This window comes from Alternaria hordeiaustralica (assembly GCF_023758085.1).
Source record: "Alternaria hordeiaustralica strain BMP 2776 chromosome Unknown scaffold_1, whole genome shotgun sequence".
NCBI classification, from domain to species: domain Eukaryota; kingdom Fungi; phylum Ascomycota; class Dothideomycetes; order Pleosporales; family Pleosporaceae; genus Alternaria; species Alternaria hordeiaustralica.
This window is the reverse complement of record NW_026056773.1, coordinates 3793272-4604908: the sequence shown is the minus strand read 5'-3', so window position 1 is coordinate 4604908 and position 811637 is coordinate 3793272. Positions and strand designations below refer to the sequence as shown.

The 811637-nt window shown below is 51.2% G+C and overlaps 260 protein-coding genes and 2 non-coding genes across 262 annotated transcripts; 124 read left to right on the top strand and 138 right to left on the bottom strand.

Annotated features, from left to right (window-relative positions):
* Positions 1–30457: 30457 nt before the first annotated feature.
* Positions 30458–31834, bottom strand: J4E84_001488 (uncharacterized protein; the record flags this gene model as incomplete). Its single annotated transcript, XM_049384120.1, has 1 exon — positions 30458–31834. One exon carries the CDS (start codon positions 31832–31834, stop codon positions 30458–30460), a length of 1377 nt encoding a protein of 458 aa, XP_049249638.1.
* Positions 31835–41784: 9950 nt separating this feature from the next.
* Positions 41785–43296, bottom strand: J4E84_001487 (uncharacterized protein; the record flags this gene model as incomplete). Its single annotated transcript, XM_049384119.1, has 1 exon — positions 41785–43296. The coding sequence occupies one exon, from the start codon at positions 43294–43296 to the stop codon at positions 41785–41787; it is 1512 nt and encodes a 503-aa protein (XP_049249637.1).
* Positions 43297–44336: 1040 nt separating this feature from the next.
* Positions 44337–46018, top strand: J4E84_001486 (uncharacterized protein; the record flags this gene model as incomplete). The annotated part of the gene is made up of 2 exons (XM_049384118.1): positions 44337–45430; positions 45481–46018. 2 exons carry the CDS (start codon positions 44337–44339, stop codon positions 46016–46018), a joined length of 1632 nt encoding a protein of 543 aa, XP_049249636.1.
* A 621-nt stretch (positions 46019–46639) lies between these two features.
* Positions 46640–47305, bottom strand: J4E84_001485 (uncharacterized protein; the record flags this gene model as incomplete). Its single annotated transcript, XM_049384117.1, has 2 exons — positions 46640–46880; positions 46968–47305. 2 exons carry the CDS (start codon positions 47303–47305, stop codon positions 46640–46642), a joined length of 579 nt encoding a protein of 192 aa, XP_049249635.1.
* Positions 47306–48527: 1222 nt separating this feature from the next.
* Positions 48528–49003, top strand: J4E84_001484 (uncharacterized protein; the record flags this gene model as incomplete). Its single annotated transcript, XM_049384116.1, has 2 exons — positions 48528–48535; positions 48568–49003. The coding sequence occupies 2 exons, from the start codon at positions 48528–48530 to the stop codon at positions 49001–49003; spliced, it is 444 nt and encodes a 147-aa protein (XP_049249634.1).
* Positions 49004–49161: 158 nt separating this feature from the next.
* On the bottom strand, positions 49162–50103 carry J4E84_001483 (uncharacterized protein; the record flags this gene model as incomplete). The annotated part of the gene is made up of 1 exon (XM_049384115.1): positions 49162–50103. The coding sequence occupies one exon, from the start codon at positions 50101–50103 to the stop codon at positions 49162–49164; it is 942 nt and encodes a 313-aa protein (XP_049249633.1).
* Positions 50104–51119: 1016 nt separating this feature from the next.
* On the top strand, positions 51120–52723 carry J4E84_001482 (uncharacterized protein; the record flags this gene model as incomplete). The annotated part of the gene is made up of 2 exons (XM_049384114.1): positions 51120–51128; positions 51215–52723. The coding sequence occupies 2 exons, from the start codon at positions 51120–51122 to the stop codon at positions 52721–52723; spliced, it is 1518 nt and encodes a 505-aa protein (XP_049249632.1).
* A 2141-nt stretch (positions 52724–54864) lies between these two features.
* Positions 54865–55723, top strand: J4E84_001481 (uncharacterized protein; the record flags this gene model as incomplete). The annotated part of the gene is made up of 2 exons (XM_049384113.1): positions 54865–54873; positions 54998–55723. The coding sequence occupies 2 exons, from the start codon at positions 54865–54867 to the stop codon at positions 55721–55723; spliced, it is 735 nt and encodes a 244-aa protein (XP_049249631.1).
* A 2146-nt stretch (positions 55724–57869) lies between these two features.
* On the bottom strand, positions 57870–58669 carry J4E84_001480 (uncharacterized protein; the record flags this gene model as incomplete). The annotated part of the gene is made up of 2 exons (XM_049384112.1): positions 57870–58588; positions 58663–58669. 2 exons carry the CDS (start codon positions 58667–58669, stop codon positions 57870–57872), a joined length of 726 nt encoding a protein of 241 aa, XP_049249630.1.
* Positions 58670–64062: 5393 nt separating this feature from the next.
* On the top strand, positions 64063–64371 carry J4E84_001479 (uncharacterized protein; the record flags this gene model as incomplete). The annotated part of the gene is given in 2 exon segments (XM_049384111.1): positions 64063–64071; positions 64090–64371. The coding sequence occupies 2 exon segments, from the start codon at positions 64063–64065 to the stop codon at positions 64369–64371; spliced, it is 291 nt and encodes a 96-aa protein (XP_049249629.1).
* A 2827-nt stretch (positions 64372–67198) lies between these two features.
* J4E84_001478 (uncharacterized protein) lies at positions 67199–69522 on the bottom strand (the record flags this gene model as incomplete). Its single annotated transcript, XM_049384110.1, has 3 exons — positions 67199–68741; positions 68789–69431; positions 69486–69522. 3 exons carry the CDS (start codon positions 69520–69522, stop codon positions 67199–67201), a joined length of 2223 nt encoding a protein of 740 aa, XP_049249628.1.
* A 1007-nt stretch (positions 69523–70529) lies between these two features.
* J4E84_001477 (uncharacterized protein) lies at positions 70530–72029 on the bottom strand (the record flags this gene model as incomplete). Its single annotated transcript, XM_049384109.1, has 5 exons — positions 70530–71234; positions 71281–71389; positions 71475–71711; positions 71762–71844; positions 71964–72029. The coding sequence occupies 5 exons, from the start codon at positions 72027–72029 to the stop codon at positions 70530–70532; spliced, it is 1200 nt and encodes a 399-aa protein (XP_049249627.1).
* A 371-nt stretch (positions 72030–72400) lies between these two features.
* On the bottom strand, positions 72401–74194 carry J4E84_001476 (uncharacterized protein; the record flags this gene model as incomplete). The annotated part of the gene is made up of 3 exons (XM_049384108.1): positions 72401–73710; positions 73757–74058; positions 74142–74194. 3 exons carry the CDS (start codon positions 74192–74194, stop codon positions 72401–72403), a joined length of 1665 nt encoding a protein of 554 aa, XP_049249626.1.
* Positions 74195–75294: 1100 nt separating this feature from the next.
* On the top strand, positions 75295–76526 carry J4E84_001475 (uncharacterized protein; the record flags this gene model as incomplete). Its single annotated transcript, XM_049384107.1, has 2 exons — positions 75295–75301; positions 75415–76526. 2 exons carry the CDS (start codon positions 75295–75297, stop codon positions 76524–76526), a joined length of 1119 nt encoding a protein of 372 aa, XP_049249625.1.
* Positions 76527–77150: 624 nt separating this feature from the next.
* On the top strand, positions 77151–78821 carry J4E84_001474 (uncharacterized protein; the record flags this gene model as incomplete). Its single annotated transcript, XM_049384106.1, has 1 exon — positions 77151–78821. One exon carries the CDS (start codon positions 77151–77153, stop codon positions 78819–78821), a length of 1671 nt encoding a protein of 556 aa, XP_049249624.1.
* A 197-nt stretch (positions 78822–79018) lies between these two features.
* J4E84_001473 (uncharacterized protein) lies at positions 79019–82121 on the bottom strand (the record flags this gene model as incomplete). The annotated part of the gene is made up of 4 exons (XM_049384105.1): positions 79019–79724; positions 79781–80098; positions 80148–81979; positions 82026–82121. 4 exons carry the CDS (start codon positions 82119–82121, stop codon positions 79019–79021), a joined length of 2952 nt encoding a protein of 983 aa, XP_049249623.1.
* A 1944-nt stretch (positions 82122–84065) lies between these two features.
* On the bottom strand, positions 84066–85998 carry J4E84_001472 (uncharacterized protein; the record flags this gene model as incomplete). The annotated part of the gene is made up of 5 exons (XM_049384104.1): positions 84066–84926; positions 84976–85500; positions 85551–85695; positions 85846–85859; positions 85921–85998. 5 exons carry the CDS (start codon positions 85996–85998, stop codon positions 84066–84068), a joined length of 1623 nt encoding a protein of 540 aa, XP_049249622.1.
* Positions 85999–87486: 1488 nt separating this feature from the next.
* J4E84_001471 (uncharacterized protein) lies at positions 87487–90997 on the bottom strand (the record flags this gene model as incomplete). The annotated part of the gene is made up of 3 exons (XM_049384103.1): positions 87487–89628; positions 89676–89935; positions 89986–90997. The coding sequence occupies 3 exons, from the start codon at positions 90995–90997 to the stop codon at positions 87487–87489; spliced, it is 3414 nt and encodes a 1137-aa protein (XP_049249621.1).
* A 1011-nt stretch (positions 90998–92008) lies between these two features.
* On the top strand, positions 92009–93138 carry RHO2 (Rho GTPase; the record flags this gene model as incomplete). Its single annotated transcript, XM_049384102.1, has 3 exons — positions 92009–92049; positions 92511–92589; positions 92647–93138. The coding sequence occupies 3 exons, from the start codon at positions 92009–92011 to the stop codon at positions 93136–93138; spliced, it is 612 nt and encodes a 203-aa protein (XP_049249620.1).
* Positions 93139–94288: 1150 nt separating this feature from the next.
* On the bottom strand, positions 94289–94484 carry J4E84_001469 (uncharacterized protein; the record flags this gene model as incomplete). The annotated part of the gene is made up of 1 exon (XM_049384101.1): positions 94289–94484. A coding segment is annotated over one exon (196 nt), but the record flags the coding sequence as incomplete, so codon positions are not given.
* Positions 94485–96965: 2481 nt separating this feature from the next.
* Positions 96966–101432, top strand: J4E84_001468 (uncharacterized protein; the record flags this gene model as incomplete). The annotated part of the gene is made up of 2 exons (XM_049384100.1): positions 96966–97173; positions 98902–101432. The coding sequence occupies 2 exons, from the start codon at positions 96966–96968 to the stop codon at positions 101430–101432; spliced, it is 2739 nt and encodes a 912-aa protein (XP_049249618.1).
* A 294-nt stretch (positions 101433–101726) lies between these two features.
* Positions 101727–102829, top strand: J4E84_001467 (uncharacterized protein; the record flags this gene model as incomplete). Its single annotated transcript, XM_049384099.1, has 2 exons — positions 101727–101758; positions 101845–102829. The coding sequence occupies 2 exons, from the start codon at positions 101727–101729 to the stop codon at positions 102827–102829; spliced, it is 1017 nt and encodes a 338-aa protein (XP_049249617.1).
* Positions 102830–103316: 487 nt separating this feature from the next.
* On the top strand, positions 103317–106256 carry J4E84_001466 (uncharacterized protein; the record flags this gene model as incomplete). The annotated part of the gene is made up of 4 exons (XM_049384098.1): positions 103317–103999; positions 104049–104756; positions 104816–105574; positions 105989–106256. The coding sequence occupies 4 exons, from the start codon at positions 103317–103319 to the stop codon at positions 106254–106256; spliced, it is 2418 nt and encodes an 805-aa protein (XP_049249616.1).
* Positions 106257–107086: 830 nt separating this feature from the next.
* Positions 107087–108235, bottom strand: J4E84_001465 (uncharacterized protein; the record flags this gene model as incomplete). The annotated part of the gene is made up of 1 exon (XM_049384097.1): positions 107087–108235. One exon carries the CDS (start codon positions 108233–108235, stop codon positions 107087–107089), a length of 1149 nt encoding a protein of 382 aa, XP_049249615.1.
* Positions 108236–109919: 1684 nt separating this feature from the next.
* On the top strand, positions 109920–110912 carry J4E84_001464 (uncharacterized protein; the record flags this gene model as incomplete). The annotated part of the gene is made up of 1 exon (XM_049384096.1): positions 109920–110912. The coding sequence occupies one exon, from the start codon at positions 109920–109922 to the stop codon at positions 110910–110912; it is 993 nt and encodes a 330-aa protein (XP_049249614.1).
* Positions 110913–111435: 523 nt separating this feature from the next.
* Positions 111436–112716, bottom strand: J4E84_001463 (uncharacterized protein; the record flags this gene model as incomplete). Its single annotated transcript, XM_049384095.1, has 1 exon — positions 111436–112716. One exon carries the CDS (start codon positions 112714–112716, stop codon positions 111436–111438), a length of 1281 nt encoding a protein of 426 aa, XP_049249613.1.
* A 700-nt stretch (positions 112717–113416) lies between these two features.
* Positions 113417–114157, top strand: J4E84_001462 (uncharacterized protein; the record flags this gene model as incomplete). Its single annotated transcript, XM_049384094.1, has 1 exon — positions 113417–114157. The coding sequence occupies one exon, from the start codon at positions 113417–113419 to the stop codon at positions 114155–114157; it is 741 nt and encodes a 246-aa protein (XP_049249612.1).
* Positions 114158–115167: 1010 nt separating this feature from the next.
* On the top strand, positions 115168–116688 carry J4E84_001461 (uncharacterized protein; the record flags this gene model as incomplete). Its single annotated transcript, XM_049384093.1, has 3 exons — positions 115168–115597; positions 115740–116587; positions 116638–116688. The coding sequence occupies 3 exons, from the start codon at positions 115168–115170 to the stop codon at positions 116686–116688; spliced, it is 1329 nt and encodes a 442-aa protein (XP_049249611.1).
* A 119-nt stretch (positions 116689–116807) lies between these two features.
* On the bottom strand, positions 116808–118020 carry J4E84_001460 (uncharacterized protein; the record flags this gene model as incomplete). The annotated part of the gene is made up of 2 exons (XM_049384092.1): positions 116808–117920; positions 118012–118020. The coding sequence occupies 2 exons, from the start codon at positions 118018–118020 to the stop codon at positions 116808–116810; spliced, it is 1122 nt and encodes a 373-aa protein (XP_049249610.1).
* Positions 118021–118674: 654 nt separating this feature from the next.
* J4E84_001459 (uncharacterized protein) lies at positions 118675–119579 on the bottom strand (the record flags this gene model as incomplete). The annotated part of the gene is made up of 2 exons (XM_049384091.1): positions 118675–119030; positions 119084–119579. 2 exons carry the CDS (start codon positions 119577–119579, stop codon positions 118675–118677), a joined length of 852 nt encoding a protein of 283 aa, XP_049249609.1.
* Positions 119580–119902: 323 nt separating this feature from the next.
* Positions 119903–121045, bottom strand: J4E84_001458 (uncharacterized protein; the record flags this gene model as incomplete). Its single annotated transcript, XM_049384090.1, has 3 exons — positions 119903–120400; positions 120458–120522; positions 121042–121045. 3 exons carry the CDS (start codon positions 121043–121045, stop codon positions 119903–119905), a joined length of 567 nt encoding a protein of 188 aa, XP_049249608.1.
* A 335-nt stretch (positions 121046–121380) lies between these two features.
* J4E84_001457 (uncharacterized protein) lies at positions 121381–122097 on the top strand (the record flags this gene model as incomplete). Its single annotated transcript, XM_049384089.1, has 1 exon — positions 121381–122097. The coding sequence occupies one exon, from the start codon at positions 121381–121383 to the stop codon at positions 122095–122097; it is 717 nt and encodes a 238-aa protein (XP_049249607.1).
* A 470-nt stretch (positions 122098–122567) lies between these two features.
* J4E84_001456 (uncharacterized protein) lies at positions 122568–123842 on the top strand (the record flags this gene model as incomplete). Its single annotated transcript, XM_049384088.1, has 3 exons — positions 122568–122718; positions 122764–123155; positions 123204–123842. 3 exons carry the CDS (start codon positions 122568–122570, stop codon positions 123840–123842), a joined length of 1182 nt encoding a protein of 393 aa, XP_049249606.1.
* A 1115-nt stretch (positions 123843–124957) lies between these two features.
* On the bottom strand, positions 124958–126251 carry J4E84_001455 (uncharacterized protein; the record flags this gene model as incomplete). Its single annotated transcript, XM_049384087.1, has 2 exons — positions 124958–125967; positions 126140–126251. The coding sequence occupies 2 exons, from the start codon at positions 126249–126251 to the stop codon at positions 124958–124960; spliced, it is 1122 nt and encodes a 373-aa protein (XP_049249605.1).
* Positions 126252–127125: 874 nt separating this feature from the next.
* On the top strand, positions 127126–129612 carry J4E84_001454 (uncharacterized protein; the record flags this gene model as incomplete). The annotated part of the gene is made up of 1 exon (XM_049384086.1): positions 127126–129612. The coding sequence occupies one exon, from the start codon at positions 127126–127128 to the stop codon at positions 129610–129612; it is 2487 nt and encodes an 828-aa protein (XP_049249604.1).
* Positions 129613–130045: 433 nt separating this feature from the next.
* On the bottom strand, positions 130046–130384 carry J4E84_001453 (uncharacterized protein; the record flags this gene model as incomplete). The annotated part of the gene is made up of 1 exon (XM_049384085.1): positions 130046–130384. One exon carries the CDS (start codon positions 130382–130384, stop codon positions 130046–130048), a length of 339 nt encoding a protein of 112 aa, XP_049249603.1.
* Positions 130385–133742: 3358 nt separating this feature from the next.
* On the top strand, positions 133743–134737 carry J4E84_001452 (uncharacterized protein; the record flags this gene model as incomplete). Its single annotated transcript, XM_049384084.1, has 2 exons — positions 133743–133881; positions 133938–134737. The coding sequence occupies 2 exons, from the start codon at positions 133743–133745 to the stop codon at positions 134735–134737; spliced, it is 939 nt and encodes a 312-aa protein (XP_049249602.1).
* Positions 134738–135534: 797 nt separating this feature from the next.
* J4E84_001451 (uncharacterized protein) lies at positions 135535–136260 on the bottom strand (the record flags this gene model as incomplete). The annotated part of the gene is made up of 1 exon (XM_049384083.1): positions 135535–136260. One exon carries the CDS (start codon positions 136258–136260, stop codon positions 135535–135537), a length of 726 nt encoding a protein of 241 aa, XP_049249601.1.
* A 1457-nt stretch (positions 136261–137717) lies between these two features.
* Positions 137718–138911, bottom strand: J4E84_001450 (uncharacterized protein; the record flags this gene model as incomplete). The annotated part of the gene is made up of 2 exons (XM_049384082.1): positions 137718–138763; positions 138818–138911. 2 exons carry the CDS (start codon positions 138909–138911, stop codon positions 137718–137720), a joined length of 1140 nt encoding a protein of 379 aa, XP_049249600.1.
* Positions 138912–143113: 4202 nt separating this feature from the next.
* Positions 143114–145314, bottom strand: ILV2_1 (Acetolactate synthase, mitochondrial; the record flags this gene model as incomplete). Its single annotated transcript, XM_049384081.1, has 3 exons — positions 143114–143163; positions 143216–144898; positions 144972–145314. The coding sequence occupies 3 exons, from the start codon at positions 145312–145314 to the stop codon at positions 143114–143116; spliced, it is 2076 nt and encodes a 691-aa protein (XP_049249599.1).
* Positions 145315–145622: 308 nt separating this feature from the next.
* Positions 145623–147037, top strand: J4E84_001448 (uncharacterized protein; the record flags this gene model as incomplete). The annotated part of the gene is made up of 3 exons (XM_049384080.1): positions 145623–145683; positions 145736–145796; positions 145864–147037. 3 exons carry the CDS (start codon positions 145623–145625, stop codon positions 147035–147037), a joined length of 1296 nt encoding a protein of 431 aa, XP_049249598.1.
* Positions 147038–147116: 79 nt separating this feature from the next.
* On the bottom strand, positions 147117–148351 carry J4E84_001447 (uncharacterized protein; the record flags this gene model as incomplete). Its single annotated transcript, XM_049384079.1, has 2 exons — positions 147117–148143; positions 148197–148351. 2 exons carry the CDS (start codon positions 148349–148351, stop codon positions 147117–147119), a joined length of 1182 nt encoding a protein of 393 aa, XP_049249597.1.
* Positions 148352–148525: 174 nt separating this feature from the next.
* On the top strand, positions 148526–150679 carry J4E84_001446 (uncharacterized protein; the record flags this gene model as incomplete). The annotated part of the gene is made up of 1 exon (XM_049384078.1): positions 148526–150679. The coding sequence occupies one exon, from the start codon at positions 148526–148528 to the stop codon at positions 150677–150679; it is 2154 nt and encodes a 717-aa protein (XP_049249596.1).
* Positions 150680–151457: 778 nt separating this feature from the next.
* J4E84_001445 (uncharacterized protein) lies at positions 151458–153248 on the top strand (the record flags this gene model as incomplete). The annotated part of the gene is made up of 3 exons (XM_049384077.1): positions 151458–152490; positions 152537–152865; positions 152913–153248. The coding sequence occupies 3 exons, from the start codon at positions 151458–151460 to the stop codon at positions 153246–153248; spliced, it is 1698 nt and encodes a 565-aa protein (XP_049249595.1).
* Positions 153249–153870: 622 nt separating this feature from the next.
* Positions 153871–154932, bottom strand: J4E84_001444 (uncharacterized protein; the record flags this gene model as incomplete). Its single annotated transcript, XM_049384076.1, has 2 exons — positions 153871–153905; positions 154119–154932. 2 exons carry the CDS (start codon positions 154930–154932, stop codon positions 153871–153873), a joined length of 849 nt encoding a protein of 282 aa, XP_049249594.1.
* A 311-nt stretch (positions 154933–155243) lies between these two features.
* Positions 155244–156025, top strand: DPM1 (dolichol-P-mannose synthesis; the record flags this gene model as incomplete). The annotated part of the gene is made up of 2 exons (XM_049384075.1): positions 155244–155344; positions 155404–156025. The coding sequence occupies 2 exons, from the start codon at positions 155244–155246 to the stop codon at positions 156023–156025; spliced, it is 723 nt and encodes a 240-aa protein (XP_049249593.1).
* Positions 156026–156559: 534 nt separating this feature from the next.
* J4E84_001442 (uncharacterized protein) lies at positions 156560–157418 on the top strand (the record flags this gene model as incomplete). The annotated part of the gene is made up of 2 exons (XM_049384074.1): positions 156560–156883; positions 156939–157418. 2 exons carry the CDS (start codon positions 156560–156562, stop codon positions 157416–157418), a joined length of 804 nt encoding a protein of 267 aa, XP_049249592.1.
* A 721-nt stretch (positions 157419–158139) lies between these two features.
* Positions 158140–158979, top strand: J4E84_001441 (uncharacterized protein; the record flags this gene model as incomplete). Its single annotated transcript, XM_049384073.1, has 1 exon — positions 158140–158979. One exon carries the CDS (start codon positions 158140–158142, stop codon positions 158977–158979), a length of 840 nt encoding a protein of 279 aa, XP_049249591.1.
* Positions 158980–159188: 209 nt separating this feature from the next.
* J4E84_001440 (uncharacterized protein) lies at positions 159189–159608 on the bottom strand (the record flags this gene model as incomplete). The annotated part of the gene is made up of 1 exon (XM_049384072.1): positions 159189–159608. The coding sequence occupies one exon, from the start codon at positions 159606–159608 to the stop codon at positions 159189–159191; it is 420 nt and encodes a 139-aa protein (XP_049249590.1).
* Positions 159609–160721: 1113 nt separating this feature from the next.
* J4E84_001439 (uncharacterized protein) lies at positions 160722–162146 on the bottom strand (the record flags this gene model as incomplete). The annotated part of the gene is made up of 3 exons (XM_049384071.1): positions 160722–160888; positions 160958–161488; positions 161546–162146. 3 exons carry the CDS (start codon positions 162144–162146, stop codon positions 160722–160724), a joined length of 1299 nt encoding a protein of 432 aa, XP_049249589.1.
* A 692-nt stretch (positions 162147–162838) lies between these two features.
* On the bottom strand, positions 162839–163465 carry J4E84_001438 (uncharacterized protein; the record flags this gene model as incomplete). The annotated part of the gene is made up of 1 exon (XM_049384070.1): positions 162839–163465. The coding sequence occupies one exon, from the start codon at positions 163463–163465 to the stop codon at positions 162839–162841; it is 627 nt and encodes a 208-aa protein (XP_049249588.1).
* A 351-nt stretch (positions 163466–163816) lies between these two features.
* J4E84_001437 (uncharacterized protein) lies at positions 163817–164701 on the top strand (the record flags this gene model as incomplete). The annotated part of the gene is made up of 2 exons (XM_049384069.1): positions 163817–163884; positions 163936–164701. The coding sequence occupies 2 exons, from the start codon at positions 163817–163819 to the stop codon at positions 164699–164701; spliced, it is 834 nt and encodes a 277-aa protein (XP_049249587.1).
* Positions 164702–165740: 1039 nt separating this feature from the next.
* J4E84_001436 (uncharacterized protein) lies at positions 165741–166459 on the top strand (the record flags this gene model as incomplete). The annotated part of the gene is made up of 2 exons (XM_049384068.1): positions 165741–165773; positions 165824–166459. The coding sequence occupies 2 exons, from the start codon at positions 165741–165743 to the stop codon at positions 166457–166459; spliced, it is 669 nt and encodes a 222-aa protein (XP_049249586.1).
* A 1276-nt stretch (positions 166460–167735) lies between these two features.
* On the top strand, positions 167736–169424 carry J4E84_001435 (uncharacterized protein; the record flags this gene model as incomplete). The annotated part of the gene is made up of 3 exons (XM_049384067.1): positions 167736–168358; positions 168411–168939; positions 168984–169424. The coding sequence occupies 3 exons, from the start codon at positions 167736–167738 to the stop codon at positions 169422–169424; spliced, it is 1593 nt and encodes a 530-aa protein (XP_049249585.1).
* A 5894-nt stretch (positions 169425–175318) lies between these two features.
* Positions 175319–176268, top strand: J4E84_001434 (uncharacterized protein; the record flags this gene model as incomplete). The annotated part of the gene is made up of 3 exons (XM_049384066.1): positions 175319–175467; positions 175526–175725; positions 175772–176268. The coding sequence occupies 3 exons, from the start codon at positions 175319–175321 to the stop codon at positions 176266–176268; spliced, it is 846 nt and encodes a 281-aa protein (XP_049249584.1).
* A 433-nt stretch (positions 176269–176701) lies between these two features.
* On the top strand, positions 176702–177760 carry J4E84_001433 (uncharacterized protein; the record flags this gene model as incomplete). Its single annotated transcript, XM_049384065.1, has 1 exon — positions 176702–177760. The coding sequence occupies one exon, from the start codon at positions 176702–176704 to the stop codon at positions 177758–177760; it is 1059 nt and encodes a 352-aa protein (XP_049249583.1).
* A 237-nt stretch (positions 177761–177997) lies between these two features.
* On the bottom strand, positions 177998–179704 carry J4E84_001432 (uncharacterized protein; the record flags this gene model as incomplete). Its single annotated transcript, XM_049384064.1, has 1 exon — positions 177998–179704. The coding sequence occupies one exon, from the start codon at positions 179702–179704 to the stop codon at positions 177998–178000; it is 1707 nt and encodes a 568-aa protein (XP_049249582.1).
* A 462-nt stretch (positions 179705–180166) lies between these two features.
* On the bottom strand, positions 180167–181132 carry J4E84_001431 (uncharacterized protein; the record flags this gene model as incomplete). The annotated part of the gene is made up of 2 exons (XM_049384063.1): positions 180167–180172; positions 180221–181132. The coding sequence occupies 2 exons, from the start codon at positions 181130–181132 to the stop codon at positions 180167–180169; spliced, it is 918 nt and encodes a 305-aa protein (XP_049249581.1).
* A 392-nt stretch (positions 181133–181524) lies between these two features.
* On the bottom strand, positions 181525–182534 carry J4E84_001430 (uncharacterized protein; the record flags this gene model as incomplete). Its single annotated transcript, XM_049384062.1, has 2 exons — positions 181525–182418; positions 182469–182534. 2 exons carry the CDS (start codon positions 182532–182534, stop codon positions 181525–181527), a joined length of 960 nt encoding a protein of 319 aa, XP_049249580.1.
* Positions 182535–183172: 638 nt separating this feature from the next.
* On the top strand, positions 183173–183822 carry J4E84_001429 (uncharacterized protein; the record flags this gene model as incomplete). The annotated part of the gene is made up of 2 exons (XM_049384061.1): positions 183173–183698; positions 183752–183822. 2 exons carry the CDS (start codon positions 183173–183175, stop codon positions 183820–183822), a joined length of 597 nt encoding a protein of 198 aa, XP_049249579.1.
* Positions 183823–187507: 3685 nt separating this feature from the next.
* Positions 187508–188269, top strand: J4E84_001428 (uncharacterized protein; the record flags this gene model as incomplete). Its single annotated transcript, XM_049384060.1, has 1 exon — positions 187508–188269. The coding sequence occupies one exon, from the start codon at positions 187508–187510 to the stop codon at positions 188267–188269; it is 762 nt and encodes a 253-aa protein (XP_049249578.1).
* Positions 188270–193597: 5328 nt separating this feature from the next.
* On the top strand, positions 193598–196168 carry J4E84_001427 (uncharacterized protein; the record flags this gene model as incomplete). The annotated part of the gene is made up of 1 exon (XM_049384059.1): positions 193598–196168. The coding sequence occupies one exon, from the start codon at positions 193598–193600 to the stop codon at positions 196166–196168; it is 2571 nt and encodes an 856-aa protein (XP_049249577.1).
* Positions 196169–196301: 133 nt separating this feature from the next.
* Positions 196302–197528, bottom strand: J4E84_001426 (uncharacterized protein; the record flags this gene model as incomplete). Its single annotated transcript, XM_049384058.1, has 2 exons — positions 196302–197038; positions 197117–197528. The coding sequence occupies 2 exons, from the start codon at positions 197526–197528 to the stop codon at positions 196302–196304; spliced, it is 1149 nt and encodes a 382-aa protein (XP_049249576.1).
* A 1653-nt stretch (positions 197529–199181) lies between these two features.
* On the bottom strand, positions 199182–201309 carry J4E84_001425 (uncharacterized protein; the record flags this gene model as incomplete). Its single annotated transcript, XM_049384057.1, has 4 exons — positions 199182–199622; positions 199668–199920; positions 199967–200968; positions 201128–201309. The coding sequence occupies 4 exons, from the start codon at positions 201307–201309 to the stop codon at positions 199182–199184; spliced, it is 1878 nt and encodes a 625-aa protein (XP_049249575.1).
* A 1100-nt stretch (positions 201310–202409) lies between these two features.
* On the bottom strand, positions 202410–206056 carry J4E84_001424 (uncharacterized protein; the record flags this gene model as incomplete). Its single annotated transcript, XM_049384056.1, has 4 exons — positions 202410–202706; positions 202756–205508; positions 205556–205997; positions 206048–206056. The coding sequence occupies 4 exons, from the start codon at positions 206054–206056 to the stop codon at positions 202410–202412; spliced, it is 3501 nt and encodes a 1166-aa protein (XP_049249574.1).
* Positions 206057–206319: 263 nt separating this feature from the next.
* J4E84_001423 (uncharacterized protein) lies at positions 206320–207752 on the top strand (the record flags this gene model as incomplete). Its single annotated transcript, XM_049384055.1, has 3 exons — positions 206320–206469; positions 206520–206660; positions 206709–207752. The coding sequence occupies 3 exons, from the start codon at positions 206320–206322 to the stop codon at positions 207750–207752; spliced, it is 1335 nt and encodes a 444-aa protein (XP_049249573.1).
* A 596-nt stretch (positions 207753–208348) lies between these two features.
* J4E84_001422 (uncharacterized protein) lies at positions 208349–209915 on the top strand (the record flags this gene model as incomplete). The annotated part of the gene is made up of 3 exons (XM_049384054.1): positions 208349–208578; positions 208778–209171; positions 209220–209915. 3 exons carry the CDS (start codon positions 208349–208351, stop codon positions 209913–209915), a joined length of 1320 nt encoding a protein of 439 aa, XP_049249572.1.
* Positions 209916–210480: 565 nt separating this feature from the next.
* Positions 210481–212146, top strand: J4E84_001421 (uncharacterized protein; the record flags this gene model as incomplete). Its single annotated transcript, XM_049384053.1, has 2 exons — positions 210481–211203; positions 211262–212146. 2 exons carry the CDS (start codon positions 210481–210483, stop codon positions 212144–212146), a joined length of 1608 nt encoding a protein of 535 aa, XP_049249571.1.
* Positions 212147–213468: 1322 nt separating this feature from the next.
* Positions 213469–213681, top strand: J4E84_001420 (uncharacterized protein; the record flags this gene model as incomplete). The annotated part of the gene is made up of 1 exon (XM_049384052.1): positions 213469–213681. The coding sequence occupies one exon, from the start codon at positions 213469–213471 to the stop codon at positions 213679–213681; it is 213 nt and encodes a 70-aa protein (XP_049249570.1).
* Positions 213682–217983: 4302 nt separating this feature from the next.
* J4E84_001419 (uncharacterized protein) lies at positions 217984–219275 on the bottom strand (the record flags this gene model as incomplete). The annotated part of the gene is made up of 3 exons (XM_049384051.1): positions 217984–218868; positions 218917–219098; positions 219155–219275. The coding sequence occupies 3 exons, from the start codon at positions 219273–219275 to the stop codon at positions 217984–217986; spliced, it is 1188 nt and encodes a 395-aa protein (XP_049249569.1).
* Positions 219276–220609: 1334 nt separating this feature from the next.
* Positions 220610–221725, bottom strand: J4E84_001418 (uncharacterized protein; the record flags this gene model as incomplete). The annotated part of the gene is made up of 2 exons (XM_049384050.1): positions 220610–221384; positions 221433–221725. 2 exons carry the CDS (start codon positions 221723–221725, stop codon positions 220610–220612), a joined length of 1068 nt encoding a protein of 355 aa, XP_049249568.1.
* A 386-nt stretch (positions 221726–222111) lies between these two features.
* Positions 222112–222678, top strand: J4E84_001417 (uncharacterized protein; the record flags this gene model as incomplete). The annotated part of the gene is made up of 1 exon (XM_049384049.1): positions 222112–222678. The coding sequence occupies one exon, from the start codon at positions 222112–222114 to the stop codon at positions 222676–222678; it is 567 nt and encodes a 188-aa protein (XP_049249567.1).
* A 3234-nt stretch (positions 222679–225912) lies between these two features.
* Positions 225913–227591, top strand: J4E84_001416 (uncharacterized protein; the record flags this gene model as incomplete). Its single annotated transcript, XM_049384048.1, has 3 exons — positions 225913–226030; positions 226084–226313; positions 226368–227591. 3 exons carry the CDS (start codon positions 225913–225915, stop codon positions 227589–227591), a joined length of 1572 nt encoding a protein of 523 aa, XP_049249566.1.
* Positions 227592–227759: 168 nt separating this feature from the next.
* On the bottom strand, positions 227760–228468 carry J4E84_001415 (uncharacterized protein; the record flags this gene model as incomplete). Its single annotated transcript, XM_049384047.1, has 2 exons — positions 227760–228004; positions 228069–228468. The coding sequence occupies 2 exons, from the start codon at positions 228466–228468 to the stop codon at positions 227760–227762; spliced, it is 645 nt and encodes a 214-aa protein (XP_049249565.1).
* A 613-nt stretch (positions 228469–229081) lies between these two features.
* On the top strand, positions 229082–230011 carry J4E84_001414 (uncharacterized protein; the record flags this gene model as incomplete). The annotated part of the gene is made up of 2 exons (XM_049384046.1): positions 229082–229461; positions 229513–230011. 2 exons carry the CDS (start codon positions 229082–229084, stop codon positions 230009–230011), a joined length of 879 nt encoding a protein of 292 aa, XP_049249564.1.
* Positions 230012–230867: 856 nt separating this feature from the next.
* On the top strand, positions 230868–231915 carry J4E84_001413 (uncharacterized protein; the record flags this gene model as incomplete). The annotated part of the gene is made up of 2 exons (XM_049384045.1): positions 230868–231036; positions 231098–231915. 2 exons carry the CDS (start codon positions 230868–230870, stop codon positions 231913–231915), a joined length of 987 nt encoding a protein of 328 aa, XP_049249563.1.
* A 662-nt stretch (positions 231916–232577) lies between these two features.
* J4E84_001412 (uncharacterized protein) lies at positions 232578–235822 on the bottom strand (the record flags this gene model as incomplete). The annotated part of the gene is made up of 4 exons (XM_049384044.1): positions 232578–234080; positions 234127–234374; positions 234423–235552; positions 235602–235822. The coding sequence occupies 4 exons, from the start codon at positions 235820–235822 to the stop codon at positions 232578–232580; spliced, it is 3102 nt and encodes a 1033-aa protein (XP_049249562.1).
* Positions 235823–238780: 2958 nt separating this feature from the next.
* Positions 238781–240381, bottom strand: J4E84_001411 (uncharacterized protein; the record flags this gene model as incomplete). Its single annotated transcript, XM_049384043.1, has 8 exons — positions 238781–239238; positions 239292–239359; positions 239410–239613; positions 239668–239770; positions 239826–239901; positions 239950–239996; positions 240046–240118; positions 240175–240381. The coding sequence occupies 8 exons, from the start codon at positions 240379–240381 to the stop codon at positions 238781–238783; spliced, it is 1236 nt and encodes a 411-aa protein (XP_049249561.1).
* A 3750-nt stretch (positions 240382–244131) lies between these two features.
* Positions 244132–245939, bottom strand: J4E84_001410 (uncharacterized protein; the record flags this gene model as incomplete). The annotated part of the gene is made up of 4 exons (XM_049384042.1): positions 244132–244686; positions 244739–245332; positions 245509–245647; positions 245695–245939. 4 exons carry the CDS (start codon positions 245937–245939, stop codon positions 244132–244134), a joined length of 1533 nt encoding a protein of 510 aa, XP_049249560.1.
* Positions 245940–246472: 533 nt separating this feature from the next.
* Positions 246473–247528, bottom strand: J4E84_001409 (uncharacterized protein; the record flags this gene model as incomplete). Its single annotated transcript, XM_049384041.1, has 2 exons — positions 246473–247270; positions 247523–247528. 2 exons carry the CDS (start codon positions 247526–247528, stop codon positions 246473–246475), a joined length of 804 nt encoding a protein of 267 aa, XP_049249559.1.
* A 1216-nt stretch (positions 247529–248744) lies between these two features.
* J4E84_001408 (uncharacterized protein) lies at positions 248745–249988 on the top strand (the record flags this gene model as incomplete). Its single annotated transcript, XM_049384040.1, has 3 exons — positions 248745–249200; positions 249250–249395; positions 249442–249988. 3 exons carry the CDS (start codon positions 248745–248747, stop codon positions 249986–249988), a joined length of 1149 nt encoding a protein of 382 aa, XP_049249558.1.
* A 3979-nt stretch (positions 249989–253967) lies between these two features.
* On the bottom strand, positions 253968–254818 carry J4E84_001407 (uncharacterized protein; the record flags this gene model as incomplete). Its single annotated transcript, XM_049384039.1, has 2 exons — positions 253968–254542; positions 254602–254818. 2 exons carry the CDS (start codon positions 254816–254818, stop codon positions 253968–253970), a joined length of 792 nt encoding a protein of 263 aa, XP_049249557.1.
* Positions 254819–255824: 1006 nt separating this feature from the next.
* J4E84_001406 (uncharacterized protein) lies at positions 255825–257435 on the bottom strand (the record flags this gene model as incomplete). The annotated part of the gene is made up of 2 exons (XM_049384038.1): positions 255825–256089; positions 256138–257435. 2 exons carry the CDS (start codon positions 257433–257435, stop codon positions 255825–255827), a joined length of 1563 nt encoding a protein of 520 aa, XP_049249556.1.
* Positions 257436–258520: 1085 nt separating this feature from the next.
* J4E84_001405 (uncharacterized protein) lies at positions 258521–259369 on the top strand (the record flags this gene model as incomplete). Its single annotated transcript, XM_049384037.1, has 1 exon — positions 258521–259369. One exon carries the CDS (start codon positions 258521–258523, stop codon positions 259367–259369), a length of 849 nt encoding a protein of 282 aa, XP_049249555.1.
* Positions 259370–263978: 4609 nt separating this feature from the next.
* On the bottom strand, positions 263979–265623 carry J4E84_001404 (uncharacterized protein; the record flags this gene model as incomplete). The annotated part of the gene is made up of 3 exons (XM_049384036.1): positions 263979–264918; positions 264964–265412; positions 265459–265623. The coding sequence occupies 3 exons, from the start codon at positions 265621–265623 to the stop codon at positions 263979–263981; spliced, it is 1554 nt and encodes a 517-aa protein (XP_049249554.1).
* Positions 265624–266087: 464 nt separating this feature from the next.
* On the bottom strand, positions 266088–266842 carry J4E84_001403 (uncharacterized protein; the record flags this gene model as incomplete). Its single annotated transcript, XM_049384035.1, has 2 exons — positions 266088–266528; positions 266579–266842. The coding sequence occupies 2 exons, from the start codon at positions 266840–266842 to the stop codon at positions 266088–266090; spliced, it is 705 nt and encodes a 234-aa protein (XP_049249553.1).
* Positions 266843–267299: 457 nt separating this feature from the next.
* Positions 267300–268743, top strand: J4E84_001402 (uncharacterized protein; the record flags this gene model as incomplete). The annotated part of the gene is made up of 3 exons (XM_049384034.1): positions 267300–267686; positions 267797–268529; positions 268580–268743. The coding sequence occupies 3 exons, from the start codon at positions 267300–267302 to the stop codon at positions 268741–268743; spliced, it is 1284 nt and encodes a 427-aa protein (XP_049249552.1).
* Positions 268744–269327: 584 nt separating this feature from the next.
* Positions 269328–270767, bottom strand: J4E84_001401 (uncharacterized protein; the record flags this gene model as incomplete). The annotated part of the gene is made up of 1 exon (XM_049384033.1): positions 269328–270767. One exon carries the CDS (start codon positions 270765–270767, stop codon positions 269328–269330), a length of 1440 nt encoding a protein of 479 aa, XP_049249551.1.
* Positions 270768–271142: 375 nt separating this feature from the next.
* Positions 271143–273526, bottom strand: J4E84_001400 (uncharacterized protein; the record flags this gene model as incomplete). Its single annotated transcript, XM_049384032.1, has 2 exons — positions 271143–273442; positions 273496–273526. The coding sequence occupies 2 exons, from the start codon at positions 273524–273526 to the stop codon at positions 271143–271145; spliced, it is 2331 nt and encodes a 776-aa protein (XP_049249550.1).
* Positions 273527–273842: 316 nt separating this feature from the next.
* J4E84_001399 (uncharacterized protein) lies at positions 273843–275102 on the top strand (the record flags this gene model as incomplete). Its single annotated transcript, XM_049384031.1, has 1 exon — positions 273843–275102. One exon carries the CDS (start codon positions 273843–273845, stop codon positions 275100–275102), a length of 1260 nt encoding a protein of 419 aa, XP_049249549.1.
* Positions 275103–283798: 8696 nt separating this feature from the next.
* J4E84_001398 (uncharacterized protein) lies at positions 283799–285057 on the bottom strand (the record flags this gene model as incomplete). Its single annotated transcript, XM_049384030.1, has 3 exons — positions 283799–284708; positions 284754–284986; positions 285034–285057. The coding sequence occupies 3 exons, from the start codon at positions 285055–285057 to the stop codon at positions 283799–283801; spliced, it is 1167 nt and encodes a 388-aa protein (XP_049249548.1).
* A 243-nt stretch (positions 285058–285300) lies between these two features.
* Positions 285301–285733, top strand: MZM1 (Mitochondrial zinc maintenance protein 1, mitochondrial; the record flags this gene model as incomplete). Its single annotated transcript, XM_049384029.1, has 3 exons — positions 285301–285355; positions 285402–285584; positions 285633–285733. The coding sequence occupies 3 exons, from the start codon at positions 285301–285303 to the stop codon at positions 285731–285733; spliced, it is 339 nt and encodes a 112-aa protein (XP_049249547.1).
* A 73-nt stretch (positions 285734–285806) lies between these two features.
* On the bottom strand, positions 285807–286980 carry SLT11 (Pre-mRNA-splicing factor slt11; the record flags this gene model as incomplete). Its single annotated transcript, XM_049384028.1, has 2 exons — positions 285807–286900; positions 286950–286980. The coding sequence occupies 2 exons, from the start codon at positions 286978–286980 to the stop codon at positions 285807–285809; spliced, it is 1125 nt and encodes a 374-aa protein (XP_049249546.1).
* Positions 286981–287417: 437 nt separating this feature from the next.
* Positions 287418–288652, top strand: ERG6_1 (Delta(24)-sterol C-methyltransferase; the record flags this gene model as incomplete). The annotated part of the gene is made up of 3 exons (XM_049384027.1): positions 287418–287621; positions 287670–288026; positions 288074–288652. The coding sequence occupies 3 exons, from the start codon at positions 287418–287420 to the stop codon at positions 288650–288652; spliced, it is 1140 nt and encodes a 379-aa protein (XP_049249545.1).
* Positions 288653–289195: 543 nt separating this feature from the next.
* PDB1 (pyruvate dehydrogenase E1, beta subunit) lies at positions 289196–290601 on the top strand (the record flags this gene model as incomplete). The annotated part of the gene is made up of 5 exons (XM_049384026.1): positions 289196–289437; positions 289566–289689; positions 289742–290028; positions 290078–290141; positions 290194–290601. 5 exons carry the CDS (start codon positions 289196–289198, stop codon positions 290599–290601), a joined length of 1125 nt encoding a protein of 374 aa, XP_049249544.1.
* Positions 290602–291521: 920 nt separating this feature from the next.
* J4E84_001393 (uncharacterized protein) lies at positions 291522–292275 on the top strand (the record flags this gene model as incomplete). Its single annotated transcript, XM_049384025.1, has 2 exons — positions 291522–291716; positions 291778–292275. The coding sequence occupies 2 exons, from the start codon at positions 291522–291524 to the stop codon at positions 292273–292275; spliced, it is 693 nt and encodes a 230-aa protein (XP_049249543.1).
* Positions 292276–293046: 771 nt separating this feature from the next.
* On the top strand, positions 293047–293788 carry J4E84_001392 (uncharacterized protein; the record flags this gene model as incomplete). Its single annotated transcript, XM_049384024.1, has 2 exons — positions 293047–293211; positions 293267–293788. 2 exons carry the CDS (start codon positions 293047–293049, stop codon positions 293786–293788), a joined length of 687 nt encoding a protein of 228 aa, XP_049249542.1.
* A 581-nt stretch (positions 293789–294369) lies between these two features.
* J4E84_001391 (uncharacterized protein) lies at positions 294370–295393 on the top strand (the record flags this gene model as incomplete). The annotated part of the gene is made up of 2 exons (XM_049384023.1): positions 294370–294396; positions 294518–295393. The coding sequence occupies 2 exons, from the start codon at positions 294370–294372 to the stop codon at positions 295391–295393; spliced, it is 903 nt and encodes a 300-aa protein (XP_049249541.1).
* Positions 295394–295620: 227 nt separating this feature from the next.
* J4E84_001390 (uncharacterized protein) lies at positions 295621–296558 on the top strand (the record flags this gene model as incomplete). The annotated part of the gene is made up of 2 exons (XM_049384022.1): positions 295621–295624; positions 295804–296558. 2 exons carry the CDS (start codon positions 295621–295623, stop codon positions 296556–296558), a joined length of 759 nt encoding a protein of 252 aa, XP_049249540.1.
* Positions 296559–298871: 2313 nt separating this feature from the next.
* Positions 298872–300635, bottom strand: J4E84_001389 (uncharacterized protein; the record flags this gene model as incomplete). The annotated part of the gene is made up of 4 exons (XM_049384021.1): positions 298872–299511; positions 299562–299969; positions 300021–300293; positions 300346–300635. The coding sequence occupies 4 exons, from the start codon at positions 300633–300635 to the stop codon at positions 298872–298874; spliced, it is 1611 nt and encodes a 536-aa protein (XP_049249539.1).
* Positions 300636–301349: 714 nt separating this feature from the next.
* On the top strand, positions 301350–303173 carry J4E84_001388 (uncharacterized protein; the record flags this gene model as incomplete). Its single annotated transcript, XM_049384020.1, has 2 exons — positions 301350–301559; positions 301620–303173. 2 exons carry the CDS (start codon positions 301350–301352, stop codon positions 303171–303173), a joined length of 1764 nt encoding a protein of 587 aa, XP_049249538.1.
* Positions 303174–303270: 97 nt separating this feature from the next.
* Positions 303271–304299, bottom strand: J4E84_001387 (uncharacterized protein; the record flags this gene model as incomplete). The annotated part of the gene is made up of 2 exons (XM_049384019.1): positions 303271–304013; positions 304071–304299. The coding sequence occupies 2 exons, from the start codon at positions 304297–304299 to the stop codon at positions 303271–303273; spliced, it is 972 nt and encodes a 323-aa protein (XP_049249537.1).
* A 302-nt stretch (positions 304300–304601) lies between these two features.
* On the top strand, positions 304602–305267 carry J4E84_001386 (uncharacterized protein; the record flags this gene model as incomplete). Its single annotated transcript, XM_049384018.1, has 2 exons — positions 304602–304610; positions 304665–305267. 2 exons carry the CDS (start codon positions 304602–304604, stop codon positions 305265–305267), a joined length of 612 nt encoding a protein of 203 aa, XP_049249536.1.
* Positions 305268–306005: 738 nt separating this feature from the next.
* On the bottom strand, positions 306006–306774 carry J4E84_001385 (uncharacterized protein; the record flags this gene model as incomplete). Its single annotated transcript, XM_049384017.1, has 2 exons — positions 306006–306577; positions 306627–306774. 2 exons carry the CDS (start codon positions 306772–306774, stop codon positions 306006–306008), a joined length of 720 nt encoding a protein of 239 aa, XP_049249535.1.
* A 606-nt stretch (positions 306775–307380) lies between these two features.
* On the bottom strand, positions 307381–308776 carry J4E84_001384 (uncharacterized protein; the record flags this gene model as incomplete). The annotated part of the gene is made up of 2 exons (XM_049384016.1): positions 307381–308212; positions 308259–308776. 2 exons carry the CDS (start codon positions 308774–308776, stop codon positions 307381–307383), a joined length of 1350 nt encoding a protein of 449 aa, XP_049249534.1.
* Positions 308777–309226: 450 nt separating this feature from the next.
* On the bottom strand, positions 309227–310423 carry J4E84_001383 (uncharacterized protein; the record flags this gene model as incomplete). The annotated part of the gene is made up of 1 exon (XM_049384015.1): positions 309227–310423. The coding sequence occupies one exon, from the start codon at positions 310421–310423 to the stop codon at positions 309227–309229; it is 1197 nt and encodes a 398-aa protein (XP_049249533.1).
* A 779-nt stretch (positions 310424–311202) lies between these two features.
* On the bottom strand, positions 311203–312018 carry J4E84_001382 (uncharacterized protein; the record flags this gene model as incomplete). The annotated part of the gene is made up of 4 exons (XM_049384014.1): positions 311203–311606; positions 311653–311812; positions 311878–311908; positions 311966–312018. 4 exons carry the CDS (start codon positions 312016–312018, stop codon positions 311203–311205), a joined length of 648 nt encoding a protein of 215 aa, XP_049249532.1.
* Positions 312019–312725: 707 nt separating this feature from the next.
* Positions 312726–316057, bottom strand: J4E84_001381 (uncharacterized protein; the record flags this gene model as incomplete). Its single annotated transcript, XM_049384013.1, has 2 exons — positions 312726–314186; positions 314240–316057. 2 exons carry the CDS (start codon positions 316055–316057, stop codon positions 312726–312728), a joined length of 3279 nt encoding a protein of 1092 aa, XP_049249531.1.
* Positions 316058–316710: 653 nt separating this feature from the next.
* On the top strand, positions 316711–318246 carry J4E84_001380 (uncharacterized protein; the record flags this gene model as incomplete). Its single annotated transcript, XM_049384012.1, has 1 exon — positions 316711–318246. One exon carries the CDS (start codon positions 316711–316713, stop codon positions 318244–318246), a length of 1536 nt encoding a protein of 511 aa, XP_049249530.1.
* Positions 318247–318706: 460 nt separating this feature from the next.
* Positions 318707–319911, bottom strand: J4E84_001379 (uncharacterized protein; the record flags this gene model as incomplete). Its single annotated transcript, XM_049384011.1, has 2 exons — positions 318707–319772; positions 319829–319911. The coding sequence occupies 2 exons, from the start codon at positions 319909–319911 to the stop codon at positions 318707–318709; spliced, it is 1149 nt and encodes a 382-aa protein (XP_049249529.1).
* A 921-nt stretch (positions 319912–320832) lies between these two features.
* J4E84_001378 (uncharacterized protein) lies at positions 320833–321930 on the top strand (the record flags this gene model as incomplete). The annotated part of the gene is made up of 1 exon (XM_049384010.1): positions 320833–321930. One exon carries the CDS (start codon positions 320833–320835, stop codon positions 321928–321930), a length of 1098 nt encoding a protein of 365 aa, XP_049249528.1.
* Positions 321931–328347: 6417 nt separating this feature from the next.
* Positions 328348–329586, bottom strand: J4E84_001377 (uncharacterized protein; the record flags this gene model as incomplete). The annotated part of the gene is made up of 1 exon (XM_049384009.1): positions 328348–329586. The coding sequence occupies one exon, from the start codon at positions 329584–329586 to the stop codon at positions 328348–328350; it is 1239 nt and encodes a 412-aa protein (XP_049249527.1).
* Positions 329587–330197: 611 nt separating this feature from the next.
* J4E84_001376 (uncharacterized protein) lies at positions 330198–332273 on the top strand (the record flags this gene model as incomplete). The annotated part of the gene is made up of 1 exon (XM_049384008.1): positions 330198–332273. One exon carries the CDS (start codon positions 330198–330200, stop codon positions 332271–332273), a length of 2076 nt encoding a protein of 691 aa, XP_049249526.1.
* Positions 332274–333396: 1123 nt separating this feature from the next.
* Positions 333397–334923, top strand: J4E84_001375 (uncharacterized protein; the record flags this gene model as incomplete). Its single annotated transcript, XM_049384007.1, has 1 exon — positions 333397–334923. The coding sequence occupies one exon, from the start codon at positions 333397–333399 to the stop codon at positions 334921–334923; it is 1527 nt and encodes a 508-aa protein (XP_049249525.1).
* Positions 334924–341341: 6418 nt separating this feature from the next.
* Positions 341342–343667, bottom strand: J4E84_001374 (uncharacterized protein; the record flags this gene model as incomplete). The annotated part of the gene is made up of 5 exons (XM_049384006.1): positions 341342–341650; positions 341704–341833; positions 341883–342088; positions 342140–342492; positions 342545–343667. 5 exons carry the CDS (start codon positions 343665–343667, stop codon positions 341342–341344), a joined length of 2121 nt encoding a protein of 706 aa, XP_049249524.1.
* A 1465-nt stretch (positions 343668–345132) lies between these two features.
* Positions 345133–345741, top strand: J4E84_001373 (uncharacterized protein; the record flags this gene model as incomplete). Its single annotated transcript, XM_049384005.1, has 2 exons — positions 345133–345360; positions 345409–345741. 2 exons carry the CDS (start codon positions 345133–345135, stop codon positions 345739–345741), a joined length of 561 nt encoding a protein of 186 aa, XP_049249523.1.
* Positions 345742–348801: 3060 nt separating this feature from the next.
* On the bottom strand, positions 348802–350447 carry RRP3 (ribosomal RNA processing protein; the record flags this gene model as incomplete). Its single annotated transcript, XM_049384004.1, has 2 exons — positions 348802–349703; positions 349760–350447. 2 exons carry the CDS (start codon positions 350445–350447, stop codon positions 348802–348804), a joined length of 1590 nt encoding a protein of 529 aa, XP_049249522.1.
* Positions 350448–350730: 283 nt separating this feature from the next.
* On the top strand, positions 350731–352252 carry J4E84_001371 (uncharacterized protein; the record flags this gene model as incomplete). Its single annotated transcript, XM_049384003.1, has 4 exons — positions 350731–350846; positions 350899–350998; positions 351047–351601; positions 351656–352252. 4 exons carry the CDS (start codon positions 350731–350733, stop codon positions 352250–352252), a joined length of 1368 nt encoding a protein of 455 aa, XP_049249521.1.
* Positions 352253–352389: 137 nt separating this feature from the next.
* J4E84_001370 (uncharacterized protein) lies at positions 352390–353476 on the bottom strand (the record flags this gene model as incomplete). Its single annotated transcript, XM_049384002.1, has 2 exons — positions 352390–353302; positions 353352–353476. The coding sequence occupies 2 exons, from the start codon at positions 353474–353476 to the stop codon at positions 352390–352392; spliced, it is 1038 nt and encodes a 345-aa protein (XP_049249520.1).
* Positions 353477–353950: 474 nt separating this feature from the next.
* Positions 353951–354895, top strand: J4E84_001369 (uncharacterized protein; the record flags this gene model as incomplete). Its single annotated transcript, XM_049384001.1, has 1 exon — positions 353951–354895. One exon carries the CDS (start codon positions 353951–353953, stop codon positions 354893–354895), a length of 945 nt encoding a protein of 314 aa, XP_049249519.1.
* Positions 354896–355397: 502 nt separating this feature from the next.
* J4E84_001368 (uncharacterized protein) lies at positions 355398–356401 on the top strand (the record flags this gene model as incomplete). The annotated part of the gene is made up of 2 exons (XM_049384000.1): positions 355398–355431; positions 355614–356401. The coding sequence occupies 2 exons, from the start codon at positions 355398–355400 to the stop codon at positions 356399–356401; spliced, it is 822 nt and encodes a 273-aa protein (XP_049249518.1).
* Positions 356402–359832: 3431 nt separating this feature from the next.
* On the bottom strand, positions 359833–360993 carry J4E84_001367 (uncharacterized protein; the record flags this gene model as incomplete). The annotated part of the gene is made up of 2 exons (XM_049383999.1): positions 359833–359880; positions 359929–360993. The coding sequence occupies 2 exons, from the start codon at positions 360991–360993 to the stop codon at positions 359833–359835; spliced, it is 1113 nt and encodes a 370-aa protein (XP_049249517.1).
* Positions 360994–362100: 1107 nt separating this feature from the next.
* J4E84_001366 (uncharacterized protein) lies at positions 362101–363594 on the bottom strand (the record flags this gene model as incomplete). Its single annotated transcript, XM_049383998.1, has 1 exon — positions 362101–363594. The coding sequence occupies one exon, from the start codon at positions 363592–363594 to the stop codon at positions 362101–362103; it is 1494 nt and encodes a 497-aa protein (XP_049249516.1).
* Positions 363595–364236: 642 nt separating this feature from the next.
* Positions 364237–365435, bottom strand: J4E84_001365 (uncharacterized protein; the record flags this gene model as incomplete). The annotated part of the gene is made up of 2 exons (XM_049383997.1): positions 364237–365241; positions 365295–365435. 2 exons carry the CDS (start codon positions 365433–365435, stop codon positions 364237–364239), a joined length of 1146 nt encoding a protein of 381 aa, XP_049249515.1.
* Positions 365436–366986: 1551 nt separating this feature from the next.
* On the top strand, positions 366987–368706 carry J4E84_001364 (uncharacterized protein; the record flags this gene model as incomplete). Its single annotated transcript, XM_049383996.1, has 4 exons — positions 366987–367062; positions 367112–367912; positions 367963–368410; positions 368469–368706. The coding sequence occupies 4 exons, from the start codon at positions 366987–366989 to the stop codon at positions 368704–368706; spliced, it is 1563 nt and encodes a 520-aa protein (XP_049249514.1).
* Positions 368707–369709: 1003 nt separating this feature from the next.
* J4E84_001363 (uncharacterized protein) lies at positions 369710–371742 on the top strand (the record flags this gene model as incomplete). The annotated part of the gene is made up of 4 exons (XM_049383995.1): positions 369710–370047; positions 370100–370297; positions 370342–370733; positions 370787–371742. 4 exons carry the CDS (start codon positions 369710–369712, stop codon positions 371740–371742), a joined length of 1884 nt encoding a protein of 627 aa, XP_049249513.1.
* Positions 371743–372039: 297 nt separating this feature from the next.
* Positions 372040–373077, bottom strand: J4E84_001362 (uncharacterized protein; the record flags this gene model as incomplete). The annotated part of the gene is made up of 1 exon (XM_049383994.1): positions 372040–373077. One exon carries the CDS (start codon positions 373075–373077, stop codon positions 372040–372042), a length of 1038 nt encoding a protein of 345 aa, XP_049249512.1.
* A 1848-nt stretch (positions 373078–374925) lies between these two features.
* Positions 374926–375927, bottom strand: J4E84_001361 (uncharacterized protein; the record flags this gene model as incomplete). The annotated part of the gene is made up of 2 exons (XM_049383993.1): positions 374926–375317; positions 375444–375927. 2 exons carry the CDS (start codon positions 375925–375927, stop codon positions 374926–374928), a joined length of 876 nt encoding a protein of 291 aa, XP_049249511.1.
* Positions 375928–376355: 428 nt separating this feature from the next.
* J4E84_001360 (uncharacterized protein) lies at positions 376356–378252 on the bottom strand (the record flags this gene model as incomplete). Its single annotated transcript, XM_049383992.1, has 2 exons — positions 376356–377277; positions 377726–378252. 2 exons carry the CDS (start codon positions 378250–378252, stop codon positions 376356–376358), a joined length of 1449 nt encoding a protein of 482 aa, XP_049249510.1.
* Positions 378253–379286: 1034 nt separating this feature from the next.
* J4E84_001359 (uncharacterized protein) lies at positions 379287–382397 on the bottom strand (the record flags this gene model as incomplete). Its single annotated transcript, XM_049383991.1, has 7 exons — positions 379287–380626; positions 380679–381281; positions 381334–381423; positions 381479–381667; positions 381722–382048; positions 382102–382239; positions 382292–382397. The coding sequence occupies 7 exons, from the start codon at positions 382395–382397 to the stop codon at positions 379287–379289; spliced, it is 2793 nt and encodes a 930-aa protein (XP_049249509.1).
* Positions 382398–384184: 1787 nt separating this feature from the next.
* Positions 384185–386148, top strand: J4E84_001358 (uncharacterized protein; the record flags this gene model as incomplete). Its single annotated transcript, XM_049383990.1, has 2 exons — positions 384185–385062; positions 385302–386148. 2 exons carry the CDS (start codon positions 384185–384187, stop codon positions 386146–386148), a joined length of 1725 nt encoding a protein of 574 aa, XP_049249508.1.
* A 309-nt stretch (positions 386149–386457) lies between these two features.
* Positions 386458–387206, bottom strand: J4E84_001357 (uncharacterized protein; the record flags this gene model as incomplete). The annotated part of the gene is made up of 3 exons (XM_049383989.1): positions 386458–386744; positions 386795–386806; positions 386894–387206. 3 exons carry the CDS (start codon positions 387204–387206, stop codon positions 386458–386460), a joined length of 612 nt encoding a protein of 203 aa, XP_049249507.1.
* A 362-nt stretch (positions 387207–387568) lies between these two features.
* ARL1 (Arf GTPase arl1) lies at positions 387569–388356 on the top strand (the record flags this gene model as incomplete). The annotated part of the gene is made up of 4 exons (XM_049383988.1): positions 387569–387643; positions 387698–387736; positions 387840–387923; positions 388009–388356. The coding sequence occupies 4 exons, from the start codon at positions 387569–387571 to the stop codon at positions 388354–388356; spliced, it is 546 nt and encodes a 181-aa protein (XP_049249506.1).
* A 234-nt stretch (positions 388357–388590) lies between these two features.
* Positions 388591–391351, bottom strand: J4E84_001355 (uncharacterized protein; the record flags this gene model as incomplete). Its single annotated transcript, XM_049383987.1, has 2 exons — positions 388591–390287; positions 390337–391351. 2 exons carry the CDS (start codon positions 391349–391351, stop codon positions 388591–388593), a joined length of 2712 nt encoding a protein of 903 aa, XP_049249505.1.
* A 1149-nt stretch (positions 391352–392500) lies between these two features.
* On the bottom strand, positions 392501–394064 carry J4E84_001354 (uncharacterized protein; the record flags this gene model as incomplete). Its single annotated transcript, XM_049383986.1, has 3 exons — positions 392501–393445; positions 393495–393941; positions 394062–394064. 3 exons carry the CDS (start codon positions 394062–394064, stop codon positions 392501–392503), a joined length of 1395 nt encoding a protein of 464 aa, XP_049249504.1.
* A 2144-nt stretch (positions 394065–396208) lies between these two features.
* J4E84_001353 (uncharacterized protein) lies at positions 396209–397671 on the top strand (the record flags this gene model as incomplete). Its single annotated transcript, XM_049383985.1, has 4 exons — positions 396209–396240; positions 396393–396577; positions 396633–396853; positions 396919–397671. The coding sequence occupies 4 exons, from the start codon at positions 396209–396211 to the stop codon at positions 397669–397671; spliced, it is 1191 nt and encodes a 396-aa protein (XP_049249503.1).
* A 2165-nt stretch (positions 397672–399836) lies between these two features.
* On the top strand, positions 399837–401455 carry J4E84_001352 (uncharacterized protein; the record flags this gene model as incomplete). Its single annotated transcript, XM_049383984.1, has 3 exons — positions 399837–400208; positions 400266–400379; positions 400442–401455. 3 exons carry the CDS (start codon positions 399837–399839, stop codon positions 401453–401455), a joined length of 1500 nt encoding a protein of 499 aa, XP_049249502.1.
* Positions 401456–402453: 998 nt separating this feature from the next.
* Positions 402454–404229, top strand: J4E84_001351 (uncharacterized protein; the record flags this gene model as incomplete). Its single annotated transcript, XM_049383983.1, has 3 exons — positions 402454–402863; positions 402947–403839; positions 403895–404229. The coding sequence occupies 3 exons, from the start codon at positions 402454–402456 to the stop codon at positions 404227–404229; spliced, it is 1638 nt and encodes a 545-aa protein (XP_049249501.1).
* Positions 404230–405881: 1652 nt separating this feature from the next.
* On the top strand, positions 405882–406542 carry J4E84_001350 (uncharacterized protein; the record flags this gene model as incomplete). Its single annotated transcript, XM_049383982.1, has 2 exons — positions 405882–406312; positions 406368–406542. 2 exons carry the CDS (start codon positions 405882–405884, stop codon positions 406540–406542), a joined length of 606 nt encoding a protein of 201 aa, XP_049249500.1.
* Positions 406543–406659: 117 nt separating this feature from the next.
* J4E84_001349 (uncharacterized protein) lies at positions 406660–408378 on the top strand (the record flags this gene model as incomplete). The annotated part of the gene is made up of 1 exon (XM_049383981.1): positions 406660–408378. One exon carries the CDS (start codon positions 406660–406662, stop codon positions 408376–408378), a length of 1719 nt encoding a protein of 572 aa, XP_049249499.1.
* Positions 408379–409440: 1062 nt separating this feature from the next.
* J4E84_001348 (uncharacterized protein) lies at positions 409441–411128 on the top strand (the record flags this gene model as incomplete). The annotated part of the gene is made up of 2 exons (XM_049383980.1): positions 409441–409468; positions 409522–411128. 2 exons carry the CDS (start codon positions 409441–409443, stop codon positions 411126–411128), a joined length of 1635 nt encoding a protein of 544 aa, XP_049249498.1.
* A 3269-nt stretch (positions 411129–414397) lies between these two features.
* J4E84_001347 (uncharacterized protein) lies at positions 414398–415070 on the bottom strand (the record flags this gene model as incomplete). The annotated part of the gene is made up of 2 exons (XM_049383979.1): positions 414398–414713; positions 414766–415070. The coding sequence occupies 2 exons, from the start codon at positions 415068–415070 to the stop codon at positions 414398–414400; spliced, it is 621 nt and encodes a 206-aa protein (XP_049249497.1).
* A 3415-nt stretch (positions 415071–418485) lies between these two features.
* Positions 418486–419904, bottom strand: J4E84_001346 (uncharacterized protein; the record flags this gene model as incomplete). The annotated part of the gene is made up of 3 exons (XM_049383978.1): positions 418486–419383; positions 419432–419744; positions 419826–419904. The coding sequence occupies 3 exons, from the start codon at positions 419902–419904 to the stop codon at positions 418486–418488; spliced, it is 1290 nt and encodes a 429-aa protein (XP_049249496.1).
* A 713-nt stretch (positions 419905–420617) lies between these two features.
* J4E84_001345 (uncharacterized protein) lies at positions 420618–421289 on the bottom strand (the record flags this gene model as incomplete). The annotated part of the gene is made up of 2 exons (XM_049383977.1): positions 420618–420658; positions 420710–421289. The coding sequence occupies 2 exons, from the start codon at positions 421287–421289 to the stop codon at positions 420618–420620; spliced, it is 621 nt and encodes a 206-aa protein (XP_049249495.1).
* Positions 421290–421765: 476 nt separating this feature from the next.
* On the bottom strand, positions 421766–425361 carry J4E84_001344 (uncharacterized protein; the record flags this gene model as incomplete). Its single annotated transcript, XM_049383976.1, has 3 exons — positions 421766–423288; positions 423753–424382; positions 425334–425361. 3 exons carry the CDS (start codon positions 425359–425361, stop codon positions 421766–421768), a joined length of 2181 nt encoding a protein of 726 aa, XP_049249494.1.
* Positions 425362–425796: 435 nt separating this feature from the next.
* J4E84_001343 (uncharacterized protein) lies at positions 425797–426725 on the top strand (the record flags this gene model as incomplete). The annotated part of the gene is made up of 2 exons (XM_049383975.1): positions 425797–426122; positions 426173–426725. The coding sequence occupies 2 exons, from the start codon at positions 425797–425799 to the stop codon at positions 426723–426725; spliced, it is 879 nt and encodes a 292-aa protein (XP_049249493.1).
* A 1277-nt stretch (positions 426726–428002) lies between these two features.
* On the bottom strand, positions 428003–428566 carry J4E84_001342 (uncharacterized protein; the record flags this gene model as incomplete). Its single annotated transcript, XM_049383974.1, has 1 exon — positions 428003–428566. One exon carries the CDS (start codon positions 428564–428566, stop codon positions 428003–428005), a length of 564 nt encoding a protein of 187 aa, XP_049249492.1.
* Positions 428567–429114: 548 nt separating this feature from the next.
* On the bottom strand, positions 429115–430002 carry J4E84_001341 (uncharacterized protein; the record flags this gene model as incomplete). The annotated part of the gene is made up of 1 exon (XM_049383973.1): positions 429115–430002. The coding sequence occupies one exon, from the start codon at positions 430000–430002 to the stop codon at positions 429115–429117; it is 888 nt and encodes a 295-aa protein (XP_049249491.1).
* Positions 430003–430288: 286 nt separating this feature from the next.
* Positions 430289–430375, top strand: J4E84_001340. The gene has a single exon. It is a non-coding gene; the product is annotated as a tRNA-Phe (tRNA).
* Positions 430376–431555: 1180 nt separating this feature from the next.
* On the bottom strand, positions 431556–433753 carry J4E84_001339 (uncharacterized protein; the record flags this gene model as incomplete). The annotated part of the gene is made up of 5 exons (XM_049383972.1): positions 431556–432288; positions 432338–432478; positions 432530–432856; positions 432903–433133; positions 433182–433753. The coding sequence occupies 5 exons, from the start codon at positions 433751–433753 to the stop codon at positions 431556–431558; spliced, it is 2004 nt and encodes a 667-aa protein (XP_049249490.1).
* Positions 433754–434314: 561 nt separating this feature from the next.
* J4E84_001338 (uncharacterized protein) lies at positions 434315–435809 on the bottom strand (the record flags this gene model as incomplete). The annotated part of the gene is made up of 2 exons (XM_049383971.1): positions 434315–435385; positions 435432–435809. The coding sequence occupies 2 exons, from the start codon at positions 435807–435809 to the stop codon at positions 434315–434317; spliced, it is 1449 nt and encodes a 482-aa protein (XP_049249489.1).
* Positions 435810–436126: 317 nt separating this feature from the next.
* Positions 436127–437161, top strand: J4E84_001337 (uncharacterized protein; the record flags this gene model as incomplete). The annotated part of the gene is made up of 1 exon (XM_049383970.1): positions 436127–437161. The coding sequence occupies one exon, from the start codon at positions 436127–436129 to the stop codon at positions 437159–437161; it is 1035 nt and encodes a 344-aa protein (XP_049249488.1).
* Positions 437162–437813: 652 nt separating this feature from the next.
* Positions 437814–438803, top strand: J4E84_001336 (uncharacterized protein; the record flags this gene model as incomplete). The annotated part of the gene is made up of 1 exon (XM_049383969.1): positions 437814–438803. One exon carries the CDS (start codon positions 437814–437816, stop codon positions 438801–438803), a length of 990 nt encoding a protein of 329 aa, XP_049249487.1.
* A 1610-nt stretch (positions 438804–440413) lies between these two features.
* Positions 440414–441578, bottom strand: J4E84_001335 (uncharacterized protein; the record flags this gene model as incomplete). Its single annotated transcript, XM_049383968.1, has 2 exons — positions 440414–440427; positions 440486–441578. The coding sequence occupies 2 exons, from the start codon at positions 441576–441578 to the stop codon at positions 440414–440416; spliced, it is 1107 nt and encodes a 368-aa protein (XP_049249486.1).
* A 4790-nt stretch (positions 441579–446368) lies between these two features.
* On the top strand, positions 446369–448105 carry J4E84_001334 (uncharacterized protein; the record flags this gene model as incomplete). The annotated part of the gene is made up of 3 exons (XM_049383967.1): positions 446369–446822; positions 447349–447762; positions 447813–448105. The coding sequence occupies 3 exons, from the start codon at positions 446369–446371 to the stop codon at positions 448103–448105; spliced, it is 1161 nt and encodes a 386-aa protein (XP_049249485.1).
* A 4465-nt stretch (positions 448106–452570) lies between these two features.
* Positions 452571–455360, bottom strand: J4E84_001333 (uncharacterized protein; the record flags this gene model as incomplete). The annotated part of the gene is made up of 2 exons (XM_049383966.1): positions 452571–454757; positions 454806–455360. The coding sequence occupies 2 exons, from the start codon at positions 455358–455360 to the stop codon at positions 452571–452573; spliced, it is 2742 nt and encodes a 913-aa protein (XP_049249484.1).
* Positions 455361–456975: 1615 nt separating this feature from the next.
* J4E84_001332 (uncharacterized protein) lies at positions 456976–458226 on the bottom strand (the record flags this gene model as incomplete). Its single annotated transcript, XM_049383965.1, has 2 exons — positions 456976–457945; positions 458219–458226. 2 exons carry the CDS (start codon positions 458224–458226, stop codon positions 456976–456978), a joined length of 978 nt encoding a protein of 325 aa, XP_049249483.1.
* A 3752-nt stretch (positions 458227–461978) lies between these two features.
* On the bottom strand, positions 461979–464624 carry SIP5 (SNF1-interacting protein; the record flags this gene model as incomplete). Its single annotated transcript, XM_049383964.1, has 2 exons — positions 461979–464156; positions 464214–464624. The coding sequence occupies 2 exons, from the start codon at positions 464622–464624 to the stop codon at positions 461979–461981; spliced, it is 2589 nt and encodes an 862-aa protein (XP_049249482.1).
* Positions 464625–465620: 996 nt separating this feature from the next.
* Positions 465621–466961, bottom strand: J4E84_001330 (uncharacterized protein; the record flags this gene model as incomplete). Its single annotated transcript, XM_049383963.1, has 5 exons — positions 465621–465708; positions 465759–466089; positions 466140–466643; positions 466692–466748; positions 466796–466961. The coding sequence occupies 5 exons, from the start codon at positions 466959–466961 to the stop codon at positions 465621–465623; spliced, it is 1146 nt and encodes a 381-aa protein (XP_049249481.1).
* An 886-nt stretch (positions 466962–467847) lies between these two features.
* Positions 467848–469055, top strand: J4E84_001329 (uncharacterized protein; the record flags this gene model as incomplete). The annotated part of the gene is made up of 2 exons (XM_049383962.1): positions 467848–468139; positions 468187–469055. The coding sequence occupies 2 exons, from the start codon at positions 467848–467850 to the stop codon at positions 469053–469055; spliced, it is 1161 nt and encodes a 386-aa protein (XP_049249480.1).
* Positions 469056–469252: 197 nt separating this feature from the next.
* On the top strand, positions 469253–470150 carry J4E84_001328 (uncharacterized protein; the record flags this gene model as incomplete). Its single annotated transcript, XM_049383961.1, has 2 exons — positions 469253–469357; positions 469419–470150. 2 exons carry the CDS (start codon positions 469253–469255, stop codon positions 470148–470150), a joined length of 837 nt encoding a protein of 278 aa, XP_049249479.1.
* Positions 470151–473373: 3223 nt separating this feature from the next.
* Positions 473374–474315, top strand: J4E84_001327 (uncharacterized protein; the record flags this gene model as incomplete). The annotated part of the gene is made up of 2 exons (XM_049383960.1): positions 473374–473839; positions 473900–474315. The coding sequence occupies 2 exons, from the start codon at positions 473374–473376 to the stop codon at positions 474313–474315; spliced, it is 882 nt and encodes a 293-aa protein (XP_049249478.1).
* Positions 474316–474511: 196 nt separating this feature from the next.
* Positions 474512–476809, bottom strand: J4E84_001326 (uncharacterized protein; the record flags this gene model as incomplete). Its single annotated transcript, XM_049383959.1, has 4 exons — positions 474512–475350; positions 475398–476610; positions 476661–476698; positions 476755–476809. 4 exons carry the CDS (start codon positions 476807–476809, stop codon positions 474512–474514), a joined length of 2145 nt encoding a protein of 714 aa, XP_049249477.1.
* A 1198-nt stretch (positions 476810–478007) lies between these two features.
* On the top strand, positions 478008–479042 carry J4E84_001325 (uncharacterized protein; the record flags this gene model as incomplete). Its single annotated transcript, XM_049383958.1, has 1 exon — positions 478008–479042. One exon carries the CDS (start codon positions 478008–478010, stop codon positions 479040–479042), a length of 1035 nt encoding a protein of 344 aa, XP_049249476.1.
* Positions 479043–479114: 72 nt separating this feature from the next.
* J4E84_001324 (uncharacterized protein) lies at positions 479115–479726 on the bottom strand (the record flags this gene model as incomplete). Its single annotated transcript, XM_049383957.1, has 1 exon — positions 479115–479726. The coding sequence occupies one exon, from the start codon at positions 479724–479726 to the stop codon at positions 479115–479117; it is 612 nt and encodes a 203-aa protein (XP_049249475.1).
* Positions 479727–480192: 466 nt separating this feature from the next.
* On the bottom strand, positions 480193–481771 carry J4E84_001323 (uncharacterized protein; the record flags this gene model as incomplete). The annotated part of the gene is made up of 2 exons (XM_049383956.1): positions 480193–481072; positions 481125–481771. 2 exons carry the CDS (start codon positions 481769–481771, stop codon positions 480193–480195), a joined length of 1527 nt encoding a protein of 508 aa, XP_049249474.1.
* A 334-nt stretch (positions 481772–482105) lies between these two features.
* Positions 482106–482920, top strand: J4E84_001322 (uncharacterized protein; the record flags this gene model as incomplete). Its single annotated transcript, XM_049383955.1, has 2 exons — positions 482106–482307; positions 482358–482920. 2 exons carry the CDS (start codon positions 482106–482108, stop codon positions 482918–482920), a joined length of 765 nt encoding a protein of 254 aa, XP_049249473.1.
* Positions 482921–483049: 129 nt separating this feature from the next.
* On the bottom strand, positions 483050–483476 carry J4E84_001321 (uncharacterized protein; the record flags this gene model as incomplete). The annotated part of the gene is made up of 3 exons (XM_049383954.1): positions 483050–483217; positions 483307–483375; positions 483429–483476. The coding sequence occupies 3 exons, from the start codon at positions 483474–483476 to the stop codon at positions 483050–483052; spliced, it is 285 nt and encodes a 94-aa protein (XP_049249472.1).
* A 437-nt stretch (positions 483477–483913) lies between these two features.
* J4E84_001320 (uncharacterized protein) lies at positions 483914–486293 on the top strand (the record flags this gene model as incomplete). The annotated part of the gene is made up of 4 exons (XM_049383953.1): positions 483914–484103; positions 484150–484281; positions 484337–484450; positions 484498–486293. The coding sequence occupies 4 exons, from the start codon at positions 483914–483916 to the stop codon at positions 486291–486293; spliced, it is 2232 nt and encodes a 743-aa protein (XP_049249471.1).
* A 566-nt stretch (positions 486294–486859) lies between these two features.
* On the top strand, positions 486860–487221 carry J4E84_001319 (uncharacterized protein; the record flags this gene model as incomplete). Its single annotated transcript, XM_049383952.1, has 2 exons — positions 486860–486947; positions 487073–487221. The coding sequence occupies 2 exons, from the start codon at positions 486860–486862 to the stop codon at positions 487219–487221; spliced, it is 237 nt and encodes a 78-aa protein (XP_049249470.1).
* Positions 487222–488170: 949 nt separating this feature from the next.
* On the top strand, positions 488171–491429 carry J4E84_001318 (uncharacterized protein; the record flags this gene model as incomplete). Its single annotated transcript, XM_049383951.1, has 8 exons — positions 488171–488261; positions 488313–488400; positions 488455–488468; positions 488513–488568; positions 488618–488907; positions 488954–489288; positions 489335–491277; positions 491328–491429. The coding sequence occupies 8 exons, from the start codon at positions 488171–488173 to the stop codon at positions 491427–491429; spliced, it is 2919 nt and encodes a 972-aa protein (XP_049249469.1).
* A 760-nt stretch (positions 491430–492189) lies between these two features.
* On the top strand, positions 492190–492933 carry J4E84_001317 (uncharacterized protein; the record flags this gene model as incomplete). The annotated part of the gene is made up of 1 exon (XM_049383950.1): positions 492190–492933. The coding sequence occupies one exon, from the start codon at positions 492190–492192 to the stop codon at positions 492931–492933; it is 744 nt and encodes a 247-aa protein (XP_049249468.1).
* Positions 492934–500278: 7345 nt separating this feature from the next.
* J4E84_001316 (uncharacterized protein) lies at positions 500279–501641 on the bottom strand (the record flags this gene model as incomplete). The annotated part of the gene is made up of 2 exons (XM_049383949.1): positions 500279–501000; positions 501053–501641. The coding sequence occupies 2 exons, from the start codon at positions 501639–501641 to the stop codon at positions 500279–500281; spliced, it is 1311 nt and encodes a 436-aa protein (XP_049249467.1).
* A 7621-nt stretch (positions 501642–509262) lies between these two features.
* Positions 509263–510702, bottom strand: J4E84_001315 (uncharacterized protein; the record flags this gene model as incomplete). The annotated part of the gene is made up of 1 exon (XM_049383948.1): positions 509263–510702. The coding sequence occupies one exon, from the start codon at positions 510700–510702 to the stop codon at positions 509263–509265; it is 1440 nt and encodes a 479-aa protein (XP_049249466.1).
* Positions 510703–511707: 1005 nt separating this feature from the next.
* Positions 511708–512745, bottom strand: J4E84_001314 (uncharacterized protein; the record flags this gene model as incomplete). The annotated part of the gene is made up of 1 exon (XM_049383947.1): positions 511708–512745. The coding sequence occupies one exon, from the start codon at positions 512743–512745 to the stop codon at positions 511708–511710; it is 1038 nt and encodes a 345-aa protein (XP_049249465.1).
* Positions 512746–513545: 800 nt separating this feature from the next.
* J4E84_001313 (uncharacterized protein) lies at positions 513546–514757 on the bottom strand (the record flags this gene model as incomplete). The annotated part of the gene is made up of 1 exon (XM_049383946.1): positions 513546–514757. The coding sequence occupies one exon, from the start codon at positions 514755–514757 to the stop codon at positions 513546–513548; it is 1212 nt and encodes a 403-aa protein (XP_049249464.1).
* Positions 514758–515367: 610 nt separating this feature from the next.
* Positions 515368–516374, top strand: J4E84_001312 (uncharacterized protein; the record flags this gene model as incomplete). The annotated part of the gene is made up of 3 exons (XM_049383945.1): positions 515368–515377; positions 515429–515517; positions 515550–516374. 3 exons carry the CDS (start codon positions 515368–515370, stop codon positions 516372–516374), a joined length of 924 nt encoding a protein of 307 aa, XP_049249463.1.
* Positions 516375–516647: 273 nt separating this feature from the next.
* On the bottom strand, positions 516648–517118 carry J4E84_001311 (uncharacterized protein; the record flags this gene model as incomplete). The annotated part of the gene is made up of 1 exon (XM_049383944.1): positions 516648–517118. The coding sequence occupies one exon, from the start codon at positions 517116–517118 to the stop codon at positions 516648–516650; it is 471 nt and encodes a 156-aa protein (XP_049249462.1).
* Positions 517119–521127: 4009 nt separating this feature from the next.
* J4E84_001310 (uncharacterized protein) lies at positions 521128–522140 on the bottom strand (the record flags this gene model as incomplete). The annotated part of the gene is given in 2 exon segments (XM_049383943.1): positions 521128–522123; positions 522135–522140. 2 exon segments carry the CDS (start codon positions 522138–522140, stop codon positions 521128–521130), a joined length of 1002 nt encoding a protein of 333 aa, XP_049249461.1.
* Positions 522141–524258: 2118 nt separating this feature from the next.
* On the bottom strand, positions 524259–525475 carry J4E84_001309 (uncharacterized protein; the record flags this gene model as incomplete). The annotated part of the gene is made up of 2 exons (XM_049383942.1): positions 524259–525101; positions 525173–525475. 2 exons carry the CDS (start codon positions 525473–525475, stop codon positions 524259–524261), a joined length of 1146 nt encoding a protein of 381 aa, XP_049249460.1.
* A 1181-nt stretch (positions 525476–526656) lies between these two features.
* On the bottom strand, positions 526657–533690 carry J4E84_001308 (uncharacterized protein; the record flags this gene model as incomplete). Its single annotated transcript, XM_049383941.1, has 4 exons — positions 526657–526719; positions 526778–532680; positions 532728–533043; positions 533097–533690. The coding sequence occupies 4 exons, from the start codon at positions 533688–533690 to the stop codon at positions 526657–526659; spliced, it is 6876 nt and encodes a 2291-aa protein (XP_049249459.1).
* A 1049-nt stretch (positions 533691–534739) lies between these two features.
* On the top strand, positions 534740–538647 carry J4E84_001307 (uncharacterized protein; the record flags this gene model as incomplete). Its single annotated transcript, XM_049383940.1, has 3 exons — positions 534740–534782; positions 534832–538422; positions 538478–538647. The coding sequence occupies 3 exons, from the start codon at positions 534740–534742 to the stop codon at positions 538645–538647; spliced, it is 3804 nt and encodes a 1267-aa protein (XP_049249458.1).
* Positions 538648–539504: 857 nt separating this feature from the next.
* Positions 539505–540594, bottom strand: J4E84_001306 (uncharacterized protein; the record flags this gene model as incomplete). The annotated part of the gene is made up of 3 exons (XM_049383939.1): positions 539505–539890; positions 539946–540210; positions 540439–540594. The coding sequence occupies 3 exons, from the start codon at positions 540592–540594 to the stop codon at positions 539505–539507; spliced, it is 807 nt and encodes a 268-aa protein (XP_049249457.1).
* A 512-nt stretch (positions 540595–541106) lies between these two features.
* J4E84_001305 (uncharacterized protein) lies at positions 541107–542969 on the top strand (the record flags this gene model as incomplete). Its single annotated transcript, XM_049383938.1, has 1 exon — positions 541107–542969. The coding sequence occupies one exon, from the start codon at positions 541107–541109 to the stop codon at positions 542967–542969; it is 1863 nt and encodes a 620-aa protein (XP_049249456.1).
* A 2984-nt stretch (positions 542970–545953) lies between these two features.
* Positions 545954–546992, bottom strand: J4E84_001304 (uncharacterized protein; the record flags this gene model as incomplete). Its single annotated transcript, XM_049383937.1, has 3 exons — positions 545954–546223; positions 546279–546538; positions 546590–546992. 3 exons carry the CDS (start codon positions 546990–546992, stop codon positions 545954–545956), a joined length of 933 nt encoding a protein of 310 aa, XP_049249455.1.
* An 830-nt stretch (positions 546993–547822) lies between these two features.
* Positions 547823–548959, bottom strand: J4E84_001303 (uncharacterized protein; the record flags this gene model as incomplete). Its single annotated transcript, XM_049383936.1, has 3 exons — positions 547823–548251; positions 548302–548651; positions 548716–548959. 3 exons carry the CDS (start codon positions 548957–548959, stop codon positions 547823–547825), a joined length of 1023 nt encoding a protein of 340 aa, XP_049249454.1.
* A 2350-nt stretch (positions 548960–551309) lies between these two features.
* Positions 551310–552572, top strand: J4E84_001302 (uncharacterized protein; the record flags this gene model as incomplete). Its single annotated transcript, XM_049383935.1, has 1 exon — positions 551310–552572. One exon carries the CDS (start codon positions 551310–551312, stop codon positions 552570–552572), a length of 1263 nt encoding a protein of 420 aa, XP_049249453.1.
* Positions 552573–555540: 2968 nt separating this feature from the next.
* Positions 555541–556488, bottom strand: J4E84_001301 (uncharacterized protein; the record flags this gene model as incomplete). The annotated part of the gene is made up of 2 exons (XM_049383934.1): positions 555541–556298; positions 556353–556488. The coding sequence occupies 2 exons, from the start codon at positions 556486–556488 to the stop codon at positions 555541–555543; spliced, it is 894 nt and encodes a 297-aa protein (XP_049249452.1).
* A 1453-nt stretch (positions 556489–557941) lies between these two features.
* J4E84_001300 (uncharacterized protein) lies at positions 557942–559733 on the bottom strand (the record flags this gene model as incomplete). The annotated part of the gene is made up of 2 exons (XM_049383933.1): positions 557942–558616; positions 558669–559733. 2 exons carry the CDS (start codon positions 559731–559733, stop codon positions 557942–557944), a joined length of 1740 nt encoding a protein of 579 aa, XP_049249451.1.
* Positions 559734–561455: 1722 nt separating this feature from the next.
* J4E84_001299 (uncharacterized protein) lies at positions 561456–562724 on the bottom strand (the record flags this gene model as incomplete). Its single annotated transcript, XM_049383932.1, has 2 exons — positions 561456–562254; positions 562318–562724. 2 exons carry the CDS (start codon positions 562722–562724, stop codon positions 561456–561458), a joined length of 1206 nt encoding a protein of 401 aa, XP_049249450.1.
* A 2406-nt stretch (positions 562725–565130) lies between these two features.
* On the bottom strand, positions 565131–566234 carry J4E84_001298 (uncharacterized protein; the record flags this gene model as incomplete). The annotated part of the gene is made up of 1 exon (XM_049383931.1): positions 565131–566234. One exon carries the CDS (start codon positions 566232–566234, stop codon positions 565131–565133), a length of 1104 nt encoding a protein of 367 aa, XP_049249449.1.
* Positions 566235–566555: 321 nt separating this feature from the next.
* On the top strand, positions 566556–568006 carry J4E84_001297 (uncharacterized protein; the record flags this gene model as incomplete). Its single annotated transcript, XM_049383930.1, has 2 exons — positions 566556–566720; positions 566837–568006. 2 exons carry the CDS (start codon positions 566556–566558, stop codon positions 568004–568006), a joined length of 1335 nt encoding a protein of 444 aa, XP_049249448.1.
* Positions 568007–570292: 2286 nt separating this feature from the next.
* On the bottom strand, positions 570293–574015 carry J4E84_001296 (uncharacterized protein; the record flags this gene model as incomplete). Its single annotated transcript, XM_049383929.1, has 1 exon — positions 570293–574015. The coding sequence occupies one exon, from the start codon at positions 574013–574015 to the stop codon at positions 570293–570295; it is 3723 nt and encodes a 1240-aa protein (XP_049249447.1).
* Positions 574016–577647: 3632 nt separating this feature from the next.
* On the top strand, positions 577648–580783 carry J4E84_001295 (uncharacterized protein; the record flags this gene model as incomplete). Its single annotated transcript, XM_049383928.1, has 4 exons — positions 577648–577782; positions 578178–578989; positions 579819–580074; positions 580127–580783. 4 exons carry the CDS (start codon positions 577648–577650, stop codon positions 580781–580783), a joined length of 1860 nt encoding a protein of 619 aa, XP_049249446.1.
* Positions 580784–581351: 568 nt separating this feature from the next.
* On the top strand, positions 581352–582754 carry J4E84_001294 (uncharacterized protein; the record flags this gene model as incomplete). The annotated part of the gene is made up of 2 exons (XM_049383927.1): positions 581352–581607; positions 581661–582754. 2 exons carry the CDS (start codon positions 581352–581354, stop codon positions 582752–582754), a joined length of 1350 nt encoding a protein of 449 aa, XP_049249445.1.
* Positions 582755–591872: 9118 nt separating this feature from the next.
* J4E84_001293 (uncharacterized protein) lies at positions 591873–592942 on the bottom strand (the record flags this gene model as incomplete). Its single annotated transcript, XM_049383926.1, has 2 exons — positions 591873–592561; positions 592657–592942. The coding sequence occupies 2 exons, from the start codon at positions 592940–592942 to the stop codon at positions 591873–591875; spliced, it is 975 nt and encodes a 324-aa protein (XP_049249444.1).
* A 21204-nt stretch (positions 592943–614146) lies between these two features.
* Positions 614147–617142, bottom strand: J4E84_001292 (uncharacterized protein; the record flags this gene model as incomplete). Its single annotated transcript, XM_049383925.1, has 3 exons — positions 614147–614983; positions 615173–616803; positions 616860–617142. The coding sequence occupies 3 exons, from the start codon at positions 617140–617142 to the stop codon at positions 614147–614149; spliced, it is 2751 nt and encodes a 916-aa protein (XP_049249443.1).
* Positions 617143–617544: 402 nt separating this feature from the next.
* J4E84_001291 (uncharacterized protein) lies at positions 617545–618828 on the top strand (the record flags this gene model as incomplete). The annotated part of the gene is made up of 1 exon (XM_049383924.1): positions 617545–618828. One exon carries the CDS (start codon positions 617545–617547, stop codon positions 618826–618828), a length of 1284 nt encoding a protein of 427 aa, XP_049249442.1.
* Positions 618829–619166: 338 nt separating this feature from the next.
* On the bottom strand, positions 619167–620156 carry GLD2 (Glycerol 2-dehydrogenase (NADP(+)); the record flags this gene model as incomplete). The annotated part of the gene is made up of 1 exon (XM_049383923.1): positions 619167–620156. One exon carries the CDS (start codon positions 620154–620156, stop codon positions 619167–619169), a length of 990 nt encoding a protein of 329 aa, XP_049249441.1.
* A 1303-nt stretch (positions 620157–621459) lies between these two features.
* J4E84_001289 (uncharacterized protein) lies at positions 621460–622905 on the top strand (the record flags this gene model as incomplete). The annotated part of the gene is made up of 1 exon (XM_049383922.1): positions 621460–622905. The coding sequence occupies one exon, from the start codon at positions 621460–621462 to the stop codon at positions 622903–622905; it is 1446 nt and encodes a 481-aa protein (XP_049249440.1).
* Positions 622906–623249: 344 nt separating this feature from the next.
* Positions 623250–624718, bottom strand: J4E84_001288 (uncharacterized protein; the record flags this gene model as incomplete). The annotated part of the gene is made up of 2 exons (XM_049383921.1): positions 623250–623735; positions 623819–624718. 2 exons carry the CDS (start codon positions 624716–624718, stop codon positions 623250–623252), a joined length of 1386 nt encoding a protein of 461 aa, XP_049249439.1.
* Positions 624719–626222: 1504 nt separating this feature from the next.
* On the bottom strand, positions 626223–626594 carry RPS28 (40S ribosomal protein S28; the record flags this gene model as incomplete). Its single annotated transcript, XM_049383920.1, has 3 exons — positions 626223–626284; positions 626345–626428; positions 626534–626594. 3 exons carry the CDS (start codon positions 626592–626594, stop codon positions 626223–626225), a joined length of 207 nt encoding a protein of 68 aa, XP_049249438.1.
* Positions 626595–627211: 617 nt separating this feature from the next.
* On the bottom strand, positions 627212–628498 carry J4E84_001286 (uncharacterized protein; the record flags this gene model as incomplete). Its single annotated transcript, XM_049383919.1, has 4 exons — positions 627212–627630; positions 627688–627828; positions 627884–628057; positions 628111–628498. 4 exons carry the CDS (start codon positions 628496–628498, stop codon positions 627212–627214), a joined length of 1122 nt encoding a protein of 373 aa, XP_049249437.1.
* A 1044-nt stretch (positions 628499–629542) lies between these two features.
* On the bottom strand, positions 629543–630709 carry J4E84_001285 (uncharacterized protein; the record flags this gene model as incomplete). The annotated part of the gene is made up of 2 exons (XM_049383918.1): positions 629543–630393; positions 630460–630709. 2 exons carry the CDS (start codon positions 630707–630709, stop codon positions 629543–629545), a joined length of 1101 nt encoding a protein of 366 aa, XP_049249436.1.
* Positions 630710–631027: 318 nt separating this feature from the next.
* J4E84_001284 (uncharacterized protein) lies at positions 631028–631519 on the top strand (the record flags this gene model as incomplete). Its single annotated transcript, XM_049383917.1, has 3 exons — positions 631028–631054; positions 631104–631188; positions 631245–631519. 3 exons carry the CDS (start codon positions 631028–631030, stop codon positions 631517–631519), a joined length of 387 nt encoding a protein of 128 aa, XP_049249435.1.
* Positions 631520–638064: 6545 nt separating this feature from the next.
* J4E84_001283 (uncharacterized protein) lies at positions 638065–638922 on the top strand (the record flags this gene model as incomplete). The annotated part of the gene is made up of 2 exons (XM_049383916.1): positions 638065–638206; positions 638264–638922. 2 exons carry the CDS (start codon positions 638065–638067, stop codon positions 638920–638922), a joined length of 801 nt encoding a protein of 266 aa, XP_049249434.1.
* Positions 638923–639036: 114 nt separating this feature from the next.
* On the bottom strand, positions 639037–639843 carry J4E84_001282 (uncharacterized protein; the record flags this gene model as incomplete). Its single annotated transcript, XM_049383915.1, has 1 exon — positions 639037–639843. One exon carries the CDS (start codon positions 639841–639843, stop codon positions 639037–639039), a length of 807 nt encoding a protein of 268 aa, XP_049249433.1.
* A 6465-nt stretch (positions 639844–646308) lies between these two features.
* On the bottom strand, positions 646309–647878 carry J4E84_001281 (uncharacterized protein; the record flags this gene model as incomplete). Its single annotated transcript, XM_049383914.1, has 3 exons — positions 646309–647132; positions 647193–647475; positions 647588–647878. 3 exons carry the CDS (start codon positions 647876–647878, stop codon positions 646309–646311), a joined length of 1398 nt encoding a protein of 465 aa, XP_049249432.1.
* An 880-nt stretch (positions 647879–648758) lies between these two features.
* On the top strand, positions 648759–649808 carry J4E84_001280 (uncharacterized protein; the record flags this gene model as incomplete). The annotated part of the gene is made up of 1 exon (XM_049383913.1): positions 648759–649808. The coding sequence occupies one exon, from the start codon at positions 648759–648761 to the stop codon at positions 649806–649808; it is 1050 nt and encodes a 349-aa protein (XP_049249431.1).
* Positions 649809–650207: 399 nt separating this feature from the next.
* Positions 650208–652930, bottom strand: J4E84_001279 (uncharacterized protein; the record flags this gene model as incomplete). Its single annotated transcript, XM_049383912.1, has 2 exons — positions 650208–652561; positions 652660–652930. The coding sequence occupies 2 exons, from the start codon at positions 652928–652930 to the stop codon at positions 650208–650210; spliced, it is 2625 nt and encodes an 874-aa protein (XP_049249430.1).
* A 635-nt stretch (positions 652931–653565) lies between these two features.
* Positions 653566–655224, top strand: J4E84_001278 (uncharacterized protein; the record flags this gene model as incomplete). The annotated part of the gene is made up of 3 exons (XM_049383911.1): positions 653566–654168; positions 654219–655101; positions 655151–655224. 3 exons carry the CDS (start codon positions 653566–653568, stop codon positions 655222–655224), a joined length of 1560 nt encoding a protein of 519 aa, XP_049249429.1.
* Positions 655225–655942: 718 nt separating this feature from the next.
* On the top strand, positions 655943–656971 carry J4E84_001277 (uncharacterized protein; the record flags this gene model as incomplete). The annotated part of the gene is made up of 2 exons (XM_049383910.1): positions 655943–656233; positions 656285–656971. The coding sequence occupies 2 exons, from the start codon at positions 655943–655945 to the stop codon at positions 656969–656971; spliced, it is 978 nt and encodes a 325-aa protein (XP_049249428.1).
* An 873-nt stretch (positions 656972–657844) lies between these two features.
* On the top strand, positions 657845–659314 carry J4E84_001276 (uncharacterized protein; the record flags this gene model as incomplete). Its single annotated transcript, XM_049383909.1, has 1 exon — positions 657845–659314. One exon carries the CDS (start codon positions 657845–657847, stop codon positions 659312–659314), a length of 1470 nt encoding a protein of 489 aa, XP_049249427.1.
* A 1500-nt stretch (positions 659315–660814) lies between these two features.
* Positions 660815–662298, bottom strand: J4E84_001275 (uncharacterized protein; the record flags this gene model as incomplete). The annotated part of the gene is made up of 2 exons (XM_049383908.1): positions 660815–662152; positions 662242–662298. 2 exons carry the CDS (start codon positions 662296–662298, stop codon positions 660815–660817), a joined length of 1395 nt encoding a protein of 464 aa, XP_049249426.1.
* A 934-nt stretch (positions 662299–663232) lies between these two features.
* Positions 663233–665604, bottom strand: J4E84_001274 (uncharacterized protein; the record flags this gene model as incomplete). The annotated part of the gene is made up of 2 exons (XM_049383907.1): positions 663233–664332; positions 664386–665604. 2 exons carry the CDS (start codon positions 665602–665604, stop codon positions 663233–663235), a joined length of 2319 nt encoding a protein of 772 aa, XP_049249425.1.
* Positions 665605–668091: 2487 nt separating this feature from the next.
* Positions 668092–671085, bottom strand: J4E84_001273 (uncharacterized protein; the record flags this gene model as incomplete). The annotated part of the gene is made up of 1 exon (XM_049383906.1): positions 668092–671085. One exon carries the CDS (start codon positions 671083–671085, stop codon positions 668092–668094), a length of 2994 nt encoding a protein of 997 aa, XP_049249424.1.
* A 352-nt stretch (positions 671086–671437) lies between these two features.
* On the top strand, positions 671438–672639 carry J4E84_001272 (uncharacterized protein; the record flags this gene model as incomplete). Its single annotated transcript, XM_049383905.1, has 5 exons — positions 671438–671456; positions 671560–671695; positions 671745–671901; positions 671965–672554; positions 672606–672639. The coding sequence occupies 5 exons, from the start codon at positions 671438–671440 to the stop codon at positions 672637–672639; spliced, it is 936 nt and encodes a 311-aa protein (XP_049249423.1).
* A 418-nt stretch (positions 672640–673057) lies between these two features.
* J4E84_001271 (uncharacterized protein) lies at positions 673058–675131 on the bottom strand (the record flags this gene model as incomplete). The annotated part of the gene is made up of 2 exons (XM_049383904.1): positions 673058–674976; positions 675095–675131. 2 exons carry the CDS (start codon positions 675129–675131, stop codon positions 673058–673060), a joined length of 1956 nt encoding a protein of 651 aa, XP_049249422.1.
* A 674-nt stretch (positions 675132–675805) lies between these two features.
* On the bottom strand, positions 675806–676155 carry J4E84_001270 (uncharacterized protein; the record flags this gene model as incomplete). The annotated part of the gene is made up of 2 exons (XM_049383903.1): positions 675806–675960; positions 676008–676155. 2 exons carry the CDS (start codon positions 676153–676155, stop codon positions 675806–675808), a joined length of 303 nt encoding a protein of 100 aa, XP_049249421.1.
* Positions 676156–677442: 1287 nt separating this feature from the next.
* J4E84_001269 (uncharacterized protein) lies at positions 677443–678655 on the bottom strand (the record flags this gene model as incomplete). Its single annotated transcript, XM_049383902.1, has 3 exons — positions 677443–678274; positions 678323–678569; positions 678619–678655. 3 exons carry the CDS (start codon positions 678653–678655, stop codon positions 677443–677445), a joined length of 1116 nt encoding a protein of 371 aa, XP_049249420.1.
* Positions 678656–679836: 1181 nt separating this feature from the next.
* On the top strand, positions 679837–681436 carry J4E84_001268 (uncharacterized protein; the record flags this gene model as incomplete). The annotated part of the gene is made up of 3 exons (XM_049383901.1): positions 679837–680302; positions 680356–680895; positions 681066–681436. The coding sequence occupies 3 exons, from the start codon at positions 679837–679839 to the stop codon at positions 681434–681436; spliced, it is 1377 nt and encodes a 458-aa protein (XP_049249419.1).
* Positions 681437–681633: 197 nt separating this feature from the next.
* J4E84_001267 (uncharacterized protein) lies at positions 681634–682372 on the top strand (the record flags this gene model as incomplete). Its single annotated transcript, XM_049383900.1, has 2 exons — positions 681634–681658; positions 681870–682372. The coding sequence occupies 2 exons, from the start codon at positions 681634–681636 to the stop codon at positions 682370–682372; spliced, it is 528 nt and encodes a 175-aa protein (XP_049249418.1).
* Positions 682373–683078: 706 nt separating this feature from the next.
* Positions 683079–683891, top strand: J4E84_001266 (uncharacterized protein; the record flags this gene model as incomplete). The annotated part of the gene is made up of 1 exon (XM_049383899.1): positions 683079–683891. One exon carries the CDS (start codon positions 683079–683081, stop codon positions 683889–683891), a length of 813 nt encoding a protein of 270 aa, XP_049249417.1.
* Positions 683892–684025: 134 nt separating this feature from the next.
* Positions 684026–685036, bottom strand: J4E84_001265 (uncharacterized protein; the record flags this gene model as incomplete). The annotated part of the gene is made up of 2 exons (XM_049383898.1): positions 684026–684856; positions 684905–685036. The coding sequence occupies 2 exons, from the start codon at positions 685034–685036 to the stop codon at positions 684026–684028; spliced, it is 963 nt and encodes a 320-aa protein (XP_049249416.1).
* Positions 685037–685295: 259 nt separating this feature from the next.
* On the top strand, positions 685296–688964 carry TOF1 (Topoisomerase 1-associated factor 1; the record flags this gene model as incomplete). Its single annotated transcript, XM_049383897.1, has 4 exons — positions 685296–685379; positions 685427–685658; positions 685705–687876; positions 687922–688964. The coding sequence occupies 4 exons, from the start codon at positions 685296–685298 to the stop codon at positions 688962–688964; spliced, it is 3531 nt and encodes a 1176-aa protein (XP_049249415.1).
* A 2342-nt stretch (positions 688965–691306) lies between these two features.
* Positions 691307–691761, top strand: J4E84_001263 (uncharacterized protein; the record flags this gene model as incomplete). Its single annotated transcript, XM_049383896.1, has 3 exons — positions 691307–691311; positions 691460–691466; positions 691519–691761. 3 exons carry the CDS (start codon positions 691307–691309, stop codon positions 691759–691761), a joined length of 255 nt encoding a protein of 84 aa, XP_049249414.1.
* A 656-nt stretch (positions 691762–692417) lies between these two features.
* On the bottom strand, positions 692418–692834 carry J4E84_001262 (uncharacterized protein; the record flags this gene model as incomplete). The annotated part of the gene is made up of 3 exons (XM_049383895.1): positions 692418–692572; positions 692635–692721; positions 692831–692834. 3 exons carry the CDS (start codon positions 692832–692834, stop codon positions 692418–692420), a joined length of 246 nt encoding a protein of 81 aa, XP_049249413.1.
* A 682-nt stretch (positions 692835–693516) lies between these two features.
* J4E84_001261 (uncharacterized protein) lies at positions 693517–695106 on the top strand (the record flags this gene model as incomplete). Its single annotated transcript, XM_049383894.1, has 3 exons — positions 693517–693643; positions 693692–694239; positions 694330–695106. The coding sequence occupies 3 exons, from the start codon at positions 693517–693519 to the stop codon at positions 695104–695106; spliced, it is 1452 nt and encodes a 483-aa protein (XP_049249412.1).
* A 1098-nt stretch (positions 695107–696204) lies between these two features.
* On the bottom strand, positions 696205–698172 carry J4E84_001260 (uncharacterized protein; the record flags this gene model as incomplete). The annotated part of the gene is made up of 1 exon (XM_049383893.1): positions 696205–698172. The coding sequence occupies one exon, from the start codon at positions 698170–698172 to the stop codon at positions 696205–696207; it is 1968 nt and encodes a 655-aa protein (XP_049249411.1).
* A 530-nt stretch (positions 698173–698702) lies between these two features.
* ECHS1 (putative enoyl-CoA hydratase, mitochondrial) lies at positions 698703–699644 on the bottom strand (the record flags this gene model as incomplete). Its single annotated transcript, XM_049383892.1, has 2 exons — positions 698703–699433; positions 699506–699644. 2 exons carry the CDS (start codon positions 699642–699644, stop codon positions 698703–698705), a joined length of 870 nt encoding a protein of 289 aa, XP_049249410.1.
* A 378-nt stretch (positions 699645–700022) lies between these two features.
* On the top strand, positions 700023–700637 carry J4E84_001258 (uncharacterized protein; the record flags this gene model as incomplete). Its single annotated transcript, XM_049383891.1, has 2 exons — positions 700023–700503; positions 700555–700637. 2 exons carry the CDS (start codon positions 700023–700025, stop codon positions 700635–700637), a joined length of 564 nt encoding a protein of 187 aa, XP_049249409.1.
* Positions 700638–701054: 417 nt separating this feature from the next.
* Positions 701055–703260, bottom strand: J4E84_001257 (uncharacterized protein; the record flags this gene model as incomplete). Its single annotated transcript, XM_049383890.1, has 3 exons — positions 701055–701187; positions 701241–702790; positions 702838–703260. 3 exons carry the CDS (start codon positions 703258–703260, stop codon positions 701055–701057), a joined length of 2106 nt encoding a protein of 701 aa, XP_049249408.1.
* Positions 703261–705546: 2286 nt separating this feature from the next.
* Positions 705547–707056, bottom strand: RPT5 (26S proteasome regulatory subunit 6A; the record flags this gene model as incomplete). Its single annotated transcript, XM_049383889.1, has 3 exons — positions 705547–706202; positions 706250–706665; positions 706746–707056. 3 exons carry the CDS (start codon positions 707054–707056, stop codon positions 705547–705549), a joined length of 1383 nt encoding a protein of 460 aa, XP_049249407.1.
* A 777-nt stretch (positions 707057–707833) lies between these two features.
* On the top strand, positions 707834–707905 carry J4E84_001255. Its single transcript has one exon. It is a non-coding gene; the product is annotated as a tRNA-Arg (tRNA).
* Positions 707906–708313: 408 nt separating this feature from the next.
* On the top strand, positions 708314–709866 carry J4E84_001254 (uncharacterized protein; the record flags this gene model as incomplete). Its single annotated transcript, XM_049383888.1, has 2 exons — positions 708314–708334; positions 708412–709866. The coding sequence occupies 2 exons, from the start codon at positions 708314–708316 to the stop codon at positions 709864–709866; spliced, it is 1476 nt and encodes a 491-aa protein (XP_049249406.1).
* Positions 709867–710062: 196 nt separating this feature from the next.
* Positions 710063–710801, bottom strand: J4E84_001253 (uncharacterized protein; the record flags this gene model as incomplete). The annotated part of the gene is made up of 4 exons (XM_049383887.1): positions 710063–710337; positions 710397–710602; positions 710654–710670; positions 710730–710801. 4 exons carry the CDS (start codon positions 710799–710801, stop codon positions 710063–710065), a joined length of 570 nt encoding a protein of 189 aa, XP_049249405.1.
* Positions 710802–711038: 237 nt separating this feature from the next.
* J4E84_001252 (uncharacterized protein) lies at positions 711039–715531 on the top strand (the record flags this gene model as incomplete). Its single annotated transcript, XM_049383886.1, has 3 exons — positions 711039–711444; positions 711495–714983; positions 715038–715531. 3 exons carry the CDS (start codon positions 711039–711041, stop codon positions 715529–715531), a joined length of 4389 nt encoding a protein of 1462 aa, XP_049249404.1.
* Positions 715532–719914: 4383 nt separating this feature from the next.
* Positions 719915–724086, bottom strand: J4E84_001251 (uncharacterized protein; the record flags this gene model as incomplete). Its single annotated transcript, XM_049383885.1, has 5 exons — positions 719915–720547; positions 720598–720777; positions 720827–721023; positions 721063–721339; positions 721390–724086. The coding sequence occupies 5 exons, from the start codon at positions 724084–724086 to the stop codon at positions 719915–719917; spliced, it is 3984 nt and encodes a 1327-aa protein (XP_049249403.1).
* A 447-nt stretch (positions 724087–724533) lies between these two features.
* Positions 724534–725366, bottom strand: CSM3 (chromosome segregation in meiosis- protein; the record flags this gene model as incomplete). Its single annotated transcript, XM_049383884.1, has 2 exons — positions 724534–725034; positions 725082–725366. The coding sequence occupies 2 exons, from the start codon at positions 725364–725366 to the stop codon at positions 724534–724536; spliced, it is 786 nt and encodes a 261-aa protein (XP_049249402.1).
* A 373-nt stretch (positions 725367–725739) lies between these two features.
* Positions 725740–727946, top strand: J4E84_001249 (uncharacterized protein; the record flags this gene model as incomplete). The annotated part of the gene is made up of 7 exons (XM_049383883.1): positions 725740–725964; positions 726015–726093; positions 726140–726258; positions 726306–726917; positions 726968–727120; positions 727222–727535; positions 727592–727946. The coding sequence occupies 7 exons, from the start codon at positions 725740–725742 to the stop codon at positions 727944–727946; spliced, it is 1857 nt and encodes a 618-aa protein (XP_049249401.1).
* A 3313-nt stretch (positions 727947–731259) lies between these two features.
* On the top strand, positions 731260–732988 carry J4E84_001248 (uncharacterized protein; the record flags this gene model as incomplete). The annotated part of the gene is made up of 3 exons (XM_049383882.1): positions 731260–731930; positions 731982–732595; positions 732645–732988. The coding sequence occupies 3 exons, from the start codon at positions 731260–731262 to the stop codon at positions 732986–732988; spliced, it is 1629 nt and encodes a 542-aa protein (XP_049249400.1).
* A 7362-nt stretch (positions 732989–740350) lies between these two features.
* On the top strand, positions 740351–744984 carry J4E84_001247 (uncharacterized protein; the record flags this gene model as incomplete). Its single annotated transcript, XM_049383881.1, has 4 exons — positions 740351–740962; positions 741026–742037; positions 742089–744831; positions 744882–744984. 4 exons carry the CDS (start codon positions 740351–740353, stop codon positions 744982–744984), a joined length of 4470 nt encoding a protein of 1489 aa, XP_049249399.1.
* A 1059-nt stretch (positions 744985–746043) lies between these two features.
* On the top strand, positions 746044–746472 carry J4E84_001246 (uncharacterized protein; the record flags this gene model as incomplete). The annotated part of the gene is made up of 3 exons (XM_049383880.1): positions 746044–746101; positions 746179–746325; positions 746384–746472. The coding sequence occupies 3 exons, from the start codon at positions 746044–746046 to the stop codon at positions 746470–746472; spliced, it is 294 nt and encodes a 97-aa protein (XP_049249398.1).
* Positions 746473–748833: 2361 nt separating this feature from the next.
* On the bottom strand, positions 748834–750185 carry J4E84_001245 (uncharacterized protein; the record flags this gene model as incomplete). The annotated part of the gene is made up of 7 exons (XM_049383879.1): positions 748834–749222; positions 749273–749340; positions 749391–749471; positions 749520–749642; positions 749697–749887; positions 749940–750056; positions 750111–750185. The coding sequence occupies 7 exons, from the start codon at positions 750183–750185 to the stop codon at positions 748834–748836; spliced, it is 1044 nt and encodes a 347-aa protein (XP_049249397.1).
* A 1086-nt stretch (positions 750186–751271) lies between these two features.
* J4E84_001244 (uncharacterized protein) lies at positions 751272–752337 on the top strand (the record flags this gene model as incomplete). Its single annotated transcript, XM_049383878.1, has 3 exons — positions 751272–751439; positions 751525–751812; positions 751888–752337. 3 exons carry the CDS (start codon positions 751272–751274, stop codon positions 752335–752337), a joined length of 906 nt encoding a protein of 301 aa, XP_049249396.1.
* A 3237-nt stretch (positions 752338–755574) lies between these two features.
* TCA9 (Succinate--CoA ligase [ADP-forming] subunit beta, mitochondrial) lies at positions 755575–757220 on the bottom strand (the record flags this gene model as incomplete). Its single annotated transcript, XM_049383877.1, has 6 exons — positions 755575–755709; positions 755769–756654; positions 756711–756810; positions 756859–756931; positions 756995–757078; positions 757167–757220. 6 exons carry the CDS (start codon positions 757218–757220, stop codon positions 755575–755577), a joined length of 1332 nt encoding a protein of 443 aa, XP_049249395.1.
* A 221-nt stretch (positions 757221–757441) lies between these two features.
* On the top strand, positions 757442–758205 carry J4E84_001242 (uncharacterized protein; the record flags this gene model as incomplete). The annotated part of the gene is made up of 2 exons (XM_049383876.1): positions 757442–757626; positions 757677–758205. 2 exons carry the CDS (start codon positions 757442–757444, stop codon positions 758203–758205), a joined length of 714 nt encoding a protein of 237 aa, XP_049249394.1.
* A 152-nt stretch (positions 758206–758357) lies between these two features.
* On the bottom strand, positions 758358–759654 carry J4E84_001241 (uncharacterized protein; the record flags this gene model as incomplete). The annotated part of the gene is made up of 2 exons (XM_049383875.1): positions 758358–759455; positions 759511–759654. 2 exons carry the CDS (start codon positions 759652–759654, stop codon positions 758358–758360), a joined length of 1242 nt encoding a protein of 413 aa, XP_049249393.1.
* Positions 759655–760235: 581 nt separating this feature from the next.
* J4E84_001240 (uncharacterized protein) lies at positions 760236–761029 on the bottom strand (the record flags this gene model as incomplete). Its single annotated transcript, XM_049383874.1, has 5 exons — positions 760236–760499; positions 760549–760620; positions 760676–760740; positions 760832–760852; positions 761026–761029. The coding sequence occupies 5 exons, from the start codon at positions 761027–761029 to the stop codon at positions 760236–760238; spliced, it is 426 nt and encodes a 141-aa protein (XP_049249392.1).
* Positions 761030–761645: 616 nt separating this feature from the next.
* J4E84_001239 (uncharacterized protein) lies at positions 761646–762836 on the bottom strand (the record flags this gene model as incomplete). The annotated part of the gene is made up of 4 exons (XM_049383873.1): positions 761646–762071; positions 762120–762374; positions 762432–762494; positions 762546–762836. The coding sequence occupies 4 exons, from the start codon at positions 762834–762836 to the stop codon at positions 761646–761648; spliced, it is 1035 nt and encodes a 344-aa protein (XP_049249391.1).
* Positions 762837–763743: 907 nt separating this feature from the next.
* On the top strand, positions 763744–765062 carry J4E84_001238 (uncharacterized protein; the record flags this gene model as incomplete). The annotated part of the gene is made up of 3 exons (XM_049383872.1): positions 763744–763955; positions 764007–764664; positions 764712–765062. The coding sequence occupies 3 exons, from the start codon at positions 763744–763746 to the stop codon at positions 765060–765062; spliced, it is 1221 nt and encodes a 406-aa protein (XP_049249390.1).
* A 1099-nt stretch (positions 765063–766161) lies between these two features.
* J4E84_001237 (uncharacterized protein) lies at positions 766162–768148 on the top strand (the record flags this gene model as incomplete). Its single annotated transcript, XM_049383871.1, has 2 exons — positions 766162–766275; positions 766328–768148. The coding sequence occupies 2 exons, from the start codon at positions 766162–766164 to the stop codon at positions 768146–768148; spliced, it is 1935 nt and encodes a 644-aa protein (XP_049249389.1).
* A 1428-nt stretch (positions 768149–769576) lies between these two features.
* J4E84_001236 (uncharacterized protein) lies at positions 769577–770373 on the top strand (the record flags this gene model as incomplete). The annotated part of the gene is made up of 2 exons (XM_049383870.1): positions 769577–769615; positions 769897–770373. The coding sequence occupies 2 exons, from the start codon at positions 769577–769579 to the stop codon at positions 770371–770373; spliced, it is 516 nt and encodes a 171-aa protein (XP_049249388.1).
* A 1955-nt stretch (positions 770374–772328) lies between these two features.
* J4E84_001235 (uncharacterized protein) lies at positions 772329–773162 on the top strand (the record flags this gene model as incomplete). Its single annotated transcript, XM_049383869.1, has 1 exon — positions 772329–773162. One exon carries the CDS (start codon positions 772329–772331, stop codon positions 773160–773162), a length of 834 nt encoding a protein of 277 aa, XP_049249387.1.
* A 666-nt stretch (positions 773163–773828) lies between these two features.
* On the top strand, positions 773829–775341 carry J4E84_001234 (uncharacterized protein; the record flags this gene model as incomplete). Its single annotated transcript, XM_049383868.1, has 3 exons — positions 773829–773961; positions 774023–774403; positions 774449–775341. 3 exons carry the CDS (start codon positions 773829–773831, stop codon positions 775339–775341), a joined length of 1407 nt encoding a protein of 468 aa, XP_049249386.1.
* A 134-nt stretch (positions 775342–775475) lies between these two features.
* Positions 775476–776228, bottom strand: J4E84_001233 (uncharacterized protein; the record flags this gene model as incomplete). The annotated part of the gene is made up of 2 exons (XM_049383867.1): positions 775476–775771; positions 775823–776228. 2 exons carry the CDS (start codon positions 776226–776228, stop codon positions 775476–775478), a joined length of 702 nt encoding a protein of 233 aa, XP_049249385.1.
* Positions 776229–783571: 7343 nt separating this feature from the next.
* On the top strand, positions 783572–784418 carry J4E84_001232 (uncharacterized protein; the record flags this gene model as incomplete). The annotated part of the gene is made up of 3 exons (XM_049383866.1): positions 783572–783626; positions 783685–784282; positions 784334–784418. 3 exons carry the CDS (start codon positions 783572–783574, stop codon positions 784416–784418), a joined length of 738 nt encoding a protein of 245 aa, XP_049249384.1.
* A 544-nt stretch (positions 784419–784962) lies between these two features.
* Positions 784963–786303, top strand: J4E84_001231 (uncharacterized protein; the record flags this gene model as incomplete). Its single annotated transcript, XM_049383865.1, has 6 exons — positions 784963–785217; positions 785270–785446; positions 785497–785624; positions 785673–785741; positions 785791–785938; positions 785995–786303. 6 exons carry the CDS (start codon positions 784963–784965, stop codon positions 786301–786303), a joined length of 1086 nt encoding a protein of 361 aa, XP_049249383.1.
* A 2350-nt stretch (positions 786304–788653) lies between these two features.
* J4E84_001230 (uncharacterized protein) lies at positions 788654–790503 on the bottom strand (the record flags this gene model as incomplete). The annotated part of the gene is made up of 2 exons (XM_049383864.1): positions 788654–789584; positions 789635–790503. 2 exons carry the CDS (start codon positions 790501–790503, stop codon positions 788654–788656), a joined length of 1800 nt encoding a protein of 599 aa, XP_049249382.1.
* A 2050-nt stretch (positions 790504–792553) lies between these two features.
* Positions 792554–799961, bottom strand: J4E84_001229 (uncharacterized protein; the record flags this gene model as incomplete). Its single annotated transcript, XM_049383863.1, has 4 exons — positions 792554–792943; positions 793000–799730; positions 799786–799850; positions 799900–799961. 4 exons carry the CDS (start codon positions 799959–799961, stop codon positions 792554–792556), a joined length of 7248 nt encoding a protein of 2415 aa, XP_049249381.1.
* Positions 799962–800525: 564 nt separating this feature from the next.
* Positions 800526–802558, bottom strand: J4E84_001228 (uncharacterized protein; the record flags this gene model as incomplete). Its single annotated transcript, XM_049383862.1, has 4 exons — positions 800526–801287; positions 801336–802343; positions 802405–802415; positions 802465–802558. The coding sequence occupies 4 exons, from the start codon at positions 802556–802558 to the stop codon at positions 800526–800528; spliced, it is 1875 nt and encodes a 624-aa protein (XP_049249380.1).
* Positions 802559–804173: 1615 nt separating this feature from the next.
* Positions 804174–807770, bottom strand: J4E84_001227 (uncharacterized protein; the record flags this gene model as incomplete). Its single annotated transcript, XM_049383861.1, has 10 exons — positions 804174–804343; positions 804394–804511; positions 804559–804722; positions 804774–805319; positions 805370–805501; positions 805554–806743; positions 806796–806980; positions 807030–807490; positions 807546–807624; positions 807681–807770. The coding sequence occupies 10 exons, from the start codon at positions 807768–807770 to the stop codon at positions 804174–804176; spliced, it is 3135 nt and encodes a 1044-aa protein (XP_049249379.1).
* Positions 807771–811637: the final 3867 nt, after the last annotated feature.

The following is an 811637-nucleotide window of genomic DNA, read 5'->3' as shown; positions in this document are numbered from 1 at the left end:
AACTTTAGTTAACTCTAGAGTATCTAGAATATCTTAGCTATACGTAGGCTGTTTAGGTGTCTTATTATTATTATTACTACTTACTTTTTAATCTATATTATTAGTTTTATTAGTAGAGAATATAGTTGCAGCGTAGTCTAGCCTATTAATCTTAGCAAGATCTACTACTATACGCTAGTAAAAGGCCTTTAGATAGTTTTCTAGCGTATAACTTTAGAAAGAGGTACTATTAAGCTCTTCTAACTAATACTAACCTTTCTTATTAACGCTGCTAATACAAAATAGCCTCTTCTACTTAGGTAGAAACTTAGTAAGCGTAGATTAGTTATTTTTATAGAAAGAGTCTCTTAATAGAATAAGATTACCTAGAGAAAGCTTACTTAGCTAAAGAACTCTTAACTAGTTAAAATAGTTCTTATTCTTATACCTAAGACGCACAGTGTAGTTAATAGACTTCTTAAATTATTTATCTCTATAGTTAAACTAGTAGACTTATATTATAAGAAGAGTAGGTATATTCTAAATATTATTCTATAGAAGCGTCTACTAAGTTAGAATAGATAGCTTAATAGGCAAGATATGCTACTAGCCTAAGACTAAGTACACTAGTGTTTTATTTATAGATTACTTAATAGTAGTGTAGTTAGTCTATAGAATATTAGGTAAGTTATCTACCTAGTTGCTAGAAAGCTTCTTTAGAGTAGCTATAATAGGCGCGTACTCTTACTTAATAAGTTCTTACCTCTAAGAGTAGTAAGTACTTAAAATAACTCTATTAATTCTCTATTACTTCTAAAGTTTCTTAATAAGGCTCTTATTCTTAGAGCCTCTATTAGCTAATATCTTAAGTAGAATACTCTATTAATAAAAGATATTATGTAGTAGAAACTTCTAAACGCTCTTTAAGTTGTTCTTAGCTAAAGCCTTAGCTTCTACCTATTAAGAAAGGTAGTCTTAGGTAATAATAAGAAACTTCTTACTATTGCGGCTAGGCAGTATATAAATAACGTTAATAGTAATCTATACAAATAGTATTATTAGTAGCTTTATAGGCTAAAGCTCTTCTTAAACTATTACTAATGTATATAATTAGTACTTAGAGTAAGACTATACATAGCGTTTAACTTAATTGTACTATTCTTTCTAATAGTAGCGCGCCTACACCTTACGCTAGATACCTTTCTTACCTTAGTAGCTAGACTTATTATAGAGAGATCTAATAATCTTATACTACTTATCTATTAAGTTAACTACTCTTTATAGAAGCTAGCCTTCTAAGAGAATTATAAAGAGATATTGTTCTCTAATAGTTATTTAGAGCGCCTTCTTCTTAAACTTACAAAACTTAGTAGTAGATATATACTTAGGTCTTCTACAGAATAGAAGCTAGCCTACAATTACTTATAACTTATTACTATAGCTGTCTACTAGTAGTTAATTATTAAAAGAAAAATCTACCTAGTATATTCTATACGCGTACGCTAGAGCTTCGCTAAAGATAAGCTAAACTACATTTAGGTGCGCATTAATAAAGTCTTCTATATCTTTCTTAGGTTTGTTAGATAGCTTCTAGCTATCTAGCTTAGGTATTCTTAAAAGAGTATTAGCTATAACGTTTCTCTTACTAGCTATATAAACAATATTAAATTTCTATATATTAAGAAGTATAAGCTACTAAGTAATTAGAGCTCTAGAGAGATCTATTACACTTTATTAGAGTTGCGCAATAAGCGTCTTTATATCTATCTTAACTTAGAAGTTTACTCTATAAATATAAAACTAAAACTTCTTTAGAGTAAGTAGAAGAGCTTTATATTTATACTTACTTAAATTCTAATTTCTCTTAGTAGTAGACTAAACTCTACTCTTAAAGCGTACTAGGTAATAATAGCTATTTAGGTTAAGCTATATAATAACTATACCTTAACTCTTCTTACTACTATTAACTATAAGAATAATCTTTTAGATAGGCTTAGTATAATTAATAGAAACTAGCGCTAGAGCGGTTATTAGAGTTGCCTTAAGATGTTCTATTACCTACTTCTACTCTAGGCTCTATTTAAATAGTATATTCTTATAGAGAAGCTTTAATAAAGAGGCTATAATAATAGTAAAACCTAGTATCTATACTCTATAGTAAACGTAGATTCTAAGAAATATTTAAACTTTCTTAGCGTTGCAACAATCTAGCTAACGCGTAATCTTATTAACTTTTTTCTTATTAGAGTAGTAGCTATACTTATTAATTTAATAGCTAATAATAATTATAGAGAGATAGTAGAAGTTAGACTTATAGTCTAATATTATTGCGCCTGCGCGCTTAATATCTATAAGCACTTTATTAATATTTAAAAGGTGTTTAGTAATAAACTACCTTACACCTAGTTCTATCTTATAGTTACTATAGCGCTTCTTTAGCCTCTTAATATATACATTATTAAGATATAGTATACACCTATTAAGAATATAGTCTCTATAAATCTTTATTATAACACGTATAAACTCTACTAGAGAGTTTATTATATCTATTAGAAGTGTATACTATTATATAAGTTCTAATAGTATTAAAAAGGCTATTATATCTCTTAAGTTCTTATATAGTTCTACTTAGTTATACTCTAAGAAGAAGTCTAATAGGCTTATAATAACGCATTCTATAAATTTCTCTAAAAACTTATTAAGATTAGGTAGTAGGTTAGCGTTGTAAATTATAACTCTGTTAAGTTTTTAAGCGTTATTAATTAGGTAATACCTCTTATCTTTCTTAGTAACTAAGAACTATAGGTTATAATACTAGCTCTTGCATAACTCTAAGGTACCTCTATTAATATAGTTCTAAATTATATTAATTATAACCTGCTAAAGCTTTCTTAGAATAGAGAACTAGTTAGCTCTCTAGGCTTAATATAGTACTATATTAATAATAACTAGAGAGATAACGTCTTTACTAACTCTTCTAGATTCTCTAAAGTTCTAGGCTAGTGCTACTTCTTATTAGTAGAGAACCTCTAAGAGTATGTCTTTCTCTACTAGTAATAACTCTAATAAGATTTTTATCTCTAAAATGCGTTTAGGTATTATTTAAGTACCTTAGAGAAATGTAGTATATTATAGCTTAAAATACTTAGTAAATAGAGCTAATTAGCTATTAGTATTAGGTACTTGCTTTGCTGCTGCTCTCTTCTTCTAGTCTAACTACCTCTTAATAGGTTACGTTAGTTAGCTAGAGTTATTAATAGGTTTAATCTTAACGCCTTTGCGCTTATAAGCTCTATTAATCTAAGTGTTATTTAGCTAACTTACTATATACTTAGTAGGTAGGCGCGTAGGTTTGCGTAATACTATAACTACATTAACCTTTAGTGTAAGGCCTTTATCTACCTTAGCTAGGTTCTTTGCCTAGAAGAACGCCTTACTTTATTTTGTAGTGTCTTTGTTACTAATACTCTCTATAATATTACTTAGAAGTTAAACTAATAACTCTTTAATGTCTTCTATCTTAAAAATATATAGGCCTTTATTATCTCTTATTAGTAGGCTTCTATTAGGTCTAAGGCCTATTAACTTGCTATTTAATCTTAATAAGTATGCTATTAGATCTTTTCTAGAAGCTCTACGCTTCTTCTATAGAACCTATTTACTAATAAGTTATATAGGTATCTAACTACTATTTAGTTTACTGTCTCTAACCTTCTCTATTATTATATCTACTACCTCTATATGCGCGCACGCTATACTGCCTACTAGCTCTTTAGTTGCGTGCTAGAGTGTAGCGCTAGCTACTACACTTCTATATCTTTTTCTAACGTAGGTCTAGTATAAAGACTAGAAGCTATAAGCTTATTACTTCTAGTATATATAAATCTTATATTAGCTTAGCTATCTACTCTAAAGATGTAATAGTACATTAATCTATTAGTTATATACTTAATACGCGCCTAAGCGTTTATTAGAAAAGAGTTACCTAGAATAATTAGATTAGTGTAGAATTCTATAATAAAGAAGTTTATTTAGACTTTAATCTACTCTATAATAATAGAGATACTCTAAATAATACCTATAAAGCTTACTGTGCTTCTATTCGTAGTAACTATCTAAGCAGCCTTTATACTATCTAGTAGTAATATAATTAGTAATATAGCTCTCTTAGCTACTTCTCTCTTAATAGTGTTTAGCTTAGCGCCTAAGTCTAAGAGGTAGAGAAAAGAGTTCCCTCTAATATTAATAGAGACCTTTAGGCAGTCTTAATATAAGTACTTAATATCTATTAGTTAGTTATACACTTAATTATCTCTTAAGTAGTTATAATCTACGTCTTTAGAGTTATACTCTTAGCCTTAATCTATAATAATGTGCTATTACACATAGCTAATCTTCTAGTTAGTCTAGTGTTCTACCTTTAGGCTATAGTAGTTAACTACTCTACTAGCTTCTACTTTTACTAGTACGTAGTTAGAGAGAGTGCTAAAAGTAATTATATTAACTGCAGCGCCTAAGAGCTTATTAAACTTCTATTCTTCTTTCTCTTCTTAAAGCCTCTCTTATCTAGCCTATTATCTTAACGTCTTAATAATATTAACTTTAAACTTATCTAGCTTCTTATTTATATAGTTAGAGTTAAACAGCGTCTTGCAGACTTTAGGCATATTACTAAGAAGAGTACTAATCTAAAGAGGGATTAAAGTGCCTAGAATACTATAGATTATAGCCTATGCATTAGGCTTAAGCTTATTAACAATCTTACGCTTTCTTAGTTACTTATTAGTTATCTTAGAATTTAGTTCTAATTATTCTTATAGTGTTCTAGATACTTTATTATCTAGTTGTATAAGATTATCTTCTTTACTAAATTAGATAACTTTCTTCTTATTTAGCGCCTAATAGCTTAAAGAGTATTCTATTCTATTCTTATAACCTTAGAGATAAGAGATATAATTATTACTAGGTCTTTATAGTATTATCTTCTTCTAAACCTTAGAAGAATTATAAGATACTACCTTCTTAAGTTCTAAGAATACTCTAGAAATAGTTATAGCTATAATAGTGTTATTGTATTAATTTAGGTTCGCTAGACGTAGGTAGTAGTCTAATTTATCTTTAGTAAAGATACTTAAAAGCTTCTAGAATTATTCTACGTTATCTACTTAGAGGCTTCTAGTAGAGTCTAGTATAAGCTAAACTAAAATAGCGTTATTCTCTACACTAATTAGAGCCTTTAGGTTACTAAACTAGGCGTTAACTATAAGAAGGTTAATATTCTTCTTTAGAAATTGTTGCTTAATCTTAGCTAAAATGCTCTTAGCCTATAGTCTCTAGCCTAGGTTATTAATACAACTCTAGAGGTTCTCTAGCGTACTCTACTAAAGTATATTCTATTTATCTATATAAAGCTAGCTCTTATCTATATACGCTTAAAGAGTTAGGTAGTTCTACTTATAATAATTACTTTTATTATATACCTAATAATTTATAGTTACTCTAAGAGCCTATCTATTTATAGTGCCTTAATTATATTTAGTTTCTAGATTCTAAAAGCTTTAGAAGTTATTATAGAAAGTCTAACTAGTATTCTATTAGTAACTACTATATTACTGCTGCTGCTAAGGTTAATACTAGTTATTTAGCTAGAATTACCTCTAGCCTTAGAGTAGGTACGCTCTTAGGTAGTTTGTACGTTTATTAGCTTAATAGTCTACTTTGCTGCGTATATTAGAGTTATTTATAAGTTTAGTTTTGTAGTAGGTCTACTAGATCTTCTATAGTTCTATCTCTAGGCTAGTATAATTAATCTTTAGGTTAAGTATTTTATTAACTAAGTTATCTACCTCTATATTAGTAGGTGCTTTTTCTAGAGAAGACTAGAAGGTATAGAGCCTAAGCAGCTTATCTTAGAGCAGAACATTAAGCTTAGGTAGCTAGAAAGCCTGCGTGTAGTTATCTTAGAGGGTTAGTGCTAGTTACTAAGATTACTAATAGGCTATTAGCTGCGCTAGGTTAAATTTAACTTCTAGAACAATCTCTTTAACTACTTTAGAGGAGTTAAGCATATAAGCTTCTTTCTCTACCTCTAGATAGGTAGTAAGATAGTTACTAATCTTAGTGTAGTTAAATGCCTTTAGGTTGTTAGTCTTTAAACTAAACTTGTTAAGTATCTTTATAGTATGCCTAAAGAGTAGTCTCTTAACTAGGTAGAAACCTTAGCAATCTTTATTAATAGTTAATACTTTAACACAGCGCTTGCTGCAAATCTAAAACTCTTATAAGTACTTCTTAATATTTAGATTAGACCTTGCTTAGTACTAGAGAAGCTAGTGCTTAAAGTACTTAGCCTAAGCTTTCTGTTAGTCTTTGTTATTAGTATAAAAGAGCTTTCTAAGAGCCTCTCTAAACTTCTTCTAGAATTTAGTAACTAGAGCATTAGAATATTTGTTTAAGGCTTAGATAATTACTCTCTACTTAGGTTTATAGTGCGCTAAAAGGTAATTAATCTTTATCTTATCTATAAACTTATAGTACTTTAACATATTCTTAAAACGCTTAAGAAACGTAGTAACGTTAGTTCTATTAAACACTAGAACTATCTCTAATAGGTATAGAGAAAGCTAAGTAAAATAGACTAGAAGGTAATTACCTAGCTACTAGAGAGACTAAGCTATTATCTAAAGGAGCTTTGCTATATTATTATTCTAGAGTTATACTAGAGGTTGTACCTAAGAATACTAGCTAGTAGTGCCTAAGAACTCTAGAATATCTAGCATCTTAATATTCTTCTAGAATAATATAGGTATTACTTTAGGTTTTATAGGCTTAGTTTAGAGAGGTAAAAATAGTTATTTAGCGAACTAGGCTTTTAAAGAGGCTTTAGTAACTAACTTAAATTATTTATTAACCTTAGCCTTATTAGATTAACTCTTACTTATTTATACAAGGTAGTATATAAGTATTATAAATAGTATAATAGCTAGTGTAAATGTTAAACGTATAAGTGCTGTTAATTAGGTTTAACTATTTACTTACTAACAAAGTTAGGTGTTCTTTACTAGAAGAGCTATTACTGCCTTTTTTATATACTATAATAGCTTTCTACTACTATCTTATTATTTAGCCTCTTTCTTTCTAGCTATGCTAGAATTAAGATCTACTACGTTAGCTCTTCTAACCTTTCTTAGGTCTTATTATTTGTTCTTAGTAGAATAATATAGCTATATACTTTCTATTGTATTATTTTCTATCTGTGCAGCTATTTAAGAGGTAATTAGCCTAGTCTAAACCTTTTGTCTAGCTCTTTATGTTGCTTAGCGTAGCGCTACTATAGCTATATTATCTATTAGCCTAAGTAGTAGTTATTATTGTCTAATTATTTATATTATTAGAGGTCTCTTAGTGCGTCTACTTCTTAGGTGTCTGTACTATTAGGTTTCTGTAGCTTATAGTTTACTTCTACGCGTCTCTTAGGTATACTATTCTACGTATTATCTTATTCTCTGTTTTATGTACTTACCTATTACTTATTCTATTATATTACGCAATAATTATGTCTCTTCTAAAGCCTAGTTAAACTATTATTCTAATAAGCCTTTAGTAGGTAAAATACGCACTTAAAGGTAGCGCGTAGCCTTTCTAAAGTAGAAGACTAAATAGATTAAGTTTTAGTTAGTCGCTATATATAGTAGAGAGATTAGAAGTATCTCTATTAGAATAAGTGCTTAATACAGTTAATTATATTATATATATCTATCTAGTTGTTGTTCTTGTCTAAACGCTGTTTAGACCTAGCTTTCTCTAGCGCACTAACTCTTAAGCCTAATAGCTATTTAGCTTATTATTACGTTACTAGTTTTACTACTACAATACTAGTAATATTACACTATAAGATTACTACGTACGTACTATATTTTATATAATAATAGTCTATTATTATTAATTCTAATAAAGTTAGGTTAATACTAAAATTACGTTTAATCTCTTTTTTATTATTACTACACTATAGTATATTTATATAAGTTTAGTAGAGAACACTATATAAAGAGAAGAACTTAATAAGTTTAAGTATATAGATAGCTTATAAATTCTTAGATAGTATAGACTTAGCTTATAAATAAATCTTATATATAGTTATAAGCTACTTCTTCTAGTGCGTAGACGTATTATTAAAATAGCGTTAAGTAGATAGATAGAAAAGTTACTTAACTATATAGTAGATAGTAGATAGAAGACTAGCTCTAATATAATTCTTAGTATTATTAAAAGAGATAGATATCTAGAACTTATACTAGATTATAAAATAGGCTAAGATTAGTTATACTATAAAGCCTTTATATATATAAGCGTTATTATCTTTCTACTACTTATTATTATTATCTTTATAAAGAATATACTTTTTAAATAAAGCTAAGTATAGTTATATAAAAAAACTATACTAGTTAGTATTCTACTATTAGTTAGGTATAAAAAAAAAGCTATAGTTATAATCTAAACTCTAGAAGCTAGTAGTACGTACTTTAGATTATTATCTTAGAGATAGTATAAGTCTATTTTACCTACTACCTATAAAAGAAAAACCTTTATATTAACTACTTTATTAATACCTTCTATATATATATTACTAGTACTATTAGTTATAGAATTTAGTTATAAAAGTAAAATACTACTAGATAACTATTTATTAAACTTTAGTTACTTAAGAAGTTCTATATATAAATAGAAGTCTTTTATACTATAAGAAGTAGAGAATCTAGATATAAGAATATACTATTATAGTAGTAACTATTTTAGGCTAACCTAAGTTAGGTTTTTATTTCTTAAGCTATTTTAGTATTTATCTATAAAGATAAATATAAAGTAGCTATAGTAGTTCTTTCTCTAGAACGTAAAAGCTATATTAGATAGCTTAAAAATAGAAATATTATTTTTAAACTTAGTACTACTATTATTAGAGTACTTTTTAAAAAGTAACTCTATTTTACGCCTAACTTCTCTTACGTATATATTCTCTAGATTCTAGTAGATCTAAGTAAAAGTACTTAAGCTATATATAGTAATAAAGTAGTTCTAGCTATAGATATAGATAGTGTATATAGCTTATAGATTAGAGTTAGAAGTATTCTATATACTATTATTAAGATTAGATAAATACTTTTATATACTATATTTTTCTTCTACTATAAAAATAGTTAATAGACTTATAATAAAAGTAATAATATTTATATCTAGCTAGTATATTTTAAACTCTATAGTAGTCTAGCTAATAAGTCTAGGTAGTATAAAGTATAGTAAGAGATAGTCTTTATTACTAGAAGAGTAAAGATTAAAGTTAGAGTTTAGAAAGTTAGTAATATTATACTTATAATAGCTTTTATATATAAGATTTATTTAGTAGAAGTTAGTAAATATATAGATAAGATATAGAGGTACTTATTATAACTATAGTTAATAGACTAGGTATATAAAGTATTAGCTATAACTATAAAATATAGTTAATATAAAGTATACTAATCTTCTAGAATATAGCTACTACTTTAATAGTTTTACTAAGTTCTATACTATTTTTAATTAAAAATTCTACTAACGCAAGAGCAATAGAGTATACTAGTAGTTTCTTTAACTTTAATTTCTATATTACGTCTATTAGTTTATTACCTTTCTTATTATAATAATGCGCATAGCTTCTATTTCTAAAGCGCTTAGTACTAAATATAGTGTATATAATCTGCTACTAAAATAGATCTATAGTTATTCTCTTAATATAGTAGTTTCTAGTTGTCTTAAGTAGGCCTAACTACTATAACGCTTTTAGTAGATATTCTAGAGAGAAGTTACTGTCTTCTATTTATTTTGCCTAGTTAATATTAGTAGAATAAGTAGCTTTAGAGTACGTAATAGAATTAGTCTAGATAACATAGTCTTGTTTCTTAGTAGATAGCAATACGTAGATGTCTCTGTCTACAGGTTATAGTTTGCTGTAGTTATTAATATTAAAACCTATTCTAATACCTAGATTAAAGCTATCTTAGTATACTTTTATAATCTTATATTTAATAGCTATATACTACTTTCGCATTATCTGCGGTAAGTACTTCTTATAATAGAAAAACTCTACTAAGGTCTTAGTAAAGATATCTGTAATAATAGAGCTAATAGAGCTATACTACTTATAATATAGGCTCTCTAGTGTTGTAAGCAATACCTTAAACATATCTATAGTACTTATTATATTCTTCTATCTACGCTTAATGTTAGCACGCGTATTCTAATCTTTTAGTTTATCTATACTAATAGCGTAGAAGTACTACTAAAAAAGACTTTTAAAGTTTTTTTCTCTATACTATTAGTTTATTAACGTAAACTTACGTAACTTTTCTTTTATAAACTTATAGTTATCTTTAGATAACTCTAGTACTATAAGCTTACTTTTCTTTAGTTTCTTTCTATACTTTTTAATCTTAGGTTTAGTAGATATAGTAATAAGACTTTACGTTAGATAAGCTATATATACTATAAGTATTATAATATTATTAAAGTTATTAACTATAATATTAGAAAGATTTATAGTAGTCTTAATAGCTTTCTTAAATATAGCTAGACACTTACGTATATATTAAAAATACTTTATAATATAGTATAAAATAAAGGCTATATTCTCTTTAGATAAGTAGTATTAGTTAAGTATACTAGAGCTAAGAATCTAAATTATTATATATATATACTATATTAGTTCTATCTACTTATTAGTCTTAGTATTAGTAAAGTATAAAATAATAGGTATACTTATATTATACGCCTACTAGATATTAATATAGCTATAGCTATAGCTCTAGACTAAACCTTTACTTTTCTACTAGAACTTATTATACTTTAGTTTAGTAAGTTTACTAATAAAGAACTTAAATCTATTATAGATATTACTTTTATAAAGATATTTAAAGAACTTTACTTTATTAATACTATAAACGTAGTATATAAAATTAGCTATAGTATTCTTATTTTTAAACTATTTAGTAGTAGTTTTTAATATACTACTAGTGTATAGTATATAACTTTATTTATAATTATTATTAATAATTATTATAAAAAGAATATTATTAAATTAACTAAGATTCTACTTATTATAAATTATTATACTTATAGATAGATTAAATATATTAGAGTATACTTTAGTAATATTAGTGTAGATAGTATTAAGAGATAAAGTTATTAATATAGATTTATACTTATTTTCTTTCTTAAGTAGATATTTATAAGTATAAGAATTAGATTTAATAGGTAGATGTAGCTTTTATAGTAGTTAAGGTAGCTACTAGAATAGTAACTTTCTATTTATAGTAGTATATAAAAATAGTAATAGAAGTTAGTTATAGAGAGATTAGTTATAGTTATAATAGATAGTCTAATAGAAAAGTGCTACGTAGATACTAGATATAAGCTAGTAGAAAAGAAAGGTTATAGTTATAGTTAATTATTCTAATAGTCTTAACGTAGAAAATATAAGTAGTATTAAATAGTAATATTAGATATCTAGTATAGAAAGTAGACACTAGAAGAAAGTTATAATAGCACTAATATAATAAAGGCTAAGAGAAAGTATATTATAGTTATAATTAACTCTCTAATAAAGAATACTAAATAGATTCTAGATATTTAGTCTAAAATCTTATAGTTTAGAAAGTATAAGTAGAATACTTTTAATATTATATATAAGCTATATATAAGTTAGTGTATATATAATTTAATTTAATTATATAACTTATATTAGTGTATACGTCTATTAGTAGCGTTTTATAAAAATAATAAATAAAATTTTAAACTAGCTAAAAGGCTCTAAAAATCTATTTATATAACTTATAATTCTAGAATTAGATAATAGATAGTAGTAGGTATTTAAAAAAAGTGTTATAGTTAGACTAGGTATTACTAGTATATAATATAGAGTAGGTAGTAGTAGATAGAAAGAAGGTAGTTAGGTTTAAAATTAAAAAAAATATTTACTAATATTACTAGTGTTACTAGCGTTACTAGCGTTATAAAATACTTAGTTAGACTTAGTATAATTAGGCTTAGCGCTATATAGTCTTAAATACCTTTAATAACTAATTTATAACTATTACTAAAGCTTTAATAGATACTATATAATATAGATTATTTTATAAGCTATAATCTAAAGCTTTTAGAGAGATTTAGTAATTTAATTATATACTATATTATAGCTAATATTAGTAGAAAGCTTTTACTTATTACTTAATTACTAGTAAAGGTAATAGAAATAAGTTATATAATAATCTTACTAGTATAGTAGAGATAAGATATTAGTTTCTATTTACTTTTAATTTTACTTTTATTTATATTTATACTATAATAAAATATAGGTAAGTTAAATATATAGAAGAATATAATATTATATATATAGCTTATAGTAAAGGTAATAAGATTAAATAAAAGTAGATACTATACTAAAGTATAATATAATAAAGACTATAACTAAAATAGCTATAGAATATAGTAGTCTTATTATTCTAGTAGTAGTAAGTATACTTATTAAAAGTAATAGTTAATTTAAATATAAAACTAACTATATAATACTAGAAAAATACTTTTAAATCTTTAGTTTAAGTAGCTAAAATAGTAAAGTTTCTAAAAGTATAAAAGGTATAGATAAGCGTAGTAATATTAGCGTATTTTAGAATAATACTTAGCTAGTAAAATAGATACGCTTTAAAAGAGAACGTTATTACTAATAGCGTTTAGTATACTTAGATAGTATTTTTAATATAATAATAAAAAATACTTAATAAAAGTACTATAGCTAGAATAATATAAATCTATATCTAAGAGCTATACTTAAGCTATATAAAGCTAAAGAACGCTTTAGTAAAGATAAGTAAGTAATATTCTTTTCTATAAGTAATCTTTTATAGAAGTCTAAATTTAGTAGTAATAAGATTTAGGCGCGTATAAAAGCTTAGTTAATCTTAGTAGAAAAGTTTTATAATCTTAGATATATAGTATATAAGTTAAGAATTAGATATACTATAAACTTAGTTATATCTCTACTAATAGAGTTACGTAACGTAGTCTATAATATAATTTATAAAAAGTTAAGTAAGAAAAAGAATACTAGTACTATTCTTAGAAAGAGTTAATACCTAGATTAAGATTTAGATAATAGTTACTAGTTCTTTAAAAACTATAGCGTAAGAGAATAGTTTATAAAATAGAGTATTAGTAAAAAAGTTTTACTTAGTAGAATACTTAAGAAGTATAAATATTATTATTATTAGATATATTTTAATTTTTAGTAAATAGCTAAATAAAGCTAATTATAAAGATAGTATAGTAGAATAAACTATAGAGTAGAGTCTTACACTAAGACTAAATAGAATAGAGTAGAAGTAAGTATACTAAAGACTAGGTATAGTTATAATCTAGAGTTAAATTATATATAACTTAGGTTATAGTAGTCTAGAGAAAAGCTACTTATAGTTATAGTCTAATAGCTAATATAAATAAGTAATTTTATTTTACTCTTTTAAAGCTACTACTACTTTAGTTAGTTTATATCTACTATCTTTTATATATAAAAGTAAAAGATATTATAATTATAAAACTTTACTAAATACTCTTTTTAGTATTATAACTATACGCGCGTACTATAATCTTACCTAGCCTATCTACTTTTATAAATCTAGTTATCTTTCTACTAACTACTATAATTATACTAATATTTTATAATCTATTACCTAGTCTCTATCTATATCTATTATTTTAGCGTATATATATATAATAATTACTTTCTTTTTATATTAAATAGACTTATTATAATAGTATAGTTTAGTAGAAAATAAACTTTAGCTAAACTAAGGCTATAAAGAAGTTATAGTCTTAGTTAAACCTAAAGTAGACTAGTTAGCCTCTTTTTTTAGAAGAGGCTCTAAGTTTAAATTATATTATAAATAGGTTTTCTTTTTTACCTTTTATAAAGCTTCTATACTAGTATCTATACTATATAGAATAGTAAATTATAGTAAAAGATAATAATAGTAACTCTTTAAACTATAGTAGTAATATAAAGCTTTTTACTATTTATATCTTTTCTATCTATAATACACTTTTACACTAATATCTTAGATAGTAGTAGATATCTATATATATACTACTATCTAACTAAAATAAATATTATATATTTATAATATTAACTTAGATATAAAGAAGCTAATTTATAATTACTATATAAGGTATTAAATATATATATATATACATTATTTATATAGTATATTTATCTTTAGAATATCTAGATATAGTTATAGTATAGAGTACTATATATTATTTACGTAGTATATTAGTAATAGAATCTCTAGATATAGTTATAGTATAAATTACTATATATTATTTACACTATATATTTATAATTAGATATCTAGTTATAGTTATAGTTAAGAGCTATTATAGATTAAACTTATAATCTCTACTTACTAAAGCGCTAGTAGATAGCCTATACGCTAAATATTAAAGTTTAGCTTATATAGCTCTCTCTAATCTATACGTAATATCTTACTTAGTACTTAACTTAATATAATTATCTTATCTATTAATATCTCTTACACTATATTACGTTTATCTTATAGTATCTAGAATACGCGTAGTAAGTAACTACACTAAAGAACTTAGAGCGCGTACGTAAATATTTATATAACTTTATAAAGCTACTAATTATAACTCTATACTTAAGATAATAATCTTATACTCTTATAATATATTCTTTATTTTTAGTTATATTTCTAGATTAGCTACTAACGTTACGCTGCTATAAGACTCTATTATATAACTATAGAGTAGAACTTATTATATAGATAGCGTATATACACTAACTATAGATAGTATATTATACTAGAAGCTTATTATTAAAGAATATTACTAAGTATATTATAACTCTAAGAGAGTATTATATTACTATATAGAAATGTTTATAGTTAATAATATTACTATTTATAGTATTACTATACTATCTTTTAGTAAATAATAGAAAGTCTAGCTTACTACTTTATAATAAGTTAGTAGAACTATAGGTAGTAAATAATTACTCTACTTCTATCTATTTAACGCACTACTCTCTTACCTCTATACTTTTTTTCTCTTTCTCTACTACCTATCTTAACTACTAATATTATTATACTTAACTATTAACTATTATAATATCTAATAGTAATAACTTTATTAATACTAATATTATACTTAGCTACTACTAATTAACTATAGATTCTTCTATAGCTAAGGCTATAGCTCTATCTAATAGTTTAATTACTTATACTAAGCGTAGCTCTAAAACTACTACTAGTAAAGCTTCTACTTTTTTATATAGCTAAGAATCTAGCTATAAGCGCTAGGCTCTAACACTATTATAAGCGCTATTCTATAGTTAAGATTTAAGTTATAAGTAATAGTAATAGCGTAATTATATTATTACTAACTCTCTAACTTAGACTAATATCTAATAAACTATTAGCTAAGATAACTTTAATAATATTTCTACTATCTACTATACTAAGCCTAGCTAATAGAGTACTTTTAGCTACTCTACTCTTCTAAATCTAAAAGAAGATCTATAGAATAACTATATTATCTCTATTAAGCCTATAATAGTTTCTATACCTACTAAAGATTTATATAACGTCTTCTTTAGTAGCTATTATCTTTAGTCTATTTATAATAAGTTCTAAGTTTATATAAAACTTAGTTACTTTAACTTTACTTTTATAAAGATTATTAAACTTAAAGATAATAATAATACTAATAATAAGAAGAAATAGTATAGTCTAAACCTAGACTAAGAATCTTTCTTAGAAGATATCTACTATACTATCTATAATAATAAGAACTTTCTTAAAGTAGTATAATACTTTATAAATCTACTATAAACTTTTTTTATTAAAATTATAAGAAGCCTATCTAAAGCTATACTAGATCTATATAATCTCTAGCCTAGTAATATTACTAAGAAGAACTTTAACTAAGCTATTTTTATTATTCTAGAAATAGAAAAGTAACTTAGTAAGCTTTAGGTCTTAGTTTACTTCTATAAGAATAAGACTACTAGTCTTTAAGACTATCTTATTACTACTTAAAACTATCTTACTATAACTACTAAGTTATATAATAATCTAGAGTACTAACGTAATAAGCTCTAAGATAAAGTTAATATATTATATACACCTTTCTTCTCTAACTCTCTATACACTAATTCTATATATACTAATACTACTTTTAATAAGAAAGAAGCTAATAAGTTCTATAAGTTATATATAGAATTTTATAATAAGTACTAAGCTATCTTTAAGTAGCTTACTAAGAAGAAAGCTTACTTACTATATTAGTTCTAAGATTATACTAAGAAGAATTAAAACTATAAAGATATTCTTATCTAGAATAAGAGCTTTAAGAAATAAGTACTCTTAGCTAATAATAATATAGATAGATTAAAAGAAGACTTTAACTAGTAGTTATAATAATATAATAAGATTATCTAATATCTTTAAGCCTTTAAGTCTAACTATTAGCTACTTACTATACTATAATATAGCTCTAAGTAATGCACTAAGCGTACTAAGCGTACTAAGCGTACTAATTATAGTAACTACTACACTAATAATTAATAAACTACTAACTATTATACTATTAACTATTATACTACCTTTTTAAATCTATACTTAAGTTAATATATATAAGAGTCTAAGCGCTGCTCTTAATAAGACTCTTATAACTATTAGTAATATTTTTTTTTTTTATTATACTTCTACTTCTACTTATAATACTATATAAATCTAATAAATACTAAGCCTTATAGTTACTATCTACTACTCTATAATAGATATTAGGTTATATACTAGGTATACACTTAACTAGTAGAGTCTATAGTTAGTAGAATAGATTATACCTCTTTTAAGCTTTCTAATATAGAAATCTAGAAAGATAATAAAAATAGTAAGAACTACTCTAAGTAGTGTTATATAGCCTTTTAGAAGTATAAATTACTTCTAGAAAATAAGTATATAGCTTACTTAGAAACTAGAATTAATAGTAATGCTTAGATATATATTAAAGATAGCGTTAGCTTCTTCTATAAGTATCTTAATATTCTAAAAGCTTTAGATAAATACTTTAGTTAATCTATCTTTAAACGCTAGTAAGAAGCGTAAATAAAGATTAGTAATAGCTTTTTAGTAATAGGCTAATTAGAGAAGTTTATTAACTAGCGTAGCTATATTATAGCTATACACTAACTAACTAAGCTCTTTAACTACGTTATAGTTCTATATTATTACTAGTAGCTTTATCTATAACTTACTTTCTCTACGTTATCTAATTTTAATAACTAATAAGATAGAGCTTTTATAAAGTTCTTAGACACTATTTATAAAGCTAACTTAATATAGAAGTAAATTAATAATAGTAAAGCTATTACTATAAGCGCTAACACTAATAAGGCCTATACACTAAAGAGTTATAACTAGTTATCTAATAATTATAACTTAGAGCGTAAAGCTAAGTCTAGACGTAGCTAGTAGTATAAAGCTATATTATAACGTATATAAGCTTAGAAGAATATAATAGCTAAAACTTAGGTTTACTTCTACTATAGTAATAAAAGTTATTAAGCTTATAATAAAAAGAGCTACTCTATTCTAGACTAGAATAAGATTAAGGCTAAAATTAGTAGTATACGTCTTAATATAGTAGACACTAAATATACTATTAAAGATAATAATAATACTAATACTAATAATTCTAATATTATAATAGATAAGAAGAGTAATATAAATAATATAGATAAGCTTAGGTTAGAAAACTAGATACTTCTAATACTAGTTATATTTAGAAGCTAAACTAGCGTAAGAATATCTAGTAGAATTAAGAAATATATAAATATTATAATTATCTTAAAGTTACTACTACTAGACTACTCTTCTAGAATTATTCTACTAATATCTTAGATTATTATATTTCTACTATTACTATTAAAGGCAATCTCTACTCTACTAACTAACTCTACTATAACTTCTATACTATATTACTATCTAAATAATAGCGTAAGACTATAACTTTTATTAATATAAAAGTAAGTGCTAGCTTTATAAATTAGTAATAGGTTAAGAACTATAGTCTAACTACTATAACTATAACGTTTTCTATTTATCTTTCTCTTATAGATAGTAAAGTTATAGATATATTAGATTAAGTAGTAGAACTACTTATTAAATATAGTAGTTACTAAGCTATAGTAACATACTTTATTATAGATATTAGTAAGTTTAATCTTATCTTAGGTATAATCTAGTTAGAGAACTATAATCTAATACTTACTTTCTTACTATAGAGTATAATATTTAAGTTACTTTATTATACTTCTATCTATCTTAAGTATAGTCTCTCTAAGACTATCTATAGTAATAGTATACTTATAAAGTCTAAATTATAGTACTCTAGTTCTTTAGATAAGATCTATATTATTATAGTAAAGGCTGTCTATTTTATAGCTACGCGTAATCTAGATAAAGCTATCTAGATTTAACTAAAGAACTAGAAAAAGCTTACTAATCTACTAGATAAGAATTATAATTTAGATATATTTAAGCGTAAGATTACTAGCCTTACTATAGTTAGCTAAGAGAACTATAACTATTATATAAATAAGATAGAAAGCTCTTATATAACTAAAGCTAAGATTTATAAGCTTATCTCTAACTAGCTATATAATAAAATACTAGACTTATTTAATTCTATAAACGCTAGTAAGCTAGCTCTCTATTATAAAGAAGTTAACTATAAAATTAATACTAATAGTTACGTCTATAAGCCTAAAATATATAGATTAATACGTACTAAGACTTATATAATTAAAGCTTATATTAATAATATACTTAGCTATAGTTTTATCTACTCTTTTATATTACTCTATATCTTACCTATATTAGTAGTTAAGAAGTCTAGTAGTAGCCTACGTATTTATATAGATTATTACTAGCTTAACACTATTACTAAAAAGAACTATAATACTCTACTATCTATTAAGAAAACTCTTTTATAGATAGCTAAGGTTAAGTAGATAACTATTATTAATATAGTTATAGCCTTTAACACTATTTGTATTAAAGAAGATAATAAGAAAAAAACTACTTTTTTTATAAAGTATAGACTATATAAGTATATTATTATACTATTTAGCTTATATAATATATCTAGTACTTTCTAAACGTTTATTAATAAGACTTTTTATAAATACTTAGATAATATATATATAGTATACCTTAATAATATTCTTATATATATATATAATAATAATAAAGTAGCTTATAAAGCTAATATTATTAAAGTTCTTAGTAAGATCTATAATGCTAGCCTTTACTTAGATTCTACTAAGTATAAGTTTAAAGTTAAGAAAGTTAAATACCTTAGTTTAATTCTTACTACTAATAGTATTAAAATAGACTCTAAGAAAGTAGCTACTATATTAGAATAGTAAGTACCTTATTTAGTTAAAGACGTATAGTTATTTCTTAGTTTTACTAATTTCTACTATTACTTTATTAAGAGCTTCTTATATATTACTAAGGCTTTAACTAAACTTACGTAAAAGAATAAAGATAGTAAAAATTAAAGATATTAATTCTCTTTAGCTCTAGATAGTAAAGTAGTTACTACTTTCTACTATCTTAAGAATATATTTAAAATAGTAGGCGTACTTATATACTTTAACTCTAATCTTAAAACTTAGCTAGAAATAAATACCTCTAACTTTATTACTACTACTATTCTTTTATAAAAGAATTTAGAAAGTATTTTATAATCTATTATATTTCTCTCTTATAAGATAATACTAGTAGAGTATAACTATAAGATTTATAATAAGAAACTACTTATAATTATTAATACGTTTAAGAAATAGAGGTTTAAGCTCTCTAGAATAGATAATACTATTAAAGTTCTTTTAGATTATTAAGTACTATAAACCTTTATAACTACTAAGTAACTTAACTATAGATAAGTATACTAGACTAAGTTTCTAGCTAAGTTTAACTTTCTTATTAAATATAAACCTAGAAAGTAAAAAACTAAGTCTAATACTTTAATAAGACGTTTTAGTAATCTACTAGAGTCTCTAGATAACGCTTATTAGTAGCACTAAGTATAGATTATTATTAAGTCTAACTAAGTTAATTCTAAAGTACGTATATATACTATTAGTATTATAAAGAATAGAGGCTCTTACTATATACTCTACCTTACGCGCCTTAGTAGTAATTATTATAATTTTTCTAAGTTAATTTCTACTATTATATAGATACTTTATTAACTTAGTAAAGAATATAATATTTCTAAACACTACGTATTTCTTACTACACTACCTAGTGTTAAGCTTTAGAGAGAAAAAAATACTAATTATAGTAATATTATTACGCATAATTACGTTATAAACTTACTTACTATAACTCTATATATTATAATTACACCTAACTCTATAATACTATCTACTATAATACTACTAAACTATATTATACCTAGCGTTATATTACCTAGTGTAATACTAGATATACTATAAATTATATTACCTACTACTTCTTATAATAATCTATCTACTACTTTAATACTATCTATATCTATACTCTTGTCTATGTCTTTATCTACTAAAATACTAATTAAAATCTTACTTAATAATATTAAAGCTATATATAAGAATAATATAGTACTATAAGTAATTATCTAAGCTAAAAAGAATAAGTTATAATAGTTACTATTTAAACTTATATATAGTAAGAAATACCTAAGACTTAAGCTTAGTAACTATAAGATTACTAATAGCTTATTATATATATAAAATAAAGTTTATATTTCTACTAGCGTTATATAAACCTAGGTTATTAAATAAGCTTATTATAGTGTATATAGTAGTTATAGTAGTAAATATAAACTCTACTCTAAGCTATTATAATAGTACTACTAGCTATATATAACTATAGACATTATATAGTATATATATACTTATCTAACGTATAAAAGAAGTAAAGTCTATAAAGAAGGTAAATATAGATTACTATACCTACTACTAGTTTTTAATAAGTACTAGTTATATATTTCTATAGATTTTATTATCTATTTACTACTATATAAATATAATAGCTAGACCTTTATAGATATTCTTATTATTATTAATTAACTTACTAAAAAGAAAAAGTTTATTCTAATAGTAAGTATAACTACTAATGCTCTTATTATTACTTTTATTAAGTATATCTAGTATAAGAAAGATTTCTCTAAGAAGATTATCTTAGACTAAAGCTTATAGTTTATTTCTTATTTTTAGAGACGCCTCTACTAGTAACTAGATATCTAACTAAAGTTCTTTACTACCTACTACTTATAAATAGATAGTTAGATAGAGAACGTAAACTTTTATCTTAAATAGTACTTTAGGTCTTATATTAACTATAAGTAAGATAACTAGGCACTATTTCTACTAATAGCTAAGTTTAAAGTAAATTCTAGCGTTAGCTCTACTATAGATAAGTTATCTTTCTTTATAACTAAAGACTACTACTTTTATAAAAGTATTAAGCCTATAGCTCTAGCTCTAGTAATAATATTAATAGTGTCTACTTAATAAGAGTATCTTAATACTAATATCTTTACTAATTAAATAAAAGTACTCTAGAATAAGTTGCGTCTCTCTATAAGATAGGCTTAGACTAAGTAGACTAAATACGCTAATAAAGAATAGCTTTCTACTTCTATATTTAAAGTTAGTAACTAAGTAATACTTAATATATATAATCTAAGAATATATTACTTTTCTACTTTACTAGATTTAAAGAACTATAGCCTCTTTACTATTATATAAGCTATTAATAATACTATATATAAACTTAATCTACTAGCTTATATAAAGCGTATCTATAATATCTTCTATCTATAGTTATTATACTTAGTTAAAGATAATCTACTTTCTAGTTAGACTTAGAACTCTAAAGTTTTTACTAAGTTTAATCTAGACGTTAAAGATAATATAGAGTATATAGTAGAAGTAATTAAAGACTATTATATTAATATAAAGCTTAAGAACTCTACTATCTACTTTTATAAAGAAAAGAAGTACTTTAGACTTTTTTAGTATTTAGTCTAGTAGTTAAACTACTCTAAGAGTTCTAATAACTCTTTTTAGAAACTATATATAAATCTAGTTAACTCTACTAATACTATAATCTAATATTACTATAATTACTCTAATAAGCCTACTATATATAAGAAGTTTAACTTTCTTACTAGTAAATAAAACATGCTAGTTATATAACTTTACGCCTTTAACTATACTTAGTTAATAGTTACCTATTAACTAGTAGTTATAATAATATTATCTAAGTTATTCTACTTATAATACTTTTAGTTAACTTAGTAACTCTATTATAGGTTAAAGTATAAATAATTACTAGAAGTTTTATAGTAATAGTAGCTAATAGAAATAATAGTAAGACTAGAATAATTAGTTATACTTATAATAATTAGAAGTATTAACTAAGTTATATCTTTATAAGAGACTTACTAACGCTATACTTATAGTAAGAACTATTTATTAAGTTACTACTATTATAACTAGATACTAACATTACTATACTACTAGTAACTTAAGCTTACTATATAGAAATAGATCTACGTCTATACGCGCGCGCGCTTACGCATATATAATACTCTAATATAATAATATATCTAGCTAGCTAATATAAGCGTATACGTATAATAATAGATATATAATATATATAATTAAGGCTATAATTAGTATATAAATATATTAATAGAATATAGTAATAGAATAGAATAATATAGTAAGTAATATATTTAGCTTATAGTAGCTTTTATAAAGTAGATAAGTTTTTATATATAAAGTTTTATTATTTTCTTTATTCTTTAGATAAAAATAGTTTAAGTGTTAGAACTTACTTTCTTTTTAGAGAGAGGTAGTGTTATAGATTAAACTTATAATCTCTACTTACTAAGGCGCTAGTAGATAGCCTATACGCTAAATATTAAAGTTTAGCTTATATAGCTCTCTCTAACCTATATATAATATCTTACTTAGTACTTAACTTAATATAATTATTTTATCTATTAACGTTTCTTATAAGAGCTTTATTATAGCTACACTACTATAGTAGTATTAAATCTCTTTCTATTTTATATTTTTTTATTATTTAGAATTAGAGTAGTATCTTAACTTAGAGAATATAGATTTAGTAGATATATAATTTTATTATAGATTCTTTATATACTTTTACTTTTTTATATATTTCTATATAGACAGTTTAACTATATTTCTCTTTTCTAGTAACTAGAAAGCTTAATCTACTATATATATACTAACTCTACGTAAGCTATAAGTAGTCTAGATAGTAGTTATATTACCTAATAGTATAATTACCTTAACCTAGATTAGAAATATTACTACTACGTAGTTTAACTAGATAATAGTATTAATAAACTACTAAAGCGTAGTTAGATTTTAGTTAAATCTAATATATATTCTAATAATTAGATAATACTTCTATTATAGTTAGATAAGAAGTTAGGTAAAGTAAGTATAGAGTAACGCTTAGTTATAATAAATACACTAGATATAGTAACTAGCTATACTAACGCTAGCTATAAATAAGATAGATATAGTAGTAATAGTATAGTTTACTACTATAATAATAGTAAAGATATATAGTTACGTAGATAATAGTCTTAGAATTTAATTTAAGAAAGCTTTATTAATTATATTAGCTACGCTTAAGCTTTTAATAATTATAATAATAGTGTTTTTATATAAACTATATATTATACTATTAAAATAAATAATAAGTATAGATAATTAGTTAGCTATATATAAAAGTAAGGTTTTTATATTAATAATTTTAAGGTACTCTATAATATTAAAAACACTTTCTTTTATACTATATATAATAATATATATAGTTACTAGAAGAAGAGCTAGTAGCTTTTTATAATACTAGATATAGTTAGTAAATATAGTAGCTAAGGTTTTATTTAGTTAGACTTATAGATTTACTATAGTTAATTATATAGAATTTATATTATTAGTGTAAAAGATAGAGATTAGTAGTAGATAGAATATAAAAAGTAACATAATTATATATAACTATTAGAGTAAGAACGTAATAATAAAGATAGTAAAGATATAGTAAAAGTAAGTAGAAATAGTAAGCTATAGTAGTAAGAATAATAAGATATTACTAAGCTTATTAATTATAAGTAAAGATAACTTTACGTATATTAAAATAGCAAAATAACTTATAAAGCTACTAGGCGTAGATATTATTATAACTTTAGTACTAAGAATTATCTTAAGTATTATAGTTATAATAGTTTATATCTACTTAGAGTAAAAGATATTAAATTAATAGTAAGAAGAATTTACTATATAAACGTTTAGGTATAGTTATAGCTTAGAATTTAGAAAGATATAAAAGTCTATACTAAATATAAAGTTAGTAAAAAGTAGAAGTTATTAAATATTACCTAATTAGTTTCTAAAAAATCTAGAGTAAATAGTTAGTGTTAAGACGCGTTTATAATAGAGTTATATTAAATAATAGTATAGTATATAACTTTATATTATACCTATTATAGTTAGTAAAATTACTCTTATTTATTAATTTTAAATATTTATTTTCTTACTTTTTTATATTATTTTATAATTATTAACGTATATATAATATTAATAGTATCTATACTAATTTTATTTAAGAAAGAAGTATATATAAATAAAGAAATTAAAAGTATAGAAGGCCTCTACTTCTACTAGTATATAGAACTTTTAAATATAAGTTTAGTAGTGTCTATATATAAAAGATTACTAAGTTTAATAAGCTTATTAGATTTCTATAATTAAGGTTAACCTTATAGCTAAACTAGTAGTAACTTTTAATAAATATATATAAATTATATTAGATTTAGTTATAATTATTATCTAAAACTACTATTTCTAGCTTTAGTTAAATATACTACGCTCTTAGTTATAGTAAAATGTATATAACTAAGCTAAACGTATAGATATTATTCTACTAGACTATCTCTATTTAGCTAGTAAGTACTTTAGTTTTTCTTTTAATATTAATCTCTATAACCTTATAAGCTATACTTTTCTAGATATTAAGTTTCTCTAATATAGTATAACTCTAATAGATATTATAAAAATTATTATAGTATAGTCTAGTAATATTAAGCTTCTATACTTTATATTAGTTATCTACTTATACTTAAATCTAGGTAACGTTAACTTTGCGCTAATAGACACTACTAATCTACTACGTAGAATTCTTACTATATTATATACGTCTTTTAATATATTATAAAAGTTATTTAGTATAGCTATAGTACTCTATATTACGTAGAATAGTAGAGTCTAGTTATAATAGATTCTTATACTAGCTTATACTAATAATAGTATCTATAAAACTAAGTTTATTAAAGTTAGAGAATAGAAGTTAATTACTAACTCTAATAGCTTATTTAACTATAACTACTATAGTATTAAAGCTAACACTAGTAAGAGATATAGATTTATAGTAAATAGTTACTTTCTAGTCTAATAAGATTTCTAGAGTTACTCTATTATAATAATAGCTACTAGAAATAGTAAAATTATATAAATATAGTTATAGTAGATAGTATATAAAATACTAGCTTACTTCTATTAAACTTATTATATATTTATAATTTTACTTAACTATTATAGTACGCGTAGTAATATAAAGGTTATTATCTATATAAATATAGCTATATAATAATAGATATATAATTAAACTATAAACTATTTTTATAAAATCTATATTAAGATATAAGTACTTATAGAGAAATTAGTTATAGTTATATATAAACCTATATATAATATTTTAGAAGATATATATATATATATATACTTTATAAGAAGTACTAGCTATAGCTATAAGAAAACCTTTATATAAACGTATAGTATATATATATCTTTTAGTAAAAAGTAAAGTTAGTTATAGTTATAGTTAATTCTACTTATTAGTTCTTATTATACTATATTCTATATTATACGTATACTCTATATAGTACGCTAGTAAATTTAGATTAAATAGCTAATATAATAGATTTATAATAATAGAATAAAATAGATATTTATATTAATTATTCTACTTTATCTTATATTTAGTTCTATCTAACTTATATTAACCTTTACTCTACCTATATTAGATATATTAGAATTTTAGTATAGATAGGTATTATAAAATACACTAGTCTTTACTTATAATACACTATTATATTTACTTAAAACTTTCTTTATATTAGATATCTTAATAGGCTTACTTTTAGTATTACTTTTATAGATATAAGGTTTTTAAGTTTAGCTTAAAAAGAGTAGATAAATATTAGTATAGCTACTATTATAGTTTTTAATATTTTCTAGTTTTAGATTAGTAGTATAGAAAAGTTTAAAGTTAAACTCTACTTTAAATTTAGAAATAGAACTAGTGTTATAGTTAAGTTTAGCTTATAAAATTAATAAAAACTAGTAATAATATTAGTTTACTTACCTTTAAGAGCGCGCTAAAATACTATTACTATAATCTTATTAAGTATAAACGCTATTTATTATATAAAAAAAATATTAATAAAATAGTAAAATTCTTTATTAGAGCTTTTATTATAACTCTTATATACTAGAAGTATTAAGTATATATTTAGCTTATATCTTAATAGATATATAAATAACTATAAGATTAGTAGTAACTTTTATAAAGTCTATAGTATATTATAGTTATAAGAATAGTACTTATTAATAAAAGGTAGTTTAGGCGTATAATTTATAGTTTAACTAGGTCTAGTATTTATTATAAAGATAAATATAAATAATAGCGCTATTATAGATCTTAGCGTAAATTTCTAGTTATTATAGTAATAGTATTAATATTAGAAAGTAATAATATTATATTTAATATAAAAATAATAATAGTATTACTAGCGTAGTATACCTTTAAATCTTAATCTAGTAATAGTATTAATAAGCGTAATTATAATAGTATATAGCTAAGTATTATTAAAATTAAGTTAAGCGCGTATAAAGGTAGATTTATTAGATATATAGTAAGGTTATAATAGTAGAGTATCTAGTTAGTTACTATAGAAAATTACTAGTAACTTATACTTAGAAGATTAAGTTACTATTATAGGTTAGTTACTATAGTTATAGCTATAGTTATAACTATAATATATAAATACATTAGTTTATAATACTATTATATCTTTAGTTTAGGTAGCTATATAAAGAAATTTATAGCTAGATTCTAATTATATTACTTTTATAATATTACTTTTCTATTATATATAGATAGTAGAGTATATATAAATAATATAAAGTATTAAGAGTAGTATACTCTATTAGTAAGTTATATATATACTTAATAATATTTATATAATATCTACGCTTTAAAGTATATTATATTATAAAGTATAATATAGCTATAGAATAGTAGTAATAGGCTATTATATATAATAAGTTATATAAGTAGACTATAATAGATAGTATATTATAGTTATAAGAAATAGTCTATATAGAGTTTATAGTATATATAGTATATAATAAGTAGAAATATAGTAATATAGTAAATATATTAAGACTATTATATGTAATAGATAGATAAAAAAAAAAAGTATAGAAAAAAGATAAATAGTAGAGAATTATAGGCTAGCCTAAATGCTTTAGAATAATTTATTTACACTAAGCTTCTTTTACACTATAGATAGAAATAATAGTTAGTCTTAGCGCTATAGATAATAATTATAGTTAGTTAGAAAGCTATAAATAAAAACTTTAGTAAGAAATACGTACGTAAAGGCTTATAGTTATAATATATAATAAAGAATTAAAAATAGAGACTACGCGTAGTAATATTTTAATTCTATATTCTTTTCTACTTTAATTAATAGTAGTTTTATAAAGTATATCTAGAGATTTCTAGAAAAAAGAAGTTATAGATAAATAAAACTTTGCTTTAATTTTCTCTATATCGCATAGTAAACTTAATCTAAACCTAGTAAGTTTTATTCTTTACTTTAATAGAAGTATATATCTAATAATTATAGTATATAGATATTTTTATATTAGTATTAGATTTAAGCTACTATTTATATCTTTAATAAGTTTTTAAATCTTTAATTTATTATAAGTAGTAGAATAAGAATAAAAAGTATATATATTATAGAAGTATAATTTTACTTACTAAAAGTTTTAGTATTTTATTACTTTATAATCTATAGCTCTATTAGTTATAAACTATTAAGAATATATAATTATATTATAATTCTCTTTACTATAGATAGATATTAGTATTTATAGAATAGTTACTTTACTAGTCTAAATTTTAGAAGCTTTAACTATACTAGAGATAGTAGCGCTAAGAATCTAAGTCTTAGTCTACCTAATATCTATATCTTTATAGAATTTTAACTTTTTTAGAAATCTACTTTTTTATATACTAGTAATAGATCTTACTTTTTTTAAACTAGCTTACTAGAGAATTATTAGTTTACTAATAAATATTATAATTATTATTATTATTATTAGCTTAATTACTATACTTATAGAGCTTTAGAGATTAAATATAATCTAAAGAGTAGAATATCTAATTAGCTAATTAAAGCTTCTATTCTATTAGCTATAAACTAATTACTATAAGTATAGAGTATTAGTGTTTAGACACTATAGTAGTAAGCTAATATAATACTTATATTAGGTTACTACGCTAGAGCCTTAGTAAGAAATATTAAAACTTTAGATAATTATATATATATACTATAAGGTATAATATATTAATTATTTAGATAGAAGTAAAAAACTTTAGATAGAAGTAGTATTTATATAAGTAAGCCTTATACTTTAAAAAAATCTAATTACTACTTCTAGTGTTAGCTAGAAGTAGAGTAGCTAAATCTATTTAATAGATTTACTATAGATTTTATAGAGTTATATATAGTTCTAAAGATTTAAAGTTCTTTACGTAATTACTTTAATTACCTTATCTTAAATAGCTAATTAGTACTTACGCTTCTATATTTGCAGAGAATTAGAGATCTAATTTATACAAGAACACCTTGTGCACTAGTATAGTATCTTCTCGCGGTATCTTTTTACGACATCGCTCTATAGTGTCTCTTCTTGCGTACTCGCTCTTTGCGCGACGGCAAAACCGCGGGATACAGCCCGGCGTAACTACACCGCCGGCCACATAGTACAGCCGAATACCAAGACATTCCCTTTACCAAGCCCTAAACACGAGTGCTTATACCAAGCCTGCGCTACGAGCGCGAGTGCGATGCTACTCTGAATGCTCTCGTACCTTGCGATGTCGCACGCTCGTCCTTGATCGTGACACTGCGCCACGGGTACGAGCGCGATACTTGCTCTCTCTTGCTTGGGCGTCGCGAAGCACCAACCGCATCCTTGATGGTACTACTCGAGAAATGAGACGGAGCGTAAGGCGAGCCGTTGCGCTTGAGCTGAGCTCCGTATAAAGAGTAGACGATGTCACGATAAAGAGGCTTCACAAAACCCGACACCGCGCCGTCCCAAGCCCAAACTGAAGTCGCACTCAAAATCACGACGCCTTCCCACAATTCCAAACCCTCTCACGCCCAACATGGCACTAACCTGGCTAGAGAAGTTTATCGTGCGCAGCGACTTACTCTCGACACCCGACATGCGCTGCGGAACCGAGACCCCCGTGCTAAAGCTCAAGTACACAAGTCTCGCGGAACACCGTCGCATCCTAACTGTGGACGGTGAGAAGACACCGCTATACGAGCTGAAGCGGCAGTCCATCCTCGGCGCATGGGGAAGCAAGATACACGTCACATCACCGTTGAATTCAGACGAAGAAGTCGCGCTCATCGATTACTACATGTTCTCCGCGAGTATCGACTTTCCTCTTCGCGAGGGCCATCGCATCGAGATTAGCACGTCGAAGCAGAAGGTAGCTGTGAGCGGTAGGTTGGGTGAGCTGCATTGGAAGGGAACGGGGATGGAGGTTGCGGGCGCGGCGTCGTGGGAGTTGAGGGATGAGACGAGTCTTGTTATGGTTGCTCAGGTGGATCATCAGCAGGTGGGTGGGTGGATTACGCTTTGGAAAGAGGGGCTGGATGCGCAGACGGTGGAGGAGCTTGTTGTTGTGGGGGTTGCGCAGATTGAGGGGTATAAGAGGATGATTAGGCAGAGCAAGACGTCTGCGGTTGGGGTTCTGGCGAACAAGTAGGCGGGTGGCTTGTCGTTGTTGGGGGGAAGGACATGGTGTGCTGTGTTGTCGCGATGACGAGCCGAAGAGGACGACGACGAAAAACCTGAACATTAGGAAATGTGCGATTCAATTCACTATATACATGTGCACCATCTCCTTCGTTATCGTAGCGGCAGGGACTTGTCCTCCGCGACCTCGCCTGCATCCTTTACCGGCACCGCCTCCGGGCTCGCAGCGGGCGTCAACCACGCTGCAGGCGCATCACTTTGGGTTGCCTTTTTCGCGTCCTTCACCCTCTTGTTGACGAACCCCGGTTCAGGGCTCGACCACTCGTAGCCAAAGCCGTCACCAAGAACCTCTTGGACCCCCTCGGCGAGGATCTGCACTGCCTTCCTGCGGTTCCTGCTCCACTCCCACGCACGGTACCAGCGGCCAGCTTGTACGGCAGTCTCCTTGCCACCCTCCAATCCATCAAGGATGGATCGCCAAACGAGCATTGTCTTCTCCAACTCGGGTGCGCGCGAGACACCGATGACGCTGACACCCAGCTTGGAGCCGCCGACATCGTCAATGGACTCGTGTGTCCAGGGCACGCCTGATGCGGGGTCTCCACGGGATCCACACAACGCGCCAGCAGATATCCATGTCTCGAGCGCGAAGCGGATGGCGATAACCTCGATGCGCTCGCCGTAGTCGTCGCAGAAGCGGCTCGCTTTGCGGACTGTCTCACGGAGAGAGGATGGGGCGGGGTGCCAGTCTCCGAGGCCACCAACGGGTATGCCGTCATGTCGGAGGAGTCCCATACCAAGGATGGAGGCGTTTGGGACGACGTCGACGCCTGCATTCTTCAGGCGCAAGATGCCGCGCGGGCCGGCGAGCGACTGGTTCTGGAGTGTGAAGTTGGCGTAGGACTGCACCGCATCGAGTGGCTCGCCGGTCTCGCGGAGGATGAGCTCAGCCATGTCGCCCAGCACATCCAGTGGGTATCCACAGATACCAATGAACCGAATTGTGCCCTCTTCGTCTCTAAGGCGGCGGAGTTCCTTGACCGCTTCCAAGACCTCCGCCGGGCTCACGAACTCGACGTCGTGACAGTATACCATGTCCAGGTATTCAGTATGTAGCCTCTCCAAACTCCTGTTGACGCTCTGGCGCACCCACTCCTTGCTGTAGTCGAACTCTTCGCTCCCTGTCCGCCCGACCTTGGTCAGGATCATGTATGAGTTGCGCGGGAACGTCTCCCGGACGAATGGTGTCGCGAGCGCATCGCCGAGCAGTTGTTCGGAGGGGCCGTAGTAGGGCGACGTGTCGAAGGCGCGAATGCCGTGTGTGAGCGCCGAGGTCACGAGACCAGTTGTGTCGAGCGCGAAGGGATCGGTGTTGTATTGCGAGTTGAAAGTCGCCGTACCGAAGACGAGGGGAGGGAGGATGGACGACAGCGGGGTGCGCCGGCCATTGGCGCAGGAGTATGGGATAGGCCTCTGGCGCGTGGGCAGACTGCTGATGGTCGAGGGGTGTTCGATGGGCGTTGTCGCCATGGTCGCGACTGTGCGGGCTGCTGAGCAGGCTATTGGCGGGTCGAGTGCCGTCGCGTCGCTGCTACGATGTCTATAGCGGGGTGTTCGCTTCGCGGGAGGATGCAAGCGATGCGCGCAAAGCAGGATAAGGAGTTGCGGTAGGTATCTCGTATGTAGTCTCTTCAAATCGTAGAGTTGAGTATATAGAGGTGGAAGAAGAGAAATAGTCGGCAGCCTTGGGTTCCGGCTCGCGCATGCCACGCTCCGAAAGCGTGAAATCTATGCCTCACCATCCACCGTTTCGGTTGTGGTAAGGCGCCGCACCGCGATGGCAGGAACAGATGGACTAACGGTCGACCCGCATGACGCCATCTGCGTCTGGAACGCGTTTCCTGGCGCTGGGGCGACGGTAATTGGTCGAGATGGAAAAGTCGAAAGGATGATTCATGGATGTTGTGTGATCAAAGAAGGGTCCACCGCTCAAAAAAGACCCTGCCTCGGCCGCCAATCTTGATTAGTGCCGAAGCATCGGGCGCGCATCTCAACATGCGAACGCCGACACACTACTCCCGCCGGGCTTGGAGAGCTGACATGTCCGCCAGGTGGCTGCCTGGGCCGTTGCAGCGCCGTCATAAGTTTTGATGCGAGCTGCGTGCTGACTGCAGATAATGATACGGAGACGCTAGCGCAAGACATTCCGCAGCTAATCGGGCCGCCATACCTCCACAAAATAGTGCAAGCATGCGGCAGGGATGAACATCGCGGACTTCCTTTCCTGTCTTCGTTGTCTGCTTCTTGGTTTCCTTGAATTCGGGCTCGTCTCGCGATGATCTGATCGCGATTACTTTGATTCGCGTTTGGGCTCAATGTGTGACGCCGTCGCTTTGCCGGTGGCTGCTTTGGCTGTCTGAGCTGCCAGGCCTCGAGTGTCGTCCACCGGCTCACCAGACTCCGTTCCATCGTGTGTCAAATTATTGTCTAGATGTTGCGCATCGGTATACTGTCAGGATACGCCTTTGCTCCAGTACGAGCAGAACGCTGCAAACCTCATCATGCACAAGCTGAACGTGTCCCGCTATCCCCTTCGAGCCTGATTACGTAGGCAGGGCAGTGGCCGTCGCAAGGCAACGGCCATCCTCGCACCCTCATCATCCCCACCATCGCGTTCTCATTTCAACCCGACAGCGCGACAATGCGACAGCGAATGGCCGCCCAGCGAGTGTTCAGCCTGGAGAGGCGCGCAGATCTTCGACGTCGCTGAACGGTACATGAACGAGGAGCTGAATGACTGAGTTGCATGCAGCTTCCCAATGCAGCCCGCTGCTGCTCCCAACAGTCACACTCCTCCTATGAGATGCCCAGCTTGCGTCGGGAGTATATTACTCAGGCGCTCCGTCTCTCCATAGATGATGCCTAGTTTCGACCCCCCGCCACCAGCGCATGCAGTGTGAGGCAGCAGTACGTGTGTCCTGGGTCGGATTGGCGGTAGTGGTCGCTGCCTAGCCCAAGGTCGTTCCTTACTATAACCTTGATGGCTACCATGCATCGTAACAATGTATCCTACATGACATTAGCCACCCGTGCTCATAGTGTCAACACGATTCACATGCGACAGAGATAGCGGCCAAACAAATTCGCAGCCCTCACCTAGAGTCACCACAACCAGAACGAATCTGCCCATCAAGCTCGAGGCTGCACCCGGTCTAGCATCATGAAGAAGCGTCGTGAACCCAAGGACGATAAAACCACGCCTGCGCGAAGTGTGTCCCTGCCAGCGAGTTTTCGGCCTCGCTCCAAGCCCTCTCCCCCCGTTAACATCATCAAGCGTGTTGGTGATCCAGAAGACGACGAATTTATCCCTACACGAAGCATATCCCTGCCAGCGAGAGGTCGGTATCGGTTCAAGCACTCACCTCTTGATCTGGACGAACCTTCTATTCGCCTAGTGCGCATCCTTCCAGGCCCCTCCTTTGACGGACAAATTCATTTAGACATCCGTCATGCCTCGACCAACAGTACCTACAGCTGTCTTTCATACGTATGGGGCGAACAACAGGACCTTTGCTCGATCACATTGGGCGGACAACTTTTCCAGGTCGGTCAAAACTTGCATGCCTTCCTAGGATCAGCGAGAAAGAAGCCGCATCTGTGCAGTGGATGGCTCTGGATTGACGCGCTGTGTATCGATCAGTCAAACAAGCTCGAGCGAAATCATCAAGTGCAGCAGATGGGGTACATATTCAGTCATGCGGTCAAAGTGATATCCTGGCTTGGTACCGACGAGTTGATCGCACAATTCCTCCGCGAATGCCCGCACCCTCTCAACTTGCTCGATCTGATTGGTGAAACTGCCGCTCGCACGTACAAGCGACGCTCTCCCAACGATAATGACGACCATGACGATCATGACGATATCGACGACGCCGACCTGGTGTATGACCTCTACCCCCGCCCGGGTATGTGGCATTTTTTCAAAAGCAACTACTGGACCCGCGCGTGGATAACCCAAGAAGTCAGTCTAGCGCGCTTCGTTACGTTCATGGCAGGTGATGAGACTGTCGACCGTTGGCAGCCGCCAGAGGAAAAGGCAGGCAAGGAAACGATGCTTGGAAATCACGAATCAGTATACTACGAAAACTACTTTCACCAATGGAAGGGTAGAAGCCTTATTTCCCTGTTACGAATTTTCAAGAACAAGCAAAGCCACAATCGCCTTGATCGCGTCTTTGCCTTACTGGGCTTGTGCGGCGAAGGTTCAGAAATCAGAGTTAACTACGACATCTCGTGTGCTGACCTGGCCAAGCAAGTCTTGCAAGCGTGCAACAACTCCTTATGCCTCTGCACGATCAGCCTGCTCAATGAGGTGCTGAACCTGGATGGGCCGAACGCAGGGCTCAACGCTACAGTGGTAGAAATGGAGTTGACCGTAATTTATTCCTTGTCGGCACACAACTCCGAAGGAATTATCTGGCACGGTGATACAATAACAGTTGGGCTGGACATGTCCGATCTCTGCCAGTCGTATAGCGGTCGCTTCCACTTAACCATATCGCTGGGGAATTGTTATCGCGTCCAGGGCGCAGACACTAAGACTACACTGTACTACAACAAATGCGGCATCGTGATCACAGGCAAGGTCTTCTGGGGGGTACTCAGAACAGAGTCGCAAAGCGCATACGGTTGCTCAGTAAGCTATGATCGCAACGCACAGATGTGGCAAATTGCTCTACCCTTTGCCACTGTTGTCCACCTATCACGTATAGAGGGGCCCAGTATTCTCTGCAGACAAGCAGAAATGCATACCTGTGGCAGAAGCTATTGCTACGTGCCTCCACCGCGTTGGGGCAGCGATCCTTGCATCCATGCTTCTAATCTCAGTCACTCGACTCCAGAGAGTCTACTCCCACCATCGCTTCGAAATTTGAGGAGTATCGAAGTAAAGCCGTATCTTGATAGCTCTGGTCGACTTCAGCACAGCGGAATCATCGTGTACGATACGGAAACCGACAACAAGGATACATCATATAAGTCGTCTCCTATGGAACTATTAAGTCTTGAGCCTTCTAGCCTACTCGATCGGTCTATTAGTCGTCAAGTCTGCACCCTCCATGACCATGCTGTAGCTTCGTACCCAGTCGACTTGCGCTCCCGTGAGCCTCGTACACGACGCAGACGACGTAGTTCTCTGGTGCGAGAACGTCGATAGTTCCATGGTCGCGACTGTAGGTATGATTGCCGTGTGAAACGATTAAAGCATTGGAGATGCACTTTATGACTGTTGAGAGCTGGGCATCAGTTCGTGACTTGTCATCTGCTGATCCGGTCTTAAGGATGACCTGAATCTTCGAGAGCAGATGCACCGGGAAGAGAGCGCATTCGTATGTGGAGCCGTCCCGCCATTCCGCGTATTTTATCTGTTTGAACTGTGTCGTGGTGTTCCAAGTCCAGAAGTCCAGGCAATTGTCGGCTTGCGCGTCGAGGCGATGTGGTAATGGTACGAAAGGCTTGGGGTGGAATGTATGTTTCCCAAGTATATCGCTTGGTAGATTTTCGACGTAAGTCCAGTCAAAGAAGACAAGAATATTGACTCCAATGGCTATGCCAATGAATGCGAACAGTAGCCGAAGCGTGCGCCCGGTGGCGAAAGAATTGAAAGTTGGTAAGAAGCGGCGTGAGCCTGTAAGCATACTGGAGATTGTGTGTAGGCGTCGCGTCACAACACTCTACGTCATATCGAGTTCGTCGAAAGCAAAGATACGCCAGGAGTCTGGCACTGGATGTGCGAACGTCGAAAGATCCCAGCGCATATGGGTGCACATGCTTGTCGCACTGCTGGCCCGGGAGATCGATGGCGACACCATGACATCTTAGGCGCCCTCTTTGGGGGATCGCCTTACCTGACACTCCTTCCAGCAGGATTGCGCCGCGAGACAGGATGCCGCGAGACAGGGTGGTGTCAGTTAGCGAGGTCTGCCCGCTGTGATAACAACGATGCCGCTACCCGCGCCTAGCTCATCGGGCCCAGGCCAGCAGCCCTCCGTGCCTCCGTCGCGGCTTACCAGCTCCTCACCTGGGCACAAATGCGCTCGTACATCCGCACAATCGCCATTGTTATCGAACAGTCAATCTGGCATAATGCGCAACGGTAGTTCTTATCGCGAGGCGCGTATCAAGATCACCGCGCAACCACTTCGGGCGCGGGGCGCAGGGCGCGAATGCAGACGCTTGGCGGCTGAGCAGATGCCGGTGTTGGAGCAGTGAACGAGCCGAGCCAGTGGAAGACCAGTACAGGACTCGCGAGAGTGATATTGGGGGCCATTGTGCGCTCTCGGGGCCATTTTTTTGATGCAGATCGCACGTGCAGCGTGCGTGGCATTCTTCATTTGTGAGGCTCAGCCCGTGCCGCACCAAGCCAAGGTCAGATGGACCGCGGGGCAATTATCGCTTCGCTATGAGATCCAAGGACGACTCTCAACACACCACTCCTTAAGAAGCCTGCTAGAACAAAAAGCGCTCGGCCATCACAGCTTCGAATCTTCACAATCCGTGTTCAACTGGGCATGCAGTGGGGGACAGGTCCGACCGACTGACATTCGATTCGCCATGGAATTTCTGGAAGGAGAGAAGTGCGAACGTTGCTCCGCCATACCCTGGGTACGGTGGTATGTATCGCTTTGTGAGACTTTGCATTTCACAGAAACCCCAGAGCAACTTCAAAGCGCTTCTTGTCCAATCTGCCGGGTTATCGGACGCGGGATTGCGAAATACGATGAACCTGTAACGTGTCTGCAAAGGGACATCTTCCCTCCGGAAAGGGATGAAGGCTTTCTTGTCTGGCTTCCGCGCGTGCATGTGCTCGCAGACTTCATGCTTTACGATAAAGACGACAAAGATTTCATCAAAGCCTGCAAAGTCCATCCAAAGCGGGTCGACTTTACGCACGCGAGGCAGTGGATACGCAACTGCATATCGTCACACGTCGAATGCAAGTCCCCGCCGGGCTCAACTCTCCAAGATCTGAAGGTGCTCGACTGTCACAATAGAATCGTCGTTTCGGCACCGGAACACTGCGAATACGTTGCGCTTTCATATGTCTGGGGAAAAGCAGGATTGGACAACGCTCCGGATCTTCCGCGAATACCGGACATACTTCCCCGCACCGTTGAGGATAGCATCATAGCTACTAGAATGCTTGGGTACCGTTACCTTTGGATCGACAGATATGTACGCCAGCCGATGAAGTCTTTTAAGGCGTTAACTAATGTCGCAGTGCATCGACCAAAACGATGATATAGCGCGACAGCATCAAATCAACCAAATGGGCACGATCTACTCCTCGTCACAGGTAACTATAATCGCAGCCGCGGGTTTAGAGAAACTGAATGCAGATGCTACATACGGGCTTCCGGGTATCACCAAAGACTTCGAAACGCCTAGTTGTTGCGCGGTTTCTGATCGACTACGCTTCGTACATACCAGGTGGACCATCTGGCGTTGTATACAATTGTCTAACTGGTATAGTCGAGGATGGACATTCCAAGAGGGCTTTCTGTCGAGAAGACGGATGTACTTCACCGACGTTGGCGTGGAATACATCTGTGACAAAGACCGCGGGAGCGAAGCCGCTAAAAACCTCGCTGCAACGCTACGCGACCCAACTCTAGAGCCGGGACTAGCCTACATGGAGCGAATGATGCACGAATACACAGGGCGCCGCCTTACGTATGATCATGATGCACTCAACGCTATTGTTGGTGCGCTCGACACGCAAGCAGAAGACGACCACATATGGGGCGTTCATCTTGTTAGAGATGACATAGCCACGTACGTCTTTCTGAATTGGCGACACCGGTACCCTCTCCCTCGGCGTGAGCAATTTCCCAGCTGGTCTCCTGTCGGTTGGCGTGGTCGAGTCGATTACTATTCGGAGCATCCTTGCATCTCAGACGAATGTTCGCTCCAAGTCTGGTACGAGGACGATTACAAGCCATTAGGCCATGTTACTGGGAAGCTATCACAACAACATAATCTATCAGGAGCGGAGAGCTCGAGGTTCCTCAGAGTGACGACTAAAATAATACCCATCGAATTCGTACATGTGAAAGGCATAGTGTCGGACGACTCGGACTATCGATCGGGACTTTATGCTAAAATCCAATACAGTGAATCTCTGGATCTATTCGTCTACGCTTTCTGGGATGCTAAGGACAAACCTGTTCTTCGGCGCAAACAAGGAAGTGTTAAACTACCTTGCGCCGTAATCATTCGAAGAGCGGAGAGGCATTATAGACTGCGACACCCTACTCCATTCGAAGAAGAGATTCAGATACTCATCCTGCGTCAGCACGATACACATTACGAACGCATCGGATACTTTGCCTGGAACAGTTTCCTGCTAGACACCTATTCGTCGGACGAGGAACCATGGGATAGTGACCAGTCGAGTGCCGGTTCGTCGTCTTTTGACCCATATTACGAGCCAGAGGAGACCACGTTTGCTCTTGATAAGCAAGGCAACGAAGTCTATGTTTCTATGGGCGAGGACGACGATGAGGGCTTCCGTCGATATGGAGACGGTAGATACTGGTTAAAGGATGGTGTTGAGACCACGTTCCTTTTGGGCTAGTCGGGCAAAAGGTTACAAAGGAACACGTATACATACCACGCACATCGATTCAAAAATGCATACGCCGATTATGCATCTTGTTCTCACTTAGCGGCTATAAGAGGCGTTCTTAAAAACACGACACTCGAACTGCGCAGCAGGCTCTACGTGATTTGCCATCGTCACGCAAACTCTACGCATAATAGTCCGATTATACTTTCTGCCAGTGCATCTTCATCACCCCAGCTAGTAACGTCAGCTCCAGAACTGTCGCAACGATGTTCGCAACGTCTCGTACGTACCTAATAAAGAATGTAGAAGCTGAATATGCATCCAATCCTCGGTATCGGTCGGCAAAGCCAGCACCAGGCCATCTGGAAGAAGTTAGCTAAGGATGCGGTTGAAGCGAGCGATACAGCTACGTGCGAGTGCCGCAGTATAATACGTCCTGATGCTTCTCGCGCGCATATTCAAACCTTGGGGTCTGTCCGTACTCGTCATGGCCATCAATCCACCACAGGCCCTTGGGTGAATAGTCATCGCCGTATCCGCCCTCAACAACGGCCATAATCCACTCTCCACTAACCAGGCGACCACCTACCAACTTAAACACCGTGGCGTTCTTCAGCTCACCCATGTGCGCTGGGGTTGCACTCTTGACATTACCGTCGGTCTCTTCACGGTCGAGCTCAGGACATTCGGCTATGAAGCGGCCGTTGACTTCAATAATGAATGCGTTAGGAAGGTCGGACTTGCGCATATTGTAACAATGTGTATGAGGCTGTAATAGATCCGCAGTGGAGAGGTTCGACAGGGACTGAAAGCTGGACTTCGGCACGTTACAAGAGCAGTCTTATGTCTTTCATTTACTTACACTTTGGCCACCCGAACTGTTGCTCGATGTTAAATTTGTTGCTCTATCTAATGCGCCCTGTGCTGCGGAAGATCCGCCAGTCTCAAAAGTCTCGCACATCGCTTGACCGCTTTTAGGCGTTCTACTCCGCTAACAGGTAGATAAGTCTTGGTGTAGTAACAGTGCAAACCAAGACTTATTGCAGATTTAGATATGGTACTACCTTTCCACATATCCACAAAGCAGTGTGGTATCTAGAGAAGCCCAGTGCCTGCGGTACGCAGGTACAAAGGCGCCGTGTGCGTCGTCGACTTGGTATATGTTGGAGTCATCGAGATGGTCAGCTCGGAACGGACCAAAGCCAAGACAAGCACATCTGCGCACATGCTCAGGTTGGGCCGATGAACTGGTGGCTGGTGCTGGATGTCATGAACGGGGTCGTGACCAAGCCGCCATGCTTGAAGCTCACGAAGATAATGGGCTCGTCCGGACAAGCGATGGCATTTGGTAACACAAGATCGGCAGAAGTAGCACAATCGCTGACGCGCTTTGGGACTCAAGAACTGTGAAGTTGCGCGATGCAGGTGGGCTGTCGATAAAACCCGCTCTCTCGCTTCGCGAACTGCGAGTCCTTTCCTTTGTTCTCACGCCGCTTCCCAAATCGACACATGTCGCACAAAGCTATCCATAACGATTCGCTGCCAAGACACAACTTGACGCGCCAACTTTCCTCACTGAAGGTTCGTGCAAAGGAAAGGCGCAACCTGCATGACCTATCAGCGCGAATGGCTCTACACACGACGAAACAAGGATGCGACATCTGATCCAGCATTTCGGAAGAGTATCACTTTATAGCGGGAAGACTACCCTGACAGCTGGAGCAGCATCTGGGTAGCATCTGACCAAACCGCTCTTGACTCAGTACCTATAACTCCGCCGATGGGGGATGAGCGGCATCCTTTCTGCATCGCTAACAACACTGGTGATGCCACACTTTTCTGACAAAAGACCATCGTAACAATATCCTCTCGCAGCCGCTACTCCTTCGTCTCCTGCCAATGCAACTTCGTCCCAGGTCCTAACAGCATTAGTCTCCATCCACAAACCACCATACCCGAAGCAAGCTCCACTTACCGATTATCATCGTAGGAGGACACGCATACAACCTTGTCTGCCCATCCTCATCCAGCAGCGCCCCAAGAGGGAACTCTACACCAAAGTCAACCATCTCCCCATCTCGCCACACACTCACCACCACCAACATACCAAAAGACTCAAGCTGCACATCATCCCCCTCCCCCGTATACTGCACCGACTTCACTCGATCAAACTGCTCAGCCCAGTACATAGGCATAGGCTCAAACTTATCTTCATCGAGCATCCAACGGCCTAGAGCGAGGAGAGTCACGCCGGAGCTACAGAGCAGCAGTCCGTTCTGCAAAGTAAAGGTCGCAGCTTGCTCGCGGTCACCCATGGTAGCTGGGTGCTTCTCCTCGGTCTTGACGGCCTCGTTGTCGGTCATTTTACTAACGAACTGACCGTTAATTTCGATGAGGAAGCGGCGGTTTAGGTTTGTGCTTTTGTCTGTGTTTTCCATGATTGTGGGGCTGAGGGAAAGATGAATAGGGATCGGGATGGAAGAGAAGAGTTGATATCTTGCCCTTGGTAGCCATGAAGGCTTTTAGTATGTGTCCTTGGTAGTACAAGTCGCAGAGCTGAAGTAACTCGCGCATACCTAGTCTGTGATAGTGCGGCACTTGGCAATCCATTGGGCTTGACGAGCTGACGCGAACCAAATACATGAAAGGCACGCCTTTGTTCTATACGCGGCACACACCATGCAAGCCAAGGTATATACACCTCAGCGGCTTATCTTACGAAAGCCATCATCACTAGTCCAGCCAACTAGACGGTTCACACTAGCAACAAAGCTTCAACCCGAGCTTCTCCGCATTGTGGCATTGAATTGGATTGGTATCAACTATATACATACATCCCCTTACACTGTCTTCTCTACAACTTCGCAAAAACAGTCGGCACAGCCCCGCCCATCTCAACAAGCGTACTCTTATTCCTCACCCAAGCCTCAAGCCCCTTCTTACCGTTCTCCACACCAACACCACTCTGCTTCCAGCCACCGACGCTCATCTCAGCCGGGCTCTCACCCCAGGTGTTGACCCATGTGATACCCGCTTCGAGCTGAGCAATGACCTTGTGCGCGAGGTTGAGGTCCTTGGTGAAGACACCCGCCGCAAGACCGACATCGGTGTTGTTGGCGCGTTGGACGACTTCCTCGACGGTCTTGTATGTGAGAATGGACATGACGGGGCCGAAGATTTCTTCGCGGACGATCTTCATGTCGTCGGTGCAGTTTGTGAAGACGGTGGGTTGGACCCAGTAACCGTTTTGGTAGGCTTTGTCGCTGTGCGATGAGACCCATGATGGGGTTTCAGGGCCTCCGCATAGCATCTTCGCCTTGTCGTTGTCGCGGCCGTGCTTGATGTATTGTATGACCTTCTCGTAGTGCGGCTTCGATACCAGCGGGCCGAAGTTGGTGGCCATGTCGTGGAGGTTGCCCGGACGAATGTATTGCATCTTCTCCAGTAATCGCTTCTCGAATTCCGACTTCATTGCTTCGGGGATGAAGACTCGTGTGCCGTTGGTGCAGACCTGTCCTGTTGAGAAGAAGTTGGCCAGCATTGCGCCGTCGACTGCCTGATCTACGTCCGCGTCTGGCAGGATGACGCATGCCGACTTGCCGCCTAGCTCCATTGTCACGTACTTCATCTCGCCGGATGCGCTGCCTGCGACCTTCTTGCCTGTCGAGACTTGTCCGGTGAAGCTGACCTTGGCGATGCCGGAGTGCTTGGTGAGGTACGCGCCGACCTCGCCGCCACCCTGGACGACGTTGAAGACACCTGGCGGTACTCCAGCTTCAGCGTAGATGTCCGCTAGCACTGTGGAGTGTAGTGGAGTAAACTCTGACGGTTTGTAGACCATGCAGTTGCCGGCTGCCAGGCAAGGCGCAGACTTCCACAGCGCGATCTGAATGGGGTAGTTCCACGCGCCAATGCCCGCACACACGCCCAGTGAGTTCTTAGTCGTGTACACCCACGCGTCTGGTCGCAGTTGTGCCGTCTCGCCGTTCATGCCGCCTCCGCCTACGAGGTTCGCAAAGTATTCGAGGACATCGGCGCCGGTGACTACATCTACGGTCGAGGTCTCGGAGAAGGGCTTGCCGGTGTCGCTGGTCTCGATGCGGGCGAGTTCGTCATTGCGTGCGCGGAGCAGGGCAGCCGCTCGCTGGAGGATACGCGCGCGCTCGATGGGTGGTGTCGCGGACCATGCAGGGAACGCTCGTTGCGCCGAGGCTATCGCAGCATCTATGCCAGCGTTGGAGGTTGTGTGGATGTTCGCGACTGGCTGAGCGGTCGCGGGGTCAATGGTTTGGAAGGTGGAAGTGGAAGAGCCTGACTGAAGCTTGCCGTCGTAGTAGGCTGATCGGGGCGCATATGGGAGAGACATGGTAAGTGGCTTGTTGGCGCAATGGAAAAGCCTGAGGTTGCTTCTGGTGTTGACGCGGAGTCGCAAAAGTTTGGTCGCCACGATGGTCACGATGAGCGAGATGTACCGGGAGAATTCTTATGCACAGTTTGATCTGCGCGTGTCAGCCAAGCAGTCAAGATTGGCGCGGTGATGTAACGTGAACGAACATTTGTATGGGCGATAGCGGCGGGGAGCTTGTCTGCAGCTGTTGCGCCTCTACTTCCTTTCACGATCAGTAATCCTTCGCCTTCGGAACGTCGCCGAGGGGTACGTCAGCTGAGGGATATGCAAGGGATGCGAGCGAGATGGAGAAAGCAGCGGCGCGCGCTTTTCAGCGGGATGGCGTCGTTTCCTGTCGCTGCTACTGTCTGGCACAAAAACGTCGCTCCGATGGCTGCCGCCCTCACCGCCTAGCGATCGGGGAAGGTGCGGCATCGACGGACAGGGATGGCCAGCTCGGAAGCTGCAGCCCAGCGGGGTCGCGCTAGGCCCAACGCGCCCATCACATCATCGGACGCTTTTACGACGTCTTTTTTTCCTTCACTGGCAACCACGGGTGCCATAACCACGTCGTCACCAACACCATTATAGTCGTTGTTGGACGCAATTGATCAATCACACTTACTACCTGCTCACAGTTTACTATCCGCTGTATTTCGGCCCATCGCCTTTCCTTCATCGCACCCGTCGCAACATCGCCATCCTGAGGCGTTGGTACGCACGTGCACGCGTCCGGTCCAACCGTAAACGGCCCTATTTAGCACAGTCTTATCTGGAAGGCGAACGACACATCTTGCAGCGGCGCACGACTCTCCATTCCCCAGCCTCATCGCCAGCTCACTTTTGCTGCTCCGACCTTCTGCCGACCGCCCGATCGCGACGCCCGGCCCATCTAGACAACATCGTCTCCTTCGAGCGATAGTCCGCCTGGATATATAAGCTTGCTCCTGACGTGAAAAGCTCTCTTTAGCAGAAGTATATTCTCGCCATCACCCCAAGCCCACCACCCACACGCAACAATGGCTTTCGAGACCGTGACCTCCATCCCCAAGGATGCCGAGTATGACTTTGTCATTGTCGGAGGAGGCACAGCGGGCTGTGTCATCGCCTCGCGACTCACCGAATATCTCCCCAACAAGAAGGTCCTCTTGATTGAGGCCGGCCCAAGCGACTTCATGGACGACCGTGTGCTGCTGCTCAAGGACTGGCTCAACCTTCTCGGAGGAGAGCTCGACTACGACTACGGAACCACCGAACAGCCCAACGGCAACTCTCACATCCGACACTCACGTGCAAAGGTCCTCGGTGGCTGCTCATCACACAACACCCTCATCTCCTTCAGGCCGTTTGAGTACGACTGCAAGCGATGGGAGGCCCAGGGCTGCAAGGGCTGGAGCTTCAAGACCTTCATGCGCGTGCTTGACAACCTGCGCAACACCGTCCAGCCTGTCCACGAGAAGCACCGCAACCAGCTGTGCCTCGACTGGATCGACTCGTGCTCAACCGCCATGGACATTCCCGTAATCCACGACTTTAACCACGAAATCAAGACCAAGGGCGCCCTCAAGCCCTCCGTCGGTTTCTTCTCCGTATCATACAACCCCGACGATGGCCGCCGGAGCAGCGCTAGTGTCGCCTACATCCACCCCATCCTCCGCGGTGAGGAGAAGCGCGACAACCTGACTGTTCTCACCAACGCGTGGGTCAGCAAGGTCAATGTCAAGGGCGACAAGGTCACCGGCATTGACCTAGCGCTCCAAAGCGGCGAGAAATTCACTCTCAACCCCAAGTGCGAGACCATCCTCTGCGCAGGCGCCGTCGACACCCCACGACTGATGCTCCTCTCTGGTCTCGGCCCCAAGCAGCAACTCTCGGACCTCGGCATCCCTGTCGTAAAAGACATTCCTGGTGTTGGTGAGAACTTGCTAGACCACCCCGAGAGCATCATCCTCTGGGAGCTCAACAAGCCCGTACCCGCAAACCAGACCACCATGGACTCAGACGCTGGTATCTTCCTGCGCCGCGAGATCCCCAACGCAGCGGGTGGTGACGGCGACATTGCCGACATCATGGCCCACTGCTACCAAATCCCGTTCTGCCTGAACACTGCTCGGTAAGCCCAACAACCCCACATTTCCGCGCTGCAACTAACATGATCACCAGCATGGGTTACGACTCCCCCATCGACGCATTCTGCATGACGCCCAACATCCCCCGTCCCCGCTCCCGCGGCCGCATCTACCTCACCTCCGCCGACCCCACCGTCAAACCCGCGCTCGACTTCCGCTACTTCACCGACCCCGAAGGCTACGACGCAGCCACCATCGTCGCTGGTCTCAAGGCTGCCCGCGAAATCGCCAAGCAAGCACCTTTCTCCAACTGGATCAAGCGCGAAGTCGCGCCTGGCCCGAAGGTCGTCACCGACGAAGAGCTCTCCGAGTACGGTCGCCGCGTCGCACACACTGTATACCACCCCGCTGGCACAACCAAGATGGGTGATGTAACAAAGGACGAGATGGCCGTTGTGGACCCCGAGTTGAAGATTCGCGGTCTCAAGAGCGTCAGGATTGCGGATGCGGGTTGTTTCCCCGAGATGCCCACCATCAACCCCATGTTGACTGTGCTGGGTATCGGTGAGCGCGCCGCGGAGTTGATTGCGCAAGAGTGGGGCTGGAAGGGTCTCCAGAAGGAGAGGTTGTAGACGCGCATCGCATTTCAAGAGAAGTGTGGCGGTGGGTAGATATGTGTTGGTAAGATAGATGTGAGTTGATAAGATAATGAGTGACGACTTTGAACGGTCACCCCAATGCGACAATACCCTTTGCAGCAAGATATCACGTATGATTCGTAAGTGAGTCAAGTACATGTGAGTAGATTGGTGAGGAGACGTTTTGTGATCGTCTGACTTGACCGTCATGTGTCTAAAGAGCTAGACGTTTTTCCTGTTTGCGCATTATCGCTCGGCCCGCCACATTGACGGAAGGGTAAGCTATGTGGATGCATGAGCTAGGAGGCACATCTGCTAGTGGCTTCATCTTCCCCTTACTTGTACCAATGTTAGGCCTGGCTGCGCACACTGTTGTTCATGAGAAGTAAGATCGTTGCGATGTTTCGCGAGCCTACTCGAACAGTGGATATATCATCATCCTCAGCATCACATCAAAAGGACGAGAACATCAGAAGGTAAACGGTGGGGAAGTAGGTCTCACGATCAACAAACAACGCACTGAAAAGTTGCAAGTCCCATCAAATCCATTCCTCTACACATCCATCCTACCCTATCCCCTCTCTAATCCTCTATCCCCCCCTATTCTATTCCCCACTACACAGTCAACGTATAAGTAACACTATCACACTTGCCATTAACAATCTGCCTATCCCCACTCGCCAACTGCAACAAACCCCTCCACGTCCCACCATGCTGCATGTTAAAGCACGCTTGGTTGATGTTGTTGTTCGTCATGAATTCTAGGCCGCGCGTCACGGCGTCTTTCATCGTCTTGACTTCGGCGGTTGTGTCGCAGTTTTTTCCGGTGGTTGCCGCGTGGTATTGGTAGTTTACTCTGAAGAGGGGGAGGGGTTAGTGGGCGGTAGGAAGGGTGTGGATGGGGATGGGAGACGGGGGAGAAGGGGGGTGGAGGGAGACGTACCCGTCAACAGCGCCAGAGATAACACCACAAGTGTTGGCCTCGCTTTGCGCCTTCATGAGGTTCGAAACGTAAGTCGCAATCGCGTTCACGTTGAGTGCGACCATGGAGCCTGCGCCCAGAATGGCGATTTGCTCTTCGATGGTGAGGCGTTTGGCGAGGTCGTCGCTGGTTTGAACAGTTAGTAGGGGATGGAGGATGGTTTTAGGAAGGACTTCGTCATCATACCTAGACTGTGTCTTCTCGCTCAATGATGGCAGCGCATCTCGCTCAGGAAGGGAGATGGCCATGGCGTTGTAGCCGAGGCAGAGAGCGGTAGCGGCGATGGCTGAGAAACGCATGACGGGCAGTGGAATGAGGATGTGTGGAATGTGTTGTGAGAGATGAAAGCACGGTAGAGTAGTGATGCTTGAGTGGTGAGGATGATGCGGTAGAACTGTGTGTCTTGCCCGATATATATACACTCTCACGATGAACCGTTCCGACTGGTAAGTTGTCAAGATTCGAGCACGGATTGACTTGCTGCACGCCTTGAGCCATGGTGATCAAGTGCTTGCACGCCTGATGACAACGATGCTGGAGAAAACAGCCTCACGATACGACCGAAGTGTGCTGGATAGAGGCAAGATGCTTGATTGGCAAGCAGGTAGACCGATGCTGTCTTCATCGCATCCCGTGGAAACCGCCGTACAGCCCTGTATGTGTAAGGCGCCCCTCTTGGATCAGCGTCTATACAATATCAATCATGGTGTTGAACTTCGCCGTCTCCAAGGCGTTCCTCTGTCGGTCTGTGCAGCGGGCCGAATCAAGAAGCCGGACCCCATCTTGCCTTGTCGTTTCAGTAATCACAGCCCCCCAAAAAGTTAAACTTCTCAAAAATGGCCGTTTTAGATCGAACATCTACGTCAGCACTGTTCAGGCGTTCCATCCTCCGTCGCTGTTTATAGCCGCACGAGGCAGTGCACCTAAGGCGTACCGGATCGGTCCGTAAAAGAACCCTACGTTTGCGCCGACCGACATCTCCGGATCTTGAAACCAAGACAGATCAAGATCGGCATAAGCTTTCGTGGGGCGGGCTTGTTTGGACTGCGATACTTCGATAATGTTCTTGTACAGTGCATCAGGCACCCCGCGATCATCTATGTCGGTCCTTTGGTACAGCGCTGTAGCATGGATTCACGTCGCCGTCTAGACAACCTCCTCTCTCATTTTGTGATCAAGGCGAGCAGTCTGTTAGGGGGCCTCATCGGGCTCGGGTCGACGAGGCAGAAACGGTCGTCAAGAGCTTGGTTATTGACGAAGAGGGGAGGTAGAGCGCAGGCCTCATGTAGTTTGTGTTCATTTGAAGATGTATATAAGTAATCGATGCGTCGAGATAGAGGTCATCATCCCACCACAACGATTTCTCTCAAGTCACAATACACACCCAAAATACCCCTTTTGCTACACCTCACTTCTTCACGATGCGTTTCCAGCTCGCCCACATCTTCTGCCTCCTCGGCGCTGCCGAGTCTCTCGCCATCGGTGCCCCCGAGAAAGAGTAAGTCGTCGACCCCCTTCGACATGTCTCTGTCATTACAATCCACTGACACAAACCCTCTAGCTACGACCTTCTCGACACCAGAGACATCGCCTCCCCCCTCTCCCCCCGCACCGACATCGAAGTCGCCGCCGGTTTCGTCAGTCAAGGCGCAACCGCCACCCTCGCCATCGTCTCCATCGCCAACTACCTCGCCGTCTACATCAAAGGCCAATCCGACGTCAACAGTTGCTCCGTGATCTCTGGAAACGTCGACGGCGCTGTGTGGCAGTACTACGCGACTACCTCTGGCCCCAAGTGCGACACGACATCTGAGTCGAAGACGATTAGGAATGCGGTTGAGAGGGAACTCAAGTGGATGCAGGAGAATGGGTATGATGCTGCTTGCTTTAAGATGGATCATGGGGGCACTTGGGAGGGTCATCTTAAGATTGCGCTCAATGGGAAGCCGATTGCTAGTGACACGCAGTGTAATGCGGCGAAGTTTGTTAATCTGTAGATGCGTGGCATTGTGGGGATGGGGAACTGAATGGGTGGCATGGGCTCTTGTACGAGCCATCTCGTTCTAGGAGCGTGACGCAGTGTCAGCAGACTTCATTATATATCGTCATGGATACATTTATATCGCATGCTTCTTCGTCTATCTACCACTGTCTCTCATAAGTCCTCATCATCGTCGAACTCAAACACTCGCATGAGGCCATCTTCTCCATGATCGTCCTCCTGCTCCTTGATCTCCTCCTGCCCTGTCGCATGTTCTTGCACTTCCTCCTGTTCACTTGTTTCTTCGCGCATGTCCAAAGGCCCCCTGCCCTCGAAGTTCAGCGTGCCATCCATCTCATGCGTAGCCAGCACATACCCCCCTTCCTCATCCACTCCTCCGGTGATTACTACTCCATCCCGTTCCCTTCTCCTTCTCTCTCTCCTTCTCTGCTCAGCCTGTCTCCTCCTTCGGTCCCGCTCTTCCTTCCCTTGAATCCATCTTCTCATTGGTCTGGGAAGCTCATTCGGCATGACGCCGGTCTTCTCCATGCCCCAAGTGGTGAAAGAGAGTGCCGCGCGGTTGGTGGAGGAAAGAGTTGCTGCGCCGATACTCCATGATGCGCGACCGAGGCCGGACGATGCGAGGGCGCTGGCGAAGGAGATGGTCGCGGTAGAGACCTCTGACAGCGCGGCGCTGGTGTCGTGGAGGGCGGCGGGCCAAGTGCCGGGGAAGGGTGTGGCGGTTGGAAGGGAAGTGGATTGGGGTGATGGGAGGTCTTCCCAGCTTGATGAAGAAGACGAGGAAGGAGATGCGGGCTGAGAAGGGGTTTCGTCTTCCTCGGCATCGATTTGCGACTCAGCGGCGGTGCTGGTGCGGATGTTGGCCGGACGAGCTCGTGGCTCTGGCTCCGCTTGCGCCTCTTCAAAATCGCGATGTTGTGAAGCGCTTAGTGCTGATAGCATGGGCGCATCTTCAAACCCGTCGTGAGCGCTGTAGTATTGTGATTTATGTGAGGAGGCCTCGCGTTGTTGGCGGCCTCTCGGAGCGCTATCGCCCTTTCCGGAAGGGTCGTTGCTGCCTACAGCCTTGCGTGGGCGCCCGATCTTGTCAACCATCTTGGATGTTGAGGTATACAAGGAGTGCTGTGACTACTCTAAGTGGTGTAATATTATAGTAGGTTGCTGACTACAGTTGCGCGATAATGTACCAACGGAACGCGAAGATGGTGCGCGGAGTGTACAGAGGAGGTGGGTGACTGCACTTCGTATCGTGGGGACGAGGTGGTGGTTGCCGTATGTGGTGAATGCGAGAACTTCAACGCGCGATTCAATCGGAAAAGGGAAGTGCGAACGCCTGCGCCAACGTCACTGCTTCACCGCGATCGCAACTTTTTGAGAAGACGCAGGAGGAGAGCTGGTGAGCGAACGGCCACCATGCGCATCGCCAAATCGACTTCACATTTTTTCGTTCTGATCGCAGAACCATGGATACGTGACCAAAAAGCTGGTACAGGCTTTGAATATACGAGACTATGGTAGGTCAGTATACTAAAGCTGCGCGCATAGCACGAGGTTCTGCGCTGATCCATCCATAGGTGTGCTTAGTAAATACAAAGGTATCGCGGCAGGTTTGCTACCTAAGGCGGTTGCGGGTTTGAGCACCAAACGCAGAGCACTCGAAGTGAATGTCACAACACGTGACTGCGCGCGTTGTCACCTCGTCGACCCACCCAGCGATACAAAGAGGGGTAGTTTCTCAATGAAGTGTATGAATGCGCAATTAAGAGAAAAGTCGCGACACATTCACTGCTTCCAGCGTCGCTTGCGCCGACATCGCGCTTTGCATTGTGCCTGCGACCCAGGACCACACAGTGAATACTTGCGACTAGGCAATCACAACACCGTTTCGATAAAAGACCGCGATACCCCGCCCCATACAAAACAACGCGACAGCTCAGACCCTCAGTCTTTATATACCACCCGCTTCCTGCATTCTGCGCATTATCACAGCTGCTCGCATTACACAGCACACTTCCACTACTCGTCGTCAATACTCACCTACTTCACACTCTTTCACATCCACTACAACGATGTCTTCCACCACTCCCAACAACCAGCAGGCCGCACCCAAGATGCGCTCCGTCACCGGTAAGCACCCCCGCGCTCGCGTCTTTGTGCGTCTTTCCGTATACTGACTTGTCGCACAGGAGCTTTCTTGCTCAAGCAGAGTCCTCATCATCTCTCGCATGACATCAAAGACATTCTCGAGAAGCATGGCGTCAAGCTCTCACCCGGTTGTTCCCAAGAGCTCACCCGATACCTCAACGACAAGCTCGAGGCGCACTCCATCCCTTTCGACCCCAAACGTCCCAACCTCCAGGCGGATCTCGACAACAGTGCTCGGCTTCGCGATAGGAGGGCTCAGCTCAAAGACCAGGGCGCGACTTCGAACTCACCCGCGAAGACGCTTCATCGATCGAACCCCGACACCTTCTCGCGGTTCGGCAAGCCTCGCAACATCAACGAGTCTTTCATGGACATTCCGTGGAACGATCCAGTCTCGCCATCCATGTTGCAACCGCCGATGCCCGTCAGCGTGAACTCGCTGCTTCAGGGCTGGCCTCTGAAAGAGAAGTCGGTCGCAGCTGTGAAGACGCCGACCAAGGTCAAGAAAGAGCAGTCTGCACAGGCCGAGATCCAGAACTCCGTTAAGTTCGCGAAAGAGCCTGCCGTCAAGGTCGAGATCGATCGACCCATTGAGACTAAGATTGGATCGGCCAACATCATGAAGCCGACCTCAGTGGAACGAGAGCGCGACGACGACTACCTCGATGTCGGTGAAGAAGAGATTATCGAGCGCGCACCCGTCACTATCACTAAGGACAGCCTCGTCAAGGTAGAAGATAGCGTTGGCAGCGACGTCCAGCGCCACAACCAGATTCGTCGCACCGCCGACTCCAAGTCTCCGCCTGCGCCTGCCATCAAGGCCGAAAAGGCCACGACCACGAGCGCCAAGCGCACCCTCATCGCTTTCGAAGAGATGGACCCCGACGCCGTCTCCTTCACTTCTGGCAACCTCGGCACTATCAAGAAGACCCGCCCTGCTGCCAACCAGGTACCTTCCTCCACACCCGCTATCAAGGCCGAGGACGCCACCTCCGGCTTTCAGAGCTCCATCGGCTCGTCCAAGTCGTCGGGCTTTCACTCTTCCGTTTCGGGTATCAAAAGTGAGTTGCAGGAAACGCCCGACACCACGTACTTTGGCGAGTCGCAGCAGACTCTGGGCCGGTCGCAGAGCCCTTCCAGCCAGACACAGGGTTTCTCGAACTCTTTCTCCCGCAGCCGCTTCGGCAGCCAATCTTTCCTGAGCCCTCCCGGCTCAGCGAATTCACAGACGTCCGGACGCGTCGAGATCAACCCGCGTCGCTCTGCTCGACTATCCCAGGCCAGGACGACCACTGCCGACTCGTCAGCCCCCTCAGCTTCCGCGCCCTCTGCTCCTCCAGCTCCGTCTCCTACCCCATCTTCTGCCTCCTCTGTTGGTGTCAAGCGCCGTCGCTCCGCCAGCCTTACAGACGAAGTAGAGCAAGTAGAGCGCCAGGGTCGCAACAAGAAGTTCGTGACCAAGGAAGTAGTGGCAAAGCAGCGCGAGGCTCGCCACAATGAGGATGCAAAGTACAACAAACGCAGTAGCGCCCAACGTCGTGCCTCGGTGCTTCGTCGCCGCCCGATTTGAAGAGCGCAATTATCCAGGCTATCTTCATCAGTCGCCGGGCGGGTCTCCCAACAAACATACCAGACCACCAGTGGTCGGCATACCTACAGCGCCACTTCAACAACCAGTAACTCACATTCATCGTAGCCCAAGAGGCTTCCATCGCTCGCCGCATCTTGGCTGAGTCAGAACAACCTGCTTTCCGAACGAAAGCCAAAAGAGCTTTCCTTGTCGACCTCTGCACCCGAAGCACGCTTCAATCCAAGGTATCCCGACATCCATTCCGGCCGATCATGTCAGAGAACATCGACAGCCGCCGGTCGAGCTGGTGTAAAGTCCAGAGAGACGTCACCACCCCGTCGACCAGGTGCAAGCTCAAAGAGCGCACCTCCTCCACTACCCCGTCGCCGCGTCCAGAGAGGCGCGCCTATCGAAGTCATTACTACTGAGTTAGCCCAGCTGAATCCGTCCAGAGAGACTTGACAGCTGACGACCGAGATGAGTGAAAGGCCCAAAGAGGCTCGAACCACCGGTCGGGATGAGCGCAAGTCCAAAGGTCTTGACGACTCATCGGCCATCCACCGCTAAGATAATTGGTGGATACTAGCTGGGGATATTTGGAACACAAAAGTGCTTTCATCACCCAGCTGCGATGAGACCGAGTCCACAAAAGTGGCTTGGCTCATCTGCCACCCCCAATTGACCGATCGACCCTTATCGTCGAGCGATCTTGAGTCGACTGGAAGTTCACAGGACTCGTATCGCTGTCGCACTGAGCGCAAGTCAAGAAAGCTTGCCCTACAGTGCGTCCATCTCTTTTCTGCATCTGGCTTCATGTTTAGTTGTTATGTTGTTCGCGGTTGCTGGCTAGCTGCACGGCCATTTCTTGTTCTTCCTTTTGCCGTTACCTGTGTCATTGCCATTGGCACAAAGACGTCTCATTAGCATTTTTGCATGTATTATCAGAAGTTATAGTAGAACAAAAGTTCAGAGATATAAAGACAGTCAACGTGCATCGATGCGAATGTGATGTGGTGACTTCGGCTCTCCGCCCGCGTATCCCCACCTCCGCATGCAGGTCAGATTAAAGTTTAGCGCACCAATACGCGGTCAGCATCGCGACCGACTGCACGCACAACGGCTTTCCTCATTTATGGTGTTACGCCCTGGTTGAAGTCGCACAGCATCGACCCGTCTTACATTGCTTAAAGCGCATACCCCGCCGCTTTTGCCTCAGCACAATGCAACTCCACTCCCGCCTCCTCACGGCCTTCGTCGCCCTCTTCAGCCTTGCTTCTTCCTTCACAATGTCCACTTCAACGCCCAACTCCACCGATACATCCCCCGTAACGCGCATAGCAACATTCCGCTTCCACCCCAATGTCACCGCGGAGCAGAAAGGCGATCGCGCATCTGCCTTTCTTGCGCTTTACGCTGAGCACCCTGAGTTACTGGTCGAAGGGCCAAAAGGAGGAAGACCGCTGAATACGCCACTAAACCTGACGAATGTGAAGAGGGAGAGTGTGTGGGACTTGGGTTTCGTTGTAGTCTTCAAGGTATGGAATGGATGGTGACGCGACCGCATCACGAGTGCTGACATTGAGTAGGATGAAGCCTCGAGACAGGTGTTCGATAAAGATCCGACGCACGATAAGCTGAAGGTATGTGACATCTCCATCGTTGTAGAAGGATTAAGCTGATATGGCGGAAGAATGAGACGGACCCGTTGCTTGAGCAGGTGTTTGTGTATGACTTTGTTGCGCAGCCGAATCTGGGCTGGTGATGGCAGTAGGGGAAAAAGAATCCCGGTCACGTGGCGGGATCGCAATTTGCAGCACACATACTATAGGGTCTTAACAGGGAGTCAGCTCTCACTTCGCGCATACTCCTGGCGGTGCTCTCGTTTGCTGTGACGTGACTCCGTCGGCGCTAGCGCTTCGCGCCTGCCTATCTAGATGTCAACAAACCAAGACTTCTCTCGCTCTCTCTCACTACGCGGAACCTCACCCATAATGGCAAAACCATATCTAGAGCATCTGCTCGCCTTCTCCGATCACATCTTCGCGGATGGTCGCTTGCAGCTAATTCAACGCCTTAGCGATGAGGAGCTCCTTACCTTGATTCGGGATGGACTCGGTCGTACTAGCCGCAAAGCACGCGAGATGTTGAGTGTCAACCTGCTTGATCTCATCAATACAGAACCGAGAACCTCCGAGTTGCTCGTCGGGAACAGTAAGAACTCAAAGGCTGGGTGAGGACTAGTTACTAACCAGCGGTATTACAGACTTCAGGCAGCCTATACAGTCCGCACCCGCACCCACACCCAACGCGCACGACCTCGCAACGTCTGGCATGGCATCGCGGAGGGGCCAGCCCAAAAGGAAGGCCACGGAAAACGCAGATCACTTCGGCGTCCGACTCCATACAGCGGCCGCGCTCAACACGACCAATGAAGGTATCAGCAACTCCATCAGCGGAGAACAAGAGGACAATGGAGACTGGGCGGGTATGACCGCGGAACATGACCACGATCTACAAGATGAGACCCCTGCAGACGCCAACACTGATATTAATGTCGTCAACGTATGGTCCACAGCCTGTGCTATACCCAAGCTCAAGATAGGTGCATGGGTTATGAACATTTCCGAAATGGAAGAATGGCAACCGCTCGGCGATGTTGCGTCGGGTAACAGTATCGCTGCAAGATTCTTGACAGACTTCACTTCCGACCAAGCCAAGCATGCGGCATATGCAGGGGTGGCTAGGAACGCAGCACTTTATATCGCCGGGGGCAAATGCATCAACATTCTCGTCTTGCAGAATGGCTGTGGTCGAATGGCTTTTGAGAACGCTCGTGCAAACACGCATAGGGCTTGCGACACTTGCATTCGCACCCGGCGCCTTTGCGTACGAGTCGTACATTGTCGCTTGGGTACAAAGCTCTGCGTCTATCCGCTACCTGAAGCCTGTCGTGAGAGCAAGGCGCTGGGTTCCATCGCTGCCTGGGTCATTGGAGGATGATGGCGAAGGAGGCAGGCGGCGAGAAAGAAACCGAGCAGGTATGCTGGAGTCTACGTCAGTCCCATGACGAACCCTGCGAAGATCCTCATGCGATGTAGACTTTTAGTCGTTTCCTTCGATCGCGCGGTCAAGTAGGGTATTCGGGTTCTTGTCCTCTTGAGGACGAGACGGAAGAGAGATGGAATAGACGAGTAATAAACGATAAAATGATCACGTCGGCTGCTTGATGCGGTGAGCCTTGACAGCTATTGACCCTACTGAATATTACCCAAGCTCTCTAGTAATGCGCGAGCTTGCCCTTGACAACGTTGTGAAGAGGCGTGAGATCCAAAGCTGTGTGTGAGGGATTGGGTATGATGCGGATTCGCAAACCTTTGGTGTTCGTCGGTCCGAGCTTCAGACGATGCGCTAGTCGCTAGCTCGGCCGGGGATTGCCGCCCGGTGCCATCAACAAACATCCGGTGCCGGCTATCCACCTCGCACCACAGCATCTCTCACGTGTGCGCGTCTACACGATGACGAGCTCGTATCTGGAGGCGCTGCTTGCGCTGACCGGTAATGAAAAGTTCGCCGATGCGCGCATGAGGCTCATTGATGGCCTGAACTGGGAAGAGCTGGAAATCGTTGCCGTCGAAGGAATAACCGGATGTACCAACCGAAGGGTACGAGAGCGATTGGTCTGCGCAATGCTCAATATCCTGAAAGAGAATCCCAATGTCGAGCCAATGACAGTTCCAAAGACTGGTAAAGATGCAATTATGGACATATGAGGCGCCGGCTGATATGTATCACCACAGAATCTCTGGGGTTTGTCCCCATCGCACCTCGGATAGACGCGACACAAGTAAAAGCAGCAACCCCTTCGGTGGGCAAGCGAAAGCGCGCTATTAAAGATACAAATAGCGAGCGACAGGAACCTGCTAGTAAGGCATACAAAAATGAACCGATTGGTGGCTCATCGTTGGACACCATCGACCTACGTGATGACGAGAACGAGGACAAGAACGAGGACGATTACGAGAGTGACATGTGGGAAGCGGATAACGTCATACATCCATACGACTATCGCCTCGCGATAACTCCGACAGTCATCGATCTAGAAGATTCCGTCAAAGATGAGGAAGAAAGCAATACAGTAGCGCCACAAGCGGTGCTGTACGCGGACCAAAATCCTGCGACGGACGTAAACTTCATTACATTTCCCGCAGCCTCCGCAACCGATCCAAATCCCAGACTCAGGATAGGCGTATGGGCTCCAAACAGCTTCGGAGGTGGCGCCTGGCTACCTCTTCATGACCTATCACCTGGGGACGGTAGGGTTATCCACGCAATATTCAATCGAGTCTACATGTCGCATCCTAAAATATCGACAATGTATCGGTCAATAGTGAGGGATGCAGAACGCTTCATGCAGAGGGGAATGTGCGTCTGCCACTGGCTGTACAGCGGCACAGGCGCATCAAAGTACACTTCAGCCGAAGGAGACAAGGACAGGGCTTGTGACCATTGCAATGGCCGGATGCGTCTATGTGTCAGAGTCATTCTGGACACCATGGGGCCCAAGCTGTGCATATTTCCATTGCACGATAAGTTTCGCGCAGGCCAGACTTCGATCTCGCTCGGCGCATATGTCAGACTTAACGGAGTCCTCTTCAGATTTGGGGAGAAGTATGCACGTGGAACATGGGGTATCTCGAGCTTCCCTATCTCCCAATGAGTAGTCACATGCGGCACATCAAGCGTCTCACAATGCATATCGAGGAGCGGGAGAGAGAGCAGCGAGTTGGAAATGAGTCACATCGGGAAGATTTACAGGCAGCTTCGAAATGTCTATCCAGCGTTCATACCGGAGCAACCACCCTTCATGGAGGTCCGAACACACCATTTAATTCTCATCGACAGACCAACCTTCACCTTCTCTATCGTCTCGACACTGCCCCCCACGAAGTCTCAAAATCCGAATGGCGGAAGACTAAGGCTCACCAACAAGATCGAGAGTATCGTTCAAGCTTTTTCCAGAGAAGATACCAAAGTCTTGCTCGCACACCATCCCTTCTTCCGGCATAGTCCCATTCACGAAATACGCAGCGGTTGCGGTAATGGCGCAGATTCCGGGGCTGTACATAACCGTGTGCTACGAACCTCGTTAGCCATTGTCTTTCTCAAGTAAACTACACCCATTCATGGAGCCACGAGATGGTCTTCCACTTACTCCGAGACCATTGTGTTGAAGCACAACACTACCATCCAGCGTCTTTTTCGCCGCATAAGCCCCAGAGATTGGAGTGCGGACGTCATACGGCGAACCGATGAGCAATACAGGGTACCTAGTCTTCGCCTTGAAGTCGCCCTCGTACCGCTCTTTTGCCTGAACCTTCCACAGCGAGCACATTATGTATGCGCCGATGACGTAATCGCTGTTCCAGTCACTCAACTTCGTTATGTGCCGGACGCGTTCCTCGATATCGGCGAGCTCATCAGCACGGAACATGGCGTCGGAGCAACGGATGAGCTGCGTGTTGTCTGCATTGATCGCTGCATCTTGGACGATGAAAGAGCGATTGATCAGGTACTGGCTGTGGTTGTACTCTGAAGTATCGCGGATCATGATGCTGTTGAGATAGCCTGCCAAGTAAGACCCGGATGCCAGACCCATGCGCAGAGCGGTGTCACTAGCCTCAGCGATCTTCTCGTAGGTGACGATATCGGTGGTGACGTTGGGGCCCATAACGATTGGCTCGCGTTTGGCTTCTTCGCTCAGGTGTAGGATTTGGTCGTACAACGAGTCGGAAGAAATGTTGGGGCGAAAGAGGGGACAGGAGGGGCCAGCATCGATGCACTGTTTGGTAAACTGTCCCAAGGCAACTGGCGCGGATTCAGCTGGACCGGTCTCCCTGATGCTCAGTCAGCTTGTGCCGCATTCATCTGGAAGAAGCTACGTACCATCCTTGCTGATACTCGAGCGGGTTGAGAACACCATCAAGCATCATTCGCTCGATTTTGTCGGGAAACATGGCAGCTAGGACCTGACCCAGATACGTGCCATAGGATATGCCTGACGCCGATTAGCCAACAGCCTCAAATTCTAGCCATCGTCTCCAACTCACCCCAGTACCGGAGAAGACCATCCTCGCCTTCCGCAGTCAGAGCATCGACAACCTTCATGAAGTCTCTGGCAACGAACGCCGTACTCATCAAGGATCCATTCACTGCCTCGTTCTGGAAGCAGCGTGCGGCGTATTGCTTGGTGTACGACCAAACAGCACCCAATGCAATATCGAATGAGTTGGTCCTCGTGGGTGTTCGTAAGGTCGCGACCATCCGTTCCATTTCGTCGTTGTAGCAATCTACGGGCATTGTCGTGCCAGTGCCTCTGGGGTCGGGACCGATAATATCGTACTGCCCGCCTGTCATGCTACACGAGAAGAGTTGTTAGCACCTGATCGCAGCATGTACCCGACAAGCAGCAACTTACGCAATAACATAACGACCTTGTTGCAAAAGCCAGTCAGTTGCGGGCAGACCCGGACCTCCCCAGTTCGTCAACACACTCCCCAGCTTAGGCTCTTTGGTCGCTTTGACTTTCAGGATGTTGAGGGTGAGTGTGTTGTTGTTCGAATGGGGCAGCGTATAGTCAAGAGGTACAACCAGCTTTCCGAGATAGGTGTCGGGTCTGCCCAGAACGGTGGACGCATCTGTCCAGTTGATCGCGATGTTCTCGGAATCCTCAGAGCATTCGGTGTATTCAAAAGATGATTGTGACGCCGTCGCAGCGATGTTGAGGCCTGCGATTAACGCGAGGCAAAGGGTCGTCCTTGGAAACATATCGGTACAGTAGTTGTGACGGCCTGTCGATGGTATCGAGATGCGTCCCTAGAGTCTGGTACACTATATATATTTTTACTAAATCCTGCTTTCCCACCTGGTCAGCCTTGCAGATGCAACAGGAGAGGACGAGGCGTCCTTCGCGCAGTGCTAGTTGTGGGGGCCGCATCAGAATCAAGCGCTCGTCATTGCCGGACGTGATCAACGGAGCCACAATGACATCGAATTCGTGAGCACTGTCGTTAGTAAGAACTGCTAGGCGAAAATAGCCAGCCAGAACCGAAGTAGAGCGCAGTCGTGGCTAATTGGATTCGCGCATACACTATGAGGTATATGCTGCGCACCTATACCGAAACGGACTGCGATATGGCCAAGCTTTCTTCCTAGTTAATGCTCGCTGTTGAAAGTCTCGCTGTTTTGGGGTAGCCTCAAACACCGCCCGCTATCAGCGCTAACCCTGTTAGGAAGTCAGAAAGGCCAAGACGAACAGCAACGAATGAGGAGGAGCAATGGCAGCGATGGCATTGTGGGATTGTTATTGGCCAGCACCAGATCGCGCTTCCTTCCCTTGAATGCAGTCAGCTCAGCTCGCTACTTTAATGCCGAACCGAGACAAGTGCGCATGCACTTCGGCATCTCGGTGACCCATCGAATGTGGCAATTTCGGTTCTGGGAAGCACTGAAGTATGCAATAGTCGATGGTTCATTCAAACTAGATTCAGGGCTGGCCTAAGCAGTCAACGACACCATGCCTCAATTGGCCGTTGCATAAACTTTGAGATCGCATCGATTCGTCAGGCCGATCAGCAGACACCCGCTGGTACAAGAGTTGTAAACCTGCAAATCGATCTCATTAGCCATCTCTCTGGAAACGTTCGACACGAAATACTTACGGCTCATCAAAACACTCATTCCAACCAGGTTTATTCCGACGCCAGTATCGTCGGAGTACTCCTCGCGCCTTCAAAGAACTGTTGCTGCCAAGAAGGCGAGCATGATCCTCCAAGTGCCGTTCAATCCAGATCTGGGTCATTTGCTGAACGTGATAGCCCGCTTCCACGCCAAGTACACACAGTGGAAATGTCGATATCTTCTTTAACTGTTTTAATGGTGTAGCAGCCTTCAAATCTTTGAGTAGACGATCACGATGCCGCATTCGCATGAGATCCATCTCTGTGTCGCTGGGAAGGATGTCAACAGCTTGCAAGGACATTATGCAGTAGAGTGCGATTGCAGACTGCCAGATCGATGCGATTAGCTGCCAGTCATCTTTCTGATCCTTGGACTGCGCCCATTCTCTTGGGCCGAAGGATTCGATACGAGAGAGAATGCTGCGTGCATCTTGAGCGTACTGATGCGGGTCCACAACGGGTGTGAGGCTGAGCTGTTGACGCAGGCGGTTGATGCGGATTATCTCAATGAAGAGTGTCGACGGACACAGTGTGTAAGGGAGGATAAGGCTATACACCTTCTCTACTTCCTCGATATGCTGTTCGAGTGGCTCAGTGATACTGATCTGATGCGATGCTGGACCAAGACTATTCGAAAAGGTTACGATGCTGCATGATGTCAGCCAAATTTGTCGCGATCATCGTGGAATACTAACAGTACGAAGATCACTAGCGCTGATGTCATGTGAGGTACTGTGCGTCGCAGTGATCCAAAGCCACCACGCATATCTATCAGTCGCTTCATTCCATCTGCATGCGACCTCCAGTCGACATCTGTAGAGCTATGTACCTAAGATAGCAATCAGCCTTTTGGGCCCGTACGTGGCAGATTTGTCAGAGTGTACCTCCATTGCCAGAAACATGAGGATGCTGGCGATTGTCTGATCACTACTGCGGGTTTCCTTCCTCGCGACATTCTCGTTGAGAGCGCGTATAGCAAGGCCTCGATAATGGTATATCTTGAGGCGATTGTTTGCGATGGTCGCACGGTCCTTGCCTGGAGGCAACGAGGTCAAATGGTAGTTGAGACTCAAGCAGACAGTAGTGTAGTGCATTGGAGGAGCAAGTATATGCAGAGCCCACACTGGGAAGTGCACTACTGCTGGATTGGGTGCTAGGCAGTCCGTCTCTTGGATATCCGGGTAAATCTTAGTGTTAACTATCGGACTTAGTACATGTATGCCTTTCGTCGGAGCATGCGTACATACAGTAATTGACGGCTTGTACCACATCGTGTGTCTCATCCGACAAGAAATCGTACGATGGAAGTCTGTTCATCTCCATGATCTGCAACAGTCTCCGTATCTTTGCGAGAGGCCTCTGGTTTGACTGGAGAAGTAGTGCGGCTTCCCAGTGCCGGCCCCTTTCTACTACTTCCTTGATCTGGTCTTTGTTGCCGATGCACATGATGCGTTCGCCCACCCCACAGCCCGCCCCGGCCTCTACAGCTAGTGGCTCAATGGGGTCGACCTGCTGCTTGATCACAGAGTCGCGCCACCATGCTGGCTTGTCTTCTTGCACTAATAGGCCGGCAAATTGGCTCTTGGATAGTTCGCTCTCTTCCGGGTCGAGCTGAAGCTCTTCGGAGACCGGCCACGAGCACCCTCCTTCTCCGAGGATCTCTGGTAGACATGCGTCTCTAGATACCTCAGGAGCAGCAAAGGGTTCATTTGAAATGATGGGCGCGAGTTTCTCTAGCTTCCTTTCTCTGATAGCGGATATTGGTAGCCGGCATTCCTTCTTCTTCTTCTTCGGACGGATTGTCACGTGTCCCGGTTCCACCCACTGCAAAGGCTTCTGGTCGCTGTATCCTGGGCATTCCTTACCCGTCTTGGTACATTTTCTGCAAAGTGGCAGGGTGCGATCGCATACCAGGCGTCGTTTGAAGCACTCCCAACATTGACGGGCCGCTATGCTGTCACTGGTCCTAGCGTCCTGCATGACGTCATCCACGTGTATCGACTTTGAATATTGCGCGATGTGATCTCGAATCGGCTCGACTGTGATCTAGTAGAGGTCTCGACGGTCGATGCAAACTCTTCGACATCTTGTTAGTCGTATGTAAGCGCTTGATGCGGGCGGGGCATGGGCACTGTCAGCAGGCAAATGCTTGGCCAAATTCCTGCCCAAATACGGACAAACGAGCAACAGTCGCCACAGCCAACTGTACCACAGTATACCCTTCGAGTGACGCTCGCGACAGTTGTCGCTTTGCTTTCGAGACCGGATTTCAGATATCTTAACCCGGCAGTTTGACAGCATCTTCTAGCACGTAATACCATGCCGCTGGTGAAGTGTCACGTGCTCACGTGTCCGCTTAGTCGCGGTGCAGTTGCATGGCGTTACACAGCATTCGCACAAACATTTCGCAAAACAACGACCAACATTAACAGCTTCTCCTGTCCCACATCGTCGCAGCTAAGGTGGCTTTGAAAGCTGGCGACGCCAATTATCATCCACTAACACCTTCGCTGGGTCATCACCTGTCCTGTCTACCCACAAGACATACGCAGGTACCACGTTAGCGTCACTCTGCGTAGCAAACAACAATACAACCGGACTCTTTCTTCCATCTCCGCCAACCATGTCATACTACGACAGCGATCTCAAAGCCATACTCGCGCGGTTTCACAGCCAACCAGACACTGACATGCGCAAGGACATACTCAAGAATCTCAGCGATAACCAGCTATCGCGTGTAGTCATCCAAGGTGTGAAATGCGAGTTCGAAAGAGAAGGACTGGAGAACATTGCGCTAGTTATGCTGGCTGTCATCTCAAGGACTCCAGGCTTGAACGCGCATGATGTACATGAAGAGAACGGAGTCGCGGTGAAGCATGAAGAAACCAATGGGGAGTGTGAGGTCGTCATCAAGATGGAAGAGCTATACGACGTCAACGGATTCCCCATGAAGGAATCTGAGCGTAAGACCATGTAGTTATCCCTAGGCTACCGTAATCTATGCTAACGTTAACCTTACAGCAGATCGAAGCGAGCTTGCTTCAGATCCGGGCCCCTCAACGATAGCATCACTGTCCACTAGGTCAGATCTCAGACGAGGCCAAGAAGCATCTGAAGTGTCTAGGACTAAACACAAAGCTGGCCGTCGCGTGGAGGCCCACTACAGCAAGTGGAAGCGTGATAGAGACGCTGCTCAGGCCCACTATACCTTCCCAAAAAGGCCTCGCTGGCGTGTATGAAGCTGCGATCCGGCCGTTGACATGGAATTCTGGCAACCAGACCGCAAGATGGAAGTCAAATTCGAGTGTCTCGACCCCATGAGGCTTGATTCAAGGGCTGAGGTACCTAGTAGAGGAAGGACGCATATGATGCTTATGATGAGTTCGTCGGCGAAGATCGGTCTTAAACCGTGTTCTGATTCTTTCAACCCGACTTAATAGTTTTCATCTTTCTTCGATGCGTGCGCGTCACCTCGTCCGTTTGCACTTTCCCAATCCACGCGTTTTCACCGCTAGCGCCGTTGCGCCGCGCCGCGTAGTCAACAACAATACTGCTCTTCCTTCACCTTCCACCCTACATATCTTCCCGTCAGCGTAACTCGCCATGTCGACCGTCGATTCCTACCTCAAGGCCTTGCTCGCGCTTTCTGGAAACGACCAGCTCGCCACACCCCGCCAACATCTTCTCCAAGGCATCAATGACGACGACCTTTCGGAACTTCTGAAGAAGGTCGTGGGGAGGGAATTCGCGCGTGGTGGCCTGGAAGACATCATTTCGGTCATTCTGGACGTCATCGCTAAGGACCCGGCCTCGGCCTCGGCCAACGGTGATGGTAGCAGTGTCGCTCGCGCGACAGCTAGCGTCAAGATCGAGCAAGGGCATGGAAACAGCATCCAGCAGCATTGTGAGTAGCCTGCAACAGGTTTTGTAGGATCCAACTAATCATGAACAAGCCCTGAGCGAGATCATGGTGATCAAAGATCGTTCAGCATCAGGCGAATCGGCAACACCAGCAACATCAGCGACATCAGCAACACCAGCAGCATCAGCAACGCCAGCCACGTCGGTAACAAGCAAGCGAAGACTCTCACCGTCTCCTGGCAGTGCGATTCGCAAACGTTCCAGACCCGATACACCTTCTGTAGTCGCCACGCAGGCTGCTGCCTTCGCCTCAAAGGTGAGCCTTCGAGACTGTGAGATAGAGCAGGTGATCGACAACAAGATCGTTCCGCGCATGGAAATCCTCCACTGGGGTGTCTTCTGCGATGGTTGGATACGGAGCGGGAGCGCCTTGGTTGCCCTACTCGCCCCAAAGTTTGATGAAGATTACCTCTCTACAGACCTCCATGTATCAGAATGGGGTAAGCTACTAAGACTACGCGAAAAGGGAGTCGCCACCGGATGCTGCGTCAATGACACCATTATTATGAGAGCAAAGGTGCCTGGTGGGCGAACAGGAAAAGACAACGAGGCCTGCGATCGCTGTATTAGGGCGAAGCGCTTGTGCGCTCGGCTTGTGCGAGACAGGGAATTGATCAGCCTTGCCTTTGTCCCCTTACCTCAGAAATATCGCCGTGGGGCAATGATAGACTCGCTGGACTATTGGGTGCGTTCTTGAGTAATCTTGACGCGTGAGTTTGTCACACGGGCACGAAGGAATTGATCGATGGGAATTCGTACACGAAGAAGATCATGGTTTCCAAATGTCGACTAGACGAATACAAAGACTTCTCTATTGTAGTTCGAAGAAGGAAAAGTCGACGTAGTCTTCTGAGATACGTTCTGGTCGATGGCTGTGGAAATACAATCCTTGATCAACACGTTCCTTCGTACATCGAGCAGTTGAGGAGAATGAGTGAACAATGCAGAAGCCTCTCATATCTTTCCGTCCCCGTGAATAATGTGATTCTACGGAAATCCTCACACCAGAATCAACGAACAAGTAAAGGTACCCTCATCGCCGAGTCTCTCACCTGCTGTCTCCGCGCACATCCCCACCCCATCTTTATATGTCGCCTTCCATCCACTTTGTCTTCTCCGTCCTCTCCTCCACCTCTCTTCCTTCACGCTCCTATCTAAGAACACAGTCTCGCTACCCATACCGCTATGTCAACAGCACAAACCTACCACGACGCGCTCTTTGCACTCTCCGGCAACCCCATCGTGGCTGGTGCAAGGACAGCTCTTCTCGCGAGCATCAGCGACAACGAAGTCATCGATGTCATCACCCACGGCCTCAAAGCTGGTATTCGTAGGGAAGACCTCAATGCCATCGCGACAGTGGTTCTTGATGACCTTGCGAGGACTCGAAAGGCCAACGACGTGCCAGCACCCGTAGAGGTCAAACGTGACGGTGACAATAGTGGTGTTGATGGTAACAGCGGCGGTAGTGGTAGCAAGAGTGTTAGAGATCCTAGCGGACCTGAAGTGCAGAAAGGCGAACGTAAGTGAAGCCCCAATGTGAAGACGCCCGACCACTAACATCCAAGCAGGACCAGGCTTATCAAAGGCCGCACAACATCAACCAGCTCAAACCCCAAAGTCGCGAGGAACTCTATCATCAACCGCGGGCGGAAAGAGAAAAGGAAGTGACATTGCGCAGGCGGCGAAAAAGACGAGGAAAGCAAGCCCGGAGCCGATGGATGACGAAGAGGATCTTGTCAAGCAAGAGGACTCCGATGAGAACAAATCAGCCAACGTCATTGCGAAAGACACCAAGGAAGCATCTAGTTACCCCTGGCCGCCGACTTCCAGCTACGCCTCTGAAACAGATAGCGACGCCGATACGAGTCTCGAGAAAGCCGCGCCTCGATGGTTCACACAAAAGAGCACCGTCATGACGAAGTCCAGCCTGTTCCACAGCGGCGACAATGAAGAAGGATACTACAGCGCGGCCCTGAAATTTGACCGGTTCCGAAAATTGCTTGGCAAGGAAGTTGTCCAGATATCGGACACAGACCTAGGGTTCTGGGCACCCGTTAGGGAAGACTACGGCATGTATACCTCGTGCGAATTTCCGGTCTTGTTCGTCAAAGAGGCTGCCAGGAAATTCAACGAAGACTACTTGAAAACAGCAGTCAACAGGAAAGAGTTTGAGAAGATGATGGACGCTAGCAAAAGGACGACCAAGTGCGTGAGACTTCTGCTGGACCGAGGGAAAACCCCAGGATCCTCGAGCGAGCCGCGTTACATGCGAGCGTGCACCTACTGTGCTGCCACGGGAAAGTTGTGTGTGACAATTGATCGATTCCCCGGCCATAAACCCCGCTTGTTGGTCCATCCGCTTGCATCAAAGAAATGTAAAGACTGGCGGTCCATGGACTTCTGGGTACACAAGTGAGTGCGCTCGGCGCGGGACTTCGATCAAACAAGGAGATCGTGTGGTTCACGAAAACGATTCGGCGGGACACCGGAGTCTGAGCGATTATACACGGAAGGATCATTCTTACGAAGGACTCGCGGATAAGAATATAGTTGACGGGATTCGCAAGAATGAGCTGAGGAGTTCAGTCAATTGTTCCAGGAAGTCATGACGGGAGAAGTTCAGATCTTTTGCAGCATATCTCATCACATACCATCCTTCCCAATGTACTAGAGGTTCGTTTTCAACCACATGGTCTCATCGCCACATGCTCATCAAGTACTATCCACCACAAAGTATCCAGGTTTCATTCTCATCACATGCCCTCATCACACCTCCCCCGCCTCTTCGACCTAGTCTCCCCTCTCAGCCCCAAACCTAAACCTTCCGTCTCACCAACCCCCTAAAAAAATCAAAGCTATTCCCATCACTCTGCACCTGCACCACCCTCCCCGTCCCGCGCCCATCCACCTCCCTAACCTCCTCCGCCAGCAACAATCCCCAATCCCTTGTAATCCCCTTGATCCTTGCCTTCACCGGACCACCATTATACCCTCCACCCGCACCTCCATTATACCCACCGCCCACCCCACCACCACCACCACCCTCCACACTCTCCAGCGTAACCAACTGATCCGTATGCAACCAATTCCCATAATAAAACTCCTCCATCTCCCTCGTAAACCCACTCTGCGTAAACGTACTATACAGCGTCTCAAAATGCGCCAGTATACTCGCCAGCAACTTCTCTGGCGTAAAGTCTTTCAACGGCGGCGTGCACCCCTTGGCCAATTGATTTAGACTCGTAGTCGGTAACGCGTTACTCAGATTCAAACCAATCCCCGTAACAACATCGTAGGTAGAACCGGAGTAACTGCTATTAACCAGTATCCCACCGATTTTGACAACAGGGTTGTTGGACGAGCCGGGGAGTTGCGCGTAGATATCGTTTGGCCATTTTAGTTTTACGGGGATTTTTTCGTAGCCGGGGGCGTAGTTTTGGATGCCTTGGACGATGGCGAGGGCGGCGAGGTACTGCACAAATACCACCGGAGCGGACTGGCTGAGTGTGAAGGAATGGTGCAGCACAGTACTAAACATCAACGCACCCGGCGGCGCGATCCAAACGTTATTCCCTCTTCCGCGGCCCGCGATTTGTGTGGTTGCTGTTATGGTGAAGCCTTGGGGGAGGCTGCGTAGTAAGGACGGGTTCTTCTCGAGGAGCGTATTGGTGGAGGTTACGACGTCGGCGTAGATGAGGTGTTTGCCGAAGGAAGCGTTGGGGTTGCGGAGCTTGGTGTGGTAGTGGTGGAGGTTTGCGTAGAAGGATTCGTGGTGGAAGGGGGTTTCTTCGGGGGATGGTAGGGCTTTCGAGTGGGGGGTTATGACTTTGATGATCTTCTCGTAGGAGACGATTTGGTCGGGGGAGGTGGTGGATGTGTAGGTGATGCAGTCTTGGATCTCTTCTTCTGGGGTTTTGGGCTTTTTCTTCTTGGGATCTTCCTCTTTAGTCTGTTCTTCAACACCTTCCTTGGTACTGTTCGTAGCAGAAGCAAGGGTAGGCAGCTTCTCCGACACAGCGCTAACGGCCCTTTTCAACTCCTTGACGCTCCACGCGCTCCCCTCTTTCTCAACGCGAAACACATCGTTCTCGCCCTTGATGTACTCATCGCCATCGACTACAGTGATGATTTCACGCCAGGTAGCGACGAGGTCAGCGACGTCTGATAGGTTATGAGCGGTGAGATGCAGACGGGAAAGGGACGGTACCGCTTGTTCCTGCTCGTTGACCTGCAGCCCAAGTTTGCGGAGGATCAAGCGCATAAAGTCAAGTCGAGTAGCATCTGTAGCTGCGATGTCGCCGATGACGGTAGCATACGAAGGTAAGCTGGGGATCTTGCTCAAGTTCTGGGGCGCAAATCTGAGGTATGTTAGCAACGACGCTTCAGACGATTGAGAGAGACTTACTCAGGATGCGGCCCAGTAAGAACAGCATGCCCCTCGCCCACCTTCCGATACACAACGGCCGCCTTCCCCTCTCCACTCTCCACATGCAAATCCTCCGTATAACTCGCCAAGACCTGCACCCCCCTACTCTCCATCTTCCCCGCATCAACAAAAACGCCCCCACCATTATAATAGCTCTTAAACACATCTCCCACCCCCTCATCCACCCCCTCGAAAGCACCCTTTTCAATCTTAATCTCCGCCGCCCTCGCCCCAGCTTCACTCGCATACTTGAACCCCTCAAACGCCAATCCCCTACAAGTTCCAGGGAAGAAACCTAACTCCCTCTCTCCTTCAACAGCCATTTTGGGGTCGTTGACTTCGAATTCACACCTACTGCTACCGTAATACCCTCCAGCGCAGAAACCAAGGTAGGAACCACCGGCGTTTACATACCGACTAATCCGGCGGTTGCCTTCGCCGTTGAGCGTGCGGCAGTAGCCTAGATCGGCGCCGCCGGGGAAGACGAGTAGGGCGCATGTGCTGAACCAGGGTTCTTTGATGAGGGTATCGCCTGTTATGGGGATGACGGCGTATGATGGTGATAGGAGGCGCCGTAGAGTGTAGAGGCAGTGGCGGACGGATTCTGTGGTGCTGCCGTTGCCTGGGCTGGCTTAGTAATCTTGGTAGGGATGTGAGGAAGTTTGAAAAGGCGTACCGGAATATACCAGCACATTCATCTTTTTGCTCGCCATGATGTTGGCGATATGAAAATGCGATGTGCGATTCGTATGCTGACTGACTGATGGTGACGTTGAGGGTACTGTAGTGCGGACCGAGTTTGGCCGGCCGTGCTCAAATCAACTCTCTCAATGACAAGACCCTGCGCAAGTTTCCGCGACTCGATATCTTCACACCACACGTCTCAATTCCTCTATTCAACTCTTTGAAGTATGTCAAACGAAGACAAATCCCGCGCAGCAGCAGCGCAGTTGTTGATTGATGATGAGCCCGATGACTGGTGCGTATGAATTTCCAGCTTTTGGGTAGATGCGGAGATCCGGGGAGAACAAAATAGAGGAACTTTAGAAGCGAAAGAAGCTAACTAAGGTTTCGCAGGGATAAGCGCATCTACAGCACCGGCTGCGCAGACGAAAATGCAAAATTGACGGATTGCTATTACGAGAAGAAGGACTGGCGGGCGTGTAAGCAAGAGGTAAGTTTGGCTGCTACTGGACTCCGAACCTTGGATGAGCCGAGGATTCGCCGAAAGAAGTAAGGCGGCGTTGTGAAAGACATCCAAACTAACACAATACCTAGATGGAAGTTTTCCGACAATGCTGGCAGCGACATGGCAATGACAAAAGAACGGATTCAAAAGACATTTCAAAATAGAAGATTTGGTAGCCAAGCTCCGAGAGCGCATGTGTAAAAGTAACTGTATCATCACCAAAGCAGTGGGACGTGTAAATTAGAAATCAAACTCTAGCAATGCGAAAAATAATCTTTTTTCGTTCTTCAGTATACTGAGACTACAAATAGCAATGAAAAGAGATGCTCATCAGGCCATTATACTGCAGCTGTCATCGCTTGACCAGCATGATTGCACATGAGGCCGTAGTGCCTCTGTACCGCAACTACGTCTCAACCTCAACTGGTTTCCGTAGAACTCCAATGTCCGGCATAGCATCGTTGCAATCATTCTCCGTGACTGAATGAGCCTCATGTGTTGTGTGCGACATGCAAACTTAGTCGCATCCGCTCACTTCCTCTCATAAATCGGCGGCACAACATCCGGGTGAAACGGGCTCTTCGCCGCATCCGCCTTCTGCTTGTCAAAGTTCCACACACCATTCGTCTGCCCATCGTTGATACCCTCGCCAATCTTCTTGGCCAGCTGCTCGAACAACGGGTACTTTGGTGCTTTTGAGAAGAACTTGCGCTCCCACTCCTTCCCAGCCTCCTTCTCCTGTTGTCGCATCTCGCGCTGGCGGGTCTCGATGATGGTCTTCTCCGCACTCGTCAGGTCCATGTTGCCACTGTTAATCGCATCCGACACCTTCTTCCACGCGCGCCGTGTCTCGAAGTCGTCTTGTTGCTCGATGGCGGCGACGGTGAGGGGCGTTGTCTTTGTGGACTTGTGGTCGAATGTGTCGACGACGGCCTTGGTCTTGGCATCCTTGATCTGGAACGAGTCGGTCCACTGGCCGTCGGCCTTGTAGATGGCTTCCTTCTCCTTGCCCTCGGGGTATAGCACGGCGGTGAACGAGTTCTTCTTTCCGGAGACCCAGCCCTTGCCGCTGTAGTCGATGCGCGCGGTGTAGCCGGTGGAGGATTGGATGTAGGTACTGCTGTTGAGCTCGACGTAGGGGGAGCCTGTGATGAGGCCTTCGATGTGGAGGGCGGGGAGGGTGATGAGGTAGCTTTCGTTGTAGTTGTCGAGGTGGAGCATGGCATGTCCGATTTGCTGTGGAAAGTTAGCGGTGTACATGGGAGATACTAAGGATAATTACCTTGACATTGATCGTGGTCTTGAAGGACGCCTTCTGCGCGTTGTAACCTTCCAGCCGGACGCCGTGTTGGTCGTTCCAGATGGAGTAAGCCGTGACGGGTGGATGATGACTGCGCGCATTGCATTAGCTCTCCCGTACTATACGCGTGGCATGCTTACGACAGGCTGAGCCATCGCAAACGCGTGTGCGCGTACCTGACTTGCTCGCTGACGAGCTGTGTTGTGCCTGCCTGGTCCTCCCACTTGCCCAGGAAGAGCTCGCCCAAGAAGGGATTCAGAGGCTTCTTCTCGCTACCCAGCTTTTCCGACCGACTGGCGTACTGCTGCTTCAGTGTGCTCAGAAACCACTTCAGCACCAGCATGGCTCGCTTGGCAGGGTCCTTCTCGGCGGCCGGTGCGACGAAGACGGAGGGGTGTTCGGTCCAGTATGAGCTGTTGTGGGTCAGTGTTGCTTCCTGGGTGGCGGATATCACTAGACGTACGAGAACTCGGTGAGCGACTTTGTGGAGAGGATAAAGGCAGGCGCCGTCATCGTGGACAGGTCGCCATTGAAGGACGCGATGGACTATCGTGTGTTAGCCAAATGCCATGTCCGAGTCGAACACCACGATTTCCTGAAGCTACGAGCATTTCGCTATGCGCGAATATCTCTAGACACGTGAGGATGCTGGGATAATTCCATACCTTGAGGAAGCTCGTCCATGAGCCTCTGGCCTGGGGTGGCACTGCCGATCCTTCCTTCTCAGCCATGATTGCGGTGCACGTATGTTGGGGATTATTTGAAAGAGGTGGGAGAGGTAAGAAGAAGCGTCGACAGGTGTAGACGCGCGTGTAGGGATGTGTGAAAGGCGGGGGTTGTCGAAGACTAGGGACCTCGCAGTGGGGACGGAGGGCTGTTATGGAGACGCTGCGGACGGAGCATGTTTAGATTGGGCAATGACGTCGGAGCTAAGCCACACACCCGCCCAAACACAACCAGGTCATGACGAACAACATTCTCTCCACGGGGCAGTCAGCCATGCTATTCCATTTGTTGGTGCTATGTTACTATTGTGATATCTCGTGTACATTTCGTCTAATCATGCTATTACATCTACGCGTTCCCCTTTCCAACGACGCGCTTAGGTCTTGACATCGGGCTCGGTGCGGCCAACGTACTCCTGGAGCTTGAGGAGGTCCGTCGCGAGCTTGACGTTGTCCTTGAGGTAGTCTTGCGCGTCCATGTCGTATGTCGACTCGTCGCTGGTGTGCTTCTCGATGTAGAGACGGATGGTGGCGCCGCTGCTGCCTGTGCCGGACAGACGAACAACGATGCGGCTACCGTCGTCGAACTTGACGAAGATACCCTGGTTCTTGCTGACGCTGCCGTCGAGGTCGGTGTAGGAGAAGTCGTCGGCCTCGAGAACCTTGCGACCAGCGACGGTTGAGCCGATGAACTCGTCCTTCTTGGTGGTAATGAGCTCCTTCATGTGGGCGGTGACCTTGTTGGCGCCCTCGGTCTCGCAGCCCTCGTAGTCGTAGCGGGTGAAGAATGTGCGACCGTAGGTTGTCCAGAAGTCCTTTTGGATCGACGCAATGCTGGGTGTGGTTCCAGTCTGCTGTCCGACACCAGCCAAGATATTCAACCAGGCGACAACAGCCCACAGACCGTCCTTCTCACGGATGTGGTTGCTGCCAGTTCCAAAACTCTCCTCACCGCAGATGTTCATCTTGTCAGAGTCGAAGAGACCGCAGAAGAACTTCCAGCCGGTGGGCACCTCGTAGCACTCGACGCCCTTCTTCTTGGCGACAAGGTCAATGGCGCCAGAGGTAGGCATACTACGGGCGAGACCGTAGATGCCCTGCTTCTTGAAGTATGGGATGAGCTCGGCGTGGTGTGCGATGATGGCTAAGCTGTCACCAGGCGAGACGAAAGAGTTTGCGCCGTAGATCATGTTTCGGTCACCGTCGCCGTCGCTGGCAGCACCGAATTGGATTCCGTTTTTGTCAACGGCGTCGACCAGCGACTTGGCGTAGACAAGGTTAGGGTCGGGGTGGTGGCCGCCAAAGTCGGGCTTGGGGACGCAGTTTTGTGTGCTGTTGGGGATGCCAAGCTCCTTCTCGAAGATGTCGACACCGTACGAGCCAGTGACACCGCTCAGGCCATCGAAGAGGACCTTGAAGTCGGAGTGCTCCTTGAGGAACGACTTGATGAGGTCAAAATCGAAGATGTCCTTGAGCATCTTGAGGTAGTCCTCGGTGGAGTGGACGATCTCAACCTCGAGGCTTCCATACTTTTGTGTACCGATGGTGCTGAGGTCGATGTCGGGGATGTCGGCGATCTTGTACGAGCTGAGGGTCTTGGAAGTTTCGTAGATCTTGTTGGTGACGCTCTCGGGAGCCGGGGCACCGTTGGCCAGGTTGTACTTCATACCAAAGTCCTCGTCGGGGCCTGGATGTGTTAGATGGGAGGAGTGTATGGGTTGTGGAGAACTTACCACCGGGGTTGTGGCTGGCAGTGAGGAGGATACCACCCGTCGCCTTGCGTATCCGGATGATGTGACTGGCGGCGGGTGTGCTCATGATGCCGTTCTGGCCGATGAGAAGCTTCTTGACGCCATAGGCAGCGCTCATCTTGGCGATGGTCTGGGTGACCTCGGGGTTCCAGTAGCGGCCATCACCACCAACGACGAGGAATGCGCCCTCAACGCCTTCTGGGATGGATTGCAGGATGCTAGCAACGAACGACTCTGAGTAGTGCTCCTGCTGGAAGACCTTGACCTTCTTGCGGAGACCAGAACTGTAGTGTCGAATGTCAGCTATCATCCATCGACACCATAGCTTCATCAGACCTCTCAGCTCTTTCGGGTATAGTCGACTTACGTTCCGGGCTTCTGGTCCTGGAAAGGCTTCAATTCAACGGTTCGGACGCTCATATTGACTGTCTATGTTCTTGGAGCTTTGTGAGAGAAAGATGAAGCAATTGGAGAGTCGGGCGATGTGGCAGCTGGCAACTTTTGAGCTGGTGAGGGGCCCAGCTTCCCCCACCACGCGGGATGACGCCGGCGCTAGCTCATCAGCGGAAAGACCAACGCCACGCTGGCTATCACCGACGACTTTTTCTCGTCAACGTCCCAACACTCGCCGCGCCCATGCACTAGCCCTGCATCTGAGGCCGAGACACTGCACAACACTCCTGACTGACCACTCCCCGCCTCGCTTCGCCCCAGACCCTTTGCGGGGGTCCCCTGGCCGTGTGCATACCGTCGTTCCTTCCGTCTCGACTAGAACACAACTTCCTTCCCAACACCCTCAACCACCTGGTCAAAATGGGTATCCAAGGCCTTGCTAGGCGTCTCGAACCCTATGCGACGCGGCTTTCCTCCGATCAGCTAGACGGCTACTCCGCCGTGATAGACGGCCCTGCCCTCGCCTACCACGCTCACAAATTGGCCCTCGCTTCAGCCGCTAGCGCCACTCGAATCCCGTCTTATGCAGACATCGTCGCTGAAGCACTCCGCTGGCTGTACTCGTTGGAGAAGAGCAACATCAAGGTGTGAGTAAACTACAGTTGCTTTTCAGCGCCCGGACACGGAACCACCACGGCAAGCCAATAAGGTGCGCACATATGTTCTTCACTTCACCGCCATTGCTGCAGGGGTTGCAAAAACTTCACTTATCGTGGAGTCGAGATGGGAAAGTTGCTTGATTGCACTTGACCGTGACCGTTCTATGCACGTTATGCGAGTGCTGATGTGAGCTTATGTCGTCCACTGCTGATCGCACGTTCTCAGGTCTGCCATCTACTTCGATGGAGCCTTACCTACTTCAAAACGAGCCGAGAGACTGTCCAGGATGGAGGCGAACAACAAACGAGTGCAGCAATTCCGCAACAACTACGCTACCGTTTCTTGTCCTGTTCCCACATACCTAGGTTCCATCTCATACGCGTTCCTTGCGCCTGCACTGCAAGAAGCGCTAGTAGAGATAGATTCACCTTTTGCTACATATACCCATACAGTACCGGGAGAAGCAGATGACTGGTGCGCGTCGCACGCGAAAAAACATTTACGATCCATCATCTTTACGAGCGACACCGACCTCATTCTATACGACTATTCGGTATATACGCTCGTCGTGTTTCTACACGATGCAGACATCTCTACTGGTATCAAGGCGTACTTACCAGCCGAGATCCGAAAGCAGTTACAAGTGAAGAGTCTGGTGACGTTTGCATACACTCTTATCGAGAATCCACAAGATAGTACGAAGCTGCTAGCTCACCAAGCTCAGGATGTATACCAGAAGTCTCGCCGGTACATTGACTTCGCCAGCCGCTACATCGTGAAGAGTCCAATGCCTGTTTACCTCGATGAACCAGACTTGGTACGTCCGCCCCAGATCGACGTCCGGCTATCTGAATATGTGCACCAAACCTTCACCAACGACGAAAACCCGCACGTGTACTTGCCTTTACTTATTGAAGAGCCATCCCAGGCATCAGCATGGAACATAGGGTGCGATATCCGTAGACTGGTTTACAAGCTACGTGCGACAATAGAGCATACGGTAGTACAAGAGTACAGAAGAAAAGCGCAAGGGATATCAGTCCAGGAAGTTCCCATATACCCTCGGTGTTTTGACCAGAGCCCAGTCGATGACCTGGAGTCGCAGATGCGCAGCCTGAGATCCTGGGGTGAGGAGAAGTCCGTCAGCTCACAGCTCCTATGGTCGCTCTTTGGTCTCAGTCTAGTGCTTACCGAACTCAACACGCCGCCTCCCATACCCTTGGTCCAGCGCGTACTGAATTGCGAGTTCGATAACAGTTGGGCTTTTGTGCACCTCACGGCTAGACTGCATGCTGCTCTCTACTCTCTTCGCATGTTACTCCAAATGGTCAAAGTCGCGAGGGCAATGATGGATCCTGACCAAACAATAGACCCCAGGGACCCACAAGAAAACGAAAACTCCAGGCTGCGCAGGACAGTGCACATCATCGCCGGTCACATGTCCGACTTCCCCTCGATACCGGACGTGATGGGTGTACCGGGGCAGGCAAAGCGCATCCTAGCCGAACACGACGTGCTGAAGGAATTGATTGAAGAGATCTATACGTCTGCTGGTGTGGGAATACCAAGCGAACAGATATCGAATAAGCAGAGGAAGAAGCAAATGAGGGAAGCAGAGAGGAAGAAGAAGAAGTTTGTCCAGAGGATGCAGGCGAAGCCGCAGGAGGGAAATGCTTACGCATTACTGGGTGATGGTTGATCGTATATTGTGAGGAACGGCAGGAATAATAACAACCGGTTCGAGACTGTCCACATTTCTTTCATTAACGCCATCATGCAATCATCGAGCTGTCAGCTGTCCTTGCTTCGTGGGGCGCGCACGCACAAACTGCGGAGAAACGATGTGCGATGTCTGAAGTTGGGTTCGCACGGTTTCGTTTGCGCTTCGTACAACCTTCGTCGTACTGACTTCACAGCCATAGAGTTTGACATCAACATTTAGCCGTAGTATCGTGCCGCGCGTTCTAAGCCCGAACGCCGCTTTCGGCCTACTGAGCACGCGACCACCGACCTCTAGCTAGGACATCCACGCCGACCACCCATTGCCACAAACTTGTTCACGATGTCGGTCCAGCCACAACTTGGAGTCGCGGCGCTATACGAACACGCTGTCACGCGTCTGCATAAAGTCATGGATATGCTGTAACGAATGTCGAGGGGCATTAACATCCGCGACGGACGTTCGGCCGAACGATTGAGTACAAGTAGAACGAGCAAGTGCTTGAAAGCCTTGCACTACTACATGATCAAAGTAACTACTTCTCTACTATAAGTTCAAATCATCATCACCACTTCTAGAACAGCACAGTGCATTTCGCCCGTCATGGCTTCATCGACCTCCCACCCCCAAGCAGACACCCTAATCCGCGCCGGCACAATCGAAACACTCCAACCCGGCATGCCACCACAGCGCTCCATAGCCCTCCTCTCCGGACGTATAATTGCCCTCAGCGAGGACTCAGCCGGCTTAGACGACTTCATCGGCAGCCAAACCCAGATCATCGACGTACCAGACTCCACAGTCCTCCCCGCATTCACAGACACACATACCCATCTGATTCTCGCCGGATTGACCTACTTCGACGTGCCAGTCAATGACGTCAAGAGCCTAGATGAGCTGTTTGCAAGATTGAAGAAGCGGGCGAGCGAGACGAAAGAGGGGGAGTGGATTTGTACGGCGACGGATTGGCTGGAATATAATATCAAGGAGCAGAGACTGCCAACGTTGAAAGAACTCGATGCTGTTTCGACCAAACATCCCATCATGGTGATGAGAGGTGGTCACAACGTTGTCGTCAACTCGGTCGTTGCGAATCTGCTGAACGTAACATCCGACACACCCTCACCACCAGGCGGCCTCATCGGCAAAGAAGCAGACGGAAGTCTATCCGGTCTCTTCCAAGACTCCGCCACCGTCCCCATTCTCAAACTAAAACCCTCCACAACCCTCGCAGAAAGAGTCGCAGGACTAGAAGCCGCAAGCCGTGCGTACGCCGCCACGGGAACAGCCTGCGTCCGCGACTGCTACGTCCCGCTCGCCGATCTAGACGCCCTCATCGCTACTCACGCAGCCGGGAAACTTCACGTGCGCGTACATGCCCTCGTACCCGCCGTGGGCATGACATGCGCAGAGCAAGTCGAAGGTTTACTCAACAAAATGGAGTCATACCGGCACATGCAAACCGATCCCTACCTCTCCGTCTGGGGCGTGAAATTCATGGTCGACGGCGGCATGGAAGCAGGCGCCGTATCCACGCCCTACCTCTCCATCCCGCCCGGCCGCGAAAAAGACGCGGATTGCAATTGTTGCGGCCTCCCTTCCTACCACGGGATGCTCACGTGGGAGAAACCGGCGCTCGTCGAAGCCATGACCGCCGTTGTTCGCCGTGGATGGAAAATAGGAACACACGCGTATGGCGACCGTGCTGTCAAGTTGGTACTGGATGTATACGAAGAACTCTTGCACCGGTTTCCGTACCTCCAGTCTGGAACTCTGGTAATGGAACACGGAGGCCTAGTCTCACCTTCTGAACAAATCCGAGCAGTGAACCTCGGTATCGCGACGACGATCCAACACCCGCTTTTGCATAACGCAGCGGGGGTCCAGGAAGTATACTGGGGCACGGAGCGCGTATCCCGCACTTTCCCCGCGCGGACGTGGCTGGATGCTGGTGCGCTGATAGCGGGCGGGAGCGACTATCCTGTTGGTAGTTTTGCGGCTATGCGGTCGGTTTGGGGGATGGCGTCAAGAGAGACGGTGATTGGGGTGAGGGGGGTTGAACATGCGATTAGTGTGGAGGAAGCGGTTGCGTTGCATACGACTAAAGCTGCGGAGCTGCTGAGGGAGGAGGGGGAGAGGGGACGGCTTTTACCGGGGTTTGTGGCGGATTTGGCGGTTTGGGGGGTTAATCCGCTGGAGGTGGGGGATTTGGAGGTGCTGAAAGACATGATGCCTAGTCATATCTCGGTGGGGAAGAAGTTCGTTATACTCTAGCTTGCGTATCTGATGAAGAAGCGAATAGCATAGTGGTCGAAAACAGGGACATCTTTCAAACATAATAAAGTTCTGGTATCTAGACCTTTGATAACGCCCATCTAAATGCCGCTCTTAGACAGCAATTATATGATATAAAACACAAGGAAATTCGTCATCCACACACATCCATCCATCCCCCATCCTTTCCTATTCTACTACCTAGCAAAGTAATCCCTCGCCCCATCCCTACTAGGACTATACGGCGTATACTGCTGTTGTTGCTGCCCATATCCCCCTCCCCCACCCAACCCACTCCCCACGCCCATAGGCGCAGCCCCACTAACCAACCTCCCCTGATCCCCTCCTCCAATCTCATAAGGACTTTCCCCCCTACTATCCACGCCCCTCAAATCCAAGCTGGGACTAGGACTGTATTCGCGCAACGCACTGGGTGTTTGATGGTAGCCAGCAGGGTACAACACGCCCGGATCGTCGCGCATAGTACGTTCCGAGTCGCGACTTGTACTCCTCCCACGATCGCTGTTGTTGGTGGAGTTATCGCGGCCCCAATGACTGCCCGGTGTATCAGGCCTCCCCACCGTACTCCCGCCATACAAACTGCCCTCCCCGCCGTGTTCATCGCTGAACTCAGGTCTATTCTTGTAGTTCTCGTAATCCATATTCGATTCCGACACGAATTCAAAGGGGCCGGTACCTCCTCCTCCTCCACTCGAGATGTTGGCTGAGGCGGCGGTTTTACCAGGATGTTCTTTGGACATGCGTTTCATGGTGTAGACGTCAGAGAAGGCGGCGGTGTCGCCGATGTCGCCGTCGAGGCGGCCGCGGTAGACTTCGGCGAGGAGGTGTTTGGATTTTTCGTGCACCATGGGGACGGTAAGTTTTTGGTAGAGGGCTGGGTGGCTGTGATATCATATCAGTAACTTATTTTTTGTGCTTGCAAAGTGTAGATGACTTACCCGAAGCGCACTGCAACACGATCCCTACGACGCGATTCCTTGTCTATTGGGGTTGGGGCTTCGGTGCCCTTGGCGCGTGTGCCTTGCGTGTAGTATTTGAGCGAGTGGTCGAAGGCGTTCTTGCAGTAGAACTTGAAGGCGATTAAGCCGAGAGGAAGAGGGGCCATGGCGGCCAGCATGGTCCATTTGTGTTCGTAACCACGGGCCACGACCAGCAGTGCAACGATGCAGTTGGAGAAGAAAGTGCCAACGAGCATGCGGTTAAAGAGCACACGCCAGAAAGCACCGCCTGACTCGTTCTTGGTGCAGAAGACGTACCTAAACATATGTTAGTGGGGTATTTGAGGGTTTTGGAGTCAAGACTTACATCAGAAGATACTTCTTCATCCAGCTATCGAGCGTAAAGTAAATCGCCACAATAACCAGCGTAATCGGCTGCAACGGCGCAAAACACAGCGCAACCGTCGAGTAAAACAAAAAGTAATTGTAGTAACTCGCATAGTCAAACGGCGGCGGCGCAGTCCGACTGATCAGCTCCCTAGGCGTCGGGTTCAAGAACTTGCGAGAGAAACTGCCCCACGCGAGGTTGACAGCCTGGGCCAGATCAATAGCGGCGCCCAAGTTACGCTGGACAAGCCATGTAACCCAAAAAGGCGAGACTTCGCACAGGGTACGCATGGTCGTGTCGAAGAATTTGATTTGTCGTAGGATATCCATGAATGGAACGTGTTCCTGGGTCGCGAGATTGACAATCATGACAATCATACCGAAGACGGCGCTGAAGAGCGAGAAGACGAACAGGTTGTTGAAGACAAAGAAGGCGTATAATTGTGCTGTGACATGGCGCTCTCGGGATGTCTTGGTTGTGTCTCCGGCCTTGATGGACAAGCGACGGAAGATGATGGGGAGGAAGTAGTAGAAGAGCGAGGTAAGTGCCGGAGCTGCGAGACCTTGAACGACGGCCCAGAAATCGGCGTGTGCGGCTAGTTCGGTCTGGAAGGTAGGCCACACAAAACCCAGGTTGGAGAGCTTGGACAGAAAGACGGCGATCAGGGCGTTGGGGATGAAGTACAGGAGTGTGAGCAGGGTGATCCAGAAGTTGTTCACAGTCCTCCTCCATCGTCGCGTCTTGGGATCGAGGGTAAGGTTTTTCCAGATGATATCCTTTGGCTTGGGCGCGAGTCGGACGGTGGTGCCTTTGACATGCTTGCTGCGCGCTGCGAAGGCGACCATGTGCGCAGAGTCGATACTCTCGTAGCTAGCGAATCCGTACGATAGAGCATCGCGCTTGTCGATTGTCTCCCGCACCTCCTTAATCTTGCTTTCCAATCGCTGAATGCGTGCTGTGAGGTAGTCGATTGCATCCACCTTTTGCGCCTTGTCGGTGAACTCTGGGTCTTTCTTCGAAGGAGTACATAGCGGTCGCTCGGCGGGTAGCTTGTTCGGGTTCTTCAGGTATTTCGCCAAGATCTTCTCCAGCTCAATGACCGCCTCTTCGTGTGCCTCGATGAGATCTGGGATATCCTTTACGTTGCGTCCGATGGACGCGCGGGGCACCTCTGGCGTAGTCTTCAAGCTATCCGTAACCTCGACGATGCCCTGATCACTGCGAAAGCTGCGGTCGATATCCGTAACCATCAACGTCCGCGCGTGCAGACTGTTCTGGTAGTCTGGGTGCTCGAGGTATTGACGTCTCATCCGGTGTACAGCGCGGTACATCCACCACAAGAAGCCGCAAACGATGATGTCGATAAGGTATGCCAGCACGACGAAAGCCCAGAAAACCTGACCGAATAGATCTCGAGGTGTCATCAGGAAGATGATCTTGCCGCTCATATCTCCGTCGAAATTCTTCTGGAATTCCACCGACTTGATGACGTTGACGGGAACGATAACCGCACAGCCAACGATGGCGAGTACGACAAACATGTTCCTGCACATGCGCGCAAAACGCAGGAAGATGGTCGCGTCCAATCCGATCTTCTCAACATATTCGGGTTCGTTGGTCTTAAACACGGGCTTGTACCACGCGAACAGCGATTTGTCGAGAGGCGGCGGTCGGTGTTTCTCGTCAGTGTGGCGGAGACGGGGCGCGTAAACGATAGTATTAAAAGGACGTAGTAGGAGGAAAAGTATGAAAATGGCGGCGGTGATGCCGAAGGATGTGCCGATAGCGACGAGGACGGAGTCTTGGGATACCTGGGCGTGTTAGAGTCGCATGCGACAGATGGGGGGCTGCATGTACCGAAGCGCCCAGGGCATTTTCTGTCATCAACTGCTCGAACTTCTGCTCTATGCTCAGGTCCCGCCGGAGCAGCACGTTCGGTACTGTGGATGCCATAGCGAGTGACGGGTGTAACGTGTAGCGAAGGTGTGGTAGCGATTGTGATAGCACGTGTGATGGGTACACGTGGTATTGGGGGTCGATCTCGGGTCCGAGAGCTCAGCGCATGTCTTCCTCGTGTTCCCCTCTCTCTCACTGAGATCTGAGTAAGATCTGCTGTATCGTAAAGATCGCCGTTGGTCGTATTCGGGGTTATTCGGCTGCGCGCTCTTCACAAGGAAAAATGACAAGTGGGTATACGCGCAAAGCAGAATGAGTGTACAAAGCAGAGTGTAAGGAAAGCCAAGAGTGAAGCAAGCAACGGCAGCAGTAAGCAGTAACGGCAGTGAGAGAGAGTTCAGAGCTACGAGCAGTGCCTCGCGTCCCTTGCCCGTGAAAGCGGATGGAAAAGGGCCGTCGATCCCTGTCGTGCCCTGTCAAGATGTCGGCGCTAGAGGGAGCTGTGACGCCTCGCTAGAGCCAGACCCTAGCCGCCTTCCACCAGGCACGCCCAGCCATTGGCTGTCCCAACGCGCCGTTTTAACGCCGGGTACGCGGCTCTGCCATGGCATCTCTGGCGGGTGGTTTTTATTTTTGGCCTCCAGGGCCTGGCCAGCTGCCCTAAGATTTTCCAGAGAGATCGCCCCTTAGTGAGCTCGGAGTAGTTTGCGGAGAGCGGAAGAATGAAGCTGCGCTACTGTTGTTCTTTTGCACCGCCACGCGTTCTCACAACAAGTATCATCGTGATCGGATCGTGCATAACTCGACGAATAACAAGTGGAAATGTGGCGGTGCGTTGCGCAGGCGGCTCTTCGGATTTGATGAGGCTTGTCCAGTCCACTTTCGTTTCAAATATGCATGTTTCGGACGATTTGAAATGGGCCACGTTTATGCTTGGAGACGGATCGTGGGTTGTGACGAGTTTTATTGGGTGCCGATGATCCGTGAATTCGGTGCTGCCGAGATCCTAGCCAGCGGTGAAATGCGATGTGTGTCGGAAGTGGGGAAGAGGGAAGGCACACCGAGCCATCTTGGAGATATATCCAACAACTCTGACTATCGTGTACTCAGTGTTGTCCCTTCCGCATGCATTTCCAGGTAGGCCAGCGCCATCTTTTACTTCCACCTCCGCCCCTCCGCCTCCCCTCCGCCTCCCCGCCACCTCCCCCACCCACCCGGAGGGAGAAAGAATACCGAGCCATCTTGGGGATATTCATGATCTCAAGACTCATGGCAGAGTCGCACAGAAGAGATTGAATCAACATTGAAGGTACTGATGAAGTGAGAACGCGGAAGTTGCATAGGCCTCAATCAGACGTGCAAATACCAAGGTAAATCCAAGAGCTATGAATTGTTTTTAGCATTTCCTCAGTCTTGCGAATACAAGTCAAACAGGACCGTCTACGCTATGTCATGGTTTGTTTCCGGGTAGTGATACTCGCTGGTGTCGATTTGTGAGGACTTTCTAATGCCATGTGGCCCCGTGGTAACAAACCAGGCACCTGCGACTGCAATCGACGGACTATCCACAAGTTACTCGATTCGGACGTGCCCGCGAAAACCCAAACACAGCACAACAACCAACACCGCTCAAATTGAAGTGAACAGATGCTTCAAAAATCACACTCGTTACATGCTGAGCTTTAAGTTGATCCTGCCGTATTGTCTAAACGGAAAGTCTGTATGCATCTTTCTCTGGGAAAATGTGGATGCAGGGTATGAGATTTCCATCACGCGGCACGCATCAAATCAGCCAAAATATTAATCAACAACCACCCTCACACAATCATACCCCAAAGTAGAACAAAACAACGAATTTTGCTTTTACCCATCTAATCTACCCTACTAGTATCATCCCGTTCATCCATTCCTTCATTCGAGGAATAAAAGCCTAAGCAATAGCATGAGAATCTGTGTGCCCAGGATTATTATCATCAACAGCTCTATTCCGACAAACAACTCCTAGTTGCTCCCCGCAGCCTTCACAAGCTCACTAACCTTCCTCGCCAGGTCATCAGCCTCAGCCCTCGTCTCAGCTTCAGCGTAGACGCGAACAGCGTCTTCCGTACCAGAAGCCCTCGCAAACGAGCGGCCCTGGCGAACTTTCTGTACTTCCTTGTCGATCTGCGCCTGGAGACCCTCAGGGCTGGTGAGTTTGCGCTCGGCATCTGTAGTCTTGAAGATGGTGCGGTCGTTAACAAGCACTTTAAGCAAGCGGTTAGGCAGATCGCTGTATGTTGAGAGCCATTCCTGGCAGCCCCAGTGCTTGTGTGCGAGGACGACTTCGACGAGGAGGAAGTCGGAGAGGGCGTCGCCGACGGACTGGTTGATGAGGTTGATGCACGCGCGCAGGACGTCGAGGGCTTCCTTTTCGCCGGGGTTGCGGGGCTCGTGCTTTTCAATCGTGTCGAGGGTGTCGTGCGAGAAGATGACGGTGCCGTGGCCGTTGGCTTCGAAGTAGACGCCAATGTCGAGCTTTTCGGCTGCGTGGTGCAGGTACTTGACGCCGGTGGGTGTGCAGTCGACCTTGAGCTTGAGGTTGTCTTCGACGTACTTCGTGGCGGCGCCGTTGGCGTAGGCGGTCTGCACAACTCCGATCTTGAGCTTGTCTGCCAATCCGCTTTGACGGACGGTGTCGCCGAGGAACGAAGCTACCAGAGTCGCGATGCGGTCACCGTCGAGTAGTCGGAACACGTTCTTCTCATCTTTGAAGTAGTATACTACACGATCAGCGTCACCGTCGAGCGAGCAGCATCGGTCGCCGGGTCCAGCCTTGGACGAAGGGGGCGCGCGCTGGTTGGTCTTGACGTAGTCTGCACCGCACTGTTTGCGAATTAGCAAACTTCCGGTACTTGTAGATATGTTCGCTTACGTCGACGTTCAGGCTCTCGGGCTTGATGACGTTGTCGTTGATGACGGAAATCTCAAGGCCGCCGTCTTCCTTGGTGGGAAGATACTTGATGAGCTCGTTCAGCTTCGGTCCACCAACGCCGTTGGCACCGTCGACTGTCAGGCTACCAGAAGGCTTCTTTCCACGGAGCGCAGTCTTGAATGCCGCACCGAACTTCTCGTAGTAGCCCTTCTCGGTAGGTGTACCGTAGGCCTCCTTAGTACCTTCGGTGTTCAAGCATCTGACCATGTAGTGTAGTTGTGGCGTGGTAAGGAAGCCATAGTCCTTGACTTCAGCACCGGCGCCGTTCAAGCCATCGACGAGGCAACCGAGAAGCCTTGAACCCGAAGCTCTTGTGTCGCGGGCTACGACAACGCGTGCGGGTATGCTGAGGTCGATCTTATTCTGGGCGGCGATTTCGCGGTAGTATTTCGAGACGTCTTCGGGGGTAGCCTTGTTCGCCATCTCGGTGCTGATGACCTCCCAGTCCTCTTGCAGCATGTTGCCCTAGAAAGTTGTTAGCCCAATCTTGCCTCATATTGGAAAAATAAATGTACCATTGGTTCGACGAGCTTCACACCGTTGTCCTGAGGAGGATTATGCGAAGCGGTGATCATGACACCAATCCATTTGCCCTTGAGCGCCCGCGACCGCAGCGCCGCAATGAGACCAACGCGAGTGAGGACAGAATCGAGGACATCACTGATATGGTAAGCGTAGTTCAGGAGTTTTGTGCGTAACGAGTGTCGGTGGGAGGGTCGGTGGTGTGAGGGTCGCCAGCTGCGGCGCGCGGAGGTGCTCGATAGCTCGCACCGTAGCCATCTATCGTATGAGATGCAGGGGATAGCTTACGCTTTTGTTCGGAACTAGAACCTATGTTAGCATCTGAGCACCTCAATCTCTCGAATTAACCTCTCCTCAACTTACACCAGCAGTTCCGTACGTGTACTTTAGGCCCTCGGGCGCAGGGTGCTTTTGCGCAGCGTCGGCGATGGGGTCGGACATGATGGATAGTGTGTGCAAACGAAGGGTACGGAGATATGAATGGTACAAAGAAAACGGGTGGTGTAAAGTAGATGGTTCAATTGAAGTAAGAAAAGACGTAGAATGTTCGGCGTTGTAGCAAGCTCAGCTATGAGGCTCTCACGACCCCGCCGACCGACACGCGCTAGCAGGGATACTAAATGCAGGGATGACGATGCAGGACCGACGATGATGATGCGTGCCTGGCTAACCACGTTTTTACCAGCTTCATCCTATTAATAGAGTGAGAAAATACCGTCATTCGCCATCGCTTCGACCAGATTTCAAGGCTGCTTGAACTTAATCATTTCGTGCCTTGTTGGATGTAACGTCATTGAGGTGGTCTGGCCAGCGGCGTACACTGAGGTGGTGAGATGTCGCAATTGCGGGGTTTTGCGACAATGGTACGAGGCGGCGTGCTTGACCGCTCCTCTTACAACGTTGCCACAACGTGCTGTGTTCCGGTGTACTGGGTGGGGATCGTCCGACACCAGCCGGCACTACAGGAGTTATACAGGCCATACTTCATGAACGAATTCAAACCTTATTGTAATCTTGTCGTAAGACAACGAATATTCGTTCACACGGAGAACAGCATCCATATCTAGGTACCTCAAAAAAACCTTCAACTTCGGTTAGATGAGAAAAAAGACTGGCGTCTTAGAAGAGGAACCACCGACATCATCGTCCTCGTTAGTTACAGTTGCAGTGTCGGATCGCAGGAGTCGAAGCAAATATAGTCAAGGCATAGCACTCACGAAGCTACCAGACCTCCACCACCACCCCTCCGCCACCCCTCCGCCTCCCCCACCGACCCAGGGGATATTCCGACACTACCCGTCAACGTCGAACCACGTCGAACCTTATGTGAGTGATGTTTGACGTCTGTCTTCATGTGGTTATTCTTCATGCTAGATATCAGCCCTTCAGTGTAACATTGCAGTCACTGTTGAGTCTATGTCGATGTGAATGCAGGTCTAACCTTTTGATACCTGCTTGCTCTAAGTGTTGAGGGAACTTTTCATGTAGATAACTACTCGCAATCGTCTTCTGTGATACCTGTGGAGGAAAAGTACGAGATTTGACCGCTCGCGTTAACCATATCTAATTTCCAGATCAAAACTATTCTCAATGTAGCTTCTTTTCCACGGCAGTCACTCGTGTAGCTCCATTGTTATGTACGCTGTGGTATTAGTGTAGTAGGCATCCTGGAGGGAGTATCACTCTGACATCACGATATCAAAGCACACACAAGTCCCATCATGGCACATCTCTCAGCGACTAGATTACCTCCACTTGCATCCATCAACTACAAGAGGAAGAAACTAGACTAGACTAGACCGACAGCTCGTCACTCATCTACCAAAGGAACAGATTAGAGAGAACAGAGACTCAGCACGAGTGGGCCGACAACTGATTGCCAAAAGAAAAATGTGATGACAGTCCAAGAGAACAGAAGAGACCAAGATCTCAGAAACCTTGTGGCCCCAATCCGGGGAACCTGCCTCCAAACCCCCCAGCCAGAACGCTATGACCAGGAACCGGGCTACCAATCTCGCCCAAGCTCGAAGGAGGAGCCTGTATCGCACCATCACTAAATTTGATATGCGACAACCTGCCATTGGCATCTTCTTTGTACTCCAGGCTCCCACCGCCATTAGTATGCGTAACATCCAGGATATCGCACGCCTCCTTGATCTCATCCACGCTCACAGCAGGGTCCATGGCACCGCGCGAAGCCTCGACTTGGCGATGTACTTCCGACGCGTCGACGTAGCCGTCTGCGTCGGAGGCGCGGGGAGCGAGGGTCTTGCATGCAGCGCAGATGGTACGGCGGAGCCAGACTATGCGCTGCTCGTTTGCGTTGCGTTCGAGGGTGCGCGTGGTGTTCATGGAAAAGGGGCTGTTGAAGATGTTGGAGGTGGGCGAGTTGCCCCAAGTGGCTCCGGAGTGGAAGCCCTGTAGGGGTGGTGTGCCCCAGATGCTGCCGCCGCCTGGTGCTCCGAACGAGCCATATTGCGACCCGGGTATGTCTGCGAAGCCGAATGATGGCGCTCTCACTGAGCCGTGTTGCTGCATGCTTGGGCGTCGATCGGGTAGTTCGGGGATGTCGTCATCGTCGTCCAGCAGCGCTTTACTGCCTAGGTGATTTGCCAGTTCGTCTACATCGGACCCCTGCTGTCCATTCTCGTCGCCCGCCTTCACGCTTGAAGGGCGCTTGATAGGCGTTGGCCGTTGAATGGGCTGTGCTTGAGGACCAGTGATGGGGCTCTCGTTTGACAGTCGTTCAAAAGACCCCGAGCCCTGCCGCGAGTGCGTCGGCATGCCCATCGGAAAGGCGGATGGCATTGGCGCAGTGAAGCCTGGAGGTGCTGGGAAGCCTGGTGGTCCTTCCATCGGGAATCCACGGCCAATTGGAAGTGCACCTGGTGTGTGCATGCCGGGAGGTGGGAATCCACGGAAGCTCTGGGGCGCTGGCTGAGGGAAGAAGGGTATGTTCGGACGTGGTCCCATCATTCCAGGCATCATCGATCCATGACCAGGGAAGCCGTTCAGCCCTGGAGGCATATTCATACCCAGTCCTGGCGGCCCTTGCATACCTGGCGGTGGTCCCATTGGAGGCATCGGAGACGATGGCTGCCCATGCGGGGTCCCCAGACCTTGCTGTTGAATTGGCGGTTTCGTAAGAATCGACCTTGGTATCGACTGGTTTGGCAGCTGGGAGGTTGGGGATGTCGACTTGCTTGTTCCTAGAGTAGCATGGGGAGTCTTTGGCGATGAGCCGTGGGAGGTCTGGTGCGATGTTTGGCGCGGTCGGTTCGGGGTTGGAGCTTTCGGTACAGCTGGCGTTACCTGTGGCGATGGCATTCCCGTGGACGAATTTTGCTTTAGCAATTGAGGAGGTAGCGCAACAGCCACTGGCTGTGAGGCCTTTTTCGCACCAGCAATAGCGTTGTGGGCAGCTGCAGCGGCGGCTTGATCCTCCTTGCGCGTTTGGCCCTTGGTCTTCGAGTCCCGTTCCTTGCGGTCCTTGTCCTCCTGTGCCTTCTTCTCTTTCGCTTCTCTCTCCCTCGCTTCCCGCTCTTCACGTTCCTTCCGTTTTGCCTCGTCTTTAGCCTTCTTCTCAAGGGCTTTCTGTTCGCGTGCTTTTCTCTCTGCCTCCTGTTGTCGCTCGCGCTCTTCCTGCTGTCGTTTCAGACGCTCGGCCTCCTTGCGCTGCTTCTCCTCCTCTTGGGCTTTGCGTTCGGCCTCTTTCTTCTTGCGCTGCTCTTCTCGCTTCTTCCGCTGTTCCTCTAGTCGCTTCTCCTCCGCAGCCTTGGCCTCGGCTTCCTTGGCTGCTCGTTCGGCTTCCTTGCGAGCCTCCTGTTCCGCCTTCAGCTGCCGTTGCTTGTCCTTCTTCTCCTTGCGCTTCTGGGCTTCCTTTGCTTTCTTTGCCTCTTTCGCATCTTTCCGCACATCCTCCTCTGCCAATTCTTCGAGTAGCTTTTGCTGTCGTTCCGCGGCCACCTTTTCTCGATACGCCTGGAGCACTCTCTGCTCAAACATTCGCGCTGCGAAGATCTGGAACATTCGCCGGCCTTCCTCCATCCGTTGCTCCTCGGTCATGGCGCCCTGGGCGGGGTTAGTTGCAGATAGATAGTCCAGCCTAGAATACGCACTTCCTCATCCTCCTCGTCCTCCTCGTAGTCGTCGTCGTCGTACTCTTCCTCGTCTTCGCCCTCTTCGTCGTAGTCGTCTTCGTCGGGCGGAGGCGCGCTGTGGCTGTGGCCGCTGTAGGATCGGTGCTGGGCGCCGGGGTGAGCCTGGACTTGAGCATCTTCTTCCCGTTGCATCCTACGCTCAGCGAGCTGCTCCATCATCTCGATGAACTTCTTCCCATCGTTCTTGAGCAAATCGTCAGCAACCGTAAGTATGCCACCTAAAAGGATGAATCAGCATGCTCCCAGCACGGGTCGGGGGCGGGCATACCTTTGACCTGCAGACTGCTGCCAAACTGGAGGAAGTCTGAGGGCTCGGGCGGCGGCAGACTGCGCTCGCCTGAGCTGTAGCCGCCTTCTGACGAGATCTCGCTGTCGTACTCGGAGTCTTCCTCCTCTTCCTCGCCCGAGTCGTACTCTTCTTCGTCGTCGTCGTAGGGGCCGGGCGGGGGGTGGGGGTTCAGCATGGGGCGCGGGTGGTGAGGAGCACTGGACGCATAACCATAATTAGCCTCGGGAATGAAACTACCGACGTCTTGCTGGTGGTGCGCGTACTGCTCGAGTTCTTCGTAATATGCATCATAGAGAACCTCCAGCTCCTCCTCGATGGCGGTGCGCTTCCGCCCGCAGACGGTGCAGCTGCACGAGTGCTTCTGCTGCTCCTTCATCTTGCGCAGGACCGCCTCCTTTTCGATCTTGACGAGCGACTTGCGCTCGTCCTCGCCGAGGGACAGCCAGAACTCGCGGATGCGGTCCCGCTCGTCCTGCATCGTCGTGTTCCATATGCGGTCGCCGCGGGCGCCGGAGCGCGCGACCGAGTGGGCGGGCGACATTTGGTGGGCGGGTGCGGGGCTGAGGCGTGATGCGACGTGCTGGGTGTAGGCCAGCGGAGGGGGTGCGGAGGGCGCCTTCTTCTTCCGCCGCGTCTTCTTGCCCGCTTGGCTGCGCATTGGGGCGTGGCCGTAGCCCTGCGGGTAGTCGCCGTTTGTGCCGTACGCGTGCTCGTACTCCTCGTCCGAGTAGTACTCCCCCTCGTCGTACGCCGCCTCGTCCAGCTCCGCGTCGGCGTACTGCTGCTGGCCGGGCGGCCCTCGGGCAGGCGACACGCCATTCCGCGCGGGCGCAGGCGCAGGCGGCTCCTGTGCGGCTCGCTTGGCGGCCTCCTTCTCGCGTCGCTTCTGCTTCTTGCGGTTGACGGCGGTCGGGGTGGCATCGTGGGCGTGCGTCGCCGTGCCGTTGGGCGGCAGTTGAGCCGGGGCGGGCCCGCGTGTTCCCTGGGCCATGGGGGGAGTGTGTGTGTGTCGCGGTGTCCTGCTGCACGGCTGTTAGAGCGCGGGTCTGGGGAGTCGAGTGGGTGACAGCTCGGGCGATGGCGCGGGAGGGCTAGCGTACGGCCACCGGGGAGCAAAAGTGCGAGGTGGAGGTGGAGGAGAGGAATTGGAGGGGCGTCACGCACACCAGGGCAGATGGGGGGCTTCGTGCTGTGTCGCGGCAGACAGGCGTTCAGGCTTTGGGGTATGACGGTCGTGTGCTCGGGCTCGGGCTGCTAGCACATGCCGCGCTGTCGTAGCCTCTTGTTGATGGTCGTCGGCCCATTGTGGTACCGCGTTGCGATTCGCACCTGCCGCAGGTGCCACGTCTTGGCGTCTTCTGGAACGGAAGGAACTGGGCGAGAGGCTGTGCAGTGCAAGTGCTCCGCGACGGCCATTCATTCGTATCTCAACACACTCGCTCTCGCACACCGCACCCTGACCACGCCAGTGCCAGCGTCCCCCGACCCCAGCCCAGCCGTCTGTAGCTCTAGCTCGTGCCTGTCTCCGCTGTGATCGTCCCCAAGCTTCATTCTTAAACACCGGCCCGTCCACTTCATTACTGCACCACCGCTTTTTGCTCCCCATCACCCATTGCTGTCGCTGGACTCACGCATTGCTTTCACCTTCACCTCGACACCCATCCACCGACACTCACCACCCCTCCGGTAGTCTGTCGCTTCTATCCGCCCCGGCGCGCCATTGACACTCGCTCGTCGCGAGCCATAACATCGCCAATCACCATTGTTGGGCCCGAGATCACCTCGCTCGCGCCATTACACTCGCATTACCCCGACAACACCCTCGACAACACTCTCGCGCAAACAAGGCTACTTCACTGTATCCTTCCACCCGCGCACCACTCCCCTCGACTTCCACGACACCACGGCCGCAACTGCGAACGCGCTCCAGCCAATAACACCACCCAGCATCTCCGGACAAGACTCCCGCTGAGTGCGGCATTTCCCCAAACACACCCCCACAATGGCCCAGCAGCAGCAGAATGGCGAGCCTGTAATGCGCAGGTACGTTTGATCTTCACTTTCTGGACCCTGGTCAAAACCTATCTCATGTCGATCTCTCACGACCGTTTTCTTACGCGCGCAATTGCTTTTCCCAACGTTATTTCCTTCCGTCCGACTCTCTTTTGACGACACGAGATGTTCATTTCGTCGGCAATTCCTCTGTCAATTTCTGCTTCACTTCTCCCTCCGCAATGGTGCGATGCATACCCAAAGCTGAGGCACCCCGGTTTGCGCCATAGCTTGCATTGGCGCACCCGGTCCGACGACACGACCAACTAAAAATAGGCCACCCTACATGTCCCCCATGTCCACTTTTTATCGACTCGCGCTCAATTCTTGCTCTTTTTGGTCATGCACTGCACTTCATCCTCTTGTTTGCGCCGACATCCACTCTCGGTCACGCCGACGCTGTCACACCATGCACCCTTCACCCACACAACATGCTGATCTTGTGCCTTTAGGAAGTTGGTCATTATTGGCGACGGTGCTTGCGGCAAGACTAGTCTTCTGAGCGTCTTCACTCTCGGATATTTTCCAACAGTACGTCCAATACATCGACCGATAAGCCGTCTCCCCAATATCCTAACCCGTCATTAGCGCTACGTCCCTACCGTCTTTGAAAACTACGTCACCGACTGTAGAGTAGACGGCAAGTCCGTGCAACTCGCCCTATGGGATACAGCCGGCCAAGAAGACTACGAGCGCCTCCGTCCCCTCGCCTACAGCAAAGCGCACGTCATCCTCATCGGCTTCAGCGTCGACTCCCCCGACTCCCTCGATAACGTTAAGCACAAGTGGGCAGAGGAGGCCCGCGAACGCTGTCCCACCGTCCCCATCATCCTCGTCGGCCTGAAAAAAGATCTCCGCGACGACCCCCTCGCACAGGAAGAAATGCGCAAGAAGAGCCTGCGGTTTACGACACCGAAACAAGGCGCCGATATGAAGGATATGATTGGCGCGAGGAAATACCTAGAATGCAGTTCCCTGACAGGGGATGGCGTGGACGATGTTTTTGAAGCGGCGACCAGGGCGGCGCTGCTGAGTGTGGATAAGAAGGAGAATCCCGGGTGCGGATGCGTTGTCCTGTGAGACTTTGAGAAACCGTTTCTCTTGCATCTTATATCTTCTTCTTATCTTCATATCACACACACTGCATTGGGCGGAGTCACGACACACTGGAGTTGGTACGATATATTTGGGGCCTTCAATTTTCCAATCTTCTTCCTTTTCTTCTTCTTTACGGGCGATTTACTGTTTGAGCGCTTACAATTGCATTACACAGAATCTTTTTTTTTTCCTGTTTTTGTTTGATTGAGCTGGAAAGAGAAAAAGACTGGCTGTTCAGATGCTGCGTTGGAAAGCGAGAGGCGGAAACATACGTTGGTCGGGCGAGCTCTAGCTTTATCTACTCGAAAGATGTTGGCTTAATGATTGACGAGAGAAAGCGCCATCATCATCCACTCATTTTCGGCTCCTTTTGGCAATTCAGTTGTATATTCTTGAGAGAGGAATGATGGGCACGCTCGGTAAACTAGAATACAAGTAATCTACCAATGAGATATTGCACGCATCCTTGTTATTCGTCTTCGGAGAAACGTGACGGCAATGAATGTATGCGTGATGCTAATAACGACATCGACCGCCTCATTGATATATACATATACTACAATCCCATCATTTCATCCACGTCCGTCCAAAACAACGCATTCTCGCAGGTCTCTAATCCCTCGTCCACCCATGATTCCACCCCTCCCTCGCCGGAAAATCCGTCTGCACCCTCCCATACTCCACCGGCACACTCCCCCAAATCCCCCTCTTCAACATCGCACTGCGATACAGTCTCCCCACCTCCCTGCCCTTGCTTCCCAATCGACTCGGATCCGCGCCCCGACCTCCAGCCTCCTCTTCTTTAACTAAATTGCCGTTGTTGTCCATGAGGCGGAGATGCTCGCATGCAGATCGCATGGCCATGTATTGCCGTTCTAAGGTGCGTTCTTCGGCCCAGCGACGTTTGCGTAGGAATAAGAGCCAGGCGCGGTGGATGGTCCAGTGCCGGAGGGAGCGGTTGCGGGAGAAGTGGAGGGGGCGCGGGGTTAGGGGGTGGGAGAGGTGGTAGCGGATGTTTGCTGTGGGGGGTGTTAGCTGGGGTTTTGTTGTGGTGGGAGGGCTGGTGGAATGGATTGGATGAGATGGGATGGGATGGGGAAGGTTTGATGCGTGTGGAGGGGGAGAGACGTACTTATCCTAGGATCATTCCCCGGCCCCTTTTTACTCCTCTTCTGCATATTTGGTGTCGATGAGAAAGCTGCTCGTTGCGACTTCTGCTGCTGCTGCGGACATGTCCTTTGTGCGGTTCTCTGCCAGATGTTTGTGGATTGCGTGAGTTGGGTGGGCTTGTAGGGTCGGAAGACCGGTCGGAATGCGGAGAGGTTCATTGTGGGTGGCTTTTGAGGCGCAATGGTGGGGGCAAGGCGGACGTGGGTTGTTGGTGTTGGTGATGATGGTCGGTCTGGAAATTCGCGATGCGCGGAGACACCCTTGTTCGCCAAGAGGAGCTAGTGGGTTGGGGAGGGACGACTCGAACTTATGATGGACATTGCTGCGCAATAACAACAACAACAACGATAACTCGACGAGCCCTGCCATGCACAGAGAACTAGGGACTCGAAATCTTAGCTTTGAGTGACGGGATCGCTGTGATATGATGCCAACCTCACTAATGACAATTGCCTACACATGCGTCCAGACCTTCTACAACACGCCCAAGACTCGATGAGATTTGAACGAGGCCGGTAATTGAAAGTCCTTCCGGAGCCCAGCGCGTAAAGTACCGTCTTGAAACCCGCTCTAGGTGTCTCCAGCGTTGGAAAGACCACATCTGCTCTCACTTCGAGGGTCGGCTCGACCGCACCTGCCTCATGTGCAACAGCCGAGTAAACGTGCATCGCGTCGTCATGCCACTGACGAAACAAGACTCATCACCAGTTCTCTTACCTAGGTAGCTTCACGCACGCACAAACAGTACTCACTTTTGTGCAAGTTCTACTTCATCAGACCTTCAGCTCTCTTTCTTCATTCCGCTACTTGCAGCTGCACTTTCCTCTCACCGTCTACAACTGAATCTTCCGTCGTACCTACCCCAGGAACCTATACGCCACCACTATGAAGTCATTCACATACACTATCTCCGCCATCCTGGCCCTCCTCACAGTCACCGTACCCGTCATCGCCACCTCAGGATCAAAGCCCGACAGATGCCCTCATCGCGCTGCAACCCGGTGCTCCCCCGGTGGCCACGCGGTCCAGATCTGCGTCAACGGTGTTTGGCAGAGGAACTACAGGTGCCCTTACCCTCAGTGGTGTGAGACCGCCTCTGCGCACTGCATTGGACGATAGATGGCTGCTGGCATAGGTATGGTAAGTGTCGAGACTTCCTCTATGAGGCATTCGCTGACCAGAAGACGATAGTCTGAGCATGCAGTGGCAGAGCGGTGGCTAATACGATGGGGATGCTTCGATAAAGGAAGGCGATCGAAAGTGAGAGCTGTGGAGTCGATGCTATCATCTAGCACCCATCGTCAGGCGTGATCTGTTATGTTCACAGAGATTTTACGAACGAGCTACCCTCCGTTGTTCCGATGGAACAAATCATGCTCACAGAATCAACGGATGGGTTCGCTGTACTTCTTAACAAACACATCAATATTTCCATGATCTGTCGTTCACGTAAAGCATTAATTGAACATCCCCAAGACCTATATAGCAGCCCGCTTGCTCATATCCACAGTACCTTCGTCATCTACCACCACAACATCTCCATCACTACACAACAAATTCCAACCCACCAGCAGTAACAACAACTCTCCACCAAGACCACCAACAACATGAAGTCATCCACACCCCTCATCCCCATCTTCCTCACCCTCCTCACCCTCACACTCCCCACTCTCGCCAACGACGCCCGCGGCCCCAAGTGCACGCCCGGTGCACCAGACCGCTGCAGCAGAGAAGACGACTACACCCTTTCACATTGCACCAATGAAGGTAGGTTCTGACTGTACGAAGTGCATGTGAGACATATACTGACTTCGTACCTTTATCTCTTCAGGCTTTTGGGAATCATACATTGTGTGTCCTTGCGGCAAGTGTAAAGATGGGGAATGCATCTATCCTCCCGAGATGAATCCGAACTGGCCGGGAGCGTGTGGTGGCGGGGATTGAAGTGGTGGGGATGCGTTGGGAGGTGGCTTTGTGGGGAGGGGGGGTGGAGTGAGATGACTGATGCGAGGTTTAGGAGGGCGGGGGTAGTCAAGGGCGTTGGGGCGGGAGAATATGGGTGGATTGTGCTTGAATGGTCTTTGGAGATGGATTTTTGGATGGTCAGATGGCTGGGTACATGCAATGCTGGGGTGTGTATCAAAGCTTTTGAATCGATGCAGCATTGGAAGCTTTCTTGAGGAGGGGGTTTGTCGAGGATACTCGGAGTAGATGTGCTTTTTTACGACACTATTGGCCTTTAGTGACAATCGAACGATAAGAAAAGTCAACATACTTGGAGATCTAGCGCACTGACTCTGATATCGAGGGTCAAGACGAAGGTTGCCGTCTCCTCCACCGCTCTTGCTGGCTTTCGAGAAGATCAATGTAGCTTCAATCAAACGCTCAAGTAAAGGTGATGGCAAAACATGCCGTCTTCTCCACCGCTTTGCCTCATCTCCTGACGTCTCCGTGACCACACCGACCTGAAAACTACGTCTCTTACTTTCCCAAACCTCCGGTAGCATATATACTCCCCTCCCTGCAGCTCTCCTCATCCCCTTCCTTCTCCTCCATCACTCACACATTCATCCTCAAACCCAGTCCCTCAAAACACCAACACACATACCAACCAACTGTTACCCACCCTCAACACCAAAATGAAGTCACCTCTGCACCTCATCTCCCTCCTGCTCAGCGTCCTGCTCCTCATCCTCCCCGTCTTCGCCATCGACAAATGCGACAAATGCTCCAACAACGGCGCCGAGTACTGCAACCGCGGCAACGGCGACCTCCTCGAATGCAAGGACCACTGCTGGCAGAAGAAGTGGTCGTGCCCCAAGGGTCAGCAGTGCGTCATGAAGCCGGGTCCTACTTGCATGGCTAGCGGGGATGTGTGTAAGATGTGTCATGATCAGTACAATAACTGCCGCGCGGTAAGTTGACTTCGAAAGCTTGGTGATTAGGATGAAGAGACTGTGCTAATGGTTTTTTTTTTACAGGGCAACTGTGACAAGAACTGCTACGCCAAGTGCCACAACGATGTCTGCAATGCCTATGATGGCAGGTGCAAGGCTTGCAATCTTCAGTGTTAAGCGGCTGCTTGCACTACCTCTTTACTTCTTGACGAGAGAGAGAATTACCGGGATTCCTTGGCTAAGGATCTGATGACTTGGGTATGGTTCGGTATGGGATATACGGATACATGACTCTGAGAGACCAGAGTTTAGAGGAATAAGAAATACTTACACTGGAAATCTAAATGGGAAATATGGCTCATGAACCTTGACGAAATCACATGGCGTATACATCAGTGCATATGACTCTAACGTTTAGAGCTTGTATAGCGCTATCGCATTAGATGCGTAAAGTTGGTAGTGAGCAAAGTGTCTCTCACGATTGATGACAACAAATTTTGATGGCCTGGACACTTGAGAGGATGACGGCACAAGAAGGCTTGATTCGCTGGACGACTTCGTGCCCTAAGATCACCAACCAAGTGTGGATAGCAACGACATAAACGAAGAAGAATCCTTCTTGACATTGACAATGACAATGAAAGTAGGAGAAAGTTGGTTGTTGAGGCTGGCAATTGGGATAGAGACCGAGGTGGTCCAGGGGTCCTCGTGGCGGGGTAACGCGCTAATTGAATTAGCGCAGGAGCCTCAAACTTCATCTGGGGCACATGCAATCCCTTCTCTTCAATCACCAACGACTATTGAACTATTGCCGCGCCTCCATTGGGCCCTTGCGCTGCAGCTTCTGTCATTATCGTCACTTATCGGTCGAGTCGGGCTCGATGCGTCCACCATTCCTTGCCAAATCGTTTTCTGGCATACATTGTATCGTCCCCTTCTTGGACTGAGTAGCTGGCTTCCCCCCAATGCTTCGGTAATTGATGGCACAGTCGCAGGCTCTATTAACGCGCGATCTACGTTCTCTGATTTTGCTGGACCGGGCAGACCCCGAAAGCGACGACGATACGTCAAGCTAGCAGAGAGGATTACCGGAGCGTGTCTCATGCTGTTTGTCTCATTCAAAACTTTGAAGTAGACGCTTCATTATTGTATACACGTTGTCTTACAGGCTGAGCGAACACGTCTTTAATCTTCTTTTGGATGGAAAGCTGCGGCGAAAGTCTACCACTGCCAGCGCAATCGCGATACGTACAAGTTTCTTTCGTCTCAAGTCATTTATCGATAGACCATTTGCGAACGTCGAACTGAGACTCCGCAGTTCAAAAGAAGACATCTCGTGGAAATAATCGTTGAGACTGTATCTGTTTCAGGGTATCGAATAGGTTAAGCGCGCACAGACTCCGCGTCAGTAGCTCTCTTTTCTCCATACTCTGTCATTTCGTCCAATACTTGCGTCTACTATCTCTTCTTATTTCTGAAAGGACGCGCGTTTGAGCGCCGGCGCTTATCATGGATCATCTACCATCTCTTCTAGTGGATACCTACAAACGGTATGAGTTCGCTATCTAGATCGTCTACCCTGGTTGGCTAACCCCTTCCTTTCATCTCAGATACAAAAGTGGTACGCAAATTGTAGCTACTTGGCTGGCAACATCAGCCGCCAAAATCCAGTCTATAGACCACTTGTTGATCAAGAACGCACGTCTCAAGGGACAAGCTCGCGCTGCAGCCCGACAAAACGGAGTGAGCGAAGTACCTCTAAACGCATTCAAGACCTTGGTCGACATCCTTGCGAAGGCTAAGATCACTTTGCCGACCGATATCGAAGCTATCTTGTGGAGTGTCATCACCGCTCGTAAAGAATGTGCAGGGTTCTACCGAGCGAAACCAGAGCGAGAAGCTGGTGATGACATTGATGATGAAGGCCACCAGTTCTTCATCGACATCCTCGATTACTATTACCACACGCTTAAAGCGCCGACAGCAGGCAAGACCAAGGAAGAACGCGAGAAAGGAGCATCTACGAATAGTCGCACGACCAACTTCTTCGAACACCTCAGTCTGGTCCAAGAGCATGCTGAGCCATCGGAGTACGTGCCTTCGGTGTCGACAGACACGCAGAGCCGAAGCTACCGTATCAAGGAGTCCGCCAACCGAAAGAGTGAAAAGGCCTTTGCGCTTTTCTGTTTCCTCAAAGATATGACAGCAATTCGTTTATTCGTCCACAAAACCTGGCGCGGTTACAAGGAACGTAGCCTGGCGCTCACCACAGCAGCGACGACCGCCAATGTCGCAGTTGACATCTTGCGACGGGTGAACGAGGCCTTCCTCAAAGACTTTCCAGAATTCGAAAGCCACCACAAAGTGATCAAGTTCCTTGAGAGCTTCGAAGAGCAGGGTACCAGCGGCATCACACGGAAAGACGAGATGGGCTGGTACGATCTCGATGACTTCAAATTGTCACCGCAAACGTTTGTCTGCAAAGACACTTACAACGTATATTTCCGAGACCATCTCTTCGATCACGACGGCAAGAAGGAAGTGATGGTAGATTATCACTCTGGCAGGAAAACTGCCAGAACCGAGCAGACTCACATGAGAAGGTGCCTTAGCGTCTTCTTGAGCCTCTCTAGGTCAGCCGACGTGGGCGCTTTCACACGAGACCATGATATCCTAGCTCGCGCAATTCACACAATCGATGAGGAGCAAAAAGCAAGCACTTGGATCATATTCGCACTCCAGATGTTCGTCGACATGCACCGTGAGCTTGGTGCGGAAGTGCCTCGTGCGCACAGGGATCTCCTGGATGGTAACGCAAGAATGAGTCGCGCATTGAGACGGTACATCAACTTTGCAGAAAACCACGACGGCGAATGGGGCCGATATTTGTACACACAACTAGCCGACTCATGGCATCGCCTTCTTGAGACTCTTGAAAGGGTTGACCATGTCAGCGACACCTTCAAGATGCACAATTCGTGGCTCGGGGGAGGAACCTTGGTGGATGGCCCGTTCTACCTCGAGAACCAACCAACCTATGCTGGATGCACACTAGAGCGTCATAAGGAAGGTGTGCACCTGTTCGGTGTTGAGGCTGCGAGACATTCCGAGCAACTCCTGTTTGCCTGCCACATCTACAATGCCGGACTCAAGAACGGACTGCTGCGACGGTGGCCTGACATGGAATATCTCATCGCCAAGCAAACCGAGACGCATCTCTTCCTAGGAACCCGTCCGGTCGGTTACGAAGAGTGCGATAAGCGGCTACTTTTGATGCGAGGCTTCAGTCCCAGTGTGCTTGCCAAGCACAAGCGCGCCGGCAGGCCAATGTATGAGTTGTTCGAGACGATGGACACGAAGAAAAATTTAGGCGGCCGCAAACTGGAAATCTTCTCCGCTTTCGTTAGACAGGCTTCCGCTTTTGACGGCCTAAAGCGGGTGATGCTGAAGACGGACGAGAATGGCAAGAATAAGAACGAGCCGATCTGGCTTCTGGAGCGCGTAGTCCGACATCGGCTGGAGAGTGGATCGAAGAAGTCAAAGCATGGCAAACGTCGCAAACAAGAGCTCAGTCCTCTCCAGACGCTTGAGACTTATCGAGACGCCATGAAGGAGGATGAGTTCCTTCTCAACTTCGACATCATGACGCTAGATCTCATCGCCAACAAAATGATCCATGTCATCAAAGCCTGGTTGCGAGACTTTGGAGACTTGAAAGCTAGCTCGGTTCCTGGATCCAAAGTCAGCCTGAAATGTATCCGAGACATCGCAATGGCATCTGCGATGTTGTCATCAGCAAACAAGAAGCCGGAGATATGGGACGTCCTCGATCATATCATCAGTCGCGTCGGCAACATGTGTTACCTGCGCGCAGAAGCTCATCGCGGTACTGTGAACCTTCAACCCCGCAACCCGGCATACGAAGGCCAGTTTCTTCCTACTGCTGCTGTCTTTGGTGGTCCGAACTCGCCCGAGGTTCCGGAGGACTGGGAGAACAAGTGGGATATCGTCGCTGGGAAGGGAGCGTATGACTACCACGTCTCTACTACGGCGCTTTTGTCATCGGAGCAGAGGGCTAGGGACAAGGAGTGTAATGAGTTCTTGGAGAAGCTGATTCCGATTAACTATCCAGACTACAGCCAGGAACAAATTTGTCGGGAACTCGGAATGGAGTACAGGGATGTCAAGCGATCGTTTCTTGTGCATTAACGGGAGTCTTTTTGTCTACATGTCGTCTGTCATTTGGTAGTGCGTAGACATGACGGATGCAATCGTTTCGTTATCGCAGTCACGACCCATGTGGAAATTGAAGATAACATGAAGTAAAAGGTGACTGGAATTAGACAAACGTATCTTGTACTGCGATGAGCGTAAAGATTGCAGGAGAAGAGGCGTTTTTGTATTGCCCACCCGAAGAGGGATAAGACAAAATGAGATGACGTAATCGCCGCCGATCACACGCGCGAGGCTGGACGCGACCCCACGCTTCCAACACGCGTCAAGATGCCCACAGATCGTGATGCCGCCGAAGAGAGGTGCGTATACCATCAAGAGCCTTGAGACGGGCTGGATTGACGTGATCAGCTCCCAAACGCAAGGCTACCGATGACGCAGCAGTCAGTCGCAATGTCAACACCGCCAAACGAGTCGCGCAAGAGAATGCGAACTTCGGTACTCCAAGAGAGTGGCCAATCGAGGCCAGGAAAGGAATAAAGAATGCGGTAGAATCCTCTCTTCTACCTGGTGCTGACCAAACTGTCTCAGATGAGTCAGATTCCGATGACTCAGAGCTCGCCGATTTCGAGGTTGACGGCGATGGCTACGACGCAGCCATGAAGGTGGAAGAAGAGCATGAAAAGCGCGTCGAAAGAGCGCACGGACATCTGGCGATAAGACTACATCGAGAAGAGGAAGTGCAAGTCGGCGACGTACGAGGAGAATGGGATCTCTACTCTCCCAACTATCTTGACCTACACGAAGTCGACAACCGAGCGCTGATATACACTGGACATTTCAACTTCCATCAGTGGAAGACAGGGAAGCTTGTTATTGGAGACCACAGGAACGACACAGCGCTCTCTTCGATGGAAGTCACTGCAAAGCTTTCCCTCACCGGTCTCAAGAACGAATGGCACTTCCCTCTCAACCTCCCTAGACTCGCATCTGTGGAGTTGCAACCACTCCAAGGCATCCGCCAAAACTATGAAGGTGCCGGAAACCCAGAGGTTCGAATCGGTATATCTTTCCTCGGAAACGGCTACCTGAAGATGCGGATACCAGGCATATACATTGCCGGGAAGAAGGAATGGAGAAGACATCTTACGTTCTACGGCATCAATCGCACATGTCCGCCACGAGAGATGGAGAGCCCTGAGCCCTTGCCACGACCTGCGACACCACCGCCACCAGAGGGGTTCAAGTACGGCAAGAGAGGCAATCTGGTTCGTATATCGAAGTCGCGACCGAAGCCAGCGCCGCAGCCAGCGCCCGCCGAGCCGATAGATGATCCTGATGACGAACTGGTGTCTTCGGATGAGGAACTGAGACGGAGGTTGCTTGAAGAACTGGATGATAGCTTGTTCATCAGCTGGCCGGACGACAACTAGGGACTGGAGTACGATCGATATACTTACCTGTTCTTACGAACAATGTGTGCAATGCAGTATTTGCACATACCATGGTCTAATCGGATGATTCTGTCAAAACTACTCCTAGGCTTGCCGGGCCGAGCGTGCATCTTGCATAGCGGGACGATGCTTCCGGTTGGTGTTACCCACAGCCTCGTTTGTCCCCGCGCATGAGTGGCGTGGTACAGACTTACGTGTTACGCTCTTAGCCAATGGAATCTCCTGCAAGTAGGCGCGCGCTGATACGCCATAGAACATGCAAGGAGGGCGCGTTCAAGAGTATACCTTGGCCGCCATCCTCCTGAACTCTGGATCGTCTAACAACGTACCACGGTCGAGCTACCTACGACTGCCCCACTGTGTATAAGAGCGCACCCTCCTAGAGCTTTTTGGTCACACAAACCTTCACGCATTGCGAACATTTCACACCCCCCGGACCTTCTCCTCAACTCCGCCATCCGTAGCAATGGATGTTTGCAAAGACCTCGATAAGTATGCGCAGTTCATGCAAAAACAAAGGCGCGTGCTCCAAGACGCCAAGAGCAAGCAAGGCCAGCGTCCCCACGATCGTAAAGACAGAGACAAGATGCTGTTCGAGTTCATGATGGCATCAATGTCGACCGTACAAATGAGTGGGAGGGCTAGTAACAATGGCGAACAACACGTACAGTCGTCGTTCGTTCCACCAGCTTATCCACCTTGCACCACACCTCTTGACGATTTGACGCCTATCATGATCGAAGACCTTCGGCTCGAGACGCATCATCGCGGTCGCTATCTGACGTTAAGAGCCATCACGCCGCCTAATCGTATGACAGCGATTCTCGTTATTGCGGAGGACGAAGGCGGGGATGTCACATTGTTGCAAATGTACCAGCAGGAGGATGAGACTAGCCATCCAGCCGTTGATGTTGTCGACAAGGGCTCGATTCTTATCGTGAAGGAGCCCTTCTTCAAGGTTACGGCTTCCGGAGACTACAGCCTGCGGGTGGATCATCTTTCTGATATCATCTTCCTCACCGACGAGGAAACCATGACACCTACGTCGTGGAAGCCCAGACTGCTAGAGATGAGCAGAACAGCGGAGTCGTTAAAGCTGGAGGGAAACACTCTCATAGGGAAAGAGAGGTACTGGCGAGCTATCGAGAAGTGAGTAAAATTTACATTGAGCAACTGGCTGTGCTAATATACATGCCAGGTATTCGGACGCCCTGGCGCAAACAGCGACGTCTAGCGAAGTCGAAGTCATTAGACGAAACAGATCACTGGCCTACCTCAAAACCAAACAATATGATGCTGCGCTTGCCGACACCGGCTACCCGTCCTTCAGCGGAGAGCCCTCGGAGAAGGGAATGTTCCGTGCAGCTGAGGCACTTTACCACCTCACTCGTTATGACGAAAGCCGTCAAACTCTCGAAAAGCTTTGCGAACACTTCCCGGCCAATAAAGAAGCAGCCGCTACACTTACTCGTGCTCAACGTCGATGTGCTGAGAGTAGCACCGGCGAATACGACTTCAAGCTTCTCCAAGCCGAAGCAAAGAAGCATCACCCTCCCCACTTGGATCATGCTACATACGTGGGTCCGCTGGAGGTCCGGAAAGTCAAAGGAAAAGGCCGCGGCTTGTTTCTGACCAAGCCCGCGAAAGTCGGAGACCTGCTGCTGTGTGAGAAAGCATTCAGCCATGCTCATGTTGACGAAGAACGCAAAGGCAACGCAAACATCTCTCTTTTGATGAACGTCGAGACGGACAAGGGCTTTCTTGGCGGCCAGGCTGATCTCATTCAGCTGATCACGCAAAAGATGTTCAAAAACTCCTCGACGGCCCCTACATTTACCGACCTCTACCACGGCGACTACGAAGCAGTTGACGCGAAATCTGTCGATGGGCAGCCGATCGTAGACACGTAAGTCCATCCTGAACCTGAAGTCAAGCAATGTGACCTCTTGATACTAAATCGTCCAGCTTCCTATTTGAGCGAACAATGACCCTCAACGTCTTCGGTAGTCCTATCACAAGCCTCAACAGCTACAAAAGGCTCAAAGATAACAAGGAATCGAAAGAGAAAGCCTTTCATTCCTGTGGCATATGGATCAAAGCCTCGTACATCAACCACAGCTGCCTCGGCAACGTCCGTCGCTCATTCATCGGCGACATGATGATCGTACGCGCGAAGCAAGATATGGAAGCTGGTACGGAGTTGTCGTTCCCATACGAGGCCCCGGATGGCCACTACACTTCCAAGGTCGACCAAAAGTTTAAGAACTGGGGCTTCGTTTGCAATTGCCCGCTCTGTGAAGACATCAAGAGTACCAAGGCCTCCGAAATCACGAAGAGGCGAACCTTGCTCGAGCAGCTGGATCGGCTTTGCAAGTCATCGTCGAGGGGAAATGCTTTCAACGCGAAGTTTGAACGCTTGCTCAAGGCGCTCAATGAGACGTATTCGCGTCCCGTTGAAGAGGTACCTCGACTCCTGCTCTGGGATCCGCAGCTGTTGTTGACCCGAATATATATGAGACAACCTGATCTCACTAAGGGACTGGAATCAGTGGCTAGGATTCTCCAAAGCTTGGGGTTCACCGTCACTGGGCTCGATCGCACGCCTTCAGTTTTCTTGGTTACAAGGTGGGGTCACATAGTGGACCATCTTGTAGAAGTCTTCCTACATGCACGATCGGCATTCGAGCAGTTGAAGTTGGGGGAAAAGGCGAAACAGGCGGACCAGTATGCACGAGTGGTGTATCGAGTCGTGGTTGGGGAAGATGCGTCTTTTGACAAGACGCACCCTAGGTCTTCTTAGATGGTTGAAGAAGCGGATTGCATAGGCCATCGGCTACGAGATATGAGATCATTAAACACACCACACACTTCACCATCACGGGTTGCATCAATCTTACGTATAACCACCCTTCTAAGGAACGGCAGCTTGCAGCAAACGCCTAAGCATAGTCATTATGTCGCAGCGCTTGTTCAACCATTGCACGTTGTTATATGAACATGACCATGACCACGTGCGTGCTGGACCATTTGATCGGTCGTGACCTTTACCTGCAGTCGTATCAGACCATATCTACCGCTTCAAGCAATCAGAATGGGTAACTGTCTGTCCCGCCTGAGGAATTACAAGACAACATCAAGACTCCTAGCCCTCTCACGCGAACTCCGAAACAACATCTACGCCCACATCCCCCGTGATCTTCACATCGAATGGCTCTGGAACACCCAGGGAACCACCAGCACCAACGATCCCATCTACGACGTCATCCAGCTAACCTTCCACAACGCGCCTGAGCCCGGAGTACTAGCAACCTGTACCTGTCTACGCGAAGAGATGCTAGAGCAAGACCAAATGCACAACAAAGAACTACATGTCTCCATCACAATGCTGACCCGTGTGACACAGTGAAAGCCTACAAAAGAGGTAGAAGAAGCGCAGCAGAAACAACAAGACGCCACACGCGCACGTATCAAAACCGCTTTCCGGCGCGTCCTCCACGCCACAATTTGCCTACGCGACATGACGCCCATCCCGCCCTGGGGCCCAAGCAGTACGACTAGACTACTCCGGTGGTCTATAGGTAACATGCACAGGATACAAACACTTCGTCTTGCGCTTTGCCATTCCTCTGTTGTGAGAGACAAAAAGCTTACACGTGAGATTTTGCCGCGCAACCCACGAATTCAAGAGTCCCCGATTATCTTTGTGGATCCGGTGGCGTTGTTGCAACGGGCTTGCGGGCTGCGCATTGGGTGTCATTCTATGAGGCAAGCGCCTGAATGGTCACAGAACCCTTTCAGGAGGGTTTTACGGCATGATGTTGATCAGGTGTATGTGTACATGTATGCTCGGTCGGAGATTGGGAGCGAACGTCTTCCGTACTGGACAACGGAGGAACTTGTCAAATACTTCCCTGTTGCAGACTATGATGAAGAGCTGCTGCGAGATGTGAGCGTAGAAACGGCTGACCGTGTACGAGGATATCCATCGCAGATGGTCAATTGGTTCGAGCAGCGCAGATCAACGTCAAGTGGAGACTGGGTAGCACATTCGCATCAAAATGAATAGTTTGATTGCATTACTCAACGGAATGGGATATCTGAAAAGCATTTCGCAAAAAGTCGTAAATCGTCATAAAAGGTAGACAAACAGCCACCCTGCCTTTCGGGCACCAAACTCTCAAAAACATTACTGTGCGTGTACGTCCAAAGAAACACCAAAGTGTGACATTACTTCAATTACCGTGGTCCATACACCGGGTAGGGCGGGTTGGCATACTGCTGTTGCCCAGGCGCCCGCGCATAATCCTGTGGGTTGTATGCGTATGCCTGTTGGCCCTGCTGGCCACTTGGCCGCCTCTGATGAGCGCTGTGCTCTTCCTTTGTCTCCTCCATGGTTGGCAGCTCGGCCGCGAATGTCTTTTGTTCTAGCCCTGGCGATTTCATGCCCTCTGACGGCGCATACGAGCTAGGGCGTGAGCTGGCGGTGCTGTGTGATGCAGTCGACCAGCGCGCATCTTGCGGATTTGGCGAGTATTGCGATGGCTCGGAGGCGGAAGAGGCGCGGTTGTCGTGAGGCGAGAGGTGAGACGGGGACGGCTGAGGGTGGTAGAAGTCGCCTGGTAGTTCCATGACAATGTCGTTCGTGCCCAGGAGCTGCTTTGGTGGGACAGGTGGGCCGGGCTGCTGTGCGGGCTGCGCCCATTGTTGACTTTGTCTATGCGGCGACATGGGCATCTGGTAGGGTTGAGTTGGCGATGGCTGTGGAGGCGTGTGACCGTAGGTTGAGCGATCAGCTGGGTTGACCGTCTTCATGCGCCCGTTCTCCATCATCGCTTGGAGTGCGCCCGAGTCGAGCAGCTCCGCCTTCTTGACCAACCGCTCGATCATGATCGTGCAAGCTGCCTTCATTTCCTTCTTGACAAAGTTCATCATGGCGACGTTGCATTTGATCTCTACATCCTGGCGAATGTAGAGTCCCTCCGGTGGCGCAGCAGAGCCCAGCTCTTTCGGCTCAGGTGGCTCGCCAATCTGGTTGCCGCCAATATGCCACTTCTGGCGCAGGTCGACGTTCGCAGGCGCGTAGGTGTGTGTCTGAAGACCGAACGGCAGGTCGTGGAAGACGCCGCGGAACTTGATTGCGCCGCTCCCCATCTTGCCAATGCCGGGTATGTACTGTATGCGCTGCGATATTTCGTACCATGTTGAGTAGTATTCATCTGCGGGAGCGTCGCGCGGTGCTTTGATGGGCTCGTGGCCGGTGACGAGGGGGTTCAGCTCGATGATCTCGCCATGGCTGTGGAGGAAGTCGATTGCGAGCTGGCGTGGTATGAAAGACGGTATTGGTGTGATTTGCACATACTGCGTCTTCTTGCGCATCATATTCATGGCGGGCGATCAGTGTCGAGTAGGGCCGATGTAAGTGTGAGGTTTCTGCGTCAATTGCTCGAGGATGCGATTTGAGAGAAGAGGCTGCGCCACGACGGCAAAGGTGGGTAGTAATAAGGACGTTGCTGACGGTACCCCTGCTTGTGTAAGTAGGTTTGCAGGCGCTGAGCCGTGGCCGGGTCGTCAGCCCAAGATCGCCGTGACGAAACGCGTCATGCACGTGCATGTGATGTCAGAAACACCAAGATGCACGAGTAATCTTCTTTTTCTACTACCCTGCTGCTATTGATGCGATCAACGACTCGCGAACGCGATTTGCTTGACAATGCGGTCTGCTTTCGATCGCTTTCATCATTGCGGCCCTGTAGGGCGGTTGGCGCCCGCTGTGGATCAGCCTAATTATAGGCTTGCAGCTTGGTCGCCGGCAACTGTCAGCTCCATGCAGGTGCTGCTGGTGGGGGCAGGAAATCCTGAACTTCATCAGCTTCTCGCCGTCGCAAGCCGTACATGGCTTCGAATCACCAAGCCAGAGCTCGACACATGCCGCGACGCCAGTGCTGATGTCCTTGGTGCCTTTCTTTGCTTTTGCCTAACGCCGGAATCGTGGCCATCCGAAGGCGTAGCGTGACTGCGCCAAGTTGTGCTCCTGGGCGGACGCGACGACTGGCATCCAAGTGGCTGAGCCTAGGACAAATGACCCTACTATCGTTCCTCTAGTCCGATGCCACGTTCGCGGCGGCGACGGACCCTTCGAAGTTGCGATGGGTGAGATTGAGATCCTCGACGTGACGGCATAATCATGTTTCGGAAACAACAAGACCTGAGGCATCAAATCTCCTCGACCCCGCGGAGCCCCTGGATGCCGGCAAGTATGGGAGTGTAGCCAAGGGTTCAACAGTCGCGGGTTGTCGTTCTCGTGAAAGCGCAGGTGCTCGCATTGATAAAGAGTCAAGAGTGTACTTCCTTTTGACGATCGTAGTAGCTCGTTCGGTGCTACATGTAGCAGCTAAGAACAGATCCCTTATCGACATGCGACCGAAGATCGATGAAAGCAGGACGGTGCATGAATGCGACTGGTACCATTCTGCCAGTAAACCAAGGGGGCGTGTTCTAGTGCCATTCGAGACGTTCTGAGGTGTCCACTCGAACGATCTGGCTACAAAAAAGAAGATGGAAACAATGCGAGTGGGTGAGAACGAAGATGGTGAGCGTAGGAGGCGAAACATCTCGGAGCGAGTCGCAGAGTTTTGTTCCTGCCTTTGTCGAGACCCTGATGACCCTGACGCTTGTTTGGCTCCAAGGCAGGAGCTACCGCAACCTCGACCGTGGTTCATGCCATGCTCCTCAAGCACGACAACACGACAATACAACCTTGGAACGCTTCATCGACGCCATACTCGCCTATGCGCAAAGACTGTCACGCTGCACTTATCTCACCGGAAACGGCTTCCTGTGGACAAGACGTAGCAATCGGACCAGCTTAAATCTCGTCTAAGGATTGGTGTCACGTGGCTCGTAATTGGTCTACAACCCATCGTGAACCATGGAATGGCTACCCGACTCCAACATTACGGGTACGCCCACACAGAGTCTGTGTGAGTCAAAAGCGAGTATATATCCCACCATCCACGCACCTTCACAGTTTAGCCACACACCTTCACAATTCGACCACACACCCACAAACATGAACACAAGGCCCAACCCCAGAGGCACCTTCCGCGAAATAGGCCGAGGATGCTGCGGCAGCATCTGGACCCGCGGAGTCAACCCCTGGGTCATCAAACGCGAACTCATGCATACAAACCGCTCCGTCTTAAACGACTACAACATGCATCGACGAGTTATCGCAGCGGACACTACACACACCCTTCCTGTGCGAATACCGCAGTCCTACGAGGTCTTGGAGGCTGATAGCTTCTGGTGGGATAACAATTTCACTTGTTTTCCTGCGGGTGAAGAGGTGAGTAGGAGCTACACGCAGGAGAGGATACCTGCTGTAGGACTGCCTATTCGCGAGATGCTTATCGACAGATATTGTCGCGAGACGCTGAAGGAGGCTACGAGGACGAGCAAGAAGAATGAAGATTGCCTTATTCGAGTGTACACGGGTAAACGGAGACCAGAAGGACGCCCGCCGGGGATGTTCTTCAATCTGCGCAACTATGGCCTTTGCGTCGATCAAATGGAAGAGCTGGGTATGAATGCTGTTGTCATCGCAAAGACTCTAGCTGAGGCGCTCGCGCATTGTTACTGGAAGGCCGAAGTCGATGCAAATGATGTTGAGTTTGTTCTTGCCCCGGCTACATCATCTATCAGCGGCGACACGCCAACACAAATGTTCAAGCTGCTGGATGAAGACCTCGTCATCTGGATGCTAGACTACGACTGCGTACGTCCTATGGCTCAAGATGCAACTGGTATCGCCCAAGCAGTCCATGCGTTCTGGCGCAACGATCCGTACTTCCCTCGACCTTTTGCATATGGCCATACGGATGCTGATACCGAATTATGGCACGCGTTTAAGGCGCACTTCCTCTATGTCAGCAGGCGCATGTTGACAGAAAAAGAGCAAGAAAGTTTCGTCAAGAGCACACTGAATCTCCCACAAGAGTGGATAACACAAGTAGAAGCCGAAGGCCATCGACGCGCAGCGAGGCAAGGAGAAAGACATGAGTGAACGGGCGGGGTAAGGTGTAGCGACACATTATTCCTTCACCTGCGGACCAAGTCCAAAAATCCAAAAAAAAAAAACCGGCAAAAAAAATGGGGAACGACCAGAGTTTCGAACTCGGCTGTTTTCTTAACGGGGGGCCCATTGAAGGGGAGATAACGGCGGGGGGCCCAATGAAGGGGAGACGGCGGGGGGACCAAACTGCTCTGCGGCCGCGGTCGCGTTTGATGGGTAGTTGCAGAAATTAGAAAATGTATATACATGAGCAAGGACTGATGGATGGATGTAAGTGGATCTAGAGGTGAGGGTGCGGGTGTGGGGTGGCGCTGTTGCCGACAAAGTAAAGTGGGCGCAGTTGGGAGGGCGGATAAGTGAAGGGGGATGAGGCGGGTTTGTGTGAGCTGTATTCACTGAGATGATGTCTTGCAACGCACACCCCAAGGCGACGGACTCAACTGCGCGATCTTCAAACGATTCATCCGTAGTCTATAGGCCATACACATCTCCTCTCAATCACAACAACACCACCCTAAACAACAACAACATCCAACACCCCCTTCGCACCCCCCTCCATCACCCTCCTAACCTCCACCCACCCATCCTTCTCCAACCTTACAATCTTCCCATCAACACATATCCGCCTCCACCTCCCGTCCTCCTCCTTGCCCTCAAACTCAATCCTCAACCCATCAATACACGCATACCTCACATCCCCATCCTCCACATGCTTACCCCCATCATACGCTTTATTCATGATACCCATGACCTCATCGCCACTCCTCGGTGTAAAATGTACAAGATGCATACTCCCGTCTAGCGGTTTAGTAGCGGGGGAGATGCAGAATGGTTTCTCGAGGTGCGAGACCATGGTTGCGAGGATGTACATGTGCTCTTCTTCCGGGAGAGCGGTCCAACGATCTTTTCCTTTTTCTTGGAGGATAGAGACTCTGCCTTTGTACGGATGTGGCGGCGATCCATCGGCTGGGTACAAAGCTTCTTTCGCAGCCATCTTGAAGCGCTCGACGCCGTGCTTGCGGTACTCGGTTGTGTCGCTGTCGCCGACGAGCGTGGCGTGCATGCCCCAGGAGGCTACGACGGCGCCGTGGAGAATGCCGTTGCCTTGTGGGTCTTTGGGTAGTTCTTGCTCTTGTCGGCCTTCATCGATGAGGAGGCGGGCGCCGGGGGAGAAGGTCGCTGTGAATGTGGGTAGGGGCTTTGTTTTCCATGATGTCAGGGCGGGGAGACCCCATGCGTCGTATGCTCCGGCATTGATGGAGTGGTAGAGCGCGTTTGCTGTGCCGAGAGGGAGGATGACGACTTGCGGGGAGATGTAGGCTTGGGGGTTCGGTGTTTTGGATGAGAGACCATTTACGAGGTCTACGATACCGCCGTCTCCAGAGAGGAGGATGATGCGGATTGGTTTTCCTTGATTGGCGGCTGGAAACAGGACGGCGTCGGTGAGTTCCAAGATGCTGGTTGGCGATTCCGTGGTGTGTACTTCCAACTCTTCCATGCCTCTGTGTCCATGTATGCTTTCGAGGATCGGGCCGACGGCGCTGGAGTAGAACTCATCCGCGAGTCCATGGCCGGAGCCACTCGAGATGATAACATGAGTCTCGCGCTTTTCGGGTGGGGAGAACGGTGGTTGTTTATCGCCAGGTTGAGGTCTTTTTGATAAACTGATCAAGAAAGGTGGCCTCGTGGGATCTTTGTGCTCTTGTAACGTAACAACAGCCTCTGACTCGCCGTCAACGCTTTGAGTCGTGAACACGATCTTGCGATGCTGATCGTCCCCGCCAGATCTGTTCATGATGACAGCTTAGTGTAAACAATGACTCGGCCGGACTTTTTACTTTAGTGCGATCGCAAATGAGTGAGATGTTGATCAGTTCACAGACGGCCAGAAGTCGAACCGAGCGATGAACGTCCGGTTCCTGCCACATGCAATGTCACCCAGTCCATAGTGTGGAGATAGGCGTGATAGGCTAGCAGCCCAATCGCGCAATCCCACCTGCCCCATTTTTCGTTACGGTAGACGCTAGTCCGCGTGCGTCATGTTCAATAACGGCCTCGTCGTGAGACGAAAAGCACGCATCAATCTGAAACTTTTCCGTCGGAACAGATTTTAACGATAGGGGTTCGACACTGCTTCCTGTCATTGTTAACATCGCAAAGGATTTCTCCGTCTTATTGCCAGTTGTTAGATTCGGGCAGCGGCGTCAGCAAGGGTTACGTCATCACTTGGCGATACTACGCAGCCGCCTGGGCTGGAGGAACTCAGCCGCGCCTGTCAGCTACACCAACAAATTGACATTGCGGCGCAGCCAGCCGACGTCGCATTCCACGCCTGTCGGGACACCAACAGGCCCATCGCCCCCTGCCCACAGAGACAAGCCCGTCCGCATCAGCGACAGCAAACCCATCGGATCCGCGCAATCGCGCCCACGACCAGCAAACCGCACATGCGACCCTAAGCCCTCCCCCCAACAACCCACACGACCACCGCCACCATGAACGGCTGGCTAGTCTTCATCATCATCCTGCTCCTCCTGCTCTCCTTCTCCTACTTCGGATGGTACTTCTACGCCCGGTGGAACGCCTCCCGCAATGGCCTACCTCCACCCTCCATGAACCCAATGGTAGCCTTCAGCCGCTCCTCTGACGCTGGCGCAACCTCAAACTACCCGGGTCCCGCGCCCACGGGCATCAAAGGCTGGTTCGACACCCAGGTGCGCAAGTTCAAGAACAGAAACAACCGGTACACAACGGGTAGCGGCTACGAAGACGCCGGCTACAGCGGCGGGCGCGGCGTCGGCGGGGGCCGCGGCGCGGGAAGTCGTCTCGACCCTGATGAGGCGTGGAGTTCGCGCGTGGGCGACGAGGCGTACTATGAAGAGCAGGAACTGGGGCTTCATGAACCGGCGTCTACCCATGGTGGGCAGACTGCGAATCCGTATGCCAACCCCACGCCGTATAATAATGTCGAGCCAAGTCGCGGACGTAGCCGCACACGCGATTCCTACGACGAACATCTCGATGCGCAGAGTGGGAGGAATCCGTTTGGTGACGATAATGCGGCGAGTTTGAGGGGCGTGAGTCCTAGGCCGGTGCTCGATGCGGATACGAGTTATCGGGGTGGTGCTACGGCGACTATGCCGAGCGTGAGCAAGCACAAGAAAGCGGGTAGTGTGGATAGTGTAGAGAACAGCCCGACGGAGAGTCGGAGGAGTGTGTTCAGAGAGGGGTTGTAGGCTGAGGTAGATTGGCTAGCTTTGTTTTGATACTCTACTATATTTGTGTTGGCTTGGGAAGGTTTCTTCGTTGAGGTGTCTAGCCTCACGATTGAGATCTGAAATTATATTTCGTTATAGTTCAAAATCGACAGACAGTGCGTGGTGCCATGTTGCCAAGATGAGTGCTAACATGAACCAAGAAACAAGTTTCCGTGTTGCTCTGATATCTCTTCCCGGGCGTCCACCCACTTAGAGATACCCTTAGGATGACCAAGAATCTGAGTTCGTCCTTGATATCCGCCGACTTTCTTATGTTGACTTACACTCCGCACTACTTCAATTGCAGCTGTTTCAACGCAGATACCGTTCGATATAAATGACACTAGAATCCGACTTTACGTCAAGTACCTCCCAACGACATCGCTATCAACAGTGCAGATCCTTCGTAACGATTACCTGCTATTATCAAAGGAGTGACCAGTGACCGAGAAGGTCCTGCGACAAGCAACGGTGACTAATATCTAAAGACGGAATATATCGTAGACTCCCGTTAGTGGGTTAAGAATGCAGTAAACGACTGAAATATCAGCGTAGACTGCAGGATACGGTTCAACGTCTCTCTTTCTGTCTAGTATGTTTCAATAGAAAGCTTGCGTAAAGCTTTGTGTTCTACAATACATGTGACTGCCTCATCCCATGCGGACGTTCATGTCAGCTCCTTCAAGCGCCTCGCAGTACATATCCACATCAACTGGCCTCAACAGCACCAAGGGATAGCTTGTATGTATGTGACACAAAAGCCATAATGTAATGAGCCTGACGTCACAACATAACAACAAACCCTCGCTACTACGCTGCGTTACTACGCTGCGTGACTGCGTGACTGGCCCGTGCGTCAATACACGGTCACGTAGACTTGCTACTCCCACCTGACAGAAGCTCCACTTCATCCCCAATAAACCCAGCTTGATACCTCTGAATTGATCTTGGCTAACCTGGCGTAACCATCTACACTGACTCTCGCAGACATGTCACGGCAACCCAACATGCGAGACCGCGGCGCAGCACAACCAGGTCCGTACGGTCCCAACAACCCTCCACCGCCTCCGTCTGAGCCCCCACCGAGGGGACCCAGAGAACAGGGAGACCGGGGTAGAGGTAGCGACGATGTCGATGGCGAGAGGATGCAAGGTCGACGCCGTCCGCAGCTCGCTGTACGAAAACGAGATTACGCACGGGCGGAAGAAGAACTGCGAGTGAGACAGCGGGATCGTGACCGTAGTCGTTCGCCTGCCCGGCGTCAAGATCCCCGGGATGAGCAAGATTGGCGTGGTGAGCGAGCCCGGTATCGAGAGCGGTCGCCGCTGCGTCGTGAGACCGTCGACGTGGAGCCGCAGCGAGAGGACCGGAAGCCAGAGAAGGCAGAGTACCAGCGGTGCTTTGCTTGTAACAAGAAAGGTTCGTGGTGTCTGCAGATTTCCAACTCTTCCTTGCTAAGACTATCAAGGGCATAGGGTTGCTGATTGCCCAGCTGCCTTCACTGATAAGAAGGGTTGTTTTCGATGTGGAGAGCAGGGACATATTGCTCGTGCTTGCAAAGTTCGGGTTGGTCAGATCAAGACTGATGCTGAGGTTGCTGCGGACGAGGCGAAGGCTATGGCTGGTCGATACGGTGACCGCGATGACGATAGGCATTGGTCGCCCAGGCAGGATGCTGCCTTCCGAATCAGTCGCACGAGAGAGACCAGCCGACTGGAAGCTCACATCCAGCAAGCGTACGGCCAAGATCAAGATGCGCAACAACACCATCAGGAGCACTTCAGTGAGGCGGCTTCGCGTCCAGAGTACTTCGTCGAGGATGAAGTGGACTGGGACGACGACGCTCTAGAGACGGCCCACGTTGCTCCCGCGGTGAGAATGAGTACCGGTCGGAAGATGTCACAGCCTGAGTATCCGAGGCATGAGGAGCCGTACCGCCATCAGGAAGTCCCGGAATCCACTTCTACAATCACTCAGCATACGCCAGTTCAGTCCACGCACCGCAGACCCAGCCAAACGCCCAGCATAGCAAAGTCAGCCAACGAGCCTAAGCTAGGCCTGCCGCACCTCCAGAACGCCGAAACAGCAGAGTTTCCACCGACAGTGCACGACCTCCGCGGCTACGACTATCGCATCTTCGCCACATACGCCGCCAAACCGAAAGCCCAGCGCTTCGTCAACGGTGCCAACGGCAAGATCGCCCCCGGAATGTACGGTTCGGAGCAGCGCCACGATCTGGGACTTTGCTTCACCACGTACCTTACGAAGAAACGTTGTGAGATGGGTGTCAAGTGTCCCTGGCGCCATCACCCGCTTTCGAATTCAGAGAAAGCTTGGATCATAAAGTATGGCAAACAGAAGGGAGAGGAGTTCATCGAAAACGTGGATCGGTGGTGGAATTTCCCCGAGGTAAGTCGTTGTATATTGTGCTTCTCTTGGGCTTCGCTGACTGTCAAAAGACACCGGTGCCGGGTACTTCGATGCAGGGCCTGGGTGACGGCGAGAATTAGGAAGATTTGCTCATTTGGGGTTGTCAAATACCGGGAGCCTGGCTTGTGCGGGCCCTTGGTTGATGTTGGACGACATTGAGATGAGTCAGTCCAGGCGCGCTGACACTGATTGGAAAAGGCTATGTGAGAGCCCCGCCTCGTGTATGATACCAGCCCCGTATATCATCAATGCCTTGAAGACCAATGAGCATCATGTTAGCAAAGGCATCAAGGTCATCCGGCTGCGCACCCCTCAAGACATCCGGGAAGTCAAGTTCCTTGATAACAAAGTGATTCTTGCTATTCCACGCCATGGCAAAGTCAAAAGCGCTCGGTGCTTTCCACAAGTGCGCAGAAAGCGTGACGCGGTTCTTCAAAGAGAGCTCTTTAGCGCAAGACCTCATCTGCCCGCTCAGCAGGGTGTATATGACGGTTATGTGGAAAGCTACCAAGGCCGTACGTCTGGCTGACTCGCGAAAGATGTATGATTTCCACGCTGAGCGAGCGGCTGTACTGGGATAGAGTGGAAGCGTGGCGGGAAGCTCGGGATCCTCTGCTGCGATGGGTAAAAGGACAACACCCACATCTTCCAGATGCGGTATCAGGGCGTCAGCTCGGGCGTAGAGACGTATGTCGCCGCCGAAGATCAGCATGATCTCATACAACATCAGAGCCTGTGTGCGAGCTAGGATCTCGATGGGTGTAATTGGTATAGCAGTGGCTATGAGCTCTTCTGCGCGACTTGTGATGAACCGTGCGACGTGCTCAGCATTGCTGTCATTCATGGTAACATAGAGAGCACATGCAGCGTGTGCGTCTTGTAATGATCGTGGCATGTGGTCTTCGTAAAGTAAAGAGTGGGCCCATGGTGTGCAACATTGCTCTACCATCATCTTTGGCGCGAGCTTGACGAGCTCGATTGAGTACTCCACTCTGGACTTGGCGAAGGGTGACAGGTGTCTCGCTGAGAAGGGCTGGCTCACTGGGGTATAAGACTTTTGTAACGTTAATTGATCTTCCTGATGAGCTGGTGTGATGAGCATGTCCGTAAGCGCGTCGAGAGAGTCTGTCGCGGTGCAGAAGTCGAAGTCTAAGATGTCTGCGGTGGGGTTGGCTGGCATGCTAGGCAGGTCGAAGTCGAAGGCGAAACCGCCATCATTAATCTCTGGCATCTCCATTGGCGCATTGGATGGGCTCAAGTCGGCGGGAGTCGCAGATGTGCTGGTCTGTGGAACCGTGGCCTGTGACCGAGGCTGTGGAGGGTAGATGCATGATAAATGCTGCCTGGTGCAGCGTGCGCAATGAGGCTGCTCGAGACCGCATTTCCGCTTTGCCTTTGCGCACTCTGAGCATGACTTCTGCCTGCCTTGAGAGTTGGTGGTGCGTAATCGATCTGGTGGCATGATAGACGCGTCTGTCACTGGCGAGGAAGGAGGTGAGGCTTGCCGCGCCGCCGCCGCCGATCTTGGCCTGCATCATCGTTAGTCAGCGCTAGTGGGTCGCCCCATCCCATGTCTGACGACTCCTGAACTCCTCACAACTGCACTCTGTTCCACGTCATGAGCTCATCTACATCTTCCGAGTCAATACACAGCGTTTCACTGCGATCAATTGACTGACATCTTCTACTTCTCAACAAGCCAACTAACGGTCGCTCTCGTATTCCGCCGTGCCCGCTGCCATGGCCATGTACTGTTCGCACAATCCGGTCAAAGAATGTCAGATAGGAGCTTGCCTACGGGAGCACAACTATTCTTTGCCAACAAGATCACGGTCACTTAGGTTCTTCACGGTACTGATGCGATGGTGTGTTGCACCGGGAAGCTTGTTCAAGTCGTATCATCGTTCTGCACGAGAACCTCCAAAGCCGCAGGATCTTCTTAACGGCGACCCCTCCCGTTACAAGTGACAATCCGACCTGAAAAAAACAGCTCTGCACATCGACGTCCAATTTTTCGCGCCCATAGAAGCGAATGCCTGCCACCTTGTTCGGATTGCCTCTGTAGGCTAGTCTTTCTTCAGCTTCTCGGTCCCGCGTCCCTGCTGCCAACTTTTGAAACGGTATACCACGTATGCCGCCGCACACATCGAATAGAAGACCGCAGCATACGCGGCTTGCTTTCCGACCTTAAAGGCGCTCGTTGGTACGGCGACGTATAGAGGTACCAGAGCTTGCTGTGACCGGTCTGACCAGCGCTTCCAAACTCGCTCGACTACGATCACCAACGCTGTTATTATGCCCCAAAGGCCCCCGAAGATGATCGGCGCACCGTAACCGCCCATCATAGCGCTTGTGCATGTGGCGAAGACAGAACCTGCAACCACATTGCCGATACCCGCTTGCATGGCGGCTGCTGCACTACCTATGACAAAGTCAGTATCCTCACTCCACGGCGAACCCGTGGATCTGACCTACCAGCGACTATGCCACCCGCTCCAAAGCCTATGCCCGATAATATTATGGCTGCGAGCGCAAGCAGTACGAGCGGAACGACGACTAGGGCGAAGTCCCAAGGATGCCGCTTAATCCACTCGCCGGCTGCTTTCGCCACACCCTTGACCCCGAGTTGCTTGACCCTTTCGATTGCACTGGCCACAGCATCTTTTGCCTGCATGGCGCACAGGGTGACCTTGTCCACGACGTGTTTGTACATGGCCTTGATGAACGTGTTCGCGCGTCCGAGAGTGGCGTTGGTACTCGCGTTGTTGTCTGGCGTGTCATTTGTAGAAGTTCTGTCTTCCTCATTATCGTTGGACTTGTCTTCTGGGCTGTCGTCTGCGTCACTGCCGACGTCTTGTTCTTGCTCGGGAGTTGTTTCAGTTGTCTCAGGCTGCTGATCTGCAGTAGTATTTCCAGCGGGTGGAGGAAAGGTAGCGCGCAACCATCTAGGCATCCAAGAGTGATCTGCCATGTAGTATGAGTGGGTTGTGGTGTTGGTGTTGAGGGGGCGTGCGGGGTCAGGTCTTCGAAATTTCCCTTTGCACCCCGGAGGAACTTGGCGGTGGAAGCGCGAGACATCTCACCGCGATACCAGATGGGGAAACATCCAGAAGATTCTTGCATCACTTTGCATGCCATAAAGGAGAAACAAGCCCTTTTACGCCAAATATCGTGCAAGCACGTTGGTTACTACTGTGAGATATCTGCAGTCACTTCGACTACAATAACATAACTCATAGGTACTTCGCGGATGCCTACCACAATACATCAACTTCGAGCACGATCACGATCCCCTTACTGATCCATAGAAAGACGGCCTGTCTCTTCGGCGATGAGCTTGTCGACCTCATCCTGGATGAAAGCACGATGTATCGCTCTGGCCTCCTCCAACTCGCGCATCAACCTGTCTCGCTCCCACAAAGTCCAAGCCGCCAGATCGGAACACGTCTTTTCAGCCTTTGCGCGAGCTTTGTTTGCCGATTCCAGCTCCTGTCTCAATCTCGCATTCTGCTCCAAAACAAGCACAAACGCCTCCTTGGTGATGCGTTCGCAACCGGGTGCGGGAGTTGAAGAATCTGGTTGGAACATGGAGGGTGTAGCGGGGCATCGTGGAACGGGGAAAGTCTCGGCTGTTAAGTATGGATCGTTGCTGGCGCTGCTGATCGAATTCAACCAGTCATTCACCTGATTCACGCCATCCTCGTGATATGCGGGACGAAATGCGAGACTGATGGTGCGCTCGGGATGCTGGAGGCTCGCATGACCAGAGAAGGTGGTTTGGATATGTTGCTGCTATGTTTTGGTCAGTGTTGTTGTTATGGTACGACGAGGTGTCAGCGAAAGACTTACATATGCAGCAGTCTCTTCCCCATCGTCTTCCATCCTATCGGTATCAACACGATCTGGCTCCATGCCTACGCATTGGGGTCCTCCAAGATGGTTGCGGTATTCGTAGGGGCGCTGAATTCGCGACTACGACAGGAAAAGCGCGGTGAAGGCGGAGACGCGTCGGTGACTGTGGACTATACTCACGTGCTTGCTGAGTGAGCGCCTGAGCTAGCGTCTACTAGCGCAATTCTCTGTATATTTTAGCCCCGCCTCCCTCTCCTACCTTTCCTCTCGCTACCTGTGTTGACTTGATCTGACTCTACGCGCAAAGCACCAGCTTACCGCACGAGCTGACAAGGACTGCACGGCCGACTGGGATAAGGGCAGATTCGAAACCAAGCTCTTCACGATCGGGAGCCTAGACGTCGCAAGCCTCCGACAGGTGAGCTGTGGCTATAGGTGTCTCTTCTACGAGTGCGAGGGGATCCCGCCGCGAACCAAATAAACAAGCCTTTGCGTGAACAACTTCGCGTTCCGTGTTGTGACTCAAGGCATCCACGGCCCACCGACATCCTCCCAACAGTACGTTATGCCTCCCCACTTACCCATGTCGTGAATTGCATGTGTTAATGTTACCTCGTAGCTATTCTCGCTGTCATGTCACTCAGCAGTCTTAGAGGCCGCCCGCCCACGCAGTTCCTACCCCCGGCTGGTGTCTACTACGACCAATTCGACATCATCGCAATATTCGGCGCGGACGTACCGAGAGAGGGTCTTTGTAGTCACTGTCTACAGCCTGGGTGCGGGTCTTCTGGAGATCCTTCCGGATGCGCGAACGCGTGTGGCATGTGCGGTTGTAGGGACCAGCACGCGAAGGCGGTAAGTTGTTCCCACCTAGGTACTGTCTCAGTGATCCCACCACTAACTTATCCCAGCTCTGCGCTATGGCGTACTGCTCGTACAGGTGGCGCAAAGACCACGGATGTACTCCAAACCCAGATGACATGATCGCGCTACGTCCCGGGATGAACCAGGTTACAGATCTTCATGCCCTCGGAATCATACAGACTATGTCGCATGTCTCTATGGACGTGTTGCCGAACATGGACAATGCTGATGTCAAGGATTACTACGCCGGCCATACCATACAACACAGTCATCGCCTCCGCATCCGCACGCCCATCACATGGATCAACGAGAACGGGAAGAGGAGCGCCGCTGTTCAAGCCAACATCACCTCCAACGAGACGGTAGCAGCTCCCGCCAACGGCGCCGAAGCCCGGGTTCCAGATCTTCAAGCACCCAATCTGCCCTTCATCGATCCTCAACTCGCGACCGCCATTCGCCAAGTCACCGAAGAGCCTTCTTCCCATCCGCCAATGGCAATCCCGGGTCTTGGGCTCCAGCCACAAGCTCCGCCAGGCAACAACAACATGCAGCTCCAGATCATCCCTCCCGCCAACATCATCACCATACCTTCTTCATCCTCATCGGAGGATCCCCGCTATCCTGCTCTATCCCCCACGGCTAGCCTACAGCTGCACTACGAGAAGCTGTTGCATGAGCGCGACCAGCGAGAGCTTCAATACATTGCTGAGAGCAAGGACAAGGACAGGATGATCAGGACGCTCAAGGCTAAGCTTGGATGGTCTTTGGAATAGACATAACGGTCGGACATGATGGACACGTTGCCGCATTGATGGAATGGTTGATCTAGATACTGGTAGACTAGTCAGGCGTCGAGCGACACGACACTTGATGGTGTACTGGGCTTCATATAAGAGCATGATGAGCAACAGCAGAGCTTTGGTATTTTCGGATTCACGGGCTAAACACCCTAGAGTCCACGTTAACGTGAGGTTACCTACTTTGCAAGTTCTTGTCTTGATGTAGTCTATAGACGTGTTTAAATTCTTCTTGTATGAGCTGATCCATTAGTGCCCATCATGAAGAAGTGACTTTGCATGCCCAGGCTATGTCACGGCCACGTGCTTCCGGGTCCCAGTCGTGCCTACTCGTTTAGGTACGTAGGTGAGAGCGACACGCCAAGCTGAGGCGCGTCGCTGTCAAAAAACAGTCAAACACTCGAGATTTCCATGCCCACAGACATCAACCACCCCGACACATCGCGATGGCCAATCTATATCTGATGCAAGCCTTGTACGCCCCGAAGCCGCCGCAGTCTACCCCTAGTCCTGGTGTTTCTGCGCTCGACGACGGTGTGCAGCGACAACAAAGGCAGTCTACAACGCCCGAGCGCCTCAGCATGATGGACGTCGAAGGTAAGCACCCGAAACGGCCTCTTCAACCCTACTGACCCAAAGCAGAACCACCTGAACCCGACTCGGGGGCCGCTGGGCGCTGGAAACCGACTGGTGCCAATGTTCAGCCAGTCGGCATTAAGAGCGAGTTCCCGACCTACGACGCTGCGGATAGATTCTTGGAGTCGCTCCCGTCGTTTCCTGGCAACATTGCTGTTACGCCTTCTTCGCCCTCGTCGATGACACTCCCTGCTGGCCTTACGTACCCGATCGAGCGATACCTACCACCTGCGGGAGCATACTACGACCAGAACGCGCTCCTCCCCGTCTTTGGCCCTATATTCTTCAAGTACAAACCCTGTATGATCTGTTGGACCTGCCACCCCACCGCAGGTTATTCGACCACGTCTTGCGGGAAGGTATGCAAGGTCTGCGGAACCCGCCGCCACCCGGACGAGGTAAGAACTATCGCGAATGCGCAATAGCACTGCTGACATAGATGCTAGAGCTGTTCCCTATTCTACTGTAATAGAGACTGGTATCGCCAGCAGGAGATTCCATGGGGTCCAAACACCGTTCGAGATCGACAGATCCGTCCCGACAAACAAGAGCTCGCTGTCCTCTCTTATATCGGTGTCATGTATCTTGCACGCGGTCCAAATAACACTATTCTTGTGAACCCAATGCATCCGATCGTTCAGGACTTCTACAAAGACAAGCCAAGGTCGAAGGCACTGATGCGGAAGATATTCGAGGCGGACCCGAGGCATCGCTCGGCGTCCATTCCATCGCGCCGTGGGCCAACGCTCGTGGCGAACGCCCCTCAGCAGCAACCCCTCCCGCCGCCGATGGGCTCATACACCATACCGATAAGATCCGTGGACAACAGCCTCGACCCGCGTCTCCAGGGTCGCACGTCATATGGCGCGCCCGGCCAACTGGCGCTTCCGCAGCCCGATACCGCCAGCAACAGCAGCGAAACCCCGACTGACCCAGAAGACATCGAAAAGAAGCTTCAGGATCAGGAGGTCGAGAATCTGAACTTGAGAATGCAGGCAGTTGTGAAGGATCGTGAGATTCGGAAGCTCAGGGCGGAGCTCGAGCAGCTGCGCGCTCAAGCTGCTGACACTGGTGGCGCATACTAGAGCATTAGCAAGTAGCCTGGCTCGCAGGCTACTATGTGCGGCTGGGTCGGCGATGATCGTGGAAGGATGTGCGTGTATGTATAGGAAGGCAAATGTGCCCAGTCATTTGAGACTACATGAGTATCAAAATGAGAGTTTGTAACATTCTAAAGCGATGTAGACTTCTGGATGATATCTATGGACATGGGACGTGATGTCGTGAGGCGCGCCGGTGCGGCGAATTGCGAAAGTGGAGCTGGGATGACTAATCTAGCGGCAAACTTACATCCCCGATCTTCCGACGACGCGTCTTCATCACTCTTTCCACACGCTCGTCCAGCCGTACATCGCAATGCATCGCAGCAGCCACGCACCATCACAACCACGCACGTCAATGACATTCCACCATACCGTCGCAGCACCAGACTTTACATCGACGAGAATGATTACATGAACTACGAATGTGCAGGTGGCCGGTAGCCCGTTTCGACTGTCCCAATCACGGATTGTGCGCAGGCAGCCTCAAGTTGCGCGCAGATTTCGATCGTCGCCTAAACTTCCAAAGGCCCACAATCTCCGCAATTTGCGGTACACCCACATTATATTGCTTACAATTCCAGAGTTTCCCATCGTGTGACACAGGACATGTACACCCTTCTGGAACTGGCCCCTCGGGGCTTTACCAGCTTGCTCCAACGGATTCGTAGCCGGGTGAGTGACCATTAACGAGGTCGCTCACGTGGGCGAGCATCTATCAGCGCACGATTTCTTCTTTTTGCCCTTTCTTTTTTGCTTCTTTTTGCCGGCGTCGTTTTCATTGCAGACGTCTGCACGCCGGCTTCACGCGCGCGCGATTACACCTTTTTGACGTCTTTCGACGCTGCCGAGCAGTCTTGCATCTTCATCAAGTCCTACTAGTCAGTTCCTTCTTTGCTGTGTCGATTGCTGCAATATGCAGATAGTCGTTCCAAAGTGTAGAGGTTCGAGCAGAGGTATTATGCTTGTCCACCTCAATCACGGTGCATGTATCGTCAATTTCTGGTAGTGGTACAGGAGATGTTCAATTCTGCTCTAAAGGTATCATTACGAAAGTCCATCTGCAGCTATCCTACTCGCGAAAGCGGGAGCATATCGCCTCAGGTCCTGGGGCGCTTTGTGCCCGTTGGAACGCCGTCACCCGTCAACTCAGCAATGCGAGCGTCTTTTGCAACCAACTCAATGCGAGCTTGCCGAAGTTCTTCAACTAGGCGCCTGTTCTCGGCCTCCAGGAAGCGGTTCCGCTCAGACTGGTGCGATGTGTCTTGTTCAGAGGCGCTCGCTGCTATATCACCACCGCCAGACTTATGTGTCACTGGCTGATCGACAATCGGTGCAATTTCACCACTAAGTACCCCATCCTCTTCATCTACCACGCGTCGAGTCATAAGCCTGGGATCACGACTGGAATCCACGCTGTGGTTGGAGCCTCTGTTGCTGGGCTCGGAGCCGTGTACCGGCTTTTGCGCTTCCTGCACTTCTTCCGGCACATGCGAAACAATGCCCTCAGGATTTGAAGGCCCTTCAACGCTTGGCCTTGACTGCTTTTGACTCTTCCCTGACTTGGGCCAGACAGTCCTTCCCGGTGTATACAGTGGCATCGAGGTCGTGCGGAAGAGCTCGCGTACGAGCGGATGGCCTTCGTTTACGTTGACAACGTCCGTAAACTTTCGGAAGCTGTGCACGAGTCCGGCTTTCACTAGGTAGACGAATTCGCCAACACCGGGGCGGATGTGCTGTGTCTTGACCACCTTGTGGCCGCGAGCCTTCCACCACGACATCCTCGCATATATCTGACCACATGTCTGCCCCGGATGGTCACAAGTTCCGCAAACTCGACACTTCCTCTTGCACCTCTTGTGGCTGGCTTCATGCTTGGGCCCCCAGCAAACAATACACACGCGGATCTCGCCGTTGGCGTACACGTCGAACATGGCTTCGCCGAAGGTGCTTTCGAGAATGAACTCGTCGTAGTACGGTCCGGATGGCGGCAGGCAATTCGCTATCGGGCACTTCAGACCCTTCACCGGGCCAATTGGCATGAAGACACCGGGCTTCGTCTCTACTCGCACACTGAACGTCTCCAGTTCACGCTCGGTAGGAAGGTCGTCTGCGAATACAATGTCAGCTAACCTGATCAAGAGAGGGAAGGCGTGTGACCCTGGCGCATACGAGGTCGTCGCGCCCCATCATGCAGCCACCGCAGGATGCTTGAAGGGTATCGCGCTTGCTCATGATGTCGGCGTCGGTTATACGAAAGTACGACGTATCCTTATACTTACACTCAACTCCACCATCTGTCCGCCTTGCTGTCTCCGAGGGTGCGTTCCGTTGTGGGTCAGGATCACTATCGCGGCGGCCATACACGGAAGTGATGTCGCGCTGTTCCGACATCGCGTCGATACTGGACGAAAGAGGTCGCGACTTGATCGTGGAATGTTGGAGTGTGGGCGGTGTTCGACGCGAAAGGTGCGGTAGAAGATGGGTGGGAGGTGTTGGGCCATGTGCGAATATGGCGCGTTATTTTCATATCACGACTTAGCGTCACGCGCAGAAACTTTCGACTTGTCGCTTTCACTGTCTGATCAAATTTCAGACGATGCAGGTCAGGATGTCGGTGGCATGCTCCAACGAAGGCGCCGCACTTCTGCCACCAAGATTGGGTCGCGGCGAAAGCCTGACAAAGGCCACATCAAGGAGATCATATTGCGACGGGTGGCCTGGCAGCCACATCAAAACGAGGTTGTGCAAGTCATTGCAACAATCTATATCTAACAGCTTTGTGATCACTGTCGGTGGATACAGCAATACCGAGGAGTGATCCTTCGAATGGTTCTCGGTATTGCGACAACGAGGACGCGCATAATGACAGCTCGCCAGTCACCATCATACAGACTTCCAATCATGGCCCCGACATCACATGGACACATACGTTCCTCTCGAGACATGGCCCATATGCTACGCCCATCGAGAGTCTCGACCACACGATATCTCTCTCAGCATTGTTCTAGCCAACTTCCGCATCCATACTGCGTTTTGGCTCCGTCCGCGCTCTGGGTACGTATCCGAAGTCACTGGCAAATGACGCACTAAGGTCGTCTGTATTGGGCTAGACTTGCCGCGCCTCTTTTACCTTTACCTTGATTGTCTAAGCAGAGCCTCCTTCGTCTGTCTCTCTCAGTCCACACCAGCCTCAGCAAAACATCAAGCCGCCTTTTGGACGTTGGAGATGGCGCCGCCCATCCAGCCAAATTGGTCTCACGTGAGAATGGTAGTCGTCAAACTTAAGCGATCAGTTGACGAGATCCTCCTCGACAAATTCGCGGACAGCCCTCTCGGTGGCACAAATCTAGTCCAGTTCTTCCAATTTTACCCCGCGATAAGATTCTTCCCTTCTCATAAAGAAGTAGAGCGTCTAGCTCGCCTCTATGTGAAGGGTATATTCACGTCTTTCGAAGACGTGCGCTATATTGTTGAGCGACACGAGCATACGATCCGCAAGAGATGGAGCAAGAAGAGTACTGCAAAGAAGAAAAAGCTGCTTCTTACGGCAAGGCCAGATATGGCAAGCGGCCATCGCCCGGACATTGAGACCGATCTTGCTGAACCGGCAAGATACAAAGATGACCAAAGGATTCTCACTCCTCAAGTATGTAGGGCGCGGAACAGTGCAGCCTGCTTGGTGCCCTTTCTTAACCTAGAGGACCTTCTACAGCCCGGGACCCTTCTTACGTTCCTCAACTCGCGCGGTCGCGCCACAATCGAATCCTTCAGTCAAACAGAACTACTCAATTGCCCAATCGCCCGGTGGCCCGACTCCTGCCTCTGTCAGTATCTTCCGGACTACACAATGGTCTTCGTTGGAAGGAATACGCGAAACAACTACGGTCAACTGAAGCACTGGACAGACCAGGGAGATGCTCGATTGGCGATCTACAGCGGGCGAGGAGTGCATCCAGGACATGGACTCCAGATACTTCGCATACAGGAGATCATCTATACATTCTTGCAGCGATGCTGTCACCTCTTAGTCGGCGATATCCTGGCCGACGAGAAAGATCAACCTGAACGACATCCCATTACTCCACCGATAACCTGCCTAGATGACAAGTCTACTAACTATATCAATCGGGTAGAGGTCTCTCTGATGGCTCCGTACGGCAATCACCGACAGCTGGATTTCGACCGCCTGCGTAGCTTGGTCAGCTCCAAGGTTTGCGAACTGGAGGATCATGTCTGGGCGCTTCGAGAAGACCCAGGTTACTTCACAGAGATTTCCAATGACTACAAGGCACATCGATCCGAGTATGTTCAATCTACGGACAGCAACGCGGCTGCAATACTGAAACAGCCACCCCACGTGATGACCGGCGCTATCCTTCGCGAGCTCGTCCTTGGGGCCTACCTACCTCTCTTCTACTGGCAAGAGTGCTTGCGTCTTGTGACAGCGTTGCGGTCCACGGCCATCGAGGAGAACTTCAACTTTCCTCACGACCAAGATCTTCCTGAAGGATATCACGTGAACTTTCTGCTCTTGTGGACAATGCTTCATGTGCTGCACACAGATAAGCACGAAACCTTCCGGCACACCCTCCTTGGATGTCCGAATATGAGACCCTACTTTGTCAAGGCCTATACTGATCAGGGCAGTGTCAGATATCATTGCGAGATTGATGCTGCACGAGCCAATGGCGACTCGACAATACTTCGCTTCCTCGAAGTCTTACTCAGAATCTGGGAACCGTTTTCACCCCCCACCGTTGGCTTTATCGCCGAGCTGGATGACCTAGAAAGGATGGCCACTAAAGTACCGGATGTCAAAGGGCTGGTGTCGTCTTTGGCATGGTCAGAGTTTTCTCAGCTGTCCATCTCCTCGGAGTGCATCCAGCAGATTCGATCGTATCAACCTTGGGCAACGAAAATCCAGAATGATGTGGAACAGCTTAGACCACTGCTGATGTCGTGGTTCAGACGTCTTGGACTCAAGTGGGAGCCTATAGCACATCTGCGACGTTTCGAGGATGTCGCCTTAGCGCTCAAGGCAGATCCTTCAGACGGCAAGTTCTATTATCCATCTACCGAGAAACAGACCAAGAAGACGACGGAGGCGATGCGCCTTGCAGAGAAAAACCTAGACGCCTTTTGGTTGGCTGCAGACACTTTCTGTGAGAATTTGACTGGAACGAGCTTACCTGATCTGCTGTTGCGGCATAGAGATGCTGGACGCGCTGTTCGCCGCACTGCACCCTGGACCGAAGCCCTTCCACAGCGCCATGAAGAGAGAGTTGACGAAAACATCAGCAACCCGGTCACTACCAGTGGTGAGCACAACAAATCCCAGGCCTTGATCAGGGAGAAGATCAAGACTCGTGGCACCGACGTGTCAGCCAGTCTTACTGGTACTGATCAGCGTCTGGCCAACGAGATCGTAAAGTCTCCAACGCCGAAATTGAACGTCGACAAGCGATCTTATCTCCTGTTCAAGACCTTATTTTTCTCCCCTTCAGCGCGAGATGTACCAGGTGAAGTATCTTGGAAGGACTTCGTTCACGCTATGGTGCAGCGCGGCTTCGAAGCAGAGAAGCTCCACGGGTCTGCTTGGAGATTCACACCAGCCTTGGACACAGAGCGTGCGATCCAATTCCATGCTCCACACGGCGCGCTCAGCAAACTTCCTCTCACGTGGGCGAGGCGGTATGGCAGAAGGCTGGAGAGAGAGTATGGGTGGACGGGTGAGATGTTTACTCTTGCCTAGGCGTGAGAGCGCGCATTGGATCGACGTTTGGCTGTCGGAATGACACGCATGACTAAGTGCTGAAGCTGCGTTTGGAATTTGATTGACTAGATGGCTCAGTGAAAGGTACGCGTTGGAGGACATGAGATACGATATCACGATGAGGAACGGATGCGCGATTGAGACGACTTCATATGCAAGAGTGGCAAGAGATGTACCAGCATACAGGCTCCACACCAAGTAGTCAAACTCGATGGCCGTCAATACCACATGCCAGATCCGTCCTGTTCCTCCCACTTCCTGTCATCCCAGGAGCAACATGTCTGCTTCAGCTTGACGCTATGTCTCCACAGTCCCACAACGTCCTTTCTTCAAGCTCCGCTCAGCACGCAAAGAGCAGGTCTCGTTTCAAATCAACGCTTTGGCAAAGACCTTGCTCTCTCGTCTTTCCCCTTCACATGCCCGGCTCATAATGATCACCACCAGTCGACACCTTCCCACGGCGCTTCCCTTGGCGAATCCTGGTAAGTACACGTCTTCTGTACCGCGGTTTCATCCGATTGTAGATAGCCAAAGCCGCGATGTCATCGTCTTCATACGCCGCCAGGACCCTCCTATCGTACTTCTTGAGAGTCCCGTTTTTCCAATTGCGCTTGGCGCGCGGGTAGTCAATCTCGATGAAGCTTAAGTCATGGCGTGGCCAGACCGCAACGGCTTTGGCAATCGCCGCAAGGGCCTTCTGCTCGTCCCATCCGGTGTAGTCGATGCCTGTAGCTTCTGCGGCTTTGGACATGGCTATGGGGAGGAAATGTTCGAAGCGCGCAAGGAGTGCTTTGGCTCGAGTATGATGCGTTGGAAGGCTTCGTTCGCGTGAATCGGGGTAGTCGTCACTGTACTCGTATTAGTGAGCCTGATCGGCCTGAGGAGCGATGGTCGCTTTCATGTCAGTGTCTGCGGTCTCGGTCTTGATGAAAGGCGTAAGCTCGGCATTTGAAACATCAAGTGCGGCTTCGATGTCAGTATCTTCGGTCTCCGCCTTGATGAAAGGCAAAAGCTCGGCATCCGACGCATCAAGTGCAGCTTCGAGAGGACCGTATAGCGCATCCAACCCGGACACGAAGTCATTGAATGCCAAGCTTTGCTCCTTGAGAGGAGATCGCGGGAAAGCCATCATGTCTAGCGCAAAGCGAGAGCTTGATGGCGACGTTGAGAGATATCTCGTCGTTCTCATTCAACAAGGTAACATTGAATAGCGTGCTTGGCGCTCAAACAGAGCCGTTCAAGTTTTCCCATGCGTTGCCATGAACACGGTGACCACGTGATTGCGTGCGACGCTAAGCGCACAGTCCGCGCCTTCCTACTCTTCTGCCCCGCGATGACAGTTCTGCTCGGCTTCTTCCCCAGTCATCGAAAACGTGAGTGAAAACCGCAATTGTCGCGGCTCTTTACTGACACATAGCAGATGTACCCGCAAATACATCCCGATCCTCAATTTCGGCAACCGTATCCCAGCGGACTGCTACCACCTCAGTTTCCACTCGTGAGCAACTCAGTTCTACAAGCTCAACAAGACGTACCGCTTCCGCCATACGCACCATCTGAGCCGCAGTATCCGCTCCAGCAACCGCGATACCTTCCACCACAACAGTTTCTTGCAGCACCTCAACAACATGCTCCACCACTACAACAGTATCCTATATCGCAGACACAGTACCTCAGCCCACCACCGCAGAGCTTTGCACCACCAATAGACTGTTATGTGCCATCAACGCAGTACTATTCACATCAACCGCAAATCCTTCCGCAGCAGCAGGTTTATCAACCACATGAACAACATGCGCTGCAAACGTACCATCTTCCTGTCCCACAAGTGCAATATGCTGCGCCTCCACCTCAATGCAATCCGTCGCAACCACATAACCCTGGCCCGCAACGGCAGCAATATGCACTCCAGCAACCATACTATCACTCGCAACAGCAATATCATCTACCGCCACAACCGGCCCACCCGCCACCACCGCAGTTCCGTCACGATCTACCGCATGCTGTACCAACATACATGCCACATCAGGCCCCGCCAATGTATGACATCGCAGAGCCATCACCTGCACAATACACGCCAATCTGTCAAACAACATGCGGCTTGCAATACCAAGGAGGCCCGTCGACATTGTTTCCACAGCCGCAGCTCTCTCAACAAAGCTCTGGGACACCGGCAGTCTCAGATGAATACGCACATCATCCACCACAGCCGCGAACTCCCAATGCTCTAGTAGTACCATCGTCTTCGGCAGCAAAATACGAATCGATCGTACCGCAGATCTTCAATCTGGATATGAGCTCGCACGACCAAATCGCGATTGAGGTCCCACAGGGTGAGATAGGCAGCAGCTCACCAGTACTGCCAACTTATGTCGCACCCGCTCAAATTCGTACCGGTAATGAACCTATGACACCATTCGAAGCATCGAGGAGATCTACGCCAAAGACATGTTCCGAACATCTCTCGCTAAGCGAGACTGACATTGGCTGTCCATCCATTTCAGATGTATCTCTAGGAAGCCTTCTATACAAAGACAAAACTCCTCTAAAGGTTCTACACTGGGAGGGGTGGATGAGTGCTCGAGCGCGCGCGAAAATAGTCGCCCATGCCAAACTTGGCCTAACTGGTAAAGTTGTCACGCTGCCACATCCTTGTGACGAATACTTTGATGCGGTTCCCTGGGAAGCGTCCCATCGGCCAGAGATGCCACATCACGTCTACCCCAACAACAAAGATGGATCGCGTAATTCCGGATTGCTTTGGGTCGTGCGCTACCTTTGTAGCAAGTCCAATCAGCTGGGCCTCTGTTGGTACACATTTGGCACCCCGGGCAGCTGCCCCCTTGGTGCCTCCTGCCGATGGGATCACAATTTATCATGGACAACTCTCTGCTTTCTCATCACCAGCGGGCGAGTCTCTGTGCAGCTTGCTCGCCAACTCATGGCAAACTGGAACACAAATGAACATTCAGATCAACTACCAGAAGTCATAGCCCGCATGGAAGCGATCACATTAGGTCTTGGTGAACGCCTTGAACCGAAGGTACTACCCAGCCGGCGTGCAAGCTCACGCTCATGGGACGATATCTGCTGAACATCAGCTCTCATCTAACGAGCTCCCCCTTTTCTCTGTATGCTAACCTGATCTCGCCGTCCCGCAAGATTGTGAAATCCCCGTCTCGTGAAGCTTGTTTTATCGCTTCTTCAGTTTGCGCTCTTCCATGCACTTGCATTATCTAATGGCCGTACTGTCCCAGTACGGTTTTTCATATTCTCATCTGTGGTCAGATTCGGTCAGATGATGTTCTTGGGCTATACGCAATTGCATATAGCTGTTTAGGTCTCTGGTGAGCACCACTACTTACCGTGTTTTGCCATTCGGCTGTACCTTGGGTATAGTATTGCTCGTGCTTTTACTCTTCTTTGACCATAGCTATACGTCAAGGTATACTATTGCTTGATCTTTCATTCTTCTGGCTATGCAATAGCGCATAGTGTTTCTTTCACATCCTGACGGCGTGCGACATCTCCGCGCTCTTGCCATCGACTGCCATGCAAACGGGTGGTTGAAGTTTAACCACACTTTTTGTGACAGCAAGAGGCTTGGAAGGATGGCTCGTGATCTGTTTGACGCTGGGTTGAGTTCGTTACGTGGTCGCATTGCCGCTAGGCAGGCGTGTATTCGCCGGAGCACATGTTCACTTCATTGCAGTTCCCCGCAGTTCAATCAAGGTCTCATTAGCTCTTACTACACGATCTCATCCTGGATTCAGTCTGAAAGCACTATTAAGACTTCTGAAACTATTGTTCACAGCTCTTTCATCGTGTAATTCCTCGCGTGTGGAATCAATCGTCGCGCTGACAGCACTTGACGCTACGTATGTCGATGGAGAAAACGGCGCTATCACGGTACGCACAATATGCGATGCAGTATAAACTGACGAAGAGTTTACTTAGCTAGCTTCTGGGTAACTGGCTCATGAGATGGTCCAAACGGGTATGGTGACGCGCCACGCTAAGCGCACGGTTCTCGCACACCTGAGCAGTCAGTAAACGCTCGTCGAGCTTGCTCTTTTACTCTTTACTCACACAAGAATACGAAATACACAATGACCCATAAGAGAAGACACGAATTCAATTTCAACAAAAAGAATCTCAAGCGCTCCAACAGCATCAAAGACGCAGATTGCGATGTCAAAATTAACCACAACAAACCAGAACAATACCCCGATCACCTCAAAAAGCGAGGTCAGAAACTTGCACCACCAGCTTCAAGAGACACGCTAATATTTTACTGGATGCAGGGACATCAACAGACCATGACGACGATTCCTACGATGACCAAAACCTGCCAGAAGACATCGATTCTATCTATCCCGATGACGACGATACCCTCTTGTACGATAGCAACGGCTACTACTATCATTACGAGGCTGTTATGCCAAGCTCCAATACAGCAGATCTCGATACCCACCCAGTACCTATCGAGACTCAGCATGTCCTCTCCGCCGAAATCGCAGCAGAGGTGATTGAAGTAAAGCTAGAGGAAGAGATCGAGACGCTTGAGATCCGTCACTCAGCGTCATGGATCGAAGGAAAAGAACAAGCAAAAGGCACTTGCAACATAGTATCGCTCCAGTCACCACCATGGACTACAAACCTCCCTGGGAAGAGACCGTATCATGTCTACGGTCTCACACCCGGAGGCTTCCCACGGCACGGCCGACTCTCGCCTTGGCTCTACCTTTGCGATCGCACCTGCGATCTGGGCTTATGCGACATCACCTTCAGGTTACCCTATACTTGTCCGCTCGGTTCGGGCTGTCGCTGGAGACACGAGATTCTCTGGGACGAGCTGAGCTTCCTTATAACCAGCGGTCGACTCACCCTCCGACGCGCTCGTGTCATGCTCGCAAACTGGCAGTCATCTGCGTCGTTGGATGATGACGTTGACGCTTGGCACCGCATGAACGCCATAATCGACCGTCTACAGTATCTCGAGGCGCCAGCTATACTTAGATACACATATCCGTATCTATTCCCCGTTCGCGACTCTCACGCTCTCTTCGAGAGGCTGAGTGACGGAGAGCGCGTCGGAGGGTAGGTAACAACAAACCCATCAAGACCGCAGCGCAAAGCTCTTTCTCTCACAACGCATAATGTCTGGCTGGCGAGCAGCGCACCCAAGCATTGTCTGCTTGCTGTACGCCGAAATCGCCAACACACGATATGGACCCTCATCGCATCGCCATGACGGTCTTCAAAGCCCTTCTGACCATGCGCAAAGCCCTGTCCATCCTGACAACCTTTGGTAGCAGCTGCGGCCCCTGCCATGCTACCAGCTTCTTGCGCAGTTGTTGCTCTGAAGTTCCACTTCCGCAACAGGCGCAGCTTACTCCATACCCGTTAGATCTTTGCATACCGCTATGATCTTTGGGTGTGTGAAAGTAAACATTGTGTGATCTGGTGCTGTCTTAATCGCTTTAGGGATCTGATAGTTGCCGTGATCATGCGATGCACCAACTGTAGAGCCATTGCCTGGTACGCATCGGTCTTGCGCTTTGTCACTTGTGGATAAAGCCGTTGCCTGATGCCAATTGGCCTAGCGCTCTACTTCAGTGTCAAATCAATCTGCTGTGCTTGCATGGCTTGATTGTAGACACCGTGGACGATGGGGAGGAAGAGATGGGGGTGTACGAACAAAACGATATCAAGATCATCGCCGTGCGACATCTGCGGAGATCATCGCAGCATGCAACCCATCGTAAAGTACATCACTAGCAATACCACGCCCTAGTACATTCCGCTCTCTCTGTATATGTCCTTGTTCACATCGTGCTATCTATCCCGCAAGTCGTACACAATGCCAGCCAGCGCCACACAATGATACCAGTCCGATCTTCACACGCGTTCGGCATCGTCACTGCCAACATCTGTGATGTGGAACAGCAACATGACATCCCACTTCTCCTTGAAGACAGTAACCTTATCGACAGTCTTGTGACCCAGTCCCTTCCTGTGCTGTATGAGGAGGTAAGCGACCCCGGAACCATTCGGTGAGCCTAATAATGCATTGAACTCCACTGAGCCTGCGCCGTATGTTGTCCCCGGCCATTCTTTTACATTAAGTCTGCCCTGTAACGTTAGAAAGGTAACGGCAAAGCGCGTGACATCGTTGAGGACGTTGTGTCGAAGTACGTAACGTAGGTTTGACTTCTCGTTGGCTTTTGACAGCCATTGGAGATACGCTACATCCGACCAGTGTTTCAATTTCGGGATAACTGAGTAGCATCGTCCGCACTCTTCAACCATGGCTCGGGCTGTGTAGTTGTCATACGCCACTATAATTCCATCCGAGGGGTTGATGACTTGGCAAAACAACGCTTCCGTTGCTGCACAGCCTTGACCACCCACCGCTTTCGGGTCCTCGCGTTGGTGGCCGACGCAAAAATTGGGTCCTTCGTTCTCATCAAACTCCCCATTCAGTCCAATGAGCCACAGAATGTCGCAGAACCATTCCTTTGCGGTATCTGGGTACGTAAATTCGTCCTCTTCGTACCCCCATTTTTGGAGATCTTGCACAGCTGTGAATACACTTTCAGTCGATTCTGATGGTTCTGCGATCATCAGTTTAGATAGCCGGGCGCCTTTTACAACAAGCCTCTCGAACTTTTGGCTGACGCGCCACCAATCAACTTGCTTCGCATCGTTCGAGCTACCCGTGCCTACTTTTAGCGACACCGCAAGCTCCTCAAACGGTGATAAGTTTGGATGCGCGGCTGGAGCTGGGCTCAAATCTTCCACCGGACGGGTTTGAGGATTTGACGTCATCTTTTGAAGGAGTCTGTGAAACATGTCGGGATGAAACTGAGGTGGCGCTCGGGTGTAGTGAGTAGAACTGGCATACTGGAGCGATTGTATACCAAGTGGACGCTGTGATGAGCGACATTGTTCACAAACAGCTGTGAAATACGTGTTGTCAACATAGTCAGTACATGAGACTCACCGTAAACCACCGACTTTGTACTCTGAGCATTTCACGGGCGCGAATGGATTGGAAAACGATGTGCGTTTGCATCTTTCCCCATTTCTTCCCGCTGGCTGCATAGCGCGTGTTCAATTCGGTCTGGATGAATGGTATTGACATTTAAGCGACGCACGTTGCTGTCTCGAAGCTCTTCCGGTTTTGACTAAAGATTCCAGTGATGGAAGTGCTGTCGTGGAGAGGTCTGATCGCGAACGTCGTTCCGGGACTCTTCCTACACGCAAAGTGGTGTTAAGGATCAACTGAGCCACTGCGCAGTGTCGCATTCGGCTGATGGTAATGATCTTTGTTAGGAAGTAGTCGTTCCAGCTTGCTTGACGGATGATCTGAAATCTGCGTGTCATCGAAGTTTCGGGGTCGGAAGTGCCGACGCCATGCCCTGGAAAGGACTAGGCGCACTCAGACCAAGGTTGCCATCTTCCCGATGTTCCGACGACACGTCTTCATCACCCTTCTCCCTCCTCAAATCTTGCGCATCGACACCTTTCACCCCCACATTTGGGCGCACCCAATCCATACATCAGGGCGCTTACTGAACTGTCACGGTGAGTTGCGTAGTCATAGTATCTTCTTTGAGGTGGGGCAACGGCAGCGGTGCGGTTATAATGGTACAGATTCTACTAATTGTCATCGAGAAAACAAGAAGAGGCGCTGCCGGGAAGCCCGTAGAACGGCATCGCAGCAGCGACCTCGTGGGCTATTAGCTGGGTGGGTGACCACTAGCGAACGTTCAATTGTGAGTACTTCGATTTTTGCCCTTTTTTGCTCTTTTTTGCCCTTCCTTGGTCTTTTTGCTCCTTCATTTCTCTCTTGCCAATCACAGCGAGCTGTACTTCAATGTGTTTTCACTGTTCTTGCTCACTTTTTCGCGTACCTCTGGAGCTATACGTCTGCGTAGAGGATGCATCTCGCGCTATCATACGATGTCTTTCCTACTACATGTCTCTAGTACTATCAAGGCCAACTCCGGGTTCTACCACTGTATACCTCAAACGTCCATTAGACCTCAATCTCGTCCTCGCGGTTCTCGATGTATGCATTAACGCCTCGCGCGCTTGTTCGGTGCCAGCGCCGATCGCGCGATGTCTGCCGCGTTCTCCAATTCACGAATCCGATCATCTTTCTCGTCCATCCACCTCCTGTGGTCTTTGTCCTTCATTCCGATCATAGCTTTCACCTCTTCAAGCTCTTTGCCCTGATCTGCTAGCCTTTGTTCTAGCTCTGCCACCTTCGCATCCCTCTCCGCGATCACTCCACGCAGCTGCTCAACCGTCGTAGGCGGCAACGCCTGGTTCTCCGCCACGATGCCCTCGTCCACAACCTCTTGTATACCCCTCGGTAGCTCTTCCTGCTCCTGTTCGATGCTGACTACGGCCGCTGTATGCGGCTTCGCGATGTTCGGAAGTGAGGAATCGACGGATGCAGTACCTGTAGTCGGCAAGGCAGTCGCCAGAACAGGCGCTGCTTCCATCTCGTTGACGGTCTCTGTGCGTGTTGTAATCAGCTTTGCTTGGGTCTTACTCGTCTTGTCCGCCCTCGCCGGAATGGTGGCCTTCCTGAAGAGTGGTTCCGGATCATCTCGACCCTCGTAGAACTCTCGCACCAGCGGATGATCCATGTTCGGACGAATGGGCCAGGCCTTGTTCTCCTGGAGATAGATGATGCCGGCGAGAACGAGATAAGCCTGCTCAGCAGCCTCGGGACGGAGTTGATAGCCATGCGGAGGCATGTGTCCAAGTAACTCCCAAAGTGTCATCGGCATGTACGGAGCATGACATCCACTTCCAACATGATCACCAGTCCGACATAGCGCGCACTCCTGATCGCAATCGCGGAGGCTGTTGACGTGCTTTTGTTTCCAACAAGACATGCACTTGTTTGATTTATTCATGAGATTCTTGCCGAACACCTTGTCGAACTGCATCATGTCGTAGTAGGGACCGGCCGGGGGTAGGTAATCCTGGATCGATCGAGACAAGACCGAGACAGGCTGGATGCGCGACTTCTCCACTCGTCCAGATCCGTCGCGGTTGATCTCCATGACGATGTTCGAGCTCGCCAACTCGTCGGCGGTAGGTAACCGATCTATCAAACGTTGTCAGCTAGGTACGACTTGCTAATGACTGCTGCGTCACGTACAGTTGTACTTCTCGTACGAGCCGTACCCGGTCACGGATCGTGCGGCGGGCGCCTTTTTCGCATACATCGCCTGGCTCAACAGATGGAACGACATCCTGGTAGCGGGTTATGTGGACTGTTCAAAGAATGGGTCGGAAGCAAGGCGCTGTGCAGCGTGTAGAGGTTGCGCGAAAGACTGGCGGCGAGAGGACACAGGTGCGCTATCGTGTAGAGTCAAAAACCTTCGAACCGTGCGGAAAGGCCTGCGTTAGCGAGCGCGCCCTTTCACCGCGTCATGGCTTTTGATAGAGCGCTCTTTCACTCTTTTTGAACGTCGAGAAAAGTGACCGCTGGCGTCAGGTCATAATCAGCCAAACAACGCGGCAGACAGACATCAATACGATACAGTACCCATACGAGCTACGCGAAATTAGCCCCTGTCCAGACAGTCTGGTTCGTCAGTTCAACACCGCTCGACATCGAGACCAGTCGACGATATATCAATATAGGACATTGATACATTGAGGCAATCACGCGCGAGTGTAGTCATCTCACACGACTCCCCTTCACCATTCGACTATACTTCGAAGATGTCAGGGAGAAGCAAGTCATGATCACAGTTGACCAGGAGATTGATATGGGGGATGAATACCGTTTGTACATAGCTTCAGACGCTGGATGCTATTACCACGCTCTCGACGTCCTTTCCTACCGAACCGCTTGAATCCGTTCCACATACCTTCTGGTATCAACTGTTTAGACGCTGAACGGAAGAGGTCGCTCCGAACAAAACATATGGATGGAATCAGCAATAACGTTGAGCTATGAATGCGTAACTTAAAAACATGGTTGCAAGCACTTGTCTGTATGGCCATCTCCCAACTTCCTTACTCCATCCTGTATAAGCTTGCAAAAGCTAATGCTTACACAAGATACTGGCGTGTCCGCGCAGTGCGTGATAGAGGTGGCTATGCAGTTTTTTAACTTGCGACGAGAACCAGCGACCAGAAGTAAAAGTCGGACAATGGTTGAGACATGAGGTGGCCCGAGATGCTCGTCCTCACAGTACCGACCTTTGCCGCCGCTAGCCTTTCGCGTCCTGAGGGCGAATGAAATGGGTATTGTACTAGGGCTGAGCTGGCAATGTACGCAATCGCGTTTTGGCGCTGACCGAAACCGTTAGGCTGATCCTGGGACGTCCGATTCACTGCCCTGACAAACTTTCGGATCTCGTCATCGCGTCTCCGATATACCAATCGACTAAACCTGAATTGATGCGCACGATGATCGAATAGTGGTACTTGTCTCCCCTATGGCGAAAGGAGGAAACGGGACATGGGAAGACTGTAAAATTAGCTGCGATGGCAGAAAGGCAGATGCGCAGTATCCTCGGGTTTACATTCTTCCCTGCTGGCTCCGTACCCGCATGTCATCATTGAGGGAATTACCGAACAAACGACTCACGTGCTGTCAAATGGCCGATTATTCGATTGGATATCTAGCGAGTTCGCTTGCAGGACGCATCGAGGAGTCGTCAGCCTGAGGCTATTGGTGTACATTGCAAGCCACCAGCGCCTCGGAGGAACATCATGCATGAATGCAGTCGTGCGACAGTCCTCATCACGCTTCAGTGGTACTTCTCGACGTCTGGAAAACTATCTGCCCGAGTCGTTAGATCTGACCATTCAACTGCGCGTGTTGGAGTCCTTGCCCAATCACAACGTGGGCCGACCATGGCATGCAGCCACAGCCGCACATGCGCCCTCTCCGCATCGAGAATGCTTCGCGAATGCAGGGCAGCATCCTTGTCCAGCCATCAACTTTGGTACACCTCAAGTCGGTTTGTCACAAAGATGTCACTGCCTGGAACGATGTACTGGTCGTCAATGATACACGTCTGTTGTTGTCTTCACCTGCAGGAAGGCTTAGTAACCTTGGAAGGGTCAGAATGCTCTCTCCGACCAGAATCTTGACAATTACGGCTACTGGTCAATCCAGAACGAAAGCAGGTATCCATTTCTGCGGATTGCTGTCGTGTGCCGCCTCGATAGCAATGCCACCCGTCGAGGTGGATAAATAGCAGCATCTTGTCCGCCTCTCTCGCTTACCCCTCACACCCGCTACGAGACACAAGTCTGATATACGGTTACTCGTTGGATAGATCAACCAGAATGCCGGCACCCTCGGATGAAGCCATCATTGCTATCGTTACCCTCGTCATCGCCTGTCCCCCCTCAATCGCCATCATCTGTCATCTGATCTGGCGTCGCCGCCGTACCAGTCGCAATGATGATGCCGAAGATCAAGGTACATCCGTCATATTGCTTTCATGCCACAGAAGCCTCACTGACCCTCTGCAAGATATCGAGCTCGCTTCTCACTCTAATATTGACCTTCATCACGGAGGGCAAGGTAGCCCCGCTTTACCTGTCCTTACAGCTTGATCATTCGACTAACGCCTGAATAGACATCGATCTCACTACTCGCTCTAATTTCACCCTCCAGGTCATTCAGCATGTGAAGAACACTGTACTCCGATCTCTTACCACATACTGGTCTACCTGATAAGCGCCTTCTGGTCTTATAACCTTCGATCAACAGGATTAATCTGAGATGAATACTCACATGCGTATTCGTTCCATAGATTTTGCAACATAAGACATTCCTGGCTCACGCCTACGTCCATCCACGTCACAGCTACACTCCCTCACAAATGTAAAATAGACTTATGTAGAAGACGTTGAATTTACTTCCTACCCCTGCTCTGGTACATCTACGCCAAGACACCACACCCCAACATCCTAAAAACATTCTTCCACCTCACACTCCACCACTTCCTCCTCTCACCATCTCTATCCCCTCCCAACACGCTACCCTCACTATCTCCACTCCCCCCACTCCCCTCACCATCCCCCTTCACATCCTCACCCACAACAACCAACTCATCAACAATACCAAACTCATCACCTCCAACACACATCCACCTCTCCTGCACCCTATCCTCAACCCCCACCTTCCGCCCATTCCCATGCCAAAACGGCTTCTCCTTCTTCCCTTCACCTTTCCCTTCCTCTCCAGTCCCGTTGATACCATCCACGTCTCCAGTGCCGCAGCTCGGACGGATCCAAGGCCCAGTCACACCGAACATCGCCGCGGCTTGACGAATCCCTTCGTCTCTGTAGCCGTACCATTCTCTGCCTTCTTCTATGATCGTGCACGTGGGGGGTTGCGGCTCTGTTGATGATGTCTCTGAGTCTTTGGAGATACGCCGTTGCCGTTGTTCTAGGACGAACTCAGGCAGGGTTGTGGCGAAGATGGAAATGTCGTTTTGGGGTTTGCCGACTACATTGCCGTTTTCCGCTCCGCACACCTCCTTACGCGGTAGCCTGTCGACCACCGCCATACTCTCCGCTTCAGATATTTCCGATACAAATCCCGGTTTGCAGACTACATCCCCCCTCCCCCCTCCACACACCTCCTTACGCGGTACTCTGGAGACCACCGCCATACTCTCCGGTGAAGATATATTCGATGGATATTTTTGGTCGCCAAATACAAAGTCGAACATATCTTCAGATGACTCCGCACATGGCAGGTTTGAGATGATGGAGGTGCTGCGGCCGCGCCAGCAGTGGGATGTTGCTGTGGAGCCCATGGCTACTTTGTAGCGGGTTGTGGTGGGATATGTGGTGTGGTGTAGTGGCTTTGTATACTCCAGGGGTTCTGGATGCGTATCTGGCTTGTTGAACGGAAATGTGAAAGGTATTTTTGATGTGAAAGTAGATGTGTTTTGGGATGGATGGTGTGAACTTGTGCATTCTTCCCTCTAGTTTTATATGAATCTGAAATTGATGGGAATCGTTGCTCACAGGATACCATGGTCCTGCGACGAAAGAGGGTGGAGACAAAGTAATACCAAGACCACTCACATTTCACCCAAACATCACCTACACAAGAAGAAACTCGCCGTAACATCAACTCCGCGTCCTTGCATTCCTCGTTGTCAAGCAGGTACCTCACTTCAACATACCCGCACCCCACATCACCGACCATTAATACCAAGATGCAGTCAAAAAATAGTATTCACTTTCTCGTCCCACTCTTCTTCCCCATCCACCTCTTTCCATGAAACATAAAACGCGACTGATATCTCGCTTTTGTTTTGCCAGACCTTTTCCACGCATGCGCGCGCAATCAAGCAAGTGCGCGGGGAAAGTATGCTAAGTTAAAAAACGCCGGTACCGACCCGACCCAAGAATATACACAACGAATGAAGTTACACGGGAATCAAACACAATTGACAAAAGGGACCAAGTCTTAACGACCCGATCGCTCCTTAGTTTGCTTTCTGCGGTCCTTGATAGTTTCTGCGATTACGTTAGCACTAGTCACCACGCCACGAAATCCGGTATCACTTACTCTCGTCGTAAATCATAAACTCGTGCAGCGCACTTCCGGCCGGCACCATAGGCAGTACAGGCACCTTCTGATCAGTAACAACCTCCAGCAGAGCTGGGCCATCGCTCTCCAACAGCCACTTGAGGCTGTCCTCGAGCTCCTCAGGCTTGATGCAGCGCTTAGCCTGAACACCCATGGCATCACCGAGCTTGACGAAATCAGCGTTGCGCTGATGGGTATGTGCGAAGCGGTCGGTGTAGAAGAGGGTTTGCCATTGTGTGACCATGCCCTGCTCCTCATTGTTGAGAATGATGATCTTGACGCCAATGTTGAACTCGGCGGCAGTTGAGAGTTCTGTCAGGGTCATGCTGAAGGAGGAGTCGCCGTCAATGTCGATGACGGTGCATTCTGGGCGCGCGACCTTGGCGCCGATGGCGGCGGGGAGACCGTAGCCCATGGTTCCTAGACCACCGGATGTGATCATGGTGCGTGGGTATCGCCAGCGGTAGTGCTGGGCGCACCACATTTGATGTTGGCCGACACCGGTGGTGAGAATGGTCTCCTCCTTGCGATGGGCTGTGAGATCAGAGAGCTTCTCCATGACGGTCTGTGGCTTGATGAGGCCGTTCTCGCCCTCCTTCTCGTAGGCCCATGGGAAACGCTCTTTCCAGGCGGCGATCTGTCCGAGCCACTCCGGTCTCTCGGGAACCTCGTTGACGAGGGGTAGGAGCTGCTTCAGGTTCGTGCCGAGATCACCCTCGACAGCCTCGGTCGCTTGCACGACCTTGTTGATGTTCTTGGGCATGATCTCGAAGTGGATAATACCACCACGACCCTCAGCCGCTGCTGCCTTTGCCGCTGGCGCGAACTTGGAGATGGCCCCAGTGATACGGTCATCGAAGCGAGCACCAAGAGCGAGAATCAAATCGGCTTCCTGCATGGCCATGTTGGCGTAGGCCGAGCCGTGCATACCGAGCATGTGGAGGGACTTGGGCTCAAGCTCGTCGTATCCTCCCAGACCTTGCAGAGTGGTGGTTACGGGAATGTTGACCTTGTCGGAGAGCTCCTTCAAGAGCTGGGGTCCGTTCTCTGTCTGGAGGATACCCTGTCCAGCGTAGATGACGGGCTTCTTCGCCATGTTGATCAAGTCGGCAGAGCGGCGGATAGAGTGGTCCAGCTGCTGCTTGCTAAGCTCGCGCGCGGCGATGGTCGCAGCGCTGACAGTGGTGGGGAGGGTGCTGCTCATGGGAATAGCTCTTTGGAGAACACTGGCAGTAACATCCTTGGGCAAGTCAACGAGAACAGGTCCCGGTCGTCCACTTGTCGCAATCTCGAAAGCCTCGTTGATTCTCCGCGGGAGTTCCGCAACGTTCTTGACGAGGACATTCCACTTTGTGCACGGCCTTGTAATGCCGACCATGTCAGCTTCCTGGAAAGCATCGGAGCCAATTGCGCTGGTAACGACCTGACCGCAGAAGACAACCAGGGGTGTTCCGTCCATCAGCGCATCCTGCATGGGTGTGACGACGTTGGTGGCACCGGGTCCAGAGGTAACGAGCACAACACCGGGCTTTCCACTCGCGCGGGCGTAACCCTCTGCCATGTGGCCGGCGCCCTGTTCATGGCGCGGCAGAATGAAGTCGAAGTGTTTTGACTGGTAGATCGCATCGAAGACGGGAAGAATCGCACCACCAGGGTAGCCGACTGAGAGGTGTTAGTATTCAGTACTTGAAGTTTGGTGCACGCAATCCATGTAAGCATGTAAGATGTGTCATACAGATGTGCTTGACGCCCTGGCGGAGCATCATCTCGTGGAAGATCTCTCCACCGGTCATGCCAACAAACGAGTGGTCCATTGCAGGCGAGCGGTACGGCTTCAGCGGCTGGACATCCTTGTGGTCCTCACGGTTGAAGGCAGGCGACGGTCTTGAGCGCGGTTGTGTTTGTGAGGCCGCCGCCGCCTGGGTGCTTTGAGGTCGCTTCGCATCTTCCTGGGTGATTTTACTCGAGACGGCCTGCGCGGGTCTGCGGAAGGGTGAGACGGCGAGTCGCTGTGTGGAGGTGGAAAAGTTGCGGTTGCCCTTGAGAGCATTTACAGCTCGTGTGCGTGACTGCTGCATGGCGATTATGACGTCCACTCAGGACGAAGTATTAATAACGCACAGAGGGGAGATTCAGCAAAAGCAAGCGCGACGTGGGAGAGAGTGTGGGAGGGAAGTGGAAGCTGACGGACGGTTTTGAGTCAATTGGCCGTTCGCCTTTGAGTCTTCGTCGGGCCCAGGTTCGTGGCGCATATGAAAAGTTAGTGGAGTCGTTTGGCCCCGGTGGCAGGGGTCTTGATTGGGCGATCCCCGCAATTCGAGAGAGTGCTGCCGAACATCGGAGCGCTGTGACAGCCGTCTTAGTCGGTGGGAACACCATAGACACGATGCAAGTTCCCCCTGGACGAGGCCATGGCCGCGCTGCCTCGGGCGACGAGCGACGGCGAAGTGTGTTAACGTCTCTTCACGTGTGCTCTGGCATGACTAATCGAGAGAACAGCCGCCCTGACGCGCCGTACAACCAAGGGTCCACTCGACGCCGACGACATCGTTATAGACGAGTATGCGCCCAGTTATTCAGCCGGCAGATAATACGGATACAAGACACCCGCTTACACTATGATGCAGCCCTCTTGCTGAGAGTACCGCCACCCTGCCTGCGCGCGTTCGCTCGCCAGCACGGCCTCAACCTTCTCCGCAGCCGTCGTATGAGGGCCCAACACGCGGCATCGACGACATCCCCCATAAGGACTTCAGCTTCCTCCAGGACCCGCAGGCATATCACGTTTTGCCAGTCACCAATGTCCCGCCTCCGTTCCTCAATGCGCCGCATGCCCCGCCAATATCCTCACCGATAGACACACTTCTCCTATCAGGCCACTACCGTCTCGCCGCCATCGCCGCAGCGCGCAACCTCATCTCTGCTGCTGCAGGCGACCACGACACACTTCTACACCTCATCCACGTACGCCTAGCATGTCTATGTCTGCTGCAAGAACACGCGCTCGCCGCGCAGGAATCCAAAGTGCTGGGTGACCTAAACAGCGCCTTCTACCGCCACCCCCTCACGAACGCACACCTCGTACCCTGGGATCTACGCCTGCTTGTCGTTCGACTGGCAGCGCTAGGATACGGTGAATGGCGGAAGGGCATAATGGGGTATTACGAACTCGCACGCGAATGCAGAGAAAGTATCCTTAAGGCAGGCTCAGACGAGGATAAAGCGATTTGGCGATCGCGGCTACGAGACTGCGGTATTCGTGTTGCGAACGTGTTGGTGGAAATGGGCGATTTCGAGGGCGCAGGGAGACATCTGGCAACCCTCGCTGCGGACGGTGATCAGACCAGGGAGATATCTCTGATGGAGACACTCGTCTGGCTCAGAGTCGGAGACATGGCATCAGCACGTCGTTGTCTCGCCCGTGCATCCTCCGCCTCAGCCGACGCCCTCGTAGACGGCACACTGAACGCGCTCATCCAGCTCGCCGACTCAGATTACGCCGCTGCTGCTGAATCTTTCCAAGCCCTCCACGAAGAGTTCCCGGAAGATGCGATGGTAGCACATAATCTGGCTGTGTGTCTGCTATACACCGGCCGGATTTCAGACGCTAGGGATATACTCAGTCAGCTTGTCGACGATAGCTCACCGTTCCATTCGCTGGTGTTGAATCTGAGTACGGTGTATGAGTTGTGTACGGAGAGGAATAGGGAGAAGAAACTTGGCTTGGCGGAGAGGTTGGCTGGGCGGAGGGATGGTGGTGGTGTGGGTTGGGAGCGGAGTAATGCTGAGTTCAAGCTGTAGAAGAGGAAATCCAAGAGGATGGCAGAGAAGTTGTAAACAAAGCGGGGTATCTTGAATTCCATGTGTCTGTGTCTTCTCATCAACTAGCCGGTCTTCTCAAAGCCAGTATATCAGCTAATTTGACATTCCCTTTACCACCCCAACCCGCAGCTCCTTGAGCTACTTCTGGTCGAACGCGAACATACCAGCCCCAAGCCCGCTTATCCAGGTCTTCTTTACTCAAGACTTTCGCCCATGAGCCATACAGGAGTTCCAGTGCGCCCAGCAAAAGACCAAGATTACGTTCTTTCTCCGCTGCAATGGTGGCAGCTGTTCTCTTTCCCTTCGCTTTTGATGCTGGCGCTCCCTCGACCTTGACGCCAACATCTCCGTCTTCCTTCTTGACTAACTGGGCAGCGGGTGTTTCAAACGCTCTCAAAAGGTACGCCCTCGCGTTCTGCGCAGTGTAGATAGGAAGGTTACTCGAGCCAACCTGCGAGTTCTGCGCCTTCTTTAAAGCTTCGAGATCGACGCCCCAGAGTGCAGGTTCCCTCGCCTCCTCCGCCTTCTCCTCACCTCCCTCAGACTTCACGGTTATCTGCGCCGCCTCATCTTCCCACTCGTAACCCCACCTCTTCATCACCCTGATCTCCCTCGTCATGATCCGCACGAGTGGCTGGCCCTCGCCCCAGCCTTCTTCTTCCGCCGGCTTCCCCTTCTCTAGACCGATGTTCACGGCCTTAGTCTTACTGTTCATAGAGGTTACGGCTTGGGCTAGACTGAGACGACTGGATATGGGTTGGCTTGGCATCGTGAACTTGAGTAGCGTCACTGCGAAGGCGAGGACGAGTGGTGCGCGATTCGTATAGACAACAGATGAGCTAAGTATGTCCTCATCTGATTCTGATTCTGGTAGCGCGAGAGACGCTTCGAGATCCGCGCCATTCAGAGGTTGGCCATAGGTTGCCTTGGCTTTCTTTGACGCAGGCGCAGGTTTAGCAGAGGCAGCATCTGCGGTTCGCTTTTTGAACTGTCGTTTTGCGGCATTGAGGACTGAACGCGCGACTTTCTCGTCGACGAAGATGGTTTTGAGGGTATCGTGGGAGGACTTGGATATATCGGATGGACTGCGCGGTTGTCAGTAGGGAAATGACGCGGTGGTACGCTGTCACGTGCTTACGTGATGAGGTTCGCTGCTTGAAGGTCTTTGATTTTGGATAGGGCTTGGGCGAGAGGGACCTTGGCGTCTTGCGACAGGAAACGCAGGAGCGATTGAACGTCTTGTGCCGAGGTCATGGTGATAGTCTGGTTTTTGTGGTACTGTGGCCGTGGCATGACGTTGTTGGAGATTCCCGGGGCCGTGGGGAAGCCCTGGGCGTGACGCTAGTCTGGACCCTCACGCGCAAGCTTAACTTTCTGGTTGGCACTGCGCGCAACCTCACCACCACCTCATGCCGCAATCACCTCATGAAATCTTCCCACACGGCGATTAATTGATCACACGCCACCATGGCCTTCAAATTCTCCCTAGGCGCTGCGAAAGCCAACAAGGCGCAATTGAACGCCAAAGCGAAGGAGGAAGAGGAAGCGAAGGCGCGCGAGGAGAAGAATGCGCTCGACAAGGTCATGGCCGATTTCGAGGCGGAGCATGGAGCCGAGAAGAGTATACTGGGGGAAGTTGAGCAGCAGGAAGAGGAAGATGTCTTTGTTCCAACGGGAAGCAAGAGACATTTCACAGGCAGACAGCGCACGATGAAGAGCGGCCCCGGCACCCTCGAAACCGAACCTCTCGATGGCTATAGCAGACCAGGCGCACCCCCAGGACGCCTCGCACCACAGATACAGTCACGATTCGGAGGAGCAGTACCTACAGGCCCAGCCGCACTCGATGGCCCGAAGCAGACGGAGAACTTCTACACCACCGTCGTAGCGAAAGCGTCGAACCTCCCGCCTGAAATAGACTCGCGACGCGTCGAAGAGCTGTTCGCCGATTTTCCCTCACTCAAGATCGCGCGAGTTGACAGGATACCACAAGGTTCGAGGGTGGAGGGCCGGCCTTCAGCGACGATGAACATCACCTTTGACAAGGATGCGAACGCGCGAGACCTCGACGCTGCGATGAACAAACTCAACGACAAGAAGTATCTGGGCAAAGGCTACTATCTACATCTGGACAGATATCTGGGTAGTCGCACAGCAGACACAACACAACAGACAAAGGCATTTGGCGCACGGTGGCAGGCACCCGAGCTACCCAAGGGTTTTGCGCCGCCGCCAGATCTTGGTGGAGGGGGAGGGGGTAGAGGGCCGCGCGAGAACACGGAAGATCTCATCATCACTGCGAACCAGCCTCCCGATCTCGCGACACTCAAATTGGTACATCAGACTATTGAGGGCGTCATTCTGGGTGGTGTGGAGTTCGAAGCGGCTTTGATGAACGAGCCGCAAGTACAAGAAGAGGAGCGCTTTGCATGGCTATACGATCAGAAGCATCCCGTCAACCGGTATTACCGTTGGCGTCTCCATCAGATCGTCACCAACAGCACCGATTCCGAAATCTTTGCGGGGCAAGGCGCCTGGAAAGGCCCCGTCGATCCACTCCGCCACGAGTTCGTCGACCACGTTGGCGCTTTCGAATCAGACGACGAGAGTCTGGATAGCGATGACGAGGAGGAGAAGGAGAAGCCGATATTCAAGCCCCTACCCGTGGGCGACAACTATCCCGGCCGCGTGGACAACGGACACGGCATCATGAACCCCAGATCACGAGCGATGCTCCTGTGGATGATCAACGCAATCCCACCCGGCAGCATCGTCTACGACGACCTCGCCGCCATCTCAACCTTTGCCGTCGAACACGCCGCCCAGGGCATGGACGAAGTAACCAGCATCCTCGTCTCCAACATCATCAACCCCTTCCAACTCACCGACGCCAACACACGAAACCGCGCAGGCGACGCAGCCGCTAAAGACGACATCCGGCGCCCGGACCTCCGCCAAGTCACCCTAAACGCGCTCCGCATCGTCTCCGACGTTCTGCTCGTCACCGCAAAAGAATCAGGCGTCTCCTACAAATACCGTCTAGCCATCGGAACGGAGCTGGTCGAACGCAAAGTTTTCGAACATCTTGAGCAGTTGCCGCAGAAATTGGAGATGGGGCGTATGACCGAAAGGACGTATAGGGAGGATGTCAATGCGATTTTGGCGGTGTGGACGGGGGATCATTTGTTTGATGAGAAGACGCTGAAGGAGTTGGATGATAAGTTTAATCGGAGGGAGAGGGAGAGGGAGGAGGGGGAGGTGCAGAGACGGGCGGCGGAGAAGAGGAGGAGGAAGGGGGTGGTTGTTAGGAAGCCTTCTAACCCTGAGGCGAAGGAGGAGGGTGAGCAAGATGAGCAGGGCATGGATATTGATGAGGATGCGAAGGATGGGGCGAGATCGCCTTCTCCTACTGCGAGTCAGATGGGGGAACCGGAGCCTGAGCAACTTGTTGCTGAAGCGGATGCTGAGGCTGTTGTCAAGGAGGAAGTGGTCGTGCCTGACCCTGTCGTCCCTGTGGATCCGCCAAAGGTCGTTGAGATCCCTGGAGAAACCGCTGTTGCGAGGGCGAGGCGGTTAAGACCAAAGGCTGAGGATATGTTTGCTTTGGATGAGGAGGATTAGGAATCTGATTGTTCTGCATTGTGTCTAGAGAAGATCAGATCTCCAACTTGGTCGAAAAGAACTAAAGTATGTATGATACCCTAGATAGAGAGAAGTGGAGACATCGGCGAGTAAAGAGCGGTGATGAGGAATTCGAATTCCGACCGCTGTCTTTGAAAATCTCAGATAGCATCTAGGTTGGCCCCACATAATGATGGCTCATGGCTTCAGGATGTTATGGGCAACGCGTGTTGATGAAAGTTGAGTCGTTCGTACACATTGACTCTGAACGTATATCTGCCAGGGCTCCTTTCAACTGGGAAGGCACGAACAGGCAGGCGCCATGCCGCTAGTCATGACCCCATGTTCGATCGACGACAGGCACGCCCCTTGATTCGATCCCCTGCCCAAACGCATGGTCGCAGCATATCTTTGACGTGATATTGACAGATACATCCGTGAAAGACGGCGGCTCGTTGAAGTTCGCAGAAAACATCAGGTGCACGCGTGATTGGCTCGTGACTTGGGTCGTCGACTTGTGGACCCCAACATCGTGGAGCGCCCGCTACGGCACCTGGGAAGCTCTCCGCCTAAACCAACAACACAGACCTTCAGAGTCGCTACCTCACACCGCCTCCTAGCCCATCTTCGCCTACTTACTCGCGCAGCTGCCCCTCCGGCGGCCGCTCTATTCGCAGGGATATTTTCTTCCTCCCAACTCTGCCAAGACTACTGTGTTAGGGCTCTTCCGCTGCCATCTCCGCAGCTTCGCAGCCGTCCTCACCACGCCTAATCCAAAATGCCGACCTTTCTAGGCCTCGCCGTCAGCATCCATGCCGACAGCAACCCGCTCCCAGAATATTCGATACAGAAGCAATCTAAACATCACCGTATCACCTCGTACATCCCTGTCCCTCCCGCAAAGATACCGCCGGGCGCTACCAAGCCTGAGCAGTCTTCTTTCGCGATATCGATCACTCTGCTCACCCCAGGTCTTCACGTGCCCTACTCGACGCCCAAGCCAACTGACGATGACCCCAACCCGAAAGCGAAGATTGTCGGGGGCCTCCCAGGTCAAACCGGAGAGCGGGGCAAGTACGGTCCCACGATAGCCCCGTACAAGCCCTTGACCACCTCGCCGAACGAGACAATCGCTGCATACATATACTTTGACGGCCGGGCAAAGGAGGAAGTAGCGACACTGCTGCGGCGCGGCGAAGAGACGTGGGTCAACTCACGGTGGGTCAGCGTGCCAGAGTCAGAAGGCGGGGGTCTTGCAGAGCGCGAGTTCCTCTTCCGCGAGGTCGGTCTCGAGAGATGGCTCAACGGTCTGGATCTCGAGGGCAAGGACAAGGACGTGGCCGCCAAGATTGAGCGGAGAAAGCAGCGCCTGGAAAAGAAGCGGGCAAAGCGGAGAGAGGCCATGGACAGCAGCGACGAGGACAAGAAGACCTCCGGCAACGGTGTACTGCGCTACAGCGAAAGCAAGGACGCGCCTGTCGAGACGCTTTCCGGCAACGACGAGTTCTTCACCACCGACTCCGATTCGGACGACGAGCCCCCCATGCCCGAGGCAGCCGGACAAATCAAGGTTGCCCTGTTCCGCGTCCTGGCGTCTGGAGAGATCAAGCGCGGCGAGTACTCACCCCAGTTCGACGCACACGATGACGACGAGCAAAACGGAGGAGGAGAGGGCGAAGACGTTGACCACACAACGAGTTTCGCAAAGCCTAAGACGCTGGACCCCAAATCTATCAGCACCCAGACTGTGACTGGCATAGATCCACCGGACAAGCCCTACGCCGTCTTTACCTTTTTGTACCGCGGAGAGCGTAAGTTTACAGCAAGGGATACAAGATTTTCGCTAACCAATGACAGGTCAACTGCGGAAGATGGGTATTCTGAACACGAAGGAGACGCCCAAGATCACCTCGCCACAGACCAAGCGGAAATCCGGCGCACTCGACTTTGGCAGCCTGAAGCCTTTGAACGCGGCCGCTGGAACAAAGAACTTTGGAGGTTACCGAGAGACCTCGCCCAAGTCCAAGAAGAAGACAGAGGACGCCATGGACAGCGACGCCGACGACGAGGACGATGTCAAGGTGGAGGATGCGGATGATGATAAGGAGGTTCTCGACAAGGGCTTGCTGTCGCCTGAGGATGCTCACAGGCAAGGCGAACTTGCAGAGGGCGTGCGCAAGATCAAGGTATGTGTATTGTTGTCGCTCGAAATCCGTCTACTAACACATCGCAGCTGAAGCGTCAACATTCCGCAGAACCTCTCGGCCGCCCCGCAGGACCCTCCCACTCCGACTCGACAGGATCTCCTCTTTCTGGTACACCAGCACCAGAAAACGCGTCGACAGGAGAGGCGTCATCCTCAGCCGCCGCGAACACCTCCGGAGAGCCCAGCACAAACTCAATCGCTTCACCCTACAAGAAGCAGCGCGCTTCATTACCCGGCTTCGACGACAACGTGCGCAAGAGCCTAGGCCAAGCCCTGATGGACGCCCACAACCAAGGCCGAGCCAACTCTGATGGAAACATCCCCACCATCGAAACCAAGATGGAAGAGGATGAGGAGTTGTGACACAAGAACATCCGTTTCCAACGCGCATTCGAATGAGTTAGCTTCTCATCGTGTAGCAAATCACACATTTTGTTTGCATTATAACGGTCAATCAAGAGTCGAGTTCCAATACCACGATGTCACCCAAAACCTTAATACCACGCGGAAAACCACAGTCGGGCATTACCTTTCAGGCGCAAAAATTGGCAAACGGAATCCTGCGAAAACTTAAGGCTATGGATGGGGCTTTGGATAACTACTTGGCTCGATGGCTTCTTTTGAGCTCTGGTTGGTTTGGTGGATTCTGTACATGATCATGTTTCGTATGTTTCTTTTTGCGGTGGGGCTTCGGCACGAATGGCAAGATGGGTCGGTGGTATGGATGTGGATGGGGTATGACGGTTTGGACGACAAGATGCGGACTTTAGTGTCTTCCGTCTCTGGCGAGTTGGTGGGTGGAGGTTGGATTGTCGACTGACATGGAATGAACTGCAATGAGACGTATGATACAATAGATGGTATTTGCTGATGTGATGGGTGTGTGGATTCAGAGTGAGGAAACGTGATGTTGCGTGATGTAAAGGATTGATGGACTTGTAATCGGCTGTTCACTATCAGAAATTACGAAGCAGCGCCATCCAAATTACTTCGGGCTCCGTGATCGACCCTTCTTCTGCCCTGGCGATCCATGTTCAGGGACCTCCTTTATATAGACATATCGCACGGGCGATATTCCACGCCGTTCAGATAGCTGTCCTGGCCACGCACACAAATCCAGCAAGGAGCCCACTTGTTGCACCAACCTGTCCTGACTGATTACCTCTCCTGCCTCCCCTATCTCTTCTCCCTTTTCTCCCGTCTTCAATCCATACCCCTGACCACCTTGGGTACCTGCATCTCTCTCTAGCAATACGCTCGACCAGCCTGCGTCTTGAGCGCCGAACACATCTTTGTGGAGGTCGTCGCCTACGTAGATCTTCTCAAAATCCTCTGCTCTGATATCTTTGCCACTGTCCATCGAAGCGGCCTTTAACTTGTGCTCAAGCATCTCCTCCGCCGCAGCAAAGATCTGTCGATCCGGTTTCTCGGCTCCGACGTCGTAAGACAGGACCGTGAAATCGATGTCATACTCTCTATCCTTGGGGCGGGAGGCTCTTATAACAGGGTAATGCCAGGGACCAATATTGACACCGAGGGACGACAATATCCTCGGGACGCGGTCATCTGAATTCGTTATAACGCCTACTATAGTTTTGTCCCAGGGCCAGAGTCCATGGGCAGCGCCCCGAAGTCTCCGGTGTGCTTTCATATGCCGTATCATGCGGAAGAAGGGGAGGACGTCGGGGTACAGTGTGTACCCCTTCCGTGACGAGTAGGTGTGAAGCAGTTCTGGGACGAGGTGCTTTGGGAAAGTTTGGTTTGCAGCCAGGAATGGCGTGAAGGTTTCTTTTATTACTTTGGCCCACCATTTTTCCGCACCCATGCCTGTTGCCCGGCCATAGTTTGGGTGTTTTGATGATAGGTGTTTGAATGCGGATTTGAAGGATGAGGATACTTGGGTGGCGGGCTCGGGCGTGTTTATGGCGATGCCGTGCTTGAGGGCGGCTTCGGCGTAAGTTATTGGGATGGGTTTCGTGGGTGTGAAGAGGGTGCCGAAGGCGTCGAGACAGAGGAAGAGGTTTTTCCTCTGGGGTGTGGGTGACATGGTGAGAGGGTATCCGGCGTATTGACCGGCACTACCCTACAGATCCGATAGCATCGACCCAATATTCTTCTAATTCGCGCGGGAATATCGATGAATATTACATCGACGTGTAAGGCCACCCAAACTCAGCCATGTGGTTGCGGAAGGAGATGGACCAAAGAGGCTAGTCCAGGGTCCGCCGACAGCCCCGAGCTACTTGCGGACACGATCACCTCCGCGAATCCTCAACTCCCCCAACGTCAACCCTCACCTGCAGTCGCTCATTCACCCAATTCCGCAGACACACACAACTCACACACGCAATTGCAAATATGGCGAACACCAACAAGTACTCGGTGCTCCTTCCCACCTACAACGAGCGCCGCAACCTGCCCATAATAACATGGCTGCTGGCCAAGACGTTCGAGGAGAAGTACGTCGCAACACCCACCCCCTCATAACGCAATGCCACGACTAACAATTGTTCAACAGCAAACTCGACTGGGAACTCATCATCATCGACGACGGCTCCCCCGACGGCACCCAAGAAATCGCCGCCCAGCTCCAAAAAGCCTACACCCCATCACGCATCCAAATCCGCGCGCGCGCCGGTAAACTCGGTCTCGGCACCGCCTACGTCCACGGCCTGCAATTCGCGACCGGAAACTTCGTCATCATCATGGACGCGGATTTCAGCCACCACCCCAAGTTCATCGCGCCCATGATCGCTTTGCAAAAGACCAAGAACTACGACATCGTTACCGGAACGCGGTATGCGGGCGACGGCGGCGTGTTTGGCTGGGATCTCAAGCGCAAGTTTGTGTCGAGGGGGGCGAATCTTTTTGCGGATACGGTGTTAAGGCCCGGTGTGAGTGATCTTACGGGCAGCTTTAGGTTGTATAAGAAGGAGGTGCTGCAGAAGGTTATTAGGCAGACGGAGAGTAAGGGGTATACGTTTCAGATGGAGATGATGGTGCGCGCGAAGGCCATGGGGTGTACGGTTGCGGAGGTGCCGATTTCGTTTGTGGATCGGTTGTATGGGGAGAGTAAGCTTGGTGGTGATGAGATTGTGGAGTACGCGAAGGGTGTGCTGGCGCTGTGGATGAAGGTTTAGATGGCTTGGGTGGGAGAGTGGTGGGATGTTGGTGGCCGGACTGGATGACTGGCCTTGATGATATCTCGGGCAGGTAAGGAGATGGTATATTTGATCTTTCTCCGCCTTTGTCTGATTAGTATGTTTAACTCTTAATCTTCTCACCAGAGTCTTCGTGTACCTGTTGCTGCTAGCCGCGACTGCCACTACCTATCTCGTACGCCAAGCGGCGCTAGCGTCCATTGCTCCTGCCAGAGCTGCCTTCACTTTCGTCCTCTTCCTCACTTCGACCTTAACAGTCTCTCGATCGCTGCATCGCTACAGCGCTCGAGATTGCGCACCTCACACGAAAGCGCAACAATCTCTCACTACAGCTCTGAAGCACACTATCACCTTGTGCAAGGAAAACACCAAACGGGTTTGCAGCCTACATTGAGCTGAAGTGTGCAAAGTACGAGAACTAACATTAACGCAGGCTCTACGGTGTTCGGCGTCTGACCCGTGTAAAGTGTTATCACGATGTCGACGCAGGATGACTCCAAGCCCTTTCGCTTCATGGACCTCCCGTCGGAGTTGCGCCTTATGGTTTACAAGCGCCTACCCCGTCAGATCAAGCACACTGAGGTTCGCTATATGGGCTATTCGTGGCCCGACACGAAAGTGAAACTCGATTCCACATTCGTCTTGATCACACGTCACCTCCCAGTCGCTATCCTAAGGACAAGCCGCCAGGTCTATGCCGAGGCGCACAGTATCGTCACAGCTCTGATCAAAAGCTTTGTGACAGAGTCGGAGCCGCGGGCCATAGGCCGTGAGGACAATGGGAATGCGTTTCTTGTACTCGCCACATTGATAGCGACTGAGCGTAAAGCGCTTTTGGTGAGTCGAATCTCACATTAACATTCTTCAAAGCTCGAATCTGACGCAACCGTAGACTGGTCAGCCTTACCATGTGAGCGACGTCATTCAGCGACACCCGTACCTTGCCTCTCATCCATGGGAAACCAGACGACCGCGCGACATTGCAATCTTTTTCGGTCAAACTGCACTGGCGAAAACGTCAGACACCGGGATCTGGGTCGCCAAAATCGCTACTGTATACTTCCAGAAGCAGGAGAACGTGATGGACAGGCTGCGTGCGCGGCATTCCTTGATCATCGCCCCTGGCCCCCAAAGAACTCCTCCGAGCGTATTAGAGTTTTTTCGACGGGAATATGAGTCTGGTCTCGGCGTTCTCGTTCATACAAGCTTCAAGGGTATCCTCGCATACGCTCCCAACGAAGAGTACAAAGTCACAGCAAAGAACGTCCCTGTCAAACTCAACGTAGACAAGTTCAATTCGGATGGGACCTGGACCCTGGAGACTAGTATGAGCCAGGATGATTGGATTGGCAATTGGGTGCCTTCTTCGTGAGGAGTACCCATATGTCATCCAAGGAGGGCATCGTACGCCCGCCCTTAGAGGATGATGGAAGTAAAAAACCCAGGAGTCTACATTGCGTTGAAAGTTCGTCATCTTTTGTGTGCGAAACCACGTAGACTGCAGGGTGTCTAGCTCTTTTCTTTGATAGGGTGCTCACATCCTAGTCGAAGTACCGTCCAAAAGGGCCGATCAATACTGTTATCCGAATCCTGCTCTCACGTATCTCGCAATCGTTACATGAATGTGGTAATTGTCACGTGATCATCTCGCCTTTCACGTCCATTCGACGGGCATTAGTATCCGCCTGTGCAGCTTGGGCTGATTAGCTGCATCTCGCTATACAACTGCTTCCGGCGATCCGACGTGAATTGACCGTCTGTTGGTCCAGAATTCGCCAGCCATCTTACAAACTCTCCGGCGTCGCTCTTTCCGGCTTACCCGTGGTCTTGTTGACGGCACGGTAATGATTTGTGAACACTCCGATAGGGTGTCTCTCATCGCCATACCTATCCAGGCCTTATCACTCTTCCATTGACACCGGCATATATGATCTTGATGCTAATCCACTATTGTTCTCACCCATTCTAGGGCAATGAAGCTTGCAGCCGCTGGCGTAGTGAGTACATTCAGTACCTTGATCTCTTTTAACATCAATCATTGCATACGAGCACTTATTTCTAAGAGCAAGTCATACATCACTCCAGCCACCGACATGTCGATCCACCAACACAATCCTTTCCCGTTCATGAATCTGCCAGTCGAACTGCGCCTAATGATCTACGAGTGGCTGCCACGCCAGATCAAACACACCGTGGTCTCCATAGACGGAGAAGTGGCTGTCCTGGTCACAAAACATCTGCCGACTGCCTTACTACGTACGAGCAAGCAAATCTACCTCGAAGCCCACGCCATCGTAAACAACCTAGTCCGTCAGTTCGTCGAAGAGTCACCAACAAAGCTCATCGAGCTCGGCAAAGCCGGAACAAAGATGAGACAGAGGAAGATACTCGACTATCTCATGTCACAAATCCCGTGCGAACGCATAGCCGTCGAAGACGATGAGAAGTCCGACATCCAAGCCATTTCCCAGAGAATACCCAAGTCCAGTGGACTTCGACCTGCCGATCCCGCCAAGGCATCCAACATCGCTCGCTTCTTACATCAAGCTGCTAGAGCTAGATACCGTCCCGGTGACGACCGTTTCCACGACGCAGCCGGCAGGCTGTGGAACAACACTGTCGTAACCGTGTTCGTTACCCGCACACTTTACAAGAACGAAGAGGAGTTCCAATGCTTCGCCGAGATTAACCACAGACACATTCGACATATGTATCATCATGGGGAGATGCCGCACTTTCCGCACGATATATGGATCCGAGATGGTGGTAGCATACAGGTCGAAGGAGATGTTTTTCTGGAGAGGGCGATTGACAAGGTTCCGATGTTATGTCAGGATGGCTATGATGACTGGAGTGAGAGGATAGAGGGTGTGGAGGATTCGTGGGGGCCGGCTATGAGGAGGGAGGACTGGGATGGGGAATGGCTTCCTTAGTAGGCACGTCGTGGGAGAGGGATGTATGTTTGTACTGCACTCTGGATGCCGTTTGTACGGACTACCCTCCTCCATATCATAAGTCAAATATCCCTGATAACCCAACATAAACATCCTGTTCCGACCAAATTGCATTCTCAAAGACCATGTTCCAGCCTTGCTTCCCATTGCACTTTTCCTTCCCAAACTCCCAAACCCCCACCATTCTTCTAACCCTCCCTCACACTAACCCCCTTCTTCATAACCAACAACTTCGTCTTCGTCGGCTCCGCAAACTTCTCCTCCTCCTCCAGCACCGGAATCGCCGCATCGCTATGCATAAACGCAATAAACTGCTGCAAATGCAACTCATCCTCAAACGCCATGGTACCCATGCAATCCCAGTCCATCCCGTCATCAACCCCAATCAACACCCGCGGAATGCCGATTGGGCATTCCTCGTCGTCAACATGGTAGTGCCGCGTCCACGACAACGGATGCACTTTCCCCGCGATCTTTTTGAGAAGTGGTGCGTACTTTTCCTCGTTGTGCTGGTGGAATTGCGCGCGGGAGACGCCTTCTTTTCGTGTTGCGACTGTGGTGAGGATGTAGGGGTAAGCACTCGTTTTCGTCATTGTAGTTCCCGGCATTTTGGTTCTGTGGATTCTCCGGTGTTCAGGGTATGCGATGGGGGGCGGGCGGAGCTATGTCGGCGGTGTAGAGATATGCGGCCGATGATTGGCATGGAATAGTAATCGCAGGATGCGGAAGGATCGTGAAGGGTTCGCAGGAAGAAGCAAAACAAAAAGCGCCTCTCGAGACGAAAGGATTTGGGGATATTAATGACGACGGGAAGAAGGAAACGCCAAACCGAAATTTCAGGCCAGGAAAACAGGAGAACGGATGGCTTCCGTATGCAGGCTGGTCCCGTCAGTCCAATGCAACCGTGTGTGCCGGTGTCAGCTAAGGGCAGCTGGACCCCTGTATTTTATTGGTCCCACTTCCCGCTCGGTTACCACGAGGGCCGATCGCTGGAGACAGTGCGCTAGCTGGGTCTGGACTACTGACGAAGCTTGCGAAGCGAAGTGTCGAATCCTTTCCTTTAACTTTCCTACCTGCTGCCTTCTTTGGTGATGCCGCCGATTCAGTTGCGACATGTCAATGCCGTTGTGGTGTTTGGACTTGGGCCTGTTATCTCGTTTGTACCGGGGAGGACCCACGAGCGTCATCGGATACCCAGGTATGACGTTAGGCCTCCAGACACCGCTAGTTTCATGTGCCGATGGCTGCTTTGGGAGTCGAATGTCATTGTCGGAGCTGAATGTGTTGATCAAGCGGAAGTTCGCGGAAGTGGTGAGAGGGACTTCCTTAGGTCCGCGGAGTCTTTCGGTATGTTGTGTTGATCGTCGCTGCCATCATTGACAATGTTGTGCAACAGCTGTCATCTAGTACTAAAGCGTCACAGCGCCGTCAGCGAACTCATCTCTGAAAGTCAAACTATTGCATCGCGCGTTGTCCGTCAGCTCTTGGCCCGCTGTAGCGTCCATATAGGTACTCGTTCTGTTTCCTTGCGCTTGTGCATCGGCGCGGACCGTCACTACTTCACCCCGCATGTGCGTGGTCAAGTTCGTGGCCGTCATGACTCCACCGAGGCTTCACATCTATGTCGATGTTTGGGAAGTCTTTGGGAAAGTGTTTCATTCAAGCGCATTAATAATAACATGACTAGAGCAAAGGTTAAGGCCAATCCGCTACACCATATCTTACTTGCGTGTTCTGATCTCGAGAGCCCTCCTCTCGCCCGTGGGAGTATTCTCTCCCAATCCCCTACTGAGATCCCACCTTTTATCGTCCCAGAGATACCGGAAGACCCCCAGTGTATGTGTCTTGATGACAGTCATAAACTCTTCAATGAGCACAGCTTCACCATCTGCACCCATCCCGCTTGGCGAAGGCCCAAACACAAACGCCGGTACACCGCGATAGCGATAAAACTTACAGTCCGTACCACCCAGACCGACGATCTGTACCGGCTCCCTCCCAGTAACGTCTCGCGCAACATCGGCCATGTACCCAGAAAGCGGATGATTGTACTCCGATAAGCTTGCTGGGTTGCTGGCTGCTTCTTGCACGGAGTATGACACGCCAGGGGACGATAGCAGTAGGCTGTCAATCTCATTGAGTACAGCCTCAGCCTCGAGCCCGATCGGCAGGCGGATGTCGGCTTCAAAGACGCACTTTGAAGGGATGACGTTAACTTTGACGCCGCCGTCGATGGTGCCGATGTTTAACGTGGGTGAGAACATATTTGCTGCTGCCCCAGCGCCCATGATCTCATCGGTAACGGCGTGCGCTTGTTTGGAGCGAAGATAAGCCTTGAGTTGGTGCGGGATATTTGAGGGTATCGACTCGACCACGCGCTTCAGGGTTGTTATTAAGGAGCAAGCGTGTACGATGGCTCCACAGCCGTTGTGTGTGTACGCTCCGTTACCTCCTTGAGTGTTGACTGTGAAGGTCAATCGCAGGGTGCCTACGATTCAAGGTTAGTATAGGTCTTCAAAGCTGTTCGTGGATAGATGTCACTTACCCTTCTCGCCGAACCTAATGGATTGTAGACCACCAGGCTCGCCGTTGACAACACAATCGCCTAGCCAAGGTGAATTTTCACCACGGTGATCAAGCAGATACTTGGTCCCCCATTCGCCTCCCGTCTCTTCGTCCGAGACCACGGTCAAAGCGACGCTTCCGATGAGATGCGAAGCTCGCTTCTTCAGCAACGTGAACGCGATGATGGAAGCTGCGGTCCCTGCTTTCATGTCGACAGACCCAAGACCATGTATCGAAGTGCCATCGTTATGTCCCGAGTATGGCGGGTAGCGCCAACCCTCAAGGTTATTGACCGGAAAAGTATCCATATGGCCGTTGAAGACAACGCGAGGACCGTCCTGCAAGCGGCCTTCGAAATCCGAAACTACGTTGGGCATATGGGCCATCGGGGCAACGACATCTGCATAGATGTTGTTGGCTGCAAGGAATTTCGTGACGACATCTGCAGCCGCTCGGGTGTCGCCTGGTGGGTTAGGGCTTGCTGCTCGGACAAGCCTTTGCAGAAAGTGTATGTACTTGTCCTTGTTTGCTTCGATTTCGCAGAGTATGAGGCTCTCGTGGTATTGTCTAGCTGGGGCCATGTTGACTAGAGAAGGAGGTTTGCTATGTGTAGATGAATGAAGATGATGTTGAGCTGGTGAAGAAATGGAGAGTTTATGTTAAGAGGGAGTGCAGGCTTTTCTTCACGGAACTGGTCGATTACGCAGATGAAGAGATTTCAAGTTCAATTGTTGAAGGCGCCCGTGGTAGTATATTGGTGCATGCCATAGATGAGCATACGAAACATATGCGCGTCGCATCACTGGCTGCTCAGTGTTCGGTACCGTACATCAGCGAGCGCTTCATCCATGTTCAGTACGATTCGCTTACAATTCGGAGTACGCCGACAGATATTTCTGCGGAACAATCGTACATGATGACTGTGTGGGCTGACTACCTGAAGAGATTGGTTGCGCGTTCGACGCTTTTGTGTGGTTCGTAGTCCGCTACCTAGTCCGAACTTCAGAATCACCAGCATCACCCACAAGACTTTCCTTTGCAAGCTCAGTAGTCTGATTTTATTGCGGGTATCCATGGATGCTTCTCATGAGTTCATGATGCCGTCGATGAAGGTCATCAGCCTATTACTCAGCCTCAGGAGATCCGCTCACACTGTCTCTTGATCGCTACTCTTCATTTCAGTCCGCGACGGTATTACAGACCAGGTGAACTCGCTGAGCACTAGACTTAACCTACACATGGCTTATGTGGCCATCTTGCGATCATGTCCCGACTAGCGACCGGGTGAACCGTTTCCATCACCCCCATCCGCGCCGGTCATGTCCTGCTCATCCGAAAACGTCATACTCTCAACCGCCCCCTCAAAGCTTTCCAACTCCACAAGCTTGGCCTCGGACGCCGTTATCTTCAACTCCATCTCCTGCTTTAGCACCTCGACCGTCGCACTGAAGCCAACGAGGGCCTCAAGCAAGGCCCACGCAGTTGCTAGTGTATCGAGATGATCCTTTGTCGCTGAGATCGCTTCATCGATGGCGGCGTAGAGGAGGTCGCGCGATGTGAGCGTCGTGGGATTGATGAGAGGCGCGTGCGCGGCGAGAACAGTGACTATGGATGCAAGGTCGGATACCGTACTTCCTGTGCTTGAAGATGCGGAAAGGGAATCGGCGGCTGGAGAGCTAGATCCCTCCTCGGCGATCTCGGGAAGGACTTGTACGGTATGTGGCTCGGGGGTTCGTGGCGGTGACGGATCTTGCGATAGCGGCTTGGGCTCGTTTGCGGGTGACTTTGCGATGAGAGGCGACCTATCGTTTTCATTGATCTTGGATGGAACTGCGTCGCGCTTGAGTTTGGAGTTCGGACCGTGCCTGAAGATGTGTCGCAATAGACTTCCTCGCGTCATCGTGGCGGTCGTGGTTGAACTGGCGAAGTCGGCGGGGGTCCGGTCGCCGCGGCTATACCGACGGGAGCGAGATATGACTCTCAGCGTAAGGTGTCGGCGTAGAAGCGGGAGATCGGTTGGGTGACGGCGTTGCCGCAGTCGCAGTAAATACTTGCTCACCTACGAGAGAGTCGCGCTAGCCAAGGCCACATCGACAAACGCACGATTTTATATGTACTCCCAGAACACCACGGTTCTTCTCTTCTTCTCGTAGATCTCCATCGGTTATTCCAAAATCTTCTGATGGCCTTCAACAACACCTACGACAGTGCCCGTGACCCTCGACTCAGTCGTCAGCCTAGCAATGTCGACATGCCTGATGTAGTGTCTGCTGTCCCAACATCAAATCGCCAGGCCGTTCCAAAGTCGCCTACAGAGCTGTGAGTACCCTGAAATGATCTTCCAAAGAGCTCTTGCTAAATTCATCACAGTGCGGCGCCGCCTTCGATCGATGGCAGCCTGGCACCCATGAGGCGGGTTTCCGAGCTTCTTGTACGCATCGCGGACCAGGAAGCTGACAACGCAAGGCTCCAACAAGAGAAGACGGCTGCCAAAAAGATGTCCAGCGACTATCATATCCGTCTCACGCAGGCAACCAAGTCCCTGGGCGATCTGACAGTCTCATATTCGAAGCGCCTGGAAGAGAAGGACGCCTTACTCAACGAGAACGTCGCAATTGAACAGCGCGACACGTTGATGAGGAAAGATACCGCTAAGTCCGCCCGCGAGATTAGCGATATGACGAGCAAGATACAAGAGATGGAGGCCCAGATCCAAGCATACGAGGTCGAGAACAAGGATTTACAAAATCGCGTCACTACGTTGGAGACAGAAGCGCATAGCCTACAGTGTCACGTTCAAGACCTAGAGTTTGAGAGAGAGCAGGGTCGGGCTTCGGAGAGTATCGATGGATATGGAGCAAACGGTAGGAGGGACTCCACGCAACGCCCCATGTCGAACGTTGACGCCACTCCTCCGCGCCAAGGTTCAGATCGAGACCGAGAATCGAGGTACAGCGAGGCGGTATACACAGAGCATCGGAGGACGTCGGGTGGATTCTACGAGCGCGGTGGCCATCAACGAGGAGCTCGCCGGGAGCGCGATCGTGGCCGAAACGTACGGAACAGGTCATCTACCAACGATCGCTTCGTCCCTGACCTGTACCCTCCCACCGGACCTCGCGCCGACAGGCGCTGATGCAGAGAGCAGGGAGAAATGTGAAGGATCGTGATGAAGATGGCGACAAGCGTCACAACATGGCGCCGTTGGTAAGACTGAAAAGATTGAAGGAGGAAAGTCCGTACGGCAAGCCTGCTCTACATGGCGGGAAAACGAACCTGTGGGCATTGTCAGATGTACGCAGCGGATTCTGACTGGGTGGGTCCCAATATTTGGCATACATTGCCGTACATACAATACCTGGTGATAGCAGACGCCTTATCATGATGAGAGCTAATGCCGGTTGCTTGAGTCATGTTCATCATCCCCAGTCTGATTCATCGCTAGTGAAACACGCTTAGACACTCATCAGTTTGCATACTGAAGATAGTATTGTTACCGTCGCGGTACACAAACCCATAGTATGTGTTGAAAGAACGACGAGGTTGGTCTGAAGTCACAGTGAAGTTCGAACAACAGGGTTCTCGTCACCGACAAGGAGAGTCTCCGCGGACGACCATATATGTGAAGAGACTAGTGGAAAGCAGGGTACGCGGAGTCTTAATATCATGCCGTGATAAATGTGGAGAGGTGACTTGAAGGGAATCTCGCGTAACAGAAACCGACAAGGGGGCAAGAACATCGGACATACAGGCCGCCTCACGTGACGTGCCCGGGACTCGTGAACGGGCCGCTAGTTCATCTCAGTCAATGACCCCGAATATGAGGTTCGCTAAATCGGAGAGGATCTAGAGGATTGCGCAAGACATGTGTCTGACTGGTTGATCGGGTCTGGACACGAAGATAGGCGAAGCCACGATGCGACTGCGCCGCATGCCGGTACGCGAGCCAACCACTCATGTAGAGCCAGGCGTTGCTCGCTACCCGTTTACCCAATGGCGGTGCTTTGATCAATAATCGCGCAACGGGCGACGTTTCTTACTGCGTTGGTGGCAGCGGAGTAGTCGACAGAACCCATGTTCGTACTGCAACGCGATAAAAGGGCCGTTTCCGCGTCAGAAGGCGTCCTCGGAGCATCATCCGTCTTTCTCCATTCGTGCGTACCATCTTAAGAACCATGGCAGAACCAATGAACAAACGCGTCGTTGTGGTAAGTCGCCTTATATGCCATGGCTAATATGAGGCTGATCATTCCAATAGGTTGGTGGCTCGATAGCTGGGCTCATGCATGCTGTGGCGCTCAAGTCTCATGGCCACAGCGTTGTGGTTCTTGAGATGCGAACTGAACAGCAGCTACAAGCCCGAGCTGCAGGCTTGAGTCTATGGTCAAACGCACAGAAAGTGTTCACAACATACCTACCTGATGTTGAGCTCGACGATATCGTTTTCCGCAACCCCGCATTTCCAATCCTTGACAAGGATGGTAAGGTCTTGGTAGAAGTACCGTTCACGGAAGACGTGCGCACCTCGTGCTGGGCTGGTCTTCACGGTCTGCTGTGGATGGCCTGCGAGAAAGACGTCGAGGGACATGGGCCTGTCAACATGCGCTGTGGATACCAGGTATGCGGGCTGACTGAGCAAGCTGACCACCTCGTGGTGTCATACAAAGGCGAAGATGGCATCGAGGAACAGATGACGGCTGACATGGTCGTGGCGGCCGACGGCGCACGTTCCCGTCTTCGAAGCCTTGTCCTTCCTGACGTGAAGACCGACTACGTTGGCTATGTGGCGTGGAGATCACAATTCCCAGAAAAGGATGCGCCTGAGGAGCTACGTTGTGCCATAGAGGGGAAGATGCCTCTTTGCATGCTGGACGGGAGCTACATAGTGGTGTAAGTTGGGTATGACGTCGCCGACCATTGACTGACATATGGTAGCTATCTGTCGCCTAGCACGATCGGAGACATGCGTCCTGGGAACCGTGTCATCGAATGGTGTTGGTACGATGCTTGTGACGCTTCGACACCAGTATTCGCGGATTACATGACCGACGTTAATGGTGTCCGACACAACGTCACCGTACCCGGGAACCTGTTGCGTCCAGATGTTTGGGAGGCTCAGCTTAAGCGAAGGGACAACGTGTTGTCTCCAATGTGGAGGAAGATCTTCCACGAGTCGAACCCGCCGCTTCTCACAGCCGTTCGCTGTATGTGCCGTCCATGTAGATACTCGGTTGATGATTTGTGCTGACTTACGCAACCATTTAGCGTTTGACAATACAAAAGCTTCGTTCTTCGGAGGCAAGTTATTGCTGGCAGGCGAGGCATTCATTCAGCTTCGCCCACACCTTGGCGCAAGCTGCGATATCGCAGGGTTATCGGCGATTACATTGCCGCAAGTGCTAGGTGGTGAGATGAGCCTCGAAGAATGGGAAAAGAAAGTGGGTAAGCACGCCATGGAGAAGGCGGTCGGAAGCAGGGCCACTGGAATTTTTGGTATGACGGGACAATGGCCAGAAGGCTATACAGCAGAGTCTGCGGCAAATTTCTCTGAAGAGGTGATGGTGTGAAGGAGTGAAGCTTGCCGTGTGAAGGGAAGGAGACAAGGGGGTGATGACGTAGGAGATGCTCAGCAGTTGGCCCCAGCGCTAGCGAACGGCCTGATCGAATTTCGTCGGATGCCTCCTGCTGACTTGCGCATCATGTCTTTTCCATCACAATCGCTCATCGCAGCAGAAAACGGGTGCTCATCATCCCAGCGGCAGAGGGCCGTTTAGAGATCAACATGGTCCTGCTCTCGTCGGCTTTCATCTTGCCGCGAGCGGACGGTCGGCCGAACGTTGACGCGAACCCCGCGCAACGCCTGAGCCTGGCACCTCTTCAGCGCAGCATGCATCCAAATATCCAACTTTTCGGATTCCGCGGACACGCTCAACGTGTTCTTGCCCAGTCGGGGACCTAATAGTGTGTTTATAAAAGGTCCGAATGCTTGGCTTGCCGACGCTGGACCGGCTATACTCGAGTTGCCAAGTCTACATCGAGCGAACAGACATGAGGGACATCTTCGCGTACTACCCGATGTACGAAACGATGTCGAGGATGATGTACAAAATGATGGATCATATAAGTGTAGCTGAGTGTCTTCATCCATCACGCTACTACAGCTCAAGATCATGTCCGCAAATATTTTCGCTCAGCTCAAGGAGGCTTGGGACCTGTCTTTCTTGGAGACGCGCTCCTACTCCGAGCTTGCAGCCAGCATATCTCTCTTTGCTCTCGTTCTGGGCTCCCTGCGGGTGATCTACCTACTATACTTCCATCCACTAGCATCCTTTCCGGGCCCATACCAGGCGGCACTATCCAATTGGTGGCAATACAAGCTAAGCAAGACTGGCCGACAAGAAGAGACACTTGAGCAATTGCACAAAGCATATGGTAAGTCTCACGGCGAATCATACGCCCAGACACTGACGATCTCAACAGGCACACGAACACTCAGGATTGGTCCAAACGAGCTTCACATTACTGATCCCGCGCTCTACCGTACAATTTACTCACAGAACTACGCCTTTCCCAAACAAAAGTACTTCTATGATGCTTTCGCCGCACACCACTCTGTGTTCGTCGAGGGCGACAAAGAGTTGCACCGTGTACGACGTAAGCTTCTTAGCAACTTCTTCTCGAAGACGCACATAAGGTCCATGGAGAAGACTTTGCTTTCCAAAGCCACCCTTTTATGTGATAGGATATCGAAGACTAAAGGCAAGGGTGCAATTAACTTTTATTATGCTTTCAGGTAGCGCTCCCCGATTCTACCGGATGCAACATGAACGCTAAGATCATCACAGGTGCCTGACGGTCGATCTCATCACGCAAATGGCTTTCGGAGAGTCTTTCAACTTGCTTACTAAATCCGACGACAACACTTTCGACGCTCCCTTCCACAGGTGCTTTGATCAAGCCGCCGAGTCACTGTGGACCATGCTATACTTCCCTCCTCTCCGGACTATCGCCTTCAATTGCCCACCCAGTATAGCCGCCAAACTCAGCACATCGGCCGCAAAGTTCCAGGCTCTCATCACTGCCACCGCGGATACCGTAGCCAATTTCCGACGCCTGAAGACTTCCGGAAAGTCCTTCGACCATGAACTCGTGTTCGATTCTTTGGAACACCTGGACGATGAACTTGTCTTAGCTGAAGCGATCAGTACTTTGGTCGCAGGCTCTGACACCACGGCCTTCACACTCGCGACTGCTGTCCAACAGATGAGCGAGGATCCTTCAATCTTCGCAAAGCTAAGGAAAGAATTTCGCGACAGCGGTATCATGTCAAACCAAGATCTCAGCCTCTTGAGACTAGAGCAGCTTCCATATCTGGTATGCAACCCGATGAGATCGCGATGCGAAGCTAACGCTATCAGACTGCCTGCGTCAAAGAATCGCTACGTTATGCTATGCCCGTGCCAGGACGACTCCCACGTGTCGTACCGTACTCAGCAACGCCTCTCATCGTCGACGGGAAGATCATTCCAGCTGGAACCACCGTCGGCATGTCTGCGTACAGCATGCACTTCGACGAAAGCATTTGGGGCGAAGACGCCAGAAGCTTCAACCCCGCTCGTTGGTTGACTGGAGACGCAAAAGAGTTGGAGAGATATCTCGTAGCCTTCTCCAAGGGTGCAAGGCAATGTCTTGGGATCAATCTTGCATATGCAGAGATTACCCTCACTCTTGCCATGCTGGTCAACAGGTTTCGCTTCGAACCCGACATCACGATGACGGCATCTGATACCCGACATCTGGACCACTTTACATATGAGTTTGAAGGAACTGGGGTTCGTGCCATCGTCCATGAGGATTAGAAACGACCTTTTGCGACTTGCGCGATGAAGAATCGCTATGGGGCTGGATTCATCTTTCCGGTCCGACGCACGGCTGGTTTGCCTCTGCCCGTCATTACGAAACAGTGAGGGGAGGAAGCGTTGGGGTGTGAGCTGATGATTTGAGGAGTGCTGTGTTAGCATGATATCACCAGTGGGCAAGAGTGGGCGATGGGGTATCTTTGGTACAATCTATAGCATTATACAAGAAAAGCAAGACGATAACAGCGCTCATGGGTATCGGTACGGATTGGTGGTACGTTATGTGTACTGAGAAGTTGGTTAGACCATGGACTCGAAATAAGACTCAAGATGTGCTCTCACCTTTGTGTTGAAGCTTGATACTGGAAGGAGTGGGAGGGGTTCAGCTTCTGGAGCAATGTGCTTTGACAGGCCGAAGCATGTTGTCCGTGACGTGCTTGATGACTTCGATGTTAATCTTGGAACGTGATATCCTCTCAACATCTGACGTCGTCTTAATAGTGGGCTCTCATCGATGGCATATGCTTCGAACATACCCTGTCCTTCGCCACGAACGTTGAGGTGTTTGCGTTTAAGAAGATGCCAGATAAGGAGGATTGAGGGCGGGCACGTTACGACAAGAGTGACGATTGCGATGATCGATTCGTTGGATATCATTGCGTCGGGATTAATAGCGGCGACTGTCGGAGAAATGCTGATTGACCTATGGGTTGCTCAAACCTGCAGATTAAAAACAAGATCGGTGCTAATGTTGTGTATGTTTAGTTGCTAGATGTTCTGAAATTTGCACCGGGACTCGAGCTATTATACAACGAGATCAACGCCCCCACTGATGAATATTGAGGTATGTGATTCTCAGACATCCTAATGAGGTTGACTGATTAGGTTAACTGCAACATTCCGGTCAATCCTGCAGGTCTGCAGCCAATAAGCTTGCAGAAGGCTACTTCGATGCAGCCAATAGTACCGCAGAACATCAAATCTTCGCCTCTGAAGAGGAAGAGGCCGTGATGCTTGATTGGCTCAGCGTCGCTGACCATAGCCACGCATCGGAGTCGGCGAATCTGACGTTGAAGCACCCTCAGTTTTGCTTAACTGCCTACTCAACGCACCAGCTGTGACGTTCACCCCTCGCTGGTTTGTGGCATTGCGAGCAAAAAGGGAAACGCACCAATGAACTCGGTCGTTCGGGGTTTGCTGTACAAGGGCTGAGCAATCATATCGAAGAGATGATTCTATTCCTTATGGTACTCAAAGTCGGCAGTACTGGTTATGGCCTCGTACGCGCCATTATGTCTCGCTGCATGGGTGGTGATTTGCAAACAATTGTCTCACATCCATGTGTTATCGCACAGAGGATCCGGACTGTGAGTTGCCTTCGTTGCGGTAGATTACAATATGATGGTGATTGAACGGAAGCATACATGTGTGCAGTAATGCACGAGGCGCGGTGATCAAGGCCCCGGGTCAGGTACGTACGCGTATAGTTGGGGAGCAGCCATCGCCCTGCGCTGAAGCGAGCCGCCACCGCCACGTCAGCGAGCCGCCCACGGCGTCACAGCCACCTTCCAAGGCGCCCTCACGACCCTGAGAATTCATCGAAGTGACTTTGAATGACTCATGAATGTGGAATGTCTTTCGCTTTTTGGCTGGCCTTGAATACCCATAATATGGTTACGTAGGTAGAGTTATACGCAATGCGACGTGCACTGTCTTCTTTAATCTCGAGTGAAACAACTGTTCCTTCGCGAAAGCTTGAGAGATAGGATAGTATGGCTCGTTTCGATGCAGTCGTTAATCCGCGATGAAGAATGTCCCCTCATCCAGCGATCTCAAGTTGCATCGACTCCTGCGTCCGGTACGCCATCATATATCAGCCAACCCCGATGTACATGTTTTCTTCTGAGCGAATTTGGAATGCGTACAACCCTTCCGATTATCTCCTGGCGCGTTCATCCCTAGATATGGTGGTATGGCCTTCCGCCTTTTCTATTCGGGTGCACCTCTTGCGCCGCAACATCACTTGGCTCGCAATGACCCAATGACTGAAAGCCAGCAGCCGCAATGAATAAACCACAGAGATTTAGCTTTTTCTCGTAAACGATCGGTCCGTCGTGTTATGTTGCGTCGCGAGTAAGGGTAGCCGACGAGGTCAGCGTATGACGCTCATGAACATGAGCAAGATCAGGTCGAGGTACAAGAAGGTCGACCTGGCCCTCGACGACATCACCGATGCTTGGCCGAGCTGGGCTATTGGCGAGCTCGGCATCTAGAGTGGTTCAGCTGGAATTATATACTGCAGGGCTACAGTCAGATGTACATACCAATCCGACAGACTCCATTGTTAGGACGAGATCGTTTGATCCAATGGCATAGCAGTGCAACCGAAGGGGGACACGTTGTAACGAGGGTAACGAGAGCGATTATGTCTCCGTTGGATAGGTACAACATGTTCTTTTATGCGTGAGATAATGTGAGGAATTGAATACAGGTTGTGGTAGGAAGACTTGAATACACGATTAATGCACGAGATCGACGCCGTTGTATATTCCGCTTGAGATACGTCCTGCCAGTTGGAGAGAACCACTGAAGACGGCGGGCTGGGATGTTATAAACGTGTGCTGAGCAGTCTAACACGTGTATAAGCTCCCAGCCCATCTTGCCTGAAGTATTGGGATGCGTGCTCAGCTCCGTAGTCGTCTACGTTCTTGCGAAGCGTGAAATGATCTCAACCTTGGAAGCTAGCAAGATGCGAGCCTATGAGGAACCGGCGGCCTCCTGGCCGTTCCCTACTCTCCATTTGAACCTACGTTTCAGAAGCAGCGGGCTTAGCCCGATATCTGTTCCAGCGACCATGGGCATCTGCACGGCGTTGATACACCTAATAAGACTCAGCGTTGACAGGAACGCATCGCAGAGATCTGCACCGCGGCCTAGATTGGTGGAGGTAGCGTGGAGGCTCGTGCTGGGACGGGGCGAGCGCGCGAACCCGCATCCGCCAGAAGTCCGCTGGGCGTTCTTCCGTGCTCGTCCTTCGGCGGTTTATTAGGATGCATGGCGGTGCAGTGGTCGGCTCGATGATTGCGCATTGCTTCCTCACTATATTGTGGTTTTTGATGGCGGGGCGGTGCAGTGGCGCGTCTGCGTCCAGCGTTCTTTCATGACGCAGGGCGGTGCAACCCATGTCTCACATATGCGATCGTTGTGTCCCGATGCCTGGAGCCCAAAGCGATTGTGGCTAGAAAACCTCTACAATCTTCGCCTGTATGTAGCGTCATGGTGGTTCGTCAACTTGGGTCAACGTTGCCAGGTACGAATGCATTATTCGGTAGTAACCTTAGGTAGCGATAGGTATGCTATCCAAGCTGGTGTCCTTCTCACTTCAGCATTTGAGCCTTCGCAACGCAGATCGTGGACTGACATGCATTACCTTGCGGAATTCTCATCGTGCATGCGATCGTAGGGTAGTAAATCATTGGTAGGGGCAGATAGGCAAAGGAGGGCTCGTGAATTATCAGCTTGAACTCGCGACGGACGCTGCCAGGTGTCAGGAAGGTAGGAAGTGGAGCCGACCTCGGGAGGCTGCGCAAGTGAGATGACCCCGGGGCCGAAGCGGCCCGCGCAGCGCCAGTTGTCAACAGGCCCACATCGCAACTGCTTTTCGTCCCGACCCTAACATCACGACGACGCTGAACGGCTTTCAAATCACAGCCATGTTCTGGAAAATCATCCGCCATTAGCATGTGCACTTCTGTCACGGACTGATGGACAGCACGCGGCATGCACTGCCGCCACCGGCGCATGTGACGCGATCGCACTGTCCTAAGCAGTTTCAATGTGGGAATCGATCAGGCTTTATCGCAAGCCTGGTCCAAATCAATGAACACTATACTCTGTATGGAAAGGCTCAGGGAGACGGGACTGTATTATGAGTGGCCTGGTGGCATCATCATGATGTCTCTCTATTGTACGTCGCTTTTCCTGAATCTCATCGTCAACAACGTCTGTTTCTACGCCAAAACCCTTCGGACTACTCCCAATTCTTCGATATACTCGGCCCATTGCCACTCGGGCCTTCGATAGTTTCTAGTGCGCTGGGGAGAGAAGCAAGCTTTGCCTCTAGGTCGTGGAAGAGCCTTGTGGGATCGTTCTTGAGTCCATATCGGCGAGGTGAGTGATGGTTATCGTCCGGAGAGGTAGGTAGGAGTGGGTTTAAGTAGGGTATCGTCAACGTGCTTGATGATCTTTCGGTCGATGACTGAACAAAATAACTCGTCATCTAGGAAGATGTCAGCAATGAATAGTGATCGTTGACACATATCAACAAACCATTGAAGTCTCTCTGAACACGACTTTTGCGCCTGAGCAGATGCCATACGAGAACCAAGGAGGGTGGACATGTTGCGACTAGACTAACGATGGCGATGATAGATTCGTTGGATATGGTCGACATGTCGGTCTCTGATTGCGCTGCACAATGGACACCGGCGAGTACCTCTCGTCCAGTGTTGCAGATAGTGGAGTAATCGTGTATGGATTTTCGAATTCTCGAGAGATACTGATCAATTGTGATAGAAGAGGTTCAGAGATGAAAGTTCCATGTTTTACGTTCCTACCTAGGTACCATATATCGATTTCTGGCGCGTCGGCGTGTACAGCCCTACGCTTATTTCTTGGGTAACTCTACACGACTTCACACGAGTAAGGGCTTACCATTGGCCACCATGCGAAGGGTTGGCCGGCTCGAAAGAGCGTTGATGGCTACCGTTCATGTGGGGGTGGGGGAATTGTGGCAGGCGGTCGGAGGAGGATCGTTTAGCGAACCAGTAGCGAGAGAGCAGTGTTGTGACAAGTGAAACGAAGGAGAAAAGGAGCGGGAAAGGACCAGTCAAAAGGCTTGAGAGTTGGGGCCATGAAGGCTAGGGTCGTATATTGTGCATATGCATCCGCTCTGGCACAGCCGCTGATGCGTGAAGACGACGGTCGGTGAGGATATCTCTATCTACTGGCTCCAGCGAGCATGTAACTCCCAATCATGCCGTCGGAAGAGTTCATGGAGGCTTGGCCCCTGCAGACTACCCAGGCCCCTGCAGACTACCCAGGCCCCGCATCGCGCTAGCGAATGTTGACATCCCTACCCTAGTAGGATAGCCACATATCGTGGGTTCTGGGAAATCAGTCCTTCCTTAGGATGGGACTACACGTGACCGTCTATACTTGCATCTTTACCGACCCCGTACCTATCAATGCGCACTGCATCTTTCCCGTGCGCGCTGATTCTCCTACCATGTGTACATGCGCCACATAATCACGTGACCGTGTAATACACGTGTCCGGATGAGAAGGCTTTCCATGAGTCCACGTGATCATGCACGAGGCGGGCAGCCTTGCCAGGTGACTTCTCGTCTCGGCTTCTACGTCTTTACCCCACGTGAACGCTTTCAAACAGCTTGGAACGATCGCGCATGCAAAGCCAACTCACAATTTGGCTTCGCATACTGACGCCACAGCATGATACGTCCGTTGGTCGTCTGATGAAAGGGCCTCCTCACTGTGCCTACATTCAGGTTCTGCCTTATTGGTGGTTGAGCCGCGGGTTGTTTGCACCGCCCCTCCAAACCCTCACCGGCAGAGTATCGAATGACCCCATGAATCGTGCATCTCGGCTATGGATTCAAGGTTCTGCTGATTGGATGATGACATGGATACTCTCAAACCGGTATCGCTCGCGTCGTGATGCATTCCAGGTTTTGTTCAATTGGTTCATGGGCAGGTACGTTGAAGTGCATCATATGCTTGCTGACCATACCTCCTCTTGCTGATGTTTGATGTTTGAATCGGCCTCTTCCTCACACCCTTCCTCAAACAATCATCTTACAATTCTTGTCGTCCTCATGCCCAAGCAAGCCAAGTCATATGCACCCCGAATCCCGCTCAGTACGTGGGAGCAGCACCGATGCAGGATCAAAGCGTTATTCGTGGACAAGAATGAAACTCTGAGCAGGGTGGCTGAGATCATGAAAGAGTATGGGCTGTACGCGAGGTTAGCAGTCAGATTCATACAGAGGTTGCCATGCAGACTTAAGCTAATTCCGCTTCAGTGAATCGCAATACGAACGCCAGTTGAAGATATGGGGCATACGGAAGAACCGCACAAGAGACGAATGGCGCCTTATTAACCGCGCAGTAGAAGAGAGGCGTCGTCAAGGAAAGAGCAGTATTGTCTCCATCAATGGCATTGAACAGTCGAATGAGAAGATTGATCGCGAGTTCGGGAGGAGCGAGTATCGCAGATACGGGGGTATGACTGTCCATCAACGCATTGATCCTAAGCTGACTTTTCCGAGGCCTCCAGCCCGGTTTACCTGACCACATACAAGTGGGCTCGCCGCCAGCGGCCGCTCCCTCGGATGAGATGTCTACTAGGTGTGCCGTTGATCTAGAAGATGAACTCATTCCGCCCGCACTGCAAGACTTGTACCGCAACATGGGTACTGTTGAACGTCACCTGCATCTCAATCTCCTTCCTCCTGCAACTTGGGCTGCTTCCATAAGATGGATTACCAAGGAGTATAAGAAAGCTCGCAAAACCTGGACAACATGGACGTTCAAACTGGTCGATCTAGGGCTGAGCGGCTTCCTCGCCACCGAGGAGCCGCAGTTGGAAAATCCGTGCGACAATGCTCCGAATCCTGAACCTGATTACGGTTCAGATCTCTTCGATCATTCACCATCGCCGTCGGGAAGTTTGGGTATCCCCAGCTGGGAGTCTGTAGATGTTACTTCCGAAGAGTGGGCGACTCGCGGGTGGGATGTCTTCTTCGGGGAGTGGGGAATGGTATGAGATGACTTTCCAAGGTTGTCTACCATGTCGGCATAGCGAACAGCATCAAAGCTATCGCAATAATACCGTATACCAAAGTACCATCTCAACGAGCTGCCCGAAGGACGAGACCGCAGTCTGAGTTAAAAGCGCACTCTATCCATTACCATGTCGGCATGAGAGAATGAAGCAATGGAATGGATTTGATCGAGCGAAGAGCGAACCGGGGTCGCGAGAGTGCATCCACTACATACAAGAAACAGACTGAACAGGCCTAGATCCTACATCAGACCAACAATGAGCAAATTTGGAGGCGTAACGTCGATGTAGATTCTAGGGTGTTCAGCTTTTCCCTTGCATGGGGTGCATCCACGGCGCGGAAGCGGCCCGCTATGACATATGAACTTCTGCGCTTCATCTCCACATTAACTTTCAACAACACCAAACATCCACCATGCCGCGCCGCAGCCAGACACCCGAAGCCTCCACCGCGCAATTCCCACCACAGTCACACTCTCATCCCGACCCCGACGCTCGCTCACCGCGCGCCCACAAGAAACACCACCGTTCGCATCGCTCGCACCGCTCGCGCTCCCCCCGTCGCGACGACGACACCCACCGCCACAAGCGGCACCGCTCTCGCTCACCCGCCGCACCCCGACCCATAGACCTACCCTACAAAGCGCAGCCACTATCAAAACGCCACTACGAAGACTACAAACCGCTCTTCCAATCCTACCTCGACATCCAGAAGAACATCCAACTCGACAGCCTCGATGAGCGGGAAATAAAAGGGCGATGGAAGAGCTTTGTTAGTCGTTGGAATCGGGGGGAGCTAGCGAGGAGTTGGTATGATCCTTCGATGTTGAAGACGGCGACGGAGACGGTGCAGATGTATCGTGGGATTTCTCCTGGGGTGGCTGGGAGGAGGGCGTCGCCTAGCTATGCGCGGAAGCAGGGAGAGGAGGAGGTCTCAGATGCAAGCGACGATGACTTCGGTCCCGCACCGCCTACAAACCTCCCCCGGCACAGCGGCCACGGACCCACGATACCCAACATGGACGACCTAACCCTCCGCAACGAACTCGTCTCCTCAGACCTCACAACCTCCCAATCGCACTACCTAGACTCCCTCCGCCACGCCCGCAAAACCGACCGCCAATCCCAAAAAGCCGCCCTCGACGACCTGATCCCCCGCGCCGACCCCAACACCCGCGACCGCCAACTCGAAAAGAAGCGCGAAGTAACCTCGACCCTAAACTCCTTCCGCGACGCCAAAGAAGCCGGGGAAGTCGACGTACCAGAGTCAGACCTCATGGGCGACGACGGGATAGACGTGTATAAGAAGAAGAAGAAGGAGCAGGAGAGGCAGAAGAATGAGAGGGAGATACGTAGGGAGGAGATTGCGAGGGCGAGGGAGGCGGAGAGGAATGAGAGGTTGAGTGAGAGGAGGGAGAAGGAGGCGGGGACTATGGAGTTTTTGAGGAGGATTGCTAAGGAGAGGTTTGGGTAGTGTCGGGATAGGAGGAAGAATGGGTTGGGATAGGTGCTTCATATTTGATTGAGAAGATTTGAGAGCTTATGGTTCAGCGTGACTGGAATATCAGTCTAGTGTGATTGAGTGTAATATACAAATGGTAGACCCTACGAATAGGTCAACTCCACAACATGCTCAAACACATTCGTCCCATCATCATGTACCCGTACTCCTGAGCTCACTCTAAATCTCAAACACCTAAGCCCAAGCACCTCAAGCCGACGCCCTAGCACCACCCCGTGGCTTCTTCCTATCATGATCCACAATGCCCCTCTTCCGATGATTCTGCGCCGTCTTCCACCGGACATATAGCATAATCATATCCTTCAGCCCAACAAACATACATCCACCGACCACACTCCTGCCCCAGCGCGTCTGCAAAAAGCCAGTTGGCTTGCCCACGCCACCTGCCTTTCCTCCTGTGTTGATCCAGCCACCGAGCCAGGATGTCGCGGGTGCGCCTGTAGGAGGTGTAACCCAGGAGCTGGGTAAGCTGAGTCGGAGTATTTCGCCCATAGCGGCGGCGATGGTGGGGAAGATGAGGGCGCCGAGGATGGTATCTGCGAGGGAGGTGGTGGAGAAAGTTACGCCACGTTCGCGTCGAACACGTCGGGGTCGGGGTGCGGCGGGTTGCATGGGGATGTTGGGTGGAGGTGCTGCGTGTTGCTGGGGTTCGACGTCGACCAAATCAGGCATCTCGGCGTCCTCTTGATCGTCTTGTGGGGGAGCGTCGATTGGTCCCGCTGGGCCTCGCGCGACGGGTACGGGGGGATGTTCGTGCGCGTCGTCGTCATCGTCATCGTTGTCGGCTTCGCCATTGTTGTTCCAGTCTGCGAATATGTCGAAGTCGAGTTCTATCTCTACTTCTTCTATCACATCCTCGTCGCCCCCATGGTCATGGTTATGGTCGTGATCATGTTGTACCTGGGCATCTGCGGTTACATCCTCGCCAGCTCGGGGCTGAATCTCCTTCAGCCACTGCTGCTCTCTTGGTAACCATACACGCTCGTAGTATGCGTTGTAGAACCCTCGAAGATATGGTAGTGCGGCAAAGGTGAAAGCGGCGCTCGGAGGCCATTGTAGTTGTAGCATATCATCGCCTGGTTGTCCGGAACTAACGAAGAAGATGAGCGGAAGGAAGGGTAAGAAGGAGTCGGCGAATGACGTTCGGCTTGCAACCAAAACTGTCGGAATCAACGGTAACCCAAGGTCTAGCCTCCAGTGCTGTCTCAGATGTTCCAGCCACTGCAATGTCACCGAGTTCACCGACCGACTCGGGGTCTCGTAGAGCGGGCCAAGGATTTGTAGCGCATCTTGCGTGCCAAATATCTGGTATATCGTCGCCGTCCCGGATAGCGTCAGTGTCGAGTAGAGCGCTGTGCCTGTGACGAGTGCGAAGCCCGGAAGCAGGAGATTACCCGTAAGCTTCTCAACGCCCCGAACCATGTCCACCACGTAGCTCCTCGGCCGCTCTATCCTGATCTCGCTCTTGCACTGGGGACATAATATCTGCCCTGCCGCTTTGCCAGCCCGTCGCCGCGAACTGGGCGCCTCCATATCCGCTATCCAGTCCAGCAAACACCTCTCGTGCGCCACTAGTGAGCAGGCGCAAGGCGACTTCCACTCCGATGTTGTTTCGTCGTCTTCCGTCTCGTCGTTGAAGCAGATCCAACATCTTCGCGGTTCGTCGTCTTCTTCTAATTGTGGCGCGGCGGTCTGTGTGGGTACCTCGGTCTGTTCCTGCGGCGTAGAAGAGGCTGACTGTGTAGATGGCGTATTGAGTAGCAGCGTCTGTGGATCTACCGACTGTCCAGAGAAGCTATTCGTCCGTTCTGTTCGTTCCTGCTGTGAGGACGATGATTCGGCAGGAGGTGATGGCCTATGTTGCGACGCGGGGCGCTGAGGCGGAAGAGACGCCATGGCGGCTGGATGTGCGCGAAGAGGATCGGGAAGGCGCGTGATCGGTCGAACAGGAAGGGTATAGATTATGGCTCTGCTCTCTGGAACATATGACACGGGACAGCAAGTGCGGTCAGATTGTCGCGAGAACGGGTGTGAGGGTTGAACTGCGGCTCGGTGTTTGTTGATTAGAGTTGCCGAAAGATCTACAAGACGTCACTAACTCCCTGTCACCTGTAGCGTGCCAAGACAAAGCACGTGCATACCAACTTCATCTTCCCTCCATCGTGCGGTAAGAAGCCTACATCAGTATGAAAAGCGACATTCAACCACATACCAAGGCAATGTAGACTTCTTGGGGTAAACGTTTCATTCTTACAAAACAGAAGTGCAATACAAAATCTACCACCATCTCATCCCATCTCCCTCCGGAGCGTTCTCGGTTCCCTACACAGCCACATATCCTCCATCATCTCATAACCCCTAGAACTATACATGTCAGCAAGTATCGCTAGATCGACATATAACATAACTTACAGGCGGATATATCCCCCTCAGATGAGGCGGCGGAACCGGTCCCCAGACCCACGTCGGCGCCTGGCCCGGTTGAGGCACTCCCAAGTACTGCGGCACATGACCTCCTGGCAGGCCCTGCGGCACCACGTCCCCGCCCATCGCAAACCCATAAGGATGCGGAGCGGCTACATTACCAGCTAGCTGGCTGTTCTGACGTCCGTGACGCTGTTGTGGGCGCCCGGGTCCACTGTTCTGGCGCCGATGGCGAGACATGCGCTTGGTAAGCCTTTTCAGCTCTTTCAGCTGGCCGTTGACGAGATGGCGGTGCTTGAGTGTGTTGGATGAGTCGGTGAAGGATGGATCCGCAACATCTGGGATGTTCGGGTCTTGGTTGGAGCCATTTTCGTGGAATGGCGAGCCTACTTCTTGCATTTCGTGTGGGTCGTGGGCGGAGCGGGTTTCGTATGGCTCTGCGGCTGCTGGGGAAGCGTGGGGAGCTGGTACTGGCGATATCTCCTGGGGAGCTTCAGCGTTCCTTCGGGCGCGCCTTGGTGGATCCAGACGCCAGTGTGATGTGATGCTGTCGACGTCCGAGAGGCTTCGGAAGCTGTGGTATGAGCCGGCCTCGTCATCCTCCTCCTCTTGGTTCTGTCCTCCAGCCGTAACATTCTCTTCCTGAGCGCCCTTGACCCAACCCGTTCCTTCTACGTACGCCAACTCGCAATGCGGAATAGCAGAATACGCACATACCTCTTGATCCACCTGATCACCGTCTGCCTTCAAACACTCTCCACAGTCGGCGCGGGGTTCTACGAGCACGCACTTGTTGTGAAACTCCAGCGTTCCAGGGCAGTCGAGATGGCCGCAGTGGAGGTAGTCGATAAGGTGCTCGCGGGGGCCGTCGTTGTGCACTACGAACCACATGATACACATGGTAGCGGTTATGGTAGGATGAGTTCGTGGGAGTAGGAGAAGCGATTGCCGATACGGGCTGGAAGCGGCCAAAAGTGGTTGTTGCGAGATGATTGCGTTCAAGGTCAACTGAGGAGACAAGCTGTTGTTGTTGACGGGGTGGTCAGGCGTAGCAACGGAGGGAATGGCTGCACGGACCAATCGCGTAGTGCAAACGGAGCGACCAAGGTGGGCGCGTCTCGCACACGCGTTTGTAATAGGAAATACGACTTCGGAGATCGAAAAGGCAGCTACTAGGAACCAATGGCCTCGTAGGAAGAAAGGTGACGATTGACGGAATATCGATAGAGCATATGGATGTTTCAAGTCGAGCTGGAAGTGAATACGATGAAGACTCTACTACCGCTATCGTCTTACCACCCGTCAATCATGAATTCAAATACTCTGTCGCCCTTGCCTTTCTCGATCGGCTTCGCGTCGCCGTCATACAGCGTCCTCTCGAAATACGTCACATTACCCTCCTTATCGCAGAGCACTACAACGTTCTTCTGTGTACCATAGCACCCACTCGTAGCATCCACCGCCTTCGCCTTGACCAAGTCGCCAATCTCATGCGCAGGCATCTTGTGCTCCTCAAGATGGTCTCTTCCGATGGCCGGTATGAAGATGCTGTGACGGAGCTGGTTGAGATACATGTCCCACTCCTCATTCTCTTTCTGCCGGGGCATGGTGTCCGTGGTCAGGATGTCAAGAAGACGATTGATGAGCTGATCGCGGGACTCATTGGCGGCGACGGACTCAGCGATAGCGGTGCGCGTCCAAGCTTCTCCGTTTGTTACTTTGGGCCAGCTGCGGTCACTGTAGGCGGCGTTGCTGAGAGCTCGAGTCTCGTTTGGCGTTTGCAGGAGATGGACCACACCGTGAACGTCTGGAGTGCGGTTGCTGACGATTGCTAGGCCTTTTCCTTCTTCTTTGATGACATCCTGGATAAATCCATAGCAGAGCGAGAAACCTCCTACACCTTCAACACCATCCTCTTCAATCATTCGTTTCGCGAAACCCTCTGTGCTCTCCCCTTTCTTTGGGTCAATCTTCAGCCAAGCGTTTGGAATCAGTCCTCTGCTTCGCGCTCCCTCAACGATGGTTTGGTCCTCTTCACGGTAGTTGGTTAATACTGCAATTCGGCCTTGGCGAGTTACACCTAGCCAGGTGCCGTGAGCAGGGCGGTGTAGATCGTAGCCTCCTAGGACTTGCGTATCTGGAGATGGCCACCATGTTGCTTTTGCCGTTGGACGGTGAAGATACTCCTGATCTGCGTTAGTCGTGAGAGAGAAACACTGAAGCCTAACAAACGTACGTCTCGATTATTGAGTAGAATGAATGGGTAGTCTGGGTGCGCGGTCGTAAGTATAGCGATACACATATTGACGGATGTATTCAGGTTGTAAGAGGGTTTGTGAGTTGAAGTGTGACAACGCGGTGTTCTGTGGCGTTGAAGTTTCGGGGAACGACGGGACAAGCGCAAAGTTTACCGAAGTGCAGTGTGAGCGGTGTGAATGAATGCCAACAAGTGCTTCAACGTTCAATTTTATACGTGGTTCCAACCGTACAGGATGTGGAGTGAGGTAGGACGACACATGGCGAGATAAAGGTTGACCCAAGGCGGAATCTGATGTCCCTGTGACATAAGGAGAGTACGACCTCGGGCCAGCGACAGGGAAACCGGCCCCCTTTACTCACGGTTTGACTCGTCGCACTTGTGTTAGCATGCTGTTGACTGCAGAGCACTCGAGAGCTGTGTGAGCCGTCGTTCTCTAGAGACGTCGCACAGCATGACTGTTCCTGCAGCGAAGTGACACTGCGGAGATGGCCGAAAGCGATCATTCACGTGCCAACGGCAGAACCCCGGCCCATCTCGAGCTCGGATCCCTGCCAAACGTCACAGCCCCGGTTACACCTGCCTCTGCGTCAGCCCTATCTCTTGCACCAAACTTCGCAATACCCAGGAATTGAGCGACAAGCTCCTCATATACTGCATACGTCTTCCAAGTAAGCGAAACTATGATGGCAGCCAACTTCGCCCCATACCAAGACATTCCCGAATCGTCACGCGCGCTCTCTCCACCGCCCGTCCACTCGCCGAGGACGTCTATCGACCGCACACGTAACATCACATCGCCCACCACACGCGCATACGAACAGCATGACTACTTCCAAGGTCAATCGCCCATATCGCCGCCCGCAGAACCCGATACAGAGCGCATAGCATGGGACCAGCCTTCGCGGAGCACAGGCTTCGGCCGTTCCCGCGAGGATGTAGACATGTTCACAACGTCTTTGGGCTGGCGACTAGACTATGAAGCGTGCCTGGCATACCTTCTACTACCACCAGCGGGTGGTGTGTTACTTTTGGTTCTAGAGCACCAAAGCGACTATGTACGGTTCCATGCATGGCAAAGCAGCTTGCTGTTCGCCTTCGTCTTTGTGGTGCACATCATATTCAGCTGGTCGAGCTTTATTTCCTGGGTGCTATTCATCGGAGATGTGGCGGGGATAGGGTGGTTGACTTGGAGGGCATATCTGGATGGTGGGTCCAAGGTGTGCATGCTAGAATGGAGCCAGGCGCTAACATGTGGACAGCTGCGACTCTCGATCGATACGAAGTACCCTTCTTTGGTCCGCTGGCCAGCTCGATACTCGACGACGAATAGGGTGGCATGCGGAGACGGAGGATAATGTCGATATGAGCAAGCATGGCGTTTACGGAGTTTCTGACAGCGACGATCTTCAGTCGGCTTGGAGTGACATAGACTTTGACAATGCGATATTGTGTTCCTGGCAGTCTGGCGATTGTCACCCTTGAAGGTTATTGTCAATGCTCATCCGACGAACCAAGAGGTCTCTGAAGGATTGAGGCACTCGTTAAGCTTGCTACGCCGAATGCGAGAGCAGTGAACAATAAACGTCAACAACGGCGCCGCATGGACCGCAGGTTATCCCTCTACCATGTCTTTTTTGCTCTATATTTATCGCCCTGTGAGCGGTATTCCAAGGTCCGCTGCTTTCTCATCATCGCAGCTTGGACGCCAACGAGTCTCCGGTCGTCACAACCACACCACAAGCGCTTCAAACAATGGATGCGAGCATTTCTACCGCTTTTACAGCGGCCGCTGGCTCTGGGACGAAGATAAACGCTTATGAGAGCGATACAATAAGTTGAACGTCCCCGAATCAAAGCAGATTGCCGCCAACAAGACGGGTGGCAGGCATTGGAATGAGATCAACGATGCTATGCTGTGCCCTATATCCTTCACACGTGAGGAAATACGAGAGCATCTCCGCGACAGGAGAAATTGGGACGAAGGCGCCGACTAGTGGAGGTCGAAGCAAGGTCTTGTCAGTCGGGATGGGTGGACGATAAATGAGTCGTACGAGTTGCTTCTGAAGCATTATGAGGAATACACTGCACATGAGTCTATCCGGAAGGGATGAGAACACCAAGAAAAGATGTATTGATAGATGAATGGTGATAGGTACATGTTGACGCTGAGCCTAGAGTACATCCACCCTATGAGTAGGCGTTGATCCAAAAGAGAAAATGTATTAATGTATGATAACAAACATCTCTCAGCCGCACAAACTCAATGCAGGCCGACTAGATGGCCACGACGACGTTGTTCCTTCGTTAGTCACTCGCTCACAACACAGCGGGAGTGGTCGATGAAACTTCATGATTCTATACAGAAGCGGCAGAGAGAAGATTGCAGTACAAGACGAGTCGTTGTGTGAAATTCGACATTCTCCAGGCGAGATATTGAGCCAACACTCCAGGTTCTCATACTGATATGAAATTGAATATGGCGTCCCGAGGGGGTCGATATATATTTGAAGGTCTCCATAGTATGATTGGCAAAGAAGATTGGCCCACAGCTTGAAGGACGAGGGTTTTGGATATTGCTCATATCGCACATATGGTGCGCACCTGGAGTCATGAGACAGTGGTGCCTGCCTTTTTTTCGGTAGAGTTATCGATGCATACTCTGAATGCGAATTTGAGGCATTTGCTGAGAACGGCAGCTGTGCTTGAACTCCCAGAACCGATGTGACTATGCCTATCGAGCAGAGGCAGAACGAGCGTTTGCAAGAACCCAGAACACTGATAGCCACTTCGGCGTCCGTAACCTTATAGTCCACGAGCATATCTGAGCCGTCGCCACACAATGAGAGTAGCGAAAAGATACGGTCGCGTGCCACGCCCGATCTTTTGTTATTGAACCGTTGTATGAGGTAGATTAAGCTCCTGCCTCGAAGCTCTGGTGTGGTTCTTGGATCTAGTGCAGCAACACGCTCATTGCAGGTATCGTCAAGGTCGAAAGAAATTGATGTTGCTGCTAAGGTTGTCTCTCCGGCCATGAAAGTAATGTGGCGGGCAAGGGCGATCTCCTGAGTGATCCAGGCACGATCCCAGTATTCAGCGTAACAGAATTGGCGGAATGTAACAGTGTTTCTACGCGCAACGCCTCGATTGTTCCACTTGTTTATAATTCCTGCTCTTTGCCTCCATGTTCTCGACGACCTTTGTCGAGCTTCGGCTGTTTCCTTCAGGACTTTTGATGTCTTTAAGAAGGTGACGATTCCCTCATGCATACCGAGCCACCCTACGATCTGCACTGCCCCTGCAAAGATATCTCCCATCTGCTTAACCTGATGGTTTCTCTCGATAGCATGACTCTGGTCTATACAAATGGCGTCTATCCAGAACCATTGAGATTGCCACTGCGCCTTCTGCCTTGTCTGTTCCAGGAAGTCGTACAGGTTCTGTCGAATGCGAAACCGCTGATCATCTACGAGAATCCATTTGCAGCTTTCCTCAGGGCCCCAAACATAGGACAGGCAGAGGTAAGTGCTCGCGGTCGAAGCATGTCGTAGTTGGCATTGTATGAAGCCGTCTGACGACTTTGAGGGTCTTAGGTAGACCAAACGGATAGAAGGCGCGTGATGGTTGAGACGTGTGTGCTTAAAATATGTTGGCAATGAAGTGGGAGATGTATAACTCTGATTGGCCGACGGCGGCAGGCTTGTCTCCATTTCAGTGCGGAGGTATTGAGCTCAAATTTAGTAGAAGTGCAGGTAAATGGTAAATTATGGAAGAAGAAAGCGCAACTCAAAATAGACGTGTCCTTTTAAACAGGTTGCCAGTAAGTGGCTGCTCGTTGTAGCCTGAGGCATCGCATCGAGCGGGGCAGTGCAGGCTGCTGGAAGCCCATAGCAACAGCCTGTCTGCGCATTTCCCAATCAGCATCAACTATCATTACTGCGTCCGAACCTTTTCCTACGACTCGAAAAGATCTCGAACAAAGGTAAATGCCCGTATGGTAGCTTTACAGGTGGTCCGTGGTGCGATGCATGCCTGTTGGTGGCAGGGGGTCATGAAGCCTAATCAAGGTAGCAGCGAGTACTGAACAGTCCCCGCAATGCATCGATAAGCGGCGAGAGCAGTCAACCCGTGTGTTCATACGTAGTTAAGGAGGTGAAGCGATGGAAGGAAATCGCTTCTAAAGCCACCTGGGCACCGTGGACGGCTTCGACTCGGCCAAGGTTCGGCAACCTCGGCAGCCGCTCCTGCTAACGCCGCCTACCTCCATGCCGAAATGCATGGGTAATCACTCGTCTCGACCTTAGTCCTTAGGAAGTAACATAGTTGCAGAGAAACCCCGCCTTGAAACATTAACATTGCCTGCGCGATAGCTGGTGCCGTATATTGTAGCAGGTCAACGTACCCCCGAATACCGCCGAACAACAGGTGCGACGCCTAGTTCACGGAGGATAGTCCGCAATGTTCCCGAGGTCGCCTTTGCCTTACTACATGCGCTATCATGTACTGCTCACCCTTTGCCATCTCTCATTCCTCACGCCGAAAAAGATGTCAAAACTTATAATCAAGAGGCAGAAGTGGCTACAATCAGACAGCGTAACTCATGAAGATGTTGCGTGGTAGACTGACTAGTCTAGGATGGCCGGGCTCACTAAGCATCGGTCCGGCTACCAGAAATCTCCACGTTCACTAATCACCCACCGGGCCATGCTTAGATCCCGAGGTCGACTGATCAGTCTAGGTGTTTCACCAGATTGCGCCCGTATCTCTCAGCACCGGACGAACAAACTCTCCTTCTGGCCAAATTGCATCATTCGTATGGAACTTTTCCTCACCAGCACGAGCACGCCAGAAAGAACCAAGAGATTGTTAAGCATGCTCGGCCTCGGGGTTTATCATCTCTTCTATTCCAGGTCGGAGCCTACATAAGGAAGAGGTGTATCGTGTGGATCATAACCTTACAGCTCTCTACCAATTGCTACACATTCGACATCATCACAGCAGCCACCACAAACCAAGCCATGTCTTCACCCATTACCTATCTGATCACCGGAGCCAACCGCGGCATCGGCAAAGGCTTCACCCAAAGCCTGCTTCAACGCCAAAACACAACTGTGATTGCCGCAGTTCGAGACGTCGCCAAGTCCACCCCAACACTGGAGTCTTTGTCCAAGGCCTCTGGTTCTAAACTCATCGTCGTCAAGCTCGACTCATCCGCCGAAGCAGACCCCAAGAATGCTGTCGCTCAGCTCAAATCCGAGCATGGCATCACCTCTCTCGACATCGTGATTGCCAACGCCGGAATCGCGCACTCGGGAACCACTATCGTCAACACCTCGGCCGACGCACTCCGCGACCACTTCGCTGTCAACACCATCGGCCCCATCCTCCTCTTCCAGGCCGTCAAACCGCTTCTCCAAGCCAGCAAGTCTGGCAACCCCATCTTCCTCGCCATCTCCACGGTCATCGGCAGCATGGGTGCCCAAGCAGGTCTCGCTGGCTTCCCAGAGGTCTTCAGCCCGTATGGATCTAGCAAGGCTGCACTGAACTGGGCTGTGAACAGGATGCATTTCGAGGAGCCTTGGCTCACATCGTACGTGACGCATCCTGGTTTGGTGGTGACGGATATGGGGAACACTATGGGTCCGCCTGAGGCGTTGAAGGCCGCGGGTGCTATTACTGTTGAGCAGAGTGTGGGTGGGGTTTTGAGCACGCTGGATAAGGCGGAGAGGTCGATCTCGGGAACGTTCCAGAATTGGGATGGAACTACGCTGCCCTGGTGATGGCAATGTGGCTACATTGTCATCAATCTAACGTTACTTGTAGTAGGTAAGTAAACGCGTTATATAATAGATACTTTACTATAGCTAGACTTTCTTATATATAGGCTTAGCGCTTATATAAAGAAGAGGTAGTGCGTAAATAGCCTAAGTAACTCTATATATCCTGAAGCTATAGTTTTTTTTAGCGTCGCTAACGTGCTAACGGATTATTTTCCCTAACATGGCAGGAACAAATTGGTGCAACAAGACCATAATCTGCAACAGATCATTAGGCAATTTTCATCAAGTGATTCATTGGTATGCTCACAAGTTGAACGATACGACCACGGTGGAAAAGTGCCAGGAAACAGTGTCAGCACTTGTGTATTAAGACTCGCAGCTGACTCTGTCCCCTGAAAGTTGCTACGATCGCAAGGGTATATTGCCTCGCTCGTCATGGAACAGTAATTAAACGCGATCCTGCGTAGACCGTTCAGCGTGAAATATACTGTGCAGGTGTCTTCGGAAACTATCAGAAGGCAATCATCGAGCTCCACTAATGGTTGGCAGCACCATGCGGACCTGATCATACGTTTGCTGAACATAAGCTCAAAGTCAGGACCGTTCATGGACTTGCAGATTTGGCTGGAAGCGATAAACACGGATATGAAGTCATACCCCGGGAGCTGTTGAGCGAAACCCAACGCGTCTGGTTCGTGATTTCCGTCCGATGAATTGGTATCACGAAAGAAAGGTAGCCTCAGGTATGCGAGAGGCGTCGAAACTGTCTCACAGCATCGATAGATGTCAATGCAGCCTACCAGTCCTGGAACGTACACTGCCAAGGTAGGGGGAGAACGTGACGATGACGCTGATGCTTCTTCCGGTGGTGCGTCCTCAACTATGAGGTGCGGGGCTTTACACTTGACCGATGTCGGGACAGACCACATTGGAGACGTCATGTCAGATTCCCAGGAGTCAAAGGCCGTGTACGAATCAGCCTCAAGTACGCTGACAACAACGTGAACAGAACACAAACAGAAAGATCGCTTGCATGATCTGAGAACGTCGGACTCAAGCGTACTCAAAGTAGTGTTGTAATTGACCTGAAGGTCTGATCCGTCTCCGCTAACAGCGAGCAACGAGTAAAGGATGTCCCGACGGAGTTGACATCGCTTGAATGCAAATTGCCGGATCAGAAAAATGATACTTCGACCATGTAGTTGCCCTGGTGTAGAAGATAGCAATCTGGTAATCGTTACAGGGTAACTTTCATGTTGAGGTAGTGACGCAAAATTCCATTCTGCATCTCTAGAACATAGCATGACTCGTTTCGCGAGTGCTACTTCTTGGGTGATCCAAGCACGAGTCCAGTATTCCAAGTAGCGAAATTGAGACCGGCCTTTCCGCTCCACCATACCAAAATGAGGGCAATCGTCTGCAACTGAGGTGACGTTCTTCTCTTTGTGCTTGCTCCCGATCCATTGAAGATAGGCAGCGATCTCGTCACTATCCCCAAGCCAGGACATGACTTCCTTAGCGCTGGAGAATATCAGGCCCATCTGCTGTACTTGGTGATTCCTCTCCCCAACGTTGGTTTGATCAATGCACAGAGCATCAATCCACAACCATTGTCCTCGAAGTCGATCTTTTTGTGTAGCAGCCTCGAGGAAGCTGTGAAGATTGCATCGTACGCTCATGATCCCGCCGTTGACTAAGATAGAGTGTTCGTCCCCTGGTTTTCCCCAGACATATGAGAGACAGACGTAGGAGTCGTCGATGGATGCATGACGGATCTCGCACTTGATATGACCTTCGAGAGTTCTTGTCGGAAGAACGCGAATGAGACGGATTGATGCTTTGCGATGGTCGAGGGGAGCGTACGCGAATCTTCCGGCTGAGGGTTGCGGCTGCGATTCGTTGTGGAAGCTTGGTTGGACATGGTTTGTCATCGTCGAACTGTTCAGCGCTGAATATATGTAGATACACCGAGCGAATAAGTTTGCGCGATCATGGATTGTGGAGTGTGCGTGAACGAGAACTATGGGATGTTGGAGCCTAGGCAGGTAAATGGCATAGCCCGCGAGCGGGGCAGTGCAGAGGTACGTAGCTGCACGTAAGCATGCTCTTGTCCAATGATTCGTAGACAAAATTATTTCCTTACCTCACAAACATGACCTTAAGAGCTCCAGGTTCCCCAATCGCAAGTGTGATATGATGACAAGAGTGTGCACTGATGATGTTGTTAGGATGGTCGACGGACCACAATTGATTTTCATCGCTGGAAGAGTAGCTAACAACCAACCCATCATATTGTCATTAGCTTAGTTTACCCGTGCGTGACGCGAACGACGCGAGGAGAGCAGCCGCATCGCAGGGCCGTCATGAGATGACGCCGATTTTGTCCCTACATTCGCTACACGGGCGCATAGCCCGCTGCGATAGTCTCGATCAAGTTGGGCGAGTTTTACAAGGAAATCGAAAGAAAACCTCACTTTATAGCTCTCTTTGTCGTTCGTCAATCGCAAGGAGCAGTCGTAGGGTCGCACGGTGAGCTCCGTGGATTCCAGCTCCCGGGAGCGTACTCTTCTACTCCATCGGCCAGCGAAACCCGGAACGTGAGCTACCTCGTCAAGCTTGACGAAAGTATACTCGTAGGACTCGCATATTCTGCCCAGATAGAGACGTATCGATAGTAGCTTACTAGAAGGCGATACTACCACGAAGCCTGGTAAATGGGATTGCTGTGTACCGTCGCAACTTGGATAGCAACTATGATATGATTCGCTTGAGCACGAGGCGCGGAGAAAGTCTTCCGAGACGATAGGTAGCGTCATCGTTGCAAACGATGAGAGCCTGTCGTTCCAAGCCACATCGCTCGGATCCGGGGACTTCAGCTGTAGAATGAATGCAACCAGGTTGGTGGCGCACAAGCAGAACGACTTCTTGCAACATCTTACGATATGTTTTGCTACCGTAAGATCCGTAGCTTTGTAGTCGACCTGTAGATCTTTCCCTTCGCCGCAAAGCGCAAGTAGTGAATAGACACGATCTCGGCTGATGTGTGCCTCCTTGAGCTTGAATCGGTTCATCAGATAGATGAGGCTTCTACCCTTCCAGTCCATAGTAATAGATTGGTGGAGAAGTTCGAGTCGTCTAGGGTAGCTTTCCAAATTGGAAAGTCCTGGGAATAATGAACCGTCCAGTTCGATATCAGCGGCCATGAGCGTTATCTCTCGTGCAAGCCCGAGCTCTTGCGTAATCCATGCCCGATCCCAGTACTCAGCAACGCAAAGATGGTGAAAACCCAGCCCAGATTCAGGATGTCCCAAAGTCGGTCTCTTCTTATCTTTTGCGCACTTTTCGCTCATGGTACGTGGCCGCAGGTACTCCAAGTACTCGGCGATGCTGACGTCATCTCCCAGCCATGAAACCACATTCTTCGCCCGGCTGAAAATCACACCCATTTGCTGGACTTGATGATTTCGTTCGGAAGAGTCGTTCTGGTTGATGCAGAGGGCGTCGATCCAGATCCACGCACGTGATAAATGCTTGATTCGTCTCGCCTGTGTCAGAAATCCATGTAGGTTGTGACGCACTTTGAAGGGTTTGCCGTCTATGAGAATGGTATAGCGTTCGTCATCACCGCCCCATACATATGAGAGACAGATATATGAGGCTTCTGTAGTAGCGCTTTTGATGTTGCATTGAACGTGACCGCCGGCGGACTTTTCGCTTAGGAGTCGTATGAGTCTGATTGAGGAAGTCTGTCGGTCCAAAGGCCGGTACTGGAATGAACGAGACATACGTATGCCAACGCTCGGAACTTCAATTTTGCGGGTGGCTGCTGGTTTGTATGAAGTTCCGCGCGAAGAGAGAAGGTAAGGGAAACGTAGATCTGGCATTGTTGAGGATTGGCAGGATCGGGGCGGTGCCAGAACACGGGTGACGACGAATATGAGCAGGTAGCTCATAGAGGCGGTGCGTGTGCAAGCCGAGCGGGGCAGTTTAAGGCAGAAGGGCTACAAGCCATCCTCGATTCGAGCATAATGCTTACGCCGGAATTCCACAAGATTGCCTCACAAGAAGATGCACCTTTGATTCAGACTGGGGCCCGGAACTGGGTCGCGTTGGTTTGTTACACACTTCTACAGTGTCAATGAAAATCATAAGTATCCTGTATGCTTCGTGATTATCATCATCTAGCTAGACAGTGCTATGAGATAGCATGCTAAGCGGGCTTTCAAGATGTCTCTAGACCTACTAATTTTACGGCGCAATGTACTAGCAGATTGTCCGCAGCATGCGGAGGTGACGTTGATATCCAAGGCGAGCAGCTGAAATTATTCCGTCGGTTGCAAAGATAGCGAGAGACTGCGACGGCCATGTTCATGGTTCTTGCAGAAATTGTGGTCGCAATGAACGAAGGCAGGCTGCGAACGAGCCGGAGCCCCACCTCGACAGGACCGTGCGTTGACACGTTCGCCACCGGAAGACCTCGGGATAGACCACCGTCCCTTGGCCTCGATGACCGCACTTCTCACAAACAACGCTTTGCACGCTTCATTTCACGCAAAATGCAGACCCGGTACCGGCACCACAACGGCAGCTTTTAGCCATCGCATGCCAACTTGTAGGCTGATGGCTAACGCGAACGATGCAGCTCTCATCAAAATTCACCACTCAATGACTTCACACTTATGGAGTGCAGCAAAAGGTCGCATACCTGGATGTGAACAGTTCCGTCACGATGCAAGGAGCCGCTTCAGAAGACACACACGCATCAGAGCAGCCCCTGATCAACATGGCGAAGCTCCCATTCCCGTCAGTCTTTAGCAGTCGTAAAAAAAAACTCTGTTCACCTCATGTCGTCCCATACCATCACATTGCCTAGAGCAACCTCGCCCCTACAAAATCTTTGTGTTACTACCTTCTGCACCGGGTATCGACATCACAGGAACTGTGCTACTCTTCGCTTTGGACTCATCGAGTTTACTTTATTTGGTCCTCCTGCCATGGATGGAGCGAGGACGTCGAAAGCGCACCGTGGCACTATATGGTCATCTCAATGTATTTGTCGATGTGTTGGTCTGGTTTCACATGCCGGTATGCAGCGTCCCTCCGTCGCCGTGTCTTGTACAGTACCCCCTTGGCTATGTTTGATCACCGTTGCCCACGCAACAGCAGTTTCTCTGTTTTAAAGCCCTCCTTCATTGCGAGCGCGCACGGACGACTTCGGTTTAGTATATCAGTCTAGCTATACCCCACCTCCAGGTACTTGGCTACATCCGACTTGCGACGCGACCAACACACGTTGCCATATTCCTCACACAATCCCCTTTGCCAATAATGGCGCTCACGCCCTTGCTATTCGATGCTTATCAGAAGTACAAGAGAGGAACCGAAGATCTTGTTCAATGGCTAGCTGAGACAGCCCGCGCCACTGGTACCGTCAACGAGGTGTTCAACGATAGTCAACAACATGGGAAACCGCCTACGGGAGGTAGATTGAAGGGATCCGCCAGGAAAGCCGCAAAGAATGCCCCGGCTACGTACCATATCACCGCTAGATCATTTGTCGCTCTTGCGACAGCCATCGCCAACGATGCGCGTGCATCTGTTCCAACCTCGGTCTTCGGAACCTTGCAGGCTGTCATTCGAGGTCGCAAAGATTGCGCAGTCTGGTACGCAAGCACTTCTGACTGTGCAGACAACGCCGTCAAGGAGAACAACGCGAGCCACCAATACTTCATCAAGACTTTGGAAGACGTCCTCGAAATCTTCAAGGCCGCCAAGAGGCCACAAGTCGAACGTCGGCAGCCCAAGACCACAAAGGCAGAGGCTATACGCACGAGTAACAAGTACGAGCTGCTGGAGAACGAGGCTCTCCCCGAGTCCGACCATATGCCCGAGATTATCGAGGTCCACGCCACACCCGCCAAGTCGAAGGTGACCTACAAGCTCGAAGAGTCTGAAACTGACGTTACCTTCGCCATCTACTGCTTTCTCATGGACGTTACAGATCTCAGGATTGCAGTCAGACGCACTTGGCGTGAGTTCGCGAACGGCGACATTGGTCTCCAGGCCGCCGCGCTAACCATGAACGTCGCTTTGACAATGATAGAGAAGTTGAGCAACGATTTTGAGGAAGCCAACCCTCGATTCAAGGACTCGAAAGGTCATAGTATGCACGGCGAACTCATCGGCTTCTTACAGCGCAGCCGCTCCAAGGTTGAACCAGGTTCGCCATTCGTCAATGCAACCAATGATTGTGGGGAGCCTTTCGCTTACAAACAAGAAAAGCAATCATTGAGCTTCAACACTGTCATATGCAAGCATGTCACAGAGTTGCTCCTCTTCACATTCAGTGACATAACGAAGAACGAAGAATTTCGATACTCCAACGATGAAAAGAGATTCCTCAAGTGTGTTTCACAGTTTGCAGCATCACCTTCGATAGAACCCCGTTTCATGGAAGAGTACATGGTGCGAAAGGCTGCATTCGCCATGCTTCGCGAGGGCCGCCTGCAAAGCTGGATCTTTTTCTCGCTGCAAATATTCTGGGATATGCAAAGAGAGCTGGAGCGTCATTTATCTGTCGGTGAGGAGCTTCTCTACAAGATCGGACAGCAGATCATCACAGGATACCAAGCTTACCTCGACGTCAAGGGGTTCGAGGGGTTGGACGACGCCTATACACTCTCTCGTGAAAGCGTTATCGATCGCAAAGAGTTCGTCGAAGCCGTCATTGTCAATAAGAAGGCACAGATGGGGTTCGATATTGATGAAGAACAACTACCGCTAAAATTCCGGAAGATGCCTGGGTTCTCACTATTGAGGTGCGATCCGGCGTTCTGCGGCGTACTCCTGGCCACCATGTGCAAAGAGTATCACGAAGTAGCTATCGAGTGTACGTCAAACGATGGTCAAATCATTGTGATGGCCCATCTGTACAACGCTGCTCAGTGTGCCGGATATTTACCTGAAGACCTGCGATGGGCAGATATGGAATGGTTGATCGAGCAGCAAGGTAGCGATTGGATCTTTATGGGCAAGAAACCACAACAAGACCCTGAATTCGGAAAACGCGTCCTGCTGATCATGGGAAATGTGGTCCACGATTTCACCAAAGGTTACAGGCCTAGTACCGTAGGCAGCAGCTCAACCTATGTTTCCCGCGTCAGTGGAACACGTCGCCTCAGTTATCATTCCCAGTATCTCGAGTCGTCCGTTGACAGAATGCCACGCGATAAGACGCATCAGAAAGTCAAGACACTGGAGAAATGGCGTCAACAAAGACAGAAGGGGCCTGTGCATGACGACGAACCAAGGAAAGACACGCTTGTCAAATTAGATTCGCTGATTGGAGACGCTCAGAAAAAGTCTCACAATCCGCACAAGCCCCTGTCTTCTCTGGAAAAGCTACGTATGTTCAAGGACGTGGTTAGCAAAGATGAGACGGCTCTCACATTCGACGTATTGCAGCTGCATATGCGATGCACCCAGGTACTGCTGCAGATCCATAAGTACGCTCGGAAGGTCGCACCGGTCGACTATCCAGCATTCATTTTCCAAGGAGATTCATGGTTGACCATCGCTATCCCCTGTATGCTGTACAACTGGAAGAAGAATCAACCACACCACCCGTGTATCTTTCCGGTGGTAGGTATAATGCTCCGCAAGATGATTGAGAAAGAGGGAGATTCGGCTCTCAAGGGTGCTGCAGCGTTGCAGAAGAGTATGAAGGTCAAGTTTCCAGGATACCGGAGTGTGGATGAACCTAGCTTCGAAACCCCGTTGGAAGACTTGATTCCCGTTCAGCTGCGTACCGAGTTTCCATACTCGATGTATTGGCAAGTGGTGCAGGAGCGTTCGGGCAACTCTGGATATGGCTCTAGATACGAGTCGGAGGTGGATTAGGTTGCATCTTGGAAGAGATCATCGATACTTCTAGCTTTGCGCGAAGGGTAGATACTCGGCTCAGCGTCTAGGCTTCCAATACAGAATGATCTTTGTCCCAAGGATTGATGAATCAAGTAATTATAGCTAACATCTAAATCCAGAGCATCGCAGTAATGGCGCTGAGCACCAAGAGCCCTCCACCTAGACTCTTACCCATCACAGCACCAGACTCACCCGTCTGCTCAGCCACACCCGCACTACCCGTCGCACTTCCCGTCGGCGTCACACTAGCCATACTCGCACTCCCCGTAACATTCCCCGTCTCCATCGCATGCTCACCACCCACACCCCCATCCACATTAACATTAACCGTCGCACTCGCGCTCGCACTAGCACTAGCCTCCGTCTTCACCCCCTCACTACTCGCACTAGAACTCTTCTCCCCATCACCATCCTCACTCCCACTCTTCTTAACTTTCCCATCCCCGCCATCAACAACAATACTCTCAAAAGACCCACTCAAATCGCCATACTGATAGCTGGAACCGGGATTCTGATTCCTAACCTCCACCTTCTCCACCACCATCGTAAAAGGCGCAGCGCTGTAATCTGTTTCGCCGCCCGCCCACTCGATGGTTCCCTCGGCGTTGTTGGGGTCGCCGCCGGCCCAGATGCCGATGCGGACGTTCATGGGGGTTTGCGGGTAGTCTGAGCCGCCGTTTGCGTCGGAGTAGGAGAGTGTGCGTTTGGGGGTGCCGTCGACGAGCCAGGTTGTGGAGGTGGAGGTCCAGGCGATGGTGTAGTTGTGCGAGGTGGATTGGGTGTCGGGGATGGGCGCGTCTACTTCGCGGTCGTGGGTTGTGGTGTTGCCTTTGCCGAAGTAGTTTGCTAGGGAGGTGTGTTAGTTGGGGGTTCGTATGGGTGGATACGAAGAGGTATGGATGGGAAGAATGGTGGAACACTTACTCTGAACATTCCCGGGTTGTCCACCCAGCCACTCCCAGTCTACCTCATCTAGATCGTCGCTCTCGAGAATGGCACTGCTCACTACGCCCTTGCCGGGCGCAGCTTTCATAACGAAGCTCACGCTACCGAAGAAGATGTACCAGTTCGACTGGATAGTGGGTGCATCGCCGGCTTTGTTGATGGTGAACTCTGCTCCTTTCGACGTGTACTTCACATCGCCAGCAGTGACCTTCCAGTTCTCATCGTCGGCGCCGGTGGTGAAGTCGTGGGTGTAGACTGACTCGGAGAGTGCGGTGTCTGCCGGACAGGATTTCTTGGTTGGGTCGCAGTCTGTGGATGTTTGGGCGAGAGTTTGGGTGGCTGATAGGAGGACGAGGGAGAGGGGGAGTAAGGAGACGTTGGGGAGATGCATTATGGAAGATGTAGAATTAAGTCAATCTTCTGTCGATATCGTGAACGAATGACTTGAAAAAGGATAGAGAAGGGACAGAGACAGCGACAGTGACCTCAGCAAAGAGGAGAAAACAAGTCTTGAAGCAAGAGGCTGAAGATAAGCACCACAAGGAACCCGCGTACCCACCTACTTTAATCACAATCTACAAAGCTTGCCATGCTCAACCCTCCGCGTGGCACGCACCTCCCTCGTCGCCGCATCAAGGGGGAGAACCGCACCACACCACTCCCCACAGCCCCAATCAAATTATCAAAGTGGATCCCTTGAATTACCATCGTCAGCTCCCAGATCACTCCCTGTACCCAAAGATACGGGTGCCAGGACCAAGCATCCACCATTGATAGCGAGGACAGCAGCAGCGGGAACGAGAGGGTCAGGAGTGGTTACGCGAATTACAGGTACCAACTCTCGGCCCGTGGTTAAAGCCGCGTGGGTTAATGACGACGCTCGACCCACTTGGCGATCCCGAAACTCAATATATGCGAGCTGGGAGTGTGGCTGGTGTCTACGGGTCTTGCTAAGTATAGGTACGCGAACACGATGATGCGGGATTTGAGTTTTTGTACGACTTCGGCTTCACTTGATAGGGCAGGCGTTGCTTGTGCCGATTATACGAAATGCGTGGGTTGTGAGTGGGTGGCGCGCTGGGGCATCCTCCGTGCTTGTACGGACGGCGTGTGGGTCTCATCGCGGTACCGAGGTTCTTTGTACGACAGACACGATGTACATAACAAGTGCGGGAGATGTACGGTGTTGCTGATTGTTGGGGTGACACGATGATGTCGCATGCGCTTCTCCCGCTGAGACATCCAACGACTAACCTTGAAGTCCAACGACCAGCGCGCAAGGAATGTGGGCAGCAGACACATTCATAGGCGTTGAGCCTCTTGTGAGGAAACACAGCTTGTGGCACAGCTACGCATATCGGGTTCCTCCTATGCTGATGCACCACTATACGGCAGGGCATCGACATCACGCGGGAGCGATTCTTGCGGCCTCTCCCTCATCGCATCACAGACCCCTTTCCTTTCACAACTACCACGCTCGGGTCAATTCACGCATCAGCATCGCACCGCATCTCGCCTTTCCTTTCGTTCCCATGAAACGGCGTCGGCGACACCCAAAAGAACCGGAATCATAAGAGAGCGAGCCGAACACGAGATATAAACAGTCGCAGTCGAGTCCAGGCCGGTCGACTTCACGTCTCGATCCGATATGACCATGTTCGAGAACAATCCTTATGTTTATACCCATTCGAAGCGATGCACCGGCATATCTCAGACATGTTTAATCCACATCACAAGTTCGCACGACCGTGTCTACAGCATCCATCCTCAGGCAAAAGCGCACATCAACGTCTCGAACAGCCAGCTTGCGAACATTGCACTTAAAAGCGCACTATACAATTGAGTCATAATCGTAATGCTTCTATCGCGGTGTCCCATTTCCAACAACAACACAATCACCCGCCAACCGTAACGAGCGCAGAGTACTGTTCCATTGCTCAGCAAAAACAGGCTAACCAGTGCAGTTTCCATTTCCTCCCGTTCCACCCATTCCACGCACACACCTCTATAGATACGCAGCACTCAGCACCTTCCTCACCGCGTTCTACCGCGTCTTCTTGATTTCCGTCGCCCACCCCTCGATGCCCTCGCCCTTGCTACCAACGGGGATATTCAAATCCACACCCTCCATGCCTTTTGTGTCTTTCAAGAATTCGTGTCCTGCCATTCCGCCCGCGTTTGCGCGGTCGACGGGTAGTAGTTCCAACATGGGCAACAGGAAATCGGCAATCTTCTTACTCTCCTCTGAGCTGAAATGATATTTCTCGTGGAGGACGTCGGGAAGGGCCCAGTGTCGTAATCGGTGAATGTTACGCAGCTCGCCTTTGCGGTTGAATATTTCCTGTGACCATTTTCCCGACATGCAGAGGCCCTTCGGGAAGGTGCCTAGTAGCTCGATGATTTGTGCGATGTGGTCGTCGTCTTTGCCGTACTTGGTGCCAGATTGTGGGTCGAAGAGGTAGTCGCCGGTGATCAATTCGAATGTCTAGTATTGTTAGTTCGTGCTCTTCAGATTTGATCGTGCTCTTACCATCGCGGCCATACTCCAGACATCGGTACTGGCACCCCATTTGCTGCCCAAAATGACTTCTGGTGACCTATATTGCCTGGTCTGAATGTCGTTGGTAAAGTGGTGTCCAACCCAGCAGGCGTTTCCAAGATCTGCAATCTTGACTGATATCGTTTCGAAGGCGTTTTCGACTTGCTGCTCGAGCTCGGTTTTGCCGGACGAGCTGCTGGGTTTATCGAGGCTGATGCCCGATACCTCCTTAGTAAGGAGATCACTAACAAGGTTAGTGTACACTCGGACATGGACATGAGATAACTTACGCGGACTTTTCTCGTTGCTTTTGCGCGTCGTCGTCGCTCGACTTTATTCCGAGCCGTTCTGCCATTGACAGGCTGGGGCCGGCAGATGGAGTTGCTAGAGCACCACTCATTACGACACCGTCTGACGAAGAAGGAGGACTCGGGATAGTCGTGGGGGAGTCTTTACCTGTACCCTCGCTCATAACCTTGTTGAGACTTTGTGTGTTGCCGGGGAAGCTAGAGAGCTCGGCGTGGTTGAAGCTCGCGTTGAGCGGGCTGGGGAGCGGCTGGCTGCCTGTGATGAGGGTCCTCCGTCTCCGCCTGCCGTTTCTAACGCTGTCTTCGCTGTCCTTCTTCTTCGGCTCGTCTTTTACGTATGTTTTTACGATCTGCTCGACGTCGCCGATTTCGATGAGAACATTCTCAGGCTTCAGGTCGGTGTGGATGATGCCGCATTCGCGATGGAGGTAGTCGAGGCCCAGCAAGACCTGCTTTGTGATCTGCTTGACCAGCGGCATCGGTATACCGCGGTGGTTCCACCTCTTGATCAGGCCCAGTAAATTCTCTCCCAGCACCTCAAACACCATGCAGACGTGGACGCCGTTCGGGCCCTTGTGGTTGAAGGAATCGAGGAGGCTGACGACATGTTTCCGGCCGGGGTGGTTCTCGTTCGCGTCGACCACCTTCTTGAGGAGCTTAATCTCGTCGAGGGCGGTCTCTGTGTAGTGCGCGGCGGAGCGCACGACCTTGAGGGCGACGTGCTTGCCGCTGGTGTTATCCCTCGACAGCCAGACGGTCGAGAAATGGCCCCACCCGAGCTTGCGCACAATCGTGTACTTGCCGTCCTTGTACTCCTCCCCGACCTGCACCGGGTGGTAGCCGCCCTTGCAGTAGTCCTCCGAGTCTTCCTCGTCGGCTGTGTTCTCGGCCTCATCGACCGACGACGACGACGAGTCGGGCGAGTGGCTTAATTGGTTTCCGTACATCTTGTGCTGGGCGAGCGGCGAGTTGGCGTTCTGCACACTGCGGGGTTGAGGTCAGTATAAGGTTGCGGCAGTCAGGGCATGTCGGGCGCATTAAAACAAGTGAAAGAGGGGGGCGCAGGCTGGGCGGGCGGGAAGGGTGAGTCTGCAAGCGGTGGTGGAGGGTAGTGGTTGCGGGTGGTGGTGGTGGTGAACGTACTTGTACTGAAAGGAGCCCGTCGAGCCAGCGGGCGAGGCGTTCTGGTTGCCCTGGTTCTCCGTGGTGATGATGGGCTTGAGGTCCTGGCCCTTCCGTCGCTTCTTGCCGCCGTTGCTGTTGGCAGCCTGCGCGACCTGCTTGGCCTTGTTGATGGCCGCCTTCTTCATGTCGGTGCCATTCATGGTGGCTTTCCCCGCCACGCGCTGGGCTGTGGGCGGGACTGAGGCTCGAGGGCTGCTGGGATGTGCGTGTGCGGTTAGGCGCTCCGGACGCGTTGGGCAGCGCTCATGGGCAGACGCAGACTACTTGGTATGGGCTTGCAGGTGTATAGCGAGGGCAGTGTGGCTCTTCTGTCGCACTGCCTCGCGATTTCTTCAATTGCTGGACACGGGCTTAGCGCTCCCCTCGCCAGCCTATCGATGTCGGGGCTCTGATTGGTGCTCTGGTGGGGGTTTGCACGGGTGCGCGATGCTGCGACAACCACGGGAGATGACTCGCTGGGAGAGATGCGTGATTAATCAAGTCGGGATCGCTTCTCGGAGAATTCGATGCGACTTGGGATGATGATAGAGATGGTGACGGATGGCTGGAGCGCGTCAAAGCCGGAGGAAGCGGTAAGGAAGCAGGCCAGACGAATTATGACATCAGTCGACGCCTACAAATAGTCGCCTGCTACCACATTAGTTCCACGCAAGCCAGTTTTGCCCAAAGCCTTGCGTCTTGTTGACTTAGCGCAGCGAGCACCTTGCCTAGACATACCGGGCCGGTAGCAATTTAGCAATGTGGTAGGCTTGAGCCAGCAATGCTTGTTGTTGCGACCCGATCTGCAGCACACGTGGGATGTCAACATCAGCATACCGACTGCACCTGAGGACCCTGGACCACATCATGCTACATCTGAACCTTCCAATTCATCATTAATACCGCATCTGAGGATCTTGAGGTAGCGTCATGCATCATGTGTGCCTTCCTATCTAGCTCTCGCTACCAATGTCTGCAATGGAAACGCCTATTCAAGAAAGAGCTATGCGCTGAGCCCAACCTCTGCGGCAGGAAAGCGCAGCTCACTAACACTATGTAATACATGAGTCTTGAAACCTGACCTTCAAAGAAGAAACCGCTATGCAAAACTATAAATGACCCGTATCCTACATTCGCGCGCCATCCATTAGCAGCCCTGTAACACCTGACCAGCGGGTCACGCTCAAAGCATGCATCCCGCATATCCCTCACTGCGGAGAGCCGCATCTCACCACCACCACCACCACTTTCACTACCACATCTACTTCGCACTCACAGCCGCCATCCACTTCTGCTCATCCTGCTTATCGAAATGCAGCAACATACCCAGCACAGGAATAAGCTGTTGCTGATACTTCTTGTCTCGCTGCTCCAAAAACTGCAGGAGCACGTTCTTGAGGTACACGTAGTCGATTGCTTCTTGGATCGCTCCACCGCCCCTGGCACGCGGTGAAGCTAGTTGCGACCGCGAGGACTCGACTGAGGAGCGTGAGGACTGCGGGACGGGGGTGGAGCTGGAGCCGCGGGCTTTGAGGGTGCGTAGCTCGTCGGACATTGTCTGTGGGGTGATTAGTATATTGTATGTTAGGTATTGTGGAAGTACGTACCTTGCTGGACTTTTGGAGCTTCTCGAGACGGCTCTGGGTCTCGTCGAATGCTCGTCGCAGATCGCTCTTTTCTTTTTCCAGCTCGTGGGCTTGTTTCTCGCTTTCGTCCAGTGCGTCTCGGAGTTGGCTCATCGCAAGCTTGACTTCGGAAGCCTCTTCACTGGCTTGTGCGGCCCGTTTCTCGAGATCCTCCGTCTGCTTGCGGAGCGCCCCTTCGGAAGCAACCAGGTCCTCTTTGTCTTCCACAGCGCGTGCTTGTGCGCGTTCGGCGTCGCGCACCTTTTGTTTCAGTTCTTCGAGCTCCCGAGCGCGTCGGCGGCTGAATGTGCTAGCTTGCTCTTCTGCACGTTCGCGTTCCTCAACGGCAAGGTCGAGGCGCTCTTGCATCTCGCGAACCCGCGTATCAGCCCGTCCTTGCGCATCGTTCAAGAGTCTCCTCATCGTCTCAGCCTCGCGTCCACGTTCGCTGAGTAAGCGATGCGCATCGGCAAGCTCTTCTTCTAGGCTTTCGCTTCGGGCGCGAACCTCTTTCATTTGAGTGCTCATCTCTTGTACCTGGTCCTGCATGCTGCTGACAAAGTCCTGCGCGCTCGCAGATTGCGCCGACTTCATCTGCATCTCTTCACGTAGGCTGCCCACCTCCCGCATGAGCTTTGCAACTTCCTCTTCCAGATCGTGAACCTTCTGACGCGAAGCCTTGAGCTCGTCTTGTGCCTTTTTGGCATCTTTCGTCAACTTATCCCGGTTTTCGATGACATCCTTACGCTCCGTCTCCGAGTTTTGGAGGTCTCGCTGAATCTTCTTGTTAGTCTCTTCCAGCGCAAGCCTCTGGCTGGTTTCTTGTTTGATTTTGTCGTTGAGTGTCTTAATATCGCTCTCCTTGCTCGACAACTGAGACTTATATTCAGTAATATCCGATCTCAGGTCTTTCTCGCGGTTTTCCAGTCGGCGGACTTCTGTAGTCTTAGTGGAAAGCTCGTCCTTGGTGCTACGCAGCTCCGCCACCTCCTTGCGCAATGATGTCAGCTCCGGTTGCGCCTTCTGCAGCACCTCTCGCATTTCGGTGAGGTCTTTGAAGCGGGATGCCGCGAGCTTTTCTGCAACTGAAAGATCCGTCTGCAATGTCTCCGCCTTTGTCTTGAGCTCCGTGAACTCGGCGGTCAACGCCTCTCTTTCTTGTTGCGACGACTCGTTCGATGCTTTGCTGGTCTTCAACTCAGCGATTTCAGCCTCAAGCTTGGTGAGGTTCTCTTGCAGCGCCGCCTTCTCGGCTTGCAGTTCCTTGACCTTATCCTTGGCCTCAGTGTGTTCGAGGCCGTAGTCAAGGAGGTCTTGACGCAGGGTATCGATCTCTTCTTGCATGTCTTCTTGGTCTTTTGCCCTCTTACTGAGACGGTCGATCGTCGACGCCTTCTCCGCGACCTCGGTCTGCAATGTTTCGATAGCTGCGACCTTCTCTTCAAGGTCAGATTTGAGCTGCGCGACATCCTTCAACGCGTCTTCAAGTTGGGACGGCGAGAATTCGGCATCGCGGGGGCTGAGAAGGCCTTCGGTATCTCCAGCTTCACTGGGTGTTGCTTCAGGTGTCAACGTTCCACTGGCCTCAGGTCCCTTTCCTCCCTTCTTATTCTTCTTGTTCTCCTTGGCGCGGGCTCTCTTCTTTGCTGCTGCGCTCTGGGGAGCTTGTGCTGGGGTCGCTTGCGGCTGCTGGACTGGTTCTGGTTTGGTCGATTCCTTGTCATCGTTCGCTTTCTGCAAGTCCTTCTTCGCTTGCTCGAGCTCGACTAACGCGCTATCGCGTTTTGCTTCTGTAGTCTTTAGCTGCTCGCGAACTTTGCCGAGCAATCCGTCCATGGTCTCGTTCCGCTTCTCGGCCTTGGCTTGTGATTCGCGCAATTGCGAAAGTTCACCTTGGAGTTCCTCGATGCGCTGCTTGAGCTCTTGCACCTGATCATCTTCGACAATCTTCTCTCCCTTGTCCGCATGTAGCTCTTCCAGTTCCTTGGATGTTGCGTCAAGCTTCGTCTTGAGTTCGGCGATGGTCCTCTCATTCTGGTCATGAGTATCCTTGTGCTTGTGTAGCTCTTCCTCGGCGCTTTCAACCTTCGACTTGAGATCCACAATGTTGTTGTTGAGCTCCTTCTCGCGATCATCAGCATCCCTTTGTAGTCGTTGGTGGGTGTCCTTGAATGTGTTCAGATCGTTCGTCGTAGTCTCCAGGTTCTGCATGAATGACTGTGCCGATTCCTGAGCCGTAGAAAGCTCTTCCTTGAGCGACTTGTTCTCCTCCTCGAGCTTTCCGACCTTCTCCTCGCTTTCCTGCAATTGTGTCTGCAGGCGGGGCAGCTCGCTGTCGTACGAGAAGAAGTCTTCCGTGTCTTCGGTGCTCTCAGTTTGCTTGGACGCTTTGGAGGGTGAGGATGGCGCGACGGAGTCGGTCTGTGTTGTGGAATCGTCCGGTACAGCGTCGCTGGCAGCCGGCGCCTGGGACTTCAGCGTCTCGACCTCAGCCGTAGCCTCCTTCACGCGCTTCTCGGCGTCCTCCAGCTTCTTGTTGAGCTCATCGCGCTCCTTGGATACCCGCTTTAGCTCCTCCATGAGCATGTCACTCTTGACGTTCAGTTGGCCTAGGTATTCGACGAACGCGCCCGTGTCGCTGATGGAAGTGAGAGGGGTGTATTCACGTAGGGAGCTCTCGAAGGCCTCGATTGCGCCCACTCTGGCGTGTGCGATGCGGTACGACCGAAGGAGTTCTGGAGGGGGATTAGCTTGGCGCATGCATAGGGAAGGCGTCACTCACCCGTATACTTGGGGTCCAGCTTGTCCAGCCTGCGCAATCGCAATTGGATCTCGCGCGGCAGCTCTGGTGGCTGTTCTGGCTTCACTTCGACTTCCGCAGTCGGCCCCTCTTCCTCCTCCTTCTTACCATCGCCATTCTCCGCATTCACTTCGGCGGGTTGCGCCTTCTCCTTTGGTCGCGGTGTGCCGGCTCGACTCGGCGGGTCATCTTCTTCTCCTACGACAAATTCCGGGTCAAACTCTGAGGGGTCAGGGCCCTTCCCTGCCGGCGCAGCCTTGCTGCTGTCGCCATCTTTCGATCTCGCTGTGCGCTTCGAGGGCGAGAGGTTGCGTGAGTTGGATCTCCGTGTTGTGGAGCTGGATCGTGGAGTGCCCGATGGTGAGGTGGCTTTCTGGCGCGCTTGCTCTTCTGCTATTCTGGCGTCGATGGCCCCCCGAATGCGCTGTGTCTTGTCAGCATGCCCATGATGCAACGTGGATGGGAATCGGGTACCTGGAACATGATGCTGCTGAATTATGAAGGAGCATAGAAAAACATGCAAAGTAGACAAGTAATACACTTTCCTAATGGAATATCAAACGCGGAACCATGGGGACAAACCACTATTCTGACACGTTCTGGGGTCCGTCGCGGCTAGGTGACATGGATCGGGGACGCTGGACAGGCGCTAAGATCAGCCTTCGGTAAAGCTAGTGCGGCGGGAATCCTCACTTTTTCTCTCGCTGCCCGTTCCCCCACCAGAACGACAACGACAATCCAGCACAATGGCAAACGTGGAGATTTCACTGCCGCTGCCGGTCCTGCCTGAGGGCTGGGCTGGCGAGAAGGACTTCAAGGCCATCGGCCAGCTGAGCGACGCCAACGACCGCAAGATCGAGCCTGTTGGCCCGCACTTCCTCGCCTACGCCCGCAGAGTATGTGCTTCGACGATGATTGGCATATGCAGTACTGACGAGTTCTACAGAAGCGCAACAAGCGCACTTTCTCCGAGGATGACCGCATCCAGGCGCAGGCCAACGTCAAGAGCGTCGAGGAGGAGGACCCCGATGATGTTGACGAGCCCGAGGACCCCGTCATGCTGCAGCGTGAAGCCAAGGACTGGAAGGTAGGGCGATTGCACAGGCTATCGTAGGCTTCTACTAACACCCCCCAGTCACAAGACCACTACGCTGTGCTCGGCATAACCCGCTACCGATGGAGGGCCACCGACGAACAGATCAAGCGCGCCCACCGCAGGAAGGTGCTCAAGCACCACCCCGATAAGAAGGCGGCCAAGGGCGGAACCGAGGACGACCAATTCTTCAAGTGCATCCAAAAGGCCCACGAGGTGCTCTCCGACCCCGTCAAGAGGAGACAGTTCGACTCCGTCGACGAGGGCGCTGAGGTAGAGCCACCATCCAAGAAGGACACACAGAAGGGCAACTTCTACAAGCTCTGGGGCAAGGTCTTCGAGGCCGAGGGACGCTTCTCAAACAAGCAGCCCGTACCCAAGCTGGGTAACGCCAACAGCACCAAGGAGGAGGTCGAACACTTCTACAACTTCTGGTACAACTTCGACAGCTGGAGGACCTTTGAGTACCTTGACGAGGACGTGCCCGATGACAACGAGAACCGTGACCAGAAGCGTCACGTCGAACGCAAGAACCAGAATGCGCGCCGCAAGAAGAAGACTGAGGACACCACTCGTCTGAGGCACATGGTTGACGATTGTCTGGCGCTTGACGAGCGTATCAAGAAGTTCCGCCAAGCTGAGAACGCACAGAAGAACAAGCGCCGTCTCGAAAAGGAGGCTGCCGAGAAGGCCGCAAAGGAAGAGGCCGAGAAGAAGAAGGCCGAGGAGGCTGCAGCTGCAGCTGAGAAGGAGGCTGCCGAAAAGGCCGCAAAGGCCGACAACAAGAAGGCCAAGGAGGCAGCAAAGAACGCGGCAAAGAAGAACAAGCGTGTTGTACGTGGTGCCGTCAAGGACGCCAACTACTTCCACGGTGCCGGCGATGCGCCCGCTTCCGAGGTCGATGCCGCTCTCAACGACGTCGATCTCATCATCGTAAAGCAGGACAACGAGGAGTTGGCTGCATTGACCAGCAAGCTCAACGGTGTCAAGGATGCCGGTAAGATCAAGGAGATCTTCCAGGAGGAGGCCCAGCGTCTCATTGGTGCTGCAAAGCTCACGCAGGGCGAGCTCAAGGCTCTGGCTTGAAAAGCGGCTCACGCTGCACCCACTTCTTGATAGACGTTGTTTAGACTTGGACGTAACGGGAATAATGATATGCATGATTCCATTTGTGACAAACCCTCTTATCTTTCATCTCAAACTCGACTCGAATTCTCAGCCAGCATTACAGCAACTCCCAGGTTATTCACCCTTCTGATGTCATGTCTTCACATGTGTCAAATGCATCCAGCGGGCGTTTCCGCGGCGGGCGGTACCAGGGTCTAAAGATGATGGCGTGGATGCGGATCGCGCGACACACCACCAAGAAGCCAAGCGCTGCCGTCACCCGGAACAGGCAGTGCATTAACGACACCCAAAGTTTGGCTTGAGCCGACATTCCTCTCCCACGACCACTGCGACAACTACCACTGCAATTCCCTTCGCCATCGTTAATCGCCCATTTACCCCGCGAGCACTATTTCCCCGCGCCAAGGACCCCTACACGACGCACAGCAGCACCGATCGCCTGCGCAAGCCCACGCAGCCAGCAGGTTTCTCGCGGTCGGACCTCACTGGCACTGCGCTCGCCTGATTGGATTTGGCCGACGACCTCGTGCCCGCAATCTCACTCCGACATCACTATGAGCGCGTCCCCCACGTCCAGAGACGGCCGGCATGCGTCTCCAGCGCCGCGAAAGTCCTCAGGCCCTTACAAGGTCAGCCCGCTGCAGCTCCCCACTGGCGGACACCTCGCGCAGGACGAGGTACGGCGGCCGTCGATACAGTTCCTGGCGCACAGAAATCAGTCGCTACCCAGAGGCCAACCCAGGCCCCGTGAACGACGCCGGTTGTCGTCACCGCCGCCTCCACCGTAAGTACTGATTTGCTCCTGCCTCATGCACCCCGGGTATATCTACGCTTTGCGCTGCTTTGCGCCCGTCTTCCTCTTTCCATGTATTCATGGCGCACAAATGGCGAAGTATGCTTCCAGCGTGCCGGAGCTCAGATGGGCACTTAACTCCATATCTTGCGAATACCTTGCAAGGCCCTTGGACTGACACTTCACTCAGCGTATTCCAACCTCGGGTGTCTTTTGACACCTTCGACAAGCCCGCAGACTTCATCGAAGAGAGCTCATTCACACTCATCGCCAAGCACAAGGACTACGAATACACAAAGCGTTCGCGGACGTTCCTCTGCGGTTTCGACGAGAACGAGTACTCAGTGTACGCCCTACAATGGCTCATCAACGAGCTAGTCGACGATGGAGATGAAATAGTATGTCTCAGAGTCGTCGAGAAGGAGGATGCAATAGCAGGAGACCGCAGCGTAGAGACTGGTCGGTATCGCGTGGAGGCGGACAACACCATGGCCGACATACAAAGTCGAAATCACGATAACAAGGCGATCAACCTGATATTGGAGTTTTCCATCGGTAAGGTTAACAAAGTTATCGACGACATGGTTAGTCTTCCTCGGTTGCTTAGCTGTAATATGTCTAACAGCAGACAGATCAATCTCTACGAACCAGCAATCTTGGTAGTCGGGACACGAGGCAAGAGCTTGGGCGGATTCCAGGGACTGCTCCCTGGCAGCGTATCGAAATACTGTCTACAACATTCGCCAGTACCTGTCATTGTCGTACGCCCCACATCGAAACGCGACAAGGCGAAGAGCAAGCGCACCAACGACCCAGACCGCCAGGGTTACAGAGAGATTCTAGCGAAGAGCGAAAGCCTTCCTGAATTTAACAGCCCTCGTAACAGCTTCTTCGCAAATGAAGACGAGGCAGCAATAGTCGGAGGAGCGGCGATCGCACCGAAACCAGCCGTAGAGGCGCATCCTCTAGCACAGGTCGAACAAGCGCCAGACAGCAGCGAGGACGAGGAAGATACTCGCACCACCACTGTGGTCAATGACTTGGTCAATGACGATCCACGAAGCCCGGGCCCGATGATGAAGAGCCCACATCTACAGAATCTGAGCAGCCCAGAGCTTAGCAGCCAGTCTGGTAGCGACGACGAAGATGGAGACGGCGGAGTCTCGACTTCGGGAACTTCGGCAGTAGAGAAAGCATCGATTGCGACGGGGCAGTCCAGCGTTGGCGAGGGAGACGCAGGCGGTGGGAATGCGTCAATGTCGTACATGGACAGTCTCACAAGTGGAGCGAAGGAGTCGAAGGAATCGAATGAATCACAGGGCGCATAGTGGAAGCATCAATCAAGGATGGGTGCGCGAAGGGAGGTAGTGTGACTCTCAAGGAAGATATGTCGTTTGGCCAGACTAATTCTGGACCGCGTCACGAGGGTTGGCGAAGGAGACATGGGCGGTGGAAACCGTCGGTGTCGTATATGAATAGACTACGGGTGCAACTCAGAAAAGCCCCAAAGACACACCCGCACATTTTGGCGCACAGGGAATTGGGGGCGCATACTTTTAGCATCAATACCCAAGATATCTCGTCTCTCACATCAGCCTCAAAGATAGCAGACTGTGGTGTTTCATGTGCTCCTGCCAGACCCCGGTATGATCGACGCGATGACGTTTCGTGTGGCTTGACGCCGCGACATGCATGCGCGTTCCCGGCCCCAGTCCCTCATTGACTGATTGCCTCACTTGCGTAACCTTCCACATTCCCCCAGACCCCAATGTGTCAACGTATCCATACCGCGCCGCGTAATCAATGGGTATCCGCACCTCGCCCATAACCAGGACAAACTGGCAATAGCCACCAGCCACACATTAGCTGCCGAATAACAAGACCGCCTATCCGATGATCCCGACTCTCCAAGACGACTGCGATGAGTGCATGCCCGACTATGCCCTGCACCGCAGCCCGATGACGGTCGCCGTATCGGCGCTTCCCTTTATTGTCACTTTCCTCGTTGCTTCTGTGGCGGCCCAGAAGCTGTTCCCCATCTTGTCAGGCAATGCGGATCGCAAAGCGCACCATCACGGCGCGCGACTGCCTGGGGCACCACAGCGCGAACGCCCCTCCATACTGAGCAGTCTACGCCCAACTGCGCGATCGCTCGCCAGCATCCTCTTCTCGACCAACTTCGCCCTTTCCGCCGTACTCGCCGAGCTCATCCTCTGCGAAATCTCCAATACCGTCAACCGCGCCACGCGAACTTTAGCGCTCAAGATCACGCTACCTTCGCTACTCTTCCTGCTTGTCGTCGCGACACCGGCGATTGAGATTCACTCGATCATTTCGGGTACTGGGCTGAATATTGGTGGGGAGCAGAAGAGTCGGCGACGAGCAGCGTGGGTGTTGGAGCTGTGTGGGCTGGCGACATGGCTGGCGGGGTTTTGGTATCTTGGTAGGGGGCTGCTGGGCTCGTATCTGCATGAGGAGTCGTATGAGCATGATCATACTTTCAGCGAAGGCTGTTTGGAGAGGATAGGTATTATTGGTATTAGCTTGATGGCTTCGCTAGCTGGGTTTGCTGCTATATCCGCGCTTTGGCATACATTTGGTGTCAAGTATCGTCCGGTAAGCTCATCGTCTCCCAGGGATATAGGTATCCGCCAGGTATACTAATTCTTCCTAGGTCACCGAGTCGGACATCGGTCGCAAGCAGGCTGGCATACAAGCTACGAACGACATGCTCCTAACGAAGGAGAGTCGACTCCGTGCGGTCGAACGAAAACTTGCGGACAACCCTCAACAAGGCTTCATGGGCCGCGTAGTAGGATCGATTCGTGGAAACCCAGACATCCAGGAGCGGAACACTTTGCAGCTCGAAATACAAGGCCTCGAGACTATGCGCCATACACTCCAGAACTCCCTGACAGTTCTCCAAAACCGTCGGCAGAACCAGCTGCGATCGCATACGGCCAACGGAAGACTGTTCAACATCGTCTCATACGTCTTCGCCGTATATTGCGCATACCGCATCATCGCCACCACAGTAACAACTCTCCGCCGCTTCTCGTCACCAAACGCGAGCTTCGCAAGCAGCGACCCCATTAACAATGTCCTCGCCCTACTAGCCAAACACTGGGACCCAACCATCGACCGCGTCGCCTGGAGTCGCACAATCTCCTTCCTCCTCTCCGGCGTCATGCTCCTCCTCTCCTTCAACAGCGTCCTGCAAACCTTCTACCTCTTCGCCCGCGTCGTCCCCGGTCTCCTCCACCACGCACGCACCAACTTCGCTCTCATCATCTCGCAGATCGCCGCGACTTATGTTATCAGCTCTGCACTGCTTCTTCGGAGTAATTTGCCGCCTGAGATGAAGAGCAAGATAGGGGATGCGTTGGGTGCGCCGCTTGAACCTGGGTTTACGGAAAGATGGTTTGAGGGATGGTTTTTGGCGGCGAGTGCGGCGACGGTGTTGGGGCTTTGGGCGGGGAAGAGGTTGAAGGGTGGGGAGTGGGATGATGATTGTGAGGGGGGTGAGGGGGATGTTGAGATGGGGAAGAGGAGTACGTAGATGGATGTAGGGTTATGGTGTGTATGCATTGATTGTTGTCACCATATATCCCTCGTGAAAGTGCATCACCGTATACAGCCCATACATCATATCGCTCAGAGATCTTAAGTTGATAAACCCAACCATGATACAAAGCGTTACACAAGCTGGGTTTGAACGTCTTATATACACTGCAACTCATGACATACCCATTTGCTTATATATTCATCTTAATGCAACTCATGACCGCAGAGAAGCAAGGGCCTGCAGAATTCTGGATTCTATTTGTGTAGAGATGTGTATAGAATGCTTTAAATATCGTGTGGTTCAATCAATCATACACTACAACGTTACAAACTGTAAGAAAAAAAACAAGAAGTGTATGATACAATACTGCGAGTGCTTCGATTATTGTGTAGTTGGCTCGGAGGTCTTGCTGTAGAGGTGTAAAGGTTAGCTACTATAAGCTGGTGTTCAGCTTTCGCGTTGACGCGAAACACAAGAGAGTGCGCCTTTAACTCAGAGTGCGGTCTGGTCCTGGTTTGGGCTGGTCATCGAGGTTGTATCTTAGTATACGACATCGCTATAGCTCTGAGGTTGTTCACTGGGGCGTTTGCTTAGGCATCGACTCCATTCTCCCATCCGCAATAAAAGGACCGATAACAATTCCCATACAAAACCAGCATCTATAACCCACATCTTCGGCGCATCCACCGATATCTGCGGACCAGCTCGGCGAATGCCATCACCACTCAGCATCATGAAGAGGCAGCGCCCAACGCGTTGAGTGATAGCCACCGGGTATCGCTGCATGAACGCCAAATTGAACCCATTTAGCAATCCTGAGCCGCCCGTCCACCCGCGCTTGCTAAGCATGCATCACCATATGGACCCGCAATAACGCGCCATGCGCGACGAGCCGTTTGATTGAAGGTTGACGTCGATGTTGCCCGATGCAGGCGCGTTCGCGTTGTGACGTCAGGTTTGGTGGGGCAAGGTGGTTCGCCCATGAAAACACATAGAGGGGGCCTTTCTCGAGACATCTCCATACACACCACTTCTCACAAGCTCTATTCTACAGGTATGCTCGATTGGTGAGAGATGGTTTGATGGGGTGTTGGCTAATTGAGAGGCAGACTACTAAGAAACCTACAAACCTGTACGTTGTACCTTTGCTGATCATGGCAGAGGGAGTTGGCGATGCGAGCTTCACGGCAGCGAGCAAGCACTCACCCAGCCATCGCACCACCTCCCTCCCTACCCACTCACTCCCCCAACATCCTCCCGCTCCTCACTAACCCACCCTCCAGACTCCCAAGCAACCCCACACACAACCCACAACCATGTCCGCCCCCAACGCCGGCCGTCAGTCCCCCGAGCCCGAGCGCCAATCCGGAGCGCAAGCCGGCCAGACCTCCGACAACGTCAACAGCCAAGGCGCAGGACCCAAGGAGGGCGCTGAGAAGGCGAGCGACAACACCAAGGACAGCTTGAGCAGCAACCCTCAGCACACTCTTGAGAAGCATGCTGAGGAGACTACGAGCAAGAAGGTTTAGATCGGAGGGGGATGATGATGGGATAGGAGGATGGATGATTGATGGGGATGAACGGATGTAAGACCTATGAGATACTGAGGCAGTCTGAGGATGAAATGAAATGAAATGGATACACCAATGATTATTGTCATGATATGATATGTTTCGATGTATCTGTGCCTGTGTTTCTGTTCCGATTGTGTGAGCAACATCCGCTGATTGACGTTTCGTATTAAACATGTAGAATGTTTGCATTTCGTCAAACCCGCCTTGTTCTCCGACGCGCTGTCCCTTGCTTCCGGTTTCGAACAAGATGCATAACCACGGAGTCGACATCTATCTCATATTGTTCATACAACGTATTCATCTTTGGAGTTGATGACTTCACGTAGTACTCTTCTAAAGAACACTTGCGTTGGTTATTGTGAGTGAAGCCTCCACGTTCCGCAGCCATTCGCAGCCAATTGCCCCGCCAAACTAGCCTCACCAACCGCCGTTCTCGTGATGCGACCCCGCCAACTAACCACAACATCTTCTATCCTAAGCATCACGATACCTCGCCGCTCCCCGCTCACAACGCCGCATCGCCCAAGTACTATTACTGTAGAATCCACCAATTCGCCATCAAACACACAAACTCGGGCGCTTGGGTAAGCTTCACCGCACAACCAACTCCGCCTCTACAGTTAAACTAACAACCCTCAGTCTAGGGGTATGATTTGTAAGACAACACCAACAAACATCTTCGTTGTGGGGATATGAGACTAACATCATCAAAGTCGCTTCGCATTATCAAATGTGCGTACTTGTGAAAGGTCGTGGGTTCAATTCCCACAGCGTCCAGTACCTTCTTTTTTGCTGTTTTTTTGGTCACATCTTTTTGCTCACATCACGGAGGGAAGGAAGTCAAGAGGTATGTATATGATGGTGGGGGTAGGGAGAGAGGGGTAACTGTGCATTATCCCCCTCTTTCTATCCCCCTTCTTTGCCTTCTCTACCTACTACATCCATCCTCTACAAACAAGCATTCTTCTTGATTATCTTCACAACTTTCTTCATTCTACTCTCTTTCTTCTGTTCTTCCTTCTTCTCTACTTTCTCTTCCTCTATCTTGTCTCTACTATCATATATAATAGTTAGCATTTTTGTTTCACTTATCTTACTTTCTTCAGGTTTTCCTTTCCCTGTCTTCAGATATTCTGGTATCTGTTTATCATACTTAGCATTCTATTTTTTCTTCTTACTACTCTTGTTACTTACTTCTACCATATCTGTATTTCTTCCTTTCCAATTCTTCTCTTCTGCTGTTTTACCCATTTTGATTCTGTTTCTATTTAATAGTCAGCTTTCTTTTCTTCTTCTTGGGAATTCTGAGGAACAAGAAGAAGAGAGGGGGACGGCATGTTTATATATGTTTTGGCTTTGACTCATAGATGTTGTGCGCTAGGTTGGAGTTTAGTTGCTTATCTTCGATTTTGAAGTTGCGGGAATGGGTATTGGGTGTACCGAACTAATACTTGCGCAAACCAACGACTCCCCACAACCCCCCAAGTCGCCACAAGCCTCTAGTAACCCTAATGAAAAACATTGCTCTAAACTTTTCGTCTCGACTGTACAGCGGTTATATCCAAAGCCTCTCCTTCGTCGAGACCATAAAACTCGTCTCCCCCTTGTTAGAGCGCAAGAAATAACGCCGGACCTCCCAGACAACGAGCCAACCACACCTTCCGCATTTCGAACGACTCATGCGCAAGGAGTTACTCACGTACGAGAAGTGTCGCAACCCCAAGAACCTCGAGTCCTCTGTCGCACAACCTCTGGAGTCACTTGTCTCTACAGGTCTCGTGCCGCTATACATTGGCATCCAGCCCCCCGGATTTAGATGCTACCAGGAAAACTGCCCGTTGGCAATCTGATCGGGCGACATGCGCGGAGCAAGAGGAGTCTTCTCACAGCCCCATAGTAGCAGTATGAGTCTAGTCTTCCCAACCAAAGAATGTGCGCCATCCTTCTCTTGTCGCTTCTTCAGCAGTGATGCCCAAATCTGCTCGTTCGGCTGCGGACCACTCCAGTGCCGGAGGATTAGATACCTGACTGTCCATGTCTATGTCCATGTCGTCGACAGGAGGGCTTCGATGTGTTGTCGCCCTTTGGAGTCTGCTCTTGAACGGGCGGATGGGATGTTGTATCGACTGAAATATACGATGGAGCTTCTGCGTTTCCTCTTCTCGAGATGGCAATGCCGACAACGAAGTTCGTTGAAGTTTGTACAATATCTCTTCCAGAACGGCCTTAATGACGGGCCAGTCCCCTGATCGAAGCCCGTCCACGACTTTCGCAAGACCATCTCGACCAAGACCGACTATGCCGCCCCGCTTCTTGAGTAACACCACCAGGCCGCGTCTATATCCCTTTTCACATGAGGCAAAAGCTCTCGTCCCGAGCCGACTTATGGGCCCTTTGCGTACGCTTTCCGTTAGGCCGGTCCACCAATCCAGAATTGTTGGTGGAGCACGGATTTGGATGTCCCCAGGAACACCGGGACTTAGCCCTGTGAGATTCGTCAATACTACACGCGAGGAATTTCGACACTATCGGTAGCGTACCTCTGTAATCGCGATTGCAAGCCCTCGCGTACTCCCGGATCGTCTTTTCCGCCGGTTGCGGCCTACCGCGAACGATCACTTCGCATTCCTCAACTTTCAGCTCCGCCTCTTCGATTTGGCGATTGATCTTCTTTCGTTCTCTCAAAGTCAGGTTTTTCTTATCCGTCCACTTTGTTACTTTCGCGCGAAGCTGATTTTCGCTATTCTGTGATTAGATATGTGCAATGCGATTGGGCAGCTAAGACTGACCTCGGGCTGAAATCGAAGCCAGTTATCATTCTGCAGACATCACAAAGAGTATGGTCTTTGTATAAATCTAGAATCTCGGGTTTGCGATCCTCCCAAACGTTAGGTGGAATTCGAACTGAGTACGCGCGGCCTTTATTCGGCATGATCTCCAGATGTTGTGTGAGGCGACAAGTATAACAGAGTGAATGCACCGCGATGTGTAGTCTGGGACTGTTGTTCATACGTAGGTACCGCCCGCGGGCGGCGGTGTCCTGGCCAGCTCAGCTCGGAAGCTTGCCCAATCAGCAAAATGAGGAATTGGACCCCCTGTCGAAACACAGTACTAGGTGGCGCGCAGCTCCCCAATCGGTAGGACGAGGCAATTGCACATGAAGACACTAGTTCCAAAGGCTTAGCATACGACGAAGAGCGATGGCTGCAGGGGACTTTGCCAACCGAGCCAGTCAAGCAAAATGGGAATTCGGTAGCTTCCTCAGACTCCCGTGCCGACTGGTTTGCGCATGCTCCGGGGGATCATGATGGCCTATGAAGCAAAATGTGAATAGCAAATGGGCGTCTCTGACGGTCGCAGCCCAGTCCCAGTCCCGACGACCTGGATGCGAAAAAGCGCCACTTTCATCGCCGTGCATGGGCACCTCGGATTCAGCCTCCATCGGCACATAGTTCGTCCTTGATCTATACATAAACATGCGCAATCCACTCCGGGAGGTATGAAGAATACACATCGAACCGAACAGCTTCGGACGGTAACAATAATTTTCAAGCCTACAAAAGATAGCCTCCTTCATCGGCAGCAACCCATCTGCCATTAATTTCCACAACGTTTCCATAGCACGACAGACCTCGTCTAATATACGTCAATCTCCCCATTTCCCACGAAACAGCAATAGACTATACTATGGCCTCGTTTTCAAAGGAAGCAATCATTGCGATCGTGACTCTCCTCGTGGGATGTCCTGTTACCGTCCTTGCCGTCTGGTCTGCGATCAGGCGTAGAAGTCGCGACGGGGCGAACACAAATGAAGGTGGTAGGTGTTTCATCACTGCTATGTAGTCTACGCACATTGTTGACGTGACGAAAGCAGGTCAGGTCGAAGTCGGATATACGCCACCCCCGGTCATCATCAAGCATGTAGACCTACTCGTGTCACAGCCCGGTCTCTCCTACTTGCCTGATCGAGCCAGAAATCTTGATGTATAGTGCGCGGGATGTGGTGGAAGAGCTTCTCGTGTACTGATGGATATGGGTCGCTGACCTTACGTTTGGAGACTACGTGGGTGTATCGCAACACCAGCGCGGTTAGATGGTTAGGCCAGGAGACGACATGGTGGATGTATCGTTCCGCAAGCGGCGCGATACTCACTCATGCCAGCTACAGACGAAGGTGGAACTGTTGATAGAAACTCAGGATGTCATCGTATTCTCATACCGCAATCTCATGCCACCGTCTCACACTGCTACCTCGCTCTATACAACACCAGGAATAGCCACCGGTCCAACCGGCCCACTACTAGCCCCAATATTCGCTTGATGCATCGTCCTCGCACCCCATTGATCCGGGTAATCCACGGCAGTATGAAACATCTGGTAGTTGGCCCACATGATGATATCTCCTTCCTCTACTTTGGGCAACATGATGTATTCCGGTTTGAGTACGCGTTCCTGGATGGGCTTAAGCCACGCTCTTATCTCCGCAACATCATCGATGATAGTGGGTTCCTCGTCTTCGTTCGACCGAAAGAATGCGCGCCGAACGCAGATGCCGTGGACCATGAAAGCGCGCTCGCCTGTAACGGGGTTCACCCATACCATGGGGTAGCGCTTGATGTCTTTTTCGTCGTAGGGTCCAAGGTCTTCCACTGACTTCTCTTTACCTTGACTTACTAGGCCTAGACCGTGAGACTGGCCTTTGCAGTCACCCATCCATTGGTAAGGGTGGGGTGCGTACTCGACCCATGAGTGGTCGGCAATCCTCTTCTCTTGCTCTGTCATCATGTCGTATGTCTGTACGTTGCTGAAGAAGGCGGTCAGACCTGGTTCAGTCTTCATGGTCATGCCACTGCCGTCGTCCCAATGTATGGTCATTTCTGGAGATGTGGGTCGCTTGATGCAGCGGAGGGTGGTGAACCAGGCTGGGTCGCGGGCGTATAGCGGTGCGTCAATATGCCAGCGCTGAAAGCGCGTGTGGCCTTGCGCGTACTCCTCTTCTGGAAGCGGTTTGTCGTGCCATGCGTGTGCGAGTTCTTTCTTGATTGTTGCGTCTTTAAGACCGTAGTGGTCTGATCCCTGGTAACCTTTGCCGATCAGACGTACGTTCTCTGCACCGGGTATACCGACAACATCGCGTCCTCTCTGTAACCGGATTAGCGGGGCGTCCACTTGGTCAGAGGTGACTCTTACCGATAGTAGGCCACCCTGTTTGTGGAAGGTCTTGACATCGCCATGAGAATGCACATGTGGTGCTTTGGGATCGAAGCGTGTGACAAGCTCCCATTGCTTAATGGGCGCGAGGTTCTTCTGACCCTTGACAACAACAAGCTTGTGGGTCCAGATCGCGTCTGAGAGCGCTTTGACGTCGGAGTCTGTAACGCGACGTCAGCTAATCACAATACCATTGTCATGCCGCCAGCATACTTACCACTGATGTTGTCAAGATTGAGGTCATCGATCACCGCTCCAAAATTATGCTTCTCTTTGACAGTCTTCTCTATCTCCTTCACTGTGAAGGTGGGCTCAGGGGCCAGGATACCTGGTGCCATGATTCTTGGCCGATGTCGAGGAAAATGATGACCGGCGATCTTCCTTCTAGGCGGTGGCTTCTTGCGATGAGTTTTGAACAGAAGAAGCGAAAGTTCGAGTGGTGAGAACGCAAAGCCCGATGTCATAAGTGTCTACACTATCAGCCAGCCTCGATCTATAATCCCCACGCCACATATATGCTCAAAGTCGAGACCTTGCTCATCCACTCACTCTTACTCAACGGCCATCCCCGCATTCCCATCTAAGCACTCGGTCGTTATCAACGACCCTATCTCAGGCGCTCTATACTGTAGTAATGCATCTACCGAACGTGCGGGGAATGTTTCCCTGGGAGGCGCCCTTCGCTAAGATCCATGGACGTTATCTTATCAGCAGCCAAGGCCCGGCCGAGAGTCAGCTCATGGAAGCTGCTGCGCTCGGCCGACCTCGTAATCTGTGATCTGTGTGAGCGCGGTGGCTGAATAGGCGGGTCAGTCGAAAGCAGTGGGCGTAGGTTCGCATCCGACTACGATGTCGCGAGATAGCAATCGCTGACCGGGCGGCGCACTTTCAGTGCATGGCTGATAAGTGCAGTCATCGAAACGCGAGATGCGAGATGCGCGATGCGAGATGCAGTCAGCTGCTCTCGCGATCATTGCATGTGGTGTTCGCGTCATGTGAGATAGAGCCGAGCGCATTTGCGACGCGTCGAGCTCATTGCCGAGATCTCTGGTGTGAGAACGCGCTACAGCGGTTTCGCGTTGATTTGGTGGAACCGGCGGGACATGGTCGCAGAATCATAATGGCGCATGTTGTGCAGTAGAAGAAGCTGTGATGAGGTATGGAGGAGCGCTGTAGAAGCAAACCTCATTCGGAGGGCGCGGGTGTAATCACGTGATCGTAGCATGACTCGCCACGCGTCATCGATACCTGTCGCAAGCACACGCACACGACTGACATGCACAACCTTTCACGCGTCTTGTTTGATAATGCATTGCAGATACCTCATCACGGAGCTATACTCCGCGCACAAGCTGTGTCCCAACTCTACACACACTCCCCATGGCCCCTCACCCTGAAGGATGATCGCTCGCCGCAATGTTGCACTGATGCATCACACGCGGCCCATACGACTTTGGAAACTCGGTCTGCAGGCAAGACAGTGTTAGCCTATAGTGCATCACTGGATCTTCTCGCAGGAAGAGACTTACGATGCTGTGCCATAACGCGCGGTTGTACCACAGGATGACATCCTGCTCTTGATGCGGATGCGCATATATGTTCTCGGGTTGCAACGCCGGTCGCATGAGCCTGCTTGTAGTCAGCTTCCGAATAAGATACGATAACACGCTACTTACTTATCAAGAAACTTTCTGACCTCTCCCAAGTCTTCAACGACCGTCTCTGGCCCATCCGGGCTGCTCTTGAGATGCAGCTTCAACGCGCCTTGGCCATGCACCTGCAGCGACTTCTCACCAGTCTTCGGGTTCGTCCATACCATCGGGTACACACAAACTTTGCTCTTCTCCCATTTCGGCAGCTCGTCCAGCGGCTTCTCAAGCCCTTCGGTTTCGAGAGAGTGGCCGAGACGGGTACTGTGCGCTTTGGACATCCAGACGAAAGCATGTGGTGCGTACTCGATCTTGCTGTTCAGGACGATGTTGCGTGTCTCTTCATCAAGCAATGCCAGCGCACGACTACCAGCGACCATCGCCGTAGCTCCCGGCGCCATCTTCATCTGAGTCCCTGCTTCATCCTCCCATCGCACAGTCACATCTGGGCCCTTCGGGGTCCTGACGGCTAGCAGGCAGCCTACACGTGGTGGAGGAATGTCGTACAACGAGCCGTCGAAATGCCATTGGTAGAACCGCGAGGCACCGGCTTCGCGCTCTTCCGCTGGAATGTGCGGTGGAAGATGGAACTCTTCGTGATCGATGCCTTGGACTTCGAAGCCTGGCGGGAAGCCAAAGTGACCTTCCGGAACAGGCCCGCGTCCAAGGATATGGACCTGTGGCTGCACCGGGATTGCTGGACGCTTTGGAATGCCGTAGAAGTCGACGCCATTGTGGTGGGTGAGAAAAGGGTCGCGACCGTGAGCGAAACCACCGGTTGTTTCTTCGCGGTCGAAGCTGGTACTGAGTTAGATTAGGTGCGTATGTCGACGTCTAGCAACTTACTTGGCAGTGAGAAGATACTGCTGCTGCGGCTTCAGCATCTGCGGCTGCTCCTTGAACACCAACAGTTTCCACTTATGCAATGCATCAGAAACAAACCCAAAGTCCGCATCCGTAAAGTTGTTCAAATCGATGCCGTAGATCTCGGCGCCAAAGTCTACCTGGCTACCTTCCGCGTGCTTGATGGGCACGACGCGTCCGGTAGTCGTATCGGCATGTGGGAGATCGAGAATGGGCTTCTCTGCTTTGAGACGCAGACAGTTGGTCTCTTCGGTTATGACTGCTGTGACGACCATGGTGTTGAGTAGCTGAGTAGAACTCGAGTTTGATGGGCCTTTACAATTTACGTGTAAGGAGGCATGGGAATAGTCTGGAGATTATTGTTTACTATATGACCTATCAAGCCTAGCTCGAGTCCACATGCCTCACCTACCAGTCCGACAATGCTTCTATGGCGACATCCCGAGCTGTACATCTTGGTGTGGATGCGTTGATACCACCTCGGGTTCCTATCATCTCGGCCGAGTATCCACCTCCGCCACTTTCGGGTATAGCCGTACCCTCACGAGGCTGGCTATACCGGGTGCAGATATCATGCACACGTTAACATACACGCCAGGTTCGTCACAGGAGTAAAGACTTCGTTGCTCACGATCAAAGGCTCGAATCTCACGGTCTCACAATGATTGCTCGCACCCTCACATCCTCGTACTTCAAGACGACTTCGGGTACAAACACTCATTACCTACAAGCTGGCGATCCTTCAGGTCCGCTTCTGATATGTCTCCATGGGCTCGGAGGCTCTACCGAGACATTCTCGCCGCTGGTGCCATCTCTACCTTCCACGTACAACATCGTTCTTGTTGACTTTCCGGGCTTCGGAAAAACGCCACTAGCAGGCGTCAGGAAACCACTTTCCGTCGAGGGGCTCGTTGTCGACTTGGCCGACCTCATCGCATCTTTACGAGGAAGCTTGAATGGCTCGGCCTCGTCCAAGGTTGTCATCTTTGGACATTCCCTCGGCGCTATTGTCGCTTTGCACTATGCTGCGAAACATCCGCACTCTGTTGGAGGTCTCATGCTACTCGGTCCCGGTCGAGCGGCTGGTCACATCCCCGCTGTACGACAGCGCATGCTCGATCTTGCGGCCGCGGTGAGGAAGGAAGGCATCAAGTATGCAGCGGATATTGCAGCCAAGTCCAATTTCTATGACGATAGGTACGCATATGAGAAGCTCAGAAAGAAGTAGAGATCATGCTGACAAGATCTCTGCAGCCAAAACCGAACAGTGGATCCAGCAGCTCGAGAAGCCGTAAGGCTCGATGTGAGCTCTGCGGACCCAGAAGCCTATGCGCAAACATGTGAAGCTATCGTAGATAGTAGCCACAAAGACCCGCATTACCAAGCCATCACATGTTCTGTAGTCTTCGTGGCAGGAGATAAGGATATGATCAGCCCAGTGCAGCGGTCGCAAGATCTCAGTACATTGGTTGGGGGGAAAAGCTGGGTGCATGTTGTGGAAAGTGGTCATCAACCGATATTGGAGGATCTTTCTGGCGTTGAAAAAGCTGTGCAGCAACTAATGAAAGCCGTCATCGAATGAAACGTATAATTGCGCAACCCGACCACTCAAGTGATGCGCAACGTGGTTTTTATAATGTCTTGAGTGACGTTGCGCTAGGTACCGGCAGGTGGAAGGAATAACTGCGAGAAGTTACGCCAATGAGAAATCGTAATTTGCTAGATACAAAAGATCATCGAAGCTATTGGTACCTGCGAAGCCCGAGGCTGAGAAAGGAAATGCAGATTGCGGCTGTTCAAACGTGGTGGCGAGGCAATTGCTCTCTTCCGAGTAATGTGGAGGAGGTTGGTCAGTAGTAGATCCTGATGTGGCTGTAGGACGTGGCGAAGGGTAGCTGTCGCCATGGTTGGCCTGGTAGAAGTTCCTAACCAGGGCCGAGATGTCAATTTTGGAAGCGGGTGTACCGTCACGATTACGCTTTCTTCTTCTTTGAGACAAAGTCTCGTGCGACGCCTGAGCAAGCAAAGCTTTGAGAAGTCTGACGCCTCTAACCGCAATCATACTCTCTGGGCGCCGCTGCAGAATCTCTACGACCTCTTCAACAAGTGTTCGGTGCTCGAAACTTTCGTTCGCGTTGATCTCACGATGTAGTACGTCTAGCAACAGGGTGATGGATGCAGCAACCGCAAATGCTTGGTGAATCCACAAGGTGGGGCCATCTTCCCCGACCAAGGCCTTGTACTCCTTGACGATCGTTTTGGAGGCTGCGAGACATGTTCGGCGGGTGAACGCGAAAGCAGGATTGACGAAACTGTCCAGTAGAAAAGAACGATGAATCATGATGATCTTGTGACTCGACGTAATGGCTAGAGCGCGCCGCGCCCATGGTACCCACGTGGGCCAGCTCGGATCCAACGGTGCGTTCGTCATGAAAACTGGCCTTCCACGAGTGGCCAGTTCTCGAAGTCGCGCATCACAATGCAAGACCGTTTCGTAACATGTGTAAGGTGTATTGCATGATACGAGGCCGTCCTGAAGCTGGGGCATGATTATCGCGATGTTGCGCAAAAATAAAGAATAGCTTGTAGTAGTAGGAATGTCCGCGTCAACGGCGGTCAAATCGTTGTCGTGGCTGTTCAGCGGTGGGGTTGATGTCGAGTATCTTGGAACGACCAGGTAGCTTTCCGAGAACGGTATGCTGAACCAGTCCTGACTGCAAAGTTGACACCAAACTCTACGGCCAGTCTCATTTGCTACGACACCTCCACTGGCGTCTGGCCCTAAGCGATGGATGCCCAAAGATTGAGCAATGCGTACAGCCGTTGCGAGATGGATGCTTTGCTTTGTACTGAACCCTAGGAGATGGGCTGAAACGGTTGCCGTGGCTATAGCTTGGCAAGAAAGAATGCTCAAGTTACTCGTATAGTCCGCCCGGTTAAGGCAAGTGAAAATAGCTTGATACCATCGTCGCGAGAGCTTCTGTCGCTCGGCCATGTCAAATCCCCATGATTGCGCTCGCAGATCGGGTGCGCATACAAGACTAGCGGCCAGAATAGCCAACAATAGAGCTACCCATTGGAGATCCGTAGTTGGTTGTTCGATGAGCCCATTATCTCTATCGTAGAAATCTCGGAGTTGCGCCTGGAAAGTAGGAACGAAGTAGCTGCCATGGTACCACAACAGGCTTTCGTGGTGGTATTCTACCAACTGTCGAACTTGGTGAGGGCTTGGAAGAAGTAGTTGAAGCACCGAAAGCTGGGACAAGTCATCAAATATGGATGAACCAACTTCAATCGGAACATCATCTGCGGGTTCGAGGGACGCGACTGTGTGACAGTGAGGCTCTTTCCTTCTTCCCCAAGCGAGGAACTCCAGTACCGTCGCGGTATCTCGAGAAACAGCAGCGTCGTCGGGCTCATCTGCGGACTCATCGGGAAGCCTATCGTTTGGTGTTTCAGGTTGCAGAGTTCCGGGCGGAGTCGCAATGTTCGTCGGGCTTCGCTGGCATGTTTCGCTTTCGAGCTGTGCGACCCGCTGTCGCAAATAGTCGAGCTCACATGATCTTTGGTCGGAAGGACGCGTTGGAGAGCTTACATCGCCATGCAAATCGTCGATACCGCACGTATCTTTTTGACCTCGTCTGATGCAGTTGTCGCAGGGTACCGTCTTACTGCACTTGACTTTCCGCTTCGCACAAGCTGCGCACGTCAACCTGCTTCGCGGATGAGATGCCATGCCAAGTCGAGATTAAGCGGACAATCCGGCGCCATAGTCGAGAAGGATGAAGTTTCCAGTGATAAACACGGAGGTTGCGGAATGGTCGCTTGGAGATAGCCCTGGAGCGAACTGATAAGCGTCGGCACTAGCGCCGGCCGACCTTCGGCTCTCAACCTCCCTTTCCAGGTGGCGCACGCTTGCATATCATCCCAACACGTCTCATTGCAGCATGAACACCTCCCATCAACTGCAGCAACACGATAGCGACATGGGCAAGGAATACATACTTATCTATGATAGCGATGAGGTACGGTCCAATCACATCAAGATGAATGATAAGATCAGCCCAGACTACCCCATCTTTTACTCAGCGCGGTGCGACGTAAGCGTAGCTGTCCGTCTTTGACACTTGCCACGAGAAGCAGCACAGATATCCTGATTTCATAAGACGAGGACAGCTTGCTGCGTTTGTGCAAGATCGGACTCAGACGCAACTCCGCTGTACATTGTCGATCTCTCCGTTATCGCTATACGACTCTTAATGGGCCCAGAAGAAGATTGCTCGAAGCACATGGGCGCATAACAGAACAGAAGACCCTCACAATGCACCTTACGGGCAGTATCCGCAGTCGCAGCCATGCTGCAAAAGAGAAGATAAAGCTTCGGATGACGCAGCCATCGAGCTGGCAACTTCCCAAGCAAAATAGCAGCATCGCACCGCCCGATGTATGGACCAATGCCGATATGGAGCCAGTACCACCGGAAAAGCGGACTTGGGGTAAGAGCGCATTCGTAACGTACTGGTTCAGTGACCTTGTCACCATATCGACTTGGAGTTCAGGGTCTGCCATCTTCACACTTGGTAAGTGTTCGATCGTCGAAGTCATCTTGAGGACATGGTATTGATTGGAACAGGTCTGACGGCAACCGATGCCGTGCTCATAACGCTCGTGGCGGGTATATGCAACGCTTTACCCACGGTACTCAACGGCGCTATCGGCTCGAACCTACATATTCCGTTCCCCATCGCGTCTCGCGCCAGTTTTGGATACTGGTTTAGCTACTTTGCCATTGTGAGCAGAGGTGTCTTGGCTATGTTTTGGTTCGGAGTTCAAACAGCCAATGGAGGTACATGTGTGACCGCGGTATGTTATACTAAGAATGGCCTGATGGATGCGTCTCCTGACATTGGTCCCTAGATTTTGAACGCTATCTGGCCAAGTTTTCGCAATATTCCCAACCATCTACCTGCGTCGGTCGGTCTTACGACGGCCGGGATGATCTCATACTTCCTGTATTGGCTCATCCAATTCCCATTCCTTCTCATCCCGACGCACAGACTACAGTACATGTTCTGGGTGAAGACAGTACTGCTGCCACCCGTAGCCATCGGAATGACAGTTTGGGTTGCTGTCAAAGCAGGCGGTAATGGCTCTTTCTTTACACGTCCGGCCTCGGTGCATGGCGCTGAAAGGGCCTGGCTCTGGTTATCGAGCATGACTAGCATCACTGGTGGATACAGCACCCTCGCTGTCAACATTCCCGACTTCTCCCGCTTCAGCAAGGATCCTACAGCGCAATACTGGCAGATGCCGGTAATTCCTTTCTTCAAGACTATGGTCGCTCTTATGGGAATCGTTTCTGCATCCGCAGCCCAAGAGATCTGGGGCACAGCCTATTGGACGCCACTACAAATCATCGATACCTGGGATACGCCTGGTGGCCGGGCAGCAGCTTTCTTCTGCGCTTCCATCTGGTTGCTTGGGCAGCTTAGCGTCAACATTAGTGCGAATGCCGTCTCTTTTGCCAATGACGTCACGACGCTAGCGCCAAAGTACGTCAACGTACGTCGCGGCTCCATTCTCGTCGCATTTGTCGGCGGCTGGGCGCTATGTCCTTGGATCATCGTGGCGTCTGGCAAGGCGTTCCTCAACTTCATGAGCGCATATGCCATCTTCATGGCGCCCATGGCAGGCATCCTCTTCACGGACTACTGGCTGGTGAAGCACAGGAAGTACGACGTCCCCGCTTTGTACGACCCAAGAGGCATCTACCGATACGGTCGCTACGGTACAAACTGGCGAGCTGTTGTCGCAACGTTCGTTACCATCATCCCTCTGTTGCCAGGCCTGGCCAACAAAGTCAATCCGGAGTTGAAGCTCTCGGCCGGTCTCCAGAACCTCTTCACGTTTAACTGGCTGTATGGGTTTTTCCTGTCCATCTTCTTGTACTACTTCTGCAATCTGTTCTTTCCTGCTCAAGAAACCCTCATTCCGCGCATCGTTACGGGGTTTGGGTATCTGGATGGAATCGAGGTTGACAGTGAGGCTGAGAGCTTGTCGCACGGTGGCGAGGCTAAAGCTATGCCTGAGGCTAGAGTGTCTCCTCGGTCTTCCAGCCAGGCTCATGACATCAGTAACTAGAGTACTCGAGCGGAATTACATGTTGAGATACAGAGGGAAATAGGTAGCATTATCTAGATATCATAGCCCATTACATGCAAACGCAGGATAAACGCCCAGTCAGTGACACCACCTACACACTAGAACATACTTGAAAGCCTGAACAAGGTGAACAGCAGCCGCGTAGGATCAAAACCCGAAGTCTTCCAGTTTCTTCCCATCCTCTAGTCCCAAGGTCCAGAGATCCACGTCGATTACTTCACCACCCCACCGAATACCACGTACCTTCCTGACCCCATGGTTTTGGAATCCAAGTCTGCGGAAGAGCCTCTTCGCCTCTTCATTCGTATCGTCGGTCAAGCCCGCAATCTCCTTCGCACCTTTCTCCTCGCGAAAGTACTTGATCAAGCCCTGGGCAGCTTCCGTCGCATATCCTGCAGAGATAGAGGTACGAAGTCAGTATATGTCTCACATGCATTTCGTACAGCTAGGACTTACCCTTCCCATGATACCGCTCCATCATGTTGAAGCCGACATCCGGCATGGTGGGTGCTTGCTCGTCTGCAACACGTCCTAGTTGCATGCTCACAATCCCAATGCGCTCTAATTTCCTCTGTGAAAATGGAACTCCGGTCTCCTCGTCACCTGCAGGCGATTCTGGTTTCAAGCTGATGATGTACCGCCCATATCCACTCGCACGAAGCTTCTCATCTCCAGAAGCGGCGATCTTTCGTACTGCTTCCAGATCTGGTACGTCTTTGATCACGCCAGGGTACCGTCGAACAGATGGAGCGCCGTGATAGAGTGCAAGGGTAAAGTCGCACTGTTCGTCAGAGGAGGGATCGAGATAAGAGAGGTAGAGACGTGGAGTCGAGATGTGGAAGTCGTAGGGTGACATCTTGAGGCTAAGAGCTGGCAAATCGACGTTTGGTAGTTGTATTCAAGCATCTACGCTCCCAAGCTTTATTATAAGCATTTCTTCGATGCGTCGACGGAATGCTAACACCGGCCTGGACTCGGATGAGTCACCTAGGCTGACCATCCAGGCAACCAGAATGCTGAGCGCTAGGTAGTATAAGGCAGCTCGTATGTCGTGTTGCTCGCATTCTGCGTCTTCTCTTCCAGATGGAGCGGTCTTCTACATGAACCCCGGGCGACTCTACTCCGGGCTCGCTGTCATTCGATCTCAAGTCCGGGAACTTTGTTCCGAGTATGCGCGCTCCTGGTCTTTCGACATTGCGACAGAGTCGGACATGTCTGAGGAGTCAGATTCTTATCGCAGGCATGAGTCAAGATATTGATGCCAGCGCGATAGCCTTTCATCGTGTCCCAGACGAGACTCAAAGAGACGCAAGAGTGACGTTACGAGAGGGTAGCAAAGCCACTAGGCTTAAAGCGGCAAGGTGTGAGATGATAGTGGGGAACCCCCGCCTTCCGATGAACTCTTCTTTTGATGGCTCGACACCTGGCTTCTTCAGATCTCCCAACGTCAAAAACCTAGAAACGACATCATGGCGCCACTTTCAGGATCCGCCAAGAAGAAGAAGCAGAAGGAGAAGGAGAGAGAAGTCCAAAGGCTCAAGGTCATTGAGGAGCGCCAAGCGGGGTCGGACACCAGCCCGGACGATGAGATTCCCGCTACCCAAGCCTACGGACCCTGGGACGAGCCAAAGGAGAAGTGGGATGCGCGTCTGATGGCTCAGCCCCCGAGCGACGCTTCGTGGGATGCTTTTGAGAAGCGTGCAAAGGCGAGGAAGGGGAAGGCTATCGAGTACCAGCCCGCTGCCGTCCCAGATGAGCAGACTATGCACGTAGATGCATCAACCAAGTTTGATAGCACTGCGAAACCCGTTCAAAAGATCGTCTTTGCTTCTGGCATCAATGTGGACGAGTATGTTCAACTTTGTCCAGATTCGTGTTAATTTATGCTGATAGTATTCAGCACCATCGTCGACGTCATTGCCAATGCAGATGCTACTTTCCGAAGCGCAGTCCGCGTCTTCATCGCCGGAGACGTCGAGAGGAAGGAGGCCATTGAACTTACCAGCGCCGGTGTAGAGAAGTTGACCAAAGCTTTGCCTCAACTAGAGATTATCGCTCTTCACGGTACATCGAAGCTCACGCGTACCGCATTCCCAACTATCCTCAAGAACTGCGCAAATATCGAATCCGTCACTCTCACCGTCGTCCAAGGCCAAAAGTCAAAGCGCATCCGTCTCAATAGCACACTCGACTGGTTGACAGATAAGACTTTCGTCCCGAAGTTGCGGTACCTCGAGTTCCGTGGCGTCTACCATGAAGCGTTCCGTCGCGAGTTCCTTGAGTTCCTCACAAAGTGCAGGCCTGCGCTGGAGATCGTGTTCGAATATGACAGGCCCGCTGTCCTGATCCGGGATATGGAGACTATCCCACTGGACCGCGTTCCTGCTGCCGGTAAATGAAGCACGATCAATTGAGCGAGATCTGTGCGGCTCTGAGCGGAATAGCCACCGCAGACCCAATAGGAAGACCATGGGATAAGCCCGGAGACATCGGTTCGCAAAAGATGCGGTACTCACTACAGCTTATGAAGCGATCAAAAAGCCACGTGCAGTCGATCGAAGATCATTACTGATCTGTCGATGACGAAGCAATAAATACAATGAATGAGAAAAGCGGCTAGTCTTAGCTGAAACAATTCAACGCTACAAGAGCTGCGGATCCGATGCACGATACTACGTATGATGTTAACTCCGCCACGAAGCGTGCGCAATACCTTTGTCATCCCGCTTGGGAAGCGGGAGTGACGAGAAGATCACGATTCTCAGTGGCAGTAGCCAGAGCGTTTTGCAAGCCGAGGTCTCACCAGTCCCAATGAACGATCTGTGAAGTCATCGCGAAGTCCACATGCTTGCACCCAAAATTTCATCAACAACTTCGTACGCCTGGTGTATTCTCATTATGCTTTACAACTAAGACATGGCACCTTTCTTACGTCCGATCTATCAAACTCCGACCGCGAGAGCGAGTGCGACGGGGAAGTGGACCCGGCCGCTGTCTTGATGGCACTTGTGCATCAGCCCAGGCGCTAAAGGGAGCTAACGCGGACTTTATGCACGCTGCTGACACTCTCAAAACAGAATCGCGCCAGAGTGAGCCTCACTACTTCCTTAACACCTTCAACAGTGTTGGGGCTATGCTGCTTCTCGAAGCGGGGCTCGAATACATAGGTCCGATTCGCGAGCTGTCATCGATCTGCATATATGCTCGCACCCGCTCGGAGGATGACATTCCCATACACAATTTCCCCCTGCCGACATGTCAGCAACTCCGATGCCATCTGGGTTTGACTGTGCAGATGCTCCCATTGAGTTAGCCTGGTCGTCTCAGCGACCCGAGCTCCGCGATGAGACGGAAGATTGGATGGGTGTGACCAATCCAGTGGAGAGGCGAAAACTACAGAACCGCTTGAACCAGAGAGCACGGAGTAAGTTGTCCTGCAGATCGACCGGCCAAAAGGAATAAAGTCGGTTCTGACATGTTATTAGGAAACCGTGCACAAAAGAAAAGTGCCCCAGCCAAACAGCCCCGCCGTGTTGTCATACCAGACGAGGCCAACGAGAGCGACGCGTCGGGTCGTGAAGGCAGTTGCAGCACATCCGACCTATCTCTGAACGACCTTAGCGAACCCGATGCCGCAATAGCGCAAAGGTCATGCATGGCCGCCCACCCCAAGGTGCAGGAGCTCATGCGCCGCTTTTCCGAACACGCATACGCCAGCTACATGCAAGGCACACCCGCATTGTCCCACTTACCGCTGCTACTCAAATACAACGTCGCCAGCGGTCTCGCACGGAATGCCGATATCCTGGGAGTTACTGCGCAGTACTACGATTGGTATGGCATCTCACCACTCAATAAACAAGGCCCGCTCCTAGGTTCCGACGCAGGGGCTGAATGGCCAGCATGTCTCCAACCCACCGAACTACAAAGCTCAATAGAGCATCATCCGTGGCTCGATCTGTTCCCGTGGCCAAAAGTACGAGACAACATGCTGCAAGCTTTCCAACGAACAGAACCTATCGACTACGAAGACGCGCTATGCCATGATATCTGCGAGTACAACCATCTAGACCGTAATCTCATACTGATAGTTTGGGGTCCGCCAGAAGACCATCGCAGTTGGGAGATCGATCCGGCGTTCCTCGAGAAGTGGGGCTGGCTGTTGAGTGGATGTCCGGAGGTGTACGAAACGACAAATTATTGGCGTGCGACACGAGGCGAGAAGCTGTTTACGCCACAGCAGTGGCACAACACCATACAAAGCAGTTTGCCAAAGGAGCTGCACTACAGCGTTCATGACTGAGGCATCAGCAGAACGCGCTGGTGAATCTGGATCCGGCATACACCATAGTTGCGGATCGAAGAAGCGAGAAGGGTACAAGACATGATTGCGCAGCATAGAATAATCCGTGATTGCACGTACATGGCTAATGGCAACTATCATGAACATTGTTCGCACGACCGCGCAAGTCAAAGACCACGTCGGACGGCATCGCGAGAACGAGTCGTTGCAAAGCAACACCACGAGAACGAGTGCCAGAATCATACCTTCCTCCATGTGGGCTACTCTCAGCAAGCTCGGAACAGACGTTATGAAGTCGGCGAACATACACTGGCGGGATGCCAGCGGAGATGGGTTAGCAGCATAGCATGAGGTTGAGAGCGCCGGATCAGACGATGTATCAGACGGCGGCTTGGAACTATGCGCCATTTAGGCGAGTGGGGAATGCGCTGAAGTCATGAGTGGGAGACGCATAGTGCTTGCGAAAAGATTGGGGTTGGGGCTGATAAACGAGTGTATTTGGCTGTTATGCAGCTTTCTATCTAGCAATAATGAACAATATGATCTTGGACCGTTGATATGGCGACATATCAATGGTTGTTGTAGCGATGAATTGCCATCCAACGCTGGGTGTATTCCTCACCTATATACCCTCTTTCAGTGACTGGTCATGACGCCATTGCCTAGATGTAGAACATGGTGTCCTTGAGCTTGGGATGGATCTGTACATCCGACGCGCTCGGGTCCAGCGACGCACCCCCAGCTGCCGAAGAGTCAGCGACGGAATTCCCGGCGCTCGGCGTCGGTGTGTCGAACAGGTTCGCCAAGTAGCAACGAGCCCGCTCACAGGCCAGATCGGCGTAGTATGCTGGTGGGCACAGACTGACAGCCTTCGTCGCACGACCGAACAGATAACACATGTTGTGGGTGAGGTCTTCCACGATGTCAGCAATGTTGCCAAACTGTGGCGGGACCACTTTCGCGTAGATCTGGCGGAAGATCTCGTCGTGAACGATATAGTAATGGCAAGGACGCGCTGTTCCTTGGAGTGCGGCGTGTGCTTGAAGGAAGAAGTCCCAGTTGCGGGCCTCCGTCACGCCCCGATCGACGACGGTGCCAGGCTTCGTGTTGCCGGAGCTCTTTTCCCCAACACCATCGCAGTCTTTGTCCGATGTTGGGTAGAAGCGTGTCTTGTGTCGCTTACCACAGATGACAACCGTGAAGCGTGGAAGACCCTTCTTGGTATCAGGCGCGGGGTACAGTGCCTCGCATGCCTTTCGCAGCTGGGGAAGCTCCTGTGACAGCACCATGTCGTACTGTCCTTCTGATACTCCGTCGCGGTAGATGAGGATATTCTCGGGAAATGTGGGGTGCTTGCCCTTGGTCTTCCAGAGGTTGAGACGCGACTTCAACATTTCAGAGAGATCATCGACGTTTTCCTGCCTTCCGCGCTGAATGCGTAGCGTCGCAGGCCATTGTCCAAGGTATTTGTCGATAGAAGCGACCATCGCCGATACAGAAGGAGCGTTAGAAGCCGAGCCTGGAGAAGGGTGGGTCACATCAATACCGACCACCATCGTCTTGTTCTGATCGATGATGCCAAGGCTCTTGTTTTCGACGATCTGATTGATGCCACCGAGCTTCAAATTAAACTTCAGTGCGATGTTCGCAATGTACTGATCTCGGCCGCGCTCCTTCCAGAGCTTGGAGCCAACAGAACAGATCGTGTGAAGGCCATAGTCTCTATCGGCGAGTGTCTTGATGCGCTTGTATAGGGGGATGTTTGCCTCTGGTAGCACAATGAATAGGAGGTTCAAAGCACCAGCCGCTCTCTGTAGATACGGGCCGAGGGTGGGATCGTCTGGATGCTGTAGTTGAAGACGTTGTGGGGGAAGGGGTGGCTGGGCGTTGACACCAATCTTGAGCAAGCCTTGGTAGAACTCCTGCATCACAGCACCGAGAGCTTGGCCATCGAAAGAGTCGCGTTTACCTGGCATAGATATCATGACTGTGGACCATTTCGGTAGGGACGCGCCAGTATTGAACTTGATGTTCATCATATTCCAACGGCCAAATTTCTGGTCGACAGGAGCAGTCTTGTCACCTTTGTAGATGACCCTTGGGCAGGTGAGAACTCGACCAGGTACTTTAATCAGACCCGGTGTGATGGTAAGACCAAAAGAGCGCTTGTAATTGTCAGCGAAAGGACTTCAAGCGCAAGTGGGAACTTACCAGTAAAACATTGGTGTCCTCGTCCAGACCGACGGTCGATACACCCTCATTGAGGATGGACCTCGCGTTCTCCCACGGCTTGCGTACAGCATACTGAATCATAGTCTGTGTTTGGCCACCATCAAGCTTGGCTTTGGATGGCTGGCCCGGAACAACGACGCAGACCTCCGCAGGAAGGTACATGGGGTTTTCTCGGTTGCCGCAGTTGACGACGGGCAGCTCGGGGTGCTGGAGGACACGATTGTATGCTACATGACGTTAGTACCGGGATGCCATGGAGGGAGAGGGTGACATACTCGTCTTGAAGAAATCGAATACAGTAATGTATTTTCCCGATCCAGCAGGCGCTGGGCCCTTGGGCTGGGGCTTTCCTTTGCCCTTGCCCTTTGCAGCACCCGCCTCCGCCTTGGGTGCGCCGGAGGAGCCTGCGTCAGCATCGAGCCAGAACTCAACATCCTTGGCGCCTGCACCGTGGCCTTTGATGCGTGGCCTGTTCGCCAGCTTATGCCCGTCGTCCTTCCTGGCAAGCCCAAAAATAGTCTTGATGCGAGGAATGACCTGCTTGGCTTTGTTCCGCTTCTCAGCCAAATGCGTGGTCTGGACGCGGACCAGCTTGAGGAATTTCTCCAAGGCGATGGTGTTCCGTGTACCGTAGCTGTGCATAAGGCCCGGGAGAGGACCAGAGTGGTAGAAGGCTCCATGACTGACGTTGATATTGACCAAGATGCGGCAAGTTGCAATGCGCACGCTGGAGAAGAAGCCGCGGATGACTTCGAGGCCTGAGCCAAGATCACCCCTTGTCGCATTCTGATTCAGGGAGAAGCTCTTCGATGAGCCTATCGTGGCGAGGTTATTCGCGGATTTGACGTAGTGGTTCAGGAAGATATTGAGCGCCTGCGTCAATTCTTGCTTGTCGCCCAACGACTGGCTGAGGTTGGTGGAATTCATCCAGTCGACCAGCTCACCGATGCTATACGTTCGGATATACTTGACCTTGATCTTGTATACCGTGCCGTTGTCTGCTGGTTCGTCTTCACCTTCGCTGCGGTACTGAATCTCAATGATGTCTTCGTCATGCTTGAACTTCGTCTTGGAGACAAGTGTTTGACGGAAATCAGTCGCGACGTCGCCTTTGAGAGGAGCCATCTCCGATGACTGAAGCAAGAGCTCCATTACCCGGTGACGTTTCCTTCCAGCGGCTTCTGGTTGGACGTCAACATCGTAGCGATACAACACCATATTGGAAGGTGGAAGCAGCTCAACATAGTTCGCTGTGAGCTCTACCTTGACACCTTTGGTGCCGTATCCGGGTCTCGTTGGATTTCCTTCTGATAGCGTCAGGGCGCTGAGATCGAGGCCTTTCTTTCCGGCCGGATGCAAAGTATCTTCAACTTTTGCGACCTTTGGGTCTAGCGGATGAGAGTTGCTGTACCAATGTTAATTCTGGACGAACAAAATGTCGGTAAACATCTTACGGGAAGATCTGGATGCCTTGCTGGCCACCGCGGGGCGGTCCACCATACCCTCCTCTGCCGCCACCACGGCCTCCGCCTCTATCACCCCGAAACCCACCGCCTCGATCCCCTCGGAAGCCGCCACCTCCATAGTCGCCTCTCCCTCCTCCTCCACGTCCGCCTCCGCGGTCTCCACGAAATCCTCCTCTTCCTCTGTCACCGCCTCGAGGTGCGCCTGACATAGTTGAATGGCTGAGTGAGGCTTTCGGACTGAAGAATTGGCGCGACGTGCGACGAGCTCAGCGATCTGTCTGACACGCTGCCCTTGTGGACTAGATGCTCTGGGATAAGGTTTTGTAGAGCAACCTTCGTATGAAACAGCAACACTGTTCCGATGGGAATGCTCGCAAGACCCCAAAGGCTGAGAGATGACGAGAAAGCGAGGAGGCGAGGCATTGGCAGCAAACACGCTACTTAAGTGGGGCAAGCTACGCGCCGACCCACACCCCGCCCCGCGTCGTCTCATTCCACGTCGAACGCCAGCGCCCGACTTTCATTCCTTTCACTTCGCCAGCTGCCTGACTGCATACTCACCGGTTTGTTACGCTGCAGAGACCTTGCAGATGCCTATCAAGTATGCTGGTGCCTGTTCTTCCCCACGCCTGTAAGGTGTGCCAATCCAAGCTGCTCCTCTACCTCCACGGCTACAACCGCTGTCCAGAAAAGGGCTCATGGGAGCGCATTACCGAACACGAATCTTCGACCGGCAACGAGTATGGATACTGGTTCAATCTTTATTATAATGAAGCCGTCGCATTGGCAAAGGGTGGCTGCGAATTGATGATGTGGCTTCTCACCCTTAGCCGGCGTGGAACCACAGCGAACAGTCAATTGCGCGCATACTTCACGCATAACTCCGAGGAACAGCTTGTGCTAGACTGGGTCAATGATATCAATCAATATACGGACGGTAAAGACTTTGCTCGCAAGCTAGTGCTGTGCGTCGAGGATGAGTACGTCCTCCGTAGAACACGGCTTCTTTGCTAGATCAGTGCACTAATGATGCATGTGGCTCAGTAACGTAGCCGCTGCGGACATCAAACCCAGGCTGCCAAATCTGAATCCCGCATCCGCCGAAACCATGTCGACGGCTCGCACGTGGCTGCAGACGTGCACCGCCACGCATCACGCGTGTGGCAGTAAATCCCGGCGCACAACGACAGGCTCTGGTATCTTGAAACCTCGCCGTCTCATCAAGATCTTTAAAAGGCCTAAGGGCTCAGCCACGGATCCAGAGCTATGCCTGGTGGAGACAACAAACATCGAACGGCCGAAGTATGCTACCTTGAGCTACTGCTGGGGAGGAGATCAGCCAACGAAACTGAAAAGAGGCAACATAATCTCATGGCGGTCCAAGATCTCCTTCAGCGATCTTCCACGTACGCTCAAGGATGCCATACTAGTGACGGCTGAGCTAGGACTTGAGTACATCTGGATAGACGCTCTTTGCATAGTCCAGGACGACGATGGCGATAAGATTGTGGAGCTCGCTCGGATGGGCGACATATACTCCCATGCGCATGTTACCCTACTAGCTTCACGAAGTCCCAGAGTGCAGGACGGGTTTCTACAATCCAGATACATCCCCCGGGAAAGAGGATTTCGGTTACCCTACCTTTGCAAAAACGGCAAGATAGGTTCCGTAATCCTCTGGACAGGCAGAGACATGGGAAATCCCGAGCCAATCCACCAACGTGGCTGGTGCTTCCAAGAACAAATCCTTTCACCCCGCATCCTGGAGTTCGGTACCCATCAGCTGAGGTATCTATGCACCGCCAATCGCACTGACGAAGTCGTCCCGGAGACAGACGGGTGGATCACGAATTCCGAAACGTTCGGGGCATACGGAAGTGGTCATTCGCTTGACTTACCAGCTCACTGGTACACTTTACCAGCGACTGGAACCGAGTTTCTGGATCTTTGGGAACGCATCGTTGTGCATTACAGTCACCTAAGCCTGAGCCATAACACTGATAAGCTGCGTGCCATCTCGGCTGTTGCAAGAAGGTTTGGACAGTCCTCATCTGTGCGATACTACGCTGGGCTCTGGGCAGAACACCTGCCGAGCCAATTACTTTGGGAAGTGGACCGTGTCGATCGGAGCTCAAGTAAACCCACCCGAGCCGCTAAATGGGTGGCTCCATCATGGTCTTGGGCATCGATAGAGGGACCTATCAGCTACTCACTGATCGATAGCAATTCGATCGTGTGTCAACGTCTGAACGTCATCGTCGAGAATGCCACGTCTAAAGACGACTTCAGCGACGTGCTCGACGCTGAAATGAGACTTCGAACATTAACCCTCCATGCTAAAATAGGGAAAGACGAAAGACCTTCTCAATCATGGGGACACGAAGCAGCTTCTCGGTCATGGGGGTTCAGTAGCAAAGCTACGCGTCATCGAACCGACGAGGACGCGACTACCGGTGCACAAGAGGATAATTGGTCGTCCTTGCGTCCTACTTTCGTGGATCCGAAGTCTGGCAAAGCCTGGACCGACATACACGGCCAGTGTGACGAATACACTGCGGGATGCGATACTGTGTTGCTAGCTCGTATTACTATAGGTCGGGGGCTCATTCTGGCAATGCAGCCGCGAACCAAGAAGTACACGCGCGTTGGTATTTTCCAGTTGGGCGCATACGTGGAGGGTGACCGTCGCTGGGAGCAGAGAGATATTGCCATTGCTTAATGCAGCACCGGTTAGTCCTTTATCATGAATACTGTATCGTTCTCTTTCCGATCCATCGTAATAAGAGACATCCCGTGTTGTGCCTGTAATGCCTTGTTTGTTGTTCGCAAGGCAGATGCGGCCAGGCTGAGCGAAGAGAAATGACGAGACGACGAGACGCGGTGAGGCGAGGCAGCAAACGCGCCAAGTGGGGTAACCGCAAGCTCCGCCTTCCCCGCGGACACTTTTGACACGCGACGCGACGTTATTTGTGCACTCAGGGGTGGGGTCGAACGGGCTTCTAGTGCCCGCAGTGGTACAAAGAACCATCTGGCGAACAGAAGAGCGGTCGATGATGTCGGCGGCATAATGAACTTCTGGAGTCATTGAGGCGGTGCGAAACTGAAAAGCACGGACATTCTTTTGTCTATCTCAATCCTTTCTGTCCCCCATGAAGAGTGCACATGTTTTAATTACGCTGCAAAAGGAATATCTCTATACTGGAGTCGCTCCCATTGCCCTGTAGCTCTCTGTACGCGTCTCCTTGTCTCCTTCCGGTGAAAGCAGCTCGGCTGGGTGGCCGCAGCCCTTGGTGTGACGGTTGCGGGGGCGGAGGAAGCTGTTTCTCAACGTCTGGCTGGGGTCGCTTCTCCATAGTCGCACCGCGCCGTATCTCGGAGCGCGACTGGAAGGCTTGCATGCGGTATGACCCCTGCTCAGATTTCCCTGCCGATGAAGATGACGTTGGTGCGAATTTGCCTCCGAGGAAGTTGTTTGATGGGCGGCGGCGGGACGATGCTTGCGAGGTGTTGCCGAAGACGCGTGGGAATAGTTTGTTCATGAGGGGCTTGCAGCCTGGGAGGCAGCCGCAGATAACACCTACACCGCTCTCTACCGACATGATGACGAAGGTGGTAGCTCCGTACCCTGTGTATTGTTAGTCGGTGATTGCGTGCAGCTGTGATTCGATGGTGACCCACAAAAGACATCGTAGGAGACGAGGTATAGGTGTGTGTAGTAAAGTCGCACGACGCCGGCGATGCATACACTGATCGCATGTCAGCCTGATCCAAAGTAGATCGCGAGATGTCGACTTACATAACACCAAGCGAAAACATGCTCGTCAAGGTAACACGCTGACGGAGCGATACTTGGACGTTCAAAAGGTTTCTCGCGGGCCATAGGAAGATGACGAAGTCGCTGAATGTGTTTTGTGCCGAGTGGAAGTAGTAGATCGCCTTGATATTGAGGCACTTCGCGGTGTTGATGTTCTTGAAGATCTCCCAGTACGTGCTGGCGGGCCTACAGTGGTTGTTAGCATAGTGTGCAAAAGTTGAGATGATCGCGTTTGCTTACGAGCATTGGAACAGGGTAATGAAGAAGCAGGCCGTGTTCAAAGTCACCGTATAGAAGATCATCAAGCGGCAAAACCACTTGTCGAGCTTCGACGGAAATATGCCTAGAAAGCGGTTAGTGATTGCGCTGCCACAACTTCGCATATACTGCACACATACGTATGTAGGTAAGAAGAATTGCGACCTTCATGAACGTAATGATTGCGGTGAAGAGCAATTGAGTCGACATGCCCATCTATACTGTTGTGAGCATGAGAAAACCACCCCGTGACGCGCCACGTACTTGAGCAGCTTTCATCGTCCCGAAAAGTCGCTCAGGTCGAACGTCCCCTAATCGGTATCAGCTATGTTGCTTGTAACAGAGTCACGATCTACTCACATAAGTGGTAGCCCATTTGGTAATCCGGCAGCATCGATATAATGAGCATGACGTTGCTACCAACCGACATCACCTACACAGGTCAGCGCTCTACTTCCAGCTCGCCAAACGAATCCTTCTATCACTTACAGCTGCCATCAGCATCGTCCAGTCGTCCCATCCCAATGTATTGACAAGCACTGTCCGACAGTAGAACCGACATGATATGAACCCAATGACGAGGACAGTCAGTGGGACCAGTATCGCCAATGCCAATGTGAGGTGGTTCGCCGGGTCGACATAGTTAGGCGGCGGAAACGATGCGAACTCCTCCGCGGTAGGAAATCTCGAAGTCATGATGAGTAAACGCCAGCAAAGACAGCCGCAAAAACAACATAAGTCCTCCGCGGGTACCAGAAAAGCATTCCTAAATCACTCGGGAGCGCCCGCGGCCATTATAACCGGCATGCTCGTGATAGGAGCCGGCATGCACACCAACTACCCCGCGACCTGTAGGAGCAGGAGTTGAAACTTACTTGAAGTGAGCTACGCACGTCCCGCGCATAGTGTGAGTGGCGCTGCGCCTGCCACCTGCTTGAAACGACACCATCGCCCGAAGGTCGCGACTGGTCCAGACACTTGCTCACATTTGTGCGGCTGAAGGCACCCGAGGCCGGGTCTTCCATGTTTTCCATGTGGCTTTCGACTTGTTAGCCCGCCATATGATTACTTGGGATGGCCTGTGTTGAAGCCTCTAACGGAAACATCCATCTTTGGGGAAGCAAAGTCAATTGCGCCCTGAATCCCAGTGACGTTTGAAGTCGAACATCATGAGCGCATTGCTTTTTGTTACGATCGTCAGTAGCCGTGGAAGTACACTCCACTCATGGAGCGTGCCGCAGTGATCGTACTGATCTTCCCATAGTTCCCATGGTAGCGCACGTGGCCGCAAAACCGTTGGCAGACCAAAGCGCACTTACCACATTCACACATGACGTCCGAAGGAGCATCAACATCGGTATCAGCAGGACAATCCTGACCCTTTGCAGCACGGTGAAGGTCGGCGAGGAGAGAACTCCTCCAGCACCTCTTGACCTGTCAACCAATGAAAATAATACAATAATCTGGCAAGTCCCAACGTGCTTGAGCGTGGTGGTGAGGGTTCGCAAAAGGGCAGGTGGTTTCGCTTAGTCTGACCAGCCCGCATTAGCTAGCACAGGGGCGCAATAGATAAGGCTGGACATTTGCTGAAACTTCGTATAAAATGCCCTATAGCAAGCTCCCGTAATGACATGGATGATAGAATGTGGGCGTGTCCCGTACCCAGGCACCGGCGTTTGAACGACGCACGTGCGACATGGGATGAAGGAAGCGGGTCAGTATACCGCGGACTTGGCTCATGGATCGACTGAGGCCGGCATTGGGGGCGGAAGCGTGGCTGGGTCAGGTTTCCAGATGGCATCCGTCGCGTTCACCAAATTTGCGGATCGCAATGACGAGAGATGTGGTGATTGAAGTAGAAAGGAGTATTATGGTCCGGCAATTGACCGAAATGTGTCATGGCAGTGGTAGGTGACAGCGGCAGATAATTGAGCTACGGTTGAACTTGCGGTTGATGGCGTTGCTTGGCGCACCGCTCAGCTCCCCACGAGGGCGACCACGAAATTCATACGTTAGCGTCGGTGTCCACATGTCAGTACCATTTGCGGCACATTGCCGAGGTCTTATCGTAGTGCCACTTCCCAACCTCCTACAAGACGCACCTCTGCTTCCCACCTACCCTCCCAGGACACCGCATGCAAACCTCGTCACGAACGCGGTGTACGTCATCGGCGTTGCCCGGATTTCTCACGTATCTGAGTATCGACACGACCCCCTCATTCCTGCGACGGGTGACTTGTCAGCCTGGCGCGGCTGGTCTGCCGTCCTCGATCACCGGCGTCTATCAGCCACTTTATTGTAATTTGGGTACACGCAGCGCACGTACCGAATTGCGATACATACGCATCGGACGTATGCGAGCGAGCGTAGCACGCTTCAAAATACTCTAAGAGTGTTCGTCAGGGTTCATGCTCGTAAACATACCGTCGCTTTCAAATTTGTCACAGATACCAGATGTCGGCCACTCTCAGCCACCCGGAAAGGATATTGAATGGTCGGACATTCAGGCTACTCACAATTCTCCCTGCCCTCAATGAAGATGAACCGTTGCGATGCGAATGCCGCTCTTTCGACATTGACGAGGCTCCTCCGTACGAAGCGTTGTCTTACGTATGGGGCGATTCGACACCATCTGCCAACATATGGTGCAATGGTCAGTGTATAGCGATTGGCCCATCGCTTTCGCAGGCATTAAAAAGGCTCCGTTATCGAGAAGCCAAGCGCATAATTTGGGCGGATGCGATTTGTATCGACCAAGCCGATGAGGGCGAGAAAAGTCATCAAGTTCCGATGATGGGTAGCATCTATTCTTTGGCAAGAAGAGTCGTTGTCTGGTTAGGCCAGGGAGATGCGCAGCAGATACGACTAGCCTTCGAGGCCAGTAGAACCATTGCCGACGCTTGTCACGATTACGACCAAAGACACGGCATCAGCCCAGATAGTCTCGCAGACCATGACGAAGTCAATCTCCCGGAAATCGCGGCCTCTACGACCGTACTAAGTAGCCTCAAGGAACTTTACAACCGACCTTGGTTCTCTAGGATATGGTGCATCCAAGAAATTCGCTTAGCTGCAGACGCGATAGTCATCTGGGGAGATGACGAGATCCCTTGGTCAGCTCAGGCTATGGGTGCCAGATGGATCTTTGAGAGAGACTTTCCTGCTGGATCGCGCAATTATGGAATCGCAGATAAGTTGGCGCTTTATGAGCTAGACAGCGTACATGCGGTCATGATGAGCGACGAAAGCATGTATCCACTACTAGTAGCGCTGCAATTATCTTCCCGTTCTGAGTCTTCTGACCCAAGGGATAGAGTGTACGGTCTACTTAACATCGTGTCGCCAAGGTCAGAGGTAGAAGCTTTAGGTGTTGACTATACGAAAGACCCTGATGAGGTATACGCCGACACGGTGTTGGTTTCCATTCAGCTTTACGCACGACTGACGGCGTTCGGCTACATTGATCACCATATCAACTATGATGGGCCTGGTCCTGAAGAGTGGAGATTCATTGATCACGGTGTCATCTATGATGGGCCTAATCCTGAGGAATATGACGACATTGAATACAGATCATGGGCCCCGCGATGGGATAGTCCGAGGTTTCTTTCGCCAATGGGAGTACCCGAGAGATCATGTCCATGGAGTGCATGTGGAGAACATAAGCGGACTATCACTATCGGCAGCTTGTCAGCTCTAGGAAATCTCTGTCTCAAAGGTGTGACGTACAGCAGGGTGTCTGGGGTTGAAGAGGTCATGAATTGTCACAATCTGTCAGATCCTACGTACATCGGCGGCCCAAAGCCTACCGAGGATGCCAAAGAATGTATACCTGATGCCAACGCTATCGGGAATCCACCAAAAAGTCATCCATTCCTCAAATGTTACGAGCGTATGGATGTCAAATCGTCCCCAGAAAAGCTCGCTCGAACATTGACGGGAGGCAGGTGGGCGATTGGTTCGGACAAGTACCTACAGCTTTCAGATTCGAGAGCGCGTCACAGCAACGCTTGCTCACGTTTTCTGCGCCGACTGATCAATCTTCAAGAGTCTGGTGATCAGGGCGAGTATGCTCACGATGGCGATTCAGCTTTGTTTGAAAGCAGGGCCTATCATGTTTGTAATCACCGACGCCTGTTTTGGACGGAGGAAGGTTCGTATGGTCTCGGCCCACAATGCATGCGAGCCGGTGATATCGTGGTGGTGTTGTACGGTGGTAACACCCCCTATGTGTTGCGCCCGAGAGGAAGCGAATATGTTTTCATGGGTCAGGCTTACGTCGACGAGATCATGAACGGAGAAATTTTCCAGGGTCCAGCAGTGGACATACCAGAGGAGCAGACCTTTTGTCTTATTTAGGTAATGTAATAGTCAACCATCATGACTATGGAAGTGTATCATGGTTCTGTAGGAGACCCAACGTTGAAGTGGTTTCGATTGCAGTCCTCAAGGCGCTTTGATCTGACCAACATCTCCATCGCCCCCCAGCCCCGTTGTTTCCTCATCAGAACTCATTCGTTCCTCACTTTCAGAAGCCTGACCACCACCCCTCTTAACCAACTCTCTCGCGTACAGCAGCCGAATCGTAAGCGCAGTCGCAATCAGCGCCGCACTCAAGAACGACACCGTAATAAACCCCTTCCGATACTGCGGCGCCTCAACCTGCCTCCAAACAAGAAGCGGCAGCCATGCCTGTATCACATAGGCCATCTCATTCATCGCTGCGACAACAATAGCTCTCTCTTCGTTATCGTGCGTGCATATCTCGTGAGCCCATGCGAAGCACAAGCCGGAAAGACCGCCGCCGAAACCGGAGAGGATGTAGCAAGCCCACTTCCATTTGATGGGTATGTCCCAGATTGCGAGACTGGTGGAGCAGATGATGTTCATGCAGCCGCCGAAGACGATTGGTTGCCATCTGGAGCCTTTGAGGATACTGTCGCTTGTCCATGCGTATAGAAGGGTTGTGACGACTTGGACGGCGTTGGTAGTGGTGGGATACTATGAATAGGATTAGCGCTACTCGGTGGTGTGAAGAGATAGCGAAACTTACGGTGTTGATCTCGCTGACGGTATACTTCGGATCCTTGCTCGCCTTGAGAAACTGCTGAAATATTGGCTGCGATCCCATACTCGCGTTGTTGAAGAACACATAAAGCGGGACGAGAGCCCAGATATGCCACGAAGTAAAGATCTTCCGTATCTTGGCCCTGGTATACGGCTTTCGCTTCTGTCGTCCTTCAAGTCGCATGCGCTCCTGTGCAAATGCAACCTCTTCCTTGGTCAGGTAGAAGGGCTTAGAGATCTCCGGAAGATCAGGCAAGCAGAAGAAGCCAAGGACCGCAATGGGAAGAGAGATTATCCCGTCCACGATGAAGAGCCATTGCCAGCCCCTAAAGCCGCCTTTGCCGTCGAGCTTATACACGCCGGCCATCAGGTAGCCGGAGAACATGGTCGCGATGGCACCGCTGGTGTGGAAGATACAAGATCTCTTAGCGAGCTCTTCCTTTCGATACCACGATCCGATGATGTATTGCATGCCTGGGTAGAAAGTGCTCTCGGCGAGGCCGATGAGGAAGCGTAGAGCGTAGATTGTTTCGGCGTTGTTGGCACGGCAAAGGCAAAACGTCAAGACAGCCCAAGTAAGCTACCGGTGTCAGTACTCATTTCTCAACGGCGCGGTCACCTCATACAAGAGAAAAACTGAACACCCAGGAGCCTACGTTGCCGTTAGGCCACCAACTTCGCAAGCTTTTATCTTGATGTAGGCTCTTGGGTGTTCGGTTTTTCCCTTGAATGGGGTGCGGTGGTGCGGAATCATACCTCCATTGCGGGTATCCAAATCGACGGTCGAATGCGAGTCAGAATGATGTTGCTGGGTATTTCGCCGATGACATAGCCCACAGTCCAACAAGTTTGCATGTAGTTGAGCTGGTTGCCGTAAAGCCCGAGATCTTCCTTCCTACTCCGATGTCAGCCAGTCATCGCTCATGGGAGAGGCGAACATACATCCCAGAGACAAAAGCGCTGTTGATGTTCATCTGATCAAGGTACTTGATGAAGTACCCCAACGACGCGAAGGTGAGTAGAGCGGCATCGAGCTTGAACATGAACCATCGCTCTTCTTTCGGCTTGTCCAAGGTGTCCCAGAGGTAGTAGTACCACTTGTGCGGCTTCGCTTTCAGCTCTTCATTGGTCTGAATGACGTTTTTAGCGGCGACTGCTTCCGTCGAGATATCCTGAGGTCGACCCATGTTCGTGAGGCTTCAGTGTGAAGCGTGTGTCTGGTGTCTGAAGCGGTACTGGCACAAGCCTTAGCTTTATTGAGCAAGCAACACAAGGCCTTCTTTGCCATCGCTAAGCATCGTTTACGAGGTTGCCATTCAGCATGGCGCTCGGCGCGTCAGTGGCGAGTCGATAATGCGCGGTAGGATTCGTAGCGCGATTCGACATACTGGGGCTGGTATGGCGTTATGACAGGGTTCGCGTGGGGTTCGTGCGACATGCAGACAGTCTAAATCGGATAAGCATGAACGTGGATTGCGTTCCCGGTGTTTGTAAGTTCAAGATCGTCGTGATGCATGGGAGTGATGTGGCGTCATGTGTCGTGATCAGGCATGCAGATTGCGTGCCTGAGTCGCGCAATAACCATGCCGAAAAACGCGGAGAATCTCAACACATTTCATTTGATCATGTGACTGTAGAAAGCTCCCGAGGTCGTCTATGCTGCTGACTGTCTGCGCGGATTGATCTTTGCGATTGAGACATGTTGTATTCATCCAGTAAATCATACACACGTCGCTTCAAACCGCTTCTCAGTTCCAGGGTTAGCAAAGAACGCTTTCATCCTCTCGAGCTGCTCTGCCCTTGCGCTATGCCACTTCTCGGTATGACCACGCAACTTATCCTTGCCGGCTTCTTCTAGATGAGCATTGACCCAGTCCATAAGCTCGTCGACATAGCTCGCTTCTTGATCTCGCAGACTATGGAATGACTTGCCATAACCTTTACTCTGCACGCGTGCGTTGTATTCCGATCGCATAGCATCATTGCTGGGAAGCTTGGCTTGGCCTGAGAGCACCTTTGCCACGACCATAGCTTGAAACTCGAATAGCGTGAAGGTGGCCGTGAAGAAAGGCACTCCAACAAAGGCCAGGGTCGGATCGTTGATGTAGAAGATATCTTTGTGTAGATTGTGAAACTGTGTACCATCCGTCACCAACACTGCGTCGTCGGCATGCTCGACTGACGTCACATCCGAGGTGAGCTGTGGTAGGAAAGGCAGGGTGAGATAGTAACCAGTGCAAAGTATTACATGATGGATATCACAGATCTTTGCGCCTGACTTCAATGTGACGGTTGCCGGAATCGCTTCGTCGGGGTTCAGTGATGCTGATGCATATGCATTCGCGCGTGGTTCGTCGTACGATGCCACCTCTTCGATGCGGAATGCATTGTCGGGAAGCATACTAGGAGGTAGATCAAAGTTGCCATTTCTTTGGCTCTGTAAAATCTTGTTTGCGTACGGGCTCAGTTCGCGAGCAATATCCGTCGCGGATACACTTGCACCGACAAGTAGATAGTTCTGGAGTATTATCAGATCACGACGACGTCGTTTCGCTCAGTCTGGCGCGCACGTACCTTATCTTGGGCATTATCGGGCCTCCGGTAACTTTTTGAATGCTGCACTCTACCAGGGAATCGTCGCTTCCACTCTGCCAGCCCATGCGTGTCAGGAACTCTTGGTGTGTGGTAATGACCAGACGCAATCACTACGGCGTCAAAGTCCTAGCCCAAGATTAGCAACCCACATGTGCAGCCCACATAAGGAAAATACTGACATGAGAGGATACATGTCGCTTTAGCGTACCGTTCAGATCAGTTTGTAAAGTCGCAGTCTCGACCGTCCACGATTTGCCGTTCTTCGTGACGCGTCTCACATCTGTGTCGTACTGTGTCAACCCATGCACTCCCGTGGAGTCAGCAGTAGCTTGTATATAGTCGCACAGGACTTGATGCGTCACATAATCCTCAGTCCCAGGCGGAAACGGATTCAAGGTGGTTTCCAGCAAGCGCGTGCTCACGTTGTTCTTGAGGCCCACATAACATGGACTGTATGTGGCCAGTCAGTCCAAAGTAGCGCTTCAAGACTATGTCTGTGGAACTTACCCAGGTGGCGCATGAAGCAGTCTCTCTGTCTCCTCCGTCTCTTCTGTCGCATGAGCACTATCAGCTCTGCAAACTCCGGTTCTCGGATACGGCGGTTCCAGAGGCTGTCGCTCATCGTAGAGCCTTTCATGCCGTCAGTCATGTTTGAGGGGCATGAACGATGGGTCGAATACCATATGCCCCCTGCGGCACTCGAGCGCTCAAAAACGGTGACTTTGATACCCTCTCTTTGAAGATGAGCTGCAGCTACCACGCCACTAATGCCTGCACCGATCACAGCGACACTTTTGCAGCGGGACGACATGCTCAGAATACTGCTTGTATGCTGGAGGAAGTTTTTCACAGCTTCGCGCGTGCAAATGGGACGCGACCTTTCAGCCGACAGCAACACACGCAAGCCTCCCAACACACAATCATGAATGCCATCTACCCACTGTCAGCATTCCTTGCTTGTGCCTCGGCTATAGCGCTTGTCAGCACTGGAAGCATCTCAACCGGGGTGTAGCTAGAAACAAAGCGCGATGGTGGATACGGATGGCATCATGAGCGGCCATAAACGCGTGGGATGCAAGCAACCAACACCGACGCACCTATTTGCGACTAAGGTGTGATCTCAGTTCTCGATACATTTGAAATGAAGCGAAGTTTGTCCGAGCGATAACAGGAGAAGCGTTGAATGGGTATTCGTCATCTGCAAGATTATGATGTGATCGCAACCCCGCAACATGTGTCGCAAACAACACGCGATGTAGCCACATCAGTCGACCACGCATGGGAGTCGGATTTGTGAGCGAACGTTTTGAGAAGTGGGGTAATAGAGTTCCGGATATAAAATTGGTCGGACCGCGAGCGATGAGGTCTGCGCAACTGCATCACAAACGACTTTGACAATGGCTCCAATCGCAATCCCCGTTCACGAACACATTCAGGAGAAGGATACTGTTCAGCCGCGGAAAGACTCGCTGGGATTGCCAGAGCCAGCCAGGAAGAGACTCGAGAAGGCGGGAATCGATCTGTCGGCCGGCTATCCGTACAGACCAGCAAAACCACTCTACCTAGATGATGTGTACAAGATCAGGGACTACGATCGTGAGCACATCGATCCGGGTGCCCGAGCCGATCCAGAGAAGCAAGCGCTGTTTGGTGCTGCGAAGGAAGTCATCCATTTGACCTCACACATCGGAACCGAGATCGTTGGACTTCAGCTGAAGGACCTTACAGACCAACAAAAGGACGAGCTTGGTCTTCTGATCGCTGAAAGAAGCGTGGTGTTCTTCCGTGATCAGGATCTCTCGCCTCAAGAGCAGAAGAAGCTGGGCGAGTATTATGGCGAAATTGAAGTCCACGTGAGTAGTTCTTCCCCAAAGACGCTTCACGCGCTAACATCGAGTGAAGCCGCAAGTTCCATTCGTACCCGGTGTGCCAGGGGTGACGGTTCTATGGCCCGCTCTGCAGGCGACGGAAGTGCCAGCCAGCTTCCGGAAGACGGGTGGTGCATCTAGATGGCACACTGATCTGGTACACGAACGCCAACCTGCCGGGTAAGTGATAGTATCTTGGAAGGATGTTCATACCTGACCCTTTTAGCGTAACCCACCTTCACAACGATACCATCCCAAAGATCGGAGGTGACACCCTCTGGGCTTCAGGCTATGCTGCGTACGAGAAGCTTTCTCCGGCTTTCCGAAAGATCATCGATGGCAGAGAAGCAGTGTACCGCAGTGCGCACCCGTACCTTGATCGTGATGATCCTAGTGCTGGCCCTAAGCACATCGAACGCGTTCATCCGATCGTTCGTGTCCACCCGGCAACCGGTTGGAAGGCTCTGTGGGTCAACCGCGCCTTCACAGATCGCATTGTCGGATTAGACAAAGCTGAAAGCGACGTCATTCTCAACTACCTCTTCGATGTGTACGAAAAAAACGTCGATATCCAGGTCCGGTTCCGCTGGACGCCAGGAACTTCGGCATTGTGGGATAACAGAATTACAATCCACAACGCGAGTTGGGATTATGGGGGAATTGAGCCGAGGCACGGAACAAGGGTTACATCGTTGGCGGAGAAGCCGTACTTCAAGGCTGATGCGCCGACTCGCAGACAAGCATTAGGCCTCGCAGGACCTGAAGATGTTTAGGGAATAGACAGTGGATGTGTGAAGCTGGACTGTAGCAGAGACGCGTTCCAGGGCGACGGCGCGCGAGCTGGCTGCGCTAGTTACCACGCTATCCCTATCATGAGCAAGCGTCATAGGTCTTGGCATGGCATCATCGACCCCTTGATGCTCCTCCATGCAAGCGGCCAACGAGTATCCATAGGCAAATATTATCATTGTTCGATTACCTGTACTTGTCCTTTATCAATATCAGCTACTCACAGCTTTTGCAACTTCTCAGCATTCCGGCACGCGAACATATCCATCCCGAGGTCTCAACTGGGCAGCGTCGCTCAGAACCTGTGTTTGCGCCGACTTCTCCACGACTTCTCCACGAAAACCCCTCCGTCCGTATCCGTGCTGAAGGAATAATTCACTGAACAGATGATCCTCGCGACTGGGCTCACCTGCCTACGCTCTCAAACGGCCTTACAGTGAAGAACGCACTCGTCGTGCTCCAGATGGTCGTCTTCCATACCCGATCGAACGTTGTATCGTTACGTAGTCCCGTCGAACCGATTCGGTCAATGAACCTGGGCAGCCCTTCGCCATTGTGTTCGATTATGAGCTTCAGCTTGGGGAAGCGATCGAACAGTCCCGCGCTGTAGAGACGCAAGACGCGCGCTCCCACATCGACATGCCAACCCCACGATTTTACCCCAATTCTCCCGCCACGGCGGCTGGGTAGTTACCCACGAACAATTTGGATGCGATATCTGCGGCTGGAGCAGCAGGGTGCAGATGCAGCGGTACATGGAACTTCTGCGCCATGGCGAAGAGTAGGTCGAAGCGTGCAGTGTAGTAGTACGTCTCGCCTTCGAGATGGTCCCACATCATCGCGCCTTTGAGCCGAGGGTTGTAATGCCGCGGTTTAATCCTGCTGCAGCTTCTTCTGGTAGGGTCATAGGCAGTACAGCAAATCCAGCGAATCGTTGAGGATACCTTCAGCTACTCCCACCGCACCAACACATGAATCTACGCCATGGCGATGATGTCTGCTGTTCCGAAGTCATCACCAGGACTGCGCCTATGATCAGCAGAATAGGGCACACCACAGCGAAGAACACCCAGAACTTGCTCTCTCCTGGCAGGAAATCACCCCCCATAGACATGATACCCGCAACCACGGACAAAGGCACAAAAAGCGTACCCAATACGGTGAGCCAACGCACAGAGCTGGCTTGCGCATTACTTGCCTGTGCCTCTCTTAGCGCGATGATCTGGGTGTATGAATCGGTCAAATGCTGGAACATCTCCTGTAAATCGATACAACTGGTACGCAAGAGTCGCCATATCTGCGCCTCTCGTTTGCCAACAAAACCATAACTTTGCGCATCTTCGACGTCGATCCCCAGAGCGCGCATGTTGGTCTCGACTTCGAAACGGTAGAGGTACAGGTCCGTTGTGAATTTGGCCATCGTCTCGAAGAGCCACTCTTTCCAATCCGCTCCCCAGCGCACTGTGCGCGGCGCTGAAGTACGCGTATCTCCAGAATAATGCGACGAAGAGACTGAGAAGAGCGCCGCTCGTGTATGGCCGTAGCTTCTGCGAATGTGATTCAATTCGGCGGTCCATTTGCTGATCACAAAACCACGCAGAAAGGGCGTTACAGATAGTGGGTTCCCTCCTGGACCGGTATTGGCCACCAAGAAATGAATTAATATGTCATCGTGCAGGACGTATTTTGTGAAGGCCGCACTAGGGTGCCATTGCAGCGGATGAGGGGCCAAGTCAGATTTCTCGTGATCTTCCAGTTCTGGATATCGAATTATACGACTGAGGTTCGGATATGGACTGCCTTTGATAACAGCGAGATGGGCTGGGTCTTTGATGCATGGGTCAACAAGCGTCAGGCCTGCAGGTGTACCATGAGTGTCTAGACTGGATTTAGCAAGGTAGGAATTCTGACTGACCTTCCCAGCCGCCTCCTGGCAGCATATGGTACCAGTATGTGACTTGGCTCTCCAGCTCAGAAATCTCGCCTCTTGCGTCCCACTGATCATATTTAGTCGGTGTTTCCAGGTTCCTCGAAACGACGAATCGTGGATTTGCGCTCTGGTCCCTCAGTCTCGCGTTCGGCTTGAGCCACGTCGGACATTTGGACGGGTCAGAGTTTTGTTTGGCAGATACATGCGGCATGAGTACTGGATACCGAAGCGTAAAACTTCTTCTTTTACCAGGCGTGTGGAGTTCTTCATCATCACTTTCGTAGTCGAGGCCGTCGGAGGTGCTGGTTTGGATTATCGAAGGGAGACTATTAATGTTGTCCGATATCGTGCTGTTGCCCCCGGTTGTATAATGGCGCGCGAAGACTGTAGGATGGATACGTAGCCTTGATCCTAACAGGCAGATGTATCGCACAGGCATATCTTCCAACAAGAACAAACGTCTGAATGGTGAGTCGCTTGTTGCCGACGCTTCATCAATGTAGTTCTCAAATTCTTCGAACGCCGCAAAGGTCCTCGAGCGTAGACCATCAGTTAGGAATTCGATAATCGATATACGTGATGAGACTTCTTCGACAGTAGTCTGAGATACCATGGCCTGATACAATCCACTGTATTCTGCTGCTTTTCCTTGAAGAGCACGAGTGGCGTATTCGCGTATCAAGCATAGGTATGCGAAAGATCGATCATCCATGGAGTTGATAAAAGCATCAAAGTCTACCCTTGTTTTCGATAAGTCATCTGTGAACGCTGGTTGTCGTTCTTGGCTGCCGTCCCAAGGCACGGTAGAGGTAGCATCAGGTGGGAACTGCCGATGTCGCCAGGTCGACTTCGGTGCGTAACCTCTGTGCTGCATCTGTGCTGTCTGAATCGACTAGTTGTACCCTGCAAAAGGTCGCTTCGCTTCTGGGTGGTCCAGGTAGTATTGATCCGCCAGATCCGCTCCTCCTGGCGCGGTGTGAAGCAAATGCGATGCAGATACCCACTTGATCTGTGTCGTGCTCTTGCGTTCAGGCTTGTCTCTTCTTCCGAAAGCCGCGAGTATTCTCTCTACAAGGCCTTTCCTTGAAGGCTGCGTGCTTGTTGCGATCGAATCCACCCTGAGAAGATATCCAAACTCTCTTTGTACCGCGCCGTGCTCGTTCTTCAACGAAAATCCAGCCCCTACGATCCGCGAGCGTTGAATGAGATCAGCATCTAAACTCCGGTCCGCCGTGAAAATATAAACGTCGTCGACGTTTGGCCCGTCCACAGCTGCGCTACCGCCGTTGTAACCACCGCGGCCCATTGCCCGGAGCAATTGTGTGAGATTGATAAGTCTGCGGAGGAAGTTGAGGAGAGATGTGTTCTGTCTCCAATAAGGCAGAATTGCGCCTCTAGACCAAGACACAGCAACGTGCAGGGCGCTTGGACGTCGAGAGACGTCGAGAGCCAATGGATCACATCTCGGCTGCCTGATGATCACATAATCTCACCTCGGCAAGCATGATTTTCAGCTGGGTAGCACAAGTTATAAGACTCAACATGAAATGCAGGTTCACTTATCGCTACCTAGGTATGCAGAGAGAGACCCAAAGGATACCATTCGTAACGCCACCAAGCTGTGCTTGACCTGCGACATGGAGAAAGGCCAGCCCTGGTAGCATTCTTACCTAGGTAGTTTTGTTCCCCGGCTGAATGCCAGCGTTGCGGTACAATAAGCGCAGCCCGAATTCACATATAAGTGGGTGCCCATCGATATCGCACATGTACGCACTCGGGTAATGTAACACTAGCAGCGCATTCCAATATTGTGCTGTCTAGAATGGGCTCGCAACTCCAGCGTGAGTGGCACAGTCGCGGTGCACGGTGAGTGGCATTGAAAAAGCCGCAGACAATTTTCTGTATGACAAAACATATGTCGTGCTCGACGAAGAAACGGTCAGATCAAAAGTCGTTCGTCAGGCTGTCGTACGATTGTGTAAGCAATTGAGTGTTTGTTCTTGTACTATCCGGCCTCAATTCACTTCAAGTCGTTACGATGCCATAGTAGAGTTACTTGCAGCTGCCACGGTGCCTCCATCACCAGAATTCGTCCCCACGAACACCACCAGAACCGCGGCATACGTCGCTGTTGAGACAAGCGCTTCGACGTTAGAACTTCGGACTCCGAATGAGAGTGCAAGCGCGAACAAGAACACCGCCAGCGAGACTGTGATAAGACTCTTCTTTGGCGATGCTTCAATAGCCATGATCAGCATCGGGACGATGAGGAACAGGCCACCTGTTATCGCTATCAGGAAGCGAGCGAGGTGATCGACAAATGACGAGACATCTTTAGGTTCCTTGCCCTCTTCATATTCCAGGCCACGAGCTGATCGCTCGTCTTCGGAATACGTGAAGTAAACAGGCAATTTCCTCATCAAGAAAGCGCGGAAAGGGTCGATTTTGGGAGTTCCTTCGTCATAATAGGCGTAGTGAGACCAGAAAACGTCGCCACTCCCAAACCTAGGCTGGAAGAATGCTTGCAGCAAGAATCTTCTCTGATTCATGTGTTCCGTCGCCACGCTCTTTCGACTGCGAAAGAACTCATAGTCTCGGATCGCGGTGACTGGTGTTCTGTCAGCTACACAAATCTGGGGGGTTTCTCGCGCTCCTACTAGCTCGTACCATAGTCTTTCAGGGTGTGTTTGAGATCATCAAGGTCATCAGCTGAGACGTCTTGTGCATTCTCGAACTTCAGCTTGAGTTCGAATAACTCCAGCTGCTGTGCAACGATATTGGTCCGCTGGAGCCTCTCGAATCGTAAGAAGTGAAATTCCTCCTCTTCTTCTAGTGAACGCGCAACATATTTTAACAAGTCGGTGTTGATTCCTGGGTTCCCCATCAGCGCGCATCAGGATGTAAGCTGACAGTCCTTGTTTGACGGGCGGCGGCCTGTATTTTAAAGCCCGGCATCCAATGCATTTTCGAGTTCATGCATCTCAGCCGCAGCCCCCGCTTCTGCGCACCCCCTCACTTATCAGACATCGCTCCTACAATATATGGAGTCTCACTGTCAATAACAAGCATTATGGGTGCCTTTCTTGCAACTCCCGCACCTGGGCGTGAAGGTCTGCCTGCGCTTCCGAATACTACTGCAGAACACAGCGCAGCGGGTCGCTCGGTTCGCAGAGTATCAAATCCCGCATCGATTACTGGCAGAGAGATAGATCGTCTGCTTTCATCTCATACGCGCGTTCTCCGATCTGCGATGAAGACCCCACTCTTCCGTCCAGGCAGTAAGAGATATGAAAGGGGCCTGAACGATTACAGTGCTGCCTTGGGACGGTTGGAGGCGAGACTGTCAAATCTGTTCGAAGCACTATTGGAGCCAGGCCGTGTTATGGAGTTAGAAGATTGGCAGAGTAAGTGAAAGGAACCTGCGAGTGCAAGGAGTCGCACGTAGCTGACGAACAGTCAGAGCTTGACGGGAAACTTGTCGTCATATATGCGGACATGAAGACAGCCTTTAAAAAGGCTGAGCAGAGGATCAAGTCCAAGATACATAACACCAAGATTGATGATAGTACCGCTGAAGTCAAAAAGTTGAGCAGCAAAGTTAAAAGACTCCTCAGTCTGGTTCCGGGGAGAAACGTACGTAGGGCGAAACGCGGACCTAGCGACCGACGCCGCCGATAGACTCACCTGTAGCCACACGACTGAGCGGACCACCTTTCTCTAGCAGCTTCCCTTGTTTTTCGGTCCTGCTTGCAGATCAGAGAGAAAAAGCTGCGTTGATTGACGACATCTTTTCGTCATAGAGAACTTCGAGTATCACGCTTAATTCTGCATATGATAATCTGTTCTTGCACTACACAGAATGCGCACTTTGTCACTTTACATAGTAGTCCTCAACTCGTCACCGCAATGCATCCTGTAACTCCACCCATCGCGCAAGCACTATGCCGCGCCTCGAGCGTCGACACTAAACATTTGCAAAAGTTTCTTTTCGCTTCCAAGTCCGGGTTATCGCCTGCAAGAACCATAGTATCGAGGTCAGCGAGTAGCTGCTTATAGATGCGCATCTCGGCGGCTGATGGAACCATCTCAGCCGCATTCTGTATATGATGTGCAAGCACGGTGACGAGCGCTGCGATAAGATAGGGATATACCATCCTGTGAAGAGATCAGTATATGTTAGAACGAGATGACGACGCTACTGACCAGTATAAGGCAACATTGCCCCTAGGTGCTACTGGCAGTAGACTCAGCAGCCGTTGCGCCTCCAGATATGCTTTGTGTTGCTTCATCTTCGACATCCTGATCAAGCCGTCCAGCTCGAAGGGGTTGGTCTCCGAACTCATGTCCATCGCCGTGAACGCATGTAGTCGATATACAGTTCCGAAGTAGTAAGCCTCCAGTGCAACACAATGACAGATATCTGCTCGATACAATATTTGTTCCAACTGGCTAGCAGAGAGATGAAAGATGTGATGTTGCTCGTGAAAGGCCTGCAAGCGTGCGAGCACGATGGCTGTGGCGGCGCTTAGGTCTAGCGGAGTCGTGTTACTTGTCTTGCGAGAGAGCACCTGGTCGATGGCTTCGGTCTGGAGTAAGGCTATCCTTGTGAAGAGCCAGAAGATATGCGCTCGCCAAGTACCCTCGGTCGCAGTGAGGGCACCGAGCTCGTCGGCCACAAAGTCGGAGCAGTTGGCTACGTCTTGGAGCTGATGTGTTGGTTGTGTGTTGCTTAGGATGCTCAGGCTAATGTCGTTGGTGAAGCAGATCCAGAAAACGCGACGCTGGTGTGCGCCGTTACTGAGTTCCTGCGCCGTTGCATTGCTTTTCTTGCCTTCGTTGGCCAGACTTCTGATAACACGGAGGGCGGTGGAGACGAATTGACCCGCTGGCTTCTTATTACTGCATGGGCTGGCGACGATGAGTAACGCAATACCGACAAGGCATTGTACCTGTCCTAGGGATGGCAGCGCTGTGAGAAGAGTGTCAAGTGTGGAGTAAGCGCGGGCAAGGTAGTACTGAGCCATGTCCATGTTATGGCTGTCACCAGTCGAACTCATGCCACGCATATGATGTGCCATGCCAAAGACGATGTACGCACTCGTCCAAGCGATTGCTGAATCATCAGGCAGCCCCGCATAGCATGTCCGAAGGTGGTCGGCAATGACATGTGGTTGGTAGAGTGGATAGGCAGTATTTAGGTCAGTCAGGAACTCCGCAAGCAGTGTTGTTCCGAGCTCCGGGGGTGGCAGATACCAGTCACTCGTTGGACTGGTTACTATTGGCAGCGGTGATAGACTGACATCCTCCGTCGGCCCCGTCCCGAATTGTGCAGCTTGCAGGAAAGCAACATCCTCTTGGAAGTTGGCGGAGGAATAGATGCCTTCTAATGGAGCCTGCAAAGAGGGATCTAACGTCGAAGAGTCGTGACTAGAACCGCCGGTAGACAACGCGCCCAGGTCGTCTGCAAACAAACCGTCATTATCTGGTAGGAAGCTTTCCATGTCAAAAGGGTCGAAGTCTGGAAGCAGGGGATGTGGGCCAGCCTCCACCTCATGACGCAGCGAATCTACCCACGTTGAGATTGGGGGTGAATGTTCTGTTGTTTGCATGACCGGTTGTTGGCGCACGTTTGGTTGTGCCACGTTCCGCTCGTGTAGCAGCGACTCTAGCCTCTTGATCCGATCCTCATACTCAGATATGCGGTTGCTGAATCATCGTCAATGACATTTCCATCTGTTTAATGCTGCCAGATCATACCCTCTTTGCGGTTTCGACCTTTGTTTGCGCGTGTACGTGGTCATGCACGTCTCTTTCAGATTGGTGCACGGCGAGCAGCCCTGAGGACCGTGGTTCCACACGCATCTTCGCTTCCGTTTGCGACACAGATCACAAGCCTAGAAGACGCGTTAGTCTGCTGGTAGACGCGTGTTGACCGCTCGAGATGCGATGTTCGATGCTCTATAGTTGCTGGCGGTTGTCGTGGCAGAGTCGCGTCTCGAGCGGATGCAAGGACCCGCAGGCGGCTAAGCCGGATAAATGCTAGCAAACCTACTTACTCGCACCGTGGACGCAGACCCGCGTTTCTCGACGCCACTACTCGACATCGTGAGTTGCCTGATGGTATAATGAGACCAAGGTCTGCTGACATGCTGTTCGGTCTCATGTCTCTTGTCGCTAGCAGAATGGCCGATCCCCGCCGCCCAGTCCGCTGACAAATCTAAACTAGTCACCACTGCCGCCATACAAAGGTTCACTTTCTCCAAACGAACACTACCACACGCCGGTAAAGGCTATGATGAACATTGCAATCAATGTTACAATATCCTCATTGACTAATGATTGATTCCAGCTTTAGTACTCAATGATAGATGCGTTTGCTCAAATCCACAGGCCAAACGCTCCTTCCATGTTTCGCTAGTACGCGAGACCGAGACCGAAAACGACCCATTACATTGGTGCAGCAACCAGCTTGCGCACATCGTATTTCTCGTGCTTCTTCACAGTATCACAACTCCATGTACCAATCCTGAGACTAGTAATTTCTCCTCACGCAGGCAACGCTCTTCGTACATCGGCGAGCGAAGAGATGGAGGTCATTGGGGGTGCGGAGAACTTCTGGCTATACTCCGAGAAGGAAGGCTACGACATAACGCATCCCGCCGCGCCCAATAGCCCCAAGGTCTACCCTCGCATGACACTACGCACACAGGACTCGCATGCTATCATTGATCCCACCAAAACTGCGCTAGTAATCGTCGATATGCAGAACTACTTCCTGTCCCCAGCATTTGGCCGGCCGTCGAACAGCCTGGGCCTGCAAGTCGTGGAAAAGCTCACCAAGCAAGCGATACCAGCTTGCAGGAAAGCAGGTATTCCAATTCTTTGGCTCGGTTGGGGTCTCACAGAAGAGGATATCGAGACTATGCCCCCTGCGATTGTCCGCGGCTTCTCAATGGACACAAACTTCGAGGGCGATCGTGAGGTACCTGGTCTTGGGACGAACATCGGGCCCGTAACGCTAGATGACGGATCTACAGTCGAAGGCGGCGCCGTTCTCATGCGCGATCAATGGATTTCTAATCTCTACAGTACATTGGAGAGTTTGGCCCACCCTGATGATCTAACAGTTTGGAAGAATCGACTGTCTGGATTCTGGGGAGGGACCAATGTCGAGAGTGTGTTGAAGGCTCGCGGTATCCGGACGTTGATCTTCGCGGGCTGCAACACAGACCAATGTGTTGCTGCCAGTTTGACCGATGCGGTCTGGAAAGGTTGGGATTGCCTCTTGCTGAGCGACGGAACTGCTACAACCAGCCCAAAATTTGCACGAGAGATGGTTGAGTTCAACATGGGAGGATGGGGATTTCTGCTGAGCTGCAAAGATCTCATTGACGGTGTGGACACATTGGAAAACAGCCCGAGTGATGGGGCTTGAATGCCTCGATGTGCGCAGATACAGTGTAATGAGTGCTAGGAGATAATGCGTCCGGTAGCCATCAGCAAATAGAAGAATTGATCGAGTTCGGACCTGCTTCGCTGCTCCACCAGCACTCATGATTGCATGCTGGCGTCATGTACAATCCGAACATTCGACGATATCGAATGAACTTCACCCAAAACCCTGGACACGAATTCGCCGTAGAGATGGGACTGGCAAATCGCAGGTGATTTGATAGTGATTAATTTGATGTGCGGCAGCCTTCCCAGAGTCGAGATGAGTTTGCTCATCTCCGCTTCGTATAATCCCCAGCTGAGCAGTCGTGGCTGTATTGACGATGATGGTGTGAATGCGTGTGGGCATAGAACAGGTCGAAGGTCTATATCTCGAATCGCAACTGATATATCGGTGACATGCGAGAGGAGATCGTCAGGTGTTGCGTCTACCCAAGTATATAGTGAGAGTTGATTCGAGAAGCTGATAGGTCTCTGGTAGAGGAACTTGCGTGCTTCCCGCTCGATCTGACGACAGGTCTGAAGTAATTCTGGGCCTTGTTCGAGCGAGGAGAGGATGTTGCGGTAGATCTGCTCCCGCAATTCCGCTGGTAGACTCAGTAATCGATTGCTTTCTGCGGGATCAACTGCCGTAGATAGTCTTGTGTCATTGCTGTACACATGGCGTAATGTTTGAGCCATTCTCAACATCCAGCTACTCGTGTACGATTCGCTGGTATCTGCGATTTCGTTCGAGTGGTATTGCTAGTACGAAGGCAATATTGGGTATGCGTGGAAAGACCCTCAGATAAAGTACCGCGTGATCAAGGTCAAATGCGTGATGAAGCTCGTCGACAGTCCGGTGTGGGAGGGGCTGTACTGGGACCTGTAAAGTAGTTTGAAATGGCTAGTGTAGTTTCGATACCAGACTAGAATCTGACAAGGTCGATGAACCCCGATCTTGATAACTGGACGTACCTTGGACCTTATAGAATTCCAGCATACAAGTAGCGAGCTATGTAGCGAGACCTCGATTTGGCGTATCATCAAATATGTTGCATAGCCGATACTCCATTTTCACAATGCAGAACATCGCGACGAGTGGCCAGATCAGTTCAAATCTGAACGTGAGTGTGTTCGATTTCAGCAGTCTCGGTAACGAACCGAACATGTGGCGTTATGTTTCGACTGAATGCAGCAAAAGTGCCGCTGATCGATGGCTTGCGACCGTTTTCAGAGCTCAATACAAGCTCGATGTGGATGCTACACCACCACGTGGATCTTGTAGCGTTCGAGGCGTAGGGCATTGACATTCCCAGCATATACCAAGAGTGTGCCGTGCAGATATGCCATGGATCAAGTCGTCACCTTACTTGAACATCACCTTCCGGAGTCTTTGCCGAATTCCACTCAGATTTAAATTGGATGATTGGCCATGACTGACTGAGGTGATAGCCTTATCGGACATGGCTAGAGCCCTGCAGTGATCCAAGTCAAGGTTTGGGCACGCTGAAGATTGATAGTCCATTAAAGCTGCAGACCGTTTGCGCAGATCGTACGATATGTGGCATCATGTTCTGCGGATCGGTATTGTCTTGTAATGTAGCTTGGCCATCACTCGCTTGGTGTTCATGTGCAGATTGGATGCATACTTGCCATGAACGTCTGTCGAGCATGCTGTGATGAAGTTGGTGGACCATGATTCCCAAGGTAACGTTCCAATACAATAGTTGAGGGCCTGTTTGGAAAACTCGTACCCGTGGTTCTGGTGCATGCAGAGATTCTGACGGAAGCGGAAAAGACACATTTAAACTTCTGTCGATTAGCCAATAGTTTGCGGTCTGTGGTCAGGAACTCTCAGCTATGTGATATGAATGCTGGGCAGCTTGTTTTCCTTCAGAGAGCCGGTCCGCTGACATTGCGATATGCCGGCAGATGGTTCAAACACACGTGGCAGCCTTCGCGATCCGGGGTGCAGCAACGGCGGGCACAGCGATCTGCGGAAACATGCGTCAGGGTGGCTCGGTCTGGACAAAGCACTGTGACAGTGAGATGTGTATTGCCATTCGATCTTTGATGACACTCCAGTATTGATGGCGTTTCTATTATTCGATGTGAGTGGTGCAGGAGGCGTGCAGTCGACGGGAAGGAGGCGCGACTAGCGGATGACGCTAGCGCAGTGATGGCCCCACTTCAGCCCTGAGGGCACCTGCTCGATATCACATCGCTCCATCCCGACCGCCTGCAAGCCGACACAGCAAAACCTGATCGCATCGATGATTATTGTCTCTTATTCGCCGCTTCGAGTGGCCTCATCTGCCTCTCTCCTCGCAGCTGCCTCCTGACGTACGCTGTTCGGCTCAATCTCGCTGGAAAGGGGAACATCAGCCACATTGTCCATCAGGCTGTCTTGAACCGGATTTGGATCCAGATCCATGAAGACTTCAGTGCAGTTCAGAACGCCACCACGGTTCGCTTCATCAGATCGACTGAACGCGGAAAGAAGTCTGCTTATGCGGTCCATTTGAATTCCCACCTCGAACAGGCTTCCATGTCACAATCACTGCAGCAGCTCGGTCGCAAAGTGCGACGCTCATAGCAAAAGAGAAACGAAAGCGTGCCGTCTGGCGGAAAATTGCGCAAAGAAAATTTACGATTTTAAACGTTGGCTGGAACCGCGTCCAAGCCTCCCTATGATGCCTATCGTCAGACCACACCCCGACCACACCCCACGCCTGTCACACCACCAAACTACATCCGCTTTCCAAATCGCGATGAATTCATCAAAAAAATAGATTACTTCAGCAAGTCCAGAGCCATGCATGCCGCGAGTACAACCACGTGGAATAGCCATCCCGCGTAAGACCGCACGCGAGACATCCGCCTCACAGTCGTACGAGTGGCTTCGCCCAAGCGACACAACACCATCACACGCACGCCTCTGCCTTCATTCCGCCCAAAAGCCAGCTGCGGTCGTCGAAAGGTATGAACGGAATTTCGTAACGACGTCTATGCTAGCTCACGTCGGTAGGCTACCAAAGAAGTCATGCCTTTGTCCTCGGCAAAGCAGTAAACTAGCTCCTGCCTGTCGTTGTTCCCATACTCAGGCATGTTTCTTGATATAGCCTCATCATAGGCGACTGAATGTCATCAGCAGGTCTCTTCCCTGCCTTGACAGTCCAGCAAAAGCACTCCGGGCCGCAGAAGTCACACTCCCAGTCATCTCTTCCCCTGCACTCTCGCTTAGAGCCCTCAATAGGCTTCTTTGTCGTACTCCTATCCGCAGAATTCTCCCTATCCTCTCTCTCGTCTTTTCCTTTTGCCTCCTCTTCACCACACGCTCTCTCAGGCCCGCGACATGCCTCGATGTCAGACGCACGATACGGCCCAAAATACGCTGCCGCATCCCACTCCCCATCTTCCTCCTCCACTTTCTTCGGCTCAGAACCTACATCTGGTCCCTCCACTGTCGTTGGTGAAAGAATGAACTGTTTCGGCACATCATGACCAAACAGCCTCCACCAATCCGGCGCTAGACCCTTCAAGATCGGATCATGATAGCCCTCCACATACTGATACAACGGTGGCGAAACAGTGTCCCCTGAAGAAATACCGTCACCACGGTGAACGTGGCAGGCCCCTTCGTGGTAAAGCCGTTCACACCCGTTGTCGTGCTTGCGGCCGTACAAATGGTCTTCCTCACCATACTGATACAGCGGTGGCGGAGACCAATCGGTGTCAGGGCGAACATAGCAGTCCCCTTCGTGGTAGAACCGTTCACATCCGTCTTCGTGCTTGCGAGCGTATTGGTCATCATACCACTCCGCGACTTCCTCTCCCGTAGCAGGATGCGTATACGGGTACCAACACCCCGGCTGCCACATGTTCGCTTGGACGGGTGCAAACGTCGGTGGCAGTACCATGTACCCCCCTAGCTGTCGTTGAATGCTGTCTTCGCTGAAAGCTGGCATATTGTATGGTTGGTATCCTGCTTGACTATTTGCTGCGTCTTGATAGTGCGTATCAGGTATGGTGTTCTGGGCGCTTGCTTTGCGAGGAGACTTTCTGCGGCGGCTTGGATTGCGCTTTGCCATTTTTGGTATGTGTGTGTGTGTTGATTAGGGCGGTTGAGCTGGGATATTGTGATACGCTGTGGATGTGAAAGTGGGCGTGAAGATGGTGCCTGCGCGGTCTACAATGGACTATCGTGGGCAGAGGTGATCTCGAGAGAAGTAGAAGCTGTGATATCGCCGATGATGAAGAGAAGACAGTTGTAGAAATATAGTCGTGTGTGTTGCAGATTTTATTATACCATTGACGTTGACGAACATGGTCCTGCGTCGCATGCAACCATGGGGATCTGTGAAGAGAACCAGAGTTGCGGATGTGACATGAACCAAAGTTTGACAGGAAAAGCATCATCGAATTGACTGCGTGATATATTTCACATCTACGGAACTGTGATGATGGAGTGGTGCATGACAAACCAATGGCATTGTCACATATTCAAAGCCGTGACTATGACCTACCAAACAGCCTACTCTGGTCGACGTCGCCGCGCCAAACCTCCATGAGCGCATGCAGACCCCACACTTTCATCCGTACATCTCCATCTAAGCAAGTTTCCAATCCTTGACCTTATACAACACACTCCCACTCCCCGGCTCACTAACCACAATCGCCCCCTTCAACTTCTCCTCACTGATATCCGGAAACCTCTTCTTATAATACTTCTCCACCCACGCCTTCTTAACCGCCTCAACCTTATCTTTCGGCACAAGATGCACACTGCATCCACCCCAGCCCGCACCCGTAAGCCTACTTCCGCAACTTCCAGCCGCGCGGGCTAAATCGCACAATTCGTCCAGCTCGGGACAACTGCAGTCGTAGATTTCGCGGCAGGAATCTTGCGTCGTGTTCATGAGGTCGCCGAGGGACTGGAGGTATGCGCGGTCGTTTGATGGGGGAGATGCAAGTAGCGATCGGAATTTGATCACGCGGAGGGCTTCTGTGAAGACGTGTAGAGCGCGCTGGCGGAGCATGAACTTTTCGGCGCGCACGGGGAACTTGGACATGTAGCGTTGGTTCAATTCGTCTTCTGAGATACCCAGCAGCCCGCTGATTTGTGCGCGCGTGTAGCCGTCTTCTTGGGGCAGGTAGTCTTCGGTGTGTTGGATTAGCTTCGTGAGTTGCGTTTCGAAGTCTGAAACGGAGATCTTGGTGTTGTCGGAGACGCTCTCTTTGTCTTCGAAGTAGGTGTCGTGGAAGCCGCGGAGGCTGACGCCGAGGGGAGAGGAGTCTGTTGGAAGCTCTTTCTTTAAGCCGAAGGCTTTGGCTAGGAAGACAGCTGCTAATGTGCATTCTACGACGCGCAGGTTGTAGCATACGGGTGCTGTGACGTGCTTGTCGGCAGCAACGAAACTTTGGGCGGTAACGAAAACCAGTTCGGGGTCGGACTTGGGGAACTCGATGTTTGTGTAGTTTAGGCTGGGCTTGAACGATACGTATAGGGCTGAGCCGCGGAGGGAGAATACGGAGGCTGCTTGATCCATACTACGACTTGTTAGCTTTGGGATGCAAAAGGTAGGCAAGACTCACCCTCCAGAGTTAACACCGACTGCGCGCTCAGATACAATCGCAAGCTCGCATAGTTCGGTCTTGTCAATCTTCTCCTCACCATTCGCAGCCAGCACAGCCAAAGAGCTTGTGCAGACGACGGACGCGGAACTCGATAGACCGCCACCACTGGGTACTGTGCCATCGCATACAATGTCCATGCCGACGGATGTGAACTCTCCTCGCTTCTTTTGCAGTAGTTGTGAAACACCCTTCAGTCCAGACTTGAAGTAGTTGGTCCACTCATGCTCGGTAGCGTCGATTGGGATCTCTCCCTCGGGAATCTCGAATTCGCGAGTGGGGAATTTCTCAGAGTTGAGGTTGGCTATCCGTACGCGCGGCTTCTCTTCAGATGGTCGCACAGCTACGGCCATGATGAAGTCGGCGGTAATGGCCATGGGCAGAACCTCGTACAGGGAGTAGTCGATGTGCTACAATCATTAGCGACAGGTGATAGACTGCTTGCAGATAATTTACCTCGCCAATAATATTGACGCGTCCAGGACTTCTGGCGACGAAGTCTGCTTGCTTGCCATAGAGGTCCTTGAACTTGGCTAGTAGGCTCTCCCATCGCTTTGTCTCGACTGGGAGCGCGTCTTCGGGGTAAACGTCGCGTAGCGACGTTGCTGTCGGGACCTCCATTGCGCGATCTAGAAGTTCAGAATCATAAAAAGCAAGAGAAGGAGAAATAGAAAGCAGGTCGAAGAGCAGGAAAAGCAGAGTCTATTAAATCCCCGGATCGTCGCAAGATCTCAAGAAACGTACGGCGGGGTCCAACTGACGACAAGTGGGGTTCTCAGACCTTGCCGTTTTGAGAAGCGCATCCGCATCACCAACGGCCCGTGAGCTGCATCGAGCTGCAGGTACGGATTTGAGGTCTCGTGTCGCGGTTGCTCGGGGGGAAAGGCCGTGGTAAGATAAGCTATGGATGCCCGGGATGGTAAGATGAGAGAAACTGAGTGAGGCGTTCCGAAATTGCGCGATAAATTATGCTGACCTCAGCACTCGACACCACCAGATTGCAAAGTATACGACGCAGGTGTGAATGTCGATTGGGTATTTCATGTATGCGTTCGAGGTGAGGCGAAGGCGTGTGTGCAATCCCATCAACCCAAGCCTCTACCCCGTCCCCGCGGGAGCCCTCGTCCAATGCCACTGCCTGCTCGACCTCGTGAGTCGCTGCGACTGATACCACGTCCGGTCTGTCCGCCTACGCCGGTATAGTTCCCTGTAGACGATGTCGAAGCACCGCGTGGTCGGACGCCCCTGCCTCTGCCTCGAGTACCTGCCCTGGGAGCCGCCTCAGCCTTTCTGCGATCCTCTTCTATCTTCCTAGCCGCAGCTTCTCTCCGCGCCTGCTCGTCTGCCGCCCGACGTTGTGCAGCCTGCTGGCGGTGTACCTCTTCCTCCTCAATGTCAACCAAATCTTGCGACGCACCCTGCCATTGCGGGTTCAAGATCAGACGCTGATTATGTTCTGTTTGGGAAAGTATGCGCGTCCATGTTTGGAGCAAGGTAGACGCGTTCTGGACGGTGCGTGATACAGTCTATTCATCGTCAGTCTAGAGACTGCGGTAGTTCTACTATTGTCCCTTACAGCCATGTTGTCCTTGGCCTTTTGCAGGCTCTCAACTACGCCCTCGATGACCTTGTTGACGTTTCGTATGCTCTCCAACTCCCTGCGCAATGCTGCCTCGCGCGCCTCTTCTGTCGTGTAATGCGACTCCTTTGAACGTGTCTTTGCTGCGTCATTGTCCGCATCTTTTGTCTGCTTCTTGGTCTTGCGTGCCGCGGGCGTGTCGAACAACGCGTCCGTGTCCGAGTCGGAGAGGTCAAGCGCGCCCAGGTTCGGCGGGTCCATGCTGTGTTCAAGGTGCTGTGTATTGTGTCGGACTCTTCTAGACGAATTGATTTGGTGAGTTTCAACGACTGACAGCGTTGGCGTGTTTGACGTATTTGGTTTGGCGGGGCCAGCGGTTAGCAGGGGTTTGTTGATGTTCCGCGTTGCGCCAAGGAAGGAGCACCAGCCATCTGCGCCTGCCGTCCCAACCTCGCGACTTCCTTCATTCCCCGTCGTGACATAGCCCATTGTCTCCACCCGGCTTTGTCCTTCACCTTCACCATCACCAGCCCTACCGCCATCTCCACTTGCGCGCATATCGATACTGCATCCATTGTCATCCCAACGTTGAGGCCCTGCGACATCGAGCTTGCTGTGGCATTGTTTTGATTTTGGATACCCACAATTCGCCCTGTATTGCTACAACAACACCACAACTGCCCTATCCCAAACAAACACCCGCATCATCCCACCCAACATGGAGCGCACGCCGTCCCCGCCCCGTCGCGTCCACACGCCGCCCGCGCCGCTGTATGGAGACAACTACGAGCCGTTTTCACCGCGCCGATCGCGCAGAGTGGCCGCCCAGCACGACGCTCACACTCACCAACAGGAGCGGTCAAGCCCACGGACCAGGCGCGACATCACGCCAACGGCCTCTTCTCACGCCAAGCGTTCTGCAGCCCGCGCAAACGCTTCCTTTGCACTCTCACCACCGTCGTCGCCTGCATCCCCACAACACCAACACCTCCGCTCCCCACGCTCGACCCGTCGCGCGCCCTTGGACCTCAACCCGCTCGACTCTGACTCCGACACGGCTGCACCAAGCTCGTCCCGGCGCACCTTGTTTGCGAACATGGCTCCTGTATGTTACCTGAGGTGACCGCCTGGGCCCGATGCGGTTGACAAACAACCGCGTCGAGTGCCGGACGGCCTCCGCACCTAATACAACCCAACATGCTAACTTCTCCACAGGGTATGCTCCCCACTCCCGCAAAGACGCCGCGCAAGCGTCGCATCGAAGACGTCAGCTCGACCGCGCGCGTGTTGTTCCCCGCCAACCGGCCTTCAACCATCGACGAAGCCATGCCGACCCCGCGCAAGGGCCGCAAGACCAAGAACCTCTACACTCTAGAGAGCTTCGCCCAGCAGATGGACGAGAACACCGAAAAGATCCCCATCTACACCGACTCCAAGGAGCGCGTACCCACTCCCGGTGCCCAGACTGAAGACAACCCATTCATCACCGTCAAGGGCAAGGGCAAGGCAAAGGCTGCTCCTCAAAAGTCAAAGAAGGTGGTCGACCGAAAGACAGCCAAGATGGAGGCGGCTGTCGATCGTGACGAAGGCATGGTGTACATCTTCCGGGGCCGCAAGGTCTTCCGCAAGTTCCATGACGACGCACCCTCCGGCGCCTCAGCGGCAGAGGAAGACGACGACCTCTCCGCCGATGACAAGCAAGTCCGCCGCCAGATTGGTTATGAAGCCCGTCGCCCGCTTACCCGTTCGTCTATCAAACCCCGTCTTCTGTTCCAAGCAGAGATCAAAGAGCGCGACCGCGCCAACGGTGTTGAGACCGACGACGAGGAGGCGACCACCGACATCGATGCGTCCGTCGCGACTCCGAGCCGCAAGAAGGGCAAGAACGCCGTCCCAACACCATCGCTGCTCACATCGCCGCCGCCTACGACCCGCAAGCTCAAGAAGGGTAAGTCTCTTCAACCTTCGCCAGTGAAACCCCCGCTTATACAGTAACAGAGATCTCGTTTGATTCATGGTCGCGTGTCAAGTCAGCGCACAGCTCCAGCAGCTCCACCAAGACATCCAAGAAGCGCAGCGGTGAGCCGCTCGAGCGCGAGGCAGCAGACAAGCGGGCTCGCAGTGAGCACTCTACCTCATCCATGTCAATTGACAACATCTAACGGCCTTCAGCCCGTTCGTCTTGAACAAGTCTTCATCGTAGCTTGTGTTGAGATACTATCACCAAGCGTTCCCAACTCCCCTTTTGCATCAGGTCCTTTGTGACTGATTGTTTGCATAGCGAGCGTTTGCTTTTTGTGTTCTTCGACCTATGCGAGTCGAGGAACAGGATCAGGATACCCACGATTACATTACGAAAAGGTTCGCATTACTGACGGCCTTTAATGTTTGTTTGGTACTGAAGGGTAGTGGACACCTTTCTTTGCTAAGAGGGCATTGTAATCGGTGTTTTCTCTGGGGCATTTACTGGACAGCACGCATATGTGCGTTGGCCAGAGTAACTTAGTTAGTAAGTAGGGAATACGGATTTGACTGCGGGATCACGGTATGCAGTTGCTTGGTATCTGGGCGTCTCGATGAACAGACACCGAGCTGGTGTACGGTGCTCAGCGGTTGAATCGATGGTAAATGGAGGACATGGAAGGGAACGTAGTATAGATCAAGGAAAATACGAGTGATAACTCTGACCAAACTTATTCGTCGTGAACATGCTATGCTGTCCCGTCTCTCCACAAGATGTCCTCTCTCAACGCCGTCCCAGATCAATGTCCAACACCTTGACCATCCCATCCTCCCGCTCCCCTCCCTCTCCCTCCACCCCAAAGAATGGCACAACCGCCCTATTCACCACCCCCTCAAAAAGCCCCTCAATCATGCCACTCAACTCGCTCCCCGTCTGCCTGAAATCCGGAAACGCATTCACCTCCAACAGATACGTGTTCAGTCCCCCATCCTCCTCAATGCCCACCATGAAATCCAAGCCAAAGATTTCGAAACTGTTGGGTAGAGGCTGGAAATGTATCGACATGCCCCTCGCCGCAGCTTCAAACGTCGCACCCGTCGTTTCCTTGATCTGCGAGAAGACTTTGTCCTTCCAGTCCGGTTTACTCTCAAGTTTGACGGACCCGAGGTCGGGCTGGGAGGGCAGGGAGGAGGGGAGATCCCAGAATAACCCCACACTGCCCTCCCTATCCCCTGACTCTTGTAAACACGTATTCGTCAGGTGCGCGCGCATAGCTTCGTCGCGGTCGGTTTGTAACACGTCGTCCCACGGAGGGACGTAGGGTCGTGCGGCGAAGAGGGCGAGCATGGGGCGGTAGACGTAGACTTGGAGGGCGGATGTGGCGAGGACGTAGGTGCGGATGTGGAATTTGCGGAGCGGAGAGGGTGAGGAAGGGGAGGGGGTGGATGTGGAAGGAGGGGTGAGGAGTAAAGGGGGGTGGATATAGGGTTGTGCGATGAAGTGGCGGAGTTGGGATGTTATGATGCCGTTTCCCTCTTCTTTCTCTTTCTCGTCTTTGCGCTGCTCGCCGATGCTGAGGCTGCTGTTGGCGCCGGCATCACTTCTCGCATCCTCCTCATCCTCATCATCACTCTCAGGATCCCACTCCTCAAAAATCCCCACCAGTTCCTCCTCACTACTAAACAGCCTAATCCCCTGCCCCCTCTCACTCATCCCCGGTTTCAGAATCCACCATTCCCTCTTCTCCTTCCCATCCCCCTCCCCATCCCCCTCCCTTAAACTTTCATTCCTCCCCCAACTCTCCTTCAACTCCCACGCCTCAACCAATGCATCATCCAGAAACTCCGCATAATCGACTTCAAACTCCACACTCGGCTTGACATGTTTCTTGAGTACGCTATCCGGGTATTTGGTTATCCAATTCGCGATGGTGGTGCTGAGGTAGTGTTTCCGGATTAGGGCTTTGCGGATTATGTAGGCGTTGGCGAGACTACTAGAGGACTGTTCCATGAGGTGGTCGAAGTCGATAGATTCGTATTGCACCCATTGTAGGAGGCGGGAGGAGGGGGAGGGGAGTCGGGAGATGGAGGATATTAGCGAGTAAGATGAGTTTGGTAAGCGCTTTTCGAGGGCGGATAGGATGAGGGGTTGGACGTAGGGGTCTTCGTAGTTTATGAGGGCGTAGATTTTGTTGTCTGTGGAATCAGAGTCTGGGGCCGCCATGTTGGCGTGTTCTGAGTTTGGAAGTTGGTGGTCCTGCTCTTTCCCTCGGTGATGTGGTCGCACGTGCGTCGTTGGTATAGTTAGGAATCCTTCACTTCTCTCCGTTCATCCAGTCTCAGAATCTTAGTAAAGTGAACGCAGTACTCAATTCAGCGTAACAAAGCGGGTATAATATTGTACAAGATAAAAACAAAAGGAAAGTCGTTAATGCGGCTTCGCTCCACGCTAAAGCCTTGCGGTATCCATCAGCCCAGAAAAGTCGAAATGCACCCCGTTGCTCGCTTAGCTCTAGCCAATCAGCGAGCTTTGTGACCCAAACGCCCTCCCCTTCGTGTTTTTTTGTGTATACCTCCCCTAGTGTTTTCCAAATAAGAATTAAACAACTTCCAAATCGTCGTCGTCGTCGTCGTCCATAGCAGCAATAAGACCAGCGTCGAGACCGCCTAGACTCTCGCGTCCGGGCTCGCGGATGCCTTTTCCAGCTAATAAGAGACGCGCCTTCTTCTTCGCTGGACTGGCTTCGCGTGTACCGCGGAATGCAGAAGGGAAAGAAGTGTCCTTCTTCGGTGATGGGATACGACCGTACTTGAAGCCCCAGCCGACTGGGTCGCTTGAATTGGATGATTTCGCCGATGCTGTGCGTTTACGTTTAACAGGCGCCAAAGAAACATCGGCTGACGTACGGTTGAGTAGACTGGTAAAGTCCACGTCGGCGGGTTTGTCGGGCTTTGCGCCTGAGGAACCTTGCGACGATGTGTAGCCTCTTGCGGGGAGGTTCTGGGTACCAGCGCCCTTGAGCTTCATGTAGTCGCCTCCGGTGCTGCCATCTCCCATCGTGCCCAGCTTCTTTGCTAGTTCCCTTTCCTTCTCCTTTTCGGCGAGTTGCTTGCGGAAGCGATCTTCTCGGCCTGCTCCGCCTTCCCAGTTTTGGTGGTCGCGATCGATGAGCTTGGCTGCGCCGCCGGGTCGTGGAGCGATGTAGACGGTTTCGTGGAGTTCGCGGTCGTGATACTTGCCTTCTCTCTTGAGTTCATCACCCTTCGGGCCACCGCGTCGGCCAAACATGCCGCCGCCTGGTCCTCCACCAAACCCGGTCATGGTGTTGACTTGCATGCGGCCCTTCCTAGCCTTGTCAACCTGGAGTTGGATGTGAAATTCGCAGAACTCAGTCTTGCGACCGTCGATCCACTGACCACACTCTTTGCCGTCTTTCCGTTGTGCATGGCAGAAATCTAGATCTCGCGCGGTGCCAAGTTCTAGTATGGTGTCGTCTGAACTTGATAACTTCAGTGAGAACTTGCCGGTGTCGCGATTCCGTGGTGGCATGATGTCCGGGTTTAGGATAGCAACAAGTGTGCCGAGAGGCAGTTTCCAGAACTGCGAGAAGCCAGTGTCGAACAGGAAGAGATCGAGCTCCCATTTGAGATCTGTCAGACGGATAACCATGAACTTGCCGTTCTGGTCAAGGTTCTTATCCTGGTTGCCTTTGGTCTGGTCCTTCGCGGCGTTCTTGGAGTTTTGTGGTGTCGACTTTGAGCAGATGACCCCAAGAACAACGTAGTCGTTCTCCCAATCCGGTGGATCATACTCTGGCGCCTTGACGGTCTTCAAGAGTTGAGGTATAGTGAGGACCGTCTTGCCTTCTAGTGTACGGGTGACCACATTGTGTTGCATTTCTCTCGACTTGAGGTGGAGACCAGAGAACGATTCGAAACTAGGAGCATCGGCGCTTTCGTCGCGTGAGGAGATGTCGGCGTACTTTGTGGCGGTCGGTGTTGAGCCAAAGCTGCTAGACGTGGCCTTGGAAGAGGAAGAGGTCGGGCGTGAACTCTCAGGCCTGAAGGATAATGTGGAGCCTGGTCTTGGAGTTGGCGGACCACCAAATGTACGGTTCTGTAAGCTTTGCGTTCGGCTGTGATTCCTGAGGGCCGGCGGAGGCATGTCGCGCGACGTCTTGGTGTCGGTACTCTGAGACGAGCTGGTTCGTGATAGCGACGGCCGGTCTTTCAGCGCTTCGATGTTCTGCAGCCCAAACCCCCTACTCCGTCTCTGCTCAGCCTTGTCTTCCTTCTCTTCGCGCTCCTTCTCCTTGTTCCTGCTCTCCGCGATGCGCTCACTGAAGGACTTGATCTTGGGCGGCTCGACATCCTTTGATGAGCCCAGCCGCGACGTGCGCCCACTAACAGCACTTCCTGGCCGCTTGAGACTAACATCGCGGGCTGTGAGTCCCTTGTCTATGCCCAGCATAACGCGCGCAGGACTCTTCGGCTCGGTTGGCGCCTGTCGCATCCGGACTGGTGATCGCGGTACCTCGACATCGGTGTCTTGTCTGGTCTCGGGCCGCGGCAGGTCGATTCTGCGCATGCTGGTGGCCATGCTCGCTCGTGATGATGCTCCATTGCGATCCAGATCCTGGGACTCATTCTTCTTCTTCTGCAGCGCCTTCAGCTTCAGCTTGGCCTCGATGGCCTGGAGTTGCAGCTGGAGCGTCTCCTCATCCTCCTCTCCGTCACTGCCCGCTGGCACACCTCCGCGCGACATTGGACGGCGTTTCGAGGGGGATGGCGATGCGGAGTCGCGCTGGCGGCGGCTCTCGTACCTCTTACGGCCGGACGGCGAGCTGAGAAGGGCTTCGACGGGCGACTGCGGGGGCCAGTTGGGCTGGTTGTTCTTGACTGTCACTAGAGTCAGCGCATGCCGGCACCTTCGCATACTGTAGGCGACTTACCTTTTGACTTGGGGCTCTCCCGCACGATCATTGTTGTGATGGTGCAATATCGAATGCGCTATCTCGCAGTGGCCCATAGCAACGCCAATACTGGAAAGCGGGAAAAGCAAGATGGGAAACAGTCGATCGTCAGGCAGGACTCACAAGCGCATAGCCCGGCCCCGTAGCGTTTGTTGACACCGGACTGTGGTTCACCCCAGACTAATCTAATCCGAAACCGTGACGTGACAGGGATTGCGCGTGTAAGGTTGCGCCCACGCGACGCGCCTGAACTCCGATTCCACCACGAATTCGAGACACCACATTCGATACTGTATATGCCCAATTACACCAGCAGACACCTCGCAATGGCACGCACACGTTCAAAACCCGCAAAGGCCGCGCCCAAAGAAGCCACGCCCGAACCCACCACCACAGCCAAACCGCTGCCCGCAAGCACGTCGAACCCCCCGAAGCTGTTCGTTCTGCCAAAAGACACATCCAAAGACGCGCGCATAGTCAGCCTCGACAACCCCGCAAACGATACACCATCACGATACTTCTTCTGCCCCCAGAAAGGCTTCTACGAGTTCACGCGCATCGCTGCGCCGAAGAGAGACTTCAAGAGTTGGTTGATAACAGGAGAGAAGAGCGAGGATGACGCTACAGAAGAGACAGACACCTCACGGATAGGCAGCGGCTACATCACCAAATCTGCCGACCTCTTCATCGCAACACCGATCGACATCCTGTTCCTCATCCTCCCCGCCCTCACACCAAAGTCAGCAAAAGACACGAAGCAACATTTCCTCGCCTTCGATGACTACCTTGACGCACTCTCCTCTTCGTCGCCACACTGGAAAGCGCTGTTATCGCAATATACCACCCTCAAGACTATGATAGAAACTAAGATGCGAAGGATATGCGACACAGTCGACGCAGGCGAAGAGTCCATGTACCGCCTTTCGCACCCCAAGCTCCTAGAAGTCCTCCTTTCAAAAGCCGAACGCATGGTGAAGAAGGGGCTTCCGCCGTCGATGGAGGATAGGTTCATCAAGACAGCCCTGGAGATACCTGTCATGAGCATAAAACGCGAGGAAAGCACACTGACCACCGTGTCACCAACGCCAGACGCGGACGTAGACGCGGAGAAAGAGAACAGCACAATAGTCGACTCGCAAACAAGCGTCACAACAACCATCACAACCCCCGACGACGCCCCCTCAAAACCCACCCTCACAACCCCAACAGAAATCCCCCACCTCCTCCGCCTCCGCACATCCCTAACCTACCTCCTCTCTTCCTACACGCCCCCATCCCTCCGCAACCCCTTACTCGCCCTCCTTTCCGCACGCTTCACACCCCTCGACACCCACCTCTCCGCCATCTCCGCTCTAAAATCCGAAGCGCTGTCTCTACGCAGCATATCAGACAACATATCCCGGAAGAGGGCGATTGAAGAAGACGAAGAGAAGATTGCGGAAAGGGAGGAGAAGAAGCGGAAGAAGGAGGATGAGGAGCGCAAGAAGAAGAGTGAGGGGAGGGGGGTTAAGGCGCTGAAGAAGGTGGATACGAGTGGGATGAAGAAGATGAGTAGTTTTTTTCAGGTTAAGCCGAAGGGGAAATGAAGAAGTTGAGATGGGAGGGGTGGTGTGTCGTGGGGTCGTGGGGTGGTTTGCATGTGTACGATAGTAGGGAAGTTTTGATGGCGTGTGGTTGGGGCATTTGAGAGCTGACGATGGTGATGATGATCATCATCATCACTTAAGAAATCTCAATCAGCATTGCCGCGAACGAGCAGCGCACGCCATATGGTCGTCATCCACGCTTTTTGGAGAATAACAAGGAAGAAAGAGCAGACCCGAAGTCATGGGTCTTTCCCAGCCCTGTCTTTTGGACTCCAAGACTGGAGGTGTTGGAAAGAAGAATAGAACAAGAACCCCAAGGGGTATTTATACAAGTCCCAGTCCTACGCCAAGAACATACGTTTCTTTTTGCATTGTTTCGAAAACAAGACTGGCGCACTCCATGAAATTGTTGATCCAGAGTTTTGAATAACAATCTAGGGAAAAAGAGCGGAGCCGAAGTCATTGAATTTTATCTTCTTCTTTTTGGACCCCAGGACTGGAAGTGTTGTAGAGAAGGGAAAGACAGAAATTCGAGGAGTATTTGTACACGTCCTCAGCCCTGTGTCAGGAACATGATTTTCTGTTTGTGTAGTTTGAACAGCGCGAGCAGCGCACTTCATAGATTGTTAATGATAACTTTTAGAGAATGATCGAGGGAACAAAGAGCAGAGCCGAAGCCATTTGTCCTTTTTATCTCGATTTTTGGAGTCCATAGTTGGAGGTGTTGTAGAGAAGAGAATGGCAGACCCGAGAGCGGTACTTTATACATGGCCTTAGCCCTGTGTCAGGACTATAGGCTTCTAGTCGTGAATTATGAACAGCGCAAACAGCGCACTCCATCATGAACTCAAGAATCTGTTTTGGAGAACGCCCCAGAAAGACGGACAAACACATAGCAAGGTATCCACGCCTTTTCAGACTTCAAGGTCGGAGGTGTTGCAGAGAAGAGAAAGACAGACCCAAGAGCGGTATTTATACACGTTCCAATGCTTCGCCAGGAGCATGTCTTTTGTTTCGGTATGTTTATGCAGCTCGAGCATTGCTCTCTCATGCGTGGGTGAAGAAACTTGTTTGATGCTTCCAGGAAGTTCGTCTTTCCAACATGATTATATTCTGATTCTCTTTCAATTCCTCTCTTTCTCCGACCTCTCTCATAGCATCGCTTGATACGATTTTGAATCGTCTCAGCACCATGGGAAAAGGCGACAAGAGGTTTGATGAAGTAGATGCAGTCCAACAGACAGTCATATATCTCTTCCAACCAGATTTTGTCCGTAACAGAGTCATTTCGGTGTAGAAGGCCGGAGAACCCCAGAAACAGACATTTGTGTGCTGCTGTAGTGTTTCTGGGTATGTTCGACATTGGGAGAACCGTTGTTGTTCTGGGAGTCGAAGGGAAGAGCAGCCATGAGGTGGTCGAACAAGAGTTTTGGACCGAGAGACATGTGACCATTTGGTGCCCGTTTTGGTATGTGGGAGGAATGTTTCAGAAGGGAGAAAGCTTGCAGCTTGCACGGCGTTTTATATCCCCAGAACGAGACTATCTCCTGGTGTCAAAAAATGGAAGACTGTCCGAAGCAAACATGGCGCGTTCAGATGCCTATTTTGGATACTGCAACCCGTAAATGGAGGCTACTGTGGTTTCGGAAGTCGAACGGAGAAGCAGCCATGAATGTTAGAGCTTGTGTTTTGAACCGAACGACATGGCGCCGTCGTCTTCGTAATTTTTGTAAAAAAGAGGAGGCTTTAGGAGAGAAGAAGCTCGCAGGTTCTACCGCACTTTGTGACCTCTGTCCCACGCTGTCACGTGGTATAGCAGAGAGGAGGACTGTCTGGAAGGAGGCATTTATTTGCCGATATAAATCTTTGGACACATTTACAAAAGGTATCATGTTTTTTAGTAGATGGTAGAAACCGGCATGTCCTCTGCAGTCGTGCTTTTTGAACCGAACGACATGAGAGGTTAGGATGCCCATTTTAATCAATTGGAGTAGGATTTCAATAGAGACAAGCTCGAACGTTCCACTGCTTTCATGTCTCGAGCCAAAGACTGCTTTCTCGCATGCAAGATTGGCATTCAGCCGGAACAGACCATGCGTCTAGCTGTCCAAAGCTTTTGAACACAGGCCGCAAACATGTGGGTCTTTTTGGGGGGTGATCGCAGGAGCAGACATCGCTTTGTAGAAGCGAACGTTTTTGGACCGGACGACATAGACCACGGCTCCGGCGGTTTTGGTAAGATGAAGTATGCTTTGAGTATAGAGAAAGTTCGCAGCTTCCTCAGCATTTTATACCCTCGGGACTAGTGACATCTTGGCGGTCGCTGGTACTTGGGTAACACGTGACTGTAGACGTTGACACTGGGCAAGGTATTACGACCAGCTCATCACTGTTCAATCCATATCAGTGGTGATGGAAATAAAGTGGCTTTTCAACCTGGACGGCAAACATAGGTGTAGGTATCGTGTATTTTCATGGAAGTCCCTGTTGCGAATTTGAGTCGGAAGAAGAGCAGCACGCTCATGTCAAAGCCAAATGACCCTTTTGATGGGCTAAAAATGTGGACGATCTACGAGAGAAGCAGCATGCTCTGCTTGCCGTTTATTTTTGGAGTCAAACAACATGGAGATGACATTGCTCAAATTCGATAGATGGAATGCGGACTGGAAGCCCAGGAGGACATGAGGCGGTCATGTTGTGATTTTCGGTCTACCCGGAGAGACCCGGGGGAAAAGTCATGGAAGTAAAGCTCGCGGACTGCTGGACATCCTATTGTTGTCCGTGCATTTTCTGTGTGGCTTCGGACAGACTCAGACAGCATGTCACGTGTCTCTCGCGGGTTTGTATCATTTATGCCGAGAAGGATAGGGGAAGAAGAACAGGAGGAGAAGACATATTAATTGAATGAAATAGTTTTGGTGCTCGCTCTCGCAGAGATCAGACATACGTATGACGCACAAAACTTTTGATTTTAGAAATGAGCGGATTGAATGGTTAAGGAAGAAGAGCAGAAGGAGTAGCTTTTATATCTGCTCAGCACCGACGCCAGTTCATTTGGAGCTTGCGTCTAGCTTTCCAGTTGTTCAAACATATCCAAGGGTTTACACAAGCATGTGCACAGCGACTTCGTGATAGCCAATTCATGACATCCACGAACGTTGAATTCGGTGTCAATGCCAGTTGAAGTATGGATAGTGAGAGAAAACCTCGGAGGTCGCTCATCTGCCGGTTGTTTTGTGCTTTCGATATAGCTTCTCTCTCCACCGATTTCGCCGCTCGAGAGGAGATCAGTCCATTCGATATTCGTGACGACTTTTCATTCTCAGAGCATGCCACTCTTTCTCATTTGCTCAGTAATTGTAGAATTCCAAAAGCTTTCAACACATATGGAACTTTTGGACGTGTTTTTTGAGGTTTGCGTGTTTCTAATGCTTTAGAAGAGGAGGACGAAGCAGATGTCTTATAGCAGAGGCGGCAGAGCCGACGGGCCCATCCAAACCCAAAGATAAACATTTTGGAAACTAGCGGAGTGAGGCTCTCTCGTCGGTCTGCTACATGGTTGTCTTATATGCAGTTTTGATATCAGTGGAATGCATGTCGAATGCAAAGCTCAACATCCCATGCTGCCAGGCGATGCTCGACACATCAAAAAGGTCTGTAAGTGTTTTGAAATATGTTAAAAGCTGCTCAGAAGACGCCAGACATTGGTTTGTAACCACGTTCTTTGGTAAGATAGAAGAGCAGTGTGATGATGAAGAAGGTCACCCAGATCGCGGGGTTTATATAGTGCTTAGACGCTAGCGACCCCGCCTTCCCACCGCGTCATGGCCAATGCCAACATCTCCACGACTCTTTTCATGATGATGCTGGGCTGTTCATTTTTGGAGTAGCCTCTACTTTTGACGCAATGATTGTCGAGAGACTGATGCGCCGGAACTCCGACATGTTTAAAGGCCTTGGGAGGGTTGAACATGGCCATTGCGAACTCATTGCGCTCATGAAGCAAGGTGCAGACAACGGCTTCGAAGCCCATGGGAGGTTGTATCTTATTGTTTTGGTGTTTCAACACAGAAGCAGCATGGAAGAGGTACTGACCGCTTTCATATCTTGTCCACCACAGGGACACAGCCATGGGATTTCGCCATTTTGATTTAAGTATTGTTGAAGAAACTGCAGATCCTCAAAACATTGGGTCTCATGTTGAGGCTTTTGGGAAACCATTCACGAGGAGTGTGTGAGCGAGAAAGCGAACAGCAGTGCCAGGGGAAGGCTTTATACACAGTCTGCCGACACTTCGCAGTAACGCGGCATGACTTAGTGTTTGCGTGGGTTGGTTCATGTAGCGGTGTATTGATGTTTTTTGGGACCGCAGCAAGTCCATGCATGTTGAAATGTGATATTTTCGGGAAGGCTGTCAGAACCAGAGAAGGCGGAGCCATAGCAATGTATCATAATCGTTTTAGTAAAGCAGGGAGAAAGATGTGTAATGAAGAAATCAGAAGGTCGGCAGCCGGAAGGAGGTATTTACACATCAGCCAAGCCCCATTTGCACGTGACAGTCATAAGAGAAAACGAGAAAGACAACACCGGCGGCTGGTATATTCGCCGCGGTGGTGCATATTTGAGGTGTCACGATGCCGGGCTGTATTTGTTGCACTTCGATAGCACCGCCGAGCACACACACATGCAACACCTATACACCGTTTTTGACGTGCCATAAACAAATTCTACCGATATTCAGCGCGAAAAGAACGAAAGTCTCGCCCATGGCCCTTGTCCAGTATGATTTTGAAGGATACCGCATTTTGAAGAATTGGCATTCGAGGAGAGGAGACACAAGGTCGATGGAACTTGAGTATCCTTTGCGAAGTCCACTGAGCCATGCCTTAGAAGATGAGATATTTTTGGATTATCGTCTCATACGCCGGAGCGTGCAACTTTTCGAGGGGACGCGACATATCGCTGGGTAGTTCCGATTTCAGCGACATTCCTATTCTCATAACGTCTTTGTTGAATGGTTTAAGCAGTTCAGACGGGCTTGCAGACCGCAACGAACATGGAAATCTTGATGTTGGATTTGGAAAAGACAACGAGGTCATAGTACTGTACAAGTGTCGTTTTGTAAGTGTCCAAAAAGAACGGGGAAGAGCGAGCCATGGCATGTGCCGACCACGCTTTGGGAAGTCACTGGAAAGCCAGTGTGTTGTAGAAAGGAGAAGAGAGAAGCTGGCGGAGAGAGGTATTTATACACAACACGCTCCTCCACACCATCCAAGTGGTCCATGGGTGTTTTTTGCAGAAGCAACGCAGACATCGAGAGACATCTTCGCGTTTCCAGACATGAGCCTTTTCTGGGAGATATCCCAAGTATTGCTCCACATCTTCCGAAGAACAGCATGTGCCCATAGTCATCGTTTTTAAGAGTGCGCAGCCATGGCAGCAGGAATTATGATTTTGAAGATTTTGGGATTAAGAGGAGAGAGGGCGCCGCACATGGCCCACTCTGACACGGATTTTTTGATCAACAGTGTTTTGGTATTTGGTATGAAAGGTGGGAGGTACTGCCGCGGAGGAGCTTTTATATGCAACTCCGAAGTCTAGATACTGTAGAAGTGCTTATAACAGTAGCAAATCTTTCTTGCTTCCATCAAGCTTTCGACATTCACTTTCGCAGAGATCTAGAGGAGCGGAGAACATGTCCACGATTTCCTACTCTTTTGAACAGTCCTTCTCGTCTTCCATATACCAGTATGACCAGATTTGTGGTAATACAAAGGCAGAAGCGGAGGGACGAGCTCATGGCTGATGTATGTGCCACATTTTGATGAAGCGAGGCCAGGCGCAGAAAGCAGATCATCAAGGTGATCTAGTCGCTCTTTGGTAGGGTGATGGAAGAGACCGAGAGCTTTGTCATGACAATTCTCTAATTGGGCTTATTGGCAATGCAACAACAGAACTGCAGAGGGCAGAGCCATGGAGGCGTTCACTTCGGCTTTTGGTGTAAAGCACAGGACGGTGAAGGTATAAAGAAGTAAGACACCCCAGTCCAGGAGGTATTTATATACACGATCCCCAGCTCAGAAAGCCGGGAGACCATGTTGGACGATCATATTTCTTTTGTAAGGGAGAAGACGAAGCGGAAGCCTCATGACGTTCTTGTTCTTGTTGTTGAGAAGCCGACTGCTCAATCATTCTCTTGAGCCCTGTTTCATTTTGATGGCCTTCGGGGCTGGCAGGAGACAGAAAACATAACAACTCTACGGTGAGCTTTAGAGTGGAGGCGCGCACTCATCGAAAAGTATGTTCATTAGTTTTGGGTGAAAAGAGGAGGAGGCAGACATCCCAAAGCTCCATCAGTATCTTGGAGTACGAAATGAATATGGTGTGATGAAGGAGTAAGAAGAGCAGCAGCTGAGCGGGCTTTTATACGCCTTCATCCACTAGCGCAGTCATTCGCTTTGCTTTCTTGGGTTTCGCAACGCCGAAGCATGACATAGATGTATTCGCGTTTTGGGAACATAGCCGCGTGCGTCTCCGATTTACAGTGTTTCCAAGCGTCCAGACAGCCATATGTCCACATTGATGCATTTTTGAAGGCCAGCAGGCAGGACAACATTCTTGAAGTCTGAAAGCGCTTTGGTAGACCACACCCACACATGGCTAAATGGCCGCGGTATTTTGAGACCGAGGAGGCAGACGAACACCATGGTAGGAAACCATAGTGTGTTGGAAAAACACCAGAGGTGTGTGGGATAATTAAGACAGGAAGGCTCAGCAAAGATGAGGTTTTTATATTCCAACTACCGACAAGGCCCCGTTTATAAACGGTGCGGTGGCTGTTTGGTGGGCCACACCCACACATGGCGAAATGGCCTAGGCATTTTGAGACCGACGAGGCAGGAGAACACCATCGACTCGTTCTCAGGGACTTTTGGAAAGAATTGAGGGAAACTGTAGGATAGTGAAGACAGGAACAGCCGGCAAAGACCGGGTTTTAATACTCCAGCTACCGACAAAGGACCGCTCATGGCGAATAAGGTGGCAGATTTGGTGGACCAGAGCCACACATGGTGCTTTTGGGTGGGGATTTTGAGGAAGAAGGAGGCAGGCGGACACCATAGGTAAATAAGAAACGCATTTTGGTAAAAAGCACCGGAAGTGTGGGATAAAGAAGACAAGAAGAGCTGGCGCAGATTGGGCTTTTATACACCACCCACGCGCCAAGACCCGCCCATCGGGATGATTGCGAGCAATTTCTGGATTGTTCCTTTGTTATAGAACCGGGGTCAAAGTCGGCACATCGATAGTTTGTAGAAGTATTTGTGGAAGCACAGGTTCTCACATGTGTACATTGTTCTCAGTTTTTGGAAGGCGAAGAAGAGAAGGACGAGCACATGAACTTGTTGCGCAGGTTTTGTGTTTCCGGAGCGACACACGCGCACATTGTTTGTTTTGTAGTACATTTTTGAAGTCCACGGAAGGAGGAACGCACACCATCAGATATTTATCCATGATGTTTTGGTCAAATTGAGGAAGGAGGAGGAGGAGCGCACACCATCCGCACGTTGTACATCCATTTTGGTAAGAACACAGAAAGTTGTGGAGTGTAGAAGACAAGAAACCAGAGGATGCAGTGAGGTTTTTATATCCGCCCGACCGACACATGGACGTGTCGAAAAGATCTTTTCTCACAGCATCCTGAGATGGCTTTGCTTTTTTGGACAGAGAGAGAGCTCATGATGCATTCGTATGCTATTTTTGAATGTTTCTCAGTCATGCCAGTAATATCCAGAAGTTTCTTGCATCACATGCCTCTTCATACGGTTTTGGAGAGCAGCGACCGGCCATGTAATATTCAAGAGGAATTTTCCTCGACCGGCCATGCACAACTTCAATTGAGGGTTCTCGACTCTTCCCACTGCCATGGCGTCCATAGTAATTTTGTTGGTGATTCCAGAAACGGAGACATTCGATAGTCATGACTGCCTTTTTTGAAAAGACAAAGACAGTCGTCAGGACATTCAAATGCCTGCATGGAATTTTTGAGCAGACGGCAGTGTTTTGAGAAGACGCAGGAGGAAGTGCACACCATTTGGGTGAACCGCGTATGTTTTGGAGAAGATGCTGAAGCAGCGCAGGAAGGACACCTCATTAGTTGGTGGCATGTGTCTTTTGGAGAGTATAATGAAGAAGCGAAAGAAGGCGCGCACGCCATAGGTCATATCTGAGGCTGTTTTTTGGAGAAAATGATGGAGAGGCGGAGGAAGAAGCGCACACCATGGCATGGTCTCCTAGACCTTTTGGAGAAATCCGGAGGACGAAGCGGAGGCAGAAGCACAGCCCATCGTAGCGGACGAGAAGTATTTTGGGAGAAGATTATGGAGAGGCGCGGGAGGAAGCGCACACCATGGGATTACCGGACGGCGATTTTTGGTAAAACCCAAATGAAGGGTGAGTGATAAGAAACAGGAAGAGAGGGAGTGAAGAGAGGTATTTATACATGGCCAGCGGTGCACGTGCTACAAATTGGAGTGAAGTTGGGACGATTCGAAATCTTCAGGTTCTCCTCTGTCTTCTAGGAAGGCTTACGAGAATATAGTAAGCCATAGCAATATCTAGTGTACATAACCCCCCTTATCCGCGCCCTTTTGATGCCATCCCGACATACCTAGACGCCCGTGCCCACCATAACCTCCCTATTTCTTCCCCCTACCCTTGGATTTACTCCTCGTATTCCGACTGGGCGGGGGCGTATCCTCACCACTGCTGTCCGCCTCAGCCTCGGCCTCCACAACCACACCCTCATCCTCCACCTCTTCCATCTCCTTCACACCCCCATCCATTCCCTGCCCCTGTCTATCCTTCGCCTTCCGCTCAGCCTCCCAATCCCTAACAAGCCTCGTAACATCATCTTCCCGCGGCTTCTCCTTTCCATTCCACGCACTGCACCCACCACATCTCCACCTCCCAACATCTTCGAGCGTACGGGCGCCAGGTGGAGCCTGCCCGTTTACAAGTCGGCACTCCGAACAGATCAAAACGAAGCGGTTCTTAGCCTGTGTTTCGTCTTCGCCGAGGAGAGCGTCGAGGATGCGGTCGTACCAGTGGGTTTGTGTGAAGGCGGCGGGGGAGTCGGCGGTGTATTGCTTGGTCAGGTCGACGGCACCGGTGTTGAATGCGTTGGGCGCGAATTCGGCGCCTGGGGCTTCGGGTGGGGGCAGTTGCTGTGGCGGGGATGGGCCTTGAGGGGATGAGACGTTCGACGGAGGTTTCTGTGGGGTATGCGGGAGTTGCTGTGGCTGGGGTCGCTGGATGTTTGCCGTTGGGGGAGGAGGCATGCCAGTGCGGGGGCCTGGCGGCGGCGCTGGCTTCTGAGGGCCTTGGGACTTTCTGCGGCCGGGGGAGTCGCCTTGTTGTGGCTGCTCGGGTTGTTTGGGCGAGGCGCCATATTTCTCTAGCAATTGTTGGGTCGAGTTGTACTTGGTGGCTTCCTTGAGGCGCTCAATGGTAGCGTCACGTTCTTTGTTCAGTTTCTTGAGGTAGGCTTCAGTGTTGCGGATGCGGTAGTCGAAGTAGCTCATGAGCGCGTAGCGGAGGCCGTAAATCCTGGAGGGTTAGCTATATTCGTCGCTGCGATGACGATGGACATACAAGACAGGCCCGCCAGCCACCACACTTCCCTCAATGGGACCCCAATTCTGCCAGCCCGTCACGAAGGTGAGCACGACCGCGACCAGAATATACGCGAAGCCGGTATAAAGCGTCCACATGACGCGCGCGCGTCGCGAGAGCTGCTTCTGTTTGTCATTGCGCGCGGCAGCTCTGTTAATCTTGCCAGTAAGAGTGTTGAGCGTCCTCTCGAACGAGGCGGCATCTTCGCTACCCTGCCACAGTCAGCAAGCGTATTAGCGCGTAGTTAGATTCGACGTACCTTCCAAGGCCAGAAGGACACCATGTTGGCTCTGGTAGATCGCAGCCCGGTGTGGGAGCTAGATTTCTACCGTTGAGGCCACCGAAGCGTTGCTCGTGTGTGGACCACTTTCAGCTGCGCGACGTCAGCGGGTGTCGGATCGCCAGCCGGGGGGACCCTGGCGGGAACGATGTCACGTGTGCCAACTTTCCTCGCGGAAGTTCCGAGCGGAACTGGTTGTTCTTTACAACGCTCTATTCACTGCATACCGCCCCGACTCTACACACAATGGCGCTAGTTGCATACCGGAACCTGCTGCGATCCGCGCGCATCGCCTTCCAAGGTACGAAATGCGACATTGACCTACTTCCCGCGCTCACACAGTACAGGCGACATGAACACGCTCTTCGCCGCCCGCACCGAAGCCCGTAACAAGTTTGAGGCGAACCGCAACCTACGAATCGGAAGCGAAGAGTTGCAATCGTCATTAGTACATGCCGAGGAGGTGGCCAAGTTCCTCAGAGAAAACGTCGTCCAAGGGCAAGCAGCGGACCCAGAGGGCGAAAGTTACAGTATGCTTTCTATGGATGGTATCGGGATCAATAGGCTAACACAGGCAGAACTGCGGATACACGAGCATACCGAGCGAGGCGACAACGAGGATATCAAAAAGGGCAAGGGAAAGAGTACATTGGGAGGCACAAAATGCTGTTCCTCCTAGGCTTTTATGCACATCGAATGAATCATGATACCCATACAGTCCAAAACGCCGACCCAATGCAAGAAATAAAGACCTAGTTTCCGGCCAAGCTGGCGTACTGGACGTCGTCGTCTGCGCCTGGTGGAGGTGCAACAACCATGCTGTCCAGGCTGTTCTGTGGTGCAGCCTCAATGGCGGCTTGGGAAGCAGCTGCCCGTCGTGATGAGCCCGCTACTTGTCTTCCCTCCTTTGCGTATTGCATCCTGACGTTCTGATCTAAGCTGTCCAGCTGCTTCGGCTTGCCCCAAGTGACGCGCATAGGGCAGCCCTTAATCACCACCTTGCCCTTGAGTGTTCCCGCTGCTGTCTCGGCGTCTTCCCGCTTGACGAAGTTGACGTACGCGCAATGCGCTCGATGTGAGCAGACCAGTGACCGAAGTTGACCGTATTGTGAAAAGTGTTTGCGGAGCTCGTGCTCGGGAAGGTCGTCTTCCACACCCGTGACGAAAAGTGATGCGACATTAGGGTCCGAAGGTGGCAGCCAGTCTTGCGGGTTTGGCTCCGCGGATGCGCCGCCCATGCGACCTCCTCTTCCGGGCCTCATGCCTCCTCGCGCAGGTGTACCTCGCGAATCCCGCGTTCTGATCGGTCCGGGGACGTGACTGCTCTCGCCTGCTGTACCACCACCGCCAGGCGCGGGCAACGCCTTTTGTCCACTCTCGCCCTCCTCAGCCTCTATCCGTCTCTGCTTCTTGTAGTAGGGCTCACTCTGCGCGAGACGCTTAAGCAGGTCGCGCGCCTTCTCATCCGTCTTCTCGTATGCCTCCATCGCTCCACGTCCCTCCTCGATCTCTCTCTCGTGCTCCTGCGCATAGTACTGTCGGTTGATATCGCTCTGTGGGCCGGGCGCCACCATCTTCAGCGCAGCATCACGGACTACGATGGGCAGACCGAAGGACAGATCGAGCATGCAGTGCTGGCAGCAGTTTTTGAGGCGGGCGCATGTGAGGCAGATGTTGGTTCGCTTTTGTCGCGCGGTACGGTCGGCCTTCCAGCGGAAGATGGTGAAGGGTCGCGTGCAGATCTTGCACTCTGCGCCGTAGTCCTCCTTCAGCATCTGCACATATGTGCTATCCGGCAGGCACTTCTCGCAGACGGACGGAAAGTCAGTAGTTTCCCACCCCGATCCTACAAAAGTTAGTGCATGCTACGCGCAGTGGAAAAAGACATGACGTACGGTTCAGGTCGCTCTTGATTTGCGGCGGCATGGTGAGGCCTGCTGTGTAGGGTGTGCGACAGTGGCTGAGTTTTGAATGTAATCTCGCGACTTCGCCGAGCGAATCTGGGGACGTCGAGTACGCGTAGTGGGGCGCGGTGGTTGTTGCGACAGATGGTATGGGAGTGACGGTAGAAATCTAGGCACTACGCTATACGCCTCTTACGGTCTTGGCTTTCACGCGCTCGGGTGGCGAGGACCGACCGCTAGCGCTGTTGACCAGGGCCGCGTACAGAGTCGGTCGTGATTGGGCGACGCCAGTTACCCCCTAAGAAATTCAAGTCCCAATCTCCTACCCATACCGCTCTTTCCTCTCCGGGGTCGTCTTTATAAAGTTTCAGGGTCCTGTCCTCTTCGAATTGTTTATTCTACTATCCGTTTCATTCACTTCACTCCCCGCATAACCCCATATCACTCTTAATATCCATCATGTCTCCCATTGCGCTCGAAAAGGAAGACCATTCTCGCGATGCCGAGTTCAACAAGGCCATGCACGGCAAGTCTGCAAAGGCTCGCGGTGGTATGACTGCCATGTTGCAAAAGGACAAGGCTGCCCAGCAAGCCGCTGTCGACGAGTACTTCAAGCATTGGGACAACAAGGCCGCTGGCGACGAGACTGAGGAGACCCGCAAGGTATGCATATGTGGCATTGTTGCATACCGTGTTTACTAACAGACCCAGGAACGACGAGATGAATACGCTACCCTCACAAGACACTACTACAACCTCGCAACCGACCTTTACGAGTACGGCTGGGGACAATCTTTCCACTTCGCCCGCTACGCCTATGGCGAGTCTTTCTACAAGGCCATTGCCCGCCACGAGCACTACCTTGCCCACAAGATGAACCTCCAGGACAACATGCGCGTCTTGGATGTTGGCTGCGGTGTCGGTGGTCCCGCCCGTGAGATTGTCAAGTTCGCTGGTGTCAACGTCGTTGGATTGAACAACAACGACTACCAGATCGAGCGTGCCACTGCCTACGCCGAGAAGGAGGGTCTATCAGACAAGCTCAAGTTCACCAAGGGTGACTTCATGGTACGATATACTTCCACACCCTGAGTACCCTCACTAACCCGTGGTAGCAAATGTCTTTCCCCGACAACTCTTTCGATGCCGTCTACGCCATCGAGGCCACTGTCCACGCACCATCGCTCGAGGGCATCTACAGCGAGATCTTCCGTGTTCTCAAGCCCGGCGGTGTCTTCGGTGTCTACGAGTGGCTTATGACCGACAAGTACGACAATGACAACCCCCACCACCGCGAGATCCGTCTTGGAATTGAGATTGGTGACGGTATCTCCAACATGGAGAAGATTGAGGTTGCGCTCGATGCTATGAAGAAGGCTGGCTTCGTGATGGAGCACAACGAGGATCTGGCAGACAGGGACGACCCTTACCCATGGTACTGGCCGCTTTCTGGCCAGCTGAAGTACATCAGCACCATTGGCGACATCCCCACCATTCTTCGCATGACCAAGGTCGGACGTGGCCTCATCCACAAGTTCGTCGGTGGTCTTGAGGTGATCGGTCTCGCCCCCAAGGGTACCCAGAAGACTGCCGACAGTCTTGCCCTCGCAGCCGACTGCCTTGTTGCCGGTGGCAGGGAGAAGCTCTTCACACCCATGTACCTCATGGTCGGAAGGAAACCCGCCGACGCATAAGTTTTCAATTCTCGCCCTTTGCATTAGACTTCTCTTCGCATCTAGGACCTTGTTGGTCTGCGAGCTATTCCTTCGATATAGGAGCATCATCTCCTGGCATTTGCATCACGCGCATTGGAGACGCGCATATATACTGTAATATTTGGAAGTAGGGCACGGTCTAGGGACGGTCATGGTAACGCGAAATGTGGTGCTATAGAGAATAGAAGAAGTAATCCTCATCTGAATGTTTTGATCAACATCGTCCAATATGCAAGCGACTGTTGCATGACTATTCAGTAGATGCTCCGTGTAAGGGCTGACTGTGGTGAAAGCGACGTTGTTGAGGCGGACCATCCAGGGACCATCCAGACGCATGTCGGGTGTTCTCGCTATAGTGTGGTCCCTGCTCGAGAGCTTTGATCGCTAGCGCCGGCCCCAACGACTCGGATCTTCGCATCAAGAAATTGTCCAGCAAGCCCCAGCAACCACCACAAGCCTCAGCGGCCATCACTCGCCCACGGCACTTCCTCACCACACCTTCACCCTCACACACACCCCACAATGGCTGCTTCAAGGCTCCTCCGACCCACCTCCCGCCTCGTCTCGGCGTCGCGGCCAGCGCCCGCCTTCCGACCAGCTTTCCGCGCCGCAGCCATTACACCGTCAATTGCGAGGAGAGGATATGCGTCGGGCCAGAAGGAGATGACGGTGCGAGAGGCGCTCAACGAGGCCATGGCCGAGGAGATGGAGCGCAACGACAAGGTTTTCGTGCTCGGAGAGGAAGTCGCGCAATACAACGGAGCGTACGTCCCACCATGAAGCAGAGAGATGTCATATCTGCGATAAGAAAGAGGAGGCTCCAATTGGGCAGAGAATACATCGCAGGCTATGCACAACGGAATATCAATGGACGGTGCTGACTGAGCCACAGCTACAAGGTCACAAAGGGCCTGCTCGACCGCTTCGGTGAGAAGAGGGTCATCGACTCTCCCATCACAGAGTCAGGTTTCGCCGGTCTGACCGTCGGTGCTGCGCTCGCTGGTCTCCACCCCATTGTGAGTTCCTCAGCCATCATGGCCCAAAAAGCAAATCTGACAGCGACGACAGTGCGAGTTCATGACCTTCAACTTCGCCATGCAGGCCATTGACCAGATTATCAACTCCGCCGCAAAGACCCACTACATGTCCGGTGGTATCCAGCCCTGCAACATCACCTTCCGTGGTCCCAACGGTTTCGCGTCCGGTGTCGCTGCTCAGCATTCCCAAGATTACACTGCGTGGTACGGAAGCATTCCTGGATTGAAGGTCGTCTCGCCATACAGCGCCGAGGATGCCAAGGGTCTGTTGAAGGCTGCTATCCGCGACCCCAACCCGGTCGTGGTTCTCGAGAACGAGTAGGTCACAATAGACGCAAGACGAGAGACCGTGTACTAACATCCACAGACTTCTGTACGGTCTTTCCTTCCCTATGAGCGAGGAGGCCCAGAGAGACGACTTCGTCATTCCCGTAAGATACCCCACCATCATCCCACTCTATCTTCATACTAACACACCCCCAGTTCGGAAAGGCCAAGATCGAGCGCCCCGGCAAGGACCTCACCATCGTCACCCTCTCCCGCTGCGTCGGCCAATCCCTCGTCGCCGCCGAACAACTCAAGTCCAAGTACGGCGTCGAAGCCGAAGTCATCAACCTGCGCTCCATCAAGCCCCTCGACGTCGAGGCCATTGTCAAGTCCGTCAAGAAGACCGGCCACATGCTCTGCGTAGAGTCTGGCTTCCCATCCTTCGGTGTCGCGTCTGAGATTATGGCGCTTACTTGCGAATACGCCTTCGACTACTTGGAGGCGCCCCCTGCCCGCGTCACTGGTGCTGAGGTGCCCACGCCATATGCCCAGAAGCTTGAGGAGATGAGCTTCCCCAGTGAGAGCTTGATTGTCGACTATGCTGCTAAACTCCTCAGGGTATAGATTGGAGTATGAACGGAAGCGGGTAGTGCGGTAGCCATTCTAGCGTTCTTGTGGATTCAGGTTTGGCGAAGGAACCGGGGTTTTGTATGATCAGACTATGACCATTTTCGGCTGAAGGTAGACACACGTAGGTGCTGGGTTAGAGCATTTTCGATTGCATGTACGAGTATTCCTATTGCAACTCCATCTAACGACTTTGATAACACGAAGTCCTGCGTGGCTTTTCTTGTGGCGTGGGTGAGGTGAGTGGATGATAGGTCTTCGACTGATGTGGACAGGTCGCTCTTATCTCGATGTCGGCTTGATCGCTCAGCTTTCTCTTTGTCACATGCTATCTTTGTGGGTTGCGGTGTTGCTAAGTCACCGCTTTTCTTTGTAGGTGAGCATCTCAGGTTCTCTCACCTCGAAGCTGGGAGTGCAGTATGCCTGCTTCAGTTTTTTCATGTTTACTTCATTACCAAAGTCTCACTCTAGTTCTTTCTTTCCTTTCTATGGTCTACTCGCTTGTTCAACGATCTACTTCAGCGAGATGCACTGCTGCAGCTTGAGATTTCTAACAGAAAGAGGTGACAATGCCTGCGCAGTTGCGCAACTGCGCTAAAGCTGGTATGCCGCTCAGATTGAGCTGCGCATGTGCTCTCTACGAGCAAGATTCACGATGATTTACTCAGATGGGCACGCGCCGGCACGGAGTCTACCACGAGAAAGAGCATGGCAAAGGTACGAGCGGCTGCGCACTGGCTATGCCGCAAACGATGAGGGTGCTAGTTATCGTCTTCACTTTCATCGATGAATCCGCATCTCACGATAACGGGTGCCGCGCGGCCTAGGAGCTTCTGCTGGCACTGCGCTCTCCGCACCTTATACCACGGCCTGGCACGACAACACGACATTGTGCACTCGCGCAACGAGAACCCAAAATGTCGTACCGCTCGACTGACGCCGGCACTCGAAACTGGAGCGACAGCGATGGCGGTGAGCTGAGCGACTATGACCATCAGAGCTGGTCAGACTACGAGGCTGGCTATGACTACGAAGGATCTGAAGATGCTGGTCCAGCTGCTGAGAGCGAGTACGGCAAGGACGACGAGAAACAGAGCGAGCTCGAAGAGGAGGTACAACTTCTATGCTATCTCTCAACTCAGCATAAGCTCGAGACTGACATTTGCATTCTAGGATGACCCGGAACCGATCGAAACGGTAGCGGCAGAACCGGAGTCAAAACTCGCAACAGCCATGAAAGCCAACAGACGCGTCATCAAAGATCTCATGAAGATCAGCCGTATCAAATGGGAAGAAAACATCGAAGAAGCCGACGAATCCCACGCAGCAGAAATCAAGTCACTAGGCGAACGGCGCGAACAAATCAAGGGACACGAGCACATCCTACGCAAACGTACCAGAGTTCACAAGCGCTTCCGTCGAGCTGTCGCTCCGATCCACAACGCACTTCGCAAGGAAGACCATCAAGAGTGCATTCTCATCTCAGAGTTCTTCGACGCGGTTAAAACTGAGAGGACGGCTATCGAACTTAGGCGGGCTGACAAGATCAAGAAGGCTGAAGAGGTACATGTGCAGGAGTATGAGGCGCTGGTTGAGCTGCTGCGAGGCCTTCAGGTCATGGCTAGGCTTTCTGGTGTTGAGCTTGATGTGGAGGAGGATGGAGATGATTGATGGGGGTTGTCCGGCTTCCCTAGGGCTACTGCTTAATTAAGCTACTTCAGCCCTCAAACCTTCCTCCGCGTGAGCGCCGATACTTCAGGGTGCAGAATTAAGGTGATACAATGCGCTTGCAGCAGACGAGGTTCAAGCACCAAGAAAATGCACTGTGACAGGGTATCATGGAACTCAGATGACTCTCGGTTTAGCCAGCACAGATATGGCTTACCGGGTACAAGAACTCGTCATGGCTGGCGGGCAAACTCGCGCCGATATCAGGAAAGAAGGTGGCGAAAGAGCTCAAGCAACTTCCAGGGATGTCAAAAGCGCAACACGATACGCAAACACCGCAGTGGAAGCAAGTACGATACACGGCAAAAGAACAACACAATGTTATCAAGAAAGCAATAGAGAGCCGCTAGATGCTACGCAGAAGTTTTTAGAGCCCGAGAAGTCCAGATACTCAGGTAACATGTCAGTGCTACTGCTGCGTGTCGCAGACTCACTCTAGTCCTTGAGGATCTGGAAGCCTGAGCTGCGCATATCCTGGCAGTATCGCATTGCGGAAACTGACAACTGGAGACTGCAATAACCGGCTCATGTGGAGTGAATCAGAAATTGCGAGTGTTTGTTTCCACGCTCACCTTCACCGCTGGCCTGGTGGTTTCGCGCTAGTCGCTCCTGCTATTTCTGGAAGGCTCTCTGACTCCGACCAACACAACACGACCACAACACCAACCGAGATCAATATTGCGGTGACACCTGCGACAATTGCGCCACCTCACCATGTCGTCGGACGCCATCATCGAGGGCCTGAAACAAGGTAACACTGTCGAGCTGGACGTGCTTCAGAACATGAAGGAAGGGCTCAACAGTGTTGTCGACAAAATGATCAGCGAGTGTTTGAGCCGCAACGATGGCCTTAGTGAGCTGACGGAGAAGCTGTCACTGGTGAGTGCCATTGTCTTGAGTTTCTCTGCGACCCTCGAACTGACGTTAGACTTAGGAAGGTTCGAGCGAAGCAGCAACAGATTTCACGACAGAAGACGAAACCAAGCTCGCGAAAACCATCGAAGACGCCATCCAGACCTGCGAGAGACATATCGACCACGAAACCACAAGGAAGCGTCTGACACTCCACCGAACGGCCCAAGCATTCAAAGCTCAGCAGGGAGTTCTGGACTTCCTGCTTACCCATGCTAGGGTTCACGATGACGCGTGTGACCAGAGGGCAACTCTTCACAACAATCTGACAGACATGGTGGACGGCTCACCACACGAGGCTCTCATCGCGAGAGAGTGTGGTTTCCTCGACAAGGTTTTCACTTTCCACAGACACGCAGCGAGAGAACTCAGAGAGAGGAAAGCACGTACTTATGAACAGATCGAGCGTGATCATGAGTGGATACTGTCTAATTTGCAGTTGGAAATGGCGGCTCTTTCCCGCATTGCTGATGCTGCGAAAATCGATCTTGCAACCGTACGCGACGACGATGAGGTCGACGGACAATCACTTCACGAAGCCTAGGCCGCTTAAAAAAGTCGCATATACTTCGCCGTTCGTTCTGGTTGGATAGTGGTACGCAAGCTCCATCCTCACCCGCTGTCCGTCCTAGCTCTTGCATCCGTTCCTGACTGTCAGAGAATGTCCGTGGAAGCCCTTCCCTGCTTGGGTGGTATATAGATGACAATAGCCGCATAGAATAAAGAGTGCACACCTGACAGCGAGTTTGCATTCGAGTTTGATGAATTTTGAAAGTGCACTATGGGCGAAAGACGTACTAAGACGCTTTGATGTGAAGACTCTGCAAATAGTCACACGATCACCATCAAACTAGATCTTGATACCACGAGTAATGATAACGTCGAAAATACTTCTGCACCGTGCTCATGATGTGTTGAGGCGGCCACCATGACATGTTCATGGACCCTCGAACAACCACATCCTCTGGTTGACGGCATCCCCACTCACGGTACCAAACTTCACAAGCCATTGGTGGACATATTGACGTTGCACTTGACAGCTGTACTCAGTAACGTCCGTCGTTCTCATTTGCAACCTCATCTTTGATCTTCAACGACAAGGACTTCGTGAGGCGTTTGCCCAGTATGCCTAAGATGGGTTTGATCACTACGGTGAGTAATGCATTCGAATAGCCGCCATTAATAAGATACCTGTCGCATATATGTGCCGTACACTGTCGAATCACGCGCTCGCACCGCTGTCCAAGAAAGCCACATACTAACACCACCATAGATTCGAAAGCGCCACCAAGAACGCAAAGACAAGAAAAAGGCGATCCGTCAGACCGCACAACGGAACGAAGACCTCCAAGCCGACACCAACCAGTCACAAGTTGAGCCCACGACACCTACGCCGGCCCAGCACCTCCCCTTCACAGGACCTACTCGATTCTTCTCACTCCGCCGCAAACGCGGCGTAAGCATCGGCATGTCCACCTACGAACAGCTCCCCAACGGCGTAGAACCCGCACTCATCGACCACACCTGCCACTTAATGCAACGTCCCAGCGACGAAGAACTACCCCATAAATCCCCCTTCGCCACACCCCCACCCGCCGACGCAGCCTCGACCCAAAACCAAGACACCAGCCCAAAAACCTGGCTCAGCCGCGTAGGCGGCTCCCTCCGCCGCAAGCCAAGCGGCATACGCTCAGCCTTCTCCTACACGCTGCCTCGGAACTGGAAGACCAACAACAACAACAACAACAACAACAGCACCGGTGTCAGTGCCAAGACCCTCGCAGAAACAGCGCACGAATACAAAAAGTCCCAAATCCAACGTCTCGATCCCAGCGCCATCGACGCCGCCAACGACGACGGACGTGGCCGAAGCCCCCTCCCGCACCACTGGCGCAGCGAGCAATCCAGTTCCTCGGTCTCACACTCTCGCGATGGAGCCGTGAACAGGATGAGCGATACTACTACTACTACTATGGAAGGAAGTGAGATGGGTGACTGGATTGATCCGGATGAGGAGAGAAGGGAGCAGGAGTTTGAGGACTGGATAGTGCATAATCGGTTGTTTGTTGAGGGGGAGGGGCTTGATGGGGCGAGTAGAAGGGTGTCGAGGGTGAGTGCGGTGTCGAAGAGGAGGTATAGTGATTATTAGGGGAGGGGGTGGGGTATACGGTGAGGTTTGAAGGATGGTGGGGGAGATAGTGAGGGCTGAGGTATACGTGGGTGCGCGTCTTGATGTGGGCAGCGTACACGTGTGTTACTGGGGTCTACGTGACGCTGAGGTGGAGGTGAAGGCGAGTTACATCTGGATCTCTGTCTTTTGTCAGCTTATTGTTATTGAAATCTTTGTTGGCGTTCCGGGGTGAAGGCGATGTTTTCATGAGTTCGCTATTGTTCAGTCGGTATTGTAGAAAATAGAAGTGAAGACGGCAACGTACCTATTGTAACAATAGTAGCTATTGTCAACCGTCTCATCTTCGCGCAGAAGCCAGTACTATATAAACAGCCCATCCGCCTCCGACTTTTGCTCTTTAGCAAATACCACACCTGCTCATTTTCAAGACGTTTCCAAGTTCCCTCTTCCCACCATCACCATCATCATCATCACCACCACAACAGCAACAATGCTGTCCCCGCAGAACAAGCTGCGCATCTTCCTGAGCCTGGTGCTCATCACCGTCTTCGCCGCGAGCTCAAATGAGCTACGCATCGCCATCGGCACCCTCTTCTCTTGGGCCCTAGGCCACGTCCTCATCCACCGACTCTCTTTGTCGATCTCCTTCCGACAAGCCCACAACACCTACATGATGGTGTCGTTTGGCCTGCTGGCGGGCCTAAACGACCCATTTTGGGAAAACACCTTCGGCCGCCTCCTCGACCTCTTCTTCGACCGATGCCGCTTCGACCCAGACGTGCCTGGGTCTGGCTTCACAGACTGGCACGAAACCCTCCGCCGCCGAAAGGCATACGAGATCGATCTCGTTTGGCAATACCTCCGCACCGCGCTCTTCTGGTCCTTCGTCGCCGTTTTCCTCGCCGTTGCCGTTCCGCTTGTCCGCTGGTTCACTCGTGAGAGTCAGACGACGAAACTGGAGCGGGCCTTCGCATACATGAGGGATCACCCTGGCGAGCGACCTCCCTGGATGTGCAAGCAGCCAGAGGCCACAGTGGTGTCCAAGAGGGACACAAGATACAATCGCCTGAGCAGCGAGCTCATCTTCGTGTGTGGCCCTGGTGGTGGGCTGGAGACGGTGATCGATGGCGACATCGAGGGCGCGATCTCTCGCCGGCGGGCACTGAGGCCGAGGTTCGCATGAGCGCTGGTCGCCATGCTGGTGGGGTTTTGGTTGGCGGTGGGCCATCTTGACGCTGGTCGTTGGGATGGTCAGGATTTCTTGTTTTGTTTCGTTTGGGGTCGAGTGTTGTCGACGGTGGGCTGTCCTGGCGCTGGTCGCTGGGTAGTCCAGACCGGTCGGTACTCGTTATGTAGATTGGTGGATGGACTAGTACTTCGGGGTCGTTCCGAAGTCCTATGTTTAGATATGTTTGTGAGATCGCATCTGGCTCGTCCTGATTGCAGTCTTCGAATGCATCTTTCTTCCTTCCCGCTACAGTGTTCTCCTCAAATCTGCGTGAAGGCCTCTTCCAACTTCTTCCTCATATATGAATCGTGTATCTGGGCTCATGGGGTTGCGATTGGTGGGGATTGGCAGTTGGATCGCTTCGCACACGTGCTCCAACAGATCGGGAAGTAGTTCATTGACTTTGGCTAGCAGCAAAGGTATGAACTTAGACGAGCCGCCCGGTAGCTTTGCTATCAACAGCATCAACTGGGTCAAGTAATCTGGGGGGATGAGTTCGGCATGTGATGCAGACTGAGGCACGAAATGAAGAACATCCGCTAAAGCGCAGGCTATGTCGAATACCTTCTCCGTCTAAGGTTGTTAGCAATGAGACAAGCTTGCGGCTGAATGACGTACCATGCCGACGCCATGTATCTGCAGACTCTGAACGGGTAGCTTCATCGAGAGGATGGTCAAGTCTTTGCCGACCAGAATGGGGTATCTGAATGTTAAGCAATCGTAAACAGACTCTGTGGAAAGAAACCCGAAGCGGGGAAACAGCTCCCACAGTTTGATCTGTAGCCAGAACTGCGATATGCGAACATTTGCAATCTCTTCGTTCGAAAGTTCGAGATCAGTGGGCAGTGCGGTGCGAACATCGTTCTCGAGCTGGATTAACCACTTTTTACTGCAGTTTTGCGCAGCACCGTTCCACACTGCGAAAAAGACTTCATCGAGCGGTCGGAAGACTGATGCGAGGTGGAGCAAGCCAAGATCATCATGCCCATCGAGTGGGTAGCTTGAGGAAGTGACAGATAGTGTGATGGGCCGATTCCTACGAACGCCATGCGCTCTAACAACTAGTAAGCAATACACTCATCACGATGCCCATGGGTACTGAGAATCGTCGCTGTCTTCGCTCGCAGGTGGAATTGGATAGACGAGAAAGAGACAAATGATATCATACAGTCGGAAGTGCATATGGTGGACCATGATGCATCGAAGTGGGGGGACAGACGTAAGAAAGACGGGAAGTATTCAGCGTACCTTTCTGACACTACCAGAATCCGAAACAGCCGTGTCCTTGTCTTCATGTCGAACCAATCCCTGTCCTCGTCTTTAAGCATCATAAACAAGGTTGTTGCTTCTCTCAAGTAGAACCATGCTTGACGATAGTCGCCTCGGCCAGCGTAAGCTCCGTATAGAAAGAAGGAGGTATAAACTGATCGATGATCAAGCTGCGTAATCCTATCTCGCTGCAGCGAGAGCAAGGTATGGTCTAAGTAGTAGATTTGTGAGTCCGTTTGTGAAGACTGTGTAGATCCGCAATTGGCATGAGTGGAGGCTTCCGCAAAGTTTGCCATGTATGCGCAAAAGGCATATATGAACTGTCGAGATGTCGGCGAAGTCTGCATTTGCATGAACTCTTCTCGCAGTCTTTCGGCTGGTATGAGAGCTACTATCCTGTATATGCGCTCCTCGTAGACGTCGACCAACGTTTTGAAGACTTCCTTTGTCAATTCCACAGCGGTGGTAATGACCGCGGTCGGGGCAGCATCCTGTGGGTCGCAGACGTCGGCATCGTTATGGGGTATCGCTTTCAATTCGTTGAGTACGTTAGCCCTCGAACCTGTGCGACCTCCTTGACCCCGTGGTGCGTTGAAGGTGCAAGCTAGTTTTGCCGATAAACATCCTGCGCAAGGTTGCGCGCCATTGCACTTAGTTTTGCGGCGGCGACACGGGTCACATGCCTTTGCAACTTGTTTCCGGTAGACTGTTCTAGACACGGCGTTCTGCATCAAGTTCGAGTGTCTACGTGGGGTTCATGATGTTGACTAAAGGTGAGAGGAGGCGTGGTGAGGAATGGCAGCAGGTAGCCGCGGGCTGGTCAGACGCGTCGCGTGATGCCGAGGCTGCTTACGTCATATCAACACACTAATCTCCAAACAGATGCGCGTCACCGAAGAGGAAAGACATAGCCAACACGAACCGAACATCTGCGAACATAACCTATCAGCGTTTGAGACGCGTGGAACTATCACTTCAGCACCGCATGTGTGGCTAGACTCACTCCTTCCATTCCGAACCCACAGCGGCCTTCTCATCCGCGACACGCCCATGCCCGTACGGGTCGACCTGCGTGCTAGCAAACTTCCTCGCGCTGACCCTCTGCTCGAATAACATGTCGAGCTCTCCATACGTCCGGCCCTTCGGTTCTGGGAGCCTGAAGTACACCCATACCACAACGCAGCCGCAAGTACCTGCCCAGAAAAACGCCGTCTTCGCTCCCCAGGCCCAGTTGGCATCTCCAAGCTGGTAGTTCGTCAATACGTTGACCACAATATTCGAGATATTGTACAGCGCTCGCGCGAGTACGATCGTCTTGGCCTTCAGTCTAGTTGATGACATCTCCGACACGATTGAGTAGGTGACGGGACCGATCGTGAAGTCATACACGAAGACGAAGAGAATCAACACCGCGCCAATAGCCCAGTTCGAGGCTTGGGTACCGGCAAAAGAGCATGATCCAACGATTATCAGGATGATGAAGAGGGTGCAGCCGCCGGAGAAATGGATCGTTCGTCGACCGAACTTCTGCATGAGGTACCACGATCCAGCAGTACCGACTAGGCCAAGGGCGAGTGAGATCATCGACATGTTGAAAGATTGTACGGTGGGGAGGCCTGCCTTCTGCATGAAGTATGCGCTGCTTGATGTCAGCCCAGAGTTCGTACCGACTTCACGCCTAATACTTACAAGTAACCCATGATGTTGGTCCCGCAGATTGTCTGAGCAATCCAGGTGAAGCATACGATCTCGGTTCGTCGGAGATCTGTTCCCTTGAACAGGTCCGTCCATCGCGTGCCTTCTGACATGTTCTTTTCCATCTCGTTGGTATGCTCAATCATGGCGATTGTTTCGTCGGCGTTGAAGTTCGGGTCCTTTTCCGGTGAGGTCAGACGAAGCAATGCAGCTTTAGCGCCTACTTTGTCGCCTCTGCGAACATGCCACCACGGACTTTCAGGCGCAAGAAAGACACCGACCATGATCGGTACGGGCCAGACCCATTGTACGGCAAAAGGGATACGATACGCCCATTGGTCTGAACGTTGGACGCAGCCGCGGTTTACACCTGAAGCTATAAATTGTCCCATCACCCAGCACCTGGAAGTTCGTTAGCATTCGGTCTCGGAAAAGGCGAATGCAAATGCTTACATGTTGACGAACGTGGTCAGAATCGGCCTCAGGCGCACAGGTGCAACTTCCGATGCATACTGCGTTGTGAGGGTCTGAAACATGCCCCACGGGATCCCGCAGAAGACTTCGCCAATGACCAGAGTCTGAACATTGGGCGCAAAAAACAGGATAAAGATGAAAGCAGTCATCGATATCAGGGCACCTATCATGGTCTTCCGATACCCATACCGCTCGCTAACGAAGCCGTTAATGACAAGACCGATGACCTCGCCAGCTCGTGCTCCATTGGATCTGACGCTATCAGTCACAAAAAAACCTCGGGTAACGTGTCTTTGATACTCACAGTGCGCTCTGCCAACTGGCTTGAACACTGTACTTGCCAGTAGCAGCGTTCAGAACTCCGTATTTGCGATTGAACTGAGGGCTGCCGTACAAACTCCCCAGCAATGCGAGGTCGTAGCCTTCCATGATCAGAGCACTCGACAGAACGACAGACCAGCCAACGGCTTTTGGGTAGAGTCTGATCGCCTGAACGAGGCTCATAGATTTCTCATCGTCAGCTGCATGCTGCGCCTCCTCATTTGGCGCTGCGAGCTGTGTCGCCGTAGGTTGCTCAAAGTCCTTGTCTGTCATTGTCGCAATGAGTGGCAGCTCGGGTGAAAGAGACTGGAATCGATGCCATATTATTGAGGAGGCGTGACAGGCTTATAACCATCTCCGAGCACAGATGATCATGGTCAGAACAGGGTTGCCTTTGATGCGGGTTAGCGAGGGCCCAGCACCTCGGACCTCCCCATGGTGCCCCAGCTTAGGTGTGGAAATCGCTCATACTACGCCCAAAATTACTCCAACGGCATCAGAGAACGCCAAGTTTCTCGCAATTATGAGTTCCTTCGTTGCCGAATGATCGGAAGCAACGCGGATGGCCTATGGTGGTTCGTCGTACCGAGAGATTTTCACGGAGCCAAGGCGGAGGCGATGCGGAAGCAACCCGGAAGGAACACGGGCGCCACATTGCGGGGCTGACACGACTCGCACCAGGGTGCCAACCGTTTACAAGCAGTCACCAAAACGACGAATGAGAGAGACTGTCACAATGGACTGCATGACGATGATCATTGGGACGGAGTACAGACCAAAGCGTAGTTCTCTGGAGCCTGCAACGACTTCTCTCCTTCATCTCCCACTCCGTACACCAAGCGGTCCTCATCTTGCTACTCCCCGGCTTCCACCAGAAACTTCGCATCAATCCATGGACGATATCTGCTTGCGAATAGCCTGCACCCACTAAGTCTTGCATTCACAGATACCCGAATCTCAGTACGCATAATTTGTCCGTCAACTATCATGTCACCACATGTAGATCTCTCTTACCACAAACGCGTGTGGTGGAAGGAAGCAACATTCTATCAAATCTACCCGGCATCTTTCAAGGATAGTGATGGCGATGGATGGGGGGATATCCCGGGTATACTTGAGAAGATCAGCTACATCGCGTCCCTTGGTGTGGATGTGGTTTGGCTATCGCCCATGTTCGACTCACCGCAGATTGATATGGTAAGAACACGACGTATGAGATATATAGACCGTCACTGATCTCGCGCCTCAATATGTCAGGGCTACGATGTCTCCGACTATGAAGGTGTATATGCACCGTACGGCACCGTCAAGGATGTGGAGAAACTCATTAAAGCCTGCCACGATAACGACATGAAGATCATCCTCGACCTAGTTGTAAACCATACAAGCGATCAGCACGCTTGGTTCAAGGAAAGCCGGAGTTCCAGAGATAATCCGAAACGAGACTGGTATTTCTGGCAACCAGCACGTTACGACGAGCAGGGCAACCGTATGCCGCCCACTAACTACCGCTCATATTTCGCTGGTGGAACTTGGACGTGGGATGAGCACACGGAAGAGTACTACCTTCATCTCTACGACAAATCCCAACCAGACCTAAACTGGGAGAACGAAGACTGCCGACAAGCGATCTACGACTCAGCCATGCGCTTCTGGCTCAACAAAGGCATCGATGGCTTCCGCGTAGACACCGTAAACAAGTATTCCAAAGTCCTCCCTTTCGCAGACGCGCCCATCACCGACCCAACCAGCTCCATCCAACCTGCCGCCCAGATGTGGTGCAACGGGCCCCGGATCCACGAGTTCATCAAAGAGATGAACCGTACCGTCCTCTCCCACTACCGCACCTACGACGACCAATCCGTCGTAACAGTCGGCGAACTCTCCTTATGTCCAGACCCCTCCTCTGTCCTCCCCTACATCAGCGCCGCACAAAAGGAACTAGACATGGTTTTCCAATTCGACATCACGCACCTCGGCCAAGGCCCACCAGGCTCTGACAACAAGTACGATTACGCTAATTGGACATTACCAGACATGAAGCGCATAGTAGAGAAATGGCAATGTTTCATCGAAGGCACAGACGCATGGACAACCGTTTTCAACGAAAACCACGACAACGGCCGCAGCATCTCCCGCTTCGCCAACGACGCACCCGAATGGCGAGTTGCCAGCGGCAAACTACTCGCTTTGTGGCTGATTGGTCAATCGGGCAGTTTGTTCCTCTACCAAGGCCAGGAAATCGGTATGATCAACGCGCCGCCATCCTGGGACATAGAAGGCGAATACAAAGACGTCGAAAGCCAGAACTACTGGGCCGAAGCCGTGAGGCTAGCGGAGGACGGGACGGATCCTACGCGTAAGGAACGGATTAAGAGGGGCTTACAGCGCATGGCTAGGGACCATGCGCGGTTGCCGTTCCAATGGGATGATAGTACCAACAGTGGGTTTTCGACGGGAAAGCCGTGGATGAGAGTGCATGATGAGTATGGTAGTATCAATGCGGCGGCGCAGGAGAAGGATGGGGGGAGTGTGCTTTCGTTTTATAAGCACGTTCTGAAGCTCAGGAAGGGGCATAAGGATGTTCTCGTGTATGGGTCGTTTGAGCTGGTAGATCTGGGGGGGAAGGATCTGTTTATCTATCGGAAGAGGTGTGAGGGGAAGACGGCGCTTGTGGTGTTGAATTTTACGACCGAGGAACGGGGAATGGAGTGCGATGTTGAGGGGTTGAACTTGCTTGTGAGTTCGTATGGGAAGGCAACGGGATCAATGCTGCAACCGCTGGAAGGAAGGATTTACATCAACTATTGAGAAGGTGGAGGCGAGTGTTCTGGCGAGAAAGTGTAGACTATTGTCGATGCGCTATCAAGGGTATACTACAATGCAAAACTCGCACCACACATTCCTCTTATTGTCCCACCCATCGTCCAACGATCGGAAGGTACTTGTACAGCTCGTCGTACTCTTTGCCTACCCAGCCCACCATCTTGCCGTCTCGTCCAACAATACCCAAGCCGCCCGCTAGCCATAGTGCTGTCAGAGCCGCGCTAATGCCGTTGATAGTGTACCACCTCCTCTTCCGGATCAATGCCCTGTTCTCTTCCGTGTGCTTGACCTGACTTGGTGCAAAACCCAACCATTTTGCTGCACCCCAGACGAAATGCCACACGCCAACTCCCACCAGTGCTGTGAAACCGGTGAAGGAAACTGCAGGATGTAGTGCAAAGCCATGGGAGATATATTGCAGATTAATCAGCGACGAGTCGCCATGCGCATACAACGGAAGGATCCTCGTAGTCCAGATATGGAAACTAGCAAAAGGCACCAACGCATAACCCAAGGCACTCGTTCCACTCAGTGCTGGCCAAGGAATCGTGCGCTTATCCGTTCGTGTCTCTGCACCGTATCGTTTCAGCGCCTGTCTCCTTCTCCACAGCCGTAGTGCGATTCCAGATGTAACGTGTGCGACGAGGGGGAGGCCAACGAGGAGGGGTTCCGTGAGCGCGGATTGGTAGTATGGTCGTGTGAGCAGGAGGTAGCGGTTTGATTCGAGGACGGAGCGGGTGGCGAGCGGTATTATGGACACGTTTGTTATGTGGAGGGCGGCGAAGGCGGTGAAGGTGTAGGAGGAGTACTTTTGTATGCGGAGGACTGGGGAGTGGTGGTCAGCATTGTAGCTCTGTATTTGACGATTGAAGGAAGACATACGCCACCAAGCAGGCCCATGATCACCTAACCGCAATCCCAAAGTGTTCATCCTCCTTATCCCTCTCATCTCCTCCGTCTCTTTCTCAGGCCGTTCCTCATCCGGAACCGGGAAATATTGATTTACTTTCAACTCTTCTGGTGTGTCGACGGGCGAAGGGTCGACTTCGGTGAGGCCCATGACGCCCATCTCTTCATCCTCTACCGGTGGGAGACCCGGACTCTTCTCCATCTTGTGGGTCGTGTCGTGGTGTTGCGAGGTAAGGGAAATGCTACGTTGCTGAGACATGGAATGACGTTGATTCGGTGAAGATATAAGTGGGGCGCTGCATGCCACGCTGAGCCGAGGCGCGTGCTGTTGAGCCGCAACACCAATTGTTCTATCACCACGCGCGACTACGCGACTGCACGGCTTCACGACTTCACGATCCCGCTACCACACGATCCTACGAATCGCTTACGGAGTTACTATCACTGGTGATATACCACGTCGCTCACATCCCTAGAAGCGACACACCACACACAGTCGCGACCATGCCACCAGTACGCCCTCCCCCAGCCCTACCCTCACCCACGCATCACTAACACCCCTCCCAGCGAAACAACCCCCTCCCCGCGGCCGTCCGCCTCTTCAACTGCACAATCTGCGATAAAGGCTACCCGCGGCAACTCGACTACGAAAACCACCTCCGCTCCTACGACCACAACCACCGCCAACGTCTCGCCGACATGAAGAAACTGACTGCCTCTAACGACACCGAGAGCAACAAGCCGAAACAAGGGTTGGAGATGCGGAGTATAGATGTGGAGAACGCGAATAAGAAACCGGGGGTTGGGAGTCGGTTTACGAAGATTGGGGGTGGTGGTGGTGGTGCCGCGGCGGGGGGTAGGTTCAAGAAGGTTGGGGTTGCGGTGGGTGGGAAAGAGGGGGTGGAGGAGAAGGCTGAGGGGGTGGTGGTTAAGACGGAGGATGTGCCTGAGAAGAGTGTTGAAGTACCGGTTGCTGCTGCGATGCCTGTTGCAGAGGCCGAGGTCAAGAAGGAAGAGGATACAGTCATGGCGGACGGGGAAAGGGCAGACGAGATTACATGGGAGGAGTATGACTTCACAAAACCAACCGGATGCGATCATGCGAGTTGTCCTGGATCCAAAACGGATGGCATCTGGAGCGGTGGCTGGGTGGCTGTGGATGCTGTTTGAAAGACACGCGTTCATCGTTCTTATGTTGACATTTACGCTGTACTCATACCCAGGATATCGTCTTAGTTGGAGCTTTTCCACATTGCATAGCATCGGCGTTCGGGGAGTTAGTACTCATTCCACGCTCACGACATACCAAATATCTGTAAGTGTGTTCCAATCACCCCACAATGCCTTCCCTCAAGGCCCTCATCATTCCCTTGAGACTCGCATCACGACGGTTCTCGGGAAGGCCTAATCATTGCTTCGACTGATCAGAAGAGCAGGCTTTATCTACAATTGCTGCTTTTCTCTATCTGATGTTTCATCAGCGTTGTTCATACTGTTCACCATGGTCGAAAAAGACATGCTGTTGTTCGGAGTGAGGCAATGTTGAGGGTGACTGGAGATGTACACGGACGCGCCCGCGCACTCTTATGTGGCGTTCTTGGTGCTGATCACTTCAACGAAACACTCGGGGCGGCGGCTATCAAGGAGTCAAGTCGCGGTCCACACTCATTACAGTCAGGAGATTCGTAAGTGTATTCAATTACCCTACGATCTCCATGTTGGGAACTTTTCTCTTAGTCTCCGTCGCTTTGTATCTTCATATCCTAGTTCTGTGTTTCATCTCAACCTGCAGAAAGAGTGCAGCTCAAAAAGACAAAGGCTTCCAAAGGCAGCTTGTCAAGGTCGGACCACCATACCAATACATGGTATCGGTTGCTTGCGCGGCTGACAGTCCGGAACTCCCAAGTCTCAGTCCTCAAGCACCCAATATCCGAGTTCGTCCCACTTCTTGCCCTTGCGGAGGTCCCGAGGAAGGGGCACGAAGACTTTGATGTACTCGTTGTTGACCTTGTCGATGTGAGCGCAGGCCTCACGCTTGGCGATGCACTTGTCGCAAGCAGACTCCTTGTGCTTGCCGCCCTGAGCCCACATCGTACCCTTCGCACTTGAACTCCGGATCACTAGGTTGCGAAGGCAGACGTCCTTGTTGACTTGGTGCCCCGGCTTCTCCATAAACCTCCTGTAGGTCTTGGTCCTTGACGGTTCACACTCCCACATGGCCTTGAAACGAGCTTCCAGTTCTGCCTGGACTTGTTGTGGAAGATCGTAAATGTCTCTCAGGGTGGGATCACCGCGGCTGTTTGGAACACGAAGGTACACGTGCAAGTCGGGCGGGATGTCTTCTGCTATAGCAGTGTCGCCGACTTCTGATGCTACTGCAGCAATGACCTCGGAACGGTTCTGTTCATGCTCGCCGACAATCCCAACGTTGGATCCCGCTTGAGTTCTAAAGGCCAGCTCGCTTGGCTGAGCCCCAGTTCCTGATCAAATTGATTAGCGATTATCCAGAACTGTCCGTGTGAAACTCACCTCTCAATCTGTCTCGCTCGTGAAGAGAGGCTTGCATAGTCGCGACGGCATCCTCTTTTGACAGCAGCTCGAAGAATTGGGAGCGCTCTGGCTCTGCCAACTTGTCCATGAAGTTCAAGAGATCTTTGCCTCGTACGTTGTCGCTCATCTTGACTCTTGCGTGCGATAGCACAGTGTCGCTCGAAGTTAAGTCTTGGGGTTTTGTTGGTAACTTGAGGTAAGAGAAAGAGACAGCTCGAGGTCAGACAATGTTATTCGTGACCGTTTGGTGGTGACCAGGCAACCTTAGCACCACACCCTTGCGGAAGGGGCGGTGGACTCACGGTCACCTAGCCGACCGAAACGCTAGGCAGCTGGTAGCAAACGGAAAACCCGTAGCGTTAATAAGATAGTGTAGTCTATCTTACACAAAAATTTCGTAACTTAGAAGCGCTGCTACGTTTTGTGCCGCTAGATTCTACAACACTTCCAACGTTTGCATCGCTCACTCTGGTTAACTTTCCAAGTGTTGACAGGTTCATTTCCTTACTTAGAAAGTTATCGTCTCTTTCTTCCCTACAGCTTCACCGCTCACTATGCAGTCAAACATCGAAAACTATGCCATAGTGTCTTCACTAATAGATTTCGCGTAGTGCCAACTACTTCACAGTAACTTATAGTCGCTATTATAGACTCTAAATAGACTAAGACACATCTGAATGCTAATACGCTTCAGCAATCTAGTGCTCCCTATCATTGGAACAGCAGAGCATGCTCATCTCAATCCAAGCCCCGATGTATCAACCGAAGGTGGAAGACCCATCAGTAGCTCGCTCATAACCTTCCCACTGCCAAGCGATAGTGTTACACCATCATCAAAATGGGCCGTGTTCAGGAACAAACCCCCCGGACCGTACCGACCATCCTGATCATCTCTGCCTTGCTTCGAAGGAAGCGGCCTATCCCAGGACTCGTCTTCCATACCAAGCAACTCCCAGTCCACCTTCATGACTATCGGATGCCCGATCGTCGAAAGCGGCCTATAGCACCTCCCCACCGCAAAAACATCCAACTCCCCACCCTCCGGCACCCTCAAATACCCCTTCGCAACCTCTTTCATCCTCTCAATCTCACCCGACTGCGCATGCACATCCTCCGCAAGCTCAGGAAGTTCTTCCGGTGCCGCTCCCCATCCACCGACATACAACTCACCCCCCGAAAAACTAGTGATGTCGAGACCCTGTCTACCCGGAACATCGCTCTGGAAGAAGACTTGCTCACTTCCCTTCACGTCGTCCTCTGGTTTCCAGTTGGGTGTGCGGACGCGGAAATGGTTTCCGGCTGAGGCTGTGGAGTTCATTGGGAGTTGGAGAGAGGCGTGAGGGAAGAGTAGTGAGAAGACGTGTGGGGACCAGGGGCCTGCTGCTATGACCAGGCTTTTGCAGGGGATGTTGAGAGGGTCGTGATATTGTTGCTTGATCTGGATGCTTGTGAAATGTCTCGCTCGTGGTGCCGCCTGGACTGATGTTGCGTTGGCGTTGAAGATGAACTCAACGCCCAAATTCTTGCATTCCTTGAAGAGGAACTGGCAGAATTGAGCTGGATCACTTATCGGTCAGGCTAGAAGTCATTGTGATCAAAAGGCCAACGTACAGATGCGATGCATGAGAGGGTCCAGTCATGCGCTGCACTGACCAATGGCTCTTGGGTCTAATCCAGTCAGGGAGCGCAGACAGAGGCTGATCCATGGGAGGACTTGGACCCCAACTATCAGTTGGCTTAGGTGTACCCGTGAAGTTGTCTGGTATGACGCGATAGATCGTAGACTCGCCAAAGCCAAACTCCTCCATCCCATTCGCGAGAGCAAGTTCCTGGAACAGCCTGTAGGACAGAACACCCAGATCAGCGACACCGCTCGCGAAGCCGAAATCTCCAAGCCCACCTGTCGCTTGACCAGAGGCAGCAGGACTAATATGCGCAGCTCGCTCGACGACGATGATTTTGCCAGGTGGCCTGGATGTCGCATTGACGGTCTTTCGGTGAGCGAGTGCGAGCTGATAGGCCGTCGCGAGGCCAATGACACCTGCACCCAGAATGACAGTATCATCGCCCGTCGATACATCTCTTTGAGGAGCTAGAGGTTGCTGAACGTTGGACCAGGTTGTGTCCATAGTTGAAGAGGCCAGGGTGCGGGGCCGCCACAATGCAAGGAGAAGGAAGCAGCTTGTGAGGTGCATGATGGTGTGCCTTACTTCACCGAGTCGAGGTCAGGGTATCGCATTGAAGGTTCCGAAACCTTGCGATTGTCGATGCTGATTATATTTTCTTTGTTGCGGGGAAGTCTGCAATGGCGGTTGACGTACGCTCTTAAGTCTGAGCTCAAGTGTCACGTTCACCGTTTTGCGTGGGCTTAGCGATCAGGACAGCGTTTGTGCAATCTGCAAGACACCAATCTCCATTGCTATTGGTAGCATTTACGTGTGCCTACTCTTCGTCATTCATATGCCATCTTGTCATACAAAGGCTATCTCAACTTCGTCGACTCGGCTCCATGACCCTTCTCATCTTCATCAAGGATGCACTCAGCATGCACGAGCTATCTCGCCCACGCTCAAACCCATCTACTTCCACTCCCAACACTCCTCCACCATCCACTCAAAGTCCTGGAACTTGACAACCGCACCCACGCTCAAGATCTCAGGCCTAAAGGTAACGCCACAAGGCAAGAAACCATCACCCACCCTCACAGTCCTGTTCCACTTCTCCACCTCTGACTTTGCGCCATTCCCACCAACCTTCTCCTTCGCAGTCTTTCCCTCAGCATCTTCCACCTCCCACCGCTCAACGGTAACCTTATCACCCCACATGAGAATACCCTGGCAGTACTGTCCCAACCTCACGACCACGCCCCTAACCCCCGCGTGATCAGCCTGGCACCGCATTACCACACATACCATACTGCCCTTCTCATTCGTAGATACGGCGTCGACGTCCCTCCACATCTCCTCGTGAGTCTTGACAGCTCCAAGCGCCGGATGATATCCGTGTCCGTGCTCCAGCGTCAATCCGGGAGCGATGGGATACATGTCGCCCTCATCAACAGGGATTTTCTTGTGGCCGACAGGGAAGCGCGAGTCGAGCCAGTGAGTCCAAGTAGAGTGTGTGACGTTGACCCAAGTTTCTTCCTTGAGCTTCTTGGCAGATTTCCCGTGCTGTGGGCCGGTGGGAGGAGGTGTGATGGGTACGCTGGTGGAAGTGCCGGTGAAGGCCCAGTCTAGGTGTGCGGAGTTGCCTGCGTTGGTGCTCTCCTTGATGGGCGCAGGACCAGCGCTGTTGGGATTGATCGCGTCCTTGGAGAACGACTTGTAGATACGAATGTCGACAAAGGTATGGTTAGGGCTTGTCAGTACCAAAGTAGATGTAGGCTCGAACTGGTGAGACGGTAGGTTCAGCGGGTTCTTCTGCGGGAGGTGGATGGAGTAAGGGATCTCGGTGTTTGGCGGCAGAGGGTAAGGGAGGAAGTAGATGTACTCGCGCTTGCTAATGTTGGCGGCACTGGGGTCTTGGAGGACGGGCTTGGGACCGTGAGTTGTAGTGATGGTGAAGGAACCACCGCCATCGTCTGGCTGTGCGGGAGCTTGGAGAGAAGGTGAGACGCCCTTGTTGATTGCTGAGGATGCCATGGCGTCGGTTTCGGTGCCGGAGTCTGGGGGCGTGTAGATGATGGGGCTGGTGTTGGTGCTTGATTGATCGCTGAGATCACGCGGTTCTTCGTTTGCCTGTGCCGCGGCGGGGTGATTTTTGGCCTTGATCACCATTTTGGATTTGAGTCTGGTTTCTTTTCGAGGGGGCAAGATCAGAGAGACTAACAGTTACCGTGATGTTGAGATAGTTAGGCGTGAAAGCGAAAGAGACGTTGAGATCTAGAAAATGAGTCAGCATTTCAGGGCTTTGCATCAATATCTCTCAGATTTCAACGATCTGAGGAGGATACATCGGCTGTTCACGGTGTACGTGGATGCCAGTACAACACTAAGATGTGTACGATGTGGGAGTTGAGCGCGCAGGAATTACCCTTGCAGGAGCGTGCCTCTTACCTGCTTACTGGGAACTGTTGAGGGGACTTACCAAGTGAGTGCTTGAAGACTTCGTAGCTTGTATCTTGCACGTTTTGCGTGGTGTTGTGGTGTTGTGACAGATACGGCGTGAGGTGGGGGAGCTCATAGCAACAAGAACCGCGCTAGCGACGTCCGTTTGCGCAAGGTGATCATCAATACTAGAATTCGAGGTGAATGGAAATTTCATACTGCTCGGTCATATGACACATCACGAATAATCCTATCATACCCTACGGTAAAGAGTGGATATTGCCGGAAGAGACGGTAGAAGAAATGACGAAGAGATGAATGGGAGGCACGGCTTGCATTTGCAAAACTAGGTATCATTCACATGCTGTCATTTATTTGACAGACCTAACCATGACGCCGCCCATGCTGGGAAAGCCCACGCTGGGAATACCCATTGCCGAATCGTAATCCTGACTTTTGTATTGTCGTAAGCCATAGCAAAGAACCAAGCAGCTACTTCAGCGAATAGCTTATTTCTTCTTGGAGTCGGCCTCCTCGGCCTTAGCCTTCGCGCGCTTCTCACGGACACCGACGAGGCGGGCCTCGGAGCGGGCGTCACGAAGCTTGCGGTAGGCGTTCTCGGTAGCCTCGTAGTTGCCAATGGGGCCCTCCTCGAGTTGGACGACGTTCTTGATGGGCAGAGCAGCGGCGGTGGACTGGACGAGGTTGTCGGCGCTCTTGGCGGCCTTGACGTCCTCGGCGGAAGCGTCACCAGACTTGGTCTTGCCGTTGCGGCGAGGGAAGAGGATGAGGCGCTTGCGGTATTCCTGGAGGCGCTCGACGTTGGCCTTAAGGCCCTCCTCGGACAGGTTCTGGCGGCGAGGGTCGACAGAGATACCGATGGTGCGGGCGAACTTGCGGGGGATACCGGCGGCTGCTACATGTTAGGAGCGCTTTACGCGATTGGGTGAGCAACATACCCTTCAGCTCAGCAAGAGAGAAACCACGGCCGGGGCGGACACGGCGGTTGTACTTGATGGTAGGGCAGCGGACGACGGGCCTGAGCTTGTCGACGGGCCTGGGGGCTACCTTCGCAGCCTTGGCAACGCGAGCATTGCGTCTGGACTTCTTCTTGCCAGGCTATCGTACTGTCAGAAATCTGAACACAGGCGCCACTACTCTCAGCGACGTGAGAGGGGAATTACCTGGTCGAAGTGGCAGCGGACGTAGCGTTGCCTGGAGAATATTAGCCCAATGTCATCAACGTGCCTATTGTCCCAATCGCGAACTCACCAGTCCTTGTGGAAATGGTTCTTCTGAATCTGCTGGTTGTGCTTGATCGCCATTGTGTCGGATTGTCTGCCCTAATCAGCCTTCGCCCTTCGCTCGTAGAGTTGTGTGGAAGCGCGCAGTGTCGACGGCGATTTCGATTGATTGCGCTCGTTCGATTGCGCACTCCGAAGATGGTAGACGTACCTCGATGGCTGACCTGTGGGTTAGTTATCGTACGGCTGTCGAGGAAGAAATCTGGAAGTTCGCTCGCCAATTTCGACAGCCTTCCTAGCGCTAGTGGGCCAACCGAGTTTTCGGCGACACGTTTGGCCGACGCCGACACTAGCGTGATGGGCCGGCTTGCGCTGCAACACCTGGGCACCAACGACGACTCGCTACTGGAACTAAGTTTTCTGTCGCGAAAGTCACTGTGGTATACTCGTCGGTTTAGTCTGGTTTCTTTGAGCATTGTCCTCATTCGTGTCGTTGTACGAGATACTTCACCCCTGCAACGATGATGTGAAACTTGATCACGCTCTGATGCTGTTCACCGGGAACGGTTGGTTTCTGAAAGTATCGCTACATCCATTCGAAACAAACTGTAAACAATAATCTAAACATCCCTATAGTACTCCCCTGTAGTGAGCACACAATGTACAAGAAGACATTACAAAACGCTAAAATGTATCCAAAAAGAAGTGAAACCGCACAAGTGCCTTCTAGACCAACCCCGGCACCACAAGAACCTTCAAACTACCACCCTGACAAGAAGTATCAAGAATCAAAAACCACCATCATCCGCATCGAAGAACTCGGTGTTGGAGCTCTGTGCACTCGTCCAACTCTCCCTGGGAATCTTGTCTCTGAGCCAGGTAAGAACAGCGTCAGTGCCCTTCTGCAGCACCTGTCGATTGGGTACCCTGAACTTGTTGCCTTCCACTTCGAAGCCTGTCAGGGTGCCTTGCAGCAATCCGATTCGCGGTTCCAGACGCTCGATGTCGTTGTTGCCCAGGTTCACAATCCTAAGGTTGTGCAAGCTTTCGGGCGAGACCTCGGAGATCCTGTTGTCGGATGCGAGGAGGGTGGTGAGCGCAGGGAAGGCGACGTGAAGCGTCGGAAGAGCACCGGCGAGACGGTTGATCGATACGTCCAGCGTTACGAGGAGAGGCGCCGTGAGGTATGTTGTCAGATGCGTGAGAGAGTTGATCTTGTTACTGGCGAGACGGAGATCGCGCAGTTGGGGAAGTTCGATGGGTGCTGACAGAGGAACTTCGATGCTGTTCCTAGACAGATCGAGTAATGTCAAGTGTTCGAACTGCGCCGCTATAGAGGGAATGATCTCGAACTTGTTGCGCTGCAGATGCAATTGACGCAGGCCGTTGACCATGACATCCATGGTGACTTCATCCATCTCTAGTTTAGACATACTCTTGTCCGCGAGGTCCAACGTTCCTGACGGTGTGAGTTGCCACTTCGGCTGAGCCTCTTCTGTGACACCATTCTCGAGTTCGTCATCCACGTCGGCCGACACCTCAGCTGGCAGTCGCGATGCCAGATCGCGCTTGATATCATCGGTGCCCATAGTGAGGAATTTACGATCGCGTAACGGGTTCGCTGCGACTGTGAGATGTTCTAGATGTTCCATCAAAGCAATCTTCTCATCAAGCAGAGTGATATCGTTGCCCGTAAAGTCTGCAGTACGTAGTTGTTGAAGCGTCACGAAACCCTCTGGTAAGGTTGAGAGTTTGTTCTCGCCGACTAGCAGCGTCGTCATACTGATCCAGGTCGATACTTCAGGGAACGACGTAAGTCTGTTCGTGGAGACATTGAGTGTCTTGAGAGCAGGCAATTCAATCACGTCGCCATCGCACAGAGACGTGAGAGAGTTTTGTGCGACGTTGAGTTCCTGTAGATGAGGTACTGAGCTCAGGCTGAGAAGCGTACCCTCCAGACGGTTCTTCGACGCTTGAAGCTCGACAAGGGTTGCAGAAAAGACTTCGCTAGGAAGGGATCGGAGTTGGTTGTCCGACACATTAAGTGTCCGCAACTGCGTCAAACGCTGCATGTCTGCCGGTATACTTGTCAACTTGTTCGATTGCAGCTCGAGGACCTCTAATGCTGTGAGATCGCATATCGCTGATGAGAGGTCTCCGTTGAGATCATTTTCTGCCAGCTTCAACTCCCTCAAGGTGGGGATCTGAGCGATGACGTCCAACATTTCCATAGGCAACTTATTCCGTGACTAGGCAATGTTAGCTACAGGGTATCGTCGGTTTTACTGACAATGGCACTTACAAGGTTCAGCTTCGAGAGCTGCGTAAGTCGTCTCAGGCCTACGGGCAACTCTCGCAGCATGTTGCCGTGGAAGTCGATGCTCTGCACACCTCCAAATTGAGGTCCAGCCTCATCCGAATCAATCATGTCTTCAACTGATACATCAGGGAACATGCTGTCGGGAAGAATCTCAAGCTCGTTGTCTGCAGCCAGGATAGCAGACAGGTCTACTACCTCGCCCCAGGCCACCTTGGTATCGTTGGGGTCGTAAATATACATGGAAAGTACGTCGTCAGGAATCTCCTTCAGTCCCATCGCAGCGATGTTGAGGCGGCCATCTGATCGGGCGGTATCGATCCGTCTGCGCAGCACAGACTTGCCACCCTTGGGGCGCTGGTTAAAGGGATCGTCATCGAGACCAAAGTCAAAGGTCGCAATCTCGGCAGGATCGGGCACGATAACATCGGTGGGTGGAGTGCTGTTCCTCACCGGCTCAGCCTTTGCCTGCTTCGCAGCTGCCCTAGCCTTTGCAATCTGTTCTCTCAGGGCGTTGGACGAGCTGGCGGGTTTCGGCGGTGCCTCAACTGGTGCTTCTTCGACGTCTGCCTTCTTCGCAGCTCTTGCTTTCGCAATTTGATCGCGCAGGGTAGTTGAAGAGCTTGGAACCTTTCGGACGGTATCAGGTGTCTTCTTGACCGGAGTATCTCGGGCTGGTGAGGATGTAGCAGTGCCGGGCGGTGATATCGCCTGACCAAAGACGTTGTTCAGGGACGGCCGAGATCGGGGTGTTCGCATGCCCGTGAGACTCTTGCTATTCGTCAGCGGACGCGGTTTAGGTGTGTTCTGTAGGTTTTGTGTCGGAGCCAATGGTTGCTTCTTGACAGTCGACATAGGCTGTAGCATCGAAGTACGCCTACTCGGTGTTGCAGCTGGTGTGCTAACATTTGCACTAACGCTTCTCTTGCCAGGTGCAGTCATAGACAGCCTGTTGGAAGGAGCACCGAATCGCTTGGGTGTAGCTGGTATTGGGTGCGGGGCACCATCACTCGTGGATGGCCTGCTGCCGTTGCTGTTCGACATGGCGGATCCGGGTCGCACCGGAGGGGCCATGCTGTTGTCGGCATTGAAGAAGCTCGATCTACGTCTTCCCTTGCCGGGTGCTGGCGAGGATGGCAGGTTGGACAGAGTCTCTGCCGTGCGTTCTGAGAGCGATGGGCGGCCCTTCCTCTTCTCCGGCTTCACAGGACTGATTGGACTGGACAAGTCGTCGATAGCTGAATCCGCATGTTCCGGTTCGGGGTCGTTGTCACGGAATCCGGCTCTCGAGCTTGCCCGCGAGGATGCCCTCGAGGCTGACCTAAAGCCCTCTAGGCTTCCCAGTGTATCATCTTCCTTGGCGGGAGCGATCGAGGATGACCGCGATGCGTTCGTCTGACGCGACGGTGGACGGGCAAATGGCCGCTTGAAGACGGGCGCATCGCTGGTACTTGAAGCGGCGGTCGAGGTCCGTCTTGAGCCGAAGTTGGGAATGCCGCTCGCCCTGCGGTTCGACGAGGGCGCGATGGATGATCGTTTGGAGGCTGTATTGTCAGGTACAGGGCTCGAGGCCGTCAGGGGGTTGCTGGAGTAAGCAAGGGATGCTCTCGACGTCTTCTTCTGCAGCGTCGACGTGGTCGGGCGCGAGATGGACGACAGCGACGGCTTCTTGCGCAATTGTTCCGTCGAGGCGGGCGCGCGCAGCTGGGAATGGCTGTTGGACGGCCTGAGCACAGGGAGTCGCGAAGCCGGCGCCGGCCGTGGGATCCCAGACGGGCGCGGAATGGACGAGGACTGGTCCATGGTGATGCTGTCAGACAGCGCGCTATACGATGCAACGCCTAAGGGTTGGGAAGTCGTTCATGCAAGACGGCACAGGCGAAACACACGTCCAACCAGATTAAGGGTCCTCCACTTGTCGCCAGGTTGCTTTTCGAGAACCAATTCTCCGCGCCGGGTGCAGAGGGGCGTCTGAGCGAGCGGGAGGCGACCGTTGCCCCGTGAAACCAAAGGGAGAGCCATGTTTCTGTTGCGCTGACAGGTCGGGCCTAGCGCCGGTTGGTATTGAGCAGGGACGACCGGCGGGTCCTTCCTCAACCTCGCTCCACGCGCCTTCCGCACCGACGACATCGTCACCCACACACCCAACACACCCGTTACGAGCGCCCTGTCGTCTGCAAACACCTGTTCGCTGCCGTTTGCACGCTATCACGGTCGCATAACCCCCGCGACTTCTTTTTGGCAAACGCGCATCGACGCGCACCCCTGCACCCGCCGTATCGTATTCGTCACCTCTACCGCGTCGCCCACCACGCCAGCTCCCCCAGCTCTTTGACACCTCTCCCCCCGCGTGTCACAGTTGGACTGGACAAAGCGCAATTCTTCTCGACCAAACACCGCCTCCATATCTTCTTGACGTGTGTCGCACTGCTTGGGCCAATTGCGCCTGAGGCAGAATGGAGTCCCACGGAACGCAGTACCAGGACTCGTTGATGCCTACGACTGAGAACGCACAACCCGAAACACCACCCAAGCTTTGTTCGCCATCGCCCGCTGAGTCGGCAGCGCTCGCAATGTCAAAACTTGCATCCCCAGACCACAAGTTTACCTCCCCCGCACCCCGGACTACCTCTTCCATGACCCCTCCACCCTCTTCGCAGATCCCAAACATGCGTGCAGTCATGAGGACGCCTACTCCCCCGACTCCACAGCTCACGTCTCCCCCACCAACCAGCAAACTGCCCAATCAGCCGTCTGCTTTGACAGACATGGGTGCAGGTCTCTACCCGCAGGACCAAGTCAACAGTGCTTCTGCTGAGGAGCTGAGAACCATGGTCAACACCATCTCCAATGCATTACGCGACATGCGACTCTCCGCAGCCCACTACAAGCTTCAGTATAACATGGCTGTAATGGAGAGTCAGGAGTCTGCCAGCCGCATGGCTGTCGAGCTAGCCATGGCTCAGAGAGAGCTTGACGTTCTGCAGCAAGCTGAAGAGAAGCGCCGCAACAACATGGTTACCCCAGAGCAGACGTACCAAGAGTCTGCAAATGCAGCCAACGCAGTCTTGCTATCAGAGATGGGTCGCCAGAACCAGATGCTGCAGAGTGAGAACGAGGAGCTTCGCGACATGCTTGAGCAGCAAAAACGTCTCACTGAGCACCGCGAAGGCGAGCTTGCTAGCCTGCTGGATGAGAATGACCGCCTGAAGACGCGAATCCGCAAGAATCGCGACCACATCGCACCTCTTCTTGAGCAGATCGAACAGTCTTCACCGCGGTCGAATTACGGCACACCTCATCAGCCAACTCCCAGAAACCGCGTCAACCGTGTGCCGCCTGCTTTGTCCGAGGAAAGCAGAAGTCAGAACAACTTCGAAGCTCTTCTCCTAGCCGACAAGATGCTGAGTCAGGAGGTCGCTACTGCGCCCACCACCCCCATCAGGCAACACGCCCCCAGATCACGCTTCAGTCACCAGCGCGGCGCGCAGTCAATGTCATCGCTGCCACAGACCCCGAACCGCAGAGCTGCCTACCCCCAGGTACCCCGCACACCGCCACTTTTTGTGCCAACCAACATCCCTCAATCTGCACCACCCGCGCACTACCAAGCCAAGCCCTCAAACACCCGTCGCCAAAGCAGCAACTCCACCATCACCGCCTCCAGCGTCGACGAAGAGGAAGCCTTCACCGACCGCGAGGAAGACGAAGTCCCCGAATCCCAGGCCAGCCAAATGGCACGCAACCTCCTGCACAGAGCACCACCCACCAAAGGCATGATGTCTGCCCCACCATCAGCCCAGCCAACCAACCTCGTCCAAAGCAAAATCTTCGGCCAAGTCAAGAAAGGCTCCGGTCTAACCCGTGCCGGCGAGCTAAAGCGCGGCCGCATGCCCTCGACAGCGGATCTCCGCACTCAGACAAGTCCGCCGAAGCGCGGACGCGTCGATCAAGGTGTAGGTCTCGGCATTGGCGGCTTGCTGCGAGAGTAGAAGAACATTGTTCCTGACCATATGCGGCAGGGAGTTTATCAAGCTTATTGAAAGTTTGGTGGTTTTTACGATTCTGATGATTCTGGGCGGCCCAACTTTCTGAGGGAGGGGTCGTGCTTTTGCTTTTTGCTTTTTGCGCTTTTTCTGATTTTGGATAGCAAGGTTTGGATACCCTTCATGCAAATGAATGCTGTTTGAGCATGGCGCTAGCTAGCGCGGCTGACTTTGAGGTTGGCTGATAACCTTTATGATTGTTTATGGATTATGGCGGTTGACATGTGGGCTTTTTTTGGATATCATGTGGAGGGAAGTGGGGAGAGGGAGGTTTAGTCTAGACAGGAATTGAAGTCAATGTATATGCGCATCATCCGCTCGCACGAAACACTATAGATCGTGAATGAATGTGCCCTGTTTCTACCTATCTCAATCCTCTAAATCTGTGCTCACCGTCTCATACCCCTCAACCCATAATCTTCACCCACTTCCTCCCCTCACTCCCCTTCTCCATCAGATCAAGAGCCTCATGCCACTCCACCGCCTCTTTAAACCCCACAAACCCCTCCTCCACACTCTTCCCCTCAACAAACCCCTCATACAACATCCCCACATTCTTCGCCATCGGCACCAACTCCCTAACCACCTCCTCATACTCCACCTCCACCGTCTCCACAACATCCCTCTCATGATCATACACCTCGATCTTCTCTCCGCCCATAGCCAGATTCAGCATCGTAGCAGAGGTAAATCGTATCTCACCCCTCGTGCCGAAAACGCGCCATACGAGACCGGGTGTGTCTTTGAAGGTTTTGCCGTGGCGGAGTGCCATGGAGATGGGCGCGGAGTTGTTACGGAGAATACCTTGCAGCATGACGTGGTCGGGTGTTTCCCTCTTGGCAATGCGGTCGAAACTCATATCTGCTTTGAGCAGTTTGGTTTCTGGCCAGCGTGTGATTAATAGCGCGGAACATTCTTCGAGGCCACCCAGAGCGTGGAATACAGCATCCGCGGTGTGTCCGACGATGATGCTGAGGAAACTCCCGCCGCTCTCTTTCTTGGTCATGAAGTCGTTGGCGGGGGGTTCAACGTCCCCCGGCCATCCCATCTCGAAAGTCAACGTGGAGCTGAGGACATCACCGATGGTCTTGTTCGCGACGAGTTGCTTCATCTTGCGGATGAAGGGGCTGGAGCGAGATTGCAGACCGACGATTGTCTTGGATCCGCTCTTCTGGGCTGCGGCGTGCATTTCCTGGGCTTGGGTTAGGTTGGATGCGAGGGGCCATTCGACGAAGACGTCTTTGCCTGCTTTGATGGATGGCATCAGGAGTGCGTAGTGTCTGTCTACTCGGACGGAACAGACAACGAGGTCGATATCTGGGTCCTGAGCAAGATCATCGGGGCTGCCGTAGGATTTGGTGGTTGGGGGCAGGTTGTAGCGTTTGATAGCGGCTTGGGCGGATGAAACGCTGGAGTTGCAGAGGGCGGTGATCCCATAGTGAGGTGAGGCCAAGAGGTAGGGCAGATGAGCGCTGCATGCGTGGATTAGTTGGGATCGGGGTTGGGAGTTCGAAAGTAGTGTATATACCTGGCTGCCCAGCTGTCTCCTGGACTGGCGGAGATTTCGCCAGTGACGGAACTGAGGCCGATGAGTCCTACTTTGATAGGCATGTTGATGAATTGAGGCTTTTGCTGTTGAGGGATATACTGTTGTAAGGTGGTGATGGTGGGTAGTAAGATCTATCCTACCAATGATGGATATATAAATCAACAGAGCGATGCCGTTTGTTCGTCCGGTTTCAACTGGACTAGACTCCAGATACATGGCCAGGACCGTTGCAAAGCACAAAATACGGTCTATACGGTGGAACTAACTGATAGTCGCATGGGGTACGTAGTGCGGAGTTAGGATATTGTTGCTACATGTCAGGCTAGCCAGGGTGCGATTATGTACTTTCTGACTATCTGACATCTCTGACATGTCAACGCAACAACAGCGCACGACTTTTCTCCACTGGATGTCTCAAGAAACCACCGCGGAGGGTTTCTTTTCATATGTGCTGAACCTAATAAGTAGGACTAGTATGTCTGTCGGTGCCAGATCTCGGACGAGTAAACCGGAAGATCCGGTGGGTACTTAGCGGAGTGGATTTACTCCGCCGATGAAGGAAAAGCGCATCTAGTATAGCCGCTCAAGAGGTGATAGACACTCAGATACTCGGCACTACTACGGCCCTTCCACTCATAGAGGTTGCTGTGCGAAAGCGCCACGCAGGTTGTAGGGACTTCGAGGGCAGGTGTGTTCGGCTGGAATGAGTAGTCGGCCCGACACCTTCCCCTCATTAGTCATCTGAACGCGCCCGCGTCTGGGGCGCGTCCTTTTCGTGCTTTTCCGTGTGCTCTGACGTAACTCGAGCACCACGAAGGAGCCTTCTCCGTGGAAACGTACCATCGTTTTCCAGCATGGCTAGGTAATGTAAAGCTGCATGCCACGATGGTGGACGCTGGTGCTGGACCAATGCCATCGGCTCTCTTCGTCACGTACCCACGAACCTTCCAATACCTCGTCTTAGATCACAACAGGTTGTCTAGATGAACGCAGTACGCAACGCGATGAGTTCTGGTGCAGCGCGTAAACATCTCAGCAATGTATTCCCTTGGATCACATCACCCTTCATCGTCGGAGCGCCAATGCGCGTCATGTCTGGTCCGCGCCTAGCTCTTGCAGTGTCCAAGGCAGGTGGCCTAGGATTCATTGGGCCTGGCGCGAAACCCGAAGATACCGCTACGGATCTGAAGAAATTGCGCAAACTGCTCAAGGACGTACCAGGCTCTACTTTCCCAGACGCACATCTCGCTGGAAAGCGATTACCGGTGGGTGTTGGATTCCAGCTCTGGAATGGGGATCTCAATTCAGCAACCAAGGCAGTGAAAGAACACCATCCTTGCGCTGCGTGGCTGTTCGCGCCTCGACATGGGCAGCAAGAGTTGGATGAATGGACGGCGCGCCTCCGCGAGGTATCACCTGATATGCATATCTGGATTCAGGTCGGGACCCTGAAGGAGAGCATAGAAGCTGCGAAAAGCGACCATCCGCCAGATGTGCTAGTCATCCAAGGCGCGGAAGCAGGCGGACACGGTAGAGCAACAGATGGCATGGGCATCATGACGCTCTTCCCCGAAGTCGTAGATGGCATCCGCGATTCCGGTATCTCAATGATAGCTGCTGGAGGCATCGCCGACGGTCGCGGTGTAGCTGCTGCACTTGCTCTTGGGGCACAAGGTGTGGCTATGGGTACGCGCTTCCTTGCATCTACCGAAGCGCGGATCAGCAAAGGGTATCAGAACGAAGTTGTACGCGCTACGGATGGTGCTCAGAGTACTACCAAGACTATGCTGTACAATCATCTGCGAGGTACGGTGGGCTGGCCAGAGCAATATAGCCCGCGCGGTATTACGAATAAGAGCTGGCATGATCACCAAGCAGGTGTTTCGTTCGAGGAACTGAAGAAGCTTCATGAAGAGGCTGAGAAGTCGGGGGATGCAGGGTGGGGCCCAAAGGGAAGACTGGCTACGTATGCCGGGGCTGCGGTAGGGCTTGTGCATAGTGTTGAGGATGCTGGAACTTTGGTCAAGAGGTTGCGGGACGAGGCGAGGGCGATTATACAAGGGCTACACGCCGATGTATAGATCCTCACAACAATACTGCTGGTGTGCTTTTCAAATATGTGGCTATTGCTACGTGCCGATTGCTCTCTATATGAAGAAAGTATCCGATCTCTTCAGTTGGATCGAGCGTCCTCATCAGCTCCTGTGGGCTGAAATTCGTAGCCTGCTTGGTTGTCCGTCTGCACAACCCCAGAAGAGTGCGTTTGCTCCGAAGCAGAATCCCGCGTCTGCTCGGATGCAGAACTACTAGCCTGCCCGGACGCATGGGTGTGTGTCTGCTCGGATGAAGTATTGCGCTTTTGCCGAAGTGCATAACTGGCAATCAGCTCACCCCATCGATCCTGCGTCGGGTTTGACAACGCTCTGTCTCTTTCTCTGTTCATGAATACTGCCGCATGTATCTCAACCACAGTTGCTCGTCCTCGTGGTCCTCTATACACTGCTAATCATCAGCTCGTAACCCATGTTATCTTCCGCGGGAGACTTACTACGCGTCGTATCGAGTATGTTGCATGCAACACAGTCTCCGAGTAGACCAGTAAGTACATCAGTCCTCACATACCTCTTCCAAGTCCGATCTCTGCCATCAGCCTGGTCGATCGCCTCCCAATAGAGACAAAACCTGTGCATAAGGTCCCCGGTGCTTACTATAACCATTTATTTTAGTACAAAATTGGCAATGTTTACCTTACTGAACTGTCACTCACAATATTCCAAGGCAACGCCTTCGTCATATTCAAGATACTTTCCAATGCACTCCATATGATTGTACCTATCTTGCATAGTGATATCAAGCTGCAAGACTCTACCGACAACATGATCGAGCTGGTCGTCTGTTAGCTGCTCTTTAAAGGCGTTGCAAGCAGTCGTAAAGCAGGGCAGACTACTGATGCTTATGGCTTTCGTCAAGCTAAGAAGTGTATTCACAAATGCCGTGATGCGATCAACACTTAGGAGTAATTCCTCTTATGTCTTACCTACAGCTATTATTACTTATATAGTTATATATTTTATAATATATTTTATTTACTTTAGTATAAAGTTCTATACTTATTCTTACTATTTAAAAAAAAATAGCTTAAATACTAATTTATATTTTAACTTATATATTATAAAAAGTAAAAAGTATATTAGTATACTTTTACTATTTTATATTACTACTAATATTACTTTAAGTAAAAAAAAGTAGTTTTTTACTTAAAAGAGCTAGTAACTTAGCTAACTTAAATAAATAAGTAGTATATTTACTATAGCTATTTTAGTATAAAAAAAGTATTTATTTACTTAGTATAAACTTATATACTATTAGTATATACTTATTATAAGTTATATTATATTATATACTAAGTAAGTACTTAAAGTAAAACTTATATAACTTAATACTTTTCTCTCTAAGCCTAAGAGACAGAGTCTATAGTGTACTATTTCTAAGATTACGTAATTACGTAATTACGCAATAACGCGTTACTACGTTAGACTCTAAATTTAAACTTAAAAAATCTCTAACGCAAGCCTAGATTTATAACTTATAATACTTATAACTATACTACTAATATAATAATTACTACGCGCGTAATTGTAACGCGCTAACTACTTTACATTTATAATATAATACTAATAGCTATCTAGATTATTAACTAGTAGTATTAAAGCGTGTCTTACGTAACTACTAACGCTAAAAAGTAACTTAGTAAGCCTAACGCTAGCACAAAGCCTCTAAACTAACCTAAGATACCTATATAATACTTATATAATTACTTACATAATTACTAGTAACTTATATTCTATACGTAATTATACCTAAGCCTAGCTATATTAGCTATATTTACTATTACCTACCTACTTACCTGCCTATTCTCTATCTATACTAATAAGTCTTTAGCTCTTTTATAGTAGGTATCTAAACTTTATAATAACGCTTAAGTTATTTTTAAAGTTATTTCTCTACTATCTTACTAGTTAGGCTATAGTAGTAACCTATCTTACCTTTAAGTCTATATCTAATACCTTGCTTATATATAGTAGTACTGCCTACTTCTAGCTAAAAGTCTTAGTGTCTTTTACTTTTTTTAGAAAGTTTCTCTTATAGAAGCTTAGTATGTAGTCTTACTATTATAAATTAGTAAGTAGTATTCTAAGCTTTCTAAACTAATTAGTTATAATTACGTAAACTTTAGATAGATAGTTACTATAGTACGTCTAGCTATAAACACTTACTATAGTTAAGACTATAAGCTTACTATTAATTAAGTTAATTATAGCTATTATAGTAAAATTCTTAGAATTAAAGCTTTACGCTAAGCTTATATTTTTTACTATATCTAATACTATCTAGGTATTCTATAGATTAACTAGTATAAGAAGAAAGCTATTTTAGAAGATCTTCTAATTCTTTATAGAGGCCTATAGCTATACCTACCTTTACTTAAGAGCTAGACACTATATACCTATATTATTAGACGTAATAATAAAGATAAGAGTAACTAATATATTAATAAACTATTATAATATTATTATTATTTTTATTATTATAGTTATAGTTATAGTTGTTAAGCTTTTAAGAAGAGTTTTAAGAAGTAGATAAAGATATAGAATAGAAAAGAAAATAAGTTTATAGAAAGTAGATGTAGACCTTTTATATAAATGCTATATATAGTAGCCTAAAGATAAACTATAGTATTAACCTCTATAATAGTATTATAACTATAGTTATCTACTATACTCTATAGCTAATAGAGAGGCTCTTATTTAAGACTATACTATCTTCTAACTTCTAGCTCTTCTACTAATAAGAGCTACCTATTATTACTATTAGCATCTACCTAGCTTTAAAAGCTTATCTAGACATATATTTCTAAAATATTAATATTTTAATAGCTCTATAGCTCTATAGCTTGCTTATTACTACTTCTAAGTTTACTCTTAAGTTCTCTAGAGAAGCTTCTTTTACTATTACCTCTTATAAGCACGTTATTATTATTATTAAGGTACTATATCTATAGTAAACGTTATAGAGAGAGTTTTATTAATAATATCTACTACTATATTATAGTAAATATAAGGTGTTTAGAAAATACACTTATATTAAGATTACTATATAGAGTTACTAGACTACGTTTTGTTGCTCTACTCTGCATTAACATTCTACTATAATAACTTAATACTTTATTAAGTATATAAGTTTATATTTATATTTATAAGTATTTATTAATAATACTTAGCTTATATAGCTACTTAGTAGTAAGTTACTTTACTATATTAGTAAGTAAAAGCTAGTAGTATTTAATATTAATAAAGATATATAGTTAAATTAAAATTCTAAAAGTAATAAAAGTAAAAAAAAGTACTATAGTATATATATTAGTGCCTTAAGCCTAATTTAGTATTATCTTTATAGTAAAATAATATTAAAAGATATTAAAAGATGTTAAAAAACTTTAAGCTAGTCTCTTTTAGAACTACTAAATAATTTTAATATTAATTTAGTATATATTACTATAGTAATGTAGTTGTTTTAGCCTATAGCTAGACTTATACGTTTTCTTTCTCTATATAGACTTATTCTACACTTACCTATATAACTTTCTAGTTTATATTATAACTAGAAATAACTAGAAATAATTAATATAATATATAGTAATAAGTATACTACTAACTAGACTTACTATATTTATTCTTAGCTATTAATAATAACTTTATCTTAATTCTATAGCTAATAAAAATAACGTAAAGACTACTAATTATAATATAAACTTTAAAGGTAACTATAGTATAACTTTATAGTATCTATCTAAGTAATAGTATTAAAGAGTATAGTATAAGCTAAAAACGCTATATTCTTAGTATTCTAATTCTTAATATCTATATAATAAATTCTAGCTAAGGCACTACACTACTACTAAATAGTAGTCTCTATACCTAGAGATAGCTTTATCTTAAACTTTAGAGCGTATATAAAGTTATAAATATTAATAGCGTAGGTAATTAGTAAGTCTAACTTCTTTATACTAGTAATAAAGTAATCTTTAATCTAATCTATATCTTTAATAAGAGAATATTTATAAAAGAGCTTATATATTTTACTAATAAGCTCTTTAAAAGTAAGACTAGAAGAGAAGATAATAGAAGGCTTTAACCTAAATAAATACGTTTATAAAATAGTAATAACTAGAGCTTTAATAGAAGCTTTAATAAAAGCTAAAATAGAATTTTTAATAGAAGTGTAGGTAAAGTAGCTCTTTAGACGTTTAGAGACACTTCTTAGAGCGCTTAAAATATTAAGTATTATATTATAGATAATATTCTACGTAATAGCTACTAGAATAGCCTTTAAAATAGCTACTATAATAGCTTTTTTTTTAATATAATTAGAGTAACTTATAAAGACTTTAGTAATAGTAACGTAGTAATAAAAGTAATTAATTAATAATAAAGTAGCTTATAAGCTTTAGTAAAGTAGTAAAGTAATATAACTAGTAATAAGATTAGTTTAATATTAACTTATAATTATTTATAAGACTTATAAGATAGTAATTTAGTATACGTATTAGCGTAGCTTTTAGCGTTAGATTTAAATTACTATTAGCTTTTTAATATATATTTAGAGTTTTAAAAGTTATAGAAATATAAAAAATAAAAAAAGCACGCTTTTACTAAACTATTAGTATACGCGTTCTAACTATAAAGCTTTAAAATATATTACTTTATTAGTTATAAGCTAATAAGCGTATATAATTAGATTATAATTCTCTTATAAAGTTCTCTTATAAAGTATTTAGTATTATAATTCTTTTATAGAGTATTTAGTATTAGAATAGCTACTTTATAAGCTTAAAAGATTTAGAAGCTTTAACTACTTTAAAGGTAGTAGCGCTAAAGCTCTAAGCCTTAGCTTACTTAACGCTATACTTCTAAGAGTAAGTAAAAGATTTAGTTATACGTTCTTTAGAGTACTAGTAATAGTTCTTACCTCTTTAGAATTAGTAGCTCTTTAAGCTATAAGTATTACTACTTAAGATTTAGATTTCTACTTAATAATAGTATATATATATTATATAAGTAATAATAATACTAAAGTAGTTACTTTATATACTTTACTTTTAACTTATATAGTTACTATATATATAAAGTTATACTTTAAAATTATTACTTTTATTTTATAGTATACTTAATAACTTATTATAATAAGTAACTTATAACTTTTAAAATTTATATATACTTATATAATTAAGTTCTTTTAAAAAAAGAAGTATTATTAATATAAGAGCTTAGAGGTAATTCTAAGTAATAACTTATTACTATCTTATACTATGTAATATAATTAAGTAAGAGTAAAATAATAATTATATTTAGTTACTTTAAATCTTTTTCTAATTATTTAGAATTGCTAAAATTATCTAATTATAAAGTTAAATTAACTATAAACTGTAAGCATGTAAGTTACCTTAATTAAAGAATGTAGGCAGTTGGCTCTTTAAACGACCTTAGCATGCCACTGTTATGTTCACGTTGAAAGGCAAAATCTCCCATACACGAACCGCGTGAGGCATAGACTAACTACATAAATCGATATTCTAGGTGTGGTATCAGAAAATCAACGAATTAAAGTAGCGAGACACGCCGCTACGAGAGACAATCAGGGATGTGAACCTTGGAACATAACCCAACCGCCATTCTAGAATCTGAGCCAACATCCCCGTGATGTTCAAGCATGTGGCCATTGCTACGTACTAATAACTCCCCATTTCAAGAAACCCCCCGTTCTGTTCTGTCCGATTGAGAATCCTCCTCGTCTTCTACGGAAGGCTGTTCGTAGCGTGCTTGATGCGCAGTCGTTGAAGTATTCCCCTGCTCTGATATCAAGTTGCGCACTTGCTCTGATATCAAATTCTTCAATTGCTCCAACGTAGGGTATCCAGGCCGTTCGGATCGGCTGAGATCCGAGATTCTCCTAATGACCTCGTCGGACTGTGCGGGTGTTAGATGCCATATGAAAGTGGCGCGAGCGTGATTGAAACATGGCCAATCGCTTGCTAATGTGGCTTCTGTCAGGCTTGTGAGTATGTTTAGAGCTAGTGTGATGTCAGAGTTTCTGAGAGATGGGTCTGGTTGGCGATGGGTTGTCATTGTACGCTCTGCAATGGGGTGGACGGGTGTGAGAGTGATCATGTTAGTCGCTTTTTGAACTCTCAGGGATAGGATAGGTTTGCTGTAGCCATCGTGTCACATGCTCGATTCGATGGAAACATGGAGAATCTAAGTCGTCCCCAATCAAAGGGTGTAGACGCCTGACTGTTGTATGAGAGCACTGTGGTAGCAGTTGTATGATGATATGAAATATTCAACGGATTTCCATGCCTCTATGTGACCAACAGCAATTAAAATCTGAATATTGTAGATTACCCAAACGCCATCCTACCATCTGAGCCAACACACTCATCAATAATCATACCCCCACCCACTCTGCCCTACAATCCCCACTCCCTCCCCGTTGCTCAACGCCCTCGCAACCTGGAAGCCCTGCGTGAGGACATCCACGGCATTATCCACACCAACATGTCCACTCCTAAACGTGCCAGGCACAGGCGGATCCTCACTCCTCTGCATAACTGCCCGCATCATCTCCTCGCTCGCCTCGCCTTCATATCTCTCCAACACCAGTCTCCTAATCGCCACATGCCACTCACCCATCCACTCCTCCTCACTCACAGTCGTATACTCCTTCCTGCCCATAGTATTCGTTCGCGAAAACGGCCATTCAGCTCTAACAACGCTCCAGCGCCGTGTCGCAAAGAACAAGATCGGCCAACTGAATATCCACAGGAAGGTCAAGTAGAAGATCCATCGCACCCATGTCTTCAGCCTCCAAGCATTCACACGGTGGCTCGTGTAGAAATCGACGTTTGCGTCTTCGACGGGGAAGGTTATGGAGATGTTGCCGCGGTAGTTTGTGGATCGGATTATGCCTTCGATGCGGCTGCGCAGGTATGCTTCATCCAGACCCGTGACGTCGCGTCGCACACGGAAGATACGAAGTGCGCGTGGGGAGGCACAGTATCTATGGCACCATTCCGTCAAGCCTGGTTTCTGAGTCCCGCCCACTTCAATATCTTGTTTCGCGCCTGGTGCCCTGCACTTGAGAATCGTGCCGCGGTGCGTTTTCTCGCTGTTCTCAGCTGTCGTGAGGGACATGGTGCCGAAGTTGTTGGCAATGTAGTGCGCGTGGATGTATTTGGACAGGTTTATGACGAGACGGAAGTCGGTTATGGTGCGCGACTTGGTCTCGTTATTCTTCTTGGTGGTTTCGCGGTGCGTGCCCATTATGTAGATGAGGGGTGTTGGGGCGGCTTCGGCAAGGAGGCGGATGGAGTTTTCGAGGGCGGCGGGGTCGTTGTCGTAGAGCGGGTCTTGGACGTTTATCGTGGTATTTACGACGGGGTTTCCGTTCTTGAAAGAGGGTTTGGCGTGGTTTGTTGATGTGGTTGGGGGCGCGATGTGATGGATGGGGATCGAGGATGCGGGTACATTGCTGGTACCTGCTTCACTGTCGGTGTAGGAAGGCGGGAGGCCGGAGATCTCGGGCGCATCGTCGTAGGTGTAGTCACCGGGGGTGGTGTGTAGGGAGACGGCGTCTGGGTCGTCGCGATAGCTGGGTGGGGGGTCGGAAGGTCTGCCCATCGTGTATGTTCTCGAGCGTGCGAAGAAATGTCAAGAGAAAATAAGTAGAGAGTAACGAGATAGAGATCGCGATTAAGATGGAGAAGGAAAGACGATACTTGGGTGTGGATGAGGCGTTCAAGGGGCCGGTGAGGCGGAGCAGGAGTCTCAGCCCTCTCCAGGCAGCCACTCACCCATTGGTCTATGCGGAACACTATGCACGCTTTGGATGTTGTCTGCTGCATGTTAATGTTGGTATATCGATAGCACCATTCCATGCGCCGATTCATTAGTTTCACGACAATGTGCATCTAGTATACTCGCTGTATACATTGAGTAGTGATAGTCGTGACAGGCGACGCGGGGAAGTCGCGCGGTGACGCTAAATTTAAGCTTAACTCCGAAGCCAAAAATTTGGAGCTCGACGCGACAGAACCGTGGATGCGCCGTGACTCTTTACTCAAGCCACAACTATCGCCGGATTTAGATCGACCTCCACACTCACCTCCAATCTGGCCTCCATTCTAATCTGGACACGCTGCTCACGCGCCTTCCGAGTCCCTCCACGCCTTTCCCGCAGAGCATGGGCAACCAGTAGCTCTTTCCCACGCGCATTCCACACCTCCCTCGTCATGGCTTCCTCCGACGTCCCCATGACCGACACAACTGTGCAGACTATTGATGCGACGCCGCAAGCCGACCAACATATCAGCCACGACGGCAAAGAATACACCACCATCAAGGAGGGCCTCGCGCATATTCTCGTCCCCCATGACATCCCCACGTCCACCGATCCAAGGCTATCCAAAGAGGAACATGCAAAGCAACAAGTCTTCTACAATCCCATCCAGCAGTTTAATCGCGATTTGACTGTACTTGCGATCAAGACGTTCGGCCTGGACTCAATACAACGGAAACTGAAGAAGCACGAGCAATTCAAACAGAAGAGGGAACGCACGCGACAGCGGATACAAGCGGAACGGGCGGCGGGAGATACTACGAATCGTGGGAATGGTGAGACTGAGGCTCCTACCACAGATGAAAGTCTGTCTAAAAAGAGGAAGCTTGTAGAGGCTAATGGTGAAGAAGGTGCGGTCCACCCAAAGAGGCAGAAGACATTAGATAAATACGGTGCCGCCGAGCAAGAAGAAGAGGGTGGAGATGATCAGGACGATGCTACTGGTGCGAATGGAGGACGGACACCCTGGAGACCATCCTTCAAGATCCTCGATGCCCTATCCGCGACCGGTCTCCGTGCCCTACGATTCGCGAAAGAGGTCCCATTTGCAACCGCCGTTACAGCGAACGACATGTCACAGAATGCTGTCGACTCCATAAAGCTCAACGTGAAGCACAACAAACTCGAGGAGACCGTAACAGCAAAGACTGGTAATGCCATAGCCTACATGTACAGCTATTGCGACAAGAAAGGTTACGATGTCATTGACCTTGACCCATACGGCACTGCCGCTCCCTTCATCGACGCGGCCATACAAGCCATCAACGACGACGGATTACTCTGTGTAACGTGCACCGACTCCGCCATCTTCGCGTCACACGGCTACCTCGAGAAGACCTACTCGCAGTACGGTGGACTGCCATTCAAGGGCGAGCCCTGCCACGAAGGCGGGTTACGCCTAGTTCTACACGCCATCGCGACTTCGGCCGGTCGGTATGGCATGGCTATCGAGCCCCTACTTTCCCTCTCTATCGACTACTATATACGAGTATTCGTACGAGTGCGCAAAGCGCCTACCGACGTCAAGCTCCTCGCCGGCAAAACCATGCTTGTCTACCACTGCGAAAGCGGCTGCGGTGCATGGACTACCCAGTTTCTTGCTCGCAATAAGGTGTTAAAGAACAAGAACGGCGACCCAATGTACAAGCACGGCTTTGCACAAGGGCCCTCCGCGGACCAACACTGCGAGCACTGCGGTCACAAGACCCACCTGTCAGGACCAATGTACGGCGGGCCGCTGCATAATGTCGGTTTTATCGAAAGAGTACTAGCGCAGCTAAACGAAGTTGACAAGCAGACGTACGCGACAACGGACCGTATCGAAGGAATGCTGCACACAGCATTGGAGGAGATCACATTTGGCACCAAGCTGGACAAGTCAAATGGAGGAAAGACTCAAGTGCTAGATCCCCTCATTCCGAAGTCCGATCCTGCAGAGGTAGACCACCATCCCTTCTTTATCATCCCAAGTTCGGTAGCGAAGATAGTTCACTGTTCAGCGCCGCCGTTGGCGGCGATGCGTGGTGCGCTACGACATGCGGGGTTTAGGGTGACGATGAGCCATTGCAAACCTGGCTCCATCAAGACCGACGCATCGTGGAAGGACATCTGGCACATCATGCTCGAATGGGTGCGGCAAAGAGCGCCGCTGAAGAATCTGCCCAAAGCAGGAAGCCCAGGCGCCGCCATTCTTGCAAAGTCCAACGCAACAGGGTACACAAAAACGTCAACTGCCGACATAGCACCTGCCCAAGTACCGGCCGATCCGGCGCCTGAAGCGCAAAGCAATGGAGAAAGCAGCGGCGATGGTTCGGCGACGACCTCCGCAAAAGATCTGCCAGCTTACCTCAACACCAAGTTCGAGGTCAACTTTGACGAGAAGCTCGGCAAGGATCACGACAGGGGCAAATACGTCCGCTACCAGCTTGCGCCCAGGGAGAATTGGGGTCCGATGTCGCGCGCGAAATAATTCTATCATCACAGCGAAATAATACCAGTTCCACTATTGCATCCATCCATCCCAGCTCGCACGTTTAATCGCTCCACAAAACTGCATCGTTCCACAAACTGCATGCGCGCTGTTTGGTGCGTTGTTTTCCCGCAGCCTCTCCAATAATCATCTCGCGTGGCACCCATGATGTTCGCCGTTCGTCAAACATCGGCGCGCGTTGCGCAGATCCAACGTCATCGTCCGATGTGCTTAGGTAAGGGGTAGACATGCAAGCTGCATCGGTAATGCGCCCATCTTCCTTGTCCATATTATCGCAGATGCACGTTTTTTTTTTTGTCGGCCAGAGCTTTTTCCAGCATCTACGATCCACACGCTGCAGCATGCATGGAGCGCGCTCACATGGCCGCTATCGGTAAGCGGCCAAGCGGAGATGGGCCTGCTTCTGTACCTGCAGAATTCTGAAGTTTACCCGAGCCTGGGGTCACCGTGCGAGTGCGATTTGAATTGCTGGGTTGGCCGCTCCGCGGGGGCGAGTATCTGGATGTACCGGTCGAGATTTCTCAGCAACAAATGTAGACCAGGTGTATGCTTAAGCGTTGAGCTACTCCCAAAGAGCACTGGCGACATCGCCGAAGCCTTGGAAGGAACCCGGTTTTGTTAATTATCGTTGTTGATCTCTTGCGGGGCGGGAGCACTAGCGGCTCAAAACTTAAACGCTCCACCATGTCATCACGTCGTCACGTTGTCTGCACGCGGCAAATCGTGGAAAACACGCCCCCTGCACGCACGCGTTCGCGCAGCGCCCAGGTTTCCCAGCAGGCATTGAGGAGCACAGAGCAGGCAAGATGCAGCAGTGCATCTTCTGATTTGTCCGAAATGTCTTCCCGATGCCAATCCCGAGATTCCCATGTCATGGCCGACTTTTCGATATTCGCGGCTTGCACTACCGCATCCGTTCAGTCATGAAATCATAGGTGTTAAACCTTTTTCGGCGGCGACGCTTGTGGTCATCGATGTGAAATCAGTAGGAAGTAGCGTTGACGCGATGCGGTCACTGATGCGCGATGCGTGTATATAATCATTACAGACGCCGTCCATTGTCCCAGCCGCACAACACCTCGACCCGACAATCGACTTCAAGATGTTGACCAAGAGTTTCTTCACCACTTCGGTACTCGCAGCTTTTGCTGCTGCCGCTCCTGCGCCCCAGGACGGCTACAGCGCTGCTAAGCCGACTGAAGACGTCCCAGGCTACACCAACGCGGATGCCAGCTTCTCCGTTACCTTCACGCCAGCTGCCACCCCCGCTTCGGTTTTCGGTCCTGACTCTCAGGTTGCTGCCATCCCCACCGCACCTGGCTCAGCTCCTCCCCGAAGGAGTTCAGATGTCACTGGCGCAACCAGCCATGGCCCATACGATGGCACTCCCACCACCACTGGAGCTGCCAAGGCGCCTACTACTATCGGCACCGCCATCGCACCCATGCCCCCAAACCCCACCGCTACCTACTACAACACCAATGGCAAGCCCCAGAACCCCATGCCCATTCCCTATACGCCCGCTGGTGGTCTCGGTACCAACGGCAGTGAGCCCCGCTACATGGTGAACAGCGACTTCGACTACGAGTCTATCACCCTGGGTCTTTACCAGGAATGGATCGAACTCGACCTGTTCAACAACGGTCTCGCCATCTTCTCCGCAGAGGATTTCCTCGACGCTGGTCTGACTGCTGAGGACCGCGCCTACATTGCCTTCATGGCCCAGCAAGAGAGTGGCCACGCCACCCTCTTGACCAACATGCTCGGCGAGACTGCTCCTCCCCAGTGCACCTATAACTACCCTTACCGCACCGTCCGAGAGTTCATCGACTTCAACCAGAAGCTCACCCGCTGGGGCGAGTCTGGCGTCTGGGGCTTCCTCGCTCACCTGGACTCCCGCGAGGTTGCCTCCCTCCTCTCCCAGTCCATTGCCACCGAGGCCCGCCAGCAAATGTCTTTCCGCCAAATGCTCGGCCTTGCGCCCCAGCCCGTATGGTTCGAGACCGGTATCCCGCAGTCTTGGGCATGGACCTACCTGGCACCCTACATCAGCTCGTGCCCTGAGAACACAACCCGTCTCGCATGGCAAAACTTCCCCACGTTGCTTATCGACAACCAGGCCAACCCCAACCGCTTCTCGCCCAACGACACCAAGCCCCACGAGGTAGTTGGCGACCGCATCGCTGACCCCTCTGACTCTACCATCCCCGCCGATGAGTCCTGCGTCAACATCAACGGCACCGAGCACCCAGGTTACTCCTGCGGCCCTGCCATCGCGCGCAACCACAGCGAACCCCTGTCCTTCCCCGGCAAGAAGATCAACTTCACCTGGGAGAAGCCCGGTCAGGCTGTCGGCCCCAACAACTCTTACGTCACGGATACCAGTGCCGGCGCCCCCGCGTACGTTGCCTGGGTCAGCCAGCTGAACTTGACATACACGCCCCTTGAGGTCACCGGCGAGAACACTGGTTTCACATACCAGCCCGCTGCTGAAGTCTACGAGGGTGACCCATCCGTCAACGGTACCATGTTCGTTGCGCTGACTGATGCCAACCCGTTCTTGACTCCCTTCAACTTGAGCATGATCAACCCCCACGTTGTTGCTCTTGGTCTGTACCAGGCTGGTTAAGTCTGTGCGACGAGAGATGAGAAGGTGGATGTCATGACGCTACTGTAGCATTGTGGACATGTAAAGTTAGCGGATGAGGCCTATGAGCCATGTAATTAGTTAAGAGGATGAGGATGTTGTATGATAGCTTGTTGATCAATGATTGAGAAAGAAAGTAATGCGTAATGATACCAATTTGTCAGCATCGAAAGATCTTTGAAGATTGCTCATGTGATGTGCGACACTTTACTACATCGATCTCCGCTGACTTCGTTTTTGCGCGCTTGGCAGTGCATATAAAAGCTGAATTGCTCCCCATGTTTCATATCTTTTCATCCTTCAGCCAACCCATAATTGTGTTTTCCAAAATCTCGCGCCCCTCGTCCATGGCCGTCTCTGCCTCCGCTTTCTCCAAAAATCACGGCTGCAACTTTGTATGTGTCAAGATTTTGGCGTCGATCACTGCATGTTTGTCCAAAACATCGAAAAATATCGCCATCAAATCCATGTTTGTCCGAATCCCAAAATCACCGGTATACCTATCCATGAGCGGTGGGCTCGCCTCTCCAAAATCACTATCAAATCGTTCTATGTCTCGGATTTTCCGTATAAAACTTCCACGACGGCGCGCTTCCACTTCTCCTCTTTACTTCTCGCATTCCAACAATGTGAGCCCCCGTTACCAAAAAAAATCCAGATTCCATCAATGTATGGCCGTCGCCGCCGGTTTCTCCTCCGAAAATTTGACGACTAGCCACGCATGTCCAAAACAACAACGTTTCACGCGATGTCTGTCCGAGAAACCAAATCTAACAGCATGTTCGGCGACGAGCTGTGTGCTTGCCTCCCTGAAAAAGCCACCCAAGCGGATTATGTCTCAGAATTCCTAAATAAATCTTCTACGGAAGTGCGCTTCGATTTCTCCTCCTTACTTCTCTCACTCCAACAATGTGAGCCCAAAATTCCAAAACATACACGGCCAAGAGCAATGTCTGTCCCTACCTTCTCCACTATTCCTCAAACTGCAGTAACTGTCGCGTTGCTGTATCACCAAAAGATGTAGCTAACTTGCGCATGTCTGTCCCAAACCCAAAATCGATATATCGGACGTTGATGAGAGCTGTGCGTTCGCCCTTTCTAAACTTCTAAACGTATTCTCTAGTGTCACATGGTCTCTTGGCCTATTGTATAAAATACCTACTACGCTGCACCTTTCCACGTATTCTCCAACACCCCAAAACAACCAGTCGGTTTTCTCGAAAAAGCGAGCTGAAACCTTGATGTTAGCGTCTGGCTTTTCGCCTTCTCTTCCATCAAAAGTTCTTGCGCATTACGATATGTGCAAATTAAAATCCCCAGAGACCTTCAAATGTGTGTCCGACAGAAAACAGTTCATACACTTCCTGATGGGAGTCGTGCGCTCGTCTTCCTCGAAAAAGCCACCATTATCTCACATGGTGCTTCTCTTTCTGTGTATCTTAAACAATTACCGCATTTCTTCCTTCTGCTCCAAAATTCGAGATGCTCCCAAACATAACTCCTAGTTCTCCAAAGTCAAAAGAGGCTGAAGCGATGTGCGGTTTGCTCCCCTCTCGTGTCAACGAGATCGTACTCGTTCATTAGGCCGCCATGTCTCACAAAAAATGATCACTACGCTCCTCTATTCCACTCTAAAATATCTTTGCTACCAGCAATGATTCCTGGGGTTCCTAAAAAGTCAAAAATCGAAGCAATGGCCGTTTTGCTCTCTCCCTGTGTTGTTAAAGCTATACCTGGTTCTCCGTGGCGTTTCACACAACGTTTTTGCTATTTCCCTCTTTTCTACTCCAAAATAAACAGGGATCTCGTTTATGGGTCCTGGGATTTTAGAAGAGCACTAAAATGAGAATGTGTGTGCTCTTCTCTCCTCTTGTGTTGACGGAAGTCCTATAAAAGCGATTGCGCGATGTCACCAAACTGCGCTTCGGTCATACAAATGTCCTGGCGTCCAGAACCAAAGCATTACCTATCAATACGCATGAGATCTGTGTGTTTCGCAATCCAAGAAGCTTCTTAAGGCACTGCTCTGCATCTGACATTGCATATAAAGTGTCCACGGAGTCGTCCTTCTTTCTTCCCTCTTACCTACACGTACTTCAAAACTCGGGAGGTGACCTCCAAAAGAAAACAAGCAGCCTTCGAATGGCCGTTCCTGCTCCTCTCTCCTGTTGCATCGACTCTGCACAGAGGCGACATTACCATGCTGCCGAAATCGGCATAGATCCAAGCCATGTTCTGCAGACTCCAGAACACCCCCAAGACCTTGATTATGAGAGCTTTGCGGTTCGCCTGTTTCCAATCTTCTCAGAAACTAACTCTTGGCGCATGGCGTTCCATATAAAATGCCAGCGAAACTGTCTTTCTTTCTCTTTCCATACATTCACGTACTTCAAAACGTGCGTGGTAAATTGAAAAGATGAAGGCCAGAGCAGCATGTTCGCTTTTCTCTCTCTTCTGCTACTACTACTGCGTCTATTCCAGCCCGTTCTGACCTCAATATTTGAGTATGTAGGCTTTCAACACACCAAGAATGATAAAGAACTGGACCATGTTCTGCAAAGTCCAAAAAGAGAAATCAAGCTGTGTATGAGAGTCGCGCTTCGCCTTGCTCAAAGGTCTTTAGCAAGTGTTCCTCGGTTTGCGGAGTTGCTTATAAAACATCTACTATACTTCTCTCAAACTTCTACTTCTATACCTCACACTTCGAAACATAGATGGTAAAGTCTAAGCTGATTGAAAATGGGCTGATGGCTGTTTCGGCTCCTCTCGTTTGTTGATTAAGAAGACACGATCTTGCGCTGCATTACTAAATTCACGTCCGCCATCATACATGTTCTTCTGAGTCCAAAAGACCTCTACAATCTACTCATGAGAGCTGCGCGTTTGCCATTCTCGAATATTCTCAGAAGTTATTGCACTGCTTCTGGCGTTTCTTGGAATATACCCGCGACACCATCTCTTTACCTCTACTTCTATTTTGAAGCTCGCATACTTCAAAAGTTGCGAACTGGATTCCAAAGAAGCTGGTGGCAAATGCATGACCATTTGCGCTCCTCTCGCTCCATTATTCCGACTATACAGTAATGCGCTGTGTCATCGAAAGATCTCGCCATCGCATGCATGGTTCTGCAGAGTCTGAAAAGAAACCAAGGTTATGCACGATGAGAACTGCGTGTTCGCCTTCCCGAATCCCTTCCAAATGTCCGAGCTCAAGATATCATGTCTCCCGCTGAAGTCGACCACGCATTTAAGACCATGTCTGACACCTAAATCGGCAGCGTCGCATTAGCAGGCAAACAGCTTCCCCTCTCCATTTCAATCCTCGCTGTAGCATTGACCACTAGCCCCGCCAACGGACTAGTTCCGCACCTCAAACCCAGTACAAAAGCCTGGCTATGCTGTTCTCCTTATTAGCCAAGTACTCTCTCAAACACAAAACAAAAAGCAGTCGAAAGAGACAAATGCTCGAAAAAACGGAGAAGACAGTAGCGATGGGCGAGAGGAGTTGCAAGAACGTACCACATCCGCCAAAAACGGCGCGGTATGCGTGTGATCCATCGGATACTCCTTATCCACCACCTCCTTTCCCAATAGCTTCTGCGCTTGCGCTGCGTAACTCCCATGCTGAACGAAGTACACATGTGATGCTGGGCCACCTAGTTCGATGGCCGATAGCCTGTGTCGAATGTTAGTCAGACTCGTTCTTTGTTCCTCAAAATCTCAGATGGCGGACATTGATGTGGTCGGCCGGGTGATGTTACATACATATTGTAGTAGGCAAATCTTCCGGGCGTGAAGCTGTAACTACCCGATTCCCACACGTTGGTGGGCAGTTGCGATGCTATGACGATGCCGGAGGCGCCGAGGGAGAGGAAAGTGGATGCTGCGGTTTTGATGTAGGAGGGGAATGTGTGGACGACTTCCGTGGCGTTACTATCGCGCGGGTGAATATGTTAGTCAATGTTGATGGGTGTGGCTGTCGGGTGGCGTACTTGAAAGTCACATCACACGTCTCATCGCCCACACCAGGGCATGACGGACGGCCTTTATCTCCTGTTGAGCTGGTCGAGCCATTCTGAAGCGTGCCGGCGTCATTGATGCCAAACTCGATTATGACCCAGTCGCCGGGTTGGAGGGCTTTGGCTATTCTGTCGAAGCGGCCTTCGCGTGTGAACTATTTTCGCTACGTGTTAGCCAGTTCTGTCCATGATTCCGTGTTGTGAAAGAAGTAGAGAGAGTGGACGTACCGAGCGCGCGGATCGTCCGGCATAAGCGGAGTTGTTCACTTTGGCGTTGGTGCCGAATGAGTACCGGAGATATTGTCCCCAGCCTTCTGTACCGTTGTGCCCTCCATCTGGTGCGGTGGTAGAGTCGCCTGCAATCCAGATGGTTGGTACGGTCGCTCTTGTAGCTGCGCCTGCGTGTCTTTCGGAGATGCTTTGGGGTAGCGCCGAGGCCGCGGTGATGAAGCCCAGAAGATACGGTAACGATGTGTGGAACTTCATACTGGGACGAGATACTCAAAATCACCAAGCGGCTGATTCGATAAGTCTGAGATACTGACTGGCGTCTACTCCACACGATCGCGAGTGTTGCGCCAAGCGCTCAGTACTTATACCGAAGCCATCTCCAACGCCACCGGAAGATATCATCTCCCCAATTTGTCGCAAGGGGTTTAGCAACGCCATCAACAGGCTAGCCTCATCTCCGCAATTCAGACACGTTAGAAGTTGCGGAAATAGATTCAAGGAATGACGCCGACGCGGAGTCCCCGCATCGTCCAGGGTTAACCCGCACTCGGTTATCGGGGTAGCAATTACCGAACAGCCCGAATCTTCCGTCGCTCGAAAGGATAGAATAAGAACGCGATGCGCGAAATGAAGACGCGTGGTGTTGATGCATCTGCGATGCAAAAGATGCGCAAGGCGTGACGCGAAGACGAGGTATCTGACGTCACCAGTATATGCCGGCAAACGAGGGTGCGGAAAGTACGGGCGCTGGTGCTGGTATAAGAGCAGATCTTCTCACGCCGAGTGTCCTATCTACTAACTTCACTTTGCGCTATCCTGCATACCAAAAACGTCGATTGAGCAGGACGGTGAGTGGTGGTCTCCCTTCGCCGTTTATGCCACCGAAAGCCACACTCAAACTGGCCATGTCTTCCTGTCTCTTCATCTTTTCGAGTTCCGCTTGCAAGATCTGACATGCCAGCTGCATTTATACAAAAAGCGATTGGACATCGACAAATGTTTCTGCAAGACTGTCGCCTTTCGACTACAAAAGCTTCTGCTGTCTGATCAACATCTTCCTTAAGACACCTACAGATCTTTATTGTTTCCTAAATACAGCGAATTAAAAGCCATGTGGCTTCCTGCCTGTCAGCATCTCTAGACATACCAATTATCGAAAAGGGCCGCGAAACAGGTCATGGTCTTGGATTTGGCAATTGAAAAGGTCCGAGCTGCTTCTTCATGGCGACAGGCTCGTTCGACTTGCCGTGGTACCTTCTAGCGTTCGTGGGCTGACGTTCGATATAAAACGCTACCTTTTCTCTCCTCTATCTTCTTCCATCAAAATTGCGCTTTTGCTGTTCTTCAAAATACAAAGCCAGGCACCCATGTCTTTCCGCCACTTGTGGCTTGCACTACACAGTTCGAAAAAGACCGCACCACACCCAAATGACTTTGCAGCAGTCAAGAAACAACTACCCTAACTTTACATGCGGAATAAACTTTCAGATGTTTCAAAAGGATATACTCATTAGTGCATGATACAGATGCGCAGTGTAAAAACTTCTAGTCGTTCGGCTTTTGCTTCTTCTTCACAACTTCAGTCGACCAGTTCCATAAAATTTCCAAAGCTTAAACACCATCATCGCATGTTCGGGTCCATACTATCCTCGGGCACTTCAAATTCTATCATCGCAAGTCTATGCCCGCCCGACATCCTGAAAGATGCATGCTCTGTCGCCATGTGAGAAGTGCGCTTAGCCTCTTTTGCTGTAATAATACTTGCCGCTTCCCTTCTCACTCCTTCAGGTCATGGATCACGGAGCTTTGAGGCGATTATACCAAAATATTCTTCAGAAAAACGGATGTCTCTGAGAGGTGCGTCGATGCCTTTTCTAGTACTCAATGCCAAAAAGTCAGTTCGAAGATCTGATGTGTTTCTTCTTTGCAAAAGTTGGTATTCACACAACCATGTCACCAAGTTACGAATCAGAACCAGTATATGAGAGAAGAGCCCGTGTGTACCCGATAGAGCTGCGGGCAGTGATAGCATATCCTGATGAAGCATCGTTTCTAAGTATGCATGCAGAAGCGCAGCCCAATTCCAAAACGCCTCGTTCGCCATCCGAACCAACCCCTCGTGTGCGCCATCCTCTAGTCTCCATCATCACCTAAGTACAAGTAACATCGCCAAGCCCTGACATCTCCCTCACAGCCTTCTCAACCTCACCCGGCTCCATGGCAGTCATAAACGTAGCCGTGAAAGAATCGCCACCAGTATAGCCGAACGCCCAATCACCGAACTTCTCCTTGAGCGACGCTTCGTCACCCCATCCAGATCCTGTGATCTTGAACTCCCCAGCTCCTATGCCCTTTCCGCGAATTTCGCATCCCGCTGTGTTTGGGGTTGGGGCCGGTGCTTCTGGTGTTTGTTCGGGTTCGGTTTCTGGGGCGGGACGGTTGTGGAAGTTGCAGATCTCCTGGAGTGTTGTTAGTTCATGGTCTTCGTCGCAATTTGGAGAAGGTGACGAACATTCTTCAGATCTTCATTGACGACTTCGCCACCCTCGATGATCGGGCGGCCTGGGACCGACTTCTCGGGTGTTGGGGCTCGCTTTGTGAAGAGAGAACGCTTGGCTGCCGCATCGGGAAGATCGCACAGTCTGTGGCCGAGTTAGTTCATGATGATTTGAGGCAAGGAAGATATCGTACGTATTCTGCGCCAGATTGTATGGTACTTTGAGGCTCTCCTTGTCGGGCTTTGGCGATGTAGGATATTCATCGCCTTCTTTAAACGGATTGTCGTTCCTGACTTCAGAGTTCTTCAACATGAACTTCTTCATGTCTGCCGGTGCAGTGTCGTCGCCCCAGTTGCTGCTTAGTCCCGGGATACTGAAGAGATATGCAGCGAGTCCGGCCTTCCTTCATTAGCGTCTTGTGCTAGGTTGAAGATATTGCCGAATACTTACTATGGCTGGTGCCGCAGCGGAAGTTCCATCAACTGGCGCAGTGGAGTCATCCTTGTCGTCATGCTTCGCACCAACAACTTGAACTGCGTCGGCGTATACATCGACTTGGCCGCCTTGGCCCTCCATGCCTTGGACTGTGTGTGCGTAATACTTCCCGGTCTGGTCCACGCCACCCACAGTGATCATTTCAAACCTATCGTCGGTGCCATAGGTTTGCGGTATGAGAGAATCCAGAGTGCGATGTTCTCCATCATTACCCGCGGCGATAACAAGCGTGACACCGTCTTTCTTGCATTCCGCGAGTGCATACTCCAATACCGCAATCTTACCAGGATGCTCTTCTTTGTCCCAGCCTGAACTGTTGTTAGTGTGGTCTAGGACCAGGTCGTGGAAGGCAACACTTACCATAAGATAGGTTGATAATGTACCTTGCATTAGGGTCGGGATTCTCAAGCCGTTGTTTCCTAATGTCCTTTCTTGTCCACGCGAAGGCATACTCTAGCGCTGAGTCCGTAACGCCACGTGGTTTAAGATCAGGTCGTTCAGGGTTCAAAGGGTTCTTGGCCCAATTCCTCATCTTCACGACAACAAGGTTTGCTTTCGAAGCCACACCACTGACGTATCCGGCTGCGATGCTCGCAACCATAGTGCCGTGACCAGTGACATCCGTCATATCCTCTGGACCTTGTTGATCTGGCGTGAGCCCAATACCAGCGAATGTGTATCGGTTAGCAACAGTAAAGTCTCGAACCTCGCGCTCCGAAGCATCGAATTCTTGGTGACTCTTACGATAACCACTATCGAGGACGTAGATCGTTTGACCTTTTCCGAGTGAAGGCTCGAACACATAATTCGGTAGCTTTGTGGGGTCGTTTCTCTGGTTCCTGGCTGATAGCAACTGGAGATGAGCTGCACTCTCATCCCTCTGGTTGAGTGCCTGAGCTTTGACATGAAGTGAACTTGGAAGTAGTGAACTCGGATCTTCCTGCGGAGGGATGACGCGCAGCTCGCCATCGTCTTCAGTAATTCGCTCGATGAATCTTATGATAGGATCCTGGCGCACAATAGCGGCCTCAGCGTCAGTAAGATTGAGATATTGACAAGAAACATATTCGAGCTCATCGAAAGCGATTATGTCACCTTCCTTGTCACCAAGCGGCGGCTTCTTGGCCCACTCTTCGTATTGGGCTCTGTTGATGCCGTCAATGGTGCTGAGGAGATAGGCTCTGGGAATATCTTCCTCTCTCTTGACGCGCTTCGTAGTCTCCATGGTCCCTGCTGGAGAGGCGTCATTTGAATCCTGCTGGCATGTATCTCCCTCGTTTCCCTTGTTGTCTGAGGGGGCGCATGATGATTTCACCACGGGGTTGGCCGAATCGATGGGGCTGGTTGATCCAGTTCCCACTTCGTCATTGGTAGCCATCCTGTGACGGAGGGAGACAGCAGGCCCAGTTGTAGCGGCTCCAATAGTGATGTGTGTAAGGAAGACTGCGATTGCTCCCAGAACAACGCGCGAGATGTGAACCATGTCGGAAGCCTTGGCGAAGCGGGGAAGTTCACAGCGAATCGGATAAAGAGGTGCTCAATTGCCGCGAACAACCAATCGAAGAAGCAGTAGTCTGATGGATGCGAAAATCGTAATGTGTACAAAGTGGTATGAGAGTAGTCGTTGCTGAATGTGCATGTATGGTCTCGCTTTTGGAGTCATGCCTTCTTCATATATTCAGACACATGAACAGAAATAGAGCACTCACTTTGACCAGCCCACAATGACAAACGGAATGGATCCATGCCGACGAGAAAACAGTACTGTTCGGATGCCTGACGCCTCCCTCAGGTTTAAAATGGCCAGCTTGTTCTGACGTCGAGGGGCATAAGGCATATTCGAGGTACTTTATCTTTGGATCAGAACAACATACCGGTCCTGCGGCACGGAGGTTTGAATAGACGCTGCATAGGACGACTGAAAGATATCTTTGTGTTGGAAAAAGGTCCGTCTCGATCAACGTGAGTTCTGCTCAAAGGGTCAAAGAGGAGTCCAGCTGTCCGCTAGACGCGCTTCTTTTAGCCAGATTACCCATATTCTCTGAGTTCAATGAGCTGGAGAAGTGACCGCGACAGAATGGCTGCGCAGAGCCTCCAAAGATCTGCGTAGCAACATTGTTGAAACGTACATTCGCCTTGCCGTCGAGTATCAGGTATTTGCGTTCGCTGATGTCAGCGAGGTACGTCGGATCGCGGACCTGAATAGCATCAGCGTCTCGCGAAGGCAGATTATGTCTTCATCGACGTGTCGTTTCAAGGGCCTGTGTGGGGGCTGCAATGATGACGTGAGTGTTTGCGATGGTCTCGGTGGTCGCAACGTCCTGTCCTTCTCTTTCTCATACTGCGTGCCGCGTAGCGGCTACCCATTACACGCGCCGCACCTGATAATGGACCTAGCCCAACCCAGGACCAGACCGCAGTCTGAGTCAAAGGCGCACTCTATTCTTCCTTCGCACCTGGTAATGTAAAGCTGGGGGTCGTCGTGAGCCCCGATCGAAGTTGCCGTAGGGAAGGCAGGGCCAGCGTCACAACCTCTAAACGAAGTAAACACGTGTACTTTTCGCGCCACATCACCCTGTGGCCCTTCAAAGACATGCTAAGGTCGCTGCGACAAATATCACGCGTGAAAACGCGTCGGTAGCTGAGCGTGTCGAGAGAGTAGGAGCGCGACCCGACGCGGCTCTGCGGAAGATCGATGATGGCGGGGAATTAGCGCAACAATGCGGAGCCTCCGCCTGCCGGCAGAGCCACATTTATGAAAAGCTCTGCCAACGGATGACATCGGCGATCTAGATTTCGGCCATGGCATCTCAACATGTTATCGGAGATATATCCTTCTGCATCAGCCACTATTTCGCGGGCAGACCAACAATTACTTGACGCCTGCTACCACATACATTGATCGCCTATCTACGCCACTTTAACCACCGCAACGAACAACATTCAGAATGGCGACAGACGACATCCAGATCCCGCAACACGTGGGCCTGTCAGAAGCACCCCGCGATGTCGAAACCATCAAGAAGCAAGAAAAGGCCGCTCTGCTGCCACACTGGGACTCCGGCATTGCGTTCAAGCTGGGCTACAACCTCCGCACACGCCTGCTTACCTTTGAGCGACCGGCTGTTGTAGATATTTCTACCATCAGCACGCCAGGTCATGTGCTCTTCCACGCCGTGAGTACCATGATCAACACGTATATTTGCTTTGCTGATATGAAGTAGGTAACCCACTCCGGCACAGCCCTAGACAACGACTTTTGGGTCAGCCGCAAACGCGCAGCCGTCATCCGCTTCAACGCAAGCACGTGGCGTCTGCAGAACCAATTTGAGGGCGATGAGGAGAAGTTCAAGGCCAAGATGGGGCTCGGCGAGACGGCGAAAGATTACGCGATTCATGGTGGTGGCGTGCCGATTTACATCAAGAACTGTGATGGGCCGGTTGCAGTGGTTGTTGTGAGTGGTCTGAAGCAGTGGGATGACCATCAGGTTGTGATTGAGGAGTTGGGTAAGATTTGTGAGGAGATGGAGAAGGGTACTGCGGGTACGCCGATCTAGGCAGGAGAGGGGTATATAAGTAGAGCTGATTTGGGCCGAGTCTTTCTTCTATCATCTACTCATTTCCACCATCTTCCAAAACCGCATGCCAAGGACAGATGGGTGCAGAAAAGCTGAATCCGAAAGCTAATGGCTATTGTGTCCTGCCGAGGACTCATTCTTTCCCAAACTCGGTTTACGTCCTCTTCATGTGCGGCGTCAGCCTTTTACTCCTTCAAAAAGTCTTGAGTTTTTAGACATGTAGTATTCCCAGTTTCCAAAGTCTCGAAGATCCCACGCTAGTTGTGGCATGGCTTTGCGGCTTTGCCTCTACCAAATGCTATTTTCTCCTCCTTCAGAGCGAGCGCCAACAGATCCTTCTTCCTTCCAACTTTCTAAACCCCAATGGAAGCTCACTCATGTGAGTGTCGGGGCTTCTCGAAAACAGCAGATCGCCTACACCATGTCTTTTGGCATCAAAACAATTCACTCACTCAGAAAGACGCAACAAACTGTTGCATGTGTCTCGGCGCCTGCACTGAATTTCTCGAACTATAACGCCTAATCAGATATAAAAGCCCGCTCAGACACTCTGCTTCCTTCCTTTTATCATCCACCCCTTTGCACAAAGATACCAAACCTTAATTTCCACCTCAACATGGGCTTCCTGTGCTTTCCTCTCAAAAACACATCCAACATGTGCATGTGCAGTCTTCCAATCCCGTTTTGGTGTACTTCAAAACCTCATCGGGATCAATACTTCTCGTCATCATCCACCCAAAACCTCCGATTACCAAACCCAACTATATGCCAAGCTATGGATAGCAAAATATGAGAAGCGACGCTCCATGTGTCTCCTGTTCTCCGCGGCGGTCTCACTCAATAAAAACGACAATGGGCCGGTAGATGTGCTGTGCCGGCGGCTGAGGAAACAACGAAATCAGTCAGGTATGTGGCGTGCCATAACGGTATGAAGCTATCTACCATCTCAAAGATTCTCATCAAATTTCTCAAACTTCCAAAACGCACCCTGGCAACTACATGTTTCCTGCCAGCAGACTTCCAAACCTCGTGGTTGCTCTTGCATGACCGTCCGTTCCTGACCTTCTTCTTCTACTTCCGTTTTCCTCGCCGTGAGCGTTGAAATAATCATCGCTCTTCTATATGTTCAAAACCCGAAAACAGCTGAACTATACGAATACGTGGTCTTTCAAAAACCATCATGCTACCAGACATGGATTCTGTCGTCTGCAACTTGCTCAATTCCAAAAACGTTTATCATTAAGTAACATCTCTCGCCGCTTTCATTGGAACTATAAATGTCACTTCAACAAGTGATACAGGAACGTATAGATACCTCTCAGTCCTTTCTTCCTCTTCCCCTTCATTATCCACTCGCTCAAGCTTGAGTGTTCAAAACAGGCCAACCAAGTCACATGGACTGTTCCTGTTCTCTTCCAAAAGTCCGTTCGTCACCTCGCATGGCTGCTTTCCCGCACTCCGCGCGTTTATCCAAAAATGTCGTTCAGTCTATCGCACTTCCAAAAAGAAGCCAGTATTATGACTGATGATCGGGAAACGCCGCCGAACAGAACGATGTGGCCTCCAAAAATTGCTCTATGGGCGGTGAATGATCCAGAGTTTGTTTTAAAATCTTGAACTATGTAAAACCTTGGCTCAACAGCCGTATGTGATTAGCGTTGGTGTCGGGATAAAAGGACTATGCAGCACTTCACTCTTACTCTCAACCTCATGCGTGTTGTTCAAAACACTACTCAAGATTCATATGAAGTGTTCATGACTCTGCCGCTCTTGTGAGATTTGCCATGTTACACGACATTCTTCTCGTGCGAGTGAACTCGTGAACAGTGTATTTGAACTGTTGATAGGCGATATTCTTGATGTAATATTATGATATATGCCCCACAACACATTGACGCTGGATCTGATGCTTTTGGAGTATAGAAGACTGTTCTTTTGTGTTATAGCCACAAACGTATCATCGAGATCGATAGCTAAACCGCACCGAGAGGCAGCGCCATGCGCGAAAGATCGTCGTCTTTCCTGAAGGAGACATGGCTCTCTTCCCGAGCGATTTTGAAAACATGGAGTCATGGTCACCTTGTTTTGGTGATCAAGAATAAAGATCTTGTATATTAGAAGGGAAGAAACATCAAGACGAGAGACGGCTTATATAGTCATCCATAGTCACGAGCTTCCGAATTTGCATGGCCAGATGGCCAGCGCATTCCAGCAAGTCTCAACTCAAACATTCGGATAGCATATACCATGTAGAATATGGAAAGGTATTTTGATGATGAGGTATGAGCAGGATGGTACCGAAAGGCGGAGTCATAGTCGGTGTCTTCCTCAGTTTGTGCGGAGAACATAAGCGGGAGGAACCCAGGCTTTGCAAGTCATGGGGTTTTTGGTTGACGTTTTTGGACAGAGAAGAGAAGATTTTGGTGTATGGAAGGAAGAGAGAAGACGCCGTCGCAGAGTGCATTTTATACTATGCGCAGGAGCGGGGTTTCAAAGTTCCATGAGTGATGGGTCAAGGTACTTATGTGAGTCTCGGTTGAAATGCTCGAATATCGAATTCCATGTGGAGCGTGAGAGATCATTGGAAATGTAAAGTGATGGACTTATGGGACGAACCGGCAGAACCATAAACGTTTGCAGCGTTCTTTTTGGAGAGGACATCGCCAAGGTGGGCAATATTTTTGGAACCATGAGGGATCTCTCTTTTCTTTTTGAATAAAGAGAAGAAAGTTCTGAATGTAAGAAAGCAGGAGAAGTGAGCTCGAAAGACGCCTTTTATAACCTCCACACTACCCGCTAGGTCCATCAAAATGTCCAAAACAAAGCGATGTGTTCATATATCATATTCGATGCTCGCATAATCCATCATAATCTACCCACGCCCACATCCCCATCCAAAACAAAAGCAGCACAAACTTTTCGGTCCTGACCAAGGGTGCCATCTTCTCCAAGACATGGTCGGGGATCAAGCAACTCGTAGGGTATACGCGAAAAGATCAAAACGCCAAAACCGACAGCCGACACCTAGACACACGACATCTAACCCTCTTCCGTGTCCATCGTGTCGCGACCTCTCCCACGACCGCCACCACGTCCTCCTCTCGATCCACCTCTACCACCGCGTCCACCCCTGCTACCCCTTTGCTCATGGTAGTCCTTCATCTCGCGAACAGCTATCCTCTGTGCATCACCAACGCGCTCGGCGTATACCATCGCTTCGTCTTTGTTGATGGCCTCTTCTGGGATCTTCTTGCCAAGCGCATTCTCAATCCTCAGCCAGATTTCCAGATCGTACTGTGTAACGAACGAGACAGCCTTACCCGACTTTCCCGCTCTTGCAGTTCGACCCACACGATGAACGTAAGTCTGAGAGTCACTCGGCAGATCGAAGTTGACGACGAGGTCAACGGCGGGGATATCGAGACCACGGGCCGCAACGTCGGTGGCGACGAGGATGTCGCGGCTCTTTGACTTGAATTTGTTGAGGGCACCAAGACGGGCGGACTGGCCTAGCTGGCCGTGTAGCGGGATGGCGCCGAAGCCGAGGGTGCGGAGGAGGATGGAGATACGTTGTGTTTCGTTGACTGTGCGCGTGAAGATGATTGTGGGGTGGCCGATGTTGTCATTGAGGAGGTGGATGAGGTAGAGATCCTTCCACTTGAAGGGGAGGAAGATGTAGCGCTGTAGTAGGGTCGAGACGACTTGGTGCGATGAGCTGCTGATGCTCACGCGGACGGGGTTTTGTAGGGCGGCGCGTTGAAGACTCTCGACTTTGGAAGACATGGTCGCAGAGAATAGGTATGTGTGTCGTCCTTCACGAGGAAGTACCTTCAGGATCTTGTCTAGTACGGGGCCGAAATCGAGGTCGAGCAGGCGATCGGCTTCATCGAGGACCATGTACTTCAGATGCTTCAGACTGAAGCCTTTCGTGTTTTCCAGATCTACACGGATGTGGTCAGTACGGATGTCACGTATGGTTCGTATATGTGTGACTCACGATCAAGCAGACGTCCAGGTGTCGCCACTACGACGTGAGGCTTCTTGGACAGCGAGATGGCCTGTGGTACCATATCCATTCCTCCCACCAACGTCGCGCACTTGACGTTGATAATGCTACCCAAAGCATCCACCTGTTGTGCGATTTGGTATGCTAACTCTCGTGTCGGGGCCAGAATCAGACCAAATAGTGGTTGCGGCTTCTCGAGTAGCGACTGGAGAATGGGTAGGACGAACGCTGCCGTCTTTCCAGAACCTGTCTCGGCCAATCCGATGACATCCCTGCCTTGGAGGGCTAGAGGTATAGCTTGCTCCTGGATAGGAGTCGGGTGTACGTATTTCAAGTTTTCGACTGCATCGCAGAGTTCTTCGCGCACGCCTAGATCGGCGAAGGTCTTCTTCGGTTCGTTCGCGGCTGGTTGCGCTGCTTCGCTCGTTGCGTCGGCGGTGGTAGAGGGCCCTGCTTCGTCTTTTGAACTGCTGTCGCCTACTACATCTTGGGCTTCTTCGGCATCTGTTGAGTCCCTCTCTTCGGCGTCATCGTCATCGCCGGACTCGGATTCTGGTGGTGGTGCAGGCTTCTTCTGCACTTTCTTCGCAGGTGCATTCGATGGTCGCACTTTCTTCGACGACGCACCGGCGACGGTGGCCGCATCCGTGTGAAGCTTTCTTTTCGTGACTCCAGGCATGGTGTTGTTGTGATTGTCGAGTCTGGAAAAGTTGTGCGATAGAACTATGGTACCGCGGTTGGAACCAAAGAAACCGCGAAATCTTGGCGGACCCACCTAAAAGATCGAAAGCCGCAGCTCTAGTTTGCGACTGCATGCGACGAACTCATTCGCTCTACAACACCACCACGCTTCCCTCCGAGCTATTGGAGGTACTATACGATCGCGACGCAAGAAACACACACTCGAACATCAACGATACTCGCCAATAATCCAATACAACCAAGAGAGCTGAGTTTTCGCAATGGCTCGTGGAAAAGGAACCGCGAGGAAGAAGCAGTCGGTGCGCGACAAGGAGCTTTCCAAGAAGCCGATAGCAGGGACACCGAAATCCATGGTCATTCGTATCGGCGCGCAAGAGTGAGTATGATCGAATCGAGTAACATCCGACTCGTTTGCTAACAAAATCTAGAGTAGGAAGATCTGTCTCAGACCTCGTAAACGATGTGCGCCACTGCCTGGAGCCCGATACCGCCATTCGGCTGAAGGAGCGAAGGGCGAATAAGCTCAAGGTATGTCATACTCAGTCAACAGCATGACCAGAGTTAACAACCTCAAAGGACTTCCTTGTTATGTGCGGACCGCTTGGTGTCAGCCATCTTCTGCTCTTCTCCCGCTCAGAAGTCGGGAACGTCAATCTCAGACTATGCCGCGTCCCCCGCGGACCTACCCTCCATTTCCGAGTCGAAAACTACAGTCTCTGCAAAGACATTCTCAAGTCCATGAGACGCCCACGGGCTGGCGCAAACGACTTCTTAGTTGCGCCTCTGCTTGTCATGAACAACTTCCTTACCAGCGATGCGGAAAGAGAACGACTCGGCGACAAGGCACCTCCTAAGCATCTCGAGAAGCTTGTGACAGACATGTTCCAGGGCCTGTTCCCACCCATCCAACCGCACACTACCCCTCTACACTCGATCAAGCGCGTCCTCCTGCTCAACCGTGAGCCTCCTTCGGAAGAGAATGGCTCCGTTACAATCAGCTTGCGACATTACGCAATCACAACCAAAGTCACAGGCGTACCGAAAGCCATCCGCCGGTTATACGCAGCTGAGAAGCTCATTGGCAGCAAAGAGAAGAAGAAGAGCGCACTTCCCAACCTGGGCAAGCTCGAGGTAAGCAGTCACTCCCCAAAACGCATATAGAACATCCACTAACTCCACCTCCAGGACGTCGCAGACTACATGCTCGACCCCTCAGCCGCCGGCTACACATCCGCCTCCGACACGGAACAAGACACGGACGCCGAAGTCGAAGTCGCGCAACCCGTCCGCCAAAAAGTCCTCTCCCGCAAAGAAAAAGAAAAGCTAAAAGCCGGCGACGAAACCTCGCACGCCCGCGCCCGCGGCTCAAAACCCCGCGTCGAGAAGCGCGCCGTCAAGCTCGTTGAACTGGGCCCCCGCATGAAGCTGCGCCTCACAAAAGTCGAAGAGGACGTCTGCGGCGGCAAGATCATGTGGCATGAGTACATCAAGAAGAGCAAGAAAGAGGAGCAGGAGTTGGAGAAGAAGTGGACGCAGAGGAATAAGGAGAAGGAGGAGAGGAGACGCGTTCAGAAGGAGAATGTGGAGAAGAAGCGTAAGGAGAGGGCTGCTGCTAGGGGGGAGACTGGTGAGGGTGAGGGCGAAGGCGAGGAGGATGAGGATGAGGAGATGGATGATGATCTGTTGGATGCGTATGATATGGATGATGATGTTTGGCAGGATGCTGCTGATGCCGGGGAGGAAGAAGATGAAGATGAGGACGAAGAGATGGAGGACGAGTGATATGGTCTTATAGAAAAGTCTTAATGATACCCTGAATGTTCAACGCTTCATCCTGAAATTCGACCAATCTATGCTTCCGTCCCAAGGCACATACAATACAACCGGGTATCAAAACACCATCCCCCCATAAGCTACTCTCATCCCTTCATCTTCTTAATCAAAACCCTCTCCCCATCCGCACTCAACTCCCACCCCACACCCTCCTGCACCAACTCCTCCCAGCTCCTCTCCGCACACCTCTCCACAAACGCCCTATCCGCACTCAAATACGCCCTTCCCAAACACTTAAGCGCATGCACCCTCACCCCTCCATCCGCCCACTCCATAACCCTCCTCTGATACCCATCCACACTCCTCCTCACCCGCCAAAACCCCACGTAGTCATCCGCAACTAGACACCGCAACACCTTCTCCACCCGCCAGTCTTTATATCCATACCGTAGTTTCGTGGCGCGCGCGCCCGAGTAATCGGATTGCCGACACGCTTGATCGAGGATCAACAAGCCGACCACTTCGTGCAGGGTCGATGGCGAAAGCGGGTTTACGGGATGGATCTTCCCTAGGAGAGAAAGCAGAGAAGGGAGGTAGGAGGACCAGTCGTGGCAGAGGATGCTAACGTGGATGGCGAAGGTGTAGGCGCGGAGGGCGAAGGCGTCGGTGCGTGAGGACGCGGTTATGGCTTCTCGTAGCTTGCGCAGGGAGGCGAGGACGGTGGAGAGTTCTTGGATGGAGGGCGTGAAGGCTTTTTGGGGGATGGGGTTGTGTGGTGTGTTTGTGGAGGTTGAAGCGAGGGGTGGGCGGGTGGTGGGTTGTTGACGGGCTTCTGGGGGTGCGTGTTTGGAAAGGGAGAGCGAGGAGAAGGAGGATGTGAGTTTGGAATTCGCCGTGGGCGCTGTCGTCGTCGTCTTGGTCGTCGTGGTTGTGTCCGGAGGTGGGATGCTGACGGATATGAAGAGGCGGTCGAGTTCGTCGCGATTGAGGGCGCAGAGTTTCATGTAGCGTTCTATAATGCGGTTGAAGTAGATTTCTTGTGTTTTGAAGTCGTTTAGCCTGGGGAGTTAGCCATTGTGAGCGGACGTGTCGTGTGAGAAGGATATACCGTGTCTCTCCTTTGGAAGGCAGTCCGTATGTCTCCAGGACATCTTCGCGGACGGGCTTCAGCCGGTTCCATGCACCTGAGGCGGCGCGACGGCTGCTGGGTCGGCCGGGATCTGAGGACTTCATTGCGCTGGTGGTTGGGTGGAGGGTTCTTGTGGAACGCGCGGGAAGTCAAGTAATGTCAAAGACTGGAATGATCATGGCTGTATATCACCTAGCGTATTTGCGACACATGGTGTGTGGTGGTGAAAGCAACCGCGCTCGAGGGTTGGGAAGGAGGGAAGGTGGGATGGAGGGGCAGCGCACGAGCTCGACGCGTCGGAAATGCCTTGTCTCGTGACAACAGCGAGACCACTGACGATGTTGCCCATAAAGAGCGACTGCGCTGTCAAGGTCATTGCTTTGCTTCAGAAGCGACGTGTTGTCCTCGCAAGCCTGACCGGACGCGGCATAGTTTACCTAGTTCGCGTGTAGTCCCTGAGGGTATTCGCGGATTCTCCGAGGCCGCTTCATGACATGTGAACTTCTAATAAACACTCATATAGTGCAGGCCCTCCCCCTCAATTCTTTATTCGAAGATCCACATCAGATAATCCCATCATGGAAGCAGCCAAGGAAGCAACCTCAAAAGCCGCGCAAACCGGGAAAGAGCTGGAGCAAAAGGTCGAAGAAAGGTTGATACTACTATGGGACGAACTCTCGCCATGGCAGCAAGACAATCACTACATTCAATCGGGGTACCGCGCTCAATCCAACTCATTTGTCAAGTCCTGGAAGAGCCTCGGATATCTACACAACGAAACCGTGAACATCTACACCCATCTCATTGGAGCTGTGATGGCTGCCATCTCCTCCGTCGCACTCTACAACACACTGGCTCCTCGCTATGACACAGCCACACAAGAAGATGCCTGGGCCTTCAGCTGCTACTTCGCAGGAGCTGTAGCATGTCTGGGCATGAGCGCGACATATCATACGATACAGAACCACTCGCATGAAGTCGCTGTCTGGGGCAACAAACTCGACTATCTGGGCATCGTCTTCTTGATTTGGGGCAGCTTCGTACCCATCGTGTACTACGCCTTTGCTAGCGAACCAGAACTGCAAAGGACATACTGGACCATGATCACGACGCTGGCAGCTGGCACGTCAGTCGCAGCAACACATCCCAAATTCCGCACTCCCGCATTGCGACCTTTTCGAGCGCTCATGTTTGTGCTCATGGGCCTTTCCGCCGTCTTCCCTGTACTTCATGGTGTCAGACTGTACGGTGTCGAACATCTGCGCAAGAGCATTGGCTTGGATTGGGTCCTCTTGCAGGGTGCGCTGTACATTGCTGGTGCCGCTATCTATGCTGCGAGGGTGCCCGAGAAGTGGAGCCCTCTGAAGTACGATATCTGGGGCTCCAGCCATCAGATCTTTCACGTCTTGGTTGTCCTTGCCGCAGCTAGTCATCTCGTGGCTTTGGTGACGGCATTTGACTACGCACATACGCACGGGATGGACAAGGTGATAGATGGTATGGGAGGCAAGATTTGGACATGAGTACACGATGGTATGGCAAAGCGCAGTCAATCAAAATGCTGAACACCTTCAATGACCGCGTCAAAGGCGTAGTCCAGCCCTCGTCCAGACCCTATTCAGAATGCCATGCCGTGAAGGAAGCGATCGACAAGGATGTATTTCGAGAACGCGCACAGACCAGCCGATGACGCCGTGGCTCGATCGCCAGCCACCTTCCCCATAGATTGCACAGATTGGCGTTTGTGGGTCAGGGCAGCCAATCACGCCTCAGCACCGCAGCTTCCGATCTTCGAGAGCTCTTTCCCAGCACTCAGGTTCCCGGCTTCCATTCTTCTTTCCTCTTCTACACCGCCTGTCGCGTCTCTTCCCACTACTTGCGCATCATTTCTACGCATCACCGTATCCATTGCACCTCTACGCGCATCAATTGCTGTTCCGCCCCGCTTTCGCGACTTTACACGCGGTTTTGCGCACCACAACGTCATCTCTTACCACCTGCCACGGCTAAGCTACGTTACACACAATGACCGACACTGAGATCCAACAAGGAGATAAGGGTACGTGCCTCTCAATTCTCAATCCGAGACCCCTTCAGCCGTTCAGTGGCTGCGCATCGCGAGGTTCCGCCAGGCGCATTGCGCTCACTGGCGCGTAACGATTGCCCATCCGCGCGCGTCTTCCTTGCAGCGATCGGTATAATCGCAAAAGACTCAGGAACTCACTGCTAACGCGTGAGCAGTCTCATGGAACTGGGGCTCCGGACAGCCCGGTGGCACCGCTGCCGAGGTCAAGGACCAAGGCGAGATTGCCATTGAATCCAAGAAGGGCAACACCATCAAGAAGAATGCCTCGCCCGACAACCCCGCTGTGCACGTCGAGCGCTCTGGCAACGATGTCGTGAAGCGCGCTTCCGAACTTCAGATCGACGAGAAGGCCGATGGCGCTAACGGCGACTCCAAGGAAGAGGACAAGTCGGCAGAGTCAGAGAAGAAGGACGACGATAAGTCGGCTGACTCAGATAAGAAGGAGGACGAGAAGACCTCTGAGGCCGAAAAGAAGGACGAGGAGATGAAGGACGCGCCTGACAGTGAGGAGAAGAAGGAAGAAGCGCAAACCAACGGCGAGTCCAAGGCTGAAGAGGCCAAGGAGGATTCGAAGGAAGAGTCAAAAGAAGAGGCCAAGGACGACGCGACAGAAGACAAGTCCGACGAAAAAGACGAGGAACCCCAGGCCGGCGACAAGCGCAAGGCCGACGAGGTAGCCGCGGATAAGACCAACGGCGCCGACGCTGACGCCGATGAGAAGCCCGCCGAGAAGAAGGCAAAGACCGACGAGGCTGACGACGATGAAGCCGAGGACAAGGAAGAAGCCGAGACAAAGCCTACCCCCAAGAAGGGCGGCCGTGCCAAGAAGGAGAAGAAGGAACCCGCAAAGAAGAAGGCACCCAAGAAGGCTGCCACCGCCGACGGCACACCACGCCGCAGCGGCAGGACCACCAAGAACACTGCATCAATGGCGGAAGACTAGATGCGCAACACGATACGAAAGTCTCCTCACAGGTTCAAAATGCATATAGTCACGGATGGCGACGCAAAGGATCACAAATGAAACGACCATGGAAAAATGGATACTGGGTGGAATGGAAAAAGGATCTGTATTCATCGGTGGCAGGCGCTCATCAGGGATGGATTTCGCACTTTCATTTCCTTTTTTCGAGGTTCTGCTTTTACTTCGGTATCGTTCGTCTGCTTTTCTGGGCTTGTATGTAACTGTAACATGGAATGAATCAACAAAGTTAACATGATATCTTTCATCCGCTTGATCAAATACTCGGCTCGCTTTTCTTGAGCGCAAAGGTGTACAATGTTAAGTGTTGAAAACGGTAGATGACATATCTCGTATTACTATGTGACCTGTCTTGCTGTAGAAGGTTCCATGTCTTCGGGGAACACAATAACGATACCACCCTGCCAGCAACGTGTTAACATATCATGGTTTGAACGATCTCACTCCTTCCATCACGTATCATCACAGACCACACAAAGACAATATCAGTCTTCAAAAAAAGAAGTTTGCATTGAACAGCCTAACTATGAACTACTATTGGCTTCGTACTACCTTCGAGCAGTGCTTGAAATCTGTAATGTACGTCAGCAACTTGTCCCAAATGTAATAAAGCGACGTGACATGTATGTGTAGATCTCTCATTCAGACAGGAAATACTCATTCAATAAAGGCCGTGAAACCTTCTCCGATCCGTCTTGAAACTTGTGATTTGTATTGTGATCATCATTGCGAGATGGGGGTGTGGGAAGTGTGCATAGGGGGTGATGGGTGGTGGACTTACTTGGTTTGGAGGAAGGAGGGCTGAGGGCGGTTGGTTCTGCTGTTAGTTGTGGGATTGTGACTGCGGCCTCTAGCATTCGAGACAGCAAGTGTGCCTTATTTGTCGCGATGAGTTGATCGCGCGTGAGACGCGGTCGTAGCTATGTAGCTGTGATGAGAAGGCTGGGAGGAGCTCTGCAAAGTTCTTGCGCGTTTTCAAGCGAAGGGTCTTGGCGGAGCAGGGCCCATGCGTCCTCCGTGTCTGCCCCACCTTCCTTCATCACGATACTCACTCTCCTTGTCCGTTACTTTTCTTCGCACTCGCCGCCTGATCACTCGATTGCTACCGATCTGACCTGTGCGTCGCACTGCCCTTCACCACTGGTTTGACTCTCATCGGGTGCGCGCCTTTGTGTTCTACAACGCTTTCCAAGGCTGCCTTCTTGCGCCTCGTTGCCTTCGATGTGATGCCCGGTCCGACACAACGACTGCAACTAGTCAGGATATGCTACTATACAACGAAACACATTCATTATGCGGCTTCTGGATGCACGCACTCTGGAGCTGAAGACTTTCGTCGACAAAATCCCACCATACGCCATCCTTTCGCACTGCTGGGAGGATGAAGAAGTTGTCTTCTCTGATATTGCTGATCTAGAGCAAGCGAAGAAGAGGAAGGGCTTCGCGAAAATCGAAAGGACTTGTGGACTTGCAATTTTGGATGGGTTGGATTTTGTCTGGGTCGATACTTGCTGCATTGACAAGAGTAGTAGTGCTGAACTTTCGGAAGCTATCAACAGCATGTTTGCATGGTATAGAGACTCAGATCAGTGTTATGCATACCTCTCCGACGTCGAGTTCAAGGGTGCATTCGCGGAAGGTCAATCGGCAAGGCATCGCATCGCCTTTTCACGCAGCAGATGGTTCGAACGTGCTTGGACGTTGCAAGAGCTACTGGCTTCCAGGAACTTCCATCCTGATAAGGACCATAACTTGTACGACCCTTTCATTCCCATCAAATTTCCATCTGGTAGATACGATGGTATGAAATTCTATTCGCGCGACTGGCAACTTCTTGGACCCAAGGTCAACCTTGGCAGACAAATATCAAAGATCACTGGCATCCCGATGGAGTATCTCGACGGTCAGAGCTTGGAAATTGCGAGTATCAGTATGCGGATGTCGTGGGCTGCAGATAGACAGGCGACAAGATCTGAAGACATCGCTTACAGCCTACTTGGTATTTTCGATGTCAACATGCCTTTGCTATATGGCGAGGGGAGGATAAAGGCGTTTAGAAGGCTGCAGGAAGAAATCATGAAGATCTCAGAGGACGAGACACTATTTGCATGGGAGGCTCCACACCGTTGGAAGGCTTCATATCGTATGAATGAGCTAAACGCAGACGTACTCGCGTCTGCTCCAAACGATTTCCAGGAAACACGAAGCCTGATACCATTCGCTTCGGACGATCCTGTGCCCCCTTCTACGATGACCCACAGGGGCCTACGCATATGGCAAACGCTCTTCCACACTCACCAACTCGACAAGTATGAATGCGGAATGATTCGGCCTCTTCGCTCCCCAGTCATGATTTGGCCGGATCGCGACATCATTTGGGGGATCTTAAGATGCCATGTGGCTCACGACTTTCAGCACTTCGTAATCGTCCCTTTGCTGCATTTATCTGGCGATCTTTATGTAAGAGATATCAGTACTAGCGTGTCATTAATCCCATCCGGATGCGTACCTCCTTCGGCGCTTCCCAGGGAAATCTACATCCGGAACGTTCGTACATCAACCATCGCGAACAACTTTTGGCGGCGATGGGGATTTCTTGTTCGCAAACCTCCAGAAGGCATCGAGATACGACGATGCTTCCCCAAAGAAGCCTGGAATGAAAAAGATAACATCCTGCAGGGTAAGGACAACGACATTGGACCTTCGTCCTGGCACGCATCCATAGAACTGGACTTCACTCTCGCCACTAAAACAGGGCAGACTGCTGAATACATGATGTTCTTATCCATTGGATGCAAACATGATGCCTTGACAGAGAAACCACAACCCTGGTGTTATGTTCATGACGCTATCTGGAGGCAAGGTACCATGAATCTGGAAGCATTCCATGCTATTTCATCGTCGAAGCCTGCACAGCACGAGGTTCGGCGTTTCCGAGCGGGAAATATGACTAGAACAGACCTCAGTCTCAAGGTGTCCATCACACCAGCCAAAGTCCTTTCGCAAGACATGTTTGTCGTAGACCTTCAATACGGAGAGCTCCAGCAGTATTTCGCTACAGCCATACCTGGTGCACATGAGCAGCAGCTGCCTCCCAGTGTATTTCACTCCAGTCCTTCGATGCACGATGTTCCGTTGGTGACAATTCCAAGCATCTCGGAACTCTTGGCTATGGGCTCTGATTCTCCAAGTTTTCATACACAGCCTTGATGTTGACATATACATAGGTGGAAGAGGAGTAAAAATGGGAGGCTTCTGGATGTAGCATAACGAAGATGTTTGTAATTATGACTGGACATCTCTACTCTGGGTCTAAAGCCCACCTGAACGCGCACAGCCCTATCAATCGCAGATGCCTAACATCGAAAGACTCGAATTTGCACAACCCACGCTCACCGAAGACGCCCAGAATGCAGATCGATGGTATTAGCACGAGCGAACTATGTCACGTTAGCGAGTTAAACTTACGGAAAGCGCAGCGTACTTACCTTCGTCTTATGCACCAACTTCCAGATGATGATCGGCACGATGAAAAGTGGGATGCCAATATACGACGCGATGAAGTCGCCCGTACTCCAGTTTCCTTTCAGGAAAACAGGGAAACCAGTGATCAACGTAATGATAGTGGATCCGATGAAACCATACCACGCGGTAAAAGGCTGGAAGGGACTCTTCCACGGCAAGCTATCTCGGCTGAGTCCTTGCGCCTTCATAGCAGCATGGAAGCGGATGAAGCAGAAGCATAGGGTTGCCCATGCGATCAGGCCTGCAACTGTGCTGAGACTCACTAGCCATCCAAATGCTTGCGCTGCTCCTCCCTCGCCCAGGCTGAGGTATGCGAGAGGTCCAAAAAGCCAAGACACAAGGACCGCGTAGTATGGTACTCCGTTTTTCCAGGTGCGACCGAAAATTTGTGGAAGCTGGCGATCTGTGGTCATAGCGACAATGATTCGGGATCCGACCCAGCAGTAAGAGTTGCCCGCCGACCAGGCGGAGATGAGAATGCAAGCGTTGACGATCGAAGGAAGGACGCTGATGCCAGCCTGCTTGATCGCAATGACCCAAGGCGAAGAGTTGGCGTTTCCAGTTCCTGACACGAGACCCGGGTTCCTGGGGTCGACGATGATGCCGATGAGAAGAGCGCCCAGAATGTAAAACAGGGCGATGCGGAATGTAACCCGTTTGGCCGACTTTGGAATGGCCGAATGTGGGTTGATGCTCTCGGCAGCAGTGATGACTACCACCTCGACACCAATGAAGGAGAAAGCTGCGTTGACGAACGAGGCTAGGAATCCGAGGAAGTGACCTGTTGGCCCAGAGATGCCATTGTAGTCCACCCAAGCGCCTGGATTGTTCCAGTAGCGGAAGCCAATTGTTTCACCGTTTGGCGCTCCTCCGGAGGTAATGACGATGGAAACCAGAATGAGTCCAAGGAAGCATGCAATCTTGATTGCACCAGCGACTACTTCAGATTCACCAAACCAACGTACACTCAGCAAGTTGGTAGCCAGGATAAGAACCAAACTGATGGAGATGACAACAGCAGGCGACATATCAGTCCAGTAGCCCACCAGAATCGCGGATGCCGAGCATTCGGCAGCGATGGATATAGTATAGCAGTACCCGTAGCTTATAGCCAGAGAGAATCCAACAGCTGGATCAATGAACCGGCTCGCAAAATGCGGAAACGAACCAGCCGTGGGAATCTGCATTCCAGTAAGCAACTACCCCTTAAAACCCAACACCAAAGAGTTACAAACCACAGTAGCCAGCTCCGCAATACTCTGCATAACACACCAAAGCACACTCCCCACGACCAAATATGCAAGCAACAAGCCCGCAGGCCCAGCACTCGCATACGCAGACCCCGTTCCGATGAACAGTCCCGTTCCAATCCCGGAACAAAATCCTATCATGGTAACATGATAGTTCTTGAGCCGCCGCTGCGTAGCACCATGTCCACCAACATTGAGTTGCGGTTCGAGAATGGGTTTGCCGTCGTCGGAGCCATGGTGGTCGATGTGTGGTGAGCTTTCGATGTCGTGCTGGTGAATTTGGTCCAACATTGTCGACTACGATGTGACCGCGGAGACAAGGCTCTGGGGTATGTTGGAGACGCACAGGCGGTAGTGTGGCGGGGATGTGTACCCAGGTAATGTCAGGGACCGCACTATGAAGTTGTCTTGGTGCTATGTACTATACTTGCCCTTGTGTCCGCCCGTCCCTGAAATTCTTTTCGGCGCTATCAAAGCACGTCATGTAAATCTGTTGTGAGCCTGGACCACCATGTGGTGGCGCGGAATGCAGTTGGGAAGTACTATACGAATACCTGGGTACCCATCATGGTGCGTGGTTTTGGAGGTTTAAACCTCGCCGCAGCGTCTAGGCGGCTAGACATCTATCACGCTTTATCGATATACTTACTCAGTTATAGACCCTTTCGTGACAGGTGTAAAGCGTAGCCATGTGATTTGTTACCTGGGCTAGTTTCCGCTAAATCGTGAATTTTCGGAAGGGGCCGATCTTAGCGCGATGAAGTTTTCTTGATGTTCGTACTACCAAGACTGTTTTACGCTAGTTCGGTCCGCTCAACAACAGAATTGTGGGTAGCATCATAGCGTGCTCGTTTCCCAGCATGACGAATTCATCTATCAAATCGCTCAAACCTTTACTTTCAGCGTCCAACGCCTTCCCAAACATGCCCATCGACTGAACAAGAAGCTGATCAGACTCAAACCGAGGATCGCGCAGAAGAAAGCTACCATCGGCTGGGGTCCAACTGTTTCAACAAGCTCTCCGCTGATTGGAATGCAGACCAGCGTTGCGAGGGACGCAATGAAGTACATGCTTCCATAGTATCGACCAAACTCCTCTGCCCTGCACAGCTGTCCTACGCATGCGGGTGTCAATGCCATCCAAGACCCTGTTCCAAAACCAAAGAGCGCTGCGAAAGCGTATAGTGCTGGAAGAGATGTTGTACCGAGAGGCAACCATAGGGCTAGCATCCAAAGCAAGGTGAATACGATCATGATGAACAGAGTGTTGAATCGACCAATCTTATCCGCGGCATACCCGGGTAGCAATCGGCCGAGGCAGGAGACACCGTTGAGTACCGCGATGAGGTAGAAGCCAGTATCAGGTGGGAAATTCGTACTCAGCGTTGCGTATGTAGGCATGATGCCCAGTCCACCAAAGAGAACGACCTCGAACCCGAAGACACTCAACGTGAATAAGCTCAACCTCAGATCGCCGTAGATGGATAGTGAGATGATGGCTTTCTTTTTCGCAGCGGCAGACGGCGGGATGCGAGCTTTCATCAGAATGTTGGCGATGATGAAGCAGAAGAGGAAAACGAAGCCCAGTATCCGGAGCGACCACGCGTAGCCGTACTTTGGAAGAGTCGTTCGCAAAACCAACGGAATCGTCAGGCCACCAGCAGAGCTACCCATCATAGCGATGCCTTGCGTAAGACCTCGCCTCTCCTTGAACCAATGCGCGACTACCGCGAGACTCGTAGTCGTCAGCATGGCGCCGGAAAATCCTCCCAGTACGCCACAACAGAGGATCATCTGCCAGAACTTGTCGCATTCAGCAAGCAGAAAGATCATCAGGAGGAACATGACACTTCCTGTCAAAGCGATCCATCGCGGCCCATAGCGGTCGAAGAGCGGTCCCACCCAGATGCCCAGCGCAAGTGACAGGTAGACGAAGACCGACGGAATCCATCCGATATCACGTGCCGACATATACGAAAGCTGGTTCTGGCCCCAGTAGTCCTGGAGCGTGCCGATGGACACCATGAAGCCGAAGGAAGGAAACAGCATCAACCACGCCGATGCGACAACGAGCCACGCGCGTAGCCCACCCTCGGGGAAATCATCTTCAGCGTCAACAACAGGTATCCCAGGCTCTTCGTCTAGCTCATCAATAGGCTGCGTCCGATGCGACCGTGTGCGCACATGGGATCTGACTTCCATCTCATGATGCGCGGACTGTTTCGCTTCGCTTCCCGCCTTCGATCGACCCGTCATCTTTGACACCGTCCTCCTCAATCCATCCCAAATCTCATCAGGCTCCTCATAAGCATAGGGTCTTCCGTCGCTCGTAGTCGGGATGTCCTGCATCTGGAAAACAGGATTGGCGATTGGATCCATCTTGAACAAAACCCCCTTCTTGTACCCTTTTATCGTCTTTCGAAAGATAAACAACAGCAGATTGCGTCAAGCGCTCGTAGCGTCAACCAGAAAGATGTCTTATCCGTTCGTTCAGAAGTTTGGTCCTCGACCACACGAGCCTACCGTGCCTTATACAACAGCGGCAACACCCGGATTCGCATGCCTCATCGAGTAGAGTAGCTTGGCGCAAAAAACGCATCTATGACAGCGACCAGACGCATAGGGCGTGTTAACGCTCGATGCGCCCTACCCTATCGGCGGAGCGACGGTTAGTGGAGCGGCGTGTCTGGGCCTGCCCCGCCTTCAACCGTTGATTCGCATCTTCGGAGCTTTTTGGCATACTCCGATTATTCCTAGATGCCACTTGCTCGTACTCCGAGATCGCCATGGTGGAGAAAAGGGCGGAAGGCGTGTGAAGTTTGTCAGGGCGCGGTGTGGGTTGGGTTGGTCGCAATTGCGATTTTCGTGATGGTTGCACTTGCGATGCCGGCCGAAGGCCGCGGAGTCGGTGGCTGGTGCATTACTAAGCCACCTGCAATCTTGCAATGACTGAGTTGAGTGCATCCCATTGTTCTACAATGCTACTACAAAGTTCCGCTTTGCTACTTACAAGCCTGCGCTTTACTTCGGCACAGCCGTAATAACGGAATGATACCTCACCTCGTCATAGCAATGCACATCCGCGATCTTCAGTCCTGCGCTCTCCAATAACTTTACCCAGTCCTCTTTGCTCCGCTCGATACCACCTAGCGACGCCATCATCGCAAGATCCATCATAGCGACCTGCCAAGGCACCCTCGTCTCTGGTAGCACCACCTCATCGATCAAGATGTGCGATTTCGGACCCATGGCAGGGACGATGTTTGAGAGGATGCGGATGCAGTCTTCATCCGTCCAGTCATGCATGATGTGCCTGAGATAGTAGAACTTCGCGTCGCGAATAGGTTGCGGGGTGAAGAAGTCATGGGCTTGCAACTCGATACCGTCCACGTTGGGCGCATGCGCAAGTGTTGAAGGCACATCCTGAACGACGATGCGGCCGCGTAGTTCGGGAAACTTGTTCTTGAATGCGACAGAGTGTTGGCCGAAGCCTCCGCCAATATCGACCAGAAGCGCAGAGTCATCCGCGGGCTTGAAGTTGCCGACAACGTCTTGAGCAGGGTATGAGGAGACCCAGCTATCGACAGAGTCAAGCACCATTATGTGACCGAGTGCTTTCATCTGCTCACCATCCTGTTTCATCCACTCGAATGGCGTAAGTTCCGTCTTCATGGCCGCATGGAAAGGCAGGTCTTTGGAGTCGGTGATGTCCTGGTACTTGTGCTCTTTCAAATAGCCAGGCAGTGCTTGCATGACCGGCAGATGAAGTTTTGACAGATGCGGCGCTGCGCCGTTGACGTGCGGGTTGGCGAAGACGCGCGTCGCACGGTTTGCGGCAAAGTTATTCTTCTTGACTTCTGTGATCAGTCCGAAGGATGCCATGGACCGGAGTAGATGCGCGAGTAGATTTGGCGCTGCGCTAGTTCTTTGCTGGAACTCATCGTGTGTTACTGGTGTTGTCGATGAGGATAGCGTGGTAAAGATGTTGAGATCGATGCCGACGTCGATGAGAGCCCATTGAAGAGGCTGGGGATGGATTAGTTATCATATGGCGTATGTAGTGGATAGGGAGTACTTACTGCCATAGCCAGGCTGAACATCATCTCCCAGTCGCTGTAGAGATCCTTTTGCAGGTCTCGGAGCTGTTCCTGGATTTGTTGTCTTTCTCGGGCATTGCCCTTGGCGTATGTCTGGCGGATCTGGTTTGCTGCTGTTTCCATGATTGTGAAATTGAAGCTGTATACTAGGGTTTATGCTGGAAGGAAGAGGTGTTGCAATTGCTGAGTTGATTCACTTCCTCTATCGCAGGCTTCGATCTTTATACTCCATCTCTACTCGCACGACTGTCTCGGTTTCCTCGGTCGTATACTCCGTCTTTGGCTCAAGAACCTTTTGTTGACCGAGATGTGCGAGGTTCAGGTTGTTAGTGGTGAAGATGTCCGTAGGCAGCAGCGAGATGGCCGAAAAGACCGAGAAGACCAGTACGGGTTCCTCCAATGCACAATCTGCTGCTGGTACCTTCCAGGTAGCCTTCTCTCGGCTTTTAGGTTCCCTTTGGATACATGTTAATCCATCCACGATGGATTGAGGCTAAACGATGATGGTGAGTCCCATTGCCTAAATAGGAAGGTTTTGCTTGGGTGTAGATGACGGCACTCAATGCCCCCAAGGTCGCCAATGTCCGGGTTGGCCCAATGTCCCCCATGACGCCCATGCCTGCCACGCCTAGCATTCATGTTATGCTCACCACGCTCGTCCAACGCCAGCGACCTGTACTTCACCAAAGCCAAGCCTCATAACGCAACATTACACTTCCAGTATGAAGTATCCTGAAGCGCGCGCGCAATATTATGTATCTCACTCGAGCATCCAGCGACGGTCGTTGTTGCGGACACGAACAGAATGAACGTCGCCCTTTAGGCCGGGTCAAACCGACAAGGCCTCAGCATGTGTGCATATCGTGGGAACACCTGAAAGGTGGTATCAGGACAGGCTGGCCATAAGATTATAGTTGAGTATGTCCAGTACTCTTCCTCCAGAACGCTGCCGTGCTGTTGTAGCCCGTCATGTTGACGTTGCAGTCACGTCTGTGGCGGATTGCCAATGCGCAGCGGACCGGATGTGACGGATATTAGCTATACTCCCGCACGACTAAGATGCCTTCGCATCCTGATGTCTTCCAAGTCTTCGAGGGTGTCTTGCTGACATGTCAATGCGTCCATGGAGAAGGGTCTTCGGACGCAGGCGCTATGATCGCTGGCAAGCTTAGCGTTCGAGATTCAAGTGGAGCTCATTATTCCGCCGACGCTTGAGAAATACCGCCATTCAGACGAAAGCGCTAGACTCAACACATGCAGCACCAAGCATTCGGGCGGTCTCGTATACATGGCTTGGGAGGCTTATCTTCACAAATTTTGAGCCGCATGTTGTAGCGTCGCGCAACGAAAACACCATCAAGAATGCTTGCAAAGGTCGCAACGGCTCTGTCCCATGAGTCTGTAGCAACCAGGTCAGACAGTAGGCCTGAACAATCCCAGGGACGAACAAATGACTGGTGGAAGAACAGATAAATGGGTCTGCGGAGGCCAAAGGTGGAGTCTGGGGTCGGACAGGTCCCTCCACATGATAACGACGCAATACTCGGGGACAGCACTGCCGGTGGTACCACCCTCGGCGTCTGGTGTTTTGATCTAGGTATTTATTGAAGACCCTACCTCGCTCTCTTTGTACGCAGACAAGTCAACCCAGGAAGCTGCGACGACACAACCAAGATGCCGTCCAAATTTTTCAAGAACCGCAGGGTCTATCTACTGACCAGTGTTGCCTACATGGGCTCACTGCTGTTCGGTAGGCGCACGCTGTATCCATTCTTGAGCAAAAGCTAACACTATGGAAGGTTATGACACCGGAGTAATGGGCAGCGTGCTCGCGCTCAAAGCTTTCAAACAGGACTTTGGCTTGCCAACAGACTCATCTGGATTCTCCGACTCGAAAAATGCATCGGTATCATCAAACGTCGTATCGCTTCTTACTGCAGGTTGCTTTTTCGGTGCCATCGGGGCCGCTTGGATCAACGAACGGTTCGGTCGACGATTGTCTCTTATGGGCTTCTCCCTCGTCTTCCTTATCGGTGCCGCAATCCAGACTGCCGCTCATCATGAGATTGGCGTCATCTACGCAGGTCGCGTCATCGCAGGGCTCGGCATTGGAGGTATGTCATCCATCACCCCGGTGTTCGTCTCGGAAAACGCCCCTCCAGCTCTTCGAGGACGTATCGCTGGTCTCTTCCAGGAGTTCCTGGTCATTGGTAGCACTTTTGCGTACTGGCTAGATTACGGTGTTGCGCTCCACATGCCCACGTCAACGAAGCAATGGAGAGTGCCCGTATCGATTCAACTCATCCCAGGTGGTTTCATGTTGATCGGACTTTTCTTCCTCAAGGAGTCTCCGCGGTGGCTGATGTCAAAGGGCCGACAAGAGGAAGCTGCGCAATCGCTTGCGTTCATTCGCTGCGAGCAACCCGATAGCGCTGAGCTCCAAAAGGAACTAGCTGAGATTCGCGCTGCAGTCGAGGAGGAGTTGAACCAGACTGAGGGCATAACATGGAAGGAGGTCCTCCTTCCCGGCAACCGATACCGATTTATAACTGGTTTTGTGCTCATGTTCTGGCAGCAGTTCAGCGGAACAAACTCAATCGGTAAGATGAAGATCGTCAGAGCTGAACTTCGCCATCTGACTCTCCTTCAGGCTACTACGCTCCTCAAATCTTCCAGACCATTGGTGTATCAGCAGCTAACGCTTCGCTGTTCGCAACGGGTATTTACGGCACAGTCAAAGTCATTACGACTGGAATCTTCTTGATCGTTGGTATCGACTTCATTGGCCGGAAGTACTCACTCATGGCTGGCGCGGCATGGATGGCGTCCATGATGTTCATCATCGGCGCTGTTCTTGCTACAAACCCACCAAACCCAGATTCTGGATCAGTCTCGTCCGCCTCCATCGCCATGGTCGCCATGATCTACCTTTATGTCATCGGCTACTCGGCTTCTTGGGGTCCCGTCCCATGGGTTTACCTAGGGGAGATCTTCCCGACGCGACTTCGTTCGTACGGTGTGGGAATGGGAGCAGCCACGCAATGGCTCTTCAATTTCGTTATTACGAAGATCACACCTGCGGCAATCAACTCCATCGGGTAAGACAATGACTCTACAAACTACATACAAGACATGCACTGACATCGTCCTTTGCAGGTGGAAAACATTCCTCATGTTTGGAATCTTCTGTCTTTCCATGGGCATCTTTGCTACATTTTTCATCAAAGAGACGAAAGGAAAGACACTTGAGGAGATTGACATCCTATTCGGTGACGTGTCGGCTGAGCAGCGTCGCCAGGATGTCGAGGCGGGCATGAAGGAGGAACAGCGAAAGCACTCGGTGAAGTACATGGAAGACGCTACCGAGCTCGAGAACAGGGCAGGCAAGGACTGAATAGTGCTTTCAGGATGAATAGCGAGTTTGAGGGTGTTCGTAGATCATGTAAAATGCTTCATTAGACAACGAGAGATCTGGTCAATAAGCTGTAGTCAGAGTTCAATAATGACGACAGCCTTTGTGTTGTGGCGAGTTGCGGAGACGCTGTGATGGTGGCTGACGGGAATCTCGGAACCTTCCGAGAAGCGGAACAAAGGCGCTTAGTTAGTGCCCAAGTAGGCTAGCGTCGTTCAAGGGGCAATCGCAAGAAGTCTCTCACGACTCAATGGGCTCTCTCGTCTTCGCATCACAGCCATCACGATTTTCCTAAAATTGTGGGTGCTGCATCGCTGTTCATCATCCTGCCATCTTCCATGCTTCCTTCCCCACACCCATTTACATCATGTGTCCAAGGAGGCTAAGCCACGCGCCGTGTGTGGGGAGACAACCAAGTCAGCTTATGTGCGTTCGAAAGCTCTTATCGCCAGTATGCGGACGCAGTCCAACCTGATTCGCTTGTTACGACCAACGGGAAGACTTAACATGCAGCCTCGCAGCCATCAACATCGACTGTTGACCATGAAGCCGGGACCACTGTATGTTTACGGACGCCACAAACGCCTCACTCATTTCACGATATGCGCGACGTATTGATCACAAGCGCTGTACAGTAGAATCAGACCGGGTAAGCTCCATGGCTGCATGCTGACTGCGCGTCCGATATGGAAACACGCCTGGTCCGGGCCGTATCGGATAGCCAAGAAGAAGACTAGGCCGCATCATACAGGTCAGTACGAGTCAAGATATGGGTGTTACAGTCTTTGTACCACCCCAAGACTCTGGCCATCGACAGCTTGTATGTTTGTGGGGCATATCACGAGCAGTAGAGGAGAGAGGTGTTGCCAGTACAGTTCCCAAAAGCCTGTATAAGGCCTCGTGATGGCAACCTCCAAGAGGGTAGGCTTCGTCCTGTAAACTCTCTAGCACTATCAATCGCGATTCTGCAATTGCGCTTTCCAAAATGGTCTCCGGGCTCTCGCTTCTTTCAATCCTTCTTGTGGCGCAAGCTGCTTTTGCGTACAATTTCGCATACGAAAGTATACAATTGACCGACTTGAATGTTGGGAACAACCCTGATTTAGCTTTTGGCAACGCAAGCACGGGCGATATACCTTCGTGCAAGAGCTACCCAGGCTATGAAGGCTGGCCATCATCGACGCAGTGGAGTGCCTTGAACATGAGTCTTGGAGGAACATTGCTTAAGGGTATTCCACCCGCTGCTGCCTGCTATGAGGGCGAGTACAGGGATACTGCAAAGTGTTCAAACGTCAGGCGACGTCAAAGCGATGCTCTTTTCGCGTATGTACTTGCAAATCTTGCCCTCGGCCGAGAGCTAACTTATTTCATCTAGCAAGGAAGACCCACTGGTCCCGTTTGGGCAGTGGACTTTACACAATCCATGCCCCGTACCTGCAGCTAGCGCCACGCCTCCGCTGTCTGGCTGCAAACTCGTCAGCTTTCCTGCATTTGTCGTCAATGCTACTACAGTCAAAGACGTGCAGCTCGCAGTCAACTTTGCCAGGAACAACAATATCCGGTTGACGATCAAGTACGTGCTCAAGAAAGATACCAGTCGCAAACTGACCATTGTAGAAATACTGGCCATGACTTCCTCGGCCGAAATACCGGCGGCGGCGCACTTCAAGTCTGGGTGCATCGCATGAAAGCATTCGAGTACTTACCGACTTACAAAGTTGGTCAGTATAGTGGTCAAGCAGCCCGAGTTGGAGCAGCGCTCGAACAACAGGAAGTCTACGACGCCATGAGTACATATGGCATAACGCTTCTAGCTCCAGGGTCTTCTACCGTTGGAGCGTACGGCGGTTATATGCAAGGTGGAGGATTCTCGTACATCACTTCAAAGTATGGTCTGATGGCAGATCAGGTACTTGCTTTAGAGCTCGTCACCGCGGACGGCAGGTTCGTGCATGCAGATCCGATGGAGAACGCGGACCTGTTCTTCGCGATCAGAGGTGGTGGGCCGGGTAGGCGTCCATGGTATCATCACAACTATTTTCTATACTGACCAATAGCAAAGGAAACTTCGGTATCGTTACATCTGCCATCGTTAAAGCGTATCCGCCTACGACAGTCGCACGAAGCGACTTCACGTTCCAGACCGGCCCCGTGTCTAGCAACGACAAGACCACCGTTCGCGTATCTAATGAAACCTTCTGGAAAGGTATGAAGGTCTACTTCTCGCACAATCTACGCATCAATGATGCCAAAGGTATCATGTCAAATTACATCACGACGACCGCTCGCACCTTCACTCTCTCCAACCAAATTACCAAGCCGGGCGTCACCGTCGAAGAAATGAGAAGGCTCATGGCGCCGCTCATCAAAGATCTCAACGATGTTGGCATTTCACTCGTCAACCCCGAGCCAAAGTTCTGGAGCACATATGCAAAGTTCGGTACCATGCCCGGCGGTCCAAGCGGTGGTACTAGTAACAGCCGTCTTGTGAGCCGGCTTGTTCCCCGATCCAACTTCGCAGACCCAACCTCGCAGACATTCAACACCACCATGGCAGCGATCCGCTCATTCATGGAAGAAGGCGGTTACAGCTTCCACTCCGTGGACTACGCACCAACACTCGAAACAGCCGGCTATCCCGGCTCAGACTCTGCTGTCTCGCCGCACTTGCGCAACGCAGTCATGCATATGACCGGCTTCGATAGTCGGCAGTACGATGCTAGCCTTTCTGATGAGCTCTGGAAGTCATCGCATGCACGCCTCGATTCGTACGTGCAAAAGCTCAGAGATGCGACGCCGCTCAGCGGTGCTTATATGAACGAGGCGGATGTTGCGGAGCCGAACTTTCAGTATAGCATGTATGGTGATAACTACGATAGGTTGCTGAAGATCAAGAAGGAAAGAGATCCATGGGGTTTGTTCTATGTGGTTACGGGTGTGGGTAGCGAGAGTTGGTTCGTTGAAGGGACAGGAGGATTGCCTACGCAGCAGGGTCGACTATGTAGGGTTGATGCATAGGGTACTTCGGCTGAAGAGCTTGACAGATGTTGTACATGGGCGGTCACGCACGTAGTCACGATACAAGACCGAGGAAAGCGGGAAGGCACCACACGACTATAGTCATACGGACAAGGAGATCGTTGCAACATACAAGGTCTTATTAGGTATACATGCTTTTAGACACTCGACTATCTACAATGAAGTGCATGCTTGTATTAGTCTTGCCCAAATACCACAGGCCATGTAACAGGAAGTCTTTGAGACCTAGACATCGTGACTTTGGAGAACTGACTTAGCAGACGAGAACCATGGCAATCAGGGATACCATCTGCCTTTCTCCAGGTGATCCACCAACTTCTCGATGAGGTCCCTCTCCTTCTTGTATAAGCGCATCGTCCTCTTCCAAGTTGCGCCACCTCGCTTGTGTCGATGGATGTTGCCAAGCCAGTGCTCCACGTCAACTGAATCGTAGCTTTGTAGAGCCATTCGTACCGCTATGATGAACATATGTGCGAAGTCGAGCATGGTGACACCGGAGGAATTGAGAAAGCTTTGAGCCATGTCCGGGCCTCCAGGTAACCAGATAGCAACAGTGAGCTCGGTGACGGCAGGTGAACAGATTTGGACAGTGTTCCAGGTTTGCTTCGACTGGTCGGCGCTCCTAGCATGGACGACAGTCTCGAGGAATGTTCGGATATGTGTGAAGTAGTCGCAGGCCTCAGGGTAGTTGTCGCCAAGAGCGAAGATGAGGTGTTTTCCGTAGCCGGTGAAGACAACTGAGCCTTTTCCTTTCCACGATCGGCGAAGTAGCGGATTCGCACGTGACATGTCGAGTAGGGACTCGTAGGGACGCGAGTCGTAATCGCTGCCATCGTACATGCGCTCTTCACGGCCCATGTTAGTCGTCAAGCGCATCAACTCTCCGTCGTTGTCCAGCCTCTCGAAGTAATCTTGGATAGCCTGTTTGTATTGACCGCGACGAGACATTGGGTTGTCTGCGAAGAAGGCGCGAAGAGTAGCCGGTGTCACCGCTGTCATGTGGCTGATACTCCTAGTATGTCGCGATCGACTCCAGTCTGCAACTAGAGGTTTGCCCAAGTCGGGAAGGCCCGCCCCCAGAAACAGTCGATGGTCTGTCTCCTCTTCGCTCATGTTGTCGGCGACCAAGAAGCACTTCTTCTTAATTGCAGTTGATCCCTGCACACAATCCCGCCAGAACTTGGAGACCGCTTGAGCGCTCTTGAGAATATCTCCCGGGCTTAGGTTGCGGAGCACAGTCTCGAGGAGTTCGGTGACGCCCAAGACGCGGGCGGGATCGCCGTGTGCGAGTAGAGGAGAGTTTATGTCGTCCATATCGATCGTTGCGAGCCTACCGATGGTCGAAAGCGAACGTTCAATAAAGCGCGTAGAGGTTGTATTTTGAGAGGTAAGTCATTTGGCCGTGCGACGCAATCGTTTATGTGGGTTGCCAAGCCTGAGCACGAGCCAGCAAAGTGAAAGACAGCTCGCGAGACAAACCAGGCGTACAGTGAGACTGCTTGTACTAACACAAACTTGGTTCAGGCTTGGCCCAAGTAGAAGTAACCGACTGGGTCCAGTAGTCTCGTGAGCTCGTTAGCCGCGGCAAGATCTTGTTGGGGGACGTAAAGCGCGTTCGAACGCCCAGCAAATTCGAGCCGCTCGACGAAGTACCTGACGAGAAGTAACAGAAGATCGTCAACCAGTACACCAGTAGCGCGACGGAAGCTTTTGAAGCGATGGACAAAGTGTACCCGGGTAGAGCGGTTTGAGATCTCCCGGTGCATAACCAAGCTGACGGTGGTGAAAGCGGGATTCGAGAGCGTAGATTTGATCCAACTAGCGGTAGGGCTTCTCTGTACCTCGAACAATATGTCCTCGATCGCTCGCGAGATATTGGTCGAGGAGAGGCCCAATTTCGAAATGGGTAAGGGGTCCTCCATGAATACTATTGCATGGGAGCCAAATCCAGTCCAAAAGAAACCATCTGAAATCCAAAGATTGCGGGCGATGAAAGGGTGTATGGCTGATGGACGGACTTGGGTGATAGGAGCTTCCCAGTCCCAACCTCGACTTCCGGGTTTCAATCTTGGGAGCCGATCTTTGCCTGATGGAATATAAGCTCTGCTGACCGCAGCTTGATCTATGTAGTAGGACTCCGGAAGAACAAAACATCTGATGGCTGCGAGATTCAGAAAAATAAAAGGTCGGTATTTGTATCCAGGAATAGGGACTCCTCCGCGCCCCTCATGAGATCCATACGCGGGAAAGATATTGCTTAAGGGGAAGTAGAGCTTGCTATCGGCTTCATCTTCTTCGACTCGGTTGGCGTCAAGCAAGAAGATCTGTCTGAGAACGGACGAACTGTTGATGCAATTATAGAAGGTACTGGACACCATCTGTTTGTTCGACAAAGCATCTGTCGAGCTGAGGTGTTGCAAGATATTCTCGAGAAGTTCCGCGATGCCCAGGGCTTGATGAGTAGCGGTAAGCGTTGACGCCATCTTGACGGTGGTAATGTGTAGGTGATGAGCTATACTTTCGACTTCTGTGGATTTTCGGACGACGTGTCGAGAGCAGGTCGGCACAGGAATGAGAAAATGGAGGCCAGGAAGGAAATTTCAGCACGTCGTGACTGTGTCATCAGCGTACGGTGCGGGTGGCTTCCTCTCGCTACCAGGGAATGTCAACAGGTCTTTCAAACCCGCACAGCTCGCAAAGACGAGCATGCCGCGCGAAACATCGGTAGCGCAGCAATTCGCCGTGCGTTGAAAGCGGTACCGATATATTCCACATGGTGAGGCTGGGCAAAAACGCGCTGCACGAACGCGTAACGGTTGCGATCATCGCTCAAATCAATGCAACATCGTAAATGCGCGTTAAATTCGCGATAAAGACGAGGCGATAATGATGGTATCTTATAGAGGAAGAGATGCGAAGGAGTAGTACGTTCGATCGAATTATGGTGACGCGATGCACGCGTCTCAGGAATTAGCGCCGGAGTTTTGCCGATCTCCGAACGAAGCGACCAGCTGCGCGCCATCCCCTCCCACCTTCAACCCCCAGTAGTGAGTCTGCTATCTCCGATAGTCAATACATGTATCATCCGGGTTAAGCACATGGTCTCTCTGCTCTATCATCATCGATTACATGCATGAAAGACCATCACGATGTACCGGAGTCTTACAACACCAGCATCACCGCTGTCATCACACCGGCCGCCCATCCCACCATCCTAGCACTGATATCAGCCCCAGCACTATCCCACGGCGTCTGCTCCTCCGGTACACGGCTTCCCTCCACGGTGTCGTTCGCATTCATACACACGAACTCGACGCTGGTCTGCACCAGATTCGAGTCTGGGTCAACAAATCGTCCCAGTAGCACGACTGGAATCGTCTGGCGCACTAAGAGATCATACGTCTCATTCGCAGGGGCGTAGAAGTTATCGGACGGGCTGACGCCTGCATTTGTCCCGAACGTGTTGTAATTGTCTGGAATTTGCACCTCCTCGGGCATGTTGTTGTAGGCGCACGTGCTGTTGGTCACGTCTTGACGGACTGTGTCTGTGCGAACTTGTCAGCTATATGTACAAAGGCTGCAGCTCCCGAGCCGCAAGTCAATCGTATCTGTTGTGCGCGGGAGAAGAAACAAGAAAGAGAATAAGGGAGGTTTGTACAGATGCAAGGGAAGGAACGTACTGTGTGAACCGCCACTCAACATTGGACACGCCTTCTTGAACTCATCTGATACGGACGAAGTATCTTTACTAGGACAGTAATTCGAGGCACCAGAGGTATCACTAAGTGCCTTGTTTAGGTGGTCCATGCAGTCGGAGCTGATCACACCGCTACAGCTATTCTCCCCTCCGGCTTCTAACGTCGCATTGATGTTGCTGTACTGATACTTGCAGAGCTCGGTACCGTTGGGCACGTTTCCAGGTACGGAGATGTAAACATGTCCTCTGACATCGTCATAGCGAGATCCGACGATGACAGAGACATACCACGGGTCGTCGCCGGCGTAGGAGGAGTTCCAAGTAAATTCGTGCTGGCCGGTTGAGTTCACGGCCGTGAATTCGTCGAAAAAGCCTCGACAGGAGGAGTTTTGCGCATTGACGACCGCTGTGGTGAGGAGTCCTGATATCGTAAGGAGCAGCAACTTTGGGTTGTTAGAGGTCCACATATTGACGTAGAATAAGAGTAAAGCCGTAGACGTTTGGTCGTTTGGACTTGCGAGAATGCATCTATATGTACGTGGCGCGGTTAGGCACCCTATGGGAATGACGTACTAGCCGAGAGTGTGGTTAAAACACACCGATCGACAGAGCTCGGCATGCCTTACCCGTCTAAACGAATATTGTGTGGCTGTAAATCCATGTCGTAATGAAGTTAACAATTTGCAATTATTTGCGCTGCGCCGGCGGAGAGCAGTGCCCGTAAGCGCTGGGGCTGACTCAATCCTGCGCTAACGGATACTCCGACGGCGCAATAGTACTACAACACGAAGGTTTCCCCGAAACAATGCTGTACATAAGGAACTACGATACATCGTTGTCTTATACTAGAAGGAGAACAACAACGACAGCAAGAAAAAGGAAGATATGCCATCCATCAAAACCCAGCAATCAACCTGCTCCTTGCCATGCCGCCTACATCGCTCTTGCGCTTCGGCTTCTGCGGCAGGTCATCAACAATGAAGTCGCCAAGTTCATCTTCATCGTCGTCATCGTCGCGCGCATCCTTCGTATCGTTGGCAACACTCATCTTGACAAACTTCCCATCGCCTGATGATGCCTTGCTGGCGCCAGTCTTTCTTGAGCGCGAAGAAACCGCCGGTGCATGCTTGGATTTGGCCTTCTTGGGGGCAGAAGGGGAACCAGAATCTATGTTGCCGCTTTTCTTTCGCTTCCGCTGCTCTTGCTCTTTGGCTTGCTGCTCTTGCTCTTTGGCTTCAGCAGCCTTGTTCTCAGCCTGCTTCTTCTCCCATACCAGCTTCTCGGCCTTGACGCGCGCATCTCGTTTTGCAATCATATGCATCTCACGGATCGCTTGTTGCTGCTTCGCCTCTGCTTCAGCTCGCGTACGCTTCAGCCCCTCGTTGTAAAGCTTCACTTCGCCCTGTGCAAAGTCGGCGGCTCTGAAGCGGCAACCGAGTACCTCCATTAGCTTGGCGTAGGCCTCGTCGTCGATGATCAAGATGTTTACGAGGTATGTCTTATCCCCGTTGTCGATCTCAAGCCCTCGGATCTGCGCTTCCTCGAGAAGCTCTTGTTGCTTCATTACCTCGTATGAGGATTTCGCTAGGCGCTTTGGCTCCCTCCATGGGTTGTGCGCAACAGCCATGTACCGATCGATGGCTTGACGCTGTTGCGGGTGACGAGCGACTGCGCGCTGTCGAAGTGATGGCGCCGAAGTTGATGTAGTCTCCGCGACGGCACGCTTTCGCGCAGTCGCTGACTTGATCTGGGTTGTAGTCTTCTTAATGGAGGGTTCCACGCCGTTGATCTCTGCGATGAGCGATGTAAACATCTTGCTAGTGTGAAAGATTAGCTGAGAAGGAGAAATGTTTGTTGCTACGGCGACTGGGTCGTTGAAAGTAATCCAAGAGGTTCGGAAGCGGTCAGTTGAGAAGGGGAGGCAAGTGGGCGGCGAAGAAGGACAAGCATGCATTCATTAGGGAGAGCTCTCACTCAGGTTAGTGGATGCAGGTGATGTGATACCAAGTCTCTGGAAGTGAAAGTGAATGTACCACGTTCGGAGAGTGCGGCAGAGCACGGGAGAAGGGAAAGCGGGCAGATCAATTTCACAGCGTTGGCAATATTGTGGTCATTAACGGCATTGTAAGAGGTCTGGTAGTAACATTGGTTGAGTGAAGACGACTTCGTTGGCGAAATTGTGGGACGACTACACCAACACCAATGGGTTTGCTGCGATGACCCACACGAACTCCAAAACAAGCGGTTCACCTTCAAGCCCCTGACCTTTCACCATCTCCGCATACCACCTGACCTCCCTCCTGCGAAGCGGCGACAGCAATATCCATAGCTTCACCTTCATCCTCCTCCTCATACGCCCTACACTGGGCGATCCATGCCCTCCTGTCTTCCTCCTCCTCCACCCTCCTCTGCTCCTTCCCCTCCTTCCACGCCCTCCTCTCCTCAGTCATGAGGCACACCAATCTGATCCTCAGTTTCCATTCGCTCAAGCTCTTTTCCTCTCCCTCGTCGAGGTGTTCTCGTTTGAGGAGTTCATGCTGCATTTGCAGCTTCGTCATTTCGTTCCAGCGCGACAGGCGCGACAGTGTGGCGCCTTGGTGGTAGTATAGTGTGTCTGCTAGATGGTGCAGACTCACTCCGCGGCGCCGTTGTTGCATCAAGATGCGATGTTGAGCGGGGTGAAGCGTCGCGAAGACGGCTTGGAGAGTGCGGTAGGGGAGGAACTTGAAAGCGAGTTTGATGAGCTTTTCGGGTGCCAGTCCGTGGACGGTTGATAGGCGTTGGCAAGACATGTTGTGGTTTTGGGTTGTGCTTGCTTGTATTGTGGATGTGGTTGCGTGTTGCAAGAAGAGTTTGGAATAGTATGTCTTTGGGCTTTGGGACATGTGTGGATGTAATCGAATGGAAGGATAGAGGAGGCAGGAGATGTGAGTTTATATACTATCTGAAGAACATTGTAGAAGAGAAATGGTGTCGCGTGCGTTCCGTGTTTGCGCATCCAAAACATGAGCAGATAGACTCACCCTGACCGTGTGACCTTATACCTCTACCAGTGGCAAGTATTCTTATTCCTCTTAGATAGCCAGTCGCAAGACCAAAGAATAATCCAACATATCCAAGTGGCACTTTAAGCGAGCAAAACATATCAGTGCCAGGAACGCAGTGACTCACAATGCGTAGCATTGAGTCAAGGTGAGGATCGTTATTTGGTTCAGGCTCCTGCTACCGGACAATGACTACGTCTGGCAGTAGACTGGTCTATTTTGCTAAGGCTGACACACGGTTCACCATGCGAGACCATGGTTTCCAAAGGGATGTAGTCTTCGTGTATCGTACTAAGCCTTTCGGAAAGGTAGCTTATAGAACTGCTGCCAATATTGACGTTCAGCGCAAATGTGCTCTCGGTCATTACCTCCGTACGCGCACAGGTGACGCGCTCGAGCTAAGCGAACTGAGATTGCGATCACGAGGTCTACCCAGGAACCTCTTTCCTCGCTCTTTCTGTTATCTGCAGTCTGGTTGAGGGACGCAATCATCGATAGAGGATCATTTTGTTGCGACGTTGTTAAATTACTAAGATATAAGCTTTCTGTCTAACATACTATACCTAGTTAACCATGGTACCGTGGTGACCCGACGCACACGAGCGACTCACACGTTCCGAAGTCCGCATGTACCCAACATGAGAACTGACATATTATAAGAAAGAGAAGCTAACACCGGATACATATGTATTCCTATCGGCGACTTGTGAAGCGCAACTATTCTTCTCCACCATTCTGTCCCACTTAAGTACGCTCTTGCACCCCTTCTAAGAGCTCTCCTACTAGTCCTCCTCATCATAGAACGCATACTCTACCGACTCGGTAATCAACTCGCGCGCCGCAGAAAGAACCTGCGTAACAGCCTGAACAACCGTGCTCGTAGTCGTCGGCGCATACGCAGACGCAGTAGCAGCCACGGTGATTGTTGGCGTAGCCGCCAGCGTAGTACTCGGCTCGTGAGACTTGGGTGGCCAGACAAACGAGTTTGGGATAATGGGCAGAGAGGCGAAACCAAGTTGCTTCATCTCGGGCTCGCAGTCTTCGCCTTGACAGCGCACGAGACCGAATTCGGTGCGCAGCTCTTCTTCGGTGGGTAGGCGAGACGAGTTTCCTTCGTCGACGTAGAGGTCTTCGGGGCTGAAGCCGAGGCCTCGCTTCATCTTGACGGCGGGGGGCCCCGGAGGGTAGCCCAGGCCAGCATAGTCTGGGTTTCCGTAGTTTGCCGTATGTCTCTTGCGGGGACGGTTGGCTGCACGATCGTACCAAGGATCGTTGGTCATGAGAGCGAAACCCGGGTCGTCCACGAGGTCCTTGGGCCAGCACGGATTGGCCGTGATCCCTTGATCGACAATATCTCTCGGCATGTTTGAGAATTCCAGGCTGAAAATCTGGAGCTGTGCGTACTCCGTGTGGTCCCATTTCTCGACGACTTTGCCATTATCACACTTGACTTTTTCAACCAGGCTCTTTACCGTCTTAGTAGCCACTTTGTCGTCGCAGATACGGCTGAACAGGTGCCCGGCGTCGCCGTTTTGCCCAGAGGGAATGAGGCGAATCCACACATTTCTATCGCGAGCTTGCCAAATCACGGCGGGTGGGAATTCGTCCCGCTGGCAGGACAGGTTTGGGTCACCTTGCATGTGACCCTTGATCCACTCGGTCTTGTGTTGGGTGTAATAAGAATCTTTAACCTCGCGAATGTTAATGCCATCTTTACCATCGCACGTCAATCTTCTGAGAGCAGGTCGACGGCTTATAACAGAACTGTAGTGCAGACAAGCCTGGCCCATGGAAATCTCCCCGCTGTCTTCACTGTAGATACAAGTCCTAACCTTGATATCTTCATGAGGATCTCCCTGTATTCTGTTGATCTTTGTTAAGGGTCTTAATGGGCGGGCACGTTCCGCGAGCTTGGGGTCGACCTTGGAGCACCTTGCCGCAGGTTTCGTGAAGGTGGCGGGTGGATCGCGGTCCTTTTTGGAAGTCAACGGTTTGTCGAGCTTCACATCGTAATCCTTTCCGCGGAACTTGAAGACGGATTTGCCTGCTTTTGCAATGCCCTTGGCGCAAACTTTAGCAAGAGCTGGAACGGCGGCTTGGACGGCGAGTCGTATGATCCATCCTGCATCACTCAAGTTAGAAAACAGCTCAGGTCAAAGAATGGAGCAACTCACCAATAAGGGGGATAAAGGTAAGCGGTGTCAAGGCGGCCGTGATGGCAATTCTGCAAAAGGCCGTGGCAGCGACCTCCAAGGCTAACGCTTCGGCTGCTTCCAAAGCGGCCTCTTTGGCCTTGTCCTTGACCTCATCTTCGACCTGCTCTTTAGTAATAGGGGGCTTGAAGCCAGCACAGCAGTAACTCTGTGTTCCTCCAGAGCATGTCTGATCCTCGGTGCTCGAGTGGTGATTGGTGTTCTGCGTGATCTCCGTTTCATCTTTGGCACAGCCACCGGTGCAGCTCAGGCCAAGACCACGGTAGCCGCGCCATCGGCACTTGCCCATATTAGTGCCTTTGGCGCAGCACAGCCGACGGAACTGTCCTTTGCCACAACGGTCCATTGTTGAAAGCGTCCCGGGTTGGCCGTTCGTTTGCGAAGCCTCGTATTCTCCTGACGCGCATTTCTCGCCGCATGGCGTCGTGTAGCAAACGCCCTGGGCGGCTTCGTCTTGGATGAAAATCTCGGCTGCTGCAATGTCGTCTTCGGTCCATTCGTCGGGGTAATTCAGGCTTTTGTCGTTCTGGTCGACTTGATCGATAGCCCAAACCATGAGTCCATCTGCAAACGCATCGTCAGTATGGAAGTTGCACATGTTTTTGTCACTCCTTACGCAAGCACCGCGAGTTCGCGAATTCTGCCTTCTGCCTAAAAGTATCTTGGTCGTCGTACGAAACCCATTGATCATTGTCCCATTGTATCCCTGTCGCGATGATTAGCGAACCGTTTGTGGAGCTTTTTCTGCTCTTTCCTCGTACATTTGACTCCGGCTTTCAGATCATGGACCGGCTTGAGGTTCTTCTCCTTGATGAGCTCTTGGATCTCTTGTAGAGTAAGAATGCCGGAAGCCTTCGAACACCGACCCTCTTTGGCACCTCCAGAGAACGTGCATGAGCCGTCTGGCTTGTTGCAGCTCGGATCGGTGAGGGTAAACGAGCGGCCGTAATCTGCCCAACAAGTCAGATGATGTAGACGCAGAATGTGAGCAAAAGCAAACTTACAGCCTTTTCCCAAGACAACTTTGTTTGGTTTGACCCCCGCGCGCCAGAGGAGGTCCAAGGCCATGTTGATCTCAGTGATGTTGGTGTGAGTTGCGAGTTTGGGCCCAGTGTATTTCGATGCGGCGTCCCAGACACCGTGAAGGTCATATGACATCACGTTGAGCCAATCAACAGACTCTTGATGCTTGGACACGTCGAAGTGTTGCAGGTACCAATAGGATGCCGGCAGCGTTATGGTATAGCCGTACTTTCCACGAAAGGCATCCTTGATGTCTTTCGACAGCAGAACGAAGTTGGCTGAATCGCCGGCCTTGCCTCCGCGATCATCTTCCAAATGTCAGTACTGGGTGAAAGCGACGGAGATGCAAATCTTGGCTCACCAGCGGTAGGGTATTCCCAGTCCAAGTCAGCTCCATCGAATCCGTATGTGTCCATAAACTTGATGAGCTTGTTGATGAAGGTCTTGCGATTTGCTGCTGTACTGGCCATGTTGCTGAAAGCCTGTTGGTATGGGCCGGCTAGATTACTAAAGTCAGTAAATACTAGTGGGTTCGAACAAGTATCACTTACGATCGTTGAAGGACCATCCACCCACGCTGACCCAAGTTTGAAGTCCAGGCTTCTTCTCTTTCAACTTGGTGAAGCGACTCAGCAGCTTGCCCGCGTTCTTGTCCATTGGAACAATGTCGAAAGTGGTGGGATGGAAGAAGACAAAGGCAAAATTGAGGTGCGTAAAACCATCAAGATTGAGGTCTTCGGGAGACACCTTGCTGCATGCCCTAGTGTTGGCCCACGATTCGTAGTAGCCAATGTTTATGCCATCGACGCTACCACCATCTTTGCTGCAAGATGGTCGCTTGACGTCGCCGCAGCCTCCAAAGTCCTTCTGGCATCCCTTGTCGCAAAATAAGGATGTCGAACCGCAAAACCTACGTGCCAACGTCAGCTGCGAGAAAGGAGCGGTCGAGGTAATCACACGTACCCAAACTCGGAGCAACAGACTCCGAGCGGACACTGCTGCTTGCCAGGCTTGCCGTACTGGCCGCACTCTGCTTTGGCATCGCAGTTAGAGGAGCAGTTTCCGGCTCCGCACTCCGAAGGAGAGTATCCGCACAGTCCGGAGACCTATCTCATATCAGTGTTTGGTCTTGGATCAATACCAGCTACTTACACTACTACAGCATGCACCATTCACACATGGCGTTTGATCGTTGCAGGTACCGGTAGGAAGATCCAGAGCCTGAGCTGGGATATTGTTCCTCAAGATACCAAATGCCGAATTGACAAGGAAGTACGATTGTTCCACCTCGCCGTCGAATGTCTCGTTCTGGAAAGCAGAGCCATTTTGACCGCTCACAAGGCTAATTTTGAGCCAAAGGCCGAGGACTAAGCCCTGAAGAAGTGCAGACCGCATATTGAGTGACCGAATGTAAGGGGAACTTGGGGGTGCGTTTTCTCACTGCTCAAGAAGTATGGCGAAAGCCGTTAGGAAATGTGAATGAGAGGAGAATGTGGTCCGTATTGCCAAACGCTTCGGCGTCCCGGGTAGACCCGCCATAATCGCATCGATACTGTTCTCGCCAAAGTAGATCAACACTCGCACATGTCGTTGTAGGTATTGGGCTTGCGCTACCGTCCATGTCGCCTAACGCTAGAGTACGGTCCGGTAGATGAAAATCCAGACGGAGGATCCTTAGATTGAAGCTCCTTCCAAAAGAGAACAACCTCCGGCATGCTAGTGCACAAGTTGATACTCAATGCTAGCGTGAGGCGTGGGTCTTCCGACGATAAGACTGGGCGGAACATGGATTGGACAAAAATCGAGCGGGACATCCGTGCCAGCCTCGCCACGGGCATAACCGCGCAACCGCCTAAATGCGCGACAGCCTAAGACAGGCGGCACATAGACGCCAGGATGCGTGCGAGCGGGTTCCATGCCGCATATCCACTATGTATGCAAGGTACTGAAGGATGCCAAGGATCTAGCTGACCACCTTCCAAGTTCCCGCACGGCTGCTAATTGATTGATTAGCCAAAGTGAAGATCAGAGAAAGTTGTAACTCCGGCGGAGCATTGCATACTAGTGTCCACTCCTATCGCCCTGCAATGACTTATTTCTGGCGTTCTGATGGCTCGGCCGGGGTATCCGCGGAGACCAAACCTCGGAAGGCTGGTTATGCTACCTCGACCAATCCCCAATTCAAGCACTCTCTCATCGCCGCATACTCAGCTCTAAGAAACGGTCGAATTCGTCCTCTACTTAGGTCGAAGTTCTTTGCAGATAGATTCAGCGGCCACAATGTTTTCTCACAACCCTGTTCGCCGCGTGCTGATCAACGTAGGCTTGATGGCTTCCGCCTCAGCCTTTAACCTCTATCCCCTTATCCCGGCAGAAACCATGTCGCAAATTCTAGGGATATCTTCCGGATGTGTATCCGTCTTGTATGTCTTCTCTTCCCAAGCATGCTTCATGAATATCAACTGATTCCTTTCAGAAACACCACGCTGCCATGCGATAACGACTTGATGCAATGGACGCACAAGGTCGACGAAGTGTACTGGCAACCAGCCGATGTTACCACACTTTGCACCGCAAGCTGTATGTCCGATGCAGCAGACTGGCGGCAGAATGTCGCAACAGCTTGCGTTGACGACTATTACCGCTCGGGCGACCGATACGTGCCCGCCGAATCGCTGAGCGGTCGTATCTTGGAGGGACTTGATATGGCTTGTATGCGCTCATCGTCTAATGAGTGGTGCCTAGTCGAGTCCTACGAATGGACTGGCTCAGATGTGATCCAAATGGATTGCGAAGCAAACCCCAATGACCCATGGTGTCTCAATCGCGCCGACTTTGGCGCAAACCAGAGCCGAATGTCAACGTTATACGATGACGACTTGTTGTGCTCCGAGTGCTTTCTCAAGATGTTGCATGCCCGCGTAACATCGGATTACCTGCAAGACACAGAGTTTGGCGACTATCTCGTCGAACAGTTTCAAGATGTTCAAGACGTTTGCAAGACTACTGTTGGCGAGCTCGTTACCAGGATTGGCCCAGCCTATGCGCGCGTGACGGATGAGCCCGAGATGGCACTCCCGTCAACTACCGTATCGACTACTAGTAGCGCGCCCACACCCACGTCGACAGTATGCAGAGGCCGCATGGTGGATCTACGACCCGATCGTGAAGAGGAGCTCAATTGTGATGAGATTGCGGAGAAGTACCAGATCGCCTCGCTGGAAGCGGCTGTTGCAACGAAGAATGAGTTCTGCGATGCGGATGGAGAGGTGTGCATACCTCTTGCTTGCACATTGTACCGAGTCTTGACCAACGACACGTGGTAAGTATCTCTGCTACACACTCTCTCGTATCAGCTGCTCACTACTGTGAATTAGTGAGTCAATTGCTCAAGGTCTTTCGAACACGACAAATGAAGTCACGCTCGCTCAGCTCGCAAGCTGGAACCCCAACATTATGGGTGCTTGTGACCACCTATTGGTTGGTCAGGCAATCTGCTTAACGTATGTCAGCCCTGTAGTCTCCCATCCATTGAATAGAAGCTGACAAGTATACCTTTAGTCCTCCAGGCGGTGCTTGGATCAGTCCACCAGCCTCAGAAATCCCCGACGATGGCGAGGGACCAATTCGCGGCGGTCCAGGAAGTACGGCATCCCTTCCCATAATCGAAGACGGTGGAGAAATACCTGCCGATAGCATACAAGAGGGTATAACATCCGGTTGTACCCGCTGGATCATGGCCAATGACACCCAGGCCGCATGTTGGAAGCTTGCATACGATGCCAAGATCAGCGTACAGAGATTGTGGGAGCTGAATCCGGTGCTCGGTAGTGCTGGCGAGCGATGTGCTTCGCAAGTCTGGCTCGGCTACTACTATTGCGTTGCCACGAGTGGTGATGGCACGTCGCCATCACCTACATCTACGAAGCCTAGCACGAGCCCAAGTTCGACAGCGCCGATTACAAAGCCAACACAAACACAGTCGGGTATCGATCCTAATTGCAACAAGTTTGCGACAGGAGCAAGCTGTTGGGAGATTGCCAACAGTGCCGGAATTGAGCTGTCACAGCTGTATGGATGGAATACTGTGTTGGGCGCTAACGGAGAGAACTGCGGAACTCAGATCTGGGCCGGATATTACTACTGTGTTGGCACTGCCACCCCCACGACAAGCCAGCCGGCAACAAGCACGGTGGTTGCCCCGCTCCCTACGCAGACTCAGGGAGGCTTCCCCGCAAACTGTAAGCGGTGGATGGTTACTAAGAGTGGCGATACCTGCTGGAGTATCGGTAACGACAACGGTATTGCCCTCGAAGTGCTGTATGCCTTGAACCCGGTCCTGGGCTCTGACGGAGAGAACTGTGGAACTCAGATCTGGCCAGAGTATGCTTACTGTCTTGCTATATAACTTCGTACATGAGGCTGTTTGTTCGTCTCGAACGTTCGGAAGCGGTGGTAATGCGTGTGACCGACCCAAATAAGAAGATAGGAGAATGCGTAGTCATCTATCGTGAGATTTGTCACTTTGTGCTGTCAGCGCTTCCATTCTTGGAACGCAAATCATACGTCTTGTCAACTGCTATAAAACGCCTTTGTGCATGTTTCCTCGCGGCTTCTTCTTTCCGTTCCGCTTCTTTGCGTTTAGCGTCGAGACGTTCTTGTTCGAGAGCTTTGAGATACTCTGCCTTTCTGAAAGCTGAGGGCCAACCATACTCTTTCAGCAAGCGCTTGGGTAGCTGTTCATTTGCTTGATGAGTCTTCCGGTCACGTTCGCCGAGAGGATCGCACTCACCTTTGCATTGTTGTCTCGATGATCCACCATCTCGTTGTACCATGCATCGCTACCTCGCGTCAATGGTACAGGAACGGTGACCAAGGTTTCGATCTCGTCGTAGAGCTCATCGAAGTACTGCTGAACCTCTCGAGGCTTTGCGGCCTGCCGCCAAAACTGGTCATCTGGTGCACTACGGTCTACAATGAACGGTCCCATGGGCCAGATTATCCCTAGTGAAACCTGTCAATATCCGGTGATGCACGTTGTATGCGGCTCATACCTTGGTCCGTATCTATCATCCACACTGTCGCTTCGTTGCCCTGACTCAACGGTATCATTCCAGCAGGTATTTCCTGCCCCTCTCCGCATGGCGACATACGCCTGATAGCCTTCTTTTTGTCCGCATCTTTCAGCCAGCCATAATTGCGAAGGTAATTGCATGCTTCCGTTACAATATAGACCTCGTATTTAGAGTCACCCATATTCTTGCTCAGATAAGGCAAGTGACGCAAGAGATCAATGACTCTGTCCGACCGTTTCCACTCTTGTAATGTGTCAACAGCGAGCTGCTCATCAGTCCAACCTTCAGGCGGCGGGCGGAGGATCGTGTCCGGGTCGAGGTAGGCCATGCGCACGAGCAAATCATAGTGCCTCTCGATGCAACTGACGACTACATCGCGATTGTAAGGCATGGTGTGGATGATGGGGTTGTAGTGTAACGCTAGACAACTGGAACGTGGCTAGATCCATTCTACCCGTGGTCCGCCCGAACATCGGCAAAAGTTGCCGCCGACGACCTCGGTCTGTTTGTCCTGTTTGCACGCGACAGCCTAACTTTATGGACAGACAGCAACACTGAAACACTCCAACCCATAAGACAACATACGCCCGACTCTCTCCAAGCTAATCGCATAACAATTCAAACACTTTCACGAAACCGTCACATCGCCGACATCCTCGAAACCGTGCCTTTCGCCGAAACCACCAGACCAGCGGTCAACGCCGCATACAAACGGACCTCACGAGCGGGCGGACAAGACACAGGGAGAACAACATGGGCGGCTACTTATCGACGTTTACAAAGCTGATATGGGCGAAGAAGGAGATACGGATACTGATTCTGGGGCTGGTATGGACACCTCAGCATGCCAGTATGGAGGCATGGTGCTGATTACAAATGCAGGATAACGCTGGAAAGACGACGCTACTATACAGACTAAAGGTATGCGATATCCAAGGAGGAAAGAAAGGAGGCATGCGAATATGGAAACAATATGCATCCTGGGTCTGGACACGAGGTACACGGAGGCTAACAAGCCCTCCAGATTGGCGAGGTAGTCACAACGATACCAACAATAGGCTTCAACGTCGAATCCGTCACATACAAGAACCTCAATTTCAACGTCTGGGTAAGTTCACCTCCCACCTCCCCCTCCTCCAGAACCACCTACCTTCCCCCATCTACAGCCACCATCTAACACACCACCCACCCAGGACCTCGGCGGCCAAACCTCCATCCGCCCCTACTGGCGCTGCTACTACGCCAACACCGCCGCCGTAATCTTCGTAATCGACAGCACAGACATCGAGCGCCTCACGACCGCTAGCGAAGAACTGCGCGCCATGCTCAACGAAGAAGAGCTGCGCGACGCCGCCCTCCTCGTCTTCGCAAACAAACAAGATCAACCGGGCGCAAAGGGCGCGGGCGAGATCAGCGAGGCGCTCAAGTTGGGGGAGCTCAAAGACCGGAATTGGAGTATTGTGGCTTGTAGTGCGGTGGATGGGCGGGGTGTCCAGGAGGGTATGGATTGGCTGGTGGGGAATGTTGGGGAGCAGAGTTAGGAGAGGTGGGATGGAAGGGGATATGAGGATATACGTGCGATGGAGTTGAGGATGAGACGGGAGCGGGGACATATGACGCGGCACGTACGCGTCAGAAACGGATTATTATACCAGCATAATGGCGTCTCGGCGCTAGGGTTGTGAATACGGGGTGGGGAGTCAACGTCAGTAATTGCATGCGCGTTCTTTGATGTCGATGGAAAGGGAGATGCATTATATCGTGTGACGACGCGTCTAATAAACCTCCCACGTCAGATCTCTACCTGGTCTCAGCCGCCCCTCAGTCCAATCCTTGCCAAAGACGTACGCGCTGCTGATCTCTTCTTCGTCGATGCCCAAGTGATCTTCGCCGTCTCTACCCTGGAACCAGCCCAACGCGTACGTCTTCCCACTCTTCTCGAGGTGCTTCGTCATCTCCCTTGAGTTCAGCTTTTCCGTGTCAATGAAGCTGAATAACAACTTGGACTGGTGGATGAAAGCGAGGACGGAGGCCATGGTGCCGATTTCTCTGGGCATGAACTTCTGACTGCGCCTCGCGTAGGTGAGAAGAGCGATGCCGATGAGATAGATCAGGATGAGCATGGTGAGCGTTAAGCTCGACCAGAAACTGCGAAAGGTTTGCTCCGTGTTATAACGATCAGATGCATCGTCGTTGCTGCCGTCGTGGTCGTCGTCAGATTTTTGACCGCCGAATCCGGGCATAAATTTGTTGCCATCGACGCTGATTGAGGTTACGCAGACCGTTAGGATCTCCGCAAAGATGGATCCAAAGGCGACGAGCATGACAAGGTAATGCCCATTGAAGAAAGCTTCGAAGGGCAGCCATAGAGGATTCGTACCGGCGTAGTCAAGTGTAAGAGTCTTGGCTGGGGCGTGTCGCAGAGAAAGGATATAGAAAGGTTGAAGCATGCGAACGTCGCTATTCATGGTGTTCCAGAGTATGCGAATGACAGTTGCTAGGCCCGTCATCATCCAGGGTACCTTCTGTGTGGCTCTACTCATCGCCTTGACGAATGTGAAGACTGGCACCGCAACGGTGAACAGGATGAGAAAGCCGATGAAAGGCACACCCGCCCAAAGACGAAGCATGAGCGGCCTGGGATCGGAGCCGTGCTCAAGAGTCTTTTCCTTGCTCTTCGTTATGTATTCTCCTTGCCAGAGTGAGCTTTTGTGCAAGATGTATCTTCGTTGGCGAAGCTGCTTGTGTATCTGAGGCAAAGAAGCCTGGTCGAGCCCTTTGAAGTCCGTCAGAATATGGCTTTTCGTAGCCATGGCTGCGATACCCGCGATACCCTTGGGGTCCGACTGCAGGCCGCTCTTCCTCTGCATTGCGTACATCAGCGCTCCTCCACAGGCTGCAACTATCAAAAGGCACGCCGAGAGCGCTCGGGACCAGGCCGGTTCGACTCTCACAGCCTTATAGCCTTTAAGCTTACGGTCTTTCTCAGGTGGCCACATAGTCATAGAAGCACTCTGCAAGACAGGTACAAGACTACTAGCGACCAATGTACCCAGCGAGCTGTAAATGACGGCGTACTGTCTGTGACGCAGTGCTCTTAGCGGTACTAAGAAACTCAAGAAGGTGAGATAGTCCATGTTAAGCGATTCTCCCGCAGTTGCGCCTGTCTTCTTGGATAGCTGGTAAAATGGCTCCAGACGTTTTACCTCGAAATCCGACATTTGCCAGAGGACGCCGTAAAAGACTGAAACGATGATTGGCGCGTACTGCCAGGTGAAATATTGCGTTACAGACAAGTCGCCAACTTTCACGAAATGCCACAACCCGCCTGTCTCAGGATGCGCTTCGACACGGCGTAAGGAAATTTGACATAAGTATTCTTGTACACCAGCGAGTACAAGTGCAAGGACTGTGAGCATAAGGATCCACCACGAGCTCATAGTAAGGGGTCGCCATGAAGGCATCTGGGGATCTGCATGCGTGTTAGATCCTATCTGTCGACACATGTAGGGGGAACTTGCCTTCAGGAAAGAAGTAGCTGGTCTGTGCACAACTGCTGATGAGACCGGCCTCGGCGGTCAGATTTCTCATAGAATCGAAGTCGCGAGCAACTCCTGTGAATTCGCTGATATCGACTGGGACATCTGCTGCAACAGCAACGACTTTGCCGGTAGTCTCAGCCTCGTCTTGGGCTTTTTTGGCCTGCTCGTCTACTACATCCGCTCTTGTCAGAATTCGTCGGTGGCCTGGAAAGAAGCCTGGTACTGGTCCCGCTGGGGTATGCTCAAACGGAACATGGAGCACAGAAGTCATGCCAGCTCCGAGTTGCGCTTCAAGACGCTCAAATTCTGCGGCGTGACTAGCTTCATCCATGTCTCTGTCACGCTCTTGCCCTTCGTGTATGTCCGGTGTCCGCGATTGCGCCTCGAATGGTTTCAGCGGCAGACCGCCTAGCGAGCTCAGATCATATCCGACTGCTTCGTCCCCCTCGTCGACTCCTACAAGGCGTCTTCTGCCGGGTTGTGATTCCTCATCATCCAGTCGGTTGTAACGTCCCCCATGAGAGGCTCCCCTGTGCAACGATGCGATTCGGTCGAGGACCCGTTTGGTCCTACTGTTGCTCTTGCCCAACGACGGTGATGCGCGATCTTGAGTAAACACGCTCGCCACAGGGTTGTATGACGTTTCTTGGGCAAACGAGGGCGGCGCTGGAGCGCGTGGTATGCGATACGAGGGTTCTGCGGCCGGTAACAGAGGCGAGGGAAACGACTGACGTCTTGATGCAGGGGTGCTGCTAGGAGATGCAATTGAGGCGACTGAGGACGGTCGGGACGGAAAGAGTTGCGAGAGCCTGTCGGAGGCGCCAGACGTGTTCTTGCGACGCAATGGTGGCCGAGCGTATATGGGTGGGGTGTCGCCAGTTGTTGGAGAGCCGACGCGCAAAGCAGAGGGAACTGTAATATCGGAGGTTCTCCTACTGTTCGGGGAGCCAACCAGGAGGGGGGATGGTACTCCTTCGACGGATGGTGACCGCATTTCGTTTCGTGTATGCGCGGCTTGCGCTCACGTTCTTGTACTGTACAATGATGTTTGCAATGTGTAGCGACCGTAGGACGAAAGCGAACGGAGTGAAAGGAAAGAGAGAAGCCACAAAAAAAGGCGGGAAATCACCAAACCGTACAAGATGTTGCACGAGGCTGGCGGTACCTTGCAGCCTATGCGTTGCACCGGTCAGCCTGGTTCCATCACACCAATATGCGCCCACGGATGCTTTCGCCCTACTCAGGCAGGAAAAGCTGCTCTAGTGCGGCACACCATGTGCAGTCCAGGCGAAGCGAACGGCTGTCGTGGAATCAAGCTCGCCGTGCCTTTGATTTGCGCTGGCGTCGCGGGGCTTGACGAGCCGCTCAGCTCTATACTAATCAACCCGCGTAACTCCAGATTGAAGGCTGACAGCCTGATATTCGATGTCAGAAAGACGGCGTTGCGCAAAGGCGTCAGTAGCGATGAAGGAGCTCAGAATGTTGAGCGTAACAATAGGGAATGCATTGCTTTCCAGGCTGTAGCAATGCCATCACAACAATCGACCGGTCAGGATTTGGGGGCCAGCTGAGCTAAAAATACGGCGCTGTGCCGCTGCGGTCGAATGGCGTTCGAGTCTCGCCTGGCATTGCCGTCTGAGGCATGCCGGTGGCTTGCGATGGGGGCCAAAAACATCGTCATATCGTATTGGGCACAACGACGGTCGCACGACGGAATACAGATTCGACGTTGTTGGTGTTGAGCAGTTGGAGAAAGAAGGACCGGACTCGGAGCTTGAGGAGATTCCTCTGATCGGCCCCGCTAGGAACGTCACGTGGACGTCCTTCTGGGCAGGCGCTGACGGTAGCAGCAAACCCTCTGAGGCGACAACAACATCAGATCACCTAGCGAGGCTGCGCGACGACACTCTCGAATGTGCGCAACACATGTACAACGGCTGTCCGTTCTTTGAGGATCGTCAGGGACCGAATGGTCGCACCACCGTTTACACCACAGACACGCGCACGCACCTGGCGACACGTGGTGTCGTACACGGACAACGTTCTCAAAGGGATCAGAATATGCTCAATTGGCTAGCCAAGATGACTATCGTACTTTTCAGGCTTTACTTCGGTCTGCACAAATGGCTCATCTTACTCGACATTACCTCTTCCGCATCTGCAGCATCGGTCCCTTCCTGCCGGCCACGAAGATGTCGTAGATCTGGTATTGATCCTCCGTTTGTCGCCCAGGCTTTCCATTTCGGTTGCCTCCACCAAGTCTGTTCTCTGGATCAGGCCGAACCTCGTACATCCAGAGTGTCTTGGCAATAACAAGTCGCATCTCCAGCCAGGCAAGGTTCTTTCCAACGCAGCCCCTAGTTCCATATGAGAACGCACAGAAACCGTTCTCCGCCAATGCCACGCTCTCAGCCGAGGATCCTTCCTTTCCAGTCTCGTCTACGATCCAGCGCTCAGGGCGGAACTCGAAGGGTCCCGGGAAGACGTTCTCATTGTAGCTGAGGCAGTAAAGGCCGGTGCTGACGTGGAGGCCAGCGGGGAAGTAGTGATCACCGACAGTTGTTCCGCCAGGGAGTACCTCACGGCTGGGCTCTGCTGCGACTGGTGGTGTCATGCGCATGGCTTCATTAAGAAACGCGGTGAGGTATTTGCAGGACATGATCTTGGTACCAGACTTGATCTCGTCATAGCTTGAGAAGACCGACTTGACCTCTTCAGCAATCTTGGCCTGTACCTCCGGTCGACGAGCCAGGTAGAAGAAGGCGGCAGACATTACGACAGATGTCGTATCGGAACCAGCAATGGTCAGCAACTCGCACTCAGCGAAGAGCTCATGCTCGCTGTAGCCACGCTTGCCAGTTTCGGGATCAACAGCCTTGAAGAGCCAGTGAAAGAAGTCCTTTCGGACCTCACCCTCAGACTTGGGATTCTTCTCCAATTCGTGTTCGACCGCGGACCGTTTCTCAAGGCATCCTTCAACGAAGTCCTGCCACTTCTTGACTACTGGCGGTGAGGCGACCTCCAGAAGCTTGTCGAGCCCACGAGGCTTCATCCATACCCAAGCGTTGGCTAACGGACCGAATGCAATCTTTGGAATGTCAGCATGGTCGATCAATGATCTGATGCAGGGGACTAACTGGATGGAGAATTTCCATGAATTGAACCATGACTTCGGGGATGTGGCGGAGATCGCTTCCAGGCTCCTTCATGTCGAAGTTCTTACCGAAGCACAAGTCACCAAGGATGTCGAAAACAAGCCAGTTCATCCAGTCACACATGTTGATAGAGGCTGTCCACTCGCCAGCCTTTGGCGCTTGTTGACCAATGAGCTCCAGCCATCGATCGATGTTCGCGTGAAGGAAGACCTCAGCATCTCGCAGCGCCGCCTCTGAGAAAGCGTAGTTCAGCACACGACGCTTGCGCGAGTGCACCTCAACACTGGTGGTGCTCCATGTGTTGATAGTGTGGACATTGCGTGGCCACACTTCGTAGTAGAGGCCTTTTTTAACATTGCCCTTTGGTCCAAAGATCTTCTTGAAAGCAGCAGGCGTGTTGAGCACGACACTGTCTGGACGATACCGGAACTCGGGTCCTGCCAATCGTTAACAACTTACTGACTCTGGGGATGAAATCAGGCCACCATACCATACTGCTCCTGCAGACTATACAGCCAAACGTGTCGGTCGCCAGTACGAGTATGCCACCATGACGGGAACACAGTCAAGCGGGCCCAGAACGGCCCCGGGAACGCCGCGAGTGGATGGAAGTAGAGGCGATAGATTCCAGTAACGATTACGTAGGTCGATACTAACAGAGCTGACAACACGAGAAGCCCTGGGTATGACCCATTGCCTTGGATATCTGTAATTGCCATCATGCACCTGGCTTATTCAGAGAAGAAGGAAAGTTTGACAGGAATCCGAAAGCGAAATGCAGAGCGTGGGGCCTCTTTTACGCCTTTCCATATGCTCGCCGACTCTGCAAATCGCACATGGTTGAACCTGTCGTGCTCCGCGGCATCTGAACCCTCACGGCTCCCAAATTAGTGCCCGTTGATTGGTCTCCTAAAACCTTAGGTCGCTAACTAGCAGCCGGGGCACCTGTCAGAAACGACTCTGAAATGTGGAGTTTTGCTTCTCGGCTGGGCTAAGAAAGGACCGATGGCGAGCCGCACCTCCCGCACCAGCTATCCATAACACATAGTTTGACTATCAAACAGCTACTCATGCTTACTGAGCGACGCCACTATCACGATGCATCACTAACTTTTTGTTTTGCTGATTGTAATAAGCCCGCATATCGCGTTCCTCGCATCCACGTGGAAGATGGCGCATGTGCCGGACGCCCTCGAATAGGTGGGTCTCTCGCTAAGCCCCATGGGACTTTCACTGCATTTGCCCTGGTCGGGTTTGAGACAATAACTTGATGGGCCTCGACAGGGTCTATACGGTTTCTCGACTCGTTGTTGCACTACTAAAACTACCAAGACGACGGCGTGAGTCCCTCTCGCTCCCACGGCACAGCATAGCGTGTGAGGGTCCTTCCGCTTCCGCGACCCATGCCGTTGCATGCAAGGCGTATGATTGGCAAACGGTGATTGCCCTCCAACGAGAGCTTAGCACGTTTTGGTTCCTACGCCGCCACAAAGCTTGCACACACGTTGCGCCCCTACCGGATGCCCTGCAAATTCGTCATGGTAGGATTGCGGCAATGCACGACATCCACAGGAATGAACGCCACAAAGCAGACGCAGTGCGTGTTCATCCGAGGAGCCGCAAGGCGTCTGATACCTTCATCGCTTATGTCCGCCATCGATTGGTTCGTAATCCATTGCCGAAGCCTCATTTCTGACTCGCAACGGACGGCCAAGCTAAACCGTTTCCGGCCAAAACGACGGCCAGGCACATGCGCTCAACACCAGGAAGTGGGATGATCTGCTCGAGTCGGCCATTTAGAATAACGCACAGCTCGGAGTTTATCCTGCCACGGCTACCCCGGAGGATTTTGATCGACGAGCGCAGTGATTGTCGTTTTGGGTACACACGCAGACGGCAGACTCGACCCCGCGGCGACAGATAAACAAATACGTTCTTATTACTTTTTTCGCAAGATGCAAAAATCTACCCCTCTCATACTGATCGTTTGTCTCAAGCCGCGACGCGCTTGCTGAACGAGAGGGTGTGCGATGCAGGCGTAGATTGAAGTCTTGCATAATTGAAGTGGAGTTGACTTCCCATTTCGTTCCCGCGGTAGCACGACGCCGTCTCCGTTGGGAGCGAGTGCCGGATCATCCCCCACCCACTCACATGTGAAGACGAGGGACCCTTCAGGCCGACCAGGATCCCCTAACCTGTAACTGACGATCCACTTCCCAGATGCTCCCCGTGTGTCAGTGCCTCGCTTCTTGACTTTATGCTTTGCCCAACAGCTCCAGCATGTCGGATTATTACTTCTCTCTGCCGGATGCTGCAATGGTCATTGGCTGATGCACGGCTAAACAAGCAAGTAAACCGTCATGGGTTTGAAGGGTGGTGATTTACAGACCTAAAGGGGGTCTCCCGCGACCGGGAGCGGCGGTAGCGGTAGGTGGATTGGGAACATCTGGGGAGTTCTGGTCAGGGCGTCTGCATGGGAGGTCAGGAAAGGTTTTTCTTTCCTTCTGGGCATCGCGTGTCTTGTGCCGTGTTCTTCGACCTGATATATCATGGGTGCGTATCTCGCGTTTTCCATGTGAGAGCTTCGTGCATCACCGTCAACGCCACTGCGACGTCTTGTTTCTCGCTGTTTGTGATATACCTGGTGTATACGCCGTCGAGGATAGGAAAGAGAGTGTGTATATGAATTGTGCATCATGGCGCCTATCATCGATCCACAGGAGAGCGTGTAAGTTTGTTCGGGAGTGTCTACTCGCCATCTCTTTGCTCTCTACCCTTTCCATACCCAGTCTCCGTGGTCCTCCGCGGTTCACCCAACCCATGTCTTATCACGACCAGAAAACAGTGTCTTGGGTAACATGCAGCTGACATTCTCTCCAGCCAATCCTACCGCCGTCGTCTCGATGGAGTGGCGATATCGACTTATATCTTGATCATGCTGCTCGTCCCCCTCAAGGTCTACTGTCGGAAACGGCACGGGGGATGGCGCAATGTTCAGATGGACGACTACATGTCCATGGTGGCATTGGCCGTGGCGAACGGTTTCTTCTACGTGTGCATAATAGGTACGTATCTTTCGTCCTTGGACACGAATCGTAGGCTAACGCTCAGTGCTTGCAGGCATGCGAGAGTCACTGGGGCTACACATCAATGAGATCACGAACCCGCTACAAATCATTGCTTTCTTACGGAATATCTACATCGGTCAGATCCTGTATACGCTCAGCATCACGAGCATCAAGCTATCGGTTCTCGCTTTCTACTGGCGGCTCTTCGAGATCAAGTCCCGGATTACCATCTATGTGGTCACCGCCGCCTCTATCGCATGGTGTGTTGCTATCGTAAGTCACTTATCGCACCAACACTGATACTCTCGGCGCAATAGGCTAACAGCATCGCCTCACAGATGCTCTGCGTAATCTTCAACTGCCTCCCCGTACGCGCTGCCTGGGACATAACCATCACGCAAAAGACCTGCATCGAAACACGCGACATCTACCTCGGCGGCTCCGTCCCCAACGTAATCCTCGACTTCTTCATCGTCATCATGCCCATCCCGCACGTCTGGCGGCTGCACGCCCCCCTCGCCCAACGCATCGTGCTAGCCGGCATGTTCGCCCTCGGAACTTTCATCGCCGTCGTCTCGCTCGTGCGCCTGATCATCTTCCTGCAAATCCCCATCTCAGCCCAGGGCGACGTGACCTACAACTTCCGCGAGATCATCGTGTGGTCGATTGTTGAGATCAACATCGGTCTCACGTGTGCTTGTTTGCCTAGCTTGAAACCGGCTTTCCGCTGGATCGGCCTCGATAAATTGTTCTCTTTTGCTTCTTCGCGGCCGAGCGATATGAAGAGTCCGGGTCCGAGCTCGAATGGCGGACTGGATGGGTATATGCATGACTCGAAGAACTCCGGAGGGAGGCACAGGAAGAAGGGTGCTACGGGCGGGTTGTTTTCGACACTCGCGGGTATGAGTCGGTTGGAGGATGAGGAGGAGTTCAAGTTCGTTGGGGAGGATACACAGGGGAAGCATAATGTGGAGATTGAGATGGGGAGGGTCAGCGATGATAGTGCGCAGAGGACTGCGACGGGAGGGATTAGTGTGCAGAAGAATTGGAGTGTGCTGGTTGATGAGAGGAGAGTGGGTCAGCACCGGTAGTCACAGGTGGAATACACAAGGAGGTGTTTTGTACAAAAAGAAAAGGTTGGGTATATGGGTACACTAATTACACGACGAATAACGAGGTCATGTTATATACATCTTGTCATGTCAACAAGCTACATCGATACACTCGTGTGTTGGGGGTTCCAAGCTTAAGCGTTTGACATCTTGCCGTCGCCTGCGCCGGTGTTGAAGAAGAAAGAGATACAGCGAAGGATATGCACGAACGCAGTTCACACAGAAGAACTGGTAGTCGCAGGCGCGAAGTACGGGGTATCTCAAAACACTAATCAACGACTGTCTCGAACCCTATTTCCAGCTCCACCGAACGGTGCGCAGGACCGCATGGAAACCTCCTCGCCCTTTGCAAAATACCCAGGGTACGTCGGTAGGTCATCTCAGATTCCTTGGATCCTCGGTCGATGCGCACCCTTCCGTCCATGGACATATCCTCGGGCAACTGGAAGATGAGGAAGCTGCAGTCGGCTTTGGTCTGATTGCATATGAGACCGAAGAAGTCTTCACATGTTGTTTCCTTTCCAGTAAACATCAAACTGCCGTAAGACCAAGTCGGTCCAGGGCCGATTGGCTGGCCCGGTGGTTTGGTGCGATAGATTCGTAATTCAACTTTAAAGGGCGACGGCTCGGGTGAAAGCGCGCTTGTCCTGCGGGTCGGACATCCTATCTTGGTGCCCATCACCGAATCTTCAGACGTATCGGAGTCAACATCTGTTTGGTCTTCCTCGGAACGTGCGCGTTGAGGAGCGGGTTCGTCTGCTGTAGTAGTCGTACCAGTGCTGCGTCTCTTCCTCACTGGTATTTTCTCGTTTAGGGCTACGAATCTGCAACCTTGAAACCAAGGCTTATTATCGATGTTTAGGTCTCTTTTCTTGTATTTCAGGGCTTTCATGTATGTTCTGTTTATGAAGGTCTCTACGTCGGTGCGAGTCTGCCTGCAGAGAACCATGCCCAGCAGGTGTTTCTTGATGCTGCTTCCATTAGCTCGCACCCAGTACCTGGATGAGCGGACTTACGTGGTACTGTCTCTCGGATAGATCAAATCAGCCGGATATCGGGTACCCTCTTGTGGTTTTCGGAGATGGTCTCTACTTCCTTGACCAGGCTCAGGCCAGATCAGAGGACCATACTCGACTAACAGCTGGTCTAGCTCTTTATCGAGGAGCATGGGATCGTGTCGATCGATGACAGTATTTGCATCGTGTGCATCGCGTAGTAGTAGACCAAGCAGAGCCGGTACCTCGAGTTCGTGGATTGCAGTGGCGGGCTCATACCTGAACACTGGTTTTCTCATAACGAAGCCCGGTTCAATCCTCTCCCTCCCATACGTCTGAAGTCCAAGACATTCTATATGATGAGCAACGCCGATTTCGCCTTTTTGCCGCCCCATTGTCGGGTATAGTGGTGATTTGATGGACAAAAAACCAATTGGCAATCGTGATGTATAGACCGCAGCTGGCGACGTCGGTATGAAGCGGTGAGAGCTTGCGAATAGATTCCGAACGTGGTGGTGATGGAGTGGGCAGCGGTTTAATGCAAGGCGCCTTCCATCTAGACTCCGGTCGAGACAGACGCGTCCTCGCTCCTTCGTTGTTTACTTGACGCGTCCTCAATTGGCAAGGAGGAGCTTTCGTCTTATTCGTGCTCACTGATAAAACTCCCGCATTCCGATGTCGCGTGCTATACGTATCGCGACACGGTTGTTCGCGTTAAAGTGAAGGGAGATGGGATGTACCATGGCGGTGCTGCGACGGAGTTAAAATGCCATGCAGAATTGTGGGCCAATTAAAGCCCTGCACGGACGCTAGCGCGCGCAGCCGCATGGTGCAACAACAGACCGCCATCACCACCTACCAGTCGCTATCCGACATCTCGCCGGCATGCCACCCAAACACTCGGGCATGCCGCCCCAGCCCCAAAGAGCACGGAAGAGTGTGCGCACACCTGTGTCGAGGGCCCCGTCAACAAGCTGCAAGCGCGCCCGCGAGCCCAGTCTCGACAACAACAGCCCTCAGCCTGGTGACGCAATCCGGTTGCAAACACCCTCCAACTCAAATGAAATAAACACCAATTCCAAGGCGGCATCTCCAGAAAGCGATGCGCAGCCGGCACGTCGTAGCGCGTCGAGCGAACTGACTTCGCCAATGATGTCACCTAGGCTGCGTGCACTGCAGGCATCTATGGAAGAATCTCGAAACACCAGTCCTAGGAAAAACTCCATCTCGTATGGTTGCTTCAACTCGCAACCTCATCTGAAAGGTCATTTTTATTCGGCCAATCAGCTCTTTGCGCGGGGCGTCTGGATTGGCTACCTGGCTCCGGACAGGCAAAGCCAATCATTCCGAGGGCTTCCCTCCTTTCACGACTTGAAGGCCAATTACAAGAAGTTCACTCCTCCACACCCTCCTATAGTATCAGGGAGTCCTAGGGAGAATCGCAACGCTGTCTGCCGAGGCTGTGCTAGGGAAGACTCAGCTGTTATTGCCTTCAGCGAAGTGCACTTCGGACCGAAGGTTGTGAGTTGTACCGAGAAACATACAATCTACATCGTTCAGAATACTGACAGCATACAGAAGGTCGTTATTATGCCACTCGACGGCGACGACGACGCTGGGGTTTTTGCCATCATGCTACCTCAGACGAGTGACAGGTCTTTACAAGGTCTTCAAGCCTATCGCCCCTACGAGGTAAGACTCAGATCAACGAATAGTCCATGGAAAACATACTGACCTCACATCTAATTCTGCAGATCAGTGGAGGTGGTCTGGGAGACAAGTTCGCCAACAATTTCATGATGCTCACACTTCGCAATCCTGACAGCGATGCTGGCACATTAGAGACCGTGCTCTCAGTGTTGTCTCCGCAAGAGCGAGCTGACATCGCTTCGAAGCTTAGGGGACTACCGGAACCAAGACATCGTCTCTCTTCTACCCCCAAGCTATCGAAATCTACTGATGAAGATGCTGCACATTCAGCACCGAATGCCGCACCTCCAGCATCGAATGCCATGGCAAAGGTCGATGATGATGAAAGCGATGCTCATACTAAGCAACCCGCAGCGAGGAAGCGGCGAAAGCTTAGCGAAAACAGGACACAGATATCGGACGTGATCGACGTTGTTCCCAAGGATAGCAGTACATGCCCTTCACAGTTGCAACCAGCACAACAACCGACACCACAACAAGAACCGACACCACAACCTGTAGCGGAGCCACAGCCAGAGCCGGAACCCCGAACCCAACCCCAACCCCAACCGCAGCCACAGATACATACACAGACTCAACGAACGTCAGAAACACCTGTCGACGATGTCAAACAGCATGCTCCAACGCCCGCGGATACATTCAAACCTCCGCCTCAAGTCATCAAGCGCACAAACTCGACCAGCATCATCTCTCTTGATTTGACCGACGAACAAGCCGAGCGCGTGTACTTTATCTGGTCGGTCGATGATGAAGGCATGGAAATGGATTTTATTCATACGCTGCGCGAATGCAAGTCTTTTGGAGGCCTGCTCAGCCTGTTGGAGGAAGAATCTGAGGACCTACCGTCTGCTGCGAGCATATTGGAGAAAACAAAAACCTGGAAACTGACATACGATCTTGGTGACGGTATCAGCAAAGCGATCGTAGCCCGCAAAGGCACGGAGACCGCATTCGATCGTCTACAGACTACACTTGCTCAAGCGTCTATCTGGGCAGACAATCCTCAAGCAAAAGTCGATATCGTACTCAAGTCTTTGAGCCGGCCAAACCCTGCTTGAGCGGCATGAACAACGGTCATCCTAGAATTCCACCCTCGGCGTTCTTCGAAGGTGTGCTCTTTCTCACTTTCTCTAGCATCTACATACCATTGAGTACATCGATGGCTTTTTTGCGTTGTCCTACATATACCCCGATCACTTTTGATCTTTCGCGTGCGAGTTGGTCGAAAGCATTGATACCAGGCTGGCGGTTGTATAGCACTGGTGCTCCATGAGGCTGGGCAGGATCCAGGCAACTCATAAAATGTATATACATACGATTACTAATGACGATCTCTATGTGGCCTTTTCTCGCAAAACTTGCAGAGCCTCTGTTTGGGTGTGTGCATATGCTACAGCACATGCGATGATGTAGTAATTCCCCATCGCCTGTACACCAGCGAAATCTGCCCGCCACTGCGCATCTGATGTCAGTCGCGCCAATAAGTGGAAAAGGAAATGCAGTCGTATGCATAGACCTGGGCCACAAGACATTACTGTCAGCAGCGGTGAGCTGCATTTCGCCACCTCGTAGACGAAGAACAATGTGCACAATGCCTTGTGTAAGTGATTTGGGGGGATCGTCGGCTAACGCGATGTTCCAGCCAATCGGCAGCAACTGCCCTCTGGTTCCGCCTGCCATTCCCAGGCGGGTGCCGCTAACCTGTAGACGAAGCTTTCATACGCCGCTATGGTTTCTTCATCTGTACTTTTCTTATCATCTATCGTGTTCTCGATTCATCTTTGAGAATGTCGTTCGTTTCCCTTGCGCGCCCCATCACTGACTCGTACATGCTCTAGACGGCCCTTTGGCGAAATTGCACGATCTGGCTGCCCCAGTCCTGAGAGCATCTGCATGTAATCATACCCGAGAAAATCAGCACTACACATCACACCTCCCTTGCATAGTCGCGACACCACAACGCTCGGAACTCATACGACTGTGTACGGCTGCATCGCTAGCCTACATTTAATTCACCTGGCGAGATTTTGCGATCCATGCATCTAGCCCAGACACCATGGACGGCTCAGCTATCACATACGCAACGTCCAAGGACTGGTTGGACATTATGAAGAATCGGTCAAAAGTGCGTATGCACGAGCTGATCGAGCGTCTTGGGTTGCGCGCAAAGTGGTCATCGAACAAACGCGGTAAAACAAACTTTGAATCCGCCCTCGTACGCGAGCTTGTTGCAGACATGGGCGATGTTGTCTCCACGTTACCGAAAGAGCCGGATGAACTGATGAAGTTTCTGAGCGACGAGGGAAGTTTGAAAGAGCAAGTCGATGGCTTACTTGAGAAACATGGCGCCAAGGTCTGGGGAAGAGTGGGCGATCGCGAGCACCTAATCACTGCGAATGAACCCGGAGTCGAAGAGGGACTTTACCCGCGGGATCTTTATTTGGAGAACGAGGAAGACAGAGCGTTGTAAGTACATAAACTCGAGAGCACATCTGTCTGGGGTTTGGGCCCTCGCAATAGAGCCGAATAGCTACTGACCCACTACGCAGAATTCACAAACTTCTCCATTGGTGGATCGGGCTGAAGGCATGCAACGTCATTCTTGCGCGCGAACGCCTGGATCGCGAGAGACGAAAGAAGGCAGAAAACCGCCAGGCGCGAGCTGATGCAGAGTTTTCTGGCCAGCAAGAGGGCGGCACGCCAGCATCATTTGTTGCGCTTGCACCAAACTCGGTGTTGCACGACGGCGATACAGCGTCACGTGGAAGCCCGATGTCGTCAAGTGCAATGCTCACACCTCCGGAATCTGGGGAAAGTCCCACTATGGGACCGCGGGAAGGAGGCGGGTTCACAGCTGTCAATGGCGGTGGACATGCAACGAATGGCAATGCCGCCTTTACATCGGCGAAAGCCCACGAACAACAGGCTACACAACAATCCAACATCGCCGAGGGTGTCTGGAACAAACTTACTGCTGAAGCGAACAAGTCTCGATATCTCAGTACGATGTCAGGCCCTGCTGCTACCCACGCTGCACATCCTACCGAGACCAAAGCAGCGGCACAACAGCAAATCACCGACGCGACCCAAGCGGCTGCTGATCGACAAGTCAGCGTCCAAATGGCCGCACTGGTAGCAAGCTTTCGGTCAGATGACGGTGTGCCAGAAGAGCTCCCGCAACCAAACAACAGCATACCCTACCGTGGTTTAGACTACGACGGCTTACGGGCGCTGCGGCAGTACATATATGGAGAGGAGCGAGGTGTTTCAATGGACGAGGAAGCGCTCCTCAACCAACTCGAAAGAACATGGCGAGAAGGCGTTCGAGCCGACTACAATAAGATGATCGAAAACATACCCGTTTTCATTGCGAGGGAACGAGCATTTCTGACTTGGGTGGAACTTAAGCGCCACCTGGCAGCTCTATTACGAGCAAACGAACGTACGTTTTACCAACTGCATCTGCATCCATTCTATCTTTACTTACCCTACTGCAGGTTGGTCAGCCGAAGGCCACACAGCTGCCGAGATCGAGAGGCGCATCCAACAGCACCGCACGCTCATGGGCTGCACGCAAACCATCATCGCCAATTTTGAAGATGTGGGCCGAGGATTTGGTCTTGGCCCCAACGTTGCTGTCGACCGCGATGAGCTCCTGCGACAGGCCATTGTGGTGTTGGCCGGAGAAAAGTACGCAGTAGAGATGCAGTGGAAGCCAGTAGACTTTACGCAAGTAATGGGCTGGCTGCACGACCACCTGGAGAGCTTCCGCAAGGAAGAAGAGGAAGATGGAAAGGGTATGCTCTGGTATATTGGCGAGTCACGACGCTAGTCGCAACTACCACGATGGAGACACGCACGTATCGTGCGCGCGGGCAGCTGTAGTCGCAAAAACTGTGTACGAGGATCATACAGGCGTTCAGGTTTTCAGGGCGACGATCGATCGCCAGGGTCGAGGCCCCCACTAGTAGGTGTCCAATTCGGGAAAATAAGCTATTCGGGTAGGTCAGCCGTAGAGTGGTGGTTTCAGCTACTTGATCATGTTACAGGACCGTGTAGGATTACACTAGCTCAGCTGTGCCACACCTCATCACCATGCAGTACGGGACTCTGCGACGCGTGATTTGCTTTAGTTTGCGATCGCCTGGAACGCGCGAGCGCATAGTGAGGGCGCGACTGTACGCAACTTCGATAGTTCGGCAGCTAGTATCCGAATGAATACACGGCTCGGCAGCACTTCGCAGTATACCTTTTCGCTTAGTGTATTCCCTGCAGCCAAGGGGCGTTGTCTTCAGGCTCCGCACTGCGCCGTAAATCTCCCTAATGCCACGTTCCTATTTTAGAGTGCAGGCAGTGACCGCGCCGCACATTCGTCACATTGCCTCACATTTTTTTCTTTCGAGCTGTGGCGTTTATCAGATCTCGCTGTACCTCCCATCAATATTATGCGGCGCGCGGTCTGGACAGGAACCGGTCGCACAGTTGAGTAATCGCAGCTCGGTAGTACAAATCTATGGGTGAGGGACGAGCGCGTCATAGATGCATGTGTAGTTGTAACTCCTGACCATGATACCAACGACATCTATCCCCGGCTATACGAAACCGTGATAGTGCCGCTTATTCGCTGATTGCATGTGGCGGCTAATGGAGGCTTTGAGTAAGAGGATCGGATGTTTTGGCCTATGCGAGTAAGAGTTGTGCTGCTAGCGACATATTCATTTGTACCTCGTGTATGATGAAGACCCCTGCGATAGATATGATTAGCATAATGCAGCAAATGAGCACCACGCTCATAGTGCAAGTGTCGTACAATGAACAGGCAAGGGCAAAGGAGACCCGCTGGGTGTGAACGAATGAGGATGGGGCGGTACTATGATTACACCTGATGGGGATTTATTGGCGTGCGAGTCATTAACTTCGGAGTGCGGACGCGTATTACCTCTGCACATGTTTTGTTGCGGCCCCTGCCGGATCATTGTCTCGCTACTGGACACACCTCTTTTCTGGGTATCTTTTCGACGCAGCGTACCGTCGTTCGCCTTCTACACGTCACCGGCATCAATCATCATCACCAATCCTTCTTTCGCCGCCCAACGCCCCTCTCATCAGCGCCTGTCGGTCCCTACTCCAGAGTACAATTGCTGCGCAGTTTGTTCTTCTTGTGTGTACAGGGGCATTCAATTCTTTGTCTAGTTTGGTAGCACGATCGGCATCTGAGACTGGACAAAGTTTTTCTTGGGGTAGCAGCAGCTGGCAATAAGAAAACTTTGTTCCAAGACGGCCTAGTGGAACGTACTCCTTTTACCTTTGCCGAGCGAGCTACCATCAATCACCCCAACCTTGGAACGTCGAGAGCGGATCCATCACACTTTGGCGCACGCGCCATTGATTGTCATTCCCCATCCCATCCGCTTACTTTTCCATCGTCATTTTCCTACTTCCCATTTCAACTGTTGACGTGCCCGTCGTCACCCATGTGGCGCCATGAGCTCAAAGGATAACTTGGCCCTGGATCTGGAGCACGGCGTGCGACGCTGGGATCGCGCTCGCTGGATATCCGTCTTCAGCTCGCATAACCCGACTATACGCGAGGTGACGGAATGCTTGGGCCTGGGCTTATCGGCGTCTTCGTCCACGACCAACCGCGGCATTCCGAAGTTCGACAACCCAGACTACCGCAAGCTCTCGAGTGAGGTGACGAAGCTGTCCAAGGAATTGCCAAAAGAAAGAGATTTGTTGCTGGATTTCGCGGCGGATCCGAGTTCCCTGAACCAGGAGCTCGAGGACCTGCTAGCGAGTTACGGACCCGCTATTTGGGGCAGGGATGCGGATCGCAGCTGTTTACTCACGCCGGATGCGTCCAAGAAGACGTATAACAAAGATCTGTTTTACGAGGAGCCGGAGCATAAGGATATGTAAGTTGGAGTGGTCAGGTGTCAGGTGTCAGAACGCGCGCTAAACCTATTTTAGTCTCAAGATTCATCTGCATCGGTGGATCATCATCAAAGCTTGCTACTACATTCGCAACATGAAGTTGAAGAGGCCATCGGGTGCGAATGAGTATGATCAGCTTGCCGATATCGATGCCGAAGGCCTTGTAAGTTTCGATGAGATGGTTGGTGTTGTCATGGCTAATAAGCGGTAGTCACCACATGGGACGCCACAGTCACTCACCCCACCAGATCCGGATACTGTTGCAGGCGCTGACCTTGACGTTAAACCTATTAATCTGAAGAAGCGCAAGAGCAATGCTCACCTCACCATGTCCGACGATGAAGATCCTGAGGCTTCGCCAATCAAAAGGCCGTACAGCACTATGCCTGTGAGCCGGAAGGGCAGCCCAAGGAAGTCACTCAAGTCACTGTATCCTGCAGGCCCGGGCAGCATGGAGAACATACCTCCTATGCCGACGCACATGCATCGTTTCTCGCCAGCACCAGGAACCGCATCTGAACCCTCGCGGATACAGCTCAGTCCTCTATCAAACAACGACTTGAACGGCGTGTCAAGGCCTCCTGCTATCACCCAAAGCTCCGCACCTGCAGGCTTCACGGCTGTCAACAACGGAGGTTTCACTGCTGTTAACAACACGCCTCCACCTAGCGAGCCGCCTCGAGAGCCAACACGGGAAGCATCCAGAGAACCGTCGAGAGAAGTGCACCGACCCCCTCCTGGTATTGGACATCGTCACAGCAACAGTTACACGAGCCCATATGAGCCGTCTTCACGCAGTGCTGCCATGGCTCGATCTGCTACGGAAACTCCTCGATCTGCACCGCCTGCCACTCCTACACCAGCTTCGAATCAAGGGTTTCAAGCAGTGAACGCATCTTCAGCAGCTAATGGAGCAGGTGGATATATGAAGAGGGAGTCTCCTGCCGTTCAGCCTCCTCAGCACACAAATATCGCTCCGCAGCCACAGCAGTCGCAACCGCAACCTCAAGCACAACTGCAGCAGCAACAGACACCGTCCCACCCTTCACACCCACACCAGGCATCACCGCATACACATCATCCTCAGCACACGCAGCTACCGTCACATCCGCACATTCAGGCTCAGCAACAGCCTCCACCCCAACCACCAAGTCGATCTAATACCCCGAGCCACCCCTTCGGCCGTTCTCTCGCACCACACCCTCGCAGTAGATCTAGTACACCACATGCGCAGGCCGCACCTAATCAGCCTATCATGGCACCTAATAAGCAGGTTACATCTGCACCCGCGATACAAAGCGCCCCCGCATACGGCATACAACTCGTTCCTACTACACAAGACGCACCGCCCGCGCCCTCGAGCAAACCCCGAGCGCCCTCAAACCACAGCCAACCCGCCACCGCCGTACCCCAACATACCTCACCCCACCAGCCCGTGCTGAAAAGCCACCAACAACCGCCTCAACCGCCCGAAACCGCACACGTCGTCCAGCCCCCACAACCCCAAACCTTCCCCCGCGGCTCCGTCTCGACGGCCGACCTCCGCCTCCTCCAATGCGAAGTCACCGCCGGCCTCTTCACCTTCTTCTACCCACGCTCCACAATGCCGCCCGACGAAGCCAGCCTCCTCGTCCGCATGCACACACTCTGGTACCACGGCGAAGCCCTCTTCCGCACAGAACTATCCACACACTACGATCTCGTTTCCAAGATCCTCACCGCATGGCTACACGAGCGTCAAGCCATCGCTTCACTACGGCACAGCATGGCCGCCAACCCTGGCGTGTCTCACATTGGCCTGGTAGACCGGTTGCTGGCCATGAACGATCTCAGGGCTATGCGGTTGAAGTGGAAGAATATGAGTAGTATTGATGGATTGAGTCCTGAGGATCTACTCTGTATGGCTTTTAGGGTTATGACGAATACGGAGGGGAGCGAGTATATGTTTAAAGACGGGTTGGCGAGGCTGGAGCTGGGCGTGTTTGAGTTTTTGAGGAGTGAGGATGCGAAGATTGTTATGCAGCGGAGGGATACGAGGGCGGGGTGATGGGAAGTCGGTTCAGTAGGGGGTTGAGGTGTTCCCCGATGGCTCTCTCCTTCTGTTCCTTCCTCCATCTTCTCCCCATTCCCGGTTTCTTTGCTTCTGCGATCTGCTTCGGTTCTCGTACCCGCTCGCATGCTATTTCTCTTTCTCGATTCCGATTCCGATCTCTCGCTTACCTTTGTACTAATGCCACTTAGCGTGGGTGGATGGGAGTCCTTGCGCATGTTCCTCTCGTTTTCTGGCGTTGAACTTGCTTTTCAAAACGTATTAGCGATGGCGTTTGGGACATTACCTCTTTCGTTCGAATGTTCTGTTTTCTTTTTCGACTGTGTTCAATACGAAAAGCGGGTTGTGGGTTTCGATATTAGCTTTGTGTTACTAAATTGGTATGAATAGTCGTTGTAATCGGGTGGTGGGATCGAGATTGGGGGCGTGGTAATGATTGTGCGATGCGGAGTAGAATAATTGAACGCAATCGGAGAATGAAGCTTGTATTAATCACAGTATGAATGTACCGAAGTTGTGAAATCGTCTTTTGTTCGATGCTGCATGCGACGAGACTCCATCTCCCACTCGCGCAATGACCAGATGCGATCATCCACTGGCGGTCTGGACCTATGAGGTCGTCTGACCACACGTCCTCACGTGCACCCTCCGACCCCGGCCTCACACATCATCGCCAGTGTCGCCCACCCACCCATCCCGACTAAGACACAACGACACCCTCTTCACGCGGCCTCGCCCCTTGCGCCCCCCTTCAGCCTTCCCATGCGAACATAGCAGGGATTAAACCTGTCCCGCTGCGATGCGCCTTCCCGGCGGCCGCCCGCCGTAGCTGCTTCCGGAACCTTGTTCCTTCACATCTGCCTCATGACACCCTCCAGGCGCGCCCAACTAGGCACTCACCGGTAGTGCCCACGCACCTTCACTGCCATGAGCGGCCTCGTGAATGCCCCACGCGCTCGCTGCAGCCGCACACTATTTTATAGCCGTGGATCGTGGACAGCAAGCATATGATTCCACACTCTATCGCTTATCTTGTACTACGCGCGTAGTTTGGGCACCATGGTGCTGAGACTCTTTGTGCCGCCTGGTATGTCTCGCCGAAGACGATGTGGAGAAGTATTTGCTAACTAGATGGTGTAGGCGAAGGGCAACACCGCCTTACTCCCAAACGGCCTGATCCCATCGGTGCGAACGCGACAACCCAGTACGCCGTCATCTCCTCGACCGTCCTTGCCGCCGCGTATACGTCCTTCGCCTCGAGATATGCACAGAGCGTCACTCCCACGAGGCCGATATCCAGGCCGGCGGTGTTCATACGGGCTTCGGCAAGGCTAGGGGTTTGGGCGGGCGTGGCAGGTGCGGCGCTGAACTGGTATTACTACTCCGCTTTTGCGGATGTCTTGGTGTCGACAAATGTACCGAAAATCAAGCCCTGGAAGCTGTATGAGCGGACAAAGAAGTATACCGTTGACGATGGTGCTCTGGCAGGTGCGGCATTGGGCCTGGCTGTCTCGGTGCCTACGCTGTTTATGCGCCGGCCTGCCATACCCAGGTGGACGCGCTGCTCAGGCATGACGAACATCGGCGCTTGTGCCGGTGTTCTGGGAGCGCATGCATATTTTCAGTACAGCGGAGAGAGGCAGGAGGCATACAAACACTTTGGTCGACATGTCAAGCGACGATCATTCGAGTTCTGGAACATCTTCTGGGATCCGGAGCTCATGGCGAGCCTCGACCCCATCATGCAGCAATACGTCTCACACAACAGCCTCTGGTACACACGGTGGCTGTCAGATGAGGCCTTTGAGCGAGCAGAACAGGACGCGCAACTCGAAAACAGCAGCAGTGAGCCCATGGCAGTTTCTGCAACACCTGTCGAGCAACAGCCACCGTTCTACACTACACCCTTCGACTATGCCGAAGACCTGCGACGTGTCGACGTTGGAAGCACGCTGTCTACTATGGAAACCATGGAAGCGGACAAGAGGGAACTACTCCGGGAGGCTGAATACCTGCTTTACATAAACGCACAGCAAAAATACGACCACTGCCACATGGAGTCTTCGGACGAGGATGAACGTCAAAACCTCCTCCGGCAAATCCAACTCGTCGACATAGCCTACGTCAGTCTTCGCAACGCAGCCCACGACATCGACATCAAGCTCAAACAATGGCGCATTAGCCTCCGACACAAAACAATTTGGGAAGCAGGCCAAACCACCGCGAAAGGGACGGATAGGCCTGCCGACTGGGTACCCGAGCCGCAATGTATATCACCCACTATCGAAGCCATCGTCCCCGCCACACACAAACCGACATACTCAATGGGCGAACTAGAAAGAATACATCACCAGATTTCTGGAGAGGTCAAGACATTTGAGGATGGTTGGAAAGATGACACACAACCGAGGGATAAGAGGGAGAGGTGGAAGAAGGATGCAGAGGACGGGAGAAAGTTTTTGAGAGCGGCGGATGTTGTATTGTTAAAGTTGCAGAAGGCGAGAGAAAGGGTTGAGGAAAGTGGCCGGGTCGTAGAAGCGGGGGTGGATAGCGCGATGGCGATGCAAGAGAAAGAGGAAGACGATAGACGTGGGAGCAGAGATGGTACTGTTCCGGCAACAACGGCTGAAGTCGCGGAGTTACAAGAAGGTCCCTTGCTTACTAGAAACCAGGTTGAGAAGTCGAGCGCGCATGGAGTACAAGGGACGAAAACGTCTGCTGGGGCTTTGGATAGGGATAAGTCGTGAGAGTTGACTTGCTGAGGGTAGATTTGGGGTTACTATTCATCGTTCAAGTTATGGTTGAGATGGTAGCGAGGAAACGGTACCAGAAGCGAGGAATCAACACAGTTGGTACTCGTTCCGTGTGGCTCTGATGTTGATGATTGTATAGTATGGATTTGGCTTGTCCTTCTGATGATGGATTGAGAGGGCGCTGGACGTCTGGTCAGGCGGATGTCTATGTTATGTACTGTAGGTCACTGCCACAACTCGTCTTCCCACTTCATCATGTTACTTGTCTGCCTCAAGGTCACTCTTACGTCTTCAGCATGCCTGAATATCATTATTCCCTTGTTGACCGTATATTCCTTTGGGTGTCCTTATTCACGTTCACTCCTACAACTACATTGCTTACCTCCCTCTCGAACGTCGCGTCATCCGATCTCCTAGAGTCTACATCCCTCCTCGCCATCTTGGCCGCGCTCGCGCAGGTGTTCACGTCGCTGCCCGGCTCGCCGGAGCGTCACGCTTCCGCTCCACCTATCGCCACTGCAGTCGCCAAGCGGATGGCATGAGGAGAGTTGTTCCGGGGGTGACTACTTGGCTGTATTCCTGGGTAGAATCATGATATTCGAGACGATCGAGTTTTAGAGATCAAGATCGCAGCACAGAAAACAACTGCATTGCGCGTTGTGCATTTACTTCAGCATCTATATGTTCACGAAAGCAATGCACCACTTCATTCCAGCCTCGTCTTCGGCCCTTCACCTTAGCCACTGGGAATTTACCAAAAAGTCTACATATTAGTACCGGTTCTAACCACGTTTGAACCTAGTGCTAGCGTAAGCTGCACTGTCCATCTTTGTCTCCCAGCCCTGTACCTACTGCCATCGCGTCGTCGATCGAGATACCAGCCTCAAAGGCTCAAATGAAACCGGCGATTTGGTTCGGAACTTTGGTTCACATCGCAATTTGGCATTCCCGCATCACGTATGTCACGATGACCGACCGGCAGTTACCTTGACTACCGCGCCGTGAGATCAGCGGCGGTATGCCAGCTTGAAACATGGACAGCTCAGCTCGAACCTTCCATGGACGTACCTAATGTACTCGTGTTTCTCCTGTCAAACGTCCTCTAGCTAGCCGCGCAATCTGTACTGCGGTCTACTTTATGAGAGCAGGAATACGGAACCAGCTAGCCTGTGTGAAGTTAGCATCGCGGTTCAATCGCGGCTTTACAACTGAGGGAATGAGGGAGGAACCACTGTTAATACAAAACGGACGCGCACTAGACCTCGGGTTATTACTCATGCGATACGTACGTGCGCAGCAGCAGCCCCCATAGCTTCTGGACCGGAGTGATAGGTGATATATATACACCTGCTTTCCGTTGCGCAAGGCTGGATATCTTCGGATTTTTGAATGACCACTACACGTTCGTTAAAACGACCAACATGAAACTCTTCGCCCCTGTTATCCTTGCTCTCGCCGCCGCATCCGAAGCCGCGTTTTGTAACGGTGGATGGGGTTTACCGGGTGGTTCTACGTGTCCTGGTGCCTACGTAAGTTCACGTCCTAATCCACTTCTAATTCCCGCCTCTCCCTTCCCCCAAAAAGTCATACCCTTTAATGACAATTACTAACGTTTTCCCAGCCAAACTCCTTCTGCGTAAGTCCCCAACCCCAACAACAACACCAACAACAACGCAAAGAAACAAGTTCCAACCTCTAACATGACATATGTGTAGTGCCAGAGTCCTGGAGCGCCGAGCAGGAACTTTCCTACGTTTAGGAATTGCGTTTACCCTGGTAGTGGGGGGAGGCCGAGTCTGAATGGGTGTGGTGCTGGTGGTGTAAGTGGTTCAAATCTGTGTGTGAAGGGGATAATGAGGCTAATGTTTTGGGTGTGGACAGATCATCAGCTGCGTAAGTTGTGGAGGGAGGGTTGAGAGTGATGGTGTGCTAATGATTGTAGTGCGGTTGATTTCGTCGCGAAGTACCGTTGCTCGATGTGGTGGATCACCGGACCGTAATCGCTGTTGCCGGAATGGGAATGGACATGCTTGGGCAGCAATACCTTTAGACGTTAGACCACCTTACTTAATTAATAGATTGCGCTTCGTCAGTTCATTGCGATATGAATGCGTTCACTCCTTCGGTAGAGTGAAGTCGTGCTTGCGAAAACGACGTGAGCTGACGCAGCAGCGAAGTCACTTGGAATAAGCCGACATCTTCTCCCAAACCATTTCGCGAGCGGACCATGTCTCTGCCATCGATAATACGATCTGATCTCGCAGCGGCGAACTCCGACTTCAGTGGGTATAAATACCCTCTATTTCAATACCTCACTCTTCTTTCCTATAATTCCGACTTCCTGTCTCTTCTACCAAAAGGCGACGCCCCAAGCACCGATGTCCTTTCCGCTCTTTTCGAAACGGACAAACGAAGAATGGATGTCGTCTTTTGCAAATTCCTAACACTACATCGATGTATGCTCCAAAAAGATCGAAATTGACCTGATGACAACGTCTGTCTTCTTGTCTTCTGTCATGCCGACTAGCTTGATGTTCAGTGGGTATAAAAACCACTCATCCCGGCTCCTCACTTCTCTTTCCTACACATCAAACTTCCTGTCTTCAAACTCAAAAACCATGAAGAAGAGGCTGTATGTCTGCTCTGTTTTTTCAAAACAAAAGAGTTAAGGACATATGTCGTCTTTTCTAAAATCTGAGCCCGAGTTCAATGTAAAAATCCAAAACCAACCGAATGGCATGCGTGGTTATGTGTGCGTCCAAAAGCACATCGCAAGCAATTAATGCAACAAAACCTACCTTCTCCTTCCAAAGTAGGTCTTTGCTGGTGACCTCACCGCCTTTCCTCCTATTGACTAGCTCGATCATTGGTAGATATAAAACACTCTCATCGGGCTGTTCACTCCTCTTCCCTCTACTTCCAAACTCATAGCCTCGAAACCAAAAACCATGGTGCTGCTTGACATGACTGTGCTTTTCTCTCGAAAGCAACAGTAGTGGTTGACATGTCGTATCATGTCAGCACCGGAGTCGATATCGACCAAGCACGAAAAAGATTGTCAACACATCACATGCCTGGGCGTCCTTCCAAAACAACGAAAACCTGTGACCATGTGCCAAGCTCTGTGTTCTCTCTTAACAGTAATTCCATTACATTTACACTACTTCTAAACCACGAACGCGATCCAAAATCCAATTACCCTTCTACCAATCCTATCATACACATCCCATACCCCCACGTCCAACTCTTCCCTCCCACTCCACCTACTTCGAACAAACCTGTCCCTTAGCCGCAGCAAGGTTCTTCTGATTCTGCATCGTCCCATCCATAACCTCCTGAACCAACATAGCAATAACCGGCGCATCCGCACCCGTCCCCTTCAAGCCCTGCACCTGACCAATCTCCTTGGTCTGGGCCCCAGCAACGATAGCCAGACCATCAGCGGCGGGCGACTTGATCTGCGCGGCGAGCTTCTGGTTGTTGGCGCGGATGTCGACGCCTCGCTTTTGGATGGAGAGGACGGATTGCTGGGTCGTGTTGAAGCCGGCGGTGCCGGCTTGGAGCTTGAGGGCGTAGACGCTGGGTGGGGGTTAGTTGTGGGTATGGAGAAGAGGGGGAGGTGATGGCGTACCCTTTGAGCTCGGCGGCTTGGATGTCGAGGTTGGCTTGGATGCCCTTTGTGAGCTTGGATTGGATGTCGGCGCAGTTGCCGCCAGCGCCCTGGCCAGCTTGGGGAGCTTGACCAGCTTGAGGAGCTTGACCAGCTTGGGGAGCTTGACCGGCTTGAGGAGCTTGGCCAGCTTGAGGCGCTTGAGCAGGACGAGGTGCCTGCGGTGCCTGCGGTGCCTGAGGAGCTTGAGGTGCCTGAGGCGCTTGCTGAGGTGCCGGTGCAGCGAGAGCGGCACCAAGGAGGCAGAGGATGGCGAAGGTCTTCATGTTGACGTATGTATAAACCGAAAGAGGCAATATAAAATATTAGAATAAAGATGAAGGATGTTGAAAGAGTGTAAATAAACTAAAGGCAAGCTCACACCAGGTGAGTAGGAAGCGATCGTAAGAAGTAGGCGAAGTATGAGAGAGATGATTTGGAATGAATACTTTTCATCCTTCGACATCCCATCCCTCTCTTATACCTGCATCTCACCTCTCCCGTTCCTCTCCAACACCACCCGCCCGACGCGTCGGCACGTCAGCAAACTCGGACCGACACAACTCTCACCACCTCGCCACGCAACGCTCTCACAACATGCACCTCAGCACCACCACCCTTCAACCTTATTACCTACCTCTACCTACCGACCGGAAACGGGCCTACAAAACGTCTCTACATCTCCAGGAAGATGTTCATGCGGAGTCTCCAGCTCTGTCGTCGGATTCGCGCGGTCAGAAAAAATTGGAGACGGCCGTGAGACGGGAAACGGGGGAGTCAGCGTCGCAGATCTGGAGTGGAAACAAATCGGGCCGTGGTGGGCCGGTGGATGCGGTGCGCGAGGCTTGTGAAAGCTTGTCAGATGGCTGAGCGAAACGTTCGAGAAGGTGTTCGAGACGTGTTCGTGATGGGTTGACGTGTGCGGGATAGAGTTGGGGATGGTGAGGTGGAGTTTGAGGATGCGGGTGGGCGGCGAGGATGGGGCTAGGCTGCATTGGGTTGGCGCGGGGTTTGGGGGACGCTTACTTCGAGGCTGCTGCGTCTTGTTCTGCATCACTACAACACTTGAGCGCTCTTTAAAAACCATCAAAATTTAGATATGCACGACTCATGGTTGGGCCGGTTGACCTGAAGTTACTGCTACCTTCCACACGCGCATATCCTCTTCTCGCAAAACCATCATCGAACAGCCCATGGCGCTGCTGAGCTGCGTATCCCACACCACTCTGCATCGACCCAACTATCCAAACATCATGAGCGAGTTGTCATATCCAGTTTCTGTCTTCCGGCCAACACTTCCCGCTTGCGCACGGCATGCACTCTAACCATCTCCATGACGCTAGTGCCGCGAGAACTCTATAAAGCCGTCCTTCCATACTGCCCTCTACTTCTTTCTTACACCACATCTTCATGTTTATTCTCAAAATGACGAACCAAAAGCGGCGTGCCTGACTCGCCATGTGGAGACTTCTTCTTCTTCTTCTTCTTCTTTCTTAGAAAGTCAATTGATGACCTCATGAGAAGTCGCGTCCGACCCATTTTGCATTCTGAAATTGGCCAGGAGACAATCGGATGAGCGCGCCCGCGGACTCTGAAGATCATAGAGCAACAAAACACAGCGAAGAGATCTGGGATGACGATTGTGTCTCTTTCTCCAAAAAATACTATCGTTTCCGAACATGAGAAGGCTCGCCTGATGGCATTGCACACTAAAACCATGAGAGCGCATTCGAATGAGCGCGCTTGTGTACTCTGAGAAGCGCATGAAACCCAGAAAGCGACTTAAACTTCAAGCATGGTGACTAGTCTTTTTCTCTTCTCCAAAACTGCAAGGCTTCCTTAGCATGAGAAACCTCACCCGATCGACATTGCACACCAAAACCGAGGCATCAAGGTCGTATGAGTGCGCTCGCGGATTTTGAAAAGCTTAGAGAAATCAGAAAAAGTATCCGCACTCCAGAATGGCGACTCCCTCTTCTCCTTTCTCCAAAACTGTGCAAACCGGTTGGAATGAGAAGGCTCTTGCAACAGACATTGCACACTAAAATCGGACATGAAGGTGATTATGGGTGCGCTTGCGGACTCTGAGACTTCTTGATTATGTCTGTATGTGGTCTCTGCCTCTTTCCTTCCTTCTAGAGTTCATCTCACCAAAACCAACATTTGGCACCGAAATGTCTGTGCAGCAGCCCGTGCCACCAAAAGTCACTCCATAGTATCTAATGTGCAAAGCAGAAACGGTTCGAACTCATGTCTGAAAGACCCCAGGCGACTCTAAAATGTCAAGAAAACCATTCTTTGACGAGACATGTGTCGTTTTCTCCTCTTTGCTTCAACTACAAGAGATGACTTGGCATGGAGAGTGTTGCCACTAGTGTGGGTGGATATATAAACCCCCTCTTGCTTCCTCTTCTTCTTGGTATCTTCTACACAACTGTGTATTCAAAATACCAAAAAGGGTCAACATATACCTCATGGCATCGCTGTCTTCTCCAAAATCGACATTTTCATGGGCAATGTTTCTGCCTCTCTTCCTCCTTCGGTCTCTTTGTACCTCCCAATACTTGAGTATTCAAAATACCAAAAGCAGGCCCAACTCGTTCTATGACTGCGTCGTCTTCTCCAATAAGGGAAACCCGTAGCCTTAAGAAACATGTCTGCCTCTCTTCCCCTCCCACCTTTCAACATCTTCGCCATACTTGAGTATTCAAACTACTAAAGACGCTCAATACCTATCGAATGGCTGCGCCGTCTTCTCCCAAAAATCTAGAGGACTGTGGCTCATGAGTCTGCCTTCTTTCCTCTTCTTCGACGAAACATCAAAAACACCCGCATTACGTTTGCATGAGGAGAACTTCCTTCTCCGGCGATATATCAAATACTCCTGAAACTAGAACATGGGGAGTTCCAGCTCCTCCGAGCTGCAGCATACAACACAAAAAAGCGAATCTCGTCAAATACATGTGTCTGTGCTCAGCATATACCACAAAATACCAAAAATGAACCACCCAACTCTCATGTGTGCTTCCAAAACCAACGCGCCTTTAACAACATGTCGCTTTCTGCGGTCGTCTCCGCCTCTTCATCCTCGAAAGCTCGTCTTCAAGTAGGCACATGGCTCGCGCTGCCGTGACGATAGCAGACTATAAGAGACCCTGCAAGTCCAGTATTGTTATTCCCTCGTTCAAACCACTGGGATCGCAGATGTGATCAAAAAAAATGGATCTCACGTTGATGACCCTGATGGTGGTGTGTAAAATCCTTCTACGAGCTACGAATGTTCTGTACGACCTAGGACAAATTCATAGACTTGATGCGAAGTGAAGTGATGATAACCATCATCATCATTCAGATAGTGACGACACAGCAACTCAGACAGTACGACATAATAGAATCACATCATACATCAATCACAAATCACCATCTGAACAACATTGCAATTATACTTTTTATTATCAAGCGCATACTAAGCTACGTGAGACGCCATCCATCCATCCCAATTCCGAAGGAATAAGAAAAACTACAAGACCCTCCTCAAGCCTACAAGGAGGTCGCAGAGGGGATATCGTCGTGATGCTAATGTTACAGGTTTCCATTTTCCGCCTATCCGTACGCAGATCGTAAGGTCGTGAAGTGATGCGTATGGCAGTCACATCGAGAGAAGATGTGACTGAACGCTACTTGTCGCTTGTTGTGGGGTGCTTACAACTCCTGCTTAGCAGAGCTGGCGCTAGCGGCGGCGGCATCGTATCCACTCTGAGCAGACTTGGAGGCAACCGAAGAGGCGCTGGAGGCGGAGGAGGAGGCAGCGGCGTTAGCGCTGGCAGCGGACTTGGAGATGGAAGATGAGGAGGAGGACGCGGCCTTGCCAGCAGCGCCGCTGAGGGAGCTGGCGCTGGAAGCGGCGCGGACGGAAGCAGAGCTGGCGCTGGATCCAGCAGCGTCGGTAGCGGAGGTAACGCTGGCCTGAGCGAGACCAATCTGCTGCTTGATCAAGTCGGTGTAGTAGGCGAAGCCACCGGTGGCAGCAGCGTACTGTTGGCCGACGTTGGAGGTAGCAGCACCGTAAGCGGAAGCACCAGAGGCAGAGACGGAGCCAGCAGATGCAGAGGCGCTGTCACCGTAAAGGCGGGCACGGTGCTTGCGGGCGAGAGCGATGAGCTCGTTGCGCTTGGAGCCCTGGGGAACCTTGATACCGTTCTTGTCAGCCCACTCCTTGATCTGGCTGTCAGACCAGGAGTCGAGAAGGGCGTCGCTGAGGCTTTGCTGGGCGTTGGCAGCAGCGGAAGAGACGGAAGCGTAGGCGCTCTGGGACTGCTGGCTGGCAAGACGAGACTGGCGGCGGAGAGCAGCGATCATCGAGTCGCGGGTGTTGGGCTGGGGGACGTTGTAGCCGCGCTCATCGAACCAAGACTTGAGGTCAGAGTCAGACCAGGAGGCGTAGAGCCAGTCACCGGGGTAGTTGGCAGTCTCCTTGGCCTTCTCGGCTACGGACTGGTAGTTGTTACGGACGGCAGCGAGGAGAGAGTCACGCTGGCGGGGCTGGGGGACGGGAATGCCGTGCTTATCGGCGAAGGCCTTAAGCTGGGAGTCGGACCAACTGCATATTGTTAGTAGCTGTGCTGAGGGCAGGTTTCTTGTTACTCACGAGTCGAAGATCCAGTCCTTGACACTACCATAGGCCTGGTTCGCGGAGTCCTCGGTCTCGGTCCAGTACACCTTGACCTGCTCAGCGAGGCTCTTGGCGTCCTTCTCGGTGCCCTTCTTCGCCTGCTGGCCCTTGAGGGTGAGGTAGTTCTGAAGGGTCTGCGCATCCCAGCTGGTGTAGGGAGTGACAACCTTGTCGTTCCAGTTGGCCTTGACAGTCGACTGGAGGTTCTTGCGGTCCGAGGGGCTGGGGTGGGGAACGCCGTGGTCGCTGAGCCAGCGCTCAAGCTCGGTCTCGTGCCACTTGTCGTAGACTGCTTCCTGGCGTCAGTATACTGCTGCGTGGCGCTGTGGACAAATCAAAACAAACGGGAGGGGTTATGTACTATACGCACCGGCGCTTCCAAACCAGCTGTTGGCCGTTGCCGTGGCAGCAAGGGACACCACGAAGGTGGATGTAAGGGAGAACCTCATGATGTGTGGCTGCCGATGTGAGGATGTGCTTGATATCGATTAATGAAGCAAAGACGAGGGTTTGAAGGGTAGGCAAACTCGGCAGAGGGGTGAGGGCTAGAGGGTAGTGGTGGGCAGCGAGTTTATGAGGGGAGGGAACAGACAATGGCGGGTAGATTGTGTGCGTGCGAGTGACGTAGTGCTGCACGTATGGAGCTTGGGCAAACAAGATCCCCAACGCGCCTGCCTCGCAGAGCAGCCAATGAGGAGCTATGGCCACATGCAACCGCGTCTTTTGGCTGTGCGCAATTGTGAGATCGCCTTTCAGGAGCACGGTCTAGGCCCTGCATATGCTTGACGTTTTCGCAGTAAGAGAGCTCCGAGGCCTGTCACTCTTGTTTGAAAGGGCAGAGAGCATCATCGTGGCACAAGTCGTGCGAAATAGCGCCCCTCTGCCGGGCGTTGTGTCGCGATGGCATTTCAAAAAAATCCCATCACGTCGACAAATGCGGGGGCGATCCACACGCTAGCCCCCTACGTCATCCCCAAACATGCACAAAACTTATGAAGCCAAGCCTACTTTCAGCGCTCCGACGATGGATAGATAGCACAGGACGCGATATCTCTGGCTGCTTATGCTTGATGAATGTTGTACATTTCATGACACTTTTACGAGTCAATTCAGCTAATTGTACACCATGCTCATCTTGTCCGAACATTCACCCGCCCCTTGCTTATCCTCGTACGCCTTCGGAGCCGCTTCGTCCACCTTCGCCTGTAAATGTGTTAGCAACATGCCAATGCCCTTCGTCAAGCTATGACATACCTTTCCAGAAGCCGCCGGGGACTTTGTCCTTCTCTGCCTCTTCGTTGCTGACCTTCTCATGCGCCTGTTCCGCCCTGTTATCCATGTCCTTGTTGTGTTGCTTGACGTCCTCGCTCTGCTCTTCAGAAGCCGGCGGGTTTTCGTTGAGTATTTTGGGTTTCGCACCTTTGACTTCGTTGGGCGAGGGCTTGTTGTCTTGGCCCTGCTTAACGGCTGGCTCTTTGTTGTCCTTCATCTGGCGGGCCGATGTCGAGAACTCGCGCTTGCCGGAAGAGCTCTTAGGAGCCGGTGACTCGGATGTGGGCTTGGGAGAGTCATTCTGGCTGGCGTTGCTGTCCTTGTTCGGCGACGACGAAGATTTGCCCTGGGCGACCTTGGGAGGTGCGGGGCCGGGGTGCTCGAGGTTCTCGCTGGGGTTTGCGCCCTGCTTCTCGGGCTTCTCTCCAGCTGGGTTGCCCTTACCAGAGCCGTAATCTGAAGTCGCGAAACGAACTTGGACGCGGGCACGGGGAGCCGCCGAGAGGGCTGCGGGCCGTAGTGCTGCCGAGCGCAGCATTGACATGGGTCGTAGGAAGCTCATGATGTGAATTGGTGAGATGCAATTGAAACTGACAAAGATTCCTGTGTTGTGAGGTGTGTAGTTCAAAGTTGAGGTTGCCCGCCAAACGTAGGGTCTGGAGCTGCAATAAGTCCAAGGTCGTTGTTGACGTCATGGTTTCCTCAAGTGCTAAGCTTCCAGCCGCAACGCACGTCACAGGAGGCTCGCATAACCACATCTGCAGTGCCGCAGCGACGATCAGCTAGCCTCTCAAACACCAGCCATTCACATAATACTGCACTTCAGCCGCTGTTTAGTGTAGATAAGACCTTGTTTGTGGGACATTGGAGCCTGTTATGGTGACGGAGAGGCGCATTGCATCTCAAGCTTCTCTTTTGCAGTAGCCGAATACATGCCAATGGCTTGCGACAACACGGAGCGAGCAGCGAGCCATCACTACTGGAGCGACAATCGCCGGCATGTGCACAAAAGACTCGTAGTCCCAAGAATGGGCTATCCTACCACTGACAATAAACAACAATATGAATCTTCCTCTCTAGACCCGGATATTGACAATCTGTGATATCATCAGGGTTGTCTTTCTCATCAGCCTTCTTACATCCCACAGTCTTCCCTAATCCCATACTAGGACAATGGAGCACACCCGGATTAGTTCCGTCGCTCTGGTACTCGCAGTCCTCTTCCCCAAATAGAGGCATTGTGAAAGTGCCGTGCGGCCACGGTGGAGTTGATAGTGCAGAGGGATCCGACCATTGCCGCGAGACGTCGTTGAGTACGGGAACGCTGCAGCCGTCCGCCTGCATGTTCGGTTTGATCTCGAAGAAGGTCCAGTTGTTGTAGTCTTCGTCACTGCCTTTTGTGTTCCTGAAGATCACCGATAATGCCTTCGTTGGAGGCTCGGTTTGAGGTGGTGGCGGAGGTTGCGATGCAGGGGATGGCTTAGGCACTGCTGAAGGTGTTTTCGTCGTGCTAGGTTGGGCCGGTGCCCAAGTAAGAGACGGAGTTGCCGACGTCATGGAAGACTGTGACGATGGTGATGTGGCTATCGACGAGGGCGATGGGCTTGGGCTTGAGCTTCCGCCGGTTGAGTCGCTCAATGACGGCCTGATCGTTGTCTGGAAGGTGGACGGAGTAGGTACGGTCGAAGCTGGTGATGGGATGGGTGATACCGAGGATACCGACAAGCTGTTGCTAGGTCGAGCACAAGTGTCGCCATCTTGACGTTTCATCAAAGCCTCGTACTCTTTCCACTCTGCTTCGTCCGCATCCGTCACCTCTCTTCCTCTGAGTAAGCGCAGGTCTTTACCACTGGATGCGACGGACCGTTTCTTTGCCTGCACAACCTGATCTGGGAATGGCTGCCATGTGTCTCTATAACGGTAGGTGGGAGCATCCTCAAACCAAAGCTCTATCGCCGCAACTTGCTGCTGATTGCAACCGCCTTCTGCTGGTACGCGAGCGGCTGTCACGGGGTCATATTGAATGTAAAGCTTGCCTTTCGGGGTCAGATCATCCCGATTATTTTCCTCAGCCGGAGAGTAGGGTATGATTAGTGCGTCATTCCGTCCAAGGATGTTGTTTAACAGATTTTTGATCTTGTCTACTTCGTATGGATAGTTAATGTCGTCACTGGCCGGGTTGATAGCAAAATCTCTATACGGCGTAATGATGAACGCACGTACTTTGTTTTCTGCAATGTTTTCGAAGCCTTCGCCGGGCACAGTGAAAACTGTAAGGGGGTGGGAAAACTCCGGACTACCATTTCGGAGAACATCCAATACATCACTTTGGAAAAGCTGTGGCTGTTCCATGGAAGGTTTTTCCCAGATGTGGGTAAGAAACATGCGTTTTCGGGAGATGACCACGACGGATGTGCAACCCCATAGGTTGACCAGGTGCCAATCGTCCGCTGTATCTTCCAGTGGGAACGTCAGCCCAGTCGTTCCTCGGCCCTGTTCAAGAGAGCCGTAAGGGTTAAGACTGTTGTTGATCTGATCAAGGAGCCATGCCCCAACATCACCTAATAGAGTTAGTCGACGTCAGTGGAAGCTGAGTATTACATATGGGCGATGCATGGCAGTAGCTTCCGATAGCTTTAAGATGATACAACCAGCTATTAAACAAGCCACATACCGTTTTTTCCAGGCCCATACGGGCTCGAAAGACTTCGCTTCGAGATATGATTAGTAGGGTGACCGGTTTCCACTGGTGCAAGCCCTTCCGCACTCAACTGAGGCTTGCGCAAGTGCGATACAGCGATGGTCGAGGTTGATGAAGTAGCAATGCTTTCCAAAGCTGTGGGAAATTCGGTCGGTGCAGGCACGCTAGTCGCCAGTCTTCGCACCTTCCCACTACAGTTGTCGCAGTCGGGGGCGCATTTCTGTCGAGTAGCCGTTGTTGTGGACGTAACTGTGGATGAAGAAGTGGAACCAGTAACATCGCATTTGGTGATAGGTGCACCGCAGACTGTGGTGCAGACATCACCTTGCGCCCGCTTGTTTGGCCCTCCTTTGGTCGTAGTTGCAGTCGCTGTACATGCAATGTTGCAGTTGCTAACGGTCGTTAGAGTGCATGTAGAGGAGGAAGTCTGCGTAGGTTCTTCAGTCTCAGATGACTCGGAGGCTTCGTCTGGAATCACTTCGTTGAGAGCATCGAGCAACGGCTTGAGGTCATCTTGTAAGCCCTTGACAGTATCCACTGCGGCTGTCGTTCCGCCGATAACTGCATCCTTCACCTTGTTGGTAGTGTTGATGACACAGTTGACGAGCGAGAATGCTGTCTTGAACAACCCGCCGAGTAAATCGCGTTCACTGAGAACATCGTGCAATTCATGATCTCGTTCGCTTCTTCGGCGTTTTCCAGACCCACATGGCTCAACTCCGTCTGTTGGCTTTGGTAGCTTGGCCAGGAAGCCAACTGCGTCGGGTATGATATTGTCCAGCTCGTCTGTCACCTCGGCGACATGAGCGACAGGATCTTCTATCCAGTTTTGGAGAATAGGAAAAACGCCCAAGATGGCTACGGATAGATCCGACGCACTCGACTGGACTTCGGTTCCAGTGGGTACCAAGGTAGTAACTGGCAAAGGAGGAATGGTGATTCCGGGAGGAAGCACTGGACTATCTGATGTTGCGAGTATTGTTGAGGCAGTGTTGGACGCTGAACTGACTACAGTAGGCTGTACGGTTGAATAGAGGCTTGTCCCACCACTGGTTGTAACTCCCGTAGCGGAACTTGGTATAGTCGTTAGATTGCTAGCACTGGACACCGCTGGTGGAAATGTGGCGGTACTCGACGAGACTGGGGATGGAGTGTAAGACGAAGTGATAGACGAGACTGAAGGGGGGCCGGAAGGTTGGGAAGAGGTAGTAAGTCCTCCTGTTGAGGCCTTCGACAAAGATGCAATTGTGCTGGTATCCACGACGGTATCGTTCGTCTGCGTTGCCAAAGAGAGACTAGTGAAGGGAAGGCTCGAGGAAGCCGTCGTATGTGGTCCATTGAGTGGAGTGGAAGGTTTGACGATAGGGGTACTTGTGCTGTTGGCCGGCACCGGGAATGGGGCCTCACTCTGGAAGATCACGCTGCTGCTTCCGGTACCCGTACTGATCTGTGCCTCGATGAATGCCGAATGGGAGAAAAGTAAAGCAAATGCATTACCGCGGTGTAGGGGTTTCATGACGACGTAATGATACAGGAAGAATGGAACGATGGGGAGAGTACTTTGAAAGCTCCTAGAATCATGATCTTTGTTCAGCTTTATGTGTCATCTGGATGGTCAGCGTGCTTGCGCTTTCATCCACCTACAGTCCAATTTAGATAATCTTGCATACCCTCCATGTAGTGATTTTCTACATGTCCGAAGCTCTTGCAGAGGATTTTTGTTGATGTTCTAAACTCGGGACTAAGGACACGTATCCTGCCTTGCGTCTCGCTGTCCATTTCTGCGCCGCGCAGCAGCGGTGTTGCGAAGGAGCGATGTTGTCAGATCGGCTAGCGAATCCAAGCAAAGAAAGAGACGGATGTTTGGTCCCCGAAGAGGTTTTGGCCCGTGGCGTAGCGTCATACTCTGTCGAGACCAGACGCTGATGGCCATGGGGGCTGATTTGACGATGCAATTCACCATGTTTGTGACTTGTCTGACGTTGCTGTGCCAGCGGAATGCCAGGTGTACTTCGAATGCGAATCCACTAGATGGAGTGGTAGAGTTAGGAGAGGGAGATGTCGATGTTGAACAGAAGGAAGCGATTCGAAGGTGACGAGGATGAGTGCGACTACCACTTGCAGGCCGCACGGACGACCACGAGTCCGGCGCTAACCCCATGGCGACCCCAGATGGCCATCCATCGTTTTTAAGTAGTATCTGAAACACTACACCACATACGCCGCATGAAGACGGCAATCCTACGGGGGGCCAGTCAGATGTATTTATATCGCGATCGCGAATGAGCGAGCAATCGAAACTGTCGCTTGATCTCACCCCGCTTCGTTCCTCACCTGGGCACACTGTGCACCACCACCCGATTTCACCATGCCGCCGCATGCCGCACGTGCTATTACCAAGAACTCGGAAACCGACTCATACTACCCAGTCTTTCTGCAGTCGTGCGAGGATAATGACGCGGCCATTGCCTTAGAACTGGCACCGGATCGCGAGCTTGGGATGTTGACATATGGCCTCAACCGAGCTGTTGAGCGCGGACATCTCGCCTTAGCCAGCCAGCTGCTTGGAGTAGGTGCCAAATGGGATACGCGCACAGTGCATCTTGCATCCAGATCCCACGCAACGGTGAAGTGGTTGATAGAGTCTGGTTACGACGTCAATACCAGCGTAGCCCGCGGTGCTACTCTCCTCCTGTAAGTCTGCACGGCAACTGCAACTTCATCAATTAGCTTATTAGGAATAGATTCGTTGTTCAAGAAAACGACGAACCGAGCATTCGACTACTTCTTAAACTAGGAGCGAACCCCAACCTCGGGCCACCGAAGAAGATAACAGCGCCAGCGGTGAATATGCGTCCCATATCCAACTGTGGCCACACACTCAATAGCGCAGCCGTACACTGTAGCCCAGAGATATTCGCTCTATTGCTCGCTCATGGTGCTGTGCTATCCAACTCTACACCGCTCCACCGTGCAGCGGGTAGTATAAGCGACAACAGAATTTCAATGCTTGAGTATCTCGTCGGAGAGCTAGGCCTCGACATCCACGGTATGGACAGTGGACCACCTATACCAGACGAGTGTTGCGGACGTGAAGGCACATCACTACACTGTGCTCTCCGCCGGAAGCGATACGAGACGGCTAAATGGCTATTGGAGCATGGTGCCGACCCCGACAAAGGCGACTCGTTCGGGACGCCAGCAAGAGCATTGATGAGGCGCCTCCCTGATGACAACGAGCTTGTGGTTCTGCTTCGGGAGCATCGAAAGAACACCAAGGCTATCGCGCACTTCTGAGGAACAAGTTGGACTGCTGGAGTCAGATGTATGTGTCATTGAGTCAATGAGACTGTACCATCAGCAATGTAGCTTTTGCAGAACTCTACCAGAAAACTTACTTATACCCAGCTCACCAAAGGTACACTGCTACACACGCTTAACACGTTTCCTACTACCCTCCAACAATTCATGCTTCTCCTTTCCACCATCTCCTTCACCGTACTCCTCAAACTTCCTCTTAACCCCCCTCAAAACCAAACACCTCACCTCAGGCGCCACACCCCCACCCCCACCCACCATCACCCCCCTTCTCCAAGCCCTCTCAAACCTCCACCCCTCTCTAAACACCACCACCCCCTCCCCTTCATTCCCCCTCCCACTAGGCCACCCCTCCTTCTCCCACCTCTCACTCGGCACCTCACACCCCTCCCTCAGCCCCCGTACCACCCTCTCCCACCTTGCAACCGTAGCCGCATAAACCGCCGTACCCCTAGTTGTCATATCGCCAACAATCTCCCTATACTTCGCCTTATCAGCAACCAACCGCCTCACCCACCCCCTATCCGCTTCCACCGCGCCGTAAAACGCACAGCTGGAAGTATAGGGACGGAGAAGGGGGCATGTGGGACCGCAGCGGCCGCGCGTAGAGATGGGTGTGCAGGTAATGCAGTAGGCGCCGAGGGTGCGGTAGAGGTTGTGCATGTGTGTGCGGGTTATGAGGGAGTGTTTTATGATGGTGAGGGAGTGGTGGAGAGCGGAGATGCGGAGCAGCATTTGGGGTGTTGCGCGGGGTTGGCGCTTTGGCTTGGGTGGGGAGGAAGAGGGGAGGAGGAGGTCGAGCCATGATGCTTGGGTTCCTGTTGGTAGGGCGACTAGGGCGCGTGGCATGGCTGTGTCTATGGGTGGTGAGCTATTGCTCTATCTGAAGAGGAGTAGATAGTAGGGTATTAGTGATCTATTAATATGAGGTCTAGATAGTAGTATGCGTTACAACTGGGAGTATGCTGATGCAGAGTGAAGGTATGGGGCAGAGACACAATACATTGTGTTAGTACCACAATGGCTTACTTCGAGAAGAGAACAGTCTCACCCAGCTGTTGCGAGAGTAATGTGGAAAAATGAGGTGAAGATGTACATTGTAGCAAGCGATTGCGTTGTGAAGTTGCGTTTGGATTCAAGCACGTGTCGATGTACAGCGTATTGCTCATCTTGAAGGCATGTGTTCGGCTGTCGGCGAGATGGTGTTTGCCATAGCCAGATGATTGAGCTTTGATGTTCGATCTTCTTCTACACAACTACAACAGTGCGGTAGGAATTCTCTTCTCTCCTAGTATCTGATCGAAGGTCGTCGGAACACGGCGTTGCTCTCTCCCCACCTTCTGATTTTCCATGCTTTCCTCTCGCTCCTCCCCGGTCGCTTCATGGCTTGAGTATGTCTGAACAGGTATCTGCTGTTGAGACGGATCGGTCGGCTCCCGTACGTGCTGGTCTGTCCCTAGGGACGGTGATGTGTGGTGTCCCATCTCTGGACACGCCACCGGGCTGAGCGGAACATCTTCGAAATCAGGCGAGTCGGAGAGCTTGCCGATATTAAACAAGAGCTCACCGGGTGTTTCATCGAAGCTAAAGCGGCGTAAAATGGGAGGCGTACTCGCAGTGATTCGTATAACTGGAACGTTGGAAGAAGTCTTCGCGCGGACATGGGTGCTCTGCATCGTACTGTCGTGTCTCTCAGTCTCGGTCCTTCTCTCTTTCGTGCTGTTGCGCTTCACAGCAGCTTTGCGACTCAGTCTCACGGGGTTACTGCGAGGGCCAAGAACAGCGTCATGGTCGTTAACGCTGTCGAGTGGGGCATCCATAATGATGTACGGGGTTCTCTCGATGCTATAACCCTCATGTGTTCTTTCCAGCCGTGCAGGCGCACTTCGGTGCTTTCCAGTTTCCGTATGTGAAGACCCTTTTTGTTGACTGCCCGAGCTTGACGGTAGACGGGTGATGCGCTGCTCATACCCATTGTCGTTCACGAACCGATCATATCGCACTTCAATATCGCGGTCACTACTCCATTTCAGAAAATCTTCAAACGGCATCACGACCTTCTGAAGTGGTGTTTCTCTCAATGCCATGTCGATTTGATGTGGGTGTTAGTCGACGGTAGTAGCGGGAATATATCGAATTACTCCGTACGGTCGCCTTGCTCTTCAAATCCTCACGTTGTTTGCATACGAGAAACATCGTGAAGATATGGTGTGTTCTCCAGAAGTTTGCGCAACATCGCGAACAGTGTGTGATTTCCGAGATTCGTCGCGCATCTTCGAGAGTCGTGTAAAGGACTTATGCGAGGTCCTTAGTGTTCATGATAGGTATTCCGTGAGGTCCAAGGTGAGAGCAAACGGTATCGCGTCTTTCAAGCTTCTTTCTCCTCTCGCATCCTCCTAACCTCCGCTTCCACCCCCTCAACACTTATCGGCACCTTCCCTCCCTCCCACCTCTCCCTCTCACTCCTCACCCACCCCTCCAAACTCAATAGTCCCACGCACAGGAAACCCAGTACCTCTCTATCCGTATCAAACACCTCCCACCACTCACACTCGGGCATCTTAATCCCCGTCTCCCTCGCCGCAAGATAAATCCCCGCCGTCGCCAACTCATGCGGCTGGTGCGTCAGGTAAAGGCACTGCGGACTCAAGAGCGCGGTATTGAGATGCGCGATTGCGCGTTTCGCGAGTTCGGAGGCGCGTGGGTGGCTGAAGATGTCGAGGGCTTGCATGTATGTAATGCATAGTGTGTAGGGGAGTTGGACGTGCGTGTTGAAGCCGAGGGTACGCAGGATGCGTTGTTCGGTTGTAAACAGCGTTGCGCGGCGGCGCTCGTATGTGCCCTCGCTGACGTAGTATCCCTTTGCGTCTTCGCCCGTTCGCTTCAAATCCTCGCTATCGAAGTACGTCACCGGCAGCGAATCGAGATACGCGTATACGTTCACAAGACTGCGCGCAGACTTTGGGTACGCAGAGAGCTTCGTGGTAAGGTACAGCGACGCGGCTGAGACTTGCTCCGCGCCGAATTCAGCGAGACTGCCGCCTTCGGGGCCGAGCCAGAAACGCATGAAGATTACGATGGCTTGCGCGATTACTTCTTGTGGGAGGCGGAGGAGTATGCCGGCGGCTTGCGTGAGGCGCGCGCCCGCGAAGCGGATGGAGTCTTCGAGCGTGGGTGGGATGCCATCGAGTTGCGAGCCGGAGGTTTCGAGCTGGGCGACGGTTGCCAATGGGTTTGCGAGGGGTGAGGGTTGCATTTTGGAAGAGTTGGAGTGGGGTGGGAACGAGCGCGACGGCGTTGTGGTGGTGTGGGAGCTCTTGCGCGGAAAGATGTTGGGGTGATGCTGTGGAGCTGGTGGACTTGCGATGGGTGCGCCTCGGTACACTAACCGTCATCCTTCTTAGTCAACGACATTAACTCCACACACGGCAGAGAAATGTTACGAAGTTCCATTTTCCAATCCTGTTCGATCGAAGCTCTTGGAGAAGTACAATTCGCCGCGATATATTTGTTGCAGTGTAGCAGACTTCCATCAAGAAACCGTCTCCTTAGCTCAATTGGGAGAGCGCCAGACTGAAGTCATCAGTCACTAAATCTGGAGGTATCGTGTTCGATCCACGAAGGGGACAATCACCGTGCTTGAGCCTGCTCAAGACTATTCGAACCATTCTTTTTGCCATTTCTGTCATTCTTTTGCACTTTCCAACGGGCTTCACCGCTCAGTAGACGATCAGGGTACAGGGTTGAAGGGGGGCTGGGAAGAGTAGGTCCGTTACCCCTCTCTGCTCAGTGCCTCATTTTTTTTTGTACATATCAAGCGAGAGGACAAGCGAATGTGACAGCCATTGCGCTGGTGCCACGTACGATGCATACGCCTCACGATGACGAGGTGGATCTCAGGATCTCCTTTGGCTTACTTGCTCGGGGAGGTGGTTACGATTAGGATGGGGAGTTGAGGGGCGATGGCGTAGGCACTCCAATCGAGGAAGAAGATGGATACTCGCTATGTTTCCTAACCTGCACGTTTGACCCTAGTGTAGGCTGCAGAACTTCTCAGTCACTTCTTGGTGTGAGGCGTAGATTTAGGTAGCCTCATGGTTGTCTTGGCTCCGCACACATAGTTGGGCTGATATTCAAACACGATGTCTAAATTATCAAACATGTTTAGAAAGAATTTGATGGAAGTGTTTCAAATCACTGCGCTACAGTGGGCCTGTTATCACTCAACCGTACAGCCTTTGAAATAAGACTGGTGTAAACACTGTCAGATGATTTGTAGCAAAAGGATGACGTGGATAGCAATACCATTACTGTACTCTACGACAAACAACTTTTTGACCTTTCCCCAACTCCCGCTAAACTACATCACATTACATCGCCCATAGCAAGACAATCTCAAACACTTTTGAAGTTGAACAAAAAGGTGTACAATAGCATTAACACAATAAAATAACTGATTAAACGAGGGCGTAAAGGGTGGGTATCTTGCCGGCTAAATGCTATCCAAAAACCGCTAATCAACACGACTAATACACACAAAAGAAAAAGAACCTTTCGCGGTATTTCGCCCGCGAAAGATAAAAAGGAGGGAGAAGGGTAACTCTAAACATTCCCAAAGCTCAAAATGACCAACCCAATAACCGAGAGAGAGAGAAAAACAATCCGATGTATAAATCCCAAAAACGCAAAGCCCAGAAAATAGATGCTGAGTGAAGAAGAGGAAGCGTGACGACTAAGAAGGAGATGTAAAACCCAGATCGAAAGCAAAAAAACGCCGGTCGTTATGTGTGCAATAGAATGCGATATGATCTAGTCGATACCAATCATGGTACCATCGCACCTCCAGTCATCCACCTCGACATCCCGGGCAGCTGTGTTGGTAGCTTCGGGGTCGATTTGGACGTGAGTGAGCCAGGTGCCCACACGGTTCTGGCCGACCTTGCGGCCGTCACGAGAGAGACCGGCCATAGTGGATGAGGTGACGACAGGTGTGGATGCGGGTCGGACGCGAGGGGCGGCAACGGGGGCAGGGGCGGGCGCAGCACGGCGTGTGCTGCTGCTGGTAAAGAAGGCGCCACGTGGGGTTGACGTGCGTGGAGTGGATGTGCGGGCTGCGGTGCGCGCAACAGAGGCGGGCATGGAGCGGATGGCGTACGAGTCGTTCATGTGGTGGCCACCTGCGTTGCCGACGCCGTACATTTGCACCTCGGGCTCGGTGCGGCGGATGGAAGAGACGGTGGGCGTGGGGTTGAGGTGCAGTGAGTCGCGGAGGTGAGCGGACAGGCGGCGGGATTCGGGTCGGGGGAGGTCGCGTTCGCTGCGGTTGCGTGGGGTGCGGACACTGGGTCGGCGGGCAAGGGGTGGCGAGGGCTCGTCGGGGATTTCGATGACTTCAACATCGGCGTAGCGGGCTTGTTGCGGGTAGGGGACGCGCATGTCGTTGAGCTGGTCGCCGTCGGGGATGTGTTGGTAGTTGAACCAGGGGCAGCTGCAGGTCTTCCATGGGGCGGCGCAGACCATGCAGAATTGTGCTGTGCAGCGGCTGGGATGTTGTTAGATAGTGTTGTGTGAGTGTGATATAATGAACGTACCAGGTCATGTGATTGCAACCTTCCTTCAGCTCGACTACAGCCTTGCAGCTGTAGCATCGCTGCCAGCCCTTCTCCTTGGCCATCTCTACCAGGCGGTTGGTCTCCTCATCCTTGGGGCATTCGCGCTTCGTGTGGAACTTGCTGTTGCAGAGTACGCAGACCTTGGTGTTGCACGTGCTGCAGCGTGCATACTTGCGTCCGTATGTCGGGTCCATCTTGATCTTGGAAGGTTTGATCCACTGGCCGCACCCTTTCGTGGGGCAGTATAGGCGGTTGGCAGTCGTGTACTCTTGGAACTTCCGGTTCCATTGGACCTTGAACTTGTCATCGAAGAGACGGTCGGCATACTTCAATGGGATGTGCTCTGAGGTGCAGCATCGTGGTGGCATGTGAGCAGGGTCCTTTACGGAAAGGGTGAATTGGCGCTTGAGGCACGAGTAGCACATGCGATGGCCACATGCGAGCTTGACGGTCTTGGTGATGGGTAGGTCATCGTTCATGCACACGAGACAGTCGACCCTAATCGAGGTTAGCTTTGTAGGGGTAACGTGACGGGGATACTAACGTTTTCTCTTCAGCCTTGCGCGAAGGCGTTCGCGAAACTGGAGGCGCCGCCTTGGAGAAGAAGCTTGACAAGATGCCCCCGGTGCTGCGACGGGCAGCATCCTTGACCGACTGCGTCCTGGTGAGTGGCGTTGGGGGAGGCGACTTGACAGTGTTGCTGCGTCGTACTGTCGGCCTGGGCTCTCGTTCTCTGGCCGAAGTATGTGCTTTTGGCTCGCGTGTAGATGAATTCCTGGCCCTCATTAGCTGAGCTACGTGTACAAGTGGAGACGGGACTAACCTGGTCAATGGCGGAACTTCGACCCTGCGGACTGACGCAGACCCAGAACCTGAATGCGGAGTGTAGGCAGTCCTGCTAGAAGAGCCGCCTTCCTCGCTTCGCTTGCGCCCAGATGCTCGTCGCACAGGGACTTCCTCAACGTGACCCATAGACTTGGGGCGGCCAAAGACGAAGTCGTCGTGGTCATCAGGTATCACTGCTCTCTTGGGCTTCCGCGTGCTGTCCCGTCGCACTTCCTTCTCACGGCTGCTCCGTGGCTTTTCCTTGGCCGGTGTGCGTTTGCTGTCTGATACCACGCGATCGCGGTCGCGCCTCTTCTCAGCCTCGTTGCGTGAGTAGTACGACTCTCTGCGCGCCCGGATGTCCTCAATGTCGACCTCGGCCTGTCTCCTTGCCTCCTCTGCCCGTCGGCGCTCTCTCCTTTCGCGTGTGGAAGCTGTGGGTTCGTCGTCGTGGTCGCGGGATTTGTGGCGGCGCCGGTGCCTCCGCTCTCGCTCGTCGAGATATTCGCCGTCGTCACGGTGTCGTGTGGCCCGGTCATCGCGTCCTCTCGCCATGCCCAGCCAGGGCATGCGGGCGGTATTTTATCTGCCTTCTGCCAGCCGCGCAGGTCACAGGCTCATTCACGCTCTCGCAAAACTTCAGGACGCTGTGCAGGCGACGCACAAAAGCGAACGGGTGTGTGGAGAGTTGCGGTGGGCGTGACGAGCGAACAGCAAGCACCTGCAGGCAGCCCAAGCCGGATCAGACCAAAGTCGGCCAGTCGCACGGGGCAAGCCGCCAGCGGTGTGCGCGCACTGGGTGCCTGTTGATCGAAAGCGTCGGCAGGGCTCTCGCTAAGGCTTTTAGTCGGCCCAGGGGCCGTCGTCAGGCGTCGATGCCAGCTGTCTCACACGCGCAGATGATGTCGTTTTTCCGCAGCAAACCTGCCATCGGAACCAGCGGGTGCACTGCTATCATGCAGCGTTGCGCTGCCGCAAAAGTATGTTCGTAGTCGACCAACTTCTGGCGTCGCACTGCTTTTTGGGGCAACGTTCGGGCTGCGGTTGAGTCTTAGTGAGATGATCCCGCCACAGGGGTTCGAAGATTTATTGCAGAATCTAATCGCGGATATGCAACGGCGCCCAGCGTCCTCAGTCCTTCTCGAGTGTAATTTGGGTCGAAATTTCCCATCTGTGCCCGCCGCTCCCGTATCCGCCGCCCAAGCGGTTCCGCACCATACTGCCAATGCGATCGCGCAGGCGCCCAATTTCTTCCAAATTCCGCACTCGTAGTTTGAGGTTCGCCTGGCAGAGGCCGTAGTGTACCTGCCAGAACTTTGCCTCTTCGACCGCCCTGATAGCTGGGTCCGTCTCGAGGTCGTACATAATGTCCGAAACGCCGGGCCCCGAGTAGGACATGAGCAGCATCTTCCCCAGCGTCCATCCCTGAATCCACCCCAGCGCTACCATGGAGAACGCTACTGAAAATGAAAGGGTCCGATCAAGCCACACGTACATCTGAATGCTCAGCAATGGCAGTAAAAGGAGCAGTGTCGAGCACGACAATGTCAGAAAATGCGAAGGGTTGCTCAGCACAGAGGGTAGGTTAGCGATGGCGCTCAGCCTCATGACCTTGCCGATGCGCGCATGGTTCTTCAGCAGGATTGCCGAGACGAGTGTCGAGACAATGCCACACAAGGCAGCAAGATCAATGCTGCCAGGCGATACTCGTTCATGCGTGTCTGCATGATGGGCCTCGTGTCCTCCACTGTTCTCGAGCGCGTGCGTCAACCCATGCGATATGAGGTCCAGTCCCATGAACAGTAGCCCAACAGACATGCCTAGTCCTGCAATAACCTCCAGACGCTCAAAGCCAAACGGGTGTCGTATGCTTGATCGCTTCCATACCTCGAAGTTGGATCCAACGTCAACGGCCACACACAGGAATGCGCCGAGCGCATCGTAGAAGATCAGTCGCGACAACACTGTGAGAGCCAGGGATTCGTGCGCGCCCCACTGTACGAGACCAGCGACTACCAAATGGCAGAAACACCATGCCAGCCTCAACTTCTGATCCTTGGACATGGACGAGCGATACTCTTTGAAGGTCGGGATCGGGAGCGAGGCGGGGAGCTGGAGCGGGGCGCGCGGTGCGGGTTCTAGGAAGATCTGATGCGATACACTACTGTGCTTGTACTTGTGTCCTCGTCGTCGGCCGATATCCTGCGAAAGTTAGTATAAGCGCGTCGGGTTATATAGAAGAACGCACATTGGCCTTTGTTTGGGGTCGACCAGGCTGGTAGGCGATAGACTGGAAGTTGAAGGGATTGGGGTTCTCGGACCCGCTCATAGAGGGCGCGTCGAGATCCATGGTTCCACTGGCAGCACTCGCGGGTGTCTGTGGAAAGGTCGCGCTCGCGGGTGTATACAGAGTCGCCGGCGACGCCCGCTGCGAAACTGAGTCACTGGGCCCGAGAGTCGCATACTGCTTCGAGGGAAACGTAGCCGACATGGGCGACAGCAGCGCATTGTTGTTAGGCCCCATATCGCCCATAGCCAGATCGCTTCGGAATCCTAGTCCTACGGGCTGGGGCGCGTTCTCGTCAGGAGGCGGCGTTGGGGTCCGTGGTGGAGCTGGCAGCGGCATTTTCGAGGCCATGACGGTGGTAAATGAGTGACGGTAATGAGTGACGGTTAGCGACAGCGCAATCCAGGCTTAACGAGATAACCAGCGCAGTTGAACCCCGGACGGGAGGTGGAGGGGAAATTGAGGGAGGCCTTCTGTATGCGGCGGCCCATACTCGGTGAATCGACCAATCCGGCCCCGACTAGCCCGCATGCAAGGGAACGCTACCCTTGGTACCCTAGAGCGCAACATGACGCTGACGTTGACGGTCTGGCTCCGAAACATGACACTTGATTCACCACCTCGGTCCTCCATGGCTGTTGACGCACGTGGGAACCATGCCAGACGGAAACGGTGCGCGCAGTGAGGGTCGTGCTGAGGGAGCGGATGTGAAGCACGAGGCAGACGGCGCGTCTAGCCATAGGCGCAGCAAGTCGGGAGGCATACTGGGCGCCTTTCTCAGGTCCTCCATGGATGCCATGGGGAAGGCGCCGTCGACACAACTAGGCAACGACGAGGAGCACGATCAGGATGCGGAAGGTGCGAAGAGGGCGTCCTCCATCGCGACTGCCCTCCGCCAGAGCCAAGGGAGGCAGCGAAAGGGATCCCTTAGGAAAGCCGCCATGGCCAAGATGCGTGAACGGAGCAGCTCTCTGCGCAAGGCCAAAACACCCACAATCACCACCACCACAAGCTTAGACCCCTCGGACGAAGGCTCGGCTCCAGGCCGCTTCAGCTACGAGAACGCGCCCCTCAACTCTTCGTCCGACAGTGGATGGCTACCCGCTGCCCGTTTGTCCCCGTCGTCACCCGCGCTTATTTACACCCCACCCGATGGTCCTGAACGGCCTGCTCCTTCACTACTTGCATCACCCATGACGAGCCCGGTCGCGCCTTACGCCTCGACTACCGACGAAGACGACACCATGTCCTTCTACCGCCCCTCTCCCGCCGGCAATGACTTCTCCTTCAGTGGTGCCAACCAGGGCTCTGCGACATCTCTTGCACACCGCCGTTCAACTCGGAGCAACCGACGCACTTCCATCTCGGCAGTCCTGACACCTGCCGAGGCTGACCCCGATGACGAGTGGGATTACAGCGAGACGGAGTGGTGGGGCTGGGTCGTGCTCATAGCAACGTGGATTGTTTTCGTCGTCGGCATGGGCTCTTGCCTCGGAATCTGGAGCTGGGCTTGGGACGTGGGCGAGACGCCGTATGCTCCACCCGATTTGGAAGACGACGCAACCCTGCCCATTACGGGCTACTATCCCGCATTGATCGTTTGCACGGCAGTCACAAGCTGGGTGTGGGTTGTCGTGGCCTGGGTTGGCATGAAATATTTCCGCCACGCCAAAGTAGGCGTAGACGGCTAGTAGCCTCCAGAAGCAACGCACCAAGATAATCACCCACCACCGATCGCATGAACGTACCAAGGTCCTGGGAATGCCTTCTCTATTCTAGTGCTTTCGCTTAAGCGTTCCGCCATGCGCAATATCTTCTTGGGCTGAAACACTAAGCTATAATACCTCTGTTAAGACACATCATAGCCTCGCTATACCGTACTCTACGGTAATACAATTACTTCTTCTGCTATTGTTTCTTCGATACTCGCCCTAATAACTGCAGCTACCATCTCAAATATTGGAACGGCTGACAGAATAGCTGACAGTTTTGGCAGAATAAAAGCTGACGATGCCGCTTCTTTCCCGCATTGCTTGTCGTGATTCAGCGGCTTGGACCACAATCTCCGCGCCCGGCTCCTCCTCTCCACCACAATCCTGCGACCCCGTCACTCGGTAACCAGGGCCGTACTGAACATGGTGCGAACACCTCGACGACACGGTATCACCCTGCAACCTCCGATCCTGCAGGACCTGCAGCGCGGGAGCCAGGGTCCCACATGTTGGTGCAATTTTGACAGTAGTGTAAGATGAAGGCAATTTCCCTGTCCAGGCGACTTCATAAACAAAATGGTCGCCAACATGTGGCTGATAGGAGCAGATTGTATTATGCAATTGGTCTGTGATGGCCGCACCACAACGTCGTCGGGGAGGTTCCATGCTGGAGGAGCTACTACCAAGTTTACTCATCCTCAAGGGCCTGGAGTCTGGGGATATCTCGAAGAAAGACGCCGAGCTCAGTCGCGCGCTTCACGGGGTACAGCATGAACGGCGCCCGAGAACGATACCGCCCCGGAGGCCTCGTCGCGTATCCAACGCAGTGGTGACGCAACGCATCACCAACGGCAGGCCCTTCCGCTTCTTCGAACTACCGCAGGAAATCAGGGATGAAGTCTACTCACACCTCGTCGTGCGCAAGACATCGCGCTCTCTACCCATCCTCGACGCAACGACCATACTCAATGACCGGAAGAAACGCCTGGCCGCACTCAAGTCACGAGAACGACTGAACCAACGGCGACTCTCGACAGGAAAACGCCCAGTATGTCCCCGAACAGCCGAAACAGAACCACTCTTGCACTTGGAACTCCTCCGTGCGTCTCAAAGACTAGCTGGCGAAGCAACAGACTGCATGTACACCAACAACTGGTTTGCCATCTCCCTCAACAAACTCCCCGTTCCAACCTACGACATCCCACACGGTTGGGACCTATCACGCGTCAAACGACTGCAAGTTGAGCTCCAGCTGAAAGACGCTATACGAATGAACCGCTACGTCGACTGGGCTTCTTTCTTCTCTGCACTTCCCTCTTTACAATTCCTCCGGATCGTCCCCACGCTCCATCCCCGGTACTACGAATGGTCGCATCCAGAATTCCATGAATGGTCCACCACCCCCTTCGTCCATAAGGCCTTCTTTCGGGAACTACTAGCCGCTATACCAGCCTATGTAAATCTGAAGATCGGCCTTGCGATGGAAAATGCGAGCGATGACGTACAGATGCAAGGAGAAGTCTTCCTGCATCGAAAGTATCTTTGGGATATGTATGCGGAGTTGGGTAATAGAGTTGATGGCGCGGGGAGGCGGATCGAAGTGGAGAGGATTGTATCATAGCATGATGATCACGGCGTGTGTTGCATTTACGAAAAGCGTGTATATTATGGGTCTTTATCTATTGTTGTTTGGGAGCCTTGGTTTTGCTTTTTTGGAAAGACGCATGAATTCCTCCGGTGTTTCTTTTGGTGCATCATTGAACCGCTGTTGATAGTTGTGAACTTAGCGCCAGCGCGACGGGTACACACATGGATATGGCTGAGTAAGTTTTATCGAAGAATCAGGGCGTACGAACGGCGCCACAACATACCTGGCTTGCGTGTTGGTTTTTGAACGCGAAGGCCAGTCATCGAACGTCTGGCTAGGATTTTTTGGAGGAAAGAGGGCGAAATGTAGCAAGAGGATGCACCGTAGCAGAGTGTGTGTGACGAAGATTGTATATGTGCACGACGACCGATGCGCTAGCGATCTACATAGAAAGTCCACTCCTAGGATTTGAGATTGTGCCGTGGAGAAAGCTCGAGTCTTCTACTCCATGTACAGTTCATTCGATCGTTTTTGATGTCTCTCATCACAAAATCGGCTATGGTTTTTGAAGTGTTTGTCCCGAGGTATGGGTTTTGAAACGAGACGCGGAAGAGACATTCCAATAGGCTTGATAGTTTTGGAGACCCATGAGCCGCAGTCATGCATGCAGGTTGTTGCAATTCTGGCAAAACGAAGGAAGTAGTGTGGTGTTGAGGAGAAAGAGAGCTGCGAGAAGAGGGGAATTTATATGCCTGGCAACTGAAAGCCGAGCTCGCTGTCCCATGGCTTGGATGGCGCTGCACGACGGACACATCGAAGGTGCACAGTCGAGTTTTGGACGTCCTCCCATAGTCTTCCTTCATCAAGATTTCGTTTGTCCTTCTCCAGTGTGGTCAACCTTAATGTACGTTAAGTGCAAGCTCTCTTGCTCCGCGCGATCATATCCATGACCATCGTGATTTTTGTTTTGGTGGGAGTCGATGCATGCTAGCAATGCGCTTGTTGACGAGTAAATTTTGGACAGAGCACTCAACATACATTCTCCCAAAGGTCTTTTTGGAGAATGCAGTGGTGTGTAATGAAGAAGTAGTGGAGGGAAGGTTTGCGTTGGAGACTTTATAGCCACCTAGTCTGTCATGCGCATGGTGGCGTGGACCTCGGAAGTTGACAATGGCTCGCTGATCGTGCAAAGTAACAGCCAAAAATGACTTCCTATAATACACATTCATCTCTTCCCTTCCTCCTAACCTCAAACTGCATCATCGGATCTACAATCTTGTAGACCCCCATCTCCAATGACTTCGACACATAACCCTCCTTCACTCTGATATCATACTTATCCAGCACATGCGCCATCGCCATCTTCAATTCATTCCCTGCGAAAAACCTCCCTGGACAAATATGTCTCCCACTTCCAAAAACGCTGTAATCAGGACCTGATTGCACGAACTGGCTAAACTTATCGCCCGCTTCGCGCTTTCGGAGGAAGCGGTCTGCAACGAAAGAGTCGGGGTCAGGGTAGTGCGTAGGAGAAAAGAGCGAGGTGGAGTCGACCATTATGTGTGTGCCTTTAGGGAGTGTATGCCCGGTTGGGAGTTTGACGTCTTTCAAAGCGACGCGTTCCAGGGCGACTGATCGACAGATTAGCTCTTCTTTCCTATCATATCATGCAGAGAGTCGTATGGAGATACGAAGAAAAGGAGGGGAATACATACCTGCGGCCGCACTCCTCCTCTGACTCTCTTTCAAGACACTGTCCATCAACACCATTCCATTCGTCGCAGCGACCGAGATGCCGTGCTTCGCAATCTGCTGCTGTGATTCCTCGCGCAACGGCGCGATAACGTCCGGATGCGATGCCACATCGATCAGAACCTGTCTGAACAGCTCGCTCGTAGTGAACATGGCCGCCATCGCAAGCGATAACTGCAAATCGCCCGCCTCCGCTTCTTTGCCTCCTGGAGCAGCCTGTGTCCACGCAAGTGCATCGTTCCAAACGGGTATGTCTCTACCTTCTGCTTTCGCTTCTTCAACCTGGCGTTTCCTATCCGCGAGGACGTCTGTCATGATCTGCCTCGCGCGGGCGACATGTCTCCGGCATGCAGATGCATTGGGTGAGAAGAATCGCTGAATAATGCGTCGTAACCATGCTGGATACGCATGCAACTCGTCCACCGCAGAGAAATATGCCATGACGTATTCCTGCACGAGCTTCAACCACTCCTCGTCCTCACACTTCTCCGGTCCAACGAACACTGACGAAGCAGCGCGCGCGATTATGACCGTTGTGTCAGCATGCCAGTTCAGCATCCGCCACTCCCTCTCTTCACCCCAGTGCACGCGCAATGCACTATCCAACTTCTCGCTCAGAACAGGCATAATACTGTCATTCTGCCCTAGTTTCGCCTTGATGATGTCCAGCAACATATCCCCAGACGCGTGCAACACATCCTGGGCTTCGAAACCGGGATACCCTGCGTAGAAGTCTTGACACACCAACTCCCTGTGATCCAAGTCTCGATTCGATTTGACGAAGTTGGATAGGGAAGCTGGGAGGATAACTTTGTAGGCGTTGGGGAGGGCGAGGGCGAAGGGGTTAGCAGGGTGGGCGGTGAGGCCGGTGGTTATTAGGGCGGAGGCATTGGTGGCGTAGTCTTGGTTGGCTTTTCGGCCGAGGAAATCGTTTGCGTGCGTGTTTATCACGGGGAAGGGTGGGCGGCGCCGGTGGTTTTGGATGTAAATGTAGACGCCGCTGAGGAGGGCAAATAGCGTCCAGATGCGGATGTCGTGGAGGATGTCTACTATCATTCTTTGGAGGCTGCGAGTGTTGGAATAAGTCGAACTTGGAATTGACTATATGCATGTTGGATCCTTTCGATCTTGGACGTTCACCTTTATATCTGGGTAGGACCGATGCTTGGCCGATTAGCGCGAAATGACTCATTGTGTATCATACTGAGTTTATAAACATATAGAGTGCGACTGAAGTCTGATATATGTCAAGGACAGTTGTTGTCGCTGCTCTTGCGGAGTATCAGCCAAGAATGATCTTTGCAGGCTTCGTGCAATTTGCTTCCCAGATAACTTGTGGTACACGCCCAGCTGCCTTCCGATACACGATCTCGCCCTTGCGTTCGATCCAAAGAACATTGTAGAAGTGGTATTCCCAGCCAGATTCGCTTTCTTTGCCGTATTTCTTCACTTCTTTCTGCAGTTCTACGAGGGTTAGCCCCAGATCATGTAGATCAAATTTATGGGGGTTTTGTTAGCGTTGCAAGGCTTGACATGCTACTTACCCAGATATTCAGAAGTACATATCTCATCAGTATCTGATTTCATCATCTGCTTGAACAGAGGTCCGCCATCTCCTCCAACGTTCCGGAGGTGTTCCGACCGTATAGTCCCTGTGGACAAAGCCATCAGCTCAATCACGTCGCCGGGATCGACTCGGTCACGATTCATATGACGTAGTACGCCTGCTTGATTCCCTCGTTCATCCTCCAGGCATATGATATAGCATATCTCTGAAAGACATGGCTCACGGGCAAATTGATCAAGTTTGAATACCGAGGGGCCCATATACAACATATCAGGGGAGTGGGCCTTTTTGAGGATAGTTTTGACACGGAGTGAAGCCGTACTTGTTTCGAATGAGAGGAATGGCCAATCTTTTCGAAGTTGCAATACAGAGCGTGAAGCGCGAGGGGAAGATGCTGCCAAACGGTGCGAGCTCGAAGTCGTGTTTGCATCTACGGATCCAGCATCTTGGCGTTCTCTTGATGATTCAAGTTCGCCCTGATGACAAGATGGTTGTGTGCCAGGGGTTACAGCGTTCTTATCGGGAGTAAGTTCTTCGCGCATAGATAGACAATCAGATTCGTCAATGCGCGACGTGTGCTGCATATCTTCGGACAAAGCATACCACTGCACAAGTCGGTGTGTTTGCCAGGTCGATGGAATAGGGCTGGTGGTTTCCCCGAGATAATCTTTCTCAAAGTAGTCGAACCTCAAACGGAGGTTGTGAGGGTCCACTGGGCATTGCCATCCGCACCATGACCATGATGGTAGACTTCTTCTTGGTGCGACAGTGCCTCCTTCTTTGGCCACTCTACGAATTGCTGTACTATAAGGTTGCCATAGTAGCGCGAGGTCTAGGAATGCACAAGGAAGGCCGCTGACGAAACCAGAAACGAAAGTGTGCCCAAGTGTACTTAACACACCAGATATCGCCGGTAGCGCGTCCTGCGGATAGGTCAGATCGCGACTGTTGTACAAGCTAATCATCTCGATGTACATGTCTAGATCTGGCTGAGACATGGTGGGAATTCGCCGAGCAGTCTCATAGTAGGGTCGGGTAAACGTAGTATTCGGAGCAGATTTTGGGGTGAGGTCTTCCCTATTCCAAACGCATCTCTGGCAATCCCAGAATACCTCTCTGTCAAGGAAGATGATAACTCTCTTAGAGAGCATCTGTTCCTGAAAGGTCCACCCACGAGTGGCCCACTTGGTCTTCAAAAGCTTTTCGTAAAGTCGGGTAGTAGTGTCCAGGCCACGGCCACGACGTCTTGTAGATTTCCAGGTATTCAGATGTCCCGCGGTGGTCGCAGCAATTATAGTCAGGTACGCGCCAGCGTATATTTCACCCATGTTGTCGACCTGATCGCGCGTTCTCTCACTATCCTGTACAATGCACAGGCAATCAACCCACAGGTATCTTTCCCCGTACTTCTTCACAAGAACAATCGCGTCTTTCACGGCATAGGGAAGACGAGCGAGTGTTTGCCCTTGCAGATACCCCGGCTCTTGAAATTGGGTTAGAGTTTCCTGTGTTAGCATCAGTCTCTCCGCTGTGGACGTGTCGGTACTCGCATTCGGGGCGATCCATACATAGCTCAAAGCTATGTATCTTGAGACAGTACAACCGGGTACTATATAACCTTCTGTCGTGTCAATGACCCAATCAGGAATATGGTGGGGCAATCGGTGCTCGATCGGTGATGATTGACAGTCCTTGCCATGCTCTTGGTTGCATACGTTTTGCCAGTACGTGAGATATTGAGCATCAATCTCAAGACCGCTGTGTTCTGTCGAGCGCTCGAGGAGCCTCCGATCGCCGAGAAGCAAGTCCACAATATGGTGAGCCTCGCGCTCGACTGCCCACATGAGCGGCGTGATACCCCAATTGTCTTTCGAGTTCACGTCCACGTTACTTGTACCTAGTAACGCCTTCACAGTTGATCCGTTCCCGACTCTTGCCGCATGGGACAGCGGAGATCGGCCGGTCGACCTTTCCTTTGCCTCTACATCCACTTGCCCTGTTTCAAGTAACAGTGTAACGAGTTCTTCGCATCTACCCCCAATAGCCCACCAGAGAGCTGTGTAGCCGTGCTTGTCTTGAGAGGCAGGATTCACCTTGCCAGTTTCCAGTAAAGCCAGCGGTATCGTGTTATCCTGGGGGCTGTTTCTTGCAGCCCACCCGCTTTGTGCAGCCCGTGATAGTGGGGTACAGCCACTTGTATCCCTTGAGTCTGGATCAACGTTTTTCGAGTCAAGCAACATTCTCACGATCGTATTGCACCTCCCACCCGCAGCATACGACAGAGGCGTTCGACCGCTTTTATCTCGAGAGTCTGGATCTACCCTGTTACTCGAAAGAAGCTTTTCAAAGATAACATCGCCCTTCAAACCCACAGCGTACGACAGAGGCGTTCGACCTTTGTTATCTTGAGAGTCAAGATCCACCCTGTCGCTCTCGAGAAGCATACTTACAATTGCTTCACGTTCTGCGGCGATCGTATTGTACTTCTCTTCCACAGCGTACGACAAGGGCGTTCGACCTTCATCATCTCGAGAGTCTGGATCCACTCTGTCGCTTTCGAGAAGGATTTTCACAATCGCTCCACGCGTCTCGCCTGCGGCATGCGACAAAGGCGTGCGTCCCTTCGCATCACGCGAATCCGGATCTACCTTGTCGCTAGCCAGGAATATCTTCACGATAGCTGCGGATGCACGGCTTGTGGCGATCGATAGCAAGGTTCGGCCTGGATAGTATCTTTCATCTCGTTCGTCCGGTCTCACGTGGTTACTTTCAAGAAGTTCTTGCAACAAAGCCTCGTCCTCAGTCTCTCCAAATGCTATGCGCTCTAAATTCCATTGGTGATCTATTGTTGGCGAGTTGCTTTTGCTGTCCACTATCCCCATCTTTGCGGTCAACGTCCCTCCTCTTACGGTCCTTTCGCACGGCTTGGTCGCGCGATCGCCCAGTAATCTTGTTTCAACTTTTCCGTGTCGTGCGGCTTATCGTAGATCCGGTGGTGGTAGCCTTCAACTCCGGTCAATGGCGTCCGGGGTGAAATGGGAAGAAGGCTGGTGATAGCGCGAGACGAGCAAGGCAGAATCAGGACGGGCCCGCTTAACTCTTATGTTCCTGTCGCGAGCTGTCAGCGGGAAGTGCGTACATGCGTTGACACAGCCGGCGTCTTGTTATTGGCTTGCTCATAAACGTGCCAAGCTATGCGCATCGCAGGCACCTCAGACCTTGAGCCTGCCGTCAGTATACGTTAGTCTCTCTCACTTCGCGTGACCGTTCGCGCCTGGGACCTGCATTTTACGACTACCATTGAGTGGCACTTGCTCCTGCTCCTTCTACAGAATACGGTATCCGGAAGCGGAATGACCGGTCGACTTGCAGACGCTCTTAGATAGAGTAGAAGAATTGTCGCGATCCGGAGCTCGGGGGCTGAGTATCAGCCCCGGCGCTAGATGGTAGCGGCAGCGGGCAGAGCTAACCTCGGGATAGTTCCCGACGCGTCCGATAGGTGAACGCCGATCAGGTGGGCCTGAACGTCGAGGGAAGCAGAAGTACTGCTGAACTACCAGACAAGATGTATCATAGCAATTCTGTGATAGAACGCTGATAGAACCCACTGACCACGTAGTGAAGGAAGCTGACGCTAAGCTCCTAGTAGTAATGTGTCATTGGTCAGATCTGTATCCTGCCCCACGCGTCTGAACACCCACAACACACCTTCGGATCTGTCAACATGCGCATACACGTGTTTGATGTTGCTGCGAGCAAGCGCGCGAGCTTCTTTGCATCGCGTAGGCGCCTGTCGACGTTGTCCAACACCCCGTCGTATCAGCATCCCCGAGATGTACGCATATCGTCGCGCCGGCCCTCGCTACACGCACTCGCGTTGCGAACTGAGCGACCGGCAATCACAATCAGCATTCCTTTTCGCCAATACCACACCAGTTTTCCTCCAAGCGTCATACCTAGTCCATCGCCACCAACATCTTCGTTCGCCGGCCTAAAGTAACATTTCAAGTATTTCACTGACAGCATTGCAGGTACACCACGGCTTTCGCGCTCTTCGAGGCTTTATGGGAGGTGAGGTCATATTACTACCACACGGTCATACGCCACTTAAAAACATCATGGCCACTAACAGTTGCTCCAGGCCGGCATCAGCGTCTGCTTCGTCAATGTGGGCTCAGACCATCCGTCCATCATCGAAGCCATCGTCAAGGGTAAGAGAGAGCGGCCAGATAAATGGCCTCGGTTCATAACCTGTCCATCGGAGATAACAGCTATATCCATGGCAGATGGCTACGCGAGGGTATCCGGTCGGGCGCAAGCTGTCGTAGTCCATGTCGACGTGGGCACGCAAGCGCTTGGCCAGGGCCTACACAATGCAAGCGTCGGGCGGGCGCCTGTGTTCATCTTCGCCGGAATGTGTCCCTATACTGAGGCTGGGGAGATGACGGGGTCACGGACAGAATATATGCACTGGCTGCAGGAAGCGCCTGACCAGAAAGCTATTGTTCGCCAATATTGCAGATATACTGGCGAGATCCGGACAGGTCTCAACGTCAAGCAGACCGTTGCACGTGCGCTGCAGTTTGCAAACAGTGGACCTAAAGGACCAGTCTATGTTGCAAGCGCACGAGAAACACTTGCGGAGGTAATTGAGGAGCCTTACCGGTTGGACCAGGAACAATGGAAAGCCGTCGGTCCCAGTGCTCTGCCAGCTGATGCGGTTGAAGAGGCAAGTTCTACATCTATGCGCTTACATGACATCTTACTTACATGATGTGTTTACTCTTTAGGTAGCACAGGCCTTGGTCGGGAGCAAGCGCCCACTGGTAATCACAGGATACTCAGGAAGAGACAGGCGTTGTCCCGAACAACTGGTCGCTCTCGCAGATCTCATCCCTGGCTTGCGAGTGCATGACACTGGAGGCAGCGACCTCTGCTTCCCTTTCTCACACCCGGCTTCGCAAGGCTTCCGTCTTAGCACCGATGAATGCACACGCGATGCCGACATGATCTTACTCCTCGATTGCGACGTCCCTTGGATTCCGTCAGTAAATCCGCCACCGAGAGGCACGCGCATATACCAGATCGACATCGATCCTCTGAACGAACGCATTCCAGTTTCTTTCTTCCCAGCGCATGGACGATGGAGAGCTGAATGTTATACTGCATTGAAGCAAATTGTTTCTCACATCACGATATCTCCCTTAAGTGGGACGCTTCAACAGTCTTCATTTCTGGAGCGCAAAAAAGTTCTTGCAGATAGCCATGAACAGAAACTCGTTGAAATTGCGGCACGATGTCACTTGGGCGACGAGCAATCTCTTGACGCGAGCAACATTGGCCATCTTCTTAAGCAAACTCTTCCGGACACAACGGTATTCGTGATCGAGGCTGTGACATGCGGGCAGCTTCTCTCTGATCAGATTCAGGCCGATAGACCTGGCAGTTGGATCAATTGCGGTGCAACTGGTATTGGCTGGAGTAATGGCGCAGCACTAGGTGTCAAGATGGCCACAGACGACGCGGCCGTCACTACGGATAGTACGCATAAGCCGACGCTCATTTGCCAGGTTGTTGGAGATGGTAGCTTCATGTGCGCGGCACCTTCGAGCGCGTTGTGGGTCGCCTCCAAGTACAAAATTCCCATCCTCACAATCGTACTCAACAATGGTGGTAGGTCTGCTATCAAACACTTGCTATACGTGCGCTGACATTCTTAATAGGCTTCAAGGCTCCCAAGAACTCAACCGCCTTGGTGTATCCTGATGGATTGAATCAGAGAGCGACCGATGAAGAGATGAATATCTCATTCAGGCCATCTCCAAACTATGCAGCACTCGCAGAAGCAGCTGCTGGAAGCCAGAGTTCGAAGGCCTCGACGCAGGATCCAAATCAGTGGATGGAAGGCGTACGGGTAGATTCAGTAGCATCTTTGAGGAAAGAGCTTGGTAAAGTCTCACAGCGAGTACTACAGGCGAAAAAGGGCATGTTGATAGAGGCTTTGATAGCCCAGTAGGTCGGACTGGATGTGATAGGTGGGATGGGCTATGACTTGTGAAAACCAACACAACTGGCCACCCGAAACGCAGAAGTAAAAACGAGGCCTGGCGTGGGACTTTGACATGTCAATGGTATGTATTGGCCGGCTACCAATAAGCCCGAGCGCATTTCCTCGCCCCTACTCGTTGACATGCTGTTTTCGAGTGCGCACTTCATGCATATCCTCTTACCGCGTCCTGGCGCATACGAGCAAAGATACAGAGCTTTTAGTCAAGAAGAAGTAGTTAATGATAGCTACAATTAGGTATCGGCGGCATAGTTGACACTGATCTCCATAGAAAGCACCTCGATAGGAACTGAAGTCATGACCATCACATTCGGCGGCGCTTTCACTGCTGCTCAAGTGACCTTTGGTATTACAACGTCTCTGGAAAGCTTCCATTACCTGTTCTAAATGCGAGCGGTCTCGGTAAATGATGTTCGCATCGATTAAGCGATTGCCATTGGAGAAGGTGACCGCAGATATCGATTGCACGGCATGCTTGCGCGAGAGCAGCACATAGATGCCTCCGCTTTGTATTTCGAAAGATGAGAGCTGGACTTTGGTACTGAATAATGGATACTGAAGCTCTCATTGCTGCAGCGTCTCGAAATGACAGTATTCCGAGATGCCGCGGCTTTCGGAATCATCAAAGGTTTCCCAACATCTTTGAGTCGATTTCGAAAATCATCTCTCAGGCAAACCCATCGAACGATAAGGGCCATCTTTTCGATCAAGTGCTACGTTGTCGACGTCTCGAGGAAAGCACATGCCCTGGTCGCCAGGAAATTTTCAGCACCGGAAGTCCGCAACATGTAATGTTCGTTGTATAGTTTGGAAGACTGGACTCAGTCATAAGAATGGGGCTTACCCTTTTTGGTGTTTTAGAAACAAGTGAAGAATGTATGAGGAAAGAAGCTGAGAGCCAGAGGAGAGATATTTATACATGTTGCAAAGTAGCCAGCGGCTCTTACATGCCCATGCAGCTACTTTATTTCAAACTGTTGAGTAGCTTAGCGAATAAGTGGTTTTTGTGACATAATCTGAGCCTGAAATCTTTTTTGAAGGTTGCGCCGATACACACATACTCTTTCTAATCGCAGCGCAGAAACAGAGCATCTCACGGTTCCACGATCAGTTCAATTCCAGCATGCGACGCGAACGTCGGCATTTGGAATGCGGAACGGAGTCTGCACACATGTGCAGCCTGTGTGCTTGCATTTGGGGGTATGCAACCATTCGAGGTATACATGGTTGTTTTCAGTGACCAGAGGTCCTTCACTCATACCATCTTTACTCATAAGTTTTGAAAAAGGTACTCTCATCACTATGTTCTCTCAGTTCTTTTGGAGAAGAAAGCCGAAGTGTGAGGAAGATAGAGAGGAAGAATGGAGAGCAGGCGGATGTAGACTTTGTATCGCAAGCCAGGCTTTTTTCTGGGGTCTGGATGATGTACGCTCCGAGCTTTCCACATGTGATCTTTTCTTCGATACTTTTCGTAGCAGATGGCCATGGGCAAGTTGCCCCAATATTTTTGGAGGCCAGACAGTCTCTTGTCATAGGTGTGGAACTTTCGTCATTCAGAAAAGGAACGCGCATAGCCACCAGAGAAACATGTTTTGGAAAAAGAAGGCAAGGCTTTGGTAGAAAGAGAGAGACAGAAAGAGCTGGCGAGTTGGGGTTTATATCTCGGCCTGGGCATTTTTCACGTCCTCTCATCCTTCCAAAGCTCCGTGCTAAGGAGACACACCAGACGTCTCCGCACATAGAAGGATGCTATCTTGTTTTTCAAATGCTAGTACCTATTAAACCTAGCATTTAGTATTTTCTAGCGACCTGAAGATCTTTATATATAGTGTCTCTAGTCGAGTTTTTGGAGAGCAGACTCACATATATAGAACGCCATTTCGTTTTGGAGAGATAGGCGAAAGTTTGTGTAGGAGAAGGAGAGGAAGCAGAGGCAGATTTTATACTTCAACCTCTTCCCCAGAGTTTGGTATGGGAGACGTGTGATGGTGTTTCGGAAGACCAGCAGACGTCTCCACACATGGGTGGCTAGTGCGTGACTTTTTTGAACGCAAAAGGCTCATGAGGAAGCGGACGGGTATCTTTGGAAGCATGGGATCTCTCCAAATGCCAATAAAGGCGGAGTTGTTGAGAGAAAGGAATCTCATGTACTCTTTCTTTGTAAGTTTTAGATAACTAGAGATAGAAAGTAGCATAAGAGAGAAAGAAACCAGGCGAAGAGGGAGTTTATATACCCTGATCGGGGGACCATGCACCCAATCTTTGCTCATCGAGGCCTCGCCAAAGAATTTCCGCAGCCTTGGTAGATCCGTATACACACTTAATCCTCTCCCAACATGGCATTAGAGGGATACCTTTTCAGAAAGGCCAGTGCAACCCGTAAAAGACAGATTAAGCGATATTCGAAGTAGGAAGAGGCCAGTGCATGTGTTTGGGCGACCACCGCTTGTCCCCACACATCAGACTTCAAGACGAGAATTTTCGGGAAAGCCGATCTCCCACATGGAGCGGTCCATAGTTCTTTTTGGAAGCAGCACCAGCCGCAGACATTCGGCGGTGTCTAGACGATTTTGGGTAACACAGCAACTGTGATATTGGTAAGAAGAAATCAGGAAGACCGGCGAGAAGTAAGAGGCTTTATATGCTGCGAGAGCCATCGATGACCCAGCTCTGTTCTTGATTGTGGGAAGAAGGACTCCACACCATGAGAATAATGCTGAAATCTTTGAGCGAAGCACAGGTGCCAGCGCATATGGAAAGTGGCAGTTTGTTTCCAGCTCACAGCCTCTCCATGCCGAAGATGTGGATGAGTTTTGTATATGGCAGAGGGGAGGGCAGAGACAGCCATAACGAGGTTGGGACAACACTTTTTGACATAGGCCACTTGTCTGCGTGTTTTAGGCGAACGCGCCATCATAACTCCCAATCAAGGTTTTGGAGAAGGCACCCAAGACATCGGTGCGTCCAAAAAAGGTTTTGGAAAACACCACAAGAAGGTGTGGAGTAAAGGATAGAAGTCCTCAGGCGTGAATGAGAAGTATTTATATGCTCAGAGAGCCATAACGCATTCCGGCTTTGGATTTTGAGAACGAGGAGGAGGAGACGCGGGACATGGTCGCCAAATTTTACGTTTTGAGAGAAGAGACCAGCTCTCTGCATGTCAGGTGCTTCCTGTTAATTCAGAACCACAGACTCTTCATACGACCGCAGTGTTGATTATTTGGTAAAGAGCGACGAGGAAGCCAGGGAGAGACATCATCGCTTGACACGATGCTTTTGAAGTCCATAAACCCAGGTCTTCTTCTGGACAGCAGATCATGCCATAAGCTCGGTGAATCTTTCGGAAGAGGAGTCTACTCCATGGTCGGACACCCGCATGGTTTTGGTAAATAAAACAGGAAGTTGTGGAATGAAGAGACAACTCCCACAGCGAGAATAGACGACTTTATACTTGCCCTTTCGAACCATATCCAGATCGATCATAGCTTTCTGGAAGAGGCAGAGAGAACGCGGAAACATCAATCTTGCATGATTGGCTTTCAGGATCTGGTTTCTTTGTCGTGAATTGGAACGCCGCTTCTCTCTCTCCATGTCTCGGTTTTACTTTGTTTTTGGTCTTCTCGGCCCCTCTCATGCCATAATGTCAATGTGCTTTTCATTATAAGCATACTCGTACAGCGGAATTGGACATTTGACGAAGTACTCCAAGTTTTGGTTTTGATATCCAGCAAGAATGACAGGCTCTCAGTCCATCACTGATGATATTGAAGTTTTCTGGGTCGCGCAGCCTCTCATGGCAGATCTACAATCTTGTTTTGGATAAAGGCGCAGTGGCAGAGCAGGAGCCGACTTAGGTTGCTTGTGGTAAGATTTTGGATGTTCTTTCCGATCGGTGTTTTGTTTTCGAGTGAGCGGCCTCTCACATATATTGGCGATGCAGTTTTTTTTTTTTGGAAAGAAAGGTCTTCTCCATGTCCCAGGATGATCAGTCTTTTGAGAAAAAAAGAGGAGGAAGTGTAGAATGAAGAAGTCAGGTCCAGAACCCAGGGGACGGGTTTATATACCCGTAGAGCCAGTGTCAACTCACGTGCGCAACTCCGCAGCTCCACAGTCTCGACCAGCGATAGTTGCTCACATGACAAACACACCAATGCGGGACGTGAGATAGGATGAAGTAGTAAAATATAGTAGTTGATATTCAGCCCATCTCATGAACCAACACTACCAAGCAATGTAAAACGCCACAGTGAGGCCAGCGTCTTCAAGACACCATCACCACCACCAATACCATGCTAAGATTTCCATCTAAAATAGATATAAAGAAAAAGACATTACAAGAATGTTAAAGCCATCACCCGATCAATTTTCATGATTGTGATACATCATGCTCACGACCCTAGCTTATACGGGAGTTCTACTCCCTCTTAAACTGCTGCTGAAACCCGCCCTGCTGCGGCGACCCCGAACTCCTATACGGGTTATTATTCGACGGGGCGCGTTGTGGCGCGTTCGCATTGATATCCCATCGCCTCTCGCCCTCATCCTCTTCTACTTGTGGTGCGCGGGGTCGGCTGCGCGAGCGAGGCGGTGGAACCATAGTCTGGTATGAGTACTCCTCTACCTGTCCCGTGGAAATAGAGCTAGGCGATCCGGGCGCAGTGCTGCGAGGCATTGATGGCGGAGGTAGGGGACCGCCCGGCGGGGGCGCATATGTGCTTTGGCCGCCGGAGGGCACTACGTGGAGTGGTAGAGGGGGAGGCGGGTTCTGGCGTGGTGTGTCGACAGAGACGCGGCTGCCGAATGGCGAGAGTGTACTTCCGCCCTTTCGCTTTCCAACGGAACTGGCCTTGCGTAGGAGACCGCGGACTTCATCGAGATCAGGTCTTTGGTCTGTGCTGGGACGGCCAATGGTGCTGGAGTCGTCGCCGCGAGCTTCCCAGGTATCGTCACGGATGGTGTCTAGGCCAGGCTTCCTGTTGTTGAGCGCGCTGATCGCATTGCCTTCCGTACCGACGCCCAAGTAGTCAGTGCCAGAAGTCCTACCGGTGTCCTCTTCCTTGGGGTTGAGTGGGTGGAGACGGCCGGCATCGGCGCTGGCCTTGTATTTCTCGTACGCTGCGACAGCCTCGGCGGGTGGGACTGCGACAGACCATGTAGGCTTATCTTGCGAGCCCAGAGCAGCATCGCCTCCAGCCGGACCGTTAATCGGGACCTTGCGCAAAGCGACGACGAGCGCGCACATGAATTTGGATCGCCGAGACGCGCGGAGAGACTCGTTGGACCAGTTGCTCTTGTGGCGGATCTCGACACGAAGCTCGAGCTTGTTCATCTCGGCGATGCTGACAACCTCGATATCGATATCAGAGTGGAACTCGCGGGCGTTGGCCGGATCGCGAACGAAGCTCATCATTTCCATCTTGAGCAGATTGATGTCCTCGAATGAGGTGCCGAAGTCGCAGAACACCGAAACTTGTTCTCGCATGGCCTTGCTTCGTGTGATGTTCTCCACCCACAGCGAGTTCAGGACAATGTTGGGTATCTGGACAGTCTTTCCGTTGGTGACGCGCTTGAAAACTGTGTAGAGCAGGGCAATGTGTTCTACAGTGAGCTGTTCGGTGGTGATGTCGACACGGTCGCCGATATCGTACGGGTGCTTGACGAAGAGGAAGATGCAGGAACCGAGGACTTCCTGGGCGGTCGTCGCGAATACGAAAGAAAGCGATAGGAGAGCGGTCGCGGATGTAGCGAGAGTGGTGCGGAAAGCCGGGGCGAGAAAAGCGACGAAGACGAAGATGCAGACAATGACAGCGATGGTCATGATAAGACCGTCGAGGGCGTTGATAGCTTGGTCGACATCGTGCATACTGGAGTTGATAGACTTGCGCTGTCTGGCGTAATCAGTCACAGTCAAGATCATCTCTTCCAAACTGATGTCGCCATTTCCGTCGCGGTCGATTGCAGCGAAGCACTCTTCCGCCTCTTCCTGGCGACCAGGGCCCATGACCTCGACAAGATCCTCCAGGTACAGCTCGTTCTTCCCTTCGACGACCATAGACATCCAGATACGCCTAGCCAGAGCTTCGGCACTCTTGTTCCTCTCCAAAGCAGTCAAGACAACGGAGTGAGCAGAGTTGGGGTCGAAGACCTTCTTGCCGGTAATCTCAGAAGCGATGGTACCAAAGACGGATGTGATCTTATCACCAATGCGACCAGCATCGCGGCCAACTTCTTGGATGAGACGCATGGGAGTGCGACTGCCTGAGCGACCATGCTTAGCCGTGCCCTTGCCCTTGCTGCCAAATCCGAGATCCAAAATTGTGTCCTGAATGATGTAATCTTCCTCGGCGAACTCGTTGCAGTAGGCGGGGAAAAGCGCGCGCGAAGTGTCGTAGAGGATACCGAGGAGGTAGATGTTACGCTTCGATTCCTTGATCTTGTCATCAAACTGCTTGCGGTGGTAGCTGATACTGATGAGCTGGATCAGGACACGTTCGGCGAGGATTATGATGGTGCAGACGAGGAGGGCTAGCAGAACCGACTGCATCGTGCCTATCCATCCTGGATAGTTCTCGCCAGTTCTACCAGCAACAGGTCGGATAAGCTAGATGGAATTAGTGGCTGTTCGTTCAATAGAAATGTCTGAACTTACTGCAGGGAACGTAGCCTGGTTAACAATCATCCAGAAGACGAAGGACAGAGGCTTCTCGAGAGCTCTCAAGAGCAGCGCATATTTCTTGACACCAGGGCTAACCACACCGATGAGAAATTCGAAGATGTTGGGGAGGAAGTGTGCCACAATCTTCATGACCCAGAAACTAAGCCAGATGATCTCGATCCAGATCCAGAACTTCTTCTGGCCTGTGCCGCCGATTGAACCTGTGATTGTGCCGGTTTGCGAGAGAATGATGGGAATGGCTAGTAGCAGCGCAACAGGAGCGACGTAGATCATGTAGCGCGTGACGATGCTCCAGTTCAGGATCTTGGTGTAAATCCTGCCCATGCGATTGAGAGCCGTCTTCTCTTCATGGGGCCGGGGAGGCAATGGCGCTCCTGTCCTGGAGTCCACTGGCGCGAGAGCCACCTTCCTGCGTCCCCGCGAGAACATGTGTGACTTCTCCGACTTCTCATTGCCGGACGTAGGCGACGATTGCGTGGGGGTGTGACTGACGACAGTCTGGAGGGGGATATCGCCGCGGTTCTCCATGTTTCCGTTGTCGAGAGGCTGGAAACCGTGGTTGGAGAGTCGAAAGGACCTCTGAGAGGAGGCTCGTTTGCTTGTCATGTAAAGGAAATCTAGTAGTTGGTCGTGGGAGCCGATTCGTCACTGCGAACGCGCAGGCGGGGTATTGTGGGTATGGTGAAAGGGAATGCAGATCCCGGAGTGTTTTGCCAAAACGAAGCTGGCGGAAGAGTGTGCGTCGAGCACTTCCTTTTTGAGAGCCGTTTGAACGAGTAGTACAATAGAGACGTGTAACGACAGCGATTGAACGAAGGCCTGCCGTCGGTTCTCTGTGCAAGGTAAGGAAACAATGAGATAGAGGAACGAGCGAAGAGGCTCTCGGGACACAATAGCAGAAAGGGCAGGGTGGGAGAGCGAGTGAAGAAAAGTAGCAGTGCAAGGAGTTACTTTGACGAACAACGCCGCGCGCCGGTCCCCAGACCATGCTAGCTGTATGCAGGGAGGGGGTAGCGGGAAAAGCCACATGCCACTGAAACCGCTAGCTACTCGCCACAGCGAATCACCGAGGGGAAACATCGTCACCGCTGGCTGCACATAAAACTGCCAGGCCATGCTCTAATTACCGTTGTTCTGCACACATCGGACAGGCCGTTGAGCAGCGACTTGTGTATCGTCGTTGGGGAGGATGTGGTTTTGGTTGAGCCTCATGCAGCGATGAGCATGATTCACCCGATCGGCCATCCCTGACGTTGATCGGTTCTCAGTGGTTCTGGCCAAAATACCCGGTGCAGATGCAGGTACACGCGTATCGATACGCCCAGCAGAGAGGAAAATTGTGTCCAGCTCGTACAATCGCGATCGAGTTCACCATCGCCGGCCGAACATTCGGACCACACCGTCCAGAGTTCAGCCGACGAAAAAGCAACTAATCCCTTTGTTGCAGGGCGGCCAGGCCGCGGAAACCCCAAAGACGATGTCGCATGTCTACCATAGGTCCACAGCTCGCCTATTTCCGAGAATCCTGGTGGAGATACCCCAAATCGAGAAACTGTCCACGTAATCCATTCCCCCCTGTTGAGGCTTGCATCGTGCCTGCCCAGGAATGTTTCAGCCACACGCATCACGCATGTCAGGCACATTTGGCCGTTGAATGGCTGCGAACCCTGTGGCGGTGAAATGAGCCTTTCTTTTCAGGAGTCGACGACGATGATGGAATTCGTACCAGCGCGTCTGCTGCGATAGTGACAGCTGTCCGGCAAACGCGAGACGGAATGGGGCTATTCTTAGCTGTTGCGGATCCGCGGCGAAGCTTCTTATGATCAACCACTAGATGTCCCCACAGCCAGGGTCCAAACAGAACCGTCGCTGATGCTAACATGCTAGGGCTCCAGAGTTTGTGTTTACCTTCACGATCGATACGACGAAGGGGGACCTTCACGATGACGTCGATTTCGCGGGTGCGACATCCACGAGTTTCAGCCATCGATCAACACCGCCATGACGTTGTGCTGATCACCATAACAGCACTGAACACAGCATTGCACAAGCACCCGGATGCTCTTCAAAGATCTCCAAACTATACACGGACCCATTTATGAGTCGCATCAATGATTCAAGTGGTCCCACAACGAGAGTCTATCTAACTATTCCCACATAGTGCAATACCAGCCACAACACAAAAACCCCAATTCCACATCGTCGCACTGACCAGATCATCTACATTCAACATCCCGACACCCAGCCCCATCAACGTCTCCCAAGTTTCATCCCTTTTCCCGATCGGCCAGCTCGGAGTACCCCAGTACCTACTCTTTAACCCTTTCGCCTCCGCTGCCTCGACCTGTTGCTTGACTGTTCCAACCTGTTTTGACGACATACTTGCGAACCACAGCTTGCCTACTGCGTCGCTGAGGGCGGCGGATGCGTAGTAAGAGTTTGTGGTATTGTATTGGTTGTCCGAGACAGAGAGCAGCGGTGCGTCGAAGAAGATGTACCGATTTGCCATGGACTGAATGAGATCGAAGGGGGCGTTTCCAGTGCCCACAATGGTGAGGGGGCCTGTGTGGAGCACCGAGCCGTCGTAGTATGTTAACCAGTCTTTGGAGCGAAGGGGAGCGAGTTGCGAGAGGAGGACTGGCCATGTTGCTGCCGGGTCGGATTTGAAGTCAACGAGTAGGACGGTGGTTGCGCTTGGCTTCATGTCGAAGACGCCGGTCTTTTTGTCTGGCTCTGAGGCTGTTGTTGCGTTTCGCTGTTCGAGGATGTTCACAAGTGGGTCGATGTATAAGCTCTTCAGAGTTCGATCGCTGGTTGTGGACTCCCAAGAATGACTGACTCGCAGTTCGCCATCTTCTGTCAACCAGATGTCTGCTTCAATACTAGTACATCCCGCCGCGAGGGCAGCATAGATAGGAACAGAGCGCCAGTAATCATTGTGGGAGTGGCAGCTCTTGGGTACGATGTCACGGCTGAAGTCATCTCTCCAGTCGAAATGGAATGCCTTAGCTGCTTGCGGCTCTTGCCAGGTATCGACGATGTGCTGAAGGCCACTGTTCTTGGGGGAAGGGGCGAGTCGCTTCACCAGTATGGAGACAAAGGTGATATAAACACTGGTGTATGTTAGCCTCACTTCGCACCTTGATCGGATCTCCTTACCCTCCAGCGATAGCACCGAAGATGGTCAAGATAACAGCAATAATCCCGAACCAAAGAACACAACGTCTTCTCCGTTGCTTTCGGCGGGCTTCGGTTTCACCAGGTCGACGCGATAACAACCCGCACCAGTTCAATCTCTTCCACCAGTGCTGCGATGCAGTGCGTCGATGTACTTGCCGCTGAAGCTCTAGCTCCTCCAGACTCATCGGACTAGACATTCGACTGACCGCGTCATTTTCATCATCGCGATACGTCCGAGTAGTAGTATCTCCGCGAGACATGTCTGTGCGGAAAGGCTGTAGTTCTATTGCAATGTCTGCTGTCGACATAAAATGACTGCGCAGTGGTCAGACACGACACGGAAGAGGAAGATACTTGTGAGACCGTATAACCAAGTTGATGTATAGGCTTGGCTTGGGGGTAGCACCCGTGCGATGCGCAAACAAGTACAGTGTAGAGTTGCACCAGCCAAACCAGCGCTAATCAAACAAGGTAAACCACGATAGGGTCTCACCTCATCTGGAAGTCACTAGTTTGATGATGAGAAGAATTGAGAACCTTGTTTTTTCACTCACCTTTGCTGTCAGTCACTCTTTCGCTCCAATCTCGTTGTCCTACGCTCTGGCATTGTATCTTCACCCCGAACACACACTCTTTCATATACACCTCGCCCTTCACTCCGCCCCGACTCAACACCATCCAAATACATCTGCCTGATCGTGCGTAGACGGAAGAGCATCGCACAGCACGACCCTTGCGTCTAAGGCTTTTCGCAAGGCACTTACTTTCGCATCTACCTCCTCCACCAAACCACATCATCGCGAACCAGATTAGCACTTCCCTATTACCGCTTTGGGACAATGAACCGTCAGTTTGGGACCAAGCGCTATCACCATCACGTACGCCCCGTGAGATCATTCGTAAGCCTTCACATCTACACATCTACTCATACGATGAGATACCGCCTTGACGAAGGGCAGGAGGGCTCACGACGCGCGGCACTCTCTATTGCAGACGCATAGGGCTCTCTATTGCAGGTGCCTCGAACTGAGGTCCCGTTCGGTTACACGACCGCGGATATGCTTCGTCCGGAAGCAGATGCCAGGACTACAATGGATGAAAGGAGGAATATAGACTGCGTGGTCGTCGTCATGGCATGAACTCAGGTTCACTCTGCTAGGTATCCTCGGCGATCAAGCGCGCGGATACGACCAAACGCGGATAGTGGGAACATGCCCAGGTGGTGAAGTTTGTGTCATCCAGCTAAGCCTCGAGCACGGTTCCTTGCAGAAAGCTTCGCATGTAATACCCGTATCGTTTGCTTGTACTGTAAATAGCTACCGCGCGCAGGTGTGATGGGTTGGGTTGTTTACCGAACTCGGTGCTGGTGTGCAATTCGCTCGAGTGGTTAAATCTTGTTGTTCCTCCAGTATGCCTTGTTAAGGCTTGACCTCTTCATCGTCCCTAGATTGTATGTTACGACGCCGACGGTTCGGTAGAATGTTGCCTGGCTATATCACCTCGCGGGCCGATATTGTTGATGGCACGATGCTGATGCAGGTAGGACAGCACTACTTACGCGGCCGGGCAACCACGCCGCCAAGGCAACAACGAAAGTGTTCCACCAGCAAAGATGACATCCAGAAAAAGAATCGAAAGGCGGGAGAGGCGCATTTCTCCAAGTGCGATGCGCGACTACCTAACGCCCTGCACGATCTTCGCATGTGAAAGTCCGCAAGTTCCGCAAAACAATCCGAGGACCCCAGCAAAGAAAAAAAGACACTGCACATACGCGCGCCTACAAACCTCCGCTCCGCCCACAAACCCTCAACACCTACCACCTACCCACCGACCACCAACCCACACCCAACCATCCCTCGCAACTCGGATAAACACCCGCAGCCCGCGCACAACCTTGCGCAAAGGGTCTTAGAGCCCCACGCGTATTGTTGCCAGCGAGGCTGCGGACGGCTCACATGCACCTGTCTCTCGTTGGTCTAAACCGCGACAGGACTAGTTTCTGTGGGGTTCTTGCATGTTGACAGGAGGCCCGATGGGAAGGAAGTGAGCTATCTTCAACCGAGCAGATCACGCACGGCAACACACCGACATTCACGGACGATTTTCACGACACGGTCTCCTGCTGTTGTTGCCATTGACTTGGAAGTTTGGCCATGGAGAGTGGTGCTGTGAACGCGCGACGCGTGACATGTGTAGGGAAGACGTGATGGACAGACCACTTTTATCGCTTCTTCTTCCTCTTTGTTGACATTATCGTCGAGGTCTTTCCACAATTTCATTTTTGTCCTAGACTAAGATTGGGGTTTCTTAACCTAGTGGGTTTGGCATGTATGCAGGCGATATGCCAACTCACCACACCGACTCTTTTTCCACCCGCCGTCAACAGATCAACAATAAACAGCAGTAGGGACCCAGCCTCGTTTATTTTTTTTCCCCGTCGTTCGCTACACTTAAGACAGGCTTCAATATCGCATTGTCAGAAATCACACATTTAGCTCTTCTTCGCATTTGATACCCTTCATTTTCTTCGCTTTGTTGTTTTAGGGCAAAAAGATTAAGCATCCGAGCTTCACGATAATAAACGATCACGAAACGAACGGCCGTCACGAATATACACAACAAAGAAATTGGGAACCCCGCATTCCACTATCTACCCAGCTCCCGCCACTACGGAAGTCACCACAACACCGCACAAAACCTCCAAATAACGAACACACAATGGGCAAAGACTCCTCCTTCCGCCTCTGCATAGCGTCTCTGCTCATCATCCAAATCGCCTGCTGGGCCCTCACCCTGCTCGATCTTTACCACCCTGGCAAGCCCACAGCTATGCTACGCACTACGATGGATTTGGCCTCGCTTTATTTCACAAGGTTGGGAGGCCAGAGTAGCGCCGCGTTGCAGCATTTGAGTGTACGGGATATTACAGCGTTGGTCTACTGAGACGATGAATAAGAGAGGGGAACAATAACGACTTCACGACTTGGGATTACGGGTTATACGAGGACATGGCATGGCATGATACCAACGGCGTTTATTGGATTTGGGAGTACGGCGCATGAGTTCATCTTCTCCCGTTCAAACCAGTCATCGCGCCGTCGAAACACCAACACAACCACACAACTAAACACAGCTCTCCCGTCGACAGCTGGCCACCCATCGCTGCCCCACCCCAACATCAGCCTCACAACCACATATCGCAACGGCACACACAACTGCCCCAAGGACCCAGCCATTAAACTGTTGTTACCCTAGTACGCATTTCGTCACAGCAAAACGACATGATGTCTGAACTCAACAAATGCACAATTTCTAGGGCTTTGGAAGGGAAGGCTCTAGGGATTGTGTATTTGTTAAGCTCAGACAACGTTTCGTGCTTTACGGCTTGCATACTAGGGTAATAACCACTTTAAAGGCTAGGTTTCTCACAGGCCGTGAGTTAGTCAAGGTGTGAAGGAAGCATGACGGATGGACAGCGGGAAAGGATGTTGTGGGCTGGAAGGGGAGGAACAAAGGGAAACTGCACACGCAGGTCGTGGTGCAAGGAGTTAGGTTGAGCTTTGCTTTGTTCTTTATATTTGATATGAATACCCCCCGATCGAACTACATGTTTCACTCCATACAGTACATGCTCAAACATACTCCACTCAAAATGATCTTGTGACAAAATGCATTCTCTTTCCATGACATCTAGCTCAACAGACAGGACTTTCACTTGTCCATCCGCATGATCCCCAGCAATTTCATACTAGAAAAAGTAAAAGACCTTCCCACGCGCCCGATGAACCCACGGAACCCGAGATAACCGAAACACAGAATAGACACTAAGATCCTGTAGCGATTGTTCAACTCCCTTGTCCCCCATTTGCGCCGTTTGTTTGAGTTGATTTGATAAACACCGATTCGAATGCATGTTGATGTGAAGATCGAGACAAAGGAAACTGGTCATGTTGTGATAGAAGGGTTTCACTGCGTGGCTTGGTGGTTCAACTCGTGCATCATGCTCACTTCGCCGAGGTGCTTCTGGTCGAAGTGCGAGGGGGAGTGGTCGTCTGAGACGAGTTGAATGGGCGGCGCGGGGCTAATTTCGTCATCGTCGTTTGAGTGGGTGTCCTGCGTCTTTGGTGTCTCTTCACTCGGCCTGAGCGTCGTTGTGCTCTCAGCTAGCGGGTCTGAGGTCTGGCTCTCTGCGGCTGTTGGAGCTTCAGGCGCTTTGCCGTTCGCAGTTGTAGCTTTCTCTTCGGTATGTGTCTCGCCCACGTCCTCGATGTATTGAGGCTTGTTCTCGTTCTTGTTGTCGTCTTCGGGGGTGATCGCCTTTGTAAGGCTTTGGAAGTTGAACATTGGCTCCGTGCTATTCGAATCCTGTGGAGGAGTATCGGTGTCGCCCTGGGCTAAGCTGATGCCTGATGCGTTTGAACTAGGCACGTAAGAAGAACCAGGTGCGAGGTTTTGGTTCTCTTGCTGTTGTAGTGAGTTTTGGAATGAGTCGGCGAACGACGACGAGGACGAGGAGGCGTTGGATTTATTGCGCTCGAGATGAGAAGGAGCCGGATTGCTGGTGTCGGATTTCTCCCGCTGAATCTGTGCGCGACTGGCTTCAAGATGCTTCTGCGGGTCGTCCTTGGTAGCCGGCGTGTTCAAAGTCGACGTCGGTTCTGACATGGGATTGAAGCCACCGGCGCCACCAGACCGATCGACTCCCTTTCCTTTCCCAGCCGCCGAAGAGCTGCCCGCTTCCGTTTCGTCGATGCCATCAATCTCGATGGGGTGGAAGCCACTGCCGATATTCCGTTGGGCTTTGGCAACTTTCTTGATTTCCTTGGCCTTCTTCTTACCCTCCTTCTTGGCTTCTTTGGCGGCGTCCTTCTCTTCCCTCTTCTTGCGGTCTTCCTCGGCTGCCAGACTCAGGCGTATTGCTTCCATCATCATAAGCTCCTCGAGGTCGTCAATCCTGTTCCCTCTCCTAGAGCTTATTCGGCTGGGGTATAGGTCGCCCGAGCTTCCTGGCTGACCGGACGAGCTTTCACCTTCACGCCTGGGTGTTCCGTGTCCACTGCTACCAGCGCTGTCGGTTGTGAAAATTCGCCTCCGTCTTCCAAGGCCGAAACGGCTCTCGCCCTGTGGAAGGTTTCCCATCATGTATGCGGCATTGTGTAGCGCAGTGGCCGCGGCAGCCCTTCGCAAAGCGTGTGATTTCGCGTCTGCCAGTTTCTTGGCCCAATCGGGTCGCACCATGTCGGTTGTTATCACAGTCTTGTCCGTGACTGCCAGTGACGTCGCCCTTCTTCTACCAGGGCCGGCCGCAGTAGGCGAATTCAAGGATGAGGTGGATGACATTGCCGACGTCGCGCTACCCATGCCGTTATGACCCTGCCCATTGTAGACAAGCCCTCTCCTAAAAGGCGGCGGCTCGTAGGTCACTCCAAACTCGGTTTGTGTGCAGTACGGGCAAGCAGCTGCTTCCGAGACCAGCTGAACCTCTTCCTCCGGCTCAGCAGATTGCGCACCCTCAGCGCCTGGTTCTCCGTGGTGCTCTGGTGGATGCGGATCGGGTCTCTTGATCTGAACGAAGCACTCTGAGCAGATGGGCTGATCGCAGCAACGCGTCTTGTTCAAATGTGGCGGGTAGTACATGAAGCAGATGGGGCACTCGGAGGCATTCTTGTAGAGAAAAGCCTCAACCCGTTGGCCATTAACGTACGGGTCTTTGGGGAGGTGTAGTTCTTGCGGGGCCATGTCAGACTGCGAAGCATTGCGGGAACCGGTCGCGAGAGAGGCAAGTGTTTTGGCGCGGCCACGGAAGAATGGCGAGGACGAGGAGTTGTTCGCGATCGGAGAGCCAGGCGAGGGGAGGGAGAAGGTGGGATTCGACGGGGAGAGGCCACCTCCGCGCTCTGGCTCTTGAGACATGGAGCGAGCGCCCATGGGCACTGTGAGCTTGTTGAGACTGGGCTCCGAGCTGCGCGGGTTCCATGCCGTGCTGAGGTGGTTGTTCGTGGTGACTCGGGGCGGCTCTTCGGGAGGGATGTCATCTGCGGCGGGCAGCGGGCGGCCGTTGACGACCTCGACGAGCTGGTGCTCAGTCCAAGTATCTTCGTGGTCATCGAGACCCCGCCAGAAGGGAGCGAGTCGTCGCTCAATCTATCATGTGTGAGTTCAGTTCTCATATTGACCCTCGTATCACGGATAGAGGCATACCTGTAGCTGCCGCACCGTGGGCTTGCTAAAGTCCTCTGGTCCCGTGTATACCCCGAGCGTGACCAGGTATCCTCCGTCAACGCCTTCCTCCTTCAAACTCCTCTCGCGCTCCTGGGCCCTCAGGATGCGGTCCTTCTCCAGCTTGCGGGCCTCGCGCTCCGCCTTTGTCTCCCGGCGCGGTTCGAGGGCGGGGTCGCGCTCGGCATTGTCGCCGGTGCGGATGCCGAGGAAAGACAGGTCCGGTCTGCTGCCTCTGTCTCTCCGCGAGTTGCCATAGGGACTGTTCCCCGGCCTGTCGTGTGTGGATGCGGCGGGCCCGGCAGTCGAGGGCGAGGTGGGCTGGTGGGCGCTGGAGCGGCGGGCGTGGCCTCTCCGCTCCGGCGTGGCCTCTTTGCCCTGCGAGTTGCCCATGGTGCGGGTGGAAGGATGGATGGAGGAATTGGATTATCGATGGTGAAAGCGGATCGCGCCGGGCTCGCAGCAGGGCGGGCCGTGGATGCCCAAGTGCCAGTGACGCAGTCTGTGCGGGCAGGGATCAGGTCGTTATCGCGACGGCTAGCGAGGGAGAGGTGGTGGGCGTGTCCGGTGCAAGATAGCCGGTGTCACAAGGACATCGATGCTGGGGACTGGCCGTGGGTGGCCCTTTCCGACGCGCCTCACGAGATGCGATTAGATAGACAGAGCAGTCGCGATCGACAAAAGGGGCGCATGGGCGAGGCAGGCAGAGGCAAGTGCAGTGGGGAGTGGGTGTCGACGAGCAACCCTGGAGTGATGGCGCCCTGGAGTCGACGATTCCTGGATGATGTCGTTGCTTGGCAGCTACGCAGCGGACTGTCGATCGCAAATGAATGTTGCGTATGTAGGACGCTTAGGGCCGAATGGGCGGGGCGATGGAAAAGGCAATCAGGCGTCAGGAGCAGTCGTCGATCATGTCAGCTCAGCATGCCTTCACCATCATTCACAGAGTCGAGTAGTGACGAGGGTGCACGATGGAAGAGCAAACAGGCTGCGTGCTGGCGACATCTGGGCCTATATGCAGCCATGGCATGCAGCAGCTAGGTCCTGGAGCTTGTGCCGCTTAGCCCGCGCCGCCACGATACCAATACCAGGAACCAACCTTGGGCCTTGTCCCAGTCTGCTATTCCCGCCCGCAGTCGGCGACCACCAACATCACCACTTCGTTGTCAACAAACACTCGAAATTCGCCCTCAAACACTGTGCTGTTCGCTACCAAGCAGACGTCGGGCGACACGCGAGCACTGCACCCCGCCCAAATGCGGGGCTCCAGACATTGACACTTGGTCAATGGGGTTGCATAACATGTTGCTTACTACCTACCGTCCTACGCCGTGTCCACTGCTAGCCTCACCACCCTCGCGCCCCTTCAGAGGCCGCTACCGCCTCATGTCAGATCGTTCCAAATTCCCACGACGACTCCCAGTGGTATTTGTCTCCAGGGCCCGAGATCTGCTTGTCCAGCCGACCCCACTCCGGACTGTTCAACAATATTAGCTTGTGCCTGAAACGACGTCATCATCGACTTACTGGTTGATGCCATCAACGTAGTCTTGGGCCTCAATAGCGATGCACCCGTCGCGCGGGATAAATTTGTCTTGGCCAACAACACCCTGCGTGCTCTTGAACTCGCTCTTCCCGTCGTTCCAGTTGCATGTGTAGAGGACAACGGCATCTTGGTTCGTCGTCAGCTTGGCCTCGATGCCACTGTATGCGCTCGATAGCGTGAGCACCGCTGCGCTCTTGTTCCTGGCCTCGTTGAATGCCCAGGCGCCGTTGTAGCCGTGGCATCCGTTTCCGCAGTGGTTCTCGAATTCCTCGTTGCCTGATGCAAACCCAAGTTCATGCGGTGCGGACCAGACTAATCAAATCAATATCAACTCATATTAGGTTCACAGAGAGATTACTCACAATCATCAATGGCTCCGGCGGGGATTTGCGCAATCTCGCCGGTGGGAAGAGCGTTCGCATCGGCGACGAGCGCACGCTTGGCCTCTGGCATGTATACAGTGTGGTTCCAGACCGTGCGATTGTCAGGGCGTTTGAAGGCATCGAGCTGGAAGTAAGTATGCTGCGTCAGCATGAGCGGCGTCTTGGCCTCGGGGGATGTGGCATCCATGGAGATGTGCCATTTGTTCTTCGAGACCGAGTACGTGACGCTCGCATCCACACGGCCAATCATACCCAGCGAAGAGTTGGAAGCATCGCTGATGGAGAAGGTGATGGACGAATTGGTCACGGCGCTGACGTTCCACATCCTGAAGGACCAGTTGTTTGTCCCGCTGTGGAGGGTGTTTGGGCCATCGTTCTTCTCAGTGTGGTACGTGACGTTGTCAATGGAGTATTCGCCGTTGCCAATGCGGTTGACATATCGGCCTGGGATGGCATTGTAGACGGGATGTCCCGGGTCGACGGCTGGAGATTGTTAGGTTGTATTGCAATGCATGCGCGACAGCAGCTTACGGTAGTAAGACGTGTTGTCGTAACCTAGGACGATGTCGAGCTCCTGGCCTGCCGGGTCTATATTCTTTTAGTAGATATCATCTAGCATGATAAGTGCAGTCTACCTTTGACGAAAAGGTTGGTGAGAGTAGCAGCATAGGGAATGAATTGTGCCCTGATTCCCTCGGCCTCAATCGTGTACCTTCCTTGCGCATCTGGATGTGGAGAGCCTGGGTGCGCAAGCACAGTTCGTGCAGTAGCAGCGGCGAGAGCGACTGGAAGATACCTCATGGCGAAGTAGGCTAAGAAGTACTGTAGTGGGAAAGAGCAACCGCGCCAGCAAGTGTCCAACCTACAGCACCCACGTCTTTATACATTGCAAACCAAAAGCGCCCCTCCAAACCACATGCACCTTCATTTCTAGAAGTTCGCCCTGATATTAATCATCACTGGCGTCATGGGTGTATCCGGGGTTAAACGGGGGCTTGGCCATATAAAGCAATCTGTCTGAAGTATTACTCCGGCACCTCCTGCAGGTACTAGGTGCCTTAGCCGGGCGTCTCTATGCTCTAAGTAGACACTTGATTGCATTGTGTCTCGTTTACTAGATCAAATCTGGGGTTGGTCTTTGATGGGGTGTGGAGGGCAAGACGCGCAGGCGGTTCTGCGGCACGTTACTTGCCATGTGGGGCGACGAGCCGGATGTGATGAGGCTTGCTCCGGGGATGCCCATCTTCCTACTGCAGCGAGCCTTCGACGTCACCAGATCCATCGCAGCTGAATCTCTGGCATCTGTGGAATATACTCGCATCGCTCTTCGAAATTCTTTTTCCTGGAGAATTGGTGTTGTCGCCTCCTCTTTCCGCATAACGGAGCTTCTGTTCTGTCCCTGAGCGATTGGATTCCTCACTCACTCTCATCAACAATCAAAAGATTATAGGCTATGTCTCAACATGTTACACCAAAAAGCGGCACCTCTGGTGGGCACTGCGATTGCAGGACGTCCGCAAAAGTAGGATTCGTCCCTTGACATCCAATAGCACCCGCAGCCTCCTGCCGCGTGTCTGGTTGCCTAACATACCCATGCTTGGCAGCTGATGGGCTGAAGGTACATTGGAAGGATCGAACGTACTCACCTCAACAACCCCTACCAACAAACTCTTCTTAACCCCTCACCATGGGCGCGCTTGAATTCATTTGCGATCGAAGGTTCCACCGCAGTTTCGTGCTTCCAGCCGACCCTGATGCCGACCGACCCAAACCCTATCATGTATCCTACTCCGACTTTGGCGACGCCGACAGCAACGCAGTCGTCTTGTTCTGTGGAGCTATGTTTGGGCAGCGCCTGTCTTACTCCCCTTTGGATCAATTAGCAAAGAAGTATCATGTCCGAATCATCCATCCGGATCGTCCCGGTGTTGGTGGGAGTGATGCTGTGACGCCTGAAAAGCGGATTCAGACCTGGCTCGGTTGGTAAACATGTTCTTCCATTAAGGCGGCTAACTCATCCACGTAGAAATGGTTCCCCAACTCCTGGCGCATTTGAATGTCGAGCATGTTTCGGTTGCTAGTCACAGTGGAGGCGACATCTACCTCATGAACCTTATCCTCGCGTATCCACATTTGCTGAATCCTGACCATCCATACATCTGTTTCTTCGCTCCGTGGGTACACTACTCGCACACGAAGATGACGCATCTACAGGCTACTGGGCTTCTTCCCGCGTCTCTAATAGGGAAAATGGGTCCCGTCGCCAGATTCATTAATCAGAATGTCGTTCCGCTGGTTGGCTTGAGCGGCACCCTCGTTCAAGGAATATCCACTTCATTGTCGCGCTCAAGCCCTACCGCAGGCCCAGTCGCTCTTGCAGCGCCTGAAACAACTGAGCCTAGAGAGCCAAATGATGGCCCTCGCGACACTCTCTACGACGTCGCACTTGACGATCCAAAAGTCGTGGATGACCTGCGAAATCACATTACCAAGTTCGTTTTCGCAGAGTCCGTGGATGGCGTCTCAGCCGACACACAGATGTTCCTGCGGCGCTCTGTTCCATGGAGCTCTCCCATAGTCGAATGGGAAGATCTCGACGACGCAGTGCAGCTGCTGTCCAAGACCATTGGCGAAGATGATCGACTGGCAGGAAACAGACGGGTCTGGGATATCGACTGCATGCACGCAGAACAAGACCAACTGGTCGGCGACAAAGGCAGGGATTGGTTCAACGCGATATGGGTACCAAGCCAAAGCTATGATTACAAAAATGAAGTGCTCCCAGGTACAGATCACGACCTGTTGGTGGACCCTGCCTTTGGTGGGAGCGAGAAATGGTTGAAGCGGGTCAGCGAGTCCTGGCAGACCTCGCAGCCTGTCGTAGCGGCTCCCTAGTATAAAATATGCCTTAGCATCGTCGCATATAAGTACAGTAATCGAGCCTTTGGTTTACCTATACTTGCATGCAAAAGTGATGACTCGTGCATGCAACGGAGATAGCACAGCGCTTTGCAGTAACGCCGATCTGACGTCTTCATCCAAGCGAGTCGCAGGGCTGAACGCGCGAACACCATCATAGCCCTGCATCAACCATGGCCGAAGACATGCACATAAACCCCCAACGCGCGAAGCAGCTCACCGAGAACATCGCGAGCATAACCTCGCGCATCAACGCCGCCCGCCAAGGCAGCAAAGAAGTAACACACTCCCATCCGTCCAGCCATCCAAGAGCACACCTCCTAACACGCGACACTCCAGGTCCGCCTCATCGCCGTCTCCAAACTCAAACCCGCAAACGACATCCTCGCGCTACACAAACCATCCTCCCCCTCGCAGCCACCCCTCCAAACGCACTTCGGCGAAAACTACGTCCAAGAACTCCTCGAGAAGCACAAAATCCTGCCCCGCTCCATAAAATGGCACATGATCGGCGGATTGCAATCGAACAAGTGCAAGCAGCTGGCTGAGCAAGTGCCGAATCTGTGGTGTGTGAGTAGTGTGGACAGTGAGAAGAAGGCGAATGAGCTGGAGAAAGGGAGGAGGGCGTTGGTTGAGAAGGGTCAGGAGGGAGAAGATAAAGTGGAAGAGAAACTGCGCGTGAAGGTCCAGGTCAACACCTCGGGCGAAGAATCCAAATCCGGCGTCGAGCCCTCCGACACACTAGCCTTATGCCGGCACATCATAGACAAATGCCCCCATCTCCTCCTCCACGGCCTCATGACTATCGGCGCTATTGCGCGCAGTCAGGCCACGACGCCTGAGACTGAAAACGAGGATTTTGTTAAGCTGAAGGAGGTTAGGGATCAGGTGGTTAAGGAGTTGGGGTGGGAAGAGGGACAGTTGGAGTTGAGTATGGGGATGAGTGCGGATTTTGAGGGGGCGATTAGAATGGGGAGTGATGAGGTTAGGGTGGGGAGTCAGATATTTGGGGAGAGGCCGCAGAAGAAGGATGCGGTTGTTGTGGAGAAGGAGACGAGGGGCGAGAACTGAGGGGGTGTATTGGGTAATGGTCTAAACGGCTTGTGCGCGCAGCATATCGAAGTAGAGTCTGACCTCTCGGATTCTGGCTCAGTGAGCATGGCTTCTGACCGCCGTTTTGTGCGTCTAGATAATCTTGAACTCCCCTTCTACTGCCTCTTCTTCCATTACATCTTCAAGGTTTTCTTCTGCTGACTCTTCTTCCATTACACCTTCAATTTGCCTGCGGATTCTCATGCGGGTTCCCTCCGCATAATGCAGATCTAAGACTATACCAATACGCGTGTATTCTCCGGCTACACCCCATACACCTCTTAGAAGTAGCCACTGCCCATCGCAGCCAACGCTCATTCCGTAGGCGTCTAGCGTGTCGATCTCAAGTATTCGCAGGGCAATAATCTCCGTGCCGGTCTTATACCCGGTTTGATCCCAATAAGGTAAGCATTCAAATGATTTTGTTGACATCTGGAGCGGGGACCTGAGCTCAATAAAAGAATAGGGGAATGAGCTTAGCACCCGGCCGACCAAGTACCTGCCTCTTAGAACAATGGCTCCATAAGATATCTGGCCCATTGGGTCATCTCCTTTCGGTTTTGTCATGGCGCTTACAACAGTAGCGTAAGTGGTCGTTTTTGAATCATGCCCCGAATGGTACCAGGTCACTCTTCCTGGGGCCGCAGCCCAAGACCAGGACGGAGCGCGCCATTCACCGAGCTTGCTCTCGTTTGTTTCGTCAGAGCGCCAACAGAGACTTTGCAGCAAAGTACTCTCCCAGTGTCCAGCAAGATACCTACCCATCTTTGACGGAATTAGTTTAGCCAGTGCTTGTATGGCAGGAAAAATGTCGCTTGGATATGTGAGTGACTTAGCCGAGTACGTCTCAGCCAAATTCCCCCAAATGTCTTCGATATCCTTGAGCGACGATAGCTCATTTATTACGAATGCGTTGTCATGTTGCCTCCGGTTAGAGCTGTGAGTAGGAAGACCGCATTCGCAACGAAAACACTTTCGACATTCCCACCATAGCTCCTGGTCCATGAAGTGAACGATCCTCTTAGATAGCATCCGCTCCTGGAAAGCCCAGCCTCTCTCAAAGAGCGGAGTTTTCAAATTGGGTAGCTGCTCGTGACAGTGAAGTTCGTACGTGTTATCGTCCCTGTTCGTGAACGCTTTTGTACGCGATATGTACCGCTCGTCGAGTCTCGCAAAACAGCCCTGATGAGGGCTCGCTGCCCGCGTGGCTGACAACGTGATCGATGCATTGGCGTAAATACGCGACATGAGACTGCCTTCGTGGCGCCAATCTTCAACTGAGTCTTGAATTATACCTGAGTGACAATGAATCAGTTGTACTCAAGGCTTTTGTTTAAAACAATGAAATGACACTGACATAGTGAGTCGATCCACAAGTATTTGAAGCCAATCTTGTTAGCAACCCGAATGGCATCTTGGAACGCCAGAGGTAATTCTTTCCACGGTATATCGACAGTGTACTGCTCGAGAGTCGTCTTAGTGGTCCGAATGAAGGACTGTTGTCCCCAGCAATAGCTCAAACAAGCGTAATCAGCATATTCAGCATCTGTGCTGTACAATCTGACTTTTTTAGGTCCTTGGATGTGTATGACTCTTGTCGGGAGTGGCGTGCGTGCATCCGAATGACATGGGATGTGGCTCAAAAGGCATTCAGAATACCATTCCTGCACTTTTGCAGAAGCAGCTGAAGAGCCCGTGTTGTGAGTAACCATAGATGCTGCGGGTATAAGACGCCATGGAGATGTGAGGCCTGTTTGTATCAGCAAGGTTGCAGTATCGGCTCTGAGACCGCCTTAAAGCCACACTTACTGTTCGTCCAAAGGTGGTTATTCCGCCCAGGTTTAGGAGGGCTCTCTTTAATGGTAACAACTGTATTGGATGTTGCTGGAGAAGGTAGGCGATTACGGTAAATCAGAATGTTCGATGTGGCTTCCCCAATATGGTCAAAACTGACAACTACTTGACCGCTGCCTTGAAGTTGTTTCATGTAAGGTTCGAGCGCCCAAGCTATGATCTCGCAGCCCGGGCAGCCTTGTTGCGCAGCAATAGCGACGTCTTCTACTGGCTTACGATGCGCTCCATATGCCATCCCAAGATTGTGCCTTTCGCGATAGCCGAGATCCCAAACCTCATTACCGAGATTGAGACAAATCCGACATATTGACCCAGAACGAACTTCATCTCGGAATGAGGAGAACACTTCTGAAGCCAGTAGCCGCTTTCTCGTCATTACACCTAGGTAGGGCTCGATGGTCTGGCAAGGCTGAGGGTTTCGACCTCTTGTGCGAGCGCTTCTTATGCCGTGGTGAATATGTGTGAGGATTTGATGCCGCGAAAATCTATTTTCAAGACGGTTGAGAGCAGTGCTGAGAAAAGGGCGAGAGATCTGAAGGTGACGTGGTGAGAAAAGATGACCTTGGAGGGAAGCCACCACCTCCAGGGTTGCACACTCAGCCTGACCACGTGTATATGGGGTGCAGGCGCCAGGCCATCAAAGACGCTGGCAAAATTGCGCGTACACTTGCAAGAGAACCGTAGAATACATTGTCGCATTATTTCACCGCTCATGTCGGGCCCTTAGGTACCCAGTTAGGTAGGGCACGACATCGCGAACGCCTTCATGCGAGAGCAAGTTGCTGCAACGACTCCCACTGCGTCCATCCCAGCCAAAATTAATGTAAACATCTGAGTATTCAAGTTGTTTATTTCCAACATTGGGCAGTCCATATACCCAGGTAATGGTGATTCGTTGCGTCGTGTGGTGGAGGTGCTTGCATGCATACTTACCCCACCAGGCTGAGTGCGTCTTGCCACCTGTGCGACTCCGCTCCTCGAAGCTGTATTGAGCATCCCTCTGCCATTTTCTGCGTTCTAGCTCCTCCCTCGTCCCTCCTCGATATGGGCAACATCTCTTGGCCTTTCTGTTGGTGGCTTTCTAAGTGCAGCCACCCTAGCATATCAATTGATTCAATCAATCCACGGCAGCCATGACGCAGGCGAACATAATCGAGCTGCAATTAGCGAGCTAGGATGTATGCAGCAAGCATTCATATAAGCCAGCTCGCCAGGTGAAAATCGAAGACCATCGATACTGCCCTCCAACATTCTCCTGCCTTTACTTAGTCCCGTCAAAGGACCTTCCCGATATATACGGCTTACCGTCTCTACTCGAAAGATTATCAAACCGTAGCCTGAAGCAAACATGGCCAGCGATCGGGTACAGAATCAAGAAGAGGGTTGGTTAGGCCGCCTCCTTGAGGGGGATTCTGGGGCTATTACAAAGGAATCCACATTGTGGCAGCTCTACCGCATCTTTGAGGAAACAATGACTGGCAAAGCCTCAGCCAAAGACTCGGCGTCCAAAACAGCTTCTCTCGTCTCCTCTGAACCGAAAGCCTGGTATGACGTTATTGGGATATATGTTACCTCGGCAGAAAAGATCGCGAACGAAGATGCGCTGAAAGCACTGGTGGATTACATTGTGGAACTGGCAAGTCTTCCCGACGCTATCAACGAGAGCCATGAAACGGTCGTCATCGATCACATAGGCCACGCCGGGGCGTCGGTGCCCATTGCGCCAGGAGAACCTCTCGTGATGGGGTATGGAGGGAAGAGACTGTGGAGGGACTTGCCAGACTTGAGTATGGAAATAACAGAGCGCTTTCAAGGTAAGAGATGCCCACAGTGTGCGGAAGTTGCTTTGTTAGTTGGCTTACTCCTCAACATAGGGCCCGAGCAGTACCTTTCAGATACACCATCACCAGCGGACCTTGAAACTGCAAAGACGTTATGGAAGAACTTCAACACTTTCCTCGCCCTCAGCGCCACAAGCTCTAGGGCGCAGACAATTCCAGTCCTTGCAGATGGGATTCGCATGGCCCGCATGACCTTGGTGACAGCCCTCGAACACTCGCCAAACACACGCAGGGGCAAGAAGACTGATCTGCACATACCTGCTGCTGAAGCATGGTTCCGGATTGCGGGGGATGAGATTGAAAAGCTTTGTGAAGCTGGGACGGAAACGTTGCCCCCGGGTGATCTTTGGACCAGTGAAGGTGGTGGGAACGCTTGTGACAGTGCTAGATTGGAGTTTTGGAAGAGGAGAATGTCTGAGTTGGGGGCCAAGTATGGCGAAACGGCGTAGGCAAAGTTGTAGCAGAAGGCAGCGTGGCAGATACATCAATCGGAACTGGAAGCTTTGATGCTCACATATCGAAGCACGGCGGAGACATTACACATGCGCGCCATCCACAACACCACGAAAGCTCATCAATATGCCTACATTTCATCATTACATAGCTCCCGGTAACTCGCAAATAACTTGTATAATACAAACACACCTAAGCAGCAGGATCTAAAAATCCCTCCAACGTCTCGTAGTTCAAAGGCTTGAACAACTCATTGCTCAGATCAGCGCCACTACTTCCCAACAAGCCTTCAAAATTCTCAAACGCGGCGTCGAAGTTCAACCAGTCTGGTGACTGTTCAGCGAATCCAAATCCGGCGGGAGGGCCCGTCATAGGCGCCGCGCGATCTGCACGTTCGCTGCTTGTGGGGTGTTGACCGGGTGTCGGAGCGGGTATTGGGTTCAGGAGGCTGGTCATGGGTGAGTTGGCGTGGGGATGATGTTGGTGTTGCTGGAGCCGAGGATCGATAGGCGTCTCACCCATGTTCTGCGACCAGGGCTGTGACTGGTTTTGTGGTGGCAACTGGTTGTTGTGTGTATTTTGCGGTGCTGGCGGCTCCGTCTTCGGCTCTGTCGGTCGGGGTTCGGCTGGAACCGGTACCGGTGTATTGACAGCGTTGGTATTACGTCCTGCCGCATTGCTGAGCACAGCTCGTCCGAGATCAGCTGTCGTGCCCGCAGACCACCAAGAGTTTCGTAATCGGTCGAGAAGGCGGACGCATTGCTTGAGTTCTTCGGTGGCACGGTTGACGTGGACCTTTAGGCGGCGAGAGCGGAAGTGACGATACACCACGCTGAGGGCTACACCGAGTGCGTAGGGTACGATCGGAAGCGGTGGGAGTAGCTCGGGGGATTCAGCATTGAGAAGATGAATCACTCGTGTCGCGGAGAGACTCTGTCGGACGTAAGAGGGTGTTGACTTGACCGGCGCGTTGATGGAGAGGGATTTGTGGGAGGCCATGCACATGGTATGATGGAAAAGCGATAGAAGACCTGAAGATATTAGCAAAAATCGAATTCCAGGATTTGAAGCCACTTGCTCATGATAGGGCCATCGAGCTTGTCTTCACCATCTCCAACCATCTCTTCAAACCCTAAGAAGTCATCACCTTCCCAGCCTGTCTCTTCAGCAGCTCTACCAGGCCTATAGTAGTCGATGACTTTGTCCAACATCTCGGAGATTTGAAGCCAAATTCCAAATGGGCTTGATCTCTTTTCTGGATCTTGAGGGAGCTGTCTCAAACTGTTGTCGCGATCATGCATCAGCAAAGGTCTTCCGTTCATACAGGCGTTGATCTTGTCCAGACTCCAAAGACACCAGAAGACATCCTCCAAATTGCCTTGGGATTCCGAACTTTGGTTTTTCCATTGATGTCCAAATTGGAGGCCGAAGGTATGCGCGTGATGGATGGCTTGTGCAAGATGCATGGAAGCTTGCTCGGCGCCATCTGGACCTTCGCAATGAAGTGATATGAGAGCAAGCACTTGGATGAGCACGACGCGATTCTTCTCCAACTTTGCTTCGATCCCAACAATGACGGCATTGTAGAGCCTTTGAGAGAACTCGCGTGGATTGAGTGGCTGGGTCTCGTTACCCAAATAAAGGTGCTTGGCGGCTGTTGCGTGTTTTGAAGCGACAATACAAATTGCTTGCATCAGAATTCGAGGTTCCCGACCATAGTTGTACTGCTCGTAGAACAACTCCTTGTCCACAAGCGGGAGCAGCGGATGGACGTAGCTGAAGTAGATCTCGAGAAGCGCAGTTTGGTTCATACGAGAAGGGAGTATATCAACTCCGACCGCGTCTAGGTAGGTTAGGAGAGCCCTAGATACCTGAGCCTCCTGGTTGGAATGCGGACCTGTTTCTACTATCCGCGAAGCGCCTGAACCCACTTGCGACGATGCCTGTCTCTGATCTCGTTCTTCGATCCATTGTCCAATGGGAGGATGGCTGGGCGACTGAGCAGTCTTTCCACGTTCGGAGTGAACTTGCTCTCGCAAGACGGCTTCAGGGTTGAGATAGCCCAAAAAGTTGGGTGGTGTTTGGACTGTGTGGTCCGAGGCCGGGCTTTGCGGCGGCGGCATTGTGGATTGAGCATGACCGTAGTCTCCACGCGCCCCCCTGGGATCATGATAATGTCCGTTCGTAGAAGGACTGTCTGAGGATGTCGGATTGCTTCCGCCACCACTTTGGGGAACGCTGCCGCCACCCGTGGCTCCCTCGTCATCATCGAACGTATGCGAGCACCTTTTCTAGTATAGCGTCAAATGATGGCCTTCAGAAGTTTACTGCTAGAACTTACTCTTCTCTTCTTGCATGATTCGCAGGCGCGATGGACTCCTGCGCGACGCTGTTAGCTGCTGCTGCTTGTTGTGTTGCGCACGGTCTATACGCACTTTTGCGCTTTCGGAAAAACTCGTTATTCGCGGCAAATGTTATCATTGTCGACATGTCGGCGGCCTGTGAGCGCGCTTCGTTCAGACAGCGCAGGTTGTGTATCGCAGGTAAGAGTCGCTTGGTCTCCGTAAGACAACACGAGGGTGACGTTGCCAAGGTGGTGTTTCGTACACGTGATACGGTCGCGCGCCTGCCGCCTCCGCATTTGTTGGCGCTTGTGGAGCCGAGGCGATGGATTGGCCGCCAAAACCGTGAAACCGCAGGCATCACGAAACCTGCCCTACCGTTCGCATGTTGCGGAGCAGCCCGGCTCGTCAATGTTGCTTACATCAACCTATACCCTGAAGCATACGGTGGGGTTTATTGTTAAGATACTAACAGACAGAAGCCGATGTATGCGTCAGGCCGTGTTTCTGTCGTAAATATCACAACACGGCAACAGCGACCTTTCGCGGAGCTCATCTCGATACGGTCTCGTACTGCCTCGCTCGCCTTCCGTCCGTCCCGTCTCGCTCTATCACCAATACGGTTGCGCCTCCTATCACCGATAGTGCTGCTAATTAGACTCGCTCTAGTCGTATCCCCGCACCGAGAAACACGAGTACTTCCGTCTCTTACCTTGTTTCACATTCGAGAGTTCCTCTCAATATCACTCGCAAAAGCTACGGAAAGCTCGTTTCGATGCGCCATCGCAGCATCTGTGGATGGCAACTGAAGCTGCCCTGGAGGGCGTCCCGCACCCGTTCTAATCTTACGTACCTTTCTCGGGCCTTCATATGCCATGCGCGGAGCACGTACCTGGAGAAACCATAGTAATAGCATCTGACAGCCCTTACCGCACACTTCATCGATATGACTCGGATGACATGGCAGGCCTCCCATTACCGGTACGCGTTCCATGTCGTGCGGAATGGACAAATGGACAAATGGACCAACAAACCGATCCAAAAACAGGACATCCGGGAGGCACTTACCGACGTTTCATGGCTTGTCGAACTCGCAATATTGGGGCCTGGATGCCTTCAACACACCTGAACGTATCCATATGTTCGGCGTAACCAGCATGTATCTGTCCGACGATGCTTTCATCAGATGGCCAACTCAATTTGGTGTCACGTGTATGTCAAGCCGTTTGTCGCTCAGAGAGATTGCTCTGTCACCCAACGTGACGGTATTAATCACAAACTCATCAGACTCCCAGCTATAAGTACATGGATGTAGAAGCTACTAGTCCATCCGATTAATATCTAGTATGGTCGAGCCAGAAGCCGGTATCATGCGCCTTGCACGCGAGACTCGTCAGATGATTTACGATTACATCGTCAGCGACACCCCAGATCGGACCATCAGAGTGACACTGGTCAAGTCGACACTGAATTCGAAAGACAAGCTTCAGAAAGACAAGCCCCAGAAGGAAGAGCCCCCGAAAGACAAGCTTCATGTCGAGAATTGGGGAACTATCCTGAATCTTATCTGCACGCATTGGACCTTCGAAAACGAAGTACTATCCTACCTGTACCAAAGCTTTACATTCGTATTGACAGATAGCGAACGCACTTGTCGCCCCATTGTTGGAGCTTTCTATCGAGCCCTGGCGCCTAAGAACAGAGTCCGTGTACGAAGGATTGCCATTCCTTTCTTTACCATTCGTAACCTTTTCGACCCCGCCTATTTCGATGATTCGTCTGTGCTTCAACGTTCCCAGGAACACCGTCTTAACATCATCGATAATGCCCATCTCCACCCATACGTACTCAGAATCTTGGTTCTAAGCGATGATACACGGCTTCAGAAAGAACAAGCCAAGTTACTCGAAGAACTCGTTTATGCGCTCCTCCTATTGAATCAGATGCCGGGTTTGGAGTGCCTCACACTCGGTGTCGACGTCCTTGAGTTCCTAACCGAAAGTATCCTCCGGCCCGAAGGAATCTACCGGGGCGAGCCATCGGTGCCAACATCGGATCTTACTGTCCTCATTGATCAAGTCAGGCAAGGCAAACTGCATCGCTGGCATCGTTTGATCGATGTTCTGGGTGGGATCAGAGGCTTAGGTAAACTGCGCTACGTTCGACTGGAACTAGACTGGAGTAACTTCGTGCAGGACAAATATCAGAGAGCTGGTGTGACATTCGGACCACCATGGACGAAGGATGTCAAGGAAGAGATGGAGCTACGATTCAGCAAAATGGTCACTGCATCTATCACGAGCATGGTTGCGAGGACGGAGTATAAACGGCAGGAGGTATTGGATTTCCCCGGTATTAACGTTGTCTCGGGGAATGTCTAATGAGTTCTCGCACATCAGCAATACACTGGTCGACCCGCATCATATGTTTTTGTGAGAACGTCTTCCTCTATCTTATTTCCAATCCTCCTCCCTCAGCCTCTTCCTCACATCCATCAACGCCCTCCCCAAAAGATTCTTCCCCCACCGATACCGATTCTTCTCCGCATCTTTCTCCGCAAAACCCACGCCCCAAATCCTATCATGCGGACTCGCTTCCACCAACTCCCTCTCTCCAGTAGCTAGCAGCATATTCCTCAGATTCTCCGCATCCTCGCTGATCGTAAACTTGTGGTAATTGCCTTGAGTTACAATCTCCAGCTTTCCTGTCACATAGTCAGCATCCCCTCCTTCTAGTATCACATCGAACAACAGGAAGTACGTACGTTCATCCCAAACCTTCTCATGGAACCCGCTAACCATCCGTCCTAGCTCTTTATGCGTCTTTGGATCCGTAGTCTCGAGCATCTGTTTCGCAATCTCTTCGTCGTTGAAACAACGCGCCTTTTGCACCATCATCCACATTTCGGTTGTGACGTAGGTTTCGGCGTCGAGGGTGAACTTGGACCAGTACCATTGGCAGAGGTAGCCGTTGCCGTCGCGGGGTTGCCAGAAGAAGACCGGTTTGGGGGTGGGGGTGATTGAGCTGGAAGAGGCGGATCGGTGGGGGACTGTTGTTACGGGCATGGTTGATGTTAGTTTGTTGTGTAGACGGTGGCCGGTGTGCTGGTATGCTGTATCGCGTGGGTTATGGCGATGTGCGGTAGGGTTGTGACGAGAGTAGGCCTCGTGCAAGGTTTGGAGTCCGGATCTAACATGTGTAGAGTTACGTAGTGATGTGACTCATGCATAGCCGTGCTTTTTCAGGTACCATCGATGCTTGGGCACTAGTGGTGGTGTTGTACCATGGGCAAGCGACGAATTTCTACCCAATGGTAAAACCCGAGTTACATTATCTCGACTTGCTGCCAGCAACAGCAGAGTAACGCTCACACATTGCCCATATTCCGACTACAGTCGATGAATACAAAGGACGGTGTTCTTCGAGTTTTGTCGACCATAACACACCCTGGCGGATACATTACCCTCACATTTCCAGTACATCAACGTAGAATATGGCGAACACCTTCAGGCCTCATCGAAATAATGCAATCTACTGAGAGAACAATAGAGCTACCATGACCTTCGTAGCCTGGAAAGCGCCCCGAGTACGAACAAGAGAAGCAAAAGTTTGGGGTATCTTCTTAAACGCTGCACCACCATCGTCTGTCTCGGACCATATTTGTGGAAATGCAGCCTCGACGCTGACGTCCGATTCCGCTTCGCCTGTCCAATCGAAGCCGATTTGCCAGTTTAGCTTTAGTAGGACATGCTTGTTTTGCAGGATCAGGGTATCGCGACCCAGATTCCTGCTCAAGTCTTTGCGTGTGACAGTCGTCACGTGCTTGCTTTGTTGCCGTGACTGAGCGTTCTCAGTGTCTTCTGAAGTCCGACTTACGAGTAGATGCGCAAACGCAGTCTCGCACTTGTGCCAGTGTTGTGCCCGCTTCTTCGCAATCTCCCAGTACGAGTCCATAGCCCAAGACGCATTACCTAGATCTCTTTCTTGCGCTTTCGCACGAACAAAAGTGCCCAGTTCACGCTCAGCCCACGGCGAGATTCGTAGAAGTTGCATTTCGATTATCTCATTCGCTAACGCGTCGATGGTTATCGAGACTTGGGCTGTCAACAGCTTCTGTGGGCCCGCAATGGCGATGGTATGCTTCTGGTGGACCTGCCGTGAGGTTGGGGATATCTTGCCGCGGGGCAGGCTGAGTTGTGTGGAAAAGTTGAGAGATGTGAACATCTGGAGGTATGGCAAGGGATCCGCGAGTTCGACTGGGCGATGCGACGGGACGGGCTTTTCCTCTTGTTTCGGCCGTGGTGGAGGAACGGAGAGAGCGGCGAATGGTAGGAATGAACAGAGCAGACTCGATACGGGTGCTGGCTTCTCTGGCTCTGTATCGGTGCCGCTGATGTCCGATATGAACTTCCTAGTATTGTGTCAGTCACATTTTGGCTATCATGGGAGGGTTTTAGACTCACTTGAGACTGTCGCGCTCTGGAGACCGCAGAGAATCCTCTGGACTGCGGCGCTGCTCTTTGGCAACCTCTTCGATACATCTTGACACTTGAGACTCCAGCTCTTCTACTTCACGCTGTAGGCGCGCCTTTTCCTGTTTCCTTCTCTCAATCTCTGGATTTGGAGGCTGCCTCTTCTGTAACACGTCTTGAGTTATCTCTTCGGTCATGTCTTCCACTGGGCCATCTTCTACCGTCCCTGTGAAATCGTCCGATTGTACCGCTGGCGCTCTCGAACTCGGTGGAGGTTGTTTGACGGGATCTTTGACACGTGGGGGACGCTTGCTTGGTGATGAGAAGATCATCGTTCGCCGCGGCTGCTTCGAACTTGCGCGGTTGTTCTGTGACGGTGTCCCTGGGAGTTCTGGCAGGTCGCTCTCGCTGGGCAATTCCACTTCGGTCTCTTCCCTTCCTCTGGAGCCAATTCTAGCTGCTACAGGTCGGTTTGGGTTGCGCTTCGGAGATGCAGACAGAAGATTCGGGTAGTTGCGCGCAAGACTGGCTTTTGTAGGCGACGCAAAAGACGGTCGTCGCGGAGGTTTCCTCAGAGGACTGGACGCTTGTTCAGCGGGCGAGCTGGTCCTCCTCCGTTTCGCCGGTGGTTCGTTCATGATGTTCGCATGTGGAGCTTTCGCAAGACTCTCGATTTCGGCGCGTATTTGAGGCGCTCTTGTGGTAGTAATATGTGCGGAGTTGGGATAGATGTGCTGGTGGGGCATGCGACGACAACAGTGAATGCGACGCGTCGGCGCGTGTTGTTTGCCCTGTCGGCGTTCGCTGCAGCTTTTGCCGACGTTCGGAAGGCGGCGCAAAATGACGTCGAACCGTCAATCGTCACTTTCAATCAGCTGCGAATTGGCAATCGACAGCAGTGGCTAACTTCGACATGTCATAACGAAGCGGCTCCTGTGATTGCTTCATCTCTTCACGATTCTTTGTTGGGCAATGGAACGCATCGCATACTCCGGGCAAATGGCCTTGCGCCAGGAGCTCTGCGCTTCGTGCTTGAAGACATGGCGCAGGTCGCGTGCTTCGACAGAGGCAGGGCGAATAGGACTTCAAAATAGCAATCGGATACAACGTCGCTACAAAGGCTATGTTGCACCAGAAGGCGAACAAGCCAGGCCTATCACCGGCTTCTATGCAGGTTGGACCCTCACTCACATCGCCAGCGATACTCGGACTGACAAGATTCAGACATGCTGAAGAAACCGCTGTCGGAAGTACAGCCACTATCCCACACAACGCCCGAGCCGCCAAAAGAGCCACCGAAGACGCAGAAGGAAGAGACATTTGCAAAAGCCCGTATCATCTTTGGGTCTACCACGGCCTTGGAAGAACGTAAACAGGAAATCATGAAATCGTCCCAGAACGTTGCCGGCGTGCTAGTCCCTCCGCGACCCGAAGAACCAGACAACTGCTGCATGTCTGGATGCGTGAACTGTGTATGGGACATGTATCGAGATGAGATGGAAGAGTGGGCAGAGAAGAGCGCCCAAGCCAGAGCGGCAATGCAGGCACAGCGGCAGGAAGGAAAGGGAACAGGCAGCATGGTGGCAGGAGACAAATCACCGAGTCATGTTGCAACGAGTATGGACGACGATGGCGGTGGCAGTGAGACGAATTGGGACACTGGGTTCGATGATGCGGAGAAGGACAAGTTGTTTGACGATATACCCGTGGGCATTCGGGAGTTTATGAGGACGGAGAAGAAGTTGAAGCAGGCGCAGAAGAAGGCGGAAGCCGCTGCGGCAGCGTGAGCTTCGAATGCGGCAATACCCATACAGTTATCTTGCCATTCAAATACCCATCCATTACATATCTTGCGATATTCCATCCTATGCCCCAAAATAACACCAATTATGCTGCACCCCAATCTCCCATCTCGTCTAATCTTCGCCGACATCCACGCCCTTTGCCTGAAGGTCTTTCCGCGCCTCCGCTATTTGCTGCATGAGCTCCTTGTGCGCGTCGGGTACGTCGTTGAAGGTGAAGACTCCCCAGCCGAGCTTGAAGAGAAGGTATGCGCCGAAAGAGATGAGGGCCCAGAAGGGTAGCTATGGTTGGGTTAGTGGCAGCCCAGTACAATAACAATGGAGATGGTGAAGGTAGTGGGGCTGCGCGTTCAGGTAAAGCTAAGACTTACGAAAGGGACAATCTCCTCTTGGATCTTCTGAGGCAGCGGGACGACTTGGAGGAACAGTGAGAGGTAGATCTGTCACATGTTAGCATCCAATCTTGTATATGTAGAGGTAAGGGGCTGCATACAGAGGTGAGGAGCATGCCAATGCTGATGGTCTGCGTGGCGCGCGTCATACTGGCGAATTGGTTGTTGTAAACGGGTTAAACGAGGGTCGGTGGTCGGAAGAAGTGCGGGTGAGGGCGTGGTGCTCGACGTTTGTGGTGGTGAATGTACAGTGCCAGATCGCTCAATTGCCGCCAAGGGATCTGTGTCCAGGGGTCCAACGGAACCGGCCAAAAGGCAAGGCCAACCGCGCGGTGGGTCGACGCTGCCGCAGGAACTCACCCCGTTTCTTTCCGCATCTGCAAAAAACAAGTGGCTGAACTATTGATTGCACTTTTTCTGGAGTTCTCCTGAAACCAATCCGACTAGTAGCCATCACCTGTACGGCGGCTCCGGACGACTGCGAGTAGCCGTTTCATCCTTGCGCAATCTCTACCGCCACTATGCACACTTGAGCTTTGCCACGACTTTGAGCGACTGCGTTTCTTCATCTTCACACTTTTGCGATATGCCATTATCCAATGAGGAGCTTGGCGACTATATAGCGTCTTTAGAGCGCCTACTCCAAGGTAACCCTGCAGGCCAGACCGCTGTCCTCACAGGTTACGTGCATAAGCTCGATGCGTTTGCAGCAAGTGGGGACAATGAGGCCATAGAGAAGACCTTGCAGCTGTTTGGGACGGCTGTTGGCGGTCGTAGTATGTTATGCCTCTGTTCAAAGCCAACCCTGCTGACATTGTATAGAAAGATGGCAGGCCCCGTTCCGCGACAGCGGCATCCTTGCTTATGCTCTTCGTGGCTTGTCTACCGTCCGCCATGAAGATCCCGTAGCAAAGCAATACCTGAGAGTCATCGGCAACTCGGTTGCTGATAATGGTACTGTAACCTGAAGAGGCCCTCGTATGACGCAAACAGTCTGACTGGAGTCAAGATACCAACAGAGAGCTCGCCGTGAGAGAGCTCGGCGCCATCGCTGGCTGCCTTCCCTCGCCAGAACTACGCTTGACCACTTTGGCCGTACTTTTCAATCTTTGTAATGATTTTGGTGAGCAATGCCACAGGATCCTCCAGACATGCAGCTCATGCAGATAGAACCCGGCAAAGCTGCAGCGGCTGCGCTCAGACTTGATGCCACAATATGCACCTTCCTAGTACTGGACAGGATCCCGGAAGCAGCGCTGGATTACGCCACGGACCTGCTGAGCTGGACCACGAGCAACCTGAGCGACGCCCAGTTCAAGGACGAAGTTTCGCTGGAGACATTCAAGAGTCTGCTGAACGTGGCACTGCAATACGATGAAGACCATCATCTGGAGTACGTGGCCATCCTGGTACATTACCTCCAAGACCCAGAGTTCCAGCAAAGGATAGCAACACCGAAACTTCTCGACGACCTTGTCACCCTGATGCTGGAGTTTGAGGCCCGATTGGAGCCAGAGGACATCGAAGCCGTCTTCCAGGAACTCGCAACAAGCAAAAACGCGGACACCACCACATCAGACGAGGCGCAGGTTCTTCTAATGGCTCAACTCATCGGGCTGCTATCTGCCGCTTCAGCAACAGATGTGTTTTCACGAAGCTTCAATGTCAGAAGTCCTGTTATCGAGAGGCTGGAAGCAAAGTTGCGCGCACCTTGGGAGAGCGCATACCCATCTACGATATGCGCTTGCGTCATGGTCGGAAATCTGGCCATGTCTGATGAGGTTTGCATAGACATGGTCAAGATCATGGAACTTCACGTTCGATTGATTGTGATCCTCAAGAAGAGCACTAAACCTGCCCTTCTTTACGCTGCAGCTGGTTTCATGCGGCATCTTACGTTTCCAGAGGCTAACAGGGCTTTGCTTGCAGATGCCGGACTCATGGAAGCGTGTTGTCGCATGCTCGTACTGGACGATCCTTCAGTTCGTGGCGAGGCGGCAGCTATGCTGTGCAAGCTCGTCACTGGCAACTTCTACAACATCGAAAAGGTCATGTACGAGACTGTCGGCCCTGACACCGAAGCCATCGACCCAGACATCTCAGCCGACACCGTCATTTTCTCACATATTGTCGAGCAAGCCCTCGCGCCGTCAGCACCGCTACCGAGCACTACGATGAAAAACCCAATGATCGAGCTCGGTCGCACCATTGTCGCCATGCTGCGATATCTCGGACGGCCCAACGCCGAAAAGGATGTTGAAGCAGTGCAAATACAGATCTTACAAGTACCCCAGATAGCCAAACCGATCGCCCAACTTGTACGGCAGCGCTTCTACCCCGAAGCCCGGTCCGAAGGACTACTCGGTCTAGGCCTACTCGCCCAAACACTTGAGGGCGCTGCAGCCATCGCCGAAGAAATAAAAGAGGACAGCGGCCTCCTCGAAACAATCAAAGAGCACGCCAACGCAACAGAAGCAGGTCTCGCGCAGCAATCCCCATCAACAGCTAGCCGAGACCACCAGAACGCGATTGTGCTGCTCCAGGCGCTGCAGAACAATGCGGTAAGAGAACTCCAAGAAGCCGTCGGGGAAGTACTAAGGACTTCCAGACTGACCAAATGGACGCAATACTCTCGCATTAGACAGTCTCTGTCTAAGCACCAAGGGCGTCGCTCTTCAGGCGACGTCAGCACACTGGGTAGCCCTGGAGGCGCCTCGCCGGGGAGAGTCAGAGAGTTGGCTCGCAGGGCTACTACGGATGCGCCTAGCATGTCGCCGGGGAGGGCTAGGGGCTCTACGCTTGCAAGTGAGACCAATTCAGATGAGCGGCCACGGACGCCTGTGAGGGTCAGGGAGGTCATTGGCGAGATTGAAGAGGTGTCTCCGAAGACAATGATCAAGGAGTCACCGGCGAGGGAACGGTTAAAGGGTAAAGGCATGAAGCGGACCAATACGGCACCGCAATGATTTCGATGATGGTTATGTCTTATGTTTTTAGTATCTACCCTACTTCTTCTTAATAATGCACTCTCCACTTATGACAACTATAACTGGTATTGCTGTTGATGTGATGTGATCGAATGCTATAGTCGCCACTCCATCTGAACTCCATGTTCCGAGTGAGACTCACCTAACACCACCTCACGCCACTTACGAACCACCATACATATCAATCAGATAACCCCCCAAACGATCTCCAACAAATGGAAGAGAAGCAAAAAGCAGTGAATAATCAGCACGGTGGCGCCTGCGAGTCCTGAGCCTCACTCCGCACCATCAGCGTAATCAAGAGCGCTCTGATTGGCCAGACGAGCCACTCACGTGGATTCACGCGCTAGCAATCCAGGGTCCATGACATAGTACATAGAAGAGAGCTGGGTATAAAGAAGGGCTGTCTTTCGACGTATTGAAGGTATCTACAAGCTCAAATCTACTCATCTACACACTACTTCTCAATCTTACCTGAGATCCCGCAAACCAACAACAACAACTACATCCTCAACTCTACCAACCAACCAACTCCAACATCCAAGATGGTCTGCTGCGGACGCAACAACGGCACCTGCGTGTGCGCTCAAGAGGCAAAGTGCTCGTGTGGAAAGCAGCCTGCTCTTCAATGCAGTATGTCGCTCCCTTCTTTCCTTCACCTTATGCCTTCTCTCCCCAGTCCGTATTACCCAATTCACCACATACCGCCTACCACCCACCACATTCTACCTCATGCATGTATACTAACATATCAACAGCCTGCGACAAAGCCGCCACCGAGAACAAGCTCCCCACCGACTCTTCAGCATGCGCATGCGGAAAGCGGACAGAGGATGCGTGCAACTGCGGTCGCGCTGAGAACAACGGATCGAGCAGCTTGGAGACGGACTTTACTACTAGCAAGTAGAGAGATGGATATGGTATAGGGTCTGAGGCGTATGGGGGTTCGAGGTGGTGTGTAGCATGAGAGGGTGTTTTTGGCGTTTACATGGGACGGTCGATGGATCGAGGGTATACCTGATATCAGTAAATGATGATTTGAAAGTTCAAACCTGTCTTACGCCTATGATGTCTTGTGCTGTTTGTAATTGTCTGTGATGGGCGCGTCGACGCGTCTTGCTTTGGACGCGCGTGTTCCTCTCGACTCATGTCTTCGCCCAGAGTAGTGACCGTACGACGTGTCTAGAGAGCGATCTTCAGGGCTTTCGTATTCTTGAGAAGCAGGTTTCGTATAATCGACGTGGCCGCTGCCTCCTTAGTCTCGATGTTCCCAACCGTGTTGCGTGTGGCATCTCATCGATAGCTTGCGGAGCTCGGGGGAGAGCAGCGGTACGTTCGGCGGTGTGTATACAGTAAATTCCAAGGCTATCGCGGCTTTGCTGAAAGGTGCCCTGTTCAATACTGTCCAAAATCGAATGCATGGACCTGCACTTGCCGTAAGGGTCAAGATCGCGATGTGCTCGTCCTACTTTAACTCGCACGGGCAGGAGCTACACGCTAGACCCTGTTTGCTTGGCATCCATGTGTAGAACATCCACTTATTCCCCCCGTCAGTCGTGCATGCAGAGAAACAGCTAGATAGCTTGCCGGGGTGTTGTGCGTCTTCCTTGCTCGTTCCAATTCCATGTCCTGCTCTCGATTGCGCCATAAGCCTGCAGCCAGCGTCTAGAAAGCGCTGACAGGCGCCCCTTTCGCGAACTATCGACCTCCGCTCCGCAGCGCGCACGCCGGCATAAACCCTGCCTCGAGGCCCGTACCGCACCATTCCATAGCGCACCACCACTACCGCCGCCGCATTGTCGGGCTACTTACCAGGTGGGAACCGCCCACCCACCACGTCGTCTACTACCACCAGCATGGCGGCCTCGGTCACTTCCAAGATGGCAGCGAGGGCTGGTGGAGGCCTCTTCAGCCGGGAGCAGTCGGGCAACGTGCCCACGATGCGAGGTACATGACGGCATGCCCACGAACAACGGACCGAAGCTCACACGCGGACAGGACTGGTCTCATTCATCGCTGATCTGAGGAATGCTCGCGCGAGAGAACTCGAAGAGAAGCGCATCAACAAGGAATTGGCCAACATACGGTGGGTACACGCTGCCGAGTTCTAAGCATGTCCGGAAGGCTAACAGTACCGCAGGCAAAAGTTCAGAGGTACTTCTCCTTGAATACGCCTCCCACATGACCTGTTCTGACAGAAAAACCCCCAGATGCCGGCCTGAATGGCTACCAGAAGAAGAAATACGTCTGCAAGGTACACACGCCACTCACCGACTCTCCTGCTCTATTGCTGACTCCCGCAGCTCCTCTACATATACATTCTCGGTTGGAACGTCGATTTCGGACATCTCGAAGCGGTCAACCTCATCTCCGCGACCAAGTACTCGGAAAAGCAGATCGGATACCTCGCCGTTACCCTATTCCTACACGAGGAGCACGAACTGCTACACCTGGTCGTTAACAGCATCAGGAAGGACCTGTTGGACCACAATGAGCTCAACAACTGCCTGGCGCTGCATGCGATTGCGAACGTTGGTGGAAAGGAGCTGGGAGAGGCACTAAGCGCCGAGGTTCACAGGCTTCTGATATCACCGTGAGTGGCATGAGATGGGTTTCGTGGCCAAGCTGACGTCGAATAGGGCCTCCAAGGCATTCGTGAAGAAGAAGGCCGCCCTTACACTCCTGCGATTATACCGAAAACATCCCGCGATCGTACAGCACGAATGGGCGGAACGAATAATATCGCTTATGGACGACCCCGATATGGGCGTGGCGCTTTCCGTAACCTCGCTGGTCACGGCACTCGTTCAGGACAACACCGAGCAATACAAGGGAAGCTACATCAAGGCAGCGAATAGGCTGAAGCGGATAGTAGTGGACAACGAGTGTGCCGAAGGCTACTTCTACTACAAGGTGCCATGTCCGTGGATACTGGTCAAGCTGCTCAAGTTGCTGCAGTACTACCCACCTCCCGGTTTGTGTCTTCTCCAGCTATTATCAACTCGCACTAACAGAAACAGAGGACTCACATATCCGAAAGCTGATTCGCGAAGCGCTCCAAAAGATTATGGACTCAGCCCTCGAAATGCCCAAGAACGTACAGCAGAACAACGCACAAAACGCCGTCCTCTTCGAAGCGATCAACCTCGTAATACACCTCGACACAGAGCAAGACCTGATGGTTCAAATATCACAACGGCTAGGCAAATTCATCGCGTCTCGGGAAACCAACGTGCGGTATCTAGGACTGGAGGCCATGACGCATCTGGCTGCTCGATCTGAGAACCTTGATCCCATCAAGAAGCACCAGGCAATTATCATCGGATCGTTAAGAGACAGGGATATCAGTGTACGAAGACAGGGTCTGGACCTACTATACAGCATGTGTGATCCGACGAATGCGCAAGCGATCGTGAACGAACTCCTCCGATACCTACAATCTGCCGACTACGCGATACGGGAAGAGATGGTACTCAAGATTGCGATTCTTACCGAGAAGTACGCCACTGATGTTCAGTGGTACGTGGACATATCACTACGACTGATCGCCATGGCTGGAGACCACGTTAGCGATGAAGTCTGGCAGCGAGTCATCCAGATCACGACGAACAACGAGGAGCTGCAAGTGTACGCTGCGCAAACGATTCTGCAGTACATCAAATCGGACTGTCACGAGACGCTTGTAAAGATTGGTGGATACCTGCTCGGAGAATTCGGCCATTTGATTGCGGATAGCAAAGGATGTAGCCCGATCGAGCAGTTCATGGCGTTGAGCGCAAAGATGCGAGGTTGCTCGTCAACGACACGGGCGATACTCTTGTCGTGTTACGTCAAGTACGTGAACTTGTTCCCCGAGATCAAGCCTCAGCTTCTTCAGGCTTTCCGCGCCTACAGCCACTCGCTCGACTCCGAACTCCAGCAAAGAGCATGCGAATACCTCACACTCGCCACCATGCCGACGGACGACCTACTGCGTACCGTATGCGACGAGATGCCTCCTTACCCAGAACGGACGTCAGCGCTGCTCTCGCGGTTACACCAGAAGCACGCCACTACTAGCGACAAGCGAACGTGGGTGGTTGGTGGCAAGGATGCAAATGCGGACCTCAAAGAATTTGGTCTTGCAAGGCAGAATACGTCTGCGGGTGTTAAGAGAAGCTTCACCGAACCTGTACCAAAGGACGCCAAGACCGGCGCAGCAAATGGCGCCAACGGTGTCGCAGCGATATCAAGTGATTTGGAGGGTCTAGATCTCAACATGGATCTGAGCAAGGCTTCCAAAGCACCAAATCTCGCAAGCGCAGCGCATCTCAGTCCCGATTGGGAGGTTGGCTACACTCGTCTCCTATTACGGTCGGAAGGCGTGCTCTACGAAGACCAGCAAATACAGATCGGTCTGCGAACAGAGTACCGCGGGCAGTTGGGCGCTCTCATCTTCTACTTCACGAACAAGTCACAGTTCTCCATGGGATCTTTCACCACGACACTCGACAACCGGTCATCGGAAACCTTGAAGACGGACATCAAGGGCCTACCCGACACCTCCATCGCGCCCGAAGGCCAGACGCAGCAAACAATCATGTTCGAATGCAAGAACGTCTTCATCGACCCTCCCACTATTCGTATATCCTACCTCGCCGGAGCCTTACAGGGTCTAACCCTCCAACTGCCCGTCCTCTTACACAAATACATGGAAGGCGCCGAACTCAGCGCCGAAGACTTCTTCAAGCGCTGGAAGCAAATCGGCGGCGCCCCGCGCGAACACCAAAGTATCTTCGGCCTGATCAACAAGAACCGAACGATGGACTCTGATTTCGTGCAAAAGGTGGTCAAGGGCTTCAAGTGGGGTATTGTGACTGGTGTGGATCCTAATGGCAAGAATATTGTCGGTGCGACGGTGTTGCATTCGAGTGAGGGCAAGTTTGGATGCTTGTTGAGGCTGGAGCCGAACTTTGAGACACAGGTATGTTGGTGTGCTTTGACAAGGGGGATGAGGATGCTAACGAGGTGTAGATGTACCGGATCACTATCCGTGCGACTGATGAGTCGGTTCCGCCGGTCTTGGTCAAGGCTATGCAAGACCGCCTCTCGCAGGGTATTGAGGGCATGGCTTAAACCACTGGGTTCCTTGCCTTCCCACCTCTCTACCAACACCAACACTATTCTTACACCATCACCCTCATGATGTGTACACACTTGGAACGTTTTGTTCATATACTAATGTTTTTGTCTGGGAAACTCTGGGCTGTTGAGAGAGAGCGAAAGAAGTATGTTTGATGGCTGGGCTGGACTGCATATGTAGCGTTCATTCTTGAGGAGAAGGAGGAAAACATTGAGATATGGCGCATACCCTTGTTTCTGGCTCATGTAGCATGATTATATATATCTATTGGAGCGTTTTTTTGTTTCGTGGAAATTGGGCTTTGATTTTGATTCTTGTGGGTGATGTTGAGAGGTGACGAGGATGATGCTTGAGTGACGCGAATACCTTCAGGATATGTTTTGCTGTTGCCTTGGAAAATACGAGCTTCTCCATGTTGTCGTGGCGCACATGAATTCCTGAGGACAAGCCATGTGTGCTTCAGTTCTGAAAACCCCAGAATCATAGAATGTGTTGTCCAACTTAGTGGAGTTGATGTAACTTGAGTTCAGTCATTGGTTCGAAAAGCATGGCTCGACCAAACTACACTCCACGGTACTGCTCTCTTTCCCCCATAAAACAGAACTTAAGTTCTGCTTCTGTCCTCAAAGTCATTTATCCCTCTAACAACATAACACATCGCGAGAACCTGCCGGCTCCATCTTCACACAACTTCCGCCACCACAAACACCTACATATCCCTCAACCCCACATTCACCTCTCCGCACCATCAAAATGGCCGAACGCAAGACTATCCAGAAGTACTATCCCGCCGACTTTGACCCAGCAAAGCTAGTGCGCTCAAAGAAATCTCCAACCCCTACCCGCACCGTCGTAAACTTCGCCTGCCCTTTCCGCAGCATGCGATGTCTCTCCTGCGGCCACTACACCACCCGCGGCAAAGTCTTCCGCAATAGCCCCAAATATGTCTCGCCAGAGAATTACCTTGGCGTGAGGATAGTGACGCTGCATTGTAAATGTCCTAACTGCGCCGCACAAATCATCATCGAGACTGATCCTAAGAATATGGATTATAAGATTGTGAGGGGGGCGGTTAGGGGGTTTGAGGCGTGGATGGATAATGAGCGCGCCACAGATACCGAAGAGCAGCGCTTAAACCGTCTTGAAGCTGAGGGCCTTGACGGAGGCGAAGAGAAAGCGACTATGGAGACGCTGGAACGGAAGGCTGAGGATGCGAGGGTTGAGAGTGCTGTCGCTGATGCGTTGGATGAGATTAGAGCGGCGAATGCGCGGAGAGAGGGCGTTGGTAAGGGATGTAGTCTGGCTACTCTTGCGCTATCGAGGGAAGTTGAGGATGCGGAAGATGCGGAGATCGCAAGGGCTGTTTTTAGGGGTACGAAGAGATGTTCGCCAGATTCCGAATCATGTGGAGGGTCGCTGAACGTGGAGTTCTCGGTGTCTAGGCCGGCGAAGAAGGTCAAGAAGGATCTTGCGAAGGCGTTGGGGATTAGGAGGTAGATCGATATCGAAAGTCGGAAATGGTTTATCACAGCTCTCTTCTACCAAATCCATTCTACTCGATGCTATATGATGCTACAAACTAACCGAGGGGCAGGGCTCTCACATACTGCTTAATGCGTGACAAATTCGATATATGGACGAATCTTTTGTAGTCTCCTCGTACAATTCGCCACAACATGTTCTGTTCGTTTGGTATTGTCTTCCATATATGATACTTCATTTGCCGTTCGCTTTTGAATTTTTCAGGGTCATACGACTTCCAGAACAAGACTTGCCACAGCCAGCTTGGCTCTTGTGGTGTTAGCTTCGGATGAAGTCTCGAAGATCCATCGTCCGGATCAAATGGAGGCAAGGGTATAGTCGTGAGTATATAACGGCGAACAGATTTTCTGTCTATTCGAACACCACTTTCCTCGAGTTGCGGGAGCCAATTCGCTGCCGTGAGAATGCAATGTGCTCTGATGTTGTAGTCTTTCCAATATTCGGCGTAGTCAGACTCGGTATATGAGACAGCAACCTGCTTAGTGAGAAGCTCAAGCAGAATCTCTTGCGGATGCATCGAATAATCGGGAAATACCCGAAGTGATGGATGAAGCATGCCCATCATACCGAATACGCGATCTCGCGGATTCTCGCATTCGGTGCCCTTGAGCAAAAGCACAACAGAATCCCAACTCTTGCCTGTACTGTCTCGACTCGAGTTGATCTCGTGTATTCGGTACAATCCTTTACCTTCTTTGGTTTCCAGGTTCTCATGTTTGTCTGTATCGGGTAGACGATTCCATGCCCTCTCCAATCTCAGCCAGCCCGGGTAGAAAGTTTCCCACGAGAGGGTTTTCGCGCCAATGCGTATCTGAACAAGTCTCCCGAGTACGATTTCTTGGGTAACCCACAGTCTTGACCAGTATGGTAGACGTACAAACTGGCGCAAAGATGGGATAAACGTCTGCAGTTCCGGATTACTCATACTGAACATTGGCGGAGGGGTCTGATGGGAGAGATCACCTTCGTAAGTGATCAAATCCATAAGCTCGTCACTTCCTTCGAATCCAGAACCTAACCAAGCCTCGACGACATAGGCTGCGCTATAAATATCTGCCATCTGGTTGACCTGGTGGGACTTTTCGTCATCCTTTCCTTGATTGATGCATATCTGATCGATCCAGAATGAAGCCGGGTCAAGATTTTGTCTCATCTCCAGGAACTCGTCGATATTTTGCCGTCCCGAAAGCCAGTTTCGCTTGGTCTTCAAGAATTCGTAAAGATTCTGCCGAACTGAAAACCAGCCCCGGTATTCAGGGCTTGTAACAAGTATATCCTGCGCTGGTGACACGGGGCCCCAGGTGTACGATAACGCGATGAAGTTGAATGTTCCTTGCATGAACTCGTCATATATAGCCCTATCCCACTCTCTGCTGACCCCTTCAATTGCTTCACCTCCAAGTCTGTCTACTTCCACGCGATAACGAGTAAAAGCATTAATGCGTTCACTAAAGTCGACGTTCTGTATAGTGATCTCAATCGGACTAGACGGGTCGGAACTTGGTTGGATCGTTATGAGGCGTATCTCCTTATTCTTGAAGTTCAGTGGAGTGTGCGTGAATCGCACATGCTTAGGTGGCGACTCCATCGCTGCGATAAGACTGTGCGTAAACGTTCGCTAGGCTGTTGGGGCGATGCGGGCTTTCGTGGGAGCGTCTCGCTCTTTCGTTGAATGAGTTGTGCTACATGCGACATGTGTGGTGCAGACCGACCTGTAACGTCTGCATTATATCGACTTTGGTGCTGTAGCGAAGGTTAAGATTCTCTGACGTTTTGCAGCATCGAGGCGGAGTAAGCGCAGGAGGCTGAGCGCTTTCGGGCTGACCTGAACATGCTCCAGGCAATGGGCTATGCGAGCCTGCAGACCATCACAACTGGCGGGTTAATCTAACGCAGGCATGGGTAACCTGCGTTTGTGGATAAAATGATCATTAGAGCGAACGGGATACTTATATTTCATATTTAACACCGATGTACCGGTGCGCAAACCATTTGCTGTCATGAAGAAAGGTGCAGCTTGCGGCAAGAATCACATTGCCTACAGCCCACGAAAACTAGGCCGAATGAGGCTTAGGGGCTAGTGCTTCGGAAAGAACGGGCGAGTGTTCGCACATATCCAGCTGCGAAGAACAGCACCATCAAGGTCAAGAAACGCAAATTTTTAGCAAAGCATATTGTCATCTATTCAATGCTATTCGCATCGAGTTCAACCGTCATTGCCATTAACCAGAACGTAGTCCATATCTTCACATGCAGACTGTGAGCTCACCATCCTCACAAACATTCGAGGTCTACTAAACCCCCTTCCCTTTCCACATCTATCTCATCATCTCATTTTATACATACGCGAAACATCTTCCATTCATATACTATACCTACCATGCGCTGTAAGCGATTAATCGCCCAAGTGAACCACCTCCACTACCCCCCCCACACACCAGCAACACAACACCATCCCTCACCTCTCAAGCTCCCTAACACAACATAAATTCTCCGACGCAAGCACCGCAGACACCACAAGCACGTTCCCTGGCATCTCTCGCGTCGTGTGACCAAAGACTCGACAGCAAAAGCCCGGTCCGAGCCGGGTACTTACACCGTGAGCTGCATGGCCGGTGGGTGCCTGGTGCTTCTGGGGCGAAGAGAACGCATGGATGTAAGGTGTAAAGTGCAGGGTGCTGATGCAGGAAGGGAACTGAGCTTCGAAGAGCTTGGGCTTTGGGCTTTGCGTTGATGATGTGCTTTTGTGGGGGATGCCCGTGTTCGGGGGTGTTGACGTGGGCACGATGACGGAATGTTAGATGGGCCTTGTCGGCGCGTTCGGACTCACGATGCGATGACGAGGCTGAGCTCATTCTCCTGGGTCCTGGCCCGTACAGCAAAATGACAAGAGTCATACTCTACCGACAAACCTTCAATCTATTGCTGCCCAAGTCGGGATCTCCGCCCAAACCTTTCTTCTTCCTCTCCTTCCTCCGCTACAGACGCAGGAAGCCGACCGTAGAATATACTCGGATAGATGCCTGCGAGCTTCCACAGCCATGAGTCCACCTCGCTAGCCCACCGTAGATCCATGTTTCCTCGCTGCATCCTCGTTTTTCCTTCGTACGAGCTCGCGGGTTCGGTAGCTAGCTCCCTATGCCATGCCATGCGGCCATCCCAGCGTCGGGCATCGCCTACGTGCGTTCTATATGCGTTCTGCCTAGGAGGCGAAGTCGACGATAATAGCGTTCCGAAGTCTGGATATCGCGCTACCTGGTTCATGCATGTTCGCAGCAAGGTTTGGAGAGGGAAAGAACATCGTAGCGTATGACGCGTGAAGAGAACCGTGGAAGGAAAAGAAGACAAGTCGTCGTCTAAAGCACTGGGCACCTACCAACCAGTGGGCTGTCCCGGACGCTCTTCTCGTATGCCCAATGACCTGTGCTCATGGGCTGATCATGCAGCTTCGCGTGGGATGCCGGCGAGATGGCACACTAAGGGCAAACCTTGCTAATTGGGGGTGTGCAAAAGGCAACCATGGTCGATCGTGAACGTTCGCCTTTGTTAGTACGACGCCAACATGGGAAAAGCATAGACAGAGGCTCAGCTGTCACGCCGTTGGAACTGGTACAGCGCACGGAGAGGCTGAGCAGCGAAACGCTCTGGGCGACTGTCGGAGACCGCCTAGTTGCATATGCGCCCTTCGGAACGCCTACCCGCTGTCAGTCTTACGCCTGTCCTTCTTGTGTACACGACCGGGTGTGAGTGTGCTGTTGTAGCTTGCCGTGAGGAGTGTGTGACTGTGAACACCTTTTCTCGGGCCGGTCGTACGTGTACGGGAAGCCGCTTGTGTCTTGGGCGTAAAAGCGGGAGTAGAGGCATGTCCAATTGTTCGTATGGCGGATGCAGCAAACTCAAACGCAGTGATACGCTCGTAGATGGGGATGTCTGCAGGTGGCTAGATGAGGACCATCGCTGTGTTACTTGCGTTGTCCAAGGGGGCTCGTTACAGTAAGGGGCGTTCCGAAGCATTGGACTGGGCGAACACATGTCGAGAAGCGGCGCAATGCTGTACCACTTGTGGGGATATCGTGCTAGCATTGAGCAACGATCTGATCATGTTGTGGAAGGTTTCTCGCAAGTGGCTGATGAGGCAGACTTGGGTGGCTATCGTGCAATCATGCAGCGCCATTGCATGTTCTTTGTGCGACTGACAAAGTTTGGCATCGCCCTAGGAGGAGAAGGAAATATGCGGAGATGCTCGCCGGTACGGAGATACTGGGTATCAGTGACTTGGAGATGCATTTCCGGTGTCAACGAACGAACGCGCACTGGCGATGGAAGGTTTTGGGTTCATGACTTGGAGCGACGCCTTTGCTGGTCTGGCCCGATGAACACCCAAAGTACTGTCGATGTGCACGGCCACGGATAACCGCATCGGCATGGAGGCATGCTTTTGAGATGTCTGCCTGGAAGAAGGGTCGATCACGTCGAGATGGACGTGCATAGCTAAAGGAACGAAGGGATTCCAGGCATCAGGTTCCAGCGACACAGCACAGACTGGTACCCGCAAGGTGGATGTCAATCGACAGACCCGACAGTTTGTTGTGAGACGGAACGGTGACACCGACAAACAACAAGCCACGAAGCTTACTGCGCGCAAGGTCCGCTCCTTACTTTGAGGCCTCAGATCGGCAATCCCTACGCAGAAGTAAGTATCCGGTGTGCAGTTTACCGAACCCGTTCGTCTATCTGTCACGCCGCACCTGGCATGTCACATGCTCACAAAGCGAAAGCGAGATCGCGCCTAAGCAAAAGCCAGTTCGAGGTACTTTCGGGGCGCACGAAAAAGCATGCTTCTGGGGTGCGTACGGGTGTCGGAAGAAAGAAAGAATTGGATGCAAGTACGGTATACGGTAGCAAGGAATGCCTCAGGCAAGTATTGGCGAACAGCCACAATATCCAAGAGCCGAGGGACGATGTCATCCCGTACTGAAGCGAGATTCAGCGTCTGCCAGGCTGGGTTTCGTCGATATAGCCCCCATATGAGCTGATAGCAGATCTTTGATGCCGTTGAGCGACCAGGGCACTTCTCCCTATCGCCTGAGACGGTATCCAAGACCGTTTTTGCTGCTCAATGTCGACTAGCTCTAAACCAAGTTATGGTGGCTATGGAAGCATGCAATTCACCCGACGAATGGGGAAAGACACTTTCATCGCATCAATAAGTCTGGACCAGGTTTTTCGGTAAGACGTTGAGTGCCCAGGTCCTTCATCGCCACACTTGCGCATGCTGGGTCAATAACGAACGGAAAGCTTGTCGCATGCACAAATCTGACAAGAGGCCCGCGGGGTGGGATGCGTATGATGCAAAAGGATGGGGTTGAGGGATTTCTTCTTGGAGTGTGGCTAGCGGCAGAAGGAAACGACGCCCGCGGGCTGGGTGATGATTGTTGCCACACACCAGCCGCTGGCCTTGGCAGGATGTCATCCTTACACCAGACTTGCTTCGTCAGCCATTCTGCACGTCACTCGACGCCATTACCCGCGCGGTGCTTATGCGAAATGAGTGCGTATTTGCTGATTGCTGGAATGGCTTCGGTAGCGACGACATTTTCCTTTTTCGATCGCCTCGTCACGCTCGTCAGATGACGAAGGATTGGCGGCCGCAAAAACAAAGTCTCTGCAACGGTGCCCTTCCATGCTTGCTTGGGTGTCGCGATTGGTTCCGTCAAGAGATTCCGGTGACGCCTCACTGCAAGTGTAAGCGGATGTACACTGTACGCGACGTGCTAATGTGTCTTGGGAGCATCGGTAGCCGATACGACACAAGGGCAACGGAAGCTGGAGGACGTTTGGTGGTTGACTGGAGAGAATCAGCCCTCCTTGGAGGCCAGCTGACCGGCCACGAAGCGAGACAGGGACCTCGAAATGGCGTTCGTATGGCCGAGACATGTTTACTGCTGCCTGCGTGTCATTTCGTGGTATGCCTCTTGTGGCAGTAGGATCCGATCCAGGAGGACAGATGCCGTGCAGGTCCAACAACATGTCAATAACAACACTACACCATCTCAGCCACGAGTAGCTTAGCATAGCCTTCGCCTCGCCTACCTCCATCTAGAGTACATCGCGTGGCCTGAGGAATCCGTTTAGGCGGCCGCCTGTCTCCCAACAAAGATCTGCGCTAAGGGAATGACAGAAAGCGCAGAAATGAGTCTCGATCCTGCATTCAGGTCATCAACCGGCCACGACCTGCATCCGGTATCCGCTCTTCTCCATCCATAATTCCCCTTGGAAGTGCGCCTAGCAATCTTACACATGGGCTTAGCCTTTTAACAGTTAGGTTGTGGAGGCAGGGCGCAATCCCGGCGTGATAGTCCCCGTCGAGTCAAGACAAGCTACTGCACACTTGCACGCTCAGCACGCAGATGGCCATGCACACATCGGTCTTGGTGGAACCTGTGATTTGCTGGTGGCGGTGGGCTTACGGCGACCATCGCGATGGAGACTTTGCGGGTGCATATGGATGATGCCCAGGCCGTGGGGCCTAGGTGGAGTGGCTAAGCAGGTGGTTGGTCGCGAGATGGATTGCTCGCGCAAGTGTATGCATGTTTTGGGCAGGGTGCAGAACTGCGGCAGGGTGGCTGCAGATTGATGCGTTGTGTGAGTGGGTCAACAACGTTGGTGTGGTCGATGCGCACATTCGGTGGGAGCATCGTGGACAGAGGCATGGACTAAGGGCAGTGTCAATAGAGCGTATTCAGTCAAGTGATGAGGTGCGAAGATGTGGCTTGTTTAGTCTGCTGTACGACTCTCGTCGCAGCGACCGTATGATATGTTTTTGCATTTGTTTGAGTTTGCTCATGGCAAAGATTTGTGTCCTTCTTTTTGGGACCTGCTACCGTACATTGTTGAGCTAGTGCTCTGGTATCTCTTGATGATGGGAAATTCGAACGAACGTGATGGCAATGAATCTCTACCGATCCAATGCCCAACAAGAACAACTCCGGGAAAATGCCTATTTGACCCCACTCCTACTATACGTGGCAGAAAACCGTTGATAGCCACGCCAGAATCAAACGCCGTGCCATCAAGGCGCCGAGTTGAACGTAGTAACCAGATAGTTCTAAAGTCCAAGACCGGAGTATCGTCCGGACTGGTCTAGTTTTGAAACGCCAAAGAAAACAACCCGCACCAACACCGAACGAGAAATCAATCGCTGTTCGTGTCATCGTGACTTTTTCGAAAATTGTATAAACACATCGTGAAGAAGCATATCGTAATAGAAAGGGTCCAAAGGTCCAGAAAAAAGGGTGGCTTAGTAGACATGGACCGGAGCCATCATTGATGGCTGGAAGGACACATGCTTGACCAGGTTGGCCGCCTGGATGAATGGCTGGAACCACGTATTGGCAGGTGGCTGGGAAACGTATTGTTGTTGAGGCTGCGGTACTCGGGAAGAAAACTTGGGGACCTGAGAAGAGGAAACGTGTTGGTACGAAGATGTTGAGGATGCGGATGAGGCTGATGAACAAGCGGAGAAGACCGAGTCGTTGTCCGAGTTTGAGCTTCCAGATGAAGTGGAGTGCTGGAAGGGTGATGGTGCATAGGCTGAGCCAGGAAGAGCAGCAAACTGGGGGACTGCGGGAGCCTGGTAGTAGGCGTTGTAGGCAGCATCCCGGCTGTAGTCTACGGGGCTGAAGGGAGGAGAAGACAGAGGCGTCGACACAGCTGACTTGGTTTGGGTGAAGGCTGAGCATCGGAGGATCATCTCACGAATCTCAGGAATGGTCGCCCTGTTGGCGGGGTTGAACTCGAACATGCGCCTGAGGATGGCGTCGAGCTCTGTGGAAACGGGAAGAATGGTCCTCAAAAACTTGGGGTCCTTCATGAACGCACGGAAGGTGCTGTCCTCGAAGGATGCTCGCTTCCATGGGTTGCGTCCACAAGTGAGGTTGACAAGCATGACTCCCAAACTCCAGACATCATTGGGCGCTGAGGCGTAGCATGAGTAGGCCTTGGGTGCTGATGTCTGGCATTCTGCAAAAAGTTAGCACGTGACTTCAGATGAGTCAGATCATTTGGAACGTACCTGGAGACATGTAGAAAGTCGAGCCGCATCCAAAGTCGGAGGTGACAGCGTCGGTAGTGGCAAGTCCGAAGTCGGCCAGTTTGCAAGTCATTCCTTGGTCAGTGACGAGAACGTTTTCTGGCTTCAAGTCCCGGTGGTAGATTCCAATAGAGTGGCAGTATTCTACGGCATCCAAAACCTGGAGGAAAGCGCGCTTGGCCATGGCATCGTTACCAACGTACTTGCCCTGCTCGGTGATGTTGGAGAACAGGTCACCTTCTGGGCAGTATTCAATGACAACGTATGTGCAGTCAGGGGCGTCCATGATCTTGACTAGAGACACAACGTTGGGATGAGCGCTGGCCTGGTGGTGGAGCTGGATTTCTCTTTGTTGGAACTTCCTCTGGCGAGGCTCGAGACCAACCTTGTTGAGTGCCTTTACGGCATATGGGACGTTGGTCTGGATGTCCACGGCTGTGTACACCACGCCGTAAGCTCCTACACCAAGAATGCCGGTCAATTGAAGTCGTCCAGCAAGAAGTTGACCTAGACGGTCTTCCGGCGCGCAGAATCCATTTTGGGTTGGGGAAGCAGGGGGCGTCGGGTACATATTGTGAGTGGGAAGGGTAAGAAGTCCTCGTAGGTCCAATGAAGGCCTCAAGGACGATGTTAGATGATCCGGAAGATGGAGGTTGACCTGGTCCGTGTGGAAACAGCAAACAGTCCCGGATGGAAGAGTCAGAAAGAGAAGGTATTAGAGAGTAACCGGATCCGGCAAGTCAGGTGACTTGGAGGTTGCGACGGTGGATGAGTAGCAAGCAGTCGGGTGAGGAGTGCTTGTCAAAGACTGAAGAGGCTGTTGTAGTTGACGAAGGAATGTGTTGGGAGGAGGGTAGAGTAGTGTGAGGAGGTGGTGGTGGTTGTTGTGGTGGTGGTAGAGGGTGAGGCGGGATATGATGTATGTGTATGAGGACGGCTGGGCAGCAGTGATAAAGAGAGGCTTCCTGGTAGGGCCCAGGTGGCTATTGGCTGGCCTGGAGGCCCCGGTTTTTCGTAAATATAGGGAAGGAGCGGCGCTATGACGAAGAAGGATGGGGCTACAGAGCGAGTGCAGGCCATCAGCGATGTGTGCCATGGCCTCCGGCACGCACATTCAGACGCTAACGTGTGGTTCCACTCGCGCAACCCACCCTGGCTCCATGGCTCGTCTCAACGCGCGCAGGGAGGCGAGAGTGAAAGCGGCCGGGGGCTGCAGTGGTGTGAGCCGTCTTTACCCAGTTGGACGCTAGGCCGTGTCCAACAAAGACAGTCATGCAGCTACCGACCGGCCGGGGCGTGTCCTTGATTCACCTGAATCATGCCGCCTGCGACTCCGCTGCTCACCGGGCGGCTGTGACTTGGGGCGAATCAGACGCCTGTCAGCGCAGCGAGGGTGACACACAGGCCTGCTCTCGCCGCGACAAGTGCAGCAGCCTCGAGGCACCAGAGGGAGCCATGCAGCGCGCGATGTGCACCATGGTGCAAGCGGACCCGCGCGCTGTGTGTGTGGCGCGAAGCCTGCCCGGCCACTCGTGTCCATTCACTGCTGCCCTCGCTGCTCGCTCCACACGCGCTCGTCAGCTCGCAGAGAGGACACTTGTCCAGGGCGCAATACGGGCGCCCCGTCTGATTCGCTGCCTCCCCCAGCCTCTGCTCTCGCGCGGCCCCCTGATCGCAGCATCTTGTCACCGGCCGATTAGACGGCCCACCAAGGCTCCAAAACGCCCGCGCCTCGCCCCAAGCAGATGCAGCTATGCAGTTCCTTGCCTAGTGCTGCTTAGCCTCCTCTGCAAAGCCTGTCCAGGCTTACGACGTCTCGAAAAGCCGCGAGCGCACGGGCGGCGTTCGATAGTCTTCGACTCTTCGCTGGCTCCGAGGCCCATGACGAATGCAGCCCGCCCAAACGACGATCTCGCAACGCTGCGGCACTGCTCTGCATCTCTGACTGTCATGCCGCCAGTCGACCTTTCGTCCCGTCTGCCTGAACCCGGTGCTGTGTCTAGAGGACGGCACAGTGCCTGTCAGCAACCCGCGGTCACGTTTCGGGTTTCGTGTTGGTGGACCTGTTTTTCTTTTCCGGCGCTTCTGATCATCGTTCTTTGTCCTTCAATCTGAAGCCCGTGGCCGTGGCCGTTGCTGCCATGCGCAAGGGCGAGCTGCTTCCAGCTTTGGGGACCGCCAAAGAGCGTTGGCGATGACACATGGCACTTGATGCCCGATCGGGCCCAGTCGATCCCACGACCGCCAACCTTGTTGCGCCGGACTTCGCCCTGTTTGCGCAGCCACCTGCCATTGGCCTGCCCAATATATTGCTTCTTGACGATGACTAACCGAACCGTTCGCCATGAGCAGCGAGTTGGCCTCCCTGTCGCTCGGCTCCGTGGGCAATTTTGTCTGGACGAGCTGGGCCCGCCAGTGGCACGCTATCGTCCACCAGAATTTTCGAGACTGCTCCGCCTGGCCAATTAATGCGGAGATTATTTTGTGTTTTTGTGCCAATCATCATTCGCGCCCTGCTAGACCTACGTGTTGTTGCAATCCAGTCATGGCCTTGTGACCTGGCAGTCACCGCCTAACGATGTCTCGCTGTTCCACCCACACCGGCCATTCGCTCAGCTGTTGCTGTCGTGGCTTATTGCGCAATATGTTGGGGCGAACTTTTGTTCATCTATGGTTTGCCGGTCGTAGCAGCTCCCAACGAGTAGAAACAGTAGACAAAATGATCGTTTAATTATTTATAGGTTTCCGTATAAACAAAAGACTTATAAATTAGTTAGAAAAGAGTTCTTTAAATAGAGTTATTAATGTTCTAAAAAGGTTATAGGCTTAAAAAAGTTGCTGTTCTATAAGTAGTATAGTGTATACTATAGTACTCTAGATATAGAATGTCTTGTAAGTAAAGCTACTACCTATAATAGCGTATTAAAAAGAAACTTTTAGCTCTAAGGAAATAATATATCTAACAATAAAAAACAAAGCTAAGATAACTACTATATTAACAAGATCTCTGCGCTTAGCTCTAACTTACAGCTAACTTACTTAATATAGTACAGCCTAGACTAAAGTTCTAAGCACGTAGAATAAGATATTATTGCGTACTAAGAACATCTACAGATTTAACAAGATATAGAATAAGATATAAAGAGTTGCACTCTATCTTTAGGATACAAGATTACTCTATAAGCAATTTATTAAACAAAGTAAGAGCTCTCTATATATATAGCTTAATAAATAGATACTAATAATATTGTAGATAACACTGCGGCAGAGGCTTAGTTAGAAAGCAAGAAATAAGCTCTAGCCTAGCTCTTAGAAAGAATAATAGGCTAGAAGGTCCTAGATAGGAGTAAACCTAGCTTCTTAGACGCACTTAAACTTTGCGGCAACAACTAGGTTATTAAAGAGATGTTAGCGTTTAAGCAGGCAGTAATAGGTGCCTATATCTTAGTTATTGCAAAGCACAAGTAACAGGTGCTTAATAGAACTAGCGGCGTTAATGTAATCAAATTATTCATCAATAAAAGAAACGGTAGAACGTCTTCCAAGGCTTCCAGATCGAGGAAGCAGAGCATTCTACCGGTTCGTATCTCATCCCGTATCCATGCCCGTTGAAGGGATAACCGACTCGACTTGTCCGCATATGAGTCGTAGGAGCTGGGATGTTTGCCAGATTGCGATGTTGACCCCAGCGCAAGCGAGATAGCCGTGCAAGCACCTGCAGCTTCCAATTCTTTTTCTGCTCTCCGGCGTCATCCGTGCAGGAGCACAGAGTCAAGCCAAGTCCGCTTCCCGTAGGCTAAACTTACGAGCGGGAGTCTGTGAGTGTAAGGGACCGAAGATCATGTCCTGAGCGAAATTGTTCCTTTGCGGGTCAATATCATGGCTGAAAACTTTGTTGGTATTCGAGATGAAGGAGCCGTTCCCAAGAGCATGGCCGCGGGTGAGAGCTGAGCCGTTCGATGCGCATGGTAATTTGTCAAGACGCTAGCAATCTCTTTCATAGAGCGCATATTTTGTGTCTTGGTGAGTTGTGAGCGCGCTGCATAGTAACATGCAGTTTGCAATAGTGCAACCCGCAACAGCCTCCATCCGTCAACATGCCGTCGTTTCCAAGCATCGTGTCGTCTGCTTTGATCCGTCCGACCCGCCGTAGGCTGCTCTATGCGCGTTTTCGATCCTGCTGATTCAGAATCGTGCATGCTTTCCTTGCCGGACAGGCGTTCTCCACAAAGCTCGAGCGTTTCAGTGGAGGTGGTCGAGAGTCGCAGCCTCCAGTGCTTTCACCGCCAAATGCTGACCAGCGCGAATCTCAGGATAAGCCCGTTATCGATAGTCATCGATAAGACACCCGCCAAAACTAAATTGCCCCGCCATCTCAACCTCCTGCGCCCTCAAACTCTAACGGCGGCAGTGTGATCAAGGCAACATCCAATCGACATGTGGTGCCCTCCACAAGTGTCTCGATGGCTTACAGATCCTGCGACGTGGCGTCTGCGGCTGGGGGCAACATCAGGCGACGCCAGTGACGATACTACCAGATCAACCACCCACTATTGCAGGCCCAGTCAGATCCAGACTTTGTGGCCACCTGAAAACTTTCGTGTGGCCAACGAATGACAGCACACCAGCCTTGTTTTCCTCGTGCCTACTCAGATCTTGTTTGGTCCCGCCGAAATTGGTAGGCTGTGGCAATTAAGAATGCTGGCAAAGACATGCTTTGCGGCTGTGTACATTTCCATTGGCCGAGCAAAACGCATGGCAAAATATAGTATACACCGCTCTGAGTCGGTCCGAAGCTTTTCTCGTCGATCTCCAGGCCGGCGCAGGCAGCAAACGTTTCGTGGTTACTAAGGAAGGACCAGACTCCGCAAGTCTCGCAGCGCCATGTCGTTATATCATTATGCATTGCGGGAACCTCACCCTGGCGGCGTTCTGTTCTGACATAACAAGTTTGGCTACGAAGCGGATATCTGTCTATCCTACGTTGTTCTGTAAGGTTTACGGAGGCCGTCTCTGTTAGCTGATGATCTTCTCGGGTTAGCTTGCGCGGCTTCATTCCAAGGTCGCTGATGCCTGCCCAGACGTCATCATCGGCGGTCGGTGATGCAAGACCCTGTTCATCACTTTATTCTGATACAGCACGCTGAGGTCAGATCTCTCATCGTGCTTCCGAAGAAACCGCTTTCCCAGGGTCCGATCAGCGAGTACATGCATACGCAGGTAGCAACGACGTAGGAGCCCACTTCAACGAAGATTCGGGGTCCGGCTCGTCATTCTGGAAACGTTCTTCACATATCGACCAACATTATCACAACTCATCAAAATATTGTTCCCGGCTGGTGCCTCAGCAACCGGAGTTTATTCCACATGTCTCGCGTCTTTAGATCACCCGCCTACACACCCCCTTCACATGTCAGTCCCAACAGTATATGCAGCAATAACGACGCACCGGAAACTTCGTCAAGCGGCTTCATCCAAAGCTTTGAATTCAAGCCACCCGTGTGCTCCACCATGGTTCATTGAAAGGAAACTGGAGTCTCCGTCTGGGGCCGGCTCGTTGGCGAAGCGTGAACTCTAACGCGTCGCTTACACGACCCTATACTGGTCGCACGCGTGCGTTGCGAGTAATCGAGATGGATGATGAAACACTCAGCTCTAGCAGCCCTCTAGTCGGCGGTAACTATCCACCGAACCAAACTCTACACTCTGGCAGCCCAGAGGAGATTGGATCGGCAGGGACGTCGGACCTTCTGCGGTTCTGTTGTGTTGTTCCATGGCTTTTCTGGACGAGTACAGCCGCTCGCGTTGAGCTTAGTCGTGGCTATGGGGTGATTCGATCGAGGGTCCCGCAGATCACAGCGGCCGCGAGTAATCTGCGAAGTTTCTTCCACAGTAAGGTCCGACTACAGGGCAGAACTCCGGCGTCGAGACACCGTACGCCGTATGCATGGTGAAGTGGTCAAAGGCGTTGAGCATGCCCAGATGTTCGTCGCCCGAGAAATCGCGCGCAGTCGGGTTTTGCACTTGGCGTACGCAGCACTTCGTCTGAGTGAGACACCTCCAGTCACGTGTATGTGAACATCGCCATCACGAACATGATGCAGTCGCATGAGAACAATGCGGTCTCTCAGTGACATTGTTTCTGAATGCGATAAGTCATGTGAGCTACTCACACCATTTGCCACATCACGAAGCAACGACAGCCTCGTCAGCACAAATCTTACAACCTTCAATGTTTCGCCTTCCGTATCTCAGTAATCACCTGATGGGCATCTTCACGATGCCACCTGGGCATCTACTCTTGGCTCTTAGCCTTACAAGCTCCATCAAGCCCAATACCCGCGCCTGCCCGCAGTTACTCACATGTTTCGCCATCCACCATGCATTGACAGCCTCATACCCAGCTCACACACAAGGACAACCCTCGCGCCTCAGATCACTGGGCGACTATACCATGTCATGTATACATAGCCACGGGATCCTCGTCTGCCGCCTCGCACAGATGGGTCTGCCAAATGCCGTGTCTCCACCGCCTCACCAACTCACTCGCCTGCTTCCTCGTCGCTGCTCCACCTACCCGTGGGCCAACAGCGCAAAACATAAGATGAAACAAGCCTCACCTTTTTACAAAATGTTCTCGCAGTGTCGGCAGTGCAGAAACAAGCTGCTACATCTTACAGCCGCAACGCATCTCCGACTGCATCGCATCCTATCAGCTGACCACATGGAGTCGGTCCTTGCTTGCATCGTGAGACCTGATAGACTGCCTTGCTTTGCGTTGCGTGTTCAGCGGAGAAACAAAACGAAGATGCACCGCGTTGTGCTGACGAAGTAGATTGCGCCGCCAACAACGCGTGCGCATGCGCGTTACCTACGCCCAGAAGCTGATCAACACATTGACTCATCACCACTAACTTCCATGTCTACAATCCATCGTCAATCCAGCCTTGACCTTTATTTTTGTTCGCAGCTCGTTCGTTCGACAGATCCAGGGAGAGCGGCACGGGTAGCAAAACTACTGCAGGTCATCGATGCGGTTGCGCGGCGCTCGCGGGCGGGGGTTAGGCCTAAGAAAAGGTCCCAGTCGCTCTCGCCTCATCCTTTGGGGGCGACACCAGCGCTTGCGTGATGCGCTTTCGGATGACTTGGGCCACTCGATTGCGAAGACGCCATGAATAGAGGCGCGCGTATGTGGGTTGGGGTAAGTAAAGTAGGAGTAAGGTGGGTGAGCGGGTTTCGTGGTCTGGCCTAGCCTGGCCGCCTTGCTGATGCGGATGCGGAGGGAGGCGGTTTGGGCAGGTGGGTGGTCTGGAAGTAGGCGCTGGTGGCAGATGCGTGGGTGCGGCGAGGTGCCTGGCGACCAGTTTAGCAACCACCATCTTTCTTGTGGTTCTGAGACGGTGGTCTTAGGGGGGTGTTGATGGTGGGTTGACTCAACCTTGACGGAGGGATGGTTTAGAGCGGAGTGATGTCCGTAGACGCTCGTGGCAGATGTGTGTTTACGGCGTGGCTTTTACTATTTACCGCTGCTGGATGCATGTGTTAGGTGTTGATCACATTGACAAAGCTGTAGGGTTCAACTGCAGGATCAGAACGCCCGATCGTAAGGGGAGTCAGGCATCTACAAGGCAAACTGACGCGTTGACGCTGTTGGCAGCCTCGCGAGCGCCGATGTTTCATGGCTGGAAGGTCATGATGCGGATTCACGGCATCACTACCTAATTGCGTTAATATCTTGTAAAGATACAGTCCTCTCCTTGATGAGCCCAAGAAATGAGGGAAACGCAAGTAGAATTGGGTGTTCTATATTTCGTACACAAGCCGTGACAGCAAGTAGTTGCATACAACGACAAGAACGAATCGAACACCCACCTAGATAATATCATGAATGTCATTAACCAAGGGGCATACATGAAGTCAATGATTTGCTAACCTCTATTCGAATACCAATGTACACTGCAGAGTGTTTAATTTTCCCATCTGCATCATGCACACACGAAAGAGTTGGCAACATCCAAGCTACAACATGATATCATTCGCACTACTTGATATCCAGGAAGCCTCTTCGCACAAGCGCCTCAGAAGATAACACCAGAGCTTTCGTGCATGTCGAAAGTAAACGAGTGTGAAGGCAGCTCACACGTCAAAGAGTGCGTCCAAGATCCCGAGCACCACGTTGTTCGCCACCCCCATCACGAACGTTCTAACGACCCACTAAAGCCGGTTAGAAACTCCTCCTCGAACCCGTTGTCCAGACCTCCTATAGTCACATCGGGTTGGGGTGCTTCGTCATTGGCCGCGTCCATGTCCTTCGTGCTCTCCTCGGTTCCGGATGCTTCATCTCTTGCCGCGTCTATGCCCTCTGTGGTCTCATCGGACTGGGTTGATTCATCTCTGGCCGCGTCCACGCCCTCCGTAGTCTCCTGGGTCGCAGTTTCTTCAGCGGCGCCGTTAATGGTGTCCTCTCCATCCGCGCTCTCCCTAAGCCTAGTACGGTCTTGGTGCTCTTCCCAGGGATTCCCCGACACCTCCTCTCCGAACACCCTACTACCCCTCCGCCTCAGACCCCTCAGTTTGAGCGTGAGTTTGGGCCGTGGCTTCTCTTCTTCCCTGATGTCATCAACATCCTCTGTCTGGACCGCCGTGGCACTGCTGCGGCTGCTGTTACCCTCACTTTTGCCTTCATCTTGGGGGTCGGGCTTAACTGGAAGGCCGAGGTATGTGTTGACTTCCCTCAGTATGCTGCCCCGGTAACGACTTTGCATGTCTCCGGTATTGTCCATATGGGTTTTGAAGTCAGGGTACGTCTCACATAGCTCTCCCCACGTGGTACTATCTCCAGGAACGTCGTTCCTGTTGAAACCGCCGCCACGGGGCGAATCCTGTGCGCCGATATAGTGGACATCTCGCTGAGACCAATGAGAGGCTAGGGCGTCGAAAAAGAGTCTTTGGAGTAGTTCCATCCCGGCGGAAGCCTGACTGTGGCGGTCTTGTCTTGGAGGAGGCGGGGAGCCAACAGACGATCTTCTTGCGACAGGACCGATGATCGCGATACGACGAAGGCTCTCGGCGGTGGTGTTGGCGCAGATGTACGCAATATCACTCGCTCGGATGAGAGATTGTTTCGCGTCGGATCTTGTCGACCGGGCGAGTGGCTCGACGAGCTTGTGAATTTGCCGCATAGCGGCTTCCCAGTATACATCCGCTTCGAGCTTAACCCCGAGTAGGCAGGCATCGGTATGTGCACGTAGGCTACGATAACCGGTAACAACTGTGTTCGGACTGTATACGCTTGATTCCATGTATGGAACGAAATCGGCAAAGGCGTTGGGAGTGATGGTTGGGAGATGGACTTCGGAAATCTTTCTGTCTGCGGCGATTATTCCGTCGAACATGCTTGAATGTCGTATTAGACGTGCTTTGGGAATATGCCAGGTTTGTTGATTTGACACTGGTCCGACGATGATCTTCATTGTGCCCGGAACTTCTGGAGCACTTGTGACGGATGGATCGCCGGATCGGTACGCACGGGTGGTTTCGGGCTTCAAGTTGAAGGTCTTCTTATCCGAGCTACGGACGGTGCTTATGTAGCGTCTATTGTACATGTTCGTACTTCTAGCGGGAAGTGCCATATTCGCTGGCTCGGCGTGTGCGCTTCTTCGTTGGCCGATCATTGGCGAGGCGGGAGGTGGGGAGCGGTGTAGTATCTGTGATGTGCCGGGTGATGAACGTTTCTATGATATGTAGGCTTTTCGGGTGCAAGTGACGGTGCGCAAACGGACGCAATATCGCGTGCGTAGTCTGGGTGACTGGCGATAGTGAAAGTGACCCCGATATAAGCCTTGCGGTGCTGATAAAAGTGAACGAGTTCGGATGTGTTGCAGTAAACATGTGATGGTAACGGAATGTGATTAGACGAACTTGTTATGATGATGGATGTGTGAGGGAATGATACATCGAGAAGTTGACTTATGGGGACAGCGCTGGTCCTGGCGATATGGGCAACAACGACCAGGTTCCATAGTACTGCGACCGAGCGAGGGTCACTCGCGATTGCCGCAATAAGTACAATAGCCATTCGAGCGGAGTATGGAGTATGCATCGGGAAATGAAGGAACGAGAGAAATCGCAAGGATGATATGCTCGCAGGAGACTGACAACGACGACTCGGAGTGAAGTGTTGGAAGTGAGAGCATCGCAAGGTAAGGCATCGTTGTGGCTAAGCCGTATCAGGCAACCACGACCTTGTACATCCATGACTGATCACGCAAGCGCCTTCCCATCTACCTCCACCATCACAACCCTTGATCCCACCTGTTCTCGCTCCAGCCCACCCGTATCGCCCCTCCCTCCATAACGCTCACCAGCACGCCACTTCTCACCGAAAGTATAAAACACCCACGGTACCGGCGCGAAAGCAAGAGCGATGAACGCAAGCAACGAAAACGACCACCCCACATCGAGCTTTTGATACATCTTGTGCGAGAAGAGAGGCGCAAGACCGCCGACGAGCGAGCGCATGACTGAACAGGCGGCCATGCCAGATGCGGAGTGGAGTGGGTAGGCGTCTAGGATGTATGTGCCTGTGAAGAACTAGATGAGAGTTAGCGGTCGTATACCAAGTGTTGAGAACCAACTCAAGACGATACATGAGTTGAGGAGGATGAACTTACAATAGTGCTCATAGACCCAGCACCAAACACCGCCGTTCCGATCAATGGCGCAATCCAGTGCACACCATACTGAGCCGTCCAAGCATAGATGAACAACCCGATACTCACAAGCGGCCACCAGAAAATCATGGGTAGCAACCTGTTCTCCGATCTCGCGTCGCCTTTGAGTGCCTTCCGCTTGACGAGGCCGTCGCTAATTGCACCGCCTCCAAGCATACCAATGAGGTTACCGACAGCCGTACCGAGATACGCAAGGCCCAGATTTTTGGGCGCCCATCCGTAAGTCTCGACGAATGTTGTCGGGATGGTCGTATACAAGATATACAGGGATCCGTATCCGATAGCCGTGAGCAGCGAGGTAAAGAAGATCGGTCGAGACAGGAAAAGCATGCGTAGCGGCATGACCATCGCCGTGCGAAAAGCTACCAACTTGCTCTTCCCAGCGTCCAAATCAGACTTGGCCCTTAAATCCTTATTTCCCGTGTGTTTCCGCAACTGTGCAGCTTTTCGACGGAGTAGAACCGGTTCATACGTCTCCGACAAACATACCATGCTGAGCGCCGTACTCACCCCGCCCAAAATAGTAGTAAGATAGAATATCCACCGCCACCCTCTCGCAGCGTTAAGGTAGCTACCCGCTGTAGGACTAATCGCTGGACCGAGATTATACGCCAATCCTATCAAGGCCATGACCCCGCCGCGTTTCTCTTTCACCCAGAGATCACCGATGCTGGATGGCGCGAGGGCGAATACGCTACTACCGCCCACGCCGGCGAGGAAGCGGAAAACAGCCAAGGTGCCGAGAGAGTTGGATCGTCCGCATGCGAAGGTGCTTACCGTGAAGAGCACGTTACATCCGTGGTACAAAGGCAGTCGGCCGTATTGCTCCGAAAGGGGACTTATGAGAAGGGGACCGAACGCATAGCCTAGGACGTAGATACTCAGGACGAAGGCAGAGAGGTAGGCATCGGTTGATGCGAAGTCTCTTATGATGTCTGGCATTGCTGGTGCGACGACGGAGGACGTGAAAGGTCTACTGGAAGTTAGCAAATTGTGGTTACAGTATGAATGAAGCAAGATACTCACGATACAAAACACATGATGAATATGCAACCGATATTGATGTCCTTCTTCCACGAGAGAAAATTCCTGGGGTTTGCCGCATCGTCGTTGCCGTGCCAGTCGACGACACTCAACTGTCTGTCCTTGCTACGTCTGAGGGTGCTGGGTGTGTCTAGCATGTTGGAGCCTGGACTTGCGGTGTAGCTGTTGTAAATGCTCGGTAGCTCTTCACTCCTATAAAGCTCCAGAGCTTCTTTTCGTGTGGAACTGTCACTCATGACGTCCGCCGAAGGGCAGGAGTGGATCCGAGTAACGAAGAGTCTCAGGTTTAGCGATCAGGCGTAATGGGAGCAAGGAGGGGACAGGAAAGCCGAATTGGTCTGCGTTTGAGTAACGTCGTTCACGTGAGGCGTCCACGGGTCTTGACCAGCACTGTGATGGGGTTACGAGATGTGACGAGCACGTCATTTAGTCAAGATGAGTTCACGTTTGAAGAGTTGCCGCTGCCGCGTGGAGGACGCTAACACCCCAGGGCTTTCCATTCCCGTTCTTCGCAGAAGGAGCCATTCGGAGTGTTCCCAATTCACATTGGCAAGTGGAAGGAAAGAGGTGCGGACGGTTGATATAACGAACCGGGAGGACGCGAAAATTGGTGCGATCTCTGCTTTTCTTCTTGCTTCCGACGGCCAGCTACTCACATTAACGTGAGAACGAAAACGTCTGAAGTCGGCCAACAAGTGCTACCTGTCACTCTCAACTTGTACAGGATATTTCTCCAAACTCTCATACCACTGAAGCGTACTTCCAATCATGAACGCCCAACTACCCCAGAAGGTACTGAGTGACGCTTGATATTGCGCCCAGCTCCGAGTATCGTATCCGAAAGCCGGACACAACGTGAAGCCGATGCCGCCTATTAGGTTCCAGGCCCCAACCCACCATCCCAGCGTTTGAGGAGCAGGTTTCCACCATTTGGACTGAGTCTCGATCATGAAGAGGGCTCCGGAAATGATGAAACCTATACCGCCAACGACTTGAGTAGTCCAGTAGAGGATAATAGTAAGGGTTTGTGACATCTGATCGTATATGCCAGGCAGTGCGGTCAGGCCCGCGATCCAGAAGATTGTTGCGCCGAGCAGCTGGGACATGGACGCTATGAACCCGAGATTGTGAATGTAGTGGGTCCGTAGTTCTTCGTTTGACGGCCACCAGACCCAGGAGCGCTCTTGCGGCTCCAAAGCGGGTTTTGCTTCGGCGATTTGTCGAGTCCTGACAGCATGCCGTTTGTTGTGATGGTGCGTGCAATGCGACTTTGACGGCCGCAGCTCTACGCGTACATCTCCCTCCTCTTCATGCGAAAGGATCTGCTCCACGGCCCATCCGAAGCACCCCGATCGGCCCTCATTCACAGCTTCTGCTACGAGGAGGAATGACCCCACCTCGAAGATGCAGACCCCGACAAACGCTGTTATGCCCCCACCATACAATTCCTCGTTTGTGAATTCCGAATCTGGTCGTACCAACGGCAGGAATACGAAAAAGGCATTGAATAACCATACCACGCTGCCCAACGTGAAGACAAAGGCAACGTCGAATGATATATCCCATACGGGGAAGTATGCGAACATACGCCAGACGTTGCGTGCAACGCTACGAAAGGAGGCAGTCGGACGTGGGGTATCGTGCTTCGTTGAGACAGCAGTCTGGCTATGTTCGATGTCTACGGCATGTCGTCCCTTGCGGTCATTGCGCGAAGTCCACTTATAGCGGACATCGGGACGGTCGTCGTGGCGGTAATGGGCTCGCGTAGGATTGAGGAAAGGAATCGGGCCGGTGACGCGATCGTCTTCGAGGCGTAGGCGACCAGTATCGTGTCTCACGGGTTCGCGTGCTGGGTGGAAGGTTTTGTTGCGTTGCGTTCTGCGCGTGGCTGGGCCATCGCGACTTGTCATGTCAGCTAAGTGTCGTCAACTCGGGTGAGTGTTGCCGTGTCGTTAGCATTGATAAAAGCTATTGGCATCCTCGCGAGGCAACTAGCGAGAGAAAAATGTGAACCCATGTTTGGACGCGAAGACGCTGTCCGCCTGCGTCATAGCCCCAGATCGTTGGAGTTGTTAGCGTTCCCCAGTCCTGCTGAGTCAGCACTCTGCCTAATCCTCCGCATCTGCGCGCGTTACCCTCGAACCACGCAGCTCATCCCTAGATACGCGTTGCAAACAACTACATTACCTGTCAAAGTGCTCCTGAACATAGGATACTCATGTACTCGTCGACAACATCTTAGAAAGTTTCTGGTAGGTACCTAGGTACTTACCTCGGTGGGTAGCCTGAGATAGGGCAAGCCCGCGATTCGGTGCTGAAAGAGAATCGGTGTGTCGCGTCTTCATCCAGGAGTTCGTGGTCGTCTCGCCTGTGACTTTTGTCTAACTGTAGTTTTCTTTGCTGTGGTGGTTTCTACTGAAACCTCCGTGGCCCATAGAACTGGACTGATTGGGACTCTCGCTAACTCGCAAGACCAAAACACTGGAACAGTTGCCCAGCGCGAAGCGACTTCAGGACAAGATGTTTGCAGGTAAGTCACTCGTACTGTTAATGACCATATATTTTGCTGAACCCAGATTAGAACGATGCCATCTCATCACGATGGATACTCGCATTCCATCCAAAGCAGACGCGCCCGAGTACACCTTTGCTCTTGCCTACCGGAAGCCCGTACGTACACATCTGGACTGAATACAGTGTAGGTGAGATCTAACAAGAAGCAGGAACCCATTCCCAAAACCTGGGAGGCGATGGCAGGTGACAACGGCGTCAGTTTTCTCGATCTACCGCGAGAGCTAAGAGACATGATCTACAACTACATCTGTACCGACCTGCCCCAAATCGGAGACGGATGGCGCGATAAGCACGACGAAGGAAAATACGGTATCCCCGCCGCCACTGAGGCTCAGGCCGATGTATTGCACGACTGCAATATCATGAGGACATGCCGCCAGGTGCATTGGGAATTCGCCGAAATGCTCTACGCGCAACCCCTCCAAATCTGCAGCCCCATATACGAGTTTCAGACTCAGTTCATCCTGCCCGGCTCGCATATCCTGCCCTTATCGCCAACATACGCACATCTCGTTAAGAAGGTGGCTGTCCTTCACGACACAGAAATCGGGCACACCCGAGACCAGTACCACAAATTCGGGAAAAATACTTCAGTCGAGAAGAATTGGCGGAATCTTGTCACGATCGCGACGCAGTTAGGAAAGCTCTTTCCCAAGATACAGACTGTACGCGTGCTTTATCGCATTTGCCCACGGGATTACAGTCGTGATAAGACATTCCAGACTCTGTGCGGACTACATGGCGACACCAGAGAGAAGCAAGTCGAGAAGTCTGAGAAGTTTATCAAGGGTGTGTGTTGGAGTGATGGGAGACCCGTGAAGCTGCCACCGCAACTAGAGCTGGTGAACTTGGACTTCGACACCATCGTCGAAACCCCTTTGGTTGAAGCTATAAAGAACGTGCGAGCTGCAGAGCTGCAGAAGAAAGAGCTCAAGGGAAAGCAGTGTGCGTAAACTAGCTTCGCTAGAGACCGGTCTGTCGTATGTTTCCAGATCAATACAACAGAAGCTGGGCAAGAAACAAGTTGAAGACTCCAATTTGAACTAGTGGTATCAAAGCCGAAGGCCTTCTGCACACTTCCGGCGCTACAAGGCCATCACTAAACGCCACCGCTGTGCTAATAATACAGAAACCGTGGTAATAATACAAACAAATCCAACACCAGGCGCAGCCCGACCATCATTCCAACAACACATCATACACATCATACATCACAAACCCCACCCTCACCTCGCCTTATTATCCCCCTTCCTCCCCTTCTCCCTCTCATCAATCTTCAACCCCCTAACCAACTGCCGTCCCATCATCCTCGAGATCTCCTTCGCATAATCCGTCATGCGCATGTTATTCCTCTCGTCGTCGCTCTTGCCCTCATACGCCTTCTCGCTGTACGGCGGCGGCGCATCCGTATACCGCGCGTACTCCGCTTCGATACGTTGGAGGTTCGAGTTGGACGACGAGCTCGAGTCGCTGCGGTGGGTTGACGAGTGGTTTGACGAGTGCGAGTGTGTTGATGGACTCGGGAAGGACGTGTATGAGGAGGTGCGCGCTGCGGAGTCGTCTGTAGTGGAGGCTCCAGAGGGTCTTTGACCGGCGGCGGCGGCTTTGGCGATGGAGGAGGCGGAGTCGTGGCGCGAGGAGAGCATCGAGGAGGGGGTTTCGCGTTCGTTGACGCTGACTTCGGGGTAGTGGTCCATTTTTGCGTTTGAGAATGTGAGAATGACTCGATCTCGTAGTAGCGGTAGCAGTAGCAGCAGTAGTAGTAGTAGTAGTGTAGAATCTAGAAAACAAGATCTGAGATCTTTTGTATGACTTGAACGTGGTGTGACTACTAGCGTCCGTTGGAGATGGAAGTGTTATTGGTTGCGCGAGTTCTGCTGCTGCGGTCGATGGCTGGGATATTTAAACAGCTGCCTACTCATACCACGCACATGATGTACATGACACAGACCCATACCAATCCTGTAAGTAATACTACGACGTCATTGCAGCGCCATCGTGCCCAGCCACGCTTTGGCTATCGCAGTCCGGATGAGGAAATGATGTGTGGCTCATCAGAAGACCACGCCTCAAAGGCAGGAGTGCGTATAGTGCTTGGTTTCTATGACAAACTGGCGAAGACATTCCACAGCTGGCAAACTCAGTCCTGGGCTGTTTAATGACACGCGATGATCTGGAAAGATGATGATGTTGGCGATGAACGTTATCGGGGAGGCGGACACGGAGCAAAGCGAGGCGCAAGCGAAGCGAAGGATGTGTGGCGTTGCGAAATGGATGGGTCCAATGATGTCATTCATCACCATCAGCCGTGCCGTGTCGCACAGCAAAGACCGGAAAGCTGAGCATGCAGATCGCAGGACATGATGAAACAATAATTGGCATATACGAAATGATGGGGTATCTTGGGTCCACAAAGTGGACAATGCGTGTAACGTGACAGAATAGGAGATGGGCGGTAGGTAGGACGAAAAGCAGGTACTGAACCCCAACCAACAAACCTCATGCCCTGACTAGACCCCTGACGGCGTTCTTGAGCTTCCCCAACCCCCGCGAACTCCTCTTTTGGGATTTGTGTCGCTCTAGCTCCATGGCCGTTGGCGCGTTGAAGTTGCCGCTTATTCTTGAGATTTCGCTCTGCGGGTTGTGGTGGGCTGGTGATGGCGAATAGTAGGGCTCAGCTGATGAGAACCTCCTCGGACGCCCCGTGTCGTCGTCAGAATACGACGATCTCAGGTATGCTGAAATGACGGCTTGTTGAGACAGTTGCTCCTCATCGGATGACCGAGGTGCGTGGTGTAGAGTTGTCCGCGGTTGATGCGAGTCTGCACGCTTCCGGGATGATGGCATGAACGATGCACTGCGCTGGTTTGGGTCTTCAGGTATATCGCTCATGGAGTATCTCGCTATCATGAAGTTAAGGATAATGTTGGTGTAAAGGGTGTCCATCGCTTACGGTGTTGCTGATGAGACCTCTCCTGCCACTCTTGTTCCTTTTGTTTCTCCATGTTCGCTTTCTCGTGCCAAAAAGTCTGTAATGTACGATAATGCGCCGTTTGTAGATCTTGCGCAAACTCTTTCCGTGGGTGATAAAGTGAAGATGCGCAACGCTTGAACGCAATGAAACAACAAGAATCTCGAAATTCCAAGGAAACACCCACCTTTTCATACTTATCAACACTGCCATCAAGTAACTTCGCCCAATGCACGTGGTACCATGGTAAAATACCATAATCCCACGTCATCGACTGTACCTCCCAATCAAGTCCATCCCACGAGAAGCTACAGAAGTCAAACCGCGGATCGGAAACAAGACGGGTAACCGGTCAATCTAAGCCTCGAGCGCCCCGCATGCTGCCAACTTGGCGGGCGATGATGTCCAGTTAAGGTTGCCTCGCATGGCATAGTACTTGTAGTGTTGGTGTCATCCGGGAGCCCGTATCCGCGGCTGAAGTGAGCGCTGGGTGATGTGAATGGCGGGGTTGGATGCAGGGCAGCCTTAGCCATGTCGCAAGTGATACACGGTGTAGATACGAGGAGATCGGCACAAGGCTGTGAGAGATCGTGAGATGGATATTCTGGCGAGTGAAGTGGTGCGATGGCGGAGCGATGGATTATCATGACGATATTGGGTCAAGAATGCGACTGGTCGACGGACCTTCGTACTCGGTGTATGTAAGGGAGGTGGCGCACGCGGCAGCCAAGACGCAGTTCAAGTGCCATCATGATGCACCCGCAAAGAGTGTACAAGCTGTACAGTACTGTAAGACGCACCTCATGCAGTGCGAAAGTTCTTGACAGAGAGAAACCGTTCGTGAGAGTGGAAACTGATTGACATTGCAGGTGGGCATCTCGACATTAGACTGTGGGGGTAGGACCGAATAGCATCTGCCGAATTCCCATCGAACATTTCGCCCTCATCTCTCCAAAGTGCGATCTTCGAAATTCGCCTTCATCTCGCGAGCAAGAAAGAACGTTTCAAACAAGTTCCGTTGTCCTGATGTACAGGGGGCTCATCTCCCCTCTGCCCTCGCTTCGCACCCTCGCACAGCCCAAAGTGGCAATAATTCCTTCCAAACACCCCCGTCGCTTCTCCTAACGGTGCACAGCCAACGTCCTCCGCCCTGCCCTTACTCACCCACACAGCAAAGATGAACACACCATCGCGCGCCCGACTTTTCCTTCTCGAACAATGGAACAACTCACAGCCTAAACATAGTAACACACGTGCAGCCACCTCACGTTTTTCTTCAAGGCACGCTATGGCGATCTGTTAGGGCCGAGGCGCAGCACAGCAGGCCGGCGGCCGGCCTCGGATGCCTGACCGCAACGCGTCCCACAAGTGGGCCTCCGAGATGATGATGGATGGGCGCTGACGCGGTGTTTTTCGAGCGCTCGACCGTCGGACTCAGCCCATGTGGGTTCTTTTCGATAAATAGGAGGAGGGTTTCACCATGGAATGTGGGTGAGCTGTTGATTTTTTGGTGGGCTTTTGTTATTACTATTATCAAGCTCTATATATCGATTCGGATATTCTTATCACTATACAATATATTTGCGCAACTATCAACGGGTCATTGCATCTTCTCGTTCACACACACATCACGGATTACTAGGGAAAGAGAAGTCGTCCGTAGCACTTGCAGGTTTTCTCGTACGTACCACCTCCACATCCTGTCATCCCGCAGCGGGACGCCGGCCGAGCAACAAAAAGCCCTCAACAAGCATCATCCCTAACGCGCTTCCAGGGGTCTACGCAACATCTTCCCTGATCCACCTTCAAAAGCCATCTAGAACCTGCCCACCTAGCATTACTCCGGCCAGCCACCCCGACAACCAACCTGTTCTTGGCCCTCTACAAACCCGTAAACAAAGCGTTACGGAACGAAAGGCATCTACCACCTGCCACCCGCATCCGAGCACATACGAACATATTCTTAGCCAGGACACGAGCATCAATATTGTTATTGGTGTAGCTTTCCCTTCTCGTATTCAGCACAGAGTCGGTACACTACTACATACTGCCGTCTATTCTTAAACTTTCGGCCCTACCGCATCGTACCGTACCCGCAACCACTACCACCAAAAGCACGATACGATCGACATACCAGACCCTCGAAAAAAAAATCTAAAAATGGATTCGCACGCGCAAACTACGACGATCAATACGCAAACATCGTCTGCATCGTCGTCACGAGACTCGTCGCCTAATACACCCATCACACCTTTGTCGCCTGCGTCATCGGCAGGTAGCGGATACTTCTCCCGTTCGTCGTCAGGGCTCGCATCGCCGCAGGTGCCGTATCACATCATTGTTACGTTCGATGGCAAGGTGCGCGAGATGCTGCGGATAGAGAGGCAGAGTGAGGATATGGGTGAGGAGCGGAGGTCGAGAAGGACGACACCCCGACCGAGGTACTATGCGAGGAACTCAGAGGAATAAACATACGGATATAAATTGTTGATTGGATGCATTGGCGAAAATGGCGTTTACGATTTTAATGACTTAGGCACACTGGAAAAGACGGTTCGCGATATTGCGACTGTCATTGGCGACACGGGAAAGGGAACAGGGACACAGAATCTGCGCAAATAGCTGGAATATTGTCAGTAATTGTAAATATAATCGAGAAGAAGGGTCTTATTGTACCTGCTACTGTCCACAGAGTCCAACAAGAAGGAACTTCGCCACTTGCAACCTCTTCCGCATCATTCCACCTTCACTTTCTTAGGCGCAATATCGCAGTACACCTTCGGCGACGACGATACCTCCCTCTTCCTCAGGCTCGAAAGCGTGCGCGACGCATTCGCGGAACGCTTCTCAATGCGAATGATGCAGCTCTGTTGGCCATGGTCTTCATTCACCACCCACATCCTAATCTTATCCTCGACATCTCCACGACAGATGATATGTATCTTATCATCCAGCCCGTGTGGCTCCACTGCGAGAAGTCGTCCTGACGTGGGACCAAAAGGCGGATCAACTCCGCGTCTACTCCGCGACAACCGGATTCGGAGGTCGCACACCTCATGGGCTAACAGAGCGAAGCCTTCGAGTGTGAGGCGCTCCATCGCGAGTCCCATTAGGTAGAAGAGCAGCGACTCGTCGTAATCGCAGCCTGCTTCGCCGTCTACGGTGATGAAATCTTGCAGGGCGGAACTTTCTGCGAGGTCTGAAGGTGGGACCGCGGATTCGCTTCGTGGCCAGGTGATGAGGTGGAAGGGGATTGCGGAGTAAGGGAGGAGCTGGTAGCGCATGCGACATGGGTTGGTCTTGGAGGAGTTCTGCTTTGTGGACCTCCTGGAGGAAGGCTTTCTCGTCACTTCCTTCGGTCCATTCTTGATAGCGAGTACGCGGGCGTGAGGTCGAATTTGGCTATTCTTGAAGACGAGTGCGTGGGCGGGAGGCTGAACTTGGCTATTCCAAGCATGCTGGTATTGCCCGGGGATGGAGGGCAAACCCGGATGAGCATGGGCTGTCGACTGTGGTAGAGGTTCCACTGTCTGCTGGAGAGCATCTTGGAGGCGAAGTTGCTCCTTCAGCGCGAAGATGAATTCGCTGTCTACCACCGCGTCGAAGAGCTTGTATAGCTTTGAGGGGTCGCGGAGGTCAAACTCTTGCTGGCCATGTTGCCCGATCAATGTCACTGTTGAGACCGGTTTCTTGGCCTGGTTCACCCTGATGAATGCACGTTGGGTGATGTTCTGCTTGGGACATCCATTTGGTGTCTGGTATCTCTGATTAGCTCTCTTTCCGTTGGATGTCATAGACGCAATCATGCCAACCTACATGGAGATACATCCGATTGGGAGCGATAGGAGTCCATGAGCCCGGAGGCCAAGCAGTGTTCACAATAGCTGCCAAAGCAGTCGCGCGATTGACGACAGAGAAAGCGTCCTGTGCTAAGAGCCCGTATGCTCTTTGGAGTGGCTGGGTAACGGGCTGGTTGTTCCGAAGCTCCTGGAAGTAGCACGCGTATGCAATCCGGCGGAGATTCAAGAGCTTTTCTTCAAGAGTGATGTGGTAGGGACCATTGCAGAATGATGCATCTGAATCATTCCACCCGAGAAAAGAAAGGAGCTCATCAGGCAACACCATGATTGTTTGGTGCGCAGGTGATGTGATGAAGCTTTGTTGGCGACGACGAGTGCGTAAGTGAAGACTCAGACTGGAGTTGTCTCCAGTGATGGCCGCCTACACAATTCCTGGAGATCATCTTGTTAGTAAGCCTGAATAGAACGGCTGTGGGTTCGAAGAGCTACTCACCCGTGTCGAGCAGCCACGACGCAAGCGGTGTCAGTGACTGTCAATGTTTTCCGCAAGCGTGATCGAGGCGAACCTCAGATCTAGGCGTGTCTTCAAAGCGGGCCAGTAGCATTGATGTGGTTTGCTCGCAAAATCGATGAGTTGAGAAGATGAACTTGTGATGGGATGAGATGGAAAGTGTGTGATTGCAGCTGTTGTTGCTCAGGAAGAGAGAAGGTATACCCCGTCACTCCGCACCTGCTGAGGTCAGCAGCGAGGCAACGACGACTGCAGATGTACTATGAGTACTGATGTAAGAATCGATATCGATGTTACTCTGCTCCGGGCAATGAGTGTACACTGTGGCCCATAACGCTCCACTTACGGGCCGGGCAGACGACCCCCGATGGGACGGCCCAGCTCTATGGCATGCCATTACGGTATAGCTAGTACATTCTTAGCTTATTCCTTATCGTGTACCAGGATACCTCGATTTTGGAAGACCGGTCCGGTGTTGAGTGCGAAGTTCTCGTTAACTCCAGCGTTTCACGACACTGGCATCGCTCGAGTTTGTCCATAATCGCTGCTCATGATACCCATTCGCACTGGTATACTTGATGTGCCGCTCATCACCCATGCACTATGCTCACAGGCTTTCTCTGACTGCTAAATCTCTCGCAACGATCATGCGACAGCCCCAAGGCAATCAAAGTGATGCAACAACCACGAAGGACGAACGCGCGGCGGCAGATCTCCCCAAGCTCATGAAGCCACAAAGCTTAATCAACTTATGGTGGTAATATAAACGACAACCAAGTTTTTGTTCAGTCTTGTGGAGTGCGCGTTCGTTTTCAGGGTCGCTAAGCTAAACTTGAAGATGCCTTGAATTGCCACCTGCATTTCTGACAGCCCAGAATAATGTCACGTCAAGTAGCACGCAGGAGTACTACGCGCTTCTCGTGCTGGAAGCAAGCAGTCAGAGCATTGCCGCACACTCTTACTGTCTCAGCGGGGACTTCGGTAATACTCCATTGTCGTGTATGGATGGTTCAGTTGGTTGAGGTGGATACCAACCGTTGAGAACAAAGATGCACCAATATGAGCTCGGCATATGCGATCATTCACGAGAAGAAATTGGGAACGTACCAGAGATATCAAAGGGTCCAGAAGGTGGGCCAGGTGGGGCGTTGACCAACTCAACCATCACATGAAGGGTCCAGGAGAAGCAGAGTATGAGAGAAGAGTAAAGTATGAAGCAAGCAAGTACATTGTCCTCCACCACGAGTCATGCTTCAGTATCTCATGAGCCAAAGGCCAACAAGCAACCGTAGAAGCAAGCATATGAGCAAGCATGTAAGCAAGCAATCAAGCAAATGTACACGTGGTACTGCCAGAGAGATACAAGTAAAACCCCGAAACCCTCCTCGCTGAGTAGACACACAAAGTCTCTCGTATACCAATGCTCACACACATCCAGAATCCGTATATAGCCACTCCTTTCCCTCAAAAGAAACTTTTGCTTCAAAGAACGTAGCAGTGCCGATGCGTGCTTCTGTATAATCTTTCTGCACAGTGCGCGAAGTTTTCGCGTCACCTAGGCGCCCTTGTCGGTGTTCTCGGAAGCGTCCTTGGTAGAGCCATCCTTGATAGACCCCTCCTTGGCCGAACCCTCCTTGATAGAGCCATCTTTGAAAGAGCCGTCCTTACCGAACTTGTCCTTGGTAGGCGTGCTCATCGGCGACAAGTTCTCGAAGTGATCGACGAGCGACTTGATGCTGTCGCTGGTCTTGCGTCTCCTGGTCTCAGTGCCGCTGAACTGGCTCGGGGTGCGTACAATCTCGTTGCGGACAGGTGCGAGCGCAGTCCTCTTCTCCCAGGGGATGGTTGGCTGCCAAGGCGAAGAGGGTACTGCACGTGCTGATTCTGCTCCAAGGAACCTCTGGAAGTCCGATGGTCTCAGAGACCTGGTGCTGTTCATAGACTCGGTATCGGTCTTGTCTTCGGCAACCTCGGGTTCCTCCGTCTCTTGAGCGCCTTCAGTTTCCTCGTCATCCTCCTCGGACTCGTCGGACTCGTCGATCTCGGTTTCCTCGACGTCTTGAATCTCCTCAGGCTCCTCGATCCGGTTGACGTTCGTGGCCTCAACTTGTCTTGTGGCCGCCCAATCCGTAGTTTCGATCATCGAGTCCGCTGGGTGCTCATTGATGGCAGAAAGCGGAAGGTCATCGAGAGACCTGTGCGGAACGTCCGCGTCGTTGAGGGTCGAGATAGAAGGTGAGATACGGGGAGTCGGGTGACCCTCGACGGTTGCCTGCGAGCTGGTCTCGGAGAAGTCCTCGTCGCTGAACTCGTCGATGAAGTCCTCGTTGCGATCTCCATGCTGAGCTGTCGTACTGCGATCGCTGCTCTCACTCCCAACAAGAGTATCACCATCGCCCTATGCACATCAGCAAACTTACCCGCCAATCTCCACCACTTCCTCAACGTAAAAAGAAAGAGTCGACGTACCTCAGGAACAAAGATCCTTCCCAACACCGTCTCCATCTTCCCCGCCAGGCCCAGCACACTCGGACAAGCCACCTTCATAACCACCTGCTTCACCTCGCCGGAACCTCCCGCATACTCAATCACACGACGCTCCTCCTCCAAATTGAACGCTTGAAAAACAACGCCTTTAACGACTTCTTCGCCGCTCCACTCACCAAAGTTTACCGCATCGAATGCGAGCGTGTTAGGTCCGTCGCCAGAGCGCACGGAACGTCGGTATCCTGCTATGCGCGCTTTGCGTAGCTTGGGCACGCGGGACAGCATGAGAGAGGTCTGTTGGAGCGGGAGGTTGGAGTTAGCGTGGGGCTTGTATGTGATGAGTATGGTTGGGACTTGCTTTGAGCATCTTCTCAGTGACACCGTCGCAAAGGAAGTACGCGACCGGGTAGCCGGTCGAAGCGGTCGGCTTGGCGTCAGCTGATGTTGCCATCGCGTTGTCGTTATGGTGGTTGCCTGAGGCTGGTTGATCCATTGCGATTGCGGTTGCGATCGCGTGAGTCTCGAGTGATTTTGAAGTAAAGGTAAAAGGTGTGTGGGGTGAGAAAAGGGAAACGAGGTGAAGCAAAGCTGGAGGTGAGAGAGCGCGTGGGGAGCTCGGGCCCTTTGTGCGACGGGGAATGGTGAGTAGTGAGAGTGAAGATATCCGTTTGTTGTTGTCAAGACGTGCGTTTGTCGCGCCGTGTATCGGCGGAGAGATCGATAAGGCGCACTCTAAAACCAACAGAGAAAGATAAGAAGAGCGCGATTACGTTGTAAGGAAGCCATCTCATCTCACCTTCACCTTCACTGAACATCCTTTCAAGGCTGGTGCTCTCATCACCATGACAACACAATCCTGAGATGAACGACAATAAAGACAGAAAACACCATTCATGATATCCTACAATGTATGCACTTCGACGATGACGGAGAAAGTAAAGAGCATTCGCGCCTCGAAACCACACCCAGTTACATCCCTCCCGTCCCCAGTACAAGTTTTCGCCGAGCAATGCTTATTCTACATGAAATGCGCAGCAAAGACATACACGAACGGATATTAGAGATACCCAAAGACGATTTCCGAAGAACTCCCTTGCTTTTTCTGTATCATCATGAACCAAAAGACTGAGAAAACGATACCAAGAAAATCCTTGAGCGTTCGTCACCCTTCCCAGCCCACCATGCTCATCTCGGTTTTCCCCGTTCCACGTACGTTTATCGTTGACCCGTTGTTTTGCCAGCCAGCCCAATGAGTCGTGATACCGCAAGCGGTTGAGAAGTCGCCGAGTGATGCGTATAGAAAAGGTATTACACCGAGAAGGAAAAGAGATGACGGCCGTGTGGTTGATCCTAAGAGAAATACACTAACCGTCGGACTACGCTGGGCGTATGAAGAACGGCGGAAGGTTGTTGGTGCCTTGGAGGTACACTCGTGCTGAAAACGTCGAGATCTTGCCACCAGCTGCCTAAGCTAGCGGTCGTGGGCTCGACTGTGCATGCGTGAAGAGTGCATTGAGAAGTCGCTCAACCTTCAAAAGAAGACGAGTCAGTATGATTGGACAGAAGAGTAATAAGAAGATTACGTACTTCAGGAGCCGCTTTGACAAACGGCAAGTCCCAGAATGTGTATGTTGGATTCTTGAGGATTTCCAACAACGTAATGATGAGTCCCCATGGGTGAGGGCGATGGACCAGCAGGCGCTCCAACAACACTCGGGTGATCGTCTCTTGGATCTCCAACGCCAACGAATCGTCGTTCGGGGGTCCGAAAAGGTGTAGCAGCGTGTAGCTGTAGAAGTGAGTATGCGTGTTCGGGAAGCGGAGCTGGTTCGCGATGGCGCTAATGAAGTGGAACCTGGCTTCGGGGTGGAAGTCCTTGACGAGCCTCTCGATGACCTTGGTGGCTGGGCTCTCCGCGTCAAAGATCGGTACGCTGGCTGGGCCGGTACCTAGAGAGGAGATTCCAATGTACAGGGTGATCGCATGTATCAACGTTGGGTTTGCGGTCGTTGAAACGAGCTCAAAAGCTGGCGACTGAGCCTCTGCGTAGTAAACAGCTTGACACACTTTATCAACATCCTGGTTCTTTAGGTCCGAGCCCTTGAGGAGATTGTCTATAGCACCCTTGATACCTGCATCGGAAAGTACCTGCGCGATGTCGGCACGAATGACCGGGGCTTGAAGGTCGTGCTCCAGTCGGTCGGCCTTGAGCCCAGCCGTAAACGGGTCTGGCATCTCCAGGATTGTGGAAGGGTACGCACTGACGATGAGATTGCGCAGTTGCGTGCAGTGCATAGGAATGCTGTTGCAGAATCGGAAGTGATTCTCGACTAGGAACTCGGGGAAATCATGGTGGATCACCAGTAGAACCCGCAAAACACCGCGGTAGAACTGTTCAGCCATAACAGTTTCTCCAGTTGGTTTGATGAGCTTCCCGGTAAAGATCAGAAGTGTCTCCACAAGCTGAGCGTAGACGTCCCATCGCTTGTCTCCTTGGCCCTCTTCCAGCATGGCAGGTACGAAGATGCGATGAGCAACTAGTGCCAGCCAAGAGAACGTAAATCGTTGGATGTGCGAGGGTTGGATGACCAGTAGAGCCCTAGCGACTGCAAGGAAGACATCGGCCTTCTGGTCTGCTAAGGCCTCTTCCTTTACCGCATCGTTCAGATGGAAAAGGATGGCAGAGAACAGGCGGAAGAAAACCTTCTGGTTGAAGGCATCGCCTCGTGTGCTGTGGTGGTTGCAGAGAACGAGCACTACCACGACGAGTATCTGATCCAGGTACCTAGCCTTGCTTTCTTTGACAGCTCCGTCTTGCTCGCCCTGGTAGACGACGAGATCGACGACTAGCCGGCCAAGCGCATCGATCTTGACTGTCGCAATGTCTTCATTACCGTTACCGTACGGCACTGAGTGTTCCTGCTCGTATGCAGTCACTGAAGAGTCAATGCAGGTGCGGATGAAAGCAACTGAGGACTCTTGAGTCTCCATCACTTTCTGTTGATGGAGCTGGTAGATGAAAGCGCCGACTGTCTTCTTCGGCATAGGTTCCATTTGGAGATGTACCCACTCATCGAACACATACTCAAGCTGATCCTTGTGCCCAGAGGGCGGCGGTGTAAGCATTGACTCGTTGGAGGATGCCTGCAGGTTGGCGATGACGCGTTTTCCAAGCTCAAAGGATGGGTCTTCTGCTAGCCAGGTAGTAAGAGCGTCGATTGACATGGCGAAGTCGGCACGGAACGCACTCGGGTGGTCGTTGAGTAGGAGTTCCTCCATCAAACTGGACAACATCTCTACTGCGGCGACGCGTCGTTCTTGAATGGCTTTGGCGATAGTCGTGTTAAGACGGTGCATGTCCATCAGACTGACCTCCATGAGAGCGATCATGACCGTGGACTTGAAAATCCTGTCATCATCGTGCAGTGTCGCCAACCACATGAGTACCTGCCGCGAGGTCTGGACAGACAATTGGCAGAGATGGCTGAGTAGATGCGCCATAACTTCGACCTCCAAACGACTCAAAGAGTCGGAGAAGAGGTGGTTCGTGACCTGGCCTGCAATGCGGAAAGCCCACGTCTCTTTGTTGGGCCCCGCATACTCAACGCTTGTGATGAGCTGATCAAAGACTTGGTGAACAGTGCTGTTACCAGGCTGAAGTTCGCTGATGCGTTCCTCTGGTGCCTCCTTGATGACGCGAGTGAGCTCAAGGAGTAGATCCTCAACACCTCGCTGGCCGCGCTCTACACCCGGAGCTTCCATATAGCCATTGGGTTGTTGTTGCGCCAAGGGTGCATGGGGTGTCTGAAGACTCTGTAGGCGGGGTTGCTGTGTTGGTTGACGCGGCTCTGCCGGCGCAGCACCCGGAGTTGGGAGGTTCGGTACCGCCGCGAACTGATCTTGGAGAACGTCTGGGAGCTGACGCCCACCGTCTTGCGAGGCGTTGTTGACGTGACTAGCACCACGTGACTGTCTACCGAACTCCTCGTAGATGGCCAATTGTTCGCGGTTTAGACCACCAGGCATCTGCTTGTACGGTTCAGGGATGTAGAATGCCCATGGGCTGATGTTCGCATCCTTGAAAGGCTCATTTGGACGAGAGCTGCGGAACATGCGACGGACGCGGACGGCATCCTCAATCTGCATGTCAATCTCTGCGAGAGACGACATCTCAGCAGCTTGCTCGACCGTATTGCAGACTAGATCGAGGTTGTCGTTGACAAACATGAGGATGTGTCCCTCTGGAAGAGCTTGATCGGGGAGGTCTCGAGCGGTGACGCGGATGTTGTTCTGAATGCTCATGCGCAATGGCTCTTTGCAGGTAACAAGAGCCAAAGCACCGGAGAGAGCCTTTACAACAGTGTGTGCCGCGTTGCGTAGCTTCTCCTCGTCTGGTTCCATGGCAAAGTCTTTGTTGATCAACTGCGATGTCGAGATGGCTGCAATAGTAACGGAGCGCTCTACTACAGGTGCGATAATCTCCTGGATGGCTTGGTTGACAGCAGTGAGGAAGATCTTCTTCAGTGCCGCTGGAGGGACCGCACTGTTTCCAGAAGGTGGGTATTGGAGCTGGTTCGTGAAGTCGGGCAGAGCCGCGGTTATGGCCGCTGACGAGAAGCGCTCGTTGGGACCTCGGGTGCCACGGTTCAGGCTCATAATGGAAAGATCGCCAAACGCTTCCATTCCGTCAGTAACCATGGATCCCAGGAATTCCTCATCCGCGGGTGGTCGACCTCGGATACTGTTTGTAGGATCAATGTTCTTGTGATCAAGTTCCAAGCCTTTGCAGAGAACTTCGATTTCGAATTTCTGGTTAAGTTTCAGATCGGCGAAGTGGTAGAGTTCCATGAGAACTCCCAGCATTTCCATAAGCCAAGGATTGGGGGGCTTGAAGATTGTAGACTTTTGGGCCTGTACAAGTACCTTGCAGGTAAAGGGAATCACAAGCAGAAGACGATCGGTGTCGTAGCCCTCGTGCAACAAATCCTTGAACGAAATGTTGCGGAACTTGATCGGCTGGTCGCGGGCGATTGTCAATGAGCCAAGCCAAGAGCCTAAATTCTTGAGATGGCCACGCTCTGTGGAACCCAGCGTGGAGTCGGTATTGAGCATGCGAATGACGCTTGAGTACGTCTCACGGAGCACCTCGGCCCAGAGGGTCTTATCGTTGAAGAGATCTAGCATATCGAGATACAGCTGCTGGAAGTTGGGTTGCATCTTGGCACGCTCCTCGACGAGATAGTTTGCGAACCATTGGTGATGCCTTTCTTCGACGGCTTCAGTGAGGTCGTTGATCTTATCGCGCAGATTACGCTCGGAAACGTTGTTCAATACGAACAAAACCTTGTCCTGCACGTCCTCATCTGGGTCCTCGTAGAGCTCAGGGCGGAGAGGGGGGTCGACGTAGAGGCAGGAGAACTTGGGTACAGCCGGATCCTGGTGCAGAGCTTCATCGATACCGTTACCGTTCGTCATGCCTATGCCGTTGTGACCGTCACCGTTCACTTCACCGAGCTGCTGACCTACGACTTCTTCAGCTTTAATAAAAATCTCAGTTCCTTGGAGCCCAGGGACAATGAGAAGCTGATCACAGTAATTGGGCCACTCAGAAAGTCGGTTCGAGAAATGAATCAGAGCTTGGAGACCAAACTTGTACATACTGTCTTCGGGTCTGTACTCCTGAACAGCCTCTAGAACCATAGCCAATCCAACCTGAAGTGCAATTCGGGACAAGAGGTTGAAGTTGATGATACCCCCGAAAAGCACAGCAGTCGTGGCTAAGGCCTCTAGAGGATATTCCCCGAAGCAGTTGTACTCGTCGAAAAGGCCATGAATCATGCACGCGAACAGTTCCTGGTCTGCGGGGTCGCGCGATTCTTTGTACTTCTTGAGTGCTGAGATGATGTCTCTGACGTCGCTATCGCCGCTGTACATGTTCTTGAAATGCTCCTGCATCTTCTTGTCGGCATCGTCTGGAAGCGAGTTTCCATTCTGCCCGTTGGCATCGATGATGTCATCCACGCCTTCGCCATAGTTGATTAATCGCGGGTACGCCTGGATGCAGTTCCTTTGGAGGGGCAGCAGCTCGGGCTCGGGTAGACCACAGTCTGAGAGGAATCCAAGCAACGGGTAGACTGTCTTCACTGCGAGTGGCAGATTGAGAGGTAGATGGTCGTCTCGTGCTCGTTGCATCTCTTCCGCAGCCCGCGCACTCAGAAAGTTAGTCAGGATGCGACGGAATAGAGGTCCTGCCTGGTCGAAGGTCTGTTCCAGCCATGGCTGGAGATCAAACTTGCCGCGCGCATGAGCTTGTGCAGCCAGGTCCAAGCTGATGTCAGTATTACTGCGAATCAGTTGCTCTAACCAGTTGTTCGTCTCGGCGTGCTCGAGCACCAGGGTGAGGGTCATCGAATCGGCGTTGTACGCGTCAACAAAGCGATCTGTAAGCCATTGGAAATCCTGCTTCCAAAGACCATAGAGGACAAAGTTGTATATGGGCAGCTTCTTCTGGAAGTAAGGATCAAACAGCTGTTTCAGTGCTTGTTCCTGCAAGGCACCCCAGGGTTTCGGTACTGCCGCTGCCGCTACCAGGAACTCCGCTGTGTGTGGATTAATCACCAAGTCGGGTATGCCCATGAGCTGTGCGGTGTGATATGTCTCGGACGTCTGGAAGATCATGTTGAACAGCGCGGCGGTCGCGTCGAGCGAAACGAAGGGATGCTTGACGGCTTCTTCTGCGAATGACTTGGCGTCGTCGGAGGCGTTTTCGAACGTCTTCATCGAGTACGAAGTGCGCAATCTGGGAATCTGGGTCACGTCCAGCTCTTGCCGTGTAGAAGACAGGAAAGCGACTACAAAATACAGCTGAGTCAAGTCGTGCTGCCATTGTCCTCCCCACAGTGCCTGTATGTCGAACTTTTCGTTATCTTGGGCGACGGGGAGCAGCGCGTTGTAGATGGCCAGAAACTGGTGGCGCTCGATGCGCAGGTGATCGCGGTCGAATGCCAAAACAACGTCCTGCCAGTCTATTCTCTGTCCGGTCCGGTGTTCGCGCAGTGCGGCTACGAAGTTCTTGGCATTGTATCCGGTGGAGAGGGCGAGGTAAAGGAGCACTGCCGCGACTTGTTGGTAGCTGATGTCGCGCGTCTCGGCCGACGCGAGCACCTCTTTGCATGCCTCCACCGTAGCTGTGCCTTGCGGACCTGCCTGCCGTACAAGCTTGACCAGCGGGTTTCGCGAGCCATCCGTAAGCTCGACGAGTATCAGTTTCGATTCGACGATGCCGGGGATCTGTTGGTGGGTCTGCTGGTATCGCATCTGGACGGCGTACGCGAGGCTCATCTTCTTCTCTTCGTCCCACCCCTGTGGCGGGTCTTGTAGGAGACGTTCAACGAGAGCGGCGAGGTATTCGTGGCTCATGTCCTCTGGCTGGGTGGGTTGCGCAATGGCCATTAGCAGGTCGTCGCCGACGGTGGAGAGGACGGCATCGGCTAATGAGAGTTAGCGTGAGAGTCAATTGGGAGGTGAGAGAGCCCACCTTTGCTCCGGAGATCTGTCTTCCTGCAAGCGAGGGCTAGCATCGTCTTTGCGACCGAGTCGAGCTTGAAGTGGGCGATGAAGGCGGACAGGTCAAAGTCGCGGAACAGGTCGCCCTCGCTGGAGCTTATTGACTCTGCAATCTTGTCTGCCTGCTCGGGCTCCTTCCGTATCTTGTGCACCTCGGTGAGGAGGATCTGGTAGCTGCCGTTGGGGTCGGCGCTGCGGGCGCCGGTGCCGAAGATGGTGGCTGCATTGTTCTGCAGCACGCGGCGGAAGTATTTCGAAAAGACCTCCATGCCGTTGGAGTCGACCAGCTGGCGGCGCGTCAGTAAAGTACCAATGGGGCAGGGGCGATGGGACAACGAACCTTCCTGATCTGCTCGGTTTGCGTGTCCCACTTGGCGCGGTCTTTGTCGTCCTTTACGGGGCCAAACTGACTGAGCAGCAGGAATATCTGGGCAATGACAATGCGGGAGAGGTTCTGCGAGGACGCGCCGGACGGGTTGCTGGCGGTGCTGGGGGAGCCCGTGGTGCTCGAGGTGGAGAGCGAGGGCGAGGCGCGGACAAGCTTGGAGGCTCCTCCGCCGCTACTTGACTGTGCACCGGCGCCGTTGGTAGCGGCTGCGGCGGAGGAAGCCAGGTGCTGTGCAGCGTGGGGCGCTATGGTCCTGGGTCCTCTCGAGGACAGCAGCTGGCTGGCGGGGAGCTGCTGTCCTGCGGCGGGCGGGAAGGGCGACGAAGTTATCGAGGCGGCCGACGACTTGCGGCTGCGGACCAGGCGCTGCGAGACGGACGCGGGCGGCAGCGAGGGGAAGTTGGAGGCGGCGGGCGACTGGCTGGGCCGCGAGCTGCTGGGCGAGGGCGTGCTGGAGTTGCGCTGGTCGTGGGCAATTGCGGTCGAGATGGGCGTGGGACGTGTGCTTTGGTTTGGTCTCGGGCCCCAGGGGTGTTGCTGGCTCATCGAAAGCGTCTTTCCATGAGTAGCGCGTGGCAGGCGGGGGAGGGGTGGTGGTGATGGCGTGGGCGTGGTGATAGACTGGATGGGTGTTCACCCTCGCCCGTGTAGGAAAGCGATGTTCTTGGCAGAGTTTAGTAGACCTGACACGTTTGACAGAGCAACAACACCACGAAATCTTGGAAGGGCATGTGTATGCATTGACTAAGATTCCATTCTCCATTCGTGACTGGCATTCATTTGCCGTGATACCACTATGCGCTCATTCCGACGATAAAGCTATTCGTGAGGCTCCAGGGCTACCTGCTGCTGATACCCCACACTCCGCCTAACGACATGACTGTGTCCATCCTGTCCAATTCCCATGCCACATCCATCATCACTCATCAGCGAGGGTACCCTGACTTGACGTATTTTATCACATGACTTGAAGATTGTCAATGGTTCTTCCACAGCTGTCATAGATGCAGTCAAGGGCATCCTCAGCGAACTGCAGCTGCACGACTTCCAGCCCACAACAGTAGGGACGACACAGGCACGATGCATATTATGCATGCAGCACCCAACAGCTTAACACAACTGACCATGCACTCTGCTAAAGTATGTTTCTCGGAGACATTGAGCTGGTGCCCGACACAGCCCTTGCGCCGGCTTGCTTGTTTGCAGTATGACGATGGTTCCGCCATGGCCGCGCGATGCATTGGTCCGCGCGAACACATCAAGAAACGCAGCACAAGAAAAGAATATTCCCAATAACAAGCCGAAGTATCAATAGGGGTGATAGGCTGACCTGTACGCCGTGGTTCGTCATAGTGCTGGGGTTAGCGCTCCTAGGTACCCCTCGGCGCTCGCGTCGCCTAGGTGATGTTGCTGGCCGTCAACACAGCTGTACACCGCCAGCACATCCTGGCTTACCGTCAACACCTGGCTCAGTCGCTCGACTGCATATCCGATATCCCCATATTCTTCCCCCACCCACATGCGAGCATTCGCTTTCTCGCTCAATCTGCCCGCCCCCTCAATTTCCCCTCGCTGAAGCAGTAATCACACGCGCCATGGGTGGTGCAGCGACGGAGCCGCCTTCGGTCTCCCTATCGTGTACGTGAATTGCCTACTCCCTTTACTTCACCTATACTGACGATTGCAGTCGCCAACAATTTCTGGGGCAAAGATGACGCCGGCGTCGGTCCCATGCTCGACCGCATGCATGCGGCCAAGGTCACCAACGACGAACTCAAGAACTTCTACGCAGCCCGCTCAGCAATTGAAGAGGAATACTCGCGGAAACTCCTAAACCTATCGCGCAAGCCCCTGGGATCCTGCGAAACCGGCACCCTACGACTGTCGTGCGATGTCATCCGAGCCGAGGTCGAGTCCATGGGCAAGGCGCACCAGAGCATAGCACAGCAGATGAAGACAGAGCTAGAAGAGCCACTAGCCGCGTTCGCTGGTGGAATGAAGGAGCGCAGGAAGATTGTGCAGAACGGCATCGAGAAGCTGCTCAAGCTGAAGATGCAGCAGACGTCGACCGTCAACAAGGCACGCGACCGGTACGAGCAGGACTGTCTCAAGATCAAGGGTTTCCTAGCGCAGGCGCACATGGTCATGGGACACGAGGAGCGGAAGAACAAGGCAAAGCTGGAGAAGACACAAATCAACCTGGCGACAACCAGCAGCGAATACGAAGCCGCGGTCAAGGTGCTTGAGGAGACCACCGGCAGATGGAACAGGGACTGGAAAGCCGCCTGTGACAAATTCCAGGATCTCGAAGAGGAGCGCATCGACTACACCAAGAGCAGTCTCTGGAACTTCGCCAACATTGCCTCCACAGTATGCGTCAGCGACGATGCCGGATGCGAGAAGATGCGCCTGTCCCTCGAGGATTGCGACGTAGAGAAGGACATCAGCGGCTTCATCAAGGAGTCCGGTACTGGCCAGGAGATCCCCGACCCTCCCAAGTTCATCAACTTCTGCAGAGGAGACGCCGAGACCTCATCGCAGGTTGACGAGGACGAGAACTACTCAGTCGCCCAGTTTGCTAGGACCTTGAACCCATCCTACCGCGCTTCATCACCAGCGCCATCTACATTCTCCTCGCATCACGATCCAAACAACCCACTAGTACGAGAGCTAGGTCTCCCACAAGAAACACGCCCGATCGCTCCTGACGATCTACTACCGCGACAGTCCTTGGACCGTCCACCACAGCGTCAGTCTATAGATATGCCTCGACAATCTGTAGAATCATTCAGACAACCAGTGGAACCACCGCCTCCGCTCATGGATGAACCCCGCAGGCGTGGAGAGTCTCCCCACCAACAGGCAGAATCTCCCCGACAGTATGCACAATCGACCCGGTCGCGTGCCCAATCCCGATCAAATGGGGATTACCAGCATCAGCAGGTTGAGCCGCTGAGGCAGCGCGCAGAACAGCCTCAACCGCACGTGCAGCCTTTGAGACAACATACAGATCCACCAAGACAGCAGCAGCAGCACATCGAGCCTCTGAGACAACATACAGACCCACCAAGACAGCAGCAGCAGCAGCAGCACATCGAGCCTCTGAGACAACAACACCACATTGAACCTCTGCGACAACATGTGGAGCCTCCAAGGCAACCAGAGCCACAGCAAGCCCCTCCATCCCCACAAGTTGCACGCGCAGTACAGCCAGATCCTCGATTGGTTCAGGCGCAGCAACAAGCTCGTCAACAATACCAGCAGAGTCAAGTCCCACACAACGACTATCCTTCGGATGGTATGACACAGTTCTGCCGCATCGATGCGCCGTCTGATCGCAGCTCGATCCCAAGTCCCGCTCGACCTGCCAGTAGGGATTCACAGAGCGATTACTCCAACCCCACGTCTTTCTCTAGCATCGAGCCTCCAAGTGGTTCAGCATCTCCTGGCAAGCCAATGCCACAGTCACCATTGCCTGAACCTAGTCCGATCGAAGAGGGGTCAGTGGCAAAGAAGAGGGGTTTCTTCAACAGCCCCTTCGCACGGAGAAAGAGCAAGCACGAAGTCGAGACTCCAGCAGCTCTTACCCCTGCCAATCGCAACCGCAACACATGGGCACCTCCCGCGCGCAGGAACACGGAGGAGAACACCAGCCCTACCAAGAGCTTTGCTACTAGAGCTACTCCTCGCAATGCTATACAGAGTCGCGCTCCCTCGCCCAGCCCTGAACCAGCGGATCCTCGTGCCAACTTCCAGCTCAACGTGGGTAACAATGTTTTCGACGTGGCCTCGCCGGACAAGAAGAAGCAACAAGAGCAGGAAGAGTCGCAAGACGATCTTGATCCAATTGCGCAGGCTCTTGAGGAGCTCAGAGGCGTCACTAAGCAGACCTCTGTTCGTCAGCAGCCAGATGATCGCAAGCAGGCTTCTTCTCGCCAGACTGCCGATCGTTACCATGGTCTCGCAACGCCTGCTCCGGGCACACCTGCTGTCGGGTCAAAGTTGGCAGGTGGTGCCCCTACTCCCCTTTCTAACGTCGACCTGAGCGCTGCAAAGCGAGGCACACCTCCACCAACATACGAGCAGCCAAAACGCGAGCAGCCGCCTCCCCAGCCTCGCGAGCAGCCGCGCGAACAACCACCCATGTCCCACTTGGGCGCTCCTAAGCCAGCGCATACTTCGCGCGCTATGCAGAAGACGACTCAGATGTATGTCAATCAGAAAGTGAGCATGTTCAACGGAAGTCAGGCGTCTCGATCCTCCAGCCGTAGCCCTACAAAGCAAGAGCCCCCACGTGTTGCATCTCCGGCGCAACCACCTCGAGCTATCAGTCCTCGACCAACCCTCAATACGTCTCAGAACTCATACCGCTCATCTGGAGGGCAATCACAGCCATCATCGCCTTCGACATACCAACCTGCGCAACGACAGCAACCACCAGCATCGCAGCCTGCACCAAGAGCGCAACCCGCTCCACGTCAACAACCTGTAGCTCAGCCTGCACAACGGCCGCAACCTGCGCAACAACCAACGCCACGACCGGCATCGAGGCTACAGCAACAGCAGCAGCAACAACAGCAGCAGCAGCAGCAGCAGCAGCAAAGGGCTCAACAACAAGCCCCTCCCGCAAATTCATTCAGCCGGACCGCATCGCCCAATCCATATGCGGCATCAAATGCTGGGGGCAGGCCTAGAGCACAGACAGCTACTGCCGCTGCACAAGCATACGGTACACCTGTAGGACGTAACTCGTACTCCTCGAACCGTGGCCCATCTCCCAACGTCAACCCCACCCCACGAACTGCCTCGCCCCTTCCCCCTCAACAGCCCCCTCAACCAGCCTACGCGCAATCGCAATCACGCCCAGCATCTCGAGCAGCCCCCGTCTCGCGAGCCGCAAGCCCCAACCCACAATTCCGCCAATCCCAAGAACGACCGAGCAGTTCCCACAGCGGCATGGCCCTCGCACTCTCCACCGCAGGCAGTGAGCGCGGCGACGGCAGCGTCTACGGCGGAAGCCAATACGGAGGCAGCGTACGTGGTAGGCCCGGTACTGCTTCTTCCGCCCGGCCCACCACAGCCAGCTCAGCTCGCCCAGGCACCGCTAGTACCGCCCGCCCGCAAAGCTCCTACATGGGCGGCGGCAGCGCAGGAAGCGAATTCGGCTTCAGCGGCGGATCTGGCGCTGGTTCCGTGAGAGCGGAGTCTCGTGCTAGGAGTAAGAGCTTGGCTGAGCCGAAGAATTATAATAGCCAGGGTAGGGTTATTTTGAACTACTGTAAGTTTTACCATTCATGTTGATGATGAGGGACGTTGGCTAACGATCACAACAGCACGTGCGATGTACTCGTATGCAGCGCAGATCCCAGAGGAGTTGGGCTTCCAGAAGGGCGATATCCTTGCTGTGCTTAGGTTGCAGGATGATGGGTGGTGGGAGGCTGAGCCTGTGGGTAACACGGGTCGACCTGGTCTTGTGCCGTCGAACTACTTGCAGCCTTGCTAAAATATGCGACTATCTGGATTGGTGAGGTTTGAGAAGGATGGAAGGAAGGTTCTTGATGGTTTCGACCAACGTCTGTTTTGGTTTTGATCTAGCGATTTTGCTTGCACATACCCTCGTTCTATCGTTTGGCGTTCGGGTTGTATGTTTTGAACGATCGAACGAAGGGGACGTGCGATGAGTTGGACGAAAATGAGATGGGATGAGATGGAATGGTATAGGCTTAGATAGCCAAACGTAAATAGCACTGGACCGTACAACGAACAGAATGAGAAACTTGTACATGCCACTCTTGACATACACTCTCATTTGCTTGAAGAGAAAATATGAGCTACGGTAAGCGTCCCTTCCCGTCTACACACCCACGCCTTCCCTCAGCCAAGTCACCAAAAAGAGCAAAAAAGAAGCAAAATACATACAACAGCGGGGATTCGCTAGTGGTCACCCACCTAACTACTAATCCGCCGGTATCATGCTTGTATATGGCTGAGCGGACGGGAAGCCTAATTTTCATGATCCTATGGTCGTATGTATCAATCACACGAATCTGCAGCAATATATTCTCAATCGTCGCGATCTGAAGCCTTTGACCTTGTGATCAGTACGCGGCTGTCAAAGATGTAGTTCATGCTTCCCTTTGTCGGAATCATCTCAAGATGATAGCTGGCCGTATAAAACTGAAGTTTGGATGCTTTGCTGTGTAAAAATGGGAGTTTGGGTATCTACTCAGTTCAACGCCTGTCATGCTCTTTCGCTCGTTTGCTCGCTGCAATATGCCATCCACCGAAATGCCGTATCTCATGCCCTCTAAAATGAACGCCCAGAGCCTCAGATGTTTTCCCTTGCTCATGAGACTTCTCCTACTCATAAGTATTCTCATACGGATCCGCATCATCAATATCCTCATCCTCGCCATTATCAAAATACTGCTCCGCATTATAATCATCGTCGCTCTCCTCCGAGTCCGTACTGGCGGCGCTCCAATTATCCTCTTCGTCCACAGCATCAGGCTTCTCCTCGTCGATCTCGTCGTCTTCGGCTTCGGCGTCGTCGTCGTCTTCTTCGGCGCGCGCTTCGGCTTCGTTGGTGCGTTCTTGTTCGGATTTTATGAGGCGCTCGATTTGGGAGACGCTGCTTACTTTTGTTACGGCGAGGGTGCGGCGGGCGGGCTTTTTGGTGTTGGAGGAGGTGGTGCTGGTTGTGCCGGTGAGGGTGGTGCGGAGTTCGGTTGGGAAGAGGTCGATAACTGTGGAGGTGTTAGTTCTAAGTTGGCGGTCTTGTGATGGGCCGTGGAGACTTGCCGTATGGTCGCGCGTCTAGCTTTGGGAGGCGCCGGCGCACTTTTAGGTATTTCGCGGAGTAGGTCTGGTTGCCTGTGAAAGGGTCGAAGAGCGATGCCTCGGTGGGGGCAGGCTCGTTGGCCTTGCGCTTTAGGCCGTTCTTCATGCCGTCGTTGAGGATCGTGTAGAAGGGGCCTTCGTGGATGCGGTCGCGGACTGCGAGGTGGTGCTTCACCATGGCTAGCTCATCGTCGGTTGGTGGAGGCGCTTGGGGAGGTGGTGCTTCCTGTGTGTGGCTTAGTGGGTGGATCAAAGATGCGCTCTTCAGTATCGTGCTGGTGGACTGCTGCAACTGCGACTGCGACTGCGACTGCGATTGGCGAGGCATGGTGGTTGCGACAACATTATATAGACATGCGCAGTGCTAGTAGACATGCGCGATGCCTTAGAAAACATGCGCAGAGCAGTCGCGATACGGCTGATGGGTATGCGACGGAGAAAGGGAGATGCTCACTGGAAAGCGCTCGGCAGGACCCTTCTGAATGTCGAGGCCAGTAAGATCCCAGTTGAGCTCCGTTCCCGCAATCGTCACGGTTCCTCGCGCGGGATTGAAGGCACCTCCACGCGAACCTCCGCGGCCACCACCTCGTCCTCCTCTTGCTGGCGGCATGTCAAGTTTCTTGTGTTATACGAGAGGCGGTGTCTACTATGATTTTCCTTTCACGGTAGGTCGATTAGGCGTCGTCGAGGGAGACTTTGAGGAGAGTTGTGGAGTCAGAAATTATTTCGGTACAGTTGCGACCGGCTTGCTAGGCTGAGCTCGAGGGTGGGGTCCCAATAGCGAACTTGCACCCGCAGCCCCGCCACCTCTACCCTAAACCCCGGTATTGAGGTGCATGACAATAGGAACGTTCGAAGCCATACTAAGTCATCTACAGTCCTTAACCGGATGTATATCGAGTTATTGCGACCCAGATTGAGGTACAGTCGCAGTCAAAGCAGTCAGCACTCGCCGCCATCACCGCGCATCAGGCTACAGGGAACGCGTGCGTCTTTACGCGCAATCACATGAGCGGCCTAGAACCTTCTCTTACACTATAACCGCCACGCTCGAGCCAGGACTACCATCGAGAACGTCGACAGTCCAACTTCCTCAAGAAACACTACATCTGAACATCCAAAATGGCCGCATCGACTGCTACGCTCAACGAGCTGTCAGAGCATCTGCAAAAGGTCGACCAGGATCCTACCACTCCGCTAGACACAGATCTACTTGAGCGATGCGAGCTCTCCACCAACACACCAGAATACCGTAGCCAGATATGGAAAGAGACGAGACCGCTCTTTCTGCAAATGGCGGCGTTACTACCAACGCTTCAACAAGATCCCACGCCACTCACCCACTTCATCATCAAGCTGGCGGAACCATATCGATTTGACGATATTAAAGACATTGATTTCGAGATCGGACTTGATCTAAAGGCTACTCCATTTCACAGTCTCATCCTTACTTTGCTCGAGAAGGCCACCACAAGTAGCACCGATGCTCAAGCACTTGCGAATCGGCCAGCGGTCATATTGGCCATCGTCCGTCTGTGGCTATGCACCCAAGATGCTGGAGTCGCTACTCAAGCTGAAGAGCTTCTTACTTCGTTGTTGGAGGTATCGAAGAACGAGCCTGTCTCGATAGATGGCAAGTCTTCGCTACATACATATGGCACTGGTCCTATGTGGAGGCGCCTATTCAGCGACAGGGACATTAGTTCACTGTACTACCATTACACATCTCTCAAGGACCTCACATCGCCACCTCAGCCACTTCTGAACAAGCGTGACAAGACAATCTCACAGGCTAGACTGTTGTCCTGGCTACCGCGTGTCGCCGCTATGGACTGGAATGCCGTCACTTCCTCGTATGGTCTGGAAGCTGAAAAAGAAGTCGGACTGAAGGAAGGTCAAGGCTTGCTGCACTACGCTACACTCAAGATGGTCGACACAGAAGATGATATGCTCATGCATATGACCCTGCTCCAATTCTACAGCACATTGATCACCACAGTCAAAGCGAAGCCCCACCTCTCACACTACGACTCAAGTCTTGCTCTGGATTTCCTCATAGAAGAAGGTGTACACAAAGGCATCGTCGACTTCCACACCTCCAACAATCCCAGCCTTGACCACTCTTTCTTGAGCAGTCGAACAGCCCAGTATATCAGCGACTACGCATCGCATTACCCAGAGAACTTTGAGAAAAGCAGCGAGATGCCCACTATCCGAAACTACGTCCACCGCAACATCCGTAAATGCGAGGCAAGCGACTTGAACATCATTGCTTCGATGCCTCGATCAACGCTCATACCGCAAAAAGCTTTAGGACCATCCTGGGATGACTGTGTCATTACCGACATGCCAATCACCCGAACGAACCAAGATGCGCTCAAGACACTCGCAACCATCTTCCACGGCCCGCCAAAAGAAGAGATCACATTCCCACAAACCGAAACTATAGGTTCAGACAGCAAACGCACACAGACCGAAGCAGCATACGCCCGCCTGCTCACCGCCCTCTTCTACATGAAAAAGCCGAACATGTTCGCCGACATAACTACACATATGGAAACCATCGCCATGAAAGAGAATGCACTCGCAGCTTTGACCCTCGTCGGCGCCCTCATCACGTCAACCTGGTCCACTGAGCCGCTCCCTAATATCCCCACAAACGATCCAACCTACGCTCGTCTCAACGCCTTCCCCAAATCAGGTGTCGATCTGATCTTAGACCCCACGATCAGCGGTGGCGTCCTCCCTTCACTGCTGAAGCCTGCGACGACCTTTTCCAATCTCGTTGGTGGACGTGGCGATGCGGAGAACGCGGCGTATATCGTTGCGACGGCGAAGTTCGAGGTGCTGAAGACGCTGGGCAGGAAGCTAGAACAGGATGGTGGGAGGCAGGATGTACTCGCTATGGTGAGGAGGAGGGTTGGTGATGGGGTCTGGGGTGATAGCGGGAACGTGGGGAGTCGGATCGGGACGTTGGAGATGTGAGGGTCGAGTGTTTGTAGTTGAGAAGGATATGTTATGTGATGGAAATAAGTCCAAAGTAGCACTTTGTTCAAATATCTAGTCTTCTAAATCCTATGTGCTACTAGACAAGTACTCTCTTCATAATACGAATGCGATTCAACCCAAAAGGCAACAAAAAAGAAGCGCCTATAGCCTTGCCCCAACAAATCGTTTTTCCATTAACAACCCACCGTCTCTGCAAGATAGCTATGCATACTTAGACTGTTTATTAAGGGCTGTAGAGTTCCTGATAGGGATCGTGAATCTATGTGGGTGGGTACTTATAGCGCGGTCACGTGATCCCTTCCCTCACCCAAAAAAATCACCAAAAAAGAACACCTGGGGTATCTGACTATAGCCAGACGAATGCTGAACAGAGTGGGACTCGAACCCACGCCACTTTCGTGACCAGGACGTCTATTTTTCAAGACTTAACGTTAAGAAACCTTAACCTGGCGCCATAACCAGCTCTGTGATGCTTGTTAGATACTTGTGAGGGAGAGAGGGGTGTTATTGAACGTACCGGCCATCTGTCCGTTGGTATTTGATTGGTTGATGGAGGAAATGAGAACTACAAAGGATATGACGTTAGTTAATGGCTGGAGTTAGTGGTGTTGGCGCGGTGAGAATTTTCGTGGTGGGGTGTGGGCCGCGGAGGAACTTGGAAGCTAGGGCGACGGCGACGGCGACGGCGAGATTGTGGGGACGGAATGCATTATGAAAAGGATCCAGTCTTTCTTTGCGTGAATAAGAATTGAAGGGTTGCTTGCGAAATATGATCGTAGTGTTGGTGCACTTCTTCTTGGACTCGGTTTTTGTTAGCGTGAGAAAATGCAACAGCGGCCCTCACGTCTTGAGTAGAAGGCGAGCGATTTCTGTGTAACAAAGCTCTATTGAGACTCTTCATTGGGTACAGCAGAGTGCAAGACATTGAGTTGGAAACTATAAGCCCATACCAAATTGGAGATATTGAGGTCGTCCGTAGCACGGTGGACGGATGGAGGAAGATGAGGACGACACACGAGGAATAAGAGATGTAGATTTGTAAGGAGACTAGCGATTGTGATATGTCCGTAGAAGAGATCCCCGCCTTCGAAAACGTGCTACAAGTCGTGAATGAGGGTAGTTCCAAAGAAAGTAACGGCTCCGAAAAAACGCGACTCATCATGTATGTTTCTTGCTAAAGTGCTTGAGCATGTTGTCCTTCCTTGGGTATGATTTCTTGCAGTCAGGTGCGAGGCATCGAAAGCGGCTCCGGGTTTCTGGCGACTCGTGACTTTGGCGGTGTCGCTCCAGATCTGCGCGTACGCCGAAGGCACCCCAGCATCCAGGATGAGTACAACGGTATCGCTTTTCATGTTTCCGGTAGGTGTGTTTGCTAATGTTGCGATGTTTAGTGTAGCTTTAATGAGAGTTAGGGGTTCTGTGCTTACTTTAGTTCATATGTGTGCTGAAAGGTGTCGTCGCAGAAGCTGCAGTTGAGTGGCTGGACCGTGACATTCCTTCTTCTCTGGATGGTAATTTCTTCTTCATCTTCAAGAGTAACAGAGCGCGAAGAGCAAACTTGGGGGACATGATCAACAATGGTATCAATGTTGTCCGTAGGGTATATTGAGTCGCCCAAATCGCTATCCGCAATACTGCCGTTCGAGGTTGACGACCAGATCCTTGCAACAAGGGTGTTTTCTCTGCTGATGGTGGAGGCTCGAAAAGGTACTGTAGAAAGGTCCGATGATTCCGAAAGCGTAGCAGGGGAGGAAACAAGGCTGTGATTTGTGGGTTTGACTTGTGGTTGAATGTTGGAAAAGGCTTCCGAGACTTGATTCAGTCGCGCCCCAGTCGCTTCCTCTTCCGGGTCTGCTACAGAGAGATGACCAGGCGCCAAGTAGATTGATATGTGTTCGGGCACTTTCGTAGAGTTCGTGTCTGTGATTGGCTCGCTTGGTGGTATGTTTGAACGCACGTATGGAGCATGAATGACGGGGTTGACATCATACTCAACTTCATAAGGCGAAACGAAACGCCAACAGTTATAGATCTCACTGTCGAGATCCCCCCCTCGTTTGTTGTAACCAAGCTTGTTTACGCAGCACGAACAAGGCGTAAGATAACGTGATGTAGTCCGATACTGAGTGGGATAGGGTTCTTGCGAGATAGCGAGTGGTGGCGAAGTCTACGAGGCTCCGCCGACCCAAGGGTTGTTTGGACTCGGAGAAAACACAGGACCGACCTGGGATGAGGCGACAAACACCTGTCGATAAGGGCTAGGCGATGATTGACCAGAGGCCGTGGGTGAAGGGTTGTAGCCTCACTAACGAAGCTCAAAAGTAGAGTGATGGAAAATTCCGCTCCAAAGCTTCGTCGCAATGATCAAAGATCGAAGAACTAGCAGTATTTTATACCTATCGAACTGCCTGGAGGCGTACTATGCCTTGGGCTGAGAATGCTACTAGGTAAGCGGGAAATTGTAGGGTAGTGGTCAGCCACTACCCACCTGCAGCACCTGATAGGTATGCGTTGGCGAGATATTCTGGTCCAATCTTGTGGCCATGCTAATTTCAGCCTTGTTGTATGCCTCCATTCTCGCGGCGTTGTGGCAGTATGGAGAAGGACGCGAGCTGAGCGGGACGGATGTCGGGAGGTCCGTGCATCTGAGGCCCTTGTCCGCTTCGAGCCTGAGTTTCGCTGGCAAGAAACACCTGCTCGCGCGCGCACGCACGCGTCTCCACGCGTATCCTATCTATCGTCAGCCACAAAACCTTTCAATTGCGCCTGTTGGAACAACCTTCCTGCGATGATGGTAGCACCGACGAAAACTTCACCTACCTATCGTGTACCGATATGCCATGCACAAGGCTGGGATGCACAGCAACCGATACGCCCGCACGCGAGTCTTCATTGGCAAAGGTTTTCACGACAAATGCTCTCATTATTAATTATGTGGACTAGATCATTACCATAACGCTCTACTTCCTCGCGGCACCAGTACCCTCTGGCCAGAACTCCTCGAGCCACTCGTACGGGTTCTCCGGAACATACTGGTTCAGAATCTCGCCCTCGAAGTCGGTAAGGTGGTCGCGTGTCAGGTTGTACAGCGCGTACTTCTCATCTGGACCTGTTCCAACAGTGTATGGGACGGTCTGAACGTTGTTTCCGATCTCCTTGTCGACCCAGCGCTCGACGTCTACGACCTGGGCGTTCTTGATGCGGTACTCGTCGCCGTAATTGGGTGAAATCTACCCATGTGTTAATAAGAAGACAATGAAAGAGGAGGACCTTTGGGGGGCTTACTATTCCCATCCTGGTGCCATTGACGGCAATGACGTTCTGGATGGTGACATTGCGCTTCGCCTGGTTCAAGCAGTTGCCGCACGACTGGTAGAAGGTGCCGAAAGTCTCGGCATAGAATCCAGTGATGTTGAACTTTCCGCCTAGAGAGTTGTCCTGGAAGATCTTGTCGGTTGCGGATCGAGCACCGCCTCCGATAACGCGAAGCTGGGTGTTGAGGCCCTTGGACGTAAGGGCATCTTCGCACACGTCCTCCCACCAGACTATGAAAAAGTTAGTATGCTGGTCAGATCACCTCCGGTCTCGAAGCTTACCATTCTCGACCCATGCATCGCCTAGCGCGTGAATGCCCTCGCTTTGGTGCTTTCCAATGACCACGTTCCTAATTGTGGCACCAGGTAGAAGATTGAAGACAGCATCGGCGTCTGTTCCTTCGGCCTGTTCGTTGCACGAGCCCTCCACGCGCTCATAACGCTTCATCTGCCCATCGAAGACCTGGCCGGGCTGAATGTACATGGTCTCGTTGAAGACGACCGTCTCAGTCGGTACCGGGAACTTGGTAACCGGGAAAGGGAATCGTGGAAGAGGCCGTGCACCGAGATCGCCCTGAGTGGAGTCTGCGCCTCCTTGGGGTCCATCGCCATTCTGACGACGGATCACTGCTGCCGATGAGAGCGCGGGAAGAAGAGGGAGGATAACAGAGGTAGAGAGCTTCATCGCGACGACTGGCTGTGAAGTACGAGGGTATTTGAGCTCTTCTGACTGAGATTCTAGGTCAATTGAAGACTGTCGAGATGCAGGAGAGGTACTTTGCATTGCTTGCAGCTGCCCTAGCTTTTATATCACCCACAACACCTTCTTGCCCAGCTCTCCTTCCGTCCAGAAGCCTCATCACGCGCATTGTTCCCACGCGATTCCACTTACAATCCTGGCGCGACCGTTTTCCATATGCTCGTGTAGCTGCACAAGGCCATAGCTTCCACAAAGTTACCCCGGTATCACAGCCTCCAAGCCAGCGGAAGAACTGGCATCCAGGTTGTTTCCGTGAATGACGATGCGAGAACGGTGGTGTAGCAAACTTGGCGCAGATTTAACCGATGTATCCCCAGACTATGAGATGCGTCGCCAAGTGAACGCCTCGTCTTGGTGACATTTTCCCACGAATAACCCCACGACTTGGCACCCTGCTTTCGCCAACTCCAACTTTCCTCCCCGCGTATCGTAGGTTACTTCTGCGGGGGACAAGGGTCTAATTTTCCTGCGCCCTGAGCGGTCGTGGCTTGTAGTGGCTTGACGTACAGGATTGGGTTGCCGCGGCCGCGCTTCGAAATTTTCCATCCTCTGTTGCGCAAAGAATCTCATAGCACGAGCGGTTTTGACTCGAAAACGAGAAGGATTCTACCCACTGGACGACGGAAGGCGATACGACCAGGACGTGTTCGAGGAACGTGGATTGACATGGCTTCATTGCCAACATGGTAAGCTCGCTGAACAACTACACAGCTGACGACAGTCGCATACCCAGCGACTTCAACAACAAGGAGTGTTCAAACCCAGTTTTCAGTCATCTCTCGCAAGCCTTTTTCAAGACTATCCCATCTCGAGCCCAGTCCCTTCAGCCAGCTCATGATTTCCTCTGCCCTGGTGTTTGGCAAACTCATTTTGTCAACGCCCATGCCCTCAATGTTATCCAGAAACTCCCTTTCAGGATACAGTGTACGCCATATATCCAACATCTGGTTGTAGCTCCACGGTTCTGCAAAAGCAAAGAGACGTTCATTCTCAACATCGCTGTGGATCAGCGCGGAGATGTGTACGAGCGCGCAGTCAACGGGATGGACGTACCATTGCGGACCAACGGAAGTTGTCCAAAAGTTGAGCTGTTCGCCTTCCCATGCAGCACGAGCCCAACCGATGGTTGAAGGGAAGCCCTGATACTCGGGGATCTCGACGGGGCCAAAATTGGCGTTTGGCAACTATTTGGGGTTAACGATGACCTTTCTAAAGCGTTGAATTTTCTGCTCACAACGCGGTTGAACACGAAGCCGGGCTGATTATCTTCCATCCATTTCATCATCGCCTTCTCGGTCTCAGTCTTCATGGCGGCGTAGACAAACAGCCCTGGTTTGCCAGGCTCTTTCTCCAGAATCTTCAATGCTTCATCATTGTATGTGTTCTCATCGATTGAGAATTCCACATTTGGATGAGGAAACGTTGCGGCAAGGGATGACGAGGTGAAGACGAAACCTTTGCATGAGGGTACCTTCGCGCAAGCCTTGAGACCGTTTAGACCCGCCTTCACGGTAATGGAGATCGCTTCATTGACGTCAGAGATGCCTCCGATCGGAGAAGCGACATGGATGAAGCCTTCAATATCTGCGAATGAAGTTGTTCAATATTAGAAGTCAAGATATCACTAACGACATAAGGTTCGACGTACCATCAACGACATCGTCGTAGCACCCTTCGACCGTCATATCCGGCACCTCGACCAACTCAAATTTCGCCTTCTTGTACTTATCGTTGAAGTACTCGGTCATGTATTTGTGTTTCTCGGTATCTCTCACAGCACCGCGGACATTGTACTCTCGCTTCAGAAGCTGATCGACGATATGGCTTCCGACGAGCCCGTTGACGCCTGTTACAAACACTGTCGCACCGGGTTTGATAGCGACCGTAGGCATAGCGTCAAGTAAGGTCAATCGACGGTAGCAGCAAACGAGGCTTGCGACATGGGCTTGTTTTTGGGATATCCTGAACCTGCTTTGGGGACCTGCTCGTCGATCCCGTAACCCGCACTGATCTGAGAGCGAAAATGGGGAAGGAAGATAAGAGTCGCAAGGCTAGGAAGCGCATTATATTCGCTGTAATGCGTGTGGATGGCTGCCAAGTTACACAAGCTAACTGTTTTGGGAAAGGCGGGGTCGTCATTCTGGCTGCTGGACCGAACGAACACCAGCGACATACACCTTCAGGCTTGAGAATACTCCATTCAAGGGCTCTAGTCGATGATTGTAGCCGTAGAACTACACAGCCTTGCGGTTTGCACTCTGCAGACCGGCTTTCAATGCCAGGTGATAGGCCAAGCCGCACGGGTGTAGAAGCGGGTGTAAGTAAGCCCGCTTCTCTGTTTAAGCTGCGTTCTTATTAATAGCTGCGCACAGCTAAAAAGAGGCGTCTTACACCCCTTACAGCAGCAGCAACAGGCTATAATAAAGTATAAGAAGGCTATAGAAAGGAGTTTAAGGTACAGGCTGTTGCTTTGCGAAAACTACACCCTGTGCAGGGCCGCTTCGCGGGAGTTAGAGACTCTGTATTGTATTGTTAGATGGCATCCAAGCTGTGAAGGTTTTGCAATGTCCATGCCAGATGAAACCCGATGAAAAGACCTATCGCACATACAAAATGCTGATCAGAATTACAATAGAAGTTTCGAATCTTTCCCGCGCTGTCTATCAATGGAAGAGACCAACGATGACTTTACGGAGTAGGCCGTCGCCTCGAATCATCGACCGCATCGTCTTCGACACGACTGCCGTTGAACTCCTCGCAACCTCGATACTCACATGGAGAACAGCGTTCTTTCTGGAAAGCAGGCTCCAAATGTTGAACTATGGCAGGTATGAAATATTCGAAACAGATGCTAGCGCATTCAATCTACCTCGTCAGCCCTTGTCAGTCCTTGGCGAATGATCCAGTGCCGGCACCAACAAACGAGGCACGAAACGAACGCGATCGTCGATGGACAATCAGCCATCCATTCCCACGGCTGGATGTGAACGGGTAGGAGGACAAGGCGATAACCAGAGGAAACGGCACGTGGTCGATGAGGAGGCAAAGCCTGATGCCTTTAAGGCTGGTTTCTTACCAATACAAAGATATGAGGGAATAGACGACGTCAACGATGAGGAAAAAGAATATAATGGCACACGGGTGGTGATGTTATTTCCGATGGCATAGATGGTCTCGAAGAAAAGTGGCAAGGTCAGCAGATGAAAAGAACGCGCACCTGAGGAGTACAGACTTCACAGAGACGTGTGAAACTGTCCAAATACTTCTTTGCGCATCGGGACGCTCTGAAGCCGAGGATGAAGATCGGTAGAGGATGTCTCAGATTTCCAAGGCGACACCAGAAAGATGAACAGAATGGCAGCCACGAAGCACGCGTAATCTTTCCGTACGGCATGATGACATGAGATCTTCGCTGTCTACCCGTTACGAATGTGCACGTTTGTAAAACAAACTAAGCACTCCACGATGTCGACTTCTTCCACCGGTTGTAACCCGGCGGTACCTGGACCGCGGCTCACCCCACGACTTTGACGACCCAACTCCACGTCACAAAGACGTACGACAGCCTAATCATTGAACCACAAGGACCAGATACCTCTCCCTTGCGCCACTCAGAACAAGCCTTCCAACACGACGATGCGTCTTTGAACAAGCATACCAAGCTTCTATTCTCCGTGAATCCTGAAGCTTGTCACACCCCTCTCATCTTGGCGAAATGAAGAAACATTACGCCGTTCCCCACAAAACCCAGCCTAGTTGTTTCACTCCAACACCACGAACGGGCTCGAAACCGCTCACCGGGTTCGAAAGCAAGCCAAAAAGCGGGTCGACCATCTCGCTTGGACTAGCCGCCGCCCTCCGAAGGCTCCGATGACAGCACTGACAGCTCCAGATGCCAGGAACGTCGCACTTGCGACCCATCTCCCGTGTTTCTTGCTCACAGCCACTCAATACCACCGAGCTTCTCGGTAATGATCATGAAACGGTGGGAACAATGCGGAGACTACGTGCCGCCACGCCGTCTTCTGGAATGTAGGTCTCGAACGGGTTGGAAACGCAAGGACGTGACCCTTGGAGTACCTACTCTTACCATGGGATGATAAAAGCCCTACCTACCCACCTTCTCTATTGTTCTCCATCACATTTGTGAAGTTTCAATCCTTTACTTCTACTTGTGCTAGATCGCTTTGTCACTGCTTCGTTTATTCAAATTCTTCCTTCCTTCATCCAAACTTCGCTTCAATGGCTCGTTACTCCTTCGCATTCGCTGCTCTAGCAGCAAGCGGTGCCTACGCTGCGCAGAGCGCAGCCTACACACAGTGTGGTGGAAAGGGCTTCACCGGTGCCACGGCATGCGTCTCCGGATACCACTGTGAGGTCCAGAACGACTGGTACTCTCAGTGTGTTCCTGGTGCCGGTGCAGCAAGCCCTGTAGCAAGCCCTGTTCCTACAACCATGATGACTGCCACCAAGGCACCCGCTGCTAAGACCTCTTCTCCAGCAGCAGTAGCTGTTGCCGCCCCCAGCAAGGCTGCCGTCGCTGCCAACGCTGCTGCCAGCTCCGGAAAGACCCAGTACGCCGGTATGAACATTGCTGGTTTCGACTTCGGATGCGACACATCCGGATCATGCAGCGGAGCCTATGTCGACCCCGGTGCGAACGGCATCGCTCAAATGCAGCATTTCACCAAGGACGACAAGCTCAACATCTACCGTCTCCCCATCGGCTGGCAGCATCTGACCGGCAACACTCTCGGTGGTAACCTTGACGCCACCGTCAGCGCTGCCTACGACAAGCTCGTCCAAGGCTGCCTGGCCACTGGCGCAGTCTGCCTTCTCGACCTCCACAACTACGCCCGCTGGAACGGCCAGATCGTCGGTCAAGGCGGACCCACCAACGCACAGTTCGCGGATGTCTGGACCAAGATCGCAACGAAGTACGCATCAGAGAAGAACGTTGCCTTTGGCCTCATGAACGAGCCCCACGACCTCACCATGTCCACCTGGGCCGACTCGTGCCAGGCCGCCGTCACCGCCATCCGCAAGGCCGGCGCCAAGTCGCAAATGATCCTCCTCCCAGGTACCGACTACACATCCGCAGGTACCTTCCCCACCGCCAGCGGACCTTCCCTCCTCAAGGTCAAGGATGCCGACGGCACGACCGACAAGCTCATCTTCGACGTCCACCGCTACCTCGACAGCGACAACTCCGGTACCCACGCCGAGTGCACGAGCGACCACGTCGAGGACTCCTTCGTACCGCTCGCTACTTGGCTCCGTGACAACAAGCGTCAGGCTATCTTGTCTGAGGTCGGTGGCGGCAACACTGCTTCGTGCGAGCAGGATGTCTGCGCTGCGCTCGATAGCTTGAACAAGAACAGCGATGTCTACCTTGGTTACATTGGCTGGTCGGCTGGTGCGTTTGATCAGAGCTACGTGCTTGGTCTGACGCCCAATGGCTCCACTGATCGCGAGTTGGTCACTAAGTGCTTCAGCCGCGCTTAGAGGTCGACATGACTCTTTAGGTCTTGCTCTACTGAGGAGTGTGGCCCATCGTTTCTGGTGCGCAATGCTTTGGAAACCGTATTCTCTTCTTCTGTAGATCTTTTACAATCAAACTTTTCTCGATATCTTCCATGGTATCAAAACCAAGGCAACGATTCTCATTCCAATGTGCATTACTCGTTCTGAATAGGGTGACTAATATCGTCCGAGGAGTACATGGATTCTACTTTCGTAAATATCTGCGTAGGCGAGCTGCACCTCGCTTCCAAGTCGACCGATAGGAGCGCTCTCACAACCAACAGCAACACATGATTCCAGGGCCAGGAAGATTTTGCATAGAAGAAAACACCTCTCAGCACAGTTCCGATCATTGAAGTCCAGAAGCCATTTTTTTGATCAAGTTTTAATAGCCTGTTAGGACTTTGGTGACGGCAGGCAAAGAACATATTAGAGTATGCTTTTATTTTGAACGGCGAACTCAGTCAACACATTGAGATCATGTTTGCGACTTTGAATTGAGCTGAAGTCCAGCCGAGAACGAAGACATCAAGTGTGGCGGTGTTCATTTGAGTGGATAGAAGGCGTAAGTAGGATCTTTCACATGGCTCCTCTGTATTTTTTTTTAGGAACACCGAAGGCGCCAGCGACATGGGCCATGCGGGATTCTTTTTTGGAGAAAGAAGGGTAGTTGTTGTACTGAAGAAGAGAAGTAGAAGTCCAAGTTGCAGGTATTCATATGCACAGAGGCAGAGCAAGATCCATGTTTGAGGTGTGGCGTTGGCACGGAGAAGAGACCAGACGCTCCATGCGCGTTTTTCTCAAATGATTTGTAAATTTCTTGGGAACAAAGACATTATAGACGCTCCACGGAGTTTTGGTGATAGAAGGTATGGCTCGAACCTTTTACATGGTGGACGTGAATGTCATTTTTGAGAAACCGAGAAAGCGCGACCAACATCAATGTCGGCCATTTCAATTTTGGAGAATATGAAGAACGACTGTTGGAATGAAGAAGAGAAGAGAGTGCCCAAGTGGCAGATATTTATATGCGCAGGAAGAGATGCACGGGATGTGATCTTAGCGTTCAGGGAGGACGGCCAGCATCGGATGGTCTGTTCCGTCTTTTGAATTGATTTGCATGCCGCTCGAGGACAAAGACATGGAGAGAAAAAACTTACGTTTTTATGATAGTAGTTGTGGCTCGCAGCGCTCGCATCACAGTGGAATGTGCCTTTTTTGAACAAAGAGTCGCGCAACCAACATGATGGGTTACCGCGGTGTTTTTTGGAAAGAATCAGAAGTGTTGGTGTGATAAAGAAGAGTAAGAGGCGTTCAAGTTGCAGGTATTTATACACAAGAAGACCTGTGCGGCATAGCTTTCTTGAAGGTCGCGTTTATTGTTATCAGCGGAAGGCCTCGTGGTTTTGGAAGTCATGTTAGCTTTTAGGTAGGTTTTTCGACGGCAGGCGAAAGACCTTCGTTGTCTTCGTCAGTATTTTGAATTGAGAAGATAATCAAGATATCTCTCGTTTCGAAGAAGTTCGCGGCTCGTCCGAGGAGGCAGACATGGGTACGGGGTTGACGGTTTTTGATAATACCTAGTAACAGGCACGGTCTGGAGCGACGACATAGCGGTGATTTCGATAGCTTTTGAGAGACGCGGAAGAACGACTCAGACATGATCCAGTTGAGTGTCATTTTCGGAAAATCGAGAATGGGGCGGAGTATAAAGAAGAGTGTAAAGGTGTGAGCGAGTAGATGTTTATACCGACACCGAGACGCTATGCGCTATTGCTTGTTGCGGAGGCAGCGTCGCTCATGTCAAATACGTCTTGCTCTTTCTGGCCACCATCAACATGTCGTGCGGTCTATTTTGGTGGGGGAAAAGGGCGAAAGACAAAGCTTATTTGGATCCGCGTTTTTGGACAGAGAGGACCATCCATAAGCGGATCCTCTGGTTTTGGTATAAGTTGTAAATCGCAGTGGGGAGAACATACAACACTACTGCACAACATTTGAAAGGTAGAAACCATGGCATGGAGTCTCCATATTCGATCACAGCCGCTGTTTTGATGGAAGAGAGAACGTCCTCTCCACACATGCGATCTCGATCCATGGGTTTTTGGAAATTGAAGGAATGGTTTTAGTTGTAAGAAAGAGAGTCAGAACTCAAAAAGGAGCTATTTATATGCAGATGAAGACGCACAGGCCGTCATCTCGTCGCACAGATTGTGGAAAAGTGATGATGGCTATGATCACCACCCACCGGAGAAGCTGCACCTTCGCTGCAGGGAAGGAGGGAATCTTCTTCTCCTTCTGAGTTGGAGTCCGAGGGTGCTTGCCTCAAAGCGCATGAGAAAGCTAATGAAGACAGGCGTGTGTAATACAAGTAGATCATACGAGTCCCGCTCGCCTGGTAGTGTTGCATAGGAACGACACTGTCTCTATCCCCCTCTCTAGACCTCGTTAGGTCCAGCCATCTCCAGGAAGAAACTTCTCACGTTGCATATCGTCATACTGAAGTGAAGTGCTTAACATGTTTTATCATTTGTTTTCCCTCTTTTCAATCTAAATGACAAAGATGCAACATGGAACTGCCATCTCTTCCAATCCACCCACCTATCCTTATCCACATATGCTCATCCAGCTTTACTGAAAACGGTCCAAGTATTACATATCTTTATACTCACTTGCCAAATGCAGAACACTGTCTTTCAACCAACAGTAACTCCCAAACACCGGATGCCCATATTGTCCCAAAAGGAGTGTAAAAACACACATGCTCCCATAGATTGCTCCCCTAACCGGAAGCGCCCGATCTTTTTGTATAAATGAGTGCTGCAGAATATGGACAGGTGTGAAGCGGCGTAAAAGGAATGTTTTGTGATATGCCGTTATCGTAAGCGGTGAAGCGTCGAGTCGTGCGTTTTGTGTGTTTGTATGCTGTAGAAACTGTCTTTCGCTTCATCTACCAGACACCAAACTGATACGTGAAGTAAAGCATAGAGCCAATCGTCGTACCGGTAGTAAGCAGCATAGCAGCCAGCGTCTTCTTCTCAGAAAGCGAAAGCGCGCCGTTGCAGTTAGGGCAAGTGTATCCATCCTTGAGCGAAATGTACTCCTGCGGCAAGTACATGCCAAACGTGAAGCCAGTGAAAGCACCCAGATATCCCGGCCTCGGCGCCGCAGTAGCACTAAGATCGGAGTCGTAGATGAGCAACTTGTAGTTCTCGGTCAGAAATGGTGCCTGGCCATCAGGCGTGTGCTTGGTATCCCAGAGAACCTCTGTTTGCTTCGCGGAGATGTTGACGGCGATGGTGTAGGTGGCTTGGTTGGCGGTGCAGGAGGCGAGGACGTCGATGGCCGAGGGGGTCACGGAGAGGGAGGTGTAGTTCCAGGCGAAAGTCACCCAGTCGCCGACTTTGTAGAATTGTGTGCCGGCGAGGGCGTTGGGGGTGACCATTGTGAGGCCGCCGGCGGGGAGGCGGGCGTCGAAGCTGGTGGACTTTGAGCCTTTGCCTGTTGTCTTGGAGCCGCTGGGCTTTTGAGTGCCGCTGGCAGTTTCCTTTGCGGTGCCGGAGGACTTGTTGTCGTCATTGTTGTTATTGTCGTTGTTATCGTTGTTATTGTTGTCGCCGCCCGTCTCGGTGGGTTTGTCCGCTGCGGATGTCTTCGCGGGCTGTGTGCTGGCGGGTGCGTCTGAGGCGTTGTCGTTGTTATTGTTGTCTAACCCATGATATTAGTACCCGACCATACAATCTCAAAGATGCTCGAACGTACTGTTATCCTGACGTCCCATGAGCACGTTCTTGACATCAGTCAACCCATGGATGTTGTCGAATGCATGCTTGACGTTCATGGCATGCGTGACCGACGACATGGCCACCACGGCAGCGAGAAGCTGAGACGGCCTCATCTTGTCCGAATGATGCCTAAAACAAGTCTCCTTTGGTCCTTCGAAGCTCCAAAAACGTGTGTACCGGCTAAAACCTCGTTTCGCAAGCGGGAAGAGGTCCTCGTGGAATCTCAGGTATCGTACAACTCTCAGGCGTGACGGGACGGGACGGGAGAGAAGAAGAGCTCCGGAGGCGACGCGACACAAGTATTACGCGGAGAAACGACGAATGGATATTACAGTTAACACCTCTCCGTCCGTATAAACGAGCGACTGGCGAAGGGTGAAGATAGGCGACAGGTCGAGGTAAGCGATAAAGCGATTGATGGTTTTTGTCTCAACGGCGGAAGTGAAAGGAGAGGTTTGATGGTCTCAGCGTTGACTTGTTAGCCCAGCCCAGCTCAGCAGCACCAGCCCAGCGGCGGGCGGCGGCGAATGGGATACAAGCAGGGGGCAGCCCGAGAGACACTAGCGCTAGAGGGCAATGCAACCCTAAATATAACATGAGGGCTCCGCAACACGATATTGTTCCGAGGAAAGCATCAATGCGCCCATCGTATTCTGGGCTTGGACGTTACGAGGACAAGACTTTTCGAGGAGGTGGATATGTCATGGACCGTCATTGCTATACCTCGTGAGAATATCGTGGAGTCGACGGGCTGCTTACACGGCCTTGTCATGCAGCGTTGCGCGTTCCACGCACGAAAACGATATTCTCGCACGTCCGTTTCCCGAGCGATGGGCGGGCGGCGCAGCCATCATCGACTTGTGGTCTGGCCACTCACATGCCGCCTCCTGCACCTCCGCTGCAAACATCACAATACAGCACACATCATGTCACCTCACCCCATCGTCGTCTTTACCATCGTCGCGATTGCCATAGAAGAAATAACACATAAACAGCAGTCGGTCCGCGCATTACTCACTGAAACCGTTGACTGCGAAGATTTGGCCAGGGTCCCCCTCGTCGATCGAGCCTCACGCACCAGGGTCTAGAAAGGAGATCTGTGGGTATGCCCGATGAGGTCGATCACCCAAATCTTGGTAGGCGGGTTTACCATCTTTCTTTTCTTCGCACTCAATTATCTTGTGATATTCTGATTGTAAGTACTGTGACTGGTTATTAGGTGGGTGCTCGCGGTTTAATCACGATGGTATAAGAAGTGGCAACGTGCCCACGACCCACGTGATTCCAGCACCACGGTACTTCTCGATATACATATTTGTCATGGTAGCTGGCAGTTGAACAAAAGGACGGTTTCGCCAGCTTGTTGAGTCCGAGAATGACTGTGCACAGCAAGCGTCACATCGATGCGAAGTGACTTGTCCAAGACTACACCCACGCTCAAGTATCGAATCGTATTACATCTAAAAGGGTATCCGCATATATCCAACCCTCCATATGAAGTCAACCGAAAGTATAAATCAGAAAGTCTAAAGGAAAATCACGCGACGCTCAAGTCAACTTTTCATGCTACCGCCGTCCCTCCCACCACGCCTTATCCTTCTCCCTCCGATGCGGCATACTCTCCCTGATATCCGTCTCCCGATCACTCGCAAACTCGACACTGCGCGCGCGACTCCTACTGCGCGGTCTCTCAATCTTTGTCGTACTCCTTCGGCTGGGCGGCGCGCGGTCCTCGGCAGGGAACGTCGATCGCGGAGAAAACGTGTCCCTCCTCGCTTTGCGTGTGGAAGTGGGACTCGTCAGTCCGCCGCCTACTTTGCTGTTTGAGAAATCCGCAGAGAGAGGTCGTGCAGTGCGGCGTTTACTGCGGGTAGTAGCGGTGGCAGGCGGCTTTTTGATGTAGTCATAGGTAGCTGGATCACGTTTTGCGAGTTCACGTTCGAGGCGCCAGAGAGGGGCTTCGGGGAGGACTTTGACGGCCATGGTGTCTCTCCATTTGATTTTCCAGTAGACTTCTGCGTCGCCGGCTCGGGAATTGTTAGCGCCGTAGTCGACGACGAGTTTGTAGCTGTCGGTTAGTGCGCGCGCTTCGTAGAGGCCGCGATCTTGGATTCCGGGGCCTTCGAGACGGTAGCGGGTGCGGACTGAGGGGTGGATGTATTCGTTGGTTTGGCGGAGGGGTCGTTCTGTTGAGCGGCCTGAGAAGGGGTCTACGGAGGTGTATTGGCCTGGTTTACGTTGCTATCATTTCAGTCAGTACGCGTGCGGATGTTTATAGAAAACCAAAACTTACAGTACTACCACCGATTGCAAAGGCGCCCTTCAGCTCGCTATAGATCTTGCCAAAGCTCCACGGTCGGATCGCACCTTCCTCTTTCTTGTAGTACTTCTCATTCAGATCATCCTGTTCAAACAGATACTCAGACCGTAGATCCAGGAATGGCTCGAGTTGACTCATCATCCACGCCAGACTGATATTCGCAATCTGCATATCATCGTAGCCACCACCCACATTCGCGTGCGCACCCGGGAACCATACTTGGCGGAGCGTCGTTCGATTACCCTCAGGCTTTTCCCAGACGGCAGGTGAAAACGACGACCGATTCTCATCCAGAGCCAACGCTTGGAATGCATTCTCGATGCAGTTGGACAACTTGGTGTCGTAGAAAGTCGTCGCTTTTGACTGCTTCATCTGTAGACCCAGGCGCTGCAGCTTCCCGATCCGCGGTATGCCGAGACTGCCAACGGTGTCCCACACCGCTATGCACTTGATTGGAATATCCAGTCTAGTCAATCCTCTGCGTTCCAGTTCCTCTGCGTATCGTGGGTCATCTGCGCTTGGTTTCCGCGGGAAAGGTACGTCCTCGTGCTTCGGGCGATAGTCTGGGTTCCGCCGATTTTGGACATCTTCATACACTTCTGGTAGCGTGTTCAAGCCCTTCTTTGTGAGAAGACCAATCTCTCCGATCAAGCCGCCGATGCTACGCGCGGTAAACGCGCCTCTCGAGAAACCGAGCAAGAAGATCTCGTCTCCGGGGTGATAGTTGTTGGCAAGGAATGAGTAGGCCTCGCGAACATCATCGCTCAAGCCCTTGCCCGTAGCACCCCCAACTAATCTCGAGAGCTTTCCGCCTTCCGTCCCAAGTCCTTGATGATAGTTGACGATTTGCTGGATACCATCCTGACTGACTGCCTTGATGGCTCTTGATATGCGAGTGATGTTGCTTGGGATGGAGAGAGTACCGTTCTTGGTTCCATCGTCCGAATTTAGCCAAGTTCCGTCACACGCAACAATCAACCTCTTGAACATGCCCCTTCCACCGCTGAGTCCTGGTGCGTCGACCATGGGTTCGCGCATGCTACGCACGCTTCTGCTCCTTGCGCGGGGTGCTGGTGCTGGCACATCGATGATGAGTGGTGATTTAGCCCCACTTCGCGGAACATCCACAACGATGGGCTGTGATGTTAACGGCGCTCTGGTGCTCGGCGCCCGACTTCTGCTCCGCGCTCGGGATAGTGCTACAGACATTCTTTTCTTGAGGTTCCTGGCTCTTTCTTGATGTGCCTTTGAAAAAGGCAGCTGCTGTCGTTGTGTAGACGCAGCCCAAGTCCAAGGGGAGTTAGAGCGGGCTACGTCGATATGCGTGAGCTTTTTACGCCCGCGGCGAGGTTTGGTGACTGGCAATGCGGCTAACCCGGTTGTTGCGTATCCACGTGTCGACTATCCACTCTGCTGGTGTTGTGTTGCTGGCAGCCTTGGGCTATGTCCGCGAATGGCCTTTCGTATACCACTGCAAAGACGCCGGAAAGACGCGCTTCGTTTCGTAGCGATCGCACGTCTGATGGGCAGTGGATGAGGGTGTCGCGGATCCCCAGCCTCCTCTTTTAACAATTTCCAGCTCTTCCGTTCCAACTCTTCAAACTTGATGGGCGGGAGTAAGCGAGGCAACGGGCGTCCTCATCAGCCTCGGGAACCTGCAGCAAGCACTTTGACGCAGGGCACAGGAATCCGTGAAACCGAGGGGGTCGGATGGTCAATATGGGAAAGGAAATAGGGCGGACGTGTCGCGTAGCGCACAGCGCACTCTTACGTCGAGTGGTTGGGCTTCGGCTTCAAAGCTTTGCTGTACAGGGCTGGGGGTGCCCAAGTCATTGGACTCGCTTACCCAGCCTCTTGTCTGCGAACATGCGATTACCCCTCGGGATTGTTGATTCTACCAGGCGGATGAGCAGAATCTGGAGCAGCATGCAAAGATTTACTCGTCAACCCCGCTGGTGTGCGCGTGTGCGGTCAAAAGTGAGGCTGTTCTCCAGCGCATCTCGCTCGACCGCAACTTCTTCAACAACGCAGCGCCAAGGTCTCTGTCCCTTCCTGTCTGGGGCTAGGATACACCGCATCGTAGGAGCCGCATTGGGCGCAGATGGCCCTGCCGGTGAGGGCCCAATTTTCGCGCTGTTATGCGTTAGACCACTGCCAGGTGTAGTGTTAGGTGCAGGAAGTGCGCAACTCGGGCGGTGAGCGCAGAGTACGTGTTGGTAGGGGACAACCCGGCCCACCAGCTCTGGTCGGCAACAATCGAGATTGCCGACATCACAGACACGTTCATTCGAGAGCTTGTTTAGATGAGCTGTTCTGAAGGATATCAACTGTTTTTCAATTTCATGAACTTTTATCTAGTAGTTCCGTTCCTTTTACTTCATTTCTCGTCGCCATGGGCGACTGCCTCATTCTGGAAAATGTCGGCCAACACCTAGTCGCAGATTCGCGCTTTCAGACGCCGAGTAACAATCCAGCGCCTCAGCCAGGCCTCCTGGCTGGTAATCGCACAGCTACACTCTACAGTTATCTTACAGAATTCCTTCCTAGACACCCAGATCTCAAGAACTCCATGCGATAAATCAACATCCCTAGAGTGTGTAGTGCAGCGCGAGCGGCGAAATGGAATCCATCTAGGACATACGCAATGATGAAACGACATGAGGAGAGAATACAATAGATAGGAGGAATAGATGAGAGACGTGCCCCAGGAGAATCGTAAATGTCGTATACAGAGAGAAATCGCGCAAAGGAAATAGCGGCCTAGTAGCCGCCGAAAAGATCATCAAGCTCGTCAAGGTCAATAAGCTCCGGGCTCTTCATGATCCAGTCGTCGTCAAGCTCGAGTTTTATCGACTTGCGCTTGAGCGACGGCGGGGGCATTTCGATGTGGAGCACGGGTTTCAGCGCGGGGCTGCTGGGTGATAGAGCGCTCTGGAAGGTCATGAGCTGGTCCATCTGGCCGAAGAGGGCGGCTGCGGCTTCCGAGTCCTTTTGAGCAGCGCTTTCTACGGTCTCTTCGACGGAGACGGCGACTTCTTCCATCTTGACATCACTCTGCTGTGTTGGCTCGGCAGATGCGCTGGCAGATCGCTCGCGCTCGGCTTCCTGGCTCATCCGGCGTTGCTGCAGGAACGACGCAGTCTGGGTGAACTCGCGCTCATCCTTTTCTAAAGGCGGCGACTGAGCGCGGCGGTTGTGCGAGATGTTTGCAGTCGTGGGAAGATGGCTCTGCTTGGAGAAGGGGTCGCTGTCGTGGCTGTCGTAGTCGGACAGGTCTAGCTCGGGCGACGGTGACATGCGACCTCTTGACCTCGCATCCGCGTCCTCTTCTTCCGAAGTTGCGGACGACAGCGATGGGGTGACGATGCGTGGTGCCATGGCGGTGCTAGTTCCGTCGGCCGGGATAGGCTGATGCGGGCAAGTGGAGAGGAAGTAGTAGACACGCTTGGGGTGGGTACCAACGAGCTTCTTGTCGAGGGGACATCTCGACAGGGCTGTCCAATTGCGCTTGAGGTAGGTCGCTAAGCGTGACGAAATAATGGCAGCTGGGTTGGCGGAGCTAGAGTACGTCAGCATGAGTAACTGGTGGTCAGGGCGTGGATGGCGGAAGTTTGGTACGTACCTCTCAACAATGGGAATGATGGGCGATAGAACGAGGGCGAGTTCTTTCAGCAGGTGGGGACGGTTGCCTGTCTTCTGGAGCTGTTCGATAACGCCGACCACGATTTCGTCGTCGATGCCCTGGGTATCGATCTTGGTCGTGCCGGACTCGCCGCCTGGCGACGGTGGCGGGGTGTCTGCCACCCGGCCTGAGCTTTTGGGTCGCTGCTCATCGAGGCGCAGTGCGGCGGGGCGTGATGGCGAGGGGAGTGCCGACGAGAGAGAGCCGGAGTGGGAGCGTTTCTGTTTCTTTGCGGCGTGCTGGCCGTCGCTTGTCGAAGGCGGTGAGCGCGCGGATCGCGGTCCTCCTGGCAGCTGTATGCCGAGCGACGGCAGCGACAGCGACTTCCGGCGGGTGTTGTAGGGCATCTTGGGAGCGGCGATGCAGTCGCAAACGTCGCGCAGGGAGAGAGGAAGGAAGAAGGGAGGCTTCGGGGGGACAAGATAATTATTGAGGCTGGCAGAGGGTGTGCAGCCAAAAGTGTTTTGTTACTGCGCGAATGCCAGGGTCGTCGATTGGTCCGGTAGGAATGCAATGCAGCCTATACCACCAACGCTGCCGCCGAGATGCAGGTAGCGTGCGCTTCTGTCTGCACTGCAGGCTTTGGCGTCGAAAAGAGCGCCTGATTATTGCGAGAGATGTCTGGCGGAGTTGAATGCTGAGTGGCACCCGTCCTGTCGCAGCTACGCGGCTCGCCTCCTGAAGAGTGAATACGTAACTCGGCGATGGCGCCCGGTTGCCTTGAGCTCGAACCAACAACTTATGGCAACACAATCAAGTGCTGCGCCAACACCACGGGAATCAGGAAGCAGAAACAGAGAGAGGCAAGGGGAAACGGAATGGGACAGGACAGTTGATGTCGGGCCCTGATGTAGTTCGAGGGGTGGTGAAGGAAGAGGGGATGCGACGAGGGAAAGAACGGAGGCGTAGTGGAGCACACAGTGAAGAAGGAGCGACTAGGCTCCGGTAAGAGACCGTGCGTCTAGTAGGGTGAATGTATCCAGGGATCGCCTCTTTGGTTATGACAGCATACTACTTTTAGAGCCCGTTTTTGCTTTGTTGGCCAGGGGCTAGAGCCTAACGCTCCTATCAACATGCCGTTGCCTGCCTGCATGTACCACACGGTAGAGGCCTCTAACGTAGGTACTTACTCGCCGCACACTTCTAGGCACAACCTTCCGGCAGCCTGTCCAACGTCTTGTATGGGCTTCGTTGTCCTGGCCAATCCCGTTGATCTGGGCCGTCTGTGTTGCACCTCTGCCCGTGTCAAGCTTCGGGCATCAGATGGTCTCAGCTGAGCCCGGAGCAGTGAACACCGCACTTGGATCTCTCTACATCTTGCTCCGAGCGCGCAATAAGTGGCACATGCTAGACGGAGCTGGTAAGGATGCTTCCTTGCCGACAAACCTCCGCCAACGATTACGAACGTCTACTGCCCTGAGACGGCTTTCCCGCAACTGATCTCATGCTCAACACGTCTGGTTCGAGCATCGCGCATCCTTCCCACCTGCAATTGGGCGGGTCATCACAGCTGTCCCGCACGCTGACCGCTATAATATCTTCCGCGTCTCCAAGCACTCAAACGGCCACGATGCGAGTGGACGGGCGCTGGCCATGATCTGATGCAGCGTGCATATCATCTTGTTCCAGAGCGGAGACATCCCTGTTCTGAGGTTTCGCCTAGCCGTCAAAGTGGATTTAGCCTCAACGCTGCAACCGGGATGCCCCAGGGCGGTGAGCACACTTTTCTCGAATTTTTCTTTAACGGAAGTTTTCCTACTGGCATGCGGCCAACCCTCGGCAACGTTAATACGCGAACGACAAAAACCGTTCTCAGCACATGTGGCTTGATTGCTGCTTGTTCATTGATAACTCATTGATAACGAGTGGCATTGATGCCCGGAAAAAGCACAGTGATGATGGATGCCGAGTTGGATCTTCTGGCACATCAGTTTCATCAGCCTCCACTCCGCATTGCGACCACACCCCCGAACATTGCGCACGCGAGTTGCCATCACTTCCGATGGCTGCGCAGGGATTGTGCATATGTCTTTACCCAATGGAGACAGGCGCATGGAACCAGGTCCGGTCTGCATGCGCAGCACAGCGTCACCTTTTGTGGGGAACTGGAAGGTATGGCGCCGCACTTGTCCTGTGGGCAGACAGATTTACGGATGCGCTACGTATCTTCCCCAGACGAAGTGTGGACTGCATGAGGAAGTTGGCAAGTCGTGAAAGACGGTGAAGATGCATTGTTTGTTTGCTTGTTCCCACACGCAACCTCGTCGACACTGATAAAGATGCATGTCAGCCATGGACGTGTCGTTGGGTGTGCCCGGCATGATGATTACGAGGTGCGAGCCCATCGTGCTCAACGGTATGGCATCAGACCCCAGACGCACATGCAAACGCATGGCGTGCCCGGATGATAAGACAGAACAAAGTTCGGGCGAGCCATGTCGCGTTCCAGTCTGCCGTGACGCGATTGTGCTTTGCCCATGATCCCGACCGCAGATCTCGCTTGACCTTCTGTTGGATCCCAGGTTATCGATGGTCGCGATCTGGAAATTGCCGCTTTGGGCCTTCCCCTCCTTCCACAATAACGCGTAAAGTTGACGTCCTTTGAGACAGAACTAAGCTGGCCGGTAGAGCGCAACAGCTTGGGTAGTGGTCTTGGAGTAAGTTTAGGCGCACTGTCTATAATAGCGGCAGCGCTGCAACATTTCGATCATTCTCGATCATGGTGAATGTGGGGAAGGTGACACGGCGACTTATCATCTCCACAGTGACCACCAGGACTTTTGTGTTACCGGGGATCCGGCTTGTGCAGCAAGCGGCTGTTCGACTGCGGTGGTCTCGGCCAATCTTTGCCGCATGCCCTTCCTGGGCCTCAACTGTAACCACCATGTCGTGCCGAAGTTGTAGCGCTTTATGTTGACAACTTCCAGCCCGCTCTCTTCGACAATCTTGCCGATGTCTTTGTTCCACCAGCAACCATGTTCATCTGCATGGGCTGGAGCTGACTTGTCCAGGATGTTGTTGAGCCAGTCGTAATGCGACTTGCCGTGCTCTAGAAGTAAGATCTGTCCATTCTCGTTGGTGCAAGACTCGAGATTCTGGAGCAGCTTCACCGGCTCAGGTGTGGAGCAGAGTCCCATTGTCTGTATCACCGTATCGTAGCCAACTTGGGCATCAAATGGCGGCGTAATCGGATCTAAGGCAGATTGCTGCTTGAAGAAGACACGGCTAAAGTACTCTTTGTGCGTGTCGTTCCACTTCCGCCTTGCAACAGCCAGCATGGGCCCGCTGGAATCGAGCAGCGTCACTGTCGCACATTGCTTGGTCTTGTAGTATGGTATGTTCCTGCCCGTGCCAACGGCCACCTCTAGCACATGTCCCCTGGCCATGGCAGTGAGCTTCTTGCGCTTAGAAGTCAATAAGAGCAGCATCTCAGACGTGTCCACTTTCTCGTCATAGCCCTCGGCCTCTTTGTCGAATCGATCGGACAGGTCTTCAGGTAAGTTTCCCAGGTCCGTTTCCTGCGTCAACGAAGCGTAGAGCATGGTTCCGTATGTCCCCAACCCAAATGCGATCAATCCGATACCGAACATTGGCCATTGTCTCGCTCTCCGCAGTTTTGCCTGGTGTTGCGCCGACTTCAGTTCCTCATCTGAAAGCCGCTGTAGATCTGAGAGCCGCGGACGTGCTGCCAGCACTCTCTTCAGTGCTTGTTCGAGTGTTTGGTTCCTTGGAGCATATAGCGGTACTTCGTTATCGTGTTGCGCTCGTTGTATTCGTATGTGTTGTGGTATCGCGGGCTTCGACGGTATCGTGTGCTTTACGGGGAACGCCTTTGGGGGCTTCGGTAACTTTGCCATTGCGATACAGGCAAACCCAGAATAACTTAGTAGCGGATGACGTTGAGGTGCGATTGGTGAGGCTGTCGATGTCGAATTGAAGCCTCAAATCTTTCCATGCACCGATGACCCAATCTCTCGGTAGCGTCAAAGCTCCCTGCAGCCACGAGGTTCAACCGTGCCCAGCCGCCGCACGCCCTTTCAAATCATCAGTCAGTCAACGATATCGGCCCACCAGCGGCACTTGCACGCCGTTCGGACGCAGGTAGGTGGACTTTTCTCCATCACTTTCCTTTCTTTTGCTCAGTTGCTTAATCCTTGAACGTCTTAATTTCACGCGCAATGGCTACTTCTGCATCTCTTGAGAGACCCTCATCCATCCTAATCGTCGGCAGCGGTGCATTTGGACTTTCCACAGCTTATTCGTTATGTCAAAACCCGCAGTACAAGGATACCTCGATTACTGTTGTAGACCGTCAGCCCTTCCCTACGCCTGATGGCTCGAGTGTAAGTAGAGCAATTCAATCTAAATTTTCTCGACGCCATACCCTAGAGCATTAAACTCCCTAGTGATCGGAACAACCGCTTCATTCAAGACCAAACGCTCAAACCAACGCATACAGATCGACGCCTCACGAATTATCCGTCCCGACTACGCTGCCGCGCGCTATACCCGTCTTGCGACCGTCGCACAAAATCGCTGGCGTACCGACTTCGCGACCGAACACTACCATGAGGTCGGGTTATGTGTAACCGCATGGGGCCCAGAGCAGAACTACGTCTCCAGCTCGCTGGAAAACGTTCGCGCGATAGGGACCGACAAGGTAGAAGTGCTCAACTCGGCGGAAGAAATACAGAAAGCATGTGGTCTGGAAGGCAAAGACCCCTGGGGTAACGGCTGCACCGGATACGTGAACTGGAGTTCAGGTTGGGCAGACGCGGAGGGCGCGATGATGTGGCTCAGGGAAAAGGTGGAGAAGCTGGGAAGGGTGAAGTTTGTCACAAAGGGCGTGAAGAAGCTGTTGATCGATCACAAAACCAACACTGTCTCCGGTGTGCGGCTCGACGATTCGACCGAGCTGAAGGCGGACCTGACAATGCTCGCGGCAGGCGCATGGACGGCATCGCTCATCGATCTTCGAGGCATCTGCAAAGCCACCGGGCAAGCTCTATGCTACATGCCCATCTCCAAAGAGGAGGAAACGAAGATGGCTCCGCGACCGACTATCCTCAATCTCTCCCACGGCCTCTTCATGATACCGCCTCATAAAGGGCTGCTCAAAGTAGCGCGCCACGGCCACGGCTACCTCAACCCAACTACAATCCCACACCCCGAGTCCGAAGACCCGAACGAGACAATCGTAACCTCGCTTCCCTACACACACATCGACGACCCATCACAAGCCGTCCCTATAGAAGGCCAGCGCCAATGCCGAGACTTCCTCACCGCAATCCACCCCTCTCTCGCCATTCCCTCGCGCCCATTTACAAAATCGAAGATCTGCTGGTACACTGATACAAGGGATGGCGATTTCTTGATCTCGTATCATCCGAAATACAAGGGGCTGTTTGTAGCGACGGGTGGTTCAGGACATGGCTTCAAGTTTTTGCCTGTCATTGGTGATAGCATTGTGGAGTGCATAGAGGGGAGAACACCGGAGGACTTCAAGGGCCGCTGGGAGTGGCCGGCGGAGCGTATACCAGAGGAGCAATGGGCTGGTGATGGAAGTCGCGGTGGGCCTGTTGGCATGATTTTACAGGAGGAGATGGCGAAGAGTCGGGGGAAGTTGTAGGTGGTGGTGTAGGTAGGTAGCGACGCAATGTTGGATACCCAACTCCTTGAACTTTCTCTGATTTGGAAGCGCTATGCCTCCAAGCGGAAACGTCCTCTGATTTGATGGACGACGGCGATGCGTAATGGTGGCAGAAAAGCGAAGGACGGCTGAGCTGGTCCCAGTATGGACAAGCGCGCCATGTGCATGCGGTCAGCTTCTTGGTGCGGCTGCATCTGTGGCTTCCACCCACCGCGATATGGAGGCATACATACCTCCAGACACACCATATTGGCTGAAAAGCATGCGCCTAGCGAGATATGAAGGGAAACGGTCATTCGCTGTAGGCCTGCGTGCTGGCGGTGGGCGTTGTGGCTGAGACTCAGCCTTGTGGGTTCTATGCCTCCACGAGCAGCTCCTCCAGGGCTGCATATAAGGTAAGCTTTTGTCGGCGTATACTCCCACTTCTTTCATCTCTACCATTGACACCCACTTCTTTCAAGGATCTTCCCCACAGTACCAATCCTTCAACCAAAACCTACACCACCTCCAACCTCTGCTTCACCAAATCTTTCTTCCACGCTGCAAGGCGCCTGGGCTGCGCACCCCTAGGCTTTCATAGCCTACTACACAATCGCCAGCCTTCGGCGAAGGCCGCTGTAGTCTTCGCCTTTTCTATTTTTTATTTCTCACCCGCCACGTTGTACTTCGTCACTATCGAGATTTGGACTCTCTCGCGACGTTTCAACATCTGTTTTCAGCCCGTTTGCTTTTGAACTGGATGTTAATCCAGTCATACACGCCCCGTATCTTACCAGCAACTCGACCTCGGACAACGAATTGTTAGCCCCGGATCCTATCGACAATAACAACAACAACGACAACGATTCTTCTGTACCAAGCGAACAGTCGCTTTCAAACACCCCCGAAACCTCAGGAAGCAGTCTCAATCATAGTCGACCATCGATCTCGCCACCGCCAAAACAGCCAACACGCCCCGAAGACAACACAACAGACAACAGCACATACCAGGCGCGCGAACCGTCCTGCAGCTTCTATGAAAAGGTCTTCAGTAGGAACTGTGACCTCAAGTACGTACATCCAGGCGCTCGTATGTTACAATGACTAACTCGTGCTGCAGCGACCACGTCAAACGAAAGCACCAACAGCGTCACAAGTGCGACTTTATCGACTGCCCTAGATCTTTCCACCTTCGAGCCGATCTGACCCGCCACGCTAAGACACATCAAGCACCCGCAGCACAAGAACGCTTTCCCTGCCAAGTTCCAGGCTGTCAAAAATCTTACACGCGGTTCGACAATCTACAGAAACACGTCAAGAAGCATTCACGTTGAGCGCAATCTCCAAGACTGCCTACGGCATCACTGAAATAACGAAATAACTAAAAAAAAAACCCCCAGACGAAAACCAAACTACTTTAAAAAAAAAACCAACCAAACACATTATTCCCTTCATCAATCAAATGCAAGAGAGTCCCCTTAAATATGCGACGACCTTGTATGGTTATGCCTCCTTTCGCACACCGTGGCTACCGCCATGAGGGCTGGAAAGTACTGTGTCAGGCGCAGGGAGCGAAGCTATCCATGGCTTAGGAGCGAAAAGAGCGTCGGCATAAGATCATGCGCGGCATCAGAATGGATGGAAATGTCTCAGTGTTGAACCATGGAGGAGTCTCGGTTCAGTCATTTCTTCCTTCCATGTACTAGGATCCGCTTTATGATGTCGACGTGATCTCATTCACGCATGATAACGGCCGATCTCCTCATCTATCAAAGCCCGCCGCACACGCAAGGTTCACTCCTTTTCCCAGACTACTACTGCTTCATCCCAGCCCGGATTGAATACTCTCTCAGTAACGCTAGATAGTATTCAATGACATCCCCACTTACTTCATCCCCTCTGCCAGAGTGCTGCGCGATGATTCGCATGATGACCCATGTAGGACGAGCCGCTCACGGTTCCCGCAATATAATCGCCACGAATGATGCCTCAGATCTCTCATCATATGATGATGATGGGAGTTAAGACTCGAGGCCACCTACTTCATTCAGGCATGATATGCGTACGTGTGCTTCAAAGTGTGTTTTGACATTATACCTATCCAACTCAAGGTACGATCTTCCCCATCTACGATATGCCAGCACTTGGCAAGAAGGCGCTAAAACAGAAAAAGCTACAAATGGTATCTCCCTATATCAAACGCCGTAAAATGCCATGCTAAACTCAGCCTCTCCCACCGTTCAATCATCCACTCTCCTTCTCCTCGTCTGTTACCCCATCTCTGATCTACCTCCCTCTACCTCCCCTACCCGCCGCTCCCGCAGCAGGCGTCCTCCACTCATCTTTAAGCACCCACCTCCCCCTCTGCGCGCTCCCACTCTTCTCAAGCGTAGCAATCAACTTGAGCATCTCTTTAAACTCTTCGTTCCTTCCCGGTTGCGCACGGCAGTAATGATCGAAATGATCAACTAACATACGACTAGGCACCACGCCACCGTGGGTAAGCATAAAGTCGCGAATCATTTCTAGCATGCGGCGGCCGCGGAATGTTTGCGGTGTTGTGGGAGCGGAAGGCGTGGAGCCGCGGGATGAGCTGGCGGATGTGGGTGTGTTGAGGGTTGTGCCGGGGTTGAGGAGCGTAGGACGGCCTTGTCGGGTGGCGAGGTTGTTGAGGATGGATGTTGATGAAGGGGCGCCGCCGCGTCCTCCGCCTCGCCCACCTCTGCCGCCACGACTGGACGACATACCGCGGGGTGCGTCTGGACGGCCTGCCTCGCCGAATTGGCCGGTCCATGTTGGTGTACCAGCGGGCACGTTTCGCGCTTCTTGCATGCTCTTCTTGAGTTGCTCGGCTGCTACGGCGGCTTGTCGCTTGGCTTCGCGTTGGATGTAGGCTGGGTCGGCTTGTACTTTACGTTTTCGGCCACCCGCTGTAGAGTTCATGATTGCGTCGTGTTCAAGGACGGAGTGAACACCTGTTTTGGCGAAAATGGTTGACATCAGACGGGAATCTGTTGGGGGTTTGTCGGTGCCGTCTTCGTTAGTGGTAGCAGCAGCATCCTCGCCGTCGGAGACGGGGGCTTGGAAGGCTTCGGATCGCGAGATGCCTCTCACTGCGGCGAGGTCTTCGGCTCCTGTAGCATCTGCCGATGCCTCTGCAGTCTTACCATCCTCTTCGAACTTGACCTCTGAACCGCGGAATAGGTTGCCTGTCTCGGTTTCACCCTCAACGTTCTCAACACCGAGCGTGAACAAGTCATGCAGATCGCTCATCTGGAATGACTGTCGCTGCTTAGGATCTTTCAACACCTTGTTCGTCAAGAATTGCTTGAAGATCTGACGATGGTAGATCTTCTCTTCGATTGTGCCTGCAGACATCAGCCGGTATATTTCAACCTCTCGCTTCTGTCCCAGACGCCATGAACGCTCTCGCGCCTGTATGTCGGTCGAAGGATTCCAGTCCGGGTCGTAGATGATGACGCGATTGGCACCTGTGAGATTGACGCCAAGACCACCGACCTTTGTTGTGAGGAGGAAGACGTGTAGATTTGGGTCGTTGTTGAATTCGTCAACAAGGTTCTGGCGGTCCTTGATCGGTGTCTCGCCGTCCATGCGACGCCAGTTGATGTCGGGTAACTGACTGACGAACTTCTGCAGGATGTCCAACATGATACGATGCTGAGCGAAGAGAAGGGTCTTGTGTCCGCCCTTCTTCCACAACGACAGTAGCTCCTTGACAACCTGCATCTTGCCAGATTTATTGGGGTTGCCATAGTCGAATCCCAGCTTCTTCGATAGGGTCTTATGTTCCGTCAGATCGGGATGATTGCAAATTTTGCGCAAGAAGTCGACACCGTACAGCATCTGGCGCTTGCCGCTCGCAATTGACTTCATGTCTTCCGACGCCAGGAAACCCTCATATGCTTGTCGCTGCTGGCGCGTGAGCTTACAGAAGAGCACCTGCTCCTTCTTCTGTGGCAAATCGGTTGCAACATCGACCTTGAACCGCTGCAGTAGGTAGGGGCTGATCGCATCCTTGAGGGTCTCAGCACACTGTACCGCTGTCTCAAACTCCAAGTTCGAAGCGTTTGCGTAGCCACCACGCTTGATCGGAAATTCGAACTGGTTGCGGAAGTTCACCAGTGTGCCTAAGCGCATCGGGAATACAAAGTCAAAGAGCGACCAAAGCTCTGTTAGGTTGTTTTGCATCGGCGTGCCAGAGAGAATGATACGATTGGGCGTCCGCAACTCCTTGCAGTGGATCGTGATAGCAGTGTTCGGGTTCCTAATCTTGTGGCCCTCGTCTAGGATGGCGCACTCCCAGTCAGTAGGAATCAAGAACTCAGAGTAGGTCTGTAATCCTGAATACGTGGTGACGAGGACATGGCCGTCTCGCTTGACCTTCTCGAGGATCTTCTTAGCAGCCTTTCCAGCGCCAGTCAAAGTATTGTCGTAGTCGCCATAGTTTCGAAGCTCAAGTTCCCGCTCCATACGATCTTCTCGATGTGTGTCCAACATTCCGCTACCAGAAGTGTGTAGGATGGAAACTCGTAGCGCAGGCCACCAGCGATGAAATTCGTTAACCCATTGCTTCATGACCGTTGCGGGACAGACTACGATGACAGGCTTGGTAAGTTTCTTGGAGTAATGAAGGCCGGCGACGAAGCCGATAGCCTGAATGGTTTTACCCAAACCCATCTCATCGCCGATGATGCCACCAACATTCTGCGAGTACAGCTCCCAAAGCCACTGCACACCGGTCTTTTGATAATCGAACAATGCCGGATAGATGTCTCCAGGGATGCGGAATCCGCCATCGAATTCAGTGTCAGCTTCAGTAGGATGAGGCTGGTAGCACTCTTCTTCATCCTCCTCATCGGCGGTTGCCTCACCACCATTGGCCTTGGCCTTTCTCCTAGCAGCTGCGCGGCTCTTGGACCAAGTCTCTATACGTTTCCGATACAATCGCTCATTGCCATCGTCAACACCTGCTAGATCTTCGACGACAGCTTCTTGCGCGGGAGCAGCCTTTGACTTTTGTGTTTTCTTGCCCTTAGCTTTGCGCTTGCGATCAGTAGTCTCTTCTGCGTATGAATCGTCTTCGTCCAAGTCATCTGGAAGCTCGTCCGACTCATCCAGGGTCGCAAGCTGGCGGTCTGACATACCAGGCTCGAAAGCATCGTCTGAATCAGGATCGGTAAAGCCCGGGGCCGCACTCGATTCGCGCGACCCTACAGTATCGCTAGCAGGAGTGACCTTTCGTCGCTTCTTCGAACGGGCTGTAGGCTTCGGGCTCGGAGCCTCTGAACTGGATTCGACGTCTTGGAAGCCAGGCTTCATAAGGTTGCGATGTGATACTGGCTCTTTCGCAGTTTCGGTCACCATGTCCTCCGCCTCAGCATCTAACATGACCTCACCCAGCGTCCCTGAGTCTGGCTGGTCCTGCGCCAGCTTGGAGAAAGGCGTGATCTTGCCTGTGCGGATGAGCCACTCTCGCCGGCTCTCGTTGGGTAAAGGACCCTTGGAGCCTTCCTCTGCTGCTTCGTCCGCCCCAGGCGCCTTGTGACGATCGTTGATACGCTGTTGTATACCATCCATCTCCTGGTCTAGGCCATCGATTTTGTCCCGATACGCTGCGATCTCGCCGCGGAGCTTGGCCTTCTGCGTGTCCAGAGCTGGTAGAGCCAGACGGTTCTTGAGCTTTTGTATAGCAGCTTCCGCCCGCTTTGCTTCACCCTCGAGCTTCTCTATGCGCTTCTTGTCGCGTGCATCGGCCTGCTCGGTCATCATCTGGTCCGCCTGCCTGCCAATATCGCGTTCCAAGTCATCCTGCGCTCGTGTGCCAGTCGTGAGCATCTTTAGCCGTGCCTCCTCGTCGGCATCTGACGGTATTTCCTCTGCTAATTCCTCTCCACCATCATGCATGGTTGCATCAATGGAGTTGTCTGGATTGGTGACGGTGATCTCAGGCGCGGTGGCGAGCGCAGCGTTCTCGGAGGGCGACGACATGACGGCAGTTTTCGCAGTCTAAGAGGGCTTCGAAAGCGGTTCTATTCCCACCGTGAGTCTCGAGCGGAATTTGAACCGCCGTGCGTGGTGTGCGTCGGATTACTCGTGGGTAGGAGAATTCGTGAGAAGTTGCGCCGAAGGCAACAGCGGCAGGTCGAGAAACGTGAAGCGGAAAAAACCAGCACTAGAGACGTGAGTGAGCCATCACGGGTCAGCAGACAGTTCGCGCTGAGCTGTGACAACCAGCGTCGAGGTGAAAACGTCGTAGGCGACAGGCGCGACTGTGGTTGACACCTGCACTTTCACTCGAGGCGATGATATCACTAAACGCGCTAGTTCGCGGGCAGCTTCCGCGGCATCGCGTCGCTCCTACTCTAGCAACCTCACAACCCATCTGACAACGCACCTCAAGAACACCCTCTCTGAAGCCTGTGGTACTATAACCGACAAACTCATTTCATCGATTCAGGATCGTTCTCTAATATCACTAATGGCGTCGACCTCGTAGTTATCGACGTCACTGGGCCAGTCTTCATCCTTTCGCTTCATACAAGCCGTGTGCATAACACCGTGCCGTCTCACTCAAAATTGTGAACTAATCGCGATCCTTCAATGGTCGTCTATTGCGGTTCTGTCAACGGTGCTCTGGGCGCCCGGTTTTCCGGATTACTATTCCATCACAGCGGGAATGGAAGCCACAGCCCAAGAGACGGCAAGATCGATCCTGTCAATCTCCACCTAACCGCCCACGATCCAGCTGACTCGCTCAACTCATCGTAACGCCTTGCTTCCAGAACGCATTCGCAGCAGATTCAGGTCCTAAACTTTCTCCTTGCGGTATTACTCGCGATCTCCTTCCATATATATCATATTCGGACCTTTCACGATTCACGTTCATGCGGACGGCTTTCAGCCCTATGCAAGTCATGGCACCGGTGTCTTATCGAAGAAAGCCACTCTTATTTCGCCTGCGCACGCTGGATTCTGCGCCCAAACCCCGGGCCTCAACATTCCAAGCTGACTCTGATTGATCCCTGGTGACACGGTGAACGGTTTCCTTGGTATTTTCTCTCCTCCTCACACATGAAAGTCTCTATGGGCTCGGTCTCACATGGCAATCGCTGAAGCCTACGGTAGGTCGCTAAGGCATGCGTTCTCTTCAGACTACCGAAGTAGCCGGTAAATATACAGTGGACACCCGTTTCAACCCCAAGTCACGAACATGGCACGCCTAGCAACATATACAATGTAACGCGCTGAGTGCAAACTCGCCATCTACACATCGGTCGAATTACGTCAATTCAGGGCAGGGGATAAATCGATATAAAAGCGGTAAGAGTGCACAGAACATCAAAAGAGCTGAGATCAATATCTGGGCTGCTATCATGTTGGGGCCAGTTGAGGCAGGATCAATTGAGTTGGCGGGTTGTCTGAGGCGGCGACGGCCCAAGCTTCATTCTGCAGATTTATCCGTACCCTGCCAAACACCTGGCGCGTAAACTGCTGCTGAGATGAGTGTCGCGTGGTACGGTGCGGGGAAGCAGGGACAATTTGACAGCTATGCAGCACTGCTCACATCGGTTGGTGTTGCATAACCCTTGGTCTAACATTGTCTGCCGGCACTTCCCCGCCACACCGTTTGGTCAACCTGGGCGACGCGACTCATCACCCGCCCAAATCTGGACAGTCTGAACCTGACTCGGATCCTGATGTGGGCCTCCCGCCGATGCATGATTGCGTTAGAGAACGCCGTCTTTCGCGCGATTGGCATTGTGGATATTGCCGTTGATGTTTGATAGTCAGTGGCTGCGGCACCCCTACACATCATCATGAGTATCGCCTCCACGGTTTCTTTTTCCTGTCAGCATCCTATTCTGTTCATGTGGACGGATTCATTGTTCAGCTCCAGAAACGTTCTCGATGGCCCCTCATGGCCGACTTTCTATCATCTTGGCTTTTGTGCTTACCTCCATGTCGACCGTGGTTGTAGCCCTCAGGTGCGTCAGCCGTTCGCAACCCTGATCGCAACGTTGGTTAACAGTTCAGATTCTACACCCGATATTTCTATGTTGGAAAGCTCACGTCGTCCGACTGGGTCATGCTTCTGGCCCTTGTGAGTGTATGCTCACCCCCTGTGCTGCTATTGCTAACCAGAAACAGATCGCAACTTGGTATGGACGTCTCCGCGGAACCCAGAGAAGCTGAACTGACTCATTCGTTCCTACATCTAGGCCATCAGTGGTGGTACATTGCTTCATGATCCATTTCCTCGATTATAGCCAGGTTGATGTAAGTAGCTACCAGCTGTTGAATGACTGTGGTCTAACATAGCATAGAAAAACAAGCCAGAAACCGGGAGACCCGTAATCACCGGCTCGCTACTGTCGATATGGCTATACCGAGTCAACTTCATCCTCAATCTTTGTCTCATCAAGACGTCGATATTGCTATGTACGTTCTATGCCACACAATCCCAGGGATGAACGCGGAGAGCTTCGAGTACTACACAAGTGGCGGCCATTGCGCGTCGAACGGCTATCCGTTCGCCCATGTGCTTTCATTCTTCCTCGGAACGCTCATTTTTGAAGGATCTACTCGGCTAACAGGATCGACTTAGTTTACAATTCTATCGCCGCATCGAACAAACGCTTCCAATACGTTGTCCGTGTACTCCTTGCCATCACAGTCTCTGGCGGAGTATCCATGATCATCGCCTCCATTCTCATGTGCATTCCGATCACCGACGCGTTCGCATGGGATGTTTGGTATCGAGCATGGGTCCTACACATCTTCGACGCTCATTGTTACAACCCAAATCCATTCTGGATCTTCAATGCCATCTATAACCTCGTCACGGATGTGATCATCTGGACGTTACCGATATTGTTCTTTTGGAATCTTTCGACAATGCCGCTTAGACGCCGTCTTGAGCTGATAGCTATCTTTTCCGTCGGTATCATGGCCGTAATAGCTTCCGCCCTTCGGCTTTACACTACGATTTTCTGGGTGCACGACTATGTGCAGCAAGGGCTGACTACAGCAGATCTTTTGATGTGGAGTCAAGTGGAACAGCACGTCGGCCTCATCTCAGCCTCCGTACCATTTCTGCGACCACTCTTCCGTAGAGCGATGGTCAAGATAAAGAGCAGAGAGCAGCCCAGCCCAGGTCCCGGAAGGCGCTTGGTCGGAGACGGCACACCAGAGTGGACTCCTGCCATGTTCAGGACGCCGATCATCCCATCGCCTAGTCCAACATTTAGCAGGTGTAGTCGGGAATTTAGGTCACCGCGGGGCGCACTTCCGCCTATTGAGCCTATGAGTACGTCAACATGGGGCTCGACCATTTGGGATGGATCTCAGGTTCGGCAGGTGCTTCCAAGCTGATCTGTCGATCATTGATAGACCCGCAAACCTGTTCAAGAGCGGAAGAGGCGGACCACCGAGTTCTCAAGAGAGAAAAGCGCCACCGCATGTGCGTGGAGCTCTTTAGCCAAGTGAGGGCAACGGTTGTTCATTCACTGTCGGGAATAGCCTTACACCAAGTTCTGAACTAGGCAATTCGCTCTCCCGAGCCACTCCAACACCTCAACGACACCACGATGTGTGCTCTCATGACTTCGGTACCTACAACAATGACTGTAGGCGACGGCGTGGCCGATGCCTGTGCTGCGATGCCATGCGTACTTGCACCTCCGCCTAAACCAGCACTCGATAACCTTCCCATGGAGCTCATCACAAACATCGTGAAGTTCATACCCAGTTCGCCTGTACGCGAGCTACTTGCGTTACGTCGGACCTGTCGCTTCTTTCGCGCAGCCGCCGCCTATTTGCTTTGCCCACGTATGAGGCGCAGGCTCAGACACGTTCGAGTGCTGATGACAAAAGACGGCTTGACAGCGCTTCTTGAGATCACGTCGATAATTCATTGGCGAGACTGCATTCAATGCGTTGAGTTTATCGACCCTGGAGTGGACGCCATAAGGGAGTACAAAAAAGGAGATCGAGACAAACACCACTGGCTCGGCTATACCGTGGAGTCAGCCAAATTTCGGGAAATCCAGAACAAGGTACGTCGTACATCCAGGACGGGCTCGGATCTGGGAGGGTGCGCTCTTCCCGCTAGTCGCCTTGTTCAAATTCACTGTGTGCTAACGAAGTTCAGATTACACCTGTACGGCAGTTGTTCTGGGCTAACTACGCCCCGGTTCTTCTCGAGAAGATCTTCTCCTCATTCAAAACTATGGAAGGACTTGAGGAGATACATTTCGGGTCGAGAAGTAGCGCTCATAAGCCGTTACCGCGTTCAGAACCTTTCATCATGAGTATAGGGTTCGGCTACGCCCATACAAATCTTGCTCGTTGTCTTTTCCAACGCATCTCCAACCGCGAAATTGGCACCTACATTTCCGCTGGACACATGCGATTGCTGCATCGGATATTGTCGGACACTGGCTTCGACAAGGAAATTGTTCACCTGAATATGCGCAACCTCACCGGGACTGAACGATTGTCTCTACCTGGAGTATGGCCATACCTGGATCACCCAAGCTTTCAGAAACTCAACTTTGTAGATGTGGACCATGCGCATCCTGTGGACAACATCAGGGCGCCTTCGACAATGAGACTTGATCCGAAATATGAGCGCCTCAACTCACGCCCAATATGTTGGAACATCACCGACCTCCGGCTCATTGGCTGCAAGACAGATTCCAGCTGCGCAGTTGATTACCAGACCTTCTCTCTCCTCGCCAAGTCTCGCTTTCCTCACCTGATCCGGCTCGAACTCATTGGATACGCGGTCACCAGCGAACAGCTCATACCCTCTCTCCGCAGTGTCAAATCTACGACGCGGGATGTCTTCTTGACTAGCATTCATCTTACGTCTGGTAGTTGGAAAACGGGTTTTCGAGAAATTCGCGCTTTCAAGCGACTGCGTGAGACCAAATACAAGACTCTGTCGGAGATGAAACAACAGTATTGGAATGGACGCTTTGCGAAACTTGTAGTGATCCCATAATGGTAGGGCCGATGATTATTAACGGATTCCTTGTCTGGAGAGAGATGGCTTCGAAAAGGTGTTGGACATGTGTGGACGGCGCTGCGTATAACCAAATAAGTAGCTACACTGAATTACCTCATGACTACAACCACATGCCGATGTCAGACGTCGAGTGACAACGTGGACGGGGCTTAGTACATCGCCGTACTCGTGGTGATGTGATTCGTCGGGCCGACCGCGTCATGCTCTCGCGATTAGCACTGCCGATGCCGTCCAGTCATGCCGCAATTCTAGAAGCCTACCTAGGGCGAGCGACTTTATCAGCCTGCGGTGGGCTCACCGTGACACGATCCACAGTCGCCTTGCAGGGCGGCGCTGGTGTGATGTGGAAGCCGGGGACACTCGAGCCGCTGCCGAACAGAAAGCTCAGCAGGCGGTGAAGGCCAGGGGCGAAGGGTAATTGGCCTGGCGCGTCTTCTGGGCAGGCACTAGTGCATTTGCGCCCACGCGTTGGCCGCTCGGAACTGAGTGAACCTTGGGTGGCAAAAGTGGTACGAACGTCGATCAGGGCCGCCAATCTCCAATTTAATCCGCCTCCTTTGCTGCTGCATCTGCTCTTCTTCACTGCAGCACCTCCGCCAATCGCTCCTTCACCACTCTGCAACCTGCAGTCGTTCCTTCGCTCTACCTCTGCACACTGCACCCGCTCTTTGTTTTTACTGCTGGACATTGAGAGCAGCCACAATGTACGCCCGATCCCGAAGTACCCCGAAGTCGCATACCCTAGATACTAACAGATGACAGGAACAACGCAACCTCCCTCCTGACGCCTATGGCGCAGGACACCTACTGGGGCTCCTTTGAGGAGATCTCCAAGTACAATGTGCAGCTCAACTACCTCGAGAAGATGTGGATGGCCTGGTACCAATGGATGGGCAACGATGTCCTAGCGACAGGAATCATGTCCTTCGTCTTCCACGAGCTCTTTTACTTTGGACGCGCGCTTCCATGGATCATCATCGACTGCATACCCTTCTTCAACCGATACAAGCTCCAACACGTACGTCTCCGCGATTGCAAAGCTCTACGTAACGATAGCTAACTTGCCGCAGCAAAAAATCCCCACTACTTGGGAACAAACACAATGCGCCGCCCTCGTACTCCTGTCCCACTTCACCGTCGAGCTTCCCCAGATCTGGATGTTCCACCCCATGTGCCAATACTTCGGCCTCCAGACCTCCGTCCCCTTCCCCAGCATCTACAAGATGGCGTACCAGATTGCCATCTTCTTCGTCTTCGAGGACGCATGGCACTACTGGATGCACCGCGCCATGCACGCCAGCTCCTTCCTGTACAAGAACATCCACAAGATCCACCACCAATACTCTGCTCCCTTCGGTCTGGCCGCCGAGTACGCCTCGCCCATTGAAGTCATGATCCTCGGCTTCGGTACTGTCGGAGTCCCAATCGTCTTCTGCGCCATCACCAAGGACCTCCACATCTTGACCATGTACGCGTGGATCTGCCTCCGTGTGTTCCAGGCCATCGACGCGCACAGCGGCTACGAGTTCCCATGGAGTCTGCACCACTTCCTGCCTTTCTGGGCCGGCGCTGAGCACCACGACGTTCACCACGAGAAGTTCATTGGCAACTACGCCAGCAGCTTCAGGTGGTGGGACCTGCTCTTCGACACTGAGGCCGGTGCTGAGGCTTCCAAGAAGCGCCGTGAGCGCAAGATGGCCGCTGCTAAGCTTAAGAAGGCCAACTGAGCGATCTTTGCTCGCATGTTTACAATCTTTGACGAGTGTTTGTCGGTTTTAGCCGCACGCTTGATGGTTGGGAGGTGGTAGAACCTCTTCCGGCTGATTACTACCCACACGCTTCGATGCGGAGCTGGTATGAGACATGGCGTTTTGGGTATAGGAAACTGCAGCCATGCATATTGGTCGCGGTAATAGACAATATGACAGTATGGACCCTGGATAATGGGTGGCAGAGAGGTGTTTGTAAATAGGAGCCGGGTCATTATAGATTATTTACCTAATATCATCATCATGGTCGTTACGTTGAACGTTAACCTATTGATCACTTTCGATTTCGTGTCATTCGATGTGTAACCAGTTTCTAGACGCGAAGATGTGTGCATTGGAAATAACAGCAGGCCGAATGTATGTTGTGTGAACGGTGAAGAGGCCCCTGGTGATAGCGCGGAACGCCGTCTTGGCGCGGTGAGGACTGGCGCGTCTACATTCCGAGCTCATCAACTTTCTTTGACCTTACCAAACCGCGCAACCACCTCCACCACTCCAAGACGACGGCGCGCGAAAAGACGGCATTATGAGCTCCGGGCGCCCTGTTGTCCACCAGGACTACATTGCAAAAATCCGATATTCGAATGCGCTGCCTCCTCCACCCTGTCCGCCAAAGCTGCTGGACATCCCCAACACTGGTCTTTCGAGCGGTCAATACACATCAGCTGGCTTTGCGTCAAGACTGGCGCGAGAGCAGTCGCTGAATATCGAAGCTGATGCTGAGCTGGGAATGCCCATCGACCTGGTGGGTATCCCCAAGGTATTCGATGGAGACGAGTCTGGTAAGAGCGAAACCGTGGCGCAAAGCCCTCGCAGCGACTGACGCGTCAAATAGCTATCCAGGCGATGCCTCACCCGCCACCGCTCAGCACAGCAGACAGAGCGCTGATGCGACCGCCGAACCAGCTGGGCAAGACGCAGACCAATGCCTCTGGCGCGACTTTCCTGCGACGAACCGAATATGTCACCTCAAGCACAACCGGTGGCTCCAAGTTCGAGTCCAGTAACTCGTCCAACACGATGCGCCTGCGGAGGAAGCGAAAGCAGGTAGAGACCTCATTAGACGACCCTACCAACATCGCCCGACACATCCTGAAGAGCTTCAACATCGCGTACCCAGCAGATGCCTACAACGGCCAGGACGGCGCCGAGAACATCAGGGCAGCAGAATCGACGCCCGAAGAACGACTAGCATGGAACAAGCCCAAGAACCCCCGGAACCCCAACCTGACCCTCGTAGACTCCTACCCACTCCTCCCAGATTGGGACGCCATGCCCGACACAGGCGGCTACATGGTCTTCAAGTTCACCGCACCCCCGATCAACAACCCACTCGACCCATCCTACGACCCGCGTCTCGACGTCGCGCTCCTCCGTCCCGCCGGCCAAACAATCCAAGACCAAGAAAAGTACATGGAAGACCGCGAAGCGCACCGTCTGGACCCCACCGTCCCACCCCCGATCCCCCGCTGGCAATTCGAATACTTCCTTCCCTCCGACAAGAACAAGGTCCGCGGCATCAAACGCAACTTCACCACGCACGACCCCACCAACGAAGCAGACATCGACTTCGACATCGCCGAAGACGACGAGGGTCAGCCGCGCAAATGCTTCAAATACGACAACGTGCGTACCTACGAGACGAGCCAGCAAGTCGGCGATCCTAGCGATACCTACGGCGACGTTGTTGCGCTTGCGCTGCATGACCCGGAGAAACATGCGAATGAGCCGTTGCGTGACAGCAAGATGCAGCGTGCGGCGTACTTTTATCCGATTACCCAGAGGACTCAGTTGAGGCCGAGGAGGCCGGGTAGGATTGACATGACGGAGGAACAGCCGAAGGTCGATATTATCGAGGCGGCGGGTAAGGAGCCCGAGAGCTTGGAGAGGAGGGAGGGGTATAGGAAGAGGGCTGAGGGTGTGGAGTAGCATGAAGATTTGAGGTTCCGAGGGTGAAGGTTGGGGAGAAGTGGAGTCTGAGTTGAGTCAAGATTGAAGCTATTTGGTATTTATCATCAGCGTCGGCGTTAATGAGGTACAGAGATGTAACAACAGATATCGTGGATCGTTCGGCATTCAATCGGCATATACTCGAAGTCTTTTCCTTTCTCTGATTCTTCGCAAACGTTCCGTTGGGTATTCCTTCCCTGTTTTCTAAGTTCTCATCCATCTCCGCCCTCAATGCCCGTTCTTTCGTCATCCCGACCGCTTTCGCACCCACGGACATGGACGTAACAACAGATATTGCGGGCCATGCTATACAAAAAGAGGTTCCTCCACATCTCGTCTTCTCCAAAATCTTGAAAGGGTTTCTCCCTCATCAGTCACATGCCATCGACGACATTCACCCTCCTCACATCACTTTATTAGGGCGACAATCAATCCAATGAAAGCCAGGACGAGACCAATAACAGTGGCATTCTCTTTGACATAATCGAGCCACCTTCTAACCCAAGGTCTTTCAGTATGTTCTGGTCGAGGTGGTATCGTCTGGGTCTTGTAGGGATTGGGGTCGAATGCGAGTGGGAGGGTGTTGGCGCGTCGGTGTCTAACGTGGGTGGGTAAGACGGTGTCCATGTTGACTCGGTGGACTGTGTTCGTGGTAGAAGAAGGCATATGGCGACGCGGTAGATGCTATGGTTGACTATTGAGGGTTAGCAACCTGATATGGGCCAGCAACTACAGAGGCAATAGCATACTAGACAGTATATGATGATGCGAGTAAACTGCAATGGTGTTTCTTCGCACGTAAACTAGTTGATTGTACCTAGGTAAGATATTCGAGAGCGCGATAATGGCCATATCCCACCAGCTTAGTTCACAACGGTCTGCATGTGTTGATTGGCTACAAAAGGCATCGTGGAACCAATCCCGTCTAGTGATCACACGAGTTAGTCCCTTTTGGTATCAGCGCCATCCAATTACGATGGTTTTTACTAGGGAAGCTGTAAGGCTGCACCGCCACCGTGTAGCGTACGTAGTATTGGTTCCGGTACTGCTTCGAGTACCCCATGCCGCGCGAATGTGGAGGCCATCAGGTATAAAAGAATGGAGTCTGGATTGATATGTGCGCATTCTGCGCCCTGGCGCAGCGGTCCCTCTGTACAATCAGACTTTGGTGTTCTGAGGTCTTCATGGACGCGGTGCGTGAGAGAAAGCGCAGTAAACAGATCTCGGGAGCTAAGTCCTAGGTAAAGACGCTTAGCTTTTTTCGTTATAGCTACAGCTGTTATACGTGCATGTGCCGCAACACAATGTAAGTGCGCTTCATCCCATCACAGGTATCAACCGTCCCAAGGTCGACATGATCTCACACTACGCCTGTCAAGCCCCCCACGACAAGCGCGCGATCGCGCAGCCAAAATCACAGTTATCGCCACACATGCGCACCCAGCTGTGCTAGTATCCTATGAACACGTCTTTTCATGCATCTAAACTTTTGAACGGCTCTCAAGAACAATCAATGGCATGTATGGAAGTACTCAAGGTACTTTTCTCTCGCAAAACTTTCATTAGGTATCTCTCTTCGTCCTCTGTTCTGTCCACACAACAATCCTAGGCATCACGATCGTCAGAAGTCTTCGACCCATTTGCATCACTTGATAACAACTGTAATGATAGCTACAATAACCCCGATGAAAGTAAGAGCAACCCCAATAACTGTAGCATACTCCTTGACATGGATAACCCAAGTCTTCTTCTCGTCGTGTGCAATCACAGCATTATCCGTGGTCGAGGATATCGGTTGGTTTTGGAGATAGTAGGGGCTGATGGTAGAAGGTAGAGTGTGGGCGCGTTGTGGTTGTGGTAGGACGTGAGTAGGTAGTAAAGAGCCCAAGTTAGCCTGCTCGGCTGCAGGAGCGATGGGATGGGACATTGCGATGCGCTGTGGTACTGATTGGCTAATACATGGATTAGCAGTATACATGATTGGAAACGGCAGGGTAATCAAGTACAATTAACACTGAAGTCTTCGACGGAGGGTTTGGCTCTTCTTCTGTCGAGACCTTTGGCACGGCACTCCAAAGTTGATATACTACTACTACGCCCACGCCTTCAGAAACCCTCGGTTATTTGCAAAAATTCATCAGTTGAGGCGCATTACACACAAGCCGATCTGACATGCCCGCAGGCCGGTGAGACGTAGTCGAAGCCAATCAGATCGCTGTGGCGTCAGGAAACCCGCCCGGCTGTCTGGTTCACTTGCACATAGCCCGGTTCGCAGCTGCATCATGGGCCCCCTGCTACTCTTTCAGAGTCCCAATGAAGCTACCGTGACTGCCGCCTACGCGGCTCATGCTTTCTGTTCATGTTGCCCATACTCTATCAGGACGGACAGCAAGGCTGAGAACGCGTAGCCAATGAGGTCAAGGGTCATTTACACAAGCCCAGATTGGCGGACGACAGGTGAGCTCGCCTTTTCTAGATCGGGCAGCCCTAAAGCCACAACTCAGTAGAGCGTGGCACTGACGATTTCACGTCCAGGACTATGTCAAGCCATTGCATGGTTTATGGAAAGTGATCATGGAAGATGCGGAAGCACAATGTTCTACCTGAACCTTTCGTGAACGATAAAACACCTGTCCGACTCACTCACTTGACTAGAACAGTCATGACAGCGGTGACGATGATTCCAACTATCGCAACCATAATCCCAATAATGCCGATAATAAGTGCGATAAGTTTGGCGTTCTCCATAGTGTAATGGTGCCATGTTCTTACAAGTCCCCTGTCGTTCGTGCTTAGAGGTCTTGTTAGGTCGTTCGATGGATGAGGGTTGAGTGGAGGGAAGGTGTAGGCGCGGCGTGATCGGAGATATGTGGGCAACAAGGTGTCCATATTGATCTCCTCGTGTGCGTTGGCATCTGAAGAGATCATGGGCGATGCGGTACTTGAGTTAACTATCATACTTTAGTGTGGTCTCTTGCCAGTCATGGAATGAACGCTAAGCCACATACTGTAGTAGGGGTGAAATGCTCAGCGAACTACGTAGATCAGTACAGTCTTGATATAGAATGTACAGGGCGATCAGGAATAAGGTTGTCGATTATTCTCCATCCAAGAAACGTGAAGTTTGTTTCCTGCGATCAGAATTCATATATCTGGCTGACGAGGCCCCTAGGAGTGCGCTGTAGCGACCATGCGACCATGATGCCGGATTCGCGGCAGCGGAATGGTTGGAGCCTCGAAGGATCTGTATCCTGGTATCGAGCTCAAGCCAAAGGAATTACGGCAGCGATGGGATATGAGTGGATGAGCGCTCTACCTTGCTCGAATATGCATATCTTGCGCCAGTAGAATGCACCGTAGCCTGGTAAGACTGAATCGCTGGACCTAATGTTGCAGAGTAAGCTCAGCCCGGGCGCAATCTTGGAACTGCAAGTGGCTAGAGTGAGGGTAAGTCCAGACGCGATCGGACGTGTACATGGGCTCAACTCGTCTGTACCATGTGATATTGCGTTGAGCAAGGTGCGAGTGAGAATCAGTTGAGGTGCGACCGGGCGCGCGAAAGTGCAAACGCGACACCTATTGATTATGTCTCCAAACCGGGCTGTGAGTCAGGACGGCTAAGCTCTGGATGTGGACCACTTGGGTCATCGGGGGAATCAATGGTCAGTACCGGCCTGCATTCGTCGTACGCATGGATAACGAGCACTGGCTAAAGTGGATCGAAAGCTATATCCTCAGATCTTGTGCTCATATCGGCAATGAGAGGAGACGCGAGGTTGTGGCTGCAGGTGGTGTTGCGCGCTCAAGACCTCGGGACATTCAGAAGTTCTTGACGTCATGCGGGCTTGTTTGGCCCTCACAACCGTGCGTTTCCGCAGCCCCTGTTGTTACACACCCTCGCGTGTCGATGCTTGAGGAGAACAGCCACTTCATACAATTTGTCACTCAAACTGTAAGTACCTACATAAGCTGTCGCGTTATTCTCGAAAACAAGTGTTGATGTTTTGAAGTTACTCAAAGTTCTCCCTTCATCGCAAAACTTTCATTGGGTATCTTCACAACAATTCAATTCATTACACTTCACAAAAACTTTTCATAGGTAGTCTTGACAACTCCCTGTTCTCCGTTACACACAGCCTTCTCTCTAGCATGACTCACTTCACCGTAACAGCACTAATAGTACTAATGATGATTCCAAAGACGGTGACACTGAGTGCCGCTGCGGCAATAACGATTCCAATCACAGGGGCGTACCTCTCGACATGAAGAAACCACGTACGCTCAGTAAGTCTCGTCAGAATGGCAGCTCGCGCCCTCGAGGCTACTGTGTGATTGTCGTTATTAGGCGGTACGCGATGTGTGGGCAGCGTGGCGTCAGTATTGACCGTCTCAGCTAACTCAATGTCGTTATCGAACTGATCCGCCGCGCTGGTGATGGTAGAGGTGGAGGAGGACATGGTGATGTTGGCCAAACTAGGTACGGTGGCTTAGTATTGATGCCGCAGCCAATCAGAATCTAGTAAGCTAAACTACATACCTTGATGCTAGCGAATTGCCATAAAGTTGTGCAGTACGTTGAGCAACGGGACTTAAAGGTAAGGTTGAAAGTGTTATTGTGTGGGCTTTTGTATCTACTTCCTTTGAATCCCGCAGCGAGCTGCTAAGGGGAAAGGCCCGATGTGTTGCAACTCTGCATTATATATCATAGTCTTGAAAGACTGCTCAGAGTTTGGTTGCCCTGTCCGAGCGCCAAGAAAGCCAAGCTGTAAGATGTCTGCTGGCCAAGAAAGCCAAGTTGTAAGATGCATGCCAATGGGAAATCTGATTGGAGAGCCAACTCTGCATCTGGATAGCCAACTTTTCGTCAAGCCAGCCTCTTCATGAGCTCTCTCGCAGTGGCAGTCGTAGTGAGCATCCTGGCGTTTGGTGGGGATACACCATCATGCAGGGACTATGCCATTAGTCTAGCATACGTATCGTGCAAGGAACCTGTGAGCCTGGTGTGTCACAGGCCATAGCCATTCTCGCACACTTGTCGTGGCCTTAAGCATGAAGAGATGCTTCCTCTTATACATGGGACAGCTAGGTATAGCTCAAGAAATTGCAGCTTGTTGCACTGGGTCCTTCACATTTGAGGTCGTAGAAGACAAACTGTCCCGTACGACGCGCCTGCCGATACCGAGGTCCCTTGCGTCATGCTTGCCGGATACTTAGCAACTGCGCGATTCTATAGCTACCTACATCGCTATTACTATTACGCAAAACCGTAATTTGGTAAAATCTGTACCTAGGGTAGGTAAGCATACGATATTAAGCGGTGCATGTTGCGTCCTGTGATGGAATGGACGCGCACTTTCTATCTCTGTGTAACGTCTAATGAGCTGTTGTTCGGCTGGAACTTCCGGTCGAGAGCAGACTCGAAACTAGCCAGGTTTGTCAGTGGAAGCACTTGAAACGCCTGCCTTTTGCGAAACTTTATTGGGTATCTCTATTTAATCCATTTCCGTCTACAGCCTAGCACATCATGTTCTCCACAAACTCCTGGTAAGCAACTACCACCTGTTCTACCCACTCACTTGACCACAATAGCAATGATAGCAACAACAAGCCCAACGATAGTAGCGACTCCGACGATGTAAGCGAACCACCGTCTCGTACCAGACTCCGGTAGGACTACGAGTCTGATTGGTTGATTATGCCTTGGTGGCAGCGTTTGGTCGAGTAGAGGTAAAGTATAGGCGCGTCGTGGTTGCAGATGCGTCGGTAACAGAGAGTCTATGTTGATACTCCTGTTTGCGGTAGTGGTAGAGGTAGACATGGCGGGGCGATCTGGTACTCTGGTTTCCTACGATGCTTTAGCGTGGTTGTCCACGGGTGTGACCAACCAGATACTATACGCTAGACTACATACGGTGACAGCGCACTGTTTTGGCAATGTGTTCTACAAGCGGTAAGGGCGGTTCGGGATCAACAATGTGTTTTCAAGGCGGGATTGTCGTTAAAGTCTGGGAAACTCATGCATTAATCGTTCTTCGCAACAGGAATTTCGTTCTCTGTCTTGCGACCTCCACACATGCGAGCGAGCGTGTCTTAAGCTCTGTTGACGTTCGTGCCTAGCTCATGGCAGCTGCACGGCTACTGTGGGTAAATATTGGTGGCCCAGCAGAAGGCACTAAATGCGACATGCCAAGTCATATAACCTGTAGCCAACCAGGCATTCATCATGTTTTGAGGGTGCGTGCAAACAAATTTAGTCCTGTAGCCGTGTCAATGTTTACAGCGAGCCATGAAGCAATGGAATGTGAACACCCCAAGAGCACTGGGCTTCGCTTCAGTCCTTTTCCAACAAGCGCACCGAGATCACCTGGGCAAGATCAAGAGCGGGTGTTAACGATACCTCAATAGACTACTGATCTCGGGCAGCTCGTCAACAACCATTGCAACTCCTATCTCTTAACACTTGTAATATTGGAGTTTCGAAGTCGCAGTAAACGCGGCGTGTCATTTCGTTGTGGTACAACACTCTCCCAAGTCCCTTACGTCATTCCCGGCCGACCCTGCAATCCTCACAACAACCGCGTGATTCCGCAGCCGACATTGCCATTACCATCGTCAACACACACCATTGTGGATTCTAAGGGAACTAAGTGACCATGCTCATATCTGCGAAAAAGAGTGCGCTGAGTAACCCGAAGAAGATGTCTGTGCCAAACGGACCGTCCACCCAACGCCCTGACTCAAGCGACGCGATGCTACCGCAATGATTGACGGATTTAATTGCCGAACACTCGCATCTCTATCGCCGATTCAATTTCCATACTAATTCATTCCATTTTCGCGCAAACCCCTCTCTTTCCAACGTCTTTTTCCTTATCGCTACAACACCGTTATTCGTTGAGTACTTGCGCCATGGCCACGCGCGGCACCACGGACTCACAACCGCAAGAACCATCGCGACTTGACACCTCAGTAACACTGCAGGATAGCCATGAGGTGCCATCCTGGTACGCGCACAACTCCTTCATCCTTACGGGCTACCGACCAGTCACAAAATCTATCCATCTATGCCTTCGCAGCCTACTCCGACTGCACAACGAAACCGTAAACATCTACACGCACCTCATCCCCGGCATTTTCGTCCTGTTAGCCAGTTACTCATTCGATCGCTACTTCACAACGCGATTTCCTCAAGCGACCTGGACCGATCAACTCGTTTTCCGCATCTTTCTTACCGCGTCAGTGGTCTGCTTTGGTACTTCGGCAGCGTACCATACGCTGATATGCCACTCGGAGGGGCACGCTAGTCTGTGGGTTAAATCAGATTATGTGGCGATTATAGGACAGATTGTAGGATCTTTCATACCTGGTATCTACTTCGGATTCTACTGCGAGCCTGGGTTGCAGAAACTGTATTGGTCTATGGTATGTTTTGGGGGAAACAACGATGGTGATGAGGTGTTGTACGAATGAACTGACTATCCCAGATCATCACACTTGGAACACTGACGGCGACTACGGTTATCAACCCCAGTCTTCACGGCCCCAGATGGAAGACCTTACGCTTATCAACATTCATCGCAACGGGCTTTTCGGCGTTCGCGCCGATCTTGCATGGCGTGTCGATCTTTGGCCATGAACAGCTTGACAAACAGACTGGCTTGCGGTACTATTACCTTGAAGGTATTTTGATACTGATTGGAGTTGGATTCTATGCGGTAAGGCTAGCATGTTCATCGATACGTCCCCTTCCTCAAGACTAGCTTTCGTTGACTTGTGTGACAGACTCACTTCCCAGAATCTTGGAGCCCGAAGCGATGTGATATTTGGGGCGCATCACATCAGCTGTTTCACGTGTTCATTGTTCTGAGCGCTGTCGCTCACTGGTACGGTATTATGAGCGCTATGGAGTGGAACTACGTAAACCAGCGCTGTCAGTGGTCTTGAAGATTTACTCGCTATACTATGCGCATCTTCAAAGCCCTTCTCTTACCTTCAACCCACATACCACCCTGTAATAACCGCGCTATATTAATTAGACTACCCAACTAGAAACCTTACCGTCAGAAATGAAGAGCAAAAAAAGAATAGACACAGCAAGACTCGAACTTGCATTCCCCGCATCACGCCCCCGGCGAACTGGTTCCTTTTTAAGGGACTTTTGTTTCCGTTACACACACACCCAACTGATTCCTTGAAGTCTTTGATTCCTTGAAGCCTCTGGTTCCTTGGAGTCATTGATTCCTTGGAGCCGGGTGGCGCTAGGCTATTGTGTGCGGGCGCCTTACCATTAGGCCATGTGTCCTGTGTAGTTTTGATGAGAGAATGAGGAGATATCGGGCATGTGTAGGGAAGCAGTAGAGAGGGCGAGAGAAAATGATATAGTAAAGTAGTGGAAATGGTGTCCTTTCAAGTCGGTTCTATAGTTATCTGTCCACAGGGTATCTTCATTCTCGAAATGTACATAATACCCTCTTGGTAGCTATCGTCAACCGGTCACCGCCTAGCCCTCGCCATGAAGAACAACAAAAAGAAACCCGGTCTGAACACAGTAAGACTCGAACTTACACATCCCTTACACCAACCGCCCAGCAGGACCAATGAGCCAGCGTTTCCGCCATCTCACCTTACCCACCAAGATGTGCATCACGAAATAGCCCAGCGCGATCAGTACCAACGGTAGCGACCCATTTCCCCAATCTCACCAGGCTTCTCGCACGCCCCAACAACCAGCCTTCTTTGTTATTCATTCAATGGAGACAGAACCTCTAGGTGCCCCCAGTCGGCCCCTTAACTCCGGGACGAGAAAAGTTGGTGCTTGATCAGAGCTAGAAACCAGCCCCGTGCTGGAACTACGTTAGGCGTGCGTTCGCTAGGTTTTTGTGTGTGCGGGTGCTGTACCGATCGGCTATGTGTTCTGTGTGGGTTGTTGATGATGTGACGGGGGAATGGTGGATATATGTGAGGGAAGAGTGGGATAGGGTGAGTGTCGAAGGGTGGTTAAACTATACATTCTGAAATCAATCCAAGAACTCACTCTATCTCACAAACCTAAACATAACCTACACGTCCTCGTCATTCACGTCCCATCTCACTGCATCTACCTGATCATCCTCCCCCTAACCCACGCCCCAAACCCCCCTTCATCAACACTCTTACTAAACGCAATCCAAAACGCCTGCTTCTCACTAACGGGACTCGCACACCTCTCCACCATCGCCTTGACATTAACCTCCTGCAACCCTTTAATCGCCATAACCTGCTCCACCCACTCTAGATCCACGCCGCCGAAATCACCGTTCCCACCGAGCCACTCGTTCTTCATGCGGAGCATGGTGTCGAAATCAGAGGGTGTGATGGGGGTGATGGCGTCCCAGCCGTGGTCAGGTTTTCCGGATATGACGTTGAGGTTTAGGGTGCGGAGGGAGATGGGTGGTACTGCCTCGGAACTATCATCGTCGGAGGGAGAAGATGGTGTAGCGAGGTATTCGCATAGACTTGCCCATTCTGCGCGGTCGAATTCTTTGCTGTATGGCAATGCTTTTTTCGTTACACTGATATGGCGTATAGACGCTCGGCTTCTGGGTGTCAGGTCGGAGAGGAAGGGGACGGCGGCTTCGATGCTGGTGTGGAAGGCGAAGGTGTAGGTTGAGTAGAGGATTTTGCTGGCTTCGGCGTGGATTTGCTGGTTTAGGGATAGGAGGGAGGGGACGGTGTAGCGGAGGTGTGATGTGTAGGGTGAGAGGAGGACGCGGTAGGTTGTTGGCGTTGTGGTGGTTAGGAAGGGACCTTTGAGATTGTCAGTATGTAACCAATGATGCCGTTCTGAGGGACAGTATCCTAGGCTATCCTTCTAGGTTCACTCCGAGAATGTGTAAACGTACCGGTTCTGATATGGTATGTACTCCTTCGTCTCCACGTCTTCGGGCCTTGTGACCCCAGCCATGGATCCATGGTCCGTACGCTTAACGTACAAGCATCATTGTTCGTATCGTCGGAAAGGTATGTGTGGAAGTCGGGGATCAAGTTTGCGACGGACGTTCCGTTTCCGGTCGTTGGGGTCGTCGAGGGTAGAAGTAGGTACTCGTATATCATGAGACGGATCTCGAAAGGAAGGCGAAGTAACGGCGAGGCTGGAAGAGCATCGGCTTGGTAGGTTGTTGACTCCATGGTGGAAGTTTGCCAGTTGTTGGGTTTGGCACGGTACGAACGGAAATTGAAAAGGCGCAGAACGTGTCGGATCGCTTCCAGATACTGTGTGCACTCCCCTTCTTGAAGTACAGTCGTTGGCGTTTCTGAGCTTATGCACTTGATCGGTGTATCGCTGCAGCCAACAACACGTCTTCCCAGTTAAACCCGACAAGACACACCACAATCGACAGTCCTTGACTCAAAAAAGAAAAGACACAGTCAATCAACGCACAACGTAGACGCAACGAGGTTTTGCTTGTGTGCCTCGACAGACCATCAAGGTGTTGCGAATTGGACGCTTGAAAACAAACGCGTGCACTCGCCAAAAGATAAATTCCGGCCAGCACCATGATGACCTTGACGCATTCGCCGAGGCAGCTTTGCCGCAAAGGGTAAGATGCCAGATTGCTATCCTTGCAACGGCTTAGAGATAAAGGGTAAAGTTTTACCGCGCGTAGTAAAATCCTTGTATTTACTAATTATCGCTTATTAGCTTAATTTACGCACTAGTAGAGCTTAAGCTACCTACTTAGAAGAAGCAGTCTTTTAGATAATTATAACTATTATAATAACTACTACTTATAACTATAGCCTTAGCTAAGTTAATTAAATTTGCGCGTAATAAGACTCTCTACTATTTATCTTATTTTTTTTACGTCTACTACTTTACCTTTATAGCTTAAAACTAGTTCTACGTTAACTACGCTAGCTTTATAAGTTATAAGGTTTTATCTAAATAAGCTATATTTATACTAACTTTCTACTCTAAAGCCTACTCTCTAATTCTCTACCTTCTTACTTATACTACTATAATTTAGTAGTTAATAAGCTAGTAATAATTTATAAGTTCTCTCTTACTTTTTCTCTAGTCTTTTATTTTAAAGCTTATTAATTCTAATTATATTCTTGTTTTTTACTTTAGAGTTTAGTATAATATTTTTACTCTTAGCTATAACCTCTAAATTTATAAGCTTTCTTTCTTACTTTTTTAGTAGCTACCTTAAGTAGCGTAGAGTTAGCTTCTAATTTTTAGTTTATATACTATATTCTACTATCTACTTACCTACTTTTTACTTTAAACCTTATACTTTATAAGCTTTACTCTTTCTTTTCTAGCCTCTTTTTTACTTTATACTAACTACTTTACTTTCTAGACTTAGCTTTACTTCTAGTAGAACCTCTACTAGAATCTATAGCTATATTATAAACTACTTTACTATCTAACTAGCTACTACTCTAGCTATTAAGATTTTAAGCACGTTTAGCTTAAGTAGTAATAGTACTAATACTACTATAAATAACTTTAGTAAAAATAATAATACTACGCTTAAAACTAGTAAGAGCGTTCTAGATACTATTAAGACTAGTAATATTAAGATTACGTAAGAAAATAAAGAGGCACTTAAGCGTATTAATAGTAATAATAAAGATAACTACTCTATTTCTAAAGGCCTTATTAATCTAATAGATAACTATAGTAATAAGAGTAATACCTTATCTCTATTCTCTATCTCTTCTAAGATTATTCTATAAACTTCTTATAAGAGAGTAAAGAAGCGTAATAAGCTATATTAGTGTAAGAGAGAGTAGCATAAAATAAAGAGCTATACTAGAGTTAGACTTCTCTATACTCTATTTAAGAATTAATAAACTAAGCTATAACCTAAAGAAAAGAGTAAGAACGTATATTTCTAGACCTCTAATTTAAAATCTTATTTTTTTCTAGCAACTACTAATATCTACTAGGCAAAATATAGTGTAGAGAATAAGATTATATAAGCAGAGCTCTATTCTTCTATTCTCTTTCTTCTACTATTACTTCTCTTCTATTCTATCTTTCTAGCACGCTTAGCTCTACTTCTTCTTCTTTCTAATATCTCTTTAGCTCTCTATTCTAAGATCTTAGTCTTTCTAGTATTTATATCTAGACTTTACTAACTACACTACTATGTAGAATTATATTTTATAACTATAATAAAAAGACTCTATAATGCCTATTCTATAAGAAAATAGGTAGTGTATGTATAGCTTATTTCTTCTAGAGATCTTAGAAATTCTACTACTTCTACTAATAATATTAGTCTATACTTTCTAAGAAGAATATCTCTAATAGCACTAAGCTATATATAGTCTACTCTTATAGCTATCTCTTTACTACTGCCTTTTTTAAAGCTATCTATATAAAGTAAGAGCTCTACGCAGTATACTACTCTAAATACTAGTTATTCTCTAGCTTTACTAATAGAATATCTAGAAGATAGCTAAACTCTACTACTATAATAATAAGCTAATTAAGCTAACCTAGTTCTTTAGTAAGTATGCGCTTATAATTCTTACTATATTTAAGATATACTTTAGCAAATTTATAGTTAAGAAGGTATATTAGACTTTCTAGTAGCAAAACCTTAGAATATATAAGAAATATAGCTAATAGATTCTATTCTATAGGCGCTAAATATTAGTAACGTCTAGGTAAAGGCACTGTAGAGCTAGATTAATGCGCGTAATACTTTAGAAAGTTACTTTAGTATATACTCTTATCTTTTCTAATTTTTAGATAGAACTTCTACTAATTATTTCTAGCTTCTACTATTAATATTAATAACTACCTAATACTGTAAGTAAATAGAAAGGTAGCAAAGGCGTTAAGAGTAAAGTTAGCTTAGGCCTCTAAGAAGCGCTTTGTAGAGCTAGATAGTAATAACACTAATATAGAAAAGACACTAGTAAAGAAGAAAAGTTATTCTATAAAGACCTATAAGACTTAAAAGTTAATAGAGGTTTAGACTAGTATATATGTTATACTTACGCGCTATTATACGCTTCTTAGAAGGTCTAGTTACTATTATACGTATAACACTATAGCAGAAGGTTAGATAATAAGATATACGTATTTAAGGTTAGAATACTAAGTTATATAAAATAGTTAATAGATTACTCTTCTATAACGTAATACACCTTAATTCTTATTAATTATAATCTTTCTTATATAATATCGCAAAATTTCTACTCTTATATAGCTAACTTTATCTCTAGCCTTTTAATATAGGCTAGTTTTATATTACTACTAAAGGCTCTATACTACCTATACGTAATTTAGCTATTTTACACTTAGTAATTTTAATAGTATTAATTAGTTAGGTTAAAACTTTACCTCTTAAAAGCCCTTAATTTCTTAGTATATATAGAAAGTATAGAATAATTAGTATAATTACTAACTTTAGAAAAGAGTAAAGTTTCTTATAGAAAGAAACGCGTGTTTTGTAGAAAGAGCGTAAGTAACTAAGGTCTTATGCTAAAAAGCTTAGAAATACCTATGCTAAAGGTGTAAAAAATTTTTAGTAACTGCGTATAAATGTAAAATAACTATATTAGTAGTATTATAGCTGTTACTACTCTAAAAGTTTAATTATTAGTTTTACTACTCTTTTAACTATATATTTTATAAATTATAGAGGTTTTCTAGTAATTATAGTAACGCTGTAATTTTTTAAAGTAACTTTATATTATAAGTTAATTGCAAAAAACTATACGCCTACTTATAATAATAAGAAAAGAATATAATAGCTAGTTATGCTGTGTGTTCTATAGTATAAGCTTATATTTAATAAGCATTTTATCTATAACTTATATTATTATTCTTATATAAAGCACTAGCTATCTATATATCTTATTTCTTTATACTACTTTAATACTTTAAAGTATAAAAATAATAGTGCATGTAATTAATAGAGTTATTTCTCTAGATACTTATTATTTCTATTACTATTGCTAAAGTCTAGCTAGTTGCAGATACTACGCTATTTTGTAGTAATATCTATATCTCTAGTTATTAGTACTCTTTTATTTCTATTCTCTTTATATAAGAATATATCTATAAACCTATTTTCTAGTAAAGCGTATGCCTCTGCTACTACTAATTTATTAATCTATTATTATTCTTTATAAGCTTTCTCTATAATCTTCTTCTAAGGTAACTACTTTTAGGTCTCTACTTTTTTACTACGCTTAACTATTCTATAGTATTCTAGCTAGAAGCTATTAGAAGAATAATACGTCTTCTATATAATAACTATAGTCTTTTTATATATTAGCGCAATTATATTAGTTTCTCTAGAAGTTATATACGTTTTGCTTACTCTAGTGCTTTAAGTATATTACTTAGAAGTTAGAATTTTCTTTAGTAAAGCTTTTGTAAATCTAAGGCTAATAGCTAATTAGAATATTTATTCTATTAATCTATAGTAGTAAAGCTAAGCTAAAGTTCTAGTTATATATAAGAGTTTTAATATTATTACTATAAATCTTCTATTCTCTTAGATATAGCACTATGCTAGGTACTACTATAATACGCTAACTACTTACTATAATAGCGCAGCACTTAGAGCTATTATAGAGGTGCTTTAAAGGTGTTTAGAGTTCTAGTATTACGCTCTAAGTATCTATAGTAATACACTTAGTGTTACTAATATATTACTAGTTATTTAGCGCAAGACTTATTAGTAGTAGATCTACTCTAGCTCTTTAGTATAACTAGTAGTAGAAAGCTGCAAAGAGCGTAATATGCTAGTGTAGTTCTATATAGAAAGTAAGTAGCTACTAAGGTAAGTCTGCTCTTTATAGTAGTAGTATTAACCTTCTATTATTATTAAGTTTAGGCATAATACTCTTGTAAATACTAGAATATTTATCTATTAACTTCTTACTACTAGCTTACTAAAATTATCTTAATAAATTTACATAATATAAATGTATATAGAGAGAATTAGTAGTTATAAGCTCTTTTAGTGTATAGTAGTATATATTCTATTTAGCTAGGTACCTTACGTAAATATTAGTATTATAATATAATTCTAGCGTTTTTATAAAGAGCTTCTATATATAAACGCGTAGGTTATAAGGTCTTGCCTTATAAAGTAGCTATAGGCTATAAATTCTACTATAGCTCTATATATGTAAGAGATATTAATAGTTAAGATAATTATATTAAGTTAAGTACTAAGTAAGAGATTGCGTGTAGGTTAAGAGACCTACGTAGGTAGAACTTTAGTGTTTCTTACTTAGTGCGACTAGGCCTAATTAGGTAGAGTTGCAGGTTTAATCTACAACACTACCTTTCTCTAAGAAGAGAGTAAGTTCTAACGCTTAAACTACTTTCTAATTAAAAAGATAAAGAAAATATAAAGAAAAAAACTATTGTATAAATTCTGCCTGCTTTGCAAAAGCTTCTATAGACTAAACATTAATGCTTGTATTATTTCTATTTCTATATCTATTTCTATATTACACTAATTACAGCCTTAATTATACGTATTATAAGTATCTATTGTATTACACGTGCGCTTATGTTAGCTGTAATTAGTAGAATAGTTAATAAGGCGTTGTGTGTGCGTAAATAATAGCGTAATATAATAGAGATCTATTATAAGGTAAGTATAAGTTACTAGTAACATAGCGACTTTAGCGTTCTGTCTTAATAGTAGTAACTTAACACGTTAGTTCTTGCTATAAGTATAGCGCTAGTAAGTCTCTTAAAAAGGCATAACTTAGCTAGCGCTCTTAATAGTAGTAAGCATAACCTTTATATCTTAGTCTTACTATTAGTCTTGTTAGCTATTATTGCTACAGAACTTCTAGTAATTATCTAAGCCTTAATTTACTATAACAGAGTTACTAAGTTTAACTAAGAGTATAGCTAGCAGAATAACTCTAATAATATTATTATAACTACTAGGTATTAGATAACTATTATCTAAGCGTAGTTAAGAGCATAAAGTTGCATAACTAGCATATTCTATTTACTAACAAGTAACTTAAACTTTTAGTGTATAGCGGGTTTGTGCGGATAGTTGCGATAATAGCGTATAATAGTGTTAGCAGCATCTACTAAGTTTATATACAGCTTCTAAGAAGAATTATTAGAACTAATAGAATAGTTAGACTATTAAACTAAGTACTAGAGAAGACTAGAGTTCTTCTTACTCTTGTAGATGCAAGTAGCAGAATTCTTAAGCTTAGAATTAAGGCGGTAATTGTTAATAGCTTTAACTATGTACTCTATACTATTCTCTACCTCTAGGTTAAACTTAGCTAGCACCTTAGAGTTCTAGGCTTATCTAGAGAGAGGTGTATTATTAATAAGGTAAAGCAGCTAAGAGTAAAATATGTTGTAAATACGCTTTATCTAGAGTAGAAGATCTAGCTTATAGGCAGTGTTATTAATTACGCGCACAATAGTAAAAGAACTATAGTTCTTTAGGTCTAAGAAAGCTAATAGGCGTTATATCCGCAAATTGCGGGTGTCTAGTATAACCTTATTACCTATCTAAAAGAAGAGAGTAGGCAGTTAGCCTTTATTAGCATACTTAGCCTACTTAGCTTGTGCCTACTACATTAATACGCAAAGTTCTTTCTAAAGGGCCTTTATACAATTAGCGAAGGCATTAGTATTTAGTTGTTTATATTACGCAGATATAGTTAATATTATAGGTATTAGTAGAGGTAGTTTAATACTACTGTGTAGTTTGTATCTCTTTATAGCGAAGAATAGCGACTTACCTATAGTAGAGCTAATACTAGAATTAGCTTTAAACTCCGCTATTAGAAGAAACAAGGCCTAGTTATCTTAGTTATAATTAACGTAGAACTAAAGATACTACTTAAGGTAGAAGTTAGCGTTCTTAGTCTAGCTGTTAGTCTAAGAGTAATAAGTAGTAGAGAACTTTAGCTTAACTCTAAGTTACTAATAGAGTTACTTCTAAAAGTGTAACATAAACTAAGCTTTATAGTCTAAGATAATCTTCTTAGAAAAACCTTTCTTTTTCTAGACGTATTTAATAAAGGTAATAATAAGGGCGTTAGTAGTTATACTTACTATAGTAATAAACTTCTTCTTTTTAGTAAGGTAGTTAATAATAACTAAGATATTAGTAAAGGTTTATCTATTGTGCTCGCATAGTAGAAGATGTATAATAAAGTCTATAGAGATATAAGACTAGTACTTGTCTAGAATTAGAAGAGAATATAGTAGACTATGCTTACTCTTATAATATGCCTTGCTGCGCTTATAAGTTAGATAAGCGCGAATATACTACGCAACGTTAGTTATTATTCTTAGCTAGTAGTACTAACGCGTAAGCTTTAAGTAGAGTTTATACTTACTACTATAACCTCTATAGACGCTCTTGTAGACTTATTTAATAACCTAAGTGTAAATAACGCTAGCAGAGACGTAGACTTTGTTATGTATAAAGAGTAGACTATTAGTAAGTTAGTAGTTGCCTAGCTCTAATTAAAGATGCTTTTCTCTATAAATAAGCTTAAACAAGAGCTGTTATAGACTATTCTTCTTAGCTTTAACAATTACTTATAGCACTACGTTATTATTATATCTCTTTCTAATGTATTCTAATAGTGTGTTCTAGTTAAGCAATTTAATTAGAGGCGTAGTAGGCAGCTTTGTAATAATAGAAGGCGTAGTAAGCAGCTTTGCGATAGTTAGTAATGTTATAGAAGATAGTGTAGTAGACAACAGTGTAATAGGCGATAGTGCGATAGGCAATAGTATAATAGGCAACAGTACAACAGGTAACGTTATAGTGTATAGAGGAGAAGAGTGCAATAGAGGAGTAAGTGTAGGCGCTGTTACGTTAGGCGAGTCTGTAATATTACTAGGCTATAGTAGGGAAATAACGTTATTATAGTTAGCGCAGCACTCTAAAGCTCTAATTTCTTTTCTCTTAGGTTTAACACTAGGTAGTGTAGCGAGAAAAGTATAACGCTTAGTAACGCTGTTCTTCTTGCTAAGCTAGTATAGTATTTACGCAACTATAGAGATAGGTTTAGTAATAGTATAACGTTAACCTATGTTTGCAAGGTACACTATATAGTAAGAACCTCTATCTTTAGCAACGCGAATAGTATAGATGCGCGCGTTAGAATTAACTTAATCTAGTTTAATTATTACCTAGACTTAATGTTGCCTGCAAGAGTTATTAGTAGTATTAGATAAGTTACCTAGCTATTAGGTAAAAGCGTCTAGCTTTGTGCCTTACTTGCTAGAGCAGTACTTAATAATAAAATTAAACTCTAATAAGAACTTAGACTAGTAGGCTTATTACCTATTAAGACGCTTTATAGTTATAAAAGTTTAAAAGGCTTAATAATTAGATAACACCTTAATAGAGTTGTTAGTGCCTAACAGTTTAAATCTCTATTTCTTAAAGGCATTTATAATAGTAAGAAGTTCTTTGTTATAGATTTTGTAATTACACTTAGCTAGGTTTATCTTATAAGAAAGAAATGCGACTAGGTAAAGAACTCTATTAGTGTTCTTCTGCAACAAGACTGCAGTAGTAACAAAGTTAGATACGTTAGTCTCTAGCTATATTTCTAGGTTAGAGTTAAAGTAAGTAAGAACTCTAGTATTATAGAAGGTATTCTTAAGACGTGTAAAAGCAGCTACAGCTTTAGAATCTAGCGACAAGAGAAACTAATATCGCTAGTTCTTACTATTGCTGTCTTTGCGCGTAAGCTTAGTTAATAATTTAGTAATATAGAAGAAACTCTTAATAAACTATTAGTAGAAGTTAGTAAATCTAAGAAAGGCTTATACGTCTTTAATAGAGTAAGAGACTTGCTAGTTAAGTACTATAGAGACCTTCTTTAGATCTATTTTAATTTCTTTAGTAGTAAGAATAAGACTAAGGTACTTAACTTTCTTTACCTTAAACTTACACTTAGAAGAGTTAAGGTAAAGTCTAGCGTCTTAGATCTTAGTAAGCACTTTAATAATATTAGCTTTATAGTCTACTTTGTTATTACTATAGGTATAAATAAGAATATTATTAATGTAAGTAGTATAGATATTGTCTAAATATTTCTGTAACGTTTTATTAATAAACGTCTAGAAGGTCTTAGAGATATTGCAGAGACTAAAGAGTATAATAATATACTTATAGAGACTATATTGTGTAAGAAAAGTAGTCTTCTCTTTATCTTCTTCTTTAATGTAGATAGTATTAAACGCTGTAATAACGTTAATAATTATTATCTACTTAACTTTAGCTATACGCGCTAACGTCTTCTTAATAGATAGTAGTGCGTTGTAATTCTTCTTTATAATAGTATTAAGTTAATAGTAGTCTACACAGATCTAAAGACTACTACTAGGTTTTTTTATAACTAGCACTAGTAAGGTATATAGTAACGTAGATAGTTATATAAATCTACAGCCTAATATATTATTAATATAGGCCTTAATAGCTTTTATTTTAGTGTAGGTAAGTCTATAGATCTTAGGCTTGTAAATGCAACTATCTATGTTAATCTTGTAGTTAACACTAGGTTAACGCAGGCTAAGCTTCTCTACTTACACTAGATTAAACAAGTCTAGTATCTTATTATAGATCTATAGAGAAACTAGCTTATAGATCTTAGCTTTAGTTATATAAGAACTATCTATCTTATTTATATACTTCTTATAGTTCTCTTACATAATAGTAGTAAGGCAAGTAATATTACGCTTAAAAGTATTAAGGTTATAGTTACTATTGTTACTGTTAGAAGAGTTAGCGAGCTTCTTCTAGTTCTGTAGTTATACCTATATAGCTTTATTAGAGTTACGCGTAGCTATAAGAAAAGCGGCCTTAGCTATAATTATATAGATCTTACTAAGAGTAGTAGTCCTATGTAACTTAGAGCGCAGAGGTGTCTTACTATTGCTATATATAGTTTCTAGTTACCTGTATTTAAGATAATAACTAGTATAGTAGAGTAAAGTAAATAATAAGCTCTAAGAGGAGAACGTAATAGTAGAATTGTAGTTCTTAAGCTAAGTTATGCCTAAGATAACGTTGTAGTCGCTAATATCTATAACGTAATATATAACTAAGGTAGAGTAGCTACTGTATTTAATTAGCAATTCTACGGCTTAGTCTAGTGTGTTAACTACTTTGCTATTAGCGAGAGAGAAACAAATTAGAGTAGTAGTACAGCTAGTCTTTAGTCTTATAGAGGCTACCTACTTCTAGTTTATAAAGCACGCGCTAGCACTAGTGTTAATAAGTATAGTAGTTTTCTTCTATTCTTAGGTATTAGAGAATATGTAGAAGTTAAAGCGTAACTAAGAGGTTAAGTAAATGTTACCTTTAACTACAAGAGCAGAGATATAGTAATTGTAAATAGTAGAAGAAGGTAAGGTCTTCTAGAATAGAACTCTAGCGGTAGTAACCTAAAGACAATTATAATAATCTCTTATTCTCTAGATCTACTAAGTGTCTTTGCGCTAGTTAAGCTTCTAAATGCAACTATTGTTAGAAGCCTCTAAAAATTCTTCTTTAGCTTACCTATCTTGTCTAGGTTCTCTACTACTTTATTCTTAGTAGACTTGTTATTAGCAACTTTATCTAGGTCTTTATTACTAATAAACTCTGTATTAACATAGGTAAGCTTTATGCTACTAAGCTTAGGCTTAATCTAGTTCTAGTTAAGAATCTTATAGCTAGTCTTGTTGCGGGCTTAGTAACTAGATTTACTATAATAGAAATAGACTTTAGCCTTTGCTATAGCTTTGCGCTACTAATTCTTGCGCTTCTTTACTACCTTGCGCTGCGCGCTACGTCTAGTTTGTGTCTTGCGTGCGCAGCTGTAGTTGTTTAGAGAACGCGTATGTAAGAACTTAGTAGTAGTAGAACGTAACTTCTTAGTAACCTACTTGCCTAGGTTAATCTACTTCTAAGTTACGTTAGCTTAGTAGATAGTGTTAAGAAACTTAATAAGGGCGTTATGTTAAGCATTGTTAAAACTATAGAATATAGAGAAAGCGAGTAATAGGCGAAGAAACTATTACGTATACAGAAGTATAGTCTAATCTAAATACTTAACTAGCTAGGCAATAGCTATAAAGTAACCTTGCTAGTTAGTAAACTTCTTAGAATTGCTCTGCTTTAAGAATCTATCTATAAGCTTATTCTAAGTAGTAATAACCTTCTTATAGGTAGACATGCTATAGTACTAGTCTAAACCTTCTAGAATGTTTATGTAGTTCTTGAATTTTATGTCTTTAATGTATACTTATGCAGAACTATTAACTTGCGTCTATAGATAAGCGACCTATTATAGTTCTAGTATAGACTTGCACTTCTAGATAGCTGTACAACGCTACTTATTATAGTTCTTGTTGTTATTATCTCTCTTCTAGACTTTAACGTTAGGCAGCTTAAAGAAGATAGTAGTAGCAGCGCTAACTATAGAAGGGGCTAGAGCTTAATGCACTTACTACTAGCTATTGTATAGAGACAGCACGTAGCTGTGTAGATCTGCATTAAGAGGGTTAGACATCCTACAATAGAATTGCGATTGTAATTGTAATAAGAAAGAAGAGCGTTAGCAATAATTGCTACAGGTGTAGTAGTTAGTTAGTTAGTTAGCTAGAGTAGTGTAATAGCTAGAATATAGGTTAGGTAACGCAGTGCGATAGTTAACGTAACGCTCTAGCGACAGGTCTTAGCGAGAGTAGTAAGCGTTGTAATTATAGCGATAACTATAAGTGTTGCGCGTGTCGCGCGTATTGCGACTGTTTTAGTTCTAGGCCTTGCAACGCTAAATAGTATAAGGTTAGAAGTGTAGATTGTAAGACTGCAGACGCGTAACTACGTTGTTGTACTTGCAACGTTATTACTCTGTAGAAGTAGAGAGCTTATTATTTGCTTTAGTTACTTATGTAAGCTGTGTTAAGAGCGACTTATTCTTAGCGCAGACAAACTTGTAGTTATTGTTAGTCTCTGCTTGCTATTAATAATAGCGAAAGAACTGCTTCTTCTTAGCCTTAAGCTAATTGTAGAAGTTGTAATATAGTTGTTTAAACTTCTCGCACTACTTTTCTTTCTTGTCTAAGACTTAGGCTAGCTCTTAGTAGTTAGAGTTAGAGTAGCTGTTGTCTAGAGCAAGCTTAAGACGTTCTACTTCCTTTGTTAACTTGTTGCTCTAGGCAGTTGCAAGTCTAAGGTTAGTAGTAGCGTCTTTAAGCTTAGTTAACACCTTGTCTACGTTCTTGCGAGCCTTTATAAGTGCTTTAATGTACTACTATAGCTAGGTCTTACTCTTCTTAAGGCGCTTGTTAAGAGACTTATTAAAAGATACAAGCTAGGTGTACGCTTTCTAGAGAACAGAGGTGTTAGCTGCTTTAAGAGTAGGTGCAGCGTTAGAAAAGGCGCGTATTATATTAATAACAAGCTTGCGCACTATAGTAGGTTAGTTATTAACTAGATTAATAAGATCTTTGTCTATGTTAATAACAAATAAAGTCTCTTCTTCTAAAGAGCAATCTTAGCCTAGATGCAACGTATACCTATCTACGCATTTAGCGTGTTCTAATACAATAATGTATAAGAATGTTGTTAAATATTCTAGTTATGCGTGTACTATCTGTTTGTCTTTAACAGACTATAGATAGTAGCTACTAATAGTAATGTTGTAGATAAGAGATAGATTAATTATTGTAGGCTTAGTTTAACTTACGTTAGAGTAATTTCTATCTAGATTTAGAAGTGCGGGGTAGCTAAAGGTACTTTGTTAACTAGGCTTAGTTTAGTAAACGATAGAAAGATTGTTAGGATTAAGACCTTAGCTAATAGTGTTTTAAGTGTTAGTAAGAGAGAAGAAGAGAGCGACAGGCAATAATTGCTTAACAAGTTGCTTACAGCTTAACTCTTAGCTACGCAAGGGTGTTGTAGCGTAGCTCTTACCTATCTTAGTCTTTCTAGAGAGGCAGTAACTAATGCGACAGAATAGACTGTTATTATTAGATGCTAATTTAGAAACTAGAGGAGGACCTATTATTGCGCGGCGGCTAGACGTAGGTCTAGAGAGGCTAGCGAGAGCTAATATAGTAAGTGCGGTGTTAGTAGAAATACGACAGCGCGATAAGCGATAACAGTTGTTGTAATGCAAAGATTGCTTAACAGTGTTAGTAGAAGTAGAAGTTGTAGTTAAAGGTAAGAGAGTAAGAGAGTAATAGAGTAAGAGAGTGCGTTGTTATATAGCGGGAGCAGAGCTAATTGTTTACTACTGTCTTTCTACTTACTTATTGTAAAGCAGTAAGTCTAACTATCTACTATTTACTAAGGTGCTGCGAATGTTGCGCTCGTTCTAGTACAGTCGCGACACTCTCTTAGAGTTGCACTGCCTTAGCAACGTTCTTTAGTAATAGGCTTCTAGCGTAACACGCCTGTAGCGTCTGCGATTAGCGCGATAGCGCAGATTCTAGCGATCTGTCTATACGATAAGTTCTGCTCTGCTGTTATATAACAGAGTCTTACGGCTAGTTAGTTGCAGGGCTATTCTAATGCGGGAATGTGTCTAAAGGTAGAGGATGTATTGTAGAGTTGCGATTGCTGTCTTAGCTGCGGGGTCGCAATTAGCGGGGTAGCGTCTTTGCGACGTTGCGATGTTTAACGCTGCGCGCTAAGTTCTTTAGAGCAGTTACTTTCTGCGCGTGTTCTAGGTACTGTTAGTAGACGCAATCTAGTGTAAGAGACGTTAATAGTTAAGATAATTATATTAAGTTAAGTACTAAGTAAGAGATTGCGTGCAGGTTAAGAGACCTGCGTAGGCAGAACTTTAGTGTTTCTTACTTAGTGCGACTAGGCCTAATTAGGTAGAGTCGTAGGTTTAATCTACGATAATATATCTCTCTTATATTAGCACTAATATTAGTATTTTCTATATTTTAGGCTATATCTATTAGCAGCGCTACTACTATATAAGGTAGTAGTTACTATTTTCTATAGGCTTATTATCTACTAGCTATAGTTATAAGTGTAAGTAAATGTGTAGTTAAAATAGAGAGAATATCTTATTTTGTATAAGAATTCTAAACGCAATATCTATTAATAGCACTAGAGTAGCTAAGACTAGCTAAAATCTAGCCTATAGCTAATAGTCTATAGCTACATTTTATATTAGAACGTTAGTACAGACTCTAAGAGCCGCTAAGAGCTTAGTCTAGCTAGGTATACCTAGTGCTTAATATTAATTAGCTAGTAATAATAAGAATTGCTAAATAAAAGACTAGAAATAGCAGCACTATAATAAGAAGGTTAGAGTCTAGAGTTAATAGAAAGTAGGCTCTTAGGTCTACAGCTTCTACCTACGCTACTCTACTAATACTTATAATATATTATACTAGCATTACTTTCTAAAAGCTCTAAGATACTAAGAATTATAACTATAGCCTAATACTTTTATAATCTTATTTAGACTATTACCTATAGCGTTAGCACTAATAGAGGTAATATTTTAGACAGCACTAACCTTAAGGTTACTAAGAAGATAGCTAAATAAGATTAGGTTATTAAGAATATTAGAGCTAAACTTAGTAAAAACCTAGAAATAATAAGTAATTAATAGGCTGCGCTCTTTACTAGTATTTAGAAAAACGTAAAAGAAGCTTATACGCTACGTACTTATAAAGGCTATACTTTGTATATAATACTCTTCTTACCTAGGCTCTTTAGTTTTAATAAGTTTATAGTTAAATTACAAAACTAAAGGCTTTTATAAAGTAGTATTACCTACCTAAGTGTTAAGATATTAGTAGGCTCTATAAGTATACTTTGTAGGTTCTATGTCTTTAGATCTACTTTAGCTATAGAAAGAAACTCTATAGTCTCTTAGTAGATATAGAGGTTTTAGCGCATAATAGTAGTATTAATAAAGTAAATAATATACTCTATAAGAAGAGCTAACCTTTTAGGTAGTCTACTGCCTCTACTATATAAGCTACTGCTACGTACTACTATGTTTACAAGCTTAGCTAGTCTAATACTATATATACCTAAAATATTAACAGCTCTTAGTTAGAAAATCTATATAACTTAAACCTTATCTAGCTATATATATAGTCTCTTAAACGCTAAAAGGTACGTTAAAGCTTTATAATACTAAGGTAGCAATATTCTATATACTAACTACTTTAGGCGCGTAAGAGTATACTATTATCTAGTTAGAAGGCTATTACTAAGAAAGCGCTTAAGCAGTTATACTAATATAACGCAGGCGTAGAGTACAAAGCTAGAATTAACTAAGGTTCTTTTAACAAATCTAAAGAAAGACTTTAGAGTAGATACTACTAGTAACTTATAATAACGCTTGCGTATATAGTTGTGTTTTATTATCTATTACGCCTAGATAAAGTGCTATATATTTAAGTATAATATATCTACTAGTAGAATTATAAATTAAGTTAGGTTAAACTTACGCTAAGCTTCTGCAAAACTATATAAGCTAGAGGTAAGTCTTTATAAATACTAAGGTTTCTATATAATACTTATAGAGGTGTATAGGCGTTAAGCTCTTTATTTTATATTTTAACTAGAAAAGACTATAGGTTAATATACCTACTCTATTAGTAGAGTAGCTTACTACCTCTAAAATTAAGAGAGAATACTTGTTTATGCTATTTACTATATCTAACTAACTAAAGCTTATAGATAGATAATAAAAGAAGCTAGTACTATTTACTAGAAATACTAAGCTTTTATACGCTAATACTCTATAGAGCTATATAACCTTCTTTTAAAACTTCTACTATAACCTATATAATATTAGTAAAGAGGTTTAGCTATATAGTAGCTACTCTTTTTAACAAGAGACTGCATAGTAGTATATAATAAATAAGATATAGAATATTATTATACTTATTTAATAGAGAGGTTAGAGTAAGAAATTTAATATAGAAATAATTATTTAGTATATAATTAGCGTTTTTAATAAGTAGGCGCATAGCTAGGTAGACTACTTCTATCTCTTCTCTAATAAGAATAGCCTATGTTACGTATACAGAAGAAGCTATAGGTATAAGCTCTAGCGTAGTTATTAGATTATAAGTTCTATAATAAAATTCTTATAAATACTAATAAATTTCTCTTTAGGTCTAGTAATATTACGTTGTGTATAGATTAGCGCTCTCTAGGCCTATTACTATAAACTATACAGTTCTACTACGTCTTTCTATCTTATAACTCTAAAATTCTCTACGTACTCTATATTATAACTAACGTATTATAAATATAGATATAACGCTCTATATCTATTATAATCTCTACTCTTCTTTACATAGCCTTTTACTTTTCTCTTTAACGCGTTTTATTACTAGTAATAGCTTTCTAATTAAAGAAGAATAGAAAGCTATCTAAACTGCGCGCGCAAGAAGTTAGTAGAAAGTTCTAGAAGTAATAGAATAAGCCTACTATTTCTAAGGTTACTACTAATAGAATCTAAGATATCTATAATATTCTAGATAATAAGCTAGCTTCTATAAACTCTAAGCTACTATATAAGGTTTCTATTAATTCTGCACTATATAGGCTGCGCAGAAATAATAGAGTCTAGTAGTAATAATCTTAGAGCTTCTATTACTCTCTATTATGCTTACTCTTACTATCTACACTTAATAGAGCTATTAATAGAGATAGAGGTAATAGTGCTATACTAGATAAAGACTAGGTAGCACTAGTTAGTATATAATAGGCTTCTATCTTATTAACCTAGTAAACTTATATAACTATAGCAAAAGCTCTAGAAATTAAAGAGTGTAAAAAGTAGAATAGTTAGCTACCTAAGAGTAGCTTTACTAGCTCTAGAAGCTGCTATAAGACGTGTCTACTAGTAATTATATTAGAGAAAAAGACCTAAAAACTCTAAGATAATAGAAGAAAAGCTTTAGTAATTTTAAAGACTTACAGCTTCTACAATACCTACTTATATTAACTAGGTCTTACTTTTAGAGTAATAGTAATATTTATTTTTACTATTATAGCTATAAGATATTATAGTCTATAAGCTATACCTTATTATCTCTAATATTCTAGCTACTAACTCTTAGTACTATAGTGCCTTGCTATAGGTAATAATAGCTCTAATAGTACTAAAGATAGAGAGCTTTTTCTATGTAGCTGCCTTTATAAGGTATCTATATTAGAGATATAGTATATAAAGAAGAGGTTTTTTGCAGTATACACTAACTAACACTTATTCTTTTTAGTTTTTCTAACGTTAATTCTTATAAAATATAGAGAATAAATAGATAGAGCTTAAAAAGGTAGGTAGCTAAGTAGAGTATATTAGTTCTAAAACTTTTAGAAAATACAAACTACTACTTCTCTAATTCTAGAAGATAATATTTAGGCGCTTTAATTTTAATATAGTAGGTTACATTATATAGCATTTCTAGAGCGCCTTCTTATTATTAATAGGTATAGCTGTTTAATTACTATAGATAATAGAAAACAAGACTTATTACTTTTAATAATAAAGAAGAGCGTACTACTACCTATCTTTATAAGTTTATATTATTATAATAACGCGTCTATAGCTAATACGCAATACTAGAACTAAATTCTAGTTATATATAGTAAGTATAAAAGAAGCGTAAGTAAACGTAAAAGTAGTTATATAGTATATAAATATAGTCTGTACTAGATATTTAAAGTTTATCTAATCTACTACTTTAACTACTCTTATAATATCTAGATTCTACTATTATAGTCTTATTTATTATAAGATTCTGTTCTATAGTGCTATGTACTAACTAGTTATCTACTTCTTTACTTACTATAGAAATTCTGCCTAGTTCTAAAGCACTGCTGCTTTATAGTAACTAGTAGACTAGCTAGAATTTATAAGTTCTCTCTAGCCTTTTCTCTAGTCTTTTATTTTAAAGCTTATTAATTTTAATTATATTCTTCTTCTCTACGTTAGAGTTTATTATAATATCTCTACTCTTAGCTATAACCTCTAAATTTATAAGCTTTCTCTCTTACTTTCTTAGTAGCTACTTTAGGTAGCGTAAGGTTAGCTTCTAATTTTTATTTTATATATTATATTTTACTATCTACTTACTACTTTTTGTTTTAAAACTTTATACTTTATAAGCTTTACTATTTCTTCTCTAGCCTCTTTCTTGCTCTATACTAACTACTTTATCTTCTAGACTTAGCTTTATATCTAGTAGAAGGCTCTACGCCTATAAGCATAATAATTATAATACTTCTTACTCTACTACTATTTTATGTATCTTTTAAGTTATAGAAAGAAAAAGTCTATATAAAAAATAGCTATTTAGAGTAAATACCTTATTAAGACTAAGAATATTATTATAAATAGCTATTAGAACGCGCTTAATATCTTTTAGATAATCTTAGTCTTGTACTAGTAACTTTAGAAAGAAGAATAATAGTTAAAATATATATATAGAGAATAAGTTTTATTCTATATTCTATATAGCAAATATTAATTAGACTATAAATATAGTAACAAGAACATTAAGCTCTAAACCTTTATCTCTACTAAGATTACGCCTCTAAAGAGCTAAAAGAAGCGTAATAAGCTATAGTAGTAGAGACGTACACTAGAAAAGTCTAAGAGCTGTATTTAGGTAGCTACTCTACGTACTAAGTATAACGCTAGATAGACTAAGCTAAACTCTAGAAGTAAGAGTAAGAATATATATTTCTAGACCTCTTAATTAAAATCTTATTTCTTCTAAGTAACTCTTTATATCTACTAAGCTAAATATAATATAAAGAATAAGGTTATATAAGTAGAGCTCTATTCTCTTATCTTCTTTCTTCTACTACTACTTCTCTTCTATTCTATTTCTCTAGCACGCTTAGCTTTTCTTTTTCTTCTTTCTAATATTTACCTAGCTCTCTATTCTAAGCTCTTAGTTCTTTTAGTATCTACGCTTAGATATTTATAACTTTATCTATATAAAATCTAATATTCTCTAACTAAATATATAAAGATTTAAAGTACTACTATAGCTAATCTATAGTAGCCTTATGTGCAGCCTATTCTTTCTTAAGATCTAGTTTTTTCTAATTATTCTAGATAGAATATATAAAAATATATAGCTCTTATAACCTTTTTATTTTCTACTCTATTACTATAATACTTTAGTAGATTTTACACTATAGTTACTATCTAGTATATATACTCTTCTTAGCCTACGCTAAATAGCTATTGTAATTTTAGATACTTTATACCTATTTCTTAGTAATTCTAATCTCTACTACTCTAAATATTAGTAGTGTTGCGCTTTAATACCTTAAAAGCTTTATAGTAGAGTTTACTCTCTTTTATATATATAAGGTTCTCTACACTTTTTTATAGTAGCTTTTAAAAATACTAAGAGAATAGTATTAATATCTATAGTCTATACTACGCTAGATAAAGGTATGCGCGTAGTAACTATACTACAAAGACTAGAGTAGTTATATACCTAGTATAGCGTAAGCCTATAAACCTTCTCTTATATCTTCTAAGGTTATAATAGCCTTTTAACGTTTACTTCTAAGGCGTTATTTTTATAGTTAAGTTAAAACTATAGCTATTAGTATACTTAGAAGATATAATAGCTATAGTATAATAGAAGTTATATAGTTAACGTATAAAGAGAATAAAGACTAATATATTAAGTGTTATTTAAGGCTTAATGCTTAGTATTCCTAAGGTTTATAGTGTAATTTCTAGTAAGTCTACTAACTTTTATTTTATTTATAGCTCTAAAAAATTCTATATATAATAATATACGTTGCGTAGGTATCTACACTTAATAAGAAAAAGCTAAAAAGCGCCTACTCTCTTTAAATATATAAAAAAAAAAGTCTATTAATACTTACTCTTCTCTATGTACTATTACTATAACTCTACCTCTATATATAGTACTTCTAAACTTACCTTAGTACTATATATTATAAAAAGAGGTATACGTTTATAAACTCTATTTTTAATAGGCTTTTTAACTCTAGTACTTATATAGAGACGCTAACCTAAAGTTAAGTTAGCTTCTAGATTTTAGCTACGCAGGTTTGTGTTTGCAACTTTACCTCTTAGCGCCTAATTCTGCTTAGTTGTGGATTATAGCGCCGGTAGCGCGCCCGGGTGTAGATAGATGGATCACGTTCTGAGACCGTTATCGTTGATGCTGGCGGCGGTGAGCAATATCGGCAGCGTTAATTTGGCATTTGACACATATGCCGGTGCCTGTATCGCTGTGTATGATTATTGATCGCGCTCTTCGTCAATTTCTAATCTCAGTCAGGTACCGAGGTAGTCTTTGTCTGGAAAGTTCCAAAGCAAGGGCGTTGATGCAAGCAGCGATGTATGTCTGTACACCGAGACAACGCATAACGACATCCCGCGAAATCTCTCGTCATATCGAATGAGAAAAGCCTGCTATCGTGCAAGACCCTGATAACGTGAACGCACGCCGTTCCAAGGCCGGCCGACCCGCGATCACTTGCATAAACTGCTTTCTATCGGCCCTTTCGGAAACGACTCGGAATACATGCCCTGGCCTGAGCGCAGTGTGTCATAGCGCGCGCGATGGTCAGGAGAAGAGAATTTCCTTGCTAAGGGCCCTGCAAAGTCTCCCAAGTTTGCGTCAATGTTGCATGCGCGAGCAAACCTCGGGAGATGTTGGAAGAAAAATAAGTGGAGGTATGATCGCCGGTTTCTCGGCGGCCAGGAAACGGTACGTACCTGCATTTGCTAGGCCCGACCCTGTGCCAAGCATTCGATTTGAAGTACCAAGCTACGACAAGCACAACATGACTTCACCATTAACCTTAAGAGAAGCGCAATCTTGCGTCATGTTCAACGATATGCATTGCTCAGCTGTAGCAGCCCAACTGTGAACGCCATCGAGCTACCTAGATTTGCTCTTTGCCCCCCAAGTTCCCTAACCCATACTCTAATACAGTAGTTTCCCTTTCTCAAAGTACCGGAGTAAAGGGAAACAAGCCAACTACAAGCAAAATCCAGAACAAAACAAGAATCTTTTTGAGTTTATCCCTCCCTTGCGGATTTACAAAACGCCTCGCGACTGAGCACGTAAGTTGACCCAATTGGATTTGTGACATGAAACCTTGGAAAAAGAGAGGATGCAAGAGGAGAGGAACAAGAGGAGAAGAAAGGAGATTGTCATAATACAAAATCTGAGGCCTATCAAGCGTATCATGGAAACATGCTTTTCGTGCCATCAGCCAACTCAAAGTGGACGTGAGAAAGAAAACAATGACCTCGTGTCGTACCAGCTCATCATGATGATATGACTAGGCCATATTCCTCTTAACAACGCGTCAAGCCTCTCAATCGTCCTGTATTTGCATAAGACGGACCCTAGTGCTGGCCGTAGTTTCCGCCCCAGCCTCCGCGGTTGTAGCTGCCGCCGCCATATCCTCCGCCAAAGCCGCCGTAGTTGCCGTAGCCACTCTGCTGCTGGTGGTTGCCGGAGTTCTGGTGACCTAGACCACCGAGACCGCCGTACTGGCTGTTGCCGAGGTGGCTTGGGTAGTTGCCGTAACCTTGCTGGGAGTGTTGGGGACCGCTCTGTCCGGGAGTGCTCTGGTTGGCAGAGCCGGGGCGACCAGGCTGAGCACCAAGAGCCGCTGGGCTGGGTCCGCCACTCTTGTAGTCGTTGGAGGGCTTCAGGGCGTCATCGTTGAACCCTTGGCTACCCTGCTGTCCGTAGGAGCTCTGGTGGAAGTTTCCTGGTCGGGTAATGGTATCGGGAATGGCGCCGAATGCAGCAGCGCCGGCAGTGGCGCTGGGGTTCTGAGAAGCTCCAGAGGCTGAGCGACCGTAGTCGCCGAAGCCTGCGCCCATACCGCTACCGCGATCATGCAAAGAGGAAGCACCGAAGCCGCCTGCATTGGCGGGAGACGACGAGTGCTGGTCGAATGAAGCCTGAGGAGACATGCCGTAGTGAGGCTGGTTGTACATGCCACCCTTTCCAAACGAACCATAGCCGGCTCCTCCCTGACCATAACCACCGAATTGGTTCACGTAGTTAGCGTAGTAGGGGCTGCCATAGTACGGGTGACTGTATGGGTAGCCGGCGTTGTGCGCGTTGTGCGCGTGCTGGCCTTGAGCAGCATGTCCTTGTTGGCCAGCCATGGCGGCAGGGTTGGGAGTGTTGTGTCCGCTGTTCTGAGCATCGCCGTAACGGCTCTGGGTCTACAATTCTGTCAGTATACAGTGCGAGAAGATGTAGAGTTCTGTCTTAGCTGCTGTCCTTACTCTGCCCGTGTCATGTGCCATCTCTCCCCAGAGTTTCTCATTCACATGAGATGGTTCAGATTGGTCGGCATGATTATCGGTTTTGAGTTTGGCGAGCTGTTTCAGACCTTTAGAGAGACCACTTACCTGTGGGATTTGGCTCTGCGAATAAGCAGAGTCAGCAGGTCCAGAGCCGAAGGCACTGCCAGTGCGCTGCTGAGCAGAACCAGCTTCCTGCTGGCTTTGTGCGATGGGCTGACCGTAGCTTCCATAGTAGTTCTGGTATTGCGCGCGCTGTTCGGCAGTGAGGTAGTTGGAGGGGTAACCGTCTGGGGCAGACGAGAAGGCACCAGGCTGGGACGGGGCCTGGCTTTGTTGGCCGGGGTAGTCGTAGTTTTGCGATTGCGAGTGGTTCGACTGCGGGATCTGCTGGCCGAATGGATCGTATGGCTTCTGCGGTGGGGCGGAGGCCTCTGATTGACCATACCTAGCAAACTGGTTGTATGGCTGGTTCGACTGAGATCCTTGGTTCTGCATAGCCTGTGATGCAAGCGGGTTCGAGGGTGACTGCTGTAGGCCGGGCTGATGTTGGGGCACGGGAGGCAGTCCAGGGGCCTGCTTTGGTGTAGGAGCGGCCTCCTGTTGGGGGGCATCTTGAGATGCTTGGCGGGGAGCGGGAGGTAGAGAAGCCCTGGGCTGCGCGACGGGAGAGTGCTGGGGCGGCTGTGTCCTCGTCTCTGCCTCTTCCCTGTCTTCGTCGACATCTGGATCCGAGCCGTCGCCCAATCCCATGCTACCGAATTGGACTGCTGCCCTGTCCACGGCGCGGTCTCCGGGCATGACCACGGCCTCCTGCTGCTCCATCAACCTCCTCTGGTAGCTTGCGCTTCGGTTCGGGGTTCCAGAAGTCGCCTTTAGTGCGGTCGTTTGGAATCCTCCAATGGCGGGGCGACCGATGGGTGCCTGTGTAGGACCGTTCAAGGGGGTCGCTACAGCACTTCCAACATCCTTCGAGCTTGCGACAGTGCTGAAAGCTGTCTCCGTCTTGGGTGGAATGGACGTGTCAGGCAGGTGCTCAACATTCTCTTGCGTAAGTTGATCTCCGGAGGGTGTGAGGGTGACGTCAGGGGCACCATCCACACTCTTGTCCGGCGTCATCTTGGACGTATCTTCGGCGGTGATGGGCGGCGTCTGGACAGCCTCATCTGCAACTGGGGGTATAGGCAGTTCTTCTGCTTGCACGGCGGGCTCTTGGGCAACTTGGTGCGCGGGCGTCTCGTCGGGTACTTGTGAGGGCACTTCGGGGGCAGCAGCGGCGGCGGGCTTCGGAGCTGCCTTGGGGACTGCGGGGACGGGCTTGGGTGCAGCAAACATGCTCGCCCAAGTCTTCTTCGCGGCTGTCATGGTAGCCTCTACGACAGGCTTTATGGCTTCGGGGGTCGCTTCAGGCGCGTGTACGGTCTCGTCGTCCTGTTTGGTCTCCTTCGACTCTTCGGGCACTGTGGGCGTGTCCCATGCAGCGGACTCGGTAGTCGGGACTGATCCAGCAGCCGTACGAGGTCCACCGGCGGCGCCTCCACGACCGCCACGAATTCCACCGCGACCACGATCAGTGCCTCGTCCGCCACGGCCGCCGCGACCGCTGTCGACTCCACGACGGGCTCCGTCGGGCCGGCCACGCAGGCTGGACGCGCCATCGAGTGGGACGTTCTCCTTGGCCTTGGAGCGGGACCTGTCCTTTGCTTTCTTTGGGACTTCTGAGAATTGTGAGACGGCGCCTGCAGTCGTTAGTAATATGATCACGTGCGTGTGAATCGTGGGTGCAGTCGCTTACCCTCACTGATCTTCTCGATGGTGGTCTGCAGGTCGCCGTCAGATTCTTCGATTGCGAGGACGAGATCGGCGTCGGTCCAGTCGGGGAATAGCTCCTTCAGTGTGGATAGCTGTGACTGGTAGCGCTTCTTAAGCTCGCCCAGTTCGCCCTGGTCTGCCGATGTGTCAATGTTGGAGGACGCGCTGTCGCCGTTGGTCTTTCTGGGGCCCCGGGAGCCGTATGATGCCCTGCCGCCGCGGGCAGAGCTCCTGCCTCGCGCAGGCCGAGTTTGTGCTTCAGACATTGGATGTGTGTGGTGTGTGGGCAAGCCGCGGGGGACTTATTGGGTGTGTGTATGTGTGGGCGGATTGGTGGGCAGGCGAGGTGATGATGTAGAGGGAAGGTAAAGTTGGGGAACAGCTAGAGGAAGCGACCACGTCGGCTTGGCGCTAGAGCTTCCAATGGCTGAGGACGCGGCAGGGTCGCGTTGACTGGGGCTGGAGCTGGCGGGCGGGTGTGCAGATGCGAGGGGAAGGCTGAAGGGCAATTGATCTACGAATAGCAAGAGTGCCTGTCCCAGCCTGCCGTGATGCGCGCGTTAACCTGTCACGTGCGCTCCCGTCGGGCCTGGTCCACTCTCGTCATCGCCTCACTCCACCACCGACCGATCAGACGCCGCCCCCGACTGCGACACCAACACGCAGCCATGCAGTCTTCCGCAAGCAAACGCGTACTGAGCACCCTCGCCTCCAAGATCCACCCGCAGCTGCCCCTCACCCCGCGCGAGAGTCAGCAGCTCCTCTCGCTGCTGACCAACTCCTTCCGTGCCCACCTCGACCACGCCCACCCCCTCGCACCTGCCGAAAGCAACCCGAAGAAATCCACGCGAGAGTTGACCATCAGCTATGGCCAGCGCAACCCCTCCGCGAACCGCGCGACGTCCTCGTATGACTCAGCGACGCAGCACATCGACTCCATCTTGACCAACCCTCTGTTTGCGGTCAAACCCCGTCGGAGAGGCTCAAGGTCTGCTGCCAGCGACATACTGAGAGAGCCCATCGTCTGGTTTGTCGATGAGATAGCTGCAGGCTCTGCCACTCTACCAAAGGCAGCCATGTGCCTCGAGCTCCTCGAGAAGACCACGGGCCAAACCTCGTCACTCAAGGATGGCAGATCATCCGCCACTGTACTCGCCGAATGGCTCCGAACCAGCGGCTCGGACACCTCGAAGCAATTCCTCGACATGTCCATCTTGAAGACTGGACGTGGCAGTAAATTTCTAGACAAGTTGGTGGCTCTGTTCGTGGCTGAAGGCGAGACCACCGCGCTCTGGCGCTGGTTTATCCGGCCAAACGAACAACGCGTCAAGGAGACTGGACTGGACGTGGCACGGATAGCGACCTTCAGACAACAACTACTGGCCAAGATGGTTGTATTCGCGGCAGACAACAGCTTAGCGAGCGGTCTGGCTATGTTTATGCAGGCCTTCCGCCTTGTGGAGAATGCCGGACACGAAGCAGCTTACGATATCCTAAGATCCGGGGGCGGCCACCTGGTGAACCGGATCATCTCCAATACCGACGAAATGCTCGAATCCGAGTTGTATCAGTCGTTCCTGTTGTCAACGCCACGGTGGCTAGGAGAGTGGAGTCCAGCAGTCGAGTCAATGCTCTGGCTACATCATCCTTCGACACCCAGCACGGGTCCTGGACTTCATTTCGTCCAGAATCCTGCCGGTGCCATCAGATTCGTTGAAGCATCCCGGAGTCGACGGAATTTCCTTGTACAGCTCTGCTTGGGGACCGCCCGGCAGCTGATGGAACAAGAGAATTTCGCTGAAGCGCAGATTGTGATGCAGTTCACAAAAGATCACTTCGCTGATGTTGTTCTACCGAAAGAAGCAGTCACTGAGCAGCCAAAGGAAGAGTCGAGGAGAGCACGCAGGGAACAGGAAAACCTGCGGTTGTTGGATCGCCTGGTTCTGACTTGATCGATCTCTTCATTCCATCAATTGTAAATAGCCGCGACTGGTTCGCAGGTATTTTTGGGCGGGCAACCCGAAGATTCCATGATTACTTATGTTTGTGTATAGGCCTTATGGTAGTGCACCGGGGTCTGGTCTGGGCGTGCGGGGGAACGCCTACAACCCGTGTCATCACGCGAACTCACGATCATAATGATCTGCAAACATGCGAAGACATGATGTAATAAATCTCACGATCGGTTCATTTCCATGAGCTGATCTAAATAAGCCTCTGGTTGACTTTTGGTATCGCTAAAAACAAAATATCGAAATATGCCGTATCATCGTGATCTCATCGCCCCGCTCTATGCCTTGAGCTCACCACCGTCGGTCTCCTCTGGCCAGACATCGTAGCCGAAGGTGTCCTTCATGTTGACGAAACGAGTGTGTCGTCCATTGGCGACCTCCTCGACGGCGTCAAAGTCGGCCTTGCTCAACTCGGGAATAAGCCAGTTGCTCTCGATGCGCTTAGGGGTGGAGCTCTTGGGCAGAACAACGTAGCCGCGCTGGAGACCCCAAGCAAGTAAAACTTGCGCAAGGTCGTAACCGCTTCGCTCGGCAACTTCGTTGAGCTTGGGGTTGGTGCGGACCTTCTCGCCGGTGCTGGGGACCTGGTTCTGGGAGCCGAGCGGGGAGTAGGCGGCGACGAGAATGTCGTTTTCCTGGCAGTACTTGACGAGCTCGGTGTTGGGGAGGAAGGGGTGGACTTCGATCTGGTTGATCATGGGCTTGACCTTGGCGATGCTGAGCAGCTTCTTCAGGCCGGGGATAGTCCAGTTGGAAACTCCGATGGCCTTGGCCTTGCCCGAGTTGTAAATCTCCTCCATGGCGCGCCATGTTGGCTCCGGGTTCTCGGTGAGCTCCTTCTTGATGATGTATTTGCCGTCGGCGCCCAGCTTGGGCATGTGGTTGTCGTCACTCTCCGCGGCAATGGGCCAGTGGACGAGGAAGGCGTCGATGTAGTCGACGCCCAGGTTCTTCAGCGAAGACTCAAAACTCCACTTGACCTCCGCAGGCTCGTGCAGGTGGTTCCATACTTTTGTGACGATGAAAAGGTCCTCGCGCTTGACGTTGGTGTTTTCCTTGAGGAAGTCGCGGACGGCTTCGCCAACTTCGCCCTCGTTCTGGTAGAACCATGCGCAGTCGAGATGGCGGTAGCCGGTCTTAAGCGCGGTCATTACGGCGGCGTAGGTCTCGCCCGATGCGCCCTCGCTGGCGAAGGTGCCGAATCCGACGGCTGGCATGATGACGCCATTGGAAAGCTTGAATGTCTTCTCGTTCTGGAGGGGAGCCATGTTTGCGGTGTATGTGGTTCTTGAAGTTTGAAAATGTATCTTGAAAATGTAGAGTCAAGATGAAAGTGGTCAAGTAGGTTTTGAGATGATTTATTCAGCGGCAACAGCGCGTGCTGGGACTGTGAAGCTACATATATCCAGCGTAACCTTGGTTGGTCTGAAATCTCTTCGCTCTTTCATCATCGCCCATCTGCTCGGACAGCTCCCAACCACGCTGCCGGCCGTGACCTCAGACCGAGAGATTCCGATCGCAGAAGCATCTCGCAGGCATCGGTCCCATTGCGAAAAAACTCCATAATAGTCCCATCCAACAGTTTCACGTAGACCCTCAGAGTAGGCCGTCAGCAGCAGCGATGACGTCGACGGTGGACTCAGGGTCCACAGCACGGGCCGAGCGCTGCCATTTTGATTGCTGGCGCGGAAGTTTTGCCGACCTGAGCTTCGTACAGGTGAAAATGTGGAACGATGTAGTCCCAATAGTCGTGCGGCTCTGCCGTTGTCAGCCACTCGTTTAAGCAGATCACTAGCTGCCTTCGCCCTAATTCGGCGAGCCGCGGTTACCTCGCCCCACCCATCCTTCGTCACTCCCACATGCTGCTGCAAGTACCGCCGCGACTGTCTGCACGCTGCCTGCACCATCTACACTCTGCTACACTCGCTTCTACTGATTCCCACATGTCGCATACTTGGTGTATGCACGCCAACCGCAACTGACAGGCGGTGTACCGTGCCTTATCTTCCGGCCGCGCTCTGCCTCCGGTCAAATGAGGCTCTGCGCTAAGCTTCCACGGCTTCGGCCAAGGGTATACAACGCGCATTCCAGGTGTTGTGGCGACTCACAGCACTACGCTGCTATCGGTCCCCAGTTTTCGGCGATAATACGGCGGTGACGGTATCCAGTTCTCATTCTCTGGTTCAGCAAACTTCTCCACTAGTGCTGCTATGCACGGCCACTACAGCAGTGTAATGATGTCGCGCTGTGGGTACAGAGGTACTTGTTGAACGCTCACAGTGCCAGAACGTGGTTGGTGTCACCGGCCTGAATCGGGATAGCGAAAAGCTCCTGCGAAACCTTCCAGAAGAGATTGGCGAATGATGATGGCATCTGGGGTTCATGGACGTCGCTGCCTGTCAGTGTGACGAGTGATGTGATATATAGCCCCTCCCCCAAAAGACCCTGAGACTGCTCTTTCATCATCACAACTCCACATCTTCACCATCACATTCAGCTTCTGAGAAGACTGACATTACTACTTTCTTCACTTGATACCCCATTCTTATCCCAACTTCAACCACCATCATCATGTCTCCCTCCGCTGTTGAGAACGAGGCTCAGACCACCTCCAACAAGGCTCCTGAGCTTCCCATCCCAGCTGACCCTCAACAAGATGGCACCGACAACACTGTCGAGGTCCCAGCAACCCGAAGTGCCATGGCCGACACCACTGGCTACATGCACAACCTCTCCCTCTCGCCTTCCATGAAGGAGAGGAGAGGATCCCGCAACTCCTTCGGTACCTCACTGCCCATCCCCCGTTCCAAGAGGCAGTCGAGGCTCTCGTCCGTTCACTACCCCGATGGCCGTGGTGCCGCTGTCCGCCCTGGCATGCCCCCGATCCAGGCATCTCGCGACATCATCGCTGCCCAGCTTCAAGATCTCGCTGGCGAGAAGGTCCGCGCCGCCAAGGACATGGCTTTCGTCTTCGACATTGACGGTGTCCTCGTCCACGGTGACCGTCTGATCCCCGAGGGACAGCGCGTCCTCGAGATCCTGAACGGAGACAACGAACTCGGCATCAAGATCCCCCACATCTTCCTTACCAACGGTTCCGGTAAGCCCGAGCAGGCTCGTGTCGACCAGCTCTCCAAGATCCTCCACAACCCCATCTCGACCGAGCAGTTCATCCAGTCGCACACTCCCATGCGTGCTTTGGCCGAATACTACAAGACCGTCCTCGTTGTCGGTGGTGAGGGCTACAAGTGCCGTGAGGTTGCCGAGCAATACGGCTTCCAAGACATTGTCGTCCCCAACGACATCATCGCCTGGGACCCTACCATCGCCCCCTACCGTGTCTTCACCGACGAGGAGCGCAAGACTTCCCGTCCCCGCGACTTCAGCAAGGTCAACATTGAGGCCATCATGGTCTTCTCCGACAGCCGTGACTACGCCACCGACATCCAGATCATCATGGATCTCCTCCAGTCCGAGAACGGCAAGTTCGGAACCCGCGCCAAGGACCCCGTTTCCCAGCGCGTCCCCATCTACTTCTCCCAGGGCGACATGCTGTGCCCCACCGAGCACCCCTTCCCCCGCATGTCCCAGGGTGCCTTCCGCATTGGTCTCGAGGCCATGTACAAGTCGCTCACCGGCGTCGAACTCGAGCGTGTCGTCTACGGCAAGCCCGAACTGGCTACCTACAAGTACGCCGACGAGGTCATCGCCTCCTGGATGGAGACCATCCACAACGACGAGAAGCTGCCCGCCAACATCTACATGATTGGTGACAACCCTGCTTCCGACATTGTCGGTGGTAACATGTACGGCTGGAACACCTGCCTTGTCCGCACTGGTGTCTTCCAGGGCGGCGACAATGACGAGCAGAACCCTGCTTCCTTCGGTGTCTTCAAGAACGTCTTCGAGGCTGTCACCACCGCTATGAAGAAGGAGCTCGGTGAGGACTTCAAGTTCAAGTTTGACGATAAGATGAACCCTATTAACCTTGAGGGTGGCCAGTCTGCCATTGCTTAAGTGGTTTGATGGGACAAGAGTTGTTGTACATAAGCATTTTACTGGCGTTTTCCTCTTTTTTTTTCGGGATTATATCCTTGCATAGCGAAGCTTGCAAATCGCCTTTATAGATCAAACGAGTTTACTATACAACTGGGTCTACGGATTCTGGGTTTTCGGTTTTTTATATAGATTACGATGAATTCTAAAAGTCTTCTACCTCCTACACGATGCTTTCTATCATTTGCTCAGAATGTGAGGACTTTGCTTATTTACGGCATGAGATTTTGTCTACTACCTCTTGGTCGCTTGTTCTCAGCACTGAACTCATCGCTCTGCAACATCTGTCATACTCGAAGATAACACTACTCATCATCATCTTCATCCCCAAACCCCACCAACGCCCTCCTCAGCCTAACCTCTCTCCCTACCCCATCAACCTCCCACGTAGCCTTACATTCATACCGCCCCTCAAGCCTAACCCAAATATCCCTCAGTAGATACCTCGCAAGCGTCCTACTCTGATACAACACGAACTTCTCATTCGTAGGACTGATCCCATCATCTTCGTCCTCCACCTCTTTCTTCTGCGGACGAGGACTAGATAGGATAATCTTGCGGGGTGATATGTTGGGTTGGCTGGTTTCGGGTGATAGTTGGAGAAATGGGTCTTCAGTCCCAATAGGTACAAAAGTATCCCAAGCCGGTACGCCATCGACGATCGGTGTCGAGCCTGCTACAGGTGAAGCATAAGTGTCGTACCATAGTCCTGTTGCGCCGATCATGGCTTTGACGTAGAGGGTCCAGGAGAGAGAGAAGCCTAGGTTGCGGTAGGAGCCTGCCTGTTGTTTCTGTTAGTCTTGTACGTATTCTCGTGGTAGTTGGTCGTAGTTGTCACACTGTTTCGATGTGGATGTGTATAGGACAGACTTACGATGACGGTATTCCCCTTCCGCCTGATCACAAAGATACTCCCTGCTTTGTTCCTCTCTACTTCCCGTCTGTACACGAACTCCTCCACCCGCGGATCTAGGAACGCTTCTACACATTCTTTACCCGTGTGACTGAGGATCGTGGCAACGGCGTCGCTGAGACGCGGGTACGCGGTTCCGACCAGCGGGTCTTGAGTGTGGAAATACGCTTCCAGGTCGATGACGTGAGGAGCGCGGACGGATTCTCTGCTCTGATTGTGGTGGAAGTACTGGGAGCCGGGCAAGAAGACAGAGGTCATGACTTTGTCGCAAATGTCGCCGGCAGGGTTGGAGTAGTATGTGTTTTGCAGTTCTTCCAGTCTGTCTCGCAGGGCTTCTTCTTCGCGGAGGAGGGCTTCTGAAGCGCGTTTTGTTGGGGAGGAGGGGATGAAGGATGTCAGTGTGGCACTGAAGCGGGATAGAGTGCTGGTGTTTGTCGACTTTTCCGGACTGTGTTGGCTGGGTTCTTTGAAGGTCGCTTTGAAAGTGGAGGAGATGTGGCTGGCGTCCAACTCGGCCCATTCATCGTCGTCGGGTTCCCAGAGGGGTTTACCCTTGAATGGCGAGAGGTCGCGCATACTGGTAGGCATGGCGTTAGCGGTGTCGGGTTGGTGTGTGGGAGGTTGTGTGGGGAGGTGTGGGCTAGAAGAGAAATGCGAGTTGAGGGAGAGTGTCGAGCTACTTGGGGAGCTGTCGAAGTCTTCTTGAGCAAACAGTGGTGCGATTTCGGAGCCGTGCTTCGTTTGCGCCTCTCCGACGTCGAGATAAGATGATGGAGGCGGTGACTTTGCGGCTTGCTTTGGAATCTGATCCGCCCAACTGATTGTTCGAATGCGTCTTGAGGTAGGTCGTGGCGATGACATTTTCGGTGAACTCGGAGCGGTCTTGCTCATCTTGGAAGCCTTGTATTTCCGACGCTCAAACTCATGGCCTTTTGCACTGATGCTGTCTTCACTACGAGCGCGTAACAGCGCATTTCCTCCAGCGATTTTGGAAGGTGAGCCAGAGTGAAAGATTGATGTTAGCCCCGGAAGCATGTTCATAGAACTCCCCACCACACAGTACGAGGAGCCTGACGATGATAGATCGGTCGAGTCTACAGCTACTGACTGGTGGTCTTTAGCTCCATCTTCTTTACGGTCTGCCGTGTTACGACGTAACAAATAGCTGAAGAAGCCTCCACTTTGACTATTGCTCAGCGAACGCGGTAGAGTTGTCCTTGAAGATGATCTCGAAAAACCGAAGAGGCCTGATCCGAAGATGGACTTAGGTGAGCTTGGAGGAGGTGTCACCGATACTGACGATTGCGAACTTCCCGGTACCCTAACGCGTGGGTAATCTAGGTCTAAAGGCTTGGGTGGTATCATGCAAGCCTGTGCTGTTACGGGTGGGGATGGTACAGGTGTAATGGTCTTCGTGTGCTGTAACGTGGGTCGTACAGGAGCCTCCGGGCCTGACCTTGCGAGTAGATCACGTAGCCTTCCTGCTGCGTCGCTATCCTGCATGATGGCGATCAAAGAGTACGGAGATAGCCAGAAGCTGAGCAAGTTGGTTGTGTTGAGGGTGGAGCGTTTGCTGTATTCGTAGGGACAAGGGGAATGAGAAAGAGCAACAGTAAGAGTCAATGCTCGATTGGACCTCCGTCACAAGAGCGGCGGTAGGATGTAGAGGATTCACACTCGCTTCAACCATGTCTCTTGCGACTTCAGTGAATGGCCTCACATAAATGACAGTCAAGGCAGTAGGGCATCACAGCAAGCTAGTGCCGTTGCAGTGACGAGAGTATGCGAGACGGGAAGTGCTCTGGCGTTAACAATGAACATTACACAGCCGTGCGGATAGAGTTGCTCAACCTAATACCATGTAAGTATATGTTCGTAAAGCTGACAGATGATTCCATTAACGTCGTTCCGTGATGTCGCGTATCATCCAAAGTGGTTATCAGTTGAATCATAGCGAAAGCATGCGAATGGCTCGAGCGTCAGCAGGAACATAACCCGGCGAAACGCTCACAGGACGTGCCTAGAGCCAAGTCAGTCCTGATTCAACAACCCAAGCGTCCCTATGAAGTCCTAAAAACCGCCGTCACATATGTCACATCCATCCACGCGATGCTCGTTGGAAGTTGGTAGATTTTCGATTCATTCAGGGAGAGAACCCAGACTCTTGATATGTCGTCGTAATCGTAGGTCTCCACAGATCCATCATCTCCATCCCCCTCCTTCGCAGCGCTGCAAGAGCAACTACCACGCCATCATATTGTCCATACTCGTGAAGTCCGTATAGATGCCCATAGCTTTCGCAAAGAACTCCGGTAACCGAATAGAAAATGCCGCTTTCCCTTTTCCCCCGAGAGTTTGCTTGCGCTTATCGCAGACGCCTGGCCTCACGCTCGGACTCGAGCAGGCAGAGAATGTCGTTCTCGCGGACTGTGATGTCTCCGTTAGTATGCGGGGGTCTCGTTGAGCAGGCAGGTAGAGCGTGCGTACCTGGGCCCTTGACGTTGCGGATGATGGAACGGGTCTGGTCGTTCATGAACTCGACGCGGCATTGGGTGACACCACCACGGGAGCCTGTTATTATCCGTCAGCCTGCCATTCTCTCACGTTGTGCATCCCCCAACTGTTGTATGCGCTCGTCTCGCAGAAAAGTTCGGAGTCTTCGGAAAGTTCGCGTACCGGTTCGGCCAAGGACACGGGTGACCTTGACGAGGTTGACGGGGGCCTTAGCAGAGTCCATTTTGTGCGGTTGTGAAGTTCGACGGGAGTCGGTCGTTCGGTGTGCGGAAGAGCTGGGTTGGGCGTTCGGAGATGGAGTTGTCGCTGGCGATGCGTGAGAGCTGGTGCGAACCGTGGGCAATTTTGCAAAGTGCGCTAGCTAGGCGAGCAGGGGTGTGGCGCGCTAGTGCCCCGTCCATTCACTTGAGCGTGCCGGCAACACCACCATCAACACCCAGAGCATCACGACTTGAGTAATTCATTTACGATATTGGACAACTACGGAGGCTATGAAAGAGCTATGATTTGTGGTACGGCTCCCAAAGATTCGATCGTCGCAACACCAAGTGCCCACGCAATCATCACACACATCTCACAATGCACCAAGGACAGCAGTACTCAACGACAAATTTCATTCCATCTATCTAGTAAAGAAGCGCCAAATCGCTCAGAGGGGTATAAAGCGCCTTCCAACGCCTTGGGAAGTACCCGACCCTCCGTAGCTCTTCCAGCCATGCCCACCCACGTCCGAACTAGTCATACCGAGGATCGGCTTCCGTGTAAACAAGCTTGCAAAACCTCAAATCCATGAATGAAGGTGTGGAAGGATCTGAAGCAAGCCATCTCATCAGCTGTCACCTACATGGCCGCAAACCTTCTCCTCAGCGGCGGAGGCGTAAACTGCGAACCGGGCTTCCTCGTGGCCTTCACAACCTTCGTGACGGTATGCTTGATCGTGTCACAATCGACTTCGGTCTCGGTTGCAGTGGTAGTCGAAGTGAAGACGTTTGCAACCTTGGTAACAATGGAAGGCTCGGGGGCGACGGTGAAAGGCTGGGAGGTGACGATAGACGACTCATAAGCCGGACCATAGGTGAAAGGCTCAGGGGCCGCAGCACGGCGGCCGATCGGAGGAATCTGCCATATGTCATGGCAGTAGCCGAAGGAAGGGAGACATCCGGGGTTGCAGTGAGCGGCTGTGTCGCCGCAGTAGCCGTAGGGGCTGCAGCAGGGGCCTTTCGGAGAGCCGTTGCAGGTGAAGCCAGTTGTGCCGCCGCCTGTCAGAATGTGGTTAGTGATGTGTTCAGGATGAGGGAGGCGGGTGAAAGACTTACATTGACCATTTGGAGAGACGATCATGCCATTGGGAGCGGTGACAGGAGGCTGGACAACCCGTTCAGGAATGGCTTGGTGAACGGTATCACCAGTCTGTGGCTTCTTGCCGAAGAATGTCTGGACTCCTGGGCCATCGGTACCTGTGATTGATCATCAGCAACTGTCCGAAATGTTCAGATAGGCCAGTAAACTTACAAGTCTCGACAAAGATATCAGCACCAGCCCAGCACATGAGGCTTGGCTCATTCGCGAACCCGCCTGGGCTAAGATAAGTGTTCACACACTTCTCCTCATTGCAGTACGCAGTGGGGCAGGTTTTCTTGTTGGGTACTGGGTTGATGTAGAGTTTCACGCCACCTCGAATGAGTGCTAAGAATGCAGTCAGTCTACATGTCCTCTCTCCATCAAGGGGAAATACATACGACAATACCTCGGGTTTGCCGGCCCAGCGTTCAAGTCACAATCCACAGCACTCAGGTCATACCACATCTTCCCCTTGGATTCCTCAAGATTATACTCGACCTGAATGATACCTGCAGGCCCAGGGGTGTAGTAATCCAGATCCCTGATCTTCAACGAGAGACCGCCGCCGAATCTCTCCGTGTCGACCATGGGGTGAATGACGGAGCCGCCGTTGCCGGGTACCATGCTGCGGAAGGAGTCGCCGCCATCGATGTGCGAGGCTGGGGGGCCGACGGCCCAGAAGTAGATGTTGTACGGGCAGTGGTTGATGAATTTGACGTATTTGGCTGACGTCCCGAGGAAGGTGACGCTCAGGAGCGTCGCGAGGATGAAGAGGGTAAACTTCATGGTTGGGATGTCTCGTGGATGAGATAGGGTGGGATGAAATGAGTCAGGAGACTCTGAGAAGAGCAAATTGGGAGCAAATCCCAATAAGCTTGAGGATGAACGAGATGAGAACTTTACAGGACAGAGGAAAGGGACATGTGTGGTTTTATGGAAGAGCGATTCACCCTTATTTTCTGGCCATCTTCTTCGTTGGGCCCTTCTCAGGGTCTCATGGTAATGAAGGGGCGTTGGGGGAGCATCCATTACGGCTTCACGAAATGCTGGAGGTATGTTGATCGGGTTTCTCCGGAGGGGTAGGAACGAACACCACGTGTGTTCACTCTTGCTTGGGTATCGTATGAGGTCTCAGACACTTCGTGCTCGCAATCGAACAGACAGTTTCGAAGTTGACGACCTCATCTCTTCGCATGCTCTTCTGAGTATGGAATACAGTATATTCAATCTTATTCTCCTCACGCAGGCATAGAGCATGTTGCCGTCTGGGTGGTATTTTAGAAGTCGCAGTCGCGGAACAGACGCCGTTGTCGTTGGGACGATGTACTGGTAATGTGCGTTCAACAGGGCTCGCTGGTAGTCCCTGGTACCAAACTACAAAGGCCGCTTCAGCACAATGGGAAAGCCTCATACAAGGAGGAAAAGGATGAGTTATACTGCAGTCTACGTTAGCCTTAAATCGGGCGTTTGTACAATCCTAAGGGCAATGTAGACTTTTGGGACATTTTCTTCAAACCAACGCCATTTCAATTTTTTCGATGTCTTCCTATCTATTGGGTATCATGTGTTGCTGCCAAAGCAATTTGAGGTGGCATCTCATACAAGGAAGAAACTAGACAGGCCTGAAGCCTACATTAGGACGATAATGAGCAAAAGAGAAGTCCTAAGGTCAATGTAGACCTCGCGATATTTTTTCCCGTGAACGGAATGAGGAAAACGTGCTTGCAACACTGATAATCAAGCCCCAATTTCGTCAACTCCGTCGCAATGCCGTACCGTGTAAATGCATACTAGAACGAAAAGAATAAGACGGTGCAAAAATAATAATAATCAAGCTTGCGGAATCCTGGAGCGGTCGCCGCCCTTGGCGATCCATTCCTCCTTGATGAGCTTGTCCTGCTCCAAGTGCATGAGCTTGTAGGCTGTGCGAATCGTTCCGTCGCTGACCTCGACAGCCAAACCGATCTCCTTTGGCGATTTGGGCTGACCCATGAGGTGGGAGACGAGGTAGAGACAGGCGCCGGCGATAGAGAGAGGGGAGCGGCCGGCTGCGACTCCGTAGTGGGCGACCTGATCCGCGCACTCCTCTGCGACCATCTGGACTTGTGTTCCAAGGGCGAGTTTGGCGCAGGCACGGGGCATAAGACTCGCGGCGCTGGTAGCTGTGGTACCTCCTTTCTGGTTGAGAAGGTTGACAGTGTCGATGACGGCACCGTTTCCTGCAACTGACGGCCCGTTATTCTGGGACTTTTGTATAAAGGCCTCAAGCACCTTGAACGTACGGCCAACTTCCTTCTTGCTCACGTTGGTCATCTTGAAGATCTCGCGGAAACTGCGCTGCTGGTCGTGCTTTCTGCAGGCTATGAAGATGCACCCGGCGATGATAGCGTCTTGCGATTTACCCTTGAAGAGTTTTGCGTCGTCGGTCATCTTGAACAGCATCTTGGCCGTCTCCGCGGTCGGGCGGCTGATGTTCTGCGAATCGCAGAGCGCTGAGATCTGTCCATACGCAGCCTGCAGCGCCTTGTTGACCTTGTCGTGGTTGGTCTTGTTAAGCGCGCGGCTCAAGTCCCTAGACCTCATACCGCCGTCACCGAAACTGATCTCAGTCTGCAGCTGAGAGCCGTGTAGCAGGGGGTTCGCGGCGTCTCCGATACGAGAGGGGTCGTCGTTTCCTTGATCTAGATACAGGACGCAGTGTTAGCATGAGTGTCACTTGCATTTCCTCCAAGCAGGCAAGTACTTGCCGTCGTTGGAAAAGGTGCGCCACTCGGAACGCGTGTCTATAGTCCTCTCCGCAAGTACGCGACCGCAAGAACCGCAAATGGTGTCGCCAGCGCTGAACTCTTCGACCAGATTGGGAGGGTTTTCTTTGCAGTCGGGGCAGATCATGGCAACGTTCAGGTCTTCCTGCCACTCGTCTTCTTTCACGAGTGTGGGCGCGGCTTCATACACCTCGCCAGGCGACAGCAGACGGCCATCGGGGGCGTACGACATCTTCGAGCAGTTGCGGACGGGCTATAGAGTGTATTTCGTTATCTAGCTATTGCGCGCGGTCGACCGACACACTTGTAGACTGCGTCCGGGCTGGAGCAGGATGAGCGAGTGCGGTGGTATGAGACAGGCTGCGAGACTGAAGGAAAGTCTGCGACGACAAACTTGTAGTTCGGCGCGCAGGCAGCCATTGCTGGGCTTGGCACGCCGCTAAGCCGTTTCGGGTGGCGGCTCAAGCTGCGGCGGTCCACGGTTTTTCCCCAACATCGACCTTCACTGTAGCTCCCATTGCCAGCTTCCCCACGTCACGACACCTACACAATGATCGCGCAATCCATCAGGGCCTCGGTACGCTCCTACTGCTGGTGGAAATTGGACACGTACTGACCTGCCACAGCGCCAGGCGCTCGTCCGCGTTGCCCGGCAGCAACCTGCCTTTGTCGCTCGCCGCACTTTCATCACTCCCTCGGCCGTCCGATCAGGTGATTCATCCCGAATGCTTGAAGACGCGACAGTACTGACCCAATTGGTGCCTTAGCCGACCTAGTGCAGGACCTCTACCTCCGCGAGCTCAAGGCCTACAAGGTCCCCGAAGTCAAGGCATCCGACGCTGAGGCCCACGTCCAGAAGTTCACCGTCCCCAAGGCCCCCGCATCCCCCGAGGAGACCGACATTGCGAACGAGTTGAAGTCATACGAGACACAGGCAGTTGACGTTGAGGGCGCTCAGGGCGAGGACGACGCCGTGCTCCCGCAAGAGGACTGGTTCGAGGAGGAGGACGAGAGCATTACCACCGCCGGTGCCACCCATTAGAGGAGCGTTGCTGGGTGAGGGAGATCATGTATCAAAACACTAGCGATTGTGTCAATACCATTGAGCGATGAAGCCAACGGGAGCTCTGTTCGGGCATAGATGAATCACGTGATGTGACTATGACCTCGAGTTCAACGTGGGGGTACACGAGCAGATAAAGTTATGACTATCGATGCTAAGCTTAGTTGAGTGAGTGCTTTGGTTCGAAACCACGGTCTTTGTCTCAACAAGGTGAACTAAGCTGCTCGCGGATATGATTCTTTTTGACTCGTTGCGGACCGTGATCTACAAGTACATGAGACGTGGGAGTTCTACAGCTAGCCTCGTCAGGGTCTGGCATCCGTGCTCGTGCTGATGCTCTGGGAACTAGGAGGGGCTCGCAGCTGTTGAACTGTGTACTTTTTGTGCATGTGCATTGCTGTTTGAGAAGCAAGCATTCTGCCACTTGGCGTACGTTCAGGAGAGGGGTGCCCGAGGGGTTAGGGATTGAGGGATTTGTGGGGTGCCAGGATCGTCATGAGGTTCTGGCAGCAGCCCGATTGCTTTTACGTGCCAGGCTGTAACGAGAGACTGAATGTCGCATCTATGCCTACCTCAGAGGACATTCACATACGACGCGTCGCATTCTGACCGGCTTGATGCACGCTGTTCCGACAGGCATGCGCGGAATGATGATCGCTACACACATGCACACGCGACCGCAGCGACCGTGGCCCCTCAGATAAGCCCGGCTGCGCACTCAGCTATGCACTACACAGTAATCGTCAGGCTGGCATGTCCCGTTCCGACAATGCTCACGGTTCGGAACTTCGGACAAAGCACAGGATACGCGTGGGTCAGAAGGAGCCTCGCAATTGGAGTCTGCCCCAGTAGCTGCAGGCACGGTCGCCTATCGCACCATCTGCATCTGCGGCTTTGCATACCGACGTCCTAGTGCCATGCGTGCCATGGACTTTTTTCGGTTGAGAGGTTTACCCTGAGGCACTAGCACCTGTCCACAGTAGTCAACCGTACCGGTCTTATACTGCAGAGCAACAAGCAGTACGTCAAGATAAGTCATGAGAGTCGAGCCGTTATACGAGGCGGTACCAGGTAAGCTACTGGGGTCTGCGGTATGTCTAGGGACCGGCCAGGAGATTACGGCAGCGAGAGATTGCAGTGTTCACAGTTCACGTCGCGAAAAAACAAGTTGGTTCGCCGGGGGCCCACCGCGCAGCAGACGCATCTTGCCCCGACCGTGTCGCTGCATCAGATGCGCAGCACCGTCACACAGGCAGGCATGCCAGCTGCGACGATCCGAAAGGCGTCATGCTGGCGGTGGGTGGCGGGCTAGAGCTCGTACTGCTCCCAGCGTGGAAATGTAAAGAAACGGCGCGGCGCGGGTCAGTAGACGAAAGGCAAATGATACCAAGAATACGCCCGTTTTTAATATAGAATTATTATCGCTCCGACGCGATCTGCGCAGGCGACAACCCCTGCTAGCCCCAGTTCGTCCGCTTGCGAAAGCGTCAAAGTAATAGCCCTCAACCTGCCCCCAGCGGCGTCAGTGAGCGCGGAATCTCTAACCCAAGGCCTGCCAGTCGCTACTGAACTTACTGCCCGATCCTGTCGCAGCAGATTCCACTCGCTTTGCCCTCCCCCGCGTCCTCTGAGCGGCTGCCGTTGACTTCCGGTACCACAGCCTCGTTTGTGACGTCTTCGCGCGCCCGACTGGAGTATACTGCACCTTTGCCCGTTCACTGCCTGCTGCACAACGGCCCGCCTGACAGCACAACGCCGCAACCGTCCCAATTCACCGCCATGAGCCCGTAAACTTTCTGGAACACGTCGAACTCTACGAATCCCCGGCTGTTTCCTGCTGCCTCGCCCACGTCCAACCCACCCGTCGCCATGCCCATCGCCGTTGCTTCGGCTCCTCGCGGCCACTACTCCCTCGCGAATGCCATTCGAGGCAGGAGCAGAGCCGCCTCAGAGGTTGGCCCTGGTCCGCAGCCCCCCAGCCACACGGAGCGCGCCCAGCTCCCCAAGGCCGCCTCGTACACGTACTTCCCCCAGGTCAAGGATCTGGACCACGAGCCCCCCGTGGTCGAACTGAGGGGAGGCTCTGACGACGATGTCGAAACCGGCAAGAGCGAAGAGCGCACGTCTGAAAGCCACTCGGGTGGCTCGAGTCCTTCCTCAGAAGAGGCTCCCGAACTCCCTGGCGTGGAAATGCCGCAACTCAGGCCCAACAACCTTTCGCGTCGCTCCTCGCGCTTTCTCCCTTTCTCCAGCAGGAGCAGAGAACCATCCGCTGAACGCAAGACCGACCGCAAGGCCGAACGTGGCCGGACCGACGCTGTGAAGCAAACAGACTCGCCCGCTGGCTCCCCTTCACGGTCCCTGACCAACCTGCGGAGGAAGTCGTGGATTGTGAAGGAGCAGCCGCGTGAGTCTCTTTCGCCGGTCAAGGAAAAGAAGCTCAAGAAGAAGAGTCTCGGCGACCAGACCCAGCCTACCACCGAAGCGGCAAAGCGAAAGACGCTCACAACCACAATCACGACAACAGACAGGATCTCCGAGGAGTCTGAAGCCCGGGACACTGTGAAGGAAGAGATTCAACAGCCAGTGCCAGTCGCCAAGAAGAACAAGCGTCTCAGTGGTCTGTTTGCCGCGTCGAGCAGCGCTTCCAACTTGCCGTCCGTCCCGAAATCCTTCTCGACAGAAAAGCTTCCCCACTACCCGCAGAACCACAACCCCGTCAGCCCGACCCACATTGTTCCCCCACTACCACGCAACGTATCTGCAGAGAAGCTCAAGGGCATCAAGACGGAGCCCCGCAAGAAAGACGAGCTATGGACTGCCTTCAGGATCTTGGACGGGGATCTACGCAAGTACGACTCCCTCTTCCCCCAGCGAATCCAGAGCTAACAGAAGACAGGTTCCAATCCAAGTCCAGTTCCCTCAAGGCAAACGTCGTCCGCACCGCCCTACTACCCTTCCTCCGACAGTATTCCTCACATCCCTCGAACCACAAGCTCAGGCCCGAAGACCTTGACCGGCGAGTGAACATCCTGAATGGATGGTGGACCGGCCTCCTGGAGCTCGTCGCAGGACGGAACAACCAGTCCATCTCTGGAACAGATCGACCCGTCATTCTGGAGGGTATTGCCGCAGTCATGGAGAGGCCCGAATGGAGACTGTATCCGTCTCCGTTCTGTGCTCTTGCAGACCGCGTGGAGACACTGTCTGCGTCTACGACCAGCTCCAACGCATCCGCCAACTCCGACTTCCTCGCTGAATCGGTCTATCACAACGTTCGGAACATCTTTACCCAGAACCTGCAATCTCAGATGGCTTTTGTCGTAGAAAAGATGTCATTGCGGAACGCCGCAGCTAGTCTGGTCACCTTTTGCGGAAAGACGTGCGCGTACGCCTTCTGCTTCTGTCCAGGCGTGGCAGACGTTCTGGTACGCCTGTGGGGTCCCTCTCTGGACATGATGAAGCGCGTTATGGAGGAATCTGGCGTTTCCAAGCTTGATCGCTTGGATGCTGTTTCTGATCGAGTTGTGGCTGGTTTCCCTCCCATGCTACACTCGCTGAAGCTGCTTTCGCTCAACCGACTCCTGCGCCAATTACACAAGCCCGTGTTGCCCCCGCTCGCTATGGCGAACCTCGACTGGTACGGCCTTTGGACAAAGCGCTGGTCTGGTGCTGAGAGCGACCTTTTCTACGTTTTCGTCAAGCATTTCCATATCCTCGTCAGCGATTTCCTACCTGTCGAGCCCAGCAAAGCGGAGCGCATCTGCGTGCCGGGACTCATCATGGTGCATGCCCAGATATTGGTCAACCTCGATGCGACCATCAACAGAAACGCCACTCCACAACAGCAGGAAGACCCATCGACCGCGGCAAACATTACTTTTGATGACGTTTTAGAACCCGATGCCTCTGCCTCGAGCATCGCCATCCCACCTGCGAATGCTACGAGAATGATGCAAGAGAATCGACTTATAATGCTAATTCGGGATTTCCTCTCTGAGCGGAACTCGCATCTTCACATTGCCAGGCGCATGTTCGCTGACAGTTTCGCTCGTCTCCTACAAGCGCAGGCACGCAAGATCTCGATATACGACAACAGTGCCTGTTACACACTCTGCGACTTTCTCGAGGAGGCTCTCATCATCATGGTCCGATACGAACAGCACGATAGTGACCAACACGCTGTAATGGACTGGCCGTTCTGGCTTACCGTATTCAAGGCAATGGCCGCCAGCCACAACACAGCCACTGAGATCAAGCTGTACGCCTTCCTTTACAGCAGCTGGTGCACACTGGTTATGGACGAGCGAAGAAAGGCTGGGTTGTGCCTCGATTTTCTTCTGGAACCAGCTTTCTTCGAGAGCCGCTTCAACCATTGGTGTCCTATGGTACGATCTTACTTTATGCGTTTGATCTGCTGGCGGGTTGCGCGCTATGACGGAAACGAGACTGATACTGAGGTGTACGTATCCTTGAGGCTTGACAATGATGACATGTGCTAAAAATGAAACAGAGCCATTAAGAAGGCTTTGAGCGACCGCCTCCGGTCCATTTGGTCTCACTACCTCTGGCTTCAAGAAGAAGCTGAGCGTAAGCAGATCGTATACCCATCGACCCAGGCGTGCAACCCTGCACCAGGCCGACGTTTCCTTATCATCCGTAATGATAATCCTATTGTGGCCAACAACGGTCCTTTCCTTTCGTTTGACGGCGTGGTCCAAAACCCCCATCAGCGAAAACCAACTCCTGCCAGCACCAGCATCCCCGAAGCGGAGATTCGGCCTGCGTCCGCCCTGTCCGCGGATTCAAGCGACTTTCCTGATGAAGACCCCGGCAAGGGCAAGTGGAACATCCTGCGAAGTCTCATCGGTGGAGGCTCCAAGCAGACTGCGAAAGCCAAGAGCCCTGCGGCATCGATCAAAGACAAGGAGAATAGCAGCAAGACATCGTCTGCTAACTCGTCAACCGACGCACTCTCCACCACTGCATCTGCGGTTTCGGAGCCTCCTGTGTCTACGCCAGCACCGCCACCTTCCACTCATCGAACCTACAATTTCCGCTTCTCCCTGGAATGGGTTGACAAACGCTTCGGTACTTACCACAACATGCGCCTCCAACCGCCGAAACTTCCGGCCCCAGCACACAACTTGCTACAATCAAGGGGCATCAACACGGAACCCGTCCTCAGTACCCCTCCAACTGGAGCTGCTGTAACATCAAGTACCTACGCAGGTCGTGCTCTCGCAGAATGGACCTTTGTCAGCCACGAGTGCCAGAACTTCTTCGATAGGAGAAAGAACGAAGGCGTGCCGACGAACCGACAAGTCGAGACACCCACGTTGAACGTCGAAGCGTTCAGACGACCTGGCTAAGCCACAAGGGAAGCAGGCCACAGTGGCATACAACATTCACTTCAGGATCTCGTATATATTTCGACTGGCATTCCCACGTCAGTCATGTTTCAACACCATTCGGCCGGCTCGATACCCATTCAGCATTCCTTCAGCACACACTACCTTGACGATTGCATATGGACACTCAACGCGAGCATCCCCCGACGGCGTTCTTCCACAACATCGAGCACATCATTCTCTTGTTTACACCACATCTGGCATGCATGGCAGTGCGCTTCTTGCATTGCCCCCACTTTGATACTACTTCTTTTTGTCTTTTGGGTGTTCTGATTTCCTTCTCTTGGCGTGGGCGTGTCGAGCAAAGTTTAATGGGATATTATACACTTTAGGTTGCCGGGGCGCGGAGTCTATAGTATGGCATCCACCCCCTCATGGGCCGAATATTAGATACATGAATCATATCGTCTCTTGCATTACTATTCCTGCGCTTTAACGGGTGTTTCTTTGAAAGTCTGAGTGATCAAACACGATGTGCTAGCCTCAAGGCGGACATTTCGGAAAGAGATATCCCGCATAACGCTAGCGCCATGTGTGACATGCATGCCCAGCATGATCTACCCATCCTCACATCGTCATCTACACCGTTAACTCACCACAAACCTTCGCACGAGCGGAAGTATAACGGTGCCTCCACAGCTGTAACCATCACGCCGCCACGCGCACTCCCGTCGTCGGATCTGACCCCTCGGCTCTAATTCATCCGCGCCCAGCCCTGTATTTCCCCGGTGGAACAATCTATACCAAACCGTCCATTACTAACGTCCGCAAGTGCCGGTTCCGGGTACCACGAGTCCTGACATGATTGTTCTATTTGTAGGAAGGGGTCCCGCTTCCGGATGTCTCCCCGCAATTTAGGGCTTCTAGGTAATATAATCTGGGGGAATTAACCTGGACTTGGTATGTTTCAGGGTCGATCGCGGTAGTACTTCGTTGCTTTTGTATAGTAGGTTGAGATGGGGCTTACGGAAGATTAGTTGACAAGAGGACGGATGGGGAAGGTGTGGGTTGGTGGTGGTTGGGGCTTATAGGTAGGTGTTTGGACGTGTGTTTTGGGTTCAGCGCTTTTGAGACTTTTTGTTTTGAGATTGAAAGAGAACCGTGTTCTTCGTCATGCATTCTTTAAATCTACTTTCGGTGGCTGCGCTGGCGGCTACGGTGTTGGCTGCTCCAAGCGGTCATGTCGAGAAGCGTGCGCAGACCGTGTATCTCGCCGGAGACTCGACAATGGCGAGAGCAAGTGGTGCAACTACAGGTACATCTCATCACCCACCCCCACATCAAAACCCCTTACTAACGACCTCCTACGCAGGCTGGGGCGTCTTCCTCCCCAACTCGCTCACCCTCCCCGTCGTCAACAAAGCCATCGGCGGCCGCAGCTCCCGCTCCCACACCGTCGAAGGCCGCTTCGACGAAATCGCCAACCTCGTAAAACCCAACGACATCGTAATCATGGAATTCGGCCACAACGACGGCGGCGGCCTCGGTAGCGGGGATAACGGACGTTCAGTTTGCCCCGGCACCGGATCTGAGACATGCCAGTCTACGTATAACGGTCAAGCTGTTACCGTTCACACGTTCCCTTACTACCTCACCGAGGCGGGCAAGAAACTTATTGCCAAAGGTGCCAAGGTTATTGTAAGCAGTCAGACGCCTAACAACCCTTGGGAGGGCGGCAGTTTCTCGTACACGGATGGAGGGAGATTTGTTGGATATGCGAGGGATGTGGCGAAGGCATTGGGAAGCAATGCCATGTATGTGGACCATGGAGCGTACACGGCGGATATCTTCAAGACGCTGGGCAAGACGAAGGTGGATGCTTTCTTCCCGGTGGATCACACGCATCCCAGTCCGGCTGGCTCGGATGCTGTTGCGAAGGCTTTTGTTAAGGGTATTCAGTGTGGTGGGGGTGGGTTCTTGAATGGCTTTGTTAAGAATGCTACTGCGAGTATTCCGGGGAAGTGCTTGTAGGGTCACCAGTCAGAGACTAGGGTGAACTTCAATGTATATATTAAACTACTGAATGGAAAGAAAATCAAGACTAAGCGCCGTCTAAGTACCATCCAGCCACTATCCCAGTCTCCTTCATAGCCACTTCTCACCCTTGCCAAGATGAGAGTAGAAAGCACCACCATCTCCATCAGCAACACTGGATGCTTCAACAACACTCAGCACAGCCTTGACTGACTCTTCTGGTGTAATCGGGCCCTTGAAATCTGGCGCATATGCTGCGAACTTCTGCGACATGATTCCCAGCTTTTGCTGGTCTTCTTCCGAAAGATCGGCGTATACATCCGTGCCCACAACTCCAGGAGACATGCTCAGGAACAAGACTCCGTCTTTGGCGTACTCGGCACTGAATTTTGCAACCGCCATGTTGACTGCCGCTTTGCTGATGGAGTAGGGTGCGTCCTCGGAGATGTTGTACTTGCGCACTAGCTCCATGTCGCCCATGCCGCTGGAGATGGTGACGACCTTTTTGACAGTTCCCTTAAGGATGAGCGGCATGAATAGGTTGAAAAGATGGATGTTGCCGGTGACATTGACGCTGAACTGGCGGGTGAGGCTGGCTGTGAGTTTCTCGGGGTCTTTACCGAGAACGGAAAAAGAGTCGAAGCCGCCCTCTACCAGACCGGCATTTGCGATCAGATAGTCGAGACTTCCACCGGTGATCTTTGCTGTAGCAGCGGCGGCGCTCTTAAGCGACTCGTAGTTCTCGAGATCGCCCTGAACGAAGTGGATGTTGCTTCTGTTCCAAGAAGCGACCTTGGCTTCGGAGGCGATCACGTTGCGGACAAGGCCGATGACAACATTGTTGGGGTTACTGGAGATGTTGTCGAGGAAGGCGAGGCCAATTCCTCGGGAGGCTCCGGTGATGAGGTAGGAAGGCATGTTGTTTTGGTGGTAAGTTTATGAAGTTTGGAGTGTCTTGATGGTTGAGTGTTTGGAAGGCTGTGAGTATTGATGATTGAGTGTCTCGTAGACTGGAGTGTCTGATACTGAGATGTGAGTTGATGCTGATACTATCGAGGCCGAGCAAGCTCCTTTATACCAACTCTATGAGACGATGCCATTCCTCCGTATTGGAGCGGCAGAAGCGTTCCTACCATCATGGCTTCGTAAGCAATGATATTGAGCTCGCAGATTTTGACTACGTTTCTGTTTGAAGGGTATATGCCGTCGACTAAGCTTGCCGCGATGGATGCGCCAGAGGAATCGTGCCTGTGGCTTGCAGGAGATGGTTTGACGATGCATGCTTGGCAGCTCGCAGATAGTTGCTTCACGTCCATTTTGGGTATGGCGCCGCTGAAGCAGCCTACGTGCGATTCGTCAAGAACTGCGGGGCGGGGCGTTTTAGGGCCTCCACGGGCTGGGCCATCTCCCACCTGTAACTCCCGTCTAGCATTTCCAGCGCCCTGCTGTTCGCTTGCGTGTTTCTCTCGTGAACTCTCGATTTCTAATATGCGGCGTTACGATCTCTTTGCAGCACTTTTCCGAAAAGTGCACGCCTTTTTCTGTCCCGAGCTCCACGCGATACTGATCTAGGATGACTGCGACGAAGGGGTGTTGGACATGCAAAGGTAGTGCTTAATCTCGTGAAGTACTGGTATGCCTTGTTAACACCCTCCGTAGATCGCAAGGTCTCGTGTGACCGCACTGTTCCTACGTGCATAAAGTGTTCCAAGACCAAGCGAGCATGCGGTGGATATGGCATTCGTCTCACATGGCCCCAGAAGGATCAACAACAGAGGTCACTGCCAACGTCTGCATGTTCATGGACGCCGCGCACGATAAGCCGACAGAGGACTAAGCAATGGGTCAATGTGTCGCAGACTGATGTCCTCCTCCATATCCTTGCTAGAGATGCTAAAGGCGGAGGTACGGCGTCTCAAAGCAAGCTGTTGACACGACTTGACGTGTGATTAGTAAAAAGCGAGCATGTTGAGAGATATAGGCTTGCATTGCCCAGGCTTACCCAGACCATGGTCCCGGTACCGAAAACGATCACTGCTAGCGATGCGGATCTAATACAATATTGTATGTCCTCTTAAGGGGGATGACTGTTTCGATATTGACTAGCCGCAGTTGAGGATGTGATGATCGGTATTCTACCGACCCTGGGCCGTGAAAAAGCAGGCGTCGGACGGCTATTATTGCGCATGGCCTTATCCGGACGATCAAAAGCGTCAAAGGCTTTACTGCTATCGGTTGTCGCACTGGCGTCGCGTCATCGCGGACACGATGCGGTGCATGCGGCCTATGCAAAGAACGCAGCTATAGACGCGCTGATAAGTGCCACAAGCTCTGAAATGGATCATGATGCCAGTATTGAGCACATTGCCACTGGGCTGACTTTGTGCTTGGTAGAAGTGAGTACTTGTCCGGAAAAGACAAAGACGAGACTGACGCATTGCGGTCACAATCGTAGACAAATCTCGACTGCGATTGGACAGGTCATTTGTGCGGCGCAAGAAACGTCTTACCTACTGTTGAACAGAAAGCATACCACATTGGGAGCGACGCAGCGATCATACTAGAGTGGCTTTACTACTTCGTCACCTTTACGCGCTTTAGCTTCCGGCATTGGCGCACCTATATGATTCGAGCAACTTCGCAAGAGCTTGGTATCAATGGCGCAAGCCCCCATTGTGTCATGCAATATCGTATCGCTCGAAAGTTGGTTGCCGAAAACATGGCGGCTATCTCAACGTACGTTCATCCGGTGGTTCAACTTCTCGCCGACGTCTTAGACACACGACTGTACGCTTCCGACCCACAGTATCATTCGGTGGATTATCAGCAGTCCCTAGATGATCTCAGGGTTCGACTGAGCGGTATTGATTCCGTTATTGAGAAGGGAATAGAAGACGATGATCAATCTCGTTGCCTTGAGTTAACCCGACTAGCTGGCCTGATATACCTCGAGCGCGTATCTCGAAATTTTTCAGGGCAATCCACCAGGCTAGAAAGCTGGAAGAAAGATGTGATCTCCATACTCGCCAGCCTGAACACATATCCGCCATCGTTCGATGTGTTCATCGTCGGCTGCGAGACGCACACGGACGAAGAGCGGATGGTCATGCTTGACTTCTTTACGAGACTGGAGCAGAACACTCACTTGAATAGCTTACTGGAGGCGAAAGGCTTGGTTCAAACAGCCTGGATTCAACATGACCTTGGGGTAGAGGGCGAGCTCGAGTACATTCACAAGCTCAACTTGGTGTTAAGCTCGCGCAACGTGATACCAAGCTTCATGTAGCCTTTCAGCTCGTTATAGTGCTTATCATGCAATGGATGATTGGACACAATCTTTTCATTTTGCTATTTTGTACCGGCCCTCCAACCATTTGGTGCCGTCGCACATCAAATCCTCAGGATGTCTCTTCCTCATGTGCCTCAGCATATTGTCTTTTCTTGAGAACTGCTCCATGCATCCGTACACTATACACTTGACAACATTCTTCCCTTTCGGACTGTGCTTTGCTTGGATGTGTCGCTGAAGGTCGGCCTCGAAACCAAACGGCTTTTGCATACAGCCCTTGTACGGGCATCTAGCGCGTTTATAGTGTATACGGTTGGTATGCTTACTGTAATGCTGTCAACTAGGATACTGATCATGACAGGACGTGCTACATACTTCAGGTCGCAACGGCGGGAGAATTCGTCTTGACAAAGACAGCAGGTGAAGTACGGTCCTTCCGATTGTGTATTCGAGCCCGGGAGGGAATCATATGGTGATGTGTTTGCGGAAATACTAGTCGCCGGAGTGTCTAGCCAGTCATCCGAGAGGATTTCGGACGATGCTAGTGGCGTTGATGGTACACACAGAATAGTTTCGAAGTGATGAGCGGCAACACTGGCCGGCGTATAGTCCAATGAAACTGTGTGAGTATGGCCTGTAGCTTCCACCGACTGCGATTCCTCGAGATAAGGGCGATGTATGACTGGATTGATGTCATATTCGAAAGCGAATGGTGAGAAGACTTGGCCAGTGGCTGTGTTCGAGCTTTGGCCGGCGACACATTGAGACTGTTGTAAACCCGCTCTTGAGACTAGCGCACCACAGGAAACATTGTGGAAATCTAATATCGAAAAGCCATATGGCAAAGACGTAGCGGCTAGGAATGGGGCAAAGACGGTGAACGCCTTTACCGACACTTGAGCCAGGATAGGAACAAAGTTTGACACAAAGCCAAACACCTCGACGGTGCGGCTGCGGGAAGTATGGGAGCTAGACTGCCCTTGGAGTAAACTTTCCAAGAGAAGACTAAAGGCGGCCGGGAAGGATGTTGTGTAACAGTCCGAGAAGGCTAGCGTATGGACCTTATATGCTGTGTCACTCGAGAAGCACGCTAGGAGTGGGGATGAGGAATTACTGGACGGCAAAAGGCCACGCCTCACTGCCCAACCAGAAGCTCTACCGGTCGTTATGCCTCTCTTCTCATGCAGCTGTATATTGTGGCGGAGGCTATGGCCGCAGTGTTGCAGCGTGCGTTAACCTGAGAGGACTGTTGGGATGCCTCACGAGGTACTGCTCATAGAAGGATGTACTAGGGCTTTTGGCCTTAGCTGAGTAGTTATCGCAATTAGTGGCGAAGCCGAGCTGTCTTTCCATCATGCCTACGGTTCCCCCTCTCAGAACGATGCGCTAATGCCGCAAGAAGTTCAGAGTTGTTCGACGTTACGTCCACATGATCGACGCGGACATGTCTATAGGACGCGGGAGAGTTAGCAGTGTCTTTCTGATGCAAAAGCATCAAGGGTTTGACTCTTACTTGCTGCGCAAGGCTATTGGGTTGAAGATACCCCGCGGGACAAAAAGGGCACACGTATGCCAGACTTTGATGAATAATACCATGGCGTATCATCTCAACCTTCCTTTTGAACCCTTCGCCCCCTTCACTTCTTGAACAGCTAGGGACTGGGCAGTAGTGTAGTCTCCGCAGGTAGTGGGTTTTCATGTGCGAGCTGTATTTGTTAGCACGGGTGACTGGCATTGGTTGATGCACATACTCAAGCAGTTGTTGTGTCCACATGGGTTCTGCGTCGCAGCCTGGATGTTCACACGCCAGTGGATCGGGTCTGGAACTGAAGTAGAGTTCCCGCGCATAAGTATCTTGCTTGCCTACTTCAACTTCTATAGCGGCTTGTCTTGCGTCCCACGGTAGACGCGCGATCTTAGCAACTTCACTTTCTCTGCGATCCTTTTCGCGCTGACCTATGATAGAAGTGTCGCGAGATGTCCTTGTATATCCTGTAGTATTGTCAGTGAGCTCTTTGACGTAATATGCTCGTATGGATGGACGCGTTTACTCACCGTCATCCCAATTCCTAGATCTGGCTGCTTCGATGTCTTGAGTAATACCAGAGATCCTGTGTCTTTTAGCTTCGCGCCGCCGTCTTCGGTTTAACCCTAATGGTCTACAGTCGAGAGTTGCGGGTATAAGAGCATCTTGCCGTCTCTTAAGTATTTCAAGCCCTTCCAACGAATCCCGGCTTACGAGGATGTCGTGACGTAGGTCTTTTGCCAGTGCAAACTTGATTGTAATGCTGCTCTCTGCACGGGAGCCTGGACCTAACGCGCGGATGGATGCAATGGATAGTTTGGCACATACATATCCCGAAGTGACTACCATACTACCATCCGCTAGTTCGATCGTATCCTCACCGGGACGTATCCTGAGACTGCGCTCGGACACGAATGATGGCGAGATTATGTCGACTTCCGACCTGAGCCCAGGTGTCGCTAACGTCTTAACGTGGTTCAGTTCGCAGGTCAGAAGCTGCTTCAATCTGTCCGTAGAGCGCAGGGAGAGAGCCTGGAAAGCTGACGTTGGCACCCGCAAGAGTCTCTCTCTCTGCTCGGTTATTATTCTTGTCTGTACCAGGAAGTTCAATCCTATCATGACAGGTGTTGCACTTCTGGGGACGACGTAAAAGGTGCATGTCGTCATGACCAATGATTTGGTTTCAGTGCCGAATGAACAAGTTAGATCGACGCGGCCGGAAGCTTCCACGATTCCCCCATCAGCCAAAACAAATTTCTTCCTCTCTGGTACTTCATCGGCTCTGGAAAGCCCTAATTTTCTTGCCACTTCGTCTGAGATAATGTTGGCATCCGCACTAGTGTTCGCGCATGATAAAACGGTGGCGGAAATGCCTTCCCTGTGAATGGTAATAGGTAAACCTGAACGACTCTTCTTCGGTCTGTGTGATTTAATCGACAGCGATGGAGGATACTTTTGCAGTCTTGATCGCACTCCAAAGGAAGGCAATGGCGGTAGTGGTATGTCCTGCATTCTCCAGAGATTGGCATCGCTCATGGGAGGAGAACCTGAGTTTGTCGAGTCTCCGCCGTCAGATAATGACCCGTCATCATGAACATCTCCTAGTACATCACGGGTATCAAGCGACAACGTGGATCGTGGATCTGAAGGACCCATTTGGTGAAGCAGCATAGTCTCCATGGACTGCCATTCACTTTGCTGAGCATGAATGTGATACAACTTGTGCAGCTTCCTTCGGGCCTCTAGACCATCGCCAGAGCGTTCAATTTGAACTAAACTCTACTTCAATGTTAGTTCTGGTAAAGTTTAAATGAATACAGCATCTACCGGAGGGGTCTCGCAAATTTCTTGAAATAGCCATGAAGGTGGGAACGACAATGGAAGACAACCTCTCAGATCAGGTTGGAATGGAGTGAGTTCAGGAGAGGCGCATATGTAGTCATTGTCGTCGTAGTATTCCATCTTGTGTAGTCAGTTAATCCAAGGAGATCGGTCTTCTGGATAAAATTCGGCGGTGGCGGTTATGTGGTAGAACTTGGCTCCGTGTACAACAGCACGGTTACAGATAGCCCGATCCGTTGACCGGTCAAGTACCACCAGCATTCTAGTAGCACCATAACCTGCTCAGTCTGCTGCAATTTTCGGGTGTGGCCACCATAATGAACTGCCTAGGAAGATGTGCTGAAGCACAGAATTGACTTTGGACTGTGCATTCGCGCGTTCTCAAGATATCCTTCTCGTGCGCTCTTCATTGCGAGTGATCATGATCGTGCGACCCTCATGTACAAGCGATAAGACGAGTGCGCGTACCATCTAGGGAAGACTTGAGATATTGGGCCGATGTGGATGCGTACAGATATGCGGCCGTCCTCATAGTCTTCGTAAGCGGTGATCTAGGAAATAGTCAATCAAACACGGCGCCACCAGGCTGAATAGATGAATAATGATATTAACAATGTTACAACAAGAACCTTACGTCTATATGCTAGCTACCACCCAAAACAAAGGTGAAGATCTCAAGTCATCAACTGTATCAGCGTTCCGAGACGAGATCCTTCGTCGCCGGATCTCAAGCGCGCGAAGAAACTGAGGTCGGTCTAACAGACCCCGCACCACTCTCCCTCCTCCCCCAGTTCCTCGGCTGCCTCTTCAAAAACGCACCTACGGCACCTAGGTATCCCTCATGCCTCAAGAAGTACGCTTGCCGCGTATCCTTTGACCAGAAACGAATAGCATAAGAAAGCGTATTCATCGTCTGCGAGTGACCGCCGATGAAAGAACCTCCAAAGTATATCCTAGGCAGTCCGTGCTTTTCAGCGTGTAGATGCGCCAACTGGCCGATGTTGTTTGAGACAGCGTAAAGAAGCGATCGCGCCATATCTTCTGGACGGAAGGAACCGGGGTCGTGGGAGAGTTCTGCAGAGCCTTCGACGTGTTCTGCTTCTTCCCGGCGCTTGAGATCGCCGTTGCATCCATCTTCTGCTTCCCGTTCCGCTGCGCGCTTCATCTTGTAGACCTTGCCGAATGACGAAGCGATATGTGTGCTCTTGAGCCCAATCTTGTTGTATGCCTGTCCGTAGATATCTCCAACGAGTAAATCGACCGTGGAGTTGTCGCCGTTCTCCGCATGTCGCAGCATGTCGTCGAAGCTGCGTGCGCCGGTGAGCAGCGACAAGAGTCCCCAGAGCGTTCCTCCTCCTAGTGATGTTCCGCCTATGCGCTCGTATTGTCGGGGCCCTGAGACTTTGATCATGGATACGCCGGAGCCGATGTTGACGAGGAGGTAGGGGTAGATGTTCGGTGGGTCGGGAGGGTGTGGCATGAAGGTCATGGGGCTGTCTTCGCTGTATGTGAAGACTTCGTTTGGTATCTCGTTGATGAAGAAATCAAGGCCTATAAAACGTTGAAGTTAGCACGCTGGTTCCCTGCCCATAGACAACGCCATGTTCGTACCTATGATCAAGCACTCCATCTCGTCCTCCCGTATGACTTCCACATCCAGCGCCTGCTTTATCTTGTCATGGTACTTGAACGCACCACCTCCAGTCGCCATGATACACAGGTCCGGCGACCTGGATCCATTGTCGTGCTTCTGGTCGGCCTGGAGCTTGCGCATGAACTCTATGCACGCATCTATCCGGTCTGTCTCGAACTTGAAGAAGTTTAGACGTCCGCCGATCGCATCGTCGCCCGGTTCGCGCGAGAAGTATACAAGTTTGGCTAGAGAGCCTCCTATCTGCGATGCGCGCGATGGATTAGCATGCTGCTGTGACTCTGCAAGGGGCTGGTCGCTGTGAATGGTCGCGTGCCACAACCAATCAAGCACACGACCACGCAGGTACACTCACATCGACGGCTACATGGCTGACTACCGAAGTGTGGTTCGGCAGTCTGATGTCGTGCGGGTCGTGTTCGTAGTCCTCGCTCTGCGGCGTCCCCGGCTGCTCCTCGTCTACGATAAAGGCCCCCTGGACGTTGATGCGTACGTTGCCCGGGTGTTGTATCGTGTCCTGGATGTCGCTTTGCGCGGTAGTCCGTCTCGGGCGTCCCGGTTCCGGGGTCGACGATGTCTCTATAGGATGCGCACGCGATCCTTTGGTGCCGGTTTCACCCGTCGCGGGGTCCAACGCAGGCGACATGGATGCGGATGTTCTGGGTCTTGGCTGCAGCTTCGCCCTCTTACAGCGATGGCGCACGCTCAGAGGTCGACGGCGTCTAGCGGAGAGATGGGGTTGCGATGGCGATTGTGCGAAGGGGGAATGGGGCACTGGAGTCGCTGCTGATAGCGATAGACGTTCCATTTGTCCGCTTTGTAACGGACCTTATGCCCTGGGCAAGACGTGACCTGAAGTTCTGCGCAGAATAGAGCCCAAGGTACGCAAATCTCCCGCTGCCCCTATATAACGGCAGAGGGTGGAGCGCCGAAGAAGAACATATATATCCTCCATATTCATCGGCGGAATGGAGACTGTATATCTTGCGATGCGTGCTGATTACCGAGATCGGGGCAATGTTAAGCTCGGCAACTGGCGTGAGGCGTGATGGGGAACATCCGAGGACCGACTGGGGAGGTTTGTGGGGATACCGCTGACCAACGTCGGTGCATTTAGTAGACTTGAGTAATCCAATATTGTATATCGATCGCGGTATTTAGGCGGAGGCTATGATAAGGGCCATTTCTAATAGCTGGAAGCTCACGTGCAGCCACCCCAAGTGCACAGGTAGGAAACTTCAATTCGAGTACGTCATTATAGACTTCAACTCTTAGCTGCAAAATGTACATGATTCGAGCTTCACCCGTTCACGCCTTCCTGCGGCACAGTCCATAGTCTCGTACCTGCATACACCCACGTACCAGGTAGGTAACAGCCGATGACGTCGTGCGCTCGTACCCTCTCTACCAACTTCACAAGCACGACATTCTTCTACCGTACATTCACACGACGGCAACCCCATATTTTACGCTTGAATAAGCTATACCGATCGTTACCACTACAATCTACCATAAACTTCAGCAAGATGTCATGGATGGACTCTTGGTCGCGGCCCAGCAAGCACGCCGTCACCCCACCCCCCCTCTACCTCACCGTCGGCGACACAGTACCCTACTGCCACAGCTGCGGGCGCGTAATCAGCGAGCGCCGCAAGACTCAAAACGCAACGGCAGTCAAGTACTGCTCAGCACGATGCCGAAATAGCAAACCAGGTCCCACCGACCGCAAGATCGAAGCCACATTCGCCGCCCTTCTCAACGGCGCGTCACCAGAATCACTAAAAGAAAACGCCGGAGCAGACCCCGTCAAGAACAATGGAGAATCAGAAGCTGTGAATGACGATGCTAAATTCGGAAAAGGCGAGAAGAAGCATAAGAAAAAGCCATCCAAAACCGTCAAAGGAGAAACTAGAATCATCATCGAATGCGGTACAGTAGAAGAGATAGTGTTCCAGCGGGAAAAAGACCCCGAGAAAGTATACGGCCGACGGAAGAACCGTAAAGCGCGTTTCGTAGTCGAGAAGCCCGAGGATTGGAAGAGCGTGGATATGGTCGATCAACCTGCATCCAGTACACCTGCCACTACAGCCACGACAGACGCATCATCTGCACCACAGCAACCTCCACAAGACTACACCAGCGACGAGGAAAGCGTATCAGATTCCGACGCCGAAGCCGAAGGCGGCATAGTCCTCGAACCCACCAAAACAGCCTCTTCCACAGACGCAGACGCGGATCCCTCCGCTCTTCCCGACACAGTCGAATACGGCTACGGCGGCGGAAAAGTGCGCCCACCCCAAGCGCAAAACGACGTCAACGGCAGCGTGGGCGGAGAAAAAGGCTGGGCCGAACGCATCGAGGAGACCGATGAGATGAAGTTGAAGCGGAGGGAGGGGCAGCGGAAAGCGGATGAGAGGGAGATGGTGCGCAAGGCGGCGAGGAGGGGGTGTGCGTTTGGGTTTAGCGTTGAGGGGGAGAGTGAGAAGAAGAAGTGTGAGGCTGTTATGAAGGGCGTGGTTGTTGAGAGTAGTTTTGCGAAGGGGGAGTGGGGGGTTAGGTGGAGGGAGATGGTTTGATGGTCTCAATCATTCATAGACGAAGGGAGGTGGAAAGAGGTGTGAAGTCAAGGACACTGCCTGGTAACCAAGGCAAATAAATGTCTGAGAACTAACAACTGTACGATTGAGTAAAACGCCCGATATGGCGACGGTGGGTATCAAGAATATTCAACCAAAAAACGCCTTTGTCCCAGATATCCAATCGGACAAACCTTCAAAGATCATCTAGCAGCCCTTTCCCAAGATCCATCTTCATGCATTACCCACCCAGCGGCCATCAAAGCTTTGCCTTCCTTCATACCCGGGTGGATAATCATCTCAAAACCTGGTCTTAGTCCAGCTCCAGATCTAAACAATATGTTAGCATAATCATTCCATGCTTTCAGTCCCTGTCATGAAGGGAGAGAAGAAGGTAACTTACCTGATCATATGCAAAGCCATCGTCCTCGCCTTATCCTTCAAATTAACCTGATTCCTATTGATCAACCTCCTCGGCCCATGATCATCCTGATCATGCTGCAGAATCTTCGAGTATTTCCCCCGGTACATGTTCATATACTGTATCAGCGCGTCTTCCTCGTCGTCCGTCCACTTCTGGCGGCCTTTGCGTTCGGCCGCCCGTTCTTGCGTGGTGACTTCGAGAGCGCGGTTTTCTTTTGCGAGTCGCCGTTGGTCGGGCCAGGTTGACGAGGGCGGTTCTTCGGACATGGAGGGCGCAGAGATTTCGGAGATTGATTCTTCTTGTTCGGATTCTGGGCGGGGAGGGGGCTGGTGGCTAGTTGGTGCTGCGGAGGAAGAGGGTATGGGTTCTGCGGTGCGCTGTTTCTTTGAGACGGGCGCGTTGCGACGCCGTTCTGGGGCACGGAAGCCGCGGTCTGCGGTTTCGAATTCGTCGGATTCTGAGTCGGAGATGTCGATTACGCGCTTACGTTTGCGTGGGGATGGCAATGCGGGTTGCTTTCCTTTGGCTGTATTTGACGGGCCAGGTGTTGGCTGGGTGCTGTCGAAGCCGTCGCCGAATTCGATGCGCTGTGCTGTTGGTTGGCGATCGAATATTGATACTGGGCGGTTCTCTTTCTGCGGCTTTGGAACAGCCTTTAGAGCTTTTAGTAGAGCTGCTGAGCTTTGCGGTGGGCCTGATGCTTGAGGTGCTTCGACCTGCTCTTCGACTGGTTCTTCGGGCTCTTCTATTCCGTTTTCTTCCGCCGTTTGTTGTCGGGGTTGTTGCTGTTCAGACTGCTCCTCATCGGGCTGCTGCGGTCCGTCGCTTTCATCTACCACCTGCATATTATCCTGTTGGTCTTCCGTCCTTGGCTGCTCGTTCTGCACTTTTTCGATCGCTTGAGGAATATCCTCATGCTCCTGCTGAGAAGCCGTGTCGCTTCCGACCATGGTCTGTTGTTCGTCTTGTGGCTGGTCGTCCATTCCCGGTTGCTCATTCTCCATCTCCTCAACTGGTTGCTGAACAAGAGTCTCTTCACGATCAGGCTGAGAAGCCGCGAGTTCCAGATGTACACCCGAATCACGTTCTTTCTCTTTCAAAACATCAATAGCACGCAAATCCACCTTCGCATTTGGGTCAAATTTACGGCTACTGCGCCGCCTGTCTCGTCCAAACGAAGTTCGTTTTTTACGCAATGATTCTCGTGGAGCAGATGGCGCTGTTTGAGTGACGTGCTGAGGTTCCTCTAGGGCTTCTTTGAGGTTACGCATGATAGTGTTTGGTCCTCCAAGATTATCGACGGTCGTTTTGAGTTCCTTGTGCCGAAGACGCACCCAATCTAACAGGCGAAGAACAGTTGCCACCCACGGAAAGTTTGACTTAAGTTGTTGCAAGTCAACAGCTTGGCTATCTTGCCCATCCCAGAAGAAAGAGGCTCGGATCTGGTCTACTCGGGTCACAATCTGGTCCTCGAATTCTTCGGGTAGCGCTGATTCGTCACCGCCCAAAGCTGCTGTGCTCCACCCACGGATCGGCGAGCCAGCTTCTACCGACTGTGACGAGTCAGACCGAAAGAAGACCTCCTCCATTGTTTCTGTGGGATCAAAGCTGGGGTTGTCGGTCGATTTCTGAAGGACGAGTATTGCTAGTTGTGTCCGCAGTTCTAGCGCAAGCTCAAAGGTCTCATTGTATAGCGCACTCTCTCCTGCAGCTGACTGTTGCGCGTCCGAATCGAGCGACTGCAGAAACTGAGTCGGGAACGAAATGTCTAGTTGTCGTAGTACATCCCACATACTCTTATCATCTCGATCTGAATGCATTATCTGCTTCGCTAACACCAGTAGATTGGTGAGGTAGAGGATCAGATCGAGGCCACTCTGTGATGCTGTGACATCCTCACTTGTCCCAAAAAGAGCGCGGTGAATTGCTCTGATGTGTATGTAGCTGTGTTCTTCGCCTTTGTAATGCTTCAACTGCGTGTTCAGTTCGTCTTCGAAGTCCTGGTAATCTTTGCTGTAGACTGAGCCGGGTTTTCGCATCTCTTGTATGTTTTGCAGATCATCGTCTATTGCCGCGTGATTTGGCGCAATGTGCTCCAGAAAATCCTCTGTAGCCTCGCATAGCTTGCGCAGATGCTTGACGATGTATCTGGGCTCCAGGAATTCGGCCTCTATCATGCTGAAGGAGGTGATGGCAGTGGTTCCGGACATCTCGGAGGCGGCGCCCGGTGAGCGGAAGGTTACGTCAGGCTCGGTGCGCGCTGGTGTACCTGGGACTTCGTCTTCCTCAAGGGCAATCTCGGTGTCTATTTCCTCAACCACTGTGAGGTCTGGCGCATGCGTAATTAGCTTGAGCTCTGTCTAGCCAGTAGTGAATATTGCGCTACTTGGAACTGCGCAAGCGAGCAACTGGGCTGTGGCTACTAACCTCCCAACAGCTCTTTCGCGGGTTTGCGCTTTGTGTTGCGCGCCTTTGGTGCCTCATGTTCACTTCCATCGTTCGTAGTCACGCTCGCTTGTCGCGCGCTTCGACGTGTGGGCTTCTGGATGTCGATAAAATCCTCTACTTCGCGACTGGCGCTGCGCAAACTTCTCGCTCGCGATGCGCGTCCGAATTGTTGTGCAGGCGCATTGGCCGGTGGTTGTGGAGTAGGTGTTTTGCGCCGGCTTGCAGACCGCACACTTCTGCGGTCGGCCATGATAGTGTCGTAGGAACGCGTGGACTCGGCTGGTATTACATGCGACGTAGGTTGGGTGAGGTGTGATGTCAGTAGCGTTGATGCGGATGCGGGCTTGTTTACGCCAACGGTCCGCGAAGGTGGCTGACTAAGGCGACTCGACGGGTGCTCACGTGACTAGTGCCGTGGATCGCCGTTTGGGGCCTGGGTGGGCCTCAGCATTCAAGGCGCAGCACGGAGAAGGGGCCAGCTGTGCAGAACGGATGTGAATACGAAGCGTTTGAGTTCGAGACGGAACCACGGCATTTGCACCATGTTTCCGGTCTTCCCCACAGGCTTCCGGACAGAAAGGCCCCTTAACTAGCCCTCGTTGTGGTTTACGTAGGCGTGGATATATTACGTGGGCTGTCTGCACGCACCCCCTGCGCGCATCTCGGTCGTCTTCGACTTGCTTTACACGCCTCAACATCAGAGTGACCCCTACACCGTTCTGTTCAATAAAACTTGGCGAAACATCCACGTTTCCTTCACAACAACCTCTTCTATTCTCGTCACTCTTTGCAGCCCTTGGATTATCTCTGGGCGCTTCCCATTACCGTCGCCGTTTCTTACCTTCGCCGCACCGCACCCCTGCTCCCCTTCGAATCGCATTCATCATGAGGTTACGACAGCCACGACCGCACACTTTGCTTCTCCTCCTACCCGCTTTACGAGTTCTCGCCACATCCATTGCCGTAGACACATCAGACGACAAGCCAGTCGCGCGGGCCGTTGTGCCAGCCTACACCCAAGCCACCTACTCGCCTGATGCCTCACTCGCCCCGACAGCGGTTCCAAAAGGAACGAAAGATGCGCCTGTCGATGGGCTAGACGGCAAGCCTCACGCCGGGCCATACGTGGACGACGATCCAAAATACAAAGGGAAGAAGGCTCCCAACGTTGTCGAAGATCTCGGAGCAGCCAAGAAGCCTGGCGCTTCTGCGGAGACTGTGCTTGTAGAGGACGTCAAGGATGGCGACAAGAGCGTCATGCAGGACCCGGCACGGAAACCGGCCACTGGCAGCACAGGCACCGAGGGTGGAGTGTCGGCAAAGGACAAGGAGCGACTGGCACACGAGGAGAAAACGGGGGAGAAAATGGAACAGGTTCCCGAGTCGCCAAAGGAGGCTCCCGCCCATCCTGCCGACCAGAAGCAATTGAGTGGAGACGCTGTAGAGACTGCAAGCACCACTCGTGTGCTCGGTGCTGGCGGACTTGAGGTGAGCCGCGATATTTTCAAGCTGATAATACTGTATTAATTGCGCTATAGAAACCCACCGACCTTCCCGACTCCCTCCACGACAACCCTCTTCCTGTTCCAGGCTCTGTCTCTACCAAAGATCCCCTAGACACTTCACCACCCAAGACACCCTCTTCGACACTCGACGATGTTGACGCCGGCGCCGTACAACCTTTCCATTCCTTCATACTCGCTTTCACTATGATTATCGTCTCGGAAATTGGGGACAAAACATTCCTCGTTGCGGCGCTCATGGCTATGCGACACCCTCGGCTCCTCGTCTTCTCTGCCGCCTACTCCGCTCTGGTCGTCATGACAATTCTTTCTGCTGTCATGGGCCACGCCGTCCCCGCGCTCCTCTCGGAACGCTTCACACACTTCGCTGCGGCTGCTCTTTTCCTTGTATTCGGTGTCAACCTCATAAGAGAGGGTCTCGCTATGAGCCCAGACGATGGCGTGGGCGAGGAAATGGCTGAAGTCGAGCAGGAGCTTGAAGAGAAGGAACAGCTTGCCCGACACCAAAACCGCCGGAAATCCTCCATCTCTCCGTATGCCCTCGAGTCTGGTCGTGGTGTGCGACGCTCCCGATCCAACTCGCGACTACCTGCCCCAGCCCGCAGCCCTTCCAGCTCCCCCGATCGAATGCCTTCACCGCGCGGAGGCTCCATGAGTGGCACCTTGGGCGCTGTGAACAACCTCTTTTCCCTCCTCCTTAGCCCTGCGTGGGTACAGACATTTGTTATGACTTTCCTCGGAGAGTGGGGTGATCGCAGTCAAATTGCGACTGTTGCCATGGCTGCTGGATCTGACTACTGGTATGTCACTGCCGGCGCTGTAGTTGGCCACGGGCTGTGTACTGCAGGCGCAGTCATCGGTGGCCGCGCCATTGCTGGAAAGATCAGCATGCGCAATGGTAAGCATGTCCAATCCCTCGTTCTTGACGTAATGCTAACTCGTGACAGTCACGCTTGGTGGAGCGATTGCTTTCCTCGTTTTCGGTATCATCTACACATTCGAAGCGTTCTACTCATCTTGAGCAAGATGCACACTTCCAGCATTGCACGGCGCGTATGGCGGGTCGGATATAGACGTCTCGGGTTGCGGTCAAACTATCTCTATCTTATGTTGACTCACCTATGTAATATTAATTGTACCTAAAATCAACATGGCACGATTGGGGACGGTCAGGCGTTCTCACACAGAGAACGAGGTACAATATATCTCTCACAGTTGACATTTGATAGTAGTTTCATGTGCGACTTGACAGTTCGAAACGGCGTTTGAGTCTCTCTTGCTTGAAACATGCTCAATTCGTTTCATGCCCAGACTATCTGACAGCACACAAGCTTTTAGTTACAACACGGGCTCTGGGGCTGCCGAGCGTGGTGCTGCTAGCCTTCGGCGTTCTAAGGTTGGGGTGATGGAGGTTGACGGAAGTGACCCCTGCACTCGCCGCGGAAGAGAGCCGTTGGCCCTTGCAGCTCTCAAGCTTCAATGGGTGCGCCTTGACGGACAATACCGCTGCTATTGTCGCCTTTCACTATTCACCCGACCACACGCAAATTCTCACGCCACTTCAAAACCCCTCACCGTACTCTGCAACTGTCGTCTAACATATCCATCAGCGACGACGGGGACGCCATACCGGATCGGAACATATCCTTTGCGCGCCATCTGTACCACCACAATCGCGCATCGAAACACAACCTCTAGTGCTACAACCCTCGGTGATGGTATCGACCGCCAGCAGCGCGATGGCGCCGCAGCGTGAGCCCCCCAGACCGCCACCGCCGGCCGTCATCGAAGCCGAGATGCAGTGGATTTTCACCGAAGAAGAACTGCTACTGGCGCCGTCGATATGCGATGGCATGCCCGCTGAGGAGGAGCGCACACTACGACGGAAGGGCGTCGGGTTTATATTGCAGGTGGGCATGATGCTCAAGTTACCACAAACCACGCTTAGTACAGCGGCCGTCTTCTTCAATCGCTATCTGATGCGAATGAGTTTGAAGCCACGGCCGGGTTATAAGCCACTCCACCACTATGTAAGTCTCCCTTCCGGATAAATGCGATTGAAACGCGTCTAACTTCACCAGCAAATCGCCGCAACCGCGTTATTCCTCGCGACGAAAGTCGAAGAAAACTGTCGCAAGATGAAAGAACTCGTTGTTTCATGCGTCCGGGTCGCGCTCAAGGATCCCAACAAGCTCGTCGACGAGCAGACCAAAGACTTTTGGAAATGGCGCGACACAATCCTGTACAGCGAAGACGTCCTACTCGAAGCCTTGTGCTTCGATCTTAACGTGGAATCACCATACAAGACCATGTACGACATGATGAAGTACTACGGAGTCGAGCACAACAAGAAGCTGCGCAACTCAGCCTGGGCCTTCCTTTCCGACTCGACGTCCACACAAATGTGCCTGTTGTTCACATCGCGAGCGATCGCCGCAGCATCGCTATACGCCGGCGCGCGTATGGCGGAGGTAGAGCTAGGAGACGACGACGGAAAGCCATGGTGGGAGATACAACATGTCCAGTTGCGCGACATTCGGAGAGCCTGCAACCTCATGGCGGATCTGTACGAGAAGTCGCCAGACAAAGATGGAGAACCCTCCATGTACGCAGGGCTCCGGACACCAGAGGACGGCATCGACTTCGGAGACACGCCCGACGGTATGGAAGGCGTACAGGCGACAAGCCAAAGCCAACCTCCTGCCAACGGCACGGGTGATGGCAACGTGACGGAGAGGGGCAGTGAAGAGGGTGAACTGGATGGGTAGAAGACACTCCAAGGACGGAGAATCATCAGCTTGGCCAAGCGCGCCGGATTCAAGATCCATTATCAGAAACCACCATCGCCAGGCCCAGAAGCTCAACGCTCTCGTCGTGATTCGATGATCGACGACGAGACTGCTGGCTTCTTGGCGAATGGATTGCCATGGACACGAACCCCGCTTTGGGACGAAGAAGAAGGATATGGCTTATAGTATCGTCTGTTTAGGGAATTGAGGTATTAGGCGTTTGGTTGGTACAAGGCGACATGGGAAGATACCACTAACCCGCATAACACATTATTACTACCTAGGTATGCGCATAGTACTTGAATACTATTGATGATTAGACAGTAACGCGACGTGTTTTCTCAATTATGGAGCAAATATTGCAGACTCTGTGTAGATGCTGCGGCATGTGATTGATCATTTGCACTACTGCCAGCGACGGAGTCCGGGTGGGTGGGGGAGAACGAGGAGGGGGCGGTGAAGGTCTCGTCTCCAATACATGCAATAAACATCTCATCGTACCAAAGACATCAAGAAAGATTGATCTTCTGGAAGGACAGCTAGCGTCAATCGCTGCGGCTTGCGGGTCTTCATAGATTCCCCCACGTGGGCGTATAGACCGTATATCGTGCATGAGATCATGACTCGTGCCGAGGCATCGTTATATGCCGCGTTGGTCTAGTAGCGCGACGTCAAGACTGCCTGTTTGCCACTAAAGTCACTTCCTTCTCTCCTTTAACCTTGAGTATAGCCTGGGAACCCTCGAAAATCCAATTTTCTAACCTCCAAAAGAATAAAAGTGTGATTTTCGATCACGTTCACAGTCTTCGAGACCTAAGACTTGAGTCAACGCCTCCGCGGAACATCGCCAACATGGACGCTTCACCTTCAGCCTTGCTCAAGCTTCTGCTTCCCAAAACACCGTTTCTATTGAAGACAGCACTATGGCACTCTCTATCCATGTCGCCGACGAGTTCAAAGTGGGATCTGAAGACGGAAATCACAGTGAACATGCTCCGCGACATGATGGGCCCCAACTCAACACCAACGCCCATCTCAAAGCTGCAGCGTCTAACCTGCAAAGACCCGGGCGTCAAAGGCAAAATTTGGGTCAGCAAAGTCAAACTAGATGTACCACAAGAAGACGACATCCGACAAATAATGTTCAAAGCCATCGACGACATGAGCACCGGGGAAGAGCAATGGACGAAGCCAGAGCAGCGCCCTCTAGAAGCAGAATGGGACGGCTACCGCGCCTCCGCAAAAGACGACGAACCCGAACCCGCCGACATGAGCGAAAAGGATAAATACGAGAACCTCATGAAAGAAACGACGAGCAAGGTCACACTCCTTTATTTCCACGGCGGCGCAATGTACCTTCTCGACCCAGCGACATCACGACCTCTAACGGGTCGCCTGGCGAAAGAAACAGGCGGTCGCGTTTTCTCAGTGCGATACCGCCTCTCACCACAAGGCCCCTTCCCGTCCGCCTTGCTAGACTGTTTCACGGCGTACCTCTCCCTCCTGCACCCACCCCCAGGCTCCTTCCACGACCCCATCCCCGCCAGCGAAATCGTCTTCGGAGGCGACTCAGCAGGCGGGACATGCTGCACGGCACTCCTCCAACTCCTCCTTCAAATCCACCGCAGCACGCCCGCTGGCCAAACCCCTCGTGTCAATTTCCACGGCAAGCAGGTGGAAATCCCCTTACCGGCTGGTGTGGCATTCGCGTCCCCTTGGCTCGACATCACGCGTAGTCTACCTTCTATCGAGGGCGCAGTAACATACGACTACCTGCCCCCACCTAGCTCAACCGACGCAAGAGAATTTCCCAAAGACGAGGGTGTATGGCCGGCGGATCCCCCACGCGCAGATTTCTACGCCGAAGCAAGCGCGCTGATGCATCCCCTCGTTTCCCCGCTCATCGCAAAAGACTGGAGCAAAAGCCCCCCGCTATTCTTCTCCGTCGGCGAAGAAATGCTACGCGATGAAGATGCCGTTATGGCGCAACGGTGCGTCGCTCAGGGTGTGACGGTCGTGTGGCGCGACTTCGAAGCTATGCCACATTGCTTCGCGATGTTGCTCGAGAGTGTTCCGAGTAGTGCTGTGCATTTCAGCGAGTACGCTAAGTTCTGTAAAGAGGTTGTTGAAGGGAAGAAGATGGAAAGTAATGGCGTGTTTATCAAGGCGAAGACGGTGGAGAGGAGTGAGATGGATGTTAAGACGGGGTTGACGCAGATTCGGTTTGAGGAGGTGGAGGGGTTTATGCAGAAGGGGAAGGAGAGGATTGAGAGGAAGTTTGCGAAGGGGCTGGATCCGGCGAGTGAGAGACCTATGCTTTAGGCTGGTGGTTGGGATTGTGGCGGGTTTGGTTTTGAATGTGAGGGTTTTGTATATAGCGTTTCTTTTGGTGATATATTAGATTCTCTAGCCGGACTCCTACATCGAGTTTAACGAAGAAACTGCGTCGCCCGCTGCTAGGATGTAGCTCTCAACCTTTCTAATCTGCAACAGCAACACTTCCCGTGTGTAGTCCACTGCAACAGTCTTGTTCCTAAGTCCATGAACCAAGGGTTCCCGATCTTTCCCTCTCTGCGCGATGGCCCTGTCGTAGTTGTTATTATTCGTCACCATGGTCCAAGTTTGGTTCGGGTGTGTAAACCAGGGTTCCTCAGCACACGCACTTTTCTCCAACCACACAGAACGCGTCTATCATAGAACGCAACCCATAGAACAAACATTCATACAGCTTCTTATAGTGAGTAATGGCAAGACCCAGGACGCTAACTCGCTTAGCCAAAGTTAAGCTGCACAATACCTAGGTATTCCATCCAGTTCATGAGTTTGAAAAAATAGTTCTGAGTTGCTGAGGAACTATATAAACCTACGCATCTCTCTCTTCTTTCCACACCAACCATTCCAAACTCAACCAACTTGACCAACTTCCAAATTTCCCAAAGAGACTTCAACAAACCCTCACCAACCCGCCAACCCACCAACCACACCCCAACCACCAAGATGAAGCTCACAATCTCCACCATCTTCCTCACCCTCCTGACGGTCACCGCCCGCCCACTGGCCTCCCAAGCCGAACAGCATAGCAGTATATCCGGTACCCCGTGTTCGCTTGTAAACTGCAAATCCGCATGTTTCCTTGGTTCAGAAACATGTCAAATGCTCTGCCAGGGAGACAAAGATGTGAGTTTTCATAATCAACTAAGCTTCCTTTACCAAGAAAAAAAGGAAGGATACTAACCCACACCAAAAGCTTCCCCTCTGCGCCATCGGCACCTCACCCCCAAATTTCAGTCACATGCCAAATCAACGCAAGGACGTAGCTCGCGTACTCCCACCACCCAGACTTTCCATGCCAACACCCTACTGCTCCATCTACACATGCAGCAACATCTGCGACCCGTTATGGTACAAGTGGGCACAGGGAGCTCCAATGCCTCAATGGTGTGCGAGTTATTGTAATGATAATATCTATGTAAGTTGTTTTCTTTTCCCCTTCAGTATGGAGAGATGGACTAACGGGTCATGATTATAGATGCCAATGTGTCCCGAGGGAATTGTACCAGTATACAAGGACGTTTGAGAGAGGCTGGGTGTGCCATGAGGAGGACCAAGGGTGTTGATGCAGAATGATGGGTAATAGTGGAAGGTACTCGGGGGACAGAGATAGCATGAATACAGAGGAATGGATATATCGCCTACAACACAGCCTCTACCACAGCACACAAACTTCCCTCACCGCATCATCCTCGCAGCCTTCGCCTCACAAGCCGCACACCGCCTCACCCTCCTAATGTCATTTCCACTACCATTACCCCCCATCGGCAACTAACCCCCATCCTTGTCCTTCCCACCAGCACTCCCCCTCCCACTCCTCCGTCTCGCCAACCCCCTCTCAACACTACTCTCCAAACTAGTCCCAATCCCCGAATCCGTAAACACGCCCTCCCTCTCCACGCCCCTCGGCACCGGCTCCTCCAAAATAAAATCATCGTCCTCTTCATCATCTGCTTCTTGTTCCTCTCTCGTAGGAATATCTTCCAGCCTAAGCTCATCCCGTTCGTCTTTCGGACTGGGCGAGCTATACGAGAGCGGTTGTTGAGAAGGTAGAGTGGGGAAAGTACGACTAGTGTCGCTGTAGGGTGTGCCTGGTTCTGTGTTGTCTCCGTGTTCGAGTTTGGGGAAGGGTTCGCCTTCTTCTTTCTTGATTTTACGTTGGTGCGCATCTTCCTGGGATGGGGGACTGGAACTGGGACTGCTGAAGAGCAGGGTAAAAACGCCCCATGTGAAGAGCAAGACGGCCATTTCCATGCCCCAGAATGTGAGGATGCCGACTATGGCGCTGGTGAGCCAGTATCGGTACATTAGCCAGCGGAACCCTTCCAATCTGGCGCTGATGCGTACGCTGGCGCGGTAGACTTCGAGGGGGAGTTTCGATCGTATTTCCAAGCGAAGCGAAGACGGTATGTTGCGGTATCCCGGTTCGAACATGACGGATTCCATCATGCTGATCTCGATGTGTTCGGATTCTGTGTGCCAGCCGATAAGATACAGTGGCAGCCGCATGAGCCTGTAGATGATCTCGAGTATCCGGCTTCGGTACGTAAGAAGCACTGGTCTCCGACTTCTGGCTAGTACCGTAGGTGTCTCGCTCGTAGCACCTTCCGTGACGACCTTCTCCGCCGTGGCACCGGGTGTACCGCCCTGACTATGGTCTTCGACACTCCACTCTTCATCCCAGCCGAGTAGATGTTTGACACCCTGGCCGATTGTTGTAGGACCCCGGAACTCCAATCCCACCATCCAGTTCCCCGCTTTCAGGTTTGTATCACTGCGCGGTACTTCCATCTCGACAACGACATCGTACTTCTGGCGGTCCACCAAGCCGGGTATGTTGGCGAGGCCATACGGCCATTTTGCTGGCTTGCCAGTCGGTACGCCATTTGACTGCGTGTGTGCGTAGGGTATTATGGGACCGTGGTCGAATTGCAGGTATACGGGTACGGAGATGCCGCGTACGGGTATGTAGTTGTAGTAGAAGGACGAGTATGCGACGACCGCGAAGGCGAAGAGAATGGTCGAAGTGATGAATAGGAGAACCGTGCGGAGATAGGTTCGCAGTAGGGCCGGCGACGTCGCTATGCGGAGGGGGAGAAGGATGGCGTCCTAGGTACTGGTGAGCATGCGTGTGGGATGTGTGCAGGACTCGCTGCAGCAGAACGCGATGGCGCGCGTCGTGGGGTGGGTGGTCTTACTGTTGCGATCTGAAGAAGTGACCTATCCTCGCGAAAGTCATCCTTGAGTTTCTCCATCGCAGTCTTGTGGGAACGGCCGCCTACATGGCTTGGTGTTGGCATGTCGAGCGCGTCGATCTTCACATGCGGGAGGAGCTGGGCCGGGGTGTGACGTAGGGTGCGCACAGACGACGCACCACGCTAAGCATCCCAGCCAGCATCCTGACATCCCGCCATGATTGCGCCATCATATGCAGGAACAGAAGGATGAACCTGTAACGGACCCGGGAGTCGCTTGAAGATCTAGAGGCACATGAAATACTGTTGCAGATCACATGCTTGTCCACGATGAAGTTGATGAACACGTTTCGATTAAGCAAGAAACTACCCTTGCCATGCCAATAATCCTACACGATACATCCGTCCGATTCAAATCCAAATACATAAGAGACCCGAATGCGATGTGACTGTGAGCCATCTATCGACCTCAACGCCATTAGGTCAACAGTCTGCCAAACCGTGAACCCAAACGCCAGAGGAAGCAGAACCCATACAGATCGTACTCGCAAAACACGTGGTATCATCCCAGAAAACCTTCGGCTCATGTGAAGGAAGCAACAAGACGAATAGCGAAAATCGATGTAAAAACACATTGTACTTAACCAAAACGCTCCGACCAAACAAAGGAAATTCGTGAAGACGCAAATAAGGCTGCACTAGCCGGACGATGCCGTCGCGTTGCCGCATGGAAAGTTCCGCTCTAAGGCCAGGCGACTCGCTCGACTTTTATCCGGGACCGTCTAACAAAGATCCAAGGACTTTTGAGAAATATGCAAGTGCATGTAACGTGCGTAATAACAACATAGCTGCTGAAACAGCTAGAAGGCAAAAGGTCGTGGCTATCGTAAAGTCGTCGGTACATCCCCGTGGAAGACTACTGGTGCTTCCATCCAGATACTCGTCGTTCCATCGTCCGATCTTCCGCACGTCGGGTTGTGGAGTGGTGACACACTCAAGAGAATTTACCCATCTTAGGAGGTCCATGGGGTTTGGTGGGAGAGCCCATGACCGACTTTTGTAACCGCGATGTAGCCTTGGTGACACCGGAAAGGGGTGAGCTGCGGTTCATAGTCGTGCCGTTCTTCAAAGGCGATTTGGCTACTCTGTTTGACCGAGTGCGTTTTCGTAGAGGAGTTATCAGGGCCTCAGCGGACTTGCCAGATCGAACTGGGCGGGAAACGGAGGCGCGCGCCGCAGGATCCGATGGCAGAGAAGCAACATCGCGATAACGGTTCTGGTTGCTGCGGAAAGCGGTAACGACGCCACGGTCGAAGTGCTGAAGCATAAGGTCTGATGTAGCCCGTGCGCGTGCGTTGGGCGTGACAGAGGAAGGTGCCGCTGGGGTGGAGCCAGGATGTGGCATGCTAGAGCTTGCCGGTGTAGCCGGCACATCAGTAAAGTCGAACTCATCGTCGAACTCATCTCCATCGGTGTCGTCGGTGTCAATCTCCAAAAAGTCGGCGAGGTTGAGGTCCTCATCGTATTCATCACTCGAAGAACCCTCCTCATCTTCGTCAACGAGGCCCATGTTACCGTTGGAAGAAATGCTTACGAAGGGATAGAATGCCTCCGGGGGACCAATGCTTTCGTTTCCAAAAGCAAAGTCATTGCCCGAAGCAGACCCAAATATGCCAGTAAGCATGATATCGGTGTTGAGATTGTTGTTGAAAACTTCGTTACTGTTCTCGCTGTCGGAGGCGTTGAGTTGAGCAATGGAGTTCCGAGGACTGTTGTTGACAGTACCGCTCGTACTACTCTGGTAATCGGTCATAGGAATCCACGGAATCAGTACCGTGCGTGGACGGTAGAATGCAACAGCCTTAGTCGACCTGTTAGTGACAGCAATGGCTTGGTCAGACTCGTCGTGGATGAAGACGCCGCGAGTTGGCGGAATTTGGCGGCCAATCGGACGAGAGCTTCGTTGAAACGGCTTAGGTGTTGCAGCGCGCGAGCCCGGTGCTGAGGCCGGTCGCTGTAGAACAGAGTGCTTAGGCGTGCGTGGTAGTATGTCGGTACCAAAGTCTTCTTCGTCAGTGGTGTCACCAATGTCAGCTGATGAGAAACGTTAGTCATTGAGTAAAAGCAATTATAGGGCACTACCATACACTCATAGCCACTGGATTCGCCAGTTGACTCGCCATCGGATTCTTCCGAGTTGTCGACTTGAGTGATGCGCGACTCGCCCTGCTCAAAGTCCCAGAAGGAGGCGTCGGACTGCGGAGAAGCCATGTCTCCGTTGTCATCATCGTAGTCCATCTCAAGAAGTTGATGCAAACTGGGAGGGATCTTATCTTGATCCATGAAGAGATCAGGGAAGACACTGCTGTCGAGCTCTGAAGATTCCGAACTGGAACTATCTGATACTTGAACGTCATCGTCAAAGCGGACGCGCTTGGCTGAGCCGTCTGAAAACTTTCTCTTGGCCATAGGAACAGGGGATGCAGGGAGAGCATCTGGCTCGAAGAAGGGAGTGAACCCATAGTCGGGAAGACTTGCCATGAACGTATCGTCTAATGGGACAGTGACATCGAAGATGTTGTCGCTCAAACAACTCTCAAGACTGAGTCGTCGAGCATCACGATACTCATTGAGAAGGGTAGTAGCTTGTTGCTCTTCCTGGAGGATGTAGCTCTCTTCTTGTTGCTCCATCATCTCCATGTCGGACTCGTCATCGTCAGGGACGAGGTTGACGCCGCTGTAGTCTTCATCGTCGCTCTCAATAGCGTTTTCATAGCTTACTTGGGGTTCGTCGTCTTCTTTGTAGGTCAACAGCGGTATGCTAGAGGCGGCGCTTAGTTTCCTAGCCAGCTTTCGGCGGGGAAACGACTCTTGATCTGTGGAATCGTCACCAAACAGCACTGATGTGCTTGAGAGATTGCTAAAGGTGCGCTTCTTGTTACTCATTAGTAGCTGGTTTACCGGGTGCTTGTTGGGCATGAGCACTGTCTCGTTCACGTCGTCTTCGGCGTGAGACTCGTCGTCGTCTGCAGGCTCGACGCGGATAGAAGGGCGCTTTCCCTTGCCCTTGCCTCCCCTACGATAGCTGTAGGGCATGGCCGGTACATCCGCATCCGTCTCGTCGTCGAGCTCGATGTCTTTGGCAGTGCTACTGTCCTCTTCGTCGTCTTCTTCCGCGGCACCTTCGGTAGCCGACTGGTCACCGCCGCGTCCTTGAGTACGGGGTGTGCTGCCTGCGACTGTGTCTGGCGAGGCAGAGCGCTGGTCACTGCCGTTGGTGTTTGTAGTAGTCTCGTGTACGAGTTTGCGGTCTTGGTTGTTATGTCCACCGAGAGTAGGCGACCGAGCGTGTGTATGGTGAGCCATGGTCGGTTATGTCTTTGGAGTTCGTCTTTGTAGTGATGGAGGCGTGGTGAAGGGTCGCGGGTGATGGTTACAAGTCGGGGTGGTGTCGGAGTGAGCGGCCGGTCGGAATATGGAATCGTAAGGGGTGATAGCGTTCGTCGGCTGGATCTTTGGTGTACTGAGGGGGAGGGCTGGCGAACTATGCTGAGCCCTTGGTGTTTCGTCGATCTTCAAGCGTTGAGCAAGTAGTAATGACAATGATGGTGTTTTGCGGCGCAGGCCAGACGATTGCCAATTGGTTGAGACGAGATTGCGCAGGGGATACTGCACGCAGTCGTAGTATTGGTATCGTCGTAGAGGTTGAAATTCCGTGAGCTGTCGGGCTGATGCAGCCCATGGGCGGGCTGCACCAGGAGTTTAGAGCTCAGCGAGTGCCTGCGGCATTGTCTCGACGATGGTAGGGGTATAGATGTGGTTATTGTGTGTTTCTGGTATGTTTCTGTGTGACTTGAACGTCTTTGGGCTGGTGTGGAGAGAGAATGCGGGCGAGTGAGAGAATATGTTGATAAGTTTTAGTTCGGCACTAGCGTAGAATCGCAGTCCGAGCGTCTAGTTCCTTGCGCGCAGCGATGACTCCATAACGAGCACCAATGAACGGCCATAATGCGACATGCAAGTCAGCCAAAGACATGGTGCTCTATACACCTAGCGCAACGTATCTCGTAATTTCTTCTTCAATTGCCTCTCCAGCGCAGTCCTCCAACGCCTGTCGCGTGCCCCTCACCAGGAAATTTTGGTTTCTCGCCGAAATAACCCCACTGAAACTAACTTGGACGTGCGCAGTGCGTGCAGCGATGAGGCAACACGGGGCTAATACACGGTAACGGCTTCAGCCTATTGGTTGGCTGTAAGACGCAGGCCCCGGGTTTGCACATGCTGCGACGAACAGCACGACGCAGAGAGTAGATTACCGCTGCCCGTCTTCTCCTTGCATCGTCATCTTTAATATCCGCCCTAGCAAACCCATCAACTCGAAATTTGCGCCTACGCGACCCCGACCTCGCGATGCGATCGTGATCTGCCAAAACTGGAGTACGCTTGACGTCGCCCGGCATTGTGCCCCTCCAGATGCACCCATATCGATACGCACTGGGCTGGTATTGACGTTGGCGCCCGCTGGCAAAGAAGCGGTGAAGAGGTGCAAACGTAGCCGGCGCCTCAAACAGTAAAGGTACAGCAACTTGCGGGCCGCTCCTGCTTGTCACAATGCAGGTGTCTGTCCCTGAGACGGTCGTCTGTGTATCGCACATGTGAATTAATTGCCTCCAGGGCTTGCTCTGATCTTCATCTTCCGTGCAATGACTATGGAGCCTTCTCCGCTGAACCGCTTTGTTTGTTTTGGACACCTTGCGTTAACTTTTGCGTCAACTTTTTTTTTGTGAGGCTGAGCTTTACCTTGCTCGGGGTGCATTGGTGGGCCGATCCACTGCGTTCCGGTTGGGTCGAGTTTCTTCGAGCCCGGAGCCAGGATTCAATACCCAGATCTTCGACAAGTCACATGTGCATATGCTCTTCATTGGCTATTGAGCGTCCGCGCATGTACCTGAAGAGTAAATATCTTGTTAGCATCCACGTACATCCAAACTTTGTAGGTGTCAAGGCTGCACCGTGTGGTTGCGGACGACGATAATTACGACCATTACATAATATGTCAAACTTCATGTACATGCTTGGGTACGCCCAAGTTCTACTGTGAGCTTACGCCCGAATACAGAAGACATGTAGAGAAGAGACTTCCACCGCCTCCACACCTCCCGGCTGCCTCCCCCACCCACCCTAGACTTTCTTTCTCGAGCTTACTGCACGATCTTCAACATGTCATATGTGCATATACTTCTATTGGCTGTCGGGCGCTCCTCATTGGCCCGCGGACACCTACATACGGAGTACATACATGCAAAGCAGGTTTTTAATTGGTCTAACCACCCAAGTATAACCCAGACGCTAGCTATTGCAGCGGCACACCATCTAGTCGATTTTCGTAGGTGCAGAGAGGCCCGTTATCAAAAGACAACATTTACTTTTGTTGGGTTGTTGATTGCAACGTTGTCGGTCAAACCAGCAGATGCCCAAAGGTCGGTCTGGCCGAGCCGCCGTTGACATGGCTTTGCTTGGTACAGGGTGGAGTACCGGTGGAGCCTAGAAGCGACGAACACACTCAGGGTTTGTGGTCGGAAAATCTGGATCACGCGCAACATATCTTCACTTTCTTCAACGGGGTAAATCGACAAGGGGTCCCCATACTTTTAGATGTCATCGTCTTCGGGCCCTTTCTTCTTCGAGGTAGCATTACGCAAATGTATGTAGTATGTATGTACAAGAGTCCGGTAGGCTATATGCAAGTGGCCGAAATAGCGGACTTCAAACGTCTAGCTGCTCTCTGTCCCTGGAAGGACAAGTGAGCCGGTTACGGTGCAGTTGCGATTGGACAATGCGGCAGTAAGCAGCTCACGTGTTCTCTCCCAGTGCCGGCTCGGCGCCTTCGATGTTGAAGATATCTCTAGGCGAGGCAGGAGCCTCAAGCTTGGCAAGCGGTGCGAGATTGCCTAGACCACGAATGATATCTTCGTGATCGAAGCCCAGATTGTAGAGCATCTGCGCAGCCCACTTGAGCGTATCGTGCAGTTCTGCACGCGTGGCCTCTGATAACCCCTTGCCACGTCTTTCCTCGAGCTCCACCTCGTTTTGGACCTTCCGAATGATGGCCCAGATCGTCTGTCGGTTAGGGTGGATTCGCCCCTGTAGGATGAGCGTGGCGCCACCATCCTGGACAATCTCAATGTCTTCTGGTCGATCTTCGTATTCTTTGCTCTTGGTGACGCGATATTGTGGCATTGTGGGTAATCCACCAGGCGCTCTGTAGGGCGAGAAAACTTCGCGTGACTGGTGACACCATATCTCGACGATCTCTTTGCCCTTGGCACTGCCGTATCCGTCGAGCACACCGCTTAGTATGCGGTTGAAGTCATCTGTGGAAAGATTGACCGCTTGACGGGATGAGAATGAGAGGAACCGGGCGCAGTAATCTTTCCACTCATCATCTACAGTTGATAGTATGGACAGTGTGCAGTACAGTTCCTCGCGGATGTTGCTGAGTATCATCTGTTCCCATGCAAACAGCAGTCCAGTGAAGCAGTCCTGAGCACGTGTCTTTGCTTCGTGGGGACCATTTGAGGTTCGAAGAAGTTCTGCAGCAAAGCTTGAGATGATGATAGATCGCGGCCTGAACGTAGATGCCTCTTCCACATACTTTTGCATGCCTCTGATGGTATCCCAGTTCTGAAGCTTGATCTGAGAACACAGCAAGGCTACCAAGATTTCAGCCGGCATACGCTGCTGCTTGTGCTTCTCGTTCCAAGTTCCAGCGCTTTTGATCACGTCCAAGACGAGATCGTTTTCTCCAGCCATTGTGCCAAAGCGAACAACGGATGCGGACATGTTGCGATGACTGTGCAACTCGCGACCGATAATAGGACCGTCCAGATCATCGGAAAACAGCAACCAACGGCCCACGTCGTACATCTTCGACTCGGTAACTAGATCCAGCAACCGCGCGAGGAGAGGTATAGGAATCTTGTTCTCGAAAGCTGGGAACTCAACCGGCGGAAGATGACTTGTGAACGGCTCGTCTGGTCGTAGCTGCGGACTATTTTGAAGGGTTTCGAAGAACTCGTGTACAGACTTTTGTTTGTTGTCATCTGTATGTTGTTGAAGCATGGACAATGTCGTCAATGCTCCCTGAACGTCACCGTTGTTGATAAAAGCATGCATGGCCCGATGCAACATGCTGAGTGGGATAGTGGTTGGCTCAAAAAAGTAGGGTACTTCAGTACTTGACGAAGCAGACGCGTTGGCAGCGCCTACCTCAGTGCCAAACCCTGGAGCCAGCTCGAAGATGCGCAAGAGCAGCTCGGGTCGCTTCTCTGGTACGAAGCCGCCGGACTCGATAAGCCGGACCATGATGGAATCCCAAGCTGAGGAACCGAGACTTAGGTTGTTCCTATCTAAGAAGTCCTTCAAGGTCTTGATAGAAGCGACTAGGCTCTCTGGAGTAGCACCACGAGCTCCAACTCCCAGTCGCATCTGGTTGACAAGCCCATCGACAAAAGCCGTAACGACTTCGCTGCTTATAGTCCTTCGGGTTCGGGCGCGGTCTTCAGCACGTGGCAAAGCATTCCCGCTCATCGGAACCAAGTTCCACGGACTTGGTGGTGCTGGTGTTTTCTGTTGCTCTGCTTCCATAATCTCCCTCCAGCTGATAAGCGCCCAGCTGTGGTTCCCTTCCTTCGCTGCCATTTGCTCCAGGATGTAAGCACCATCAAGTGTCCAGCCTCCGTGTAAACACGACCACAAACAAAGCTCTAGCCATAGCTCCGGAGCCACCTCTGTGACCTGCACCTTGTAACGGGACCCAGGTATCTCATGACCGAGGAAGTAGTGGGCATTTGCGCGATCCTTGGCAGTCTTGACGGAAGCTTCGTGAGCATTCCAGGTGGCGTCAGACAGGGCTGTCAAGATCTTGGTCGAAAGCATGTGAAGGGTCGGAGGTTGTTGAAGTGCATGCTTGTCCAGGGGATTTCGATATGTGTAGACTGAGTCAGGCATGAAACCCAGATGGTGCAGGTAGGCAATCATCTCCAAGACACGCGGCATGACAGTCTCCTGTCCGCCACGGTCTTGTTCCGCAGCTGACAATATCATGTGCCCTAGGCTCCTCCACAGCTGTCCCAGGGCTCGCTTAATAGAAACATGCGGATACCGGATCGACTCTGGAGCGGATGTTACAGCGTCTAGGGTACGCTGCAGCTTGCGATTCGGAAAGGTTCGTTGGAGGCGCATAGGACCTTCAGTCAGCTCTTTCAGAGGCCGGTGCTCTTCTCCTTGTAACACAGCGTTTGCATACTGCTCGAGATGCTCAGTGAGGTCGTTCGAGCTTTTCCCATCCTCCGTGAGCTTCCTGACCATCCAGATGACCGTTGGCCATTTCCCCGCCTCCAAACCAAGGTGGCTCAGAATATCCACAGAGGCATCCTGAGCCTTGTTGATGAAAAGGGCGAGGTCGAGTGACGTTATCGGCTTCTCTGGGTTCTCATCGGGCTCTTGCCGCAAGTAGTTCGGAAGGAATGGCTCAATGGCAGCAAGCCATGTGTTGACATCATCACGGGCCTCTCGAGGTGGGTAGGGTATGCATGAGTGGATGCGTTCCTTGGGCTTGGGCGGATATACTGGGACAATCACATCTTCCCCATCTTGCGTCGAAAGCTGGGTTTGTGACTGAGCGTCTGCGGGGCGGCGTTTCCCAGATGTGAAGGTGCGCTTGGAGCGTCTACCGAGGGCGGGAACGAGGAAGGCGGCGACGGAACAGGGAGCAGCGATTCCACGAGGGTTCGGACGGAAAGCCTGTGAGAGGGCGCTGCGAAAACATGTATGCGCAGCGCTCATTGAGGGGTGGCGGGCGAGGGGTGAGGGTGAATGCTCGTGCCAGCGGCATGTCTTGACTTTTTCTGACTGGGATCATGACGAACTGCACTCTCCAGATCCGAGACGCGCTAAAGTGACGGACAGGGATCAGCGCCCGAGCTCCCAGGCTGCCTGCCACTAGCGCCCCCCAGTGACCTCACGCGTCGACCCGCGCAAACATTTCGCGACATTTCCAGCAGTTGAACCAAGGCTGGACACATTGACCGTCGCAGCCTAAGACGTTCGCATACATAAGCGACTACCTCCGCGCGTGTTCGCTAATTATTGCAGCTCAACCTCTACCAACCACACAGCACACTGACATACCGCGACTATGGGTGTCTATCGCGTCGGTAAGTACTGAATGAACCCAAGTTCTACGCAGCCAACCGTCTTCCTATGTCATGAAATACATACTGTTTTACGCAACTCCGGACTGAACTAACCATAAATTAGAGGTCTCCCCTAACAACCGCGCTGGCTGTCAAGTCAAGGAATGCAAAGAAGCCGGCTCAAAGATCACAAAGGGCCAGTTCCGCTTTGCGGTTCAGGTCACCATTCATGAGCATGTCAGCTGGCAATACCGCCATTGGTAGGGTCTGCCATGATCTGTCTTCCAGCAAATTTACTGATGTGTCCAGGGGATGCGTTACCCCCAAGCAGATCGAGAACCTGATCGAGGTGTCCGGAGGCGACACTGACATGGTCGACGGCTACGACGAGTTGCCTGCAGACTTCCAGGAGTCGGTCAAGTTCGCGCTAGAGAACGGCCATATCCCAGATGCAGACTGCACGCATGTAAGTATCTTCACACCATCTCTACGAAATACTCAGACTCAGCTTTACTAACATCATCGTCAGCCTGAGGATGTTGAATATAACCGACCAGGCGCTAAGAAGCCTCGAGCGAAGAAAGCCAAGAAGGCCGACGACGAGGACGGCGATGACGCGGAGGAGAAACCTAAGAAGAAGCCCGCAGCCAAGGGCAAGAAGAACGCCGTCAAAGACGAAGACGAGGAGGACGCGCCTGCGCCGGCCCCGAAGAAGCGCGGTCCCAAAGCCAAGAAGGTCAAGGATGAAGAGGAGGAGGATGCGCCAGCTCCCGCCCCGAAGAAGCGTGGTCGGCCGGCCAAGAAAGCGGTCGCTGAGGAAGAAGACGGCGACGAGGAAGAGGCAGCTCCTCCGGCCAAGAAGGCTCGTGCCAGCGGTAGGACCAAGAACGCCCCCAAGTACAACGACAGTGAGGACGAGGCCCCTGCCCCCAAGAAGACCCGCGGCAAGAAGGCTGCGCCCAAGCAAGAGCCGGTAGACGAAGACGAGGATATGGCTGAGGATGCCCCGGCTCCCAAGAAAGCCCGAGGCAAGAAGGCCGCAGCGGCCAAGGTCGAGCCTGAGGCCGATAGTGACGTCGAGGAGGAAGCTCCCGCGCCTAAGAAGGTCCCCCAGAAGAGGTACGTTTCATCGAACGAGACACCAGTATGTTCATGACTAATTGTGTATAGGGGCCGCAAGAAGGCCGTCCCAGCCGACGAGTAAGCTCGCCTCACGCACGAAAAGCAGCACGCGTTACCGAACAATCTAGTCAGTCCGTATCGAGGCGTTAGCGGGGTGTCACCGGGGAGTATTGTTGAAACAGTAGAGATACCCAGGAGAGCGTCGTGTTTATGAGGAAGGAAAAGTTACAGCAGGTCGTTTCTTTGGGTCGGTATCACAACGGTTGTTCTTTGTTTCCTCATGTTGTCGGTGTCTGTTTCGTTGCTGTATTTCTATACTGAATTGAGGTCCGTGCATGACCTGCTACTATCCAGTTCTCATCTCGCTTGTGTGTCTGTGTATGTATTGTACAATGTGTTTTCCCTTGCACATGTGTTCCATTCCATTACCACATCAATCAATCCCTCCTTCCATACTTTGGATATCAGAGCAGTCGGCTAACCCCATTAGCTGACTCCCATCACGCCCTCAACTTCTCCATCTCCTCATCCTTCATCCTCGCCCAATCCACCATCACCCTCCCATCCTCACAGTTGATCGTCGGAAACAAGTCTTTGAACCCAGCACCGTTCCTAGCACGCTCTGTGATGTATGTATGCACTACATCCTGACCGTTGCACGACTCTGAGTGGATCGGACAGCGAACGGTGAAGACTGCGTTCTCGGTATCGGCACCACGGTCGGCATCGACACCGGTGTCGTTGCCTTCCGTCTGCTCGTCAGGCGAGGGGAACGAGAAGATAGGTCGAGGTGTTGAAGATGGGTTCGCGGCGTTGTAAGCTTCGTTTAGAGCTTTTGAAGCGGCGCGCGGTCGACCGGTGTTTAGTGGCTTCTTCTCGGCCTGGACGATGTAGCTGGGAGATGGAACAGGGTCCATGAACGCGGGGAAAGAAGATGTGTCTGGTGCACGGGCTGGCGGAAAGGTGAACGCGGGGGTGGTGTCGCGTTGCTGATCTGAGCCTCCACGTAAACCGACGGGTGCTTGACCGATGGGAGTTTGTGCCCTTGATGACTGAAGACTGCTTGCAGGTTGTCCACCACCCTCATGTCTAGCCGGAGCATTCAGCTCATAGCCTGTATCACCCGTCTCATAATCCCGCTGCGCCAACCCCCTCAAATACACCGCACTCTCCTTCGACCGATAATCCGGTGCACGGAACGGACTATTCTCCCTAGTCTGAGCCCTGGACTCGCGAATCACATCTGGATGACCTAGACCATGGAGGTACAAACCACTTCCACCACCCTCATCAGGCGAAGTGTCCCGTGGACTGCAACTCCGAAACCTACTCGGTGTGTGCGAGCGTGACGAGAGTCGGGATGGCGAAGGAGTAGGCCGACGAGAAACAGTTTCTACGAAAGCGGAAATGTCGGAGGGATCCATCCAGCCTTGTGACACGGAGAGGTTGGCTACCATGTCTTCTTCTTGCCATTGTGAAGCGTGGTGAGGCGCAGTTCCAGTTCCAGCTTCGGCAACATCTGCGAGAGGACTTAGTGATCGCCGGATCCCTTCTGCGGCTAGTAGCTGGTTCAAACGTGAGGTGCTCGCTATGGGTCGGAGTGAGGTAAGGCCTTGACCACTGCGGACGCTGAGACCATGCTGGTGGGTTGGCGATACGGGGCGTGAGACGAAGGGTGTGTTGTCTACCGAGGCGTTGCGGGAGCCGGGCGCGGAGTAGGCGAGGTAGTGGCCGCGGTCGTGCGGTGTGTAGCTTGTTGCTGGGAAGAAGCTTTGTGAAGAGTCGCTAGTGGTGGGAGGAGCTTCGACCGTGCCGATGCGTGGGACGTTGGTTGAAGAGGATGAGGTACGGTGAGGTGGTGCTGGTCGAGAGCGAGAGTTGGGTCGTGAGCCGAGGTTCGAAGATACTTGTGAGGGTACTAGCAGTGTCGTGAAGGATGGGACACGTGAAGGAGCCTGACTGGGTAACGGATCCTGCGCGCTTGCCTTGGGAGTCGCAGCAGCATCAATGTCCTTTGCGCTGCCTTTTACAGTCTCAGTCTCGACCTTGACGTCCTTCTTCTTCTCCTCAGCTTTCTCCTCTTCCAACGCCTTCTTCGTTTCTTGCTTCTTGATCTCCTCCTGCTCCTTCTGCCATTCCCACTCGTGAACACAAGACCTCTGCAAAGCAGCAACAGTGCTTTCAAGAACGAGATCAGGTTTCTTGGAATCGTAGAGCGGTGCTTGATCTGTAACGACCCCTACAATGTTGATGCCCTTTTTGGTCGAGAAGGGCACTGGCTCGATCGTGTTACCGACGGGATAGGCGTAGATGAAATGGCCTCGGTAGTGGTACGCGACGCCTGTTTCGAGCGTGTGGTCGCCCTTCAGACCGGAGATGAAGACCCGCTGTTTGGTAGCTTTAATTCGGGCTGCGCGCTCTGGGATACGATCAGTATAGAGATCTTGTGCTGTAAGCGGATTCGACCAAGCTTGGTGACTACTTCGGGAAGTAGCGATCGCTACACCATACTCGCTCGACGGAACTTAGGGACTTACCATTCGCGATAGTCTTTGCATTTCCTCTCCCCGCCATCGTTGCGCCTACTCAAACGGGTAATCGTGTGCGTTGGCGGTGGGTTGTTACGTGATGTCACAACAGCGTCGCGACAATCGCAGATGCAGATTGAGAAAGCGACAGCACCAAGTCACGGAAGTAGCGCGGGTACATCACACGGTTATTCCTTTATGACCATCAGGCAGTTTGGTGGTGATCGCAAGTCACTTTCGATCCACATATGACCCCACAGCAAACGGCAGCTGAGCTAAGACCATGCGGGAAGACCCTGCGTGTGAGGTGGTGAAAGTGAAAGCGAACATTTCGATTGGGTTGGTCGGGTATAGCAGGAGAAAGCATCTCGAGATATAACAATAACAAAGAAGGCCGCTTGCAAGGTTCAACACGTTGCTGGTCTGACATCCAGGATAGGCAGGCGCGAAAGACGAGGAAAGGTTTAATGCAGCATGCTTAAATATCATCTTGCAGAGCTCGTCATAGTACGCCTATGATGGGAGGTATGCGTACGGTATTCAACGCTCCGTGCAGATCTCAGCTGCTAATGATAGCCATTGAACAGCGTCCGGAAAAGAGGATAATCAATATGAACTACACAAGCATGGAAATGAGAAGATGGTTCAAATAAATGGGATATCAAATTGATGAAAACACGCTATTAACTTCCTCCTCTTTCTCGTACAGGGTATCACATTCTATCGGGTAGCAGAGGTACCGTCAGAGCCATCGGCAGCAGCACCAAGACCCTCCTCGTCACCGGGCTCGGTGTAAGTGCCCGACTTCTTGGTAGCACCACGTGTGCGCTCGTCGAGGATGTTGCTCTTGTCGATAGCATCCTTCTCATCACGTTCTACATTATGTTAGTGTTGTGTCAACTATGACTGTTGATGTACATACCGAGCTGAGCGTCAGAGTCACCACCGTTGGTGTACTCGGTCGCCTCAACGGGCGCCTCGTCATTCTGAACGGGGATCTCGTTCTGGCCGGTACGGGACTTGTAGTCGTTGTCCATGGCGTTGCCGTTGGGGATCTCGCTGGAGCTCATGATGGTGATGTTGATGTCGTTGGTTTGGGTAGTGGATGTGTTGGTGGTGGTGTTGAAGACGAAAGTAGTTGATTGAGATGTGATGATGTGTTGATGTAGAACAAAGCAGATGGGATTACCTCCTTATGTAGACGTTGTGAACAGAGATGCTACGTCATGGTATCGACCATGTCCCCTCAAGCCTCTGATGCAACATGGTGTTCGAAACAATAGGGAGGCAGGGCCGCGATCTAGATCCCATACCGCGATCACAGGTATGACCGCATAGTCCAGAATGCCATACTGACCTCCACAAAGCGCCATACCAGCATGGGATTGATGTGCACTGGAAAGGGGATAGGCATATGGCGATCCGGGAAGCGGGTCCCTTCCTAGAGGCGGGAGCTGATTGCGCTTGTCGGAGGTATGCGATGCAATGACTAGCAGACGTGAGAGTCGCCGCGTCATACTGCGGTGGTGGTGCTGCAGGCCAATGCAACGAATGCAATGCAGCCCTTCACAATTCTTTCTCTTTCTACATGATTGACAGTGCGCCTGTGTTTCTACGATGCGATGGATGCTATGCGAAGCTACGTAGACGTTAATATTGACTGTCAGAACGTACCTTAGACTGCGTCATGCCTCCACAAAGCTACGGGGACTGGACACCCGTCATGCAAGGGACAGCACGACAGCCCATGGACCCAGGGCTAGCATCGCACCTGCAGCCGAAAGAGGGTGACAGTCGACGTCAACACAAGCGTAGCGTCAGGGGAGTGTGGAGCCTCTTGTCTGAGCTACAGATTGGCGAGATCGATCGTGCATGAGATATCGGATTCTGTGCGATGTCGATGACGCTGGAGGCTGGAAGTTTGTTTTGAGATGGCTGGTCGACGTTAGGTGGGAGCATTGACGCGAAACGCGACATCGCGACGTCACGACATCACGTTGGCCCGGAAGCGACTTAGCCTGCGTTAGGGGTAGGGATACGAGCAATTGAGCAACCACATCATCGCATTTGAGATGCACATGCATTCTCTCTTAGCGATAACTGGGGCGCTGATATTACGGACACGCGCAGTCGTCCTCTAGGTATGCCAAGGGTGAATATACGCAGAACCCTAGCCTATTACAGGATAATCCATCGTCGCAACTGAGACGTAGCATTCCCAAGGCGTTACATTGCAATCCACAGAGATTATGATTTTCAAAGCGTAACCATGAGTTTGTCCCTATCCAAATAATACATAGCAGAATAACTACGCCAAAGATGCACACCGTTTCTCAGATAATACAGCGACGATCATTCTACGCACTGGCGCCGGCATCGACCGCAGTTCCGCTCTCGCTCGTGTCCTTCTTCGCCTCCTCGGTCTTCTTCGCGGCAGCCATCTGCCATGCTGGGATAGCAGCGCGTCCCGGCGAGGGCCTACCGTACGCAGGGAGCGGCTTCTCGGTGGCAGGGCTGGGAGTGGGCGCGGGCGTTGCGCTACCATTTGTCTGGGTCTCGGTAGCGCTCGTGCCGTTGGTCTGCTCACTGGGCGCAGGAGTAGACGACGGCTGTGGTGTCGATGCCGAAGCAGCGGGTGTGCCGTTTGTGTTGGATGTCTGAGACTGCGACTGCGCTTGTCCGTAGTAGCCCGAGGTGCTCTGTGGGCGTGGTGGTGCCGGAGAGCTCATCCTGTTGCCAATCAACGTCTTCAGGCTCTTCAGCTCAGTTGACAGCTCCTGCAGCCTCTTGTCGGTGGACTCCTTCTGTGAGTCCAATGCCTTGGGAATCAAGTCCCTCAAGCCGCGGACGTCATCCTCGATACGTCTGTTGTCGTCTCCCTGTCTCTTCGACGACTCCTTGAGGCTCGTCAGAACACTCTCCACCTCACCAAGCGCGTCATCCAGTCTTGTTGTCCGTGCCTCTTCCGATGCCTTGAGAGCGGTTGTGTCGGTGTTGAGTTGCTCGAGGAGATCGAACGCGCGCTTGAAGGATTCGTCGACTGAAGCCTTGTCTTGCTCCAGCTGAGGTTGCGTAGGTGGTTGTATCAGGGGTAGGACGTATCGTTTCGCTGTGAAGTAGAGGCCGTACCCTACACCGCCCATGACCGTCGCCATGATGAAGTAGTCGCGCCAGTCGCGTTTCGGCGGTCTGTATCTGTCAGCATCGGAGCCGGATGTAGATGATCTCTATGCTTACTCCGGAGGCGGCGGAGGCGGTTGCCAGTATTGTTGGGGCGGATAGCTCCCATACGGGGCTGCCGGTGGTGGTCTGTACGCATTGCTGGCTACTGCGGATGTCTGGGGTGGAGGCGATGAAGCATAACTCGGGTCTTCGGCTGCACGCGCGAGCGAGACATCGACTTCTTCTTGTGTGAGGTTCTTGGATTGGAGAAAGGCGATGCGCTTCTCAAGGGGCGCGCTGGCAACGGACGGGTCCTGGAGGACTGGCGGCTGTTAGTGTCGTCGCGTAGAACGTGTCGTGCGTCAACCTACAAGACACCGCCGACTGTATTATATCCTCGCGGACCATATTGACTGCACGATACGCAATGCCAGTAGCACGCGCAGGTTGAAGTTGGTGATGGAACTGGAGAGTCGCGAAATGACGATCCGAAAGCTGGAGGCGGGTATGCCTCGGCTCCTTTAGATCGGCGGTCGGTTCCGCCTCGTCTCACGTGGCACGCCGACCGCAACTCTTTGCCAACTTCGACTCTGCGATGCGAGACGTCCCAACTCCAGATTATGACTTTCCATCGCAACATGCCCTGGTCTATGGTTATGAATACGGGCGATGCTGGTCATCTACACTACATCGGCAGTATGTCCACGGGAGAACGGTCAGCCTCCACCGACAAACACGGTACTGCGATGACGCATCAGACGCTGTGGCCAAATCAGCAGAGTCTGTACACTAACTTATGCCACTGCTCCATATTTCGATCACTGTATTATCCCTTACTTCTTCTCCTTGGAAACTTGAATTACTTCGCCCGCCGCGGAGCATCTGCAATACTTGGACTCAGCAGGTAGGGCAGAACAAACATAGTGTCAGTGAAAAAAGAGCGTGGATACATGGTGCTCATCCCATGTTCTGTCAATACCTCGACGTAATGTGCCCTGAAGGACATGGCAGACAACACGAGAAAAAGAGCAGATTATCACGCAAGCTACCGAGAACCATGGTTGCGATACACTCAAGCCAAGGCTGACATTCGACATGCGACAGCATGCAAGCTGCCCGAGCTTCAGAATATCGTTACACACTTTGGGAGTGTGTACTTCGACTTTCGGTATTTTTAATCGTCGCACTGTGTCAGAGCGATTTCTTTGTAGTTTTGCCAGCTTTCATGATCACCGTTTGGTCACGTCTATCAATCGCTTTGTACTCGGATGGCCCACATAAGGCGACTGCTCTGTGCCCGGCCAGTTAGAATACTGCACGCTTCCTCATATGAACACCCGCTCATTGGTTGTTCAGGGGCACTATGAGCGCGCGGTATTTGGTCGGTTCGAGAGTGAAGGTGTGTACTGTGCGGAGCTCAGACTTTCTTGCGGTGTAATCACGACCTTCACCTCATTGTGAATGCAGTCCAAGACAAACGCAGATTTCCGCCTCTCCACCAATCTCACACTGCTCAATTTCTCGTTCTACCTCCTCGAAACTCTCGCATGTCTATAGCGATTGCAGCCACCGTCTAACTCAGCGATACCATGGACCGAACGAACATTATCGACGACAATGAAGTCGCGCGCGCCATGACTTTGGCTACGCCGAGGAAAGGCAAAGGAAAGGGTAAGAAAAAAGCTCCTGAATCCCACGCGAGCAGTCCTCCAAAGCAGAAGAGTACTGCGAGGGCAAGGGCAAAAAGTGCGACCCCAGCTACACCTTCCACCCCGACGCGGGCTTCTGGGGCTAGGTTCTACGAGGCGAACGGCTTGAAAATCCCGTTGTACAATAAAGACGGCTTAGGCAACAAAAAGAGGCAGTATGCTCGCCTATCCAAGGGTCTGCTCAAGTACAGCGTGGACGACTTACTTGACATTGTAGAGCAGTATGCAGGCGCGGAGAAGAGGCAAGAGCTGAAGGACGAGGGACTAGCGAAATCAAGGCTCGCGAACTGGATCGAAGAGAAGGAGACACTTGCTCTTGGACGCAATCCGAAGTCGACATTATCTAGTAGGTTTCTTTCCCATCGTATTGAATGCGCGCAGGTATACTGACAGTCTAAGTCGCAGATGAAGAAGAAGAAGCCGATGATACTGATGACGCCGTCTCCTTCCTGGCCCCCACCACCCCGACATCTTCCAGTGTGAGAACACCAATACATGCGAATACACCCTCTACACCCGTCAACAAAAAACATGACTCGCCAATTACAATCAAAGACAGTAGTACCTCCCGTCAATCTAGTCACCGGAAGAGGAGCGCACCTGATGAGCCACCGGACGGTCGGCCACACGCAAAGCTTCAGAAGCGTGACGCACTAACAAACATGGCTGCTACAAATACCGGACATTCGGCTGAGGATGAGTTCACAGGCACCCTATTCGACTACACCATACCAACGCTTTCGCAAACGGAAAGGCAAACATCGCTATATAACGCCAAAGGGTCCCGCCAAGATGCTTTCATGCAGGCCACTGGCATGAATCCTTTGGATCCCGACCGCTCTTCGATAATTATTCGCGGACGTAATGAGGATCGCGTGCTCACAGCGACATCTGGCAAAGGTTATCGCAAGGGCGAGACGTACTTCCATGAGACCACAAGTAAGTAACAGCTTTTCTTTGGATACTCCTGATGCAATGTGGGTCGTTCCATTCGCTGCACACTTCCTTACAGTCATCTGAACACCCCCTGGGATGGTCGAAACATACCATTTCCTCGGCTGTTTACTCCGCTTGCTCCATACAGCACACCTGGCTAACACGCTACCTAGTACCACATCGCGCTACCAAGCACCACCAATCTCCTGCCGTCCCATATCTGAAAGAAGGAAACCACGGACGCAAAGGCGACTTTCAAGCCGATAACGACCGGCGCACGGGCCTGGGCCATCAGTTTGAACCAGACGACTATCTCAAGTGGTCGGAGTTCAAGAACTTCCGCAGCACGCTCTACGAGCAGTTTCCACACTATCCAAAGCCGAACCAGGGGATAACAATCGACCTTGAGACTAAGGATACATGGGATGCATGGCAAATCTGGTACGATGAGTTCACGAAGAAATATCCTGGCTATGCCGTCGCTCACTTGTGGCCTTGTGGCTGCGAGAAGGTGAGAGACGAGGATGAGAGTGAGGAGGAGTAGTGGTGAAAGATATCCCCATCGGCATACGAAAATCATGTCCTACGATCGCAATGTAGGAGCCTGCAGCATGCCAGGGATGTATAGGTCGCGGGTGGTCACGATGTAGATTTTCATTATATCTAGGTATGCTTACAAACTTCACCTCGATGCCTGGACACTTCAGTCACCCAACGCTCACATCTTGTAAATGACTCACAATGCAATATTGGTACAAGACTCCTAGTATCCTACTCACAGTGTCTAGGCTCGAGGTTCACTACATCACTTACTTACCTCTCCCGCGGCGCCTCACCAAGCGAGACACCCACCTCACACATAGGGAAACCCGAACAGGTCTGCAGACTACATCAAGTCAAAAGCGTGCAAAGTGGGTGACACAACGTCAACGTAGACTGCAGGGTGTTCAGTTTTTTCCTTACACCATCATCACCAGACAAGTATACAATGGGTCTGAAGCTCGAAATCCCTCAGCGAGACATCTCCAAAGAGGAAGAGCGCAAGCTCAAGATCCAAAAAGCCGCTGCAAAACGCTGGGTACCCAATCTTCAAAGGCCCCCGCCTCAGCTGAAAGAGATCAACGCTGCCTACAACAATAAGCTTATGAGGCATTACACCGACGGAACTGCAGCACCGTCAAGCGAAATCATCAGACCGCCAATCAACAGATCCGCCCGAGTGGACGCTTTACTGGCAACGCTCCCACTTCAACCGGAACAAAAGCTGCCAAAGCCACTCAGTCAAATACAAGCCGAGCACCGCGAAGAAGTCAGAATTGCCACACTTTTGGAGCCAAACAGGAAGATCACCGAAAGTGCGTACGCCAAAAAATTAGCGAAGGAAGCTTTCTCGTCAAATGGAAAACCTCGTGACCGCAAAAATCTCAAGCGCAAGTCGACATTTGTTTCGGATCTCAAGGTCGAGGAGATTCAGAAGTAACGCCAAGGCAAAGACAACAATTCTGCCTGATTGGAGCAAGGCGACAACGGGTCAGTTTGCTGAGTCCACTGGGCAGGGTGGAGTGTGATGAATGAGTCAGGGTGCGGTGATGGGCTCCGAGGCGAGCATATTACGACATTGGGTTGGGGACTGCGGCATTTGTTTTGAGGAGTACGGCGTTTGGGCTCAGTGACTGCGACGATTGCGGCTGGGAAGTATTGCGATTGTTTTAAGGGTTTGGCTTATTGGCGGTGTTAGGGTAGAAAAATGTAGACTAGTCAAGGCAACTATGGTACTTGATTACACATAAGGGTCCACCTTGACATTTGTGACCAGTGATAAAAATCGTGTATGACAGATAGGCGCAGTGTCCGTGCGACGCATCTATAGTACCAGATATTGTTGTACGTGAGTTTCCACTTCGAGGTTCTCGGCCAGTGATGTAGGATGTATATGGCAATAAATGTAATATCTCAGCAATGCAACTATGGTACTGCTATGACTAGATCTGCTTACCATGTGCGCACTTTGGTTTCCATGCGCGCTCACATATTTTATACCGAGCTAGCAGTATAAATAAATCATGTCCATGTCCACTTCCAAAGACCATACCATCACACCAAACCTCCGCAACAAAATTCCGCAAAGAAAGTTGAATCCCAACTAAACCATCTAACACCAACACAAAACCGTAAAATCAAGCATCATGAAGCATTTCCTCTCACCCGACCGCATGGTCGCAAATTCGCCTGCTCAAATGGGCGAGGAAGCATCACCACCCACCACACCATCAGCCGCGAAGCCCAAACCTAAATGCCGGCTAATCATCCACCCCCCCAAAACACCATCGCCAAAGAAGCCCAAGCGTGGATGCCGTCTCACCATCCACCCACCCACGCAAAACCATGCCAAAACCCAATACCTCCCAACACCCCAATCACTCCCACAGCCGCCGCCAAACACCAGCGCCGCGCAGAAGAAGAAGAAGCCCTTCTTCCAACATTTCAGAACGCGAGCACAACTCCGCACCCCCGCCAATAAAACCTACTATTTCCCCAGCGCGCAGAAAGCCAGAAATAACATGCGCAACTCCCACTTTTTGGAGTTGGTGAAACTGGGTGTCACGCCGCTCATCCACAAGTGTGAAGACATGGGTGATTTGGGACTCAGTGGCGTGGAGATGGAGGATGAAGAGAGAGGGGAGAGGGGCGAGCTGGAGTTTGGGACTGGGTTGAAGGCGGAGATGGAAGAGGATGAGGTGAAGAGGGGGAAGATGGCTTGGTTGAAGGAGAAGTTGTGGGGGAAGGGGACTTGGGCTGTTTGTACTGGAAGGGAAGAGGAGGAGGAGATGGAGCGTGAGCTTATGTGTTTGGCGAGAGCGGCGGTGCCGCTGATGGGTGCGCACGATGAGGATGAGATGGAGATTAACGGTGGACCTTCGATGAAGACAGGGATCCCAAATATGGGTGATCATATGGGTGACTTCTCGGAGGATGATGTTCGATGGTTAGTAGGGTAGGGGGTGTGAGCTTATGGGATTTAGTGGAGAGCACCTTCAGGCTATGTCATGGGCGCGACGGGTTGCAGGGCATGACTTAGGAACACGGGTATGCGATAGTGTGCGATAGTGTCTGCGATTTCATATTCTTTCTTCTAGTAATCATAAAATCCTTTACCACTCTTCTTTCCTAGCCAGCCTGCATCGACCATCTTCTTGAGCAGCACTGCGGGCCTGTACTTGGAATCACCCGTGTCGTGGTACAAAACCTGCATGATCGCCAGGCAAGTGTCAATGCCGATGAAGTCTGCTAGTTGCAGTGGGCCCATGGGTACATTCGTTCCGTTCTTCATGATGCTGTCAATGTCCTCCTTGGCACCTACACCCGTCTCAAGGCAAATGACAGCCTCGTTGATGTACGGCATGAGGATACGGTTTGCGAGGAAACCGGGGCTGTCGGCGGACTTGGACGGTATCTTTCCCATCTTCTCGCAAAAGGCGATTGCGGTTTCGACGGTAGCTTGCGAGGTCTGGAGGCCGGTGATGATCTCGACGCCCTTCTGGATGGGTACTGGGTTCATGAAGTGTGTGCTGATGACGCGCGATGAAGCCGAGAGATCTGTTGGGTCGGTGGTAGTGCTCGCCGCGATCTTGGTAATCGATATGGACGAGGTGTTGGTGGCTAGGATGGCGTGCGATGGGCAGATTTGCGCGAGTTGCGAAAAGATCTTGTGCTTTAGGTCTGGGATCTCTGGTACGGCCTCGATAACGAAGTCGACGTCTGACAGATCGTCCATTGATGTGCTGGAAGTCAATCGCTCTCTTGCCGCTGCGGCGTCATCTTTCGAGATTCTGCCCTTTCCGACATCCTTTTCGAGGAGCTTGTCCGCAAACTTCAGACCTTTGTCGATTGATGCTTGGGAGTTGTCAATCAACCGGACCGGTACTGAGGCCCTCTGTGCTGCTACGAGAGCTATTCCGAGGCCCTGAACATGTTAGATTGACAGCTGTAGGGTTGGTGCATTGATCCGTACCATCTGGCCTGCTCCAATAACACCAAGCTTCTTGACCTCAGCAGCAGCACCGACAGAGGGAGTTGAGCTGAAGGCACGGCATTGCTGCCGTACAGCGCAACGAGCGACTTGTTTTGAGGCTACGGAAAACATCGTGTGCGATTACTCGAAGGACTGCAAGCAAATTGTGGAAGATGCACGATCAACATGTGATGCAGAATGACATTTCCCAGGCCGATGAGAACCGCGGCGGGCTAGCCGAGGCATGACGTTGCCTGGCGGCGGGAAGGCGCGAGGATCAGCCCTGGCTTGGCGGGTTTGCGCGGTTTGTCCCGCTTGTGGCACTTTACGCGTCGACGCGTCTTTTGGGCCATCGCGACACGGGCGGGCAATCTGAGCATCAACCACGACAATGGCTCAGACAACGCTGGACGATTGGGCGCAGGACACTGTGAACCCAGAAGTTCGCGCTCACGTCTCTAGTCTAATATCTGCTGTATGTATCCCCTTCCACTGTCACAATGGCTACTGACACACAATCAGCTCGGTGGTATTGGCGATGACGGCACGTATGCACTCGGACACGACGCCCTGCTCTGTCTCAAGGACCTACGGAAATGGCTCAAGTTCGCCGACGGGCAGTACAACCGACGCGATGTAGCACGATGCATGGCCGAAGCAAACCTCGTAAAGGGCGACTTGCTTGAGATACTGGCCAAGATATCACCAACTGTCATGGAAAGCACCTGGAAGCACAAGATTGCGGTTGCGACATGTGAGAGCATGCACTTTGACTTTTGAGACTGTACTGACGACCGCAGTGGAACTTCTCGTGCCCTTGACTTGGCCCAACGAGATCGACCCCACCGAAGCGACCGTAAACCACCACCGACATGGGCCTTATATCGGGCTCGCCCAAATTGGCTACAAACGTGCTATTCTGCAATTCGATCGAGACAGAACGCTGCAGACTGCTGTCAAGATCGCGCTCCCTTCTATGGCCGTACCCCTCCGAGAACGCACACCACGAGACGAGGGTATCATCCGAATCGCGCTATACTTCATACGCAACATCGCCATGCTCGCTCCCCCGAACAATGCACACATGGACACCGACGAAGCTGAAGTCTCCCGATCTGCAACGATTGACACCTTCCACGAGCAGGACATATTTCAGGTGATTCTGAGTATAGCGTCTAGTATCGGGGAGGACTTTGTCACCCAGGATGTTGTTATTCTCGAAATCTTGTTCTTCCTCCTCAAGGGCATCGATGCTGAGAAGCTGTTCATGGAAGACAAGAAGCTCAACATTAAGAACACGGACGAGCTCAAGGGCTTGATCCAGAAGGAAAAGGCCATGCTTGCAGGGTACGCTCGCAATGCACCAACCCGGCATAACCGATTCGGAACGATGATCTGGATGAAGCGGGACGACGAGAAAGTCACAACTATATCTGGGCAAGATGTGCTAGGAAAGGCGCAGGCTAGCATGCAGAAGATGGACGATACAAAGAAGTGGAATAAACCCCGCCGTCCCGGAAAGAAGCAAGCCGGCGATGAAGAGAGAGAGGAGTTCGATCTCCCGGTGCCACTGACCTCTTCTGCGCGGAAACATATCAAAGCGTTCGTCGAGGAGTTCCTGGACTCGTCCTTCAACCCTCTATTCCTGCATTTGCGGAAAGCTATCGAGCGCGAAACGGAGCGTGTGGAAACACGACACTCCAGACAATTCTTCTACCTCGTATCATGGTTCCTACGAGCAGAGTGCGCACGGCGGCGAACGATGAAGGAGAGGGCCGCAGACCCTAAGAGTCCTGAAGTTCCGTCTGCTGAGGATGAGAGCTACGGACTAGTAGCCGAAGTCATGAATCAGGAGACCTTCATTCTACTCAACCGCTTCATGCAGAAGAGTCAAGATGAGAAGGCATGGCGAGACCTTAACGCTGGGCTGAAATGCTTCACGCAAATCTTGCTCACCGTGCATGAGATGTCCGAGTCAGGCCTTGAGGAAGACCAAGAGATTGCCGAGAACATCCAAAACCGTATCTTCTATGAAGAGTCAACACACGACCGAATAGTCATGATCCTGAGGTCATACAAAGATCAAGGCTTTGGCTACCTTGATGCAGTTACAGAGCTTTCTCATGTCTTCCTGCGGATGCTCGAGCGCTATGCGAAGCAGAACGTTGACATGCAAATTCGATCGAAACGTCGAGCCCGAAAGATCAAGAAGAAGAAGGCTGAAAAGCAGGGCGAAGATGGAGAGGAAGAGGGCAACGTCTCTGAGACTGAAGACCTCCAACAAGCCCAAAAGACGGTTTCTGAACGCAAGTTCGATTTCATGAAATTCTCGGCAAAGTTCGTGAACCAAAGTAGCGTTAACACGTTCGTTGCCTTTGCCAAGTACTTCAGCGACCTCGATACCGAGCAGCTCAAGCGTGCGCATCGCTTCTTCCATCGCGTCGCTTTCAAGATGGAGCTTGGTGTCTTGCTGTGCAGGGTGGACATCCTGGCGCTTTTCAACAAGATGATGAAAGGTCCAGGCGGTCTTGATCCAGAGTCGCCAGCTTACAGAGAGTGGGATGATTTTGTCAAACACTTCTTCAGGCAGGTTGTAAAGAGAGTACAAGAGAGGCCAGAGCTGGTAGTCGAGATGCTGTTTGACAAGATCCCTGCAACCATCTTCTTCCTTGAGCACGGATATGATCGCGAGATACACACTCGAGCGCCACGAGCTCCGGCAGAGCTTGAGGTCAAACCTGGAATGGAGCTACCCGATCAGATTGGTGTCGCTGTTGGTGTTCTTGTTAATCAGTCAAAGTCGGATGCTCTCCGCTGGGTACGCGATGTGCTTACATCGGCAGCTGAAGAGCGCAAGGCGTGGGAAGAGGCAGCTGAAGCACAAAAGGCGTTGGTGGGTGACGTAGAGGAGCGTCCAGAAGGCGAGGCACCTGAGAATTCAGACCCTGAAACCTCGAAGCCGCCATCGATCTGTAGGTATCCCTCTCGCTTTGAGGAAGTTTGCTAACCGAGCCTAGTCATCAAGTACGATACTGAAGAACGTCGCGTCGCTATGTTCAAAGACAACAAACTACGACTGCTCATGAACCTGGTCGGCTTCGAGAGGTTAGGAGAACACCACGATCCGGACGCTTCATGGATCATACCTGCATCACTTACTTCAACGCAATTGCAAGAAGCCATCGATCTCATTCGCAAGTATGAGTTCGATCCCCCAACATATGAGGACGGCAAAGCGCCAGAAGACTTGCTTCGTAGCAAGGCTGCAGCAGCTCGACGTTCCACTCGTCGGGCCGAGTTTGACGATGACTCTGACGGCATAGACCGCGACGAGGAAGAGGACCACGGAGAGTACGCCAAGGGTGGTCCCACCGAGAGAGATGCAGACGCCCCTCGCAAGACACTGAAGCGACGACGCCGAAGGAATAGTCCTGTGGAGCTTGACGACGAAGAGAAAGACCGCAGAGCCGAGGCACGTCGCAAGAAGGAAATCGAGAAGCAAGCCAAGGCATTGAGTACCATGTATGTGCATGACTCAGACGACGAGGACTGGGACGCTGAGAAAGATGCCGCCTTCTTCGCGCGAGAACAGGCGATCCGCGAGGAAAACATGAAGGTCTTCAAGAAGTCGCTTGTACTTGGAACCGTGGAGCCAATCGCATCTAAGAAGCGCAAAGCCGATGCACCGGCGAAGAAGAGCAAGAGGAGAAAGAGTCCACCGAAACGGAAAGCGCCATTCGCCGATAGTGACGACGATATGGAAGATGCAGAGAGCAGTCAGGCTCCTTCCGTGGTTGATGGCAATGAGGACGACGATGAGGACGAGGAGGAAACTACAGATACGCCGCTTTCATCCCAGAACGCTGGGGCAACAGCAGCACTTAGTGACGCGGATACGCCCAGAAAACCAGCAAGTGATGCTGCGACAAAGAGCACGGATGCTACAATGCCAGACGCAGATTCAGATGACGATGATGACGACGATGCACCGGTAGCGCGTAGACCGGCAGCGGCCCGTAATATGAGGGCTGGCTTTATTGTTGACAGTGACTCGGAGTAATATGTGTGTGTAACAACATTTTCGGCGTGGTCTGGGGGGAAGGGTTGCATAGCATAGCATGGTGTCTTAGGTTTGTGCTTTTCAATGTTTGAATACCCATTGTCTTGTTGTTTCAATATCGTCATGATTTGTTCATCCCGTGGTATCAGTCAGGTGCGGGACAAATTCAGGTTGGTCGAACAGAGGATGCAAACTCCGATGCAGACGTCTGTTGACTAGAGACGCGCGGAGAGTGTCAAGCATATGGGCGGCTCTACGCCAAGAGCCCACACGATTGCAGTTTGGGGGCGTTTGCAGTTGCTCTTTCCTGTCGTTTGGTCACGACTGCATCTTTCCGTTCCATGACGTTGTTCTTAATCCGAGGTGGCTGCTTCGTGCCTTCCTTGTTTACCTCCTCAAGGACAACATCGTCCACAACAACAACATTCCGCGGGTAAGTCTTTCTTCCCCACAAACGCTGCACACCACGCTACAGCCATGCTAACATATTCAGACCGACACAGATTCGAGCAGATTCGCGCGCGGTGGGAGACAGCTCAGCCAAGTGAAGACGGAGCAGCGGCGATGGTGGGCTGGAGAGAAAAGTCGACAACCCACCTCCCGGTAGGTGGCGAGCCTCAGGAAAACAGTAGCAGCAAATTCCGGAGGAAGCTCAGCTATGGCTTCGCTTTCATATCAAATCCCCTCTCGCAGCGAAGGACGACCCCGGGACGTCATCAAGTGAATGTACCGTCATTGGCTGTTACCCAACCATCTGCAACCGACATTACTACAAAAAACCCTACATGCGAAGCTGAGCTTTCACCAATGCGTGTTTCTGCACCATCCAACCACTCCAACGATGCGACCGAAGAGTCCGCAACAGTCCCGTTTGGCAAGACTTTACCCAAGAGCGCAGATACCGATACCACACCGCAGCCGTTACCCCGATCGCGCACGTTGAGCTTCATCCCGCTTCCAGTCAGGGTTGAGCCTCAGTCGTTCGCCGCAGACGTAGAAGGCGCAGTCAAGTCCCATTCTCTCGCGGTGATGCCTCAATCAGAGCCAGATCCGGTACCTTCGAAAATTCCTACTCCGAGTCCGCCATCCCTAGAGCGCCGTCGCTCTAGTCCACGTCAACACGTGCAACAACACGTCTCGTACCGCGCTTCTCAACAGATCAAACACATCGCGACTGCCCACGCGTTGGCGGCCGCTAACAATGGCTCTCCGGTGAAGCATTCCTATCAGGTGCGCTCACGTACGACACCAAATCTCGTCAAAACAGCCAACGGGCTACAGTCGGCGCGATATATGGCTCCCAGGCGGCCAGGACCTAAGATGTCTGTGGTATCACCAGTAGCTCAAAGGCCGCTTCTGCAAGAGAACATACCGACGGACAGACGTATATCACATAGGCGGTCGCAGAGACAAGAGAGGACGCTGAAGAGGGAATCACTTGCAGTGCCTGGTACTCTGAACAGTAGAAGGTCGTTTGGTCCGGGACTACAATATTCACAGAGCAGGGAGCCTAGCTTCGCGACTCCACCCACAGTAAGAAAGAGGATGAGCTCACAGCTTGCACAGCAGACGCCAGTGACAGTAAAGCGGATACAGTCAGAGGAACAAAAAAATACACCAGCAGCATCACCCTCGATATCGAACTCTGCAGCCGCCCCGCCTCACAACACCGACCTTCCAACACCCGCTCCAGAGACGAGCGACAATGTCAGGCCAGCCCTTCCCCGGCTGCCCACGGACAGAGAAAAGCAAAGGAAAACGCTAGGAACACCAAATGGTTTGGGCGGCGTCTGGCGGTCATCCCATGCTTTGGCGATGACCACACATGAGGTGAGCAGACTTCCACGTTCCCAAACCTTCCATAATTTTGGAAGCCACCTGGAAGTCGCTCCACCAGTGCCTCGCATCCCGGAGCAGTACAGGACAGCGTCTTTGTCGGACCTGGTCCAGTCAGTATGCATGAATCCGAAGAGCACTGTCCTGTCTCAACATGTCAGGGTCAGATCAGACGCGAGCTCGTGCGAATCGATACCCGAGGAGACGGACGAAGAAAGACTGAGTGTCACACCAACATATACAACTTGTCAGCCAGGACAAGAGCTTGTGTCGTCAATGAAACTCACCGGATCTAGTTTCAGTCTGGCGGCGTTCCCCCCAGTACCAACCAGAGTCCCGATCAGAGCACCAAACAACGCTGGAAACCTCTGGGCCTATTCTTCCAGCCGTTCGCGGAGTAGACATGGGAAAGAGAGGTCCGACGTTGCTGACAATGAGATCTTGCAGGTTAAAGACTATATGCCGCCGCTTTACTGGGCTGGAAGATTCCAATCTCGATACGATCAATGGCGTACCGATGCAATGAAAGCTGAACTTGACCCTGCCCATCAAACCTCCGGCCTCTTGGGAGAATGCAAATTGAATCAAGACAAGCTGGCGGCATGCTACATACTCGGACAACTGCGCGACCTGTGCACTTCCGACCAAGCAGCAGATAGCCTTTGGGTACGTTCTATCTGCGTCATGACTCTGAATCCGTTTTACTGACTACGCCCAGGAGTTCGAGTACAAATACAGGAGAGAGCACAAACTGCTCGGCAATCCGGCAGATCTTCCGCCGATGTCATTCCGTAAGCACGACGACAACACGACTTCTGCAGGAGCTGGAGCCTTTGGACGGGCCGTAAGGAAGCTGACCCCACGCAAGGCTAGCCTGATCAACCTAATGAAGGGCAAGGGCTGGAACAAATCCGACGACTCGACTGAGCGGAACCAAGAGACGTCCTCGGACGGTTCATAATCCTACCATGAGGTTGTGGAAGGTGGACGGCTACGTTACGATCTGGACGAGAATACGGAAGTTGAAGATGAGGTTACAATCATGTAAAACCTGCAAAGAGTAAAAGATGTTACGAGACAGAACGATGGCAAAAAGAAAGCGCGAGAGTTTGAGATACTGTGCATGGCATGAGAACGTCGAGACATCAACTTTGTGATCTGCACGGGAAGCATGCATTGTTAGATATCCACAAAGAGGTAGTAATGTAATTGTTAGTCGACATTACCGCTTGAGTAGAACCGCAACAGTCATTGACTGAGGTGCTGAACGCTCAGAGCATGACATTTGTACAATTGATGAAACGACACGAGATTTGAAGCTTTCTATGGCTTTCACATGCAAATAATCACGAGTCAGTAGGCTCTTGTTTGCCCGCGGTCTCTAACGGCTTATCCGATAGGCTTGGGCTTAGCAATCCGAGATCGAGACGCTCTTGGAAATTACTTCGAATTGTTGGAAGATCGAACGATGAGGTCTCCCAACAATTCGAAGTGATTTTCAAGAGCGTTTCGTCCCCGGGCCGCTAAGCCCAAGCCTATCGACTAAGCCCAGGACCAGAGGAATGTATTCCTAGTGCTATGATCAGGCTTCATATCATTTTCGCCGTATTTGTGCCTCTACTCCTTCTTCTCCGGCTTAGGTGAAAGCTCCTCAACGATGTTGTTTGGGTCTTTCCACGCCAACGCCACGTACTTGGTATGACTTCCCCGTGCAAAGACCTCTCCCTTGTTGTTGCTGAAGTTGATGGACGTGAAAGCGAGTGTTTTGCCGACTGGATTCATGTAATCAGCAACCGGGTATCTTGAGGAAAGCATGCCAATACAATGGACTCACACTTATCACACGTTACTTCGGCTTTGATCAAGTCGCCGATTTTGCCGCCGGAGGAGAGGTAGGTCACGTTGAGGTCGGTGGATACGCCTGTTGCGAAGAGGCCACGAGATGCTACTGCTAGGGAGCCGCCGAGGTCGACTGGGTGGGGTTGTGAGATACTGGTGGTTGAGTGGGGGTTTTGGGAAGGACGGCTTACCCATGCTGGCTATTGTGCCGCCGTGGAGGATTTTGAGGCGGTTCTACGTTATGTGAGTTTCGAGAACATGGTAGGAGACGATAGGTGGGATAGCACGAACTGTGTGCTCTTTCTGGATATCAAGCTCGAACTTGACGCGTCCTGGGACTGCTGAGGTCACTCGAAGCTAGAACTGATGTTAGTATGACAACTTACCAGAGCTATAAACTCTCATAACCTACACCGTCTAGTAGTCTTTCGTGTCGCTTTTATTAGCTTCGTGTATACATGCTTAGGTATTGGTGGTACCTTGGCTCCAGGCCCGAGTTCGCTCGGAACGACTCCCAGACCTAGCGACACGTTAGTAAATCTATAAGGTTGGTCAATGACATGGTTGGTTAACCCACAGATCTCACAAACTTCAGCGCCGGCATGGTTGATGATCACCCCGCGATGTGCGAAGAGTGATGTCGATGTTCCGCTCGGCAGTTGCCCACGTACCTCGGAAGCTAGACCGGGGTGGAGCGGAATTTGTGGGGTGAGCTTTCCGCTCGCTCGGCGCGTCATCAACTTTCTTTGGCGATTGGCGACCTGCGACTTCCACTTGCGCGACCCACGCGTCGCTACCGCCCAAACTCGTGGACCCTTTCTCTCCGAACATGATAATACGGCGGTAGACCGACATCCTCCTCTCCACATCCCCCACGATGTCGGCTTCATCTTCATCTCAGGCGCTGGAATACCTCGAGGGTCTGCCTGTCGCGACACACCGGCGGCTGTATGAGCAGCCTTCCACCGTGTTGGCGGTGCTCCGCTGCATGCTTCCGCATCTTGGTGAGTGCATTTATTACGTCCGCAATCCTGTCGCTAACGGAGCCACAGCCAAATCCATAGTCTTTGCGATGCTCTACAGACCCTCATCCTTCCCCGTAGCCGACATGGACGCCTGGTTCAAGCCTTCCGCTAGGAAAGAGAAGGAACAGGCTCTCTTTACGCTCGAACGCCTACACATCATTGCCCCTGCTAAACAGGACGACGGTACCTTCTCGTGGACACTCAGCAAAGACTTTCAAGGCAGCCTGCGAAACGCCCTCGAGGGCTCCGGTACCCACCGCTCGTTCGGTGTGCCGGCGACCAGAGAAGAGAGCGGCGGAAAGCGGTTAAGCATCGACTTCCTCGACGAATACTCGCGATCGCAATGGGAGGGTATACTCTATTACTTGGTGAGCGGCGCGGCTGGACTTAGCAGAGACAGCATCGAGAGAGCAGAAGTCGGTCCTGGAACGAAGAAGCTGCTACATACCGGTGACCTTGTGAGGACCGTACATGGAAGTCCAAGGATTACCAAAGACGGCTTCTCCTTCGTGCTGCAAGAGACGAACGCGCAAGTCTGGAGTCTGCTCATCGTCTACCTGAAAATGACCAACGAAGTAAGTATTGAACCCCACGAACCCTGCGACGACTGTCCTCTTCGAGCTCAGCCGACGCCAACGAACACCGAATCTGACATCGACCCCCAGCTCGGCATGTCCGAAACCGAAGTATTATCCTTCCTCTTCATGCTTGGTTCCCTAGAACTAGGCCAAGACTATTCCACATCCACCCTCTCCCCCACCCAATCCCAGATGCTCGAGGACCTCTCCTCCATGGGCCTTGTCTACCGCTCGGACAAGAACGCGCGAACCTTCTACCCCACGCGCCTCGCCACAACCCTGACCTCAGATTCCGGCAGCGCCATGTCCGCCTCCTCCAACGACATCGCCCAAGCCTCCCAAGGCAACGCCGGCCCCTCGGCATCCGCAAACAAGGGCTTCATCATCATCGAAACAAACTATCGCCTCTACGCCTACACAAACAGCCTCATCCAAATCGCCATCTTATCCCTCTTCACCAAGCTCCAACATCGCTTCCCCAACCTCGTCTCCGGCAAACTCACCAAAGAATCCGTCCACAAAGCCGTTCAATCAGGCATCACGTCGAGCCAAATCATCTCCTATCTGACGACCTATGCGCATCCTCAGATGCAAAAGACAATTCCCTACATTCCGCCTACGGTCATGGACCAGATTCGGCTTTGGGAATACGAAGGCGAGCGTGTGGAGACTACGACGGGGTACTTGATGCGCGAGTTCGGCTCCGAATCAGAGTACAGGGATGTGCTGGGGTATGCGGGTGCGCTGGGTGTGCTGGTGTGGCAGAACGACGCGAATCGCTGTTTCTTTGTCAGTCAGGTGGAGCAGATTAGCGCGTATCTTAAGAAGAAGAAGGAGACTAGGGATATTGCTCGGGGACGGTAGATTTAATCCCGGGTCATGAGCTTCATTGCGGATGGCTGAGGTGTATGCATAGAGGGCTTGGATATGCAAGGCTACTCTTGGCTAGTCGCATTGGCGTGGGCGTTTTAAGGACAAGCATTGGCGTTTAGGGGAAACGTTTTTATAAAGTTAGATGATACGGTTCTGGCTGATGGGTGAGATTGGAGATGCTTGGGTCTTCTAATCCTGATGCCCTGTCTGAGTATACACTAGGTGTTCAGTTCCACTAGATGCCGATGGTGTGCCTTCACCGCTTGATTTGTCAAGTGAGGGATATCCGACGAAGTGCTATATCCCTCACTTGACAAATCAAGCGGTGAAGGCACACCGTCTGCATCTAGTGGAACCGGACACCGATTGGACACTCGGACATGGCTACTTATCGCCACTGTTATCCCCAAATGCTCTCTCTCTCTATCTTTCTCACAAGTGACAGCCAAAGCGAATGTGACAAGACCAGACAACAAGCGCAAAGCAGAACTCCTACCCACCTAGTCTATCACAAACTTAGGGGACAGGCATTAGCATTCAGTAAGGAAACGGTTGTATAAACATAGATGAGATGGTTTTGCCTGATAGGTCTTAAGATGGAAGATAGCTAGGTCTTCTAATTTCAATACTATGCCCGAGTATTCACTACACTGCGAGTAGACTGCGTTGAAGCCGATACCTTCGTACGACCCAATCCACTTAGTTGCTTAGGTAGGCAACTACGTGGATTGACTCGTACGATGGTATAGGGTCAATCACCATGAGCTCCGTCCCAGTCTGCTCGAGGTGGACGCTTGTGGCGGTTCTGATGACACAATGATCATTTGAAACATGTGAATGATCAAATGATCATTTTGTCATCGGAACCGTCACAGGCGTCCACCTAGTCAATACTCGGATATGGCATACCCATGCCACTGCCATCCATCCCCCAAAAACTCTCTCTTACTTACAAGAACACGCTACAGCGAAAATTGAAGAGACCAGCAGAAGCAAAAGCAGAAATCCCACCCACCTCGTCTATCACAAACTCCAGAGAACCAAAAAAAAGCCATCCAACTCCACAGATACTGCTGAAATGAAAGACATTCACCACCCAAACTTCTCAACCTGAACATCGACATCCCTCCCGCTCCATATCAACTCCGCACACGTATTCCGTACATCCCTGACCAACCCATCAGGTCCACTAACCACAACACCAGTCCTCGAATTCCCATGTTCATCCTCCTCTTCAACCCACTCCCTCACAATACCACCCGCATCCGGCCGCCCGGCAAGTGCCGTCGGCGGCGTGATGAGAACATCTAACCCCCAATCTTCTAGTTCTTTCAGTTTATCCTCTGGAATCCAGAGGCGGTGGTCAAGCGAATGCGTTATCCAGAGTAATTTTACTTTTCTCTTGGATCTGAGAGTGGATTCGGGGTCGGTGGGGGAGGGTTGCAAAAGGGCGTAGAGGAGGGGGTAGGCGACTGCTATGCCGGATCCGCCGGCGATGAGGATGGCTGTTGAGGAGGATTCTAGGAGGTCGAGGGCGTGGGATGAGCCGTAGGGGCCGTCGAGACGGATGCGGAGTTGTGTTGTTGGATTTGGCGAGGCGCGGGCGTGGCGGAGGAGGCTGTGTGTGAAACCTGGTTCTGACTGGGCGCGGATGAGGAGGGAGAACCAGGCGTGTTTTCCTTGGCCGTCTTGCGTTGATGTTGTTGGGGCGGCGGAGAAGATGGTGAATGGGTGGGATTGGATGCCGTGTTTGCGGGAGAGAGATGGCACGGAGATAAAGATGTGTTCGTTTGGTTTCCAGCCTTGTGTCATGTTCTTGGCTAGGACCGCAGATTCTTTCGTCTCAACTTCCCAGTTTGCGGAGAGCAAAAGGGTTTCGTCGTCTTCGAGGGTTTCTAGTGTTGCAGGGTGGGTGCTGGATTTCAACCACATACGGTAGACTAGTCGGTCGACGAGGAAGATGGCGAGGGAAATGCCAACGTACGGCCGTGAGGTGTGGTGATGGAACCATAGGAACACCAATCCAGCGACTTGAAGTACGATGTGCAGGGCTAGGAAGATCTCATACCACCTCTTCCGGAAGCTGCCCAGGCTGGTGAAGTAGATCAACTCATACGCGATGAGCGCGGCTAAACCCAACAGCACAACGCGGTTGAATATGAATCTCGCCAGCGTAAACCCCAGATGCCTCAACATGCCATACCACACAGCGACCATGCCGAGGAAATGCAAGAACGCTTCCAGACACACGAGCTCTCCTACCCTCCTATGGAAGATGTTCAGACTCTCATACGAGTATCCCGTCAACAACTTTATCGGTTGGTTCTTCGCAGCGAGGACGTATAGAAGGGGTAGATTCGTGATGAAAATGATTCCGCATCGATCGGCAAAGACGAAGAGGTACATGAACGAGAGCGGCATGCGGTAGAGATTGTAGAAGATGTTCAGGCCAACCCAGGCGAGGACGAGCAGCGAGACGGCGTTGGTAGGCAGTGTTTTGTTGACAAGAGGTATGGGTCGAGGTTGGTATTGCAGCACGGACTTGAGCAAGTAGTAAGGACGCCATACTACAGATCTCGTCACGCGCCGGGGTTGCTGCGAAGGAAGAAGAGGGCTCGTTTCATCGGCATCGTTTATTTTCTTCGCGGCGGTGGTATCGGGGGGCGTCGCATTCCCTTCAATAGTACTACTCGAGCTACTCCACGCCTCTGCCTCTTCTTCATGTGTCGTCTCATCATCCCCCTTCGTTGTACTGACTCTGCGCCTCTTCCGCCGGTGCAGCACGATCTTCTCGCCCCAATGCCACACAGTGAAAACCAGCAGCACGCCCATGAGCACCAAGTTGTATGTGTTTAAAAACCTCCGGCTGAACAGTATGGCTTCGACGAGTTTGCGGAACCGCGGGTCTTTGCCAGGATCGTCCGGATCGACAAGGTCGCCTCCGCCGGCGGCTCTGAAGGCGTCATAGTCGTGCGCCCACCACGGGGCTTCAGTCGATGCTGTCGCTGTTAGAGCGAAGCGGAGGGCATCGCGTAACCATGGCGGTGTCGCTTCCATGGTGAGGGTTGGGCATGTGGAGAGGAGGATGTCTGGGAGAGTAGCGGCATGTCAGATGGAGTAGTGTTCCAGAGTTTCCCCACATGTACTCGCGTCATCTCACGCGCGTGCGTGCGCGGGTTGTCAGGTGCGGCCGATAAGCTTATCGGGTCCTGCCGAGGCACGCGTAGCTTCATTGAGATGCGATGCAGTTCCATGCCGAATGCGATGGAAATGGGATCGCGATTCTCTAGTACGCATGCCAGAATGGTATCGAAGAATTAGTGCGTAGTACAACCCATTTTCGAGTGCTAAACTAAGTTTGGTATTCTGCGTCACACAGCTCCTCGTAGAAACCCGCATGCACTAACAAATGTGTTCAAGGCGATTTCAATCATCTCATCTCATACAAGGAAAAAACTAAACAGGTCTAGAGCCTACATCAACGCCAGGTCACCTATCTTGTAGGTTTTTATGATAATGTAGGCATCGGGCCTGTTCGGGTTTTTTAGTTGACGTGATCTGCTTCCTTTCATCTATCCTACAAACATCTATTTGTTCGTCCACTTGGCCTGCTCCTTCGCCGCAAAAGCAGCCATACCAATCTTCTGATCCTGGCTTCCAAACAGACCATGGAACACTCTCCTCTCATACTCTACACCCTCCCTAATACCAAGTTCCTGGCTCTTGTTCACAACCTCCTTGGCTGCCTTGACAGCGATCTGGCTGTACCCTGCAATCTTCTCTGCCGTCTTGATCGCACCGCTAACACACTCCTCGGGCGTCTCGAACACCTTGGCAACAAGGCCCCAGTCGCTTGCTTGTTGCGCGGTGATGTTGTCGCCTGTGAGGATGACTTCCATGGCTCTTGACTTTCCAATTGCCTTGGTAAGGCGCTGCGAGCCACCTGCACCGGGTATGACGCCTAGCTTGATCTCGGGTTGTCCGAACACGGCCTTGGGCCCCGCGTACATGATGTCTCCCATCATGGCGAGCTCACAGCCTCCGCCTAGCGCATATCCGTTGACGGCGGTGATGAGCGGCTTCTTGAGGAATGTGACTAGGTCGGACCAGGACTCTATGAAGTCCTTGCCGTATGCGTCGCTGAAGGTAAGGTCCTTCATCTCTTTGATGTCGGCACCGGCTGCGAATGCCTTTTCCGATCCGGTGAGGACGATGGCGCCGATAGATTTTGAGGCTTGGAAGTCGCGGAGGGCTTGGTTGATCTCGAGGATGAGCGGGGTGGAGAGGGCGTTGAGGGCTTTGGGACGGTTGATCTGGACTTGAGGTTGTTAGTCCAGACACATCTCGTCAGGGGTATATGATAGTAGTTGAATAGAAGGTGGTAACATACTCAAACCAACACCAGGTCGAGCCACCGACACAAGCAAATGCTCGAATGACCTCTCTGTCGCATATCCCCTCGCAAGTCTAGGTAGACCCGTTGACCGGAATTGAGAGGCGACCCTCGGTGTTGATCGTAATGCCTGCATGTTGAGTGTGTACAATTGAGCTTTGACTACGAGTCCAGCTCAGGCAACATGTGTTTACATCGAAAGAGAGTAGGTAGAGCTCAAGCTTCAAGAAGTGGGTAGCATCGGCACCTCGGTAAAGGCGCGCCCGCCAAAAGCTGCCCGTACCAACATCCCACTTCGACGCGACTAGCGGCCCTCGCTACCTTGGTCCTAGCGCGTCCTGGGCGGGCGCCGGCGATCTAAGCCCCAGCCTTGCGACGCATCTCAACTTTTTGACACGATTCCCTCAACAAGCCGTCGCCTCCGCATTCACCCACCCACGCCTTCCTACGCGGCGCACCCACTCCACCCCTCGGCCATCACCACACACCCTCCCACCCCCGCCGCGACGCAACCATGGACTCGCCCGAGCCGGATACCCCTTTCAGCGCCGTCACAGCACAAACAACAAAGTACGGGCGCCTGTTCCAGACGTACCTCGACAAGTCAACGCCCTACACACCCTACCGATGGGGCGGCACAGCGACGCTCTTCCTGCTCTTCGGCCTGCGCATCTTCTTCGCCCAGGGCTGGTACATCGTCGCATACTCGCTCGGCATCTACCTGCTGAACCTCTTCCTCGCCTTCCTGTCGCCCAAATTCGACCCCGCGCTCGAGCAAGATGAGGGCATGGAGGACGGCAATGCGAGCGGCTTGCCCACCAAGGAGGATCAGGAGTTCAGGCCGTTTGTCCGCAGGCTGCCCGAGTTCAAGTTCTGGTACTCGACTACCAAGGCGATTGCTATTGGCTTCTTCTGCAGCTGGTTTGAGATTTTCAACTTGCCCGTCTTCTGGCCCGTGTTGGTCGTTTACTGGTTGATTCTTTTTGGCTTGACGAGTAAGTTGATTCTGGCATGTGCGTATGGGTTCTAGGCTGACATTGGTGTAGTGCGACGACAGATTCAACACATGATCAAGTACCGCTACGTCCCCTTCACCGTTGGAAAGACTCGGTACCAGAACGCCAACTAAGTCGGTTCGATCGACCGACCGTCTGCTTTCACTTCGTCGGATAACGGTCTGGAACTTTGGGAAGGTTGCCATCAACGGCTGTTTTTGGGCATGGGCGTCTTTTTCCGGTCCGCGATAGACTTCGAGCTTCATACTTCGCAACTCGGGGTTGCTCTAGGGAGGGGGTGCTGCCACGATAACGCGTTGGATGTTATATCATGTGTACACGTAGCAGGAAAAGCCAAGAAGCTTATATCTTTAATATCAGGAAAATGTACTATGCACGCATGCACAGGTGAATAAATGTGCAAAGAGGGGATTCTAGGTATCTGGGAACAACTACTGATGTGGAAAACAACTTTGGGACAAGGAAAAGAACGACAAGCAGCCACCGATGCTACAAGACAAGGCAATCAAAAGAAAGAGAAGAAGAAACCCTTACTCCATACGCAAAGCAGGAGCCTCAAGCTTCAACTCCGCCAAACTTGTCTTCCGCAACCCCACCTTGACATCCTCGCGCTCAATCCCCACCTCCTTTGTGCAAATCCACGTAGAAGCATACATATTAACCCTACAATCATCAGTCAGTAAGTACGTCTTCAGGACATCCAAGGGGTAACATACCGATCAATACAGCTCCCCGGCACCCTAACAGCCACCCTCTTAACCGCGAACCCACACTCGCCAAACACCTTGATATACCACGGTTCCAAGCCCGCAGACCGGAGCATAACCCGTCCTTTTACCTTCAACGCGCGGTTGAGCGCCCGGATCTGTTTGAGTGCTTGTTGGCCGCTCGGTGGGAACCAATCCATGCTATCCATCACCACGACAATGGTCAGTGTACCGGGTCGCATCCTCGTAATGACTTCGGAGATCTCGTCTGTGTGGATGCGGAGACCGTTGAAGGCATTGGGTTTACTGAGTTTGATGTGCGATTTCGGGGAGAGGTATGTGGGGTGGGAGGTTGGCGTGTAGTGGCCCAGGAGGGTGAGGAGGTAGTAGTGGTTTGATGTGGAGAGGAGCGTGGTGTTGATGACGGGTTCAAAGGTGTTGAGCACGTATTCGTAAATCGCATTTCCAGAACTCGATTTCAGCGCGTCGTCGGACGGCTCTTCATGGAACGCCATGTAATCTGCTGCTGCATCTGATTTAGGCACCGACGCTGTCTTTGTCTCGTCAAAGTCGTCGGTTTTCTTGAAATCAGCTTCGATGACGGCGCGTTGGGCGGGGGGCACGCCGAGCGCTTTCCAGAGCCACTTCTCGTTGCCGAGGATGGCCCAGGTGAGGATCTTGGAGTGGAGAACGGTCTTGATGGAGCGTTGCCAGATTTCTCGTTGTTCGTTGAGAGTGGAGGCTGTGCAGAGTTTTTGGACGTCCGAGGTCATGCCTAGGAGGTGGAAGAGCCAGCCTGCGATGGAGAGGGCGTTGCCGGAACCGCCGGAGTAGTAGAGGCCTTTTGACGAGGAAGAGGAGAATACAGAGGGCCCGTTGTGCAGCCAGAACTGGAAGGCTTCGGATGAGAGATGGGGGCTGAGCTTCTGGATTAGGAGGTTGTGGAAGTCGGGGTGCTTGCCTTCGCCGAAGAGCTTCCAGACGTCTTGGTAGGGGAGCGCGGTGAAGGCGGCGACTTTGAGCTCGAGGAGGTGGTTTTGCGATGGGTTGAGGTCGACGGCGTGGACGCGGCGGCAGTTCTCGAGACAGAAGGCGAGGATGTTGTCGCCGGCTGATCCGATTGCTAGGACGACGTCGTTTGAAGTTGGCTTGAGGAGGCGCATGTCTGCTACGTCGTCTTCCCAGGTGAACGCGTAGATGTACGAGTCGTTGAAGCGAGTGTGTTTGGGCAGAGAAGAGTCGTAGTGAATACGCCAGTGGTGGTTTTGGTACCATGTTGCCGGGAGTGGGAGGCTGGATTGTAGGTTCACCACTGCCGACTCGTAGGCCTTTGAGTGGACTTCGACGTCAGTCTGCGTAGCTCCTGTCTGGAGGTCGAGAGCCGTAAGGTAAGGCGATTCGGTAGCAGCGGCATCAATCTCAGCAAGCTTTTGTGTGGACGCGCCATGGTCTTTTGAGCAACCGAGCCAGATGAAGTATGGGAGCTTGATACCAGTGCCGAAGAAGTTGTTGCGAGCGTTGATACTAAGGACTGTGCCAAAGCGGTACTCCAGGTAGTCCTACGAATTGTTAGAAACTGCGCTTGTATCATGGAGGTTTTGCATACTCGTCGCGCAGGCTCAAGGTTGACGCGGTCAATCTCAAACCATGTCCGCCAGAACACACGTGAAATCCACATGCAGTGGCGATCAATAGCACCACCCATGTAGTTTCTGCCCATGAAGTCGACCTGGTTCTGCACGTAGAAGTCGACGACACCGATAACGCCGTTGGGGCTCATCAAGCTATCGATCGAGTCGATGACAGGGTAGAACTCGGGGATCATGCTGAGAGCATAGCTCATAGTGACAAGCTCAGCACCACCAGCATCCGCATTCTCGTCGAGATCGCGAACAGTTTGCTCTTTGGAGATCATTTCCTTGCGTTCGTATGCTTGCGGTTCGTGTTCGTGGAGACGGAAGGCACGCGCATCTTGGCAGATGACCTTGACGTTTGTCCAGCCGAGACGGGCGAACCTTTTTCGCGCCATCTCGCAGAGGGACGGGGAGAGATCGACGACATCTACGTGTGTCAGAGACGCTTTCGTGGGCTGAGTTCTTCTGACTTACAGACTGCACGAAAGAAGCTTGCCACAGGAACGAAGGCATTCATCTGTTCAACACTGACAATTAGTCAGCAAGACAATATTGGTATCGACTACCGGGTACTTACTTATGGCCAGTTCCTCCGCCAATCTGCGATCATTAGCACATCGACCGTAATCCAAGCCTACTATCACGTACATCAACCCAGACTGGTCTTTGCGAGATTAGACCCGATTCGGTACGGTGCTTCAGCTGCGCAGCGACCAGTCCCAGCATATCCTCACGACCTCGAAGAAGCTTCAGCCGGGTAGCGTCGTAGACGTCGGCTTGAGCTTTATAAAAGCTTTCCTGTTCATTTGGTCAGACGTATTCCAAGTTTTGTCCCTTCTTCAAACGTACCAAAGCATCTTGTTGGCTTCCAGATCCGTCTCCAGTATGAGGCTTCAAGAAGCACCCATAGATGAACTTGAGGTATGCTTCGAACGTGCTCGGCGCCTGATCTTTGCTCTTCGGTCTGAACGCCAGAGCAAACACCACCGTAAGGAAAACACCAACGAGACACAGCGTAACCGTAAGTTGGTGAAACGGGTCACTTGGAACAAAATTTGAGAGAGCCTGCATAGTTGCGACTTCACAACAAGACAGTAGAAGCAGTGATCAAGAGAGGAGAGGGGAGAACGACAACAAAACAAAAGCAACCCCACAAACACAATGGAGGGGTTATATGAGCCCTCATATTGAGTGCCCCAAGCATCATTCCGACTTCGGTTCGGTCATCATACATACCCGCATGCCCCAATAGACAAGGTCACCCCGCTGCGCAGCCTGGCGTACGGCTTCGTCCTCGTGTCTCGCGTCACCTAGCAGCCAATGACCCTCACCACATGTTCTGAAGATCGCTCAAACAGCGCCCAGACAGCCTACCAGAGTAACCTACCTCCCTTACTATCAGCATTACGGAACTGCCCTGAGTAGACTACCGCACAACCGCTAGAGGCGGCTATGCAGGGTCCTAATAGAACCGAAAGTATCTCCAGATCTTGAATAGCAAGAGTCTAGAGAGGGAACAAAGACGTCAGTCCGACCTATCGGGTGGTGGTGTTGTTGCGCGTGGGTGAGACGTGCCTGGCATGTTGGTGTTGAGACGGGGATGGTTGAGGTTGCTGTTGGTGGGGTCGGCGGCCAATCAGAGGGGAAGAGGGAGGGCGTGCCAGAATGCAGGGACGTCGAACGCATGGAAGGAGCGCGACTGTGGCTCGGCGTTGTTTCCTACATGCAAGTCACTTTGAGCTGTCGGGTGCGAGTGATGATCCCGGACGATGTCGGCAGCTGCCAGCCTTGCGCGGGCGGGTTGGCTGGGTGTGAGACGTGAGGGCGCACTGGACACTCCGGCGAACCACCTTGAAGGTATTGTAATCATCTTGTATACCAAAGTACATCTTCAATGACCATGTTGAACCAAGACTAGGCCGCAGTCTAAATCAGAGGCTCATTCTCTTCTTCGCCATGCGTGAGACTTGAGGCGCGGCTATACCACCTGGTAAGCTCATAGAATTGTTGTATCAGCGAGGTGCCTCTTCAATACACCTGAAGGTCAGAGCCAACTCGCTGTCGCTGAGCTTGTTCTTCTTCCATGCGCGTTTGCTTTAAAACTCTTGCGTCGCCGGTTGGTGGATGTGCCGGCTGACCTCCATGTGCCACTGGTGTTAGATCAAGCAGAAGTCTTTGACCAGCGCTGTGGCTCACCAGTATAAAGCGTGATTGTAGGATGGAGAGCGAATGTCAGCAACGGAAGAGGTATTTCCGGTACGTTATTCGCTTACGTCGTAACGATGCCATCTTTGTATCGTCCTAAAACTTACATATCGCCACGTTGGTGACGGCTTTAAAGAGTTGTGTTGTGCGAGATGCAAGTGTATCGAAATTCTGTAAGTATTTGCTATCGGTATCGTGGTAGGACTCGAACCCTCAGACTGGTCAATTTCAAGACCCTCAACCATCACCTATATCAGTATTCCAAGGTTGAGGTAAACGTACTGTAGGATGTCTGAATATCTCGACGCCATGTGCTACTATATTCAAGTCAACCCACAACAAATAACTGAAACCCGACCCTTGTTGTTCATAATCGTCATTTCCGCTATGGTACTATGCTGAAGGTCTAAGTATTATTACAAGCCTGGCATGAAAGTGCACGCATGCAAGCGGCCACACCACCACCCAACTACACCTTAGGCGTAGAAGTTGACTGTGTCCTTCTTCTTTGCCTGTACCTCAGCGATAGCATCGACGTAGTGCTCGTGGCTGATCTTCTGGTGACCGGTCCGGAGAGCAATCATACCAGCCTCGACACAAACAGCCTTCAACTGCGCACCACCGAACTCGTCAGTGCTGCGAGCCAACTCTTGCCAGTTGACAGCGTCGTCGACAGTCATCTTCCGCGAGTGGATACGCATAATCTGTGCGCGGGCCTCCTCATTTGGTAGCGGGAACTCGATCTTCCTGTCCAGACGTCCAGAACGAAGCAGAGCGGGGTCCAAGACATCGACTCGGTTCGTCGCGGCAAGAACCTTAACACGGTCATCGGAGGCGAAACCGTCCAGCTGGTTCAGCAGCTCCAACATAGTTCGCTGCACCTCCCTATCTCCGGACTTCTCGGAATCGAAACGCTTTGTACCGACGGCATCCAATTCGTCGATGAAGATGATTGAAGGTGCCTTCTCTTTCGCCAGGGCGAAGCAGTCACGGACCAACTTCGCACCATCTCCAATGAACATTTGTACGAGCTGTGGGCCGGCGAGCTTGAGGAATGTGGCGTCGGTTTGGGCAGCGCAGGCTCGGGCGAGAAGGGTCTTTCCGGTTCCGGGGGGACCGTACATCAGTGCACCTACGATCGTTAGCACATGTCTAGAGATGAGCACATGAGTTGCTTACCCTTCGGCGCCTTGATACCAATCTTCTTAAAACGCTCAGCCTCCTTCATGGGCCATACTACAGCCTCGACCAGCTCTTCAATCTGCTTGTCAAGACCTCCAACATCGGTATACTTCTCAGTTGGCTTTTCGTCGACTTCCATAGCCTTCACCCGACTGTCGTACTCTGCGGGTAGGGTATCGAGGACGAGATATGAGTCCTTATTCACACCAATGAGATCACCGGGCTTCAGCTTCTCATGGTCTACTAGACCGATGAGAGGCAAGAAGATGGTTTGCCGAGTTGAGGTCTTGATGACCGCCGACTTGCCAACGCGGGTGGCGTCCAGGTCAATGTTTGCTCCCTCCTCAGCCGCCTCTTCTGTGACGTCAAGATCAAGAATCTCGACAACGTTTCCGACGAGGTATGGTAGTTGCCTATAAGATATCAGTGTGTTGTCCACGAAGTCGCCTCAGTCCAGCGCTGCGGGGTGACAGCAAGCACGTCAACGACATACCTGTTGTTCTCGATCTTCTCTAGGTTGTCCTTGATCTTCTCGTTCATAGAAGCCTTCTCGTGTGTGAGCCGTTGGAACTCGCTCTTCATGATGCGCATGTCGTTCTCCAGTAACCGTTTGCGCGCGACGATGTCTCGTGTGCTTGAGTTGAGGATCTCTTCGTCGAGCTGCTCCTCCTCTGGTTCCGCATCCTGCATCTCTGCATCGCCATCAGCCTTCTTTCCGTCCTTGCCTCCGTCTTTCTTGTCGTCGTCCTTCTTCTCTTCCTTCTCGTGGCGCTCAAGGTCGTCGAGATCTTCGAGTGTGGACATGGTGGCGGTGTTGTGAGAGCGACGTTACGCGGTGTGGGGTGATAGAGATGACTGGGTCGGTGCAAGAGTGATGGTGGTGAATGACGCCGACAAAGAGGTTGTTGTGGTGCGGCGGTGATGTGGAGCTGTAGAGGCAGCTATGGATTACGAAGGTACGCACCAGTGCACGGTGAGAGACCCTAGCTCCGATTGTCTTGGCGTCTGTGAACGCCGATCCGTCGCGCGCAACAACGCGCGATAGATGGGAAGTGTCATTCTGTCAGTCTGCAGCTTGATCAAGGAAACTGCGATGGTACTAGAGGGTAAATGTAGAGATCATGCGGTTCTATACGAAAGGACCTGTTCGAACACCCGCCCGCAGGTATGGACAAGATTCAACACGTGTGATATTAGTACGATGATGCTGAGTAGGTTCAGTTTGCTAAGCAACAATGATAGTGTTTAATCGAGATGTTTCATGTGAGGATGAAAGTGATCGCACTGGTGAGGGAAACAGGAAGCAACTGCGATGGGCTTTTAGGTACACACCATCTCGTGTGCGTCAACGCCTACACATGGGTTGGAGCATTCGCATGCAAGCGAGGTGTCTGAACGTCGGTTAATAAATATCTTAGATGCCTACATAGGGCTACTTACTATTCGTTATAGTGGCCTAAAGGCCCTGTTCGAGAATACGTACACGGGCAGTATGGTCGTTGCGCTTGTCGTTGAGGGGACCGCAAAAACCCCGCGATATATTTGTTCGAGTTTTCAAAATCTTCATCCACTCCTCAACGAGGCACCTTGGCCTAATGGTAAGGCGTTGCTTTCCGGTGGCAAAGATTGTGGGTTCGAGTCCCACAGGTGTCGTTCCTTTTGCCGGGGTCATGTCGGCTTCTTTTTGCGTCTTTCTGCATCTTTTTGCCTTCCTTTCCCACCTTGACAGAATTCGCTCTTCGGATCGCAAGGTATGCCAGTGTGGTCAAGCACTGTAATCAACGCTAGCCCAGTTCTAGTATAGTCTTGAACACGGGAGGTTCGCCCAGTCATAGGTTTAAGTTGTGATGCAAAGATCCGAGGTCGTGTTCGGTGGTTAGAGAGCGCCCTTGCCATACTAAGTTCCTGACATCCGAATCTCCTTACCACCAACCCACCACATTCTTTTGTTGCACTACATGCTATTGAGTTTGGTATCTCGTGTGCAGGGATTCTGATTGATTCCCTTTCGTGCTTGATAAATCTGTGTTATGTTTACGGCAAGAGCACTCCGGTGCGCTCATGCCACATCTTTCGCCCGACGTGCCGCGCTTCACCCACCATATCTACAGGTTGGTCGAGACACACCACATTTTTTACAGTACTAACCAAAATGCTAGGCGTCAATTCGCCTGAACTCGTCCTCTGCCATTGATACGGCCAATAAGCAAAGTACGCAAGATGAGAAACAAACAGATGCTCCGCAACAGGAGGAGGTTGAACGGCGGGTTCCAGAAACACCTGGTCTCGACGCCTCCCTTGGTGTAGAGAACATGAACAAAGCCAGGCGACTACACTTTGAGGTTAAGAGACTTGCCCGTGAGCTTGATCAGATATATGGTCGACAACGCATCATCCGGAAAGTAAGCCCATATAGAGTGCGAATTGGGGCTACACCTTTTGCGTTCAACAAGCGCGCCGAATCCGAGACGCACCCTGAAGTCCGAGATGGGAAGATGTTCCTTGTCGATAGACTAATACCAAGCATCTGGTTGCGGGACAATTGTCAATGCAAAGTTTGCACGCATGACGCCACCAAGCAACGACTTCTGGATACATTTTCCATCCCCGAGGACATCTCGATCAAGTCGTACTCGGCTGAAACAAGAGGGTCTGAGACGGTTCACAGAATTGAATGGAGTGATGGACATGAAAGCGAATACTCGGGGCCTTTTCTCTCCCAAGCTACAAACAACGCGAGGTTGAAGGCCGTACAGCGTCAAGCTTTGGTCAACATCAAACCCTGGGACTCATCCATCGCTTCGGACCCACCAAAGACTCTGTATGCTAACGCGATGAATCCTAACACCAACGACCTACTTTTCAGGCTGCGCAGATTCGGATTCTGCTACGTCGATGAGACGCCTTTCGAGAACCCAGAGGCCACGAAGAAGATGCTGGAAAAAATTGCCTTTATTAGGGAAACGCACTACGGCGGCTTCTACGACTTCACGGCCGACCTAGCGAGCAAGGATACCGCATACACCAACATCGCACTAGAAGCACATACAGACACTACCTACTTCTCCGACCCAGCCGGCCTACAGGCTTTCCACCTCCTTTCCCACACCGACGGTGAAGGCGGTGCAAGTCTTCTTGTCGACGGCTTCAAAGCTGCGGACGAACTCTGGCACACGGACCGCAAAGCATATGAGATTCTCTCAACGGTGAATGTTCATGGACACGCCTCAGGCAACGAAGGCATTTCAATACAACCCTACCGTGGCTTCCCCGTCCTCGAGCACGACACTGCTACGGGCGACTTGCTCCGCGTCCGGTGGAACACGTCAGATAGAGCATCTATTGAGCTTCCTATCGAAGAAGTTGAGACATGGTACGACGCAGCTCGCAAGTTCGACGCGATACTCAAGAAGAAGGAGAATGAGTATTGGGAACAGCTTGTGCCGGGTAGAGTGCTCATCTTCGACAACTGGAGGGTGCTGCATGGACGGAGTAGCTTCACAGGGAAGCGCAGGATCTGTGGAGCGTACATCAATAGGGATGATTGGATTAGCAAGTTCAAGATGCGGCATTTTGGAAAAGAGAATGTGCTCAAGGGGTTGGCTGTAAACTAAGGATGGGAGTAAGGGGGTATCAAAGAAATATAAAGTATCGAGATGTCGTGTTACTGCGCGGATATCACTAGTCGTGTTTGTGTGGAACATATTCTCAACGGCCAAAAGTAGTGTGCTGAAACTTGATGTCTGGTTCATCAGAACTTATGTACACCCGCACTATAAGGAAACCATTCTCTTCTCTTGTATCAAACGTTTACCGAGCACCCCTCTCCTGTTCCAGCTCCAACTCAGCCTGGCGGTAGTACTTGGCAGTGTCCACGCCGTGGTAAGGGTGGTTGACAAAGTTTGGCCATGCGAGGATGTGCGAAAATGTGGAGGAGTAACGCGAGTTCCTGTGTGCAACTCCCTGCATGTACTCGGTCATCTCGGTGGTTCCGTAGAGCGACTCGCCCTTCTTGACCTTGTCGACCATCTCGCGCATGTCCATCTCGACCTCACGGCGGTTCTCGCGGGCACCGTAGAAGCGCACTGTCGTGGATGTTAGCATCCAATCCAATCTTCTCTATATCCGGACTGGCTCCACATACTGCATGACCTCGAGTAGACGAAAACGAAGGCTCCGGTAAGACCGACAGCACCGCTCAGTCGCATGATGGGTGCGAAACCGCCCTTGCCGACCATGGAGGGCGAGATCTTCTCCCAGTACATCATCAATCCGGGGCTCAAGGCTCCGAGCGCGGCACCTTGCGCCCAGTCGGACGGACGGGCATACCGAATGACTCGCTTAAAGTGTCTTCATCTGCAGTCAGTACTCGCATGCGTTGGGTATCGTAGAGAAGCGTACGGGTCATTGTCGATGAGCTGCCATGCATTAGCTACCACCACCCATTGCGCACCTTTTCGCGCTGTAATTGACTCACAGGGTACTCTCCAGTGGGGATCTTGTCCGGCACAACGGCCTGGTGCCTGACATAGGCGTCCTGAGCAGACATGGTGGTATTGGGGACTCTACTGCGGAGATGTCTGGGCGGGATCGCGAAGTGAGGTTCACACGGGCGGCAAGTGCCGCATGCGGGCTTTGGCCTAGTGGCTCAGAGCTCCCGCGACGCCATTCTCTCTACTTTTATTTCCTTGGCGCGTCACACCCCATCACCCATCGACCAACTTCGTGCGCCAACAATGCGCGCCGGCCCCTTCACGTGCGCCCAACAACGACACCGATTGCGATCATGGCTATGAAAGTGGACGACATGGAGGACGTCAAGCCCACGGGCTTGTCAATGTCAAATGGCCTCGACGGCGCGTCCGCTGCGCATGCGACCGACTCTTCCAACGCACACGCCCGCCCGACTGTCGCCGACTTGCACGGAGAGAACCATTTCGCGCAGGTAGCGAGGAAGAACTGGCTTACTGCCAAGAAGACACCGAAAGTGCGGCCCGAAGTGGTCAAGAAAGAGCTATGGGACGAGCTGGAGAATGTCGACTTCGCATACTCGTCGCTTCTGATTCTGGAGAACCTACAGCTTCTGGAGAGATACCTGTGGCCTGGATTTACCGAGGATGCGTCGAACTACCACCATCTGCTGTTGGCGCTTATGGTTAATGTCAAGAGGAGGGAGAACCTGGCGTCATGGGGTGAGTTGCTGCAACTCTTAGTATGGACGACATATACTGACATTATATAGACCACTTTGCTAGCAAGCCCGCCGAATTCTCCTCCTTCTTCCGCCGCATACTGTCCATGACCGTCGACCCGTCGCAGCCCAGCAAGATCCGCACACAGCTCGTGTCCTTCGTCATCGGCGCCTTCCAATCACTCGATAGCGGTCTTGTGCGGAAGGAGTGCGCGCCTCTGGTCGGCATATCGATATGGCAGAACCTCCACTCGGACGCCGTGCGCGAACAGTACTTCGAGGAGCACAGCATGTTGCGCAAGGCATGGAGGGCCGCATCCAAGCGATTCGATGCTGGCGACGAAGCACTACAGGCTCGGCTACGATTCGAGCGGTCTTGGATCTACACACTTCTCCTGGACTTCATCGACCGGCTATATAACAGCACTAGCAGGGAAGAGATGAGGGACAACATGGCCTACTGTGAGCGCTTCATGGAGCTTCTGGTAGACCTACAGAGCCAGCTGCCAACAAGGAGATACGTCAACACGCTGCTACAGGACTTGAACATGCTTCCGGCTATTCGATTGTCGCCCATGTACACGGACGAGGATAACGGCCTATTCCGGGACCTTTTCGACTTGCTGAGCCACTTCACCAACTTCCCTATCGAGGATCAGACCGGTCGACAACTGTCAAAGCTGGAGTATGACCAACAACATTACGACACTCTGGCGAAGTTGCAACGGACAGGCTATGCCGCCTTTCAGGAGAAGCTTCAGTTGATGGCCCTGGCGAACTACAGCAGCATCGGAAACCGAGAAGAGCTGGATGGCCATTTGCGCACACTGAGCGACACCGAGCTCGTTGAGCTTTGCTCTCTCATGGGCCTACGAACAGAGTACCCCGCCACGACCTACCTGGTGCGCGACCGAGCTTTCTACATGGAGACCCTGATTGCGCTTGTAGAAAAGCGACCGACCTTCAAAGACAATGTTCGCGAGATGCCCGTATTACCAACAGAGAAGGTCCTGTACGAGACTACCTTCCTGCGAAACGAGTCTTACGACGGATCAAGACCACTCGCTATACCGAAACTCAACCTTCAGTACCTGACCATGGGCGACTTCTTGTGGAGATCCTTCATCCTGTACCGCGCCGAGTCCTTCTACGGTATCCGGAAGGACATGGAGGACGTGGTGAAGCGCGTGAAGCCCAAGGGTAAAGGTGTCAACACCAAGTTCGGTGGCGTTTCCAAGATGTCACTCCCTATCATGAAGCCTGCTATCGTCGACGTAGCACCTTCCAAGGTAGGCGAGCAGCACCCAGCATACGTTCGTGCCGAGATCATATTGGACGTCAGTCGCCTGCAACACCCAGTACGAAGGGATTGGGAACAGCTAAGACCGGATGATGTAGTCTTCCTCCTTGCTGTTGAGGGTAAAGACGACGTTTCCATGCGCAATGGTCACCGCGAGGATGTCACAACTGGAGAACAGCTTGGCTTGCACCGAATGAGATGCGCCCAGGTGGTTCAAGTTCTGGACGACAAAGGCCGGCCTCTGCGCGAACAAGGCCGCGACGACGGCTTTGGACCTCGGGTGCGCCAACGACGACTCCTTGTCAATATCGACGCGAAGCAGTACCAGACCGACATGGACCAAACTGCCGAAGGAAGGCCAGACGTTTACGAGCACATCAACATGATTGTCCGTCGGAGAGGACGGGAAAACAACTTCCTGCCCATTTTAGAATCCATCAAGCGCCTGACCCTCTCAGACATCCCAGCACCATCTTGGCTCCAAGAGGTCTTCCTAGGATATGGTGATCCCGCATCGGCAACGTACAAGCGACTTCCTAACAAACTGAACAAGATAGATTTCCGGGATACCTTCTTGGACTGGCAGCACCTGATCGAGGCAATGCCTGGCAAGTCTATCGAACCCCACGAGGACGCACAGACATCCTTTGGGCCTCCATACGTTGTGGAGTACCCTGCTGCAGGTGAACCAAATATCGCACCTCCTCGAGCATCCAAAAAGCGGCGTCGCGACCAGAAAGTGGTTGCACAACCTCTGCATGAATCGCTTCACGTATCCTCGTACAAACCGCCGAACATGGGACCATACCCTGCAGATGCGCCGAGGCTGAATGCGGTCAGATTTACATCTGCCCAAATTGAAGCTATCACCTCGGGCACACAACCTGGTCTCACGGTAGTGCTCGGACCCCCGGGTACCGGCAAGACGGACGTTGCGACCCAAATTATATCCAATCTATACCACAACTTCCCGGACCAGCGGACTTTGCTCGTCGCGCACAGTAATCAGGCGCTTAACCAGCTTTTCCAAAAGATTACTGCGCTTGACATCGATGAGCGTCATCTTCTGCGTCTGGGTCATGGTGAAGAGGACCTCGAGACTGATGTCAGCTACAGCAAGCATGGACGTGTAGAGTCATTCCTCGAGAGAGGGCAATACTACCTGTCTGAAGTCGATCGGTTGGCGAAGAACTTCAACGCGCCCGGTGCTCATGGTAGCTCGTGCGAGACTGCAGACTACTTCAACCTTGTATATGTGAAGCCAGCATGGACGCAATACTGGGATAGTGTTACAACCGAGGACACAAGCGTTGACCAGATAATCACTGAGTTCCCATTCAGAGACTACTTCTCAAACGCACCGCAGCCTCTCTTCCCTCAAGCAGCAGATCGCGAACAGATTCTTGAGATTGCGCAAGGTTGCTATCGCCATGTCGAGAAGATCTTCACCGAGCTTGAGGACATCCGTCCGTTTGAGATCTTGCGGAACCCGCGGGATAAGGCAAACTATCTGCTGATCAAAGAAGCCCGTATCATTGCCATGACATCGACACATGCTGCCATGCGGAGACAAGAGATTGCTTCGTTAGGCTTCCACTACGACAATGTCATCATGGAAGAAGCCGCTCAGATCACCGAGATCGAGAACTTCATTCCTCTCGCGCTGCAAAACCCCAAGGATGGCGAACTCCCGCTCCAGCGGATCGTTCTCTGCGGTGACCATCTCCAGAACTCACCTGTCATTCAAAACCTCGCTTTCCGCCAGTACGCCAACCTGGAGCAATCCCTCTTCCAACGACTCGTCCGCCTCGGTGTGCCGACTATCATGCTCGACCAGCAAGGTCGTGCTCGCCCGTCCATCGCCGAACTCTACAGGTGGCGCTACCCCTCACTGTCGAACCTGCCCTCCGTCCTGTCCAAACCCGAGTTCCAGGTCGCCAACCCAGGCTTCAAGCACGAGTACCAGTTCATCGACGTCCAGGACTACAAGGGCAAGGGTGAAGACCAACCCACACCGCACTGGATGATCAATCTGGGTGAAGCCGAGTACGCAGTCGCGCTATTCATGTACATGCGTCTACTGGGTTATCCAGCGAGCAAGATCTCCATCTTGACGACGTATGCCGGACAGAAGAGTCTGATTAACGACGTGTTGGGCCACAAGTGCAAGAACAACCCCCTCTTCGGTCGCCCAAAGATTGTTGCGACGGTGGACAAGTACCAGGGTGAGCAGAATGACTGTAAGTACTACCCACCCCCTCCCTAACCTCAATTTGTACTAACATACTCTCAAGACATCATCCTCTCCCTAGTCCGCACCCGCGCAATCGGCTACCTCCGCGACATCCGCCGCCTCACCGTCGCCCTCTCCCGCGCGCGTCTAGGTCTCTACATCCTCGGCCGCCGCTCCGTCTTCGAATCCGTCTTCGAGCTCAAACCCGCCTTCGACATCCTCCTCCAACGCCCCGACAAACTCACGCTCGTCACCGACGAAATGTTCGGCGAAACACAGCGACCTGCCGAACAATCCGGAAATGTGGAAGGTGAAGCCGCGATGCAGGATGTAGAGCATTTGGGCAAATATGTGTATGAGATGACTAAGGCGAAGGTCGAGGCTATGAAGGCGAATGGGGGTGTTATGCCCACGAGGGAGGTTACGATGGGGGAGGTGAATGGTGGGGGCAAGGATGAGGATGAGGATGATGATCGTCCTGAGAATGTGCTTATTCCTGAGGAGGCGCCTGAGGAGTTTGATGATGAAGATGAGGATGATGCTGTGGTGGTTTAGCGTGGAGAACGTGGGCCAAAGCAAAAAGATTTGAAGGTGGTTTGCATGATGTGGGGATGGAAGGATGGGGTATTGCATAAATTGGCGTAATGTTTTTGTGTTTAGTTCTTATTTGACGGGATTGAGATGAGTTGAAGGGTAGATGTAGGGAGTCGAAAGATACCAGATCGATCATCGCCTGAGTGGCATGCACATTTCTGTTCGAGACTTGCTTTGGTATGTGGTGGCGTAGGGTTGTGACGATGTCATGATATGATTACGTTGTATTTTGTCGCTCTACAGAGCCAGCGCTCTCCGCAGGGCCATGAGTGTGTACGAACATCTCTTTGGTGATTTAAGAGACCCGGGGGAGGAGACATCCGAATGTCTTGTAAAAGGTTTTCCAGAAAGAGGACAGGAAGAAGACATTTTCTCTTTTGCGGCTTGTTTTGAGAGAAACCACAGGGTGACTCCGATCATTGGCACTTCACGTAAGTCTTTTTATAAAAGAGCAGGAGAACTTCCATCGTGCTTTTTGGTCCAGATTTGGAGTTTGGAGCTTTTGCGCAGGAAGACGGCATAAAGCTTGTAAACCAGAGTTTTGGTATGCTTGAAGGGAGGGCACAGGAGGAAATGCTCAGATCATTCAAAGCTTGTATTGTCATTTTGATGGACAAGAAAATGTTGTAGTAGTTTTCGTCGAGTTTGAGCGCAAGAAGACAACATCCCGTATTCAAGGTGCACTTTTGGAGAAGACAGAAAGGCGGAGGCCGGCTCATGGTGTGGTCGAACTGAGCTTTAGAAGAATGGGAAGTAGTTTTCGGGTATGCGCTTTTTGAGTTCCTGGCGCAGGAAGACGACATCTAAAAATTGCTTTGCTCCTTTTTGAGAAAGAAGGCAGGAAGCCTCAGACCATGGCATAGACTTGGCGCCTCTTTTGGTAAATTAAAAGTAGTTTGCAGATAAGAGAACAATGGTTGACGAAGAGAGGATGTGTTTATATATGCGTTTCCGTCTAGCGCATTCGTGGTATAGATTAGCAAGCTGTGGACAGGGTTTATGTCTCTCTTTTATAGCGATTTGGAAGTAAGCGCGAAGTGTGTGAGAAAACGCAGGACAGCGCACGCCACCATTCAGTAATGATACGGCCTTTTCAGTGTTTTGAAAGGAAGGCTTTGGTTCAGAGAAAAGACATACGGCAGATTGTTAACTCTTTTCGAATATGAATTTGGTAACGGAGGAAGATTCCGGCCCATCGAAGTTGAACAAGGAGTTTTTGGGTAAACTCAGAAGAGTGCGGTAGATGGAAGAAGAGAAGGAGCAAAGCTGGAGACTGTTTATATACCTAGGTATGGTAGTCGCCGTCGTACTGCACACGTCTCTCATAACCCAGCCGATGCTGTATTTTGGAGGTACTTTTCATCTTGTGTGAGTGAGTCGAGAACAGCGCCGGCAACCATCCCAGTGTTGCTTTAGGTTTTTGGTCCTGCGGATTAAGGCTTTGCTGCAGGAAGTCAGACATCCAAGATCTTCTTGTAGTTTTTGACCAAGGCTTTGGGGAAAGAAGAGAGCACTCAGTCTCATGAGCGGCGACTGCATCCGTTTTGGAGAATACGAAGAACTGTGTGGATGGAAGAAGAGCGAGGAGGAGTGCATGTAGTCGTGTATATACCGTAGCCCTGCTACTAGCTAGTACAAAGATGTTACATGTAGGCCTGGAGAAATACTTGGGTGCAGAGAAGCAGCATGGCGCTTGACTTATCGTTTTTTGATATTAGAGGCGGAGACGGGGCAGGAAACTGGTCTCATGACGGAGACACTTGTTGATTTTAGTGTGTAGGAAGAAGGTTCTTGAGCATGAGAGAACAGGAGACAGCGAGGCAAGTGGCTATTTATATATCCATCTCCACACCATCAGTCAGCATAGCGACTCTCACATAATGCGTGTTTGTAGCTTTTTGAGTTTTTGAAGCTGCAGACGCAGAACCTGTCGCGCTGAGAACATGGTACGTCGCTATACTACCTTTTTTGTTCGATACATCATGCGGGAATTTGACAAGCCGTGCGTTCATGTCATATATTCCTGTCGATTTCAGACAGCAGGACAAGCTCTCAAGTCATAATGGTGAGGGGTTGCATTTTGGAGAGGCGAAGCACTGCAGAACATGGCTCGAAACTTGTTTCGTTTTTGAAGTATAAAATGGTATGATGAAGAAGTGAAGAGTAGACTCAATGGAGACGAGGTTTTATACACTACGCCTGGTACGCCAAGTCACATCAAAGAGTCGCCGAAGTTTGAGGCGACCGAACGACTGCTTAGAATAACGAAGATACGCGAAGGCGTTTTGAGAAGACGAGGGACAGCGTGCCATGTAATTGTAGAATTGCATTTTTAAAGGAACAGGCTGGCGTGATGGAGGAGATAATAACATTCCACCAAGTTAAGGTTTTTATGCACGAGAGCTAAGATGCTAAGTCATATCGAACAGTGTCTGAAGTTTGAGACGACCGGAAAATTTGGTGGAAATCATCGGGGAATCAGAATACCAATTTGGAAGAAGAGCGCACAGCAGATCATTCTTTAGCGCTCTTCGTTTTTTGCGTCCTTCAGATAATAGAGTATGGTAGTATAGGAGAGGAGAGGAGAGTTGACCAGCGCAAGGTTTTATATACGGCACCAAGCACTGGAGACAGGAAGTCTATTCGTATCTCTGGCCAGAGAGACAGAAGATATGAGAACTGGTGAAATATTGTTTCAGTCTTCCGACGAACGCAGACATTTTCCTGCTCTGATGTCTTTTGATTGCAGGCTTTTGCAATTAGGGTCTTGTAATAGTGGCAGCAAAACCGCCGCCCCCAACATCAAACTGGATCCCAGTCGTTTTGGGAATGTAAGCAATGTGGTTGTCTAAAGAAGATAATGTTTTCAGACGCAGACGGCGGTGCTTATGTATTCGTTGCTTGCCGATCAGGAACAGCACCATGTGGATCTTGCGAGCTGTCTTTTTCGGAGCCTCGAAGCAACAGGCGGCAACGTGTAGCAGCTGATCCTAATATTTTGGTGGAAACGCGAGGAAGGCAGACTCGCACATGTCGTCGATATTGCAATATTTTTAGTAAAGAAGAGAAGCTCTGGTAGATGAGGAGTCAAAGCGGCCAACTGTCGCAGTTTATATATCCACAGCCGGACCATCTCAACACATGCAGAGCATGCTCGTACTCTTTGTGATGTTCTGAGATGAGAGCGCGAAGGACGAACTCGCACATAGTTTGGTAGGCGATCGATTTTGAGTACGCAAGTGGGAAACTGGTACTTGGGTAATAGAGGAGGCTCGATGCCGGGATTTATGTGACCGCAGTGTGGCGTTCGGAGAACATAAACACAATGTATTGTATTTTGAGCCCAGAAGCATGGATGTTGGTGTAAAGGGCTTTTGGTCTTTTGATATGAACACGCGGAGAGCAGACACGCACATGGCGACCTACACTTTGACTTTTGATAGTTTTCAGAACGATTGTAGATGAAGAGAGAAAGTGACTGGAAGTTGTGCTTTTATACAAGCCGAAGTCTTGCTTGCCTAGAACCTCGATCGGTACATTCTGCTATTGAGGAACAGAAACATCACAGTATCTACACATACTTCTTGATCTTTTGGTACAAAGTTGCGAAGTGCAGACGCAGACAACACATCAACCCAGAATTGTAGGCTTTTTTTTTGGATTTTGGGTCAAAGACTGGTAGATGAAGTGTAGAAGTGCGCACACGTCATTCTTCATGATAGCGCATTTTCGCCTTTTTTCTTCAAAACACACCTAGTATGGTGGAAGAGTCTCAATCGGCTGGGAGAGACATGTACAGGTTTTGTTTGGATTTTGATGTTCTGTCTGGATGGAAGAAGACATCAAAAGCAATTTCGAGCTTTTTGGAGTGCGCTCCACGCTGGAGGACTGCCACATCAGTTGTTCAGCAGTCACTTTTGAAGATGTACCGATATCGTGTGTAATAAAGAAGAACAGCTTTGCTAAGAGAGAAGATGGTTTTTATACTTGAAATTGCAGTCAAAAACACCACAAGGTGAGGGCATGCGCGCGTGTGTGCCCATCGTGAACTGTTTCTCAGCCGTAACCCGAACAAGTCGCAACAAACTTCACGATTCACTTCCCCGCATGCAGCCAACGCGCCCAATTATGCAGACGCCCAATTCACGCGTCATGTTCATGCCACGCCCAAGAGCCAAGCCTAAAAGACGGAGTCTGAAACCGATAAGCGAAAGCCGGTCGATCCCAATGTCCAGACGCGCGAGTCACGCAACAAATGTCCTGAGGCCCCACATCCTCCCGTCAAAACTGCAGGATCGTGAAACACAAATTACCCCACCCTCGCCCGTGGACCGGGGTCGCTCGTCATGTTCTGGAACCTACGATTACAGGTACAAGCTTGCGCAGTTGCAAATGTCGCTGTTTCAAACACTTGTCAGCGCATATCCCAGACGTCCCAAACACCAGGGCGCAAGCACCAGGTACAACCCGCCGGTGCGGAATCGGGAGCAAGAAGAAACAGAGCACGTACCGTTTGATGAGTTCCTGACACGTTCCCATTTTCTGGAACAGCGTCGGGTCGCCGATAATCCGAGCCGCGTTCTTGACTTCGCGGCACGTCTCGTCTAGTCGGGTGATGACGCGGACAATGGTGCCCTCCATGACATCTGTCAGGTCTGTTATGCGATTGAATGACATGCCTCGTGCCCACTCATACACCACTTCGACCATGCCGAAGCGGGGTTTGCTGACAAAGTCATTCGAATCGTCAGCCGAGAGGATAACCTGGTGCAGAGTCTGTATCTTGTTGACCTTTTCGGAGATCTCAACAATCTTTGCGACGCCGCGTTCCAGATTTGCAGTTAGCGTAGGCTCTACGTCGGTCTTCTCTTGGAAGACAAACGCCGAGAGTAGTGCGACGATTTCTTCCGGTTCGTACTCGGCGAGGACGTTTTCTAAAACGAGCTCGGTAAGGACCAGCTCATCGGCCGAGTGGATCTGAAAGCTGTCAGTGGATGGGTGGAGCTTGAAGTCAGTGTCAAGCATACCTCGCAGGCTACCTTGCCCTTCAGCTCTACGCGAGAACCTTCGTCAATAAAGCCGAGATCCTTGAGTACCTGTATGCGCTGTTCATAGTCAGGGAGTAGCTGTAAATTTTGGTCTGACATGAGCTGGCGGAGAGCAAGGATGTTTTCCTTGATCAGCCATTGATCGTGCTCCATGGTGAACTACAGAGATTAGCATGGGTTGAGAACACTGCCGAACGCGAACACGTACATGTTTCAAGAAGTTTGGGCATTTCAAACATTCTTTGCTAACCGCATTCAGTCCTTCTTTCCTGCGGGCTTCCTCCAGTTCACGGAACTTGAGGCTCTTGATCTTGCTGTAATCGTACTCATCCCAGTCTTCGTAATCCCATGATCCACACAATGGCAGAAATTGGGATTCAGCCAGCTTCAATGTGTCTGACGAGGCTGTTAGCGCCGGATCCAGACCGTAGCGCACCCACTTACCTTTTTTGCGATTCAAATTTTGAACAGAATCAGGAACATCGATGATGGTCTTGGTGAAGCACTCGATGTCGTTCAGGGGTACAAAGGCTGCCTTCAGGATCAAGTCCTTGGGACTGTTCGGTAGTTTGCGGAAGTGCTTTGCAAAGGGACCGAGATACGGCAAAAGGTCGTCAGGCTGACGATCGTGGTGCTGCGCCACCTCCAAGACTTTGACTGTAGGCTCGTTGCCCTTGCTAGTGCCATCTTGCATTAACATACCCGCTGTTCGTTTGTTGTCCTGACTGCGTGAGTAATGAGCTAATTTGAAAGCGAAAGTGAAGCGTGTACCTTCTTGTATACGATCAACCTGTTCTTGGACAAAGCTTTCCTGCCGATAGGGTTGATGAGAAGGCTGAGGTGCATCTCATTAGTTAGTCGCTTGTAGTCCTCACAAGACTGGTGGCACGCCTCTAGGTCGATATCGCAGATATCACAAGGTTCTCGCTTGATCTTCTCCAACTCAGCCTCCGAGACCTTGACCTTGCCTTGATGTTCAGGCAGTAATGCTTGAGTGGCATTCTCACTGAAACTTCGCTTGATCATCTCTTCAATCTTCAGGGCTTCTACACGTAGAAGGTTCAGCATCATGTTGTAGGTGAGACGGAACTGTGATCTCAGCTTCGTGGGTTCCCCCAGCATCATCTGACGGAGTCTGGCTGCTGGTGGCGCCTCATCGGCCCCGGGCGCGCAGATGATGACAGTGCCGACTGTGTCAAGTCCTCGCCGACCTGCACGACCGGCCATCTGAGTGTACTCGCCGGGCAGCAAATCACGGAACTCGCGGCCGTCGTGCTTACGGAACCCAGAGAACACAACGGTCCTGGTAGGAAGATTAAGGCCCATGGCGAAGGTTTCCGTGGCAAAGAGAACCTTGACAAGCGTCTTCGCAAAGAGGATCTCAACAACCTCCTTGACGATCGGCAACATGCCACCGTGATGGACGGCAATACCTCGACTAAGCAGTTCTCTCAGCCGCTTGATCTGAGGGAGCTCACGGTCTTCCTTGCTTAGTCGAGCCAGTGACTTCTCAATGGTCATATGTATCGCACTCTTCTCCGCAGCATTGCAGTAGTCGATGTTAGACAGCGCTTCAGCGTTTTCCTCGCAGCGCTTCTTGGAGAAGACGAATATGCAAGCAGGCAGGAGATCCTTGCTTCGGAGATGCTGGATGAGGTGGACCCAGATGTTTCTATCCTGGGCGGCAGTCGTACGACCGCCACCACGGCCCGTCCTTGCGATATTACCTCGGCCTCTAGCAGCGGGCGGGCCTCCACCGCGAGGTCCCCCTCGACCGCCACCTTGTTGACCTCGTCCGCGTTGGTTCTGGCCTCCTCTGGCGGGTGGGCCTCCACGACCACCACCGCCCCTACCGGCTTGTGCATCATTTGCAGGAGGTGCCTTGACCTTGTCTTTACCAGACAGGATATCGTTCGCGTCTTTCCAGCCATTATCGATGAACTTCTTGTCTGCTGTAACGATCTTGTGGATGCCTTTGCCAGCCCATAGATAATGCTCCAGAGGAATTGGGCGTTTCGGAGTAGAGATGACGTAGATGTCTTTCTTCTTTGTTCGACCCACCCAAGACGCGAACTCATATGTGTTGGGTACGGTGGCGGACAGTAGAATGAGTGTTACATGCTCCGGCAGCATTATGATGACCTCTTCCCATACGACACCTCGCTCCAGATCGTTGACATAATGCACTTCATCAAAGATGACAAATTCGACGTCTCTGATAAGATCTGCTCCTCGGTACAGCATACTTCGAAGAATCTCGGTAGTCATGATGAGACAGCTGGCTTCGGGTCTGATCTGCACGTCTCCCGTGAGAATGCCGACATCATCAAATGTTTGGCGGAAGTCGCGGAACTTTTGATTACTGAGAGCTTTGATGGGAGAAGTATATATAGCTTTCGTCATATGCTTTGCAGCAAGTGCGATGGCGTACTCTGCAACCACGGTCTTGCCGGCGGACGTATGTGCGGCTACAAACACAGAATCGCCATGCTCAAGATGATAAACTGCTTCTTTCTGGAATGTATCGAGCTCAAAGGGATACTCGCGCGCCATTTCCGGAACAAGTTCCCGGAAGTTAGTAATGTCGCGGTTGATGTCAACCATGTGAGCCCACTCTCGTCCGCCCTTCCTTCCAGCACTCATGGCAAGTGGACCATGAGGTGCCAGAGCAGGGAACTCTACCGGCAACAAAGCATCGATCTCTTCGTCTCCAGCATCTTGGTCTTCATCAGGTTCCCCATTTGCGCCAGTCTTGTCGTTGGCATCCTCTTCATCCGCATCAGTATCCTTGGGAGCTGCAGATGCTTCACCCAAGGTATCTTCGACCTCCTGAGCAGTCTTGGCATCCGTAGTTGGCTTCTTCTGAAAGTCAAGACCACGCGTGAAGCCAGGCGGCACCTCCAGTAAGCCACCTTCAGCACTGAAGTTGATGACTCTGTCGAGACCGCCACTCTTTTTCCCATTCGCACTCTCTTGCTGCTGGATTGCTTCATCCTCAATGGCAGCTACTGCTTCCACGCCATCAAGGCCGCCGGGCGCGAATGGAAAGAAGCCAGCTGCACCACGCACGAATTCAGCTCTGTTAGCAGGCTTCCTGAGAAGCGAAGTAGAGTTCTTGGCTGTTGCTGAGTTTGCCGGAACGGTGACTTCCTTGTATCCAGTGACGCGGCCTTCTAGTCCCTCGCGTGTGAAGCGGATGATGGTCCGGGTCTGAGTTGGGGCGATCTGGAACAGGCTTCGGTAATTGGTAGGTGCATCCCAGCGCTGCTGAAGCTGATTCAGCCACTGCGTGTTGAAGGATTTGGAGGGTGTTAGAAATTCTTGCTCCAATTCCTTCTTGATGGCCTCTTTGGTTTTCCGCTGTCGCTTGGGTGGCCGCTGTTCGCCAGCTATCGAATCTATCCCATCCTCGTCGAGGTTGCTGCTGCGTAGCCGCAGCTTTTCCAATTCCCCAGACAGGGCCTCCATAATCGCGAGTTGAGTGCGAATCTGGTAGGGTACTGTGCCTGTGGGATTGTGGCGCGACCGAGTGAGAAAATGGATGACGTTGTTCGGCGCGCCAAGCCGTGTCAGGAAGGACCCACCTAAGCACTTTCCCCGCCATACACAGCGTCGGTGCTCCAAGCATGTAAGATTCAACACGCCGTACCTGCATATGCACCACGAGTAAGATAGATCCTAGGAGAGCCCGCGATAAGCCCATGATATAGTAGGGTATGCCCAGGAATAGTAGAGTCCTTATCTCTGAGCTGCACATAGTGTCTAATTGGGTATAGAAGGCTACATGGTAGCCGATTCCAAGTGCTAATCATAGCTCATCGTCACTTCATGACCGAGCGCCGTCGCTCTTATGGTATTATTCCCAAACGCCGCGCTATGATTGATCAAAATCTGTTTGCAACATCACGTAGCTGCTCAATCCCACATGTCGTCCATCTCTGCCATTGCTTCCATATCGTCCGCAAAAGGATCGTCTTGTGTGGGCATTGGTCGCGTTGGGAGTGTCTTGGGTGCTGTGTAGCTGGGCTGTTCGCTCTCAGCTAATAATGCATCTAACTCGTCGTCGTCGGGGTCCCCGCTTTCGGGTGGCTCCGCTGCATCGCCTGCTGGATTGTGTGTAGATGCCTCCCGTTCTGTTTGGTGGCCTGCGTCTTCTTGGCCGCCGTTCTCGACGCCCTCCATGTCTTCGGTGCTCTGTTGTGGGGTCTTCTCTCGGGCCGCATCATCGTCGTCTTCATCCTGTCCTGTGTTGCGGCGCGGTTTGCCTTCGTCGATCCAATCCTTCCGCATCAGCTGCATGCGCTTCGTATGGCCGACCTTTTCGATAATGGCTAGGGCGTCTGCAAACTTGGCGCGGGGGTAAAGATCGTCGAGCCACAGCTGGTACATGTTCAGCATACGGGCAATGTCTCCATACTGGGATTGAGTTAGTCAGTGGGTCGACTTCATCAGGATAACCGTACCTCGTGACCCTTCCCTTTGAAGCGGAGGCGATCCTTTGAGATCTTGCGCAAGCGGGGAATGCCAGGGTCCGACAGCAGCCGTTGGTCATCGAGTTTCGGCGCAGGCTGGCGCTTTTTTGTGATGACAATCTCTTCGTCAACGCCTAGGCCGCCCGCAGTATCGCTGTTCTTGTTGCTTCGGTACTGCGGCTGTGGCGGGTTCTCGGTCGATTGGATGGGTTCTTCGGGATTTGTGACGTCTTTCAGAATATCGTCGAGGTCATCGTCGGAGTCGTGGGTGGCCATTATATCTGATGAGGGCTGTTGCGGGTGCAATGAGGTCGGTATCTTCGTGGATCATCAAGTTCCCATCGCGCGACGCGTCGGACGCGTTCGGTCATGCGCACGGGCCCATCATCACTAGCCGTATGTGGCGCAACTAGATCTTTGTCTAGGCAGGGTCCAACCAAGCTCTCGAATGCAGCTTTGCGATCACACATCGTCTTCACTAACCTGACATTTGCTATAATCACTACCGCCTCTCCCGCTGCTATTATTTTGCGACTATACGTTTGCTGCTCAGACGTTCCGTATCGCAGCTGTACCGTGGTGCTACTGCCTTTGCGACAGCGGGTTTGCGGCTCGTGATCGAGGCCCAACGCGCCCTAGACCTCATACAATGGCAGCATCAAATGTGCTTTCCGCCGACGCGGTAGCTCCAAGACTCGACTTCTTACTACGGCGCGCCCGTGTTGTCAAGCAGAGTACTGCGATCGATCCTCCACTCCAAGTCTCTGAGCTTGTACCGGAAAGCGAGCCTCTGCTCGGCGAGATCGAAGGAGGGAAGGAAGTGCGAACGCTTGCGGTCGAGAGTGCAGCCAAGAGTGTATTCTATGCCAACCTTGTTAGTTATTATGCCACGGAATCAGCTCCGCCAGTTGCTTACATGTTCAGGGATCCACGCAGATTGAGGAGCCGGCCTTCGTAACCGTCTGGAATTTACTCGACATCCTCCAGTACTGTGGAGATCGGGGTAGGTTCTTTTGCCGCACTGTCTGGATCTTGCCTGACCTTCCCAGACCTCTGCCATCCGCAGCTTGTATTGTTGCTCATCGAAGAACTACTTGACAGCCAATCCATCTCGGGATGTCGCACGGTATTCAATTTCCTCGAATCTCGGAGAGAGACCATCATTGCGGTATGTCGTCCCTGATACTATTCTTAACCATTCTCATCGTGCCGCAGATCAACTCCAAGAACAAGGATCTTGTCATCTTACGGCTGTGCAATGAGCTGCTCCGCCGGCTGTCTCGCGCGGAAGATCCGGTATTCTGTGGCCGCGTCTACATCTTCATGTTTCAGAGCTTTCCCTTGGGCGACAAGAGTTCGGTAAATCTGCGGGGCAATTTCCACGTGGAGAATGTGACGACATTCGAGGACTTCCTCAAGGAATCGAATACGGACGAGGACTCTATGCAGATCGATGCTGATGGACCTGTTCCTGCTCCCAAGGAAGAGTCAAAGTCAGAGGAACCAGTCATCCAAACTGAGGATATCGACAAGAGCAGGGACGTGAAACCTACGACACTTGACACTGAGACCCTCTATCCAGTATTCTGGTCATTGCAACACTCCTTCTCGAATCCACCCAGGCTTTTCGAAGAAGATAATTTCAAGCAATTTCAGAAGAGCTTGGAGGCAACGCTAGCCAAATTCAGGGAAGTGCCCAAAGTGATCCAGGCCGGAGATTCAGAGCGAAAGAAGGGACAAAAGTCGCGAGACGATGACGACTACGATGCATTCGCCAACTCCTTTAATCCTAAGTATCTTACAAGCCGTGATCTGTTCAAGCTCGAGGTACGCAAGATTGCCACTATCCATCTTGCGCTAGGACTGACAATCTCCAGCTGAGCGATCTCGCCTTCCAACGCCACATCCTTGTTCAAGCACTGATACTCATCGACTTTTTGTTGACTCTGACCGAAGGGTCCAAGAGCAAGCCATTTTACCAGAATGCGCAGAAGGCGATGCAATACAACTTCACATTGCGCGAGGAAGACGTAAGTGCCCGTCATTTGCCTCTTCTCACACCCTCCGTCACGCTCTCCTGCTCGCTTCGCTGTCCATGATCATCATCTTCTCGGCTGACCACAAAGCACAGACCGAGTGGGCATTGGGCATCAAGACGGCTATTGCAAATTACCTGCAGGAAGGCCCAGATGGCAAATTCTACTACCGGATGGTGGACACCGTGCTTTCCCGCGACAAAAACTGGGTACGATGGAAGATGGAGAACTGCCAACCATTCACTAGAGATCGAGTCCCCACAACGGACTTCCAACAAGCCAAATCTGGGGCGCAGAAAGCTGTTGTTGGTAAGAAGGCGTCCAAGCCCATGGGTGTTCCCAGCAGCTTGAATTTCCTCTACAACAATGAAGCGGATAAGGGTCTCTCTCAACTACGGCAAAGCGACAGGTACGTGCTCCGCTCGTCCGAATGACACTCGATCCCAGCTTCTGACGTCCAGTTAGGTTCAATGTGCCGAATGCAGAGTCATATGCAAAAAAAGTGAAGATGACCGACTTGGATTTGGAAATGACTGATGCAGAGGACGAGAAGCGGCAAGCGGGGGAAAAGAAGTCCAGCTACATCTGGCGAGGTCTTCGCGTGGCTTCGAAGACGCAGCTAAGCTCGTTCGATAGAATCGAGCATGGCAAAGGCCTCGAGGCTCTTCAGCCGGCCACCTCTTCCATTGAGGCGACGGGCGTTGACGCTGCACCCACTGCTTCGGAAGACCAGGGGGCTATTCCGCAAGACGAGCATCAGAGCGTCGAGGAGCAGCGGCCCGACCAGCGTAGTCAAGTGACTGCGGAACCAGCGGCGTAGTGGTAGCAGCGACAGGGGCAGTGTCGCCTGCGCCAGCTCGGTATGAATTATCGACGGCTCTTGAGAAACACATGAGCTTTTCCTCATACGTTACTGTGCAGTATGGGGAGCATTGTGGCGCTTTCCCATCGAATTTATCGCTGCAAGCGAAGAGAACATGGGGTTCATCTCCCCGAGCCACTCTCAGCGTATCGATAGATCGGAGGCCAGTCATAGTGTGAGCGACCGCACAGCCGGTCGCCAACGGCGCCCCTCAACCTGCAACGCCACGACTGGAGGTCGGAAGGCTGTGTGCGGCGCGAGCAGGCTGTGGAGATGAGGAGCCCCATGCTGATGAATAGAAGTCTTCGCAATATAGCCTCATCGCGTGGGAATGTACGCCGTTTCCCGGGACTCGCTCTGATGTAACCACGATGGCAAGATTGTGGCTCTCGTCCCTGGCTAAGGATGACGGAGTGTCCAGGCCCTTGAGGAATGCTCTGATCACAGATGTGCCGTGATGCGCCGGGGTGGGGCCGTCTTCAGGCTCATTGAATGAGTTGTCAGCACAAAATCCACCTACGTGGGAGATGCTGCATGATTCCGAAATGAAGGGACCTGTACGACCTGACACGACCGTTCAGCGCAGTCCGAGGCTTCCAAGGTTCTCTGCGGTGGACTGGCACGCGGTGGGACCACCTCATGATGACATGACAAGTTGCGAACCACACGGCGGCCACGGGCCCAGACTGCTGGCAACGGATCGCAATCATATTCAATGCATTATGTTCGCGAGAGGGACCGAAGCATAAGGACCAGAGGCAGGCATGTTCTGCCGACACTGGACAGGCACCCATGCGCTCATCAAACCCACACAAGTGTTGCGTCCCCCACCAATGGCCCGCCAGCGTATTCGCGGTTTCGCTATCGCTTGCTCCTGTCATTTCCACAGGCCGTCCTCATCCGCCAGCCGGGCGGTCTTGGCGTTGTTTGGGAAATCGACCGCGACGCCCTGCCGGCATCGCGTTTTGGAGATTGCGTGTGCGCAGCCGGCGACGTGCTTTTTGTCGTTGCGAAACGGGCCAAACGCTGGCGGTTACCCGCGTGCTTCACAGGCAGCGTGCAAAAACAATATGCGCCGGTTCAGGCAATGCGACCGCAGACGGCGCGAGGCGGACAGTGTGCATCATTCGTCACGGGCGCTGGCCGCGGTATCGGCTACACGTTCAGGTCTGCTTTGGACACGGGCGATGGCGATCACGACGGAACGGCGCAGCAGGGGTGGCTTGCGCATCGCCCATTTTTCCCTGCAGTGCGGCCGAGCAGACTGTTGCGGTGCGCGCAGCCTCGCTGGCAGGTCATTCGCGCGCTCCAGCACCGTTTCAGCGCGCTTGCTTGGACACGCACTTCCAAACACGTTACGATAACCACCGCTGTCACCCAACTACCGACAGCCCACCAGCGTCGCACACAGTCGCACTACAGCGAGAACAGGCTTCGAGAAACAGCCAACTTCAGCATTTTCCCGGCGCGGGCCGAGCTTTTGGCCGTTAGATCGTTGTTAGCCCAGCCAGATCTGTTGCGCGCTGGTGGCCCCCCGCTGCCCATTGGCGACGGCGTCATTGCTAGCCGCTCGACTACTCACCACACTGGATCAAGCAGGTGTGCAGCAGGAACACACATGTAGCTAGACGCGGTTCCTTGGTTGCCGGCCAGCATCATGGGTCACGGCTGAAGACGACCAAGGTTCAAAGTTCATGCATCTGAGCGGGCGCGATGGGCGGCTCAAACCACTGGCACTGGCAAGGCTGATGCACCGCGTTCCTGACGCATACGCAATTTGCGGTCCGTCGTCAGTAACATTTGACAGGTGCCAGAAGAAGCACTGGGGAGCCACCGGCCCAAGGCGGCCTGGTCCACCACCCAGCGCGACGTCGTCGTGTGAAGGTTGGTGGTTCGACGACAGTAGCAGCGAGTACACGAACCTGGCGGCACCAAGTCCGACCTTCACCACCACACCACCATCTCGTCCGTTCATAAACCACACTAAAGCAGCATTGACAGCAACACCCCGCAACAAGCCGTGCAAGCGTTGCCGAGCCCTGTAACATCCCTGCGCTTTCTCGCTGCGGGTTCCTTGGACTTCCCGCATCGCATCTGGCCAATAATGGCGCCGCCGCCTGCCTCGACGTTCGACTGCGAGACGCCACGGATCAGTCCTTGCTCGTCGGCCATTTTTCTACACGGGCCCTGGTCTATGCATGTAGCCTGCAGCCCACCATGTTCACGCACCGCTCGCTCCCCTTCCCTTTCGAGGGGAGGGCACCCTGGCATGCAGCACACCTGATCCAGAGCCTTTCGATTCGCCCGTTCCCGCTCCGTCTCTCCTTCGTAGTAGGCCCACGTCCCGAGCTACCGTATCCCTGTGCCCTGAGCCTTTGGGGTCTGCTAGCCCTCGACGTTAGTCACGCTTCTCGTCGTGTAACAAGCTGCTTCCAGATCCTCGAAGGATATCATGTTTCCCTAAGAGGCACCGCTGTCCATGCGTAGTCTGACCCTAGTCCCTCGCACTTGTCTTAACCTCGATTTTATCCGGATCGTCGTCAGTAGAGTACCGTCAAGCCTTTTTGTCTGAATGATCTGTTCCCCTCCCCTGCCGCCATCGCTGATATAGCCTCCGACGGTTCCTGGCCCTCTTTACAAAGGCCTACCCATCGCTGACTACCAGACGACGCTTTCACTCTTCCAAGCAAGTCGACTGTCCATCACCTCAACTCTTGTCAAGCATCAAGCGCCCACCGTCAGCGTCTATCTTTATTTGGCTCGCAGTATCACCTCCCCGGTAGCTTCTATTTCAAGCTTGAAGTTGCACCAAAACTCCGCGCCCCAATCCTACTGTCGGTACGACATCAGCTTTCAGCCTGGCTTCGCATACCCGCCATCCTTAGACCCACCAACACGCCAGCCTCGAACTACCTGTTCGTAACAGTCTCGCGTCTCTAACGCGTGCTGGACTCGCCGTCGTAGTACTGCGACTGCCTTCACTCTTTCTCGCTGATCACCCGCATCAAACCCCGCACAGGGTTCGAGCGACGATCAACTGTCCACACCAAGCTTCGTCAGATCTTTACCCCTTGCGGAATCCGCAGTCTGGTACAAGTTCGAACAAGGACGCCAAAATCACCAGTCTTGAGGCCTTCCTGGTGACCACAATAACTAGGTAAGCAGCGGTCCAGCTTGAGGCCCGCTTCCCACTAACAGCGAGTCACAGGAGAGGTATCAGCCACACAGCTAAGCCTACATCTACTCCACTACATCAGTTCCAGAAGCGCCAATGGTCGACGGAAGCTTCCTCGTTCCTTTGTCTCCGCCTAGCTCGCCGCACATGTCTGCGTATAGCACGACTTCTGCAGACAACGAGTGGCATTCATCAGAATACAGAACTCTGGAACACACCCCACCACATTCAGATAGCGACATGGCCATGCTCCAAGCTGAGGTCGCTGGACACAACCTCGACATGAAGCGACCGTCAATGCGAACACACAAGAGCTTTCCTTACCTACTCGACGGCAAGAGCCACCTGAACAGCGGCAGCAACACACCATCCGGACTTGATGAGATCGAGCAGCACGACATCCCAAATGTAACCTTTGGAGGTTCAGCACCCACCAGCCCAATCTCGAGACTGACACCCCCTTCCACCAACGACGGTGTCAACGTGGAGAAGCTCGAGGACCAAGAAGACGACGATCTCATCCTCGACGACAAGGACGACTGCGAGGATGGAGAGGACAAGGGTGAAGATAGGCAACCCATGACCGCCGCGGAGATACGTGCTGCCAAGCGAAAGATGAAGAGGTTCAGACTTACCCACAACCAAACTCGGTTCCTCATGAGCGAATTCGCCCGACAAGCACACCCAGATGCAGCTCACAGAGAGCGACTAGCCCGAGAGATTCCCGGTCTCAGCCCCCGTCAGGTCCAGGTCTGGTTCCAGAACAGGTGAGTCGTGTCATAAACCACCGAACCATGCAGGTGCTGACATATGTAAAGGCGTGCCAAGCTCAAGAGATTAACAAGCGACGACCGTGAGCGTATGATGAGGTCGCGAGCCTTACCAGACGACTTCGATATGGCCTCAGCATTGCATTCACCATTCGGAAACTCCCATGGTCTAGGCACACCGCTGGCATCACCCGCATCTTACGGGTCAAGTTTCCCCGAAGGCAACATGATGCGACCACTAAGCATTGATACCTTCCGGCGAGGGCCGCTCGACTCGCACATGTCACCCACGGGCATTAGCCCAGCGTTCGGTGGATTCACCTTTACTCCACCCCAGTCCGCAACCGATACCATTTCACCGGTATCAGCCCACGAGGGATCCCCCTTTGGCTTCCATTCAGCGCCGCTCGACACTAGTCCCAGAACATCCAACCCTTTCTCCATGCCTGTCAGTAACCCTACCGCTTATGCTGCACAACATAGCATCCCACGCCTCTCGCTCCATGCCGACCGAATCGCAAGAAGTCGTGCCGAGTCTCTGCAGTCGCCTTTGAGGACTAGCATGAGCTACACTGGTAGTCACGACAGCAATGGCTCCGAGAACCATCACGACAGTCGGTCCTATTCGAGCTCTATGATGCCCTATGGCATTGGCTACTCCTGTAAGTTTACATAACCCACGTGGGCTTTCCACCGTTCTAACTTTACCAGACTCCCCAGTACCAGGCTTCGGAACTTCCACGGGCAACAGAATGCGGTCCTTCTCCAACGGCGTTCCCCGGCGCATTGAGTTGAGCACCCACTACACTCCTCAACGCAACGGATCGACACCACAAACAGCCCACTTTCCATCCTTTTCTGGCTCACCGCTCGTAACACCTCAGAGCTATGCCATGCCTCAGATGAGCGCACCTCACCACATGTCGTCGTTCCCAAACTCCTACATGCGGAACGACTCGGCGCACAATGACTCGTATTCTGCCGTCGGCTCTGTCCTGGGAGAAGTCATGGAGAACACCAGCCAACACAGCGACGACCACCACGATCAGTACTAAGCGCTCGAATGTTTTGATTACTTTGAATTTATTTTGCGGTCAAGATTATGAACAGCGTGCTATGTCTTATCAAGAAAAAATGGGTACGGATATATGTTTCGACTGGATTGATGACATGACCACTGTCTTGTATCACCAACCTTCTGCGATACCAGTCTCGCATCTCTATACGAATTCTTCGGTGGTTGTTTCGACATATTTTATCATAGCAGGCAGGCGATTACCCCTTGTTTCCAATCTCTTTTCAACAACAACCCTTCGCAGCTCGATTTTGCAGCGCATATTGGTATTATCATTCTATGTATCATCTTATCCTACAAACACCGCATCTCATTGTGGCAATTCAAACCCTTCAACGCAAACGCTGTACCCACTTCTCATTTCTTGGCCCTGTCGCCACTCTGCCATGTCCAATATACACGGCCACACTTGAGGCGCTTCGGAAAAAGCCATACCTGTACAAACTGCAAAGAGGCGAAAGTAATACCCACCTGACACGGCCGATCACACAACAGAACAAGTTAATGATACCCCACATCTTCCAATACAATCTTGCAGGGCGGCTACCGTCACTGCTGTGGATCTGCTACCTGCATGTGCCTGACTAACTAACCTAACGGTGGACCGATTGACACACAGGTGGTGGCGGCAGCATCGCCAAGCAATCCACCGTCGTCGAACGACATGTACCTCTATATCCAAGCGAAACTAGTCCAAACCACCTGGCCAGCTACCCAGCCGCCTCATACCTGAGGCGATGTCGGAGCCTCTAGCGGACACCGAACCATGTGGATACCCTCTCTGCCCTTGCCTAGAAAGAAGTAGTCGCTCAAGCAACTTGACAAGCACTTCTTGTACACGGCCGGACAACGGGACGATGTCACATCAAGGGCCGTGAGCACCTCTCGCAGCGCAGAGGACTTGTTCCGAAATTCCGGGCGAAGAGAAAAACTGGGCGGATAGATCTAGACAGGAATGTGGATACTACGATTACGAATGAGCTGAGCCTACGAATGAAAAACTTCCCGCGTACAGCGCGAAGGCGAAAACAACTAATTACACTGACGACGTTTGGGCGTTGACAGACGCAGGTCGCTGCCATGGCTCACTCAGAGTCTCACGCACACCCACATGGCAACCACACCCACAGTTTCACATCACCACCTGTATCATGCACTAGAATCTTCTTCAGCTAGAAAAGCTTCCACAAACCACCAAGCCGGCTTCCCCCTCAGCGCCCCAGGCGTCGATCCTTCCCTTCCACCACCGGATGGGTGGGGGAGAGGCAGGCGAGGCAGTGGAAAGCATCACCATGCAGACTCTCTGACCATCCCTAATCAAAGTCTCAAACACGCACATGACCACGAACATGTTTAGATTGCTCGCACAAGCTGCATAGCGTGGTAGGAATGGATGGATGGGGCGGGAAAGGGACGCGAAGCCAGACGGGGGGAAGAAAGGCATGATCTCCACACTTTACCCCAGACTTTACCTGCTTTGTGGGCTGCATGGCCTCAAGGACTGGTCGTCACTACATGCAGGTATTTGTACAGGATGGGCTTGGCAGCAGATTAATTTCGGCTTCTGAGGCTCAGGAACCGATGGGCTGCATGGGTTGTAGTGCGTCGCAGTGTGGTGTTCTAGTGCGTTACTACGCTTTTGGTAGCGCGAGGCAGGGCAAGCTACGTACGGTAGGGGTAGGGTATAGCTGGGCGAAGTGGTGTGAGAGGATCGAAAGATGCGAAGACATGATGTACACATGCTTGATAGCTTGTGCATATCGTGACAGGGAAAGCCATGGCATGTGTGGTTAAATTGGTTGAAGCAAGTGCGACCTACGTATACGGACATCCGATGGACCAGAACCAGATAACTTGCTGGGTTCGGATGATGGGTCCTTACGTGCGGGAGGATTATTGTGGGTTGTGCAAGGTGGTACAGCATGGAAGAAAAAAACGTGGAGAGCAAAACGGTGGAGTGACAGCGAGTAGAGTAGGCTCCTTGCGCCTTCTGTTTTTCGCGTCAGGTGCATGGACGTACGTTCATCGTGTGCTTTGGAAGATCGGGGTTTGTGCATTTTGCGGGGAAGATGGACGGTCGGTTATGCTCTGTTGTCAGGATCGGTATGCGTCGAGCTGCAGTATACACATCAGCAACAGAGTATGGAACTATGGCCAAGGGTTGATGGACAAAGACAGGGTGGGAATACGCCAGCAGCTGCGTGACACACTGGATATGAATTTCTTGCAGCGGCTGGCGTGTTTGAGTGGCTGGTTTGGCAGATTGGAGAGTTTCCGCTAAGAAGCGAATGCTAGGTGTGGATCTTAACTTTGTTAGAGTTATTAAACGGCTGCTGCTGGCATCGTTAGATTGAGGAGCCGCGGGTGCTCTGGTCAAGGCAAGAGAAAGATCTTAGGCTTAATCTAGGCTGGGCACGGCCGGGGTAAGGGCTACGCGGGCGAATTGGGTCATTCACAGAGCGCCTTCTTCCAAGCGGTGGTCTTCGAGAAGGCCATGGTACATGGTTCAGCGGAGACGTCGTGTGAATGGGCAGAGGATGTCCTGCAGCCGGTGCTGGGTACGGAAGCATGAGCGTGTGATCTAGGTTGATCGGCTGCTCTTCGTGTGCGATGAGGCTCGCCGTGCATGGCTCCAGCGGCGGTGTGATAGGCGCCCTCTAGAGACGTTTCTAGCAGCTTGTATTCTCGAGTTAAGCTCGCTAGCTTCGGCCACTTATCGACAAGGGCAGGGCCGGGGCAGGTTACTCCAGACCAAAGCAAGACGCGCGACTCAGGACGGACCACACCGAGCACAAGCGGAAGCAACCATGGCATTGACAACAACGCAGGCCGGCGCTGAAGTCATCGTGGCTCACCCATGGGGTAAGGCCGCCGCAATGCGGTACGCCATTCCGACAGAACCCTCGAGGGCCACCGTTCACCTCCTGCGGAGCGCATCATGTGCAGGACGAGCGTTGGCTAGCGTCCCCTGTCGCTGCTTTTGCACCACGCCCTCCACCTTGTTCCTCCACATTCCTTCCTTTCACAAACGTCCTCGCATCGCAGCCTAGCCGCTGAGCTTACCGGACCGGACCTTGGGCAATGGCGCTACCAGAAATATTGTCCGTCAGCTCGGTGGTGTGGTGCAAGGTACACATGAGTCGCGCCTTTGCGGTCCAAGGAGTCCGGAACGACGTGCCTGAAATGATGAGTAAGGGGACTGCCATCCCGGCTGAATTACGACCTGGAACTGGTTCGACAGGAACTTTTAGCCTTCATGACGTGCGGAGAAGGCTCGAGGCTTATCCCACCACAAACACCCTATTGGCACTTCAAGAGCCGAGAAGGATCGTGGAGTGTGCAGTCTGGCGAGGTGGAGGGCACTGGATTTCTCGGGGTCAGCCCTGCGACGCTGTGTTGTGCTTGTCGTCGGTCCTGAGTTCCGGATGTGCGATTGGCCGGGTCGCATCAGGGTCGCTTTCCTGTTTTGGCGCGGAGTGAATTGCCAGTATCAGAGGCGATTGGTGGAAGACGCATATCACGTGGAGGTTGCGCTGCCAGCGTCTCGCTCCACAGGTCCCGAGGTCAGCAGGGATGCGACGACTTCTGGTAGCGCTGCCATGATGATGTAGAGATACGTACCTAAGGCGGCGCCTCGGTCGAGAAGCGAAATGCAGTAAGGTATTGGAAATGGCTGATACGCATGGCGAATAGATGCAGAATGTGTGAGCCGTTGGGCAGTCATGCTTCTTCGACAAGTTCGCTCGTGGTGGGTCAGGCTCTCGCGCCTCTGGAGAATGACGATGCACGCCAGAAGAAGCAAAGGGCGGGACGGGATGATGCAGACAACAAAGACGGGACGAGCACGACCTTCCAAATTTCTTCTTTCACCTGCATTGCTATCTCCCCACCCACATGCAACTTCCTCATCTGCAGCCACGGCCGGTACTTTGAGCAAAGCAAAGAATCCTACGGCAGCTTGATACGATGTCGATTTTGACTCCAACCCGTCACATGCCATCAACGCCAAAGGATTGTGAGGCGCTTTTAGTGCCCGAGGGTGGTTCCTCAGCCGTTATGCACCTGCGTTGATACGGCGCAGGGCGATCCTCGAAGGATACGAGCAAGGCCATGGCAGCCAGCGATCGGACGACGGCAAGCTTGCGCCATCGACACCAAACCTTCTGACCCGCCTATTCGCGCGTCCGGGCACCGGAGCAAGATACGAGATGCGGAAGGCTGGCGCACGCTTTAAAAGCTGAGCTTGCCCCAAGACGCAGGCTTGGGGGACTACTCGAAGAGGAGCGTCTGCGTCTGCCACAGCCGGCGGCTTTTCTAACAGGAAAGTAAGAGTGGCACTTCGCCGAGGTAATGTGGGTGTGGCTGACGATGAGAGGTGGAACTTTTCGACGCCGCTGACGGTCAAAGTTTCCTCTTCCACGGTGCCCGTATGCGGGACTCTGCGACGTTCGTTTCCTCCTTCATCTCCACACCCCCAGATTTATGGGAATTGCGCTTTCCGCAGACTTGCATCTCTCCGGCATCCCGAGGCGAATACTGCGGGGCGAATGCGATTGATGGAATTGCGATGGCCAACGCATCGTTAGGCATGGCTGTCCTCTTTTGTCGCAACACGACAGAATGCGGACGTCATGCCTCATTTCGTTGGTAGGGCGCGTGAGGTTTAATCCTCAGCGCTGAGGCGACTCGCCCACACGCAAGTATAAGAGGTCGTACCAAACCGCCAGAGACCACAAGCCATCTGGTCTGGCCTCGGTACCTGGCATTACGGACCGCTGCATTACACCCGCAGCAGGGTTTCAGCATCGGTCGTGTTCGTTGCTTTTGCGACCACGACATTGCTTCTGCTGTGCTGCCGGCGCATGCAAAACCGTCGGCTGTGCGCTGCTAATGCCACGCTGCATGACAGGATTCCGGCAGCTGCTGGCTGCACTCGGCTGCTGAAGTTGCCGTCTCGTTGTGTCACCGTTTCGTTTCGTGTGAGTCAAGGATTGCAACGGGCGATGATGGTGGCTGTTGAGTGGGTTGAGACCTCGGGAGCATTGATGGTGGGTAGACTCCCCAAGCGGCATGTCACTGGTGTCAGTAATCTCCAGGTAAGTGATAGATAGTCAATGGGAGAGCCTGCATCTGCCTGGGCATGTCTTGGTGGCGGTATGCGTTCACATTGCCATATTCATTTGCAATGACCCACAGTTGCAGCTCATTGCTTCCACAAGAAAGCAGACCCCGCCTCATGTCAGGGAGGAATTTTACAATCATCCCCTAGAACTCTGCATCATCATGGAAAAGTTTGGGTCTTGAGACTAACGTAGACGGCAGCGCACCTGTTGAGATTTCTTCAAGGTTGTATGAGGTGGCCGCGCACTAGAACGGCCCTACCTAGGTACCCGCTGTAAGAACGTGGGCTGTACGCGTCCGAGCACGCTAGACTTACAGTATTCTCCCCAGGTGTGGCAATCGAGATTTCGATATTGCGACGGAAGGACGACCCATATACCAGTACCAAGATCATTATGCAGTTGTCAAAGATACGGTGGCACAGTAGTCCAGAGTGCACTCTTGCAATCTCACAAGCGTGCGGTCGATGGTTCAGGGTCATTACAACTTGAATACCCTTCTTGAGCTACTGCAGTAATACTGCTAGCAACGGTTGACAGCACAGATCTGCATTACCCCAAGGTCGGGATATCAATATCGAAAGAGCATATTTCACTGCATCCACCTTCATCGACGCCGGTTGCCACCCACTCCAGACATTGGTACTGCGATGGAAGCGACCCGTAGCATGCGCATTCCCCAAGACCCTCTTACCTCACAAACCCTTTGTTGAGAGCAGTCGTAATCATGATGTTATCGCTGTCTCATGATTGTTCATTGTTCATCGCTTGCGCAGCGCAGCGCAGTCATGTCGCCGACAAAATTGTCGATGCATCGTCCGGTCAACAGAACAGAGTCCGTGTGAAGCTCAAGACGCGTACCTGAGTCAGGTCGGGCCTTGTAGTCAGTAGTAACTTTGGAGGTGGTGCACAGAGTGGTCTGATCAACCTTATCGATTGTGGCAACGATACCTGAGGTTCGCACATGACAATGGAGTTAAGGCGGAGATGCCTTTCACGTGAATGGTCGCCTCCGCGAGACACGCCGTCATCGTGCATAGATGCGCAGCAAGACGTCAGTGGGTTTACATTTTTCTTCGATCTGCGCGGGAGGGGAGATGCATCTCGACATTGTATGGCTGACAGAACTTAGGCAGTATCGTGGGACTAGGACCGCCTTGTCTGCTGTTGCTTTGTTATAGCCACATCTGTGCTTCGCTGTGCAACGGGGTGTATCCTGAGAGACACAGGGCTGAACTATAATAGTCAGGTTAAGTCACCATCTACCTGGTTGTATGCTGCGAGCGAGAACAGGGCGTTTGGTACGCGGTAGACGGATGGGTCTGCGCAACGGTGGTGTTTGCTAGAAGATGTATCTCAGCTCGCTGTTGCCGCCTGGCCCAGCGCAAGGCACCCCACGTACTAGAGCCTTGTCTCCATCCTCCGGCAACGATAGTCACGTCCTGCTAGGAGGAGTCACAACGAGGCCATTGGGGCGCAGTGCAGCACTGTGTGTCATGTCCTGCTTACTGCGTATGTGATGACGATATCAACGACTTGGAATTGGTGAGGCAGCGTGGGAGCCCCTCGCGCTTGCCTCATGTATCCGAGGAAGGCACAATCTGCACCATGGTTTATGAGCGCGAACCAATGAATTCATCGTGAAATGACTGTCCCGTGACCCTGAGCAAGCAGTCACCAAGCAAGCAAGCGGCAATTTGTCCGTGTGAATTCGAGGTGTTGGGACTGCCTTCAAGGGCTCGGCTAGGACAAGATCCTTGTTGCGGCTTAGTGTGGCACTCAAACAATTTTCGAAAGAGCCCAACCGCCATCCCTCCACCCACCCGTCTCTCCACTGCGAGAACACTCATCACGACACACGCAGCGGACTCAGTGATCTTCACACGAGCCGCCCCGTCGATTTCACGAATTTATTCGGCGAAATCCCCCTCCCGGACACGGAAACCTGTTCAGAGACCTCTTCATTGAAGCGCTCGGACAGCCCTCAACACCCTTCTCAAAGGAGTTGACCTCTGACCTTCCCTTCCCCACGCGGACGACACTCTTTTCTGCACCCCCCGAGTCGCTGTCCCAGCAACTCATTAATTCCGCAGAGTTCGTCCCCTCGCTCGAATCTGGGATTCCAGCACCAACGTCATCGCCCTCAGCCAGGTAGCGATTGCGCAGCCTACCGACCGCCCTCCACACCCTCACCGCACCTCACCTCACCCACCACCGAGTCCATGAGTAATCCCGCCTCGACTTCGCAAACCCCGCCGATTGCCGCTTCCTCGTCTGCGACCGCGAACAGCTCCTCTACAGGATCGTCCGCCACCGTGGCCGCCGGTTCGGCTCAACCCACTGCCCGCAGCTCGTACGCCAACGCGACCAAACCCACGATCGTGTCTAGCGCAGCGCCGCCCGTGGCAGTGGGAGGACCGCAGAACGCGCAGCATGGCAAGAGCTCTTCTGTCTCCCCGGTGAACGGCAACGGCGCCCTCAAGCCTGCTATTCCCGTCATGCCCACCATCGTCAGCGGTGGTCCCAACGGCAGCGCCCACGAGCGCAAGTCGTCTGTCCAGATCAAGCAGACCCCGCCGGTTGCGACTGCAGGCGGCCCGCCCTCTGGTATCAAGTTCGGGTCGCTTGCCGGCTCACCAGCGCCTGCCCACGCCTCGCCCGTAGTCCAGGGAAACCTGAACCCGGCGCAGGTGCAGAACCCGCGCGTTGCCTCGCCCGCTCATTCACCATCGCCCATTCCTACGCCTATTTCGGGAGGCCCCAAGCCCGACGGACTGCCCACTAGGCCAAACATTGTGTTCGGTGGCCAGGGCGGTGAAAGCACTGAGCCTAACGTGAGTTTGCGCCCTGCCCCCCATATAGTCCTCTCTCCGCTTCACATACTGACCCCACCACAGGCACGCCCTGCTATGCCCCCTCAACCAAACTCTCACACGATGCCCCAACACATGCGTCGCGAATCCTCCCAGTCTGCGCACAGCGACATGAGCAACGCAAACATGGGCCGCGGCGGCTCGTACTCCAACCGAGGAGGCCGTGGTGGATTCCCTCCTCAAGGTCAATACAACCCGCACATGGCCAACCATTCGCCACAGCCGTTCCGCCCGATGCCTCAGATGGGCCGCGGCCAGGCTGCGCCATTCCACCCTCCTGGCCCGCAGCGCTCTCCTTACACACAGAACCGTAGCCCCGCTATGACACCTGCTACTATGCATCAGCAGCAGCACCTCGCTAATCCTCAGAGCATGCCCTACTACCCGCAACAGCAGTACCCTCAACAGGCAAGTACATCCTCCACTATTTCAGCAACTCCCTCAGTTTCTTCATCTCGCAGATCGGTTTTCTCGACTGGATCGCGAGTTTCTCACAATTCTCCCATGTCCAGCCATGTTTCTGTCGGGACCGAGAGGCCTTTCAACCAAGGTCGATCGGACTCGGCAAATGTCCCCACACAAATTGTTCCGCCACCAAATGTTTCAGTCTTTTCAAGTACAAATATCGAATCATTCCTAACACAAATTTCCCCACAGGCTATCTACGGAGGCATGCCCCAGCCCAACTTAGACCCGTACAACAACTTCTACCCGCAGAGCTACGGACTTCAGCAGTCTATCCACTACCCAGGTGTTCCCGCCAGCCCAGGTCGTGGATTCCCTCCTCAAATGCAACCGTCTCCCTACGGTGTCGCCCCCTACGGTCATCAGCCACAGGCTCAGAGCATGTCGCGCACTCCCTCCAACATGTCGGAGCGCCCGTCATCTGCTGTTCCTCAGCCTTCCACACCTGCGATGACCAACGTCAATCACATCTCGCACACGCACACTCCTAGCATGACGGCGGCAAGCCCCGCACCTAGCTCCACCTTTGAGCGTCCGAAGAGGCAAAGCAAGGCCATCCAGATCAAGACTGGTAAGTTGCAATCTCTGCATGCGATGATATGACAATACTAACGGCGTATAGTTGATGGTGAAGTTGTCGACTTCAAGCCCAAGGGCGCCTCGCCTGCCCCGCCTGCTGTAGCATCCGCTGCACCTGCTGCCCCTCGTTCTCCCGCTATTGCTGCCACTCCCACTCCTCCGCGCGCGCCGAGCGCCACCGACTCTACTCGTGCTGAAGATACCGCTTCCAAGAAGGCCGAGTTTGTCAAGCAGTTCCAGGAGAAGCTCCGCCTACAAGAGGAAGCCGAGAAGAAGGCCAAGGAAGCTACAGAGGAAGAGGCCAAGGCCGAAGCCAATGCAAAGCTTGCTGCTAAAGAAGAGGCCGACGCCAAAGCTGCTCTTGAAGCCAAGGAGAAGGAGGATGCTGAAGCTGCCAAGAAGGCCGAAACTGACGAGGCTGAGAAGAAGCGCCTCGAAGACGAAGAGATGGACCGCATGATTGCTGAGATGGAGGCCGAAGAGAAGAAGCGCGAAGAAGATGAGAAGCGCTACGCCGAGGAGAAGGCAAAGAAGGCCGAGGCTGAGAAGGCCAACGCTGCCGAGAAGGTCAAGCAGGAGGAGGAGCGTCTGCGCAAGCTAGAGCGCGAAGCCGAAGAGGCTGAAGCTGCTCGTGCAGCAGAGACTCCTGAGCAAAAGGCCGAGCGCGAAGCCAAGGACAAGGCTCTCTTCGCAAGCTTGAAGAAGAACACCATGTTCGGTCCTGGTGCCTCTCAGACTGAGGAAGAGGCGGCTCCCGCTGAGTCCTCAGCTCCTATTGCCGCACCTGCACCCTCTAAGACCCCCACTGGCTCCAAGCCCAAGCCAGCTGCTCTCAAGCTCGAGACGAACAAGTCTGTCGAGCCCGCACAGCCGACTGCTGGTATGCAGGCACTCAAGACTGCACGTTTCCTCGAAGTCCGTGCTGAGGTCATGTATCCTCAAGGCGTAGCCAGCCCCAACCCAGCTCTTAACAACAGCAACCGGAGCAAGGGCCGCCAGTACGACAAGGACTTCCTCTTGCAATTCCAGGATGTCTTCAAGGAGAAGCCATCTGTTGACTGGGACATGAAGCTCAAGGAGACAGTTGGTGACGAGCCCCAATCTGCTCGCGGTCCTCCATCTGCTCGTCCCGGTTCTATGCATCTGGGCGCCGGTGGACGTCAAGGCTCTCGCCCTGGCGGTGGCGGTGGAATGGGTACATTTGGGCAAGGTGGTGGATTCCAGCCAGGAGGCCGCACACTCCCGCCAGGTACGACATCCGAACAGCGTTTCCAGCAAGCCCAAGGCGGACGCGGTGGCTCTATGACGAACCCTCTTGCTCATGTCGTTCTAGGTGGAGGTCGTGGTGGATTTCCTATGGGCGGGCAGTCGATGTCAGGACGTCAAAGCTCCTACCAGAGCGCCGACCGCAATCAACCCAATTCTCCTCGCGTTGGCAGCTCACGCGGTAGGGGCGGCCAAAACAGCCATAAGGGCGGCCGTGGCGGCCATGCTCAAGATGCCAAGCAAATGCCATTGACAGCCGGCCAGGAAGTCAAGGCACTCCAACGCTCGCAGACTGGTTGGGTGCCTACGTCGCTCACTCAGCCCGCTGCTGTCCAGGCTCAAATGAGCGCAGGCCACTTGGCTCCGGATATGGTACAACGTAAGGTCAAGGCCGCTCTCAACAAGATGACACCCGACAAGTTCGACAAGATTTCCGATCAAATCCTCGAGATCGCTGGACAGTCAAAGGATGAGACTGATGGACGCACTCTTCGCCAGGTCATTCAGCTCACCTTTGAGAAGGCTTGTGACGAGTCTCATTGGTCGTCCATGTACGCCAAGTTCTGTAGCCGCATGTTGCAGACCATGAGCACCGAGATCAAGGATGAGAATGTCCGCGACAAGCACGGTGCGCCAGTTGTCGGTGGTGCTCTCTTCCGTAAGTACCTCCTCAACCGCTGTCAAGAGGAGTTCGAGCGTGGTTGGGAAGTCAACCTGCCCGAAGCGCCTGAAGGCGAAAAGGAGGCGAAGCTCCTGTCAGACGAGTACTACGTTGCCGCTGCAGCCAAGCGTAAGGGTCTCGGTCTGATCCAGTTCATCGGAGAGCTATACAAGCTGGGCATGTTGACTCTGCGCATCATGCACGAGTGTGTGCTCAAGCTTCTCGACTTTGAGGGTCTCCCCGATGAGGCCGCTATTGAGAGCTTGGTCAAGCTGCTACGCACTGTCGGTGCCACGATGGAGTCCGCCGAAGCCGGCCCCAAGATGATCAACATGTACTTCGAGCGCATCGAGAAGGTCATGAACATGGAGGGTCTTCCTTCGCGTATGCACTTCATGTTGCTTGACACCGTCGACATGCGCAAGTCCGGCTGGAAGTCCAAGGACATCCTCAAGGGTCCCAAGACCATCGCCGAGATTCATCAAGAAGCCATGGCAGCCCAACAGGCCGCCGAGATGGAGCGCACGCGATCAAACCAACGCGGTGGTGGTGGCCGTCTTCCCATGGGTCGCGGCGACGCTCGCTCGTTCTCAGGTGGTGGCATGCAGCCTCCTCCAGACACTGGCAGCCGTGTCCAAATGGACGATCTCCGCAAGCTGTCCAAGGGTGCTTCTGGACGCAACCTCAACAACGCTGGATCTCTCGGCCCGTCCATGCTTGGTAACCGCGCCGGTAGCCGCCGTGGTATGGGTATCGGTCCCGGCATGGGTAGTCGTGAAGACTCCAACGCCTCTTCGCGCAATGGCACACCACCAGTGCAGAAGGAGAAGGAGGCCACTGCTCATGCAAACGCTTTCAGGTAAGATCCGTGCTGTTTTTACTCGAGATCTTTACTAACATATGTCACAGTGCACTTGCTGCTCTTAGCAACGAAGACGCCGGCGAGGCTGGCTCTACATCCAACGCTGCTGATGAGTCTGCTGCCGACGCGGAGGCCAAGCCTTCCGAGTGATTACCTTTCCTTTCGAGCGCGTGACGGTTATACCCATAGACCACACCGCACGCGGTAATCTAATCGCCTGTTTCGTTGCATAGAAGGGGGCATCAGCGCGCGCATTGTTCTGCATTTCGCGGGGTTTCATTACTGCGACTTTCAAGAGCGATGGATTCCAAAAGTTTCCTTGTTGTCTGACGGCCGGTCTCACGAAATGGGTTTGGGTGTTCAAACCATTGGTTGGTACAAGCCTCGATGACTCTTTTTATGCGCATGCTTCATGACGGCGTTCCGGATCTGAAGATGGGGATGGTCTACACCACACGCTTTTCACGAGCGCTCTGGGTGGGCATTTTGGCCAAGTTTTCCTCAGTCCTCCATCTTTTCTTTGCGCTGCGATTTCCTTGGGGTAGGGAGGACCAAGAGGTAGAAGGAGTACCGCGTCTTCCTGTGGAGGTCTCTCCAATCCCGCTCCCCCTTTATGCGCATGTTATCCTCCTTTCCTTCTTTTTGCCTCTTACAGAGAGTGGTGGCTTGGTGATGCGGTGTCCGCCGACGATAGCAAACTTGCTTAGGCATGCACTTGCGAAAAAGATCCTGCGTACACGAGAGCAAGATCTACGAGGAGATGACTCTTTGTGCAATAGCTTGATCTAGTTCGAATAAACTGGTAAAAAATTATGACTCTGCTTCTGTCTGTGATACTGTCTGTGATGCGCCTGGGCCAAGGGAAGTCTGCGTCCGGCCCTGGAACCGTTGAACGCACGTTCCCCTCCAATGATGTGATGTGATGTAAACGTCGATCTTACTGCGGGACGTTTGCATACGGCAGGAGCGTTGCGCGTCTTTGCGCAACTTCCAGGTGAGGGGCAGCGCGCAGGGATGCAGGTGAGGATGGCGCAACTGGCTACGTCATAAGGACAGAGTGGTCAACCGCATATCAGAACATAAGGCTGGCCGAAGTAAGCACATTACACCTCACTCTCAACACTTCCTAAATCAAGACTTCGCACATTTTCAGATCGAAACCTTTACTTTGACCCGAATCACAGCACCAGTAAACTACACAAAGCAATCATGTCTGAGCAGAGCAACCAACAAAAGGGCTTCTTCGGCACCGCTGCTAGCGGTCTCGGTACGTTCCATTACACCTGCTTATTGTCCAAGCAATAGGGGCGCAACCTGAGAGCAGAGTCTTTGCTAACAATCCAGGAAACACTCTAGGCGCCGCAACAAACACCGTCGGCAAGGGCGTCCAAGGCGTCACTGACGCGACTGGCAATGTCGTCGCGGCTGGTGGAAAGGGACTTGGCGATGCTGTTACGGGTATTACGCAGGGGGCTGGTGATACGACAAAGGGTACGTGATATGTGGTGTCGAAGTGCATGCATAGGCTGGTGCTAATGTGTTGTACTAGCGGCGGGCAACTTCGTTGGCGACACGACGAAGGCTGGTGGCAGGAGCGTGGGTATGGAACAGAAGGATAATCAGACTGGTGGACAGTAAGGGGAGTGGGGATCATTCCCTGTGATAGCCGGGATGAGCTTTGTGATGAGCAAAGCCAATAGTTACCCTTGAGGTCGGCATGATGCCAATGAATAAGAACAAATGTTACCCATGAAGGCTTTTTAAATACGGGACGGTGGTGCGCGAGTGTATGCAGGCCGTTTGGGTATACCAGCGCTATGAGACTAACTAGGCGCACTAGCTCGAGCGCTTCGTGCGTCGAAGGGTATAAGTACTGCCTTTCGTCTTTCCCAACCCTTCTTTCTATCATCCATTATTTCCCATTTGCCTTCTCCAAAACGCAGAGAACGAGCCCGCATGAGTGGACGTCGAGACCAAACTCAAAACCCTTACATTCCATGGAGTTCCCGCCTGCACCTAAAATCAAGGATGCCCATCCGATGATGTTTCCTACCAACCACATACCTCTTGATTTGTTCCCAAAACACTGCGATGGCGTGCCATGTTTGTCGTGTTCTGCGATCAAAACCACAACCAAGCATTCCATGTGAAAGTCCTTGGTGACAGACTGCCGATGTTGTCCAAAACACTCTTTTCCGGGTTCCATGGTCCTTTCTCTGCGGCTTCCAAAACTGCAAGCTTCTTGATACACGTTGGTATATAAATATCTTCAATTCAGACCAAAGCGAAGTACGACAACCACATGAGGCTCGCGTACTGCCCAACAGATAGCCACTACATCCTGAAGCCGTCCGCTGGCAGTATAAATACTTCTCTCCCTTCTCCTCACTCTTGCCTTCAACATCCACTGCCTCTTGGTTTTTTTCAAAACATCCAACGCAAGATGGCATGAAGTTCTGATCCTTCCGCCTTCCAAAACGAGAACGCAATAGCACCCACGTTCTCGCCTGCCGCCTTCTCTCCCAGAACGGTGGACCTACATTGGCCATGGACTTTGTGGTCTCCCAAAATTCATCCTGTTCCATTCCATGAAAGATTTGAGTTTCTCTTCTCACGGAACTAGAAAGAGCCCTGTATCCGCGATGTGCTCACACTGTCCTTCCAAACGAGCCACCGTCGGGTTCTCGAAAAACGTGCTCCAGTAAACGCATGCGCCCTGAGAGATTCTTTCCCGCTGTCATCGTTTCAAAAGATTTTGAAGTCCCAGAAATGTGCTCTCCTCGCTCGGGCAGAGAAACCTGGCCGCGATATGACAATGTTGCTTTCGCTCGTCTCAGTGCTTTACAAATCCGTTCGATAATACTTGCGCACTCGGCTGCTTGCATACAAAGCTCGTGTTCTCCCAGTTTTACTTTTCAATTCCTGCATTTCCAAAAGTTTAATTACGAAAAATGACACAGTTCCGGAGAATGGCTGTGGTCTCTCGCGTCTTCTCAAAATCATCATTGCGCAAAGCTATGTTCGCATGCTGTTGACCCAAAATCCTCAGCTCGACAAAGTATGTGCTTTTCTGTCCTTGAAATTGGGTAATTACCTTCTCCCGGACGCTGTTGTACCAAAAACTGATTTCGAAAGTTCATGTGTTGGGAAGTCGGTACCCAAAACAAACAGACCAAAAACGTATGTGGGCGTCGACTCGAACGATCATCTATACAAAGTGTTATATTCACGTCTTATGAGACAGCAATTTGCAGTCGCTCGCACGTATGCCGGGCGGCTATGCTGACAATCTTGTCAAAAGCATGATCATGTTGGCTGATCGATCTAGCGGCAAGAGCACTAGTGCCATTCAACCTCCTGCGTATAAAGCCACGCTCTCACGTCGTTGTCTATCTTGTCAAATACAAATTTCAGTTCCGGAATCGAAAGACATTCTGCGCAAAAGACTGTGATGAGAGTGCTGCTCTTTTCTCGGAAACAAAACAATGGGACAAGCGGTTCATGATTCCTCGGTCGTGTGTTTAGCTACCTGCATCGGAAGATAGCCGTGTCGCGATGGATATGGATGCTATAAGCTTCTCCTCCGAAGTTTCAAGCATACGATGATGCTTTACGCAATGCACCTGGCTTCAGTTATATCAACTCGATGATGTGGCAGCTGTGGAGCAAAATCAGCCTCCTCACCTGCAGAGTGTCCCAACTTTGTGAGAACAAGCATCGCTGAACTTCATGGTTGCTGTCTATTGAGCTGCGTCGCACTGCAGCACGTGAACCACGAGATACATATGCTCGTAAATCAGTACGAAAGAACTTTGCAAAACGATATTAATGGCTACGTTCAAGCTGATGTTATGAAGAAAAAAGCGGATAAATACACTCTTACTCCTCGGATGGTAACGAGAGACATGATATATAAACAATATGATACAGTCATGAACCTGTCGTACTTGCTCCCCTCACGCGACCCTCAGACGGTCAAGTAGCCACTCCTACGAGGAACTAATCGCGACTAATCTCCACATGCCGACTAACAACAATGCTATCCTTGTTGTTATTAACAAACCGATCATTCTTCTCCAAAATCTCCTTCTGACTCTCGCTATCGCTCGATACACTAACACGTCCCGCATGAACCTTGATCGCCGGCATGTGTGTCTCCTGGTTGTCTGCGACCGTGCCGAGCTCGAGTTCGGTGTCAAAAGGCTTGTAGCGGTGTGAACGATTGGGGTTGCTGACCCCGTGGGGTGTACCCGAGCGAGGCTGGTGGGAGCCGCTTGAGCCGAGGTGGAGGAGGCGCTGAAAGAGTGGGCGGAGGGTTGCGATGTTGCCGACGAGCATGCCGAGGGCGGGTTCGGCGTAGCCCCAGATGAGGATGTTGGCGAGACCGTCTGGATGTGATGTTAGTGCCGCGCGATAATGAGAGTGCAGTGGTGCTTACAAAGATAGTCGTGGCTGCTCGTCAGGCCAACGGTGTACTTCAAGCGGACGAGGCCCGAGATGGATGTGCTATAGCAATATTAGCAGGGTGCTGACGTCAAGTTCATGAGTAGTCTTACAAGATACCCAAGCTCAAGATGCCACCGACTGAGATCTTGGTGTTCCTGTTCATCTGAACATTCCAGAGCAGAGCGATTGGCCTGGCCGTCGTTAGCGCCGATTCGATAGCCTGATTCAGAGTTACTTACATGAGCGCAGTAGCCCAGTCGGTGAAGATGTTGACCGAAGTGCAGAAGAAGTAGACGTTTTGCAGATACACTGGCGGCTGGCAGTAGGTCCCTTCGGCCATGAGATCAGCCCTCCAAGCAGCCCTGAGAAGTATACGGTTAGCATTACCACGTGATATTGGATTGCTTTGTACTTACTCCACCGGCCAACACTGGAAGATGATGTACAGGATAGCTGCCAGATTGGTCGCCGCGCAGAGGCCCATGATGCCGTAGTTGATGTAGATGTAGACCATTCTCCTGCCGGCTATCCGGTTCAGCATGAAGGCGATGCTCAACTTGACGAAGATGATCGATGTGCAATAAAAGACCTCGTAGAGGAAGAACCACTGCATGCTGTTAGCGACCGACCATTCCTTGTTGCACTGGAAGATGACTCACGAAATATGCTGTCTCGACGTATTTCTGGTTGCCAGGCTTAGCAAAAGTACTGTCTTTGGCGCCGATGCCATAATAGGAGCCGATAGTGGTGACGATGGTCAGTGTCATGAGAGGCAACTGTGGTGAGTGAGCTCGTTGTGTTCTCGACGACCGCGAAGGTTAGATACATACGCATCCTGCTGCCATGACCCAGTCCTCGAGAGCCCAGTTATGCTTGGTGATTCTGACATACGCCCGCATACCCATGGTGGTGAAGGCAAGCAGCCCCGTCACAAGGACGGTCGCCGTGAGGTTGGGGCCTAGATCCTGCATCAAAGTCAGCGCCACTCAAGGCGTCCCATTTGGTTCAGCTTACCTCATGAAGTGTCATTATGAATCAATTTGTGAGTTATGGTTGCCGTTCAGTACGTATGGGTTGTGTTGAGCTACAGCTGGTGCTCTCGAACAACTCGCGGAGTTGAATGGGGCCAGAGTGGGGAGAGGTTTGACATTCTTGGGCTGTTGAAGTATACAAACAATGCTGCAGAGACCAAGGTTCCAAGAGAATGGATGGAACGCTTTGCTTTCACAGCCTGGTATAAGATCGCCAAAGAATTTCCCGCGACCCCTTCACCCGCATGGGTGTGCATTCGGTCGATCAGGGCGCCGAGAAGACAACATGCAGAGTGGGTTCCGCTATCACGACATGTCTTACTGCCCCTGATGCTGCCATCACGATCTATCGTTTTCGGGTACCCGCATTCCTGTTAACGTCGTCACACCTTGGTATTCCGATGTGTGCGTCCTCGCTTCCGACATGTCAGATCCCCAGAGTTTGGACAAACATTGCGTGGGCATGTGAGTATCTCTGGTCAAGCTTGTCGGATCGAAAATACGAGTCGCTAGACGAATGAGTACGTGCCGATAGCGATGTCGATACGATTCGGACCGGATTGAGGAAATTGGGGGTTCTGCATCGATCTCAGGTGAATGTCAAAAACAGGGTCTGCAATCCTACGCTAGTCCCTAAGCGGATACGATCATCGCCTTCGTTCGCTCAAACATTCCCAACGGGCTTCGCTTGGGACGTTCCGCAACCTTAACACCTCACTGCCGACGCCCCGGTGTCAACACGCCAACGCTTTTATTACATGGTTTGCTATGGCCAAGTCGTGCTTCATGGGTGGGGACACAACGAGGCGATTATCGCAGCCCGAATGCGGGGCCTCTGGCCCCAGAGCCTCGCATAAGTTAACACAGTGGACTGTGGTACTTCTAGACTCTGGTTAGTATCTTTGCGTTATCTTGCTACGACGTATTCTTCGTATCACCCGAACCCAAAGCACATTCACGATGGCAGACCTCAGCAAGCTTCCGAAAGACTTCTATGTCACGTCTATGCAGTTCACGAAGAATGCACACCAAGACGCGTACCCTGCCATCGATCCCAGTATCCCAGAACATAGCCTGGCAGGAAAGGTAGCCGTCATCACTGGCGCTTCGCGTGGTATAGGAGCCATGGTATGTTGAAACAATTGACCGAAAACGCTCCCCTTTCGCCATGAATTCGCGTCATTATTGCGTCTGCTAAGACTTGCTCTCGCAGGCAATGGTACCGGCCTTCGTCAAGGCCGGTGTGAAGGGTGTTGCGTTGCTGGCGTCCAATGCCGAAAAGCTCGCAGCTACTGAGAAATCGGTCAAAGAGGCGAACCCCAACATCGAAACACTTTCATACGCTCTCGACATTTCCGACACGAAAGGCGTCGAGGCGGCCTTCGAAGCGATCCGGCAGAAATTCGGCCACGCGGATGTCCTCGTCAACGCAGCCGGCGCCATGACTGGAGACGGACCGAAACTGCACGACACAGACCCCGATCAATGGTGGAGGAACTTCGTAAGATCCGTCCCGTTCGCTGCTCATCCCGCAGTGCCTGAGTCAAAAGCGCATGAACTGATACATCGACTGTAGGAGATCAACGGAAAAGGCAACTATCTGCTCATCCGCTCTTTCCTTCGCCTACTGCCCAGCCCCGACACACCTGCCACGATCGTCAACGTAAGCTCATGGCAGGCGTTCTTTACCGTTCCGCCGCTTGGCGCCTACTTCATGTCTAAGTTCATCCTCGACGCGTTGGCTACGTACGTCGCAGCGGAGTACCCGAATGTTACCGCCGTGTCGATGCATCCGGGTCTTGTCGCGACTGACATGCTGCGTGAGCCCTTCCGCTCGCTCTTCAATCAAGACAGCCCGGAGCTTGTTGGCGGTACTGCCGTTTGGCTGTGTCAAAAGAAGGCGAAGTTCTTGAGCGGTCGCTTCATCGCTGCGAACTGGGATGTGGAGGATCTTCTTAGTCGCAAGGAAGAGATTGTGAAGGACGACTTGCTCAAGCTGACATTGAAAGGAGACTTCGGTGTATGAGTTCTATAAGCAGCAGAATCGTATGATGAACTTCAATGCTATGGCAAAACTATCACATTTCCGCTGATGTGCTGACTCATGTGACAATGGACAGTGGTGTCATACCAAACGTCCGAGCTTAGGGTGGTACTAGCGCACCGGATAAGTCTCCCCCACGTATAAACACCCTTTACTTGAGCTGTATCTCTTCTTTCCGCAACTAGCCACTCAAACTCAAAACAACCTTCAAAACTATATGTGCGGCTTCGAAAACTTTCGCGGTCTTAAAATGCGCGGTTCAGATTTCATGTCTACGGCCAGCTTGATCAACTACCAGAGAACGCGCTTGGAACGACTGATGTCGTTCTCTTTGACTATCAAATGATGCGAAAGCACAACGCATAGGACCACCGACTGACTGATAATCTCAACCTCACTCTAATAATCATACTCATTTTGCTCATGGGTGGTGTTAGTGCGGGGCCGAGTATATAAACGTCTCGCTCGCCGATGGACCACTCTTCCTTAAACAACACCTCACCTGTGTGTTTCTAAAGAAAAAGTACATGGCAATTGCGATGGAGTTCTGTCGTCCTTCCTTCTCTAAAAGACCTATCTGCACAAACCGATGAGCAATTTTGAGCACCAGTCTCGATCTACGAAAAGCCTTTTCGCATGGCCTTATGGTCGTCCATCTGCACTACAAGAACATGTCATGCTGAAGAGATGCGAAACTACCCGCCATTTCATGCGCTGGCACTCAGTGAAGCTAAAATTTGTGATGGCTCAATACATGAGAGTTGGAAGCATAAATACTTCCTCAGTTTTTACCACTCTTCTCCTTCCGCAACCTCAACTTCAAGTTTTCCTCAAACAGTCGCTGAAGAAGCTTATGGAGAGCTGCCTGCGTCTCCGCCCATACATCGATTCCAAAACTACAATAATCTGCCTCATGGCCTTCTCTTTCGTAGCCAGATGGCAACAGCGACACATCAAAATGCGGTGGCTTCGCATGAGCAAGACGAAAAACAATTTGGAGTCTACGTATGCGAAGCGTTCTGATGATTTCAATTCTTATACCTGGTTTCCCGAAAAAGACCACGCGAACCAGTCATGCGTGGTGAGAGCTTCTTCCAGCTCATATAAAACCCGAAGTCGCTTGTCTTTCTACTTCCCTCCACTTTCTGTTCAAAAGCCTCCATGCTCTTCAAAATCAAGATTCTCGAATGCTATGTGTGGCTTTCTCCTCCTCCAAAACAATAACATGTATGCGTATGAGCATCGTCTCTCCGACCTTTACGAACACACTCAGTACCCATAAGAAAAGACGATACCGACCAGACATGTGCGCCAAACGCTCAGTCGCGCAGTACAAAACCTCGTCTCCGGCCCTTTCTGCCTCAAAGCTCCTCTTACTATCGGCAACTTCCGTGCATTCTCCAAAACCCAAGTCGCACAACCACATGCTGTGCGCGACTGCTGCGCGTCTTCCAAAGTGACTGTTACCACTACCCATAAAAAGCGGCTTTCCGATTCGGATCTACACACCGACTATACACAAAACAATCGTCCATCACACTAATGTGCGAGTAGATCGTCTTCAAAATAGCATATAAACCTGCGCTCGCTGGCCTTCTCTCTACACTTATGCCTCTTCCCGGTTTTACAAGAATCGAATCGATGATGTAGAAATGTTGTTTGCGTTGCGGCCTCCCCCTCTGAAATCGCATGGGTATTGGCCTATGAGAGCTTGTCTCCACCCTTTTGCAAAGACATCGAAAACTAAGAATACCTTAAGAATGTGCACATGTGCACCAGCCAAGCATCCTAAACATTATAAAAGCTCGGTTCTTGCCTCCCTCTATCACCTCTCTACACTCGCAATCCTCTTGCATTGTCCAAAAGTGAAGGGACTAGCAGAATGATCCTGTTCTCTCCGAGTCAAAATATGGCGCTATTTCGACATGTGAGGATTGTTCCTCCACCCACCGGAAAACAGATCAAGTACCAGAAGGATCTTGATGGACTGATCATGTGGAGTGGGCAAATGAACTAAAGCTACGTTTCGATGTATTCATGTCTCTTCTCCCACCTTCTCCTGAAACTCCACTTCTACCTTGTTCTGTCCCAAAAGATCGTGCCTCTCGTGGGATGTTGCGCAAAGAGCCATTCCTCTATTCCAAAAAGAATTCGAGACTGCGACATGAAAAGTACCGGTCCAACTATTCAAAAAGCATTTCAAGTATCAAAAGCGTTGGCAGCACAGTACATGTGCAGCGGACAAGTCGCGGCACGGGTATATAAACCTCCTCCCGCCTCTTCTCTAATGTCTTCTGTACACCCGCTTCCACCTTGCATACCCCAAACATGCAGAACGAACCACTATGTCGTTTGGAGTGTCTCATCTCTCTTTTACTCAAAAAGCTAAAAATTACTATCCGATGGGGATCGTCTCTCCAAACCCTCCATCAACATACCAACTACTAAAAGAGCCTAAGAAAGGCCTTATGTGCGGTCGGCACGTGGACGAAGGAGTATAAATACCCTCGCTCTCCTCTCTTCTTCCTTCCTCTTCAATATCCACACTTCCCTGTATTTCTCCAAAAACATTGGAACAAACCAGTATGGAGTGTGCTGCTGCGCCTTCCTCCAAAACTCTCGACAATATGGAATATGAGCTGTGTTCTTCTCTCCAAAACTAGATGATCAGCAGGTCATGAGCAGTGCTCTTCTCTCCAAAACTACCTCACAAACTGGGGATGAGGCGTGCTCTTCTCGAAATCACACACATTCAGAGAAATGTGGTGCGTGCTGTTGTGCTGTTTTCCAAAAGCAGCCGCAAGAGACCTAGATGCGGTGCGTCCGTTGGGCCGTTCTGTGCCCTTCCTAAAAGCCACCATGTCTACGCGATGTTTCATCCGCTTGAACAATGAGAGAACATACGATAATTGGGGTTGTGAACTGTTGTTTCGACCGGATCATAGTGTCGTGAGGATGGTGATGATCATCAACAGCAAGCTGTGTTAGTGGTAACACATCCGCGGGGTAAGCTGTCAGCGCCTCGCACCGCCTCGTTTCACGTGGTCACAACATGGAAAAACACATCCCACGCACACATATCGCACGCAAAGCAAACAACATCAGAGACCAAACAAACTTTCATAAGACACACCGCTTGTTCAAGTTCGGCTTCCATCTATCTACAAACCTATCATGCACAAACGTGGTCAGCCAGCAAAGGGTTCATGCTGAAAGAGTTTAAATACCAAGAGTGAATTCGACGCCAACGTCAATGTCGCGCGCCATCTTGACGACCTTTGAGAACTGGACGGACTTCTCAGCGGCGGCTTGGAGATCGTCGATGGAGAAGATCTTGAGGCCTGAGTCGTTGAGCTAGAACATAATGTGTTAGCATGAATGTACATCAAGTTTATTCCTTTGGCGTGACTTACGAGCTTGTGAGCAGCCTCCATGTTGGTACCCTGCAACCTAGCAATGACAGGAGTTTTGAGGTTCATCTCATTGACAACCTGGATGAGACCCTTGGCGATAGCGTCGCAACGGACGATGCCACCGAAGATGTTGACGAAGATGGCAGTAACCTTGGGGTCGCTGGTGATCAAGTCAAACGCTTGCCTGATAGCCTCGGGCGTAGCACCGCCACCAACGTCGAGGAAGTTAGCGGGCGCGCCGCCGTTCAGCTTGATGATGTCCATGGTGGCCATGGCGAGACCGGCACCGTTGACGAGGCAGCCAATGTCACCGTCGAGCTTGATGAAGTTGAGGCCAACCTTGGCGGCCTTGACCTCCTCTGGGTCCTCCTGGGTGATGTCCCTCCAGTCGAATACCTCCTTCTGGCGGAAGTCGGCGTTGTCGTCGAAGTTGAGCTTAGCATCCATGGCGAGGACCTGGTGGTCGGTGGTCTCAGAGAGGGGGTTGATCTCGATCTGGGTTGCGTCCTTCTCCATGAAGACCTGGTACAGCTTCTGGATGGTGTCCTTGGCGTCCTCGATGCACTGCTCTGAGAAACCGAGCTCGGTCGCGATGTTGCGGGCAATGTCGTCGGTGACACCCTTGTGGATGTCAATGGGGGTGGTGATGATGGCCTCGGGGTGCTCCTTGGCAACAGTCTCAATGTCCATTCCACCTTGCGACGAAGCGACGATTACGGGTCCTTGTGAAGCGCGGTCCATGAGGATGGCAAGGTAGAACTCGCGGCGGGCGAACTTGCGGTCGACGATGAAGACGGAGTTGCAGAGCCGGCCGGCGGCTCCAGTCTGCTTGGTGATGAGCTTGTGGCCGATCATCTGGTCGGCGAGGATGGAGGCTTCGCGGGGACTGCATGTTGTGTTAGAGGGTGGCCGCGGTCGTGTTATGGTTGCGAAGTAGCATACGAGTAGACGACTCTGACACCGCCCTTGAAGCCATTGTCAAAGGTACCCTTTCCACGGCCTCCAGCGAGAACCTGGGCCTTGATAACAGCATCCTCTCCGCCTGCGCGCATTAGCCCACGACTCTGCATTCACTCTTGCTGTCGCATACCAATCTCCTTGGCGATCTTCTCTGCCTCGGCGCCGCTGGTAGCGACACCGCCCTTGGGCACGCCGATGCCGTACTGAATTTCGCATTAGATATCTGGGCCCTCGAAATTGGTGGACGTGTGGTGAAGTAAGCGTACCGACTCGAGCAGGGCAGCGGACCTGTATTCGTGGATGGCGAGACCTCTCCTTTGCTGGACGACGGAGCGCTTCAACGGTGTCTCCTAGGCCGTGTTAGCACATGACCCCCCAATGTGGTGCACGCTGCGTAAGAGGCTTTCGCAGCTTTGCGGAGTAGGCCCGTGTACATACAGCAGCAGCGCGGACAGCGCGAGCCAGCGGCCGGGCGCGGGCAAAGTTGTACATGATGTCTGAGCGGCAGACACACGTGTGGGTATATGGAGGCGAGTTGGGAGGGCGGTAGAGCTGGAGTGCACAGCTCCGTTGGTGTTGCGGCTTCACAGGGCTGTTGCGGACGTCTGCTAGCGCGCCGAGAATGAACCGGGTCCTCTCAAAAATATCGCGGCCGGGAACTTCTGTAACACCAAGCGACTGGACTTGATGCAGATTCACATAATCGCGCAACCATGTCTAAACGGAATAATGAGGGCGATGTCATCGCAAATCGCATAAGTCTGCTCGAGGCAAAGGGCCAAAAACTCTTGGCGTCACTGTATGGGTCGCGGCCGGACTGGAGCACTGCCGATGGTGATGCGAAAACACAAGTTGAAGACGATGATCAAGACCTGAAACAGAACTACGCTCACGACAGGTAAATATGCATCGTTTTGTTGCCGATCGCACTTCTGACAGTATCACCAGGATTGGTGTCGGCGGTATGGTTCCCAAGGATATCGAAGATGGCAGCTTCACCAGCAGAATACGAACGTCAGACGACAAACTTCTGCAACAACTGATCGGCAAGAAAAAGGCGAAAGCTCATATCACTGCGAAACAAGAAGCTGCGAGACCAAATGCAGCCTCCAAAGCTCAACATTACAAGAAGCTTGCTGCGAAGAAAGAAGAGTCGGACGACGATGAAGAGGGGAGAGCTGCGACATTCAAATCCAAAAGGCAGAAGAAGAGGGTGAAGCAGGAAGCTAAGCCTGCGGACAGCGATGACGAAGATGAAGAGACGAGGGCGAAGAGGTTGGGAGGTGGCGCTGTGAAAGAAGAGGAGGTGGTCAAAGAAGCTCAAATAGACGCGAAATCTATCAAGCAGAAAGATGACGATGAGGAAGCGGAGCCCACACAGCCAGCCCCCAAGAAAGCGAGAGCAAAACCCAAGAGTTTCCTCGACGAGATTCTCGCTGAGCGGTCAAAGAAGAAGAGTAAGAAGGGAAAGGCATAGAGGACAGCCATGAGCCTGAAGAGAGTTGTGCATGTTCCATGGCGTTAGTATTTCTTTCATTTGATACCCAGTTGCCTCCAGGGGGGCCGAGTGCAAAGGTCGAACAGCAGAATTTAATATCAATAAGTTCTGATTTTCAAATCTAGTGTCGTCTACTCCCTAACAATCAAACTAGCCATCCCCATGCCCGTCCCAATGCACTTGCTCAGCACACCAACCTGTTCCCCACTCCTCCCCATCTCATTCAACAGCGTAGCCAACATCCTCCCACTCGTCGCTCCCAACGGATGCCCCAGCGCAATAGCCCCTCCATTCGGATTCACCTTATCCATCTTGCCCTCCAGCCCCAACGTCCGAATACAATGCAACGCCTGACTAGCAAACGCCTCGTTGATCTCCCAGACATTCACATCAGATGTTTGCAGGCCAGTGTAGTCGAGCAGTTTGGGTATGGCGAGGGCAGGTCCGACGCCCATTTCGTCGGGCGAGCAGCCAACGACTTGTGTGCCCGCCCATTTGCCGATAATCTGGGATTCCAGACCGAGGGTTGTAGCCGTGGACCGACGCATCATCAGCGCTGCAGACGCGCCGTCGGAGACTTGACTGCTGTTTCCCGCTGTGCTTGTGCCGTCCTTGATAAACGCAGGTTTCATCTCCGCGAGTTTCTCAACCGTTGTTCCAGGCCTGATTCCATCGTCTTTCGTCACGGTGATGCTTTTTGTGTTCTCGGGGACTTCAGGCTCGATCCAGCGGGTGGTTACAGGTACGATCTCATCGTCGAAGAGGCCGCTTCTCCGTGCTTTGGCGGCGCGCTGTTGCGATTCGGCGGCGAAGGCGTCTTGGTCGGCGCGGCTGACGCCGTAGCGGGATGCGACATTTTCGGAGGTTATGCCCATGGCCATTATGCAATCTCTGGCTTCCTTCACGGGACTTTCTTTCATCTCGGGCCAGAGTTCGGTGGGTACGGCCCTGCTGCCGTAGTTTCGCGTCATGCTCTCCATGCCGCCTGCAATGCCGACATCTATTTGTCCTACGGCAATCGAGTTCGCGATTGAGGTTATGGCGGAGAGGCCAGATGCGCAGGCGCGGTTTACGGTGCTGAAGGAGGTTGTGGTGGGGATGCCGACGTGGTTTGCTGCCATGCGACCAGCTTTCGAGCCACCGAGCTCTGCGAGAACGGTGCCGACACATATATCGTCTATTTTCGCGGGGTCGAGGTTGGGGAACTTGGCCATTGTGGCTTTGAGAACCTGGGATGCTGTTAGAACTTGGGGCTGTGTACCGCAGGTGCTGAGGATGGCATACCGCGCCTAGAAGTTCATGCTCATATGCATCGCGCAGTCCACCCTTCTTCGCTCTTGTGACCGGCGTCCGAAGTGCTGATAGGAAGACAACATCGTGGGGATTCTTTTGGAGAATGTTCTTGAGACCTTTCTGGATGAAAGCCATTGTGAGACGATGGGCTGTGATGGAACGCTAAAGGACAGAGGAGGGTATCAAGAGAATAAGAGAGGCGAAGTGAGGTAACGCCGATGCTTGCGAGTAAGAGACAGAATGTCCTGGCTTTTGCCGCGCGACGAGGCCATGGTCGTTGTAAGCTAAGCTCCAGGTCCGAGGAAGGCGTGGAGCTTCGCTTCGGCAAGTGAGCGCGGGGCGGAGGAATGGCGGCAAAGCTCTCTTCCGCGTCATGCACGGAAAACAAACCCGCCGCATGGAAAAGGCTTATGCATATGCACGATGATAGATGTCATTCGAGACGCTGTAGGAGGCTGCAAAGAAGGCAAGTCGATTTTGAAGATTTAGCTCAATCTACCTGTGTAGAACTCGTGAGTAGCTACACTCCCAAAGATGACTGCGTCAAGCATCGATCCTCGATCCCATCCGCACCTATGTTGCCTCCGCCAAAATGCTCAAAACTCATAAGAAAATCGCGTCAGTCGTGTTCAAAGTCGCTAAGACTCAGTGACTCTCTATGCATGCCCCCGAATTCACCGGTGTGGTGAAATCAAGCTCAAGAGCGAGCGGATAGCCTACGCGGCGGGGTATACGAGACGGAAAATGTCGTTCAGAACGAACCAGTTGCCATCAGCGTTCTTGAGCTGGAAGGCCTGGGTGAAGCTCATTGGCTTGTCCTCGCCCGCAAGCTGTTCAGTATTAGTCAAGGCCGGATGTAACGATACATGGGAACGACTTGCCAAAAGCGCACCGGTGACAAGCACAAGGATACCGTCATCGGCGGAAGGCTGAGCGTCGACGGTGTCGGTACGGTGTTGTATCTGCTGGAATGGCAGGTTCTTCCCTGCATTAGCCCCGTCCTTGTTTCATGGGCAAAGTCGTCATTACCTGGAGCTTCTCTACAATGGCGGCTGAACCCTGAGTGCCTTGCGCCTCAAAGGTGAGCATAGAAGTCTCCTTCTATAGCATTTGTCAGCCGACTGCTGCTTTGCGCACACGGTATTGAGTCGCATACGTAGAGGGCACCGAGACCAGCGCGGTTCTCATCGAAGGTCTTGTAGTAGAACTGGACGAACTGCTCTGGAGCAAGGGTCAGTCGCGGTTTCATGGATGGAGCGATCGTGGAGAGTATGTCGGCGGGGTTGTGCTTGCTGTATCCGGGGGTACGTACGGGCGATGGCGTTGAAGTCGGCTGTGGAGGAGTCAGTTCTGCATTGTACACAAAGCGTTGCGACATGAACGTGAACATAGCATCATGTCTTAGATCTCCCGCATCTTCTTAGAACAGCCTTGCGCCTGCAACCGGGGGCTATACACCGCCGAGTGCGCATCGAGGCGGTGGTGGGGTAGTGGTAGGCAACTTACACATCTTTGCGGTTTCTCGGACGTGGCTTGTCTGATCAAAAAAGAAGTTGGCTATGAGGTGGCTGCGAGGTACGCGACGGCGATAGAGCGATGTGACGTGGAATTCTCGAGAAAGTGTTTGGGCTTTTGCTGTCACTGCCCGCCATCGATGGGCTTCGTTGGTGGGGCAGCCGCTAGGCTTGGAAAAGCTCGGCCCGGTTTTCAGCCGAAGCTTGCCATTTTCTTCGAGGCTTCGCGACTGCTCTCTTCTCTCACACCAACGCTGGCCACCAACAGCTTCATGCAGCACACATGTGGCCAGCGTCGCGTCGCATTACTCATCGGTAAGTCATCACCATCTCTCCCAACTCCCTGCATTATGATGATCAACACAAACGATAACTTCCGAGTCAAAGACGGTGAAGTCCAAAAAATTTCAAGCTCAACAGGCTGATTGCCCATACACACTCTGTATTGTCTATTACATGAGGATTGCATATGCTAACATGTCTTCTTCAGATTGCCATGCACGCGACCGATGCTATGCCGCTCAAATAAGCGCGCCGCCCATATAGTGTACATAGACAATCGAATACCGTTACTGCCGTTCATCTATCTTTCCGAATACTCGGTGCTGCCATCTACAAACCCTTCTTCTGGAAAGACTTGACAGAGTCGACAATCGACTGCTCGAAGGTCTTGTACTTGAGGCCAAGGATGTCGATGGAGCGCTTGTTGTTGTATGTGTAGAGGCCCTTCTCAGGTGTGCCCTCTGGGTAGTCGCCGCCAGGTGTGGAGTCGCTCGGCAGGTCCTTGAAGTCGGGGAAGTTCTTCTTGATGATCTGGCATAGCTCCTTGTTGGAGAAGTATCCGGCCGTGACGAAGAAGCGCTTGTTGGCTGCGTCGGGCTTCTCGACCGCAGCTACGTGTGCCTCTGCGACGTCGCGAACATCCACCCACAGATGTACACCGCTGGGCGGGATCTCATCTTTGAACTTTCCTTGTGCTGCTGATAGGATGCGCTGGTTCGAGGTGTTCATATTGTCGAGACTGTCAAGAGCGTGTACCTGATATTGTGTTAGCGATTGTATCGCAGCGTGCATTGCAAGACTTACAATCGGACCAAAAACCATCGGTGGGTTAATCGTGGAGACGGTGAAGTTGGGCTTCTCCTTCTCAACGAAATCCCACGCAGCCTTTTCAGCAAACGTCTTACTCGCTCTGTATCCCATCATCGGGTTCTCCGTGGCCTCTTCTTGTGTGATCGGGTTCCAGTCGTCCTCGGAGTATGCGTGTCCTGGCCAGAAACCTTTGCTTCCGTTCACGATAGCCGCGAATGAAGATGTGATGACGACATTCTTCACGGATGGCTACACGATCTTATTAGCATGCGAATGGAAGTTGCGCACTCTTCAGATTCAACATACCGCGCTCTTCTTGATCGACTTCAAGATTCCAGTTGTTCCAATGACAGCAGGGTCAATCAGGTCCTTCGTCATGTTAGCCAGCTATCTGGTGTTTCAATTTCCCGAAACACTCACTTTCTGGACGTCGGTGACATTGAAGTGGAACGGGCTGGCAGTGTGAAGCACAGCCTCGAATGGAGGGTCCGAGATAACAGCCTTCTCGAAAGCATCTGGTTGAGCGATATCCGGAACAATCGCGAAGCTCAATTGGCCCTTGTCAACGTAGCTCTTGTATGATTCCTTGATCTTGTCCGCCTTCTCCTGGGTGCGCACCGTGGTGACTACACTGTGTCCATGGTCTAGGAGGATGTCGAGGGTGTGCGCTGCGATGAAGCCGCTTCCTCCTGTGAGTAGTACTCTGGTCATGTTGTTTGTAGGTAGTAAAGTGTGGTGTTTAGGTGTTTTGGGCATCAAAGTCTAGACTTGAAGCTGTGCGGGAATGACAGCATATATGTAGCTATGACATCCCACCTAGCGCGGGGTAGAGCTTCCCCGAAGTTCGGATTTACTCTCTTTCGCCGTTGTAACTGCCGCCGTCGCTTACGAAACTTGCGTTCGTTCGTGGCTATATCCGCGGCTCGTTCTCCAGAGTATTGCGTCATGCCCGTCATTCATCGATGGGATACTTTTGGTGGGGCATACTGCGTCTTCGTGTCGCCTTCTCGTGGTACAGCAAACAATTGCTGATCTGCAGCTTCCGGTCTCTTTGGTTTTCCAAAGGGACTGTGGACCTCCCAATACACCCCACAGCATAGCCATATCTTCATGTTCGACTGGTCGAAGCTGCCTTTTCACACCTTGCGCGCCTGCACACCCAGAACGTACCCGCGGATCTTTCGTGCTTTGCGATTAACTTGGGAACGGGGAATGCGCACTCGCAGTAGGAGGTGTAGACATGTGAGAAAAGGATGACTTGGAAGTTCGCGGCTTCCAAGTTTCCTTGTAACCACATGGCTCTCGGCGTCACATCGGGTGGCGCGCCTCTTATCGAGCAAGGGCCCCACCATAGCTTGAGATGCCTCCCACATGGCTTACCCGCCACCCTCAATTACTCTTCCAATCCCATCGAAGCTCCATCCTCTAAGCTTCGCTTAGCTGCTCCCGGCGTCTGAACATGGACATGTCGGGGCTGAGAAAGGGTCCAACGGTCATTAAAGAGCGGCGTGTGATTGCGGGGCAAGTGGACATGATGAGGGGCAAAGTTTTCTTCTGTTCAATTGCTTCGTTCTGATTACTCGTTCTTTCCTGAGCTATTCATACTATCGCATTGAAGATGTCGTCACTCAAGAGAAGCCCTCCGTTCCGCGCCGAGCACGTTGGCTCATTGCTCCGCCCACAGGAGCTTGTGCAGAAGCGCTACGATGTTGCCTCTGGTAAATCGAAGCCAGAGGAGCTCGTTCCTTTGGAGGACAAGTCTGTCGCAGAAGTCGTCAAGTTCCAGCAAGACTGTGGGCTGAAGGTTGTGTCGAGCGGAGAGTACACTAGGTCAATAGTCCCGACGCTGCTAGTCCGAGTCTAGACTGACCATTCATGCAGGCACATGTTCTGGGGCACCTTTTTCGAAACACTTCATGGCATGAAGGAACTCCAGCTTGGCGTTTTGAAGGGCTACAACAAGGATATGTTCCGCGCCTATGCGCCGGACGTCAAGTCTTTCATGGAAGCGAAGGAGGTGCCGAACCATGTCACCGTCTGTGTCGACAAGATCAAGCACCCTGGTACTTCAAGCAACCAGCGCGAGGTGGACCTGATGAAGAGCCTCTTACCCGAGAGCGAGTGGAAGAACATCAAGATCACTCTGATCTCGCCATCCTGGTATCACTTCCGTTACATGAGCGGAAGAGCGTACCCCAAGGAGATCTATGCGAATGACGAGGAGTACTTCGAGGATGTCGCAAAGGCATATCAGGAGGAGCTTAAGATCCTCCACGCGCAGGGTATCAGGAACATCCAGATCGATGACCCCAACCTGGCCTACTTCTGCTCGGAAGACATGCTTGCAGGCTGGAAGGCTGACACAACTAACGAGAAGACTGCCGACCAGATGTTTGATGCCTATGTCAAGTTTTATAACAAGTGTTTCGAACGCCCTGCGGACATGCATCTCGGCATCCACCTGTGCCGCGGTAACTACGTAGGCAGCAGACATTTTTCTGAAGGCGCATACGACAACATCGCAAAGAAGATGTTCCAGGTACGTTCATCTCCTTGTTCACAGTTATGAAGTGCTGATCTTGGTAGGACTTGAACGTGGACACATACTATTTGGAATACGACACACCACGTGCCGGAGGATTCGAGCCACTAGCGCATCTTCCCAAGCACAAGAACGTCGTGCTTGGTGTAATCACATCGAAATTCCCCAAGCTCGAAGACAAGGACGAGATGATCGCCAGGGTGAACCAGGCCGCTGATTGGATTGCAAAGGGCACCGGCCAGTCGCGCGAGGACGCCATTCAACAGTGCTGTGTCAGCCCACAATGCGGTTTCGCATCACACGCGGAAGGCAATTCGCTCGGTTACGAAGACATGAGGAAGAAGCTACAACTTGTCAGAAGCATCGCCGATGCCGTGTGGCCGGGCCAACCATAGACGCGGGAATAACAGATAGGGGAGTTTTCGAGAAGGCGCAGGTACCGAGCGACAGAGCGTAGGCCTTAACGCATGCGACTAGAACGAGCATTAGAAGGTGTTGTGGAGTCAGCCGGATGCCGAATTCAACATGGCGTTCGTACGGTGGGTGGAGTCGTAGTTGAGTCAGTTCACTCTGTACCTCGTGGCGAAAAAGAAAAAGGCGGTTCCTGCGGCAGTGCATCTCGCACCACGTGGTATTCCGTCATCCTTCTCGGCGAAGAAGTCGGCAATCTACAGAACCACGTTATGTCCGTTCGCATCCATCGCAGTGCCTATCGTGAAGCCCAGGTCCAGAGAGTCTTCAATGCGCGTTGCTGCTAACACGTGTTAGGCGCTAGCGTCCGCTGTCCCTGGCCGTTGACTCCACACCCGTGGAGTTCCCTTCCGAAGCGGGAGGAACGTCCGGCAATTAGGAATAGGCAGACCAGGGTAAGCGTCCTTGACAGGAGAAATCATCATTTCCTGACCTAGACTTCTGGGTCGGTGCAGGACGCAACGGGGAAAGCGTTCTCACTCCGCGGATGCGTGTTGCCACAACTTCCGTGGATACCACGATGAACGGCGAAAGATTGAAAGCGACTGAAGCAGGCTGTACACCTGCCGCTATGAGATACGTTACTTCGAAAGAAATACGACCACCAACGCTACTGAGCTCACGGATCCATGAGCGCTGTTGCCGGTCTCCAGGTCCCAATGGTTCCAAGGTTCCGTCCCGTGGCGCAAATTGCAACCTGCAAGGTACCCATGAAGGACCCGTATGATCTACGTGCCGGACCGAATGAAAGCATTGTTTTCCAGACCAAGAAGGGATCAACCACCGCGACTACTGAACACCACCTGTTTGGTAAGTATCTCGCCAATGGTTTTTCGTCCGAGGTAGAAGTCGTTCGGCATTGCAAGCCACCACCGGAAAATAGGGGGATGCCGACCTACGCGGTTCGTAAACGATATAAAGGTCAGCAAGACTGCACAGGGTAGGGTCAAGCAGGCCACTTTACAGCCTCTGTCATTCTTTCTTTAAATACCCACCCGAACAGCATAGTAATACCTAATCACCATGTTCTTCCCCCGCGTAATTGGCTACACAGTCGCAGCCTTCGCTTCCCTTGCGGTGGCTGTCGACCTAACTGGCTATGAATACGTAGTCGTCGGCTCTGGTGCAGGTGGTGGTGTAAGTTGAAGAGTATCTCACTGGATGCAACAAATACTGACCAATTCCAAAGCCTCTGGCCGCCCGCCTCGCCCTTGCCGGTCACAAGACGCTTCTCATCGAAGCTGGTGACGACCAAGGCGCCAGCCAGAACTACACCATTCCTGCTTTCAACGCCAGGGTTTCCGAAGACCCCAACCTGAGCTGGAACTTCTACGTCAAGCACTACGCCGATGAGCAGCGCCAAGCTCGCGACTACAAGACCTCCTACGAGACTGTCGATGGAGGCGAGTACACCGGTCTCAGCCCACCTGAGGGTTCCACCATGAAGGGTACGCTTTACCCTCGTACCGGTACTCTCGGTGGATGCACAGCACACAACGCTCTCATCGCTGTCTACCCTCACCAGTCTGACTTCGACAATGTTGCTGCCATCACTGGTGACGATTCTTGGTCCGCCAAGAACATGCGCAAGTACTTCGAGAAGCTCGAGCACAACCACTACCTCCTCCCCGGTCAGAAGGGTCACGGTTACGATGGATGGCTCGGAACCTCGTACGCACCCATCGACATCGTCACCTCTGACCCCAAGCTTCTCAGCTTGGTTGGCGGTGCCGCTTTTGCCCTTTCCAACATGACCAACGCCATCGTCAACCTTGGTACTCTCATTGCTGGTGATGCCAACGCCGACACCGAGAGCCGTGACAAGTCCAACGCTCTCTACCAAATTCCTCTCTCCACCACCGACGGCAAGCGCACTGGATCCCGCGAGTTCGTTCTCGCTGTCCGTGACGCAAAGAACGAGGACGGTAGCAAGCAGTACCCTCTCGATGTCAGACTCAACTGCCACGTTACCAAGATCACCTTCGACCAGGACGTTACTCCTCCCCGCGCTACCGGTGTCGAGTTCCTCGACGGCCAGTACCTCTACAAGGCCAGCCCCAAGAACACCGGCGCAGCTGGTGAGCCCGGTTCCGCCACCGCTTCCAAGGAGGTCATCGTCGCCGGAGGAACCTACAACTCTCCCCAACTTCTCAAGCTCAGTGGTGTTGGCCCAGCCGACGAGCTGAACAAGTTCGACATCCCCGTCGTTGCTGACCTCCCCGGTGTCGGAACCAACCTCCAAGACCACTACGAGATCAACGTCCAGGGCAAGGCTCCTTCCGACTTCTCCGCCCTAAACGGCTGCACCTTCGGCAACACCGACGACGACGCCTGCATCGACCGCTGGGAGAAATCCATCCTCGGCAACCGTGGCATCTACGCCTCCCCCGGCCTCGGCGCCACCATGTTCTACAAGTCCAGCGTCTCCGAGCGCGACGAGTACGACATCTTCGCCTTCGGTGGCCCCGTCAACTTCCGCGGTTACTTCCCCGGCTACAGCTACAACGCCACCTCCGAGCACGACTGGTTCACCTGGGCCATTCTCAAGGCGCACCCGCGCAACAACGCCGGAACCGTTGCGCTCCGCTCTGCCGACCCTCTCGACGTCCCCGAGATCACTTACAACTACTTCGACACCGGTGTTGGCGACTACGAGAAGGATCTCACTGCCCTCACCGAGGCTGTCGACCTCGCCCGTGACTCTTTCAAGCGCCAGCTCGTCCCTATTGACGAAGTCCTCCCCGGCAAGGACGCCAACACCCCCGAGAAGATTGCTCAGTACGCCAAGGACACTGCTTGGGGTCACCACTGCTCGTCTACCTGCCCCATTGGTGCTGATGACGATAAGATGGCTGTTCTTGACTCGAAGTTCCAGGTCCGTGGTGTTGCTGGTTTGAGGGTTGTTGATGCCAGTGTCTTCCCTAAGATTCCTGGTACCTTCACTGCGGTGTCTACGTACATGGTCGCGGAGAAGGCGGCGGATGTTATTCTCGCTGCTGCTGAGGCCTAGAAAGTCGTTTGATGTGTTCATGTCAAGAACCCCACTGTATATAGACGAGAGAATATGATGATGTGTTTTCAACTGCAATTTTTCCAGACGTACTGTAAACTGCATTGTTCAAAGAATCTTGCATCAACGTAAGCGTTCTAGCGTTCCTCACTTTAGCACCTTTTCTTCGCGTGTGTACCTGGGTATTAGTACGGACAAGTCACATGCATAACTTCGAAATATTAATGCATAGTATATCACGTATCAGCGACTTTGGTGAGCGATGGCGTATGACTGCTGCATCACTGAGCGGTTCAGTGCCCGCCCTGTTTGTAGGTGATCTTCAAAGGAGCCTTATTTCATCGAACAAAACTGGTCCGTGCGCACACAAAACTGCAGCATTCTCATGTAAAATCGCACCTTGAAACTCATCAGAGCAGGCTGAAATAGTGTCAGAGTAGTCTCCTGAGTCCACTCTTCTCCCCATAACTTTTTGAGCTCGTTTTAATACGATCTCGTGCGCGTAAACTCGCGCGCAGGTATCGGCCACAGAAATGGACATGGAAGAGCTAGGAGGGGGGCGCCAAGAACGCCACCTCAGCCTGAAGGACAATGGCACCAATAGCATTCCACCATCTGCGCCAACTAGCAGGAGGTAAGTATTTCTTTCTATGCACTGTCGGCCTTCCTCTTTACGAAGCTCCGCTAAGCGCATCACAGTTACGAGACATGCGATCAAGAGCCGCCGTCACTGGCCTACAATGCCGGCTATCAACAACACATATGGCCATGGTCTGCGACACATGCTGAATCTGCACCTGCATATCCTGATGGCTTCGGCGCCTCGTACTCAGGTCCCTCGTTCATGGGGCCAGACGACGTATCTCGGTTCCATGAGCATGTTCGAACTCAGTCCTTCAGGCCTGGATTTATCGCGCTTCCGGAGGTGGAGCCGATGCCAGCTTCGTTCGACTATGGAATCCTAGAGCCTATTGTGGAGTGGTGCGATACCGCCAACTACCTCATGTATGAAGACTCGACTTCTCCGCCTCTAAGTTTAGTCAGCACAAATGACTCGTCCCTCGCCTCCCTCAACGATGAACCGCCTGTATCGCACACGCAGGAGATGCCGAATGGCAGTGTGGAAATCAATTCCCATAGCCGTATGGACCCTGTCAAGCGCTGGCTTCATGATCATCCCTTCGATCGATATCCTACTCCTAAGGAGAAGGCAGACCTTGCTGCTGCTGCTGGGCTATCGAGTCTTCAGTTAGGGCGACGCTTGACTAATCTTAGGAAGCGTGAGAGACGTAGTCAGTAGTGCCGAATCTGTCGATGCATAACGTTTATCAAGGGCTGACTATCTTCTAGCACTTGACCGGTTGTGTAACGAGCCAGAGGCTGCGCTTCAGGCGTTCGGAAGCCCCGACGGAGGAACACAACCCTTTCATGGAAGCACGCAAACAGGATGTGGGCATGCACACCAAGGTAAGACCTTTCTCGCCTGTGAGGTGATAGCATACAAACCGACACCAGCACGCCACATAGCAAGGGCCTCGGGTGCTGCGAACAAATATCCTCCTTCCAAACCTTTATCGTCGGTGCGTACACCAGGAGCTGACGACTTTCTAGGTCGTAAGGGAAAGAGAGTGTATTCATCAAGACATTCATCAGCCATAAGGGAAGCAGTGCGAGGACATTCCTCCCACGCAGCTAGTGATAGCAGTGGGACTACAGCCAAACGGTTTCACTGCACGATGTGCCTAAAGCCCTTCAAGAACTCGTACCTTTGGAGGCGACACGAGTCTGGGGTTCATGGCTTCGGTAGTACCCGATGGATCTGCACACTTGACAGCACAGTCATGACAGGTGCGAAGTGCATCTTCTGCTCCGATATCGTCTACAATATGGACCACTTCGACCAACACAACGTCCAAATTTGCTTGGCGAAAGATACGGCTGAGCGAGTCTTCGATCGCAAAGACCTTCTCAAGCAGCACGTACAGTATGTGCATCTCACCTCAGCCAACGACTACACGAAAAAAGGATTTGAGCCTCCAGACGTATGGCTAGAAACGGAAGACAGTTTCTTGCCGAATCCTGAAGGTCTTTGGTGTGGCTTCTGTCAGCTCTCATTTGATACAGTTGCCAGAAGGATGAAACACGTTGCACAGCACTTCCAGGATGGGGTTGATATGGTTGACTGGGTTCGAAGATTGGATTTTGCAAATAGCGCGATGACTTGAAAGTATGCATTAACGATTTTCCTTTGTATCTTCCAAGGTTGTTTTGGCATCATCACTTCTAGGGCGACTGCGTACATAGGATATATAGGGCGAGCGATTCATGTTATGACAATTATGCACGAGCTATTTTGATGAAGCAGGTTTAAGCGATCATCTAGTACTCTCTTTGCATCAAGTCTGAGCGCAATTTTGCGCAGCTATGGCGGGACGCGCCAGACAGGGCCAATTGTATCATGCGAAGAACCTGGAGGTGCTGCCTTACATTCGTAGGCGCCTGACACGACACGTTCATTGACTTACATGGTTGTGGAGAAGGCAGCGGATACTATTCTGACTGCTGCTGAGGCTGAGATCGGGATGAGATCGGATAGGATCGCTTGCACATCTTAACCAGATGGAATCCTTGGCCTACTGGCACGGTTAGAGTGACTTTTGGACTAGTCGTGGAGATATTATTCGGCCTAGCCTTGGTAATGGATTGAAGCACCACGTAAAAACCTCGAGTACAGCGACTGTACGAAAGTTGCAAACATGAAGCAGTACTAGACGGATCAAATTTGAGGCGACTGATGTGCACGTGATTCTTTCGCCACATCTCGCTGAGCGCCGGTGGCACCTGTTTAATCTAACCAGATTTGGACGTGATGGTTCCGTACGCACAAGTCCTCTGCGACGCCTTGAATCTCATTGTGAAAGATTAAGATGATTCTCTGAAGCCTCCTGAGACTCTGTCACCTTTTCCCCGTTTTCAAAATCTTTTTCTGGACGTTTGTCGTTGTGCTAGAATTGATTCTAGATTCCAACAGTAAAAGCTTGGCGGCGGAGCTATGAACCCCTCGCTCCCGGTGGCTGACATTACCAGTGTAAGTTAGGCTCATACCCCACAGAGACCCGAAGTCCGGGGCTGCCTTGAGCCGTCTTGAACGAATCTACAACTAAACGTTCTAACACCGCACCAGGACTTCCAGCAGGATGATTTTGGAACGCTGCGTAGTTACACTGATATCGCAAACAGTAATGAAGAAAGGTATGGCTAGTATTTTACATCATCGGATCATCATACGCCTACCTAGGTAGTTTCGCTTATGATGGCGCGCGCGCACTTCATCGCGGCAGAGCTCTCCAGGGCTGCATGCACACTATCAAACAGTTATCAACTTGGACACCCATTCGTACACTGCTGACCATAACTCGCACCAGGCAAATCTGGGATGAGGTCTTATTGGACTTGGACACCGACATTGTCTTCCGTCACAACGCCGAGTATTTGCATCTTGCGTCCGACCACGTCGACGAGGTCGATGATCACGTCACGCACGTCGACAACAGCGCCAGCTACTTTGCCCAAGGTTCGCGGCACAGCGACTTCGTTTCCTTGGGTGATATAGAACTCGGCAATACCCTAGGTGTTCCTGTCACCCCTACGCAGCCGCTTCAGTATCTTCTTGACGCCGGAGACGTACAGGATGAAAACGATTCAACTAGCTCATGGCCTCCGTATGGCGTCCCTGCTGATCAAGATGATGTTGTAGACTCTTCGCATGCAGAGCTTCTGGACTCTGGCCCATGGAGGCTAGATGCTGGATGCATTCATGCAGACCCCACCCAGCAGCCAGAGGATCATCCGCAAACATCAAGGTCACATGGCAGCCCGCATCTTAACCCTTTCAAATCGACTGGTAATCGAGGACTGCGGCGGATCGTACGCCGTTGGCTCTCCGATCATGCATCTCAGCCTTATCCTTCACAAACAGAGAAACACACTCTTGCTGAATCTGCCGGTTGCTCTGTAGACCAACTCGAAATCTGTTTTAGAAACATTCGAGCCCGTGAAAAGCACTGTAAGCCTGTATTATCATGTCTTGACTACCCCGCTGACATTACATTTAGTGTTTGATAGCCAGGTCAAGGTGCGAAATGGCGAGGTTACATCCAATACAGGACTGCACGCCACCATGTTGGCCCAGTCAAGCTACGCACAACCTGTATTCATGTCTTTCGCTGACGATGGCGTTATCTCCCCGCCTATAACGAACACGAGCGACAGCAGTTCATGGCCTTCGCCGTCTGACCCAGGCTATCCCACGCCAGACAACAATCAAGACACTGAAAGTCAGGTCTACCAACATCCTGCAGCGGAATCGGCGCGTCAGGTAGCCTTCAGTGTGTCCGCTCTGCAGGAAGCTGCCATGCCAAAGCGCAAAGGTCGGAGGTATCACGCTCAGAGACAACAACACGGCACCACGAGCGAGCACCTGCCTTGTGCGACACAAAAGACCCCGTCTTCTTCCAGTCATCAGAAACCCGAGGAAAGATTCCCCTGCACTGTATGTGTCAAGGCTTTCAAGAACCCTTCGGAGTGGAAGAGACATGAGGCTAGTGTGCATGGCTACAACGATCGAGAGTGGGTTTGCGTGTTGACGGACACATTCAAGCTGCAGTCTGAATGTGTCTTCTGCTCGGAGCCAATGGACACGGTCGATCATTGTGACAAGCATTCTATCACTCCCTGTTCGAGCAAGTGCACCGCCGAACGTAGTTTTCCTCGCAAGGATCTCCTTAAACAGCATGTCTTACTTGCGCATCTCGCGGATGCACCTCCGCCAATCAAGAAGGGGTTTGAGGTACCCAAGGAATGGTCAAGAGGTTTGGATGTCTCGCCTGGTGGACCTGGCTCACGCTGGTGTGGGTTTTGCGGATGCATGATTGAGACTACCGCGAAGAGGATGGAACACGTCGCGCAACACTTTCGCGAAGGTCAGAACATGACGAGTTGGATTCGGATGTAAGGTGTCGGTTGCTTGGTCTTTTTTGGTGTTGTTGTTATTGTATCTTTTAGCACACTTACGATTAACGTCATGACCTCGAGGAATTCACGTATCTTTTTGATTGTTTTTGCCTAATGATCTTCTCGGCAGGTGTTGCACAAAATTCCCATAGCACCCGATTCTCGTCTTTCGTTGTTCAGCTAAAGCCGGCGTTTCCCGTTCTTCTTTTGCGCAGCTGCGCAGGTGGGCCACCAGCCGAGCGAGAGTGTGCGGCTTCGCGACGCGGGCCTAGCGTGGAAGGCACGCGAGCGCGTCAACCAGCGCAGCTACACTCTAGATTACCAACAGACTGCATCTTGATGCAGTCATGCTATCAGCGCTTCGACCCAGCATCATACTGCGACATTCGTTCCGCGCTAGTGCACGTCTTGCCGCGACCCAGGCTTCTCGCGCCATCACCTTAACATGTCGGGGTAACTACTGCGCGGTCCCAGCCTCGTTCATAAGCCAACGAAAGCAGGCAAATCGATCGACCGCGAGGACGTGTTCAAGTACACGAACGGACGTTTTTTAGCAAACGAGAAGAAAGCAGTTGATCGCAGACATGTAAGGTTTGACTTGGATCAGCTTTGCGCCGTAGCTGCGACTACTGGTGGGCGGCACTCGCCCGTCTGCGCGATCGACAAGATGGAAGGAGGGTTCAGCAAAGCACTTCTTTTGCGCAAAGAAGATGGCAGCGAGGTCGTTGCAAAGACACCCTTTCCTATCGCAGGGCCGCCCAAGTACACCACGGCGTCGGAGGTGGCTGTTCTCAAATACCGTACGTCCTCGTTATTCAGGAAAGCCTGCGTGACATCGGCTCATCCAATCGCTGTCGGCAGTAAACAAGTATACTCAAGTCCCAGCACCGAAAGTTCTAGCATGGAACGCTGATCGGTCAAACCCGGTCGGTGCTGAGTACATCATCATGGAAAAGGCTCCTGGGGTTCAGCAATTCGAAGTGTGGGGAAACTTGAATGACTGGGAGAAATTCAAATTCTTTGGCCAATTGTCCGAATCCGCAAAACAGATGGCCGAAATCCGGTTCCCAGCGAGTGGAAGTCTTTACCTTTTGGAGTCAATGACAGAACGCGACACACACGTCGCTCTGAGCCAAGAGACTGACCCTGTGGGAGAGTTCTGCATAGGCCCCTCATGCGAGCGAGGATGGCATACTACGGAGGCATTAGCAAGTGCAAGCCCTCGATTTGATCAGGGGCCATGTAAGTACGATCCTGGACGATTCGCGTCATAGCTGACTTCATCAGGGCCGGATTTGTCTTCATATGGAACTGCTCTCGTCGAGCGAGAACTCGCAATCTTGCGAAAGCGCACTTCCGATGCAACGTTTGATTCACCGCGAGGAACTCTCGAGGAGCAGATCGATACCCTCAATATGACCAAAGAGGTCATGTCTCGACTGCACGACCGCACGCTTATCGGAAAAGTTTCTGAGCCGGTGCTATGGCACACAGACCTCCACATGGGCAACATTTACGTGTCAGGGCGGATGCCACCACAAATCTCATCGATCATCGACTGGCAGTCTATTGTAGTCTCGCCACTGTTCTTGCAAGCACGATTTCCGAAATTTCTTACTGTCGATGAAGACTACGAATTGGGTGCTCTTAAGCTTCCAGACCCGCCACCTGATCTAGACAAAATGGATGCTAAAGATAAGGAACTGGCTGAGTATAAGTTTGAGCAAGCTAAAGAAGCAAAGGTGTACGAAGTCAGTACCGCAGCCACGAATATGCGGGCTTGGAGGTGTATGCTGATATCATCATTCCTCCGCGAGCTCTTCACTCGGTGCGGAGAAGTCTCAGAAGAGGGCGAGATACCACTTCGCGCGTGTCTCCTCCAGGTTGTTGATTTATGGGACGAAATCGGCTTCGAAGGCGAATGTCCGCTCAACTTCAGCGAAGAGGATGTGCAAAGGCTTGAGCAACAGTTCGAAAAGTACAGTAACTACCACAAAGTGCACGAATTTGCGAGAGGAATCCTTAATGCTGATTTCGAAGGCTGGATCAATCCGATGTTGGACTTCGCTGCGAAAGAACAGCAGAACAAGGAGTTGCTAGAAGAGTTCGTGCGCAGGAGTAGTGAGTTTGGCATGACGCCGGAGGAGATGAGGAAAATTTGGCCGTACTCGGAACGGTAGCGTATGATTCAGGGATGTGAGAGCATTGCGTATTGTCGTTGGGTTGAAGTCAGTTACATAGTAGCTTACAAGATCCTAGCATACAAAACCGCGCAACACTTCGATTCGAAGTTTCACAAACAGCTGAAAGCCTTTCACGTTTGTGCGTTCACCGCTGCCGCTTTCTCATCACTAGTGGCATCCGCGCCATCTGCTTCCTGCTTCGACGTGTCGTGGGCGGATTTTCCCTGCGCTACTTTCGGAATGTACTCTGGTGACTCAAGTTCTCTTGCCGGTAGAGCCCCGTACAGCTCAGCAGGTCCATGGCTATCGGCGCATTTTGCATTTACCTCACGGTTTCTTGTGTCTCCCATCATTTCACCAGTGCCAATGTGGTGTTGTGTCCATTTCTGGTCGTGGCCGGAAGTGTCCCAAGAATATGTGGGAGGTGCTATACGCAGTCAGTAGTGAGACTCATCTGTTTAATGTTATAGAAACGTACGTGAGAATCCGTTTGATGGTGCGAGACCGGTAGTTGTTGTAGGCGATGCCAGTTCGGCCTTTGGTATCACTTGGCCGTTCGCTGCCTCTGCTTCCGCATTCGCTTTCTTGTTGCGCCGGTGGCGGAACAGGAAGAACACGACTGCGGCGATGATAATTACGCCAGCGAGTGATCCCCCGACAGCACCTCCAATGACTCCGCTAGAAACTCCATCCGGGCTGGCGGAAGCTGATGGTGTAGGCGTAACGCTGGCGGGCGCAGATGTGCTGACAGCGGTTGAATATGCCGTGGGTGCGGGAACAGTGGACGAAAGCGCGACGTTCAGGTCATGGAAGTAGTAGTACTGATCGGGGCGGTCCCAGAACGCTGGCTCTAGTTGCCCCTCTGGACATGTCGAGTTGTTCATGCACGCATCTTCATTGCAACATCCATAGAATGTCGGAGCCATTGAACAAGTCCAGAAGGGTGTTGTACCACCACATGATGCGCCAGGCGAGATATTGTTGAGTCTTGGATTACGACCCGCTGGTTTCAGTGCATCGCCGAAGCAGGCATGCTGGCACGGATCCGACATGCAGCATCCGACGAACTTTGTGCCCGTCTCGCAGACGTACCTAAAGACTGTTAGCTTCTTGCTTGGTCGCGCTATTGAGTCACGCTTTCGTGTTGAAGGTGATGTTCATTCCGATGTCAGATTGTTGACGCACCAAGTACCACCATCTGGACAGAAGAAGTCGCCCGGCTCAGCCGCTGCATAGCTGGGATCTGTCATGTCGAAAACCTCTTTTTGAGTATGAGAGAACGGAAAATTGGCAGCAAATCAAGGCGGCAGAGGAAAAGATAACAAGAGATCAGACTGAGGTATCGACCTACGAAGGTGCGCGAAGCAGCCCTCAGGCGCCCGTCATACTTAACAGCTGGCTATCGCAGACCCAAGAACGCCAAGTAATTGCAACCCAAGACATATATTGCTGTTATGACGCAGTTGCAACGGCTATGGCAAGATGTGCCCTGGATGATTTAGTGAAGGGCCCTCTGGCGGCCTATTCGTCCTTCATGGCTGCAGAATGGGCTGTCATGCGAGCAGCGTTCGCATACGGTAATCCAGACGCCACCGGACAGGGGACAGCTCGCGTAGCAAGCCTATAGAAGGCTCGGAGACTGAGCAAGACAGAAAGCTGGGGCCGGTCAGACTGAACTCTGGTGGTGATCAGACCTCAAGATGGCATGTGGGGTGGTTCGTCGAAAGCGCGCTGGTTGGCAGGAGATGCATTTTGCCAGATGCTCATACATGCGTTAAGCAAGGGCGTGGTCAATACTTGGAGTGTGAGCAGTATGCTTGCTGTAAGGGTTGCCCTTTCAGATAACGGGTATCTCCCTTCCAGAAGTCCACGTCCTCATGCGACTTGAAAATGTTGCTTCGTTGCGCACTACTAATCGCCCTTGAGGCCAGGGTAGGATGATGAGCAGCCTCTTGAACAACGAATTTACCTTCCTTTATCACACCGCAATGCCTTCTTGACGGTTGGAGATTTCACCTGCAGCAGCTCGTCCTTGGTTGAGTGAAACGGCATAAGATAACATGTTTGTCGTAGAAATGCATCTGCGTAGGCGATGTACGAGGCGCACGACGCTCATCTCCGAGTGGCATGCGATATCCTTATCTGAGTATGACTGAGTAGAGTAAGAGCAGTAATGGTTCTTGTATGAGAACAATGCATGTTGGCGGCCCTTGCGTGCCCTTCCTTCGCTGTTTTCTCGGAGGTCTTCCCAGACATGTCCCTGTGTGTTAGTCGCTGAGGCCCACGCTGCCGCGATGTAAAAGCGCTTCGATCCATGTAATTGCGGACAGTATTTTCCAGTTACTCACATCATCTGTGGGAGTTTTGTGAGTGTTCTTCTAGATGTTTTAGGAGTGAGCGTGCTGAATCTGCCGGGGCGCGGTAATTCCTCGGCCAAACTAGGCAAGAAGGCTGCCCCGCACTGGCACCCCGCGCAGTACAGCGTACCTTCTTTTGTCTTTCCCCAAATTGCGCATTACGGAGTACCTAAGACACATCGCACTAACGTCAATATTATCTGATACTTGTTCCTTCACTGCCAAAGCTTCGTACGGTAAAGTCGACACTATCGACGGTGCTGCTTCGATCAGAGAGAAGAACAGCTGACCACCTCTGATGAAAGCCAGCACAAGCCGCTCCAAGATGGCAGTGTTTAAAGATAAGATGCACCATGTGAGTACAAGTTTGTAAACGTGTATTGCATCACTCATGTGAGTTACCAGCCTATCGCTGCGTTTCAAGCAGCCGCAATGCCCGAGCTGTTCAGTTCAATGCCTTCCAGTCCACAGATCCATGTGCAATATCTCGCCCCAGGACATAAACTCATCACTCCAGAACAATTCCACGCATCAAATCCAGAGAGCATTGGGGGAAATCTGGCGAAAATGTCACCAACGATAGCAGTAAAATGGGGACACCATGCTTCTCTCATCGAAGCCAAGAATATGTTGTATGTGGCGGAAAAGACATCGATTCCCGTCCCGAAACTATATGCAGCATATGCATACGGACCTATAGATCGAAGTCTTGATGACCATGCCAGCGTCTACGATGTATATATCTTTATGGAGTTTATCGAAGGCGAAGACCTAAAAAAGTCGTGGGATAAACACACCTCTACTGAGAAGGAGGCAATCTCGGCGGACCTTAAGAAGCACATGGACGAGCTGCGCTCTCTTCCGCCAGCTAATTACATCGGGTCTGTGGACGAAGGACCAGTCACTGATAACATGCTGGAATGGTCGACATCTTCTCGAGGTTAGTCATCACATCAAGATCCAAGCATTGATAGCGCATGTCTAAATAGGCATACAGGTCCGTTCAAAAGCATAGAAGACTTCAATACTACAATAATAGACGCCTTTGTCACGAAGTCCAAAACCCAGATTGGCCCTTACGCCCGCGGCATGCTCAATGCGCATAAGCATGGTATTGTCTTCACTCATGGGGATCTCAGGCCTGACAACATCATCGTCAAAGATGGTCGTGTGGCTGCAATCATCGATTGGGAGTTGTCAGGGTGGTACCCGGAATATTGGGAGTTCGCCAAGGCATTCTACATCGAGTGGTTCGTCAATGACTGGGGATCGCATTTACTAGGCGTTCTTGAACCTTATTACTGTGAGCAGTTGATGCATGCCAGATTGATGGAGGTTTTGTGGTAGTTGATGATGAATCTACGGCTACGGTGCATGTTTTCTCTTTGCTTCATACAAACTCTGCTCGAAGTCATTCCATGCGCTCAAGTTTGCGATCGGGATGGCGTCATTCCCATGTGGACATCTAATGATGGCATCCCCAACGATGAGGACATCAACAACGTCGACGTCGAGCGCTGTTGGAGTTTCTGACGCATTGGATCCATACCCCAAAAGCTGCGAGAACTACAGCAGGCACACCGACCCCAATTCCAACTTTGGCGTCTGTCGACAGTCCTCCTTTTGGGCTTTCTGATGACGGCGCAATAGCCGCTGTTGCTGTCTGGGAAGGTTCGCTGGGCGTTGATGTACTAGTCGGGCTGGAGAAACGTGTTTGCAACGATGTAGGAACCGGAGTGCTGTGCGGCGGGTATGATGATGATGGTGTATCCTCGATCTTCCCTGAGTCCGACCGTAGGATGATGGTTCCGTCTTCGTTCACATATACACCAGAATGGTCGCTGCAACATGTAGTGTTGCCTGTGCCGCAGCAAAAGCTGCCATCGGCACAGTGCGAGACGTGGGTGTAATCTGGTTGACGACCTGGCATTTACAGTCAGTGCTTCGCGGTAGAAGGTTTTGGTGATGATGCGTACCGCAAGCGTCCCACAAGGGACTACATCCACTGCCCTCCTCGTCCCAGTTCTGATGGGTACAAGCGACCACGAAGTACTGCCCTTTCCAGTAGTCGCTGTAGCAAGCGCCTTGGATACATACATCGTCTGCATAGCCGTCGGTTCGATCGAGGTAGCAACACATGTTTGACCCGGGACAGGGCCGTGGAACCATGTCTAAGAGCCCATCGCTTCTATAGCAAACGCCATAGGCAGGTAACGCGCGAGCGAACAAAAGCACGAGATAGATTAAAGGTAAGAGTGTCCAGAGATGCTGCGATGCCATTATGTCAGGAAGAGAGAGAGAGGCTGGAGAGAAACGACCAGACGAAAAGGAGCATGCGTCTTGGGTGCTGAAGAGTGATGGGATACAGATATAAGGAGCAGTCTTTTTACCTATATTTCGCACGTGTAAACGCGTATGGCTTCTCGCGCAGAGCACTTCACCGGTTTGTGAGAGCCTGTTAGACACGTGGGCACATACAATTGCCCTCTTACAGACAGCATCGTCATAACGGGGGCTGTATTGCCTCACGTCGAAGTTGTGTAACTGCTCGACGTGCTGTGTCGTGGCTTGCGCCGGGTTGAAGGCCGGCAGTCGCGTATTTTAGGAACTGGGCGTCGCGCTATCGCGCGCGCGCGCAGCGATGGAAACTTCCCAACCCTCCACCTCAGTTGCTGTCCATATTGATCGGTTAAGTTTCGTCGCAATGCGTGCTGCCATCTGCTGAAGGTAGCGTTAGTTGTCTCAAAAGAATTGAGAAAAGAAGTGAGGCAGCTGCGTGTCGGCCAAGCGGGAAGCTTATTACAGGGCCCCGAGGAGGACCCCACACAGCCACCGCACTAACTCACAAAGAGTAGACCGTGACGAGGTCACGCGCCCTCCATTCAACGTGCAGCTCTGCTATACGATACCAGAATACTTAGAACGGTAGATAAGCTTCGAACAGAGCAAAAACTGATGCTTCATAGTTTTGTCCTACAGTATCGAGATCTTCTTCCACGGACGAGCCGGAGCCAGAGCTAGAGCTTCACCGGCCATGTAGCCGTTCATGTAAGCTTCACCAACAACCGCGAACATGTTCTTTCTCGGTCGAAGTATGATCGGGAAATTGCAGCCAGAGATGATGAAGACCACATCACGGGATCGGGCCTCTACTGGACCAATCCCAATATATCCCTGCTTCGTCACGAAAAGCCGCCGTTGTCGCATGATGTTTCTCATCGTCGGCGCTCTCATATCGTACTCTATGTTACCCCCACCAGTAAGTGTCGTCATTACGATCGAACTATGCCGTTCAGTGGCGAGGTTTGCTCTTTCCGCTGACACGATCTGTCGTGCCTCGGTAGACACAAACCTCGATTTGAGGATGAAGTCGAAGGCCTGTTTGATGAATTCACCGTCGCGCATGGCAGCGATATCTACGTCCCATACCTCAGCAATACTGTCCAACTGTATGCCTAGTACCGTCATCACGTGTAAATCCTGGCTGAAGGAACAATATGGCTTCGAGTTGCCGGCTGCTCGATAGCCATGCCCTTGGAGAACAACCATGTCAGTAGACCCCGAATAGCACAGGGTCATCAAGAGATGGCGATTGACAAGTAGAACCGGCTTCTTTGCGTACGCCTCGCGGCGCCAGTCCGGCACCCATGACGGTAAGCCATCCTTACCATGAACGCCGCTGGCCGCCAGTAGGATGTCAAGTCGACCTTCTTTTGCTACGATGTGATGCGCAGTCTCTCGATACACCTGATTCACCGACTTGCGGTAATCAGGCGCCACAGAGACACCTTCAACGTCGCCCACTAATCCCAACACAACGAATACTTTGTCCCTTGGATCTGTGGATGCACGATCCCAAGTATTCCAAAGCAGCGACGACAGCGAACTTCCATTTACTCTTGCTTTCGAAAGATTTATCGCCAGTGTATAGCGTCGTCGCAGTGTATCCCACTGCGACTTTCTTTTCATGCCTTCCAGAGCATCTCCAATATCGTCCCATGCTTCGGAATAATCCATGGCCATTTGAAAGGTTTTCCATTCAATTATGGAAGTGCCACATTGCAGTACTGCATCCGAAGCACACCATATCTCCTGTACAATCCAGGTCCGCTCCCACCAAGGGCGAGCAAGTAGCTCATCGAGGGCCTCCCAATAGGGCTCCCATTCATTCTTGAAATACTCATCGTAGGGATTGCCGTCCATGTTATATAGCATGGGAACGCCTGTCACGGCGAAATCGTGCTTTGTAGCTTCCGCAGTATCCACAGCCTGCATGTACTCATCGAATTCGTCGTACCGGCAATCAATCAATTCTTGCAAGCGTGGGTCTGATTCTGGCAGGTCAGGTATTGGCAGGTCAGGTATTGGCGGGTCAGATGTTGGCAGGTCTGATAATGGCGGGTCAGGTATTGGCGGATCTGGTATTGGCGGATCCGATTTTGGCTCCTTATGCTGGTGGAATCGCCGCGTCAGCGATGCATATGCTCGTACAAGGCGACTCTTCAGTCTCTCCCAATAGGTTGGGCTGTTAGCTGGTTCAGATACCTTTTTATCCAACCTGGACGAATCGCGCGTATACCATTTGCGATGTTTCCTAGCTGTAGCCAACATCTCCAAAAATTCCATGGCCTGTTCGCTCGACTCGGTGGCAGGTCCAGTCCACACAACTACACGCGTCGCATTCTTGTAAATCTTCCTCATGATAGCGACTTGACTATTGCGCTCAGCGATGTCTTTCTGGTTGATGCAAATAGCGTCTATCCAAATCTTGCGCTCTTGTGATGCATGGCGAAGATGCTCGAGTGCGACAAAGAGGGTAGCACTGACAGATAACGAAGAGTCGTTAATCGTGATGGACCGGTCCGGACCGTCTGTCCCCCAAGCATACGACAGGCACTCATATTTGGGATGCGAGTGGATGTCGGCATGCTCGATACCGAGTTTGATTGCCGATCCCCGCTCTCCAGGAAGGATGGTAATGAGGCGGATATGATCGGGCGCAGCCAGGCTCTTGTATTGATAGGATGGGCAGTCCATGACTATACCACGGCGTTACCAGATGGAAAGATTCGCGACTTCCGCTATAGCGGAAACTGTCTCGATACTGCCAAGCTCAGTTAAGAGACCGACAGATAGGCTTCAATTGAACGCACGACTAGAGAACCTGGCAATTGTTGTATTCAACTGTGCTCAAAAAGCACTCTGTCAAGTCTGTCGCATTCCCGTTCGGGGTATCTTGTGCAACACGCACTCGATGCAGAAGATTATGAGGCTGAGGGGCTGTTGGTGTTGCGGGCATCACATTCTCGTAGGAGCCATACCCAATCGAGTTAGGATGCGGGGAGATTTAGGGACAGCTGTCAAGGCCAAATTGCTCTCCACATTGAAACATTGAAATATCAAGGTGAGGAACCGAGGCTAAAAGCAGCTCCAGAACACCGGGCGCGTCGAAGGCGATGTTTGGTGTTTTCCTACCTGTCGCGAGGTTCTGCATGGCGCGTCGTGATTTCGACTCTAACCACAGATGTGATCCCGTCGCGCGCGTTCAAGGTCGCGTCGTTGAATGACGACACTGCGCACAAACCTCCTTAGGTACCTCCACTCCGCCGCCATCTTAGCCGTAGTTCTGCCTACGGAGAATTCGCGTCCACGAGCTCTGTCGCAGGTTAATCAGAATCGGCACACGCTAACCTCTCGGCTTCATCAAATCGACGGAGAAACTGACGCCAAGTGTGCCATTTTGAGGGTGCACAAGCACGCATGGACAAAATCTGGGGTACGATGAAGCTGGGCATTTTACAACAAAAGGGCGTGTCGCCTCTGACTGCGTCGCTTGCGCGTTATTGACAACACCTCGATATCTGATCACGATGCTGTCAAACCTGATGACGCGATTGGCTCTGCCTTTGGCTATCCTCTCATTCTGTAGGGCTCTTACACCATGGACGGGACACACGTACACGTGACTAACAACAACACGCAGTCCTATCCTTTGTCAACGGTCTTCCCACCGATGCGCTCGTCGCACGCCAGTCGAAGAACCTCCGCATCCTGCCGCTAGGCGATTCCATCACCTGGGGTTACATCAACGGCGGCGGTTCAAATGGTTACCGTGAGCGGCTGCTGGCCGACCTCAAGTCTGGCGGCTACACCGTTGACTTCGTCGGCACGCAACAGTCCGGAACCATGGCGGACAAGGACAATCAAGGTTTCCCTGGCTACACCATCTCCCAGATCCGTGGAGTTGCTGCCGGCGGTCTTGCATTGAAGCCCAACGTCGTTCTGCTCCACGCTGGTACCAACGACTTGAACAGAGGAAACCCTTCTTCCGAGCCTGATGCTGATGCGCCAAGACGACTTGGACTTTTGCTCGACGACGTTTTGAAGGCAGTTCCCAATGCGGTTGTCATTGTGGCCAAGATCATCCCATCGAAGCAATCGGGTCTTAACGCAAACATCAAGACTTTCAACAACGCGTTGCCTGCTATCGTCGCCGCCAGGGTCAGCAAGGGATCGAAGGTTTCAATCGTAGATATGAATGTCCTCAGCACGAGCAGCGAGTTGAGCGATAACCTGCACCCGTAAGTATCGACGCGTTCATCTGGCGACCGCTTAGCTGACTGATCTTATAGGAATGTCGCTGGATACGCGCGCATGGGTGACATCTGGAATGCAGGCATCAAGGCTGTTGCCGGTTCTATCCCTGCGCCTGCTTAGTCGTTCCCAATTCTGGACTTGCGGGGCTGGTATGCCGACACATAGTAGTGTGGTAGAATAAGACACGAGAATCAATCCATGCCTCATGTCATGACTCCGATCTTTCCGATAACGCCACTTCCACCTCCATGTTCTTGACTACATCCCCACGAGGAGATGTCGATCCCCATGCCCCGGTACCATACGTCGTCCAAAGAAAGCGGTCAGGTTGGTGAAGTAATCTCAAGCCTTTAGCCGAATGCGGGATCAGCATATTAGCTCCGCAACTGCCGACATTGCTTTGATGCCACGAGGTCGTTCGCATTAGGTGAAGTTGTGGTGACCCTAATATCAGTTTTCTGGTACGGATGGGGTCGGCAGTTGAATGGCGAATGTGAAAGCTGAGAGGGATAGCAAACCTTTGCGTGTGGGTCGCATCGGGCAGGTATGGAAGCTTCGGAGAACATCCCTTGGGGTACTTTATCCTCCAGTGCGTCTTCTCTGCATCGTTCCGTACTTCTTCATCATCTACACATCCTTCTGTGAAGAGACATTGCGAATCATCATGCTGTTCCCTACTCTCCTCCTCGCCGCCGTCGCGCAGGCTGCGCCTCAGTTCGGTGGCTCTCAAGGCTTCACGATGTTGCGTTTTGGGTGCGCTCAGAATGTTATCGACCGCATTGATCCTCTTGTCAACCCAGGCCAAGCGCCCTCACCGCACATGCATCAGGTAGTTGGAGGAAATGCGTTCAACGTCACGATGCAGTCGACGGATATCGCCAAGCTTGCGACATGCACTACTTGCGGGTACTCTGAGGATGTAAGTCCAGGTAATGAATACAAAACGATCAAGCTGACAGTTTGGGTGTCAGCTTTCCAACTACTGGACCGCGAATGTCTACTTCAAGGCCCGCAATGGAACATACAAGCGCGTACCTCAAATTCCCAACAGGGATCTCTTCAACGACAAGTACACTGGAAAGACCACCGGAGGCTTTGTCGTCTACTACGTCTCTGGCGGCAAGGGCCAAGTCACCGCTTTCAAGCCCGTAAGCCATGTACCTCTCCATGCAAATCCATCCTCTGACACAGCATACAGGGCTTCCGCATGCTCACCGGCGATGCCACCAACCGCGTCTCGAAGGGTATGAAGACTCAGACTTGCTTCCGATGCTACAACGCGCCCAACTTCGGTGGCGATAACGCCGCGCCTTGCCAGGATGCCAAGTGAGCATGCATGTCTCGTCGTACTAATGACAATGCTGACGCTCCTAGACTTGATACCGAAGGCTTCCCTACGACACCCTGCCCGGGTGGTATCCGTAGCAACGTTCTCTACCCAACGTAAGTGGCCCATCACGAATAAGCACGTGCGCCACTGACCCGTTGACAGATGCTGGGACGGAAAGAACCTCGACTCGCCCGACCATAAATCGCACGTCGCGTACCCCTCCAATGGTCCGGCTCTGTTCTCTGGTACCGGCACTGGTGGCAATTGCCCGTCCACTCATCCCGTAAAGATCCCACAGGTCATGCTCGAGGTAAGTCTCAAGACATCCACCGTCTGGTCGTGTTGGCTAAGCTAACATGCTTGTAGATCGTCTGGGACACCAGCAAGTTCAATAACAAAGCCGAGTGGCCTGCGGATGGCTCGCAACCCTTCGTCCTCTCTACCGGTGACAACACTGGGTATGGACAGCATGGAGACTACGTCTTCGGCTGGAAGGACGACTCGCTGCAGAAGGCTATGGATGATGCCAAGGGCTGCATGGGTGCCAACTGCGGTAGCTTGAAGACGCAGCAGCCTGCTGATGGAAACAAATGTCTTGTACCCAACCGTGTAAAGGAGGAGCGCGATGGCTGGTTGACGGCGCTGCCGGGTATGGAGGGTATGCCGATGTTGTAGTCAAGGTGGACCTAACCTTGACTACTCAACGTTGTCGACTTCTGTATTCTTTTGATAATTTTGACACGATATGAGCCGCTCAGGTCATGCGTTCTTTCTCTCAAGAATACCCAGCGATGATGTCCGACGTAGCTCCTTCCCTTTCTGTCTGTTCCGCCCTGAACGCGACGTCACATTTTGAACAATAATGGTCACTAGAGGAAAAGGTTCCGAAAATCGCGTTGGCAACCTCGTCCGCCGAGGGTCTAGATGGTGGGGCGCTCCGTATCATCGTCCGAATGATGTTCCTGAGTCGCCGTCCGTCTTGGCTTTCAAAGATGGTCCATGGTGGCAGCGGTACACCATCATCTTCGTAAAATTGTAGAACCTCGTGAAAAGTCCGCTCGTATATTTTGTCATAGTGAGCATCGTTCACCAGCGCCAGGAAGATCTCCACGAATACACACCCAAGAGAAAATACATCCGATTTGGTATTTCTTCTACCCCACTCGGCCACTTCTGGTGCGCAATATCTCCTAGTGATACCTTGTGGATTGCCGGTGGTCGTGCTTCGGCCGATATCCCCGAAATCGTACGACAGGCCAAAATCTGTGTACATGACTTTGCCTTTGTGGATCAATATGTTTTGCGGCTTGATGTCCTTGTGTCTGACAGTTTGGTGGTGAATGTATTCCAGAGCGGAGGCTAAACAGCCAAATGCTCTACGCAGAACGAGATTCTGACGTGCGTTTTCCTCGCTGATGTCCTCGCCGACCAAATGGAAGCCTTGGTCGCGATAATTCTGCAAATAAACCGCCAGGTCACCGCCGTCCGCAGCCGGGTCGAGGATCATAGTAAGCTTCCTCCCTTCAATGTGAGTGGAGTGTACCCTGACAATGTGATGATGGGGTAAGCGTTGCATTATGCGAATTTCGTTGAGAAGCTTACGTTTCGCTTCTTCGACATTACGAGAATAGACGTTTCTGATAATCTTTCGTGCAAACACCGAGCCCGTGGTGAGATCAAGGACTTGCTCCACGCTTGCGCTTCCACCATGGCCCAGCATACGCATGTGTTGATATATTGGTTCATTGTTGCTTTGGTCATCATTTTGGAAGGGTTCAGCTGCGATGTATGGGGCTGCGGTCCGCGCATTGCATGGACTCGCCGGTCTAGCGCTTTCCTCACCTGCTAGCTGCGGTTGACTGGGAATGATGGGATGCTGGTCAGGATCAAGCTTAGCAGGGACGTCTCGAATGTTTGCTTCAGCCAATGCGGCAAAACCTGGGTACATCTTGTGCGTATATTTATACATGTATGGCTTGCCGACCGAGGAAGATCCAGACACCTTGGATACATTGTATATATCGTACATGTATGGGTTGGCGGGAACACCTGGGTACTCAAACGTGTATAGGTCGCTGACCGAGGAAGATCCAGACATCTTGGGTCGATTGTCGGCGTTTGACTGATAGACATCTTGGAGATGCCTGGGTAAATTCATCTTCGAGACTACCCGACTGTCGTAAGCCTGTGACGAATGCTGCAAGTTGCTCTGGCTAAGTTGTCGCTTGGGAGAGGGCGTGTTGCGAGTACTGGGCAGGCTACCCTGTTCCCTCTCGAGGTCCATCTTCGCAGAACAGGAGGATGTGTACAAATAGGTAGGCAGGAAGGACAGCGACGAGGAAAGTGATGTGCCGCAAGAGAGATCGTGGAAGAAGGCTGAGACTTCCCCCTCGCCAGGTCATCTCAACTACGCCACCATGCACGAGTGATTGGCCTGAGTCCTATGGGCGCTGCTTCGCCCCCCGCAGCCTGGCAGGCCCAAGGCTGAGTACAAGATGTCGCGTACAGCATATTTAGAGACATGAATTTAGTGATAAGCGCAATGGATATTGTGTCCTATTTCTGCAGCGATGAAGACGAGCAAAACGCGCGTGTAGAGGTTGCTGTGTGTGACGTGTGGACGCGACGAACTCGCGTGCGTCTGTTCGTAGTGCCAAGGCTCTTGGCTTGATTTGGCCTAGCCTCAACGCGCCCCAGGTGCCGACTCGCAGCCAGGGCTCTCAAGTGCTGGAACATCCTTGACGGAAGAGTTCTGAACTTGCTATACGCCAATAGCATTATGTATCAGCTTTGCAATGCCCACTAGGAATTTGCGAGCGGGGGTTACTGGCCAGCAGATAATACACTCGAGTAGACGTAGGCGGGTTTCCGAAGAGAACATATAATCAACATACATATCTACCGAAAAACCAATACTAACGCTCGATCAAAACATCGCTCTAAGGGGTATCGACGACAAATTCTATGCAGATAACAAACTCCTCGTACTTTTCACACTCTCCCATACACCACCATTCCATCACCTCTACCTCCTAAAGCTCCACCCCCTCTTCCTCGCCCCGATATCAGTCTGCGACCTCTCCAGCGTCGGCATAGCCGTAGTCGCAGGATCGCTCTCACGAGGCCTCGTCAGCGTCCTCGCACGACTCCACGCCCTGCCCCTCATACTCTCACCGCCATCAGCCAACTCTCTTTCCCGCTGTCTCCTCTGCTGTTCCTCGGCACTTTGTTGTTTCCATCCACCTTCGGTCCTATCCTCTTGCTTCTCTGGCCACAGAATCTGGTGAATGACAACCGCGCGCACGTTCATGAAGATGACGAAAAACCACATCATGACGAGGGCGATGGTCATTGCGCAGCCGATGAGAGCGATGGCTCTGTTGTCGTTGAGGGCGCGGGCGATGGCGAAGGTGGATGTTGTGAGAGCGGTGTTGGGGAAGATGAAGGAGTACCATGTCATTGCGAAATCCATCTTTCCTCTCCGGGCACACGACCAATGCGCGCCGACGCTGACGAAGAAGAACCATAGTGCGAGACCCCAGAGCCATAGTCCCATATAGTTGGCGCAGATCATGCCCACTTTGCCTGCGAGCTCGCCGTTCCCTTCGCCCATGAAGTCGCTGGGTACGGTCTTTGGGAGTTCTTGGCCCATCATGATAACTCCGGCAATGGTGAAACCAGAGGGACCGACTGAGATGAACATACCAGGGCGCAAAGACTCCTTGGGAAGCTTCTGCGTCATGAGACGGTAGATGAAGGCAGCGTAGATCATGAGCGACACCAGGAAGCCTATGCCTTGGATGACATACCCAGTCAGGATGATGGTAAGAGAGATGGTAGGATCCTCAACCTTGGGTGCAAGGTTACCAGCGTGAGGTCCGATGATGAGCAGAGGGTATGCTGGGAAGATCCAAATGGGCGTCATCTGGGAAATGGTAAAAGTCGTGGTAGACCACCTGAAATTGTTAGCATACGTGTCAGTATACGATGAGAGAGAGAGACGAACATAAGCAGGTAGATGCCGATGGAGAAGCAAACAGCAAGACCACAATCCATCCAGAACAACACAATCATGCATTGCTCCAGCCACTCTCCCACGCCAGCCATGTCAACGCCAAACTGACTAATATTAATCAGGATGATACCAAAGCTGACAATAGCGGCGGGGATGAACAGCGACTCGGTAGGATGTAGAAAGGAAGCCTTGAACGTTCGCGGGTAGAAGTAGAACCGGCAAGAGATCATTGCGACGTTGAACAGGAACAGAACGATGTTGAGGATGAAGAAGATGCACCCAAGCGCGTAGATTCCGTGGAAGCGAAACGGGACAGTGTACAGGACGTTGGCGATACCTCCGGTAGCCATGGTAAGACAGAACCAAGTCCAGGTGAAATGCCGTATCCGCTCCTTGAAGCTCAACTTCGTCCTCTTCTCCGGCACATCTGAATTTTGAACGCTGCGCTTTGTACTTCTGCTGGCGACAGCAGCCAATGCCGTCGGATTCTCGCGTATGGATTCGTCAGTCTTCTCCGTAGAGTTCGTGTCGACCCTCTCGTTCTCGTCGCCATGGTATTCTATCTCTTCCTCTTCGCGCTGAATCTGCTTCTGCACGTCGTTGGAAAGGCCTTCGGGCTCATCGCGACTCAGGGGCGTTGCCAATGTGAGGCTGGGATCATCGAAGGGATTCTGGTTCGTCGGATCCGGATGCGGCGTCGCGACATTCGGGTGCGAGCGCCATTGTAGTCTCTCCTCTGCACTCGACACCGAGGCGGTGGAAGAACTGGACGCCGGTCTGGGGACGACGCTGGAAAAAGGCGGGAAGCTGTCGTTAGTAGGCAAGCGGCCTATCGCGAGGTTCTGCGTGTTGCGGTTCATGATGCCAAGGTCGAGCCGCAGCGGTACATGCGGGGCGAGCGAATTGGCAGCTGGAGTCGGAAATTGTGGTTCAGCAATGACCGAATGATGTCACACCCCTTTTTCGCAGTTGCACGTGTCGAGATCTTCGACTCGACGCCAAACACAAGAAAAAGACTGCACAAAAGACCCTCAAGACGAACTTCTGGATTCTGAAACAAAAAAGTCCGGCGATAAGAAACCCTATGTACCTGCACGCGCCTCCCATAAGAGCACCGCTACAACAGTTTTTGACCAGCCCCCCACCCCGTCGATCTGCCGCACTTCCAGTCGCGACAAACCAGAGGCCAGCAAAGTTGCGTCGACATGGCCATAGCGGCCACACCATCTCGGCTATCTAGCCGGTGCCCTTGGAAGACGCGTTGTTAGCGGCAATGCGGAACATAACCCAAGAGCAAACCCAAGCGTTTCAGAATTGTCCATCTGCAGGTTGCCGTCACCATCATTTGTGTGGCTGTGTTCTACACCCGTTCCTTCCGCGTCACTGGCGGGAATAGCTCGTCTCCATGATAAGGATTCGACGTGCCAGTGGGTTCTCGGACGTTCTGACGTTTCGGCTGGCCAGGGGCCGACCCGGCCGAGAACTACTGCCCAACACCAAATTTCAAACCATCAAGTGGCCCAACATAAGCACTTCTACAAATTCAGCACTGACAGTCGTTGGTGTTTTGCCGGGCATTACTCCGCAATACGACAAGCAGGCTCACTAGCAAGCACTTCGAGGTCAATGACGCGCTGGACCGTACAACTTGTAGCACGTCCGTTGCTTTTGAAACCATTCTTCTCTACATTCTCATGTAGATCTCACGGTTATTACGGCTGATGATCCCTTCACGATCCGTCTACCACGTCACGTGCGCTCCTTGGAGCTGGCAAGAACGGCATCTTTGATTGCGACTACATTGCGGAGACCGTTAGCCTACAAGTCTGTCCTTAGTTCCGATCCTTACGCGTGACGTACGGAGACATGTATCCGAATGTAGATATTCTGGACCTTCGATTCAAACTTGTAAACAGGTCCTCGTTCTGTAACAACTCGCAGCCAAGATGCAATATCGGAGTCGCTGTAGCATTTTGACTTCAAAACGAATACCATACCAAAAACATACACTACCAGCATGGAACGTGGTGACACAACAGGAAGCTAAGCACGGCAACCTACTCCACTTTTACCCGTCAAAGAGGGTACCGTCTTTACAATGCCGAGAAATCTGCGTTATATACTTCACGGACAAGAATCGGCATATAACATATCAACTCCAGAATTCAGTCTAGACCACTGAATCCGTACAGCTGGTAACATGGTGCATCTTGTGCCGTTGTTCCGCCTGGGTACTGGTAAGCACGGCAGGAAAAAGAACGAACCCGTGCTACAAATGGTACGCATGAAGATGATCTAGATCCTACTCGTTCTATACTTTCCCCGGCACATGTTACCACAGATGCCTCACATCCACAAATCATGTTTGCATCGCGGGCAGCGAGCGTCTTGTCGACCCTCGACGATACTAGACCCAGTCTTTTCGGATCCTTCCATGCGTGTCTCCACGTAAAGCAATGTCATGGAAGACCCTTTATGCATTGTCAGCAGTTCATGCAGATATCAGCGTTACTGACGGGCTAACTAGTCAGACCCTGTGGTGTGTACTGCATCTTGGACGGTAAGCACGGCAGGGCAAGACACCAAAGGTAGCATTCTACCCGCTTACCTTTTTCTGACATCTGAACGAAGTGTGTCACATGTAGCATACGGAGATCAAGACCCATCGTGGAAAAGCAGCAATTCATCATTATCCGCACAAGTTACACATCCCTCAACACCAAAAGCACCACTGCAATGCCGCTGGTCCTTGAGAGATATCGAGAGAAGGAAAAAGGAATCCTCTCTAATCATACACGAAACATCGCCCATGACAGCCCATAACTCCACGCCCAAAACCATGCCATGCCAACGCTAATGCTACCAATGAAAACCCAATGCAACACCCATTCCACTCTCTTCGTGAAAAGCCTACCAAAAACTACACCACCCAATATAATGCTGACAAAGATTCTCCAAATTCGTCGCCTCCTTAATCAACCGATCAACCTGCATCTCGGTCCTCAACTCCTCGCCCTTCCCGAAATCCTTACCCGTCAACTTCTCCTTAACACGACTGAGAACCTGCAAGGCACGTGCATTCTGCACTTCCTTGGCGTCGACGTCGTTGTTCTGGGGAGGAGCAATGGAGGAGCGGTGGCGGGGGCGGCCGACGATGCTGGGCATTTGGTGGGGGTCGTTGGGGTTGGGGTTTGCGGGGTCGGCGACCATGATGGATTGGCGGCGTTCGGAGGGGTAGTTTGGCTCCGGGGAGGTGTCGCGGTGGTTGAGGCGCCAGGTTAGGAGGGGGTCGTGTATGAACTGTTTCAATCATTAGTAAAACAGACGTGTGAGGATGTGGAATAGAAGGGACTTACAGCTTCAAGGACAGCCATGACACTCTCCTTGTTACTCCTCAACACGCGCATGACGTGCTCGCAAGTCGTCCGGTAGCTACCCTCGATATTACTAACTTCCATGGCATACGTCAACATGCGCGTGAGACGGAACGGTACGCGTTCTGGGTACTTCTCCCGGTGCATGGCTACTTCGAAACAGTCGCCGAAATCAATGTGGATGATGTTGCCGGTGACGCGGTCCAGCATCAAGTTACTAGGGTGGCGATCGCCGAGTCCCAGGATGTAACCGACCATGGACATGACGGCGAGAGAACGCGTGTAGTTTGTGCGGCGATCAAGCCAGGCTTCAGAGGATTTGGACTTGAGCCACAAGACGCGGTAGAGATCCTGGCCTGTTGTGTTGTCGAGCGCGTAGCCGAAGACTTCAACCTTTTGCATGAGCGTGAGGCAGTCGTAATCAGGCGCCATCTGCAGCATGATGCGGTGCTCAATGTTGAGGAGAATCTTTCTACTATCGCGATACTCACGGATGAGCACATGTAGAGTGTCGCTGTTAGGGACCCAACCAAGCAGACCGGATTGCGTACTAAGCGGGACCGCGGCGTAGCGTTGGATATTAAGGTGTCGCTTACGAGACTCCACGTCGTTGGAGAGCAGGGTGTTGCAGAGACCGAAGAGTTGCATGACACGCTCGTCTTGACGAATGTCTTCATGGCCCTTGAGAACATGGGTGTGTGCTTTCCCGTCGCTTCCGCGCATTTCCAGCTTCCTGGGTCGCTGCTTGGACTGGATCACGGATGCAACAGGGTCGAACGAGATGATCCGGATAACCGGCTTGCCAACTTGATACGTTCCAGGTACAGCCAGCTCAAGATCATGCGCGTCTTTGAGTTTTGGTGAGACATACTGCAACTCAAGCGTCATCAAGGACGGTAGTTGGCGAGCGATCTTGCGGAATACCTGGTAGTAGAGATCCCATGCCTGATTGAGGTCGCCTATTTCACCGGATGTCCTGAATGTATTACACCAGTCCCGGGCTTCTTGAAGTTCACGGCCGAATGATTGGATGAAAGAGATCTCACGTAGAGTCTCTGGGCCCTTATCGAGCATGGCGTGGAGTGGGGCAAGAGTAGCGAACATGCCGTCGATATTGTGATCGCCGAAGTAGAGCCTACTGGCTTCCTCAAGACCCTCGTGCCATTGCTCATGCCAGAGCACAGCGATACGGATGAGTTCGTGACTCACGAGATCGGCTTGCTCGACTAGCTTTGGCGAGTGCTCGCGCATAGCCTCCATGAGCTCCTTGGCGGATCGCTGACGTCGCGATACATCTGACTTCATCGAGACAGTCAATGGGAAGACCAAAGCCTGAGGATGCGCCTTGCCGACTTCGATGAGCAGTTGATGGATCGATTGCCTGACCACAGCGTTGGGCTGGTTGATCCTAGCAAGCAGTTGTGGAATGACCTCGAGCCATGTGTCGATTGGCACAGACTTCGTACCCTCAGTGATAGTGCGATTGACACCCTCTCGTCCACCGTAGCTAAACCACAGGGTAAGCAACCTGAGCGTGTCCTGCAACGAGCTAGTTGAAGACAGTGCGATTGACTTGAAGAAGCCCTGGATAGCCGGGATGACGTGATCGTGGATGATGTTATTAGGCACTTCAGTAGCCTCTCGGTCAGACTTGGAGGTGATGGAGTTGATGACTTCGAAGTTGGCGAGAGCCCAAGCGTGCCAGGCCTTGTACCAGTCCTTGTTGTAGCGTGTGGCAGCCGCGTAAGCGGCTAGGATCTCGTGAACGAATTCGTGCTCCCACTCGCCGTCTTGGAGTTCTTGCTGCCAATCACCTTGCTTGAGGTAACACTTGGCGAGCAGGCGATGGCTCTCGGCTAGTTCAGTAGGCGAGGCACCTATAGACGACCCGTTTAGCATGCTTGAGCCATTCATGCCATTGACTCCACTGTGTCCGTTGGTGGCAGCAAAGGGGTTGATGTTTGTGAACATGTGCTGACCATTGGACATACCGTTCATTCCGTTCTGCCCCATCATCGGATTGGTCGCGGCCCTAGTGCGCATCGCGAGATCCTCAGATAGTCGTCCGGTGAAGTCCTTCATACTATCAAGAGCCTCCTGCTTGAAGTTCTGATCGGCCCACATGTACTTGTAGGTTGTGTATGCGACTGGGTGCGAGATCTCATGGGCGTTGTTGCGGACAAATTCAACCACAGTGCTGTCGCCAGTGCTCTCGATATCGAGCAACTTCTGGAGCGCCTTGTTCGCGAGGTTCATCCTGTTGCTCTTGCGGCAAAGGTTGGTGTACTTGATCCACATGTCCGTACCTTCTTTTGGTGAGATGACGAGTTGTCGGACCTTGATCATGCGTTGCCAGACTTCAGGGTTCGGTTGTAGCCCTCTAAGCCGCTTCATCCAAGTCTTGCGCATGCTGCGCTGCTTCTCAAGATTGCCTTCGTTCTGCTTGTACTGCATGATCTCCTCAAGCTCTGCCAGCATCTGCACACGGATCATAGGCAAGTAGGCGCGCTGGTAAGACTCTCCGAGGAGCGAGCTCAACTCTGTGTCAAGGCCCTTCCTAGCCTTGGCAATCTCGTCAACAGCAATCTCGAAGCGGTTGTTGTGGATGTTGAGAATGGAGGCGAAGAAAGCACGGTCGGGTGACTGTTCCTTCATGACACCGAGGTAGTTGTCCATGTCCGCAAACTTGCCCAGACCCCAGGCGGCCGTCGCAGCAAGCGGTGCTATCGCCTTACGATACTCCTGCGTCGCGTTGGCCCACTTCTCTTTCGATAAGCTGGAAAGCAGGTCCCATTCGCCCAGAGCGTGTAAGCAGCGCATCTTGCCCATGGTGACATCGAAAGAGTCGGGCTCTTCGAGCTCGCGCCTCTGGTACGCAGCAAGCGCTTCGTCCCACTTCTGCAACTTCTCGAACCAAGTCTCTTTCAACTCTACGTCGGCATAGTTTTGCGCCTTGCGCAATATACCGAATGCGGCGTCGGTCTGCTGCAGCTGGTTGTTGATACTGATGAGGGCTTCCACAGCGCTGGAATTCTGTTCCGCGTTGAACTCGAGCTCCTTGTAATGCAACGCCTTGGCAAAAGCGTGGCACTTTCCAGCATACATACCCAGTATCCGCACATCGATGGGCAGGGCTTTGTCATCGTGCTCCATGAACTCTGCCAAGTTGAGTAGAACTTGAAGAATCTCAGGCGGAATGTTGGGCGACGTAAGCGCGGTCTCTATGGACCGAACAAGCTCTTCTTGATACTGATCGTAGAGCTCAGTCCAGCATGAGACGAACGCCGAGTTGAACAAAGTACGTGCGATGGGGTTGTACACACTGCCGAGTGGTGTGCAGGCGCGTAGTGCTTGTTGTGGCGACTCCCTGAGGAGCTCAACACTAAACCTTCGCATCCATTCGATCCAGTCTTCCTTGGTGGTCTTGTTAGAAGCCTCCCATGCCTGCTTGAGATGCTGCTGGTTGACCGCCAACTTCTTAGTGAGGATCTCCGCAGGGTTCAAGTCTTCATCGTCTTCGCCGTATCGCTCATCAGGGCTGAGATCTTGAGGTAGTGGCTCGCCTTTCTGCAGCTTTGATACAATGCGTCCGTAATTCTCATGGGGTACCTTGTGTGCGATGAGAATTTTATTGACGGTTGGGACGAAGTGGATGTAATCTGGGCCAAGCTGGAAGATGAGTGCGCAGAGCGTCTCCAGTGCGGTTTGCTTGAGCGTTGGCTCGCTACCGGAAAGCACTCGGCAGAGGGGATGCACGATACGCGCAGCGAACTCAGAGACGTTGACTTGCTTCGATAACCGTCCTAGTGTTTCGATGGCATGTCTCCGGATCTGAATGGGTTGACCTGGCTTGTCGAACATTGTGACCATGACCGGGATGATGAGATGCATGTACTCTTCTGCACTGGAGCCGAAGATGAGGAACGCGTGCAGTACCCGCTCTGAAGGCAACCGCTTGCCGGTCTGGTCGGAATCAAGAACACTCAGCATGAGGGGCAAGACATCAGCCAGATAGACCTTGAACTCGCCCTCCAGTGAGCGGGCGATAGCCTCAATCAAGGAAAGAATGGTGGCTTGTAGCTGCGGACTGCTACTCCAGTACTCCTTGATCGTCGCAAGGATGCTGGGCAGATAGGGTCGGATGTGTTGGCGAACAATTCGAACAAGCTGGCTAAGCTGGTTGAAGTAGCCTTCCGAGCGTCCAGCCGGAGTTGATCGGATAACGTGAAGGAAGCCAGGTACAACTTGGCTGAGGAAAGGAACGCACTTCAATCCCATGGTCGCGTAGATGTTCATGACAGCTTCGACGATGGCAGTGTGGTACTGCACAAGAGACGGATCCTTAAGTAGTCCCATGAGCGTGCTGATGACAATCGTAGGGTAGTACTCCTCATTCGAGGGTGTTGTGCCTTGCATGATGAGCGAGACATCAGTGATAGCCTGCGCTTCCAGGATGAGGTGCTTGTCTGGCGACTGTTCCATGATCTTCTGGTACTCGTCCGGATCCAGGGCTCCAAGGGTACCCATGAGCCTAACAGTCTCCCTCCTGAGTTCACCTTCTGGTTCCGTCTTGACGATGCTCATCAGAATGTTCATCAGCTCTGGATATTCCCGGTACGGTTCTATGACATAGCCGGCATTTGTCGCCAGCTGTCCGAGAGCCTTCAGAGCCGAGAAGCGCTTAGCATCCGATGTCTGATCTTGCATAAAGTCTAGGATGACGGGCATGAGATCCTTGATGTACTTGACCATACCCTCGCCGCCGACTGTGGCGAGGTCGCCAATAGCCTTGAGCGTTGTTGAAGCAACCTCGGGGTTTGAGTCTTTGCACTTGGGCAGCAGAACCTCAACGATAGGATCTATCAGCGGTTTGATAAGGCTGTCCGCGGCACCGACTAGACTACTAATCAACTTGGCGCTCTCTTCCTTGCTGCGAGGGCTGTTGGCGTAGTTGACCTCAGTCAGCAGCTGAAGTAGGACTTTGCGCAAGGAAGGGAAGACGTAGGCAGGATTGACGGCCGTCAGGCGACCAATGATGGACATTGCGGCTTCTCGGATGGCGAAGACCTCGTCATTGAGAGCGAGGAAGAGAGTGCGGACGTTGTCTGCCTTTCCGAGGTGACGGTCGAAACGTGCATCCAGGGCCATGAGGACATCCCACCGAATGTCGGGTTCGACATCGCCTACGCCGACAGTCAAGAGCTTCTCGATGATGTCGCCCACCACCTTTGTCGCGTGAGTACTAGTCTGGTGAACAATAGGATCCTTGACGAAGAGTTGACAGCACGTCAGGGCGGCGCGCTTCCGGATCTCAGCGTTGTCGGCTTCAACGTAGCGGATAGCGACATCACGGACGAACTCGTTCAGCACGTGGCCTGTGAAGTCGAAACTACCGAGCGTGTGTAGCGCCAGCGCGATCTCTGCCTCCCGCTGGGGGATGATCGAAGGGTCCTTGTGATCGCGTGTCCATATTTGTGGAGGTTGTGAGATCTGGAAGGGACTGCCGAGGGGCAGGAAGTGTCGTCCAGCAAGGATCTGGCTGAGAAGATCTAAGAGCTTTTCTTGGATCATAGGGCGTGACGGTGGTACGTAATGCGCCATGTCTACAAGAGCTTGGAAGAGTGCATCGCTCAAACCGCAGGAGAAGATGGGATCCAGTAACCGCTCAACAGACTTGGTGAGTGCCTGACCGACCGCTGCCGCAACCATACTGAGACACTGGAAGATTGGCGCTTCGTTGATGGCGGCCTTGTTACGAGCCTTCGCGATCAGACCCTCCTGTATGAAGCCCAGAATGCCCTCGAGGTATGGTGAGATGGCGACTCCGACCGCGTTGGCGATCTGTCCAATGGCGACGAATGCCTTGTCCCTGTCGCGGTCCTTCCTAATGAGACCTTGGAGATGTAGCATGCACTGATGTAGGTACTTGGTCGCAAACTCGGTTGGCGAGTAACCAGCGAGAATGGGTATGATGAGTACCACTTCCCTCCGTACCAGGGCGTCGCGGTGCTCCCGGTACTTCAGTACATGCTCAACCGTCTCCTTGTACTTCTGGTCGTTCATGAACATGGCGCTCTTGTCGAGGAGCTCCTTCATGGTGAGGAGGGAACCGTGAATCGCTTCGTTCGTGTTGATGGTGAAGCCGCGTAGGATCTCGTCATAGACCTTTCCGAACCATAGCTGGCGCATCTGCGAGTCGCGCGGGGATATGATCTCGAAACAGGCGCTGATGGCTTCGGCGGCGGACTCCCGGATGAGGACCTTTGGATCTCGTAGGGCGACCCAGATGACCTCGAAGATCTGCGCAATCCATTGATACATGAGCGTGGGTGAGTTCTTCGCCAGTTCGCGCAGGATGAGGACAGCGGCGAAGCGTCTATTCTCCAGGCGCTCCAGCTGCAGCCACTCCAATGCGCCCTTGACCTCCGCTTCCACCAGCTCCGCCGTGAGTGTACCGCCGGGCTTCGCGAGTCGTCCGAGGGCCTTGGCCGCGACCACCATGGCTGTGATGTCCTGACCCCGCATTACCGCCCGAAGGTATGAGGCGAACCGCGTCGTCTTCTGGCCCGCATCGTCGCCGCGGAAGTCGATCAGGGCGTTGAGCGCGTGGATACCGCCGATGCGTTCGTTCGAGTCGGTGCCGGTGACGATGAGGCCCGAGATCTTGGTGTAGACTTCATTGTTGAATGTGGTGAAGACGTTGGGCGCGAGTTCTGCACAACGTCAGTTTCCCATAGCTTGGGCGGGGTTCTTCGCGTTGTCTCTCACCTCGATGCGCCGATTCGACCTGCTGTCGCAGCGCGGTTGCTGCTCGCTGTCGCGTCTCGTCATTTCTTGGTTTGTCAGCCGCCTGTCGCAATGGTTGTACTGTATGGAGCTCACTTTGACCGTAGGTCGTGGACTATGCGGTCCAGGTTGGCCGAAAGGGGACCCTGCTGCGACATCTTGACTGCTTCAACGGAAGCCTTTCGCAGCAAGAGTTTGTGGTCTCACTCCATCCATGAAAAGGAGCGGAAAGAGTGTTGTAGAGGGGCGCGTGGGGAGAATTGGTGTTGCCAAAGTTACTGGACGCTGCAGCCGTATGTCACGAACGCGGACTAGCGCATTGACCTCACGCGAGCCTCGGGAGCTAACCCAAAGCGCACACCGGGGATCCGCAACACCAGCCCGTGATAGCAACGCGGTGAGGATCACGGGTGAGTGTGGCCAGGCCCACCGCACGAGCAAAGGTAAAAGACTGGATCAATCACCCCACATGCTATCTATTACACTCATCTTCGTAAAGGCAAAGTATTGGTGTCAGTGTTGTGCACATGATAGTCCAATGACAACCCAGTATTAGAGACACTTCCCGCTCAACATGATACACATCCATTCGGCGCGCAGTATCACATTGAAAGAGGTGCATTGACGTCAGGTAGTAGAAATTAGGTATCACACACTACGAAGCACACACATAGGCCGCCATCCATGGCCATTGTGCAGTCGTCCCCTCACCGCGACTTGTCTTAGCCAGCCAATACACCCTCTGCAACATGGCCAATGACTCCACCGATCTGTCCGAAGAATATCGACTTCAGGATAGTCTCACCCTCACCCACAGCCCACATACCCGCGTCACTCAGCTTCTCTTTCCATTGGTTCTTCTCTTCGTGGCTGAGCTCTTCCCACTTTCTCGCAGAGGCGTGCTTCTTCAAGACATCCTCATCTCCAGCGTGAACCTCTGTACTGAGTGCGCCATCAGATTCAGGGTCATGATGTATGACGAGCGCCTTTTGTTGACCTGATGGCTCGGATGGCTTGGTGTCAGAGATAACGTGAGGGAGGTGGAGATGTAGTAGATCGGCGATCCGATCTGATGTCTTGACCACCGGTGAGTCCGCATTGTTGAGGATGGCGTTGTGGCGTTTCTCGCGCAGTGTTTCGCCAAACGTCTTGTGCTGGCTTGCTGCATTCTGCAGACTGGCGGGAAGTATGCCTTTGGTAAGGTTGCCCTCCGGATCTATGAGTGACTGGATCAGGAGAGCGGCCACCGCGACAACCATGGCGATGACGAGATAGGTTGCTGCTGTGAACATGTTTCTCGAACGTGCCGTCTGGAGAACATAGCGTGACCCGATGTCTTGTAGTTGGAATGTTTCGACGCTGATCGTATTTCCCAAAGACGTACTCGCCAGGCGCAGATACTGGGGTGGCGCTTGACGACCAGCTGGTACCTCGGGCTTGTAGAATGGCGAGAAGACATTCTTTGTCATTTGCACTTCGTGAACCTGCTTTTGTTAGCACGTGTTGAGCTCTTCTGGTATCCTTACGCTTACGTTATCATAACTATTGAATGCGTGAAACGAGCTCAGAGAATCTCTGGCAGGTCCATGGTAATCCATCGTATACACCGTCAAGGATATGTCGATCGCAGCGATCGCAATCGCAATTTGGTAGGCGCCATCCTTGTCTGCGTCGAGCAAGCTGACGTCCATATCTGTAGCCGCCTTGACGTGCTTGGGCATTGCTTTCCGTAGGACAACGCTTGCCGGACCTTCTTCGTAGAGATGAACGAGGAGCAACTCCACGCCGCTTCTGCTAGGCTTGTTCTTCAACAGTAGCAGATGTTTCGGCGAAAGCCACCGTACACATCGCAGCTTACTCCTCGCGCCCTTCTCGACGTGTGGCATGGTATAGAGCTTCCTGTGCTCGTTCTTTCCCTTGGTCTTCCTTGAATCGAAATCCCAGTTGACAGTCTGCACGAAGACTTCCGAATCGGTGACGTAAGCTAGCTGATATTTCCCTTCTTCTTGTGTCCAAAAGTCCATGTCGTTAGCTTCCTGGCCATTATTTAAACTGATTCGCCCTATGACGTCCTGATCCGTAGGTCTCGTAGATGTAGCGGCAAAGATGACGACCTCGTTATCGTCTCCAAGACTTGATGCGATCGCTCCGATGCGTCTGCTGGGTGTATTCGAGGTCGATCGTTGTGGCTTCGAGAGTTTCACGATGCGTTGGTAGGCTTCCTTTTTTGCGGAACTCGATTGCGGTGTGGTGAAGAGCGCTGTCTTGCTGAGGTACTCGACGTTTCCATCTCTTTTCTCCGCACTATTCGGATATTTCAGCTCGAATGCCCTCAGATGTTCATTGTTGCCTTTTAGCCGGTCATCCTCACTGCTATTGTTTCCAGCGAACAAAATAAGGCCATCTTTCGTAGACAGGTTGTCCAAACACGTTATCGAGTCGTCCTTGCTCGCTTCGATTTCGGCGATGGGTTGTACGGTCGGCGCTCGTGAGGTGAAGTCGAATGCTGTGATTTGGTTTTTGACACCGGATCGTCCAGCCTAATATGAGACGTGGTCAGCAGGCGCGTCAATCGCGTTTTGATACAGGGTCAGTACTCACACCCCCACCACCTGTATTCGAGTCAGTCTAGTTGGCGATGTCGGCATGAGGGTAACTTACCTCCTACAACGAGGACCCCAGGCCTGTTACTCGCAAACGTCGCAGCGAATATCGGGTACCCCGTCCTCGCCTTGCTGACTGTCGGACGCGACATATCTAGTTTCTTGCGCGCGCAATCGTATGCCGCAATAAACCACGCTTTCCAACCAGGCGTAGTCGCGGGAAAGGCAAAGGGTTGATCGGAAAGATAGTCGCGAAATCCAAGAGTCGCGTAGGGATGAGGAATCGTTTCGAGGCAGCAATAGGTGTTGTGCGAGTGAGGATGCCGGCGCGATGCTTGTTACCACGTTTCGGGTTGCGATAATCAAACAAGCGTCATAGGCGTAGTTTGTGGCTTATCGATAGCGCGCGCGCCGCGACTTTCCCTTGCGATCGACAGGGCGACAGCAACTCGCCAATCTGACGTACAGATCGTCTCGTGATGACCCGATTGCAATGACTTCGAGTGTTCTTCTTCTTGTTTGCGCGCTCGTCTCGTGATGATCCGATTGCAATGACTTTGAAAGGTACTTTGGGTGACTTCGAGTGTTACTTCGGATCATTGTATCTAAGCTTCAGATGAGGAAGAGGAGAATGATAGATGAAGGTGTGGTCGAAAAGGCGAAAGATTGATACCCTGACCATCCCCGAGGCAGCAGCATCTGTGCCTAGAGCACATAATATCGAACTTGTGGTTTAGATGGTACTGTGGTTGCTGTTACCTACCAAGGCCGAAGACATCAAACCAACCGAGAACTGGATCTTGGATACATCATCAACATCGACTACGTGTTGTCGTCACGACTGCAAATCAATCCAGGAGAATATTTGGATGCCGATGCAGCCTACAAGGTAGCAGCATTTCCGCCTCTAGCATATGATTTTGCAAACTCATGGTCGAGATGGAACCGCAGATACCGTACCAAAACCAATACTATCGAGCCAGTCAAGATATGCATTTCAAAGACTGCAAGGTGTTCACTTCCTCCCTTGAAAGGGATGCTGCAGTTTAGTAATAGTCTCAGATCAAGGTAACGGATTTGCATAATGTGCTCCTATAAGAGGAAACAACTATCTACTGCGGCCTTTAGGCCTTTGCAACAACCTTCATCACGCATACATGATTATCATTCCAAAGCAATGGTGCCTCTCGTGGATATCGTCCTCCTCTTTTCATAACAATTCGTTCCAACCAAACCCAACGCCATAACTACACCACCCCACCACCTCGACTATCAGCCCAACCACCGGAACAAACCTCCGGATTCAGAACTTCTTCCCGGGAAAGAATCAAAACGCCAAAATGCTCGCTAAAAGAGGGGGTCCAGCTGCTCCGTAGGCCCACCTGACCGAAGAAGAAACTGAACAGGTTTGCAGACTACACTGGGGATAAAACATGCAAATTGAAAAATCTGGCCTCAATGTAGGCTCCACGGTGTTTACTTTGCCCCTTCTTTGAACTGCCTCACAGCTCCTTCAACAGATAGCTTGTGGTGCCTCCTCCTTTCGATCTTGTATGTGCGCCGAATGGTGTTTGCCGGAACTCCAAGTAAGTGTTTGCCGTATTTTTGTACGTCATTCCAACATGGATGAGACAGCCTTGTGCGAACTTCCATGAGCCATGCTTCTCCAGCAACATCTGGGGCGATTTGTCCGATGGCGTTTCGAGCGACGTATGCTCGATCTTCCATTTCCTGGAGGATGAAGGCCATGCTATCGATGGAGCAACTCTACTGCTGCGGTAAGCCCGGCTGGCCGTTGGCAGCAGCTGCTTGAGCCTCGGCGTGCACTTGGGCGATAATATCGGCCTGGTGAACAGCACCCTGAACCACTTGTTGCTCCTCCGGGCTGAGGTTCTTGGTAAGGTTCTCGTAAAGCGCGGGCTGCTCCTGTTGAAGACCTGAGTACAATCAGCATAAGCTCTAGCGTAGCTCGATGAACAGTACTTACGGAGCAATGCGTGCTTGAACATGCCGTATGGCTCCACCTTGTCAAGCGGGGTCTCGAGGAGACTTTCCTCTTCCAGCTCGTCATCGTCATCATCATCGAGCGAACTGAACTTTTGCGCCTGCTTTGGTCAGCTTGGAACTTGAACATTAAAAATGCTGAACTTACCTCCTCGTTAAGGAAGTCGAGGTAAGCGGCACTCTCGTCCTTAACATCCTCAGTTTCGTCAGCCTCGTTGTTCCAGTCGGCTTCTTGTTCCCACTCCTCGTCTTCCTCTTCTTCATATTCGGCGGAGTAGTCAAAGGTGTCTTCCTTCTTGGCTTCTTCGCGGTCTGTGCATTTGTTAGTCATTGCGGGTGGGATGGATCGGAATGCAAACTCACTTTTCAAAGCCGCGGGGAGAGTTTGGAACAATCGGGTAACACCCTGCAATAGACGTGGCCAGCCTTGCTGTACGCTGACAGGTACATTCTGGGCTGATAGGGTAAGGAGGGAGCAGATTGCGGAGATGCACAGCTTCTTGTCGTGAACTCGGGTGAAGTTATCGATGCTCGAGAACCAGAGACTGAAGAACTTGTTCGTCCAGCCGTTTGTCTCCAGCACGTGCAGTGCCAAGGCAGGGTTGTAGTAGATGGAGTTGATGACCACTTCCATGAGATGTATCCTCAAGGACTTAACTTTAGGTTCATCATTCATCAGGACGTGCATGGTGAGTCCAATGAACTCTGGGACGTAGTCGTCAACGTGGCCACGCATGTTGAGCATGATGATCTCAGCCAGCTTGCAGCCACAGATGCGATCAACGCCGCCAACCTTGTCATCCTTGAAGATCGTTCTGACCATGTCGACGATGGCATCGAGGTATTGCCGGTTCTGGATCAGAGTTGGGGTGCCGTAGTTGACGAAGTTCTCGAGCGCAGGAAGCATGTCTATATATGGTTAGCAAATTACCGCGATTAGCAGAGAAGAACGCGCATACCCTCGAGATATAGCTCGGCACCAGCCTTGAATGTCCTGTGGATCAGCTCAAACGCTTGCCACATGGTGCCAGAGATGCTCTTGGCGGCGAAGGTACAGCTGTCGATGATTTCGAAGACTTCGTTGTATAGATCTGTGATTGGATTAGTACATGAAATGAAGGGCTGAGTTTTGGGTTCCAGTACCATAAAGTTTGTTTTCGAGCGTGATGGTGATGACAGGCATAAGAATGGTCTCCAGATGCAGGAGGACGTCGGGAGTGCTCTCAAGCGTAAGGATAAGCGTTCCAATCGTCTGCAGTACACCAAGCGCGGTGATGCTCTTCTCGTCAAGGAAGTCGCCGTACTCGCTGTCTTCGCCCTTCTCTTGGTTTCTTGATACCAACTCCCGCACAATACGCAGATAGGTGTCGCGCAACTGTTCGCTGAGTGCTACAGCGAAGGGTGTAAGTTCCGGGGCGAAGACCTCGACGAAATCCTCCATCACGTTTGCGAGCGCATCGACATCGACTTCGTTGGCGAGCTTCAGGAGTTGTTGCATGACCTGAGGGATGTTTTGCTTCATGTTGGTGCGAATGACGTCGTGGCGGATGAGAGGCTGCAGTGACAGAGCAGCGGCGACACGGACTGGGAGCGTAGGATCGGCCATGGATTCGAGAATGTTGCGGTAGATGATGATGAGGTTGTTCGGGTCCTTGAAATCGAGCTGTTCGAACTTCTCGAGCGTGTCGCATGCGCGTGCGCGGAGGAAACCGTGGGGGCTGCGGAATTCGGGGAAAACATGGCGGACGAAGAAGTATTCGACCTGGTCTGCAATCGGACTCTTCTTTCCCAGTATGACGCCTGACAGTGTGCCAATCATGCGCAGAGCACCCTCCTTCTCTCGCGGGTTCTTCTCGTTATCGGGGGCGGCCTCGTACTTGTTGACCACCTCGTTGACAAAGTTCAACACGGTAAACGTCTGCTTACGACGGCTCTTCGTGAGGGTAACTAGGAAGTTTGTCGCGGCGACATCGGGTGCGGTTACGTCCTCGTAGAAGTTCAGCTTGCGATGCAAGTATTCTTGTGGCTCTTCCTCGAAGAGCTCAATGTCCTCGTCCGACTGACACAATACTGGGAAGATGAGATGCGCGATGAGGTTGTCGGTGTGTGGCTTAAGGAGAGTCCACATGGACTTGGGCTTGACGCATTCGTCGAGGAAGTTGAGTGTGTAGTACAAGCTGGCCTTTGACAGCCAGACTTGCTTTCCGACCCACTTCTCGACCTGTTGGAGGTAGACCTTGAGGATCTCGGGAGCGAAGTTCGTGATGAAGGTCTTGGCGACCTCGGTGTAGTCGATCTCGTTGTTCTTGCCCAGCGCGGACGGGTTGCCGTACCTGTTCCCTGTTAGCCGAGCCCGCGTGAAGCGTGCAGCATCGTATCGCGTACCTGACGAACAGTCTGTTCAAGTTCGCGTACGACCACTTCTTCGCCTTCCACCAGTGGTTTATTTCCCGATCGTCGAGGTCTTCGGGGAGGGACGTCTCCGGGGGTTCCTTGCCGACAACGGTCAAGAAGAGTGTACACCAGCCAACCATGACTTGCTGCTCGCGGAGGGATGCGGGGAGGTCGAACTGCGATCTTGTTAGCCGATGGCCGCATGTTGTGTTTGCGGGATCGTACGTAGATGGCATGCTTGTACACCTTGAGCACCGTCCTTAATATCTCTCCAGCCTCTAGACTCGTCTCGCCAGCTAGCGAGTTGCCGATGTTGAGCAGCTGGGGGAATGTCATGGCGACGATCTTGTCGAAGTCCGCCCGGTTCTCGCCCGACTTGAATCTGTAGATCTTGCATATCGCTAGCAGGCACTGGACACCGGCGAAGACTGATTCAATGTTTCCCGCGTTCAGCAGTTGTACAGTGATGTCGAGGAAGTCGGGCCATTTGGCGGGGAAATCGTATGCGAGTATCTTTTGGAGGGTAGGAATGAGCTGTATGCGCACTTGTGGCGGCGAGGCGACGAGGACAGGGACGAGGCGACTGCGGAAGGCGGCCTTCTCCTCCTCTGGTATGGGGATGGCCTGGCTGTATTCCTCGGCAGGCGACCAGCCCTTGGAGACGCGGTTCTTGAGGTAGACGACGGCTGGGGTAGAGGTTAGTAACCAGGGCCTATGGGGCAGCAGCAGGCGCATCCTTACTCGACAGGCGCACGGCGTTGTTCTGTTCCTGCTCGAGGACATTCAGCAGGCCATCGACGAAGCCTGGCTTTTCTTCGGCCTATATGTCTATCAGTTTTCCGTCTGGCAGGCAGCATTCCGGCCTTCAACACGCACATGCTTGAGATCGAGCTCGGCTGTCTGTCTGATGGCGGCGTTGGCGTCAAGCGTCGCCTGGATCCGGTCCCGCAGGCCGGCAACGTCCATGGTTGCGAATGTGCGGCAGCGTCTGCGGAGGGCTGGGAGATGGCCTAAGCAGGACGGCGGGTGGGTGCGGTGAGAAAGGGCAGTGGGGGTTCGGGCGAGGTTCCTGCTGTCTTTGCACCCGCAAGCAGCGCGTTGGGGTAAGAATTGGCGGGAGGGACTGTGTCAGGATAAAGGCACGCGTGCTTTTTCCCTCGATTTTGCGCCTCGTCGGGCTTGTGCAGCTTGTGCGGGACGTGATGATGGAGGGGCAGTAGTTAATTTTGTGTGGATCAGAATCGCGGCTTTCCCTCCTAGCATCGTTAGCGCACGTGGCGGTCAATGCACTCTCCCTGTCTAACACCACCACGATGCATGCTTTTACTCATCACCACACGCGACCGGTCGTTCCTTCCAGCGACCCAGCTTGCATCGTGCGATATCATAGCGGCCATCCAGACGTCGACTCGTTAAAATGCGCACACCTCTCACTGGCGAGTAGCGGCGCCTTAGCTCGCAGACAAAGCCGTACCTGCAGCCTCATACTTACCATTCGATCTAGAGTACCCTGCATCATCGGAATAGCGTACACGGCAGGCGCCATTGACATCGATAGGACCCTGAAGCAACACACAAAGCAGTAAGTATCTCACAACAGGTTCCTACCCATTCGTCGTGTTCGTCCTCGCACAGGATCTAGACCTTCACACCTGCGCCTAGAACCTATCGGCAAATGCTGTCACTGCCGGACCGCTTGCATCCGCACCACACCACAGGCCTACCACACCTATATGTTTGCCACAATCACCCGAGACCTGCGCTCGCACACGCAGCAAGCATACTCGCTGGGTGCGCAGCGCCACAGTCAAGGTACCGGCGACATGCCAGCACAATACATGTGCTTTCCTGGAGCTTCAAAACGAACGCGCAGTCGACGAAACCATGACTGCCAGCTCCCTGCATTTGAAAATTCGAAAAGAATTTTAGCATCAAATACATGGAGCTTTCACAAAGATTGCGACCAGCAGCACGATCTCATCCTAGACTGTCTGCGAGATTGCTGGAGAGGTAGACACCATCACGACCTTGACCCTGACATTTTGATGAGAACACTCCGAACCTCCATCCTGAGGTTCGGCAACACTTTTGTTATATGAAGAATATAGAAGATAGGTGAGCGAGGTTTGCAAAAATCCGAGAATGGAAGTATTTATACACCACGAGGCAAGCCAGGAACTGGTCATGAAAGTGAAGACGCAGGTTTTTGATGTTATTCATTCGAAAATACGGAATAGCATGGCTGTGACCAACATTGCGAACAGCTGCATGACTGTCTCTTCACCATACTTGGATCTCGCAACTCGAAAACCCAACGAGACAGTCATGCACATGAACTTGACGACGTTTTCATTTCAGGTCGAACAAAGGATCCTTCTCCATCGCGAGCTTGCTCATTCGATTTGGAACACACTGGAGTGTAGGTGATGCAGTAAGAACTACAACGGAGAAGCAGACTTTTTTATACTTGTCCCTCTTGGCAGCATCACCCAACATGACCTGCTTCATAAATGCGTACGGTTCCATGGGGTGGTCTGAAGCCATTTTTGGGCTGCCGGCTGACTGGCGCATGGCATAATTCTTTCCATGTTTGTTTTAGAGAAATTGAAAGACTGTGTCATCGGGTTTTCTTATTACTGATTTTGGAGGAAGGCGACAGACGCAATCATCGTTCCCTTTCTTGTGTCTTTGGTAGCTCTATTAAGGATATAGGTAATGAAGAGAAGAAGAGCTGGCAGACACGGTATTTATGCGCACACCAATGAACGGATACCAGCGCCTCATCGGATGCGCCTAGAGGATCATCACATGTCGACGAACTATTTTCGGTTGCTCAGCGGAGAACGAAGGAGTCAGGCGTGTATCGCAAGTACGCTTCTCGAGCAGGCATACATTGCTCATGTCATCTTTTTGAAAGAAATAAGCGCCCGACCGACGCCATATGGATATTGTCTCGCGATTTTTGGGGAAGCGCTGAGACCGAGAAGACATCACTGTTCTGGTAGATGCTTTTAGTACCATAAGGTAAAGGTGTCGACATTGTGGAAGAAGAGCAGTCCGGTCGACACCATGACGACGTCTGGTGTCATTTTTGGAGGAAGAAAAGACGCAGAGAAGAACATAAAACAGCATAAACAACTTTTTGGAGTCCTCTAGATGAGGATGTAGAATAAAGAAGAGAAGAAGTGATCTTGAGGGTGTTTATATAGCCCACAGGCGCACGGTGGCTCCTCGACTCGAGCAATAGAGAGACGCAACGTCTTCTTCCCGAACATGTGGTGGCTGGGGCAGCATTTTAGAACAGCCAACATGAATAGCAAGCTATTTTCTTTTAGCTTTTTACTCGTCATCTCGAAAGACAGAGAGCAGCACAGCGTCATGTATGCGATGCCAAATATTTTAATAAGTATGCTCATCTTCCAGCGCATTCGGACATGTCCGGCGGGAAAGTGTTTTCAGTCATCCCAATATTCTCGAAGATCTTTGAAAATTTCGAGCGAGCACAACACACCATAACACTGTTGGGTGAACATTTCTGGAGCGGCCAACACGCACATGACAGCGGTTGCATGCCTTTTTGGAGAAGACAAGAGCGGAAGTGATATAGAAAGACAAGAACCGAGAGAAGCGAGAAGTTTATATAGGCGTAGAGCGGGCGCTAGCAGACATGTATTGTTCAGTGTGCTGTTTCAGGAAATCGGAATTGGGGCGGAAAGAACCAGGAACGCCGACATCACAGCTTCTTATAACCATCTTTGGTCGAAAGGACAGCCAGGCGCAAACGCCATATATCACTCTGCTCGACGGTTTTCTTCGTCTTGTTCTCGAGCGAACATGTGGACGCCGCCTCCATGATTCTAGTCGCACCAGGCAGATCATAGACACAATGCTCGTCGTTTTGGATTCGCAGAAAGAAGAGAGAGACAACATGACAGATTTGTCTCTCTTATTTGAGTCGCAGAAACTTTTCATAGGAAGACGGCCTGTTCATTTTAAATTGCGAAAAGCGGAAATTGATCAGGGGGGTTTTTTTTCGAAGGAGAGAGAGGAAGACAACATGTTGTTAGTGTTGCTGTTGTTTTAACCACCGAACCTCGTCATGTTGTAAGCCGTACGTAGTTTCGGTGTTCATAAAACTCGATGTTGGTCGCTTGTTTCCGGGTAAAGAAGAGGAAGACAGCATGATGCTAGTGGTGGTATTTCTCGGACCGCCGAATCTCTCCATAGGATATTTGGTACAAGCTTTCGGGTTTTGCGGCAATGAATGTTGACCATTGCCTTTTCTGGATAAAGGCGAGGAAGACAACATGTCTTTAGCGGTGTTGTTGTTCGGATCGCCGAATCTCTCCATGTCGTCCACGATTCCAGCTTTTGATTTTTACGGAAGTAAAAGGTGGAAATGTTTCTTGCCTGCAGGAGACGAGGAGCACAGCATGTTGCTAGCGTTGTTGTTGTTTGGACCGCAGAGCTTTCATTCCCAAAATACTTTTAGGTTTTTTGTAGTAGATCGTAATGGAAAAGAGAAGGCGGAAGACAACATGTTCACATTGTTTCGCACTTTGAAGGGCGGAACTCTCCATGAGTCGTGAAATTGGGCTCTTTGGTATTTTGAGGAAAAGAGTGTAATAAAGAAGCGAAGAATGCGGAGAGGTCGAGAGATATTCTATATGCTCGACGGAGGAAGCACAGCCCATGTAACTGGTCGATTTCAATTTTCGAGAGTTCGCCGAACACATGGCATGTTCATGTAGGTTTTTGGAAGCGAGAAGGCAGGGCGGAAGAACATCGCATTGTATGGGGTAATTTTTGGTGTTTTGGGGATCGCTCGGATTC